The 982,502-nt window shown below is 39.6% G+C and overlaps 11 protein-coding genes, 1 non-coding gene and 1 pseudogene across 49 annotated transcripts in view; 8 read left to right on the top strand and 5 right to left on the bottom strand.

Annotated features, from left to right (window-relative positions):
* The first annotated feature begins 2,822 nt into the window (after window positions 1-2,822).
* SEC24C (SEC24 homolog C, COPII coat complex component) lies at window positions 2,823-27,811 on the top strand. Of its 2 annotated transcripts, XM_030862626.2 has the most exons (24): window positions 2,823-2,903; window positions 4,658-4,857; window positions 7,544-7,679; window positions 16,142-16,317; window positions 16,527-16,901; window positions 17,215-17,351; window positions 18,612-18,680; window positions 19,987-20,098; window positions 20,328-20,455; window positions 21,636-21,774; window positions 21,980-22,095; window positions 22,274-22,398; window positions 22,560-22,751; window positions 22,957-23,050; window positions 23,266-23,382; window positions 23,738-23,908; window positions 24,412-24,508; window positions 24,598-24,743; window positions 24,967-25,105; window positions 25,258-25,376; window positions 25,474-25,653; window positions 25,915-26,106; window positions 26,342-26,431; window positions 26,576-27,811. In XM_030862626.2, the coding sequence occupies exons 2-24, from the start codon at window positions 4,686-4,688 to the stop codon at window positions 26,714-26,716; spliced, it is 3,363 nt and encodes a 1,120-aa protein (XP_030718486.1). In that variant the 5' UTR covers window positions 2,823-2,903; window positions 4,658-4,685; the 3' UTR covers window positions 26,717-27,811. The 2 variants fall into 2 exon arrangements, with proteins under 2 accessions (XP_030718486.1, XP_069899988.1); XM_070043887.1 differs by lacking the exon at window positions 18,612-18,680.
* Window positions 27,812-27,930: 119 nt separating this feature from the next.
* On the top strand, window positions 27,931-35,671 carry FUT11 (fucosyltransferase 11). Its single transcript, XM_030862662.3, has 3 exons — window positions 27,931-28,727; window positions 29,109-29,734; window positions 31,145-35,671. The coding sequence occupies exons 1-3, from the start codon at window positions 28,020-28,022 to the stop codon at window positions 31,290-31,292; spliced, it is 1,482 nt and encodes a 493-aa protein (XP_030718522.1). The 5' UTR covers window positions 27,931-28,019; the 3' UTR covers window positions 31,293-35,671.
* A 1,272-nt stretch (window positions 35,672-36,943) lies between these two features.
* Window positions 36,944-38,238, top strand: CHCHD1 (coiled-coil-helix-coiled-coil-helix domain containing 1). Its single transcript, XM_030862665.2, has 3 exons — window positions 36,944-37,100; window positions 37,226-37,344; window positions 37,940-38,238. Exons 1-3 carry the CDS (start codon window positions 36,977-36,979, stop codon window positions 38,051-38,053), a joined length of 357 nt encoding a protein of 118 aa, XP_030718525.1. The 5' UTR covers window positions 36,944-36,976; the 3' UTR covers window positions 38,054-38,238.
* Window positions 38,239-40,088: 1,850 nt separating this feature from the next.
* Window positions 40,089-54,223, top strand: ZSWIM8 (zinc finger SWIM-type containing 8). 7 transcript variants are annotated; one of them, XM_030862620.2, is made up of 26 exons: window positions 40,089-40,580; window positions 42,714-42,867; window positions 43,112-43,206; window positions 43,381-43,553; window positions 43,729-43,836; window positions 43,949-44,030; window positions 44,151-44,271; window positions 44,670-44,871; window positions 45,020-45,195; window positions 45,570-46,563; window positions 47,324-47,455; window positions 47,588-47,767; window positions 47,870-48,053; window positions 48,266-48,364; window positions 48,959-49,083; window positions 49,532-49,772; window positions 49,871-50,029; window positions 50,134-50,362; window positions 50,540-50,829; window positions 50,984-51,207; window positions 51,714-52,205; window positions 52,449-52,632; window positions 52,736-52,912; window positions 53,073-53,192; window positions 53,516-53,626; window positions 53,755-54,223. In XM_030862620.2, exons 1-26 carry the CDS (start codon window positions 40,373-40,375, stop codon window positions 54,201-54,203), a joined length of 5,709 nt encoding a protein of 1,902 aa, XP_030718480.1. In that variant the 5' UTR covers window positions 40,089-40,372; the 3' UTR covers window positions 54,204-54,223. The 7 variants fall into 7 exon arrangements, with proteins under 7 accessions (XP_030718480.1, XP_060142820.1, XP_030718483.1 ...); XM_060286837.1 differs by having other exon boundaries at window positions 43,381-43,628; XM_030862623.2 differs by having other exon boundaries at window positions 52,449-52,608; window positions 53,448-53,626; window positions 53,755-54,093.
* Window positions 54,224-54,338: 115 nt separating this feature from the next.
* NDST2 (N-deacetylase and N-sulfotransferase 2) lies at window positions 54,339-62,646 on the bottom strand. 3 transcript variants are annotated; one of them, XM_070043946.1, is made up of 16 exons: window positions 62,326-62,646; window positions 61,597-61,694; window positions 60,165-60,208; window positions 58,735-60,081; window positions 58,455-58,542; window positions 57,991-58,145; window positions 57,620-57,805; window positions 57,233-57,361; window positions 56,919-57,101; window positions 56,736-56,832; window positions 56,246-56,369; window positions 55,944-56,118; window positions 55,575-55,745; window positions 55,360-55,469; window positions 55,060-55,162; window positions 54,339-54,965 (listed from the first exon to the last, which is right to left on the bottom strand). In XM_070043946.1, exons 4-16 carry the CDS (start codon window positions 59,737-59,739, stop codon window positions 54,840-54,842), a joined length of 2,652 nt encoding a protein of 883 aa, XP_069900047.1. In that variant the 5' UTR covers window positions 59,740-60,081; window positions 60,165-60,208; window positions 61,597-61,694; window positions 62,326-62,646; the 3' UTR covers window positions 54,339-54,839. The 3 variants fall into 3 exon arrangements, with proteins under 3 accessions (XP_069900047.1, XP_069900048.1, XP_060142822.1); XM_060286839.1 differs by having other exon boundaries at window positions 54,827-54,965; window positions 55,397-55,469; window positions 60,165-61,694; XM_070043947.1 differs by lacking the exon at window positions 57,620-57,805 and having other exon boundaries at window positions 60,165-61,694.
* A 404-nt stretch (window positions 62,647-63,050) lies between these two features.
* CAMK2G (calcium/calmodulin dependent protein kinase II gamma) lies at window positions 63,051-117,427 on the bottom strand. 18 transcript variants are annotated; one of them, XM_030862661.3, is made up of 23 exons: window positions 117,205-117,426; window positions 115,756-115,850; window positions 104,632-104,691; window positions 97,289-97,343; window positions 96,352-96,417; window positions 94,053-94,125; window positions 93,806-93,908; window positions 93,294-93,377; window positions 92,764-92,858; window positions 92,064-92,186; window positions 88,372-88,455; window positions 88,107-88,149; window positions 85,544-85,606; window positions 83,498-83,541; window positions 76,221-76,253; window positions 74,022-74,090; window positions 72,812-72,856; window positions 71,290-71,338; window positions 69,948-70,061; window positions 67,854-67,929; window positions 67,392-67,486; window positions 65,673-65,917; window positions 63,051-65,057 (listed from the first exon to the last, which is right to left on the bottom strand). In XM_030862661.3, exons 1-22 carry the CDS (start codon window positions 117,267-117,269, stop codon window positions 65,685-65,687), a joined length of 1,767 nt encoding a protein of 588 aa, XP_030718521.1. In that variant the 5' UTR covers window positions 117,270-117,426; the 3' UTR covers window positions 63,051-65,057; window positions 65,673-65,684. The 18 variants fall into 18 exon arrangements, with proteins under 18 accessions (XP_030718521.1, XP_060142610.1, XP_030718496.1 ...); XM_060286627.1 differs by lacking the exon at window positions 85,544-85,606 and having other exon boundaries at window positions 117,205-117,427; XM_030862636.2 differs by lacking the exon at window positions 76,221-76,253.
* Window positions 117,428-145,000: 27,573 nt separating this feature from the next.
* PLAU (plasminogen activator, urokinase) lies at window positions 145,001-156,636 on the top strand. Of its 5 annotated transcripts, none has more exons than XM_060286582.1 (11): window positions 145,001-145,092; window positions 147,366-147,453; window positions 147,926-147,959; window positions 148,103-148,210; window positions 148,530-148,704; window positions 148,893-148,984; window positions 149,187-149,400; window positions 149,618-149,766; window positions 150,390-150,530; window positions 150,865-151,013; window positions 151,701-156,636. In XM_060286582.1, exons 2-11 carry the CDS (start codon window positions 147,397-147,399, stop codon window positions 151,875-151,877), a joined length of 1,296 nt encoding a protein of 431 aa, XP_060142565.1. In that variant the 5' UTR covers window positions 145,001-145,092; window positions 147,366-147,396; the 3' UTR covers window positions 151,878-156,636. The 5 variants fall into 5 exon arrangements, with proteins under 5 accessions (XP_060142565.1, XP_030718526.1, XP_060142566.1 ...); XM_030862666.2 differs by lacking the exon at window positions 145,001-145,092 and adding an exon at window positions 146,942-147,033; XM_030862668.2 differs by lacking the exon at window positions 145,001-145,092 and adding an exon at window positions 146,946-147,027.
* Window positions 156,637-224,166: 67,530 nt separating this feature from the next.
* VCL (vinculin) lies at window positions 224,167-323,766 on the top strand. 2 transcript variants are annotated; one of them, XM_030862675.2, is made up of 22 exons: window positions 224,167-224,440; window positions 257,523-257,593; window positions 279,777-279,927; window positions 280,108-280,216; window positions 283,075-283,197; window positions 284,606-284,766; window positions 292,455-292,545; window positions 293,525-293,672; window positions 296,917-297,070; window positions 298,139-298,314; window positions 300,436-300,626; window positions 301,850-302,049; window positions 303,923-304,051; window positions 307,725-307,874; window positions 310,045-310,153; window positions 311,275-311,577; window positions 313,177-313,301; window positions 314,645-314,830; window positions 318,261-318,464; window positions 320,463-320,666; window positions 321,049-321,153; window positions 323,407-323,766. In XM_030862675.2, the coding sequence occupies exons 1-22, from the start codon at window positions 224,273-224,275 to the stop codon at window positions 323,551-323,553; spliced, it is 3,405 nt and encodes a 1,134-aa protein (XP_030718535.2). In that variant the 5' UTR covers window positions 224,167-224,272; the 3' UTR covers window positions 323,554-323,766. The 2 variants fall into 2 exon arrangements, with proteins under 2 accessions (XP_030718535.2, XP_030718533.2); XM_030862673.2 differs by lacking the exon at window positions 318,261-318,464.
* Window positions 316,515-350,128, bottom strand: AP3M1 (adaptor related protein complex 3 subunit mu 1). 4 transcript variants are annotated; one of them, XM_060286690.2, is made up of 9 exons: window positions 349,427-349,809; window positions 339,769-340,044; window positions 338,904-339,075; window positions 334,984-335,121; window positions 332,849-332,934; window positions 332,041-332,174; window positions 330,965-331,172; window positions 329,350-329,494; window positions 316,516-328,878 (listed from the first exon to the last, which is right to left on the bottom strand). In XM_060286690.2, exons 2-9 carry the CDS (start codon window positions 340,039-340,041, stop codon window positions 328,778-328,780), a joined length of 1,257 nt encoding a protein of 418 aa, XP_060142673.1. In that variant the 5' UTR covers window positions 340,042-340,044; window positions 349,427-349,809; the 3' UTR covers window positions 316,516-328,777. The 4 variants fall into 4 exon arrangements, with proteins under 4 accessions (XP_060142674.1, XP_060142673.1, XP_030718537.1 ...); XM_030862677.3 differs by lacking the exon at window positions 349,427-349,809 and adding an exon at window positions 349,364-349,402; XM_030862676.3 differs by lacking the exon at window positions 349,427-349,809 and adding an exon at window positions 349,839-350,128 and having other exon boundaries at window positions 316,517-328,878.
* A 187-nt stretch (window positions 350,129-350,315) lies between these two features.
* Window positions 350,316-836,477, top strand: ADK (adenosine kinase). 4 transcript variants are annotated; one of them, XM_030862682.3, is made up of 12 exons: window positions 350,340-350,425; window positions 354,902-354,982; window positions 391,845-391,919; window positions 419,255-419,308; window positions 528,591-528,669; window positions 603,573-603,745; window positions 606,839-606,947; window positions 689,679-689,849; window positions 748,119-748,154; window positions 757,675-757,789; window positions 804,807-804,893; window positions 835,098-836,477. In XM_030862682.3, the coding sequence occupies exons 2-12, from the start codon at window positions 354,972-354,974 to the stop codon at window positions 835,220-835,222; spliced, it is 1,035 nt and encodes a 344-aa protein (XP_030718542.1). In that variant the 5' UTR covers window positions 350,340-350,425; window positions 354,902-354,971; the 3' UTR covers window positions 835,223-836,477. The 4 variants fall into 4 exon arrangements, with proteins under 4 accessions (XP_030718538.1, XP_030718542.1, XP_060142421.1 ...); XM_030862678.2 differs by lacking the exon at window positions 354,902-354,982 and having other exon boundaries at window positions 350,316-350,425; XM_060286438.2 differs by lacking the exons at window positions 350,340-350,425; window positions 354,902-354,982 and adding an exon at window positions 350,489-351,011.
* Window positions 542,764-543,218, bottom strand: LOC115856400 (proteolipid protein 2 pseudogene; annotated as a pseudogene).
* Window positions 836,478-848,379: 11,902 nt separating the features above from the next.
* On the bottom strand, window positions 848,380-848,452 carry TRNAG-ACC (transfer RNA glycine (anticodon ACC)). The gene has a single exon. It is a non-coding gene; the product is annotated as a tRNA-Gly (tRNA).
* A 44,469-nt stretch (window positions 848,453-892,921) lies between these two features.
* Window positions 892,922-982,502, top strand: part of KAT6B (lysine acetyltransferase 6B) — a 178,444-nt gene continuing 88,863 nt past the window's right edge. Inside the window, 3 exon segments of the mRNA XM_030862684.3 lie at window positions 892,922-893,179; window positions 903,728-903,797; window positions 907,450-908,328. Coding sequence (XP_030718544.1) covers window positions 907,708-908,328 — 621 coding nt within the window. The 5' untranslated portion in view covers window positions 892,922-893,179; window positions 903,728-903,797; window positions 907,450-907,707.

Below are 982,502 nucleotides of genomic sequence, written 5' to 3'. Positions count from 1 at the left end.
GGTGCTGTAATTATTGAAGGCTACAGAGGTCCCTGGAATAGCTGCTCTGATAGCATGCTAAATGCTGTTTGCCTTGGTGTTTGATGTAGTCATAAAAAGCACTTGGAATTTAGAGTCAAAACTGGGCTTGGATTCTTGTTCTATCATTTATTAGCTGTATGACCTTGGGCAGTTACTTGACCTCATCAGTGAAAAGAGTATCTAAATATCCATTCATTCACTATTCAAACATTTATTGAGTGCTAGCTACATGTAAGCCATTGTGCTATACCAGTGGCTTTCAATTAACCCTGCATATTGGAATCAATTAAGTGCATGTTGGAATCACCTGGAAAACTTTTAAAGCTACTGGCTCCCTAAAATAGGACTGTGTATATGATTAGATGATGGGTAATGACATTTTACATATTACATGAATTTATATATTATACAAATATTATACATTATACAAATACTTTATACACACACACACACACTCTCTCTCTCTCTCTCTCTCTCTCTCTCTCTCTCAGGCCCCTCAGCCTTAGGGATTCTAATTTTATTGGCCTAATAGCTGGTATGGCCATTTTATTTTTATTTATTTATTTATTTTGCTATGGCCAGTTTAAAAAGCACTGCAGGTGATTCTAATGCGCAGCCAAGATTGAGAACCAGAGTGGGGATACAGAAACCAATAAAATGCAACGTATCAGCCTCTATTCTCAAGAAACTATGAATTTAAACTCTACTACTTACTAGGAGTGCAACATTAAGCAAAACAGAGGATACCTACTTTCCTATGCTGACGTGTTAAATGGGATAAATTATGCGAAAATACTTAACAGAGACCCCAGTTTATGGCAATTGCTCAACAAATGTTAGCTGAATTTCGCAAATTACTAATCTAGACTAGTGGGTCTCAATCTTCAGCATGCAATGGAATTGTCTAGAGGGCCATAGCTTGCTGGGCCCCACCTGCAGAATTTCTGATTCAATATGCCTAGGGTGGGTCTGCAATTTGTAACAGGTTTCGCAGGTGAAACTGATACTGTTGCTCCCAGGATCACAGTTTGAGAAACACTGACCTCCACTATAAACTCCTGAGGACAGGAAAAATCTGCCTGTTCACTAAAACGTGCTCAATGCCTAATAACAGATTCCAGCAACGACTAGAAGTGCAAGTTTCTCAATGAATGAACCACTTTGTGCCTCAGAATAACTAAAATTTACTGTGCACAATATGAGAGCAAGAACTTTTCCCCACATTGGTCATAAAATTCTTCATTTAATGTTTTTTTCCCTTTAAATGCTTCCTTTACACCAGTGCTCTTTTTCCCCATTTCTTTTCTTCCTTATTAAAAAAAAACTTTTATTTTGAAATGAATTGTACATAATACATATGAACTATTTGAAAATAACAATAATGTAAATATCCATGTGAATATTAAGAAATAGAACACTATTAATATTATTGATGCTCCATTATGTTCCTCCCAATTATACTTTTCTCTTTCCCTCCCCAGAGGTAACCAACAGCCTGAATTTTGTTACTTTGGGGCTTTTTTGTTTGTTTCTTGTTTTTTTGGCCCCAGGCCAGGCTGCTTGCAGGATCTTAGTTGCCAGACAGGGATAGAAACCAAGCCCTCCAGCAGTGAAAGCGTGGAGTCCTAACCGCTAGACTGCCTGGGACTTCCCACTTTGTTTTTCTTTATAGCTTTATCATACGTGTATGTAATTACAAAACCTTATTTAAATTGATGAAGAACTTTTGTTTGTTCACTACTGTATTCCTGGACCCAAGAACATGGCTTGGAACACGACAATGCTTAAAAAATAATTATTAAATGAAAGGATTATTGAAAGGATTAAATGAGGTTATGTATATTTTAAAAACTCCTACAAATATTAGCTACAATATTGTTATTATTAAATGGCGTAATAATAATTACTCCAGGAACTGTAGCTCTTCCAAAAGGCTGGGGGCATTCTAAGAGTAGAGATTATCAGGCTGTGGCAGTGCTCTGCATCTAAACCAAGGCGCTCTATAAAAACGGTTAACTAATAACGAGTGACCTTTACTGAGCACTTACTACGGTGCCAGGCAATCTTTGTGGCCTAATCCCATACTCTCAACAAGTTTTTAGAAGGGCATTCATATTCTTTTCATTTTACAAATGAAAGAAACTGAGGCCGAGATTAAGTTGCCCTAGCTAGGGAACTGTAGAGCCAGAACTTGAACACATGACCCCAGAAAGCAGAATTAGTGCCCTTTAACGTTACAGGGTTCTAAGGGAATTCCCTGGTGGTCCAATGGTTAGGGCTCTGCACTTTCACTGCCCGGTGCATGGGTTGGATCCCTGGTCAGGGAACTAAGATCCTTCAAGCCCCATGGGTCAGCCAAAATAAATAAATTTTAAAAAGATATATTACATCAGAATAATTATATTTAAAAAAAATTGTACGCCCCGCTCCGCAAATCTCAAGACCGGCAAAGGTCATGGGTGAGAACCTCCAAGACGGAAATCAATGGGGCCAGGGGTCAGCAGGAAATCGCTACAGGACTCTAAATCAGAGGTTTCTAAGATGTCATAGGAAGGAGAGTTACTAAACATAGTTCAATCACATCTCAGCTGGTGGGACCATAAGGTTACCAGGCCATCTGGGCAAAACAAAAACAAAAACAAAAACGGAAATGCATAAAAAACTCCGGAGCCCCTAGGGGTCGGCCATGACGAGAGGGGAAAGTAGCGCATGTGCGGCATCCGGGTTCCTCGGCGCGTACTTACTGCCGACGTGGCAGAAGGAGTGGCCTTGGAGCGTGGGGGTGGAACTTCCGGGGGCGACGCGCCGGCCCCCTCGGAACCGGAAGTGGAGCCTGGGAGCCTTGACGTTAGGAACGAAGTCGAACCTGGATCTGGAGCCGGGTGAGGAGTGGCTTCGGGAGGTTGGTGGGTAGGAAAGCAGAGGAGAGGCCGGGGTATCACTGGCCAGATCGGGGTCCTGTCTGAGAAGGAAGGGAGGGGCCCGGGGGCGGGGCCCGGGGAGAGACCCTCACCTCATGCATCCACAATCCAGAATCAGTCCTAGACCCTCCCTTCTCTTCTCCCGGCCCAGATTCCGGCTCCCGCTTCCTGCCCTGAGCCTGTTGAAGGGCGCAAGACGCTCGATCTCCTACTTAGTGGAAGTCTCTCTCATCGCGGCCCGAGAAGCTGGCTTGGCTTCTCGGTCTTGATCCCCAGCGCTCCCAGCCTCCACAGCTCGACTACTTTCAGAGTTCTAGGAAGCTTGCCCCGCCTCCTGGGTTGTCACCCTCGACTGTCCACCCAGAGTGGAGTTGAAACTTGAGCCTGACTCCAAACTCTTGGGTGTGTTTGAGGGGATTATTTCCTCGAGAAGAAGCTCCTTTCCTACCATCCCCACCCCCACACTGACTTTAGGAAAATAAGAGGAGGAGGACATCCGTCAAGCTTAATGTAGTGACCTGTGTGAGGTTTAGGATTTGGAAGAACAGCTCCTGAGATGGCTTTGAATTTAAAGAGTTCTAGTCCAAGAGCAGCTCAGCTTTTCTGTAGTCAAGATGGCCCTACCTAGCAAAGGGGAGAGGCCCATTGTTCCCTTGCAGTAGCTGTGAGCTCTTATGCTTCCTGGGTCCCTTCTGTCTATAGGAGAGTTGGAATGATCAGGCTATGAAGAGTAGATGTGATCAGATAGTCCTGTTCTTGGAAGGACCTTGGAAAGGCTCTCCAATTTATTCCTTTGTTGCTGGGCAAGATTGTAATAATTTTGGTGGTGGCCTAGATTCATTACAAGCATACAAGAGCAGAAAAAGGAGAGTTGGAGAAGTGCATTGGGATTTGGAATACTTATAGTCCCCTCTGCTAGAAGGATAAGGTGAATGATCTTTTTCCATGAAATCTAACTTTGCCACTGATCTTTGAACTGTTTCCCTAGGTTATTGTGAGAAGTTTTTGTGCCAGGCCTGCACTCAGTTCTAATCTGATACCTTGCTAGAGTTTTGAGCTGTTCTTTACATTTAGTGATTTTAATACTTCAGTTCTAAGGTCCATACACGTTTTTGGTGGGAAGACTGGGGATGGTGTAGCACTTGATTTACTGCAGTTTAGCCAAAGAATGTCATTTTTCTAACCGGTTACTCTAAAATTTGTCTTTTGAGGGGGAGGGAATTTAGCCAATCTGTTTTAGACATGTAGTCTGGGTGATTAAAAATGACTAGCACACTAGAGGGTATTCAATTTTGTGGAATGAATGGATGCTAGAGTGAATGAATGGAAAGTGAGAGCATTGTTTCATTTACCTGTAATATCACAATAGTTTATCAGTGGCAGGACTTCTTGTATGACTAGACACTAGAAATCATACCACTGGGGAATGGAGGCTGCTGCTCCATTCCAATGGGCCTATCTGAGGTTGAAATTTATACCCTCTTGGCAGTGACAAAGCATAGGGTTCAGAGTAACAAAATCCTTACTTTGAGGAGGCAGTCTGTCTGCTGTCTGGGGAAGAAAATTACAAAGATCCTGTAGTAGTGTGAGAATGATTAGGCTGATCATTGCCTGATAAGGTCAGTCCTTTTCTATTTCTGCTTCCTACTGTGAATAGTGCTCTCTCTTTAGAAAACTGATTTTGACTAATTTCTCTCTTCTCTCTCATCTAATAGGTGAGACCAAGTCGGGGATGCTCTCATAATGAACGTTAACCAGTCAGCTCCACCTGTGCCGCCGTTTGGGCAGCCCCAGCCTGTCTACCTAGGGCATCATCAATCCAGCTATGGTGGGCAACCAGGGCCCACAACCGCCCCCACTTCCTATGGAGCCTACAATGGCCCAGTACCAGGCTATCAGCAAACCCCTCCCCCAGGTATGTTTCCAAGCTTCCTTTGAGCTGAGGAGGGGAATTAGTAGTCTTCAGGTTGGGTTGTATTGCCCTACCTAAGCTGCCTAAAAGGTTGTGGTGACTGGGATTGAGGAACATGAATCTGGCTCTTGGTCACTGAGAGTCCTGTGGGCAGTCTGCCCTTCCCTGTTTTTTTTTCCCTTTTGGCCGCATCTCGCAGCTTGTAGGATCTTAACACCCTGACCAGGGATCGAAACCAGGCCCACAGCAGTGAAAGTGCCGAGTCCTAACCACTGGACTGCCAGGGAATTCCCACCTTTCCCTGTTTTTTTATAAGGCGACTGTGTCTCTGCCTTAAGACATCTAGTGGGAGCACATCTTCCAGGTTCAATGGCAGTTCACTTCCTGTGGGTGTCACCCTGTGCAGCCTCACCTGGCTGCATTGTTCACAGCTGGATGGAAGGGTTGTGGTCGCAGCTCGTCCAGAGCCTGTGACTAGGATTAATTATTTCTGTTGACCTAAAGTCTCTCTGAAATCACTTGTTTCTCATCTATATTGATAATGCCTCTCATCGGACTCATAGTTCTATCTATAAATGACTCTGGGACTTGGGGAACTAGTTCATGGATGAAAAGTGTGATGTTTGTGTGCCTGATTTTTGGTGCCTCTCATATCTTTCTGCTGATATCATTCCTTTTCCTTTGTTTGAGTTTCTTTGGCTTCTTAGATATTGTCTAATATCAGGGAAATAAGAGGAAACCAATCTGGTGCTGCCTTAGGATCAGTGTTTGGCTTTTACGTTACTTTTTCATGAAGAGCAGCTGGTAATCTACAGATTATATTATTCATAGGGGTTTTTTAGAAAATGGTTGACATTTGATCTTTGGTTAGGCTAGCTAAGGACTTAGGTATACCAAATGCTTTATGCTTTTTAAAACAGTAAATTCCATAAAGGGATATGGGAAAAAGAAGGCACCAAGGAGGCATAGGTAAGATTTGGGAAATGATTGAAGTTATGACCATTTTAATTATGACTTTGGAAAAAAAAATTGCGAAGTGGTGAGATTAGGTCTCAGGGCTTTGGAGAGCCTTACTCTGGGTTGGGACTTTGGCTGGACAGAGTCCACCTCTGATCTATCAAGTCCTGGCTTATCAAGATGGAGTTTGGCATTGCCCCAAGAGGAAGCTCTGTTATTGAGAGGAAAACGTATCTGGTTCTTTGATGGCTAGTGAGCAGGTTCAGATTAATCATATTCCTGTAGGCAGGTTCTATAGTGTCTAATCTCTACTGTGAGCAGAGCAAAAGAAAAACAAAAAAACAATAGTTTGAACAGGGGTCAGCAATATTTCCAAAGTGATATGCCAAGTAACTAATTGCTTTCTTCCTGCATCTCATGTGGGAAGGATGCTTGGGGGGAGTAGAAGTAGCTTTGATGGCAGCTCTGATGAGCAGAAAGGATGGAGTACAGCTTTTGTGATGACATAGTGACAGCAGTAATTGGAGGGCAGGTGACCTGTCCTGACTGAACAGTTGGGCAGGAACAAATTCTCCAACCTGTGGGAATACTTTCCTGAGCCATGTGCTATTGGGAGTGCCAACACTTAGAAATGGCTGAAAAGAAGATGCGTAGGATGAGTAGAATATAGGAAGAAGAGGTTGGCAGAATAGTCTTCCTAATGTTTATTTATTTATTTTGGCTGCGCCGTGTCTTAGTTGCGGCATGCAGGATCTTCATTGTGGCATGTTTAGTTGTGGCATGCGGACTCTTAGTTGCGGCATGCATGTGGGATCTAGTTCCCCGAACAGGGATTAAACCCAGGCCCCCTGCACTGGGAGCACAGAGTCTTACCCACTGGACCACCAGGGATGTCCTGAATAGTCTTTCTAAGAGGTGCCTTTCTTTACAACCTAGTTTAGAATGTTACTTGGTCACCTTCTGTGCCACCTTTCTCAAGTATGCTCTAAGTTTCTGAGTTCTGGAGTGGGATCCTTTCCTTTTTTAAAAAAAAATTATTTATTTATTTATTTATTTTTGGCTGTGTTGGGTCTTTGTTGCTGCACTCAGGCTTTCTCTAGTTGCGGTGAGCAGGGGCTACTCTTCATTGCAGTGCGCGGTCTTCTCATTGCGGTGGCTTCTTTTGTTGCAGAGCACGGGCTCTAGGCGCACGGGCTTCAGTAGTTGTGGCTTGACGGCTCTAGAGCACAGGCTCAGTAGTTGTGGCTCACGGGCTTAGTTGCTCCACAGCATGTGGGATCATCCTGGATCAGGGCTCGAACCTGTGTCCCCTGCATTGGCAGGCGGATTCTTAACCACTGTGCCACCAGGGAAGCCCCAGATCTTTTCCTTAAAAGAGTTGACGTTTTGTCTAGGGTAAGAACGTTAGACTGTCCTGGATTGAGTGAGAGTGTATGGTGATCATAGGAAGGCCCTACATTTTTGTGGCTCTGGCTACAGCTTCACCTGTAGTATACCTGTCTAGGAGAGTAGAGGCTCTCTGGCTGGGCATCCATGTTCAGAATCTCCTGTAGCTGGAGTTGCATGTTGATGGTGTCCTTTTCATTACCAAGCTATGGTATTATGCTTGTGATATTGCAGTAAAGGTCTGAGCTTATTGGTCTGAGCTTATTGATTCTTGCTTTGCATTCCTTGCTCAGGGTGGAGGAGAAAGTTATTTCCCAATTGCTTAGTTTCTCTTCTTTACCCTCAGGTGTTTCAAGAGCCCCACCTTCTTCAGGGGCACCTCCAGCCTCGACAGCACAGGGCCCTTGTGGCCAGACTGCATATGGCCAGTTTGGACAAGGAGATGTACAGAATGGGCCAAGCTCCACTGTTCAGATGCAGAGGTACGTATTTGTTTTTTTTTTTAACATCTTTATTGGAGTATAATTGCTTTACAGTGGTGTGTTAGTTTCTGCTGTACAACAAAGTGAATCAGCTATACATATACATATATCCCCATTATCTCCTCCCTCTTGCCTCTCCCTCCCACCTTCCCTATCCCATCCCTCTAGGTGGTCACAAAGCACCGAGCTGATCTCCCTGTGCTATGCGGCTGCTTCCCACTAGCTATCTATTTTACATTTGGTAGTGTATATATGTCCATGCCACTCTCTCACTTCGTCCCAGCTTACCCTTCCTCCTCGCCGTGTCCTCAAGTCCATTCAGAGGTACGTATTTGGCTCAACCTAAAATTGGTCTGATGAGACTGGAAGAATTAGGAATGTGTGAGGGCCTGTTTACTTTTCTTTTCTTTTTTTTTTCTTTGCTTTTCTCTTACATCCCTTTTCCTCTTCCCTTCATCTTTTTGTATTTTGTTCTCATTTTTGCAGGTTACAGGTGCTGCTGATGTCCACCCTATGGATTATTGACCCATCTAAGTACCTGGGTTTTTTTCATATTCTTTCTATTTTTGTGAACTTGGGTTTTTTCCTTGACTAGACATATCTATAATCATTGTTATGGTCCTTCTGAGCTTACCCTACGGGAAAAACAGGAGAAAAGAACCTCAGGATTATTTATATCTCTTCTGACTTCCCCTTTTCCTTTAGATCAGGCACTTAGTAGGACTTATTGGTTAAGTTTGGGTGTGACCAGTTATGAAAGGAAAGATACTCAAAGGAAAACTACGTAAATGATGAAAACTTTGGTGGTGCATGACTCAGTAAACCCTTGTCTTTGCATGGAAGTCCATTAAAGGAGGGCAGTCATCTCTGTTGGAATGCTGTTTGTTTTTTGGTAAACAAAGAATAAAGTATAACTACGAATAGGTAGTGGTAGTGGAAGAGTCACTTAGTGACATTTTTATTAGGTGTCCAGAATACACATTTTTAACATTGAATGTAAGCCCAGAGAAAGAGGCTAGGAAACTCTCCCTAACCCTCTGTGTTGGAAAACTCTGAGAAGCAGTATAGGGAATTCATTAGTTCATTCATCCACTTAAAAATATTTATTTTGTACTACTATGTGTCAGATGTTGTTCTAGAGGTTGGAGATAAAGCATTATCAAACAGATCAAGTCTCTGCCCTCGTGAGCTTATAGTCTCATGGAGTACACAGAAGATAACAAGTAGTCAAATGTAAATAAGAAATTAAACAGGGCTTCCCTGGTGGCGCAGTGGTTGAGAGTCCGCCTGCCGATGCAGGGGACACGGGTTCGTGCCCTGATCCGGGAAGATCCCACATGCCGCAGAGCGGCTGGGCTCGTGAGCCATGGCCGCTGAGCCTGCATGTCCGGAGCCTGTGTTCCGCAACAGGAGAGGCTACAACAGTGAGAGGCCCGCGTACCGCAAAAAAAAAAAAAAAAAAGAAAACAGAATAAGGATATTGAGAATGAGTAGTGAGGAGGTAGGAAGCTGTTTTAAATACATTGGTCAAGGAAAGCCTCTCTGAAGTGATGTTTGAAACCACAGTGAAATGATGAAGGGAGGTACCCAGAGATCTGGGGGATGAGTGTCTTAGATAGACGGAACAATGGTGCAAAGGCCCTGGTAGAGAAATTAATTTGGTTGATGTGAAGAAGAGCAAGAATGCCAGTGTGTCTAGAGCAGAGTGGAGAGTGGAGGAGATAAAGTAGGTACATAGGCAGGAACCATATCATGTAATGCTTTCTAAGCCATAGTTAAAAGTTTAAACTTGATTTTAGTTGCAGTGGGAAGCCGTTGGAGAGTTTTAAGCTGGAGAGTAACATGTTCCCCATTTATTTGTTTGTTCGCTTATGTGATGGATCTTTTCATTGTAATGTAAAACACATATACAAAAACCATACAAAACAAAGGTATGGCTTGGTAAATTTTCATAAAGTGATTACAACCCAGATCAAGAAATAGAACTCTGCCACGCACCCCTAAAACCCCTTCCATGTGTTCCAGTTCAATCATCGCTCTCTCCCTCCCCCCATAGGTAACCATTATCCTAACTTTTTTGTTTTTGGCCATGCGGGATCCTGGTTCCCCAGCCAGGATTCGAACGCATGCCCCCTGCAGTGGAAGTGCGGAGCCCTAACTACTGGACCACCAGGGAATTCCCTTCCCTATCCTAACTTTTTTTTCTTTTTTTTTTTTTGCGGTATGCAGGCCTCTCACTGTTGTGGCCTCTCCCATTGCGGAGCACAGGCTCCGGACACGCAGGCTCAGCAGCCATAGCTCACGGGCTTAGCTGCTCCGCGGCATGTGGGATCTTCCCGGACTGGGGCACGAACCCGTGTCCCCTGCGTTGGCAGGCGGACTCTCAACCATTGCGCCACCAAGGAAGCCCTATCCTAACTTTTATAGTAGCCACTTCCTTGTGTTTTTTTAAAATAGTTTACATCCAAAGGTACATCCCTAGACACCACAGTTTAGTTTTACCTATTAAGAAAAAACAACTTGATGTGTCTTTTAAGTCCATAGGTTCCCTTTTTATCTCTTTCTTTTTCTTACTGTTTATCTGTTGAGGACTCCAAGCTAATTGACCTGAAGAGTTTCCCACAGCCTGGATTATCTGGGTTGTATATTCATGTTGCAGTTCAGTATTTTCCTTTTTCCTTTGTATTTCCTGCAAATTGGCAGCTGAATCCAAAGACTGGATCCAGATTTGATCCCTGTGGATAGGATGGAGCAAGATTTTGAAGGCACATAATATCTTTTTTTATATATAAATTTATTTATTTATTTTATTTATTTATTTTTAGCTGCATTGGGTCTTCATTGCTGTGCACGGGCCTTCTCTAGTTGCGGCGAGAGGGGGCTGCTCTTTGTTGCAGTGCGCGGGCTTCTCACTGCGGTGGCTTCTCTTGTTGTGGAGCACGGGCTCAAGGTGCGCGGGCTTCAGTAGTTGTAGCTCACGGGCTCTAGAGCGCAAGCTCAGTAGTTTTGGCGCACAGGCTTAGTTGCTCCGCGGCATGTGGGATCTTCCCGGACCAGGGCTCGAACCCATGTCCCCTGCATTGGCAGGCAGATTCTTAACCACTGTGCCACCAAGGAAGCCTGGCACGTAGTATCTTTTTTTTTTTTTTTTTTTTTTTTTTTTGCGGTACGTGGGCCTCTCACTGTTGTGGCCTCTCCCGTTGCGGAGCACAGGCTCCGGATGCACAGGCTCAGCGGCCATGGCTCACAGGCCCAGCCGCTCCGCAGCATGTGGGATCTTCCTGGACCGGGGCACGAACCCGTGTCCCCTGCATTGGCAGGCGGACTCACAACCACTGCGCCACCAGGGAAGCCCCACACATAGTATCTTGATGTCTCTCTTTTTATGATGTTACTAGTTGTTGATTCATATGTATGTTAATTCACTGGGTTTACAAAATGGTGATACTCTAATTCTTTTGTTTTCCTCATTTATTTGTTTGAATACCATTTTAGACAGTTCTTGTCATCTGTTATTTGGTTACAGGTTGTGCAATTCATGTAGAATAAATGCTTGACTCTTTACCTTTATTTCCTAGTTTATAGGGAAATGAGTTGGTTCTCAGTTATGTACAAGGTGACCAACTCTTATTTTTAATATCATTATGAATTTATAGTTTTAAACATATTTGATGGGTTTCAAATTACTGCAACTATCATCATTATTGGAGTATAAAGTGTCCTGTCTTTGACCAATGTGAGCCTCTTCAAGTTGATTCCTGAGTCCTTTTGACATGACCCTAGTAATCTTTAGGTCTAATGAGATGTTTCAGGCTTATCTTGTACATTTATATTCTAGACCAGGAATTACCCATTTTTCCAAGAAATCCTTTATTTTTTTGGTGAGAAATGTTATTTTGTGACTATAACCTGGGCACTAGGAATGTTCATTGCTGCCTGATTGGTCACTTCCTAGGCCTCTTCAGTGGACGTAGCTAAGAAATACATACCTACATATATTAAAGTTACAATACCTCACTAGTTTAAATACGTACTTTCAGTTCAAATTCAAGACTACAGAACCTTTACTTAACCTCTTCATTATATCTGTATCTCTTTTCTTCCATACCAGGAGTCTTGATTCTCAAGACTGTGGGGATGATGGAATTTGAATATTGGAATATCCCACAATTTCTCATTTATTTTATCCCTTATTATACACAACAATCTCAGTATAACAATACTAATACTATCACAAATGTGATTAGTAAAAACATTACTTTTTAAAAATTTTGCTTGTGCTCTCCTCATTCTCTAATAATTAAAACAAATATATTTATTTTAAAAAAGAGGTCACTTTGCTGAATTCAAGAGTAGAAGTAGGGAATCCTATGAGGAGGTTATTGCCGGTAGTTCAGGTAAGGGATGATCTTGGCTTGGTTTAGGATGGTAGTGGTAGAGGTGGTAAGAAGCAGTCAGATTTGGGATATATTTTGAAGGTAGAGTCGGTAGGATTAGATGTGAGTTAAGAGAGAAAGAGAAATTCTGGATGTCTTTTAACCTGTTGACTTAAGCAATTTGGTAAATAGTGCTATTTACTGGGATGAAGAATATTTGAGAAGGAGCAGATTTGGGGAGTGAAATGAAGGGTTTTATTTTGTACATTATAGGTTTAAGAAAGCTACCAGCTACCAAGTAGAGATGCTGAATAGGCAGTTGTATATGGATCTGCAGCTAAGGAATAATGTCAGGACTGGAGATACAAATTTGGGAGTCTTCAGTATAGAGACATTATTTAAAGCCATGGGACTAAATGAAATCACTTAGAAAGTGAGCATTGTGAGTAAATAGTAGAGATGAGGACTGAACCTTGGAGCTTACTGACATGTAAAAGGCAGTCAGAGGGACTTCCCTGGTGGTGCAGTGGTTAAGAATCTGCCTGCCAATGCAGGGGACACAGGTTCGAGCCCTGGTCCCGGAAGATCCCACATGTCGCAGAGCATCTAAGCCCGTGTGCCACAACTACTGAGCCTGCGCTCTAGAACCTCCAAGCCACAACTACTGAGCCCAGGTGCCGCAACTACTGAAGCACGTGCTCCTAGAGTCCGTGCTCCGCAACAAAGAGAAGCCACTACAATGAGAAGCCTGCCATGAAGAGTAGCCCCTGCTCGCCCACGTACAGCAACGAAGACCCAACGCAGCCAAAAAGAAATAAATGAATAAATAAATTTATTTTTAAAAAAAAAAGGCAGTCAGAGGAGGAGCTATCAAAACACAATGAAGGGGCTTCCCTGGTGGCGCAGTGGTTGAGAGTCCGCCTGCCGATGCAGGGGACGTGGGTTCGTGCCCCGGTCTGGGAGGATCCCACATGCCATGGAGCAGCTGGGCCTGTGAGCCATGGCTGCTGAGCCTGTGCGTCCGGAGCCTGTGCTCCGCGGCGGGAGAGGCCACAACAGTGAGAGACCCACGTACCGCAAAACAAACAAGCAAACAAAAACACAATGAGGGGCTTCCCTGGTGGTCCAGCGGTTAAGACTCCATGCTCCCAATGCAGGAGCCTGGGTTCGATCCCTGGTCAGGGAACTAAGAGCCCTCATGCTGCAACTAAAGATCCCATATGCCACAACTGAAGACCTGGCACAGCCAAATAAAACAAACAAACAAACAAACACACTGAGAAAGAGCAGTAGTGAGGTAGGAGATTAGCCATGACAGAGTAGCATCCTGAAACTAGGTGAAGAGAGTATTTTAGGAAGTCAAGAGAATAATCAGCTGTGTCATTTGCTGCTGAAGGGTGAGATGTAGACGAAGAATTGACTGTTGGGTTTGGCAAGGTTCGACATCATTGACAGTTGTAGTTTCAGTGGAGATATGAAGGCAGGTGAAAGAATTTCAGCTGGTAAGTAGATTAATATAACCTAAAACCCTTCTGCCACAAACATCTAGAAAGGGGAGAGGAAATAGAAACAATTCTTTTTTTTCAAATACATAATCAAGCTTAAAAGAAAGAAAGTGAAATCCTCAAGTGCCAGAGACAAAGTGGGAACTGAAAATCAGAGTGGTTTTCAGTGGTTTTCAGAGTGGCTGCCTGTGGAGAGGGTAGAAATTATTATCTTGAGAACCTGCAGGCTTAAGTTTAAGGGCAGAGCAACTAAGCCTGTGCGCCACAACTACTGAGCCTGCGCTCTAGAGCCCACGAGCCACAACTACTGAAGCCTGTGCCTAGAACCCGTGCTCTGCAACAAGAGAAGCCACCGCAATGGGATGCCCGGGCACCGCAACGAAGCGTAGTCCCCGCTTGCTGCAACTAGAGAAAGCCCACACGCAGCAACGAAGACCCAACACAGCCAAAAATGAATAAATAAATTAATTAATCAATTTATTTAAAAAAAACACACAACAAGATACTCCTGTGTATCCATCAGATTGGCAAAATTAAAAAGTCTGACAGTACTAATTATTGCTGAGCATGTGGAGTATCAGGAACTCTCATCCACTGGTGGTCAGATGCAAATTAGTACAACTACTATGGGAAAATAACTTGGAATTATCTGTTAAAATTAAAGATATGCATATCATATAAACCAGTAATTTCACTCATAGCTATATGCCTTAGAAAAAACTCATGTGTATATAAACAAGTTGAATATATGATTGAATATAGCAACATTATTGATAATATCCAAAAATTGGAAAACCCCCAATATCCATCTGTAGTAAAATGCTTAAGTAAATCATGGCATATTTATTTAGTGGAATAATATTTAGTGATGAAAGAGAATGCTAAATGCAACAGCATAGATGAATTCATAAACATCGTTGAACAAAAGAAGCAAACTCAGAGTATGTACGATGTGATTCTGTTTACAAAAGTTTAAAAACCTGACATAGCTGAATTATATTGTTTTAAAGATACGGGAACAATTATCAAGAAGTTGGGAAAGTAGTTATCTTTGGGAGAAAGGAGAGGGCTGTGATGGAGGAGAGGCACACTGGGCCTTTGGTGTATTCTATTTCTTGAATTGCTTTTCGGTTACATGGGTTTTTGTATTATTCAGCAGTACGTATATGTTTTATGTATTTTTTTCTATTTATGTTATATTTCACAATTAAAAAGTAAAGTATTGATACATTGGACTAAGAATTGGGTCTGGGTTCTAGTTCTAGAATAGTCTGCTACTTATACCCTTAGTGTCTTAGTTTTCTATCTGCTCTGTTTCCCTCATTAATTTGCTGTGAGAATTAAATAAAGCACTTAGAGATGCTTTGTAAATTATAAAGCCATGTACAGATAAGGTGTTGGTTTATTGTTACTATGGTATGTGATAGAATACCACTGGGTAGTGGAGAGTATTATCCATGTTAATAGAGTAGTACCATGGAATATAATTATTTTGACAAGGATTTATGAGCATCTGCCATGGGGCTAACAGTATGTTTGTTGCTATGGAAGACAAAAAATGCAAAGCCCAACAAAGAGCTTAGGGAGGTAAGTTTCACTAGCATATTGCCCAGAAAATACTAGTTAAATGAACAAATGAAAAGTGTGAAACTGCAGAACTATTAGAAGCTGACCAAACATAATAAAGTTCTAGTTATTTAGTAGAGACAAAATAAGCAGGAAGGATAAATCAGAATTTCAGTTTAACAGGCTATCGTTGTGAAGAATTTGATTCATTCTTGAAATCCCAGAAAGAGCTTGTTATGTATAATAATCTATGTTATAGATTTCTGCAGTAACATTACTGTAAAACACTGTTGCAACTGCTAGTTGGTATACAATGATATTGGAATGATTTTGAATTTATATTTTAATATGCCATCTGATACCATGGGAGTATTCAAGACAGTTATCCAAGTAACGAGGCTTTGCTAGATAGACCCAGCTAGAAGGCTACCTGGTTTATGTCCTGTTTGTCTAGTCCTTAACTCTGGTAGAGTTAGCATCATCTTTCTGCTTAGCATAGAATGCCAGACTTAGCTGACCTGCTCTTCTAATCTTAAGGATATTTCTAACATCTTTCCCAGGATTAAGTGATACTTTGGTTTAAAAGTTAAACAATCAAACTGCATTTGTTTGAGCCCACATTATTAAGCTCCTGTTGTGTTAATGCTTCTGTGCACCTTCCCTTCGACTCCTTCAGTGCTTCAGATTACAGAACTGAGGTGGTTTGTCAACAAAGGATTAAGGCAGAGGAGGTGATAATCTAACTAGCAGAGTAAATAATACTCTGATCTGAGGGTGTTCAACCATGTTTTTGGAGTGAACCTAATGGAAAACAAGGTTTGCCATGAATAATCACAGTGTAGATCATGAGGAATGTAATTTATTCACAAATATATAAAAATGTGAAGCCATATAAGAGCCCAGATGAGAATAAGATGCTGTAAAACAATATAGTTTCCTATATGATGTGGAGCTCCTGCCAACTTTGAAGGGTATCTCAGCCCACTAGAAACCTCTGCCTTCCTTTTCTTCGCAGGCTCCCTGGGTATCAGCCATTTGGGTCAGCCATATTGGCCCCTGTGGTCAGCCAGCCAGCTGTGCTTCAGCCCTATGGCCCTCCCCCAACAAGTGCACAGGTGACGGCTCAGCTGGCCGGAATGCAGATCAGTGGTACTGTGGCCCCAGCCTCTCCACCTTCAGGGCTAGGCTATGGTGAGTAGCTGTGACCACAGGAATACTGTCCCCTTCTTTTTAGAAGCATCAGACTCTGGGGCTATACCTGAATCCCTTTTATTTCTTGTGCTTCTGAGCCCCAGCAGATGGGAGAAGTCATTCCTGCCCCTCATGTGGAAAGGAAAGTGATTTACTGAACAAGGAGGCAGAATGACTGGGGTTCTGACTCTACTTCTTCTACTTCTCAGGCCCACCAACATCGCTGGCCTCAGCCTCAGGAAGTTTCCCTAACTCTGGTCTGTATGGCTCCTATCCTCAGGGCCAAGCTCCTCCCCTTGGCCAGGCCCAGGGTCATCCTGGGACCCAGCCTCCCCAGCGATCTGTCCCACTACAGGCCTCCAGCTTCACACCCCCAGCTTCAGGGGGTCCTCGGATGCCTTCGATGACTGGTCCTCCCTTGCCTGGACAGAGTTTTGGGGGGCCCCCAGTGAGCCAGCCCAACCACGTGTCCTCACCTGCTCCTCAAGCTCTGCCCCCTGGCACCCAAATGACTGGGCCCCCAGGACCACCACTACCACCTATGCACTCCTCCCAGCAGCCAGGCTATCAGCTGCAACAAAATGGTGAGTTTTTCCCAAGGTCTACCTAGGAGCCAAAGGCTTTAGCAGTTCACGTGTTTTTGTTGTTGTTTTTATTTGCTTTTAGTATTGTTTGCTAAGTGGTGAACTAGATAGACAGCTTCAGGGTATTATTACTAGGATCTGGGGTTTATAAGATTTTTTTTTCTCTTAGTTCAGGTAGTGTGGGCTTTCTCTGAATGGTCACTACTGTACCTCTCAATTCTACATTTATAGGAGTCTAGTAATTTCCGTGAGGCCTTAAGAAGAGATAGAGAAGGAATAATTTGTTCATCAACCTTGTGTCCTTGTCACTTAGGTTCCTTTGGACCAACCCGGGGCCCTCAGTCCAATTATGGAAGTCCCTACCCAGGAGCAGCCACTTTTGGAAGTCAGCCTGGGCCTCCTCAACCATTGCCTCCTAAGCGCCTGGACCCTGATGCCATCCCGAGCCCTGTAAGTAGATACTTATGTGGTCCTGGGGAAGGTGCTTGTGGCTGCCAGATAAGTGAGTCAACCTAGAAGAGATGTTTGCCTAGGCTTTTCTGATTTTCCTTTTCGTTCATCATCTTGTAGGTGTAGAACCTAGATGTAATTTTTGACTCTTTAACTAGAACTTGAAGTCCCAGAAATCTTCTGGGGGCACTTTTACTTCATAGCTGGGCAGGAAAGGAAGGGAAACCAGGAGTGATCAGCAGTATCAGTAGAGCTCTGGGTTGAGTGCTGCATTCTGCCACTGCTGGACAGAGCATGGTAACCTCTGCTCTTCTGTGGAGTAGTGGGTGGGTCCAGGTCTTGTCCTCTTAGATCTAGTAGGATAGCAGTCTTCTTAACGGGTAGAGCTGGTGGAAATTCTCTGGTGTTAGGTGGTAAGAAAAGGAAAGCCTCTCTGGATTCTCTCTGCCCTTATTTGGACAGTGTTTTAGGAGGAAGCCTCCAATACTTTTGTTTGTTAGCCTGCTGCTGTGTGGATGGGGAATAGTGATCTACAATTTCAAGGGCGATGTGGGGAAGTTGCTTCTCCCAGGAAGAGGGTGAATCTCACCCTTAGAGCCATCAGAATACTCAGGCCTTCCTCATCATACACAGAATAGAGGCTGGTACTGTATTCCCAAGTGGAGGCCACTTTATAGTTCTGTCTGCAACATTTGCTATGTCAGTTACCTCACCATGCTTAGCCATTGTCATATTCCATTCTGTTCTCTTCCCTCTTCCTTTGGGGAACTATCATGGTGAGGGACCCAGTTGGCAAAGGGGGACTCTAGAGGATTAAGCAGTCCCTCTTTCCTTCTCCCTCCTTTAGTAAGAAGGAGAGTCTGGTTGGATGTGAGGCTTCTTTCAGCATAAGAATAGTTCTTACATGGGAGGCTTGGCCTTTTGGAGGGAACATCCCTCTTCTTCCTTCTTAAAATTTCTCCCATTCAGCCCCTCTGTATAACCCCTCTTGCCTCCTATTTGCCCCCTTCCTTATCTTTCTACATCATAGCCTGAGCCATTAAAGGCTCTTTTTTGGCCCAGAAACATTTGGAATTTCTGATCTGGGGGGGCCTGATTTCAGCAGTATGAGCTGGGCTCCATGGAGTTAGTATGAGCTAACTCCATGAGTTAGCTGTTCATGTCTAACTCATCAGGGCTGAGAGAAGTAACATCTGCTTCTTGTTCTTTTGTCTCCCTCCCTGTATTCCCCTGCTGCCTTTATTATTAAAACACTAAAAGCAACTCAATGAGCTGCCTCCTCAGCAGAAAACCAGACACAGAATAGACCCTGATGCCATTCCTAGTCCAGTAAGTGCAGGGGGTGGGTGTGTGTGTGTCATCCCTGTGTTAATGTCACCCATGCATGCCTGTGACCTCATCTTCACCTCATCCACCATGTCCATCCCTCCGCATCCTCTTCCCTTAGTCCTTCTAGACCCTTGCTTTTACAAGCTAGAAGGATGTGCATGCCTCGAGTCACCATATAATGAAGAAGTAGCAAGCTGTTAGCAGTGCCTTTAAGTATGGGATGGTAGAAGGTCAGGATCGAAGGGTGGGGTCAGATGGCATATTAAGCTTTGGTTTTAGTCCTGCTGGCTCCTCCAGGAGCCTGCATGTGACATAGGATGGAACAGGACAAAACTGAACAGTAGATCTTTCCCTTTTGGGTTTGATTTGTCTACTGCTTATTGTAGAGAAACATGTGGGTAGGTGGCTACTAATGTACAAATTTGGGAAGCTCATTTCTTACGGGGAGGGGTCAGCTGGTTTGGGAAAGTGTGGGCCACTTTCTCATCTGGAGAGTCTGTTTGACTCTGATATATTTCTAAGCTTCAACTTTTTCTGCTATGGGATACAGAGTCTTATTCTCCCTTTACTTTTTCTGGTTTTACCAAACCCATCTTGAAGTAACTGACCAAAGGTTATCAGCCTGCATGAAGGTCTGATCACCAGCTTTGCAAAATCTTTTTTTTTCCTTTGCTGGGTCTGTCAAAATGTGGGGGACTGAGGATTGGGCTATAATATCCTCTTCTTCCATATTTACACACTGATGCTTACCTGAAAATAAGGCAGCATCTGCTTCCTCACCTTACCTGATCATTTCCTGCTGTGTAATCCTCTCCTCACCCTGTCCCTTCTACTTTCATTGAGTGTAGAGTCATTCCAGGTAGATTTCATTTTTACATGTTTACCGTTGTCTGTTCCCCTGCTCTGATTCAGAATGTGTCTTGGGAAGAGAAGGGGAGGCAGAGGCTTGATGGGGGAGGGAAGTGGAATCTGATCACGTTTGAAGGCTTGTGATAAGAGCTGGAGCTTTCCTGGAGTAGGTATTATAACAGGGTGATCACCATTTATTGGGATCAGGGCGATTCATAAAGAAGCCCTTTCTCAATGTTGCCTGTCCAGCATGTTGCTGCTGACTGTGGAGTGGAAGATTGGTATTACAGCATTTTATATGATCTCCTAAAGGAGAGCAGGCCTGGTGCATGAGGCGTGTTCCTTGGCAAATTATTAGTTTCTGTGCTGCAGCTCCAGTGTTTCTTTCTCCTGGCTCTCTGCGACCTGCTACTCCCTTTTCATCTGTCACTTCATTCATTTCACCTCTTCCCTACAGATTCAGGTTATTGAGGATGACAGGAACAACCGGGGTTCAGAGCCATTTGTTACTGGAGTGCGGGGCCAGGTGCCACCCTTAGTCACCACCAACTTCCTCGTGAAAGACCAAGGTGAGAAGGGCATTAATTACTCCCTGCGGGGACTTTTTCTCCAGCATTATCAGCTTATGGATGGGGCTTTGTCAGTCTTTAATCAGAGACCAGTCCCTCATTGGTCTCTAGGGGGAAAAAGCCACCATCAGCTCTAGCATTTGTTGGGATGATGGGGTGGATTGGCAATGGAGAGCCAGTGTCTGGAGTGATTCTGTGATCTGACTCAGCTTTTCTACCTCCGCTTCAGGGAATGCAAGTCCCCGATACATCCGATGCACATCCTATAATATCCCTTGCACATCTGACATGGCTAAGCAGGCTCAGGTGCCCCTAGCAGCTGTCATCAAGCCGCTGGCAAGGCTGCCCCCAGAAGAGGTGAGTCAGGGAAGGGACTAGAGTATAATGAAAGGGAGGAAGGGAGGGGGATTGGGGAGTGAGACTTCTTCCTAGATGTGATTCTGGCAGTCACAATGGAAGAAGTCTTGGTTGGGTGGGAGGGGTGAATATCTTCAATAGCTTTCTATCACAGGGCCCATGCCTGAAGGGGTGGTAGGGATGAGAGTAAAAGCCCAAGAAATTGCTGGATGGGAGCAGAGTCCACAGGGGAAACACATTATGGAAAGAGTCAAGGCCAACTTGTAGGGGAGAAGACAGCTGGTTGCAGGAACGTCTCATAGCATGGTCATCTCCAGATGATTAGAAGCACATCATTCTGTTTTTTCTTGTATGCTGTCCTGTCATCCCAGGTAAGTCGAGATGTTAGGACAGCATATTAAGAAAAAAGGTAGATTAAGATCCAGTAGTCCTTCTTACCTGGTTTGGGCCATGATCTGTCACCCCAATCCCTGGAATCAGCATTGAAAGAGAGAGAGCTTGGCAGCTGCTCTGCCAGGCCTTGGTAGGATACCCTCATATTCATGCCTAGCTTAATGAACTTGGGGTGGATTTCTCTGTAACTGGATACTCACGGCTCACTTTACATCCTGTTTCTCTGTCTTGTTCTGTGTTTTTCTCTTTCTTTTTTCCTGGGTCTCAGTGGGGATGGTTGGACACTTGGCTGCTGGTCTCTTATCTGTAGGGTGACATCTGCCTGGGCGTCAGTAGGCTCACAGAAATCCAGGGATTGGAGAGGACAAATGTCATAGATACTTTGTTGGGAAAGGAGGTAGGAGTCAAGATCCTAGAGCAGGAGTGAAGGGGATTGAAGATTGGGCCAGAAATGAGAATCCTGGGTAATCTCTGGTTTTCTCCTCATACATCCATGTCAGCCCCTGGCTTGTTTGGGCCAGTTCCACAGTTGCTCTTCTCTTTCCAGAAGAAGTGAAATTCTAGAGATGAGGAGTAAGGAGAGGGGACTATAGAATTTAGACTCTTAGGGACATTCCTTAGAGACATTTGACATTTGTCCTCGTTCCCCTTCTCTCTGCTCCCTCCCCAGGCAGACTATCTGAGCCATGCCCTTCTCCCTCCAGGTTGTTCCTCCTCATCTGTTGCCACATATAGCTCCCTGCTGTAGCTTCCCTCTATGTCTGAGCCCCTCCCCTTTGCTCTTTAGGCTTCACCGTATGTTGTCGACCACGGGGAATCTGGCCCTTTGCGCTGCAATCGCTGCAAAGCATACATGTGCCCTTTCATGCAGTTCGTTGAGGGAGGGAGGCGCTTCCAGTGCTGCTTTTGCAGCTGTATCAACGATGGTATGTTCACAGAGGCTGGGGTTGGGGGGGATCTGGATTGCATCTTCATTGTTCTCTTTCTAGTTAGATAGATGAGGGTCCGTTGGTTCAGGAGTTGGGGAAATAAGGCGCCTGTGGGGATGTGGGGCAATAGAGTGAGCTCAGCCAGGACCCAACTAAGATTGAGCGTGGACCTTTGAGTAACACTCTGCCCTACTCCCCACAGTTCCCCCCCAGTATTTTCAACATCTGGATCATACCGGCAAACGTGTGGATGCTTATGACCGTCCTGAGCTGTCCCTGGGTTCTTATGAATTCTTGGCCACTGTAGATTACTGCAAGGTGAGGGAAGGTAGCGTGGGGAGCAGCAGTGGGTGGACAATGAGACAGCTAAGACTTGCTGTGGTCATTTCCCTCACCCCGTCATTGTCCCCTTTGGTGTTGACTTCTCTCTAGTCAACTGACCTGCTTACTAATACCCCTCTCCCACCCCCGCCACCAACATTTCCTTCCTTTGCAGAACAATAAGTTCCCCAGCCCTCCTGCCTTCATCTTCATGATTGACGTCTCCTACAATGCCATCAGGAGTGGTCTTGTTAGGCTCCTCTGTGAGGAGCTCAAGTCATTGTTAGACTTCCTGCCTAGGTGAGAGTTAGGAGCCGAGGTGCTTCCTTTGGATAATGATGCCTGGGGAGGGGGCTTAGGGGTGGGTGGCTGGGTTAACTCAGCACATCGTGGATCCTGATGTCATGAAGTTGGGTGGTGGAGAAGTTGGCAACCGTGGGTAACAATGTCACCTTCTACAGGGAGGGCGGGGCAGAAGAGTCAGCAATCCGCGTTGGCTTTGTCACCTATAATAAGGTGCTCCACTTCTACAATGTGAAGAGCTCATTGGCCCAGCCACAAATGATGGTTGTATCTGATGTGGGTGACATGTTTGTGCCACTGCTGGATGGCTTCCTGGTCAATGTCAATGAGTCTCAAGCAGTCATCACCAGGTAGGAGTTAGACTGTGGGGGTAAAGCAGGGGTGGGGTGGATACAACCACAGAAGGCCAGAGAGTTGAGCAGAGCGTTCAGCAGATGTACAGAGGCTGTGCCTCAGGAGTTCTCAGAGTCTGGGGGCCAGATGACTCTTCAGGGAATTGAGGGATTTGAAATTTGGATAGCAATTTTGATTGCCTCCTATCACCTATCTCTTCAGCTTATTGGATCAGATTCCAGAAATGTTTGCAGACACAAGGGAGACAGAGACAGTATTTGCCCCAGTTATCCAGGCTGGGATGGAGGCTCTGAAGGTAAGGCTCGAGTCCCTGGCAGCCACCTCTGCAACACTGTCTTCTGACCATCTTACCCCCTAGGATACAACCCCTGTATCTTCAGTGATTGATGGCTGTGCAGTGAGTCAGCTTGTCTGACATAGTTGGCACTGAGTAAATGACGAGGGAAGGGATGAATGAATAATGGATGAATAAAGGAAAGAATGGACAAGTAGATCTCTCTTCTTTTCTAGGCTGCTGAGTGTGCAGGGAAGCTCTTTCTGTTCCACACCTCCCTGCCCATTGCAGAGGCCCCAGGGAAACTGAAGAACAGAGACGACAGGAAGTTGATCAACACAGACAAGGAGAAGGTGTGGGATTGGGAGCTGCGGGGAGGACTTTCTATTACAGAGGAACATGCTGTCTATTCACAATGCAGTACTCTTAACTTTCTTGAGGGAGACTGGGACTGGATCCTCTGCCCTTTCACATGTCACATCCGTGACTGCCAACCTTCTCCACTGCTCCCACACCTCTACCCCATCCCAAAGCCCTTGGTAGACTTTTTTTTTTTTTTAAGAGACTGTTCTGTTACTATTGCAAACTGAGAGGTACATCTGAAGTCTTATATGTCCTTGAATATCCCATATTACATATACAGCATATACAGTTCTCAGGCAGGGTGGAACTGGGATCTTTGAACATTTTTTTCCTGTTCTTCCCCAGACTCTGTTCCAGCCTCAGACAGGTGCCTATCAGACCCTGGCCAAAGAGTGTGTGGCCCAAGGCTGCTGCGTAGACCTCTTCCTCTTCCCTAACCAGTATGTGGATGTGGCCACGCTCTCTGTTGTACCCCAGCTCACTGGTGGCTCTGTCTATAAATACGCTTGCTTTCAGGTACGGCATGGGACTCTGGGTGGCAGGTGGAAGCAGGACTGGGAATGCCTGCCTGCATGTGGAGTGGCCCCTTAGCTGCTGACTCATTAATAGGAATAGCGTTGGAGGAGAAGACTGCACAGTGTACAGAAGAGAGTGTGGCAGTCAGGAGCACGGGGCTTGGAATCAGTCCCGGGTTGATATTCTGGCCCTACTATTTACCAGCTGTGTGACCTAGGATAAATTACTTAATTATTCTCTCCTTTGTTTCTTCATCTACAAAATGGGATTTTTATAGTTATTAATTAGGATTTATCATCAGGATTAAGTAATTATATGTAAGGCACTTAATGGGATACCTGGCATGTAATATGTAATAAGTGCTTAAAAGCTATCATTATCATCAACATCATTATCTTCACTGTTACTGTCATTATGATTCTGCAGGCTTGTAGAGTGGAGGGGGTGCAGGGAGATTGTTTATATGTAGTCAGTGATGTGACTCTGAGCCTGGGGGGATGCAGGTGGAAAATGACCAGGAACGGTTCCTGAGTGACCTGCGTCGGGATGTACAGAAGGTCGTTGGCTTTGATGCTGTGATGCGGGTCCGGACAAGCACTGGTCAGTCCTAGTTGGAGAAGAGCAGGTGGGGGGGCTCAGTCTGGAGGGAGGCACCTGTCATACCTTTAGCCCTGTCCATGTGGCCTCAGGTATCCGTGCTGTAGATTTCTTTGGGGCTTTCTACATGAACAACACAACAGATGTGGAGCTGGCTGGGCTGGATGGGGACAAGACGGTGACTGTGGAGTTCAAGCATGACGATCGGCTCAATGAAGAGAATGGAGCCCTCCTGCAGGTAGGGGACAGGAGGCAGGGGTTGGGGAAGAAGTGTCCGCGGTCATATCACTGGATATAAACAGGCTGTAGGGAAGGGGGTGAGGGATGGGTAGAGAAGACTAGAAGAGGCTGGAGAAGGGATGGCTCATGTCTGTCTTCTAGTTTAAGAATATAGCAGAGGCAGTTTTCCAAGGGCTATGCTGAGGGAGGGGTGTGAATTCCCCCTTTCTCCCTTCCCCTAGTGTGCCCTGCTCTACACCAGCTGTGCAGGGCAGCGACGGCTCCGCATCCACAACCTGGCCCTCAACTGCTGCACTCAGCTGGCTGATCTGTATCGAAACTGTGAGACTGACACGCTCATCAACTACATGGCCAAGTTTGGTGAGGGCAGAGGCAGGGCAGGGTGGGATTGGGGCTAAGAGAAAGGTCCAGGATGGTCAACAATTCAGCATTCCTGAGTGGGTGTGATGGTGGGAAGGCGCATGTGATGGAGTGGCTGACCATTGACTGTGCTGTCTCCCTTTCCCATCCAGCATACCGGGGGGTCCTGAGCAGCCCTGTGAAGACTGTTCGTGACACTCTTATCACTCAGTGTGCCCAAATCTTGGCCTGTTACAGAAAGAACTGTGCCAGCCCTTCCTCTGCAGGACAGGTAGGGCAAGCATATTGGTGGAGGAGTTGTTGGGATACATTTTTGCATTGGGAGGGATTTCTCATGATTATTGACTTTGTTTTGATAACCCCCTTAGTTGATCCTTCCTGAGTGCATGAAGCTACTCCCAGTTTACCTGAACTGTGTATTGAAGAGTGATGTCCTGCAGCCTGGAGCTGAAGTCACTACTGATGACCGGGCCTACGTCCGACAGCTGGTTACCTCCATGGATGTGGCTGAGACCAATGTCTTCTTCTATCCTCGGCTCCTACCGTTGGTGCGACTGAGTGCTGGAGTGTGAGACATTGTAGTGAGAAAGGGACATCATAGGAGGACGAAGGGAAGGATTAATATCATCTGTGTCTGACACTCATGAATTTTTTACCTATCTTATCTGATGTAATATTTTCATACTGAGAGTTACTCAGGTGCTTAGCTTTCTGAAATTTCGTGTGTATGGGGGTGGAGGATGGGGGTGTGGGTGGGCAAACGAGTCTTATGGTCCTTGGTAACCGTTTGCCCCCTTCCTTTTGTCTAGACAAAGTCTCCCATTGAGAATACCACTGAACCACCAGCAGTTCGAGCATCTGAAGAGCGTCTAAGCAACGGGGATATATATTTGCTGGAGAATGGGCTCAACCTCTTCCTCTGGGTGGGAGCAAGTGTCCAACAGGGTGTTGTCCAGAGCCTCTTCGGTGTCTCCTCCTTCAGTCAGATCACCAGTGGCTTGGTGAGGGCAGGGAGTCAAGGAGAATGTGGGTGTGGAAGTAGACTCTGTGATATGAGTTAGGAGCCAAGAAAAGTGTGTTCATTCCCTTAAATAGCAGGGTACACTTAGAGAGGGAGGGTGCTGTCATTCTTCACAGGCTTCCATATTTCAGATAATGCATAAATCTGTGCTGTCCCATCTTCACTTCTGGATTCAGCATACCTTACCATAAGGATAAATGAATTTTGTGTTCCAGAGTGTTCTGCCAGTTCTGGATAATCTACTGTCCAAGAAGGTGCAAGGCCTCATTGACAGTTTGAGGGCACAGAGATCACGGTACATGAAGGTAACACTGATCCGGACCTGGATTTCTTACCTTGTCAAGTCCTCACTGGGAAGGGGGATGGGGAGTAAGTGACTAGATAATGGGATTTTAGGGCATGTTTAATTCCCTTTAGCCCTGCCTCATGACCCTGTGTTCTGGCCATAGCTTATTGTGGTGAAACAAGAGGACAAGCTGGAGACACTGTTCAAACACTTCCTGGTGGAAGACAAGAGCCTGAGCGGCGGAGCATCCTATGTGGACTTTCTCTGTCATATGCACAAGGAGATTCGGCAGCTACTGAGCTAGAGCATGTGGTAAACAGCATAGGGTCCAGGCCAGCTTCCAGAAAGTACCCCAGGACAGCAGAGAAATTGGGACAGTTCCATATATTATAAGTCATATAAGCTGACCTCAGTCTCTTTGGGGGGAGGGGGAGGTATAAGGAGACACCTTCTTTCTGGGCTCAAGTATCCTACCACTCTGTCATGTCCTGCTGTTGGAAGGTGCCCCTGTCCCCTCACTTTACCATTTTCCTGCTAATCCTGTCGTAATGAATGTAGTTTCTCAGTTCACTGTATATGATTTGGTGTTGGGGGATTTGGAGCCACCCAGACCCTGATAATATTATGTGTCCCTTTGGACCAGCCTCCAAGAAGAGAAGGGCAGACAGGAAGGAGTGAGGATCCCAGGGTATTACAGGGGGAGGGGCTGCGAAGTCAGCTCATTGTCATCAACAACTTCCTATATTAGGGATAAACATACTTACAGGTGCACAAGAGCTGGGGTATAGACCATAGATGGTAGAGAGAAAAGTGGTCAGTCTTCTTGGGCCTGGAAGTCAACAGCCAACTCAGAGTGACTGAGGGTGGTTGATTAGCTTTCTTGCTCTGCTTCCACTGATCTTTCTCTCTCCTGAAATGATTGGTGATCACGTGGTGAATAGAGGCACGTAATCAGAAATGAATGAGCCTGGGAACAGAGTTGCAAAGTATATTAAGACCTGGTAGCGGTATCAGCCTCCTTTCCAGCTGGAGAGGCCCCAACACTGGATGGTTCTGTAGGGAGCCTGGCCATCGACTTGCAATACCTCACAGAGCCAGCCCGCATCCCACTCTGAGCTCCCGCTGGAAGCACTGCTCTCCAAGCTGGAGGTTGTTGGGGAGAGAGGCAGAGGTGTCTAGTCTCTCCTGCTAGGACACCACTCAGGCTTTCGTACTGACAGAGTGGCTGACAGTTATCTTCCAACCCCACCTAGCTGGGGCAGGACAAGGGCTAGGCTTGATGGTGGCCAGGCTTGCCTGCTCCCAGCCCGGGACGCCCCTGCTCTGGACCTCTCATTTCTCTTCGTTGGTTTATTTTTCAATGCATCTTTAATTTGTAAAGAAATAAAATAAATTAAGATGTAACCAGCAGCCTCCGTTTTATCTGTGACGTATCACTTTCCTTGCAGTACTTCCTGCCAGGATTAGCGGCTCCCGCGAAGTGGCCGGCTGAGGTGGCCACTGAGCTGCGCATGCGCCATGTGCCCCTGTGGCGTAGGACCTCGTCCCGTCGCGACTCACCGCGAGGTGGGGCCTGTTGCTGAGGGGCTTCGGCTGTCAGAGTAGACATGGGGGCCGGCCGCACGGGGGCTGTGCTTGCCGCCCTGGGAGTGCTTAGTGTCTGTGCGGCCAGCGGCTCAAGGCCCGTGGCGGAGGGGGAGACCGGGGGGGAGGGGGAGTGGGCGGAGCCGTGGGACGGCGCAGTTTTCCGGCCTCCCTCCGCGCTGGGCGCAGTGGGGGTGGCGCGCGGTCCAGGGACCCCGCGGCCGGGGAGGGGGGAGGCGGTGGACCTGCCGGTGCTGCTATGGTGGAGCCCAGGGCTGTTCCCTCACTTCCCGGGCGACTCGGAGCGCATCGAGTGCGCGCGCGGCGCGTGCGTGGCCTCCCGGGACCGACGGGTGCGGGGAGACTCGCGGACGCGCGCACTGCTCTTCTACGGCACCGACTTCCGCGCGTCCGAAGCGCCGCTGCCGCGCTTGGCGCACCAGAGCTGGGCGCTCCTGCACGAGGAGTCGCCCCTCAACAACTTCTTGCTGAGCCACAGTCCGGGCATCCGCCTCTTCAATCTTACCGCCACCTTCAGCCGTCACTCGGACTACCCGCTGCCGCTGCAGTGGCTGCCCGGGACCGCCTATCTGCGCCGCGCAGCGCCTCCGCTCCCGGAACGCGCGGACTGGCGCCGCCGGGGCTACGCGCCGCTGCTCTATCTGCAGTCCCACTGCGACGTGCCTGCGGACCGGGACCGCTACGTGCGCGAGCTCATGCGCTACATCCCGGTGGGTGAGGGGGGGCGGGAAGGGGAGGGTGGCGCGCCGGGCTGAGGCCGCGACCCCTGGTGTCCAGGCCGACGTGCCATATCTTTTTTTTTTTTTTTAACATTTTTATTGGAGTATAGTTGCTTTACAATGGTGTGTTAGTTTCTGCTTTATAACAAAGTGAATCAGTTATACATATACGTATATCCCCGTATATCTCTTAAGTCTCCCTCCCTCCCACCCTCCCTATCCCACCCCTCTAGCTGGTCACAAATCACCAAGCTGATCTCCCTGTGCTATGCGACTGCTTCCCACTAGCTATCTATTTTACATTTGGTAGTGTATATATGTCCATATATACGCTACCCATACCCTCTTGATGGCGTGCTGTACCCCACTCAGGTGGACTCATATGGGAAATGCCTGAAGAATCGGGAGCTGCCCACGCCGCGGCTACAGGACACAGCCACAGCCACCACTGAGGATCCAGAACTCTTGGCCTTCTTGTCCCGCTATAAGTTTCATTTGGCCCTCGAAAATGCCATCTGTGACGACTACATGACGGAAAAACTGTGGCGCCCCATGCACCTCGGTGCTGTGCCTGTGTACCGCGGCTCTCCCTCTGTGAGGGACTGGGTGCCCAACAATCACTCCATCATCCTCATTGACGACTTTGAGTCGCCGCAGAAGCTGGCAGAGTTTATTGACTTTCTGGACAAAAATGATGAGGAATATATGAAATACCTGGCATACAAGCAACCTGGGGGCATCACCAACCAGTTCCTTCTGGATAGTCTGAAGCAGCGGGAGTGGGGAGTGAATGATCCTTTACTGCCTAACTACCTTAACGGCTTCGAGTGTTTCGTCTGTGACCACGAACTGGCTCGGCTGGATGCCGAGAAGGCCCATGCAGCCTCTCCTGGGGACATCCCTGTCCCTGAGCCTCATATTGCCCAGCCCTCACACATGGACTGCCCAGTGCCCACACCTGGCTTTGGCAGTGTGGAAGAGATTCCTGAGAATGACAGGTAAGGGTAGCTGGGGTCCCCTGTGGCTGTCAAATCAAATGATTTACTGACTTGCTTCCTGCAGGCAATAAATTAGCACTAGGTGCTGAGGGGATGTTGTATAAGGAAATTATGACATGGGATCACTCTGCCTTTAAGGTATCAAGAGTCTAGTTGTGGGGATAAGACAAACTGTGAAAGCTCAGTAAAAGGTGAGATATCATTCAGGGCAACAACATACAAAAATCAGCTTTTGTAAACAATGTTTGCAGTAGTTCAAAAAAAGCTTCAACTAGAGCAGAGGGCCCGTTCAGGGAAGCAATGGGGGAGAGACAAAGCTGGGCCAGGTTGTACATATTCTGAATACTAGGCTCTGGAGCTGGACTGTCCTGAAAATCAACTCAGCTATTTATGGAGCACCTGCAGCATGGTGGGGCTGGGGATGAGAGATACAGAAGAGAGTATTCTGAGGGAGGTTTGTCTGCAACAATCAGGGTTTATACCTGTTAACCTGGTGTAACTATTAACAGCACCTCCTTTCATTCTTAAAATTACCCTGATTTGGATGATAAATTATGTTTGTCCTAGACAGAGTAGAAGGGATGCTTTCAAAGGATGATTAACAATGGTAGGCAGTGTGGATTGGAAGGGAAGTGAGGGGGCTACTGCAGTAGGTGGCAGAAGGTGGTGACATTGGGAAACAAGGTCAGCATGGGAGGTGGGGTGGGAAAATGTTGAAGCCACTTGCAGCAAACCACACCTGTTGGGGGAGGGGTGATAAAAGATTATTAGCCGTGAGAAAGAGAGGCTGCTAGAATGTCCTGCAGAGATCACCTTGGACAGTGGATGGCAGCAGAGGGCTGGCACAGTTTGTTCCTGGGAGTGGAGGTAATTTGTATCCAGTAATTTACATCAAGTAATTTGTATCTAGTTTGTGCTGAACATAATATTATGATTTATCAGAGGAAAAGTGTAACACATTAAAAAAAGAGAAACATTCAGGTTCTGTCTCATCAAGACACTGGATACTATTGCACTTTCATTTTGATTATTGAAATAGGTGTAACATAAAAGGTAACCATCTAAATATGCCCCCTTGCTTTTCTTAGGGAGATTACTGTGTCCATAGTTTGGCCCCTGTCCTGCCTGCCTCTTAATTCCCTCCACATTTAGGGACCAAGAGCAGGCAAGTCAGGAAATTTAACTCATTGGGGGAGGGGGGGTGTTGTGTGATAAATTTGTGTTTGTGGCTTACTGCCTGTCACTTGGACTAGTACTGGGTTTACTTCACATTTCCTTCCCTCAAAGCGGATCCCTCGTCCTAGCCATAAACCACTGTATCTGCTTAAGATTTCTTTGGCCATTCAGAGAAAGGTAGGACTCACAGCTGTGCTGAGGTTCCGTAATCCAACTCCCATTTTGATGTTTCAGCTGGAAGGAGATGTGGCTGCAAGATTACTGGCAAGGCCTGGACCAGGGGGAAGCTCTCACTGCCATGATCCACAACAATGAGACACTGCAGAGGAAATTTTGGGATTACCTAACCGAGATCTTCATGAAAAGGAACCAAAATCTCTAATTACTCTTGCAAGAGTCCTTAACTTGATAGAGCTAAGGAGATGGAAGTCCTTATTCTACCGTGGGACATGAAGGGTATCTGCTACGCAAGTTCTTAATGAGCACTGTCTTACCATGAGTTCAAAGAATAAGTTATATCTACTGATATTTTATTCTAAAGATGTGTAGCCAGGGTCTCAGCCTATGGTAATAGGGCCTCTCCTCAAGGAGAGAAGGGGGCATCCAGTTCTTGGTTTAGTGGGAACCAGAAGCCTGAAACACCCATTTGATTAAAGGTGCTGATCAACAAAAATTTTAAAGAACTGCTTATTTCTCTAGCCATATCATCCTCTCAGTCATGATTGGGACAACACGTTAGTACTTGGCTGTGAATGAGGTAAGATGGGCCAGGTTTAGCATCTTTAGAAAACTACTGTGCTATTCCTCAAACCATTCATTATTCGGTACCTTTCCCAGTCTCCTTTCCTCATCTCTTGCTTTATAAACTGTTATGTTGGTGGTGAAGCAAAACTCCTGGTGGGTTGTATTCTGGCTCTCTGGAGTTGTATTTTTTATATCATTTACTTTGCTTTTCATGTCAACCTTTTCATTTTGAATGGCTTTTTCTTTTCTGGTTTTCCACAATTTCTGATGGAGACGGAGTAGCCTTGCCACCATTCCCACATTCATTTTCCCCAGCATTAAACTGCCTGTAGATTTGACAGCTTTTCTTACTGCTGGTTTGCTTCTTATCTAGGGCATATCTGAAATTCCTTCTCCACTCATGAGTAGAAAGATTCAGTGGCTAATAAATGTCATGCCAATTTAATGAATTGTCCTGCTCTATTTTAGATTAGAGATGGAGACTCAGGCTGGAAATGACAGCAGAAAAAGCTATGATTTTGAAATGTTGAAATAGGCCAATGTGAATCTAAGTGCAGATTTTTATAAGTCCTTGATCTCTTCTGTCTGCCTAATGAACTCTTCTGTTATTTTTATATGCTACAAAAGTCCATTTCCCCCCAAAACTCATGAAAATTATGGCAGAAAAAAACAGCCCAGCAATATAGCTCTAGTAATTCTTTCATATTCTGTGGCACTTTTCACTTTAAGTGGGATAAATATTCCAACTTCATTCGCTCTATTACTGTTACAACGCACAACTTTATAGTACTTACTGAGACTACATTTTGATGGAGCCCACCCACCTAAGCTCAAGGGCATGAGAAGCGAAGCAAGACATTTAAGCCATCACAAGTGGCTGGCTAAATAAAAAGTTGTTAGTCAGATTTAGGGAGGTAGCCAGACCCTTCTATTGCTGTGGTTTAAACATACAGCTTAATGGACAGGGAGACCATTTGCTTTTTCTGGGGCAGTGGAACAAGAAAGAATACCTTGGATCTTAGAACTACCCTGGTTGTAATATTGTATTAATGAGTTATCACTAGAGAAGTTCCATAGCTTATCAATATGTCTGGTTTAATTAGTGTGTGTGTATGTATGTATATATGCACACATTAATTTACAAACATATATATATATATAGTTGTAAAGACTGAAGAGGAAGATGATGCTTATGACTTCAGTACAGACTATGTATAATAGAATCTTGTCCTTCTATAAGGTTTTGTTGGGTTTTAATTTTTTTTTTACATCTTTATTGGAGTATAATTGTTTTACAATGGTGTGTTAGTTTCTGCTCCATAACAAAGTGAATCAGCCATACATATACACGTTCCCATATCTCTTCCCTCTTGTGTCTCCCTCCCTCCCACCCTCCCTATCCCACCCCTCCAGGCGGTCACACACCACCGAGCTGATCTCCCTGTGCGATGTGGCTGCTTCCCACTAGCTAGCTAGCTACCTACCTTTGGTAGTGTATATATGTCCATGCCTCTCTCTCCCTTTGTCACAGCTTACCCTTCCCCCTCCCCATATCCTCAAGTCCATTCTCTAGTAGGTCTGTGTCTTTATTCCTGTCTTATCCCTAGGTTCTTCATGACATTTTTTTCTTAAATTCCATATATATGTGTTCGCATACGGTATTTGTCTTTCTCTTTCTGACTTACTTCACTCTGTATGACAGACTCTAGGTCTATCCACCTCATAACAAATAGCTCAATTTCGTTTCTTTTTATGGCCGAGTAATATTCCATTGTATATATGTGCCACATCTTCTTTATCCATCCATCCGACGATGATGGACACTTAGGTTGTTTCCATCTCCGGGCTATTGTAAATAGAGCTGCAATGAACATTTTGGTACATGACTCTTTTTGAATTATGGTTTTCTCAGGGTATGTGCCCAGTAGTGAGATTGCTGGGTCATATGGTAGTTCTATTTGTAGTTTTTTAAGGAACCTCCATACTGTTCTCCATAGTGGCTGTACCAATTCACATTCCCACCAGCAGTGCAAGAGTGTTCCCTTTTCTCCACACCCTCTCCAGCATTTATTGTTTCTAGATTTTTTGATGATGGCCATCCTGACTGGTGCGAGATGATATCTCATTGTAGTTTTGATTTGCATTTCTCTAATGATTAATGATGTTGAGCATTTTTAATATTTTGAGCAGACTGCTAAACTGTTCTGTGTGATATACCAGCTTTTTAAATAATTAATTAATTTATTTGTTTTTATTTTTTTTGCGGTATGCGGGCCTCTCACTGTTGTGGCCTCTCCCTTTGCGGAGCACAGGCTCCAGACGCGCAGGCTCAGCGGCCATGGCTCACAGGCCCAGCTGCTCCGCGGCACGTGGGATCTTCCCGGACCGGGGCACGAACCCGTGTCGCCTGCATTGGCAGGCGGACTCTCAACCACTGCGCCACCAGGGAAGCCCATATTTGTTTTTATTTTTGGCTGTGTTGTTTCTTCGTTGCTGTGCGCAGGCTTTCTCCAGTTGCAGCGAGCGGGGGCTACTCTTTGTTGTGACAAGCGGGCTTCTCATTGTGGTGGCTTCTTATTGGGGTGGCTTCTCTTGTTGCAGAGCATGGGCTCGGCTTCAGTAGTTGTAGTTGTGGCACGGGGGCTCTAGAGCGCAGGCTCAGTAGTTGTGGCGCACGGGCTTAGCTGCTCCGCGGCATGTGGGATCTTCCCAGGGCCAGGGATCGAACCTGTGTGCCCTGCATTGGCAGGCAGATTCTTAACCACTGTGCCACCAGAGAAGCCCACCAGCTTGTTTTTAAATTTAGGAAATCTAGCTCTTTAGAGCTAGATCAAAGCTAATATCAAGTGTTTATTTAAAAAAATAATGGCACCTGCTTGGAATGGGGTGAAGATTTACAGAGAATTTACCATTTTTGGCTGACGTGAAACTATATAATATACTGCAAAATGGAAATTCTGCAACAGACCTCGCAATAAACATTTATATATATGGGGTGCTCATATATTGTTTATATATGAGATGCTTCAACAACTAGGGTCCTAAAGATGTGGCCAGGCAAAGCTATAATTTAGGCTGGGTTTCACTGCCAGGGTGGTTCTTTTTTCTTTTCCTTTTTTTTTTTGGCTGTGCTGCATGGCTTGTGGGACCTCAGTTCCCGGACCGGGGACTGAACCCGGGCCCTTGGCAGTGAAAGCACAGAGTCCCAACCACTGGGGAACTCCCCTTTTTTCATTTTATTTAATAAAAAATGCCCTTTATAACAGCATGGAAAGTTTTCTGTTTGGACTTTTGCAGAAAAGAATAAGAGAGAAAGACAGACCTTCGAAAATAATTATGTTAAAATTTGATATAGTAAGGACTCTTACAAAAGAAGCCAAATTCAGGACTCTGATTTCTAAGCTTGCAATCTATTTAAATGCAGATGCTAGTTTATATAGTGCAAAATACATTATTACCCAAGTGCAAAATAAGGTTAGGACTCAAATTTCATTATGTGCAATGAAAAGGGTAGGTGATGGTTATGCAAGGTGTAGAATCATCCCTACCTCTCCTGTCTAATTACAACAGTTCACACTGGCATTACCTTAGCACTTTTATGTACAAAGTAGGCCAGTTTTTTATGAATGATTGTGGCTGGAGACTCATGCCTGCTTTGTGGTCAGTGCTTCCCAGACTTTCTCCTTTATTCCTCTTACCATAAAAGTATTCAAAACCAGGTGCTACATTTCTACAAGGGAAAGCAGAACCAGGAATAGCCACATGGCTATCTAACTAAAGGCTTCACTTTCTCTGTGGAGAAAGCAAGCAATGTGAATTTTCTCTGGTTTGGGGCCCAGCCTGCTCTGTATACAGTAGCAGACTTGGGGTTATTGGTGGTAGAAGTTCTGATAGGAATTAGCTTTATTTGTGTTGCTGCAGTGGGGGTGGAGCATGGGGCTGATGCCTTTATTATTCCCGAGTTGCTTCTTCGATTATCACACGTTTAATTTTGTATAATAAATGGCTTCTTTTTAAACATTGTCTTCTGCTTGGTTTTATTTCTGGGGTGAAGATGGTAAAGCTGGAGACTTGCAAAAATATTTCAAACATTTGTTCATTTAACAAGTATTTATTGGCACTACTCTAGGCCTTGGGGATACACCACTGAACAAGATAGACAAGGTCCCTTCTCTCATGATGCTTACATTTTAAATGGGTGTTGGAGGGTAAGGCTGTAAACAAACAATAAATGAACAAGATAATCCAGACTATGATAGGTACTCTGAAGAAAATAAAACAGGTTGATGGTGGTTTGGATGGAAGTCAGGGAAGTCCTCTCTGACATGAACTGGGACTCAACAGAAGAAAAAGAACCAGTCATGCAGAGATAAATGGGAAGATTCCAAACATCTGTGATAAGTGATTAGCACACACTAAATATTGCTTCTCCATAGTAGTCACCTTATGAACTACAAGCTTGTCCAAGTTATGCTTCCATTACCAGAGACACTTCTTGGAGCTCATGTGTAAATGCCTTGAGAATGAGTGGTTCATCTTTGGATTGAGTTTTGTAAACAGCTAAAAGTCACTTGGTGGGGAGGAGGGGGCGGGGGGAAAAAAGTAACTTAGAACCAAGTCTGATTAAAGCTAGGCATCATAATTGAAGGGCCAAGTGTATAAATAGGAATGGTACTGCTAAGTACCTTCAGAGGATTGGCGAGAGGATTAACTAAAACGATGAATGCGAGAAAGTGCTTAAACCTCACCCAATCCAGTGAGATCACTACAAATGAACAAACGATATCTAAGCAGCAGCAGCTGTTAAGAGTAAATGAGCCTATTTTTCTTCGCGGCTTCGGAGTGGCTCTAAAGGTAATCAAAACCAACAGTTCTTAAAGGTTTATTAAAATAAAATCATTCCCAACGTAGCATCTTAAACTTATATTTTGATTCGCTCCCATCCTCTCTGCCCTTGCCTGTGTCAATCACCCTCTAATCCAGACTTTACCACCAGAAACTAGAGTCCATTTATCAGGCCTCTTTCCTGAGTGTTCTCGGCCCAGTACTGCCCCAAGACTTCAGAGCCCGGAGCCTACAAGAGTCAGCGTAGATTCACAAAAGAGTCCCAAAGACTCTCCTCCTAACCTGCACACGGGTCTGCACCAGCCGTGATCCGACCCCGGCATCAAGGCGACCCCGCCAAGAAAAGAAAAAGGTGAATGCTGGGGCGGGAGCGGGGGGTGGGGGGTGGGAGAGGTTGTCGCCGAGTCTCGTCGAGCTCGTAGGGGTCACGCAGGGTCACGCACGGCGCCGCAGAGCCTGCCGGGAGCTCGGTGAGCAATGGCGACGCCCAGCCTCCGGGGTCGGTTAGCAAGGTTTGGAAACCCGCGGAAGCCCATACTGAAGCCTAACAAGCCCCTCATCCTAGCTAACCGTGTCGGGGAACGGCGCCGGGAGAAGGGCGGTGAGCAGTCGGAGCCGTGGAGGCCCCAGAGCGGAAGTCGGAAGAGTGCAGAGGGCTGCTGGGTGGGAGGGCCGGAAGGTAAGGGTCTCCTTGTGACTGAGGGTCCCCGCGTTCTGCTTCTCCAGAGGCGACTTGTATCACGGAGATGTCAGTAATGATGGCTTGCTGGAAGCAGAATGAATTCCGCGACGAAGCGTGCAAAAAAGAGATCCAGGACTTCTTCGATTGTGCTTCGAGGGCTGAGGTGACAGGAGACTCCTGGGGTGCCCTTTTGGGAGGAAAATGGGGGGCATACAGTAATGATTCTTACTGTCTCTTGCTAGGAGATAAGAAAGTCCCTCTCATTCTAAAAGGGCGAGGAAGTTTTTGGAAGCTACCTGAGTCACGCCAAAGTGGGGAAGGTTACCGTTTTGAAGGCATTGTGATCTTGAGCGATTTGTTTCACTGGTTTTAGCTTTACTTGGTGCAAAATGAGGTTAATATTAGTATCCACCTTACAGAATTTTGTGAGTGTCAAGTGAAGAGATGAATGGGAAAACCACTTTGTAAAGTTTAAATTGCTGTTCAAATAGACATTATTGTCTGAAGTAGAACTAAAGATAGTAAAGGACAGGTTGTTTGGTTTCCAGCCTAGACTTAATTGCCAGCTGGCATGGTAGCTTCAGACCATACAGTCATTCTTGGGTCCCAAGTTCTTTTGATGAAAGGGGACTGGGAAGATGACACCGATCTCCAGGCTGGTTAATACCTTAGTGTGATTTGGGGTGTTGTGAGAACTATTAGCTTAGGTCAGGGCCAACTTTGGAGCTATCATTTTAATTTTTGTTCTGTGTTTTCAGGCAGCCCGAAAAGTGAGATCAATCCAGGAGGACCTGGGAGAGTTGGGGAGTTTACCCCCCAAGAAATTGAATAAGTTGTTAAATAGGTTTCCTAACAAACCTCATGTCAGCTGAAAATGGAGAAGCATTTTCAATGACTGGACTATAGCTTCTGAGAACTATGCAGAGGCATTTTAGAGATGTTTGCACTGCCATGATGTCTTTGAAGAGTAGGAGGCAAAACACTTTCTTTTACCCTTTGGAATCATTATGTGGGTGGAAATTATGCTTTATGTTGAAATAAAATCCTCTGAAGAGAACTTGGCCTTTTGTTGTGGATTAGGTACTCCCACCATAGTTGAACCTTGTGTCCTCCCCTACACTCTGGAAGGTCTTTGCTCTCTAATTTGCACCAGGTGCAGGACAAAAACCTTTGTCTTGTCCTGCATTTGAAGTCCTGTATACCATTTAATGCCCTTGCCTTTGGATGCATTAAGGATGTTGGAGTCTGTCTATATGCAGAGTTTTTTGCCATCATCTGTAAGTATTTAGCGACTACCTATTTTGTGCATAACCCCTGCAGGGTGCTGCGGGAATAATCAGAAGTTCACAAACTGATGACCCAAAGGTACTGCAGATGAATTTTATTTGGCCCACACAGTTAAAATTTTGTTTTTAAATTAGCTGGCCACATTCAAAAATAGGAAAAATGTCATAAAAAGCCCACTTTTTAGCTTTTCTTAAAAAAATCAAAAGATCTGGCAACCGTAGTTTCTTATTCCCACATGGAAATAAAGATTAATCAAGTAGAGCTGATTATCGTTTGTCTCCATTCTCCAGGGATCTGGCCACAGGACTCTCCCAAATGATGAGACTGAGACTTAATTGGCAATTATCTTCTTTGTGTATCACCTGTTCACTTCTCTCATTAAGTTATCCGCCTAGCTGCTGAAAGCATTTACTTTTGTGACCTCCTGATATTAGAACAGTTGTATAGCATTTTATGTATACTCTGCCCTTCCAGGCATAACTGAGTTAACCTTTTCTATGTACTTTACAGCACATACATCCCTTTAAATGTACAAAGGGATCATTGGGGGTTTTAAAGCTCCAGTGGGATAATTATTAAGATAAAGAAGGGGCCGTGCCTCCTTGACCCCCCCCACAGTTACCTCTTTCTATAGTCCACATACCCCATTGGTGGAGCACTGGGCAGTTGCCTGGTTCTGCAAGCTGTTAGGAAGAAGCTCAGTGCTTAGGCATTTTGTACTAGCCTTGGAAGTTCTTAACCTACAGTCAATAGACTCCCAGTAAGAGGTCTGTGAATATGGATGAGAAAAAAATTTTATCTTTAACCACAACTTAAATTGAGCATTTCAATTAGGGCGGTGGGAAACAAACCACAGTATTACTAGCAATACCTATGTGAAATCACAGTATCTCAATATTTAAATTCATCACTTCAATATTATGGTAGTTATTACACTTGATGCTGGATCTTATTTAAAGTATAAATAAAGAAGTACTATGTTACAAATTTGTTTTATTAATATTTTGATAATTGTATTTCAACATAAAAGGTTTCCTTTGTAATTCTTTTGTTTACTTATAAACAATCTGAGAAGGGGGTCTAGGGGCTTCACCAGGCTGTTAAACGGCCCATGGCACAGAAAAAGGCTAGGAACCCCTGGACTCAAAGGCCCCACTGACAAACAGTGCAACTATCTCCTGAAATCAAACGCCTTCTTTTCCTGTTGCTTTGCCAATTAAACCCCATTAAAAAGTCTTCTGGAATGCAGGCTTCTGAACTACAATTCCCAGAAGGTGATGCGGCCCCGGGGCCTATCCGGAGTTAGGACAATAACTCCACCCAATGGTTCCTGTGTTTGTCTCTTGACAGCCTACAACTCCCGACATGCGTGGCGGCTGCTTATTTCTTCGGGACATTATGGACGCCGGGTTATTGCTGGGATCTGTAGTCGTTTCGTATACTTTTGGGGGTTGGCTTCCTCTTACGGTATCTGGGGGTGGGCTCGAGAAAAAAAAGCAGGAAATGTAGCAATTAAACAGGTTCCTTATATCCGCGCGTACCGGCTCGGGTTCCTGGGCGCGCGAGGGCGGAAGTGGTGGTGGCCGGCGCGGCCGGAAGTTCAGATCAGCTGATGGGGGAGGCGGCGCCGCAGCCGCCAAGAGGCCCCGGCTTCCGAGCGCTTCGTCCGGGCCTTGAATCTCGGAGACTGGCCACGATCCCCGTTCACACCTCGCAGTTGGGCAAGGCCCCGTCCCGTGTCTCTCCCAGGCCTGAGATCCTCGCCCGGCACGGCCGCCCTGAGCGCCCCGGCCACCCCCAGCCCCGGCTCGCCCCTCAGGCCCCGGGCCTCCCCACAGCCCCCGGCCGGCGGCCCAGGCCCCGGATCCGCGGGGGGGGACCCGGCCCCGGGGGGTGCGGGCCCCATGGAGCTGATGTTCGCGGAGTGGGAGGACGGAGAGCGCTTCTCTTTCGAGGATTCGGACCGCTTTGAGGAGGATTCGCTCTGTTCTTTCATCTCCGAGGCCGAGAGCCTCTGCCAGAACTGGCGGGGATGGCGCAAACAGTCAGCGGGGCCCAATTCCCCCACTGGCGGCGGTGGCGGAGGTGGCAGTGGCGGTACCAGAATGCGAGGTGAGGGTGAGCTGGAAGGAGGGGAGCGGGCAGGCCCTGCTCCGGCCTTGCTCGAGAGCTGTCCCTGCTCGGGAGCTGTCCCAAGCTGTCCCTGCTCGGGAGCTGTTCAGGACTCGCTTTTCCGGTCTTCCTGGGGCTGCCTTCTCCACACCTGCCTGCCTGCCTGCCTGCCTGCCTGCCTGCGTGTGTGTGTGTGTGTGTGTGTGTGTGTGTGTGTGTGTGTGTTGGAGTGATGGCTGGGAAATTCTGGGTTGGATAGGATTAAAGACAGAAAGTAGATCTTCTGTGGTTCATTTGCCGTAAGAGATGGGGTAAAGGAGAGGAATTCCCTCTTTGACTTGGGAGTACTTACCGAGTTCAGCCTGAGGCAGGCCAGAAAATAGAAAAGAATGTGGGTAGGGGGTGGATTGTGAAGAAGTGACCACTTGAGGTGTGTCACCCCATTGCAAAGTGTATTGGGAGCTTCTTGATTCAAGGTGATGATCTCTGATCCCCGTTGCACCAAGAAGGGATTCCACCCAGAGCAAAGTGGAGGTGAACTGGCCTACGAGAGGGGTGTCACATAGGTTTAGATCAGAGACTTGGTTCCTGGCCATATTGAACATCTGTCAGAAGCCAAGCCTGGGACCACTGTACTAAAGCCTTAGATTTCCTTCATCTGGGGCCTGGGGAAGAGTGTGCGTACTTGACTCTCGAGTCTCGTGAAACACTCTTCTTGCTTTTCACTTGAGTTTCTTTCATCCTTGGGTCTTTCTGATGAGTGCTGTGAAGAATTTTGCTTTTGTTAAAGAGGATGGAGAAGAGAGTGATAACAGAAGCCCCGCAGACTCAGGACTCACCACATTCTTGCCTTCTTCAAGGCACAGTTTGAGCTTCATTGGAAGTGGACTTTTTTCACCAGTTGAGGGGTTTAATTTGTGATTCTACTCTGGACATTCTAAGGTCCTGTTTTCAAAAGGCCCCGGAGAGATTTCCAGCACCCCTTAGGGACAGAGGGAAATTTACATGTGTCACTGTTTAGGAGTGGTAATATTTACCTTCATTTGGAGAGATAGCATATGCCCTGTACACACACACATCATAGGTAGTTTCGCTATGGGTCTTCTATGGGCTCTTTGCTTCTTTCATATTTGCATGTGTGGGTAGGCTTAGAGCTCCCTCACTTTGAGGGAAGTAACTGAAGATGGTGGTGAAGATTTTCAACATATTGGTATCTTTATGAACAGGTTAAAATCTAGGAAAGCATGGCATTCCCCCCCTCCCCCGCCAACCCTACCCCTTTTCAGTTGCTCATTTATAAAATAAGAAGACTGACTTTTTATTTAGAAAGGTTCCTTTCAGCACCATTATTTTCTATGTGTCTTTTAATCTGACTAGCAATTTGGTGAGATATGCAGTCTGTTGCGTTTCACTGCTTTTTGATTAAAACAGTGTGGGAAACTTTGAATGGTAGCTCCATCTTACTCCAGGTGAGTCCAGGAGTGGCAGCCAGGTTCCCTTGGGGTAACCTCTCCACCCCCAACCCACACCCCAGGGCATCCACTGTGGGAAGCCAGGGCTCAGGTGTGCCAAAGAAAGTGCAGACTCTCTCTTGCTTCTGGAGGTCCCTCTCAACTCTTCTGGGCTCTGGCCTATCTTCCCTCCTTAGATGGAAGCATGGAGTCATTTAGAGGGATAGTAAAAAAAAAAAAAGGGGGATAGTAAAAAAGAAAGGGACAGTAAAAAAAAGCACTTAGAGAAGCGAATGCCAGGGGAGATATATACACAATGTAATGTGAATCTCAAGTGCTAGGTATATGGGAAATTAGATGCCAAGCCAGGTGAGACTCATTACTTGCTAGGATCCTGGGACACACCTGTTTGGCTAGGAGTTTCTGGGATATCCCTGGTACCTTCTAGCAGGCTGTAGGCTGGGGATTGCTTAGCTCCCCTTCCCCAGATGGAGTCTTAAGGGTTAGTGTATCCTCACAGGAGGGTCCCTTGGTTTTTCATCCAGATGTCCTCTTTCCTTCATAGTGAAGGCGGGGAGGGGGGAGGGCGCATCAAGATGTGGCATTGGCATCGGTGCCAAGTAATCATGGCCCTTTTTGTTTCCCCTCCTCTTTCCCTTTACCTCAACCTTTGTTTCCAAAGATGGACTGGTGATCCCACTGGTGGAGCTGTCAGCAAAACAGGTGGCGTTTCATATCCCATTTGAAGTGGTGGAGAAAGTTTACCCCCCGGTGCCTGAGCAGCTCCAACTCCGAATTGCTTTTTGGAGCTTCCCTGAGAATGAAGAGGATATTCGGTGAGGCTAAAGGACTGACGGTGGGGAGTGGGGTCCTGATGTTCCACACCGTGCGCTGGGCTTCCTACGGAACAAAGGGCACCGTACTTGGGGCTGCGGTAAGGAGGCAGCCGGGGCAGGGAGTACCTGGGATTTTCCCCAGCACGATATGACACTGGGGAGTGCCCGGGGCATGGTGGTCTCTGACAGGGTCTGTGGAAGGGTATTTGCTGCATTGTGGCTATGTCTTCTTCTTCACTCCCAGACTGTATTCCTGCCTGGCCAACGGCAGTGCAGATGAGTTCCAGCGAGGGGATCAGCTATTCCGCATGAGGGCTGTGAAGGACCCCCTGCAGATTGGTAAGGGCCCCCTCACCAATTGGTACTTCCTGCTCCTCCCACCCCCTGTGTTAAGAATTAAGGAACTACTGCAAGAAGCTGGAGCAGGTTGTCTGAAGAACTGCAGGGCCAGGGTCAAGGGCAGAGACCTGTGTCTTGGTGGCTCTCCCTGACCATACCTGTGTTTCTCCCCAGGGTTCCACCTGAGTGCTACAGTGGTGCCACCTCAGATGGTCCCCCCCAAAGGGGCCTACAACGTGGCTGTGATGTTTGACCGCTGCCGGGTCACTTCCTGCAGCTGCACCTGTGGGGCTGGGGCCAAATGGTGCACCCACGTCGTGGCACTCTGTCTCTTCCGCATCCACAACGTGAGGCCCTCCCAATTTATCCTGGCCCTATTCTCCGCTCCACCCCCCCTTCTCTGCTGCATGCCTGGCCACAATGTGAGCCCCCTCTCCTCTCCTACTCTGCCTCTCTGTCCCCAGCTCCGATGTCAGCAAGCCTTTTCCCAGATTGTTTCATTTCTCTCGGTGTTCCCTTCAGGCTTCTGCAGTCTGCCTGCGGGCCCCAGTGTCAGAGTCCCTGTCTCGACTGCAGAGGGACCAGCTGCAGAAGTTTGCTCAGTACCTCATCAGTGAGCTCCCTCAGCAGGTGAGGGAGGTTGACACACCCTCTCTGACTAGTCCAGGGCTGCATATCAGCCTTCCTGTTAGGCCCAGGCCTCCTTGGGTCACTTCTGCCTTTGTGTCCCTTTCCCCCTCAGATCCTGCCCACAGCCCAGCGTCTCCTGGATGAACTCCTCTCCTCCCAGTCAACAGCCATCAATACAGTATGTGGAGCCCCGGGTGAGTGTGGTGAGAAAGAAGGGCAGCAGGAAGAAAGCAAGCTTGGGGGTGCAGCGCGCCACTTACTAAAGGCGAATCCAGGCTCCTACCTCTAGGTGACTGACTGCCTGTCACCCTCAGACCCCACAGCAGGGCCGTCTGCCTCCGATCAGAGTACTTGGTATTTGGATGAATCAACACTCACTGACAACATCAAGAAGACACTGCACAAGTTCTGTGGCCCCTCCCCTGTGGTGTTCAGGTAAACAGGATCTCTTCATGCCTGTGTCTGTGGTGGGAGGGGCGCATCCCTCGGGCCATGGCCAGTTTCTTTGTTTTAGTAATGCATACCTCTCCCACTCCCCCCCTCACTCGTACACTGCCTGGCGCACACGACATGTTACTAGTGAAATCAGTGGGTGATGATAATTTTATGTAGTCACAGAGTGGTCTGTCCTTAGGTAGAGCAGGAGTTATTTTGCTTCCTTTCAGCGATTGGGAAACTGAGGCAGAGGGCGATTAAGAATTTTTGTCTGGGTCATACTTTTTCCCCTGTACTCTGTATTTTGACCCCTTTTGTGTCAAAGTCCTGTTGCTCTTTCACCTGCTTTATTCAGCCCCATCTTAGGGTCATCATTTTCCACTCTGCGACTTTCACAGTGATGTGAACTCCATGTATCTGTCTTCCACGGAGCCTCCGGCTGCTGCTGAATGGGCATGTCTGCTGCGCCCACTGAGGGGCCGCGAGCCAGAGGGAGTCTGGAACTTGCTTAGCATCGTGCGGGAGATGTTCAAGCGGAGGGACAGCAATGCTGCCCCCTTGTTGGAAATCCTCACCGACCAGTGCCTCACCTACGAACAGGTAATCCCGCAGAGCTGGGGAGGCCTGTGCTGGCTCATCCTCTCCCTCCCTTAACCGCACTCCCCTCTTGCTGACAGGGACACTGCGTGGGGCTCCTCTGTCTTCCTCTAAGTTGTTAGGTTCATCTCAGAGTCCTCTTTGTTTCCAGATAACAGGCTGGTGGTACAGCGTGCGCACCTCAGCCTCACACAGCAGCGCCAGTGGGCACACAGGCCGCAGCAACGGGCAGTCAGAGGTGGCGGCCCACGCATGCGCCAGCATGTGTGACGAGATGGTCACACTGTGGAGGCTGGCTGTGCTGGACCCTGCGCTCAGCCCCCAGCGGTGAGTCTCCCCCGAGGCTCACCACCGCCGGGAGATGGGGCCAGCCCTGGACAGACCGAGCCCTCATCTCCTGTACATAGACACACGTACCATTTTTCTAGTCCTAGGGAAATGGGAGGTGCTGAGCATTAGGGTTTCCAGTGATTTATGAGTTCTTTTCCTGAGAGGCTTTCTTCCATCCCTCCTCTAAATAACCCACTTTCCCAAATCCCTGAGTATTCGAGTGATGTCTATGGGGCTGGCTCAAGAAGCACTTCCTGGGGTCCTTCCCTGTGCCCCGCTTCTGGGGAATACCATCTCCCCGTTTCCTCCTGTCCCTGCTCGGCGCAGTGTAGGCCCCACAAGCCCTCCTGGCCCCCACTTTGTTCCCACAGGCGCCGGGAGCTGTGTGTGCAGCTGCGCCAGTGGCAGCTGAAGGTGATTGAGAACGTGAAGCGGGGACAGCACAAGAAGACCCTGGAGCGGCTCTTCCCTGGCTTCCGGCCGGCAGTGGAGGCCTGCTACTTCAACTGGGAAGAGGCCTACCCCCTTCCCGGTGTCACCTACAGTGCCACTGACAGGAAGCTGGCCCTGTGCTGGGCCCGAGCCCTGCCCCCTCGGCCAGGTGCCTCCCGATCTGGGGGCCTGGAAGAATCCCGGGAGCGGCCCCGCCCTCTTCCTGCCGAGCCAGCTGTGCGGCCCAAGGAGCCTGGGGCCAAGCGCAAGGGATTGGGTGAGGGGGTCCTCTCATCGCAGCGGGGTCCCCGCCGCCTCTCGGCTGAGGGGGGAGATAAGGCTCTGCATAAGATGGGTCCAGGTGGGGGCAAAGCCAAAGCATTGGGGGGGGCTGGCAGTGGGGGCAAGGGCTCAGCAGGCAGCGGGAGCAAGCGACGGCTGAGCAGTGAAGACAGCTCCCTGGAGCCGGATCTGGCTGAGATGAGCCTGGATGATAGCAGCCTGGCCCTGGGTGCAGAGGCCAGCACCTTTGGTGGATTCCCGGAGAGCCCACCACCCTGCCCTCACCCTGGTGGCTCCCGAGGCCCTTCTACCTTCCTTCCTGAACCTCCAGATACTTATGAAGAAGATGGTGGCGTGTACTTCTCAGAAGGGCCTGAGCCTTCCACAGCTTCTGCTGGCCCCCCTGGCCTACTGCCCAGGGAGCTTTGTACCCGGGACGACCTCGCTTCCACAGATGAGAGTGGCAATGGGCTCCCTAAAACCAAAGAGGCAGCCCCTGCGGTTGGAGAGGAGGAGGATGACTACCAGGCGTATTATCTGAATGCCCAGGATGGCGCTGGGGGCGAGGAAGAGAAGGCTGAGGGCGGGGCTGGGGAGGAACACGACCTGTTTGCAGGACTGAAGCCACTGGAACAGGAGAGCCGCATGGAGGTGAGGGGGCTTGTAGGAGACTCTGAGGGTGCCTCTTAGCCATAGCTGGGAGAGGGACCGCCTGCCTCTGGTTGCGAGTGACAGGACTGTTGTGTGACTGTTAGAATCCTGCAGCAGGCTCCTAACTGGACTCGCTGCCTGCAGTCCATTCTCTTCTCTCCATGTTGATCTTCCTGGAATGTATAATTTTGTCACTCTGCTGCTTAAAACTCTTCAGTGGTTTCCCATTACCCTTAGGGTGAAGATGAAGGTCCTTGGCATGACCTATGAGGCTTCACTTGTTCTGAACTTTGTCTGCTTCTCCAGCCTCATCTAGCTACTATGTCAGTTATACTACACTCAGTTGAGCCGTTCCTGTAGCTTGCCATGCTCTCTCTTACATACATAGTTTTGTACGGATTGGCCTTTCTGTCTGGAATATTCTTCCCTCATCTTACCTGGTTAGCCCCTGTTTCTTCTTCAGGCCTCAGAGATCTTAGAGATCATGTCCTCTAGGAGGTCTTCCCTGAGACTGCCCCTCTGCCCCAAGTCCCATTGAGGTATCCTGCTCATCCGGCTCCCCTCTGGACCTTTCCCAGTAGTAGCCAGCTTCACACCTGTTTGTGTGTTTATGTGTCTGTTTCTCTAATGGGCTGTGAGTCTCTGTGGTATACCCAGGACTAGCATAGGGCCCAGTGTATAGCAAGTGCTCATGGGATATTTGCTGCATGAGTGAGTATGGTGTCCTGCAACATGTTTGGTGCCCATGTCCTCTTTCCAGATATTATTTGCCTGTGCTGAGGCCTTGCATGCGCACGGCTATAGCAGTGAGGCCTCCCGCCTCACCGTGGAGCTTGCCCAGGACTTGCTAGCCAACCCACCTGACCTCAAGGTAGAGCCGCCCCCTGCCAAGGTGAGAGAGAACCCCCCCTCCCTCTCCAGTTACCCATAACCCTCTCCCACGCCCCACCCCAGGCTAGAGTCTCCTCCCTCCACCAAGGCGAGTCAGACTCATCTGCCTGCCTCCTTGTGCTTCCCTCTTTAGGGCAAGAAGAACAAGGTTTCTACAAGCCGTCAGACCTGGGTGGCTACCAACACCCTGACCAAGGCGGCCTTCCTGTTAACAGTGCTAAGTGAGCGCCCAGAGCACCACAACCTGGCCTTCCGAGTGGGCATGTTTGCCTTGGAGCTACAGCGGCCCCCAGCTTCCACCAAGGCCTTGGAGGTCAGAAGTTCTATCTGAATCTTGCACTGCCATCTCCTCAGAGACTCACACCGTGATCTCCATTGGGGTGATTGAGGTCTTAGTTCCTCCCTATCCCCTCAGGTGAAGCTGGCATATCAGGAGTCTGAGGTGGCCACCCTGCTCAAGAAGATTCCTCTGGGTCCGAGTGAGATGAGTACTGTGCGCTGCCGGGCAGAGGAGCTTCGGGAGGGGACACTCTGTGATTATCGGCCTGTTTTGCCTCTCATGTTGGCCAGTTTCATCTTTGATGTTCTCTGTACTCCAGGTATGATGCCTGACACTACAGAAAGTGGGGAACTGGGGCAGGGGTAGCTTTCTCTAAAGAGAAACCAAGAGCCCCAAGGCTCTGAATCGCCTGTAAGAAGCATCGGGCAGCTTCATGGAAGGATCTGGAATGATGAGTGTCTTGGGTTTCTTCCCTTTTCATTCTGTCCCATGGTACTTCTGTCTTCTTAACTTACCCCAAATTTTATCCAGTGGTTTCTCCCACGGGTTCCCGGCCCCCAAGTCGCAACTGGAACAACGAGATGCCTGGGGATGAGGAGCTGGGATTTGAAGCAGCAGTTGCTGCCTTGGGTGAGTCTGTCAGTGTCTTGAGCACATCTGTGAGCTAAGCCTGGCCCAGGCCTTGAAGTGCATGAGACATGAGCCCTCTTCTGAAGGGGCTCTATGGTAAGGGGAAAGCCAGCGTGACGTGTATGTGCCATGACACATAGTGCCTACGAGACTGAAGAATTGAGGGCAAAAACGTGGACTATGAATGTTCGGTGTTATAAGGACAGCAAAACAGGACTCTAGGGAAAGGCCTTAGGAAGGGGATAGAGTATGGAATATGGGTTAAAAGATGAGTTAAGTTCTAGGAAGGGGGACAAAACACTGTGAGTAAAGACACAGGGGCAATCAAGTCTTCATGAGTGGGGAGCCCAACTTCCCTGAAGTGATGGATATGTTGGGGTGATAGAGAAGGCCAAATTATGAAGGTCTTAAAAAGCAGACCAGAGCTTAGGCCGGATGTATTAGGCAGTGGGCACCTTCCATAGCGAAGGTGGGTTGGACCAGGAGAACTCCTTACTTCACATGCTAGTGGCTGGGGAGCCCTGGCCTGTTTACCCTTGGCTGTCTTTCAAGTTATGGCCACTCACAAACCCCATGAGCGCCTCTTTCTCACAGGCATGAAGACAACAGTGAGTGAGGCGGAGCATCCCCTGCTATGTGAAGGCACACGTCGGGAGAAGGGTGACCTGGCCCTGGCACTAATGATCACTTACAAAGACGACCAGGCCAAACTCAAAAAGGTAAGGGATTGAGGTACTGGGATTTCGACAGGCAGAGAGAGCAAATTTTATCACCTTTCTCAGGGGTTTCTAGTATAATGGAAGGGCTATTCTACCTACAGGAGATACCGGGGGAATCTTGGGAACACCTCGTAAAGAACGTGAGAGACCAGTGGTTCTTATAGGAATGCTTGGGCTTGGGGTGGAAGAAGAGAAACTGGGGGCATAAAGTCGTTCATTCATTCATTTATTTCAATATATATTGAATATCAATATACTTAGTCCTGTGGTAAATGTTATAGGGGATACCAAGATATGTAAGCCAGCCCCTGTCTTCCAGCAGGTTCTCCTGTGGTTAGAACTGGGAAAGTCTTCCTGAGGAGGAAGTATTAAGCTGTTTCAAGGAGAAAGAAAAGTAATAGAAGTCAGGAGATAAAGGGCATCCAGTCACCGCTTCTCTGTCTTTCAGATCTTAGACAAACTCTTGGACCGAGAGAGCCAGACGCATAAACCACAGACACTGAGTTCGTTCTACTCATCTAGCCGCCCGGCCACAGCCAGCCAGAGGTCTCCTTCAAAGCATGGGGGCCCATCTGCTCCAGGGGCCCTGCAACCTCTGACCTCAGGCTCTGCAGGGCCTGCTCAGCCAGGGAGTGTGGCAGGGGCTGGGCCAGGCCCCACTGAGGGCTTCACAGAGAAGAATGTGCCTGGTGAGGTGGGGGCACTGGGCAGGGGGGATGTATGGTATGGAGCTGTGTTGGGCCCCCCTTTCCCAGGCTCATCCCAATGTCCTGTCTTCCCTACGCAGAGAGTTCCCCACATTCCCCCTGTGAGGGTCTCCCATCTGAGGCAGCTTTGACCCCAAGACCAGAGGGAAAGGTCCCCAGCCGCTTGGCACTTGGCAGCCGTGGAGGCTACAATGGACGGGGCTGGGGCTCACCAGGGCGGCCTAAGAAGAAGCACACAGGTAACAACCCATGGGATGACATGGAGGGAAGGAGATTCCTGAAGGTTGGAGTCTGAATTCTGGAGCTTCTGACTTCTGAGACTGTCTTGTCTTGGGGGGGTTAGGCATGGCCAGCATTGACAGCAGTGCCCCTGAAACAACGTCGGATAGCTCCCCAACCTTAAGCCGGAGGCCACTTCGAGGGGGCTGGGCCCCTACCTCCTGGGGCCGAGGACAGGACAGTGACAGTATTAGCAGCTCTTCCTCAGACTCCCTTGGCTCCTCGTCCTCCAGTGGAAGTCGCCGGGCCAGTGCCAGTGGAGGGGCCCGGGCGAAGACAGTTGAAGTTGGCAGGTCAGTGGGAAAAAACATCCTTGTCTTCTGACCTGGCCCACCCCGAGAGCCACATCCCTAGTGTAATCCAACTGTTGTCTCCGTCAGCATCCTCACTTACCCTGGTCTTTTCCAACCTACCTGGACACCCACCTCAGAGAAACCCCAATCCCTGTCCCTACCCCATTGCCCCTTCAGGTACAAGGGCCGCCGTCCTGAGAGTCATGCCCCCCATGTACCCAATCAGCCGTCAGAGGCAGCTGCACACTTCTACTTCGAGCTGGCGAAGACGGTGCTGATCAAAGCAGGGGGCAACAGCAGCACTTCCATTTTCACACATCCATCTTCCTCAGGGGGCCACCAGGGTCCTCACCGTAACCTGCACCTTTGCGCCTTCGAGATTGGGCTTTATGCCCTTGGCCTGCACAACTTTGTTTCTCCCAACTGGCTCTCACGTACTTACTCTTCCCACGTTTCCTGGATTACAGGTAAATCCAGCATCTTGATTTGGGTATGGGAAGGGGATTAATCGATGATGATAAGTCATATCCTTGTGGAGTTACTGACCTGATAGGAGAGATGCCATTCCCATTCCCATTGCCCGTGCTAACCCCACTCTGCTTTTCTCTCCTTTTCCTGAAGGCCAGGCAATGGAGATTGGCAGCGCAGCCCTGACTATACTGGTAGAATGCTGGGATGGGCACCTGACACCCCCTGAGGTTGCATCCCTGGCTGACAGGGCATCACGGGCACGAGACTCCAATATGGTGAGGGCAGCGGCGGAACTAGCCCTAAGCTGCCTGCCTCATGCCCATGCGTTGAACCCCAATGAGATCCAGCGGGCCCTGGTGCAGTGCAAGGAGCAGGTATTTTTACAGGCAATTGCGGACCTGCTTTGGGGCATCTGGGCAGGGAGGTTGGGTCCAGCTCCTGATTCCCATATCCTGGAGTTCACAAACTATCCAGTTGGTCCTCTCATGGTGACACTTGACATAGTAATGTGCTTTCACATCTATTACATCCTTTACCTTACAACTCTGAGAACAGATTATTCGTATTTCATAGGTAAGGAGATGTGGCCTATAGTCTAGGGACCAAGATGATCACCGGGATGGAGTCCTTAGGGGAAGCCTCAGGGAGATGATGGGACTTGGCTGGGAGTAGCTAAATTAGTTTGGAACTGGGACTGGTCAACAAGTATTTGTTCATTGTGTGAAGCACTCACTGCTCTGACACTGACTCTGGGCACTGGCCCTGACCTTAGATGCCTCCCCAGGAACCAGCCAACTCTGAGGGAGACATTGGAATGTCATCTAGAACTGTCCCTGAGTAAAGCCCTTCCCCCTCAACCCTCTTTGCCCCTCCCTTCCAGGATAACCTGATGTTGGAGAAGGCCTGCATGGCAGTGGAAGAGGCGGCTAAGGGTGGGGGCGTATACCCCGAAGTGTTGTTTGAGGTTGCTCACCAGTGGTTCTGGCTATATGAGCAAACAGCAGGTGGCTCATCCACAGCCCGTGAAGGGGCTACAAGCTGTAGTGCCAGTGGGATCAGGGCAGCTGGGGAGGCTGGGCGGGGGCTGCCTGAGGGCAGGGGGGTCCCAGGGACTGAGCCGGTTACAGTGGCGGCGGCGGCAGCAGCAGTGACAGCAGCCACAGTGGTGCCAGTCATCTCGGTGGGGTCCACTTTATATCCGGGTCCAGGACTGGGGCATGGTCATTCCCCTGGCCTGCACCCCTACACTGCTCTACAGCCCCACCTGCCCTGCAGCCCTCAATACCTCACCCACCCAGCTCACCCCGCCCACCCCATGCCTCATATGCCCCGGCCTGCCGTCTTCCCTGTGCCCAGCTCTGCATACCCACAGGTGAGTATGCAATGTTCTACTGGAGATTGGGCATGTGGGAGCACATTGGGAGTTCACGGGGGGTTGGAGTGGGGTACTCCGGGAGGATAACAGGGCTGTCCAAGAGTCCTGGTGAGGTGGCGGGAGTCGGGGGACCCAGCCCAACTAAGATAAGAAATGCAGGATACCCAGCTGTGGGATGAACGGGGAAGAGCTACATCCTAATATAATTTGGAATCTTCCTTTTTTTCTTCCCGCCTCGAGGGTGTGCATCCTGCATTCCTGGGGGCTCAGTACCCTTACTCGGTGACTCCCCCCTCACTTGCCGCCACTGCTGTGTCTTTCCCCGTCCCTTCCATGGCACCCATCACAGTACATCCCTACCACACAGAGCCAGGGCTCCCACTGCCCACCAGTGTGGCCTGTGAGTTGTGGGGACAGGGAACAGGTGAATGGAGGGGAGGCACACCGGGCAGGGGAGGAGGGGAGGGAATCCTCTCTGTCCCTCTCTGGGCTCTGAGTTCCTCATGTGGCTTTCATCCCACCCTCAGTGAGCAGTGTCCATCCAGCTTCCACGTTTCCGGCCATCCAGGGTGCCTCACTGCCTGCCCTGCCCACACAGCCCAGCCCTCTGGTGAGCGGGGGTTTTCCACCACCTGAGGAGGAGACTCACAGTCAGCCTGTCAACCCGCACAGCCTACACCACCTGCACGCCGCCTACCGTGTCGGTGAGAGGAGGGCCCTTCCTGTGCCCCCACCTGCAGCCAGAGACTCTTCCATGACCCCTCCCCACCATACCTCTTAATTGGTTTACCGTGGGGTCAGGTACGAGGCTGAGGTAGAGGGTGGAGGACACACCCTCACCACGTGCCCACCCTTTTCTCCCAGGGATGCTGGCACTGGAGATGCTGGGTCGGCGGGCACACAATGATCACCCCAACAACTTCTCCCGCTCCCCCCCCTACACTGATGATGTCAAATGGTTGCTGGGGCTGGCAGCAAAGCTGGGTAACACCTCCCCTCCCCAGGACCATTGTCCGCCCTCACCTGCTCCCCCCACCTTCCCATCCCAGACCTCCTTCCTAGCTCTTGCTCAGAGTTGAGGCCTTGGTCGGGTATGTGTGCGTGCGCGAGGGGCGGGGGGCTACCTCAGCTCCTGGGGTGGAGGGAGGCTCTCTGCCAGGCCAGAGCTGAGAGATTAAAGTTGGGTCCCTAGGGCAGAGGTGGCCACCCCCGTCTCATGCCCCTCCCCCTGCCCCCCAGGAGTGAACTACGTGCACCAGTTCTGTGTGGGGGCAGCCAAGGGGGTGCTGAGCCCGTTTGTGCTGCAGGAGATCGTCATGGAGACGCTGCAGCGGCTGAGCCCCGCTCATGCCCACAACCACCTGCGTGCCCCGGCCTTCCACCAACTGGTGCAGCGCTGCCAGCAGGCATACATGCAGGTGATAACCCAGGAAGTATGGAGCAGGGTGGAACACCTCCTGGGCAGGCAGGGAACAGATCACCCAGCATGCCAGGGCGGAGGGGCCTGGTTCTGTGCTTAGTGGCTTATCCTCCCCACGTCTTCCAGTACATCCACCACCGCTTGATTCACCTGACCCCTGCCGACTACGACGACTTTGTGAACGCAATCCGCAGTGCTCGCAGCGCCTTCTGCCTGACACCCATGGGCATGATGCAGTTCAACGACATCCTGCAGAATCTCAAGCGCAGCAAACAGACCAAGGAGCTGTGGCAGCGGGTCTCACTCGAGATGACCACCTTCTCCCCCTGAGTCTGGCCCCCCTAGGGCCCTATACAGGGACACAGGCCTGTGGCTATGGGGACCCCTCACAAAGGGGGAACGAATCTTGGCTGGACAGATCATCCCCACTCAGTTCCCTGGTAGCCCAGACTGGCAGCTGTTCTTGGGGCCAAGATGTCTCAGACCCTAGAAGCCTAGGGTTGGGGGAGACAGCCCTGTCTGGGAGGGGGCGTTGGGTGGCCTCTGGTATTTATTTGGCATTTATAAATATATAAACTTCTTTTTTACTCTCGTCTGCCTGGGCCTTTCCCTTCTTTCCCTCCATGTGTGGATGAACCTTGAACTGGGGCAGAGGAAAATCTTGATACTTGCTTTTATTCTAGGTTTCTCCCACTCCAGTGAGGCAGACAAAGCACAAAAATAAGGATGTTTATTAAACTCATTTCTAGCCCACAGCTAGGGCTCATATTCAGCTCTATGAGCCACCGTCTGACCTCATCCCCATTCAATGTGAATGACATTAGAGAGGCCGGGCCACAGGTTGATCCCACAGTAAGGGGTCCCTCCCACGGCCACTACAGATAAGATACACTGCTGGGGATAAAGAGGGAAAGCACTGGATTAATACGTTCCTCTTCACCCTGCCTGGACCCTCTCATTTCCCCCCCACCATCCAAGACCATGGGCCAAAGGTGCCTAGTACCATCTTGTGGGGTATCAAGGGAAGCCCCTTTATTAGACCCCAGAGCTATGGGAAAGGGATGCCCTTCCCTTCTTAGCCATCCCAGGCCTCGAGGCCACTGAGGTAGAAGGGGGAGGGGCCAGGCCACTCTAATCCCCCTTGTGGGCCCTGCTCTGGGCTTGCCCCTTAGGGAAGAAGGGGGCTTTTGCTGGTACGGGAGGCTGATACATCAGCCCGGACTGGAATGCTGCAGTTCTTCCCGAAGCCACGAGGGCACTGGCTGTCCAAGCCGGCTCAGCAGCTTCGACAGCTCCAAATTATGGTTCCGGAAAAAATCCGTAAGGAAAAGGCGGGACTAACAGGAGAAAAATGAAGTCAGAAATGGTAAGGAGTGGACAAAATCAGATCTTACAGGTGGAAAGGGATACCCTGTCCCTGGCTTTGCTTACCTCAGTGTCCATATCTGGGTACTTCCGGCCTTTGCTCTTGCCTAGACAACGAGTCTTGCCACCTTCAAGTCCCTGGCACCAGAATCCCTTATCTTCATCAAACCTGCTCAACAAGAAGAGGCCATTAGGTGACAGAAAAGAAATCCAAGCCTCATAAATGTACACTACCTCTCCCAGCCCAGAGGGACACATGTCTCTCCTTGCAAGACAGGGTAAATCCATGTCTCTTCCAAACAGACACGGTCAACCTGCTTCCCCATTTCCCCCAGAGTCATCCTCCCCTGGGTCATGCTCTCCCACCTGAGGGTCCGTGTGTAGTTCAGAAAGGGTGTGATACCCAGGAACTTCTGGATGCTCTCCATTGAGGCAGCTGGGTTGGTACGCAGTTCTTGCCCATCCACAATCAGCAACTAAAGGGACAGGGATGTGGTTCCCTCTGTATTCCTTAGAAGCCTCTGGGCTGAAGGGAAAAGGAGGGGAAGGGGACCCCCATGTGGGCTACCGGGGAACTGTACCTGTCCAGAGGGGTAATATGTCAGCCAGCGTTGCAGATGGGTGGAATAGTAGCCAGGGACAAGACAACGGTCCTGTAGGGAGCGAAGTGCCAGAGGGGCATGGGAGGAGGCTGAAATCACCTGGTAGAAGGTATAGTTCAGAGCAACTGGGTCTCCATGTGCTCGCTGATGCTGACGGACAAGGAACAGGAAGGCAAGGAATTGGTGATTTGACAGCATTGTTCTGCCCTTCCTCTTAGTCTAGTGAACAGACAGCACAGGCACCCCTCCCCAAGGCACTAGCTTAGTTTCCCTACCCTCATTCCTTTCTGTCTCTCTAGCAGTCACCACCTCTCTTAAGTTCTGATGTGTGCCTAGCTTCAGGCTCACCTGGTACCAGGAGTAGGCCCTGTCAGCAGGGTTGGTGAGCACAGTGATGATCTTGGCTCGCGGCAGGAGGGCAGCCCCCCGACGTGGTACAACCTCTGAGTCAAAGTAGGTGGCACTTTTTTCAAACAGGAAATCAGTGCTGGCATTAGAAGGGACAGGGAAGAAATCCATGTACCTAGGAAGTAGTAGAGAGGAGAGGCAGAGAATTTGCAGAGTGAAGGGGCCGGACATCTGTGCTGGGAGAAGCTGGAATGGGGTATTTTAGGGGAAGGGAGTGTCCTGAGAAGCATTCCAGGTCTCACCAGTCAATGCCCTTGTGGTAATTAGGGCTGCTGAAGAACTGAATCTCCTCAAAGGTGCTGGGGCTTGGGAAACTGCTAGTCACAGCTGGGTGGAGGCTCAGGAAGAAGTGAATAGCTGTGGTCCCTAAATGAGAGAGAAAGTCCAGGCCATTGTGGGAGAGAATCCACCTCAACAACATCAGCTTGAAAGAGGTGAGAAAATAATCACTCTGGGTGGTAAAATACCGTTTGGCCAAACTAGAGCGAGAAAAGGAATGCCTGAGAGAGGCCCAGGGAAGGGTTAAAATGGTAGTTCTCAGCCTTGATTGTGCATCAGAATCACTTGTGGGTCTTTCAAAAAAAACTCAACAGATGATTCTGATGTATAACCAGGTTAAGAATCACTCAAGGGACTGGATTAATGAGGGGTGGGTATGAGAAGGGAGTTCCTTGGCCAAAGAATTCTTTGGGTTTAAGGCAAGGCAACAGAAGTTGCCTAAGGATGATTCACCTGTCTTCTGGGGTCCCACAATGAGGAACTTGGGGAGCCGATCACAGGTTTTCTCCTTGGACCAGATATCTTTGTGCCTCTTGTCATCACAGGGATTCTGAAGGTGAGGCCAAGAATCAGATAATCTTTTCCTCAACGGCCACCCCCATCACATCTCTAGGTCAGCCTGAGCTCCACCTGTACCTGCCAAAGGGGGCTTCGCTCTTGAGGGAAGAGGTCAAAGTACTTCCGTGCGAGAGGGACAGGAGGAAGGGTCTGTAGGCGCAGCCGTGTCCAGCACTGGAGAAAGCGCACCAGGCTCTCAAAGGTGTACAGGCCCAGCCGATCATTTCCATAATTAGACAGATGAGTCATAAAGATGCTGATCTGAAAGGGGGTGCCTGCATGTCAGATTTGGAGAGCCTACCCCACTTCAGAAGTGGGCTTGGTGAGCAAAAGTCTCAGTATGCAAACACTTTGGCTGTCCAATCTTCTAGCCCTTCCTCTCGGCACCTTACCGGATTAAGCAGCACTGTCAGAAAGAGTTCTCCACCTCGGATGCTCCGGTCTAGTTCACGAGAGCCTCCGGGATACTCATTATAGAAGATCGTGTGAGTGAAGAGGCCACACGTCTGCCGTGGCAGCACCTGAAGGGAAAAGAACAAACAGGGACAGATGAGATTTGAAGGGTAGAATGAGAAGTAGATTAAGGACAAAAGACCTGAGGCATTAGGATTCCCTGGGTTTGTAGAGGACTCAGTCTGAAGTTACAGCAACAAAGCTCTTGCTATGTGCAATATGACTTTTCATCTCTCTACCCCTTATATGGATGAACTTGGACAATGCAGGTTGGAGGCTGTCCAAATGTGGGAGTTTGATTCAAGTCCGTATTGGGAGTCCCTCACCATAATGCCATTGTGAATGAAGCCACGGCGGTAGCGGGCAGGGCGGAGATGGGGATACTCCTCAGTGCTGGTCACCTGGATGCCCCACACGGATTTCCAGGCCTCATAGAGCTGTGTGTGGATGGGATACACGCCGGAGTGGTGGGGGGCCACAGCGTACCCCAGATCCGTGGGAATCCCATGCTCCTGGGAATGGCAGAGACTCTCACCAGGACCTGGTGAGGTTTGGGGAGTAGAGGGTAAAGAGGGTGGGGATGCCTCCACAGAAAGTAAAATGGAAAGGGTGGGGAAAGGGTACCCCATTAGGGTAAGGTGGAGAAGGAAGCATCATCTTTGGGAGAAAGTATGGGAAAGAGATCCAAGGGTCTCACCAGAGCAAACTGTTTGTTGAGCCTCATCTGGTCAGCCAGCACGGAGCGATTGTGGAACAGGTGTGGCTGCATGTGGCTCCACATGTGGGGGAACCACCAGAACTCTTGGCGGTGCTTCAGCAGCATGTCGTCCCCTGCATCCTCCTCCTCTGTCCCTATGACCACACACTGACCACTGACCACAGCCGGTCAGCCCCTGTGCCCTCCTTTGTTCTGTAACAACACTGACCACTTTCCATCCTTGGGACAACATTGCTGACCTCTGCCCACCTAAGACTATTTTCCCGATTGCCAACCTGCCCTCCAGCCGCCCATGCTAACCTAAATTCATACCCACTGCTAGGCCCTCATAGCATTCTGACCCCAAACCTTGCCCCTTTTCTCCAACCTGTCTGCCCAGGAGGATGGACAGTGAAGAGACAAACTAAGACTGATACGCTGAAGGAGCAGGGGAATAAGCTCACCAGTATGATAGAACTTGCCCGAGAAGCCCAAGTTGAAGGTGAAGTTGGGGACTAAGGTCCTGAGTTTGTTCTGGGTGGTCAACAGAGCCTGGGAAGAGTAGCAGGGACATGAGAAATCAGGAGACTAAGAAGGAGAAAAATGAGAAGTAGCATTCTTCTTACCTAGAAAGTGTAGGGAGCGTACCTATGACAAGCTCAGAATCAAGGAAGGGACTCTGATAGGACAGAGCTTGAAACAGCTTCTAAGGAAAGAAATGAGTCAGGAAAAAGAAAGACTGACCTCAACATCAGCCACCTTCATGCGGGTTCCTTCCTTGCCCACAAAGATGTCATCGATGTCTACCAAGATGTAACGGTCAAGGTCCAAGCAGAGGCGCTTGCCAGTGAGGTACGCAACAGCATCAACAAAAACGAGTTTGTGAAGCCAGAAGGAGAGGCCATGGCCAAAGAGCACCCGCTGGATGCCATCGTGAAGCCCCAAGTCCTGTACCACAGTGGGAAGCCGGGCCCGGCGAGGCAAGGGTCCTGGCACCGGGGGCTCAGCTGGTCGAAGGCTGGCAAGAAGCACTGGTTCATATGTGCTATGATTGGATTGGAAGATGGTCCAGTCATCACCGGGCAGTGGACCCGGCTCCAGGCGGCTGGGGCGTGTGAGATGCAGTAGTGGGGCAGAAGGATTCACTTGGTAGTCCTGGAGCCCCAAGTTTGAATGTAGAAAAAGGGGAAAGCCCTTGAGCTGGGCACTCAGTAAGCTATGCTCATGGGCTCGGAAAAAGCCAATGATGCCCACACCATACTCCACACAGTACCGGTCAAGCAGTTCCCGACTCCAGGCATCCAGGTTGACATACTTGAGCAGGTTCTCATAGATGACCAAGACATACCGGCCACGGGTATGATCAGTCAGTGTGGGCATGTCCCCTCGGCCAGGTGCCAGCTCAGTGCTATAACGAAAACGGCTGGACTCCAAGATGGCCACAATCTCCTGCCCCAGCTGTGAGTATGCACTCTCCACAAACACAAGGACCACGGGTTCAGTTCGTGCTGTCTCTGGCGGCCTGGGGGGCCGGGGTGGGACTGGAGGCCGTACAGGGCCAGGACCAGCTGCCCCACCACTACTGCAGTCTCCCAAGGGCAGGGGCAATGGTTCCTTGGCCTTGGGGCTGGTGGATACGTAGTAAGCCAAGAAGCCCATGGAGCCCAGACTGAAAGCGATCAGCAGCAGTATGAGGCGGTGCAGTTCCAGCTGCCGAGCTGGGCGTACCACCTTCCACAGCTTGAGCATGGCGGGGGAGGTGAGGCAGGGATGGGGACTACCTTAGGGGATGGGAGGTAGGAGTTCTATAGGCTGAGGCTCTCTTGGGAGGGTAGAAGGATATGAAAAGAGGGGAAAGGGATTCCTGCAGGGTCAGTTCCCTGAAAAGGTGGAAAACAAGTCCCCTTAGTATAGGATAGGGGAGGTAGAAGGGGCCACAGGGGGCAACTGGACAGAGTCCATTGGTCTCAGGTCACCATGGCCCACTGGCCCATGGCTTCAGGATGCAAATCTAGCCAGGCTCCACCTTTGGTCCTGGCTGAGCTCCTCACATCAGAGGTCAGCAAAGTTCACAATCTCTGCCCTCACTACCTGTAAGACAGAAATCAATGGGTTACTTCTCTCCTTGAAACTGTGTCATTAATCCATTCCCCTCTTCACCCCATTTCTCTTACCTCCTGCTCACAGGATGGTTTGTTCTCCAGAAAAAAAAAAGCTCCTGTAGAAAAACAACATAATCTGAGTCTCATACTTTAGCTTCACAGCCTGTTCCCTTTCTTAGAATACTGTCTAAATTCTCCCCCCTGAGCTAAGCTCAGAATTGAAGCAGTATATCCAAGGTCTGGAAGGGAACAAATTTCCCATCGACAAGAGGCCAAACAGCCCAGGAGGCTGAAAATGAACCTGCTCTGAAAGGAGTTCCCAACCCGTGACAGAGCAGTTGGTCAGCCAGCAGGAGCTCTGTTCGTCCTGTGAAGAAGGGACGGAAAGCCCCAGAAGTCCCGTGCTCCAACAAAATATCAGATAAGAGGAAACTCATGTGTCTGCTAATGTTCCTCATCTATCAAACCCAACACCACAGGCTAACAGCACTAATGAACTTGCAGTGAGGTGGGGAAATTCAAGAGGAAAGAGAAATGGTGTTAGCTAATCATTCTACTACCTTCCAAATCCAGAACCTGGGGATTCTCTTTTCCATTGCTTGTGAAAAATTACCCATCCCTCCCCTTTATTTCACTTGTGCCAGTGTCAAGAGGGGTGATAACAATGTAGCCCCAGAGCAGGCCACATCACTGGCACCTAAGAAAAGCTAGAGAGCTGAGTCCAGAGTTTGTCTCCTTATCCACTCCAGTTCTCTTTCCTAACTTAGCCTAGGTGGTACTACACTCTCACCCCTGAACAGCTCAGAAGGGTCCTGAGCTAGCCTGGAGAGACATGAGGAATTGAGTCCTATTACAAAAACAGAGCGAACTGAATGGGGCTGCATGACAGAGAGCAACAGGAGCTTAAGTAGTACACAATCAATTATAGAGAAGGAGTAAGAACAGTCGGATCAGAAAATAGTTTTAAGGAGACCTAATTCCGGAGACTTTTTTCCTTAAGTAGATAGACTACTTCTAGAAGCTTTACCGTCACTCTCCCCACTTTAGTCACTCGAAGTAAGGCCAGTGGCTGGAGATCTCTCTCTACCACACATCCCACACACACACATACACATCTCCGGGTGATTAAGCAGAGATGGGGTCCTTCAGAACTGAGAGAGACAACTTAAGAACAGTTCTGCTTTGGCCTGGGTAAAACTAATCGGCGTGAAAAGAGAGCTGGGAAAGGATCAAAATGGTGATGGGAAGGGACGAATCCTAAGAATTTGAGGAAACTTTTTGGGGCAAACACAGTAGTGAGAAGAAGTCACTGTGAAGCCGATACTGGGGGTGTATCACCCCCGAGGTTAAGAATAAGAGTTAACATTTACTGAGGGCTTACACTTTGCCAGACATTCTTCTAAGAGCTTTCCATATATCTAATGCTCACACCGGCCCTAAGAGGTAACTAATATTCCCATTTTACATATGACTAATTTGAGGTCCAGAGAACTTAGCAACTTGCCCAGGATCACACAGCTCAGTCAGTGGAGGAAATGGGATTCAACGTCAGGCCTGTCAGGCTCCAGCCCTGGTCTTAACCACTGCATTTTAGCTTCGAACCTAGAAGAAGCAGCAATATTCAGGGAAGGGGTGATGAGGGAGTACTGGGGTGGGAGGATAAATGCTGAAGCGGGACCGCGGCGGGGAGGGGGCTAAAGGTGCGGGCGCAGCAGGAGGAGAGCAACAGAGGGGGGTGCTGGGGAAGGCGGGGGTGTGGGCCCCGCGCTGGGAGACCGGCAGTGCAGATGCCGCGGGAGGAGGGGGACCGAGCAGCGACACGGGCGTGGGGGGCTGGCACACGGGGGTCGCGGATGGAGGGCCCTGCTGGTGGGAACATGGGCTTACAGGTGGGTATGGAGAGAGTCGGGCGTGGAGCATTAAAGGGGATGGGGCAAGGGGCGCGTGGAGGAGTCTGCGGGGACATAGGGGCGGGCGTCGGGCTGGGGGGAGCCCCGAGGGGAGGAGGAGCCCCGTGCGGAGGGGACGAGCCGAGGGGAATGAGGCCACTGCCAGGGCGGCCTGCGGAAGGGACGGGGGAGGGGAGCGCAGGCCGCCCCGAGGGGCGGCCGGGGACGCCCCTGCGGGAGGTTTCGGTGGCCACACTGAGGGAAGTCTGTGAGGGGAGAACTGCGGGGACCGTGGCTGGGGGCCACACTCTGAGCGGGGGGGGGTCTCCTCAAGGGCGGCTCACCCGGCGGACTGGGCGGCGTCCCCTCTGTCCCCGGGCTCCGCCACGTCCCGGGGCTGCCCGGCTTCCCTGCTCTCGGGGCCTCGGGCTGCGTCGCGGCGGCTCCGCCATCTCCGAGCGAACGCTCTGCCGCAGCCGGGCCCAACCACCGCTCCCAGCGGGGGGAGGCGGCGCGCAGCCGCTCGCGGCCCCACTTCGGGTCACCCCCGCCTCCGGGCCGGCCCGCCGCGCTGCCGAGGTGCCGAGCCACCGAACGGTGTTCCGCAGCGCTCGGCCGAGCCGCAGCCTCATAGACGGCGGGCTCCGAGCGCCCCGACAAGAGGCGCCCCCCTCCTTCCCGCGCAGTGGCACGGTCCGGCTAGCGTCGGCGCCGAGGGTCCCGGAGCCGGGGCGGGCCGAGGGTGTGGGCTCTTCCACTCGGCCCGGCGGAGGGGGAGCCGGGCCGGCCCACTGAGGGGCGGGAAGGCTGTCCTGGACGCGGGCGGGGCCCGGGGGCGGGGCGAGACTCAGAGCTCACCCGCTAAGGGCCCGAGTTCTTCCCCCTGCTCCAAACTCGCCTCAGCAGACCGGGCGACTAATTGGAGGCTGATGAGTTTATGAAGAAGTCTTATTCTAAAATGAGCCCAAAAGGGGTGGGAGAAGGTACATCTTCTCCACCTGAAGCCTTGTAACCCAGGCTGTTAAATCTAAGCCTCCGGCCATAAGCCTCCAACAGCAGTAACACAATGGAGTGTTTAAAGGTTATTTTATTAAATATCTTCAAGGTTTCATTGTAACAAAGCTATGAAGGGTCTACCAACATTCAGAACAAACACTATTTTTAAATTATTTCTATGTCATCATGCAAAAATTCTGCATCAAATGCCTTCTCATTTCCTGTTTAAAAGGTGATTTTTTTTTTAAGTCTATTGTCTATAGATGCTGACATTAGCCCCAGAAGAGGATTAAGAATGCTAAGAAGTGGGGCTGGAGCAGCCATATGAAGCTATGGGTCTTAATGAACTCTAAGACCATTTGTCTTCAAGCCAGCAAAACCAAACCCTGTGGTGAAGGTGTCTGCGTGCTGGTACTGCAGGCTGCAGGGCAGAAAAGGGTTAGGGCCCAGGGGCTGGGGCATGCAGGAGGTGCTCAGCGGAGCCTGGCTAAATCCAAGCACCAGCACCTGTGAGTCTGCTCTCTTCTCACCTGGCTCCAAGGTAAACCTGTAGCTTTGCCTCTTCTCCCAGCTCCTGTGACTCCTTAAGGCAGTCCAGGGAGCTGGGGCCCACCCATCTATCCCCCAGTAGTGCAGACATTTGTGCAGACAGGTCTGCACAGTTGTTTTGGGGGAAACCAAGGCCATGACCAATTGCTCCTCCATTATCTTCTCTGCTATCTGCTTAGAGTATAAATTTTTCCCTCCTGGAATGGAACTCCTTGAGCACAGAGAGGGACAATGAATGTAGGAGCCTTGGCTCTGGACATCTCTTTTGGCTACATGCAGGTGAGAGACAGGGTGATGCCCATGCAGATTGTCCAGCAGTTAAGTCTATACTTCAGTTGGTCAGTAAGGAGGTCTCTTTGTAGAGGATACCTCTTCTTGCCCGAGTAGTCAGGTCAATCTCAAAGACAGGAAAAGAGATGGGCGTGCAGCAAGGGAAGAGGAAGAAGGGAGGCAGCCCCGAGGGCAGCCTGAATGCATAGAAACAACCATCACTCAATCCCGCTGCCTCACTCTTCCCATCCCACAGGGGCACTTGGCAGAGGGCCCAGGTCCAGATGAGGGTCAGCACAGGGACCACCAGCATGAAAAGGCAAGACAAAGATGATCCAAATCAGCACGGAAACAGAACTGCCAAAGGCAGCAGGGGGAGCCCAGACCAAGGCCCGGCTCTCTCCTTGCTAAGTTATAAGAAAACAAACACAAAGCAAAGCGGCAACCCCTCCCACTTCCCAGCTGCAAGGATTGGGCCTCAATAGCAGGGCCCACGTGCATTGTGCATCCTATAGAAATGGATGAGTCAGTGAGTGCATGTCAGACTAACACGAGGTTTCTCATCAGCTTTGTAGCGGACACACTTCTGCAGCACCAATTCTCTTCCCGTCTATACTAAATGGTACAGTACAGCAATGTCCGGGCCCTGCTTCTCAGTCCTGAGCCCACTGTTTCTCAGCTGCCTCCACAGCAGGCTGGGAGCTCCGCGTTCTCTCCCAAGTAGGTCTGTTGGCCATGATGTTCTTCATCAGCCTCATTCTAGGCGTGTATACAAATTCTGAAGACGTCCATTCCTAGACCTGGGGCAGGTAGGCCACCTCAGGGGCTGTAATCACATCACAGCCCCCAAAGTTCTGTCAGAGTTCTTGCCTGGTCCCCTGAGTCCATGGAGGCCAGAGGCTAAGCTCACCTCTTCAGGGCTGGTAGGTGAGCCCATTGCTTGTGCCAGGATGGGCATCACACAAACTCCTGCCTTCTTGCTAGCCCAAGGGCTACTGGTGGTTTTAAAACGCATCACGGTATGGATCCCATTTTTTTTTTAAACGATCTTCTTTTCTTAAATGTAAAAAACACCTCGGTACAGCAGAGACAGACACGAAGGGCGGGCGGGAGGGCTGCATGCAGGGGCGTGCATTGGCTGCTGCCGCTTTGTAATTTAATTGTTTTAAACCTCAAACGAACAGGACTGCCGCTGTCACTCAGGCCCTCCAGAGCCACTGGCTGCGAAGGTTTGACCTCCGGCTGGGATCTCCTTATGCCCCTGTCAAACAGAACAGACGTGGTAACAGAACAGAGGACAATACCCACACAGAGGAGTTCCAGAGACTTAAACACACTACATACGTGGTCAAGTCTGCCTGAGAGGGTGGAGGATGGGGGAGAAGCTAGTATTTAAACATAACACTGCCTCACATTTGCTTACTAAGTGCTTTACTTACAAGTATATTATTTAATCCTCACCACAACAAAGGAGGTAGCCACCGCTCCTTTTTTTTTTTTTTTTGGGCTGCACTGCAGCCATGTGGAATCTTAGTTCCCTAACCAGGGATCAAACTCGAGCCCTCTGCAGTGGAAGGGCGGAGTCTTAACCACTGGACCGCCAGGGAAGTCCCTCCTTCTTCCTTATTGACAGCTGAGGAAAATAAGGCTTAGGGAGGGGAAGTAACCTGTCCAAGGTCACCCAATTTGGAGTCAAGGAGCCAGACCCAAGTCTGTCTGACTTCAGAGCATGACTTATTACAACCACCACACTGTCCAGCCTTCACTACTCTTCTGGGATGGCCCGTGTATCCTCCCCCAATGCCACCTCTCAACCTCTTCTTCCTCCTCTGACCCCACTTGTCCCAGCCGCTCCCCAACCCCCCACCAGGTGCACCTGTGGCTGAGCTCACTGCAGCGGTGCGGCAGGGGCCCCTGAACAGTGATAGTGGACATTGAGCCACTTGCCATCCCGGCGGTGCCAGACCCGGGTCTCCTCTGACTGGCTGGTGCGAGGCCGGCCCTGCCCATCGATGTACTGGGTAAGGCGGATGTAGGCGATGCAAGCCGCGTCCTCTCCAATCACGTGGACGTGCGGGTTCAGGATGGTGGTGTGGATGGGCTTGCTGTTCTTGGACAGGACTGTAGGGGGCAGGGAAGGGTGGGGTAGGTAGGAGGGTGTCAGGCCTGGGGACTGGCATTTTCCTCCCAGCCTGCACTTCCCAAGTCTCACCCTCTCTCCAGTAACCATTCTGTGAGTCTCCAAGTCCCCATACACCTTCCAGAGGCTGGGAAACCCCATCAGATTAGTCTTGATTATTCAAAAGGAAGAGAAAGGTGTGGAACAATGATAATAGCAGCTACTGTTTTAATCAGACATTGTGCTGAGGGGTTTTACACGCATGAGCCATACTCCTTGGTCAATATTATTTTCTTCTTTATAAGATAAGGAAATAGGCTCAAGGAGGTTAAGTAATTTGTCCAAATCACACAACATTTGAACTCAGGACTATCTTAACGAAAGCCTATGATGATCTTTCTACCCTAATAGGTGGGTTTAGATTTCATAAGGGTTGGCTTGTCCCTAATTAGGGTTATAGAGCAAAATCAAGAACTTAAAATATTCAAAATTGATTTCTGATTTTAAAAAGATCCAAAGTTAAAAAAAAAAAAAAAAGTCACCAAAGCACCAAGCTCAGGATATTCCCAGGGTTCCCAGGTCCTCTGGGGGAAAACCAAGAGAAGATGGGTTGCCATTATCAGCAAACACTATGGATTGTGTTGCTTTTATTGAGATTCATATTTTACTTCAATTCAAATATTAGGGGCTACATGAGACCTTTTGGAGAGCTTCTATAAATTCTGGAATTGCTTCTGGCTGACAGAATTACCTAGATAACCTAGGGTTTATAACCAGCTAAGACATGGAGAGGATGGCAGTTAGTAGAGAAATAGTGAGAAAATAAAATCCAGGGCAGGATCCTTTCCCAGGATAAAGTGGGAAAGATGAGAAAAAAATAAGAAGGGGGACGGTCTTACTGGAAAGAAAGGTGGGAGGAGGAGATGAATCAGCTTCTTATCCTCTGGGACTTCCAGGAACTGTCCAGGGCATATACCCTGCCCCCCTGGCTCCCAGCCAGGACTCCTATCTCCCTCGTGGCTAGGAGGACCCTAGCCACAACTTCCGATCTCACAATCACCAACAGCGCCCTGTTACTTGCTTGCACATTCTTATCATGGTTTTAACTTCCTCTACTCTGAAACCTGCAGACACAGAGCTGAGATCATTTCAACCTAACCTCGCATGGTTTCCAATCGTCTTGGAACAAGGCGAGGCTTAAAGAAATACAGTGGCCTTGATTATGGCAACTGGCATTGGCACTGCCACGAGGCAGCTGCAGAATGGAGGGGCAGGCGGGGCTGTGGAGGCGGCCCTTTGAAGGTGCCAGTTGAAGACCATCCTCAGGGCCCAAGGGGGCAAGCACATAGACCAGGGTGCGGCAGGCAGGTCCAGTAAGGGAAAAGCGGGCAACTGGGAAGAGGAGAAGGTGAGCGGAGACAGAGGCAAGGGGGTGAGGGGCAGGCAGGAGTATCTCAGCAGCACGAACCCACTCACGATTCTCAAAGTAAAACTTATGGAAATCCATCCCTTCCACGAGGTTACCGAGGGCCTCAGGCTCAAAGGAAGTGAGGCCTGGATCACAAATCTTCCTGCAGGGGGAAAAAAAAAAGCAGCCCATCAGTCTTGTACGAGAATTACTCGTCTCTCTTCCCCATCAGTGGTGTCTGTCCCGCAGCAGGTTATCTGTGGGCTGGGCCTGACAACACGGCTGCGATCTTAGAGCCCTGCCTGCCAAGCCACTTAGCTCTGCCCTTTCAGCCCATGGCCCAGACACCACAGGCGGGCTCAATCACTGATGTCTACCTGGAAGGGCTCCCAGGCTAGGGGCCTGGTGTTTAACTCAGACACTGTGTGCAAGGCCCAGCCTTCTCTTTACCCCTGGTCCCAGCTGCTTTTTGGGAAGAGGGAAGGCCTCGAGAGATGACTTGGGTCTCAAGGAAATAAGTCTCTACTCACGTGTAGGCCTCAAAGTCCCCATTGTTGATGGCCTCAATTAGTTGTTCTGTGATCTTAATGATCTCCTGTTTTCGCACTGTGGGGGGAAAAATATAGCAATTTACCCGTGGGAGACTGGGAATATCCCAAGTGACGGAAAGCCCTCCCCAATCCTTCAGAGAATCCCCTGTGATCTCTCTGACAAAGACATCCCTGTCTTCTCTGTCTTTAAGGCCCTTTGCAGGAAGATGAGCCCACCTTTCTCTCCATTCCCCCTCTGTTGTCCATAGAGCTAACGACACCCCCCCCCGCCCCCGCACAAAGCCCGCCTTATGATCCTCTGGCCTTTGCCTCCCTCTCCATCAACAACCAGGATGCAGAAAACACTCTTGTCTTTAACAGCTGAGGAGCCTGACACATTGTGAATATTCTGCCCTCAGTCTGTGTATCTGATCCCTAGCAGGTTTAGCCTCTCAAAGAACCATCTCCCGATAGGGCTGTTTCCACCACCCACTTGCTTCTCTCACCTGAAGGGGCTCAGTCAGGTCTCAGTTACCACCTCCCCACCCCCAGCCCTCACTTAGTGGTCCAGAACTTAGCCCTGGGCGACAGCCAGCCTGAGAGCAGAATCTAGCCAGGGATGAGGTCTCCAAAGGATGAACAGAGCCCTGGGATGGATGCTTAATTCTCTTCACCCTGCTCATCTCCTCCACAGGGCTTTTCTGGGATAAAGGATCTTGGAACTACAAACACTCTTTTTTAAATGGAGCCTCTCACCAGTGAGACAGTTCCATTTACCCTGGACAAGCCTTGGAAAGGCTCTAAGTCTCATACCAGCTCTCAAGCCAGGACATGTCCCTCAGGAAAACCAAGACAAGCTTCAGACGGACAGGCAGGCAGAGTTGGTGCCCTCAGAGCGCCCCCAACCCCAATCCCAAGCCAAGGGACTGCTGGTAACATCCTGCTCTCCTAGGCAGCTCACTTACAGGGAGCGCCACTATTAGCAGAGGGTACCGCCAGGGTAAGGGAGGCCTCGTACTGAGCTCGGGCTAACCCTGACCGGAGCCCCAGGCTGGCCCAGGCCACAAGCCTTTCCTCACAGGAGCGAGAGGCTGCAAGACAAATGTGAGCATTAGGACAGCACAGCTAAGGGGCACCACTGGGAGAAGGCAGAGCAGCCAATGGTACAGCCAGGAGGGGGGCTCTACAGCCACCAGCACCACCATGGGGGCAGCTCTAGGTGCATAAACAGGAGGTGAGGGGAACCACAGAGCTCTATCCACTTTCTAGAGGCAAGCAGGTAGGCACACGTACACACACACACACACACACACACACCCTCTCCAACCCCACCACACCCATCTGCAGGACCTGACTGGGGCCCTATGGGTGAAGAGGATCGTGTTTAGAAACTCTGAAAGGACAGACGGTAGGAGGGAAAGAAGCAGACAAAGGCATCCTCTACAAAAACACAACTGAAAATATAAATACAAGCTACCATTAACCCAGCAAAGCATCATACCCAGACATTCTACTATCCCATTTATTTTTCGTAATGCTATGAGGTAGGTGCCATTTTATCCCCACTTTACAGATAAGTAAACTGTAGCTCTGGGAGGTTAAGTTACTTTACACATTTTTGAAGGTAGTGTAGCTGGATTTAAACTCAGGCCTGTCTCACCCCAAGCTCTTAATATGATATTACGCTTAGCCTCAAGAAGCACCACATCCCGACATGGTTTCTTGACTATGGCAAATTTCACCCCCCCACCCCATGCCCACTACCCTGGACCTGACTTCTGACTCCACCTTTCTTCCCACTCGGTGCCGAGGCAAGGCCCACTGCACATCCCAGTGGCTTTCTACTCCTTCCCTCCTGCAACGATCTTCCACCCGCTCTTCATGTCTTTGGGCCCCAGTCTCAGGGCCCCTGCCTGGTCTTAACAGCACCTCCAATCAGCTCCCACACCCAGCAGAGGCTGAGCTCCTGAGGCTGACCAAAGGGACAGCTGGGCTGGGCTGACAGCTCTGGGGAGGGGCTGGGGGGGGAATCCCCGAGGGGCTTCAGGACAAGCCAGGGAGACGGAAGCCAGAATGTGCCTCCCTCACACTTACTGGCTGAGGAGCAGAGAGAAGGCTGGGGCTGCATGCCTGCAGAGGGGGCTGTTCTGTCCCGGGAGCTCCGTCCTTCAGGCACCGAGCTGCCATTCCCAGTGCGGAGCGGGGCAGCTAGCCAGCCAGGGCAGGGCAGGGCAGGGCAAGGCAGAGCAGCCAAAACAAACAGAACAAGGCAGGTGAGCGAGCAAGCCGGACAGGACCCGAGCCCGTGGCACTGAGAGCCGGGGCAAGGCGATGCCTCGGGCTGCTGTGGACGCTGGACCACGTCCCACGCCGCCGCCTCTGCCACAGAGGCCTCCCAGCTGAGAGCCCCAGGAAGGGGCACAGACCTGGGTTTGTGGCTTCCAGAGGAGCCTGCGAACAGCCTGTACAAGTCCTGGGGAAGATGTTCTAGGGGGCAAGGCTACAAGATCAAGAGCCCAGCAGTGCAGGAGCCGCTTACCCTGCCAGCATCGCCAGAAGTGAACTGATCTGACCTCAATCCCAGCAGCCCTGGAAGCACTGTTCTTTACTGCCTTATACGTTTATGCTTTCTTTTTTCTTTTCCTTTTCCTTTTTTTTTTTTGGTATTACCAGAGATTTGTTGCTCCCTTATCGCCGCTGGGCATGCTCTCTCAGCTCTGTCCTGTAACGTTCCTCCAACTTTTCTGAGGACCTGGCCTAAGGTCACTTACTGAAGGCATGGGAGCAATTCCAGGAGGCCAAACCAAAGAGCAGGACAGAGATTCCCAGCAGCCTGGCCTGCCATGCCTTCCCACACCCCCTGACACTCTGGCCAGGCCCAAACTTAAGCTGGTGGTCTGCACAGGACCACTGGGACAGGGCCAAATGTGGTTCTGACTCCGTCACTCATACCAAAGCTTTGTGATAAGAGTGACCAACCCACCCCGACGTGTCCAGGACTGTCCTAGTTTTAAAACCAAAAGTTCCACATCCTGGAAATCACTACAGTCCTGGGGAAATTGGGATGACTGGTCACCCTACTAATGGCTCATGACATCTATAGGCTGCTTCTGCAGGGACTAAAGATGTCCCTGTTCTGGGATATCATATCGCAGCAGCAACAGAACAGTTCTCTGAGCCCTGGGCCTCAGGAACAGCCCTCGTTTAGCTATCCTAGACTTGGGGTCAAAGAAGAGAAGCCACTTGCCCAGCCCAGCAACAAGAGACAGGGCCTCATATCTTGGCCCATGGAAAGTAGCTTTTATGCCAAACTTTCTCCTGGCGTATAAGGAGCCACCAATCTCAGTTCTGGGGGCAGACAAGGCAGGTGCCCCACTGGAGCCTAGGTACCTGGGACACTGCCGGGGCCCCTTCCCCACCAAGGGCTAGCACCTACCTTTGAGGTCCTCATCTTCTGTGGTGGTGTTGCAGCTCTCTGTGGAGCCCTGCAGGCCAAAAAGAACAAGTTTCTATAAATGAGGCCCTTGGAAACCAGAGGAGCCAAGCAGAACAAAAGCAAGAGCATGTGCTCCTACGGGAGCTGCAAGGAGGAATCAGAAGGCTCTATTTCCACCCTTGCCATCTGACTCCTATGAAACTCTGGATTCCCAAACACCATCCTGAGTCTTCCCCAAGTCAGTAAATGTACCACTTATCCAGTTGTTCAGGCTAAAACCTAGAGTCATCTTTTAGGTTTGATTTTTATGCTGATTCTTTTCTTTCTCTCTTTCCCTCATATCTTAATTATCTAATCTAAAACCAAATCTGTCAGTTCTACCTGCAAAATAAATTACGTGTCTTACCTCTTCTCCTCAAATGCACAGCTACAACCTCAGCCCAAGATGCCAACATCTGGCACCTGAAATACACAATAGCTGCCTGGTCTCCCTGCTTCCACACTTGCTTCCTCCCTAAAGTTCTTGCCCATAACACAGCCAGAGTGTAAATCAGATGCCATTACTCCCCTGCTAAGAGCCTCCAACAGCTTCTTATTGCTGCTGGAAAAAAAAATGCAAACTCCTATCAAGTCCTACAGAGCAGGTCCTGTCTGCTCCTCCAGCTTCACCACCCTCCTGCTACTCTCCCCCTTGCTCACCACACTCTTAGCTCTGATTTCTTCTGTCCCGTATATGTGCCAAGCCCCTGCCCTTGCATTCCCTCTGTCCAGGGCACTCTGCCTCAGAGTCTGCCTGGTTGTCTCCTTCCAGTCTTTTAGTTTTTAGCTCAAATATCACCTCCTGAGGGAGGCCCTTCCCCGACCACTTAACTAAAGGCCCTGTTCATTATCTATTTACTTTGCATCATTTCTTCATAGCACTTATCACTACTGGATTTTATCTTATTTATTTGGTTTTTGGTTTATTATCTGCCTCCCCTACACCTGTGGAGAGGGATTTAGTCTCGTCACCTCTGTAAACCAGAGCCGTGGATGGTTTTGGGCTCAATAAGTATTTACTAATGGTAGTGAAAATACGGAGACAAGGTTATTGAGGGCATAAAGGAGTGAGGCAATGGGGAATGACTGCTCTAGGGTCTGACTGCCTCTGTTTTTCTAGCTAATGTTTACTCTCATTTAAACTTCACATGGAAGAAGATTCTACTTTTATTATCCCCATTTTACAGATAAGGAAACTGAGGTGCAGCCTGGGAGAGTGACTGGTCCAGGGGTCCAGGGCCAGGATGCAAACTCAGGCCTGTCTGGCTCTAGAGCCTGAGCTCAGCATCACTAAGGTATGATGCCCTCCCTGGCAACAGAGTGATAAACAGGCATGTGCTACCCCCAGCCTAGACTCTGCAAATACCTTGGCCTTGAGGTGCAGCCTGCAGGCTGCCATCTGCAGGACGCTTAAACCCTGTGACCCAGCCCACCTGTTTCCTGCTGACCTGGAAAGCAGGAGACTGGTTCAGGAGCCACTTACCTTGATCCCATCTGTAGCGTTGTGGACCACAGTGGTTTGTGGCTCCTGTGAGGGAAGATGAAAATTACCCTCCTGACCTGGGGACAGACCTACAGCTCTTCCCTAAGGGACGCCACCCCTACCCCAGAACCCTCGTACATTGACCCTATGATGACCACTGAGGTCCGCTCGCCAGCCATGCTCACAAGACAAAATATCCTGGCTCAACTGGGTCCCAGGCAGCTGGAAGCCCCAGATTTAGGGGACAGCACTGGCTGGTAAGGAGGAGAGGCCTGGCACTTAATGGAAGCAGGTACTGGGGAAGCCGAGGACAAGGGCCCCTGTTCCTGAACCCTGCTGAATCTGAGTGTCCTTTCTCCCACGGGACAAGTACACTGGAGGAGCTGTAGGCTTGAGGGAACAGGCTGGGCCCTGACAACAGTGTTCATCAAGGGGAGTGCAGGAGGCAGGGATGCTGGGAGAGTGGACTAAGGTCTCCCAGAAAGACCCAGGATGGCCCTCAGCAAGCTGAGCCCAGAGAGCCGCCTGCTTCACCCACCCTGTGCCTCTCCCAGAGTTCCTGTCCCTACAGCCCCACAGCAGGCAGCTCCAGAGGCCACAGGAAGTAGGAGGGGCAGCACAATTCCCCCTCCCTCTCTCCCAGATACCCCCTGCTAACTCTAGTTAGTCACCAGCAGAGGGAGCTCTGAGAGCACACAGTGCCCCTGGCTGAGCCCCGACAGAACTCGGACAGCATGGGGGCTCTCCAGGAACCCAGACACCTCAGCACCATCCAGAGGTGGGGGACCCCAGCCCCCCTTCCTATTCATTGCTTTGCAAAGGAGAGGCTGAGGCAGATTTTACAAGGAGGCCTCCAAGAACTGATGTACAGATCCCAAGAAAGCTCCTACCCTCTCCTTTTATAAGCAACTCACCTTCCCGGCTCCTGCAGCAGACCCACTGAGGGCCCAGCCTGGGGCTGGGAGGCTTAGCTGAGAGCCCTGATCACTCTCCCCCCGCCAAGAGCAAAGAAGCAGGAGCAGCAGTTCTGCCATGCAGGAAGGAACACGGCCAAGCACGACAGTGAGGGGGAAGGGGCCTATGGGGCAGTGCGCAAAGCAGCCTGCTCTATAGGGATGAGAAAGGAAAAGGGCCAAGGAGGCCTGGGAGGAAGCGGGAAGGAGGGGAGGCAGCCAGGGGCAGGGGCGGAGAAGCGGTAGTCAGGAGGTACCATGGCCGTCTGCAAGGGCGCGGGCTCTTGGGCTGGGCTTACGAGACTGTTTTTGTTGTTGCTCTGTGGCTGAGACAAGAAAACAGATGGTTTAGTTCCTCTAGAGTCACCAAAGCCGCCTGACTCCCAGACCTCCCTTGCACCGCCGGCCTGGCCCGGAGGAGCTAGGCCTGAGGTGGCCTCCATAACACTACGGGATGGGAGCAACGGTTGGAGAGATGATCAGAGGAGATTATTTGGAGGGACCCAGAGACCTAGCCCAGGAGGCATCCTCGAGGTGGGATGAGCCCGAAGACTTGTTTTAAAGCATCTCTCCAGAAATCTCTGCTGATGCCAGGTGCCATGTCACTGAACAATTATACTTCACACCCAAAGAAATTCAGGATCTTCTCACTTTATAGGGGGAAAGGAGTGTGGTTTATAAGAAAGCAGAGCAAAATTCAGAAACTCTGGGTCCCCTAACTGTGGGCAGTCCCCTGCTGCCCTTTCAACCTGCCACCTGCATATCCTTCCCCTTACAACACCAGACTGAAGCCTGATCTGAAAAGAAGAGGAACAAGGAGAGGAAGAAAACCTGGCCTAGGAGATGGTGTCCAGAGAGGAAAGGGGCGGAATTTGGATACAAAATGCATCCACTGACCCTAGGGAGTAGAGACAGGGCTGTGCTGTTGGCCTTTCTGCCTGATCAATCTTCGACCTGGTCAGCTGGGAATGAGGGCAGAGCTCCAAGGAGTAGCAGGTGAATCCAGAACCCAGTCCCCAGGAAAGAGTAGGTTGCCCAGCATGCCAACATTCCCAACAGCAGACCACTGGGATATCTCCTTGCCTTTCAAAATATTACACTGAGTGGCACAGCAAGGGAGGGTGGGGGGAGGATAACGAGGAAGGAAGGAGGCCGATCTCCAGGGCAGGGAGTCCTATTGATGCTCTCTGCCTCTTACAATCCCCTAACCAATACACTCAGTCTCACTGGGAGTGCCTGTGGAGTCGGTGGCCACTGAGGAGCAGCCTGATGCCTGCAAATTCTTCAACAAGCAGAGAGACAAATGTACAGCTACCATCTCTGTGCAGGGCGCAAATGAGGGCACACTGGCAGCTAGGATGTGCTTCTTCTCTCCTAAAACACATACAGAAAGCCATCCAGACTGTCCTACTTCTTCTTGCCTGGAGGCCTCTTTTATGGCCCCTTGGACCAGACCTGAAGCCGTAACTTGCTATCAATGGTTGAGATGTCCCCAAACCCAGGGCTAGGCATGGAACCTCAAGCCAGGCACCTAAGTGCTATCAGACTCCGCTGAATTCTGCAGGCTGGAGAAGGGGGGCCCCAGGAGTAGAAAGGATGTGGATCTAATTTCACATGAACTCTGCTCTCTTCCATATTCCCCCAGAAAAGAGCAGACCCCTCCTAGCTCAGCTGCTGATATGGACCTGTTTGGGGCTGATTGGACAAAGCTATTCTATTTGCAAAGCCCAGCTGAGACAGGGGGCAAGGGGGCAAGGACTGCAGGGTGTCCGTAAAAACTGCCATATCTGCAGAGGGCTGGGATGTCACCCAGGTGGCCCCACTTCTGGCTTTAATAGATGGTTTCATAAGGATTCAGGCTGCTGTGTTCCCCTGGGTGTCCTGTGTCCTATGAGAAAGAATATGCGCTCTCTGCAGCCTTTCAGCTGTTGCTCCTGCGGGCAGGGTGGGAAGGACGAAACACCAGACACAGCGTGCTAATGGGCACTTGCACAGGGGAAAAGGCCAGGAGAGTGAGGCTCAGAGCTGAGAGCCTACAACCGGCTCCTCCGCACACCACACAGAAGTCCGCTGGCTGACAGTCTGTAGGAAACGGCTGCTTGTGCCCGGTGAGCAGGGTCTCTCCTCCTGAGCGACCATGAGTGAGGGTCTCCCCTTGTGCTTGCCACCTGGCCCCGAATCCCTACCAGCTTCACATCCTGCCCTGGGCTGCTGGGGGCAGTCCAAGTGCTGCAGCAGGGAATGCCATACCACACATTCCAGTGCCCGTTTCTTAGGCCGCTGGGCCACCTCGGGCAATGGCTCCCGCCTGGCAGGACAGGCCACACCTGCCCGCACAGCACAGACATGCAGTGAGGATGAGTGAAGCACACGCACATGGCAGAATGGGTTTGCGTGGCTGGCAGGCGGGCGCAGGCAGCATGGAGCGGGCGGATGGGTGGGCAGGCAAGGCTCACCATTAGGTGCACGCTGGAACTCGACTTCCTTTTCTGGACACACCACAGCAAAAGGGAAAGAGAAGGGGAAAGAGGAGGTAAGAAGAGAAGCACAGAGACGCTGCAGGTTAGTGCACCAGCATGGGCTCTGCCTCAGGAGAAAAGAGCAGAAGGAGGAGACCTGGAGTCCAGCACCAGAAGGGTTAAAACAGCATCTAGACAGACAGGCACACACACCCCTCCAGACCCTGGGAGAGGAAGAACTCCTCTGCTGTCAGGTTCATAAACACAGATTGAGGATATTCTGAGGTGTCTCAGATTTGCTCAGAGAAACCTCTTAAAAGGAGATTAAATCACAAGTCTATGAGAGTAAGTAATATTTTGCTGCAAATTTATAGGTTTGGGCTTATCTAGCTCACCTACAGGATTATTTATTTTCTTTCATTACTAGGTCTGCCTGAAATTCGAGTGAGCAGCTATCAGGTAAAGAGCAAAAGCTACTCTAGGTCATCCTGAGCTTTAACAACATTTGACTTCTGAACCTACACTTTTTTTCACTGGACTCCCAAAACTCCTTTTCAGAGAAAGATGTTGAACTTTTGAAAATCATCTGACAAATATTAAATTTTGGCATTCATTTCTTTGTTGGTATGGCCATGCTCATTTATAAGATTTCAATGTTTTATTGCATTTTGTAATTAGGGGGCAATGGAAAAGCAGGCGTGCTGGTGATTAAAAGTGCAGTGATCTTATGGACACAAAGGTGTAAACCACGGGGAATGCTGAAAGCAGGGATGCCTTAGTCTCAATTAGAAGCTCAAACGCTTTATGTTCAGACATGAAACAAGAGCAGAAAAATAAAGACCACACGGAACACTGAAAATATATCTTGGAAGACTGTGTCTAAAAGGTGAAAGGTAATTGAGGATTTTATCATTAGCTCGCTGGGAGATAGAAGTCCCCTAGGAACATGTCTGTGTGTCTTTACTCGCATATTCATCTAACGATAGCCAACAAATGATTACTGAGGGCTATTCTAGGCATACTGAACACAGATAAATGTTCCTGCCCTCAAGAAGCTGACACTCTACTTGAGAAGACATTTTTGAGAATGTATTCTATTCAAAAGAAGGGGACTACAAGTATTTAAAAGAATGGTCCACAATTTAGAAATAGGTCTAAAGAAAAAGAAAGCCTAAATATAATAAGGCCTCTTGCTTTAGCCTTTTTTTTTAAAAAAATAAATTTATTTATTTATTTTTGGCTGTGTTGGGCCTTTGTTGCTATGCGCGGGCTTTCTCTAGGTGCGTCGAGCGGGGGCTGCTTTTTGTTGCGGCGCGGGCTTCTCATTGTGGTGGCTTCTGTTGCTGAGGAGCACAGGCTCTAGGCGTGCGGACTTCAGTAGTTGTGGCACGCGGGCTCAGTAGTTGTTGCTCACGGGCTCTAGAGCGCAGGCTCAGTAGTTGTGGCGCACGGGCTTAGTTGCTCCGCGGCATGTGGGATCTTCCTGGACCAGGGCTCGAACCCGTGTCCCCTGCACTGGCAGGCGGATTCTTAACCACTGTGCCACCAGGGAAGTCCTAGCCTTTCATATATACCCACATATGAGATTTTACTTCCAAATTATCCAAAAAAAGGGAGTTGCTTTACATTCATATATATACTTCTCCCTTTATCCAACCAGAGTGGTAACACTTTGAAGGAAGGTCCTATCTTATTTGTCTTGGTAATCTCCATGGTTCCTAGCAAAATGTCTAAAAGTCAGCATACGATCAACAAATGTTTGCCAAGTTCAACTGGGTTTGTTCACTCTAGTTTTTCCCCAGGCTGAAGCAGAGCACAGGTTTCTAACTTGCCTGGAATTACAGCACTGAAAACTCTGCAGGGGCACAGACCAGGGCCAGTCTTGGAGTCAAAAGGCCATGCAGGTTGCTTTCACCCAGACCTTGCCTTAGGCAGGGTACTTTCTGCCGTCTGCTTCAACTAATGGGGAGTAAGTTCCCAACTTGCTCCCAGCTGCCTCTCTTACTTAAACTGCCCTGCATGAAAACTTGAGATAATCCTTTCTACTCATGGGTTAGTTTCTACCAGGTGAGCAGGCTTCTTTCAATTTCTTTCTCCATCCCTTCAGGGTTTTGCCCTCAGCCATGCATAGCTGGCCTCCTCCTCTGGCAGCCTGCAGCACTGTTTAATTACCAGATCATTTTAAACAACCATACTTCACTTATGTTTAAAAATTAAATATTAAAAATTTTAAACCAGAAAAAGGTTCAAGCCTCCTTTCCACACTTAAACAAATATTCAAACGGTACTTAAGGAAAATAATAGCATCTCTCTCTTCCTTTTGTTTTTCCTCCCTTCCTCCCTCCCTTCCTTCTTTCCTTTCTTCCTTCTTTTCCTTATTTCTCTCTCCTTTTCTTTGCTTCCTCGCTCTTTCTTTTAAGATTGGATGGTCATTCTGGCCTGGGACTAGTGGAATGCACAAGTTGTCCTCAATTAGGGGCCCCTCAAGTCTTGTCCTCTTAAGTGGCTCTCACTCCTCCAGAGACCCTGGGTCACTGGCATCTTCAAAGAAACCTAGCCAGAACCTGAAGTCCCCAAATTCAACTGCACAAGGTAGACTCACTGCTCAAACCAATGCTACTATCCGAGCATCTGTGAAAGCTTCTGAACAGCAAGGAAGAAATCTCCCTATGGACTTTAAGCAGCAGAAACTGGGGAGGGGGTGTGGTGGGCTGGGAAAGGAGGATGGGGTCTAAAAGAAAGATCCAGGATGTGACAGATCAGGATCTTCTGAGAGGCCTCACAGGCCTCCCTCATAACACAGGTTATCACCTTGACTTTCAAGAAGGCCCAGAAAAGCAAAACCCCGCATACCTTGCCTTGTCTTTTCCTTCCTTCCCCTTTTGCAGTACTTTCATCCAACCACGCTGTTCATTATTATATACTTGTTCCTGATTATAAAAGGACTGCAGCCACATTACAAGCAATTTGGAAAAGAGAAAAGAGGGGAAAAAAACACCCATAATCCTATCACTGTTACCAGTCTTTTGTGTATGCAATTTAAACATATCGTTGTAAGCTCTATACAAGTTTATGCCTTACTTTCTTTTAATGTCTTACTTAAAAAATAAATAGTATCTTAATTTTTATTCTGATTATCAAAGTAATACACGGTCTAGGTGAAAAATGTAGAAAATACAGAAAAATGTATGAAATAAAAGTTTCCCAAATTCCCATCACCCAGTGAAGTTACTATTAACACTTCAGTGGGTTTTCTCCCAGTTCTTTTTCTATTCACATATCATACACTGAATATAATCTAGAAGTACTTTTTTTTTTTTTTTTTTGCGGTACGCGGGCCTCTCACTGCTGTGGCCTCTCCCGTTGCGGAGCACAGGCTCTGGACGCGCAGGCTCAGTGGCCATGGCTCACGGGCCCAGCCGCTCCGTGGCATGTGGGATCTTCCCGGACAGCGGCACGAACCCGCGTCCCCTGCATAGGCAGGCGGACTCTCAACCACTGCGCCACCAGGGAAGCCCAGTACTTTTTTTTAAACAAAATTTAGACAGTACTGTATGTACTGCTTTATATCCCACTTTTTCCACTTGAAACATTTCTGTTATTATATAGTCATAAAAATTAATAACTTTGTAATGGTCGATTAGATTTCCCATAATTATTTAGTCATTATCCTTTGGGCTTTTGATGTTTCCCATCTTCTCATGGTTATAAGTAATGTCATGTTGAACATCTTTCTGCTTTCAGTTTTTCCATATTTTGAGGGATTCCTTTAGGACAAATTCCCAGAAGTAGAACTAAAAGGTAAAACAGGAAAATCTTTGTGTATTTTGACACACAGGCTGTTTTAGGAGGGGTCATTCCGACTTCCACCACCATCACAACTTAAGAGTCAAGAGATGGCACCTCGTTTCCACCTGCCTCTCTCTGATACCAGTGAGGCTAAACATCCACATTTGTTAACTCATTCTACTTCCTCTTTTCAGATTGTCAGTTCATCTTCTTTGACCATTTATCTGCTGGATTTTAGGGGGTATTCTTATTTATTAGAGAAAGCTCTTTTGTATAAAAATATTAACTCATCCCATCACATCTGCTATGAATATTTTCTCCAACCTGTCTCTTGTTGGCCTTTGAATTTTGGTTGGTCATGCCCTTCTTAAACTCTTGCATCTTAGCTTCCGTTCCCACCTCTATATTCAGTCTTTTCTCAAGCATAAAACTCATTTACGGAGTACCTAATCAGGGTCAGAACCTGGGCTAGGTTCCCCGCATATGTTCTCATTTAAAGCAATTTAACTACCGATTCTGGTTGCCTAGCCTGTATCCTTCTCAGCATTCCTGTAAGGGCTGGCATTGTTGCACACCTCTGTTCTTCCTCCACCGCTTTCTCCATTTCCTTTGCTAATTCCTCTTCTTCCAGCTCCTTAGTAACAGATAACCCTGAAATTCTGCCTTTCCTGGACTCTTCAACATTTGTGTGCTTTGGATTCATATGGAGGAATGGGAGTGTTATTAAAATTCAGATTCTGCCTCCCGCCCAAGGCTTCCTGAATCTGAATTCCAGGCTGGACCCTGGAATCTGTGTATTTTAACTAGCTCCTTAGGCAAGTCTTACGTGGCTGTGCCTGAGGCCAGTATCTACAAAGTTTTGCCAGAAACCTACTCCTTAATGACACCTTTAACCCGTCCTCTCACCATCTCAGCTGTCACTGCTTCATTTCAGGTCCTGTTTTGTGCAATCACTCTCTGCTTCCGTCATACAAAAGCTAATGGAGTTCCCAGAATCATCGTGCTGTTTCAAACTTGTGTATTCCCTTTGCCTGGAATGTCCTCTCCTCTCTGCTCCCCTCCTTAACTTGGCAAAATCCAACTAGTCCTTCAAACTCAGTTCCTCGGCCATCTCCTTTGGGAAAATTTGCTGTTCTGGCTCAGGAGCTCGTCCCTCTGCTCCTCCAGCGCCTGCCTGGCACGTACCTCCCTCAGTGGACACGAGATTCACTCACGTGAGTGTCCCTCTGCACACCTCCCTGGGCTACACCAGGTATCTCCCAGCACCTTTGAAGACCTCTCTGCCCAGATCTTCACTTGTCTCTCAGTCTCCGTGTGGTCAAAACAAAACTTCTCTTCTCACCAAAACATTCCTTCACGACTACTCACATTTCTAGCAAAGATACCACCATTTCTTTCAATATTCAAGACACTTTGCCATTACCTTTGATGGACCCTTTTTAAATCTCCCATATCTAATGGGAACTTCCTTTGCCATACCTCTCATCAGAGCTAATGTCTAATCAGAGCCCAGCACCCACGGGTAGAGCTGGACCAATGACCTACAGGCAGCACCTATTCCAAGTGGTTGGTCTGTGCTCCTCTGGTGGTCATTTTGAATATTAACCCTTTCTGTTTCTCATCATCTTTTCTTCACCCTACACCCAGACTATAATAAATCCTAGTTGATACCTGGGTGTCCTGTGTCCCATGAGAAAGAATATGCGCTCCCTGCAGCCTTTCAGCTGTTCCTACCCTCTTCTATTCACCCTTACACGCTTAGCCAAGTCTTTCGAAAACATCACTCTTAACCTTCCCTGCTCAGTGGTCTATGGTGTTTTCTGTGGTCTAACACACAAACCTCCAATTCCTCTGCTCAACCAGACCAATCCAGCTGTATTTTTTATATCCCTCTACCAAACACCCCATGTTCCAGTTGGGCAGAGAACATCAATATGTATAATAGAACCCATAAAAATATTTTTTGTTGTTTTTAAGTTACAGAAAATACATTCTCATCTTAAAGAAAACACATGTGTACAAAGTAAAAAAACAAAATGTGTGTCTCCCCACCCTGCCTTCACCTCCAATCCCATTCTCTAGAGGCAATCACTGACTTGGTTCCAATCTTCCTACCTCCTATTAGTTTTCTCCAATAAGTCTCTTCCCCAGAAGCTTCTTGGACTGAACCATCCCATGTAGGGTCCAGTACCATATACTATTCAGGGCTTAGCTGATCCCAGATCTGTTCACTTTCCTTTTTAATTGACCCTGCAATTCTTGAGGCTGGATGAAACCTGCATCTCCTCTTATACCTCTTGTGTGCCTTTAGAACTGAATGTAGCACTGAGCCTCTGACAGGTACTTAATAAATACTTTGTAAAGATTGACTCTAGCTTCTCCTCCAGAAAAATATATGCAAAATCTCTAACTAGCCACCGTTTCCTAACCTGGCTGCACCATCGAGCTCACACCCCTGTAACTGAGGGGCTGCCAGTCAACCCCAGCTCCATGTCAGCAAGTGTGCGTGGAGCCCAAGCTCCCCTCCTTAGGGCAGAAGTACATGGAAGCAGGCATGCAGACAATGAGAGAAAGAGGAAGGGATGGGGGAAGGGAAAGGGGCACACAGGTATATCTCAGCTGGGGACATAAGATCCTGGGGAAAGGTCTAATTTAAACTTTTGTTGGAACTTAAAGGTTTGCTTAATAATGGTTTGAAATTCTCCGTGGTATAAATTGGCAGGCTTCAAGATAGCATGAACTCCTATCCAATGCCCCAGCCCCAGGGCCCTTTCTGCCCCCAAAGCCTCCTAGAACACCTTGGCTGTGTGAGGACCCCTCTACCTTGGCCAAGCAGCACCCCCACTAAGGCTTCTTGTTGGTCCCTATTGGCCCCTGTCTTGCCCTCATCCCCCAGGAAAAGTTCCCTCACCAAATGAAAACGAGCTGTGAGGTACCATGTCCCTGGCCTGTGTCTAAGGCGCCTATGCCTCGAGAAAGTTTGACACTTTCACTCAATGGTATCTGAGCTGGGTTCTGGAAGTGCTTTGGAGATAAGAAAAAAGAACAAAAGGATAGTGGCTTCAGGTGCCAAGTCCTGTACCCTGAGTCAACCAGGCAAACTTTGCTTTCATTTGATTAAATCGGTTTGTGCTTTAAAAAGAAAAAAGATTAACCAGTGACCTAAAAAACCCAGAGAGTCAAGCCCTGGAGATGAAACCTGTGTCTGGAAGTCACGTTCAGGATTCAGCTCTAGTAAACTATAGTTTGGATCACCTCCCCTGAGTCTTTCCAATCAAGCTAGGGTCAGGTGAAGCACGTATCCCTCTGCCCTCTCAGGCCAGTGGAACCTGCTGTTCTGAGCACAGAGGTTTCTGGTTTAAAGCAGAAAAGCAAGGATAGGAAGGTTCTTGGGGAAAGGGGGGACAAAGTGCCAAGGAGTCCCTTGGGAGTGACTGTTGGAAGAGAAAGGCCAGACCTTGGGCTGGAGGAGTGGAGACACCTACCTTGACACCGCCGTCCGACTTCTTGTTCAATAGGCTTTTGGCAGCTGTGAAAACAAAGAGAAAAATCAAGTCTCCTGTATTGTACCCTCTTCCCATCCTGAAGTCTGGCAGCTGGATCCGCAAGAGACTGATGTGTTTGACAAGGGGGCCAGGAGTCTCCTGAACCCCCTAGAAGAGGCCCTTCCTGATGCCCCAAAGCAAGAAGGGCATCTCAAGCAGCGTCAGACCCTCAGGGTGGCACCCCAGGATCTCCTCTGCCATGGAAGAGGGCTCAGCAGAAACAGGGACACTCCGCATTCAGGAGGAGAAACCACATTCAGTACTGGGGCTGCCTGGGCCATTGGGAACTCTGCCTTCAACAGCTTCCACCTAGGCCTGGAAGCAGAGTGCCAGGGTGAAAGGTGAGGGCTCTGTCCCTAGATGCCATGGAGATTCTCAGGACAGCCAAGCTGCAAGGATGCAAGACATCAACTGAGTGTTCTCAAGAAACAAGAGTGTCACAGTTCATGAAGGAGACCAGACGTGAGGACAGACAGACACAGACACAGAGACTAGGACCACCTACAGGAAGGTTTTGCCAGGGGGTTGAAGCCTTGACTGGGCATGTCCTCACTGCCACCCTTTCCTCAGTCTACTCTCTGGACTGGGTAGAATAATGAGGTATTAAGGACTGAGCAGAAAGGACTGGGTAGAATAATGAGGTATTAAACAGATTCTAGCCAGGCACAGGGTGATGCTCAAGGCTGATGAGCTCCACATAGGAAGGCTGGTGATGCCTGTTCGCCACAAAGGTCACAAGAAAGTAGCAGACAGTGGATGGGAGACTCCAGGGAGATTGAATCAGTCCAACTGTCTGATCCACCTAGACTTCGATGGGTTTGCATCTTGGTTCTACTGCTTGCTAGCTGTGTGAGTTACTTAACCTCCCTGAACCTCAGTTTCTTTATCTATAAAATGGGATAATGGCAATGAAAAGCACTAAGCAGAGTGCCTGGCACATAGCAAGAACTCAGCAGGTGTTAACTACTGTCACTATTGCTGCCATTCTTCCCTTCAGGTAGCCTTTCCTACCCAAGCTGGGTCTCCAGTGAGAATAAGGGTCCTTGCATCACAAGAATTCTGACCTCCAAAAATGGCCTTTGGTCCTATCTCCAGTTTACGCTGGGGTGATTTGAAACTTATTTTTAAAATGTGTTTACTACTATGCCTGACCACCGACGGTGTTAAGTGCTTTACATACGTCAAATTTCTCTACTCTGACAGCCCATTAGAATCACTTGGGAGTTAGAGAAAAATGCTTATGCCTATCCCATGCCCTAGAGATTCTGATTTTATTTGTCTGGGGTGGGGTCTCAGCATCAGGATTTCTTTCTTAACAAGTTTTCTCATACAGGCAGGGTTGAGGGCCTTAGACATACATGATCTTAATCGTCACCATGTTATTTCTTAGCCCCATTGGAGAGATGAGGAAACTAAGGTTGGGAGAGCTGATGTGACTTGCTCAGGGTGTGGCAGGGCTAGGATCCAAACTCAGGAGCGGCTACCTGCACAGCTTCTGTACTCTACGGCATTTCAGACCGGCATTTCAGACCCCGAGGCCGGCAAATGCCAGACTTCACAATTGTGAAGGGCGTGGCTTCCCCTTTGGGGCCGCCCACCAGTGCCGCTGAAGCCTAGTCTTCCGCTGTGGGCAGCTCAGCTCTGGGCCACGCCAGGGCTGTCTCGGGCCAACTTGGCCGCAGCCCTCACAGGCAGGCCAGGCTCTCGGGCGGGTGGCGTCAGGAGGAAAGCCTCCTGCTGCCCAGCTCCACGTCCCAGGCTATTGCCTCCTGAGAGTTGGCAAGCGCCCAGCATGCACGGCTGGTTAGGGGGCTCCGTAACACCGATGTGCTCGCAGATGCCAAGTTAGGTGGTCCGTCCGGCATGCCCATCTCAGCCCGCAAGCATGGGACTCGCCTCCCTGGTGAGCGGGCCTGGCATGCTGGCCCTCCTGGTGGGGTGGCAGGGAGCCGAGGCAGGCGGTCGGGGAGGACTCATGCCACGTACCTTGCCCGGCCAGGCCGGCGGCGCTCGCGGCAGGCGAGGCGGGGGCGGAGCTCTGCCTGCCAACTGAGGGGATACAGTCTCTGAGTGCACAGAGCTGCCGCAAAGCCACGGGGGCCAGTCAGCAGCGAGCATGCCCCAGCGCGAGGCACAGGAACCCGCTGCCGCTGTGCACGGCAGGGTCCGGGCGGCGTGGCCAAGCCGGCCGAGCTGGGGGAGCAGAGGTGCCGGGGGCAGGCTGGTGAGCAGGTGCAGCCAGCCCTGCAGCAGTCTGGGAACCTGAGAGAACCGGGCTCGGACAGGGCGTGGGGGATCCCGCGGCTCCACCTGTCCCACGACCACCTCGGGTGAGGGTCTGCAGGTCAAAGCCTGACTTGGCAAGGGGCCGTGTCCCTTCCGAGGCAGCCCAGCCCTAGCTTAAGGCTGTCAGGAAACAGCCTCATCTGCAAACCTTCCTCCCCAGGGGACCTAAAGGAGGACATTTTCAGAGGGCAGCCCTTTCCTCTGGCCGCATTCCAAACAGTAGAGAGACTGGCACTCGGGGCCCAGGGAGGGTCCGTGGCCCTTGTGCAGCCAGTTCACTGATGTTCCACGGCCCCCAACTCCTCAGAGACACCCGTCACTTTCCCTCTTCAAGACAGGTGGCCAGGAGAGGCTGCATTTCAGAGTTCCAAAGGTGTAGGTGCCCCAAAAATGAGCGCCCAGAAAGTAAACAAAGGCCGCTTAAGCAATACATTCTAGAAGCCCCGACTGCACCACAAGCCAACCTGCTAGAATCCAGGGATAAGCTGAACCTTCTATTTGGGATCAACTCAGAAAACAGCCTCACTTGTTCCTAAAGAAGCACACAAGTGCCCTTCCTTCTTGATTATACTTCTAGACACCTCTTCCTACAGAAGCTTCTGGAGACTGGCTCTGTCTTCCACCTGTCCCAGAGTCAGGGCAGACGAGGTCATCCTGGAGTGCTTGCAGCATTCCTTTTTGTTTGTTTGTTTTTTTGCCTCCTGCGCCAGGGCAAAGTGAGTGCCACGGCCAGACAAAGTCTGGGCAGCAAGGACAGGAGGCTCTTTAGGAATCAGTGAAGGTGCTGTGTTGTAACAGAGAGACTGAGTTCCTGAAACCAGGACACCAATTTCATGAAATGGACGGGGAGAGGCTGATGCAGAGGCCGGAGACCACGGGATGGGGCACATGCTATTGATTTCCTAGCAGCCTGTTTCACATCTCTTCCACTCAGAGAGAGAAGAGATCACCTCATTCTAGGGTCGGCACATATCTGCCCTTGAGCGTCCTCTAGAAAGGCTTTCTTAAACCCAGAAAGTAGAAGGTGCAAGTAATTAGAGGACCAGAGGCCTGATGTGGGACAACAGCTCCACCTCTGCAGGAGGTGGCCCACTGTGCCCTCCTGTCCCCATTTGTGAGGTGAATTCAGAACACAAGATCGAGCCCCAACTAGGGTCACAGGGGATGGGCCTGAGGGGGACACTCTCCCAGCTTACTCTCCAGTCCTGACCCTCCAGGGCCCTGTGGCTCTCACTCGGGCTAGAGCTCATGAAGCCCCAGAGCCAGGGCTGGAGGTTACCGGGAACCAGTACAGCCAAGCCCGTGGACTCAAGCTCAAGGGAGCAATCTCTGCCCAGGTAGCTGCCCACCTGAGCCTCCCCCCCACACAACCCCCCCACCCCCATGGCTGTGTAGAAGGAAAGCAAGGGAGGGAGTCTGGTTATGAGAATGAGAAGGGGGTCTTGAACCAAAACAGTGGGGCTGGGGGTTAGGGGGAGGGAAGATCAGGGGAAAAGGCAAACTGGGAAGAAACCTTTCTGTCTTAAGTCCCGTCATTAATCTTTTCCTCACAGAAAAGCCACTGTGCTTCCCAAGTGAGGGCAAACAACGATGAGGGTGGGGGGAGGGGGAAGGTGGAATGTCTTGCATCTTAAAAAGAAATGTCAAGTGTGATTTACAAATTACTGGTCCCAACTCTCCCAATTCCTCACGCAACATTAAGCAAATTCCTTTCCCTCCATCCTGCTGGTCTCTATTTCTTCACTTTTACAGTTGGTACAAAAGAGAATATTTTAAGCACAGTCCCTGTAAAAGGTTTAAACATCTGGAATAATTTCTATCAGTCATCTCCACTTGGACACAACGATGTAGTGATCGTCCCAGTCAGCCAATTAATGGTGGTGTCTGGGAAGATTCACTACATCTCATCTCCTTCTTTTTCCCAGCACATCCTCCAATGCCCTTGAGACTGGCTAAAATCTTAAAGTGCTGAGAGTCTTCAGACAATTAAGTAAGAATACCCAGGGACAAGGTAAATGGAAGACTGGGCAGACTACTCCTTGGGAGGTTCTAGGGAATACAGTTCATAAACCTGAAGTCAAGTAAAGCCCCCCAGAATTTCAGGTTACAAAACTCAGCTGCAGCAGCCCCTCCAAACAGGATCCTCATCATCTTGGTCAAGGTGTTGCCTGAGACACCCAGTGTCAGGATGGCATGATATATGGCAACAGCCCATTCTGACCCACTCACCTCGTAGAGTTAAAGTGCACAGCTGAAAACATACCTGAAAAGTTCCTGGAGACAAGCATGGTCGTGAGGATGGCACCCTGGGGAAAGAAGAGGGTCCTGTGAATTCCATCAGGCTCTAGAAAAGCACAGTCTGTTCTCAGGCAGAGGGCAGCTGCTGGCTAGGGGCTCCCAATGAGTACAACCTTCATAGCTCAGCTCCAGCCAGGAGGGGAGCTTCCTTCTGTGATGGGGCAGGGGGTGCACTGCTGAAAGGTATGATTTCAGGATGCTGGCAGCCCGGCCCGGAAGGCTAGACTCACCTTCAGTTTTCTCCGGGCATTGAACTTGCGTAGGCACTCCACGGTCTCTTGACGATGCATCATAGATGCCACTGTGGACCGTTGCTGGAAGCCAAATAGACAGGCCTGTGAGCCCCCCACCGGATCCTAGGCCCCTCACCATAGTCCCAGCACCAGTGGCCATGTGCTCAGCCGCCCCAGAGTTGCTCTGAAGATAAGATGAGGTCATAGATGTGAAAATGCTTTTACAATAAAAGCACTACCCAAAAATCAAGGTTATGTAAGGACAATAATCTGTTTTCATGAAAACACCACCGGTAATTGATGCTGGATGAAGGTGCCCAAGAGAGCATTCTAATCTTCCTTGGGAGATGGAGGCTATGGAACGGGAGAGTATTTTGTGTGTTGTGATCCTCATGCAGTTATTCCTTCAGCAACTATTTAGTGAGCACCTACTGGGCTCCAGATTCTGGGCAGTGAGAGAACAGAAAGGGTTCCTGCTCTCCAGAGAGAACATTCATTCCTTCTAAGAGTTCCTCTCAACAACCATCCCACTCGCCAACAAGGTCGTAAACGAAGCTGTGATCTGAGAAGCTGAGGATCTTTACCTTGAAGCATTAATTCTTTTCACCGTTTTGGATAGGAATTTTTCTTCAATGTATCACTGCTAACTTCCTCCTTAAACAGAGTCCCCTGAACATGATTTACATTTCCCTGATGACACAGGGTCAGCAATACAAGCATCAATGATTACATATCCTAATACAGAGATGTTCTCAGGGTCTGCTGAGATATATAGGAGGATGGAGGGTGGGGTCCACAAACACGACCCCAGAACATAATGTTTCCGCAGTTCTTGAGTACCCATTTTAAGTGGCTCATCCCCTCACTCTGCTGTTGTTACCTTGGCCAGCCTGCTAAAAAAATAAATCCTACAACATGCAGCCTGGTGCCCACACCCCCACAGGGCCATCCTGCCTTCCTTCCCCTCTGGCCGCTCCCTTTCCTAGTTCCCGAAGCAACTCTCCCAACCTTATCTACCTTCCCCGGATCTCATATTTCACCTCCTCCTCCAAAGTGTAAACTTCTCCACAAAGTGAAATGAGAGATCATCAAGCAAGAACTTCAACTTCAGCCTTCTAACCACAAGCTGATTTTCACACCCCTGCAACCTAATCCCAGGTCTCAGAAGCATCATCCCTCATGTGCTGACCCCTTGACCTGGGCTCAGGAGTCCCTCTCTCATTGTGCTATCCAAACACTGGTTCCTCAGTTAGCCAATATTTTTAACCCCTCATATTCTGGATTATATTCTTCTCTGTAGTCTACACAATACAGTCAAGCGCAAGATTTTAAAAACTCCCGACTCATCCATCTTCTCTAACTAGTACCACGTCTTTCTCTCTTCACCCTCATTCCCTCCTCACCTCACTGTAAACAGGCTTCAGTCTCTCTCCCTCCACTGCCTCTATCAGTGAAATAATGAAACAATGCTTCTAATTGGTCAGAGCCAACAGGCTCTCTTCTGTCTTTATCATGGACTCTCCGAAGCATCTAATTACAGAACCTCCCTTCCTGAGACCTCCTGTTTCTTAGGATCTCCTGATCCTCCTTCTCCCATGGAAATTCTCATTCTCAGTCTCCTTTGCCGGCTCCTCCAACTCTCCCTGGCGCTAAATGCTGGTGGCCATCTCTTCTCTTACAACAGCCCACAGTAAGAATTCAATCAGGGGCTTTCCTGGTGGCGCAGTGGTTAAGAATCCACCTGCCAATGCAGGGGATACTGGTTCAAGCCCTGGTCCGGGAAGATCCCACATGCCGCTGAGCAACTAAGCCCGTGCGCCACAACTACTGAGCCTGCGCTCTAGAGCCCGCGTGCTACAACTACTGAGCCCGCGCGCCTAGAGCCCGTGCTCCACAACAAGAGAGGCCACTGCAATGAGAAGCCCGCGCACTGCAACAAAGAGTAGCCCCCGTTCGCCGCAACTAGAGAAAGCCCGCGCGAAGCAACGAAGACCCAACACAGCCAAAAAATAACCCTCCAAAAAAACAGAAAAAGGAATTCAATCAGCATAGAAACAATCCCATCTATTTCTATAGCCCCAACACCACCAAAATGACTACAACCTATATTTCCAATTTTTAACTTCTTTTCCATATTTCTAACTACCCACTGGATATCTCCAGCCAGAGGTCCTCAAACACCACACTTAACATGTAGGAAACTAAAATCATCATCTTTTCTCACAAACAGGTTCATCCTCTGGGTCAGTGAATGGTACAACCCTCCACTCAGTTACCAATTCAAAACCTGGCAGTCCTCATAGATCCCACTCTCTCCTTCACCTCCCAAATCCAGCTGGTCACTAAATCCTTTTCATTCTATGTCCCAAACATCTCTCAGATGTGTCCACTCCTTGCCATACCGCCCACTCTCCTATTATTACCCTTAGCCGAGACCTCATCTGGACTTGCTTAGACAGTCACGACAGCTTCCTGAGCTCTCTGCCCCTGCCTCTTTCCTCTTCAATTCCATTTTCTACACAGCTTCCAAACTGATCTTTCTTAATTAACTGCATACTTCATTCCCTCTTTAAAACCCTTAAATGGTTCCCTGTGCTTTCAGAGTAAAATCCAAACTCCTTAGGCAGAAACCTGTATGTCCTGGAATCTTTTTGGCTTCAGTCTCTTGTATTCCTGTAGTCCTACGTTCATCTACAACCAAACTACTCAATATTCCTTAAACTCGCCACAATTTCCCCATGGCCTCTCACCTTGGCCCTTGCTAACCTCTGTCTGCAGGTTATCATCCTGGGGAACTCCCAGTCATCTGCCAAGAACCAGGACAGAGCCCACCTCCTCCATGCCTTTAGCAATCCCACTGCCCACCAGAGACGGCAGGAGCTCCTACATACTCATTAGCTTCTTTTACGTACTTGTCACATTGCAGAGTGGTTGCCTGCTTGAGTGCCTGTCTCCCCAGATAATCTTTGAGATGTGTGAGGGAAGGCACCATGCCTTATTCATCTCTGTATCTACAGCACCCACACAGGGACCAGCATCAAAGAGGCATTCAGTAAACACGGGAAAGAACAAATACATAAATGCATCGTAGCTGTCAGGAGGCCTAACAAGAGGCAGACCCTCTTGTTTGAAAAAAGATGTTTCAGCCTGATAGAATTGTACACGAAAACAGAATATGCGGACCCACAATGATAGCCCCGGGGGCTTCTCCTAGGGCGAGATTTATGACTGAACTTCAGGAGGCTCTTTTTCATGGCTCAGAGGCCCCTTCTGTTCATTTGCTGGGTCTTGGTCACATTTCCATTAGAGTCGTCTAAGAGCTGAGAGCTGAGATCCGAATAGGCACTCTAGGCATGGCAATTCACTTTGAGTTCTGCCAGCTGCTTTCTCTCATCAACTAGAGTCTGCAAGGGTCAACCTAAGCCCTCATTCAAGATCAAAGCTAAACCACACCTGACAAGTGAGTGGGGGAGAGACAGAGGCCAGTTAGTCCCAATCGCCTCCCCAACTCCTCCTGATGACATTTGCTGCCCCTGGGCCCCATCCAGTGCCCCCTCCCCTCTGCTGGGTCTTAGCTCAGGGCCCAAAATGATTATTCTCTATTCATAAGAAGGAGGGTAAAGACAGTGCTATGGGCACATTGAAAGCTGACATCCCTGATCTCCTTGATCTCGGTGGAAGACACTTACACAGACCCATGGATGCTTGAGAGCCTGGTCAGCTGTGATACGCTTTGCAGGGTTTATGGTCAGCATCTGGTTGATCAAGTTCTTGGCTTCAGGAGTCACCGTGTCCCACTCTGGTGATGGGAACTAAGGAGCGGGAACAAGAGAAGGAGGGATATGAAATTTGTGAGCCTCATACCCCCTATAATTGGGGTACTCTGTGTTACCTAAAGCTGCCCAGCAGGGTGTGGGAAAGCCCTGGGGTATCCCAGGAGCAGGGTCAACTTAAAGACCGGGAAAGGAAAACAGAACAATCATGGTTAGAATGCCAGAATATCAGACCGGGAGACTTTGACATCTTCTGGTTCAACTCCATCTCTCTACTAGGAGGAATCAGGTGTTCAGCGCTGTGCCGAAGGCCCCACTGCAGTGGGAGAGCCACCAGACTTCTCATCCCTATGTCATGCAGCACACCACACAGCCACACCATTCTTTGCAAATAACAGACCAAAGGGCTTCAGTGGACTCCGTGACTTTACAGCTACCAAAAATGGCTGTGCAAAAAAGCTGCTCCCTGGGACAGGTGGTGTCAAGAACTGAGGCCTATATGCCATGCGCATCCCTGGGTCTTCAAAATCCCTGACACTCCCTGTACCCTGTGACACACTCAACACGCCCCTTCCCCTGGTCAGAGCCTGAGGGGCAGGAACAAACAGGTCCTTACATCATAGGCTCCGGCCTTGATCTGCTGGTACAGCTTGTGCTGATCCTCATCCCAGAAGGGAGGGTAGCCCACCAGGAGGATATACAGGATGACCCCTACGAGACAGGACACAGGTCACTGGGGTCAGTCACCTGCTTTGCTGAGGAACCAAGAAAAGCCACACAGGGCTCAGAGCCACCCAGAAAGTCAAGGCCATACCAGAAGGAGAAGTGAATGGCAGCCAATAATGCTGTGCCACTATGCTTCACTCCCCACGTCACCAAGCCGCGTCCGGGATTTCTTTAGGCACAACCCACCTGCTAAGGCATGGGCAAATCCCTCTTCAAGAAGGATGCAACGTCATCTAGGAAATACTTGGGGAGAAGGGTGTGATGGAAACAGCCATCCCGGGGACACTAGAGCAAACACCGTGAGCTCACATATACCAGACGCCTGTGGGACCCACAAGGAAGAGCAATGCCTCTTTCTTGCCATCGCTGGAAGTCGAGGGCCCTTAACACCAAAAAGCTGAGTGTGTGGAATGGGCTTACCGCAGGCCCAGATATCCACAGGTTTTCCATACGGATCTTTCCTCAAGACCTCAGGGGACAAGTAACCTGGGGTGCCAGCAAAACCTGTAGCGGAAGAGACAGCGGAGGCACACTGAACCCACTTTCTCTTTCATTAAACCCACATTAGCAATTTCCCCCAAGTCCCTTCTTACTCCTGTTGCATTTGCTACATAAGCTCTCAGCACACGGGCAGCAAGAGATGACGGGCTGGGCTTCTTGTAGTGCCCGGAATCTAAATCAGAGGGTAAGTCCATGTGTCTACCAGGAATTCCCATCCTCCCCAGAGGCAGCAAGAACACAGTGCTAACAGCAGCAAGTCTCACTGTACTGAGTCATGGAGGGCCAGGGGGAGTTCTGCACCCTCCCCTCCTCCAGTCCCTGAGGAGCCCAGGGCCATTAAGGGTCTGGCTTCTAGTTATGAAAGAGGAAGGCAGATCAGGAAGAGGAGGAAGGGCGGGGGCTGCATTCCAGGAAGACAGGGTCACTCTTACCAAACCAAGCCTGTTGCTCTCCCTGTACTTCGATGGCTAGGCCAAAATCAGCCAGCTTGACTGCGGCACCCTTGCATTTACTCGCCAGCAGGAGGTTCTCAGGCTGTATAAGGAAGACAGAGAACCTCGTGAGGCACCCACCCGCAGCCCAGACGGAGCCTAGTTTGGGCCTCGCAGTACTACCATCTGGCACCAGGTGGCGCCAATGCTTCACAAGCAAGAGGCAAAGGGGGAACCTGGGTAGTACCTTCAGGTCCCGGTGGACAATGTCATGCTGGTGGATATGGTTAACACTCTCCAGAATCTGATGTATACAGTGGCTGCAAAAGCAGAAGAAAGGTCAGTTCAGGGTTAAACCATCCATGACCACACGCTGTGGACAAAAGCACTTATCTCTGGGTCAGGGATTCACAGAGAATCACTCAACGAGGAGCTAGAACCTTGGACTTCGGACATCATCTGTTCAACCTACTTTATAGAAGAGGAAACTGAGGCCCAAGCAGATTAAGTGGTTTTTCCAGGCTCTCCTGCTAGATAATGGCAGAGGGCAGACTAGAACAGGGTCCACCATGCCTCCTTAGACTGTAAAGGCCCAACATATTCAACTGGTTTCCAAGAAACTGGGGGACATCTCAGACTCCTGAGAAAGAGAGACCATCCAACTCCTTCCTTGTTTCTCTTCCCCGCTATGGTAACCCTGTTCTTGGAGAAGAGGCTTGTGGTAGCAACTCAGGAAGGATAGTCCAACTTATTAGCTTAAGTTGTTTCGGGGGTGGGTACACTCATTCTTTCATTTAAACGTTTATCGAGCACCTACAGGCACTGTGCTTGGTACCACATCAGCTGTAAAGATGACCCAGTGCCTGCCCTGAGGTTTATCATCTAGTAGGGGAGATAAAACAAGTACACAGGCACCATCAAGAAACAAGGTACTAAAGAGGGTTCCAAACAGGCACCTGAGGAGCATTTCTGATCATGATTTTTCATAGGAAAAGACAAACTAACCTAGAGTCACATTCAGCTGCTGATTCGTGAATCCAACTTCCAAACCATCCTGCCACACTTACAGTCAAACTCCTGGTGGGGTGTACTGGCAGTCTAGAGCACTGGTGAAAACTGGGGGATGATTATGGCCCCCAGAGGACATCTGGCAATGCCTGGAGACATTGCTGGTTGTCACAACTGAGAGGGACAGTGCTACTGGCATCTAGCAGGTAGATGGTTCTAAACCTACAATGCACAGGAGGGGCCCTAACGACAAAAAATTATCTGGCCCAAATGTCAGTAGCGCCGAGGCTGAGGAACCCTGGCCTAGAGAATGGAGCAGGTACTACCAAGTGTCTGCTGAGCTGGTGACCTGGACTTATTTTTCCTTCCTTTAAAAGCTGATGCTGGGGCTTCCACAAGAGCCAAAGGGTCTTGCTGGGCTCCTGGAGGCGGAGGCTCAGGCCTCCCTATAGGACACAGCCCAAGAGTAGGCCAAAGAGACTTTAAGACTGAGCTGAAGAGGCGAGTCTCCACAGAAATATATAATTAGAACAGAGCCAAGCTAGCAGGGAGAGCCTTCTGGCCAAAAATGGCAAAAGTGCGAACTGTCCCAGCAGAGCCAGGCCAAGCCCACTGGTACAGTCACCCGCCCCGGCCCCCCCTCCTCCCCGCCAGGCTCCCTGAGCTATCACTGCCTCCTCCCGCCCAGAGCCTGGTCCTCCCCTGCTGGCACTGGAATTCATCTCCCACTTGAGAATTTTTCCTGAGGCTGAAGCATCTGAGGTTGATCAGCAAACAATGGCCTCTCAGGGTTGAGAAATCTGTGAGGAAGCTGTGCTCCCCCACCCTCCAGAGGCAGCCAGAGCTGCCACATATGCCTGAGAAGCTGCAGGCAGGATGACCAAAATCAGGTTGTAAGGACATCACCCGAGAGAAAACTCAGGGCGGGGGAGGAGCCGAGGAAGGAAAGGCAGGCCAAACAAGCGCCCCAGAGCTGCGGTGTGGGAGGAATTCTGCTGTGTCACACGGAGGAGCTGCCAGGGCTTCCTGGAGGGCTGGGGGCTGAAGGGTATGGCCGAGGAATGGTCCTCTAGCCTGCGGAGCCCCAGATGGGGGCTGGTGATGGTGGTCAAGACACAAGGTGATTCAGGCTGAAATCTCCCAGGAAGGTTCCCCGGTTGCATTATTAACCCAGACATTTACACTCCTTTGGGACACAAACCATGTTTTCTCCATCTCTGGATCATCCCCAGGATGCCTCGTTATGCAGCAGGATTTGTCAAAAGAAAGAAGCAGGGATAGGGAGGGTCCTTGGGCCCTTGTGAGTAGGCGGTGGTGCAAAGAAAAGGTATTTCTGGTGTGACGGTGTAAAGGAGATATGTAAGAGCTTTGCAAAAAAACTGATCTGGGAGTGCTGAATTATTAACTCCTAACAATACCCACGGAATGTAGCCTGAGTCCAGCTCTACAGAATCCTTGTCCAGATAAGAGCTCTTCTGATCTCCCCCAAAGACGATTCAAATAGGCAGGACGCCTGGCCCCCAGGGCCCTCATCTCACCTGGCATCAGCTTCACTGTAGTATTCTCTGGCCACAATGTCTTCAAACAGCTCCCCACCGGTAACACTGCAACCAACACAGAGGGTCAGAGGAGGCAGGTCAGGTGTCCAACCCCAGCATCCAACAGGTAACAGGTCACACTGTACAACAGCTTTAGAGAAGTGTCAGCTCTACATGCATTTTGTCTGAGAGCCCAGAGCACGCCAGTCCTTCAATGACATGGAGCTTCTCCTTGGGACAACATGGGCCCTCCCTTCCCCCTGCACATTTCTGTTTCTGTAACCTATAGATTAGCTAATACTCTGGTAAAGATGAATATACAGGCATCTAAGAGAAAATAATCAACCTACTCAAACAGTCATAGCTTTATTTGAGACCAATCTGAATACGAAGATAAAGCTGCCCAAGAATGACAGACCTACCACTGAAGTTGAAGAATAATGAGACCAAGGACACAGAGACCCAACCCGGAAAATACCAAAGAGGCGTTTCTAGGAGGTGAAGAGCCACTTTTAAGAAATTAAACTGTAACCAAAGTGGAGGAGAGACCAATGGGAGCCTAGTTTATGACTAATAAAAGGTACCTTCAATTTCCCAGAATTTTTAAGGTCATGCAAAGACCTATGTTCTATTTCTCCACTAAGGACAACACACCAAGAAACAAGAAAAAAGCATCTGCACAAGGTGTGCTGCTGAACAGAAATGCAAGAGCAATGCCATCCCGGGGTTCAGAGCCCGGGGGAGATATGGAGTGAGCAAGGAGACCCTCGGCAACCTGCCCATTACCAGAGGAAGTTCAAAATCAAACCCCTCTCCATGGGCAAAGGAGAGGGACCCTCGGCAGAGGCTGAAGACCCAGTTTAGGCCTTTTTTCCAAGCCTTCCTCTTGAGCCGGCTGGAGGGAAAGGCCCCCACACCCTCAGAAAGCGGCACTTACAGGTCAAACACGAGGTAGTGAAACCCTTCTTCAGAAATACTGTCATGGAGGCGTACTGCAAGAGAGGAGATGGGGACAGAGATTAACAGAGAGAAAACCTGGAAATCCTACTCCTCTCCTACTTGGCCACCCCAGCCCTGCCCCGTCCTGTCAGCCCCACAGGCTCTCTCCTGAGAATGGGCAGACGCCCAGCAGCCCCGGTCCAAGGCAACATGGCCACAAAGCAGAGACGACCAGACCCCAGGTCCAGCGCTCTGGTCGCCACCTCAGACTGCCTACAGTGTAGGCGAGAGACAGAAGCTTTGTGGCTAAGAAGTAAGATAGGACGGAGAAAAGCAAGAACCTTCTTCCCAGAGGGGGCTGGTCCCAGAGAAGGCAGTCCTGGGATATGACACGTGAGGGTGCAATGCAAAGCGAGCAGCACCGAGAGACACAGACTGCAGGGGGACAGAGAATGACAAGATGGGAGAGCCTGAGAGCCTGGAGTAGATGGGAACAGAAGAATTAGAGGGAGGGGAAGAAGTGGGAAAGGCAGAGCCCAGCAGGGAGGCGCGTGGAGGGAGGATGACGGATGGTGAGCATGGGAGGCAACACACAGATTCAGGCGACGACAACAATAACCATTTATTAAGTGCTCACTACGTGCCAGGCCTTGTATTAGGCTCTTTGCGTACATTACTTATGCTACAAGCATTTACTGAGTGACTGCTGGGTGTCAGACCCTGTGGTAGATGGCGGGATTTAGGAAGGACACAGTACGGGCCTTCAAAGAGTTTATTATTCCTGACGACCACCCCGAGATAAGTATTACTCCCATTCCACAGATGAGGACACTGGACGCTCAGGGACATACAGTATCTTGCCAAAGGCCAAAGATGTAGTGGGTCCAAATGTGAACCCAGCTCTTTCTGACACCAAAGACTGGTCCATATCACTGTTTCCTATAAGAAATGTGGAGTAGCCCATACACCCCGGCAACAAAGCAATGGAGCCCGGAGAGAAACCACTCACGAATGTGCCTACAACAGCATCAAAGACGGCTCCGAGAGGCTACTGCATGGAGCTGCAGTGAAGGCTGCAAGAAGAGGCTGGCGAGCAGAATCCCTTCCCACTCCCCACCTCCAGAGCTCTGGGCAAAAGCTCAACCTAATGTCTTCTGAGGTCTCCTCTTCAAGCCTGTACCCACAAAGCCACCTCCGGGTTAAATGCCAACCCCTGAGCATCATTCTAATGCAAACACAACTTTGTTTTGGCCAACCATCCTAGCTGCTCCTGTCCCTTCCCTCACCTGCACTCTCTTGATGGGGAGCCTATGTTCCAAAGGGCTTCTTCTGTTTGACCTTCACTCCATCCCTCAGCAGTTCCAGGAGCACCTTGCAGAGCACTTCAAGAATGGCCTGACACCAAACCAACCAGTGAAGTTCTTCGATACAAAGAAATCACAGTGTCTCTTCCATGTCCGGCCCCAACCAGCTCAAATGACAACTACCGTTTCCAGTGTGAGAGCGTTTCATCAGGGCTGAGGCACTTTCCTACGTACCCTTCCCACCAAAGCAAGATCAGCCGAATGTAAAATACAGGCACTCAGCCATCACTAGAGCCCTGTGGTTTTCCTCACTTGACAAATGAGGACTCGGGCCTGCCAGGGCTAGAACCAGGGCCTGACAATTGTTTATACTTCATATTGCCAACCTTATTAGATCTGATCTGGTTACTCACCCCAAAATTCCCCCAGAACTCAGTATTTCTGCAATTTACCAATGGGATCAAAGGCAGGTGGTACTTCTAAAACCCTTCCTCCTCAAATGATTCTCTCCTATACTCGGGCACATAAGCTCATACTTCTCTAGGCCTGTGGGGGACATAAGGAAGGAGCCATAGCCAAACCCCTGCCTCCCTTCCACCCTAACTGAGCCAGGCACGCTCAAGCGAGCTCCCCCAAAGCCCTGCCACCCTCCCTCCTCACTTGTGGGTCTCTGGCAGGAGTTGGTGTCTCATGCTGAGTCCTGCTGCAGCTGCTGCTCCCCTGCTTCCAAGAGGACTTTCCATTTAATTAAAAATTTGCTACTAAAAAGCATTAAAGTGTGTAATACAAATAATCCCCTGGAAATCAGCTGTCCCAGAAGCTAAAGACCAGCTTCATTAGGGAGGTGACCAACAGCAGCAGGATGATGCACTGACAGGGCAGCAGGTACGATGCTAACAGCCACTCCCCGGGGAGTCCTGCCGCCTGGCCCTGCCTCCCCAGGATCCCTGCCCCCAGACCCACCGCCCCGAACCCAGCACAGCAGGGCTGAGAACAGGGCAAAAAGGGCAGGCACCCATGCCTCTGCCCAGACAGGGAGTCACTGGAACTCGCCCTTCTCCAGAAAGGCCACACACTGAGCCCAGGTGGGAGGAAGCTGGGAGGGGAATCAGAAGAGCAGAGCAGCAAAGGAAGACTAATCCTCCCAGGCCACCCAACCCAGAGAATGGCTTTGATGTGTGTCTCAGAGCATGGCAACCACCAAGACGAGGAGGGACAGGTGTGGAAGGCTCCATCGCTGAGCAAGACTGATATCTTTTTGTTTCCATTTGTAAAGAAAATTAACACAGGACTGAGAACAAGACAAGAAACTTGAACGCAGCACTCTAACTGCCAACCTAGCAGATTCTTGATATTAATGATCCAAATTACAATACCTAACTCGTAGCTGAGCTGTTTCAATGTGCTCGGCATTGTGCCAAGTGCTTTTACACATGTTATTTGACTGAACCCTTGCGTTAGCTCTGTCGGGTAGGTACTTCTATCACCTCCATCTAACAGGACAGGAAACGGTGGCTCCAAAAGAAACTCACCCAAAGTTATACTGAGCGGCAGAGCTGAGACTTGAGGACAAGGCAAACTGACAGCAAGATCCCTGATTTTGTGGAACTGCCTGCCAGGGAGTCACTTTCGCCATCCTCTTAGGCAAAGGAGCTCCAACCTGTCCCCACTAGCCCTGGCCATTCTGATTCACTCAGCAGTGTCCATTCAGCACCTCCCTGAAGCAGGCGTGACTGTACATGCCACGGACACAGCTGTGAACAAGGGAAACCCAGCTCTGCCACCGCGCAGCCTCTGGGGGATTGGGGAAGACGGGCTTTAAAGAAGCACTTACACAAATGCATAACCAAGCGGTACTGTACTGAGGGCTGTCAGGGAGAAGTAAAGGATGCTATGGATGCATGGGGAAAAAAACAATCCAACACCCAGGCCATTCCACAGTCATGAGAGGGTACGAAGGCCAAGGAGGACCAGACCAACTCTAGACAGGAAGATCTGGAAAAGGAGTATGAAGCAGTTACTGCATTACAGTGATAAACCTAATTATTGTTCTTTACAAACTGTGGAAGGAAGAACAGGCCAAAAAAACCCCTCGATGTCTCATACCTTCAAGTACTGACAAAGCCACAACCCAAATTTTGTGGCTGTTTCCAATTCTTTAAAAGCCACCAACAGTATGCCACATTTTAACTACCAAACTTTGGTCAAAAAAGCACTGACAAAGTATCACTGTTCATGTCCATGGAAATAACACAGTGGGAAGGAGGTCCTGTCATCCCATGGGCTGGTGAGGGATGAACGCTGTCCTCCAGAAGCGGGTGGGCAGGGATTTGGGAGCTGCTCAGTTATGATCCAATGTTTCCTTCTCTTTCTTTACAACCGCTTTTGCTACACTTACTATTAGCTGTATGGACCCTGGGCCCAAGGTAAAACGCAGCCAGGCTTGAATAACTTGCGAACTGATTTGGGTCTGGGAGTCTAGGAGGGGTCACTTCTGGGAGCTGGAATCTCCATTTTCATCATTTCCACTTATTTCCTAGGCCTCCTTTGCTTGCTGAACCTTTTCAAAACAACTCCACGTAGAGGCACAGGTGACAAAACGGAGGCACAGGGGGGTGAAACCATGTGCCGAGGTCACAGCTAACCAGCAAATCTCAGATTCAAACCTAGAGGACTTGACTCTAAAGCCACAGACCTTTGCTTCTCCACGTGCAGTCCATGGATCAGCAGCGTGAGCATCAGCAGGAGATGTAAGGAAGCTCAGGTCCACCCCAGACCTACTGAATCAGAATCTGAATTTTAACACAATCCCTAAGTGATTCACGAGCACATGAAAGTTTGAGAAGTGCTGCTCTAAACCACAATGCTAGACTGTGATGAAACTGCTGGGGCAGCTCAGCACGAAGGAAGACAGAGTCTATTCATTAGAGGAATTTAGAGCAGAGAGCAAGCAGAGCACAGGTAGAAGACACTTCACTCAGACTTTAGATGATTAGCACTACTGCCGTTTCCTCCTCTCAACTCCATGCCTCTGGCCACTCTCCCAGGGCTGTTTCAGGTCCTGCAGGATGCCTCAGAACCAACAGGCTTCAAAAAAAAAAACAGACTTTACCTTTTAGAGCGATTTTGGGTTCATAGCAAAACCGAGAGTAAAGTACAGAGAGCTCCCACCTACCCCCTGTCCCCACACACGCACAGTGTCCCCCAACATCAACATCCCCACCGGAGCAGTGCATTTGCTACAGCTGATGAGCCTACACTGACATATCATTATCGCCCAGAGTCCATGGTTTACGTTAGGGTTCACTCTTCCAACAGGCTTTCAACTCCTGGGGCAGAATACCTATCAGGGAAAAAAACTAGGGGTGCCTGGCTCCTTGTACCAAATACCCTTCTGAATTCAAGTGCCTAAGGGTCTGACAATAATCAGAGGTGGACCATATGCTCTCTGCTCTCAGCTTCCTCACTCTTCCTCACTCTTGGGCTGGTCCACTTGTATCCCTGAGGAACGGAGTTAGAGGCTAGAGCCAAAAGGGCCACAGCTCTGAAGGATGGAGCAGCGGAGAGAGGAGATGAATACTGAATTAAGGGGACCAAACTGCCTCCTCTTCTGCCACAAGCCAGGTCAGGCTCCATGGCAACCCCGCCTCCTGGACCTGCAGCTCCCCCACATCTCCAGGAGTCCTGGTTCCCACTGGACGCCAGATAGCCTGGCTAGCCCGCTCTGCCAGGACACGGTCCTGACTCACCCTTCCCTCCCCCTGCTCTTGACCCCAAAATAGGGCCTCAGACCAACACGCCCAGGATCTGGGAGCAGTCGTGAAACGGAAGCACAGTTCTAGGAGATCAGACGCTGACAAAGGGAGTGTGCCTTGCCTGGCCTTCCCTGGGTCCTGCTCCCTCCCGAACAGAGCAGATGGCTGGGGTACATGGTCACTCCATCTGCCTTAATTCTGAGCTGGAGGCAGGTGGTTAAAAAGAACAAAAAGCCGGCGGGGGGGGGTGGGCTACCAAACCAAGTAAAGTCTAAAAGGTCAAAAAGTATATATCTAATTTAAAAGAAAACATAAAAAGAAGGCTCGGGCATTATTCAGCTAGAATCCCAGTTTTGTACTTGCCGGTTGATTTCTCGACTGTCTTCATCCTACCCTAACCCTGCTGTGGTCAACCATGCCCATGTCGCAGGTAACGCAGACATGGTTCTGCCTCCTGCATCATCTACCCCACCCCTCGTTCTCCTCCCTCCAGGAGGACAATTCATCATTGCTCTACGAGTTGGTCACCTGGGACATAAGGAAAGGAAGTTGCCGTCCGCAGACCCTGAGACCCGGGATTGGAACACCAAAATGCTTCTGTGCTCATGGATGGCTTTAGTTACCCACGTTCTTTTTTCCTCCTGCTCTGGAACTGCTAGGACAGAGGTCACAAGCTCACAAAGCCTACAGGGACCAGGTAGGCAGTACAAATGTGAGATAACAGCAAAAACAGTGGCCAGCGGGCTGAAGGGGCAGCCACTGCCCAGCCCCAGCTGATTCCGGCCACATACTGGATGTGGGCTCAGCAGAGCCAAACCTTCTGATTTGAAAGATTGGGAAACAGAATTTTTTTCAAAGTGTGAAATCTCGTTTTAAAATACTGGCAAACAATAAAAATATTTTTAAACCACTGAGCCGGCCAAACAAAACACGCCTGAGTTTGTGCCTGCTGTTTTAGCTGCTCCTCTCATCATTTCTCTTCTACCTAAGGCAACACTTTGGTCCCCACCGTTCTGTTTGCAGGTGAGGGTCTAACTTCAGAGAGCTCCGGTAGTTCCAAACCCAGGACTTGTGGGCTGAGAAGTGCTGGCTCCGTGGAAGACTGCACCAGGCAGAGCTGAGCACCAGCTATGCCAATCTGCTTCGGGTGTAATCCAAGCTGCTGATTGCCATCTATAAAGCCCTGCATGGTTGCAGTTCTGGTTACCTCACAGCTCCTCTCCCCTTGGGCTGGAGTACGACCTCACTCTCCTATGTTAAGAGCTCCCGGTGAGCATTCCAGCCCGAGATCTGGGAAGCCGGAGGCTGAGGAGCTCTGGAGGAAGCACCGAGCTTCGGCAAGTCGCCTTACAGCCCCAGCTGCCAACCCAGCGGAGTGGGAGGCCTCCAGGGCACTGTGGGAGCCCCGATATTGAGGCCGTGCCTGAGGAGCGCGGAAAACGTGTTGTCCTTTGTGATGATCACAGCTTTCAGGGAAAACCTAGGAGATGCTCCCTGCTCTGCCTCAAGTCAAGCCCGGGGCTTCTGCTCAGACACTGCAGCCAGCCCAGTTTCTGCTCCCTCTGCAAGAAGCACCGAATTGGGGCCAGCGTTTTTGGCAAAGACGACTTCAGCTGAACAATGTAAAACGGAGCCGGAGTGGGTTGTGGCAGGCAAACCTCCTCGGCTTTACAACAACCAACAATGTGCTCCTGTCCCCCATGTCAGGGTGGGAGCAGGGAGAAATCCTCTTATTTTTCTCCTTCACCATCCAAGTGGCTCCTGCCATCCCATCTCCAGAGAAGCCAGGCGGGTGGGCAGCTTGCTTTCCCGGCTCCGGGGAATACAAACGGGAGCACCATGGAAACCCCCAGAGTGTGCACGACACCGCAACAGGAACAAAACTTTTTCAAGTCCAGAAACAAAATCCGGACCCTTTTATGACGGCCATGGAAGGCCCCTGGTGAGGGATGCTGGCAGGCTACTAGCCCAGAGCCTCAAACGCTGAGGACCTGGACCTCAGCCCAAAGACGGAAGGAGAGGGGAAGAAAGCGAGTCTGAAACATATTCTGATACCTCACTCCCAGCCCTGAGATGGCACCACAGGGATGGAGACACTCAGGTCTCTGAACTAGAACACCCCAGAATTCTGAGCAATACATGGCTGCTATCCTGCTTGGGCAAAAAAAGACACCAGGCAAAGGCCCAGGGACAGAAGTGGTTCCCTACACAGAAACAGTGGATTTCTGTTCTCTCCAACTTCCACAAAATGCCCAAGAAACGCCCTATGTAAGGGCACTTACCAATGTTTGGATGCTTCAAAAGTCGGCATATCCGGGCCTCACGTTCTAGTTTCTGGTGATCTAAGAGCAGAAGAGAGAAAACAAAAGCCATCAAACACCCACTCTATTTGTGGCCGCCTGGCTATTCATATGCTTTCAATTCTTAGGCACCAACTATGCCCTTTTTACAATTTGCTGAATTAATACATCACGTCACGGCAATTCTGGAGACAGGTATTAATGACAACCTTTTCCTGATGAAGTGTCTTAGGAAAGCTTCCCAAGTTAGTGAGTGGCAGATCCAGGATATGAAGCCAGGTCTTTAACGAAAACTGTAGTGCTCTTTCCACCACAGCAGGGATTTCACTGGGCCAGTGTGTCCAGAATCTCTTCCTTGTTGGAAATACTAATAATAATGGCTAAGTTTTATTGAACACCTACTACAAGACCAGATATTGTGCTAGGAGTGCTGCATACATTCTCTAATACAGTCTTCATGGCAACCCTGCAACATAACGATGCTGACAATGAAGATGGCGATGATTTGAAAATAATAATAATACTAGCTAACATTTATTGAGAGCTTACTTCTACACCAGGCAGATACATATTTTAATTTAGTCTCATAACAATGCTATGAGGTTGGTAGTATTATGATGCCTGTTTTGCAGAAATCCTGCTTCTCCCCAGGATCCTCTTGGCTGTCCACTGCTGGGAGCTCTGACCTCTTGGCACTCAGGCTCTGGGGTTACTCTGCTTTGGTGAAATGACCAGAATCCAAGAGCCCACCAATCTAAGCAAGCTGTGTTTGGTCAGTTCCTTCCCCGGGAAGGCAGAGCTCCAGGAAGTAGAAAGAGAGGCTGCTACTACTCAAAGCAAGGTGGCCTAGAAGCCCTGCCCACCCTACCCCCCAGCTCTACTTGCTGAAATCCTGCCAAAGTCACCTGCTTCACAGAGTCTTCCCTGTTCCTCACGGTAGTCTGTGACTTCTCTCCCCATGACCCACCCCCATCTCCCACAGCACATCTTATAATTCTCACATCACACATTAAATCACACATTAAATCTTTCGGTCACAAGCTTTTCAAAGGGTGGGACCTCTCTGCGTGATGCTTCCTAGAGTTCCTTCCATATCAGAGGCTTAATAACGGTTTGTCAATAACATTGACAGTAGTAGTAAAAACTATTATTTACGAAGCATTTACTATAGGCCAGGCAGAGGCACGGATTCTCTTATTTCATCCTCACAGAAACCCCGTGAAGTGGAGGATCTGATTAGTTCCACTACATTGTAAAGGAGGAAACTGAGGCTTAAAAGGTTCAAGTAACCTGGCCAAGGTCCCACAGACAGGCAGTGGATACAGGTGGTCCGAGTCTAGAGCCCTCTTTCTCATTGCTATGATGTGATGACAAGATAAAGAAAAGTGAGAGTATTAAGTAAAGACTCCAGGCTTTGGGGGGCATAGTCCAGTTCACCTCAACTTCCCCAGGTCCAGGCAGGTACCTTCCCATCCATTGCTGCCAAGCAATTCCCACCTCCCTTGGTAGGGGCTTCTGCCCATCCACCTCTACCTAAATAGCAAAGAGCCTCTGTAAAGCCTCCCATGACCCTCACAACCATCTTACCAGGCAGGTGCATTGATTATCCCATTTCACAGATGATAAAACAGGCCCAGAGAAGTTAAGTAACTTGCCTGAGATCCTACAGCAGGAAAGGGATAGAACTGTGATTTCAAGCCCAGGCCTGCCTGAGATAATGTACGGATTATAGATGAGAAGGAATTCACATTTACTGTTTCACCAACCACCCTCAGCTTTGTCCTAAACTTTCCCTCTAGGGACAGCTCTGCTTTGTGGAAGAAGGACATGGGGACAGGCAGAGATTAGTTCCTGCCGCCCAGCTAATCCATCCCAGCTGTCCAAAGATCTGGGTCAGGCCTTCCTTCCCATCCTCGAGTTCAGTATGACCACTGACCAGGATGCAGCCAGGAGAACTCCAGGTAACCCCACATTGCCTGGGATCCCTCAGGGCCAGGGACCTTCAGAAGGTAGGCAGTTGAGGAAGCAACACTAGCCCTGCCTAGTCCCCCTTCCCCCCCTGCAGGGGGCCTTGCTTCTTCCAGATCTTCCAGATCTGGCCAGAGGATGTCAGGGCAACCCCACCTTCCTTCCATCCCTGGACGTGGGATGGCAGTACCAAGCTAGTCACCCTAAAGCTGAAGACCTACCAGCCCTCTCTCTGACCACTCACCTCACACCCTCCAACCCACAACTCTCGGGCTTGGCTGCCCGGGCAAGTGCGGGAGAACAGTATCTTGCGATGCGGAGGTGGCAGCTGAGGAGAAGGCCCAGAAGATTAATGTTTATCTCCTCCCTTAAGACTCTTACTGGCTAATAGTTACAGTTCCACAACAGCAACAGCACTAAAAATACGGGTGCTCTGGCACCCGTATTATCAGTGACTCAGAGTAAGAAGGGAAGAGACACAGAGTCACACTTCCAGCTCCTTGAAGGAGCTGCCCAGGGTCCAGAGGGTCCTAGATAGTCACTTAGTTCAACCCTAACTCCAAGGAGCTGAGCCCCATGTTCTGCCCAAGGCCTGTGTCTCCTCTGAACCTCGGGTCCTTGCTCTGATCCTTAGTCATGGAGTCTGGCCATTAACACATCAGCTTTGGAGTCAGAGAGCCCCAGACTGAGTCTCAGGGCCGCCATGTTGGGTGAGTTATTAAACCCATCTGAGCCTCATTCATTCACTCAGAAAATATTTACTGAGGCCTACTATGTGACAGGCACTGCTCCAGAGGCTGGGGATATGGCAGTGAACAAAAGAGATAACAATCCCCACCCTCATCAAGCTGATATCCTGGAGGAGCTGAGGGGAAGGGACAGACAGGAACAACTGGATGGTATGTTACATGTCGTGGTAAGTGCGATGGAGAAAAATAAAGCAGGGAAGTGGGAGAGTGGACACTTAAAATAGGTGGTCAGGGAACACCTCAGCAAGGAGGTGATGTTTGATTAGAACCCGAAGGAGGTGAGGTGAGAGAGTGAGCCAGGCACACAGCTTGGGAAAAAGTTTCCTCACTTCTAAAATGGAGGCAGCGATATTCATGGATTAAATGATGTATTTGGGTAAACGCTCAGCACAGTGCCTGGCACACAGGGAGAGCCTCCTTTCCAAAGGCCCAGTGATAAGACAGACGAGACCTCCCAGGCTGGGCTTGTGCCCATGGCCATCACCAGAGACACGAGAGTCAGGCCCACTCTCCCTCAGCCTGGGCAGTCATGGGGTCCACAGCACAGCAACTGAGCCCTCCGACCTGGCTCCATCACAGCCTCCTGTTTGGGGGTGGCCCACCTGTGTCTAGAGCCGACAGGGGAAGGTTAACAACAGGGGCTCATCAGACAGAGGACAGCCCAGGAAATGCTGCTGCCCGTGGGATCCCTGGTCTTCCTCGGCCTCAGCCTTGCTGGCTGTGGCGCCCTGCCATCCCGAAGCTCTGCTCAATGAGCCGTATGGTTTCTGCTTACCACGCTCTCCCTGACTCCTTACTCCTCGCACAGCCAGCCAGCACCCCACCTCTCCAGCTGTCGTCTCTTGTCCCTTTCCCCCCTCACTTCCGGTCCTGTTGTCCCCTCCAGGGCTGCTCCATGTCTGGGAAAAAGCAAAGGGCTCCACCCCAGCAGCAGTGGTGTTTGAGGAACAAGTAAGGTTTGCAGAGCATCTTTTCCAGATGCAAGGTCTGTCCTGTAAACTCGCATCCCCAGCCCCAAAAGGGGTAAGGCCGCTGAACTGGCCTGGTCCACAGTGGTAGGTCCAGTCCTGGCTTGGCATCCCAAGGTGATTAAACATCAGCCAGTGCTCTTGTCACAAAGGCAGCCTTCTCCCTTGAGACGCCCCCTCCTTCCAGTGACCACTGAGTTTGCCGTTCCTAGGGAACAGCCCAGACCTTCCAAGGCTGACCCTCTTCCCACCCACCTTTCAACTGGGCTCATCCCCACCCCCTCACACGGCCCAGCCCCCCCTTCCTGTTTGACAACGGCCACTTCCCGCTTTTGCACAGGGCCACTTCCTGCCTGCCTGTGAGCTACTGCCATGGAGAGACCCACCCCTGCCGGCCTTCAGCCCAGCTCCAACCATAGCCCTCTGCAAGGATTTCCCCTCAAGAGCAGAGGTGGCAACAGGCGCAGAAAGCAGAAGCGGCCGTTATCAAGATCCCGCTTCAGGCTTTCCTAATAGCCCACCCAGGGCAGAGCCAGGCCCTGGGACACAAGGATCCCTGGAGGCCTCACGTCTCCCGCTTTCTGCCCAAGCGCTTCAAGACTTGGTTCAGGGCACCACAAAGGCCGAATACCCTTGACAAGAAGGGCAGCAAGGAGTGACCAGATGCAGAAAAGAGGAAGCAGACAGTGAGGAGACGGTGCGTGGCAAAGGTGGGGCAGAGCCCTAGAAACACCTCTCCCTTAGGACCCCAGGGGAGATGCCCACTCCAAATTCACTTTCCTTCCCCAACAGGATCGGGGCCCAGGGAGGGTCGTCCAGATTCTCCACAGCCCTGCAGAGACACGCTGGCTGATTTAGTGACATTTCTCTAAAACCATGAATGCCAGCACCAGCTTCAACTAAGATCCTACTGCCACCTAAACATACAACCCACTGTAAGTGGGAAAGGACACAGAGCCCTGCTCTGGCTATGGGGACTCTCCCCAGGTTCCAACCTCAATGACACCCTTGACTTTTCAAAGGGTATTTCAAAGTTCTGTGCCTGTGGCCCCAACATGGGTTAGGAAAAGCTTCCCAGAGCCTATCGAGTTCAGATGCTCAATGTGGGTCTCTCCTCTTGTTGCTCTTCCAAGTGCCCCCCTCCAGGCCCCCCGTAGATATCGCTCCGAGGAGTATAAACAAGGGCAGCATAGGGATTTGGTGTCATAATCCACATTCCGCAGCTGCTTATAAACAGTCCCTGGCCTTGGGCACTGACTAGTGGGCATCCCAAGCCACAGTCTCACTGACCTTACCCTGACATTGTGATGCCACATCCATTCCTCTGTGAATCTCACTCTAAAGGTGCAAAGTCCCCAGTTAACAGCAAAGTCCGTGTATCATGTAAGAGCAGGGGCCACAGCTTCTAATTCCTTCACACCCATACACCCGGGAACTAGCTGAGGGCTGTGAATACAGTGAGACGGAGCCTGAAATGTGCCCACGTGAACCCCCGGGGCTCTGTCCTTTAACCTGGTGTCCCCCCTTCTCTTCAGTCCTAACTTGAGCAGTTTTAACTGGGTGACACAAAGACCTGAGCCCTACTTTGGTCTCTGAATCTTAAGACAAGAGAAGCTTTAACTGAGGAGGAAAAGGAGGGAGGCACCGAGAAGTGCCCCATAGTGAAAGTCTCCCAAGCCAGCTTGGACAGGGAAAATCCCCATGGGGTCACTAGCAAGCCCCAAGAAGGCAAAGCTCTGCCTCTGGACACTCTCAAGGGCCAGAACAGGGTCAGCTGCCGAGTTCTCCATGCCCCTGGCAGGGCTCTGGGTGCCTGCAGCCTTTGCCCACTGTTTTGGTGACATTTCCTTCATGGTAACCAGCCCCAAGTAAAACATCCCAGGAAGCAGCCCCTAAAAATAGCTCCTCCCAGGGCAGCAGCAAGCAGGGGGAGGGGAAAGAGAGGGAGGAGAAAAGAGGGGAGCAGATGGGAAGCTGCTGCTGCTGATAGAGCCCAGGAAGTATAGGTGGTGTTGGGGGGAAGTGGCTGGAAATATCCCCATCATAGAGCGGTCTCTACCCACAGAGGTGGTTACAGATGACAGCAAGACCTAGCCAGCCGAAAGGAGGGATTTGCTCCACTGGGCTTAGAGCTCTGGGCCTAGATGGAGAGGTACGGGGGTGATATATCAGGATTTATCACAGGAACTAAATATCCAGAATATGTGTTTTAAAGGGAAGAGTCAAAGGGTAAGTGAAGTCCATACTGCTTAAGGATGCTGGGATCTGAGCACTGGCAAAATCACTGGCATGCCTACATCTCAAAACAAACCAATCTTTTGTGTCTTGGTTTCCCCACTGGCTGTGGGACAGATCTGGCTGGCCAGGGGCAGAAGACAAAGGGCCTCTGCCGAGAGGCACTCAGAAGGTGCAAAGTGCCCATTTCTTCCTGTCACCACGCTTTTGGCACCCATGGGATCAGGCCCATGTCAGCCCGCCAAGGCTGTCCAGAGAGCAGCGAGCACAGAGATGGGGCAGAAGCCTGTCACACCCACTCCTCCCCTTCCCTGCTGCTCCCCAGCCTCAGCAGAGAATGGGGTCAGCCACTCACCTCTAGGGTTTCAGCACAGCCTCAAAGCTTGGAGCACAGCTCCTAACAAGGGACCAGAGCAAGCAGCAGGAAGAAGCAAGCAGCAGGGCTTCCCCTACTGCCACCTTGGATGGGGCCACCTTCCAACCTCCATCTCCACCCTATGATGCCAGCACCCCAAGTCACTCTGGGAAGGGGCGGGAGGGCAGGGAGGCAGGCCAGTGTTGTGCGAGCTAAGTCACACAGCTCAAAGCATGACTGTGTGATGAAACTGGCCCTTAGCACACAGAAGGGGCCTCCAGGCTGCTTCCTCATCTACCCAGGGAGAAGGGTCAGAGGAGCTCCTTCACTTATAAACAAGTTGCCCATTTCTCTGTCAACAGAAATTGGTCTGTTTTATCCTCAGGAGGAAAGCACGGTTTTGGATCTAATATCTAATCTTCTTAAATGCTTCCTAAAGTCCCAGAGTCCCAGCATTCCCGTGCTGCATAGATTTCTCTTTCTTCTGCCCCTCCCTCATTGCTGTATCACCCTCCTCTCTCTTCATCCTTAACAGGAAAGTCTCACTTGGAGATACCACAGGGGACACAAATGTCATGGGGGCTACTCAGGCCAACACTAAGGGGGTGGAGACTTTTAGCTGGCACCACCGAGGGGGATCCTATTTCACTCCTCAGGGCCAGCTGGACCCAGAAAGGGACAGTCTTTGCCCTTCTGGTGGCCAACATGCGACAACTCCAGCCACTCAGCTTGCCACAGTCTTGGACACGAACTGACACCCCAATCTGGGGGCTCAGAAGCAGGCCTCTAATCACAGAACAGCCCATGTACACAGATGGCCACATACCGGCCAAGACACCACCTGGAGAAGGCTGGGCTAAGGTGTGTCTGGGAAATCTCAGAGATCATGGCAACAGCAACTGTCACAGCTGTCGCTGATTTTAGACAGCATTTCTTAAAAGTGTGGCTCAGGGTCTACCTGCATGAAATTCACTAAGGCACTTGTTAAAAATGCAGATTCTGAGGCTACACCCTAGACCTCCTGAAGCAGAATCTCTGTGGATAGAGCCCAGGAATGTGCATTTTTAACCAGTCTTCAAGGTGATCCTCTTGAACACTAAAATTGAAAATTGCTGCTTAGAGGAAGTCCCAACATTGCCCTATAAGGCTGTTTATGACACGGAAGGAAGATGATAAGCTGCACTGTCTTCCTATATCTCCCACCTGCTTTATTCTCCAAGCACAGGTCTTTAACCTCATCTGTCCTCCCCTACAGCTGTGTCAGGCCTACAGCCTGGCTCCATGGATGAGAAAGGGGGAACCCAAGCCAGCACCAGGGTACAAGGGATCCAGCAACTTGGCTATGAGTTTCCTGAGCGCCAAAGCCAAAAGGCAACCAGGCTGGTTACACAGTCCATTCACTCAACAAGTACAGGAGGCTCAATATGTATCAGGCACTTTGCTGTATCAATATGTATCCGGCCCCGCCCACACCAAAGTGAAAGAAACAGATATGGTTCCTTACCGTTACCCTCCCAGGTCCTGGGGAAGGGGAAAGCTTTTGCTTGCATTTAGCTTCAACAGAAATTTCTTCACATGGGGTATACCGATTAAATAAATAAATAAGCAAAGCAAGTGCTGTAACAGATTTCATAATATTGTTACCAACAGCACCTCTTAGTAAGGCTAAGTATCCCATCATAGTGAAAGCAATTGGAATTCAGATAAATGGTCCAAATAGAGAAGTTTCTTATGACGTGAACTGCTCCAAAGATAAATCCTGAACTATGTAGAGAAAAGAAAGGACCATTTGCCCTTCAACTGTAGCAATATGGGAAATGCTTTGGATATAAGCAAGAGAGTGGGATATAAAATGTTATGCTCCATGAGGTGAAAATCTATATGCATATGAATAAAGATAAGAAGAGAATATGAAGATTTAAAAATAAAAAAAGACATAAGGGCTCAGGCTTCTGGGGGAGGGGGTGCTCTTAAATCTTAAAATAACGACTTATCATTGCCATCACCTGGCCCACTAGCTCTGCATCCAAGCCTATTTTAAATGCCTCCTGCAGCCTAGCTGAGAGCTAAGCTTGGAACCACCGGCTCCCTTAAGAGCCCCAACTCTACACCTACTGCTGTTCCAAAGCAAATGGAGTGACGTTATGTGACTTCAAGTGACTCTACGTAGACAGGCCCGCAGACAACAACAGCGCTCAAGGCTCAGCCACGTGAACTCATGCCCATGGGATCCCTGGTCTTGTCGCACAGCCACCACCATGGGCCCCCAAGGCCACCATGACAAGAAACAACAGAGCAAAAGAAGGATTCCCATCCAGAGCTGACCCCCCAGAAGACCAGGTGATCTCTCCCCATGCCTCCTGGGCCACCTTACCATGGATGCCAAGGAGAACCAGCCTGATACGCTCTTTTTCACTCGGCAGCACAGAGGATCACAAACAAGAAAGATAACAGGCAGAGAGACTCAGCAAACACAGCAAGCTCCTTCAGACCCTCATGGATGACCCTGGTGGGCCCACCACATTCCCAGACACAGAAATCCAACACCTGTGGAGCCCCAGACAGACAGACAGCGACGAGTGAAACCCAGCCCCAGCCGCTGCACCTTTATAAAATATACAGCGTAAACTGAGAGGCTTCAGGGAAGCCACGGCCTTCACTCCCTAACCCCATGGGCACCAGCCTAGTGGGCACTGGCCCAACCCTCCCCAGGAGCTCACACCCCCCACGTCCACACCTACAGCACAGCCCCTGGCTGGCTCCCTCCATCTCCAAGACAACACCCTCCCACTCTCAACCTCCAAACAGTACGGGCACTTACATATTCCTGAACTCTCTTGTTGGCATCTGTGCCTATCAACCAGGACCAGACCTCTGTCCCAGAGTTAACCTGGCACACAGGCCACGCAGCAGAGCCCCAGTTTTGGCATAACCATCTCGAGAGAGGGGGAGCTGCTGCCTAACGCATATGATCTTACACAAGAATCTTCTTGGGGAGAAAAAAAAATCAAAGAGAAATGAAACCTCATCCCACTTGGGCAGGGAAAGAAAGATATCAGCTGGGAAAGATGGGACACGGTTGAAAAAAGGTGAGGACTGGAAAGGGACATGATCACATCGGTTAGGGAAGTTCAGATGGGTAGGGAAGGAGTAGAAAATGATGGCCCAAGGCAGGCAGCTCCACAAAGTCACCACACCAGCTATCCTCATCCCAGAGTTCAGCTCCCAGCTGTCTCTCTCTCTCCCTCCCTCCCTCATCCCTGGGTCAGAGGACAGTGGTGCGATGAGGAAAGCAAAGCACTGCATCATTAACTGGAGACACCAGACACCAGCCCCATTTCTGATGCACCAGGGCTATGCTGTGTGGGCACGGGGAGGTATCCATTCTCAAACCGTCATCCCTGCCTGCGCCCTGCATCCTTGGCCAGAGGATGTCTGCCAAAGAGTCCAGCCCACCACACTGTCCCGCCTCCCCATGGAAGGAGGGCATCTGACTGCCCACATATCTCTATGGCAACCATCGCCTCCAACTCAAGGTACCCAGAGAGAAAGAAAACAAACAAATAAGTCAACTTAATAGCCAATGTAGAGGAACAGCAAGAGACAGGGGCTGGGAGGGAGACAGCAAGACAATCCCTGCTTGTGAGGATGGAGAGAGGCCCTCCCAGCCAGGAGGCAGACACAGCCCTGCTAAACAGGTCCCAGAATAACTGACATGATAGAAGCCCACTGTCATTTTATAGCTTCTCCAATGCTTAGGGACATCTACTACATCTCTTACCCCAGAGACGCCCAGGTCATTACTGGCCATGGCCCACATCTTCTCCAGGGCATCTGTCCTGGCTCCTAATATATTTATCGCATCCTATTGCCTAGTCTTAATTCCTTTCTGTAAGTCTCATAACCTTTGTCTTGGTGCTACACCCTGCAGCTCTCGATGACCTGACCCATCTACATACCTCCACAGTCACCACACCTGTTCACAGAGCACTTCACACATTGTTGGGTCTATACCTATCAGATGAGGTGAGTTTGGCAAGCACCCAATACAAGGTGCAGGGAGTGTAGGTTCAGGTGTGAGAGACAGGGCCTGACCCTCCTGGCCTCAGGTACTTGGAAGGATCTCACAAGTTAGGCCCTCAGGCCTGGGCCTTCACAGTTCTCAGATCCCGAGGCCAAGCTGCTTCCACTCCAACCAGGCCATTGAGATTTCCAGACCATGAGGCATCAGCCTCCACCCAGGACAGACTGCATCTGCTGTTGCTGCACCACCAACTTTGTAATTTGATCAAAAAAGCAATCAAGTTCATCTGGCAGGATTTGTTCCTGAGAAGCCCTCGACAGTAGCAGCCTCCCCTGATGTTTACAGATTTCCTTCCCTTGGGAGTCTGTTCTGCCGCCTGCTGGGCAGGGGGAGGCTGGATTTGTCAGAGCTGTTCACTTACTGCATTTTCATCTTAAGTCCCCACTGGGGTACAGGGATTCGGACAGCCCTGGAGTGGTTACCACTGCCCCAAACACAGACTCCAAATGACCCAAATGAAGAGCTAGCCACCCACCACTCCCCATATCCTCCACCTCCATAAAAACCAAACTCCTTTGAGCCTTCACAGACTACTCCTCCCAGCAGCAACCTACAACGCTTACATCTTCATTCTTTTCTACCTGTTCCCCATACAATTCCTTGCCTGGTTTCAAAGTCCACCCACCCTGAAATTCCAACGCTTCTCCAAGTGCTAAAACGAACAATCCCCAACTCCTGGAGCATCTTCAGAAGAATCCATAGCCCTTGGAGGCACCCTTGGGAGAGACCAAGATGGGGAATACTCACCCCGGGCAGATAATTTCTTGGTATTGATGATTTTTGCTGCATACTCCTGCGTGGAGGTTTTCTTCACACACCTGCGGACCACAGAGAAAGCACCCCTGGAGGGAGAAGGGGGAAAGAACTGGGAAACGGAGCAAACACACTTCAGGTCTGAGGACAGTGATGCTCCCAGCACTAGATCTTTAGTCAAAATCACACACACACACCAGCGTAGTACCCATCACCATCCAACATGGGGCAGAAGGATGTGGCCTCTGCAGGACACTCAACAGATGTGGGTGGAGGACCACCCTACTCCCACACCCACATCTAGTTCTGGGCGAAGCAACAGCCCTAACCTCAGGCTGTGCATCAAGCTGGTGGCAGATGCTTAAAACACACACCTGCTGCATCTCACAGACAGCCCTGCAGTCCCGGCCTAGAGGACCCGGAGAAGGCAAGAGACCCTGCCCTCTTCTCAGCAGGAATAGTTGTGGGTAGGAGGAGAGATTAGAAAGAGGGTATAATCCTCTGAGAGAGAAATCTCCCTCAACCATGGGGGAAGGTGGGGAAAGTGAGGCTCAAATCCCCCTCACCCGGCTTCATCCCACTGCATCCTGGCTCAACTGACAGCAGGGAAAGAGAGGATCCAGTTGTGGGTCTCAGACATCAACAGCTCCCCTTCCCCATGATATTTCCCTCTACGTCTGCGCCCCCCCCCCGCCCAGTCCCCCACGGGAGCTTCTACACTCCAGCTCTGGAAACATCTAGTGGGGCGGGCAGGGCGGGGGCTGCAGTGGCCGGGCTCGCCGCCGCGGGTGGGGGTGGGGGGGCTGGGGCTGCTGCAGCGGCCTGCTCAGTGCAGAGGGGAAGGGGATGCTGCGGCTGCGGCGCGCGACTCTCGGGACCGCTGCAGGGATGGGGGGAGGGGACGGGGGTGCTGCAGCACTGCCCAGCAGTGGGGCTGGGTTCCTGGAAGCTGCACTAGCCGGGGGCGGGGCCGGGTACCAAACATCCCCCCACACCCGGGCACCGCAGCGGGGTTGGAGCTGCAGGGCCGGGGAGGGTCCTGAGTGCCAGGCGCGTGGGACATAGGACGGGATGCTGAATGAGCTCCTGAACTGAGTGGGAAGGGGGCAGCGAGCAGGTGGGGTCGGGATGGGGGGCGCCTTAAGGCTGCAGGAGGGGCGGGGCTGGGGGCGCCCAGGAGCGCTCCAAGGGCTGCAGTCCCGGCGGCAGCGCGGGGTGCAGCAGCCCGGGCAGCTGCTGCAGGGCTCGGAGGGCGCTGCGGGGCAGGGAGCTGGGGGCGACGGGGCCCCCGGAGGCGGCTGGCGGGAAAGGCTGGGGGTGGGGCGGGCCGAGGGGGCGCTGCAGCGGCTGGTGCAGGGCCGGGGGGCGGGGCGAGGAGCCGCATAGCGCCCGGGCGGCTGGGGCAGGGTGGGGGGGCCCCGGCGGGCGGCGGGCGAGCCGTACTTGCCGAGCTCCTCGAAGAGCTGGTAGTCGTCGGTGAAGCGGGTGCAGGTGGCGGTGGTGGCCATGCTGGCGGGCGGGCGGACGCGGCGGTGCAGCCCGCGCCGACGTCGGTGCACAGTCACCGCCGACCGGCCGAGGGAGCAAGAGGAGGAGACGGGGCTGAGCCCGGCAGCACCGCGAGACTTTACCGGGGAGAGCGAGGGAGGGAGGGACACCCCCGCGCCGCCCGCCCGCCCCGCCCCGCCCCGCCCCCAGCCCCGCCAGCACCACCCCCCCGCCCGGCCCCCGGCCCGCCCCCGGGGAGGTGCCTCCCGCCGCCGGCCCCGCCCCGCCCAAGGGAGCCGCCTGGGCTGGGTCGAGCGCGCGGGAGAGCGAAGGGGAGGTGGGGGGTGGTCTCAGCCCTGGGCCGCCCGGAGGGAGCTGAAAGGTTCGCGACCTGTGGGCTTGTCTCAGGGCGGACCCTACAAGTGCTCAGAACGTGCGTGCGAGTGTGTGTGTGTGTGTGTTGGGAGTGTGTAGGGGTCTGGACCACCGAGTTTTCTGGTGAAGCTCCACACTCGAGTCCGGCGCACACGATGTGGAGAGAGGGCCAAGATCAAAAAGCCCGTGTCACACTGCACACTCGGGAGACGCCCCCAGTCTGCAGAGCCAGCTCTCAGCAGCCTTCCCTCGGGAAGCTGACAGTCTAGACTGTGTAAGCATCAGGGCCATTATTAGATAAAACCCTTCAGGCACGGTTTGTTCAGGGAGACCAGGCCAGGGCGAAGGATGCAGGTGGAACTCTGCCTTCCTGCACTCCAACCTTAGAGATGAGAGAATGTTCTCTCTCCGGCCAGCTAAGAAAGGGATGAAATGGGAACCATTTAGAAAAGGCTTTGTGCGGTGTGGGCTAGAAGAGCAAGTGGAAGGAAGAAAAAAATAGCCCCATTTTCTTGCAGGCAGCCTTTATTTTATTTTATGGCACTCATCACATTGTGTAATGATATGTTTACTGGTATGAGAGGAAGTAGAGCAAGAGCATGGCTGTCTTAAGAGTGAGTTCGGGGTCAGACTGCCTGACTTGGATTTCTGGGCAACTCACTGACCAGCTGTGTGGCATCCGGCAAGTCACTTAGTTTGTGCTTCAGTTACCTTATCTGAAAACTGGGAAGAGTAATAGTAACTAACTACCTCACAGAGTTTTGAGTATTAAATGGACTAAATCACGTAAAGTACTTAGAACAGTACCTGGTACCTAAGTAGAAGAGTGTTAGCTATCTGTTTAATATTTGCCTTCCCACTAAATTGTAACAGGGCAGGGCTTCTGCCTGTTTTGTTCACCACTCTTTACTCAGCCCCAGACACTTAGTAAATATTTGTGGAATGAAGGGACTCCTTGGGGCCCTGGCTCCTGTCGCCAATGTCAGAGGATGGTAGGACGGAGGCTCACAACTGTCTCGGCAGAGGAGAAACAGGCCGGGCAGGTTCCTGACCTGCCCGGGCAGCTGTACCCCAAGTCAGAGGCCAGCCCCTACTGGGCAGGGCGGAGCTCAGCCAACTGCTGCAGCTCAGTCTTGATTACAGCAGGACGCCCACTGGGAGTTGGGCCTCCATTGTCAGCAGGCTGGCTCGCCTGGAGAAGGCAGCTGAGAGGCTGAGAGGCGTCCCAGCCTCCCAGACCACCTCCCTGAGGGGGTGGGTGGAGCAAAGCTCCCAGGGAGGGCTCCTCTCCTTCCCTTAACCAACAGCCCTTGGAGCTGGTTTGAGAACCAGACTGCCCAGTGGGGGTGATTAAGGGAATAGGAGAGGAAAAGCATTAATAGATTGCCTGGAAGGAGGGCAGAGGGCAGAAGGGAAGGGTTGAGGTGACAGAATATCATGCCCCACCCCTCCTCAGGGCAACAGGAAGTAAGGCGCTGGGGAGTAAGGCCACTTCCTATCTCGAAGCACCGGGGTAAGAGCCTGGTTCCAAGTCCCAGGGTGGGGCAGGGCAATGAGATTGTATACACGTGGATGACAGTAAATCATTCACCTTAAAAACAGAAGTGATGGCTAGCCTGCACTCTAGTAACAAGGCTTGCATATTAATCATCAGTGTGCCATTCCTGAGCCCTCAAGGCAACTTGGTTCCCGACCTCCAGATGCTGAAACTTTATATTCATTAATGTAAGGTGGAGTGAGAAGATGGAGAGACGTCAGAACAAGCACAGGCCAGGGCTGCCACGGAGACCCCTAGGGTATCCCAAGGGAAAACAGAAAAACAAGACGACAAACCTGACCTGTTCCCGGCAGAGGGTGAGGGTTCTACTACCTCATTTCTCCCTCCCTCCCTCACTACCCTCAACAGCCTCTCTGACGTGGCCGCAGTGGTATGGCAACCTCATGGGGTCCAAGAGTGGCTATGTTCCATTGCAGCCGGTCCCCTGGTAAGCACCAGTACTCAGGCCATGCCCACAGAGCGGGGAACAGGGATTTACACAGGAAATGGATTTCCTGATAATCACCATCGGAGCCCCACTAGGCGGACCCTCTGTCATTCTGCTGATCTTTCTCTTTGGAGTCTCTGAAAATTACACCATGGGACTTCTCCTTGAACGAGAGAAGCTTCCCTCCCTAATTTTGGAATGCAATTTTAGAGTATAAAGTTACTTACTCTTCAGAGTTGAGGAAAATGGGGCAGTTGAAAGTGAGGCTTTCTTTTTATTGAAGTATAGTTGACACAATATTATGTTAGTTTCAGGTGTACAGCAAAGTGATTCAGTTATATATTTGTATATATTTTCAGATTATTTTCCATTATAGGTTATTACAAGATATTGAATATAGTTCCCTGTGCTATGCAGTAAATCCTTGTTGCTTATCTATTTTATGTATCATAGTTTGTATCTGTTAAGCCCATACTCCTAATTTACCCCTTCCCCCCTCCTTTTCCCCTTTGGTAACCATAAGTTTGTTTTCTATGTCTGTGAGTCTGTTTCTGTTTTGTCAATAAATTCATTTGTATTATTTTTTAGATTCCCCATATAAGTGATATCGTATGATATTTGTCTTTGTCTGACTTGCTTCACTTAGTATGATAATCTCTAGGTCCATCCATGTTTCTGCAAATGGCAATATTTCATTCTTTTTTAAGACTGAATAATATTGCATTATATATATATATACCACATGTTCTTAAACCAATCCTTTGTTGATGGGCATAAAAGTGAGGTATTTAAATGCAAGAGGGATGACACTCTTGGAAACAAAGAATAAGTACCTGCTTGTTATGGGATGTTGTAAAATAAATTTGAAAAGAATTCAGTCTTGTACTGCAAGGGGTTTTTAAATCCATACTTTAAATCCACAGAACCCTATGGGTTACATGGTCAAGCCCCAGCAACTGCTTAATATACTGGGGTTCCACATAAGATTTTGTTGAAAAAAAAGAGTCCCTGGCTAAAAAAATTCCCTGAAAGAAGTTTGAAACCCACTGGATAAGTGGCTTCTGAGGTCCCCTACAACTCTAGGATTCTATGACTAGTTTTGGAGAATTAGGGGTGATGAGGTCAATGGCCTTTCTCCAAGGACTCTGAGAAAAGTTTTTGTTGTGAGGCATTTGAAACTAGTGAGAAGATACGATAATGGGGAAAAGAAACAATGAGAAAGACAAATGAAAACATTTACATAAGCAATCCCCAAACTAGGAGGGGTTAAGGGATGCCCCTCTCTCCCCTGGATGACGCTTCAAATCACAACCACGCACAGAAAAGCTGATATGCCCCATCGCCAAAGAGAACTACTCCCAACCAAGCCATTGTCTTTGGTAGGAGTGTTTTCCCATGCCTCCTGTGTCTAAGAGCTTGAAAAAAGGGTTAAGAACCACGAATTAAATCAATGACTGCGGTATTTCTTAAAAGAGAAGCTGAGGTATTTTAAGTGAGGGGCTCAACTCCTACTGGGCATAGGGGATGAGATTTTGGGGTGACAGACTGAGAATATTTGGAGTGAGAACTAAAGCATTTGGTGTGAGGAAACGAGGTGTTTGTAATAGGGTCTGAGATGCAGGGAATGAGCTGAGCTCAGAATTTCAGGTGTGTTGTAGGAATGAGTTTCAGGTGAGTTGTGAGAAGCCAAAATGATTGGAGTGAGGGGCTGAGGGGCTGGCAGGGAGGAACTCCCTTCCATTTTGCAGCTAGAGGGCTGGTTCTGAAGGGCAGACTGATTCCTGCCTTCTGACCCTGAAAATCCAGGTCAGGGCTCCCTTGGCCTCTCGACCCCTCCACCATTCCCCTATAGACTGTGTGCCCCTTGAAGACAGAGGGTACCAGATCTTTCTTTCTTGTATCCTCAACACCTAACACAAAGCCTGGCATATAGTAGGTGCTCAGTAGGTATTTGTGGAATGCATGAAGTATTGGGGCAAGGGGTTGAGTTATTTGGGATGAAGAGGGAGCACTGGTGGAGAGGTGACAGAGCTGTCATCAGAGGTAAAAGGGAGGAGCTGAGGTGAGGTGCATGTCCTGCACCAGTGGGTATGGCCTGGGCATGAACAGCAGCATGTGGGGCCCCCTGGTGGGCAGACCTGAGGTGCACAGGGTGCTTAGAGGGAGAGACAGGAAAGGCAGAGAAGATAATAAAAATCACAATTGTAGTTAACATTTAGGGAGAGCTTGCTACACGCAGGCTGCAGGCACTAAGCACTCAACATAAGCAATTTCATTTAACTCTCATCACCACCCTGTGTGTGTAGGAGCCATCAGCCCCATCTTCGGAAGAGGAAACTAAGTTTAGAAAGGTAAAGCAGCTTGTCTAAGGGCAAATAGCTACTCTGTGGTAGAGCTGGGATAATGTGATTGAAGGGAAATGAATAGAAAGAGATGTGGGGGAGTAAATGGCATGGGGGTTCAATTCGATTGTGCTCATACCACCAATAGGATCTAGATTGGAATTTTAAACCCAACTCACATTTATCCCAGTGCCCTAGTCCTGAATCCAGGGACTAGCTCAGAGGGGACACTCATCCATTCATTCATTTCTTCATTTTATTAAGCATCTCCTCTGTTTCAGTCACTTGGGAAATAGAAGACAACAATACGACAAAATTCCTGCCCTTGGAGAACTTACATTCTTGTAGGCAGGTGATGAAACTAGAAATAGGTCATTTTAGACTGGAGTAAGTTCTACAGAGAAAATAAAATAAGCAATGAGGCAGAGAGTGAGGAATGGGGAGGGAATAGAGAACCACTTTAGCTGAAGTTCTCAGACCTGGCTGCCCTCACAAAGTGACTTTTAAGGGAGACCTAAATGATGGTAAAGAGGTGGTCATTTGAAGATCTGGGACAAGAGCATTCCTCAGAGAAGGAAGAGCAGCAACGACCTGAGATAAAAATATCTGAGGGGTGGAAAGAATGCTGATGTGGTGGGAGCAGAGTGGGCAAGTGGGGAAGCAGGAGGAGGATAGGACCTAGAGCCCTAATAAACCCCATTGTCCTGGTATAACCACAAGGGCAGGCTGCCTCTGTCCTCACAGAGGCACAAGACTGGAAACCCCAGCTCAATGTGAGAAGATACCTTGATCAAGGGCGGACATAAATCTGGGCCTGAAGCCAGAAATGATGCTGTTCCTTGGATACCATAAAGAAGGGTGGTGGAGATGGGCACAGGATGAACTCTCAGCACTCTAGGGGCTCTGAGGGTGGTGTGCAGAGGGATTCTTGCAGAAATAGCCAAAGTTGTTTGTTGCTCTGCTTGTTACAAAGCCAATTTACTGACACTGAGTTGTGGTGAAGGATAGTACAGCATTTATTTCAGGGTGCCAAGCAAGGAGATCAGACAACGTGTGCTCAAAAGACCTGAACTCCTCTATGGCTTTCAGGGAAGGGTTTTTAAATGCAACATTAGGGGTGAGGGTTGCAGGGTGCATGATCAGCTCAAGGACTTTCTTCTAATTGGTAGGTGATGATGTTTTGGGAATCTCAATCATCAACCTCCTGGTTCCAACCAGTCTGGGTTCTAGTGCTTGTGGTCAGAATATAGTCACCATCCTCTACCTGGGTCGGGGTGGGGGCATCTTAGTTTCTACAGAACAACTCAGAGATATGCATCAGATTGTTATCTATATCCCTTTAGAAGGAACCAGGAGTCCTGTGATTATTCTAATCATTAACTACTTGAATCTGCTTTTTGGAACTTGGGGAAGGCCTAGGAGACTAAAAGGTTTTCTGTAACAAGAAACGGGGGGTGGAGGGAGCTTCCCTGGTGGCACAGTGGTTAAGAATCTGCCTGTCAATGCAGGGGACACAGGTTCGAGCCCTGGTCCGGGAAGATCCCGCATGCTGCAGAGCAACTAAGCGTATGTGCCACAACTACTGAGCCTGTACTCTAGAGCCTGCGAGCCACAACTACTGAGCCCGCGAGTCACAACTACTGAAGTCCGCATGCCTAGAGCCCATGCTCCAAAACAAAGAGAAGCCTTCACAATGTGAAGCCCGTGCACCACAACAAAGAGTAGCCCCCACTCATCGCAACTAGAGAAAGCCCAAACGAACTTTTTGGCCAACCCGATATTAATGATAATAATTATTCCATTGCTACCCTTGACCAGGTTTCTTCAGTTTTTTTCAGCTCTACAGTGATTTGACTATCTTGCTAATGACCTACGTTCAGAATCTTGGAGTCAACTTTGACTCATCCCTCACCTGGCTTAGGGGGCAGAGCTGAGTTTGAATTCTGCCACTTACTAGTTACGTGACATTGGGCAAGTTACTCAAACTCTCTGAGCTCTGTGTTCCTCATCGGGAAAATAAAGATGTCATAACTTTGCTGTGGGGTTGTTATAATAATTTAATAAGAATACGTGTTGGTGAATGGCTCAATGTCTGATGCTATATAAATGGTAGTTTTTATTATTATCATCCTGTGTATCATCAGGAACTGACACCAGTAAATTTTTCCCTTTAAATTTCTTTGTATCCATTTCTTCTTTTCCATTTCCCTCCCACCATCCTAAACTAGGTCTACCTCACCCTCCAGAGTTACTGCAGTAGCCGACCTAACTTTACCAACTAATTTACCAAATTTTATATTTCTCTTCCTTTCTTTCTTCTTTCTTTTTTTCTTTCTTTCCCCTTTCCTCCCTCCCTCCCTCTCTCCCTTCCTTCCTTCCTTTCATGAAATATTAAACACCTACTCTTTTTAGGGCACTGTCTCAGTGCTGGGGGTGGAGCAGTAGATGAAATACATGCTGTCCCTGCCCTCAGGAAGCCTACTTCTAGTGAAAGGGACACACTATAAACAAACAAATATTTAATACATCAGTGAGTGCTAAGTGCTATGAGGAAAGTTAAAGCAGGGAAAGGGGTTGGAGGTGCTATTTAATGCAGGGTGGTCGGGGAAGGTCCCTCTGCTAAGCCCAACATATATGCAGAGATCTGCAGGAAATAATATCATTTTAAGTAGGTCACATCTTTGCTGAAATGTTCTTGTTTCCTTCAGAATTAAGTATGGGACTTCCCTGGTGGTGCAGTGGTTAAGAATCTGTCTGCCAATGCAGGGGACACGGGTTTGATCTCTGGTCTGGGAAGATCCTACATGTCGCAGAGCAACTAAGCCCGTGTGCCACAACTACTGAGCCTGTGCTCTAGAGCCTGCGAGCCACAACTACTGAGCCTGTGAGCTGCAACTACTGAAGCCCATGTGCTCTAGGGCCCGCATGCCGCAACTACTGAGCCTGCGTGCTGCAAGTACTGAAGCCTGGGCGCCTAGAGCCCGTGCTCCGCAACAAGAGAAGCTGCCACAATGAGAAGCCCGCGCTCTGCAATGAAGAGTAGCCCCTGCTCGCCGCTACTAGAGAAAGCCCGTGCACAGAAACGAAGACCTAAGGCAGCCAAAAAAAAAAAAAAGAAGCCACAAATATTAAAAAAAAAAGAATTAAGTATGAATGCTCATGTATAACTTTCTAGACCCTCTGTAATTCTATGTTATCTTGTGATTTCGTACCGCTCCCAGAATGCCCCTGCTTCTGCAGACATGCTCAACGTGCTTAAGAATGCACATCATTAGATTAATAGTACTTATCTCTGATAGTGGTATTACTGTGAACATTTTTCTTTAAATGTGCTTTCTAAATGTTTTATGATGAATTTACTTGAATAACAACGACAATAGTGTCATATTTTCTCTTCCCCATCACCTTATTTTAATCTTCATATAACCCTGCAAGGTGAATTTTATTATCCCCATTTTACAGATGAGAAAAGTTAGGCAAGAGAGTTTGCACTGATCCTCCGCACTCAGCTCTTGAAATGTTTGGCACCTGATGACAGGCTCTATGTTTGCTTTTAAAAAACTTTAGTTTTGCCTTCGTAGTTAGATCATAGGTTTCTTAAGGGCAGAACCCTTGTCTTTTTCTTTTATCTCCCTCTCCTCTCTCCTCATGCTTTTATCAGGGTGCTCTGTACTGTACATAATGGGTGTTTTTTAATGAATTGGTCTGTTGCATGGCTGGTCTATGGTTCTGATATGGTCCATTAATTTGCTAGTGGTGCCATCTTGTATGCTCTTGACCCTGGGTCCAAGGATGGAGAACCTGGAGATTCTGGGGACAAAGAGGTGGGGAAGCTGGACCTCCACCCAGAAAGGGCAGTGATTTTGCTTGTCCACTAGAGGCCGCAGTAGGCCCAGTTTTAGAGAGCCAACAAGGCTGTGGATTACTCAGCCGACCCCACCCCAGGAGTCATTTCCAACACCAAGTCTGTCCTAAAACCCAAGCCTCTAGAGATGGCCTATCAGTGACCCTGGCTTCACTTTCTTCCAATAGATCATCAGATTCCCACACTTGGAATGAGTTAGCTCCAGAACAGATGTTGCTGATGGCAGCTAGATAGAAGAAGAGTACCAGTAATTTCCAGATGCCCCTGAATTAGGCAAATCAAGGACTGTGTATGGAGCACCCTATTGATTACCATGGAGCCTGCTGTGTACCATGTAGTGTGCCAGACTCTGGGACTAGATCGGTGAACAAGATGGACTCTGTTCCTGCCCTCCCAGCTCTTATGATCTAAGGAGATATGCAGACAATTAAACCTAAAACCTAAAATAAGCTGCTGACATGATTTCTGTTCCAGGATTAGTTTTCTTTGGGTCTCATTTCATCCCATGTGGTATCTCTTGCTCTAAAGAAATTAAATAAAGGCAAGAAGCAGAGAAAGAACCTTTGCCCACATTTGGAGAATCACTGCAGGGCCCCCTCCTCTCTCAAGGTGGAAGGATTCCCAGTGGCTCCTGGCAGATCTGAGGGTGTCTGGGGGCAAGGAAGTGCCAGGCCACCTCACTACAGCTTTTCTGCTTTCCTTTCTCCAAGGAGAGCTTTGCTTGGGAAGGGAAGTAGATTCCCCATATTTTGGGATACGACCCAGACTGCTGGCTTTCTCACTGCTTTCTCTTTACTTCTTTCTTTTCTTTCTTCCTTGTCCTCAGGTTATCAGTCAATCAGTATATTTATCAGATGAGTAGTATATTCAGGGCACATTATTTTACCCAGAAGCATGAGTTTAAGGAAGTTACAACAGAGCTGAGGAGATAACTAGAGAGAGGGGTAGAGGTAGACACCCACGCAATGCAGCATTTTGATAAATGCAAATTGGTAGCTGCAGACAGTCATTGGTCGATCCCTGGGGGCTGAGCTGGTCGGGGGAGGTTTCCTTCCTGGACGAAGTGACCAGGGCCTTCCAGGCTGAGCCCTCTGGCCCATGGGAGGTTTCTCTGGACAAGGCATCCTCAGAGAAGAGGGAGAAGGGTGAAACACCCCCCCACGCCCCAGCTGTTCATTCCACTGTGCCTGAACAAGGGCTCAGAGGCCCATGTGCTCAACATTCCTGAGAAGCAGCTTCTGAGTCAGAGCCCCAGAAACAGCTGAGGCAGCTTCAGGCTGGAGTCTTGGCTCTCTTTTCCCCTTTTCTGTCCAAAAGCAACACCCTCCCTAGCTATTTGGATGTGACCAGAAACCCAAGCAGGGATCTGGTTAGGAGCCTGGCGCAGCCAGTCTATAAAATGTATTTGGTCCCTGCATCCCATCCTGGGCTGCAGCCCACAGCTAAAGGCATGTTCCCAATGCCACCTGTGCCAGGAAGTCCAAGGGGTGAGGGAGACTCACCCTATGACTACAAGTTGCAGCTCCCTATGTGGCCATTATTGGGCTGTCGTCTGGAAAGGGGGTCTTAACTGGGAATCGGCTTGAGTTAAGACAGCAGCCTTCCCCGAGCAATCTGCCAGTGCCTCCTCACTGCCTGGGCGTGGGGCCCAAGACATGCCAGGGCGATGCCAGACAGCTGATTCAGGGGGCGGCATAAGGGGAAGAGAAAAACCCTTTACACCCACCAGCTAAGAGAAAAGACAAAGCTGCCCTGATGCCTGTTGTGACCACCCTGTAGTGCCAGACCATCCACAGAGTCTGGGGTGGGTCTATTCCTCAGCCACTGGTCCACTAAGGCCCACATTTCCTGGGGCCACCAACAGAAGGCCAAGGCTCCCCTTCTCTCTCTGAACTCCCCTCTTCCTACGAAGACCTCTAGATGTGCCGGTCTAGGTTCCCAAACCCCCTTCTGCAACTGATTCAGGCCCTGCCATTGTCACTTTCCTGAGACTATGACCTTGGGCAAGTCACTTGCTTTGGTAAATCTTAGATTCCTTATATTTAAGGTGGGACAAATCATACCTGCCTGCCTCATAGGACTGCAGTAAGGGTCAAATGAGATCATGTCTATGAAGGTAACATATACTATGAAGCACTTATATAATAAGGTATTTTTATTGTCATGTTTATTCCTATGATGGGAATTATAGACACTGACCCCTGAACCTCAGAGTCTTCCTCTTTGCCTCTTTTGTCAGACAAGTTACTCTGAGGCCAGTGCTGAATCCTAACCCAGTCCTGGGCCTCAGAAGCATGGAGCTCTTATGCCTGGGGCTGTGATGCCAACTCAGGGAAGCAGCCCCCGCACCCCCAGCTCTGTTAAACCGGTTCTTTCCCTTCTAATCAGACTCCCTCTGTCCAGTTTGCTTGCTGTGATGACAAAGGAACTTAAAATAGTACAGGCTCTGCAAACACTGCTGAAGATGGCTTGGGCATAATATGCTGCCTGTCACCCATGGGCCTGTCTGGGCATCTCAGCCAGGTGCAGCGCTCTACCCTCCAGGGTCTGGCTTGTCTTCCTTTATGCAGCACAAGGATGACAGTGCCTCCAGTCAGCACTTTGGGTGCCTGAATTGGATGACTACCCAGAAAGCTGGCTTGCCTAGAGGTGCCAAGGGAGGGGGCTCTCGGCTTCCCCCACCAGCTCCTCACACCCACACTCTTGGGACCTCTCCTTGCACCAAGAGGCCAGGTTAGCTGGGCTAAGATCATACAGAACAGCAGCTGTCTCATGGCTCTGGGGAGGGCTGCTTACTGGGAACGAGGAGAGTCTGATTCTGAGGACCCTGCAGCTAGCAGGTTCTGGCTTGTCACTCTTGCTGCAGAACCAGTTTGGTGTAGGCGACTGCTGGGTCTGCCTCAGCTCTGAAACTTCCCATGGGGCCTCCCTGTGATTTACCCTGGTGGGAGTGGTGGCTGCCACGGCTCATTCAAATAAGGAAGCATGCAGCAGGGAGCCGTGGGTAGGAGCTGCCATTCCAGCAACCGCAGCATTGCTGAGCCCTTCTCTAATTCCCTGTATTTTAAGCAGTCACTGCCACCCGGCATGGGTTTCCACCCTTGGAACTTTCTCATCCAATTCTTTCTTTCTTTTTTTTTCTTTGGCTGCGTTGGGTCTTCGTTGCTGCGCACGGGCTTTCTCTAGCTGTGGGGAGTGGGGGCCACTCTACGTTGGGGTGAGAGGGCTTCTCATTGCGGTGGCTTCTCTTGTTGCAGAGCACGGGCTCTAGGTGCATGGGCTTCAGTAGTTGTGGCACACGGGCTTAGTTGCTCCTTGGCATGTGGGACCTTCCCGAACCAGGGCTCAAACCTGTGTCCCCTGCATTGGCAGGTGGATTCTTATCCACTGTGCCAACAGGGAAGTACCCCAACTCTTTCTTAAAAACCTCTTGGGCTTCCCTGATGGATGGATGATGGATGATGGGTGATAGGTGGATGGATGATGGAGGAGAGATGATCAGAACTGTGAGGACCAGTGCTGTGCAAGATGCACCTGGAGATAGGCTGATACTTAATGTGATGTAGCTACCTGCCAGCTTGGGAGGAGAATGACGAAGGTAATGAGGTGCCTGAACTACTGCAATTGAACTGTCTCCCTAAAGACCTACACTTCTACAGTAAATCTCACATTCTATTTTCCCCCAAACCAAGATCTCTGGATTAGAGCCTTATCCCCAGACAGTGCAGCCACCTCTGAGTCACTGCACAGCACTGCTATAGCCCTTAGGGCTCAGACTATGCAAACCATCCGACATGGATTCCTAACCCAAATCAAAAATTCCACCTAACCCCCTACTGTGACCCTGCTCATGACTCCTTCCCTACCCTAGCCCAAAACTTTGCTTTGACCCAGTTCCAACCGTGATCTTGATCACAGTTGTTTTTACATCCCTGGTGCCAGTCTTGACCTTGGTTCCCATCTTCACCCTAACCTTGGCCCAGACACATCCTTGCTTCTGATCCTGAGTTTATTATAATATTATACATCTGTGCTCTTTTGGTTTTTACCTAGAGTTTTTACACATATTATTTAATTTCATATTTACAACTCTATGTAATCATCCCTATTTTACAAATGAGAAAACTGAGACTCTGAAAAATGCCCAAGGTCACACAGCTAGTAAATCAGGGAACCCAGATGAAATTCAGGTCTTCCTGTTCTAAATCTAGGGCTGCAGGTGTCTGGGTTACTGAAGCTCCACATACAGGTCTCCATTGCCTTTGTGGCAAATTGATCCTAGATAATCAAAGACCTCAGGGTTTTAATAGTAGTGCTGATAATTATAATTACATTAACTTACTGGACAATTTCTCTGTGATAAGCAAAGTGCTAAAAAGCTCTTCATATATTATCTTACTCAGTACCCACCACAAGGCTATGGAGCTCTGTGGCCCCATTTTACAAGTGAGGAAACCATGGCTTCTGGAGGTTAAGTAACTTGCTCAAGGCCACACAGCTGGTAAGAGGCAAGACAGAATTTGAACCCAAGTCTTTGTGACCTTAAATGCAGTTCAGGGGCTTCCCTGGTGGTCCAGTGGGTAAGACTCTATGCTCCCTTTGCAGGGGACCCAGGTTCAATCCCTGGTCAGAGAACTAGATCCCACATGCCGCAACTAAGAGCCCACATGCTGCAACTAAAAAGAGCCCTCATGCTGCAAGGAATATCCCTTACTCGGCAGTGAAGATCCCGTGTGCGACAACTAACATCCGGCACAGCCAAATAAATAAATAAACAAATATATTTTTTTAAATGCAGTTCACTTCAACCTTTACCAAGAAATGGGATGGCAGCAGGGAGCAGCTAGGAGCCTGGGTCCTGCAACCATGTTCCCACCATACCTTTTGAGCTGTAGTGCCAAATTCCAGAGTATTGTGTTTGATCACCAAAACTGGGTCAAAAATGAGTCAGGCCTTGGTAGGAATGACTCACTGTGGTGTCTGTCAGCTCTATAAGGAGACAGGAAGCCTCAGAGGGCAACTGCCAGCTGACCCCTGCAGAGTGGATGAAGGTCCCAGAAGCAACCACCGCAAGCTCTGTGGGGGTTAAATGTGGAAACCCACATGCCTGCCAAAGAAAGATCCAGACTTAAGACTCATTTTAAAAATCAGATTCACTTTGTTATACAGCAGAAACTAACACACCGTTGTAAAGCAATTATACTTCAATAAAGATGCTAAAATAAATTAAAAAATGAAAATTGAAAAAAAAAGGAAAAAAAAATCAGACCTACCAATCCCCATTTCTTTCTCCATACTCAGCTCTACCCCCTAACAGGGCTCCATTTTGGTCAACTTCTCTGTCTTTCATCTCGGACTCCCACACTTAACCCATTTTCTTCATGGACAGGTTTTCTTGTCTCTGTCCCAGTCCCTATCCCCATCTCAGCTCAAGACTCTGAATATCTGTGCTGCCACCTTTTCATGTCCTGTTTCTCTGAGTCTTATTCTCAGTGCCTTGTCAATCCCTATGTCACGGGGCTCCCCTTTTTTGCAATTATATTTTTGTAAAATACACATATTATAATATAAAATTTACCATTTTAACCATTTTTTAAATTGAAGTATAACTGCTTTACAATGTTGTGTTAGTTTCTGTTGTACAATGAAGTGAATCAGCTATATAGAGACACACGTAAAGAACGGACGTGTTAACCGTTTTTAAGTGTACAGTTCAGTGGCATTAAGTACATTCACTTTGTCGTGCAACCATCACCACTGTTCATTTCCAGAACTTTTTCATCATTCCGAACAGAAACTCTGTATACATTAAACAATAATTCCCCATAACCCCTGGTAACCTCTACTCTACTTTCTATCTGTATGAATTTGCCTATTCTAGGTACCTCATATAAGTAGAGTCATACAATATGTAGCCTTTTGTGTCTGGCTTATTTCACTAAACAGTGTTGTCAAGGTTCATCCATACTGTAGCATGTGCCAGAATTTCATTCATTATTAAGGTTGAAAAATATTCCATTTTATGCCTATGCTACATTTGGTTCATTCCTTCATCTGTCAATGGACAGCTGTGTTGCTTCACCTTTTGGCTACAGTGAATAATGCCACTACGAACACGGATGTACAAGTATTTGTTTCAGTCCCTGCTTTCAATTTTTTTGGGTAATATAACTAGGAGTAGAATTGCTCGATCATATGGTAGTTCTATGTTTAACTTTTTGAGGACCTGCCAAACGGTTTTCCACAGTGGCTGCACCATTTTACATTCCTACCAGCAATGCGCAAGGGTTCTAATTTCTCTTCATCCTCACCAACACGTGTCGTTTTCCACTTTTTTGATAAAAGCCATCCTAATGGATGTGAAGTGGTATGTGAGATCCCTTTTGAACATAGCACTCCACAGGTCCAAGTGTTCCAGATTCCCAAGGTCTGTTCTGCTCCCTGGGGACCCCATGAGCCTGCCTGGCTCTCAGAATTGGTATTTCCAGCCAACACACTTCTTTGTCCCTGTGCCCTTTGACCTCTCTTCCAGGCTCTGACAAGCTGCTGCCCATCTCTCTGCCTTTTGCTCATGGAGAGTTGGACTGAGAAGTAACACAGACTTCAGGAAGAATACAACTTCAATTTCTTTAGGTCCCACAATCATCTGAGCTCTTTTTTCCATGTGGTCTTCCAGACGAGAGACAACTGTGCCGGCTCCGTGGGACCGACTTTATGACTTTGACCTGCCACTGACCTCAAGAACTACAAAAACATCCAGCGCCTTGAGCAAAACTATTTCTTGGTCTTACCAGGACCTAAGGGAACAGCTTATATCTCCCCTGCCCCCAAGCTATCTGAATCAAGACTTCCCTGAGCCCCTTCCTTTGCTGAGGCTCATATTTGGTGGTTTAGGTCTTCAAGACAAATTCTGGGTGTGGTGATTCACCTCCTCATGAGCCTCATGACTCCTTGAGGGGAACTTGGAGACCTGGAATTTTGGTCATGATTCCCTGTTCATATTCCCAGAACCCAGACTCTCTGGGGCAACATTTGTTTATATTGTTTAATACTAACGTCCTCTCCATAGACTTCTGATGTCAAGGACATGGTGTGTCAAACCTGGCCCCCGTGTCCTCATACATCCTGGGCTTTGCGTCAGCCCAGGCCTCACCCCTTTGCTTAAAGCTGCCTGATATAAATTCTTTTTCTTTCAGCCGCTTCTTTCTTCCATAAAAGCAGGTGGAAAGAACATCCTTCTGCATTCCACAAAAGAGAAAACATAGGCCTACAGAGGGTGCAAAGGTGGAGTCAGCGACTAAGCTGGGAATGGAGCTCCATTCTCCGACTCTGAAACCACAGCCCTCCATGGGCAGTCACCCCCTTCCTCAGGAGGAAGCTCTCAGCTCATGCTTGGGGATATGGCCTTTGTACTTGACAGGTGCCTCTGGGATTGGAAAGTGGGACTCTCTGCCTTCAGTCTTCTCACTCCAATCCATGAAACTATTGTTTTGGACTTCAAATATGGATTTCGTGGTACAGCCCTTTAAAGGAACTTTCTAAAGCTCTTTCTAAAGCAAGACATATGACTCTCCAAGTTTGGAAAAACAGAAGCTCCTAACCAATAGGAACAAAGACAGCTGTACGAGTCCAAGTCCAAGTTTCTTACTTGTAGTCTCACTTCCCCTCTGGTATCCTCTTATTTCAGTTCTCACTCCCACTCTTCACCCAACCCTGCAGGTTTATCATTTCCCCATTCCTTCCAGCCCAAGCCCTGACAAAATCCAAGTTAATCTCTTTGTTTCATTTATCTTGATTGAGACTGGTGGGAATTTTCAGCTTTACTAAAAATCTTATATACATCCTTGTTCAAGAACTTACAGTGCCTTTCTAGAGTCTGTGGTATCAAGTACAGACTTCTATCTGGCTTTTAAGACCTTTTATAATCTGACTTTACCCTGCCTATCTGTACTTGGTTCTCACTACTCTTCAATGTAAGCGCTCCTCAATTGGGCAAGATTTCTCACAGCTTATGTACACATGCGTATACACACACACACAGTTAAACACATACAGTTTACTCTCCACAATATGTACCATGTGTATTCAAGCTCCTGTCTTTTTCCATGACTCTTGCTTAGAACTTCTTTTTTCCTGCTCTCTACCAATCCTAATATGACCCATCTTTTTTTTTTTTAAATTTAATTTTATTTATTTTTTTGGTTGCATTGGGTCTTCGTTGCTGCGTGTGGGCTTTCCTCTAGTTGCAGTGAGTGGGGGCTACTCTTCCTTGAGGTGCGCGGGCTTCTCATTGCGGTGGCTTCTCTTGTTGCGGAGCACGGACTCTAGGCACGTGGGCTCAGTAGTTGTGGCACGTGGGCTCAGTAGTTGTGGCACACGGGCTTAGTTGCTCCGCGGCATGTGGGATCCTCCCAGACCAGGGCTTGAACCCGTGCCCCCTGCATTGGCAGGTGGATCCCCAACCACTGCACCTCCAGGGAAGCCCTGACCCATCTTTTAAGATTTGTTCAGGTCCAGGAAATCTCTAATTTCAGTGCCTTTGTTCTCTAAGTTTTTACTGCATTTATGGTCAGTGTTCAGAATGTTTAATGTTAACAGGTTTTTTTTTTTTTTAATTGTGGTAAAAAAACCACATAACCTAGAGTTTACCGTCTTAATTCTTTTTAAGTGTACAGTTCAGTAGTGTTAAGTATATTCACTTTGTTGTGCAACAGATCTCCAGAACCTCTTCATCTTGCAAAACTAAAGCTCTAAGACAGAGAGGGCCCAAATAAATAAAATCAGAAATGAAAGAGGAGAAGTTACAATTGACATCCAGAAATACAAAGGATCATAAGAGATTACTATGAACAATTATATGCCAAAAAATTGGACAACCTAGAAGAAATGGATAAATTCCTAGAAACATACAATCTCCCAAGACTGAATCAGGAAGAAATAGAAAATATGAGCAGACTGATTACCAGTAATAATATTGAATCAGTAATCAAAAAACTCCTAACAAATAAAAGTCCAGGACCAGAGAGCTTCTCAGGTGAATTCTACCAAACATTTACAGAACAGTTAACACCCATCTTTCTCAAACTATTCTAAAAAATTGGAAGGAAAAGCATGGTTCTAAACTCATTCTATGAGACCAGCATCATCCTGATACCGAAACCAGGCAAAGACACCACACAAAAAAGAAAATTGCAGGTCAATATCACTAACTAACACATATGCAAAAATTCTTAACAAAATATTAACAAACTGAATTCAACAATACATTAAAAGGATCATACCCCATGATCGTTTGGGATTTATGCCAGGTGTGCAAGTATGGTTCAATATCCATAAATCAAACAATGTGATACACCATATTAACAAAATGAAGAATCAAAATCATATAAACATCTCAGTATATACAGAAAAAGCTTTTGACAAAATTCAACATCCATTCATGATAAAAACTCTCGAAAAAGTTAGTATAGAGGGAATATACCTCAACATAATAAAGGCCATATATGACAGAACCACAGCCAACATTCACACTCAATGGTAAAATGCTGAAAGCATTTCCTCTAAGATAAGGAATAAGACAAGAATGCTTATTCTCATCACTTTTAGTCAACATAGTATTGTAAGTCGTAGCCACAGCAGTCAGACAAGAAAAAGAAATAAGAGGCATCCAAATTGGAAATGAAGAAGTAAAACTGTCACTATTTGCAGATGACATGATGCGATTTATAGAAAACCCTAAAGACTCCACCAAAAAGCTATTAGAACTAAGAAATGAATTTAGTAAAGTTGCAGGATACAAAATTAATATACAGAAATCTGTTGCACTTCTAGACACTAATAACAAACTATTAGAAAGATAAATTAAGAAAACAATGCCATTTGCAATTGCATCAAAAAGAATAAAATACGTAGAAACAAATCTAACCAAGAGGTGAAAGACCTGTACTCTGAAAACCATGAGACATGGATGAAAGAAATTGAAGATGACACAAACAAATGGAATGATATACCATGCTCACTGACTGGAAGAATTAATACTGTTAAAATGTCCATACTACCCAAGGCAATCAACAGATTCAATGCAATCCTTACCAAAATACCCAAAACATTTTTCACCAAACTAGAACAATCAATCCTAAAATTTGTATGGAAACACCAAAGACCCCAATTGGCCAAGGCAATCTTAAGAAAGAAGAACAAAGCTGGTGATATCACAGTCCCTGATTTCAAACTACACTACAAAGCTACAGTAATCAAAACAGTATAGGGCTTCCCTGGTGGCACAGTGGTTGAGAGTCCGCTTGCTGATGCAGGGAACACAGGTTCGTGCCCCAGTCCGGGAAGATCCCACATGCTGCGGAGTGGCTAGGCCCGTGAGCCATGGCCACTGAGCCTGCGCGTCTGGAGCCTGTGCTCCACAATGGGAGAGGCCACAACAGTGAGAGGCCCACGTACCACAAAACAAACAAACAAACAAACAAACAAATAGTATGACACTGGCACAAAAACAGACACATAGATCAATGGAATAGACAGCCCAGAAATAAACTTATTCTTATATGGCCAATTAATCTACAACAAAGGGGGCAAGAATATACAGCCACTTCAATAAATGGTGCTGGGAAAATTGGACAGCTACGTGCAAAAGAATGAAACTGGACCATTTTCTAAAACCATATACAAAAATATTCTCAAAATGGATTAAAGATTTAAATGCAAGACTTGAAACTATAAAACTTCTAGAGGAAAATATAGGCAGCACACTTTTTTAAAAAATAAATTTATTTATTTATGTTTGTCTGCATTGGGTCTTCATTGCTGCGTGGGGGCTTTCTCTAGTTGCGGCGACTGGGGGCTACTTTTCGTTATGGTGCGTGGGTTTCTCATTGCAGTGGCTTCTCTTGTTGTGGAGCACGGGCTCTAGGCACGTGGGCTTCAATAGTTGTGGGGTGTGGCCTCAGTAGTTGTGGCTCGCAGGCTCTAGAGCTCAGGCTCAGTCATTGTGGTGCACAGGCTTAGTTGCTCTGCGGCATGTGGGATCTTCCCGGACTAGGGCTCGAACCCGTGTCCCCTGAATTGGCAGGCAGATTCTTAACCACTCTGCCACCAGGGAAGTCCTAGGCAGTACACTCTTCAACATCCGTCTTAACAATAGTTTTTTGGATCTGTCTCCTCAGACAAGAAAGACAAAAGCAAAAATAACAAATGGGAGTACGTCAAACTAAAAAGTTTTGTACAGTGAAGGAAACCATCCAAAAAAATGAAAAATCAGCCTACTGAATGGGAGGAGATATTTTCAAATGATATATTTGATAAAGAGTTAATATCCAAGATATATAAAGAACTCATACAACTCAGTATTAAAAAAAAAAGTTTGATTAAAAAATGGGCAAAGGACCTAAATAGACATTTTTTCAAAGACGACAGGCAGGTGGTCAACAGACACATGAAAAGATGCACATCACTAATCATCAAGTGATGCTTAGTGATCATCAATCATCACTAAAAATCAAAACCACAATGAGATGCCATCTGATACCCATCAGAATGACTATTAACAAGAAGACAACAAATAACAGGTGTTGGCGAGGATGTGGAAAAAAGGGAACCCTCATGCATTGTTTGTAGGACTGTAAACTGGTTAGCCATTATGGAAAAGAGTATGATGTTCCTCAAAAAAATAAAAATTGGGCTTTCCTGGTGGTGCAGTGGTTAAGAATCCTCCTGCCAGTGCCGGGGACACGGGTTCGAGCCCTGGTCCGGGAAGATCCCACATGCCGCGGAGCAACTAAGCCCATGCACCACAACTACTGAGTGTGTACTATACAGCCCATGCTCCACAGCAGGAGAAGCCACTGCAATGAGAAGCCCACGCACCAGAAAGAAGAGTAGCCCCCACTCGCCGCAACTAGAGAAAGCCCGCACGCAGCAATGAAGACCCAATGCAGACAAACATAAATAAATTAAATAAATTTTAAAAATAAATAAATAAAAATTGGAACTACTATATAATCCAGGAATTTTACTTCTGGATATTTACCTGAAGAAAACAAAAACACTAATTCAAAAAAATATTTGCACCCTTATGTTCATTGCAGCATTATTTGCAATAGCCAAGATATGGAAGCAACCTAATTGTCCATCAATAGATGAATGGATAAAGAAGACGTGGTGTACTTATACAATGAAATATTACTCAGTCAAAAAATCTTGCCATTTGCAATAACATGGATGGATCTAGAGGGTATCATGCTAAGTGAAATAAGTCAGAGAAAGAGAAACACCAAATTATTTAACTTATATGTGGAATCTAAAAAACAAAACAAACAAATAAGTAAAACAAAATGAAAGCAGACTCACAGATACAGAGAACAAATGGGTGGCTGCCAGAGGGGAAAAGGGTGTGGGGGGGTTGAGCGAAATAGGTGAAGAGAATTAAGGTGTTCGAATTTCCTGTTATAAAATAAATAAGTCACAGAATTGAAATATACAGAATAAGGAGTATGGTCAATAATATTGTAATAACTTTGTATGTGGACAGATGGTTACTAGATTATTATGGTGATCATTTCATAGGATATTTAAATGTTAGATCACTATGTGGTATACCTGAAACTAACATAACATTGTACATCACTATATTTCAATTAAAAACAAACAGAACTTCCCTGGTGGTGCAGTGGATAAGAATCTACTTGCCAATGCAGGGGACACGGGTTCGATCCCTGGTCTGGGAGGGCCCCACATGCTGAGAAGCAACTAAGCCTGTGCACCACAACTACTGAGCCTGAGCTCTAGAGCCTGCGTGCCACAATTACTGAAGCCCGCGCCCCTAGAGCCCATGCTCTGCAACAAGCGAAGCCACTGCAATTAGAAGCCCGTGCATTGCAACGAAGAGTAGCCCCTGCTCGCCACAACTAGAGAAAGCCCACACGCAGCAATGAAGAACCAACACAGCCAAACATAAATAAAATTAAATCTAAAAAAAACCAAACCAAAACAAACAAAATACTGAAGCTTTATAGCTATTAAACAACAGCTCCCCAATTCTCCCTCTCACCAGCCCCTGGTAACCACCATTCTTTATCTCTTCAAATTTGACTACCTTGGATACCTCTGTATCTATAGATATGTGTGGAATCATATATATCCATATATGATTTTTGTGACTGGCTTATTTCAATTAGCATAATGTCCTCAAGGTTCATTGATGTTATACAACAAGTGACAAGATTTCCTTCCTTTTAAAGACTGAATAGGGCTTCCCTGGTGGCGCAGTGGTTAAGAATCCGCCTGCTGGTCTGGGAAGATCCCACATGCTGTGGAGCAACCAAACCTGTGCGCCACAACTACTGAAGCCTGCGCGCCTAGAGCCTGTGCTCCGCGATAAGAGAAGCCACTGCAATGAGAAGCCCGCGCACTGAAATGAAGAGTAGCCCCCGCTTGCTGCAATTAGAAAAAGCCTGCACGCAGCAACCAAGACCCAACGCAGCCAAAAATAAATAAATTTATTTAAAAAAAAAGAAATAAGGAGATGCTTTAAAAAAATAAAAAATGAAGACTGAATAATACTCCATTGAATGTATACACCACCTTTGCTTATCTCTTCATCTGTCAGTGGACACTTGGGCTGCTTCCACTTCTTGGCTATTGTGAGTAGTGCTGCTATGACATGAGTGTACAAATATTTCTTCGAGACTCTGGTTAAGTTCTTTTCAATATATACCCAGAAGGGATCCTCAAGGGATTGAGGGGCTATTTGATAGTCCTAGATTTGATTTTTTGAGGAACTGCCACACCATTTTTCATTGTGGTTTGCAACATCTTACAATCCCACCAGCAGTGCACAAGAGTTTTAATTTCTCTATATCCTTTGCCAACACTTGTTATTTTCTGGCTTTTTTTTTATAGTAGCCATCTTACCTAGTGGCTTTTTAATCATTTCATGTGTATTCATTTTTTCTTCTTTACAAGATTTTAAACTTCTTCAGGGTGGGGATCATGTCTGTTCTGTGTGCCCTCAGAGACTAGCATAGTCCTTGGCACACCTTAGGTATTTGAAAGTAATTTTTAGTTCATTTAATGAAATGAACAGTCTGAGTTGAGCTCAGTTCTTTTATTTTTAGAACTTGGGGTCGAATTTTCTTTACGAATAGAATAGGCTGACTGCCACGATACAGACTGAATAAGTCTTTAGGACACTATGCAATGGAGCAGAGGGTCTGCATAGGGAGAATGACACTGTTACTTCCTTCCTGACTACAAATGCAAACGCTGTGGTCATCCCACAGCTGCTGGGTCCACTGGTGATGGGCATAGTTCCCATACTCCTGCAAAGGGACAATGCTCTGGAATCCCAGTTCTATTCAGGTGGAATCAGAAGAGCCTAGGGGAAAACAAACAAACTGACCCTGAGAGCTCAGAAGTTGGGCCAGCACAGGAAATGTGAGGAAATATCACAGATAGAAAAGTACCAGTAAGTACAAGTATTCTCAGTTCTGCTTTGTACTCATTTTTACTCAGGTTCTCCCAATTTTCCTAAAGTCTTGGGGAGTCAATTTCTTATCCACTGCCATGACTTTGAGGGTTACTCTAATTCCCCACGTTCTTTTAGCTTCTACATGGAAAAGTCCCTCCATTAGCCATCCATTTGGCATCTTTTAAATGAAACTATCATTAGTATCTGAAAAAAGAACAAGTACAGAGGTGCTGAAGAAATTAACTTTCTGAGAACAGATTCTTTAGAAAAATCACCTCAGGGTGGCTGGGTTGGCACAAGGCTCTCAGGTGTACATCCCCTCCTTGATTCATCTCTGCGAAACTCTACCCAAAAGTCAGCCTTCCTGCCATGAACCATTCCCACCTCTGCGTTCTCCTCTGGCCCCCACCTCAAAGGATGGGGTTAAAGTGGAAACCCTAGTCAATAGAAAATTCGTGATTTAGTTGGGCATTCCTAGGTGAAAAAATAAACTAATGCTCCCTAGGTATGCATTGGCTGACATTTTCTCCAAACTTGTTTGGTGGTAAGAATCCTACGGGACGTATATTAAGAATCAGATTCCTGGGCCCCCTCCCAGACTTAATGAATCAGAGAAGGAAGTAACCTGAGATTCTGTATTCTTTAAACCTTTAAGACAGGTGATTCTTATCATCAGACAAGGTTGGAAAACATAATATTAGTGAATATTATTACAGATTCCCGGGCACCTACATAACAGGGTAACTTTTTTTTTTCCTCAGGAAAGGGTAAAGGGACAACACCATTGATATTGGCTTGGCTGTGTATCCTTAACCTCTGAGGGCTTCAGTTCCTTATCCATTAAGTGGGGTTGATATTACATCTCCCTCACTGAGGATTAAATGAGAGAATGCACACAGAATGGTTACCAAATGCCTGCTAAATAAAATGCATGTTCAATATAGAGATGCTATTGTTATTTCCCCACAGAAAACCCCTAGGTATCCCCGTCATACAAATATGGCTGAATAACGGCTTTGAAAAAGGGAAAACTGACAATTGATGTTTCCAGAGATCTACACAGACATATAAGCACAGGCAGAAAACCCAGTGATCACTTCTCTGACAAGACCCCGCAGATACAACTGTGGCTGGCTTTACTAAGCAAAAGGAGGAACATTTTAATCAAAGTCTGGCTTGAGCTGCGAATAGACAGGAATCAACCCAGACATGACTTGGACAGCTGGGGACACTCTGGGATAGCACCATGGGTTAGAATAGGGAGATTCCCTATTAGGTATAAGGACCAGCACCCCTACCTTCCTGACTGAATGTGATATTGCCTCAGAGGTAGTTCTGCAACCCCTGGAATCAACCAACTCTACGTGTGAGTCCCAACCCTACCATATACCTACAGCATGACCTTGGATAAACTGCTTAAATTCTGGGAGCCTCAGTTTTCTCATCCATAAAATGGTGATATTAATAGTACCTTCCTTAAATGTTGTTGTTAAGATTGAAAAATAAAATGAATGTAGGCAAATAAAAGTTGGCCATTATAATCTATCTTCAACAAGGGATAGATTATAATATTCCCTTAGAGAGAAGAGACTTCTTCTTTAGTTTCTGTCATATTCCCCCCCATCTCTGCTCTCAGAGTAAACAGGAGCCTCCTGGTTAGATTATCCACATACTATTCCCTCTCTTCACTCTGCATACACACCTATATAAGGGGCTCCCTGCCATGCCCCTGCTCCCTCTTCTCATAGACTTCCATACATTTCATCCTCTAGTACCTTCTAAAAGGAGACTGACCTCTCCCCAGGACTTGGCTGCCTCATCACACTGTTATCAATCACTGCTTGGAGAAAAGAAGCACCTTCTGCAGGTGGGTAGGAAGACAAAGAGACTGAGGCTGGGAATTGAGGGTGGTCAGGATGGGAGGAGAGAGGATTCAGAATAGGAGGGGGAGGGGGGAAATGTGTCACCAGGTTCCTTAAAATCAGTGAATTCTCAATCTCATCATTTTCAGTGAATGAACGCAGATGATTCACTTCCCTTCATCAGCCCTCTGTTTTCCTCTCTGTGTAATGGAAAGGGAAGTGCTTGCACTTGTGTTAAAGGCAGAGAAGCATATAGAATCCAGCTTGGGAGAGTCATGAGCCCATGAAATTATACATCATGCAGGCTGTGGATGTTATGTTGGTTTTCTTCTGAACAATATTTTTGAGTATACGAGCTCCTGGCTGAACATATTTCCTTTAATATCATTGACTTTTTGGCAGTTTTTAGCAAAACCACCAGTTTCTGGTTTCCCATTCCAGCCCTTTTTTCCTGGGTATCCCCTTTGGCTTCTGGTTAAGCAGCCATTGCCATCCAGCATGGTAGCCTGGGCTCTAAGCAGAAGTTCTAGGACCAGGGCCTAGCTTTGGTTCTGGTGGGGGCCTCAGAATCCAGAAGGTCTGGAAAGCCACGACCAACATTCTTTGAGGTAGTAAGTTCCTGATTTAGGGAGTAACCAGGTTTAGATTAGGGACAAAGGAAAATCTGGCCAAGGCTCTACTCATGCAGAGGTCTGAGCTCACTGGCTTGGGTGGGGCTAGAAACTGGGCCAGAGATGATGAGGCAGAAACGATGAGAAAGGGTAGGGGTCATAGGCTGAAGCTGGAGGGTCCAACTTGGCCCCTCTGTTCACTGACGAAAGAGTATAACCTCAGGGTGCAGCCCCTGTACTCTTTGCTTTCCATGAGTAAGGAAGCAATTATGTGGCTTCCCCCGCCCTACTCTTGCCAAAGGCCGCTGGGGGCCTAGCAGCTCCAACACCACCCCTATCATGTTACAGGCCCCAAATGTGGCTTGCAGTGCCTGCTGTGAGACAGTATCCTTTCCCTCAGCATTAAACATGCAGAGAGAAGGAGTCCTCAGACCCAAGGAAACTACATGACCTGCATTCACCGCCTCCTTCCCAGGACTGCAGAGAAGTCTGTGGCCCCCATGAGTAGGTGAGAAAGAAGAGCTTCAGGCCACGAACAACTGGAGAGGAGGAGAGAGTGGGAGTCAGGGATGTGGGGGTGAGCAGTGCACACAGCTGGTCAGTTGCTGGGAACTGTTGGTTAAGGACACAGCATCCCCACTTGACTGGAATCCTGGGATGGACTCCCAGGAATGGCCTGGACTTCTGGGCCAGGACAGTCATAGACAGGAAGGCAAGGCAGGCACTCAAGGTAGGAATTACAGTTTACAAAGTTCATCCGTGTGTCTCTAGCATCTAGAACTGTGCCTGACACATGTTAGGCCCATGATAAATCCTTGGTGAGTGAATAAAGGGATGAATGAATGATTTCACACACAAATATGATCTCATTCAATCTGCAAAGTGAGGCAGGGGCAGGGCAGGCGTTGCCTCTTTTTGTAGATGGGGAACCAAGACCAAGAGAATTAAGCATCTTGCCTGAGGTCATTAGACTTGGATGTGGCTGACCTGTGGCTAGACACTGCACTCTCTACACAGTACCAAACTGAACATTCTTGGTATAGCAACCCAGGAAAACATCTTGTGACTCGACATGAACTTCCCTTTGGGTCCTGCTAGTCAGAAAATAGTCCTTCAGTGGTCCTGTTTCCTGGACACAGTCTCAGGGCCAAGTTTGACATCCTGGTCCTCCTGGCACACCTGGCATCTGCCTGCTTTTTTATGAGCCGCTCCAGGAAATGGGGCCTCTGCATTAGTCTCTGTTGCCACGTCTAACATGGGAGATCTGGACCACTGAGATGTGGAGGCAGGAGGCTGGTGGTTTTACTGTGAGACTCAGGAACAGAATGAAACCACATGTATTCAGTTCCTTATTCTCTCACACTTGACAGAAACTTCAGATAGACTAGACCACCAAGTTAGTTTCTGGAACTTAGGCAAGCAACTAACTCATATTATAGCCAGGGTCTCCCAGGAGCTCAGAGCCCATAGTCCTAGGCATGTTTCTGGAAGGAGGTCTCCAAAGCCAGCAAGAAGGCTCCCCTGAGCTGGAACATCTTACAGCATCTGGCCCTTCTCTTCACAGCCTTCTGTTCTGAATCCCTCTCTTTGGAAGCAGTGAGGTATGGAGCACAGGAACAAGGATCAGAAAACCAGGGTTCTAGCGCTGGCTTTGCCACTTATCAACTATGTATCTTCTCTCCACCTCATTTTCCTCATCTGTGAAATGGAAATAACTATTCCCAGCTACGTAAGGCGGTTGTGAGTTTAAAGAGGAATGGTTTGTATCAAGGTGCTTTTTAGCAAAAGACAGAAATGATGTCAGTACTATTTTTTTATGGCAAGGAAAAAAAAAAAGACAAGGAGAAGGGAAACTTCCAGGGAGCCCCAAAGCGCTCTCTTCTCACTTGTTCACAGATTCATTCATAATAAAGCACCTAGGTGAACATGGCATGCACCAGGTGCTGAGGGGGAGAAAGATATTTAAGATGTAGTCTCTGCCCTAAAAGAATGGAAAGATAGCACAGACTGTGCACCAAAAGACGGACACAGATTTCAGAGAGCGCCAAAGATCACAGAGTGGAAAGGATATTCTCTCTTCACAGAGGCTCTAGGATTGTTCAACCAGGTGAAGAACCCACAAGAGGAAGGAGGGGGAAGAGGGGTGTCATGCTGCATAACGGTCTCCAAGTCTCTTTGTCCGGGAGGAAATGAGGTCATCCTGCTCTCAGAATCAGCATGACAGCCTCCAGCCAAGTAATATGGAGTCATGAGAGCTGCCGGGGAAGCTCAGTGAATCACAAGTCAGCGGGGAATTTCCTGATAACTAACCTAAGAGTTTCCGGGTAAGTCCTCAGGTTGTAACTCTGTTTACATTTTGATCATGTTTATTTACAATTAATGTGTTCTATAATGTGTTCTAACTCCAAACAAAACATATCACAGTCTTCTACAGGAAGTAGCCTGGCTGGTTCCAAAGCCTCTAGCACCTCTAACTCAGTCCATCCCCTGGGAGGCTTGGCAGCTCAGAGCTGGGCACAGAAAAACTCTCTCCCCGGAGGATGATGGGTCACCTGCCTCCTAAGCTGGATGGTTAACTTGTACTTTCCCCAGGCAGAGGCTGGCATCCTGAGATCTCTGGTTGGGGCAGAGCAAAGAGGCTTTCCTTCTTCCTGCCCTCCTGGCACTTTCTCTGCTCTCTTCCTGCCCCTCTCAAGTGGACCCAGACCCAAGGTCCAGGTTTGCCAGGCAGCAAAACACTGTAGGCCTAGGCAGGGAGAGGGACAAGCCTTGGGCCCCTTAGTGGGTTACAGGGATTCAACCTCCTCTCCTTCCATTGAGGGAGACAGTCCTGCAGGGTGGATTCAAGTGACCCCAAGCCCTGGCTCCCAACACTAGGGGAAACGGATGGGGGTGACTGAACTTCAGAGTCCCTGCTGTAGTTCTTCAGCTCTGCCTGAGAGATATGTGTGTGTGCATGGACTTGTGCGTGTGTACACAACTGTGTGTGCTCACCCTCAAGCAGGAAGCATAGGTGGAGTCCTTTACACATGGTTTGTCTTTCTGGAAGCCAATCTATTTGATGAGCAAATATTTTATCTTATTAGAAACAAGGCTCTATGATGAAGTAGAATACTAAATACACGTGCATTTAAAAATCTGTAATTATCCTTTTGGAACGGGTGATACAAGGATGTGTTTTCAAAAATTTAAACAGTGTAAAAGGCTATACAGTGAAAACTAAGTCTCATTCTTGTCCTCCAGTTCCCAAATTTCTCTCTTCAGAGATGAAAATAGAACTTTCTACATTAATAAGGCTTTACTATTCCATTGTCTTTATTAAGTGACAATACTATGGCCCAGGCAAATAAATGAATAGTTCATTTTAGGAACTTCCTGAAAAACCTATGAACACTTCAATAGAAAGCATCAACAGTTTGTGCCCTAAGACTTTGTTCTCACAATCCTACAATATCATATCACGACTCTTATCCAATCCTTATCAGGCCCTCACTTTCAAAGACCTGCCTTATACCAAACTGCAAATTCTCAATAAAATCGAACCCCCTCCCCTGCCACTACCAAACTACCTTACCGCAGTAAGCAATAAACTAAGCTTTGTCTTATCCACTGGTTGTGTTGATTTTCAGGGAGCTGGCATACTACTTGGAGGCAGTCCCTGTGAACACGTTTTTTTGTGTGTTTCAGCGACGTGTATTTTCACATTGAGAAAGAGACTTCACAGCTGTACAACCTGCAGACTATGCCTCTAAGCCCAAGGGTCCGAATCAGTGTCCTAGGCAGCTGGGGGCCGAGGGTGGAGAAGAGCTTTAGGGGATCTGGGAAGAGGCATCAGAGCTGGAGGAGAGTGTCTCCCTAGCGCCTTTCCTTTTGGCAAATCGGGGGGATGGGGGGGGTGCTGCACGGGGGCGGGGCCCAGGCCAGGTGAATGGGAGGAGGGGGCGGAGAATTTAGATGTCTCTCCATACCTCAGTTCAGACCTGGTTCGTCCCCTCCAGTGGGGACAGCGCTGCCTCTCACAGTTTAGGTTGTGGAAGCCTGCGGGGTCCAAGTCGCGGCGGGTCCTCAGGGAAGGGGAGGGAAGGGAGTGGACGGGGCGATACCGGGCTGGGGCGGGGCCAGGGCTAGGGCGAGTCGTAATATAGAGCCAGCACTGCCCGCTAGCAGCACAGTGCGGAGACTGGAGCCCTAGAGCCCGCCCGAGCATCAGAGTGTCCACTAGTCCCCGCTATTACGGCCCTGCGCCCCTCCGGCCATAGGTGCGGGTGAGTGTGGACCTCCCTAAGAGCGCAGGGTGGATGCGGGCGACCCAGCTCTTGCCGGCTTTACTTCTCCTTACTCGCTGCCCCGGCTCGGCTGCGGCTGCACGCTGAGTCACCGCGCTCCGTGCCCATGTGTTCCCCTGCGGGGACCAGTGCAGGCTGCGCCACGACCTCTGAGCCTCCAGAGAGGATAGACGGCCGGGCCTGGGGAGCCTGGTCACCGCGGGCTCTTCCCGCAGGGGACTTAGGGGCTCCAGCCCTGAACTGCAGTAACCCACCCGGTCCGCCTTCGCGCGCTCCTCCGCTTCTTCCCCTGACTTCTCCTTCCCTTGTAGAGCCGCTGTCTAGAGCCCCAGCCTCGCCACCATGAGACTCCTGCTGGCATGCCTGCTCCTCTGCGCCCTGGTCGTGAGAGACTCCGAGGTGAGTTGGCTTCCCTGCTTTTGACTCTTGGCGGCGGGAGGAGGGGGCTTGCAAGACCCCTGAAAAGCTCTGGGGAAGGAAGGGGCTGCATAGGAAGCTGGAGTCCTCCGAATTCCATCAACAGCAGGGCCAAACCCTCCCCGGGAAATAGGACAGGTGTGGCATTGGGGCCTTGAGAACCAAGGGAGCTTGCACTTTCCGGCAAGGGAGGAAGACGCCACAGGGACTGCCCCAACCTGCTGGTATCTGATTTGTGAAGCTTGCTTGAGTCAATTCATTTCTCCCTGCTAGAAGCTGATGATCTTCCATTTGAGGGATAGTTAGACATGAACAGGGTAAGGAGAGAGGGAGCTGGAGGGAAGGCTGAGTTTGGGGATTGGGGCCAGTTTATCCTCACCCTGGGGTCCCAGGAACATGGGTCCTTTGGTGAACTTTTCCTTTCAATCTCTCCCCCCGCCTGCATCTCTTCCAGGGCAGCCATGAACTTCATCAAGTGTCTGGTGCCTGTGAGTATCCACCCCTTGCACAATATCTGGTTGCACAGATATCTTGGAAAAGCCTCAGGAGGCAGCCCCTCCCTGTCCCTGCTGGCTCCCCCTTTGCCTCCACCTATGCTCCTTGCTTACCCCCCAATCTTTGTGCTCTCCAGCGAAGTGTGGCTGTCTGAATGGAGGAAAATGTGTGTCCTACAAGTACTTCTCCAACATTCAACGATGCGACTGCCCAAAGAAATTCCAAGGGGAACACTGTGAGATAGGTATGGGGATCCTGACTCCAACTGGGGAGGAGGGGGCACCAGAGACTTGGGGGCAGGGAGACATGGGTGGGATGCAAGAGCAGGCAGGAATTAGGAGGTAGAGTGGGGGGCATCTTTATCCTCATGTGATTCACAGTCAAACATGAACACACACTATGTCATGAAGCTGAGGCTGCACAAATGTGAGGTGGGGATGGAAGGAGACCCTTTCTAGTATCTTCTGCCTCACTGAAATCATGTGAGGCCTGACAGGATCTCTAAAATGCCTGTCTGAACTTCCTTCTCTTTCTAATATTCTCATCCTCACATCCTCCCATAGATACATCGAAAACCTGCTATCAGGGGAATGGTCACTCTTACCGAGGGAAGGCCAACACTGACACCAGCGGCCGGCCCTGCCTGGCCTGGAACTCTCCCACCATCCTTCGGAAAACGTACCATGCCCACAGACCTGATGCCCTTCAGCTGGGACTGGGGAAACACAATTACTGCAGGTGAGGTGGGGGCAGCAAGGACCCTCCTTATGGCCTCACAGAAACCCTCGTTACCATCTTTTCTGCTTGCCAAATGCTGGCCATAGCATGAGAAAATCAAGGCCTCTGGTTGAGTCTTCCCTGGAGGGGAGGACACAGAAAAGGCATTCTGGGTTGGAATGGCACCCTTCTCCCCTCTGTGTTGCCAGGAACCCAGACAATCAGAGGAGACCCTGGTGCTATGTGCATGTTGGCCTAATGCAGGTTGTCCAGGAGTGCATGGTGCACAGCTGCTCTTCTGGTGAGTGTCACTGGCCTGTTTATGATGGTGGGTGGAAGGGGACAAACTCATTTCTTCCCTTATTCCATCATAGGAGGGATGAGGAGGGAGGCCTGCAGGAGAGAGGCCTGCCTGGCCCTGAAAAACTGGGAGGTCAGAGGACCAGGAGAAGGACACTTTATCCTTCCTCCCTCCCCAAGATATCACTTTCTTTCTCCTCCAGAAAGAAATGCCCTATCTCCTCCAGAAAAGTTACAGTGTGGCCAGAAGGCTCTGAGGCCCCGCTTTAAGATTGTTGGGGGAGAATTCACCACCATCGAGAACCAGCCTTGGTTTGCAGCCATCTATAGGAGGCACCGTGCAGGCTCTGTTACCTACGTGTGCGGTGGCAGCCTCATCAATCCCTGCTGGGTGGTCAGCGCCACACACTGCTTCATGTATGTCCCTCTGTCTCTTCTCCCTGACCCTCCTGCCCTACCCCAAACAAATCCCTTCCTCCTTCCCAGCAAAAGATTCCCCTTATTTCTACCCCCTTGGCTTCTCTCTATATGGCCCATGACCTTGGGGACAAGTGATGCTCTGAGGTCGCTGTGGTGGGGAGGGGGAAGTGACAGGATCTCACAAGATCAGACTGACTGATCTCCCCTCCCACAGTGAATACCAAAGGAAGGAGGACTACATTGTCTACCTGGGTCGGTCAAAGCTTAACTCCATCACGCCTGGCGAGATGCAGTTTGATGTGCAAAAGCTCATCTTACATAAGGACTACAGTGCTGACACCCTTGCTCACCACAATGATATTGGTGAGTGGAAAACCCTCATCTGCCGTGATGATGATAGCTGTGGGAATGGGGGTCTGAGAAGAGACCCACGTGTGAAGTTGGGGTTGTAGGGGAACTTGAAGACCCTGCTTTACACAACAAAGGAGTGGTGGGGAAGGGTTCAGAGTGGAAAACGTGAGGGGCCTGGTGCTCCTCTGTAGAGTCCCTGAATTTCCAAACAGGTATCCTCTTCTGGGTGGCAATGGCCCTGATGGCATATAGCTTGGGCTGGGATGCCCCTTCCATTGTTGGATGGAGCCTCTGTCTGTCCCAGGATATAGAACTTGGAGAGATTATTGGGAGGGATTTCAGCCCAGCTACCTCAGCCAGGGCTTTATGAGCTGTTTTTTGCAGGAAAAAAACTCATACAGCTGTATGCAGTTGCCCTGGCTGTCCAAGGCTTTGTCAGCAGCTGGAACAAAGCCCTTGAAGCATGGGACAGGGGAGACTTGTTTCAGGTGACAAGCTACCAGCAGACCTCCCAGGATGACCTCTGACTCTGACATAGGGATAGACAGCCATTCCCTCAGGGTTTGGAGGGGAGAGATAGTGACCACCTGACTAGGTGGTGATCTTTCCCCTCTGACCGCTTCATGCTCCCCCAGCCTTGCTGAAGATCCGTTCCAGCACAGGCCAGTGTGCACAGCCATCCCGGTCCATACAGGTCATCTGCCTGCCCCCAGCGAATGGGGATGCACGTTTTGGCACAAGCTGTGAGGTTACTGGCTTTGGAAAAGAGAATCCCTGTAAGTGACATTTGGGTCTGGCTGAGAGGGTCCTGAGGGAGTGTTGTAACCTGGAAGTGAGCTCAGCTTGATCAAGAGAGGACTGTGGATGTAGAGATGGGAGCACTGTGGAGGCAGCAGATGGGTCCAGGGATGGAGTGGGGAGCATTGTTTAGGGAATGATGAGCCATAAAGTTAAATGGGTGAGGGATGAGGGACTATAGGTGGGGTAAAGACTTAGATGTGGGTGGAAAAAAATAAGGGCTTTCCCTGGTAGGGACACTTTTTGGACCTCCCTGGCAGAGAGTCCCAACAGACACATTTTAATGTACATTCCCCCGTTTCCTCCATCTAGCTGACTATATCTATCCAGAGCAGCTGAAAATGACTACTGTGAAGCTGGTTTCCCACGAGGAGTGTCAGCAGCCCCACTACTATGGCACTGAAGTCACCAGCAAAATGCTGTGTGCGGCTGACCCACAGTGGGAAACAGATTCCTGCCAGGTGAGAGTTCCAAGCATCTTTCTCCATCACCCCTAGATCTCCCTGGGCTCCTGGGCCTGTCCCTACCAGCTTTGGGGAGCCTCTCTCCAGTCAAAATCCCAAGAAGCCAGGACCGGGGGTTCAGGTCTTAGAAGGTTTAAACCAGTCCTTATGTATTTACCAAACATTTGTCAAGAGCCTGGCTCTATGGTAGGCACTTCAGACTCAGGGAGGGAGGGGGACTAAGACCCTAAGAAAGAGAAAACAACAGAAAATAACACAATTCAGTGCTCAGAGTGTGGTGTGAATTATAAATGATCAGCTGTTTAGGAGAGGGAGGTGAGAACCAACTAGATGGTCACTGAGGGGGGCACTTCAGAGAGAATGTGACTCAATAGGAATTTGAGGAGGCAGAGGAAATAAAAGAGAGCATTTCAGTTGCAAGATACAAAAATGAGAATGAGCACGGCATATTTTGGGATGGGAAGGAGAAGTAGGGTCTGAAAATGTAGGTAAAACTGTAGATAACAGGACTTCGAAAGCCAAGCAGGGGATTTTTAAACTTGGTGTGGTAGGAAATGGGGAGTCACCAAGGACTTTGACTCTAGGAAACTCTCCCTTTTCTCTCGGGCATGATTGGGTCGTAGGATCAGATGGCCCCCTTCTCACTTCTCCCAGGGCTCACCTTTTGTGTCCTTGGCTTAACAGGGAGACTCAGGGGGGCCGCTGGTCTGCTTCACCCAAGGCCGCATGACTCTGACTGGGATTGTGAGCTGGGGCCGCGAATGTGCCATGAAGGAAAAGCCAGGCGTCTACACAAGGGTCTCAAGCTTCCTGCCCTGGATCCACACTCACATTGGGGGAGAGAATGGCCTAGCCCTCTGAGGGCCCCCAGAGAACCAAGGGAAGAGGCGGGTACCACCCACTCCCACAGTGACCGTCATTTTTGCAGTAGGGCCATCTGCACAGCTATATGTAACGAAGAGACTGAGGAAGATGAGCTCTGCAGAGGTGGTTTTGCTTGTGCTGCCCATCAGGGTGAGTGACAGTAGCTTCACCCTCAGATACACGTCTGGGTGCTGGACGCCCAGATCTCCCCTGGCCAGGATGGAAGGGTGGTCCTGAGCCAGAATGGTATTGTCGTTTTCTGGACTAAAGCTTCCTGGAGTTAAAAATGGTATCTCCTGTGCATAGGTGGAAGGAGAGCCAGCTCCCTGGCAGTGGGCCATTCATGAGGCCCACTGTTGGGAAATGAGTAATTTCCCAATTAGGAAGTGTAACAGAACTGAGGTCTCTTGAGAGAGTTTGGCCAATGCAGGAACAGTGGTTTGGAGAGTAGGGACACTAAATGACTTGAGGGAAGGGCTCTGACATTCCATGAATGTATCAGGAAATGTTATATACGTGTGTGTATGTTGGCACACTTGTGCACAGGCTGTGTCAGTGTAAGAGCTGGTGTTCTGTGTCTGACTGCAAGTCTAGATACTTCCCCAAATTGTATGGACTGTGACATCACACAGAATGGCCTGTTTGGAGAGGTTGTGGGGCCTCTTGGGTCTCCCAGGTGATGATATGTATAAATGTACCATTCTGGGGCACACACTGTGACCAGCACTAAATTTCCAGTCTCACTTTCACATAGATGTCCATTCTTGGCCAGTTATCCCTTCTGACCTTCCCGCCGAGTTCATCCAATCCTCACTGAGTGAGGTGAGGACCATTCCTGTACACTGAATATTTAATAATTATATTCTGGTATTTTTATTTATATCTATTTTTGTAATTTTGAATAAGTATGGTTGATCAAATGTGATTTTTCTGAAAATTTTGGCTCTTCCCTCATGCTTGTATGGGAGGGAGTTGGGATGATAAAAAGTAGAAAATGACAATGGTGGAATGCACCCCAGAGTTTCCTGTGGGGCGATATCTGGACTTAATGGGGCTTTGGGAGGAGAAGCTAGGAGACTTGTGGAACAGACCCTCCATAGCACATAAGGTACAAAAATGTGCCCCAAGCCAGAAGTCCACAGCTTGGTAAATGGTGTGCAGGCTTTGTCAACTCCTAGTTCCCTCCCCAGCCTCATGCCTCTGTGCAGTGCACATCTTGTACAACTTTACACGGTGATCCTACCATATACTCTTCACTCTGACCCCAACAATCCTTGGGCTGACTTCAACCAAGGGGGACATGTGCATGAGTGAAAATTGCTGATCCCAAACCCAGCCCAGCTTGAGTCTGTGGCATTCAGGAAACAGAAGACATAATTTCCCATCATCTGTGCATGGGGCTGGTGCTGAGTTTCCTCAGTGTGTGTTAATGAAGCTCATGACCAGCCTTTGCTATCCCTCATATCAGGGAGCTCAGAATCTAAAGCTGGGTGATATCCTAATGGGCATGTACATATATTTTGAACCAAACATCAGCTTCTTAAGAACTGGATGTAGAAGGCAGTTCAGGAGTTACAGTTGGATGCCAAAATTTTGGAATTTCCAAGCTATGCTAGTGAGTTCTGGCCATGTTTCTTAACCAAGTCACCTGTGAACTTAAAAAAAATATATATATATATATGTTTATGTTCTACCCACAGAGATTGTGATTCAGGTCAGGGCTGGTGCCAGGGCTCGTGATTTTAGAAAAATTCCCTAGGTGTTTCTGATATGCAGCCCTGATTGAGATACATTGGTGACAATTGGCCAGATTATGTGAAGGGCCCAAAAATTCAAGACGTGGTCAGCGTATGTTCTCTGCATGAACAGTTAGATTTCTGAGTGGGGTTTGGGGGCACAAGGTCTCCTGGGCTTCCTGTTCAGAGGATCCCTAGACAATGGACCCCTGGAGGGCAAGGACCCAGAGTATTCAGCTTTTAATCCCCATAATCTAGCATGTTTCATTCAGTATGATGTTCAGAGCATGGATTTTGGAGTCAGGTGGCCTGGACTAGATTCCTGACTCTAAAATACTAGCTGTATGACTTGGGAAAAACTCTTAACCTTTTGTGTCTCAGTTTCCTCATCTGTATAAAAGAGATATCTACCTCCCAGGATTGTTATAAGGATTCATGCGTTCATAAATCTCTTAGCCATAATCCTGGCACCTAGTAAAGGCACAAAAACAGTGGCTACTATTACAAAACTCTGTAAATTCTCGTAGAATTGAATGGGAACCCCTTCCCCTCTTTACCCCAGGATTGCATAGGTGTATTTTGTGGAAGATGAAACCTGCTAGGAGAGAAAAGGCAAAGATGTGAAGCTAAGGAGGCCAGCCCAGGCTGAGTTGCTGCTCAGCCTCTGCATACCCCGCAGGGGCCAAAAAAGATCTTGTTCCAACATGAACAGCGCCAGCATCAGGGCTCACAGACACTGAAAACAGGAAGTATGAGCCCTACTGGTGGGTTGAGCAATGCACTGCTAACAATCTTCAGACCATTTCCCAGCCACCTGACCGACCCCCAGCCAGCTGCTACCTCTTCCCAGTCACAGACCTCACTCCGGGGTAGCAGGAATCAGCCACTTCTCCAGCAACCAGTTTCAAGGCTCCAGATACAACCCTGTCACTCACTTTAGGGACTGCCTTTTTCTAGTGCTCCCTAAGTGCTGGACATTGTACTAAGTTCTTCACCTATTATCTGGTTTAATCCTTATAACAATCCTATGGGGAAGGTGCCATCCTTAGCCCCATTTAACAGAAGAGAAAATGGAGATACAGAGAGATTAGGTGACTTGCCCAAGGCAATGTGGCTGGTAAGTAGCAGAGTGCTGGCTCCAGAGTGCACAGGCCCGGCACTCTCAGCAGGGCCCAACCTGAGCGAAGGTTAGCAGCCCTCTTTTCAAGCTCCCTACTTCAGGGATGCTGGGTGCAGGGAGGCTAAGTGTATCCGAATTTCAACCCTGGCCTAGATTATAATTCTTTCCTCTTAAAAGATTCCCAGGCCAAGTGAGCAAATCACACTCAGCCACCAGTTTCAAAGTAAAACTTTACCCTTCTCAAGCAAACCTCAGCCTTTTTGGTTGAAACCTGATTTCATTGAAGTGGTTTTTGTTTTCACCAGAACCCCTCCTTCTGAAATAGTCTGTGGCTCATGCTATTATCAGGACTCAACTTGATTTCCACTCATGCTCTGCCTTTCCCAAGCCAACCCTGCACAACAACACCACCCCTGAATACACCCCTCCACCCTCATCCCTGTTTGTCCACCTTCCTCCCCAGCTGCTGACATTTGAGCCCGCCCTTTGAATCACAGTGAGAGGAGTTTGCTGAGGTGTTCTTTAAATAACAGTACTACTGAGGTATACTAAATCACATACCATACAATTCACCCATTTAAAGTGTGCAACTCAATGATTTTTTAGTATATTCACAGAGTTGTGCAACTATCACCACAATCAATTCTAGAACATTTTCACCAACTAAAAAATAAACCCCATACCGTGTAAGAGGGATAAATCAGGAGCTTGGGATTGACATACACACACTACTATATATAAAAAAGATAACCAACAAGGACCTACTGTATAGCACAGGGAACTCTACACAATATTCTGTGATAACCTATATGAGAAAAGAATTGGAAAAAGAATGAATATATGTATATGTATAATTGAATCACTTTGCTGTACACCTGAAACTAACACAACATTGTAAATCAACTATAATCCAATAAAATTTTAAAAAAAGAAACCCCATACCTATTAGTAATCACTCCGATTTTCTCCCCAACCCCCTCAGCCCCTAATCTACTTTCTGTCTCTATGAGTTTGCCTATTCTGGACATTTCATATAAATAGAATCATATAGCACCTAGTCTTTTGTGACTGACTTCTCTCCCTACCATGTTTTCCAGTTTCATCCATGTTGCAGCATGTATTAGTACTAATGCTGAGTTTTAAGTAGCAAATTGGGAGAAAAGATAGTCTAGGCCCCATTCCGACCTTGCAGTCCCATTGGGAGTCATTCAACAACCTTAAAAGAAAAATTTTTTTAAGGACCTTGACACCAGGCACTGTTTTAGATGCTGGGGATACAGGAATGAATAGGACATAGTGCTAGTCCTCAAGGAGCTCACAACTTTGCAAAGGAGACAGAACGATGACCACAATTTAATGTGATAAAAATTGTAATATTTTTGCTATAATAAAAGTATGTATAAATGTGTGGAACAATGATGAGGAAGTAAGTAATTCTGCCTTGGCAAATAAAGGGAGACTTCCCAGAGGAGGTGATATTTTACCTGGGCCTGCAAAGATGCAAAGAAATTTGCCAAACAAGGAGGAGAAAGGCATTCCAGGGATAGGGAAGATAATGAAGGCATGAAAAGAAAACCAAGGTGTTCTCAAGAAGTGATGAATAAACTGCTGTGGTAGAGAAAAGAGTTGGGAGGGGCAGTGAGCAAGCATGGAGTAGGGGTGGGAGTAAGGAGCTGCTGGGATCCAGCAGGTGAGGACCCTTAGGCAGGGCTGATACTTAGTAGCAGGTGCCAGTACTTCTCAATCTCTAAAACACTGATGTCCCAAGATCCACACACACCCCACCCCTGACATGGTCCCCTGCCACCCAGCCTCTTTCCAGTTCTTCATAATCCAGCAACCACAGGGTTAATGCCTGGCAGAGGGCCCCTAGCAGGGGCCTCTGAGATTCCTTCCCTCCTCCAGCTGCCTTCCACGTGTTGGTACTCGGAAGTCCTGCTAGTTAAATATTTTGAATATCACTTCTTGCCCTCAGGCAGTAAATCTAGAAGGTTAATTAAGGTCACGGAGGCATAAAAAGGTTTTTTTCTCTGAACTAAAAATTTCCACCCAATTGTAAAAGTAACTATAAAAGTAAAATGCTTCCATAGCATTCTACTGCCATTTTTAAAAATTAATTTTTATTGGAGTATAGTTACTTTACAAGGTTGTGTTAGTTTCTGCTGTGCAGCAAAGTGAATCAGTTATATGTATACATATATCCACTCTTTTTTTAGATGTCCTTCCCATTTAGTTCACCACACAGTACTGAGTAGAGTTCCCTGTACTATACAGTAGGCTCTCATTTGTTACCTATTTTATATGTAGTAGTGTATATATGTCAAGCCCAATCTCCCAATTCATCCTCCCTCCACCCACCCAGCCATTGCTAACATCTCTAGCTTCTTGGGTCTCCTTTGCCATCTCAACCTCCTCTACTTGGCCCTGAATATTGGGTTCCCCAAGACCAGACCCTAGACCAGCTCCTCTTCCCACCCTAAACTCTCTCCCACACAGTCTTATTCACACCCAGGTTTAAATGACCATCAATCAACAGTTGATTTACAATGATTATCTCCAGCCAGACCTCTCCTCTGAGATCCAAACCCTTACTTTCCATTGTCTACTTGACGTCCTCTTTTGGTTTTCACATATAGGGCACTTCAAACTCAACCTGCCCCAAACCAGCCCTGTCTTCAGGTCCCAACCCGATGGGCTTCATCCATTACACTCTGTCTTGGGTGACGGCACCACTTCCATTCACATCCAGAAACCTAAAAGTCATCCAGATGCTTCTCTCCTTTCACCACGCACCCCCTACCAACCCATCCATCTCCAAATCCTGGCAATTTGCCTAAGAGTTCTTTAAATTTATTTTATTTATTTATTTATTTTTGGCCCCGTTGGGTCTTCGTTGCTGCGCATGGGCTTTTCTCTAGTTGCGGCAAGCGGGGGTCATTCCTCGCAGCGGTGTGCAGCCTCTCATCGTGGTGGCCTTTTCTGTTGTGGAGCATGGGCTCCAGGTGCATGGGCTTCAGCAGTTGTGGCTCACGGGCCTAGTTGCTCCGCGGCAGGTGGGACTTTCCCGGATTAGGGCTCGAACCCGTGTCCCCTGCATTGGCAGGAGGATTCTTAACCACTGCGCCACCAGGGAAGCCCTGCTTAAGAGTTCTTGAGGTCATCCATGTCTCTCCATTTTCACCACCACCATTAGCTGAGCCCATCCCACCATCAACTCTTGCCTAGACCACCACAATAGCTTCCCAACTGGCCTCCCCCATTGACTATCTCTCTTAATAACTCCCACTGCTCCTGGCTGGCTAGCTTGGGCAGGGTCCAGCTCCTACCTCCTCTTTAGCTCCATCTGGCACCAGCCTCTCCCAGGCTTGCCCTATTCAGCCATTCTCTTACTCATCAGTTCCTCTCTCACCACAGGGCCCTTGTTAGTCATGTTCCTTCTGCGTGGGACTTTCTTTGACTGTTTAAGTTCTTCCTCATGCTTCAGAGATCTCTTTGCCAAGAAAGTCTTTCCTGGGTTGCCTCTATCTGTAGAAGGTCTCACTATTTTGCCTACAGTCTCATTACACTATGTATCACCTCTCTGATGCACTTGTCACTATTGCAATTTTACTTCTGCTGCATCACTATTTGATTAACGTTTGCTTTTCCCCACCAAAATGTAACTTCCATGAGGGACAGTGTGTGGGGTTTTTTGGTTTTTTAAATTAGTTATTTATTTTAGGCTGCATTGGGTCTTTGTTGCTGCGCTCCAGCTTTCTCTAGCTGTGGCGAGTGGGGGCTACTCTTCATTGTGGTGCACAGGCTTGCGGTGGCTTCTCTTTGGCTTCTCTTGCTGCAGAGCATGGGCTCTAGGCGCGCTGGCTTCAGTAGTTGTGGCTCGCAGGCCCTAGAGCGCAGGCTCAGTAGTTTGTGGTGCACGGGCTTAGTTGCTCTGCAGCATGTGGGATCTTCCTGGACCAGGGATCGAACCTGTGTCCCATGCAGTGGCAGGGAGATTCTTAACCACTGCGCCACCAGGGAAGTCCTGACTGTGTTTTGATCATCACTAAATCCCCAGCATCAAGCATGATGTCTAGAATATGGCAGATATTTAATAAATGTTTACTGAATGAATGTATTCTGATGTTTCCATTTTTCTCTGCTTCTTTTTTACATAGCTGTGTTCACACTCTATACATAATTTTGTATCTTGTCCTTTGCTTTTGTCATATTTTGTCATAGCCATTTCCTGTGGTATTGCAAATCTCTCCAAGAGAGAGATTATTTACAATGTAGTTAATAACACCCATCCAACCTACCTTTCTGGATTGAGGCATCATAAAGTATGTGAAAGTTACTTGTAATCTATATGTACATATGAGACAGTATTATTTGCATTTAAAAGGAAATGGGGGTGAAATTTCTCTCTGGTGCCCTCCCTACCATTGCCCTTATACCTCTTTTCCTCAGGCATTTTTTTTTTTTTTTTTTTGGTGCCCTTGTTCTGCCTGACCACCTAGTTAAGGTCTAAAATAACTCATTAACTTTAATATGCTACCAGCCCAAAGAGTTTACATTTTTTAAAAGGACTTCTAAAAGAAGGGCGTTACAGCCAGTTTGGTGAGGTTTGGGGGCTGAGAGAGGACTCAAGATATTCACTGATTCATTGGTTTATTCTTCACTCATTTCACTCATTCATTTAACAAACATTTATCGAGAGTTGGTCATGGGCCTGGCACTGTGCTGTGTACTGGGTGTAGAGATGATGATGTGTACTGGGTGTAGAGTCTCAGCTTCAATGGGCTAAAGGTAAAGTGAGGGACAGACAAACAAGTGAACGGACTACAGTGAGAGCATAGCTATGAGGAAGATGTGTGAGATGGGCATGGAGGGCTAACAGTGGAGTCTCAAAGGGCAAATATGGAAGGGACAAATGACAATCTGAGTACAGGAAACAGTATGTGCAAAGGTAAAGAGGAAGGAGAATGCATGGAGCCCTCAAGGAACTGCATGTAGTTCAAGGGGATGGGCTATACAGGGCCAATGTTAGAGAGGCAATTTAGCTGGAGGAATTGCCGAGAGCTGAAACCTGAGGGCCTAGAGGACCCTGCCTGCCACATGAAGGACTTTGGATTTTATTGTTATGGGGAGTCATTAGAAAGTTTGGAGCATGTGACAGCAGTGTGAAAGATTTGAGTAAAAGAAGATCCTTTGGCCTAGATGAGACTATGGGCAGGGAAAACCAGCTCAGAGACTAGTACAATTAGCCAGGTAGGAGCTGAAGAGTGTCTGAACCAGGGCAGTGGCAGGGATGTGGGAGGGGAGGGTACAGATATGGGAGATTTGGGGGGGATAGGATAGACTTGGAGCCTGGATGGGGTGAAAGGAGGAGAAGGACGTATCATTTGGTTTAGCCTCCTGTCTTTGGATAAGTAAGATACTGCATAATTTTACAGGTGAGAAACTGAGGTTTCACTGTAAGTGATTTCCCTAAAGCCATATCTAGTAGGTAGTTGACCGAACTAGAGTTACTACTGGTGCAATTTTTTTTTTAAATTCGTTATTCTTATTTATTTATTTATTTTTGGCTCAGTAGTTGTGGCATGTGGGCTCAGTCGCTCCACAGCATGTGGGATCTTCCCGGACCAGGGCTCAAACCCATGTCCCCTGCGTTGGCAGGCGGAGTCTCAACCACTGCGCCATCAGGGAAGTCCCTACTGGTGCAATTTTGAGGATCAGTATCTACAGGGCAAGCTAGACCTGCTGATGGCCTATGTGACTCTGTCCACTCAACTGGAAAAATCCTCATCACCATAGTCACCAAGTGGTGATGTCATCCAAACCTGTGGGGGTTGACGCTTGTTTCCTAAACATCCCAGGTCTGTTCAGCCCTGTGACTGGGGTTCTGACTTAAGGAATTTCTCCAAGACCTCCCAGTGCACTGTCAGCGCACTGATGCACTGTCAGTGAACTGGTGGATGGGTCTGTGGTATGTATAAGGGGATTAGCAGACGCTGTATCTAGCTGTTTGCCTTATGGCTTCCTAGAACTGAGACATGACTTCTGGTGTTTGGGAAGATCATACACACTTGGCACATAACCAAGTTCTGCATGCAGGGTGTGAAGGTGAAGTCGATTTTGTAAGAACTCTGGCTGATAGTGTTTTCAACCCAATCCCTCCATCCCCCTTTTCTGTGGTCTGCCAATTGCCTTTACTTTCTCACTCCCTCTGAATATAAAGGAAACGGAATGACTTTCCTTTCTCCCCTGGCTCTTCTCATCCTCGCTCTGCAGTCTCTTTAGCTCTCTCTTTCCAGAGCTGGTGTCAGTGCCATGGGTGAACAGGACTCTAGCTCCAGTTGGGATTTCCCTCTGATTAGCCTGGTGACATGGGTCAGCCCCTGCCTCAGATTTTCTCTTACTGCTCACTACACCTGTATACCTCTTTCCATCACAGGCTGAGAGGCTCTGCCTGGGGAACTCTAAGCTTTTGAGCCCCAGGGGAGCTGGATATATATATATATATATATATATATATATATATATATATATATATATATATATATATATGGAGTTAACAGCTATCGATCAGATCACTTTTATTCTCCACTGGAATTTGGCCACCATCCCTGGCTATTAGAATTCTGCCAGATGCCCCAATGGTGAGCTTACCAGAAGTCCTGCTCTGACAGCCCCTTCTTGTAGCCCCATCACATCAAGACTCCCTCAGGCACTTACCTCGGCCCTTTCTCTGTCCTTAGCTGGACTACTTCATGGCTGAGAGAATGAGGAGGAAGGATGGACAGAGGCACGGGGTGGGATAAACATTTTGCTTAGAACATCCATCTAAAGCAGTGGCTCTCCAGGTATGGTCCTTAAATCAGCAACTTCAGATCACCTAGCACATGTTAGAAGTGCAAAATTATCAGGTCCCACTTAAACCTACTGAATCAGCAACTCTAGAGGTGGGGCCCAGCAATCTGTGTTTTAACAAGACCTCCAGGTGATTCTTTTACATACTCAAGTTTGAGAACCACCCATCTAATGCATTGATTCTCAGACTTCAGTATGCACACGAACCACCTGGGGAGCTTGTTAACCATAACGTGGTTAAACAAAACTGGATTGGTATCTGGGCAACTGTATTTTTAGCAAACTCCCTAGGTGATTCTGGTATTCATCAAAGATTGAGAATCACTGATCTAAGGAATTCATTTTATCAGTTAGCTGAGTCTCCTGGGGAGGGAGCAGACAGAAGGCTGTGGAAATGTCTCTCAAAGTTACAAATGCCACCTGCATCTGCACTTCTGGGGAGCTTGTTAGAAAAGCAGGATCTGAGTATCAGATGTATTGACCCCAAATCTCTGGACCTGAGGACCTGGCAGCCACATTCAGAGTTCTCCAGGTGATTCTTATGCATGTGAAAGTTTGATAACCCCGGAGCAACAGGTCAGCAGGCATTCTCAATGATGGATGCATGTTAGAATCACCTGGGGAGCTTTAACAGTGACCTGATATCTGAACCCCATCTCCAGAGAGTCTGATTTAATTAGTCTGGGATGGGGCTTCAATATTTTATACAAGTCGTCCCTCCCACCCCCACCCAAGTGATTTTAATGTATCGTTAGGGTTAAGAACCATCAGGTTAAAGGATGATGCAGATCTGGGAAGAATCAGGAAATAAGAGAAAGCGAAGGAGTGCCAAAGAAACAATTGGTGGAATCCTGTGGGGGAGGTTAGAAATGTCAAGTTGGAAATATGGAGGAGATAGAAAGGTGGGAAGGGCCTCAGGTGGGAGGGGGAGTAGGTTGGCTTGAGTGGTGTGGAGCTTGGTGTAGGAAAAGGGTTAGTGTATTAGTTTTCTACTGCTGCTGTAACACATTACCACAAATTTAGTGACTTAAAATAACATAAAGGCATTATTTTACAATTCTGGAGGTCAGAAATCCAAAATGGGTCAGCAGGGCTGAATTCCTTCTGGAGATTCTAGGGGAGCAGAATCTATTTCCTTGCCTTTTCTAGCTTCTAGAGGCTACCCACATTCCTTAGCTCATGACTCCACATCACTCTGACCTTTGCTTCTGGCATCACATCTCCCTCTCTCACCCTGACTCTCCTGTTTCCCTCTTATAAAGATCCCCTTATAGATTGTGATTATGTCGGTCCTACCCAGATAATCTAGAATAATCTCCCCATCTCAAGATCATAACTTAATCACATCTGCAAAGTCCCTTTTTTCATGTAAGCTAACATAGTCATAGATTCCAGGGATTAGGATGTGGATATTCTTGAGGGTCATTATTTGGCCCACAACAGTCCGCTCTCTGGCCCCCAAAGATTCACAATCATCACATATACAAAATACACTCACCCCCATTCCAACATCCTCCCAAATCTCGACCCATTAGAGCATGAACTCAAAGCCTAAAATCTCATCACCTCAAAAGCCCCAACTTTCATCATCTAAATATTCTTAAATAAGGTATGAGTGAGGCACTGGATATAATCCATCCTAAGACCCATGTTCTCTCCATCTGTGAACCTGTGAAACTCAAGAAACAAGTTATCTGCTTCTAGGAATAGGCATAGGATAATAGTTATAGACATTCTCATTCAAAAAGGGAGAAAATGGAAGAAAAAAAGAAGTCACTGGTCCCAAGAAATGTCAAAATACTGCTGGGCAAACTCCTTTAGGTTTCAAGGACTGAGAATAATCCTCTGTGGCTCAAGGCTCTGTCCTCTGGGGTTGCCCCTCCTCTCTCAGAGTCATTTTTCCTTTTACTTGAAGGGTAACTTATGTTTGCAGCAAGAACTTTTATCACCCTGTTTCCTGCCTGTGGAATGTTGAGAGTCTGATAATCTTCTTTCATTTTGTTTTCTCTGTCACTTTCAGTCCAAAGTGTTTCTACTGATATAAAATTCTTACGAACCTTGTGGGTCTCTCACATATGTCATAGGCATTCACTCCATTAGATAAAAGTCTTCTCCACAGATTTTTCTTGGATGATCCCATCTCTATCTCTGGATTCTGCTGAGATGGTTGTGGGGATCCATGAGTAACATGCCCAATCCATTGTAAGAGCATTTTGTAGTAATAAATGCTCTGACTTTTTGTATTAGCAGAAGGTCGTCCAGTCACAACTTTGACTTTCTCTCTAGAGTATTGTTTCCTGAGAGTGAATCTGCTAATTATAACGTCTTTTCCAATCTGGATAGGGTGAGAATCTCCCAGACCACTAAGTCCTGGTTCCTTTTTATTCAGAGTTCTTCCCTCAGTTTACTTCTTTCCTCTCACATTTTACTATAAAGATCAAACATAAATCAGATTTCACCTTCAACACTTTGCTTGGAAATCTCCTAAGCTAAATACCCAAGTTCATTCCTCACAAGTTCTGCTTTCCATAAAACTATAGGATACAATTCAGCTAAGTTTCTGCCACTATATAACAAAGACATCCCCCTCTTCAGTTTCCAATAAAATATTCCTCACTTCCAGGCCTTCACCAGCTGTACCTTCAATGTCCATATTTTTACTAATATTCTGTTTATGATTTAGATATTATCTAAAACAATATGTTTTCTCTACTGTGCTCTTCACTTTCTTCTTATCCCTCACCAGTAGAGTTTTTAACATCCATAGTTCTACTAACAGGCTGTTCAAGACAACCTAGGCTTTTTCTATCATGCTTCTAAAAATTCTTCCATTCACTGCCTACTGCCCAATTCCAAAGCCACTTAGTTTTTAGGGTATTTGTTACATCAGTGCCCTACTCTTGGTACCAAAATCTACATTAGTTTCCAATTTCTGCTATAACAAAGGACCACAAATATAGTAGCTTAGAATAATACAAATGTATTATCTTACAGTTCTAGAGGTCAAAAGTCCAAAATGAATCAGCAGGACTGGAGGGTCTAGGTGGAATCTCTTTCCTTGCCTTTTCCAGCTTGTAAAGGCTGCCCACATTCCTTGGCTCATGGTCCCATAGCACTCTGACCTCTGCTTCCTTCATTACCTCCCTTCCTCTCACTCTGGTCCTCCTGTTTCCGTCTAAAGGACCCTTGTGATTATATTGGGTCCACCTGGATAATTCAGGACAATCTCCCCATCTCAAGATCCTTAACTTAATCATATCTGCAAAGTCTCCTTTGCCATATAAGGTAACATATTCATAAGTCCCAGGGATTAGGATGTTGACATCTTTGGGAGGCCACTATTTGCCTACTATAGTTAGCACAGCTTAATGGGAGTGGAAACAGTTGCTTCAGGAACAGTGAAAGTCAAGCAGAGGTGAAGGTCCCCAGTCTGCAGTCCAGCTACTCCCAGGGTTGGGTTGGTCATGTCTGGCTGGCTCCAGGAAGCCCCTGGTGTGGCTGAAATGTTTGGTCAGTCACATGTTTATTGGTGTTCCTCAAGCCCTGGACTCTCTCCTCTACTCAGAGAGAGGAGGAGGGAAATAACATTTACTGAGGGCCCACCAAGTGCCTGGAACACAGACAGGCAAAGAAGCCACAGATTCTTGATTCTCTATCCTAAGGCCTTGCCCCTGGCCTGGGACTCCAAAGTCCCTCAAAGAGCAGGGGTTCTTAGCATCCACAATCAGACTTGTAGTGGTCCCTGCAACCCCCAACGGCTAATCTCCTTCCTGCGCAGGCAGTTGTGTCATGTTGGGCAGCACCTTTCCCTCCCTGGCACCTGTGTGTGACTCAGACCCCCAGGTAAAGCCCAACCCAATGGGAAGTGACTAAGCATTGAACTTTGCTTCCTCTTATTGGGGAGAGAGGAGGAAGCCTGAAGCTGGGCCTGGCCCTCCCTCTCACTCAGATTTCTCAAGATAGTAAGGGAGAGGGTGGGGCTTTGCAGGTGACTGTACCAGGGAAGGTCCCCTAGAGCATCCCCACACTTCTGCTTTTACTGTGTGTATGTGTGTGTGTGTGTGTGTGTGTGTGTGTGTGTGTTTGTACAGTTTAGGAGATTTGAGGGTGGTGGGCATGCTGGGATCTACCAGATTTTCCCAACTTCTACCTTGCTGCCTTTGAGGAGAGTCTAAAGTTTGTTTCCTGCACCCAATGAGACAATTTTCTTGAGTATGGAAAGTGGGATTTGGGGAATCAGGAGGACTCTTGCCTATTGCCCAGGCTGGAGTCCTGACAGTGCTAAATTACAAAGACTCTGTTTAAAATGCATAGTTGGACATCTCTGGAAGGTTGCATGGTACTGTAGTTGTCTCTAGGAAGGGAAAGTGGGTGGTTGGAGGACAGGAAAGGGAGCCTTACTTTTCTCTCTTACCCTTCTTTGATAACTTTTTTTTTTTTTTTTTTTTTCGGTACACGGGCCTCTCATTGTTGTGGCCTCTCCTGTTGTGGAGCACAGGCTCCGGACATGCAGGCCCAGCGGCCGTGGCTCATGGGCCCAGCCGCTCCGCGGTATGTGGGATCTTCCCGGACCGGGGCACGAACCCGTGTCCCCTGCATCGGCAGGCGGACTCTCAACCACTGCGCCACCAGGGAAGCCCCCTGATAACTTTTAAATTTTGTTCCATTTGCAAGTACTCCCTATTCAAACAGAAAGAATAATACATCGTTACCCAAGAAAGAAGAGAAAAAGAGAAACCTTTTCCATATTAGTGCTAAAGTAATTCACAGTGTTAGTCATTGACTGGACAAGCACTATGGCATCCTGTTGGACATCAGGCACTGTACTAGGTACTGGAGACTCTGCAGAGAGCAATGCAGTATCCCTTGCTTCACAGAGATCCTCGTCGGGAGGGTGACTGAGACAGAGAACCAGGACCACGCAATGTCAGAAGCGTGATGATGGGGAAGGTGCAAAGAAGGCTCCTCTGGCCAGACTCGGGGAGAGGAAGCCTTCCTGGACCTGGTGCTGTCCATGCTGAGACTCAAAGGGTACATAGGAGAAGAGAGAACCAGGCATATGGAACATCACAACAAGTACAAAGAGTGCAAGGGCCATAAAAAAATCTTGGTTGCTTCCCTGGAATTGCAAGCACTCGATAGCTCTGGAGTGTTGAGTTTGGAGGAAGTGTTGGAGAAATGAAGTTAAAGAGGTAAGGTCAGATTATGAAGTGTTTTATAAACAAGTTTAAGATAAGTTAGTGGTCACTTTGAAGGCAGGTGTGGAGCACCTAGGGACAGGGGTTAATAATAACCCACAGGTATTGGAATGCTCTTTTATGCCAAGCACTATAATCTTTTTACGTAAGTTTCTTCATTTAATCCTCCCAGAAAGCCTGAGATATTTACTATTATTTTTTTTCTATTTTATGAGTGAGGAAACTGAGGCTTAGAGAGGTTAAATTCAGTGGGAAATATTACAGGGTCACACAGGAAATACTATAGATGTCTTAGCACACAGCTAGCCCAGGGCAAAGCTGGGGTCTCTCCGAGGCACTCACTCATTCTGCAGTGCTACTTCCTCATTCAGATAGAGCAGTGGTTCTCAACAGGGAGTGATTTTGCCCCTCAGGAGACATCTGGCAGTGTCTGGAAACATTTTTGGCTGTTACAGCTAGGGGGATGCTACTGGCATCTAGTGGGTAACTAACATCCTACAAAAGACAGTCACACACAGCAAAGAATTATCTGGTCCCAAATGTCAATAGTGCCAAGGTTGAGAAATCCTGAGACAGAGAATGAATTGTAAGGGGCAGACATAAGGAGGTAGCCAGAGGGTGAGCGTGAGAGTTTTAGAAAAAACTATTTTTTTAAGGACTTGTGTATACTGTATTTACAGCAGCAAGAGACAGGGGTCAGTGGCAACAAAGTCCTGGATGGACCGGACACATCCTTTTCCCAGTATGCTCCTGCCGCTCCCAAGCACCAGTTTTAAGAGTTCAGAGAGAGGCTTCCCTGGTGGCGCAGTGGTTGAGAATCTGCCTGCCAATGCAGGGGACACCGGTTCAAGCCCTGGTCTGGGAAGATCCCACTTGCTGAGGAGCAACTGGGCCCGTGAGCCACAATTACTGAGCCTGAGAGTCTGGAGCCTGTGCTCCGCAACGAGAGAGGCCGCGATAGTGAGAGGCCCCATGTACCGCGATGAAGAGTGGCCCCCACTTGCCACAACTGGTGAAGGCCCTCGCACAGAAACGAAGACCCAACACAGCCATAAATAAATAAATAAATAAATTTAAATCATTTGGGCTTCTAATAAGACCTCTGCTTAAAAGACAACAACAACAAAAAAAGAGTTTAGAGAAAACCAATGATGAGTTACCCAGAGCTAACTCTGAAGAGTTTCCTGCCACCTGATAGACCCAGGACTGTTAAGGGATACTAGCCAAGATGACCGCCTCCTCACCTATTCTGAATAGATCAGAATAGAACCCTATTCTGATAGGCCAGGGCTCCCAGCTCTGATGCTGCTGACACATGGTATTGGAGCCCAACGTTTTTGGTCAATGCATAATTTCAACAAATGATAACAAGCAGCAGCCAAGAGACCAGAGACACAAGAAGAATATTGCAAACCTTATTGCCTGAATATGCTATTCTCACAAGTATCCCTTCCACCTGGGTCAAGAGAGGATATTAGGTGGGTTACCTGCCTATTCACTGATTTAACACAGAGCCCTCCCTTGTCTTTCTACCTGTAAACTCCGGACTCCTATAAAGTGGGTCTTTATAGGAAGCATGTAAAAACTCAGAGGATGAGGCAAAACACTGCTTTAGTTTCGAGGATGTTTCATGTTGGGTACTTGTACTCCTGAGTGCTTTAGATCAGCGGTCCCCAGCCTTTTTGGCACCAGGGGCCTGTTTCATGGAAGAAAATTTTTCCACGGACCAGGGGTAGGGGTATGGTTCTGGCAGTAATGCAAGCGATGGTTCAGGCGGTAATGCTAGCGATGGAGAGTGATGGGGAGCGGCAGATGAACTTCGCTGGCTCGCTCTCCCTCCCCTCACCTCCTGCTGTGCGGCCCGGTTTGGTTCTTAACAGGCCAAGGACAGGTGGTTGGGGACCCCTGCCTTAGATCCTGCTTATCTCTCGGTTTCCAATCTTTACCTGAACTCTTAACTGTTTCCCTCCTGGTTCTTGTCTGGCTCTGCAGTTTGACTCTCAACAGATGTGTCTGTCCTAATTGGGCTTTCCAGCAGACCTTGTCCCTGTTCCAGGCCTACATGAGTCATCAAAGTCTTGCCTCTGTCTTCCCTATTATAGCTTTTCATCTTGCCCACTGTCTTAGCCCTGAGAGTGAGGAAAAGTTGTCCCTAGGGCCTAGGATCTAAGAGTGCTCAGGAAGATCCACCTTTTCCTACATCTGAGAGTCCATTCTTAGACAGTTAAATTCTTCTAAACATCCTGTGTTTCCCAAAGTGTCCACGTGGAAATTCCAGGAGGTAGATACTAAGTGGAACAAAGATTTTTGTAGCCAAATAAGTTTGGGGAATGCTCTGTGGACTTAGTTTCTTGTCTACAACAAGGCTTCTCAGAGCCCTTGAAATATTATGTTCAGAATAAAGGTCCAATAAGGGCATTTATACGGTTCACAATCCATTACCCCAAACCCTTGGGATGAGATGTATTTGGAATTCAGAATTTTTCAGATTTCAATAAGGTAATGTGATGAATATGCTATTTATCCCATAGCATCCCCAGCAGAGTGGGACAGGCCCTGTAATCACATATTTCTGCAGAAAAACTTCTGGATAGTCACACTAAGTAAGTTAAATAAAGAATCTGAAAACTTACAGATCAATTTAGGTCAGGTTCTGTCCCTGAGTTATGAAAAAACTTTTGGTTCTCAGGACTTTTTGGACTTCAACATTGTGGATAAAGGATTGTGAACCTGTGTATGAAGCCCCACCAAATATATTTTGGCCACAGAACCCCCCTTTTCCAGGAGCATCCAGTAGGAATAGCATCCCCAGACTCTTGACACCTGAGCTATTGGTCTGCAAAACAACTTTCCCATGGGAGGGAACACACTGTGGCCTCGCCAGGCACTCACATTAGCCTCATCATCTCTGGTGACAACTAGATGAGATGTGGATTCTGATAGCTGAACAAGGAGGTGGAGGTTGAAAGACTGAGCACCCACCAGACACAGCAGATCTGGTTGGGTAGTCATGGTGCTCAGCCTTCAGGTCCTAGGTGGAGATTGAAAGACTGAGCACCCACCAGACACAGCAGATCTGGTTGGGTAGTCATGGTGCTCAGCCTTCAGGTCCTGGGTGGAAAAAAGGGGCATGAGGAAGAGCAGCACTGTGGAAACATGGGCTAGTGTTTTCCTCCTAGCACTCTTCCACATTTTTCAAATTGTTTTAAAAAACTTCACATTTTTCCCTCCCTGATTATTGTTTTCTACTGCAAGGAGTTGCTCTCAGTGTTGCTGAGGGAGAGAGGCAGGCCCAGTGCTGATGTTCACCCTGAGGGCAAGATGCTGGGTCCCTGGGAAGATGGCTTCCTGTTGTTCTGGCATCATTGTTCTAGCCCAGAGTTGAGGTGTGGTTGTGGGGCGCACATGAAGCCAGTGTCCCCTGGGTTAGGAGGAGGATGCTGGATTTCTGGAATATTTCCAGGAAGACTTCCTGCTTTGACAAAAACAACACAAACACAGGAAAAGGGTCTGGGGCCTAAGGGGAGGGAATAATGAACCAGAGTGGAAACTCTGGAATGGAGGCTTGTACAGAGAACAGCCAGGTACAGAGAAGCTTTCCCCTCGCCATCCAGCTATGTTCCTCCGGCCAGCGGAGAGCATTTCTCCACTGAGGTGACAGGTTGGGAGCTGGAAGAGGGGGACCAGTAACTCTTGAACCTTCTCCACCTTCCTCTTATCCACTCTGCACTTAGTGTCATATTTCACTGTAGCCTGGTCCATGGATGGTGAGGGTGGAGAGGGGACAGTGGACCAGTGGCCGTTTAGCTAGGGCCTCACGTTTATGAAGGGCCTCAAATACAGACCTTAAATGTGTAGGGTTTTATATCCATCAAAGAGCTACACTCAGCCTCACTCACTGGGATTAGCAGAAAACATGCATCCCAAACTTGTCCCATTACCAGATCACCAGCTGTAGTGTGCTGTAAACTATTATTATTTTCATATGGCTTGTGAATTGCACCATTATGCCGCATTACATGTGTGTATGTATGTGTGTATGGGGGGGGTCACAAGCTTTAATTTTCTAAGTATAAATATTTGAAATAGACCACAATTTAGTAACTATTTTTTGGCAATTAAAAAACATCAGGAGCCAAAAAATATGGTAGTAAACATATTTTAAAAAATAATAAAATGGAAATAGTCTGGCCCTATCTTCACATCTGAGAAGGATAAAGGGAACTCCAAGCAGGAGGCTCAGAGTGCTTGTCCCAGCTGGGTGGTTGGACTCAGAGCTTGTAGAGGACAGGGTATTCTGCCAGCCTCTGGGACCTCCTTTCACTGCTCTGGCCAACTCTGGCTTCATCTGCATCACTCTAGCGGCCTCTGCTGGGTTAGGGGTGAAAGGCGACCAAGGATCAGGTGGCGTTCAGAACTCTGGCTGGGAAGCTGGGTGGAATTGCCTAATGGGCAGTGTGAGGGCCTTGGTATCAGAAGGGACTCAAAGAAGATAAGATCTGACAACCTCAAGGCTGTTTATGCCATGCTCCGGTTTAACAAACTTCTGATAGTGGTGCTGAGGATGGGAGGCCAGTCCAGATCCGAAGGCAAGATGGCTGCACCCAGGAAGAGAAATATTCTATTGCTGGGTGGGGATTCATGACTCAATTTCTTCTCTTCTGACTTATTTCTCCATATAGTGACCACCAAAGGGCCTGGCCTCTCTGAGAAGGGCAGCCATCCTCCTCCATACAGCTGGTCATGACCGCTCCGATTTAGAGAGAGAGACCAGGAAGACTTGCTGAGGCCTCCTGGCCACAGCTGAGTTCTGTGACCCAGCTTTTACTAAGGGACCTTGTTCTGAGGACAAGTGGGAGCCTTACCCAGCCAGTTAATGAAAATCCTTCTTCTTGTGCATGTGACATTTATCCCTGTGAGGTAGATGGTAGCGTTCAGGCCCCCAAACCCTTCTTTGAACATAATGGTGACCAAGTGGGTCCCAGTGAGTATTGGGGATAAAAATAACACACGGGAGCTCACAGCTTAGTGCAGCTGCCGTGGCTAGTGACAGAAGCTGGTATCAGGTTATTGAGAAAATAGAGCCTTTTAGGTCTGGCAAAGGCTCACTTCAAACACACAGAGGTTGTCGTCATCATGAGTAAAGCCGTTTATACCCCAACAGCTTGCTTTCCCCCTTCACTCTGTTTCTCATTCAACATTGCAGATGGAAACTTTAAACTGTAGAAAAAGCAGCTGAGTTTCATATGGACTAAGAACACTTATGTGTGAACTTTGGGTCTTAAGTCACTAGTGGTAGCAGCCTCTCCCAGTTCTGCCTGTTTCTCTTGCTTTGTATATTACCCAGGGTTTCTGAAATCATGCCGTTCCTCTACTCATATGCCCGGGTCAGCCCGGGCTGCTTGATGGTACAGGGCCTTGTCACAGTTGTGGATTTCACAGAACGGAGATGGTGGCTCAACCACAAAACGGTGGTTGGCTTTATCAATGGATAGTAAAGAGGAAAACCATATTTATAGTAATTGAAAAAACCTATTTCTGGAGCAGTCTGTATCTAGGAATCAGATTTGCTCAGACTCAGGATTACTACCTTCAATGTACAGGAAACTCCCAAAGATCAACAAGAAAAAAGACCAGAAATCCAATGGAAAAGTGAGCAATGGATAAATTAGGAAATCATAGAAGAGAAATCAGAAGAGCTGGCAAGTTTGTAAAGATATGCTTAACCTTAGAAGCATTCTGAGCGATGCAAATTAAAACATGATATCACTTTGCATCATTAGACTGGCAAAAGTTAGACAAGTCATATATCACTTACCAAGTGTTGGCAAGGATGTGGAGAAAACGGAACCATTGCTGGTGGGAGTATAAACTTGTAGAACAATTCTAGAAGCCATCTGACTCTATTTCATGAATTAAATATGTTATACCCAAAGAGCCAATGATCCCACTCTTGGGTATATTGCTCGCCCAAAACTCTCAAACAGGCCTATAATGGAACATAAACAAGTATATTTGTCAGCAGATTGTGTGTGGAGGCAAACCTGGGTGTCATCCCTGGAGAAATGGAGCAGTGAAATGTGTGGCTGCATGCTTGGAAGTACTGTGTAGCCACCAGACACAATGAACCAGAGGTACTTAAAGCCACACATCAATCTTAAAAACATGTGTCATGTAAAGAAGAAATACAATAAGATCTATGGTACAATAACATTTACGTAGACTGAAGTCACATCTATCCATAAAAGAGCACTATGTATCTTTTAGGAATACCAATATACCTGTGGACATACATTACACATATTATAGTGAGTGCCCTTTATAGGGTGGGGAGAAAAATAGATGGTTAGGGGAATGAATGGGAAAAAAATAGGAGAGGGCACCTATCTACTAATGACAAAATGATGTACCATCAACTGAAGAGATTTGTCCAACTCTCTGTGCCAGAGACATAAAATAAATTGCTGTCAAAAATCTTCATACAGGGATTTCCCTGGTGGGGCACTGGTTAAGAATCCGCCTGCCAATGCAGGGGACACAGGTTCGATCGCTGGTCTGGGAAGATCCCACATGCTGCAGAGCAACTAAGCCTGTGCACCACAACTACTGAGTCCGCATGCCACAACTACTGAAACCCACGTGCCTAGAGCTGGTGCTCCACAACAAGAGAAGCCACTGCAATGAGAAGCCCGTGCACCACAGTGAAGAGTAGTCCCCGCTCGCTACAACTAGAGAAAGCCCATGCACAGCAACGAAGACCCAACGTAGCCAAAAAAAAAAAAAATTATTAAAAAAATTTTTTTTCATACAGATGGTCAAAAATAAGGGCATCTTGGGCTTCCCTGGTGGTGCAGTGGTCGAGAGTCCGCCTGCCGATGCAGGGGACACGGGTTCGTGCCCCGGTCCGGGAAGATCCCACATGCCGTGGAGCGGCTGGGCCTGTGAGCCATGGCCGCTGAGCCTGCGCATCTGGAGCCTGTGCTCCGCAACGGGAGAGGCCACAACAGTGAGAGGCCCGCGTACCGCAAAAAATAAAAATAAAAAATAAGGGCATCTGGAGCTTCCCCTAATGATTTGAAGAGTTGGTGGCTATATAAAGTTTGGATAGACATTTCAAAGGAAGGACCACAAAGATCATCACAAAATGCTTCAGGCATCTTGGAGGCATTTTAAGGTGACGCAGGGATTGTATGAATGAGAAAGCAGGTAAAGTGTTAGGCCCGCAGGTGACATGCCCAGGGAAGTCATGGAGTGAAATTACAGTGGAAAGTATAGGGAAGATGCACACTGAGGGAAGCCAGAACACAGTGGATCCAGTCCTGTCCTGGGTGAGATGTCTCCTGATGGGCAAACCTCTGGCTCCTGGAATCAGTCTATGCAGAGACGGGGCAGTGAGCAGGATTTGTTTGACTAAAGGAATCTTCATGGAGACCTCATATCTATGGGGTCCTTAAAGGCAGTCTTTGGAGAAGCACATAAGGAAAGCAAATGATTGGCCTGAAAGCAAGGTGATAGAAAAATGAAGGAAGGCACTCTGACCCCAGGTTAGTGCTACATGTGGGGAAAGAAAGGGAGCAATTTAAGAAGCAGGTGAAATTTGTAAAAACTTATTTGTCTCAATGCAATGTGGTAACCTGGACCAGAAAAAGGACATAAGTACACAAAAATCTGAACAATGTCTGAATTTACGTTTATAGTACAGTACTAATGTTAATTTCTTAGTTTTGTTTTAGATTTTTTTTTTTTGGTGGTATGCGGGCCTCTCACTGTTGTGGCCTCTCCCGTTGCGGAGCACAGGCTCCAGACACGCAGGCTCACCGGCCACGGCTCATGGGCCCAGCCGCTCCGCAGCATGTGGGATCTTCCCGGACCGGGGCACGAACCCGTGTCTCCTGCATCGGCAGACAGACTCTCAACCACTGCGCCACCAGGGAAGCCCAATTTCTTAGTTTTGACAAGTGGATCATTCTTAGGTGTATGTAAGGTGTTAATATTAGGGCAAGGTGAGTGAAGTTCAGACAGGAACTCTCTCTTTGCAAATTTTCTGTAAATCTAAAATTATTTCAAAATAAAATTTTTTAAAAGGTAAAAGCTCCAGTCCAAAGGCATTTAAAATGAAATGGAAATAAGTAAATATATCAATCAGGTATATATTATATCTAAGATGTATGCATACATATGTGTTTATATGCACATATATATGTGCATATATATGTGTTTATAAAGGTGTGAATTTTAAAGTTCGGGAGAATTTACACCAATATGTTATTAACTCTAGGTCATATTATAACTAGGATGTGGATGCTATAGGTTATTGATTCTTTTCTTTATAGTTTTTTGTATTGTCTGAATATTTTAAAATAAAAATGTGTAAATGTTATAATTATGAGAAAAATACCTCATCTGGGTCTGCCTGAAAGAACAGGGTGCCAGGCACAGAAACTTCCCTGGATGTCTTGCACAGATTCCAACCCCCACTGGGTCCCAGGCTCCATTTCTCCCAGGGCCAGGTTTGAGCAAATCTGCAGATGAGCAGCCTTCCTCTCCCTCTGCGAGGTCATCGGTGAAAATGCGTGGTCCTGTGGGTGTTCAGGGAGAAGCACTGATACTCTTATTGGTGGTCAGAGAGCTATGAGCATGTTCACATTCTGCCTGTTACTGGGCATGTGTGGGATGCAGAGTGTGGACTGTATGTATAGACTGATAGTGTTTATTCCTCCTTTCTCTCTCTTTTTTTTTAACATCTTTATTGGAGTATAATTGCTTTGCAATGGTGTGTTAGTTTCTGCTGTATAACAAAGTTAATCAGCTATACATATACATACATCCCCATATCTCCTCCCTCTTGCGTCTTCCTCCCACCCTCCCTATCCCACCCCTCCAGGTGGACACAAAGCACAGAGCTGATCTCCTTGTGCTATGTGGCTGCTTCCCACTAGCTATCTATTTTACATTTGGTAGTGTATATATATATATATATATATATATATATATATATATATATGTATATATCCATGCCACTCTCTTACTTCGTCCCAGCTTACCCTTCCCCCTCCCCATGCCCTCAAGTCCATTTTCTATGTCTGCGTCTTTATTCCTGTCCTGCCCCTACATTATTCAGAACCTTTCTTTTTTTTTTTTTATGATTCCATATATATGTGTTAGCATATGGTATTTGTTTTTCTCTTTCTGACTTACTTCACTCTGTTTGACAGTCTCTAGGTCCATCCACCTTGCTACAAATAACTCAATTTTGTTTCTTTTTATGGCTGAGTAATATTCCATTGTATATATGTGCCACATCTTCTTTATCCATTCATCTGTCGATGGACACTTAGGTTACTTCCATGTCCTGGCTCTTGTAAATAGAGCTGCAATGAACATTGTGGTAATGACTCCTTTTTTTTTTTTTTTTTGTGGTATGTGGGCCTCTCACTGTTGTGGCTTCTCCCGTTGTGGAGCACAGGCTCCGGACGCGCAGACTCAGCGGCCATGGCTCACAGACCCAGCCACTCCGCGGCATGTGGGATCTTCCTGGACCGGGGCACGAACCCGTGTCCCCTGCATCAGCAGGTGGACTCTCAACCACTGTGCCACCAGGGAAGCCCCATGACTCTTTTTGAATTATGGTTTTCTCAGGGTATATGCCCAGTAGCGGGATTGCTGGGTCATATGGTAGTTCTATTTTTAGTTTTTTGAGGAACCTCCATACTGTTCTCCATAGTGGCTGTATCAATTTACATTCCCACCAACAGTGCAAAAGCGTTCCCTTTTCTCCACACCCTCTCCAGAATTTATTGTTTCTAGATTTTTTGATGATGGCCATTGTGACCAGTGTGAGGTGATACCTCATTGTAGTTTTGATTTGCATTTCTCTAATGATTAGTGGTGTTGAGCATCCTTTCATGTGTTTGTTGGCAATCTGTATATCTTATTTGGAGAAATGTCTATTTAGGTCTTCTGCCCATTTTTGGAGTGGGTTGTTTGTTTTTTTGATATTGAGCTGCATGAGCTGCGTGTATATTTTGGAGATTAATCCTTTGTCCACTGATTCGTTTGCAAATATTTCCTGCCATTCTGAGGGTCGTCTTTTCATCTTGTTTATGGTTTCCTTTGCTGTGCAAAAGTTTTTAAGTTACATTAGGTCCCATTTGTTTATTTTCGGTTTTATTTCCATTTCTCTAGGAGGTGGGTCAAAAAGGACATAGAGTGTTCTGCCTATGTTTTTCTCTAAGAGTTTTATAATGTCTGGCCTTACATTTAGGTCTTTAATCCATTTTGAGTTTATTTTTGTGTATGGTGTTAGGAAGTGTTCTAATTTCATTCTTTTACATGTAGCTGTCCAGTTTTCCCAGCACCACTTATTGAAGAAGCTGTCTTTTCTCCATTGTATATTCTTGCCTCCTTTGTCAAAGATAAGTTGACCATATGTGTATGGGTTTACCTCTGGGCTTTGTATCCTGTTCCATTGATCTATATTTCTCTTTTTGTGCCAGTACCATACTGTCTTGATTACTGTATCTTTATAGTATAGTCTGAAGTCATGTAGCCTGATTCCTCCAGCTCTGTTTTTCTTTCTCAGGATTGCTTTGGCTATTCGGGGTCTTCTGTATTTCCATACAAATTGTGAAATTTTTTGTTTTAGTTCTGTGAAAAATGCCATTGGTAATTTGATAGGGATTGCATTGAATCTGTAGATTGCTTTGGGTAGTATAGTCATTTTCACAGCGTTGATTCTTCCAATCCAAAAACATGGTATATCTCTCCATCTGTTTGTATCATCTTTATTTTCTTTCCTCAGTGTCTTATAGTTTTCTGCATACAGGTCTTTTGTGTCCTTATGTAGGTTTATTCCTAGGTATTTTATTCTTTTAGTTGCAGTGGTAAATGGGATTGTTTCCTTAATTTCTCTTTCAGATGTTTCGTCGTTAGTGTATAGGAATGTAAGAGATTTCTGTGCATTAATTTTGTATCCTGCTACTTTACCAAATTCATTGATTAGCTCAAGTAGTTTTCTGGTACCATCTTTAGGATTCTCTATGTATAGTATCATGTCATCTGCAAACAGTGACAGTTTTACTTCATCTTTTCTGATTGGATTCCTTTTATTTTTTTTTCTTCTCTGATTGCTGTGGCTAAAACTTCCAAAACTGTGTTGAATAATAGTGGTAATAGTGGGCAACCTTGTCTTCTTCCTGATCTTAGTGGAAATGCTTTCAGTTTTTCACCGTTGAGAACGATGTTGGCTGTGGGTTTGTCATATATGGCCTTTATTATGTTGAGGTAAGTTCCCTCTATGCCTACTTTGTGGAAGGTTTTTATCTTCCTTTCTCTTTTGATCTTTAGTATTTCTTAATTACAAAAGTAATTAATAGATGTGCCCTCTAACAAATTTAGAAAATATGAATGTGTAAGTAAAAAAGTAGAAATCCCCCATATATGGCTCAAGCATGTTTTCAAAAATAGACTTTTTTAAAGAAAAGTTTTAAATTTACAACAAAATTGAGTGGAAGGTACAGAGATTTCCCATATACTCCCTACTCCAGTATCAACATCCCCCACCAGAGCGGTATATTTGTTACAATTGATGAACCTGTGCTGACACATCGCAATCACCCAAAGTCCATAGTTGACATTAGGGTTCACTCTTGGTGTTGTACATTCTATGGGTTTTGACAAATGTATAGTGACATATATTCACCATTTTCATATCATACAGCGTAATTTCACTGCCCTAAATATCCTCTGTGCTCCACCGATTCATTTCTCCCTTGAAATTTTTCATATCAGTAAATGTATATATTTGTCATTCCTTTGAATGGTTACATAGTATTCCATTGAATGATGTACCATAATGTAGGCATTTTCTAAGCCTCTGCTAATACAAATGCATCTATGCACATACTTGCACCTGTATCTTGGGCAGTCATGCTATTTCTGTGGGAGAGATTCTTTCCGTGGGACTATTGAGTCACACATTTACAATTTTGAAAGAAATCGCCCTGTAAAGGCATTCGTTCATTCAACAAATATTTATTGGGTACTATTTTGCATCAGAAATTTATGAGACCCTAGGAATTCAGCTATGAATAAAACAGACAGAGTTCCTAGTAGAGGACGTTATCACTAAACAAATAATCACACAAACCAATATTATTGCAATTGTAACTTCTCTGAAAGAAAAGAAAAGTTTGTTGGAGAATGTAGACAGAGGAACCTAATTTATACTGGGGGTTCAGAGACAGCCTCCATCAGGCTGAGAATTCAAGGATGAATAAGAATAGGAAGAGTGGGGGTCCGGGAGATAAATGGGAGATAAGGGGCCTTCCAGACAAAGGGAAGGCCTGTTTGGAGGCCCTGAGGTGGACAGTGTGCTGAGTTGGAGGAACATGAGGGCCAGTGTCAGGGAAATAATCCAGAAGCGAGGCTAAGGAGGAAGGCTGGGCCAGGCCGTGCTTGGTCCTCTAGGCTGCCTGATTTACAGTCTCTCTAACAGAGCAGGAAGGGTTCCATTTCCTGTACCTTTGAGACCAGCAATGCTTAGAGGTGTTTTCTTCCCTCCACTCTATTACTGTGTGAACATTCCTTGATTGTGGCCATGCCTTGATTTTCAATACGAGTCTTTTTGAGAAGTGTGTAACAGCTCACGTTGAGATTGCCAGATTCAAAATACACTTCAAAAATGTACTTCATAAAGTTAACCAAATTCCCCAAATCCCTGTGCATCCCAGCATATTTATTCTATTTTAGGACTTAAAGTATGAGAGAAATTTCCTGTCTCTGTAAAACCAATCTGTTCATCTAAAGCAAATCATACTTGTTCCATTCAGCTCACGTTCCAGAAGCTCTCTCTGGGGGTCCTGGATCCTGCCTTGTTCCAGCCAATGAAATGCAAGACCTGTGTGGGAGGAAGAGTGCTGGGCAGCTGGCCTTTCCGAGTCACGCTTTCAAGTTCCACTCTTGTTACTGCAGGTGCTGCTGTCAAATACAGGCGTCCCAGTCTGTGTGTCCCCTCTGGGCTCCCACAGCATCCTGGGATAAACCTGTCATTGCAAGGTCCACACTGTTATTTAATCTTTCCTATTGGTGCTCAGTAAGTGTTTATGGAACAGATATATTGCATTAGCCGAAGGTAGAAAACATCTAAATCATGGTGTATCATTTAATGGAATACTATGCAAGCATCAAAAAGGACGGGGTAGATATATATTTACTGTTGTAGAAAGATGTCCATGAGCTACTAGGTGAAAAAAGCAAGTTACAGAACACAAATAGTACAGCCTTCTTTTTCTTTTTTAAAATTGTACACACACATATATACTTACATATATGGAAGACGTTTATGTTTTTATTTATACATTTCTGTATTGTCTGAATTTATTACAGTGCACAGATGTGAGTTTTGTAATTAAAATGAATAAAGGAATGGATGAACAAGGGACTTTTTAGGATTTTCAGAGGGGTGAACGGAAAAGAAAACTCACTCTTTAGGTTCCTCTCCCTGACCTATTTACCAAGTCTGAGACTTGTTCTTTCAACTTCTGTTTGAATAGTATTTTTTTAAAAAATTACTAAAAGGGACTTCTCTGGTGGCACAGTAGTTAAGAATCTGCCTGCCAATGCAGGGGACATGGGTTCAAGCCCTGGTCTGGGAAGATCCCACATGCCGCGGAGCAACTAAGCCTGTGTGCCACAACTACGGAGCCTGTGTTCTAGAGCCCGAGTCACAACTATTGAGCCCGCGTGCTACAACTACTGAAGCTCGCATGCCTAGAGCCCATGCTCTGCAACAAGAGAAGCTACTGCAATGAGAAGCCCACGCACAGCCAAAAAGAGTAGCCGCCGCTCGCCACAACTAGAGAAAGTCCACGCGAAGCAATGAAGACCCAACACAGGCAAAAATAAATAAATAAAATAAAATAAAATTTTTTTAAATTACTAACGGGTGTTTATAATATAATAAGTAAAAAACAGGCTCAGAAAATCTGAGAAAAAATTTGTATATGTATAGAAAAAGGTCTCAGAGCAAACTGCTTATAGAGCTATCCCTGAGTATGGGGTGGATTAAGGGAAACATTTATTTCTATTGCTTGAATATTTTGCAATATGTATATATTTCTTTTATATATATAATAATAAAGGGTTAATTTCCTTTTTTTTTTTTTTTACTATTTCCGTACTTCCTTTTCATTCAAGATTTATTCATTCATCCAGTAAATATTTACTGAGCAACCGCTATCAGCCTGACACAGTGCTAGAAGTTTTTCTTCACTTTTTAAAGTAAAAAAGAATTTTTTTTAATTTAGCCATTCTAGTAAGTGGCACCTAACTTTTTTAGTTTTGATTTGCACTTCCCTAATAACTAATGAGGCTGACCATCTTTTCATGTGCTTATTGACCATTTGTATGACTCCTTTAGAGAAATGTCTATTCAAATCCTTTGCCTTATTTTTTTGGCCACACTGCATGATTTGTGGGATTTTAGTTCCCTGACCAGGGATCAAACCTGGGCCCTCCACAGTGAGCGTGCCAAGTCCCAACCCACTGGACCTCCTGGGAATTCCCCAGAGGATTTTCTTCTTAAGTAGCTCATGGTCTAGTGGAGAAGACTCACAAGAAAACCGTGCGATGTGAGAAGATGTATAACACTAAGTGTTATGGGGGTCTCCATCTGCCAGGAGAGTCAAAGAATGACCAGGGAGCGTTTTGCAGAGGAAATGGTGCTTATGCTCAGTCTTAAAGAATGAGGAGGTGGTTGCCATTTGGACAAGATGAGGAAGGGTATTCCACAGGAAGAGAATACCTTGTATGAAAACACCTTTTATAAAAATCTAGAGGAGTGGGCTTCCCTGGTGGCGCAGTGGTTGAGAATCTGCCTGCTAATGCAGGGGACACGGGTTCGAGCCCTGGTCTGGGAAGATCCCACATGCCGCGGAGCAACTGGGCCCATGAGCCACAACTGAGTCTGCGCATCTGGAGCCTGTGCTCCACAACAGGAGAGGCCACGGTAGTGAGAGGCCCGCACACCGCGATGAAGAGTGGCCCCTGCTTGCCACAACTAGAGAAAGCCCTTGCACAGAAACGAAGACCCAACACAACCAAAAATAAATAAATTAATTAATTTAAAAAAAAATCTAGAGGAGTGAAAGAGGCTATCCTGCTCATGAACATTAAATTGGTCAGTGTGGTGGAGACACAGGGGACATGGGAAGAAGATGGGCTGGAGAAAGACACCCTAGGAAGAGTAAGAAGCCTCTGAAGAACCTTGTGTGAGCTATAGAGCAGCTATATAGCTGCCCATTTAATAATTGAATAAACTGAGTCACAGAAAGGCTAAATGACTTGCCCAAGTCCACATTACAAGAGGAGGCCAAGCTGCAACATAGTTCTAGGGTTTTTATGCTTCAGGCTACAGTGCTTCCTGGGCCAGGCCCTATCCTTGAGAGCGTTCTGATGTTCTGGCTTGAACCACTCCAAGTTGTTAGCAAAGAAGAACAGGCCAACATCACAGTAGGCTCTGACCACACTGGCCACACACTTGGCACACCCTTGTACCAGAAGCCACAGGAGAGCTTTCTCTGAGAGAGCTTTTCCTAGAAAATGACATATGCACACTCAATCTTGAAGTTGGTGGATACCCCTCAGAAATGATGGAGGAGGCAGCTTCCTGGAAACCAGCTGTCCTGGGGAGCCACGTTCCATTCTTGCTGCCAGCATGTAAGTGGTACTTAGGCCACTTGTTCCCACCCAAGCCAGAGACCCATGGATGTAGCAGTTGCTCAGATCCAGAGCTTGATGATGCTGCACAGGCTCTGAAATCAGAAAGAGGTATTTCTCACACTCACTCTAATGGTTAAAATGAAAAGACTGACAATTCCATGTGTTGACAAGGACATGGAGAAACTAAATGATTTGGCAGTATTTAATAATGTTAAATATATTCCTACCTAAGAAAAATGTTCATGATAGTATTATTCAAAATGTCCTAAAACTGGAAACAACCTAAATATTTATCAACAGGAGAATGGATAAATAAATTAGGTGGTATATTCATAAAATCATATACTATTCAGCAATAAAAAGGAACAAACTCCTGATACATACAACAATGTGGATAGATCTTAGACGTACTGTATTGAGCAAAAGAAGCCAGAAACAAGAGTATGATTCCATTCATATGAAGTTCAAGAATAGGAATCAAGAATTTGATTTTGAAGTTCTAATCAAATCTATGAGGATAGAAGTCAGAATATTGGTTACCTTGGAAGTTAGAGGGAGTGGGTATTTGCTGGAAAGGGGCATAAAGGAATGGAAGTGCTCTGATTTTGATCTGGGTGGTGGCCACATGGGTATATGTATATTAAGTATATGTAAGGGACAGTGCAATACAGTACTGTGAGAGACAGAGGAAGAGGGAGAGGCAGAGAAGTCAGTCTTTTTTTTTTTTAATAAAGAATGGAGACTTTTTAAAAATTAATTAATTAATTAATTAATTTTTGCTGTTTTGGGTCTTCATTTCTGTGGGAGGGCTTTCTCTAATTGTGGCAAGCGTGGGCCACTCTTCATTGCAATGCACAGGCCTCTCACTATCGCGGCCTCTCTTTTTGTGGAGCACAGGCTCCAGACGCGCAGGCTCAGTAGTTGTGGTTCACGGGCTCAGTTGCTCCGCGGCAGGTGGGATCTTCCCAGACCAGGGCTCGAACCCGTGTCCCCTGCATTAGCAGGAAGATTCTCAACCACTGCACCACCAGGGAAGCCCCGAGAAGTAAGTCTTGATTCTAGTTCCTAGTTCTACTACTGTGGCTTCTGGGCAAGTTACTTAACATTTATGATTCCCTTGTCTCATCCATAAAATGGGGATAACAGTATCCCTCTCACAGGGTAGTTCTTAAATTAAATTTTTATTTTTATTTTATTTTGGTAAGAACACTTAACATGAGATCTACTCTCTTCAGAGATTTTTAAGTGTGTAGTACAATATTGTTAATTATAGTCATGATGCCATACAGCAGATCTAGAACTTATTCATTTTGCATTACTGAAGCCTTAAACCTATTGATTAGCAGCTCTTCATTTTCCCCTACAGCCTGCCTCTGGCAAGCACTGTTCTGCTTTCTGCTTCTATGAGTTTCACTATTTAAATTCCTTATATAAGTAGAATCATAGAGTATTTGTCCTTCTGTAACTGACTTATTTCACTTAGTATAATGTCCTCAAGACTCCACCATGTTGTCAAATGTTTTTAGGATTTCCTTCTTTTTTTTTTTTTCCCTTTTTTTTTTTTTTTTGCAGTATGCGGGCCTCTCACTGTGTGGCCTCTCCCGTTGCGGAGCACAGGCTCCAGACACGCAGGCTCAGAGGCCATGGCTCACAGGCCTAGCCGCTCTGCGGCATGTGGGATCTTCCTGGACCGGGGCACGAACCCGTGTCCCCTGCATTGGCAGGCGGACTCTCAACCACTGCGCCACCAGGGAAACCCAGGATTTCCTTCTTTTTTAAGGCTGAATAATATTCCATTGTATATATGTACCACATATTCTTTATCCATTCATCCTTTAACGGACATTTAGATTGTTTCCACATCTTGACTATTGTGAACAGTGCTGCAGTGAACATGGCAGTGCTAATATCTCTTTGAGATTCTGATTTCAATTCTTTTGGATAGATACCCAGGAGTGGGATTGCTAGATCATGTGGCAGTTCTATTTTTAATTTTTGAGGAACCTCCACACTGCTTTCCATAGTGGCTGCACCATTTTGCATTCCCACGAACAATGTACAAGGGGTCTAATTTTACATCCTTGCCAACACTTTTTTGCCTCAGGTAATTTTAAGAGTCGAATGAGATAATGCACAAAACTCTTAGTCCAAGAGCCTGAAAAAAAAAAAAAACTGAGTTTGGCAAAAGTTATTCTCACTGTTGCTTCTCATCCACCACTTACCCCACCAGGAACAGGTCCCTGAAGCCTCACCCCCACCAAAAATAATTCATCACTGGGTTGTGTCAGATCCCCAGGCAGTGCTCCCAAGCCGCACAGCACTAAATGTTGTCACGCTTGCATTATCCATGAAGCTCCAGTGACTAGAAAGAAGTTTCATTGAGTTCTGAACAGGAAGCAGCAGTGGCAGCTGATAATCTGTGACCTGAATATAGCTATCCATTATCTCACTGTGGTTTCTTGTTTCCCTGACAGAGGAAACGCCTACGACTTTCTTGAAGTTATTCTAAACACTTGGTTCCTTGTTTAGCTCTGGCAGGATAATGTTACCCCTGGGCACTCCTATGCTTTGGGCTGTGGCCTCCCTGGCAGCCTGGAGGTCCCAGCTCAGTAGCCAACCTGTGGGGTAACTGTCCCCTTTGCTTGGGAGGGTGCTGACAGGAGCAAAAGGGGAAAGAGGCCAACAGTATCTCTAGCTGTTGGAACAGAAAAATAAAACAAAACAAGAAAGATTTACCACAATATCCCCTTTTTGTTCCTCTTTAAGAAACCAGCCAGGCAGAACTGGCTGGGAGGGAGGGTGTCACCAGTTTCTTCTCATCACCACTAGTTTCTGAAATGCTCTCCATCTCCAGTTGCTTCTCTCTGGTTCTGTTCTTCTCAGGGAAGTAAATCTGTCCTCCTGGTGAGTCCGCCCTCCAGTAAGGAGCAGAGCCGATGCCAAGCTTCAGACTTGAGCAGGAAAGCCCTGTTGAATCTTGTCCTTGTAAAACTCAGAGCCCAGGAGGCTCTGGGACAAATTGCAAATGAGGCAAAGTTTGCCTTTGGCTTCTCATCCCCCTGGCTGCCCCCTGACCAGCCTGTTCTCAACCAAAGCTTTTATGATACCGACTCACTTATCACTGCATCTGAGGGATCATTCATTCTGAAGAGTTAAGGATTTCAGGTGTTACCTCTCTCAGGAGTGCTTATATTTTAAAAGAGACCTTGAGATAGTAATGCTTAAATCAAAGGACTACATCTCTGACAACTGGGGAGCTGTGTTTGGTGGGGAGGGGAAGGCCTTTAGGCTTTTTGCACCATTCGTAGTAGTTCTGCTTCTCTGATTAAACACTGACTGATACAGGCATTAAGAAGAAAACCAGAGACTCCCCCGGCGGTGCAGTTGTTAAGAATCCATCTGTCAATGCATGGGACATGGGTTCGAGCCCTGGTCTGGGAAGATCTCACATGTCGTGGAGCAACTAAGCCCGTGCGCCACAACTACTGAGCCTGCACTCTAGAGTCCGTGAGCCACAACTACTGAGCCCATGTGCCACATCTACTGAAGCCTGCACGCCTAGAGCCCGTGCTCCGCAACAAGAGAAGCCACCGCAATGAGGAGCCCGTGCACCGCAACGAAGAGTAGCCCCCACTCACTGCAACTAGAGAAAGCCTGCATGCGGCAACAAAGACCCAACACAGCCAAAAAAAAATAAATCAATCAATAAATAAAATAAATTTATAAAAAAAAAGAAGTTTATTATAAAGATTTGACATTTTGCAATTGTGGGAGCTGGTTAAACAGCTTGTATGTGACTGTTGTGTATGCTTCTGGTGCTGGGCCTGAAGTCAGGGGGGCAGGTGGTCAGGAAGAGTAGCTAGACATGAAGTATGGGAGAACAAAGTCAAACTGGAACTTGCAAAAAAAAATGTGGTGCCCACAGGGTGAATTGGAAGCTGTGTTAGTCTCTTACTGGGTCCTTTGTCATGGAGCTAAACATACATTTGGCCCAGGAGTTGAAAAGTCTGAAGGATGAGATTTGGTGGGAACCAAAGGAGTTGTGGGCCTAACTGCTAATCCCGGGGCCAACAAGGTGAGCCAGCAGAACTGAGACAATGTGTGTGAGTTACAACAGTGCCTGATTCTACACCTGAGCATAAACATGGGTGTTTTGCTTCTTCTCTCCAGACATTGTGCAAATGTTATTGTGGGCAACCCTAGCCCAGAACCAGACAAGGAAAGCAATTCTGAAAAACATAGTTCGAACATTTAGCTAAGTTGACATAGTACAAATCTACCATGATTCCTTTCTATATTTGCCAAACCTTCTTCAATTAGCTGTATTACTTTAATAACCAAGAAATAAAACTTTAAAGAGTCCCTAAAATATTCAAATGTCTAATAAATATATGAAAAGGTACTCAATTCACTAACAAGCAGGAAAATGCAAATGAAAAGCACGATAGGATATCCCTACACACCCACCAAAATGGCCAAAATGAAAATGACAGACAACACTAAGTGTTAGTGAGAATATGAGCAACTGGAACTCTCATTCATTGCTCATGGGAGTGTAAATTGGTACAACTACTTTGGAAAACTGCTTGGCAATATCTGCCGTAGTTGAACATATGTGTACCCTATGGTTAGCAATCACATTTCTAGAAATACATATGTTCAACAAAAGACACGTATAAGAATATTCACAGCGGCACTATTTGTAATAGCTAAAAATGAGGAGCAATTCAAATGTCCACCAACAATAGAATAGATAAATAATCCACGGTGAATTCACATAATCCACTATCCAACAATGAGATAACTACATACAACAATAAGGGTGAATATCACAAATATAACATTAGGTGGAAGAAATCAAACACAAAAGAATACATAGTTATAATTCCATTTATGTCAAGTTCAAAAGCAGGAAAAATTAATCTATGCCTTTAATCTATGAATAGGGATTTCCTTTCAGTGATTAGTAGCTACAATGGGGTCAAAAGAGGGCTTCTGAGGTGCTAGTGATGTTCTGTTTCTTCATTTAGGTTTTGGATACATAGCAATGTTTGCCTTTTGAAAATTTATAGAGCTGTATATTTATGATGTGTGCACATTTCCGTATATATGTTATACTTCCACAAAAAGTTTAAAAAATTAGTAATCCCTGGTTTAGGGAACTAAGGATAACTACTCTTATTATATCACAAGTTGAGAGGATAAAATTCCACAATGTATGTTACACTGCTTGGGGAAAAAAAGAACCTGACGAATATGCAGACACAGGAATAAGGAGAGAAAATAGAATATTTAATTTGGGTTGGTACCTTTAAAAAAATTGTGGTAAAATTTCTGCAACATAAAATTCACCACTTTATAATTTTTTAAAGGGAATGTGTGTGGTTGTGTGTGTAGCAGGGGAGGTACTGGTTAGCGGGAGGTGGGAAGGAAAGATAGGTTTCCTGAGTTCTTATTGTGACAAGCATTTGCTCTGCTTGCTAAGCTAAGGTCTTGTGACCAAACAGGGAAATGTCACTGCCCCCTGAAGTCAGTCCCTTTGTTGGCTACGGGTGACTCTCCAACCCCCTGAAGCCAGGCTGGACCAGATGACAGGAGTGACTGTAAGTTCTAGAAATGCTACTGAATCCAGGTCCCACTCTGTTCCCTCTAGTCCCACAACACACATTCAGCCTCAGCTGTGACTGCCTCTGTCCCGAAAGCTTCCTTCTTCATTAAGCAGTCATGAGAAAGATTGGGATTACAAGTTCAGCAAGGGCTTTAAGTGGCAGTCCCAGGACAGCAGTGGTAGCATTCATTTTGCTGTCCACAGTGATGACATGTCTGCACTTCTAGGCTCACTGGGGCAGCTGGTTTTTTATTTGGCTCCAACACTGGCACCAGCACCATTTGGAGAGGAAAGGCACTCACAGCTCCTAAATACCTACACTGGAGCAGAGGCCAAGGATCCCAGAAAAATCTGTCCCTTACAGTACCACTGGAGAGAATTAATTGAGTGCTTACTGTGTGCTTGGCATGACACTCCCAGGAAGACATCTGAGCCTCTCGGACACCAGCAGAGGGCCTGGGACTCAGCCAACGTTCCCTGACCTAGAGCTTTTTAAGGGGAAGAGAAATCTGGATCAATTACTGTGGGTCACTCATTATCCCTCTTCCTAGAAGCCTAACCAACCCCAGACTTTATTCTACTAAAATCAGGTTAAAATGAACACCACACACATGTATGTAAAGAGAAGTCTGGAAGGACAATAGCAGAGGTTACCTTTGAGTCCTGGTGTGGAGTTGATACCTCTCTCTTCTTTGTACTTTTTAAGGTAGCGTATGTAATACTTAAGCACACGGCCTTCAGAGAGCAAACACTTGTGTTCAAATCTCAGCCTTGCTGTGTACTAGCTGCGTGACTTTGGGCAATTTACTTCACCTGTATGAACTTTAATCTTCTTATCTGTAAAAGGGAATGAAAATAAACCTGCTTCATAGGGATATTATGAAGTGTGAATGAAATGATGCACATTAAGTGCTTTAATACTGTGTCTTATGCAGAGAAAACACTCCATAAATGGGAACTGTTATTGTTATATTTCTATACTGTTCGATTTTTTTCAACAAACACATATTTTTAAAATAAAAACAGTAAAGTTTTTTTTTTGTTTTTTGTTTTTGTTTTTAAAGAAAAGAAGAATAAGGATAGCTGTTAGGGGAAGAGAGTTTGTAAGATTGTAAGAGGGCACGTGGAGACTTAGTGGTGTCTGGGCAGATTCAGTGGTGTCTGGGCAGACGGAGGGCAGGCTCAGACATGGAGATGGGGGCGTGGTTGAAGGGGACTGTGAGCCTCTTTTTTCTGGCTTCCAGCTGAGGAGCCATCTCTTCCTGCTCTGGGATACTGCCCCCTGCACTCTCAGTTCAGACATAAGAGCAATTGCCCCAATTAGTTCTACCCTGGCAACATCTCTGATTCTCAGAGAATCCTGGGGCACACCGGCCACCAGAGGGTTTCTTTTCATGATCTGGGTCCAGGGTGACCTGGCCAGCTCAGCACAAGGCTGGTATGATTTCATCTCCTGTTCCGACAGGCTGTGTCTGTAAGCACTGCCCTAAAAGGTTAGCCTCTTGAAGATGCTCCTCGTTTGTTCCTGAAGCTCAGGATTCATTTTAATTTTAATAAGAAATTCACTGCCATGACATCATCAAGATAACTCTATACAAGGGACATTCCTTAGGGGTGGCAGCCTCTCTCCCCTTTCCTAAGGTTTTCTGTTTCTGTTAAGTGGATGCTGGCTCTGGCCTTCCACGTCTGGTCTGGAGCTCAGCACACACCGTGGGTTTGCCTTTTGTCACACTGAGCATGCCTCTTGCAACTGTGGCTGGGGCACACATTCTCCCATATTTGGGAGTAAGCCGGAGACTTGGCGGCATGTGGGTTTCTGTTTAAAATTCCAAAGCCAGCGGGGCGTATATTATCCATTTCCTCAAATCCAACATGCTGTAAAGCATGAGTCAGAGTTGGATAAGCTTCTTCCCAGGGGAAGTTGTGTCAGTTGGTTATTGAATGTAATTAAACAAGGATAATGTTCACTGGCATTAGTTGCAGATTAATGCACAGAAAAACAAAATCTCCAACTTGAGTTTACAATATTCCTGCCAAGATAAGACAACTTCCCCAAGTGTCACTGATCAGAGAAAGCAATCCAACCTTCATGTAATTTGAGGGGCACAGGATGACCCCACATCAACACTCTCCTTCCACATAAATAAATAATGCAGATAATAGGACCTCTGAGGTGTATATTCTGATTATTTTAAAGGTATTTTTGTGAGTGGGGCTACCTGTCAGTAAATATCAAGGGAGGTTATTTTATCTGATTTGATCCATCATCACCAAGGGCCAGGTGGTTGAAAGCAGACTCTGGGGGAATGGAACATGGGACAGATAAGACTTGATAAGCACTGGGGATAATATCCAGTTTATTATACTTTGCTTACCAATGGGCCCTTTAGGAGGTTCCTCCAGGAAGCCAGAAAGCAGCACTAAGGCCCTGAACTCCAGAAGGGCTGAGAGAGTAGGGGTACCAAGAGGGAAGTTAGGAAACGAGGGGTGGGTCTAGAGAACATCAGAAACCCATGGTTTTTATAGCATATTTTAGCCTAGACAAGCCCTCTCCTCAATCATGGAAACCATAAATAGAAAGTCAATTCTGGAAAGGCTGTTGGAAGTCATTTAGTCCAACCCCTCTTCAGAAAAAAGCAAACTGAGGTATACTCAGAGAAGTTAATTAAGCTGCCCAAGTTCACCCAGCAAGTTAGTGGCAGAGTTGAGACTTAAGTCTCCTCTTTTCATTTTTCTACCAAACTGCTCCCGGGCAGTTTCTTGGGATGACAGGAGCCAACACTCAGGCTGACCTCACTGGCCCATATCTGCATATATCTACCCTGCCTTTTCAAATATAACCTCTATTCAGGGTGTGAGAAGCAATGCTAAACCATATCCGAAAAGGTATAGTCTTCTGCCGGCATAAATCAACAATTTCAAAAGGTATTTTTTCTTAACTCCAGTAAAAAGTGTGCTCAATTTCATATAACTGAGATTTAAAGCTTATTGCTAACTAGAAAAGCATCTGGAGTTAAAGAAAAAGGGATGTGTGACTGTTCTTTTACTCTCTGATGAAGCAATCTCATTCCCTGCCCCCCACCTTCCACCTGAGAAAGCATTCAGAAATATACTTGATCTTTTTGGCATATCTCTGTGTTTTAGTGTTTTGAGTGCCCCTTCTGATTCAGGTCAAAGCATTTTGTTTTTCTTAAATGTGAGATTGTATTCTTTCTGCCCAAAGAGGATGGAAAAGACTTTTCCAAATAAGGAAGTTTTGCTGGAGTGTGTGTGGCCCAAGCAGCAGTAGTTGCTGGAGTCTTAACTTAGTCATATACGGTAGCTCCACTAAGCGGGAAGCATTTAGGGACTCATTAGCACTACTGCACAGCAGAACCATTGGGGGTCGGGGGTGCTGCCAGCAAGTGGTTGTGGTAACCAGGGGCACGAGAAAAGTTTGTAGAGAAGGCAAAGTTTGGTTTTGCACAGCACAGCCCTGCTCTCCCCACTCCCTCCTTCCCAGCCCCAGAGTCCCACTAGTGTCTGCTCTCTACTCAGAACAGAAAGAGGATGCTCCGATTCTTTGGAATCAAATAGATTCGAATTAAAATCCTACCTCCTTACATAGAACCTTTGTGACCTTCAGTAAATTACTTAACTTTTTGAAACTTTTTCCTTTCTTTTAAACTAAAAATAATAGTGCTTATCTTATGGAGTTGTTATGAGGAGTAATCTAATAAATGTAATGTGTATAGCACGTTCTAAATTCCCCTTTTTAGGTTCTAAAATTACAGTTGACCCTTCAACAACTCAGAGGTTAGGGGCATTGACCCTCAGCACAGTAAAAAATCTGGGTATAGGGACTTCCCTGGTGGCGCAGTGGTTGAGACTCCGCCTGCTGATGCAGGGGACATGGGTTCGTGCCCCGGTCCAGGAAGATCCCACATGCCGCAGAGCGGCTGGGCCCGTGAGCCATGGCCGCTGAGTCTGCACATCCGGAGCCTGTGCTCTGCAACGAGAGAGGCCACAACAGTGAGAGGCCCACGTACCGCAAAAAAAAAAAAAAAAAAAAATCTTGGTATAGTCAGCCCTCTGTATATGTAGTTCGTATCCACACTTTCCCATCCATGTATTCAACAAATCACGGATGTTATAGTACTGCAGTTTTTACCACTGAAAAAATATTTGTGGATAAGTGCACCCGTGAAGTTCAAACCTTGTTGTTCAAGAATCAACTGTCCTTTTCCTTCCTTTCTTTAGTACCTCCTCTACTATCAGAACACCTTAGTTTGAGTCAGCTGTATTTAACCAGGGGTTAGGAGGAAAATGTGATTATTAAAGTAATTTGTGCTAAGGTGTGAGTGACTACAATAAAAATTTATTAGCCCATGGGACTTCCCTGGCAGTCCAGTGGTCAGGGCTCTGTGCTTCCACTGCAAGGGGCACGGGTTTGATCCCTGGTCAGGGAACCAAGATCCCACTTGTCACGCAAGCGGCCAAAAAAAAAGAATGTATGTAAATACTGAATTTCACTAAAACCATATATTAAAAAAAATAAATGAAAAAAATTTATTAGCCCATATGAACGTCTGACTTCCGTAACCAGGAATGTTGTTATATTGTAAATGAGACAAAGAATTTCCTTGCGATACTGGGGACATTTTATTTTGTAATGCCCCTTAATTTATACCATGATGCCTTGTCCACCTGCCCTTAAAGCCTACTCAGCTTCTTAGGGTGAGAAGAAGCAAGTGCTCCATAAGAGTCTATAGTATTCTGGAAACTTGATAAATAGGTTCATTCTTTTTCTTTCTAAACAGAGGAATGCTAATCATTTTATTTTTTTAACTTTAAAAAAGGTGAAAATCTTTGACAGAAGTTTCTTACCTGAACAGCAAAGGCCTGTTTCCAAGTCCATACCCAAATGGAACAATTAACCCCAGACCAAGTAGACCTTAAGATAGCCTTGATGTAAAATTGTACAGCCACTTTGGAAAACAGTTTGGCAGTTTCTCAAAAGGTTAAACACAGAGTTACCATATGACCCAGTAATTCCACTACTAGGTATATACCCAAGAGAAATGAAAACATATGTTTGGGACTTCCCTGGCGGTCCAGTGGTTAAGACTTTGCATTCCAATGCAGGGGGTGCGGGTTCGATCCCTGGTCAGGGAGCTGAGATCCCACATGCCTCAGGGCCACAAAAACACAAAACATAAAACAGAAACACTATTGTAATGAGTTCAATAAAAAGACTTTAAAAAATGGCCCACATCATTTGTATGGAAACACAAAAGACCTCGAATAGTCAAAGCAATCTTGAGAAAGAAAACAGAGCTGGAGGAATCAGGCCCCCAGACTTCAGACTATACTACAAAGCTACAGTAACCAAGACAGTATGGTACTGGCACAAACACAGAAATATAGATCAGTGGTTCAGGATAGAAAGCCCAGAGATAATCCCATGCACATATGGTCACCTAATTTATGACAAAGGAGGCAAAAACATTCAATGGAGAAAAGACAGCCTCTTCAATAAGTGGTGCTGGGAAAACTGGACAGCTACATGTAAAAGAATGAAATTAGAACACTTCCTAACACCATACACAAAAATAAACTCAAAATGGATTAAAGACCTAAGTGTAAGGGCAGACACTATAAAACTCTTACAGGAAAACATAGGCAGAAAACTCTATGACATAAATCACAGCAAGATCCTTTTTGACCCACCTCCTAGAGAAATATTAAAGAAATGGAGAAATGAAAACAAAAATAAACAAATGGGACCTAATGAAACTTAAAACCTTTTGCACAGCAAAGAAAACCATAAAAGAGATGAAAAGACAACACTCAGAATGGGAGAAAATATTTGTAAATGAAGCAACAGACAAAGGATTAATCTCCAAAATTTACAAGCAGCTCATGCAGCTCAATATCAAAAAAACAAACCACCCAATCCATAAATGGGCAGAAGACCTAAATAGACATTTCTCCAAAGAAGATATACAGATTGCCAACAAACACATGAAAGGATGCTCAACATCACTAATCATTAGAGAAATGCAAATCCAAACTACAGTGAGATATCACCTCACACCGGTCACAATGGCCATCATCAAAAAATCTACAAACAATAAATGCTGGAGAGGGTGTGGAGAAATGTTGGTGGGAATGTAAATTGATACAGCCACTATGGAAAACAGTATGGAGGGTCCTTAAAAAACTACAAATAGAACTACCATATGACACAGCAATCCCACTACTGGGCATATACCCTGAGAAAACCATAATTCAAAAAGAGTCATGTACCACAATGTTCATTGCAGCTCTATTTACAAGAGCCAGGACATGGAAGCAACCTAAGTGTCCATTGAACGATGAATGGATAAAGAAGATATGGCACATATATACAATGGAATATTACTCAGCCATAAAAAGAAACAAAATTGAGTTATTTGTAGTGAGGTGGATGGACCAAGAGTCTGTCATACAGAGCGAAGTAAGTCAGAAAGAGAAAAACAAATACCGTATGCTAACACATATATACGGAACCTAAAAAAAAAAAAAGATTATGAAGAACTTAGGGGCAGGACAGGAATAAAGACGCAGACGTAGAGAATGGACTTGAGGACATGGGGAGGGGGAAGGATAAGCTGGGACGAAGTAAGAGAGTGGCATGGACTTATATATACTACCAAGTGTAAAATAGATAGCTAGTGGGAAGCCGTTGCATAGCACAGGGAGATCAACTCAGTGCTTTGTGACCCCCTAGAGGGGTGGGATAGGGAGGGTGGGAGGAAGACGCAAGAGGGAGGAGATATGGGGATATATGTAAATGTATAGCTGATTCACTATGTTATAAAGCAGAAACTAACACACCATTGTAAAGCAATTATACTCCAATAAAGATGTTAAGAAAAAAATGGTCCACATCAAAAAAAAATCTTAGAAATAAAAAAAGAAAACATGTTCACACAAAAACTTTCACATGAATGTTCACAGCAGCATTATTCACAGTAGCTAAGTAGAAAAAACCCAAATGTCCATCAACTGATGAATGGATAAACAAAATGTGGTATACCTATACAATGGAATATTATTCAGCCTTAAAAGGAAATGAAGTACTGATATATGGTACAACATAATGGATGGGCCTCTAAAGCATTATGCTAAGTGGAAGAAGTCTGACGCAAAAGGCCACATATTATATGATGCCATTTATATGAAATTTACAGAATAGGTAAGTTCATAGAGACAGAAAATAGATTAGCAGTTGCCTAGAGCTGGGACGAAAAGGGGAGTATTGTTAATTGGTATGGGGTTTCTACTTGGGGTGATGAAAATGTTCTAAAATTGATTGTGGTGATGGCTGTACAACTCTGTGAATATAGTAAAAACCACTGACTTGTACACTTTAAGTGGGTGAATTGCATAGTATATAAACTATATCTCAGTAAAGCTGTAATACACACACGCATAAAGATAGCCTTGAGAACAGTACTTGTTACCTTGTAGGTACTTACAGGTTGGTTGGTTAAAAGGCTACAGGTCTCCTAAGGTCTTGAAAATGGTCCTGGTGTCTTGTTTGGAGATCCTAGTGAGTGGTAACTTATGAGTCCAAGCATGAGTGGTGGGAGGAACCAGGGTGTGGACCTCATAAGCTCTTCATTCTGTACTCCTGTTCTTCTGACCAGAAACATGAATAAAACAGTAGAAAATAGGCCAGAAAATGGCTTCTAGAATACATTTTAATAGTTATTTCTAGTATTGCTGCTGTTTTTTCTTAAAAATCTAATTTCTCTTTAAGCCCTATAAATGGAACAAGCCTTATTAGATGGATATTATTATTTAAGATTGGAGTCACTAGAGAAATCATATGATTACTAGCTCCACAGGCAATGAATTGAAATGGGATGCTCAAATCAGCTATAGGGAGTTGAGACAGGATCTTTGGCAAGATGCTAGATTATTAAAAGAGTTCTTTTGCACTAAAACGAAAAAGCCTTAGGGGTCAGAAAAAGTAGTTAGAACTGCTTTGCTTCAAAGATCCAAGTGATTGATGGAATAATAAAGGCAATTCTTTGCAGACTAGGAAATTTAATATTATTAGTATTTGTTTCAGGATCAGTTTTGGTAAAAATGGCACCACAGCTTCATGAATTTTTATTATTTTGCCCAGGAAATTCTCCCTCTTTGATTTGTAAAATGGAAAAGAATAACTAAAGCACAGTTCAGACCTTAAGCCATTAGTCTCCATATCCTTAGTGAATCTAAAATGCAGACACAAAGGAAGCTGGATCAAATCTCTATTTTCCAGCTTGAAACATGATTTGGTAATATGAGTGTATTTAAATTAGTAAACAAGCAATATTAAGGTTGACTTCACACATTTTAAAATTGCTTTTAAATTTTCAAATGCAATGCATGGTCATAATAAAAATGTAAAACTGCGGCAGTATATAAGTAATTAATAAAAATTACTAACAATGAATATATATTTACATTGTGCCCAGCACTAGGTTTAGAGGTACCTACTTTAATCCTCACAGTGCTCTTATGAGGTAATTATTATTATTATATTTTCCTCCATTTTGCGACAAAGAAACTGAAGCTCAGAGAGGTTAAGTAACTTGCCTAAGGTCACACATCTTGCAAGTGGTAGAATCAGGATCTTAAACCAGGCAATTATACTTCAATAGCTAAGCTAAGTTCCTTTATACTTTGAGTGAAGTTCTTATCAACTTCTCCAATCCTCTTCCTCCAAATTATTATTTGCAGTTCACTGTATATTAGAAAGATGAAGTTTAATAACTGGAAAATAACCATTAGCTTTCTCATAAAAAAAATCAATGGATCCAGGCATATTATACAATATATAAAACGAATTAAACATATAAATGTAATTAAATACAATTAATTATATATAATTAATCGTATAAAATTAATTAAATATATAAAAATAATGTATTATAAAATACATCAAAATATTCACAGGCCCAGGACTTCCCTGGTGCCGCAGTGGTTAAGAATCCACCTGCCAATGCAGGGGACACGGGTTCGAGCCCTGGTCCGGGAAGATCCCACATGCCGTGGAGCAACTAAGCCCGTGTGCCACAACTACTGAAGCCCACGCACCTAGAGCCCATGCTCTGCAACAAGAGTAGCCACAGCAATGAGAAGCCCACTCACTACAATGAAGAGTAGCTGCTGCTTGTGGCAACTAGAGAAAGCCGGCGCCCAGCAACGAAGACCCAATGCAGCCAAAAATAAATAAATAAATTTATTTAAAAAAAATTCATAGGCCCAGATACCAACACCCCAAAATGAAAACCCACATTCACACAAAAATGTGTACATAAATGTTCATAGTGGCATTATTCATAATAGCCCCAAAGGGGAAACAATTCAAATGCCCATGAACTGCTGATTGATATACAAAATGTGGTGTACCCACATAGTGGAATATTATTCATCAATAAAAAGAATGAAGTACTGATACATGCTACAACAGGGATAAAACTTGAAAACATTATGCTAATTGAAAGAAACGAGTCATAAAGGACCACATATTGTATGATTCCATTTATATAAATTGTCCAGAACGGGTAAATCAATAGAGACAGAAAGTAGATTAGTGGTACCTACTAACCTGGGAGTGGGTAAATGGGGAGTTACTAAAAACAGGTAGCAGGTTTCTTTTGGGGGCGATGAAAATATTCTAAAACTGCTTGTGGTGATGGTTACATAACTCTGTAAACATAATAAAAACCACTGAACTGTATATTTTAAATGTATGAATTTTATAGTATTTAAATTATATTTCGATAAAGCTGCTAAAACTTCATTCATGATAGTGAATGTAATAATCAAAATCCATTTGGTTATTTCAACCTGTCCTTGAAACCTAAAGAATAAATAAAAATATAATCAAGAATACCTTCATTGGGGCTTCCCTGGTGGTGCAGTGTTTGAGAGTCCGCCTGCCGATGCAGGGGATGTGGGTTCGTGCCCCGGTCTGGGAAGATCCCACATGCCGCGGAGCGGCTGGGCCCGTGAGCCATGGCCGCTAAGCCTGCGCGTCCGGAGCCTGTGCTCCACAGCGGGAGAGGCCACAACGGTGAGAGGCCCGCGTACCGCAAAAAAAAAAAAAAAAGAATACCTTCATAAGGACTTCCCTGGTGGTCCAGTGGTTAAGACGTCACCTTCCAATGTGGGTGGTGCGGGTTTGATCCCCGGTCAGGGCATTAAGATCCCACATGACTTGGGGCCAAAAAACCAAAACATAAAACAGAAGCAGTACTGTAACAAATTCAATAAAGACTTTAAAAATGGTCCACATCAAAAAAAATCTTAAAAAAAAAATAGAATACCGTCATAAATCAAGGTAGCTTGCTGTTCAGATATGACAAGGTTATAATGAGAAGACAAAGCAAAATTTTAAAAACCACAAGAAACAACCACAACTTACATACTAGTCACATAGAAGGAAGAAGAGGTAGCTTGTACAAAAATCTAGAGCATGTCTCAGCTTTATATTGCTTTAGTTCACATTTGGCTTTTAAAAGACTACATACTTATTTAACATGATTTTGAAATATAACACATTTTTGGCAAGGAGACTGGTAAATTAGCTGTGATGCTGTGGCAGCTAAGCCCCAAAGATGGCCCCTGATACACCTCCTGCTATTCATGCTTTTGTGTAGTCCCCTCCCACATAGAATCTGGATTGACCCTGTAACTCATTTTTTTTAAACTACTAATAATTTAAATTTGATTTAAAATGTCATACAAAAATTTAAAGCTAGGTGATGGGTACATGAAAGCACATGTACTTTTAATATGTTTGACTATTTCCCCAATTTTTTTGTTTTGTTTTAACCAATAGAGCACAGTTAAAGTGATGACTAGTTCTAGACCTAAGCCTTAAGAATACGTGGCAATTTCTGCTTTTGCACTTTTGAAAAGAGTCTTGAAATGCCATGTAAAGTCTGGCTACCCTCTGGAGAGATCACGTGGAGAAGTGACTTAGAAAAGCCATGTATAAAGGGAGAGACCCTGAGACTGAACGGAGAAAGAGGCCCAACCATCCCAGCAGCCCATCTGAGTCCAGCCTTCCAACCGTCCTCACCAAGGCTCCAGACATGTGAATGTGCTGTCTTGGATGTTCCAGCCTCATGCATCCCCCAAATAACTGCAGCCCCATCTGACATCTCATGGAGCAGAACTGCCCAGCTGAGGCCAATCAATCCACAGAATCATGACAGGTTAATATACTGAAGCCACTGAATTTTGGAGTGGTTTATTATGCAGCCATAAATAACTGAAGTGAAAATTTTTGTTTTGCTTTCCCTAAACCTCCACAGGTGTTTGTGGGCTTTGCTGTTGTTAGAGCTATTTGGGGAATAAGCTGCCATAGTTTTTCATTTTAAAAACTTTTTATTTGGAAATAATTTCAAATTTACCAAAACAACAAAAAAAGTTCCACAATAGTACACAGATCTTCCAAATATTCACCCTGGTTCCCTACTTATTATTTCTGAATAATTTGGGAATAAGTTGTAGACACGATGTGCCATTACCCTTTAACATCTCAATTTGTGTACCTTGAGTGTAAGGATACAGTACAACAATCAAAATCAGGAAATTAACATCAATCCAATAATATCATCTAATCTACAGACCCAATTTAAATATCACCTAATGTCTCAACAGTGTCCCTTACAGGTCCAGGATCCAATCTAGGGTCTCATGTTGCCTTTAGTTGTCATGTTTCTTTAGTCTTCTTCAATCTGGAATAGCTTCTCAGTTATCTTTCATGATCTTAATAGCTTTGAAGAACCCAAGCTAATTGTTTTGAGAATGTTCCTCAATTATGGGGGTTTGCCTGATGTTTATAATTTATTTTTTTTGGCAGGAATGTCACAAAAGTGAGGCTGTGCTAGTCTCTGGGCATCGTATGAGGAGGCACATGATGTCATTGTTCCATTATTGGGCATGTTAACTGTCATCACTTAGTTAAGATAGTATCTGCCAGGTTTTCCACTATAAAGTAATGAATAATTATTTTGTGGCAAAAATCTTTGAGATCATGTGACTATCTTGTTTCTCATCAAAATTTCCCCAGTTTTAGCATCCATTAATGATTCTAACCTGAATAAATTATTACTCAGATGATCACCAAATGGGGATTTTCTAATCCTATCATTCCTTCTAGATTTATTAGATAGGATAGGGTTTTCCTTTCTCCCTAATTAAGTAATTAATTAATATCATGATTAATTACTTAATTACATAGGAACTCATGATTTCTCTTTTACTCACAGGGCTACAATCTGTTATCTTTTTTTTTTTTTTTTGATACTTAAATTGTCCCAGACTTGGCCAGTGAGAGCCCCTTCAAGCTGGTTACTTATAAACATGTCCCCATCATTCTTCAAGCACTTCTTTACTTTCCGGTGTCATAAAATGTTACTAACACACCTTGTGCTTTCCCTGCTCCAGTCCTGGAGTCAGCCATTTAATTAAGAGTCCTGGTTCTTTTTAGTGGATAATGGTACTTAGAAACCAAGATCTAAATATGCTCATTGTTATTGGAATGCCATTGCTTCTAGACGCTCTCAGTAAACAAACAAAACACACACACACACACACACACACACACACAAAACTATATTTGTCTGCCTATCTGTCTAATCAGACCACGATACTGGCATCTCCAATTCCTATGCAACACTCCAAGGTATATTCTACACTTCTCAGTTTCCATAGTTGTAATTCTTTTCACAGTGAGATATCTGTATTCATTTATTTGCTTAACCCCAGACATGCCAACCTCCTTACTGGGTACCAGTGGAAAGGTTGGCCCCAATGAAGGGGAAGAGGAAGAAAAAAGGCTTTTTTTCCTCAATGTGTCAGAAACTTAAGCAATATATAGCAAACATTTATATATATTCAACTATTTTGACCATGCAGTTCAGAGACCATTCATTTTCTTAAATAACAAAAAGGACAATTAAGTTTGCTTAAATTTCCATATATTATCATTAAGAAAGATTTTAGCAAATAAGATTTTGTTTTCTTTGTTTCTGTTTTCTTCTTTTTTTGGCTGCACCGCACGGCTTGTGGGATTTAGTTCCCCGACCAGGGATGGAACCCCGGCCCTCGGCAGTGAGAGGGTGGAGTCCTAACCACTGGACTGACACGGAATTCCCCAAACAAGATTTTTTTCCTTTTTAAAAAAATTTTATTTATTTATTATTTTTGGCTGTGTTGGGTCTTCGTTGCTGCATGCAGGCTTTCTCTAGTTGCAGTGAGTGGGGCTACTCTTCATTGTGGTGCGCAGGCTTCTCTTGCTGCGGAGCACAGGCTCTAGAGTGCTCGGACTTCAGTAGATGTGGCGAGTGGGCTCAGTAGTTGTGGCTCGTGGGCTCTAGAGCGCAGGCTCAGTAGTTGTGGCGCATGGGCTTAGTTGCTCTGCGGCATGGGGGATCTTCCCTGAGCAGGGCTTGAACCCGTGTCCCCTGCATTGGCAGGCAGATTCTTAACCACTGCGCCACCAGGAAAGCCCATGCCTTTCTTTTTTTTTTTATACAGCAGGTTCTTATTAGTCATCCATTTTATACACATCAGTATATACATGTCAATCCCAATAGCCCAATTCATCACACACATCCCACGCCCCCTGCTGCTTTCCCCCCTTGGTGTCCATACATTTGTTTTCTATATCTGTGTCTCAATTTCTGCCCTGCAAACCAGTTCATCTGTACCATTTTTCTAGGTTCCATGTATGTGTGTTAATATACGATATTTGTTCTTCTCTTTCTGACTTACTTCACTCTGTATGACAGTCTCTAGATCCATCCACGTCTCTACAAATGACCCAATTTCATTCCTTTTTATGGCTAAGTAATATTCCATTGTATATATGTACCAAATCTTCTTTATCCATTCATCTGTCGATGGGCATTTAGGTTGCTTCCATGACCTGGCTATTGTAAATAGTGATGCAATGAACATTGGGGTGCATGTGTCTTTTTGAATTATGCTTTTCTCTGGGTATATGCCCAGTAGTGGGATTGCTGGATCATATGGTAATTCTATTTTTAGTTTTTTAAGGAACCTCCATACTGTTCTCCATAGTGGCTGTATCAATTTACATTCCCACCAACAGTGCAGGATGGTTGCCTTTTCTCCACACCCTCTCCAGCATTTGTTGTTTGTAGATTTTCTGATGATGCCCATTCTAACTGGTGTGAGGTGATACCTCACTGTAGTTTTGATTTGCATTTCTCTAATAATTAGTGATGTTGAGCAGCTTTTCATGTGCTTCTTGGCCATCTGTATGTCTTCTTTGGAGAAATGTCTATTTAGGTCTTCTGCCCATTTTTGGACTGGGTTGTCTGTTTTTTTAATATTGAGCTGCATGAGCTGTTTATATATTTTGGAGATTAATCCTTTGTTGGTTGATGCATTTGTAAATATTTTCTCCCATTTTGAGGGTTGTCTTTTTGTCTTGTTATGGTTTCCTTTGCGGTGCAAAAGCTTTGAAGTTTCATTAGGTCCCATCTGTTTATTTTTGTTTTTATTTCCATTACTCTAGGAGGTAGATCAAAAAAGATCTTGCCGTGATTTATGTCGAAGAGTGTTCTTCCTATGTTTTCCTCTAAGAGTTTTATAGTGTCCAGTCTTACATTTAGGTCTCTAATCCATTTTGAGTTTATTTTTATGTATGGTGTTAGGGAATGTTCTAATTTCATTCTTTCATTCTTTCATTCTCTTTCCAGTTTTCCCAGCACCACTTATTGAAGAGACTGTCTTTTCTCCATTGTATACCCTTGCCTCCTTTGTCATAGATTAGTTGACCATAGGTGCGTGGATTTATCTCTGGGCTTTCTGTCTTGTTCCATTGATCTATGTTTCTGTTTTTGTGCCAGTACCATATTGTCTTGATTACTGTAGCTTTATAGTATAGTCTGAAGTCAGGGAGTCTGATTCCTTCAGCTCCGTTTTTTTCTCTCAAGACTGCTTTGGCTATTCAGGGTCTTTTGTGTCTCCATACAAATTTTAAGATTTTTTGTTCTAGTTCTGTAAAAAAGCCATTGGTAATTTGATAGGGATTGCACTGAATCTGTAGATTGCTTTGGGTAGTATAGTCATTTTCACAATGTTGATTCTTCCAATCCAAGAACATGGTATATCTCTCCATCTGTTTGTATCACCTTTAATTTCTTTCATCAGTGTCTCATAGTTTTCTGCATACAGGTCTTTTGTCTCGCTAGGTGGGTTTATTCCTAGGTATTTTATTCTTTTTGTTGCAGTGGTAAATGGGAGTGTTTCCTTAATTTCTCTTTCAGATTTTTCATCATTAGTGTATAGGAATGCATGAGATTTCTGTGCATTAATTTTGTATCCTGCTACTTTACCAAATTCATTGATTAGCTCTAGTAGTTTTCTAGTGGAATCTTTAGGATTCTCTATGTATATTGTCATGTCATCTGCAAACAGTGACAGTTTTACTTCTTCTTTTCCAATTTGTATTTTTTTATTTCTTTTTCTTCTATGATTGCTGTGGCTAGGACTTCCGAAACTATGTTGAATAATAGTGGCAAGAGTGGACATCCTTGTCTCGTTCCTGATCTTAACTGAACAGTGGCAAGAGTGGACATCCTTGTCTTGTTCCTGATCTTAACTGAAACTGAAATGCTTTCAGTTTTTCACCATTGAGAATGATGTTTGCTGTGGGTTTGTCATATATGGCCTTTATTATGTTGAGGTAGGTTCCCTCAATGCCTACTTTCTGGAGAGTTTTTATCATAAATGGGTGTTGAATTTTGTCAAAAGTTTTTCTGCATCTATTGAGATGATCATATGGGTTTTATTCTTCAATTTGTTAATATGGTGTATCACATTGATTGATTTGCGTATATTGAAGAATACTTGCATCTCTGGGATAAATCCCACTTGGTCATGGTGTATGATCCTTTTAATGTGTTGTTGGATTCTGTTTGCTAGTATTTTGTTGAGGATTTTTGCATCTATATTCATCAGTGATATTGGTCTGTAATTTTCTTTTTTTGTAGTATCTTTGGTTTTAGTATCAGGGTGATGATGGCCTCATAGAATGAGTTTGGGAGTGTTCCTTCCTCTGCAATTTCTTGGAAGAGTTTGAGAAGGATGGGTGTTAGCTCTTCTCTAAATGTATGATAGAATTCACCTGTGAAGCCATCGGGTCCTGGACTTTTGTTTGTTGGAAGATTTTTAATCACAGTTTCAATTTCGTTGCTTGTGATTCGTCTGCTCATATTTTCTATTTCTTCCTGGTTCAGTCTTGGAAGGTTACACCTTTGTAAGAATTTGTCCATTTCTTCCAGGTTGTCCATTTTATTGGCATACAGTTGCTTGTAGTAGTCTCTTAGGATGCTTTGTATTTCTGAGGTGTCTGTTGTAACTTCTCCTTTTTCATTCCTAACTTTATTGACTTGAGTCCTCTCCCTCTTTTTTTTTTTTTTTTTTTCTTTGTGGTACGCGGGCCTCTCACTGTTGTGGCCTCTCCTGTTGCGGAGCACAGGCTCCGGGCGCGCAAGCTCAGCGGCCATGGCTCACGGGCCCAGCTGCTCCGCGGCATGTGGGATCTTCCCAGACCAGGGCACGAACCCGTGTCCCCTGCATCGGCAGGCAGACTCTCAACCACTGCGCCACCAGGGAAGCCCTCTCCCTCTTTTTTTGATGAATCTGGCTAATGGTTTATCAATTTTGTTTACCTTCTCAAAGAACCAGCTTTTAGTTTTATTGATCTTTGCTATTGTTCTCTTAGTTTCTATTTCATTTATTTCTGCTCTGATCTTTATGATTTCTTTCCTTCTGCTAACTTTGGGCTTTGTTTGTTCTTCTTTCTCTAGTTTCTTTAGGTGTAAGGCTAAATTGTTTATTTGAGATTTTTCTTGTTTCTTGAGGTAGGCTTGTACAGCTATAAACTTCCCTCTTAGAACTGCTTTTGCTGCATCCCATAGGTTTTGGATTGTCGTGTTTTCATTGTCATTTGTCTCTAGGTATTTTTTTATTTCCTCTTTGATTTCTTGAGTGATCTCTTGGTTATTTAGTAACGTACTGTTTAGCCTCCATGTGGTTGTGTTTTTTACGTTTTTTTCCCTGTAATTGATTTCTAATCTCATAGTGTTGTGGTCAGAAAAGATGCTTGATATGATTTCAATTTTCTTAAATTTACTGAGGCTTGAATTTGTGACCCAAGATGTGATCTATCCTGGAGAATGTTCCGTGTGCACTTGAGAAGAAAGTGTAATCTGCTGTTTTTGGATGGAATGTCCTATAAATATCAATTAAATCTATCTGGACTATTGTGTCATTTAAAGCTTGTGTTTCCTTATTTATTTTCATTTTGGATGATCTGTCCATTGGTGTAAGTGAGGTGTTAAAGTCCCCCACTCTTACTGTGTTACTGTCGATTTCCTCTTTTATAGCTGTTAGCAGTTGCCTTATGTATTGAGGTGCTCTTATGTTGGGTGCATATATATTTATAATTGTTATGTCTTCTTCTTGTCTCTTGTAACATTCTTTATTTTAAAGTCTATTTTTTTTTTTTTTTTTTTTTGTGGTACGCGGGCCTCTCACTGTTGTGGCCTCTCCCGTTGCGGAGCACAGGCTCCGGATGCACGCGCAGGCTCAACGGCCATGGCTTACGGGCCCAGCCGCTCCGCGACATGTGGGATCTTCCTGGACCGGGGCACAAACCTGTGTCCCCTGCATCGACAGGTGGACTCTCAACCACTGTGCCACCAGGGAAGCCCTTAAAGTCTATTTTATCTGATATGAGTATTGCTGCTCCAGCTTTCTTTTGATTTCCATTTGCATGGAATATCTTTTTCCATCCCCTCACTTTCAGTTTTTATGTGTCCCTAGGTCTGAAGTGGGTCTCTTGTAGACAGCATATATATGGGTCTTGTTTTTGTATCCGTTCAGCAAGCCTGTGTCTTTTGGTTGGAGCATTTAATCCATTCACATTTAGGGTAATTATCAATATATATGTCCCTATTACTATTTTCTTAATTGTTTTGGGTTTGTTTTTGTAGGTCCTTTTCTTCTCTTGTGTTTCCCACTTAGAGAAGTTCCTTTAGCATTTGTTGTAGAGCTGTTTTGTTGGTGCTGAATTCTCTTAGCTTTTGCTTGTCTGTAAAATTTTTGATTTCTCCATTGAATCTGAATGAGATCCTTACCGGGTAGAGTAATCTTGGTTGTAGGTTCTTCCCTTTCATCACTTTACGTATATCACATCACTCCCTTCTGGTTTGTAGAGTTTCTGCTGAGAGATGACCTGTTAACCTTATGGGAGTTCCCTTGTATGTTGTCGTTTTTCCCTTGCTGCTATTAATAATTTTTCTTTGTCTTTAATTTTTGCCAATTTGTTTACTGTGTGTCTCGGTGTGTTTCTCCTTGGGTTTATCCTGTATGGGACTCTCTGCGCTTCTTGGACTTGGGTGGCCATTTCCTTTCCCATGTTAGGGAAGTTTTCGACTATAATCTCTTGAAATATTTTCTCTGGTCCTTTCTCTCTCTCTTCTCCTTCTGGGACCCCTATAATGTGAATGCTGTTGCATTTAATGTTGTCCCAGATGTCTCTTAGGTTGTCTTCATTTCTTTTCATTCTTTTTTCTTTATTGTGTTCTGCAGCAGTGAATTACACCATTCTGTCTTCCAGGTCACTTATCTGTTCTTCTGCCTCAGTTATTCTGCTATTGATTCCTTCTAGTGTAGTTTTCATTTCAGTTATTGTATTTTTCATCTTTGTTTGTTTGTTCTTTAATTCTTGTAGGTCTTTGTTAAACATTTCTTGCATCTTCTCAATCTTTGCCTCCGTTCTTTTCCCAAGGTCCTGGATCATCTTCACTATCATTATTCTGAATACTTTTTCTGGAAGGTTGCCTACCTCCACTTCATTTAGTTGTTTTTCTGGGGTTTTATCTTGTTCCTTCATCTGGTACATAGCCCTCTGCCTTTTCATCTTGTCTATCTTTCTGTGAATCCAAATAAGATTTTTAATAGCAACTCTGAAAATAGTGGAAAGACATGAGATTGTGAGCTAGACGGAGCTGGGTTTAATTTCTTTCTCTAAGACTTAGTGGAGCAATCTTAGGTAAATTTCCTAATTTCTCTGAAATGTAGTTTCCTCTTCTCTAAAATGGAGATGAATGAAAGACATAATTATTTTTAGGATTAAATGAGACCATATATGTGCAGTGATTATCTTGATAGAGACTGGATTTTGAAATTTGTAAAGTAGAATAAAAACAGTAACTTAAGATTTACAAGCAGTTCCTTCCTGATAAGAAGTGAAGATTTGGATACACATTGAGAATCCACTGCCCTCTTCTCTGGAAGAGTAGCCACTTTGTTTTTAAATTATGCAAATGTACACAAAATATCCACCAATTGTTCTTTGGAGAAAGACTGAATACAGTGACAGAACTCAAATATAGCGGTTTTCCATAAAGAAATTATGTGTTTGATAATGTAAATTGAGTGTATCTTTTAGTTACCTTGAAGGGGAACCTCTCTTTTCCTCCATGAATTTAGGCTGCCCTTTGCCTATAAATTATTGCTCACTCTTGGAGAATAGTGTAATTTTTTCCAGTTGTTTTTTATGAGGGAACCCTGAGAACTGTAGGAGGGACTGCAGGCATGAATTTCATCTCATGTCGGAGGAGAAACTGTACACAGTGACAGCTGTTGGCAATTGCTGACCTTCACACAGTAGTTTTTTTGTTTTTTGGGTTTTTTTGAGTGGCTCAAACAACAGAAATTTATTTTCTCCTGGTTCTGGAGGCCATGAGTCCAAGATCAAGTTGTTGGCAGGCTTGCTTTCTCCCGAGGCTTGTCCTTGGCTTGAGATGGCTGTCTTCTCTATGTCACACAGTAGTTTTTAAGACACAATAATCCAGAATGTACTGATGCTGGATGTGTTAGTCCAGGTCCTCTGAGAAGCAGAATCAAGATGGTATTAAATGTGTAAGAAATGCACTAATGAAGATGTCTGTGAGAGAAAATGGGGAGGGAACCAAGAGAGCTGAGGCAGTCATTTTCATACTGTGGATGAAAAAGGAAAGAGAGTACAGAGGGAGGAGAATGAAGCAGGAGCCCTGAGAAGATACAGATATAGATAGATATCTGCCATTGTACTCGACCACTCCATAATCCCTTTTGTTCTGTCACTGATGAGGCTAGGCTGCACCTCCTAACTTTGATTCTGTGAGATGTTCTTCTATCTATGCAACACATGTCTTTTTTGGGTTTGTTTGTTTAAGTGCATTTGACTCCTAAGAACTGCCATGTGTGGGAGAGGTAGCTAAGAGCAGAGCAACACCCCTTTCCTGATGCCAGACCATGGATACCCGTGGGGAGAACTGGGGCAGAGGTGTCCCCTGCCTTGATGGTCTCATCAGGGTCCCTGAGAGAGACCACAAGGTGAGGAGACCAAAGCAGCAGAATCCTACAGATCTATTCCTGACCCCCAAGAGCTAGCCCTTCTCACCAGGTCATATTGAAAAGGTGACTTTTTGGTATTCGGAGGAATGAGTATTAAGTATTTGTTTTAGTATTAATGGACACATGGCTGAAATTTGTAACCTTAGGCTGATGAAACCCAAGCATTTGGACTACCTAGGTAAAACAAGCGCTTCACAACAGGCCTATAATTAATGCTAGTTATCTTCCACCTCCTTTCCAAGATTCTGTCATTCTATAAAATGCCATGCTCCAGGGTCAATTATCTACGAATCCACTCTGATTTCTGGAGAAATCACTTCTGAGTACATAAAGAGTAATGCAAGTCTCCCTTGCTTAGGAGAATGAATTGCATTTTAGGAATTTTGCTAAGTGGCTTACATTCTCACATTGACTTCCATTAAAAAATTACCAAATCAGGGCTTCTCTGGTGGCGCAGTGGTTGAGAGTCCGCCTGCCAATGCAGGGGACACGGGTTTGTGCCCTGGTCTGGGAAGATCCCACATGCCACGGAGCAGCTGGGCCTGTGAGCCATGGCCGCTGAGCCTGCGCGTCTGGAGCCTGTGCTCCGTAACGGGAGGGGCCACAACAGTGAGAGGCCCGCGTACCCAAAAAAAAAAAAAAAAATTACCAAATCAGGGGGCTCTAAAACATGCTGATTATAAGTATTCTTAGAAAACGTTTCAAAATAAAAATAAAACCTCTTTATAAAAAGCAAGGCTTGTATAGGTCACATATTGGAAAGAAAACAAGAGTTCTCTTAGAAAAGATAGTAATTATTCACAATACTCCAAAGTATAATCCTGTGCCGTTCTCAAAATGAGTCCTCAAATAAAAATATTAAATGTGTGCCTGATGCTGTAGGGTGTGTATTGGGGATGGTAGGAAAAGGGAAGAAATACCTCTCCTGTTTGGGTGATCTGAATACCTTTACCTTCTCAAGCTGGTGCAAACCATTTAGTATATAGTTTCTTCCCTTTTCTCAGGCTAGGGACACAGACAAGACTGCGGAATAGCAATGTGTGTTAACCAGGGCTCTTCTGACTGCTGATGAGATAATCCTAACTTAACTTAGCTAAAGCCAAAGGACATTTATTGGTTCTTACATTTGAGTGGTTCAGGGCAGGCTCTGGCTTTAAGCATAACTGGATTCAGGGGCTCAAACAATGGGACAAGGTTTTCTTCTTTCCCTGTCTTTGTGCCTTGCTTCTCTCTGTGGTTTGGCCTCATTTTTTTCTACTCTAGATAGGACTCTGGGGAAATTGTCTTCAACAACTCGAGTTTCACATCTTTCAAGTTTAGTATGTCCAATAGAGAATTTCTCTCTGTCTCTCACAATATCCATAAGTCAATTTCAGGGAAGGGTTTAGATTGGCTCTGCTAGGGTTGTGTGTCCTTTCTTGAATGGTTGACTATTACCAAAGAGGTGGGATATTATGATTGGCCAGTCTTGGGTATAGTCACTCTACTTTGGTAATCGTGAGGGGAAAAGGTTAGAGAAAAGGGAAAACTGTAATTAAGAGCCCCACCAGGTCATATGAAGTAGGAGAGGAATTCTCCAAAGCAAAAGGGTATGTACATTAGGAGGAGGATAGAAGAAACATACTGAGTGTTAAATGTTATAGCTCCCAGAGGGTAAGAGGTGGAATCCAATCTAGATTTTTCTACCTTTGGTCTCTCTATGTCTCAGTTTCTTGGGCTAATAACTATAATTTGCTTAAGCTGATGAGATTCTTTTCTTTAGTTCCAAACCACATGATAAAATACTTTTTTGTTTTTTCTTCCTATAGCTTTTGAACTTACTGCTCTTTCCAGACTCCTCTGCTCAGCAATATCCATACAAATTGTTAAGTTACCTTTGGACTTGAAGAGACAGACAGGCATCTAAAGTTAAGATGCAAAGTCTGTGAGAAATGAATTGGGTTTTAATTTTATTTTTTGTATTTATTTATTTATATTTATTTTTGGCTGCATTGGGTCTTTGTTGCTGCACGTGGACTTTCTCTAGTTGTGGAGAGCGGGGCTACCTTCATTGCGGTGTGCAGGCTTCTCCTTATTTGGGCTTCTCTTGTTGTGCAGCGTGGGCTTTAGGCATGAGGGCTTCAGTAGTTGTAGCACATGGGCTCAGCAGTTGTGGTGCATGGGCTTAGTTGCTCCATGGCATGTGGGATCTTCCCGGACCAGGGCTCAAACCCATGTCCCCTGCATTGGCAGGCAGATTCTTAAACACTGCGCCACCAGGAAAGTCCCTGGTTTTAAATTTTAAAGCCCTAATCAAGTTTCTTCAACTTTCCTTCTGCTTTGACCAAAGGCTACTTAGAAAAGATGCAAGAACAAAGGCAATGACAGGAAGTACGTGGAAGCAATGACAGGAAGTACGTAAAATGTGTGAACATTTTACCAAATTTATAGATTTCAGGCTTTCTCTTAAGTGAGTTTCTGAAGATCATAGCATTCCTATACCAGCCAAGAAAGGTTTCTTTATAGACACATAGAAATCCACACTGTAGCAAGTACTGTTCTTACAGATGGAGCGGGTAGCTTCCTAGGTTAGTGTTTACCAAATGCCAGAGCTGGGACTGATTGTGTCGGGATCACCAAGGGATCTTATTAACAATACAGATACTTTGGCCCCATTACAGACCTACTGAGCTTCTGGACTTCCCTGGTGGTGCAGTGGTTAAGAATCCACCTGCCAATGCAGGGGAGACGGGTTCGAGCCATGGTCTGGGAAGATCCCGCATGCCACGGAGCAACTAAGCCCATGTGCTACGACTACTGAGCCTGCGCTCTAGAGCCCAAAAGCCATAACTACTGAGCCCGTGTGCTACAACTACTGAAGCCTGTGTGCCTAAAGCCCGTGCTCTGTAACAAGAGAAGCCACCAAAGTGAGAAGCCCGCACACCGCAATGAAGAGTAGTCCCTGTTGGCTGCAACTAGAGGAAGCCCGGGTGCAGCAATGAAGACCCAATGCAGCCAAAAAATAAAATAAAATGAATAAAATTTATTTAAAAAATAATAAGGGAGTTTACCTTTAAAAAAAAATGCCTTCTAAGAAAAATGAGTGTATCTCTCCAACCAAAAGACATATATGGGGCTTCCCTGGTGGCGCAGTGGTTGAGAGTCCGCCTGCCAATGCAGGGGACACGGGTTTGTACCCCAGTCTGGGAAGATCCTACATGCCGCGGAGCGGCTGGGCCCGTGAGCCATGGCCGCTGAACCTGCGCGTCCGGAGTGTGTGCTCCGGAATGGGAGAGGCCACAACAGTGAGAGGCCTGCATACAGCAAAAAAAAAAAAAAAAAAAAAAAAGACATATATGAGTGTTCATAGAAGTTTTATTCATATATAGCCAAAATTTGGGAGAAAAATCAAATGTCCACCAATAGCAGAAAGGCTAAATTTTGGTATATTCATGAAACGAAATACCATACAACAACAAAGAACAGAATACTGCAGGATGTAAGCATCTGGATGAACCTCACAGCTATAATAATGAGTGGAAGAAGCCAGGCACAAAAGAGTACATACTGTGTGATTCCATTTGTATAAATATCAAGAACAGGCAACACTAATCTACGATGACGAAAGAAATCAGATTAGTGAATACTTCTGGGGGAAGGGTGTATTAGATATCTATTCCTGTGTATCAAATTACCCAAAATCTTAATGGCATAAAACAAAAAAAAACATTTATTATCTCACATAAATTTCTCTGGGTCAGGGATTTGGGAACAGCTTATCTGGGTGGTTCTGATTCGGGGTCTCTCATGAGATTGTAGTCAAGATGTCAACCAGGCTGCAGTTACCTGAATGTATTATGCTTTAATAACATTTTTTTTTTTAAAGCAATGACCTTCCTACACACGCTGCTAGACTGTAAGCTCTGTCTTCGTCACCACTTTTGTGCACCTGGCACAGTCTAGCACACAATAGGTGCCCTGTATCAAGTTAGCCTCTTTTGGTTGCAAGTGAAAGAAAATCAAATCAGGAAGTTCCCTGGTGGTCCAGTGGTTAAGACTCTGAGCTTCCACTGCAAGGTGTGCAGGTTTGATCCCTGGTGGGGGAACTAAGATCCTGCATTTCATGTGGTGTGGCCAAAAAAAAAAAAACCCAAATCAAACTGACTTAAACCACAGGATTAATTTGCTCAGTGTGCTGGTTAATTTTGTGCCATCTAGACTGGGCCATGAGGTGCCCAGATATTTGGTCATTTTCCTGGGTGTTTCTGTGAGGGTGTTTTTGGATGAGATTAACATTTAAATTGGTAGACTGAGTCAAGCAGATTGCCTTCCCTAATGTGAGTGGGTCTCATCCAATCAATTGAAGGCCTGGATAGAACAAAAAGGGTGAACACCGCCCAGGGAACAGAGAATTCTTTCCTGCCTGCCTTCCAACTGGGGCAAGGCCTTTTTCCCTGCCTTTGGACTAGAACTGTAACATGAGCTTTTCCTGGGTCTTGAGCCAGCCAGCCCTCGACAGGAATTATACCACTGGCTCTCCTGGTTCTCAGGCCTTCAGACTTGGACTAGAACTAAATCACTCTCCTGGGTCTCCAGATTGCCAATTCACCCTGCAGATCATGGGACTTGTCCTCCTCCATAATGAGCCAATTCCTTACAATAAATCTCTTTGGTTCCTATTGGTTCTGTTTCTCGGGAGAACCTTGATCAATATACTCAGTAACTGAAAAATCCTCAGGTTAGACTGGCATCAGGTGAGAATTGAGTCCAAAATAAAAATTTCACTGAGGACATATTTCTCTCTTTCTTTCTCCACAGTGTTGCCTTCATATTCAAGCTCTTTATGGTGTTCCTCAGAGCTCCAGACTCTCCCATCATGGAAGTGAAATGGCTGCATATGCTTCCATTTTTACACCATACCTTGAGGGAAAAGAAAGCATGTCTCTGGTAGCTCCTATACCTGGGAGTCACTCTTTCTCATATTGGAACAAATTGGATTAATTGCTTACTTTTTTTTTTTTTAACGTCTTTATTGGAGTATAATTGCTTTAAAATGGTGTGTTAGTTTCTGCTATATAACAAAGTGAATTAGCTATAAGTATATATATATCCCCATATCCCCTCCCTCTTGAGCCTCCCTCCAACCCTCCCTATCCCACCCCTCTAGGTCGTCACAAAGCATCAAGTTGATCTCCCTGTGCTATGCATCAGCTTCCCACTAGCCATCCATTTTACACTTGGTAATATATATATGTCCATGCCACTCTCTCACTTCGTCCCAGCTTACCCTTCCCCCACTGTGTCCTCAAGTCTGTTCTCTACATCTGCGTTTTTATTCCTGCCTTGACACTAGGTTCATCAGTACCGTTTTTTTGGATTCTATACATATGCGTTAGCATATAGTATTTGTTTTTCTCTTTCTGACTGACTTCACTCCGTATGACAGACTCTAGGTCCATCCACCTCACTACAAATAACTCAATTTTGTCCCTTTTAATGAATGAGTAATATTCCATTACATATATGTGCCACATCTTCTTTATCCATTCATCAGTCATGGGCATTTAGGTTGCTTCCATGTCCTGGCTACTGTAAATAGTGCTGCAATGAACATTGTGGTACATGTATCTCTTTGAATTATGGTTTTCTCAGGGTATATGCCCAGTAGTGGGATTGCTGGGTCATATGGTAGTTCTATTTTTAGTTTTTTAAGGAACCTCCATACTGTTCTCCGTAGTGGCTGTATCAATTTACATTCCCACCAACAGTGCAGGATGGTTCCCTTTTCTCCACACCCTCTCCAGAATTTATTGTTTCTAGAATTTTTGATGATGGCCATTCTGACCAGTGAAGTGATACCTCATTGTGGTTTTGATTTGCATTTCTCTAATGATTAGTGATGTTGAGCATCGGTTCATGCGTTTGTTGGCAATCTATGTCTTCTTTGGAGAAACGTCTGTTTAGGTTTTGGGCCCATTTTTGGATTGGGTTGTTTGATTTTTTGATATTGAGCTGCATGGGCTGCGTGTATATTTTGGAGATTAATCCTTTGTCTGTTGCTTCATTTGCAAATATTTTCTCCCATTCTGAGGGTTGTCTTTTCATCTCATTTATGGTTTCCTTTGCTGTGCAAAAGCTTTTAAGTTACATTAGGTCCCATTTGTTTATTTTTGTTTTCATTTCCATTTCTCTAGGAGGTGAGTCAAAAAGGATCTTGCTGTGCCTTATGTCATAGAGTGTTCTGCCTATGTTTTCCTCTAAGAATTTTATAGTGTCTGGCCTTACATTTAGGTCTTTAATCCATTTTGAGTTTATTTTTGTGTATGGTGTTAGGAAGTGTTCTAATTTCATTCTTTTATATGTAGCTGTTCAGTTTTCCCAGCACCACTTATTGAAGAAGCTGTCTTTTCTCCATTGTATATTCTTGCCTCCTTTGTCAAAGATAAGTTGACCATATGTGCGTGGGTTTACCTCTGGGCTTTGTATCCTGTTCCATTGATCTATATTTCTTTTTGTGCCAGTACCATACTGTCTTGATTACTGTATCTTTATAGTATAGTTTGAAGTCATGTAGCCTGATTCCTCCAGCTCTGTTTTTCTTTCTCAGTATTGCTTTGGCTATTCGGGGTCTTTTGTGTTTCCATACAAACTGTAAAATTTCTTGTTCTAGTTCTGTGAAAAATGCCAGTGGCATTTTGATAGGGATTGCATTGAATCTGTAGATTGCTTTGGGTAGTACAGTCATTTTCACAATGTTGATTCTTCCAATCCAAGAATATGGTATACCTTTCCATCTGTTTGTATTGTCTTTGATTTCTTTCCTCAGTGTCTTATAGTTTTCTGCATACAGGTCTTTTGTCTCCTTAGGTAGGTTTATTCCTAGGTATTTTATTCTTTTTGTCAACTGCTTACTTTTGAACCAATCACTATGAGCAAGTGGAGAGACTGTATTGATTGACTCATGTCCAACAAGGACTACCCCCTGGAGCTGTGTTCTTGTGCATCAGAAAGGGGCGAGTATCTATCTCAGAAAAGCCAAAGGTTTTTTAGATCTCTGAGTTTGGTTTCATTGGGAAGAATTGATCCCTTGGCTATTCTAGCTGCAAGAAAGCCTGGGTAATTTAGTATAGTTAGCTGAGTTCTGATAGGAGGAAGGGGAAATACATTTTGGGTGGACAACTAGTGGTATCTTTTATACCAACAACAAAGAGTGGGATTATCATACTTGGTTCAGAGAAAGTATCGTTCATCCCTTAGGTTTGGGGAGGGGCCCACCTTCTCTCAGCATATTTGCCTCCTTTGACAGATAACACTTTTCAAATGTTCTCCTTAAATGTGAATTGATAATTCTCCACCAAGAAGTGGGTCTATGTTCCCTTCCTGGAATCTGGGAGGACTCATGTATGATTCAGGTGAGAAGTGATATTTGTGACTTTCAAGGCTAGGTTAGAAAAGGCAATACAGCTTCTGCACAGCTCTTGATCTCTTGGGAGATGTGCCTTTGAAATTCTGAGTCCTGTAAAGAAGTCTGGCTACCCTGAAGTCATCATGCTTGAGAGCCCATGGGAGGGACCACATAGAAATAGAAAGAGATGCTTGAAGGGCTCCATCACTTAAGCCCCCATGATCTTTGAGTCTTCCTAGCCCAGGTATCAGACATATGATTGAAGAAGCTTTTCAGATGACCCCAGCTGTAGCTACTATCTGACTGCAGCCTCATAAGAGACTCTGAGCTAGAACTTCCCAGCCAAGTTACTTCCAAATTCCTGAACCACAGAAAACATGAGAGAATAAAAGATTATTGTTTTGGAGTAATTTACATGCAGCAATAGATAACTACTATACTTCTCCAAAGTATTAGATTCTACAAGCTAAGGATGAAGGAGAGAATGCCTACTGAGTAGGTAACCAATGGTGTTTGTTCGACTCATAAGTAGTAAAGGTGTTAAAGCAACAATTCAATGCATATAAAAATAAAAACTCAAGACTATTTTTCAAAGCACTATTTACAATAATAAAAAGTTGGAGACAACCTAAATGTCCAAAACTAGAAAGTTGTTTAAATAAATTATGGTTCTTGCACACTTTAAATGTAATATGTCTATAAACCGACTATAAAAATCAAGGTTTGAAGAATATTCAATGTCATGGGCATATGTTCTTGATATAATAATGTTAAGGTGAAAATAGTAGGAATAAAAATTGAACCCTATATTTTAAAAGGGTGAATTTTATAGTATGTAAATTATCTCAGAAAAAAATTGTATGAGAAAAAATTGAACATACACATAAAAATATATATGAACAGAAAAAAAGGCTAAAAGGGAATATATTAAAATGTTATTAGTAGTTATCTTTGGAAGATGAAATTTTCCATAATATTTAATACCATTATTTGTAGCTTTGTCACACAATGAATAAGGTTGAAGTGCAATAAAAAAGTGAGAAAACTGGAAAAAGGTGTAAAGTTGAAAATGATTTAAATTCACATTGCATTTTTAAAAGCTTGGTCAAGAAAGAGCAGGATCATATGGTAGTTCTATTTTTAATTTTTGAGGATGCTCTATACTGATTTCCATAATGGCTGTACCAATTTACATTCCCCAAAGTGTATAAGGATTCACTTTTCTCCACATCCTCACCAACACTTGTTATTTTCTGACTTTTTGATAGGAGCCATTCTAACAGATATGAGGTGATATCTGTGTGGTTTTGATTTGCAGTTCCCTGTTGATTATTGATACTGAGCACCTTTTTGGATGTCTTCTTTAGAAAATGCAATTCTACTTCTGGGTATATACCCAAAGGAAACAAAACCGAACTCTTGAAAAGATATCTGCACTCCCACGTTCACTGCAGCATTATTCACAATAGCCAAGACATGGAAAGAACCTATGTGTCCATGCAATGATAAAGAAAATGTGGTATATATATACAGTGGAACATTATTCAGCATTAAAAAAGAAGGAAATTCTGCCATTTGCAACAACATGGATGAAACTGGAAGACAGTATGCTAAGTGAAATAAGCCAGACACAGAAAGATAAATACTGCATGCTCTCACTTACATGTAATATCTAAAAAAGTCAAACTCGTAGAAACAAAGAGTAGAAGGGTGGTTACTATGGGATGGGGTGGACGGAGTGGGAGAAATGGGGAGATGTTGATCAAAGTGTACAAACTTTCAGTTATAAGATGAGTAAGTTTTGGAGACCTAATATACAGCCTGGTGACTATAGTTAATAATACTGTATACTGTTAATGTATTGTTAATGTATTGTATACTTGAAATTTTCTGAGTAGATCTTAAGTATTTTCAACATACATGAAAAATGGTAGCTATACGCGATGATGGATGTGTTAATTAGCTTGATTGTAGTGATCATTTCACAATGTGTCTGTATATCAAAACACCACATTGTACACTATAAATGTATATATACATATATGATACCATATATTTTATATAAATAAATAAATAGTCTTTATTTGCGAATTATACCTTATTAAAGCTAGGGGTAAAAAAAAGAAAAAGAACCACATTGTTTTCAAAATGATGGCGGAAGTGGTTGTGGTTTTGGGTGGGGGTGGAGGGTGGGGTGGGGTGTGCATGCAGCATTTGGGGAAGGAAAGGAAGAACTACTGATTGAGCCACTGTGTGGTTCTTATGTGGGGACAGCGTGGGGAAAGGGCTGGTGACGTGTTCTAGAGAGAGAAGGTACATCTGTGGTGAGATGGGGGGATGCAGTGTGTATAAGTTGTAGATTGACCCACGTGGGCGTAAAGTGCACTGGAGTGTACTGAGTAGGTGTAAGTAAATCCTTAGACACATGACCGACATACAGCAGTCCAAAACCTCACCAGGAGGAGAACACAAACACAGAGCGAAACTGAGCGTCCCAACTAAATATAGAAGAATCTCTATCCTTGACTAAAATTTCCACAAATTGTACTCACACTGACAGTTGCTACTATGTCTCAATTTCCCAGGCTGTGTAATAAAAGAGAACTGTACTTCTTGTTTTCTACCTACCTCAGAGAATTGCTACGGACTTAAAAGAATCTAAAGTTTCCCATGTCATTGGCACTGTGTAAAATAACTGCCAGCATAGAAAACTCTTCCCCAGTTTCCTCTAACTGGAAAATGCTAAATTTTTACATGTCTTACAATGTTCCCTATCATTAGTGGCCTTCAGACTAATTAACACGGCAAAAAGTAATGTTGAGTTAGCCACGACCATGAGCAAATGTCACATAGTCCTTAACCTCTGTAGGTTATAATCTTGTGGAAATTTACCTTTTCATCTTTTTTTTTTTTTTTTGCGGTACGCGGGCCTCTCACCGCTGTGGCCTCTCCCGTTGCGGAGCACAGGCTCCGGACATGCAGGTTCAGCGGCCGTGGCTCACGGGCCCAGCCGCTCCGCGGCATGTGGGATCTTCCCAGACCGGGGCACGAACCCGTGTCCCCTGTATCTGCAGGCGGACTCTCAACCACTGCGCCACCAGGGAAGCCCTCATCTTCATCTTTGAGTTGTATGAACATTCACTTCCGTCTGACTAATTTAATCACTCTCCCGAACATGCTTCCCTCCAGGTCTTGCTCATTCTGGAATGTCGGCCAGCTGTCTTGCCTGCCTAACCAAACATTATTCTTCCTTTGAGGCCAGATTTAATTCCACCATCCCATAAACTCTTTCTTACCCTCAGGCCCATGGTGAGCTCCTCTTGCTTGGAACTTGATCACATGATCTTCACCACATTATTTTTGACTTACTTTCGTGATGGTTCTTAGTCTAGTGCAGGTTATGAACTGACCTCTCTCTCTCTGGTAACATTTTTTGGGTGCTTATTATGTGCTAATCCTTTGTATTCAATAAGATTGAAAACATTATTATCCCCATTTTAGAGATGAGAAAACCGAAGCTTTGTAACTTGCCAAGTGTCAATTTGAAACCGTGTGGCTAAGTGCCCAGCTATAAATCTGGGGTTCTGTTATTATAGAGGAAAAGCAGAACAGGTATTGGGGACATCTATCAGTCTCTGTCATAGAGAGATGTGAGAGAAATATAAAATGGTCATCTAATAAACGGAAAACTGTGATAAGTACTACAAAGCAGAAAGGATTGTATAAAGAGCTCATGCCAGGGCTTTGCAGTGGGAAGTCATAGAGAAAGAACTAGAAGTGGGCTTTGAAGATAGGTGCATTAGTTATTCTATTGCTATGTAACAAATTACCTCACAACGTCCATTTATGTTTTTATTTTTTATATCAATTTATTTATTTATTTTTGGCTGCGTTGGGTCTTCGTTGCTGCGCGTGGGCTTTCTCTAGCTGTGGTGAGTGGGGGCTACTCTTTGTTGTGGTGCTCAGGCTTCTCATTGCGGTGGTTTCTCTTCTTGCAGAGCACGGGCTCTAGTCGCGCAGGCTTCAGTAGTTGTGGCTTGTGGGCTCTAGAGCGCAGACTCAGTAGTTGTGGCACACGGGCTTAGTTGCTCCGTGGCATGTGGGATCTTCCCAGACCAGGGCTCGAACCCATGTCCCCTGAATTGGCAGGCGGATTCTTAACCACTGTGCCACCAGGGAAGCCCACAACGCCCATTTATTATCTCAAAATTGTATATGTCCAAAGTCTTGTGTGGTGTGGCTGGATTCTCTGCTCAGTATCACAAGGCTGTAATCAAGGTGCCAACTGGACTGAACTCTCATCTGGAAGCTTTGGGGCAAATCTGTTACCAAGATCATTCTTCTTGTTGGCAGAATTCAGTTCCTTGCGGCTGTGGGAATGAGGTCCATGTTTTCCTGCTGTCTGTCAGCCAGGGCTAGGCTTAGCTCCTAGAAGCTGCCTGCATTCCTTGATATGTGGCCTCTTGCATCTTTAATCCAGCAATAGCTTGTCAAATCCTTCTTGTGCTTCTAATTTTTAATTTCCTCTTCTGTGACCAGCTGGAGAAAATTCTCTGCTTTAAGGGGGCTAATGCGATTAGGCGAGGTCTGCCTCAATAACCTCCCTATCTTAAATTCAATTGTACTATATAACGTCATCTAATCATGGGAGTAAAATCTATTATAGTCGTAGTCCTGGGGATTATACCAGGGGCCGTAAATCTAGGGGGACATCTTAGAATTTTACCTACCAGAGTAGATAAGACATAGACAAACAGAGAGAACTTTCTAGGTGGGAAAGAAATGCAGGCAAAACTCAAAAGTGAAACTCCATCACAGATTTTTGGATATTAGAATATGTCTGTTTGTGACTGCTCCAATAATAATAATAGCTTCCTTTTACTGAGGTCTTCTTGGTGTTTACACAAATTCATTCACCAATCCATATATCAGCTCTATGAGGGTGGTATCATTTCACTTTTACAAAGAAAGAAATTCAGGCAGAGAGAAGAAAAGCCACTCACCAGAGTTCTATCCCAATCAAGTGAAGCTGGGATTACGGCTTGAGCTCTGGATGACTTCCCAGTTTGTGCTCTTTGCATTGTGTAACCCACCTGACTGTGGGTCTGGATGGGAAAGCAGAAGGCAGTAATGTTGGTCTGAGCCCAGTCTGTGGAGGTATTGATGTTAAAATGCATTAAAATGTGTTAACAGGTGCCGTGGAAGATTTTAGAGGGTGCATATGAATTGTGGGGGAGGAAGGGGACAGAAGTGGATATGGATGTGGATGGAGGGGAACACATGGACTGGATATGCAATATGGTATTTTAGGGAGGTTAACATGGCCAGTCAGGAGGAGCCTGGATTACAAGATTGTAGGCAGGGATGATATGTTACAGTTGACAACTACATGATCCAGCCTCTGAATCTCGCTGCCAACTTGCAGGAAATTCAACAGGACAGAACAACGTGTTAAATTGCACATAAGTATACAATCAGCAAAGTGGAGGCAGCGTGAGGATTATAGAAAACAAATCGTATACAGTTCCATCACCCCAATATTATTATTACTAATGTGAAATAGTGAACAGAGAAAAAAGCTTTGGTAGCTATGGTAGGACTAGAGAAAAATTTTAATAGATTTGATAAGAAACTCCATAAGGAATGGAAGTTCCTAGGGAGTTGTTTAGTAATTAAGGCAGTCATGGTCAGACCTGTGTTACCAGCTATGTAACTAGGGTCAGGTTCATGGGTGTACAATCAATGTAGTTACACAGGGCCCTGCACTCAGAACTTCACATTTGGGGTCAAATGCTCTGCAATCATTGTCTGTATTCTTAATAATTTTATCTTTGAATTTGTATTTTAGAAGAGAAGTCCAATGGGACAATTGGAACAGGCACTGGGGGCTTGGAACCTCAGCTTCTACATGGTCCTCCCTTCTACCACCTCTGTTGGATGGGTTTTCAGCTTGCTTGCTCTCCCAAGCTCTGGCCCCCTGACCTCACCCAGCCTCCCCTGCCCTTGTCCAGTGACCACTTTTACCCTCTACTCTACCTTGGGCAGGGCTCTGTGTGTGCCACCGATAGTATCTAGGGGTTAGGCAAGGAGGTGGTCATTCTCAACCCAAGGTATCAATGCCACTGCATTTTTTTGCGCTTGACTTGGTGGAGGTGAGTCTCTTGCCTTCCTTTGTCCAGTTATTGAGAGAATCTCAGTGTGGAGGTTGTAATACCTTTGGAGGCCACCCATTTGCTGTGGGTTGGGGAGGCAGGCCTGTGGTAAGGAGAGATGCCTGGTTTGGCCTCCTGTCCCTTGCTGGGAATAGTATGCCAGTCCAGCGGCTAGCAGGAGGGGGCTTCAGGCAGCCAGTGGGTTGCATGGGCCCCCAATTTCCTATGGGGGGATCTGTATTTATCCCAAAGGTATCTCCCTACCCAGGAGTGTGACATTAGATAGCAAATAAAAAATACTCTGACAGGTTGAGAGGGAGAACCCAAAAAAGGAGTAAGCTTTACATTTTAGTATCTTTAACAGCACTTTTTTTCTGCTTTTTGAGCCACATTTTTATTTTGCACTGGGTCCCACAAATTGAGTAGCTCGTTCTATGTGTGATCTTAGAAATTACAAAGTACCAAATTTAAAGTTTCTTAGAATTTAGAAAGTACCAAATAAACGTTAGCTTAAAACAGAGGAAGAAATCCATTGCCTCTAAGGACATGAAAGCAGTAACAAAAAAGTGGAGGTATTTATGAGAAGGAAAAGTACAGGACTTGGTAACACACGCAGTAGAAACAGGGGATATATACCACTAGGCAAAAATAATTTCAAGAATTGCACAGGGCAACCGACACTAGTTTAGTCTCTTGCAAAACATGGGTGCTTGAGAAATATTTGCATTTGACTTGAGCATCTTCAGCTTGGAGGTATCAGCGAAACTGTTTCCTCTTGGAATGGGGAAGCTTAGGCAAAAGAGATTTTGAGGTGAGGAAGACATTTAGAAGATGTCATCTACAAAGCATGCTGTGAGAGGAATAGGCAATTTGGTCTAATCTATCAAAATGTAAAATGTACATAGTTTTGCATTTTCACTTCATTTCTAGGTCCTCGATAAATACACATGTGTACAATACAGAAGCAAGTACAATGATGTTCATGCAGAATTGTTGAATAGGGGCTTCCCTGGTGGCACAGTGGTTGAGAGCCCGCCTGCCGATGCAGGGGACACGGGTTCGTGCCCTGGCCCGGGAAGATCCCACATGCCGCGGAGCGGCTAGGCCCGTGAGCCATGGCCACTGGGCCTGCGCGTCTGGAGCCTCTGCTCCGCAACGGGAGAGGCCACAACGGTGAGAGGCCCGCGTACCGCAAAAAAAAAAAAAAAAAAGCAAAAATCAGAAACCAACCTAAATGTCCATAACTAGGAAACTTCGATTTCAGGCAATGGCGTACCATGCAGCCATTAAAAAGAATGAGGTAGACCTGGACCTATATTTACCAGGAGTGAGACAACCAGGGGATTTTAATTAAGGGGAAAAAATATCAAGTTCCAGGAAAATGCTTAATCCCATTTACTTAGAAAATATATATGTACAAGATAATGAGTAGATAAAGGTCTAGAAGCCTGAACACCAAACTTTAAACTGTGAGTATTTCTGAGCTCGGGAGTGGGTGGAGCGTGTGTGTGAATGAATGGGACGCTTATGCTTTCTCTGTGCACTTCTGTGTTTGAATGTATTACTGAGAGGAAATGGAAAGTGTATTTTGAGGGCGTCGTGTGAAGGGAAAAGTTGGGGAGCAGGGTGAAGACTTACAGCTCCCTGGTCTCTTCAGACTCCAGCGCCGTCTGAGGTAAGGAGACCCCACCCCGCTGAGGTGATTCTGCAGAGGGGCGGAGCTCTGCAGAGCCAACACTGGAGGCGGCCCCGGGGGGCGGGGCCCCGACTCCAGCCGCACGCTCCGCTCCCACCATGCCCTTATAAGGAGCGCCCGGCGTTAGGGCTCGGGAATCCGGTCGCAAACCCCGCGGCTCAGCCCAATCCCAGGCCCCTCCCTTGGGAATGGGGGCGGGGCGGGGCCTTGGCGGCGCGGTTGCGTGGGCGGAGCATCTCATAGAGGGACCAATAGGAGTGGAGGTCCGGGTCTGAGCGGCGTTGCCATTGGGCGCGGCGACGAGAGGGGGCGGGGCGCTCGCGAGACTGGTTACGCCGAGGGAAGCCCGGACTCCGTAGTCGCCGCTCAGAGTCCGTCTCTCTGCGGATTCCCGGCCCCGCCGTTCTCAGATCTCTGTAGCCCGCGGTTCGCCGCCCCGCTCGCCGCCGCGATGCCGGTGTTTCATACGCGCACGATTGAGAGCATTCTGGAGCCGGTCGCGCAGCAGATCTCGCACCTGGTGATCATGCACGAGGAAGGCGAGGTGGACGGCAAAGCCATCCCTGACCTCACCGCGCCTGTGGCCGCCGTGCAGGCGGCCGTCAGTAACCTCGTTCGGGTGAGCGCGCTGGGCCTGGGATGGGGAACGGGGGCGGGAGACGTCCCTGGGGTTCCGGCTTGCCTTGCGGCTCCCCTGCGCTGCCTGTGGCTTTGCCGGTGGGCTCGGGAGCCAGACCGCCTCGGGTTTGAATCCTGACGCCCCCGCGTTGTGACCTTGAGCAAGCCCCCGAGCCTCTCTGGGTTTCAGTTTCCTCACCTATAAAATGGGGGCAATCATAATAATGCCTGCCTTGCGGGTTTGTTGTGAAGATTCAGCGAGGTGGTATTTATAAAGTGGCTAGCGCAGCTTATGACCCATAGTAAGCGCTCAATAAATGACAGGCGTTAGGATGTCTGATAGCCCCTTTCCCTCAGCAGGCTGTCGCCCCTCCCGTTGACAGCCTTGCTTTCAGCTCCTTTTTAGGCCTCCTCAGTCTGGCCTCTGGGCTGGCGGGCTCCTCTGATGATTTCCTGACTTGCCTTCCAGGGATTCTTATTTGAGCCACGTTCTCCTTTCTAATACTTCTGCCCCTTACCTTGAAACCCGCCTCACCCACCTCTGAGCCCTCCTCAGAGCTCCCCGCGTCCGGCCCTTCTGTCCACTTGTTTTAGTGGCCACTCGTCCCTGTCTCCTCCTTTCCCGGGCATTCTACCTCTGCTCACACCTCTGGCACTCACAAACACCGGGTGATATCTTTATGCAGTAATTTATGACTACGAATCCCTTTTCCCCTTTCGCTTAACCCTGTTGCCTTTCATCCCCCCCTCCCCCTCCAACTCCCGTGGAGATTTCCACCTGGCTTTACCTGCTGTCAAACGGCTTCCTCCCACTGGGGCCTTTCCAGACTCGGGGGCCCTCTTCATCGGCCCCTCCTCCTGGCAGGAAGCAAGATGGAGAGGCCTGTGGAATCTGGGATCTGCGGCCCCTGCCGGAGAAAAGAGCGGGGCGTCTCCTCCCCGAGCCACAACTTTCCTAGATGGCGAAGTGGCTCTGCAGACCCCTGTAGCCCACAGCTGTGACTAATAACTGAGGTGATTCCTGGAGGAGGCGGAGTCCACTTCTGAAAGGGGAAAAGAGGTGCTGTGACCAGTCTCCTAACACTCTGCTGGCTAATATCACACTTTTCTTTCCCACCCTGGGTGGGTGACTCAGACTGCTGCTGCCTGTGGGGAACAAATTTGGAAAAATTTTATACGGCTTCCCCACTGAGCTGTGTAACTAGTGTGTGCCAGGGTAGTTAGGAGGCTGGTAGGCAACTGTGGGTCTGGGTGGGGCTTGGGTTCCGTATCTGTTTAGAGCACTTTAGCACACTTTAGCTGCTCAAAGTCTTCCTCAGTCTTCAGGGGACCAGTTCAGGAGACTGGTACTAGGAGAATGCTACTGACCAAATTCCCCATCTGCCTTCTGTGTACATTTAGTTAGACTGTATTCAGGAAGAATACTGAATTCATTCAAAATGTCTACTTCTACACTGTTCTTGTTCTTTTTATAACTAATTTTAATCTAAGACTCCGGAGTACATTCTTATGTAGTGTTGTCTAACATGGCTGCATTCCAGGCCTCCATTACTCAACAAATAGGAAACAATGTAAAGAGACAAGGTAATAGTGTCCCTCCAAGGAGTACTTCAGGAAATGAAATCTTAAAACCACATGTTGCACTTGGAGCAGAGCTAGTGTATAGTCTAGGGGCTGATATCTGGTTAGGCTATTTAGAAAAAAGTTATTTATGAGCTTCAATGCATGAATTAATAAGAACTGAATGTCTGCTATATAGGGAGCATTTTAATAAATCAGTGGTTCTTAGGTTGAGATGTGTATCAGAATCACCAGTGGGGCTTTTTAGAAATAAAGATGTCCAGCTCCCACCCCAGACTTACTGAGGAGCTCTTTAGGGGGTCAGGTCAAGGCCTTTGTGTTTTTGAGAAGCTCCATAGGTGACTTTCATATAGTCCCTTAGTTTGGAAACACTAATAGATACTGTGAGACAAATACCAAAAAAATGAGGCCATTGATAAACTGAAAACAAAATTACATATAATTGCAAACTTCCCAATACATTACAAAAGAAGGGACTTGAGATTGGTGGTACATAGGAGTTAGCAGAGAGAAAATGGGGAGGGTTGTGTTGATAAGTAGTTAATCATGAACAAAGGTACTTGTGAATAAGTGACTTCCAGATTACAGCAAGTAGATTGTCTTGCTTAGCTCAGGAGGCAAGTTGGAGAGAAACTGGAGATGAAATTGGTGCATGCCATATGGGCACTTTAACAGAAGGCCAATAAGACGAACAAAGAGAATGGAAGGGATAGGATGAGGACAGTGTGTGAGGGAGACTGTATAGATTGTGTTCTGGGGAGGCCCGAGGACCTACCCATTGCTTGGAATCCTGGGTGTCAGTTGTGGCCCTGTGTATATGCTGCTGAATATTGTAATGAATCGTGTACATGTATCAAGTTCCCAACTAGATTGTGTCTGAAGAACAGGCCTCGTATGTGCTTCTCAGTTCCTACCCTCAACAGTGGCCCATGGGATGGCTTGATATTGTTGAAGGAAAGAAGGAATTATGGGAAGGAAGATAAATTAGGAGACTTTTAAAATTGGTTGGTCATGAGGAAAATGAGGGCCTGGACTTTGGGTGTGGCAGGGAAAATGGAGCAGGAATTAGAACCATATTACAAATACAGTAGAAGAAGAATTAGTAGAGCTTGATAATAGAACTCTCAGGAAAAAAACACACGGTGCTATTATAAGTTAACGAATCTGATTTTTGAACAAATATTCTGGAATTTATACAATTCAGGTTTCTTTCAGTTACCTTGGGAGGCTATATCCTTATTCCAGTGCTTCTCTTTGGGAATTTCTTACAGATTATTTACATATATATGTCAAATTAATTTGTTTTATTTTGGTCAAGAAAATTTTGTCTGAAGTCGGCATTTTTTAACCCTACTACTTTATATACCATTCTTGAGTCTAAAGTGACTTTTGGATATTTCCAAAATTAAAATTTACCAGGTGATGATGAAATTCTGAATTGTTAAGCTGTAGTCATCCACTTATGAGGTAGGTATTTATTGGGACACATTCCTTCTAACATCAAAGCAATAAGTATGATATTGGGCAGAATACGTGTAATACTGGATTGAAGGTCCTAAGTGGCCCGGAGGAAGTGAAGTATCATGGAAGTTCAGAGGAAGGTAAGGTTGCTCTTCTTGAGAGCATGGGGAAGGCTTCATGGAGGAGATAACCTCTGAGTTGGCCTTAAAGAAGGTGGGATTGGAACTTTTTTTTTTTTTTTTTTTTGGGTACGCGGGCCTCTCACTGTTCTGGCCTCTCCCGTTGCGGAGCACAGGCTCCGGACGCGCAGGCTCAGCGGCCATGGCTCACGGGCCCAGCTGCTCCGCGGCATGTGGGATCCTCCCGGACCGGGGCACGAACCCGTGTCCCCTGCATCGGCAGGCGGACTCTCAACCACTGCGCCACCAGGGAAGCCCGGGATTGGAACTTTTAAAGACATGGTAATAAAGGCATTACAAGTGGAAAGAATACCTAAACAAAGGCATCGAATTATTGAGAATCTGAGGACCAAGTTTTGACTTAGGAAATCATTAAGCAAGACTCATTTAGATTTGTAATTTTTCATGTGTATTTGTTAAACAAAAGTAGCCTGGTCACTTTATATATATATATCATCACAATTGAGTCATCACTTTTACTCCACCCTTAGGGAGAGGGTAGGATGGGATTATTTACATGTCCTTTTTTCAACTGACTAAGACCATTTTTAAATTTTTATTATTTTTATTTTTTTGCGGTATGTGGGCCTCTCACTGCTGTGGCCTCTCCTGTTGCGGAGCACAGGCTCTGGACGCGCAGGCTCAGCGGCCATGGCTCACGGGCCCAGCCGCTCCGCGGCATGTGGGATCTTCCCGGACCAGGGCACGAACCCGTGTCCCCTGCATCTGCAGGCGGACTCTCAACCACTGCGCCACCAGGGAAGCCCAAGGCCATTTTTTTAAAAACAGCTTTGTTGATATATAATTCACATACCATACAATTCACTCATTTAAACACTCAATTCAGTGTGTGTTTTTTTTTTTAGTATATTTACAGAATTGCACAACATCACTACAGTCTAATTTTAGGACAGTTTTGTTCCCTCAAAAAGAAACTTCATACCCATTACAGTCACTGATTCTCTCCCATCCCCCAGCACCCCAGCCCTAGGCAACCACCATTCTGCTTTCTGTCTTTGTGGATTTGCCCTTTCTGGACATTTCATATAAAAATGGAATCAGAAAATAATGTGGCCTTTTGTGTAGGACTTTTCACTTAGCATAATGTTTTCAAGGTTCATCTGTGGTGTAGTATGTGTCAGAAATTCATTCCTTTTTGTTGCTGAATAATATTCCATTGTATAAAATAAGGCCATTTTAAACACAGAGAATGATTCTAATGCAGTAACAAAACAAGGAGGGGGCCTAGGAGAAAGATGGATGGGAAGGGAAAAATAGAGGAGAGGTACAGGTTCCAAGGATGGGATTCAGTCAGCAGTGTGAAAAATTCAGAAGTCTTAGACTGTCTTGTAGCATGGTATATAAATTTTTCTTTTTTCCCATTGAAGTGGCCCATAGAAATCTGACAGTCTTTGTGACCATATAGTCGTGCCAGTTTTATTAATGGGGGTTCATACACTTTACTTTCTCCATTGCAGCATCTGAGGGCATGTGTTGTAACTACTCCTGGGACTCATGAAATATTTATTTCGGACGTTTTTCTGGCCTTTACTTTTATGAGCCTCACCCATATATCATACCCTGTTGGGACCAGCTCTGGGACAAATAGCAGCATTGTCTTTAAACTGATAGTTGGGAAAGACTGTTCTGCTCTTAAAAAGAAATCAATTTTGTCTTTTATAAATTATCTATATTAACATCTGAAATTATTCCTACTTTAATTTCTTTTGGTTGATGTTGGATTTATTTCAGTTAAAATAAATAACAGTGTTTGGGTGACAGGCCTGTGGGTGATTTTCTTCTTCTTCATATTCTGTATTTTCCAATTTTTAAAATGAACATATAAATTCCTATATTAAGGAAAAAATTAATACGGTAAATAATAAGAATGTATAATTCTTTATCGTTTATAAAATGCTTTCATATGTATAATCTCATAGCTGTCCTTTAAGGTAGGTATTGCTATGGTCTGAATTTTACAGATGAAGATACTGTAGATCAGGGAAGTTAAGTAACCTGCCCACAGTGGCACAGCTAATTAGTGGGGGAGCTTGGACTTGAGCTCTGTTTCACTTACTCTGGACACTCTGCTCTTTTCACTCCACCATTCTGTGTCCACTTAGAACAAAGTTGTTAAATATCACTGGAAGTTTTCTAGCTTGAATCAGAAGCAATGAGAATGTTGTTAGTCAAAGAGTTTCCATTTGTCCTGGCCTTGGCAAGATTACCTGTTTAAAGGTTGGTTTTGGCATGGCCTGTGTGAAGGGCCTATATTAAAAAAATGATGTGAAGGTAGTGTTCTGTTTCACAGTGACATTCAATTTTGCAGCGTTAAAAAAAAAAGACTAGATACAGGTAACACAAAAGTATGTCTGCCAAACACGTAAAGGCTTTTCTAGTATTTATGGCTGCTTAGCTTGAAGTCTATGAGAACTAAATAGTATATAAAGTAGGTTTCTAGGATTTCTGTATTTAAATAGTATTTATAGTAGGTTTGTGGATTCTTTGGGGAATCGTGAAGTTTCATTTGAAACACTTTGTCTCTAGATCAAAAGAGATATACAAATAGGACTTAGCATTTACTCATGATCGAGAGAATGGAAGAGTTTTGGAGATTGTATGTTTCTACAACTATGTTTATAATTTTAATGGAGCCCCAATTTAAATATTTGTTTATATATATTGACACAGTGGAAAGTTGGGCTTTTCTAAAGCTGTTTTGTAAATAGCACTGGTATAACAATGGACAAAATAAAAGTTATTTTATATTTTATGGACAAAATAAAAGATAGAGTAAAAGTTTTGTGGTATCAACCACAGTATCATAAGTTGACTCCTTCTGCTATAGTCCAGAGTAAGGGTAGCATTAAGACAACTGTTTTTATGGAGATGGGACTTATTTGGATTTTAATATTTCTGGTATATTCGTTAAAAAAGGAGTCTGGTTATTTTATATACTTAATTACCGGTCACATATATATGTGTGTGTATGTGTATATGTATATATAAAATACTTATGTTTTGTATGTATCACAGCTGAGAGGGTCGTTATTTTAAAAGCTTTCTGACAACTTCCTGGTCTTTTACTGGCACACCTAGAAAGAGGGTAGGATGGGAATATCTTAATTATCCACAGTCTAAAGTCCATCATAGCATGTATTTTTTTCTCTTGTGACAGTCATCATACTTGGTGAGTGTTTGTCTTCATTGGGTTGTACGTTTCTCAGTGGCAGAGGCCATGTCTGTTGTGTTTGCTCCTTTCAATGTCAGGCTGGTCATAGGTGTGCAATATAACTTTTTTTTTTTAATGAACTAACTATATATATATGTGTGTGTGTGTATATATATATATGGCATTCATTTAAAAAAATAAATTTATTTATTTTTATTTATTTTTGGCTGCATCGGGTCTTCGTTGCTGCGGGTGGGCTTTCTCTAGTTGCGTGAGCAGGGGCTACTCTTCGTTGAGGTGCGCAGGCTTCTCATTGCGGTGGCTTCTGTTGTTGCAGAGCACGGGCTCTAGGTGCACGGGCTTCAGTAGTTGTGGCATGTGGGCTCAGTAGCTGTGGCTCACAGGCTCAGTAGTTGTGGCGCACGGGCTTAGTTGCTCTACAGTATTTGGGATCTTCCCAGACCCCAGGGCTCAAACCCGTGTCCCCTGCATTGGCAGGTGGATTCTTAACCACTGCGCCACCAGGGAAGCCCATCATTCATTTTTTTGTGCACAAAATATTGTAATAGGAATTTTTGTGCAGTGACAATTTTCCATCCCCAGCTTTCAGACATCCGGTATAGCTGAATTTGAATAGTCTCTTTGAATTTATAATGGGCCTTGTCTGAAACAAGTAGAATATATACTAGGAGGGAGGAATGAATGGCTAACTGCCCATTGTTTGAGATAACGAAAGTGTTCAGGCTATTTTGAGTTGTGGTTCTCTGTTTCAGAATCATTTCAACTATGCAGGCCACTTACTAAATTCATAATGTGAGAATATGTTGCCTCCTATCTGAAAGTAGCATTGGGATTTTGCATTCTTTTTGTCTTTTTAAAACATAACAATTTAGACCAGGTGTTGATATATTATTTGGAACTCTGCTGGTTACAGTGTAGTATCATACTGAGTCATGAATTCCTCATTAAGAGATCTTTATTTCCTTGAACCATATGGCAGGAGACAAAAGATATCAGAAAGTTGATCTGCTGCTTTTTTGTTTTTTGGCTGATCCAGGCCCAAACTTTTCATTGAACCTTATGTCATGGTCATGACACTGGGGTATACTTTTTACATAATAAACCAGCTTTAGAGCAGTATCAAAAGAAGTAGCAGTCCTTAAAGGGCGAACATCAGAGATTAGCTGGTATCCCAGCAAGGTTTCTCTCTAGCATAATGCTCTGTGCTCTGGACTGTTGCTGAAAAAGGGCCATTCTATTAGTTTATGTTGCTTTCAGGCCAGTCTGCTCTTAAATCTTCCCATATAGACAGGACTAAAAGAAGAAAACAAATTTCAGCCTTGGCTTTTTTAAGCTCCAACAGCCTTCAGTGCTATGTAGTATAAATACTTCAGAGTGAAATTTAAGGAGTAAAGTTCAAATCTGTAATAAGACTCTGAAACACCCAGAGACAAAAGTTGGTGTATGGGAGGAAGGACCTCCCATTGCAGGCTTTCATCGGTCGTTCTGTTCCTCGTACATTGGACCTGTAGAATTCTTAACAGTATGCATTTGGGTATATTGGGCCACATAGACAGTTTAGTTTGGATAACGTAAGTTTTGAGTTATCTAGGCTCCTGCTTCTCTGTTTTTTTCTGTCATTTTCGTATTTGTTCAGTTTCCATTTGGAATGATTATGAGAGGAACGCTATCTTACCTGTTTCTTCTTAACAATCTGCAAAAAGGTTTGTTAGGGAAGGAAGCTGAAATAAATCTATAAGTAGGGGATTTTTGTTCATTTGTATTTTTATCATCGTTAATGTTTTATCTTTAACACTAAAAATATGTATACTATTAATAATCATTTTTGTCATGCTGAGCTTTGTATAGTCTTTCAGAAAGAACAGAATTTCTCTTGTTACAAAAGTATTACATTTTTATCGTTGAAATTTTAAAAAATCTATCTTTAGTCACAGTCGTCTCCAGTGTTTCTCAGCCTTTTACAGTCTGTTTGAACTTGATTTGTCTTTTTGTCTTTTCTCTCTACTCCAAACCAATTTGTTTCCCTAGATATAAATACAAACTTAACTATATATAGATGCACCAGCTCTTATCCCTTTTCACCATTAACACCCTTCCCCCTGCAAACCATTTAATTCACTTTCCTGCTCAAGAATTTGCAAAGAAAAGTGAGGAAACCCAGTCAGTTACAACAACCCATGACTTTCTCTGTCATGTGCTGTTTAGGGAGCCATGCTGTACTTAGCTAACTGCTCTTTCAGTAAGTGTGGAATGAAATAAGTTCAAAATAATGGGCTAGATCTTGAAAGAACTTCTAATCTCAACATCCTTATTAAAGATATGGGGTCTTTACATTGATTAAATCTATTTAAGTATGTGTATTATGTGCAGACAAAGGGATAGAGTATGATAGAGTAATGGATAAAAGGGGACTTGTATAATTAGACATAGGCAGTTGGGGATTCCTCGCCTTCCTTCCAGTCCCTTGGTAAGGCTTTGTAGGTCTTGTGTCCTTGTATGCTGGGTCATCAGTCTTTGGATGATTGAGTTGATTGTGGGTTTGTTTTTTTTCTCCCCTCCTTCCTTACTCCCCTAGGGTGTCTCCCTTTAAGACTGTTTGTTTCTGGAGGACAAGGACTGGGTTATATTCTTCTTGATATTCCTGGTGCCGTGCTTATCCCAGTCTCTTGCTCATGGTATTCCTTTGATAAGTGTGTTGTGCCTTGATACTCTCTATACCTGCTGGTCATTCTAGGCTCATTCATGATGAAGATAGCTCACTATCTCTTGCCTCCATTGGATGGCTTGGTGACTCTTCTTCTGCGCTCAAATGTTGCTATATGCAGATGCCTGCATAATCACAAAAAGAAACAAAGGTTCATAAATATTATATTGTGTTGGTTACATATTGGAACTTTAGATTCCAAAAAATTCCGTCACTTCTATGAGAAGGCAGCTCATTGGATGGGTATGAGTGTGCAATGTGTGTATGTATAGAGGATGAGAGGTAGTGAACCTTAGAACTAAAAATGTTTTACAAATATCGTTAAGTTGCAGAAAATAGAGTCTTTGGCCCTTAGAGAATTTCCCACTGATAAGATTTCCAGTTGGATGACTTTTAAGGGGAAAGTGGCTGAATTTCATTGCAGTTGGCCACAATCCAAGCCAAAGTCATTCCTTCTTTTTGAAATAAGCTTAACTTATTCCCACAAGTAGGCTTTCTGTGAAGAAAGAAAAATGGTATATTTGTTCTTAGAGTTGAAAGTTGAGGGGCCAGCTTTCAACTTATCTAGCTTCTCTATATTTCCAGCCTTCTTTCTGTCCCCACCCCATCCCTGGAGAACTGGCTCATCTTTTATCTGTAAGGTGGACAACATGTTTTTATTCATTTAATTAAAGTAGATAAGGATATATAAATGTGCTAGTAAATCTCTAGTAACACTTAAATTTCTTATTCTGTGGCTTTTCCCCCCAAACCACCAAAATTAGTTATGACTCTAGCTGTGCACATTGCCTGGTGTTCTGAATAATAGTAGGGTATATAAGACATGGTCTGTGGCCTCAGGTTGTTAAAATACAGATGAAATTTATGATCTTATAAAAGATTTAGCTTATCTACATCTTCTCCATCCATGAAATTGTTGCAGAATTTAAATTATTTACTTTAAAGGGTTGTACGCTAGTACTGTAACTACAGTTTTGATTCCTTGGAGCCATGGAGAAAATGTGAGTGGGCCAGCAGCAGAATAAGCAGGTGGTGGGCCCCCTAGTTAGGAAAAGACCGCTGAGCATCAGCTTCAGCTGCCCTCTTCTTGATTATTTTTTTCCTTACTGTGCTTTTCACAGTTGTAAGTAATTATTTGTGTGATTATCACTTCTTGAACATCTTTCCCCCACTAGAGCCCCCGGGGCAAATATTGGCTCTGCCGTGTTTGCCCCTGATTTTCAGCACCCATCAAAGTGCTTGGCACATAGTAGAGTCTTGAGGAATAATTGTTGAACAAACAAGTGGGAAGACCGTTTGCTGCTTCCGTACCCCAAAATGTTTTATGCTTCTTTGGAAAAATGTATATCATGCTGTGGGTGAATCTTGATGAAATTTAACTGCGATTAGGAAAGCAGCAGTAAATCATTGCTTAGCACAGGGTATTGCATGCAGTAGGATCATCCAATTCATGTTTCCTGAATGAATAAATTCCAGGGATAGAGTCCTGGAGTGCAGATGGGGATAATCCTGCCCAACATAGGATTATGCAGGATATTTAAGTTTAAAGAAATACAGAACATGGGTTTGGGATTCTCTATTAGTTTTGATGCTTTGCAAATGAACAGAATAGCCAACTTTGGCAAAGTGCATCTGGTATGAGTCAGCAAATACCAAAGTCAGACTTTAGATATAGATATAAGATAAATTACCTATAGTGTAATGGTTAAGTGTAAAGGCTCTAGAGCTGAACTGCTGAGGTTTAAATCCTACCACTGACTGACACCTGCAAAGTATGTAACATTGGAGAAAGTATTTAATTTCTGGTTCTCATAGTCCTCATCTGTAAAACAAAGCTAATCATAGTATCTGACTTGGAGTGTATTATTGTGAAGATTAATGAGTTTGTAAAAATGTTTAGAACTATGCCTGACACACAGTTAAAGATTTCAGTGAGTGTTAGATATATTAATATATTTTTCCATGATTTTTAAGTCATATTTTAAATGTTAGTCTAATGAAAAAGCAGTGTTGATTTTTTTTTTTAATGTCTAAGTATAACTTCTAACTTTTACTCAACAAGGCAAAATGCCAGTGAAAGCTTTCAGTAGAATTCCATATGTTGTGAATATACAGTTTTATCAACTGTGGGGAAAATATTCACAGTTTAGGTGCCTAAGCCTTTGATTGCCAGTTTCCCATGAAAAATTCAGACATCTGAGTTTATGATTGATATCTCCTTTGTTTGGAGCAATAGTGAGAGTAAAATTGTATCTCTCCCCTCTTCCACCCCAGTTTAGAAGCAAAAATTGGGACTTAGGATTTGGGATTTATCCCAAACATTCATTGTCCTATTTTCTAAAAAAGAAAAAACTGAAGGGGTAGTCACTAAAGTAAATGGAATTGGCCCTTCCAGGTAGAGTTAAAAAGTACAATGCATTTGTGAAATAGAATTCATCTTGTTCTGGAACAGCCAAATTAATTTAACAAATATTTAATGACTACATAATATGCTGGATACTGGAAGAGGTTAGTATCTCTAGCCTGAAAGGAAGGATAGAATCTCTTTCAGATGTCCTATTGATATAGGAGTAATAGAGTTGAATGTAAAGGTCAGGGGACCTTAACGACTAATTTGGAAGGTATACCTGTTATTTCTAGTCTTTCAGTGGTTTTCTGGAAAATTTTTAACATGCATATTTAACTTCAAAGTCTTAAATTAATTGGCATCTTTACTTTCTACTTGAATAAAATGGTAAAATACTTGTAATTCCACTGTCCCCTTATATATGGTTGTCTGAGATTTTGTTTCTCTCTTGATTTTTTTTTGCCCCACAAATTAGACACTATTGTATTATACAGTTGCTTTTTTCCCCATTTACCTATATGTTTACCACTTTTTTTGAGATATAAGAGAAACGATGAACAGACCTCCCTTCTTCCTGAAGTCTGTCCTACACTAATATCTTTAGGTGGATCTTTGGGCAGTACACACTCTAAGTTTCATTTGTCTGAAAATATCTTTTATTTTGCCATCTTTTCTGAAAGATAATTTCATTGGATATACAAAATTGGGCTAATAGTAATTTTTTCCCAGCATTTTGAAAATATTACTCCAGTGTTTTCTGCATTCAAATCTGCCATCAGTCTAATTGTTATTTTCCTCTAAATAATGATTTTTTTCTCACTGGGGCTTTTAAGATATTATTTATCTTTCTTGGGATTTTTTGGGCTCCCTGATTTTGAGGGCTGATTTCTTTTATCAGTCGTAGAAAATTCTTAGCCATTATCTCTTGGAATTTTCGCCTCTTCCTTCATTTTATTCTTACCCTTTGGAAGTGTAATTAGAAAAATATTGGACTTTCTCTATTCTCTGTATCTGAACAGTTTATATTTTCCATATGGTTATTTTTTCAGGTCTTCCAATTTGCTAATTCTCATACACCTGGGTCTAATATGCCATTTAATTCAGACACTGAGTTTTTAATTTAAATGGCAGTATTTTTTACTTCTAGAATCGTATCTTTTTCAAAATCTTGTCAGTATTGTAGTCTCTTGCTCTTTTATCATTCTTTTAAAAAAAAGATTGCTTTTATTCTCTTTTTTTTTCTTATTTAATGAAAAACATCTTGGAGTGTAAGGAACTACAAGAGCTTAATACTAGGATGAAAGTAGAAAGGCACTTTTTTTTTTTAGTAAACTTATTTATTTATTTTTGGCTGCATTGGGTCTTCATTGCCGCGCGTGGGCTTTCTCTAGTTGTGGCAAGTGGGGGCTACTCTTCGTTGCGGTGTGTGGGCTTCTCATTCGGTGGCTTCTCTTGTTGCAGAGCACAGGCTCTAGGCGCACAGGCTTCAGTAGTTGTGGCACATGGGCTCAATAGTTGTGGCTCGCAGGCTCTAGAGCGCAGGCTCAGTAGTTGTGGCGCACAGGCTTAGCTGCTCTGCGGCATGTGGGATCTTCCTGGACCAGGGCTCGAACCCGTGTTCCCTGCATTGGTAGGCGGATTCTTAACCACTGCACCACCAGGGAAGTCCCTAGAAAGGCACTTTTAAAATCTGATGAAATGCCAGGATAACATTACTGTCTTGAGATTGTAGAAGTTGCTGATTCTTTCATTTTTTAAAGTTTTTTATTGCAGTAAAATATATGTAACATAAAATTTACTGTATTAACTTTTTTTAAGTATACGGTTCTGTGGCATTAAGTATATTCACATTTTTGTATAGCCATCACCACCATCTCAAGAACCTTGTATTTTCTCCATTTGAAACTCTGTACGCATTAAACCCTAACTCCCTATTTCTCCCTCGTTTGGGTCCTTGGCAACTGCTATTCCATTGTCCATCCCTATTAATTTGACTTCTCTAGGTACCTTATATAAGTAGAATCATACAGTATTGTTCTTTTGTGAGTGGCGTGTTTCACTTAGCATAATGTCTTCAGATTTCATCCATGTTGTAGCATGTGTCAGAATTTCCTTCCTTTTTAAGGCTGAATAATATTCCGTTGTATGTGTATATCACATTTTGCTTATCCATTCATCTGTTGATAGACACTTGGGTTGCTCCCAGCTTTTGGCTAAGGTGAGTAATGCTGCCATTTCATCATACTTTTAATGCCTGCTGAGGTCTGGACTCTGTCCCTGAAGGGATATAAGCTTCTGATGGACTCATGGAGGACTGTGAACCCAGCTTCTAATGCCAGGGAGCAAATGTGTAATCAAAGTCCAAAGGCCCTTTTGAAGAATAAGTTGGGAAGATAGGAGGGGGAGTTCATTCTGTCTTAGAGAGGCAGTGTTTGAAGCATGAGGGAGTTTGCCAGCCGGAGAAAAACTGGAAAGCCTTCTGAGCAGAGAGAATGAAATGATTGAAGGGTGTGAATGTACAGTAGGGAGTGGGGAAGCTTTAGTGATGACACTATTAAGGTAGATTGTGCTAGTTTGTAAAGGGACTTACATGCCATATTAATCACTAAACAAACAAACAAAACCTTCAGTTCTTGAATAGTGAAAAATTTATCTGGTTCAAAATTTAAAAGGTACAGCAAGGTATATATATAGTGAATAGTCTCCCTCTCACCCTTGAACTCCAGCCACCTGGTTTCCCTCCTCATAGGAAACTAATGGACAAAGGAAACCAAATGTCTTGGGTGTGTTTCTAGAGATAGTTATGCATATTTAGGCAATATGTATTCTTTTTTTTTTTTTTTTTTGCGGTACGCAGGCCTCTCACTGTTGTGGCTTCTCCCGTTGCGGAGCACAGGCTCCGGATGTACAGGCTCAGTGGCCATGGCTCACGGGCCCAGCCACTCCGCGGCATGTGGGATCCTCCCGGACCGGGGCACGAACCCGCGTCCCCTGCATCAGCAGACGGACTGTCAACCACTGCGCCACCAGGAAAGCCCTATTCCTCTTTTATACAAAAGATGACCTGTTATACTGTCGTGTTCCTTGATTTTTTTTCCCTTAACATATTTGGGAGAACATTTCTTATCAGTTTGTATAGAGCTTTCTCTTCTTTTTTATTTTATTTTTATTTATTTTTAATTCACTGCAGGGGACGCAGGTTTGATCCCTGGTCAGGGAACTAAGATCCCACATGCCATGCAGCACAGCCAAAAATTAAAAATAAATAAAAATAAAATAAAAAAGAAGAGAAAGCTCTATACAAACTGATAAGAAATGTTCTCCCAAATATGTTAAGGGAAAAAAAATCAAGGAACACGACAGTATAACAGGTCATCTTTTGTATAAAAGAGGAATAGGGCTTTCCTGGTGGCGCAGTGGTTGACAGTCCGTCTGCTGATGCAGGGGACGCGGGTTCGTGCCCCGGTCCGGGAGGATCCCACATGCCGCGGAGTGGCTGGGCCCGTGAGTGAGCCATGGCCGCTGAGCCTGTACATCCGGAGCCTGTGCTCCGCAACGGGAGAAGCCACAACAGTGAGAGGCCTGTGTACCGCAAAAAAAATTTTTGGCTGTGCTGCATGGCATGTGGGATCTTAGTTCCCTGACCAGGGATCAAACCTGCGTCCCCTGCAGTGGAAGTGCAGAGTTCTAACCACTGGACCACCAGGGAAGTCCCATCTTCTTTTTTTAAAAATTGAAGTATAGTTGACGTACAATATTATGTTATAGGTGTACAATAGAGTGATTCACAATTTTTAAAGGTTAGAGTCCATTTATAGTTATTATAAAATATTGGCTATATTTCCTGTGCTGTATTACAATATATCCATGTAGCTTATTATATACAAGCTTTCTCTTCTTTTGATAGTTACATAATATAATCCATTGGTGGTTGTAACAATTTATTTAACTAGACCCTTGTGGAAGGACCTTACGTTACTTATGATCTTTTATTAATTCAGACAGTGTGGCAATGAATGACATAGATATGTCATTTTATGCATGTGCAAATACATTTATAAGATAATTTCTAGAAGGGGAACATTCTAAGCACTGGATGCCAGGCAATGGAGGGATTTTAAGCTGAGGTATAACGTGGATAGCTTTGGGTTTTGGTAAGATATCCCTGGTAGTGGCGAGGAGATAGATTGGCAAGTGAGACACAGGAGCTGGAGAACCATCCATCTAAGATGGTAAAGGTTGCCTCAAGCAGTGGGAAGAAGGCAGATAAAGAGGGGCCAAATTCTAGAGACAGCCTCTTTATTACTTAATTTACATTTGGATTCATAGTATTCTCAATGTCAAAAATACATCAGTAAAACAAATTATTTTATTTATCCTCAATTATTTTATTTATACTATGTGGTTATTACTCCCATTTTACAGGTGGGGTAACTAAGGCTCATAGAGCCTTGAGCTGGTAAGTGGCAGGACCAGAGCTTAAGTATTTTAATTATACAAATGAGATCACTTTGAAATGCAGGACAGAAAACCTAGAGTCCTTATCAAATTTAAAAGAAGTCAACAACGATTTTATTGACACAAGTTATACCCCATACCTTTTTGTTCTCATGTGGATGCAAGAAAAATCTTGGAAAAAGACAAAGAAAAGATCAAATTGAAATTGGGAGCTCAAAGGAAGGTCTGTAAGGGAAGGGCTATACTTACCCTTGAACTCAGGTATGCCAGTGGTTTTTAATCGTTCCAATGTATATTCTGAGCTGGCATGGAAAGATATCCATGCTGATGTTATGCAAAAAACAGGAGGCGGATATGTTTAGAATGATCCCATTTTGTATTATTTTATATGTGAAAGAGCATATACTAAAATGTGGTGGGATTGAGTGGTGGGGTTTCAGGTTAAAATTTTTTGTTTTTCTTACCATAATTCATGTTTGTCTCCTAACAATAAACATGTACCACTTTTGAGGTAAAAAAATAAGTCCAGTGTTTTCCCACGTCTTTTTATTGTTATTATTTGCACTATTCTCACTGCCTGGAATTATTCTTCCTCTCATGTTAAAATGGGCCTAGTGTTGATGTCACTTTCTCTATGAAGCTCTGTCCAGGCTGCTTAGTTGAAATTAATGTCTTCTTTTGCTGTGTTTCCATGAGGCTTGACTATGTTTCCTATCAAACTCTACCATGAGTTAGAGCTACTATGTGCATGTCTGTTTGCACCCCTTCTTCCTCCAGCCCCACTCAGCTTCCAAATTTGAGTTCTAGAAAGCATGTAGTGCTTCCATCGAGTTGGATTACTCACACTTGATAGATACGTGAATGTTGAATTGGTTGTATTTGCAGCAGTGCAATTTTTTCCTCTGTCAGAACAAGGAAAGATAGATATAAATTCTGAGTCACAGTCAGCAGGGTGATTTTAAAATTCTCAAAGCAATGATATATCTAGGTACACTGGATGAATACTCTTTCCTAATTTGTGAAGGCTGCTGAAAATTCTCTGGAGTAAAAGGAGCCATAAATAAATAAACACCATCTCTAAAACTGCCATCTCTGTTGCATCTCTAAAACCAAAACATGAAGGCTACATTTTACCTGATATATACTCAAGAACTCTTATCTTGGAATTGGAAATTCCAACGTAGGCTGTTTGTTTGAAAGCTTCCACAAAAAGGCAAATTCCTCAGTCTGCTGCAGTCATATACTCTACTGAAGGCTGAGGAATGGCAATGCAAAAATCATCTTTTCGGGCTTCCCTGGTGGCGCAGTGGTTGAGAGTCCGCCTGCAGATGCAGGGTACACGGGTTCGTGCCTCGGTCCGGTCCCACATGCCGCGGAGCGGCTGGGCCCGTGGGCCATGGCCGCTGAGCCTGCGTGTCCGGAGACTGTGCTCGCAACGGGAGAGGCCACAACAGTGAAAGGCCCGCGTACTGCAAAAAAAAAAAAAAATCGTATTTTCCCCCCTTCTTGTCTGGAAATTGACCTCTTTTATTACGTTCGTGAAATAAACTTTTTCCTCATTTTTTTTCAAGTAGTATTTTGTTGATTCTTCCATATCTTTTTTTTTTTCTCCTTTCTCAAAGCTACCAGCCTAGATTAGGCTTTAATATTTTCATTTCTTGATAGTTATCTACTAATCTCTCATTCCCATCCATTATTGCCACGTAAAGCTTCTAATACAACTCTGATCTCAACATTTTCTTCCCAGAAATTGGCACCTCCTCCCATTGTTTTCTAAATTAAATTCCTTTTTCTAGCTCTTTTTAAAAATTGAATCTTGCTATAATATTGTTAAAATTCAAGGTATACAATATTTCTTTGATACATTTATGTATTGCAATATGATTGCTGTTGTGATATTTATCACATTGTATAATTATAGTACAATATCGTCGATCTTATTCTAGCTCTTGAGGGCTATCACACGCTAGCCCTTTCTGTTCTTATTTCTCTGTGGAGTGGAGAAACCAGCCTATAGCCTGTGGGCCAAATTTTGTACTGCCCAGGAGCTAAGAATAGTGTTTACATTTTCAAGTATTTGAAAAAAGTCAAGAGAAGAATAATGTTTTGCTGCACATGAAATTATATAAAATTAAATTTTTAATATCCATAAATAAAGCTGTATTGGAACACAGCCATGCCCATTCATTTACATATTTTCTGTGACTTTCACACTACAGTAGTGTTGAGAAGTTGTGGCAGAGACCATATGACCCACAAAGCCTAAAATATTTACTCTCTGGCCCTTTATGGAAAAAATTGCCAACCCTCAACCTAGAGTCATAGAGTTATAAAGTTGGAAATAAGATCTCAGAGATCTTCTGATCCAACTCTCTCGTTTTAAAAATGAGAAAATGTATTCTCAGATGTAATCAACAGTATGTCTAAGGCAGGTACCTTCGGCAGTGGAAAAGCCAAAATCAGAATTCATTGCTGGTCCTACTCCACCATATTGCCCTTCCCATGAAGCCTGTACTAGCCCAGTAGGACTGCTGGCTCTTTCACGAACAAACTCCAGGTTGTCTCATCTCTGCCTCTATGTACATGCTGCATTTCCTTCCATCTAAGATGCCTTCTTCCCTCCAGAAATTTTATCTATGCCTTAAGGCTCAGCTCAAATACTGAAAACTGCCCTTATCTCAGCAACTGTTTGAGCTCTCTGTCCACATGCCCCCCGTAGTGCTAAGTTGTATCTCCCCATTAGCACTCACCAGAGTCATTTATGTAGTTCTGATGCTATTCCAGGCTATAAACTTCCCAACTGTGCATCTTTATGTCACCTGAGGAAGTATCACCTGCACATTGCCTTACACACAGAATTCTTAGGACATAATTTAAAGAATGAACCAATCTAAAAATGTAAGGATACCAGAGATACCTTCAAGATCTCTGGTTTACTTCTCTTCTATTAAAAAAGAAAGAGAAAGACTATAACACCACTGAGTAATATTTTTTGATGGGATCAGCTATATAGAAGAATTCGTAGGGAGTTTACTTACACCATGTCCACCTAGCAATTGATGAAGTATATACACCCTGGAGAGAGAACTTGGATTTGTCCTAAGGAGGATTACCTAATTTTGTGATGATTATTTAAGCCTTTAGTATATTTGTTGATTGCTAGGCTTATAGAAACTACCTGCTAAGGTAGGAATTCACACAAATTCAACAATGAAATCCTTCCACATTCTCTGTCAATCTCCAGGGATTCTCTGCTGTTATACCTTCCATATAAACTCTCAGTTTGGGATGGTTTCCATCTATGAACTAAATATAGACTTGTATTGTTCTGTGATGAACCATTAGGAGTGAACTTGATATTTAGTAAGAACTGAAGATAAAAGGAATGTAATTTAGTGTTTAGGTGCATTGCCACCATTGTCTTTACTTTCCTTAAAACAATAACAACAACAAAACAAAGCCACCCCCCCAAATAAAAAAATGATGAATGGACTCTTATTATGCTGTAATTCTCTCAGTTCTAATTCTATTTCTTCCTTTTGCCCAACTGGGAATAAGTTATCTAAGATGGTAGAGCCAAAACTTACTAAAGGTTTAGTTGTCTGTGGCAACTGTTGAACATCTAGGCTGCATCATTGATAGTTTGTATTAGGAAGCCAGTGAAACAAAAGGAAATCAACTTTAATATTCCTGTAAAAGTCTTTCTGTTGGTTAGACAGAGGGTATGTCTAATTTGTTAATGTTATAGAAGAATGGTGATGAAATGCAATCTGCAAAAGGCACAAACATGACTAGTATTGCTGGGGATGGTTGATAGCTTTTTTCTGTCTGTACATCTTAGCCGGTTTGGTCTGGATGTGCTGTAGCTGTTCTCTTATTTCACTTTTCAGCATGTTTAGAATTAAGTCTGTGTTCAGCGCATATGTAGTCACACTAAATTATATTTGTAGTTGTTGAGAAGAAAAAGTAAAAACATTAAGAAGAAAAGCCTAAAGGTAAAACTTTGGGGATTTTCTAGGTACCGTAAAACAGGAGTTTTTCCTATGAGCATTATAATTGGCAGCCTTAACCATTTGACACATTGATATTACAAAATATTGAATTTCCAGTTCTGGCTGCTTGTAAGAAGTGTGTTTGTAGCTTGGGCTAAGAAATGGAGTAATTTTACTTATGGCCCTAATTTAATGGGTCAGAGTGTCTCTTATAGCCTAGAGCCAAATTCAATTACTATACTGCAAAAGTGACTCTGAATAATCTCCAATTAACAAGCAGGATGGTTCCCAACAGTAGTAACAATACTTACTTTTGCCATTGGGTCACTATTTCAAGTTTTGACCACACCTATTAAAAAAAAAAAGGTTGCATTGTTAGTCCTGGTTTAATTTTGAAAGCTAATTGCAGCCAGGTTGACTCAGTTGATCATCTCTAAGCAAATAACAGTTAAGGAGCTTAAGCAGCTGAACCCCTAGTGAGCCTGACCCATGTTGTTGTGGAAACCTTCCAGCTTCTGGGAAGGAAAATCAAACAATTGGACATCAGTAGTTTAAACTGCATCTTGATGGTTTATATTTGCCCATTGTGAGCTTGAGGTTTTTATATTTGCCTGGTTGTGAGCTTGAAGTTTTCTTATCCTTCTTGCCATCTGAAAGTTCCAAAGAATTGTAAAATCATGCAGTCTTACAGCAGAAAGCTTTAGCCATCATTAAATTTGTTTTCCTCATTTTTGAAAAACAGTATAATGGCTTAGGATTAGAGCATGGATATGCTGAAGTCAACACCACTATCTGAGTGATTTTAGGCAAATCAATTAACCTCTCTGTGCCTCTGTTCTTCATCTGTAAAATGAGATAGTAGTGGTACCTCCCTCATAGAGTTGTTAAAAGGATTTAATGAGGTAATAAGGGGGCTCCTGACTTATAGCATGTGCCCAATTAAAAAAATTTTTTTTTTCTTTTAAAGGATAAAATGGAAGTCACAAATGAGTACCGCAATGGCAGAGGGAAAGAAAACACGACTAATGTTTATTTAGCACTGTTAACTTTCAGGCTGTGGAAGATGCGTAGGTATTAGGTGATTTACATGTGTATTACTATATCCCTTAGCCATGAGAGACATTTTACTTTTTCCATTTTACTGATAAGGAGACTGAGGCTTAAAGAGATTGTTGCTTGCCCCAGGACACAGAACTAGTAATAACAGAGCAAGGTAAGATTCATTCCAAAGCCCCAGTTCTTTTCCCACCACTCTATGTTACCTTCCAGGATGGGCCCTCCGTCTCAGTTTTCCAAACATAAAAATGGGTGATGTTTCAAAATTCATTGACAAATTAGTTTGGAGTTATTTTTCCATAGGGACAGTGTTACAAACGATATGTTATATACCCAGGCTTATCTGCAAAAGCTGCAATGTAATTGAAATCCTTCACATTTGTGAACTAAATCTGTTAAGAAAAAAATGCATTTGCTAAAAGAAAGTGCATCTAGCTATTAAAGTAGAAAAACAAGAAAAATAAGAGTGTATTTTAAGTTCTGTGGAATGTTTGAGAAAAGCAGATTTGGTTAGAGGGCAGTGAGGAAGATAACAGACTCTTTTGATGCTGATGGGGCCTCTGGGATACTTAAGGGACTAAACATTTATATAGCACAGAGACATCCTGCATTTGATAACACCTTAATAGTGTACAAACACATTCATATGCATTGTTTCCTTATAATCATGTATGAGACAGGACAGATGGTAGAGTTGATCTAATTTCTCTTAGCAATATTTAGCTTTCTTTTTTTTTTTTAAGTTTTTAATCCATGATTTTTGTTTAATGGCCTTTGGGAGCCCAGCTAGTCACCTTAATAGAGCCATAGAGGATTAGTTTATAGGTATGTTGAAGAAATAATGAAAATAAGAATGGAAGATCTTTCTGAGTTGATTGTGGGAGAAAGTGGGTGATAGGGAGAAGTTTCCTGTGCTGATGATTTGCTTGCTTGTTAAATTGGTGGCCACCCAGAGCACAGGTGTTTGTGGTTGTGTCTACAGAAGAATCCTGAGTTGAGAGAGAGAATAAAGTATTTGCAAATTGGAAGCCTGCCCACAGTATCTTCATAAATAGGGATCTGGTGAGCAGGGCTTCTCTGCTAACATTAATCTAGCCTTCATTGATACACTCAATCTCCTGTTGTGTTAGAATAAGCAGCTGCTGCCAAGGCAGCTTAACACTAGTTGTAAGGAAAGTATGTTGCATCAAATGAGCTTGCTTGACATTAGAACTTGCCACCCATGTAGTTCACCTGCTCTTTAACCCATTTGATTGTGTTCTTATTGATGCACATTTAAGTTTTTGGCAGTTGGTCAAAATTTGAAGCTTTTAGGCACTGGTGGTGTCTCACTTTACAGATTGTTGTGTACCAAGAATATTGTTAGTACATTTTAGAAATTTAGCATATATTTTTCTGATTATGAAGGCATTGCATACTCAGTTTTTAAAAAATCTGGAAAGTTGGAGAAGGATTAAGAAGAAAATAAAAATCATCTGAAGGTCTAGTCTCCATGTTGTAATTCCTTCCAGTCTTTTTTTTTTTTGATGTGGCTATATATTGGGGAGAGAGTGGGATGTTTCATTATTAGTGAAATAGCTGAGGCATAAGTAAAATTTTACATGACACTCATGATATTGCAGAGCTTGCCTCCTGTACTGTGCTAATTAAGAACGGAATCTTTTTGCTAAATCAGGTGGCACAAACTCAAATACCTGCAGGGTCAAATAGGTAATGAGTGACTCAGGTGGGTTATAGGGCACCAGGGAGTGGTAGGGACTGTGGTAAATTGAAAAATGCAGGCCCTGATTGAAGAAAACTGCCATCTTCATCTTATTGTTGCCATATGGAAACAGGGCCTAGTGTTACCAAATCTTCCTGATAGTCAATAAAATCTGGAAATCTCTATTTCTTTCAATGTGAAATTTCCCATTTAAAAAGAACGCTGAGCAGGTCAAACAGAATAGGTCTGTGGGTTGCACTTGACCCATACACTCCCATTTTGTCATTCCTGACATAAATACTTCTCAGTCTTTCTCATAGTTCTCACAAGAGGAGTACTTTTAGAAAATATTTAGAGAGGAGCTGGATAAGGATTTTCTAAGAGTGGCTTTCCTGGCCTAGATCACCATTTCCCTAAGTATATCCTACAAATTCTAATTCCGCCATAGGTTAGTAGGTGTTAGAAAAGAAACAATTCTTGGTCAAATGAATTTGGAAAATAATGGATTAAACAAAATTAAACTGATTTCTTGTCTGAAGGTTATCTTAGATCCTTAAATATACTAATATGCCTTGTAAATTCCTAAGAAGAGCATATAGCCCATAGACTCTACAGTTACAGTTATCTCCGTATCTCCACTTATTTCTCCCACTACCCCCTTTGTCTCTTGAGGAAGAGGTGGCTTTCTTTCTGGTAAAGGCTGATCTCTACCTACTCTTCACATTCTATCCCTGCCTCTTCAGAGACCTTGCTTCATAATCAGGGTCTTGTTTCCTGCCTCTCTTCTTTCACCCTATCAACATGCTTAATTTTCTCCTATTTAAACAAAATAATAGCCCTTTCCTTACACCATACACAAAAATTAACACCAAATAGATCATGGACCTAAATGTAAGAGCTAAAATTATAAAATTTTTAAAAAACAAAGGAATAAATCTTCGTGACCTTGGTTAGGCAAAACCTAAGATACTGTATCAAAAGCACAAGCAACAAAAGAAAAAAATAGATAAATTGAACTTCATCAAAATTAAAAACTTTTGTGTTGCAAAAGGCACTATCAAGAAAACAAAAAGACAACTCACAGACTTGGAGAAAGTATTTGCAAAAGACACATCACTTAATTAAAATATGAGTAAATGGTTTATTTATTTATTGGCTGCACCGCTTGGCTTGTGGGATCTTAGTTCCCCTCCCTTGGCAGTGAAAGCGCAGAGTCCTAACCACTGGACCGCCAGGGAATTCCCCTGAGTTAAGGGTTTAAATAGACATTTTTCCAAAGAAGATATACATATAGTCAATAAGCGCATATAAAGATATTCAACATGATTAGCCATTAGGAACATGCAAATCAAAACCACAGTGAGACACCACTGCACTAGAATCGTTATAGTAATAAGAAAGGCAGATAAAAACAAGTATTGCCAAGGATGTGGAGAAATTTGAACCCTCGTACATTGCCTGTGGGAATGTTAAATGGTACAGCCTCTTTGGAAAACAGTCTAGCTATTTGTCAAGTGGTTAAACATAGAGTTACCATATGATCTAGCAATTCTACATCTAGGTATATGCTCAAGAGAAATGAAAACATATGTCTACACAACAACATTTACACTAATGTTCATAGTAGCATTATTCAAAATAGCTAAAAAGTGGAAATAATCCAGATGTCCATCAGCTGATGAATGATAAACAAAATGTGGCATAACCATACAATGGCATATTATTTGGCAATAAAAGGCAATGAAGTACTGATGCATGCTACAACATGAAAGAAACCATTCATTAAAGACCACATATTGTATGATTTCATTTACATCAAATATCTAGAATAGACAAATCTATAGAGACAAAGTAGATTAGTGGTTGCCTAAGGCTGGATGGAGGTGGGGAAAGGCTGGGGATAAATGAAGGGGGTGGCTGCTAATGAGTTTCTTTTTGGGGTGATGAAAGAGTTCAAAAATTGATTGTGGTGATGGTTGTATAACTCTGTGAATATACTAGAAACCATTAACCTCTCTCTAGCAGTTGACACTGTTTTTCACTTTCTTGAAACTGTATGCCTTTGGCTTTCATGACACACAGTTCTACCATTCCCCCTACCCCGCTCTCAGACATTCCCTTCTCGGCTCTTTTCATCCGCTGGTTCTTCCACCAGCCGCAATCTATTCTTCAGCCCAGGCAAGTAAACGGAGGAACCGTCTCTATGATTCCTCCTCTAACATTTCCTTATCTCCATCTGAACATCCCATACCTTCTGATTAGTTTCTTTCTCAGAGCTGGCTTTCTTCCTCCATTGCATGTATTACCAAGTCACTTGCATCAGGAGTCTGGGTGTCTCCATTACCCTCTATGTGGACTGAGTGTCATGTAGATGGATTTCTTACATCTACCCTCATATCCATCCATACTGCTGCTGCTTTAGTTCATCTTTCACTAAGACTCTAAGCTCCACGAAGTCAGGGGCCATGTGTATTTTTTTCATCACTGTCTTAATACTTAGCACTGGTGTGTTATATAAATATTTGATTGAATAAATGAACTAACAAGTGAACTTGTATTCCTAGTTTTCTTCCCTCTGTTCCATTCTTGCTGCTGAGTTTATCTTGTTGAAATGTAAACCTAAGAATGTCTTTTGCTTAGAACCATGAAATAATTTCCCACTGCTTAGAGAGTAAAGTCTAAGCACGCTGCACACAGGGCCCTCCCTGATGTGGCATCTTTCTGCTTCTTCAACTTCCTATTCTCTATACCTCTTCTCCACCCAATACCCTGTGTTCCAGCCAGATGGGTCTGTGTTCCCTGAACTGGCCATACTTTCACATATGCTTCTCCACTATTGGAAACCTCTCGTTTTTTCCCCAAGTCCCATTATTCCTGGAGAACTCTTATCAGCCTTCCTAGAGTTTCTTTTCCTCTGTGAAACTTGGATATAACTCTTGTTAGAGCATTACCCTGTGTTACAATGATTTGTTTAAACATTTGTCCTGTCTGTGAAGGGCGAGGCCTGAGTCTCACTTATTTTTTGTATTCCCATCACACACAGTGTTGTACATAGTGCCTACCACATGGGAAGTTCTCAATAAGTGCTTGATTAAATGAATGAGTGAGTTGGAAATCAGAGTAGCTTAGAGAGTCCTGGTTTTTCTGGTATATATGGCTTTTTTAAACACTTGGCTCTGGTGTGCCCTCTGTGAATGATACAAAAGGTACCAGTGAGGGGGTGGATAGATCACAAGTCCATCACCAAGCACTGCAGGAAAACAACCAAAAGTGTTGCTGATGTTGGGTCACATACATTATTATTTTCCTTGTATGACCCACATGTGGTACTGGACACAGCTGCCTATCAGAATGGCTGTTCAGTATAATAGATTGATACTTATGCCGTAAGAAACACTGATTTGAGCCAAACTAATAGACAGATGGATGCACACTCCCTTGTCTGGTCATAATCAGTTGGTCAGTCAGTTGATCTCATAGCTTGGCTTGGCCTACTGTAATTTTAAGTTAGGCTTACATTTTCATCATTTGTATCTTCTTGTCTAAATACATTAGCAACTTCTGTTGATTACCATCTCCCTGCCACCTTTTTAACATAATGCTCTATAGTTACCACTTATACTGTACAAATCGCTAACACAAGTCCTCCCTACTGTGTTTTGTCTTCTTGTTTTCTTATACCTAGTCTAGCTAAGGGAGACACCTACATTAACATATTTTTTAGTCTGGGTAGTGACTTGAACCAGCCAAGCTTTTTTTTTTTTGCTGGAAAGAAACCAAGTCTCTCTACTGAATTACTGAACCAAATCGAGTAGATTGTGATAAAAGGAGTAATAACAACAGCAGAAGACAAAAGGCCTCTCACATAGAATTTTGAACTAAAGTCATGTAGTGAACAAAAGATATTTAAATTAACTACGGAACAAAGTAAGAGCTCTTCAAAAGAAACATCTTCCTGCAAAGCCCCCTAAAAATGCCCCCAGGCCTTTTACTCATTCACTACCATTATTTCAGTTGTATGTCTAAGGATGCTTTATTTCTTCTCTCATTCTCTTCCCACCACCTAGCGGACACATAGTTGGCACTTACTGCCTGTTTATTGAATTGAATGGAATTGGGCCTCAGGAGTTAGAAGCAATTCTCTGAAGAAGAAAATAAAAGATATAATTTTAGCAGTGAATAGAACCAACAAATCTGAGTTTCAGCAATGGAATAAAGTTTGGAAGCAATAAAATGTATTTACTGTAAAGTTAGATTACTTTGAAAGGGTTGTTGTTAAATGCTGACCTGGAAAAGCTGCTGAGAACTTAAGACTACAACTAAGACCTATTTGTCATTCTTTTCTCTGCGTTTTTTTTTTTTTTTAAGCCCTTTAACATATAGGTCTTTTTTTTCAGAGGGAATAAGACTTATTTTAAGGTTAAAAAAATCAGGCATCAACTTTAGTTTAATCTCATACTCATAAAACATACAGATAAAATGTGTAGGAAGTGAGAGCTTTTAAATTTTGTATTTATTAATCGTTTTATACCTTGTTCTGCAAAAGAATTTGAGGTAGAAAATGAGGACTTAAGGTAGAAAATATAAATTTAAAAGTAAGTTTTCTTCATCAGAGAGCTAAAAGGGAGTTTGGCCAACACACAGTAGACGAGTAAGAAGACCCCCAATGAGATCATGTAGTATAGAAGAAATAATTGAGTAATCAAATGATTTATTTGAGGTTACATAGCCGTTTATTAGCTAAGCTGGAACTAGAAATCAAGTCACCAAATTCCCATACACGTGCTCTTAACATGTATGTAGCAAAAACATTTGGCTTAACTAGCCAGGAATTTTGATGACCTGGTGATGTACAGGTTCGAGAAGCATTTGTCAAGTTGATCACTTCCCACTTGTTTGCAAAGTTGTGGCCTGTACTAGGAAATCATATGCTTCCCCATACTAAGGTTGACCTCCAGGAATAATGTTTTTCCACAAGCCGTGAAGATTCCTGCTAGATAACAAAGAGCATTTTGTGAATCCCTTTCTGAATTGCTCTACTCTTTTTATTTGGAAAAGATGGCTGCTGTAGAAACTTTTTGTTTTGATAGTGTGGGGAGAGCAAAGGAAAGCGCATTTCCTGTCATCTCCTGGTCCAGCTCTCCTCAATAGGTTTTGCCAGCTGTTTACACATAGAAGATGCCTTTCTGGTCCTGCATATCCTTAGAAACTGGCTTCTTTGGAAGTTCTTGACTTGATACTTGATACAGCGATAGAACTGAATTGAAAAGATCTAGATCTAGAACAAAGGATGACAGCCTTTGAATAAATGGGCAGGTTAAGTTACATAATCCTCTCTGCCTTCCCTTGGCACACAAAGCCCTTCCCAGGCTGACTCCAGCTTTCCTTTCTAGCCTCATTTCCTTTGCTGAAGGCACACCAGCCTGTTTTTTTTGTCTAGTCAACCGTGTGCTCAAACACATTTGAGGCTTGGTCTGTGCTCTTCTTTGTGCTTGGGCTGTCTGATCCCTCTCTCCTCCATGTGGCAACTGCTGTCTCTCTAGGCCCAGCTCCCTTCTTCTCTGAAGACACCACGTAGCAAAGGTAAAAATCAAGGTTAATCTAGCAGCCATGTGAAGAGTGAATTAGAAGAAGGAGTTTGGAGGCAGGAAGACCAGTTTTAGGAGACAGTGCAAGTCCCATAGACCTCAGCTGTCCAGTATTGTAGCACGTGTGGAATTTAAATTCAAATTAAATGAAAGAAGACAACCTGAAAAGGCTATATACTGTATGATTCTAACTATATGACGTTCAGGAAAAGGCAAAACTATGGAGACAGTAAAAAGATCAGTGGTTTTCAGAGGTTTGGGATGGAGGGATGAATAGGCACAGCACAGGATTTTTAGGGCAAAACCCTGTGTCATACCATGATCATGGATACCTGTCATACATGTGTCCAAACCCATAGAATGTGCAACACCAAGAGTGGAATGTAATGTAAACTATGAATTTGGGGGTGATTATGATGTGTCAATGGTAGGTTCATCAGTTGTAACAAATGTACCACTCTGGTGGGGGGCATTGATAATGGGGGAGGCTATTGGTATGGGGGCAGGGAGTATATGGGGAAATCTCTGTATCGTCTCAATTTTGCTGTAAACCTAAAATGGCTGTTTAAAAAATAGTGTTAATAAAAAAGATTAAAATTAAATAAAAGTAATAATTCAGTTCTTCAGTTGCACGAGCCATATTTCAAGTGCTTAGTAGCCACAAGTGGCTAATGGCTACTGTACTGGATAGCACAAATTAAATAGAACATTTCCATCATAACAGAAAGTTCTGTTGGACAGCATTGCCCAAAATCAATTCTCCGAGTAAAAATGGCATTCATTCTACATAGTCACGTTTTATGTGTTATGCCTTAAAAACAGGACCATTCATTGTGTGTAACCTAATTATAGGCTGAGTGTATTGAAGATCAAAGTGACTGTGGATACTATCACTGCAGTTATGAATGCAGCTTAGAATAATAAATCAGATTTAGTTCACATCACTTAAATACTTAAAAATAGTTTTAAAATAAGTAGCCCTTGGGCTTCCCTGGTGGCGCAGTGGTTGAGAGTCCGCCTGCCGATGCAGGGGACACGGGTTCGTGCCCCGGTCCGGGAAGATCCCACATGCCGCGGAGCAGCTGGGCCCATGAGCCATGGCCGCTGAGCCTGCGCATCTGGAGGCTGTGCTCTGCAACGGGAGAGGCCACAACAGTGAGAGGCCCGCGTACCGAAAAAAAAAAAAAAAAAAAGTAGCCCTTGAGTATGTTTTTATTGTCTATTTCTGTTTCCTCACCAACCCCCTACCTTTACCAAAGAGACCTAAAATAGTTAAATAGAATTCATTCTTTAGTAATTACCTCCACTGGGGTCAGAATAGTTGCTATTGAAAAACTGTTTCAGTGGTTTTGCCTGGTTTACTCATGATTGTTTTATCCTTTCATGTTAAATCTTTGCTATACATCAGCCTTTTAGCATTGCTGCTTTTGAAGACATTTTACTTAATTGACCTACGTGTTATTTTAAATTTTTCCTTCTGTCAGTCCACTCCCCAACCCCTACTTCACCCATTTCAAGAGCAAGTCCCATTAGCTCTTCCTCCAAAAGAACTAATTCTCCATGTCCACTTTTGTGTCTTAGTTTAAGTCACTACCATCATTGCCCTGGACAACTACAGTAGCTTCCTAACTGGTCACTCTGCTTCTCCTTGCTTGCTAAGATCACTTCTCCTTTTAACAGGCAAAATGTCCTTTAAAAAAAAAAACATCATGTCAATCTCTTGTTTAGCACTCCTGCTTCCTGTTGTACTTAGGAAAGATTCCAAACACCTTAACTTGGCCTAAAAGGCTCTTTTGTGATATGACCATTGCCTTCTTACCCAACCTCATCACCACACCTACCCCCCTCACTGAGCTTCAGCCACTCTGGCCTCCTTAAGGCTCTTTTAGTACACCCAAACTTTCCTGCCTTTGGGCCTTTTTCTTGCTTCTCCCTCTTGATTGTTCTTTCCAGCTCTTGCATGAGTAGTTCCTTTTCAGCTTCAGAATCTCAGCTCCAATGTTACTTCTTTGTCCACTGTTTTTTTTTTTTTTTTAATTGGATTGTTTGTTTTATCACTATTGAGTTTTTTAAAAATTATTTAATTTATTTTTATCTTTGGCTACATTGCGTCTTCGTTGCTGTGCAACAGGCTTTTTCTAGTTGTGGCGAGCGGGGGCTACTCTTTGTTGCAGTGGGTGGGCTTCTCATTGTGGTGGCTTCTCTTGTTGCGGAGCATGGGCTCTAGGCGTACGGGCTTCAGTAGTTGTGGCACATGGGCTCAGTAGTTGTGGCTCATGGGCTCTAGAGTGCAGGCTCAGTAGTTGTGGCGCACGGGCTTAGTTGCTCCACGGCATGTGGGATCTTCCCGGACCAGGGCTGAAACCCGTGTCCCCTGCACTGACAAGTGGATTCTTAACCATTGCGCCACCAGGGAAGAAGCCCTGTCCACACTTTTTAAAGTAGGCCCCCTCTACTCCTACCCCATACTCTTTATAGCATCATCTTTACTATTACCTGGAATGATTTTGTTTATTTATTTATTTATTTACTTGTGTGCTCTCTCTCTGTCTACTCGCACTGGAATATAACTTCCATGAGGGAAGGAAACTTATTTTTACTCCCGTTCTGTCTAAAGTACCTGGAACAGTGACTGGCACATGTACTTGCATTCAGTAAATGTTTAATAACACTGAATAACTGAATACTTTCTAAAGGAGATATAAGGGGAACTCTTCCGCACTCGCCTGGCTTGCACACTCTCTCTCTCTTTCTCTCTACCCCTGTCTCTCTTTGGCTCTCTCTATATATGTACACGTGGTGTGTAAAATAAAAGGAATTGCCGTTGCTCTAAGTGTGAATATCCTTGTAGACCCTTTATGCTTAGTATGAACGAGTGACTGTTGCTGCACTTCATCTTTTCCTTCATGAAGTCATGGCCCACAGCTTTTTGAATGGCTGATTTTTGTTAGAAACTATGGTGAACAATACATCTGGAAATATTCTGTCATGTTTTGATCTGAGAAACTCTAGAGAACCAGCTGCTGATTTGAAAGGGTTTTATTATGATACAGACAGTCCATTGTCTACAAAAGCACTGGCTATTACACAGTGGTATATGTGTCTTGCTTTTTTCTGAGCTATTAACTTGAGAGAAAAAACTTGTATTTATTAACTCATGCCTGACTGGTATTCCCTGAGAATAGTTTATTGTGTTATTTGCTTAAGCTGCTTTACTGTGCATTTAGGAATTTTTTAAACTCGTTTTTCTTCTTTAAACTCAATAAAAGTTAAACGGTTAAATAATAGGATTGCGATACTTTCCATTCTGGGTTTTAAAAATTTCACAGATTTCTGCATTAAAATGTGGTTTATATTTATGATTTAATATTCCTAAATAGCTTTATATTGATAAAAGGGTGAATTTCACTATTCCTTATATTAAGGTTTGCTTCTTTTAGAGTGCTTTGTAATATATGATATAGTTAAAGAAAAATTGACATCCAAGCCCTACATAGGAATGATTTTAAAGAAAGTGAGTATGTATACCATTTGTGGTATAATAAATACATGTGCACATGCACACAATCCGGTTAGTGTGGCAGTATTTTGATATGTTTTTAAAATTTTTTGCCATTACTTTTGGGGAAGATTTATATAAAATGATAGATAATTAATAAAATTTTTAGGTAGGAAATAATTACACTTAAGTAACCAAGAGTAACATTTTAATGTTACATTTTAAATTACAAAAATTATATATACACATTTCAGAAAATTAGAAAACAGGAAATACAGATACAAATTCACTCAATTTTGCAAGCATTAATAAACACATTTTGTTTTATATTCTTTCAGTATTTTGCCTTGTACATAATGAGTTTTGGGTTTGTTGTAATCATAGTGTATTTATTATTTTTTATTTCTCCTTTTAAACGAAGTATAATGTCATAAACATTTTCCCATAGTGCTGAGTCTTTATAACCATTGTTTTAATGGCCCTGTAGTACTAAGTCTAAAGATATATCTTAATTTACTTAACTGTTCCTCATTGTTGGTAAGTTATTTTGAAAATGTTTTTGCTTTTTTAACTAACATGATAGTGAATATTTTTGTAAATATTGTGATTACCACACTTGGTATTATTGCTTATAGGGTGTATTCTCATAAGTGGAATTCCTAGATAGGACGTTTTTGTCTGTTAACACATACTAGCAAATGATTTTCCAAAGAGAATATACCAGTTTACATTGCTACCAGCAGGGTGTAAAACTATTCCATTGCAACATTTAGCATTATATATTATTTCTTTTTAAGATGCTCTATGATTAGGGAAAACATCATGTTGATTACTAGTTAAGTTGTGTACTTTCATATGTTTGGTTTCTAGTTTCAGAGTTATTGTTTCACATATTTTTCCAGTTCCAGTAATGTTAGTTTTTTTCTGAATAGACATTTTTAGCTTACCTAACTGGATTCATGTACTTAATGTACTCCATGTACTCTTTCAGAGATGTAGCAGTTTGTCATTAAACATAAATACACACAAACATATATATTCTCAATGATGAATTTTTTTTTTCTCACTGTGCTCAATGATGCCTTCAAATTAATTACTCTGGAACAGGGTTAATACATTATGTTTGCACTCTATATTGTTATCCAAGTGTATTATGGAAACATATGTGGGAGCAATCTTGATAATTTCAAAAAATCCAGAAATTTTCTTCAAATCTATCATTTTCAATGATAATGTGTAATGTATGTGTTTCAAATATGTTTAAATAATAGTTTTAAAAGTCTGAGAATTTAAATTTGAATTGTGAATCGTTTTTCCCTGTAGGTTGGAAAAGAGACTGTTCAAACCACTGAGGATCAGATTTTGAAGAGAGATATGCCACCAGCATTTATTAAGTAAGTAATTAAAGCATTCTTCTATTGCTAAGCAGAATAATCCTCTTGTTAGGAAAGGAAAAATACTGTAGGAGCAATTTTTTTTTTTTAAATATAAAGCTCTGTTTACAGTTGAAATTTTAATTTTTCATTTTTCAGCAGTCAAATTTCCTACTGTTGATTTTATTCATTGGTGTTAGGCATTTTTGACATAATTTTTAATCAAACTGTGACTTCTGAATTTTGTTTTTCAGAATGGAAAGGATTCAGAAACATTCTGACCTTAGCATGCATGAGTCTGGATTGTGTACTAAATACGTTTGCTTGGAGATAACAGTGGATACAAACTTAAAAAAAAAAAGTGTTTTGTCACATATTTCAGTAGCGTTTTAAATTTAAGTTATATTTACATATCACTTAATACTCCTACAAATAATTGCTGGACATTTTGGCCTATCCTATGTAAAGTAAGCAGAGATACTAACTTTTGATTAGTTAAAGCTTCTCAGGTTCTTGATTATGTTGTCTTTGATTAATGACTTTGTTTTTTATGGCAGTCACGTCCTAAGTAAAAGTAAAGCCTGATGCATAAGACAAAAAAAAAAAAAAAAGTAGAACCTCTACAAATCAATAAGAAAGAGATAAGTCTATTCAGTTTTAAAAAACAAGGGCAAAGAATTTGAATAGGCACTTCAAAAAAGGAAATCCAAATGGCCAGCAAACCTGTGAGAAGGTGCTCTATCTCAGTAGTCATCAGAGAACTGCAAATTGTTCTATTATAAGCTCCTAAATTAAGAAGTCTGATAATATCAGTTGTTGGTGTGGATGTGGAGCAATTGGGACACTGCTGCTGGGAATGTAAATTGGTGCAGCCACGTTGGGAAAGAGTTGGGCATTAGTAAAGTGGAAAATAGGCAATTTCTCTGCCTCCCGGTATGTTCCCTAAAGAAACTTATGCCCATGTACACTAGGATCCATATACAAAAATACTGATATCAACATTGTTCATGATGATACCACTGGTCTATCTACAGTAGAATGGATAAAAATGATCATGGTATAGTCATCAATTGGAATATTAATCAGTAATAAAAAGGAATGAGAATATTTCATTTTAAAATGGTTAATTTTATGAATTAAAAAAGAATGAATGAATCTGAAAAATAATTAAGGGAAGTGAATGATAGAGATATAGATATGTAGGTAGGTTCCATTTATTTAAAGTTCAAAAACAAATAAACTGTTGTTTAGGGATGCCTATTTATAAGGTAAAAAGATAAAGACGAATAAGGAAATAATGAACACAGAAGTCTGCATAGTGGTACTCCGGGAGGAAGGAAGAGGGCTCTACTCAGGGAGAGGCATGCAGGGGCTTCTAAAGTGGTAATAATGTTCTATTTCTTGATTTAACTGTTCAGTTACATGAGTGGTTGTTTTATAATCACTCATTATATTATATATATGTTTTGTGCAATTTTCTGTATGTATGTTATATATCACAATTTAAAATAAAGCAAAAAGTGTTCCTTTATTTTTATCCTCCTTATGGTCTATTATTTTCATTGAACAGATGAGAATTTCACCCATATTGGTATCTTCTTATTTCTAACTTACTTTAGTGGGTGCTTCTACAGAACTGTTTCTGTTAATTCTGCAAAATGTTCATCTGTCAGGAAGTAAGGTACCAGAAGCATCTGTTTTTTGCAGAGTCTGTTTTGTGGGAGTCTCTTTTTAAACTTGCCCTCTTTGGACTTGGTGGCATCCTGGGTTTCTTCCAGCTCTAACCAGTATGAGCCTACTTTATTTATGTGCCATTTCATCAGCATGGTAATATTAAGAGTCCTATGCTGTCAGTTAAACATAGTGTAATTAAACTTGCATTTACTGTACATTAAAAACACAGCTCTAGCTTGTACCCATTTGCCCCTCAACCCCTGGAAGGTACAGAGCATGGGGAGATAGTGTATAGGGAGATTCAATATCAGGGAAGTATGTATATGTATAGCTGATTCATTTTGGTATAAAGCAGAAACTAACACACCATTGTAAAGCAATTATACTCCAATAAAGATGTTAAAAAAAAAATATCGGGGAAGTTGGACTTGATGACCCTATAAAAAGTTCCTTTTAACCCTTCACATTCAAGCCTATGAATATCAGTTGACTGGTAAATGAATTTCTTCAGGAAACTCATTTCTGCTTATTCCCAGAAATATACCTTTGAAATATGCTATATGCTCTCTCACAGGCTTCCTTGGGGACTTAGAAAAATTAAGGAGTACCCTAGTTGTGATGATATTTTCAGAAAAGTGGGTAACTTTAAAACAAAACAAAACCTCATTGATCACCCTTGGTGGTAACTAGGACACCAGCCCCTTACTCTGGTAATGGGAAATTTAAAGAAAAGAGGCATTTGTCCTATCTTTCCAGAGGTTCCTCAAAAAATTAAAAATAGATATATCACATGATCCAGCAATTCCACTTCTGGGTATTTATTTATTTTAATTTTTAAATTTTATTTATTTATTTTTATTTTTGGCTGTGTTGGGTCTTTGTTGCTGTGCGTGGGTTTTCTCTAGGTGCAGCAAGCGGGGGCTACTCTTTGTTGCGGTGCGTGGGCTTATTGCAGTGGCTTCTCTTGTTGCGGAGCATGGGCTCTAGGTGCGGGGGCTTCAGTATTTGTGGCCCTTGGGCTCCATAGTTGTGGCTTGCGGGCTCTAGAGTGCAGGCTCAGTGGTTGTGGTGCACAGGCTTAGTTGCTCTGTGGCGTGTGGGATCCTCCTGAACCAGGGCTAAAACCTGTGTCCCCTGCATTGGCAGGTGGATTCTTAACCACTGCACCATGAGGGAAATCCCTGGGTATTTATCTTAAGGAAATAAAATCACTTATCTTGAAAAAAATATCTGCACCCCATGTTGATTGCAGCATTATTTACAATAGTCAAGATATGGAAACAACCTAAGTGTCCATCAATGGGTGAATTGATAAAGGTGTGATATATATATAATATATTATTCAGCCATAGAAAAGAAGGAAATCCTGCTGTTTGTAACAACATGGATGGACCCTGAGGGCATCATGCTAAGTGAAATAAGTCAGAGAAAGACAAATACTATATGATTTATATGTAGAATATTTAAAAAAATGAATTCATAAGTACAGAGAACAGGTGGGTGGTTGCCAGAGGTGGGGAGGTGGGGGGGTGTGCAAGATGGGGAAGGGAGTCAAAAAGTATAAATTTGCAGTTATAAATAAGTCATGAAGATATAATGTACAGCATGGTGAATATAGTTAATAATACTGTATTATATATTTGAAAGTTGCTGAGAGTGGATCTTTTTTGCAGTACGCGGGCCTCTCACTGCTGTGGCCTCTCCCGTTGCGGAGCATAGGCTCCGGACGCGCAGGGTCGGTGGCCATGGCTCACAGGCCTAGCCGCTCCGAGGCATGTGGGATCTTCCCGGACCGGGGCACGAACCTGCGTCCCCTGCATCGGCAGGCGGACTCTCAACCACTGTGCCACCAGGGAAGCCCTGCTGAGAGTAGATCTTAAAAGTTCTCATCATAAGAAAAAAAAAATTGTAACTATCCTTTCTCTCTTGGGCATACTTTATTTCACAGTAACCTAATAGCTCTAGTTGATGGGGGAAATTCTAACCAATAAAAGTGGAATAAATGACAGAATTAGAAAGTCATGATTATGCAATGTTTAATGAAACCACTGATTTAGGTAAGGATCATTAATGGATATGAAACCATTCAGAGGTTTTAACCTTTATCATGCCATTCAGGGAGAACCCTGGTCGCCTTGAGGAGTCAGGGAAAAACATTGTGTTATGACCAACTGAAATATTTACTGAGCAGTGTTTAAAAAGTACACGACTTAATATGCCACACTCTGAAATGTTACCTGAAAATAGCCTGGAGTACAAAAACAATATGGCTGATATTATCAAACAAATTTGGGGGACGAATAAGTATTCCGCAGTTTAAAACATGAGGGCTCTTTATGCTTTTCTTTAGAATGCAAAATGAAGCAAAAAATAACTTTACTAGGTTGGGGAAGGGACAGAGAGGGAAACAGATGGAAGCAATTAATGACATCCTTGGAACTGTTGAGTAGTACATTCTTTTGGGCTGTTTGGTTGATGTTTGGAAGTTTCCAGGGCATGACAGACTGATGCTTCTGCTGTCTCTACTTTGACAAGGACTTCTAAATAGTGTCTGCTTTGACAACGCTAGAAAATAAGTTTAAAAATTTATTCTTGGATCAATCTCTACTCCTAGAATGTTAGAATGTCAGGGCTAGAGAAAACAGAAGACTGTTGATCTCTAGATGGATTTATACATAAGCAATCTGATGTAGATTTAGAGATTTTTCAGGGAAGGATATGTCATTTTCAGAATTTTTGACATTTTCAGGATTTGGGGGGGCTCTCAAAATCAAATCATAGTCTATTTGTGTGACTGGCAATTAAGGGCATGTTGGAATGTTGGAGAATGGTTTAATATCAGTTAAAGATCATACATTTGGGTTGTAACTGTTGATGAGGGACTCCAATGCTTGGGCAATTCCTTACTGTAAAAGTGAGGGCCATTTTAATATAGAACAAGATTTGCATTGTCACAGGAAGGCTTTCTCTTGGGTGGAGCAAAAGTTATCTGATTCCTGACTTTACTGGCAAATAGAGTTTACAATTTACTAATTTTACCAGATTGCATTAATAGCCACAGTGTTGCACAAGAGGTGTAGGGTTGCGTGATGATTGCCACAGAAACTGCTGTGATCTTTGTAGACTTCAGGAGTGCCACGGTCATGCTGTACTGTTAAAATAGTGGTTAGACTCACCCTATAAGAAGTCATTTGGTCCTTTAGAGACTGTCAGCAGGAGATTCAGCTACTGTTCTTTGTGTTTGTACTTTGCATCATTGTCATCAATCATTATCATCAGGCAGCTGCAGCAGCTGTAATAGTTATGTGCGATTTATTAATGGGCTAGACACACTAATTGGTTAATAGAATATTTATTGATTGCTTTCTATGTGTCTAGCATGCTAAGTGCTACATAGAATAGCAGTTTTTAATTGTCCTTATTATGAATGATCACTTGTAAGATGTATTACAAGTTATTTATTAATAGTAATAAAATGCCAAAGTTTGCAAATGCTTTATTTAAAAAAAGTAAATTGAGCATATTCAAGATCACATATATAATAACATTCCTCTCATTCCCACTCACTAGGTTTTGTTTTTTTCCTTTTAACTTTTATTGAAATATAATATATTCACTAGCTTTTTATTATGCTTTCTTTAGTGCAGGAGAAATTAGTGGAAATATCGCTGTTGCGGCTGGAAATTGTGCATAATTGCAGGTACACCCAAAGGGATAGGTCATATATTGAGAGTTTTATTCTTCTGTGTATCATGGAGGCACTAAGGTGAACTGCTGCTACAGAGAGATTTTTAAGAAAGTGCTTTAAGAAATTTCAAATTGAAGAGCTGTAAAACAGACTGACTTTATAATAGGAGAGAAGGAGTGCTACCATTGTAGGTAGGAATAGTAGAAAGAGGCTCATTTAGGAAGTTGGACTTGGGAGGACAGATGTAGGGAAAAAGGAAAGTACTGGAAGTGGGGGCAGGTGTGGGAAGAAAGGAAAATACTCCAGGTGGAATGAGCAGCATGAGTCAGTCATGGGGGCTTTGAGGAGAGAAACAGTCATGGTGGGGGTGGTAGGAACTAAGCTTAGGTAGTTGGGTCAGATGATGAAGCCCTTGAAAGCCAGGCAGAGGAATTTGGAATTGGGTGGTAGGGAAGCTTTGCGCTTCTTGAGCAGTAACTCAAATGACAAGATGAAGGTGGTTTTTCAGGAAGAGTCATAGCCAATACAGGATGAATAATAGGTGCTAGTGAAGGAGAGTAAGCTGTGTGTCAAACTGACCAGATTCATTTCCTGTCAGCAGGGATTTGCTTCAAGCTGATTTCTTAATAGGTAAAAAATGTTTGTGGCAAACTATTTTCTTAGCCTCGGAAAAACTGCTATTGCAGTATACGGTGGAATTTCATTCTTATTTCTGCAATGGAGCAGAAATGGATAAGGAAGGCAGTGCTTGGCCCGTATCCAGGGGTGTTTAGTATCTGAATATATCAAAAGGTGTCACTTGTGAGGTGGTCTCCGTGGTATGAACTCCTTAAAAAGGGCATAAAGCGCTTTGTCTGTTGGCAGGCAAATAGTTTCATTTTAGAACTGTGAAGTGTCGCCACTCTGTCTCAGTGCTGCTCTGAACAGTCTGCTTGAAATCATCAAAACTTGGATTGATTCACCAGTTTGGACTATTTTTGAAACATATTGTAATGTCTAAGCCTATCAAATAAAAGAATGTTCCTAAAATACTTTGTGAAAGGGTGTATGTAGTGGCAATCTACATAATTGCCATTAATCATATTTCCTAGGAAATTGCCATGTTTTAACCCTTAAACTTTATTAGTTAAGCACAATTATGGTCTGTATTTGTACAATTTTACCTTGACTGATACTCATGTACAAAGAAGAAATTTGAAAAGGATTTAAACATGCTTACACTTAATTTAGATTTCTTTTGACTTAAAGTAGTAGTGTCATGTTTTTAGATCATAAGCCCTCATATTTAGCTTTTTTCTTTGCTTTTGATCTTGAACAATCAGAATAATTTGTGAGGAAATTTGAATTTTCAAACACTCTTTTTGGTGAAAGTGGCCAGAATATCTTTTTTTTTTTTTTTTTTTTTTTTTGCGGTACACAGGTCTTTCACTGTTGTGGCCTCTCCCGTTGCGGAGCACAGGCTCCGGACGCGCAGGCTCAGCGGCCATGGCTCACGGGCCCAGCCGCTCCGCGGCATGTGGACTCTTCCCAGACCGGGGCACGAACCTGTGTCCCCTGCATCGGCAGGCGGACTCTCAACCACTACGCCACCAGGGAAGCCCCAGAATATCTTTTTAAAGTATTAATTTTTGGGCTTCCCTGGTGGCGCACTGGTTGAGAATCTGCCTGCTAATGCAGGGAACATGGGTTCGAGCCCTGGTCTGGGAAGATCCCACATGCCGCGGAGCAACTAGACCCATGAGCCACAACTACTGAGCCTGCGTGTCTGGAGCCTGTGCTCCGCAACAAGAGAGGCCGCGATAGTGAGAGGCCCGCGCACCACGATGAAGAGTGGCCCCCGCTTGCCACAACTAGAGAAAGCCCTCGCACAGAAACGAAGACCCAGCACAGCCAAAAATAAATAAATAAATAAATAAAATATTAATTCTTTGAGCATACCACTCAATGCACTGTGCTTCTCTGGGGCTAATGTGTGATTCTAATTTTTGTTTTTTAGTTTTTTATTTTTATTTATTTATTTATTTATTTTTGCGGTACACGGGCCTCTCACTGTTGTGGCCTCTCCCGTTGCGGAGCACAGGCTCCGGACGCGTAGGCTCAGCGGCCATGGCTCACGGGCCCAGCTGCTCTGCGGCATGTGGGATCTTCCCGGACCAGGGCACGAACCCGTGTCCCCTGCATCGGCAGGCGGACTCTCAACCACTGCGCCACCAGGGAAGCCCTATTTTTTGTTTTTTAAACTTTGAGTTTTTAGTGATCCTTCCATTGCTACTTTAAGAGAAGATTTTTGTTACTTAACATAGATGACCAAGTAACTATGAGATAATCATTCACATCTGTCAGCTGACTTGTTGCATTTTTGACCTAGAGCAAGCACTCAAACTTTAAATAGTTCACCTTTGAACTTGCCACATTAAACATAGTTGAGTACTACTATTTTTCACAGACTTTCTCAAGCAAAAGTGATTTAAGTTTTGAGTCTTTTCAATAATGAACTCTGGGTATTTTATTAACTTGTGGAAGAGTTCTAAACAACTTGGCAGGGATTTAACCCTTATTTTAATTTGTATACACTTCATGATTAAGAAGTAAGCAAATAATACTTTAAACATGTAATACTTTGGTTTCCATTGTCAACAGAGTGATCAGTCACATGATTGAAGGGAACTCAAGGGGCCGAGGGAACTCACATTTATTGAGTATGTATTATTGGGAGAGGTACTTACATATTTTTATTTTCTCATGTAATTCTGAGAACATCAACTTCAAGGTATTAATACATTCATCTTACGGATAAGAAAACTGAGGTTTGACAAACTTTAACTCACCCAAGTTTGCTCAGCATGTAAGTGGCAGAACATGTTTCCTGTTGGTGGTCTCGTGGCTTCCAAGTCCATGTTCTTTCCATAATCTGACTTCCAAGAAGTCAGGTGGTCCACCACTCTCTTTCCAGGCACTACTAACTTTATACTACTCGTAGAGGATAACGATTTACAGTTTTCCTGAGTATTTCCAAAGAAGGAATTTTATGTATGTAATTTGTGATGTACTGCAGTGTCTTACACCTCCTTAAGCTATAAAGAAGTTAAAGTCATAATATTTTAAAGTTAAAAAGAATCATAGAGATTATTTAATCCAACTGCTTTATTTTATAGATGAATTGAGGCCGTTGGCTGCCCCAACCCTACCCTGCAAATACAAACAGAAACACTCAAAGTAATTAGACACTAGTATTCCCTTAATGATTACCTTGACTATATAGGTCCAATCTCAAATTAAGAAGTTCTCAAGGTTTAAGTTTTTTTTTCTTACCTCTATTTAAAATCTTTCTTGTTCTTTCCTTAATAGAAGCAAAAGAGCCTTGTAAAAATAGCTCTATTTCTTGAGTACCTTTTATGAGCTGGGTACTTTATACTGTGGTTTTTGTGTGTGTGTGTGTGTGTGTGTGTGTGTGTGTGTGGTACTAGGGCCTCTCACTGTTGTGGCCTCTCCCGTTGCGGAGCACAGGCTCCGGACACGCAGGCTCAGCGGCCATGGCTCACAGGCCCAGCCGCTCCGCGGCATGTGGGATCTTCCCGGGGCACGAACCTGTGTCCCCTGCATCGGCAGGCGGACTCTCAACCACTGCGCCACCAGGGAAGCCCTATACTGTGTTTTTTAATGCACCTCGTCTTGCAGTTGAGGAAGCTGAGAGTCAGAGAAGCTCACAGTAACTTGTTGAAAGTTACCTAGTACATAAACGGCAGAGGTAAGAGTCAAACCCTAAACTATCTGACACCAGGCTTGTACTCAATCCAGTATGCTAAGACTCTTTCTCACCCTTCCTTGTAAGAATCTCTTCTCATAATGTAATAGTTATTGTGAGGCTTAAATGAGTGAGATAATGTATGTGAAAGTACCTGAAAAAAAAAGATATTTGGTGAAAATTAGCTTTCTTCTTGAGCTTCTCAATCTTTTTTTCTCAGTCATTTTCTCAAAATAAACTCAGTTACTTTTTAAGCTTTTTCATAGAAAAATTTCCTCTCATTTATTGTCTCCTGTAGTAAGACCTTGTTAAAAAAAATCTGATTGCTTGTTTTCATTTAATACTTTTTCTGTATCTGTTGAGATAATCATGCAGTTTTTATCCTTTCCTCTATAAGATGGTCTCTGGTCTACTCCATAAGTATCAACTGTTCTGATGGTGAACCGTCTATGCATTTCTTTCTTTCTTTTTTTTTTTCAGCCACATTACACAGCTTGCAGGATCTTAGTTCCCCTACCAGGGATCGAACCCCGGGCCCCAGCAGTCAAAGCGTCGAGTTCCCCCATCTATGCATTTCTAAGATAAACCCTATGTAGTAGTGATTTAGAAAAGAATATACAGTGCTAAATTCTACTTTAATATTTTAAAAAGATTTTGCTTCTTTGTTCATGAGGGGTCTTGATCTATAATTTTCTTATTTTGTTTCTTATTCTGTTATCAAGGTTATTTTAGTTTCATAAAATAAGATTTCTAGTCTTTGAAACATTTTATATAAGAAAAGGATTGTCTGTCCTTGAAAGTTGGGCAAAACTTGTATCTAAAACTTTCTTGGGTCTGGTGTCCTTTAGAGGAAGAAATTTGATTACTCTTTCAGATTCCTTTTATTATCTAATTCAGGTTTTAAATTCATTTTGAGTCAACTCTGATAATCTGATACTTTTCTAAGAAATTATGCATTTCCTCTAACCTTTTTTGTTCAGTATTATCTATTTCTACCTTTTTTTTTTCTTATCACTCTTATGGGAGATTTATGTTTTATTAGTTTTTTCCCCAAAGATCTATTTCATTAAATTCTGTTCTTAGGTTCATTATTTATTTTGTTAGGTTCATTATTTGAATATCTTATTTTCAATATTTCTATCTTTTAGTATTTCTTGTTTTTAAATAAATATAATATTTTGGGCTCTCAATTTTGCTCTGATTACAAGTTTAGAAACAGCTGTGTAGGTACTTTAATAGTTGTTCAGCCCTAAATATTTTGTAATTTTGTTGTGAATTCCTCTTACCCATGTACATTATTTAGTAGTACATTTAAAGATTCTTTCTACTACAGGCATATTTCAGAGATGTTGTGTGTTCAGTTCCAGATTACCATAATATTCGCAATAAAACAAGTCACATGAATTTTTTGGTTTCCCAGTGCATATAAAAGTTTTTTATACTACACTGTAGTCTGTTAAGTGTGCAATAGCATGTGTCTAAAAAAACAATGTACATACCTTAATTTAAAAATATTTTATTGCTAAAAAATGCCAAAACAATCACAGTAATAACATCACAGATCACCATGACAAATATCATAACAATGAAATATTTTGAAATATTGTGAGAATTACCAAAATGTGACACAGAGACATGAAGTGAGCAAATGATGTTGGGAAAACGATGCCTGTAGTCTTGCTCAACACAGGGGCCACAAACCTTCTCATTTGTAAAAAACACAGTATCTGCTAAGTGCAGTGAAGTGAAGTGCAATAAAATGCGGTATGCTTATATCTTTTAATTGTTATATTTCTAATTTAATTGCTTTGTGCCCAGAAGTCTTGGTTGGTATGTGATCAATTCTTCGAAATTATTCTGTGACATAATAAGTGGTCAGTGTTGGTAAGTGTACTACTGTGTGTGCTTAAAAAGAAAGTGTATTCTCTTCTGCTTGGGTATAGGGTTCTCTTTTTATCAATTAGGTCAACATATAAGTATTATTGATCAGACTTCTATAGTCTTGCTATAAATCATAAACTGTTTATGATTGAGGTCTGTTGAAATCTATAATAATTGTAGATTTGTCAGTTTTCCTCATAATTGTCAGTTTTAACTTTATATATTTCAAAGCAATATTATAAGTGGTTACAAGCTTATGATTCTCTTGGATCCTAAATTCTGTTAATTATTTTTTTATTATCTTTTTTTAGGATGATTGTTGACTGCTGTTTAGCCTACTGTTGACTTTTATCTCCAGATTTTGTTCTTTTTTTTTTTTAAACCACATCCTAGTTTTTGTCAGTTTTCCTCATAAGTAAAAATATTCTCTCATTGTGTGTCTATTCCACTTCACTTTGTGTTTAGGTATTTACACCTCTAGCTCATTCATTACATTCCGCTGTAGAACAGTGATTATCAACTTTTTTCAGCATAAGGAACTTCAAATAATAATGGTGAGACTCTTTATTATTAGTTGATTAAGAATGTATAAGAATAAAAGTCACAATGAATTTGTAATGTTTTAAAATAGATTTTTATTTTATTCATCACGACAGCATCAACATACATTTGAAAACTACTAGTATCTGCAAGACGCACTTGCTTATATGTTTATCTGTTTCTGCTGTAACCACAGCATGAGTTGGAGGAAGGACCAGAGGAGCTGATAGACCTGTAGGTAGCAGAGTTCTTGATTGAACCTTGCAGGATCAGAATCTCTTCTCCCTTCACAGATGCTAGATTTGAACAAGGGGTGAAAGAAGGTGGGGAGAAAGACTAGGACTAGTCATTCAGGCTTTATAGGATTCAAAGGTTGTGACTCATAAGCTGCCAGCAAGACTTGAGGAGGATGTAGCTTGGGCAGCAGTGACACTTCGAACCTTCCCATCCCCGACATGCTGCTTCCCTTTCAGTTATATCTGGGCTCTGGCAGAATCCTGTTTTGTTTGAAGGGAAGTTGAAACTGGCTACATACCCTCCTAATCTCATCTGAAATAAAAGAATTTAGTGAGCCTTTGATGTTTATGTGTGTTTTAGCTTTGTTATCTCAATGTACATGTTCTAGCAAAAAGAGTGTGGTGTTGCTGTTAAAGGGTTTTGAATGTTTTCAGTATGACTCATTGTGGTTTTTAAGTTTAGTTTTGGGTGTACACATGCAGTGTCTGGTACTGTCACTGAGTTAGGTCAGGGAAAGGAATAATTTGTGGATGAGGCCTGTAGGATCTTTAAATCTAGGAGCACAGGGTTGGAACAGGATGTTATAGTGTTACCACACAGTATACACAGGGGTGAGTTGGTGCTGGGCACTTGCTACTTGAACTAGATTAAAGTTTGTCATTGTACTCAGTGTTCCTAACTTCCTCCTAAAAACTAACTGCTTGTAGCCTTCACTCAGGTTTCTGAATGACTAATGGCCAAGACTCCTTGACCTTTCTCAAAATGGCAGTGCCAGGAGCAAAGCGTATTGGCTGGTACTGGGAAGCCACGGAATGACTCTGCTTTTTGCTATTTTAAAGTAAGATTAGTGCCAAATGGCTAGTATATAAAAGAATACTTTATTTTCACACATCTCCCTGAGTCTTTTGAAATCTTTACATATATTATTATCAGTTTTAAAATCATATGTATATGCACTAAAATATACGGGGATGGAATGAGTTGTATAGAGGTATACAACTAGAGGCCATACGTCCTATTTGAGGGATACTAGAAAGACTGCATTATCACTTGCTAATACCTGGAATTTCATTAGAGCTCATTCTTCAGGTTAACAGTTTAAATGCTTGAATACATAGCGAAGGGAGAATCTTTGAGTCATCAGCAGTTATTTTTACTGATCTGCAGTTAGGTTCTAAATGTGGGAAAGCAGAGTGTTTGAGGGCCTGCCCCTTACCCCCAACCCCTGGCCTCTCACCCAGGCCTTATATTTATGAAGGGCCTGGACTTCAGTATTTTCTTCAAATGGTATACGTGTAGTCATAGAGGAAGAGAGGGATTCTTAAAAGAAGATGTTTATCGTGCAATTAAAATTATTCAATGTAACGACTTAAATATACCACCATGTTTATGACCTTGTTTTGGCATTTCTTCATTTTTAAATATGATGGGCTTCTCAAACTTGGAAGTAATATGGGCCTTTCTTGATCTCTCAGAGACCCTGCCCAGTTGGGAAGGGAAGGAGAGTCTCAACATGGGTTAAGAAGACAGCAGGAATAGCCCGGCCAGTCGATTTTGCCTGCCAGATAATTATGCCAGGGCCAGCCTGGTTGGAAATGGACATGCTGGGTGCCATGGCCACAGTGGCGGAAAGCCTCACCCACCAGCTGACTGTGTTCTTTCTTCCTCCCACCTGTTTCCTTCCTATCTACCAAGTGTTGTCTGTGCTTTTTGTGATTGGATATGCTTATGGTCTGACCAGCTCTCTCTCTTGAAAGGACAGGTCCCAAGCGGTAAACACCTGCTTCCTTGGATGTGCTCCAGGGTAATCTGACTTCCATGATGTCAGATTTTCAGGTGTTCTGCTCCATAGCACTGCAGTCTTTAGTAAGCAGAATGCATTTTTTGTGATAGTGTTTATAATCTAAATGGCTATACTGTCTAAGGTCAGGTTTTATTAAAACAGTGAATTTGGTATGGGGTAGTTTCCACCCCACCCCCCAACATGTTTTTTGGGGGTGGGGTGAAAGTTTAACTTGTTGAATGTTTTAGAGAGCTTTTTGATTTAAAGTTATACAGCAGTATATGTCTAAATAGGCCCATCAGACTCTCTCCTTTAAGGAGGCATACCTTGTTTCATTGCACTTAACTTTATTGTGCTTTGCAGATACTGCATTTTTCACAAATTGAAGGTTTGTAGGAACCCTACACTGTCAGATGATGGTTAGCATTTTTTAGCAATAAAGTATTTTAAAATTAAGATATATACATTGTTTTCCTTAGGCATAATGCTATTGCATTCTTAATAGACTACAGTGGAGTGTAAAAATAACTTTTATATATTTACAGTAGAGTGTAAACATAACTTTTATATGCATAACATTTATAGACTACAGTGGAGTGTAGACATAACTTTTATATGTGTTTATATGCACACAAAACATTTGTGTGTCTCACTTTATTGTGATATTTGCTTTATTTCTGTGGGCTGGAACCAAACCCTCAGTATCTCCAAGGTCTGCCTGTATTATTTTGTCCAAAGCTGTCTCTCTCCCTTCCTCATCTAAATCAGTGAGCTGGGATATGATAACTGATTTTTTTTTTTTTTGCGGTATGCGGGCCTCTCACTGTTGTGGCCTCTCCCGTTGCGGAGCACAGGCTCCGGACGTGCAGGCCCAGCGGCCATGGCTCACGGGCCCAGCTGCTCCATGGCATGTGGGATCCTCCCGGACCAGGGCACGAACCCGCGTCCCCTGTATCGGCAGGCGGACTCTCAACCACTGCGCCACTAGGGAAGCCCATGATAACTGATTTTGACAGAAGCCGATTGAGATTGTTTGGCTTCAGGGTGAGGAAGTTACCTGTCCTTTGTGATAGTGAACTGCCCTCCCTAGTCAAACCAGGTCTATTGCAAATACATGTTATTGTTCACAGAAAGGACTCTTGACTGTGTGTGTGCATGCATGTGTTCGTGTGTGTGTGTGTGTGTGTGTGTGTGTGTGTGTGTGTGTGAGAGAGAGAGAGAGAGAGAGAGAGAGAGAGAGAGAGAGGGAGGAGAGAGGTGGGGGGAGCGGAGAGAATGTTATTCCATTGGAAAAACAACTCAGAGATGCTGTGAGGAGAATCATCATTATAAGTAGTACTGAACTTCTGAGGGCAGAAGCAGTGTTGTCTTCACCTTCTCTATCACAACTGTCCTAATCTCTTAGGTAAAAATGACTACTTCCACTTTTGTGTCCCCTCAGCATGTGCTGGGCATACTTTTAAATACTAATTTGTATTTGTTTATATGTATGTCTTGTCCTACCAAGGTGGTAACCCCTTAAAAGTAGGGACTTAAAAAAAGTCTAGGGAGTTCCCTGGTGGTCCAGTGGTTAGGACTCGGCACTTTCACTGCTGTGGGCCTGGGTTCAATCCCTGGTTGGGGAACTAAGAGTCCCGCAAGCCGCACAGTGTGCCCACCCCCACCCCCTGCAAATCTAGTTCTAGGACTTGTGTAGCAAGTAGTAGGTCTTCAGTATGTTAAATGAACAAATTTATGAAAAAATTAAACTAAAGGAATTTAAGATTCTCACTTCTGGATGCAGTCTAGAAGAACCTTTAAAAATGTCTTGTGGCAATGAATCTTTATAATCTCTAGATCTGTTATCCTTTTATTTTTCTTAAATAAAAAATTCAGCATAAGTTAAAGCGTCTTGATTAGTGATAATTGAAATCACATGGAACTGAGTAGTTTGGAACCTTTCCATCTCTTAAATTGTGTGGGTTTATATCATGTAGTAATTCTGTGAAGAATGGATTAGAGGGTTATGAGTGGGTCCTGTGAGGCTGTCATTGGTCCATTGATCTAAAGCATAAGAGCTTCCTATTAATTTAGGTTGAAGACTCAGAGGCAGAGAGAAGCCTTAAAATGTGCTAGTTGATTGATTTAAAGTAGCTAAATCAATATTATTAGTATATAGTCAAGATCTATAATTATTTAGGAAATGGACCTTATCCCTACTGTCATCCTCTAAAATGCTTTTTAAAAATTCAGATTTGTATTAAAAAGTAGAAGATCTCTTTAAGAAGTCAGGCAGCTTGAATGTTTAAATAAAATCTCATTTTCCACAGACAAGACAGACTCTTTCCTGTTTCTGCCTACTGGTTAGTCATGGTGGGATTTGTTTGGCTTTATGAATGCCATTAAATTTTAATGTACAGATCAGATGTCTCATTGTAGGTAAAAGGAAAGGGTGTAGTGTCTGTTTTGGCCCTATCATTTTACCACACAAGGGAACCATTAGTGGAGAATCAAATTGATTCCTGTAAAGCTTTTCCATTTCATCTTTTTTTTTTCTTCTTTCCTTTCTCCATGATGGTTATTCCTTTCATTTATTTTTTGCTTTTTCCAAATTTGAAACACTTGTGCAGTAACTGTATCCTTTCAAATAGGTGTAGTTGCATTCTGTGGTGCTTATGTTTGTTTGCTATAATTTCATCAAGGTTCATGTTACCTGGAAATAAAATTAAGTTTGTGACCTTTTAAAGTTAATGATTTCTATGGCCAGATGGTTTCATGATCTCCTGTACTTGGTGAAAATCCATTCATTCATTCAATAAATGTTTATTGAGCATTTATTATGTGTCAGGGATTCTACTCTGTGAATATAGGATATATAGGGTCCTTGACCTTGCTGAACTTACATTCTTGTGGGAGATAGCAAAAACAAAACTGGGAGGGTTTATGTCTCATGGGAGCACATAAGAAAGGTACTTATAGACTTATAGGATGGTTTCATGAAGGAACAGTCATTTAAAAATGGTACCTAAAAGAATGAGTAGGGGTTAGTCAAGCAAAAGAGGAGAGAGAGAGAGAGAGAGGTTTCAGCTAGAGGGAATGGCTGTAAAAAAATATCTTGAAGCATGAGGCCAGTGCTCTTTAATAAGTGGCTGACATCCCTAAAAGACTTTCGAAACACTTGAATATTTTTGAATACCTTGGATATTTTAAAGTTTTCATTTAAATATTTTTAAATCATAAGTTTAGTTGCAAAGCATGTGTTTTCTGCCCTGTTGTGTGTTATATACACATCTTAAATATGTTTCTCTGTAAATTTAGCTCATTTAATTTGTGGAAAACATCTGCCACAGTCCTTCGCAAAACCAGTTCTCATTGTCTAACTAGTCAGCAGAATCAGATTTACTTTTTATTAACTTTGTGTTTTAAAAAAGTTCTTGCTTTTAGTCAGTCAGTTATCTTTTAAAGATTTAAACAATAAGAAAAAATGTGTTTATATATTGATGCACATATTTACCATTTTGTGCTCTTCATTTGTTTCTGTAAATCCAAACTTCTATCTGGTATAATTTTCTTTCTTCCTGAAGGACTTCCTTTAAACTTTCTTATAGCTCAGATCTGCTGGGTGATGAATTCTTTTAACCCTTACATACTGAAAAAGTCTTTATTTTGCCCTAATTTTTGAAATATTTTCTTTGGGTCTACTCAAAGTTCTTCAGTACTTTGCTCTACTGTTCTCTGGGTTGCATTGTTTCCAGTGAGAAGTCTGTTGTTACTCTTATCTTTGTTCCTCTGTAATATAAAGTGTCTCATTTTTCTCTGGCTGCTTTTAATATTTTCTCTTCATTATTGGTTTTAAGTACCTTCATTATGATGTACCTTGTTGTAATTCCCTTGGTATTTTTTGTGCTTGGGTTTTATTGAGCTTTTTGGACTTGGGGCTTTAATTAAGTTTAATTAAGTTTTAATTAAGTTTATAAAAATTGTGGCCATTATTTCTTCAAATATTATTTTCTGTCCCCTTTTCTGTCCTTTGGGGACTTCAATTGCACACATATTAGGCTGCTTGGAGCTGTGCCACAGCTCACTGATGCTCTGTTCATTTTCTTTTAAGTTTTGTTTTCTCCCATTTTAGGTAATTTTCATTGCTGGCACTTCAGTTTCAATAATCTTCTTCATGCAATATCTTATCTGTTAGTAATCTATCCAGTGTATTTTTGTATCTCTAGTTGTTCTATTTCCATATTTTTTATATCTTTCATTTATCTACTCAGTCTTTCCTTTAGCTTTTGAACACATAGAATACAGTTATAGGAACTATTTTAATGTTCTTGTCTACTAATTCTGTCCTCTGTGTCATTTCTGGGTTGGTTTTGAATGATTGTTTTTTCCTCTTTGTTATGGGTGGTATTTTCATGCCTTTTTGTATGCCTGGTAAATTTCAGTTGGATGCCAGTGTCATATTACTCTTGTAACAAACACAATATAAATGTTTTATCTTACAATTCTGGAGGTCTGAAGCCCAGAATGAGTTAGCAGAGTTGTGTTCCTTCTGGAGATTCTAGGAATGGATCCATTTCTTTGCCTTTTCCAGCCACTAGAAGCTGTCTGAATTCCTTGGCTTATAGCCCACATCACTCCAACCTCTGCTTCTGTTACATGTCTTTCTGGTTCTGTTGTCAAATTATAGTGAGGTAATACCTTCAATGTGCTGATAAAATAATTGTCAACCAGAATTCTGTACTACTGAAGTAATCTTTGAAGGATGAGGACAAAGTAGGCATTTTCAAACAAACCAAAATGGATACATTTTGTCACCAGCAGACTTACTAGAGGAAGTGCTAAAGAATGTCCTTCAGACAATAGTCAGATGATTCCAGGTATAATGCCTGAGATACAAGAGGGAATGATTAGCCAACATATTGGACAGTTTGTTGGTAAATATAAACAAACTTTGACTTATACAATAATGTAATGCCTAACAAGATTTAAAAGTTGAAAGTAAAAGATACAGGGCTTCCCTGGTGGCGCAGTGGTTGGGAGTCCGCCTGCCGATGCAGGGGACGTGGGTTTGTGCCCCGGTCCGGGAAGATCCCACATGCTACGGAGCGGCTGGGCCCGTGAGCCATGGCCACTGAGCCTGCGCGTCTGGAGCCTGTGCTCCGCAACGGGAGAGGCCACAACAGTGAGAGGCCCGCGTACCGCAAAAAAAAAAAAAAAAAGATACAGCATTTTGTACCTGAAAACAATAACATAAACATGAAACAAAACTTGAAAACAATAGCATAAAGGTCAGGAAAGGGGTGATTGGGAATTAAGTATGTTAAGATCATTCTGTTGTTTGGGGAGGAAGTACAATTATTGACTCATTTTATTTATTTATTTTTAAAGTTAATTTATTTTTGGCTACGTTGGGTCTTTGTTGCTGTGCATGGGCTTTCTCTAGTTGCGGCGTGTGGGCTTCTCATTGTGGTGGCTTCTCTTGTTGTGGAGCACAGGCTCTAGGTGTGTGGGATTCAGTAGTTGTGGCACGCAAATTCTAGAGCGTAGGCTCAGTAGTCATGGTGCATGGGCTTAGTTGCTCCACGGCATGTGGGATCTTCCCAGACCAGGGCTCAAACCCGTGTCCCCTGCATTGGCAGGCAGGGTCTTAACCACTGTGCCACCAACGAAGTCTTTATTGACTCATTTTAGATTGTTACCATGCCAAGTATGCATGCTAAACTATTTAATGAACCACAAAAGTAATAAAACATAAAGTATATGACCTATAAAATAGTAAAGGGAATAGAAAAATATAGAAAAAGACTCTCAATCCGCCCCCCCAATATATCAATAATAATAAATTTAAATGAGCTAAGTTATTAAGTTAAAAGTTGCTAACCTGGATTAAAACTGTGTACTTATATGTATATATGTAGTTATAAAGACACATCTAAAATATAAGGATACTGAGAGTTAGAAAGTTATATACCAGTCAAATAAAATAGTCAAAGAAAGCTGGTTTACAATATTAATATCAGCAACAAACATTATTGGAGATATAAAGAGGTATCACATAATGATAAATAGGTTCAGATTACAAGAAGGATATAATAATTGTAAATTTATATGTACCTAATAAGTTAGCCTCAATATATAAAAAACAAAAACAGCTGCAAGGGGATATGGACAAATCTGTTGTTATGGTGCAAGATTTTATCACTCAGTAATTGATAGATAAAACAGACCAAAAGAATCAGCAAGGATATAGAAGATTTGAACAGCACAATTAACAAGCTTGAGCTGATGGAATATGTGAAATATTTCACCTAAAAATTAGAGCAAACTCATTCTTTTCAAGCACACAGAAAATTATACCCTTTAAAATTACTAATTGTATATTATATAACTTTCACCTCAAACTATATCGAAATCAATTTTGGTCTATCATATTGGTAAAGATACATAAGTCTGATTATACATTGAGTTGTTGAATCTGTGAGGAAACAGATCCACTGTGTCATCCACTGTGGTGGGAGTGTAAATTGATAACTTCTGTGGATGGCAATATGGCAACGTTTGTCAAAATTATTAATGTCCATACCTATGACTCAGCAGTTCCATTTCTAGATAGTATCCTACAGATATACACATTTAAAAATGATATTTATTGGGCTTCCCTGGTGGCTCTGTGGTTGGGAGTCTGCCTGCTGATGCAGGGGACATGGGTTCGTGCCCCGGTCCGGGAGGATCCCACATGCCGCGGAGCGGCTGGGCCCGTGAGCCATGGCCGCTGAGCCTGCGCGTCCGGAGCCTGTGCTCCGCAACGGGAGAGGCCACAACAGTGAGAGACCCGCGTACCAAAAAAAAAAAAAAAAAAAAAAGATATTTATTGGGAATTCCCTGGTGGTCCAGTGGTTAGGACTTGGGGGCTTTCACTGCCGGGGCCCGGGTTCAATCCCTGGTCGGGAAACTAAGATCCCACAAACTATGCAGCACGGCCAAAAAAAAAAAAATGTTTATTCAAGGTGATTCATTGCAGCATGCTAATAAATTAGGGACTAGTTATGTAGCTGTATAAAACAATGAGGAGGCTCTTTGGGTACTTCTACTAGAACATCACCAAGTTAAATTAAGTGAAAAAATCAGAATGCAGAGAGTATGCATAGTATGATCCTATTCGTGTAAAAATGGTGGAAGCCTATGTTTTTGTTTCTTTGTGCATAAAGTGTCTTTATTTTGAAGAATACAGAGGAAACACATAACATTGGCTGCAAGTAGATGGAATTTGAATGCCTAGGAGATAGTGGAGGGAAGAAAAATTTTCACTGTATGCCTCAGGGTTTTATATATGTGTATATGATTTTGTCATATGTATGGGTATATATATATATATATATATATGTTATGTAATTTCAAATTAAATTTTAATTTTAATTTAAAAATTTAAAAGGAACAGAAAATAACCAGTCATCTAAGACTGATCAAAAGCCACGCCAGTGAGCTCTTGCTCTTTGCTGATATTTATTATGTGCTGCCTTATGGCTCTGAAGTTTGTGAATTACCAAAGTATGCTTCTTGAGAGTTAGAATAGTGTTTTTTGCATCTTTATATACATACCTATAGTGTCCATAGCCCAATGCTTTTTATGTAGTTGAAATTAGTATGTTGGTTTAATTCTATTTTTTAACAAGACTGTGTTATACTTGTTGAGTTTTTATATTATTTCATTTGATATAACTTGCTGTGAAGTGGGCTTTTATTTGCATGGGACATTTTCTGTGTTTCCAAATAAGAATGTGTAATTTTGGCTAAATATTTTAACTTAAAGTAATTTGTTGCATGTAAGTTACTCAGTGATAACATAATGGATTTACTGAATGTGAGGAAATGATCTGTTAGGTCCTTTTCAGCTCTGTACAGAAGAATAATTGAATGAATGAATACATTTTAGTAGTACAAGAGGGTCAAGGAGAATACTTGCTTTATGCATTTCGGGTTCCTTTTTTAAATGACCCCCCCCCCCCCGAAAAAAAGACACCTTTGGCTGATCGGGTCATCTGTGTTATTAAACTATATTATATTAAACTATTACTAACTGATTCAGTTATTAATGCCAGTGACATTTTAATTAACAGCATAGTTTTATAGGGTTGTTTTCAAACTGTCCAGTTTGTCAAACAAATCCATTTGGCTAGATGAAAGAAAAATTTATGCATTACCTCATACTTTTGCTTTGTGTTTCCTCCTATTCCTTTGGTTTGTCTGATTATTAAATTTCGCTTAACACAGTGCTTTGGTATTTTATTTCCGATGTTGAATCTGAAACTGTTGTCAGGGATATCAGTTCTTTGTGTAAGTGTCTTTTAATGGCAGTGTATGTAGGGTGAATAGGAAGGAAACAAAGGAGTTACAGAGATACAGCAACCTAAAGTAAAAGGTCCAAAACTTTTTCTCATTATTTTTTGTTGCCAGGAAATAATGAAGAACAAGGGCTTAGTGCAGTGAATGAAAGAATGTGCTGCCCTTAATGTAAATTTTAAAAGCTGGAAACTTAGGTTCTATTATAAATTGGTCTTGGCTATTTTCCATATAGGAAAAAAATGTGAATTTATGTCCATTTACATTCTTTGCATTTGCATGTGATATTCTTCTGCTTGGTTCTGCCAGTGAGTTAACTCCATGTTCCTCCCCACAGGGTGGAGAATGCTTGCACCAAGCTTGTCCAGGCAGCCCAGATGCTTCAGTCAGACCCTTACTCAGTGCCTGCTCGAGATTATCTAATTGATGGATCAAGGGGCATCCTCTCCGGCACATCAGACCTGCTCCTCACCTTCGACGAGGCTGAGGTAGACAACCTGAGGCCCATGCAGACCTCTTCCAGACAAAAAGCCCAGCCTTAAAAGATAATAATGGAGGATTGAGGATTGTTTAGGATGACAAAATGTTGACTAGCTACACATCTGAATGACTGTGTTTTTTACTTATCGTTTACTCAATTGACTGAATACTATGAAATATATTTTCAGGTTCGTAAAATTATTAGAGTTTGCAAAGGAATTTTGGAATATCTTACAGTGGCAGAGGTGGTGGAAACTATGGAAGATTTGGTCACTTACACAAAGAATCTTGGACCAGGTTAGTCATATCCTACTTTTATAGCAGAATTTTTTATGGATTGTCCATGTTTGATCAAGAGGAAAGGGGTACTCCTCCCTACTTTTTTTGTGGAAGATAGGTAATGATGCATTGAACTTTTAGTTGTCTTTACTCTGTTGATGGAGCTGACTCTGTGCTTCTACTGAAGAGATATCATTGTCTCTGAAAGCTGAATCTGCTTTCTACAGATCCTGGCCCTGTCTAATGAACTAAACTAGACATTGCAAATGTTGCTGGAGAATGTAGGAAATAATTGCCTATTACTGCAGTGCTTAAGGCCACCCTGAATCCTGACCTCTTCATTCCACATTATACAGCATTCCTTCACTGTCTGCCAGCTGGCCTGTAGCTCTGTGTGACCTCTTAGCTTGCTAATTAGCCTGCCTACTATTATGGATTCATGCCGTTGCCCAAGCCTGCATAATATAATCAGACCTAGAAGGAGAGAAGAACTTCTGTGGCTAAATCTCTGATTGTGTAGTCATCTGAGAATTCAGTATTCAAAATACATGAACAGATACCAGCTTTTGGTGTTATAGACATATAACATGAACTTGAGGCTCCTTAAAGTATGAATTAGACCAATGACAAGACATATCAGATGTTTAATTTGTTAGTATTAAGAATCACATATTATCTTATAAAATTCTTTTGTCTTACATAAAATGTATTTCCTTGAGGTTTCAGTGCAGTCATCCTGTAAACTTAAGGCAGTTTAGAATTTCTCTGAGCTGTCATTGAAAATCGCTGGGAAATGGCTTTAGAGCAGTATCCTTTAAACTTTCTCCTAGCACTGTGAAGAAATTTTATTTCTTCAAATGAAATCTTATGCAGATGAATTGGGAGATTGGGATTGACATATATATACTACTATGTATAAAGTAGATAACTAGTGAGAACCTACTGTATGGCACAGGGAACTCGGTGCTCTCTGGTGACCTAAATGGGAAGAAAATCCAAAAAAGAGGGGATATATGCAGAAACTGACACAGCAGTGTAAAGCAACTATACTCAAATTAAAAAATAAAATAGACAAGCAACAAGGATATATTGTATAGCAGGGAATTACAGCCATTACCTTGTAATAACTTTTAATGGAGTATAATCTGTAAAATACTGAATCACTATGCTGTATACCTGAAACTAATATTGTAAATGAGCTATACTTCAATAAAAAAATCTAATGAAATAATGAAAAAATAAATCTTTGCAGAATCCCAACATATAAAAGACAGAAATGGAGCTACTCTGGATGAAGCAGAGGCAGCCCCACCCTTTCCATCTCCCTCTGGGTGCCCCTTGACGATCTGTGAACCTGCTTAAGAAGTTCTAAGAGCAGTTGGAAAACCAAAGTGTTAGAGAATCACATAGTACCCTTGAATAATAACCAAAGTAGCAAAAAGTGCTAGCATGCTAACTCCAAAACACCAGATGCTTTCAAATGCTGTCATCACCATAATTATTATTATTATTTTTAAAATTTATTGTATTTATTTATTTTTGGCTGCATTCCTGTGCGTGAGCTCTTAGTTGCGGCGAGCGGGGCTACTCTTTGTTGTGGTGGGCAGGCTTCTCACTGCAGTGGTTTCTCTTGTTGCGGAGCTCGGGCTCTAGGGGCGCGGGCTTCAGTAGTTGTGGCACACGAGCTCCAGAGCGCAGTCTCAGTAGTTGTGACACATGGACTTTGTTGATCGTGACATGTGGGATCTTCCCAGACCAGGGATCGAGCCCATGTCCTCTGCATTGGCAGGCAGATTCTTAACCACTGTGCCACCAGGGAAGCTCCCATAATTATTTTTATTTGTTTCTAATTATAAAAGTGATACATCCTTATTTTGGATAAGTTGGAAAGTACAGAAAAATTTAAAGATGAAAACAAAACACATTATTGTAATTCTTAAGATTTTTTTCAGCCGCTAGTTTCTTAGCCCAGGCACACCTTGCTTCACTTTCTTGTGCTTCACACATAACTGCGTTCTTACAAATTGAAGGTTTGTGGCAACCCTGTCTCAAGCAAGTCTATTGGTGCCATTTTTCCAATAGCATTTGTTCACTTCATGTCTCTGTGCCCCATTTTGGTAATTCTCACAATATTTCAAATTTTTTTCATTATTATATTGTTATGGTGATCTGTGATCACTGATCTTTGATGTTACCACTGAAAAGATTATGATTCATTGAAGGCTTAGATGATAGTTGGCATTTTTTAGCATAAAGTATTTTTAAATAAAGGTATGTACATTGTTTTTTTAGACATAGTGCTCTTTCACACTTAATAGACTACAGTATAGTGTAGACATAACTTTTATATGCACTGGGAAACCAGAACATGCCTGTGACTCGTTTTATTATGATATTCACTTTATTGCAGTGGTCTGGAACTGAATCCGCAGTATCTTTGAGGTGTGCCTGTACTAGGCTCACATGAGATTCTTATACACATAGGTTCAGTGGCCAGGTACATGGCATGAAAGCTGGTATGGTAGCCAGGCAAAGTATTTTTCCCCCCACTTGTGAATTTTTTTTCAAAGGTATATTTACTAATTGCAACATTTAAAAAATATTTGTGAATGTATTTATGTCAAATGTGTGAAAATTATGTCACATTTAGGATTTAATAAATTGCTTTTAATGAGAAGAATAAAGTTGCATTAATTTAGAACTGTCCTGAAAAATTCTATATCATAAATGCTAGAGTTCAGTGATAGTATCTGTTGTTTAAATAAGTGGACAGTCAGTTTGGACTTTCACAGTAATTCATAATGGATTTAGGCTCAGAAAGCCAGACTCTGGATTGTTTCACGGCTCACTCTGCACAATTTATTCCCTGTGCCCAGGAATGACTAAGATGGCCAAGATGATTGATGAGAGGCAGCAGGAACTGACTCACCAGGAGCACCGAGTGATGTTGGTGAACTCAATGAACACTGTGAAAGAGTTGCTGCCAGTTCTCATTTCAGGTATTTTCTGTCTGTACTTTATCTTACAGAAAAAAAACATGTTAACATGTTCTAAACTCTGGTGTTTATTTTCTTTTGCTGTTTAGTTGCATGTCTTTCAGCCTGAGTAAAAATGCAGCTGATTAGCTAAGAACCAGTATTTATCTTCTCTCATGCTCTCCTTCTCTTGCTCTTTGTTTGAAATTGCTCTCCTGTTGCCTCATACTGTTCTCTTGAAGTTCTAACAGGCCCTTTTCTCCTCTAGAAACTCTAGTTTTGGATGTATGGATTTTGACACCTTTATTTGTACTCAGAAAAAACAATTAGGAGCTGGAATGGATATTATAGAGCACTGTATAGTAAGGAAGTGAACCCACAGCCCTTTCCTAGAAGATATTTAACTCTTCTCTACGTTGAAGAGCAGGTGGTGTACACCAACTAGGACCACGTTCCCATTGGGCAGAGCCCAGAAATGCAAACATGGTGGCTGCTCTCTCAACTAGCAAAAGGGAGTTGCACTTATTGAGTGTCTAGTATGTACCAGACATCTCATGGTTTATGTAAGTTATCTTTGTCAAGTTGTGGGTTAGTTGGTTTAAGTCTCAGAGGGCAGCTTTATTTTCAGAATTTTATAAGGCATGTCACTGTAATCGCCAGCTACTGCCTTCCTGCTTTGTAATTTCAAGTAGTAGCTAAAATAGGAGATGTGAGTGTAAGAGTTCAGAAAGCCCTTACATGAACTAGAAAACAAAAATTTGTAAATAGCGCCTTATAATCTTCTCAAAAATATGTTTTTGAGACCAACTGTTCCATATGGCAGAAAGGTTGTTGGGAAGAATCTTTCTTTCTAATCTGGGTCAATAAAGCATTGATTAATCTTTGTTTTTATAATTTTAGTTAGTTTATAAGAAGATATTCTCTTCTCTAGTGTTTCGTTATTATTTTCTTCTTTACTTTTAGGGGTTAGATAGTTCCTGCTATATGTTAAGATAAATCATGGAAGATAAACTCAACACTTTTGGATCTTCCACTAGGATTGGGTCAAGCGGCATTCTTTGGTTACAGTTTTACTGACTGTTTTTATCTCGTCACATTAGGTTTGTGTTTGATGGGGCCAGTGTTAGGGCTGGGATGATAATTGATTTAGAAGGATAGTGGATATTTTGTGACTGTGGATCTTCAGTATATGCATGTTAAATTAGTTTTCTGATCATGATGTGGTGAAGTTTTGTACCTTGAGCTTTCTTAACAGTGAAGGTTGCTGATACTGGAACTTCAATGGCAGACTTGCAGTGTTTGTTTTCATATTCTTTTTTAAGACCTTAGAAGCCCAAAACATGTTCACAGTGTGGAACATCTTGTGTGAATATTGTAATACAGCAAGATTAAATTCCAGGCTTAGTTTCTGATCTTTTGTTTATTTTTACAGCTATGAAGATTTTTGTAACAACTAAAAACTCAAAAAACCAAGGAATTGAAGAAGCTTTGAAAAATCGTAATTTTACTGTAGAAAAGATGAGTGCTGAAATTAATGAGATCATTCGTGTATTACAACTCACTTCTTGGGACGAAGATGCCTGGGCCAGCAAGGTAAGTGTTATTGGGGGAGAAATAAGCAAAATCCCCAATTTTCCCTTCCTGGGGATGTGATTGTCTCATATTTTTTCTTGTAATTGTGTGTAGCATAAGACTACTTAGATATTATGACAGTATTTTCTTCTTTACTTTTGTAAAATAAAGGGTTATGGGTTACTTCCTGCTTTTGCACTTTTCCTTTGCTCTGAGGTAGAACAAACAAATAGGTATGCAGGGTGAATGTTGGTTGAAAGCTAGGATGTAGCTTTTCCTTCAAGCTGGAGTCTCATGGATTGGGCTGGTGGAGGAATTCTGGTGTTGTGTATACTCCCCTGGGTGGGAGCCCTGCCTTTCATGTGGGTGGTTGTTGCTAGGTGACTAAGTAAGATACAGAATATGCCTATGACTGAATTTTATGGAAAACTTTTCTTAACCAATTTTTGACCCAGAGAAATCTACAAAGGAAACTCTTGACATTTCTAGGTGTGTCCCTTCATCATTCTGTTTTCCCTAAAGAGAGCTTAACTGAAATATTAGTTTTCACGTTTGTCCGTTAGTTTGAGGGGTCCCTTTACCCTTGGTCTAGAATTTCCTCTTGAATTCCAGAAGGGTTGGTGGATTCCGCCTAGAGCCCAGCAGCGGTGGTTTGAGGTGCTGCTGCTCTGGTCTGCTTCTTGTCTAGTGATTGGGAACAGAGACACTTGGGTTTACACTTCCCTTGTAGGAGCCTAAGATGCAGGCAGTGGGGGGAACACATTGTCTCCAGGATCCAGCTTCCCCCACCATGTGGACCCAAATGCTATCTCCAGGGCCACCCAGCAGGCTGGTGGCAGACTACAGAGGGGATATTGTAGTATGATTTCCACTGGGTGCCCAGTAGGGCTCTGTTTGTCCTCCAGGACACCTATAAGGTAAGGTCGAAGCTGGGGCTAAAATCAACAGTCTCTCTTTGTTGACCAGAAAGTTAAATTAAGAGTGGAGGAGAAATTAGTCAGATTATCTTAACTATGGATTTGTTTTCAGAGGCATGAAGTTCTTGAACAAGTTCTAAGACTGTATTTTAAATCCATATTGTAAAATCATGTAACGTCTTTGATATTTTACTTAATTTTGCTTTTGCATATTTGATAACTTTCACTTCCCTGTTATGACTTCTTTATGCATCTTTTTTTTTGTTCTCTTGTTTGTTTTATTCTTTTTCTCACGTTTAGAAGGTAAGCTTTCTCTTGCCCTCTAGTTTCTTTTTTGCTTAAAAAGAGAAAAAGCATGTCTGTGAGGTTTTCTTGTGCTGTGTGCCGTGCCTCATTCCGTGTGCCGGTGTGTAACACTGTGCTTGAATATGCGTCAGAATTTGACTTAATACGGGACTCTGGGGCTGTGCTGGGCAGACTGTTTGGCTCATGTGGAGCTGTTTCTTTGGGGAAAGCAAAAGGAAAGACATTACTATGGGATGTCAGGCTTTCTATATTTGGTGGGTGCTTTCCTCTCTTTGAGCAGTCTCCTGGGAACTGTTTTGGTCTGGTCGTTCCCACTGACTTCACTTGAGGGGCAGATTTCCCCAGGTAGCTGGGTGACCCCTAAGTTACCAGTGGACCTTGCTCTTAGGAAAGGAAACTTCCAGCTGTTGCTATCTCGTATTTGCCTCTCCTACCAGTTTCCTTTGCAGGCTCTGGAATTTGACTTTTGGAGATGCATCATTGAGGTTTTAAGCCATAATGAAAATGGGTAGGCTAGAGAGTCTAGATGGGGCACCTGTCCTTCACAATAATCCTAGCATTAAAAATCAAAAGGAAAAAAGTCAGGTGTACCTAAAGTTTTTCCTAACTTCAGTACCTGGCTCACTGCATGTTCTGCTATCTAAGCTGTGAATCAGCTGTTGTTCTCCATGATCTCATGTTCCTCTAATCTAATCTCTTTCCTTATTCTCTTCTCTTTGCTTCTAGCAGATGAGAAATAGTAAAAAAGAGAAGCGGGCCTTGCAACCTTATTGTTTCTCTATTTTTGGAAGGGAAAAGTCATCCATCAATTAGTAACTAAGTGTGACTGAGCTTTATTTTGTGCAAGTGCCGAGAGCTGCTTCTTTAAAAACCAAAACCAAAACCAAAACCGTGGTCAGTTGAGTTTTTCAGGAGGAAGATTAGGCATTTGGGGGCATATACAAGGGAAATATAAACCTGGTCTCCACTGTGTACAGTCTAATAGCTCTCTCAGTTTTATGCTGATCTGGAAGGAACCAGACTGTTAGGATGCTGTAAAACTATCAGAATGAAAGGAAATAAATAAAATTAGTTCAGCTAAAAGAAGCTTAAGTACATAATGACATCAGAATGAGCAAGAAATGTTTATTTTTTAACTTCATTTTGCTTTTGTTTTACATTTACCTGATTCAAATATCAAAATGCTATAAAGGGACTTCCCTGGTGGCGCAGTGGTTAAGACTCTGTGCTCCCAATGCAGGAGGCCCTGGTTCAATCCCTGGTCAGGGAACTAGATCTCATATGCATGCTGCAACTAAGAGTTCACATGCCACAACTAAGGAGCCGGCGAGCCACAACTAAGACCTGGCACAACCAAATAAATAAACAAATAAATAAATAAATATTGAAAAAATGCTATAAAAGGATATGTGTGACACAGCTCACTCTCATCCCCATCCCTATCCACTCTACCTCCCTTACCCCCTAAGAGTAATTGTTTTTATTAGTTGCAAGAATATTTAGAAAAAATTTTACCCTGAAAATGGAAATTGGTAACTAGGGTTTGGTTATTTTTCAGTTTAGTAGCATTATGCATCTTTCATTGCTCAACTGTAAGCAGTGAATTAATCAGACCTTGTGTCTGTCTGTGACCCCTGGGTTCCCATTCTGTTTAATACATACGATATCTTTTACCTCCTCTCACCCCTACCAATAAAGAATTAACTTTGTCTTACCATACTTGTTTCATGCTTCCCCACTGGTGCAGTTTTCTCCTGGAAAGTGATGGTTCCTCTAGAAAAGTGGGGGAAGAAAGTAAGTGGAAAAAATTCTTGGTAAAAGTACATCTTGCCGAATAAGTTAAGATTTTAAAGAGGCAATGCAATAGCTGATTATTTTACGTTTTATACCTACATTCAAATGGCAGATTTACAAATTTATAAGTACTTTGACTTTAAACACTTCACTTTATTTTGAAAATAAAAAATTTCCCCTCCTAAATCAACAATCATAATGATTATTAAAAACTATTTTAGCATTTTTCCTGGGAATACATTATGAGACAAAAGAATTTGGGGTTTAAACACAGTTCTAATTTTACCCTTTGTAAATTTAGCAATCTATATTTAATCCCTTTTTTTTGGTATTTATATTACTTGTATCTTGACGCATGCTGAGAATAAAGAGGAAGTGAAAAAAATTTAAAAAGCATTTCATTGCTAAGAATTTTTGAACCCTATGTAGGTGTTCCTGTAACTGCAACTTGAGTCATTAGATACTATTATTCAGAATTCGTCCCTGTGGTGTGTCTCCTCCCACGGTGGGCCTAGGTTGGTGGTGGGTAAATGTAGTGAGTGACTCAGATGTCTTGCACAGATTACTCTAGTCTACCAAAGAAGGAAATACTGGTTAGAACATGCAATCCTATAATAACTTGCCCTTACTGCAGACCATTGAGGATTTAAGGGTTGATTTTTATTTCAGTTTTGAAAAAATAAGGTTATATATGAGCTTTTTATGAGTCTTTTAGTATTCTATTATGCAGTATTAGTTTTAGTATTCTAGTATGCAGCTAATACAACAAAGGATTTATCTTTTGGAGTTTGAGATAAATAGTTAATTTAGGTATATATAATATTTCATCCTCCCCCCCAGCCAAAGGAGAAAAGCCCAACATGGTACAGGAATTGACATTTCCCTTCTGATCCAAGTGATCTTTTAGTTGGTATAACTGATTGTGTGTGCATAGGTGGCACGGAAGCACTGAGAAGGTATTCTTGGAGATGAGGAACTGATGCCTGGGAGGGTAGCTTGCCTGAAGGCTCAGGGCTAGATGACTTTCTCTCCAAGGTTAAATGTAGTTTATAAGATTTTGTTCTACGGCCCAATTTATCTTTCCAAAAACATCTTTGTTTAAAACACGGACTTGAGGGTAGAAATGTGGTCAGGAATGGGCTGGAGTGAGAAGGGTGGGGTTGGGAGGTGTTAGTGGAAAAGGGAGAGTAGCTTGGGCAGTGAATGAGAGGGGGTCCTTAGTCCCAAATTAAAAATTTTCAAGAGCCTGGGAACGGAGAAGCTCGCTTTCCCTACCACAGTTCCTCTTGATCGTCTGTGGGAGGAACTCAGTGGTTCTCGGTATTATTCAGTGTTCTTTAGGTCTAACTTTATATTAAATTTCAGAAGTGTTTCAGGTCCTGGAAAAGCATGTAAAAAGGAGTCTTTTAGGTTGTCCTTCTGACTTCTGGTATATGTGGCAGAGTGCCAAGGCACTATGGTTTTTCTCATTTAAAACCTGAACTCATCAGAGTTTTACAGTAAAACGGACCAGAGCAGGAGGGTATCAGATCCCTGACAGCTGTCCCCAAAGCTACATGACTAGATCTGGTCTTTTTTATATTCACTCTTTAAAAAAAAGAACAACAACAACAACCAAAACAGAGAAGAGATTGGTGGAGACTTTTCTTGTTCCCAAATTTGAGATTTTACAGAGAACAGTACTTATTGAGGGTACAGTTTTTTCCTCTTCTATTTCATACCCAGAGTGTATTCTGAGTACTTAGACCTACATGACAAGGTTTAACAAAAAGCTTTATGGTACATAGTGTAGTTGACCCCAGAGTTATGACTATTTTTACCCTTTATAAATATATCTCAAAATTGCTTCTTAGTCCTAGTTGTTCATTGAATTTGTTTATATTATAGCCGGTGTTAGTATACTTCTTTTGTTGCTTATGTCAGAATTCTGTCAATTCCATAACAAACGCTGCCCTTCAAAAGAAATTCTTAAGAGACCAAAATATTTGTTCCCACAGACATTTTTGCTTTTAATAGATATGACATTAAAATGTATTGTGTTTAAATGATTCTTTACAATTTGCTCTATTCCAGAAAGAATTTAAGGTGGCCCTCTCAGTGACTGTTTTAAATCTCCAAAATTGTCTAAAATTCATGCTCTTAAAAACTTTGGTAACTAATTGAAATTCCCAGTGTAAAAATGCAGCTTCATTGCAAATTTGCCATTGATTATTTTTAGGAGAAAATGAGCATCTCTTAATGTTAAATTCTTGATATTCTCACATCTCATACTCAGGACTAAATTAGTCACATCCTGAGAATCAGATTCTTTCCTTGAAGCATGGTGACCACGCTTTATTAGGGAGAAAAAAGCAGTGACTTTTGAATATACTGAATAGAGCAAAACTAGTTTTTCTATTGTGTTTCAAATCATTTTGGGGCAGTGGAGAATAAAAGCAGTTATTTAGGTTAGTGAGGATTATGAATTTGATTTATAGAGCTAATTTTCTGGGCAGTATTAACCAAGCCAGAATTGGCAAGGCAAAAGATTTGCTGACTACTGTAAAAGGTTAGTGGAATCTTTGGCAACTCTCTTTGGTAAAAGAAAAAAATTCTTGAATTTCATCTAATAGAAAATAATGAGGTTTGAGATCAAACTGTGTTTCTATGACTGAGCCCCTTAATTTATAAAATTAAATTACATTAAAAATTGAAGTTCAATGAAGCAATGAGGGAAAAAATGCCTAAAATAGAACCTAACATGTAGGAAGTGCTCAATTAAGATTAGTTTCCTAACTGGTAGCCTTTAATGCTAGAATAGACACTGAAAAATTTCTGATCTTTGTTTCCCCTTGAATTGAGATTTTTGAAATGTTATAAGTATCTATTTTTTTTTCACTGAAAATATAAGTGTATTAGAGAAATGGTTATTAATAGATTTTAAATTAAGTATTTTTCCATGGCTATAATTCCTCTTCTTCAGAATGTGCACAATACTTCCTAGGTGAGAGATCATGAATTTTTTTTTAAATCTGTATCTAGACAAAGTCCTATAACTGGTATTAGACCTTAAAGGCTATCCGACTTTCTGAGGTTGGGTGTTGCCTGCGACTCTCTTTAAAAAGATATTGATTTGGGCCTTGCTAATTTGGAATTAAGCTAAAGTTGACTTTTGAAGACAAGGTTTGCTGTACAGATTAATTTGAACTAGATGAAGGAAGAGCAAATATTTAAACCATTTGAGAATCAAAGCACTTAAAAAATGCCACTTGTCTACTTACAGTACTAATGACAGATGGATTTTGAAATAGATCCTCTTATGACTGCCTTTTATTGATAGATGGCTATCATAATTTCATATAACTTGATAATAAAAATATTTTATTTCCATTTTTTCAGTAATTTAGTTCACTTCTTTTCAGTTGCCATGGCTGAGAATTTGTTATTTAGAGCCTTAGATAGCCAAATCTGTATCTGTTTAGATGGGGAAAGAGGGAGTCCAAAGCTGAGAGTCCTGTAATTTGAATAGGTACTTTGGAAAAGCTGGTGTCAGGCTGCTGACCTTAAGCCTAATTATGAGTGCTCCCAACGCTTATTGGTGCTGCTGCTGGGTTTTGTTTGAATTGGACGTGGGGATGCTCCTAGTGCCCCCATGTGGAAAACTGGTGGCACCACACCTTGAAGAACCCCGGTTTGCAGGACTGGAAATTGAAAAAAGGTAGGGATTTAAGGCGTTGCCTAGAGTTTCAGAGGTTAACTCTGTGCTTTGATGGATGGGCTCTGTAAGATCCAGTTCCCTAAGCAAAAGGGAGAGAGGCTGTCTTTTAAGGTGTTAAATAGACTTAAGAGATGGCCAGTCTGTCAGTTGTGAGGATGGGTATGTGCATATTTGTTATATTGTTTTCTGTATATCTATTTACTTAAAAAACTTTATTAAAACATATGTATATTTTAAAAGTGATTAGTCTGTTGTTTGGACTTCTCATGCTATATCCTGGGAGATTTTATGCTAGTTTTATGCAAGTCATTATGAATCCTGATTTTAAACAATAAATTGAGACCCACTTATTTTATCCTGCCTCTTCTTCCAGATTAGGGACGGTAAGGGAACTAAGGATGAGGAGTGGCAGGGAAGGCCCGAAAGACACTTCTTTCTTGTATTACATTTGGTGGTTTACTTGTGGAATTAAAACTGAATTGCTACATTAAAATTTTCAGCTTTCTTCCAGCCAGTAATTCCAGGTTTTTCAGATTAAACATAGTGAAACATCAAGCAGTGTGTGTATATTTCAAAACAAGATGTAGAAGAACTGTGGTTTGTGGTGCCACATGCTAATGAGGCTTCCCTGAAGCAGGGAGAGCTTTGGCAGGGCTGCAGTAGATGATTGTTGACTAGTGGAAAGGCTGATAATGAGGCATGTGACAAGAGGACTTTTTCCAGCTGAAGACATTGAACATCTTTTGGCTTGAGCAGTTTTACCAGTTTTCACAGTTTAGCATAGGGAGACTAGGAAACAGAATTAACTGAAGATTTGCATGCAAGATGCTGCATTTTGACAGAAATAAGCGTTATGGTGTGATGAGAATATTTTTAAGGCTGTTGTAGGACTACCGTAGCTATTGTATGTTAATGGTGTAACTTCTCTGTCTTACTTTGTATCATGGTATCTTAGTTTTTGCAAAGAAAATACTTGTGGTATTTTTCTTCAAAAGGACACTGAAGCCATGAAGAGAGCGTTGGCCTCCATAGACTCCAAACTGAACCAGGCTAAAGGTTGGCTCCGTGACCCCAGTGCCTCCCCAGGTAACCCTCTGGTTCTACTTTTCTGATAGATAACAGCAAAAAGCTAAAAACCAGGCAAACAAAAGAAAAAGAAGAAAAATCATTTCGTAATCTCATAATCCTGAGATAACTACTGCAACATTTAGGGGCATACTCCATTCTCTGATAGTTTTGACTAATTGAAGTATTACTGGTCCTTAAAAGGATGAAGGGCATAGACTACCTCTCATCACAGAGGAATAAAGCAAAGTGAACTGGGCATTCTTTGCCAAATTATTGGTTCACCCCTTCCCTGAATCAGAAAGGTAATTATTTTGAATGAAAGCTCTTCTTTTCTAGTTTCCGTTGGGCAGATTTCCATTTACGTCAACAGAGTACTTAATTAAGCAGATGAAATGATGATGCTAACAAGAATTGGGAAGCAAAGTTGACTTGTATAAAGATAAGACCCAAAAAGGTTATTGAGCTAGGCATTATGGATTTTCTAATCTAATATTTATTCAGTTTTAGATTAATATTTGAATGAATGTGAAAAGCCTAATGGAGTTTAGAGGCGTTGAGTACTATTGAATTGTTAGAGCCTACTTTCATCATTCACATGCTTACCACAAACTGCTTGTTATCTCCAGATGGGTATGGTTCCAAGGATCTTTTTGAGCAGTCTCTGTGGTTAAAACCTCACCCTATGGTTGTAAGGGCAGTGCTTGGCTGTTAGCTATCAGATGTATTGCCTTCTATTCACTTGTCATTTAAAATCATCCATTCCTTCATGAATGAAATGACTTGTAAAGCAACCTTTCTAAATAATTAATGGATCAACAATGTAGATATTGAACAGCTCTCTCTCTCTCTCTCTCTCTTTTTTTTTTTTGGCTGCGCCACCTGGCTTGAGGAATCTCAGGTCCCCGACCAGGGATCAAACCCAGGCCATGGAAGTAAAAGCCTGGAATCCTAACCACTAGGCCACCAGGGAACTCCCTTGAAAATCTCTTTGTTTTAGGTGATGCTGGTGAACAGGCCATCAGGCAGATCTTAGATGAAGCTGGAAAAGTTGGTGAACTCTGTGCGGGCAAAGAACGCAGGGAGATCCTGGGAACCTGCAAAATGCTAGGGCAGATGACTGATCAAGTGGCTGACCTCCGAGCCAGGTAAAGTTCCTCTGCTCTCACCAGAGCAGTAGTGGTAACAGTTGGGATCTCGCTCCTGATGGAGTGATTCAGAAAGCAAGTTTCTGTGAATTTTACTGAATTCTCTTTGGCTAATAGATAATGTAGATATTATATTCTACTAATTCTTTTGAGATTGGAGTGAATTTTCCTTTTGTTGAACTTTTAAAATATGTAGATGCCTTATCGTAAAGTTGAAATCTGTTTTTTTAGTTTCTAGCCATAGGCTTATGAAAAATAAGGTGCATAGATATCTTTTATGAAGGCTGGATAGAAAAAAAACATAAAGAGTGAAAACGTTGGAATTATTTCACATGTCATTTTAAAAATCAGTTAAATAGATTATCCTCTACGTTGGTCATTTCTAGGCTCTTTTGAGTTTCTATTTCATCATTATTCATTTGGTTTTATAATTCTTTTACCTCTCTCTTACCCACCTCAAGTCTTGGCTTTTAGGATCCACCCCCATTCCCCCAAATTAAATATGTATAGTTTGCTATTAAGAAAACTCAGTATAATATAGGTTTGTTTGGAACTCATACATATAGTTAATGAAGTTCTAAAAGATTCTCATCTTTATGGAATTTTATAGTACGGACATTGTGAAAAATTGAGGTATGATGACACACTAGTATAAATGAAATTTAATTTTGCTTCAAGATTGTCATGAAACGTCTTGAGATAATTGGAATACAGTATAAGGTCTCCCTACAAACTAAGGCTTCAGGAACACGCCTTGACGTGTTGCACACCATTACACCTAGCCTCAAATGTATTAACATAATGGACTTAAGAATATAGTTTTTTTTTTTTTGCAGTACGCGGGCCTCTCACTGTTGTGGCCTCTCCCGCTGCGGAGCACAGGCTCCCGACACGCAGGCCCAGCGGCCATGGCTCATGGGCACAGCCGCTCCGCAGCATGTGGGATCCTCCCAGACCGGGGCACGAACCCATGTCCCCTGCATCAGCAGGTGGACTCCCAACCACTGCGCCACCAGGGAAGCCCAAGAATATAGTTCTTAAAGGAGTGGTTCCTGACCTTTCTTGGACCAAGGTCATTTTTATAATTTGATGAAAGCCATTAATCTCTACCTAAAAAGTTACATATAAACATGCCCATACAATACTATATGTAATTTCCAGAGGTTCATGGATTCACTGTAGCCCTGGAAGCTCCACGGGCTTCAGGTTAAGAGCCTTTACCTTAAAGGGAAGAAGGAACAGCATAAATAAATGTGATCTCATTGAGTGCAGTGGGCCTTTTCTCTTGCTGTGAAGCAGTCTCCTCTGCCATGAGCATGCCAAGAACTTTACAGAAAGGACAAAAAAGAAGTTCTGTTCCCATTTGGAGAAATGCCAATGCAGTTTGACAAGATTCTTGGCTCTTCTAATTTCTCACTGCTGGCTCTTTTGTCTGCAGCCTTTTCACAGTGTGGTAGACAGTTTTCAGTTGGAATTCTCAAATACACAGTTGTATGTATTTAGAGAAAGATGAATCTGAGCAAGAGAACGAGGTAGTTGCTGTACAGGACCGACCATAAATCTGTAAAGAGAAAAGGTTGGAACAGTGAGGAGCCTCAGTGGGCCTGCTTCACACTGGAGTCTGCGATAGCCTTTCACAATGAAAGATTACAAAGCTGTCTCCTTGTTATCCTTTCTTAAATATGCCTAGCTTTCTAACAGCTTAGTGGCTGAAACTCAGTAACAATTTCCTCTTTGGTATTCTTCTATTCAGTCACCTAGAGTTTCTAGGGTTGTAAGTATATATTTTCCCCTCCATGGTACTCAAACTTTTTATTTTGAATGAAAAATTATGCAACCCATAAATATTTTTACTTTTTCACAGTTGGACTCTTACACAAACAACGTTCCTCATAATGAATTAGTAGATTTGAAGGAAAAAAGCAAATTAAAACATAAAAAGTATATTTCCAAAAGTCTTAGACTCCTCTGCCATGTAAAAGGGAGGTGTCAAGTACAAGTAAAAGGTATATATATATACCTGGTAGTAAATATTATTGAGTTCACTACCTCAAATATTGGTATACATGAAGAACATATAAATTTAAAAAGAGGATAGGTAGATGAATGACACATCCATACTATTATTAAGGGAAGCAAAGATGTTTTGTAGTCTATCCTAAAATCAGAAACTCAGGTTATGATGATCAGCCATTCCATTCAACCAAATGATAAAGTTGCCACCCCTATCATTGAGTTTACCGGGCTGGGTGGATTCAAAAATATGAGTATAAAAAGATGGCAAATCTTACTTTGCTATGACCTGGGAAGTCTCTAACAAAGGGAAAACAAATTTCTACTAACTCACATCATTTTTTTGTAGTAGCAGCATACCACTTCTGAGAGAGGAAAATAGTGAAATTAGTTCTTTAGGAACATGATGAGAAATAATGGTTTCTTGTCCTTGTGTGCCCTTTTCCCTCAGTACTATCTGGTTTTGATACTTGTAGGTTGCATAGGAGTGGAAGGTAGATATTTAAGATTACCATTAGGTTATGATAATGACAACTCTGTAATAACAATAGTCACATGTGTATTGCTTTATTGCCAAAGTATTTTCAAGTATTTCTTTTTGCTTGATGCCACTCTGTTTGATAAGCAGGGCCAGTATTATTACCTACCTACCCCTCATTTTCTAAGTTAGAAAACTGAAGCCCAAGGAAGTTAAACATTGTACCCAAGGTTCCTCAGGTAGCAGAAGCCAGGATTTGAACAGACATCTACTTGGTCCCAGTGTGGTGTGCTTTCAGTAGCACTATGTGTGCTGCCTCCTGAAACATTTTCAATGTATACTTGCCCATAAATAAGATAATCTAATGGGCTGTTTATTTCTAAAGCATACGTACTATGGTAACAAAACCTTCCATAGCAATAAGATCACAAGCACGTTTCCCTCCTGAAGATTAGGTTTGATTATGTAATCACCACCAAGAGGAAAATCAATATCAAAATGTGCAAGTCTGGTCTTTAAAGTGGTTATGCAGTTCCTTGAAGCTACTGTGTATTATTTTTCAGAGCAAAGGAGAAATTAGATGGTTTGGGTGTTTTGCTTTGTCTCTCTCTGTGTTTCCTTGTGTTATCGCAGATTTAGTAGAAAAGGAAAAGGACAAACATGTTAGTAAAAGAACATATGCTGTGCTTTTAGTAATATTTTGCCATTAAGAATTTGAGAGAGTACAACAGCAGCATCTATCTGTTTGAGCAGAGGACAAGGAGCCTCACCGGTGGCCATGCAGAAAGCCCAGCAGGTGTCTCAGGGTCTGGATGTGCTCACGGCAAAAGTGGAAAATGCAGCCCGCAAGCTGGAAGCCATGACCAACTCAAAGCAGAGCATTGCGAAGAAGATTGATGCTGCTCAGGTAGCGATGATGATTTTTAGCAAGGGTGGGAAATAAAGGAGAAAGAGAAGTGTTCCATAAATATCCTGTATCCCTCTCCCCCTAACTTTCTATGGGTGGATAATGGGTGTTTCTAAGTGATGACTGATACACACTAGTTGCCAATGTTAACACGTCCCCTATCACCACAGGCTTAAGGCTAATGTTTATCCATATTTTGAAATAACGATCTTAATTTTGAATTCTTCAGATAGTTAAAAGTAAGCATTCTGAGTACCATTCCCCTAGCTCCTGATGGAGATTACAGTATGTTAAACCTGTTATTCATCTCAGAATTCACAACTGTGTTTGGTCATAGCAATGTAAAAGGGTTAAAGCTTTCTGATATTACTCTACTATAAAATGATTTTCAAGCATTTCATGAAGAAACAAATGTTTAAGAAACTGAAGAATTAATAAGGTGTGATTAATTCAAAGCTAAAGCTCATGAAGATATTTTATCCTAATGAGAAAGAAAAAAATCATTTTTAAAAAGATGAAGGGGGACTTCCCTGGAGGTCCAGTGGTTAAGACTCCGAGCTTCCACTGCAGGGGGCATGGATTCGATCCCTGGTCTGGGAACTAGGATCCTGCATGCCGCACATGCAAATATTAATATCTCTATAAATAAATAGCTGAAGGATTGATTTGGTTTTGCCTGAGTAAGAACTGATGTAAAATAATAAGGATCAGCATTATAAAAACAATTGCTGGTATGCCTTATGGTTACTTTTTTTTTTTTTTTTTTTTTTTTTTGTGGTACGCGGGCCTCTCACTGTTGTGGCCTCTCCCGTTGCGGAGCACAGGCTCCGGATGTGCAGGCTCAGCGGCCATGGCTTACGGGCCTAGCCGTTCCGTGGCATGTAGGATCCTCCCGGACCAGGGCACGAACCCGTGTCCCCTGCATTGGCAGGCAGACTCTCAACCACTGCCCCACCAGGGAAGCCCTTATGATTACTTTGGAAATATTTCTGATGGCCTTGTTAAGTTTAGTAAAATTGGTTCATGAGTAGATCACAGTGTGCTTCTTTTCTATTTCTGTGTGTGTAGAATTGGCTTGCAGATCCAAATGGTGGACCAGAAGGAGAAGAACAGATTCGAGGGGCTTTGGCTGAAGCTCGGAAAATAGCAGAATTGTGTGATGATCCTAAAGAGAGAGATGACATTCTACGTTCTCTTGGAGAAATATCTGCTCTGACTTCTAAACTAGCAGATCTACGAAGACAGTATGTATTTAATCAATTAAATTGTCCTTTAATCTCTCTCTTTTTCTCCCTAAGCACATATATAGTTGAAATTTATAGGTTAAATGCACATATGATACTCTTCCATTGTCTTCTTATTGATTCTTTGTGACGTGGTGAGGGCAGATATTTTTAAATTAATAATTTTAGGATACTAAGAACTATTTTTTAAAAAAATATTTTTAAGAGATCTATTTTTAAAATTAATTAATTAATTAATTAATTTGGCTGTGCCGGGTCTTCGTTGCGGCATGCGGGATCTTTAGCTGCAGCATGTGAACTCTTAGTTGTGGCATGAAGGATCTAGTTCCTTGACCAGGGATTGAACCCAGACCCCCTGCATTGGGAGCACAGAGTCTTAGCCACTGGACCACCAGGGAAATCCCTGAGATCCATTTTTTAAAATTTCTAAGCTAGGACATACTACTACACCATGTTTGTGACTTGTCTGTTTCCCAGGCATATGAGGAAAATAACTTTTGTGGCTAGCTATGAAAAGCTTTGTGTGTGTGTGTGTGTGTGTGTGTGTGTGTGTGTGTGTTGGGGTGGGATGGGGAGGCATAAGAAGATAGTTTCTTCCTTGACCAGCAGTGTTACTTCTTATGTAGCAATTATAAAAGATCCTTAAATATAACATCCTCACTGCAGGTTCTTCTCTTAAGGGGATTTTTTTTTTTTTAAATCGGTGAGACAGATAAGGCTTTCATAGCATCTACTTTGATTGTATAGAAAAGAAGTGTCACTTTCTCCTTTTGAAAGATATTTTTATGTCTTAAAAAAAACACAACTGCATCATATGCTAAAAAGAACATTAAAAAAGTGTACAATGGCAAAAGTAAGAGTTGCTTCTCTCCCACCTCAGTCCTCCAGTCACTTCTCCAGGAATAACCATAGTCAAGTATCTTGTGAGATTCGACTTTTCATTTAACTTGTGTATTTCACTCCCTATTCTTCCACAGGAGAGTGCCTAACCTTTTTCCACAGAGGTACTTTAGAGTCCTTTCAAATCTTATATTGGGTAAGAGACCAACGTTAGCTAAGAAAGCAGACTTCTGCCTCAGACCTTGAAATAGGAATGAGTGGGAGCAGGGTGGGTATACTTTAGGCAGGAGGTTGTGGTGATAGAGAGCAGCTTAAGTAATAGCTCAAGTTTGATTCTATATCAAGCTCAATCATTTGGGGGGTCACTATTTTATACCCCAAATATAAAATTATGTAGGTGGGAAAATGTATAATTGGACAATTGTAAAGTAATATATGTCTACAAATTTTGGTCTCTGTTCATTAATATTGGCTAATTAATATAGTCTTTACATTTTTACTAGATTTAAAAATACTCAGAGGAGGAAACTATATTCTCAGGATCCTAACACAGGTCCATATACATAGCAGGCACTCATTAATGTTTCTTAATGATGAAGAGAGAATTAATGATAATAGTGATAACAGCAGACCAAGTTTGGTCACATGCCATCATTACATATTCCTATTATCTATCAATCAATCAATCTATCTATCTATCCATTTATCTATCTATCTAAAACTTCCTGGCAGCAGGAGTAGCTATGATCAGAACCATAGGAATTATCTTCTTTGTCCAGCTTTATAATGGAGAAAGTATGAAAGTTTAGAATCATAAAGGAACTTTTAAGATAGTATCTAAATTAGTCATTCTGTCAGGTAGACTAATATTTGCATTTTTATCGGTGAGCCAGATGTGATTATCCTGAAGTTTACTTTTCTATGACCTAGTGGACTTGAGATGTAAAATGAGTCAGATTTGAGATGGCAGGCTCAGGGGCCACCTAACCTAGTGATGACTGATCGAGCTCAGCTTACCAAATGGTTGAGCTTGGTTGAGCCAGACTGACCAAACTCATATTTAACTACAACATATTTAACTGTCTTAACGAGGCAAAACAACCAGAATTTATATTATTAATTTCTTATTTAAGGGTCAAATAGATAAATCCCTCTCCTTTCAAACCAAGTTAATAATAATCATTAGCAGTTTGTCATCTCATTAGCATTTGTATTAGCAATTAAGTCATCTCAATGTAAAGAGTGTCTTTGTGTGACAGGATGGCTATTTTTTTTCTGCAGGGGAAAAGGAGATTGCCCAGAGGCCCGAGCATTGGCCAAACAGGTGGCCACGGCCCTACAGAACTTGCAGACCAAAACCAACAAGGCAGTGGCCAACAGCAGACCTGCCAAAGCAGCTGTCCACCTTGAGGGCAAGATTGAGCAGGCACAGCGGTGGATTGATAATCCCACAGTGGATGACCGGGGAGTTGGTAAGATCATCACTGCACTTATTAATCCTCATTAAACTTATTACAGTGAAGATAAGCAAGTTGTTGATAGAGATCCTGTATCATCTGTAATTAGGTACAGAAGGGGTTCTTTAGCCACTGGTGAGTAAGTCATTCCACAGTGTGACTCCATCTCCAAATGTAGCCAATAAATTTCCTGTGATTTAATCAAGAAGTATTAATAAATAAATGATTTTGCTGCAGGCAAATAGAAAATTCCTCAGGTTGCAGCTGAAACTTTGAGCTAATTATTTCCAGTCTATGTATACTTTCATTCTGTTGTATTTCTGTTATTACAGTCCTTAGTTAAGTTCACAGTTAAATATAATTTTTGAAAATAAGTAAAAGACACTTAACTACCAAGGTTGTTTTCAGTTTTGAGGGCTCCTGTATCACACAATCACCTGTAGAATTGCTAACCTAATATTTTGATTTTTGAGAGATTTTAGGAATGGATCTATAAGAATTTAGGTCGTATTATGATAGCAAGCCTGTTGAAGCTGAAAGATCTATTTATTTCATTTGCTATATTCATTGGAAAAAGATAAAATTTTTAATTGGTGATTCCCAGTGTGGGGGAATCAGGCAGACATATAATTTACTGGTGGAGGAATAAATTGGTACAAATTTTCTGAGTGGCAATTTGGAATTATATGTCAAGAGCTTTAAAAAAGTTCATACTCATTGACTCAGCAATTTGACTTACAGGAATTTATTCTAAAAATAATTAGAGATGTTTCTAAGGAGTTACATATGAGAATATGTAAATAGTGTAAATATTTAATAATATTAACAATTATGGTTCATATGATAAAATGTTGCAGAGTTTAGATCATGATTTTTGAATAATATTTAATGATGTAGAAAAATGCTCACGTTAAATAAAAAGAAGCAAGGAGTAAAAGTTAATGTATAGTATGATCCCGGTTTTGTAAAAGAGAAATGTATGTATGTATAGGAGCATGCAATGCATTCAAAAAGACTGGAAGGAAATGGTCAAATATATCAGTCTCCAAGTGATGGGATTATGGGTAATTTATATTTTTTTACGTTTTTTATATTTCCCCAGTTTTTTGTCTTGTTAGGGGAAAACCCCCCACTAACCCCATTAAATGTATTATTAAGAAAAGAAATCTTTACCAGAATGGCACAGTGGTTGGCTTCTCCTGGTCTATGTGAGTTTCAGTGTTTTCCTCTTGGTGCAGGTCAAGCTGCCATCCGAGGGCTTGTGGCCGAAGGTCATCGTCTGGCAAATGTCATGATGGGGCCTTATCGCCAAGATCTTCTTGCAAAGTGTGACCGAGTGGACCAGCTGACGGCCCAGCTGGCTGACCTGGCTGCCAGAGGGGAAGGGGAGAGTCCTCAGGCGAGAGCCCTTGCATCTCAGCTCCAAGACTCTTTAAAGGTAGAACTTGGGAGCACATATCATTACATTTCTTTCTTTCTTTTTTTTAGAAATAAATTTATTTATTTAATTTTTGGCTGCGTTGGGTCTTTATTGTTGTGCACGGGCTTTCTCGAGTTGTGGCGAGCGGGGGCTGCTCTTCATTGCAGTGTGCGGGCTTCTCATTGCGGTAGCTTCTCTTGTTGCGGAGCTTGGGCTCTAGGTGCACGGGCTTCAGTAGTTGTGGTGCACAGGCTTCAGTAGTTGTGGCACGCGAGCTCAGTAGTTGTGGCTCGCGGGCTCTAGAGCTCAGGCTCAGTAGTTGTGGCGCATGGGCTTAGTTGCTCCACAGCATGTGGGTTCTTCCTGGACCAGGGCTCAAACCCATGTCCGCTGCATTGACAGGTGGATTCTTAACCACTGCGCCACCAGGGAAGTCCCTCATTACATTTCCTATGCTTACTATTATTCAAAAATTAAGAGGGAGAGTTTTTAAAAAATATAATTTCTTGAGTCTAGGGAAAGTGAAAAAGGTGTGATCAAGAATATAAGGAGGGGCTTCCCTGGTGGCGCAGTGGTTAAGAATCCGCCTGCCAATGCAGGGGACACGGGTTTGAGCCCTGGTCCAGGAAGATCCCACATGCTGCAGAGCAACTAAGCCCGTGCTCCACAACTACTGAGGCTGTGCTCTAGAGCCTGTGAGCCGCAACTACTGAGCCCGTGTGCCACTACTGAAGCCCATATGCCTAGAGCCCAAGCTCCGCAAGAAAAGAAGCCACTGCAACAAGAAGCCTGCACACCGCAATGAAGAGTAGCCCCTGCTCGCCACGACTAGAGAAAGCCTGTGCACAGCAATGAAGACCCAATGCAGCCAAAAATTAAATAAATAAATAAAATTTTTAGAAAAAGAATATAAGGAAATCCAGAGCTTATTAAGGAAAAGCTTACTAGTGTGTGATAGCAATTAAAATTGTGTTTCTCAAGCTTCACTCAATCAAGGGCTCTTTCATATTTGCTCTACCATGTATCACCTATACTTTTTTATTTAGTCAGTATTTTTCTTAAAATGGACTCCTTTTTTAAACTTTATTTAAAAGAAAAGTTTATAAAAATCCTGAAATCAGGAGTTTGAGTTAGTTATATTTTTTCTAATATTCTATAAAAGAAGCACACAATTATTAAAATAAAAACATTTGTCTGTGTAACACCTATATTCATTTCAGATACCACCAGCCAGTGCATGCTACCCACCTTGAAAAACAGTGGGGGTGATTGATCCTTCTTCGAGTATTCATCTAGAATAAAACTTAGATTGGACAAAGTGTGATAATTATGAAAAGGAGTTTTTTCATGACTTCTGAGAATCTTCTGCTTTTGACCCATGTTAAAATAAAAAATGGATTCATATATTGGTTATCAAGTTTTTCTAGAAACTTATTTGAAATATCCAGAAAAATTCCATTATTGATTTCTTTCATCTAAATATAAGAAGTTGCTTAGAAATTTGGCACTGTATCCACCAAACAGTCCTTACAGTTACTGTAATTATGTCAGGCCCCTCCAGCACTGGGATTGTTGAGGAACTCTGTCTCATCTCATGGTCTTCTTTGGGCTCAACCCCATGATTCTTAGTATTATTCTTAGGGGCCATCAAGAAAGGAAGTAAGATTTCTTGTTTGGGTGGAACAGTCTAGGGAAATGTGGGTCATGTGGGCAGGATTCACTTCTTACACCTGTTTCATGCTAGCTCAGTGCTTTGTACACAGTTGATACTCATAGCTGATAAAGTTGAATGAAACACTGAATGAATGAATGTGTCAGTGAAGGAAGGACAATGGCAGATGTGCTTTTTGGATATTTCTGGAAATTTTCATTTTTAAACAATGTTTTTAAGGATCTGAAAGCCCGGATGCAGGAGGCCATGACTCAGGAGGTGTCAGATGTTTTCAGTGATACTACAACTCCCATCAAGCTGTTGGCAGTGGCAGCCACTGCCCCTCCTGATGCACCCAATAGGGAAGAGGTGGGTATCTGAGGTCTTCCATTTCTTCTGTTGGCCAGCCATATGTATATGTATATGTATGTGTATGTGTGTGTGTAAAGGTAAAATGTGACTGCAGTGTATGTCAGGAGTGGTTGGGAAATTGTGGATGAAGGGTGGAAAGGTAGAAGAGGGAAGAAAGGCCTTGCCACTTCTTCTTTCAGTCACCAAGTATGTCGCTTAGGAATGTCTTTAGGACGTGTCTTCACTTGCAAGCAGTAGAAGACCTGACTGTCAGAGATGAAAACAAGTGGGTTTTATTTTCATCACATAACAAGAAACATGGAGCTAGGTAGCCTTGGCATTGGTTCAGCAGCTTGATGCCATGAAAGCTGGCATCTCTCTGATTTTCTTGATCTTTTCCTCATGATGTGAGATGCTGATGCAGCCCTAGGCATTATGTTCAAGGCAGTAAGAAATGAGCAGTGGGGGCATTCCAGTCACAACTAGAATAACTGTCCCTCTAGTTATAACCTTCCCTTTAGTGTCCCCTTAGGACACTTTATTCTCCAGACAGAAGTCAGGGCAATTCTTTTAAATCATTTGATGTCATTCTTTTACTCAAACCCTTCAGATTACTCCTCCCTGTCCCAGAGTGAAGCCAGAGTCCTTACAATGAACAGTAAGGCCAGTGATGTGCTGGTAGACACAGGAAAAAACAAAACAAAACAAAAACAAGAAGGCCCTGATTTGTAATGTTTGTTAATTTCCATGATGTAAATATTCCCATGATGGCTGTTTCAATGTGAAGTCACTGTAAGCAGAGTCGGGAAGAGATGGGCACATTTGGCTCTTATGAGCTTGCGTGAGTTGGTACCAGCAGCTTCGTCACACCACTGCATCTGGTCCGCCATCTACTTGTCTGACCTTGTGTGGTGCCTCTCTTCCCCCTCATGCTCCTGTCTCTGCATTGATCTTCTTGCGTTGTATTCCCAGTATTCCTTGTTTATGTTTGTATGTTCTAACCTTGGGGCCCTTGCTGTTGTTCTCTCTGGTCCTCCCACAGATAACTGCATAATTGTTCGCTCACTTTCCTCAGCTCTCTACTGAAATGTCACTTTGGGGTCACCACCTAAGATCGCAACCCCACCCCAAGCCCATCCCAAGAAATTCCCTAATCTCCACATCCTACATTTCTCCTTCGTGTTTATCAACACTTACATATTTACCTCGTTTTCCTCACGTTAGCATGAAAGCTCCATGTGGGCAGGGATTTTGTTCTGTCATTACTTTATTCCCATTTCTTAGAACAATGTCTGACACATCCTTGGTGCTGAATAAATGAAAGTAAACGCTCACCCAGAAATCCTCCAGGAGACTTTTGTGTATGTCTCATTGGCTAGAATGCTGTCACATGGCTACCTCACTGCAAAGGAATCTAGGAAAGCAAGTATTTGGTTTTCCATCTTCTATAGTATTGGTAGTGAAGGAGAAAGGATTGGGTCAGGCACCCAAGACAATGTAGAACTGGTGAGCAGACGTTTATGTTATTCTTATTTGCTAATGACCCCCATTTTCTTTCTCTAGGCTAGGTTACTGGGCAGTTCAGCTCATGGTCCCCTTAGGCTGGGGTGATGTGCTGTGTTTTCATTCCAGACATCTGAGTGTCTGATGAGCAGACAAAACTGTCTGCTGGTAATCTCTACCTAGATGCTGCATGGGTACCTCAGCATGTGTTGTCCTCCTGTTTTCTTCCAGCTGGAAATTTGTGAGTCGCCACTGACTCTTCCCTTCATCTTCCCACATCTATAAAGCAAGACAAGCTAATTTGATCTCACAAATACGTCTTGAATTCTCTCTAATTTCTATTCATGTTGCCACGGCTCTAGTTCTGATCCTTGTTCCCTGCTGCCTTTATAACTACACAGCTGAGACTGGTCTTTGAATCCATCACTAGGGCATGAATAAAATAAAAATACAGATCTGACCCTGATATTTTCCTGCTTAAGCCTTTCAGTGGCCCTTCCTTTTCACAGAGGAGAAAGCCAGAGCTCTGTGATCTGGCTTCTAATACTCCCTCTACCCCTGTTTCCCCCAAACCCCACCTCTCAGTTCATGCCCCAGCAATACCTCATTGCTTATAGTTTCCTGCGTACTCTGTCCTTTCTTTTCTCCATGTCTTTGTTCTTTCTGTCTCTCTACCTAATTATTGTCCCCTTATCTCTTTTGGCTAATTTCTGTTTATCCTTTATTCTAGTATCCTTTACTTCCTGGATAGTCTAAGTGCCTTACTTTTTCCTCCCAAGTATCAATGCTTAGTTTTACTATTGCACATAGCACACAACTATTGTAGGTATCTGTTTATGGGCCTTTTTAACCCTGCTAGGATGTGAGATCCTTGAGATGCAGAAATTATGTCTTATTCATCTTTGTATCTTCAGCACCTGTTCCAGGGCCTGGCACATAGTAGGTGCTCAGTACAGTTTGGTTGAGTGACAAGAAAAGCAAGCTAAGCAGTTGGGTAAATCAGAGGGAGCAGCTGACATAGACTGGGGTTGAAATGGTGAACCAAAGTTGGCAAAGCCTTATAGATTCAGAGTGGGAGACCAGCCAAGGAGAGAAACAAGGACTGAGGCCAGGAGAAGAGGACCAGGGGGCTAGAGATTTAGGAAGAGATCCTGAGCATTAAATGGCAAGAACCCAGCTGGCTGAATCCAAACAAGAGGTCAGAATGGGGAAGAGACTTGCGTGCATAAACATAGAACCCTGGCAATGAGACTGGAGCCTGTTGTTGGACCAGGAGACCTTCAGAGATTGTCTGCTGGGAGCCAGAACTTGTCTCCAAGTAGGGGCAGGTAGACCTCCAGGAGGAGGCAAAGAAGAGGGTAGATTCTGCCAGGCAGTTCCTAATGTGCTCTGTGTATAATATAAAGCTCACCCAGGGCTGTTGGATATACCTTGCCTCAAGCATCAATTCTAATAATGTGATCCAAACAAATGACAGAAGAACTTTCATGTCTAAGTTAAATTGTCCCCTTCGTGGTATGTGACCTTGCATAATATCCATGTCGAAGAAGAAGTTAACTTTTTAACAATATGTGAACTGAATGAACAATTCAGTAGATGGTTTTGCATTTGGGGTGATGGAAGTCAGCCATCCTTACCCTTGTGTCAGGCGTGGGTGTGAGCACCAGCTATCATTTTTCCCATGGAGGTCAGGGGCAGAGCTTTTACAACATTAATGGTAATGGGATATGTGAGGGAAGCTGCCCTGAGGAGGCTGGAGCTCTGGTTAGGACTCTGGATATTCTTGGCCTTTAATGCATCCAGCCACCTGCACTGGAACCTGGAGTAGGTTTTTCTATACTCTTCAAACTAGGGGATAAGCCTTTTGTGAACAGGGATTATTTAAGTCTTTGGATTCTGTGAACTCCTTATTGCAGACTGCACAGCACTGTACGTCCTGTTTGCACCTGGTAAGCATTGACTGCGCTGAAATTCAACGGTGTGTGTGCACTTGCCTGGATGCATGTGATGCTTATGGCCAAACCTCTGAGGAGATACGGCAAGGCCAAGACTCGATGTGACTGTTGTCTTATTAACTTGTAAAGTCTTTGCTGAAGCAGTTGCTGCCTCTGCTTAAAGAGAGACTTTTTCTTAGGCTGCCTGACCCATTTTATTGCAATAAATTTTCTTAATGTCTTTGTTCCTCAAGGTATTTGATGAGAGGGCAGCTAACTTTGAAAACCATTCAGGAAGGCTTGGGGCCACGGCAGAGAAGGCGGCTGCTGTTGGAACTGCTAATAAATCAACGGTGGAAGGCATTCAGGCCTCAGTGAAGACAGCCCGAGAACTCACACCCCAGGTGGGTTTCACTCCCCCTTCATCATGTCAGTACACACCATATTGAGTAAAGAAGGTTAGTTACAGAACAGTTTCTATACATTTTTGAACACTTACTATAAAATATCATGAAAGAATCCACACATACCCTTAATGTCTAAATCATTTTTATATTGTTCGAATTTTTTTACAGTGATCATGATTAGTTTTGAAAGTAGAAAAAACTAGTAAAGCACCCCCCTCCCATGCATAATTAGGGAAAAATTCAATAATCTTGGGAGGTTAGTTTATTTTGATTTTAGAGCTTATGCCTTTCCCCACATCTCTTTGATGGTATTTTAAAAATTTTAGATGTGGCCATAATTTTTCTTTTTTATTTAATTATATAACCAAGATGTAGCTAATGTACTGTAAACAGAATATTGGAAGAGTGGGAACAAAAGAAAACAACTTGGACAGGAATTAAAGTTCTAGTACATGATAGATGTTCTTAAAAGATCTCTTCAACATCGTTTAGTGTGATGTTTGTGCATTTTTTTCTTCCAATAAAATTACAGAAAATTCATTATCTTTTCATTCATTTATTCAGCAGATATTTCTTGAGTGCCTGTGGTACATTAGGAACTGTCTGGGCTTTAGAAATCTATGATACTAGATTTGGTGGGGAGCTTGTAGGCAGAGACAGGGGAAATAAGCTTGTCTCTTAATTGTTCAACTTTTGCCAATGTGGCATGTTAACAAGTTAGATTCTCTTGAAAAATCATACTTGTCTAGCTTTTTAAAAAGAAGTCCATAAAATATGAACATGTCTAACTTTCCTTAAAAATTTCCATAAAACATAGAACATAAAACGTAGGATTTCTCTATAAAACTGAGATTTCTGAAAAAACAGAAACAGCACTAGGCTTAAGACACTAACTATGGAAAGAGCAAGGACTTTGGAGACAGATCTGGATTCGAATCCTCTGTCACTTTGAGTTTCCTTGTGTAAAATGGAGATAATTCCTTCCTAGTGGATTGTTCTGAGGATTAAGAAGATGCTTGTGCAGCCTATAACTTATCAAATACTCAGTAAATGTTAGTTCCTTTCCCAAGTGCTGCAACTGACTAGCTGGGAGCTCTTGAGCAAGTCACTTAAATTTTCTGCGTCTTGGTTTTTGCAGCTGTGAAGTGGAGAAATTACTGTCCTTTCTCTCTCACAGGCTTGTTGTGAGGATTTAGTAAGACAGTGGATGTGAAAGCACTTTGTTAACTGTAGACAGTTGTTATTATTTAAAGGAACATTCATTTATTTATTTATTTATTGGCTGCATTGGGTCTTCGTTGCTGCACGCTGGCTTTCTCTAGTTGTGGTGAGTGGGGGCTACTCTTCGTTGCGGTGCGTGGGCTTCTCGTTGCGGTGGCTTCTCTTGTTGCGGAGCACGGGCTCTAGGCGTGCGGGTTTCAGTAGTTGTGGCACGTGGGCTCAGTAGTTGTGGCTCGCGGGCTCTAGAGTGCAGGCTCTGTAGTTGTGGCACATGGGCTTAGTTGCCCTGCGGCATGTGGGATCTTCCCAGACCTGAGATCAAACCCGTGTCCCCTGCATTGGCAGGTGGATTCTTAACCACTGCGCCACCAGGAAAGTCCGACAGTTATTTTTAATAAATATTTATAAATCTGTTTTAAGTAATCTTTAGTATCATTCTTAATGGTGCTTTTTTTTTTTTTTAAGAGATAGAACTTTTACTTAAGAGCTGCTATCATAAAAAGAGGATAAGTAGATATTAAGATGTTGAAAATTTCACAGGATGGCATGCCCTTTCTGTTTAACAGTGTGGTAGAATTTAATGAATTTTTATATACATATATATATTTTTTAATATGCACTATATATAAAGTTGAATCATATGAACTTAATGGTGCTTTTTAAGATGAGGCTTAAGTATCTGTCCGTTTTGTGTATGTTCAGAAGTATCAAGCAAACACCCGTTTACTTTGTCACTTTATTACCTTCTTAAAATCAGGCTGTAACTGTAAAATCTTTTGTGAGGGCCCATTCTGGGGAGCTGTTTATGAGACCAAACTAAAGTGCTTGGTCTGAAAAGAGACTCACCGATTTTTGGCCTTATAGTGCCACCTGTAGGTAAAGAGGGGGAAGCTTTGCTGAAGGTTTATATTTGAGTGGTGTTTAAAGGTTGTTTTGTCATTGCCAGGTCGTCTCAGCGGCTCGCATCTTACTTAGGAATCCCGGAAATCAAGCTGCTTATGAACATTTTGAGACCATGAAGAACCAGTGGATCGATAATGTTGAAAAAATGACAGGTAGAGTTGTGTGCAAAATTCTTCCTGTCTGATCCATGAGACTGAGAAACTCAAACAGGACCAGTTATGTTACTCAGCTGTAATTGGATAAAGGGACCGTCATGTGCTCGACAGTGTACTTGGCCCTGATTAAGGCCGCTGAGCAGCAGCGGCTTCTCATTCAAGCCTTGCAACTTTGTCCGAAGAGAGACTCTTTGAGTCTCTTTGATTTTAATGTGGCCCTCCCGGTGTGATGTTTATTGTTACAGCTCCTATCTTCTCTGAATAGTGTCTTTTCTCTGTCTGAGCCAGAGTTTGGTTTCAGAGGCTGAGAGGCGGTGTTTGTGGATACAGTAAGTGTCCCTGTCATTTTCAGCAGGTTCACATTTCAAGGAACCACAATAGCTACCATTTAATACAACTTGTCTCAGAGTTTCCTCCAACTTATCAACTACGTAGTTTTTTTTTTAAAAAAAGGAGAAACCAACAACTGACAAACCTGTGTCTGTGCGATAGAGGTGGCACCTCTGAATCTTCTTCATTCTCTTTGGAGGGAGGGATGGGAGAGGAAGAGATGAGGAATGTAGGCTCTTCGGCTTCCCTGCAGAACCTGCTGGGACAGGGGTCCATAGCAGCCAGAGATGAAAGTGGAGCTCCTGAGGTGTCTGAAGAGAGGTAACAGAAACAAGAAACAGGCTTAGGGTTATTGGAATCCTCTGCGTGGCTCATCTTGGGCACTGCAAGCTGCCAATAAGCAACAGATGGCTGGGGAGTGAGACGGGAAGGGAGAAAACACTGTTAACAGATAATGTGGTGCTGATGCGGTGAAGGTTTCAGACGCAATCCTTGTTTCCTCCTGATGTCAAAGCGTTTCTGGTTGTCTGTGGTAGATACAAGAAGGCTGGTGACCACGGTTGGTATAAATGCTGTGAGTCTGTATGGCCTCCTGGGCTACATTCTCACTTTTTTTTTTTACAATGGTGATCACCTGGAAGCTTTTGATTGTGTAAGAAGGGTTTTGAGCTGAAGGTGAGAATTATGGGTGTTGTACTTTCACGTGAGAAATTTGAGTGGACAACAGGGTTTTGGAGTCTCTCTTCTTCTAAAATAGAAACTAAATTCCATTTCTGTTCTCCGGACAGGGCTGGTGGACGAAGCCATTGACACCAAATCTCTGTTGGATGCTTCCGAAGAAGCAATTAAAAAAGACCTGGACAAGTGTAAAGTCGCCATGGCCAATATTCAGCCTCAGATGCTGGTCGCTGGGGCAACCAGCATTGCTCGTCGGGCCAACCGGATCCTGCTGGTTGCTAAGAGGGAGGTGGAGAACTCTGAGGATCCCAAGTTCCGAGAGGCCGTGAAAGCCGCCTCTGACGAATTGAGCAAAACCATCTCCCCAATGGTGGTGGATGCAAAGGCTGTGGCAGGAAACATTTCTGACCCTGGTAAGCAATGCATGGTGTGGTTCACCTGAGCTGAGAGGTTAATTCAGGAAGCTGACAGGGTGGGGAGAGAAGATGCACCCCACAACCATGACACAACCTGGGAGCAAAAACTACAGATACTTAGTTTGAGGATAGTATATTAAGCTTTCTCTGTTCAAAATATGTTGGACAGAATATTTTCTGCAATATTGGCAGGGTTATTGTAAGTTAGTTTCTCTGGACCAACTTCCCTGTGCTTTTTTTTTTTAATTTTATTTTTTATTTGTTTCTGGCTGCGTTGGGTCTTCCTTGCTGTGTGTGGGCTTTCTCTAGTTGCGGCGACCGGGGGCTACTCTTCATCGCGGTATGTGGGCTTCACATTGCTGTGGCTTCTGTTGTTGTGGAGTATGGGCTCTAGGCACGCGGGCTTCACTAGTTGTGGCTCGCGGGCTCAGTAGTTGTGGCTTGTGGGCTCTAGAGCGCAGGCTCAGTAGTTGTGGCGCACGGGCTTAGTTGCTCCGTGACATGTGGGATCTTCCCGGACCAGGGATTGAACCTGTGTCCGCAGGCGGATTCTTAACCACTGCACCACCAGGGAAGTCTCTCTGTGCTTTCTTAATGTCTGATTAAATAACTCCTGGTCCTGTTTAGTCATTATTTTGGAAATTTCTCAAAAGATGCATAATAACCAATTTATCAACCATTTAGCTTATGTAACTGGCATACCTTCTGCTTTTCTTAAAATGCTTTTTCTCTGGACAACATTCATTATTTCTGTCAAATCTGGAAAGCCTAAGTTAACCTGTGGGTCTCCTAGGTCTTGATCTTGATCCTACACCAAAGAGTTTGTGTTTTCTTTAGCTGAATTTTGGTCATATTTTCATTACTGCTAAAGATGTAACCACTCCTTTTTGGTTGGAAACATCTGAATTCCTTCCTCCTGTGAGCCTCTAGTGTTTCTAGCCTCTTCTATGAGTAGAATCCACTCAGTGTGAGAGAATGGGAAGGAGGGGCTGCCCTGTTCGTCCCTAGCCCAGGTAAAATCTTTCTGGTTTTCTCAACCCACCATCACTGAAGATGTGCTCAGTTTCCTAATTGGAGTTTCTAATAGTTTGAGTAGATTCCTTTAATTCTGGGTGACTGGACACAGTAGCAGCAGCTCAATGTAGGGGTTAATATGCTGAATGCCAAGTGGAGCAAAGGAGTAGGGAGAAAGGTGAGAAGTACTCCAGGGAATGTGTGCCCCATCTGAAACTTGACATCTCCCCTGTTCTGAGTGGGGCAGGCTTATCTCTCGACTGCTTTATCATGAGAGGTGATGAGCACCACCTGAGCCCAAAGTGTTCCTGGCCCGGCAATGTGCTGAGTACTTGTTAGCTGTACAGGCAAGAAGGCGCCCTGAGCACTACAGGGATCAGCTGGTTTGTGCCACTTTTGACTCTTTGCAGGCCTCAGGGCATCTGCCTGGCTCTTACCTCCCTTCCCCTTCAGTCACTGCCTGTGCTGCTTACTGGCAGCTTCATATCCAGCTTTTGTTACTGGAAACCAGTTCTTCTGCTGGACAGACAGTGCTCCAGGGCACTGACCTACCCAACTGAAAGTGAGGGTGTCTGTGTTTAGGCCTGCAAAAGAGCTTCCTGGACTCGGGATACCGGATCCTGGGAGCAGTGGCCAAGGTCAGAGAAGCCTTCCAACCTCAGGAGCCTGACTTCCCGCCTCCTCCGCCAGACCTTGAACAGCTCCGAGTAAGTAGATTCAGAGAGTTTGGGAGAATTGAGCAGCAGGGTGTCGGGACTGTAGCAAGAGAGAGGTAGGCTGTTCTGGAGCCTCGGTCACTAGGTAGCTTTGTTTAACTTTTACTTGAAGCTCAGTCAGAGGCACAACTCGACTTTCATTCTTGAATCTGGCGGGGTATTAACCGAGTGCTTATGCATGGCGTGTGCTGGGTAAGTGGGGGTCTTTGGTGTTGGCCTGCTCTAATGGGAAGTGACTGGAGCAGAGGAGCTGGCTGTGGTAAGTGTGGATGTGATGAGTGATGAGTTAGTTAGTGGGGCAAGTTAGTGAGGAGTGGGAAAATAATCTGCACAGTTTGTGGTGAGAATTTATGTGTTCCCAGTTGATGATGACAAACCTGAGGTGGTTAGACTCTTGTGTACATTCTTCTTTCCTTCATTTGACTTTTTTTAGTAGCAAAAGTAATAAAATCCTTTTTTTTAAAAAAAAGTTAATTTTTCCCTAACTATAATTTTAAATCTTTTGATGCCCCAGAAAGTACCATGAATTTTTTCTTCCATAGGTAAATGGTTTAGGGGGAGGAAAGCTGAGCAATAGCTTGCAGATACAAATCCTAGAATCAGAAATAGTCATTATTTTTAGACATTTTCTCTGACAGTATTGGAAATAGCTTGTCCTTGGGAATAGCTTATCAAGGCAATAATTTGATTTACTGTCCCTGATATACTTTCCCATATTTAATATCCCAAATTTACTTTTCCATATTTAAGTTTCTAAGTTTGTTGAGGACAAAATTGGGTCACTGTGCCCATAGCTAATGAACAGTGCTTCCCTAGCCTTCAACGCTTCTTTTTTGATTTGACTTGATTCTTTTCAGCTGGGCTGTTGGTGGGTGGCTAGGGAGGGCTATTCTGGGGCATGGATTCTTATGTGATCAATAGAGTCCTGACATTTGGAATCAAGAACTTAGAGGTCATTTGGTCTAGATATTCCTCACTGATAAACCCTTTGAGAAACCCAAGGCCCAGGGGAGAAGTTGTTGCTTATGCAGCTGCCCGTCAACAGAGTCAGGACCAGAACTTAGATCTCGTTTGAGGATCCTTGGCCCAGTAGGGCTGTGCGTGCCTCTCTGGGATATGTCCAAAACAGTAGGTGCTAACTTTTTGTGGAGAAAAAAGGAAGAAAATATGCTTCTGTTGAGATTGAAACAGGTGGTCCTTATGATCAGTGTGGATGGTCTTAAATGGAGTGAATGTGGGTGGCTTTTTTGGGGATGCTTTTTAAAGGAAAGGAAAAAATTCTGGTGGGGAGTAGTTCCTAGAGCTTTACTTACAACCTGGTAATTCTTTCTTAGCTGACAGATGAGCTTGCTCCTCCCAAACCACCTCTGCCTGAGGGTGAGGTCCCTCCTCCCAGGCCCCCACCACCAGAGGAGAAGGATGAAGAGTTCCCTGAGCAGAAAGCTGGGGAGGTGATTAACCAGCCAATGATGATGGCTGCCAGGCAGCTCCATGATGAAGCTCGCAAATGGTCCAGTAAGGTAAGTAATGAAGCTCTTCTTGCTGAGAAAGGATGAAGAGCCATGTACACAGCCCAGGAAGTCTATTTGGAAAATCACCCTCTCTCTGCTTTGGTTCCTGTTATTGCCAATAGCACAATCCTCTTCTTTCTTGTGGTTTAGTGAGATATTTCTGGTACTTGATGGTTTCTCCTTCTAGCAGCTAAAGTGAGAGCTAGGATACCTTAGTTAGAGATGAAAGTTCTTTTCCTTCTGTCCTCTAGAGTGTCAGCTGCCCTGATGCTGGACATTTGGTCTCTTAGAAATTGCTCTTCTTTCTTGGGGTCACTGAATGTTTTTAGATGCTCTCGTGCTAATTATCCACACTGCAAACATGGCACAGTCTTCTGTAGGCTCTGCTATAGCTACATGAAATATTTGCATTTTCCTTCTCTTTTCTCATAGAAGCAGGTAGATTGGTGTCTTAGAAGCCATGTGCTTTTTCCCTTTCTCAGAATCATCTTACCCCTCAACTCAAGACAGCTCCAGGCTAACTCCTACTAAACAATCTGGAAGTGTAAATATTAACATGGTTGGTGAAAATTTGGATGCTGCAGCAGTCATGCCTCATGAATGATGAAAAGTGAGTGGTAGCTTTTCTAGACAAGAGCTAAATATTATTGTTAACCCTGCAGTGGAAGGTGGTTCGAAGTCAGTTCTAAACTGTTTCTACCATGAACCTACATCTTTATTCCCAACATCTATTGGACTTTGTTCATTTCACACCTTCAGCCACCTCAAGCTCTTGTATTGAATGTAGTTCCCCAGGGACCTCCTGCACATGCAGCTGATCTTGGGTTTTTTCAGGCTGGGAATTTGACCTTGGTTTGTTTGGTTGGTTGTTTTTTTCCGGTACGCAGGCCTCTCACTGCTGTGGCCTCTCCCATTGCGGAGCACAGGCTCCGGACGCGCAGGCTCAGCGGCCATGGCTCACGGGCCCAGCCGCTCCGCGGCATGTGGGATCTTCCCAGACCAGGGCACGAACCCGTGTCCCCTGCATCGGCAGGCAGACGCTCAACCATTGCGCCACCAGGGAAGCCCTACGTTGGTTTTTTAACTCTGTATTTTTCTGCACTGTTAGCTGTGAGCCCAGGTTCCAAGAAGGAATGGTGACCTTGCTGGTGTTGGACCTGACCCGTGGAATCACTTATAATCATCTCTCTCTAGCTGGGGCATGCACACCCCTGGGACCATTAGCAGAGTCCCAGTGCACATGGGGAGTGGGGTGGGGGTGATAGTGAAGGTTGGTTTTACTCAAAGATTTTTTTTTTTTTTTTTTTTTGCGGTACGCGGGCCTCTCACTGCTGTGGCCTCTCCCGCTGCGGAGCACAGGCTCCAGACGCGCAGGCTCAGTGGCCATGGCTCACGGGCCTAGCCGCTCCGCGGCATGCGGGACCCTCCCGGACCGGGGCACGAGCCCGCGTCCCCCGCATCGGCAGGCAGACTCTCAACCACTGCACCACCAGGGAAGCCCTACTCAAAGATTTTAAAGAACATATTTATTTGTTTGTTTGGCCGTGCCACGCAGCTTGCGGGATTTTAGTTCCCTGACCAGGGATTGCACCTGGGCACCCGGCATTGAAAGTGCCGAGTCCTAACCACTGGACCGCCAGGGAATTCCCTAAGGAAAATTTAAATTTCTTTATAAACCCAGATACACTCTAAGTTATGGATGTTAAAAATAAAAGTACAAAACATTTCAAATCTTTATTTCTTACACTCTTTTCTTTTATATTGATATCTTGCCCACATTTTAAATAAATGTACTTTTGAACTTAAAAAAAATAACAGATACATTGTGCAGTGGAACACAAAATATACATGAATTTAAAGACAAACATAAAACTTAAGGGGCAGACAGCATTTGCCTACATGTTTATCCCACTCTGCCATTTGTTGCCAAAAATCCGTAGGTCTGACTGTCTCTGGAGGTTTGGAGCATCTGGGGATTGCTGACTTTGAGCTGTGTGAAGTCAGGAGCTATTTGAACCATGTGTTTAGGGAGGACGGATGGTGGTATGTGTTTGTATATCTGTCGGTCTGCTTTGTACTTTGGGACTCTGAACCCCAGCAGAAGTGGGCTGGCCTCTCCTCTAAGGAATGGGGGTGAGTTGAGTCCTGGTTGAGACAGTTTAGGTGAAAGGATTTAGAAGGTACCCAAACCCCTTGTTGGCCCTGAATCCTCCAACTTAATAGTCAGTGTTTGGAGGCAGGCTTCCTGTGCCGATTAAGACTTTCAGGAGTTGTAGCAACCTCAAATAAAATGCCACACAAACTCTTACTTCCTCTTGGTTAGAGATGTTTGATATAAAGAACCTGTGTTTGCCATTCTTTATATAAGTGGTTCGGCTTCATTGGGGCAATTCCTTTCATTCTCTTTCCCCCTTAGCCTATTTTCAGCATCAGATCTCTCTTGCTTCCTTCCTGGCCTTTCAGAATGCCCATCCCTGGTATTAAATTAATTCTCTCCCCCATCACGGGTCCTGTTTTCTCATGGGCACCAGTTTTGAGCTCCTCTGAACTCTGCTTTGGTCAGTTGACAAGTCCATGTGTTATCTTATCTGTGAAATATCAATAAATTGAGTTTGGGGTAAGTGCAACTGGAGAGATTCAGGGTGTACCCGAAGAACAGCTTTCTTAGTCGGCTAGTTATGGATGCAATGTGAAATTGTGAAGTGTTGTCTCTGTAGACTTTAGGGAGAGCTGCTCTGAAGTGTGGGTTTTCCCTAAGGTGGTTGCTGGATGAGATGTCTTCTTGAGGCTCCTTCTAGCTGGGTGATTGTGGGGTATTTGATAAGTCCTCTTCACTCACCATTGTGTTTTTCTTGCCTCTTTCCTGGTTTGATATCTGTTGCCTCAAATTTATCATTTTCAATTCTGGAAGTTTTAACCCCTGAAGGAAATAATCTGTGTCTGGCAGCTGCAGAGCTGACCCAAGACACTTTCTGTTTCCTGGAAGCTGTAGAACAGCGTTCATATGAGCCAGCAGTTGTTCACATTGTTCTGTTCAAAGCAACTTGTGTGGTTCCACTTACATTTTCCCTCTGGATTCCTTTTAAAGTTAATAAGTTACTATTGTTTGGCTTCTCAAAAATGTTCTGACCTGAGAATTACTCTTTGGTAGTAAGTGTATACAAAAGGAATGCCACTTTCTTTCTTTGTATAAATAGTTCTCTGGAAACCGTTTGCTACTGGCGTAAGCGTCTTTCCTTTACTGTGAACAAGGCCGGTGCCGGAGGCTGAGAATTCCCCCTTCTGTGGAGCTTGGTTCATCTGACTCCTGGAGAGTATCCATTTTCTTTCCCATCCTAGGCAAACTTTGGTTACTAAACCGGCTGAAGCTCAGTTGCCCAAGCCCTACTGCTCTTACTAACACTGTCCCTGTTTCTCACCCTTCCTGCCATCGACAAAGCCGGGTAACCCAGCCGCTAAGGTGGGTATAAGTGCTGTAGCTGAGGCAGATGCGGCTGACGCTGTTGGGTCCCCTGTCCCCCCTGACATGGAAGACGATTACGAACCTGAGCTGCTGTTAATGCCATCCAGTCAGCCGGTCAACCAGCCCATTCTGGCAGCGGCTCAGTCATTGCATCGGGAAGCTACCAAGTGGTCTAGTAAGGTACTGATTAGCGCCCCCAGCTGGGGCTGCTCCATATGCATCTGGCCATGTGCAGCCTTGACACATTGCATCACTCATGATCTGTGCGGGTCCTGTGAGTCTGAGCCGGGCGGGCATCTGTTTGTCTGCACCTTGTTGTTAGGACTGGCTTCACAAGTTTGATAGGTCTGCTAATGCCAGATTAACTGGATTGCATTTATGTTTGGGAGTTAGAGATGGGGTCACTTTTTGAAAGGATTCCTTTTCTTACTGACCTTGTGGCCCATATTGGAACCTTAAACCCCTTGGGAAGCCGTGGATGCCTCTCAGTGACTTTCAGGTCAGGAATCATTGTAGACCATTAAGAGGTCATCTGGCCTGATCACTGGACTTTGCCTGTCCCCCACCTATGCCCCCTCCCCGCTGACCTCTCACTGTTGGCTCAGGCAGAGTTGATCAGCGTGAGGAGTGTTTCTGGGGAGGGCTGCTTGCTGTCCTGCACTTGGGTGTGGGGCAGATGCTCCCTTCATGGGAGCCCATGGGGAAGGGGGCTTCACTGACTGGCTTGTTCAGGGGTTTCAGTGGGAGAGGGGGTGTGAGTTGGGATCAGATAGCGCTCAAGTCTGCAGGACAGGAACCAACGGAGCTTTGGCCTTAGGGAGTGGGGGATGGAGGCAATCACTTTTTTCCCTTTGAAGGTGGCATGTTGCAAGAAGAAAGGGTTTGAAGAGCGATGGGTAATAAATAACTAACCCTGGCACTACACTGTCCTCTAACCAAGGTCATGAAATCCTGGAATGATCCCAGGTCTGCACTGGAAGAGGTGGGCCCAGCCAGCCTTGTCTAACATACCCCTATTCTCATGAGTTCTTCCCATGCCTGTGTTCTCTCTGGCCTCAACTGCTGCCCAAGATGTTATACACCCTCCACCGTAAAAGATCAGCCACGTCATGGTGCCTGTGGAGGTTTCTCACAGAGCACCCTGCAGTGGCATGGTTTGTGTATGTCTCACTGCATTGTCTAGAAATTGTAAAGCATGAGGGGAAAAATGTGTAGAGCCTGGCCTTTTAGGTAGTTTTGAACATTGCATTTGTTATTTTTGGTTGTTATCAGCCTTTTGAAGGCATAAAGTAAATTACTTGTATATTTCCTTATTATGACCCATGAGGGTTTTAATGAACCAAAATGCCCAGTGTAAGATAAACTGCTGTTAGTTGGAGTGAGGGTTACATTTACGGCTTGACTCACGATTTTTATTTTCCCAACGCCTCCCCCGGCATCCTCTTAACTGTGAAGGTTTCTTTAATTGAAGCCACTTAGCTGAGAGGACTGAAGAATTGATTCTTGGCCTTTTTAAATGTGAAAAATTAAAATAATATGTTCCTTTAGGCTGAGAGTACAAACAAGAGGCAGTAGAGGGAGGGCAGGAGCAGACTTAGGTCAGAAAAAATTTTTTTTCACCAAGGCTGATAGTTACTTGGTTTAAATTCTAGTTCAGCAGCGACAATCATTGGCTGCTGTTTGTAACAAGGGTAAGGATAAAGAGGATGATTTCAGCATCTGGAAAGGCTCATCTGTATTTTTCCCTTCAGGCCAGCTGTACTGCTTTCCCCCCACAGAAAGGAAAATGCCTGTTTAACCAACTTCTTGGGCCCATCCCCAATTTATTGACATGATTAACCTGGAAATGCTGAAATGCTTGTTTAGTGCTATGCCTGGGGCTCACATGTTGCCCTTTCAGATTAATATCCAAGTCTTCCTTTTTTGGTCCGGTGATCTCTCTCTCTCTCTCTCTCTGTCTCTCACTGAGTACTGGGGTGAGTACCCTGGCCCACTCTTCTGTTTATTTCTCCTGTGCTGTATCTATATCACTCAAGAATAGTCTGTATACCTTCTTCTCACCCCTCCAGAGGGCTGCTAGAGCAGCAGGCTCCCTCCTCTCTTCTCTGTGCTTCTACTTCCTTCCCTAACTTGGCCAGAGTATGGGCTGAGCTCACACTGTATCTTGCTTCTCTCTAGGGCAATGACATCATTGCAGCAGCCAAGCGCATGGCTCTGCTGATGGCTGAGATGTCTCGGCTGGTCAGAGGGGGCAGCGGTACCAAGCGGGCACTGATTCAGTGTGCCAAGGACATAGCCAAGGCCTCAGATGAGGTGACTCGGTTGGCCAAGGAGGTTGCCAAGCAGTGCACAGATAAGCGGATTAGAACCAACCTCTTACAGGTACTCAGGAAAAGTGTGTGTGTGGCGGGGGTGGGGGGGCAGGGGGTAGGGTGAAAAGCAGAAGAGAGAAAACTGGGTGAGCAAGGAGGAGGTACTTTAGAATGGGAAGAAATAGCAGAAAGGGGAAATACACGTGTATTTGGGAAAGACAGATACAGGCAAGTTTATTTCTGAATCAAATGAAAGAATTTTAATGCTTCCATGTCTGGACAGAAGGACTATACTGATCCTAGGGGTAAAACAATTGGAATCCTGCTGCTGATTTACTGAATGCTTTCTGCATGCCAGCCACTGAGAATACAGAGGTGAATTAAGTCTCATCCTCAGGGAGCTTGTGGATAAGAAAAATAAAGAAACATACTAAATTAAATTTTCTTTTTAGGTATGTGAGCGAATCCCAACCATAAGCACCCAGCTCAAAATCCTGTCCACGGTGAAGGCCACCATGCTGGGCCGGACCAACATAAGCGACGAGGAGTCTGAGCAGGTATGTGCTTCTGATTTCTCGCCAGCAGCTTCTATTCCACTTGATAGCAATTCAGTTCAGCCTTGAGGAAATTTTAACTGTGAAATGGGTATTCAGTATGTAGGATGGAGTCTTCAGTTCTCTCAGAAGAGCATCTATGTTGGAGAGATCATCAGAAATTTGGAAAGGGAAGTAAAAAGCTCTTGTGCAACTCTTGTCATTTTACAGCTGAGAAATTGAGGCCTTGGGAGGTTAAGTGAATCAGCAGCAGTTAGGACTCTCTACTTGGTTCTTTTCCTCCCTGGAATAGGTTTGGCTCTCTCGAGGCCTCCAATGCCTGTTCAGTCCTGCTCACTCTATCCTTCTGGCTGGAGAATTTCTGTTTCCTTGTTCTCTGGGTGATAAGTACCTCAGGGAGGATGAATAGTGTAGGCTTTTCAGGGGCATGAGGTGGTTAGGCCTGTGCTGAGGCTGAAGTGACATCTCAAACGAGGTGCTTCTCTTTTGGTTTCTTTGACAGAGAATGAAATAAAGATGGTGGGAGTGTTTGCTTAAGTGTTTCTTGTATGTATCTCGGCAGTCACAGTTTTTTCTCTCCCTGCCTGCCGGGAACGTGGCTCAGGTCTTCTCAGAAAGCCCTCATTTGAGCACCTCTTCCTCTCATTTCTTCTCTAGTAGTCTCTGCTATGAGCCAGACTTAACAATTTCTTCTTATGGAAGGTAGCACATCTTTTGTTGAACTGCTCAGACAAGGCTCATCATGCAATGGGATATGTATGTGGCACTGTATTACATACTATGTAGGGGAGTTAACAAAATACACACAATCCCTCTCCTTGTCCGGGCCAGGAGATAGAGGTTAGGAGCACTTTAGAGGAACAGGGAGGCTACTTCTCTTGGTGTCAGTAGTGCTACCTTAACTACCATGGTTTAATTCAACAGCTCTCACCATAACCCTCTCTTCTCCCAAACCATGGGAACTGGATTTTAACCTTTAACTTCCATGTGTTCTAGGCAGGGTTTGGGCGCTAGGCTATTTCCTGTCATGTGATCTCTCCTGCCCCAAGAAAAGGAAATAGAAAAAACAGGGAAGAAAGGGTAAGACTCAGAGTTTCCGACCTTATCATTTAATCAATTAGCCAACAAAAATGTATCTTGGGAGTATCTACTATGTTCCATTAAATATTCCAGTTAAAAAAAAAGAAAGAAACAGTGTGGTAGAATGGAAGAAACACAGGATTGCAAGTCAGAAGTTTTGAGGCTCATCCTGACTGTTGTGTGAGTTGGGCTGGCAAGTCTCCGAATCACGCTGGGCCTCAGCCTCTTTGTTGACCAAGCGAAAAGATTAACTGATTGGGAATTCTAGTCCATAGTTATGCCTCTCAGAGCCCATGAACCCTCTGAAATTGCATGTACAAATTTTGTGCACGTGAGCAATTTTTTCTGGGGAGAATCCACAGCCTTCATTAAACCCTCAAAGGGTCTACAGCTCAAAAATATTTAAGAATTAAAAAAAAAATTACTGAGTTAATGGATTGATAAGTTAGTTACTAGTGTGATCTCAGTCCTGTATTTTGTATGTTTACAAGATTTACTTATTTAGATTTTCATGGATTTATAAGGTGGTTGGTTTACTTGGTTAGTTTTTCATGTGTTAATTAAATGTTTATGAAATGCCTCGTGACAGGCACTGACGTAACACTAGGGTACAGCAGAGAACAAAATTGACCAAAATTGCTGCCCTCATGGAACTTAAATTTTAGATAAAACATCAGATAAACAACCTAGGTAAAACATACAGTACATCAATTAGTGATGGTAAGTTCTGTAGAGAAAAGTGAAGAAAGAATTGGAGGATGAGGCATGCTGGGAGTTGGGAAGGTGGTTTGTGATTTAAAATAAGGTGAGCAGGAAAAGCCTCAGCAAGGTGACAAATGGGCAAGGATCTGAAGGAGGTGAGAGGTGAGCCATGGGATACCTGGGGGAAGAGCATTCTAGGTAGAGGGGACTGCAGAAGCCCGAGGTAGGGGCTTGTTTGAACACCAGGAAAGGAGTATACACTAGAAGCCACCTAAGGGTACAGTATAAAATCAGTGATGGTCCAGTTTTGGGTTCTTTTTGGTGATCCAGCTATAAACCACCAGTGATGTGACAAATACAAGGGATGCCAGGTACAGGTAGGGTAAACTGCATTGCATTCCTGGCTTAAGCCTGTTTCAGAGGCAGGGCTCCATCAGCGACTGTGAGTAATGGAGAGCTCCTCTTTCCTTACAGGCCACAGAGATGCTGGTTCACAATGCCCAGAACCTCATGCAGTCTGTGAAGGAGACTGTTCGAGAAGCAGAAGCAGCTTCAATCAAAATTCGAACAGATGCTGGATTTACACTGCGCTGGGTTAGAAAGACTCCCTGGTACCAGTAGACACCTGGTTGAACCTGGCTAACACAGAAGCCCCTGCTGAACAGAATGAAAATGATCGGAGTCCCAGGAGCCACCCAAGATTACTGGGGGGTTGAAAGCCACATCTTGGCCTGACATAACAGAAAGGAATGGGGCCTCTTCACATTAGAAAACATTTATACTCTTGTCATGGACACTTTGAAATGTGTCTCCTTATAAAGCCTGTATTCTCGACCACGGCTTTACTTGTGCACACTCTGTCCCAATAGGCAGACGGGGTTTCTAGCCCATGGACTTCACATAAACTCAGAATCCAAGAGTGAACACTAGCCAGACATCCTGTTCTGCGCTTGTTCCCTAAAGGACAGTTCCCTTTCTGCCCCCGTCTCCCCATTCTTTCCGCCAGGCTCCCAAGACCCAGGGCCCAGGCAAATCAGTTAAGGAAATCACTGTGCCTCCAAAATTTTTTGGGCTTTCCATGTTGCTGCTGACCCTGCCTGCCTTCCCTGGCTGTGCTACCTTGGTCCTTTTCAGGAGTGACCTTCACTGTTGCAGGGGAAGGTGGCCTCTGGGGAGCCCCAGCATGTGGGGCCTGGATTCACTTTCTGCCCTTCCCCAATTTAATCCTTCTAGTTTCCCACAGTACAAAACCAAATTTCACTTTGTCAGGAGGAAATCACCAAATCATGTGATTCTGTCTTTACCTCTTTCCAGAGCAATGTCTGTGCTAGGGAAACCTTCCGTCCCATATCCTGCCTCGGCCTGCCAAGGTAGCCATCCCAAGAACACACTGTGTGTCCTGGTGCTCTCTGCCACTGGAGAGGCAGAGTGGCCGGGGCGTGGCCCTGCCCATCCTCCCAGCAGGGCCACTCCCAGGCACTCCACGCTTTGTCACTGCCTGCAGAGATCTATGCTGAGGCCTTATCATTCATTCTTAGCTCTTATTGTTCTTTCTGAGCTGAAATGCTGCATTTAATTTTTAACCAAATGATGTCTCCTGTCCTGGCTTTTGTATTCTTCCCACACCCTTCCTAAACAAGGTTTTAAAGATATATGTTTGTTCTATAATTTTGAAAGATCGTTTTTATCCTTTTGAAATTCAGTCCTAAGAATTGGTGCTTGTCCCCAGGAGTGTCTAATGGAAAGGCAGTCCTGTCTGAAGGACACTGCCTACCTAAGGGAGGTGGTACTTGCAGACTGGAATTCTGGCACTGCTGGGGATGAATCGATGGGAAACAGTCCTCAGTGATTCCTACCTCCCTCAGCCAACAACAGCCAAGCCCCTTGCATCCTACCCTCCCTCCTTAAGTACAGTTGTTCAAAAGAGTAATGGGTATAATATTTAATTATCACCATAGTAAGTTTCCTATTAGCAAAGTGAGAGAAGGCAATTTTTCCTTTCTTGTACTTACCACTGCTGTCTAAGCATTCCCCAGCACATGAAACTATACTTCTTCCCAAAGCCAGAACTGGATGAGTAAAGGAGTAAGAACCCTTGCCTGAATGTCCTCCCCACCTCCAGTGTGTGTTAGACCCTAACATCGAATGTGTAAAACTTGTCTTAAGTTGGTACTGTACACTCAGGCTTCCTCTGTTTTCTTTTAACTGAAGATTATTTTCAAGGCCCTCAGCATCCTTGTATAGTTGCTTACCTGATATAAATGCAATATTAATGCCTTTAAAGCATGAATCTATGCCAAAGATCACCTTTTGTTTTACTAAAGACTACTTAGAGGAAGTAAGAAAAATCATGTTTGCTCTCCAAGTTCTTCCAGTGTTTTGAGACACTGGTTTACACTTTATGCCAATGTGCTTTTCTCTAATATCAGTGCTCAAGACACAGTGAAGCAAATTAAAAAAAAAAAAAAAATCCCTGAATGCTGATTAGACATCACTAAAAAATTACATTTATAAGCTAGGATTTGTTATATGCAAATATTTTCTGCCTCTTCTGTTTAAAACAATAAAGTACATTTATATAAATAATGCTTTAAATGATGGGTAAGTTATTTCAGCAAGAGCTTTTAGATCAGGTTTCTCCTTTGTTTTGAAGAATAGCCAGTGAAGCTAATCCTCAAAATGTGGAAACTAAAGGTTTTTATTTAATCCAAATATTGTACTGGAAGAAGAAGAAACCAGTGGTAATATATTTACTTAACAAGACCTTTGTAATAAAGGACAACATTGGGGATTATAAACTAGAAGGAGCAGAAGTGACAAAAGGTTAACAGAGGAAAGCAGCCAGATGATACAGATCATCCCCTGGTTGAAGCAGTCCACCTTAGAAGATTCTGGCTGTATGTGGAAGCCATCACTATCCCCTAAGCTAAAGCTATTACATGTGCAGGAATATTGCAGGTTGATATTTAATATTCTAAAGCCCAATACAGAACAACAGGGTTGTCAGGGATCCACCAGAGTTATGAGGCAGAGCTAGCTTTCGGGCACATATTCCTCTTCTTGCTTGAGGAAGCTCTAAGAGGAGGAACAGGTTCTTGAAGTAGAGCTGGGACATCAGTATTTTTGCCTTATTTTCTATATATGAAAGTGGTAAATATCACTAAAGGGGGATAGTACCGCTGACTACATTTATCACTGCTTTAACATAGAAAAGTTGCTGACTAGGGAGGCAGATTCCAGCTGTCTGAGTTAAAGGGAACTGTCCAGAGGTACTGAATTAGCTCAGTAATATCTGAAAACAGTATTCACGGTCTCATTTTTTCTATTTACCATATGCTCACTGGTGCTGCCTTCCTGCTGCATTATAGTTTTTCTCAAGTCAGATGACTCTAAGGACACCAGGACCAGTATTTTCCAAGGTTCTTCTATAGCAGCACTTAAGGAATGAACCCATCACATGAACTCCCTTTGAATAAAATGATGGTGACTCCTTTATGCAGAAAATGAGCTTTTGGGTTATACTCCTTTAAGAATTTAGAAAATGAGGCTATCCTGGAATTATCTGGAATTCTATGCTTGAAAATATTTCACTACTACTAAGAATTCATGGATCTTTGTTATTAGTACGTGGTGGTACGGAGAGTAGCTTTGATCACTTATTATTCAGTCTGTGGCTAAAAGGGTGATGGTTAGAGAAAATATATAAGGCTGAGGTCAAGAGAGGAGCACTTGGAAGTGCTCTGCAACAACCCTCACACCTTGTGTGATGAGGCAGAGTAAAATGTGACCGTGTTCAGCCTGCCCTAACACTGTGGCATGCCCAGCTGAGAATGCTGAATTAACAGTCAAGCTAAAAAATCAACTTGTTGCTTTCATCTTTTTATTGACAGTGTAGCCAGAGCTAGAGAAAGGACTTACTGGATTCAATCAAATTAATAAATACAATAATTTAATTGTAAAAGGAAACAGTCTACTTGGAAGTTTTAGCAGAAATTGCTAGAAGAAGGGACTCTTGGAATACAATCTGCTTGTATATGAGAAGATAGCACAGAAAGAAAATTAGTCCATATATGGATGATTGAGATTAGGGATTCTGCAGAAAGAAAAGCAAATGTATTGATTGCTCTTTTGAGGTATGAACTTTGAAGAGGAAGACATTAAAATGAAAAGCATTTGAACTGGGTAACCAATCTTAGGCAAAGGGAATAAATATTTGGCAACATCTTAATTTTAGCTGCCAAGCTGATATTGGTTACCCTAGAAATTACTAAGTTGCAAAAAGTAACCTCTCCTATTAGATGAAAGGCAGGCTGGGTGCCCTAGGCAGGCAAAGGTAAGAATGCTGCTGTACAGTGGGCTCCCTGTACCAGCACCAACCACTAGCCCTGACAGCAGAATGGGATGAGTGTAAGGGCTACGATTAGCATGATAAGGGTAAGGGATAAGTTGACAATGAAAAGAATGGAGTCACAAAGAAAACTAATAGCAAGAGCAAGAACTTACACCTTAACTTTCTCCATTCTTCATGTCTAATGAAGCAAAATAACTGGGCAAGGACTTCTAAGTCAATCAAGTTAAATGATAACAACTGTGGACTGACTTGCCAACCATGAAGATCAATACAGGTTTATCAATGTTACTGAGGATTTTGTTTCTGCCTCATTATAATGTACTTTGTCAGTACAGTAGAGACATTTAAGTACTCCAGTGACAGTTACAACAATAGTTTCAGGAAGGAATCTATTGACTATAGCCTTGGGAAGCACACAATATGAAAAGGGAGTTCCCCTGAAGACAAGGAGTGTAGACAAGTTGAAACTCTTAAGAACAACAACAGAGATAAAAGATTTAAGAAAAAAAAAAAAAAAAGATTGACAACAGTGAGGCAGGCACATTTTCTTCCTTTAGCTGAACTAGGGCATGAGGCCTTTAGGCTGACTGGTTTTAAGTGGTGTTGGATAAGCTTTATAAAACATGAAGATGGCAAAGGTTCACTTAAGTTTCTCTTTTACTACATTAATTTGCTTAAAATCTCAAATGCTTGTGCTTGCAATAACTTCCTAAAAGCAGAAGTAGTGTTCCTTTTATTACCTTAAAGCATTCACCCCTTTGATACAAATCATTTTTACTGTGCTAACAGCTGAACCAAGTGGCACAAAACTGAAATGGTACTTACTGCAGCAAGCAATCCCTATAAATCAAAATCTGAGCTTTACATAAAAATCTTATTTATAAAAAATACAATACCAAGTACAGTGAGAATGGAGCATGGAGCAGCAGTGCTCCCTGCCAGGGCCATGTGGAGTGGCTTTTGCTACAGTGCTTGCTTAATGGCATAAGTGAAAAGCTGAATAAGGCAAACACTTGAAGAGGCAGTTTTCTGTAAACTTCTTGGGGTGGGAGGAATTTTTCCTCTGTTGGGACAGAAGATTTGGGATGGCTAAGATCAAGTGTGACATTTGGCTGCACTTGATACATGACATTACAGACTAAGATAGCTCCTGCTGAGACCAGCTCACTTGTTTTAGGAGAGAGGTTATCACTGTAGACTTTTGCCTTGACTGTTAAAATATGCAGCCTCCAGCTGGTGTCTCCCTATGGAGGAAATCACCTCTAAAATCATCCTAGGTGACAAGATACAAATAAGCTAAGTCATTCAGAAGTTTCCTTAGCTTAAAGCTACTTAAGAACCCTACATTGATTACTAAGCAACTCTGTTAGCGGTGTGTGGCTTGACACAAATGCTTTAACTAGAATATGTATTCCCATCCAATTGGTACCTAATGGTAATAAACTGTAATGACACTTGGAAAACAAACATATCTTGAGGAATTCTGGCCTCTTCTCATGTCCTCACTTGGAACTTTCCAGCTTTCGTGACATATTTGACTCCTTTAAATGGCTTATATTTCTCCCCATACATGTCCAAGCGGTTTACTTTTAAGCCTGTGTCAAAAAGAATAGGTAAGGAAAGGAATAAATTACTATCCTGGTCACACCAACCAATACAATATTTGCTTAGCAAATAGAGTTTACTACACAGTAAATGTGACATTAACCAGTGTGCTTGTCACCATTTGGAAGCAATGTGTCTTCTACCATTCACAGATTATAGCACTATGGAAATATGGTTTTAGTTCAGATTCCCATGTGGACAAGCAGTGTCTTTTAAGGATAATTCTACTTTCTGTGAGAATGAATGACTCCTTTCTTTGTGCTTGAATGAGGGTAGGGGTGAAGGGAAGCTGTGTGAAATAAGGTGCTCTCCAAAATCACTGTACCCATAGCACAAAGTGAAAGGCATACTGGAGCTGTTGCTCTTTGTAGAGACGGAATGTCAGTAACCCTTCTAAGATCCTAGTAGCTGACCTCAGCAAAACTCAATTACCCTTAAACACAAGTCAAATTTCTCCTTACCTGAAATGGCAAGCTGCTGGATCTTGAACTGTATGTTGAGGCTTGGATTCTCTTCTGGCTTGGGTGCTCCAGATTGTAAATTTACCAGTCCTTTAAGACTAGGGAGCTTTTGTGGAGTGATTTTTCCCACATCCCACGTTAGTACCTTAAAAAGACATAAAAAACAAAAACATTCTGAACTATTTATTAAAGACATATGTTCAAAGACAAGGTGCAAAGACACCATAAACTTCTGTACAAAATAAAGCACAGTGTCTTGGAAACAGACCTGGGATTTCCACTGAGTTTTATCACTAATTAGTTCTGTGACTCTGAATGGAGAGTGAGGGTAGAGAATCAATGTTTGTTAAGCATCTACTTTTGGATTTAGCACTGTGCTTAGCACTATTCATATGCTGTCTCATAGACACCTGTAATGTAAATTTTGTCTTAACAAATGAGGAAACTAAAGCTCTGAGGTCAAATGACTTGCTCAAGGTCACATGGCTAGTTAGAGGCAAGGCTGGGATTTGAACCTACAGCTCTCTGGTATCAAATGTTCTTTCCACTATACCACCTTTACTGTTTATCTCTGGGCCTAAGTTTATTTCTCCATAAAATAAGAAGATGGGCCTAAATTGGTGTTTTTAAACTTTTAGTGATGGAACCCTTTGTTCAAATGAAATCTTTAGTGAGGAAGCTCAGTAACAGATGAGAAAGAAGCTATTATGTTTGAAGCTGGGGTGAAGGGCCAGGGATCTGGAGCTCCCCCTTCACTTCTCATCCCTGTGTGGTCTCTGGGGAGATTCTTCAAATCCTCAGTATTGGATTAGATGATCTTTAACATTCAATGATTTTACTAAAAAAAAAAAAAAGAAAAAAAAGAAAACCCTTTGCATTTACCAGGTAGCTCAATGACTCTACTGAAGAAAAGAATCATTTTTTACCCAAGCAGGAAGCAGAGAGAAAAATCATCTTTTACAATTTCTCTGAAATCCTTCTGCTAGAGGCAAATATATGTAGGGTGAGAAGGCAGCTTTCCTAGCCAACATCCTCTGTGGAAGAGTATGAAACAATGCTTTTAAATTAGAAAGGAAGAGAAAGGTCTTAATCTCTACAGAAAATTTAGCAATTAATAGATTATAATATCTATTAACAATTAATAGATCATTATATCCACATAATGCTTTTCTCTTTTTAAAAAGTTTACCAGATAGCCTTAGGTTCGAATCCCAACCTTGCCTCTAACTAGCTGTGTGACCTTGAGCAAGTCACTTGACCTCAGAGCTTTAGTTTCCTTGTTTGTTAAAGGAAGACAAAATTTATATCACAGGCTTCTATGAGACATCTTCCTCACTGAAGAGTGAGTGAATCTCTGGATTATCAATGGATAGGTAAAGGCAGACTCTGAAGGAAGAAAGAATGAGTCTCACTTCTGTTTGTCGACTCAGCAGCAGATGCAGGATTCCCTCTTCAGGCAGTGGCAGAAGCACAGCACAATATGCATTCCAGGTTTTGTTAGGAACTTCAATTTTAACCAAGACATTAGACCCTTTCCTCTGTCCCCCCACATCCCCAAAGCACAAAATAAAGATTGCAGAAACACTTGCTCACTCTTGATTTTAGGTGGCTGTACCTTGGTAACTGGATCAAAAGTATAGCTGCCTTGTGTTGGTGTCAGGTTCATATTCAACACAACCTTTGGCATGTGAACTGTCACTGTGATTCCTTCAATAGTTTTCCCCATATTTTGCTTTGGTCCAATTGTAATATCAAATCTACCACAAGAACTGTTCTCCTTAAAACTGATGCTATGTTTCACATACACTGGTATTGCCACTAGACTAAAAAGAGAAAGAAAGACACAACCACAAAAACATACAATTAATAGTGTGAGTTCCAGAGGTGGCCTGAAAACCTCAGTCCAGAGTATCCTATACCCCCAGAACTGCAGACTGAGTATGTGTACCAGAGCAGGTTGAGTATAGCACAGTGTTCTGGAAACACTCCGCTAGGAATTATACAATTTCTGAGCAGTAAGTATACAAATCAAGATAGAAATCTGAAGCTTAATTATAGTATAAGCAATTGGGGCAAACAGCCCTAGTTTAAAGAAATGAAATAAGATCCCATAGAAAGATAATTTAAAATTATACAAACTAAATAAATCAGTTTTTATGTGGTAAGGGCCAAGAAACAATTCCTCTGCTTTTAAGTCCTGTTCTGATGTTACCCAAAATACTTTCTGATATTTTCAAGGGACAAACCAGCTACAACTCACGATGCTAAATCATTCATTTAAACTTCACTGCAGAGAAGAGTAACTTCAAGCCAGTTAGTTGAAGAATGTCCTGGAGAGCTACAGGTAAGTCTGTCTCCTTCTATCAGCCATGACGTCCACAGACCACAGTAAAATTATGGTATGGGTTTACGGTTTTGCCCAGGTTATGCATGGTCCAAAATGCTTGCTCTCAGATATATATTTTTACTACAGTCTAATTTACTACTACTCTGTACTCTTAAGATTCAAAGTATACTGATTATGTTAGACACACATTTTCACCAGTTCTTCCTGGGTCTCCTGGTGAGCAGTGGCTAAAGGGAGCAATGATGAATTCAAGTACCCAACTTGTCAGAATGAAACAGGGAAAAGTGAGTTCTATGCAGTACACTGATATTTGACAGGAGATTCTGATTGATGCATCAACATACTTTTGTGAGCTGACACGATATGATATGAGTCGGAAGTTTCCATCTGGAGGAATAAATGACAAAACCCTTTCAGATTCCCAACGCTTGAACCGGATGCAGGGGTGGAAGCTGACATCATCTAGAAGCCTCGGGTTCTGCCAGGGAAACAGAAGACAACCATATTTATAAAGTATAATGAATATTGTAACTCTAATTCAGATACTATGAGAAATTATATGCTTCATCAAGATATAGCAGTCATGTAAGAGTTTGTTATGATCACATCAACACAACTTTAGTTTCACAATGCTTTAAAGTCTGCAAGTATTTTATATACATTATTTTATTTGAATTTCAATAACCATGAGGTAGAAAATGTGAGTGGTATCATTTCCATTTCATAGATGAAAAAACTGAGGTTCAAAGAGCTCAGGGTCAGGACAAGTTAGAGGCAGAGATAGCATCAGAGCTCAGTTCTCTTTATGGTTCTTAGTAGTGTATCATGCTGTATCTAAAATGATGCAAAAGATCAATGCCCTTTCATATCAACAAAGCATGTAATAATTCAGGAAAAGTAGCACCGCACATTTGCAGATGCCAGCCAGCCATTTAAGCTACTTCTAGCATACTCAGAGGCAAAGACCCCTCCTCAGCCTTTCCATAAAGGCAATGCTCATCATGTAAGCTACTGTCTTTGGAAGCTGTGTTAGGAATATTTCTTAGATAATCCTTTGCAATCTAAAACAAACATGTCTCAGTATTTATCATTTCATTTAGTACTTCACATGTATTAGGCTTGCAAGGAGCTACAAAACAGGAGAAAACTTACCATGAAAGAAAGGGAAAGGTCAGGCATTCCAGATAGCTTAATGCAAGCATCAATTACCCCCTGAATTTCTGCAAAGACTGTAGATCCTAAAGAAAGAAATAAAGGTGATAACATCACTGGAATCTGCATCTTTACTAGAGCTATCACTGTATCTGAAGTAATGGACATATCTCCTGGGTGTCAGACATACTGAAGCTTTGCACATCTATTAAAAGGTTAGTGGACAGAGGACCCATTACACTAGTTCAGATAGCTTCTTTACTGAGTGCCATGGCCTATACCTATCTCTGGTTAGAATATGATAATTCTAAGGAAAATCAAACCTGTCCCTATCTTTATAGCGTCTACTTTGTAAGACTGCTGGATATGAAGTTAAAATATTTTTTTCCAGTGATTTTTAAAATTAAAAAAAATTTATTCAATTTTTAAAGGTTACTTTTCATTTACAGTTATTATAAAACATTAGCTATATTCCCTGCATTGTACAATACATTCTTGAGCTTCTCTTACATCCAACAGTTTGTATCTCCCATTCTCCCACCCCACCCCACAATGGTAACCACTAATTTGTTCTCTATATCTGTGAGTCTTCTTTTCTGTTAAATTCAATAGTTCGTTGTATTTTTTTAGATTCCATACATAAGTGATATCGTACAGTATTTTTCTTTATCTGGCTTATTTCACTTAGCATAATGACCTCCAAGTCCATCCGTATTGCTGCAAATAGCAAAATTTCTTTCTTTTTTATGGCTGAGTAGTATTCCACTGTGTATACATCTTCTTTATCCATTCATCTGTTGATAAACACTTAGGTTGATTCCATATCTTGGCAATTGTAAATAATGCTATGAACACTGGGGTGCATGTATCTTTTCAAATTAGTGTTTTTGTTTTCAAAATTAAAATATTTTAATGACCATTTTTTTTTTTTTTAGATTCCATATATGTGTTAGCATATGGTATTTGTTTTTCTCTTTCTGACTTACTTCACTCTGTATGACAGACTCTAGATCCATCCACCTCACTACAAATAGTTCAATTTCATTCATTTTTATGGCCGAGTAATATTCCATTGTATATATGTACCACACATCTTCTTTATCCATTCATCTGTCGATGGACACTTAGGTTGCTTCCATGTCCTGGCTATTGTAAATAGTGCTGCAATGAACATTGTGGTACATGACTCTTTTTGAATTATGGTTTTCTCAGGGTATATGCCCAGTAGTGGGATTGCTGGGTCGTATGGTAGTTCTAGTTTTAGTATTTTAAGGAACCTCCATACTGTTTTCCATAGTGGCTGTATCAATTTACATTCCCACCAACAGTGTAAGAGGGTTCCCTTTTCTCCACACCCTCTCCAGCATTTATTGTTTGTAATGGCTCCTATTTCTTAAAAGTTAACAGCTAGCTTAGTCCATTTCATTAGAAACTTGGCTAATTTTATTTAAAATACTTTAACAATAAATCAAAGTTAAAATATTTAAAATAAAATTAGCCAAGCTTCTAATGAAATGGACTAAGCTAGCTGTTAACTTTTAAGAAATAAGAGCCATTATTCTTTAATAGTACAGCTATTATTCCATAAAATGGAATTTTATAATAAAAAGGGCACTCACTGTAGAGACAGTGTCTATAATTCACAGTAACTCATATTCACACACCAACTAGCTGTGTGACCTTGAACAGATTACTTAACTCTTCTAAGCCTCAGTTTCGCCTTGTATAAAATGTGAGGGTTGGACTAGATGTTTTTAATAAAACGTTATGGTTCTAATACAGTACTGCTCTTTAGTCTGGGGTCTTTACTAGAAGGACTGCAGATAAACTGGTAGCAAAAAGTATGGTGCATAGTAGATATACAACAAATATTAAACTGAATAAATGGCAAGATGGAAATGAATATAGGGTAATAACTGGCTTAAAGTAAGGTGGCATTAGATCTGATTTACAAAGGTTTGGCATTTCTCAACTAGAGGTTATGAAAATAATATGTAACCTCTGGACAAAATAAACAGATTTGAAAATGAATGCTTTTCCACTGAAATGCATACTGCCAAGGGATTTCGGTTTTCTATTCAGCTTATGTCAGCTGAACTGTTTTTTCCCTGATAAGATAATATGCACACAATTACCTGATTTATCTATAATTGCATCTATTTCTTCAACGACATCAAAATAGGCTTCATTGTTTGTGTACTTTACCCCTGCTCGGCGCCATGGGATGTTGGACAGCTGCCCAGTGGGGAGTGTGTCCCCAACATTACTACTGCCTAGAAACCGGAAAAACAGAAAGCAAAGCTAACACATAAGATGCTCATCAGAAAAGCTCTTAACAGAAAAAAAAACTCAAGTACTTTAGCTGCTTCTTTAGTGTTTGGGTATTTCTCCACTGAAGTTGTGGATGGTTTACAGAACTGTCAGAGACATATCCATACCAATGTGATCAAATTTCTAGAAGACAGAAATAGGCCATGTGGTCCTGTGTCTATCTGCCAAACCAGGTTAAATTCATTTACTTATCTTTTGCTTCCTGTGTGTTAACAGTAACCTAACCTAATTCCAGTGGCTCAACAACAGAATCTCATCCTGCTACCACTGAGGAAAAAAGAGGCTGGTTGTTTCAAAACCCTCTGCTGATAAAATGTCTGCACCGAGAATACAGAGTGATAAGTAGGCCATTTGGTATTCAGCTTAAATTATACATGAGATGCCGCCAAGCAGAGTTAACTGGCTGAAGAACATACTCTGGCTGTTTCCCATTTTAAGGTCAGCACACCCATATGGCACACCCACATGCAATATGGCTAATGTTCAAAATCTGGCTAATTTCCTGGTAAACTGACATATGTCTGAAAATAAGTCTGGTTGTCCAAAACATATACCCTTGAGCTGTGACATATTTAACATTCTGGTTAATTTACTTTTCCAACTCAAAAGTAGTACATGCTTAACAATAACAACAACATGTGAAAAGTTCAGAAAAGTAGCTAAAAAAAATCTATCTTCCTATCACCAAAATACACCTACCATTAACATTTTGGTACATTTCTTTAAACATTTCCTTCAAAACAGGTTGCATTTATTATTTTTTTCTATTTTGATAATTTTGCTTTTTTCAGATTTCACTTTAAAATATACAATTGGCCCTTGGGACTTCCCTGGTGGCGCAGTAGTTAAGAATCTGCCTGCCAATGCAGCGGACACGGGTTCGATCCCTGGTCTGGGAAGATCCCACATGCCTAGGAGCAACTAAGCCCGTGCACCACAACTACTGAAGCCCTCATGCCACCGCATGCCTGCGTGCCTAGAGCCCGTGCTCCGCAACAAGAGAAGCCACCGTTAATGAGAGCCTGCTCGTCGCAACTACAGAAAGCCCACGCACAACGAAGACCCAACGCAGCCTAAATAAATAAATAAAATAAATAAATAAAAATTTATTAAAAATAATAAATACACACTTGACCCTTGAACAACACAGGGTTTAGGGGTGCTGATCCCTGTGCAGTTGAAAATCCATGTATAATTTTACAGTTGGTGTTCTGTACACATGGTTCTGCATCAACAGATTCAACCAACTGCGGCTTGTGTAGTACTATAATATGTATTTACTGAAAAATATCTGACTTTAAGTGGACTCGGGCAGTTCAAACCCGTGTTCGATTGTAGTTGCAGTCAAAGTACACATACAACTTTGTAGTGTAATTATGGTTGGTGTTCCTGTCTCCAATCCTGTTGCCTTCCAGAATTTTCTAAAAACACTACTTTAATCTTTCTGTTCAAACACTTTAAATGTTTCCCCACTGGCTTTATGATTAAAGCTAAATATTTAGACTACCATTCCAGGACTTCCTCAACTTAACTTTTTAATTTTATCTCACTACTCAACTGAAAAACAGCTCTACTTCTGTTAAACAGGTTAATACAATTCAAGATTTTTCACTGTGTGTTTTTTCTCATACAGTTCCATCTATGAAGAATGTTCTTATTCCTCCCTCTCTTCCTAAATTCTATTGATTCTCCAGGACCCTGTCCTAGGGCCACCCACTACAGTTCAGGAGAGATTACTTTATCCACTGAACCACTCTCTTGATCTTTATAATGTATTGCCTTAACAATCCATGTTATGGGACTTCCCTGGTGGTCCAGTGGTTAAGACTCAGCGCTCCCAGTTCAGGGGGCCCGAGCTTGATCCCTGGTCAGGGAACTAGATCCTGCACGCATGCTGCAACTAAGAGTCCACATGCCGCAACTAAAGATCCCGTGTGCTGCAACTAAGATCCGGAGCAGCTAAATAAATAAAAATAAAATAAATAAATATTTTAAAAAATATCAAATTTAAAAAATTTTATATTTCACTAATTTTTTTCTGACTATAAAATACATGTTCATTTTGGAAATCAGAAAGTATAATGCAAAAATAAAGATAATATGTAGTTCCTTAGCTGGAGATGGTATTATAAACTTTAGAACATTTTTTGTGGGACTATTTATGTATAATTAAGAGTAACTTTTTATGGTTGTGTGCTTTTTTTTTCTTTTTTGGCCACGCTGCACAGCTTGTGCAATCTTAGTTCCCTGACCAGGGACTGAACCTGGGCTCCAGCAGTGAAAGCAAGAAGTCCTAACCACTGGACTGCCAGGGAACTCCCTGTTTTGTTTTTTTTTTCCCATTTAATATTACACCATGTGTACCCTCCAGTGTCACTACACCATCTATAAAGTATGGAATTGCTTTTCAAAATCTTATATTGTTATTTATGTGTTTTAATTTTTTTTTTTTCAGTTTCTCATCCAGAGTTTACGTTTTAGGAGCAAAGACACCCCATCTTTTTTTTTTTTTTGGCGGTTAGTTGATGTCTTTTATTTATTTATTATTATTTTTTAACATCTTTATTGGAGTATAATTGCTTTACAATGGTGTGTTAGTTTCTGCTTTATAACAAAGTGAATCAGTTATACATATACGTATGTTCCCATATCTCTTCCCTCTTGCGTCTCCCTCCCTCCCCCTCCCTATCCCACCCCTCCAGGTGCTCATAAAGCACCGAGCTGATCTCCCTGTGCTATGCAGCTGCTTTCCACTAGCTATCTACCTTACATTTGGTAGTGTATATATGTCCATGCCTCTCTCTCGCTTTGTCACAGCTTACCCTTCCCTATCTTTCCTTAAATTTCTCCTGACACTCAGTCTTGCCCAGAGGATGAATAAAGGAATGATCACTTTCTTATAGGCCTCTCTTACCCCATTTTTTAGGTCAGTGCACTTGGAAAGGGGTTTGCAATGGTGGACAGTATAGCTGAAGTGGCATATAACATTTCACAGAAATCTTTCTCTAGAAGACTTTGATACTTTCAAAAGTATATCGTCCTCTGGATGTACCTAATTTCTAGCTATACTCAAGAATTAAACCAAAATTAGAAGTTTGTAACACAAATACAAGGCCCACAATGCACGAAATCTCACAAATAGACTAATTTTCTCTTTTTAATATATCTTCTATATGTACAAAATGAAGACTTGGAGGAGATGGCATGTACTCTGTGGTGCAGTCTTAAATTTTCTATACTCTAGTAATTGTGGGGTATGCAGCATAATGCCAGATTTATAATGCTATATTTTAATTTTATTTTTTTTCCAGCTTTACTGAGATATAATTGACATATAACATTGTATTAGTTTAAGGTACACAACATCATGATTTATGTATATATTACAAAATGATTACCACAATAGTTAACAGCTGTCACTACATTGGCTTCTTTATGATTAACTGGGATAATTTATTCAGTCTTACTAGTTCCTGTTAAACAATAGTAATAATATTTTTGTAGTCTTGTAGCAAAATAACAGAAGAGTAATAACCAAAAGTTCTGTATCATTTAAGATATAGTCTCTTTTCATGAAAAGAAATATATATCCATTTTAACATTATCACTAACTATAATTCTGGCCAAAATGGACTACCTTAATAATCTGCCAGATCATAAGCAAAAATGAATTGTTTATGAAGTTTTAATGGCTCAGTTCCTAACAGAGTGTGTTTCATCTTACCTGTAATAGAGTTGACGACAGAACGCAGAATTGTTGGTGGTTTAATCAATTCTTTCAAAATGTTAGATTCAGTAGCCAGTGGAAATCCATTGTCTAACATTTCTTCCAAGAGCTCATATACTATGACCACATTATCCTTAATTGCAGCCTCCGAACACTCACCAAAGTAGTCCTAACAAAATGTACATAACATTACACAATGGAAGACATGAAGACAGGCTTGCTAAATACTTTTTGTTCTAAAGGGTAAGCTTACAGTAGCATAATTCATTGTTTAAGATGTTGAAAATATGTAAAACAGAGGGAAAAAACCCTCCATAGTTCTATATACTATTTCTCAATATTTCCTTAATATTTTTAAATTGAATTGAATTCCTATTACATATTATGCCAGAAAGTACACTGAAATGTTAAAACAGAATGTGAACTATAAAATTCATTTGCCTTGATTAGGTACTCCAAAAAACAAAGATCAGTTTAAAATTATTGGTATATTCAGCAAGACAAGAAAAAAATAAAGTGTAAGTATTGGAAGATTTCATAACCAGTCAAAATCGTGGTACTATTCGGAGAACTGTATGTGGAGGGCACTATTATTTCCTGATGACATAATTTATAATACATAAAAAAAAATACAGCTTCCATTACCATGAGATTGTTTTGTTCTTCTAAAACAGTAACTGGAACACCATGTGTACTACTGTATGCCCTACTAAAAAGGTTTATGTTTATGAACTTATGCTTAGTTGAAAAGAAGAGGGAGAGACAGAGAGACAGACTACACATCAAAAACTGGGTATTTAAAGAATATAATCATAATATAACTTGGATAATTCAAATTCAAAGTATCTGATGAATAACCAACCTGAAAAGTATCAGCAACTCGATGTAGGAACTCAATTACAAAGAGAGGTGGCACTTCAGTCTGTATGACAGAGACAAAGAAGAGCTTATCCCGATAGATACTGATGAGGTAGTGGTGAGGTGTTGAAATAACAGGTGGTACATTTTCAACATCAGCTGCTTTCTCTTGAGCTTCAAAGAAATAATCACAGACAGACTGGCTCACAACACTCTTCCAGTGCTTCTCTAGAAATATGTCACCGGAACAGTTTATGAGAAATAGACTGTGGATCATTTTCTGGGGGAGGAAAAACGTTTAAATTTAGTATATATCAAAAAAGCATCCTTGTATTAGCTGGACACCAAAACCAGACAAAGGCAATACAAGAAACTACAGACCAATATCAGTTAAGACTATAGGTATAAAAATCCTCAACAAAATACTAGCAAACTGAATCCAGCAACATATAAAAAAGATTATAACCCTGACCAAGTGGGATTTATTCAAGAATGCAAGGTTGGTTCAACATATGAAAATCAATCAACACAATATACAATATTCATAAAATAAAAGACAAAAAATATAATCATTTCAAAAGGCGCAGAAAAATAATTTGACAAAATCCAACAACCTTTTGTAATTAAAAATATTTAAACTAGGAATTGAAAGAAACTTCCTCAACCTGATAAAGAGCATCTATGAAAATCCCATAGCTAGGGACTTCCCTGGTGGCGCAGTGGTTAAGAATCCTCCTGCTAATGCAGGGGACATGTGTTCGAGCCATGGTCCGGGAAGATCCCACATGCTGCGGAGCAACTAAGCCTTGCGCCACAACTACTGAGCCTGCGCTCTAGAGCCCATGTGCCAAAACTACTGAGCCCGTGCGCCACAACTACTGAGCCTGCGCTCTAGAACCTACGCTCCATAACAAGAGAAGTCACCACAATGAGAAGCCCGTGCTCCGCAACGAAGAATAGCCCATGCTCTCCGCAACTAGAGAAAGCCTGTGCACAGCAATGAAGACCCAACGCAGCCAAAAATAAATAAATAAGTAAATAAATTAATTAAAAAAAAAGAAAATCCCATAGTTAACATTTAATACTTAAAGACCAAAAGCTTTCCACTTAACAAAACGAACAAACAATGATGTCCATTTTCACCACTTCTATTCAACATGGTACTGGAGGTTCCAGCCAGGGCAATTAAGCAAGAAAATGAAACAGAAGTCTTCCACATTGGAAAGAAAGAAGCAAAACGATCTCAATTTCCAGATGATATTATCTTGTATGTAGAAAATTCTAAAGATTACACATACACACGCACACACTAATTACTAGAGTAATAAATGAGTTAAGCAAGGTTGCAGAATATAAAATTAATATAAAATATCAACTGTATTTCTATATATTAGCAATGAATAATCTGAAAATGAAATTGAGAAAGCAATTCAAAAGCATCAAACAGATCAAAACATTTAGGATTAAATTTAACAAAAGAAGTGTAAGACCTGTACATTGAATATTATAGAACATCACTGAAAGAAATTTAAAAGACCTAAAAAAATGGGAAGACCTTTCATGCTTACGGATTGGAAAACTTAATACTGTTAAGATGACATGACTCCCCAAATTGATCTACAGATTCAATGCAATCCCTATTACACCAGCTGCCTTTTTTTTAATGGAAACTGAGAGGCTGATCCTGAAATTCATATGGAAATGAAAGAGACCAAGAATAGCCAAAACAATCTTGAAAAAGAAGAACAAATTTGGAGGACTCACACTTCCTGATTTCAGAACTCGATGTAAGGTACAGTGAGGTGCTGGCACAAAGAGAATCATAGAGATCAATGGAATAGAATTGAAGGTTCTTAAGTTAACCCTTACGTATACGGTCAACTGATTTTTGACAAGAGTGCTAAGACCATTCAGTAGGGGAGAGGATAGTCTTTTCAACAAATGGTGCTGGGACAACTGGATTTCCACATGCATAATAAAGAAGTTGGACTGCTATCTCACACCATATACAAAAATTAATACAAAATGTATCAAAGACCTAAATATAAGAGCTAAAACAATAAAACTCTTCGAAAAAATATATGCATAAATCTTCATGACCCTGGATTAGAAAACATTTTTAAGATATGACATCAAAAGCACAAGGAACAAAGGAAAAAAACAGATAACCCAGACTTACATCAGCATTAAAACTTCTGTGCTTCAAAAGGCATTATCAAGAAAGTAAAAAGACAACCTTCAGAATGAGAAAATAACTGCAAACCATACATCTTACAAGGGACTAATATCCAGAATATATAAAGAACTCTTACAACTCAATAATAAAAGACAAATAACCCAATAAAAAATGTGCAAAGCATTTTAAAAGACATTTCTCCAAAGAAGATATACATACAAATGGCTGATAAGCACTAGAGCTCACTATCTTTTCAAAATATGAACTAAAATCACAATGAGATAACATTTCATATTCTCTAGGCTAGATATAATCAAATCAAAAGGCAGACAATAACAAGGGTAGACAAGTTTGTGGAGAAACTGGAACCCTCATACATTGCTGGTAGGAATGTAAAACAGTGCAGCTGTGCGGAAAACAGTTTTGAGTTCTTCAAAAAGTTAAAGACTGAGTTACCAAATGACCCAACAATTCTACTCCTAGGTATACACCCAAGAGAACTGGAAACCTATGTCCATACAAAAACTTGTACACGAATGTTCTTAGCAACATTATTTATAATAGTCAAAAAGTGAAAACAATCCAAATGTCTATCAGCTGATGAATGGATTCATCAACCAATGAATGGATAAATAACAGATATCCAAAATGAAATGTTATTCAGCCATAAAAAGAAATGAAGTACCAGCACATGCTACAACAGGATGAACCTTTAAAACATTATGCTAAGTGAAAGAAACCAGATACAAAAGATCACATATTGTATGATTCCATTTGTATGAAATGTCTAGAATTCAGGCCAATGCACAGAGACAGAAAGTAGATTAGTGGTTGCCAGGGGCTGGGTAGAGGGGCAAGAATGGGGAGTTACTGGTTTTTGTATTTCTTTTTGAGGTGATAAAAATCTTCTGGAATTAGAGGGACTTACCTGGTGGTGCAGTGGTTAAGAATCTGCCTGCCAATGCAGGGGACATGGGTTCGAGCCCTGTTCTGGGAGGATCCCACATGCTGTGGTGCAGCTAAGCCCGTGAGCCACAACTCCTGAGCCTGTGATCTAGGGCCCACGAGCCACAACTACTGAAGCCCACGTGCCTAGAGCCCGTGTTCTGCAACGAGAAGCCACTGCAATGAGAAGCCCGTGCACTGCAACGAAAAGTAGCCCCCGCTTGCTGCAACTAGAGGAAGCCCACGTGCAGCAACAAAGACCCAACGCAGCCAAAAATAAATAAATAAAATAAATAAATTTATAAAAAAATAAAAATAATCTTCTGGAATTAGAGATTTGTGAATATACTGAAAACTACTAAACTTCACATTTTTAGAAAACTGCAGTTTAGTAGTTTTCAGTCTAAAAAATGCTTAGTTTTAATATAATTATTTTTTCAATTAATAAAAAGTATTCTTTAATACTTTGTAACACACAAATCCACTCCCAGGTGGATTAACAGAAATGCGTACAAATATGCACAAAAAACATGTATAAAAATATACTGTAATAGTGAAAACTATTATTATTTATTAATAGTACAATGGGAAAATAAACTAGTGTATTATTAAAGGGAAATACACAGCAATGAAAATGAATAAACTATTGCTACATGAAACAAATACGGACGAATCTTACAAACACAATATTGAACAAACAAAGCCAGACACAAAAGGATACATACAGTATGATTCTATTTATATGAAGTTCTAGAACAGACAAAGCTAATCTATAGTTTGAGAAATCAAATGGTTTCTTTTGGGAAGGAGAGTGTGGGTGATGACTGAGACAGGAACAGGGTTGGTCTCCTAAGGTGCCGGTAATGTTTTATTTCTTGATCTAGATGATGGTTACAAGTTGTGTTCATTTTGTGATAATTCATTGGGCTTTATGTTATGGCTTGTATACTTTTCTGAGTGTTAGTTATGCTTCAAATAAAAAGTTTATTGTCCTTGTAATATGGGAGACAGTGGACAAATATCTACCTTAACTTGCTCCTTTCTTTTATATAGATAACATCAGTATCAGGTGTTTAGTGGTCCATTCATTCAAAATTACAGTAGTGAATGATAAATGTAGCCTAAGGAGAAAGAATATAAAATCTATGAATATAATAATTTCTATGCATGAAGATAAATTCCAAATAGGAAAGGAAGAGTTTCCAGAATGAATTCATTCAATTCTATTGACACAGAAAACAATGACATCAACCTGACCAGTTTTTTATAGGAAGTCATTTACTTAATGAAAGCAGTTGACATTTAAAGACTATTTGGTGATGATTTCCTCTTCCCATTTGGTGAATGTTCAATAGTTATTAAGTAAATACTACTAAGATGTGCTTTAGCAATTATTGTATTAATAAAGTATGGATGCTGTTAATATTGATAGTTTAGGGTTCCAGTTTAGTAGAAAAAGAAAATGTTTCTTTGTTCAAAGGCATCTCTATTTAGCCAAGTTATCAACCTGAGTTGGCAGCAATAAACGCTGATACCTCAGGCTTTGGACCTATTAAATTTTTCCGGATTAATATCTGGAACCTCCAAAATCTTTCCACTTTATCTAGTCAGATGCTTTGTTTAATAGGTTTGCTTTGTGTCAGTTTCTATTTGAGTGTTAAAATAGTGCCACTGGAATATAGAGAACCTACTGACTTTTAACCTCTGTTCTCTGATACACTTTAAAAAAATAGAACAGGAGTACCCAGCAATAAGATCTGCAACTAAATTTGCATTGTGATGCCTTTTGTGGAATGAAATTTTCATCTGAAATATAAAGTACGATTTAAAGTGGAACATTGGAATCAACTCAATGAGACCCAGATTTGAGCACTTCAGGTGAGCCCCCTAAGGAATATGGCATCCTTCACAATAATTAATTTTCAGCTTCATTCAAAGTATTTTATTCATTAAAGATAAATGAATTAATAGTATCTAAAATTGAGTACTTACTGTGGGCCAGACACTATGCTAGGCACTTTTCTTATATTATCTTTTTTTTTTATATTATCTTATTTAATCCTCACAACTCAATGCTATAAATACTGTTTTTATCCCCATTTTACAGATAAGACAATAAAGTCTTGGAAATGATAAGTCAATTATCTAAGATGATACAATAAGTATCAGAGCTAGGATTCAAACCCAGATCCAGTTGAATCTTGAGCTCCTGTTCTTACCTGCCTCTTAGAAACTAATTATCAGGAACACACTCTATTGCATCAGTGTCAGTACAATTTACTGCAATAATGGACATGTCCTCTATCTGTGCTGTCCGATACAGCAGCCACCAGTCACATGTGAGCACCTGAAATATGGATAATGCAACTGAGGTACTGAAGTTTTAATTTTAATTAATTTAAATTTAAATAACTACATGGAGCTAGCTGTTATCATATTGGACTGGGCAGCAAATGTGCTGTTTGAGCTTATAATTTAAGAGGAAGAGTTGAAGGATATGCCTCTTGTTTAGTTAGAAGCCAAAATGTATTCTAATAAATTATTTAGACCAGAAATTATATTTAAGAGAGCTGACATAGGTTATCTTCTTAAACTATTCATCCTAAAGAAAATGTAGTTCACATGGATCTGTGGTACTCCATTGCCACAATATACCCTAAAAAAGCTGCTTATTCTTGAAGCAAGTGACTTTGTGGTTTCTTTACTTGAGCGGCCAGATTCCTACACATCCTCTTAAGCTGGTGAAAAATTCTTTCCAGGAAAAGTTTCCACCAAAGTTGTTTTCATTGGCAGTAGTTCAGGTCTCAGAAGAATAGAGTAAGTTAAACCTCCATCTGGATTTATTGCTGTTGTCCTCAGTGCTGAGAGGAAAGCACAGCACTTGTAGCTTTCAACAGTGCTTAGCTTCAAAACCCATCTTAACCTTCTTTTATAGGGAAAAAAAGCTTATTTCTTCTATCCATATTAAGACCAAGGACTTAATGCAAAAAACAAATACCACATGCAGCAGTGTAAATTTGCTTGTTTCTTTAGCTACTTATCCTTTGAGTAGCTGCAGTTATTTATTTCATTATTTTAATAAACTTTCTGGGAAAGCTACCACCACAACTATCTTTTTGTTCCTAGTGACTTCTGAGTCAGAAAACAGAATTCTCCAAGCTTATTTTAAAGCCACTTAAGAAACTGTGTTCAGAGGCAGTTCCATCAGAGCTTTGACTGCAGCTTAAATACTTCGTAAACCCTCTTTACTGAATGTTGAACACACTCACCCTGATGATTCACAAGCAGTGCAATTACAATAGTCAAAATATCCTTGGAAGAGTGTCTAAAAAAGAAAATGTATTCCTTCTATATATAACAGAATGGAGGTATAGAAGGGCCTGTATCTAAGGTGAGAGAATGAAACCAGAAAATAATCTAGCTATTCTGATTTTTAACCAATATCTTGATCCTGTTCATTCAACAGTTTTGAATGTTTTATATATTAAGCAATGGGGATACAAGGAGAACAAAATAAGAGTCCCTGAACTCACAGCATTTAGAGTTCAGCAAAGAAGGCAAACAATTTAATACAGTAAGATGATAGGGGAAATACAGTACGCTATAAAAATCCACAAGGCTTCAAGGTGAGAAAGAACATAAGACAAAGAAATGCAGTACAAATTTAGCAACTTCAGAAGGAGGATGGAAGTGATGAGATGAGAATGGAGAAGATAAGCAGAGATTGGTTCACTTTATTCTCAGTGCAATGTAAAATCATTTTTTATGGTTTTATGCAGGGGATTCATGCAACCCAATTTACAGTTTTAAGATCGCACTGTGGAAACTGGATAATTGGGCAACTGAATATTGTGACACTAGTTGAGAGATGAGTTATGTGTGGTCTAGACTAGAGTGTTGATAATAGGGATGGAGTAAAATGAAAAGAGAAACATTTAGGGTTGAGAAAAGTTTGGGGGGTGGGGAACAGGCAGTGGAGACGAGAGGGAAAACAAGGGATTCAGCCCTGGTCCTATACAATCTGACCCAATTCTGGATATATCTGACCCCAATGGATATATTCAGAAGACCATTGTATATATAGGTCTGGTGCTTCAGAGAGAAGCCAAACTGGAGATAGATTTGTGAGTAATGTAATCATGATTTTTTTTGCGGTACGCGGGCCTCTCACTGTTGTGGCCGCTCCCGTTGCGGAGCACAGGCTCCGGACGCGCAGGCTCAGCGGCCATGGCTCACGGGCCCAGTTGCTCCGCGGTATGTGGGATCTTCCCGGACCGGGTCACGAACCCGTGTCCCCTGCATCGGCAGGCGGACTCTCAACCACTGTGCTACCAGGGAAGCTCCATGATTTTTTATTAATGCAAAATATAACTATAAGGAGACTAAAACTACAAAGAGAGAATGTGTATAGTAGAAAAGAACCTATGGAAGTAACTTCATAATCTGAGTAGCATGTGGGTCAAGAAAGTGGACCTGGAAAAAGACTGAGAAGATGTGGCCGAAGAGGGATAAGAAAAAAAAGCGGGGGCGGGGGGGAGTCTAGTAACCAGAGTATATTAGTGTGTTTCCAGAAAAAAGGAGTGGTAAACATTTTAAATGGCACAAAGAGGTCAAGCTACAAGGAAAACTGAAAATATCTGTTATTTTACAGTGTTTCTCAACTTTCATTATTGTATCCTAAGGTGCCTTTTCATATTCCCGTTCACTCACACCCCTCTTCTATAAAATTTTAATACCATGGAATATTTCTGTACACCTCTTTATGTACCATAAATACCCGTGCTTTATACATAAAAGTATGATTTTTTTTTTTTTGCCTCAAAGGAAGCAAATTTTCAGCCTGATGAGAACGTACAGTTTAACACATAGAGGCCATTTGGTGATCTTTTCAGGCCTGTCATTGTTGTGGCCTCTCCTGTTGCAGAGCAGAGGCTCCAGACGCGCAGGCCCAGCGGCCATGGCTCACAGGCCCAGCCGCTCCGCGGCATGTGGGATCTTCCCAGACCGGGGCATGAACCCGTGTCCCCTGCATCGGCAGGCGGGCTCTCAACCACTGCGCCACCAGGGAAGCCCCATTTGGTGATCTTAGTAAGGGCAGTTTCAGTGGTAGCTCAGTGGAATGATGGAAACAAAATATACTGCAGTGTGCTGAGAAATAAATAGCAAGAAGTTGGAAAAACAGAGATGAGAGTAAATGATACATTCAAGAACTATAGCTATGAAGGAGAGGAAAAGACAAGAAAATAAATGGGATTAGTTCATAAAGTTAAGGAAGAATATTTTTAAATGCTGAAGGAAAAATGTGAGTAGAAGGGGAAAGGCTGATGAATTGGAGAGAAGAAGTAACTTAACCAAAAAAAAAAAGACCCTGAGAAGTCAGGAGAGGATGGCACTGGGAAACTAGGTGAAAGGATTTGCCTTCCCAAGGAGAAGGGACACTTTTTCCTCTTTAAACAGAAGGGAAGCAGATTTGTACATTTGGTTGCAAGAAGATGATGGCTTCTATTTTCTCTGCGTAATAGGAGAGAAGGTCATTTGTTGAGAGAGAGTGAATTCCTCTTCTCTACAAATGTCACTTATTATGTATGAACTGAAATATTATTGAGCTACTTAAAAATATCTAGTCTGCAGGGAACTCCAATAGTCTATTATGTTGACTGTTTAAAAACATTGTAAAATCCTAAGATTCAGTAAGAAAAGCTAATCTTATTGCCAAGAGAGCATTCCTACTAAAGGTATGTTAAGATTCAGGTAATTTTTCATTCATTTCAATCCTCCACTTTTCCTATGATCTCAAATGAAAGTGTCCTCCGTTCTTTCTAACACTAATTTTTCCACTTGTAATTTTGATCCCATCCCCTTTCCTCTCTTCCCAGGTCTTATCTCCTGTTTCTTGAATGTTTAATCTTATACATTAGTTACTTGCTTTCTGCTCCCACACAAAACAAACAAACCCCAAACCTTTTATGGACCTTGCCAACCATCTTTCACTTCATGCTCCAAACGAAGAAGCATTAGTCTACACTTGCAGTTTCTCCTCTCAATAACGGACTCTATTAGAGCAGTTCTCTCAAATGATCCAATGACTTCCTAATCATCAAATCCAACAACCTATTCTCAGACTTCAACTTCCTCCTTTGATCCCTGCAGCATTTCATGTCACTGATAAGTTTCCCCAAAACAAAACAAATACTTCTTACCAAATTATACGAACTTAACCTGTCTTGGTTCTCCCCTGGAAAGTTTCTTTCTGGCTTACTTATCAGGCTTTTTTTTTTCAAATAAACTTTTCTTTCATCTCCACCTAAACTACTGTTTCAAACTCGATATATTCCAAGCTCCACAAAATTCCTCCTTCTCATGTGAGGACTCCTAGTTTTATAGAGGTATCAAGTTCTTAATCAAGCTTCAGCTTCGGGTTCAATCCAAATCCACCAAATCCAACCAAGCACATCGTTTATCACTTTTCCATACTCACTGTCACCTCTTCAGTTTACAGTCCTATCAACTCGTTTCTGAAGAACTGCAACACTGTCCTCACCGCATTACCCCAGGCTCATCCAGGCGCCACCCTCTAACAGGACGTCCGCTCAGGACACTTAAGGATTTTGTCCTCCACAGCAGAAGCCTGGGGCTGAGGTCCAAGTCGTCGGTACTTTAGCTCTCCGTGGGTGACAAGATCTTTTTCCCGCGTCAGAGCACGGTGAGGGACCCCAATGAGCCTGAACCTCTTGAGCCTGAGGGCCTGAGAACACTGGGCTGCAGGTGCACCTTTCCCTTCCGGCCCAGCTGGCAAGAAAGACCGGAAGGCCGGGAGGGAGGCGCGGCCCCGGTCCACAGCACCAGAGACGCTCCCGCACCCCAGACTGAAGTCGGGAGCCCGAGCTATTCAGCCTACGTCCCACTTTTCGTGATGCCACCCTGTCCGCAGACCCCCAGCCCCTCACACTCACCCCGACTCCTGGGCCAGTCAGTGATTCGACGCGGGGTCCTCTCCTGACGGAGGCCGAGGCAGCTGAGAAGATCGTGAGGACCCCGGAGTTGGGATGCCGGATAGATTGCCTGACTAACAGCTTCAAAGTAACCAACAGTACTGGAAAGAGTAAATGAGTGAGAAGACGTTGAATGAGGAGAAAGACGTCTTTTGAATTTTAGGATATAATCTACTAGATCATCCAGAGTCTAGAGAAACGGGCGCTTTCACATCTTCTGGACTTAGGCGCTCATCCACAGCCTAAACCAGTCAGGGTGTCCCTACAATCGGGAGGGCGGGGTTAGGAGGAGCTGTGAACTAGCCAATGGGTGAGGCCGAGAGGTAGAGCCAAATAGCTGTGCCTGGGAGAGGCACGAACTGAGAGGAGCCGAGAGGGGCGGGGTTTCGAGATTAGGAGGAGGTGATGGGAGAGGGGGCGGGGCCTTCGAGAGCCGAAGGGGTGGGGCGAGCTCTGGAGCTTAAGTGAGGTGGGAGCGCGAAAATGGCAGCGGCTGAGGAGGAACCGAAGCCCAAAAAGCTGAAGGTGGAGGCGCCTCGAGCGTTGAGGTGAGCGCTACCTGACACAGGGTAGAGGGTGACTGTGCCTGCTGCTAACCCGGGACCACATGGGGTTGCGCGACCGAGGCGCCGGGTGGTATCCGCACCGCCGGCATGGGGCCAACACACGGGACCGGTTGCTCGGGTAGCTGCCCTCCTGGCTGCGACCCTTTGCCCGGCGCCCGCCCAGTTTGGCCGAGTCACCGCCGGCTCCGGAGACGCTCGGCCGCCCTTGGCCAATCAGAACGCCGGCCGGGGGTGCAGCGCCGTCTTTGGGCAGGCTGCGGGCGCCACGTGGGAGCCCGCTCGAGCTGAGCTGGTGCGACCAGTGAGCTGGTGCGACCGGACCCGACCTGATCCGAGTCACTTGCGGCGACCTCCTCTTCCCGGCGGGATGTCGAGGAGAATGCCCAGCGACAGCTCTACCCTGGGGCAAAGACAGAATTCTTGGGAGTTTTCGTAAAGGTCGCGGAAGGGCGCCTTGACCTTCCTTTTCGTACGTACATCGAACCGAATGGTGTTATCTTTGGAGATCCTCTACCGGGGACCAAGACTCCCCCTCCGAGGCTTTGCGGAGGTGGCATTTGCCTGAACGGTTAGGAAAGCTTGATTTTTCTTTTTTTCTTTGCACTTTTGGCAGCAGTGGAGATAGTTCTGCACCTAACTTTTGTTTCACATATGATTTGATGTTGCAACTTTTACTTACAAAAAGTTATTGGTTAAAATATTACTTCCTAATAAGTATAAGGTGCAGTATGCGTATTCCTTGATGATTTTGAAATGTTCCTTGGAAGGCAAAGATTTTTGTATCTAAAAATAGACATCAAACTGATTTAAAACTGTTGGGACACTCCTGATCATACAAGGCAAATCTCATTTTTTCTAGCATTACCCTTCCTTACCTCTGAAAGAACGAATCTTTCATAATTGAAAAGAAAAGATCACTTAGCGGTTTGGTGGTGTGTTAACGCTGTTTTGAATGGATGGTGACCAAATCCCTGCCAGTGCCTTTAATGTATTCCTATTACTTTCAAAGGGTTAGTGTGCCTACCTTATATGAAGAAAATAAACTTTTTTTTTAAACGACTCAGGATGTTCCTTTTTCGTTTTAAGCTTTCAAACTGTAGACTAAAGCAAAGGCTTTTGAATCAGACCTACCTGGGTTCAAGGCATGTGCTTTCCCTGGTTGGCCCATTATTAGAGTATTTCCTTAAAAAGTACCTTCTTCACAAAGTTTCCTCTACCAAATTGGAAGACAGCTGCAACTTTCCCCTGCTATCCTACTAAACATACAACCCTTAGATTTTGTCATATGGTAATCTGTTTTCAAAGTGCTTTCCTATTTTACAGATGAGAAAATGGAAGCCCAAATGAAACAATTAGTTAAGGAACTGAAGTTTGAACATAGAGCATCTGGGTGCATGTTCATTGTTGTTTGACTTTACTGTGCCTACTTGTATACAACCACCCAAGATACGCTTCTCTTCGCCTATGCAGCCTTAAAAATAACGATAAATAATAATGTTTAATGTGTATTGTTTCAGCATTTTACCTTTTTTAACTCATTCAATCCCACAACACTACAAGGTAGACACTATAATTATATACATTTTAGCAAGGAGGAAACAGGTATAGAGAGGTTAAGTAACTTGATCAAGGTCAACTTTATTAACCTCACACAGGTTGTCCAAAAGCCCTAGTGAACTGTTCACTCAGCTTTTGTTTCTCTACTTTCCTGTCTGTTTTTTGTTTTGTTCTGTGGTTAGTGTACATAGCTTTTTACGTTGTTGCAATATATGGGTATATGATACATAATAATTCTTAAACAGGTGTAATGTTATTTTACATGTTATTAGTGTCTACGTAAAACTTGTAAAAGTCCTTAGGCAACTAAAACTCATTTTATAAAATATGTAGTTAGTACCACCTGTAGACATGAAGTCAGGATTAGACACCTGAGTACTGGGATAAATCTCTTCATTTTGTGTGAAGACCTTTTGGGATTGGCTATTCCTACTTTCATTATATTAGTTTGGCTTTAAGGGTCTCAGTGTGGTAATACACTGAGTGGTTAGACTTCATGCATTATCTGTGATGACTTGCTTAACAGTTAAGGGGCTAGCTAACAGTTTTGGTTAACTTTTAAGAGAACGGCTTATAAAGTCTAAGCATGATTTAATGTGTAGAATCAGTTCCTAGGGAACAAATAAATTTATGATATAAATTTGTAGATGTCAAGAAAAGGATTTAGGGCTTTGTGAGAATTTCAGTTAGTTTTAGGGTAGTAGTTCTCAAGCAGGGGAAGTATTGCCCCCCCCAAGGGACATTTGGCAATGTCTGGAGACATATTTGGCGGGGAGGGCTAATGGCACCAAGTGGGTGGAATTCAAGGATGCTGCTAAACATCCTACAATGCACAGGAATCCCCCTAAACCAAAGAATTATCCACACAAAAGTGACAATAGTGTGAGGCTGGAAAAAACGGCTTCATGGAGAGCATCTGACAAGTCTAGCTTCCCTTTCTCAAATATCCATTATTTTTCTAGGCTTTTTAGGGTATAGCAGTTACTGAAGTTGCAAAGAAATAAGCTAGCTCTGTCATATTTTCACATTGGGTTGAGGAACATTAATTGAGTGCCATACGTTATACTAGGTGCTTTATTTATGCTATCTCATTTAATCTTCCCATCAACATGTGAAGTAGGAATAATGATCCTTGTGTTACAGATGATGTATTTAGGCCTGAAAGAAGTCAAGAAGCATTTTTGGGAACTGCTCCCTAGATAAAAATGTTCCATGATGATTACGTGTATTTGGGACCACTTAACTTTCTTTTCTCTCCTTTGGAAATATCATCCAAGTTAATTTCTTCAGCGGTCACCTCTAAAGAGGATAGAGTTCCTTCCAAGGCTTGTTGAGCACATGCCAAGCCTATTCTTTTAGTCAGTCTTTCAAATGCCTGCTATTTTAGGCATGGTGCTAAAAATTAGGTACATGGAGTGAGAGAGCTAAGACCCAGGTACCATCCTCTTGGTGGAAAATGAGTAGGGTTTGGGAAAATGATAACTGAGCATACCGAAAGATGACATACTGAAAGACGATGCTAACCAGATGTGAAGTAGGGTGTCTGGCTTATAGAAAAGTTTGTTTGGAGGTAGAAATGGCAGAGAGCTGCCTCTGTTGGGGTACTGAACACTTTCACTTGTGTGATCTTTCTACCTCTTGTCTGATCTTTCTACCTCTACATTTGTTTGGTCTGACTGAAGCAGAAGGTGTAGGAGGGTCCAGGCTTTGTACTGAACACTTTCACTTGTGTGATCTTTCTACCTCTACCTTCAGCTCTCAGACCCTAATTTTAACTGTCTGCTGAATATCTCCTTCTGAGTGTCTTGCTGACACTTCAAAGTCATATATATCGAACTAAATCCATCTGCTGTCCTAAATCTGCACCTTCTTCCATGGTCCCTACATCTGTTAACGGCACCACTAACTTCTCTTACTCCAAAGTTTGGAACCTTGATACTTGATTCATTTTCCCTCTGCGTATGGTTATCAAAGTTGGTCTTTTCTTCTTCAGTTATGTCTGATAAATTCCTTTTGTTTTCCATCCCTGCTGCCACAACTCAAGTTGAAACTTTATTTTGCTTAGACTTGGTGTTGGATTCTTAACCAGTCTCTCCACCTACAGGTTCAAGTTCTGCCTAATCTTCTTCAGGAGTAGCTCTACTTATTCATCATAGCAAATATTCATAAGCTCTGAAGTCGATGTTAGGAAGGGTTGAATCTGAAGAGCCCACATTGTAACTCTCTCTAATGTTTTAGCAATTACACATTGTTCTGGATCATGACTTCTAATTTTATATAATTTATATATATATAAATTATATATAATTTTAATCTCTATTAAAAAGAAAACAAACTGCACTTCTCCAATCAGCAAATGTTGAGCTTTTCTCAAATTATTGCTTCTTAACCATTTCACTTCCATGGACTCCTTTTAGTCTTTCCTTCTGTCTTTTACCTCTCACTAGGACCCTGTGTTTTAAAATTGTGTATTAAACCTAGGAATAAAAGTCTGTAAGTATTTTAGATGACCAAGCAACAGTTTTAGTAACCTCTTCATTTTTTTTTTTTTGGTCTTTATTTATTTTTTTAAAAAATACGTATTTATTGGAGTAAAATTGTTGTGTTAGTTTCTGCCATACAACAAAGTGAACCAGCTATATGTACACACATATCCCCATATCCCCTCTCTCTTGAGCCTCCCTCCCACCCTCCCTATCCCACCCCTCTAGGTGGTCACAGAGCACCTAGCTGATCTCCCTGTGCTATGCAGCAGCTTCCCACCAGCCATCCATTTTACATTTGGTAGTGTATATATGTCAGTGCTACTCTGTACATCCCAGCCTCCCCTTTCCCTGTGTCCTCAAGTCTGTTCTCAACGTCCAATCGCTTTAAAACACCTTTTTTTTTTTTCTGTTTCAGGAAATTCTCCAGAAGATGATTTTTATAAACTGAGCGTACTGTTCCTGGAGTGGCCTGTTGTGAGGATTAAATGAGAAAAATGTATGCATACTAGAAAAGAGAAAGGATGATCAATTGTGCGTCCATAGTGTATTGCTCAGTGCCTGGTCCTTAGGAACTATTCAGTTAATGTTTGTTGGATAAATTATCAGCGCAGCATAGAGTGGGACTGATAATCTTTACTTTTCTAGACCTTATGTTTTTAACAATGAAGCCTAAAATTGAGTTTGGCTCTTTTCGGGTGATATTGCATGTTGTTCACTTATATTTATAAATTTAATCCTTTAAGATTAAAACTTTGGTTTTGAAGGAAAATGAAAAACAGAAGTCTCCTGAGGTACTTTGTATGAATCCCTTAATAAGGTCCTTTCCCAGACATTATATACTAGGGCAGAGAGAGGGTGGTGAAAAGGCAGAGTCAGAGGAAAGCCTGCATGGATTGTCCTGGGTATCTAGAGGTAAACATGAAATGCCTGGAGCCCAGGGAAAGTGAGAAGGGTTTTTGGTAAAAAGACAGGCATTGAAACTATGTTTCTGGTTTTAGGTATAGGCCTAGACTGAATAAGACTAAATAAACATTAAGCCAATATGCTACTTTCTACCAGGAATATGGCTCTACTTCCCTTCCATCGATTAAAATCCTGCCTGTATGCAAAATGATCAGAGTTAAGTGGGGAAAAAAATAAGAGAATTAAAATTCTGAAGAGTGTTCTGGTCAGGATGGAAGCCAGTAGAGCAGTGGTTAAGACCTTTGGTTGACTCTTGGTCCTTATTAGCTGGTAATCTTGGAAAGATTGTTTACTGGCCCCATCCCTCTGTTTTCTCATCTTTGAAATGGGTATAATAAAAATACCTACCTCAAAAGATTGTTGAGAGGATTTCATGAAAAAGTAAATATAAAATTGGCATATAGTATGTCTTCAGTAAAAGTTAGCTGTTGTTATTGCGGTGCTCTTTATCCTGCTTTTAGCTCCCTACCCTGCTCCAAACACTGCAATTACAAATTTAAAAAGAAAAAGAGAAGATATAGGTGTACTCAAGAACAAGATAACCATCTCCAGGGACTGAAATGGAAAGCAAACATGCATTTAGATCCTGGGTTCAGGAGCAAGTGGAAATAACTTTGTGCAGGGGAACTGGAGTCAGATACCCTGGATGAAACTTGGAGCTGGGCTGGGGCTGGATGAAAAGAAGGCTGAAAGCCTCTACTCCTGGCTGTTGCTTTAAAAAGCTGTGGCTCTGAAGTGGTGACACAGAAGTGGCTGAGCTGCCACATGGCTCAGAGTTGGGAACTGTAATTTCTCCACTATTACCTGGTACAAGAACACCGAACTTGTAGGTCATGGGCTCTGGAAGAGGGGTGGCTTACCTCAGAACCATTCGAAAAAGGAAGGGAAAGTCTGAGCCTGCACACAGATGAGGAAGACTATTACTTAGAAAATAACAAAACCACTAGGAGATAAACTCACTTAAAATCTAATAGAGCAATTTCAAAATGACTTTTAAGTATTTTAAATATGTTTAAAAAGATAAAAGAAGTAATAGTTATAAAAAAAGCATGTTATAAATACACAGTAGGTAAATGTGAAGTAAATGGCTATATAAAAGAAAAAATGGTGAAAAATTAAATTTTTAAAAGTTGGTTAAACTCTGGTCCAAACGTATTTAAAGCAAAAATTAGTGAGTTGGAAGATAGTACTGAGTAATTCACCCAGATGTAGCACAGAGAAATCAAGAAAACTCAAGAGAATATTTTATATATATATATATATATAAACACATACATATATTGAGAGGCACCAACTAACATCTAACTGGGAGTTCCAAAAAGAGGAAAGAGTGTGAATGGTGGAGAGGCCTTGTTAGAAGAGATGATGGCTGAGAATTTTCCAGAATTTAAGAAAGATCAAAGTCCTCAGGTTGAGAGGATATTCCAGGTGCATATAAGTGATATCACACAGTATTTGTCTTTCTCTTTCTGACTTACTTCACTTAGTATGATAATCTCTGGGTCCATCCATGTACCTGAAAATGGCATTATTTCATTCTTTTTTTTATGGCTGAGTAATATTCCATTGTGTGTGTGTGTGTGTGTGTATGTGTGTGTATATCTATCTCACATCTTTATCTGTTCATCTCTCAATGAACATTTAGGTTGTTTCCATGGCTTGGCTGTTGTAAATGGTGCTGCTATGATCATGGGTGTGCATGTATCTTTTCAAATTATAGTTTTCTCTGGGTATATGCCCAGGAGTGGAATTGCTGGATCATATGGTAACTCTATTTTTAGTTTTTGGAGGAACCTCCATACTGTTCTCCATAGTGGCTGCACCAATTTACATTCGGATTGTGGGTTATTTTCTTTTCTTTCTTTCTTTCTTTTTTTTTGTATTTTCCAACTTTTCTACACTGAACATATATATTAGGACTCTTGATTTGAAGCTGGAGGAACTTGATGTGCATTAAATACATACTTTGGCCAAGTGTCTAAATATCATCATTACAGAATGGACCTCTGGGATACTAAGTAAATCTGAAACTTTGTAAAACAAGTATTATGATTTTATTATAGGTTGTAATCTTTTCATCTGCATTTCTGAAATCCTAAAAGCTCTGAAAACTGGAAATTAAAAAAAAAGTTTGAGATGAATTAATTTGGCAGCAGAACTTGAACAGGTTTGAGGCCCCCTGTAGTATTTATTTGTCTGACACAAATGTGTATGTTTTGCTGTAGAAATATGTGTTTGTTAATGGCATGCTGAGTGAAACCTTCCTGGGCAGTTTATAAAACATATAGCACATACAGTGCATTACCTTCCTAAAATTGACAAATTTCTAAATCCCATAAAATTCTGGCCTCAGAACATATCTTGCCCCAAGGATTCAATAATAGGATTGAGAGCCTTTCTAAAAATTTAAATATTCAGTTTTTAAAAGCTTGCTATTGTGCAGGAACAACAATTTCTCATCAGAATCACTTGCTAAAATTTTCCTGCAGTCCCCATTCTACATGTTGATGATACTAAATAGATGCTTATTTCAAAGGTCTTGTTTGGCTAGTTCTACCATAATACTGGTGCTGGTTATGTAACTGAGTTATTAGGCTTTTCTTTCTTTCAAATAGTAACTGACTAAGGTAATTAATACTAATTACTAAAAATACTAAAAATACTAAGGTATTAGTCAGTTACTCTTCAATTTTTGGGCTTCAAGATTTGGAAGGCTCATTTCACTGAAGTGGTCTCATGAACTGAAATTTCACATACTGCTTGAAGACGATACTTTTTGAATATTTTCCAAAGCAGATTTAAAGTTGTTGCCCTCACTTACATGTTTTATTTCTTACGTTTTTGTTTGTACTTGTTTGTACTTGTGCCCTCATATGATTTCTTTAAAAATGTATTCATCTAGGAAACAATAATTCGCTTTCAACGTAAGAACATCTGAGTTTCCATTTGCATTTTGGCTTTCATTGCATACATGCTGATTTCAGCATCTTCTGTAGAATAGAATAAGAAAATATGTACAGCAATTATATAAGAAACTCCTACCTTCTCAAGACACAGTTTGGTTACTGTATTAACAGGATCTCACAATTTTGTCAGCAAACCACATTTAGTTACTAATAAGCCCCGCTATTTTGCTATGTTAGCTGCAAATACAGGATTATAGGTATGAAGGTAGCTTATGTGATTACTGATCACTCACAAAATTAGAGGTTATCAGAAATGATATTGAAGTGGTTACTTGGCTTTTTGCCTTCTAGAGGCTGAGGCTGGACTTTGGTGTATCCCTAGTAGAACCATTAAGTTTCTAAGAGACTCAGTTGACTAAAAGAGCAGGAAGTCTAGCCAGATATGACTCATTCTAGGAGTGCATCTCTTGCCTCTATTGTCGTCTGGTATTGAATTCATTTCTCACACAGCCCATCTTAATGTAACAAGAAAGATGGCATTTTTCATCCCTAAGCCCAAAATCTCATGAGCCCAAAGGCAGAGACTTTCCACATCTATGTGTCAATTTTGAGAATACTCTGATTAGTCCTGCCTGGGTTACATACCCACCATTGAATCAATTAGTGTATCAGAGGTGGGGATTTTGGCCAGCCTTGGATATACTCTCAGCCATTTTCCTGTGTGCAAGTGTGCGTGCTTGCATGCACACCAATGGTGTTTATATATGTGGGGGAGTGCATGGATGTTGAGGAGGATGCTCTAATCAACAGCTCCACCAGCACTTTGTAGGGTGTAGGAGGTGAGGTGGTATCATTCTCTTAGCAAGAGAAAAGTTCATTATAGCATATATAGAATATATTTATGAAAACCTCATTCCTCAAGGTCCAGCCAAAGTTTATCTTCCCTATAAAACTTTCCTAATCACCAAGCCTGGAAACAGCTCCTTCACTGGTTGGTTGTACTTTATACTTTGCATTATTGCAGTGCACAGTGTATGCATGTTTTATCTCGTCTAGTGCTACTTGAAGTAGGGAAACTTGTTGAATCACTCTTAATGCCTTATAACTAATTACTTCATTGCAACATAGGCTCTAAATTTTTATTCAGTGAATTAATTCTTAAACTCTAAAGATGTTTTAAGGTTATGTTTGTAGTACTCAGTGGCACAAAATGGATTCATGTTTTGGCTGTAAATTCTTATCTATTCATAAGAGTTGATAGATCTCTTACCTGAAAACATTTCATGGTTCTTGGACCTTTCTTTTTTATTGTTACATGGAGTGAGCTTGTGTGTGAAATAAATCCAATACTAGAGGACAGAGGCCAAGAGATGCACTCCTAGATTACATTTCTGTTCTTTCTGGTGACTATAGTGAGCCTTGACTATAATAATCATTTCGTGCATTTGTCCATGGGGAAAATTCCCTCAGAATAGATATATTACTCCTATATAAATAGTAACATTTTATTAAGGCCGTGTGGTCAGTGTTTTCTTTCTTAAAAAAAATGTAGTAGAATTGCTTATTTGGTGGAGAAATAAATTTTCTGAAAATGAATTTGCAAAGAAGAACGCAGTGACTTATCAGAATGATCAGTCTTTTCCCTATGGGTTAGCAGGTCCTTAATTAGTGAGCTTATTTGCATTTTAATTAGAACTCCAAAAGCACTGAAGGTTAGCAACATTGTTCTTAATTTCATAGCGTACTGTGTAACAGTGTACTATGTAACCAACAGGTAATACCGCAAAATGGTCTTTTTAAGAAATTTGTCTGTTGACTCATCCAAGAGGGGTCACTGGAAAACAAAATATAGCAAAAGAATCAAATTCAGATGTCTTAGGGTTCTCAAATTCCTTTAAGCTTGATGTAGCAAAATAGTTTTACTCTTTGAGCCCTTGAGCTGAAGACTGGAAAGCCATGTTAAGTTTTTGAGTAAACAAATTGAAAAACAAGAAAATTATCTTAAAAAAACCAAACAGTTCAAATGTGTTGCCTTTGAAGTTAACCACATTAGAGATTTGAACATTTTCTTGTTTTATAGGCATGACTGAGGAAGTCTTGGGTTCCTCCTAAAATAGAGTTTTTTAGAAATTGTTTTTCCTATGCAGAGCTGAGACCGTAGCTGTCATTTTTAGTTCTTAGTTTTGGTGAAGATTAGAGCTGTTAAGCTGTAGAAGTGATGCAGATTTACACCCTTGGTTATGTCTCTGTTGTCACATACTCAAGATGAACTGATTATATTACATTTTAGCATGGGATAGCATGGTGATCCCATTCAAGTATACTGACAATTCTACTGTATCTTGTTTGTTTTACATAGCACTTGCTTATCCAAATGTACAGAGCTGGATTGTTTAGATTTGAAATATTATAATAAAACATAGTTATATTATTAAATTAAGTAGTACTAAATGTTTAGTATTAAAAAGTAGTATTTTAGTAAAAAATAGCTTGAAAAGTTTTTTTTTTTTTTTTTTGAAGGTGTGGGGGTTAGCTTCCTCTCTACATGGTAGGTTTGACTTCTTTGGGTATATTCATCCCTCAGTTTGAATATTGTAAAGATGCTCTGTAGAGAAATATATAAATTTCTAGACTTACACTCACAAATCCTTAGAAATGGGAGCAATGTTAAGTTATCTTTGCCCAGCCTTCTGCATTAGACAGGAATCCCTTCGTTAGTACCCCTCTTCCCCTATTTGTGTAGCATTCCTCCCCTAGATTCAGCACAAATAAGGGAAAGGAGTACATTTTTTCACTAATGGAAAACACACACACACACACACACACGCACACACGAGACCTTCGATCTCACTTCTATGTGAAGCTTGAATAAACTACATTCCCTAGAAAACTTGTTAGTATCCTGTAGCTATCAAGTCAGATTCAGAGCTCTTTAAATGTAAATGATTTCTTGTTGGTCAAGATATTTCTTCTTTATACCCATAAAACAGGTTAAAGCAGGCTTTCCTAGCCTTTCCCTTTTAGAAGCTACTTTGGTATTTCCAAAGACTGCTTGGGAATGCTGGTGGGAGCAGGAATGGGAGGAGATGGCTAGGTGTGCAAATCCTGAGGTAGGATCTTCTGTAGCTGAAGTTTCCAACAAATGGTGCTGAAGTGTGAAAACAACAGCAAATCTCAGTATTAGCCAGATGTGGCTTTGAAATGGTAATTTACAATTTCATGTGATTTTTGAAAACTCTGAACATGTTTTAGACTCTTGAGATTGTTGGTGCCTGAGGAGGTGCTTAAAATCAAAGTCTGATATTTACATGGTTGTGTTGAGAGAATTGAAGCCCAGTGAAGTTAAATGTCAGTCAGGTAACAGCTAGTAAGTATCTGAGGTGAAATTTGATCCGAAGTCATAACTTGTCATTGTCTTACTTTCTAGAACAAGAAATGAAGTTTAATTTTTTTTTTAAAGATAAAAATAACATATTTAGGACTTCCCTGGTGGTCCAGTGGTTAGGACTCCATGCTCCGAATGCAGGGGGCCTGGGTTCGATCCTTGGTCAGGGAACTATATCCCACATGCTACAACTAAGACCTGGCACAGCCAAATAAATAAATAAATGTTAAAAACAAACAAACAACATATTAAAGAATATGTCAAGCACTTTTACCTTTTCTTACAGGTCCTCACAAGGCCACCAGGTAACTGCCTTCATCTGAGGAAATAGACCCAGAGAAGTTAAGCATCCCTAAGTACTAAGCTCTCACTCTACACTCAGGACATCTGATTCACGTTTCTTGCTGTTTGTATTACACTATGAAGACACAAATTGAGAACGTGTCAAAGTGAATTCTGTATGTGCCAGATAAGCACACTATTTAAAGAAATTCTGTGGTGATGTGTTTAGTGTTTAGTAACCTTGTTTAGATTTTTGTCTTTCAAGTTCTCTTATTCACACATGTAGGTACCCCCTCCCCCACCACCACCAAGAATAAATATCCCCTCGTGGGATATACTTAATTGTATGCTTTGTAATGGATTAACTCATTGAGCTTCAGTTTTGAGCAGGTTGTGTTTTCCGTTAAAAGCCTTGGGCAAACCAATTTTGCTTATGTTTAAGAGTTAAAATGTTCCAGTTAAAAGAACAATTTGTGGTAAGTTTTTATTTACTTTAGAGATTTTGCAATTTTCCCTGATATTGATAATTTGAATCTTATGACTTAGCATTATTAATTATTATAATTATATGGAATAACCATTACTGTTCACAGAGTTTAATATGCTCAAGATTATACAATAAGTGGCAGAGATAGGATTCAAACCTGAATCTGATTTATTTTTAGTGATTAGCTCAAATATTCAGGTATTGTATAAACAATAGAACAGGAATCAACAGTGATTTGTGTGATCAAAAAAAAAAAGCAAGCCCTTTCTTTGCTTCAAAAAATACTCCTGTGTTATATACGAAACAATTACTAGTAATCTGCTAAAAAGCTGTTAATCTTTTAATATTATTAATTCAAATGTTATGAAAATGTTCTACCAGATCTGAGATGGCAGTGATGAGAATTCTGTTTCATTAAAAATGACCTACAGCTACAATTAGTCTTGGACCTCATACCAAAAAAAAAAAGCAACAGTTTTAAAGAAATGATAAAATGTTCAGTTAGCCTACTTTTAAGAATATGACTATAACATTTCATTAAGTTCAACTAATATTTAAAAACCTCAGTTTTATAATGCTTGATAACCAGAGGAAAAAGGAAGTAGGGATAGGAAAATACAGACCTGTGAAAAGAAGGGGGGAAGTAAAGGGAAGTGATAAAAAAGGAAAAGGCTCATTCCTCTTAGCTATTTCTGATTTCTACATAACTTCCAACATCAGACATCTCTGCTTTTCAACTTTTCACTCAGCTCTGAGGTGTGTATGTGAGTTTGTGAGAAGCTTCTTATTATGAACCTGTGGGCTGTTAGTGTGGGGCAAGGAAAAAGAGCTTTGTATTAGGAATCAGAACACCTGGGTCCTATTAAGGTTTCTGTCTAGATTTGTGTGAAATGAGTCGTACAGATTAAAATGCTTTTCAAACTAGATCATGAATCAATTTGGGTATAGAAAAAGTGGTATTTTATAAAAGGAAAATAGGAAAGGTCAATGCATTGAATATGGTAAGGGTAAGTATTGCTTTGTGAAACGTTTCCATTATGTATATTTATGGAGTATTAGTTGCAATGCAAAATATATTTTTCACAATGAGTTTGGTTTTCTGTCCTAAAATTTAGTGGCTTAAAAGAACAGCCATTTTACTAGAGTTCATGGTTTTGTGGGTCAGGAGTAGCTGGTTGATTCTTCTGCTCCATGTGCTATTGACTAGGATCACTTGGAGGTATTTAGCTGATAACAGGTCTGGTGTGGAGGGTACAAGTTGTCTTTACTCATTTGCCTGGTGTTTTGGTAGTGGTGGCTGGCAATCTTGGCTTAGCTGGGTTCCTCTCTTTCTCTGTGTGGCTTGAGGGCCTCTCCATGTGGTTTCCTCAACCTGGTAGTTGGACCTCTTAGATGGCAGCTCAGAGACCAAGGCAGGAGCTGGCAGTCCTTTAAGGCTAGCCTGGAATCTGGTCAAAGGAGTCATAGTTTAGCCCAGATTTAAGGGGAGGGGACATAGACTCTTGTCTCCAAGAAACTGTGGCCATTTTTAATCTGCCACAATTATTGTAAAATAATTTTGAAAACCGTGACTGAATTTATCCAACCTTTTAATTCTGTTATTGCCCTTTGAAAGATGATTAATTTCAATAGTCTACTCCCCTGCACCCCGCCACAGGTACCCCTAACATTGGAAAATGTGTCAATTTTTGATTTCAAAGTGCAGAGTTTAATTTAAATATGTGTAGTATTTTTCCATGGAACTGTGAGTTTTAGGTTTTGTAGAAATAATTTAAGGTCTAAAAATTTCTGTGGAGTCTTAAGATAAGTTTGCTACCTAACACTACCTAAAAACTCTATTTGACATTGAGTAAGAATTGCCTTCTTACAATGCCTGAAGATTACATTTGGATTTAATTACTTCTTTCCTTCACATTACAGGCAGTCTGAAGCTGTTATGTTTTTTTTGGCTGCGTTGGGCCCTCGTTGCGGTGCGCGGGCTTCTCATTGCAGTGGCTTCTCTTATTGTGGAGCATGGCGCGTGGGCTTCAGTAGTTGTGGCGCACGGGCTTAGTTGCTCCGCAGCATGTGGAATCTTCCCAGACCAGGGCTCGAACCCGTGTCCCCTGCATTGGCAGGCGGATTCTTAACCACTGCGCCACCAGGGAAGCCTGAAGCTGTTATGTTTTTGTTGAAATCTGAAAAAGTGAGAAATCTGCTCCCACCAACCCCCATTCTACCCCTCAGTAAAGAAAACAAAACTATTAAACGTTTTTGTTAAAAACCTACAAGTTGTTATCACAAGGAAAAATCTTTGTAACTATTTATGGTTATGGATGTTAACTAGACTTACTGTGATGATCATTTTGCAATATATACAAATACTGAATCATTACGTCTTACATCTGAAGCTAATATAATGTTACATGTCAATCATACCTCAAAAGAAAGCATTAATTCTTGTAAAATGCAGGTTTTGTGGTGTACTGTATCTTTAGGTGACAGAGTGGTTTCCAGAAGAGGACTGTTCCCTGTGACAGAGCTGTAGGGATTTGTGGAAATGTCCATGTCAGAATATCTGCCCATATTTGGAATATTAATAGCACTTTCTTAAGATATAAGCAAAAGGATTTATCTTCTCATACCCTTGGCTATTTAGAATCCCAGATGTTGAAGCAGTGTTTGGGTGTAACCCCTGGCTTTTGGGGAATGGGTTGGGCTGGTTGTTTGACCAGTTATGCTGCAGAGTCATTCTTCTTTGCCTCTGTCTGCAGAAAAATGTCCTGTTTTTCAGATAAACCACATTCATCTTAAATGCTCCTCCACCCCAGGCTCTTTTTTTCCCACCGAGGAAGACATGATGGTGGTCAAGATTTCCTTCAAAGTAATTAAGGAGGAGAATGTGAAAAATGGTAAGAGCTTTAGAATGAAATTCTGTGGGTTTAGATGCCAGTATTTAAAAATAACTATTTAAACCCACCCCCAAATGAAATGGGAGAACTTATGTGTATTTTAAACTTATAAACAGGCATATGAGGATAAATGGTTTATAAGTTATAGATGCTTAGTTACACCAAAATATCAATTTTTGGAATAATATTATATATACATACATACCTATGTACATACTTTGTGTATGTGAACATATATCAAACCCTGATATTGGTAGTCCCATCACATTGCATTTCTTTTTTTTTTTTTTTTTTTTGCGGTACGCGGCCTCTCACTGTTGTGGCCTCTCCCCGTTGCGGAGCACAGGCTCCGGACGCGCAGGCTCAGCGGCCATGGCTCACGGGCTTAGCCGCTCTGCGGCATGTGGGATCTTCCCGGACCGGGGCACGAACCCGTGTCCCCTGCATCGGCAGGCGGACTCTCAACCACTGCGCCACCAGGGAAGCCCCACACTGCATTTCTTGATGAACTTATATAACTATTGAGGCAATAAAAAAAATTTGTTCTTAACGTTTCCCGTACCTGATTCTCTCATATATGTAATGAATCATTAGAAAATCTGCACGATGACCCACCCCAAAAGCTAATGATCCTTCCCCTTTAACTTGAGATTACATGATCACATTAAGTAACCACTGGGTCAAGTGATCTCCATTGAAAGCACTCCAAGGAATGCTATGGTATATATACTATATTTATGTATATAATTTTAATTCTACTTGACTGTTGTGCTGCATAAGGAAAGACACTTCAAAGATTACATTTTTCCCAATACAACAGTTTTGGTGGGCTCTTTGCACTTCTCTCCATCCCAGGTTTCCCAGTAACACTGAGACTACTATCACTACCACCTCCACCACCATCACCACTGTATAAACTTCCAAGTCTTTCAATTTTAAATATCTAGTTATTGCAGAAAAGCAGTCTACCCTATTTCCACAAGGAGGGGTTTCACTCTAAATATTTCACTATTTTTCTCTGCACCCTGAAATCCAATTTCAGGTCAGTCTTTAGGCAGATGAGAGCCAGTGCCAGTCTGTGTCCTGTCCCACAGACTGTGAGAGAAGGTGGCCCTCTGCCCATGTAGTAGGGTGGAAGATAGGACCTTCAAATCTAGGTCAGTCCTCATCAGTGGAGACTATGAAATTGCTGGTTCCTATTATTAGGATACTCTGTTAGAGAGAAAAAAAAACATTGAATAAAAGAAAACTTTATAAACCAGTTCCATCATTTCTAAAGCAACCCATTAGAAATTTCTATTTCTTAGGACTCTTTTTGGATAAAACTGCATGTTTAATTTGAGACTACATTTATTTTTACTCTTATATAGTAGAACATGATAGGCACTAGGGGTTAGAGGATATACCCAAGGACTAATATAAGTTAAAAAAAATTATTTTTTTTTTACAGTGGAACCTTTTGTGGACATTTGTGGTTTCAATTTATGAGTCTTGAAAGATCTTGATAAGAAATAATTTGTAATTTTACTAAAGCCTAAATTTGATTTGCACAAAGTGAATGGCTGGGGTGGGAGATTTACTTAGTTTTATAGTAAATTTAACCACTTGCTGTTAATTGTGTGCCCCTAAATTCTTGCAGAGTAAAAAAGATGTTTTTCTTTGTCAACAATCAGTCTTGTGATTTTGACAGAAATGAAATTGTGGTTGAAATTTTTAAAAATGAAGAGGTCTAAGAAATGATTCTTGGTGGCAATTAGGAGTCTTGGCTAAATTAAAGACAAAAACGGCAGATTCATTGGCTGCTCAGATTTAATCTATGAATAAGCACATATGGAAATAAAGGAAGCAATTTCTGAAAGTATTTCATATGATGCTCCGGCTAGTAAGAAAGCTGTTACCGGACTACTACATCTTACGGGTGGAAGTCATAGTGTGGTGTTCTGAAATTTGGGTGTTTATAAAAGTCTCAGACTTATGTCAGTCTGTCTTGGGTTTACTTTGGTAACACTGTACAGTGTTAATTAGCCCCAGTTCTGGAGTCAGGCTACCAGAGTTTGGATTTCTGTTCTGTAATGTGTGACTTTCAGCAAATTATTTAACCTCTTTGAGCTTCAATTTCTTCAAATGTAAAATGGTGATAATAAAAAATCTTCTGATAAGGTTTTTGTAAATTCAAATAAGGTAGTACTTGAAACATATATAGCATGGTGTCTGGCACATATTAAACACTCATTAAGTTTTACATTTTATTTTAATTATATACATATTTAGTGGCTGCTGGCAGGTGACTGCTAAGGTAGAATGGTTGCCCTCTTAGGGTGTTGTTCAAATGAAACTGCATATACAATTCTGGACAACTATTTTTAGTCTATTAATAGAAAACAGTAGGCACTACAGAGTAAGGAAGACTAGAAAGAAAAATCTGTTTCCCAAGTCTTTATCTCTATCCCCGACCTCCCCTGGAACTTGTCCTTTGAAATTCTTTCTTGTCTTTCCCTTTTATCTCAGTAACAGCAGTGCCATTTACTCAATTTAGTCCAAAGTTACCCAATTTAGTCTAAAATCTAGGAGTTACTCTTGACTCCTTTATTTTCCTTAGTCCCCCATATTCCTGTCATTCTATTGGATTGGCCAAAAAGTTCCTTCGGTTTTTAAGTAAAAAAAGACACACTTTCCATTTTCACCAAGAACGTTATTGAACAATGTATTCCCCATTTTGTTCCACTACCTTCTGCCATATTTCATGCAACTTCATAATGCCATCTTCCCAAAACTTTTTATCTTTTTGAGCAAAAAACCGTTCCAGGTACCTTTTACAGTCTTCCAGGGAATTGAAATTTTTTCCATTAAGAATTTTGTAAAGACCGAAATAGATGGAAATCTGAAGGTGCAATGTCTCGTGAATACGGCAGATGAATCAGAACTTCCCAGCCAAGCTGTTACGGTTTTTGCCTGGTCATCAAAGAAACATGTGGTCTTGTGTTATCCTGATGGAAGATTATGTGTTTTCTGTTGACTAATTCCAGACCATTTTCGTTGAGTGCTGCTTTCAGTTGGTCTAATTGTGGGTGGTACTTGTTGAAATTAATCGCTTGGTTTTCCAGAAGGAGCATATAATAGAGGACTCCCTTCCAATCCCACCATATACACATCGCCTTCTTTTGATGAAGACCGGCCTTTGGTGTGGTTGGTGGTGCTTCATTTCGCTTGCCCCGTGATCGCTTCCATTCCACATTATTGTACAGTATCCACTTTTCATCACCTGTCCGAATTTGTTTTAAAAACGGAATGTTTCTGTTATGTTTAGGTAGAGAATCGCATGTGGAAATACGGTCAAGAAGGTTTTTTTTGCTTAACTTATGTAGAACCCAAACATCAAAGCGATTAACATAACCAAGCTGGTGCAAATGATTTTCAACACTTGATTTGGATATTTTGAGTATGTCAGCTATCTCCTGTGTGGTATAATGTCGATGGTTCTCAATTAACGTCTTGATTTGATCGCTATCAACTTCAGCTGTTCTACCCAACCGTGGAGCATCGTCCACGAGAAATCTCCAGCACGAAACTTCGCAAACCACTTTTGACACATTCGATCAGTCACAGTACCTTCTCCATACACTGCACAAATCTTTCAGTTGCGTTTTTACCTTTCTTGAAATAATAAAGCATAATATGCTGAAAATGTTGCTTTCTTTCTTCCAACTTCAATATTAAAATGGCTACACAAAAATTCACCAATTTTGATACTTTTTTTTTTAATGCACTCTGATATGACAGCTGTCACAATACAATCTAACAAAATTGTTTCGAATGAAGTTAAAGACAACTAAGGGCTACTAGAGCCATCTTATGGAAAAAACCGAAAGAACCTTTTGGCCAACCCAATACCTCCAAAATGTCCATTTACTTCTTTCTATGTCCACCACTATCTTCATTGTTCAAACCACAATTATTTGTCATCTTTATTACTGTAATAGGCTTTTAATTTAGTCTTTCTGCTTTCATGCTCCTTTGATCCATTCTCTACACTATAACCAGGTTGATCTTTTAAGACAAAATCAGATCACGTCATTCCTCTGTTTAAAACTTAATTACAGTGGCTTCCTGTCTTGCTTATAACAAAGTCTAAACTTCTTAGGCTCATCAAAACTAAGACGTTCTGCTTCTTTCTCTAACCACAACCTTTTGTCCCTCCCCTTTTTTTCACACTGGGCTTCCAGTTATTTTAGTGCTGTCTGTCTGTCTGGAAACCCTTCCCCCACCTTGCTCTTCCTTGTCATTCAGTTTTTTACTGGAGATCTTCCCTGACTACCCACTCTAAAGGAGCCTTTCTCTGTGTTATCCGCTGGGCTTAATTCTCTGCATAGCACTTAATGATCATTTAATGTTCTTGTTTATTTGATTATTTATCTATATCTCCTCACTAGAATATCAGTTCTATAAGGGCAGTACATGTTCTTGGTCATTGCTGAATCTCCAGTGTATTGAGTAGGAGAGAAGATCTCAATAAATATTTGTTGAGTTAATGAGTGATTGATTCCTTTTTTTTTTTTTTTCTTTTGGCTGCACGGCAGCTTGTGGAATCTTAGTTCCCCGACCAGGGACTGAATCCGTGCCCTCAGCAGTCAAAGCGTGGAGTCCTAACCACTGGACTGCTAGGGAATTCCCAAGTGATTGATTCCTAAAAGCTTTTTTGTGAAGTACCGGATTTATGGTAAAATAAAAACAAGAAAAATCTTTTATATAGAAAATATATTTCATAAGGTTACCAGCAATACTTCGGGTAGCGCTGTTTATTCTGTGATGTCCTTTTTACATTTTTATGTTAAAATGCCCTTTTGTGAAATGATAGTGATATATTCAATTATATAGTTTCAAAATATATTCTTGGCAGCATAAATAATTGGGAAGCACTGTTGTCCCATACTTCTATTTTTTTATTTTATTTTTTAAAGAATCAATTATTTATTTATTTATTTTTTTGGTTGCATTGGGTCTTCGTTGCTGCATGCCAGCTTCCTCTAGTTGCCGCGAGTGGGGGCTATTCTTCGTTGCAGTGCATGGGCTTCTCACTGCAGTGGCTTCTCTTGTTGCGGAACACGGGCTCTAGGCACGCGGGCTTCAGTAGTTGTGGCACGCGGGCTCAGTTGTGGCTCGCGGGCTCTAGAGCACAGGCTCAGTAGTTGTGGCACATAGGCTTAGTTGCTCCGCAGCATGTGGGATCTTCCCCGACCAGGGCTCGAACCCATTTCCCCTGCATTGGCAGGTGGATTCTTAACCACTGCACCACCAGGGAAGTCCCTGTCCTATACTTTTAGATTGGAAATTTTCTTTGACTTTTAAAGATTTGTGGTTCACTGAAAATATAGAAGCACTGTGTAGGTGTTCTTGGGAGGGAGTTTTGCTAAGAATTCTTAGTAAGTAAAGTTCAGTCAATCAAATGTTATTATATTCTTCAAATTCTCCTGGGAAATAAATTGTCAGGTTCCATTTAAAGATTATATTGTTTGAATATGTCACGTTAAAGTGAAATGTGACATGAGAATCTATCGATAATAATTAAAAGGAAATAAAAATAGTGAACCTCTTTTAATATTTTTTTGGGTAATACATTTAGCAATGTTTCTTTGAATAACTTTGTCCATAATGAAAACTAAGTAAAATTGCGAGTGTTTTATTTTCATTAAAACTGATCAACTCTTAAAAAAGCAACCCAATTTGTATTGTCACAAGCGGACAGTTTTTTTCTTCCACTGTCCATTAAGAACTGAAACGGACCTGAGATATCACCTGTAACAAACTACCTGGTGTTTCAGATAAGGAAACTGACGGTCAAAGGACATACATTTTTTTGGTAGGCCTAGGATTAGAATTCCCATCTCTTTATTCTCCGGCTCCTGAACTTTACTCTGTGGCACTAATTATTTTAGGGAGACAAGTCTTAAGAAATTTCTCTTTTTGGAATATGGTATAGATTGCTTTAAAATCTTATTTTATCAGTATTTTCTTTTCTTTTTTTAAATATTTATTTTGTTGCACCGGATCTTAGTTGTGGCAGTGGACTCCCCAGTTGCAGCATGTGAACTCTTAGCTGTGGCATGCATGTGACATCTAATTCCCCGACCAGGGCTTGAACCCTGGCCCCCTGCATTGGGAGTCTTAACCACTGTGCCACCAGGAAAGTCCCAGTATTTTCATTCATATGAAATGAGGAGATGTATTTTTAAGTAACATGCAGGGAAGATATTCCACATTCAATCTTGTGACAGCTGGCTTCTTAAAGGCTGTGCAAAGCTCTAAAAGTGGTACTTATGCTTTTAATTTTTGTCAAGTTAAGATTTAAAATTAAACAAGAAAATCATAGACATTTTATTTTTGTTATTCCTGTATTAAAGAATCTTTACACATGAAAAGATGAGACATTTGTAAAGTAAGCCTAATTCCTCTAAAAATAAGGGTAGTTTTGATGGTTGTGATCTAAAAAGACACAGGTTTTAAAAAAGCAGGAATAAGTTTTGTATTTTTAAATCATTTCAGAAAGACCATTAAAATTTAATAATACAAAAATTTTATGCTAATAAAACCAACATGTAGTAGAAAATTTATAAAGCAGATCAATATAAAGTCAAAACGACACATAATTCTACTTTCCAGAGAATCCAGTAATAACATTTTGGTATGTTTCTTTCCAGTTTTTTTCTGTGTATATACGGCATATATATATTTTTTAAAATAGTCAAGATTATACTCTACATTCTTTTTGTTGGATTGTTTTGCTTTTTTCACTTAAGATTATATCATGAGCATTTTCCTCTGTCCTTAAAAAGTCTATGAAAACATTTTATAGTAGCTTCATAACATTCTTCTATAATTTATTTAACCATTATTGTATTTTTCCTTATTTAGGGATATAATACATTTTTGCTATTAATGTGAAAGGAATAACTAGGTATACACATCTTTGTTCATGTTCTATTTTATCTATTATAGTTGCCTATAAAGTGGAATTGGTGACACGTTGCCACAAAGCTTTCTAGAAATGTACTAATATATGAAAATACTTGTTTTATTGCACGCTTAACAAACTGGTTGTGTTTGAAGAGAACTTTGCTATTATTTTGGGTTTGGAAGCATTTGTTGAAAAGGTTAGTCTACATATTTGTTGTGCTATCCGTAAACATATTTATTTAACTATTTGGCGTTAGCTATCTAGGTGCTTTTAGTGGCAGACTAACCACATGATTAGATAAAGTAGATAGAATATTTACTTATCTATCTTTCCAAGAGCAAACTGTTCTGACCCACTGATCTTGATTCAACTATTTGAATTAGAAGAAAGTTAATGAAGGTTAATAATTCAAATTGACTGCTTTTCCCTAAAGTGAAGAATAGGGTTGAAATAAATTGCTTAAAAAATTGATTGAAAGAGTCTTTTAGTGGTTACTCGGTAGCTAACTTTGTGTGTGTGTGTGTGTGTGTGTGTGTGTGTGTGTGTTTGAGAAAAATTGGGTGGAGGAGAAAAAAAGCATGAAAGGCTGAGGAAAGGAACGTGCTGTGAATTAAAAAAGCTGCTGCCTTTATTTGGAAAAACATGTCTTTTATCTCTACCTGATTGACTCTGAAAGAACAATCACACATGAGCCCTGTTTACTGAAATAGCATTTCTGTATCTGTACCTGCTGAAATGAACTGTTACCTAAGTACATTTTAAGTAATACACTTTTTGAAAGTTGTGTTGACTGATTATGAGTAAAAAAACCAAAGTTTTGATTGTTAGATGCAAAGTGTCACTACTCATTTTAAGTAGCTTTTAAAAAATCTTTGAATGTGATATGGCTTTAATTTGATTGAATATTTGAGTATTGCAGGCTTTTATCGTCCCTTAATGACATAGAATATACTGTATTTGTTAAAAAGCAAAGTTTCAAATCTAGCTGTTTTGGTACCACAATTAGTTTTTTGTTAAAAATCAAAAATAGGAGTCAACAAAGTTATGTTAGGCATGTGTGAAAGTTCATTTATTTTTCACAAGGCCGAGTGCATGTTAGCTTTCATATCATGCTTCCCAGAGATGTAATTTTAAGAAATGTGGTAACAACGAAGTAATAATCATGTCATGTGCTGAGGACTCTATTAGACTTTACTAGAATTAAGTTTTAATCTTCCCATTGCCCTGAAAAGCATGTAATGTGTAAACCGAGGGACACATAGGTTAAGAACCAGCCCAAGGTCATGTAGGAAGTCAAGCAGGGGTTCCAAGTCACTTCTGTCTTGCTACCTTTACAATCTTGCTACTTGCCTTTACAACCTTGCTACTTAGCATGGCCCACGGACCAGAAGCAATTGGCAAAATCTGGGAACATAAAGGAATGCAAAATCTTGACCATAGAGACTTGCTGAATCAAACCTTTATTTTAACAAGATCACTCAAGTGATGTGTATGTATATTAAAGTTTGAAAAGCACCATACTCCATCCCATATTAAAAGTTACATGGAGGTTTTGAAATTTGTTCTAAGGATTATTCCTGGTGTTACTTTAGTTCATGTGGGTTATCTATTAACATTTTCCATGAGAGGAGGAGGCAAACTGTTGAATTAGTCAGTGTCTCCCCTGCTTCAAATTGCTATTCTGCGGCTGCTTTGATTCAGATCTTGTTTAATCCAGAGGAACAAATGACTACTTCTGCTTGTGGACATTTGGTCAAAGTCCCAATCAGCCAAGTATAGCTCTGTTTTTAATAGCCTTTACTCATGGACTGAACACATCAAATTTATAGTACATGGCTTCATTCTAGATAGGATTTTCCAAACTAAAGAGAAAAATGCTAAAAAAAAAGCGCATTTTCAAAGGAAACTTGAAATCCTTTGGAATACTTGATGTTTCAGATGGTTAGTAAGGAATGAGGGATTTGTATAAATTGGTCTTTACTAATTTCATTTAGTGAGCATAATTATTCTGTCATGGGGCAATGATAGGTAAGAAAAAAGCAAGGCTAACTTAGTAGAACAGCACTGTCAGGTAGAAATATAATGCAAGACATAAAATTAAAAAATTTCTAGTAGCCACATTAAAAAAGTAAAAAGAAACAGTTTAAATTAATCTTAATATATTTTATTTAACCCAGCATAGCTAAGTATTATTTCAACATGTAATCAGTACAAAATTTATTACTGAGATATTCTGTATTTTTTTTGTACTAAGTCTTGAAAAATTCAGTATGCATTTTATATTTACAGTGTCTCAGTTTGGATGCTAAATTTTTCGCAGTTAAAAGGTGAAATGTAGTGCAATGAAAACAAAATTGTGTTTAATGGAAAAATATTTTACCTTTTGGTTTTAAAATTTAAGCTAATTAAAATTAAATAAAAATTCAGTTCCTTCAGTCACAGTATGCAGAATTCAGTATCACATGTTGGATCGTGTTTTTTTTTTTAAATTTATTTACTTTATTATTTATTTATTTTTGGCTCGTTGGGTCTTCGTTGGTGTGCGGGCTTTCTCTAGTTGCCGCGAGCGGGGCTACTCTTTGTTGTGGTGCACGGGGCTTCCCATTGTGGTAGCTTCTTTTGTTGCAGAGCGTGGCTCTAGGTGCGCGGGCTTCAGTAGTTGTGGCACGCTGGCCCAGTAGTTGCGGCTCGCGGGCTCTAGAACACAGGCCCAGTAGTTGTGGCTCACGGGTTTAGCTGCTCTGCAGCATGTTAGATCTTCCCCCATGGGGGCTTGAACCCATGTGTCCTGCAGTGGCAGGTGAATTCTTAACCACTGGGCCACCAGGGAAGCCTTGGATTGTGTTTCTAACGTAAGTGATTTCACACTTATGGACTTGATCACCATCCAGATGGTTAGTAAATGAATGCCACTGGAGGTTGTGGTCTGTTTATATAAATATTTGCACAGAGCATAAAGAGGGAATAAAAAAAAGCTATTTAGGTCATAAAGCGTTTACTGATTATCCTCCATTCTACCCTTCCTGCAGTTGGAATTGATTTACCTGTCTTTTTATTTATTTATATATGTTTGGCTGTGTTGGGTCTTGACACATCGAACCGTGTCCCCTGCATTGGCAGGCGGATTCTTAACCGCTGCACAAGGAAAGCCTTTTACCTTTTATTAGTGGTTCAGAATCAGTTTCTTAAATCCTTTAACCCCCACTAAATTGTAAGGCTAGCTCCAAGAGTTAGGGTTCTTCCAATTTTTTCCCTATGGCATTAGATGCTTACTTCAGAGCGCTTCGTACTTTTCAGAAAAGTGAGGAAGTCTGACAATTAGTATGTCAAGTAGGATAGTCTGAGTGGGCTAGTTTGGCCCAGAGGTTTTAAAACTTTACACGTGTACCTGGATCACCCGGGAACTTGCTAAAAATACCAATGTATGGGCCTCCCCTTTCTAGGTTCTGATTCACAGGTTTATAGTGAGACCATGGACACTTCTGTATTAAATAACTTGTTTTAAGTGTTTCTGAAGTTCAAAAACGTTTGGGGACCACAAGACTCAGCATTTGACTCTTAAAGGCTGCGAGTTCGAATTACGACATGTGCTGCTGTTGCCACGCGATCGATTCTACCCGGACTGAGGTTTCCCAGGCGGCTGCTGCTTTTCTGCAGATGGTTTTTCAGGCTGTTAAACCCCATCCCCAAAGACTGCCCTGACTCCGTCCCTGTCCCAAGTCCTGTTAAGGCGACCTGGGCTGGCCGAGGTAGACAGGGCCATGTGACTGATAAGCCGGTTGCCTTTCGGAGCGGCCATTTTTGAGGCGGGCACCCATCCTCGTGCCCCGTAAGCCAGGAGTGTGTGGGGGGGAACTCTGTTACCAGGACTCAAGATGGCCACCGCGCCCGCTAGCCAGCCCGCTAGCCCGCGCGCCGGCACGAGACGCGCGGGCGGCTTGCAGTTGCCCGAGGCGGCCTGGGCTAGTCTCGGGCCGCGGGCCCGGGGCGGAGCGCCCGCCCCTTCCGGGCTCGGCCAATCAGCGCGTGCGGCCGGCTCAGCGGGGGCCGCCCGCGCGCCGGGTATGTGAGGACGCGCTCCCCGTCGCTGAGTGCCTGAGCCCAGGAGCAGTGGCTGTGGTACCTGCTGCTGCCGCCCGTGCGGACGCAGAGCATCGGACGCGAACGCTGTTGCGTGGGGCAAGAAGGTGAAGCCATGACGGCCATCAGGTAATGAGACAGAGCGGCAGCTTAAACTGCGCGCTTGCTGGGCATTAGCCTCCTGGCTGCCGGAGAACTGTCGCCCCTTGTCTTGGGTGTTGTGGAGCCTCCCAATGCCACCGGTCCCCCTCATGTTGGAGGCTCTCTCTGCACTTTTCATTTGGTCATTTCTGCCTTCCTCAGAAGTTTTGGGGGCTGAGGCACATGGCGGAGCCCTGCGAGCAGCCGCACCGCTGAGGTGACCCTTACCCAGATTACAGGGTTTGAAGCTTGCAGGTGAGCGTAGTGGGTTTCTCGTGAAAATGTAGCTATTTTCCCTCCCCCGGGATAGCCCGAGGCCTGGGGAAGTGTGACGTGCACAGGGCGTGTCCATGCCCGCGTGTCATGCCCTCTGACAACTTCGTTGGTGGCCCAGTGCAGACCTGCAAAGTTGGCCGTTTGATGCAGGTAGATTGCCCCCAAGTTGTGAAATTGTGTGTCCCAAAAATGTTTGCTTATGACTGGAATTAGTACTCTGGTTCCCCAGGTACCATCTGTTTACCTACTTTTATCTGAGAGTCACACGCAATGTGGGTTTCATGAGGTGGTAGGTATACAATGAGAGCAATAAAAGAGAGGCTTCCTTCAATTGCTCTTCCAGAGTTTGGAAGGTTCTTTTTTGGTAATGGCGACAGGATAATGGCCCTGTCCAATGTCTGCGGGTAGCACTGACTGAATGTTTACCTTATGCTGATGAAACTATTTATAAAAAGAGGTAAATTGCCTTATTTACTCAGTGTTCTGAACTGCCTCTTTTAAAGTAGACCTTGGCCTTCATTGTTCCAGAGAAAGGGAGGCCCCAGCACAAATGTGAAGAGAATAAAATTAGTTAAATTTTGGTTTATGAGCTTCCAGCAGCCTAAATCGTGGTGATTTAATGGTTTCTCAGTGGTGAATTTGACTACACAGTGTTTAAGAAATGACTCGAGAACCTGACCCTCAGGGAAGTTAAAGTAAGACGTAACTGTGCTGAACTGGGATGCAGTTTCTGTTAAATTGCGTAATTCTATATTAACACAAAGAGTATTTACCTCATTATGCAGAAGGAGGAATTGGGGTACTGAAATGTGGAGATCAACATGGAAAGATTTCACAATAAATTGTATTGGGACATATAAGTCTATATTTTAATGCTAACAGTATTTTACGATGAATTAGGATTATGCTGTTAAACCTAGTCACTGCTCCCTCTCCCCACTCCCAACTCCCATCATTGTAGCCGGCTACTAATTAGGAGTGTGGGTCAAATACTGTCTATGTTAAGGGACACTTCTTATGTGGACTGGATATTAATCCATCATCATATTCCTGGCTACTCTTCAGTGGAGAAAAACCCAAATATAAAGCTTCTGCCGCTCGGCCAGTGACAGTAGGATGTATTTTTTAAGGTAGGGGTAGAATGGTGGTTGTATTAAAATTTAAAGGTTAATACCAGCCTTATTTGACTTGTGGAAGGATAGATAACTACTAATAGTTACATTTATCCTTGTTTCTTCAGATGTTAGTCTACATTTTACATAGACTTCAACTATGGTGACATGACTCAAAAAAAGATTTTTAGATATTATCTAAACCCAGCTACCACATTTATACCTGAGGAAACTGAGACCAAGAAGACTTGAGTGCCTTGTGCAAAATCAGTTAGTGGCAGAGTTAGGAACTGAATCCAGATATCCATTATACAGTGCTCTGCATGATACCTTTATAAAAACAACATACTACTTAAATTTCCTGAAAAAGCTGCTTCTGTGAACAAAAATTTTAGAGTATTCTGAGAGACAGCTATAGTAACTCTCTTGCTTTCCTGTAGTCCTCCAAGGAACTTAATAACTTAGGTTTAGGAGTAGGCAGGGAGACTACTGAAGTTGAAGCAACTCTATATATGTGGTGACAGTTTTAAAATGGTTTGGTAATCCTACAGATACGAGCTGGTTCCCAGTGAGGACTGCATTTAATGCAGTTTTGTCATACCTTTAGTTTTCACGTTTATGATGTTAGGCATATACCCATTTTGTACCCAGTTTAACGGTAGCCGAAAGGATGGGTACTGCTTACTTGCTTTTAATACTGGTGAGGAGAATGATCAAGGTCACCAAGCTATCAAAATCTGACTTCGTGTCCATTGTTGTTTTTTATACCACACTTAAAATAATTGCTGCTAAACATAGTAATATGTGACTCCTCGCAATGACTACCACAGAATACATCAATAGGATTGGAAACCAGTGAGGGCCAGTGGTCAACACACCTAGGTTCTAATTGAGGGTATTTTTCTGAGTTACTGATCTGCTTTTTCTCTTTTTTCCTTCTCTGGACATTTGTTTAATGAAATACTCAGTGATGGTGATACAAATATGTATTCCACAGCGTTGCTGGTTAGATATGAAAGTGTTCTTATATTTTAAGATGTTTTATAAATGTAGTATTCTCTTCTTGTTGAAAGCAATTTGGTCCCCTTAGAGAATGGTGTCGTCTGAAAATAAATGTTTAAATCTTAGATTTTTTAAACAGGAAGTGAACTGACCTAATTCCCTCATTTTACAGTTGAAGAAACTGAAGCCAAGAGATACTATGATTTGTTAAGGTTCACACAAGTAGTTGCATATCTTGAAGTAGAACCCAGCTCTCTAGATACCTAGTTCAGTGCCCTTTCCGGTGTAGCATTCAGCTATTAGGAATTCCTAAATATGATTTAAATCAAAAGAATTAAAAAAAAATTTTTAATCTTTGAATAAGTTTGGCTGGAGAATTCGACTGTCTCTTTGACTTTTACTATTATTTGTATTCTACTCTACTACACCATTACTAATGAAGAGTTTACAGCCTGTAAAACCGATTATCAGATTACGTATATCAGATTCCAGCTTGTCTTCATGTGAGAAATGATAAAACATTTTTAATTGCCCCAACAGGAAAGTTGACCCTTGAGTTAAAATTCAGGAGACATAGGAAAATGTAGAATGTCAGGACTAGAAGAGAATCTTAGAGAGCATTTTACTCTTTTTTTTTCCTCTTAATTTTTTTTTTAAATTTTATTTATTTTTGGCTGCGTTGGCTCTTAGTTGCTGTGCGTGGGCTTTTCTCTAGTTGTGGCGAGCGGGGACTATTCATTGTTGTGGTGCAGTAGCTTCTCTTGTTGCAGAACACGGGCTCTATGTACGTGGGCTTCAGTAGTTGGGGCACGCGGGCTCAGTAGTTGTGGCTCGCGGGCTCTAGAGCACAGGCTCAGTAGTTGTGGCGCACGGGCTTAGTTGCTCGGCGGCGTGTGGGATCTTCCCCGACCAGGGATCGAACCCTTGTCCCTTGCATTAGCAGGTGGATTCTTAACCGCTGCACCACCAGGGAAGTCACCATTTTACTCCTTTTCTTTCTCTATACTGGACCTTGAGGCCCAAAGTGAAGTGATATATCCTAGTTTGGCAATGATAGAGCTTAAGAGAGAATTTAGGTCTCCTAACTCCTACATTATGCACTTTTCACTGAGCCAACAGTATTTCAAAATACTCCTATGAATATTGCCTTCCTGACATGAATGTCTCATCTGGTTTTGGGCATTGCTTACAGCTTGAGTTTGTGCCAGGGAAGACTGGGAAAATGAGGTAGGGAGACAGGGAGAGTGTTCGCTGTAGAGCTGAGGAACCCAATTCTTTGGCTTTCCCAGACAGGTCAGGTTTGGTTTAAGACTATTCTGGGACTTGACATGACTGCCCTACATGATAATTCTGTAACCACTTCTGTGGGTTAAGCCTACATTGGGAAATTTATGTGGGCTGTGGGTGGGGTCCTAGGGTATTTTTCTCCTAACACTCAAGACTTTGAGGTACATCCAGTAGGATCTGCCAAGCCACTCAGATGGAGAACATTCATATCGAGACTAAATTCTGGCTAAGACTGAAACTGCCTTGTTTTGTTGATTTGGTTTCTTTAGAGCCTTTAAACAGAATTTTCAAACTCATTTTCAGGACTTGTGTCTTAAGAATTATAAATTTCATATTACTGTACAAACTTTTTTATGCCATGAGACTTCTTAGTGAGGCTAATGAATTTTTAAAATAAAATGAAAAATGAAATTGTTTCATTTATGAAATATTTTGAAGAACTAAAGCAGGAATCCTTCCTTTGGAGAACTGCAATGTCAGCTGTTAATACTTATTTATAAATAGGTCATCTTTGTTTGAAAAAACATACAAGGTTTTCTAATTCCAAATCTTTCCAGCCACAGTATTGCTATATTAAGCAGAACTGTCAAAGATGAAATGGAACCAAAATGTCTAGACTGTTTAAATGTTAACCCTGTCCTGTAACATTGGTTAACAATCACGCCTATTTACCTCTTCGTACCTACTCGGTTTTAAAACGTTATTTAAAAAAATACTGTAGGGCTTCCCTGGTGGCGCAGTGGTTGAGAGTCCGCCTGCCGATGCAGGGGACGCGGGTTCGTGCCCCGGTCTGGGAGGATCCCACATGCCGCGGAGCGGCTGGGCCCGTGAGCCATGGCCGCTGAGCCTGTGCTCCGCAACGGGAGAGGCCACAACAGTGAGAGGCCCGCGTACCACAAAAAAAAAAAAAAAAAAAAAAAAAAATACTGTAATAAAACGTAAGTCTGAATTCTTATTTTCACATAGCATAGCTGGCTTATAAATAGGATGACCATATGTCCCAGTTTGTCCAAGACAGTCCTGGATCATGCCTTTTATCCTGGCATAATTATTAATAGCTCTTCCTTTATTCTCAAAAGTATCCCATTTGGATAATAAATTATCTAGTCACCTACTTACACACTATAATAATTTTGTTGTAGTAGATTTTGGTTGTTGAAATGTTACTTGAAATACGACCATAAGATGATGGAATATTAGCTTATTTTGGCTAGATTTGGATATTTTTCATTGGTCGGACATTTTTATTGTGTTTAGAGTTCTTACTGTCTCAGAGTAGTATATTGAACAAGAAAGCACATGATTTGAAGTTAGGTATCATTTATTTGTTGTCTGACCTTTGGCAGGTTATAGAACTTTGCTGAACCTTTTGTTTCTCTTAAACAGATAATAGCAATACCTATACTACAGAGTTATTGTGAGGATTTAAAGGCAATAACATACATAAAAATGCTTTATAAGCTGCAAATTGCTATGTGTTAGTCATTAGTATGTCTCACATGTGCTCCTGAAAGTTGAATTTTAAATTAATGATTTTATCTTGTTTAGGGAACCTTGCTATTTAATAGCACAATCTTTTAGAAGTGTTCTTACTGTAATGGGGAGCAGGGAAATAATAGTTGGACATATATGTGTCTTTGAGGTTTTCTGGGAGGGAGGGGCAGGAGTTTCAGCATATTTGTATGCTGAAAAGAATGATCCAGTAGAAAGTGAAAAAACAGATGATGCTGGACAGAGGGAAGAGATTATTTCCTTGAGTTTGCAAGAAGGCATGCCAGTATGCACAGGCTTAAATGGAAGGACTGGCCTTACATAGCCTAAGGGACACAAATATTTTCCTAGTTTGTTTACTTAAAAAAAAAAATACCAACAGTATAATTCATATATAGTAAAATCACAGATCCTAAGTTCACTGTATTTTGGGGAAAAAAAAAGTATTTGTGTAAAACACCACCCAGACCAACTTACAAGACATGTTCATCTCCTAGAAAGTTCTTTCCTGTCTCTTCTTTTTTTAAAAGTATGTATTTATTTATTTTGGCTGCACCCGGTCTTAGTTGCTGCATGTGGGCTTCTTAGTTGGAGCATGCCGACTTCTTAGTTGCTACATGCGAACTCTTAGTTGCCAGCATGCATGTGGGATCTAGTTCCCTGACCAGGGATTGAACCCGGGCCCCCTGCATTGGGAACCCGGAGTCTTACCCACTGGACCACCAGGGAAGTCCCTTCTGCCTCTTTTCAGTCAGTCTCATTCCCTGCACCATCCAGGCAACCATTTTCTGGCTTCTATTAGTAGAGATTAGTTTTGTATATTCTATAACTTCATATAAATGGAATCATACGGTAAGTACTATTTGTGTCTGATTATTTTATCTGATTACTGTTGTTCAGTAACAATGTTGATATTCATCCATTTTGATGTGTGTGTTAATAGTTTGTTCCTTTTCACTGCTGAGTAAGATTCCATTATATGGATATAGCAACAATTCTGTTGATGGACTTTGGCTTGTTTTCAGGGTTTGATTATTGTAAATGAAGCTGCCATGAACATTCGTGTGGACGTGGGTAAATGCCCAGGTGTGGAATTGCTGTGTTCTAGGGTAGATGTATGTTTAACTTCAGAAACCACCAAACTGTTTTCTAAAATAGAAAACAAAATACTTTAAACATTCAGTGTTATAAGAGTTCCAGTTAATCCACTTTCTTGACAGTGTTTGGCATTTTTGATTTTAGCCATTCTGATGGATGTGTAGTTACATTTCATTGTAGTTTTAGTTCATTGATTGCTAATAATGTGATTATAGACCATTTGCTTATCTTTTCTTTAGAACTGCCAGTTCAGGTCTTACCCATATTTGTAAATATAAGTTGTCTTTTTGTTGCTGATTTGTAATTCTTTCGATACTTCAGATATAAGTTATTTGTTAGATATTACAAACAAACATACGTACCTTCCTATGTAGCAAATAAGCAAAAAAGACATGTCTTTTCATTTTCGTAACAGTGTCTTTTGGGAGCAGAAGTTTTAAAATTTGAAATTGAATTCATTGATTTATTTTGTTTATTACCTTTTGGGTTCTTAGAAATCTTTCCTTCTTCTTATGTTTTCTTCTGGAAGCCTTGTAGTTTCAACCTTCACATTTAGGTCTAAGATCCATCTTAAGCTGATTTTTTGCTATGGTGTAAGGGTTTCCTCAAAAGGATTTTCAGTCAATAGATTAGATAGATGTAGGACTTTTCCTGGACTCACTGTTCTCATCTGTTGACCTATTTGTATATTGTTACACCAATACCGCACTTTCTTAATTATTGTAGCTTTGTAAGCTTGGTGCTGTTTCTTTAAATTTTTGATAGAATTTAGCAGTGAAGCCAACTGGGCCTGGAATATTTTTTGGATGAAGGGGTGAAAGGTTTTAAATTACAAATTTTGATTTCTTATTAAAGAAATGATAAATGAGTATTCAGATTTAACATTTTTTCCTGTGTCAGTTTTGGTAAGCTGCATTTTTAAAGAAATTTATTCAGAATTGTTGGATTGTTAAAAAAGATGTTCATAGTATACTATTACTGCCTGTAGGAACTGTTTTATGTTCCCTTTTTCATTCCTGGTATTAGTACTCCTCCCATGCCTTTTTTTTTTTTTTTTAACTTTTTGGGATCAGTCTTGTTAGGGGTTTATCAAATGTATTAATCTTTTCAAAAGCCCAGATTTGGGTTTTGTTGAACTTCTATTTTGGTAATAGTTTTCTATTTCATTCATTCATTCATTTATTTAATCTATTTGGTTTATTTTTGCTGTCATATTTTTATTTTCTTCTGCTCTTTGGGATTTAATTTACTCTTTTTCCATTTTGTTTTGAGTTAGAAGTTTAGACCATTGATTTTAAACCTTTCTTGTTTTCTAACATGTGCATTTCATATATAAAATGTTCCCCTCTCAGTACTTTTTTAACTAAGTAGTTGTGGTGCACGGGCTTAGCTGCTTTGTGGCATGTGGGATCTTCCTGGACCAGGGCTTGAACCTGTGCTCCCTGTGTTGGCAGGTGGATTCTTAACCATTGCGCCACCAGGGAAGCCCTACATGTGTTTTTAAAGTCTTTAATTTCACTCAGCAATATTTTGAGGCTTTCAGTGTAGTTGTTTTACACATCGTTTATTCAGTAAATGAATATTGCAGTTGTTGGGTGTATTGTTCTATAAATACCAATTAGTTTCATTGTTTTATTTACTTAATTATTAACTAATTATTATTAATTATTAAATTGTGATATAATTCACATGCCATAAAATGTACCATTTAAAACTGTACAGCTCAGTGGTTTTTAGGATATTCACAGGGTTTTACCTCCATCACTACTATCTAATTTCAGAACTTTTCCATCATCCCCAAATGAAGCCTCATACCTGTTAGTAGTTACTCTCCATTTCCCCTGCCCATCCCCTGGTAACCACTAATCTACATTGTCTCTTTGAATTTGCCATATTCTGGACATTTCATAAGTGGAATCATATATTTGGGCTTTTGTGCCTGGCTTCCTTCACTGAGTACAATGTTTTCAAAGTTCATCTATGTTGTTACATGTATCAGTATTTCATTCCTTGTTATGGCTGAATAATATTCCATTGTATGTATAGACCACATTCTGTTTATCCATCAGTTGATGGATATTTTTATTTCCACTTTTTGGCTGTTATGAATAATGCTGCTATAAACATTCATGTCCAAGTTTTTGTGATGTCACATGTTTTTTTTTTTTTTGCGGTACGCGGGCCTCTCACTGTTGTGGCCTCTCCCGTTGCGGAGCACAGGCTCTGGATGCGCAGGCTCAGCGGCCATGGCTCACGGGCCCAGCCGCTCCGCGGCATCTTCCCGGACCGGGGCACGAATCCGTGTACTCTGCATTGGCAGGCGGACTCTCAACCACTGTGCCACCAGGGAAGCCCTGTCACATGTTTTAATTTCTCCTGAGTATATACTTAGGAGTGGAATTGCTGGGTCATATGGTAACTTTATGTTTATTTTTTTGAAGAATTGCCAAACTTTTTTGTCAAGCTGGCAGCATCATTTTATGTCTCCACCAGCAATGTGGATTCCAATTTTTCTGCGTTCTTGCCAATACTTGTTTTTGTCTAGCAGTATCTGCCGAGAGGCTGTATGTGCTTGATGAGGCATACCTTCAGTGCCCAGCCAGGCTTACAATGCTGCCATAGCCTCTATTTCCTGCTTGTGCAGAGCCTCATGCTCAGAGATGATTGCTTAGTACCTTTTCAGGTCTTTCTTGAGCATGCCCACAGGCCAGGGCACATGTATAATACATGGTCTCCTAGATTCTCAGGAATATTCAGAACTTTTCAAAACCCCTTATGGATATCTTTTCCTTTTTACTTTTCCTTTTAAGTTTTTTTGGTTAGCTGCTTGTTTGTCCCAACTGCTTCAGATGGCTGGGGTGTTAAACAATTGCAGCCAATTGTTTTTGACAAATGCCCCGGGGGAAAAGGCTGTTAGTACTGGGGAAACTCTGAGTCAGGTCAAATAATGAGAAATCTTGGAGTAGGAGTTTTTCGGGTAACTGCCAGTAAGCTCAAATAATAGCACTTTTCTGAAAATGGGGCTTTGAAAGAGCTCCAGTTCTGTTCCAGCTCATCCAGTGGCTGGTAGGCCCCTGGTTTCCACTGTGTTTGGGGGCTGTTGCTTTTAAGGCTGCCTTGGAGCTGGTTAGGGGGGATGGGAATAGGGCAAGTTAAAATGCCACAAAGCTTGCTGTTTTTACTGAGATTCAGCCTTTTTTTTCCCCTTGAATAAATGCTCCTCAGGTGTTGCAAGCCTTTGGTTAATACGTGGAGTTCTGAAAGTGTTGATTTTGACTTTTTTTGCTAGTGTTCTTGTTGCTTTTACGGAAGAGAGGATTTTTGGAGGCCTTTATTCTGCCATTCCTGATGTTATCACCCTAATTGTTTCTTAAACATTTAAAAATATTCTTACTTTTTCTTTCTTTTAAAATACTTTACAAGGTTTTTTTTTTTTTTTTTTGATTTTGAAAGACTCGCAAGAAGTTGCAAAAAGAGTACAGAGAGTTCCTATGCACTCTTCACCCAACTTCCCCCAATGATAAAACTTATAAAACCACAGTATCTTAGCAAAACCAGGAAATTGATGTTGGTATAGTACTATTAAGTTGACTATAGATGTTATTAGAATGTCACCAGTCTTTGCATACACTGCCTTTTATTGACATGGTGGTGGTGTGTAGTTCCTCGAAATTTTATCATGTCCAGATTCCAGATTAACACAATTAGGGTATTAAACTATTCTGTCACCACAAAGAAACTCCTTTGTGTTATCCCTATATGGTCACACGCTCCCCCCCAGCCTTAACAGTTGGCAACTCTTGATCCGTTCTCAGTCAATGTAATTTTGTCATTTTGAGAGTGGTATATAAATAGAATTTTACAGTACGTAACACATAGATAAGGCTTTTATTTTCACTCACTATAGTGCCTTTGAGATCCATCCAAGTTGTATCATAGTTCATTCCTTTTTAATGCTGAATATTAGTCCATTGTATGGGTGTACCACAGTTTCTTTACCTAGTTACCTATTGAAGGACATTTGGGTTGTTTCCAATTGTTTACTATTACCAGTAAAGCTGTTATGAACATTTGTGTACACATTTCTGTGTAAACTTAAGTTTTCATTTCTCTAGGATAAATATCCAGTAGTGTGATTCCCTAACTTATTTTTGTGTTGTCTGTTTTACTAACTACTAAAAGAGGGGTGTTACAATTAACTAAGACTGTGAATTTGTCTATTTCTTGTGTTTCTCTCAGGTTTTTTTTTTTAAGTATTTTGAAGGCATTTATTTTGTTTCTTGGTGAATTGACCTGCTTTTTTTTTTTTTTTTTTTTTTTTTTTTTGCCTCTCACTGTTGTGGCCTCTCCCGCTGTGGAGCACAGGCTCTGGACGCGCAGGCTCAGCGGCCATGGTTCACGGGCCCAGCCACTCCGTGGCATGTGGGATCTTCCCAGACCGGGGCAAGAACCCGTGTCCCCAGCATCGGCAGGCCGACTCTCAACCACTGCGCTACCAGGGAAGCCCTGACCTGCTTATTTTTATGAAATCATTTTATATCTGGTGATGTCTGCCTTGTTTGATATTAATATAGCCACTGTAGGTTTTTTATGATTAGTATTTGCATGGTATGTCTTTTTATCCAAGCTTTTTGTTTTTAAATTCTCTCTGTCTTTATATTTAAAGTGTATCTATAGTAAATGGCGTTTTTTTTTAATCCAGTGTGACAGTCTTTATTTTTCAATTGCAGTGTTTATCCATTTACATTTAGTGTGACTACTAATATGGTTGGGTTTAAGTATACCATCTTTTGTTTTCCATTTATCCTATGTGTTATTATGTCTTTCCTGCTTTTTTTTCCTAAATTGACTATATTTTAATTTTTCATTTTATGTTGTCTATTGGGTTTTTTAGCTATACCTTGTTGTGTTGCCATTTGGTGATTGCATTAGGAAGTGCAATATTCATTTTTAACTTACCACAACCTATTTTGTTGTTGTTGTTGTTGTTGCTTTCTTTTTGGCCATGCTGTGCAGCTTGTGGGATCTCAGTTCCCTGACCAGGGATTGAACCCGGGCCACGGCAGTGAAGGCCTGGAATCCTCGCCACTAGGCCATCAGGGAACTCTATTACAACCTATTTTGAATTAGTGTTCTATTATTTGACCTTTGACGTAATAAGTACCTTTAAAATTTAACCTTACTCTAGACCCAGTCCTGATCTATGGGAGCCTGAGATAAGCAGCAGTCTGTTGATAGAAGTTAGAACCTGGAATCGAAAAATCCCTCAAGGCCCTTGTGATTATCATATGCCAGCTATTGAGAATACAAATGTAATTAAGGTTAAAAAAAAAAAAAAACTTTACCTTTTATGTTGAGATAAATTGATTGAGATAAAGTACAGAGCAACCCTTAAAATTGATTAAAAGTTCATCAAGGAACTTAACAGAATCTAGGGAGGAGGAATGAGTAAAACTAGGAGGTGGGCAGCAGTGCCTTAGTTTATAGGAGCTATCATTCACATTGTGAACTGCACCCTTTGGAGTTGTCCAGGGGACAGCCTGTACACTTTTACATGGGAATCCTTAGGTACGAGTTGGGCAGAAAAGATTTTCTAAGAGAGCTGGCATACGAGAAATTTTAAAAAGGTGAATGGGCGTTTGCTAGGCACAGAAGTATAGGGGAAGGACCTTACAGTCAGTCTTTTTCAGGGCACAGTGAGGTATTATGATTGGAAAATGGATTGTATGTGTTAGAATGGTGAGAGATAAAGTTAGAGAGGCACTGTATTTCAGTGATTGTAATAATGCACATTTCTTCACATTTTAACATCTCTCAGATGCATTTATGCCTTGCAATCTCCATGGGAAGTTGGAATCTTATGATTCATGGCATCTCAGATTTGATGAAATATTGTAGGTTCCAGCTAGACTCAATGTCCTTTATGTTTTGTATTTTATCCTCTACATAGTTGTAAGGGGAATAACTTTTAAGTGGAAAAATATCATTATTTGTTTAAATAATATAATTCGGTGATATTGTACAGGATTTATTGTGGCTAAAAAAATAGCAGCAGTGTAGGAATTTAGGCAAGGTCTGTAGAGGACCTAGTTAAAGGCAGCGCCAGTCGGGTGTTGTGGGGTTCCTGGTAGATGAACTGTTGGAACAAACCAGGAAGATGCAGTTACTACTAAGAATGGTGCTTATTGATGGAGAGAGAGGAATCACATATAAAGTTGAGTTTTCTGAATTTAAAAAGGGGATGATTGCTGTAACAGTTAAGGACACTCATCAATAGTGTTTATTCTGGCACCAGATGTAAGTAAATATTTTTGATGACCAGAGGGCTAATCAATATCAATATATCAATAAACAAGACAAAGTTTTCTCAGGATCTTTTACGTAATATCTACGTCAGTGTGTAGTATTTGTAGGTTGTCTAACAAAATAATAATTATAGTATAGGTTTATGTTGGATGGAGCCTGAATTATGAGACACTTCAAAATTACTGACCAAAAAAAAAAAAAGAAAGAAAGAAAAAGTCATTCAGAATCTTTCATCCTAGCATCCATTCCAGGAAAAAGACATTGCTAACATTTGGAACAAAACAATAATCCTAGTATGGGTTAGTCATAGTTTTTGGCCATAGACCAGCCCCCATCTTGTTCACATCTAATAGGACAAGTTCAAAGTAAATGCTTACTTAAATAGTATCTTCATTGTTTAAGAAGGGTGATACAGTATTTACTGGCGTGGACACTAGTTTGTATTTAGGAAACTAGCCATTTTGAAGAATTAGTGTTTTTAACAAAGTTAATTTGTCATACTAGAATGAAATCATATAATAGTTTCTCATTTACGTACACTGATGGAGAGGAAAACGACGTGAGTAGTTTAAACTTATTTGCTTTTGGAAATAATTGTATAGTTTTTACTTAACTTACTGTTTGAAGACACCTTTTATCTGCTGTTTTAAATTTTATTGTCCCCACCTCTTACCTTAGCCACTGTTGCTGCAACAGGTTCCACACAGGCTCCGGACAATTCCAACTTGACAGCATCTCTCATCAAGTACACATGCTCTGTACTTCTTGCAGTGAGGAACAGTAGTCAGTGTATAAGTTCTTCCTCTTTTGTCCTTTACACGCGGAGCTCTGAATCACATTTTACATATTCTTCTCCATAAGCAAAGGTTTTGTTGGACAAATAAGTTTAGGAATGAGTTTAAACATGGTTATTGTGATTCAGTGTGCTCATTTTCCCCCATAATTCTTTGTAGAAACCATAGGCCCAGAGAGGTTGAATTAATTTGGTAATATTATTTTTAATAAATTTTCAAATAGAGTGTTATGAACTATTTTGAGAATGCAGGAGATGTGCAAAGGACTGACTTCTTAAAAAGAAGTATCACAGTTACATTCCTTAAAACCAAGAGGGGGGCTTCCCTGGTGGCGCAGTCGTTGAGAGTCCGCCTGCCGATGCAGGGTACACGGGTTCGTGCCCTGGTCTGGAGGATCCTACGTGCCGCGGAGCGGCTAGGCCCGTGAACCATGGCTGCTGGGCCTGCACATCTGGAGCCTGTGCTCCGCAACGGGAGAGGCTACAACAGTGAGAGGCCCACGTACCGCAAAAAAAAAAAAAAAACCAAAAAAACAAAAAAACCTAGAGGGGACCAGTTGGGGGTGGAGAGACTGACATGGGGACAGGAGGATATTTTTTTGTGATGATGGAAATGTTTCATATTTTGATTTTGGTGGTGGTTACATTACTGTATATATTGAACTGAACACTTAAAAAGCGTGAATAAAAAGAAACAACCAAGCAGCTCCCCTGTGCTTTTTTAAAGAAAAATAAACAAGTTCTAAGAGTTTTTATTGTTTGACTAATAATACAGAAATCAGGCAGAGAAGTCCCTAATGAGATGATGGTCACGTTTTACTGTATCTGCCTGTTGATACTTCATTTTCTAAGCACTTATTTTCTTTTTATATTAGACTTTTATTTTGATTACAGATGTCCGTGTGAATAAATAAATGCCTTGTCTTTTATGCCTCCCCCATCATTTTTCTTTAAATAGAAAAAGGGACAAATTTCTCCTAATTGCATATTCAGCCATAGTTGCCCAATCTGTGATTTTAATAAGAGACTGTAATTCAGTCTTCTAAATCATTTTACACTATAATTGTAGGCTATACCTCGTTCTCCTAAAGAAACTTTTGGGTATCAGTCCTATTGATATTACTGATAACCTCCAAATGGTGAGGAGGGTAACTGGTATGGAGGCAACTGGAAGAGAGCTTGAGCAAACTAGATACCAATGGGAAATTGCACAGAGGCAAATTTTATTGCATAAACTAGAAGAATGGCTCTCATTGAGGCTGACCCAGCTATGGCCTCTGGTCCATTTCTTGCTGTCAGTTGGTATCAGTTGTGGTGGAATTCTATCTTTCCCTCAGTTTTGAGCCGTATTGTAATCAGTTATGGAAAACAGACTCCCTCAAAGTCTGTTAAATGTAATTGAAAATTACACTATGATACCCATTGTGAAGGTCCCACCCCAGTCATTCAGTTTTTGAAGGGTAAGGCTGTTGCCTGGATTCCTCCAGGACTTGCTGTATGCTCCCTAATAAACTTTGATTAGATCAGTATTTTACTATCTAGAGAGTTAAATATCTATCATGTTTGTTGAGTATAAAACTTTATTGTGATAGACCTTAAAAAAATTGAATTTAATTAGCTTTAGTCATTAGCTGTTAAATATTGTGGAAAAAAATCACATGATCTGGTTTCTTCTTTTGTTATGTTTTATTTCATCCAATTTAAAAGTCATTCTCTTTTCTAAATGGCTTTGTGCTTCCTCTAAAATGTCGTCCTACATGTAATAGGCAAATCAGAGGTTTAATAAACTAGTATGTTAAGTTTATTTCCAAGGTAAAGTGAAGATATTTATTTTTATATTTGTGCATTTTACACATCACCTTACTTTCAGAAGTATTTCTAACTTGTATTTTGTGTTTTTTTTTAGTGAAAATATTCTCTTTGGAATGGGAAATCCTCTTCTTGACATCACTGCTGTGGTGGATAAGGATTTCCTTGATAAGTAAGTATTAAGCTCTTCATATGTACTATGTGAAACTTACATCTAAAGAAAAACTGAAAATTTTAGAATTGAATTTACTGTTTAACATCTTCAATTGGAGGAAAATTCAGGAAATTTAAATCTGATAATAGCAAGTGCACCATTATTATTTATTGAGTAATTGACTGCAGTTTTCCCTGGGAAAACTTAGGTACATTTGTTCATTCCTGTTGCTACTTTCACTTGAAATTTATTTTTTTATTCTTTGCAAGGAAGAAGTATGTGAATAACCTAATGATTTAATTTCCACATTTTAAAATTACTGTCAGTGAACTAAATCTATAGTGGTACCATAACATATGGGAGAAGGAATAGGATTAGAGAGGGCAAGAAGAATATGTAGGACTTAATTCAGACACCGTGAATCTCCACTGTTTCCCCCTAATAATAACTTTTGATGTTAATTTAGCTGAGAAATCATTTTGTTTATTTATCTGTCTGTGATGATTTGGTGCAAGGAAAAAAAAGTACTAAAAAAAAAAAAAAGTACTAAAAAATATTTAATAATGAGAAATTAAGATCCCCTTCCCCTTGAACACCCCAAGTTCTATGCCCAGGGACAACCACTTTTAAAAAAATATTATTGAGGTAAAATTTACTTAAAATTAAATCATAATTTTAACTATTTTAGAGTGTATGATTCAATGACTGCTAGGACATTTGCAGTGTTGTACAACCGTCACCACTATCTAACTCCAGGACATTTCATCACCCCCAAAAGAAACACATAGCCATTTAAGTGGTCATTTCAGTATTCCCACCTGCCCTCCCCACCTCTCCCCAATCTCCTGGGAGCTACCAGTGTGTTTTCTGTCTCCATGGATTTGCCTGTTCTGGATATTTTATTTCATATAAGTGGAGACATACAATATGTGGCCTTTTGTGTCTGGCTTATTTTACTTAACATGATGTTTTTCAGTGCTCTTCCATGTGTCATCAAAACTTATTATTAGGGGGCAGTAGTGGAGATACATGGTGTTTGAATGGTGGATGGATGTTTGAATGGATACATGGTGTCCTACATATTCTTCCTGCCCTCTCTAATCCATGTTGTAGCATGTATCAGTACTTCATTCCTTTTAAGGCAGAATAATATTCCATTGTTTGTATATACCACAGTTCGTTTATGCATTCATCAGTTGGTGGAGCCATCGGTTGATGGGCACTTGGATTGTTTCGGTTTTTAGCTATTATGAAGAAGGATGCTGTGAACGTTCATGTACAAGTTTTTGCATGGGTATATATTTTCATTTCTTTTGGGTATATGTATTGGAGTGGAATTGCTAAGTCAGATGGTAATTCTGTGTTTAGCTTTTTAAAGAAGCATATCCTTACCAAAACGTGGTCTTTTTTCCCTTTTTAAAATTATAGCCATCCTGGGACTTCCCTGGTGGTCCAGTGGTTAAGACTCTGTGCTTTCATTGCAGGGGTCATGGGTTCGATCCCTGGTTGGGGAACTAAGATCCCACATGCTGCGTGGCATGGCCAGAAAAAAAAAAAGGAGAAAAAATAAAATTATAGCCATCCTAGTGGGTGTAAAGTAATATTGTGGTTTTGATTTACATTTTTCTAATTATTAATGATGCTGAGCATCTTTTCATGTGCTTATTGGCCATTTGTATATCTTTGGAAAAATGTGTATTGAAGTTCTTCACCCATTTTTTAATTTGTTTTTTGTTGTGGTTGTAAGAATTCTTTATATATTCTTTTTTTTTTTTTTTTTTTTTGCGGTACGCAGGCCTCTCACTGTTGTGGCCTCTCCTGCTGCGGAGCACAGGCTCCGGATGCGCAGGCTTAGCGGCCATGGCTCACGGGCCCAGCCGCTCCGTAGCATGTGGGATCTTCCCGGACCGGGGCATGAACCCATGTCCCCTGCATTGGCAGGCAGATTCTCAACCACTGCGCCACCAGGGAAACCCTATATATTCTTAATACTAGACCCTTAATAGGTTTATGATTTGCAAACACTTTCTCCTATTCTGTGGGTTATTTTGACTTTCTTGAGAGTATCCTTTAATGTGTAAGTTTTAAATTTTGATGAAGTCCAGTTTATTTTTTCTTTTGTTGCTGTGCTTTTGCTGTCATATCTGAAAATCTGTTGCTAAATCTAAGGTCACAATGATTTATGCCTATGTTTTCTTCTAGGAGTTTTAGTTTTAGGTCTTAAATTTAGAGCTTTGATCCATTTTGAGTTAATTTTTGTATCAGTTGTGTGTTAAGGGTTCACTTCATTTTTTTTGCATGTGGAAATCTAGTTGTCCCTGCACCATTTGTTGAAGAGAGTTTTCTTTTCCCCATTGAGTGGTCTTGGCCCTCTTAAAAATCCGTTGACCATAGGTGTTTGGGTTAATTTCTGGCTTCTCGGTTCTATTCCATAAGTCTGTATGCTTGTCCTTATTCCAGTACCACACTGATTTGATTACTGTAGGTTTGTAGTAAGTTTTGAAGTCAGGAAGTGTGAGCCCTCCAACTTTGTTGTTGTCTTTCAAGGTTGTTTTGGCTATTCAGTGTCCCTTGCAATTCCTTATTACTTTTAGGATCAACTTGTCCATTACTGTAAAAAAGGCAGTTGGAATTTGGAATGGGATTGCACTGAATCTGTAGATCAGTTTTAGAAGCATTGCCATTTTAACAATATTAAGTCTTCCGATTCATGAACAGGAGATGTCTTTCTTTAAGTTGTTTCAACAGTGTTTAGTAGTTTTAAGTTTAGAAGTCTCGCATTTCCTTGGTTAAATTTAATCCTAAGTATTTCATTATTTTTGATGCTACTGTAAATGGAATTGTTTTCTTAATTTCATTTTCGGATTGTTCATTGCTAATACATAGAAATACAGCTGATTTTGGGGGATAACCATTTTTAACAAATTCTGTTTTTTAATGTCTTGGAGATTATCTTTATAACTCTTCATCTGTATAAATTCGAGTGTCAAAGGATCAGGCAAGAATTTATAAATGTGTAAATTTGCCCTATTGTAATATAATAGGAAATAGGTTGAGGCGCCAAGGACAAACTGGAGAATGTGTCTTATCCTAAGAAATTCAGATACAAATTTTTAAAATATACTTTGCTAATCAGAAACACTCCTGCATACAATTATGTTAATGGTTTTACTTCTGATTGCCTTGTACTTTTAAATGATATAATATACACACATTAAAATATTTTCTTGTATCAACTTTCAATAGAATCCTTAGACTTCTCATTATATAGAATTAGAAGTGCCTCTATTCTTCCGTCTGCTACTTCGCTCCTTTTAAGTTCTGTTAACCTTCTACTTTAACTCCTGACTCTAACTTCTAGTCTAACTTTTAACTTTCTACTTTCTAACTTCTGTTTAACTATATTTTTTATTTTAATAAAGATTGATATGTTTTCATTCTGTTAGCTATCTATAATTGTCTTACCAACTTTGAATACAAAGTGGTAGTGAAGATTGAAACTCACTTAAACATACTTAATACTAGTATCACTGTATTTATCCCTTTTTTCAGAATTAAATAGTATACTAAGAATGTAGAGTAGGTGTAACGTTTGGAATGTAATTAGAGCACTTAACTCTATTAACAAACTAAAGAAAGAAAAATCACATTGTCATCTCAATAGATAGAAAAACCATTTGCCAAAACTACTATCTATTCCTGATAAAGTTTCTTATAGCGTTCTTAGAATAGAAGGGAACTCCTTTAACCTCATAAAATTTGGGTTAGGGAAAAGCCTACTAATAACATAATTCCTAATGGTGAAAGTCTGCATGCTTTCCCCTCAGATCAGAAACAATTCAAGGATGTCCACTCTCACCACTTCAAAATGTATACAGTGGTCCTGAAGATTCTGTTCAGGACAATCAGGCAGGAAGAAGTAAAAGACATCCAGGTTGCAAAGGAAGGAATAAACTGTTTTTATTTCCAAAAGGCATGATCATTTATGTAGAATAACTGATGGAATCTACAAAAACTACTACCTGATTTCTAGAATTATTATAAAGCTACAGTAATCAAAACAGTGATATCAGTGTAAAGTTTGATGGCATAGAATAGAAAGTCCAGAAATAGACCCACGCAGAAATGGACGACTGATTTTTTTGTAATTAATTAATTTTTGGCTAGGTTGTGTCTTCGTTGCTGCACACGGGCTTTCTCTAGTCACAGCGAACGGGGGCTACTCTTCGTTGCGGTGCATGGGCTTCTTATTGCCGTGGCTTCTTGTTGCGGAGCACGGGCTTCAGTAGTTGTGGCTTGCAGGCTCTAGAGCGCAGGCTCATTAGTTGTGGCGCAAGGACTTAGTTGCTCAGTGGCATGTGGGATCTTCCTGGACCAGGGCTCGAACCCGTGTCCCGCTTTGGCAGGCGGATTCTTAACCACTGTGCCACTAGGCAAGTCCCTGGACGACTGATTTTTGACAAAGGTGCAAGGCAGTTCAGTGGAGAAAGGATTGTCTTTTCAACAAATAGTGCTTGAACAATTGGTTATCAACATGCATAAAAATGAATTTAGATCTGTATTTTGTACCATATACAAAATTAACTGATAGAACTAAACGTCAAGCCTAAAAGTATAACACTTCTAGATGATAATATGGGAGAAAATCTTTGTGACTGTGGTTTAAACCAGAATTTCTTAAATGTAGAACACCAGAAGTATGTTCTATAAAAGAAAAATTGATAAGCTGGACCTTTTCAAAATGAAAATTTTTACTATTGGAAAGACACTGTTATAAGAATTAAAGGACAAACCACAGGTTTGGAGAAAATCTTTGCAAAGCGTATGTCTGATAAAGGACTACCAGTCAGAATACATAATGAACTCTCAAAACTCAATCAGAAAAGAAACAACCCAATAAAAAAATGGGCAAGGCATTTGAACATTCACCAAAGATATATGGATGGCAAATAACCACATGGAAAGGTACTCAGTCTCTTTCATTATTAGGGAAATGTAAATTAAAGATACGGTGAAGTACTACCACACATTTGTTAGAATGGCTAAAATTTTAAAACAAAGCATACCAAATGTTGGCTAGATAATGGAGGAACTACAGCTTTCTTCTCATGGGGAGTTAAAGTGCTGCACTGAATTTCAGTTTAAAAAGTTAAACACACGTCTATTTGATCCAACCATTTCATTCTTAGATATTTACCCAAGAGAAGTGAAAACATGTGTCCGTACAAAGATGTGTTCACTAATGTTATGGTGATTTTTGTTTTTAATAGCTAGAACCTGAAAGTTATCTAAATGTCTATCAACAGGTGAATCATTAAACAGATTGTTTACCCATACATTAGAATTCTAGTCAGAAATAAAAAAGGAATAGAGTATTGTTTGGATGAAACTCAGAATAATTGTGTTCATTGAAAGAAGCCTGACAAAAAAGAATACATACTGTATCATTCCATTTATATTGAGATTATAGGGAATTCAATTTATAGTGACAGAAAGCAGATCATTGGTTTCCTGTGCATATGCCAGGGTGTGGCGGAGGGCAGGAAGGAGAGATTACAAGGCAGGAAGGAGAGATTACAGAGAGACAGGACCGAGCTTTTAGGAGTGTGTTCATTACCTTGATTGTATAATGATTTCATGAGCATATACATGTATCAAAACTTACCAAATTGTATACTTTAAATATTTAAGATGTATGTCAGTTACATGTCAGGAAAACTTTATAAATAGAACAAAATAGAATCAATTGACATGAATTTATGCGTTTAAAGTTAGAACTCCTTTGTTTGCTTAGTGTGAGATGTTTTGCCCAGGAAATCAACTAATTGATTGTCACTGTTTTAAAAAAATTCTAATAGCATATAAAAGTACAAAGAGGAAGTAAAAAATCTTGAAATTTTATGACGTGTAACCAGTGTTAAACTGTTTTGATGAACGTGCCCCGGACATCTATGTATAACCCAGAGAGATATTGTATATGTTTGTGTTTATGGGATAATACTCTGTGTAGTCTTAGGAAATTAGCTTTTTTTTCACTGTACACTATGTTTTTAAAGGTTCATGCAAATATGATCAGAGTGATTATGATGTGGCAGCTGTGTGCTGACACTATTGGGAACTCAAATAGCTTCTTTGTTTCACTAGCAGCTGATCCCAAATGGCCAGCTGAAGTCTTATTTTTTTTATTTTAGGAGGGTTTTAATCAGTAAAACTGACTTTTGAAATCAGTACTTGGAGATAAAAGGCACATTTTTGAACTCTAATCATAAAAAGTAGAGCATTCTCTTTCTTATATTCCTGACCATTTCTTCCAAAATACACTTGAAAGTGTTCCTCATCATTTCAACAGACTGTGTTTAACTTATGTTTTAGACCATGTTTAGATGAGTGTTTTATATTTGCATGGTGTAAAAATAAATTATCCAGGAATAATTTGCTAGGTACTGTAACAAATGAATTAAATATATACTTATTAGTATCTTACACTATAAAAATGAATTAACTGTTAAAATTCTTATAAAGTATCTGTTTTTGTGATTCTGATTTTTTTTTAAAAAGTACTTGGCCTTTTCAGTTAAAAAAATAATTATTGTAAAACTAGTACTAGTTAAAAAGTAAGCTAGTACTGAAGGTTTTTAAGGAAAAAATCAGTTCTTTGCAGCATCTTCCATCTTTCCCCTTGCTTTTACCCCATTCTGCATAAGTGCTGTTTTTCCAGAAGATTTTAAATTCTATTAGCTGTTTTTTCCTGGTATCTGCCTATTTCTAAATAATATGCTAGTATTTGTGTGATTTTTCATAAGGGTGATTGATTGGAGAGGCAAAGGACAAAAGTTCCTTTAATGTTAGGAAAGGATACAAGAACATGATTCCATTAGGAAGGATTCCAGAATAGAGGATACAATAGCACTGTGTGGAGGGGCACACTTGGTCTTCAAGTCACTGGGAGAATAGATGACCAAATCTTGTTACTGGGTGATGGTGGAGAGGATTCCCTCTGACCTTCTGAGAACTTTGCTTTTGCAATTCTCTCAGCATTTATACACTCTCTTGATTTTTTTTTTTTAATTGTTGGAGGGTCTCTGATTACTCTTGTCCTTGTTAACCAGGTTCTAGTTACTTGTCAGAAAGCCTCTGCATTCCTGAATGCTTACTGGGAGAATAGGTGAATTGGCGGTTAATGTCTCATAAATACCCATCCACCTAGCCGTCCTAAGCTTAGGGCTTTCTGAGGTCTATCTCTCTAGCTATTTCGATATTATATATAGTCTCTGTTATGATACCTAAGGATTTAGCTCTCTTTCACTCACACCATTTCCTCTTCTTCATCTTCCCCATTTTGTTATATTACATTAAAACAAATATAAAAAATGGTACAAATGAACCTATTTACAAAACAGAAATTGAGTCACAGATGTAGAAAGCAAACTACGGTTACCAAGGGGGAAAGGGATGGGGGGAGGGATAAATTGGGAGATTGGGATTGACATATATACACTACTATATATAAAATAGATAACTAGTAAGAACCTACTGTATAGCACAGGGAACTCTACTCAGTACTCTGTAATGACCTATATTGTAATAGAATCTGAAAAAGAGTGGAGATATATATATATATATATATATATATATATATGTATAACTGACTCACTTTGCTGTACAGCGGAAAATGACACAACATTGTAAATCAACTCTACGCCAATAAAAAAATAATTAATAAAATAAATAAAAATTTAAAAACCAGATCAGTAATCATTGTGAACAGAATTGTAGTCTTTGATTACTTATAAAACTTTTTTTCTTTCAGTGTATCTTGTGTTCATTTGCACTATTTTCTATACACTTATTCAAATTTTCAATAGCCACTCTATTAAGTCTGTAATGTGCCTAATAAGCACTCTCTCCGCTACCCGTTCTCCTCAAAATCAGTAAGTCTATCAACCTCTTTTCCTCTGGTGACCTCCCTTCTTCAGTTCTCCATCTTTGTGCTCCAAACTGAACTGGTTGTGTTGCTAGACTTGTCTTTTCTTTTCTTTTCTTTTCCTTTTAAACAGCAGTCTTCCTTTATCTCATGTCTTCTTTATTGGTTTTCTGTGTGTGTGTGTGTATAGCATATCCATCAGAGAAAGAGTGCATAAGCATATGGTAATTTTTTGAATCTTTGTATATGTCTGATGATCTTTAAAATTTTTTTCCCCTCACGTCTTATTGATTGGTTAGTATAGAGTTTTCTTTGAGAATTTTGAAGGCATGTGCCATTGTCTTCCAGCATCTAATAGAACTCTTTATATTACCAGTTTTTTCTCTATGCAAGCTTTTAGAACTTTTTTTTTTACCTTGGTATTAGTAAATTATCATTATGTAACATTTTGTTCTTGTGTTATGGATGCATTTTTCCCCCTTGTCTGTCTAAGTGTATTAGAGTTGGTTCTGTTTGGTTTTTGAATGTCTTTTCTTTCCTGCTTTATCTTTGTTCCCTGTGGATTGTTCTTTTCTGGTTGTTTATTGTGGCCTTTCTCCTTCATGGTGGAGCCTTTCCTCCAATATTAGGTGATCTTTGGCTGTCTGTTCTTATTTAAGGGTAAGACATTAAAACTTATTCTGTTTATTTGCAAAGGAATAAGAAAAAGTCTGGAAGGATATGTTCTAAACTCCAGCAGTCATGGGAGGGTGGGTTGGCTAAGGTGGGTACTTTTATTTCAAAATTCTATACAATTTAATATTTTTGTAACAATCCTTAATTGCTTTTATGAGTTTTTTTTTTCTTAAAGCTTTAATGAAGTTATCTGTTGCTATGTAATAATAGTTATCTATTGCTATGTAATATATAACCACAAAACTTGGCTGCTTAAAGTAACAAACATTTAGTCTTTCACATGGTTTCTGAGGGTCAAGAATTTGAGAGTGTGGCATCGCTGGGTGGTTCTGGCTTAGGATCTCTGATGAAGTTGTAGTCAGTCTGTTGGCCAGGGTGGCAATCATTTCAAGGCTCAACTGTGGCTTCCAAGCTCATTGATCTGTTGGCTGGCCTCAGTTTCTGAAGTGCTGTTGGAGTGAGGGCCTCAGTCCCTCACTTCATAAATCTCAGAGTGTCCTAAAAACATGGCAGCTGTTTGCCCTATTGCGAGTGACTTGAGAGAGAGTAATAGTGTAATTTTCCCTAGATGGAAGCTGCAGTCTTTTTTTTTTTTTTGCGGTACGCGGGCCTCTCACTGTTGTGGCCTCTCCCGTTGTGGAGCACAGGCTCCGGACGCGCAGGCTCAGTGGCCGTGGCTCACGGGCCCAGCCGCTCCGCGGCATTTGGGATCCTCCCGGACTGGGGCACGAACCCGTGTCCCCTGCATCGGCAGGCGGACTCTCAACCACTGCGCCACCAGGGAAGCCCTGCAGTCTTTTTTATAACCTATTCTTGGAAATAACATGTCATCATTTTTGCCATATGCTTGTTATTGGTCATACAAACCAAACCTGGTATAATGTGGGAAGGCACTACACATGGATTTGAAAAACAGGAGGCAGGGATCCTTGGGGGCCAGAAGGCAGGCTGTGATCGTCAGCCTCCAAGATGGCTCCTGATGATCCCCTCTTCCTGGCATTCTCGTGAGTAGTTCCCTCCCACATTGCACCATGGCTGATCTGTGTAATAGGGCAGAAGTGATGGTATCCTACTTCGGAGATTATGTTGTAAAAGACAGTGTCTTCCATTGTGGCTGCTCTCTTCTTTCTCTCTCTCGGACATTCAGACACCTTGTGAGAGGCTCACATGACTGGAGGTAGAGGCCTCAGGCCTATAGCTATTGAGGAACTGAGACTTGCCAACAACCATGTAAGTGAGCTGAGAAGTGGCTTCTCCATTCTCTGTTGAGCCCTGAGATGATTGCAGCTCTGGCTGACAGCTTGACTACAACCACGTGAGAGACCTTGAGCCAGAAAAACTCAGCTAAGCTACTCCTGGATTCCTGACCCTCAGAAACTGTATGGGATAAAGACTGTTGTTTTAACCTTCTAAGTTTTGGGTGAATTTGTTACATAGCCAAAGAACACTAATAAATAAAGCCAAAAAATTTTTTTTCAGACACACACACACACACACACACACACGCATACCCCACATTCAAAACCTCATTGGCAGGTTGGTATATGTGGGTTTGAAACCACTAGGTGGCGTTTCAGGGGGCTCTGAGGAGCTCCGGTTCCTTATGTCTCAGCGCAGAAAGAATTCAGTGAGAGGCAAAGTGATAGATAAGAAGTGAGTTATTAGAGTAGGCCGCTTGTGAGGCTTACAAGTGGGCAGATGAGAAGGTGCTGCGCCCCAAGAACTTAGTGGGCTACAGTTTTATAATCAAAGGAAAAGTGGGAGGGGGAGAAGACCACCTTCTTCCTCATTCTTGAGTAGACATCACACTTCCATCATCAGTTCCTCCTCTGTGTCGGGCAGGGGAGTTTTCTTGTCCCTACGTGGTCAAACCGGGACTGTCATGGCACTATGGAAAAATTATTCCATGTCTCAGTACAATGAGGGTCTTTCACTTTGAAGTGTCACGTTTTTATAAATTATTGTTTTTTATGTGTACAGAGAGCATGTCCAAGGGGTCATTAACTTACTGAGCTCACTGGGCAGGATGTGGGTCTCATGCCACCATTGTTTTATTGTTTGGGGGCATGTCTCATACTTCTGTTGCATGGTTTTGTTGCTAAGCAAGCCAGCTTGGTTTTGTGGTTAAGCAAACCTGCTTTCTTGAGTGATCAATAACTTATAGGGGTGTCCCATACTTTTTTTTTTTAACTTACAATCCTCTGGTAGGATTAACTTATTTAATTACCTACTTCGTCCCTTTACTCTGTGCCTATCAGGTTGGGCTTGTTTACTGATGGGACTTTATTGTGGCTTGGTTATGCTAAAAACCTATTTTGGGCTTGTTGACTGATGGGACTTTATTGTGGCTTGGTTATGCTAAAAACCTATTCTGAAAGTCTAAAGAGTCTGTTCAGTTTCTTTACAGAAAAGTCTTCCATTTTCCTTTCTGAAGGTTTAAGCTTGGCTGCTTTATTCTGAGTTGTCCAGGGAAAGGGGGCTAGAGATACCATAATTAAGTAGGCAGTTTCACCTGTCTCTCCCTATTCCCCCTGGTTTGCCTGTTGTTCCTTAGTTCTGAGATACTTCTCTTTGGTTTCTTGAGGGAATAAACCTCTAATTTATCTCTAATTTATTTTAGGAATTGTAAGTTGTGATGGTGAGATGGTAGTCCATTCCCTTACTTGTAGCTCCAGGCCTTATCTGTAACCTCTGAGATTTAGGGTTTCTGCAGGTGGACTAAGCTTGCTTATCATAAGTAGTCTCTTTCAATTGCAAATGAGATTTTAGTTTCTTTAGTGCTGCTGAGTTCCTCATCTGCTTTCCTTTTTCTGAAAATTTGTGGAAACCTTTTGACCATTAATGCTTAATTACATTAGTATTCTTTTTTTTTTTAACATTAGTATTCTTTTTGCTCCTGTAGGTGTTTGCCTTTTTTTGTGCCTTTATTATCATTTTAACAGTCTTGGAAGGAAGAGTAGATAATCTTTCTGCCATACATAAGTGGAAGTCCAAGGGCTGTGAGTGTGTGTATTTCACTATTATTATATGTACTATAGCAGGAAATGTATAACCATGGACTCATAGGATTTTTGAGACAAATTGGAATTTGGAGATAATTTAGTCTTCTTTATTCATTTTACAACAGCGGAACAGGCTCAGCAAAGTTAGATGTTTTGCCCTTGATTACAGTTAGCATTGCAAGCCTGAGATGGAATCTGTATCTCCTGACCCTATTTGTTTCTTTTTCTACCATGCTACACTAATTACCTTTATTTTTTAAACAGATGATTAAATTATTAACAGTTTGAACCTATTGTACAAACTAAGAATTAATAACTACATGCCAGATTTTGGGGATTCAAAATGGGTAAGCCTGGTTTCTATGTCAGAGCAGTCTCTGGATAAATAAAAATGATTTTCTTACTTTCCTTTAGTTCATATCTTTTGTTGATTACTGGCTTCATCTTTTGTTTTAACTGTTTAACAATTTGTATATTTATGTGATGATCTTAACTTATGATTTGCCAAACAAGCAGTGTTTTGAATAAAAGAGAGGGTTTTTTCCCTTTAATTTACAATTTCCTTTGACTTTCTTGACTCACGTTACTCTCTTCTGCTTTCTAATTTCTTACTTGAGAGGAAGCTCAATATATATATTTTTTTGTACTAGGTTTACAATTTAGTATAAGCGTTGCATGCAGTGTTTATAAACATTGCTGGGGAGAGAGGCAATTAAGGAAAGTATCTTACTAAATCTTTTCTATATACAGTAAGCTCTTGGTGCAAAGGAACTGCACTATGCTTTTTTCTTACATGACCCTTGGCATGGTGCTGGATACATGTTAGGCACTTGGTGAATAGCGTTTGGCTGAAAAACATTTTTTTATGAAAGGCTTTTTTTGAAGTGGAGTTTTAAGTGTTCAATGTTAAAAGTTAATGAGAGGGCTTCCCTGGTGGCGCAGTGGTTGAGAGTCCGCCTGCCGATGCAGGGGACACGGACGGGTTCGTGCCCCGGTCTGGGAAGTCAGCCATGGCCGCTGAGCCTGCGCGTCCGGAGCCTGTGCTCCGCAACGGGAGAGGCCACAACAGTGAGAGGCCCGTGTACCGCCAAAAAAAAAAAAAAAAAAAAAAAAAAAAGTTAATGAGAGAATTGATATTTTCTTCACATACATTTTTGTGAAGATATATTTTTCACATGCTATGTTTGTCAAGCTTTTCAGAGCAGTTTTTTAAAGAACAAGAACCATCATATTCTAATGGTCTTTGCACACTGGACTGGTATACAACAAAGGGTTGAATCTAAAGAAGGGCCATGGAGAATCCATCTGAAAAACTTTCAAGAGTAAGGAGAAAAAACAAGAGTATAATAATTTTTAACAATTATTATCTGACAATAAAACATTATTCAACATGTATTAGGTACGTTTTTATATGGTATTAGTTTAGTCCTCATGACAACTTTATAAGGTAGTTATCCTCGTAAAGAATAACAGAGCTTAAGTCATTTGTTCATGACCAAAAAGTGTATCAGTCATTGTGCAGTAATTTGAAATACATGCTTGTTTTAATTGTAAAACCTGTATTCTTTATTTTCTACTATCTTACTATGGAAGTATTAATTTGAAAGTGAAAAACTCAATTATATATCCAGATTTTTTGAGTGTAAATTAAGTAGATACATAAAGGCTCATAAACTTAATGAAATTCTATTTTCCTTTTAGTATAGATATAGTGTAGATGAGAAAAATGTGTGTAGTTTGCTCCAAAAATTGTTAACATTTAGTTTTAATTAGTGCATCAGAGTAGATTAATAATTTCTTTGTGAGAGATTGAAAGACTCAACAATTCTCTTTTTGACTGAACTTTCAAAACAGTGCACTTCTTATGTTGGGAGGATGGTATGTTGTCTACAATTGACCTGTTTCCAGAATAGAGCAAGCATTGCCATGATTCAGAAATATCAACTAGATAATTATTTGATATTCAAAAATTAAATTTCTTCTAGAGTATCCTAGTCTTTATTTGAAGATTGTAAAGCTGGTTTTTCCCTTGAATAAGAAAAAATTAGGATCTGAGAAAAGCAGAATTAAGTTAGTTTGGATGTATCCAATTTGCCAAAATATTACAACTGAAAATAAGTAGGACACGTGTGGTAGGAAGTAGGCTATTGAGAATAATCTTTTCCAGCATATTGAAGAGACACAGTGGGTGTGAGGGGAGGAGGAAATATGGAACATATAAATACTTCCAGATGAGTATTGGTGTAATTATGGGGAATAAAGGAAAGGAATGTATTAATAGGGATGGAAAACAAATATGTAAGACAGATTTGCCTTAATTTTTCCTGACACCATATAAATACCACAGAAGTAAGAGGAATGAGAGAATTAATGAAATGGTAATCGGGAAATAAAAGTCATCATTAGAAATAAAAATACTCAGTTTTAAGAAGGGAAGCTAGAGTAGTTCAGGAAATGTGTTTCTCTCACAGACATAAATCCTTAATAATATAATGATATGAACCTTAGGTAAATGTTGATTAATGTAAGCATACATGAAAGATACTACTTAATGTTTACTCCAAAAATACTCAAAGTAAAGTTGATCATAAATTTCAATGCTGATTATTCAATGCCAAAAATTTACAGATGAATTATTTGTATAAGTTAAGATGAATTACTTTGATAAATGATGTATATTAGGTGTGAAGGTGAAACAATATTTGGAGTGTCAAGTGAGACTCCTTATATACAGTTAAAAGCTATCATTGTTTTGTTTAAAACTAATTGTGAGATGCTCTGACACTTTTGTAGTTGTCTCTGTATAGCTATTCTGCAGTATTTTCTTCTACAAGTTATAACATTATGCTTTGTGTATTTAGGTCCTTAATTGATCCTGAATTGATTTTTGTATATGACGTGAGGTAGGGATCCAGTTTTTTTTGTTTTTTGCACCAAAATATTTTATTATTTTACAGATGTAAAGAGGAGAACTCTTTGATTCTATTTTTAAAATAAAGCAAATAATTGCTGGTCACAATAATCCTGAATACTCCTCAACTTACAACACCTTTTTGTTTGGGACTGAATAATAATGTTTCAAGATTCAGTAAAATTATTTGTCTTCATATAAACTAAACTTCTAATGTTGGTCATAACAGGAGTTTGCTACACTCAGAACATGTAGAAAAAAGAAGAGAGAATGAAAAACATGTTACAAAATTTGTCTCTGTTAACATTTGCAGAGAAAAACGAGAACAGACAGAGATTTAGAGAGAGAGAGAGAGAGAGAGAGAGAGAGAAGGAGAGAGGAACCATAATATGAATTACCATCCTCCCACCATCAAAATCTTCAAGGTGATAGGCAAATAAAGACAAACTTAGGACCAGAACTCGCAACAGGATAGACATGTATGTGTATTGGGATCCAGTTTTTAAAAGGTTTTCCTTTTAGGGAATCAGCTATTATATTACTATATTGTGAATAGGCCAACTTCTACCCACTGATCTGCAATGACAATTTTTATTTATCTATAGTTTGGTCTCTGGCTTCTTAACTTTTTTTTTTTTTTCCCTTCTAGTCTGTCTGTCCTTGAACTAATATAGCCCTATTTTTATTTTGTTACTAAAGCTTTACACTAAGTCTTGATGTCTGATGGGCAAGTCCCTACACTTCGTTTTTATTCAGGAATTTTCTTAGCTGTTCTTGGCTCTTTTCTTTTGTCCACAGATTTTAGAATAGCTTGTCAGGTTCTACAAAAATTGTTTCTGGGATTTTGTTTGGAATTACATTACCTTTATAGATGAATTTGGGAAAAATGAGATCTTTAACATATGAGTTTTTCTATCTATACATGTATTTCTCCATTTAGTTTATGTATTCTTTTATATATTTCAATAACACATAGGCTCTAAGTACATTAGATACAGGGTTGCAAAATGAATAGTTTTGATTTTTTTAGACTTACATATCTTATGGAGTGGTCATTGCTAAATTTGTTAGCTTCAAAAATTATAAAAATAAATGATTCTTGGAAAAAATTCAAACCATGTAGAAGAGATTAAAAGTAAAAATGAAATCTGGGGTAACTTACTGTCTCTGCAGCAGCAGTCCACTAGTACTTTCTGCAATGCTGGAAATGTTGTATATCTGTGTTTTCCAATATGGTAACCAGTAGTCACGTTTAGCTTTGAATGTTTGAAGTGTGGTTAGTGCAACTGATGTGTTTTTTTTTTTGGGCTGTGCCGCAAGGCCTGTGGGATCTTAGTTCCCCGACCAGGTATCAAACCCGTGCCCCCTGCAGTGGAAGCACAGAGTCATAACCACTGGACCGCCAGGGAAGTCTGACCACTGATGTATTGAATTTTAAAATTTTATTTTATTTTAATTAATTTAAATTCAAATAGTAATGTGATTAGTGGTTATAGTATTAGACACTGTAGCTTAGGTCTTATTGCAAAATTTAGTTTTCTTCATAAGTGTACATTTTTGTTAGGTTTATTCTAGGTATTTTTAAAATATAGTTGTTGCTATTGTGAGTAGAATTTTTTTTCAACAACTTTTTAAGATTGTTCGTGGTATTTGGAAAGGCTACTGAATTTTGAATATTTCCTTTAGCTTAGTTACCTTTGCCCTTCTTTAAAAGAAAGGTGATCTTCGGCTATTTTGATTTTTGTTTAATGAATTCCAGATTCTTAGAATTTGAAATAAACTGGTATTGAAATTTGAATTTGAAATAAACTCTGAATCTTTATATTATTTCATATTAAGTAATTGGTTTTGAGTTGTTCTGGAGCTTCTTCAAATAAGACCTAAATTATGGATGCTAAATGAACATAGACTCATTTATAAAGATTTCATTTTGCCCCAGATATTGTAAGACGGTATTCCTCGTGGCTTCTCTGATTTTCAGACCTGATTTTTTTTTAAAACAACCTTGGTCTGTCTGTCTTTTTTCTTTTTTAATATTTATTTATTTATTTGGCTGCACTGGGTCATTATTTGCGGCATATGGGATCTTTAGTGGAGACATGTGGGATCTATTTCCCAAACCAGGGATCGAACGCAGGCCCTCTGCATTGGGAGCACAGAGTCTTAGCCACTGGACCACCAGGGAAGTACCTCCAGACCTGACTTTTGAGGAAATATTGAGGAAAATGGTATTCTTAAGGCTTACCTAAGCATGGATTCATTTTTAAGAGTTCATTTGAGCTCAGTATACATTTTTTGGAGCACCTGCTTTGTGTTCAGCATTTTGCCAAATACTGGGACTACAGTGTTAAATAAGTTTCTTGCCTTTAAGCAGCTAGTAGTGTAATTGAGGAGACAAATGTAGAAAGAAATTGATTCATATACTGTGGCATTATAGAATACAGGTTAAGATTGTGCTCTGGAGTGACTTGTAGTTGTGTGACTTTGGTTATATTTCTTAATCTGTGGAAGCTCAGTTTCCTTGTGAATAAAATAGGAATATTATAGTAGGAATATTAAAATAGGAGTATTATAATGTGAGGATTGAATGAGATAATTTATGTATTTGCCATGTGCTAGCTAATATTATTGGCTACTAGACAGCTTGGAATGTCTCACATCTCTGTTACAGACAGTGGAGACAACTTGAGGGGGGTTAATAAGCAGGCGGATGACATGGTCAGATTCACGTTTAGAATGCTGTAAATCACTGTGTCTGCAGTAGGTCAGAGAATTTGAGGAGATAAATTAGAGGAGGCTGTAGTGATAGACGTGTTGAGAGATGGTGACCTAATCATTACAGTTAGGAGAGAATGGTCGGGAGAAAGTTCAATAATACTTCAGTGTTATAAAGGTAAGACTTGATGATTGATTTAATGAAAAGGGCAAAGGAGTCAGGGATGACATTCCAATGTTTAGTTTTGGTAAATGACTAGATGTTGTTATTTATAACTGAGTTAGGGAGTATGGGAGGGGGAGGACATGTTAGAGGGGATGGAGAGATTGAGTTGTTTTGTTCATGCATGAGATGAATGTGTGATATCTAGGTGGGCATATTTAGGAGAGAGTTTGATTTATGTTTCTGGTGGGTAGAGGATTCATGGTGGGAGAGACATGTAATAAACATTATATTTAATTGTAATTTGACATAATGCCATTCAATAAATGTTAGCTATTTTTACCATTATCATCATCATCATTATCACCACCACTGCTGCCACCATTATTAAATAGGTAGTGTTTAAGGCAACCAATAGATAAGCCTTTCTAGAGGAAGGGCATAAAGTAAAAGGAGAAGTGGGATGGAAGATAGAACATGTAATGGATGGGTAGATGAAGAAGTATGGTAGGAGATGGAGAAGAAATGGTGAGCTTGTAGCAGGAGAACTAAGATAAGGTCTCACAAAGAATAGTGACTTTGTATGACAGAGTGGTTAATAATATCAGATGTAACAGATTGGTAACATAAAGCCTACAGGAGTCCACTGGACTTGACAATAGGATGTCAGTGGTGACCTCAGCTAAGTAAATCACAGTGGAGTGACATGTAGGGACAGAATCCAGACTAAAATATACTTAGAAATATATAGGAAGTGTGATACAACGTGGGCTAGTTTTGTTCATGTGGCCCAAGAGCCAAGTGGTGACATCTTACAAGTACCAAATTTAAAAAATTTCCTTTAATGAAAATATGTGGCTGGTTGTTATGAATAATTATCAATGATTTTTTTAAAATACAAAGAGTATAGTTCTATGTGTTTAGGTTTAAATCTAGCTTAATTATTATTTCCTCCAGCTTTCTCTAATTGAGTTTTAATCCTCATCTAGTTGTTTTTTTTTTTTTTTTGCGGTACGCGGTCCTCTCACTGTTGTGATCTCTCCCGTTGCGGAGCACAGGCTCCAGACGCGCAGGCTCAGCGGCCATGGCTCACGGGCCTAGCCACTCCGCGGCAAGTGGGATCTTCCCGGACTGGGGCACGAACCCACGTCCCCCGCATCGGCAGGCGGACTCTCAACCACTGCGCCACCAGGGAAGCCCCCTCATCTAGTTTTTTAATGAGAATTTAAAATATTATTTTCATAAACCTTGTAACTTATTGCTGTTATTTGCATTCAAACCCCATGGTTTACTCTCTTAAAAAATTAATTAATTAGTTAATTAATTTTTGGCTGCCTTGGGTCTTTGTTGCTGCCCGAGGGCGTTCTTTAGTTGCGGTGAGCGGGGTTTACTCTTCATTGCGCGGGCTTCTCATTGCGGTGGCGTCTCTTGTCGCGGAGCATGGGCTCTAGGTGCACAGGCTTCAGTAATTGTGGCTCGCAGGCTCTAGAGCACAGGCTCAGTAGTTGTGGCACACTGGCCTAGTTGCTCCGCGGCATGTGGCATCTTCCCAGACCAGGGCTTGAACCCACGTCCCCTGCATTGGCAAGCAGATTCTTAACCAGTGTGCCATGAGGGAAGCCCACCATGGTTTACTCTTAATCTGTTTCTTTATAAGCCTCTTAAATTTCAGCTTTAGTGAAAGCTGAAAGATTAGTGGATAAACACTTTTGATCTCCTTTTTCTTCCTTTCTGTTTTTTTTGTATTTTTTTAAATTGAAGTATAGTTGATTTATAATGTTGTGTTAATTACTGTTGTACAGTAAAGTGATTCATTTATACATATATATACCTTCCTTTTTTAATATTCTTTTCCATTACGGTTTATCGCAGGATATTGAATATAGTTCTCTGTGCTTTCTAATATATATATATATTTTTTTTAATTTGCTTTTTTTTTGGCTGCATCGCGCATCTTGCAGGATCTTAGTTCCCTGACCACGGATTGAACCTGGCCCCCGGGCAGTGAAAGCACAGAGTCCTAACCACTGGACTGCCAGGGAATTCCCTCTAATATGTTTTTATAAAAAAATATTTATTTATTTTGGCTGCACTGGGTCTTAGTTGCACCATGCGGGATCTTCGTTGCGGCATGTGGGATCTTTAGTTGTGGCATGTGAACTTCTTAGTTGTACCATGCAACCTCTTAGTTGTAGCATGCATGCAGGATCTAGTTCAGGAATCAGACCAGGGCCCCTGCATTGGGAGTGTGGAGTCTTACCCACTGGATCACCAGAGAAGTCCCTCTAATATGTTTGAATCAACTTTTATTTTACAATTGCAAGAGCCATTTAAACATGTTACGTTGTTTAAAATCTCACTATATCCACACTATCTGTATGATTGATTCTGTCAACTTTATAAAACTTAACAGGAACCATTAGGGTTCTTTGGTTTATATGGTAATATTTGTAGATTTCTAGAATTTTACTCATTTAATTCTCACAGGGCAATCTTAGTTGCAAGTATTTATGGAATATTTTATTATCATCCTGCTATATAGCAAGTCTTAGCTTGACATTACTATCTGTGACATTGGTAGGGCATTTCGTTTATGACTGGGCTGTTCTGGACTTCACAGTCTCTTCAAGGACCTTTCTGAGCCTGAAATTCTAAGTTATGCTAATCTTCAGGGAAAGAACACATCTGAATAAATAGTGTCTGTTTCAGTTTCTTACAAAAGGTCCAAACTTTGTTTTATTACTGTTAGTTGTACACTACTGTTGTTCTGGCGTATCTCAATAGTTATCTATAATGTATTAATACATTTTATTTATGTGTTCTGATACTTAATTATAAACCTAAATAATAATACCATTTTCCCATTGCCCATGGTAGGAATGCCATTATTGGATTTTATTCTTTCTTTGCTTTAAGAGTGTCTTCCTTAAATAGCTCAGACAGGATTGAGGGAAGTATTTCTCCTCCTTCTCCTCTCCCCTCCTCCTGTGTCCCTTCTACCCCTCCTTCTCCCTCCCTTCCCACTTCCCTTCTTCCTACTTACTTGTCACCTGTTGCTGTCAATATTTATATAATAAAGTATTTAAATTAAATTTATTTAAATTTTTTTGTACAAGAAAAGTTTTCATGTAATCTTTGGAGGCTTACAAGTTCATTGGTTGAAAAGTTTAAGTGGAAACTGTATCCGGATGAGTATCATAACCACATTCTAAAGTGTTGTATGTAATTGTTTTTAATATAGTTTTTCTAATTTCAAAATAATATCCTTATTATGTACATTTTAAAAACACAAAGAAAAAAATAAAAATCATATGCAATGATATATAATATTTTGATATATATGTTTCCAATTCTTTTTGGGAGTATATTGCAAGCTTTTTCTTTTTTTTTAAAAAAAAGTATTCATTCATTCATTTATTCATTCATTCTGGCCGCGCTGGGTCTTAGTTGTGGCATGCGGGATTTTTTTTTTTATAAATTTGTTTATTTTATTTACTTATTTTTGGCTGCGTTGGGTCTTCGTTGCTGCTCATGGGCTTTCTCTAGTTTCAGTGAGTGGAGGCTACTCTTCATCGGTGCACGGGCTTCTCATTGCAGTGGCTTCTCTTGCTGCGGAGCACGGGCTCTAGGCTGCGGGCTTCAGTAGCTGTGGCACGCAGGCTCAGTAGTTGTGACGCACAGGCTTAGTTGCTCTGTGGCATGTGGGATCTTCCTGGACCAGGAATTGAGCCCGTGTCCCCTGCATTGGCAGGTGGATTCTTAACCACTGTGCCACCAGGGAAGTTCCAGGATTTTTTTTTTTTTCATTTGTGGCATGCGGACTTCTTACTTGCGGCATGCAAACTCTTAGTTGCAGCATGTGTGCAGGATCTAGTTTCCCGACCAGGGATCAAACCTGGGCCCCCTGCCCTGGGAGCACGGAGACTTACCCACTGGACCACTAGGGAAATCCCTCTCCTTTTTTTAAAAAAAAACAATATTGAACCATTTCCCCATGGTTGAACTGTAATTTACTGATGCAGTTGGGTACGTTTTGGATGGTGTAATAGTTTACAGTTTTACTTTTCCATAAATTATGCTCTAGTTGACATCCTTGTATACAACTGTCTGATGTTCCCTTAATGGAAATTTGTAGTTGTGCAGTTGTTTCAAAACAAGTGAAATACTTTAACAACTCCCCTCCCCACCAATCTACTTTTGAGCTAATTTAATTATTCATTTGGTAGAGGTGGAGGCATTCCAAGAAAGGGGGGAGGGGTGAGCCTTTATATCTGTTAAATAATGTGCTGGGCCCTTTTCAAGTATTATCTTTTTTTTTGTTTTTTAAAAATTTGTTTATTTTATTTATCTTTGGCTGTGTTGGGTCTTTTTGCCCGGGGACTTTCTCTAGTTGTGGCGAGTGGGGGCTACTCTTCCTTGCGGTGCGTGGGCTTCTCATTGGAGTGGCTTCTCTTGTTGCGGAGCACAGGCTCTAGGGGTGCAGGCTTCAGTAGTTGTGGCACACGGGCTCATTAGTTGTGGCACATGGGCTTAGTTGCTCCACGGCATGTGGGATCTTCCCAGACCAGGGATCGAACCCGTGTCCCCTGCATTGGCAGGCAGATTCTTAACCACTGCACCACCACCAGGGAAGCCCCCTGAAGTATTATCTTTTTTGATCCACATAGCAACCCTGTCACATAAGTAGTTTTATCCTCTTTAGAGAAATTAAATGGCTTGTCTACTTAATGGCAGAATCAGGACAATGACACAGGTCTTTGACTTTCAATCTAATGTAGTTTCATTGACTCAGAGGCTCTCTTTGTGGAGACTAGAGGCAGGGTAAAGAGGGCCCTTCCCTGTGCTCTCTCCTGCTTCCTCATTTTCTGCTGATTGGTGTGTATTTCTTTTCCTTCTGGTAAATTCAGGTAGAAAAAAGGTTGAGAACTACCACTATACCATTTTGCTGTCTCTGGCTTTTTTAGGGACTATGTTCATGTTTGAATCAAGAAATGGATATAAAAGCAGAACATCTGTTTAATCATGTTTTTAGGAAACAAAACCCAACTAAAAAATAGTCTGTGCTTTGTATTATTCTGGAAAAGACGTAGTAGATAGTTGAAGTATAGCGCTCTACTTTCTACTTCCTACTAAGTTGAATTTTCCTTTTGACGTTTATTAATTTAAAACTGAATACTCAGAGAATAAGTTAATTGTAATAGATTCAAAAGGCTGTGTATCTTTTTTTTCTGCCAACAGCAGTTAGGTTGACAGAACAGCATACATTAAATGAAAATAAGAACTACATATAATTATAGCCCCACATTTAAACAGACATTTAACAAACAAACATTAACATTAAATGTTTCAGTGAGAAATAGCTCCATTTCATTAGTAAGAATTATGGACCTGATGGTGTATTTACTTTTACATTTATAATTCTAATTTATATCTTGCCTACTTCCAAAATAAATTTGAGGCAGTCCTTTTAGTATATAACTGTGTCCTCAAACCTAGCAGTCTGGCTGATTCTGGGTAGTATATGTATAGGTCAGGTTCTTAAGAAGAAGGGTGCAAGAGTCAAGGAAGAGATAAGCAAGATAAAATTGATAAAAAGCAGCAAAGATGAAGAAATGTAAAGGTTATTGAGATCTGATGGAAAATTCCCTGGTTTGGGGCAGGGGAAAATCAGATCAGAGACAGAAATACTATGGGAAGACTGAACATTTTTTTTTTTTTTTTTTTTTGCGGTACACGGGCCTCTCACTGTTGTGACCTCTCCCGTTGCGGAGCACAGGCTCTGGACGCGCAGGCTCAGCGGCCATGGCTCACAGGCCCAGCCGCTCCGCGGCATGTGGGATCTTCCCGGACCGGGGCACGAACCCGTGTCCCCTGCATCGGCAGGCGGACTCTCAACCACTGCGCCACCAGGGAAGCCCAAGACTGAACATTTTGAAGTTTGGGGTTAGACAACTAATTTGCCTGGAGGATAGTGCAAAATGGATCTTGCAAATTTATTGTTGAGGACCTGAAGATGTACTCTGTGAATCTGGCGAGTAGAATTTCCCTTTGGGTGATTTGATCACAATTAGGCTATCCTAGTCTGGTTCTTGCCTATACTATGGATCTTTTTTACGGGCCACCTTCACTATTCCCTTCAAATTCTTGTCCTCAGACTTTAAAAGGGAAGGTTGTTCATGGGGAAGGAGCAAAGAAGAGATGAAATAGGAGAGGAAGAGAAAGTTGGGCAACAGATAAAAGCTGTCCGTTTTTTGACTCTCTTATGAAGGAGACTTATTACTTCCTCTTTTCTTTATTATAATAAGCATTATACATTATACTTAACTTTATTGTAATATTTATCACACTATGAGCAGTTACTTTTATTCTGATTTGTCTACTGAATTGTGAGGTCCTTAAGGGCAAGAAATGTTTGTTCTTTCTCTTTTACTAACCAACTAGAGAAAGAAGGAAGGTAACATTGAGTTCCTATTTTATATGTACCAAGCACTTTGCTAAGACATAGATATCATCAAATCCACTGGTTGAAACTTTTTAGCTTCCATAAAATTTTTTTTTTTTTTTTTTTTTGGCGGTACACGGGCCTCTCACTGTTGTGGCCTCTCCCGTTGCGGAGCACAGGCTCCAGACGCGCAGGCTCAGCGGCCATGGCTCACAGGCCCAGCCGCTCCGCAGCATGTGGGATCTTCCCAGACCGGGGCACGAACCCGTGTCGCCTGCATCGACAGGCGGACTCTCAACCACTGCGCCACCAGGGAAGCCCCATAAAAATGTTTTGATGAACAAGTACTTCCTCACTCATTAAGTTAATATTTATGATTTTTATATTGTAATGTTAAATAAAACTGATAAATCACTCTTAGTGCATGCTAAATACCATTGTGGTTTGATATCCACCATGATTCATTTATAAAAAGACACAAACAGGCTCTTTTTAAACATTTAAAAAATTTATATTCCTTTCTCTGTTTAAATTCGTATCTCTATCACACTTTTCCCCACCAGATTTTATCCTTATGTGGTGTATTTTTATGCATGGATTATGTTTTGCATGTACTGTACTATGCATACATTATGAAGGCAATATATTTTTATGCATGAAAGCCTTTCATGCATATTGATCACCCTATTGTATGTCTCTGCAACATATATATATGTGAAGTCAAGTTTAAAAGAAATTTCCTAGATTTTAAATTGTAATTAGCATATAGTTAGTAAAACAACATAAATGTATTAAAATGTTAAATCATTATTAAACAAGAAAATAAGTTATTGGAAATGCATGTTTGAATGAGATGGATGAAGCTGATCTTCAATGTTTTTCAACTAATTCAACCTTTTGTAGATAAATAATACTCAATGCTGCAATAAGACAATGGTCAGCATCAATTTTATTTCCTCCTTTTTTCTTCAAGAGGTGTAAATCCTGAGCAATTTGTTTACATAATTAATTGAATGGTAATGCACAGTTTTGTTTCAGTAGTTGTCACCCAGTTATTTGAACTCTTCTGTCATCAAATGATTTATCATCAAAATTATTTTTGTTTATCTGTCAGCTGGTAATTTGATTAAGTCCTTCTTCAGTTTCGTTGAAAGCAAAGACTAGAAACCACCTGACTTGCCAGGATCATTAGAGTCATTAGAGACATGCAGTTCTGGGATGTATACCAAAAAAGGCTTTATTAAGTCTTCTTAATATAATTATATTAGGTAGTAATTATATCTATTAGCGTTTTACTTATAGGCATTGTTCAGGAGCTATTGAGAAAAGCTAAATATTGTTAACTTCAGTATACCTATGTCAAAAGGATATGTTTTTGATAAGATGTTTTTATCAGATGACTTAAAGATGTTTTTTTTTTTTTGCCTTAAACATGTTTTAACCAAAGCCATTTATTCAGTTTAAAGCCATTGTCTGCCTTGGAACCTTGCTGGCAAAACTGTTCTTTCATTGTCAAAACAATCAGATTGACTTTCATGATCTAAGAAGTCTGACTTTATTTTTCAGTTCAAATAAATGATTTGATTTGTGTTCCTGTGACAGCCATGTTTGATATTTAATCCTTGGTAGATAAATGGAAGGCAAGGAGACTTGTTTTAAAAGTGTGTTGCTTGGGACTTCCCTGGTGGCACAGTGGTTGAGAGTCCCCCTGCCGATGCAGGGGACGCGGGTTCGTGCCCCGGTCCGGGAAGATCCCGCATGCTTCAGAGCAGCTGGGCCCGTGAGCCATGGCCACTGAGCCTGTGCGTCCGGAGCCTGTGCTCCGCAACGGGAGAGGCCACAACAGTGAGAGGCCCAAGTACCGCAAAAAAAAAAAAAAGTGTGTTGCTTGGAAGAACTGTCTTTCTTGTTCTTTTTAGAAACTCTGAGCTTTGCTTCACAGAACTCTCCCTGAAAGGTAATGTAATCTTTGATGATGAACATAGGCTAGAAATGATGAACTTTTAAAATGAAAATTGTAACCAACTTCTGCCCCATTCTATAATATATCTGAAAATAGAACATCCTATCACAATTACTCATTTTTAATTTCTATCTTCATTCTTTACAGTAATTATAGAACAGGAAGCCCTGTAGTCAGTTTGTAGTAATTTAAGTTAAAGAAGGCTTTGCAGACAAAATATTATGAATCATTCCTTGTTTAATACTTCAGAGATTTTTATATCTAGGCAATGCAGTTTGGTTTCATTCAGGATGGACAAGAGGTATGCCATTCTTTTTATAAAGTGAGTAAAGACTTGTGGAAGGGGAGTCAAGTGAGGAGAATTTGGATGACCTCTCCGTTTAGACCTCTGATCCATTGTCAGGCAGATTAGTTTTAGGAAAGGAATGAATACAAGTGGAAATTGAAGACCTGTCCATTGTTGTTTATCTATTTCAGTGTACTCCTCAGAGAGTCTGTTTACCTTCAGTAGTATAAATATATGATATTGGAAGATCCCTGTTCTAATATTTATGGTAGCCTCTATTTTATAGCCAGGGAAACTTAGACTTAAAGAGGTGAAAGCATTGGCTGTGGTCATTAAGCTAGTAAATGGTTCAGTCAAGAACTCCAAAACTTACTTTTCCTCATATGTCTCACTACCTAGTACATAGTTTGGTACACATAGATGTATGCTATGTATTTAATAAAAGAATAACTTCATATTGTTTTGTGAACTATTAAATACTTAACATTTTAGTAGTCTCTTGAATTTTGAACTGCTGCGTGAAAGTAACAGATGATTCACTGCAGAAGAATATTGAAGATAACTCACTTTTTTTTTTTTTTTTTTTTTTTTTGCATTACGCGGGCCTCTCACTGTTGTGGCCTCTCCCGTTGCGGAGCACAGGCTCCGGACACGCAGGCCCAGCAGCCATGGCTCACGGGCCCAGCCGCTCCGCGGCATGCAGGACCCTCCCAGACCGGGGCACGAACTCGTGTCCCCTGCATCGACAGGCAGACTCTCAACCACTGTGCCACCAGGGAAGCCCGATAACTCATATTTTTAAAGCATGATCAAGTTCATCTCCCTTTAGTTCTTGAGGTGGTGTCTGTGGAAATGACTAATAGACCATCAAAGAACTTAGGCACTTTGGGGGACTTCCCTGGTGGTGCAGTGGGTATCCGTGTTCCCAATGCAGGGGGCCTGGGTTTGATCCTTAGTCAGGGAACTAGATCCCACATGCATGCCTCAACTAAGAAGTCTGCATGCTGCGACTAAAAGATACTGCATGCTGCAATGAAGGTCCCACGCGCCTCAACTAAGACCCGGTGCATCCTAAATAAATAAATAAATACTAAAAAAAAAAAGAACTTAGGCAGTTTTAAATGTTTTATCAATTAAGATAGAGACCTGTTAACAGTGTAGTAGTGTTTATTTGATAGGGGTCAACTGGCTGTATGTTGATATCACAGTCAGATATCCATGAGGCAAACGTATGTTTATATGACCAGTATATTTTTGTTTCTGTGTTAACAGGTATTCTCTTAAACTGAATGACCAAATCTTGGCTGAAGAGAAACACAAGGAACTGTAAGTGCATTAAACCCTAGGTTGTACATAATTTACTCTGTCTATGGAGTAGATACATGTAAACAATCTGATTTTTAAAACTCTGTGTGGTATAAAATATAAAGATGTAATCAATATTATGACCTTAATCCTAGTAGGATTAGGATAATTTATACTACATAAGGTTAACACAGGAAATAATTGTTCCTATGCACACATTAGAATATGGAGTATTGTATCCCATCCTCTAGACTAAGGGCATATTCGGAAATCGGTCGTTTCATCTTCTTTCCCCAGATAAAATGTTAAATTGTCATTGTTAATTTTGGCTCTTGCTCAGTTGACTTCCACCCTTTGCTTAAGGTGGAGAAATATGATTTTGTTCGTTGTCTTATGAAAAAGTAAATGCCTAACTCTGTTTAGCACAAGGTAAAACACTTTAAATATAAATAAAATTTTGTTCCTTTAAAAAATTTTAATGTTTGTAGGATCCTATCTTTCGGGTAGGTTAGCTGTATACATGATTCTGGGATATCTCTGTTGCTATTTTTCTGCCCTGTGGTAGTATCTAAAAAGATTACTACCTCACAGGAACTGTGAGGTTTTTAGTTAAAAATTACAGACTTGGGAGTTTTAAAAATTCATCTCAGGGACTTCCCTGGCGGTCCATTGGTTAAGACTTCGCCTTCCAACGCAGGGGGTGTGGGTTCGATCCTTGGTCAGGGAGCTAAGATCCCACATGCCTCAGGGCTAAAAAACGAAAACATAAAAAACAAAAGCAGTATTGTAACAAATTCATTAAGGACTTAAAAAAAATGGTCCACGTCAAAAAAAAAAGTCTTAAAAAAATTTAATCTCTTTTCAATATCATAGGTTTGTCCAAAGAGGGAAGCTAAAATAAAGTATATGCTTCTGTTTTCTAGTAGGCTACTTTTTTCCTCCATTGTGCAGTAAGAAAGTTCTGATAATTGTAATTATTATTGAAACACCTAATGTCAAATAATAATGTAGAATTAAGTTTGAGGAATTTGAGGCTAACTATGTCACAGGTTGGACCTCACTTATTATTATTATTATTTTTTAATTGAAGTATAGTTGATTTACAGTGTTGTACGGACTGCGCTAATTATTGATGATAGTCAACGTTCTATCTATCCTTTTTATAAATATATGGGTGAATTTTACAAACTTCCTTGGGAGTTTCCTTAATGTTTGACACTCTCTTATGTTAAAGATATTTTAATATCTAACTCAAGTCCCTCATGGTTTAGTTTAAATGTAATCTTCATTTGTACTCAAGTTATGGAGAATAACTTTTTCTGTAGATTGAGTGCTCCAAGACTATTATTTTCTTCTCAAGGTTAAGTAATGATTTTTCTGAGTACTTTTTAAGGTTCTATTTACAAACACTGTCCTGAATGTTTTCCAAATTATTTTCTTTCTTCTGTCTTATAGAAGAGATTATAGTAAGTGTTAATCGTAAAATGGTAGGCTCAATGTGTAAGAAAAGGATTTAAGAGTTCCTAGAGTTGATATATCCCATTGTTACATGCTAGCCTTTCATCAGTATTTTTATATTTATTATGTCTTCATTTGATTATAATCTCCATCGTGGGTTCTCAAATTTATTGTTAAGGAATTTTATATAATTTCTTTCTTTACTGCCTAGTCAGTGAGGGTAGGTGATTGTAACTGTACCATTGGTTGGTTGCTTACTTATAGATTTGGTAACAGAACTTTTTTGTTTTGGAAATTAGGTAGTCAACCTAGAGGTTCCTTTGGCCCTCGGAGACTATGACCAATATTAAAAATACCAGAAAACTGCAATAGTGTGAATATTTTCATATTATTTAATATGTAACACATATGAATGTGTTAATTCATTTATAGTTTCTTTAGCTGTCTGTGATATAGTTCACTCTCATGGATAGACTGATTTTTTTTCTTAGATTTTATTATGGAAAATTTTAAATGTATAGTATATAATTACCCATATATTCGCCACCTAGATTTTATCATTAACATTTTACTCTCTTTTTCACCTTATCCATTCTTTTGTCTATCCATTACTTCATCTGCTTTTTGAGTGCATTTCAAAAGTAAATTGCAGACATCAGTATGTTTCCCCATAAATATTTCAACATGCATACCGTCACCTAGAATTCAATAGTTTAGAATTTTTTGCCTTTACCTGTAAATATTTTCATACAGTGAAATGCACAAATCTTAAGTGTACGTTTGCTGAGTTTTGAAAAGTGCATAAATGTTCGTAACCCAGTTCTCTATCAAGAAATTCCCTTATGCCTCTTTGTAGTCACTCTCTGCTCCTACCCTCCAAGAGGTAAACCTTATTATGATTTTTTTTCTACTATAGATTAAGTTTTTCCTGTTCTGGAATTTCTTATTAATGGAATCATATGTATGTTATGTTTTATATAATACTTCTTTCACTCAGTATAATATTTTTTAGATTCTTTCATGTATTAGTTAATTTTTTTTATTGCTGATTAACATTCCATGATTTATCTGTTTTCTTATTGGTGGACGTCTAGTCTGTTTCCTTTCATTTGGATACTATGAATAAAGTTGCTGTTAATATTTTTGTATAAGTCTTTGTGAACATGTTTTTATTTCTCATGGATAATTACTCAGGAATAGATTTGCTGCTAAGTCACTAGGGTAATAGTATATTTGGTTCTATGAGGAACTACTAGATTTTCTTTTAAAGTGGTACCGTTTTACATTCCTACCAGCAATATATGAGAGTTCTAGTTGCTCTACATCCTCATCAACATTTGGTATTTGTTGGTCTTGCTAATTTTAGCTATTCTGGTGGATATGTAGTGGTATCTCAGACTGGTTTAATTTGCATTTCCATGATGACTAATGATATTGAGTACTTTTTCATTAGCTTATTGGCCATGTATATTTTCTTTGGTGAAGAGTCTGTTCACATCTTTTGCTGATGAAAAAAATTAGATTGTTTTCTCCTTTTATTGATGACTTGTTGGAATTCTTTATATATTCTGGATACCAGTCAATGTCAGATGTATGTTTTACAATTCTTTTCCTCCAATCCCAGGCTTACCATTTTTTCTTAATAGTGCCTTTTGATAAGCAAGTTTTAAATTTTTAGTCTAATTTATCACTTTTTACCTTTATGATTATTACTTTGTTCATCTAAAAAACCTTTGCCCTCAATTTATGAAGATACTCTTATTTATATTTTTCTTTAAAAACTGTATGATTTGAGCTGTTTTGTTTAGGTCTATGATCTATTATGCATTAATATTTGTATATGATGTGAGGTAGATTCCAATGTTCATTCTCCTTTATCTATATGGATATCTAGTTATTTCAGCATTATTTGCTGAATAGACTTTATTTGTCCACTGAATTGTTTTGTTGCCTTTGTTGAAAATAAAATAACTGTCGAAATATGGGTTTATCCTGTTCCCTTGATTTACTTGTCACTCTTTATGCTAGTCACACAGTATAGTAAGTATTGAAGTCAGGTGCTGTAAGTCCTCGCACTTTGTTCTTCATTTACAAGATTGCTTTGGATGTACTAGATCCTTTACATTGCCATATATTTTAGAATCAGTGTATCAGTTTCCTCAGAAAAACCTTTTGGGATTATCATGGGGATGTTGAATCTATTTGAGAGAGAATTGACATCTTAACAGTATTTAGTCTGTCTTTTAATTTCTCTCAGCAGTGCTTTGTAGTTCTCAGTGAAGAAGTTTTGCTTGTCTTTAGGCCACATGAATTTTAATACCAGCCTTGCTTTATGACTATGAATTTCGAAACAAAAGATTGAGGGTTTCAAATTATATTTTCACCTAGAATGTGTTAAATTTGGATAGATGTTTTTTTTTCTCACAGTGCCTGATATGTCTTCTGGATATTCCGTAGCAGACCTTTGGTAGGGCAGTCCTGTCTCGTTAACAGTATTGGTATAAAACATACTAGCTGAGTGTAAATAATAAGTACTTTACCAGAATTTTCTTTCTTTTATGTTAAGCCACTTGGAATATCTTCTGGATTTGATTGTTGTATACTTTTTCTTGTCATTGTCCTTGCAGATTTTATTCCTCTTTGAATATATTACATAGTAATTATTTTATAAGTTAGCATTTATCACTAAAAGTATATTGGAGTTATTATTTTTCTACCATAACTACATATTTAGCTGTGTAGGAAAATTAGTGATGTCCCTAATCTTTGCCAGCTATGGTTAAAATGAATATCATTAGGCCATACCACAGACTGGAAAAGAGAGATAGGTATTTAGCTCAAATCTGTCATAATTCTTAGAGAAACTCTTCAAGGCGTGTAGTGTGATGATAGATTAATAGCTCAAATTTTTAATCTAATGGAAGTGCTCTGGAAAAAAGATTGTATGGCGTTATGACAGGAAAAATACATTTTATTGATTGAAGCAGATTTTCAGGTTAGACCTTTTCTTTTGTCACTATTTAGCACTAAAAAATCACATCTTTTCTAGGTTACTCTTCGCTTTACTTACTTTATTTCAATTAAAAAAAGATGTTGGAAAGGAGTCTAAATCTTATTAGGAGCCAAATGACCTGTGTGCATACTTAATATATACACATTTTATAGAAAATACAAAATTTTCAATTCTCTTAAAAAGCAAGTGCCACACTATTGGATTAATCTTAAATGAGCTATTCTCTTTTTCTAGTGCAATTAACTAAATTAACTCTGTGGAATATTATGCAGTTATTTATTTTATTTTATTTTATTTTATTTAACATCTTTATTGGAGTATATTTGCTTTACAATGGTGTGTTAGTTTCTGCTTTATAACAAAGTGAAACAGCTATACATATACCTATATCCCCATATCTCTTCCCTCTTGCATCTCCCTCCCTCCCACCTTCCCTATCCCACCTTTCTAGGTGGTCACAAAGCACCGAGCTGATCTCCCTGTGCTATGCAGCTGCTTCCCACTAGCTATCGATTTTACATTTGGTAATGTATATATGTCCATGCCACTCTCTCACTGTGTCCCAGCTTACCCTTCCCCCTCCCCATGTCCTCAAGTCCATTCTCTAGTAGGTCTGTGTCTTTATTCCCGTAGTGCCCCTAGATTCTTCATAACCTTTTTTTTTTTAGATTCTATATATGTGTTAGCATACAGTATTTGTTTTTCTCTTTCTATGCAGTTATTAAAATGTTTTTAGGAAAATATTTAATATCGTGATGATTTAAGTAGGTGAAAAAGATTGCTTGTAGATATCATAAAAGAGAATTGTAGTAGAATAGTAGATCTGTGGGTGATTGATAATGGGTGAATTTTAATTTTTTTCTTTGTACTTTTATGTGTGTTTTATTTATTTATTTATTTATTTATGGCTGTGTTGGGTCTTCATTACTGCACACGGGCTTTTTTCTAGTTGTGGCAAGTGGGGGCTACTCTTCGTTGTGGTGTGTGGGCTTCTCACTGCAGTGGCTTCTGTTGTTGTGGAGCATGGGCTCTAGGTGCACGGGCTTCAGTAGTTGTGGCATGCGGGCTCAGTAGTTGTGGCACATGGGTTTAGTTGCTCGGCGGCATGTGGGGTCTTCCCCGACCAGGGCTCAAACCTGTGTCCCCTGCCTTGGCAGGCGGATTCTTAACTACTGTGCCACCAGGGAAGCCCTATGCTGTTCTAGATATGAAGTATATTTTCCCTTTTGTTACTGAATGAATTCTCCTTATTGACTATTTTTTTATGTCAAAATTGAATTATTTTGTTAGAATTCCCCCTTGAATTTAAAAGTTTTATCTTGGAATAAGTATATATAAGTTTTTATTGGTTTAGGATTATGATGAAATGGAAGAAAATAAATGAATTATGTAAGAGGTATGAAGCAGGAGTATTGGAAAGGACACTCTTAGACCTTAATCTTTGGTTCAGTGTAAAAATATTATAATTTCTTAGAGAACAATGCCAATTTCTAAACCAGCAGGGGAGATTTTTAAGTATTTAAGTGGCATGTTTCAGAACATGTTCAGAGCCCTTAGAGAGAATCAGTAACATCTGATATGCTCTTAAATTCATTATTATTGATGGTGTGGCTTAGTAATTCTTTGAAAATATCAAGATTGTCTTGTAAGAGTAGTGTTAGAACTGATTGCCTATAAAGCTGATAGATTTTGTTCATGGCAAATGCCAAAGAGAAAAAAAACGCCTGGGAAGTGAAAAGTCAAAATTGAAATAAAGAACATCTAGGACCAGCAACAAGGTTAAGTGGTTAATATGATTTCAATATTCATAAAAGCTGCAGTATTTTAAATACCATGAACATTTTTATGATCCCTTTCTCAGGGCCCACTTTCTTTTACATATTTTAAATTATAGAATTTAAGATTCTAGAAATGAACCCTAGAACTAATTATTCATATTTTATGATGAATGGGTGAGATCCACATGATAAAGTGACTTGCTATAGGTTACACTGCTCTTTAATGACAGCGCTGGACCAGACTTCAAGTCTTGTGATGCCCATTTAAATGCTTTTGTATCACACCAAGCAGCTCCCTAAAAATACAATAATTTTTTTAAATAAAAAGGATCGATATTCAGTGCAAGTCCCAGTACTAACTGATTATAATGAACCCTATGGCTATATCAAGGCTCTCAATGGCTGATTAATTTTACAGTATTATATTATGCTTTAGAAACCACCTCAGACTCATTCAGTGAGTTGAGGAGAGTCAGGTATACTATGTATACCTGAATTCCAAATGCAAGGCACTTCTCATTCTTCCAAGGAGATGGTATAATACAAAGCTTTTTGGCCAAGTTGACTCTAAAAGCTTTTAGAGAAGTTTCACAACCACATATTATGTGAAATAATTTTAAAATTCTTTTTTCTTTTTTACTTCTCATTTGTTTGAACATTCAGAATTTTCATAATCTTTGTTACCAGTAGAAGAATCTTTTTCTCTAGAACACAGCAATCTTCTTTGATCGAAGTTGTTTGATTCCACGTATGATCCTTTCACTGGACATTTTATCCTAAGCTACAGATGCCTCTTACATGGGAAACATTTTCGTTCTTGTTGTTGTTTGTGAAATATTTTTGTAATTGAGTTTTTAATATATAGTCATGATCTTTGTACGGTAGCTGTTTACTATATTGTTTTTTAAATTGATCTTTAAAAAGCTCTACAATAACATTCACCATTTGTGCTTATGAAGCTGTGCCTCCAGGAATAAGTACTAAATGTGTGTTCAAATTCTTTGCTCTTTGTTTTTTTATACTAATATCATCAGGTGACTTCTGTAAGAATCCCAAACTAGCATTGATTGAATTCATTCCAGGCAACTATTAATGGTTCTAAACTAATCTGTGAGCAGAGGTCACCCCTTTGGTGAACTTTTGACTGTGCTCTCACTTTAGAATTCTAGGATTTCATAGTTTCTTGTTATCTGTTGTTATAACTGGATTATGAAACTTTCGAAAGGTTTGCTTAAATATTGTTTAAAAGAAAATTATTAACTCTGACATAAAGAAGTACTCATTACAAGAAATAATTTTAGTATTAAACTTTGTCATATATTCATGCATATATGATAGATGAATGAAAAATGTATGTTATTAGTGGTAAGACCTTAAAAGCCTCAAAGGATTAATCCTAAATTGCCACCTTCTGTTTTTGAAGAACTGTATGGTGCTCTGGATTCAGCACTAGAAGAAACTGAGTTTATGTATGTTTTGCCACAGATTGTATCCTTGGTATATCAGGTAAGATTCAATTCTGCTATGAGTAATGAGAAATAAGAAACCTATTATAGGGATTAAACCTTACTTACTGCAAGAAAAACTAGGGAAGTAGAGGTCCAGAAAGGATTAGAGAAAAGTCACTAACCAGTCCTGGTGTGTGGATTAATGAATTGGAGCTTTCAAGAAGCAGCTAGGAATGTATAGCTGCTGGAGTAAACTGTGAGGAGAGTTGGTGGATTGTTGGCTCTTTGAAGCTACCACTTCTGTGAGTTTTCAGTGGAGCATTTGGTGATGGGCTTAGGCCTGGTTGGAAAGGTGAGCTGGAGGTGGAGTGGGGATACATAAGGATAAATTGGAATTCCTCCCATACCTTTCTGTCTTCACTACCTCTAGCCAGTAACTACCCTTGGTGTGAAAGGGCCGCTGCTTCACTTGTACCTCCCAAATTGTACACAGCTTTCTCTTGTGGCTAATCCCAACCTAAAACCACATAGGGAAGGAAATTCTGGTGATTGTAGTTTTTAGTTGACACAGTATAAAACTACCATACTTGGGTTAATCACTTAATCTCTTGAATACAACATCGTCATTTGTAAAACAGTGATAATTTCATTTTATCTTGTTAGGTTTAATGAGGATTAGATGAAATTATATATGTGAGAAAGTTTTGATCTACAAGGAATCATAAAGGTTAGTTGTGATGTAGGTTGTTTTGAGTATGATGATGCTTATAAAAACACTGTTTAACTGGCTTCGGCTCTTAGAGAAGCTTAGCTGTCTGTCGCATATCACTGTGGGTTTAGATTAGTGCTTTGCTCTTTCATTATTATCCATTAAGCAAATAGTTTCTTTAATTAGCTACTTCTCTTTTAGTCTATTCCGTAATCCCTCTGAATATAGTTTTTGAGTTTCAGGCATAAAATTGTTCAGAAAAAAATGGTGGTGGTCTTTTTTGCTTTCTACCTCTTTGATTTTTTTAGTGGGGAAGGGTAAGGTGGTTCCTGAAACTTCATCCAGACCTTTTCAGTCCAAGTGTAGTTCATTGATCTTTTGCTGCAAATAATTTACTTGACAGTATTTTACTATGTGGTATCAATAGGGTGAATTTATTCAGGTCAACATGGGTTGAATAGAGTAGAAATTGCTGTGTTGAATTCTTTTTTCTTCTTGGTCTACAACAGACAAGAATATTTTGAGAGTGCAGCTATGACAGATATCTACCTGAAAAACAATGTAAGGGTTATGCCAACATGGTCTATATTCCCTTAAGGATTGAGTCAGACTATTTGGGAATGATATGAATTTAGGAGTTTTGGGGAACTTTAGTATCTGTTAGCAGCTAATCTAGTTCTTGAAAACTACTAACTGTATATAATTAGTATTTTCTCTACTAACTATAATTAATGTTTTCTTTTTGGAAAGTATTGAAAAATTGAATAACACTTAAGAGCAAGGAAAGAGGGCATTACTTTAAGTACTTTTATGCTCTAATTTAATCCTCACAGCAACCCTATGAGGTAGGTATTATAATCATTCCCATTTTACAGGAAACTAAGGCTTGGAGAGACTCTATTACTTTTCTTATAGTAGGAAAGGTAGGTTCCAATTTGATTTCAGATCTTTTTTATTGCTTTTTACTTTGCTTAAGTTCAGTGACTTAGGAAAAAGAATATTCTAAAAAATTCTTTAGAAGAATGATATTATTTAAAACACATTTACTTCACAAACTATTTATGGTGGATGTTATATTTCATTAGTTTAAAATACCATAGTTTGTAGGTAATACTGTGGTTTTTTGGGGTTGGCTGATGGCTAAGGTGTAAAACCTTAGAGGATAATCTGAGCTTATGTTGATGACTAGAAATCCAATATTTCCAACCAAATAGGTCTTCTTCTTGAAGTTCTGTGTATTATAAATTTATTCCTTGTGATGCTAGCTCCCTCTGTAGAACTTCATTAAGATTGCAACTTGGCTTTTTCAATCATTTTGCAAAGTGATTGAAGCATTATCTAGAATAGATTTAAAATTTTTCTTATAAAATTTTACTTTATATTCTAATCACTTCCAAGTGTTTTTTCTTGTGAAGATGTTACCTTTATAAAAATGTCTTACTTTATATATACTAAATTTTAATAGCATATACAAAGGGAAACCATCTTCCCCAAATATTCCTACTACTTTAATGTCTTTTTGTTTGTGAAGGCCAGAGACACTTGTGATTTCTACATCTGTAGGGTCTGTGTTGGGTAAGACCAGAGGAGGTAGAAAAAATCCAATGGAAGATTTGAAAAAAAACTTTTTTGGAAGTGTAACTGGTTGCCATATATCATATTTGAAATGATCTTTTTTAAAGAGTTTTTTCATTGTTAAATTGGATGAGAAAATGGTCATTAAGGGAATTTTTTGGGGGGAGAGGGTCTTGCAGAAAGGAGACAAAATTTCTGCGTGCTAGAAAGATTCATTTATTTTCAAATTGAATTCAACAAAGAAAATCAAAGAAATGCTGGATTTCAATCCTCAGCATTTCTTTTTTTTTTTTGGCCTTAGGTTGTTATGGTTCTAAGATTCTCTGCTTATGGCCATTTTACATGCAGAATTTTTGGTGGTAAAAATTGTGTTTTATCAGCTTAAAGTGAATCCATTTCCCATATACAAAGTATTCATAGGGTATTACTTAATGCTTAATTTATGCCTGAATATTTTTGTTACTGAACTCAGGTTCAGCTACTTGCCACTCAAAAGCCAGTAATTCGAGAGGCAGGTGTCAGTAGAAAGGGAAATTGCTTTAATCAGAGGAGAAGGTGGACTCGTGTCCTGAGACCAACTCCAAAGATTCTGCTCAGCCATGACAGTTTTTAAGGGGAAAAGTGGGGGAAGAATCTCTGAATCATCAAGGCAGGAGGTTGGGTTCTGCATCATTCTCCATTGTGGGCAGGCTGGCTGACTCTTCAGATGTTATCTTACCCGAGTGATCTGCCTGCAGGATTGCTAATGGGGTCTGTTGGAGGTAGAGAGCTAGTCATTCTTTAACTACTAAATACTTCATTCTTACTTCTTTTAATCTTGGAAAAGAATCAACAGGTTAGGCAAGGCATGGTGTGCATTCAGGAGAGCATAAGTCAGGAGTTAGTTTAAATTGCCTAGTGATCTCATTCTTTTTTTTTTTTTTTTTGGCGGTACGCAGGCCTCTCACTGTTGTGGACTTTGTCGTTGCAGAGCACAGGCTCCGGACGCACAGGCTCAGGGGCCATGGCTCACGGGCCCAGCCGCTCCGCAACATGTGGGATCCTCCCAGACCGGGGCATGAACCCGTGTCCCCTGCATCGGCAGGCGGACTCTCAACCACTGCGCCACCAGGGAAGCCCTATTTATTTATTTTTAATTTATTTTTGGCTGTGTTGGGTCTTTGTTGCTGTGTTCAGGCTTTCTCTAGTTGTGGCGAGCTGGGGCTACTCTTCCTTGTGGCGCGTGGGCTTCTCACTGTGGTGGCTTCTCTTGTTGCAGAGCATGGACTCTAGGCACGTGGGTTTCAGTAGTTGCAGTACATGGGCTCAGTAGTTGCGGTGCGTGGGCCCTAGGGCACGCGGGCTTCAGTAGTTGTGGCGCGTGGACTCAGTAGTTGTGGCGCATGGGCTTAGTTGCTCCATGGCATGTGGGATCTTCCTGGACCAGGGATCAAACCTGTGTTCCCTTCATTGGCAGACGGATTCTTAACCACTGCGCCACCAGGGAATTCCCCCGTCCCTCAATACATTTTTAATGAATAAATAACATGCTTTAAATGTCTCCAACTCGGACTTCCCTGGTGGTTCAGTGGTGAAGGGTCTGCCTTGCAGTGTGGGGGACACGGGTTTGATCCCTGGTCAGGGAGCTAGGATCCCACATGCCGCGGGGCAACTCAGCCTGCGCACCACAACGATGGAGCTCCTGCACCTCAGCTAGAGAGCCCACGTGCTGCAAACTGCAGAGCCCATGCGCTCTGGAACCCACACATTACAACTACAGAGCCCACGCGCCCTGGAGCCTGCCCGCCACAACTAGAGAAGAGAAAACCCACAAGCTACAACTAGAGAGAAGTCCACGTGCTGCAATGAAAGATCCCGCGTGCGTCAACAAAGATCCCGCATGCTGCAACTAAGACCTGACACAGCCAAAAATAAATAAAATAAACAAATAAATCTTAAAAAAAAGTCTCCAACTCTATGTATTCTTCTTTTCATAATTCTTGCCCAGAATGTTACAGTAGCACCTTATATAACCACCCTGCCTCTATTCTCACCTATTCTCTTTACTTCACATTCACATTCTTTACTTCACATGGTTGCACTTTTGTTTCTGTCCTATTGATTGTCCACCTTTCTAAGACACTAGTTTGTCCCATCACTTGACCATGTTGTTAAAACACATTAATAGTTCTCCATTGCCTACTGGATGAATTTCAAGTTATTATGCATGACTTGGAAGCAGTTGATGATCTGAAACTGGCTTTCCCCCATTATCGCTATCCCTAGCCAACAGCTTTCTTCCTTAAGCTCCCTTAAGATCTGATTGCTTGTTTTTGTATCTGGGTCTTTGAATGTACAGTTCTACCCTTTCCCAATCTTATCTGCCTGATAACTTCAAAATTCAACTGCTTCTGCCAAAAAGCTCCCTCTTCACCCCTAATAAATTCGCTTTTGTTATTGTACTAAAACTTGTCTGTTGTCCATATTAGACTGAATTTGAGACCTGTGACTATTTCATATCCAGTTCTACTTGTGTGTCATACAGAGGTCTGCTTATTAAATGCTGTAGAATCAAATTAAATGCCTGTGGGTTAAGGAATAAGTATTAGTTGAATTGGAAGTTAATTTTTTTTTTTTTTGGCTGCATGGTGTACAGCCTGTGAGATCTGAGTTCCCTGACTAAGGATGGAACCCATGCCCCCTGCAGTGGGAGCTCAGAGTCTTAACCCCTGGACCGCCAAGGAAGTCCCGGAAGTTAAAGTTTAAGAAAATGATGCTTTAGGAATTTTAGGAAAATGGTATTAGTTTTTAAAGCATAATGTCCAAAATGATGGTACTTTTAATTTTTATTTATAGAAGGATTTTTAGACAACATAAAATGATTCTGATTTCTTTGTATTGAATGTTCTAGGAAAATATAAAAAAAAAAATTGGTCCATAATTTAATCCTTTTAAAAATAGAGTTAATTATCAGAACATTTCTAGAGCATAATTTTATTCCCATGCTGACTTCATCGTTCCACCTTATTTGTTGTCAAATAAGGATGAGAAAGAAAGTGGGGAAGGGGGAAGGTGGAAAGGAAGAGATAGGGAAATGGAAAGGAAGAGAGGAGGAGGGATGGGTGTGTGGAGGTGTGTGTGTGTGTGTGAGAGAGAGAGAGAGAGAGAGAAGTTCATTTTGCCATTCATTGTGCAGACTTTTATTTAATCTGTTTCCTTTTTAATATGAATGCATATCCCTTTCTCCAGAAATTGAGTCATTTGGTGATTCTGCAAATAAATTGACTTGCTTCTTATTTCTTCTTTCCCTTCTTCCTCCTCAGTCTTTGGTTTTAGCTTTTGTCTGGTGTGCTGGTTCAGCCATCAATATTTGTTACTCTAAAGACTTCATCATCTTATGGACATTTTTCACCAAAAATGTTGTTTTTGTAGGCTTCTTGTCATTTTAGTGCAAGGAGCAGAGATGAGCTTTGCTTTAAGTCTTTTGTGTTGAAGTAAAATAATGGTCAGTGTATTTTTAATATGAAAGCTGTATAAATTGAAATGTTCAATTCCTTTACATTAGGAAACAGCAGCATAATTAAAAGGGAGATGAATTGCTCCATCTGCAAGGTGCTCAGGAAGTGGAGAGAAAGATAGCTACATTGTAAGCTCCAGGAGAGAATGGGTTTACCTCTTTGTGTATTTGTCTTTCCTTTCCATTGTATACATAGTGCCTAACTTTGTGTAATGTAGTGTGTGGTTCACCAATAGTTATTGAAAAAATATAATATGTAATTAAAAAAATCATTTTAGATAGAAAGTACATCAAGAAATATGCTACCCTCTTTTGGGCTTTTTAGTATTTTGATCATGCTCTCATTCTCCATTTCACCTTTAAAAGCCTGTAATTAGTGTCCTGATTTTTGCCTTTAGTTTGTTTATATTCCTTTTCATAGTTGTTACTGTTAGCTCATAAAATTATGACCTAATTTATGTTTTCACCATTATGCAGCACAGTTAGTATTCAGAAAGATTTTATTGTTAATCAACCTTGAGATCAGCCTTAACTAATTTCAGTTGATTTGGACACACCTATTTTTTTAAAAAATCAGCCCTGATATAAACACAAACAACAGAGAACACTGTCTTTCCTGAAGATTATGTTCACATTTCATCCTCTTCATTGAGTAGTGTAGATGTATTATTTCAAAAATAAAAATTATTTTTTGTATTAAAAATTGACATTTCTTTTCTTTTTTTTAAACTAAGACCACAAGGTTCTGAGGAGATTTTATCCCGAATGACCTTAGAATAATGGTTAACTTCTTAGTAATTAAAAAACAAAATAATGCTGCAACCTTGATTCAGTTTTCAAGTATACTTTTGCTTGCTAGTCAAGCCATTTTTTATTATTCATTTGTAGTACTTTAAATGAGTCCCTATTGTTGTGCAGGTTTTCCAAAATAGTGTTAATAATGTAAATGCAGAAATTTATTTTAAAACTAAGGTGATACCCACCAGATGGTGCTATTTCGCCTGTTTTGTCTGTGAAAAAAAAAAAGATGAATATAGAACTTTTTAAAAGTGTATGGAATATCTCCTAATATTTTTGGGGACATAGTATTTTGGGGATAGAGGAGTTCAATGGAGAGAAGTATTCAAGTATTATAAACTTACAGAATATAGAATAAATTTACATATATGTTATACTAATATGTTTATCTTAATAAAGGTAGAGACCATTGCTAGAATTAACATGGCTGAGAACTTTTTATTTAGTGTAAAAATATTAAGTAGATACTCTTCTTAAGGTTTACATAATGCAAATGCTATCAACTGTCATAATTCCATAATCATAAAAAATGTAATTATTTCTAAAAGGAGGTATTACCAAAATTTATATTTCAGTTTTCTTTTTATTTTGAAGTAAACAGTATTACTGTCCAGCGGAGTTACATAGTTATTTACAAATAAGAAAACATTTTGATTATTTTTTATGTTCTTGAATATATCCCAGATCAAGGAGAGAAGATTAGGCTTGAATTCATTATTTTTACAAAGGAAAAATAGCTCTTCTAAATTAATTTGTATATTAGGAAGAAGGCAACCACGCGGCACACTAGTCATTTAGATGCTGCAATTGAATGATTGACTATCCATTATAGTTTAATTGGCTAGCTAATATACTTTCCAGTGATGTATGAAAGATTCAGCCAGTGTTTCTAGGATTTTAATATACTTAACTTTTTCTGGTCTTATTATCCCTCTGTATTTGCATCTGGCCATGAGACTGAAGCATAAAGGTGTGTAGGTGCTGTTATAAGTATTTGCCAAAGTCATTGCTGATAATAGCAACAATGATTTTATTTGCATGTGTGAAATTAGAGATTAAACTTGCTTTTATATCTTACATTTGAATTTTTCCCCTGGAAAGGTATGTGTGTTACTTTGTAGGGGAGGAAGATTTTTTTCCTCTACTCTTCTTGGTTATTTTGGCTGGTCTGCTAATTCAGTTGACGAAAGACAGATTAACAGGAGAAAAACAAATTTAATTACGTAGGTATGGGAGCCCCATAAAAATATGAAACCCAAGGGCAAGCGTGGCAGTTGAGGCCTTCCTGAGCTAAGGAATGGGATAGGGGACTGGGGCTTCAAAGGGGAGGAGGGTAATTCACAGAACAATAAGAAGAGCAGATGTTTGGTAATTAGCTGCCGTAGGGATAGGTCTTTCAGATAAACTGTTAATCTCTGGTAGCGCTCTCTCTGAGCCAGGCCCCTTATGCAAAATTTTTTAGGTACTTAAGGGAGAGGTAAAAAGGTCTTCCTGAGTCTTTTGGGCCTTGGTTGTCTTCAGTTCAAAGTAATCCAAATGCCAAAGTGTCACATTTTGGGCAGACTTGTTCTGAACCCCTTCAACTTTGGATTCAGTGAATGGAACTTAACTCTATAGGCTAGGAAATACAGATAGTAGATTTTCTTGTATTTCTAGATTTTGTGAATGAATACTTTAATCATAACTACATTAACATTGTTGACATTCTCATAACAACCTGAAGATTGTGAACCACCATATTGCTTTATCTTAACTTGTTTTATAGCATTTTAAAAAAACTTTGGGTTATAGTTTTTGAGTATACCTCAGATCTCTCTTGCAAGAGTATAAAGTTCTTCCTGCTTTATTTCCCTTACTCCGCTTAGCACAGTGCTTTATATATAGTAGATGATCTGTGTATATTTATTACAAAAAAGAGTTAATTTTTTCATGCCTACTATTAGTAGTAGTATTATAACACAAAGGAAGTTATTTAGATAGCTTTTCCTCCTTGTACTAATTTCCATAGTAACAGAGTATACTATGTTCTATTATTTTTAATCTTAAACATCTTTTCTTATATGACTTTTTATAGTTGGTTTAAAAGGACCATCTCACTGAAATCTCATAAAATCGTACTAGTGATGCGTTCTATCCTGGTGAAGATAAGTGTATTTTCAGTTTTCTTAAAAATAAAAAATCTTGTCATCAGTCTAGTTTCATGTGGATCTTGAGAATTGGAGATGGTCTTGTCCAGTAGTTGGTTCAGGGCCTCTTGCGGGGGTTCCTAAGACCTTTTCAAGGGGGTCCACGAAGGCAGAGCTATTTTCAAAATGATAGTAAGACATTGTTTGCTTTTTCATACTCACTCTATCATGAATGTAAGTAGTTTTCCAGAGGTTACATGACATGCGATATTGATTGAATGCGTAAGCATATGAGAATGTAGCTGTCTTCTATTAAGCCAGACATTAAAGAGAGTTGCAAAAATTATAAAACAATGTAACCCTTGGCACTAAATTTTTTAGTTTGGAAATTTTTTTTTTCTTTTTCCATAAAATGTTACTTGTTTGACATTTAATGCTTCTATTATTAAAAATAATAAATTAGTAAATATTTTAAAATATGTTTTAATTTCTAATATGGTAACCAGGGATAGATAAAAAAGCTCTTTGAAGTATTCAATACTTTTTTTTAAAGTATAAAGAGGTCCTGAGATCAAAGCATATAAGAACTTCTGATCCTAATTCTTTATCTTCATTTCACAGATGAGGGTCCTCAGTGGCCCAGAGAGGTGAAGTGGTTTAATCAAGTATACTCAGCCAGTTTTTGGCTTAGCTGATACTTGTATCACTGACTTCTGACTGCTTTGATTTATGTTATTAGCTGTTTTGATATTTAGGTATTTTCCAACCTAATACCAATTCTGAGTTCCTTAAACTGTTTTTTAGTTTGATATTTTAATTGACTTTATTAAGTGTATGAATAAATTGGGAATATTGACCTGATTTTTCAGCTACAATAAAAAAGTTTTTTAACACATAAAATTTCTAGTATAACCTTGCTATAAAGTATGAACTTCCTAGCAAGGAAAGTGAATTGATAGATGAAAAAGTGTAGCCTTAGTGTCAAAAAAAAAATAAAGTTGAGGGCAAAGAGGTAGCCTCTTGTGTTTTAGAGACTCTTTTACTACTCTTTACTTGTTTTCTTCCCATTCATCCACAATAAAACATTGGTTACAGGCTTCCCTTGACATTTATGGCAGTCCACTCATAGAAGAATGAAGTGTCCTATTCTTAGGTTTCAAAAATTAATAGTATAATAATTCTACATTGCTATTCTGGTGGATATGCATTATTTCTCATGTTGAATTTCATGCTTGGAGGATTGAATTCTAAAACATTCTCCATTTTTTGAAATTGATGAAGGAATTTAAAACCACATCATGAAGATAGATTGAAAACCTGGATAGTTTGAGCTTGAAGAGAGAGAATCAGGAGATCCATATATTAGCCATCTTCATTTGAAGGAATTTCTTTATGCGGAAATAAGATTAGATTTATTGATTTATATGTGAAACCTCAAGGATAGAAGAACCAATGGGTGGGTGACACAGACTGAATCATTTTAGCTCGATAAAGGGAAAGTCTCTAGAAGTAAAGAAATACAAAAATAGAATCAACTTGTATTGGTAATAATTTCGCTGTGTCAGGAGGGGTTAAATTGCAGACCAGATTCCCTGGTAGGAATGTTGGCAAATGAATAAAGGAGTTCTGGTTAATTGGGTTAGATGACCTTTCATAAGATTCTTTCTATTATCTGTTTTGGTATACTTGTTGAAAATAACTTGTTTTAATGATAAGAGTTTCTTTTAAAAAGGTAATTGGTTTAGCAGATATATTCTACTTTTATATTAACTAGTCAATAAACTTTATGGATCTGTGGTCTTGGCATGAGCAGTATAATCGATTCTCCTAGAAGGAGTGTGTGTTTTCTTTGTTCCTTTTATTGCAAGCCATTTGAAGAGATGATGGATTGGTAGCAGAAATTTAGAAGTGAAAGGAATGATAAACATTAGAAAGGAAGATGAAAGCCATTTTGAACATGTACATTGAATTGATGATATTTTGAGATTTATTTTAGTATTTGCTCATTGATCACAAATATTTTCTGCCTTTTGTTACTACTCTTTTCCTGTCTGGTTCTTTTCCAAGTATTCCAACAAAGTAAACTATTCTGTAACTAATATTTTTGTGAAATTCTTTCAGTTGTTGCTGTTTTTACGAGTTGTAGCCTCCTTTATAATATAATCAAATGATGACTGCATTAAAACATTCTTAATTTAACAGAGTATGGGTCAGGGGAGGATCTAGACTAATATTTTTAACTGTTTTTTTCTTGGCATACTAGATGAAAAGACATGTTCATACTATTCCTAGAAGTAAATGGATTATAGCAAAATATTTGGCTTTATTTTCATTTGTGAGTGGGTGTCTGTGTTTTTGTGTCTATGCATGTATCTTTCTCTGTATATCATGTATATTCTTAATACTTCCAAAAATAATTTGAGATCTTATAATGTCTTATTGTACACGTAAACACACACACACACACACACACACAGCGTGATTCATTTTTCATCAGACTTTTATTGAAGGCCTGGCATAGGAGTTAAATTAAATTATTATAGGGTTCAGGTAGGAAATGAATGGGGGAAATGAGCCAAGTTGGAGCAATAGATTTTGATTGATAGGTAGATTACAGCCTCTTCAAAATAAGATTTGTCGCACTGTGGAATCTTGCCCTCTGTTATACAATGTAAATAACATTGTTGTATGTGATATTTAAATAGTTAAGAAATTCTACCAGAACTTAATGAAAGGACTTCTTGGTCAACTTGTCATTAGACAAATTAAGTAATATACCCATTCTTCAAGTATGTTGAGGTTTTAAAAAATTTATTAATTCATGTATTTATTCATTTCATTAACATTTATTAATCTCCTACAATGTGTGAAGCCTACTTTAGACATTGGATACAGTATCAGACAGTAATTTTCCTTCACTCATAGTGTTTATAGTCTAATGGGGAAGACATATTTGAGCATTAAATTTCTTATTCAATAAATATTTCTAGTAAAACATAAAGTACAAAAGCAGAGAACTTGGAGTCTAATGATTTGAGTTCTTTTTTCTTTTTTATGATTTTATTTATTTATTTTTGGCTGCGTTAGGTCTTCATTGCTGCGTGCAAGCTTTCTCTAGTTGTGGCACGCGGGCTTCTCATTGTGGTGGCTTCTACAGGCTCTAGGCGCGCTGGCTTCAGTAGTTGTGGCTCGTGGGCTCTAGAGTGCAGGCTCAGTAGTTGTGGCACACAGGCTTAGTTGCTCCACGGAATGTGGGATCTTCCCGGACCAGGGCTCAAATCTGTGTCCCCTGCATTGGCAGGCGGATTCTTAACCACTGTGCCACCGGGGAAGTCCCTGATTTGAGTTCTTATTCAGCTACTATTTACCTCTTCATCCAGTTAATGCTTTTTATTAAGTGTTTATTATATATACCCAAAATGTGAAAATTAGTAAGATATAATTCTGCCCTGAACAAGTTCGGTGTCTCCAAGATTATAGACAGGTAATAGCTAGTGATAACTTCTGCGATTGAATTATGTATAAAATCCTACAAGAGTAGTACATTCCTCTAGCTATGAGGGACACAAGAACCTATCTCAAAAAGCTGATATTTGAGCTAGGCCTTGAAGGATGAGTAGAAATTATTTGGGAACAGAGGAATCTGTGTGAACAAAGGAGGAGTTACCCTTGTCGACTGAACAACAATAACAAAAAACATCCCACAGTGTGAGGGCAATGAGTTCAGTTTTATTTGGGACTTACTGAGGAGTATAGCACGGGAGACAGCCTCTCAGCTCTGAGGAGCTGCTTCGAAGAGGTAGTGGGGGAGGTCATTACATATGTGATTTGGTCAAGGGGGTATGTGCAACCAAGCACACATCTAAGCAGAAGGTTGCTGCTGGTCACAAGAAGGTTGCTTCTAGTCACAAGGAGCAGATGTCTTCATTAATGATTTAAGTGCTTTTCTAGGTATGAGAATATGCAAGAAATTGGATTCATAAAATTTTCTACTGAAAATATCTAACCAGCTGAAGGTCTGTTCTGCCAGTTTTTCTCAGCACACAGAGTACCTCATTCCTGATCTCCACCATGAAATCCTTTCATGGTGTGTTAAAGTTCTGGGACTACAGTGGCTAGTGACTTTATTCTCTCTCTCCTTTTTTTTAAAATTATATTTTATTTTTGGCTGCGTTGGGTCTTTGTTGCTATGTGCAGGCTTTCTCTAGTTGCGGCGAGTGGGGGCTACCCTTCGTTGTAGTGCGTGGGCTTCTCATTGTGGTGGCTTCTCTTTGCGGAGCACGGGCTCTAGGCACGTGGGCTTCAGTAGTTGCAGCACACATGCTCAGTAGTTGCGGCATGTGGGCCCTAGAGCGTGCGGGCTTCAGTAGTTGTGGCGCGTGGGCTCAGTAGTTGTGGTGCACAGGCTCTAGGGCACACGGGATTCAGTAGTTGTGGCACGCGGGCTCTAGAGGCTACAGGCTCAGTAGTTGGCACACAGGCTTAGTTGCTTCGTGGCATGTGGGGTCTTCCCAGACCAGGGATTGAACCCATGTCCCCTGCACTGGCAGGCGTATTCTTTTTATTTTTTTCTTTTAATTGGAGTAAAATTGCTTTACAATGTTGTGTTAGTTTCTGCTGTACAATGAAGTGAATCAGCTATATGTATACCTATATCCTCTCCCTTTTGGACCTCTCTCCCACCCATCTAGGTCATCACAGAGCACTGAGCTGAGCTCCCTGTGCTATACAGCAGGTACCCACTAGCTGTGTATTTTACACATGGTAGTGTATTTATGTCAAACCTAATCTCCCAATTCGTCCCACCCTCTCCTTCCCCTGTGTCCACATGTCTGTTCTCTACGTCTGCGTCTCTATTCCTACCCTATTTAGGTTCATCTGTACCATTTTTCTAGATTCCACGTATATGTGTTAATATATGATAATTTGTTTTTCTCTTTCTGGCTTACTTCACTCTGTATGAGAGACTGACTCTAGGTCCCTCCACATCTCTGCAAATGACCCAATTTCGTTCCTTTTCATGGATGAGTAATATTCCATTGTATATATGTATCACATCTTCTTTATCCATTCATCTGTTGTTGGACATTTAGCTTGTTTCCATGTCCTGGCTATTGTAAATAGTGGTGCAATGAACATTGAGGTACACATGTCCTTTTGAATTATGGTTTTCTCAGGGTATATGCCTAGTAGTGGGATTGCTGGATCATATGGTAGTTCTATTTTTAGTTTTTTAAGGAGCCTCCGTACTGTTCTCCATAGTAGCTGTATCAATTTACATTCCCACCAGCAGTGCAGAAGCAAGGTTCCCTTTTCTCCATGCCCTCTCCAGCATGTTTTTCTTTTTTTTTTTTTTTTTTTGCGGTATGCGGGCCTCTCACTGTTGTGGCCTCTCCCGTCTTGGAGCACAGGCTCCGGATGCACAGGCTCAGCGGCCATGGCTCACGGGCCTAGCCACTTCGCGGCATGTGGGATCTTCCCGGACCGGGGCATGAACCCGTATCCCCTGTGTCGGCAGGTGGACTCTCAACAGCTGCACCACCAGGGAAGTCCTGTAGATTTTTTGATGATGACCATTCTGACCGATATGAGGTGATACCATGTTGTAGTTTTTTTTTTTTTTTTGCGATACACGGGCCTCTCACTGTTGTGGCCTCTCCCGTTGTGGAGCACAGGCTCCGGATGCGCAGGCTCAGCAGCCATGGCTCACGGGCCCAGCCGCTCCGTGGCATGTGGGATCTTCCCGGACCGGGGCACGAACCCGTGTCCCCTGCATCAGCAGGCGGACTCTCAACCCCTGCACCACCAGGGAAACCCCATGTTGTAGTTTTGATTTGCATTTCTCTAATAGTTAGTGATGTTGAGCATCTTTTCATGTGCCTCTTGGCCATCTGTAGATCTTCTTCAGTGAAATATGTATTTAGGTCTTCTGCCCACTTTTTATTTGGTGTTTTTTTTTTTTTTTGATATTGAGCTCCATGAGCTGTTTGTATATTTTGGAGATTAATCCTTTGTCTGTTGCTTCATTTGAAAATATTTTCTCCCATTCTGAGGGTTGTCTTTTCATCTTGTTTATGGTTTCCTTTGCTGTGCAAAAGCTTTTAAGTTTAATTAGGTCCCATTTGTTTATTTTTGTTTTTATTTTCATTACTCTAGGAGGTGGATCAGAAAAGATCTTGCTGTGGTTTATGTCAAAGCGTGTTTTTCCTATGTTTTTCTCTAAGAGTTTTGTAGTGTCCGGTCTTATATTTAGGTCTTTAATCCATTTGGAGTTAATTTTTGTGTATTGTGTTAGGTTGTGTTCTAATTTCTTTTACATGTAGCTGTCCAGTTTTCCCAGTACCACTTATTGAAGAGGCTGTCTTTTCTCCATTGTATGTTCTTGCCTCCTTTGTCATAAATTAGGTGACAGTATGGGCATGGGTTTATCTCTGGGCTTTCTATCCTGTACCATTGATCTATATTTCTGGTTTTGTGCCAGTACCATACTGTCTTGATTACTGTAGCTTTGTAGTATAGTGTGAAGTCAGGGAGCCTAATTCCTCCAGCTCCATTTTTCTTTCTCAAGATTGCTTTGGCTATTCAGGGTCTTTTGTGTTGCCATACATATTTATTTTATTTATTTATTTTTGGCTGTGTTGAGTCTTCATTGCTGCACATGGGCTTTCTGTACTTGCAGCTAACAGGGGCTACTCTTCATTGCGGTGTGTGGACTTCTCATTGCAGTGGCTTCTCTTGTTGCGGATCACGGGCTCTAGGTGTGCAGGCTTCAGTAGTTGTGGCATGCAGGCTCAGTAGTTGTGGCGCATGGGCTTAGTTGTTCCCCGGCATGTGGGATGTTCCTGGACCAGGGATTCAGCCTGTGTCCTCTGCATTGGCAGGCGGATTCTTAACCACTATGCCACCAAATAAGTCTCTTGTGTTTCCATACAAATTGTAAAATTTTTTGTTCTAATTCTGTGAAGAATGCCATTGGTAGTTTGATAGGGATTGCATTGAATCCGTAGATTGCTTTGGGTAGTATAGTCATTTTCACAATATTGATTCTTCTAATCCAAGAGCATGGTGTATTTCTTCATCTGTTTATGTCATCTTTGATTTATTTCATCAGTGTTTTATAGTTTTCTGAGTATAAGTCTTTTGCCTCCTTAGGTAGGTTTATTCCTAGGTATTTTATTCTTTTCGTTGATATGGTAAATGGGATTGTTTCCTTAATTTCTCTTTCTGGTCTTCCGTTGTTAGTGTATAGGAATACCAGAGATTTCTGTGCATTAATTTTGTTTCCTGCAACCTTAACAAATAAATTGGTTAGTTCTAGTAGTTTTCTGGTGGCATCTTTAGGATTTTCTACATATAGTATCATGTGTCTGCAAACAGTGACAGTTTTACTACTTCTTTTCCAATTTGTATTCCTTTTCCTTTTTTTCTCTGATTGCCGTGGCTAGGACTTCCAAAGATATGTTGGATTGATAGTGGCTGGAATGGACATCTTGTCTTGTTCTTGCTCTTAGAGGAAATGCTTTCACTTTTTCACCATTGAGAATGATGTTTGCTGTGGGTTTGTCATATATGGCCTTTATTATGTTGAGGTAGTTTCCCTCTATGCCCACTTTCTAGAGAGTTTTTATTATAAACGGGTGTTGAATTTTGTCAGAAGCTTTTTCTGCATCTATTGAGATGATCATATGGTTTTTATTCCTTAATTTGTTAATTTGGTGTATCAAATTGATTGTGTATATTGAGGAATCCTTGCATTCCTGGGATAAATCCCACTTGATCATAGTGTATGATCCTTTTAATGTGTTGTTGGATTCTGTTTGCTAGTATTTTGTTGAGGATTTTTGCATCTATATTCATAAGTGATAGTGGTCTGTAATTTTCTTTTTTTGTGATATCTTTGGTTTTGGTATCAAAGTGATGGTGGCTTTGTAGAACGAATTTGGGAGTGTTCCTCCCTCTGCAATTTTTTGGAAGAGTTTGAGAAGGATCCGTGTTAGCTCTTCTCTAAATGTTTGATAGAATTCGCCTGTGAAGCCATCTGGTCCTGGACTTTTGTTTGTTGGAAGATTTTTAATTACGGTTTCAATTTCATTACTTGTGATAGTTCTGTTTATATTTTCTAATTCTTCCTGGTTCAATCTTGGAAAGTTGTACCTTTCCAAGAATTTGTCCATTTCTTCGTGGTTGTCCATTTTATTGGCATATAGTTGGTTGTAGTAGTCTCTTATAATCTTTTGTATTTCTGTGGTGTCTGTTGTGATTTCTCCTTTTTCATTTCTAATTTTATTGATTTGTGTCCTCTCCCTTTTTTTCTTGATGAGTCTGGCTAAAGGTTTATCAATTTTGTTTGTCATTTCAACGAACCAACTTTTAGTTTTATTGATCTTTTCTGTTTTCTTCGTTTCTATTTCATTTATTTCTGCTCTGATCTTTATGATTTCTTTCCTTCTACTGACTTTGTGTTTTCTTTGTTCTTCTTTCTCTCGTTGCTTTAGGTGTAAGGTTAGCTTGTTTGAGATTTTTCTTGTTTCTCGAGGTGAGATTGAATTGCTATAAACTTCCCTCTTAGAACTGCTTTTGCTGCGTCCCATAGGTTTTGGGTTGTTGTGTTTTCGTTGTCATTTGTTTCTATGTATTTTTTTTATTTCTCTGATTTCTTCAGTGATCTCTTGTTTATTTAGTAGTGCTCTGTTTAGCCTCTATGGATTTGTGTTGTTTACAGTTTTTTTCCTGTAATTGATTTCCAGTCTCATTTTGTTGTGGTCCGAAAAGATGCTTGATATGATCTTAGTTTTATTAAATTTTTCAAGGCTTGATTTGTGACCCAAGATGTGATCTATCCTGGAGAATGTTCCCTGCGCACTTCAGAAGAAAGTGTGTTCTGCCACTTTAGGGTGGAATGTCCTATAAATGTTTCTCCTGTTAAATCTGTCCGGTCTGTTGTGTCATTTAAAGCTTGTGTTACCTTATTTATTTTCTTTTTGGATGATCTCTCCATTGGTGTAAGTGTGGTGTTAAAGTTCCCTACTGTTATTGTGTTAATGTCAGTTTCCCCTTTTATGGTTTTTAGCATTTGCCTTTCGTATTCGGGTGCTCGTATGTTGGGTGCATAAATATTTATAATTGTTGTGTCTTCTTCTTGGATTGATCCCTTGATCATTATGTAGTGTCCTTCCTTATCTCTTTTAAGAGGTTTTATTTTAAAGTCTGTTTTATCTGATACGAGTATTGCTACTCCAGCTTTCTTTTGATTTCCATTTGCATGGAATATCTTTTTCCATCCCTTCACTTTCAGTCTGTATGTGTCCCTAGGTCTGAAGTGGGTCTCTTTTAGACAGCATATATATGGGTCTTGTTTTTATATCCATTCAGCCAGTCTATGTCTTTTGGTTGGAGCATTTAGTCCATTTACATTGAAGGTTATTATTGATATGTATGTTCCTTTTACCATTTTCTTAATTGTTTTGGGTTTGTTCTTGTGGGTCTTTTTCTTGTCTTGTTTTCTGCCTAGAGATGTTCCCTTAGCATTTGTTTTAAAGCTGGTTTGGTGGTGCTGAATTCTCTTAGCTTTTGCTTGTCTGTAAAGCTTTTGATTTCTTTGTAGAATCTGAATGAGATCCTTGCTGGGTAGAGTAATCTTGTTTGTAGGTTTTTCTCTTTCATCACTTTAAGTATATCTTGCCACTCCCTTCTGGCCTGCAGAGTTTCTGATGAAAAGTCAGCTGATAACCTTATGGGGATCCCTTTGTATGTTATGTTTTGCTTTTCCCCTTCTGCTTTTAATATTTTTTCTTTGAATTTAATTTTTGTTAGTTTGATTAATATGTGTCTTGGTGTGTTTCTCCTAGGGTTTATCCTGTATGGGACTCTGCGCTTCCTGGACTTGGGTGACTATTTCATTTCCTGTGTTAGGGAAGTTTTCCACTATAATCTCTTCAGATATTTTCTCAGACCTTTCTTTTTCTCTTCTTCTCTGTAACCCCTGTAATTCGAATGTTGGTGCCTTTAGTGTTGTCCCAGAGGTCTCTGAGATTGTCTTCAATTCCTTTCACTCTTTTGATGTTTATTTTCCTCCTTGGCAGTTATTTCCATCATTCTGTCTTGCAGCTCACTTATTCGTTCTTCTGCCTCAGTTATTCTGTTATTGGTTCCTTCTAGTGTATTTTTCATTTCAATATTGTGGTGTTCATCTCTCTTCTTTAGTTCTTCTAGATCTTTGTTAAACATTTCTTGTATTTTCTCAATCCGTTCCTCTATTCTGAGATTCTGGATCATCTTTACTGTCGTTACTCTGAATTCTTTTTCAGGTGAGTTGCCTATTTCCTCTTCGTTTATGTGGTCTTGTAGCTTTTTACCTTGCTCCTTTGTCTGTGACATATTTTTTTGTCATCTCATTTTTTGTTTTTTGATGGGTGGGATTGTGTTGCTGTGTTACTGGTTGTTTGGCCTGAGACTTCCAGCACTGGAGTTTGTAGGTTGTTGGGTAGAGCTGGGTCTTGGTGCTGAGATGAGGACCTCCAGGAGACCTCACTCCGGTGAATATTCCCTGGTTTCTGAGGTTCTCTGTTAGTCTGGTGGTTCAGACTCTGAGCTCTCACTGCAGGAGCTCTGGCCTGACCCCCCGGCTGGTGAAGCAAGATCCCACAAGCCACGTGGGGCAGCAAAAAAAGAAAAAAGAAAAAACAGAGCAGAACAACAACATAGAGTAAAAAATAAAATAAGATTAGAAAACTGATATCTTAAAAAGAATAAAAAATTAAAATATAGATGAAACAACAACTAGAAGGTAAAACAACCACAATAGTAAAAAAAGAGGAGGGGGGAAAAATAGAAGCCAGAAAAGGCCTTGTCTGTAGGGGGCGGGGTGTAGGTAGGGGTGGGATTTAGGTGTTGGGTGGGGCCTATGCTTGGGACCCACAGGGCTGGAAAAGGCCCTGGGGGTGGGGGTGGGAGGTGGGAGGTAGGGCCTAGGAAGCCATAGGGGCCCAGGAGTGCCTGTGGCCTGGAGGGCTGGGGACCAGGTCCAGGACCCCAGCAGGCTCAATGGGCCCAAGTGGGTGGGGTAAACACTAGGTGCGTTCTCACATTCTCCAATCTCATAGGGCCCCTCCCCCAACCCATGCCCCTAGGACCCATGTGGCCGGAGGGGGCCCCCAGAAGGCAGGGCACCAGTCCTGGAAGCCCAGTAGGCTTCCTGGGGCCCGAGTGGGCGGGGGAAACACCCGCAGCATCTCCCCTGATCCTCCGGTCCTGGAGGGTCCACCCCCCACCATCCGCCTCTCCTCTTCTTCCCCCTCCTCCCTCCCTCCCATGCCCCTAGGACCCACGAGTCCGGAGGCGGCCCCGGAGAACAGAGGACTAGGCCCGGGAGCCCAGGAGGTTTCCCAGACACCCTCTGTGCCTCCCCTGATCCTCCGATCCTGGAGCGCCCCCCTCCGTCCGCCTCTCCTCTTTTCCCCCCACTACCCTCTGCCTCCCTCCTGTGCCCCTACAACCAACATGGCCCAGAGGGGGCCTCGGAGGACAGAGCTGGGAGTCCCACAGGCTTCCCGGGCCCGACTGGGCAGGGGAAGTGCTAGGCATGCTCCCCCCTATCCTCTGAGCCCTCAGGGTTCCTCCAGGTGTAGGAACCCCTCCCCCTTCTCAGCCACCCCTCAGTGGTGCCAGTCCTGTCTGTCCTCCACCACTTCTCCCCCCTCACTCCCCCCACATCCTCCCCGGTCGCTTGGGCGTTCCTCTTGTCTCCTTGGGTGTCGAGGTCCCCCACCAGCGTCTGGCAGGTGCCCTAGTTGTGGGGAGACACGCCTGGCAGGCTGATTCTTAGCCACTGTGCCACCAGGGAACTCCTGTGGCTTCGTTCTTTAGAACCAGATGGCAAGTGACATTCTTTAGTTTGCACCCCTATGCCCCAGATAGAGGGATCTACATGAATACACAGAAGCATGAATGAGTGAGGTGTATGTAGCGAATGATGAGGTATTGTTTAGTTTGGTTTTAACACTAGGTATGCTATGGAAGGAGAGGTAAGAGAAGAAGCTAGCTACACATGTAGGTTGGAGCCAAATTATGAGAGAGGTCTTATATACTAGGCTAAGTTTTTGGGTAAAGTTTAGAGGTATGTGGGACCTGTGAAGGCTTTAAAGCAGGCAAACCTGCTTAGTCTGCATTTTACAAAGATAATTGATAGAATACAGGATGAAGTGGAGAGAAGCTGAGGCTGGAGGCGGGTGTACTAGTTTAAAAACTCTTCGTAATAGATATGAATGAGATACTGAGGATCTCTTGCAGGGTAGTAGTAATGACTTCAGAACATAGGGAATGAATTTGAAATACAATTCAGAGGTTGAATTGACAGGATTTAGTGACTGATGAGGAGGAAGAACATCCAGGAAGGTTTTGAATTTTTGTCTTTGGCATCTGTATAGATAAATGATGATCCTATTAAATTTGAGCGTAAAAGCAACTTGATTTGGGGGAAGTAATAAATTGGGTTTTGTAATGTTGAGTTTGGAGGAGTGAACCTAAAAGGAATGCTGTAAGGTATTTAAGTTGTTAAGTGGATGAAATGCCTATTATAGAGAAAGGAGAAGAATTAGGAGAGAGATAGCTAGCTGTTAGGTATGTCATTGAATCTCTTAAATTCTCAGTTGAGCAATTCTCGGTTGTTATTTATAAACTATGGGAAGTGGGATCAGTAATCTTTATGGTTTGGAAATAAGCAATGTTTTACTTATCACAAGTTCTAAATTAGTGGTGCAGAAATCACAATAATTATGTATGTTATAGACTAATAATATTAGTTAAAATTTATGGAGTGAGTTAAAATTGAGTGCTTCCTATGAAGCTTAGCTGAAATGCTAAGTATTTTATGTTCATAATCCTGTTTAATTAAATATTACTACTCTCTGAATTTTCAGAAGAGAGAACAGGAAATAAGTGGCAGGATGGGTATTCAAACCCAGGTTAGTCTAACTTTAAAATCCAGGCTCTTAACCAGTATGCTAATTGCCTGTCTTTTAGAACATGAGAGCTGTAATAGATCTAAAGACATTATCTAGCCATGCCCTATAATCCAGTATATGCCATAGCTAAAATCTGTGACTAATGTCAAGATTAGCTCTCCAATTTACTTAATAAAAAGCTTACCCAGCAGTCACTCATTACTGCTGTTGTGCTTGAGGCAGATCTTTCTTGTGTGTGTGCGTGTGCATGTGTGTGTGTGTGTGTGTTTACCCCTCTACTGTGTGACTTGAGTAAAATCCTTATCAGTCTAGGCCAGTCATGGTTGTCCCATTTTTTTGCGCTAGTAATTAGTTAAGATGTGGGCATGTGACTCATATCTGGCCAGTGAGAAATGAGGGAGGGGAGGTTTGATGAGGGGCTTCTGGGAAAGTTTTTTCCCCCACATATTTCTGGATGTTATCCATCTCTGTGGGTACTTGGAATTGTGGGGGTTATTTTGTAACCATTTGAGGGCTAGTTGAGCGCAGTGGTTGAGAGTTCGCCTGCCAATGCAGGGGACATGGGTTCGTGCCCTGGTCTGGGAAGGTCACACATGCCGCGGAGCAGCTGGGCCCGTGAGCCATGGCCGCTGAGCCTGCGCGTCCGGAGCCTGTGCTCCTAAGCGGGAGAGGCCACAACAGTGAGAGGCCTGCGTACCGCAAAACAAAAACAAAAACAAAAAAACTCCACTGTATGGCAGAGTGAAAAGTTGTAGAGAACCTGGATCCTTAATGATTTTGTTGAGCTGCTAGATTACCCAACCTTAAAGCTACTCTGCGTCAGGACTACTAAGTCTTACATGAAATTCGAGGAAATTTCTTATGCTATGTGAAATAAATAAGGAAATTTACTAGGCCATTTTGAATTGGATTTTTCTTTTTTTTTTTCGTAAGTACCACTGAAGGAAACCCAATTGGAGTCTAAACTATTTACCCTTGATGTGAAGTACAATAGAAAACATTATAAGGCTTGTATTACTATTAAGGTATAATTAAAACAGGAATAATAGTTTTTAGTGTCAGTGTGCCTAATTTAAATGGGGTAGAACCTGGAGATGATTATGTTCTAGAAAATAGGTATTATAGGTTAAAGTAGGAAAGTGTCATTGAGGAAATAAGGTTGCTTTTCTTGACAGTTTCTGTAGTTAAAAGGAATAGAAAATAGGTCTTCAAATTAGCGTAGGGAATAGAGTCGGATTTACTTTGTAGTCAGTTAGCTTAAGTTTCAGGGTTTCTCACTTACACAGGCCTTTCCAAGGCCCTGAGAGGATCCCAAGCAATGTGTTTGCATAGTTTTTTTTGTTTGTTTGGTTTTTGTTCTTTTTTTGGTAAAATTTACAAGTGTTAGATATTTTAACCAGTTAAAACTGTTGTCTCTTTTCACTTTGACTTTCCCTCTATCTAGTACCCTCATTGGAATGGCATTAGAGTGGCCAGAGGCACTTTTGGGATCCAGTTAAGGGGAAGTTTAGTAGCGGACATATTTATATGGAGTATGTGGTTTGCAGTTTTTTCTGTGTATAGTTATTACTAGCCATTCTGGCATAGGTATGACTTATAGGAATATTCTTATTTTCCACTGATACATAGATGCAGGGCCAAGGGTCTTAGAGCAATGAGTACGTTCTTTGTGTCTGGTACCAGAAGTATCTAGGCTAAGGAAAGGAAACATGATTTAAGTAAATGGAGTCAGAAGCTAGTCTGGAAAAAATTTCCAAATCTTAGAAAGATTGAAATATATGAAAGAAACTTTGATAGGGGTTTTCCTAAATCCAACAACATTTCTAAGAATGCACATGACCTTATCTGTAGTAAGTTGTAAAACTGATATAAGCTTTCCTAAATTATTAATTGTAATCATTGATCAAATACGCTAGCAGAAAGAATTCTCTTTCTATTCTCTTGATATTACAAAATTGTTTTATGAAGAGGCAATAGATGTTATATGAAGAGGCAATAGAATATGCAACCAGAAATGTAGGAAATATGATCATTAGAGAGGTTGGTCAGGTAGTTGATAAGAATATGCCATTCTTTCTGAAATTTATGATGTTTGTGGCCTCTGCCGGCTTTTTAAAGTTTGTAATTTGTTGTAATTTATTTTCACATTCTAATTAAATGTTTACTTCATACCAAATTTTGTATTCTTTTCCTTAAAGAGAATTCCCCAAGTTGTAAAAGATTCTGGCCCACAAAACCTGGATCTATTCCTCATAGGAAACAAAAACTAAGATTTCTTTCGTAGAAGTGTTGAAATAGCCAAGTCAAATGACAGTTAAGCGAGTCCCATGTTTCATTATTACGGCAGAATAAGATAGAGGTAAAAAGTTTGAAATGAACACAGAGAATTGGGGGGTTTTAATAGCTGTGGTGGGTTTGAATGATAATAGTTTCCCTTAACATTTTGTCAGATTATTTCCGGTACATGGCTGTGGCAGCCTTGATGATATTTTCTTTTTTTTTTTTTTGATCTTATGAGGTAATTATCTTATTTTGATCATGTCTTATGTTTTTAAGTATAAAGCTAGAGTCTGATTCTTTATTGTTATCCCAAAATACACAGCACATTATCTTGTTCATGGTAAAAATATAATAAATATTTGCTAAATGAATGAGTCTCCATTGTTTTGCTTTCTTAAAAAAAAAAGCAGTCATTTGTAGCTGCTTTAAAGTGACAGATTGTTTTAGCCATCTTAGACTTTATCTCAACCACTAAACTATGCCCTTGACTAAGATGTAAAAAGGAATAGTTTAAGGAGATACTTTCTTCACTAATATTCTTCAGGAATTGGAATGGGAGAGATTTGATGAGCAGAAAGAAGGCCTCTACTTTGTGCCAGCTGTTGAAGACCAGACAGAATCACTCTTTCTTGTATAATAAAGAATTTGTTTGGTTTTTAGTTGCTGGGTCCTGGGTTCCTGGTACTGAGCAACTAAAACCCTTGGAATTTCCCAAGTGATGGAAGTGTCTTTGTTATTCATGAGCTGCTTGGATCACTGTACTATCACTGTCATGCTAATGAGGTGATGCAGGGTGGGCCCCTAGATAGCTTCAGGTGGGGGTACGCTGGTCCCCCAGGAAGACCAGGCCATGTGATTCCAGGGTTGGGACTTTGAACCACCCCACCTCTGGGAAGGGGGCTTGTAGATTGTGTTCAGTCATGTGGCCAGTGATTTAATCATTCACTGTACATGAAATCCCAACTCTGGGCATTGAAGCTCAGTGGGATTTCCTTGTTAGTAAACAAAGTAGGTGCCAGGAATGTGTCCAGCCCTGATTCCACTGGGGGAGAGGGCATGGAAGCTCCCTGTTTGGGATCCTTCCAGACCTTATCTTATATGTCTCTTCATTTAGGAAAACTGTAAGTATGGTGCTTTCCTGAGTTGTGTGAGTCTTTTTGTGAATTATTCAACCTGAGAGGGTAACGGAAACCCCTAAATTTGTAGGCTGTCAGTCAGGAGTGTGCATGGCATCTTATGAGAGGAAATCCTGCTGTGAACAGTGTCCTTTAACTTGTGGGGTCTGCACTAACTCTGGGTGGTTGGTGTCAGAATTGAATTGCAGTACCTAGTTGAAATTGGAGGAGAATACCTCCAGAAAGACAGATTCTAAAATTATGTGCCAAAATACTGAACACAATTTAGGACTTGGTGGTTTGCAGCACCAAAACAAAAAACCTGAACGGACAACTCACATATGAGAAGATGTTCAACCTCATTCATAAGAGATGGAACTTGTTATTTTTTGTTCTATTATGTGTTTCATTTTCAGGAGAATGTTAATCACCAGTTCATACTGTAACAGAGCAGGACACTATGGGGCCTTCCCAGGACAGGCCTTCCCCCAAATCCTCTGCTTTAGCTCCTCTCTAACGTACCTAGATAATAATATTTGAGGCAAATTTCCTGAGCTGTTTTGCAGATGTGAACTGATACCACCACCCCCCCCCCCAAAAAAAAATGGAAGAACTACTTGATGATCATGAGCACATAGCCTCAGGCCTCCTGGAGCCTAAGGATTGATAATGTTAACCCCTGCGACACCACCCTGCTGCCTCACCATCAGCCAATCAGAGAATTGTGCACAACTGATCACATACCCTGCGACACTCCCTCTCCTGGCCTTTAAAAATGCTTTGCCGAAACCCTTTGGGGAGCTCGAGGCTTTTCAGGGCATGAGCCACCTCGTCTCCTTGCATGACCTTGCAATAAACCTTTGTCTGCCCCAAACTCTGACGTTTCAGTCTTTTTGGCCTCACTGTGCGTCAGGCACACGAAATTGTGTTAACAACGTGTTACGTCAGTTAGGGTTGAGTTTGCATATACTCGGAATTCCAAAATCACAGTGACATAAACAAGATAGAACTTCATTTTTCTTTCATGTAAAAGATATCTAGAGGTTAGCTAGTCCAGGTTGGTGTAATAGCTGTACAGTTATCAGGAGCCCAAGCTCCATTTTCTCTGTGCTGGCTTCCATTTTCAGGTTCACTTCATGGTGACTGTTACTTCAAGAGATGTTAAGTCTTGTGCCTGGTCCTGTTGTTAGAGTAGTCTGTAAAAAGACCCAGTCCCTGACCTCCTGGAGTTTATAATGAGTGAAGAAGCAGCTTGTAAAATTGAAGATGTAGTAGTAGTAGGCATCAAATAGTGGCTTCTCTTGGGGAAGGCAGCTAAGGAGAAGGTGATTTCTGAATAGGGTAGATTAGGAGCAAAAGTAGCAATAATTATGATAATATAATCAGAGAACTGTGAGTGAATTTAATTTAAACAAACAACAGTAAGATAATCATATAGTATGCTAAAGGAAATAATAAAGGAGTTTGTATATGATACCAAGCCAGCTTTGAGGAAGGAATGATTATCTTTGTTGGGGTAGGATCAATGATTCAAGATGAACAGGACAGTCTTTCAAATGACTTGAAAACCTCTATCTAGTTTCTTCCTTAGCCTCTTATTTATTCAGGCTTTCATTTTCTGGTTAGCCTCAGGTACACTATTTGCAGTTTCTTTTTTAATACTTTTTTAATAGATTTATTTATTTTTATTTGTTTATGTTTTTGGCTGCGTGGGGTCTTTGTTGCTGCGAGCGGGCTTCCTCTAGTTGCGGCGAGGGGGGGGCTACTCTTCGTTGCGGTGTGCAGGCTTCTCATTGAGGTGGCTTCTCTTGTTGTGGAGCACAGGCTCTAGGCACGCGGGCTTCAGTAGTTGTGACATGCGGGCTCAGTAGTTGTGGCTCGCGCGCTGTAGAGCACAGGCTCAGTAATTGTAGTGCATGGGCTTAGTTGCTCCGCGGCATGTGGGATCTTCCCGGACCAGGGCTCAAACCTGTGTCCCCTGCATTGGCAGGTGGATTCTTAACCTCTGCCCCACCAGGGAAGTCCCTATTTGCAGTTTCTTGATTGTGCCCTGACTTCACTGCTTATATATAATTCTCTGCCTGGAAGTTCTCCCCACAAGGCTAATTTCTGTTTATTCTTGAAAATTCAGAATTCCTTAAAAGGTTACCTGAAAGCCTTTCCCCTGTCTTCCTCCCTCCATCGTGCTAACCTCTCCTGCATTCCCATAGCATGTTATTGCTTTTTTGCATTATATTTAAGCTGTTTTCAGTTTGTTGCTTCCTAAAAATTGTTTATTATTTGAACATAGAAACTATGTTTGAATTATTTCATCTCTACTGGAAATAGTAAAACATTTACATGAAAAAAATTTTTTTAATGTGGTGTACTCACCTGTACATGCTTTCTCACTGTCTCTGTATGTCTAAATATATAAAGAACTACTATAATTTTAAATACCTTAAAGTATAATTTTCTTAAAATATATGGGCCTTTTGGTCACTTTTTTACCACGTAAGTTATATAATTTTATAAAATCTATTTAAATGCATTTGTACTGAACATGTACATAAAAGTTTTGTTGTACATTTGAAAAATACTAGTATAACCAAACTATTAACAGCTTTCTCTGGAGAGTGTGAATACAGTAAACTCTTATTCTATTTCTTATTTTTTAATTATTTTAAATTACAGTTGAAAAATTAGAAAAATTCATTTTTCTTTGGTTACAGATACAAGCATATTGCATGTTCATTGTGAAGGATCAAGATGATTCATAAATATATAGAAAGAAGAAGTTCCCCATAATTCCTTATCCATGAGACAACCAATGCCAATAACTTGGTATATATTTTTCGAACATCTTCCTTAAAGGTATTTGATATAAACAAAATAATAGGTGTAAGTCAGGCAGAGAAAGACAAATACTATGTGCTTTCACTTATATGTGGGATCTAAAACACAAAACAAATGAATAAATATAACAAAACAGAAACAGGCTCACAGATACAGAGAATAAACTGGTGGTTGCCAAAAGTGGAGGGGGGTGAGGGGTTGAGTGAAATAGCTGAAGAGGATCAAGAGGTACATACTACCAGTTATAAAGTAAGTGAGTCACAGGGATGTAATGTACAGCAGAGGGAATATAGTCAATAATATTGTAATAACATTGTATGGTGCATAACTATAAAAATAACAAAGCACTCACACAAAAAGAATATGTATAATGTTGTGAAGCATACTAATGAAACTGTCATGGACCCATCATCCAGTTTAAGAAGTAAAATGTTTTTAATAGCTTTGAGACTGCCTGTGTGCTCCCTGTGGGTCATACTCTCTCAAATCCCCCACAGAGGTAAGCATTCTCCAGAATATAGGGTTTTTTTTGAGGGCGGGGTTTGTTTTTACAGTTCCCTTTCTGTGTAGTTTTATTATCAATGTATATTCCTTAGCAATATGTTCTTTAGTTTTGCTTGTTTTGAAACTGTAAAATTAATACATTTTTGTGTTTCTCTTATTTATCGTTGTTAGTACATATAGCTGAAGTTCATTGATTTTCATTGTTGAGTAACTCGTATTCCATTGCATGAACATATATCACTTTATTTTTCTATTCACTGGTTGATGGACATTTATGTCATTTCCAGTTGTGTGATTATGAACAGTAATTCTGTGAACATTCTTATATGTAACTCCTGTTGTACATATGCAAGAGTTTTATTTAGGGCAGTGCTTATCAAAATACTGTGAACTGCAACTTGGAGCAAGAAACACATTTTACATTTCAGTGCATGCATGCACACACACACCCCTACAATTGGAACTAACTTAACTGCTTACTGTTACTAAATATAATAAAATATAAAAAGTTAATTACAGGGGCTTCCCTGGTGGCGCAGTGGTTGAGAGTCCACCTGCCGATGCAGGGGACACGGGTTCGTGCCCCGGTCCGGGAAGATCCCACATGCTGCGGAGCGGCTGGGCCCGTGAGCCATGGCCGCTGAGCCTGCGCGTCTGGAGCCTGTGCTCCGCAACGGGAGAGGCCACAGCAGTGAGAGGCCTGCGTACCACCAAAAAAAAAAAAAAAAAAAAAAAGAATGACAAATACGATTTAAAAATCTCCAGAACGAGCAATAAAGAAATGAATGTTTAGAAATATTTTGTTTTGGAAATATTTATACAATTTTGGAAGTTTTTATTATTGATATTCTTGCCTATTCATAAATTCATTTCAATTCACTGCATAGAAAAACAGTGTAGTATGTTTAGTTGGTACACTACTAGTTTGAAATCCTTATTCATTCTAGTAGGTTGTTGTCAGTGGTAATATGCTCTTTCTACTTAGAAATTTCTTTTGGGTCCTAATCTAAAATAATTCATTCTGTTCGGGTATCAAATTTAATGAGTGATTCAAGGTTTATTATCCAAATGTTTTTAATAGATCCAAATAGATCCATTTGGATCCATTATCCAAACGTTTTTCTTTAAAGTTTCAAATTTCTCATTCAGAAATTAATCATGAAATGTTTTACACAGAGAAGTAAGAGTTTACAATACAACTATTTAGTTCAAACCTGTCTTCATTAATGTTCTCTTCAGTAAGCTAGGGAACACTGTCTTTTGGTGTCTTTGGCTATGTCTGTTTTATTAAAATATATCATTACTTGTTCCCTACAGTTTGACATTTATTTCTTTAAGAGTGTTGAAAATAATCAAATATGCCTATTTTGTCCCCCAGGTTTTCAGTAATATTTCCCAGAAAAGATTTTTTTTCACTTGAATTAAAAAAAAAAAAGGTATCTTATTCCTGCATTTCATACCATCCCCTCTGCTTAGTATTTTCTTTCTCAACAACCAATAAATGCACTTCAAATGTAATTCTAAGTGGGTATGGTTAGTTCCAATCTCTGAACAAAATATTTTAGAAAGTTAGCTATTCAATTTGCCTCCTTTCATTACATTAACAGCTTTTATTACATTTTACCCATGAGATTTGGTGGAATTTCTGTGCTAAAGCTTTACTACTACATAAAACTGTGATTCCAACCAATTCTTTGTTTTAGTAGCCTCATAATTTTTAAGAATAACTCTGCTCTTTTCCAGACAGATTTGCTGCTCCATCACTTATAATTCCTGTAAATTATTTTTAGTTTAATTGATCAGCAGTGCACTTTATTTAAAAATTTTTTTTTACATTTTCCGTAAAGTTTTATTGGAAATTATTCTAGTAATTGGTCCTAAATATATTGTCTAGTATATCTGTAGTAGACCTTTGATATTCATGAGGGTTATACCCGTTATCTTTATGAAACCCCAGACTACCAAATGTTTCTCTAGCGTATATTATCACCCATAAAATGAAACCAAGTACAACTGAAAAACGTATACGTGACTCTTTTAGGTTCCATTCTATAAATAAGGAACTAACCGTTAATAAAGCTGGTAAGTGTTGCCAAAGCAATTGGATGAATTGTTCTCTTGTTTGCTTTGGACTTTATCACATCAGAGGGCTGAGCCACCTCTGAATGCTACCTTTTTAATAAACCCAGTCATCTGAAAGTTAACATGTCCAAACCTGTTCCTCCCACCGTCTGCCTCACTTTAATAGATAATTCCACAGCAGAAAACTGGAAGCTATCCATGGCACCACCCTCTCTCTCATTCCCCACCTGCAGTCCAACAGCATGTTTTGTATATTTGTTCTTCTTTCAAAACACCCAAGTTCACATACCTCTTTGTATCTCCACCTGCACCACTCCAGCCTCTTCTCTTTCAAGAGCCTCCTGTCTCTTGCTAACACTGCACTTTATAATTCAATAAATATATTTAAGCCAGTTGTATGAGAGGTTAAAATTGCTACAGTACAAAAATCTTACATTAAATGATCTTCCCACATGTATCTGAGATATATTGAACGAATTCTTATCAAGTTGGGTCATGAAATTTATGCCAGACTAAAACTGAGAAGTAAACACTGTTTCTTGATATTTTGCAGTAGTACAGATTTTATGTAGTTTAGTGGTATATCATCACGAAAAGATATAGCTGTTAATTTATCAGCTCTTTCAAAAAAATACATTTTTTGCCTGTACAATGCTAAAAGTAAAAAAATGTTCAGCGGCTGTATGAGTCATTTTCTTTTGCCGTAAGTTAGGCAACTAAATGATGATAATGAGAATGACTAAGAATTGGTCTTAACTGTCTTTTTTCTTTCTCTGAAACTATTTCAGGAATGTAGAGCATGCTATTTTTCCAAGTATCTTTACTTTTAAAGAGTTTAATCTTTTGTTTATAAAATATCATTATACTCTTGGGTTTACCATTTTTATTAATTTATTGATTTTTTTGTACAGTACTTTCAGTATTTACCCTTCTGGGTCCAGCAACTGAATTTGAATATGCCTCTTTATTTTTTACTTCATTTTTTCTTCTAAAAATAAAACAGTCTATTTTAATGTCAGTGTACTTTTTTATTAATTAATTGTTTTGGCTGCGTTGGGTCTTTGTTGCTGAGTGCGGACTTTCTCTAGTTGCGGCAAGCGTGAGCTACTCTTCGTTGCAGTGCATTGCGGTGGCTTCTCTTACTGCGGAGCATGAGCTCTAGGTGCACGGGCTGCAGTAGTTGTGGCGCGCGGGCTCAGTAGTTGTGGCTCACGGGCTTAGTTACACCGCGGCATGTGGGATCTTCCTGGACCTGGTCTCAAACCCGTGTCCCCTGCATTGGCAGGTGGTTTCTTAACCACTGAGCCACCAGGGAAGTCCCAGGGTCAGTGTATTTTTGTTTAAGATGTTTAATGTTAAAATTGTTGTGAACTTGAAAAAAGTTATTATAGAATATACTTCAAAAAAGATTTTTAAGCAAAACATGGTTGATACTTTTGTGGCTGATGGATAATAATTGTTCCCAACTTTTTCATAGCTATAGTGAATTTTGTTAATATTAAATTACACTGTACGATATTAACCCTCATTATAGTGATGATAAAAATGAACTATCAAAAAATTAGATGAGGCATCAGTGAGCAAAATATTGAACAACCTATTTTCGTCTGGTATGTATATTGATTACAACATTTTCACTATATTAATGCCATCCCTAGATCCTCTCACAGCTCTCTCTTGGCATTTAATAGACCTTAGTTGAACAAATAAAAGTGGGGAATAAATGAAGGAAAATGAACTGAATGTCACATAACTTTAAGTTAATTTTTATCAGAATTGCCACTAACAAACTGACTAGCATTTGGTACTAAAAGGAACTAATTGAGCAAACTTAACTTTTGCAGTTATATTTCCATGAACTGTCAGGACAGTTATTCTTCATTTATCAAAACAAAACATCTTTAAGACCATTCATTTGGCACTATAGAATGTTAGTTATTTTTCTAGACATTTATTTGTTTTATTAGTCACCTAATACCAAGTGCAAGGGATTCAGAGGTAAACAAGGCAGTGTCTCCTTTTTGAGGAGCTCCTAGTCTAGTGGGTAGCCAATGAACAGTCACAGTGCAGATGTGGAATTAGTGTTTAAGGGAGTACAAAACTCTGTGGGTGTTGTTATCAGACAGGCAAAGCTTCACAGTGGAGAAGGACTTAGGCTTAGTTGAAAGAAGAGTAAGATTTTTCATCAAGTGGAGGTGGAAGAGATAGCCTTCTGACATAGACAGCATGTGAAAAGGTAGGGAAGCCTGAATGCAACATTTTTATTAGTTGTGTCTCCCTGGAGCATTTTGTAACTTGTATTGAATATTCTGAGATGACAGAAAAGTGGGCAGGGTTCAGTTCATAGAGGGTGATGCTAAGAAAATTAGAGTATTGTAAGCAGGTGATGTGTTCAAATTTTTTTAAAAATAATTAATTTATTTATTTTTGGCTGTGTTGGGTCTTCGTTCCTGCGCGTGGGCTTTCTTTAGTTGCAGTGAGCGGGCTTCTTATTGCGGTGGCTTCTCTTTTTGTGGAGCACGGGCTCTAGGTGTGTGGGCTTCAGTAGTTGTGGCACATGGGCTCAGTAGTTGTGGCTTGTGGGCTCTAGAGCACAGGCTCAGTAGTTGTGGCACATGGGCTTAGTTGCTCCACAGCATGTGGGATCTTCCCTGACCAGGGCTCAAACCCGTGTCCCCTGCATTGGCAGGCAGGGTCTTAATCACTGCGCCACCAGGGAAGCCTGATGTATTCAAATTTGCAGCTTTGAAAGGGTGCTTGATATTATCCTGGTTATACTTTTGACAGTTTGGGCAGGAACTGATTTTTACGATTTGATAGTAAATTAATGCAAAAAGGAATTTGGAATTCTCTTTGTCTTCAGACACCATGAACATTATCTAACCTAACTTTACAAACTACTTAGTGAGTTAGATGTCTTTAAGAAAAAAAAATTTTTTTCTGAAATTTTAAAGATTTAAACCTTTTCAAGATTTATCTTTCTCAGATAATTGGACTAATGAGTTACGAGCAGAAATGCGTTTTTCTGGGCTGGAGCATTTAATTACCAGTGCAGTTCTGTCCAGAGCTCTCTTTCCATCTATCCTGATGACTGGCAGAGTTTGAGATGGTGATTGCTGCATCATCTTGGGTAGTGAGATGAAAAGACATGGAGTGGAGCCTTTAGGAAGACCCATGACCATCTAGTGTAAGTGAGAAAAGGACCTTATCATCTTAAGCCACTGAGATTTTGCAGTTTTTACCTGATAAATGTTACCTGAACCTAGCCTGACCTTTCTCCATTGATGCAACCTGTATATTAAAAATCTTAGCTTATAAATAAAAATATCTTAGAAGGAATCATTGTAATATAAAAATATGTAGAGAAAATTTTCCGATCTGATTTAGAGATATTTAAACCACAATAATTCATGTATGTTGTAATGTAAAAGTTTTCATAATATATGTAGACTATGAGTTATTGCAAGTATCTATAAGAAAAGTCATTTTGAAAGAGATTAAAATGACCTTATCTCTAATTTTTAAGATAAATACAGTAAATGTGATATAAATCCATTACAAAACTGGGTAAAAATTGGAGACAACTGCAGTTTTATAAGTCACTGCATTAATTTTTACACTCGATAATTATTTTCCAGTAAGTATTTACGTAATCAGGAACTTAAGGGGTTCGTATGTACTTTGATATTCAGAGTTCCAAAGTAATCTATAGGTACATTTTAAAATAAGGAGTGTGGTGGTATTAATATTTATTTGAAAACAGGAGTTACTAAAGCAGTTTACACTTCATTGACATCATGTAATCATTTTGGATAATCATCATTATCCAGTATCATTAGTTTAATCATCTATATAGATATAGGTAACTTAATCTTTATATAAGATACTTTTGTGATATTTTGGTTATTATCCTAATAATAAATAATGAGTAACAATTTTACTACAAAATGTACAAACCAATATATGCTTAGGATTGTTACCATTTACTGATAGTAAATTAGATTTCCACACTAAATGATTTCTGCTTATCTAGGCAATACATTTAAACTATAGAAAAAAAATGCAGTGTAACTTGTACTGTAAATAAAATACTAGTAATGAGCATCACAGTGAGAGCTGGTAGTGTATGAATTATTCACTGCAAACTTATTATCTCTATGTCATTAGCATGTAAGATAATGAATCTAATTACCATGGCTTTAAACTCAGAGGAGTTAGCAGTTTATGTGTGGAACTTTCTGGGCTGTAGTCACCCACAAGGGTATTGAGAGAACTACTACTTTTGTGTTTTGTTGCTGAGATACTCTTTCTCCTTACTTGCTTCTTTGTTGGTAAATTAGTTTTCGTTTATTTTTAGGTAAAGATGAGATTTTTCTGTTTGAATACATTTTAAAGGAGTTACGAGAAATACTTAAATAGTTTAATATGGGGTTTTTTTAGTGTAATTTAAGGTAGTAGGTAGACAAAATATTATTGGTTTGCTTTCATTAACCCACATAGGTTACCATCACCTATTATAGTAGATTACCATAAATAGTGTAATTACTTGAAAAATCTAGGCTAAAAGGTTAATAATCAATTTTTTCCTTTTATAGAACTTGGGGTAAAATGCTTTACTTTCAAAGTACTTGGTATTAGCATATACCCCTTTCAAATCTATGATATTGTATCTCCGATCTTAATTTAAGGTTTTGATGAACTTCTTGATTTTATTTTCTTATATTATAGTGTAAATTATCTGTAATAAGACATTTTAATTAAAGTTGGTAAATCTACAACTGCTTCAATTATACAGTAATCAATTATACACTAATTTAATTCTACTTAGCAGGGTACGGCACATCATTAATCGGTTTCAGACTTAATACAACAGATTTAGAAGTAAAAAAAATTTTTTTTTTAATTTATTTATTGGCTGTTTTGGGTCTTCGTTGCTGCGCGCGGGGGCTACTCTTCGTTGCGGTGCGTGGGCTTCTCATTGCAGTGGCTTATCTTTTTGCGGAGCATGGGCTCTAGGCACATGGGCTTCGGTAGTTGTGGCACACGGGCTCAGTAGTTGTGGCTCGCGGGTTTAGTTGCTCCGCAGCATGTGGGATCTTCCTGGACCAGGGCTGGAACCTGTGTCCCCTGCATTGGCAGGCAGATTCATAACCACTGCACCACCAGGGAAGCCCGAAGTAATCAAAATTTGTGAAGTATTTTATTTAGCTGGGAGAAAGTGAAGGATCATAATGTCAAGTAATTCACATATCGATTCTGCTAAACTAAGAGGTTCATCAGTTTAAAAATGAAAGCATGCAGCTGCGATTTATGTTCATTGTTGAGTGCTGTGGGCTGCGAGAGCGATTATATAATATCTTTAGATATTAATAATATAGTAGTTTTGTATTCTACCCTTAAAATTTTTGTTACCAACTTAATTTCTATAGCATGGTTTTATCTCTGTATCTTATATGTATATTATATATATAAATAATATATGAGTATACCTTAATTCATTGCTTTTCAACCTTCTCCTTGTCATGGCCCACACAGAATATTTATTAGTAGTTGGTTTTGAACATGTAAGCATGTGCTAAAGTGTATTTTTTCCAGAATTATGTTAAAGAAATAAGGTGATTAAATATAACTAACTTAAGTCTTTAGCAACGTGATCTTTTGTTATGGTTTTATTCTTATTGAGGTGGTGACTTAAGTGTGCCTCCGAAGTCTTAGGAATGAGTTATGAACTCAGTGTAATAACTTTTCTCAATTAACTGCTCATTGAATTGAATGATTAAGATTAAATTTCATTACTCATTTATTCTCTGCATGTTCATATTATTAGGAATACTCCTTGCCCTGCCCAGCTTTCTTCCCAATAAATTCTTTGTAAGAATATTATAGATGGGGGTTTTCTAGTTTGTGAAGACTGTGTTAAATGCATTCCACTCTTTTGAAAAAGTTATTTTTGGTAACAAGTTTAAGGGAACCCCATGGGCCTTTGATCTATTATATCTCAGGGCCACTTTAAAAAAAACTCCAAGTTAATATATGCACATGGTTAGAACTCAGATAGAACAGATGGTCTTATAATGAAAAACAAGAGAAATCCTACCCCACATTTCCTCTTCTCACTCCCCCAAAGGCAGCTACTTTTAACTCAGTCTGTTTTGAGTGTTTGTTGTGGTTATCTCTACCTATAGTAGAGACTGTATATTATTTCTTGATATTTCTGCTCTTCTATGTTCTTCTGTGATTAGATGAATCTTTGTCTCATACAATCTCTGCCTTTCCTAGTTTTGATCAGTTTCAGTTCTTAAATTGTTTACTTTGTATTTGAAATAATAATAGGAATGTTACATTTCATGTTTTATTAGCTGTTCCCTGCTTTCTTTCTCTCAGCTTCTTTTAATTTTAACATTATCAAAGTTGATAAATCAATATTAAGAATGTTTTTGTATTAAAATAATTCTTGGCCTTCCCTGGTGGCACAGTGGTTAAGAATCCGCCTGCCAATGCAGGGAACACGGGTTCGAACCCTGGTCTGGGAAGATCCCACATGCCACGGAGCAACTAAGTCTGTGCGCCACAACTACTGAGCCTGAACTCTAGAGCCCGTTGAGCCACAACTACTGAGCCCGTGTGCCACAACTACTGAAGCCCGCGTGCCTAGACCCCGTGCTCCGTAACAAGAGAAGCCACTGCAGTGAGAAGCCTGGGCACAGCAACAAAGAGTAGCCCCCGCTCGCCACAACTAGAGAAAGCCTGCTCACAGCAACGAAGACCCAATGCAGCCAAAAAATAAATAAATAAAATTAATTAATTTTTTTTAAAAAAGAAAACTGGATACCCTTAAAAAAAAATAATTCTTGCGTATAGGTAAAAAACTGATTAGTGCCAAAAGGTTTACAATGAAATATAGCAGTTTCCTACCTTCCCCTCAGTTTTCTACAAGCGACTGCTTTTAATGCTATTAATTTCTTCCTTATTATACCACTTTATTTCTAGATAATATGGTTATTCTGCTTTTCTTGATTAACCAATTTTAGATGTAATCTATTGAACTTTTAATGGCAGTTTGTGATTTGGATCATATTATGCACCTACTCCTCCAGTTTAAAAAATATATATAGGGCTTCCCTGGTGGCGCAGTGGATGAGAGTCCGCCTGCTGATGCAGGGGACACGGGTTCGTGCCCTGGTCCAGGAAGATCCCACATGCCACGGAGTGGCTGGACCTGTGAGGCATGGCCGCTGAGCCTGTGCATCCGGAGCCTGTGCTCCACGACGGGAGAGGCCACAGCAATGAGAGGCCTGCATACCGCAAAAAAAAGAAAAAAAGAAAAAAGAAAAAAAAATAATTTTGGTTAAATCTGTGAATAATCTGTAGTTAATATTTACATTATTATGACCTTGTAAGCATTGAATAACTAATGCACTATATTACATCCATTAACTTAAGCAAATGTTTGTGTCCTTTCCACCTCCTGTATGGTTTATTGCCTTGCTTATTCATTTGCTTAGTTTCCTATGGACTTATTTGCTAGTTTTTCCCTCTGTTTCAACAGATCTCTTAGGCACTGCTCAATTTTTTGTGTTTAAGTGTAGTTCTAAAAGCTCAGTTTTTTTTTTCCTCTAGAGCTTTCTCTCCCTCAACCTGATGTTTTGCTTCAATCTTTTTTTCCCAGTTTCCACAGCCCTGATCCTGATCCTCTGACTTTCTTTTGTTGGATAATTTGCTTTTTTGGTTGTTTTCTCTCTTATTAGTTTATTCCCTCATTTTACTGAAGCATATCTTTTGAAGATTCCTAAAGAAAGAATGTGTGGGAAAAATTTTTTTTGACGACTTGGAAGTCTTAAATGTCTTCATTCTTTCTCTACATTAGATTGGTATTTCAACTAGGTATGGAATTGTAGGTTGAAAGCAATTTTTCCTCAGAAATTTGAAGGCCTTGCTTCATTAGTAGCTAGTGTTGCCTGTGAGCTTCTATACATGACCTGCTTTTTCTCTTAGGAAACATTTTGATAGAATCTTTTCTTTCCCTCTGGTATTCTGAAATATCTTTATGTGATTTTTCTTAGGAGCATTTGATGGGCCCTTACTATCCAAAAACTTTAATGTCCTTCCTGCCTTTTTTTTTTTTTTTGGCTGTGCTGCACAGCATGTGGGATTTTAGTTACCCACCCAGGGATTGAACCCACACCCCCTGTATTGAAAGGCAGATTGTCAACCACTGGACCACCAGGGAGGTCTCCTTCCTGCCATTTTTGTTAAACATTTTTGGTAATTTCCTCTCTACCATTTTCTCTGTTTTTTCTCTGTAGAACTGTAAATTATCTTTATTAACCAGTTTTCTATTAATGAACGCTGGGTTTTTTTAGTTTTTCATCACCAAAAGTACATTTATTATCTTCTTGCATGTATTTTTACACAATTGTGTCAGTTTTTAAATAAGATATAACTTAAAAGGATACACGTTCTAACTCTTGAGAGATGCCAAATTGTCTTTCGTAAAAGTTGTATCACTTATGATAGAGTATAATGGTGTTTATTTACACATGCTGCCAATGTGACAGGTGAAAATATGACATTTATCAGTTCTAATAAGCTTTCTTTCCCCTGATTGTTGCTGAGGTTGAGAACATTTTTGTTTTATTGGCCATTTATAATTATATATTTTGCCAATTGTACTCAGTCTGCAGGCAGACCTTTTGGGCCATTTTCTTCTATATTTATAACCTGTTATTGGTATTAGCATTCTAATAGGGGGAAACATCATGAGAGAATCTATTTAAGTGTTAATGGGGCAAGGAAAAGATCTCTTTTCCTTTAGGGTGAGAGTTGCTGGCCTAAACCATCCATTCCAAGCCTTTCTCCTGGCTTTGTCATTTTTCAGACAGAGGGATTGTTCCCAAGTTTAAATGTACCAGCAAAACGGAGCACTGACAGAAGACCTGGCTGTAAAACACGAGATTTTAACCTTAAAATCGGGATTGGGCTTTCACCCTGTTTATCAGTGCTTCCTCTGAGAGGTGGAGGGGTGGGGGGCAGAAGGCAGTGAGAAGGAGAAGTTTTGAGATTCTCCTACTCATATTCTGGTGTGAAGCTCCAACACGTAGAATTACTTTTTCAAACATGTTTATTTTCAGTTTTTCGTATTATTTTGTCCTACCAAGTCATGAAGCATAACAAACCAACATGGAACACATTTGATACTGATCATAGATAGTTTCATTCATTGATTATTCATTTATTCATTCAGTCACTTACAGTAACACTATACTTGATCTCATGGAACATACAGTCCTAGGGATTGGTAGGAGTCTAATTGATAAAACATGTAGTTTGTGCTTCTTGACAATAGAAGGATTGAATAATTCAGGAAAACTTGAATCGGACACAGACTTGCTTTAAAGTGGAATGCCATATTTGCTTGTTTGTATTTTCATAAATACATTTCTTAGGTTTTGATTTTTAAAGCTAGGAGAGAGCAGAGTGTCTTGGTAGAAAGACCTAATATGTGATCCTTATGAGTTTCTCTGTTGTTGCCAAACATAAAACATTTAATAAGGCATTCAACAAAGTAGATTAAGTGTTATTCAAAACATAGCTTATAGTTGACCTAATGGCTAAATGGCCTGGTTTATGAATCTATGAATTATTCCAAGGGTAATTCTTATGTAACAAAGTTTTTTGTTTTGTTTTGTTTTCATGCTGAAATACTTGATTTCTGCAAATACTACACAGGGAATTGAATAAGAAGTCAAAAAGTCATAAGAAAAAGAGAAACCTTGCCTTTTTAGTGCTTTAGCTAGGACATAGAGAACATTTTTAGTAACAGGCTACGCTTCATCGTGAAAATACAGTTGGGTGTTTTAGGCCTTCACAAATTTGATTTCATTGTGTTTAGTGATGAATGTTAGTAAGCTGAATGAGATGGGAAGAAATTAAACAGGAACTCTCAGACTGTCATGTGGTTGTGTTCTACAGTTGGTAGCATGGATTTTCTTGCTTTTAGATTTTCCTTATGAAATATTTTTAGTGTATAGAAGAATTTAACAATACTGAAACATGCACCCATGTACCCAATATCATAACACTGTGCTATTTTTGTTGACGGTTTGAGTGTGGCAGCGAGGGGGAACAAAACAGATACAGATACAGTTAGGACTTTGTATATACCAGTCTGCAATCCCTTTCTCCTTCTTATCCCAGGTCACTGGTATTTTTAGCTGTTTTACATGTTTTTTGTTGTAATACATTTCTTAATGCTTAAAGTGAATATATATGTATTCATAAACAATATCAGGGGTTGATTTGAAGGTTCTAAAACATTATGTAAATACTATTTTACTGTGTCTGTCCTTCATGGGTTTTTTTTGTGCAGTATTATATTTTGAGATTTATATATGTTAAAATATTATTTGTATGTTGTATAGTATATTTTATGAATATATATGTTATAAAATATTTATTTTCTATATAGTACTGTATGAATGTGTCACAATTTATACTCTGGTTGAGGACTTTAAAAGTTTTTCAGTTTTAGAAACTTCACTGCATTTAAGGTTCTTATATTTACTTATGTATGCGTATGTGAATGATTCTCTAGGACTGTACTGTCCACAACAGTAGCTACTAGTCACATGTGGATATTTAAATTTAAATTAATTAAAATTTAATAAAATTAAGTTCCTCAGTTGCACTAGACACATTTCAAAGTGCTCAGAAGCCATATGTAGCTAGCAGCTAATGTACTGGGTATTGTAGATAACAGAATATTTCCATTTTTCCAGAAAGCTCTGTAGGACAGTGCTGCCACAGATTTATACCTGTGTGTAAAATTGTTGGTTGTGCACATCTTGCACTTTACTACATAATGCTGAATTGTTCTTGCCAACAGCCTCTGAGCATTCCCTTTCTGAACTGTCATGCGAAGAATTGCTCTCAATAGAAATTTTAATTTATTTTTATTTCGATAGGTGTGAAATGTGTCTCATTGTGGTTTTCACATGCACTTTAAAAATGTCTGGTGAGGTTGAGCATATTTTCCTACATGTATATTTGCCTAAAGATTCCTGTTTTGTGATTGCCTCTTAGTGTCCTTTGCTCACTTTCTTTTTTCTGCTGTAATATTTAAAATTACTAATTTTTATATTTTTGTATTTTATGGATGCTCATTCTTTGATTGTATTTGTTACATATATCTATCTGTGCCCTGTGTGTGACTTGTCTTTGTGATATCTTTTGTTTCATGTAAGTTTTATAATTTGATGTAACTAAATTTACCAGTCTTTTTCTTTTATGCTTTACGTTCTTATGCTTTGTTTAAGAAATTCCTTCCTACTTCCAGGTCAAAGAATTTCCGATATATGCTCTACAGAGTTTGATCTTTCATCCATCTGAATATAATTTTCGTGTATGGTGTAAGGTAGAGTTTGAGACTGAATTTCTTTGTATATGTATAACCATTTATTCTGGCATAATTTTTTGAACAGTCCACTGTCATATACTGAGTTTATAAATATGTGTGAGTCTGTTTCTGGGTTTTAATCTGTTTCATTTGTCCACTTATCCCTATACCAATATTTCATTTTAATTTTCTTAAAAGAACAATAGTGGTTAAGTCTAACTCCTCCAGATCCCAGAGTTGATTTAACTGATGTTAAGATGGAGGATTATAATTCATAATACAAAATATTAGAAAATGATATTAGTATAACCAACAGAAGTGAACAAAAACTTGTGATGGTATTTGAGGAAAGCTTTGGCTTAATTTTTGAGGATTGGGAAAATAAAGGATAACATTTTGAAAGTCAGAACTTCTAGACTTTAAAGCGGTAGATTAAATTTTTTAAAATCTAATTTTCACTTTTAGTGCCTTTTGTTTTCTTCTGATACACAGATGAATCACTTGTTACCAGTTTTATAAATGGAGTTTGTGGTTTGGTCATAGTATGAAAAGGAGAATTAACAAAAAGCAACATGGGTCTTAGGAGTAGTAATTAAGCAAATGGGTTTTGGAGTCTTACTGTCTGTCCAGTGATTTGTGATCTTGGGCATGTGAATGGGATACTCAGAGTAGTGACTTTACAGAGTACTTGTGATGATGACCTACATTAAACACCAAGTGCCTGGCAAAGGTAATGGGCATTCTAAACAGTTGTTCCTAAAGTAACTGGACCATTATTGAGAGAAGGATGAGGGGAGGCTTAGGATAACATGTATGTACATATGAATAATAAAGCAATGGACTTTGGAATAGTTATTAAATACAGAACAACAATAGGAGACTAGCCTTTGCTTTAGCTGCAAAGGGAAGTAGAAGACAGTGAGTCTCAGATGGTGACCAGTGCAGGACACTAGGTGGTGCCATTAGTCTAGACTGCTTATTTGATCTCTCTGGAGGCTGAATAGCCTCAGAGTAGAAAGATAGAAAGGCAGTCACAAATTAGTCAGGAATTGCTTGTATATTAAAGTGTGAATTGTTTTATTGAGTATATTTCAAAGTAATATGATAGTTCTTGATATTTTCTCCTCCAGTGATCATATTGAAAAAGTTTGTTTTAAAGCAGTTTGTTACTTTTTAAATAGTTTATTTGGTGGACAATCATTTGTTTCTAATTTTAAATTAAAGATTATATATAAAAATGTACTTCTATTTAGAATTCATGGTAAAACAACAGGTTTTCATATTGAGATGAGTCAGAAGGAATGCGGTGTTTTAATAAGGTTTAGTGACCTTATCTCGGATTGGTGTACAACTGCATTAAACTTTCTGAAATACTGAAAATAGTTTGTTGATTCCTGTTAATTTCTTTTAAGATTCCAGATTGAGAATAATTAAATGCATTACTTGATTTCTGTTGGTGATTTACACCACTAAGTTTTTATTGAAACATGCATTGAACAAGTGACAGAAACCCCCAATTCAGACTGGCTTAAGCAAATGGAAATTTATTGGGTCATGTAATTTAAAAGATCATATGGCTTTGCTGATTTCAGGTGAAGCTTGACCCAGTGGTTTAAATAACATTTTTGGACCCTCTTCAACTGTTAGCTGTGTTTCTCTTGGTATTGGCTCCTTTTGCGAATAGGCTCTCATCTCCTGGAGGTAGGGTAGCTTTCAGCAGCTATAGGTTTATATCCTTCTCATGTTTTTGCATCTAATGGCTCCAAGAAAAGTTGTAGCTTTAGATCATGTTAAGTCTGTTTGGCTTGGCTTGGGCTACATATCTGCTCCTGTGATTGGAGATAGAATTAGCACTCTTGGAAATTTAGGAATTAAGAGTGTTGGAGGGATGCTTTCTCAAAAGCAAATTTGAACCTTGTTATGGGAATAAAGAATGGTTGTAAAATGACAGTCATTTCATTAAGAAGGTTGTCTTTAAAACGGTTTTCATTCCTTTGATTTTATTTTGCTGGAGTTTGTTTTTACTTTAATCCCATTTCTGCTATTTATTAGTTGTGCAACTTCTCAGAATCCATTTCCTCATTTCCTCATACCTAGCCGAGTGCCTGGAATATATTAGATATTCCAGAAATGTTTGTTTACCTCTAAGCATGGCTATTAGCCAGACACTTTTGGGTTTAATCAACACTTAATGTGTGTCTCATATTAGTCTATAATCAGTAAATATTATAAGTGTAGTAACTTGTAATGATAAATTTGTGAATTCTTAATGTAATTTATTGATTACCACTTTCAGTGATTAAAATGATAGTTGATAGATGCCATCCTATTCATGACTTACCTGTATTTTTTTTATATATATAAATTTATTTATTTATTTTTAGCTGCTTTGGGTCTTTGTTGCTGCGTGCAGGCTTTCTCTAGTGAGCGGGGGCTACTCTTTGTGGCGGTGTGCAGGCTTCTCGTTGTGATGGCTTCTTTCGTTGCAGAGATGGGGTCTAGGCCTGCAGGCTTCAGTAGTTGTCGCACGTGGGCTCAGTAGTTGTGGCTCACGGGCTCTAGAGTGCAGGCTCAGTAGTTGTGGCGTGTGTGGCACACGGGCTTAGTTGCTCTGCGGCATGTGGGATCTTCCTGGACCGGGTCTCGAACCCATGTCCCCTGCGTTGGCAGGCGGATTCTTAACCACTGCGCCACCAGGGAAGCCCCTACTTACCTGTATTTTTATATTTGTATTGAATGTGCAGATTTAGCTCATGAAGATTTTTGTGATTAATCTATGTTGGGAAATATTAATTATCTTTAAAGACAGCAATAAATATAGTGAAATTATGATAAATGTTTTCATTGTTTGGGGAAATAACATACTCTGTTTCATGTGTTTGAAGAATAGAAGGAAGTTGGCAGCGAGAGAGAAAGATGAATGATTATGGTTTAAACTTGTCTTTTTAATTAAGGTGCCTCATTGCTGTGTGCAGTATTCAGAAATGTATTTTAAACGTAACACTAATTTTCAACTACCATTAATCTTTATTAGAAAATATTGCTTATATTTATCATAATATTTTTTCACCAACTGTATGGCTTTTATAATCCATTTAGGTTAACTGGTGTGTAGTCTCAAGAAAAGAACCTCTAATGGTTTTTGAAGTATTTGAACATTAGATATTTGGTAACCTACATTTCTAATAACTAGCCATACACATAAAACTCTTGATAGTGATGGCATAGAACTAATTATTTTCTTTATAGTATAACATAGTGGTAAATGTGGTTAGCAATAAACTGTTATACCGAAATCTTTTATTCAGAAGTGACAAATATCAATGTCAAATATATAAATATTTCAGTATATAAAATTTTGTAACGAAAAATAAAGCCACATCACATCAAAGGATGTTGTAAACTGATGTGGCCCATCATTTTATTGTTGGTTATTGTGTTTATTATTTGTGTCTTAATTGCAGTTTATTTTTTAAAACACTGTACTAAGTATATATAAAAGCAGTAAAAATATGAAGTGCTAATAAGGAGAGAGGTATCAATCTGATGGTAATTATAAGTAGAGAAAATTTTTTTAATTGAAAATGGTGAGGGCTTCCTTGGTGGCGCAGGGGTTAAGAATCCGCCTGCCAATGCAGGGGACATGGGTTTGAGCCCTGGTCTGGGAAGATCCCACATGCTGCAGAGCAACTAAGCCTGTGCACCACAACTACTGAGCCCGTGTGCCACAACCACTGAGCCTGCGCTCTAGAGTCCGTGAGCTACAACTACTGAGCCCACATGCCACAACTACTGAATCGTGCGTGCTTAGAGCCCATGCTCTGCAACAAGAGAAGCCACCACAATGAGAAGCCCCGCACTCTGCAACGAAGAGTAGCCCCCGCTGTCCACAACAAGAGAAAGCCCGCGCACAGCAACGAAGACCCAATGCAGGCAAAAATAAATAAATAAAATAAATAAATTTTAAAAAAAAGGAAGGTGAAAAATTAGTTTGTGCAACAACAGGAATTATTTTGAAGACAAAGCCAGTGATTAAATATGTGAAAAGTAGTGTGCCTGTGCCCCAGAGAGCTCTTGCTTCTTGGTTATATCTCTTGATATTTACCATATCAGAAACTAACATGAAGACATTTAAATTACTTATTAATACATTTAAAGATAGCTGTAATAAGCCCATTATACGTTAACATAAGTGACATATTTTTGTGAAAAATGATTATATTTTCCAAACAGAAAATAGTATAAAAAGATTGCTATTGTTTTACTCTTTTTTGTTTTACAGTTTTGCTAATCTTTTTAATGTCTGACATAATAATATGTCATAATAGAAGCAGGTGGATTTTCATCTTCTACATTCAGTCTCTTTCAATATATTGTTTTGATTGAAGTATACGGATGAAATAATGGCCTCACACCGAGATTATAGCAGGTATAGCTAGTAAGAGCACCTTATAGAAGTAGCAAGAACAAATTTATTAGTTAATCTTTGAAAATGCACGTATTAACATCCTAGCTGTATTACCTTAAAATCTTCTCAAAACAAAATGGAACACAAATACATAATCATTCATTCCATTAGCCACCCGTGTGATGTCATCACTTACGTAGCCTCTGCAAAACTTTGCTATATAATCATGCAAGAATAAGTTATAAAAGGAAAATAATCTTAACCTGTGGATTCTCTGAAAGAATTGTAGGGACTCCTGTGGTCCATGGACCACACTTGTGAGATCTGCTAGCCTATACAATTTAAAATAATCACTATGAGGCATTGGTAGAAATTCTTTTTAGTTTACAGTAAAGTTTGGGAGTTAATATTAGATGTCTATTGATTTTATGTTAAAAGACTAAGAGTTAGAGAATTTGAAGTCCAACAGAGTTTGTGAGTGCTGCTAATCAGATTTGTCACAGCCAGGGATAGTCCTTTAGGGTTAAGGTCCTTTAAATTTATGTGATACCCAAGTAAGTGGCGAGGCAGTAATTGTGGATACCATAGCTGCTAAAAAGTTTCGTATGACACTTGTTCAGAAATCATCAAGAAGAGAGAAATTATGTCATGACCAATTTTTACTGTGAAGAAAACTGGAATATTTTGGAGAAAGAGGCCAAATTAGAGTACATGTACCAGCAAGTTAGGAATAGAGGATAACAATGTATTCTTCTGTTTGACAGGGCTCTATATAGGAGCTGGACATGTTTGATTAACAAACAAATGGGATTTAACCTACTTAACATATACGGGCTTCTGTATTGAGATCTTTTCTTAGTATAACATAGATTCACCCCAATATCAAGTTGTGGGGGATTTTAATACCTCCAAACTGGCAGTTGTTCAGCTGAGACATGGAGACAAAACAGACCTTGGTTAATATCTTGCAGTAATTGTCATTTCTAATGTTGGAAATTTTAGCTCTTAACACTACTGGTTAAACAATTTAACATTTTATGTTTTCATGCTTAGAGATTAAAAGTATTTCTGTTTTACACTTTTATCAGGTATGTTTTAAGGCAATTTTCTTTTAAGTATATCGTTTTTTTCTTTATTAATAGTGTTTATCAAAACTAATTATTTGGTATGACAAAGCTACTTGGCACTGTCATATTAGCTTAAACTTCCCTTTGTTATGTCCAGCAAATAAATACTTGCTTTTCCTGAGTAGAACTCAACTATACTGTAAATCCATTGATACTAAATTATTTGTGGAGATTTAACATGTAGGGAAACCTTAATTATGCAGAATATACTTATGAAGAGTAGGTGATTTGTTTACTGTCTTTAACTCAGTCAAAATACATGTAGATATTTGCATAAAAGGGAAGTGTCACTAATATAGTTTGCATTACTTAATGTTACATGTAAAATTAATTTTTCTTGCAAGTGATGTGAGATCTGGCAAGATCTGAAAGTGCTGGCTTATCAGCTTTCAGTCTCAAGTATTTACATAATTGTTTAACAATAAACAGCAGATTAAGTAGGAGGAAGAATGGTTGATCCTGACAGAGACACTTTGAGTATAACTCTTAACTCACTTAAGAGCACTCTTGCTCACAATGCTTCAATGATGCTGATCTTTGTTTTGTTTCTTGAACAGCTGCTGATTCCTACATTGGGACCTTTGCATGTTTCCTTTTTCTGGAATACTCTTCCTTTTGGTTTTTTTGGGCTTCCTTCAGTTCTCAGTTTAAATGACACTTCTCATAGCACTTACGGATATCTGAAGTGACTTTGTTTCCTTGTTTATTATGTGTCTCGAGTATAAGCTCCTTGAAGGTAGGAGCTCTGCCAATTGACTTCTATATATATTCTGCTTCTAGGAGTGGCTGGCACACAGTAGGACCTAAAATATTGTTGTAAGAAAGGTTATATTTAAGTGTTATAAGATGAAATCATTTAAAAATGCCTTATTTTCTAATTCTCATTATAATTAAAAGATAGTTTTATAAATGCTTAATTTTATAGCCTCCAAATAGTGATATTTTATTGTTCCTTGTTGTGATGGATAAATTATAAGCCATCCTGTGTTTAATTCTAGTTGGGTTTAGTGGAAAAGTTTTCTACTTTCAGAAGTTTGCTGTTAGATCATTTTGTCAACTATTCTTATGTAATTACTTATTTCATTTACAGGCTTAGCTAACAATTTACAAATAAACTTAGATCAGTAGGGCCTCCTGTTGCTCCTTCTACCCATATGCAACTTCAGTTTGCCCACAGTCTGTGGTGTACCTCTTGTGAGGTCTTTACAGTTCAGAGCTTCTCTGCTTGGGCTTTTGCCTTAAGCAAGCACAGGAGTATAATTAGAAGTAGAAAAGAGGAGAAGGGAGTAAAGTGGAAGAAGGAGAGGATTTTCAGAATGGATGAAATGGGTTCCTAAGTGGAAGCATGGTAGACATGGAGCTATGCAGCCCAGATCCTTCTTCAAGGAAGAATTACAGCCCAGATGTTTAGAAGAAGGTAATCAGAAAGGCTTCAGCTGTCAGCTCCTTCAAGGTTAGCTTCTGGTAGAGACAGCCTCCTTGCCTAAGGTCCTGCCTTTCCCAGGGCACCTCTCATCATGCAACTGAGCAAGGCAGAGGTATAAAGGCCCAGCCCTTTTGTTCATACCTGAGACAACTCTGACAAATAATTACCTCCAGAGATCCCTGTCAGGTTTCCTGAGGCTTTGTGAGGTCTGTATTGTAATTTGACTTCTCTATCTCTCTGCAATCCTGCTTCTCCCCCTCCCCCCATCCCCTTCCTTTCACAGGAGTGATCCCTAGTAAACATCTTTTACCCCAAACTATTTTCAGTGTCTGATTTTAGAGAATCTTGGTTGCAACAGGGAGATGTATGGGCATCATTGTTGTCCTTGAATCTTTAATAAAATTTATGCAAATTTGTGTGTGTGTGTATCATTCTGAGAGGGTCTACAGCTTTCATGCTATTCTTAAAGCTAGATTGAAAACTACAGGTCTTTTTTATCAAGGAATTAAGGAGGAAAGGCTTTTGATTTTTTTGAATTCAGTGTCAAACTAAATATTGTGAACCTCTGATTTTGGTTAACATGTAAGCCAGAGCTCTGTTAAGAGGGGAGCATTCTCCAGTGACGTAGCAATATAAGCACCCTGGCAAAAGCCATTTTAGCTGGTTCTAATATGCTGCTGTAGTGGCTCTTGGAAGCTTGGGAAAAGTGATGTCCCATGTTAATTGAAGTAGATGTGTGAGAGCTGCATGGCAGACAGTGGGGCAAGGGATCAACAGGCTCAGAGAAGTGAGCATGCTAGACCTACTTTATGAGACTGGAAAAACACTCTGTTTATCAATAATGCACAAGGAAATGCAATAATGAGGGGGCACCAGCATCATTGAGAAGCCTCAAGTGGCTGTTTACTGTAGATGGAGGCTGATGGTAGAAGATGCCTTTACAAAACTGGACTCTTTAGTAGCAAGGGAGAAGATGGGATCCCGGAATAGTAAACCCTAGGGAGCAGCAATTAACTGTCAAGCAAGGATGGTATATTAGTTTTCCGTTGCTGCTATACAAATTGCCACTAATTTAGCAGCTTAAAACAACACCCATTTATTATTTCATAGCTCTATAAGTCAGAAGTAGGTGCAGTGTATCTCACTGAACTGGTTCTCTGCTTCAGGTTTCATCAGACTGAAATCAAAATGTTGGCAGGACAACATTCCTTTCTGGGGTCTCTAGGGGTGAATGCTTCCACGCTCATTCAAGTTGTTTGCTGAGTTCAGTTACTTGGAGTTGTAGGACTGAGGTCCCATTTGCTTGCTTGCTGTTGACCACAGACTTGTATCTGTTGAGTCTCTGTTGTTTCTGTAGTTATACATGTGTGTGTTTTCTAAGTTGATCTCTGTTGTACCTTTGCTTTCTGTTTCCTTGATTTGTGCTCTTATTTCCTTCTTTTTACTTTCTTTGGCTTATCTGTTGTTCCTTTTCTAATATCAGTGAACACTTGGCTTACACATTTACGGATTTATTTTTTTTTCCTTTTCTAAGATTTGCAATTCAGGCTATACATTTTTCTCAGTACACCTTTAGTGTGGTATCATCTACATTTTGAGAGACAGTGTTGTAATTATCATTCATTTCTAAGTATTTTAAATTTCCCTTAACAATTTCTTTTTGACTCTTTAATTGGGAATCTTTTAAATTTTGAAAAATGGGCTTTAAAGAAGTTATCTATTTGTTTTTTAATTTAATTCCAAATTGTAGTTACAGAACAAGTTACATGGGATATTTGATCTTAGAAATTTTTGTAATTTGTCTTATGTCCCAGTATACAATTACTTTTGTAATGTTTTATGTATACTTGATAAGGATATACATTCTCTAATTGTTGGATGAAAAATTCCATATATCATTATATGATCCACTCATGGTCTTATTATTTCTTTTCTTTTTTTTTTTTTTTGGTGATACGCGGGCCTCTCACTGTTGTGGCCTCTCCCGTTGTGGAGCACAGGCTCCGGACGCACAGGCTCAGCGGCCATGGCTCACGGGCCCAGCCGCTCTGCGGCATGTGGGATCCTCCCAGACCGGGGCATGAACCCGTGTCCCCTGCATCGGCAGGCGGAATCTCAACCACTGCGCCACCAGGGAAGCCCGTGGTCTTATTATTTCTCGCATATGTGTGTGTGTGTTTGTGTATTTGTTTATATGCTTGACTGATCAATAATGGAAAGAGGTATATAGAAATCTGTGATGCTAGATTTGCAGATTTCTTTTTCAGATTCTTCTATTTTTGTTTAATATAGTTGACCATTTTATTAGGTGCCATATACTTTAGAATTACTATTCTTCCTTGTAAACTGAGCTTTTAAAAAATCATTATGTAGTGACCCTTTCTATCCTAATTGATATCTTTATTGTAAAGTTTATCTGATAATAGTTACAGTTAAACTTATTTCTTTTCATTAACATTTGACCAGTATATCCTTTTCCTCTTTTTACATTAGAAAGTTAGATGTCCTTATGCTTTTTTTAAATAAATTTATTTCTTTATTTTTGGCTGCATTGGGTCTTCGTGGCCTTTCTTTTTAGTTGGTGGCAAGGGGGGCTACTCTTCGTTGCGGTGTGCTGGCTTCTCATTGCGGTGGCTTCTGTTGTTGCAGAGCATGGGCTGTAGGCGCACGGGCTTCAGTAGTTGTGGTGCGAGGCCTTCAATAGTTGTGGCTCGTGGGCTGTAGAGCACAGGCTCAGTAGCTGTGGTGTGTGGGCTTAGTTGCCCTGCGGAATGTGGGATCCTAGCTCCCCGACCAGGGATCAAACCCGTGTCCCCTGCACTGGAAGGTGGATTCTTTACCACTGGACCACCAGGGAAGTCCCACCACATTCTCTTATTGTTTGTAAGTTTTCTGTTAATTCTTTCTGAATTTTTTTAAGCTATGCAATTATTTTAAACTATGCAACAACATATTCCAACATATCCCAATACTTATACCTCCAATTTCCTTCATTTTGTTTAATGGTGTTGGCTAGTATTCTAGTATGATGGTAAATGGTGATAATAGACTTTCTTGTTTTATTTCTAACTTAGTAAATTAGTGGTATGTTATGCATTTCATGGTACCCCTCCCACCTTCAAAAAGTATATTTTCACAAACTCATTTAAGGGAATTTCCACCAGTGAACTGCCTTGCCACACTTTGTGCTTTCCTTCCTACTGCATGGCAGTTGCTTTTGACAGCTTACAGTGTGTACTTTTAGTTGTTCCATACCATCATTGATTACTCCATCTTTTTCTTATTAATTTGCAGTAGTATTTGTCTCCTACTTTTACTGAAAATAAGGTGCTGTTTTCATTATCCTTAATGTTGCATGATTTCCAGTAGGAGGAACAGAGTGTTCCATGAACATTAGAAGTTCTAGTCAGAAGTTTCTAATAGACTTGGGAGCATCCTACATTAAACCACAGCTCCACTTTTCTTGTTCTCTGCATGGAATTGAAATATTTAGAGTTGCCGAGATTTGAGTGCTCTTACTGCTTTCTTGGAGTACTGGCTATTGTAAAACCAGCTTACTCGAAGCGAGCATTTTTGGTGCAAAGCTATTCTACATCTCAGTAAGTGTATATTTTGCCAAAATTGCCTTTGTGTTTTCAAGGCAATGCTCCATTATCTTCTAGTTTTCAGTGGTGCTGTGATGAAATCCGATGCCATTCCGATTCTTTATCCTTTGTTCAAAACTTGTTTTTTTTTTTCTGCAGAAAGCCTTTAGACTCTTTGTCCTGATAATGTCTTTGTATGAGTCTCTTTTCATCCATTTTGCTGGACACATTGGTGGTGGATTCTTTTGATGTGGATCATGTCCTGGAGTTCCGAGAAATGTTCTTGAATCATTTATATGATTTATTCCTATTTTCTCTATTCTCTTTTTGGTTGGGGACTCCAGTTATTTGGATATTGGACATCTTGGATTGGTCCTCTAAATTTTCTCTTCTAATTTTGTTTACTTTTTGAGAAATTTTGATTTTTACTGTCATATGTTTGATTTCAAAGTGTTCTTATTTATTCTGATACTTTTCTTTTAGTAGCATCTGTTCTTGTCTCATAGATGCAATATCTTATCTCTGAGGATTTTAATAAGATAGGTTACTTATCAAGGTTTTTTTCTAATATAGGTCTCCCTTTCCTCCAAGTTGTTATTTAAATTTTTTGTTTGTTTTGGCTTTTGTCTTTCACAGTGGAGAGTTTCAGATGTCTCGAAATATTCACCTCTTTATTTTTAAGAGTGGGAAATTGAAAGACAATAACTGTGCATGGGTCGGAGTTGGTCACTGTTAAATGACCTGCTGTGCTGTTTTGTAGCAGAATTCCATGTTGATGTCATTAGATCATTTCTTAGACTAGGTTGATTATAGGAAGGTTCCTTTTCCAACTTCCTGCCTTCTGGAGCCAAGAAGAAGAAAATTGGAGGTCTAAAAGTTTAGTATATCAACTTTTGGTTAATCCTTGTGTTTTCAGTATGTTTCCAGCACCCTCCTGTCTGTTTTAGAAAATGGGCCTCTAGTCTTCTGCATGGCTGAGAAAGAGGGCATGTTCCCTGATGTGCAGAGTGCAGTGAGGGATCTTAAGCAAACCTTTATGCCCTACCTTCACTCCCATTCCTAGAAATTCCCAGTGCTACCTAGTGTGGTGCCTTTGGGAGTATGACAGTGTAAATTTGATTACTCCCAGTTTCCTTCTGCCTTTTTCCTCTGTTGTTTGATTTAACTTCCTTGGGTCTGTTAAGTGAATCACTACCCCCCCCACTCTGTTTTCTAGTGTCCAAATTTTTGTCACCATTGTTTCCTTTTCTGTAATTTTTGTCTTTGGGAATAGTTTTAGTGGGGTTCAGGAGGAATCAGAAGTTTATGCAAGTATTCAATTCCTTTTTTATTTCCTGAAAGTATGACACATTATTGCTTTTATCTTATTTTGTCTCTTTTAATTTAGATGGAAAATTATTGTATTATAGTTTGTTTTTTTAACATCTTTATTGGAGTATAATTGCTTTACAATGGTGTGTTACTTTCTGCTTTATAACAAAGTGAATCAGCTATATATAGACAGATATCCTCATATCTCCTCCCTCTTGCATCTCCCTCCCATCCTCCCTATCCAACCCCTCTAGGTGGTCACAAAGCACCGAGCTGATCTCCCTGTACTATGCAGCTGCTTCCCACTAGCTATCTGTTTTACATTTGGTAGTGTATATGTATCCATGCCACTCTCTCACTGTGTCCCAGCTTACCCTTCCCCCTCCTGGTGTCCTCAAGTCCATTCTCTACATCTGCATCTTTATACCTGTTCTGCCCCTGGGTGCTTCAGAACCTTTTTTTTTTTTTCCATTATAGTTTTCTAGTGAGATATTCAATTAATCAGAATTGAGATTTTAAGAGTTACAAGAGGGTTTTCCATATTGTTATATATAATGTTCATTTGAAGTATGTAAAGGAAATAATGAAGGAAATAATATTATATGCAGTGTATGAAAATAGTGTTAATTTGATGCTTTACTTTTTATACAGTTGCTTTGATACTTAGTTTTTATCACTTATCAGATGCCCATGTGCTTTATGGGAAGCTAGGTTTTTCTTTACCTTCAGGGGCTGAATCTGAATATAGTCTAAGCCAATCATTGTTTTTATTTTTTTAATTTTTAAAATTTTATTATTTATTTTGGTTGTGCGGTTGTTAGTTGCAGCAGGAGTGCCCCTTAGTTGTGGCATGCAAACTCTTAGTTGCAGAATGCATATGGGATCTGTTCCCTGACCAGGGATCAACCCGTGTTCCCTGCATTGGAATGCGGATTCTTAAACTTATTTATTTTATTTTATTTTTTGGCTGTGTTGGCTCTTCGTTGTTGTGTGTGGGCTTTCTCTAGTTGCGGTGAGCGGGAGCCACTCCCCGTTGCGGTGCGTGGGCCTCTCATTGCGGTGGCCTCTCCCGCTGTGGAGCACAGGCTCTAGGTGTATGAGCTCAGTAGTTGTGGCTCACGGACTCTAGAGCGGAGGCTCAGCAATTGTGGCACACGGGCTTAGTTGCTCCGCGGCATATGGGATCTTCCCGGACCAGGGCTCGAACCCATGTCTCCTGCATTGGCAGGCGGACTCTCCACCACTGCGCCACCAGGGAAGCCCGCGGAAGGCGGATTCTTAACCACTGCCCTCCAGGGAAGTCCCATAAGCTAATCATTGTTATTTCATTCCTTTTGATTGACTTAGTAACAAGTGGCCAATGACACTTGAAGAAATTTATTGGGAAAGTTTTTCTTCACTTTTTTTTTTCTTTTTTTTAATGTAATGCATAAGGAAGGGACCGTCTCTCTCCTGATCTTTGGACATTAGGTAAATTGATAACTGTAACTATTGCCGCTATCTTGGGCCATTAAAGGACAAAAGTCATCACACTAAGGATGGCACAGAGAACACATAGAAACAACCTAGGTCAATGATGATGATGCTGAGTCATAAACTAACTAATCCTGGAGCTGCTCTAGTTCTGGTGCTTTTTATGTGAGATGATAACTCCTCTAATTGTCTTAAAAAAGTAATCAGAATAACCATTACTTGTAGCTAGTTAAAAAAAAGAATCCTTAGTAAATAAACATTCTAAAGTTCAAATTACATAAATGTTAAAGCTTAAAACTGCAGGCTGGGCTTCCCTGGTGGCGCAGTGGTTGAGAATCCGCCTGCCGATGCATGGGATGCGGGTTCGTGCCCCGGTCCGGGAGGATCCCACATGCCGCGGAGCGGCTGGGCCCGTGAGCCATGGCCCCTGAGCCTGTGCGTCCGGAGCCTGTGCTCCACAAGGGAGAGGCCACAACAGTGAGAGGCCCGCGAACTGCAAAACAAAACAAAACAAAACCCTGCAGGTTTCTGAGAGGTTCGTGGCGCACCACACCCCCCCCCACCCCCCGCAGCCAAATAAGCTGAATTGGGAATTGGGAATTTATATTGTATTCTTTCATTCGTATTGTCTTTGCCCATAACTTGTGTGGCTTTGACATTTTAGTTGTTTGGTAAAACTGGTAATTTTATTCTTTTGTTGTGGTGTGACTCAGGTTGACCTGACGTTTTAATAAATCTGACTCCTAGGACTGATTAAAGAAACATCTTATTTCTTGAAATATGTACATTTTCTACATGAAATTGGTTGCTTTTTTTTTTGTTTTTTTTTGGTGACTTGCCTTGCCAAAGCTTTGGGATCATATGTTTTTCATACTGATGTTACATTTTTTCTTAAAAAAAAAATTTAATTAATTAATTTTGGCTACATTGGGTCTTCATTGCTGCACACAGGCTTTCTCTAGTTGTGGTGAGTGGGGGCTACTCTTCATTGCAGTGCGTGGGCTTCTCATTGCAGTAGGCTTCTCTTGTTGCGGAGCACAGGCTCTAAGCGTGCGGACTTCAGTAGTTGTGGCACATGGGCTCTAGAGCGCAGGCTCAGTAGTTGTGGTGCACGGGCTTAGTTGCTCCGCGACATGTGGGACCTTCCCGGACCACGGATCGAACCCGTGTCCCCTGCATTGGCAGGCGGATTCTTAACCACTGCGCCACCAGGGAAGTCCCTGATGTTACATTTTTAATTAATATTTAAATGCAAAAGGTGACGGTTTAAAAGATTGTCTTGTTAGTGACTTATCCTTAAAAGCAAGTGTCATTTGGTTTTATTTTACAATAGAATTTAATCTTACATGTTTTTTGTTATAGTAATGTTACCAAAAAATCTCTTATTGAACTATTTGTGGTGAGCTTTTTAAGGATGTTTAAGATTTCACATGCAGTTTAACTGATCACAGATGAAGTTGTAAATTAATACCTCATGAGTGTATTTGACTACAGGGCATTGTTTGTGAATCAAAACTCCTTTCTTCCTGTAAACTGTGAAAGAGGTTTAAGCATATGGATTAGAATTGCATGGTGATACCAGTGTACTTATGAAAAGACACTGTAGTTGGATCATTTAAAATGTACTAAAATATTATGAACAGCCATAAATCTTAATAATTCCCTTAAGCTTTTAAGGGTTGTAAGGTTTAGTTCTATTCCTTTGTTGGATTTAACCACCTTAATAAGAAATTGTTTTGTTGCTTTTAAAGCTGTACATAGTAGTAAGAATAACCATTGATATAGTATGGTGGTAATAAGAATAGCTGAAGTTTCTTAGAGAACACTTAGAGAACATGTATTTTTACAGAAGTGTTCACAGTTGTATCAAATACACACGTGAAGTTTTTTCTTGTTTTCATTTAAGTCATTCTGTTAATAAAACCTGTAGAATGAATAATTGTTCATTGATACCTTCTAGTATAAGATTATTAAATGAGCATTGTTCAGTGTAAAATCAGAATTTTTTTTTTTTTTTTGCTGTAATTTTTGTTTTACAATATGTGAAAGTCACCCGATGTGGAATGTGCTCTTCTGGTTATGACAGACTGTCACGTATTTATTGAAAAAAATATCAAAAAACAGGGACTTCTGGAAGGCAGTGATAGGTTAGAGGAAGCAGAAAGAAGCTTTAGTTAACTTCTTTGAGCGAATAAGGCAAACACTAGATCTTACTAGGAAAGGTGGTTGGGAAGCTTTTGGGGTTCTGATATGTGTCACCCCTTTAGGCTCCTTCATTCTTTGAAAACTTTGGTACCTGTTTTATTCTCTTTTCTGCTGTCTTCTTAGTTCCCATGTGGATGACATTTCCAGTCCCAGTCATCACACTTCCTTGAACTCCTCTATTATAATTACCATTTTGTTCATTCCACTTGAGCAACCCTCTTTTCACATTCTGAACTTACTCCCTGCCCAGAACTGCTTTAACGAAAAAGATTCTGTATTTTCCTTATTAGTTCCTGACTATTTTCACCTTATTCTTTTTATCTAGCCTGAGTGGCATGGTTAGTTATTTCAACTACATCTTACCATTATCTTCAATTCTCTCTCCCCTTTGACCAAGCCAATTTCTAAACCTGGGTCAGTTTGTGTGCCTTACTTTTTGACTTCTTATCACAATTAACTTATTTTGTCATAGTAGACATTTTCAGCCATCTTTGATCCTTCTCCGTAAGCCTTCATAAGTAGGTTATTCACCATGTGTTATTACCATCTGAAATGGATCTCAAATCTCACCTCTGTTTGCAACTTTCATGTTTACTGCCCATATTATCTCTTGGATTAAGTACTGTAGCCCTCTCCTCTCTGGTTTTATTTCTCCAGTGGTTCTCTCTTTCCACTTTTTCTCTCCCAACAATACATAAGGGATTAGATCTCTATCTAACCCTTTCCCCCCTAAATTAAAAGAGTCTCCCTTCAGTAGTAATTCTCAATTGAGGTGCCAAATCCTCTAGGTCTCTGTGGGGTATGTATTTGGTTTTGAAAACATCGTAAGAGTGATTCTCTTCTTTCTGAAATGTCTGTTGCAGGACTTCCTTAATTGCATCATCTGTAGTGCTACAGAAGTTGTCTTTCTGAAACATGGATTTTTTTTGGGGGGTGGGGGGGACCAGGGATTGACCCCAGGCTCTGGAAGTGAAAGTGACAAGTCCTAACCATTGGACTGTCAGGGAATTCACCGAAACATGGATTTAATTCATTTTACAAATGTACAGCCACTTATTTTTTGCCACGTACTGGATTAGCTGCTGGAGTAAGGAAGATGAATGCTAAGGCATTTGTCTTTAAAAAAAATATTAATGTCACAGTACATCTGTCATTTAGTGGAACTTTAACAGGTACTTCCTGAACTTGCCTTTGTAATAGTCCTTCAGTGTAGATACTGTTAGTTGCTCTACAGATGAGCAAACTGAGTCTCAGTGAATTCTAAGTAATAAACAAGTGATTAATGTTATGATAAATACTTGAAAAGGTACCTATGAGAGCATCAAGGAGGGATATCTAGTCTAGGATTAGAAGATTAACAGTTAAGGTTGGCTTCACAGAGAAGATGGTGTCTTAAGCTGAGTCTTCAAAGACAAGTATGAAGTTAGACAAAGAAAGTGATAGGTAAGAAGGTATGTGTGTAGCATGGTTATACTGTGAACAGCCTTTGCAAAAGACATGCAGAGACTTGAGAAAGCATTTTATGGGAACACCTCAGTATGACTGAAGCATAGTGCATGAGTTGGGGAACCAAGAATGACTTCAGGAGATAAAAGATGTTAAACCAGGCTGCATTTTATATATATATATAAAATGCAGCCTGTTGTGTGTGTGTGTGTGTATCCTGCTAAAACGTTTAGATTTGTTTTTAGTAAGTGATGGGAATGATTTTAAATAGGAGAGTTAATTGATTAAACAGTGTGGAGAATGGATTAGACGAAGGCCTTTCTGCAATCATGAAGACATCTTAGACTGTTGGAATACCCCAAATAAGAAATATGGAGGCCCTGAAATGTGGCAGTGAGGTTGAAGTGGAAAGAGGTGGAATTTAAAGGCCATTTGGGAGCTGAAATCAAAAGACTTGGTATAAAAAGTGAGTGAGGGCTTCCTTGGTGGCGCAGTGGTTGAGAGTCTGCCTGCCGATGCAGGGGACACGGGTTCGTGCCCCAGTCCGGGAAGATCCCACATGCCGCGGAGCGGCTGGGCCCATGAGCCATGGCCGCTGAGCCTGCGCGTCCAGAGCCTGTGCTCCGCAACGGGAGAGGCCACAACAGTGAGAGGCCTGCGTACTGCAAAAAAAAAAAAAAAAAAGTGAGTGAGAGGAATGATTTCTCAGGTTATATTCAGTGTGGGAGAGTGGTTGTGGCAATCTGAGATAAAGCATATTAATATTATATAGTACATAATGTAGATGACATTAATAGGTTCTGAATAAATATTTGTGGAAGCTGCTTCCTAAATTCTCTCTCAGTTTTTATTGGAGTGTGTTCTTAAACATCTGGACAGCTGTGGCCATTAAGACTTTTTCATTTATCAAGCCTTAACTAAATAAAATACCTAGGGCCCAGTTATACTGAGGTTCCTGGGTGGGGTAGGGGTGTGTGTGGGGCACAATAGAAGTTCTAGGACTTGCCCATCTAATTGAAATTCTTGAGTTTAAGCAGCTTAGGAACTTCCAGTTTTCATTTTCTCCAGTACTGAAAACTAACTTACTGGAGGTCATGTAAGTCACTATTGTGGTTTAAAAAAGAAAAAGAAAAAAGTGACCATAATATGTAGAAGGAAACTTTTAAAACTTCACTATAAAGGGATTTACCTGAAAGTCTCATTGTTTTTTGCCAGAATTTATATACTATTAAAATATTGCAGTGAAGATGAGCTGCATTAAAGTTATCTCTTTAGATACCTCTGGAGTGGAACTTTTGTAACTAATACAGTAGAAAATATGATCTAAAATGGGTAACAGGGTTACTTCACTTTTCTTTTAATATCCATGGAAATTAGTTGGCCTTAAATTATTTGAGAGATTATTTATACGAAAAACAAGTAATGTTTTATAAGCCTCTGTTGCAACTGACTAAGGCAGGAAAAGAGGAGAAAATTTTCTCCTCTCTTTTTTACCTTAGTGCAGAGACTAGGATCTCCAAGCATAACATTCAAACTGGGGGACGGTGAGTACTTTGAAAATTATGTCAATAGGTAGGAAATGAAAATATCAGAATGAAGCAGTTTACACGTCATTGTTGAATTGAGCCATAAGGTTGTGGCATAATGCCTGGATTAAACTTTTTTTTTTGCGGTACACGGGCCTCTCACTGTTGTGGCCTCTCCCGTTGCGGAGCACAGGCTCCGGACGCGCAGGCTCAGCGGCCATGGCTCACGGGCCTAGCTGCTCCACGGCATGTGGGATCTTCCCGGACCGGGGCACGAACCCGTGTCCCCTGCATCGGCAGGCAGACTCTCAACCACTGCGCCACCAGGGAAGCCCTGGATTAAACTTTATTGCAACTCAAACATGCCTCACACATACACACATACACACACACACACGCACACACACTCTAAATACATATATATTCACTGAGGTCTATGGCTTCTTCCATGAACTATCACTGCAAGAGACAACTTCAGAGCCAAGTTTTTTGAAAAGCGCCAATGTAAGAAAGTAAATTGATAGCATATCACTTTTTTTTATGACACTCTGCTTTACACATAGTCGGTGTTTGATAAACATTTGTTGAATTGAACTAAATAAACACTTCTCAAAGTTATGTGAAGATTAAGCCTAAGTAAGGATGTTTGTTGAACCACGATGAAGGTTAAAATTACGTAAAATATACTCTTAATTAAAAAGTAACGTTTCTTTCTGATTGTTGAGAATTTGGAAAATACATAAAAATACAACAAAAAATATAAAGATCATCAGTAATTCCACCATGAATAAAGTACTTCTGTTACCATTTTGTATTCTCTTCCAACTGTTTCTTTTAAAAATGGTACTACAAACTTGCAGTTACCAAATAAATGAGTCATGGGGATGAAATGTAGAGTGTGGGGAATGTAGCCAATAATAATATAATATCTTTGTATTGTGTAAGATGGTAACTAGACTGTGATGATTATTTTGTAGTGTATAGAACTGTTGAATCACTATGTTGTGTATCAGGAACTAACATAGTGTTGTAGGTCAATTGTACTGTAAAAAACAAATGAACGAAGTTATAGAAAAAGAGATCAGATTTGTTATTACTGGAGGTGGAGGTGGGAGGAGGGTGTTAGGGAGGGGAAATTGGATGAAGGTAGTCAAAAAGTATAAACTTCCAGTTATAAGATAAGTAAGTACTGGGGCTTCCCTGGTTGCGCAGTGGTTGGGGGTCCACCTGCCGATGCAGGGGACATGGGTTCGTGCCCCGGTCCGGGAAGATCCCACATGCCGTGGAGCGGCTGGGCCCGTGAGCCATGGCCACTGAGCCTGCGCGTCCGGAGCCTGTGCTCCGCAACGGGAGAGGCCACAACAGTGAGAGGCCCGCATACCGCAAAAAAAAAAAAAAAAAAAAAGTAAGTACTAGGGATGTAATGTATAACATGATTAATATAATTAATACATTAATTTCGCATATGTTAATACCCAAAAGTTGTTAAGAGAGTAAATCCTAAGAGTTTTCATCACATGGAAAAATATATTTTTTCTTTTTATTTGGTATCTATATGAGATGATGGATAGTCACTAACTTACTGTGATAATCATTTCATGACGTATGTAAGTCAAATTGTTACTCTGTACACCTTAAATTTATACAGTGCTGTTTGTCAATTATATCTCAGTAAAACTGGAAGAAAAAAAGTGGGACTACAGTTTTGAAAGATGAGTACTTCAGGAAAGTTAATGTCAATTTACTTTCTTACATTGGCGCTTTTCAAAATTTGGCTCTGAAGTTGTATCCTGTAGTGAATCTTATTTTGATGCTTAAAAAAAAAAAAACTGTCCCCTTCCCCTAAAATAAAGGAAATAAAGTTCTCCTTTGTGGAAAAAAGAGAGAAGATGGAAAGTATGTATATCATCATATACCTGAAAATTGATGCATTTCTATAAATATATGGACAATTGGTAGTTTACTCTTTCTTAAAATAGTATTTTTACATTCTATTAAGATTTTTGGGTACATGTGACAGTAAACTTAACTAGCACTAGCTTAGTCTAAAAAAGGAACTTAGCAACTAGTCACTAAAACTGCATACAGACAAAAAGTATGTGTACAGGTTGGGCCTTAGTTCTTTCCTTTGTCTCTGAGAGTTATGTTCAGTTTGTCAGACTTCTGTGTTTTTACTTTGACTTATTGTGTGTGTGTGTTATGGTCTTCTGTTGGCTTTCCTTCTTGCTTATTTGAAAAGCTGTCAGTACTGTTGATTAGTAATTTCAGATACTATTTTTTACATTTTTATTTTATTTTACTTTTTTAAAATTAAAAAATTTATATTTACTTATCATTTAGTTAGGTGTTTTGGCTGCACCGGGTCTTAGTTGCGGCACGTGGGATCTACATTGCGGCATGCGGGATCTTTATTTGCGACATGCGGGATATTTTAGTTGTGGCATTTAGACTTCTTGGTTGCGGCATGCAGAGTCTTAGTTGTGGCATGCATGTGGAATCTAGTTCCCCGACCAGGGATCGAACCCGGGCCCCCTGCATTGGGAGCGCGGAGTCTTACCCACTGGACCACCAGGAAAGTCCCTACATTTTTATTTTATTTTATTTTTAAAATTTATGTATGTATGTATGTGTGGCTGCGTTGGGTCTTCATTGCTACGTGCGGGCTTTCTTTAGCTGTGGTGAGTGGGGGCTACTCTTCATTGCAGTGTACGGACTTCTCACTGTGGTAGCTTCTCCTGTTGTGGAGCACAGGCTTTAGGCGCCTGGGCTTCAGTAGGTGTGGCTCGCGGGCTCTAGAGTGCAGGCTCAGTAGTTGTGGTGCACGGGCTTTGTTGCTCCTCCGCATGTGGGATCTTCCCAGACCAGGGCTTGAACCCGTGTCCCCTGCACTGTCAAGCCGATTCTTAACCACTGCACCACCAGGGAAGTCCTTACATTTTTATTTTATATGCAAGGTAAATACCCAGAAAAAATAATTTGGTTTAATACTTTCATAAGATTTATGGTGTATTTCATTGTTCTTCTTCAGAAGAGTAATTTCAAGTGAAATAACCATGACTGGAGTCTCATTTGTTTAATGGCTGAAAAAGCCTTTCAATTTACACTAGGGACCAGCTGATAAATTTTAGTATTTGTGACACCAGTATTCATATTCTGAGGTGTTAAAATGCTTTTATGAAAGAGGTAAGTGTTTTACTTAAAGAATGAGGAAAAAGATTCATTTTTTTTTTGTAATTTGCAGTGTTTTTCCATTTTTTGCTGAATGCTTTAAAAAAAAAAGCTTTGCATTGTTCCAGGTTTTTCTTCTTGCTGATCAACTAATGTGCTAAATGTGTTTTGTTAAGGTGACCCTTTAAGATTGCTCTTATAGACTAAGGAGAGGTGCTGAATTTTCTAATGTTGTAGAAGAGATTATATTTAGTTGTTGGTATTTCAAGTTGGAACACTTCATTCTACTTTGCCTTTAGTTAATGAGTCATCTGGAGAAAATGGGTGACCTCTTGCTTTTAGGAAGAATCTGTAGCAAATAATAATAAGTTAAACGCTGTGGGAGATATTCTACCAAATAACAAACTTAAAATGGAAACTTCTGTAATACATTTTAATGCCCATATGTAAGATATAAGCTAAAGGATATAGAAGCATTTTGCTCATTATTTTCTTCAGCTGATAAAAACAAACAAAACATAATCCCGATATAATCCTTTTTGTCACATATAACAAAAAGGAAGCTTTTTTTTTTTTTTTTTTTTTTTTTAACCAAAGCACCTTCTGGATTGTTATCAGTTACAGACAAGTGGGAAGCCAGCTTAGGTCTATGAAATTCTTTGATATACAGGATATACTGCAGTGGTCAAATCTGAATAATTTTCAGTAATTGGGGAAAGTATTGTGATGATAGAAGTACTGAATGTTTAAAAAATATTTTTATATTATATCTGCCAAATTTTTCCCCAATTAAAAAAATTGTGGTAAAATACATATAAAATTTGCCATCTTAACCATTTTTAAGTGTACAGTGGTATTGAATACAGTCATAATGTTGTGCAGTCATCACCACCATCCATCTCATAATAACTCTTTTCATGTTGTAAAACTGAATCTCTATGCCCATTAAATAACTCCTCTTTTTCCCTTTCCCCAGGCCCTGGCAACCACCATTCTGCTTTCTCTGTCTATGGTTTTGATTACTCTAAGTACCTCATAGAAATGGAATTATACAGTGTATGTCTTTTTCTGACTGTCTTATTTCACTCAGCATAATGTTCTTGAAATTCATCCATGCTGTAGTATGTGTCAGAATTTCCTTCCTTTTTAAGCCTGAATAATATTCCATCGTCTTTATATACCACATTCTGCTTATCCATTCATCTTTTGATGGACATTTAAGTTGTTTCCATGTTTTAGCTATTCACTAAATAATGCTGCTATGAATATGGATGTCCAAGTATCTCTTTGATATCAGTTGTTTTGGGTATATACCCAGAAGTGAAGTTGCTGAATCATATTGTAATTGTACTTTGAATTTTTTGTGGAATCATTATACTGTTTTCCACAGTGGCTATACCATTTTACATTCCCACCAACAGTGTACAAGTGCTCCAAATTCTCCCTGTTCTTGTGGAACACTTACTGTTTTCTGATTTTTTGATAGTAGCCATCCTAATAGGTGTGAGGTAGTATCATTATAATTTCGATTTGCACTTATCTAATGATTAGTGATGTTGAACATCTTTTCCTGTGCTTATTGGCCATTTTTGTAATATGTTTTTTGAAAAATGTTTTATTCAGGTCCTTTGCCTGTTTTGAATCAGGCTGTTTGGTTGTTTCTTGTTGCATTTTAGGAGTTCTCCATAAATTCTGAATCAAAATCCTTTATCAAATATATGACTTATAAATATTTTCTCCCATTCTGTGGGTTTTCTTTTTTACTCTGTGGATATTATCTTTTTTTGTTTTTTGATTTAATTTAACTTTTGGCTGTGTTGGGTCTTTGTTGCTACACGTGAGCTTTCTCTAGTTGTGGGGAGCGGGAGCTACTCTCCGTTGCAGTGTGCGGGCTTCCTCATTGCGGTGGCTTCTCTTGTTGTGGAGCACAGGCGCTAGGCGCGCGGGCTTCAGTATTTGTGGCACGTGGGCTCAGTAGTTGTGGTTTGTGAGCTCTAGGACGTGTGGGCTTCAGTAGTTGTGGCACGTGGGCTCTAGAGCAAAGGCTCAGTAGTTGTGTCGCATGGGCTTAGTTGCTCCCCAGCATGTGGAATCTTCCCTGACCAGGGATTGAACCTGTGTCCCCTGCATTGGCAGGTGGCTTCTCAACCACTGTGCCACCAGGGAAGTCCCACTCCGTTGGTATTATTTTTTGATGTACAAAAGGTTTTACTTTTCATGAAGTCTAATTTGTCTATTTTTTGTTGTTGTTGCCTATTCTTTTGGTGTCATACCCAAGAAATCATTGCCAAATCCAAAGTCATGAATCCTTTGCTTGTGTTTTCTTCTAAGAGTTCATAGTTTTAGATCTTAAACTTAGGTCTTTGATCCATTATGAGTTAATTTTATATGTAGTGTTAGGTAGTCCAACTGCATTCTGTTGCATGTAGATATCCAGTTTCCCTAGTACAATTTGTTGAAAAGACTGTTCTTTCATTAAATGCTCTTGGCACCCTTGTCAAAAATCATTTGACCATATATGCAAGAGTTTATTTCTGGATTCTTTATTGTATTCCATTGGTCTATGTCTCTGTCTTTATGCCAGTTCACACTATTTGATTATTGTATCTTTGTAGGAAGTTTTGAAATCAGGAAATGAGTCCTCCATCTTTGTTCTTTTCAAGATTTTTTTGGCTATTTGGGGTCCCTTGAGATCTCATATGGATTTTAAGGTGTGTCTTTTATTTCTGAAAAAAAGGTCATTGGAATTTTGAAAATGTGCTAAATTTTTATAGTTTTCTTCGTTTCTTCATATTTGGTTTAGTATGACAGCTTTGCAATATTAGCAGTTCTTTGAGAGAGTAGCAAAGGATGTGGGAGATACTGATTCTAATTTTGGTTACCTTTATGTTATATATGTCACAATATTTGCATACTTTAGTTTTCTCATCTGTGCAATGGGATAAAGAAAATATATCATATTGAAAAACAGGAAGTTTTAAGATCTTAGAGTTCAAAATTTTTTTTTTTTTTTTTTTGCGGTACATGGGCCTCTCACTGTTGTGGCCTCTCCCGTTGCGGAGCACAGGCTCTGGACACGCAGTCTCAGCGGCCATGGCTCACGGGCCCAGCCTCTCCGCGGCATGTGGGATCTTCCCGGACCGGGGCACGAACCCGTGTCCCCTGCATCGGCAGGTGGACTATCAACCACTGCGCCACCACGGAAGCCCAGAGTTCAAATTTTTAATACAAGATGTCTTTTTGAAGTAAACTTTCCAGGTCTTCCCTTGGGCACAGAATGACTACATCGGTAGCACCATGAACTGTGAGGTTTTTTCCCCGTTTCTCAAATGTATTTATTTACCACGCATCTATCTATCTATCTATCTATCTATGACTATTTTGAGCCTAGTGTTGTCTGCTATACCAAGGATACCGGTCCTTTACTCATTCTTTTCATTTACAAAGATCATATGTAATATACTGGAGGGGAATTTGGGTCTTTTGGTTCTGCCGTAGTAAAGCCTGCATTTTGGTTCACCCTGCACATGGCAGTCCAGATATAGGACGGTTTCTGCCATAGAAGGATGGCACCTGCTGTGACAACTCTATCCTTTTTGGTGGATCTCATGGATCATTTCTTTGCAGTGAAGTAGAGTGTCCTATGACATAATTCTGTCCTTAATCATAGCAGTTTTGGAATATTGGAGAATCAGTCATGTTTGAGAGATTTTCTAATTGGTTTGTTCTTTCAGCATTTATTTAATGAACGTGCTTGTATTTTTGATATCCTAAACTCAACATATCCCAAACTGAACTCCTAATCTTTCACCCAAATCTGTTCCACCTGCAGCCTTCTTTTTTTCACTTCATGACAACTTTATCCTTCAAGTTGTTCAGGCTAAAAAACCTTAGCGTTATTCTCGATTCTTCTCTTTCTCTGATAGTGCATATACAATCCTTCACAAATCCTACTGGACGACTTTAAAATATATCCTGAGTCTAGTCAGTTGTTTTTTTATTTAAATTTAATTTTATTTATTTTTTTTATACAGCAGGTTCTTATTAGTTATCTGTTTTATACATATTAGTGTATATATGTCATTCCCAATCTCCCAATTCATCCCACCACCACCACCATCCCCCTGCCACTTTCCCCCGTTGGTGTCCATATGTTTGTTCTCTATATCTGTTTCTCTATTTCTGCCCTGCAAACTGGTTCATCTGTACCATTTTTCCAGGTTCCACATACGTGCGTTCTGTATGACAGTCTCTACATCCATCCATGTCTCTACAAATGACCCAATTTCATTCCTTTTTATGGCTGAGTAATAATGCGTTGTACATATGTACCACATCTTCTTTATCCATTTGTCTGTCGATGGGCATTTAGGTTGCTTCCATAGCCTGGCTATTGTAAATAGTGCTGCAGTGAACATTGGGGTGTTTGTGTCTTTCTGAATTATGGTTTTCTCTGGGTATATGCCCAGTAGTGGGATTGCTGGGTCATACGGTAATTCTATTTTTAGTTTTTTAAGGAACCTCCACACTGTTCTCCATAATGGCTGTATCAATTTACATTCCCACCAACAGTGCATTAGGGTTCCCTTTTGGCCACACCCTCTCCAGCATTTGTTGTTTGTAGATTGTCTTATGATGCCCATTCTAACTGGCGTGAGGTGATACTTCATTGTAGTTTTGATTCCCATTTCTCTAATAATTAGTGATGTTCACCAGCTTTTCATGTGCTTCTTGACTATCTGTATGTCTTCTTTGGAGAAATGTCTATTTAGGTCTTCTGCCCATTTTTTGATTGGGTTGTTTGTTTTTTTTAATATTGAGCTGCATGAGCTGTTTATATATTTTGGAGATTAATCCTCTGTCGATTTGTTTGCAAATATTTTCTCCCATTCTGAAGGTTGTCTTTTCATCTTGTTTGTAGTTTGCTTTGCTTTGCAAAAGGTTTTAAGTTTCATTAGGTCCCATTTGTTTATGTTTGTTTTTATTTCTATTACTCTAGGAGGTGGATCAAAAAAGATCTTGCTGTGATTTAGGTCAAAGAGTGTTCTTCCTGTGTTTTCCTCTAGGAGTTTTATGGTGTCCGGTCTTACATTTACATCTCTAATCCATTTTGAGTTTATTTTTGTGTATGGTGTTAGGGAGTGTTCTAATTTCATTCTTTTACATGTAGCTGTCCAATTTTCCCAGCACCACTTACTAAAGAGACTGGCTTTTCTCCTTTGTATATCCTTGTCTCCTTTGTCATAGATTAGTTGACCACAGGTGTGTGGGTTTATCTCTGCACTTTCTATCCTGTTCCACTGATGTATATTTCTGTTTTTGTGCCAGTACCATATTGCCTTGATTACTGTAGCTTTGTAGTATAGTCTGAAGTCAGCGAGTCTGATTCCTCCAGCTCCGTTTGTTTCCCTCAAGACTGCTTTGGCTATTTGGGGTCTTTTGTGTCTCCTTACAAATTTTAAGATTTTTCTGTTCCAGTTCTGTAAAAAATGCCACTGGTAATTGGTTAAGGATTGCATTGGATCTGTAGACTGCTTTGGGTAGTATAGTCATTTTCACAATATTGATTCTTCCAATCCAAGAATGTGGTATATCTCTCCATCTGTTGGTGTCATCCTTGTTTTCTTTCTTCAGCGTCTTATACTTTTCTGTGTTCAGTTCTTTTACCTCCTTAGGTAGGTTTATTCCTAGGTATTTTATTCTTTTTGTTGCATTGGTGAATGGGATTGTTGCCTTGATTTCTCTTTCTGTTCTTCCTTGTTAGTGTATAGGAATGCAAGAGATTTCTGTGCATTAATTTTGTATCCTGCAACTTTACCAAATTCATTGATTAGCTCTAGTAGTTTTCTGTTGGCATCTTTAGGATTCTCTATGTATAGTGTCATGTCATCTGCAAACAGTGACAGTTTTACTTCTTCTTTTCCAAATTGTATTCCTTTTATTTCTTTTTCTTCTCTGATTGCCATGGCTAGGACTTCCAAAGCTATGTTGAATTGATAGTGGCTAGACTGGACATTCTTGTCTTGTTCCTGCCCTTAGATAAAATCCTTTCAGTTTTTCACCATTGAGAATGATGTTTGTTGTGGGTTTCTCATATATGGCCTTTATTATGTTGAGGTAGGTTCCCTCTATGCCCATTTTCTGGAGAGTTTTTATCATAAATGGCTGTTGAATTTTGTCAGAAGCTTTTTCTGCATCCAGTGAGATGATCATATGGTTTTTCTTCTTCAGTCTATTAATATGGTGTATCACATTGATTGATTTGCATATATTGAAGAATTCTTGCATCCCTGGGATAAATCCCACTTGATCATGGTGTATGATATTTTTAATGTGTTGTTGGATTCTGTTTGCTAGTATTTTGTTGAGGATTTTTGCATCTATATTCATCAGTGATATTGGTCTGTAATTTCCTTTTTTTTGTAGTATCTTTGTCTGGTTTTGGTATCAGGGTGATGGTGGCCTCATAGAATGAGTTTGGGAGTGTTCCTTCCTCTGCAATTTCTTGGAAGAGTTTGAGAAGGATGGGTGTTAGCTCTTCTCTAGATGTTTGATAGAATTCACCTGTGAAGCCATCTGGTCCAGGACTTTTGTTTGCTGGAAGATTTTTAATCACAGTTTCAATTTTATTACTTGTGATTGGTCTGTTCATATTTTCTATTTCTTCCTGGTTCAGTCTTGGAAGGTTATATCTAAGAGTTTGTCCATTTCTTCGTGGTTGTCCATTTTATTGGCATAGAGTTGCTTGTAGTAGTCTCGTAGGATGCTTTGTGTTTCTGTAGTGTCCTCGGTAACTTCTCCTTTTTCATTTCTAATTTTATTGATACGAGTTCTCTCCCTCTTTTTCTTGATGAGTGTGCCTGAAGGTTTATCAATTTTGTCTTCTCAAAGAACGAGCTTTTAGTTTTCTTGATATTTGCTGTTATTTTCTTTGTTTCTATTTCATTTATTTCTGCTCTGATCTTTATGATTTCTTTTCTTCTACTGACTTTGAGTTTTGTTTGTACTTCTGTCTCTAGTTCCTTTAGGTGTAAGTTTAGATTGTTTATTTGATATGTTTGTTGTCTCCTGAGATAGGATTGTATTGCTATGAACTTTCCTCTTAGAACTGCTTTTGCTGCATCCCATAGGTTTTGGATCATCGTGTTTTTGTTGTAATTTGTCTCTAGGTATTTTCTGATTTCCTCTTTGATTTCTTCAGCGATGTCTTGGTTATTTTGTAACATATTGTTTAACCTCCATGTGGTTGTGTTTTTTCTCCTGTTATTGATTTCTAATCTTATAGCATTGTTATCAGAAAAGATGCTTGATATGATTTCAGTTTTCTTAAATTTAGCAAGGCTTGGTTTGTGACTCAAGATGTGATCTATCTTGGAGACTGTTCCATGTGCACTTGAGAAGAAAGTGTGATCTGTTTTTGCATGGAATGTCCTATAAATATCAATTAAATCTATCTGGTCTATTGTGTCATTTAAAGCTTGTGTTTCCTTATTAATTTTCTGTCTGGATGATCTGTCCATTGGTGTAAGTGAGGTGTTAAATTCCCCCACTCTTATTGTGTTACTGTTGATTTCCTCTTTTATAGCTGTTAGCAGTTTCCTTATGTATTGATGTGCTCCTATGTTGGGAGCATATATATTTATAATTGTTATATCTTCTTGAAGACATAACTATTATGTCTTCTTGATCATTATGTAGTGTTGTTCCTTGCGTTTTGTAACATTTTTTATTTTAAAGTCTATTTTATCTGATATGAGTATTGCTAGTCCAGCTTTCTTTTGATTTCCATTTGCATGGAATATCTTTTTCCATCTTCTGACTTTCAGTCTTTATGTGTCCCTAGGTCTGAAGTGGGTCTCTTGTAGACAGAATATATATGGGTCTTGTTTCTGTATCCATTCAGTGAGCCTGTGTCTTTTGGTTGGAGGATTTATTCCGTTCACCTTTAAGGTAATTATGGATATGTATGTTCCTTTTACTGTTTTCTTAATTGTTATGGGTTGTTTTTGGAGGTCCTTTTCTTCTCTTGTGTTTCCCACTTAGAGAAGTTCCTTTAGCATTTGTGTTAGCGCTGATTTGGTGGTGCTGAGTTCTCTTAGCTTTTGCTTGTCTGTAAAGCTTTTGAGTTCTCTGTCAAATCTGAATGAGATTCTTGCTGGGTAGAGTAATCTTCGTTGTAGGTTCTTCCCTTTCATCACTTTAAATGTATCATGCCACTCCTTTCTGGCTTGTAGAGTTTCTGCTGAGAAATCAGCTATTAACCTTATGGGAGTTCCTTTGTATGTTATTTGTCTTTTTTCACTTGTTGCTTTCAGTAATTTCTCTTTGTCTTTACTTTTTGTCAGTTTGATTACTGTGTGTCTTGGCGTGTTTCTTTTTGGATTTATCCTGCCTGGAACTCTCTGTGCTTCCTGGCCTTGGGTGGCTATTTCCTTTCCCATGTTAGGGAAGTTTTCGACTACAATCTCTTCAGATATTTTCTCCGGTCCTTTCTGTCTCTCTTCTCCTTTTGGGACCCCTATAATGCGAATGTTGTTGCGTTTAATGTTGTTCCAGAGGTCTCTTAGGCTGTCTTCATTTCTTTTCATTCTTTTTTCTGTATTCTGTTGCATGGCAGTGAATTCCACCATTCTGTCTTCCAGGTCACTCATCCGTTTTTCTGCCTCAGTTATTCTGTTATTAATTCCTTCTAGTGTATTTTTCATTTCAGTTATTGTATTGGTCATCTGTTTGTTCTTTAATTCTTCTAGGTGTGTGTTCTTTCTTTCTTCTACGTCTTTGTTAAACATGTCTTGCATCTTCTCGATCTTTGGCTCCATTGTTTTTCCGAGGTCTTAATTCATCTTCACTATCGGTATTCTCAATTCTTTTTCTGGAAGATTGCCTATCTCCACTCCATTTAGTTGTTTTTCTGCCTTTTCACTTTTTCTACCTTTATGTGAATGTGGTTTTCCTTCCACAGGCTGCAGAATTGTAGTTCTTCTTGTTTCTGCTGTCTGCCCTCTGGTCTGTAGTCACTTCTTAACCATCAACACCACTACAGGCATCTGTCCCTTGCTTTGTGCCACCATCATTCTTTGCTTAGGTTGTTATAGTAGTTTCTGTTAGTCTCTCTTTTTCCATCCTTCCCACCTTCATTATGTTCTTGGCACAGCAGATGTGTTGTTTTTAAAAACAAAAGTTAGATCATGATGGTCTGATAAAAATAAGGTATAGAAATGGTAAAGAAGGGAAATATTATTTGCAGGTGAAATGACTGTGTTTTTGTAAAACTCAAAAAAAGTGAACTGACAAATAATTAGAAACAACATTTACTTGGTGGAGGATTATAGAATTGATACATAAAAAGTATTTTTTATACTTTTCTATATACAAAGAACCATAAATGATAAATTAACAGCAACATAAACAGAGTACAACTAAATATCAAGAGAGTAGTACCAGTGGGGTTTATTCTAAAATGAAATGATCATTCAGAATTAGTGAATCTATGAATATCATTTACCATGCTGTCCCCAGCTGCTTCCCAGAGGTTACTATTGTTCACTCATCAACTCCAGACCAGCTAAACCAATGATCCCTGCTATCTGGTGGCTGAACTACACCTTCTGAAGTGAAGTGTGATCCTTTACACGTTTTTCCTTCCTTAGGCATTTTTCAGTCAGCCCTACAGTACCATATGGAGCTTTCTTGTATCTTATAGTTACTCTTTTATCATAGTTAATCCTTTGTGTTAAAATTCCCCCATTTAATTTACTGTGGTTGTAATCTTTTTATTGAATCAAACTAATGCACTATATTAGTATGTTTTTGGAGACATTTTATATGATTATTTTCATAGATGCTAAAAGTACATTTTCAAAACTCAAGATTCATTCTTTTATTAACTTTTTATGAATTGAAGTATAACACACATAGAAAAGGGTACAAATCATAAGTGTACACCTGAAAGAATTACCGCAGAGTAAACATACTGTTTAACTGCCATCCAGTTCTAGAGATAGAACTTGGCCAGCAGCCCAGAAGCACCCCTGGTCCCCCTCTTTCTTCCCCAAAGGTATCCACTATCCTGACTTAAACACCAGAGAGTAGTTTTGCTGTTTTTGAATTTTAAATAAATGGAATCATATAGTATGTATTTTTTGTCTCTTGCTTCTCTGGCTCATCTTTGTGTGATTTATCCACATCATTTTTGGTAGTAGTGCTTTATTCATTGTCTTTTCTATGTCCTATTCCACTGTAAAAATCCATCTTAGTTTACTTTTGTATTCTACTGTTGATGGATGTTTGGGTTGTTTCTAGTATGGCTCTATTTGAAATAATGCTAGTGATGAACATTATTGTATGTATCTTTTGGTGTTCATGTGCAGACATTTCTATTGGAATTATATGTAGCATTGGAAATACTGGGTCACTGAGTATGCTTGTCTTGAATTTTACTAGATATCATCAGAAAGATTTCCAGAGTTTTGTATTCCCATCATCAGGACTGAGAATTCTAGTTTTCCCACTGGTGTTTTCAGTCTTTAAACTTTTGTTTTAGCCATACTGTTGGGTGGGTTGTGATGTCTCATTACTGTTTAATTGTATTTCCTTGACCATGATCACTGTTGAAGTTAAGCATTTTCTTTTTTGTTTATTTACTGTTTGTATATACTTTTCTGTGCATTGCATGTTTAAGTTCTTTCCTCCAGTTTTCCCTTGGGTGTTTAATAATTGATTGATTCATAGGAAATTTCTATATATTCAGGTTATGGCCCCTTTTGGTTGGCACATGCCTTCTGTGACTTTGAGACTTGCCTTTTCACTCTTTTAAAGGTATATTTTTGTAAATAAATATTCTTCATTTTAATCTGTATACTCCTTTTGGTGTTCTTCTCTGTTTTTACTCTATGATTTTGACTATCGTTGGTGTTACTTCACTCTAAAATGTTGTGTAGAATTTAGTGATAATGCTATCTCGACCTGGAGTTTTCTTTGTGGGAATATTCCATTAAAAATAGGTAAAGGGGGCTTTCCTGGTAGTGCAGTGGTTGAGAATCTGCCTGCTAATGCAGGGGACATGGGTTCGAGCCCTGGTCTGGGAGGATCCCACATGCCGCAGAGCAACTAGGCCCGTGAGCCACAACTACTGAGCCTGCGCGTCTGGAGCCTGTGCTCCGCAACAAGAGAGGCCGCGATAGTGAGAGGCCCGCACCGCAATGAAGAGTGGCCCCCGCTTGCCACAACTAGAGAAAGCCCTCGCACAGAAACGAAGACCCAACACAGCAAAAAAATAAGTTAAATAATAAACTCCTACCCCCAACATCTTCTTTAAAACAAAAAATAATAATAATAGGTAAAGGACTTTTTATATTTTTCTATTTATTCTTATACCACTTTTGGTAAGATTTGTATTTATAAGTATTAGTACATTTTGTCTAAATATTAAAATGTGTTGGCATACCCTTGTTCATCATATCTTCCTGTGATTCTCTTAATTTGTATATAATCTATGAAGATGTACCCTTTTGCATTTCTGCTACTGGTTATTTGTTACTCCTAAGGGTTTATCAATTTTATAAACCTTTTCAAAAACCAACTTTGGCTTTGTTGTTCCCCTACAGAGCATGCTTGTTTTCTGTTTCTACTTATTCAGATCTTTGTTATTTTCTTTTTCTACTTCCTTTAGGTTTAGTTTGCAGTTCTTTTTTTTTACCTTCTGGAATAGACACTTGACCATAAAAAAATACATTTTTTTTATACATGGCAAAAAGTTTGCATGAAGTCAGAAGACAATTTACAAACTGATTAAAATAGTTGTCAATTAAATCAGAGTCCAGGTCCTACTTCTTTAATATGTAAAGAGCTTCTAGAAGTCAATATGAAAAGAGCAACAGTTACATATTAAAAATGAGCAATGTCTATGAACAGATAGATGATGGATACAAAAGTTAATATTAATGGCACTTAAGCATATGAAAGGATGTTCATCCTCTCTCATAAGAGGAATTCAAAATAAACATATTCTGATAATTCTTATATAATATATTGGCAAGGATATAGAGAATAGGCACTTGCATAATATGGTGGGGATATAAACTGCCACAACCTCTTTGAAGGCACAATTTATATTATTTATCAAAATTTTAAAAGCCCTTTGATCTGTGAATTTTATGTATGCATAAGGATGTTGGTTCCCTTATTAACTGTAAAAGCAAAAAAAAAAAAAAAAAGCTTAGAAAACACCTATATGTTTATGTAGCTATGCAGTGGAAAGCTATGAAGCCACTGAAAAGAGGTAGACTGTAGGTGCTGGTTGTTATGGAACAAGCTCTAGGAAAGATTGGTTGCTGAAAAATGTATCTTGTTCAAAGAGTTTATGGGTGAAATGTCTGTGTTTCATGTGTGCATAGTGAATTTCTGAAGTGCCAGTTAGTGTCAGTGCAAGGTAAAGGCTAAGTGTTTGTTTTATGTTTATGGAATTGAATTGACTTCATCTTGTATTTCATACAGGCTATTCAGCATTTCTTTTAGTTATGTTGTATTTTCTCACTTATATTATAAACTCAATGAAAATAGAAGATATGGACCATGTTATATGCTCATTATGTGCTCTGCACTGCCTGACATAATACATTGAATGCTGTACAGCCAATATTTTGTGAATGCAAAATAGAATTAGTTGACACTCAGACACTCATTTATTTTATAGTTTCAGAACCTGGTCACATATTTAGCCCCCTGTGGTAGATAGATACAACAGTCATTATTTTATTTTCATGTTTCAGAAGAGTGAACTGAGCCCAAGTGATTAAGTGATTTCTATAAAGCAGGGATTGGTAAAGCCTGTGGGACAAATCTGTGCCATCACCTGTTTTTGTATGGTCTATAAGCTAAGAATGGTTTTTATATTTTTTAATGACTGGGGGGGAAAAGAATAATATTTTATGACATGAAAGCTATATGAAGTACAAATTTCAGTGTCCATAATTAAAGTTTATTAAAAGATATCATAAACATTCATTTATGTATTGTCTGTGGCTGCTTTCCCACCACTGTGGCTGAGTTGAGTAGTTGCAGTAGAGATTTGACGTGGTATTCTCATTGATTGCTTCATTCACACTGCTGCCTGACACACTGCACATCTCAGTGATGCAGTTGTGATTCAGTAGTGTTTCAGGTGTCACGCATATTGCTGTGCCATACACTTTATTTTTCATTACTGTTGCATATCCCATTACGTCAAAACAAGAAAAGGAGAGAAAAGGGGGCTTTGAATCTTATGGCTTTAAGGGAGCATGGACTGTGGATTATTTTATTAAACTAGGTGGTAAAACATTGTGTTTATTATGCTCTATTAAAAGAATATAATATACATTGCCATTACCAGGCTAAGTACTTACATTCCAAACACAGGAAAGCAACTCTCATAAAAGTTAGAAAATTTAAAATATTTCATCATAGCAGATTTTTCCACAAGTACAAAAATGGTGAAAATGAGTTGGCAGTCAAAGTAAGGTGAGGAATGGCTCATTTGTTAGCCAAGCAAAGAGAGCCACTTACCAATGGTGAGCTAATTAAACTGTGTTTTTTTGTAGTAGCCAAAGAAATGTGTTCAGAAAAAATAAATTTGTTGAAGACTATTAGCCTTTTGGCGACAATAATTGCTTTAAGGATCTAGGACATTGGTAGCAACATCAGTAGTCAATTAAAGAAGAGGATAATGATTTTGACTGGTTTTCCTGACTCTTGATGAGTCAATAGATGTTTACTGAGAGTGTTCAGTTGTGTATTCAAAGAGGTAATGCTAAGTTTCAAATGACTGAAGAATTAATTAGCCTCCATGATAAGTGTTTGTAGAACAACTGCAGGCAAGATTATTTTCAAAGAAGTTGACAACATTATTTCAGTATAGTCTGAAGTAGAATATTAAGATGTGTTACAAGTGATGGCGGTAAAAATAATTGTGGAACAGAAAAAAAGTTATTTGGACAAATTTACAAAGTTTGTGAAAATGTAAAGTTTTTAAAGCCTATGCTTATTCATTGTATTATTATGATTACAAAATTGTGGAAAACATTTGTGTCTGTCATTTATTATTGAACCAGTAATATAAATAGTGAACTTCATTTGATTTCATGAAGAGAGAGTTCCAGTTTTTGTCAGAAATTTGAGCTATTTCACATGGCCTACCCCCATAAGTTTGATAATTACAATTTTTTGACCTCACGGTCAAGATTCAAATTTTTCTAGACATGAACACGCTCGTTTTACTACTCTTACGGAACACTGAATGGCTTGAACATTACCTTTTGCTTCAGTCTTTATATTGTTTCTTACCGATATAATTGATAGTGTTTCTTAATTATGAGGCAAACCAGCTCTTATATGTGAAACTTATACCATGGTAGTCATTTGACAGCGACTGAGGTAGTTTGAATTACAAGTAGTATCAATCTGTATACGTCACATTCTGTCAGAAGCCAAAGCAAAGAGTGATATCTCCATTCACACACACATTTGTAGCAGATATATTTTCCAGGCTGAAACTACAATTCCAACAGTATTTGTCAGACCTTGATGGAAGTGCAAAGAAACTTCCTTATTTCGGAATCTTCCAACCATGCAGTTGAGGAGCCTCTACCTAACCTTGAGTTAGAAGTGATTGATCTAAAATGTAGTGACATGCTAAAAGGCAAATATCAAGAGACCTCTGTAATAGAATTCTGTAAATGCCTTCTAAGTGATGAATATACTCAATTAAAATCATGTGCTTGTGGATTGATATCAGTATTTGGCAGTATATCTGTGTGAAAAGACGTTCAAAGTTGAAATATGTAAAATCTCATTATAGATCAGTGTTAGTAGGTGAACATTTGCAGTCATTTTTGAGGATAGCGAGCAGTAACTTTGAACGCTCATTAAATGAAATGTTATTCCCCACAAAAGAATTAGTTCTACTACTAATAGTAGACCTGAATTACCAAAAATTTTTTGGAAATTCTTTTCTCTTATTTTATAACTACCTAAATAATACTGTTATCATTTGTTTTTCTCTTTATCCACAAAGCCCAAAATATTTATTACCTGACTTTTTACAGAGAAACTTTTCTGAACCCACTCTCCCCCTGAAGGAATAATAGTATGTCTAATTAGAAACCAGTTATGCATTGAATTGATTGTCTTTTATTCTCATTTTAGAGTTCTTGCATTTAGAAAATACTAAAAATGTTCAAATTTGGAAAAGTTTGTTGTCTGTGTAATGTAATTTAAATCTCTGAAGTGTTGGAAACAAGATTCACTCGTTAATTATGTCAGTAGAGTATATCCTATAGGGTTTCTTGCAACACTCTTCTGTAGTAGCTGTCTAACTTTGGAATTCACGGCTTTGCCTTCTTTACCTTTTTTTGTTTGCTTTTGCTTCCAAATTGACTGATAACCATTCTTCAAAGTTTTTTACTTCTGAAATCCAGTATATACTGAAAAGGATTTTTATTCCACATTATGCTGAGTCTAATGCTGGCGGTTGTTTTAAAAAACAGTATGGGGACTTCCCTGGTGGTGCAGTGGTTAAGAATCTGTCTGCCAATGCAGGGGGCATGGGTTTGAGCCCTGGTCCGGGAAGATCCCACATGCCACGGAGCAACCAAGCCCGTGTGCCACAACTACTGAGCCTGTGCTCTAGAGCCCGTGAACCGCAACTGCTGAAGCCCACATGCCTAGAGCCCATGCTCTGCAACAAGAGAAGCCACCGCAGTTAGAAGCCTGCGCACTGCAATGAAGAGTAGCCCCCACTCGCCACAATTAGAGAAAGCCCGCACGCAGCAACGAAGACCCAGACGCAGCCAAAAATAGATTAATTAAGTAAAAAAAAAAAGAGTATGAATACCTCCTGCAAATTACTAAGCTTCATGGGCAGTTTTATTTTAAATTCTGTGAGAAATAAGAGTTTTAGGATCTCATATAACATGCCTTGATACATCCTATAATATATATATTGGTAAATAATCTTTTATGAAACAAACCTTTACATTCATATCTTGATTCAAAAGAACAATACATCTTCAGATTTTTAATATAAATTAATCCATTTTTCCCTTACAGTAGCTTTCTGAGAGCTTATTGCTATCTCTTGAGAGTTTACATCTTTGACAAGAATATTTGTAATTTGAAGTCATCACCCAATATTGTTCAGTTAGCAATTACAAAGGATTATTGACGGTTACCTTCTGGTTGCTGATCCTTTTAAAATCATTATATTCTCATGATTATTTTGTAATTAAGTCCTATATATTGAGCCCTAGTGTTTGTTTTTCAAGTTTTCTTTTATGGAGCATTTTTGTCTTTTGGTACTTTACTTCTGAATTATAGTTCCTTTTTTCTTTTTTTAAGTCTGTTTATATTCAATGGGATTAAAAACACACTTCCACTTTTAGAGCAGATTTATCATCTACCCTTCAGGCTGTTCTTTAACATGGAACTCTTAAGAATGAATATCTTAAGCTATTCCCCAGATGTTTTAAACTCCAGCAAACTTGTGGTTTTCTTTATTGGGATCTCTGTTGGTAGTATTCAGAAGATGAAAGAAAACATCTCCTCAGTCTCTAAACACTTTTCATACTGATTTTAGTGTCTTTTGCTGCAAAGACATGCATAAAATAAAACTTCTATACTGATAAATTTTCAGAATCCTTCTTTTAAAATGTAATATCAAAATGAGAATTGCATTAACAATAATGTAAAAAATAATATTGTGTGTTGCATGTGCTTTTGAATCAACTTTGTTATGTGATTCGTTTTTGGTTTTTTATAGCTGTGACATTTGGTCAGTTGTTTAACGGGTCATGCAATAGATTTTATTCTTCATTACTTAGTAGAGATTGAGGATGTTTTGCTTCAAGTGTTTTTCCGAAATGTTGGGAGGTTTAAATTTAAACTTTTAAAGATGTCAGTCATTTAGTTCTTTTTTTAGAGGGCAGCCAAATTGCAAATTCTTTGAAAAATCAGCAACTAAATTATTCCTCCATAGTTATAAAAATAGTTGGTAACATTTATTGAGTGCTTATTATGTTCAAGGCACTGGCATAATACAACAGAGTGGTAATGATTCATACTAATTGAAAGAAAGATAATAAAGAGTTAATAAATGAAAGAGTGAAATATTGCACTACAAACACAGGGGCTTTTCTCTTCTTGAGCCTGTTGTAAAGGAAGCAAGTAGGAGCATCTTATCTGATTTCAGTTGTTTAGAAATAATCTGATTTTTTTCTCACCAGGTAACATCATATCTAAGTGTTAACCTAAGGTTTATGTCTTATAGTTAAATTTCTCTCTAATAACAATGTTCTACATTCTTTTTTTTTTTTTTTTTTTTTTGAGTTCTTTTGCCTTCATAGCCCACCTCGTGTCTAGTAGGTATCTGGGACATAGGCAAAATCACAATCAATGTCAATATTGGGTTCTTTTAAAAAATATTCAAGAAAAACTTAATTTCCTTAAAATGTGTACAGGTTGGTAATCTGTACCTTAAAAATCCAACACCACCAGCAGCAGTAGCAAGAAGACTCTCATTTAATCCTTCCAGAGTTCATCCATCCATTTATTTATCAAACTTTTTTTTTGGTGTGTATGTGGCATGTCAGGCACTATGCTTAAATATTGTGGAATGCAAAAACAGATAGGGTCTTTAATACCATGTTTTATGAATGAGGAAAACATTAAAAATAAATTAAAAATAAATTACTTGCCCCGTGTCAGACTACTAGATGAACATGAAGTTAAAGCAAGGTCTGTCTATACCAGAGCCTTTGTTTGAGGAACACTGCCTGTCCTGATGCCTTGCAGTGTAAAATCATATTTTGACCATATCGGTATCAAATTTGTCTTATATGTCCTTAGTAAGGAATTTGACTATGCTGGATGGACCTTCCTTCGTCCCTCCCCTCCCCTCCCCTCCCCTCCCCCCTACCTCCCTCCCTCCTTTCCTTCCTTCCTTCCTTCCTCCTTTTCCTCTTAAATACTGATATTCCACCTAGTTCCACCCTCTGGGTTCTTCTCATTTGTCTGGGCATGGATTTCTTTGGCTTTATAATATTTGGGTTTTTTGAGCTTCTTAAGCCTGTAAGAGTGTGTCTTTAATCAAATTTGGGAAGTTTTAATAATAAGATGTTATTTCTTCAAAACTTTTTTCTGTGCTGCATTTTTTCTCTTCTCCTGACACTGTCTGGTAACATAAATGTTAGATCTTTTAGTATTATTTCATAGGTATCTGAGTATTTGTTCATGTTAAAAAAATCATTTTTCTCTCTGTTGTTCAGACTGTAACATTTTTATTGATCTGTCTTCAAGTATACTGAGTTTTAATTCTGTCTTCTCCATTTTGCTTTTCAGTCCATCTAGTGAGTTTTAAATTTTCACTTATTTAATTTTTATTTGGTCTTCTTTACATCTTGTATTTCTTTGCTGAGTCTTTCTTTTTTTCCAGATATTTCAAGAGTTTTAGTAGTTTTGGTTCCCTGGAGTTCTCCTCTTTGGTCCTCTAGCCAGAGAGCCGGGGCTTTATTTTCCCAGTTCTGCCACAAACTTCCATGACTGAGACTTGTCTGGGGCTAAGTAATAGGAAGATTTAGAGAGAATATTCTAGGTTTAAACTTACTCAATAAATTCTTAAACTCATATATCAAATTATTCAGTTCTAGATGTTTACTCTTTTTTATAATTTTAATCCTCTGTTGAAATTCTCCATTTTTTCATCTAGTTTATGCATTCTTTTCTTTACTTCCAGTATCTAAATCATTTTGAAAATGTTTTCTAGTTTTGTTTTATTTTTAGTTTTTAATCAAATTATTTTGCCTCTTTCCATAACTATCAGTTGTTATTGTTTGCCAGACACTTTATATAAGAACTGTTGATCCTTCAGATTGTATATTCTACCAGCGTGTTCACCCTTTTGTATACAAGGCTGATGTGGAGTGACAGGAGAGCTGATCACCTTAATAAAGTTAAGGATTAAAGCTAGGTCAAAGTTGATTTTTGGTTTTGATAGATTCAGTCTACACTGTTTGCCTCTGTTTCTAGAGCTTGACTCTCTAGGACTCTTAGTTTAGACCACTGGGTTCTTTGTCGCATCAGCTGTGTGAAACAGTCCACCAGAGCTGCCTTCAGAGGTTTCTAGCTTAATTCTTCATCCTTCTGTCCAGCACACCTTCAAAATTTGGCAAATAGCTCAAGTGGGAGACTGACATTATAAAATTTGTTTTTTAAAAACTGAAGTGTAGTTGATTTACAATGTCGGGTTAGTTTCACCAGTACAGGACAGTGATTCACTAATACATATATTCTTTTACAGCTTCTTTTCCCTCATAGGTTATTAAAAAATATTGAGTATAGTTCCCTGTGCTATACAGTATATCTTTGTTAGTTATCTATTTTATTAATAATAGTGTGTATATAATAATCCCAACCTCCTAATTTATCCCTCCACCCCCTTTCCCCTTTGGTAACCATATGACATTTTGTTTTAGACACTCAGTTTCCAATTTTATCACTTTAGTACTATGTAATAACTAAAATTCCAACTTTTTTTTTAACCCGCTGGCCCTCCACCTCCATACCATTGTTCTGCTAAACCCAAAGTCTGAATTTTAAGCTTCTAGATACAACCAGGATAGATACATGTCCTCTCCCAGTCCCCAGCAGAAGAGTGTCTTAGTTTTTATTCTCCACTCTTCCTAGGGATTTCATTTCTTGCCTATCATGTTTTTAGTTCCTTTGCTCTTGGCCTTTGTTTTATAAGCACTGCCAAACTGGGCAAACTTTCTGGTTTTTAGGTGATTTGGGTTTACCCTCTTAGCTTACATTTGATTTTCAGAATTCAGCAGATGTGTTATGGGACAAACCAGCTGTGTGTTTGAGGTCCCTGAAATGTCAAATTTAGTCTTTCTAGCCTCATGCTGCTGAGTACAAATTTGGACAGGTCAGGCAGACAGCTACCAGGGCTGGCCTACCCTTTGAACAGTTCTGACCTCCCTGGAAATTTATTCATTTGGTGCTCATTGCTTCCATAGATCTTTTCTACCTTTAATGATTTATAATTTGCATGACTTTTCTAGTTGTTGTCAGTAGGAGTGCTGCTTATGACCCACTATATGGTACTCAGAATCAAAAGTTCTATATATTATGTTTGGATAAAAGATTTAAATGTTTGAGTGTTTCTGATGAGTGATATATTTTCTTTTTTTTTTGCGGTACGCGGGCCTCTCACTGTTGTGGCCTCTCCTGTTACAGGGCACAGGCTCTGGACGTGCAGGCCCAGCAGCCATGGCTCATGGGCCCAGCCTCTCCACGGCATGTGGGATCTTCCCGGACCGGGGCACGAACCCGCGTCCCTTGCATTGGCAGGCGGACAGGACTCTCAACCACTGCGCCACCAGGGAAGACCATGAGTGATATTTTTTATAGTTGTGTAGAGAAAAATGATTAATTATTGCTTGAATACTATCCATATCTGTTACATATGTTTATAGAATTTTTCAATCAGAGTAACTAAGGCCCATTACAAACCATGTATTCTGTGATAGAAATAACAGCCAAAACCAAAGCAGTAAAGGAGGGAAAAAGTATAATTTGTGTTTTGGAACTTCCTGTGGACATATGGATGACATTCTAGGTTTATCAAGAGACTATTCATCTCATTTTGAGAAACACTGTCTTACAGTATTTCTCTTTTCCTTATATGTGGCTGTTTCTTGTATAGTTTAATAGTAAGTATCAAACAGTTTTACTGTTTAATGAAAATTATACTTTGGTTTAGTGAAATTTTGTTGTGTGTTTTTATAATGAGTAGAAACTTAATACATATGCTGTACATCTGAATTTAGGAATAATTCATTTTATCTTAATCATCTATACTTATGTACAAAGTACTTTTCAACAGTATATTTGATTATTTCATGTGCAAAAACTTCATCTTCAGAGTTATAAATGGGAATAATTAAAAACTAAAACATTTTAGAATTGAATAAGGACTTATCTAAGCAACACATGCTTAAAACTGCTTTCTTATCAAAGAAAATAAAATTAGAGGTTGGAGAAATACCTTTAAATTACAATCCTTATGAACTAATAGCTTAACCCTGGTTTTGAATGACTGTTACTTTTTCCATCTTTTAAAAATATGCTTAAATATAAACACATGTGGGAAATGTTCTTTTGGCTTTTATCAAACTGACATTTAAGTGAATTTTTTTGAACCTCACTAAACATTTGTGGTAAAAGATTTCAAAGCTTTGAATCTTTCTATTTGCCTATGGATTTTTTCCCCCTGTGTTATTCTATTAACATTTGGTCTTAATAAGTATAACCTGTTTAGAATTACTGATGTTTTTTCATTTATTATTTGTTTAGATGAGAAGTTTAGGAAAGAGCTTCATCAAAAACCCTACTTGGCAGTTATGAATGCTTTCTTAAGGAAGTTAAATTTTTTGAGTTTTACTCTAAAGATTTTACTTGTGTCTTATCCCTAATATGTCTTCTTTATGAAGTTTTCAAAATCGTTGATGTTTGGTTTCTGTGCCATGATGTTAGCACAATGTGAGATCTCCTTTATCTTATGATGTACGATGAGCTCTCTCTCTCTTTTTTCCCTCCAAGACTGGGGTAAAAGAGGCTGTAGTTACTGTGAAAGTGGGAAGCAATTGCCCTAAGATAGAACTAGAAGCTATAAATGATGGTTTTATGGACACTTTCCTATTGATATTCTTTCTTATATTTTACTTATAAGAACTTTTATTTTTCTTTTGCTTAAGGATGATTGGTCCTACATTAGGGTAGAATCATGAAATCTTTCTCATTTGTTTAATATCAGTTAACTAGAAAAATTACACATTAAAATTTAAGGAGCTATTTCTTTTCTTTAATTTCTTCTCTCCCATTATTTTTTTTTCCTTATCATTCTTCCTTTTATTTTTCGGGCTTTTTAGAATGATTTTCTGGATGCATCTTAAAAACAAGCCCCCAGCTGCCTTTTTATTAAAAAGTAATTCATTTAGTTTTGGGCCACAAGGTGTTTTATTCTAAATACTCTTATTTTTATTTTACATGATTTTAATTTTTTCTTAATTTTTGGATGGATCTCCTAGTCCTGAGTCTACCACTTACTAATTGTGAGAAATTCATCAAAAATGATTTAACTGGGCTTAGAGGATAAGGAAGGTGAATTTACTCATTCTTCTTAAAACAAGGTACACAAATAGAATCACACGTAACCTGCACTTCAGAATTGCTAGGAGACAGATCATACTAAGAACTCAGATTTCTTGTAAGTATTGGAAGAAACATCATGTTGCAATAGAGCAAGCTCTTACTTACTCCTGTACATCTTTACCTCTGGAGAGCAGGGGTGGAGGGGGTGGAGGGCCTTAAGAGCCTATGAAAGAGAAGGGAGAGATGTGGAGAATGTAGTTCAAGAACAGACCCAATCATTCCTGAAAAGAAAAAGTCCAACGTTCCAGACCTGTGTTTTAAACATGGAGTAGGATCAGACAGGCCCTCTCACCAGTCAGTGCGCCATCCCCAATCCATTCCAGTTAGATTTCTCTTTTTGCCCTTTAAGTGGCTTGCCTGGGAAAGCCACTGAACCCTGTCCTGATCCTTAGAGCAAGGGATCTCATTGTTGAAGAGAGAGAGTTTTGGGCAATTTCCTTTGGTGCCCCCCTAGATAGTATGTTCTTTTTTTAATTATTATTTAGTTTTAAAATTTATTTATTTATTTGTTTGTTTATTTATGGCTGCGTTGGGTCTTTGTTGCTGTGAGTGGGCTTTCTCTAGTTGTGGCGAGCGGGGGCTACTTTTTGTTGCGGTGCGTGGGCTTCTCATTGCAGTGGCTTCTCTTGTTGCGGAGCACTTGCTCTAGGCATGCAGGTTTCAGTAGTTGCAGCACGTGGGCTCAGTAGTTGTAGCTTGTGGGCTCTAGAGCGCAGGCTCAGTCGTTGTGGTGCACAGGCTTAGTTGCTCCATGGCATGTGGGATCTTCCTGGAGCAGGGCTTGAACCTGTGTTCCCTGCATTGGCAGGCGGATTCTTTTTTTTTTTTTTTTTTTTTGCGGTACGCGGACCTCTCCCGTTGCGGAGCACAGGCTCTGGACGCGCAGGCTCAGTGTCCATGGCTCACGGGCCTAGCCACTCCGTGGCATGTGGGATCTTCCCGGACCGGGGCACGAACCTGTGTCCCCTGCATCGGCAGGCGGACTCTCAACCACTGCGCCACCAGGCAGATTCTTAACCAGTGCGCCACCAGGGAAATACTTTTTTTTTTTTTTTTAAAATAAGTCAGGTTTATTGAGGTATATTGAGATATACTTGACATAGAGTAAAACTCACTGTTTTTATATGTAATATTCTATGAGTTTTAACAAATGTATACCGTTGTGTAACTATCACCAAATTAGGACATTTCTGTTGTCCTCCAAACTCATACTTCTTTGTAGTCAATTTCTCCTCTCTGATTTCAGTTCCTGACAATCACTACTCTGATTTCTGTCCCTATAGCCTTGCCTTATCCAGAATGTCAAATAGATGGGATCATATTGTTTGTAGCCCTCTTATGTCTGGCTTCTTTCACATGGCATGATACTTTTGAGATCCACCCATGTTCTTGAATGTGTGGATGTACCACAATTAGTTTATCCATTCACTAACTGATGGACGTTTGGGTTATTTCAAGAGTTTGATGATTATAAATAGGACTGTTATAAACAGTCACGTACCTGAGTCAGCTGGTAAGTATATGTTTAACTTTTTTTAGAAATTGCCGAATTGTTTTCTGAAGAGACTGTAGCCATTTTTCATTTCTGTCAGCAATGTGTGAGTTTCAGTTGTGCTGCACCCTTGTCAGCACTTAGTATTGTTATTTCTTTAAAAGCCATTCTAATAGCTGTATCTCCTTATGGTTTTAATTTGGATTCCCCTAATGATTGTGATGTTAGAATCTATGCTTATTTGCTGTCTGTGTCCTTTCTTTGGAAATGTTTCTATTAATCTTTTGCCCAATTTTTTATTGGATTGTTTTCTCATTATTGAATTTTGAGAGTTCTTTATGTATTCTGGATAGTATATACTTCTCAAAGTTAATATTTATACTAAATGTTGCAAAGTATTTTTATAACAGGAAGTATATTTTTGAAATGGTAGGTCAGTACTGTTTAAGTCATTATGAATTATGAATGCTGCTTTAGCACCCTTAGTTGCTAGGTTCACTATGACATATTCAGACTGAGCATAGGTTGTCAGACTTGTCAGGAATTAATATTATATAATATGAAAAATATCATTGCTTGGTAAGTCACTTTTTTTAGGAATGTTAGAGAATAAAAAGTTTATATTTCTAAAGTTTTCTTTTAAAATTCTCACATTTATATCTTTGCCATTTGTCATACCAGTTTACATCATTGATTGGGTAATTTATTTAGAGTTAAAAAAGAGGTATATTTGGAAGAAATTTCTTAACCTAAAAACCGAGCGATGATACGAATTAAAAATGCCCTACATTCTAAAACTTTCTTTAGATCTTACAAATTGAACTAGATGATGTTTGATCCTCAGATTACAGGAATAAGACTTAGTTTTTCATTCATATCCTTATGTGTGGGTCACAGTCAATGGAATTAAGAGTACTGTGATTGTTTTTCTAAGGTATAGTGAATATGCATTGTTATAGTATCATCTTCCAATAAGTACTGTTCTCCTTACTCTGCACACTCCTGATTTTCTTTACTTGTGTGTGGCGGGTATTCTTTATTCTTGAGTGCTAAATTTTCTGAGCAGAACATAATATATCCCATTGGATATATTATGTTAGACTCTGCTTGTGTTTACTTCTTACAACTCATTGAAAAATCTTTCACTATTTGTTCCTCACTCTAACTTTGTAAAGTAGAAACTAGTTGGAAATTTTATGAAACAAACAGTACACTATGTTAACAAGCAGCAAAATGTAGATGCTGTCTTCAGTATAGCATCATAATTGTCTTCCATTAAATTTTTCAGTTATTGACTTTCCCATAACCTATCTGACCATGTTGTAGTTAGTATAATAATTACTGTTTTTGAAAAGGTGAATCTCTTTGTAGTATATACTATCCTGCATTTATTTCCATTAATACTTGTGGCTTGACTTAAATGCCAAAATGGCTTTTATGCTAAAGGATGGATTATGTTAGCTAAGGATGGATTATATTAGCTTGCCTATGTTTACTTTGGTCATTTAGTCACTGCCCAGCTGTTCCACAATTAGAAACTCTTGCTGCTGTGAGTAGCATGCTTATGATCATCAGTATTATTATTATTTTTATCAGAAGTCTGTGCTATCTTTTTTTTCAGTTTATTTTATTGAAGTATAGTTGATTTACAATGTTGTGTTAATTTCTACTGTATAGCAAAGTGACTCAGTTATACATATATATATACACACACACACACACACACATTCTTTTAAAAAATTTTGTTTTGGAGCTTAGCTGCTTAACAATGTCCTATTAGTTTCTTCTGCACAGCAACTTGAATCAGCTATACATATACATACATACCCTCTTTTTCTGGTTTTCCTTCGCGTTTAGGTCACTACAGAGCATTGAGTAGAGTTCCCTGTGCTATACAGTTATGTTCTCATTAGTTATCTCTTTATTATACATAGTATCAATACTGTATATATGTCAATCCTAATATCCCATTTCATCTCACCCCATCCCCCCTTGGTATCCATACGTTTGTTTTCTACGTCTGTCTTTATTTCTGCTTTGCAAATAAGATCATCTATACCGTTTTTCTAGATTCCACATATATGCGTTAACATATGATATTTATTTTTGTCTTTCTGACTTATTTTACTCTGTATGACAGTCTCTAGGTCCATCCACATCTCTGCAAATGACCCAATTTCATTCCTTTTAATGGCTGAGTAATATTCTATTTTGTATATGTACCACATCTTCTTTATCCATTCCTCTGTTGATGGACATTTAGGTTGTTTCCATGTCCTGGCTATTGTAAATAGTGCTGCAATGAATATTGGGGTGCATGTGTCTTTTTGAATTGTGGTTTTCTCGAGTATATGCCTGGGAGTGGGATTGTTGGGTCATATGGTAGTTCTATTTTTAGTTTTTTAAGGACCCTCCATACTGTTCTCCATAGTGGCTGTATCAATTTACATTTCCACCAACAGTGCAAAAGGGTTCCCTTTTCTCCACCCTCTCCAGCATTTATTGTTGTAGATTTTTTGATGTTGGCCATGCTGACTTGTGTGAGGTGATACCTCACTGTTTTGATTTGCATTTCTCTAATATGATGAGCATCTTTTCATGTGTTTGTTGGCCATCTGTATGTCTTCTTTGGAGAAATGTCTATTTAGGTCTTCCACCCATTTTTTGATTGGGTTGTATTTTTGATATTGTGTGCTATCTTTTAATAGACTTTAAATTTTCATGTTCGATCATTTTCATATGATACCTTTTCTGTGCATACTACCATTCTGAGGTATGGTCTAATACTAAACTAGGATTAAAAGACTAGTATTTAGTCATTGCTTTCCCTACCACATTAGTATTTGAAATCTTCTCCACTCTCTTGTATTTTACTTTTCTTCTCAGAAACAAAACAGATATATAGATAGCTTTCATATTATTGTCAAGAATTATCAATTGTTTATAAAGTATTTAATAATATGTGATATGAGAGTGGAAAGCATTACTTAGAATTTAAATTCTCCTATATACTATCAGCACAAGTATTAAAAATTCTTTATAAGTATATGGTATATTGCTTTCTGCTTTTTCCATAAGGTTAGTCTTCCAAGAAATTCTGAACTACATTCCAGTGACATTCATTTTTATTTAAAAGTTTTCTTTAATAAAAATACTTCCATTTTAAAATGAATATAAATACATGATCAGATTGTAGAAAATATCGAAAAGGAAAAGGCTTATGTCTAAAATGCTGATGGGCTGTTAATGCGGTTCTTCTGTTCATTTTTGTTAAATTCTAACGAAAAATACTGAACATGTTGAATACCTTTTTATATTCTGATAATCTCTTTGAACAGTAAATATAAGAACATCCCTTATTATATTTTGATTTTCATAAACTACAAATGTTCATTTCTTACATTTTGTGTTCTTTCGACTTTATCTTAATTTGCTACCTATAGTTTCAATGTCATTTTCATACATTTGTTTATTCATTCACTCTATTTTAATTGTATCATCATAAGCTGCCAGAATTCCTTCCTAGAATAGTACAGCATATAAACAATTATAATATGAACTATATTATATTCTGTCCAATGATAATCATTATAATTTAATCATTCCACTATTTTTGAATATTTTGTTTTAAACTTTATTATATCTTATGGTAATATGTTCAGCTTTTGCATATAGCATTATTTATGATTTGGATTACTTCCTTAGGGTAGAGTCCTAGAAATGGATTTTTATGATAATAGTATATAAAAATTTTTGTGATTCTTGATATGTATTGCTAAATTACCTTCCAAAAGAGTTCTGTCACTAACACTGTATGGTTATATCAGCTTTTTCACATCTCTAGTAATGCTGAGTATTAATAGTTTATACTCAACCAATTTAATGTGCAGAAATCTGTTTACATGTTTTTGATTACTAGTGAACGAAGCTGATTCTTTTTCAACATTTATCATTTTTCTTTTGTTTACTGTTCATTTTTCCATTTATATGAGCCATAATAGTTTCTTTTTCTCATATGAGAATATTAAAATAGTATTTTTAAAATATTGAATCAATAAATTCATTAAAAGTAAATGTTAAAATATATAAAATGATAATTAAAATATTTTAAAAATCTTTTGGGTAAAGATAACCATTTTTCATATTTGTTAAACAGGTTTTATCCTTTATATTTCTAGTTTTTAATTTGTTTGATTTTGCTTTTATTTAGAAATGCTTTAAATATTTTTGTTATCAGATTTGTTGTTCTTATTCTTTGTTTGCTTCTGTCAACTGCAAACTCTCATGCAGAAGTTTGATAAGCACTGAATCCAGTTTTCTCTGGCATTTGATTTAAGTAACGTTGCTCTGGAATTTTTTAGCATCATAAAAACTGCATACTTTATTAATTTGAGCTTCATAAATCCTGCCAGATTGCTGGTAGGAAAATGTATCAGCTACTGCTCTTTCAATTGTGTTTTTGTTTGTTTGTTTTTGGCTGCATTGGGTCTTAATTTCTGAACACGGGTTTTCTCTAGTTGCGGCGAGCGGGGGCTCTTCTTCGTTGCGGTGCATGGGCTTCTCCTTGTGATGGCTTCTCTTGTTGCAGAGCACAGGCTCTAGGCACACGGGCTTAAGTAGTTGCAGCACGTGGGCTCTAGAGTGCAGGCTCATTAGTTGTGGCGCATGGGCTTAGTTGCTCCACGGCATGTGGGATTTTCCCGGACCAGGGAACGAACCTGTGTCCCGTGCATTGGCAGGTGGATTCTTAACCACTGTGCCAACAAGGAAGTCCCAGTTGTGTTTTTTGATTGAGGTATTTGATATGCCAACTCCATTCCGACAGAGAAGCTCAACCAAATGGAGAAAGTAAGAATGTATCTATAAAGTACTAAAATTGCCACGCATCTCTCCCTATAGAAAAAATCACGTACTGGAAATATATAGAAGTTCCCTGCAAATTATAAAGATATCATAAACTCTGTCATCACTAAACAACTTAGAAAATAAGGTTTTTATATAATTGATTATATCCCTGCAAAGCTGTAATCATGGTTTTGAGACTTATTAATGTTTTAGCCTGAACTTTTTTGTTCTTTCATTAAATATACACAGTCTTTCATCTTTTCCTAGCATTTTCCACTGTGTACACTGATGGTTTTGACACAGATAATGTGGACCATTCATACACAAACCAGAGATTTTGTATCAACTAGAAAAGTGTGTAGAGAAAATGTGCCGAATCCATGCAAGAGATTAAAGAAAATAAATTTTTCCTCAATGCAGTTAGTTCTGTGAACAGAAAATTTTCTGGGTTTGATAATCAACTACTTAGGAGTTCCCTTTTTTTTATATGATTTTTCTTCTCTCCTGTATTTCCTAACACCATCCAACTGATAATCCGAAGTAGAAGTCTCAGAATTGTTTTCCCTCTGCCACATCTTTCACCTAGTTATTTATCACATCTTATGTCTTAAACTTCAGAAATGATTCCTTAGCTTGATCACTTCCTGGTAGCCCCTTAACTCAGCATCTGATCTTAGGTATGAACTTTTCCAAAGGTTGGCGATCTGCCTCTTTTTATTCTACCCTGTCCTCAGAAGAGTGCTATCATCATTAAAAAAAAAAAAAAAAAATCTGCCTTTCACACTATTAGTAAACAGATGTTAAAAATTCCTAGTTGCCTACTGAAGAATGTCTAAATTGATTAGCCTAGCACAGGGAGTTTTGTTTGTTTTTACTATTTTACCTACATTACCTGTAACTTATTTTCTGAATATGTGTTCGTTTTACCCCTACCGTTGAATATTTTTTCTCCCTTATTTGTCAAATTATTGTTCAAAAGTTAAACTTTCCCGGCCTCTTTCATTCAGAAACACTTACTTCTCTGCTCTGTGTTTTGTTCTGTATGTAGTTCTATTTATATAACTGTATGGAAAGTTGCTCTTTTCTTCCATTATAAGATGAAGTAGATTTTAAAATGTTTTTATTAGAAAACAATTTATATGCTTATTACACAATCAAAACAAATGTATATAAGATCCATAATTGCTTGTACTTTGGAGTGAACCACTGTTAACACCTTGGTTGTAGTCTTCCAGGTCCTTTTTACTACACATGTATATTGGATAATTTTGTTTGCAGTATACATATATATATATTGCACTTTTCTTGGATTATATTGTGCATATGTTTTGGTTACTTAATATTTCTAAATTGAAATATATGAATATCTATCAGTAGTATAAGTCTACAACATTTAAAAATATTTAACTCTTTAGTAGAAGCAATGCATACACACAGTAAAAATAAATCAAAGTGAAAAATTAAGCATTCCAGTTTTCTGAAATGGACTTACCCTATCATTCATCAGAATTCATCAGGATTTATTAGGCCAAAATTTGGAATAAGACTAATTTGCCTATTGATTCTCACTGCTATTTATTCTCTGTGCATATTATGCTGGAGGTTCTAGTGTGTGCACTAAGGCAGGAAAAGAGGAGAAAACATTTTTTTCCTTATTCACAAATTATGACTATATATGTGTGGCAAAAACAGAAGAATCATTGCTATTAATTAGAGATGTTGGCAACTTGATTGGATAAAAAAATTGATGTAAAGACTATATTTCTAAATACCAGAAACAAATAAAAATTAGGTTTAAACAAATATCATTTACAGTACTGTTAAAACATAGGAAGTATGAAGTCGTGACTATAAGAGATGAGCAGGATTTATGGCACAAATTATGAAACTAATAGATGTTAAAGACCTAAATAACTATACTGTGGTATATACCGTAATCATGGATTGGATAGTTGTTGGGGGCGGGGGCTTGCTTCATGGATCTTAGTTGTGCACCATGTCGGCTACAAGTGGACAATTTAATATTGGAAAGATATCACTTTTCCGTGTGTGTGTGTGTGTGTTGTGTGTGTGTGTGTGTGTGTGTGTGTGTGTATATATATATATATATATATATAATTGCAATCCTAGTCAAAATTCTGACAAGTTATTTTTTGGAAATGGACATCTAGTTGTGCATTTATGTGGAGGTCCAAGAGGGCCAAGAATAGTCAAAGCACTCATGAAGAACATGAAGAGAGCACTTGTCCTTCCATTAAGACTGATAAAACAATAATATCTAAACAGAAATGGAATTTTTGCAGGGGTAGGCATATAGATCAATGAGTCAGAATAAAGAGCCCCCCCCTCCTTCTCTCTCTCTCTCTCTCTACACACACACACACGCACACACACACACACATATAGTTGTCTGTCTATTTGTCTGTCAGTCTTTGGTAGTGGTGATGGTCATGGTAGTTACACAAGCGCTGAATTTCAAAATACTGTTTTAAAATTGTATGTTTATTTCAGGTACCTTTAAGAAATTTATAAAAAATAAAACAGAACTAAAAATGAAGAAACAATTAAAAAAAACCTTCCCTTCTTCTCCACTCCATACAGGGGCAAACACTAACAGGTTTTTTTTTTTTAATTAAAAAAAATCAATTAATTTATTTTTGGCTGCGTTTGGGTCTTCGTTGCTGCGTGTGGGCTTTCTCTAGTTGCAGCGAGCAGGGGCTACTCTTCATTGGGGTGTGCAGGCTTCTCATTGCAGTGGCTTCTCTTGTTGCGGAACACGGGCTCTAGGCGTGGGGGCTCAGTAGTTGTGGCTCGCGGGCTTAGTTGCTTCGCGGCATGTGGGATCTTCCCGGAGCAGGGCTCAAACCAGTGTCCCCTGAATTGGCAGGCGGATTCTTAACCACTGTGCCACCAGGGAAGTCCAACAGTTTGTTTTTAATAGTTTACTGTTATAAATATAAATAATGTAGTTATGCCCCATTTTTTGAATTAACAGTTACTTATCTATTGACTCATCTGAAAGCTGAAGAATATAGTGCACATACACTGTTTTTTCTCCTTTTTCCTGCCTCATTGTCTTACTTATGTTATTTTAGATATTTTAATTTTTCTACTGACTTATTTATTTGTTTATTTATTTATTTATTTTAAAGCTTAGGGAAAGTCAAGAGACTTCTTTGCAACAGGATGGAAATTTTATTTTATTTATTTATTTAAAATAAATAAATTATTTTTGGTTCCGTTGGGTCTTCATTGCACACGGGCTTTCTCTAGTTGTGTCAAGTGGGGGCTACTTTTCCTTGTGGTGTGCAGGCTTCTCATTGCGCTGGTTTCTCTTGTTGCAGAGCACAGGCTCTATGTGCACGAGCTTCAGTAGTTGTGGCACACGGGCTCAGTAGTTGTGGCGCATGGGCTTACTTGCTCTGCGGCATGTGGGCTCTTCCCAGACCAGGGATCGAACCCGTGTCCCCTGCATTGGCAGGCGGATTCTTAACCACTGCGCCACCAGAGGAGTCCCGTGACTTTATGACTTTAAACAGTTTACTTAAAGCCTCTTTTTAAAAAGTTGGTCATTAACACGAGATACTTGTGGACTCTTTTCAAATGAAGGAATGAGAATAAGAAAACTTTTCATCTCTCCATTCTTCCATCTTCAAAATGTCAGTGTTATAGATGATGTTTTTACAATCTGTTTTATAAGTATAATTAAATGTTACATATTTTATCTCTGCATAGATTCAAAAGTTGAAAACCAAACAAAACATCATTACTGAATAACTAGGTAGATATTTTTCTCTGTAGAACAAAGTAGTGTGATTGAATCAACTCTTAGAAGAGAAAATACAATCCTTTGTTATTAAAATTTGGACTATGTAAGGGAGAATTTTACATGAAAAAAATATAATAGACCTTCATTTAAATTTCTTTCAAAATACTTACACTTTTCCAAAGTCATACACAGTTGTCACTTTTTCCTTTTTTTTTTAAACCCCATGCAATTTTTTTTCTTCCTCCCTTTCTCCTTTCCTTTCTTTCTCTTTCCTGGCCGTGCTGCAGGGCTTGTGGGATCTTAGTTTCTTAGTTCCCCGACCAGAGATTGAACCCGGGCCCTCAGCAGTGAAAGCACCAAGTCATAACCCTTGGACCATCAGGGAATTCCCCCTTATGTTTCTTTCTGATTTATACACCAGCATAGAATATAGTAGTTCTTTGTCTTTTAGCTTCCTGTATTAAGTCTGATGTTATTCTGATTCTTATTCCTTTTTATGTAGTGTGTTATTTTTCACCCCAGAAGCTTTTAAGGGTTTCTCTTAATATGAGAGTTCTGAAATTTAACAAGGTATGTCCAAGTGTGGATTCCAGTCCCTACTTCCAAGTATAATTGCTTGGTGTTTAGAGATATCTGAATATTATATATATATATATATTTTTTTTCTCTTTTGACGACTTCTTTTTTTCCTAGTGTTTCTTTCTTACCCTTTATTATCTCTGTTCTCCTTTTCTGTCATTCATGTTAAACGGATCTTGGACCATCTAATTCATTCTCTGTTCCTTTTAAGTTTTCTTTCATACTTTTCATCTCTTACATTTTTGATACAATTTCTGGGTATTTTTCTTAATTTGAGTTTCGTTCTCTTCATCTTTTTAAAATCTGTGTCCATTTTAATTGCTTAGGTCATTGATTCAACTATTAATTTAAAAAATTCAATGGTGGTAAAGTTAATTTATAGCAACTCTGTTATTCTGTAATTGTTCTTTTGTCATATAACTAGACAGGTAGGTTTCCCCGAATTGTCTCTGAGAAAAAACTAGGCAGAAAGTGAAAAACAGTGTGAGAGTTCCTCAAAAAGTTAGACTTAGGGTTACCATTTGACCCAGTAGTTCTACTCCTACGTATATACCCAACAGAAATGAAAATGTTATATCTACACAAAACCTTGTACATGAATGTTCATAGCAGCATTATTCCCAATAGCCAAAAGATGAAAGCAACCCAAGTGTCCATTGTTGGATGAAGGGATAAACAAAATATGGTATATCTATAATGGAGTGTTATTCAGCAATAAAGAGGAATAAAGTATTTATATATGCTGTAGCATATATGAATCATGATAACATTATGCTAAGTGAAAGAATCCAGTCAACAATGCCATACACATATATATTATTCCATTTATGTAAAATGTCCAGAATAAGTAGAAATACAGAATATAGAAAGTAAATTAGTGTTTGTTTAGGTTGGGGGAAGATGATATAAGATTGGGTTTTGATAGCTAAAGGGTATGGAATTTCTTTTTGAGTTAACGAAAATATTCTAAAATTGATAGTGATGATGGTTACAGAAGTATAAGTATATGTTAAATGATCAGATTGTAGGCTTCATATGGTTGAATTGTATGATATGTGAATTATATCTCAATAAAGCTGTTATCAAAAAAAAAAGAAAAAGGCAGGCGAGGAATCTACACAGTTGTTAGATAAAAGAGGACTTTTTCATGACAGATTAGAGCATTTAAACAGATCTGACTCTTGTGGGTAAGGTAGGAGTGGTTGGGCAGCTACCCTCGTGTACCAAATATAGTATATAAAGAAATTGCTCTTGCTGTTATGTCTCCTGTCACTGCTTTGTCAATTCTGTTACATTAGCTTTCTGTTAAATTAGAATTTGTTATTTCTCAAATTCGTTGTCTGTGCGTGGCATCTTTCCTTGATTTGTGGTGCTGTTATACTTTTGTTCATTTTCATATATAAAAAACATACTTTTTGACATTCAGTCAGATTTGGAAGGGGAAACAAGCATATGCTTCCTCTTCCATCTTGAAATGTGAGGTTCTATAATTTTTATACCCCTTGAACTAATTTTAGATATAATATTAATAAGCAAAATTTTGGTTTCTGTAGAAAACTCTTAGTTGACTGGAATGAGGAGAAATACACTGATTTCTATGTGTTTGTAATTAACAAGTAATTCTGAGACTGCAGTTCTGAATTTGACTAACCAGTGAGTTGTATGTGACCTTTGTTGGACAGTCTGCTCAAATACTTTATGCCTCACTTTCCTTGTTTGTTAAATAAAGGCATTCTGTTTATCCCTTTTAGTTTTAAAATTGATCATGTTTACAGTTGACCCTTGAACAACATAGGTTGAACTGTGTTGGATCCACTTAATAAGTGGATTTTTTTTTCAATAAATATAGTTTACAGGTCTTTAAGTGTGGGGAAAAGTTTGTGTTTGGTTAGAGATCACAGTATGTGGAATCAAAAGAACTAGGGTTTGAGTCCTGACTTTATCTAAACTGCTTTAGCATCCTGCCCTTGGGTGAGTCATTTATCAATTGCTTTATTTTTGAGGCAGAGATAACTGTTCCCGAGTTTTTCCACAGAGGGATGGGGGATTGGTGTGTTGACACCCTTCTTCCCCTTCTATCCTGCCTGAACAACTCGCAGTGGAAGACCTTCACATAACTTTTACAGTCTGCCTTCAGTGTCCATGGTTTTACATCCATGGATTCAACTAACTGTGGATTGTGTTGTACTGAAGTATGCAGGTATTTATTGAAAAAAAAATTGAAAAATATAGGAGCTAATAGTACCCACCTCATAAAGTTGTGAGCATTTTAAAAAATGATGATTTGGATAAAATGTTTAAAACAATAACTTTTGGCACACATAATAAATATTATGTAAATGTTAGCTGTGGAACCTCACCCTAAAACGTCAGAGGGTTCTGAAATCCTGTAAGTTTTAGAAAAACTGAATAATAGTCAAACAGATTTCTTTGTTTCAGATATCTCAATGCCTTTAATATGCTGATATGCACTATGAAAATTCAAGATGGAAATAGAGTACACACATTTCCTACGCTTATTTGGTCACATAATCCTTTTTCTCTAGACCGTCTTGCAAAGCTAGTGTTCTTTTTATTTATTTTTTATTTTTTGTGGTACGCGGGCCTCTCACTGTTGTGGCCTCTCCCGCTGCGGAGCACAGGCTCCGGATGCGCAGGCTCAGCGGCCATGGCTCACGGGCCCAGCCGCTTCGCGGCATGTGGGATCTTCCCGGACCTGGGCACGAACCTGCGTCCCCTGCATCGGCAGGAGGACTCTCAGCCACTGCGCCGCCAGGGAAGCCCGCTAGTGTTCTTTTTAAACCGTAATAGTCTAGAACTATATTGGTCCAGTAAGGTAGTGGCTAGCCTTGAGGTTATAGATACTCAAATTTAAGTTAATAAAGTTAAATAAAATATAAAATTTTATTTAAAATAAAACTCATCAGTCACACTAGCCACCTTTCAAGCGTTCAATGGCCACGTGTGGCTAGTGGCTGTCAAACTGGACGCACAGATACAGAACATTCCCACTGGAGTCAGAAAGTTCTGTTGGATGGTGCTGGTAGAATTTGATAACAAAAACTAAGTAAACAATAGAGTATATAGTTGGTTTACTGTAATTTTAGTAGCTATAATAAATTTAGGCCCATCTAGTTCTTCCCGAAATATTATAGTTATTTGATTCTTAGTCATTGGAAGAAATTAATGATGATGGAATGCAGAAGACTATAACTTAAGGAAAGTTCTTGAGAAAGTGAGAAAGGATGGTGTTGCTGTAGCAACAACAAACTGGGTGGCCTACATCAGAAATTTATTCTCTCAGTATTCTTGGGAGGCAGAAGTCTGAAATCAAGGTGATAGCATGGTTGCACTCCTTGTGACCAGCCTAGGGGAGAATCCTTCCTTGCCTCTTCCAGCTTTTGGTGGGTGTTGGCATTCCTTGGCTTCCTTGGCATATGGCCATATCACTCCAATCTCTGTCTCCATCTTCACCTGGTCTTCTCCTCTCTGTCTTCTCTTTTGTCCGTTGTAAGAAGACCTGGCATTGGATTTAGGGTTCACCTGGGTAATTCAGGAGGGAGGATCTACCTGAAGATCCTGAACTTAATTATGTCTGCAAAGACCCTTTTTTCAAATAAGATTACATTCACAGGTTCTGGGGGGACATATCTTTTTGGAGAAATTGGCTTTTGAAAGTGGAATGGCCTCAAACGAACATGGCAGTTGATCACTGTATGTTTACTTTGTCTATTCATTCTTCCTCTCTCCTCCAATCTCTCATATCACTCTTAGTTGTTACATAGTTCAGAAAGTAATTAGAAGAGAACATTTCCTAAACTACCGCAACTAGCCACCTATCTGCATCTGGGACTGTGTACTTTGTTTTCTCTCCTGTTAGTATTAGGTGAATATTGTTAGTGGTATACAAATACTGCTGTTAACATTTTGGCAGGTTTGCTAATTGTGTTTATTGGCATCTCAGGGTTTTATAGATGGGATCTGAAGGCAATTGGAAGTACGGAAGTGCGTATAATAACTGTGTTTTTCCTACTCCTGATGTAACCATTTCTGTATTTATCTCTTTTTATATTTTGAAGTTCTGTGAAATGTTTAATTTGAGTAAAAAGATCTACTTCCATACTTAAAAATTTAAAGTTTTGAAAATACTTTCCAAGACTGGCATCTTTTTTGAATACTCTATTCACATCCCAATCTCTCTCTTCTTTGACTGATCTTCTGTAGCACTTGCTGTCTACGTTGCATACATTTTGTTGGTTGATAACTTGGTATTTAAAATTTTTCTTTTTCATGTGTATTCATCCTTTTGTTCCCTCCAAGGTCGTAAATCCTTTGAAATTAAAGTCTATACATATGCCCTTTGGTTATCTCCGACAGCATCTAACATGTTAGAGACATGTAGTAGGGAATATTGACTTATGATCTGGATTATTAAAATGCTGTGTAGTTTGAGACTTATTAGAATCAGTATCCATAGCCCGTTGTCTGGGTACGTGTAATTTAGGGGTTTATATGGATCATCTTGTATGAAAAGTTTTATGTATAGTTAGTATATGTATTTTCCTGAAGAGAAGTTCTCTAGCTTTTATCAGATGCCAAAGTAATGAAGTATCAAAGGTTCAGTTCATCTCTCTCTGTTCCTATATTTGGCAGATACAGAAATTGTGTCACTAAGCAACTTTCCTAGAATCATACAACCCAATGTAATTTCCCAATTCTTTAAGTTATAAAGTAATAGCCTTTATGATATCTAAAACTTTTAGAACTTATTAGAATATACATTTGTAAGGATTTTAGAGTTCAGTACTTAATATAGGAAGATATGCATTGCTTATAAATAATAATTTATAAAGTTATTTTTATCTTCTGTTTAGTTTAATGGCTAATTATGGTCAGCCTATATATTTTAAATTCTTATAGTTGTACACTTGTGGAAAAAATTTCTTAAGTATGGAAATTTAGCAAAGTTGTTTTTTATACAACATTTTAATTCATTTATTCAACATAATTATGTAGTTCAAAAAGTTTCACTAAATGTGATTTAACGAACTTCTAATCAGAAAAACTTGCATTGTGACAACTGACAAATGCTAACTTACTTTTTTCTACTGTGATTTCCTTTTAGGTTTGATGAACTTGTAAAAAAATTCAAAGTTGAATATCATGCTGGTGGCTCTACCCAGAATTCAATTAAAGTGGCCCAGGTTGGTTAATTATTTTAAAGATGATAAAGAAATGGATTCAGAATGATTCTAGACTTTTGGTCATTGTGCATAATAATTCCAATCTATATTTGTTGCTATAGAATATTTCTGTTGGTTTTGAATGTTTATTATTCATTTCTTCTTAATTTCCTGTGGAATCCTTTGATTATTATTTTATATTTCATGTTATTGATTTGTAGAAATTCTGCATATTTTATAGATAGTATTCTTTTTTATTCTATAAATTCGAAATATTCCTTATTTGTCATTTGTACTTTAACTCTGCTTATCATGTCTTTTACTTTTCCAAAGTTCTTAGTTTTTTTAAATATAGTTAAACTTTATGGCTTCTGCATTTCATATAATACTTAGAATGGAATTCTTACAACAAGATACTATAAGTTTTCTTGTTGTATATATAAATACATATATACCTATATATCTACATAGTTGTATGTATGTATGTATAAATTTATGTATCTGTGTCTATATCTATATACGTCTTCCAGAGGGTAATTGGATAAACTCATTTTGACGTATACTCTACAAGTTACCAGCGTGACCTAATTTTAAGTGGGAGCGTTAGTGTTCTATTTAAAGTTCCAATTATGAAGGACATGAAAAAGCTTTACAAACTTCTGGTTCTTGCCTCTACGATTTGTAAACTAGCTCAAAATCCCACTAACTGCAGTCAAAGGTCAACTCTGATGGACTCAGGTCATTTTGATTTTTTTATTGATTAATGCTTTCCCTTTGAATTGTAATTATGGGCCAGAGAAGTGGAAAATTGACAAACAAAGGTTGAACAATTTCTGGTTTTTTAAACTAACTTTTATTAGATTTAGACTTACACTGTATAATTATCCTGCATACTTCCAAAGCTCAAATTTAATCATAGTATTAAAATATTGTAGGTTGTAAAATATTGTGTGTAGTGGCCTGAGGAGATGAGGTCTTTGTATTTGTCAGCTGATTTTGTTTGTTTGTTTGTTTAACATTCCGGTGGTCACTTTGTGAGCTCAGGTTAATGGAAAGAAGACAGTTTACTTCTGTATTAGTTTTCTCAGGCTGCCGTAACAAAATACCACTGACTGGTTAGCTTCAACAACAGAAATTTATTTTATTACAGTTTTGGAGGCTGATGCCATCTAAGAAGAAGGTGCTGTCAGGTTTGGTTTCTCGCGAGGCCTCCTTCCTGGCTTGTAGATGGCTGCCTTCTCACTATGTCTTCATGTGGAGGTGGGGTAGTAGGGGGAGCGTTCGGTTCTCCAGGAACCAAATCAACTGTATCTTAGTCTTGGATTTTCCAGCCTCCAAAAAAATTTTTTTTGTTGTTCAAGCCATGCAGTCTATAATATTTTGTTATGGCAGCCTGGGCGGACTAAGACAAGTTATATACCCAAAAGAATTGAAAGCAGGGTGTGGAAGACATACATGTAAACCCATGTTCATAGCAGCATTATATTCACAATAGCTAAAATGTGGAAGCAACCCAAATGTCCTTCAGTGAATGAATGGATAAACAAAATGTGATATATGCACACAATGGTATATTTTTCAACCTTAAAAAATAAGGAAATTCTACCACATACTACAATATGGGTGAATCTTGAGCATATATACTAAGTGAAATAACCCAGTCACAGAAGGACTAATGATGATGATTCCAGTTATATGAGGTACCTAGGTTAGTCAAATTCATAGAGATGGGAAGTAGAATGGTGGTTGCCAGGAGTTGTGGGAGGGGGAAATGAAGAGTTACTGCTTAATGGGAATAGCGTTTCAGTTTTACAAGATGAAAAGAGTTGTAGAGATAAATAGTGGTGATCGTTGTACAACAATGCAAATGTACTGTATGCTTTAAAATGATTAAAAAGGTAAATTTTGTATATACCTGTTTTACTACATTTAAAAAATAAATCGAAAATAGATTCTAGGAATGCTTCAAAGGGGAGTGATATCAACTTGATTCAAGTTACAAATTTCATTTGTTTATTCAATAATCAGTGAGGCGACATAACAAGTCAAAAGCATGGGCTTGCTCTTGGGGCCATGGGAGTCCATTAGAACTGGGTTTGAGTTCAAGCTTTGTCACTTTATTGGCTACGAAAGCATGAGCAACTTTTATGGGCCTTTCACCTGTAAATGGAGGTTAATGCTTATTGCAGGTGGAAGTTGTAAGGATTTATGAGATAATGAATGTTTTAAAAAATTATGCTTCTTTTTGTTTTAATTAATTAATTTATTTATTAATTTTTTTTGACGGTGTTGGTCTTTGTTGCTGCGCACAGGCTTTCTCCAGTGGCAGTGCACGGGCTTTCTCTAGTTGCGGTGAGCGGGGGCTACTCTTCATTGCAGTGTGCAGGCTTCTCATTGCAGTGGCTTCTCTTGTTGCAGAGCACGGGGTCTAGGCATACGGGCTTCAGTAGTTGTGGCATGTGGGCTCAGCAATTGTGGCTTGCGGGCTCTAGAGTGCCGGCTCAGCAGTTGTGGCGCACGGGCTTAGTTGCTCCTTGGCATGTGGGATCTTCCCCGACCAGGGCTCGAACTCGTGTCCCCTGCATTGGCAGGCAAACTCTTAACCACTGCACCACCAGGGAAGTCCCTATCCTACTTTTCAAAAGAAAGTTTGGAAAGTTTGGAAAGGGCTATTTTCCCCCCCATTTTTCTGAATTTTCTTCATCTTAACAGAATGTAAATTTACCCATTCATGGACAGAACAACCAGTTTTTTGGCTCTTATTCACATAAAAATACTTATTTCAATCTAGTCTTCAGTTGAACATCTTGTTTGGGTTTTTAGTTCCCCTACTATTTTGAGAGGGCTTTTCTTTTACATCTGATTGATGATTCAACTACATAATTGCCCAGTTATAATTTATGACTCGGGTAACCACAGAGTTTTGAAAAACATTCCTTTAGAAGTACTTTTCTTTAGAAGGAGAATTCTTCAGATTTTCCTTGGCAGTCATTAATAGGAAGAACTGATTCCTTTGTACATAAAGCAGATATTTGTTGGGCATCTGCTATGTGCTAGTCATTGTGCTAGGTAGTAGCTGGTAACATAAGCTATGTCATCTAAATTTTAAGTAAAATGTGATAAAATATTTAGAGCCTTAAGTGAACAATCTTGATATAATCTTGCTTGAATCTATTGTGGTGAATGAACGAGGTTGAGCTTTACGCTGTTTAAGAAGTCTATCCAGGGACAGCCCATCCGGGAAGGTTCTGGTTTTTGTTTTCTGTTAATGCACTTGATTGGTTGATTTTGGGGTTTTGTCTTCTTTTCTTATTCATTTATGTTCTCCTTCACCTCTGAGAACAACTGGATTACAGTCTTCCATTTTCTCTATCACTCTAGGTTACTGAAAAAGCAAATACTGCACAACAAATACCAGTTCAGTGTGGCTACACTAACTGAATGCTAGGTGCTGTGAACTGTAGATCTAAAATTAGGGCCAAGAATAAGAGTAAGAATTCAGTCATCATCAAAGTATTCATAAACCATTTTTTTTACGATTTTTAAAATTTTTTGATGTGGACCATTTTTAAAGTTGTTACTGAATTTGTTACAATATTGCTTCTGTTTTATGTTTTGGTTTATTGGGTGCAAGGCATGTGGGATCCTAGCTCCCAGACCATGGATTGAACCTGCACCCCCTGCATTGGAAGGCAAACTCTTAACTGTTGGACCGCCAGGGAAGTCCCCATAAACCATTTAATTCTATATGTTTTTCGTTAGCATATGCCACCTGTAATACGTGTTTTTTGTTACAGGTATTTTGAAAATAGTTCAGTTCTTCTGTAAAGACAAGAATAATAACAAGGTAGATGAAATTCATAGATAGTAACCTGGTAGGTTTTAAGACTGAGGCAAAACTCATAGGATATTTTAAGTATAGATAGTAAATAAACAAGTAGCTTGGGAAACAGGCAAAGTTGATACAATTTGTTAAATATAAATAGCAAGTAAGTTTGTTACCTGTAAGACTGCTAAAGACAGAATAAAGAAAACCTGTGTTGTAACAAACAAGAGTATTACTGATACACAGAAAGAGATGGAAAGACCATATTATGATCATATACCACTAGGCTCACTTCTCCAAAGATCACTCATTAGTGAAACTTACTATGTTATCATTCTAACCCCCACATTCATATAACCCAGGAAAAGCAAATAAAGCCATGACTGTTCAGGCTCTTTTCCAAAGTGTTCCTGATTTTTAGTATCTCCCAGGGACTCCTGTCTGTAGGCCCCCTTGCTCAAACTGTGGCCCTGTTCTCATAATGATACCATCATCATCAGGGAAGGCAGATGAGGTGAAAAGCAGATGATGCTTGAACATTCAGGCAGTGTGGTCCTTATACTTGTTTGCACCCTGTGTGTTAACTTACTCCAACTCTCTCCCTTGCTTCTTGTGTGTTTTAAATGGATACATCTGTGTTAAGCATCTTAATTTGGTTGGTAGGCCCTTTCCGTTCTGTGTCCTCTGGGATAGTTTGCTTACTTGGAGTCTACCAGGGCTTTAAGATAATTTCCCCATATCACACCAGGTTTAGATCGATTTTTCCTTGTTCGGTAGTTTAACAACAATAACTCTTATGGTAGCTATGGAAAAATATGCTGAAACATTGAAAGAGAATGTTACTTGGCAAAAATCATCACCTCTATAAAAGAAGAACTGGAAGTCATATGAAGAGTAAAGGTTAACATTGACAATGTAGAGCTCATTCTGTCAGATCTTACCAATAATCATACTTTGATATATCAAGTGATGTGACAAATCATGTCAACAAGAAAATGTTCCCATTAGCTCTTAGATAATTTAATTTGTTAAAACATGTTTTTGAAGATTTTAATGAAACCACAAGCAACATAAAGCAGTATTGTTGATATCATGTCCAAATATAATTTCTAGACTTTTCTCATCTACATATTTGACAGACAGTGCAAATTTAAATTTTGACAAATTCTATTCAGTATAAACTTATTAATGAAAATATTTTATCTTCTAAATATCCTGTACACCTTGTATACAACACTGCTAAAAAAAAGGGATGTGATATGCTTACCTATGATATTGATGCTTTCATAGTGAACATTTTTGGTCACTTTTCAGTTTTTTAAAAAAGTACAGATGCACTTAATGTGATTTTTGACTTAAAAAAAATGGAAGGAGATAGCCTCCTTGGACATGTGCCTAAAAGATGGCTATAATTGTTGCTGGACCTAGAAAATATGTCCTGCAGTATAATATTTTTAGAATGTGAGACAAGAAGAATGTCGTTATCTAATGTGGCAATACATTGAAGATGAGAATGCAGAGAAAGATTACAGTAAAACAAAAATTTATATGCCATTTCTCCAAAAGTGTTTGATGATATTTGAAGAGGCCATAAGGAGGCTAGGAAAAACTCATACAACAAACAAATGATTCATTTTTGTGTAATATGACTGCTTTATATCTCAAGAGGGGGGAAAGTTTACTATAGAAGGGCAGCCAACTTAAATAGGGCTTTCTCAATGTCTTTACTAAAACTGTAAGTTACTTGGACTCCAACTTTGATAACAGAAATTGCAATCACCATTGTGGTTTGGAGTATTTTGAAATAATGTTCATTTTAGGCATGGATAGTATATGTAATGAATCTGTAAATGCAAAGGACATGATTGAATAAGCAGTTGGAATACCAGAACAAGAATTTAGATAGATTCAAGGTAGATGAATATTTTGTAGAGCTAGAAACTAATTCTTGTATATCTAAATGGCTGCTATTGCTAGTAAATAAAATCCTAAGTATTCCATGCTCAAATGCTTTTGTTGAAAGAATGTTTAGCTTGATGTCATCATGTTGGACTGACACCAAGAATGTGGAGATAACAGCAGAACCATAAGTCAAAGTGAAATTTACTTTTAACTATATTCAGTTTTACCACACATTAAAGAAGGTATCCTATGGTTTTAATCAGTTCAAAGAAGTATTATTGGAAAGGAAACACACAGAGTTAAAATATTCTTTTATTTCATGGGACAAAAAGGAACACGTCATTGTTATTTTTTTCTAAATTTTGGTAACATCTGTTTAATCCAACTGTACTTACTCTTCTTTTTAAAAATCTTATATTTATGTACGTTAAGAACATACAATATGGCCTGTAGAAATTTAAATACGTAAAAAGAGTTTTAAAAAGTTAAAATAAGTTGCTATATTTATTTAAACAAAAGAAATGATTGTTATGTTTTCCCATACATACACTGTTTAGTTAGTCCTTCTTTTAATTATTACTAATTGCCACTTGTTAATTATTCATATTGTTTCATTTAAATAATAGCACTTATGTAACAGAAAAGGAAATAATACAGAATAGTATATAATTTCAGTTAAGTACTGAAATAATAACCATGGACTGGGTGGCTTAAACAAGAGAAACTAATTTTCTCACAGATCAAGGAAGCTTAGAAGTCTAAGATCAAGGTGTTGGCTACTATGGTTTCTTCAAGGTCCCTTCTTCTCTTGCTGCTTCTTCAAATATTTGTTCTTCTGTGCATACACTTCGTGTCTCTGTGTATATTCCTATTAATTCTTATAAAGACACCAGTTAGATTGGATTAGGGCCTAACATAAATGCCTCATTTTAACTTAATGACTCCTTTAAAGCCCCAATCTCCAAATATAGTTGCATTCTGAAATCTTGGAGGTTAGGGCTTCAACATATGAGTTTTGGGAGGACACAGTTAGTCCATGACAAGTACTCATTTGTTTATATTTTTAAATTTTTGGTAGTATACCATTTTGATTCCCATCTTATTTACTTTTTTGTATGTGTTTTAGTTATTTTCTTGGTTAATTTGGGGATTACAATTAACATTCTAAATTTATAACAACCTAGTTTGAATAGTACCAACTGAGTTTCAGTGGCATAAACACTGTGCCCCTTTATATCTCCATCCTCCACCTTTATATTGTTGTTGTTCCTGATTACATCTTTATACATTGTGTGCTCGTTAACACAGATTTATAATTATTGTATAATTCATTTTACCTTTTAAATCCTCTAGGAATAAAAGAGGAGTTGCAGACCAAAAGTGTGGTAATACTGGCTTTTTTTTTTTTTGCCTTAGAATTCTTCATTAATTTTCTTCTTCAGGCACTACTTGGCCATTTTAAAGGCACATCAAGTTTCTTTTTAATGTCTTTATTGGAGTATAATTGCTTTACAATGGTGTGTTAGTTTCTGCTTTATAACAAAGTGAATCAGCTATACATACACATATGTCCCCATATCTCTTCCCTCTTGTGTCTCCCTCCCTCCCACCCTCCCTATCCCACCCCTCTAAGTGGTCACAAAGCACCGAGCTGATCTCCCTGTGCTATGCAGCTGCTTCCCACTAGCTAGCTATTTTACGTTTGGTAGTGTATATATGTCCATGCCACTCTCTCACTTTGTCACAGCCTACCCTTCCCCCTCCCCATATCCTCAAGTCCATTCTCCAGTAGGTCTGTGTCTTTATTCCCATTTTGCCCCTAGGTTCTTCATGACCTTTTTTATTTTTAGATTCCATATATATGTGTTAGCATACAGTATTTGTTTTTCTCTTTCTGACTTACTTCACTCTGTTCAGCCACTATGGAGAACAGTGTGAAGGTTCCTTAAAAAACTAAAAATAGAACTACCATACAACCCAGCAATCCCACTACTGGGCGTATACCCTGAGAAAACCATAATTCGTAAAGAGTCATGTACCAAAATGTTCATTGCAGCTCTGTTTACAATAGCCAGGACATGGAAGCAACCTAAGTGTCCATCAACAGATGAATGGGTAAAGAAGATGTGGCACATATATACAATACTGCTTTCTTCTGACTCGTATTTTTCAGAAGCCTCATGACCAGCTACCTGTGGTATTCCTATATTGTTTTAAGTTATATAAGTTCACTATTAAGTTTCCTTCAAATTGATTTACTGATCTTTCTAATGTTCTCTACCTGTTAAAAATTAGTCATTTTTGCATATGTTCTGGGCAGCTAATCAAATATTTTAAGTGCCTTCTCAGTCTTTGTTACCTGAAGTATAAGTAGATCATCGTTGGAATCAATTATTTCTTCTTCCTCTCCTCCCCCAAAGTGTTGAGGCTATATGGATTTTTATGATTTGCTATTCAATAATAAAAAGTAAACATTTTCTTATTACTTTAGTAACTGCCATTTTTTTCTAAATAAAGTATATTTTTCTCATTTAAAGCAAAGATCTTAGGGATAAAATAGTATTCATTCTTTGCTGTAATTGAAATCATTTATTAAAAACTACTAAATGTGTATATGTTCCTTGCCAAATAGCCCTCTCTCCTCCATTTTTCTTCAGGAAGTAAAATATGTTCCTAATTACAAATTTTCTTCCTTAATCATTTATATAAATCCATCAGTAATAGATTTGATTCTTTTCTTCACATAAGTATTAAACGTTTCTCTTGGTCACTTGAATTCTTATATCCTTACTTCTAATTCCTCACTGGTTCTCTCATTATTGACTTTTCAATCTTTCTTTTTGTCACCCTTCTCACAGTTAGATAAGCCTCTATGTTTAACTTCTAGTGAAATTTTAAGCAAGCTTTTGTTTTGTTTTTAATGGAATTTTGAGAAAACTGTCTTGTGCCAGTATTTTTATGTTTTATACAGGATAGCTGCTGGGGTGTATGGAGGGGGGAGAGGTGCTTTAATTGTTTTTTTCCTACAAACATCAAGTAATGAATCAGTTTTCAGAATTGTGTTTTAAAGTTTTCCCAAACTCTTTGTATATTGAATACCTAAAAACATTTTTTATAAAGTTTATACAATTATGTTTGAATGAATAGAAACATGTTCAACGCAGAATTGTAAAGTTGATATTTTAAGAACCATGTAGCATTTCCAATTAAGTCATAGTATTTAGAAATTAAAATTGAGAGCCTCATATTTTCTTTTGTAGACCTTTTTTTTAAAAAAAAATAGTTAATCTATGTGGCTTTCCTGTATGAATAAATATTATTCTGATTATCTCTTTTTATGACCTGTTTCACCTGAAAAAACTATATAGAGATTAAAAGGCATTTTAGTAGATATATCTCGGAATCTGGGAACAGTGCAGACTGCTTAGATCTAAAGAGAAGAAACGACATTGGAGTGATCAAAGAGAATTCTCCCTTCTAATGCCTTACACCTGGAGCAGTTGCAGAACTGTCAATAGCACAACTACATTTATAAATATCAGAGCAGGATGTGGCAGACGGTGGGTGATACAACACAGAGTCTTGTCAAACCTTTATGTCACTAAAAAGGAGGTTCCTTTTAGTGCCAATTTTAAGATTAATGAATAATTTTAAATAACTTAGGTCTTACAAAGTAAAATTGACTATTAAAATTGTGAATTTCTCCTTGCAATTGAAAAATTTAAGTATGAATTAACACCTCCCTTCTTTGGTAATCTTTTTCTTTGTTGAATAAGACTGTGAGAGATTTTAGTAGCTAAACTAAGGTGAAGAAAGTAGTGTTTTGTTTTCCTGAAGGATATTTTTAATGTGTTTGTGACATCCTTCTATGTTAAATCAGATTCAATGTAAAGCAAAACCTATATTTTCTCTCTTCCTTTCTATCTCCCCCTCCTCTTTTCTCTTTCCGTCATCTTTTCTTTCTGCTTTCTGTCCTTTAAGCCTTATTTTATGTCTTGTGTTAAGGGATTCTTTTGCCACTGTTAGTAAAACATGCTTTTAGTTTTGTCTCAGTAGTTAAGGTGTGCTCTGAGGTTGTTTAGTATAAATCTACACCTACACATCATAAACTATCCACTTTATGAAAGAAAGCATACCTTTTACACTTATGAACCTTAATGTGGTACATTGTCTTGCAGTATGACATTAAACATGGGTACAGTTTGAGATTGTATCTCTCCTGCCTAAGAGCAAAGCAACAAGTGCTTCAGTAAGGAAAACCACAAGTTGCAGGATCTCCTTTCATTCAGGGGATAAAATTCTTGCCTTGATTCCATTCCTTTTCATTCTATTTTGTAATTAGGTTTCAGGAACTTTTAAAAATAAATGTCTTGTTAATTAATATATTTATTTGAACTGAAAAATAAAGTCACATCTTTTCTGGGAGAGAAAAATGTCTCATTTGTTTGGTTGGTTGGGCAATGAATATGGTGTTTGCCATTTAAATTAAATAGTGGTACTGTCAACTGCCATGTTTTTAAAGACAAGCTTTTCTAGAGTATTTCTGTTTTCTTTGGTACTTTTGGCAACAAGATACTTGAGAAAGTAAAAAACAAAATAGTATAAATTTTAGCTTAGCACAGCGTAGTGGCTTAGGGAATGTGCTGTGCAATAAGCAAAGCTGGGCAAGTACAAACTTGGGCAAGTCACCTAACCTTTTTTTTTAATATAATATGTTTTATTTATTTATTATTTATATTTTATTTGTTTTATTTATTTGTTTTTTAAAATTTATTTTTGGCTACGTTGGGTCTACGTTGCTAAGCTCAGGCTTTCTCTAGTTGCGACGAGCCAGGGCTACTCTTCGTTGTGGTGTGCTTCTCATTGCAGTGGCTTCTCCTGTTGCAGAGCACAGGCTCTAGGCACGTGGGCTTCAGTAGTTGCAGCATGCGGGCTCAGTAGTTGCGGCACGTGGGCCCTAGAGCGTGCGGGCTTCGGTAGTTGTGGTGCATGTGCTCAGTAGTTGCGGCACACAGCCTCAGCAGTTGTGGCGCACAGGTTAGTTGCTCTGCGACATGTGGGATCTTCCCGGACCAGGGGTCAAACCCCTGTCCCCTGAATTGGCAGACGGATTCTTAACCACTGCACTACCAGGGCAGTCCCAAATCACCTAACCTTTTCACGTTTCAGTTTCCTCTTCTGTAAAATGGGAATAATGATAGTACTTTTATAGGCTAATATTCTTAAAAGGGAAAATGGGACTCTCAAATATGCAATGAACACGTCAACAATTTTATTTAACTCTAATTAGTGTACAGGTAAGATATTGCAATTTATTTAAAGGGGAATTCAAAGACTGGAGGTATGTGTGGTCCATGAAATCAATTTACAAATATTACAAAACTGACTTTGGTGGGGTGGTGGATTTCATTTGTGTCTCTACAGGGCAGATTTTATTTTCTGATTTTTTTTTATAGGCAGTAATTATTGCTATAAGTAATATACAATTTACAAACTCATGAAATAGCTCAAAGGTATATGCTTCATGATAGGGAAGAATAATTCTAATCCTTGTATATTCACAGATTTTATTAAGAATAGTTGTTGAGTTGGTAACATAATTGTTTTCCCTTTTTAGCCTATTGCTATAATTTATTATTTTAATATTTTTCCTTTTATTAGTTTTGTATTCATTAAAATATAAGCATCATGAGGGCAGGCACTTTGTTTTGTTCCCTGCTGTGTGTCCTCAACATCTCCAATAATCTCTGTGACTTGGAAGACTTTCAGTGAACATATTTTGAGTGATTGAAGTGATTAATAGATACAACCCTATATGAGAAAGTTGTATTTTTCTTTACTGCTCGATTCTCTGGTTTGTATTAATTTTATTTAGTTTTTTGACAGGGCAAAAGCATAATTTCTGTACAAGCATAGGTATTTATTTTAATCTAATTATTGAATTTTTTCTTTTAATGTCATGCGTTGGTATATTTTGACAGCGATATAAACAAAGTTTATAATGAAGAGTATTACCATTGGAGGCAAAGATCTGGATTCTAGACCTGGTTCTTCTCTGAGTGGCCGTCAACTCTTTGAGCAGTAGTTTCTTCACAAGTAAAAAGATGATAAAACACTATAACCTTGTAGTTTATTAAGAGAATTAAATGTGATAATACACATAAATTACCTAGGAAGGTTCATGGCACATAGTTAATGATCAAAAAAGCTTAGCTGTGCTGTTAAACTATTATTTTAGTTGGGTTTGATTTTTGGTGTGTTATTTCATGGAGTTGTAAAAGTTTATATTTATTCTGTAAAAGCAGTCATTTCAATAGTGTCCTAAAAATCTGTGCTTACATATACAGTTAGTTATATAACTGTCTCTGATTTGAAGGACTCACACGTGTAATGTAATACAGTGGTGATTTGTCACATAAATAATAGATATGATAAAGTAAAATGTGGGACCCTAATGAATACCCTTTTATAAGTTGGTATTCAAGATGTTTACATTCTTTTCAATACATGCTCTCATAAGATATTCACCATACTGAATAAAATAACATTGTGATTGTTACTTGGAACAATGAACAATTTAGCTAACTTCTGAAGCTTAAATCAAAGGTTTGAATTTTGCTTAACAATACATTTTGAGCTATATAAATAAGGAATTTTAAAGCATTTGATAATCATTTAAGGTTCCCCATTAAGCCCTGAATTTAGTTGATAATATCCAAGACAAAGCATATAGGAAAATAATGTTTTTTTTAAAAAATTTTAAGTTGAGTATTATTGCAAAATGTTCTTGATTCCACTGGAAGAAATTCAAATTATGTAAAAGAAAATGTTTCAGACAGTTTTTATTGTAGCAGGACTTTATGAATAGGCTCTTGAATATAGCAGCTTATTGATAAAAATTTTGAATTTGTAAATGAATCAGGCATCTGTCTTAAATCTTATGAAATTGCTCTTCATTCTTCATAGATATAGTCTGCATATTGTAGTTCACTATCAACTTCTGGAATCTATAATAATGAATTGTCAAGTTGAGAATCTGTGATATTACTTTCCAGGTTCTACTAATTTGCCTGCTAGTCATCTTTAACTGTAAGAAAGTGAGCCAAAAGCTGGCTTCCTAGGTACTATCCTGTTACTCTATCCTGTACATTGCTGCTTATAGGTGACCAAATACTGAGAACCCCCATTCCCCACTTCTTGTCTTTTGTTTTCCCCCTCAGAGGCATTGTTGCCATCCATTAAGAGCCAGTAACTTCCTATTTTCTAAGTTTATTTCTGCACCAGTCAATATTCTTATTCCATCTTTGGCATTTTCAGGAGCATGTATTCACATTGATTTATAAAGTTATTTAAGTATATACCTGTTTAATATTTGTATTATTAGGAAATGAAAGGCCTGATCTTCTGTTAATGAAATTTGAAATAAGTGCAAGGTAAATAGGATGAGGTATATTTTCTCTTTTTGAAATTAAACTATGTGTATGTTTGGCCCTAAAGATAGATATGTATGCATGTATACACAGAGTTTGTGAGGTAAAATGAAGAATTGACCTAAGGAACCTTATCTCATTCTACTGTCCTACCTGGATCCCTCCCATGTAAAGCGTTTAGAATCCAGTATGCAGTGATACAATGCTTGGCCTCATTTTCATAGACCTTACTTGGTAGTAATTGTGGTCCATCCCATCATGACAGCTATAATTTCCTTCTTTCACAAAGTCTCTACATGAAAATTAACGGCTATGCAGTGAGCTTTTCAAATAAGGGAGAAGAAGATTGGATGGATGGGTGGAAGTTAGCTGACCATTGAGAAGCTCTGTTCTTGGTAGGCGTAGCAGGTTGATTGCATGTGGTTGTCTAGTTAAATTGAAGAACTTTGCCGTTTACTGTTTGTGTATTTAGAAGTGATTTAACAACATGTAACAGAAAACTGAAAATTTTGAGGATTTAAAAATTTGAGATCTGGCAGAATAAGAAACTTAGAGAGGTTTGATTTTTTTCCCCCTAATAATCTGGTTATTATTTATTTATTCCTCCACAGAGCCCCCTTCCCCCCTCCCCCCCCCACACATGGACACTGAGGAGGTTGTTTGGAATGGGTTACAACCTGGGGCCTGGAGTCTTGAAATCTGAGGCACCCTCTTCCGTCATTTTGTCGCTTAGGTGTGGGTATTGTCCAGGCAGAACTGGTGTCTCCGTTTGGATGCTGCAGAAGGAAGGGGAACCTAGGCACACCCATAAAGGTGGCCATACCCAGAGGAGTTGATTGGCAGGCTGGAAGACAAATTTTCTCGATAAAGGCACTTTTACCTCAGTTGTGGGCTGGGAGGAATTATTTCGATGGCGGTGTTATTTGCAGGTTGCTGAGAGAAATGAAGGGAGTTCACCTACATTGGGCCATCTGCAGGGTCAGTAGGGGCTGCTGTATGTCTTTGCTGCCGCAAGGGGAAGGTAATGTAGGCATCATAGCCAAAGAGTAATGTAGGAATTAGGCCCAGTACCCCTGCAACGATTTTGGAGTGGTTTCCTCTCTCACCAAGCACAACAATGGAGGTGATCAGATAGAGGATGACCGCTACGAGGGTTCAGAAGAAATCACTCCAAGGCCAGTTGATGATCTGTATCTTGGTGTGCAGGTCACACATGTAGATGACAAGGAGAGCAGCAAAGACCATCTCTGTCACCGACAAGGAGGAGTATCCTGATGTCGAGGCACCGAAGCAGATCAGAATCACCAGGCACAATATAATATCAGCAAACAGGAGAATTCCCTGTCGGGGGCGTGAGAAGTTGGAGCAGGCGGCCCAGCAGCCGGGGCCGAGAGGCGCTCGGAATCCACCATGGCGTGGACCGGAGTCCTGAGAGGCGCAGAGGATCTGCTTGCTTGTGGGTTTGAGGACGGTGCACACCCAGACATCTTGCCCGCTGTCTGATCGGGAAGGGGGCCCTTGGGCGAAGGGAGAGGTTTGATTTTATGAAAGCAATACCAGTTATAGTCCTTTATGAAGATAGCATACAATTTATGCAAATATAATAATTAAATAATATGTTTCATTAGATAGATCAGATTACTTTCAGTTATGTTCAGAATAGTAATTATTCATATTTATGGACCACTAGGGATTTGTGCTTTATGTAACAGTTGTCACCTTCTCTCTCTTTTTTTTAAAATAAATTTATTTTTGGCTGCGTTGGGTCTTTGTTGCTTTGCACAGGCTTTCTCTAGTTGTGGCGCGCAGGTTTCTCATTGCAGTGGCTTTTCGTTTTGGAGCATGGGCTCTAGGCGCACGGGCTTCAGTAGTTGTGGCACACGGGCTGAGTACTTGTGGCTTGGGGGTTCTAGAGCGCAGCCTCAGTAGTTGTGGCACACGGGCTTAGTTGCTCCACAGCATGTGGGATCTTCCCTGATCAGGGCTCGAACCTGTGTCCTCTGCATTAGCAGGCGGATGCTTAACCACTGCGCCACCAGGGAATTCCCGTCACCTTCTCTTGTATTAAAAATTGAATGAAATGTTCATCAGGTAGACTAATACAACTCACATAGGAAAGTAATATTTGAACCATGTGATTTATCTAAAAATACTGGAGAACTAAAAAGTAATATCTCTGTGAAGCATTCATATAAATGTGTCATTTGTCTGAAATAGTGAAAGTCTAAGTATATAGAGCAGTACTTTAAATTATTTAGAGTAGGTCATTTTCCCTTCCCCAAACTTATAGATTTAATCCTACCCTGAGGAAAATTATACTAAATGTGAAAGATTGTAGTCAGTAATAACGTAGTCAGTGTTGCATTTTTTTTAAAGCAGGGACTATCAATTCTTAATCATCTCCTTTAGGCCCCTGTGGGATGAAGGTTAATTTTATAGCATCAGAGACTACAAGTAATGTACATTGCTGGGGACATGTACAAAGCTGACTTGATAGGGCTTGTACTTTTGGAGTGACTGTATAGTAGGTGGAAGTAGCAAGCTCAGCCTTTGGGCTCTTCTATGTGTAATCAAACCTTTCATGTAGGAAGTTGTGGCAGGTTGATACTTCCCCCTTATACCCCCTTATTTGTAGGGTTTCTTAACATTTTTTAAATCGTTTTAATTGTTAAACTTAGAACACATTTTAGAAAATTGAAATGTAAAGAAAGAAAAAATGACAGTAACCTCTTTTTTATTTTCCAGTTGTATGTGAGTCAGTGTGTGTTTACATAGTTCTACAATTAGAGAACTTGGGGAGAAAACAGTTTCCTTTGTTTTTTTTAAGTAAATTCAGTTTGTGTCATGTAGTTTTACAGAGCCACCAAACCACAGTCTTAGGGAAAATAATGTAAAAAGATTATTCCAAATGAAGGAAAATGGGCAAAGAACAGTATATTTCTTGAATGTGGTGCTTAGTTCTGGGAACCATATATTTAGAATACATGACAAACTTCTCGTTGTAGATGACGTTGGGCAGTTTTCCTATAGCTTCCTGTGCCTCCGTTTGCTCATTTGTACACTGTAAAATGCACACTGTACACTTGGGGTTGTGAGGGTGAAATGTAAAATAAAAAATGGAAGAGTATGTACTACTAGGTAAGGTGCTGGCACATGAAATCGTTATCATGGATGTTATTAAACTTCAGTATCATCATCATCATTAAAGATTATGTGATTTAATTTCTCAGTGTTTTCACAACATATTTATATGAATAGGTGGTACTCATTGATATATTGCACTGTTGAGAGCCATTTTCAAAATAGTCCTTTAGTTATACATTTATCAAATTGCTGCTCTGCTTACTGTGACTTCTCAGAAGTATAGTGTTACGGGTGGGATGTTACATAGAAATGTAGGGATTGAAGTAAGTGTTGTCATTTCATAAAAGTTAAATCTCCCAGTACTCTCTCTCATCCTTTTGGTTAATGATAAAAGTTTGTTGGGAATTCCCTGGTGGTCCAGTTGTTAGGACTCGGTGCTTTCACTGCTGAGGTCCTGGGTTCAATGCCTGGTTGCGGAACTAAGATCCCACAAAGCCGTGTGATGCAGCCAAAAAAAAAAAGTTTGTCTTCCACAGAACTAAATGCATCTTTTAATTTAATTTTCTAATGTTACTCTATTTGTATTTACCAAAATGCAATATGCATGTTTTGGTTTTTAAAGTATCTCTCTCAAGTTCTTTGACATTCTTTCATTTAAAAGGTAGAGCCTAATTTCCCTGTTGTTGAATATGCCCAGACTTAGTAACTTGCTTCTAACAAATAGAATGTGTTAGAGTTGTGTGTGGCATTGATGATGTGCATTGATGTGTGGCATTGATGATGGGCTGTTTCTGAGGCTAGGTATTGTTGCTTCCACATTGTTTTCTTTTGGATGCCCATAATAAGAAAGTCAACTGCTGTGTCATGAGGATGCTCAGTCATCCTACGGAGAGGCCCTCATGACAACGAACTAAAGTTTTTTACCACCAATGAGCACCAACATGCTAGCCATGTGCAGGAGCCAGCCCCAATCACCATAACCTAATGAGATACCCTGAGACACAACTCCTTTGCTAAAACACTCCCAAATTCCTGACCCATAAAAAAAGCTATATAAAGTTATGTTTCTTATTTTAACTCACTGTGTTTGGCAGCAACAAATAACTAAGAGGCACAAAGTCCAAAATTTTAAAAGGTCAAGAGTATGTAGGGAAAAGTAGATTTTCCTCCTGTGCCCATATTCTGCTCACCCAGTTTACATAGTTAGATGTGATTCCTGTAACAAGTTTCTTGTGTTCTTCAAGAAATATTTTATTTCTTTACAGCTATGTGCGTATCTATTAATGTGTATTTTCTGCATATGTTATACTGTATACACAGTTTTGTATTTTCATTTTTTTTCTTAATAGTATATCTTGGAGATTGTTCCATACCAGTATGAAATAGATATGGCTGATTCTTTTTAATGGCTATAATGGTCCATTCTATGATAGTATTATAATTTTTTTTAATAAATAAATTTATTTATTTATTTTTGGCTGCATTGGGTCTTCGTTGCTGTGTGTGGGTTTTCTCTAGTTGTGGTGAGCAAGGGCTACCCTTTGTTGCGGTGCGCAGGCTTCACATTGTGGTGGCTTCTCTTGTTGTGGAGCATGGGCTCTAGGTGCGTGGGCTTCAGTAGTTGTGGCATGCGGGCTCAGTAGTTGTGGCTCATAGGCTGTAGAGCGCAGGCTCAGTAGTTATGGCACACGGGCTTAGTTGCTCCACGGCATGTGGGATTTTCCTGGACCAGAGCTTGAATCCATGCCGCCTGCATTGGCAGGCGGATTCTTAACCACTGCACCACCAGGGAAGTCCCAGTATTATAATTCGTTTAATGAATCTCTTACTGTTTAACATTTAGATGGTTTACAAAGATACTTTACCTTAATATGCATGTTATTTTCCATCTGTATATCTTTTTTTTTCCTATGTGGGAGTCACATAGAAGGTTACATCTGAATAGGTTTTTTTGTTTTTGTTTTTTAATATTTATTTATTTGGCTGCTCCAGGTCTTAGTTGTGGCATGCAGGATCTTTAGTTGCAGCATGCAAACTCTTAGTTGCAGCATGTGGGATCTAGTTCCCTGACCAGGGATTGAACCTGGGCCCCCTGCATTAGGAGCATGGAGTCTTAGCCACTGGACCACCAGGGAAGTCCCTTCTATCTGTGTATGCTTATAATTTAGTCCTAGAAATAAGAATTGCTGGCTGAAAGAGCATAAGCATGGTAAATTTTTATACAAATTGTCAAATTTGTCCACATAAACATTTTACCAATTTTTATTTCTATCAGAACTGAATGCATATATTTATTTTAATACATCCTTACCAATTCAGAATATAATCAGGTCTTCTTTATCAATATGCTGTGTAAAAAGTAAGATCTCATTGAAAGTTTACATTTACATTTCTCTGGATGACGTGAATTACTTGGATGGAGTGAACTATTTTCTGAGAGAAATAAATTACCAAAATTCATTCTAAAAAGAGAAAAATCTGTGTGGTGTAATGCTCATATAAGAAATAGAGCAGATTATCAAAGAACCTCCTCTCCACAAGAGTAAAAATCCTAGGTGACTTCACTTGGCAAATACACCAGACTTGTGAACATCAGATTATTCTAAGATAATTAAACCATTGAGCAGCATAGGAGGAAAAAAACCCTTCTAGATTCTTTTCTTTCAAGCTGGTCTCCCATTGATACTATAACCCAACAAGGATAGCAGAAAGAAAAATAAGCAAGCATAAAACTAAAAGTATAGATTAATACTATTTTTGACTGTTGTGAAAAAAAGCCCAAATACAATATTTGGAAATAAATTTAGTACCACATTAATAATTGTCAGTGACCAAGATGAAAAGTTAATTCTGGGAATGCAAGGATGGTTCAGTGTTACAAAATCTGTAATTTGTTCTCATAGCAATAAAACAAAAGAGAAATAGGATCTTCTATGGAGATGCTAAAACAACTTCCATTACAGAAAATAGATATATGTTTTCTTAATAGAATCTGTCTCTCTCAACTCCAATGCCAGTATCATATTTTATAGATAAAATAGGGAAATAAAATTAACACTACCTTTGTTGAGTCTGTTGTGGAAAACCCCAATAGAATGAAGTGAATACTGTTGTAAACAAAGAATTAATAAATTAGGTGGATTTAAAATTTAGGTGCTTAAATTAATAGATGGGATAAACAAACTATAAACCTCATTTACAGTAGCAAACAAAAAGATAAATACCTTTTGGACAGACATTGTTTTTATTCTGGTTTTCTGCAATCTCTCCCCCACCACCCGCCTTTCATATTTCCTGTTTTTATTTAAGCATACTTTTTCTTTTCTCTTATTTTTATTTCTATTTGTTTTCTGTCTCTATCCTTCCATTGCCATGTGACTTTATATATTCATTGCTTTGAGCTGTAAGAATAATTTAATACCAGAAACATTACAGATAGCTATATTACAATGCATACAGAAAATATAGTTAATATAATTTACTATTGTAGCTTACATCAAAAAGTACAAAAATAAGCTAATTCTTGGGCTAACTTTTGTTTTTTACAGATGCAGGGAAATGCCTGAATTTCAATCTTATACACCACAATGTGTTTTTAAAGTTTCGTATCATGCTTCTAGTTTTGAAAACCATTCTTTATTTTTATTTCTCAGAAATATGATACTCTAAAATAAATATATTGATAAATGATTATTTAAGTCATTCTACTTCAATTGAAGTAGGAAAGCGAGAATAATTTAATATCCCAGAAGAATAACAAAATAAAAATCAGTGGTAATTCTGTGTAACATTAGCCTATATTTCTATTTCTTTAACTTTGAAATCGTTTGTTGCCTTTAGCTGGATCATATTTCTTGAGTTTTACTTTAATAGTAATTTTGCTAATGTAAAAAGTTACTATATAATGTCATTAGTAATGTCATGCTCTATCAAGCTGATGCTCTCTTAAAAATTGTTGATCATAACAATATGAAATGAGGGAGGTATATGTAGTTATGAAAGACCTTAACATTACTGTGTATCTTTTTATTTAAGTGCAAAGTATACTCATATTGTTTCTATCACCAGTATTTTTTTTTTAATGGTATAAGCACAAAGAGCTATATTATGATGGTGAGACTATGAAAAGGTAAATTTATGGTTAGCTTCCAAATCTGCTCTAGTGTTTATTACCATCTGGTCTCTTTGGAGACTATTATAACTATTCATGGGAATGTTTTCAACACAAAAAAAGGATGGTTTGTGTATTGGCAGAAAGCAAAAAATACCAGTGGTTTAAACCATATGTAGTTTTCTTAGAATTAGGCAAGGGAAATCAACTGAAGAACTAATTGAGAATCATTAGTAGTTATGTGGTTTATCTCAATTTTGTCAGAATTCATTCATAAAGGACAAAATATTGTACAAGAAAAACTGAAGGTAGTGGAAATACAACAATAACTCCATTTGGCATATTATTTTATTTTCGTTTTAATCAGTGAAATGTTAAGATGGTCTCAAATCTTGATGTAAACCTCAGAAATAAAATGAGGAATATATGTCAAATTTGAGGACTTTTTAAAAATAAAAGCAGAAAGATATTCATGTTAAAATAATTATAGAGATGAACACTTGAAGAATGCCTTTATTAAAGGTATTTGTCTTGAATTTAATGCAAACATATTATTTTAAATAATTTTATGTGTGTCCTAGACATATCACTCTTAAGGAGTAGAAGTAGTTTGCAGTGTTTTAAGCTTAAGTTAAGTTGATTTAATAGTAAAAGGATAAAAAGAAATATCTTTTCACTTTTCCATTCTAAGAGTTGGAGAGAAGTCTATAAAAAATGAGATGACAAGTCAAAAAATTGAATTCATCTATTTTTATTCAGCAGTTTTAAACAAAAAATGCCTGGTGGGATGGGAATATACAGGAAATTTAAATTTGTGATCAAGAATAAGAAATGCATTTGTGGTTTAAAAAAGAAATACCAGCATGTCACATTAAAGTTATGGTGTCTACAGTATTGTACAGTTAGCAGGAAAATGTATTACATCAGGGGCTATGTTGCACTTTAGAGAGCTAGTATGGGGATGCGGATGAAGAGAATAACTCCGTAGAAGGCACGACCATTAATAATCCAGTCAGAGAGGAAGAATTTTGCTGTCTCCCATGTAACATAAAACAGATGTTACATTCTATTAAAAACCTTCTTAACTAGAATGAATGTTTAGATCACTGGTCAATAGGAGAAACATGAACAATGGTAATTTAATGATTTTGAAAATTTATTGTTTGTCAGTTAATATTGGTGGTAGGGAGGGTGAAGGGAAGCTTGCTAAATGTTATTGTATTTTGGATATCTTAATTTAGAAAGCTGAAAGGCAACAGTGAACTATATTTTGAATTTATTTTACAAATTTTAGCTATTTTCTTTCTCAGAAATTGTTGTAAAAACCAAGAAATTTAGAAACTGTGAGTTCTGATTTAATAAATCTGAATAGGTGATTTAAATATATCTAAAAGTGTTTAATTTATTAACTTTAAATGAAAGCTGGAAACATTGTTAAGTAGTTGGCAGTCGAAAGAAGACATATGGAGAAAAGGCCACTGGGGATGTTTCCACAAAGTCCTAGGTATCGTTTCCTTTTCTTTTTTAAAAGATTTACGTTTTTTCCCCCAGTATTGTTTTGCATAAAAAATTTTTAGGTGTAATGTACATAATAAAATTGACCTTTTTAATGTACAGTTGTATAAGTTCTGACGTAAGCACACAGTCATGTAGCCACTACCAGGAGCAAGATATGTTTTAGTTCCAGCACCCTAAAACTTCCCCTGTGCTCTTTTGTAGTCAGCCTTTCCCCCACCGCAGCTCCTAGCGATCACTGCTCTGTTTTTGTTGGCAGAGACAGACCTCCTTGCTTGGTGTGCCAAGACTGTAAGGCTCTGACTGCTCTCTTTCCTAGGACATTTCTCAGTATTATTTATATAGCTGGTGGACTTAAAACATGAGGTAACTGTCTCTCCCCAGACAAAGAGCAGACTTAGTTACTGTTTGCTATAAAATTGGTAGATTCCCTAAGCTTTATGTTCCTCACCTGCCAGTGCAAACCCAGTGAGTGCATGCATAGCATCTATCTGAACCATCCTGTTACCTGCATAGGACTTGGGGCAAGGGGAACTGGTGCAAATATGCCCATGTTCATGTGCCTTGACTTGAGTAAAATATAATCTTTTGCCTTTCATCCAGGGGTCTCGTGTCTTCTGCCCTTGTCTGTGAATCAGCATCAGAACTTTTTGTTGTTGTTGTTAGCTTTTAAAACAAGGTAGAATCAAATTCCATATCATAGTTTTCTGTTTCTACAGTTTTGCCTTTTCCAGTGTTTCATATTGATGAATCTAGCTCCTGGCCAAAAACCTGTGTGTGATTTTTCAGGCCAATCGTAGGGATCTACAAAGGTTTTACTTGGTGGGGTTTATGTGGGAAAGCTGCCTTGCCCCCACCAGAGTTGGTGTAAAGCCAATGAATTACTGTCTCTGAAGGGAGTTGCAGTCAAGGACTCATCCCACCTGGCCAGCTATGCTCTTACACATGTCAGTATTCCTAGACCAAGCACCTTAATTTGGAGGCCCCTTTATCTGGGGCTTTTGTTGAGGCCTGGCTTAGATGCTTCTGTCAAGACTTTTTTATTAGGGAAGTGACAAAGAACTTTGGAGACACCTTTCTGTACTGTGACTTAGAACTCAATACTATTCTACACCTAGCTCTCTCCCTTCCATCTTACCCCAGACCCAGGGTCTTAAAACTTCAGAACCCTTTTTTGGGGGCTCCCTTGGCAGTGAAACAGCTCCCGCATCTGTGCAGATTCACCTGATCCTTGACCAGTGTACTGGTCCTTGGGGGAAAGTGGACACTTTCTCCGATGTACCGTCTTTCTTACAGTATCACAGTAAGTGATGAAAGACTTAATTATTACTTTCACTTTGGCTTGTCTTTTTTGTTTGTTTGTTTTGTCATGAGGCTTGTGGGATCTTAGTTCCCCGACCAGGGATTGAACCTCACCCTGAGCAGTGAAAGCACAGAGTGAAAGCACAGTGAAAGCACAACTGGACCACCAGGGAATTCCCTGGCTTATTGTCTTAATCGACTACTCTGAAACCTGGCAGCTCGCCTCTCTCCAACTCACTTGAGTTCCTGACACACATAAATAGAATCATATAGTGCATAGCTTTTGAATCTTGTTTCGTTTAGTTGGCATAAGTGCATCAGAGATTGTCATCCCTTTTGTTGAGTATCCGTAATTTGTTTCTTTTATGGCTGAGTAGTGTTCCGTCATGTTGATGTACTGCAACTTGTATATCCATCCCCAATGGAGGAATATTTAGATTGTTTCCAGTTTTGGTGATTACTAGTAACTCTGCTATAAACATTTCTGTATAAGTTTCTTTATACAGACATACATTTTCATTCCACTAGAAGTAAGATTGCTGGATCACATGCTTCATAAGGAACTGCCTAAGTGGCTGTATCATTTTACATTCCCACCAGCAGTGTATGAACAGTTTTATTGGCTTCACATTTTTGCCAGCACTTGGTATTGTTAGCTTTTGTTATTTATTCGCTGTAACAGAGGTAAAGTAGTATCTCATTGTTTTAATTTACACTTCCTAATGATGTTGAATATATTTTTATGTTTTTTTTACTATCTGTGTATCTTCTTCAGAGCAGCGTTCAGATCTTTTTTAAAAATCGTGTTGTTCATTTTATTATTGAGTTTTGAGATTTGTTTATATTTTCTGAATATGTCTCTTGTCAGATATATGATTTGCAAGTATTTTCTCCCATTATATTCTTGTCTGTTAATTTTCTTAACAGTAACTTTCAATGAGCTGAAGTTTTTACGAATGTATCAGTCTGTTTTTTACAGATAATGCTTTTATGTGATACTCTTTGCCTAATTGAGGGTCAGAAAGATATTCTTCTATATTTTCTTCTAGAAATTTTATAGTTTTAGTTTTTACATTTAGGTCTGTGTTCCATTTTGCGTTAATTTTTGTGTTTGTAGGATGAGATAAGAAGTGTTCTTTTTTTAATCCCCACTTTGGCATATGGGTATCCACTTGTTCCAGCCAATACCCTTTCCTGAAGTCTTTTTAAATCACTTTAATTGCCTTTGTACCTTTTTCAAAAATCAATTATATGGTTGTTTTTCTGTACTGTGTGTTCTGTTCCATTGATCTATATGTCTATCCTGTCTCCAATATGCTGCCCTGATTACTGCAGCTTTCTAATAACCCTTGATATGTTTGTTTTCTGTGGTCTCTATAATCATGTTACATTGAATCTAGAAGTTGAAATTATTACATTTCAGAGGTTGAAAATTTCTTACATTTGTAGTCATAAGCGTCTATAAATTTTCACTATTGAATTTTGATTTAATGTACATATTAGAAATTGTTTCAATATGCAAAGCGCTGTTAACTTACAGTTGAAGAGTTTTGTAATAGTGACTTTATTTAATAGTAATAAGTAGAAAAATTAAATAGATAAAGGAAAATTTATACATCTTATTGTCACTGCTTTTTTGTCACTACTTTTTTTAAATGTTTTTATTTTTAATGAGACTTACTTTGTTTTTTGTGGGTGGTTTAATTTTTATAGGTTTTCCCAGCAGGAGAACCTAGAACAAGGATTTTAAAACAAATAGCCAATTTGGAAGATGTAGGTAACTTTGGCAAGGGTGGCAGGAGGTGATTCAGGGAACACAAAGCAGCTAATAAAAAGTCATTAATCGAACTACCACGATAAGTTACTGGGGCTTTATCCTGTGGGGAAATTTTGAGAAAAATCAGTGTTGAAATCGATTTCAGAATTAACTCACTGGAAATGCAAGTATATTTCCTGTTATTGGCTGTGGAGTGCAATTTGGAAGGCTGTGCACCTGCCTAGTGCCCAGGTGGGCACAGCAGCTTTCACCAGTTCAGGAGAAAATGCCTCTGGCACAGAGAGGAAGCTTCTAGCTTTTGGAAGCCTGGAGCCAGGGGAAATTGTTAGGTCCAAAGGATATGGGAAGGGCACTGACAGCATCTGATGCGTGCCCTATGACTTTTAAGTCCCTTTTCTGGGTTATCATAATAAATAGCTTTAATCAAATGATCCCTATAATGATATTTTCTAAATAAATTAGATTATATTTTCTGTACTTATGTGTCTGTCTCCACTTTTTATTCATAAAGCTTCATTAACTTTTTGTATATTTATCCTTGTCATACTATGTAAAAGAGCGAATTAACTACACACTTGGAAATATTGTATATTCCCTTTTCAGGTAATGTTAAAATGTTAAATGATAAAAGAGGATACATAAGATGGTAAATAAGCATATAAAACGTTTTCAATATCTTTAGCCATCAGAAGAGTGCAAATTTAGAAAATGTGATAATTAGCTAAAATTTTTAAATGATAACAGTAACAAGTGCTGATGAGAATGCAGAATGACTGGATCTCTCATACATTGCTGGTGGGAATGTAAAATGGCACAGCCACTCTGGAAACAGCTTGGCATTTCTTATAAAATTGAACATACATTTTCATGACTCATCAGTCAGATTCCTGACCATTTGTCATAGAGAAATGAAAACTTACGTTCACGCAAAAACTTGCTACACATATAGTCATAGCACTTTATTTGTTATTGCCCGAAGTGGAAACAATACGAATAACCTTCAGCAAGTGAATGGATAAACAAACTGTGATACACCTGTACAGTGGAGTACTACTCAGCTTTAAAAAGGAATAAAATATTGCTACAGACAACTTGCATGGATTTCAAGGGGGTTACACTGAGTGAAAAAAGCCAATCGCACGTATTTACATTTTGTATGATTCCAATTGTATAATGTTCTTGAAATGAAAAAAAATTACAGTCTTAGAAAACATTACAGTGGTTGTCAGAGGTTAAGGATGAAGGTGAAAAGTAGATAGTGTGAATGTAAAGGAGTTGCACAAGGGACTTTCTTGGTGGTGATGGAAGAGTTCTATATCTTAATTGTTGTAGTGGTTGCACAAACGCATACAGCGTATAAGATCTCATAAACTGTACACATACAGAAATGAGAGTGCATGTAAAAACTAGTGAAATCTGAATGGGGTCTTCAGTTTAGTATTGTACCAATGTCAAGTTCTTGGATTTGAAAATGGACTATGGTTATGTAATATGTTATCTTTAGGGGAAGCTGGGAGAAGGTAATGTGGGAGCCTTCTATATTATTTTTGCAACTTCTTGTGAATCTAAAATTAGTATTTGGTCATTCAGTATGTTCTATTTATTGACACTCTTTTCATCTTATATTTAAGCTGATTATTTCTTCATGACAGAATAATCTCATGATATGTACTTAAAATTTGTTTTAAAGTTAGGGATTAAAAGACTATGAACCTAATTGTATGAAAATTAAATTTGTAAACTATTTGTCCCTTGGGTGTTACTTTTTTAACCTTTTCACAGAATTTCAAAATTGCAAATATAATTAGAATAGTTTTATTTTTTAAATGAACTCCTTTATAGACTATATTAGACAACACTCATGATGTCTTCAGAATTCTAGGCTATAAATCGAAACTTTTGGTGGTGACCCATCTCATTGATATAAACATGTAATTTTCTCTTCCTGTAACATTCTTTTCCTTCATTTGACCAGTTTGTGCCCATTTCATATGTCTCAGCTTAAATGTGACTTTCTTGTGGAGGTCTTACTTCTGACACTCCTCTTTCCCCCAAAATCTGTCTTTGGTGCTACTCAGGTATGCTTCTATACCAAGTTGGATTCATTTTACAGATGTACAAAGTGACCAGATAATGGGCAAGTTAATCAGCCTACTGAGACGGTGGCATTTGGCATAAAATATCAGAATACACCCTAAATCTTAAATGTGTGAATCAATTATTTAAAACAGGAGACCAGCCAACCTATTCTAGTGATGCTTAACAGAGATGTATTTGTAACTGGTAGAAGAAGAATCACTCCCTGGGTACAAGATCAATTGCTGTTTGTCTTATTCACCTGAAGATAAATTGCTTTCTCAGATTTTGCAGACTTCCTTTTCCTAAAAAAATGATTTATTAAAGTGAGGTTCCTTTATTATATCACTTACTCTTCACTTTATAATACTTTTATATTGAAGGAAGCCCAGAGGTCAACAGTAAGTAGTCTTGTCTCTTCTGCTTTTTATTTCACTGTTATTTTTAAACCAGTTGGTGAAATTCCCTTCCATTTTGAAGAGCCATTTTTCACCTACATATGAGGAAATTTAAACTATTAGAGCTGATATTAACATTCTATTACTATAAATTGTCTTTGGTTTGTTAAAAATATATATATATAAAAATTTATATTTATTAAGTGTAATTTTAGGATTCAGATCTATTGACCAGAAAAAGTAGGGTTTTTTTTGGTATGAGGGAAAGAAACGGTATAAAATACTGGTTAATAATCTAAGGAAATGTTTTCAATGTTTCATTATGTATCTGAATTTTGCATTGTTTGTATTATATGAGAAAAACTTGGTTGTTTCCCTATATTCCCATATATTTTTTTGACAGTTTGAGAAGTATGACAGTTTTCATTTCTTCACCTAGTAATTTTTCATTCTTAAAATATATTTTTAAAATATTTATTCATTTAAATATTTGTTTATTTAAATATTTAAATAAATATTATATATATATTATATATAGCTAGCTGCACCAGGTCTTAGTTGTGGGACATGGAATCTTCGTTGCGGCATGCGGAATCTTTAGTTGAGTCATGTGGAATATAGTTCCCTGATCAGGGATCTAACACAGGCCCCCTGCATTGGGAGCACACACTCTTAGCCACTGGACCACCAGGGAAGTCCCTTAAAATACTTTTTAAACCAGGTTTCAGAAGATGTATTCTGGTTCCTAGTTTGGGAACTCTGAAAGTTACTATTCAAAACTGTAAGCAAATAGATCTTTTATGAAAATGAGGGCATATGTCCCATTTGCTTTGATAAAGTGAATAGAAATATGGACTGTTCTGGAAAATCTAGGATATATAGTTTCAATGTATATATATAATCTAGGTACATGGATTAACATCGGGGAATCAAAATAGAGTCAAGAAATAAACTCAAATAGAAATGGAAATTCAGGAAGAATATATATATAAAACTGGCAACCAGTGGAGGAAAACTAAGGAATTGCTATTTGTGGGAGAATTTTTTTCCACTCAATGTGCTTTCTTAATGTTTTAATCATTTTTATAACATGCTGTGTATTACCAATTTTAAATAAGTACATAATTTTGAAAAATTAAAATGAGTGGCAAATTTTTATAGGAGCAGTTTATTTAATCAATATTTAATTGTCCATTTGCAAAATATAATTATACCAGGATTAGTATGATCTGTAGAATATTGAACGCTATCTTTCAAATACTTTTTAAAAAAATTGTCAACCTTCTTCCATAAAAAATATCTTAGTAATTAACTCTATTCATTAGACATTTACCATTATCCTTTATGTCAGAAATTTAGAATGAGAGAAATTTTATGATGACCTGGTTGATGAACATTTGTCCTCATTTTCTTGTGCTATAGCCTTTGAGACATCCAAAGTTACAGTTTTCTACTTACAGTTTTTTCCCTTCTCTTTGGTAGTATACTAGCACAAGTATATTCAAAGTAATAATGTCTGTCTTACTTTCTTTTCAAAGTAATGTCAAAAATCATTTTAATTTTTACTATGCTTTTGCCAAAATTTCTTATACTTGCCATAATGTATTTTACACATTGAAATAATTTTTGAAATTATTACTTTTGCTTCTTGCTGTCTCTGGTTTTGTTTGTTTGTTCATTTGTTTTGCTGTCTATTTATGCCCTTTTCAGAGTTTTATATGTGTTTGGACTTACTTATTGCAAAATCCACCATGTGTTAGCTCTCCTAATAGTTCCCCATGTCATGCAGTTGCTTGCATAATACAAGTAACTATTCTTGGAGTTTTGTATATTTATTTATTTGGCTGTCATTTTATTGAAAATTGTTTGACAGTTGTTTATTTATGAACGTCCTTAGTACAGAAATATGCAGTGCAAGACCAGTGTGCTCAGGTTTGTGCTTAATTGTTGCTATATGTGTATTTTCAAATTTTTGAAGACTTAAAGAACAGTAAAACATGTACTTAGCATAAATGTTACTGCTCCTTGGTACCTTTAAACTGTCCTTTAACTTTTTAAACCTTTGTTCTCATTCTACTTTAAAAAATAGTTTTGTTGCAATATAATCCACATACCATACATTTCATCATTTAAAGGGTACAATTCCATTGTTTTTAGTATATTCATATGTATGTGTAGCTACCACCAGTGTCAATTTTAGTACATTTTCATCACCTCAAAAAGAAACCCCATACTCTTTAGTTATCACTCCCTGGTCCTCCCCCATCCCTATTCCACATGAATTTTGGAATCAGCTTGTTCATTTCTACAAAAAATACAGCTTGGACTCTAATTAGGATCAATATAGGTATTAATGACCGTATTAACAGTGTGAAGTCTTCTGATTCATAACATGGGGTGTTTTTCCATTTATTTAGATCTTTAAATTCTTTCAACAGTGTTTTGAATTTTCAGAGTATAAGTTTTGCACGTTAAAGGAAATATTTGGTATTTCCAAATATTTTTTCTTTTTGATGTTATTGTAAGTTGAATTGTTTTCTTAATTTCATTTTTGGACTGTTCATTGCAAGTGTATAGAGACACAATTCATTACTTAAATATTGATCTTGTTTCCTGTACCTTTCTGAACTCATTTATCAGTTCTAATATTTTTCAGTGAATTCTTCAGCGTTTTCTATGTACTAAATATGTCATCTACAAATAGAGTTTTACTTCTTCCTTTCCGATTTGGAAGACATTTATTTATTTATTTACTTATTATTTTGCTTAATTGCTTTGACTAACACCTCTAGGCCTCTAGTATAATGTTGAAGAGAAGTGGTGAGAGTAGACATCCTTGTGTTGTTCCTCGTGTGAGGGCAAAGGTATCCTGTCATTCACTATGTTGTTTACTGTGGGGTTTTCTTTTGTTTTTTTTTTTTTTTTTTTTTTTGGCCGTACGCGGGCTTCTCGCTGTTGCGGCCGGCCCGCTGCGGAGCACAGGCTCCGGACGCGCAGGCTCAGCGGCCATGGTTCATGGGCCCAGCCGCTCCGCTGCATGTGGGATCTTCCCGGACTGAGGCACGAACCCGTGTCCCCTGCATCGGCAGGCGGACTCTCTACCACTGCGCCACCAGGGAAGCCCACTGTGGGTTTTTCTTAAATGCCCTTTATTATATGCAGGAAGTTCCCTTCTATTACTAGTTTGCTGAGTCTGTTTAACTTGAAACAGTGTTCGATTTTGCCAGATGCTTTTTCTGCATCTGTTGTCATAATCATGTGAGTTTTGTTTTCTGTGCTATTGATATGATTATTATATTAATTGATTTTGGGATGTTAAGCCAACCTTGCATTCCTGGGATTAAATCTCACATGATGGTGTTATGTAATTCTTTTCATATGTGCCAGATTCTTTTTTGCTACATAGAATTTTCAGTAGTGGAACAAAAAGGGTATATTGTCCTTAGAAGGATTTTTAGCATTGCCCAACTTTTTCATTAAGATATTTAGCCCTTCTAACTCAGCACTGTCTCATTTTTTTCTTTTATAATTTAGTCAGTTGTTTTTATCTTCAGTTGAAATTTGGACAGTTGATTCATATCTTTTCTAATTTTCATTATATTTAGAATAGATTTCCTCAGTTTTATTTTCTTAAGCATGTATTTGTTGGTAAACATTAGGTACTATTTATAAATTCCCAATTCTTGGGTATAGTGCTACTTATTAATCTTACGATATTACTAAATGCATATGTTTGTCAATCCGCACTAAGAAATGCAGTTTACATTACTTCCAAGGATGCCTATGTGTGTATATATGACTGAATAGTTCTTACCTTTGGTACCTTGCAGTACATTTTGATTTTTATTGTATTCTGTTACATGTAAAAATGATGGTTGTGAAAAATTACAGTTAACATCCTCTAGCACATCACAGACTATAGCTTGAAAGTTACTATAAAAGAGGTTGATTAATATAAATGGAGGAATCTTTCTCATCTTGTTTGTATAGGAGAAGTTCTTAGGTTATTTCATGGGATACTCACTTCATAGGATGGTTTGTATCTTGTTATACATTGTGGGTTTTTTTCCATTTTTTCCTTTTGTACCAAGTGAATCAAGAGCACTCTTGTTCTTTGCATCTCTAGCAAGCCTAGTGCAACTCCTCCTGTCTCAAATAGTTAATTATTCCATATGCTAGACACTATTAGGCACCTTACTTCTAAACCTTTTAATACTTCAGTGTAACTTTACTATATCTATTACCCCCATTTGCAGATGGCTGAATGTTGGGAGATAATTCATGGATTTCTCATATTCCTGCACATTCTGTGTCTTCTAAGCAAAGGCATTTACAGTTCCCATGTTTGTATAAGTATAGATTCCTGGATAGTAAAACTAGTACCATGTCCCTCCTTGGAGACATCCCAAGGAATTAAATATAAAAGACCTCAGCTTTCCATCTCCATAGGAGCTTTGTGTAAACAAATCTTCCTCGATTTACAATGGGGTTACATCCCAGTAAACCCATAGTAAGTTGAAAATACGTTTAATACACCTAACCCACTGAACATTATAGCTTAACCTAGGCTACCTTAAAACATCAGCCTGCAGTTATGCACAATTATGTAACGCAAAGCCTATTTTATAATAAAGTGTTGAATGCCTCATGTAAATTATTGAATACTGTACTAAAAGTGAAAAACAATGTTTGTGTGGGTTCAGAATGGTTGTAAGTGTATCTGTTGTTTACCCTTGTGACTGGGTGCCTGATTGGGAGCTGCAGTTGCCCAGTATCAGGAGAGAGTATCATACACCATATAGCTAGCCTGGGAAAAATCAAATTCAGAATACAAAATACAGTTGCTAATGAATGTGTATAGCTTTCACACCATCATAAAGGCAAAAAATCATAAGTCAAACCATCATAAGTCAGGGACTGTCTAGAGAAATGAATAATCTTTCTTTCTGGAGCAGAAACCCGGTGAAAATCAGTTTCTAAATTTTGGGATTACTCTCCTGAGATGCTCTTTGCTGGCACTAGTAACATCCAGCCCTCACTGCATTGCCCTATGAGGATTGGTGCTCAGGGAAGCAGCACTAAATATTGCTCTTGCTGCTGTTTTTGCCATGAGTAATAAATTGTCTTTGTCTCTGATCCAGAGGTCTCATGTCTTTCTGTTTGTTTGTGTGTGTGTGCATGTTCGTGTGTGTGCGCGCGCGTGCACGCACGCACATGTTCCTGGATATACAAAAGGTGAGAAAGACACAGATAGGCAAACACTGGCTGGCTACTTTGTTAGCATGTAAGTACAGTTAAATAGCAGACCCTTGATGGTTTTTGAATTAACACTTGTTTATAGAAGAAGTGCAGGGCCTCATGCTTAGTAAGTAGCAGAACTGCAATTTGAACCTATACCTTACGTAGGTGGATAATATAACTAGAAAATATGGTGCTAATGACTTGAGTTTGGTGTAAGCAGACAAAATAAATATTTTATATCACATTTGCATATTTTTGATCTATGACTCATGAGCAGTGTGAATGTTTTTCTCCTCATCCCCATATGTTAAACTAAAAAAGTGATAGGCTGAGCCTGTAATATAGGGGTGAAATTATTTTTATAAGAATAAAGTTTCCTATATATGTACATACATTTCAGAACATATTGAAAAATAAAAGTGTAATGACCTTGAATAAAAATAGTTTGTTAAAAGAATCTAATCCCCACAGAATAAAAGTACTTCTAGAATTTTTTAATTTAGTATTTTTTTCAGTAGCTAAGATTGTAATGCAAAGTAAAAAACTGGACTTAATTCACCACTTATTTATGATAAAAGTTTTAAAACTAAAATTTTGTCATGATTGTGACAGATGTAAAATCTTTAAGGAATTCCCTGGAGGTCAGTGGTTAGGATTCTGTGACTCCACTGCATGTGGCACGGATTCAGTCCCTGGTCGGAGACTAAGATCCTGCATGCTGTGAAGCCAAAAAAAAAAAAAATTAAAATATATCTTTATACTTGTTATGGAAGTACCATGAGGTAATATCCACAAATAATTGATTTTAAGTGACCCTCCTATGTGATATTCTAGGTATTAATCCTGTGTTTTGAGGAGTAATTTGTATATGTTATCCTTATAGAATATTTAAGAGAAAGCCTTTAATTTAGCATTAGCATAGGCTTCTCAAATGAAGCGTGATGTGTTAAAATAGTTAATTTAACATTATCTGGGTCTAATACAAACCTATGGGCCATTTATTTCAAATTTCATTGTAGGATATCTATATCTATATCTAGATCTAGATCTAGATCTAGATTAAGTTTGTGGCCAGAAGAATATAGCTCATTCTATTTTGAGAATCTAGAAAATAGTTTACACAAAAGCATACGGATTACTTCTATATGAATATGGTTTTATATTAAAAACCCTTTCACAATGTATTTGTAGAATATAAATTTCACATTATATATAGTTTATAGTAGGAGATAAGAAAGAGACTAATGCTTGCTTCCTCAGAGTGAGGAATTCTTTATCCTATGTTTGGCTGCAGGGGGAGGGCAAAGGTGTTTTTGTTTTAACTAAGCTCTCATCAACAAATACTTTATCTATCTGTACAGATCCATTCAATATAGCCACATTTTCTGAAGTACAGGAGGAACTGTCTAATGTGGTTAATTATGAAAAAAAAATTTAAGCAACAAATGTAATTTGTAAATATTGTCTAATTATTTGTGGTATTCTGAATCATAGTTATTTGAAATTGCATATCTTGCCAGAGAAATCAGGGTGATAGCAGAATAAGTGACGGGTAGAGACTTGCATAAAACCATGCTGTTTGTACATACGCAAAGTAACTCAGTTTTCCAGACTAAGTTGGGCCCTGAACCTTCTTTTCTATTCTCTTTTTTCTTTTCTTTTCTTTTCTTTCTTTCTTTCTTTAATGGCGGTATCATTAATTTACAGTGTTGTGTTAGTTTCAAGCGTACAGCAAAGTGATTCAATTTATGTATATATGTATTATATATATGGATACTCTATATGTTCATTCTTTTTTAGCTTCTTTTCCATTATAGGTTATTACAAGATACTGAGTGTAGTACTCTGTGCTATACAGTAGGTCCTTGTTGTTTACCTGTTTTCTATATAGTAGCGTATATATGTTAATCCCAAGCTCCTAATTTATCCCCTTTGGTAACCATAAGCTTATTTTCTATGTTTGTGAGTCTGTTTCTGTTTTGTAAATAAGTTCATTTTTATCGTTTTTTAAAATTCCACAAATAAATAACACCATATGATATTTGTCTTTATCTGACTTACTTCACTTAATATGATAATCTCTAGGTTCATCCATATTGCTGCAAATGGCATTATTTCATTCTTTTTTATGTCTGAATAATATTCTGTTGTATACATATACCACATCCATTCATCTGTTGATGGACATTTAGGTTGCTTTCATATCTTGGCTATTGTAAATAATGCTGCTATGAACATTGGGATATTCAAATTAGAGTTTTCTGCGGATATATGCCCAGGAGTGGGATTGTATGATCATATGGTAACTCTGTTTTTAGTTTTTTAAGGAAACTCCATAATGTTCTCCATAGTGGCCGCACCAGTTAACATTCCCACAAGCAGTGTAGTACGTGAACCTTCTTTTCAATTCTTTATTTTGCTTTTAGTTAGCTTTCTGTCTTATTTTCTCTAGAATTTATGTTAATAACTATTCCTATCCCCACATCTACCCAGTCTCCTATCCCTCTATCAGGAGACAACTTCCCAACTTCTCAACCAAGCAACCATTTTGGCTTCAAGAAGTGTTTTCAGTGTCTTGTGCAGTCACACTTAATTACATCCATACCTTTACTTTATTGTTTCTACCTAATATGTGAGAATTAGTTATTCCCCTTCTTTCATTTTATTTCTGACATCCCTTATTTGTGCTTTTCTTCTCATTTTTGAGTCTACCTTCTTCAAATCTTATACCCTCCTTGACCTTCACAGCTTTGTTGAAAATGTGCTTTAATTCTCTCCCATCCCAGTATAAAATAAGAAAATCTCTCTCCAACATCTGCCTTATGTGTCCTCTTTCCTTTTCAGTTGCATTTCTTGAAAATGTAGTCTACACTTCTGTATCTCTTAATTGCTCTTACCACTGCTCTGAAATGTAGGTAGTAGGAGCCACGTTGTCAAATCCACTGAACACTATTTAGTTCTCATCTCATGTGACTCATCTATGGCATTTATCACTGTTGACCCTACCACCAGTTTGAAACTTTTTTCCTCTCTGGCTTAGCTTCTGAGATACCTCTTCTTCAGACTTTCTTCCTTTTCTGATTCCTCAATCGTTTCCATAGCTGGATCTTCCTATTGTTTTAGCTCCTACAGTGTTTCTTTCCGTCTCCTTTAAATCTTTACTCCACATTTTCTCTTGGGTTCTCATAGCCTCTCTCTCTTTTTTTTTTTAACATCTTTACTGGAGTATAATTGCTTTACAGTGTTGTGTTAGTTTCTTTGTATAACAAAGTGAATCAGCTGTACATATACATATATACCCATATCCCCTCCCTCTTGTGTCTCCCTTCCCCCTTCCTTTCCCACCCTTCTAGGTGGTCACAAAGCACTGAGCTGATCTCCCTGTGCTATGTGGCTGCTTCCCACTAGCTATCTATTTTACATTTGGTAGTGTATATATGTCCATGCCACTTTCTCACTTCACCCCAGCTTACCCTTCCCACTCCCTGTGTCCTCAAGTCCCTTCTCTACATCTGCGTCTTTATTCCTGTCCTGCCCCTAGCTTCTTCAGAACCTTTTTTTTTTTTTAGATTCCATATATATGTGTTAGCATATGGTATTTGTTTTTCTCTTTATGACTTCACTCTGTATGACAGACTCTAGGTCCATCCACCTCACTACAAATAACTCAATTTCGTTTCTTTCTGTGGCTGAGTAATATTCCATTGTATATATGTGCCACATCTTTATCCATTCATCTGTCGATGGACACTTAGGTTGCTTCCATGTCCTGGCTATTGTAAATAGAGCTGCAGTGAACATTTTGGTACATGACTCTTTTTGAATTATGGTTTTCTCAGGGTATATGCCCAGTAGTGGGATTGCTGGGTCGTATGGTAGTTCTGTTTTTAGTTTTTTAAGGAACCTCCATACTGTTCTCCATAGTGACCGTATCAATTTACATTCCCACCAACAGTGCAGGGGGATTCTCTTTTCTCCACACCCTCTCCAGCATTTATTGTTTGTAGATTTTTTGATGATGGCCATTCTGACTGGTGTGAGGTGATACCTCATTGTAGTTTTGATTTGCATTTCTCTAATGATTAGTGATGTTGAGCATCCTTTCATGTGTTTGTTGGCAATCTGTATATCTTCTTTGGAGAAATGTCTATTTAGGTCTTCTGCCTATTTTTAATTGGGTTGTTTGTTTTTTTGATATTCAGCTGCATGAGCTGCTTGTAAATTTTGGAGATTATTCCTTTGTCAGTTGCTTCATTTGCAAATATTTTCTCCCATTCTGAGGGTTGTCTTTTCATCTTGTTTATGTTTACCTTTGCCGTGCAGAAACTTTTTAAGTTTCATTAGGTCCCATTTGTTTATTTTTGGTTTTATTTCCATTCCTCTAGGAGGTGGGTCAAAAAGGATCTTGATGAGATTTATGTCATAGAGTGTTCTGCCTATGTTTTCCTCTAAGAATTTTATAGTGTCTGGCCTTACATTTAGGTCTTTAATCCATTTTGAGTTTATTTTTGTGTATGGTGTTAGGGAGTGTTCTAATTTCATGCTTTTACCTGTAGCTGTCCAGTTTTCCCAGCACCACTTATTGAAGAGGCTGTCTTTTCTCCATTGTATGTTCTTGCCTCCTTTATCAAAAATAAGGTGACCATATGTGCGTGAGTATATCTCTGGGCTTTCTATCCTGTTCCATTGATCTATATTTCTATTTTTGTGGAGTACTATACTGTCTTGATTACTGTAGCTTTGTAGTATAGTCTGAAGTCCAGAAGCCTGATTCCTCCTGCCCTGTTTTTCTTTCTCAAGATTGCTTTGGCTATTCGGGGTCTTTTGTGTTTCCATACAAATTGTGAAATTTTTTGTTCTAGTTCTATGAAAAATGCCATTGGTAGTTTGATAGGGATTCCATTGAATCTGTAGATTGCTTTGGGTAGTATAGTCATTTTCACAGTGTTTATTCTTCCAGTCCAACAACATGGTATATCTCTCCATCTGTTTGTATCATCTTCCATTTCTTTCTTCAGTGTCTTATACTTTTCTGCATACAGGTCTTTTGTCTCCTTAGGTAGGTTTATTCTAGGTATTCTTTTTGTTGCAGTGGCAAATGGGAGTGTTTCTTTAATTTCTCTTTCAGATTTTTCATCATTAGTGGATAGGAATGCAAGACATTTCTGTACATTAATTTTGTATCCTCCTACTTTACCAAATTCATTGATTAGCTCTAGTAGTTTTCTCGTAGCATCTTTAGTATTCTCTATGTGTAGTATCATGTCATCTGCAAACAGTGACAGCTTTACTTCTTCCTTTCTGATTTGGATTCCTTTTATTTCTTTTTCTTCTCTGATTGCTGTGGCTAAGACTTCCAAAACTATGTTGAATAATAATGGTGAGAGTGGGCAACCTTTTCTTGTTCCTGATCTTAGAGGAAATGGTTTCAGTTTTTCACCACTGAGAACGATCTTGGCTGGGGGTTTATCATATATGGCCTTTATTATGTTGAGGTAAGTTCCCTCTGTGCCTACTTTCTGGAGGGTTTTTATCAAAAATGGGTGTTGAATTTTGTTGAAAGCTTTTTCTGCATCCATTGTGCTAATCATATGATTTTTCTCCTTCAGTTTTTTAATATGGTTTATCACATTGATTTGCATATATTGAAGAATCCTTGCATTCCTGGGATAAACCCCACTTGATCATGGTGTATGATCCATATAATGTTTTGTTGGATTCTGTTTGCTAGTATTTTGTTGAGGATTTTTGCATCTGTGTTCATCAGTGATATTGGCCTGTAGTTTTCTTTCTTTGTGACATGTTTGTCTGGTTTTGGTATCAGGGTGATGGTGGCCTCGTAGAATGAGTTTGGGAGTGTTCTTTCCTCTGCTATATTTTGGAAGAGTTTGAGAAGGATAGGTGTTAGCTCTTCTCTAGATGTTTGATAGAATTCACCTGTGAAGCCATCTGGTCCTGGGCTTTTGTTTGTTGGAAGATTTTTAATCACTGTCTCAATTTCAGTGCTTGTGATTGGTCTGTTTATATTTTCTATTTCTCCCTGGTTCAGTCTCAGAAAGTTGTGCTTTTCTAAGAATTTGTCCATTTCTTCCAGGTTGTCCATTTTATAGGCATATAGTTGCTTGTACTAATCTCTCATGATCCTTTGTATTTCTGCAGTGTCAGTTGTTACTTCCCTCCCCTCATTTTCAGTCTGTATGTGTCCCTAGGCCTGAAGTGGGTCTCTTATTGACAGCATATATACGGGTCTTGTTTTTGTATCCATTCAGCCAGTCTCTGTCTTTTGGTGGGAGCATTTAATCCATTTGCGTTTAAGGTAGTTATCAATATGTATGTTCCTATTACCATTTTCTTAATTGTTTTGGGTTTGTTATTGTAGGTCTTTTCCTTCTCTGTGTTTCCTGCCTAGAGAAGTTCCTTTAGCATTTGTTGTAAAGCTGGTTTGGTGGTGCTGAATTCTCTTAGCTTTTGCTTGTCTGTAAGGGTTTTAATTTCTCTATCTAATCTGAATGAGATCCTTGCTGGGTAGAGTAATCTTGGTTGTAGGTTTTTCCCTTTCATCACTTTAAATATGTCCTGCCACTCCCTTCTGGCTTGCAGAGTTTCTGCTGAAAGATCAGCTCTTCATCTTATGGGGATTCCCTTGTATGTTATTTGTTGTTTTTCCTTGCTGCTTTTAATATTTTTTCTTTGTATTTAATTTTTGATAGTTTGATTAATATGTGTCTTGGTATGTTTCTCCTTGGATTTATCCTGTACGGGACTCTCTGTGCTTCCTGGAGTTGATTGACTATTTCCTTTCCCATATTAGGGAAGTTTTCAACTATAATCTCTTCAAATATTTTCTCAGTCCCTTTCTTTTTCTCTTCTTCTTCTGGGACCCCTATAATTCGAATGTAGGTGCATTTAATGTTATCCCAGAGGTCTCTGTGACTGTCCTCAATTCTTTTCATTCTTTTTTCTTTATTCTGCTCTGCGGTAGTTATTTCCACTATTTTTATCTTCCAGGTCACTTATCCGTTCTTGTGCCTTAGTTATTGTGCTATTGATCCCTTCTAGAGAATTTTTTATTTCATTTATTTTGTTGTTCATCATTGTTTGCTCTTTAGTTCTTCTAGGTCCTTGTTTAAACGTTTCTTGTATTTTCTCCATTCTATTTCCAAGATTTTGGATCATCTTTACTATCATTACTCTGAATTCTTTTTCAGGTAGACTGCCTATTTCCTCTTCATTTGTTTGGTCTGGTGGGTTTTTACTTTGATCCTTCATCTGCTGTGTGTTTCTCTGTCTTCTCATTTTGCTTAACCTACCGTGTTTGGGGTCTCCTTTTCTCCGACTGCAGGTTTGTAGTACCCATTGTTTTTGGTATCTGCCTCCAGTGGCTAAGGTTTGTTCAGTGGGTTGTGTAGGTTTCCATGTGGAGGGGAATGGTGCCTGTGTTCTGGTGGATGAGGCTGGAGCTTGTCTTTCTGGTGGGCAGGACTGCATCCTGTGGTGTGTTTTGATTTTAGGCAGCCTCTCTGCTAATGGGTGGGGTTGTGTTCCAGACCTGCTAGTTGTTTGGCATAGGGTGTCCAGCACTGTAGCTTGCTGGTAATTGAGTGGAGCTGGATCTGAGCATTGAGATGGAGATCTCTGGGAGAGCTTTGGCTGTTTGATATTATATGGAGCCGGGAGGTCTCTGGTGGACCAATGTCCTGAACTTGGCTGTCCCCCCTTTAGAGGCACAGGCCTGACACCTGGCTGGAGCACCAAGAGTCTGTCAGCCACACGGCTCAGAAGAAAAGTGAGAAAAAAGAAAATAAATTTATTAAAATTAAAAATTAAAAAATTATTAAAAATAAAAAAGTTAAAAAGTAATAAAAGAAAAAAAATGGACAGACAGAATCCTGGGACAAATGGTAAAAGCGAAGCTATACAGACAAAATCACACAAAGAAGCGTACACATACACACTCACAAAAAGAGAAAAAGGAAAAAAATATATATGTCTTTTGGGAAGTCTGAGGTCTTCTGCCAGCATTCAGTAGGTGTTCTGTAGGAGCTGTTCCACATGTAGATGTATTTCTGATGTATTTGTGGGGAGGAAGGTGATCTTCATGCCTTACTCCTCCGCCATCTTGAAGGTGTCTCATAGCCTGTTAGCAAATGAATTCCAACTCTTTTTCTGATATATTCTGTCACTAAGCTGGAGTGTCACAGGCCCTCTTTGTGATTTCCTCTCCTTTATCTGCCTGGCAGTCTTAAAAAGTCTCTCCCCAGGTATCACTGTTCCCCACTATCTTTCTCTGACACTCCTTCCTCCCTTACCCTAGTTTGTTCTCTTCTCTTCCAGGTTATAGAATGATTTGCCTCTGTTTTCAGCCAGTGTGGCTCTCCACCAATTTGTTTTCTAATGGAGCTGCTGAAAACCCTACTAAAAGACAAATTTTGTCATGTTACTCCTTCAGAATGCTTCAGTGGGTAACATTAATAGTTAGGATAAAGAGTCTTATCTTTCTTTTTTATGTTCTTTTTTTTACTGAGGTAAAAATTCATATAACGTAAAACAAATCACTTAAAGTGCAATTCAGTAGAATTTACTGCATTCACAGTGTTGTACAGTCATACCCACATCTAGTTCCAAGATGTGTTTTTATCTCTCTAAATGGAAACCCCAGAATGAAAGCAGTCATTCCCCTTTCTCCCCTCCTGCCAGCCCCTGCCAGCCCCTGGTAGGTTATCTTTCACTATGCATTTACCAATTCTGAGTGTTTCACGTAAATGCAATCATTGCTTTATATGACTTTTTCTATTTGGCTTCTTTGACTTATACTATTTTTGAGGTTCATCGAGGTTGTCATATGTATTAGCACTTCATTCCTTTCTGTAGCTGAATAATTCTCCATCGTATGGATATATTCTGTTACCTATTAGTCGATGGACATGTGGGTTGTTTAGATCGTTTAAATGCCTCTTTTTGATTCGTATGATTATATACCTAGGAATGTAAATGCTGGATCATATGGTAAATTTGCATTTAACTTTTCAAGGAACCACCAAACTGTTTCCACAGTGGCAGCCGTAGTATATGTTTTCACCAGCAATGTATGAGCGTTCCAATTTGTACACATTCTTGCCAACACTATCCCCCCCACCATTTCTTTTTTCCTTTTTTTTAAATTATGAACAACCTTATGGTTATGAAGTGGTATTTCATCATCATGTTTTTATTTCCCTTAATGACTAATCATATTGAACATCTTTTTATGCACTCGTTGGCCATTTGTATATTTTCTTTGGGGTAATGTGTATTCAGCTTATTTAACCATTTTTTATTAGATTTGTTTGTGTTTTGTTTTTAACTCAGAAATACCTTTTAAATGATCAGATCCAACATATTTCTAGACTTAATGATTATCAAAGAAGAGTTACATTTTGCTCTTTGACGTTCTTTATTATTACAGTCTCATTTTTAATAACTATTGGAACATTATCAGTGTGTCTGGACTCTCTGTACTTAAAATGCAGCAAATTATTTTTTAATCTTAGTACTAAAATATCCAGTACCTTTCTTTTTTCTTTTTGCGGTACGTGGGCCTCTCACCGTTGTGGCCTCTCCCGTTGCGGAGCGCAGTCTCAGCGGCCATGGCTTACGGACTCAGCCGCTCCGCGGCATGTGGGATCTTCCCAGACCGGGGCACAAACCCATGTCCCCTGCATCGGCAGGCGGACTCTCAACCACTGTGCCACCAGGGAAGCCCTCCAGTACCTTTTGATAGTTTTAATATAGAACATTTCCACTTAGCAGTTCTTCATACCCTAATGAACAGTTATATGAAGGGTGTAATTTCCCTTGTCGATTAACTAGCAGTCATTGGTTAATGCTCAAGTAATTGGTGATATTTCTCTATTGTTCACGTTTTCCTCTTTTTAAAAAAATATTACTTGCTTTCTTGTTAGTACTTCAGAAACGTTTACCAGATTAATGTGTCAATTGTAAATCAGATATAAAGGTGTTTTTGGCAGTCATACTTTTGAGGGGGGGCGCTAAAGGGATAATGGATTACAATCAACAATTTTTAGATATTTCATATGGCAAATAAATTATAAAGCTGATGTTAATATTAATGTGCTGTGAAACCTCATAGTTTATGTGTTCATATTACCAGAATTAGAGCATTTTAAGAGCAAGAAGAGCTCTCTAAATTAATATCTGTACTGTTTTTCTACATATGTTCTGTAGATTTTTTAAAAATAATAATTCTGCAAGAAAAATTTGTTCTGGAAAGCATGAAAGCCAGAAATTTGTTTAAATGTCTATGATACTATGTATTTTATCTAATTGGTAAACCCCACTATTGCACTTTCATTCAGAAAATGTAAGCTGATGGTAGGGACAGCAGTGAGTGTTTTGTGAATATGAAGAGTTAAGTAGTAGTTGTAATCTAAAATGGTTATCAAGGGGTGCTTTAAAAATTCTTTTCCTAGAGCCTCTAAAGCTGGCATTTTAGAAACTGTGGTTTATGGATTGTCAGTTGTAGTGGAGGTGTGTTTATGGACCTATAGGAAGTCCATAAATCCACTGAAATTATAATTTTTAATGTGATTTTTAAAAGGAAAATACAATACTTGTATCATATTCTCAAATGAATCCAAGATTTTATAATTGGTTACAAACCACTGATTTAAAATGTTGGTAAAGGCCCACTATATATACAATTGATCCTCGTTATTTGTAGATTCCGTTTTTGTGGCTTCACCTATGCAGTAAAAATTTATTTGTAGATGCAAAATTAGTACAAGGCGCACATCTGTAGTCACTGATGTGCACAATACTGTGTGAAGTCAAACAAGGTGACACTTTGCCTTTTTGTTTCAGTATCTTCTTCGAGGTGTGTTTAGTGCTTTTTTTTTTTTTTTCCCCGGTACGCGGGCCTCTCACTGTTGTGGCCTTTCCCGTTGCGGAGCACAGGCTCCAGACGCGCAGGCTCAGCGGCCATGGCTCACGGGCCCAGACGCTCCGCGGCATGTGGGACCCTCCCGGACCGGGGCACGAACCCGTGTCCCCTGCATTGGCAGGCGGACTCTCAACCATTGCGCCACCAGGGAAGCCCTGCATTTCTTTTTGTTGATGATTTTGTTGCTTAACATCAGCCCCAGTCATAGTGCTGGAATGCTCTCTATTGTTTCTAGGATCTAGAAGGCTGTGATGTGCCTTATAGAGAAAATACTGTTAGGTACACTTTTTTCAGACATGAGTTATAGTGCTGTTGACCACGAAATCAATGTTAATGAGCCAAATATAAATTTGTGCATATATACAGATAAATATTTTACGTGCAGTTATGATTATATATAGATATATTTATATAAGTATAAATATATGTCTAAACCGAAACACACGTAAAACGAAGTTATGTATTGATATTGATTGGAACAGTGGTTCAGTATTCATGAATCCAGTGTTCATAATAACTTTGTACAACATAAGTACCTTGAATAACAAGAATTAACTGTAATGGGTTAGAGCCAGTGAGGCTTATCTAGTTGACCTTTTGAAGTCTTTTTTTTAACTTAATATTTCTTTATTTTTCTGTGAACATTTATATAAATGAGGCTATACATCATTCATCTCTTAATATCACACATCAAATGCTTCTGACATAATCATGATAAATGCTTTTGACATAAGTGGGCTTCATATTTACACTTTCTACCTCTACCAGAATTCACTGGTCTACTTCAAATTTCTATTTGAAATGTTATTACCTCTCATCATACAGTATGTTGGAATATAATACATGTACCATATTTTGCTATGGGATATTGGTAACTGTTCCTACTGACATTAGCCATTTTATCTAAGGACCTGTTAATTCATTAACAGTTAAAGAGTTATAAGTGGGTCTTTAGCAAATATTAGCTGTATATTTGCATACTTACTTTGATTCAGTGAATGCACTTATCTTTTTCATTATTCACAACTAAAGGAATTTGGGGCTCCCTCTTTCTAACAAGATGGAGTAACAAGTACTGGATTTACCCTCTCACCTGAAATAATGATCATGGGAAAACCATATGATCATGTCTTATAGATGCAGAAAAAATAGTTGACAAAATCCAACATCCATTTCTCTTAAAATCCATGAAGAACCAGTGGTAACACTGTACTTATTGTTGAAAGACTAAATGCTTCCCTGTTAAGATTAGGAAGAAGACTAGGATGTCCACCTTCACCACTTCTGTTCAAAACTGTACTGCAGGTTCTAGCTAGAGCCATTAGTCAATAAAAAGAAAAGCATCTAGATTAGAAAAGCTGAAGTAAATCTTTCATCGTTTGTCAGTGATACGATCATATCTGTTCATATCCTATAGAATCTACAAAAAGATACTAGAACTGATAATTGAGGTTTAGCACGCTTATAGGATTCAAGATCAACATTTTAAAATCAGGTGCATTTTTCTCTATTAGCAACAACAAATTTGAAATTTAGTAAAAGCAATGTTTACCATAATGTCCATAATATAAAATACTTGGGGACAAATCTTTCAAAATATGTACAAGACCTGTATATATACATAGGTCAGAACCTACACAATTTTATACCTAATATTCATATAAATAAATTTGTATCATTTAAACCTCTGTGAAATGACTTAACAAACAATGCAAAAAAGTAAAGGAATTTGTATCAACATAACACTAAGTGAGTTGACTGAAGTCAACTCAATTTTTAATCACAAGATCTCTAAAAAATGACTAAACATCACTGAACAAAAGTTATGAGTGTAGTATAGAGTGTTGGATACCAGTCAACATTATTTCTTTGCAAAGCACAACCAGCTTGAGTATTCGTAGCCTTGACCAATTTGTTTTCTTGTTAACCATAATGTTTTGGGTCAGCATTCCAAAATTTGAGTGAGCAACATCTTTTGAACCTTTTTGACTGTTTTCCAGTTTCTTCTGGTATACAATTGGTTTAACAGATTAGGGTTAGAGGTGAGTTTGAGATATGTGTGTTTAGTGTAGAGGATATTTAAGAATTACTTATTATTAAGAATCTTTGATTAATATTTTTGAAGATTGTATAGAGTAATTTTGAGGTAATTTGAAAATAATAAATTGCAATTTGTTATCATGGAGATGTGTTAAACTGTTGGTTTGGGCGTACCTATACTGATTGTCTAGTATGTTTTTAATCATGGTGTTTCCTTTTCAAACAATAGATTGTGATGAAAAGTAAATTCACAATGAAATATATATATTAGCAATTGTAACTTTTGGATTTGGAAAGGAAAAATTATAATCTGAAGTTTTCTTCACCCCCCACCCCAAAGATAGTCAATTAGCCTCAACTTTCTGAAGTGTTTTAGATTAGATTTCTAACATACAGATTTTGAAAGGTCATATATTTATTTTGACTTATGTTCAGGAAAAACTGAAAGGCTTAGCCAGAATGATAAATGCATGAAAGAGATTAGGTTTTGCAAGAGAGAATTCTTATATCCCTTAATATCTTTTATGTTACCTCCAAATTTTTCAAAGATGTAATAAATCTGACATCTACTACTTTCCAAATGAAAAGTTTGTAAATGTAACATTTTTCTGCTTTATCTAAAGGATTTACTTTACAAACTTAATTTGAATGTCTGTTCTCTGTCATTGCACGTAATTTCTGGAGACTAATTACATCCTTCTTTTTGTTTGTGGCTTTTAAAAATTACATCTTTTAATAAGGTATATGTCTTAGCTATCAGGGAATTTTCACCATGTACCAGTTATTTCTGAGAAATGGGCAATGAATTATTCGGGAACAGAAACATTCTATTTTTTGTCTACTTTTCCAAGTAGCAGTTTCTCTGAATAATAGGCTTTTTGGTGTCTGTTAATTGGTAACTTTTGATATCAGTTGACTCCTGGGAAAGTGTTTGTAGTTGTTAAAAGTTAACTAAATGAAGAGTTATAATCCTTGAAGTAATAGTTGTCTGTTTTATACTCTATTTTTAATTATTGAGTGCCCCTATGATCATTTGTTACTCTTATTTAAATCCTTAACTTATCTAATAAATGGGACATTTATGATAATCAGTATTGTTTATTTTAGTAAAAATTCCATTCATATTTTCACGTCACTTATACTGTCAGTTATTGTTTTTTCTTGCTCTGCTCAGAACAATGACGATATTCAATCCCAGCATTATTTTGTACATATGTTTCAGATCCTTCTATTCTGAGTCAGTATGCATTTATTGAATGCTTAGTATTTCTTTATAGCATTGGTTTAGAATATGTTTCTTGAACTTTCAAATCACTTATCTTACTTTTTTGAAGAAATGAAACTTTTTTATGAATAAATACTTTCAGTTCAAGTTAATAATACTAGACATTATTTGAAAAACAAAGAATATAATGTTGTGAAATGGTGATCTTGATCTAATATCCCTTTTCAAGACAATTTAACATTTCCCTCTTTTGGCAGTCATTTTTTTAAAATTGTATATTATTGGTCCAACAGAAGTAGGGAAAATGCACATTTTAATTATTTCTTTTTATATTTTTGAAGTCTAAAGATCTTTAAGGGAATTTTATTGTGGCTTGTAAAGGTATCTATCTAGAATTTCCCAACAAGTATGTAAGGGATAATTTAACTGTTATGAACCCAGCCATCATCCATTTTCAGAGTTTGTTGAACATGGTTCTTTTTAAATCATTCTCTATCATGTCTACATGCTGTACACTGTCATCCCTTACAGTTCTAAAAATCTGTAAGAAATCTAAAATCTAAAATCTGAAATCTAAAAATCTCATATTCTGTGATGACATAGAATTCTCCTAACCCTTGCACCTCTAAGTGTCACTGCCCCCAAATCTGCCATTTCACTGGACTTAGTGCATTTGAGTGCACTTAATATTCTCTCAAACTTATGTAAACAAATTCTCTCAATTTTTGTGTCCTTTCATTTCACAGTGCCTAGCCAGCAGTTCTAGGTCAGTCTAACTTATCATCTACCACTCTTACTCCTTGGGTATTGAAATTATTAGATGAAAATCATAGTACTATTTTATGGGTGGGTCCTATTTCAAATTCCTGGCCTCCAAACACGCACTTAGTTCTTCCTGTAACATTTTTTGAAATGGTAGCTTTTCTTTCTAAAAATTGTTTTGAAGATTAATATTAAAATCTTATATAATTTAAGTAAATACTTTGTTATCTATCCACTTGGAGGATACTGACTTCCAAAATAGGAATACATTCTAGACAGTTGAAAAATATACAGTTGACCCTTGAACATTGCAGGTGTTAGGGGTGCCGACTCTCCACCTATAACCTTATAGTCTACCCTCCGTATCCCCAATGTGCACCAACCATGGATTATATAGTACCGTAGTATTTATTACGGGAAAAAATCTGTGTATAAGTGGACCTGTGCAGTTCAAACCCGTGTTGTTCAAGGGTCCACTGCAATTGATATGTGCAAACACTACTCTTTTTTTACTCTGCTTGCAAATGGAAATGTATCCTTTTATTTATCACTTGAGTTGAATATCAACAAACCATGTCAAAGAAATTTTGCAAAAAAAATGTTATTTCATGACACAGAGGAGATTTTTATGATATGAAGAGCAAACACTTCAAAACATGAAAGCAATTTCATGATTTTGATAATTTTATTATTGTTATATAATGTGTTAATTTTATTATAAACATGTTAATATAACATGTGAAAGGTATATGAGAATTCTCTGTATTATTTCTGCAACTTTTCTATAAGTATAAAATATTTCAAAGTAAAATGTTAAAAAATAAAAAAACTATTACTTTATTTTTAGTTTTTTAAAATAAACTTACTAAATTTTATTTTATATTGAACTATAGTTGATTTACAGTGTTAGTTTCAGGTATACTGAAAAGTGATTCAGTTATATATATACATATATCTTTTCTTTTTCAAGTTGTTTTCTCATTTAGGTTATTACAGAATATGGAGCAGAGTTCCCTGTGCTATACAGTAGGTCCTTGTTGGTTATCTATTTTAAATATAGACAGTGTGTACATGTCACTCCCAGACTCCCAATCTATTCCTCCCCCTGACTCATTCCCCCGGTAACCATAGTTTGTTCTCTAAGTCTGTGAGTCTGTTTGTTTTGTAAATAAGTTCGTTTATATCATTTTTTTTTTAGATTCCGCATATAAGTGATATCAATGATATCTGTCTTTCTATGTCTGACTTACTTCAATTCGTACGATAATCTCCAGGTCCATCCATGTTGCTGCAGATGGCATTATTTCATTCTTTTTAATGGCTGAGTACTATTCCATTGTATATGTGTACCACATCTTCTTTATCCGTTCATCTGTTGATGGACATTTAGGTTGCTTCCATGTCTTGGCTATTGTGAACAGCACTGCAATGAACATTGGGGTGCATGAATCCTTTTGAACCATGGTTTTCTTCAGATATATGCCCAGGAGTAGGATTGCTGGATCACATGGTAGCTCTGTTTTTAGTTTTTTAAGGAACCTCCATACTATTCTCCATAGTGGCTGTACCAGTTTACATTCCCACCAACAGTGTAGGAGGGTAGACTTCTTATTTGGAATAATTTTAGATTTACAGAAAAATTTTGAAATATGTAATCCTCACCTAATTTCTTCTCAGTGTTAGCTTATTAAATAAAAATATCATTTTCAGTGTACATTTAGTAGCTGAATACATTTAGTAAAGTCTTTATTCTGACTCTATTTAGATATAAGCTTTACCATTAATTAGCAATTTTAATACTTTTTACTTTTGCTTCTATTATGGAAATGATTTAATTTTTTTTAACATCTTTATTGGGGTTGGAAATGATTTATTGACAATTATTCCTGGTAATATAGTTTAGATAGTAACTTGACTAATTTAAACTTTTTTCTTATATTATACAATATAATATTTTAAGTTATTATTTCTAGGGTTATATATGTATTAAAATATTATTAAATGCCTTGAGAAGTTAAAGATTCCATTTTTAATGACATTTACAAATTTTAATAGCTGCTGCTCAGCAACTTGCCAAGCCCTTATCTGAAAGTTTTTATCTGATTCTATAGAAATTAAACAAAGTAGAATTATATGTTCTTCTTGGGAAATCATGTCACCATGTAATCATCATATTAGTATACTGCTTTACATAAAACTTATATATTAAAAACTAATATAAAAACTAAGTTTCCTAAAGCATGTATATTTTTTGGTTATCCAAAATTTGGTCATATTTTATACTCCTTCATTGAGTCTCTCTATATGTAAGCATTTTCTAGGCATTGTAAGGGACTCACACACGTCTGCATCTACAATAATTTCACTTTCTACTCCAACTCTCATTTCCTTTCTGTTTGTTCAATTCTATTCCATTTTCTTTCTCATTCTCTAGAACTGCAAATTGTTATCCTTTCCCCCTTCCCTTCATTGCCAGATGTCTAGACAGAGTAGTTTACATTCATTTTCACTACTGCTTTACTTCCCACTCATTCTTTATTCACTAACTGCAGTGTGGGATCTCAACCTTATCTCTCTTTGGAAACATTTTTTTTTTTTTGGCAAAAGTCACTAATAGTATAATTGCCAAACCCAAAGACCATTTAAAAATCTGAATCCTAATTGACCCACTTGAGGTTATTTCATTTGATGATTACTTCCTCAATTTTAAAACTTTCTTTCTTCCCTTAGCTTTCAGGACAGATAGCAGTCTTTCTTTGTTCTTACTAACTCTTTCAGTTATCCTGTCTCTTTACCTTTACTGGCTTATCTTCCTTTGTCAATTGCTTACTGTTGTTTCTAATCTATAAGTCATAAAGATTGAAGTACATAAAAATACAAAAACAAAAGTAGGTGAAAAAAATCATAAACAAAGATGAAATGAAAGAAAATATTTGTAAGATGTATCAGGTAAAGAGTTAATGTCCCTAACTTGTGAACTGATTCTTGGGATCTTGGTAGCATTAAGAAAAGAAAAACCCAACTGAAAAAGTAAACAGGGGCTTCCCTGGTGATGCAGTGGCTAAGAATCCTCCTGCCAATGCAGGGGACATGCTTTCGAACCCTGGTCCAGGAAGATCCCACATGCTGCGGAGCAACTAAGCCCGCGAGCGACAACTGCTTAGACCACGTGCCACAACCACTGAAGCCCACACGCCTAGAGCCCGTGCTCTGCAGCAAGAGAAGCCACTGCAATGAGAAGGCCACGCACTGCAACGAAGAGTAGCCCCCCCCCCCGCTCACCGCAACTAGAGAAAGCCCGCGTGCAGCAACGAAGACCCTATGCAGCCATAAATAAATAAATAAACTCTATCTTTAAAAAGAAAAAGTAAACAAAGCATATGATGAGTAATTCAGTTCATATAAGAAAAAATATGAATTGCTAGTAAGTAAATGAAAAGCTCCTCAACCTAACTAACAATAAAAAATGCAAGTTAAAAGTCACCATATTTGCATATTACTTTGTTGAGAATAAACTGATTAGAATTCAGTGTAGAGAGATATAAAATCAGAGGACAGGGGACTTCTCTGGCGGCACAGTGGTTAAGAATCTGCCTGCCAATGCAGGGGACACTGGTTTGAGCCCTGGTCCGGGAAGAACCTACATGCCATGGAGCAACAAAGCCCGTGCGCCACAACTACTGAGCCTGCACTCTAGAGCCTGCGAGCCATAGCTGCTGAGCCCAAGTGCCACAACTACTGAAGCCCACATGCCACAACTACTGAAGGCTACAAGCCTAGAGCCGGTGCTCCACAGCAAGAGAAGCCACCGCAATGAGAAGCCCGTGCACCACAATGAAGAGTGCCCCCGCTTTCCACAGCTAGAGAAAGCCCGCACGCAGCAACGAAGACCCAACACAACCAAAAATAATAATCAAAAATAAATAAATAACAGCAAAGGACACTTTTATACCCTTCTGTATGGGCATGAAAACAAGGTACACCTTATTGTAGAGCAGTTTGGCAGTATTATTACAAATTTTATATGTACATAATCTTTGACTCAGTAATTCCTAGTTTAGATATCCTATAGTAATAGATATGTGTATAAGTAATATGTAAATATATTTAGACAGTGTTTATAATAAAGTAAACTGAAGACAGTCTAAACATTTAGCAATAGGAGAAAATTACAGTCATGATATATTTGTATATGGAGTGCTAATTTTCTAATGATAAAAAAATTATAATGCCACTAGCACTTATTGAATGCCAATTTTATATTAAATCTGTATATTTAAAAATCTGTTGGTAAGACAAAAGTTAACTTTAAGCTCACAGAGATTTTCTCCGATTTTCTTCTGGAAGTTTTATAGTTTTAGGTTTTGCATTTGGATCTATGATCCATTCAGAAGTATTTTTGTTTATGGTATGAGGAACGAATGGAAATTTTTGTATATGACTATCCAATAAATCTAGCACCATTTGTTGAAAAAGCTGTTTTTTCTCCAGTGAATTACTTTTGTACCTTTGTCAGATTTAGTTGTCATAGATTTGAGGGTACAGAAATAAATTCATCCATTTATGGTTAATTGATTTCTGACAAGAATATCAAGACAATCCAGTAGAGAAAGAATGGCCTTTTTAACAAATGATGCTGTGAAAACTAGATGTCTACATACAGTAGAATGAAGTTGTACCTGTACCTCACACCATATACAGAAATTTTGGTGAGGATGTTGAGAAACTGAGCTGGTGTGATTATAAAATAGTGCAGCTGCTTTGATATATAGTCTGGCAATTCCTCAAAAGACTAAAGATAGAGTTACCATATGACTCAACAATTCTAGGTATATACCCAAGAGAGATGAAAACATATCTTTACATTAAAAGTTGTACATGAGTATTCATAGCAGTATTATTCATAATAGCAAAGTGGAAAAAAAACAAGTGTCCATCAACTGAGGAATGAATAAACAAGATGTGAAGTATCTATACCACAGAATATTGGCAATAAGTAGGAATGAAATACTGATTCATGCCACAATATGGATGAATCTTGACAACATTGTGGTAAGTGAAAAAAACCACTCACAAAAGTCCACATATTTTATGATTCTATTTCTGTGAAATGTCCTCAGTATGCATATTTATGGTGACAGAAAATACAGTAGTTGTTTCCTGGGGTTTGTGGGAATGGGGGTTTGGGGGTATGATGGCTAAGTGATGAGGGATTCTTTTTGGGGTATTGAAATGTTCTAAAATTGATGTGATCTTTGCACAGCTCTGTGAATATACTAAATGCTATTGAATTGTTCACTTTAAGTATGAATTGTATGTATGTGCACTTTATCTCAACAAAGCTGTCATGTTAAAAAATATATATCCGTCTCTTTAACTCTTTGGATAGAAATTCTGCCCACACATGACTTTTACTATGGTGCATTGGTCGTTTGCAAAGTTTTTGTTCATTAAATTATGCAGATCTTCCAAATGTAAAATGTCTCATTTGTCGATATCACTACCAATTTCAAGAAAAGAGTCTTTTATGTATTGGGAATCTCACAGTGGTGAATATGTGATTTACACAATTATAATTATCAGTTGAAAGCTCAAATTTTATTATTAGCAATAAATCCTGACAGTTATTTTTTAAATGACAGGCTTAACTTTTTTTCATTTTTAAGAAAATATCTGCCAAATACTCAAGTCTGAATAACTATCATTTGTCTGTCAATCATTATTTCAAACAAAAATAGTTTTCCATAAAGAAAGCAGTTGGTTCATGTACAATAGAAACTCAACAGCATAAGTGTTTTTCCTCAGGAAACCATTTTACTTCATTCATACTTTCCAATTTGTTACACAGATTATTAAAAAGATGTGTATTTAAAGCTCACTGTTTAATAAAAATCAATGATTTTTGCTGCTTCAAAAAATTCTTAAATTAGTATCTTTAAAAAAATATTTTTTCCTTACAGTTTTATTGAGATGTAATTGACATACAGCACTGTGCAAGTTTAAGGTGTACAGAATAGTATTTAGACTTACATACATCATGAAATGATTACTACAATATTTTTAGTGAACATCAATCATCTCATACAGATACAAAAAGATTGTTTCCTTGTGATGTGAACTCTTAGGATTTATTTTCTTAACTTTTATACATAACATACAGCAGTGTTAATTATACTAATCATGTTGTACATTACATTCCTAGTACTTATCTTATAACTGCAAGTTTGTACCTTTGACTGCCTTCATCCAATTCCTCCCCCCCCCTTACCTCCTGCCTCTAGTAATCACAATTCTGATATCTTTTTCTGTGAGTTTGAAGTATAATTGACCTGCAATACTATATTAGTTCATGGTGCTCAATATAATGATTCTATACATTACAAAATGATCACCATGATAAGTCTAGTTACCGTCTGTCACCATACAGAGATATTATATCGTTATTGAATATATTCCCCATGCTGTATGTTTCATAAATTGGTATCATTATTTATTTTAATTAATTAATTAATTTTTTTGGCTGTGTTGGGTCTTTGTTGCAGGCTTTCTCTAGTTGTGGCGAGCGGGGGTTACTCTTCATTGCGTTGTGCGGGCTTCTCATTGCGTTGGCTTCTCTTGTTGCGGAGCACGGGCTCTAGGCGTGCGGGCTTCAGTAGTTGTGGCATGTGGGCTCAGTAGTTGTGGCTCGAGAGCTCTAGAACGCAGGCTCAGTATTTGGGGCGCACAGGCTTAGTTGCTCCGCGGTTTCCCGGACCCGGGATCAAACCCATGTCCCCTGCATTGGCAGGCAGGTTCTTAACTGCTGCGCCAACAGGGAAATCCCTTGCTCATTGTATTTTGTTTCCATGCTGCTTCCTCCACTAGAATGTTAACTCTTCAAGGTCTTAATTTGAGATTGAGATTTCTTCACAGAGTACTTTAGATATAATAAGGGCTTGATAGAAGTTTATTGGATTAATAAGTGTATAATTCCATGGTGGGTGCCCAGTAACATTTTTATTTTGTTGATGGTATAACTGAGCTGCTAATAAGATTCTCCTTGCAATCTCTGAATGTAAATCTTTTCCCTAAAAAACACTATACATTTTAATTATTTGATGCTACTGTGTAATTATCTGATGTTACTGTGCAAAAAATACACATATTTATTGTTGATTGCTATGGAATATTTCATTGTAAGGGTAGATACAGGTGGGCTAAAGCGTAGGCTTGTCAGAGATACGGATATGCCTGAGAGATTATCCTTTGATTCACGTGGCCTCACAGATCTGCACTTGGGACTATGATACAGTCGTTACCACTTACTTACACTCGGTGGATAGACAGGCTGAAAGCTAAAATCTCTTATTAGAGTCAATCAGGAGGGGCCAGAATTGCATAAGCACTTCAGCAGTATGACGAGGATGGCAAGGGTAGCTTCTTGAAAGACGTATGGCATCCTCCCTCTGAACAGGAAGTAGCATCAGCAGTGGTGTCCTTAATGCAGATTTGAAAGCCAGTGAAGTTTTCTTGTTTTTACAATGTTGCTGATTCTTACTGTGTACAGCCTCTTGGTATTTAAAATGCTTGTATTCTTTACTTACATTAAAGGAATATATGTATTATTGCCTAGGTATATGGGCATCACTCTGTCAAGGACCACCATCCTTGTGACAGCCTTGCACATTTTTTTCTTACTGATTTTTGAGAGTGCTTTGTACCTTAAGAATACTGACCTCTCCCCACCCCTTACCCTTCTCTTCTCCTGTGTAATGATCTTAAGTTTAAATCTAGTCACAGCTATCAGTATTTTTCTTTATAGTATTTGGCGTTCATGCCATGGTTAAGGAAATCTTTCTTTGTCTAAAGTTATTTTTGAAGTAGCTGAATTTTCTACCTTTCTGGTTTTCTTTTTTACATTTTTTGGTTAAAATATAAGGAGAGGGAATTCCCTGGCGGTCCAGTGGTTAGGACTCCACTCTTCGACTGCTGGGGGCCAGAGTTTACCTAGTCGGGGAACTGAGAATTAGCAAGCTGCGCGGCAGGGCCAAAAAAAAAAAAAGTAAAATAAAATTATTAGCGGAAAGAATCATACCCCTTCCCCCTGCCACACACCAAAGGCTGTGTAGTTAACCTGGCTCACTGTATTGAATAACTCCCTTTTTCCCCAACTTAGCAAAATGTCATCTGTATCCTATACTGTGTTGCCATCAGTACACGAATCTGTGTTTGAACTCTTTTTTTCTTTTTCCATTGATTTCTTTTGATGTCAGTACCAAATAGTTTCAATTACAGTTGCCAAATCATACATTTTAATACCTGGTAGTAAAGCCTCCCCTCCCCCCATCATTATGTACTTTCCTATTATCCGCTCAGGTGAATTTAAGGACCATATTAATATTTTCAGAATATCACATTATTGTTTATAGGGTTCATTGGGGCGAAATAACATTTTTATAATAAATTTTTAAGGGTAAATGTCTTTTTGTCTTACATTAATATTTTCATTTTAATTTCCCATTTTGTATATATATTTATATTTTTAGCATTTTATTATAGGAAATTTCAGACCTACATAGAAGGATAGAGAATAGTATAATGACCTCCATGTACCCATTATCTAGCTTCAATAATTATCAGTATTTTGCCAAACTTGTTTTATATTTCTCCTATGAAGCAAATTCTAGGTATCTTGTCATTTATCTATAAATCCTTCAGTTTGCCTTTCCAAGAATGACACTTTAAAAAACCCAATAACACCATACTATTACCGTAAAATGTTAATTTCTTAATGTTATTTAATACCCAATTCAGAATTCAAATTTTCATAATTGTTAAAAATCCATTTGTGATAGTTTTATTTGAATCAGAATCTAAACAAGAATTTAAACAGTGCGTTTATACCTTATATCTAGTTAGCTGTTATCTTGCTTTCTTCTTGTTAAAGAGTCAGTGACTTTTTTTTTTCTTTAAGAGCAAATGGGTTATTTCTACTGTAGACTGTCTCACTTTCTGGATTTGGTCTATTGCTTCATATTTAATGTTTGCTTGTAGTTAGTGCTAGAGGTTTAGTTAGATACAGATTTGTTTCTTTAGGCAAGAATCTTTTAAAAGTGCTATTCTATCATTTTACTATATCTCCTTTGGAAACCATCATGTCTGGTTTTCCACTTTTAGCAATCTAAGATTAAGCAGTGGGTTCAAGTTTGGTTTCTTCTTGCTGCCATTATATGTAGCATTTGTACCTTTTTTGATTTGTTTGTTTTAACATTTTTTCCAGTTTTATTGGATATAATTGACATACAACACTGTTTGAGTTTCAGGTGTACAGCATAAAAGTTTGACTTACATATTTTGTGAAATGATTACTGCAGTGAGCTTCATTAACATCCACCATGTCAGATAAGTGCAGTAAAAAGAAATGGGAAAAACAAAAAATTCTCCTGTGATAAGAACTCTTAGAATCTACTCTCTTATCAACTATCATGTATATCATATAGCAGTCATAACTACAGTCATCATGTTGTACATTACATCTCTTTATTTTTTTCCTAATAAGTTACTATTAGTATTTGAGGAAGTTTTTAAAGCACATGTTTTAGTAACTGAACATATTACCAAACTTTCTTTACTATTTCTAATAATTTTTTGTGGATCCTCTTCGGTGACCATTACAGAAAAGTGGTTAAGACGTGGGCCTTGTTGGTACAGTGTCTAGATTTAAGTCCTGGGGAGCTTATTTGACTCAGTTTCTTCATCTGTAAAAGGGAGATTAGTGAGTTATTTCCCATAATATGCAGAAAATAAATTGTGTTTGTTTGTTTGTTTATGGGTTTTTTTGTTTTTGTTTTTGACCACACTGTGTGGCTTGCGGGATCTCAGCTCCCCGACCAAGGATTGAACAGCGCCCTCGGCAGTTAAAGTGCAGTCCTAACCACGGGACCACCAGGGAATTCCCTGAGTGCGTGTGTGTGTGTGTGTGTGTGTGTGTTTAATGTCCTTTTCTTTTTCAGATTGTGACATTATATTTTCACCTTTCAACCTTTTTAGTGCTTTACTTAATTTTACGATATAATTATACTGGCTATGACAGTGTTAAATAATAGCAGTGTTAACATGCAACCTCCAATAATATTAATAGCTAGTATTTATTGAAGTATTATCTTATTCTTGTTTACTTTTATTCTTGTTGTATAATAAATAAATGTTATTTTAGGAATATGCAGTGATATCATCAAAATAAAATTTTTGGTATCTACTGATCCGCTAATAAGATACTATTAATCAAATACCTATTGGGTATCTATTGTGTGTCACTTGCTGGGGATACATTGATGAGAAAACAAATAAAAATTCCTACCTTCATGTAGCTCATATTTTAGTGGGAGGGAGAAATACAAATAATGTCATATGTAAGTGTTGACCTAAAAAATATTTCTTTAGCAAAAATGGGTTTATGCAGGATCAACAAAGAATTGCAGTTGGGCATCTGCAACCATGACAAGCCTTGTGCAAGTCTCTGCACATGAAGGAGGGAAGGACTCTTAAAAGAGGTGAAAAAGAAGTTGGGGGGACTATAGTAAAGGAAGAGTCCATTGAAGGAACTGAGAGGTCAAAGTAAAGTAATTGAGGTTTCTGTTTATTAAATTTTACATAAGCAAAATAATAAAAAGTAGAAGAGTACGGTATTGGGAATGTTGGAACAAAAGGAGCATTTTACAATATTAAATAGAGTGCGTGGAACAGTTTTGTTGCGATTTGAGTAAAGACTTTCGAGATGAGGCAATAGCTTTCTGGCTTACTGGGGAAGTCTAGTCTAGTAGAGATGTCAGTAGTTGCTAAGGGAGAACATGCTTGGCATGTTTCAAAATCCTGCATGGAGTTCATTGTGGTTGGAGCAGGATATGAAGAGTAGCAGAAGATGAGGTTAGAGAGGCAGCAGGAAGTAAAGAAGAGTGGCTTGAACCTGTAGGGCCTCACAGACTAATGCAAGGAGTTTTGCTTCTCATTGAGTGATCTGGAGAGCATTGCAGGGTTTTGAGCAAATGAATGACATCTGCTGATTTACGTTTTAAAAGGAAAATGTCAAGAAAGGAGGCAAGGAGATCAGGAAGCTATTGCAATAATCCAGGCAAGAGATTATGGTAACTTGGATGGGTGGTAGCAGTGGAATTAACAAAAAGTGTTTGGGAAAAAAAGTAGTTAAAATCTGGAAATATTATAAGGATAGAGCCAATAAACTTTCCCAAAGGACTGGATGTGGGATGTGAGAAACACCCTCCTAACTGATCTCTTTGTTGCCTCTGTTTATGTACAGTATAAAAATCCTTTTATATACAATAGCAGAATTGATCCTCATTTAAATTTGATAATTTAGCTTTGTTATTTAAAACCCTTCAGTGGCATTCTGTTGCACCCTGTATAAAATTTATTCTCCTGACCATAGTCAGTAAGGTGTACATGATCTGGAACCTATGTATTTGTCAAAACTTAGCTACTATAAAAAAAATTTTTTTCTTCTTCAGTTTTTGAATATATGCCAACCTCTTCCATGCCTTAGAAGTTTTGCACTTGCTTCTCTTTCTGTTTGGAAGAGTCCCCAACCTCCAAGCTTATTTTTTGCCTGTTTAGCTTATTTGCATATTTTATGTCTCAACTTAGTTTCTTAGACCTATTTAAAGTAGATTATTTCCTTGCATCTGTCTTCCACCCCATTGTCCTTTTCAGCCATTTGTTTTTTTTCCTTCATGGCATTTCTTGCAATTATTTTGTTTCTCTGTTTAATGTTTTTGTTGTGTTTGCTTTGCATTTGTTTGTTTGTTTGGGATCTCCATGAAGCAGAGACCATGTCTAACTTGTTCAACTTTGTGTTTCAGTGCTAGCCAGGTGTCTGGCTCATAGACTTATTCAATAAATAGCTTTAGATTGGATTGACTGACTATATTAATGAACAAATGAGCAAACAAAATGTTTACTTTATATGCCAGTGTAGCAGCCCTGGACATTACACCTAACTTAGATTTTAATTCAGTCTTGTTATTTTGATACTCCTTCCTTAATCAGCCATCGCATATTGCTAATTGTAAGATGGTCATACATGATTCTTTATCACCAGAAGAAAATTTCTTCCTTGAATTTCATTTAGTTATTAACATGTAGGCAAATCCTTATATTTCAGAAGGTAACTATAGTCATATAGTTATACTACCTGTCACGGAGATGTGTCAAAGGAAATGTGAAGTAGCAGCTTTAAAGATGTCCCCTACCCCCACCCCTTTTTTCCGTTGAAGCTATTATCCTAAAGGAAGGAAGGGAAAAAAAAGATATCTATGGTGTGAGTTCAGGTTTACTACCGTAAGTGTTTAAGAAAGGCCCCTGTTACCATGACAACAAATGCATGTATTTCAAGTGGAAAATTTTCAGCATAGGGGACTGATAAAATTATAGCATCCCTATTCTCTTAGTATAGAATTGCTCTTTGTCAAGTTAAAAAAAAAATCTGAAATCCCCTATTAAAATTAATTTTTAAATGTTCCTATAATATTGTTTTAAAGTCATTTATTATGACTTAAAATTATACCAAAAGAATATACTTTCATAGATATGTCATGCAGAAAGTTAAGCATTTGATTTGACATTAAAAATTACTTTTCTAATCTGTACTAGATCTTTGCTTAAATGGTAAATAGTTTACTGTATTGGGAGTTTTTGACAATAGAAAATGACCTGCCACTTTATAGATTCCTTTGCCTTAAATGCTATCTAACTCCAGTGGAGGAAAGCTGTTAAGCTTTAAGTGCTCTGTCATATTTGCAGGCTTTTATAGTTGAAGAGAACAGCAGTGAGCAATGATGATGGGAAACGATGGAAGGTAGACTTAAAACACCATAAAACACAGACGATTGTGTGTAATGCCTTGAATTGAATCCTTTTTGAATGAAATGATCAGCCATATGTGCCACCCTTATGGACCCTGTAAGAAGAGGAGAAGAAATGTGCCCTGATGCTAACTGTGCATGAAATTGCAGTGTTAGGAGGTATTGACCAGATGTTTCAATCTCAACAAATAGCTTGTTATGTGACTGAGTGAAAATATCTTTGCTTCTTTGATCACATACACCTTGAAGGAAGAGGTAATTTAATAGAAGCTGTCATAGTTCATCATTGTCAATAAACTTTGACTTGACCTTTGCCTTATGCTTTTGATGTTGCTTCTGATAAGTGTTGATGGGCAGATGTTTACTGCCTTGAGGGATTTTTCTTTTTATAAGGTGTATGCTAGAAATAGTAAAGGAGAAGGATTTTTCTCAATTCTTCTCTTGCTCTTTGGTTATTAGTTGGCATGTTTTTCTCTGGATTTTGTAGAGTTTCTGGGCAAATGCATCTGAGTGACATTTTTACCTCTAAAGACCCACTGTGGGTTTTTCTGTAAAGGTTTCTTACTCTGCTCACCTCTCTGTCCCAGTTTTAATTGGTCCCAGTAAGCTTCTGTGGTGATTTTTTTTTTCTTATTTCATATACCGTACATTCTTCTGTTTTTTCGTAGCTTGAAATGATGGATCTCTTAGAAAATCACCGTAATTTCCTGACTTTCACACTTGAGAACAATGATAGCTAGAGAGATTAAGCTACTTATTCAAGGTCACATGGTTACTCTTTTCGAGGCCAGCTGTATTTCTGAGAACTGATGACACTCTTTCCAGTAAGATTTTCTTTACTTCCCTTTCTTGCCTATATCTAGACTAGTGATTGGGAGTATACCTTCTAAAATCATACAGAGTTGAGCATGCCACTGACATACTTTCCTCATCTGTGAAATTGGAATAGTAAGTATCTGCATTGTGTTTGGTGGTTCAGATTAGCTGAGATAAGGTTGTAGGTAAAGAATTAGCAAATTGAAGTACTCAAAGTAAGTACTCACTAATTTAGCTCTTAATTATGTTTTTGTTTCTAACTCATCTTTGGTTAATTATAGTGTTTTTTAGCTGAACTTTTGGTTTATATTTGGTTTTGTTTTATAACTTTATTTATTTTTGTCTGCATTGGGTCTTCGTTGCTGCGCGCGGGCTTTCTCTAGTTGTGGCTAGCGGGGGCTACTCTTAGTTGTGCGCAGGCTTCTCATTGCGGTGGCTTCTCTAGTTGCGGAGCACGGGCTCTAGGTTCACGGGCTTCAGTAGTTGTGGCTCACGGGCCCTAGAGCGCAGGCTCAGTAGCTGTGGCGCAGGGGCTTAGTTGCTCCGCGGCATGTGGGATCTTCCCGGACCAGGGCTTGAACCCGTGTCCTCTGCATTGGCAGGAGGATTCTTAACCACTGCACCACCAGGGAAGCCCCTTATATTTGGTTTTTAATGCAGTTTTTCTTAAGTTGTCAGGGGGAAGGAAGTATTTAGACTATATGGGGAAAATGAAAATGATTTTAGAAATTATTTTTGAATTATGGTAGTTATACAGGTAAATAAAATGTCCTTTAAACTAGAGCAGCCGTTGCTACCATCTCCTTTACTTTGAAGTTTCTTGAGGATTGTAGGGAAGGAAAAATTTTCCTTGACCCTCTTAGGGTCCTGGCTGGGTCTGAAAATTAAACTGATAAAAAATACAAATTTATTTAGTATAAGTTTTATGTGACATGGGAGCCTTCATAAGGAAATGAAGACCCAAAGAAACAGTTTGACCTGAGTAGCTAGGTTCGATGAGGAAAGGGAAATCTTACAGAAATATGACATAGGTCAGAGAGTATGAAGCAAGTGTTAACTGGGGAAAACTTAGCAAGGTCTTTTTGTTAGGATTCTTCTGTGCATCCCTTTGTCTTTGGAGATAAGTGTGCTCTTTTCCTGCAGATACTGTGAAGGCACCTCTCATGTGAGGGTTTTATGACCTATATCAGGAGAGAAGGAGAGTGATGGTCAGAGGGACCTTTCTACTTATGCCATTTTCTCAGATTCCTTTAGCCAGTATGCCATAATTTGGAGTAGTGTGTCCTACACCCCCTCAGCATTTTGCCATATATATTTACAACATCATTTCACTATGTAAGGGAATTTAACAATTTCAATTAATGTCGTGGAAATGCTATATTAAATTCTGTTTCTACAGACACTTTCTGGCGGGGTTTTTTTTTAAAATTACAGATCTCATTTCTCCTTATGAGATATCTTTATTCCAACCTAAAAGAGAGACTTCATTGTGCATAGCAAGAAACTTAAAGAAAAGATAGGCATGATTTTTAAAATCTTGGGAGAATTAGAAATAGAATATATATTATCCATTGGGTAGAAATCTTGTTGCTTAAAGGCTTCTGTTGAAAGGCAGATTGAATAAAAATCTGAAGCCTGTTGTGGCACCATATTCAGGTGCTGGGTCATTTTTTATCACCTAATTTTGGATACTTTTGGAAATAAATCTAGGCTACTTATTTTTTAGTTTTATTTTTTTATTTTTTTTTGCGGTACGCAGGCCTCTCACTGCTGTGGCCTCTCCCGTTGCGGAGCACAGGCTCCGGACGCGCAGGCTTAGCGGCCGTGGCTCACGGGCCCAGCCGCTCCGCGGCATGTGGGATCCTCCTGTACCGGGGCACGAACCCGTGTCCGCTGCATCGGCAGGCGGAATCTCAACCACTGCGCCACCACGGAAGCCCTAGGCTACTTATTTTTGATAGCCAAAGAAATTGAGTAACAATTTCAGGTAATATAAGTTGTTTAAAAAATATAACATACAGTATTTTCTAATTTAGATAAATAGCTTTGGATCAGTGGTTTTCTTGGTTAATTTGGTACACTCCTATTAGAAAGAAAAAGGTGTCCACCCTAGCTATAGCTGTATTCTCCCTATACCATTCCTCCTCCCCCCTCCTTCTTCTCTCGTGTGAGTGGCCTAATTCCTTTTAGGAATCTGATCAAATTCGTGAATCCTCTTCTCTGAAAAATACATAAAAATTTCCTTACATTTCAGGGGGTTAATGGATTCCCTGCTTCCTCTCACATATACCTTGCCCTGATTGGGGCCCACAGACCTTGTACAGGCTACAAATCTCCTTAGAAAATAAAATTCAAACTCCTTCCTAGTATTCTAAATATTTAACAATTTGTCTTAGAAATAATAGTGTTATTGCTACTCATATAATAATTACAATAGTAGTAATTATAAGAATAGTTAAAATTTATTCTGTGCCAACCTTATGCCAGGTCTTCTGCTGAACCTTTAACCTGGACTAATGGTTATATTATTAATGATATCTCCATGTGGACTGTATCCAGTTTGCATTTATCGTGTGCTTTAGAAAATATCATGTCTTTAGAATACAAATTGAAAGAAGAGATTATAAGCACTTTGATTCTAACACCTTATTTATGTTCACTCATTGCATTCATAAGGTATCAAAATCCTTTTTGAAATACTGAATTTATTTTTAGTTCTTTAATTCCAGTACTCTCTTTTTTGCTTCTGAGCCTCTTTGTCATTCTTCTTCCACGGAAAATTAACTATCCCACCCAACACCCACCATGTCCCTTAAGTCCTACAAATTTCAGTTTGGAGACAGGTTCTCATATTTCCCTTAGGAGATCATCTTTGGTCACTCTCCAAAGTCTAATGTACTTGCTACTCCCATGTGCTGCAATAACATTCTCATTCTCTCTCTCTCTGTCTCTCTCGCTCTTGTTACCTATCTATCTATCTAAATAGATAGGGTGTGAAGAGAATCCAGGCTGGGGAACACTCAAGAATGGGGAGAAGAAAACAAGCCTACAAAAGAGATAGAGAAGTGTTTCTTTATCTGTTATTTACTACAATAATGTCCAACAGATGGTAAGTGATCAAAAAATATTTATGGAATGAGTTAAATAACGTTACACTAAAATTTATTTTTATCATATCTCAGTGCCCTGTTATTATCAGCAGCAGCAGCACTCTTTAATAGGCACTACTTTAGGCACTTTGCTTGCATTATCTTATTCAAGACTCACAATAATTCTGCAAGAAATATAATTTCTCTTAGAGTATATAATTTATCATCCCATGACTAGATGAACTTACATATATCTGAGTCTGAAGTTTTTTTTTTTCTAGTAGGCCAAAGTTTCCCCAAATCTCTTCTGAGCAATAGATGTTAACAGGTATTTAACAACAAAAATAACTAAAAAACTATTGCTGGGCTAATAGTAGAATTGTTGGGAATCAATTTTACTAATAGGATGCATGCCAGCAGGTGAAAGTGGAGCAGTTTTGGCAGGAAAGGAGGCTAACGTTACTAGTTACTGAGGGAGAATGGATTCTTAATAATATTTATGAAAATTTTCTGTTTCACCCTGACTCGCTTGGTACCAAAGCTTAGTCGTCATCTGAGAGAATCAATCCTTTAAGCTTTGTGATATATGCTGTTGTCCTAACCAACTACTTCAGTTTTGATTTCCTCATCACCCTTTGCAGTCTGCTTGTTCCTGTTATTTCCCAGTTTTGACATTTAATTTCTTTTAGTTGTGCTTTACAGTTTTCTTGAAATGCCTCATTGGGTTTTCTTGTATAAAATTTCTTAGGCTTATCTTGCAATTATTTTAGTAACTAGGTGTCATTATTTGTTATTCTGTTATGGATTGAATTAAAGTACATAGCATTATTTTAGAAGTGGCTGGTTCTTGAGCATCATTGTCATTTATATTGTCCTAAATATTGCATTTAGGTGACAAAGTGGAAATTCATCTGGAAGGTGAAGTTAATATTAATAGAAATCTTTCCATATGTTGTTAAAGACTCTTGATGTGAAGCTCAAAATGTGAAGCTCATTTTTTCAGCCCCTGTTTAAATTCAGTTGTAAATTTTCTCCTCCTGGTTTCTTACCTTAATGAGGTATCATCTCTTATCACCTAACTTCTTTGCTCAAAAACCCTCCTGTGCACCCTTCTATCTACAGAATGCCACCTAAACTTCTTTAAATGGCATTTAATGATCTGGCATAGATCTTTTCTCCATTAGTCTCTTCCCTCACACATAGTTCTCTGTCATACTCCTAACTGACAAATATTTATTTTCCTTTATTTCTCTTATTATTTTTGTTAACACTATACTTCTTTTATTTCTCAAACTGTGTGCTAAGGCCTCTTCGCTGCAGACCCACTTCGGTTTCTCAGGATATTTTAAATTTTCTAGGGAAACAGTGACATCTATCAGGTACAGCACAAACCACTAACTTTGGATATTTTCATTTTAAAATTAGGTTGCTACATTCCTTTTGGTGATATCATATACTTTGTAAAACTGGGTTTCTGTGACTAATAAAAATAAGCACTGCTCAGAAATTAATGTGAGACAGGAAATGAGGGTGGTGGTGACCAGCCTGATTCCAAGGTTTGAGAATTTTGCAGTGCTAGACAAGTACTAAATTGTTAGGAAATAAATACTTAAGTTGTTTAGAACTAACTACTTAATAAATAGAATTCCTTTTGCCTTAGAGACACCATGATAAAATTCCTAACACAGTAAAGGAGGCATGTGCTCTATGCTTCTACTTTCTTTCCAGTTCATAGCCATTTTAAAAAATTATACCTATCATTCAAAGACTACTCGATAATGTCACCCATCTCTGGAAGCCTTTTCTGATCCCCCCAGCTGCAATTAATCTCCCTCCTGGGTGTTTTCTGATACCATTGTAGCTTTACTGTTGCTGTTAAAATTGAATTCAACTAATTCATTTATTTATTTAAAGTTAACAGTAATGGCTTTCTGGTTCTCTAGTTAGGTGTAGTTACTTACAGTATAATGAGAGCCCTCTCATCCTCTGTGTAAAAGTGAAACAGCTATATTATTAGGTATCATTTACTGAACTAGAGTGCATGTCTTGATAAGTCTGTTTCTAATTCTTAAGCATCCTTACAAGATCACAGGTTATATTATACACATTTTATATTTGAAGAAATTGGAATTTAGCAATGTTGGTTTCTGTCACACTGACATACCTCCTAACCTTTGGCTATTCTAGTTACTTCTCCTTTTACTGTTGATAGAATCAGCTTTTTGATATCCTCAAAAATCCTATTGAGATTTTGACTGGGGTTTGCAATGACTCTATGAATCTATTAGGGGAGAATTGCTGTTTTAAGAATATTAAAATTTTGGGAATTCCCTGGCAGTCCAGCGGTTAGGACTGTGCGCTTTCACTGCTGAGGGCCCAGGTTCAGTCTCTGGTTGGGGAACTGAGATCTTGCAAACCGCGTAGGACGGCCCCCCAGAAAAAACCAAAAAAAAAGAATGTTGAGTTTTCCAGTTCGTGCACATAGGCTCTCCATTTATATAGGTGGGTTTTCTTTTCCCCCGCAGCAAACGTATATAGTGTTCTGTGCATAGGTCTTGCGCGTGTTTTCTTAAATTTTTCCCAATATGTTTTATTTTTTGATGTTATTGTAGATGACACTGTTTTCTTAATTTTAATTTTCAGCTGTTCCTTGGTAGTATATAAAATCACATTATATTTTTTTCTTGAATCCTGAGACCTTGATAAACTGACTCTTTAATCCTGGAGCATTTATATAAGCTCCTTTGTGATCTCTTATATTCCTTAAGTATGCACAGATCGGTCCCCAGCAAAAGCCTTAAGAGTTACTCTATATGGATTTCAGCTCATTCCTCTCTGAAACTCTTTTTTGCCATTTCAAGTTTCCTGACTCCTTGAACACTTATCTCTCTCTGCTTAATTCAGTGAGAATGCCAGGCTCTGTTTGGCTTCTTCCTCCCTGCACCACAGTCTGGAAATGGCCTCCTGGCAGAGAGTCTGCATGATGTCAGGGCTCACCTTCTGTCTTCTCTATCAGAGATTACAGTCCAGTTCTGCCTGTTGGCCAATGTCTGAAAATTCTTTAGTTGTTCCCTTTTGCTTTTCTTTTTAGTTATTCAGAACACAGGGATAGTTCTGGACCCTGCTACTCCCTCAGGGCTAGACTGGAAGTTAAAGATAGGTGTTTAAGGATGTTCTTCTGTCCTTATATAAACAAAGAAAAGTTGGGCAGTTTGTTTTACCCAAAAAAAGGCAGCATATTCAGGTTATGAACAAAGTTAAATCTCTTTTCTAGAGAATCTGACAATGTAATGATTTTGATTTCATATTAGGGACACGGTCATTTTCATCATTTTATTCTCTAGTATACATGTATTAAATGTTTACTGATTGCATGTCAGAAGGGTAGGAAACAGATTGGTCAAGTGTTGGTCACATTGTGTTTGAGACAAAGTTAGTGGTGTACTAAAGCTTTAACAGAATTTAAATTAGTTATACCTTCTTAGGTAGGTTTATTCCTAGGTATTTTATTCTTTTTGTTGCAGTGGTGAATGGGATTGTTCCCTTAATTTCTCTTTCTGATCTTTCCTTGTTAGTGTACAGGAATGCAAGAGATTTCTGTGCATTAATTTTGTATCCTGTAACTTTACCAAGTTCATTGATTAGCTCTAGTAGTTTTCTGGTGGCATCTTTAGGAATATCTCTGTATAGTATCATGTCATCTGCAAACAGTGACAGTTTTACTTCTTCTTTTCCAATTTGTATTCCTCTATTTCTTTTTCTTCTCTGATTGCGTATACTCAGAAAGCTGTAAGACACTGATGAAAGAAATCAAAGTTAACACAAACAGATGGAGAGATACACTATGTTCTTGGATTGGAAAAATCAATATTGTGACAATGACTATACTACCCAAAGCAATCTACAGATTCAACACAATCCCTATCAAATTAACCAATGACATTTTTTACAGAACTAGAACAATAAACCTTAAAATTTGTATAGAGACACAAAAGACTCCGAGTAGCCAAAGCAATCTTGAGGGAAAAAAATGGAGCTGGAGGAATCAGACTCCCTGACTTCAGACTGTACTACAAAGTTACAGTAAACAAGATAGTATGGTAATGGCACAAAAACAGAAGTATAGTTCACTGGAACAGGATAGAAAGCCCATAGATAAACCCACGCACCTATGATCAACTAATCTATAACAAAGGAGGCAAGGATATACAATGGAGAAAAGCCAGTCTCTTCAATAAGTGGTGCTGGGAAAACTGGACAGCTACATGTAAAAGAATGAAATTAGAACACTCCCTAACACCATACACAAAAATAAACTCAAAATGGATTAAAGACCTAAATGTAAGACCAGACACTATAAAACTCTTCAAGGAAAACATAGGAAGACCACTCTTTGACATAAATCACAGCAAGATCCTTTTTGACCCACCTCCTAGAGAAATGGAAAAAAAAATAAATGGGACCTAATGAAACTTAAAAGCTTTTGCACAGCAAAGGAAACTATAAACAAGACAAGAAGACAACCCTCAGAATAGGAGAAAATATTTGCAAATGAGTCAATGGACAAAGGTTTAATATCCAAAATACATAAACAGCTCATGCAGCTCAGTATTAAAAAAAACAACCCAATCCAAAAATGGGCAAAAGACCTAAATAGACATTTCTCCAAAGAAGACATACAGATGGCCAAGAGGCACATGAAAGCTGCTCAACATTACTTAGAGAAATGCAAATCAAAACTACATGAGGGGGCTTCCCTGGTGGCACACTGCTTGAGAGTCCACCTGCTGATGCAGGGGACACGGATTCGTGCACCGGTCCGGGAAGATCCCACACGCCGCGAAGCAGCTGGGCCTGTGAGCCATGGCCGCTGAGCCTGCGCATCCGGGGCCTGTGCTCCGCAACGGGAGAGACCACAACAGTGAGAGGCCCGCATACCGCAAAACAAACAAACAAAAAAACAACAAAAAAAAACTACATGAGGTATCACCTCACACTGATCAGAATGGGCATCATCAGAAAATCTACAAACAACAAATGCTGGAGAGGGTGTGGAGAAAAGGGAACCCTGTTATGAAGTAAGAGAGTGGCATGGACATATATACACTACCAAATGTAAAATAGCTAGCTAGTGGGAAGCAGCCACATAGCACAGGGAGATCAGCTCGGTGCTTTGTGACCACCTAGAGGGGTGGGATAGGGAGGGTGTGAGGGAGATGCAAGAGGGAGGAGATATGGGGATATATGTATATGTATAGCTGATTCACTTTGTGAAAAAGCAGAAACTAACACAACATTGTAAAGCAATTATACTCCAATAAAGATTTTTTTTAAAAAAAGGGAACCCTCTTGCACTATTGGTGGGAATATGAATTGATACAGCCCCTATGGAGGACAGTATGGAGGTTTCTTAAAAAACTAAAAATAGAATTACCATATGACCCTACTATGGGCATATGGTAATTCACCTGGGCATATACCCAGAGAAAGCCATAATTCAAAAAGACATGCTCCCCAGTGTTCATGGTAGCACTCTTTATAATAGCCAAGTCACAGAAGCAACCTAAATGCCCATCAACAGACAAATGGATAAAGAAGATGTGGTATGTATATGCAATGGCATATTACTCAGCCCTAAAAAAGAATGAAATTGGGTCATTTGTAGAGACGTGGATGGATCTCTAGACTGTAATACAGGGTGAAGTAAGTCAGAAAGAGAAAAACAAATGTTGTATATTAACGCATATATGTGGAACCTAGAAAGATGGTACAGGTGAGCTGGTTTGCAGGGCAGAAGTACTGACACAGATGTAGAGAACAAAGGTATGGACCCCAAGAGGGGAAAGTGGCGGGGGGGGGGGATGAATTGGGCGATTGGATTGATATATATACACTAATATGTATAAAATAGATAACTAATAAGAACCTGTTGTATAAAAAATAATAAAATAAAATTTAAAAAAATTAAAAAACAAATTATTTATAAACTTTTTAAAAATTTGTATTTTTAATCTTTCTCAACTTTCTTGATTATAACATCTTGATTTATTCAGCTAGATTACTGAGTACTTTGAACAGTGAACATTGCTTCTATTTCTTTTGTGTGTCTGCTTTGGCTTACTAAACTTTCATTTTAGATTGACTAACTTTTGAGTGGAAATCACTGATCAAGAGTAAAGGTGTCATTTTGTTAGTATGCTGATAATCAGATATTTCCAGAATGTTAGCCAGTTTCCTGTGATGAAATACTCAATAGTGGAATTATAACAACCTGCTGAATAGTTCTATTATTTGTCCATTTTTTTGTTTTGCAGGTTCAAGTAGTAGCGATTTGTAAAGGAAACATTTCAATTCATTTAAATCCTGCTTATGGAAGGGTTGGAAGTCATATTTAAGCCCGATAGTGAGTTGATATAGCCCTTTTTTTCACACTAGTTTGAATATGTGAACTTTGATTATAGTTAGGCTGAGTTACATTATAATAACTTCACTTTCACTGATGTTTCCTTTTATTTTGATGGCATTTTAAGTTATTTAAAAAATCATAGTAAAATTTGCTGTTGACTTTGCCTTTTTTTATTTTACTACCTAAAACAGACATGGTTCATAATTTAACCATGCTTCTACATGAATAAAAGTAAATTATAGAACAACATACAGGTATTTTCTGCTGTTAAATGTATTATTTACCTAAGCATGGTTTAAAGGATTTAAAATCTATTAGGTATGGATATTGATGCATTTTAAGATATTAACTGCTTCATGTGATGGACTTATTTTAAAAAATTGATTGATAATATTAAAGACTGAATAAGCTAATTTTAAATTATTGTTATTTTTAAATGGAATGTTTGATTTCATTACAATATCTTTAACCCATCTTTTAATTTTGAAAATTTTCTAACTTACTTAGAAGTATAAAAAATAGTTAAAGGAACTTCTGTATACCTGTCATAGATGTACCAATTTTCATTTTATTTTTTTTTTTATTTTTTAACATCTTTATTGTAGTATAATTGCTTTACAATGGTGTGTTAGTTTCTGCTTTATAACAAAGTGAATCAGCTATACATATCATATATCCCCATATATCCTCCCTCTTGCGTCTCCCTCCCATCCTCCCTATCCCACCCCTCTAGGTGGTCACAAAGCACTGAGCTGATCTCCCGGTGCTATGCAGCTGCTTCCCACTAGCTATCTATTTTACATTTGGTAGTATACATATGTCCATGCCACTGTCACTTCATCCCAGCTTACACTTCCCCCTCCCCGTGTCCTCAAGTCCGTTCTCTACGTCTGCGTTTTTATTCCTGTCCTGCCCCTGGGTTCTTCAGAACCTTTTTTTGTTGTTGTTTAAAGATTCCATATATATGTGTTAGCATACGGTATTTGTTTTTCTCTTTCTGACTTACTTCACTCTGTATGACAGACTCTAGGTCCATCCACCTTACTACAAATAACTCAATTTCGTTTCTTTTTATGGTTGAATAATATTCCATTGTATATATGTGCCACATCTTCTTTATCCATTCGTCCGATGATGGACACTTAGGTTGCTTCCATGTCCTGGCTATTGTAAATAGAGCTGCAGTGGACATAGTGGTACATGACTCTTTTTGAATTACGATTTTCTCATGGTATATGCCCAGTAGTGGGATTGCTGGGTCGTATGGTAGTTCTACTTTTAGTTTTTTAAGGAACCTCCATACTGTTCTCCATAGTGGCTGAATCAGTTTACATTCCCACCAACAGTGCAAGAGGGTTCCCTTTTCTCCACACCCTCTCCAGCATTTATTGTTTTTAGATTTTTTGATGATGGCCATTCTGACTGGTGTGAGGTGATACCTCATTGTAGTTTTGATTTGCATTTCTCTGATGGTTAGTGATGTTGAGCATCCTTTCATGTGTTTGTTGGCAATCTGTATATCTTCTTTGGAGAAATGTCTATTTGTGTCTTCTGCCCATTTATGGATTGGGTGGTTTGTTTTTTTGATATTGAGCTGCATGAGCTGCTTGTAAATTTTGGAGATTAATCCTTTGTCAGTTGCTTCATTTGCAAATGTTTTCTCCCATTCCGAGGGTTGTCTTTTCATCTTGTTTATGGTTTCCTTTGCTGTGCAAAAGCTTTTAAGTTTCATTAGGTCCCGTTTGTTTATTTTTGTTTTTATTTCCATTTCTCTAGGAGGTGGGTCAAAAAGGATCTTGCTGTGATTTATGTCATAGAGTGTTCTGCCTATGTTTTCTCTAAGAGTTTTACAGTGTCTGGCCTTACATTCAGGTCTTTAATCCATTTTGAGTTTATTTTTGTGTATGGTGTTAGGGAGTGTTCTAATTTCATTCTTTTACATATAGCTGTCCCGTTTTCCCAGCACCACTTTGAAGAGGCTGTCTTTTCTCCATTTTATACTCTTGCCTCCTTTATCAAAGATAAGGTGACCATATGTGCATGGGTTTATCTCTGGGCCTTCTATCCTGTTCCATTGATCTATATTGCTCTTTTTGTGCCAGTACCATATTGTCTTGATTACTGTATCTTTGTAGTATAGTCTGAAGTCAGGGAGCCTGATTCCTCCAGTTCCGTTTTTCTTTCTCAAGATTGCTTTGGCTGTTCGGGGTCTTTTGTGTTTCTGTACAAATTGTGAAATTTTATGTTCTAGTTCTGTGAAAAATGCCATTGGATCTACCAGTTTTTAGCATTTCAACATTTGCTTTCTCTTTCTTTATGTAAATAAATATGTATATTTTTCCCCTGAACGATTTTGAAGTATTTACCCTCTATTTGAGAAATTTAGAATTTATACAATCCTGTTTACCGATATATTATAGATATTCCAATCTCAGTGATTATTCTAATAGTCTTTTATAGCTGTTTGATTTTATTCTCAGTCCAGCATCTATAATGATTACATGTTGCATTTATTTGTTGTATTTCAAACGGCTTTTCTTGTTCTTTTTTAAATTGTGTTGTATTCCATTGAATGGATTTATCATATTTTATTCAACCAGTCCTCTGTGCATGGACATTTTGTTTCCAACATTTTGCCATTACAAATAATGTCTCAAAGAATACTTCTGTATATGTTGTTTTATATTTGTGGACATGTATCTTCAGAATAAATCCCTAGAAGTAGAATTGGACTACTAGATCATCAGTTACTGTATCTTTATCTTACAGATTTCTCTTTGTTACCTTTTTTTACTTCCTCATCCCTTTAGCACTAAGCATACATGCATTTCTTTTATACTCCAGATATTTGGAAGTAATGTAAGATTTTGATATCTTTTGACTTTGCATATTGAGTATTTTGCTGAAAAGTCTTAGAAAAAAATAGATGCTGTTTACAATAACTAATACAAGTATTAGAAACCTCAGGAATTTGAGCCTAATTATAAAAGATAACATATCAATGAAAAGTATGCATTTTAAAATAAATACAGTGATTAATTTATAGCAAAGAAATTAAAGTTTTATGAGACTAATGAATTAGAATTTTTAATACTGTTTATTTCTGAATAAGTTGTTTGTTTAGTTAGTTGGTTAGTTTTGGCTGCGTTGGGTCTTCATTGCTGTGCAAGGGCTTTCTCTAGTTTCAGCGAGCGAGGGCTACTCTTTGTTGCAGTGCGTGGACTTCTCATTGCGGTGGCTTCTCTTGTTGTGGAGCATGGGCTGTAGGCGCGCGGGCTTCTGTAGTTGTAGAGCACGGGCTCAGTAGTTGTGGCTCGCATCCTGTAGAACACAGGCTTAGTAATGTGGCACTTGGGCTTGGTTGCTCCACAGCATGTGGGATCTTCCCAGACCAGGGCTTGAACCCGTGTACCCTGCATTGGCAGGTGGATTCTTAACCACTGAGCCACTGGAGAAGTCCAATAACTTGTTTTTAAAACAACTTATTAGACGTGAACGTAAGTTTAGCATATATATATGTGTATATATACACACACACATATATATATATGAAGTACAATATTAATGACAGCCACCGCTAATATACATCATCTACTTTGTGCCTGGTACCATAATGCATATACATTAACTTAAATTACCTAATTTAATCCCCAGCAGCTTTATAAGGTGTATTTATAATTTTTTTCCTCATTTACATATGAGGATAATGAGGCCTAGAAATGTTAAGTGACATGGTCTTACTTGCGCAGCTAATTAGTGGCAGAGGCAAGATTTGAACCCACACAGTATTCAATATAGATTCTGGGCTTTTAATGACAATGCTTCACTACTTCTATTGGACTCAGTATTATTTTTCTGTATCAAGCCAGTATTGACCTAAGGTCTGTATGACTTTGAGTTCTTAACCACTGTGTTCTCTTTCTTTCCCTGAAGGAAGTATAATAAGATTTTATGTGGTTGTTATATCAAATTTGTTATCATAAGTGCTGATACAGGATTGAAATTCCATTCCTAACAGCCACAGCTGCTAACAAAGCAACGCTTTTATGCCACCATCCTTGGCAGAATACTGAACTATGTGTACCATTTTTCTGACCCATTAAAATTATTTATGTTTCTCTTTTTCAGTGGATGATTCAGCAGCCACACAAAGCAGCAACATTTTTTGGATGCATCGGGATAGATAAATTTGGGGAGATCCTGAAGAAAAAAGCTGCCGAAGCCCATGTGGATGCTCATTACTATGAACAGAATGAGCAGCCAACAGGAACTTGTGCTGCGTGCATCACTGGTGGCAACAGGTCAGTGTTATTTCAAGGGAAGCACTGTACTAATTGACTGTTTAACCACTGGTAAAATCTGAATTCAAATCTGAGTTTGGAATTTAGACCTCATGTTTGTAATTTATTTTAATGTTTAATAAACTCTTCTTCCTAGTATCATTTTTCCTTAAAAAGTTTTTTTTTACCTTTCTTGAACCTGTTGTTATCTTCATGAAGCGTAATGAAATGAAAATTTTGAGATTATCAAGTCCAGCCTCTACTTTTTATAATTAGGGTCAGAAAAGGAGCGCATTTTATTCAGTGTTTTGTAGCTAGGTTCTTGCCGAACTGAATGTTCTTTTCAACATATCCTGAGATTGGAATATTAAAATACATATATACACATATATATTTTTTAAATATATAAAATATTACATTATATCCAGCCTCATATAAATTAGGTCATCTAAAGCAGTTCTGGCGAACAGTCATCTGCCCATACTAAACAACTTCCGTCATGGGTAATGCACCACTCAAAAAACAATCTTTTACATTTCTATACAACTTCACTTATCAGAAAGTTTTTCTTTGTGTGAACTTGAACTCTGTCTCTCAGAACTTTCCATGCATTGCTTTTTTTGGTGCCTTTTGCAGCTACGTGGAGGTATATCTTCAGTACATTAATGCTTTGCTAACATCATTATTAGCATACTGCTTATCAGCATGGGCTTTTTTCTCCTTTGGCAAGGAAAAAAAATAATTTTCCTAGTTATTATATTGTTAGAATCACCAAAGATGGTCTCTTTTAAAATGGTGACTCACTAGATACTTTACATCCCTTATAGCTAAAAATATTGTCTGTCCTCCACCATTTCCTATCTCCCTTTCTTCCCCTTCTTTCTTATTTGTCTCTTTGTCTTCTTTTCCTTATTTCCTCCCTTATCTCTCCTCCCCTTGCTCCATTCCTCCTTTTTACCTCATATGTTTTTGCTCACTCTTTGACCTCTCAAATGTATGTTAAAGACCTGACACTATTCTGGGCAGTAGTCATTAAATAACTAAAATATAACTTTCAAAAACAATTAGGGTACCAAAGCCATTTTCAAACTTTCCTGTAACTTTATTTTTTGGGTGTAGGAGAAATTTATGATTTTAAGGTTTTAATAAATAAAACCATCAGTTCAAACATTGAGATATACTTATTTAGACCTTTCCCCTTTTCAGTTTTTCTAAAAACCAACTTTAATAGGCAGGTGCAGAGTTTTCCCATTAGTGAGAAATGTGTCAACTTTTGCCTCTGATACCACTCCGGCTACAGTAAAATTGCTAAATTGTTTTTGTATGTTAAGTTGTTATTTTAAAGAACAGGTATGATAATATTAGGTCTTCCATCAACAGCTTAATTTATATACTCATATAATGGTTATGGTGATCAGTATTAATTAGGTGCTATTGGAAGTCAGAAACTGAGGGAAACCCTCGCTGTCTAATTCATTATGCAAATTGTGGAACCTAATAGATTTGGATAGATTGTTTTAAATAGAGCTAGGAACACTAACTTCCAGTGTCCCAAACTCAGGTTAAGGGAATATTCTTCTTAATCCAGGTTCTTATTCTCCACAAACTCTGAACCAGATAGATACACTTGGATAGTAAGAATACCTGTATTTTCTTTTGGAGGAACTATTTAGTTTCCTATCAAGAGTAGTATTTTTTTTTATCAAAATAGAGTTTAGTAGCTCATACCAGAAGTATTTGCTTTTATTTAGTAACCATTTTTTGGTCAACATTTTGCAAGAGTCATGATTACTAAAATATTTTTTATAAATTAATTATCCTTAAATTTGTAATATAGTTATTTTGCATATACATGTATTGATGAATATCACTCTTATTTGCATTAATTTAGTTGAGCATAAACAGAATGTATCCTTCAGCTAGTCTGATGGCATATGAGTGAGTACAAATATGTTTTGGAAGAGAATTGATTTATTTTTTTCAAAAGAGAATCTAACCGTATTACCAAAATCTTAAGTGATGAGATGATGTATTTGTGGGATGTTTTTAACCACAACTGTTAACTAAAAAAAATTTGAAAAATTGGCAAGTTTTTTTTTTTTTTATTTGTGGGTCAGAAGGAGGGGGAAAAATGTTTTTATTTCTTTGTCTGTAACATAAATAATTATTGTATTAAGTTTAATTGTTGGACAATAATAAAAAGCTCTGTGTGGCACTTGGAACAAGATTTTAAATGTAGTATTCTGCTTAGATTTTCAGCTACAAAATGGAACAGTGCAGGGAGTTTTCAACTATGAAAACTAATATTAATTTATTCTAGCCCATAAAATGTAATGGTTTTATGTAATGTAATGTAAAATGTAGTGTATTAATAAAATTAATCCCTCATAGTAAATATGGTCTACATTTATATGTGTGTTTTGTAAAATTAATCCCATACCTCGCTTTTAAAGCATTAGATTAAATATCAGTGGATAATATGTTGATATTTGAAAACTGAAGTTTTTAGTTGCATATATATTTTTTTGTGTGTAACTACATAGTAGCTATTTCTTAACTGCATTTTGAACTATTAAAAATGTAGAAAGTAGATAATTTTATTATTTTAGTATCAAAAGGAAGCTTAAATGCCAGTTTCTCAAAATACCAGATGATATTTAGAGCAAGGATTAATGTCCTTGTTTATCTCAAAGGCAACAGAGAAATCTTGAAAAGTTTTCAGAACAAAAGTAACTTTATGGGCTTCCCTGGTGGCGCAGTGGTTGAGAGTCACCTGCCGAGTCAGGGGACACGGGTTCGTGCCCTGGTCCAGGAGGATCCCACATGCCGCGGAGCGGCTGGGCCCGTGAGCCATGGCTGCTCAGCCTGCGCGTCCGGAGCCTGTGCTCCGCAACAGGAGAGGCCACAACAGTGAGAGGCCCGCGTACCGCAAAAAAAAAAAAAAAAAAAAAAAGTAACTTTATTTACATTTATTAAAATCAGTATACGGCAGTTTGAAGAATTAAGAATAAAATTAAAACAAATTTTACAAAAATGTTTTTAGTTAACTGTATAGTTACATGACAAGTTTGACTATATGTAAAACTTACTTACTTTTTGTTATTGTTGTTTTAGATCCCTTGTAGCTAATCTTGCTGCTGCCAATTGTTATAAAAAGGAAAAACATCTTGATATGGAGAAAAACTGGATATTGGTAGACAAAGCAAGAGTTTATTATATAGCAGTAAGTATTTGCCTAATTCAAATTTCTGGTACATATTTACACTATAAATTATAGTTGTTAGCTGAGGTACATTTAAAAATAATTGTCTCTGATTATCCTGTAAATTCTTTACCCATCTCAAAGCATATGCTAGGTTCACTATTACAAATACAGAACAGAAATATGATCATTCTGTGGTAGCGTGATCTGTATTACTTATCTTCAAATATACCTCTTTTTAGATACATTATACATAGATGTTTTTAAACCAAGTATCAAATTCTGTATTAAATCTTAAGGTCTTTGAAGTAATTCTGGAAATTTGTATTTTTAGGCTACTTGTTGTGAATGATGCCATGCATTGTGTGTGGAAATATTATTAGCAATATAAATATTCACTGCAAACAGTTTGAGCTTATTTGATGAAAAAACTTAATTACTATTTATTCCATAGTAATTATCATGATACCTTTTAAGTTAATATTTTAGAAACATTGATCATGACAAATCTTTTAAATATCAGAATATGGGCAGCATGTAATTTGAATTATTAAGCCTTCTGGCATAAAAAATAATTGGTTAAGAATTCATTTCTAAAATAAGACTGTACTAAAAATTCTCCTGAATTAATCACCCTATGAATACCTTGTTTTTATTTAATATGCGTTAAACGTGGCTCATCACAAATACTAAGTAGATACCTATGAAAAATTAAAAGTACTTCATTTGCATATACGGTTTTGATATAACAGCTGCTGCCATTTACTACCTGAGCTGTGAAACAGCTGGTAAGATGCATAAAAAATTGATTATCCAGTAGGAACATGTTTATTGAAAATATAATTATTTCTTTCAGTCTAGTGTTAATGTCTCCTACAGCATGTTTACGTGCACTGCTGTAGGCTTTACAAGGTTATTGATTCCTCTGTATAGCAAATCCTACCCCTTTATAACTGTCAAGTAAATGCTTACATTGAGAGGATTATATAGAGGAAGGTCATGTTACCAACTATTCAGGTACAGTTTTGTATAAAGTGTAGAGTGATCAGTTTTGTTCAAATTAATAAAATTGAACTACTTCTGAGACTTGTATATTCAGCCAGAAACAAGTATCAAAATGTATTCCAGTTGATATATCTGATTGTAGCTGTTAGCTCTTAGTTTCTGTTTCAGCTGTATCATAAAAGAATGCTCTTTCACATTGACAGGTAAATCTATAGTTTGTTCAGAGTTTGGCTATTTTTAAATAGTTCTGAAAATAGTAGACTCATATTGGATACCTGGGATGCTGTAGATGCTGTATATTGTTGGTGAACATTCAACAAATATTTATTCTGCTAACAACTAAGAACATACTTCTTATTCATCAAAATCTGTGAAATTTCTTCTGAAATGTAAAATTATTTCCACAGACTTTCAGCATTTCTTTTAAATCTTTAATTCCCTTTCAGCTCAGAGCATGCAGTCTAGTCTTAATAAGAAAACTGCAAATTTAGATAGAGTAGATATGTATGTCTTTACTTATTTCAAGAAATCAGGTTGGCTTCTCTACACTTTCAGGTTCTGTAGTGTCAGCACTCATCTTACATCATCATCATAAACTTCAGAGGTTCAACAACTTGAAATTGTGGGAGCTCCTTATACAAAAGGTTCTTGATCTGAAGAAGCAGCTCAATATATCTAACACATTTCCATAAGTAAGATGTCTATCTGCATTACATAAAATAAACTAGATCTACATACTCAACTCTTCTTCTCACTGTTCCATGAATTAATAATGGTCACAAGCGTTAAGAAAATTCAAAACCTTCCTCATTTTCTCTGTCACATAATGCATTGAATCTGCAATTCACAGCAAAAACTTTCCTAATAAAAAGTCGAAATGGAATATGCATATACCAGTATTCTCTTTCGGTTTAAATGAAGTGTTGACATCTTTTTTACCTTCATAGCAGGTGTCCCACTTACAGCATATAAACTCAGTTTTTCCATGTTTAAACTGAATTCTTTGTTAGTAGGTTTTTAGGGATTACTGGTTATGCCAATAGCTAATTACATGTTGAAAACGTAAATCTTAGTTGCTCTTTACCTTTATAATCAGATTGGCATATGTCTGTTTATTCTCTTATATGAAATATTTCTTACACTAGCCCTCTAAGACTATGATATTTAGGAAAGGTTTATGAAAAAGATGAGGAAATTGGAGCCATTAAATTTCTAAACCATATATTTTCTTTTTTAAGCAATATTAATGTGCTGTGAAAAGTGAGAAAATTAGCACTCTAATTTCATCCTGCCTCTTGATATTTGTAGTTATTTTCATTTTATTTTTATATTTTCAGTGTTTAAACATTTGGGCCTTTTTTTTTTACTCCTGCTCTGTCTGCTTTACATACTTGTGTTGCTGTCTGCCATTTCTAAAGTTATGGGATATAGTTGTAACACCTGTTTCAATGCCCTTGTCTGCAAATTCTATCATATGTGTTTTTTTCTGGTTCTTGCCATGGCATTGGGTTGTTTCCTCGTGCACATATGCTAAAGACTTGGGAAAGCCCTGCAGATCCTGAGTTCTCATTTTGTACCTCTTTCTTCAAATGGCTCTCTCCTTTCCAGTATGCTGCCCTTGCACGTGCTAGCTACCTCGGCTTTCCTGAATGGAGACTACTGGACTCTGTTTAGGTTCTCTCTGCCCTGACTGCAATCTGGAAATTCTCTCTAGGAATTAAGTTTGAATAATTGTAGGGATCACCTTATCTTGTCCCTTATTTGATTACTGTCCAATTTCTCAAAATTGATATTTCCTATATTTTGTCCAATTTTATAGTTGTGTAAGTTGTTTAAATCCATTCCTCATTCTTTTCGTCTTGGTTGGAATTAGAAATTTCCTGTTTGGTTTTGTTTTTCCTTTTATTTAGATGACTATTTCTGCCAGATTGCCTGACTTTTTCTTTGAATTTGAACAGTCTTAAGGTTGATTCAACCTAAGAAACTCCCTAAATTACTGTTCTAGATTCTATAAAATTATCTAGCTGTCACTTTATCATTTAAAAATAAATTTAAAAGCTCTTAGCTAGTAGATAACTTTTCATCCATGTATAGTAATTTTTCTAATATTATCAGTCAGTCCTTAATAGTGTTTTGGACTACATTGTGAGTACAGTGGGATTTTGCACAGAAATTTATGCATTATTTCTAAAGAGTTTTTAATGAGAAAAAGGTTCCAAGTTTTAAATACATGGTAAAACACTAATCAGCTTGCAAGTTTGGGCTTACATAGGGAGAAATTTTAACTTTAGAGATCAAACAGATATTTAAGAAATAAGTTAACAAAAGCTTCCAGTGCCATGTGACTTACTTTGCATAAACTGTCACCCAATGTGTGTTCTTTTTTACTAATTCAAAATTAAGCACTATAATGGAAGAATAGTGAATCATAGTTTGTCAATAATTGTTTGAGAATATGGGACCAGTAGTTTGAATTTTCCTTTGACTCCTATGCATATTTCCTTCTTTCTGTGATTTTTCCAGTTCCAGTGGCTTATTACAGATCTTCTTTTACCCTGTCTTTAATTTATAACTCCATCTGACTGCTTTTATCTCTTTTCAGTCTACAATCTTACCATTTTGGTTAATACAGTTTTTGTGAGGGTAAAGTTTTAAATGTTACTAATAGTTGCTTCTGGAATAACGGGAGGTATGATCATGGATAATTGGAGGAAACATGGTTTGGAGAAGTGTACAACCTTGGAGGAAAGGAATAGAGTTCCCATATTTGGTAAGAAATAGGAGTTTTTGCATGTAAAGGACAAGCAGTAATCAATAACAACTATTTAGGTCTTACATCTCTCACTTTGTTTGTCCTGGTTGGGTTTTCTACTAAAATTCTTAATGACTACATGAGTAATAATTTATCTTTGTAGAACTGTTACTTAGACTCACAATTAAATATCTTTGTCAGTAATGTGAAAGCAATAACTAAATTCATTAAAATGAGTTGATAAATTATAAGAAATCTAGTCTATGAGATCATTTGGAATTTTCATATTAGAAGTTTTTCAGTGAACATTGAATAACAAATTAGAATGAATGTATAATGAAATAATATAATTGCTGTTTTTTTAGGATTTGGTTTTCTTTTGATAGCATTTACTAAAAAATATTCTACAGTATAACATGATTAGGAATTTTAAAAGACATTTGATTATGTTCAAAATTGTATCATCTAGTATTCTAACATTGTCATGAAAAAATTTGAGAAAGGTTCTAATGAAAGGGAATGAATTTGTCTTGTAATGGTGACCTAATAGAAATTAGAGTAATGTACAAGGAAATGAAAGATACCTATTAATTTAATATATATGTATGAGATTTGTACTACTCCCCCCCCAAAAAAAAATCTGGATAGGTGAAAATAGAAAAGTTTTGCTCACTTATGGACAGTTACTTAAACTCATTGCCATAAAACCTTATTACACCATAGAAAAAGCCTTTGTAATATCATCTTGTGAACGCTGTACTATTATAATGAATGTACTTTGGCAAAATAAGTAAACAAATGGATTTTTTTTAAGTTTAAGCTATTTAATTGTGAATGATAATGACTTCATAGGTCACAGTTCTTTATAAAGCATTTAGCTATGAATGAATTCAAGGCATTTTTGGAATTTATTAATCTTCATAATAGTCTTCTGAGATTATTAGTTAAGGAGTTGGATGGTTGAAGTACCTCTGACTTTTCATTTTATCAGTGTTCTAAATGCAGTTTTTGAACGCTTATGTATTGGAACTCCCATTGTATTGGTCAAATCAGAGATCATCATTTGGCTTTATTTCTGCATTTTTTTATTTCAGGTTTTTGACTATACTATTCTGGATTGCTTCACTGACTTCATTAGGGAATAATTGTGAATTTTTAAGCCTTTTTAAAAATTTTAAAAAATATCCTTATAGGTGACATTAACTATTACATTTATAAATTCAAAAAATAAAATAAGAAAAATGTGTTTTTTTCCCTTCTATCTGGAGCATTACATGTTTGTATATAATTCCTGACATTTAGTATAGTAGTACACCCAACCCCCGCCCCTCCTTCCAACCCTTATCCGCCGTTCTACTTTTTGTGCTTTCAGTTACCCATGATCAACTTCAACCTGAAAATAGTAAATGGAAAATTCCAGCAATAAACATTTTATAAGTTTAAATTGTGCACCATTCTGAGTAGGCTGATGAAATCTTGTGCCATCCTGCTCTGTCCTTTGTCCAGCGTACCCACACTGTACACTACCTGCCCTTTAGTCACTTAGTAGCTGTCTCAGTTATCAGATCAGTTGTTGCAGTATCACAGTGCTTGTGTTCAAACAACCTTTATCTTACTTCATAATGGCCACAAAGTGCAAGAATAGTGCTGATGAAAAAAAACGTAGTATATAAAGGGTTCAGTACTGTTGGCAGTTGCAGGTATACACTGGCGTTCTTGGAACGTATTCCCCACAGATAAGGGGGTTGTTGTATATATATGAATCTTTGTCTTGCAGGAATTTAGAGTTTTATGTACCAATTTGATACCCCTTCAAGTAAAGCCCAAAACTATGTGGTAAAAATGTCTATCCTTTAGCTTGGATATAATATAGAGACAAAGAAAAAGACTGATAGTTGTATTGCTTCTTAAGCATTAGTATTAGAGTTTAATTTTTAACTTAAAAAAATTTTTCCTTATGTTATTGATGTCCAGTGAGTTACACAAATGGTTACTGTTCTTACTTCTTCCTTATTAGAGACAATCTTTGATTCATACTAGAAAATTTTTCAAACAAGAATGTGATTTTTAGAAATTCTATTTGTACTTATTTTCAGTTTGTCTAGAATTTTTTTCTGGCAAGTTAAACTCTTAACAGTATGATTTTTTAGACTAATACTTTGAATTTTTATAGATAAATATTTTCTCCAAGTAGAGCAGTTTACTCCTATATTCCTATAATTTTTCTTAAGTCTTACTTTTAGCAGTTGTCAAAAATAAAACTCTACTAGGAGGAGGGAATCTATGAAATATTAAAGTAAGGTTATTTTCAGCTAAACAGATAATCTGTTTACTTATAGTAGAAAAGTAAGATAGTGTTGATTAAAGAAGTTTTGGGCTCTAAAGATAAAGATTGGAAGTTTTTGTGTTTTGGATTTGTGACATTATAATGCAGTCTTGGAATTTTATGTGAGGTTGGAAACCACACTACGTGCTAATTGCCTTAGAAGGTAAGAAAATAAACGTATGTATAGCAATTAGTTATTAAGGCAGTAGGTTCTTATATAGAGCCTCAAATGAATTAACAAACCATCTACTGAAATATTTACACTTCAGTTTACTTTATTTATGTATTTCAGACCACTCAGCAATTGCTTGAGAAAATGTTTACTAAATCTCTTTAATAAACATCTTTGAGAGGGAAAATTTATAGACATTGTGATGACAGTATACATTTTTATGTGCTAGTTGTCACATCTTTGAAATTGTATATAAATTGGACATAGTCTAATATCTGTAGAAGTATATCTGTTTTCTGACATATTTTACTGTATACAATCTTTATAGCTTAATATGATTTAACCCATATGTTCTGTTGTCTCTATTCTTCTAGATAAATTAAATTGGATTTAATCTCTTTATAGCAGCTTTATTGAGATATTTATATACTGTAAAGTTCACTGGTTTAAAGCATACAATTCAATGATCGTTAGTATATTCACGGAGTTCTGCAGCCATCACTGTAATATAATTTTAGAACTTTAACATCACCACAAAAAGAAACTTTGTACCAATTAGCAGTTATTCTCCATGGTCCCTGCATTCAATCTTGTATCCACATCTCATAATGGTTTCAGTGATATTCAGGTATTATGGCTATAAATTATATAATTGTTCCTAATTAGACAAATAATGAATTTATATCTTTGTTCTTTGACATATGTAGTGGAAGTCATAATAAGTCTTTTTTGTTTTCTTCCTATTACCTCTTTCTCTTTTGCAGGTACTCTAAAGAGTGTCTTCTGAGCTTTTGTTCTCATTTATTTGTTCTAGATACAATGTTACCATGTTTTGGGGTCAGTTCTTTAAAATGTCACTTAATTTTTTTTTTTCTGATTTGGCTGAATGACATGTTGTAGGTGAAGATTTTAAGATTATATTTGGTAAAGTGGGATGAAAAATGAGAAAACAGTTTTCTTCCTTTCCAGTACTTACTCAGGCATATTAAATCCATATTTGCTGTTATCCAGCTTCAGACCAATACAGGTTTCTCAGCTATATAACAGGGCTCATTTGACTCTAACCTCTTGTGTCTGTCATGTGTTTTCTCTACCACTTGGACATATTCATGTTAACTTTTTCATTGACATTGTCCTGATACAATTAGAAACATTAGCAAATCCTAAATAGTTGAAGATATTCTGAAAGATAGATTGCTGCTTTTCCAAATTGCATTCCTCTTGTACTCTATACAGATTGCTGACACAAGTTTTTCTTTAAATTTTGATAAACGCTTGAACGCTTTTCCCTGTAACTGTCTCCCATCTTTCCCTATAATACCCTTAGCCCAAACATAAATTTTGTGTAACCTCCCACCCCTGTTTAACTCTGCTGTCCTGACTAGTCATTTTGTGTATTCATTTTTCAAAGTATTATTTCTTTCTTCATTCTATAAACAATTTAAGACCAACTTTACTATTGTTGTTAAGTTTAAGGGACATGACATAAACTGTCACAATCAAATAAAATATAAAATGTATAGTAACCCACCAAAAATATTTTGGTTCAATCTTTTCAGAAAGATGCACATATATAAAATAAAAAAGCACCATATATTCTGTACTCATCCTACAAAAATAATTATTTTTACAGATATGTAGCTCCTTTAAGGTTAACATTTGACAGCTATAATAAACTAAATTGAATCTTAAAAATATTATTTTGCTTAAGAATGTTGACTAGCGTTTCTGAGGTAGATTGATGTGCTTAGTGTAGTAGATTTTAATCTTTTCTGAGTTTTGAACCATTCCAGAAAAATTTATTTACTCATAAAATTTTAATATAATTTTTGGTAGTTCATAGATTCAAAAAACCTTTCTGCTAATTAATGGAGCCCAGTTCAAGAACCTCTGTTATAGTAAATAGTGAATTAAATGATACATAATCCAGGTATAGTTCCATATTAGAAAATGTCCATTCTGGATTTCTAAAACTTTTCTAGTTGTGCCTCTATACTTGTTTCCTTATATCACTCAAGAATTGTTTTTTGTAAAAATATGTTAAAGTGGAGAATCAGACTTAGTGGTGAAATGATGTATTTAGTGCCAGTGATAGAAGAGCAGAATTCTATAAAATTATTCAAATATCTTTGAACCATTTGCTCTCTTTTAAAAATATCTGTATGTTTTCATTACCTGAGTATAACCAAAGACCTAATAATGCTAGTGCTTCTTTGTAAATATTCCCTAAAGTCATTTTTATTTCAGTCTGTCAGGGTGGTCATTGTGATGTTTTCTGGTAGACTGTAGCATTTTTACTTCCTCAGATGAGCCAAATTGGGACTATACTTCGTGGAAAGTTTTTTTAATATAGTATGTAGACATTGGTAAGAATCGGAATGTCCACTGACTTATTAGTTTCACAGATGCTTCCATAATACTTAGTGTACTCTTGGGTATGTTAAATTATCATACCCTGACAGCAATCCTGAAACATGCCAATCTTATAAAGCCATATTTCTGAGAACTAAAGCAAGCTTTCAGCGAACCATCTCTGACATGCCATGTTAATTTCCGTAACTATCATTACTGGAAGTGGTAGTATTTCTAAGGAATGGAGAATCTTGATAAATCTATCAAGTAAAAAAATATGACAAAATGTCTACCTTATCACTGGGTTTCCAATTATGAGGTTTGGTTTCTTTCAATCCCAATTGAATCATTTCAAAAATAATGATAAGCATCTTTTTTCTCTTGTCTTGAGTTATAAAATAGTTATTTAGGTGTACAATATATCAAAACAATAACTTGATCTATTTTCATTGTGTCTAGTGTTCATATTGTGAATGAAAACCTCATTCTGTCATCTCATAGTATATTTACATATACACATGATTTTTGCCTTAAGTAGAAAAGAAACAGCTGACAGATACCTAGGTTAATTTCCTTTTTAAAATTGCAGCAAACTGTTCTGTGATTCTTTTGTGTGTTTGGGGTTATTTTGTGGAGAAAGAATTTGTCAAGCAACATTTGAGGGACATTGGCCTTTTGTACCCTTTCCTAAATAAACTTAAACAGAAACCTGTCAACTCAAGAATAAAATATTTCTTTGTAAATTCTCACCTGCAAATTGTTGATAATGGAAGGAGCACCTTTTTAATCCTTATATCCCCCTACTGCTCAACAGCTTTTAGATTGTAGATAAACTTCCCAGCTCAGTAATTAACTGAGCTCAGTCATCGCACCCCATATCATGTGATTTTTTTTTTTCAGTAGAATACATTATTAGAGCACTTACACAGCCAGTCTAGCTGCAGCAGCCCAGGCGGCAACAGCAGTGCCATTTTTCACAAAGGAAATGTTGAACAGGAGCCAAATGTTTGGTGGCAGTCTGTTGCTAGGAAATCAAGGTCCTGAGGCGATTAATGACAAAGCAAGCAATAACAAGAAGGCAGAATTACAGATTTAAAAGAGAAAAAAGTGGTTGGTGTTATAATTACCCAAAGAAATCCGCACTCATTAAATTGGCTGTTTTTATGATTGACTTTAATTGGAGGTTAGCTCAGATATTTAGCTCCTTTCCCACCCCTTTAAACACACACAGGCACATAATCTGTAGAACTGCAGACTTGTTTTTCTAAGCATTGAGAGGAGCTTGCCCTGTAATTTGATCCCCACTGACAGATGCATTTTCTATGCTGCCATTTTGAATTAACCTATTGTAGAACAATTTTCTTCAGCCCTGTTGAATAAAACATCTAGTCTGATTACCTCCGATGGATTTGATAGAGTAAAAGAATGTACTTCTCATTGAAGTAGACTGTTTGCATGGACTCTACTGATTTTGAACTCTGCCAGTAAGCACAATCATTTGTAATTAATTTTCGAAGAAATTTGTGGGGAGGAGGTAATGAGAGTCACCCTTTTATAGTTTAATGTTTGGGCATCTGCATCAAAACAGTATTATTCTTACAAGAAAGTGTTATTTTTCAATAAGATGTTCATATGCATTTGAAAATTTTGTGTGAATCTTCATCTATACTGTTGATAATTTTAGGAATAGAATCTTGTACTTATGTGCTCTAAAATGACCATTCTTCCTCCCCACCAACAGTATTTTAATTATAGGACTCAATATGCTTCAAAGCAACCTATTATGAAACTGTTTTTAATATATAAAATATTTAATTAAAAAGATTTTAAGATCTGCCTGCTTCAATAAATCTTTGGTATATGTATCAAAAAGAAAAGAATTCCTTTATTTAAATTTTCTATGGTTTGATAAAATATATTACCAGAAAATCATTGATCAGTCTTTCATGTACAGTACCGGATGAAGCATCACAGTTTATTTACCTTTCAGAAGCCTTAAGAATAAAGTTACATGATGCCACTGCTCTCCAGATTTTTAATCAAACCCTGGAACAAAAGAACCAAGCACATTCTATCTGACAATACACACAGCGCTAATCAGATGCCAATGCCAAGCTGTCTGCTTTGTTAAATACTTAGCTTCCTAGAGGCAGGAAGACAGCTGCTATAAGTATGATGAAATTTGGTAGTTCAATCTATTTTTACTACCCTTGGGCTGCTAAGATACTGTTAATTTAGACCACCCCAATTGGTACACTTTAGGAAGTTTTTTAAAGAGTTTGTAATTAAAATGATAAAACATCATTATTACATTGAAAACCTTCTGTAAGTTTTACATTTGACAGATACCTACTGAGATAACCCCAGCATGTAATTTACAATGATATAATGGTTGTAATTGCATTTTGGGGGAAAAAAAAAAAAAAAGAGGAACTATAGGAGACAAGTGCTTCCTTTAGAAGAGGCCAAATATTATTTAAAACGTTAACACAGATACTACCACCAGGGGGAGAAAGCTAAACTTAAAGTCTTTAACTGATGATAATACTGCCAGTAAGTGGATTGTGCTGCTTAGACCCATATAGTTAACCATATCTGCAGATGATACTGCCTTTGGGGACATGATTCTCAAATTGTATGTGAAATCTGTACTGATTTAACAGACTACTTAAATGTAAGTAAAATGGAAATTTCCAAACCTCATTTTTTTTTTCTTTTAAGAGAGGGTGCAAATAAGCAAGCTGAAGATTTTTATTATATTTTTTAAACTGTCAATCTACTTGAGCTATCCTTCTGAAATTGAATTCTTCAGATCTATGATATTGGGTAGCTGTCAGTGTATCTACTAAGATTAAATAGTCACATAATTGATATACCAAATTGAGTAGTCTGTAAGATAATTTTCTAGTTTATTGTCCCTACACTGTAGTTGTGGGTTTGTTTTTGTTTTTGTTTTTTAAAATGTTTCTAGTAAACCATTTACAATTCAATCCTAAACATTTGTGTCAGCAAAGCTTCCTTCCTTGGAGAATATTTTCTAAATGTATAAAATAGGTGCTTGGGACTAGAACCCAACTCCCAACCATGAACAATGTAAAGTTGATCTCATACTCTCACATGTCTTTTCTCCAGTCTAGAACTCTGAAGTGATAGATTATAAGCACTCAACCATAACTTTTAAGCATTGACTCTCCTCACAGTTTTAGGTTTTATTTTGTGAAGAATCATGACTTTTAATTTTTATACTCTGATTTTTAATCATTGAGATGTTAAAATGACAAGTGATAGGGAAAGAAAATCATTAACTACAAAGAAGACACAGGTTAATTTTTTGGATGATAGAACTGGTCTTGTGTGGTACTATAGTGGTAGGTACGTGATCCTGCGCATTTGTTAAAGCCCATAGAACTGTACATCACAAGGAGTTAACCTGCAAATGCTTTTAATGTTGGGAATCCTAGGATTAGTGCAGACTTTGACAAATGAATCAACCTGTGTTACAAATATATGGCATCACCTCACTGAAGGGGTGTAGAAAAAAGGAGCTGACCTAAGTAACTTTGGAAAATGGTGTCTTGACTGGAAAATGTTAAGTTAAATACAGAGGAACACTATAGAAACACTGTATTCTCCTGGGCAGATTTGTTTCTTATAGGAGTATGAGTTTTAATAACTCTGAGCCCACTTTGCATATATACTGGAGTTGGATAAATATCTAAATAAATGATGGATGGTGGGATTCAGGTTTCTCACTGTCAGAGAGGGATGTTACAGATAAACAAGATAAGCCAGGGGGGAAGGCTAAAATAAACCTTGTGGTACTCAGTTAGAGTTGGAGATAATAGTATGAATTTATGTTCAGCTTAATATGTATAAATGGGTAGATGGAGAAATAATTACAGGTACATGTGTACACATGGGCTAGTGTACATACATATATTTCCTAGCTCTGTCAACTGAGAAGGCTTAGAAGCAGTGATACCTCAATAGCAACAGACACACTCAGCACCCAGATCTGGGTTTGAAAATACTATTCTCCACTAAAAGGATCCAGGGTTCCTTGGAGAAATGGCTGATCCTAGGACAGGGAAAATGAACTTGTAGTATCTTGTATTATTCCATAAAACCCATAACCCTGATCTAATCATGAGAGCATCAGACAAATCCAAACTGATGGAAATTCTACAAAATACCAAACACTACTCCTCAGAACTCTGAAGGTTATAAAAAATAAGGAAAGACTATGAACTTGTCACTGATAAGAGGAGACTAAAGAGATATGACAACTAAGTACAAAGTGGTTTCCTGGATTGGAACCAGAACAAAAAAGGACATTAGTGTAAAAACTGGTGAAATATGAATTAGGTCTGGACTTTAGTTAATAGTAATACACCAAAGTTGATTACTTAGTTTGGACAAATGTGCCATGGTAATGGAAGATGTTAACATTAGGGGAAACTGAATGAAGGGCATATGCAAACTCTCTTTATTATGTTTGGAGTTTTTCTATAAATATAAAATTATTCCCAAATAAAACTTCATTTAAAAATTTAAAACCTGGGAACTTCCCTGTTGGCACGCTGGTTTAGAATCCACCTGCCAATGCGGGGGACACAGGTTCGAGCCCTGGTCTGGGAAGATCCCACATGCTGCGGAGTAACTAAGGCCATGTGCCACAACTACTGAGCCTGTGCTCTAGAGCCCGTGAGCCACAACTACTGAGCCCATGTGCCACAACTACTAAAGCCTGCGCGCCTAGAGCCTGCGCTCCGCAACAAGAGAGGCCACCACAGTGAGAAGCCCGCACACGGCAACAAAGAGTAGTCCCCGCGCTCCACAGCTAGAGGAAGCCTGTGGGCAGCAACTAAGACCCAATGCAGCCAAAAATAAATAAATAATTTAAAAACCTGTGTACCCACCACCCGTCTTAGGAAACAGAACATTACCAGTATCTTTTTTTTTTTTTTTTTTTTTGTGGTACGCGGGCCTCTCACTGCTGTGGCGTCCCGTTGCGGAGCACAGGCTCAGCGGCCATGGCTTACGGGCCCAGCCGCTCCGCGGCATGTGGGATCCTCCCAGACCGGGGCACGAACCCGTGTCCCCTGCCTTGGCAGGCGGACTCTCAACCACTGCGCCACCAGGGAAGCCCTACCAGTATCTTTGAATCTCTATGTGATCCTTATGATTCCATGTCTCTTTCCACCCTCAATGTAACCATTATCTTGAATTTTATGAATATTATTCCCATGTTTTTCTTTATAGATTAACCACATATGTATCCCTAATCATTCTATCACATCCCTTAACCTTTTAACATAATTTGTCTTCTTTGCTACTTTCTGGATAATTTCTTCAGATTTATATTCTGATGTTTCTAATTGTGTCTTCAGTAGTGTCTAATATTCTCTTATGCCTGTCCATTGAGTTTTAATATCCATTACTTTATTTTTCACTTTCATTTCTTTCAAATGTGCTTCTTGTTTCATCATTTTGATAAACTCTGACTCCTTTCTTCTGTTTCTAATCCTTTCATTTCTTTACATACATTAATCTTATTTTCTATTTTGTGCCTAGCCTAATAGTTAAAACTTTTGCAGTTCTGATTTTGTTGTCTATTGGTTCTGCTGGCTCTTATTCAGGCTCCCTTACGTTTTGTTCGTGAGCTGATATTCATTGTTTGTAGTAATTTTGAGGCTGAGATGAAGATAAGTTTCTTGAGAGAGGATTTGCATGGGAATCTGCCAAAAGCCTGGGGATACTGGTGGCCTGGGAACGCATTCAGATAAATTTTAGGCTTAAAGTTTTGTGGGCTGCATAGGTAACATGAGTTGTAGACCCATAAACTTTCATGAGGGTGGGCTTGTGGTTAAATTTTCAGGGAAGATATTTTTACCTCCACCTAGCATCAAGTTTGAAACAGGGGAATTTCCTTGTGATTCTTTCCTTAGGAAAGGCATACTTCTATTTCACTCTTACACTAAGTGTGCAGCTCTTCAGAGTTCCAGCTTTATGTGGAGATCTCTATAGACTCCCTATCTTTGATATACCTAGGATTTCTCTCCTAAACCTTGGGCCTAGTAGTGTGCTGGTAAATACTTTGAAACTTGCTCTCTAGAGGAAAAAAAAAGTCCTGATATTTAATATTTTCTAATTTTATATTACGGCTGATTTCAAGCTACCAGTGTGAAGTCATTGAACATGAATTTGGAAAAGATATGTATGGTTTGCTTTCACAAGCCGTTTTCAGCACACTACTGGCAGCTCTGTACATGGCTGTGAAACCTAAAGCTCAATTCACGGGATTTGGCATGTCCCCAGAATGAAAGACATTTGAGTATTTGCTTATCTCCCTGCATTTCCATTTTTACTTTGTTTTAGCTTTCTGAGTATTCTGTGTTAACCTAGCAATGCATTTCAAAACAAAAAAAGATTCTTTTTTTTGTTAACTCATCATTTGTTGTTGTTTTCAGCAAAAGGGCTATGTTATGGTAACTGAGTCGGCTTGACTACCAAAAATAGAACTTCTCCTTCTAACAATAAAATTTATTTTTTATTTTGCTATTATAAACATAATACATGATGATTACATTAAACTTGAGACATGTAAAAAGTATAGAGAAGAATATGAAAATCCCCCATAATCCCATCACACATTTATTTTTTGTGCATACATTTGTCCCTTCGAGTTTTTATATAATTTACATCATACTGTATCTACTGTTTCATAATATGATTTTTGTTTCTTAATATTTAATGAATGTTTGCTCGTCATTAGATATTCCTCCACAAGACCCCCACACCCCATTACACATGAGAGTAAAGAAAAACATCTGCACAGATAAGAATTAGTTTAATCCAGGAATCCAATCCTTATGGCCTATTAAAATAATTTGCTAAGGTTATTTATTGCAGCATTTATAATTTAAAAATATTAGAATCTATATAAATGACCAATCATAGGAGATTTGTTGAGTAAACTATGGTACATACACACTATAGAGTACTATGCAGCTTTTTGATAAGCAGATGTGGATTGATTTCCAGGAAATATGACACAAAAAGAAAGCACAAAAGAACATATATAGTGTTACCTTTTGTGTAAGAAAAAGGGAAAATAAAACATGCATATATGCAGGAAGGGTAAAGTAGAAAACAATAAAATCAGTAACCTATATGTGGCAGAAAGAGTGATGGAAGAGATGTGGGTGAGCATGACACTTCCTGGAGTTTATTTTTTTGGTATAGTTTCTAATTTTGATAGCATGTTAATACCCTGCCTATTCAAAGGTTAAAGGAAAATGAATGACATCGGTAGGATAGGGGATGTAAAATTGTAAGCATACTAAAACAGATGAACTTAATTGTTTATCAAAAGTCAAATGAATACTGTATACCAAAGGATAAAGAAGAAAGAAGGGAGGACTCAGCCAAGTAATTTATGAACACAATATTGGATTACATGTCCTCAATTTGGGGCAGAGTGGGAGAGGAGAAGAGTATTGCATACAAATCCTGAACTTTTTGTATTAAGGTTTGTTTATTTTGGTGGTATGGGCAAACTAATGCTGAAACTATTTTGAGCAAATGAGTAATTGACTTAATATTGTTTGGATCCTGCGTTATCACTGTGGAAAAATGGACACACAAATATAGAATGAAAGAAGACAGAAAAGAATGCTGTGAGAATGGATTGGATTAGAGGTATCTGTGTAAATATATACATTCCTGTGTATAAGTGATTTATGTGTGTATGTACTTGTATATGTGTGTGTTTTTATGTGAATATATATGCGTTTATTTCCTAGCTCTCTTGCCAAATGGGCAAAAGAGCAAAGTCGCTCAAGTAGTAATGACACAGCTAGCACTATTTCCTACTCTATTAGTTTCCTAGGGCTGCTGTAACAAATTATCAGAAACTTAAAACAACAGAAATTTATTCTCTCATAGTTCGGGAGTCCAGACATTCGAAATCAAGGTGTTGACAGGGTTGGTTAATTCTTGATCTTGGAGAGACAAAGAGGGAATCTGTCCCATGCCTCTCTCCTAACTTCTAGTGGTTACCTGCAATTCTTGAAGTTCTTGGCCTGTGGCAACATAACTCTAGTCTCTGCCTCCATTGTCTCATGCATTTTCCATGTGTCCATGTCCAGATTTCCCTCTTCTAATAAGGACATCAGTCATTGGATTAGGGCCCACACAGTGTGATCTCATCTTGGTATGTCTGCAAAAACTCTACTTCCAAGTAAGCCTGCAATCACAAGTAATACCAGCAGTTAGGCCTTAAACATATCTTTTTTGTGGGACACAATTCAACCCACAGCACCACTAAAAGGAACCAGGACTCCATGTTGAAATGGCAGGTTCCAGGTCTAGGGCCAAGTACATACAAGGTGAACATCTTGTAATGTCACAAAGGAAGTGCTCAAAACAATGATGGAGGGTTTATCTTAATTATATAGGAAATAGCTTGAAGGTATCCCACTGGCGAAATCTGGGACAGTTTGAGCATCAATATAATTAAATACAGTAATGAATTATAAACCACTGGGAAAAAAAGTTTTATGAGATTATGCCAATCATAGGTGGAATGGAGGAAGAAAAAGGAAGGAAATAAGGAAAAGGAAGGCATCTTGCCAACAGTAGAATGCTGAAAGTTGAATGGCAAATGTGAAAGGTGTGGTGGAGTTGGAGAAAAACAAAAATGAAAACAAACCTGATATTATTTTGGGGTAAAGATTAGATCAGGCAAAAATCATCAGTAGATACAACATCTAAGAGGACGGGTTGATGAGGAGCAGGATGTGTGCATGGTCTTAAAATGGCTCCCCAAAGAATGTTTATTAGTTGTAGGGGCAAAAAGAAATAGCAGTAATGCATTGGATATGTGAAGCCCTAGTGATCAAAATTATGATCACCAGTGAGGGTCGGATGGCCATTGTGTGCCTACAGATGAGGTTCTCTGAGGAGGACACAACATCACCTATGCAGTATTCTGGCTTAGAATGCATAATCTCAATTTAATCACAAGGACATATTAGAAATACACTCAAATCGAGAAGGAATAATAGCAAGTGCAAATAAATAAGGCAAATGAGGTAAAAATGTTAACAGGGGAATCTGGGTAAAAGGCACATGTATATGGGTGTTCCTGTACAATTTTTATTTTTGGAACATTTTTGCATTTGAAATTATTTCCAATCAAAAATTTAGATAAATTATTCTTTAGTAAAAGAGGAGAAATTGAGGAGAAAAACATTTTAAAGTGGACTCAGATAGTGGAGAGTCCCAAATGACACTTAGCCAACCTTCTAAGTGAATATTATTCAAACTATTCAATTAGGAAACTGATTTTGGTGTAATTGTGAAATGTCTTATTACAGTGACTTTATGCTTCTTACAGCATTAAATTATGTTACCTAGAATCACCTTGAGATTTAACATGATAGCAGTTTAATATGTGGTTATATGTATAGTTAATATATATTATATATATAGTTTAGAGTTAATATATAATTACACAGTCGTCTCCCAGTATCTGTGGGGAATCGGTTCAGGAGCCATGTCCCCCCACCAAGGATACCAAAATCCTTGGATGCTAAAATCTCATATAAAATGGTGTGGTACAATCAGCCCTCCATATCAAGGTGTTTCTGCTTCCACAGATACAGAAGCCTGGCTATATAGTTAATATATGCGTGTACTGTAACTTGAAACAAAATAGCTCAATTCTTTCCATTAATTCTGATCAATTTTTATATGCATAAAAGAGATTGTTAGAATTATTTGAAGAAACCTGCAAATTCTTAAGACAAGTGGCCTTATTAACCACAATTCATATCTGTAGTAGATACAGAGAAGAAAGAGATTAAAAATATACCCATCAGCTCTTTCAATCAAGTTGGATATAATATGAATGGATTTTAAGCCAAGAAAGTTTTCATGAGAAGGGAAGAAGGAGAAACTCTCTGATACAGAGGAAAATTTTTGTGGTCATCCATAATCAGTTATACAAATATAAAAACAAAATTTGACAGGTGATATTCTCAAACTTGGAGATTCAGAAGAGTGAATGTATCAGTGCACTAGAAGCAAATACATTTCTCAGGAGCATTCATTAGTTCAAGTGCTTATCATGTGCTAGACAGTGTTTTAGGCATTTAGAACATAGTTGAGAATAAGGATTGTATTTATAATAGACAATATAACAGAAAATATTCTCTGAAGAATTGTTAATAATAGATCATATTTGTGTAGCACTTACTCTGTGCCACATACCGTTCTAAGATCTTTACATATATTAATTTACCTCAGATAACCTTATGAGTATAGATACTGTTATCTCCTCCATTTAATAGTTGAAGAAACAGAAGCATGGAGATGTTAATTAACTTGCTCCAGGTCTCACAGCTAGTAAGTGGCTAACCCAGGATTTGAACACATAGTGTAGGCTCCTGTGTCCAAGCCCTTTTTTTTTTTTTTTTTTTTTTTTTTTGCGGTACACGGGCCTCTCACTGTTGTGGCCTCTCCCGCTGCAGAGCACAGGCTCCGGACGCGCAGGCTCAGCGGCCATGGCTCACGGGCCCAGAGGCTCCGCGGCATGTGGGATCCTCCTGGACCGGGGCACGAACCCGCGTCCCCTGCATCGGCAGGCGGAATGTCAACCACTGCGCCACCAGGGAAGCCCCAAGCCCTTTTTTTAAATAAAACTTTTATTTTGAAATCACTGAAGATTCACGTCATCGTAAGAAGTAATACAGAGAGATCTCATATACCCTTTACACAGTTTCCCAAAGTTAATCTCTTATAAAACTATAATACAATTTCACAACCATCGTAATGACAGTGATATAATTCAGATACTAAACATATCCATCACAAGAATCTCTCATTAAGAATGCTCAACATCATTAATCATTAGAGAAATGCAAATCAAAACTACAATGAGGGGGCTTCCCTGGTGGCGCAGTGGTTGAGAGTCCGCCTGCCGATGCAGGGGACGCGGGTTCGTGCCCCAGTCCGGGAAGATCCCACATACTGCAGAGCAGCTGGGCTCGTGAACCATGGCTGCTGAGCCTGCGCGTCTGTGCTCCGCAACAGGAGAGGCCACAACAATGAGAGGCCCGCGTACCGCAAAAAAAACAAAACAACAACAAAAACAAAAACTACAATGAGATATCATATTACACCGGTCAGAATGGCCATCATCAAAAAATCTACAAACAATAAATGCTGGAGAGGGTGTGGAGAAAAGGGAACCCTCTTGCACTGTTGGTGGGAATGTAAATTGATACAGCCACTATGGAGAACAGTATGGAGGTTCCTTAAAAAACTAAAAGTAGAACTACCATACGACCCAGCAATCCCACTACTGGGCATATACCCTGAGAAAACCATAATTCAAAAAGAGTCATGTACCACAATGTTCATTGCAGCTCTATTTACAATAGCCAGGACATGGAAACAACCTAAGTGTCCATCAACAGATGAATGGATAAAGAAGATGTGGCACATATATACAATGGAATATTACTCAGCCATAAAAAGAAACAAAATTGAGTTATTTGTAGTGAGGTGGATGGACCTAGAGTCTGTTATACAGAGTGAAGTAAGTGAGAAAGAGAAAAACAAATACCATATGCTAACACATATATATAGAATCTTAAAAAAAAAAATGGTCATGAGAACCTAGGGGCAAGATGGGTATAAAGACACAGACCTACTAGAGAATGGACTTGAGGATATGGGGAGGGGGAAAGGTAAGCTGTGACAAAGTGAGAGAGTGGCATGGACATATATTCACTACCAAACGTAAAATAGCTAGCTAGTGGGAAGCAGCTGCATAGCACAGGGAGATCAGCTTGGTGCTTTGTGACCACCTAGAGGGGTGGGATAGGGAGGGTGGGAGGGAGGGAGATGGAAGAGGGAAGAGATACGGGAACATATGTATATGTATAACTGATTCACTTTGTTATAAAGCAGAAACTAACCATTGTAAAGCAATTATACTCCAATAAAGATGTTAAAATAATAATGCAATAAAAAAAAGAATCTCTAATTGTCTTAGTTCAGGCTACTATATTAAAATGCCACAGACTGAGTGGCTTAAACAATAGGAATTTATTTCTCACAATTCTGGAGGCTGGGAAGTCCAAGATCAGGGTGACAGCATAGCATGGTTGAGTTCTGATGAAGACCTTTTTCCTGACTTGCAGATGGCCACCTTCTTGCTGTAGCCTTACATGGTGGAGAGAAAGGACTGTCTCTCTTGTCTGTTCTTATAAAGGCACTAATCCTATTCATGAGGCTTCCACCCTCATGATCTAATAACCTTGAAAGACCTCACCTCAAAAACATCACACTGGGAATTAGGGCTTCAACATACGAATTTGGGGGGGACACAGACATTCAGTACCTAGCACTTACGTTGACCCTTTATAGCTACACCCGCTTACCTTCTGCCCCACCCCTTAACCCTGGCAACCATTAGTCTTTTCTCTATAATTCTGTCATTTCAAGAATGTATAAATGGAATCATACAATATTTCACTTTTGAGATTGGCTTTTTTCACTCAGCATAATCCTGTGGAGAATCATCCAGATTCTTGCATGTATCAGTAGTTCATTCTCTTCTATTAATAAATAGTATTCCATGGTATGGAAGTGCCACAATTTGTTTGTTCACTCATTGAGGGACCTGTAGGTTGTTTCTAGTTTGGGACTATTACAAGCAAGTTGTTATAAACATTAGTTTTTATTTGTTTTTATTTTTCTGAGCTGCTTTTAAGCTATATCCATCCCATTTTACCATCTCTCGATGAATTGAATAGAGAATGACTTGCTGGTAAGGTGACATTGAAAAGAAGCCTGAGGAATTAAGGGAAAATGCCATGTAGCTCTCTGAGGAAAGCACATTTCAAGCAGGCAGAAGCAGTGCAGAGGCCTTGACGTGGGAATATGCCCTTAGTATTTGCAACACAGCAAAGGAGGACAGTGAGACACACTGCAAGGAGAATGGAAGGAGATGAGCTCTGAAAGGCAGCTGTGAGTTAGATCTCTAAGATACATAAGGTTTTAAATTTTTCCAAAGTGAGTCAGGCAACTATTGAAGAGTTTGAGTAAAGGAGTGGCATATTCTGTATTACATTTTTAAATCACGGTAGCTCCTTGAAAGAAAATAGATGGTACTTATGCCAGGGAGAACAATTAGGAGGCTGTTACAATAGTACTTGCAAATACATGATGGTGGCTTACACTAGTGGTGGAGATGTTTAAGATGGGTCAGATTCGGGATATATATATTTTTTTTTATATAAATTTATATGTGTGTATATATATATATTTTTTGGCTGCGTTGGGTCTTCGTTGCTGCGCACGGGCTTTCTCTAGTTGTGGCAAGAGGGGGCTACTCTTCTTTGCGGTGCTCGGGTTTCTCATTGCGGTGGCTTCTCTTGTTGCGGATCACGGGCTCTAGGCACGCAGGCTTCAGTAGTTGTGGCACGTGGACTCAGTAGTTGTGGCTCGCAGGCTCTAGAGCGCAGGCTCAGTAGTTGTGGCACATGGGCTTAATTGCTCCATGGCATGTGGGATCTTCCCAGACCAGGGCTCGAACCTGTGTCCCGTGCATTATTAGCAGGCGGATTCTTAACTGCTGCACCACCAGGGAAGTCCTGGGGGGGGGCGGGGTGTGTGTGTGTGTGTGTGTGTGTGTGTGTGTGTGTGTGTGTGTGTGTGTGTGTGTGTGTGTGTGTGTGTGTGTGTGTGTGTGTGTGTGTGTGATACGCGGGCCTCTCACTGCTGTGGCCTCTCCCGTTGCGGAGCACAGGCTCCAGACACGCAGGCTCAGAGGCCATGGTTCACGGGCCCAGCCGCTCCGCGGCACATTGGACCCTCCCAGACCGGGGCACGAACCCGCGTCCCCTGCATCGGCAGGCGGACTCCCAACCACTGCGCCACCAGGGAAGCCCTGGATATATTTTTGGTAGGCTGATAAGAGAAAGAGAGGTGACGGGGATGATTCAGTTTACCAAGTTCAAAGTGATATGTGAAAACCAATAGATCACCTTATTCGTTTACAATAGGAAATGTAATTATCACATTGCCCAGATATTTGTGTTTGCTTAATCAGCACATTCTCTAACCATGGATAAGTTTGCATTGGAAGTTAATATTTTGTCTCTGATGACGTAGAGTCAGAGGAAGGAGACTTCAATAAATTCATCTTCAGTAGCACATGAATGTGACACATTTATCTCATCAATAGTGACCTAAAAAATTAAAGTTCATTGACCTCAGTTCCTGAGCTCTTAATAGGTAGTATTAACATTTGCCTTTACCTTTCTTTCATAACCTATCAACACTAACATAACTCCTAACTTCAACATAGTCTTTCTCTAGATCTGTTCATATATTTAGATAGGCCATATTGCCTATCTCATCCTACTTTGTTGTTTTATGGTTGACTAAAAGGCAGTATGAATATTTCTTTTTTGCATGTTATTGAGGGATGTCTCACACTGCATCATTGTACTGGCAACAGTGGTAAAATGACTAGACTTTTTTTTCATTTGGATAAATTTAGTATTGCAATTAGTATTATTGAAACTTTGTTTAGTGATATATCATTTATCCAGAATTGTCAAGGACAGCAGTGAATCTTAACAAACAAACGAAATATTGAGTGAGACCTTCTCTAGATTTTTTCTTTCAGATAAAGATATAGCTGTATAAATTCATGGTTTTATTTATCAATTCTATGAATATAATTGTTTTTCTCCATGTCTCAAGATTGTGATATACGATATCTGTTATTATATTGATCTGTTCTATGGTACATTTATTTGCTTTTAAGTGGCTCCAAACTGCTATGTATTTTGAGTATATATAGATACTTTGCAGTAATTCTACCACTTCTGGAGCTGGTAATGTATCATCCTTAACCAAACTCCTTTTAGTATTTATAATTTTTTAGGGTGTGAAAAATCTAATTAGGTAGGTGGCATTTTTAGAGAAGAGTAAATAAATCCAGTACTAAATATTTAAGTATTTAAATACTCTGGGAACTTTTCTGCCCTGATTCTCTTTTGTACTCTGCATTTCTGAGGTTTCCTTTCATTAAGTGTAAGGCTTTACAAGGTAACTCAGCAATAGCTCCATGTATCATTTAGTTGGAAGTCCTTTGGTTCAGTGGAAGCAAATACTGCCCATTATAAGCAACCCGACAAAGAATTATTCTGTTGATGAGAAAATTAGCAAATTGTATCATCCATAACTGTTTATACTGCCAACAGTGTATCGGAAATGTCATCTTATTTCATTAAGAAATTTACATACACACAGATTTTAGAGTACTCATTCATGATGAAAGTCTACTTGCACCCTGTTTGTGTTTGGAAACATTCAATAGCCAGGCTTGAATTTAAAAATTTAATTGAATGCTTAAAGAATTACAAGTGTTCCTTTCCTTAGCTCTAATGCTAACCAGAGTGCTTTTCTAAACTGCTGAGAATGGACTGAAGATTCTGCTGAGGGCTGTAGATACTTATCTGCCTAATTGAGCCATCATTTGTTGACATGAGGAAAAAACCACGTGACCTGCTTTAATGCATCTCTCAGTAACAGCAGGAGGGTAGAATGTGGTTCATCCAAGAGTAAAACCAGCAGCAGTGTTACTAGACATGGGAAAATAGCGTTGGTTATGGAGTGGTTTTAGTAAAAGAAGAATAGTAATATAAAAGCATATAATCATAAACAGTATAGAGAGTGATTTTTTAATTTTCAAAGTTATTTTGAATCCAGATATTTTAATCATTTAAGTTAGTTATTCATTCATTAACTATTTACTGATGTTTACACTTGCTAGGTATGTTAAGGGAATTGTTGACTTGTCAGAATGATTTGTATAAGTTAGTGGTAAAATTTGAAATTGGTGCTATATCACAGTGTGCTAAACCAGTGAAATAGTATTGAAAGTTTTTGAGTAGATAGGGAAGTATTTGGATCAAAACTTTGCTGGCTACATTAACCTGACCTGGAGTGAGAGACATTGGTTACAAGGACGTTAATTAGCAAAGTGTTACTTTAGTGGAGGTCAGGTCAAGAGAGTATAAGAACCTTAAATAAGATACCAGTAAGAAAGCAGGAGATAATATAAAAGCCTTTGGAAAAGAATGTGTGTGGTAGACTAAAACAAGTGAGAGATTACCCTCTTGAATGACTTGAGCGAATCGTGGCTGCATTAGTAAATCCAGAGGGAGAAATGATTTTCTAGATACACAGTAAGTTTGATTTAGGACATGTTGAATTAGAAATACCAATGAGATACCCATAAGTAATCTAGATGCAACTCTAGTTCTTGAGAAGTGAGTTGGAGCTAAAGGTGCAGCTATGGGAGTCAGCCATAATGATGGATTTGGTAAAGCTTCTAGAGTATTGAGATTATCAAGAAAAGGAATATAGAAGAAGAATACCAAAAGCAGTACTTTGAAAAGTGCTTCCTAATTGGTGAATAAAGAAATTAAAACTAAGAAGGCAGAGAAAAATGGTTCTGAAAGATAAGAGTTCATCACTGAGTAAACCAACTTACAGACTTTGATTATACCACTGGTGACAGTTTAAAATAACAAAATCACTAGAGCAGAGTGTAGTTTGGGAAACATTTGATCCCAGTCTGCAGTGAATTAAATACAGAAATCAAGAGTAATTATTTAGAAACTTTTTAGCAAGTTTATGTTGCTCAATGTCAATTCAATTCCTCATTGAATAGGGAATGGACAACTTCAAATGTTGGGAAACATTGTGGTGAGTTTCCTGTAGTACAGTCTCTAAACGAGTCACGTACAGTAGTGCTATATATGGGTTCGTGCTGCAGTGGGTTAAAAAACCCAACTTGTCTTTCACCACAGAGACTTTGAGACGTACTACACCAAAGAGATGGTGATAGTGGACAGATTCCACAGAGTTAAAGGGTGTTGGATGAGAAGAAAGGTTTGTTTAAAGACATAAGAGATCTGAGCTTGTATATTGTCTGAAGAAGATATGATAGAAGTCTGTTGATGCAGTGTGGAAGAGTGATAAGTAATAAATGGAATGAGATGAAAGGCATATAGATGAAGACTTTATTGTTGGGGGAAAAGTTACACTTAATATTTTGTGTGTTGTTTTTATTAGATGTTTATTTTGGTCCTTACAGGAATCCAGTGAGTTAGGTGGAGTATAATTGGTATAATTCATTCCCTTTTTCATGGAAGGAAATTGAGGAAAAAAAAAATTTAAGTGCCTTATCCATGATCACATGGTTAAAGAATGGAAATATTTTGATGCCTAGTTCTATACTAATAACTACTATCATGTCTGTAAGTAAGAACAAAAAAAATATTTGAAGAAATAATGGCTGAAAACTTCTTAAATTTATTGAAAACCATTAATCAACACGTCTTAGAGTCTCACTGAATGCCAAGTAGGATAAATGCAAAGAGTAGATAAATGTAAAGACACACAATAGTCAAAATGTTGAAAAACAATCACAAAAAGGAAATTGTGAAAGCAGCAAGGAAAAAAAAAATCACATAAAAGGGAGCACCAATAAGATTTTAAGCTGGCTGTTCATCAGAGTCAATGGAGACCAGAATGCAGCGAGATGACATATTTAAAGTGCTGAAAGAAAAAAATTATCAACAAATAATCTTCTGTCCAGCAGAAATACCTCAGAAATAAAGGCAAAATAAAAACTTCCCTAGATAAGCAAATCCAAGAGCATTTGTTACTAGCAGCTCTATCTGCCTTACAAGAAATACTAAAGAAAGTTCTTCAAGGTGAAAGTGACAACAGACAGTAATTTAAATTTATACACACTAGAACAAAGAGCACCAATAAAGGTATTATGTAAGTAATTATTATAAAAGACAATGTAATTGCATACTTCTTTTTTTCTCTTAACTCATTTAAAAGTAAATGCATACAATATGTATGTAATGTATTGTTAGCCCTATAACATATCAGAATGTAATATATATGACGATAACAGCACAGAGGGGGTGAATGGCAACAAAGCAGTATTGAAGTAAGAAAATGATACCAGATGTTAACCTAAATCCACAGGAAGAAATGAAGAAAACCAAAATGGTAAATAAGAAGGATAATATAACAAATGCCATAAATACATACTTGCTCTCCTTTCTTCTCTAAGAGACATAAAATTATATAAAGTAATACATATAAAAATGTATTGCTGGGTTTGTCACATACATATAGGCTTAATATGTAATAATAATAACACAAGAGGGGGGAGGGAATAGAGCTATATAGAAATAAAGTTTCTATATCTTACTAGAATTAAGTTAATATGAATCTGATGTAGATGTAGTTAAGATGTATATTGTAAGCCTTGGGACAACCAATGAGAAAATCACAAAAATTATAGTTAAAAATTATTAAAAGACCCATATAAATATGTTCAACTGATTTTTGACAAAAGTACAAAATCAATTCAATGGAGGAAGGAGAGTCTTTTCAAAACATTGCGTAAGGAATAGGACATTCTTAGGCCAAACAATGAACCTTATACAGAAATCCTCATACCTTATACAAAAATCAAATCAAAATGGGTCACAGGGCTTCCCTGGTGGCGCAGTGGTTGAGAGTCCGCCTGCCGATGCAGGGGACACGGGTTCGTGCCCCGTTCCGGGAAGATCCCACATGCTGCGGAGTGGCTGGGCCCGTGAGCCATGGCTGCTGAGCCTGCGCGTCCGGAGCCTGTGCTCCGCAATGGGAGAGGCCACAACAGTGAGAGGCCCGCATACCGCAAAAGAAAAAAAAAAAAAATGGGTCACAGACTTAAATATAAAATGTAAACTGTAAAACTTTTAGAAAACAAGTGGTTGACAATCTTCTTGATCTAGGGCTAAGCAAATTTCTGTTCTACATTGTACTAGCAGTTCTAGTCAAAGCAATTAAGGAGGAAAAATAAAGGACATCTAGAACAGAAAGTAAAGCTATCTGCTATAGGTTATTTGTGTCCCTTCAAAATTCATGTGTTGAATGTTAATAATATAGTCCCCAATGGTATAGTATCTGGAGGTGTGGTTTTTGAGAAGTGATTGGGTCTTGAGGACAGAACCCTCATGAGTGTTACTAGTGCACTTAATAAAGAGGCCCCAGAGGGATCCCTTGCCCCTTCTGCCATGTAAGGATACAACAAAAAGATGGCCATCTATGAAACAGGAAACAGGCCCTCACCAAACACTTGATGTTGGTCTTCCCAGACTCCAGAAATATGAGAAATAAATTTCTGTTTTTTACAAGCCACTCAGTCTATGGTATTTTTGTTATAGCAGTCTGAATGGACTAAGACATTATACTCGCAGATAATATGATTTTGCATATAGACGATCTTAAAACATCCACTAAGGAAAAGAAAAAAATGAAGGAAGGGATGTGATAAACATAAGTACAGAAAGTAATGAAATAGAAAATTAGATAAATCTAAAACCTGGCTTTTATAAAAAGTGTAATCAAAGTAGATAATATTAATTATCTGATAATATTAATCAAGTGAAAAAAAGAAAGCACATTAGCAATGTTAGAAATGAAAGTGATGTTTAATCAGTAAAAAGAAAAAAATTGGGCCAATATATTTAAAAGTTTGACACATTCTGAAATTTTCTCATTTATTCATATATTATCTTCACTTAATCTTAGCCATACTCATGGCTATAAATACCATTCGTAGAGTGATGATTTCCAAATGTATTTTTTAGTGCATATCTCTTTTCTAATCTCCCACTGGTTACTTGATTATATGCAAACAGAAGTCTTGAAGTACACTGTTCTTGTTTCTCCCTCGCATCTATTGATAATACATCTCTGTACATGGTATCACTGTAGGGTTTTGCTCAAGGCTCTCTGGCCAAACCCTAAGAGTCATCCTTGATTATTCCCTTTCCTTCAGGAAGTATCTATCTTTAAAGTTTATCGGGAATCCAGCTATTTTTATTTATTTATTTTGCGATAGTTGGGCCTCTCACTGCTGTGGCCTCTCCCGTTGCGGAGCACAGGCTCCGGACGCCGCACAGGCTCAGCGGCCATGGCTCACGGGCCCAGCCGCTTCGCGGCATGTGGGATCTTCCCAGACCGGGGCACGAATCCGTGTCCCCTGCATCGGCAGGCGGACTCTCAACCACTGCGCCACCAGGGAAGCCCTGGCTTTTTTAATTTTATCTGCAATTACCTTTCTATTATAAGACATCAGTATTTTACTTTAGGCCTACTGCAATAACTGGTCTCCTTACTTTTTCCTGTTAACTCTTTCCAAACCATTCTCCACAGAATAATAGGAATGATCTTTTAAAAATGCAAATCAGCATAAGACACTTTGGTATTTAAATTCCTTACATGGCTGCCAGTTGCTTATAGAATCACGTCCAAACTTCATCCAATGATATATAAGACCCTACATGTCTTATGGCTTTCTCTTACCAGTCATACTGTTTTATTCCATTCCTCCCTCATTGACTGTTTCTTAAACATCTAAGCTCTTTTCCTCTTAAAGTTCTTCACTCTTATTCCTTCTTCCTAGAATTCACCTGTCTAAAATTGCTTCTCCTGCTTTTTCTTGCTCCTGTTAGTATACATCTCCAACATACTCCCCACCTCCCTATAATCATGTTTGTTACCTTTATTGAGTTATCTCAATTGGTAATTATCTTGTCTTGATTCCTCCTAAGATGCTAACTAGATGAGAAGGTAAAGAAAGTCTTGCCTGTCTTAACCACACTACCTCTAGCAACTAGCATAGTGCTTAGTATTTAATGAATGTTCAGTATGCATTTGTAGAATCTTATTTTTCTTTTTATATACTGCACAGTGCTAGCCACATTGTTGGCAGCCAGGTATTGAGAGAAAGAGAGAGAGAGAGAGAGATACTGTATTTCTCTTGATTTTCTTTGTTGTTTTATAGTGGGTCCATTCCCTCCTTTCTCCCTTCTTTTTTAGATCATGTAATCATTTATATTATTGATTTGTCTTCAGTTTCATGTGGGCCTATTCAAATGCATACCTATGACCAGTATTCTTTTCTCCCTAAGTATATGTCTTCTGAATAAAAATTCTTGTCTTTCTATCATGATCACCTTTTAAAGAATTCTTTTATGTGTTCTACAGAATGCCTCCTATTTTTTGTTCTTGTTGTTAGGTTAGACGGCCCAATTCGGTGTCAGATGGATTTGCTGCCTTTGGTACATGTTCTGAACCAAAATTTAATTCTAGAGCTTGGGGTCAGCATGTTTCCAAATGTGTTAAACTGTAATCCTTTATAAAATGTTATATGTAAAGTAGTGAGCAATTTTGAATTTAGTAAAAACTGAGAAAGTTATTACTTTAGCTTTCACCAAGATGACTTAAAGAAAGTTTATCAAAAAGGATTATAGAAAGAACAGATTTATAGCAACTGTCTGATATATGACCAGAATCCCCATGTTCAACTAAAACAGACTTGCCCTAGGCTTTCTAGAGCATAATGCCCTTAGCAAGTAGCTTTCAACAGCTTTTTCAGGAAGCAATATTTTCCTTCAGTAAAAGGGTCACTGTACTGTTTTTCTTTTTCTTTTTCTTTCCCCTGTCTTATCTTTTGAGTTCAGGAAGTACTTTAAATTTACAGGCAGCTTTGAAGGCATGAAGCAAGTTCAGGCCCAGAAGTATTTCCTGTTATGGCATTAATCTAATTCCATGAAAGTAGAGCTGATTTTTCATCTGTAAAGTAGATAAAATGCCTAGAGCAGCTGACCATTATTCTGGGTTATCATGATAAAGGGGCTTAGTTTTGACACGAAAGAGTTTATCAGCCTAAGCAGTGGAAGATTTCATCCTTTTTGTTGAAAGATATATTAATGGATTATAATCTGTCTTGGCTTCCAAAAGAAAGTTCTCCTTCATATTGAAAATGTTTACTTAATTCAGCAAATATGGTTCTCATGTTTATAAAGCATATAATATACAATAAATCAAGCAAATATATTAAGGGCATCACATAAAATTAAATGTTAAACCTGCTAAACCATTTTTTGTTACTTAGTGTTCAAATTAATGTCCCAATTTGAAATATTCACAACTTTTTCTTACAAATCCATATGACTAATTTCAGTATATAGACATGCATAATTTCTTCTAAGCATTTATGTTTGATATTAGTAGCTCATGTTATTAGGTCCTATAAACTCTTCTGTCAACTTATAAGTATTTTTCTCATAACAGTATATCCCATTTAATAGTCAGGTAATTAAAGTTATTTGTTTATGTTTTTATTGACTTACTTTGAGTATATAAAACATGCAAATAGTACGTAATTCAAAAAGTACAAGAGGGCTTCCCTGGTGGCGCAGTGGTTGAGAGTCCGCCTGCCGATGCAGGGGACACGAGTTTGTGCCCTGGTCCAGGAAGATCCCACATGCCGCGGAGCGGCTTGGCCCGTGAGCCATGGCCGCTGAGCCTGCGCGTCCGGAGCCTGTGCTCCGCAACGGGAGAGGCCACAACAGTGAGAGGCCCGCGTACTGCCAAAAAAAAAAAAAAAAGAGTACAAGTTCATCTTTTTCCCATCTCTGTCACCTAGTTCCCCACCAAGCTAAGACGTTTGGATTAATCCTAGTAGCTTGGTATAGGTTAAAGAATTTTTTTGTTTCAAAATTGATTCCATATTGGACATACAATGTTTCCTTGAATGATAATAGCTTACTTCAACATATCCTACTACACCCCAGTGCATTACATACTTATTCCCCTTGATAGCCCTCTGAGTTAACTTCTTTTATCTATTTGAAAAATACAGAAACTGAAGTTATGACAGGTTAAATAGTTTGCCCAAGGTCACCCAACTACTAAGTGGTAGATTTGGGATTGGAACTCAGGCCCTCATTATAGGTTCATGGAAGTAAACAGTCATTCCACAATTCTGCCTCTTATACTTGATAGGAACAAAGATTCTACTCATCACTTATTTCACAGTTAATGAGAAAATTAATTAAGCTTTACCATATCCTAATGAGATGGTACCTAGTTTTATGTTCATTTTGTTTAAAATAAGTGAACTACCTATTCATCTCATAAACCAAAATAAAAACATTGCTTTGTTACTGAAATGAATATTTTAAAACCTAGATCATCTGAACCAGAAAAATCTCTGGCCTAATCAAAGACATACTGAGCAGTAAACTTGGGATTAGGAAATTTGGAGTTTTGTTTTGGTCTCAGTAATTCAAAGCATAATTGTCTGTGATCATCATTTTTCACATGGAATTTGAATACTATCAGTCCATTATATCTTAGAGGTATTTGTGAAGTTAATATGAGAACACATGTTAAATTTGTTAATTTAAACATCATTCGTTGAGTCTGCCTACTGTGTGTATTCTGTTAAGTAATGGGACCAGGTACAAAGGAGTAGAAAACATGGGTGCTGTCTTTATTAAACTACCCATCTTCTAGGAAGGATAAGATCTATTGCAATATAAATTAGAGTGATGAGTGCTTACTTAGCATATGTGAGGGTTTCCTCAGCTAAGCTGTCAAAAGTAACAAGTTAACTGTAATTCTATCACCTTTGTACTAATCTATAGCTCTACAAACTCAAGACCTTACATCCACTTTCTGAAAACACATACATACACATATACCCAAAGTAGAGGTTTTAATAAACACATGAAAAAATGTTCAACATCATTAGGCATCAGAGAAATGTAAACCAAAACCACAATGAGATTCAATTTCACACTCACTAAGATTGCTGTAATCAAAAAGACAGATGGGACTTACCTGGTGGTCCAGTGTTTAAGACTTCGTGCTTCCACTGCAGGGGGTGCGGGTTCGATCCCTGGCGGGGAACTAAGATCTCACATGCAGAACGGTGTGGCCAAAAAAAAAAAAAAGAAGACAAATAGGGGAATTCCCTGGAAGTTCAGTGGTTAGGGCTCCACGCTTTCATTTCCGAGGCCCAGGTTCCCTTGTCAGGGAACTAAGATCCCACAAGCTGCATGGCATGGCCAAAAAAACAAAAACATAAAGACAGATAATAACAAGTGTTGACAAGGATGTGGAGAAAGTGGAACTCATGAACTGCTGGTGGGAATGTGCCAGTTTCTCAAGAGGCTAAACATAGTGTTACCATATGACCCAGCAATTCCACTCCGGCTATATACCCAAAAGAAATGAAAGCTTTTGTCTACATAAAAATTTGTACACAAATGTTCATAATAGCATTATTCATAATAGCCAAAATTAGAAACAACTCAAAGGTCCATCAACTGAAGAATGAATACATAAAATGTATTATAATCTATGGATTTATATACTGGAATATTATTCAGCAATAAAGAGGATCAAGTACTGACACATGCTACAACATGAATAAACTTTGAAAATATTATGTTCAGTGAAAGAAGCCATTTACAAAGTGCCACAAATGCATAATCCCACTTATGTGAAAATTCCAGAATAGTTAATTGGTGGAGACAGAAGTTAGGTTGGAAGTTGCCTGGTGGGGTGTGGGGGATGGGGAGTGACTACTAATGGGTACAGACTTTCTTTTTGGGGTTATGGAAGCATTCTAAAATTGATCATGGTGATGATTGCACATCTCTGTGAATATACTGAAACCACTGAATTGTGTACTTTAAATGTGTGCATTGTATGGTGTGTGAAGTAGAGCTCAATAAAGCTGGGATTAAAAATAATAATAAACATAATGTTGCAGAATGTTTAGACTACTTAGACCACTTGGCACACCTAAGAACAAAGCATCTAAGCGATTAGTACTTAGAAGTATATTTATTTGTAGTATTAAAGGCATAGAGTTAGTGAGGGACACCTTGGAGAAATGTATAATGTAAAAGTATTATTACTGTTGTTTTATTTACTATTTTCATCAAAACCGTGGTGGTGGTAATTTACTCATTCCACTGTAGTCCCTATTGGTTAAATACATGATAGTATTTAGAATGAAACTCAAATGTCGGTGATCCAGTGAGGAAGAATTGATATCAGAATTTTATAGATCATCTGTCACTTGCCTCTCCATCTCAGGTATATTTAGCTGACCTACCTATTAATATGATGATCCCTTTGGCACTTCATCATTCATTTGCCATCCACTGTGAACACATGAGCAACATGCCCAAAGTTTATTTGTGGTTTAGTTGTTTGGAGCTTAAAATGCATTTCCCCACAGAAATTATCCCCCTGTGCAGATGCTGGTTAGTTCCCCACACTATTTCATAAATGCTTAATGCTTAATACAGCTAAATTAAAGCATTAATTAGGTAGGAGGCAGTGAAAGAGGAGGAAGAAAAGTCTCTCCTGAGGATAAATCCTGGCCCCAAGGTTTTGCACTTTTAATGGGAAATATTTGTTTTGTGAGGGACACATATTTTGGAGTTAAATAGACTCACTGGTCTTCTGTTTGATCCCAGTCATATAACTGATATGAACCTCTATAGAGTAAACATCTCTAATTTGTTCTCTAGCCTTGCCTGTTAAAATGAAAGGCTTCTTTCTTTCTGGAGTCTTTTGAAGTGAAATGAGTAGACATGGAAAAGTAGCAAGGGATGGTAGGAATGTACTCTAAGGCAGCTTCTCCCTCTGGCAACATCTCTTCTATGACTATAGTAGTATCAACAATTTATAATGTGGTAAAAAGATGATTTGGTCTTTTAAAGAAGCTATTCCTTTTTAAATTCAGAGTTAAGGGGTTTTGATCCTTTTTCTTCAGCATCCAGCAGTGAGTTCAGGGGTGGTGGTCATTAATATCTTGATCCATTACTTTTCATAAAAAAATACATTTTTTTTCTGGTAATGGTTCATTTCTCTGACTGCTTTATTTCCCACCAGAAATCACAAAATCCATTTCCTATGACAGTATAATAATTTTCATAACATCTGATTATAGTGGCACATACACACAGAAGATTAAAAATATGGGTTAGAAAAGAAGTAATAAGACATTGAGAATAAATATCCTGATAGAACTAATTTTTTTAAAGTCATAATCACTAACTTAGAAAAACAAATGTAAACAGTGGGTGTAAATAGATTGTTCGGTATTTTTCTAAAGAATTAGTTCTTTGCATGCACATTTAGTTTTTACACACTTGCCCAGAAGTTTTTCCAAAAAAGTTTTTTCTCTCCCTATTCTGACATGAAAATTGCAGATGTAATGCACAGCCTCTGTTGAAAAGACCTTCTGTTAAAATCAGCTGCCCCTTGACAAATCTTGAGTACTTAGTGATTAACATGTTAATAACAAGTGTGAATATCATTAATGTATCTACATTTAATTTCAGTACTAACACCTCATGTTTCTTATTCTTCATTCCTCAGAATGAAGAATTTTCCAGTTTGTAACTAAGTGGTAATTATATTTCTTTAATAAAGAATAAAGTGCTGCTGATAGTATTAATAATAATTCCTATATTTGTTTATAACATGCTTTCTGTATTCATTCTTTTATGTATTTCTCCACTATTATGCCGTATTTTTAAGTGCCTTTGAGTGAATGAAAGTGGTTGAAATGTAAAAGAAGCTACTTAGAATGTCTGTAATATCACATGCCCCTCATATGTTTACACCTGCTTGAAGGAAAGAGTAAATTATTTCCTGAGAACCCCACAGTTATATAGCTAGTCTTACCACTGATCTGCTCTGAGGCATTTAACCTCTCTTAACCTTGGTTTCCTTATTTAGAGGAAGTGGCTGTTGAGCTTTGCCTAAATCATAGAGTGAGTGCAAGTAATTGTTTACTGAGAATTCTAAGAAAGGGTAATGGAAAATGTCAAGGATAAATGAAAGAGTTATAACTGCTCTCCTCTCTTGAAGGAAATACAGTTCACTCATTGAACTATCATTTTTAAAACTTCTACCTTTTTAAAAAAAGAGCTGTTTAAATATAAATACATAAATGAATATATATGGTGTTTTGATTTGTTATCTCAATAGTGATTTTGAATTAATTGAAGCATACAGCATAAATATGTTTTTTATTACATGTAAATAGTAGGTTAGCCAAAACCCAGTAATTTTGGAATAGGTTCTGCCAGGTGAACGATAAAATGGATGGTAGGTATTTAAAGGGCTTTAACTTTTCTTTTATACTGATTTAAGACGGATAATTTTTCTCCTTACTCGTTCTAATTACTTGAAATTGGGGTGGGGAGGGTAGCCTGCCACTAATTGTGTGACCATTGTGTAAGTTACTTTCTCAGAAATCCTTCCAACCTTCCCCCTCCCCTTAATATGCTAATGTTCATTTTGAATTTGCAAGAGGGAGCTATGATATGCAGCTCTTAAAATCCATTTGCCACTCAAGCCTTTTTTCAAAGACAGCTTATTAACCTCTTCTGTAGAACAGATTGTGAAATACTAAGATAGGTTGCATGGTGAAGAATGGTAGGAGGTGGTGGTAGAAAAGTAGATGACAGTAGGAAATACAAAAGTTGGGAGGACCTTATATCCCATGGTTGAAAATATAAACTCTATAGTATGAGCATTTGGGAACCATAACATCTTTTGAAGAAGGAATGTGGTATAAGAATGTAATCTGGAAGAGTACTAGTGAGAGGTTAGATAATTGTACACTTGTATTTAACCCTTAATGCTAGTGGTTCCCAAATATGTACAGTGAATGAAATGAAGAAAGGTCTTCAACTATTCCTGTTTCATCAACTATATTTTCTCTATTTTAAAGATTACAATGATTTTAAACAAACTTTTACATTGATTTTATAAGCCAAAAGTATGTATGGTTAGTCTCAAAGCATCTCATGTTCCTCAATTGATTTTCATTGAGGAAGCTTTGGGTTCTTGTTTTTGTCTTTTTTATTGCTTTACTGAAAGCATTTCACATCTTCTACCCTTCCAGTAATAATTTCTATTAAACATCTCTTATTATGTTTGTGATGACTGTTAACTTAGTAGTTATACTATATATTTATTCATTTATTTGGCTGCACTGAGTCTTAGTTGCAGCATGTGGGTTTCTTTAGTAGCCGCATGCGGGCTCTTAGTTGCTGACTTGCTGATCTAATTCCCTGACCAGGGATTTAACACGGGGCCCCTGCTTTGGGAGCGCGGAGTCTTAACCACTGGACCACCAGGGGAGTCCCAAAAGGCGCTGTAGTTTTCTCCTACTGAGTATAAATATTTGTTTGGATTAAAGGTTTATTAGATAAATGGTTTAAAGGGTTTTTTTTGTTTTGTTTTGTTTTTGTTTTTTGGCCACACAGTGTGGCTTGCGGGACCTCAGTTCCCTGACCCAGGCCATGGCAGTGAAAACCCAGAATCCTAACCACTAGGCAACCGGGAAACTCCCCTAAATGGTTTAAAGATTAATTATCTTTTTAATTATCTTTTTACCTTCCTATTTCATTTGTAGGTCAGTCGTCTGTTAATACACAGAAATTGTCTTATTTCCCACTGTGTTCCCACTTCTAAGTGTCAGAAATATCAGAGGAAAAACAACTGGACGTTTTTTTCCCTTTTTTGTGCTTTAAAAATTTTTAAGAATTATGGCTCTACTGCTTATATTTTTGTAGTTAAATTAATTTTTTCCTGGGATCTTGTGAAAAAAGTAAAATATTGTTTCCATTTACTTAATGATTTTTTCAATTTCCTGATTTTATAATATCTAATCAATTGGATATTATAGAGATTTCCTTGTGGGGAGCAGGAGGGAGCAAAGAATATCTTACTCTGATGGCTGTTTAGTGATTTTATTACTAGAAAGAGAGACATTGCTTTATTGTTTATTTTAGCCAGTAAAGTTGTCTGCAAACTAGGTAACAAAATGCAAAGCAGTGTATTTACTTTTCCACCTTTCCCCAGAGAGACAGTAAAAGCAGTGTTCCCGTGGAACAATTTGCTAACTGGGCTTTCTTGGCAAGTACTGGTAGCTTTTATCACATGATTATAGATACAGTGAAAAATGCTAATGATGAAAGATGACTATGATTTCTATTCCTTGAAATATGACTAAAAATTTAGAAATGAAACCTGTTTTTCTGAGGCGACATCTAGATTTGCAGTTCATTTTCAACAGATGACCTGATCCACTTTTTTCAGCAATTCAGAAAAAAAGGTGAGAGTGGGAGGGCTGATATATAGCAAAGCTACTAAAGTGACTGTTTGAGTATTTCATTCCATCTGTCAGAGCTTCACTGGTATCAAGAATTTGACAGAAATGGATGTAATTCATTTGCTTTTTACAAAGAAGTAAATGATGGAACAGAACTACCCTAAAATGAAGGAGTAAAATGCCAGAAAGAGTGAAAGTAAAAAGAAAACTAAACATGGTATTCTTTAAAAGAATAACTCTTAATATAAAAATAATGATTATTTTAGTGATTATTTGCTTTTTTCTGTATTTGGTATTTTGGGGAAAGGAACTTGAAAGTACTTAATCGGAACCATTGATTAAACATCTCATTTGACTGTTTTGCTTGTTAGTGGTGGACCAGCTATAATTAATTATTCAGAGTACAGACATGATGTGTTGCACAAAAATTAAGCTATGTATAATCATACATAATTAAAAGAAAGATACACCTTACCTTGAACAAATAATAGTTATTTTAGTAAATTTGCAACTAAGAAAATAGACTTGGTTGACAAGAAAATATGAAAGATATATTTCAGATAAATGAATTTAAAATTTTCATATTAAGCTATAATTTTATCTGCATTTGGATTATGTCATTAGCTAAAATGTGGAACTAGGCATTCATTCTACTTTTTTCTTAAATTTATTTATTTTATTTATTTATTTTTGGCTGCATTGGGTCTTGGTTGCTCCACGCAGACTTTCTCTAGTTGCAGCGAGCAGGGGCTACTCTTCGTTGCAGTGAGCAGGCTTCTCATTGTGGTGGCTTCTCGTTGCGGAGCACAGGCTCTAGGCGTGTGGGTTTCAGTAGTTGTGGCGCGCGTGGGCTTCACTGGTTGTGGCATGGGGCCTCAGTAGTTGTGGCTCCCGGGCTCGAGAACGCAGGCTCAGTAGTTGTGCTGCACGGGCTTATTTGCTCCGCGGCATGTGGGATCTTCCCAGACCAGGGCTCGAACCTGTGTCCCTTGCATTAAGAGGCGGATTCTTAACCACCGTGCCACCAGGGAAGTCCCGGCATTCATTCTACTTACTGACAGCTTTTAAAGTACTGAATTTATGGTATAAAGCTTTGTGGTGCTGCTTTCTTTTTAGCTGTTAATGATTTGCTGTTACTTAAACAATTTTTAAAGTCAGTCTGTAATTAATTGATCAACACACTTGAATGTGGTAGGAAGAAATGAGGTTAGGCATGTAACCTTTATTTTTATTTCAACGCAATAAAACCATGAATTTATAAATAGTTATAGAAATAAAATCCTTTGGATATATTTCAGGAAATTTATAAATGAGAGCTTCATTTTGCTGTAGAACAGTAATAATAAGAACTGTTTTCAGTTGTTTTCAACAGCACTCTTTCATGGCCAGTTGATTCTGGTTGAACATTTTCATGTTAATTCTAGTTTATCTTATGACTGGCCACAAGTTTTTAATATAGACATTTAATTTTAACTACCACATACACTTAGTGGTTATAATTAGAATAGCTCTTAAATGAAAAAATTCATTTTGAACAAGTAATGGACAAATTTGGTTTGCTTCTTGCTGCAGACTTAAGAATTTTTCCCAATTTTTTTTTAGGTTACTATAACCTCTAAAGTTTACAGCAATGAGAGTGATAAGTATCTAGATTTTACTATAATAAAATTTAGAAAAACTTATATAAGCTTTGTACTTTATAGATGTATTTAAATACTTAATCAGATATACTAACTTTTAAATTGTCTTCATTTTGCAATTATTTTACTTTTGTGCAAACCATGGTTTATCATATGGACAAGTGATTAGTTTTATGGTAACAGAGATATGTTTAACTAAAAATCAAGCAAATTTTATAAATCTTTCTGAAAATCATACAAACGAGATGATTTCTTACAGGTTCAAGAAGTTATTAACTTTTCAAAGCATAAACACCTGGTACCATCCAGATGTTTCATTGAAATTTTTTTTAGCATAAGTCCAACTAGTGAATAGCTTAATTCATTCAACATTTAAGATGCATTTCTGTAGGACTAAGAACCTGCACCCCATCTCCTTGACTATGGTTCTAATTACCTCAGCTTGGACTGATCAATATTTGATCTTTTTCCCACCATGCAAACATGTTACTTTGTCTCTTTCTCTTCCTTTTGGATAATTTGCAGCCATGTGAGAATGGTTCATTTTGTTTGTTCTCTCTGGCTAGAGGCCAGGGGTCTCTTATTAGTATAATGCAGTTCATTGATGTGAATTTGTTGATCTCCTGGGTAGTTTTTCACAAATTTAAGGCAATTAAAAGCTTTTATATGGCATTTCACTTGAAATTATTAGTGGCCTTTCAGTGATTTTGCTTTTAAAAATTACTTCATCATTTTATGATTATTTCCTTTCCTTCTTATTTCTCTCCCTTTTCCAACCTATAAAACTCTAGAAAAAAGGTTTGAAACAACCCTTTCATTGATTGATTTCATAAAAAGTAACAACTTATAAACTTGTAATTCAGTAATTTAATATTTTAATTAACACAGTTTTTAAAGGACTAATGAAATTCTTTGTTTTGTTTTATAAGACTTGTTTATTTTAAGCTTATGGATGTTCATAATAGAAGCCATAATGAATCTGGAGAACAATAACAGGAATTGGATCTAAAAATTATTTAGTAAGTGCTTTTAAAAAAGCACATGTGTATATATATATTTCAAGCTTTTGAGGCAGTATGCTTTCTAAATTAGAGCTATATTAATACCTTAACATTTTCTTATAGCTAGCAGATGTCCATATTTTTGGTTCCTTAACTTTTGCAGTGAATGGACCCTTCTTTACCACATCAGAAGTAAGAAATGTTGAAGACCACCTAAGTCTTTAGGAATGCTATAGCATTGATTAAATTAAAATCTTTTGGCTTCATTTGTACATACTGGGAATCATTGCTACCATTTCTCTATTCTTTTCCCATTAAAAAAATTGTTTATTAAGAGTTGTTTTCTTGGTGTTTGTAAATTTACAGTACTTGACTCAGTTTATTTCATTAGTATACTTCATTATCTTAAAGAAACCAAAACTAGAGTGCGTCTGAGGTAACTTGGAAAAGTTTTAATTTATAGAAATATTCTTGGTGTTTTACACTTTTTATTTGAAAATATGTGTAAAAATAATAGCAAATACTTAATAGGAACTTCCTGCTATATTAAAGCAATAATGCATTGTATTGGTTGAGAAGGTATGCCTTGGAGTTAAACTATCAGGGTATAAATCCAAGTGTCACTACTTAACTAGCTGTGTGAGCTTGGGCAAATTAACTTCTGAACCTCATGTTCTTCATCTCCAAAATAATACGTATCTTATACAGATAAATTGAGATAATATATGTACGTTGTTAAAACATGGTGTGGCCCACAAGAAATACTCAGCAAATGTTTGCTCTGAAGATATTTTTATTATTTGCCAGACTCTATGTTAAATTTTATACAGCTTTAGGGGAATTCCCGGATGGTCCAGTGATAAGGACTCCGAGCTTCCAATGCAGGGGGCACAGGGTTCAGTCCTTGGTCGGGGAACGAAGATCCCTGAATGCCACGCAGCACGGCCAGAATAATTAAATGAATAAATAAAACGTCTTTAAAAAAATTTTTTGCAGGTTTATTCCAAAATTAAGGGTATACCAAAAGAGATAAGTTGAATCCCAATAGAAAGAAAATCTATACATAAAAAAAAAAATAACATTTGACAAGTAGCTTATTTGGTATAATAAAAAGAGTTCATTATACTTCACTGAAGTCAAACTGTGTACAAAGGAAGCCCACAATTTAGAAAATATAGTTAACTCTTGGACTTATGGTTGAGTTATAGTGAGGAAATAGCATCTGTCTATTCCTTGGCTGATCAGGAGCACCTCAGAGAGTTGACATCTTTTTTATACAAAAAGTAAAGTGATTTGTTAATTTGAACAATATGATCAGAAGCTTCAGGTTTGACTGCATGATTCACAAGTGAATTTCATTCATGTAGCATAGGAAATATTTAACTTTCTTTTTCAAAAATATTGCTTCATCTAAATTAAATGAATATTTCTGAAGTGATTGTTATTATCTTGCATTGCAATGGCCTGCCTTTAAGATGCATAAAACTATCATCTGCCTCTTCCTGTAAGCAAATCTTTAAGGGAGAATATAATTTAAAAATCTTTTTGACTTCCAAACAAGGCCTTTCCTTGACTGATTTCTACCTGCCTCTCTTGCCTGTCTTCAGACAGTGTTCTCTGAGCTCCAGCCACACTGGACTTCTTTCAGGTTTTATTCCTCTCTGCTGAAACAACTCTCTCATATTCTCACCTTCCATTACCTAGTTAACTCTACAGTTCTACCAGATTTCGTCTCAGTCATCACTTCCTGACTTGGTCAGTTTCATTTAATATACTCTTGTTATCCTATCAACAACATTCACGCTTTCAACAACAGGTATTAAATGAGTCCATACTGTATGCTAGGTACCATGTATATACTTCAGGAACAGAAATTTTTGCTCCCAGGAATATTTCATTCTAGAGAGGCAGGGGAAGGGGGTAGGGCACAACAATTATATAGTATATATATTCAAGTGGTAGTAGTACTTTATGGAAGTCATGTGGCAATAAGTACTTTATAAAAGAATAAGTCAGGGAAATTGATTAGCATTTGACAGGCAGGATTATGAATGTTCTCTTTTAAACATGGTATTCTTAGAAGATCTCTTTAAGGAAAGGATTTTTGGCAGAGACAGAAATTTTTTGAGGAGAAAATCATGTATGTATCTGAATGTTCCAGGCAGATAGAACAGAGAATACAGCATGCTTGATGTTTTTGAGGAACAAGAAACCTTTGTGATGAGAAGGGTGGCAATATTTTGTGGCCCTTAAAATAGTGGTTAGCACATAATCAGTAAATATTTGTTGAATGATAGACTGATATTTGAAACACTGGCCCAGATCATTATTTTCCTAGCAAAACAAACAGATTGTTTATTTAATAACTATTCTCTTGATCAACTTAAGCCCCTGCCTTTCAAACTGACTTGAAAAATATCAGGATTTTATCACATCTTCTTGGATGTAAAATTGGGAGTAAATGATTTCTTAAATGTTGTATGAAAACATTTTAATGCAGAATTCTCATGATTTTTTAAAATGATGACCAAGAATTTTTAACTTATGATTTATCCCTCAGATTCCTCATGTTCCCACCATATCCCAGTTTGAAGTTTCTACTGTTTTCTGTCATTCAGGAGTGAGTACTCTGAGACCTATTCCAGAGGAAAGCTGTATACCATCATTCAGCTTGGCTTTAGAAATGTTTTTTTTTAGTCTTTTCTCAAAACTTTTTATTTTATTTTATTTTTAGATTACAAAATCCATTTATTTAAGCTTAGTTTTATAACTAGCATCACAAAATCAGACTGATCACAGATATCTCTGATGTATTCTGAAGGTATGACTTTGGAAATTTTTTGTGCCATACTTTCTAGTAAGGTCCTGTAGATCCAGATTGGTGTAGGCTGTTCCATTTACCACACCTGTACTACTAGCTCCCACTTGTCTCAGCTCCCAAAACAAACAACTTCTTTTTCATACTGCTTTCTGAAATACTCATCTACCCTACCTTTGGGACCAGCGCACAGACCACCTGTTGGTTCTTCCCTAACCACAGAATTCTTTAGATTAGTTAATATTTAACATGAGAAGGATCAAGAAATGATAAAGCAAAACTTGATTAAAAGATTTTTTTTAACATACATGTATATACCCTACCTTAACATATGATGAAAAGCAGTTTTTCCTAAATTATATTCCATGAGAAAACAGTTTCATTTCCAAATTGCTGGAAAAATTTAAGGATAGGCAAAAATTGAACAGATTTCTTTACTGTGGAACAAAACCCTTTTTTCACAGAACATCTTTTTACATATCAAGGGACACTAGAGTTCAGCAGGACACTATTTGGAAAATACTAGTACAAAAAAAATAAGCTCTCCATAGTCAAGCTCTCCATAGTCAAGTCAAAACACAAAACGAGTTCAGCAGGACACTATTTGGAAAATACTAGTACAAAAAAAATAAGCTCTCCATAGTCAAGAGTCAAACATTTTCACTGCTAAAATAAGGCAGATTTTTTTTTTCTCCTTGCTTAATTGCCATACCAACCTTTATTGGTTCTTTCTTCTCTTACAATGATTTAATAAAGAAAAAATACCTAAATATGTTCCCACCCCATCCCCAACCTCATGATCACTTCTTGTTTTTAGCTTCCCTCTAAGACTATTTCTCCCGTTAATTGCTCTCACTTTAAGAAATGGAAGATAGCCTGTTTTATTTTGAAATTTTAAATTAGAAAGAGATTTGGATTTGGAAGCTGTTTCTCTGGCTACCTAACTGTTCCTCTACCCCAAGGGGAAAATACTGTGAAAGAACACCTGCTATTGAGTGCTCTTTGAACATTATTCTCCCACGCTTAACAAAGATAAAGCAGGGTTTTTTTTAATGGAAAACAAACAAAAAAAGACTTGTGATACCTGTGTACCAAAAGGCCCTTTTGACATAAGCTGTGTGATACTAACATAACACACACACACACAAACTCATTTTGGTTTTATGGATGGGGAGCTTATTTCATTTGTTGTGCTTATGAGTCTGTTATTCTGCAGTTGTGAAATCTCAGTTATTAGTATATCTAATTTGTTGGTTTGATATTTATTTATTTATGGCTGCATTGAGTCTTCATTGCTGTGCACAGGCTTCTCATTGCGGCAGCTTCTCTTGTTGCAGAGCACAGACTCTAGGCACACGGGCTTCAGTAGTTGTGGCGTGCGGGCTCAGTAGTTGTAGCGCATGGGCTCAGTAGTTGTAGCACATGGGCTCAGTATTTGTGGCTTGCAGGCTCAGTAGTTGTGGTGCATGGGCTCTAGAGTGCAGGCTCAGTAGTTGTGGCACACGGGCTTAGTTGCTCCGCGGCATGTGGGATCTTCCCGGACCAGGGCTCGAACCCATGTTCCCTGCATTGGCAGGCAGATTCTTAACCACTGTGCCACCAAGGAAGTCCTGTTGGTTTGATTTTTATTTCTTACCTCACACACATGTGTAGTATTGTTGCTATTTTTTTACAATAAAGTTGCATGGATGTAAAAAGGTTGTAGTTTTTTAGATGTTCATTAACCCCATTAGTTTTTTTGTATAATTCAAATAATGAAGAGATTTCTATTCAAGGATGCTTAGTTTTTCCTAAAACTTCAGTTCTGATTTTATATTCAGTGTAATTGGTTCCATCTCAGTGCCAGATTATCCTATTTGCCTTATCAAATAGGCATGTACAATTTAGACACTGTGCAAACAACTGTAGTATAAGCAAAATTGTCCCTAGCAAACATGAAATCTGCAAAGTTTTTGTTTGTTCGCATCTTTTCCTCTGTCAAGTTGTCCCTCCAGGGTAACATGATATGATGTGGATGTTCTAGTGAAGTGTTCCTTTTGTTTTGTCTTGTTTTTTTAAATCTTTATTGGAGTATAATTGCTTCACAATACTGTGTTAGTTTCTCCTGCACAACAAAGCGAATCAGCCATATGCATACATATATCCCCATATCCCTTCCCTCTTGAGCCTCCCTCCTATCCTCCCTATCCCACCCCTCTAGGTCATTGCAAAGCACCGAGCTCATCTCCCTGTGCTATGCTGCTGCTTCCCACCAGCCAACTATTTTACATTCGGTAGTGTATGTATGTCGATGCTTGAAATGTTCCTTTTATTCCATGAATTACAAATAGCTTAAGAAAATATTTAAAGTAAAACTGTAATGATTAGTCCTGGTGGTCTTCATTTTATTGAAAATACCTTTGTCAGAAATTATGTCATCACAGTGGACTGTTAGCTGGGAAGTTCTGTCAAGCAGATGAATGAATTAGGAGTACTGAGATTCTAATAAAAGACGCTACTGTAATATTGAAAAACTGCTGATGGGGGTTGCCAGTTTTATGTCTTTAAACTTACAGAACATCTTCTGTGATTAAGGTAAGGAATACTTAGAATAAGTCCTTAGAGTAAACCAACTCTAAACTTGAGAAACCAGAAATAGAAAATGATATTTCCTTTTAATAATGCCATTTAAGTTCCCAACTTCTCTTGGTTCAGCTGCCAGACACTTGTTTCTTTGTCTCAAAAACTGCTAGCAAAAAACAATAAATATACTTATTGTTTTACTCAGCTAACATCTGATTTTATCTGTACATTGATTCCATTTTAAAACTTTTCTCACCTTCCTAGTCTGGATGGCTTATGTAGCCCTCTATTGTTAACGATTGTCAGAACAAAGACTTTCATTCTTTATTTTGGAAAGGAAAAGTATCCTGACAGTACTATTTGCACTTCATTTAATTGTTTCCTTCCAATTTAAAATATGAACAATTTTAGATACATCTCTGATCCGTCCCTATCTGAGTATTAATTCTTTTGGTAATTCCTGTTGCAGTAGCATAACATCTTGCAAATATATATCCCCTTTATGAATGACATAGAGCTTTACATATAGCAGTATTCAACATAATGGAAGGTGATTTGGAACTCATACATTTTCTAGGCTAAATATAACCTGCTGTTTCATCTACTTTCTTAGCTAGATTTATTTTAACAGCTACTAGACTTCATGAGTTTTTACAATTAATGGTAAATTCATTATGCATTATCTTCTGTAGTAAATGTAAAAAATATTTTTGCAATATTGTTCCCCAAATCTTAGCTTCCTGACTAATAGTAAAATATCTTATCTGTACTAGAGTTTTATTATACAATAATTACAGCATTTTCTTGTTCTATATCATAGCCTGTTAACTAAAAATAAATGAGTACTTAAAATGGAAAATGAAATTATCCTGTTGCTTGAAAATATCTTAACTCAGGCTTTACTACAGGTTGCATATGGTATCTGTTAGAACTTTGAACCTATCTTGGTTGTTGAATTATTATGTGGATTAACTGTTGCATTTGAAAATTCTTGACTTTAAGAGTATATATCTGTTTTAAATATTATACAGATGCTTTACAGGGTTTGAGAAGAATCTAATCTCTTTGCTGTATGTCTTTTTTGTTTGTTTGTTTTGTCTTTATACCAGAACTCCAAGTCCTAAGCACCAGCAAATTTAGGACATTGCTTTGTATAATATGGTATTACTAATATATTTTTTAAATTAGATAAAGTCTATCTACATTATTGATGTATTATAGGAAACATGACTAAAATTTTAACAGTTTGGAAAAATGAGAAGTTATACAGCATAGTAAGAAAACAGTCTTATCATGGCACTCCCAGGAGAAATAAAACCTCTTTAAGAGTACATTTGAAGAACTTTTCTAAAATTCTGTAAGTCAATCTACAGAGAAAAAAGTATAGGAAAAAAATTTTTTAAAAATATGGAGAGACTGCATTTTCTCCTAAAATTAACTACTGAAGTTTCAGAAAGTAATTTATTAAATAATGTGTGTTTCATATCTAATTTCAAAAATCCAGGTAATTTTTGTTTTGACTATCAGGTAGAAATCTTACAGTTTAGTCATGGTTGAGTGGGTCATCCACTTCAAAATGAAAGAACAAGATAGTTCTTACCATTCACAAATTTAGCTTTCACAGTTTGGCTCACCTCTGCCATGATTTTAGGTGGTGAATGAGTCTAGTCAACTATCTAGCATCCAGTGTGACATATTTTGTTGTTCCCTACGGCTTATCAAATAGCAGTTGCCCTTCTGAAATGATGAGAATTTGGATTCTTTCTGAAAAATTACCTTTCAATGAGAAGAGTAGATTATGGTAGGGTTAAAAACTGATTAGCTTTAAGTTTAGAGATGCACATTAAAGAAGGATGACTCTCATACAAAATTTAGGATAAAAACAGAATTTTTAGTTAACTTCTGCATAATTCATAGATTTAAGGATTTGTGATGGTTTCAAACTGTCTTCTGGAATTCCAAGAAAGCAATGACTCAGATTTCATCAATAAACATGGAAAACTACATGTTTCTGAGAAATTCTTGAGAAATTTCTACCTAATGTGATTATTTTATCTTCTCAGTTTTAAAACAGAGAACCTCTATATTGTTTACAGTTTGCCGGTCTTTGTACATTTTCAATTGTTTCAATGTATTTTTCCTTTTTCCCATGGTTATTAGAAAACTAAAAGCAAATCTCTCTTGTGCAGCTTATGACATTAAAGGTTTATTCTGTTTTCTTCTTTACCACTAACCCTTAGTCATGATCTTATCTTTGTTTTTTTGCGGTATGCGGGCCTCTCACTGTTGTGGCCTCTCCCGTTGCGGAGCATAGGCTCCGGACGCGCAGGCTCAGCGGCCATGGCTCATGGACCCAGCCACTCCGCGGCATGTGGGATCCTCCCGGACCGGGGCACGAACCCGTGTCCCCTGCATCGGCAGGCGGACTCTCAACCACTGCGCCACCAGGGAAGCCCCGATCTTATCTTTTTTACATTCTTCTCAAACACCTTAATCCCCAAGGAATTAGGCAAAGTGTAAAGAAAATACTTATAAAACTCAAGGAAATGTTTTTAGATTGTTAATTGCCAACATATAAGATCCTAAATATATTATAAGAGAAAAATCATAAGCAAAACTTATTAAAGCGGTGTTTACTGAGTTAGAAAGTGCTATTACTTTTATGATTACTCTGAATCGGTATATTCTTATAGACACCCAAAGATTCCTGTATACGTGTGTTCCTTGTGTGCTTCCAAAGTTATACATATAAGGCATTTGTGCTAACAGTGACCAGTAAGAAAATTTTCAGGAATATACCTAGGATATATTTTATATGTGACACCTTTTCCTGTGTCCTTTGTGTTCTAGTTTCTAGAAATTTTCATCTTTTTAAGAATAGTATTTAAGTGTTTTCTTAACTCTATGTAAATAAGAATCTGTAAACAAACAATTCATGGAATGATATTATTTTAGAGTTTTACTTTATATTTGTTTCCATCATACTTTGAGAGAATATTTCATGAACTTTTAATCATTTTTATTCAGGAGGTACATGAAATAAGTTCAAAAGATACCTTACCTTTAGAAATGTACTTAAATTTAAACATTGTTTTATATGTTTAATTCATTCCTGTTACACGCTTACTATGTACCTGGCATTTTTATAGGTGCTAAAAATATAGTAGTGACCAAAACCAGTAAAAATCGCTGCCCCCAAGGAGCTTATGTTGTAGTGTATAAAGACTTCAACCAAAATATATAATGTATTAGATGATGATAAGAACTATGGAGGAAAATAAAATGGAAAAGGAGTGCAAAGGGGTCCTGGGGTCTGGAGAGAGGGATTGTACTTTCAAATAGCCCCATTAGAGAAAGTCTCATTCAAGAGGGTAACATTTAAATAAAAATTGAATAAGTTAAATGAGCCAGTCATGCACATCTTAGGGAGAAAAACAATCAAGACGCAGGGAATAGATAGCAAGTATAAAGACTCTTTGGGCCTTCCCTGGTGGCACAGTGGTTAAGAATCCACCTGCCAACGCAGGGGACACGGGTTAGAGCCCTGGTCTGGGAAGATCCCACATGCTGCGGAGCAACTAAGCCTATGCGCCACAACTACTGAGCCTGCGCTCTAGAGCTGGTGAGCCACAACTACTGAAGCCCGCGCGCCTAGAGCCGGTGCTCCACAACAACAGAAGCCACCGCAATGAGAAGCCTGCGTACTGCAACGAAGAGTAGCCCCCGCTCACCACAACTGGAGAAAGCCCACGCACAGCAACGAAGACCCAGCGCAGCCAAAAATAAATAAATTAAATAAATAAATTTATTTTTAAAAATAGACTGTGCAGGGGGAGCATAGCATATTTCAGGAACAACAAGGAGGCAAATCTGGCTGGAGTGGAGTAAGAAATGGGCAGAGTAGTAGGAGATATAGTTATAGAGGGAAAGAGTTGAGAGACATATTGAATATGACTTTACACACCATAGTAAAAACTTTATTTTTTTTTTTTACTCTCAATGAAATAAAAAGTCTTTAGAGGGTTTTGTGTGGAGGAACAACATAACCCTACACTAAAATATAAGTCAGGATATTCTGGCTGCTCTATGGACCAGAAACTGAATGGGGCAAAGATGGAAGACAGGAGATAAATTTGAAGGGCATTGCAGTAATGCAGGGAAGAGATATGGTGGCTTGAACTTGGATATTGGCAGTGGAAGTGGTGAGAAGTGACCCGGTTCTGAATATAGTTTGCAGGTAGACGTAATAGAATTTGCTGTTGGATTGGAAGTAAGGTATAAGAGAAAGAAAGAAGTAAAAGTTGGAACATCCATTAACCGAGATGGGGGAAATGGGGAAAATTTGGTCCAGTTTTATATAAACTATGGAAAGTTTTAGTCTCATAGCCCAGTGTCCTATGGCTGATACAGTCCCTTGTCCACAGTGAATGAGTGATAAGTCATTTAATATTTCTTTTTGTCTCAGACTTGGTTTAGACTTAGACTTTGATAAACTTCTGTTTATGATGAGGAAACTGGTCTATTTAAGTTCATTGATTCTATTATTTCTATTTTGTAATGGAATTTGAGGCACATTAGTAGAAACACAGCTTGAAGTTCTTTTCTTTCCTTACTAACATTAAAAAAAAGAACAAGTATATATAATGTCTTTTGTCTTACTAACATATTTGTACACCCTCCCCCTTCTTGGCAAACTTGTTTGAAAGTCTAGTGTTACACATTATGTCATGGGTGTACTGGAGCACATTTGTTCAATACAGTTCATAAATGGAAGCAGCTGGTTTCCTGTGCAGTTAAGAGAAGGCATGCACACAGCTGAGGTCTTCAAACTTCAGAATTCGTTGGATTCATTTTCTATCTTGTGTAATCATGCTGTGATTTCAATTAGTACAAATGTGTAACAAGTTACCTTAATGGCTTAAAAAATTTTGTTTCAATAGTTGAACTGCTAAACCTGGTTAATGTTCTTTCCCCCTGCCCTGTCCTAACTCACCCATCCTACCTCTTAAAAAAGCACATTACACCTATAGTCTTAGTTTTATATTTGATTCTGAAAAGGCCTGGGCAAGGGGAAAAAAAGTTATCATCTCTAAGGGAAAAGCTGAATTCATACACAGGAACTGCAGGATTACTTTGGCGTTTTACTAGTCCCTTGTAACACTAGCAAGTCCCATAAATACCTAATGGAAAAACAGCAGAAAATGAGATCTGCAGCAGCCTTTAGAGATCGAATTTATGTTGCTGAACATTTTTCTGAGGTTGAGTGTAAAGGTCAAAAGAAAGTGGATAGATTAAAGTTGCTGATTTTTGCAAACTTAAGGCCATGTTTAAAGGTTCCTCTTTCTGTAGCAAGAAAATTTCAAGATAAATGGCTTTGCTTCATTAGCTGAAATGTCATGTCTTCATTTAATATCTGTTACATGAGACATTTGGTGATTTAGTAGTATTTACATGCAGTAAATAAAATCCTCTGTCCAATTTAACAAATGTAGATAAAGAAACTAGTTGTTTAAAATCCCAAGAGGAGTAAGACGATAAGTGAATATATATGATTGTGTTAGTGTGTTTGTATATTTTTTAAATGAATGATTTTAGATATTTTTGGTAAATGTAGAAGGAAAAGATAGGAGTGAAGGTTTTCCCTTTTGTTAGTATAGGTTATTGATCCAGCAATAGAATTACCATCCTCCTTTTAAAAGAATTATTTTATCTATTATACTATTTCAGTGAAGGTAAATGACCTCAAAGAAAGGACAGTGGCATCTTTTAGCATTAAAATAAAATTCATAGATGTTTTTACTCGTCCCTTTACCTTTTGAATAACCTTCTATCACTATAACACTGTTGTAAGTCTGTATGAAAGAAAATGTGAGTTACTAGCGTACTTTAGACTTGGTACAGTGAAAAACATTGAACTACCCGTCTGGACGCCTCTATCTTGAGTTGATAGTACACAAAGCCACAACAAATATTAACCTAAAATTATGGATTATTTGTATCTCCAGGGCTTTCCTTGTGTCTTTGATTCCACAGTCCAGATTGCCAGTCATTGATACTTAGACTCCAAAGGAATAAAATAAAATTTTTTGACACATTACATTCAGTGCTGCATTACAGTAAAAAATTATAGAATAATATATTAAATCTTTTTTTTAACAGTAGTTGAGAATTACTAGTAAAACTATTCATTTTTATCTCTAGGAAGTGGGATTATGGACAGCTTTTCACTTCTATTTTATGTTTTTCTCTATTTGCAGTTTTCATGGTAAACACCTTTTTAAGGACAGTATTAATTTTCATTATTCATTTTTTTAAACATCAGCTGATCTTATAGTACCCTGGAATCACAATTTATATAAAAAGTTATTTTTGTGTGATCGTTGAGTTTGCAGTCTCAAATGATTTCTATTAAATAAGGTATCTTCTTTTTGCAGCTAGATAGAGGTCACATCTTATGACACTGACAGCTGGTTCTTAAACCCAGGTACCCTATCTTTTTTCCTTTATACCACATTTCCTCATTAGTTCTCACTGCACTATACAGGCAATTTCCTCCTCTTAACTTTTTGTATTTTATTACGCTGTTAAAGCAGAACTATGCTTCTCTTCTCAAGTTCCCTTTTCCCTTCAGTACTGTTTCTATTCAAGGGTCCCAAGTGGTCAGTGATTCTGACTGGGGAGAGGGAGAAGGGTGGTGTTGTAGCTAGTGGGATTAAAAGGTCCTCAGGAAAGCAGGTATATGTACACTTACGCCTCTTAAAAAGAGCCTCCTCTCACGTTCTGAAGACAAAGGCTGTGCCTTAACTGACTTATTGCCATTCTTATTTATGAAGCCACCCACTAGGGACGTCTTCGGACTGTTATTGAGGTGAGGAACTCAAAGAAAAATGAACCAAAGGTCCTTTACTTTTACAGTTTTAATAAACTTATGTTCTCCAGACTTTCACAAGTCATGTTTAGGGATCCTTTGAAAAAGTATGACATACTGTCATTTCAGTTTCTAGTGCTAATTGTTAATGGAACAATTTTAAGTATTGTAGTATTAAGTAGTATTTAAGTATTAATCATAGTTTTGTCACTATATTATGTGCAAGTTTAATAAACTTTCCAGGCCTACATTTCTCATAAAATTGAAAGGTGAATAAGGTTATCTTTAAAGTTTCTTTCAGCTCTAGAAATCTATAATTATTTGAACATTTTATTATGGAAAAATTGAAATCATACACAAAAATAAAGTAGCATAATGAACTCCTGTATTCCCACTACCCACATTCATATGTTATCAACATGAACAGTAACCCCTAGTGTATTCAAATATCTGGTCCATATTAAAATTTTCATATCATCTCAGTAAAAATAATTTTCATTCTACAATTGTTTTGTTCAAATCATAATCCAAATAAGGTGTGTGTATTTATCTAGTTTTTTGTTTTGTGTGTGTGTGTATTCAAAAACACCTAACATAAAATTTATCTCCTTATCCATTTTTTCATGTACAGTGCTGTAGTGTTAACTATAAGCACATTGCTGTGAAACAGATCTCTAGAACTTTTTCATCTTTCAAGACTAAAACTCTATATCCATTAAACAACAACCTCTGTTCTTCCCCCAGCCCCTGGCAACTACCATTCTACTTTCTGTTTCTAAGAGTTTGACTGTTTCAGATACCTGGTATGAGTGGAATCATCTGTATTTTTTTTTTTTGTCACTGGCTTATTTCACTTAGCATAACGTCCTCAAGGTTTCCCCATGCTGTAGCATATGACAAGACTTCATTCTTTTTTAAGGCTGAATAATATTCCACTGTACATATATATCACATTTTTATACCACATTTTATCCATTTATCTCTTGATGGACATTTAGATTGGTTCCACCTCTTGGCTATTGTGAATAATGCTTCATTGACACTGGTGTGCAAATATATCTTCAAAATCTTGCTTTTAGTTCTTTTGGATTTATAATCCGAAATGGGATTGATGGCTCATTTGGTAATTCTATTTTTATTTCTTTGAGTAGCCTTCATACTGTTTTTTCATAGTGGCTACCATTTCACATTCCCACCAACAGCATACAAGTGTTCCAATTTCTCCAAATCCTCATTGACACTTGTTATTTCTTTTCTTCTTTTTTCATAGTAGTTATTCTAACAGATGTGAGGTGATACTTCATTATGATTTTGACTTGCATTTTCCTGATGATTAGCAATGTTGAACATCTTTTCAGGTGCTTATTGGCCACTTGAATATCTTCTTTGGAGAAATGTCTATTCAAGTCTTTTGCTCATTTTACAATTGGATTGTTTTTTGTTTGTTGAGTTATAGGAGTTCATTATATATTCTGGATAATAATCCCTTATTAGATATAAGATTTGAAGTTTGATGTAGTCCCATTTGTCTATTTTTGCTTTTGTTGTCTGTGCTTTTTGTGTCATGTGCAAGAAATCATTACCAAATTCAATGTCATGAAGCTTTCCCCCATGTTTTCCTATAATAGTTTTGTAGTTTTAGGTCTTATATTTAGGTCTTCAGTCCATTTTGAGTTACTTTATGTACAGTTTAAGGTAAAAGTCCAACTTTGTTCTTTTGCATGTGTCTATCCAGTTTTTCCATTGCCATTTATTGAAGAGACCATCCTTTCCCTGTTGTGTAGACTTGGCACCTTTGTCAAAAATCATTTGACCATATACATGAGTTTGTTTGTGGGTTCTCTATTCTGTTCAGAATAGAGACAGAACAAATCTATCACCCTAAAAATTTAAAAGTATGGCTCCTTTATAAATAATCCCTTCCCCCATTCAACTCCTGGAAAGCATTAATCTGTTTTTCTTTCTCTATAGTTTGGTATTTTCTAGAATGTCACTTAAATGGAATCATAAAATATATAGCGTGTTGGATTTGGCTTCTTCACTTAGCAAAATGCATTTAAGATTCACTCTTGTTGTGTGAATCAGTCATGTTTATTATGTAAAATATATAGCTAAAGCAGCTATATTGGGGATGAGTTCTGTAATTTTATATTATGCTTTCTGTTCATGAGGTTTTTTTTGTTTTTACCTTTCATATGGTCTCTTTTCCTTTTCCCTAACCCCCGTATTTCCACCCTGGTTTGGTTTGTTTGTATGTGTTTTCCATAAATTTTTAAGACTTGTATTTTTATTCTAATGATTCCCTTGTGATCTGTAACTTCATATAAAATAAGCATTTTTTTGGTATGTTAACTGTTGCTTCTTAGAAATTCCACATTCTCTTTTCTTACACAATGTTTTTTTTCTTTCTCCTTTGTATTTTTAAGTATAGTTAGACTACAATTACATGGTTTATCAGCTGTTCCCAATCTCCTTGACCCCTGACTTTGAAAGAAGAGGAAATCTTAGTTAATATCATTGTTTCTCACTGTTCTCTCAATTACTGAGAGGAAGATAGAGCATGCATGCAGCAGGTTTTATAACATTTACATTCTGATCTATAACCATAACCACTCTTCCACCCAAAATTTTTGGTTTTATTCTTAACAGTTAAAAAGAATCAACATTCATTGCCAGGCTTTTCATAATAGTAGTCAGGTCATCTCTAGTTTGCTAAAGTTTATTCTCAGTGATTTCTTCAGAAAGTCACTAGACGCTATATTCCCCTAGTTCTTTTATGTTCAAAAATTTTGTCATTTCATTTATACTTACCTGGTAATTTAATCAGAAATAAAATTCTTTAAGGAGTTTCTTTCCTTGAGGAGGGAATGGTCATTGCTTCATTATCTTGCAGCTTTAGATGATGCTTTGAAGAGTCTGCACACTCACATATATTTCTTCTCTCTTCGTGGATAACTCTTTTCCTTTACCCAGTTTCATTTTTCTACTGTCTGGTGTTATGTATTTCTTGGTTTATTTGTTGTCTGTCTCCATCCAATAGAATGAAAACATCAATAATAAAGGGATTTGGTATGATTCGTTCACTGCTGAATTCCAAGAACCTCTGTTAGTGTTCACTACTTAGTTTCTATCTAATAAAAATTTGTTGAATTAATGAAATCAAACATTCTGTCCCAAATTCCAATTCTCTAGGTAGCTTGATGTTTTTGCTGGTTCACCAAAGGATTTTTTTTTAAGTTACTGTACCTTTACTAGGGAAGAAAGGAGCTAACTTAAATAAGGTGACAAACAGTACTTTTTTTAGATACTATAAGGCTAAAGACATAAAGAACTGTGCATATATACACTGTACTTTCATTGATTAATTTGTTTATCAAAGGTACAGTTTAGCAATTTTTCAACTACTTTACAGGTACACCAGTAAAGTTAAGTTCTATTACTGTTTATTCTGTGTCCTGGTAATACTGAAGACATGGTCATGTATTTTATTTGCATTGCTTGTTGTTACTGTGGCCTATTGAGAGAATATGAATAGAAGTTTAGTGTAAGGGGAATGCTGTTATCTCGAAATACATTTTTTTTTTTTTTTTGCGGTACGTGGACCTCTCACTGCCGTGCCCCCTCCCGCTGCGGAGCACAGGCTCCGGACGCGCAGGCCCAGCGGCCATGGCCCATGGGCCTAGCCGCTCCGCGGCACGTGGGATCCTCCCGGACCGGGGCACGAACCCGCGTCCCCTGCATCGGCAGGCGGACTCCCAACCACTGCGCCACCAGGGAAGCCCTCGAAATACATTTTTAACTATTTTTCTGTTCTACTGTTTTATGTTTCTAACTTGTATTCTTACCACTCTCCTCAAGTACTTTATGTCAGATTTCTTTTCTGTTAAGCCTTGATGATATCTAGGGAAAATTTGCCATAGTTTTTTAATCACTTTCAGCTATTATGGAAGTACTCTTACTTTTGGCCATTAAAATTTTAAGTCTAATATCAAATACCTCAGTCTTATACCATTCATAAACTGAAAATTTTAATGTCATTAAAAAGGTCAGTTCTTCCTACAGTGAGCCATAGAGTCAATGCCATTACCATGAAAATTAAAATGTTTTGGGGAACTTTACCGTAAGTTTTATGGAATAGCAAAAGCCAAAAAAATAAAGATACTCCTGAAGAAAGACAGTGAGGGGAGGTGTGACATAGCCTACCATATACCCAAACTGTTGTGTATTGGCACAGAGGCAGAATATTGGAATAGGATAGAGAGGACAGAGATAGACCCCCTCATACATAGTAACTCGATTTATGATAGAGCTGGCATTGCAGCTTGGTGAGGAAATGGTTGATACTCAATAACTGTTGCTGGGATAATTATTTTTTCATAAAAAATGAAACTGAATTCCTGTTTCTACAACAAACACAGAAAACAACTTCAAGTGGATTGTCGATCTAAATATTTAAGTTAAAACAGCAGAGCTTCTAGAAGGTAACATTGAAGACTATCTTTATGACTTTGTGGATAAAGAATGACTTTTTTTTATTTAACATCTTTATGGAGTATAACTGCTTTACAATGGTGTGTTAGTTTCTGCTTTATAACAAAATGAATCAGCTATACATATACATATATCCCCATATCTCCTCCCTCTTGCATCTCCCTCCCACCCCTCTAGGTGGTCACAAAGCACGGAGCTGATCTCCCTGTGCTATGCTGCTGCTTCCCACTAGCTATATATTTTGCATTTGGTAGTGTATATATGTCCATGCCAGTCTCTCACTTCGTCCCAACTTACACTTCCCCCTCCCTGTGTCCTCAAGCCCCTCTCTACATCTGCGTCTTTATTCCTGTGCTGCCCCCTGGGTTCTTCAGAACCAGTTTTTGTTGTTGTTGTTTTAAAGATTCCATATTTATGTCTTAGCATACGGTATTTGTTTTTCTCTTTCTGACTTACTTCACTCTGTATGACAGACTCTAGGTCCATCCACCTCACTACAAGTAACCCAATTTCGTTTCTTTTTATGACTGAGTAATATTCCATTGTATATATGTGCCACATCTTTATCCATTCATCTGTTGATGGACACTTAGGTTGCTTCCATGTCCTGGCTATTGTAAATAGAGCTGCAGTGAACATTGTGGTACATGACTCTTCTTGAATTATGGTTTTCTCAGGGTATATGCCCAGTAGTGGGATTGCTGGGTCATATGGTAGTTCTATTTTTAATTTTTTAAGGAACCTCCATACTGTTCTCCATAGTGGCTGTATCAGTTTACATTCCCACCAACAGTGCAGGAGGGTTCCCTTTTCTCCACACCCTCTCCAGCATTTATTGTTTGTAGATTTTTTGATGATGGCCATTGTGACCTGTGTGAGGTGACACCTCATTGTAGTTTTGATTTGCAATTCTCTAATGATTAGTGATGTTGAGCATCCTTTCATGTGTTTGTTGGCAATCTGTATATCTTCTTTGGAGAAATGTCTGTTTAGGTCTTCTGCCCATTTTGGGATTGGGTGGTTTGTTTTTTTGATATTGAGCTGCATGAGCTGCTTGTAAATTTTGGAGATTAATCCTTTGTCAGTTGCTTCATTTGCAAATATTTTCTCCCATTCTGAGGGTTGTCTTTTCGTCTTGTTTATGGTTTCCTTTGCTGTGCAAAAGCTTTGAAGTTTCATTAGGTCCCATTTGTTTATTTTTATTTTTATTTCAATTTCTCTAGGAGGTGGGTCAAAAAGGATCCTGCTGTGATTTATGTCATAGAGTGTTCTGCCTATGTTTTCCTCTTAGAGTTTTATAGAGGAATCACTTCTTGAGGAAGATACAAAAAACATAAAGGAAAAGATTTTTAAATTTTTATATTTCTAAATGTCAAAATTAGGGTTAATAACTCTTACATATTTTAGAAATAATGGAAGTAAGGGAAGTTCCAAAGAGAAAATTGCAAGAAATAGTAGAACAGTTGAAAGAGTATATTGAAGCTCTAACAGAAAATTATCTTTCACAGTCAACATATTTTTTGGCTTATCTAAAAATCATATATTTTTAACCAACCAGGAGTTTTAGTCATTAAATATAATCAGTTAGAAAGGGAACCTTATATAAAGATTAGGGAGTTATCCTAACCACGTGATTCATTATAACATCTTTAATAATAACTTAATGTGTTTCCCAAGGCATGCAGTGAGAAGTACAAAACATCACCTTGTACGTCGCCTAAAACACTGAAGTATCAGACTAGTTTTGACTGGAACATTCCATAAGACAATGGCCTAGAATCTCAAACATGCCACTCTCGTGAAAGACACAGGGGAGAGGGTAGAAGGAGTCTTTCAGACTAAGGGACACTGAAGAGTCTTTCAGAATAAGGGACACTGAAGAGACTTGACAAGCAAATGCAATAGTTGATTCTTGATTGAACCTGCATCAAAAATTTTTCAGTGGAAGAAAGGAACTTGCTGCAAAGAACATTTTTGAGATGGTTGAAAAATGTTAGCTATGGACTGCATGTTAGATAATATTATTGTATCACTGTTATATTTTGTGTTTATATAGGAAAATGTCTTTGGTCTTTAAGGAGATAAATACTAAAGGACTTAAGGGTCATGATGTTTGGAACTTATTTGCCAGCAGTTCAGGGATGAAAAAAAAGCCGTGTGTCAAACATGTTGCAGTTGGTAAATACAGATGCTCTAAGAGTGTTCATTGCACTGTTCTCTCAACTTTTTCTGTAAGTTTGTTAATTTTTCCAAACCAAAAGTTGAAGAATAACCTACAAGGTAAAAAATACATTTTCAACTATGGTAGCAATAATAATAATAAATTAATACACTAAATATACTTTTGTAACATTTATGAGTTATAGTTTTAGAAATCATGTTTATGTGGCAAAGATTTTTCCCTCTTGGTAACTTTTTAAAAATAATTTTCCAAATTTCCGATACTGGAAATAGAGGAATCCAAAAAATGTTTTTCATTTCACATCTAAATGCTAATGAAAACTGGCCTTTTAAAACATTAAAGGCATTTAATTTATCTAACTGGGATTCAGTGTTTAGCTTTGTTCAGCAGATACTATTGAACATTTAGGTGCTGTGGTAAAGTGGCTAATCTCTATAACTGTCCAGGTTTATTCCCTGATTCACTGTAGCACAGGGGAGTCTTCTGATGTCAGTGGCATCTGTGCCTTAGTCTCCTCAAATATCAAATAGGGTAAGTATAGTACCTATCTCCTAGAGTTTTAGTAATAATTAAATGAGTTAATATATTTGGAGCACTTATAAGTGTTTTAAAAAGTAGAGTTGCTGCTGCTGCTGCTGTTGTTATAAACCTGGATCTTTGCTAAGAAAGGGTAAGACTATAAGACTGGACTGCCACTGAGGAGTTCACAGTGTAGTAGTTTGACTCAAAAACAAGGTAATCATACGTTTTATATTAGAAGTTCATGTAGAAAGTTCATATAGAACACTGCTCATATGCTTAGTCATGTTTTCAATCAGATACTAAGTTCTACAATATAAAACGTAGCTTTCAGCTGAAGAAATAGGTAAGGATATACTTAGCAGAGAGTTTGTGTCAAAAGAATACTACTCAGAGAAATTCAGTGAATTAGCATCAGTAAAGGAAGTTCATGAATTTTGGATAAAGATTAGAGAAATGCTGAAAGGAGACATTGCCAGCTGGGATAATGAGTTGGGGAAGGGTACAGATACATGTAGTACATCCAGTGGATTAGAGAGTGTGTGTGTGTGTGTGTGTGTGTGTGTGTGTGTGTAAATGTATATGAAAATAATCTTCAGAATGTTTAGATTTGAATTAAATTCTGATTTTAAGACTTCATTTTCTGTAAGCATCCCATTTTTGATAGCATTCTGTTTCCTAAGTCATACTTTGAAACAGGGATACATCTAGTCCTGAAAATGCTGCTATTATTGTGCCAGAATCAGAACAGGATAGGATACTTTTCTGATTATTCTCCAATTGGATCACAGTATGATGGCTCAACCTAAGTTCTGTGCATAACTACTAAATGCTGACTCACAGAATTAAACCTATTTCCATTTTACTCTTGTCAAAATGGAATTCACAGATTCTACTTTTTTAGACCTAATATACACCTTATATATATAACTTACTGAGACCACCAAAGTTCAGGAAGGAAAAAGTCTTGTGTAAATAGGAATAATATACTGGGGTTTGAAATGCTCTTCTAAGAGATTCTTTAAAAATCATATAAAATGATTTGAGTTTTTATAAGTTTCTTGGATCACAAATGGCCCACATTAATGTTATCTTATTATTATAATATTTTAGCCCATATTTTTGAACATGTTAGAGCATTTAACCAATTATTCTGAAAATGAATCATTTTTCCAATCATAATCTCTATACTTAAGAAATCCTTCCCTTTATTCCTTCTTTTCAAATTCATAGCATCTATATTTGGAAAATATTTCAATAAGGAAGAAAATAAGCATTTTTAATATATTAGAAAAGATTTTCCAAATTAGATAAAAATGGTTGACAAAATAAAATCTTTATGCATGCATTGCAATACTGATTTTATCAATGTGTTTCTGAAAAGATACATAGTAACTTTGAATAAGTTCAACATATGGTATATGTTATGTAATTAATGATAGTATAGAACTATGTTAACCCACAAAATATTGTCAGAGATTTACCAAAGCCACAAATTATATAGAAGAAAATTACAGTTGAAAATGCAGTCTTTTTGTCTTTTTACATTCTCTCTTTATATCTAGATGGTACCGGAGATATTATATCCCTATGCAGTATGTGATCTCCAGAATACGTTGCCAAAATTAGAACAAAGCTTCAGAGCCTAATAGTTAAAATTATTTTCATAGTGCCAGTAAATAAGAGGAAAAACATCTTTGATCTAGTGTCTCAGCCTAGATCTCCTAATTGAAATCCAAAAGTCCAAAGATTTCAATACCATTCATCTCTGCCTAATAACAAAGTTTTTTGTTTTTGTTTTATCCTTGAGCATGTCACTCAGTTCATCTCTGTCTTAGTTTTCTGCTGGTAGCGTTGAACAAGATGATCCTCAAAGCTTCCCCTAGCTTGAGAATTCTGTTGATTTTTCTCTGTTAACTCACAGATAGCTTCCTAGGATAGAAGTAGTATTGTACACACTGAGATATCAGATATTCAATCAGATTTGCACCCGTAGATCTGTGGCTATTTTAATTTTTACTTGTTACTTACAGGAATTGTATACTTCTATGGAATGTAATGTCTTCTTTTATTTCAAAAATATGACACATTGAGTCACCAAAATAATGACCCCATAGGATTCTAATAGTAAGCTTTTATCAGTTAAATATTACTGTGTCAGCTTAAAATGAGCATAAGGAAAAAAACATTTCTTTACTACTTAAGCTATTTATAAAAGTCTTGATAGTTCTAATCTGAGATAAAGATCATACAGTGCGTTTTTTCACAGTGCCTGGTAGACAGAAGATACTCGATGAGTGTTTGTTAAGTAAATAAAATGTCATTTCATTTGGTGCATTCCATTTCCTTAAATTTTCATTTTATTACAAAAGTTTTCAAAGATACACACAAAATTGCAAAAGTTCTATAATGAATCCACATCTACCCATTACTAAGGTTCAACAATTACTAAGATTTTGCCATCTTGCCTTTATAAACATTTTTACATTCAAAGATTGGCTTTAAAATACTTGACCTCTTTCCTTTTTACACTATATACTTCATATTTTAAAGACGGTAGTAGTAATTTTTTACTTTCTTTTTTCTTTTTTTCCTGAAGACCTTGCTTCTGAGGCCCTTCATTTCTCTGCTTCAAGCTTTTACTTTTCCTTCACTATCATCCTGAAATTCCTTTCATCTCTGATCTGTGTTGAATCCTTAGTTTCTAGAATCCCGTGAGTTCTTCCCTAGTTAAATTCTTGTTTGAAAGGCACACATTCTCTGTTAACTTTCTGAGAAAAATACAAGGGAGATAAATACTTGGAGACCTAATATTTCAATCTCTACCATTTACTGTCACTCTAGATTAATAGTTTGGCTGCATATGGAATTCTAGAAAGAATATTTCATTTTGAATGTTGAAATAATTGCTCTATTGTATTCTAACCTCAAATGTTGTTTTTGAGAAGTCTCAGTTCATTTGTTTCCTAAGCTATTGTTTGTGATATGATTTTTCTCTAAAAGCATTTATAATCTATCTTTATCTCTGATTTTCTAAAATTTCCTGATAAGTAGTAATGGCATACGTCTCTTTTAATTCATTGTGTTAACTTACTGGTTCCTATAAATCTAGACAATAAGAAAGTTCTGGTGAATTTTTTTTTCTGGTGAATTTTAAAATGTAATTTCTTTTAAAATTTCCTTCCTACAATTTTCCTATTCTTTCTTTTTGCAATTTGTGATAGAAATTTGACTTCCTGGAATGACCCTTTACTATTCTCATTCTTTTTCTCTTGATTTTTTTCCCCCATTTTTTCTGTTCATTGGGATTCCCTTTTTATATCTTCACTTTTTGTTGGAGACTCTTCTCAAGTATCTGATAATCTTGGTTGTCCATTTATATTTAGTAGTGGTGCATTAAATACCTCATTAGACTTTGCACAAGATGGGACGTTTTGACCTTCTTAGAGTATTGGAATAAAAGACAGCTTTTTCATGGGAGAGGTAATTTGTGTCTTTCCAGGGCTATTTAGTTTCTCCAGTGTAGATTGGATCCTCCAGTTTTCTGTTTGGGTGAACTTGAGCCTGAATGCTAGCCAGGAAAAGTGTCTGAAGGGCTGACAATTTAGTATATAGATTTTCACATAACCACCTTCACCTTGGCCTGATTTCAGCATAGCACTTCATCCTGAATCCTATCTTCCTTTATGCTTGGAGTTCCTGAACTTGAAGCCTTTCCAGTTCTTTCCTAGCGTACCTTCTCTCCATTGTCCTTCAGAGATAATGGAGGAAATCAGGAAAGCCCCTTGAGGTAATTTTTGACAAGAGACTGTAGGAAATGTCTATACTCTGGCATCAGAAATGCTGTCTTAAAACCAACTCCATGGGCTTCCCTGGTGGCGCAGTGGTTGAGAGTCCGCCTGCCGATGCAGGGGACACGGGTTCGTGCCCCGGTCTGGGAAGATCCCACATGCCACGGAGCAACTGGGCCCGTGAGCCATAACGACTGAGCATGCGTGTCTGGAGCCTGTGCTCCGCAACAGGAGAGGGCACGACAGTGAGTGGCCCGCGCACCTCAATGAGGAGTGGCCCCTGCTCGCCGCAACTAGAGAAAGCCCTCACGCAGAAACAAAGACCCAACACAGCAAAAAATAAATAAAATAAATAAATTTTAAAAAAAGAACAGTTTAATAAAATAAAATATTAACATACTGTTAACATTTGCCAAAAACAATGATCTATCTCATTTCGATATACATTTATGAATCACCTACTATTTGCCAGAAACAGTGGTGTTTGTTGTTCATTGAGTATGTGTAGTCCTGCCTAGAGAGAAGAAATGACTTTTTTGAATGTTATTACTCAGTTCACTTATTAAGTTTGCCTATGAAAAAAAACAAAACTTTGTTTGTAAATTAAAAATTAAATGTTTTGTGTGTATTTATTGAGTTTATTTATATTTTGGTTTTAGTGGTTACTGTTATACTTACACATTTTCTAATGTTCTTTTCCAAGTCCTCTTATTTAACCTGTTACTGTCTGGTTTATCTGGTTTTATTGGTATCCTGTAACTCTCATCTGTCACCTGTGTTGAGTTTATTCTGTTTCCTTCTCTCTCTTTTCTTCCCTTTGTTAGTTACATTATTTCTACTTTCTCCCAACATATAAAATGTGTACTTTAGTCTTTTATATTTATTCCTGTTTTTGTTTTAGTTATAGATGTACATGTATATATTTTTAATGTTCACCCCCATTTTAAAACTCTTCCTCTAAACAATTTTTCAGAAAGACTCGTGGGTACAGAATTCCCTGAATTCTGTGTGTTGAAAGTTTTTCTGTAGTCTTAATATATTTAAGGGACAGCTTAGCTGGATATAAAAATCCTTGATTGACTCTTTATTTCATTGAGATTTTAAAAATTTGCTGTTTTAGTGTTGCCTTGCTTTACATGTTAGTTTTGAAAAGTCTCATACCACTCTAATTATCTTGCCTTTAAGTTATTTGACTGGATGTTTGGAAAATTTTGTCTTTATTCTTGAAATCTAATGGTTTTACTCTGATCTATCTCTAGGTTGCTCATTGTTGGTTATTAATTTTCCCAGGTATCCAATGGGCTCTTTCAATGTCTAGAATCAGGTCCTTTCTTATTTTTCAAAAGTTTTCTGGGACTATAGTTTAAATATTAATTCTGTCCACTTGTATTATTTTTTTAGGGACTCAAACAATATGAATGTTATTCCTCCTTTTTCTGTCTTCCTTTTCCATTATTTTCCTCTGTCTCTTTTTACTTCCTTATTATTTCATTTTCATTCTCTTTTACTTTCCTGTCTTTTTTTTTTTTTTTTGGTGTCCATTATTACATTTTCATTTGAATTTATTCTTTCTTGAGAAACCTTTGTCTTCCTTTTTCATTCTTGAGTTCAATTCAGTCTTTTTTTGTTTATTTCTGTTCTTAAGTTTTTGAATTTCAGATTTATGGTAAGTTTTCATATCTTCAGATGCTTGCTTGAGTATACTTAATTCCATTTGTGGTACTAAATTGTTATTTTCTTTTGTTTCATGGTTGGTTTTCCTTTGTGGAATTTTCCTTAGTTGAAATGTGTTGATTTTCACTTCTGATGTTTGCTAGCTATCTGTTACTCTGTCTCTTATTCAGAGAGAGAGAGTGTGTGTGTTATTATGGTGCTTTAAATAACTCCTGGTATAATAGTGTCCTCTTCCATCAGTATATCAAAGTGCAGATTTATTAGTGGATTTGTTTGGGGGTTGGGGGGCAGGAGTTGTTTTCAGTGGGTTTGTTTTGTGAAGGGATTAGGGATTGTGAGTTCTCCTGCTTTGTGCTCTCTTTCAAAACCCTAAATTTTGCCCCTTTTGATTCTTATTCTCTTCATGACTCAATTGCCAAAGGGGCTTCTTTTTTGCCTATTTTCTCCCTTAGAAAGTATGCATTTCATAGAGTGCCCCTTCAAATTTTTGTGCTTTTAAATTCCTCTCCTGATCTACCTGGATACCTATTAAATATTTTCATATTTATGGCGGACATCATCTTTCTGACAGTGGTTTTAGATTGACCTGAGGACCAGTTACCAGCTTTCTTCTCCTTACCCAACATTTTCTCTCAAACTAACTTTGCCCTCCACAAGGCCTCATGGTGGAATGGTGGTGGGGCATGAATATAAGAAAATCTTGCAGTGGAATTTGGTGATTTTTCTCCTTTTACTTGTAGTTATTTTATAGTTTAAGCATTCTTTTTAATAGCCACTTTCTAAAATATTCTCATGTGGTGTTTAACATTGAACACGGATTAATACAGGAGACTATGCTGTCCTCAACAACTCCTCAGTAGCAAGTTCAGTCTATTTATCAGTGCATTCTTCAATGAAAGACTAAGCACCAAGCTCTCCCTGTGCTGTGCCGTTGCTTCCCACTAGCTATCGGTTTTACATTTGGTAGTGTATATATATACATGCCACTCTCTCACTTCGTCCCAACTTACCCTTCCCCCTCCCCATGTCTTCAAGTCCGTTCTCTACATCTGCATCTTTATTCCTGTCCTGCCCCTAGGTTCTTCAGAACCGTTTTTTTTTTTTTTTTAGATTCCATATATATGTGTTAGCATATGGTATTTGTTTTTCTCTTTCTGACTTACTTCACTCTGTATGACGGTCTCTAGGTCCATTCCCACCGAGTCTTAACCTGTTCTGAGTTATATTTTCCCTCATCCTTTTTTTTCAAAGTTGCCTCATTAATTGTGGAACATGAATTGTGTAGTGTATAAACAAGTAAGCAGACATACAAGTCAGTAGACTGGAGTGCAACTACCTCCTCACATCATTAGTTGTATGACCTTTGGCAAATAGAGCAACCTCTCTGGGCTCTAATTTCCGTATCTGCAGAATGGGTTTATAGATCAAATATTTTTAACTGCAGAACCCTGTTTTCATACTCAGATGCCCAATATATAAATCAGAATAGCAGGATGTGTTCAGGCCAATGCCATAGCTGTAGGGAAACTAATTCTGATTTTTTTTTAATCTAGATAATATCAGCGCTACCTCTTGGAACAGAGAAACAGAACTCTTTCCTTCACTACAGCCAAGTTTTATATTTTGTGGCGCCCCCCCCCCCTTTTTGCCATTTTCGTAAAGATTTTGAGTAGGCATTTCATTATTCTAAATCAGTGGTTTTCATACTTCAGCATGCATCAAAATCACCTAGAGGGCTTGTGAAAACAGTTTGCTGTGTCCCTCCCACACTTTCTCTTTCAGTAGGTCTGGGGGAGGACCAAGAATTTGCATTTTTAGGAAGTTCCAGGTGATACTGAAGCTGCTGATTTGAGAATTACACTTTGAGAACTGCTGTCCTATATCAGTGTTAAATATGCATTTTAGTCAGTTTTCTTATTTTAAAAATTATATCAAATCATGTAACAATAACAGCCAGAAGACAAGTAATGTATAAGTGATATATGATATCTGTAAAATAAGATAATTAACATCCAAAGCTTCTAATGTCCTGAAGCTTTCGTATCTAGCAGTAAGGGCTATCTATACCTTTTTGACTTCTTGTGCTACTGTTATGAGTGGATAGATACTAATCTGGCAGCAATCAGGGTTGGCTTCAGCAATAAAGAAATTATTCAAGTCTAAAAGCAATCCTCTCCTTTCGACATGCTGGAAGCACCTAAGAAGAAAATGTCAGAGTCAATATAAGTGCATTTACTGACAGTTTAGCTCTTTTCTATGTCACAGAAAATGGTTTGAAATTTGGCTTTTATCAAAAACAGAAACACTGACCACTCAGAATGATAAAGCAATAGCTTTCAGCTTAGTCATTTTCCATTTATAAAGTAATACTTTTATAGAAATAAATAAGCAATTGTTTATTTTTGCATAGTTGCATTTTCTCCATTTTTGAGCTCAGATTTAAAACAACTCTGTCCAGTAGTAAGGGAGAGAAATCACTACTTTGCATTACATTAAGTAACAACTAAAAGATCACTTCAAGATAAAATATGACCCAAAAGAACAACCATCTCACTGTAGTTTCTTACAGATCACTTGTGTTCTCTATTCCTTCTCTTTCAGAGCCTGGTTTATGTATTTCATAAACTTTCCCATCTTAGATAGAATTTTATGTTTTTTAATTTTTCAGTAAATCCTCAGTTAATTAGTTACATGAATCACAAGTTATAAGTTGCATTTGTGGCTCACTAAAAGTTGTCAATTTCTGGATAAAAGGGACACCGTCCCTCAGAATATCCCTTCCGATTTTTTTTTTTTTTTTTTTTTTTTGCGGTATGCGGGCCTTTCACTGTTGTGGCCTCTCCCACTGCAGAGCACAGGCTCCAGACGTGCAGGCTCAGCGGCCATGGCTCACAGGCCCAGCCGCTCCGCGGCATGTGGGATCTTCCCGGACCAGGGCAGGAACCCATGTCCCCTGCATCGGCAGGTGGACTCTCAACCACTGTGCCACCAGGGAAGCCCCCAGATCTTTTTTAAAGTACAACTTCAATATGTACATGTTTTTTATGTTATTTATTGCTTCCAAAATTATTTTAAAAATTATCAAAATGAGACAGTGTTGAAAAGTAGAAATATTTTCTTTAATGAAAATATATTCAAGTTGATCCATATTCAGATATCTTGTTTAATACTTAAAATTTGTTCTTCACATTTGTTTAAAACTATTATAAAGGTAAGTGTTCTTTGGATTGTGCCTTTGTGTTTGTATTATGAAAGAGTCAACTGAGAAAAGCACTCAAACAAATAATGTGGAAGTTGTTACCACTACAGCATGAATGTACAATTGTATTAACTTTAATCCACAGGAAAAAAATCAGATATGGAAACAAAAAAAAATGTCCATAGCCAGATAGATAAACACACTGTGGTATATCCATGCAATGCAATATTATTCGACCATAAAAAGGAATAAATCTACTATGTACTACAATATGAATGAACTTCAGAAATGTTATGCTAAGTGAAAGAAGCCAGTCATAAAAGATCACATAATCTGTGATTCCATTTATTTGAAATATCCAGAATGGGTGAATCCACAGAAACAGAAAACAGATCGGTAGTTGCCAGGAGCTAGGGACAATGTGGAGTAACTTAATAGCTTTGGGGTTTCTTTTTGAGGGTGATGAAAATGCTTTTGAACTAGATAGAGGTGATGGTTGTACAACATTATGAATATGACCACATGAAATTGTTCACCTTAAAATGATTAGTTTTGTTTTATGTAAATTTCACCTCAATTGGGAAAAAAATATCAGTTAACTTAAAACCTAACTGAATTCCAGAATTTTTGAGATGGAGGGGCTTCTCAAGATGATCCACCCATTCTCCTGTCATGAAGAAACTGAAGTTCATCAAGATTAAATATATCACTCAAGTATTTCAAGGTAGCTTGTCCAAAACCTAGACCAGCATTTGAAATCTTGAATTTCTAGTCCAGTCACTTTTTTTTTAAGCTATGACATGCTGCCTTATTATCTGCTACTATTTTAGATATTTTAGGGGAAATACTACTCCAGTTGTCACTTATACATAAAAATAACAACAAAGAAACATAGCTTCATTTGTGCCACTTATTAAAAATGCAGGAACAGCAGGTGTTTGTTTCAATAATTTGCCAAAAAGCAGGCCAGAGCTTGAGTTAAAAGAGGATTCTCTGCAATACATCAAAGAAGGCATATATTTTAATTCTAGTCCACAGTTGTCTGGTTTGTGAACCCTTTGGTTCTACCATGATTATGATTCATTTCTGAAAGTTCAAAAAAGTCTTCAAGGGGACTTCCCTGGTCGTCCAGTAGTTAAGACTCAGTGTTTCCAATGCAGGGGATGTGGGTTCAAGCCCTAGTCAGGGAAGTAAGATGTCACATGCCATGTGGGGTGGCCACAAAAAAAAAAAAAAAAGTCTTCAAACAATTGGTTAGCTTTCTACCACTTGACAATTTTTGTTTCTCCAACAGAGAAGAACGCTCAGGGTATAAAAATTATATAAGTGTTTCTGCCTAGCTTATGGCAGATAGAGGGTCTGTTTTCAACAGTTATCTTCAGAGGCACCTAGGGAGAAGCATTGAGTGGGGTTGAGGGGTGGAGATAGAGAGCAGCAACTACGAAAACAAGATAACTTGTATCCCTTGGAGATTGAGTCTTCTACTCAAGTGTAAGTAACTTGTGTTGATTTAGTGCTAGCCTCAAAATAGTCTGTGTTCTCATTTCAGCGGAGAACATTGGGAAGTATAATTACAGTTTACCCTTGAGCAATGTGGGAGTTTAGTGGTGCCAACCCATGTAGTCAAAAACCTGCATATAATCAACTATACTCCAATAAAAATTAAAAAATATACCCTGCATATCACTTTACGGTCGACCCTCCACATGCATGCATATGTATCCATGGATTCAACCAACTGGGGATCATGCAGTACTTTCACATGTATTTATTGGGAAAGAATCCACGTATAAGTTGATCTGTGCTGTTAAAACTCTTGTTGCTCAAGGATCAACTGTATATTGTTTTCTCCTCTCTAAGCCCACTTTGACATTCAGTTTCTTCGTGCCCTTTATTCTTTTGAGGAAGCTAACTGTCATTATCATACTATATTGGATTTCCTATTAATTTTTCTCTTCAATATTCCTTTTATCTGAGTGGTATTTTTACTTGGTAGTATGTATTTCCTTCTTTTCCTTCAGTTCATGGGTCAGCAGAATATGTCACCTGGGCCAGATTTGGCTCACTGTCTGTTCTTGAATAAAGTTTTATTGGAACACAGTCATGCTTATGCTTATATGTATTGTATATACCCACTTTAGTACTAAAACAGCAGAGTTGGGTGGTTGCAGTAGAGATCATATGACTCACAAATCTAAAATACCTACTATTGGGCCTTTAACAGAAAACATTTGGCAATCTTTGCTTTTGTTGTCCAAGTGGAAGGTGAAGAACAGATTCTACAGAGTGAATAAATATTGCCAGCAAAGCAGAGGATATAGGGAAATATAGAATTTTTGCTTAAGGTAGCTAGAAGCTCTGTGTGGTCAGTGTAAAAGTTTCTTGAAGGTGGATCATCAGAGAAAATGTAGACAAGATAGATTACTGTCATAATTACAGGGTTTTTGATGCCATGTCAGAAATTTGAGATGTATTGTTTAGGAAATGAGCCATTTAAGGTTTTTCAGCAAAGGAACTTTGCCAAAACAGGAAACTCTTGCAGTAATGTTTACAAGGCAAATGAGGGTTGTATTAATGGAAGATTAATACTAATGTTGTATACATATTAATGGGAAAGAGTATAGTTTTAAGAATTTCTAAAGATGTAATTGATAGGACATTTGATTTGGGGACAAAGAGTTAATAATTCTTAGATTCAAACTTCATTGAGCAGAACAGAAAATTGTTTGTACATATTTTGGGAAGTGAAGCACTAATTTTTATGGAAGGTTTAAGTTAATGGAGAAAGATTATAACATTATATAGGATAAGAAACAAATTAAAATTGTTTACTAGGTATCAGCATTACCAAAGTTGTTAGGGCATCCCAGCCAAAGGCAGTTTTTCATTGGCCATATTTTACCTTCAGGGTACCCATTGCTATCATCTAATTGGGGTCCGTATCATCTAATTGGGGTCCATCTCTTCATAAAATCCTCTTACCTCTGCTCTCCAGAGTGCCACCCTTATACTCCGATTTACTTCTGTTGTCTCATGCAGAGTCAATTACTGACATTTTCTAAATACTATGAATCATGCCCAAGAAGGGCTTTAACTCTCTCAAATAAAAATGCTTATCACGGTATTTTCTTCAACTAGAGCCACAGTTCCCAGACTGTACACTGAGACACCCTACGGTCCTGCAACAAACTCACAAGAGTTCCATAGGGTATTTTGTATATCAGGGTAATGCATATCTTCAATATCAGATTGTGATGCATTCCTTTGGGATGATGTCCTATCTTTGGGAATGGTTGCTGTGATTAAAAAAAAAAAAATCCTGAAAATCAGTGCAGAACAGGAAATGAGGGTTGCACTATTCAGTTAGAATCCAAGGCTTGAAGAGTTGTGCAGTGCCCATCATCAGCACCATATCCCATTAGTAAGTGTTGTGGTGGTTTTTGAATGAAGTAAAAAAAAATTCTTTTCAGTTTATGTACATTATTTTTTCAAACCAGGTATTAAGTTGTTAAGATTATCAGTACTTACTAAGTTGCTCAGACCTGACTGTTACAAAAAATAGAACTGTTAGGTATTTCTTAGGGCACCATGTAAAAGTTACTTATTCACTAAGGGTGCTGTGAACTGAGAAAGTTCAGATTCTTTGAGCTAGAGAGTTGTCCAAGTCTAAAATAAATATACTCTTCCTTTAACATGTGAAAATGCAGCAGTCCTTTTTTTTTTCCCCCTCAAAAATAGCATTTCATGGAGTCACAGATGTAGAAAACAAACATGGGGTTACTGGGGGGGAAGGGGGGAGGGATAAATTGAGAGATTGGGATTGACATATACACACTACTATATATAAGATAGATAACTAATAAGGACCTACTGTATAGCACAGGGAACTCTACTCAATACTCTGTAATGACCTATATGGGAAAAGAATCTAAAGTGGATATATATACATGTATAACTGATTCACTTTACCGTGCACCTGAAACTAACAAAACATTGTAAATCAACTATACTCCAATAAAAATTAAAAAAGAAAAGAAAAATAACAAAAAACAAAATAGCATTTCAGTTACATGGGAATTTATGTAGAATCTCAGTAAGAATTTAATCAGATATTTTTAAATTATCTGTACACTGTACACTGTTCTTTGTGCTGTAGCAAACATAAAAATAAAAACTACTCTTGCCCTTAAGGTTACAATGAAGTTTGGGAGGTAAGACAAATGCAAGTTGCTTATATTAATAAAATAAATACCCTTGGTTATTTATTTCATAATACATATTACGGAAGTTCAAAGAAGAACGAATACATGTGTTAGTGGGAATGCAGTAAGACTTTGTGGGATGAAAGTTCGATTTTAAGTGGACCTTGATGGAGGGGTGAAATTCCAACAGGTGGAGGTAGTGGATATTTCAGATAGAAGAAACAACATAAAGACTCAGAAGATTTATTTGGGGGGAAGCAAATCATTCTGTATGACTGAAGCAAGGACATACATTGTAGAGTAATAGAGGTTACAGCTGGTGTGCTCTGTACATTGGAGTACTATTGTGGAGAGCTTTGAATGCTGGGGTGTGAGGCATTTGGATTTAATTTACTAGTAAAATAAGAGTGATTAGGGTGATTAATCTGTCAGCAGGATATAGGATGATTAAATCAAGGAGAGAGAGAAGGCAGGGAGAGCTTTTGGAAAGGGAATGATGGATCTTGTTTTATGTATTTGTATTTCAAAGGAAATACCAAGCTCTATATTCAAGTTAAAAATGATAATTTTGATAAGCATTAGAACTAAGAGCTATAACATAGAACTCAACATTAATGGAAAAACAAAACGTTCTAATGCTCTTGATATTACTACAGAAGTAATGTTAATACAATGTTAATATGTATGGAGTGCATGCTACATACCAGGCATTGTATTAAGCATTCATTTAATTTTCACACCAACCTTAATAGCCATTACTATTCCCATTTTTTAGATGAGAACAATGAGACGTAGGGAAGTTACATAGCACAAGTCATGTATCTAGTAAGTACCAAGACTGGCAAAACTGTTAAAAATAAGTATACTAGTTTGTTTAAACTCTGTGGTGCTGAGAATTGAGTGAATCCATCTCAGATCCTGACGGATTATTATTATATGGCTTAGGTATGGCTCCTCTTATTATTTTAGTTTTTCCTGTCATTCCTGATCCCTAATCCTATTCTCCTCCCCACCATGGGTACTCCAATGTGTTTGATATGTGTCCTGCATCCTTGAAAAGTGTATCATGTTTTAGGTATGCGCACATGTGTGTACATTATACAGAACATATAAAAGGATGAACTATATACAATATGATGTATATGTTTCTAATATATTACTTTAAATCTTTATATAATAGTGTGCATTCCCCACATTTTCTGTATCCTTCCCCTAGAAATAGACTCCCAGAATGCCTCACACTCCCTTTTACTTTCAGCAAAGCTGTGATAAATATCCTCATGTATGTCCCCCTAAAACCCATCTTCTTTCTACTATGTCTTGCTGCCTCCTATTACATGCTTTTTGAGGTGTTTATTTCGGATGGAAGAAAAGCTGACATCTATGTTCATGGTATAGGTAAGATTGCAGGTTTTTTAATCCTGAAAAAGATTAAAATATATGTGGAATAGGTGATTTCATTGATGCTTCCAAAAGGAGCCACACAGGCAGGAAGATCTAGGTGAATTATCCTCTTCCACTGATGCATTATATTCAGTCAGTGGTAACATAAGCATTACAGCATCACTAGTATATTTGTTCTGGCTTTCTTCTTGTAGTGATTCTTTTGCTGTCATTACTATGAAGTAGTGCATATCATAACATTGTAATAGTAAACAATTTATACATTATCTTAATGTTTGTCAAAGTCATTTTCCTTACAAGCAAATAGGAAGTATGTTTTATAATAATTCACATTTGGGGCTTCCCTTGTGGCACAGTGGTTAAAAATCGCCTGCCAGTGCAGGAGACACAGGTTCAAGCCCTGGTCTGGGAAGATCCTGCATGCCACGGAGCAATTAAGCCCATGTGCCACAACTGCTGAGCCTGCGCTCTAGAGCCCGTGAGCCACAACTGCTGAAGCCCGCATGCCTAGAGCCCGTGTCTGCAACAAGAGAAGCCACCACAATGAGAAGCCCACAAACCTCAACAAAGAGTAGCCCATGCTCACCGCAAGTAGAGAAAGCCCACGCACGGCAACAAAGACCCAACGCAGCCAAAAAAAAATAAATAAATCGTATTTGATCCTCACACTCCTACAAGGAAATAGATTTTATACTCTATAAGAGTTTTGCAAAACATGTACGACTCATTAAAGGGAAGAAAACTTGCTATATGGTTTTTGTATTTTTTATTTTTGGCTTCTAATTTATTCTTTATCTCAACCCATTGTCTTGACTAGTATTACTATGGCATGGAAAACATACTAATTATGTTCTTTAGAATAGACAACTGTGGTACATCTTGAGATACACCATCTGGTACTCTCAGCCATCTCTCATCAGTTATAGTCGAGGTTTAGTGGGGTTCTCTAGTTGTCCTAATATTTTTCTGTTACTATACATTCTTATTTATTTTCTCTTTTGCTTCTATGAATAGTGGTTTATATTTACTAAAGTCACTTCATATTTAGTTTGTTCCTTTTTAAGCTGTCTATCTACTTGAAGAAATAATAGACTTACTCCCAGCTCTTGATCTGTTCTTACTCTTGTTTTTTGAACTAAACTTCTCACTATTTATAAACATCTTTTCTTTGAACAAAGATTTAATTCAAGTGAACAAAATATTTTTATCTTTTAAATAATTTTTATCAGAGAGTAATCAAACCACTTCACTGAAATTTGAAAAATAAAAATATTAAAATTATCCATAATTTTTCTACTGAAATTTAACCATTTTTACTTTTGGTATATTCTCTTCCAGTTTTCTTTTCCTATTGATATAATATAGTTTATAACCATATTTTGTACTTACTACTTGTATATCTTACGTTTCATTTAACATTTGTGTATTATAAACATTTTCCACTTTGCCACTTATTTTCATAATCATCACTTTTATTATTTTCAAAGTATTCTCTAGAATAGCACTATCCAATGGAAATATAAAACAAGCCACATAAACAATTTTAAATTTTCTAGTAGCAACATTAAAAAAGTAAAAAGAAACAGCTAAAGTTAATGTTAATATATTTTATTTAACTTCAGATATCTGAAATAATTCTCATTTCAACATGTAATCATATAAAATTAATGATATTTTAACATTCTTTTTTTATACTGTCTTTGAAATTGGTGTCTGTTTTACATTTATAACACAGCTCAGTCACTAAATTGTCAACAGTCAAAATGAAATGTAGCCTACCAAAACAATAAAATTGTGTTTAGCAGAAAAATATTCTACATTCCTTCCATTTTGAATTTTTTTTCAATTAAATTAAATTAAAATTCAGTTCCACAGTCACACTAACCACATTCCATGCGCTCATTGGCTACATGTGGCTTTTTACATTTAAATTACAATTAAATAAAATTTGAAATTCAGGTCTTCAGTTGCACTAGCCACATTTTAAATGATCAATAGCCAGGGACTTCCCTGGCGGTCCAGTGGTGAAGACTCTGCACTTCCATTGTGGGGGGTGTGGGTTTAATCCCTGGTTGGGAAACTAAGATTCCACATGCCACGTGGCACAGACAAAAAAAAAAGAAACAAACAATAGCTCCCACCTCTTAAAGACCATAGATATGTGAAAAGAAAGATAGGCTGTAAAGTGTTTACCACAGTGCCTGGCATAAGGAAACACCCAATAAATGTAGAGCTATAAATAAAGAATTTATAAATAATAAATATTTTTTAAAAAAATAAATGATCAGTAGCCAGATTTAGAACGGGTATATATGCCAGTTCTTACTTGACTATTTATTCCTCTATTATTGAATATATTGTTCCTAGGTTTTCAGTCAGATAAATAGTATACTGATATGTTCCTAAATGAATATTTTCCATATTTTGGATTATTTCCTTAAGGTAGACTCTCAGAAGTAGAATTATTGGGTCAAAGAATATGAATTTGTTTATAGCTCCTCGTGTGTATTTTCAACTTATTTTCTGGAACAAGTGTCAGTTTCACTCCCATCAGTGGTATTAATATATTAATTTCACCAACCTTTCTTCATAATCAAGTTACTACCACGTTTCTTTTTTTTATATTTTATGTATTTTATTTTTTTAATTGAAGTATAGTTGATTTACAATATTACATTAGTTTCAGGTGTATGACATAGTGATTATATATTTTAATAGATTATGCTTCGTTTAAAGTTATTACAAAACAATGGCAGTATTTCCCTGTGATGTACAATATGTACTTGCCTGTATACATCTATATATATATATGTATATATATATATATATATATATATATATTTTTTTTTTTTTTTTAAACGGTAGGCTGACCTCTCACTGCTGTGGCCTTTCCCGTTGCAGAGCACAGGCTCTGGACGCGCAGGCTCAGCGGCCATGGCTCACGGGCCCAGCCACTCCGCGGCATGTGGGATCTTCCCAGACTGCGGCACGAACCCGTGTCCCCTGCATCGGCAGGCAGACTCTCAACCACTGCGCCACCAGGGAAACCCAATAAATTACTTATGTTTGTTTTTTGTTTTTGTATTTGTTTTTTTGGCGGTACGCGGGACTCTCACTGTTGTGGCCTCTTCCGTTGCGGAGCACAGGCTCTGGACGCACAGGCTCAGTGGCCATGGCTCACGGGCCCAGCCGCTCCGCGGCATGTGGGATCTTCCTGGACCGGGGCACGAACCCGCGTCCCATGCATCGGCAGGCGGACTCTCAACCACTGTGCCACCAGGGAAGCCCTCTATATATTTTATACATAGTAGATTGTATCTCTTAATCCCATATCCCTGTCTTGCCCCTCCCCCCTTCCATTTCCCCACCAGTAATCACTGTTGTGTTTTTATATCTGCAAGTCTGTTTCTGTTTTGTTATTACATTCATTTTATTTTTTAGATTCCACATACAAGTGATAACGTAGAATATTTGTCTTTCTTTGTCTGACTTATTTCACTAAGTATAACTCTCACTTGGTCTGTCCACATTGTTGCAAATGGCAGAATTTCATTCCTTTTTATGGCTGAGTAATCTTTATCCATTCATCAGTTGATGGACACTTAGGTTGCTTTCATATCTTAGCTATTGTAAATAATGCTGCTGTGAACATTGGGGTGCATTTATCTTTTCGAATTAGTGTTTTTGTTTTCTTCAGATATATATCCAGCTCTGGAATTGTAGGATCATATGGTAATTGTATTTTTAGATTTTTGAGAAACCTCCGTACTGTTTTCCATAGTGGCTGTACTAATTTACATTTCCACCAACAGTATACAAGTCTTCCTTCCCTCCACATCGTTGCCAATATTTGTTCTTTGTAGACTTTTTGATGATAGCCATATTGACAGATGTGAGGTGATATCTCATTGTGGTTTTGATTTGCATTTCTCTAATAATTTGCAGTATTGAGCATCTTTTCATGTGCCTGTAGATCTGCATATCTTCTTTAGAAAAATGTCTATTCACATCTTCTGCCCATTTTTTAAATCGGATTGCTTATTTTTTTGATATTGAGCTGTATGAGGTCTTTATATAACATTTTGGATATAAACGCCGTATCAGTAATATCATTTGCAAACTTTTTCCATTCAGTAGGTTGTCTTTCCATTTTGTCAGTGGTTTCCTTTGCTGTATTAAAGCTTTTAAGTTTAGTTAATTCCCATTTGTTTACTTCTGCTTTTATTTCCTTTGCTTTAGGAGACAAATCCAAAAAATATTGCAGTGATTTATGGCAAAGAGTATTCTGCCTTTGTTTTTCTCTAGTAGTTTTTTGGTATCCAGTCTTACATTTAGGTTAATCTATTTTGAGTTTATTTTTGTATACAGTGTTAGAGTCTGTTCTAATTTCATTCTTTTACATGTAGCTGTCCAGTTTTCCCAGCACCACTCATTGAAGAGACTGTCTTTTCTCCACTGTATATTCTTGTCTCCTTTGTCATAGGTTAATTAACCATAAGTGCATGGGTTTCTTTCTGGGCCCTGTATTGTGTTCCATTGATCTATGTGTCTGTTTCTGTGCCGGTACCATACTGTTTTGATGACTGTAGCTTTGTAGTATAGTCTGAAGACAGGGCTCATGATTCCTCCTGCTCTCTTCTTCTTTCTCAAGATTGCTTTGGCAATTTGGGGTCTTTTGTAGTTCCATATAAATTTTAGGATTATTTGTTCTAGTTCTGTGGAAAATGCCTTGGGTTGTTTGACAGAGATTGCAATGAATCTGTAGATTGCTTTGGGTAATATGGACATTTTGACGATTTTAATTATTCTAATCCATGAGCACAGACTACCTTTCCATTTTTTTTGTATTATCTTCAGTTTCCTTCATCAGTGTTTTATAGTTTTCAGAGTGTAGGTCTTTTACCTCCTTGGTTAAGTTTATTCCTGGGTATTTTGTTTTTTTGGTTTTTTTGGTTTTTTTGGTATTTTGTTTTTGATGTGATTTGAAATGAACAGTTTCTTGTCTTTTCTTTTAGTATTTTAAATATTTCAATTACTTACATTCCCCCATGTTTAAACTACCCTGAGAAATCCTCAGTGTGGCTGAATGAGAAATCTACATACTTGAGATTTCCAGGCTTTAAGTCTGGCTCTGATAAAAATGGTTCTTTGGCTCTGTCTTGGTCTTTCCCCTTTCCTCCTATTCCTGCCCTTTTTTTCTGTTTCAGTTTCCATTTTAATGGATAAAATTGTCTCACTTCACCCTTAATTCTGATTAATATTATCCAGTCTCTAAGTGTTAGAATCTACTTTGCTTTTCGTTGGTCCTAGGGCCAAAGAGTAGCAGCGCTAACTCTTGTATCTACTGAAATCCCTATTTTGAAAATTACAAGATTTTTGTTGATTATATAGAGTATTTTTCTAAACTACAGCTCTATAAATTATTGGCCTGTTTTTATTACAAACCTGTTACTTGAAAAAAAATTTTTTTATAACAGTTTTGTTTTGGTGATACGATGGTCTGGAACATGTGGCCTAGCAAAGGATATAAATCTAGAAAGAAAAATTATGGTTGGCATCGATTTTAAGTCTGTGCACTCTAAGCACAAATCCTAAATTGTTTAAATACTAAATATTTACTTAAAGAAAAACAAGAAACCATTCAAAAATGGAATTAATTTAAATTGTGAATTTGCCTCAGTTAAAAGCTGATGGTTTTTTGTGTATTCTTTGTAAAATTAAGAAAATGGAAGTTCTACTGTCCACATCACAATTCTCTTGTGTTGCATTTTAAAGTAAAATACACATACAACATACACATTTGGAATGAGGCCAGATTTAGACCCTGGGGCATACTGTTCTGTACCTTAAATTACAATCAGATGTATTTTAGCACAGATCAAATTTTCAGTCTGAAGTTGGTGAGAAGCCTAATTATTTGACCAGGTTACTATTTATGTAAACCATTCTATGGCTGTCTGTGGTTAATCCACAGCTGGCAGAATGCTAGCTCTGGGAGGTTTTTATTTCATGCTGAAACAGTTTGGGGAGAAACAGGGGGAGGGGGGAGCTTTAAACTCTCCTCATTAAATGAAAGACTAAAAAGCAAGTACATACATATTACTATGGAGACAAGATGCTATAGAAACTGTTCATTTTAATTCTCCAAGTGACATAAATAGCAAAGCAGCTTGGATGCTCATAGTTTGCAAGTGACATGGTATTTGGTTTAGAAAGTAAGATGAAAACATTAAATGATGTTACCTAAGACTAAGACATGTTTCCTTTTAGAACAATTGAATATTGGTAAAGAATTAATGGCTTAGAATTTTTAAATGATGAGAAAATTCTATGTTACTGTGATAGGAAAATGTTTTTATTAGAATTTCATTAGCAGTACTTTAGTAAAAGACAATTATAGTATAAAATTCTCTTAATATTTCAGAATTTGTAAGCGCAAGAAACCCTTCAAAGGTGGATCCCAGTACACATGACTCCTGCCAGAAAATTAATTTTTTAGTGTTCTTTTAATATTCATTTTGAAGTTTGAAAATAATAGAAAAATAATCTTGTTTCTCTTTAAACTCTTTGAGTTTGCAAGATAGAAGTGGTTAGTCCCTCAGTTATAAGTGAATATTTCAATAGCTTTTTTGTAACTTTTAAAAGAAGTTTCCTTTACACTTTGATGGTTATTTCTAACATAAGGTAGCTCTTCTCTTCTCGTTCCCATTTCCCTACTTCCTCTGGTTCCTTGCTCTAATTATCCTCCCTCTCTTGCTTCTTCATTCTTCTGTTTCTCCAGTAGATCCTTCATTGAAGAGCAGAAATGCTTAAACTTTCCCTGTTCTTAAAAACAACTCTCCTACTCCCCTTCTGCCACTAAAATTATCTTTTTGCTCTTTTTTTCTCTGTTATCTACTAAAACTAGGGTAATTATCTCTGGAGTCACTTGAATTCAAACTCCATCACATAAGCTCTAGGATCTGGGAAACCTTTCTTAATTTTCCTGTCTTGCCTTCTTTATTCATAAAAAGAGAAGAATAACAGTATCCACCTCATAGGTTTATGTAAGGAAAAAATGATAACCAAGTTGATATACATAGAGCTTTTAGTATAGTGCCTGGATTGTAAGAATGGCTCGGTGAATTTTAGATGATTCTATTATTATTCACTGATAAAACTCCCCAAATAATTTATCTTTACCCTTACTTTCTCACCATTCCTTTTTAAACAACTATCTGTTTTTACCTTCATACCTTAAGTACTTTCTCCTAACCATCAAATCCTGTGACTTTGGCTCAGTCCTTTCCTCTCTACCCATTGATAGCTTCGGTGCCTTTAAGTATCTTCTTAAAGTTTCCCTTGTTGGGTTTCTCTGTCATGGCTTCTGTTCTTCTTGTGTGCCTTCCTCTTGTACTCTACTTTTTTCCTTTCCTCTGTCCCCTGATTTTGGTTCTCCTCTATTCTGTCCTTTGCCCTCTTCTTTTTCTACCTTTCTTCCTTGGTAATTACAACTCCTCTTTTACCATCACCTTCTTCCATGGCCTTTCTCCTGAGTCCAGCTTTCTGATATATTTGGAAGTCCCTTAACACCTCAAATGTAGTATGACCACAACTAAACACTCTCTTTGACGTCTAAGCCAGGTCTTGTTCTGTATTTTTCTATTTTTTTTCTTTGTTTTTTTGTTTTTTGGCCGTGCCACGCAGCATGTGGCATCTTAGTTCCCTGACCAGAGATCAAACCTGTGCCCCCTGCATTGGAAGCGCAGAGTCCTAACCACTGGACCACCAGGGAATTCCTGGATTTTTCTATTAATAGTAGAACCAGATTTAAAATCTTAGTAATCTTTTGACTCTTTTTTCTTTGTCTCCCACATCTTAAACAATTGCTAAGTCCAGTATGTAATACTCCCAGTATGATTTCCTTTTACAAAGCCGAAAGCAGGCTTTTATTGACTGTTGCTGTCCAGAGTAACGTTCCCTTGAATTCTCCTATTAAGCTTGTTACTCCTTTCTTTCAAGGAAAACTTCATTACCCTTCATTCATCCCCACTCCACCTAATAGACTCCTGAACTGCCACTCAAGGCCCTTCGTGTTCTTACCTCAGCTGGGCTTCCAAACTTTTATCTTCTTTTGCCCTTTGTGTACTCCTTCATTTCCTTGCGCATCATCCAAACCAGATTTCCATATAAGCATCCATGTTTTTGCTTATACTTTATTGCATCTAGAAAGCGTAAATATATATTTTAAAAGACTTACTAATGTTTAAGATACAGATAAATAGTATTTTTAAATATAGCTTTCCTGACAATAAGAATCCAAACTGTTTGTAAGAAGCTGTAAGGATCTAATCTGCCTTCATTACTATTTGTCTGATTTAAAAGTAATTATTGTCCTGAATGAGACCTTTCAAATATTTTTTCTTATGTAGATTCCTAGAATTCTTTCAGTATTGAATATACAAATCTAATATGAAGTAAATAATGTCTTATTCTCTAATGTAATGGCATATATCAAGCATATAGTGCTCATGTGATAAACTTTTCTCCTCATCAAATTCTTTTTTCTGCCTTGCATTTTATAATTGTATTTTTAAGGTTTACATTATATAGGCTTTTGTATTTTGTATAGGTTTCTTTTATTCTCACTGAGAGTGACTATGTGGAGATAGCATTTCTAATTTCCCTTCCTTTTTTTCTTTATCCAGGGTTTTTTTCTCACAGTTTCCCCAGAGTCAGTTTTAAAAGTGGCTCACCATGCTTCTGAAAACAACAGAATTTTCACTTTGAATCTGTCTGCACCATTTATTAGTCAGTTCTACAAGGAATCATTGATGAAAGTTATGCCTTATGTTGACATACTCTTTGGAAATGAGACGGTGAGTAATTTTTTTTTTAAAGTACCTGGTTTGTTTGGTTTCTCTTTGTGTATATGTTTAGAAATATATAAATAAAAACTGTGTACTTGAGAATTAAGTAAAACTGCCTCAGTTTGGACCACTCTAACTCAGTATTTTTAGTATTTCCTTCAGAATATACTAATTTCTTACACAGTAAAAAATTAGTCTTTTAAAGGATTAGGTTATTCAGGTTTTTTTTTTTTTTTTTTTTTTTATCTGTTTATTTTTGGCTGCATTGGGCCTTCATTGCTGTGTGTGGGCTTTCTCTAGTCATGGCAAACGGGGGCTACTCTTCCTTGCAGTGCGCGGGCTTCTCACTGCTGTGGCTTCTCTTGTTGCGGAGCACGGGCTCTAGAGCGCAGGCTCAGTAGTTGTGGTACATGGGCTTAGTTGCTCCGTAGCATGTGGGATCTTGCCAGACCAGGGCTTGAACCCATGTCCCCTGCATTGGCAGGCAGATTCTTAACAACTGCACCACCAGGGAAGCCCGGTTATTCAGGTTTATAATTTACATGTAGTAAAATTCACTCTTCTTATACATTTCTGTGAGCTTTTGCAAATGCATACCTGTCATGTGACTGTGACCACAAGCAGGATAAAAAACATTTTCATCACATTTATCAGTCAACCCTTGCCCTCATCCTTAGCCCTTAACATCAACCTCAAATAACCTTAATTAAAAAGAAAATGAGGAGGAGCCTTAACAAAAATAAAAAGCATTGGAGAGCACACAGAAAACTCTTTAATAAGAGCTCACATTTGTAAAACATATGTAAAAAAGATGGAAAGCATTTATAGAACCAGGGAACAATGCTAAAAGTTTGGCAGAGACATTGAAGAATAGAAAAGAATAGAGGCCCAAGAATAATTAGGTTTGCAGAAAATGCTGATGATATCAAAATGGTCTTCATTGTTTAAAAAAACTCCAAAAGTATAGTCAACAGAAAAAGTAATTGGACTTCATCAAAATTAAAAACTTTTGTGCATCAAAGGACACTATCAGGAAAGTGAAAAGACAACCCATGGATGGTAGAAAATATTTGCAAATAATATATCGGTTCAGGGATTAGTATCCAGAATATATATCTTAACAACTCAAATACATCTCAACAAGAAGAAAACAACCTAATCTAAAAATGGTCAAAGGACTTAAATAAATATTTCTTCAAGGAAGATATATCAATACAAAGGGCCAATAAGCATGTGAAAAGATGCTCACCATCAGTAATCATTAGAGAAATGCTTATGAAACCAAAGTAAGATATTACTTGACACCCAGTAGGATGGCTGTTTTCAAAATTAAAAAATGATAAATAACAAGTACTGGAAAGGATGTGGAGAAATGGGAACTCTTGTGCATAGCTGCTGGGAATGTAAAATGGTGCAGCTGCTGTGGAAAACAATTTGGTGGTTGTTCATAAAGTTAAAAAGAGAATTATTACCATATGATCCAGCAATTCCACTTCTAGGTATAACCAAAAAACCTTCAAAGCAGGGATTCAAATGCTTTTACACCAATGTTTAGCAGCATTATTCACAATAGCCACAAGTTGGAAACAAACCAAATGTTCTTCAACAGATGAATAGATAAATAAAATCTGGTATATACATACAATGGAATATTATTCAGCCTTTAAAAGGAATGAATTCTGTTACATGGTACAATATGAATGAATCTTGAAAACATTATGTTAAGTGAAATAAGGCAGATACAAGCAGACACCTATTGGGTTTTCTTATAAGGATTCCTCTGAAATGAAGTATCTGGAATAGAAAAACTCATAAAGAAGGACAGCAGAATAGTGATTACTAGGCACTGGGGGAAAAGGGGAGTTGGGAGTTAGTTAATGAGTACAAAGCTTCTATTTGGGATGAAAAAAAGTTCTGGAAATGGATAGTGGTGATGATTGCACAACATTGTGAATATATTTAACGTCAGTGAATTTAACACTTAAAATTGTTAAAGTGGTAAAATTTTACTTTATGTATATTTTACCACAATTTAAAAAATTGATTCTACAAATTGGTAAAGTTTGACTAGAAGTTAGTACTGTATAGATTATTAAAGAAATTATTTTTCCCTACCTAGAAGAGGAAGTAGTAAAATTACAAGCTACTACCTGGTTACAAGTCATGTCAGGATAACTTTTTACTTTTTTTGTACGATTGCTATTCATATGAATTCAACAGATATGTAGTACTTATTATGGCAGACCAATAAACAGTAGATGTATAGTATATTGGAGATGATTTGTCATAATATGGATTATAGAATAATAAATATTGGATACAGGGCAATTAGATATATTTGATAGTTTACTGAACCAGTCTCAAAAAGTCCTCCGATAAATTAATAGATTTCTAGTGATATGCTTCAGTGTTTGCTCAAGTAAACTATCAGTGATTCAGATAAAGCTGTATTTGTAGATAAGGCAAATGCACAGAATGTAAATAATGCAACACGTTAATAGATACCAAGTAAATTGAATGTCAAAATGAGACTTTAAACAATTTTAATAGTTTGGAAATACCAATTAAGTGATGAAATTTAATGAGGATAAATAAAATGATACCATATTTGATTATAAAACAAATATGTTATTATGAGCTTTATCTCTTTAATCTCATATTTCATTGTTCTCCTTGAATACTCAAGTAATAATAAACTATCTTCGGTTCTCTAGGAAAACAAGGGACATTTCATTTCTAAATTGCAATGAAGTGTGAAATATATTTCTCAGGGAATACATACAGGATTGCTTTGTCCTTCTCCCCCTCTTTCTCCCTCAAAAGAAAAAAAAAAAAGAAAAAAACAAACAAATCTACTGTGCTTAATATAAATTCTCAAAATGTCAGCACTTAGCTAAAACCAAACACACTTGACTCTTATTTTCTACCTAGTGCCACTTTCCTTTTCATAGGATTGTGTACTACTAATGATGTTTTAAAGCTTTTCTGATAACCTCAGAAAGTATATTTTAAAAAAAGAAGAAGAACTTGTCCACCAAGGCTATCTCTTCACAGATAATGAAGGACAGTGATCCTTGTGAGACAAGAAATAAATGAGATGAGCCCTATGATTAACCCAACTTACCACTTGAAGAGAATTTCTAGGCCATTGCACAGAGGAGAACCCACATAGAGCTTGGCAGTCTCTTTGAATTGAAGAGATGGAGCTGGAAGTTCAGGAAATCTAACAGCTAGCCAGCTGGAGTTTGCAATTCATAGTACCCGAAAGGAAAGAGCTGCATAGAGAGAGAACACAGGAGATTTGCAGAGTCCCACCCAAGTCTTTCAGCTGAGTACTTGATCAGCTGTGAGGAAACTAATGAAGGCTGGGCAAAGAACCACCTGAGAAGATACTAGCAAATAATCTTCAGAGTGCACAGAGAGCCTGTAACCATTCTTATTCTACTAGCTAGAGTAGAGAACCTCATAATTCATGAGCTTCAGAGTACTTAGAGCACCACTGGTGCAAAATTAGTCTAGAGTGAGGCTCCTTTTGTCCCTCCTAACAATATTATCCCAATATGCATACAGTGCCTTGTATTGGGTTAAAGAAATTCCCTTCTATTCTTAGTAATCTGAGGGCTTTTTATCTGGAATGGATGTTGGATTTTGACATTTTCCCCCCGTGATTTTAGCAAATTCAATCCAGTAATAGGATAATTCATCATGACCAGGACTGTAGGGTTGGTTTACCAATCAATATAATTCACCTTTGTAAAAATAAAAAACATCACCATCTTAATAGACACAGAAAAGAACCTATGTCAGAATCCAACATCCATTCCTGATAAAAAGCCCTCAGAGTACTAAGAATAGAATGGAACTTCTTCAACCCAATACAGGACATCCACAAAAAATGTACAGCTAATATCATACTTAATGATTAAAAGCTGAATGCTTTCCTCTAAGATCAGGGACAAAGCAAGGATGTTCACTCTTTCCACTTTTATTCAGCATTGTACTGGAGGTTTTAGTCAGTACTAATAAGGTATGAAAATCATCGAGATTAGAAAGGAAGAAGAAAAACTGTCTCTGTTACTAACACCGTGATCATCTTTGTAGAAAAATCTTTTGAAATCTACAAAGAGCTATTACAAATAAAAATGAGTTTAGCAAAGTTGTGGGATACAAGATAAACACACAAAAACCAGTTGCATTTCTATATAGTAGCAGCAAACACGCAGAAATTGACATTTAAAATTACTATTTCCATTACTATGAAAAGATATAACATACTTTGGGATAAATCTAATAAAAGATATACAAAACCTGTATACTGAACACTGTAAAACATTGTTGAGAATAATTAAAGAACTAAGTAGAGAGAGAGGGCATGTGCATGGATTTTAACTCTATTGTGAAGATGTCAGGTCTCACATTGGTCTTTGGATTCAACATAATTTAATTTAAAATTCCAACAGGTTTTTTGTTTGTTCATTTTCTAGAAGTCAACAAGCATATTCTAAAATTAATATGGAAAAACACTGGACTAAAATAGTCAAACCAACTTTGAAAAAAAAATCAGAGGACCTACACTACCTGGTGTCAGGACTTATAAAGCTACAGTAGTCAATACAGTGTGGCAGTGCCCTAAAGATAGGCAAATAGATCCATGGAACAGAGGAGATAGTACAGAAATAGACCAACTGTTGATTCTTTAACAAAATTTCAGTAGCAATTCTGTAAATAATAGTCTTTTTAACAAATTATGCTATAGCAATTGAATATCCATATCCAAAAAAGCAAAACTTCAGCCCATACAACATGCAACAACTATTCAGGTGTCCAACATTAAAAAGTATGACTATAGAAGATATTTGCACAAGCTGATAGAACTGTCATACACTGCTGGTGAGAATGCAAAATGGTACAACTACTTTGAAAAATAGTTTTCCAGTTTCTTACAAAGTTATATATAACCCACCATATGACCTAGTTGTCCCCCCGCAAGAGAAATGAAAGTATATGTACATATAAACACATACACAAATGCTTGTAGGAACTCTTATTTGTAATATCCAAAGTCTAGAAGCAACTCAGTGTCCATCAACTGGTGACGGGATAAGCAAACTGTGGTATATCTATACGCAAGAATACTAGTCCATAAAAGAAATGAAGTATTTATACATGCACCAACATGGATGAATGTCAGAAGATTTATACTGAGTGAAAGATGAGCTGCCAGACAAAAAGTACATTCTGTGTAACTCCATTTAAATTAAATTCTAGAGAATTCAAACTGTAGTGACAGAAAGCAGATTCATGGTTGCCTGGGAAGGAGTTGTGCTGTGAGGCAGTGATCACAAATGGGCATAACAAAACTTTTGGACGTAATGAATGTGTTCCTTATCTTGATTGTGGCTGCAGTTTCAGGACTTTATGCATGTGTCAAAACTTATCTAATTAGATACTTTAATTTGTGCAGATCATTATATGTGAATTATACCATATAAAGCTTTTTTGAAAGAATACATACTGTGTGATTCCATTTACATAAGTTTAAAAATGGGGAAAATTAGAGTTGTTCATATAAAAAGCTCTAAAGAACCAATGTTAAATGAAAACGTGAGGGACTTCCCTGGTGGTCCATAGAAAGTACTGCTGACCTGTGAAAACCACAGGGGGTTGGGTTGCCACCTCTAAAGGCGATAAAAATTCTGCATATAATTTATAGTCGGCTCCCCGTACTCATGGTTCCACTGCACCTGAGGTTCCAACCAACGGCAGATCCTGTAGTTCCGTAGTATTTACTGTTGAAAAAAATCTGCATATAAGTGGACACGTGCAGTTCAAACTGGTGGTGTTCAAAGGTCAGCTGTGCTGAGTTTTTGTTAGGTAGTGTTGAAGGTGTTCTTAGCAGTATTGATATTATTCCTCTCTTAAGTTTCACTTAACTAACTTGCTTGAATAACATGTACTCTCCATTCCCTTGATAAAACATAATAAATAGTTCCAAGTGAATAAGGAAAAACTATTATGCTATTAGGCTGTTCTCTGATAGACCAACTTCTCTTCCTACAAATTTGCTTTTAATGATTATATAATCTGATAAAATAGAATAGAGTGCAAATAGAGTGAGAATTAGTTTAATGAATTAAGTTTGGGTACAAAACTCAGTAAAGACAAATTGCTTTAAAAAGTTGTTCTTGAATTAGGTGTGGGCATGAAAAGTTTTAAAGATTAAAGGAAGAAGAACCTATAAATAGCTGCACTCGGGAGTACTCCATAGAAGTCTTCAAGTTTTGACTCTACTTTAAAGAAACTAAAAGTGAAATTCATAAACCATGAATTATGGATCTGATTCTATAAGAAAGGCTCTAGAATATCAGTCAGCATACACACATTAAAAGTCTTGACCCTACTTTAAATATTAGCAAATGATACATCAATATATATTAATAAAATGTTTATAGAATTTTTAAATTAAATTTTTAAAATTTAATCAATTTGCTGATTTATTAGCTAACTACTGTTCCTTCCATTTCCTTATACGTAAAGTGAAGGATTTGTGTAGAAATACTAGAAGATCTTTTAAATTTTTTGTTAGAGCCTAAAAATGTTTTTTACAAAAACTGTGGATTCATTTTTCTCAGATGTTCTAATAGTCAGTAACACTGACCAATTTTACTATAAATCAGCAAGTCCTTGTTCGGAAATCTAGAATAATATAATCCCAAACATTAATTTTAGATAGTTATTCTTTTTTTTTTTTTTAATATCCAGCTCTTTTTTTTTTTTTTTAGTTGTTGGGGGTAGGAGTTTAGTAATTTATTTATTTATTTTTGCTGTGTTGGGTCTTCATTTCAGTGCGAGGGCTTTCTCTGGTTGTGGCAAGCGGGGGCCACTCTTCATCGTGGCGCGCGGGCCTCTCACTATCGCGGCCTCTCTTGTTGCGGAGCACAAGCTCCAGACGCGCAGGCTCAGTAGTTGTGGCTCACGGGCCTAGTCGCTCCGCGGCATGTGGGATCTTCCCAGACCAGGGCTCGAACCCCTGTCCCCTGCATTAGCAGACAGATTCTTAACCACTGCGCCACCAGGGAAGCCCGATAGTTATTCTTTTCATTGTTAACAGGCTCAACTGTAATGCCTTACAAGCTAGATTTTTTTTTCTCTTCTTTCACCCCTACTGTTTCTTTTCTCTGTTTGATTTGCCCAGGGAAAAGGGTATTCTTCTCTAAGGAATATCTGAAAATATTTGGTTGAGCTCATTCTGAAACAAAATAGAAGTATTCACAGGAATACCGATACTCCATTAATATGATAAAAACAAAGTATAAATTATTAACTGATGTAATTTACTTTTTTTCTTTCTTTTATCACAGTAAAAAATATATAACAAAATTTACTATTTTTGAGTGTATAATTCATCGGCTTTAAGTACACTGACAGTGTTGTGCAACCGTCACCACTGTCTATTCACAGAACTTTTTTATCTTTCCAGAACAGTAGCTTTGTACCCATTCAACAATAACTGCTAATTTCCCTTTCCCCCCAGTGCCTGATAACCACTATTTTACTGGCTTTCTCTATGCATTTGCCTATTCTATGTACCTCAAAAAGTAGCATCACACAATAGTTGTTTGTCTGGCTTATTTCACTGAAGATAATGTTTTCAAGGTTCATCCATGTTGTAGCATGTATTAGAGTTTCCCCTTTGTATATCCATTCATCCATTGATGGATATTCAGTTTGTTTTTACCTTTGACTTTTGTTAATAATGCTGCTGCTGCTGGTATACAAGTATCTGTTCAAGTCCCTGCTTTCAGATTTTTGGGGTATGTAGAAGTGGAATTGCTGGATCATATGGTGATAATCCTCTTTTTAACTTTTTGAGGAACCACCAAATTGTTTTCCACAGCAGCTGCACCATTTTACAATTCCCACCAGCAATGCACAAGGGTTCCTATTTCTCTACATCCTTGCTAACACTTGCTATTTTCCATTTTTTTGGCAATAACCATCCGAAGGGGTATAATATAGCATCTCATTCTGATTTTGATTTGTGTGACTTGCTTTTAACTGAGATTCAGAAACGCATAGTGATAAATTTTCATGTTGGCTCAATTAAAAATTCTTGGTAACCAGTTAAATTGCATTTTATAATTTTAAACTACACATCTGAATTTATTGGTTGTCCTTGTTAAGGTAGTTTTGAAACTACCATAATATATAAATTATTTAAATGTTACATTGTATTTTTAATTTCTTTCTGACATCTTCAAAGTTTAAAGCGTTTCCCTTCTGCGACAACTATTTGTTACCTAGACAACCATTTGTTACCTAGACTCAGCTTAAAAAAGGACATTCTACATGCAGGTAATTATATTCATTGATGCCTGCTAATGCAGTCTGCTTAGTAGTCATAATCTAGCAGTACATGACTAAAGAACTTGATTTTTCTTGTTTTTCGTTTTTATTAAGAACTTTTTTTGAATAGTGTCATCTTGCAGATGGTTCTTAAGAGTAATACTTTTCAAGGCTCCATAACGACTAGATAATTAACCTGCCAGGATTAAGTACACTCAACTTTGCTTCAGGATACTTAACTCTCAAACAAGGTCAATTATCTCATGATAATAACTGCTTTATCAAGAGTTACCACTTAATTCCACAGTGAAACGTCACATTACCGGTACAATGCGCTTTTAAGATTAAATTTAAACAGTAAAATACAGCTTGAAAATTGGGCAGAAGAATTCAGTTTATTTATTTCATACATATTAAGAATGCTACATTTTAGATAAAACTCTCCCACATAGACCTAGTGTTTGAATCTCACAGATGATTTCTGTTTATAAAGATTATGTTTATAATCTGTTTCATCCCTCCTTCTGCTGGCATTATTCCCACATTGTACATTTTCTTGCAGGGAAATCCATTTTAAACCTATTGATCCTACAGAGGATTCAGTATGTTAAAAACCTCTAGTGCAGACTAGGAAAATTGAAATTACTGTCTCTTTACTAAGCGATGATTTAACTTTTTAAAAAAATATCTACCTTATCAATGAATGAATTACAAAGCAATATACAAAATTCTGCAATTTTGTTGTTGTTGTTTCTGTTGTGGCTGAGTAGCTCTTAAATCATATTGGTATAGTGATGTATAGCCAAAAACAGGAAAGCTACATGATGCATCGGGACATTCTGAAAGAAACGTATAATTGGCTTTAATTACTTGAATCCATGTTTTCTAAACCTGAGTAATGGCTGTGTCTCCTTATAAGTAAACTCTGATCATCTTTTTACTAAAGCAGATGGATTAGGTTAACTTTTTCTTCTTTTATATAGTTTGCTGGGAGAGGAGGGGGACATTTATTGATATTTATTGTTTACACTCTTAAATCCTTAATCTTTCTAATAGCCATTGATTCTTTTTAAAATAACAAAAATTAATAATTGGAAAACAGCAATAGTGCTTTAATTGTAAATAACCTTTGGTAAACTCTGTCTTATCTGAAATAGTCTGTCAGTGTCTATACAAAGATGTAATTTGCTGTTTCACTATGAAAATCTGTGTAAATCCTTAAATTATGTGCACCAAATATAATAAGTGCTATGAATGCATACATCTTCATTCAGATAGTCTCTCTTTAATTAGGAGACTTACTGTTCTTTATAAAGGTATTATTTTTAATTATGGGAAAAACTTCCTTTCTCTCTCAAGTCTGTACATTTTATCCTCAGGGAATTCCTTTTTGAATTGTTACATCTTTTTGCTAAATCTAATTCCTTAGGATGCATGATTTCCAAACATTTTCAGAGAGGCAGGCTGTCACCAGATCCATATTCTGACAGTAGAAGAGATGGTCTTTTCTTTCCTCATATCAAGGTGTTTCCAACATGAATGTGGGGAATAGGGCTATCCCTAAAATGGTAATTCTACCCTTGTAATTATACAAAAGTGACTAGTTTCTTCCAAGGATAAGATGGAAGTCACCTTCCTGAGACTCTTCTTATAGATCTTTCCATTCCTCTCTCTTTACTATAAGCAAACAAAGTGAGAGGAGCCTATGATACAGATAAAAATCTAAGGTTGTTATAAGATCAGTCCAGGAAAGTAGGAAATGATGTTTCAGAGAAGATACGTAACCCCTTCAAAAAAATTAAAACTTATGGTGCTCATATAAAATTCTGATGTATTTTCTGCTAAGGATAATGAAATTTCAATTAAGATAGGGCTGTGGCATTGTAAGATTGCTGCTTATCTCCTGGATTCAACTTTCTCCTTTGGGTCTTTCTGATATATTTTACTTACCTGGAAAAAAAAAAAAAATGAGATTCACTGTAGCACAAGGGAGTCTTCTAATGTCAGTGGCATGTTGTAAAGGTGTGCTGTGAGAAGGATTTGGAAAGAGCCAAAGACTATTTAACTATAAGCTTTGTGTGTCTCTTCCTTCCTTTACTTCACTCTCTCCTTTTCTCTTTCCTTTCTTTCAGTCCCCACCAACATACCCTTCTTTTCTTACTCCCTTCATCTCCCTCCCCTTACCAAGCTACATTGCCTCTAAAGATGAAAGGTTTTCAGATCATTCCCAAACTCATCATTGGTTTAAAAAAAAAAAAAACCCTGTAATTTGAAATGGTTTGAATTGCTATGGAGATAATCATATTTTATGCAGATGTCTTTCTGTGTTATTCAGTATTTCAATTACTCTTTTTATTTGAATGTTTTAGATACTGTAGTATAAATTTGTGACTATTTTAGTATTATTTGTCTAGTATGCCATGATATAAAGGTAATGAGTTAATATTTAAACTTCCTATTTAATGAATTTTTAAATTTTCTTATTACTAAAATTATAATGAAATTGACTTATGCTTGTAAATACAAACTAAATTTATATGACAGAAGAAGGATACCAGGACTATATTTAGAAAATCCGTTTTTTGACTCAGCTTGAATTTTTTTGTGCCTTTCTTCTTTGACATTAGGAGGATAATTGGCAAATTTTAAATAGGTTTTATAGATTAGTTAATAGTATTTTATCAACAGTATTCCTAGCTTAGATGATTCTAAAATAGTTATGTAAATGTCCACATTTGGAATGCTCCTAACCTCCTTTTTCTGATCCAGATCCAATCCAGGGTCTCAGTTATCATTTACTTACCATGTTTCCTTAGTTTCTTTAATCTGGAGCAATTTCTTAGTATTTATTTGTCTTTTATGACTATTACACTTTTGAAAAGTACAGGCCAGTTATTTTGTATTGTATGGAAGGTCCTTCGATGTAGGATTAACTGATATGTTTTCATAATTCTTTTTGACAAGAATACCTCAAAATGCTGTTGTCTTTTTTCATACATTATATCAAGATATCAGCTTGTCTCATTACTGATGATATTGACATTGATCACTTGGTTAAGAAGATGTTGATCCAGTGTACGTACTTTAAAGTTACCATTTTTCCCTTTTAATTTAATTAATAATTATCTTGGGAAATATTTACAAGAGATTATGTACATATTTTGTGTTTTCAATGTACTTTCACCCACTACTTTTAGCCTTCATTGATAATTCTTGCCTCCAGCACTTACTGCGTGTTTACCAAATGGTGATTTTTCTATTCCCATCATTTCTTCTACATTTTAAAAAATATTTATTTTTTATTATTATTTTCTTATTTTTTGGCTGCATTGCGTCTTAGTTGTGGCACACGGCCTCTTCGTTGCAGTGCACAGACTTCTCTCTAGTTGTGGTGCTTGGGCTCCAGAGTGTGTGGGCTTTGTAGTTGCAGCACATGGGCTCTCTAGTTGTGGTGCTGGGCTCAGTAGTTGTGGTGTGTGGGCTTAGTTGCCCCACAGCACGTGGGATCTTAGTTCCCCAACCAGGGATCGAACCGGCGTCCCCTGCATTGCAAGATGGATTCTTAACCACCGGACCACCAGGCAAGTCCCTCTTACATTTATTAATTGGAATTCTGTGTAAGGAAGAAATGCTCCCTGTCCACTTATTAATTTATTTGTTTATATCAGTATACTTTATGGATATTTATTCTATGGGCTATAATCCTTTTAAAATCATTACTTGTTTCTCCATTTATCTCAGTTTTGGCCATTAGGAGCTCCCTCATCTTGGCTCCTCTGTTCTTTTGATACGCCCTGATTAATTTTTTAGCACTTCTTTACTTTCTGGCACCACAAGTTGTTCCAAGTTCATATTGTATTTTTGCCTGTCTCAGCCCTGGAATCATCTGTTTCTTCGTAGAGTTCTGGTTCCTTGAAGACTGGTTTATTAGAAATTGTACTTAGAAACCAAGAGCTGGGAACTAGGTGTGCTCAGTGCTACTGGGTATCTTCTGGGCCCTCTCAGCAAACAGACCTAAGAAATATATGTGTGTGTGTGTATATATATATATATATACACACACACACACACATGCACACTTTTTTGTCTGTCTGTCTACCTACCTACCTACCTAACTAGCTATATTTGTATTAAAAATCATGAGGCTGAAAGGAAAACTCAGATTGCAATCCAGCATCACAAGGTTAAATCTAAACTTCCTTCTTTCCTTATTCATATTTCCTTTCCTTGGCAGTAAGACCTGGCTTTCATTATCTGCAATTTAATGACTCATTTGCTCAAATCTAAAGTACCTATAATTTCAGAATTGCAAAACCACCCTTAGGAGAAGGTTGAGTGTATTTTGTATGCGGGAGGGACATGAATTAGGGGCTAGAAGACGGACTATGATAGACATCCTATAAAATATTCCCCTTTGATCCCTTTCTACTGGTATTTATGACCTCATGTAGTGTTCTCTTTTTGACTGTGGGGCTGGAGCTAGTAACTTATAACAAATAGAATATGGCAAAATTGATGACATGTCATTTCCAAAACTAGATTACAAAAGTTCTATGACTTCTGTCTCATTTTCCCCGTCTTGCTCACTTTCTCTTGAAGCCCCCATTCTTTTTTTTTTTTTTTAAGATTTTTTGATTGTGGACCATTTTTAAAGTCTTTATTGAATTTGTTACAGTGTTGCTTCTGTTTTATGTTTTGGTTTTTTGGCCCCGAGGCATGTGGGATCTTAGCTCCCTGACCAGGGATCAAACCCACACCCCTTGCATTGGAAGGTGAAGTCTTAACCACTGGACCACCAGGGAAGTCCCTGGAGCCTTCACTCTTGGGAAAGCAAGCTGCCGTGCTTTGAGTTACCCTAAAGAGAGACTCATATGTCAAGAACTGATGTCCCCAAATCAGTAGCCAATGAGGACCTGAGAATTACATGAATGAGCATAAATGAACTTGGAAGCAAATGTTCCCTTAATCAAACATAAGATGACTGCAGCCCTGGCCTATACTTTGTTAGCAGCCTTGTGAAAGACCTTGATTAAGAGGCACCTAGCAAAACCATGCCTAGATTCCTGATCTGTAGAAACTATGAGATAATAAATGTTTGTTGTTTTAACTCACTAAGTTTTGGAGTAATTTGTCATGCAATAATAGATAGCTAATACTTGCTGAGAAAAACATATTTATGAACTAGAATTCAGTATTTGTGTACAGTTTTTTTTTAAGCATATGACATATTTACATGGTTCTAAACATAAGAACTATACAAAAAAATTTCCTCAAAAGTGTCCCAGGACCTCTTCTCTCTCTGCTTCTTTCTTCCTTTGTTTCTTCCCACCCACCCTGTAGGTATTCTGACTCACATTCCTATATTTCTCTTAGCACAGATTACCAGCAGAATGTATATTTTTTCATATCTCCTTCTTTGTTACATAAAATATAGCACACTGTAGGTTCTCTTTGCACTTACTTTTTGTTTTTTGGGTTTTTTGTTTGTTTTGCTTAAATATATCTTAGAAATGTTTGTTTGTTTGTTTTGCTTAAATATATCTTAGAAGTCATTCCATAAAAGCTCATAGAGATCTTTCTCATCTTTTTCATAGCTGTATTTACCCAACTATGTGAATGTACCATAGTTTATTCAATCACCCTCTGGTTATGGACATGTAGGTTATTTACAGTATTTTGCAGTTAAAAACAATCTTTCAATAAATAACCTTGTGCATGCATGGTTTTATGTTGTTAGAGGTATTTCTTCAGAGTAACTTCCTAGAAGTGGGATTGTTGGGTCACAGAATAAGTGCATGTGTAGTTTTGTTAGATACTGCCAAATTCCTCTCCAAGAAAGGTACAGCAGCAGTATATGTGAATGTTTTCATTCCCAACAGCAGTATATGTGAATTTTTTTCTAATGGGGTTATTTTAATGTTTAGATATTAACTATTCTTAAGGCACTGCCAACAAATAGAATTCATTAGAAGTGTCAAATTCTAGCCTTCTTTCAAAAACTTGATTGCTGCAAGAATTAAACTGAATTAAGACTATAACATGATTCAGCACCTATTAGCCAATTCATTTTAGCACAGGAAAAATAATCTAAAAAATTTAAAAAGTGATCATTTTTTAAGGTATAGACTGTAAAGACTTCCATCTCATTTTTGCTTGTTTGTCTAAAATCATTCAATGAATATGGATGAATCCTCATCATATAGTTTTATTTTCTGATCATATATATATATATATATATTTTTTTTTTTTTTTTTTTTGCGGTACATGGGCCTCTCACTGTTGTGGCCTCTCCCGTTGTGGAGCACCGGCTATGGATGTGCAGGCTCAGCGGCCATGGCTTACGGGCCCAGCCGCTCCGTGGCATGTGGGATCCTCCCAGACCAGGGAACGAACCCGTGTCCCCTGCATCGGCAGGCGGACTCTCAACCACTGCGCCACCAGGGAAGCCCCTGATCCTATATTTTTATCCAGTGTATTTTTATCCTATTATTTCTCCTACAAATCCCTCTTTCTCCTGCACTACCTAACTACTCATGTTTTCCAGAATGCACCATATTTATTTTTGCCTTCATGTCTTTTCATATTCTAATCCTTCTGTCTTTATCCTTAACCCTCTCCAACTCTGTCTGGCTATCTTCTACTTATCCATTATATCTCAGTTCATATATTACTTCCCTCACCTCCTCTCCTTCTCCTCCCCTTCGCCCCCTCATTCACTTAGTCATTTTTTAAATTTGATTTTTTGGTATTTTGTGTGTAATTATAAGACTTTTTTCTTAATACTTACATTGTTTAGTAATTACTTGTTAATGTATTTTCTCTTACACTAATGTGTTCCTTCACAGCAGACTTCCATTCAGTATTATAGTCCTACTGCCTAACAAATAATATGTATTTATTAAACATTCAATAAATGAATGAATGAGTTTTTTCCTTTGCTGGGAGATTGAACCTTTGCAAATTACAGAGAATAGTTGTCTTTTTAAATATGATTGTCCTGCTTAATCACCACTTTTGATCTTAGAAAGATTTAGGATTTAAAATTTGATCTTAAATCTGAATCCACCAAACTAAACTTTGTAACTATTTTAGACTGTATGTAACACATTTAAAATATTTTTAGGTAATATAATATTATCCTTCAGTTTGACCACGATTTATTGAGAGCATATTCTATATCAGGCACTGTGTTCTATATCTGTATTCTAAAATCTTTTTAGAATGTTAACACTGCTGTTACACAGTCACTCACTTATCACCATCTTTTTCCTCTCAACTTTTTTCAAAATAAGAATCTGCAATGTGTTTTCACGTATGGAGTTCAGGTCTGGCTTAGAGGTCCCAGTTCATGTGAATCGTTTTAAGAGCCTCAATTTTGTGGTAACCCTGTACTAATTTCACAAGCCCAGGGGACCCTGGTTTCCACCAAAAGTATTTTGTCAGCCCTCTTACTCTCTGGTCTCAATCCATACTGTAGAGAAGGGAGACTAGGGAACTGAAACTTCAGCTCCCTCTTTTCACATTTTGCTATCTAGAAAACAGAAGATTTAAACCTATCATCTTTTCCTATAGTCAAGAGATGATTGGTTCCTCCTATTGTCAGTTCCTTTTCCGAGGAAGGGTGTGCTAATGTTCTTTCTAAAATATGAATGCTCATAGGATTGATGTTAGATATTTTTAAGCCAAATAGGTATGCTGTCCCCATGACTGTTGTTATAATGTTAAATTACTATTCCTTTTGAACATTATATAATGAATAATACATTTTGAGAGGTGATGTGTGTTTTTAGTAACTGACCTGAATAAAACTAAATATTAAGCACGGAAACATTAGTTAATAGAGTGGATATTAGTACTAATTTATTCACGTTACTACTAATTATTCATATTAAGTTAGAATTCTTTTTTTTTTTTTAAGTTAGAATTCTTAATTTCACAAATAGAGTTCTTTTATTACAGCATCAAGCCAACTAGGGTTCATAGTTTGTACAAAATTAATTTTTTACAACATGGGGAAACACACGTTTTTCTCTCAGCATGGTATTAATTTAAAAATGACCTCTTCAAGCAGAAGCAAGATGAACTACAATCCTGCAGCCTGTGGAACAAAAACCACATTCACAGAGTGATAGACAAGATGAAAAGGCAGAGGGCTATGTACCAGATGAAGGAACAAGATAAAATCTGAGAAAAACAGCTAAATGAAGTGGAGATAGGCAAACTTCCAAAAAAGAATTCAGAATAATGATAGTAAACATGATCCAGGACCTCGGAAAAAGAATAGAAGCAAAGATCGAGAAGATGCAAGAAATGTTTAACAAAGATCTAGAAGAATTAAAGAACAACAAACAGATGAACAATACAATAGCTGAAATGAAAACTACACTAGAGGAAATCAGTAGCAGAATAACTGAGGCAGAAGAACGGATAAGTGACCTGGAAGACAGAATGGTGGAATTCACTGCTGCAGAACAGAATAAAGAAAAAAGAATGAAAAGAAATGAAGACAGCCTAAGAGACCTCTGGGACAACATTAAATGCAACAACATTCACATTATAGTGGTTTGAGAAGAAGAGAGAGAGAAAGGACTGGAGAAAATATTTGAAGAGATTATAGTCGAAAACTTCCCTAACATGGGAAGGGAAATCGCCACCCAACTCCAGGAAGTGCAGAGAGCCCCAGGCAGGATAAACCCAAGGAGAAACATGCTGAGACAGATAATAATCAAATTGACAAAAAGGAAAGACAAAGAAGAATTATTGAAAGCAGCAATGAAAAAAATGGCAAATAACATACAAGGTAACTCCCATAGGTTAACAGCTGATTTCTCAACAGAAACTCTACAAGCCAGAAGGGAGTGGCATGACATATTTAAAGTGATGAAAGGGTGGAACCTAAAACCAAGATTACTCTACCCAGCAAGGATCTCATTCAGATTTGATGGAGAAATCAAAAGCTTTACAGACAAGCAAAAGCTAAGAGAATTCAGCACCACCAAACCAGCTCTACAACAAATGCTAAAGGAACTTCTCTAAGTGGGAAACACAAGAGAAGAAAAGGACCTACAAAACCAAACCCAAAACAATTAAGAAAATGGTCATAGGAACATACATATCAATAATTACCTTAAACGTGAATGGATTAAATGCTCCAGCCAAAAGACACAGGCTCACTGAATGGATACAAAAACAAGACCCATATATATGCTGTCTACAAGAGACCCACTTCAGACCTAGGGACACATACAGACTGAAAGTGAGGGGATAGAAAAAGATATTCCATGCAAACAGAAATCAAAAGAAGCTGGAGTAGCAATACTCAGGTAAAATAGACTTTAAAATAAAGAATGTTACAAGAGACGAAGAAGGACATTACATAATGATCAAGGGATCAATCCAAGAAGAAAATAAAACAATTATAAATATATATGCACCCAACATAGGAGCACCTCAAACATAAGGCAACTGCTAACAGCTATAAAAGAGGAAATCGACAGTAACACGATAGTAGTGGGGGATTTTAACACCCCACTTAAACCAATGGACAGCCATCCAAACAGAAAATTACTAAGGAAACAAAAGCTTTAAATGACACAGTAGACCAGATAGATTTAATTGATATTTATAGGACATTCCATCCAAAAACAACAGATTACACTTTCTTCTCAAGTGCACACGGAACATTCTCCAGGAGCAATCACATCTTGGGTCACAAATCAAGCCTCAGTAAATTTAAGAAAATTGAATCATATCAACCATCTTTTCTGACCACAATGCTATGAGATTAGAAATCAGTTACAGGGGAAAAAAATGTAAAAAGCACAACCACATGGAAGCTAAAAAATACGTTACTAAATAACCAAGAGATCACTGAAGAAATCAAAGAGGAAATCAAAAAATACCTAGAGAAAATGACAATGAAAACATGACAATCCAAAACCTATGGGATGCAGCAAAAGCAGTTCTAAGAGGGAATTTTATAGCTATACAAGCCTACCTCAAGAAACAAGAAAAATCTTAAATAAACAATCTAACCTTACACCTAAAGGAACTGGAGAAAGAAGAACAAACAAAACCCAAAGTTAGCAGAAGGAGAGAAATCATAAAGATTAGAGCAGAAATAAATGAAATAGAAACAAAGAAAACAATAGCAAAGATCAATAAAACTAACAGCTGGTTCTTTGAGAAGTTAAACAAAATTCATAAACCATTAACCAGACTCATCAAGGAAAAAAGGGAGAGGACTCAAATCAATAAAATTAGAAATGAAAAAGAAGTTACAGCTGACACCACAGAGATACAAAGCATCCTAAGAGACTACTACAGGCAACTCTATGCCAATAAAATGGACAAGCTGGAAGAAATGGACAAATTCTTAGAAAGGTATAACCTTCCAAGACTGAACCAGAAAGAAACAGAAAATATGAAGAGACCAATCACAAGTAATGAAATTGAAACTCTGATTAAAAATCTTCCAACAAACAAAAGTCCAGGACCAGACGGCTTCACAGGTGAATTCTATGAAACATTTAGAGAAGAGTTAACCCCCATCCTTCTCAAACTCTTCCAAAAAATTGCAGAGGAAGGAACACTCCCAAACTCATTCTATGAGGCCACCATCACCCTGATACCAAAACCAGACAAAGATACTACAAAAAAAGAAAATTACAGACCAATATGACTGATGAATATAGATGCAAAAATCCTCAACAAAATACTAGCAAACAGAATCCAACAACACACTGAAAGGATCATGCACCATGATCAAACAGGATTTATCCCAGGGATGCAAGGATTCTTCAGTATATGAAAATCAATCAATGTGATACAATATATTAACAAATTAAAGGAGAAAAACAATATGATCATCTCAATAGATGCAGAAAAAGCTTTTGACAAAATTCAACACCCATTTATGATAAAAACTCTCTAGAAAGTGGGCATAGAGGGAACCTACCTCAACATAACAAAGGCCATATACGACAAATCCACAGCAAACATTATTCTCAATGGTGAAAAACTGAAAGCATTTCCTCTAAGGTCAGGAACAACACAAGGATGCCCACTCTCATCACTATTATTCAACATAGCTTTGGAAGTCCTATCCACGTCAATCAGAGAAGAAAAAGAAATAAAAGGAATACAAATTGGAAAAGAAGTAAAACTTTCACTGTTTTCAGATGACATGATACTATACATAGAGAATCCTAAAGATGCCACCAGAAAACTACTAGAGCTAATCAATGAATTTGGTAAAGTTGCAGGATACAAAATTAATGCACAGAAATCTCTTGCATTCCTATACACTAATGATGAAACGTCTGAAAGAGAAATTAAGGAAACACTCCCATTTTCCACTGCAACAAAAAGAATAAAATGCTTAGGAATAAACCTACCTTTTGAGATCAAAGATCTTTATTCAGAAAAGTATAAGACACTGATGAAAGAAGTTAAAGATGATACCAACAGATGGAGAGATATACCATGTTCTTGGATTGGAAGAATCAATATTGTGAAAATGACTATACTACCCAAAGCAATCTACAGATTCAACACAATCCCTATCAAATTTCCAAAGGCATTTTTTACAGAACTAGAACAAAAAATCTTAAAATTTGTATGGAGACACAAAAGACCCTGAATAGCCAAAGTGGTCTTGAGGGAAAAATACAGAGCTGGAGGAATCAGACTCCCTGACTTCAGACTATACCTGATTACTACAGTAATCAAGATAATATGTTACTGGCACAGAAACAGAAATATAGTTCAATGGAACAAGATAGAAAGCCTGGGGATAAACCCACGCCGCTATGGTCAACTAATCTATGACAAATGAGGCAAGGATATACAATGGAGAAAAGACAGTCTCTTCAATAAGTGGTGCTGGGAAAACTGGACAGCTACATATAAAACAATGAAATTAGAACACTCCCTAACACCATACACAAAAATAAACTCAAAATGGATTAGAGACCTAAATGTAAGACTGGACACTATTTAGAGGAAAACATAGGAAGAACACTCTTTGACATAAATCACAGTAAGATCTTTTTTGATCCACCTCCTAGAGTAATGGAAATAAAAACAAAAACAAACAAATGGGACCTAATGAAACTTCAAAGCTTTTGCACAGCAAAGGAAACCATAAACAAGACGAAAAGACAACCTTCAGCATGGGAGAAAATATTTGCAAATGAATCAACGGACAAAGGATTAATCTCCAAAATATATAAACAGCTCATGCAGCTCAATATTAAAAACACAAATAACCCTATCCAAAAATGGGCAGAAGACCTAAATAGACATTTCTCCAAATAAGAGATACACATGGCCAAGAAGCACATGAAAAGCTGCTCAACATCATTAATTATTAGAGAAATGCAAATCAAAACTACAATGAGGTATCACCTGACACCACTTAGAATGGGCATCATCAGAAAATCTGCCAACAACAAATTCTGGAGAGGGTGTTGAAAAGGGAACCCTCTTGCACTGTTGGTGGGAATGTAAATTGATACAGCCACTATGGAGAACAGTGTGGAGGTTCCTTAAAAAACTAAAAATAGGGCTTCCCTCGTGGCACAGTGGTTGACAGTCCGCCTGCCGATGCAGGGGACACAGGTTTCGTGCCCTGGTCTGGGAAGATCCCACATGCTGTGGAGCGGCTAGGCCCATGAGCCATGGCTGCTGAGCCTGCACGTCCGGAGCCTGTGTTCTGCCACGGGAGGGGCCACAACAGTGAGAGGCCCGCATACTGCAAAAAAAAAAAAACTAAAAAAAAACTAAAAATAGAATCACCATATGACCCAGCAATCCCACTACTGGGCATATACCCAGAGAAAACCATAATTCAAAAAGTCACATGCACCCCAATGTTTATGGCAGCACTGTTTACAAAGCCAGGTCATGGAAGCAATCTAAATGCCCATCGACAGACAAATGAATAAAGAAGATGTGGTACATATATACAATGGAATATTACTCAGCCATAAAAAGGAACAAAATTGGGTCATTTTTAGAGACGTGGATGGATCTAGAGACTGTCATACAGAGTGAAGTAAGTCAGAAAGAGAAAAACAAGTATCATATATTAATGCATATATGTGGAACCTAGAAAAATGGTACAGATGAACCAGTTTGCAGGGCAGGAATTGAGACACTGATGTAGAGAACAAACGTATGGACACCAACGGGGCAAAGCAGCAGCAGGTGGGGGTGGGGGTATGAATTGGGAGATTGTGATTGACATGTATATACTGATGTGTATAAAATGGATGACTAATAAGAACCTGCTGTATAAAAAAAAAAAGGAAATAAAAATAAAGCAGCATGACTGCTATAAATAAATAAATAAAATAAAATAAATAAAATAAAATAAATAAAATAAAATAAAAATTACCTCTTCAGTTTTTGCCTCTTCCAGGAGGGAAATTCTGGTTAGGAGGCAAATTCAGTTTACTCTTTCATAATCAAATTTCATATTTGTTATGCTAAACTGAGAGTTTACATTTCTTGATATGCTGAACCCCAAAATGCACCACAAGGAATACCACAAAATGAATTAGTAGAACTTTTGTTTGTTGCTCAGGACGTTTAGATCAGCTACAAAATGGGTGAAAAGATACAAACCTACCAAGCAGTGTTGTCACAACTGAACGGTACTTGGTACTGTGTTTCAAATAACAAATGGAAGAAGTGGAATATTTAGGAAAGGGGAGGATTTAGGAGGGGTCTTTTAAATTGTGATTTTGTTGTTGTTGTTGTTGTTTGCTGTACGCGGGCCTCTCACTGTTGTGGCCTCTCCCGTTGCGGAGCACAGGCTCCGGACGCGCGGGCTCAGCGGCCATGGCTCACGGGCCCAGCCGCTCCGCGGCATGTGGGATCTTCCCGGACTGGGGCACAAACCCGTGTCCCCTGCATGGGCAGGCAGACTCTCAGCCACTGCGCCACCAGGGAAGCCCTTAAATTGTGATTTTAATGCATTAATTACTGTGTGGCAAAAGCATGGGAAAAGTTAGGCTTTTTCTAGAAATACTTTTATCTCTCTTTGTCTAGCTACTCTCAATTAGATTTATACTGAGTTCTGGATTTTGTTTCTTTTTCTTTTATTCTAAGCAATCAGAAAAACACTCCAAGATGTCACTGATTTAGTTATCAGATTCCCTTTATCTCTTTGTATAGTAGGTAACATGAGTACAGGGAATGTTTCTAGAAAGATTGCTCATGCCTAGATCAATTTCAAGGTAGAGCCTTTAAAAATTACCTGTGTTGTGAGAAAAGAGAACATCCTGGATAGTAGAGAGAAGAGTAGAAATAGAAGTGGAAAAGAAGATGGACAAACTTCCAGATGATTTGATACCTTTTGGGACCCCCTCATTCTTAAGACAGTAATTGAGGATGTATTCAGTCTTCTAATTTATTTTATAATCATCTTTAATATAATGTTAATAATAAATTTTTATTCTGGAAATTTATAAATATGACAAATTCACAAGTCAAAATTATATATTTCATCAAAGTACCTTTAAGTGATTTTTAACAATTTTCCAACTATAATAATAATACATGCTCATTTTAGAGAATGAAAAATATAGAAACATGCAAAGAAAAAAATTAAAATCAATACTCATTATATCATCCAGCATTAATTATTCTAAAACATTTTTGTGTTTCCTTCCAGTGTTTTTTTTCCATACATATATTTAAACTTTTTATTTTGAAATGATTTTCAAATTAGAGAAGAGTTGTAAGAAGAGTACAAATTAATTTCTACCATATGCTTTAAGCATTCTCTCTTTCTGCATATGATACACAGTATATATTCAAATTTTTCTTGTCTTCCAGGAATGTCCTTTCTAGTAATTTTGTTTTTCTACTTCAAGATCCAATAAAGGAAACCAAAGAGATATGACCTTTATTTGTCATATCTCTTTGGTTTCCTTTAGCCTGGAACAGTTCCTTGGTCTTTCTCTGTCATGACATTGGCATTTTCAAAGAATATAGCCAACTTTTGATATATGCCAAGTTTTAACAAATTGAAATTATTTCCATTAGTATAATTTTATTTCTCCTTTTCTACTTAGCATTATATTTTTGTCATTTTCCAACGTCATTGTTCCTTCAAGTATCATTTGGAGTTGCTGTATAATATCATTTATTTTTATTAGTCTTGTATTGTTGAACGTTTTTAATGTTTCTGATTTTTTCAGTATTCAAATACAGTTCGGAAGAACGTCTTTGTAAATAAAAATTCAGTGTAATTTTGATTTCTGAATTCATCTATCAAGTATTTGTTAAGTGCTTACAACATGGAGCAACAAAACAAAAATCCTGCAGAAGACAACAATTTAATGTTAATCTCTATGATTCTGAATATAATTAAAATGGAAATTTGGAAAGGGGGAAAAATACCAGATAATGAGGTTGCCAGATTCAGCATAGAGAGATACAGGATTTCCATTTAAATTTGAATTTCAGATGGGATTCACAATATTTGAGGCATAATTACACTAAAACATTATTAATTGCATATATGAAATTCACGTTTAATGGGGCATCTAGTATTTTATCTGGCAACCATACCAGAAGATAGAGTGTTCAGGAAACCTTCATGGTAGAGGTGATGGAAGGAAGTAAAGAAGATGTTTTACACAAAAGGAATGGCTTCAGAAAGCCACTGAATGTAAGAATGGAGTATGCTCCATAAGGATAAAAACTTTGTGTCTCATTCACATTAGGGATACTTAGGTGAATAATAACAAATATGGTCCCTACCCTTATGGATTTTACAGTCAAATGGGAGTGACAGACATTATTTACTTAAGGTACTTCTTAATTTGTAAGTATCAACACAAACAACTATTATGAGGGGAAGGTACTTTGTTCTGAAATTATATAAAATAAGGATGTAGTCTTAAAAACCTGACCAGGTTCAACATGGAGTTATGTTATGTCTTGAGGGATAGATACAATTTCTTCTATGAAGTTTTCCTTCATTCATTAATTTTCCCCCTGAGTTTATAGAATTCTCTTTGGGCTGTCATACTTGTTTTTTTATCTTTTTATGTGGGTGATTTCCTTTACGTAGTAGATTGAATATTCTTTGAGAAAGGAGAGATTAGGATACGCAAAAAAGTATTTAGATTTACTTTTATCCCATATAGTTTCATGTGTATAATATCAATAGGTATAAATTATTTATATGTTGATTCATTGAAGTTATAATGGAGCTTCTGATAGCTGTAGATATGCCGTGTACATTAGGATTTAGACTATTTCTGGATTCTTTGAACGTCTTGAAGAAGGTTATGATGTCTAGTTGTCATTGTTAGTTTGTAGACCTTGAGTGGCAATTTTAGGTCAGAGCATCTATCCAGGGATTTGCAGTCAGAGGAGCTTTGATAACCATTGTCACGTTAATCAAAATAGTTGCTTTTGAATCTACCTTCAATATATATTGAAAATCTGACTACTTCATACCACGTCTACTATCTTCCTCCTAGTTCAAGATGGTATTATCACTTCCTGGATTATTTCAAAAGACTCATAATTGCTCCCTCCCCGGATTTTGTCCCCCTTGCAACAATAGGAAGATATTAGAGGTTTTTAGGCAGTGGTGGTAACATTATTAGATCTGTGCTTTGACATGGCTACATTGTGTTTAATAGATTGGAATAGGAATAGAGTAAATGTGGGTTGATTTGGAAAACACTAATAACAATCTTAGTCTTTTTAATTAATTCGCATCTTTTTATTAATATTCATTTGAACCTTAGTTTATAATGTGCTATATTCAAATATAATTGCATTACTTATTAAGTAAACATTTTTTCTTACAGTTTACTGAGATATAATTGACATACAGCATTATGTAAGTTTAAGGTGTACAGCATGATGATTTGACTTATATATATCATGAAATGATTATCACAGTAAGTTTAGTGAATATGTCACAAACTGGGAGATTAGGATTGTCATATAAACACTACCATGCATAAAATAGATAGCTAGCAGGAACACGGTATAAGAACAGGAAGCTCAGCTCGGTGCTCTGTGACAACCTAGATAGGTGGGTTGGGGGGATTGAGATGGAGGTCCAAGAGGGAAGGGATATAGGTATACATATAGCTGATTCACTTCACTGTACAGCAGAAACTAACACAACATTGTAAAGCATTTATACTCCAATTAAAAAAAAATAGAAAAAAATTTTTACCATGAGAACTCTTAGGAATTACTCTCTTTTTGTTTTTTTGTGGTTTTTTTTTGCCGTACGCGGGCCTCTCACCATTGTGGCCTCTCCCATTGCGGAGCACAGGCTCCGGACGCACAGGCTCAGCGGCCATGGCCCACAGGCCCAGCCGCTCTGCGGCATGTGGGACCCTCCCGGACCGGGGCACAAACCTGCGTCCCCTGCATCGGCAGGTGGACTCTCAACCACTGCGCCACCAGGGAAGCCCAGGAATTACTCTCTTAACAACTTTTGTGTATGACATACAGCAGTATTCATTATATTTATCATGTTGTATTCATATTTATTATTACATCCCTAGTACTTATTTATCCTATAACTGGAAGTTTATAGTACGTTTTGACTTCCTTCATCCAATTTCCCCTCTCTCCCCACCCACCCCACCCCCTGCCTCTGTAAATGTAAATCTGGTCTCTTTTTCTATGAGTTTGTCTGTATGTTTGTTTTTGAAGTATAATAGACCTACAAGACTGTTAGTTCCTGTTACACACGTAGTGATTTTAGGTAAATTTTTTTTATATTAAGACAATCCTATATAACAAGAGTAATTAAGACAGTGTGGCATTGACTTAAGGATAAGCTAATAGATAAAGGATAGAAATAGACCCACACATGTACCGTCACCTAATTTACAACAGAGGTGCCCCTGGGGAATAGAGAGCAAGGGATGGTGCTGGGGGTCACTTGAATGTTCATGTGGAACAAAATTAACTTTGATCCCTACCTTACACCAAAAATTGGTTCTGTATGGATTGTACATAAATATAAAACAATAAAGCTTCCGAAAGAACTCAGGAAAATATCATCATGGTCTTGAGTAGGTAAAAATGTCTTATGAAGGACACAAAATGCTAACAGTAAAGAAAAATAAATTAGAATCATTAAAATTAAGGAATTCTTTTCATCAAAAGACATCATTATGAAAGTGAAAAGGTAAAATACAAAGTGGACTTAAGAATCGTGAGAAGTTCAGCGGGGAAAACTAGTGAAAGGAAATATGGTCATGCATGATTTTTTTCCCGATATAAGAAATATGAAAAGTAGAGAATCCTACATTTAACTAAAGCCAGAAAACATTTTGAATCCTTATTTGTTTTGATTTTATGCCTTTTACTTAGTAAATGTACATACCTTAGGCTTATAAATTCAGGCATATGTTATACACATCTTTTAGGGTCCTTTTCATGGTTAGAAAACTTGGGTTTTCTTTCCCCAACTCTTTTTAATTCCCAGCCAACTATGAAATATGCCACATTTATCCTCATTAAATAGTGAGATAACTTAGCCCTTTCCACTAATTTTTTACATTGATAGAAAGGATTTAGTTAGGTGGTAATGTTAGATAAACCTAATAAAAATTTGTTTTCATAAGCCACTGCTATCAGCTCTTATTTGATATTTTAAAACGTTTTGTAATTCTTATTTTTACTTCACATTATTACCTTACATTTTTTAAATGGCTCGTTAATTCAAAATGTCTTTCATGTCTAAAGCAGTTCAGATAGTAGACTGGGAGTAGAAAGAGATTGACTATTAACGGGCATGGAGATATCTTTTTGGGCTGATGGAAATGTTCTAAAACTGGATTGTGGTGATGTTTGCAAAAATCATTGAATTGAGGGACTTCCCTGGTGGTGCAGTGGTTAAGAATCCACCTTCCAGTCCAGGGGACACGGGTTCAATCCCTGGTCCGGGGAGATCCCGCAAACCGTGGAGCAACTAAGCCTGTGCGCCACAACTACTGAGCCTGTGCTCTAGAGCCCACAAGCCACAGCTACTGAACCTGCGTGCCACAGTTACTGAAGCCCATGTGCCTAGAGCCAGCGCTCTGCAGCAAGAGAAGCCACCGAAATGAGAAGCCTGCGCACTGCAACAGAGTAGCCCTCGCTCTCCACAACTAGAGAAAGCCTGCGCGAAGCAACGAAGACCCAACACAGCCAAAAGTTTAATTGTTTAATTAATTTTTAAAAACAAACAAAAAAAATCATTGAATTGTGCACTGAAAACACGTCTTTTATAGTATGTAAATTTATACCCTAATAAAACTACTTTTTCTTTTTTTAAGGACACCATTAATATAATGAGTGGGCCAACAGCAAGTTAGGTGAAAACATTTACAATTCATGTATCTGACAAAGATTTGTATATAGTATATATAAAGATATATACTACAAATTAAACAAACAGAACAACAACAAAAAGTGGGCAAAAGACTTGGACACGTCACAAAGAGAAATAATATAATGGCCAATAAGCATATGAAAAGGGGCTTAGTGTCATACATCATTAGGGAAATATAAATCAACACAATGAGATAACATTCCCCACCAACTTTAGTGGTTAAAATTAAAAGAACTACCAAGTGTTGGAAAGGATATGGAACAACTGGAGCTCCCATTCTTTGCTGGTAGGACCACAAATTTAGAAAACTATTTGATAAGGTTTTTTAAAAGTATATGTAAGCTCAATCACGCATCTACCCTATTTAAGTAGTTATGTATTCAGTATTTTATTTATTTATTTTTGGCTGTGTTGGGTCTTCGTTTCTGTGCGAGGGCTTTCTCTAGTTGTGGCCGCGGTGCGCAGGCCTCTCAGTATCACGGCCTCTCTTGTTGTGGAGCACAGGCTCCAGACGCGCAGGCTCAGTATTTGTAGCACACGGGCCTAGTTGCTCCGCGGCATGTGGGATCTTCCCAGACCAGGGCTTGAGCCCGTGTCCCCTGCGTTGGCAGGCAGATTCTCAACGACTGCGCCACCAGGGAAGCCCACGCATCTACCCTATTACCCAGAAAGTCATTTATCTAAGAGGAGCAAAAATATATGTCCACAAAAATACTTGTGCACATTCATAGTAGGAAACAGGTGTCTATCAAAAGGATAATTTTTCAAGAAGTTGTGGTATACTCATACAATAATACATTACTAGACAATAAAAAGAAATCAACTACTGTTACTCGCAACCACGGGGATAAATCTCAGAGAAGTCAGACACAAAATAATATTTGTGTTCTGTATTAATCCATTCAAATAGGCAAAAGCTGTCTATGATGAAAATCAGTAAATAAGTTTCCTTTTTGTTAAGCAGGCATAGAAATTGACTGGTTAAAGGGCAATAGAGACCTTTCTGGGATTATGTAAATGTTCTACACCTTGTTTTGAGTGAACGTTTGAGACCTGTGCATGCTGTTGTTTGCAAAGTGTACCTCAATTATAAGAAAATACAAAATGCTATATAAATAGCAGCCAATTGCAAGCCAACCAAGCATCTCTCATAATAAATCTCATCAGTTTTTACAAGAAAAATAAATCCTGTTTCTAAAAAAAGGAAACAGTTTTATTTAATGCTATTTTACATATGCTTATATATGACAGATTATAAAAAGATTATCTAAACAAATGGAATAAAGATCCTCTATGAAGAAGGGTGAGTTTTTTGCCTTATTGTATATGCTCTTATATTTAGTAAAACAAGGTGATTTCCTGTGGTAGCCTCTTGTACTCTGTTCTCTTATGCTTTCTTGTGGTAAATTGTGAACTGTGATGTTCTGCCCAAGAAAGGGTAATTATACATCTGTGTACTCTTTTTCTCTTATCTTGTCCTTTTTCTCTTTTCTCTTATTATGAAATTGTTAATATGTATCAAAGAACGTACAGAACAGATATGTTACAAAGCAGATGCGTCTGCCTCTCTCCTCATTTGATTCATGTAAAACTCTTGCCCATCCCCTGCAAAGCTAATGCCTGTTTTGACTTCTACATTTTTATTTTCTGAAATATATGTGTGTATGTATACATATGTATATATATCTTTATACAGTATATTGTTTTGCTTCTCTTTTAGCTTTATAGAAATGGTATAATATGGAATGTAGTGTCCTGAGTTTTGCTCTTTTCATTCAATAATAGGGTTCTAAGATTCATCCGTGTTGCTCTATGTAGCTGAAGTTTATTAATTTATGTTGCTATATGATATTGTTGAAAAAAATTTTGGTCCTTTTTCCTTTGCCCTCTTTCTCATCGTTTGACTACACCTGTAGCAGTAGTTAAATCAGCAAAATCATGAGTGACTTCACATGTATGGAACACTTCTAACATTATGACTTGGAAATATAGATACCATTAGAAGTCCCTTCTATTTCTACAAGTATTGTAAGCTATATGATTTGCATTTTCATAGTAGGATATGAATTATATAGTTACACTGACAGCTGCAGGGTAGAAAGTTTTAACACACTAGAATGAAGTGTATCTTGGAGACATTTTTTGGTATCTGAAGATCAACATGTTCCATATGGTGCCACTGAACCAATGAGCTTGAAGAAAATATTCCTATTGCTCAAACAGCACAAAGTATGGATTACTCTTTTGTACACAAGTTTTTCTTTCTATATGATAGTTGTATGTATAAAGTATATTGATTATAAATATAACCTGCTTTATTTAACCTGTATGTTTCCTCCGAGTTCTAATAAAATGATACTGTATTTTCTAGGTTAGAAAGTTTATTACAATTTAGAAAAATAACAACCTCCAGGTCAAAGTTAATAGCAGGTTTTTCAATAGAGGATATGGTAAAGCTTATAACATTGTTATTTACTATGAATAATAAACATAATTCTGATGGTTTTTTTCAGTAGTCCATCTTGATATTAGTATTTGTTGTATTTAGTACTGTTTTATTTCCCACAGAATATGGTTCTTTATAAAAGAACCCCAAAATGTTTATTATATAAAAACATAATTTAAGTCATTATGTGAGATCCCTTTAGCTGTCTCATAAGTCAGAATAATGGATTGAAAGAGAGGGAGGGAGGGGTGAGGTGGGAGAGAGAATTGGCAGAGAAACTTGTTAAGATTTATACTCCTAAGCGGTATTATACAGAAAGTTTAAAATTAAATATAGAATATTATAAGCATATTAAAATACAGGACAATCAGAGACTGTTCTAAAAGTAATCAAAGTCTTAGGAGGATCTGTTTCTAGGTTGCTCTGGCAAGAAAGCACTTAGAAGATTGAAATAACACTGGTGCCAAATCAGAGATTTCTCCCGCTATAATCAACTAAAAATCTGACTTAGTTGGTCCTAACAGTAGACTCAGACCCCTAGAGAAGATAAGCAGAGCATTTTTCCTATTGACCAAGCCTGAGACTTCATTCATCCTTAAATCACATGGGACATTGCACATACTTTTTTAGAAGCCTAGATCAATAGTAATAATAATAGTAGCAGTAGTAGTAGTAGTAGTAGTAGTAGCAGTAGTAGCAGTAGTAGCAGTAGTAGTAGTAGTAGTTCTTTAGGAAGCTACTAAAACCCTGTGATGAAAGACACTATTCATTTGTTTTCTTGAATGGAGGAGGCATTATAGGGAGTGAAGGCTTATTAAACCTCATTTTTTGAAAAGAAGATGTAGAATTTTATTCTAATAAGTCATGCAACAAGGAAATTTAAGTTACTGCAGCTCCAGGGCAGCAATTACTTATATATTGACAACTTATACATGTTTTACATGCCCGTTTGCTCTCCTGTTCACTACTGAAATGTAGTTACCATAGCAATGAACACATCACATGGTTCCTGTGCTAGTTCTAAAATAGAGAACAGCAATATGCCATATGAGCCATGCTTATTTTCTACATAAGGACTGCGTATACAACTTGAGGATATTCTATGCCCTTCTCAGTGCAGATAGCTTATCACTGATTTAGAAAGCTTTCAGAGTAAAAAGCAATTGGCAGGAGTATATTTCAAGTCTCCAACCTCTCTTGTATTATATAGTGTGTATTCTTTGCCACTGAGCTAAAAGAGCAGCTTCACTAGCTTTGACCAGCGGGGACTCTGCTATTGTGTATTCAACCAAATATCTTCTGTTGGAATATCCCTACCACTCAGGAGATTTGGCAGGAGGGGCATATGTAGCATTCACGGTAACATTTTCTTAGTCTTATTGACCAGTCCTTATCCAATCTTAGCTTTTCTCCTACTGCCTTCTTTTATGTATCAAGTTAAAAAAAAATATAGGAGTCTGTTTTAGAATTTGAGAAGAAGAGGATGCCAGGCACAGCTGGAGACATGCTGTTAGTTCCCTTTTAGGACCACTATTGCTCTGTAAGATTTAAGCATAGGTTACACAGCAGTGTATCTGTAAAAAAAAAAGGACTTCAGATTTCTGTGATTGGTGCTGTCAGGTCCTCACTTCTGCCTCTTGCATTCTTTAGAGTAGGTAGTAGGGTGTCAGACCTCAGAAATAAAATACAAGCACACCCCTGTTACTGTGGGTCTTATCAGATATCTGTTTGAAACAGTCCAAGAACTGTGACAGATTAGAGAATGGTGCTACTCTGTAACTATTTCTAACGTGTATAAAATAAAAATAAATTTCTACTTGAGCTGCCAGCTACAGTTACACCTATTGTCACTGGAGCTATGAATTAAAATTTTTAAATGTTTTTTTTATTGAAACTACTAGAAACAACTATACCGTAGATAGTAGAGGAATCTGGTGCTTTATTTTCCTCATATTTTACCTTATACTCTGGACTGAAGTTTGTGAGAGGTGAATTGTAGGTCTTCAAACAAATAAGTAAATTTAAGAAGCTAAATAGGCATATATTTGACTGGCTATTACTGATGGGATATATGTTGAGTGTATAATATTTGTGTTTGCCCTTTCATCCCCTTTGTAATTTAAAAACCATGTAACTTAGTATTACATAAATTGTATAGTATCAGATACTTCTGTATCCAAATAGTATAGAACAAATGACTGAAGATGTCATTGTTATATTGTACTTGAACTTTATTTCTTTTTTCGTGGTCATTGTTAAAAATTTGGCCTTCACAAAAGCAGATAAAGGAAACTCTTTCATAATCCTACCACATCTCATAGTAAGATAATCTCTGTTACTAGTTTTGGGTATGCCCTTCCAGATTATTTTTTGTCATAAAAGTATTTAAAATATTCACTTTAATGAGATTGTACTATAATTCTGCTTTGAAGCTTTTTACCTAACAAAATACATAGGCCTCTTTTCTTGTTAGTACGGACTTATCTTCCTTACTTTTTGTAATAGTTATATTATTGTATGAATATACCATAGTTTGTTCTCCTCTTGTAGGCTATTGGGGTGTCTTCTGTTTTTTGTTATTATAAATAGCGCTATAGTGAATATATATGTCTGTGTACTTTAATGTAAATTTTTCTATAGGATAAATCTCTAGAAGTAGAGCTGCCAATTCTGAGGAAATAAATATTTTAAGTTTTGATAAATTTTTCCAGTTGCCCTCCTGAGTGTTTCTACCAATTCGTATTCACAATTTAAGTGTGTTTTTAAAGTTTGCCAAAATGATCAATTTAAAGTGACATCTCATTGTTTTAATTTGCATTTCTGAAGTTCATAAGTTGACAAGCCATTTGTATTTTCATCTGTTATCTCCCAAATTCTTTGCTCATCTTGCTTTTGGATGGTTCATTTTTTTTACTACTAACTTTTTTCTCCCCATTCCCCCCCTTTGTTTATAAGGGAAGTAAATCCCAGGTGACTTGTAAGTATTTCTTGCAGTTTGTCTTTTGACTTTATTTTTGGTGCTTTTTGTATGTGGAAGTTTTTCATTTATTTGTAGTCACATTTGTTAGTGTTGTCCTTTGTAGCTTCTGACCTTTATTAATACCAAATTGTATGTTTCATCTGGGCCTAAGGTACTCATTTCATTCACTTATTTACAGAATCTAATCATTTGAGTCCTATAGTATACCAAGTGTCTGGAGATGATAGGTCAGTACTGCATGTACAGTCTAGGAGTATAATCATATTTGCAACAATGATGTTTTAGCCTAGCAATGGGTCAAATTCTCTAGAATGGCTAGCAGCTGCTTCTGAATATTGCTGTAAAGCAAAGTAACTTGTAACATGACCAAATTCTCTAGAATTATTAACAATTACTTCTGAATATTGTCATAAAGTAAAGGTAACATGTAAAGCCAAAGTAAAAAGCTACATCTAACAAACGGTCTGTCCTTTTCTGAAATTTAGTTAATTTAGTCTCTTCGGTGTCTTTATATTTACTATTAGTTTTGTGGCTAATATATGAACATCTTTCCAAGTTAATGGTGTTATTATGAAAGGCATGACTACTGGCATTTCACACAGAACAGAAAAAAATTCCTTTAGATAAAAGCCATACTGCAGTTATCCTCATTTTACACACTATTCTGCAAATTATCAAATTAATAAACACTTACTGAGTGCCTGTTTTATTGCTAGGTTCTTACAAGAAAAAGCACTGGTGAGTTGTTTTTTTTGTTTTTTAAGGTGTGAGTTGTAAGTCTTCAAAGAGCTCATGATCTAGTTTGGAATACATGACATAAGTACATCAAAAGTTAAATAATAAAATAAATGATAATTGCCCAATAATATACGAAGACTCCCCCCCAAACCAAAATAAAACAGAAAAAAAAAAAGTATCAGTTTCTTCTGTAGCAGTATTACGTGCTAAGGAAATGTTACCGGTGTGGAAGCTTTGGCTGCAATCATTTCTAGAATGTAAAGTGAATAAATCATTTTTAAAAAAACTGAAAGTAGCCAGTTTACAGGTAGGCAGAATAAGTGGTCATTCAAGAGTTTGTGAATTTAAGTATGCCAGAATATACTTATTTTCTTGCTTATTTCACCATTTGCCAGTTACTCCTTTGTGTTCAGGCTTTCACTTTTATTAAAGTACCTTGGGAAATTTTAGCATACTAAGTATAGTCAAATATTAATACTACAGCGTGAATAACTTTAACATCCTTTCCTCATCTCAGTTTTGGATAGGGAAGAAGAGAGACAATGAGAATAGTAGAAATCTGAGGTAAGGGGAGAGGATGAACAGTATGAATCTGGGGAAAGGTAACCTTTACACACCTCAAAGTTTCATCTGAATATACACTTCATCTGCCCAATATACATGTGTCTACTCCTCATATCACACATTTTATTGAAATTGATGGGAACAGTTAAAATATTTTAAGGTGTTCACTGTTTATAGCTTATATAGCATCACTATATGATGTCATTATATGAGTCAGAGTTGAAGCAAAGGAGCAGAAACAGTAGAACCGTACAGACGCAGATATAGGGACTTGTTACAAGGAATTGGCTTATACAGTTCTGGAGGCTGGCTGAGTTCAAAGTCCATTCAGGAAGGGAAGATCAGGAGCAGGTTGAAGCCCTGTGGGTAGGGGCTTCCCTGGTGGTCCAGTGGTAAAGAACCCACCTTCCAATACAGGGGACTCAGGTTCGATCCCGGTCGGGGAACTAAGATCCCACATGCCTCGGGGCAGCTAAGCCTGCATGCCTCAACAAGAGAGCCCATGTGCCACAAACTACAAAGCCCATGCTTCCTGGAGCCTGCGTGCCACAACTAGAGAGAGAAAACACCTGCACGCCACAACTAGAGAGAAGCCCACGTGCTGCAACTAGAGAGAAGCCTGCGTGCCACAGCGAAGACCCAATATAACCAAAAAAGTAAAAAAGAAAAAAAATGGTATATAAGAAAAAGAAAAAACCTATGGGTATAGGTGTGATAGAGTCTCAGCTCAGGGAAGGCCTAGGCTCTCTTTTATAGGGGTCACCTAATTAAGTCAGGCCCACCTGGGATAATCTCCCTTTGATTAACTTAAAGTCAACTGATTAGGGACTCTGATTTCATCTGCAGAATTCCATCCCAGCAGAAGCTAGAATAGGACTTGGTTGAATACCTGAAGAAGATAGCTCAGCCTAACCAAGCTGCTATGTCAAAAAAAAAAAAAAAAGCCATCTTAATCATTTAGACATAATTTAAACAATAATTCTTATCTCAACTGTAATTCACGAAAAATAGTTTCCCTGCAACTGGTAACCCTAATAATCATTTACAGTAGCGCCATTCACACTCAGAAAATAAGCTTTGTTGCTGGTCATAAAATAGAAGGGTCTCCTCAAGAGGCTATCTGAATCTATCCCTTCATTTTGCAGGTGTAAAATCTAAAGCCTAGAAAGGCTGTGAATTTTTTTTTTTAATACTTGAAATATCTCATTTAGGGATATAATATTTTAGTTGAGTCAGTCTTTCACCTAAAGCTCTGCAAGGTTTATCTAAGAATATAGGTAGAACACTGAAAGTACTCCATTTTTAGTTCAATTAAACTAATTGCCACTTTGTAATGTTATTATGTATGAGAGATCCTGGTATGTAGAAATATGCTTCTTAGGGTGCACAACTGAAAATCTGGATATTTAACGAACTTTGTAGAGGTGGCTTTTATGAGAATGAATTTTGTCCTCTTTGGAGGATTAAAAACATGTTCTAAGAGATCTCAAAAGGATTAGTGACACAGTTTTACTGTTTCTCCATTGCCTTGCCTCCTACCTTTACCTTGTAATTTTTTATAAAGGAACCCTAGAATTTACCCTTTGATATTATGGTCTATAGCTTAGTTTAACTGAAATTTGGTTGTGAGTTTTTTTGTGCTTAATTGTTTATATTTGATGTTCTTGAGCATTTCCATAACCTCACCACTAAAGGTCTGTAAAAACCATTTATTAATTCAAAAAAGATTTAAATGTCTGCTGTGTGCCTAACACTTCTCTTGATACAGTGGTGAGCAGGATTGACAGTCTAGTAGGAAAGTGAGACAGGGAAACATCAGCATTAATTATGGAAAGTATCAGTACTGGGGAAATACAAGGACATGGTTCATGGGGGAGTTTTTTTGTTTGTTTGTTTTTAATGGCCCACTGGCTGATGCATAATAGATGCTTAATAAATGCTTTTTGAATAAATAAGTCCAAATGGCATTTTTAAAGGAATATAGACCTATTTTTTTTAAAGTATATGTCTGTAGGGTACTTGACAAAGAACTAGGGTAATTGAAGCAGGTAGAAAAAGAATGAAGGGTTCTGTTTTCGGGATGATTCAAGGACTAGAGTATATTGGAATGCGTATAAATACACTTTCACTGATTAGCAATTTGTTTCGTTTTCATAGTCTTAGTCTCCTTGTTCCTGACCCATAACCTTTGTTTTGAAATCAGTGCATCGGTTTGAACTAGTTGGAATTGCCAATGACCAAGTGCATATAACATAACTATAAAATTGAAGTCCTTGTTATGTTGCTGCATCACTAATCCAGGCTTCTAGCTAAATGCCAGAATATAAATTAGATCTCTTATCAAATGTGGCACATAAAATTTTAGGATCCTTTTTAGTGTGGTACATGTGCTTTCAATAAATGCCTGCTTTGGCAAGAAATTAAATCAGGATTCTTTGTGTCAAGTACACTTGCATTATATTTTATGCTCTATAACTTTAAAACTGTCCTTACAAACCAGGTCAAGGGCAGAATTAAATTTGGTTTCTGGATTTTTTCTTTGTTTGGTTATGTTGTGTCGTGGGCATTGGCTTTATTCTGTTTTTTCACATCGAAGAAAATTCAGAATCCATAATACCATCTCTCCAAAAACTGATCTCCTGCCATGCTGGCCCATTTCCAGTTTAAAAACCATTGAACTCTCTTTCTCCTCACAGTCTCTTTGCACATGCTCTTACCTCTGTCTTGACCTATTTTTACCCCGTTATTTAGTATTATTCACCCAGCTAACTATTATTCATTCTTTAGGTGTCAACTTAAATATCATTCTCTTTAGAGATTCCTTCCTCATCCACACCACCAAATCTCAGTTAGGTCCCCCTTAATAGTCTCTTCTATATTACTAGTTCCTAATAATTCCTGGTACATAGTGAGTGCTTGGTAAGTGAAAGGATGGATTAATATATTGAGCACTTACTATATACTACTCACTGTATAAAATGCCCTCAAAGGGGACTTCCCTGGTGGTCCAGTGGCTAAGACTCCAAGCTCCCAGTGCAGGGGGCCCAGGTTCAATTCCTGGTCAGGAAACTAGATCCCACATGCTGCAACTAAAAGATCCCACACGGGGCAACGAAGATCCCGTGTGCCGCAACTAAGACTCGGAGCAGCCAAATAAATAATTTTTTTTTTTTTAATGCCCTCAAGAAACTTTCTTAAGTCTGAGTTCCAAAGGGCCATGTTACTTTGTAAATGATATTCTTAGTTTCACGTCAGGGGAAAAAATTAGCAAATCTGAATGAAATAAGTATAAAAGATATAAGAATGTACATTTATATAAATGCATGTATACATATGTCTGTGTATGGCATGTTGCAAAGAAATGTCATGAAGAACCTAGGGGTAAGATGGAAATAAAGACGCAGACCTACTTGAGGATATGGGGAGGGGGAAGGGTAAGCTGTGACAAAGTGAGAGAGTGGCATGGACATATATACACTACCGAACGTAAAATAGCTAGCTAGTGGGAAGCAGCCGCATAGCACAGGGAGATCAGCTCGGTACTTTGTGACCACCTAGAGGGGTGGGGTAGGGAGGGTGGGAGGGAGGGAGACTGAAGAGGGAAGAGATATGGGAACATATGTATATGTATAACTGATTCACTTTGTTATAAAGCAGAAACTAACACACCATTGTAAAGAAATTATACTCCAATAAAGATGTAAATAAAAAAAAAAGCAAAGTAAAGTGAGTATTTTACTGTGGTTGCTGTCAAGAAAACTTGAAAGCTACTACTTTAGTGGATACTGTTGTATAATAATTTCCTAACAATTACTTCTAGAAAAACCACCCATTTCACTTATCAACTTCCCCAAGCATCTCTCTGTTTCTACATCTTTGGCTTCTAACAGTTCTTTGCTTAGAGTCAAAAGCCAGAATCTCAGAAATCTCCCAGAAAAAGCTATTTAAATTAAACAAGCCCATCAAGATTTGGAGGAAAGCCACTTGAAAAAAGAAAACACTATATTACATTTTACCTTTAATTTTCAAAACCTGAAAACCTTCTCAAGCCCAGGAAAACTAATGGTGTTTCATCTATTCTCTTTGATGGCCCATGTGCCCCAGTCCTGTGATTCTCTTAGAATTCTGTAATACTTTATACTTTTATGCTTTTGCTTTGTTTTTCTTCTCAGGATGCTCTTTCAAGGTCCAACACAGAAATCCTTTTTCTCTAACAAACCTTTCCTGACGAACCTTATTCCATTTTTTTATAGCTCTTTGAATTTTCTCACCATTTTGGTATATTATTTCTCAACTTTTGTATATTATACTATCATGTACTTGGTTATATGTACATTATTTTGTATTGGAAGTAGGCTTTTGTGTGTGTGTGTGTTTTGTTCTAGATCCCCAACCCTTAGCCCTTAAAGTTCAGTGGCTCTGCTCCTTCCCCGGCGTGAAAGTTTTAGCTAAGGCTGGTGACTTTAGTAGCTTAGATCTAATTTTCTGTGTTGAATATTTTCTGTTTACCCTTCAAGATTGACTTTTTACTCTCTTCCTTCCCTATTTTGTGCCCAAGGGCCCTTAGAAAATTGCTGAGTATGAATAGCATGGACAGAAAAGGTCCTTGTGAGGCCCTTTAAAATTATTTAAAATATGGTTTTAAAAGGTCAGGTGAAAGTAAACAGGTTCAAAAATGGGGAGTTAGAGCCTGGAAGTTCAAATCATGGGTCTTAGAATTCAGCCTAGCTCCAGTACTGTAGTGCTCCAGGAACATTACTGGATCCTTCATATGGGCTTGTTGAGTTATCTCAACTAACTGAATGAGACAGTTAAAGATTTTAACAATTCAAGATTATGATACTGCTTATGATACTGACGATTTTTAAACAAGTGGTCATATCAACAATGAAGCATAACTCTTAGGAAGGGGAACAGTGTAATAAGACGCCACTTGCAATTCTATTTTTCAGATAAATGAATATGATTAAAAATAAGATAGAATAAAAATTTTAGAAAACAGTTAAATAAAATCCAAATTGGATGTGGAATAAAGACCAAATTGTTATTTTTCACTCATGTGGTGCATATTTTCCATATTTCTAAAAATGTGGAAGAAGAACTTGGCATAAAGTTCTGCTGTAATAATTTCTGCTTCTTAAATGACAGGTGCCTCATCTTTTATTGTATTAATTCAGAATCCTATCAAGTATGAAAATGCATAGTACAGAAGATAAATTTGTAAGCATTTGCCTCAGAATCATTACTGTACTGCATTCACTTTCAGCCTATTTCTATATCCTTCCTCTCTTTCACCTTCTGGCCTCCTTATGTCTTTATTTTCTCCTTCTTTTCGTTTTAACCACAATCACTTCTCTGTCAGATGGTTCTTGTTTCTACTTCTGAATACATTTAAATGCCATTTATAAAATCATAAATTCTTATTGAATTTATGTTTAAACCTAATGGGATTCAGCAGTAGTTTGAAATTGCAACATAATTATCAAATGTTGGTTTTAATATCAGTGGTGATTCACATTTTCCAACCTCCATGTTTTGCAGTTTGTTTTTCTTGGCAAGGGTTTGTTTTAAGTATACATGAATAACGCAAAAGGTTTCTTGAATTTTGGCTTTTAGCAAGAAGGAATGAATCTTTTACTGTCTTCTGAAAAGTTACTTTACCTTTTACAAAAAGGTATGAGCAGTAAATGACAGATATTTAAATCTCACTGATTTAGGCCAGTCATTTCTTAATAGAGCCTCTGGACTTCTTGCTTAAGGAACCCTCCTGTGGTTGTTAGAGACCTTCCAAAAACTCATTGTTATGGTCACTGAATTTTAGACTTAGAAGGACTTTAGAAAGTGTTATAAGCTTCTCATTTGCAAGATGAGGAACCTGAGAAAGAGAGTTTATGTCTTGCCCAGAGTCACACTAGAGGTAAAGTAAGAGGCAAAGTAAGAACTAGAATCCAAGTTTCTTCATTTTAAGTGCAGGATTCTTTGATTTTATTTTATGGAGCATGGAAGGAAAGCCTAGAAAAGATTGTTTGCCTAAAATTCATTATTTTGTGTTTATCTTATAACTTGTCATTTCTGTACTTTGCTCTTTGAGTTAAAATATTTTGTATTTATCACCTGTTTTCTGATCTGCCATCTAAAAATCTTCACTTGTCTTCCCTTTTACATGCAGTCTGTATATTGCTGCTAGATAAATTAATCTTTCTGAAATGTAGTCCTAATAAGGGTACCTATCCTCTCAGAAACCTTAATGTCTCTCACCTTCTCCGTCTACCTACCACATAGTTAAATGAATTAAATCCAGTCTCCGAACTCATTACAGAGTAAATCTATCTTTAAAATCTTAGTGTTTTCCTGTCCTCTATTCATCCCTTATTGGGCCGCTCGCTAGTCTCAGGACAGACCTCTCATTTTCCATACCTCCCAGTCCTTCCTTATATACACCTTCACCTAAAATTTTACCTATCCTTTTATTGATAGATTTATATCAAATTCTGCTTCCGCCATAACGCCTTTTCGTTTTCTTTCCTTTTAACTTCCATTACAGCATACTGCACTCTGACTTTTAATTTTTGCTTTCATCTTAATTCTCCTTTCCTTATTTTTGATTAATCAGATGAGTCTAGCACAGTGCCATGTAACTATGGAAATAAATGGTATCTAACATGTTCATTGGTTGCTAAAATTCTTGAAGCAGTTGGACGATGGTTATTGCTACCGCCTCCCTTTATTCCTACAACAGATAATCAAAAATCTATCCAGGTCATTACAACCAAGAGAAGTCCAACTACTCCCATGCCTATCCAGCACTCAATAGTATTTGACTAACATTATCATGGTGGTTACATTGAGGCTGGAGATATTCATCAATTATGAAATGCCTATTCTGAACCTATTACAGTTACCAGATTTCACATTTTAGGCAATATCTATAGAATATCCAATGTATATGTTTTGCTTTGGAGACAAAGCAAAACATATACATTGGATATGTTGAGGGCTTATTTTTCTTACACAATTACACAGAAAATTATTTTATGTTCTGTGGCAACTATGTTCTCAGATGCTGTGTCCGATAATACACTGAGTAATTTAGGATGCTCCTGAAAAACCTTAAATAGAACTTGAGTACGTTAGTATTTTTTCATATGTGCAGTTTATGTAGTTTCTTTCTCAAGAATGTAGTGTTGCTTTTTTGTGACTCTTGACTTCCCTTGCCATCCTTTCAAAAAAAGAGAAATAGATTGCCATCACCTATTAAATAGCAGAGGATAATGTAGAGGTAGCAGAGCAGGAAGAGAAGTTATTGATAACTGAAAATCTCTATAATAACAAAACCATTGTTAAGTGTTGGTTGTCCAGGTGAAGGTTAACCATGGTAGTGATACAGTGAATTATTCTGTTTGAAGTGGAAGTGGGAGATAAAGCAACACACTCCTAAATCCAGGCTCCTTGCCTTCATCCCTGCTACTGCTAATCCAATACTGCCTAATTACCAGACTCTGCTGGGTTGGTGAGCACATCTCAGGCAGGCCCCTGCTGTGTCTAAACCATCTCTAATCTACTCTGGCTAATGAAGAATTGACTTTCCTTGTTTGTGAGGTGTAGTGCATGTTAATTAGAGATGTAACTCAGATCATTCCTTTCACAACAAGGTTTTTAGGATTGTTACCATTGCTCCAGCTTTGTTTCCAAGGGATTTGCTATCTGACTCAGATCTTGTCCTTCAAACACTTAACACATAAGATCAATTTATATAATCTCTTCTTTTGAAACAAGAAAATTTAGCATTGGGTCTTGAGCTACACATGTATGGAGTGGTTTCTATAAGGATATGTGCACTGGCAGTGAAAAAATGACATATATTACAATGGAGGTATTAGCATTTATTTGCTAAAGAAAAAAAAGTGTCATTTTAAAGTTTTGAAATGTACTGTAATGGGTTGTTGCTGTTTATAAGCTAATTTGACCTGTGTTTCTATCCCACCTGCTATAAATTTTCTAATTGCCATGTGTGTCAGCAAAATAAAATAGTAGCTTGTCATAAAATTGCTTAGTTGATAACTTACGAAGTCCTCAAACTGAGTTGAGACTTGCTATTTACCCGTTATTTAATCCGTATGTAGAGGGTTGTTTTGTGGGTTTTGTTTAGTTATTTTTGTTGATTTTTCGCAATTCTTGCTACTTCTATCATAAATATTGGTGCTTATCTTTGTTGAGCTATATTATACCCTGTAATATCCAGTATCTGCCAGTGATGTCTAGAATGTATATATCTTTGAAAATATAGTTTAATATTTCAGAGTCAGTTATTCTTCCAGGAAAAACTATTTCCCTGATTATTTGTGTGATCCTTGGAAAAGAGACAAATGCCAAAATCCTTTATAGTAACTTCCCAAAACCGGAGAACTGCAGAAATGGCACGATATACGTATTGCGTGAATACTCTCACGAAACACATGAGGCTAGCAATTTACTAAGTTTTTAGCCAAATCTTAGATCCTGTTCTAGAAAAGCTCAATACACATGAGTAGAAAAATCTTTTACTTTTTAAATAAGATTCTTTTAAATCAGTATAACTCATTTCAGCGCTCGTGTATTTAATTCATACTGTGTGTCAGGCACAATTCTAAGATATGATATAAAACTTAGTTCTCATGAAACTTATAAGCTAGGGGAGAAAATAGACCACGTAAGTAAATTATAATGCAGTGGAAGAAATAAGGTAATAGAAGAATATACAGAGCACTGAGATCCCTAAAATAAGAGTATGAAGCACAAGAAATCAAGTCATTGCTGATCTAATGCAGAGTTATTTCTTCTTTGCTTAATGTAGGTGAGTGTTTTGTCCTTATCATTTGGTAAATCAACAAGGATTTATTATCTGTTCTGGGCAGAGCAATATGTTAGATGTTTTGAGGATACAAAGTGTAAAAGAGTTTCTTCACTAAGAGTTTATAATCTAGTAGGAGAGATAAGCTGTCTATACAAATAACTATGTTTCCAGTCTGTACCTAACTGCCATAAAAGAAGCCTTTACAGGGCTTCCCTGGTGGCGCAGTGGTTGAGAGTCCGCCTGCCAATGCAGGGGACACGGGTTCGTGCCCCGGTCCGGGAAGATCCCACATGCCGTGGAGCGGCTGGGCCCGTGAGCCATGGCCACTAAGCCTGCGTGTCCGGAGCCTGTGCTCCGCAATGGTAGAGGCCACAACAGTGAGAGGCCCTCGTACCGCAAAAAAAAAAGCCTTTACAAATTGAGCAAAACTCTTCTGCAATGCAGAAAGCCACTTCTGGAGGTGGGAAAGGGGAGACCATGAACAATTTAAGAAGGCTTCCATTAAGCAGAAGATGGCTGAACTAACCCTGGAGAGACTGGTAGTATTTTGACAAGGGTGGTTGAAGGGTATTCTAATTCATTTAGTGCCTACATGTGCAAGGTAGCATGAAGGCAAAAAAGCCTGGGGCATGTTCAGAGAATAGCAGGTATTCTAGTTTGAGTGACATCTGGTACATGTACAAGGGAATAGTAAAAGATCAGGCTAGAAATGAAAAGTAGGGGCACTTTATGGAGGACCTTTGAAAGTCAGGCTATGGAATTGGGACTTTTCTTAGGAAGTAGTAGGTAGCTTTTTGAACAAAGGCTAATCAGAGTTGATATTTAGGAAGGTGGATCTAATGGTCGAAATGTTAGGGTACATTCAAACTGAGTGTGATTGGTACTAGACACTGATTAAAACACTATAGCAATAATCTAGGCAAGAGGTAGTACAGGCCTAACCTAGTATTCTGTCAGTAAGAATGGAAACAAGACTAGATATTATAGGCCTTGTGCTTGTAAAATATACTTGGCAGAATTTGGAAGCTGTCAAGTGCAAAGCGACTCTGGAAGTGAGGCAGGATATCTGAGAATGATACCAAACGAAAGGAATAAAGGAAATTACCCCATAAAACTATAAAGAGAGAAAAGATTGAAAAGTTGATAGCTGAATTTCTAGATAATACTATATAGGGCAGGTAATGAATGAGAAAGAAGGTAAGCAACAGAAAGGTGAGAGAGAAAGGGAAAGATGATATGCAACAGAAAAATACGGAGGAGTGTTTCTAGGAGAGGATGGCAAAATTCAAACCCTAAAGCATCAAAAAAAGTCTCATTTTTTCACCTATTAAATTATCCAGTGGAATTGGAAAAATCCAAACAAAAGGGCTTAAATGTGCAGGAGTAAGTGGGGAAAACTGACCAAAGACCTGAAGGAGGGAAAATATTTACTCAGGAAATGAACAGTAATTTGTGATGCAGAGAAATTTAGAGAGAGATTGAAATTACACCTCTGAAGGGATAGAAGGAAACGAGTACCCGTTTTATTTCTTAAAATAATTATTCCTAAATTTTACACTATGCAGAAACCCTTCATCCCTCTAGAAAAGTCATCAAGTCCTATTTGAAAAAGTCAAAAAGAAAGGCCAAGATTGGTGACCAATGGGAAAAGTTTCTAAAATGGATATTGGTAGAAGCCAGTTTGTAATACTATGTGCAATAAGTCAAAATTGCTTTTAACAAAATCCCATCTGTTAGCCCAATCACTTTATAATGTGCAGTACAATAAAAATGCCGGCACTGACCAGAGAGCAGACAGCAGAAGCAAGAAGAACTACAATCCTGCAGCCTGTGGAACAAAAACCACATTCACAGAAAGACAGACAAGGTGAAAAGGCAGAGGTACATCTATGTACCAGATGAAGGAACAAGATAAAACCCGAGGAAAACAGCTAAATGAAGTGGATATAGGAAACCTTCCAGAAAAAGAATTCAGAATAACGATAGTGAAGATGATCCAGGACCTCAGAAAAAGAATGGAGGCAGAGATTGAGAAGATGCAAGAAATGTTTAACAAAGACCTAGAAGAATTAGAGAACAAACACCTAGAAGAATAAAAGAACTAACAGAGATGAACAATACAATAACTGAAAGGAAAAATACACTAGAAGGAATCAATAGCAGAATAACTGAGGCAGAAGAACGAATAAGTGACCTGCAAGACAGAATGGTGGAATTCACTGCTGCAGAACAAAATAAATAAAAAAGAATAAAAAGAAATGAAGACAACCCAAGAGACCTCTGGGACAACATTAAACGCAACAACATTCGTATGATAGGAGTCCGAGAAGCAGAAGACAGAGAGAAAGGACCCAAGAAAATATTTGAAGAGATTATAGTCAAAAACTTCCCTAACATGGGAAAGGAAATAGCCACCCAAGTCCAGGAAGTGCAGAGAGTCCCAGGCAGGATAAACCCAAGGAGAAACACACCGAGACACATAGTAATCAAATTGACAAAAAGTAAAGACAAAGAAAAATTATTGAAAGCAATAAGGGAAAAACGACAAATAACATACAAGGGAACTCCCATAAGGTTAACAGCTGATTTCTCAACAGAAACTCTACAAGCCAGAAGGGAGTGGCATGATATATTTAAAGTGATGAAAGGGAAGAACATACAACCAAGATTACTCTAAAGAAAGCTGGTGTAGCAATACTCATATCAGATAAAATAGACTTTAAAATAAAGAATGTTACAAGAGACAAGGAAGGACATTACATAATGATCAAGGGATCAATCCAAGAAGAAAATACAACAATTATAAATATATATGCACCCAACATAGGAGTACCTCAAACATAAGGCAACTGCTAACAGCTATAAAAGAGGAAATCGACAGTAACACGATAGTAGTGGGGGATTTTAACACCTCACTTACACAAATGGACAGATCATCCAAACAGAAAATTAATAAGAAAATACAAACTTTACATGGCACAATAGGCCAGATAGATTTAATTGATATTTATAGGACATTCCATCCAAAAACAGCAGAATTACACATTTTTCTCAACTGCACATGGAACATTCTCTAGGATAGATCACATCTTGGGTCACAAATCAAGCCTCAGTAAATTTAAGAATATTGAAATCATATCAAGCATCTTATCTGACCACAATGCTATGAGATTAGAAATCAGTTACAGGGAAAAAAAAATGTAAAAAACACAACCACATGGAGGCTAAACAATATGTTACTAAATAACCAAGAGATCACTGAAGAAATCAAAGAGGAAATCAAAAAATACCTAGAGACAAATGACAACGAAAACACAATCCAAAACCTATGGGATGCAACAAAAGCAGTTCTAAGAGGGAAGTTTATAGCAATACAAGCCTACCTCAAGAAACAAGAAAAATCTCAAATAAATAATCTAAACTTACACCTAAAGGAACTAGAGAAAGAAAAACAAATGAAACCCAAAGTTAGTAGAAGGAAAGAAATCATAAAGATCAGAGCAGAATTAAATGAAATAGAAACAAAGAAAACAATAGCAAAAATCAATAAAACTAAAAGCTTGTTCTTTGAGAAGATAAAAAAAATTGATAAACCATTAGCCAGACTTGTCAAGAAAAAGAGGGAGAGGACTCAAATCAATAAAATTAGAAATGAAAAAGGAGAAGTTACAACAGACACCGCAGAAATACAAAGCATCCTAAGAGACTACTGCCAATGAAATGGACAAGCTGGAAGAAATGGACAAATTCTTAGAAAGGTATAACCTTCCAAGATTGAACCAGAAAGAAATAGAAAATATGAAGAGACCAATCACAAATAATGAAATTGAAACTGTGATTAAAAATCTTCCAACAAGCAAAAGTCCAGGACCAGATGTCTTCACAGGTGAATTCTATCAAACATTTAGAGAAGAGCTAACCCCCATCCTTCTCAAACTCTTCCAAAAAATTGCAGAGGAAGGAACACTCCCAAACTCATTCTGTCAGGCCACCATCACCCTGATACCAAAACCAGACTAAAAAAGATACTACAAAAAAGAAATTACAGACCAATATCACTGATGAATATAGATGCAAAAATCCTCAACAAAATACTAGCAAACAGAATCCAACAGCACATTAAAAGGATCATACACCATGATCAAGTGGAATTCATCCCAGGGATGCAAGGATTCTTCAATATACACAAATCAATCAATGTGATACACCATATTAACAAATTAAAGAAGAAAAACCATATGATCATCTCAATAGATGCAGAAAAAGCGTTTGACAAAATTCAACACGCATTTATGATAAAAACTCTCTAGAAAGTGGGCATAGAGGGAACCTACCTCAACATAATAAAGGCCATATACAACAAACCCACAGTAAACATCATTCTCAATGGTGAAAAACTGAAGGCATTTCCTCTAAGATCAGGAAGAAGACAAGGATGTCCACTCTCGCCACTATTATTCAACATAGTTTTGGAAGTCCTAGCCACGGCAATCAGAGAAGAAAAAGAAATAAAAGGAATACAAGGGCTTCCCTGGTGGCGCAATGGTTGAGAGTCTGCCTGCCGATGCAGGGGACGCGGGTTCGTGCCCCAGTCTGGGAAGATCCCACATGCCGCGGAGCAGCTGGGCCCGTGAGCCATGGCCGCTGAGCCTGCACGTCCGGAGCCTGTGCTCTGCAACAGGAGAGTCCACAACAGTGATAGGCCTGCCTACTGGAAAAAAAAAACAACAACCACCCAATCCAAAAATGGGCAGAAGACCTAAATAGACTTTTCTCCTAGGAAGACATACGGATGGCCAGGAAGCACATGAAAAGCTGCTCAACATCAGTAATTATTAGAGAAATGCAAATCAAAACTACAATGAGGTATCACCTCACACCAGTAAGAATGGGCATCATCAGAAAATCTACACACAACAAATGCTGGAGAGGGTGTGGAGAAAGGAGAACACTCTTGCACTGTTTGGTGGGAATGTAAATTGATGCAGCCACTATGGAAAACAGCATGGCGGTTCCTTAAAAAACTAAAACTAGAATTACCATATGACCCAGCAATCCCCCACTGGGCATATACCCAGAGAAAACCATAATTCAGAAAGACACATGCACCCCAATGTTCATGGCAGGACTATTTACAATAGCCAGGTCATGGAAGCAACCTAAATGCCCATCAACAGACAAATGGATAAAGAAGATGTGGTACATATATACAATGGAATATTACTCAGCCATAAAAAGGAACGAATTTGGATCATTTGTAGAGATGTGGATGGATCTACAGACTGTCATACAGAGTGAAGTAAGTCAGAAAGAGAAAAACAAATATCCTATATTAACGCACATATGTGGAACCCAGAAAAATGGTACAGATGAACCAGTTTGCAGGGCAGAAATAGAGAAACAGATGTAGAAAACAAATGTATGGACGCCAAGGGGGGAAATGATGGCGTGGGAGGCTGATGAATTGGGAGATTGGGATTGATATATATACACTAATATGTATAAAGTGGATAACTAATAACCTGCTGTATAAAAAAGTAAATAAAATTGAATTTAAAAATTTAAAAAAAAATGTCAGCACTTCATTACTACCTCTGTGCTGAATTACCTTCATTTCCCAGCATTTTGTTAATATGTAGTGAAAACTCATGCTTTGTTACAGAGACAGCAAAACACACAGGGAAGCACTAGGATTAGAAAATGTGTTATCTCAGATTCTGACAAAAGGTTTGTGAGGAACAAAGCTGTGGGGGGTGGGGGGGCGGTATTCCCTGGCGGTTCAGTTGTTAGGACTCTGTGCTTCCACTACAGGGGGCCTGGGTTTGATCCCTGGTCAGGGAACTAATCCTGCAAGCTGTGTGATGTGACCAAAAGAAGAAAAAGAAAACAAATGATGTTTGTGAGGTAGAAAGATAGACATTTCTTGAGTCTAGTTTGTAGACTAATGATTGGCTCCCACTTCATAATCAAATGCAGTACTAGCATTTCAAAAGTATCTTTTTAAACCTAATTATCATAGAGGAAGGATTGGTGAATTATGCTTTCAATTAATCCTTTATGGAGGGCCTGCTACATGCTCTGTTGGGTGTTTTCTATCATCTTTTTGTGATTATTTTTTTAGTAGCCTGACATTTGGCTGATTTGTTTTTCATGCACATTAGATTTTTTTTCCTTTGACTTCTTTGTAGTTTCATTTTTGGCGTAGGTTTTGTTTTTTTTCCTTTCCTTGAGAGACCTGTATTCATTGTTACTGCCATGGCCATTTTTGTTACTTCCTACTGACCATTGTGAAAATTCTAAGTTTGTCTGTGTTGGACTTGTTTCTAAGACATAAGTATTACAGTACACTCTGCGCATAATTATTGTGAGTCACCTAGTAAGAAGGAAGAAAATAATACTGGTTATTGGTGATACTTGTATGGAATGTGTTATGTACATATCCATAGGTTAAAAATTCTGACCTGAGGAGGAAGAGGAACTGCCTTTCCTGCCCCCAGCCCCCCTTCCCCACTAGAGGTAGGAAACTAGATGCTTCTCTGTTTTTTACTATATTTTGTTGTGCTAATAAGTCACAGTGTAGTCCTATAAGTTTCTTTCTTAATTTAATTCAGTAATATTTTGGGTTGTGAATGTTACTGTGATTTCCAATTTTATTTCGTCTTCTCCCTCAAAAGACCAAGAGACTCAAAGAGTAGAGGAGCTTTTATGACAGGTTCTGCCGTTAGCGTCATCAGAGTGGCCACAGAAGGTTGGATTGATTTGGCAGTGATTATTACACCTTGACACTTTAGGAAGCTTCGTTCATGGAATATGGAAAATGCAAAAGACACGGGTGCATATTTGAGGGAGAAGAATTATTAAAAAGACACTTAGTAAGAATGCCAGTTTCTCCCCATCATGAGGTCTTCCTTTCCGTTTTTGGTCTAATGTTTAGCACTGATCAGTAATACCTTTCTCATTGCCACATGTAAACATGTGTCTAAACTTGTAAGAATTGGTTATTTATCTTGTCTTTTACTGTCTTTTTATTAATATGAGTGATTTAGGTTTTAGGGGTTTTTTTGGCCAGTGAATGAAGGAAACAAGACCTAAAGATATACATTTTACTTAAGGCTAACAAGCTGTGTAGCCTGCTCTCCATAGGGCCTTCAGTTCCTCACTGGTAATTCAGTAAAGAAGAAAAATGTCTGTTTTAAAATTTATAAATATTCTACTAATAGCATAATACAGGGGTTGGCCAACTTCAAGTGACCTAACATACATACTTGGAGTCCTGGAGAGGAGAAACAGAACAATATTTGAAGTAATAAAGAGTGAAAATGTTCCAAATTTGAAGAAAACTATAAACCCACAAATCCAAGAAACTCAACAAACTGCAAAAGAAACAAGGAAAAAACTACACCAAGGAACATTATAATCAAATTGCATACAATCAGTGATAAAAAAAAATCTTAAAAGCAGACAGGTTGGTTTTTTTTAAAGACATATTCTGTACAGAGAAACAGATAAGAATGCATCTAAAACAAGCTGGACCTTAGAGCACTGAGGCAAAAAAATTGTCAACCTAGAATTCTATACCCAGTAAAAATATCTTTGAAAAATGAAAACGAGATAAAGACTTTTTCAGACATAAAACAGCTAAAAGAGTTCATCAGTAGCAGACCAGCACAAACCATTTGGAAAGCCTCAGATCCAAATGCCAGCTATTACGATTACTTGTTTTTTGGTCTTGGACATATTTTAATGTCTCTGAACCTTCAGATTTTCATCTGTGAAAGGAGAAGAATACCTATTTTACGGGATTTTCATGAGGATCAAATGAAATACGTAAAATAATTGACATTTGTTGAGTGCCTTCATTATGCCAAGCACATGTTATCTCATTAAAAATGGAAATAAAGGGCTTCCCTGGTGGCGCAGTGGTTGAGAGTCCGCCTGCTGATGCAGGGGACGCGGGTTCGTGCCCCGGTCTGGGAGGATCCCGCATGCCGCGGAGCGGCTGGGCCCGTGAGCCATGGCCGCTGAGCCTGCGCGTCCGGAGCCTGTGCTCTGCAACGGGAGAGGCCACAACAGTGAGAGGCCCGCACACCGCAAAAAAAAAAAAAAAAAAAAAAAATGGAAATAAAATACCCAATAAGAGGCCTGCTACCCTGATGATTTTCTTATGCTAGCATCTCTTTTTTCTTTCTTCAGCAACTGAAAAACTTGGATTATTCTATAAGTTAGCCCAAATAGCTAGTCAGTCAAATTTTGATGAAGCACTTTTCCTAAACTTGTTTTCCTTTAGTTACCACCATTAAATATGCTTAACAGTGGGAATTAACAACTTTCCTTAGTAGAATAGACACGTCTATCAAATCATTTTGTGAAAGGGTTAAGTATGTTCTAAACTAAACCTAATTTTTTTTGGCTTGTAATTTGAGTAATTTTTTTTCAGTCATGTTTATGAAAGTATAATTTATATATGTTTATCTGATTTTTATTATAAACCTAATGGATAGGGGCCATGCGTGTCTTTATAGTTTATACATTGCCCCACAGAGATTTTGGCACTCAGTAAATGTTAAATAATATTTCTGTTCAGCATTCTGCAGACAGGAAGCATATGGTAATAAATGTCAGAGTACAGGTTGAAAATCTCCCCAAAGTTGTATGTTATATTGTTTGGAAAAACCAGTGCAGATATTTTCGTAAATGAAACATTTTAAAAGGGGTTTCCCAGATTTATATTTTCTTTAACAATTTTCTCTAGGCTTTGTTTACTTTATTTTCAAATTAAAACTTTTCCTCTTCAGAAATAGTTTAATATTAAAAGTACTATAACATTAATGCAGTTTCATGAGAAAATATATAAATGATTTTGTAGATAGCATAAAGAAAATGTAATTCATAGTCTGAAGGATAGCATGAAGAAATATTTAGAGGCTTAAGCAACATAAGTCTTTATAATATATTGTAGGAAAAAAATAAACAGCAGGTAGTTCTTTATCATTAAATGTCAGCATGAATTAGAGGTATATCACTGCTACAGCTAAGAAATGGTTAATCATAATCAGGTATACAAAACCATTTAGATAGTATGTATCTAAATTATCTTTCCATAATTTGCTCACCTACAATTGATTTGTTAGCCACGCTTGTTTGATTTGATTTTTGTGACCTTTTTTTAAGGATTAGCATAATCTGAATGAGAAAATATCTGAATTGGGCCATGTTAGTTAACCTCTCTAAGGCTTAGGTTCCTCATGTCTTAAAATGTGGATAGGGAGTCCAGGCACAGCTTAGTTTGGTGCCTCTGAATCAGATTCTCTTACAAGGCTGTAATCAGGATGTCAGCCAAGGCTGTAGTCATATCTCTGCTTGGGGAGTATTCACTACCAAGCTCACTCACATGGCTATTAGCAAGCCCTAGATCCTCTCTGGTTGTTAGTCATGGGCCGCTCCATAGGGGTCCTCACAACATGGCAGCTTATTTCCCCTAGAGCAAGAGCTGAGTGAGAGCGTGTGAGCAAGAGGATGGACAAACAAGACATCCCATCACTTTTGTCAGATATTTGTTAGAAGCAAGTCACTAGGTCCAGCCCGCATTCAAAGGGGAGGGAATTTTACAAGAATTTGAACATCACCAGTTAGGGATCAATGTAGTAGGCAACCAATTCAGACGCTTCTCTACTACACATATGATCCACAGATAGGACAAATCATTGAATGTACTCTGGATGCTCTGAAATTCATTTGTTTAAATTATCCTAAGATCTTACCAAGATCTTGAATTCAATAGGCAAAATGATTTTACAGTTCACATTAAATATTTTATTTATTCCTAGCAACAATCCAGTAGGTTTTGTTGCCCTCAGTTGTGTTGATATAAACCGATATACTGAGCGACTTGCTCAAGATTACATATCAAATGAGCTGCTGTAAAACAGCAACCTTAGTGTAGGTCTTCTGATTCTAAGCCCTGTACTCTTTCCATTTGGCTGTAACTGCCTCCTGACCAGTACTATCTTGCATTTAAAGCCCTTCGAAAAAGGCATTATACATCTAAATGTATATACAAATTTAAGAATTTTATTTATAGATAGAGATTTTTATACATAGATTTATACAGAGAAAGGCAGATATAGATAACATTCCGTCTTAGACTCTCATGTACACCACACCATTAGGATTTACAGTATTGTTTCAAATATTATCATGTCAAAGTCTAATACCATTGTAAGGTCTGCAACAGCTGTAGCACTGATATACCTCTAGCATAATAGTATCTGTTAGCCTAAAACTATCCTTGCAGGGTAGATTCTATTTGGATGGAGAGATGAACAAACAAAACAGCAGAACTGTTTTGGTGGCTCGGTTCTCCCTTGGCTTCTCCTAAAGCCCTGGACTCCTGTGACTTGAGTGAAGACCATGGGAACTCCAGTGAACTTTCTGCTTCCTGTTTGCATTGGGGTAACAGAATAGTTTGTTTTGAATGGATGGGCTGCTTTCGGTGGATAGTCACAGGTTACCTTTCTTTGGTCCTAAGTTGGGTCTTCTCCCTTTTTTGCTTCAGTCCATGAAGTTTCAGCCTATACCCAAGACCCCTTATGTCCACTATCAGAAAGTAGAGTGGTAACATAAGCAAGCAGATAATAGCTCTAACTGTGTTCAGTGCCTTGAAGTGTAGAGCAGGAAGTGGGAGAGCAAGGGTTATGAGCTATGGTAGTGGTGGTAGTTAGTATTTATACCCTTCAGATCACCCTGGAGAAAAGAGAGGTAACCTTTTTAAGGCATTTGCTAAATTCTTAAAATAACTTTGTAGTATGGTTAGTAGGAACATCTTTCTTTACAGGAGCAAAAGAATAGTTCCTGCAGCTAATAAGCAAATTTGGCAAAGTGTCAGGATATAAGGCCAATACACAGAAATCATTTGTATTTCTATATAACTAGTAACAAATAATTGGAATTAGAATAACAATATGGACTAGTTATGGTTTTAGTTTGTGATTAGATAATTCTCTATAAAGTCAGGGTATTATCAGACAAAATGCAGAGAAAACAGTTTTCTTCTCAATTGAATGTAAAGGAAATTGTTGTCTTTCATACACACAGACACACACTTGAGTTTTTCCTTCCTTTCCTGTATAATCTGAGGATTGTGCTTTTTGGTAGTGGTTTGCTAATCCCTCTAAATAGCTCGTAATGTAAGTATTCCATAGTTTTCATTAACCGCGAATTTCAGCTTTTTTTAAACCTCTACTCAAAAAACCATACTTGGTTGTTGTTTCATCCTTTTAGCCTGGTTGGTGAAGCAGCAAGCCTAATGCAAATCCTAAACAGTGTGATGTAGATGAGAGTCTAAGACTTTAATTATATGTCATTTTATTCACAACACTCAATTCCAGGAAGGAAAAAATGGCTTTGTTGTTGTAAAAGATATATTATGTGAGTATCATTCATTGTAAACCAAAAATGATACTGTACTATAGCACAGACAACAATGGGAACTGATTTTGAAAATGTGACCTGTATGAGAAACTGAATAATAGTGAAAGTTATCAAAATGGAAAGAAGTGTTAATGTGAAATCCAGCCTTCTCAGAAATACTCTTTCCTGGCCTTTTGCTTTTGTTGCTTGTCATGCATGAATGAAAGTGCTGCACTCTCAGGGGAGCAGGAAAGCCTCTGTGTCGGTTGTTTATTTCCTTAATCCCTCCTCCTTTGTGATTTTTGATGTCAGATCTAAAATAGAAAGCCTGTAAATATAATGATTATCACATGGATAATCACCTGCATTAGGAACCGCTCTGCTTCTCTATTCTAACCCTAGCTGTTCTCCACATGTCACATTCACTCTGTGGTTGGATTTTAACTTGACTGCTTCATTAGATTTGTGAAACTCAGTACGTGGCGCCCTGGGGCAGCACAGATGGAGACTTGCTTGTTTTCTTTTCTCACTTTTACTGCGAAGGCACGCTAAAAAGTCCTTTTCAATTTAGTGTGATCAGTTCACTTGGAATTACCCTTGATATTTGGAACTTGTCTTACTATTCTGCCCACCATTTATGCCCCTTTTTTCTTCCCTGATTTCTGACCTAATGCCTTTTCTTTCTGTTTCTCCATGCAGTGAATCTGAAGACGAAAATTCTGCTTAAAATTCTTACTGGGTCAGACTGTTCCCCTGTGTTGTTTTATTTGTTTTGCTGAGAGGGAAAAATAAATGTTGTTCTATCATTGTATCTACAAACACCTTCAGATCAGAGGTTAGCTGTGGGAAAGTCTGCAGTGATGTGAGCCAGCTGCCTTCTCTAATGGAGTGACTGGGGGCACCAGCCCAAGATCAAAAGAAGGTGGGAGGAAGTCAGGAGATAAGATCTTTTTAAGCCATAGAACAAGTGCTTAGCTTTTCAGTGACAGGGCACAGCTCTGCAAACCTGTGTGAGGGGGCGCTAAGATAGAAAATTGAGTTGACTTTTCTTCAGCATGTCCTTCCTCAGTCAGAAATATGTTGGTGCTTGGAATAGTTTACAGATGTGGAAGTGTCCTAGGGCCCAGTTTCCTTAAAGAATAATGATCTGATATTTATAAATGTGCCTTCTTGCAATTAGTCAGTTCTACTATACCATAACAGATCACAGTCGATAGCTTCTTACATTTGTGGGAACAGAACTGGACATTAAAAAGGCAACTTAACTACTGTATGTGAATTTTAAGTTTTTACGTCTTAGTGCAACTTCAGTCATACAGATTCTTCATATTAACTTTGTCTTATAGTCCTCTAGGTTTCTTTTGTGCCTCTGATAAAGTTCCATGTAAATAAGTAGTTCTTGCAGGGCTTCTTAGTTGTCTTTTCCATATAAGAATTAGCTTGGTTAGTTCTTGAGTTGGACAGCTTGGAAAAGTTCTACGTTGATATCTTTTGAACTTTATCCTTTTCCTTGACATCCAGGCTAGCAAATATTATTGACTGTGTGGTATACAAGATTCTAGTGTAAGTAAATTGTCAGAGAGGCTAACCTTGCTTGCAACAATTGTCAAGATCATAACTCCATTTTTTTAAAATCTATATCAAGTAAGGTTAACTCAATCAGCCTTATGCTTCTGTAGTCAACAGCCTAAGGAGTTGTACTTTCAGCTTATCACTTTCTATTAACTTCAGTGTTCAGCTGTAATCGTCTGTTTCGACCTTTTCAAACCCTCAAAGTGGTTCTTTAAATTTATATGCTATTAGTATATTGGACCATAAGTGCACACATACTTTTCTTCCCTGTGTTTTCCTTAACATGTAGATGGTACCCAGATTTGTGCTGGAGACATTAACTGTAGTTTCTGCCTTACATGGTTTGGTGCAGCAGTCGTTTTAGTTGGATCTGCTCACTACTCAGGCTCACATCCCATCCTTCTATTAATATCTCTTGGCAAAGATAATTTTGGAGGAATGTAAGTTAAGATGTAGAGGCTCTTGACAGTTGTCTGCAGTTTTTTTTTTTTTTCCATTTTCAAGGGGGAAGTGGAATGGAAAAGTAATATTGCCTCCATTTTCTGTATCAGTACTAAATGAAAATATATATGCAAAGCAGAGTGAAGAAAGGGAAAGGATTTGGTTACACAGATGTGTTTTTTGTCATTTGATAACCTATTATAAGGGCATTAGAGTATATAATAAGGTTCATCAGATTGTGCCCTTAAGATATATTTAATATTCAGAAAAATATTGTTTTAAAATTTTTAACTGTATTTTTTAAATGATGTTCAACTTCTGTTACCCTGTCATCTTATATCAAAGAGAAATGGGGGGTGGGGACTTTTTATTACAAAAATTTTCAAACAGGCCAAAAAAATAGTAATACTGAATACATCTAGATTCAGTCATTAACATTTTACCATTTTTGCTTCACTTTATTTTTTTTAAGTTTTCTAAAATAAATTACATATATCATGCCATTTTATCCCAGAATACTTCAGGATGCACCTCTAAAAATCTAGAACATTTTCCTTATGAAATCGATAATTCTTAATATTATCTAATTCCCATTTCATAATCAAATTTCTCCACTCGTCCCAAAATGTATTTTATAGCTGGTTTCTTCAAAACAGTTTCCAATTAAAATCTGTATATTGCTCCTGGTCATTTTTCCCCTGCCCACTTTATCATAACATTGACTTATTGAAGAAACCAAGCTACTTGTCCTGTATAATGTCCTGCATTATGGATTTGTTCATTTGCTTTCTCAGTGTATCATTTAACTTGTTCTCCTATCCTCTATATTTCCTGTAGACTGCAAGTTATTAAATAAAATTTTTATTAATTCATGTTAAAAACTTTATAGCTGATGCTGTGTACCTTATACTGCATCATTACAGAAGACACAGTGTTTTTGGTGATCCCATTATTAATGATAAGTGATAGGATCGATCGCTGGTTAAAGTGATGACAGCTTGATCCTTGTATTATAAAGTTATACTTTGCTCCCCATGACCAGCATGTGATCTTTGATACTTTGATTCCATGAAATACCCAGTTCCCCGTCATCCTTTCACCTAATGAATTTAATATCCATTGATGATCCTTGCCTGAATAAATTTCATCAGGGATTACGAAGTGGTGGGTTTTCTGAATCTGTACATTTTTTAGCAGACGTTTTTCTCTACAGGTATTTTCTCTACGTTTTTCTGTAAGGTATTGTTTTAATTAAAAACATAACCATCAGCATCTTCCTTAGTTTTCAAATGATTTTCTTTGCTGGGGTCAAAACACCTGAACTCACAGTGACAGCTACAGTAAAAACATGTACTATATCTTATTTCAACTTCTGAAGTGTGTTGACATTATGCTGCCTTTTTTTTCATGCCAAGGTAAAAAGAAATCTTTTTTTTTTTTTGGTGTAAGAATAAAAATTGAACTATGTGGATATATTGAGATAATTGTGTAAAAAGAAGACTGAATGAGTTTCAAAATGGATTATTTCTTCATTACCTAGCACTTTATAATTAACTGTTCCTTTTTTTTTATTTCAGGAAGCTGCCACTTTTGCTAGAGAGCAAGGCTTTGAGGTGAGTTAACCCACAATTGTACACTAAACAGATCCTAAAGGTTTCTTCTAGCTGATAATGAAGTTCTTTTGGACAGTGATTGATGTGCTATTATACTCTCAGAGCCTCGCAGCAGTTGCCATGGAAACTTGGCAGTCGTCATGGTTTCTTTGTTCTGCCAGCACAGTGTTATGACGCACTCTGCTAGGTCTGCACCCAACATCGCCTACAGATGTTATTTATTGAATTTTGAAAAGCCTCTTGGGAAGCCAAGAGGTTGGGCACGGTTTCAAGCTGCCTCTGCAGATATGGGGCCTGTCAGTTTGTTCAGTTAAAAAGCTACCTCATTAGCTGCATTACATTTCATAAGGATTCACTGCTAAAGCAGTGGTGGAGCAAGACTAAATAGTGAAATATAATGTCATTTAAATAATTTCAACCCTACCACATGTAGATTATCATTATGTAAATTAATTTCCAAAAGTTGTACTTAACAGTTGTTAGGAACTGATTAATTTAAATACTGTTCATATAAACTTCCTGTTTGAATCTCTTTTTTTTCCTTCTCTCTTCTTTTTTTTTGATAGCATAAAACATATACATTTTCTGAAACAAAATATTGATACTTGCTTTACTTTCCAGATAATTGATTCTGTTTTCCTCATAGAAATAGAAATATTATCTTGTCAAGATTCCAAACTCCATGTGGTTGTTGTTGGCAAAATTAAGCTAATAGACAAGACTATGTTTTTACCTACATAATATCTACCTTCCAGTCCATCATTAGTCCACACTGACTAATCTCAGCGCAGGTTAATTGATAGAGAATTCACTGAGTTGGTGAGTTTTATGACTATCATATTTATTTAGCTAGAATTACATAGAATACTGTGTTCTATACAGCAACTTGGAATGTTTCATGGTAGTAATTTTTTAACATTTAATCTGACTAGAGCTGGAACATACAGAAACTCTCTCCTTATTTGCATACTCAGTATTGTCTACCATCTACAGAAGCTGTGAGCATTGACTGGATATATTAGTAAGCTCACTTTGAACTCTTTAGAGAAAGGTGTTGTATGAAATTGTGATGGAAATGTTATTTAAATGTACAAAAGACAGATTCATTATCAAGCAACAAAGTGATACATGTGTATGTTATCCATGTCATAGGACTTGACAACCAGGCATAGGGCTTCCTTTTCTTGGAGGAAGATAGTGAGCATGTGGTATAAGTATTCTACTCTCAAGATCTTATGAAAAAAACTGTATCAGGGTATGAAACTCTGCCTCATAATGCTCAATTAATGGCAACTTTGATAGTTTCTTGGGAGTTTGCTTTTTTTGTTTTAACATATTCTCATGAATATGGGGTTGAGTCACATGAAGAAGAAGGAATAAAGATTTCCAAGTAATTTTTATCTAATTTAAGTTTCACTTTGTCATTTCCCAAACTGGCAATTGATATACAGGGCTAAGTGTAACGAAGGGAATATTCAATTTAAAAGTCAAATGTTTTGATCATGAAACTATACGTAAATGTTTTCAGCCATGTTTTAAAGTTTCACTGATGTGAAATTTCAGTATTAACAATTAATACTCTCTGTTGTTACATCAAAATTCTCCAAAGATAAAAGGCTGCAGAGTATAAATTTGTGTCCTGTTTTCTGTGCTAACATTTAAAAATGTATTTTGGTTCTAGAAAATAACCAATTTTGTAGATGTTTAGAAATATAACATTATGTATAACAAATGATCATGATTCAGTAGTACCTTAATAATAATTTTTAATAGTTTATTAAACCTTACTAATTCATAGTTTTATTGCCCTCTTGAGCTACATGCTTTGTATATGCCTGGTTTAAATACAGTCTTAGCAACAAACTACTTTTTCTATTTTCTACTAACCAGCACCATATTAACCTTTCCGTTAGTTCTTACTCATTGATTCTAGAGTTGTTTCTTTTTACCATAAATCTGCCATAAATGATTACAGCATATAAACAAAGTGATGATGATTATAGTAGGATACCTTATTACCTCCTGACATAGCAAGATGACTCAGTTGGTGATTTGACAATGATGTGTTAGATTGGTTAAAGCACACAGTGTCTTGACGTGTCCCTTCACGGGTTCCCTAAAATATTATACGCATCACAGAATCTGTAAGAGCCATGAGTAGAATACCCTGAAGTAACAAGTATTGTTAATAAAATATAATCCATGTACGGCATGCTATCTAGAGAAACTGAATGATTTTAAAATGTCATGAAAGTTTCCTAAGTTCATTAGATAGGAATATGAAAGCATAGGTTTGAAATTTGGTATTTTTAAAGACTCAAACAAGAATAAATCACTTAACAGTTTAATGTCTATGGAAATGTGTCAGTGCTCTCAAGTGTAGTGTGACAAACTAGACAAAATCTGTCTTATTCCTCCCAACTTTAATTTTACCTCTTAATTTGGGGCATGAATGAGAGGAGAGAAATGAAAAAATTAAAAAAGAAAGGAAAGGTGGGCATTTTTTTCTTCCCACAAATCCACTGTCCTACCCTCATTTTCTGTTATAAATCCCAATCAGTTCCCAAAGCCACTGAGTGTTGCCACTAGTGATCTGTCTGCTAAGAGACCAATCTAAATGCCTCTAAAAATAACCAGTGTTTATTCATCAGGAAATATCTTCAGCAGCATTGTTTATGATATTCTGGTTAGCTTCTCTGCAAATTTTAGATAATCTTTCTTTAAGAAAAAATCTTGGACTTCCCTGGTGGCACAGTGGTTGAGAGTTCACCTGCCGATTCAGGGGACACGGGTTCGTGCCCCGGTCCGGGAAGATCCCACATGCCGCGGAACGGCTAGGCCCGTGAGCCATGGCCGCTGAGCCTGCGCGTCCGGAGCCTGTGCTCCGCAACGGGAGAGGCCACAACAGTGAGAGGCCCGCGTAACGCAAAAAAAAAAAAAAAAAATCTTTAATCTTTAAAACGAATTGGGCAATTTTCAGTAAGAAGAGGTAGCTTAGGAGGGCACTGGAGAATGAGATAAAAACTGGAGCTGGGCAGAGCACAAAGCAGAAGAGAGAGGATTTTTATATATATATATAGGTTGATGGAAAATTGCATAGTGCCCTGTTTTAAATGACAGACCTGCTAAGAATTTAAAATGACAATTCTTTGGGTAAAAAGTTTCGTGAGGCCTTTTGTTATTTTGGAAAATCGGTTCAGACTGCAGTGTTTTTAAATCAAGCTTATCTTGAACTGATTAAAGGTTTGTATTTTTAGAACCTAAATAAAAATAAGGTACTTAGTAACATGTTTCATTATGAAACCTTTTTAAAGCAGTATTGAAAATTGATTTAAATTAAAGTGAAGGGCATACCTCCAAAACCTAAATAAAAAATATTTTTTATATTTTCATTCTCAGTGAAATAGAGTATATGCCAAATGATGAAGATAACTTATACCTTTTCTATTGGATCAGTTATTCAGTTTTACTCCAGGCAACAAATTTTAATTTTCTTATTTTAGATCTCTAAAATACAATACTTCTAACCATAGAGGAAATAAAGCAATCTTTTAACATTTTCCTACTTTCCCTACAGCCCATGACTACCCAGAGGCTTCCAGGCTTGTAGTCTTTCTCTGAGCAATGACAACTCTATCATCTTATACCACTGAGAGAGGGAAGTATTGAATTGTGCTATCCAATACGCATCTACTAGCCACGTGTGGCTATTTAAATTAAAATTAAATAAAATTTAAAATTCAGTTCCTCAGTCTCTTGGCACATTAGAAGTGCATGCATACGTAGATAGGGACTACCATATTGGACAGAGCAGATATAAACACATACATCATCACAGAAAGTTCCACTGATCAGCACTGGATAGCAAGTCCAGAGAGTTTCAAGAGGTATTGATTCCCAAAGAATTCTCCAAGATTTTTCTAAGGTTCCTGTGTTCCTTACAAATACAAAGAATGCAGTGAATGATCACCAAGAGTTTCTGGAAATAAGACACTAAGTCAGGTCATGCTGGCTAAGAGAGTACAATGCTGCTTCCTTAGGTGACTGAGTCCCAAATGACAACAGTTTTAAAACACTAGATTAACAGAAAGAGATACGATAGTCTTCAAATTCTCTTCATTTAATCACTTACTCATTCAACAAATATTTGCTGAGCACTGACTTTCTGCCTAACACTTTAAAAACTTGAAAAATACAAATATCTAGCTATGACAGAAAAAAGCAAAACAAACAAACAATAGGGAAACAAATTTCAAACAGAGGGAACAAGAGTACATAGGCCCACAGACACGAAAGAGCATAATGTACTGTGTACTCCAGGAACTGACAGGAGGCCAGTGTGACTGGAACGGAGTGAGTGAGGAGGAGGTAGTATGAGACAGGATGGAGGCTGACACATCATATGAACCCCGTAATTATTATAGGAGTTCCTATTTCGGAAACAAAGCAGAATACGCTGTGGTTAAGTGAGGCAATGTATGCAGACACCACAATTGGTATTCTATAAGAGTAGGTAGATTGTGACAGTATTGTTTAATATTTGTATCATCAACTTGTTAAAAATGGAATGAAGAGAATGTATTCTGTTTTGGTTTTTTTTTTTTTTTTTAGTTTTGCTTGTGTTGGGTCTTTGTTGCTGCGCACAGGCTTTGTCTAGTTGCAGCAAGCAGGGGCTACTCTTCGTTGTGGTGTGCGGGCTTCTCATTGCAGTGGCTTCTCGTTGCAGAGCATGGGCTCTAGGCGCGAGGGCTTCAGTAGTTGTGGCTCGTGGGCTCTAGAGCGCAGGCTCAGTAGTTGTGGCGCATGGGCTTAGTAGCTCCGCGACATGTGGGATCTTCCCAGACCAGGGCTCGAACCCGTGTCCCCTGCATTGGCAGGTGGATTCTTAACCAGTGCGCCACCAGGGAAGTCCCGAGAATATATTTTTTAATTTGGAAAACAGTGCTAAATTTAAGATGTGTGATCACCAGTGACAATAAAAGCATAATTGAACATTTATGAAATGATTCACAGTTTATAAAACCTTTTCTAACATATCATCGATATATTTAATATTCATACAAACCTGGTGGCTCGGGTAGGTAGGGCATGTATTGCCATATCAGTTGAACAGAAAAAATAAGCTGCATGACTTGTTCAAGGTCATGTAGCTAACAGACAAAAGAGCCAGAATCAGAGCTCAGCTCTCTGAGTCTGGTACTCTTTACTATATAAACTACACTTCTTTCGTTCTCACATTCTAACGTACTGGAGGAGGAAATCAGATTTCCAGTGACCTTGGAAAATGAGAAATATCTGGAAATTCAGAAGGTGAAATTCACTACAGTAAAATACATGCCAGAATAATTAATAAAAAATATCCAACAGTGAGAGGCCTGCGTACCACAAAAAAAAATTTAAAAAATATATATATATATATAATATTTAAATGCAGGATCAGCAATGACTTATGAATGTGGCATAAAATGATTTAGGATAAACATGCTCTAGTTTTTTGGTTACAACAACAGAAGGCACATTGCCAGAATTCATAGAAGCAGTATAATCTGTGGATAACATGGAAGAGTATAATCCCTGGAGTTAGACTTTGTGGGTGCTAGTCCTGACTCCACCTCTTAGTATGCTTATGACTTTAGGAAGTTACTTAACCTCTCTGTGACTCAGTTTCCTCATCTATAAAATGGGGATATAGTAATAGTGCCTACTGCCTAGAGTGGTTAAGATTTAATGAGTACTTTAGAGCTACATACACGGCTCTTGGTTTCTACATCTATGAAATAGGGATATAGTAATAATACCTACTGCCTAGAGTGGTTAAGATTTAATGAGTACTTCAGAGTGCTCATAGCTATTTATACATGGCTCATAGCTAAATTGTATGAGCTTTCTTCTACTTCTCCTTCCTTTTTTCTCTTTGTCCTCCCTTATTAGATACCATAATTGAATTCTCAATACTCAAAACTCTTGAGGCCCTTTCTAGAGATTTTGAGGCGACTTAGGATTTGACAATTTTGGAAAGTATTAAAATGACGGTAAATAGAGGAAATAAATTAATATTTATGAAGTACTTGGCATATTCTAAGTATTGCATTAAGCTCTTTCACTTACCTTATCTTCTTTCATCCTCACAAAAGAACATTTTTATTTTGAAACAATTTTAGATTTAGAACGTTTGCAAAAATAGTACAGAGAATTTCCAGATACCTTCACTCAGCTTCCCCTAATGTTAACATCTTACATAACCAGAATGTAATAATCAAAGTCAGGAAATTAACATTTGTACAGGGTCAGTAACTGAACTACAGAATTTATTCTGATTTTACCAGTTTTTCCTCTAATTTCCTTTTTCTGTTCCACAATCTAATCCAGGGTTACAGGTTGCATTTATTTGTCATATCGTCTTAGTCTCTTCCTATCAGACAGTTTGTCACTTGTTCCTTGTTCATGAATTTGATACTTTTGAAGAGTACCTGTCAGTCGTTTTGTAGAATGTCCCTCAATTTAGGTTTGTCTGATGTTCTCTCATAATTAAATTGAGGTCATGCATTTTGGGCAGAAATACCACAGAGATCACCCTTCTCAGTGCATCACATCAGGGATGTAAATGATAGCCCAGTGTCTTACTGTTGGCCAAGTTAACTTTGATCACTGGGTTAAGGTGGTACTTAACATCTGTGAAGTTACTATTTTCCCACTGTAGTGAATAAATATCTTGGGGGCAATATTTTGAGACTGTGCAAATATCCTATTTTACCCACTAATTTTAGCATCGCTAAATGTGATCACTGGGGTGAAGGGATGTCTGTCAACTTTCTCCACTGTAACATTTCTGTTTTCCCTTTTATAATGAATAAGTATCTTAGGGGGAGATACTATGAGCCCATGCAAATATCCTGATTCTCTTCAGACTTTTGCCCACTGATTTTAGCATACTTCACTCCCAACATCGTTTAACACAAATATTATTGTCTTAGTTTTGTAGGGAGGTTTATTTACCTGCCTGAGAGGTATATTTACCTCCTTGAGGTCACACAAATAGTAAATCCAGCTGTGTCATACTCCCTTGTAATTTCATCATTCTGTTAGGATATGTTAACCCAGGTATATGGGAGAAGAATCTACCAGGGGATAGGGGAGGAGAGGCTACAGAACTCGAAATATATACATTGTTGGGAAGACAAAATTGAGATTTTAAGAAAAGTTTTTATACGAGATGGGAATCAACTGTTGAGGGCAAAGCAATGACTCCTCAAAGCATAGTGAGAAATTTAGGTTTGGTGCACACTGACAGTGATCCAAGAGAGACAAAGGGGTTTTGTACGAACGGTGGATATTGATGCAAATATCCATAGAAAATATAGCTTAACCTTTCTGTAAAGATTTATCTTTTGTATTTGAAAAGTTTGTTTCCATCTTGAATTGCCATTTTTATAAGATTTAATCTGACATAAAAAAAATTTCTTTGATTAGGATACCAAAACTACCACAAAAAATATATCTTCTCACAGCGTTGGTATAAGACAACCAAATCTCACTCTTAATTTATTCCTTATACCACCTTAAAGAAGGACCTCTACTTAAAAAATATCCAGTACATGCATAAGATTCCGCCCCCAAGATGGTAAAGTGAATCTTTCTGGCGTTTGCTTCTTACCTTTACTCAAGATGAACTGTACCCAATCATAAGCAAAAATCCTACAGCAGTAAAATATGTGTTTGATAAGGAGACTGAGAGAATATATGTAATTTTTTAGAGTATACATTTATTTGAGAGAGTGAAGACATTACTATCATAAGACATTGGCAATAACTAATAATAAGGACCCATTGTATAGCACAGGGAACTCTACTCAATACTCTGTAATGACCTATATGGGAAAAGAATTTTAAAAAGATATATGTATGTATATATAACTGATTGACTTTGCTGTACACCTGAAACTAACACAACATTGTAAATCAACTATACTCCAGTAAAAATTTAAAAAACAAACAAACAAACAGAAAAAAGACATGCATTTTGTGGGGTCCTTTCAACTGTCGTCAGTCATTTCTAATAGTCTTTCCCCTCAAACTGAGGGAATTTCTTCTCATGTTATCAGAGTTCAGGCTTAGTTCTCTTCTAAAATAAGCAACCAGAAGTGGAATAGTCAGCCTGTTTGAAAGGTCAGCAGCATTATCCAATCACAAGTGGCTATTCTTTTCAGAAACAACAGTCCTCTGGAATCATGATGTTAGGTATAGGAGAAGCTTAGGTTCATATATCATCCAGAATTTCTTAAGTATTTTGTGAATAAACAGCATACAAATATTTCACTGATGACCATCATACTTTTAAAAAATCATGGTTTCTGATGTTGTCTGTAACCAGTGTGACTTGTCTGCCTTACTTACCTAAATTCTTCTGTCCTGTATCCTAATTAAATTATTTTCTTAGATATATTTCCCCACTGGTATTTCCCCACTGGTATTTCTCCATAACTGTTTGAAACTTTACACAGTGATAGAGTAAACTACCAACAAACCCCAAACCATGGGCAATTTTACAGGCCCACTAAATTCAGACATGGGTTTTTAAGTTATCTAAAATTGTTGAAAACATGATTCTGAATATCTAACCCATAGCTCAAGAGTTAGATTTCAAGACAGACATTTATGATGTAAAACTTCGCAGCCTATGTGATATGCAAAATAGCATGAAGGTTTCTAGAATTAATTTGTAATTTTTAAAAACTTTATCTTTAAAAAAAGTAGTTCTTGGGCTTCCCTGGTGGCGCAGTGGCTGAGAGTCCGCCTGCCGATGCAGGGGACACGAGTTCGTGACCCGGTCCAGGAAGATCCCACATGCCGCTGAGCAGCTGGGCCCATGAGCCATGGCCGCTGAGCCTGTGCGCCCGGAGCCTGTGCTCCGCAACGGGAGAGGCCACAACAGTGAGAGGCCCGCGTACCGAAAAAAATAAATAAATAAAGTAGTTCTTTCTCTTATTTTAGTTCTTTGAAAAATTTGGCATTATAGTAACCATTATTTCCAGAATCAGCATAATTATGCTCTGTAAACCTCTAAAATAATTTAATATTACTCTTTTTACAATCTTATTAATTGGAAATTTGAAAACTGTGTTTTTGTTGATATCAAAGAAATGTTAATTTTTAAAAATATGATAATAGTTATATGGTTATGTTTGAGTCATTACCTTTCAGAAATACATACTAAAGCATTTATATGTGACACTAGTATCTGAGATTTGCTTCAGAATAATATGAAAGGCAGGTGGATAAAGGTATATAAATGAAATAAGCATCATCATAAATTTAAAACTGTTGCATCTTGATGGTGGGTTCCTTGAAGATTGTTATTCTATTTACTTCTGTATGTGGTTAAAATTTTTAAATAATAACTCTTAATACATTTTCAGGTCTTTCTTACTTTGAACATGAGAAGATAAATCCTTTATCTACTAATAAAATTTTAGTTTATTGTATTGGTTATGAGAATTTTTTTCCTTCTTTCTATTAATAGACTGAAGACATTAAAGAAATAGCCAAAAAGACACAGGCTCTTCCAAAGGTGAACTCAGAGAGGCAGCGAATCGTGATTTTCACTCAAGGGAGAGATGACACCATACTGGCTACAGGTACATGTGGAAACTGTGGGAGAAACCCAGTATTATGGAGATTAATCATTCTAACAAAATTCTATATTTTTTCTATTTTAATTTATTCAAAGCAATGTACTTTTTTTTTTTTTTACCACCTTCATGTCTTTTACCCCATCTCACCTCCACCCCCATTCCCACCTCTGGCATCCACCAATCTGTTCTCTGTATCTATGACTTTGGGTTTTGTTGGGTTTTTTTTAATTCTTCATATAAGAGATATCATACAGTGTTTGTCTTTCCATGTCGGACTTATTTTGCTTAGCATAGTGCCCTGAATGTTCATCCATATTGTTTCAAACGGCAGCATTTCCTTTTTTATGGCTGAATAACATTTCAGCATGTGTGTTTGTGTGTGTGTGTGTGTGTGTGTGTGTGTGTGTGTGTGTACCACATTTTCTTTATCCATTCTGAAGTCTGTCCATCCTGAGTGTCTATCAGTGGACACTTAGTTTGTTTCCATGTCTTGGCTATTGTAAATAATACTGCAACGAACATAGGGGTGCAGATATCTCTTTGGGTTAGTGTTTTTATTTCCTTTGGCTAATTGCTCAGAAGTAGAATTGCTGTATCATATGGTAGTTCTACTTATAATATTTTGAGGAGCCTCCATACTGTTTTTCATAGCAGCTCCATCAATTTACATTCCCACCAACAGTGCACAAGGATACCCTTTTCTCCATGTCCTTGCCAACATTTATTTCCTGTCTTTATGATGACAGCCATTCTAACAGGTATGAGGTGATACCTCAGTGTGGTTTTGATTTGTATTTTCCTGATGATTAGTTATGGTCAACACCTTTTCATGTACCTGTTGGCCATCTGTTGTCCTCTTTTGAAAAAATGTCTATTCAGATCCTCTACCCTTTTTTTTTTTTTTTTTTTTTTTGCTGTACGCAGGCCTCTCACTGTTGTGGCTTCTCCCGATGCGGAGCACAGGCTCCGGATGCGCAGGCTCAGTGGCCATGGCTCACGGGCCCAGCCGCTCCGCGGCATGTGGGATCTTCCCGGACCGGGGCACGAACTCGTGTCCCCTGCATTGGCAGGTGTACTCTCAACCACTGCGCCACCAGGGAAGCCCCTCTACCCATTTTTTAACTGGATTATTTGGTTTTTTGCTATTGAGTTGTATGAGTTCTTTATATATTTTGGATGTTTACCCCTTATCAGGTACATGACTTGGAAATATTTTCTCCCATTCCATAGGTTGCCTTTTCATTTTATTGATGGTTTCCTTTGCTGTACAGAAGTTTTTTAGTTTGAACTCCCACTTGTTTATTATTGCTTTTTTGGCCTTTGCTTTTGGTGTACAATCCAAAAAAATCATTGTTGATCAATGTCAAGGACTTATCCCCTTTGTTTCCTTCTAAGAGTTTTTTGGTTTCAAGTCTTACCTTCAAGTCTTTCATCCATTTTGAGGTGATGCTTATGTATGTTGTAAGATAGTGGTTCAGTTTCATTCTTTTGCATATGGCCATCTGGTTTTTCCAACGCCATTTATTGAAGAGACTATCCTTTCCCCATTGTATACTCCTGGCTCTTTTGTCATAAATTAATTGACCATACGTGTGTGGGTTTATTTCTGGGCTCTCTGTTTTGTTCCATTGATGTATGTGTTTGTTTTTATGCTGCAGTACTATTCTGTTTTGACTACTCTATCTTTGTAATATCGTCTGAAATCAGGAAGTGTGATGCCTCCAGCCTTGTTCTGTTTCTCAAGATTGCTTTGGCTATTCAGGATATTTTGTGGTTCCCTACAAATTTTAGGACTGTTTGTTATATTTCTGTGAAAATATACTTTTTATTGTTTTTGTTTAACAAATACACCTATCTTCTCTCAGTAGAAAAGATTTCATTTTCAAGAACTTAATTTATTAAAATTCAGTTGAGTAAATCCACATTGATTTAGTTTATTTACTTTGATATTTTGGAGATATTGTCAGTCTAAAAATGTCTTTCTTGAAAAAAAAAAGACATTTTACTTACCAAATACCTGTGCTTGAATAAAATAAATTTATCTGATTATGAGCAACAGAATTCAGAAATAAGTTATTTCCTTAGAGCTTCCCTGGTGGCTAAGTGATTGAGAGTCCGCCTGCCAATGCAGGGGACACAGGTTCGTGCCCCGGTCCGGGAAGATCCCACATGCTGCGGAGCGGCTGGGCCCGTGAGCCATGGCTGCTGAGCCTGCGTGTCTGGACCCTGTGCTCCGCAACGGGAGAGGCCACAACTGTGAGAGGCCTGCGTACCGCCAAAAAAAAAAAGTTACTTACTTAGTTTTAAACTTCAAGAACAAAACCTCACTTTTGTTTTTACTCGGCCATCTATTTTATAGCTCTCACATAAATAGAATAGAGGGAACTTCCCTGGTGGTCCAGTGGGTAAGACTCCGTGTTCCCAATGCAGGGGGCCCAGGTTCGATCCCTGTTCGGGGAACTATATCCCGCATGCATGCCGCAACTAAGAGTTCACATGCCGCAACTAAAAGAAAAAAAAAAAAGATGCTGCAGTAAAGATCCCATGTTTCTCAACTAAGACCCAGTGCAGCCAAAATAGGTAAATAAATATATATATATAATTTTAATAATAAATAGAATAGGAATTTCATCTAGTAAACATTTATTGATTAAAATGAGTAATATTGTCAATATGATGCTGCCTACTATTAAAGCCAAAATACAAAACTTTAAATACTCTCTGAACCCTTAGGATTAAAACCAGTTAATTTATAATTATTATAAACAGTAGCAATTATTACCTTTATGTTTGTTCAGTACTCTGCTGAACACTGAAATTTAAGATAGACTTAAATATCTAACTGGAACATAAAATTGGTACACATCGAAGTATGAATACGACAAAGTATAATTATATTTCTTAATTATTGGTACAGAGTATATGGGTTGTATTGACTCAAAGAAGGAGATCAGTAAAGCTTGAAGAAAGAAGTTATAGTGAATATGGAGTAAATTTTTTATTGAATTAAATATATAAGCCTGAAATGGGTGAAAAAAGAAATTATTGTCAAATTGTGGGGAGAAGGAACCCTACAGTTAATTTATTTCAACTTACTTATTTTAGAATTGTCAAAAGCAAGATTGAGAAATTTACTTAAAAAAATATGTTTCAAAATAATTCTGTGAGTGGTAAATAGTGAAGTGGGGTTATAGATGAAGTGAGATTTGTCATGAGTAAATAATTGTGGAAGCCATGTGATGGATATATGGGGGGATGGTCATTATTGCTATTACTTCCACTTCTATATATGTTTAAAATTCTCCAAAATTAAAAGTATATAAAACAGAAAGAAATGTAAAAAGTAATTTTTCAGACAAAATTCAGAGATATTAAGTGGTTTTTCCCAAGACACATTGATATCCTTGCTAAGCCTTGAATTTTAGGAAGGATTTAAAGAAAAGAGGGCAGGGCTTCCCTGGTGGCGCAGTGGTTGGGAGTCTGCCTGCCGATGCGGGGGACGTGGGTTCGTGCCCCGGTCCAGGAAGATCCCACATGCCACGGAGCGGCTGGGCCCGTGAGCCATGGCCGCTGAGCCTGCGCGTCCGGAGCCTGTGCTCCGTATCGGGAGAGGCCACACCAGTGAGAGGCCCGCGTACCGCAAAAAAAAAAAAAAGGAGGGCAGTCCAGTCAAAGAGGATCATGTGAGCAAAGGCACCAGGTAGTATATAATCTTTAATTGTTGTGACAGGAAAAGCCATGTTGTTGTTAATTTGTACAAGAAAGAAAAGAAATAAGTCATGAAAAGATATCCCTTCATTGATAATAACTATCTGGATTGCCGTCTTCCTATAGTATGTGGCCTGTTCCTGTCTTAGCAATAAACACTGTTTGGAAAAGTGAAAAACATGCAGATTTCTTATAGGAACTGTTATACTGCTTTCAGATTCATAAAATGCAATTTGTTGCTCTTTATGGAGACATTTATTTTAAGGCTTTATGTATTCCAGATCTACATATTGTACAAGTGTCTTCCTCATTGTGAATTTGCACAATTTTCTCAAAATTGAAACCTTTAAAATTAGCTTCCCCTTCCTGTGACTGAATTTCCTTGTCAACTCATTTTGTTCTTTATTAAATCTATTAAACCATTCTTAGGGATCCTTACCAGCAGGAATTTATTTGCGGAAAGACGCTGGCTAATCTTTGCTGTTCCTACTATATGAAAATGAACTTAAATTAGAGGATGCACTATATCTGCAATGCATGATAAATACAAGATGGATAGAGAATCTGTTCAGCGGTGTCAGCTACAAAAGCAAACATGATAAATGTTAATGCAATTTTGAGCCCTGGGGTAAGCTATTCAATGCACAAGCATAGCTGAATCTCTTTGCTATGTTGTTATTCATGGCAGCCAAATAAATGTCAATAATAAAAGAGAATTAAAGATTTTCATTTCCCAGAGGCAATCCTCTAATACGGCTTGATCTTTCATTTCATTTGTAATTCGTTCTCATGTCAGGATGCAATCATTCGCCAGGCTCTGGGTGTCATGTTAAGTCATTTAATAATGATTAAGAACATAAAAATGCTTGGCCTGTGGGGCAATTCACAGAAGAGATGCCAATTTGTTATTGTTTTTCCTCCTTTCCTCTTGAATATGGATCAGCTTTTTCCCACCTCCTAGCATAAAATACTAATGGAAGATGGGGAAGGAATGTGTCCCTTAATTTACCATAAGTGACATTCCAGAACGGCACAAGACAGTGCTAGCACACTTATTAAAACACTAATTAGGAATTAGTGTTTTAGTTCCTTAAACCTCACTCTGTAGAGTACTTTTAAATGATCACTGCTAAGTTTGTGACATTTAGCAATAATGTAACAAAATTAGTTTCCTTGGTATTTAATTCTAGAGACCTTTCTCCTTTTGAGATACAGAGTCTGTAAACTACTTTCTCTTATTTTATAAATGTAATTCTTTGAATTTCTCTCCTATGAATTGCTTGTGAATCTAAAGCCTTTTCCACTTACCCTATTTTTTTGGTCACCTCTATTTCATTTGGGTATCCATCCTCTATCCTTGCAGCCCAGAGGTTTTGTCACATACCAGCCCAGAGGTTTTGTCACATCACTGGTTCCTTGCTTACAGGATAATTGAGTTCTGAGCTTTTGGCAGGGTGAGGGGACCTGAGGGGGACTGGAAAGTAATGAGTAAGAGACTAGGGATGAAGGGTAGGAAGGAAAAGATGATTCTATCCATTTTGATCCTTTTAATGTTGACTAACCTGTTAGAGGAATGGGAGTCAGGTTAGGGAAATCATTTCTGTGTCTATAAACTTTAGAAAAACTAATACTACAGATTACCTACTAGAAAGCAGCTGCTAATAAGGTCTTCATATATTCACATCTTACTATGATAAGGACTGTAGTGAAAAAAATACAGATTTTCTACATACACATGTGTAAATATATATACATATATATGTCCTTATAGGAAGTTTAAATTTCTCCAAGTTTCCGTACTAAATTTATCACTAAAAATTGGAGGAAGCAATAGGACTTTTGTTCTAAATTGAAAATAATGCATTTTACACAGTGGCTGTTACGAGACAATAAAATAGGTCCACTGAAGAATAAACTGTAGACTTTTCTGAATAATTTCAGAGTGCTTTCTGGGCTGTTTGAATTGTAATTTTGCTCAGACAGAAAAAACAGACTAGCTCAGAGGTTTTCACCTGGAAGACTGGTGCTGTTATATTAGAATCACCTAATGGGCTTTTGGTAAGTAGAGCCCTTCCTTCATAAAAACACCTTCCCCTCAACCTGATACATCCCTGTGAGGAGTTAGAATATACATCCTCAAGAAGATGTCTAAGAATGGGGGTGATAGAGTCTGAGGGGAGGGGAGTGTAGGATTGTGTATTTGTTGAAAAAGCTCCCTGAGGTGATATAGCAGTGCTGTCTATGCTCCATCTCTCACGTTGAGAACCATTGGATTAGGTGATTTAATAATGTTGCTGCAAGTTCTATGATCCTATGGGATAATGGAAACAAAACCTTTTAGCAGCTAAGCATCTAGTACTTCAATAAGTCAGGCCTTTTTGAATGCTTCTCTTTCTCAATAAATCACAAAGTAACGAGGACCCATCCACAATAACAAGCAATCTACATACTACTTTATTTTTTTTATTTTTTTATTTATTTTATTTATTTATTTTTGACTGCATTGGGTCTTTGTTGCTGCACGCGGGCTTTCTCTAATTGTGGTGAGCGGGGGCTACTCTTCGTTTGCAGTGCAGGGGCTTCTCATTGCAGTGGTTTCTCTTGTTGCAGAGCATGGGCTCTAGGTGCACGGGCTTCAGTAGTTGTGGCATGCAAGCTCAGTAGTTGTGGCTTGGGGGCTCTAGAGCGCAGGCTCAGTAGTTGTGGCACACGGACTTAGATACTCTGCGGCATGTGGGATCTTCCCAGACCAGGGCTTGAACCCATGTCCCCTGCATTGGCAGGGGGATTCTTAACCACTGCGCCACCAGGGAAGCCCTACATACTACTTTAAATTGTCTCCTGCGTCTGGCATGCTTGTAATTTGAGGTAGTCACATTGTAGTGTCCTTTGTCATTTCATTATGGGGTAAATAGGGTTATTGAAGTTTCTTGCCTTCATGTTCTTGAGTCCTTAAACTTGTCACCCCATTTGCTAGTTAAATTGTCATGTTCTTTGAAAACACTCAGTGCTGTCCATTACTCTCTAAGAAAAGATCAGTGTGATTTGCAATTCTGGTAGGCATAAGGCACAGAAGGTGTGCAAAAGAAAATGCAAACTCTGAAGGAAAACAATCTCAGCAGCTGGAAGAATAATGTCAGCACATCATCACAACTCCTACTGCTACAAAATATTATTATAAATCACTTTGAAAATGTTATCTCGACTGCAGCCAAACCAATTTTAAATCATGTTCTTGTTGGCATAGGTTGGTAATGGCGTGGATGGAACAAATTAAGTAGCATTCTTTCAGAGTGTCTATGTATGGCATTCATAGAAAAAAGTTCTTACCAGATGAGGTTTTACAGAATATATATCAATATTTCGTAACTATGAATATAAACAAGTAAGTTATTAACTCATGTTCCATTTTTAGATTTTTGTAACCATAAAAGACAAAGTCCTTTAATTATCCAAGAGGTCGAACATAATTTAGAAGGACATATATGGAACTGTCACATTCCTGACAAAGTAATATCTTTGGGGCATGGTATGTGTGGTTTAGTGATCTCATGCCTGTCAAGAAATGAGACTTCTTTCAACTCCCACCTTTCTATCAAAGCTAGAAAGCAAAATGGGAGACAGCCTACACTAGGCAAATGTTAGCCTTATTATAGCATTTATTTTTGGAAGGACCCTTATTCAGATTTATTGAGGTATAGATTACATATAGTAAAATGCAGATATATTTTACCAAATAACGTGTAACCACCATAATCAAAATATAGAATATTTTGTATGGTTTATTTTGAAATATAGTATGGATACAAAATTGGTACAGATTTTCACTATGTCAACACACCTGTGCCAACTACCACCAGATCAAGTAATAGAACACTTCTAGCACTTTAGAAGCCACCTCTTGTGCTCCCCTCCTAATCATTACCCCCCACCAAATGTACTTATTATTTTGGCTTCTGCTGCTAACAATTCGTTGTGCTTCTTTTTAAAATAGAATCACCCAGTATATAGACTTTTTATCTTGATCTGTCCCCATAATTTTTTAAGCAGTACCTTACTTTTGACAACATAAGATGCTCTAGGCTCTTGTATTTACCTACCTCGGTCCAAGAATCGACTACTTCTTCAAATAACCCCGGTTCCTTTTATTAGCAAATGGTATTTAGAAACCCAGATCTGGGTGCTAGATATGTTCATTGCTACTTGAGAATCATTGCTTCTAGGCCCTCTTACAAATAGATTGGCAATATATGTATGTATAACAACTCATGAATCTATACCTATCTATATTTATTCCTATATCTATCTGTCCATTTATATATTTAAATTCCATGAGTTCAAACTGATACCTTTGATTCCAGTCCAACAGGAGAGTTCATTCTAGCCTTCTCCCTTTCCTTATTTATAACTTCCTCTGACATTGAAGTTCTGGTTTTCATTATGTAAGATACATTTACTATTTGTTCTGTCTTAAAGTAGTTTTGAATTGCTTACCCATACCCTTGTATGAAACATATTTCCTTAATGTACAGTGTTAGATTATAGTCCTTTTTGTCTTTGGCCCTACAGTATCTAGTCAAAATACTGTTATCCAAAAGTAACTTTGTTAGTTCTTTTATTCTATCCACTTCATGTGGTTACATTATTTATTTGTAATGCAGTTATATTCATTTGTTAGAGTTTGTATTCCATTTTGGTTTCCTTTCATATCTGTGTTGGTTTTTTTAATAATTAAAGTTCACTCTTTATGGTGTCAGGTTCTCTGTGTTTTGACAAATGCATACATTTATGTAACCACCACCATAGTTATAATTCAGAAGGGTTCCGTTTTTCAGTTCCAGTTTTCCAAAGTGATGGTACCAGTTTATACTCCCACCAGTAGCATATAGAATGGCTTTTCCCCCCCACAACTTCACCAGCGTTTGCTGCTATCCACCTTTTTAGTTTTGTCATTCTGGTGAGTATGTACTAGTATCTCATTGTGCTTTTAACTGGAATTTTCCTACTGTAATGAGGTGGGACACCTTTTCACCTGCTTCTTAACATTTGTATATCTTCTTTTGTTGAAGTCTTTTTTTTTTTTTTTTGGCTGCGTTGGGTCTTCATTGCTGCATGCCAACTTTCTCTAGTTGCAGTGAGCCAGGGCTACTCTTCGTTGCCGTATGTGGACTTCTCATTGCAATGGCTTCTGTTGTTGCCGAGCACGGTCTCTGGGTGCATAGGCTTCAGTAGTTGTGGCACGCGGTCTCAGTAGTTGTGGCTTGTGGGCTCTAGGGCGCAGGCTTGGTAGTTGTGGTGCAGGGGCTTAGCTGGGCATGTGGGATCTTCCCAGACCAGGGCTCAAACCCGTGTCCCCTGCACTGGCAGGTGGATTCTTAACCACTGCGCCACCAGGGAAGCCCTGAAGTCTTTTGCTCTTATTAGATTGTCTTATTGATTATAATTCTTCGTACAGTCAGCATGCAAGTCTTGTTACAAAAGCCTTTAATTTTAATATAGTCCAATTTATAATGTTTTCTCCTGTGGGTAATAACTTTTCATGTTCTTTGAAGAAAATCTTTGCATATGCCAAGCTTATGAAGATATTTTCCTATTCTCTTTTTCTATAATTTTTATTTATTTATTTTTATATCTAGATCCACAGTCCATCTAGAATTAGAATCAGTTTTTATATACGGTGTGGGCTAGAGGGCATGATTCATTTATTTTGTGCATATGAGTAACCAGTTGACCCATCATCATTTATTAAAAGGAACATCCTTTTCCTAACTGCACTGAATTGGTACCTTTGTCACATTTCAAGTGACCTTATATCTGTGTCCCTTTTTCGAGACTTTATTCCATTGTTCTCTTTATTCTTGTACCAGTTTACACTGTCAGTTTCTGTTTATAATCAGCCTTTTTATCTGGTAATGTGAGCTTTCTAATTTTGTTCTTCAGGATCGTCCTGGTTCTTCTTGGCCCTTTGCATTTCTAGGTAAATTCCAGAATCAACTTGTTGTCACCACCCCCAGAGTTTGTTTTTTTTTTTTCCAAATCCTTAATAGAATTTTTATTGAGATTATATTGAATCTGCATTTCAATTGGAGAAAATTGACATCTTTATAATATTTTAGTCTTATTCTTTGAATAAGAGGTTTATATAATATTTCCATTTTCTCTGACTGCTTTTTGGAATTTCTCTTTGACTTTAACTTTGTATTTGGTTTTGGTGTTCCTTGTATTTATCCTGCTGGGGGTTTTAGTGTTCCTTGAATCTATAGTTGATGACTATTAACAGTTTTGGAAAATTCTCAGTAATTATCTCTTTAGATACTGCATCCCTGATTTTCCAATTGGAGACCAATTACACATATCTTAGGCCTTTTTTATTGTGTCCCATATATCTTTTATGCCTTTTTTGTACTTTTTATTTTTTTTGTATTTTTTGTATTATTTTTTGTATTTTTTTAGCTTCAGCTTGTGTGTTTTGCGGTGACCTAGCATTTAGTTCACTAATCCTCTCTTTTTCACTTTGTCCCATCTGTTGAGTTCCTTATTTCAGTAATCACATTCTTCTTTTTCTAAATTATTTGATTCTTTTTTATTGATCCCAGTTTTATAGTGTAATCCTCTACCTTCTCATTAATTTTTCAAACATATTAATCACTGTAATAGTAAATTGCATGTCCAGAAACTATAATGTCTCAGTCATCTGTTGGTCTGTTTCTTTTGTTCCTAATAAATTATAGCATTTCTGTTGGTGATACTGTTTTCCTGTAGAAGGCAGCTAGAGTAAACCTAGATCAAAAACTGAACTAGCTCAAGGTTTTGTTGCAGGTTTTATAAGATTCAATCTACTTCTGTATTTTTTTTCCCACTCCTGAAATGCTGTCTCTCTCCTGAAATCTCACCTGAAATCCTGGCATATTTACTAGGGTCCCTACTCATTGGTAGGTTCTCTTTGCACCATATAACTGCCAAAAAATTACTCTGCCTTTTAGAGGTCTTCTGCTTAGTATCTTGGCCTTTTGTCCTGCTGCCTTACAAATTTGGCAAACACCTCAAAGGAGAAAACCCCTGAGAATAAGGCTTACTCCACTGTGTTCCCCTTCAGGATCACGCCACTTCAATTCTGATTGCCTTGGCAGCCTGAAACTCCAGTTTTTGTCTCACCAGCCCTGGAGACTGCCAAAAGCTCTGTTGGCTTTGCTACCTCTTAGCAAGAGCCAATTGCCTAGATTCTCAACCTCTCACCCAGCACCAAGAATTTGCAGGTCAACTTTTAGCACATTAGCCTAGGTCTTTAAGGTTCTCTTTTCTCAGAGATCTTGTCCCATCAAGTCTTGGCTTCATTTATTGTTTTAAATTTTTTTTTTTAATTTTTGCAACTTTTCTAGCTGTTTATGGTGTAGGAGTTGGTTTATTACAAGCAGTAGCATTAGAGCCTAAATTAAAGTCCTTAGTCAATATTTTTTATTATAAAATAGAAAAATATATGGTCCTGGAAAGTTAAGTGGGCTTAGCTATTTGTTATATAAGGTTGTTAGCTGATTTAGCAATACTACCCTCCATAATTCACTTTGAGAACTGCCAGATTAGGTAGAGACAAAAACAGCTGGATTAGAACCCAGCCTCTTGAATCTCAGTCTAGTCTAATCTGTTCTATACCATGCTGCCTCATTTGTTTACAGCAGTGGTTCTCAACTAGGAACAGTTTTTCTCCTCACTTTTGGTTGTCACAATGGGATAGGTGGTGGAGGGTGGGGGAATTCCACTAGCATCTAATGGATAGAGGCCAGAGATGACACTACACATCCTATAATGCACAGGACAGTCACTCACAACAAAGAATCATCTGATCCAAAATATAAATAGCATCAAGATTGGAAAACCCCTGGCTTACAGTGTACCTCAGAACGTATATTTAAAGGATCACTGTCTACTTCCCCATTACACATTTAACCATAAGATCAATACCAATAGACTTTAGTAGGATAAATCTTCTTGTAGGAATACATCCAGGGGCCCCTTGATCGAAGAAAGCATCCATGTATGATCTAGTCCATACTTGGTTAACTGTGTTTTTAGAACTTCTTCCAAATAATCTCCAATTCTAAGACTTCTGTTTAAGTAGAATATCATAAGAGCTGGAAAACATTATGATGAAGAGGTGGGTATACATATCATAAATTCATTTTGTATATGTGAATGGGTATCTAGATGATAGCTGTGTTTACCTACACATTTATAGTTAGATAGACAGACAGACATTAGCTTTAATGGTTCTTAGAGAATGTATCCATCATGTTTTAAAACTCCATAGAATCAATTTCTATAATTGAAAGCTCTTAAAAATATACAAATGGATATTTATCTAAGAGGTATATTACCAAATATTTTTCAGAATAATTATTGTTTGTATCCAGTGAGTGATTTTTCTGAAATTCAGTTAGACACCAAAATTCATTTTTCAGAGCATTACAACTTGGTGGCAAAATTTTATTTTGGCTGAATCACTGCATGCAAGTTTTTGGTTCAGATAAAAATCTTCGGAGGTGTAGCAGATAAGTATGATTCAGATAATTGAACAGCTAAAATTTTCCTTAGTTAAAAGGAATAAATTGTTTGCACATTGAATATGAAAAGCTACTTAAATGAAGACTTAAATATTGCCTTATTCCTTTTATTAGGATAAAGACAGTTTATCCCAATTAAACTTCTTTAGAAGCTCACATCATTTTTGATTTATTCATTTTTAAAGTAGCCCTGTAGAAGCCAGCATTCCTGAGGACTTCCCCCTTTGTTTAATCTTGGTCCATAACGTTTATTTAGATTTTCTCTGCTTCTACTAAACTATTTTAAGTTCTTATGTCTAGAGCTTTTCTGGCTCAATAAACAATCAAGTCTCAAGAAAATGGCCTAGTTTTTTTGTCAAATTAATTATTTCACACTTAGCCGTCTATTTAATTTACTCATCGTAATAAATTTAGCCTATACTCTTAATGATTTTCTTTAGTCCTAGAATTCCACCCATACTCACCTATAACAAAGGGGAAATTTTTAAAAATGTTTTTTGAATAAGCAATACATTCACATGGTTCAGAATTCAAAAAGTACAATAATTAGGGCTGTTCAGCTGTCCAGTACTTGTGAGGAAATAGGCAGTTATTCATTATTATGGTAACCATACAACTTGTCATCCAAACGTAGATACTTTTGGAAGTGAAAGAGGGTGCTATTAATTGTAATAGGACTATCCTGGGCAAACCAGTCTGTGTGGTCATGGGAGTCATTATAGATATTTAAACAAAGGTATTTAGTAAAATGAATTATTGCATTGGTTGACATTTTGAACTGTGTTAATTTCTAACATTTCTTCCAACTCACAGATTTTTGATCATGTGCTAAGAATATGCCGGATAATATAGAACTTAAGCCTGCGAATCTATAAGTGCAGGCAGGACAAGTTGGAGAAGCAAGACACCAATAGATAAAACATAAAGTAGGGCTTCCCTGGTGGCGCGGTGGTTGGGAGTCCGCCTGCCGATGCAGGGGACGTGGGTTCGTGCCCCAGTCCGGGAAGATCCCACATGCTGCGGAGCGGCTGGGCCCGTGAGCCATGGCCGCTGAGCCTACGTGTCTGGAGCCTGTGCTCCGCAACGGGAGAGGCCACAACGGTGAGGGGCCTGCGTACCGCAAAAAAAAAAAAAACATAAAGTAACAGTACAAATGAATTCAAGTCAGTGTGGTTTTATTGAGTGCCTTCTATATGTCGAAAATTGTAGTTATGTAAGACAAAAACTCCTTTTCTTAAAATCTAGGAGAGGCATAACCCACTAATACAGTATGAGAAGTGGTATACAATTTTTATGAACTAATTTATATAGGATAACAGAAGGAAGAAGAAGTTGGGGAAAGTTTCACAAAGGAAGTGATGTTTGAATTAGGCTTTGAAGAATACTTACAATTTTGGCAAGTTGAGATTACAAAAGAATGTAAGTTAACGGAATAATAAGATCGAAAGGCAAAGAAGCCTGAAAGGGTATGATGTATCACAAAGAAAGTCACATATAGGGGAGAGGGGTGTGGGTGAGCATGAAATGGTAAGTTGTAATAGGCCTTTGAATGCTGTGCTGCACAGTAAAGTGCTTCAAGTACATACTGAGAAGGAAGAGATCATTTGGGTTGAGAAACATTTTGTGGTCAATAAAAGAAAGGAACTATACTTACACTTGTTTATAAAGCTCTTTTTCAGAGGTATCAACAAATACTAAAGATGAAGTTTTTTTTTTTTTTATTAAATGCCAAAGAATAAAAGCTGCAATAATCCCTCTAAAAAGTATTAGTGATGAACAATCCCATGAGGTTAGAGTGAGACAAATTTGATAGGGTTAGAAAAATTGTAGAGAAAAGGAGCTATGTATAAACTGTGGTGAAAGCACTAGGGAAAACGCCTTAGAAAATTAATGAAGATTGGTTTGGTTTAAAGATGATAAACAGAGACTAATGCAAAAGGCTAATGAATTCAGTCATGGAGAAAGTTTATACTAAAGTGCTTTCAAATAGAATTGCTGCTGGCCTGGTTTTTATTAAGCATTTTTTTCCGTTAAATTAAGGGGAAAATTTAAGTAACCCATTAATAAAATTTGCAGTTGATACTAAATTAGGAGATACTGTAGCTGTTAATAAAATTATGGAAATTCTGATAATAATTATTGGAAGTTGAGTACAGAAGTTCAAAATAGTGTTTAAAATAAGATAAAATATATTCATCCCATTTTTAAACCCACATGGAAGCAGCAGCTAGCATTTGAGAAATGTCTCCATTTCCAGGAGATATTCCTGGTTTAAGGGTTTTAAGAACTGAACTAAAATGTAGAGCTGTAGGACTATGTCATCACTAAAGAGTCTACGTTTATAAGATGTATAATGTGGGCTTCCCTGGTGGCGCAGTGGTTGAGAGTCCACCTGCTGATGCAGGGGACGCGGGTTCGTGTCCTGGTCCAGGAAGATCCCACATGCGGAGCGGCTGGGCCCATGAGCCATGGCCACTGAGCCTGCGCGTCCAGAGCCTGTGCTCCGCAACAGGAGAGGCCACAACAGTGAGAGGCCCGCGTACTGCAAAAAAAAAACTTAACCCAGATGAGGCAGATGTTGAGATAGGATGTCCTGGTTACAGGGGTTGGTAACAAATCTGGTGTCAAGTCAGCTTAAGTACAGTCTCCACAGGAGTACAACAACCTGAGGAATTCTGGTATAAACACACCAAGATATTATGTGAGCTAGCAGTGGTAGTGGGAAAATGGAAAAAGCTCTTTCTCAGGAGGAAATCAGTGTCATTCAGAGAAGTCTATTTTTATATAAAAGGAGCTGTATTGGTCTTATAAAAAGAAAGGTTGCCAGGAGCCGGCAAGCACTAAAATGCCTAGCAAACACCTTGGAGTGAAAGGAGTCTAGTTTTAGAAGATGGAGACTAGACTGTTAGGAAGGATACTACTCAGGGCTAAGGATAGGGAATCTAGACTGAAGCTCAGTCCAGTTCCCAAGATTGACTGGTACAGAAGACAACTTATTAAGGTAGAACAAAGCTTTGTGGTCACAGTTGGGCCACCACAGCTTACATCTGAATGTCTAAAGTTATTCCATGCCCTACTCTTGGTAAGTATCTTGCCCTTATTAGGATTAGCTTAGAGTTGGTGCCCAACTCTGCAAGTGCAGCCTGAACTATAAAGAACTAGGAAGGATATAAGCAGGGCAAAATGAAAAAGGAGCTCATGCAAGTGAAATCAGGACTTAAAATGTCAACAGATAAGGTATCTGAACATGTCATGGCAGAAAGCAAGTTGCAACTTGTTTTAACTACTACAATGCTAAATTGAAGACTGCTATGTGTAACCTACTGTGCTGGGGTAATATTGGAAACAAAGGTGTACGGCCCTCACTTCAGAGCTTGTACTTAAGTAAGGCAGGTGAGATATACACTAGAAAACAGAATAAGAAAAAATTATGTGAATTTTATCCAAAAATGTGCTGTAGAAATAATGCAAGCATGAATTCACTTTACACTAGTGATCAGGGAAATGATATATTCTAAAAGGGACATGTAAACTAGTTTGTGGAATATCAGTAAGATTTTGATGCAAATAAGAACTAGAAACGATCTTAGAGATCATCTGGTACATCTTAGAAATTTGAAAAATAATTGTGACCCACTGCTGGTGGGAGAAATCTTGTACAGCTTTCCTGGAAGACAGCTTGAAAATACATATCACAGACCTTAAAAAAATGCATAACTTTGACTCAGTAACTTTACTTACAGGAATTAATTCTATGGAATAATTTAGCATATACAACAGAGATTTACACACAAGGATGTTTGTAACAGCATTGGTCTTAATTTTTAAATTTTTTTTAACTTCTCATTTTGCAGCAGCAAAGTTGTAAAAATAGTAGAGATTTTCCATATATCCTTCACCCAGCTTTCCTAAACATTAACATTTTATATAATCAAAGTACAATTATCAAAACCAGGATATTAATATACTATTAATAAAGCTACAGGCCTTATTTATATGTTGCCAGTTATTACTGATGTTCTTTTTTCTGGCCTAAGATACAATCCAAGATGCCACATTGCATTAGTCATTAGTCATTTCCTCTTATTCTCTTACAGTTTGGCATAGTTTTTCAGTTTTTTTCTTTGTCTTTCGTAACTTTGAAACTCTTAAAAAAGTACTGCCCAGTTATTTTGTAGAATGTCTCTCAATTTGGGTTTGACTAATGTTTCCTCAAGATAAAATTCAGGTTATGCCTTTTTAGTCAAGAATACCTCACAAATAATATCTTGCTCTTCTCAGTGCATCATATCAGGAGGCATACGATATCAATTTGCCTCTTTGGTGGTGACATTAACTTTGATCACTTGGTTAAGGTGGTACCTCTCATGTTTCTCCATTATAAATTAGTGTTTTTCCCTTCTTAATGAAGAAAATATTTTGTGGGGAGACACTTTGATATTGTGTCTTTCATCTTTTCCCCCCCCAATATACTTTTGCCTTCAAATTTTAACATCCATTGATTGATCAATAATAATTATTACTGTGGTGTCAGCCAGATAGTGATTTTCTGTTTTTATTATTCCTCATGCTTTATTAATTGGAATTCTGTCATCAGAAAGAGCATACTCTTCTTCCCATTTATTTGTTGATTCATTTACTTATTTATATCAGCAGGACTTACAGAGATTTATTTTATTCTATGGATGCACATTCATTACTGTCATTTTTTGTTGCTCGGATAGTCCTAGATTTGGCCATTGGAAGTACCTTCAGGTTGACTCTTGTGCCCTTTTGACATGCTCCTATCGTCTTTATTTCCTTATGTTCTGACACAATATGTTCCAAGATCATCTTGTACTTACCCTGCCCTACCCATGGAATCAGCCATTTCTCTAAAAAGCCTTGGATCCTTTTATTGGCACTGGCCATTCTCATTTCTACTGGATTGTCTTTATTTATAGACTTTTGTGGGTGAGATTAGGAAATATATGAATGTATAAACACATCTATCTATATCTATTTCTATATCTGTGTGTATGGATTTGTAAAATATGAGTTCATACTGATGTTGCCTGCCTACTCCAATCCAACACCACAGAGTTCCCCCCACATCCTGGTTAATGTTAACATTTTTATGGTATATGAAAAGTTACCATGACTACATACATACTCAGTGAAGTGTCACTCTCCACTCATTCCTTCTTCTGCGTTCCCATTTTCCCTCTCTTTCATACTTTTTCCACCCACCTCTTGTAGGCAACCGAACTCACTAGTTTCTGACTTATTCTTCCTGTATTTCATCTTTTTTTTTCTAATAGCTTTATTGAGATAGAATTCATATAACATGCAGTTTACTCATTTAAAATGTGTAATTCAGTTTTGCAAGTATATTTACAGAGTTGTGCAACCATCACTACAATCAATTTTAGAACGTTTTCATCACCTCAAAAGATACCGTTTTACCTCAGTTCCTCCAACCTCTCCCAGCCCTAGGCAACTACTAACCTCTCTATATATGCCTTTTGTTTTTTGAATTTTGAATTTATTAATATATCCATATGGCAGAAATTGACTTAGTCATAAAAGTGTTTTTATTAACATAGAAAGATATACACAATATATTCGTGTATATTTTTCCGTAAATCTTTAAATAAATTTATGTTTTCAATATATAATATTTTCACACAATATGCTCTCTTTTGTATCGGTCCTCTTTCATTTAGTATAATATTTTCAAGGTTCATCCATGTTATAGCATCTGTCAGTACTTCATTCTTTTTTATTGCTATGGCATATTAGTTTCCTAGGGCTGCCATAACAAATTACCACAAACTGGATGACTTAAAACAACAGAAATTTATTTTCTCACAGTTCTGAAGCATAGCAGTCTCCATATATCAGCATATAGAGCAATAAAGATATTAGCGGGACCATGTTCCCACTTAAGACTGTAGGGAAAAATCCTTTCTTGCCTCTTCCTAGCTTCAGGTGGCTCCTGGCAATCAATCCTCGGCATTGCTAACATTTCTTGGCTTGTAGCTGAGTCACTCCAGTCTCTGCCTCTGTCTTCACATGGACTTCTTGTATGTATCTATGTCCTCATCTCTTATTATAAGGACACCAGTTATTGCATTTTGGACCTACTCTAATCTAGTATGACCTCATTTTAATTAATTATATCTGCAATGACCTTATTTCCAGATAAGGTTACAGTCTGAGTTTCCAGGTGAATGTGAATTTTGGGGGGACACTCTTCAACCCACTTGTATATGAATTTACCACATTTTATTTATCCATTCACCAGTTGATGGACATTTCATTCTTATGTTTCTTTATGCCCAAAGGAACAGATACATCAGTGTTTCCTTTTTTCCCCTTCTTTTTATGTGAAAGGTGGCACAATATTAATACTCCTTTGCACTTTGCTTTTTTCACTGAGTAATATAACCTGGAAGTTGCTCCATATTACTTTACAGAGGTCTTACTCATTATAGTCAGACCCAAAACAGTGGATACTGACTTCCATCTTAGACAGAGTAGGAATAGCTCCTATCAAACCAGTCCTTTCTCAGGTAGCAATTATAACTCTGGGCAAAATATTAGAAAAGCAAATACTGGGAGATACTAGAAAACAGTGCAAATCAGGCAGAAACTGAAAGGGAAGACATGTAGTCTTATAGACTTTAAGAGCAGAGAAAGAGTTTGGGGTGACCACATCAGGTAGAAAGTGAGCAAAGAAATTCCTGAAAGGAGAGAACCATAGAAAATGAGCCTGAAACTCTGCATAAAGACCCTGCCCAAATCTCTGTATGATCCCTGAATTACACATATACAAAGTAGTTTTCTAGCAGCCCAGCTAAGGCTAAAAGAACTGAATGACGATTTCTGTTGTTGTCTATTGCTGGGGCCAGGAGTTCAGAATTTGAGTCTAGCCAAGTTTAACTGCCTACTTTTTAAAAAATTAATTCTCTTCACAGGTACACAATTGACTAGTCTCTACAACAGAGGTCAGCCAACTTTTTTCTAAAGGGTGCAAGAGTAAATATTTTAGAATTGCATGCCTTGTGGTCTCAGTTGCAACTACTCACCTATTGCCATTGTAATGCAAAACCATCCATAGGCAATACATAAACAAATGGACATGGGTGCATTCCACTAAAACTTTATTTACAAAAGCAAATGACTGGCCCTCTGGTTTTAGGTTGCCAACCACTGTTCCACAACATCTCGTTCACAATATTCAGGATATAATCTAAAATTACAAGATTTAAAAAGAAACATGCATACTGGGACTTCCCTGGTGGTCCAGTGGTTAAGGCTCTGTGCTTCCATTGTAGGGGACACAGGTTCAATCCCTGGTCGGGGAACTAAGATCCTGCATGCTGCATGGTATGGCCAAAAAAAAAAAAAGAATCATGCATATGAAGAACAAAGCAATCAGTGGAGACCAGCTCTGAAATGACCCTGATATATCAATAGAATTAGCAGACAAGAGTTTTTTTTGCTTTTTCTTTGTTTGTTTTGGCTACGTTGGGTCTTCAATGCTGCGCACGGGCCTTCTCTAGTTTTGGCCAGTGGTGGCTACTCTTTGCTGTGGTGCACTGGCTTCTGTCATTGCAGTGGCTTCTCTTGTTGCGGAGCACGGGCTCTAGACGCGCAGGCTTCAGTAGTTGTGGCGTGTAGGCTCAGTAGTTGTGGCTCACAGGCTCTAGAGTGCAGGCTCAGTAGTTGTGGCGCATGGGCTTAGTTGCTTGGCGGCATGTGGGATCTTCCTGGATCAGGGCTCAAACCCATGTCCCCTGCATTAGCAGGTGGATTCTTAACCACTGTGCCACCAGGGAAGCCCCCAGACAAGAGATTTAAAGGAGATGTTTTAACTGTGTACTCCAAGATGTAAAGTAAAATATGCTTATATGAATGAACAATTCGAAAATCTGCAGAGATATAGAAACTTAAAAAAATAGAAATTCTAGAACTGAAAATACAATTTCTGAAATTAAAAATTCACTAGCTGCTCTTTGAGCAGTTTAGAGATGATAAAAGAGCTAGCAACCTTCAATCTAGATCTATAGAAATTATCAAGTCTGGGGAACAGAGAGAAAAAAGATTGAAACAGAATGAATAGAGCTTCTGTAACCTGTGGGACAATATCAGAGGGCCTAATGTATGTGTAATTGGAGTCCCAGAAGGAAGGGCGAGAGAGAATGGGGCAGGAGAAATATTTGATGAAATAATGGCGGAAAGTTTCCTAATTCTGATCAAAGACATGAAATTATGGATTTGGGAAGCTCAATGTGTACCACGAACAGAATAAATACAAAGAAAACCACAGCTAAACATATTATAATTAAACTACTGAAAACAAAAGGTAAAGAGAAGATATTAAAAGCTGCTAGAGCAAAATAGCACATTACATACAAGGGAGACATTATATGAATAACTGAAGATTTCTCATCAAAAGCACTGAAGGTCAAAAGAGAGTGGAACATTTTTCAAGAGCTCAAAAAAACCTGCCAACCCAGAATTTTTCTTCAAAGATGAAGGTGGAATAAAGTCATTTTTATGTAAACAAAAGACTACATACTATGTGAATCCATATATAGAAGAAGAAGATAGAAGTCAGGTTACCTTAAGAGGGAATTATTAATTGCAGGAAGGGAATGTTTCCACATAACATGCCACCCCACAAATTAGTAGCTTGAAACAAAAGCAGTTTTATTTTCTCATGATTCTGCAATCAAGGTTATGCTCAGGTGGGCAGTTCTTCTACTGGTCGTGACAGTAGTCACTTGAATGACTACATTCAGCTAGTGTGTTGGCTGCAGGCTGGATTCATTAGGGATAACTAGGACCCTGTCTCTCTTTCCATTTAGTCTTAGAATCAGTATGTCCAGGGTCAGGCTTACAGTTCAAACCCTTTTTATGTATGTGTTATACCTCAGTAAAAAGTTTACTTTCAAATGGGGTGCAAACAGTAGAGAAATAATGTTAAAGAATAATATAGCAAAAATAGAGACTACAGAATATTCCAGAGAATACAAGTACTTTTTATCTGACTAGTGTAAAGTTTTTGTAAGGAAAATTAATAGAAGATAAAGAAAAAAACCTTAAGTTTATGTTAGTTAGATTTGAATGGGTCTGATTAGAAAGGATGTGAGAAGCTATTAAAGGGTTTTGAGCAGAGGAATAATGTGATCAGAACAGTAGTTTAGTAGATATAATTTCATGCTAGTGTATAAAATCAACTGGAGAAGGGAGAGGTTATAATCATGCAGACTTATTTGGGAGCAGCAATCAAGAGGTGCACCAGTAAGAATTTGAACTAGAATGATGGAAAGTTAATGGGAAAGAAAGTAATAGAATTTATTTGTTCCATATACAGGGATTGAGAACCTACTGTGTTCCAGGCACTGGATAAGGAACTCACAATATATGAAATACAGGTGTAGAGAACTAATCACAGTTTGTTGTAATAAGAGTTTTAATGGATGAATGTTGGGACTTCTCTGTTGGTCCAGTGGCTACGACTCCATGTTCCCAATGCAGGGGGCCCGGGTTCAATCCCTCGTCAGGGAACTAGACCCCACATGCCGCAACTAAGAGTTTGCACGCGGCAACTAAAGATCCCACATGCCGCAACGAAGATCCTGCACACAGCAACGAAGATCCCGAGTACTGCACCTAAGACCCGGCATAGCCAAATAAATAAATATATTTTTTTTAAGTAGATGAGTGTATAACGTGTTAAGGACCCAAGAAGAGGGAGCAACTAATTGTATGGAAGAGTCTAAGAAGTGCTTTATGTAAGATTAAATGTTAGATGAGTATTTGAAGTTTGCCAGGCAAAGAAGAGTAGAGCATCATGGCATTGAGGACATGGTTCAGTATGTCTGTGTATGGAAGCTAAGCATAGGTACAAGAAGCTAGAAAGATAAAGAAGGATCACATCGCTAAAGGCAAAAGGTGTCATGAAAGAAGGTTTAATAGAAATTAGTGACAACATAAGTAAGCAAAAATTACCCTAAGGTTTTAAATTTAAGTGACTAGAAAAATGGTATCGATAATACAAATAAATGGGAACTCAGTGTTAAGAATTATATAATCTATAGATATTTTTCATCTGAGTGGACCCTGGAATACCCAGAGGGTATTTTTTAATGTATGTTTGAACACTAAATGTGTTTCATCAGTGAAGTTCTTAATATCGTATGCTCATCATAGGTTATTAAAGCCAGTCAACAGCCTAGAATTGATTCTTAACCATTGGCACAGTTTTCTTCAAAATTACAATCTGTAAAATAAAAGAAAATTCACCTGAATTTTTCTTAACTCAGAAGAAAAGAAATAGGTTAACTGAATAAGAAACAGAACTGTTAGGAATGTTCCAAAGGTTTGGTTTTAAATTATCAAATTAATTCCTCTTTCATTTGTTTTAAAATACTGTTGTTTCAAGAACCACCAATTATCAGCTAATGCTAGATGTATAATTATGTGTTAATGTATGACAAGGTTGGCAGTCTCCACAGAAGACTGGCACTTAGCTGATGATTGAAGCTGCTGTTGGTCCAATGAATCTGTAGCTCAGAAATTTTCCTAGAAGTAACCTCTGTTGTTCAAATTACATATCCATTTTTTGAGACACAACCCACTGACTACAGGCATTATTACCTGAATTATTACAAAGTAATTGATTAGAAATCTAAATCAAACTTTGACACTATAGATCCATATGAGTGGTTGTCTGAGAACTAGGGGACAGGAAAAAGGTAGGAGCTTACTAAGAAAAACACAAGGGAATTTTTGGAAGTAATGGATATGTTCATTATCTTGACTGTGGTGATGGCTCCATGGGTGTATACATCCTACAAACTTAAGTTACACACTTTAAGTATGTGCAGTTTGTTGTGTGTCAGTCTGTTACCTACCTAAGTCTTGGACTTTCTAATCAATAGAAATTGATAAGAGGCCAGACGAGAAATTCAGGCAAGGCTTTATTGGTAGTCATACTGCAGCACAAAGGAATGAAAACAAGTTGCCTTGCTCACTCCCCTATGTGGGGGTGAGTTGGTCCCTTAAATGGAGTGAGAGTAGGGGCAGGTTGGTGGGTGGGGCCTGAGGGGTGGCTTAGGTAGTCTGCCCACCCCCTTGGTGATGCTGTGTGCAGGGATCATGTACAGTATGCTGCTTTTTCTCTGGCACCTCAGAAGTAGCAGTTGGGGCTTTGCCTTTTTGTATCTTGTTCATAATTTGCCCCAACTGCACATTTGTGCAGTTATTTTTAGTCCCTTATAGTTTCTTTGTATTCTTTTGCTCTGGGAGACATTTGTCCAGGTACACACACTCCAGTAAAGGGTCCCAGGACTCAAGTCCCAGCCTGTCTCAAATCATGCCTCAGTATAGCTGTTATTAAAAGAAATAAATTTAATCTTAGAATAGTCAGATAAAATATTTTGGGTCCTGCACCATTATTCATATAAAAAAGATCTAGCCATTTTTAAATGTATATACACAATTTGAACAAATCTAGGTTACCTGAGTTATAATGAATTGAGTGTAGTGATTTTTAACCAGAGTCTTAAGAGTAATACACTTATATAGATTTGTGTATGTGTATTTGTGAATCTGTGCTGATTCTGGATGATTTTTTTTTTCTTTGAGAATTGGTGACTGTGGATTGAATGTTAAAGATGTTAAATTGGCTTTTAAGCAGATTTTACAATATATCAGTACCACCTTAGTTTGAGTATTTTTTCCTTGTGAGAGATGCAGAAAGATCAATGTCTCAGGTGCCCCAGATCATAATAAATATTTTTAGTAATACTTTTCTTTACCTTTGTACACTTTTAATAATGAGCTTTAAAAAAAAAATCAGACTATTAATGGCTTTCTGACAGTGTCATCCTGGCTGTGGTTGAGACCAGTGTGAACTCTAATTTTTAAAGGTTAATTCTATAGGTAGAACACAGATTTGCTAGAAGACATAAGGACTTGGATAAAAGATCGAATTAGGATATGTGATATAAGAGGATCTTTTAAAAGAATCGCTATTTGATGCTTGGAATGTGTTCAGTCAGATGCCTGTATAATATTGCTAAAGCATAAACAGGTGAACGTATTCATATCCTTTAATACAGTAATTTCAATTCTTGGAATTTAAATAATCAAAATAGGAGCATCTATATGTGAAGATATTTATGTTGTTTTTATGTATCATAGTAGAAATTAAAAGAAACCTTTATGGGACAGATAAAGTACGTTACTTACTGGATACTACCATTAAAAATAATGCAGCAATTTGAGATTATCCTTATGTATTGTGTTAGATAAAAAATGAACCAATGCAAAGCGTTCGTTCATTTTGTGAAACTTCATTACTTAAAATTTGAGGACTTTCCTATAGTATGCAAAAATCAGAATATAAATTTGCCTGCCTCTACAATCAAAACAGCAAGAGTGATTAGGGTGGGGGGTAAGATGATAAATACTGTGTGTTTTCCATATCTTATTTTATATATTTTTTAAATTATCAGTTGTTTTTAAAAGAACACACGCCTTTTAATTAAGTGTACAAATTTAGCTACACTAAAGTAATATAGACTACTAGTGGCTGAAGCTCTGGGGTTTCATTAGTACAGTAATGACTTAATTAACAAATCCTCTATGAACAAAACCTCTTTCCCCGAGACTGGCCTTGGTGCAGCAGGCATGGGGGAAGGATCAATTTTCTCTGAGTTAGATTGGTGGCAGCAGGGACTAATGAGGCAGGGCCTTGAAAGTGGCTCTCTCTCAGATCTAACTCCTCAGGGGTTGGCTAGAGCTGATGCTAAGGGCACTGCTGTACTCCTGGGACCTACACAGCCTGGTTACCCAGGTGTTAAGAAAACAATTTCTGTGCCAAGACCATATGTGGCTTTTAAGAGACTCGGCAGGACTCTTGATTTAGGCAGAGCATTCCTAGTGTGGAACGAGTAGGCTAGAAAATAGCAAAGAGGGAATCCCATGTACTAGGAAGCTTCCACCTGTCTTCTGTGTGCTCAGTGTACTGCTTTTTTGATACCCTGGGCTTCATTTTATTCAACTATAAAATGAAAGGGCTGACTAGAAAATCTCTACTGTATCTTTCAGTTCTGATGGTCTTTATGTCCAGAGTGTTCTAATGGTCTATGTGTCTAGATCCGGAGTCAGCAATCTTTCTGCAAAGGGCCAAATAGTAAATATTTTCAGCTTTGCAGGACATACGATCTCAGTCGTAGCTGTTCAGCTCTGCCTCTAGTATGAAAGCAGCCATATGTAAGAATACGTAACCAAATAGGTCTGGCTGTGTTCCAGTAAAACTTTATTTACAAAAATAGGCGGCTAGCTAGATTTGGCCCATAAGCCATAGGACAACCTCTGGTCTAGATATTAATGTAATGGAGGTATTAAAAGAATTCTTAGGGGGATATGATATAAATCTTATTTCAGAGGGACCATTCGCTCAGACTTTTTACTTTTAAAGGTTAGTCAAACATAAAATGATATTTCAGGGAATTCCCTGGTGGCCTAGTGGTTAGGATTCCGGGCTTTCACTGTAGTGGCCTGGGTTCAATCCCTGGTTGGGAACTGCGATCCTGTAAGCCTCACAGTGTTGCCAAAAAATACATTAATTAAATAAAATAAACTGATATTTCAAAGTCAGGGTTTAGCAGCATGGAGAGAAGGATAAAAATACCCTGTCACCAAACTATTATAGTAAATTCTCTGCAATAGAGGAATCCTGTCATTCCCAATTAAGGAAGAAATGGTGTCTGCAACACTTGTGACTAGATTCTTTCAAGTCTCCAAAACTGTGAGCCTAGTAGGAGAGAAGTTCAATGGCCTGTTAATTTTGTTTCTTATAAAATAGGCTAAATCATGCCTTTCATGGTAGTGTGGGCTTCAGACCGTGTGTGTGTGTGTGTGTGTGTGTGTGTGTGTGTTTCCAGAAAAGGGCAACTGCCATGCTAGGCAGGCTTCAGGTCTCCATCTGTCTTGGGTTGGGCTTATGTCTTGGTCTTAAGTTACCAGGATTGTAATATGGAGATCAGACTGTCATCACTTTGGAGACCTTTGTTAGTTCTCCCACTTCAGGCCTCATCCAGTGTCCTTTGTCTAGAACATTTATAGCAAACTTTACTTTGTTTGCTATAACAACAAAGCAATCGTAGTTTGGGTTAATTAATTCAGGCCTATTATTACATAAAGGAATCAGCACAGTGATACTTTACCTGCCTAGGGAAGTCTAAAACATTCTTGTTAGCCAGCTTGCTTTCATCTAAGCACTTTTTGGGATCTTTTACTTTCTAAGCTTTAGAGCATTAACTCCTTACTGGCCTATCCCACTAAACAGAGCAGAACTGACATATTCTTTCAGTTACAGCTTGTCCAGAGTGAGCAGTTCTACCATCCCAGCGTGGGGACAACTATAGCCGCTACTTTAATGCAGCAGTTTTCAAAGTGTGGACCAATTGGAGGTCTCCAAGATTCTCCAAAGCGTCTCTTCCATGAAATCAAAACTATTTCACAATAATACTAAGACATTGTTTGCCTTTATGACTCAATTTCAGTGAAGTTTCCCAGAGCATGCATAATATGTAACATAGCAACAGATTGATTACTAAAGCAGATATGAAAATCCTGCTGTCTTTTATTAAACCAGACATTAACGAGATTAGCAAAAATGCAAATGCCACTTTTTTCAATAATATTTTTGTTTTGAATATATTATTATTTTTATAAAAATATGTTAAAATGTAATAGGTCTATTAGTAAATATTTTTCAGTTCTCTTTTTAAATTTCTAATACAGTAAATATAAATATAACTCACATAAAGAAAGGCATTTTGGGGTCCTGAATCTTTAAAAGTATTTCAGGGGGTCTTAGAACCAAAAAGTGTGAGAACTCCTACCCTAATGTAATACCCTTAGTTGCAATGCTCTCATCTCATGGTTACTGATAACACCCTCAACATATTCCCATACGTAAAATATCCACTGAAATTCCCCTATTCAGAGAACAGATGTTAACAATTTAGTGCTTATCCTTCCAGACATCTTTCTACTGAGTGCTTGCATACCCACAGTATATAATTTTACATATATAGGATTATACTATACTTTTCCAGACGTTTTCTCATGAGACAGTTCAGTTTAAATTTTCTCCCTGTTAGCTCTCTGAATTCTTATAAAGTCCTAATGTCTTAAAAAGGGCATAAGGATCATCTTATCTCATTCCCAACTCAATTCAAGAATCCTCTCTAAAACATTCACTGCCTAGCAGATTATTCATTTTGGTTTTATAAACCCTAAATTGTTAGAAAGTTTTTCCTTCTGTTGAACAGATATTTACCTTCTTATAACTTCTCTTCATTGGTCCTAATTTCACTTTCAGAAACTATGTAGAATCCTTCTTATCCATCTTCACCATGTCTCTTTCTGGATGCTTTCTTCTGACCTATCTTCCAGTTCACTAATTCTTTTCTAAGCTGCATCTAATTCTCTATTAAACATATTCATTGAATTCTTATTTTCAGTTTCCATTTAAACTTATCAAATTCTTGATTTCAGTTTCTATTTTTTATAGTTTATAGTCCTCTACTAAAATTCTCAGCTTAGTTTTTAACTCATGATCAGTAAGTATAGTTATTTCAGAGTTGCTGTTTCATAAGTTCAGTATTTGGAACCACTTCGGGGTACTTTCTGTTGTATGATTTCTGCTGGTTTTAATTTCTTGCTTGCCTCCATATATTACTATTTTTTAATCTGTGTGAGACATTGTATTTGGAAAATTCTTTGTAGAAATAATTTGAGGCATAGGATGATTCATGTTTTCTTTTGACAGGCACAGGAACACCAGCATACTAGAATCATCTTGATCTAAGTTCAGGAACTTAGAATGATTGGAAGCCAAGCCACAGTTCATTGCCTAGGCTTATCTACCCCCTATATATCCTTAAGCCTAGCTGCCATCCTTTGGGTTCCAAACTTAAGATGAAGAGGTTTTACCAGAGCCATCTCTCTTGACAGGCTCTAGATTCCAAATTTTGTCCTCCCAGCAATATCAAACATCAGACTCACCTCCCTGGTCTCTCTCATCCCTTATGTCCTACCCTGGTAATTCTTCATTCTTTTGTTAGGCCATCACTACCTTCAAGCACATTTTTTGTTTTGTTTTGTTTTTGGTTTTTTTTGCGGTACGCGGGCCTCTCACTGTTGTGGCCTCTCCCGTTGCGGAGCACAGGCTCCAGATGCGCAGGCTCAGCGGCCATGGCTCACGGGCCCAGCCGCTCCGCGGCATGTGGGATCTTCCCGGACCAGGGCACGAACCCGTGTCCCCCGCATCGGCAGGCGGACTCTCAACCACTGTGCCACCAGGGAAGCCCAAGCACATTTTTTAAAGATACATTTTGTCTAGACGTTCTAATTGTTCTTGATGAGATGGTTGGTACGAATTACTTAGTCTACTGTTATCAGAGCCCCTAGAACCTACTTAAATTCATATTAATATTTCTCTATCTTTCTGGGTTGCTTAGGAAGCTGTTAGGGAGCAGGCATAACCCTGAAAGGGCATCCTCATAGACACATTTTACCATCTGTACCACATTTATCCAGGAGCTGTTTAAGAGCACATATTGAATGTTTGGTCTGATACTGCATTTCGGTTCAGACAAACTGGAGGTATTATCAAATTCAAATAAGCAGTTATTCTATAGCTTTCATCTCATAATTTTGAATTTTGTTAAGATTAATGATTGCAGTGCTACCCTTTTTCTATATTACCTGGGTTTATTACCCAGGTTAGGCTAAGGCAGCAGCCTAACAAATAACCCTCAAAGTCTTAATGACATTCAGTAATAGATATTTTTTTCTCTTGCATTCTTTTTCTTCACTGTACGTGAGGCCCTACTCCATGTTTTCTTCTTTCTAGGACCAACACTGAAGGGCAGCCCTAATCAGGAGCATGCTAGTTGTATTCGAGGGGTAAAGACTTAATGAAAGAACTACACAGTAGTTCTTATATCTCTTGTATCACTTCCTCTCACATATCATTAGCTGAAGCAAGTCATGTGGCCAAACCTGATAATAATCAGGTAGGAAGTACAGTCCTTATTAACGGAATATAGTTCTCCCGAGGGAATGAACCCAGTAAAGAGGAGCAGTGGATACAGTGTACCTGCGTCCCCATTTTACTTCACAGGTTTATATTCTAGTCTTCTTGAAATAAAACTAATGGTCTCGTTATAATTTAGGATTTAAACCACTAAAAACAAAAAAGTCAAAACAAACTATTGCTTAAACCTTGAATTAAGGTAAAGAATTGGGTTTGTTTTAAAAATCACTCAAATTGCCCTTCTTTAAAACATTAATTCCGTGTATGCACAGTTTCTTTCATCTGGTGTTTCTCTAAATTCCTTTATCCCATCTCTTATCCCACTAGTGATAAAGGAATTTGCTCTTTGGGGAGTTAAATCTTTAATATTGACCTCTAGGTATTACTCGCAGCCCAGTTGTTTTCTGTTTTGTATTACACCTTCATTAGCACTAAATTTTTTATACTAGCTTTTCTAAGATTTTTATTTTAACATGTTTTTAAAAACCTTAAATTACATTCTTCTCATTTATTTGCACTTCTTCTCTCTTCTAATTGTTTCATTGTCCACCCACCAAAGATACATTTACTATCTCTTATTTTTTCATTCATCATATATGCTCATAAATTCTAAATTCAGAGATTCTCAGTTCTCCCTTACAGTTATGGTGTTTTTCTAGTTGTTCTCCTATTACTGTTCAAAATGTTTTTGGAATGTATTGGGATTTTCTTCATTGTTTGAGGTTCTTCAGCATGTTCTTTTATTTTCATGCATCAGAGCAATTCCTACTATATTTGTATGGGATCTCATATAATTTTTTTAATGAGCAAAGTACAATATTGAGCAACATTAAAGATTTTATTATTCCTTATTCTAAAATATAATATTTATTTAACAGTGAGATGAAAATACAGGTTTTATGAAATATAATTCCTGTGTCAAAAAGCTGTTAAGTGCTGCCACTGTTTTGTGACCCCCTGAATGATGTCTGCTCTCTTTGTATTAAGTCTAATAGTAATTGATCCCAAATAAAATCATGAAATTCCCTTTTATTAGCTTTAGAAATGCATTGATAAGTACCTTGTTTGATGGGATAAAAGCTTCAATCACTGATGCCCCCACCTGAGTGGTTAATTCCAAAATATTATTTGTCTGACGCATTGTTGTCAGTGACAACTGAACAAGAACTTTTAGGAGCAGTTGGCTGTTCCAATAATCACAAATTTCAAGGTTATGCAAATGGTGCCAGTTCAGCCCAGCTCTTTTCTCTATTATCATATCAATTGAGTCAGTTCATAGTAGACAAAGCAAGGTTATGGGAACCACCTAGAGCATCATGCACCATTTAACATCAATGCAGCATATAAGAACATCTGCAACTTCAATCTTATTAACAGAGGATAGAATGGAAGGCAATAAACAGCTTTCTTCACCATTTAATTGCAAAATAGTATTTCCTAATGTTTGCATTGTTTATCAACAGGAACTTCATCAATAATTGTATAATTATGGTTGCCTAGATTACATAGGCAACCCTCATGCATCTTGTCATTTATTACAGAGAGGTCTGAATTTAATCTGAATTTGAACACACGATTCAAGACTAATAATATAAGTCCTTTGAAATGTGAGTTGCATGATACAGATATTTTGTGCAGTAAGAGAATGGCAGTTTATGATTCCTCAGTCACTTTGGGGATTAAGTTAACACAGAGAAAAGACTGAAAGGCAGTGAAAAATGAGGGGAAGCCACTAGTTAGATTCAAACATAGACCCATTGAACATGAAAGTAGGTTATGTGCTTTAGAATTAATCACGAGTAATTAGATGTTTGCTTTAGGCCAAAATTGGGCTGAATTAAAACAGAATTGTTATGCTGGGGTCTTCCCCTCAGTTTCTATGCTTAAAGGGAGAAAATGGCAGAAAACCACAAGTATACTGAAAAAAAACTATGGTGGCCAAAGTTAGAAATTGTAAATGCAGAGGAAAGGCTTGATGTATCTGTTCAGTCTTTGCCTTTATTGCTCTTTGAAGCCAGATAACATCACTACTCCTAACCAGCAAAATGTTAGTGTTTGCAGCAAGCGGCCAAGTGCGTTCTTCAGGCTCTGTGGAAGCAGAGTTTCTTTTGACACACAGTGCAAAATAGCCAAGAAAAATGAGAGGAAATAATATAAGTTCAGTAACAGTTATTGGTGTGGTCATTGGGAGTTGTCTCATAATAAAACAGGAGTAGGAAAATGTAAAAAATAAGGGATGCATTTAAAGTAGATGAGGCAAGGGGCTGGTCTGAAAAGTTTGTGTCTTTTAAACATGAAAATCTCATATTTTTACTTAAGTTTATTTTGTATTTAAGGAGAACCTGAGGCCTGTTCATGAAATTGTGTTTGAAACATTTCAATATTTAGAATATTTTCTCCCCCTGATTAGTCTGTATTTATACCTTTAATAATTCTCCATTCATTTTCTAGCAGCAAATTTTTCTTCCCTTCTCAGATTTTTTTTTTTAAGATCACATAAGGAAGAAAAAAAATCTACTATAGTAAGGTACCCACAGATTAGAGGAAGATGTAGTGTTTCTGTCCCCTTTTTTGCTGGTTCTGAGTGTAGTGAACATAGCAGAAGCTTTCTTAACGTGATAGTTGATCTATCATTGCCTCCATCTGAGGGATACCAAGAACTGGTTTGTTGGAGGTAATTGTTTGACCTGTAATTACTTAACATTATGCCTAAAGACTTTTTAAAAAGTAATTACAGCCTCTACTGTAAACTTGAAAAAGTTCTAGCTCTGCAGAATAAGAGTGGATATTTTGTATACATACATACATACATGCATATATATATATATATATATATATATATATATGTGCCTCTCACTTAAATACCTCAGGAAAAACATTTTTCTAGGCTGGGGCTTTGCATAAATGGGCAGTACCAATTATGACACATGCACACCTTTCCTTTAAAGAACTTATAGGCAAACATTATTCAGGAGCCTTTTCTAGGAGCTGTTTATCAAAACTGCTATGATAATAACTTTGTCCTAATGAGTCCCAGTCTCTGTTTAGGGAGTAATCGATAAACTGCGAATTAATGTTCCATAATTCACATTACAATGCACATGTAATTATTTGAGATGAGGCAAACCCTATGCATTTAATTTACAACTATAATTAAGTAAACTCATTTGATACTAATTAGGTGAGCCTAAAAGGATCATAGGTTTGTATATTTAATTATCAAAGTACAATCAGCAACCAGTTTCTGAAAAGCTTTCCTAGCTTGAACTCAACATTGATCTTTGCCCACCCACACTACAATTTTATGTTCTTGGACCTTCAGTAAATTAAAATGCATGGTGAATCGTGGAGAATCTACTTGGTGAGTTAGCTTTTTTGGTAATTAGATTTGTAATTCACCATCTGAAAAAACGGCTTGAATATAAAGAAGCTTTATGTCTGATAAATCAGTTCATCAGAAATGAGGGAGAAATTAAGACATTTCCCATTAAACAAAAGCTAAAGGAGTTCATTACTGGTAGACCTGCCCTATAAGAAATCCTTCAGGCTGAAAAGGATGCTGGACAGTAACTCAAAGCCATATAAAGAAATAATGCCAGTAAAGGTAACTACATAGGTAATTGTAATAGCCAGTGTTCTTGTATTTTTTATTTCTAACTCCTCTTTTATTTCATAGATGATTTAAAAGACAAATACATTAAACAATAATTATAAATATATGTTAATGGACATACCTGCATAAAGATATAATTTATAACAACATAAAGGGGGAAAGGAGCAATATAGAAGCAGAGGTTTTGTATGTTGTTGAAGCCAATTTGGTTTCAGTTCAAATTAGATTGTTACATATTGAAAATGTTAATTTTCTTACCCACTGAGAAAATATTTGAGGAATACAGAAGTTTTCTCTGTTTTGTTAAAATAGTATATAAAAATTAGTTTGTCAGAAAATATACCTGTTTGCTAGCTTAGAAGTCTTTTAAATTCTACTGTCAATCACCAAGTATTTACTGCATACCTAATATAATGGGCTTTCTGCTAGGTTTCAATAATTATCTCCATTTCTTCCCACTAAATGTGTAAACATATAATCAAGAAAGAAGCTTTATATGATGTCTCCAGTGACTTCCTAGTCTTGGAATATGCTAGATAAAATGTTATTTCTTAGCTGCATTTATGCTGTGAAGAATGTGAAAGCTTGTGCCCATGACTTTCCCTAAAGGTGTAAAAGACGTTTCTATCTCCAACCTTTAAAACCAAGGTACCTGAATGTAAGGAGTAGAAGGCACCTGTATGATCCAGTATATGTTCCCTTCACTCTTAAAGTATTTAGGGTGTTGCCATTACTATCAGAAATTGTGAACCTTACCCGCAGACACTCAAATTCTAAGCTTTCAGAATGTGCTAACCAGAACGTGAGGGTTTTTCCTTTTCCTTATCAGCAGCCACTATAGTAAAATAGAAGGTAATTGCTGACGCTTATGTTGCTCACATAGAACATTTACTTACATGATCTAAAATAAGATATTAAAATAGATGAGCAAATTGATATCTGGCCTGTGAGGCCGTCGTTGCTTCTTTTATTTCTTTGGGGATACGAGTGCAATTTGTCAGTACATTAAAACAGAGATTTTTTTTTTAATAACAAGGCCCAAGTTTCTTCTGTCCAGATGTAAACAATGTCAGGAGTTCACACGCTATACAATTAATGGCACCAGCCTTGCTGCACTGACATCTATGCCTGACCAGTTTGTATCTTGTCTCTGGGTCATCTGAGGAAGTATAAATAGTATTGCGGACTATGAACAGGCCAAGTCTAGCAGGTACCATTTACATGGACTAGAGTATAAATAGTATCCTCTGAAGCTGTACTTGTGGTGTTCTTTTTTTTTTTTTTTTTTTTTTGCAGTACACGGGCCTCTCACTGTTGTGGCCTCTCCAATTGCTCCGGACACGCAGGGTCAGTGGCCATGGCTCACGGGCCCAGCCGCTCTGCGGCACGTGGGATCCTCCTGGACCGGGGCGCAAACCCGTGTCCCCTGCATCGGCAGGCGGACTCTCAACCACTGTGCCACCCAGGAAGCCCTGTGGTGTTCTTAAATTGAATTATCTCTCATCTTCTTCCAATCTCAGAAACAAAGATACTGATTTTTATATCGTTTGAATAACTATTTGCTAGTTCAACATAACTAGTAAAGTATAAAGATTTGACACCTAATGGCTTCTGTTCTATCCCCTCGTGGTAACAGTAATATGGTGGATTCAGAAGAGTAGTAGACATTTAGAATGATACTTTGGAGAGGGGAATGGAAGCACCAACTAGGGATTATTAGTAGGACCAGTTCTGAGAGGAATTAACAGTAATTGGCACAGTATTGGATGACAAACACCAGCCCATTTGGAAACAGGATCTTCATCATTTTTTAATAGGGTTGTGCCATTCTTCTTAATCTACTGATGGATATGAGTGTGATCCTTAAACTATTCCTGCAACTTTTCAAAAATCTGATGCTGCAAATTCTGTTCATAAAGAACAGTGAGGAGTACAACCAAGCTTTAAAAGCAATGTAAAATATTGTAATTGATGGGGCTTCCCTGGTGGCGCAGTGGTTGAGAGTCCGCCTGCCGATGCAGGGGACACAGGTTCATGCCCCGGTCCGGGAAGATCCCACATGCCGCTGAGCGGCTGGGCCCGGGAGCCATGGCTGCTGAGCCTGTGCGTCCGGAGCATGTGCTCCGCAATGGGAGAGGCCACAACAGTGAGAGGCCCATGTACCACAAAAAAAAAATATATATATATATATATATATATATATAGAGAGAGAGAGAGAGAGGGTAATTGAGAGGTTTTTTTAAACAGGTAATTAACCATACATTTACACCTTTTAATCTACTTTTAAGTGCAAGGGAGATTGGCAAATGACTCAATAAAGAAAAGCGTCCTGTTTAAATTGGATAAAATGGTTGTTTACTAGTGTTTATCACTGTACTCCAAGTAGTCAACTGATCTGTTAATCCAGTTTAGTTTACTAGACAATAAATAGTACTCATAACTTTTATCAGTGTTTGTCAGGGGTCCCTCTGAAATGACTCCATACTTTGGGGAACTTTAATCTTATTGTATAGTATAGACTGTTTAAAATTTTTTTTTCTTTCCTCATATACCTATGACATTACCTTGAGGCATTATCATCCCTGCAAACCAGATTGCACTAAACACCAGTAATATTTCAGCAATGCTTTCTTGCTCTAAGACTTCTAATCCATAATGAGAAAAAAGGAGCCATTGGTCCTCTCATATCTGATGCAATTTTTCATTTGTAAACTAAATAACATTTGCCATTGCCACCATCAACAATTCAAACAGAAATCTTACCAATAGAGAGCCCATGATTAGAAGTAGTGGCATCAATAGCTTAATCTTTAATAATAGAGAACAACTTTGTACATGCATATCCATTTTAAAAATCTTTATTGTTGGGACTTCCCTGGTGGCACAGTGGATAAGAATCTGCCTGCCAGTTCAGGGGACACGGGTTCGAGCCCTGGTCCAGGAAGATCCTGCTTTGCCGCAGAGTAACTAAGCCTGTGTGCCACAACTACTGAGCCTGCGCTCTAGAACCTGCGAGCCACAACTACTGAGCCCGCATGCTGCAACTACTGAAGCTTGCGCACCTAGAGCCCGTGCTCCACAAGAGAAGCCACCTCAATGAGAAGCCCGCGTACCGCAACGAGTAGCTCCCGCTCGCTGCAACTAGAGAAAGCCAGCATGCAACAATGAAGACTCAACGTAGCCAAAAATAAATAAATAAAATTAATTAATTTTTTAAAAAACGGGTTTCCCTGGTGGCATAGTGGTTAAGAATCCGCCAGCCAATGCGGGAGACATGGGTTCGAGCCCTGGTCCAGGAAGATCCCACATGCCGCGGAGCACCTAAGCCCGTGTGCCACAACTACTGAGCCTGTGCTCTAGAGCCTGCGAGCCACAACTACTGAACCTGCATGGCCACAAATACTGAAGCCCGCACACCTAGAGCCTATGCTCCACAACAAGAGAAGCCACCACAATGAGAAACCCACACACTGAAACAAAGAGTAGCCCCCACTCACCGCAACTAGAGAAAGCCCACGCACAGCAACAAAGACCCAACGCAACCAAAAATAAATAAATTAATTAATTTATTAAAAAAAAAAACATGCCTTCAGAAGGAGCAGTTTTAAGTAAGACCTGGTCACCTATACCCAGACGTCTTATTTTAAGATTAATAATATTCTTGTCCATTTATTCATTAAATGCTTACTACGTGCCAACCTTTGTCCTACGTGCTTTACATGTATTAACTGACTTAATGTTTGCAAAAACTCTATGAGATAATTACAATTTTTGCCCCCATCTTACACATGACAAATTGAGGCATAGAGAGTTTAACTTGGTTATGAGCTAGTAAATCGGAATTTACTAGTAATCGGGAATATGAACCCAAGAGTCTTGTTCATATTCTTAATCACAATGTTATACTGCCTCTGTTCTTTATGGAGTATTAATTTACTTAATTTAGTCAAATTTAGTTATCAGTACAGGGCTTAAAAGGGGAATTTAAATGTCAGTAAACTGTTACATACTGTTCAATCAAAATCTGTTTTTTTCCATTATCACCTTTTTTCTGGAAAAAATGGTGGCAACATTGCTCAAATGGCAGCTTTGGAATTATATTTTACTTCTCTCTCATTCTTTTTGTCCCAAAGTCCTACTTTGCTTTGGGACCCTGGGTAGTTGACAGCCTCCGTGAGCTTCAATGTCTTCATTTATATAATCAGGTCAATAACACCTAACTCATGTGATTGCAGTGAGAATACATGAGATAAAGTATATAGAGCACTTGGTGCAGTACCTGGCTCATAGTAAGTATTTGAATATCGCTTTTTGCTCAGAAACTGCAGTTGCATCCCATTTGCCTCATGTATCAAGTCCAAACATTTGTCGGGCTTTCAAGGCCTCCCTAGAGATGGCTGGACCCCACCCATCTTGCGTTATTTCTGGCCTTACCTGACATTTAAACATCCTTCTTTCTCTATGCCTCCTGGGATATATATCTTTCTTTTCCTCTCCTTTTCACTATCCACATCAAAACCCATCTTTAAGTTCAATCTTCTCCATGAAACTATCACCAGTTAATTAAACTCACATTGTTCCTTTCCTCCTTTGAGCTCCTGTTGCAGCTATAAATATTACATTGTTAATATTTCACAAATTCTTCCACATATGCTAGATTTCTCTTTCCAACTAGATTCTTAAGTTCCTTGAGAAGACAGACCATGTCTTAATAATTCTCCTTTATCTGCTTCCAAAGGATCTAGCAGAAAATTAAGAGCTCATAGTGAGTGTTCAACAAGTACTTATTGCCTGGTTGAAGATAATAAGCTCCTGGGCTTCCCTGGTGGAGCAATGGTTAAGAATCCACCTGCCAGTGCAGGGGACACAGGTTTGAGCCCTGGTCCGGGAAGATCCCACACGCCACGGAGCAACTAAGCCTGTGTGCCACAACTACTGAGGCTGCACTCTAGAGCCCGTGAGCCACAACTGCTGAGCCTGTGTGCTGCAACTACTGAAGCCGCACGCATAGGGCCTGTGCTCTGCAACAAGAGAAGCCATCACAATGAGAAGCCCGCACCCGCAACAAAGAGTAGCCCCCGCTCACCGCAACTAGAGAAAGCCTGCATGCAGCAGCAAAGACCCAGTGCAGCCAAAAATAAAATAAATTAAATTAAATTAAATTTTAAAAAAGATAATAAGCTCCTAAAAACACCTTATAGAATTGTATAGGGCTTTATATTTGACAGGGTGCTTTTATTAATATTTATGCTTAATCCATATAATAGTCACTGAAAATAGCTAAAGCAAGAATTATCATCATTTTCTGAGCAGCAAAACAGAGTTTAAGTTACACTGTGACTTGCATAAGGTCTCTTGGTAAGTAGCATCTTAGACTCCGTTCCCAACTCCCACCATTCAGTCCATTCTCTATAAGGCTGCCAGAACAATCTCTTTTGAAAATGGGATCGTGTCACTCCTCTCTTTGAAACCTTCCAGTGGTTTCCCTTTTTATTAAATAGAATGAAATTCTACCAGCTCTTCCCCCCGACACCCCACCCACACACACACACACAAATTTGATCTCCACATACTCACTGTACTCTAGTTACAGTGGCCTTCTTAACCTTGAACAGGCCTAGCTCACAAAGCTTGTTGCTAGCCCAGGTCCTCTGCACTTGAATATTCCACCCCTGGATCTTCACATGGCTGGCTCCTTCTTGCTATTGAAGTCTCAATTCAAACATCACCTCCTCAGTGAGGAAGTAACACCCATCTAAATTAACCCTCCTCCCCAGTCATACTTTATCATCTGTTTTATTTCCTTCATGGCATTTATTGTTATCTCAAATTATCTTCTTCATTTTTGTATTAGTTATATATTATCTATCCTCACTAGAATGTAGATCCTGTGAGAGCAGGGTTTTTGTTTGTCCTATTCACATCTGTATTCTCCTTCCCTGACAGAGGTCCTGACACATGATAAGCTCTTAATAAGTATTTGTTGAATAAAGTAGCTGAACAAAAACCAGACTCAAACTGTGGGTCTTTTGAGTCCTAATCCAGTTTACTTGCCATCATTCCATTTATTCTGCCTTTCATGAAAGCACTTATACTTTTGGAACTACAATAAGAACTGATGTTCAGAATAATGACATTAACATGTGCTGTAGGATTCTCGATTATCAAAGAAAATTTTCATTGAGTTCAATAAACTAATTAAAGCAAGGATGTCATGGTATGTTATTATATTAGTACATTTAGAAAGATTTCCAACTAAAAAGACTTTCTGCTTTTTCTTTAGTTAACCAGAAAATTAAATTAACCCAGAGCTCTTCATTTCCCCCAAAAGTCCTTGTTAATTAGGATTGTTCTATAAATCTCTATTATTAGCAGAATTTGTCATCTGTTTCATTATCCTGTTTATTAGGGCAGTCTGAGCAGGGTGTCTTTGCTCATATCCTGATATGTGTATCCAATGAAAAGAAAAAGCATTTCCTGGATTCTCTTTTTTTTCCCTATTCTGTGACACAGGCATATTTCATGCTGTTTGCATAACAACTTAATTTCCTTGTGTCAGTTCCCAGTATAAAGTAGGAATGATATTCTTAACTTGGCTATTAAGTAAAATAATTAAATTTAGAGTCTACTTAAAATAAAAGCATTAGTGCTTTGAAACATTGTTTGTGATAACAGAAGATTGAAAACAACCTAAAAGTTCATCAATAAAGGACTACTTAAGTAAATTATAGTATATCCATACAGTGGACTATTACACAGTCATGAAAAACAATGACATTCTCTGTTTACCAATATAAAAAGATCTCCAAATGAAAAAACATCGTCCAGAACAGCATGCATATAGTATGATACTTTTTTTGTTGTTTAAAATAAAAAGGAGAAAAGTAAGAATGTTTTGCTTATATGTGCATAGAGAAATTGTGAAAGGATATACAGGAAAGCAATAGCAGTAATAACCAGATTGAAAAATAGTGGGACTAGAAACTGAATGAATGGGAGAGATAAGAGAAGGGTGGTTGTACCATATATTTTCACATATTTATATTTGGGGACTATAGTTATGCATTACCTGTAGTAAAAGTTAAAAGGTTAAATTTTTTTAAAAAACAAGCACAGCTAAAAGCAGTATGTGGTTCTGGACTGCATCCTGTACTGGATGAAAAAAATTGCTATAAAAGACATTAGGACAATTAACAAAATTGGAATATGGAGTATAGATTAGATGAAATAACAATATTAAGTTTTTAAATTTGTCAACTATACGATGGTTACCTAAACGAATATGTTTGTTCTTAGGAAATACACCAAATTAAATAAATTATTAAGGAGTAAAGGACATGATATATGCAACTTAAGCTCAAATGGCTTGAAAGAATAAATATGTATGTATATACAGGAGGACTGATAAATTATGGCAAAATGAAAAACTGGTAAATCTGGATAAACGTTATATGGGAATTCTCTGTATTTTTCTTTAAACTTTTCTGCTTGTTTAAAATTATCCCCCCAAAAAAAGGTTAATAAAAAACAAGCAGGGCTTCCCTGGTAGCTCAGTGGTTAAGAATCCGCCTGCCAATGCGGGGGATATGGGTTCAAGCCCTGTTCCAGGAAGATCCCTCATGCTGCGGAGCAACTAAGCCCGTGCACCACAACGACTGAGCCTGCGCTCTAGAGCCTGCGAGCCACAACTCCTGAGCCCGCGCGCCTGGACCCCGTGCTCTGCAACAAGAGAAGCCACTTCAATGAGAAGCTTGTGCACCGCAATGAAGAGTAGCCCCCGCTCGCCACAACTAGAGAAAGCCCACACACAGCAACAAAGACCCAATGCAGCCAAAAATAAATAAATTAAAAAAAGAAAAAAGAAGCAAACAAAAACATTAATACCCTGGAAATACCTCATTATAAGAAATCAAGGTGCAGGAGCCACTTTTCAGAATCTTAGGAGTTCTGGGGTTTTTTTTTTTTGTGATACACGGACTTCTCACTGTTGTGGCCTCTCCCATTGCGGAGCACAGGCTCTGGACGCGCAGGCTCAGCGGCCATGGCTTACGGGCCCAGCCACTCCGCGGCATGTGGGATCTTCCCGGACCGGGGCACGAACCCGTGTCCCCTGCATTGGCAGGCGGACTCTCAACCACTGCGCCACCAGGGAAGCCCAGGAGTTCTGGCTTTTAAACGGTCCTACTTGTCACTTTCTGGTGAAGTTTTTGCCATCAGTTTTCTGTTTTTTTCCATGGCTGGTAATGCTCATCAGAGGCAGTGGTAGAGGTGGTGACTACAGTCTACCTTGAGGCTGAAAAACACTTGGCTATCTGCTTCTCATCCTGCTTTGTATCTTCTTCAGTTATATCTTCACTACAATTTAGAGGTGACATCAGTAAGACAGTGACAACACATGGCACTTTAATATACCTTGAACAGAATTTCCTAAGGATATTAATTATCTTGACTCTGTGTGTGTGTACAGTACTAAAATATATAGTTAATTTGGTAGCAGTAAAGCTACCGGAACATTTAGTCTAATTGTTTGGCATTGAATGAGTGGATTTTTTATTATTATTTTTCAGTTAGATATTGTGGCATTTGTATGAACTAACCATCTCTACTATAAACGACTTAACATTATAGTTGATTCTAGCCAGACTGGCCTCTTAAGAGACTGGGTAGTAAGGCTTATGTCACAGTAGAGTGAAGAGTGAATTACCTGTTTGTATAAACTGTCCAGAGACTGTTTGATTTTTATTATTTTGTACTTTAAGTACATTAAATTTCATTGTTCTGAGTGAAGATGCCGTGAGGGTCTTATCCAATAAATGACACTAAGCAAATCTGTTATCAGCTGAATTGTTAGTGTTTGTTTCCTGTCTGCTTGGGGAAACTCATGATTTTGTGCTGTTGTAGAAGTCTGGAAAATAGGAATAATAATTATTCCCAATCCTTTTCCTTCTCACTTTATAAAGAATTTGGGAAGAGACAATGGCACTTACTTATCTTAAGCTCTTGAGTAGAAGTACTTGATCAGAACTAAGTGTCATTTTTCTATAACTAAGGCAAAAAGCTATTTTTGCTACTTGTTCCCACAGCTACTCCAGTCCCATTTCACACCCAAGAAAACAAGATCCCAGTAACAGTGATGTGAGTGTCTTGGGCCTCATTGGCTGAATAATGCCCATGCCTATAAGTGTGTCTTAAGATTTAGTTAGGTACTTTGTATGTTCATAACAATAAATTGACTAGAAGGCTATGGAATGGGTCATGCTGGTGAATACCATTTACTTAGTTTGTGGGAGTTTTTTTAATAACTCTGTAAACCAGCTTAGATCATTGTATTTCAAAATAAGAATGTACCAAAAATATAAGTGAACTTGAATATTATTGAACTTTGTTTAATCCCTTTTCAATGATTTGGAACACCATTCAAGATCTTGCAAATTTTCAGCATTATTATTTTGAAAGAAGTTCTCATAATATAGCTCTCTAGATGCAAAAGATAATAGAGCCTGGACTGTGTACCAATTTATGACAGCTCTTTTTACATTCTTAATATTCTTATATACTTATTTGAATTAATAAGTACAAAAAGTGGAAAATATTTCTACTTCATGTTTCAGGAAATTGAACTTCATATGACACCTAAGGGTAAAGGATTTCAAGGATCTACGCATATATCCAGAAAAAAGTGTAGTAAAGCTGCATTCATTTAGAATTTTTGCTAATTTAAACAAAAAGTCATGATTCTTAAGAACAAAATTCAGATAAACTCTTCCATTGTGAATTAGGTTTTATTCATAAATAAAGATTTATCCAATCAAAAGTCAATAACTTTTTTAAACAAAGAACTCAAGGAATTATATCTAATTGCAGCTTACTTATCATTTATATGTGATTATTTTAATCTGTAATCCAGGAATTAATTCTTATATTACCTAAAATGTTTTATAGATGTGTTATATTATTACATAATATAACCTTATTATAAATGGTAATGGTGTCATTAACTTAGCTCATTTTACTTGTTTAATGCCTGTTTGTTCTTAGTTTATAGTTGTTAATTCCCTTTATAGTATGACTTGTACTTGGAAGTAATAAAATCAGATTTCTTTATAAATATTTATGGTACAGACCTTTCCCTAAACCAGACTGTAGCCCTTTCCTTTCCTAATTATTTCTAATAAAGTCTGCTTGTATCTTTTTTTTTTTTTTTTGGCCTGCGTAGCAGTCTGTACTGCATACTCCCTAGAAAATCTAATCCTGGATGTTTATGCCTTAACTTCCAATTAATCAAAATCTTGTCAACTTCATGTAGGTCTGGTGTTACAGAGTGTGGAAAGGTAGTACTTAAAGAGTTTAAACAGGTACTTCTAATATGGAATCTTCTTAGCATCTACAGTCAAAAGACATCACTAAGTGAATGAGTCCTCTTCTTGAATATCAATCTTTCCAGGAGGATCTTTTTTTCATTATCATCACTTTGTTTATCTCTTGTTGAAAGTATCCATTAGTAGCAGGTAGCAAAAGGCAAACAGAACATGCTTTTTGAGAGTCTTAGGTTCTTTATTAAGACCTTAAAATTTCCAAGATTTCCTTTTCTCTCCTTCTTGATCTTAGATGAGATTGAAGTTTATAGCGCTTTGGCCACATTTGTCCCCATAAAGGATGCAAATTTGTAGTTTCAGAAGTTCCAGACACCAATGAAAAGCACTATTCAGTCTTTTACAAACGTCCTCTAGGCCAAATTTCATCACAGATACAGTAGTCTCCCTTACCTGCAGGGGTTCGTTCCAAAACCCCCATTGGGTTCCTGACACTGTGGATAGTACCAGACCCTATATATACTATGTTGTTTTTCTTCTGTACATACATACCTATGATAAAGTTTAATTTATAAATTAGGCATAATAAGAGATTAACAACAATGAATAATAATAAAATATAACAATTACAATAATATACTGTAATAAAAATTATGTGATGGGAATTGCCTGGCGGTCCAGTGGTTAGGACTCCACGCTTCCACCGCAGGGGACCAGGTTTCCATCCCTGGTTGGGGAAATAAGAACCTGCATACCACGCGGCATGGCCAAAAAAAAAAAAAAATTGTGAATGTGGTCTCTGTCTCTCAAATTATCTTATTGTACTGTACTCACCCTTATGATGATGATAGGATATGATACAATGCCTGTGTGATGAAATGAGGTGAGGTGAATGACACAGATATTGTGATGTATCATTAGGCTAACATTGACCTTCTGATGATAACGTCAGAAGGAGAATCATCAAGCCATGATGATGTCGATGGTTGGATATCAGCAGCAGATGATGTCCATGGTTGGGCATCCTCAATAGCTGAAGGGTTTTCGTTTGTGTTTGTTTATTTGTTTCACTGAAACCTTTTGGAAGAACATTGTAATTGGAAGTTGTCTCTTTTTAACTCATCAGTGTTTTGCTACAGAGGTTGAATCCTTCAGTGATTATAAGGGTGACTTTAATGCTGCATTCCATCCAAGGATCTTATTCCCTAATTTTGTCCTTTAAAGTGTGTGCAATTTGAAACACTTCAGCAAATTTTGGTAATGTCCGAGTTGCTGGTTCTACTCCACTTTCTTCTTCATCATCTTTCTCTTCCTCTGTAAATGACTCAACAAGTTCTTCCACTTTCTCATTTGTTAACATTTCTCCATGGTCTTTGATGTGTTCTTCTTCATCAAGCATGTTGGCAAATCCTTCTTACTGTGTGAATGATTTTCCTAACTTCTCCACTGATCCCCAGGAAGCCTTTAAAATCATTCATGACTGCAGGCCTTTACAATTTCTGGTTTTAATTCATCCACTGCAGCTTTGATGAATGTTATTGTGTCAGTAATAATGAATGATTTCTAGCACTGCATTGTGTCCAGATTAGAGTCTGCATCAATTGCTGATCAAATATGATCAAATACAGGGTGGGTGTATGTGACCTGGACAAACTGAATGATGTCCTTGTAAAAGGGGTGAAGCAGTGAAGTTGTATTTGGAGATAAAATTCCAACCTCAACATTTTCACGTTTGTAACAATTCAGGATGACCAGGTACGTTATCTGTTACTAATAGAACTTCAAATTCCACCCTTTCTTCTTCCAAATATTTTTTCACTTCTGGGATGAAGCATTGGTGGAAGCATCCCATAAATGAGATAACTGTCACCCATGCTTTCTGATAATTTTTGGGTTTGTTTTTGAGAGCACATGGGTTCTTCACCCTGAACACTACGCCTGGCTTTATCATATGCCCTGCAGTGTTGCCACATAGTACCAACGTTCATCTGTCCTTCCATGTTTTATGCCCTGGTGCCTCCTTTGCACTTTTATGAATGTAGCTTCTATTGGCCATCTTCTTCCAGAAGAGCCCAGTTTCATCACCACTGAAGACTTGCTTTGGATGGTATGCTATCTCCTTAATCAACTCCTTCAACACTGCCAGAAATGTGGCAGTAGCTTCTTCATCAGCAGACACAGCCTCTCCAATAATTTTTATATTTTTCAGTCCAGATCTTTTACTGAATCTGTAACCATCCTTTACTCACAGTAAATGGCTTGGCTGTCACTTGTTTCAGGGGATCCCTGGCTGAAGTGTTCCTATAGGCTCAGTGTTTTCTGGCGCAGCACGTTGCCGTCAATAGGAATAAATCTTCTGTTCATGTCCTCCACCCCAAAACTTAATGCCTTTTCCATCTTAGTTAAGCACTTGTCACGTACTCTGGCCATAACTTTTGCAGTTTAAGGTGCAACATCAAATCTAACACAAATTTCTTTTTCCTTCTTCACAATTTCACAGATAGAAGCTTCGTTCTTACTGTAGATCTATCTTAGCAACCTCAACATATAATATTTTTTTCTTTCCTCATTAAGTCAGGAACTTGCACCTTTTCACTTAAAGGAAGCACTTTATGGCCTCTCTTTGGCATATCCAAATCTCCAGCATCACTACTCTTGTGCTTTGGGACCATTAGTAAGTAAAATAAAGGTTACTTGAACACAAGCACTGCAGTACAGTGACAGTCAATCTGATAACCAAGGCGGCTACTTGAGTGACTTACAGGCGGCATACGTAGGGATGATTCATATCCAGGGCAGGATGGATTGGGACGGTATTCAGAATGGTGTGGAACTTAAAACTTATGAATTGTTTATTTCTGGAGTTTTCCACATAATATTTTCAGACTTTAGCTGACCGCGGGTAACTGAAACCGCAAAAAGCAAAACTGGATAACGGAGACTACTGTAATGCCATTCCACTGTCATGTGCCAAGTTTAAAGTAGTGTATTAGGTTACTCTGTAGTCAAAAGAACCAAGTCCAGACTGCTGTAAGAGAAGAGCTCATTGCACTGTCCATTTTGTTCTGCCCATGCATTCAGTGGTAGCTTTCCCTTTTGTTATTTGACTGATAGTTTGGAGGAAATAGTGACTCCGTTGTAAAAAGTAACCAGATTAAGTTATCCGTAATAAGCCAACTAATATCAGTAATCCTTGACATTGGCATCAAGTATTATTCAGAATAGTAGTTATATATTTTTTTGTGCCATTGTGATTTTCTATAGAGGAACACTCAAGACTCATTATTTGTAGTTTTTAAATTTACAGCTCTTTAACTATATCCAAGATTTCATTGCCAGGAATGTAGCCAGGCTTGATGCTTTATTAGAGATCCATGATCTAGTACTTAATACTTCCTTTAGCTCATAGTTTCTGTTCAAGTATTTTTACTGTCCAAAAAGGTACTGCTACCATTTACAGTTGTTCCTCAAAAATGTGAACTACCTAAGTATAACTCTTAACAAAACACATACAACATCTGTATGCTGAAAATACCAAAAAGCATTGCTTACAGATGGCTTTTCACCTTGGTTCCCAAGTGCTCTTGTACAGAATATGGGCTTCATGTTCTGTCTCTCTCTTTGGCTGATGTAGGAGCTTCAAGCTTTCCTGGGTGAGTTTGTATATTGAGTGTTTACAAAGAGAAGTCAGTCTGCCTTTCTTTGGCTCTAATTGCAGAAAGTGAAGTCACCGCTTTTGCTGTCTTGGATCAAGACCAGAAGGAAATTGTTGATACCAATGGAGCTGGAGATGCATTTGTTGGAGGTACGGACTCATTTATTTCATACTTACTTACAAGTTAAACATTTCCTTTAACCCTGTCTCTGCCACATAGCCAAGATTTATGAATATAGTAACTTTTAATTTCTGCTTTTAAATAACTAATTCCTGATGTTTTTTCTATATGCTACTATCATTGTGTTATGAGGGTATATTACTACAGGAAAATATGTATTTTGGGCTTAAAGATAATTTACTGTTACGCTATATCCCAGTCATTTTCACAAGATTAATTGTGTCTGTCAGAATATTGCATAAACAAGCTGCATCAAGACAGTACATAGTATATTCATAGCCCTTCAGGCTTAAATGTTAACAAATTGTTGTTCTTTAAAACACATTGTGAATATTAATAGTACGCTAATAGCTAAGGATGATGTCTTTGGATTATATCCTTTAGTTAAAACATCTGTTTCTAACACAATAGTTGGATGTTTATTGTACCAGGAAGGGTTAAATTTTTGTCTCATTAAGGTTCAATAAGAACTGGCACAATTTATAAAAACTAAATCATTTTTGGAGTGAGTAGTCAAAAATAAGATCAAGACAATTGGAAGAGTTTTGGCTTGATAACTTAGATTGATCTAAAATCGGATTCAAAAGTTCTTTTCATATGTCTGAACTCCTTCTAGCCAAGTGTAGTTAAGCTAGGTTAAGATCTCTAGAAAGCTTTAGACTCCTGAGTGATAGCCCAGAAGAGTCCCTCCTGACCTTTATTTCTCATAACATCAAGCGAGACAAGGAAGAAAAGGCGAATGGAGCTGACCCTTGTCTTCCTTTCCTTGGAAGATAAGTTGAATTATGGGAAACTTATTTAAGGTTGTATAATGGTTTGAACTTAATGTTAGTTAAAATATTTATATTCTTTTAATGTTCACTAGCATAAATTTTTCATGTTTCCTTCTTTGAAACTTTTCATGCCTAGTCTTAAATGAGCTGTTTACCATTAGACTGGTAGCATGCCCCATGCCATCTTTTTTTGGAAAGAGTACATACAACAAATAATGTTCTACTTTACTGTCACGCACGTATCTTTTATTCCTTTGCTCTGAAAGGCTTCATCACTGATTATTTTGCAGCTGTTTTTCCTATTCCATACCGCTTCAGAGCTGTAAACCCATGTAGCCTAAAAATACCTTATGCAGAATTGGGCCAAATTCTGTAATACATTAAGGAGACACTATTGATTTCCTGTTTAGAAATTGGTTAAACTAGGAATCTAGTACAGAAACTTTTAAATTTATAACGTGTGTGTGTGTTATTTAAGCACTTTAAAATACTTAAAACAGTAAGTATTCTCTTTCTTTGCTATTTAGTTGGGTACATCCTGAGGCTGTCATAGATACGATGGTGACCTAATTAGGCACTGCTCCTGGGCCTGAGGCCTGGGGCTTCCTGGCCTTGCAACAACAGATTCCTTTATAGACCCCTAACTACCTATAATGCTTCCACTACGAGGTAGGAATATATAGACTTTTTGAGGAAGAGGGAAGTCATTCTTAGGATACTAAAATAGGAACAGCTAGCTAGCCATTTGTATTACAGTTAGAGTGATAAATGAACTATATCATCAAAGCCCTTGGACTCTTTGTTACAGGATTTTCGGCCTCCTTCTTATCTCACTCTGGTTACCCAGACTCATTTATATACTTATTCTTGGGGTACAGTGAGGTAAGTAAAAAGGAAAGAGTGTGGAACAGTGATCTGCGAACCTTTTTTCCTAAAGGGCCAGACAGTGAATACGTTAGGCTTTGCAAGCCGTATACTGCATATTCTTCTTGTTTTCTTGCTTGCTTTTTGTTTTGTCTTTGGTTTTTTGCAGTACTCTAAAAATGTAAAAACCTTTCTTCGCTCTCCAGCTGTACAAAAACAGAGCATGGGCTGGATTTGGCTCTCAGGCTATGGTTTGCCAACCCCTTTTGTAATATGTTGGCAGCCTCCTCACTTTATTCACTTTCATCATACCCTGGATTTCACTACGCACTGTTGAAATCAGTATAGAGAAAGTGGAAGTCAAGCTGAAACTAGGCAGAACTTTACTGGTAAAACCTCAATTAAGTAGCCATTTTTCTCGTTTTAACCCTACTCTCATCGGTTCCCAGGATATTCAGATCCTGAAAGACTGAGTCATGCAGTGAGATGAATACTCTAATGTCATTTTAACAAGGAATACTTATGCTGGCATGTTCAGCACATTCTGTCTATGTACATCAAGCTATATAGTAATAGCATAGATAACATTTACGCAGCACCTACTAGCCAATTGATATCTTAGGCACTTTACATGTATTAACTCGTTTAATGTTCATAAAAGCTCCTTGAAGTAGGTTATTTTTAACCCCATTTTACTGATGAGAAAACTGAGACACAGAGGGGTTAGATAACTTTCCCAAATTCTCGTAGCTAGAAAGTAGCAGAGCCAGGATTCAGACCCAGGCAGTCTGAACTGTACTGCTTCTCTAAACTTTTAGGGAAATCTCATCATTAGGACTCAGAACCACAGACCCGCCTTACTAACAAAAGCTGGTTTTGCCAGAGAGAATGTTCCTATTGACTGAATAGATGACTTCATTTATTGAACAGGAAGTTTTGTTACACAATAGGATTCTTAGGACTCTGGGGTAAGATTGTTGCAGAAAAGAAAGTGAAAGGGAAGAGAATCGAAGGACTTAATCCCAGGTGAGTTTGAACCAGGAGTTTCTGCTAAGCAGTAGAATTGATTGCACTACAGAGATACAGAAAGCCAGATCATAAACTCGCTTGGTCAGCATGGAATCCGAATACAGGGAGTTATATGAATCAACTGTTTAATAGCACCAGGCTGATACATCCATCTTACAATAGAGATGTTCTGGTTAGTTGGAAATACTCAAAAATCCATTGGCTAAAATCCCCTACTCCCATCTCTACACCAGGGGAAGGCTTTCTAGTAGGATTGGAAATACTCTATCTTTTGAAGTATACTCCTCTACCTTGATCATGAATGGAGACGCAATGATGGCAACTTTTGCATTTACTATGTAGTTTCTTTTTCTTTGCTTGATTGCCTGATTAATGTGTCTCCTTTCTGATTGACACATTTTATCTTTAGGTGCTTAATATATTCCTCCTATTACTTTCAAGTTTTGCTGGCTTACAAGCACCTCTTTCTTTTGTGACTTTGCATAACTATATTCCAGTCCCAATTTCAAGTTCTTAGATAAACCATGACTTCACCTACCGTGTGCTGATATTACATATCCCAATACCAGAGTGCCATGCGTTCTCATTAGCCACATAAGAGATACATGACTACATCATAGATTTTCATGTATAATTTTAAAATGAGTACCCCAAAGGAACATAAATTAAATTCATAGTTCCATCTCGAGGGTTTGGTAACAGTGACAAATTCCTCTAGCCTCCACAAGTATACCTCCTTGTTCTATTTGGAGATCTTAAACACTTTCTAATGTCTGCCCTTTACTTGTCACTAGCCAGCCCTGATGGAACTACCCTTTTCACATTCTCCCTCAAAAGCCAAAGCGCCACGATTGTACCCTTGGAAATGGAGACAATTCTATAATCTCTAAGTATGATTTCCTAATTTCCCAGGTCAGTTGAAAATTTCTTCCTGTTGTCCTGCTGTGCTTTGTCACAGCAGGTCTGCCTTTTCATTTGGAACCCTCTTTGTCACTGCCATAGTAACAAATGGAAACATTGAGAACATTTTGTGACAGGCACTGTCATTGTTCCCTGTGAAATCTCTTCCCCTGTGTCTTCCCAGTAAATGAAACTGAGAAGAAAAATCATAACAAATAACATGAAAGGGGACCTAATCAATATGTTCCCAGTGGGCTGTCAATACCAGCCTGTGTTAATCTAACATGATTTAGTTGTATGTTTTATGGTAGCTATAGGAATATGAACTAGACCTACAAATCATCTTTAGACTAAAAGTGAGTACACCTTTGACAGATTATACCCAGGCACGTACATCTAACTCTCAGAAAAAAGACTAGAGACCTTACCCAAGGACCAACATTCTTAGGTTTAAAAAAGCTTCATTAAATGTTAAGAGCCATATATAGCTTAGAATAGTTTATTTGAATGATAGTAAAGTAACTGTGCTGCCTTTAATACTTTTATTTTCAAATTTCTCATGACAGCTTTATCAGGGAAAATGTATTATCCTAAACGATATTACCTACAATATGAAAATAACTTTTAAAGCCACTTAGCAATCACAGTATAAATAATTATCCTATTTCCCATCTAATAAAAAGGAGCATTAATTTCACTTTCTAATTCATGTTCAGAAAAGACTTTTTGTTTTAAAAAAAAGATTTAAGTTACCAGAGCAAGGATATTACTTCCTTTTCAAGTAGCACCTGTCTATACTTCAGAGAACCATAGGGAATCTCTAAGTTATGTTTACATTTTCTATTCTCACCTTGCTTTTTATTCTCAAACATTTGTAACTTACTCTCCCGTTCTTCTTAACTGCTGCTTCATTGTGCTGTACAAAGAAGTGGTGTAGAATTCTTCTGACTTTTTTTTCTGCACCACCTCCTTCCTTTGCTGTCAACTCAGAGGACTAGAAAATAACTTGGTGAGTGTTGAATATATCATTTCTCACACTTCTTCACCCAAAAACGAAACCTTCATATGACCCACTGTATGCAGAAGATTTACTTGTGGATGGTAACCAAGATGATTGCTGCACACTCCTACCCCATCCCACAGCAACAACGATCCCTTTCCCTGTCTTTTACCTCTAGCAGGACATCTTTGGTGTTTGATTTCTTAAGCAGTTTCCCTTAAAACCATCAAATGAGGTATGGGATTGACTTGGTCATTAAGAATTTGAAATACACCAGAGACAGCAGCTCAAGTTCACACAGGGGGAAAGGGAAGAGAGATTCACACCTTGCACAGTCTTAGGATGCTTCATGACATGCTACTCTGATGTTTCACATCCAGAGATTTTGATAAGTTGACGTTGGACCAGGACCAAATTTCAGGAGTCTTGCCTAAGATTATTTAAGCCTTTGTGGGTCTAAAGAGGTAAAGATGATCCTCGAGCCATGACAGAAATGAGAAATAACTTTCATTGACATGGGATACAGGATGATTTTAGGATAAAGTCTGGAATTTTTCACAAATAGTAATGTTCCCTCAAAGATCTTGTATCCTGGATGGCCTCCATCTAGAAGCAATTGTAAATAGATAATGGAATTCAAAGGACTTTGTCTTCTGGAGATTTGGATAATCCAGAGACAGTCTGAGCCATGGAGGCTGTCAGACCCTGAAACTTAAATATGAACCTTACATCTCCTATATTTGATGATTATTAAGAAATGCTTATTCTAAGAAAACAATGTTGGTATTTATAAGATTTCATTTAGTAGCAGAGGGCCAGAAGAAATGTCACAAGCAAAATATCTGAAGTTAATTTTGTTAGAATTGTGATATGACAAATATATGTATATCAGTTTCCTGGCCTATGATATTTGTGAGTCAAATGGAACTCACTTGAATCCAATAGCAGTCCAAGCTGCTCTTACATGGATTTGGTCAATTTTACCTACCTTATCTGTCAGATTCATCCAATCTGTATCAGTTAGGTTTTGCTGCATAACACACCACCCTCAAAACTTAGTGACCTAAAACAACAACCATTTATTTAACTCCACAAATCTGTGAATTGGCAGCTGGGCCTAGGCTCAACTGGACAGTTCCTCTGGTCTCAGAGGTTCAAGAGATTAAGTAATTTGCCCAAGGTCACAGTGAAAACCAGGATTCAAACTCAAAGTTTGACCCCCAAGTTCTTACCTCTGATCATTTTGTTATACTCCATTCCATTAGTATCCTCTTGTCTTCCCCTCCAAGTGAGGAAAAATAGCCTAAGTGCTTTTTCTAAACACTAGTCTGTAGACTGGGGCCAATCTATGACTTAGCAGAGATTTCATCAGTCAGTAGCAAAATGAAAAAAAGGTAGGAGCAATATAGTAAGTTTTCGTAAAGCTGAGTGTATTCAATTTAAAATCTTGTCTCATAGATGTTTGAATTTGTTACAATGTGCCTTTATTGGTTTTGTAATTAATATAATCAAAATAAATGAAATCACATGTCGGTAGTACTGATGCATAGCCTGGCCAACCTTGTGACCTAGCAGAAGTCCTAACCAATGGTGCATAAGTTATTACAAACAACTTCCCAAACTGTATGAAAATTTGTATGAAGTGTAACCTCTGATGTTATATGGCTATTTACTATAAACAGGGGTCTGAATAAAACAAACAAAAATTATCAATGCGATTACTAAATTTACAGCTATTCTCACTTCAGATATGAGTTCCCAAACCTGGGGTATGAACACAAGATCTTAATTTATTTTTCATTTAATTATCCAGTTTACATTGACATTTTATAAAATTAAGATATGTATGTTTTATTTCTATCCCATGAAATAAACGGAAAATTAAAACCAGTTTCTGTCATCAAGTGCTCTTTGAATTTTAGAACCACCCTGCTGTGAGAAATTGTCAGTTGATCAAATACAGGTTTTTGAATTGAGTTAAAATAGTAACAAAATTAGTTATCTTGCTTATGAATTAGGGTATAAATAAGCTTACTGTCATCTCCTTATTCTAACACTCCAGCAGCTATGACTTTGTCCTGGTAAGTCTTTTTGTTTTTAATTATATTGCTTAAAATGTTAATGCTGAAAGGGAGTATTTTTTAAAATCACGTTTCTGGTTTTCAGGTTTTCAAACTTTCAATAGTGAAACTATGTTCAAATGAGGTTTTATCTGAATCAGAATGAAATGAGATTAAACAAATCCCCATTTGACCCTATCCGCATTTTATCTGGTTGCTCATAAAAAGCAGCTCTCTTGAATGAATTGATGTTAGGTATGAAAACCTAAGATGGTCTATTAAAAAGCCCCCATTTGATGGATGAGGAAAGGGAGTTAATTGTAAATATGCAATACTAGAAGCCAGATCTCATGGCTCATTAATTCATGATCCAGTGATTACATGTGTTCATAACCCAAATGAAAATTGTCAGTTAAGTAGTCTGTTATATAGGCCTTTTGGAAATACATAGGTCAAGAGTTGATACCCCAAATGGATAGAAGCCTTTGATATAGTTGTTTTGGTATGTGGGTATCCAAGATGTTTAACTTTAACAATAAACAGAAGCATATGCTAAACTTTTATTTTGGGAACCACATCAAGAGATCACACATTAGGTTTAAAATTCAGATTCTAACATTTTTGTTCCATAAGGAGGAATGATCTTTTTTTTTTTTTCCTGCGGTACACGGGCCTCTCACTGTTGTGGCCTCTCCCGTTGCAGAGCACAGGCTCCGGACGCGCAGGCTCAGCGGCCATGGCTCACGGTCCCAGCCGCTCCGCGGGGGCACGAACCTGTGTCCCCCACATCGGCAGGCGGACTCTCAACCACTGCGCCACCAGGGAAGCCCCTAGGAATGATCTTTAAAGCAGTATTTTGAAAGGGGTTGGGGTGCAAGGGCACCTTATCCATACAAGTAAAACATACTGCTTAGTACTCTTCAGGAGCTTCTTTCCTGAATTAGGGGCACAGAAAGGTTTTTTTGGTTTGGGATTTTTTTTTTTTTTAATTCAAATGCAATATCCCACGCCACGTTAATACAATTTGACAAGTTTCCATTTTCATACACCAGGAAGAGCAGATAAGTTATCCTCACTGTTATAGCACTGACCACTGCCTATATATTATACCCAGTTGCTCACTTTGTGTGGGAGGATGCTCAGTTGCTCACTTTGTGTGGGAGGATGTATTGTGCTTAGCTGTCGTGAAGGAACCTTTGCTCTGAATAGACTTCCTGTGCATGTCAGTCACTACACCATCTGACACCACTTAGGCTTTGGTTTTCATTATGCAAATACCTGCTAGGTCAGACCTTACCCTGATGGGCACAGTAGCTTTTTAAGTTATTTCAAAATTTAATGTTTGTTGATTTCCTTTTTCCAGAAAAATCTGTGTTTTCTAACATATGAGTCACAAGTTGTTACTTAAGTTCATGACTAGTTGGTAGTCAATATGAAGTCAAAACAAAATAAAATTTTACTAACTAAACTACATAAAAAATGAAAGGAAAAAAAGTTTACATCTGAGCCTTTTTCAGCAGGGGGAAACCATTACTTTGTCACATCTGGGTAGTCTAAGCCAGCCAAACTGAAGTGGGAATTTCCTGCCATATGTTAGTTCTTTGAGCAACCTGTAAACATCTAAAAGAGGGTATGTGAGTTCTTGTTTGGTAGAGCTGTAGCCACTGTGGAAGCTTGCTCCTAATAGGTAGCAGACATTTTTATGTACTACCACTCGTCAGGAGGTTAAGTAGCCTGACTATAGCTACTAACACTGTTTGCTCTTGTTAAATGCATTAATTTGGAAGGCCTAATTTGGAAGGTACAACATCAGGTCTCACCAGTATTATAGCAAGAGTGAACACTGTGTTGAAATGACCTCCCAAATGTGGATGACAGAAATTTTGTTTCATTAATAAAAAGAAGGTAAGACTAAGCCACCAAGGTTATTCCAGATAACTTGAATAAGGTCATTTTATAAAGTCAGTGAAGACCAAAATAAGCCTCTTTCTACAAAGGAAAATAAAGAATCTGAAATGGTAGGAGAAATACCAAGTATTTACATCAGCTTCCTGTTCCAGATGCACATGGGCATTAAGAAGCAAAAATTTCATTCAGAAGAGTTGTACACAAAAAGTAGAAATGCTTTATCCAGTTGAAACAAGAGACATTTTTAAGGGGGAAAAAAAGACTTTCCACATAATCTCACTGTTTTTGTCATCCTCTGTAAGGGAAAATATTGACATTTACCAGACTGTTTGCTCCAGCTTTCTGATCTCCTGCAGTTTATTTTTATAACAGCCTTATCGATGGGCCTCTTACCCAGCTCTCTAGGTTTAACTGAGTTGAGTCGATTTGTTACCACAGCTTCAAGTAGCTGTTACAGAACAAGCAAGACATCCTAATAAAGCTGTAAACGTGTTTACTCAAACAGAGTATTGATTTTACTTGGAGAGGGAGAAGCTGGTGCTTAGCACAGTGTCGGGGTGGATGAATTTCACTGCGGTTTTTCATTGTCGTCTGTCATGGTTGTGAAACACTAAGTAAAGCCATCAGAGGATAATTAGAAGTACCAGAAATTTAGCCCCTAAAATCAGTTAACCATTTGGGAGTTTCATAGCTTAATTAGCTTTTATTAAAAATTTTCTCTAGTAATAATAGTCAAGCACTTTTAATGGCACTTTCAGGTAGAGCAAGGTTTCAAGGTTGTAACTTGTTAAATATATGAATTTAATGGCTAAAGGTTTTTCAGACTTTTTCTCATTCTAGTAATTAGGCTAACACTAGAACACAATGTAAAGAGACAGTGATCTATACTCATATCAGCAGAAGTACACGGTTTTTCTGAAAACTCAATTTTAAGGAAGTGATAAAGCAATTATAAAATATTTAAAACACATCTTATAAAGGAAAAAATACCCAGTTAGCATCTTTATTAAACATTTAGGTTTAAATGTTTAACCTAAATGACCTAGACACATAAAACTGTCAATGCCACCCCTGTTTTCTTAATACCTTCCTTCATTAGAGAAGAATCTAAAATATTCTAGCCCGCTGTAAGTTAGTCATCATCTTAAAGGTAAAAGTTGATTGCACAACTGTGGAAATGACACAGGTCAGATTGAGAAGTTGCTTACCTTCTAGAGAAACTGTATTAGGTATTAAATTTGATGAAAGGTATTCATATAAACACTCTACCTGCTGTCTTGCAAATGACTAGAAAAACACCACAGTTGAAATACATCACCTAGGATGATGAACACAAAACTGAAAATTTAATAAAAATAACTTTTACCATTATATTTAAAATTAGTCTTCTTCCCATATCTACAATCATTTATTCAGTGCCTTACAGTAAACTCATGCTTTCTTGCACTACTGCCCCAGCTTGCCTAAATAACTCATAAAAATGATGAGGGATGAACAATTCAAAAGCCTAGGAGTAACAGACTCTATCAGAAAGAACAGTGAAAAGTGATGGGGAGTTTTCTTTACCTTTGAAATGCTACATAGTTATAAGCCAAATTCTACCCTGAGTTAAGCCTTTAAGCCTTGGAGTAGCAGGTTGTAAAATTTTGTTACCTAAGTGGACACAACCAGAGCTCCTTCTTTTAATTTTTCAGAAGGTAGAGGAAGAAATTGGTTTTTCACAGTGTATTTCGATCTCTATTCTACATTGAAGTATTCAAAGACAGAGGAAAAAGAAACAATATAGATTTATGATTATAATGTATCATTCTGTGTTATATATGTGCATTTCAAAATCCCCACAATACAGTACTTTATTTTGTTCTATTCAGTTTTCTTAAGAATGACAACTATGTGAGGGAGCTCATTGTCATGGAAGCAGGGGCAGGGGTGCAGGATCTAGTAGGGCAGCCATACTTTGGCTTTAAGGCACTATTTCATCTGATTCCTTTGGTCAAAGGAACAGAAACCCATTTCATCTGGCTCAGAATAAGGAATTTTTTTTAAGGAAGCACATAAGCATTAAGGGAGACATTATAACACAGTGGTTAAGACAATGGGTCAAAAGACATGGATTTGAGTCCTTGTTCTGGCATTGTGTGACTATGGACAAGTTATTTGACATCTCTGAGCCTCAGTTTTCTCATCTATAAAAATGAGGATAAAATACCTATCTCATTTGGGTTACAGTAAAAGCTGAATGAAATAATGTTTATAAAGGAACAGTACCTGACACATAGTAAGGTTTCATATGTGTTACCTGTCATAAAAAGAATCTCAAGCAAGAACCAAAACTGGACAGGTTTTTACTGAGCGTGGAGCCAGATGATGGTTCTAGATTCCATCAGTTGTAGAGACCTCAACAGCAGATATTCATGGATCTTCACTCCATTGCTTACACATTAATGTCACTCAGCTGCATTGCATGTCTGCTTCTTCCTTCCTGGTCTTTCTGGTCCTTCTTTGCTTTCCATTCTGGCTCCTGAAAGAGAACAGTAGGTTAGCTCAATTCACTTTTTGTGCCATTCATAAATAGGATACTGGAAGAACATCTGGGGTCAGATGCCCTGGCCTTGGTCCAGTTAGCAGTAAGCGTTGATTTACATGCTCCAAATACATCAGCTGACCCCCTCAACAATGCTGGAGGTGAGGCGGTTTTTCTTAAAAGGGTAATGGATGGGTGGGCTCTGTACACATGTATGTTTGCATCCTTTGTCTTTGCCCTTTTTCTCATACTTAGAGTTCTGAAAATGTTCCCTACAGCATGATCCATCTATCACACAATACAGGGAACATCAAACAGCTTATATCTTAAGCTGGAAACCTAGGAATCATTCTTAATACCTTCCTTTCCTTCTGTCCAAACCTTCAGTGAGTTCTTTTGACTCAATTTTAAGGATATATCTCATATCTTATCTCAAATCCATCCATTTTTCTGCTTTTTCTTTTCTGCCACTTTAACTCAGGCCTGTTTTTTACTTACTACAGTAGCTTCCTAACTGAGCTCCATACTTTCAGTCTTTTTTGCATTCTATTCCATTTTCCTACAGAGTAGCCAAAGTACTCACTTGAAGGAGAAATCAAATTATTTCACTCCCCGGCTTACAACCCTTCAGTGGCTTCTAGTTGCACTTAGACTAAAAGTCTAAACTCCTATAGTGGCCTAAAAGAATCTATATGATCTGCTATCTCTGAATCTGTATTTCACGCCACTTTCACCTTTGCTTGCGTGCAGTGGCTATGCTGGTCTTCTTTAAGGCCTTAGACACTTTGCACGTGGAGTTCCCTTTGCCTAATGTGCTCTTCCATACTCTACATGGCTATGTCTTTCCCATCCTCAGTCTCAACTTAGAAGTGTTCTCTAACCATCCTATCTAACATGGGTCCCTTCACTATTCTGTACTGCTACACACAGTCATTTTCCTTAATAGGACGTAACATTCTCTGGAATTATCTTATTTACTTTTTTATTATCTTAATTACTAACTTATTACTTCTTTAAAAATCTCCCCCATTAAAATATAAGCTTCAAGGGAGCAGGGGCACTATGTGTCTTATTCTCCAGTGTATCCTCAGGACCCACCACAGTGCCTGGCATAGAGTAGATAGTAAATTTTCATTGTATGAATGAATAAGTCAATTAATCACATGCATAGGTAGCTACAGACAAACTTACCTCCTACCATCAGATAGAAACCATTCTAGTCAGTATATCTAAGAACTTGGTTATTGAGGGATTTTGTCAGAAAGGGAGTGAGTCAGGAAATAGCAAGTTAGGCCATACTTTCGTATCAGGTCACCTTGACTTAACATTAAACTATGCTAGAATGTATATGTGAATAATCCAGTGACAGACCGATCACAGCTACCTTTTCTTTACCGTTATTTAAAATGGAGGTAGATGTGGAGAGAACACATGTTAGGAAAGGAAGCAAGCAGCATTTAATATCTATTTCCCTTAATACCTGTAGTATGAATATGAAAACTGATTCTCAAGATCATAATCCTGAACATCAGGTCCTGTTGTTAATAGGCAATAGCATACAGGTCAGAGGCTCCTGGCAAGATTTCATAGAACGTGTTGAAGTTATCCACTAGATCTCTAGATTCGATTTGCCCAGTGGAATGTCCAGTGCCTCAAATAACAGCACCCTTGTCATGTCCTACCTAGAATCTTTACTGCTGTTTCTTACTGGGAGTGGGGTAAAATGTAGCCTCCTTCACAGGAAAAGCAGTGAGACTCTGGTGAAGAGCACGTGACATGAACTGAGCCTGGGACATACTCCATGTTTCATTTTCCACATAGTTTCCTAAGCTTTAAGCCACAGAATTGTTCTTAATTTTTTAAATTTCATCAGCACCCACATCAAATCACTATTTATTCCCCATCCTATCCTTATTATCTGTCACTCTAGAACAATGGTTCTCAAACTTGAGCATGCATCAGAATCACCTCAAGGACTAACACTATGTTTTATCCATCTTTGAATCCTTTGGTGTCTAGCACAGTACCTAGTGATGGTAGGCATTCAATAAATGTTGGTTGATTGAATAAATCAAAATACTTTTGATAGCGTTCTAGGTTTTTACTTTATTTTCATTTGCTTCTTATACAAGTTTGTATATGTATACAAGTGTCATAGTGGTAGTGGCATAAGTCTAGTAAATTGAGGATTCAGATTAGTCAACATTTTAGTTTATATCTTATTCTGTCTCTTAAAGTAGGCACAGGTAATAATAATAAAAATACAGGCTTTAAAAAAAACGTACAGGGCTTCCCTGGTGGCGCAGTGGTTGAGAATCTGCCTGCCAATGCAGGGGACACGGGTTCGAGGCCTGGTCTGGGAAGATCCCACATGCCGCGGAGCACCTAAGCCCATGTGCCACAACTACTGAGCCTGCGCTCCAGGACCTTGAGCCACAACTAATGAGCCTGCATGTCACAACTACTGAAGCCCGCGCACCTAGAGCCTGTGCTCCACAACAAGAGAAGTCACCACGATGAGAAGCCCGCGCACCACAACAGCCCCGTGAGCCACAATTACTGAACCTGCACGTCTGGAGCCTGTGCTCCGCAACAAGAGAGGCCGTGATAGTGAGAGGCCCGCGCACCGCGATGAGGAGTGGCCCCTACTTGTAGCAACTAGAGAAAGCCCTCACCAGAAACGAAGAGCCAACACAGCCATAAACAAACAAACAAATAAAGGCAAAATTCCTTTTAAAAAAAAAAAAGTACCGCCTTTAAACTTACTGTCTCATGTGCCGTGTGGCAGCATATATCTGGTAACCATTGGTTTAGAAGGTATAGCAGACCAGTCTAAGAGAGCCCGTAAAATCATCACTAAAGTGTAGATATCTAAGAAAGGTGGAGAATGAACAAAGAACTGAAAAATCAGATTGATCCAGAAATGACAGCAAATTTTTTACAGGGAAAAGGACAGGGAGAATATAGAATTCAACACTCTTAGTTACTGTAAAATATTATATCAGGTTTGCTTTAATTACATGGTAATGCCTCTGAGAACAAAGGTAATTACATGATAACTTATGTTACTACTCCCACATTATCTCTTAATAACTATGTAATTAACTTGTCACTACTGTACAGTGTGTAGTTCGATATTACTCTTGTATAAAGAACATTGATAAATTAAATGAATAAGTTGGGGTGGGATGAGGGATGAAGACAGTAGGGAAAGCATAGTATTATAGCAATCTGGAATGCAAATGGTTCATTAGATCATTGACCCAGTCCTCAAGGATCTGAACCAAAACCGTGAAGATTACCAAAAGTGTCTGAAGTGAATCATGTAGCTTTCTGAAGACAACAAACATAAAATATAGTAGGTTCACCAAGCAATGAAATAGATAAGTGAGTATGGGATATAAGGCGTATACTTTTATGTTTTGAGCGGTTTTTATTTTTAAGTATTAGGAATTTTTTTTAACACAAATATAGATCAATGGAACAGGATAGAAAGCCTAGAGATAAACCCATGCACATATGGTCACCTTATCTTTGATAAAGGAGGCAAGAATATACAGTGGAGAAAAGAAATCCTCTTGAATAAGTGGTGCTGGGAAAACTGCACAGCTACAGGTAAAAGAATGAAATTAGAACACTCCCTAACACTATACACAAAAATAAACTCAAAATGGATTAAAGACCTAAATGTAAGGCCAGACACTATCAAACTCTTAGAGGAAAACATAGGCAGAACACTCTATGACATAAATCACAGCAAGATCCTATTTGACCCACTTCCTAGAGAAATGGAAATGAAAACAAAAATAAACAAATGGGACCTAATGAAACTTAAAAGCTTTTGCACAGCAAAGGAAACCATAAACAAGACGAAAAGACAACTCTCAGAATGGGAGAAAATATTTGCTAACGAAGCAACTGACAAAGAATTAATCTCCAAAATATACAAGCAGCTCATGCAGCTCAGTATCAAAAAAACATACAACCCAATCCGAAAATGTGCAGAAGACCTAAATAGACATTTCTCCAAAGAAGATATACAGATTGCCAACAAACACATGAAAGGATGCTCAACATCACTAATCATTAGAGAAATGCAAATCCAAACTACAGTGAGATATCACCTCACACCGATCACAATGGCCATCATCAAAAAATCTACAAACAATAAATGCTGGAGAGGGTGTGGAGAAAAGGGAACCCTCTTGCACTGTTGGTGGGAATGTAAATTGATACGGCCACTATGGAGAACAGTATGGAGGTTCCTTAAAAAACTAAAAATAGAACTACCATACGACCCAGCAATCCCACTACTGGGCATATACCCTGAGAAAACCATAATTCAAAAAGAGTCATGTACCACAGTGTTCATTGCAGCTCTATTTACAATAGCCAGGACATGGAAGCAACCTAGGTGTCCATCAACAGATGAATGGATAAAGAAGATGTGGCACATATGTACAAGGGAATATTACTCAGCCATAAAAAGAAATGAAATTGAGTCATTTGTAGTGAGGTGGATGGACCTAGAGTCTGTCATACAGAGTGAAGTAAGTCAGAAAGAGAAAAACAAATACCGTATGCTAATACATATATATGGAATCTAAAAATTTTTTAAAATGGTTATGATGAACCTTGGGGCAGGACAGGAATAAAGACGCAGATGTAGAGAATGGACTTTAGGACACAGGGAGGGGGAAGGGTAAGCTGGGACGAAGTGAGAGAGTGGCATGGACATATATACACTACCAAATGTAAACCAGATAGCTAGTGGGAAGCAGCTGTATAGCACAGGGAGATCAGTTGGGTGCTTTGTGACCACCTAAAGGGGTGGGATAGGGAGAGTGGGAGGGAGATGCAAGAGGGAGGAGATATGGGGATATATGTATATGTATAACTGATTCACTTTGTTATAAAGCAGAAACTAACACACCATTGTAAAGCAATTACACTCCAATAAAGATGTTAAAAAATAGAAATTTAAAAATTAAAAAAAAAATTTTACAGAAAGAATTGTTTTTTTAATGGAAAAAACATTCTTTCACCCATATCGTTTAAGCAGCATCTTGAGTTCGTATGTGTGGCCTATAGGGTGAATATGTGCAACTCCAGGAACTCTTCATTCATTGCTGATAGGAATGCAAAGTGGTACAGCCACTTTGGAAAAGAGTTCAGCAGTTTCTTACAAAACACAGTTTTACCATATGATCCAGCAGTCATGCTCCTTGGTTGCCCAAATGAGTTGAAGACTTATGTCCACATAAAAACCTGCACACAAATGTTTATAGCACTCTTTTCTTAATTGACAAAACTTAGAAACAGCCAGGATATCCTTCAATAGATGACTGGATAAACAAACTGTGGTATATCCATACAATATTATTCAGTCATAAAAAGCAACAAGCTATCAAGCCATGAAAAGACACAGAGGAAACTCAAACAGCATGCTAAATGAAAGAATCCAATTTGAAAGGCCTACAAATTGTACAAATCCAACTATATGACATTCTGAAAAGGGAAAACTATGAAGACAGTAAAAATATCAGTGATTGTCAAGGGCTGAGGGGGGGGGTGAGAGGGATGAATAGGTAGAGTACAGGAGTTTTTTGAACAGTAAAGCTATTCTGTGTGGTGTTGTAATGGTGCATAACAAATCATTATACAGTTTCAAATCAAATAGAATGAATGACACCGAGTGAACCCTAACATAAACCATGGACTTTCATGAATCATTATTGGCTCATTAATTGTAGCAAGGTACCAAACAAATGCAAGATGTTGATGATAGGGGAAACTGAGGGATGAGAAGATGAGAGGGTATACAGGAACCCTGTACTTTCTGTTCAATTTTTCTATAAACCTAAAACTTCTCTGAAAAATAGTCTATTAATTTAAAAAACAAAAAAGGCCAAAATGGAAAAACCTTTCTTCCACCCACCTCATTTTACCAATATCTTCAGTTTGTGTGTGCCTTTTGTTTCCCAGCTTCATCAGTTACAGTGTTCTGAGATGCTAAGGCCAGTGTCCTATGGCCAGTGACTTCACCATTTTTACCAAAAAGCTTGTTTTATTGATATCACATAATGACCATGCTGTCCAAGTAGAGTGATCCTTTCTGCTTAATTCTGTGAGGAATTCTCCCAGAATCTCTGCTAAGGAAACATTGGTCCTTGAATTTCCATTTCAAATGATGCAGACTGGTTTATTTGGCATGTGCCTCCTAAAGATAAAGACTTCATGTGGGGAAGAAAGATTGTGCTAAGGTTCCCTCAAAAACTCTCTAAGATGCCTCCTCTAACACTGCCTGTGTTTCCCTAAGCCTAAGAGTACAGAAAGTAGTGAAGATCTTTAGTTTTGAGGAGTCTTTCTAAGAGTGACCAATTTCATTGTACTTAACACTGATGCTTATACTGATTTACTTTGCAGAAAGCTCTGTTCCCAAGTGGCTACAATTATTAATAAACTCTAAAAGCATGAGTGGAAAACTGTCAGAATAAAATATCACTTAGCTGAAATTCTTGAATGCGTTGTTCTTAACCTTTTATCTGAATAGCTAAATGTCTTCATGTTATTCTTTAAAATAATGTTTATTGGCTTTTTTTCTGATTATAAAGTAATATTGCTTATTATAGAATATTTAGGAAATAAACAGAAAATAAAAATCGTCTCTGAAATCTGGAAATGATAATAATTTTTCAGACACATAAGAATTTTGCTTTTTTACTGTTTTTAATAAACATGTTTCTAAAATGCATTGCAACGATTTGACCAAAGAGCAAAAATGGAAGAAAACACATGTAGGAATTTAATAAATTCAGGATGAGTACAGGAGTACTCTGTACTATCTTCGCAACTCTTTTTTAAATCTAAAATTATTTCAAAATAAAATGTTTAAAAATGATAGGAACAGGGAGGATTGCTTAAGATATGGTAGTGGAACAAAAATATAACTCTTTGGGAAAAATGGAGGTTGATCACATCCCAATTATCATACTCAATATCTAGATGGTGTAAAAAAGTTAAATGAGCATAAGTGAACTAAAAGAAAATATAAGGTAATATTTATTTGACCTCATGGTATGGAAGACCTTTCTCAGCCTAAATTCAGTGGAAAAAATATTAAAGAAAAGATAAATATATTGATGTAACAATAGAAATAAAAGGCAAATGACGGGAAGTATTCACAACGTATGTAGTAGACAAACTGGGAGAATATCTCTTACAAATCAGTAAAAGAAGAGAAATACCCCAATAGGAAAATAGGTAAAAGCTGTCATCAGACAGTTCATAAAAACAAGAAATGCAAATGGTCAGTAGGCATACAAACAAAAAAAGTTTTCAACCTCCCTAATATACAAATAACTGTACGTTAAAACAAGATTCTGCCTTTCGCTTTTCAAATTATCAAACAGAATTCTTTTATAGCAAGACTGCTGTTGGGTATATACATTAATAAGATTATTTTGAAAAGGAGTTTGGCAATGTGGATATAAAGCCTTAAAATTAATTACCCTTAAAGAAATTTATCCTAAGGAAATTAAAATTTTTAAATGTGCACAATGATAAATGTTATTAAAATGTTATAAAAATATTCACTACAGTGTTAATTATGGTAGAAAACAAAATTGGAAAAAAACTATCCAAAAATAGGATTAAGTAAATTATGCTACATCCACATTTAAAATGCATGGTCTCTAAGAATATTTAAAGGTATGGGAAAATGTTTCTAATCTACTTTTTATTGCAGAATTAACACCTGTAAGCAGTAGAAGATACAACAGCACAAAAAGTAGATACATATATATATCATAGAAGTAGTGTATTTATATATAATGAAAAGTAAACATTGCTCCTACCCCAGTCCACTAATTTCCCTCCATGAGGTAGCTTTGGTTGCTAGTTTCTGTTGAATCCACCCAGAAATATCCTGTGCTTGTGCAAGTTTGTATATGAATACATATTCCCAGTTTTCATCGAATGAAAGTATACTGGGCTTACTGTTCAATCTCTTGATTTTTCATTTACTCATATCTTGGAGGTTGTTTCTTAGCAGCACATGAAGATCTAACTCATTCTATCTAGTTAACTGCTTTCTGTTATTCCATTGCCTGGATTTAACTAGTCCTCTCTTCAAATTGTTGGAGTTTTTTAAAACATAAACCGTGTAACCATATTTGATGATAATCAGAAAAGCTAACTCATCCTTTTTACTGTGAATGTTGAATGAACAGTAATGGAGTCTACTGGGTTTTTAGTTCCAGCCACCATGAAAACTATTAGTGGAGGAACTATATGGAAAAGAAAAAAATGATCTGAAGACTTTGTTCATTTCCTTTTAAAATATCCCTAGCTCTTAAGTGTCTTCATTAAGGCTTTCATACCTACTGATGATATTTCTCAGTTCTCTGTAAATGACACTAGGAAAATTCTAAATGTTATATCTTTTCTACAGAAGCAACATGGAAGTTAGGAAATCACATTGCCTTTTGCCCGCACCAGCCATCCCACCTCTATGTGCTTTGAGGAAAAAACTAGCTTAGCACCTCAGCACAGTTTAAATTATGTCTCAGACCTCGTCTCCAACACTGGATTCAGTTATACTAAAATTGATCACTCTCTTTATTATTTTTTTAACATCTTTATTGGAGTATAATTGCTTTACAATGTTGTGTTAGTTTCTGCTATATAACAAAGTGAATCAGCTGTATGTACACATATATCCCCATATCCCCTCCCTCCCCCCATCCCTCTCCCACCCCTCTAGGTGGTCACAAAGCACCAAGCTGATCTCCCTGTGGGATGCAGCTGCTTCCCACTAGCTGTCTGTTTTACATTTGGTAGTGTATGTATGTCAGTGCTACTCTCTCATTTCGTCCCAGCTTACCCTTCCCCCTCCCCGTGTCCTCAAGTCCATTCTCTACATCGGCATCTTTATTCCTGTCCTGCCCTTAGGTTCTTCAGAACCAATTTTTTTTTTTTGTAGATTGCATATATATATGTTAGCATACAGTATTCATTTTTCTCTTTCTGACTTACTTCACTCTGTATGACAGACTCTAGGTCCATCCACCTCGCTACAAATAACTCAATTTAATTTCTTTTTCTGGCTGAGTAATATTCCATTGTATATATGTGCCACATCTTCTTTATCCATTCATCTGTCGATGGCCACTTAGATGTCCTGGCTATTGTAAATAGAGCTGCAGTGAACATTGTGGTACATGACTCTTCTTGAATTATGGTTTTCTCAGGGTATATGCCTAGTAGTAGGATTGCTGGGCCATATGGTAGTTCTGTTTTTAATTTTTTAAGGAACCTCCATGCTGTTCTCCATAGTGGCCGTATCAATTTACATTCCCACCAACAGTGCAGGAGGGTTCCCTTTTCTCCACACCCTCTCCAGCATTTATTGTTTGTAGATTTTTTGATGATGGCCATTCTGACTGGTGTGAGGTGATACCTCACTGTAGTTTGGATTTGCATTTCTCTAATGATTAGTGATGTTGAGCATCCTTTCATGTGTTTGTTGGCAACCTGTATATCTTCTTTGGAGAAATGTCTATTTAGGTCTTCTGCCATTTTTGGATTGGGTTGTTTGTTTTTTTGATATTGAGCTGCATGAGCTGCTTGTATATTTTGGAGATTAATTCTTTGTCAGTTGCTTCATTAGCAAATAATTTCTCCCATTCTGAGAGTTGTCTTTTCGTCTTGTTTATGGTTTCCTTTGCTGTGCAAAAGCTTTTAAGTTTCATTAGGTCCCATTTGTTTATTTTTGTTTTTATTTCCATTTCTCTAGGAGGTGGGTCAAATAGGATCTTGCTGTGATTTATGTCATAGAGTGTTCTGCCTATGTTTTCCTCTAAGAGTTTGATAGTGTCTGGCCTTACATTTAGGTCTTTAATCCATTTTGAGTTTATTTTTGTGTGTGGTGTCAGGGAGTGTTCTAATTTCATTCTTTTACATGTAGCTGTCCAGTTTTCCCAGCACCACTTATTGAAGAGGCTGTCTTTTCTCCATTGTATACTCTTGCCTCCTTTATCAAAGATAAGGTGACCATATGTGCGGATCACTCTCTTTAACATCAGTAAAAGAAAATTCCAAATGAAATTTACCAGAAGGTAATAAGCTGTACCAGTTGTTAATGGACAGAGGTTTATTCTGAGAGCTCTGGGTCTGTGATTGTTCTAGGATTCAAAGCCAGCTGATACTAGCCCTAGGAACCAAATTCAATGTCATTGAAGCCTTCACCTACCCTGTGCCTCAACAACTGGAGACCTAAGGTCCGTGACTTGGCCTAAATTTGGGGAAAGTCTGAGAGGCCCTGGGATAAGCCTATCTGTAAAAGGATCAGAGGGGAGTTAGAGGTCACAGAGAGAATGAACCAAAGTAAAAAGGTAACAACAATCGCCTCAGTATATGAGTTCTTGATTTGGAAAACTACTGATATTTCTTGTTCTCCAGTGTTATGCCTCCTGTTCCTCTTCTCATGGCTGTGCTGAAAGGCATATATGCAGAGCCTTACCCTTCATTTTCAACATGATGTACTGACAAGGACCGTAAGCTAATGGCCCCTAACAAGGAGCTTCTAAGGTGCTTTTTCATATTGAGTACACATGCCAAGTCAGTTATTTAAGATTTTACTTCTTGACTTCTTGTTAGGCCCAAAATCTTTAGTAAAAGGGTGCAAAATTCTTTTTTAAATTTATCTGCAAGCCGTATTTATCTGCTATAGTGTCTGCCAACCACACTTTTTATAATTCACCACATTCAGTGAATGAAATATGAATAAGCACTTTGTTTACTTACTGGCACAGAATTTGTATATATTAATAGCATATTGTCATTATTTGTATTTTTCCTACCTAAAAAATACTTTATTGGAATAATATTCTAAAAATGCAGAGAACTTTTAAAAATTGGTGGGGGGGCGGGCAGAGGAGACCAAAAATTCTATAGAAAAATAAGCAAAAGATCAGAATAAACAACTCACAGAAAGAGATTTGTTCTTTACACATATAAAAAGATGTTCAACCTCACCCATAGTAAGAAAAATGCAAATTAAAGTTACATTGAGATATTGTTTCTAACCCATCAGATTGGCAAAAATTCAGAAGCTTGGCAGTATACTCTCTTATTGAGGCTGTGGGGAAGCAGACACCCTCAAACATGACTCGTGGAAATGCAAAACAGTTCAACCCCAAAGAGGGGGAATTTGGAAATATCTAACAAAACTGCTTATATATTTACCCTTCAACCCAGAAAATTCTACTTGTAGAAATTTATCCCAAAGATAACACACACACACCCAACAACACAAAAATATGTATGCAAAATGTTATTCATTACAGAATTATTTATAATTTCAAAGCATTAGAAACTATGTGAACATTCACACATAGGAGATGGAGTGAATAAACTATGGTATATCCATACAATATGGTGCTATGCAGCTGTAAAAAAGAATGAGGAGAATCTCTATGTATAAATATGCAGTGATTTCCAGGTGGTGTTTTAAGTGAAAAAAGCCAAGTGCAAAAGGGCATGTATTCTATGCTACCCTCCTTTTGTGTAAGAAAGAAGAGGAAATAAGAAAATGCACATATATCTGCTTACCTTTACAAAAATAAACACAGGAAGACAAACCAGAAAACAGTGAAATTGGATACATACATTGGGGACGGGCACAGAGGGGCACAGTGTAAAAGGAAGTGACACTTCTCTGAGTATACTTTTTTTAGAGTTTTTACTTGGAAACATGTTAATATTCTACATATTTTTAAAGACACATTAAATTAACAAGGATGAAAGTAGGGAACGGAAACTGAAAGCAAACTGCCCAACATTTTTTTCAGTCTTAAGTAAAGTGAACCATTCTAAAGTAGAGTAAAAAAGAGAACCAATCTAAAGAGCAGACTGAACACAGTATTTGAGTACATTGGAGAACAGCAAACCAATTCCAAACTCTTTTTAGTAAATTTGGGTTTTTGTAGAATAAAGTGGTGAAGCAATTTTGAAGCTGTTTTAAGAGTTATTTCAAAACTGAGCCAATTGTGGATCAACTTATACTCCAATTAAAAAAAAACTAAAAAAAAAAAAAACTGAGCCAATAAATAAATGTGTTGATATTGTTGGGAGCTAGGGTTTTCACTATAGAAGAAAGTACAAAATCATGATAATGGAAGGGGGGAAGGTAAGAAAGAACTCTGTGGGGATGGACTGGAATTGGAAATATTGGTGTCAACTCAATTTCTAAAATAGTTCTGTGTATATATGTATATACATATGTACACATTTATGTGTGTAAGTATGTATATCTGTGCATTGTGTACCTGCATACTTCCTAGCTCAATTCACTGACAGAGTCCAAAAGCAAAGAATGCACTTACCACCCACACTTTGATCTCTAATACTATTCCACCCTGGTAGGAAATAGGTATCCTTGGAAAAATGGCTGATTCCAGGGCTGGGATAGGGTGGGTTTAAGAGCCCAGAACATAATGCCAGAAAGTAAGGAAGTGCTCAAAAATAGTGTGAGGGCAGGTCCAAGGACACCTGAGCCAACTTGAAGGTGCTCCTACTGGCAAAAAGTGGGGCATTTTGAGCACCAAATTAAAGGCTGTCATGAATTATAAACCATTGATTAAAAAACAAAAGTCTGGGCTTCCCTGGTGGCACAGTGGTTGAGACTCTGCCTGCCGATGCGGGGGATGCGGGTTCGTGCCCCGGTCCAGGAGGATCCCACATGCCGCGGAGCGGCTGGGCCCATGAGCTATGGCCGCTGAGCCTGCACGTCCGGAGCCTGTGCTCCGCAACGGGAGAGGCCACAACAGTAAGAGGCCCGCGTACCGCAAAAAAACAAACGAACAAAAACAAACAAACAAAAAAGTCTGTGCTCCTTATTGATAAATAAATAGATTAAAAATAATAAATGGGAGAAAAGGTAAGCTCTTGCGTATAGTAAAATGCCAGAAGCTGACTGGTAAATGTGAAAGGAGTGCTGGAGTTAGAAAATCATCACAGTTTAAGTTGCTTCCGTTAATAATCATGAGTGAATACTAAATCTGGGAGAAGGGATTGGGATTTTTGATGGGGAGTAGCATATTTGCATGGTATTAAACTGTCTACCAACAGGCTCCCTGTTAGATGCAAGGGAAATAGGACAACACCTTGATCAGGTGATCAAAATTGTCACCAATGAACAGCAGCTAGACATAATATGCTCTTAAATGTGTGATACCCTGAGAAGAATAACATAATTTTTCTAGTATTCTGGCCAGGAACGCATAGTCTGAATTAATCATGAGGAAATACCAAACAAACCAAAATGAGAATCACTCTATTAAATACAGAGTAGCGGAAGACTGTATTCTTTGTAAATGTCCTTCTCACAAAAGTCAAAGAAAGACTGAGGAAATGTTCAAGATAAAGGAGACTAAAAATATGACAAATCCTAGACTAAATTCTATCCTAGAAGGAAGAAAAATGCTATAAAGGACATTATTGGGTCATTGACAAAACTGGAATACGGACAGTCGATTAGATAACAGTATTCTAACAGCGTTACTGAAGTTGGTGACTATGGTTATGTAAGAGAATAGCCTTATTCTCAGGGAAGACACATAGATATATTTAAAGGTAAAGGGAGATGACAGATGCAACTTCCTCTCAAATAGTTAGGGGGAAAATTGTACAAAAAGAGAGCATGTGCACAGAAGGAACAAAATGTTGACAATAAGTGCATCCAGGTAAAGGATATGTGGGTACTATTTGCATTGTTTTTATTCCTACAAGTTTTCTCTGAATTTGAAGTTATTTCCAAATACAGTTTTTTAAAAGTACATTTTAGACCAGCTAATAATTAAAATCTAAACTTAAAAAATTATATTGCAAAACATTATGCTAAGTGAAATAAGCCAGACACAAAAGGCCACATATTGCATGATCCTACTCATGTGAAGTACCCAGAGTAGGCAAATTCATAGAAACAGGAAGAATAGCAGTTACCAGAGGCCAGGAGTAGGGGGAATGGAGAGTTTAATGAGTATAGTTTCTGTTGGAGGGATGAAAAAGTTCTGGAAATCGATAGAGGTGATGGTTACACAACATTGCAAAATGTACTTAATGCCATGAATTGTACACTTAAAAATGGTCAAAATGGTAATTTTTAGATTATGTATATTTTACACAATAAAAAATGTATCTTGGGAATGTTTAATTCCTATTATAAAAGGATTTCCTATGATTCTTATATAATATAAGGGAGCTTTAATATAAGCTCTCTTTATTTAAACTATTTTATACAACTTTTGAAGATTCACACCAGCTACTTTATGAAGGTTCCAGTTAAAACTGATTGTATAACTTCTGTAGTTCATCTCAGTTCGTTTTTTAAAATAGATTATTAAAGAACTGATATTCACCTGGGGCAAAGGTCTTAGCTTTTTTCTGCATCCAGGTTTTCCACTTGTCAAAGAAAATGTCTCTTCAGGGGACTTCAATCATCAGCTTGCTCTTCTCTTAGAAAGAGGATGCTGGTATTTAGGCTTCACAAAAATATTTCATAAACATAAGCTTTCTTTTCTCTCAAACATACCAGGAGGAATGAGGAAAACAGATGTTCCTTGTAAGTCTTCTGATAGACGTGTTTCCATTGTAAGCTGATCTGACTAAATTTGGCATCTGTTCCATTCACTGTGTGGGCTGAGCAGTTTAGTCTCACAGTTTGGCTGAAAGTTAATATCGACCTTTGACTGTTACCTGAAAACCCATTGATAAAATACTCTTACTAAACCTCTTGAGAGAGTGATTTCACTTTCTAAGCAAACGTCTTCAAAATACATCACTCCATTAACCAAATTAATTATTCTTTGGTTGGGCGTACTTATTTATTTTATTGGATACAGAGCATTCCCCAAATCTGACAGGGAGAAGCCTGTGTGGTCAGAATGGTAGAAGAGAAAGAACATAAATCTCTTATAATGCTCTCTACAGGTCACTACACCACAGCTTTTAAATTAACCTTCACCCCCCAGCTGCCCAGGGGCTATGGGAGGGCCTAAAAGTCTGGCTACGGAGCAGTTTCTCATTATCATCTGTTCTTCTGAGTATTTGAATACTGCTACAGCAGCTCGGGTTTTCCTAAGAGGGAAGTAGCCCCAGATTCTTCTGTTCTTGACTATCTTATTTATAACTACAACAATTTTTTATATAGTTTTATTGCAGTATAATTGACATACAGTAAACTGCACATGTTTAAAGTATACAGTTTTACAAATGTTGAATGATGTATACACCTATGAAACCATCCCCATGGACATATCTACTGCTTCCATGCTACTTGGATTGTTTTCCAGTTTCGGGCTATTCCAAGTAAAGATGCTCTGAACATTCATTTACAAATCGTGGTATGGAAAAATGCTTTCCTTTACCTTGGGTTAAATACCTAGAAATAGAAAAACTGAGTCATATAGTAGGTGTATGTTTAACTTTTTAAGGTGCAGATAAATGGTTTTCAAAAGGGGGCTTATCATTTTATAGTCTCACAATCAGTATATGAGAGTTTCAGTTGATCTGTACCCTTGTCAACACTTGGTTTGTCAGTCTTTTTAATTTTAGCCATTCTGGCGGGTGGGCAGTTGTATCTAATGGTGGCTTTAATTTGCGTTTCTCTAATGAATAATGATGTTGAACATCTTTTCATGTGCTTATTTGATATCTGTTTATCTTTGCTAAAGTGTTTGTTCAACACCGTTGCCCATTTTTTATTGGGTTGTTTCTTGTTATTGAAGTATAAAAATGTTTAATTTGGCAAAGTCAAAATTATTTTTTCTCTCATAAAAGTTTATACTTTTGGGCTTCCCTGGTGGTGCAGTGGTTGAGAGTCCGCCTACCGGGGCATGGGTTCATGCCCCGGTCGGGGAAGATCCCACATGCCACGGAGCGGCTGGGCCCGGGAGCCATGGCTGCTGAGCCTGCGTGTCTGGAGCCTGTGCTCCGCAACGGGAGAGGCCACAACAGTGAGAGGCCCACGTACCGCAAAAAAAAAAAAGAAAAGTTTATACTTTTTATGTCTTAAGAGATCTTTGGCAAGTCCAAAATCACTAAGATTTCCTCCTAAGTTTTCTTCTCAGAGTTTTATGGTTTTAGCTCTTACATTTAGACCTATGTTTCATTTCAAGTTAATTTTTGTGGTTGATGTGAGGAAGAGTAGAAGTGGGGGCTTTTGTTTTTGTTTTTTTTCCACATATGGCCATCCAGCTCTTCTGAGAACATTTGTTTAAAAGATTACCCTTTCTTCATTGAATTACTTAATACCTTTGTAAAAATCAATCGACCATATAGAAGTAGGTTTATTTCTGGACCGTCTATTCAGTTGCATTGATTTGTCTATCTTTATGCCATAATGTCTCAATTATTGTAGTTCTGTAATAAGTTTTTTAATCAAGTAGTCTTCTTTTCAAAGTTGTGTTTTGATTAGTCTAAGTTCTTTGCATTTCCACATAAATTGTAGAATCAGCTTGTCAGTTTCTGTTAGAAAAGTCTGCTAGAATTTTGGTTGATATTACATTGAATCAGTAGAGCTGATAACAATATTGAATCTTCTGATCTCTGCACACTTTATATCTATTCATTTACTTAGCTTTTTAAAATTTCTCTCAGCATTGTTGTTTTGTTTTCTCAGCACTGTTTTGTCATTTGCAGTGTAAATAAATGTCTTACCTTTTGTCATATTTAGCCCTAGGTATTTCACATATTTGATGGTATGGTGAATAGTATTTTTAATATCAATTTTGCTGGCATATACAATTGCTATATATACACATTACTAGTACAGAAATCCAATTGATTTTTGCATAGTGATTTTGTATCCTGCAGTTTTACTAAACTCACTTAGTAGCTCTAGTAACTTTTTTCTAGATTCCATAGGATTTTCTACATAGACCAGGATTTATCAGTCTCGGCATTATTGACATCATAGGATATTTAACAGCATCCCTGGGCTCTACCCACTAGTTGCCAGTAGCACCCTCTGCTGCAGGTTTGACAACCAAGAACGTCTCCAGACATTGGCAGTTTTGCCCCCCAGAGAACATTTGGCATTGTTGAGAACCGTAGACATAGACAGTCATGCCATCTGCAAATGAAGACAGTTTTACTTCATTTTCAGTCTTGATGCTTTTTCTTCTTTCTTCTGTTTGCCATATTGCACTGACTAGGGTCTCCAGTACAATGTTTAAGAACAAACTTTCTTTCCTTGTTCTCAATTCTAAGGGAAAAACATTCCATCATCCACCATTAAGAATGATATTAAATGCAAGTTTTTCACAAGTGCCCTTTATGAGGTTGAGGAAGTTCCCTTCTATTCCTAGTTTGCTGAAAGTTTTTTTTTAGAAACTGATCTTGGATTTTGTCAGATGCTTTTTCGGCATCTGTGAAGATGATCTTATGGTTTTCTTAGTTAGTGTGGTAGATTACATTGATTGGTTTTTGAATGTTAAATCAACCTTGTATTTCTGGGATAAATGCTGGCTGATTATGATTTATTATCTTTTTAAAAATATACTACTGGATTGGATTTGTAAAATATTTGCATCTTTTCTGATTTTGGTATCAGTAATGCTGGCCTCAAATAATGAGTTGTGAAGTATTCTCTCCTTTTCAGTTTTCTGAATAGTTTGTATAGCATTGACATTGTTTTTCTTCCTTAAATATTTGGTAGAACTCAACCAGTGACACCATCTGAACCTGGAATTTTCTTTATTTTTGTGCTTTTAATGTGCTTTTTAATTATAAAATCAAATATTTAATAGCTAGAAGGCTCTTCAGGTTATCTCTTTCTTCCTGAGTGAGCTTTGATAGTTTGTGTCTCTCTCCAGAAGTTTGTCCAGTTTAACTGGTCAGATCTATTGGCATAAAGTTGTTAATGTTTCCTTATTATCCTTTTAGCGTGTGTAGATGCTATAGTGATGTCATATCTCTTATTACCAATATTGGCAATTTATAGCTCCCCTCTTTTTTTCCTGATCAGTCTGTGTAGATGTTTAATTTTATCCTACTTTGACTCCCAATTCCATCTTCTCAAGTCAGTGAAGCTGTCAGGCTCTGCCTAGGCTGTCCTTCCATGTGTTGTGGCCTGGTAACTTTTGCAGTTTACCTCATTTGTTTCCCTTCTTTCATGGATCTTTTGTGGCTGACGTACAATATTTGAAAAACTTTGTTGCATGTGCTTTGTTTTTATTTTAAAGTTGTTTCTGGGCTTCCCTGGTGGCGCAGTGGTTGAGAGTCTGCCTGCCGATGCAGGGGACACGGGTTCGTGCCCCAGTCTGGGAAGATCCCACATGCCGCGGAGTGGCTGGGTCCGTGAGCCATGGCTGCTGAGCCTGTGCGTCCGGAGCCTGTGCTCCGCAACGGGAGAGGCCACAACAGTGAGAGACCCGGGTACTGCAAAAAAATAAATAAATAAAAAAGTTGTTTCAGGAAAAAGGGTAAATCTGGTTCCTTTTATTTCATGTTGGTCAGAAGCAGAAGGCCTGTTTCCTACCTTACCATATTTATTTTAATGTCAAGCCCGTCCATGGTGCTTGACTATAGAAATTATTTCGCTGTTACTTCTGGGAGTGAAAGAGATATAAGGTCATTCATAACTTTTCAACTCTCAAATTTGTTCTTGGAGAGATATCCAGATATTTTTGCCAAATAGCAATTTTCTAGGAATAACATCAATACAGAAGGAATCCAGAGAGATAGGCAGAGGCATAACTAATAATTTCTCAGCTGTAAAGACCCAATATAATATTATTTGGCCAGTATTTCTTACTTATAACCTTTTAATCTCAGAGTTAAAGTCTCCTTATCAAGGAAAGCATGATAGTTTAGGCTTAGAAAGACTAGGTTGACTTTGTGGTGAGTTGTCACATCCCGACTTGAGCTCTTTAAAAGAGCTCTTTCTTTAAAAGAAATATTAGGAAAGAACTCTCTAACCCTAGAGGTTTGACACTTCACTTTCAAGACTGAAAAAAGGCATAGGTATGTAGACCATTTTTCGTTCTGACCCATATGACATTTCTGATGCTGTTACACAATACTCATGTATTTCCCTTTTGTCTGTGTTCCAGGTTTTCTGTCTCAGCTGGTCTCTGACAAGCCCCTGACTGAATGCATCCGTGCTGGCCACTATGCAGCAAGTGTCATAATTAGGCGGACTGGCTGCACCTTTCCTGAGAAGCCAGACTTCCACTGATGAAAAAGCAGGAAACCGCAGCCCAGGAGTACAGACGCTGCCCTGATGGCTTCCTGAGAATTCCCATATTAATAAAGAAGAAAATTAAATGCTACCTTTCCTACTATAATAATGTTCATCTTAATTTAGAGGGTACAGTAGTACACACTAGAATCTTTATTCTCTCAGCAAGCTAAAATCGGAGGTTTATTTCCATAGTTTGATAGTGCCACTTAAATGTCAATTAAACAGGAATATAACATCTCAATAGAAATTTTGTTTCATTTTTATTACTTTGTAAATTCATGTGTACTTAGTAAAGTGATCATTTTTTTACATTTCTGCTTTGAATGCAGACGCAATTTAATATGATAGATTTTTTAAAGGAATTAAAGATAATATCAGTATATAAATCTTTAGCTTTTATACAAGTATATTGAATTCAGAAGTGTGTGTACACATATATACACACATATGTTCATATATGTACCACATATATACATGATAAATGGTTAAATAAGGTACAGAAATATTTATCTTGCCAAGTTATGCCAAGTAATTTCTTCAGTGTGTACTCAAACATGTAATAAACTTTGGATAATTAAATAATTTGCCAAAGTATAAGCTATATTACAATATTCAAGTCATAATCTTATATTTACTTATGGTACTCTGTAATTTGATACAAATAAAAACTTGTCATATGGGACTTTTTTTCTGTCTTTGCCCTGTGCTCTGCAAACTAAGGAAGAAAGATCATTGTTTAATCCTGGGTCCTGAAATAATGTCTGTTTTGTTGATGGAGACAGAAAGAACAACATAACACATTGAAAAATAACTTAGTATTAGAGACCAGTAAGCCACTGTTGTTTTGTTTTGTTTTGTTTTTGTTTTTGCGGTACTTGGGCCTCTCACTGTTGTGGCCTCTCCCATTGCAGAGCACAGGCTCCGGACGCGCAGGCTCAGCGGCCATGGCTCACGGGCCCAGCCGCTCCACAGCATGTGGGATCTTCCCGGACTGGGGCACGAACCCGTGTCCCCTGCATTGGCAGGCGGACTCTCAACCACTGCGCCACCAGGGAAGTCCCAAGCCACTGTTTTAAGGAAGACAAAATGGTGTAATAGAACCTCCAGGAAATTCCCTGGCAGTCCAGTGGTTAGAACTCCGTGCTTCCACTGCAGGGGGCACGGGTTCAATCCCTGGTCGGGGAACTAAGATCCCACATGCTGTGCAATGCGGCCAAAAAAAAAAAAAATCTCTAAAAAAAAAAAAGAACCTCTGGAGTCAGACCTAATTACCTTGATATGACCTTGGGCAAATTACTCAGCCTCTTTGAACTTCAACTTCCTTTCTATAAAATGGGATCATAACCCCTGTACAAGGTCATTGAGATAATTTGAGAGAGAATACTAAGTATAAACTGCTTGTTACAAGTCTAATAAGTACCTACTGTTGTTATCATTATGATTATTGTTGAAGAAAAAAAAAGATAGTTATAAACTGAATTCAAAGCATTCAGGTTTTTGTTTTGTTTGTGTTTAAGTAAACTTTTAGGTCTCCTATGCTTGTTTTATCTTTATCATTGTTGAGATATAATTCATATACCATAAAATTTTTCATTTTAAAGTATACAATACAGTGGGCTTTAGTATATTCACAAAGCTGTGCAGCTGTCACCAATATCTAAATCAAGAACACTTGCATCACCCCAAAAGGAAACCCAATTCTCCCCATTCTCTGGTAACCGCTAAACTATTTTCTGACTCTATAGATTTGCCTATTCTTGATATTCATAAAAATGGAGTCATGTGTTCTTTTGTGTCTTGCTTCTTTCACTTAGCATGTTTTCAAAGTTTGCCCACCCTAAGACATTTTCAGTACTTCTTTTTATTGTCAAATAATATTTCTTTAGATATACCATATTTTGTTTATCCATTCATGATGTACATTTCAGTTGTTAACACTTTTGGGCTATTATGAGTCATGCTTCTATTAACAATCACATACAGGTTTTTTATGTGGATGTATGTTTTCAGTTCTTTTAGGTATATACATAGGAGTAGAATTGCTGGATCACATGGTAACCGTACGCTTAACTTTTTGAGAAACTGCCAAACTTTTTTCCAAAGGGACTGCATCATCTTGCCTTCTCACTAACATGGTTTGAGGGTTTCAATTTTTTCACACCCTTGCCAACATTTGATACTCTCTGTTTGATTATAGCCATCTTGGAGGGTATGAAGTGCTATCTCATTGTGGTTTTAAATATATTTATTTTATTTATTTATTTTTGGCTGCGTTGGGTCTTCGTTGTTGTGCACAGGCTTTCTCTAGTTGCGGCGAGCGGGGGTCACTCTTCATTGCGGTGCGCAGGCTTCTCATTGCAGTGGCTTCTCCCGTTGCGGAGCACAGGCTCTAGGTGCGCCGGTTTCAGTAGTTGTGGCTCGTAGGCTCTAGAGCGCAGGCTCAGTAGTTGTGGCGCATGGGCTTAGTTGCTCTGCCGCATGTGGGATCTTCCCAGACCAGGGCTCAAACCCGTGTCCCCTGCATTGGCAGGCGGATTCTTAACCATTGCGCCACCAGGGAAGCCCTTCATTGTGGTTTTAATTTGCATTTTCCTGTTTACTAATGATATTATGTTTATTGATTGACCATTTGTATTTTTTTCTTTGGAGACATGTCTATTCAGATTGCTTGCCCATTTTTTAATTGAGTGGTTTGTCCTTTTGTTGTTGAGTTGTAAGCATTCTTTATATATTCTGGGTATAAGTTTTAGGCATATGATTTACAAATATTTTCTTCCATTCTGTGGGTTGTGTTTCCACTTTCTTGCAGGTATCCTTTGAAGCACAGATATTTTTGTTTGTTTTTGTTTTTGTTTTGGCCATGCTGCACAACTTGTGGGATCTTAGTTCCCCAACCAGGAATGGAACCCGCATCCTGGGCAGTGCAAGCTTGGATTCCTAACAACTAGACCTTCAGGGAATTCCCCAGATGTTTTCAATTTGTATGAAATCCAGTTTATCTTTTTTCTTTTCTTTTTTTTCGTTTTGGTCAATTGTACTTTCAGCTTCATATCTAAGAAGCCATTGCCTAATCCAAGGTCATGAAGAATTACATCTATATTCTCTTTTAAGAGTTTTATGGATTTTGCTCCTACATTTAACTCTTTGATCCATTTCAAGTTTATTTTCGTATATATTTGAGTTGGGAGGTCTAAATTATTTTACTTGTGGCTATCCAGTTGTCCCTGTACCTTTTTTTTTTTTCTTTTTTTTAATTTACTTTTTTTGGCCACCCCTTGTGGCATGTGGGATCTTAGTTCCCTGACCAGGGATCGAACCCGTGCCCCCTGCAGTGGAAGCTCAGTCTTAACCACTGGACCACCAGGGAAGTCCTCCCTGTACCTTATTAAAAAGACTTTTATCCACTACTGAATTGTCTTGGTACCCTTGTCAAAAATTAATTGACCATAAATGTAAGGTTTTATTTCTGGACTCTGTTCCATTGGTCTATATGTCTGTATGTTATCCTTATGCCAATCCAGACTGTCTTGATTACTGGAGCTTTGAGTTTTGAAATCAGGAAGTCTGAGTCCTCCAACTTTGACTCTCAAGGACAATTAGTTTTAAGTGCTAGAGTACCATATTAAAACTACTGCAGAATATCTTTCTCTTAGATCAGTAGGTGAGACACTAATAAACCTTTCTTATTCTTTTTTTGATAAGAAAATCCCTTACCCCAAGGCTATTGATCAAGTGCCACTCACCAGCTAAACTTTTATGACAGTCGCTATTTATAGCAGGTTCTAAAGTATGCCTGCTGGTAGTAATTAACATGCACACAGATCATGTAACTTTTTTTTTTTTTTTTTTGACTGTGTTGGGTCTTCATTGCTTTGCGCAGGCTTTCTCTGGTTGCGGCGAGCGGGGGCTACTCTTCTTTGTGGCGCACGGGCTTCTTCATTGCAGTGGCTTTTCTTGTTGCAAAGCACGGGCTCTAGGCGTGCGGGCTTCAGTAGTTGTGGCGCACAGGCTCAGTAGGTGTGGCTCGCAGGCTCTAGAACACAGGCTTAGTAGTTGTGGCGCACGGGCTTAGTTGCTCCGCGGCATGTGGGATCTTCCCAGACCAGGGCTCGAACGCGTGTCCCCTGCATTGGCAGGCGGATTCTTAACCACTGCACCACCAGGGAAGTCCCACATAACTTTTCTTGTGTTAAAAAAAGTCATTAGGTTGTGTATTTTGTTCTTGGGTTTATGGCATACTTTTTTAGTTTTGGTAAAAGACAAAGGGAAAATAATGGCTAGCCTAGCTGACTGGGTCTCAGGAAAACTGCCTTTAATTGGTTGTTAGGCAATCTCCTCTCTGACCTAAGTTTTTCCATTCTTGGAATGAAGAGTAGTTAACCTAGTTCCACTTTATCTCATCCTGGTTTAACAGATAGTTGAGGGAAGACATATAGGATGGGGGAAGAATAATGAAGTTGTCAAGAACACATGGATTCTGGGCTTCCCTGGTGGTGCAATGGTTAAGAATCTGCCTGACAATGCAGGGGACATAGGTTTGAGCCCTGGTCCAGGAAGATCGCACATGCCATGGAGGAACTAAGCCCGTGTGCCACAAGTACTGAGCCTGCACTCTAGATCCCGCAAGCCACAGCTACTGAAGCCTGTGCACCTAGAGCCCGTGTTCCTCAACAAGAGAAGCCACTGCAATGAGGAGCCCGCACACCACAACGAAGAGTAGCCCCCGCTCACCACAGTTAGAGAAAGCCCACGCACAGCAAAGAAGACCCAATGCAATGCAGCAAAAAATAAATAAATAAATTTATATTTTTTAAAAAAAGACATGGATTCTGACCTCAGGTTCCCTTCAAATAGTTGTGTAACCCTCTTATTCTGTGTAATTCACAAAATGTAGATGCTTTGGTTATGACATCCCTAAAACATGTACTAGTGGTTTTAACAAGGTTGCCTCTCTGAATGTGGGAAAAGAGGGTTCTTACCAGAGGAGTGAGCCACAAAGACTGAGGCCATTCATTTGTGTGTTACAGTTGGGTAAATCAGGTGGGCACAGGAGACTGATACTTCAAGGGTGAGCCTAGGTGGTCTGGAGAGTTAGAACATTGAAGTTGGCCTAGTCTCAGCGAGTGATCAATTTTGCTTGAAAACTGCTTCCATGAGGTGGAAAAGAAGGTGGTACCAAACATTTGGAGACAGGCTGGATGCCCAAGTATTAGTATAGCAGAGTAGGAGAGAAAGAAAAAGAGCAAGAGTGGCTATTGAGTTTCTTCCTAGTTTTTATATCTACATGATATGTACCTTTATGTACTGCTTTATTTCCTCGAATCAGAGAAGAGTAACTTTCTTTTTAGATCAGGGTGAGAGAAATACATTCTTTATCTTAAATAAAGTCCAAGCACCCTTGGCTAAAAACTATTATTCTTACTCATTTTGCAAAGCAAGTATTGTAATTCTTTACCCTTTCAGAAAGAGATGCATAATATAGATTGTCTTAGACATACACAAGCCTACAGAGAAAGTATATGTTTGGCTTGCAGTCTGATAATACCACCAGTGCTGAAATATAAAAATATGCACTTATTTCTGTTACTCCATTACCTTCAGAAAAAGTGTCCATTTAATAATATTTCCACTGGATAAAGTAGGTTTAAAATGTAAACAATTTCTTTATGATTCAGTAATAGTTCTATGTGCACGTCCTTCACTTTGTGTCCCCTTGGTCAAGTTCTTGAACTGCCCTGAGCCTTGGTTTTCTCAACTCAAAAGGAGGAAAATATATCCACCCCCAGTGAGACAGTGTTAAGAGAATATGAGAGTAAAAACATTTTCTAAATAGTACAATAAATGTAAATGTGAAGTAGTTTGATATTTTACAAAAACACCAAAGCAACCCAATGGGAAAAGGAAAATCTTTTCAATAGACAATGCTATTACAACTTGATTTTATTTTTACTTTTTATTGGAGTATAGTTGATTTACAATGTTATGTTAGTTTCAGGTGTACAGCAAAGTGAATCAGTTATACACATACATACATCCACACTCTTTTTTAGATTCTTTTCCCATATAGGCCATTATAGAGTATTGAGTAGAGTTCCCTGTGTTATACAATAGGTCCTTATTAGTTATCTATTTTATATATAGTAATGTTTATATGTCAGTCCCAATCTCCCATTTTATCCCTACCCCTTTACCCCCTAGAAACCATAAATTCGTTTTCTACAACTGTAACTCTATTTCTGTTTTGTAGATAAGTTCATTTGTACCCTTTTTCTTAGATTCCACATATACACGATATCATGATATTTGTCTTTCTCTGTTTGACTTCACTCAGTATGACAATCTCTAGGTCCATTCATGTACAACTTGATATCTTTATGGGGAAAAATGAACCTTTGGCCCCTTACCTTATACCATACATAAAAAATAAAGATGGATCACGGCATAACATAAAAGCGAAAATGATTATGCTCCTAGAAGAAAACAGGAGACTATTTTAACATCTTGGGGGTAGGCAGAAGTTTCTTAGAGAGGACTTTGAAAGCGCTAACCACGAAAGAAAAAAATATTGATAAATCGAATTCCAAAAAAAATTTAACTATTTGTTCATGAAGACAGCATTAAGAGGGAGGGTGGGAGGGAGACACAAGAGGGAGGAGATATGGGGATATATGTATACATATAGCTGATTCACTTTGTTATACAGCAGAAACTAACACAACATTGTAAAGCAATTATACTCCAATAAAGATGTTTAAATTAATTGATTAAATTTTTTTTAAAAAAAGACACCATTAAGAATATGAATAAACAAGCCACAGGCCAGGATAAAATAGTTGCAACACATATAATGTCTAAAAAAGAACTTATATCCAGAATATATTAAAAACTCTAATTCAGGGCTTCCCTGGTAGCGCAGTGGTTGAGAGTCCGCCTGCCGATGCAGGGGACACGGGTTCGTGCCCCGGTCCGGGAAGATCCCACATGCCGCGGAGCGGCTGGGCCCGTGAGCCATGGCCGCTGAGCCTGCGCGTCCAGGGCCTGTGCTCCACGACGGGAGAGGCCACAGCAGTGAGAGGCCCGCGTACCGCAAAAAAAACAAAAACAAAAAAAACTCTAATTCAGTAATGAAAAGACAAAATAAAATATATGAATAGCCAATAAGCACATGATAAAGTATTCAACATCATTAGTCATGAGAGAAATGAACATTAAAACCTCAGTGAGATACTGCATTAGAATGACTAAAATTTAAGTGACAACACCAAATGTTGGAGAGGATGTAAAGCAGCATTGCCAGTTGGAGTGTAAAATGGAACAACCACTTTGGGAAAAGGCATGGAAGTTTCTTATAAAGTTAAACACACCTATTCTTTGACTCCAGCCATTCCACTCCTGGTATTTATGCAAGAGAAGTGAAAGCATATGTCCACATAAAGACTTGAATTCGAATATTTATAGTCTTTTTATTCGCTGTTGCCAAAAGCTAGAAACTGGGTAGTTGTCCAACAGCAGGAGAAAAGATAAAGTGTGGTATATTCAAACGATGGAATAATACTCAGCAAGAGAAGGAAATTACTGCTAATACAACATGAATCAATCTCAAAAACACTTTAACTGGGTGAAAGAAGCCAAATACGAAAGAGTGCATACTGTAAGATTCCCAGTATGTGAAGTTCTAGAACAGGTAAAACCAACCTACAGTGAGAAAGACCAGAACAAGTGCTGCTTTGTGGGAGAGGAGGGAAGGGAAACTGACTGCGAAGGGAAATGAGAGGACTTTCTAAGCTAATGGTGATGTCATCATAGGGGTTACACAGGTATATGCATTTGCCAAAACTCAGAGAATGTCCCACTTAAGTTGCATGATTTTTAAATCTCACACACACACAAACTAAGCTAATGTTGAAGTCTAGTTAATGATATGCATATTGATAGATTATGAAGTGTATTGATGTCTTTAACTTGCAGTGAAGTGCATCAAATAATAAGATGAATGGAAAGAGGGATGGTAAGATGGGTAGATAAGTGATAAGGCAAATACAACAAAATGTTAATTGTAGAATCTAGGTAGTAAATATATGTGGTAATATAGGTAGTAAATAGTTGGATGTTTGTTGTATAATTTTCAATATTTCTGTATGGTTGAAATCTGTCCTAATGTTTGAAGAATATAAAGTACTTAAGTAGGAAAACCTAATAAAATTTTTAAATTGAAGTATAGCTGATTTACAATATTATATTAGTTTCAGGTGTACAGCAAAGTGAGTCAGTTTTATTTTTTTAGATTATTTTCCTTTTTAGGTTATTACAAGATATCGAATATAATTCCCAGTGCTATACAGTAAATCTTTGTTGCTTATCTGTTTTACGTAGTTGGTATCTGTTAATCCCATATTCCTAATTTTCCCTCCCCTACATTTCCCCTTAGATAACCATAAATTTGCTTTGTGTCTGTGAGTCTGTTTCTGTTTTGTATATAGATTTCATTTGTATTATTTTTTAGATTCCACATATAAGTGATATCGCATAGTATTCATCTTTCGCTGTCTCATTTATTTCACTAAGTATAATATTCTCTAGGTCCATCCATGTTGCTACAAATGGCAATATTTCATTCTTTTTTATGGCCGAGTAATATTCCATTGTGTATGGAATACACAGATGGGGCACTTGGATTGTTTCCATGTCTTGGCTATTGAAAACCTTTTCAATTTGATTGATGGCAGCATCTCATGAAGAAGATAAAAGACCACATGATACAAAACCACATATAAATTTACTTCAAAGTAATTTTTGCATGAATTCCATGACAAAATTAGCCAGTCCTGGGCTGCTGCAGGGTTTCTTGGGGCTACCACAACCTCCAGTCTCCTCTTCTGAGTATGGAACACCCTCTCCTCATCCCCTAACCCACCTGGCAATTGGAATATTCACCTCTGCAAACACCAACCAGACCTCTTGCCATCCAGACTCCTAAACCCACTGCAAACTGCTTCTGCCTTCTCTGAAGCATCCCTTCTCCTGATCATCAGAAAATTCCTAATTGTCAAATCTAATGGCCAGTTTTCAATCCTTATCCTATCTCATCTTCTCTCAGCATCTGACTTGGAGAACCACACTCTCTTGAGACCTCTTATTCCCTTGACTTTCAGAAAACCACTTTTTCCTCATTATATTGCCTCTTTTACAGCCTCTTTTTAGCCTGCTTTAGGAACACCTCTGTCCTTTTCTTCAGTGTCAAGGAGCCTCCACCCCCACAAGCTTTTTGTCACTCTATCAGCTCCTCCTAGGTGTCCAATTTGACTGCCACAAATTCACCTATCATCTAATTACTCCCAAATCTCTGTTTCTAACCCTGATCTCCTCTCAAGCTTTAGGCTCAAAACCTACGGGTCAACCCCTTGGGATATTCTGCAGACAAGTTGATTATCAAAACAGAACTCAACTTCTCTTGAACTCCCCAGCCCAGTCTATTCTTCCTACTTGTTCTATCTTCATTAATAGAAGTAATTCTTCCCGACTTTTCCCTTCCTCACCCATTTATCTAATTGATCACCAAGTTCTGTCAGTTCTACCTCTCCTAAATCTCTTCCTCACCTCCTCATTCTCTCAGGTGTAATTTAGACCTTTATCATGTCTAACTAATTTGCCCAACTCTAGTTCTTCCCCTTCATTAGTCATCCTCCCTCACCATGGGGCATGCCTTGCTAAAGAAGACACCCAGTCATATTCCCTGGTCTGTTTAAATTCCTTGACCATCCACCCCTTAACCACTGTAACAGCCTTCCTACTGCCATCCCTCTTCATAACCCTTCACTGCAGCCCAAACGTACCTTATAACTACACTCATGCCTCCATCTGGATTCCTCTTTTCATACTGTAACTACTCAAGTTTAAAGATCCAGTTCAAAAGTCAAATCCTTTAAAAAGTTTTCTCTAAACCTCTCAGGCAATTAGTTGCTGCTCCAACCTTTTTTCTCTCAAAGTACATTGCATATTTTTATTGTAGTTTATACAATCATAATGTATCATAATTTTTATTGGTGTCTATGTCTTCTTCTAAAGCAGAACTATCCACTGCCACATAGTGCATGCTCAATAAATGTTTGCTCAGGGAAGGCTTTTCTCACTTCTCCAGATCTCCTCAGTGAGTTACTTAGAGATGGCAGGGTCACCAAGGATTTTAGCTGCTAGAACAACTATAATTGTTACTATGTGGTTATACTTCTGCTCACATTCTCCATACTGGAACTCTTCCTGCCTATCTATGTAGCTCCATTCTGAGAAGTCTGTCCCCTAAGCAAGCAAGAGAAAAGAGTACCCAGGTTGCCACAGTTGGACCATCTTCTCTCCCCCTCCCCGGTCACATTATCTACATGCACATAAATGAAACGTGATCGTGTAATCTGGTGTAAGTTTTTATCCTTTGTAACTTTGATCCTTTTTGAACTCAGAAAAAGCTAAAGTGTAGGAGACCTGGAATTTGAGGACTGAGCTCTAGTCTAATCCCTGCACTGCCTAGCAAGTGAGGGGGAAAATGATTCCACCATTCCGAGCTTCAGTGTCTCTTCTTTAAAATGACTTGGAGTGAGACATTTGTAAAGACCTAGCACAATGTATAAGTATGCAGTAGTTAGTTATTCAACAAATATTCACTGACTGCTTACTAAGTATCAAGTAAAGTGCTAGGTGCAGGTATATAGCCCTCAATAAAAATGTGAGTTTGTTTTCTTGTAAATGTATTTTAGACTTTTTTTTTTTTTAATATTCTGTATAGTACTGTTTCCTCCCCACCCTGTCCTCCCTTGGCCAAAATAATTTTTCTCTGAATTCCTCCTTTAAGGTCCACTAAGTAGCATGGAGCGGTGGTTAACAGCATGAGCTTTAAAACAGACTTTCAAGGTTTGAATCCTGGGTCTACCAGTTTTTAGCTGTGAGACTTTGGGTAAGTTGCTTAACTTCTTGATGTTTTGCTTTCTGTGTTGTTAAAGGACAATAATACCTATTCCATTAGGTTGTTATAAAGAATAAAAGTGTTAATACATGTAAGTCTTTAAATGTTATCTGGCATTAAGTAAAGTGCTTAAGAAGTGGTAGCTATTATTATTTGCAATCTATGGTTCATAGTGTCCTCACCTTGCCACGAAAATCGTTTCATGGCAAGGTATAAGAAAGCAACTAAAGACCTCATTTTTCTTTCTTTAAAAAATATTTTTAAAATTTATTTATTTATTTTGGCTGCACTGGGACTTACTTGCGGCACACGGGATCTTTGTTGTGGCATGTGTGATCTTTTTAGTTGTGGCATGCGGACTTTTAGTTGCTACATGTGAACGCTTTTAGTTGCGGCATGCATGTGGGATCTAGTTCCCTGACCAGGGATCAAACCCGGGCGCCTAATTTGGGAGCATGAAGTCTTACCCACTGGACCACCAGGGAAGTCCCCAAGACCTCATTTTTCATTTATATTCCTTTAAATAACTCTGCTTAGAAATTTTCTTATACACCTGCACTGTCCAACATGGTAGCTACTAGCATTATGTGACTACTGATTGGAAGAGTAGGGTTGCAAGCAAACCAGATTTTAAGAACTTAGATGAGAGACATCAGTGAAAATAACAGAGTAAGGAACACCTAAATTCTTCTGCGCTAAAAGTGCACCTAAAAACTGGCAAAAACTGTCAGAATCAACTTTTTCAGAACTCTGGACAGTAATCAAAAGCTTGAAGCAGCTTGGGGGACTTTCCTGGTGGTACAATGGTTAAGAATCCGCCTGCCAATGCAGGGAACACGGGTTCGTGCCCTGGTCCAGGAAGATCCCACATGCCGTGGAGCAGCGAAGCCCGTGTGCCACAGCTACTGAGCCTGTGCTCTAGAGCCCGTGAGCCACAACTACTGAGCCCGCATGCCACAACTACTGAATCCCACGTGCCTGCAGCCCATACTTCACAACAAGAGAAGCCACCGCAATGAGAAGCCCACGTACCGCAACAAAGAGTAGCCCCCGCTCACTGCAACCAGAGAAAGCCCGCACACAGCAATGAAGACCCAACGCAGCCAAAAATAAATAAATGAAATAAATTTAAAAACAAACAAACAAACAGACTTCTCATTAGACTTGGAATAGAAAGGAACTTCCTCAACATGAAAAAGAGAATCTACAGAAACCCTAAGTTAGCGTCACATTTAATGGTGAAAAACTGAATAGTTTCCCCCTAAGATCAGGAACAAGATAAGGATATATGCTCTCCCCATTTCTGTTCAATATTATATTAGAGGTACTGGCCACTGGTGTCAGGCAAGAAGAAAAGAAAGAAAGCAGCCGGGTTGGAGAAGTAAAACTGTCTATTTGCAGACAATACAATTGCCTATGTAGAAATCCAATGGAATTAGAAAAAAAGCAACTGAAACTAATAAGTGGGTTTAGCGAAGTTGAAGGATACAAGATTAATATATAAAAATTGCATTTCTGTATTCTAACAGTGAAAATGAGAATTTTAAATTAATAAAATGTCACTTACTAAAACATAAAATATGTGAAATACTTGGGGATAAATCTGACAAAATATGTGAAAGTCCTTTACACTGGAAACGAGAAAACACTGCTGAGAGAAATTAAAGAAGACCTAAATAAAAATAAATGATAGACCTTCATGGGTTGAAGAAAACACTGTTAACATATCAGTTGTCCCCAAGTTGATCTATAGAAACTATTCAATCACAATAAAAAATCCAGTACTCTTTTTTATGCAAACTGACAAGCTGATTCTAAAATTTGTATGGAAATACACAGGACTTAGAATAGGCAAAACAACTTTGAAAAAGAAGAGCAAAGTCAAAGGGTTTACTTTACCTGATTCAAGACGTATTCTAAAGCCACAGTAATCAAGACAGGGTGGCATTGGCATAAAGATTGACAGATAAATGGAGCAGAGTCCAGAAATAGAACCATATGGATACGGACCAGTGATTCTTTAACAGCTTTATAAATATAATTTACAAGCCATACTCTTCACCCATTTAAAGTGTACAGTTCATTGTTTTTTAGTAAGTTCACAGGGTTATGCAGTGATCCCCGCTATCTATGGAAATTTTTTTTGTTTTTTGTTTTGTTTTGTTTTGGCCACACAGCACAGCATGCACGATCTTAGTTCCCTGACCAGGGACTGAACCCGTGCCCCCTGCAGTGGTAGTACAGAGTCCTAACCATTGGACCACCAGGGAATTCCCATCTATGGAACATTTTTGTCCACTGAAAAAGAAACCCTCTACTTATTAGCAATCACTCCCCATTTCCCCTGCTACCTTCCCCTTAACCCTAAGCAACCACTAATCTACTTTCGTCTCTCCAGGTTTGCTTATTCTGGACATTTGGCATAAACAGAATCATATAATATTTGATCTTCTGTGGCTGTCTTCTTTCACTTTGCATAATTTTTTCAAGGTCCATCTATATTATACCATGCATCAGTACTCCATTCTTTATGATTGCTGAATAATATTGTATCATGAGGATATATCACATTTTCTTTATTCATTCATCAGTTGATGGACACCGGGTTGTTCCTACTTTTTGGCTACTATGAATAGTGCTGCCATGGACATTTGTGTACAAATTTTTGTGTACATATGTTTTCATTTCTCTTGGATATATATGTAGGGGGTGTAATTATTGAACATATTTCACTTTTTAAAGGACCTGCAAAACTGTTTGCCAAAACAGCCAAAAACTTTTACATTCCCACCAGCGTTATATTAAGGTTCCAGTTTCTCCATATCCTGCCAACACTTGTTATTGCTTGTCTTTATTATATCCATTGTAATAAAAGTGAAGTGGTATATCTTTTTTTTTAATTGTGGTAAAATATATATAACATAAAATATGCCATTTTAAGTATACAATTTAGTGGCATTAATTACATTCACAATGTTTTGCAACCATTCCACTATCTATTTCCAAAACTTTTCCATGACCCCAGTCAGAAACTCTGTACCCATTAGGCAATAAAATCCCATTCCCCTTGCTCCCAGCCCCTGGCAACCTCTAATATACTTTCTCTTGCAATTAATTTGCCCATTTTAGATATTTTATACAAGTGAAATCATACATTTTTTGCCTTTTTATCTCTGGTTTATTTCACTTAGCATAATGTTTTCAAAATTTATCCATGGTATGGCACGTATTAGCTGTCATGCCTTTTTATGGCTAAATACTATTCCACTATATGTCTATACCACCTCTTGTTTACCCATTCACCTCTTGATGAACACTTGAATTCTTTCTACCTTTTGGATATTGTGAATAATGCTACAGTAATTATTATCATATAAGAATGTGTTTGAGTTCCTGTTTTCAATTGCTTTGGATATATACCTAGGAGTAGAATTACAGGATCATCTGGTAATTGTATTTTTAATTTTTTGAGAAACCCCCAAACTGTTTTCCACAGTGGCTTAGCTATTTTACATTCCCAGCAGCAATGTGCAAGATTTCCAATCTCTCCACATTCCCATCAACATTTTTAATTTTCTGGTTATTATTGTTTTTCAGTTTTGTTTTTATTATTATAGCCATCCTAGTAGGTGTGAAGTGGTATCTCATTGTGGTTTTGATTTACATTTCCCTAATGATTAATGATGTTGAGCATCTTTTCATGTGTTATCAACCATTTATAAATCTTCTTTAGATGAATATATTTTCAAATCATTAGCTCATTTTTTTTAATTAATTTATTTATGGCTGCATTGGGTCTTCGTTTCTGAGTAGGGGTTTTCTCTAGTTGGGGCGAGCAGGGGCTATTCGTTGTTGTGGTGCACAGGCTTCTCATTGTGGTGGCTTGTCGTTGCAGAGCACGGGCTCTAGGCTCATGGACTTCAGCAGTTGTGGCATGCGGGCTTCAGTAGTTGTGGCTCGTGGAGTCTAGAGCACAGGCTCAGTAGTTGTGGCCCACAGGCTTAATTGCTCTGCAGCATGTAGGATCTTCCCAGACTAGGCCTTGAACCCGTGTCCCCTGCATTGGCAGGCAGATTCTTAACCACTATGCTACCAGGGAAGCCCTTTAGCCCATTTTTTAATTGGCTTATGTCTTGTTATTAAGTTGTTAATTTTTTTCGTATATTCTGGGTGGAATTCCTTTTCAGAAATATGATCTGCACATTTTTTCTTCCATTCTGTAGGTTGTCTTTTCACTTTCTTGTTGGCATTATTTGTAGCACAGAAGATTCTAATTTTGATTTTTTGGGGGGCCAAGTTGCATGGCTTGCCAGATCTTAGTTCCCCAACCAGGGGTCAAACCCTGTGGCCCCTGCAGTGGAAACTTGGAGTCCTAACCACTGGACTGCCAGGGAATTCCCAGAAGATTCTAATTTTGATGTAGCCCAATTTATCTATTTTTTTCTTTTGTCACTTGTGCTTTTGGTGTCATACCTAAGAAATTATTGCCTAACCCAAGGTCACAAATATTTACTTTTCATTTTATTATAAGCTTTTTTTAGTTTTAGCTCTTACATTTAGGTCTATGAGTTATTTTGAGTTAATTTCTGTGTATGGTGTGAGGTAGGGGCTTCACCTTCATTCTTTATATATGAATATCCAGTTGTTGCAGCACTATTTGTTGAGAAGATTATTCTCTCAACAAATAGTAAATTATCTTGTAACCCTTGTCAAAAAACAAATGATGATAATTGTACATGTTTATTTCTGAAATTTTATTTCTATGGCAACAGACTTTTGTTAAAAGTCCAAAAGCAATTTGGTGGAGAAAGAATAGGTTTTTTCAACAAATGAGGCTGGAATAAGTAACACCATAGATAGTCCTATGCCAAAAAACCAAACAAACAAACCAAAAAAGAAAAATTAAAAAACCTTCAATCCATATCTCACAATCTATATCTTGCATATCTCGTACACAAAAATTATCTCAAAATTTGCCATTTACCTATATATAAAGCCTAAAACTATGAAACTTCTACAAAAGAAACAGGAGAAAATCGTTGTGGTCAATTATACAAAGAAAAAGATTTAGGTATGACACCATAAGCATAATCCCCAAAAGGAAAATCAATAATTTGGACTTTATCAAAATTAAAAGTTCTGGGAGTTCCCTGGTGGCCTAGTGGTTAAGATTTGGTGCTGTCACTGCCATGGCCCATATACGATCCCTGGTTAGAGAACTGAAATCCCACAAGCTGCACAGCCAAAATATTAAAAAAAAAATAAAAAAGCTCTGCTCTTCAAAGGACACTGTTAAGAGAATGAAAAGATAAGCCCCAGAATGGAAAAATATATTTTCAAAACACATATCTGATAAAGGACTTGCATCAAGAATATATAACAAGCTCTTTGTTATGCTCAATAAAAAAGCCATTTTTATAAATAGAGAAATATCTGAACACACACTTCATCAAATAAGCACATGAAAAGATGCTCAGCATCACTGGTAATTAAGAGAATGCAAATTAAAATCAGAAATAGATACCTCTTCACACCTATTAGAATCAATAGAATTTTTTTTTAATTTATTTATTTTTGGCTGTGTTGGGTCTTCGTTGCTGCACGGAGGCTTTCTCTAGTTGCCACAAGCGGGAGCTACTCTTTGTTGCGGTGCACAGGCTTCTCATTGTGGTGCCTTCTCTTGTTGCATACCACAGGCCCTAGACGCACGGACTTCAGTAGTTGTGGCACACAGGCTGAGTAGTTGTGGTTCACGGCCTCTAGAGCACAAGCTCAGTAGTTGTGGCGCACGGGCTTAGTTGCTCTGTGGCATGTGGGATCTTCTCGGACCAGGGCTCGGACCCATGTTCCCTGCATCGGCAGGCGGATTCTTAACCACTGCGCCACCAGGGAAGCCCCTAGAATCAATAGAATTTTTAAAACTGACCGTATCAAGTATACGTGAAGATGTGGAGGAACTGGGACTCTCATACACAGCTGGTTGGAATATAAAATGGTGCAACCAGGGCTTCCCTGGTGGCGCAGTGGTTGAGAGTCCGCCCGCCGATGCGGGGGACACGGGTTCGTGCCCCGGTCCAGGAAGATCCCACATGCCCTGGAGCAGCTCGGCCCGTGAGCCATGGCCGCTGAGCCTGCGCGTCCGGAGCCTGTGCTCTGCAACAGGAGAGGCCGCAGCGGTGAGAGGCCCGCGTACCGCAAAAAAAAAAAAAAAAAAAAAAGCTAAACGTGAAGTTATCGTCTAACCCAGCAATTTCACTTCTACATAACTGTCCAAAAGAAATAAAAACATGTTCCACACAAAGAATGCTCCAGAGCACCATTATTCAAAATAGCCAAAAATCAGAAGCAACTCAGATGTCCATCAACTGATCAATGGATAAACAAATATGCTGTATCCATACAATGGAATATTATTCGGCCATAAAAAGGAATCAAGTACTGATAGATGCTACGACATGAATGAACCTCAAAATATTTATGCTAAGTGAAAGAGCCATCACAGAACACCACATATTATATGACCCCATTGATACAGAAAGTCCAGAATAGGAAATTCTATAGAGATTGAAAGTAGATGAGCAGTGGACTAGGCCTAAGTGTAGGGGAGAATGGGAAGTGACTGCTTATGGGTACAAGTTTTCTGTTGGGGATGATGAAAACTTCTAAAATTAGATTACATGATTGCACAACTCTATAAATATACTAAAAAACATTGAATCATATGCTTTAACATGTGAACTTTATGGTATGTAAATTATATCTCAAAAAAACTGTGAAAAATTACATATATGGCTGGCATTCTATTTCTGTTGGACAGTGCTGTTTCAGAGAAACACAGCTTGGTGCAAAATATGGGCCAAAGGTAAATAGGAGGACATAGTGGTGCTCATTATGCGCCTTCCCTGCATATGTTAAGTGTTCTACAAATATTTGCTCATTGTTAACATAGGACAAATGCTGCAGGCAATAACAATATATTAGAGGTAATTTTTTGACCCCAGGATTTTTTAAAACTATCATGTGTAAAAGATTTTAAATACTCCATTTACATTTGCTAAGCAATAATTAAATTCTCTAAAATCGGCTTGAATATACAAATTACATTCAAGTTTTGGATAGTTTTTAAGGATTTTTCTGTAATCGCTAAGGATGCTTTCCCCAACTCTACCCGCCTCCCCGCCCCCCCCCCCCCACCCCCGCATCTACATCAGAGTTTCCTTTCCATCTTGCAGATTGCTACCTTGGAAAAACTCAGACAGAAGCAAGTTTTCTAATCAAGTGCCACCTAATGGTGTGTCAGTATTCGGCTATATCAAATCCTAAATCCACCAAACGAATTTTACTAAGTTTGATGCCAGAATCAAACAACTTTATAGGTCATAAGCCAAAAGCATGATGTCTGTGTGAGTTTTGGGCATGATGGTGGCTGGTAGTTTATTTTTTCCAAAGGGGTGGAACTGTCTTCCACTTCTTCTTCAAAGGAAATGATGATTCTAAAATATCCCACATAGAAAATAGAGATGAAAGCTTTGATAAACATAATGGTCCCACACACAAAGATGTCTAAGCCCTAATTCCTAAAACCTATGAGCATATTATGTAACATGTCAAAAGGGACATTGCCGATGTAATTAAAGTTGCAAACTTTAAAATAGAGATTATTCTATTTGATCTGGTGAGCCCAGTCTAATCACATGAGCCTTTACAAACAGAGAACTTTCTCCAGTAGGAGGCAGGAGAGCTGAGGCAGAAAGAGAAGTGAGACAGACTCGAAGCATGAGGACTCAGTGCATCATTGCTGGCTTTGAAGATGTAGAAGCAATGTAACAAGGAAAATTTAAGGAGCTGAGAGGGGCTCCAGGCTGACAGCCAGACAGGAAACTAGCCCTCAGCCATACAACCACAAGGAACTGTATTTCACTAATAGCAAAGGTGAACGTATAAGTGGATTCTTTCCCAGAGTCTCCAGAAAGGAATAAAGCCCTGCTCACATCTTGATTTTGACATTTTGAGATCTGAAGGTGAGTACCTTGCCAAGCCCACCAGACATTTTTTTTAAATAAATTTATGTATTTATTTATATTTATTTTAATAAATTTATTTTTATTTTTTTCCGGTACGCGGGCCTCTCACTGTCGTGGCCTCTCCCGTTGCGGAGCACAGGCTCCAGACGCGCAGGCTCAGCGGCCATGGCTCACGGGACCAGCCGCTTCGCGGCATGTGGGATCTTCCCGGACCGGGGCGCGAACCCATGTCCCCTGCATGGGCAGGTGGACTCTCAACCACTGCGCCACCAGGGAAGCCCTATTTATTTATTTATTTATTTATTTATTTATTTATTTATTTATTTATTTATTTTTGGCTGCATTGGGTCTTAGTTGCTGCGCGCGGGCTTTCTCTAGTTGCAGCGAGTGGGGGCTACTCTTCGTTGCAGTGCATGGGCTTCTCATTGCGGTGGCTTCTCTTGTTGCAGAGCACAGGCTCTAGGCGTGCAGGCTTCAGTAGTTGTGGCACACGGGCCCAGTAGTTGTGGCTCACGGGCTCTAGAGCACAGGCTCAGTAGTTGTGGCGCACGGGCTTATTTGCTCCGCGGCATGTGGGATCTTCCCAGACCAGGGCTCGAACCCATGTCCCCTGCATTGGCAGGTGGATTCTTAACCACTGTGCCGCCAGGGAAGTCCCCCCACCAGACTTCTGACTACAAAACAGTGAGATAATAAATGGGTGTTGTTTTATGTTTTGGCAATTTGTTACACAGCAATAGAAAACTAATACAAGAGCTATCGGAAGGGGGTTTAGGAGCCCCATGTGCTTAAAAAGTTCTTAGGGAAGGTAAGGGGGAAGGTGCTTAAATTTAAAAATTGGAAGACACATTCAGAGATATAAATAAAAACATTATGAGAAGGATTATGTTGTATCACAGAACCAGGGTTTGGGGCTCACGGGTTGGCTGTGATATTGAACTCTGCAGCAGGCATGGAACTGGCCTGATAGATTTAGCTACCATTGTACAAATTCAGAAGGACTCATAGAATGAAGACAAGAAGTGGGACCCTTATTTATATCTGATGTCGGGGGATTCTTTGAGAAAGTAACAACAATGGTACCACTGCTTTTTGGCCCCAGCTTGTCATTACTGGAGTTTTCTACTTAACTCATACAAAGCCAGTCGGTCACACCTGCCCCAAAGCATTAGTCCAGTCTTGTACTGGCCGAGAGTATGAACAGCTCTAAGATGAGGGCATACTTGGTGTCCTCCCTGGAAAAAAAGCCAGTCCTTTCAGGAAGTGAACATACAAGGCCACTGTTCTCCCATGAGGGGACAGGACCAAAACAAGAAACACATTTTTTTTCCTATAGTATTTTTCTTATAATGAGTTCTTTTCTTTTCTTTTTTTTTCTTTTTTTTAATTTATTTTATTTATTTATTCTTTTTTGGCTGCGTTGGGTCTTTGTTGCTGCGTGCAGGCTTTCTCTAGTTGCGGCGAGCGGGGGCTACTCTTTGTTGTGGTGCACAGGCTTCTCAGTGCGGTGGCTTCTCTTGTTGTGGAGCACAGGCTCTAGGTGCATGGGCTTCAGTAGTTGTGGCTCGCAGGCTCTAGAGCGCAGGCTCAGTAGCTGTGGCACACGGACTTAGTTGCTCCACTGCATGAAGAGACACATTTCTTGTCATCTGGCTTATTGTTTTCAAATCTCTATTCTGTCCCAATTCCATAAATTCTTTCAAAGCTGTGAGATTCAAGAAACCTAGGGCCTTTTCTCAGTTTTAGTCTTCTAGTTTGAACTTTATGATTTAATGTGATTGTCAAGGAATAAGGATGAAACACTTAATTCCAGTGCTATATAAACTATAGAAATAATGGCAAGGTTTTCAGTTTATTTTGAAGCTAACATACACACATGCACACATACATGCAATCCAAATCAGACTAGTCTCACTTAAGCAACTTATATGGAATTTATAAACATACATCCAAAGTGGAATACTATCAAATCTAATCCATTAGTACAATATATTAAAATAATAGCATTCCATTACCAAGCAGGGCTTGGCCCAGAAATGCAAGGGTAATCAAAACTTTACAATTTATAAATACTATACACAGATGATGTCTATTTTGTACTAGCATAGTCCTGCTGTTTAGCACAGTGCCTGGCACACAGTGGACAATAAGTATTTGCTGAATGACTAAATGAATATTCATTGTCAATAATCCATTGGAAAATAAAGTGAGAAGAAGCTCCCATTAAATTAACAATTACAGCAATTTTGTATAAGTACATAAAAATGTATACAAGTATGCCTTGTTTTATTGCACTTTGATTTATTGTGCTTTGCAGATATGGTATTTTTTTTACAAATTGAAGGTTTATGGCAACCCTGTGTCAAGCAAGTCTGTCAACGCCATTTTTCTAACAGCATTTGCTCACTTTGTGTCTCTGTGCCACGTTTTGGTGATTCTTGCAATATCTCAAAATTTTTCATTATTATTAAGTTTGTTACGGTGATCTGTTATCAGTGATCTTTAATATTATTATTGTAATTGTTTGGGGGTGCTACAAACCACACCCATGTATGATGCTGAACTTCATTAATAAATGTTGCGTGTGTTCTGACTGCTCCACCAATTGGCTGTTCCCCCATCTCTCTCCCTCTCCTTGGGCCTCCCTATTCCCTGAGACACAACAGTATTGAAATTAGGCCAGTACTAACTCTACAATGGCCTCTTAACTGTTCAAGTGAAGGGAAGAGTCATATGTCTCTCACTTTAAATCAAAGGCAGAAATGATTAAGCTTAGCGAGGAAGGCATGTCGAAAGCTGAGACAAGCTGAAAGCTAGGCCTCTTGAGCCAAACAGCCAAGTTGTGAATGCAGAGGAAAAGTTCTTGAAGGAAATTAAAAGTGCTACTCCAGAAAACACAAATGATAAGAAAGAAAAACAGCCTGTTGCTGATATGGAGAACGTTTTAGGGGTCTGCATAGAAGATCAAACCAGCCACAACATTCTCTTAAGCCAAAGCCCAATCCAGAGTGAGACTCTAACTCTCTTCAATTCTCTGGAGGCTGAGAGAGATGAAGAAGCTGCAGAAGAGAAGTTTGAAGTTAGGAGAGGTTGGTTCATGAGGTTTGAGGAAAGAAGCTGTCTCCATCACATAGAAGTGCCAGGTGAAGCAGCAAGTGCTGATGCAGAAGCTGCAGCAAGTTAGCCAGAAGATATAACTAAGACAATTCATGAAGGTGGCTACACCAGATTTTCCATGTAGGTGAAACAGCCTTCTATTGGAAGAAAATGCCATCTAGGACTTTCATAGCTAGAGAGGAGAAGGCAATGCTTGGCTTCAAACTTCAAAGGACAGGCTGACTGTCTTCTTACGAGCTAATGCAGCTGGTGTCTTTAAGTTGAAGCCAATTCTCATTTACCATTCTGAAAATCCTAGGGCCCTTGAGGAATGATGCTAAGTCTACTCTACCTGTGCTCTGTAAGTGGAAAACAAACCCTGGATGACAGCACATCTGTATACAACATGGTTTACTGAATATTTTAAGTCCACTGTTGAGACCTACTTCTCAGAAAAAAAAGATTCCTTTCAAAGTATTGCTGCTCACTGACAATGCACCTGGTCACCCAAGAGCTCTAATGGAGATGTACAAAGAGATTAGTGTTGTTTTCATGACTGCTAACACAACATCCATTTTGCAGTCCTTGGATCACGGGGTAATTTTGACTTTCAAGTCTTATTATTTAAGAAATACATTTTGTAAGGCTATGGGTGCCGTAGATTGTGATTCCTCTGATGGATCTGGGCAAATTCAATTGAAAACCTTCTGAAAAGGATTCACCATTTCAGATGCCATTAAGAACATTCATGGTTCATGCGAAGAGGTCAAAATATTAGCATTAACAGGAGTTTCAAAGAAGTTGGTTCCAACCCTTATGGATGACTTTGAAGGGTTCAAGACTTCAGTAAAGGAAGTAACTGCAGGTGGAAATAGTAAGAGAACTAGAATTAGAAGTAGAGCCTAAAGATGTGACTGAATGGCTGCAACCTCATGATAAAACTTTAATGGATAAAACTTGAAGTGACAATAAAGGATTTAGAATATTACATAAACTTATTTGATAAAGCAGCAGCAGGCTTTGAGAGGATTGACTCCAATTTTGAAAGAAATTCTGCTGTGGGTAAAATGCTATAAAACAGCATCACATGCTATAGAAAAATTATTCATGAAAGGAAGAGTCCATTGATGTGGCAGACTTCATTTCTGTCTTATTTTAAGAAATTGCCACAGTCACCCCAACCTTGAGCAACCACCACCCTCATTAATCAGCAGCCATCAGCATCAAGGCAAGACCCTCCACCAGCCAAAAGGATCAGATGATCAAGGATCAGATGATTTAGCATTTTTTAACAATAAGGTTTTTAATTAAGGTATGTACATTTTTATATATGATGCTATTGTACACTTAATAGACTATAGTATGATGTAAACATAACTTTTATATGCACTGGAAAAAACAAAATAGTTCGTGTGAGTCACTTTATTGTGACTTTATTGCAGTGGTCTGGAACTAAATGCACAGTATCTCCAAGGTATGCCTGTATATACGTGTGTATATATATTTGTGTGTGTATATGTATGTACGTGTATATATATCACCAGAAATGAGTATTTAACGTAAAGTTTAAAAATAAACTTAGAAAAAATAAATAAATAAACTTAGGGCTTCCCTGGTGGCACAGTGGTTAAGAATCCGCCAGCCAATGCAGGGGACACAGGTTTGAGCCCTGGTCTGGGAAGTTCCCACATGCTGTGGAGTAACTTAGCCCGTGCGTCACAACTACTGAGCCTGCGCTCTAGAGCCCGCAAGCTGCAACTACTGAGCCCGCATGCCACAACTACTGAAGCCCGCACGCCTAGAGCCCATGCACCACAGCAAGAGAAGCCACCACAATGAGAAGCCCACATACTGCAATGAAGAGTAGCCCCCGCTCGCTGCAACTAGAGAAAGCCCGCGTGCAGCAACGAAGACCCAATGCAGCCAAAGAAAATTATAACTTAAAAAATAATAATAATAAAATAAATAAATAAACTTAAACTGTGTGAAGATCTACCTGAAAGAAAGAGGTAGATTTTACCAAGGTACATAAAAGAAGATAAATACAGGTAAAACAATGTGACTGTAGTTAACAATACTTTATTTTATACTTGAAATTTCTAAGAGGGTAAATCTTAAATATTCTTACCACAAAAAAGAAAAGAAAAAGGAAACAAGAGAAGAGGGCTTCCCTGGTGGCACAATGGTTAAGAATCTGCCTGCCAATGCAGGGGACCCAGGTTCGATCCCTGGTCTGGGAAGATCCCACATGCCTCGGAGCACCTAAGCCTGTGCACCACAACTACTGAGCGGGCACTCTAGAGCCCATGAGCCACAACTACTGAGCCCACGTGCCAAAACTACTGAAGCCCACACGCCCAGAGCCCATGCTCTGCAACAAGAGAAGCCACCGCAATGAGAAGCCTGTGCACCGCAACGAAGAGTAGCCCCCACTTGCCACAACTAGAGAAAGCCCGCATGCAACAACAAAGACTCAATGCAGCCAAAAATAAATAACTAAATTTGTAATAAATAAATACAAACAAACCATTGGGTTAAAAAAAAATGTTGGCAGTATGACATGTAGACAAATGCTTAATATCCTTAACTTTAAAAACACTCTTGCAAAGCAGAAGGAAAAAGACATATATCCCAGTAGAAAAAAATGAACAAAAGGCAATTCACAGAAGTAGAATACAAATGAAAAAAAGAAAGTTTCCCTCACTAACTAACATGGAAATGCAGATCAACATAAGTTATCTTTCTTTTCATCCCAGATTGGCAATGATTTAAATAATGATAGTATAACTACTGGGAAGCAAGGACTTCATATACCGCAGAGGCAGATAAAAACCTTAAAAACATGACCTGGAAATATGGTATCTAGAATTTTCTTCTGAAGAAAAGATCAAGTGACACATGTAAAGATTTATATCCACAATTAGAGACCTAAATGTAAGACCGGACCCTATAAAACTCTTAGAGGAAAACATAGGAAGAACATTCTTTGACATAAATCACAGCAAGATCTTTTTTGATCCACCTCCTAGAGTAATGGAAATAAAAACAAAAATAAACAAATGGGACGTAATGAAACTCAAAAGCTTTTGCAAAGCAAAGGAAACTACAAACAGGATGAAAAGACAACCCTCAGAATGGGAGAAAATATTTGCAAATGAATCAACAGACAAAGGATTAATCTCCAAAATATATAAACAGCTCATGCAGCTCAATATTAAAAAAGCAACCCAATCCAAAAATGGGCAGAAGACCTCAATAGACATTTCTCCAAAGAAGACCTACAGATGGCTAAGAAGCACATGAAAAGCTGCTCAACATCACTAATTATTAGAGAAATGCAAATCAAAACTACAATGAGGTATTACCTCACACCAGTTAGAATGGGCATCATCAGAAAACCTACAAACAACAAATGCTGGAGAGGGTGTGGAGAAAAGAGGACCCTCTTGCACTGTTGGTGGGAATGTAAATTGATACGGCCACTATGGAGAACAGTATGGAGGTTCCTTAAAAAACTAGAAGTAGAATTACCATGTGACCCAGCAATCCCACTACTGGGCATATACCCAGAGAAAACCATAATTCAAAAAGACGCATGCACCTCAATGTTCATTGCAGCACTATTTACAATAGCCAGGTCATGGAAGCAACCTAAATGCCCATTGACAGACGAATGGATAAAGAAGAAGCGGTACATATATAAAATGGAATATTACTCAGCCATAAAAAGGAATGAAATTGGGTCATTGTAGAGACGTGGATGGACCTAGAGACTGTCACACAGAGTGAAGTAAGTCAAAAAGAGAAAAACAAATGTCGTATATTAATGCATATATGTGGAACCTAGAAAAATGGTACAGATGAACTGGTTTGCAGGGCAGAAATTGAGACACAGATGTAGAGAACAAACCTATGGACACCAAGGGGGGGAAGTGGCAGGGGGGTCGGTGGTGTTTTGAATTGGGAGATTGGGATTGACATATATACACTAATATGTATAAAATGGATAACTAATAAGAACCTGCTGTATAAAAATATAAATAATAAAAATTTTTTAAAAAGTATCATCAAATAGAGAAGATGGCAGAGTAGGACGTGCTCTATCTGCCTCTTGTGAGAGCACTGGAATCACAACTAACTGCTGAACAGTCATTGACAGGAAGACACTGGAATTCACCAGAAAAGATACCCCACATACAAAGACAAAGGAGAAGCCACAATGAGATGGTAGGAGGGGTGCAATCACAATAAAATCGAATCCCATAACTGCTGGGTGGGTGACTCACAAACTGGAGAACACTTATACCACAGAAGGCCACCCTGGAGTGAAGGTTCTGAGCCCCACATCAGGCTTCCCAACCTGGGGGTCTGGCAATGGGAGGAGGAATTCCTAGAGAATCAGACTTTGAAGGCTACTGGGATTTCATTGCAGGACTTTGACAGGACTGGGGAAAACAGAGACTCCACTCTTGGAGGGCACACACAAAGAAGTGTGCGCATCGGGACCCAGGGGAAGGAGCAGTAACCCCATAGGAGACTGAACCAGACCTACTGCTAGTGTTGGAGGGTCTCCTGCAGAGGTGTGGGGTGGCTGTGTCTCACCATGAGGGCAAGGAAACTGGCGGCAGAAATTCTGGGAAGTACTCCTTGGCATGAGCCCTCCCAGAGTCCACCATTAGCTCCACCAAAGAGCCCAGGTAGGCTCCAGTGTTGGATCACCTCAGGCCAAACAACCAACAGGGAGGGGACCCAGCCCCACCCATCAGCAGACAAGTGGATTAAAGTTTTACTGAGCTCTGCCCACCAGAGCAACAGCCAGCTCTACCCACCACCAGTCCCTCCCATCAGTAAACTTGTTCAAGCCTCTTAGATAGCCTCATCCACCAGAGGGCAGACAGCAGAAGCAAGAAGAACTAAAATCCTGCAGCCTGTGGAACAAAAACCACATTCACAGAAAGATAGACAAGATGAAAAGGCAGAGGGCTATGTACCAGATGAAGGAACAAGATAAAACCCCAGAAAAACAACTAAAAGAAGTGGAGATAGGCAACCTTCCAGAAAAAGAATTCAGAATAATGATAGTGAAGATGATCCAGGACCTCGGAAAAAGAATGGAGGCAAAGATCGAGAAGATGCAAGAAATGTTTAACAAAGACCTAGAAGAATTAGAGAACAAACAAACAGAGATGAACAATACAATAACTGAAATGAAAACTACACTAGAAGGAATCAATAGCAGAATAACAGAGGCAGAAGAACAGATAAGTGACCTGGAAGACAGAATGGTGTAATTCACTGCTGCGGAATAGAATAAAGAAAAAAGAATGAAAAGAAATGAAGACAGCCTAAGAGACGTCTGGGACAACATTAAACGTAACAACATTCACATTACAGGCGTCCCAGAAGGAGAAGAGAGAGAGAAAGGACCAGAGAAAATATTTGAAGAGATTATAGTCAAAAACTTCCCTAACATGGGAAGGAAATAGCCACCCAAGTCCAGGAAGTGTAGCGAGTCCCATACAGGATAAACCCAAGGAGAAACACGCCGAGACACATAGTAATCAAATTGGCAAAAATTAAAGACAAAGAAAAATTATTGAAACCAGCAAGGGAAAAACAACAAGTAACATACAAGGGAACTCCCATAAGGTTAACAGCTGATTCCTCAGCAGAAACTCCACAAGCCAGAAGGGAGTGGCATGATATATTTAAAGTGATGAAAAAGAATAACCTACAACCAAGATTACTCTACCCAGCAAGGATCTCATTCAGATTCGATAGAGAAGAAAAGGACCTACAAAAACAAACTGAAAACAATTAAGAAAATGGTCATAGGACCATACATATTGATAATTACCTTAAACGTGAATGGATTAAAAGCTCCAACCAAAAGACACAGGCTTGCTGAATGGATACAAAAATAAGACCCATATATATGCTGTTTACAAGAGACCCACTTCAGACCTAGGGACACATACAGACTGAAAGAGAGGGGATGGAAAAAGATATTCCATGCAAATGGAAATCAAAAGAAAGTTGGAGTAGCAATACTCATATCAGATAAAATAGACTTTAAAATAAAGAATGTTACAAGAGACAAGGAAGGACACTACATAATGATCAAGGGATCAATCCAAGAAGAAGATATAACGATTATAAATATATATGCACCCAACATAGGAGCACCTCAATACATAAGGCAACTGCTAACAGCTATAAAAGAGGAAATCGACAGTAACACAATAAGAGTGGGGGACTTTAACACCTCACTTACACCAATGGACAGATCAACCGACATGAAAATAAATAAGGAAACAGAAGCTTTAAATGACACAATAGACCAGATAGATTTAATTGATATTTATAGGACATTCCATCCAAAAACAGCAGATTACACTTCCTTTTCAAGTGCGTACAGAACATTCTCCAGGAGAGATCACATATTGGGTCACAAATCAAGCCTCAGTAAATTTAAGAATATTAAAATCATACCAAGCATCTTTTCTGACCACAGAGCTATGAGATTAGAAATGAATTACCGGGAGAAAAACGTGAAAAACATAAACACATGGAGGCTAAACAATACGTTACTAAATAACCAAGAGATCACTGAAGAAATCAAAGAGGAAATCAAAAAATACCTAGAGACAAATGACAATGAAAACACGACAATCCAAAACCTATGGGATGCAGCAAAAGCAGTTCTAAGAGGGAAGTTTATAGCTATACAAGCCTACCTCAAGAAACAAGAAAAATCTCAAATAAACAATCTAACCTACACCTAAAGGAACTAGAGAAAGAAGAACAAACAAAACCCAAAGTTAGCAGAAGGAAAGAAATCATAAAGATCAGAGCAGAAATAAATGAAATAGAAACAAAGAAAACAATAGCAAAGATCAATAAAACTAAAAGTTGGTTCTTTGAGAAGATTAAAAAAATTGACAAACCATTAGCCAGACTCATCAAGAAAAAGAGGGAGAGGACTCAAATCAATAAAATTAGAAATGAAAAAGGAAAAGTTACAACAGACACGGCAGAAATGCAAAGCATCCTAAGAGACTACTACAAGCAACTCTATGCCAATAAAATGGACAACCTGGAAGAGATGGACAAATTCTTAGAGAGGTATAACCTTCCAAGACTGAACCAGGAAGAAACAGAAAATATAAACAGACCGATCACAAGTAATGAAATTAAAACTGTGATTAAAAATCTTCCAACAAACAAAAGTCCAGGACCAGATGTCTTCACAGGTGAATTCTATGAAGCATCTAGAGAAGAGCTAACACCCATCCTTCTCAAACTCTTCCAAAATGTTGCAGAGGAAGAAACACTCCCAAACTCATTCTATGAGGCCACCATCACCCTGATACCAAAACCAGACAAAGATACTACAAAAAATGAAAATTACAGACCAATATCACTGATGAATATAGATGCAAAAATCCTCAACAAAATACTAGCAAACAGAATCCAACAGTACACTGAAAGGATCATACACCATGATTAAGTGGGATTTATCCCAGGGATGCAAGGATTCTTTAATATATGCAAATCAATAGATGTGATACACCGTATTAACAAATTGAAGAATAAAACCCATATGATCATTTCAATAGATGCAGAAAAACCTTTTGACAAAATTCAACACCCATTTATGATAAAGACTCTCCAGAAAATGGGGATAGAGGGAACCTACCTCAACATAATAAAGGCCATATACGAGAAACCCACAGCAAACATCATTCTCAATGGTGAAAAACTGAAAACATTTCCTCTAGGATCAGGAATAAGACAAGGATGTCCACTCTCACCACTGTTATTCAACATAGTTTTGGATGTTTTAGCTGCAGCAGTCAGAGAAGAAAAAGAAATAAATGGAATACAAATTGGAAAAGAAGAAGTAAAACTGTCACTGTTTTCAGATGACATGATACTATACATAGAGAATCCTAAAGATGCCCCCAGAAAACTACTAGAGCTAATCAATGAATTTGGTAAAGTTGCAGGATACAAAATTTATGCACAGAAATCTCTTTTTTTTTTTTGCACAGAAATCTCTTGCATTCCTATACACTAATGATGAAAAATCTGAAGGAAAAATTAAGTAAACATCCCCATTTACCATTGCAACAAAAATAATAAAATACCTAGGAATAAACTTACCTAGGGAGACAAAAGACCTGTATGCAGAAAACTATAAGACACTGATGAAAGAAATTAAAGATGATACCAACAGATGGAGAGATATACGATGTTCTTGGATTGGAAGAATCAATATTGTGAAAATGACTACACTACCCAAAGCAATCTACAGATTCAATGCAATCACTTTCAAATTACCAAAGGCATTTTTTACAGAACTAGAACAAAAAGTCTTAAAATTTGTATGGAGACACAAAAGACCCCAAATAGCCAAAGCAGTCTTGCGGGAAAGAAAAGGATCTGGAGGAATCAGAGTCCCTGACATCAGACTATATTGCAAAGCTACAGTAATCAAAACAATATGGTACTGGCACAAACACAGAAATAGATCAATGGAACAAGATAGAAAGCCCAAAGATAAACCCACGCACCTATGGTCAACTAATCTGTGGCAAAGGAGGCAAGGACATACAATGGAGAAAAGAGAGTCTCTTCAATAAGTGGTGCTGGGAAATCTGGACAGGTACATATAAAAGAATGAAATTAGAACACTCCCTAACACCATACACAAAAATAAACTCAAAATGGATTAGAGACCTAAATGTAAGACCAGACACTATAAAACTCTTAGAGAAAAACATAGGAAGAACATTCTTTGACATAAATCACAGAAAGATCTTTTTTGACCCACCTCCTAGATTGATGGAAATAAAAACAAAAATAAACAAACGGGACCTAATGAAACTTCAAAGCTTTTGCATAGCAAAGGAAACCATAAACAAGACGAAAAGACAACTCTCAGAATGGGAGAAAATATTTGCAAACAAATCAATGGACAAAGGATTAATCTCCAAAATATATAAACAGCTCATGCAGCTCAATATTAAAAAAACAAACAACCCAATCCAAAAATGGGCCAAAGACCTAAATAGACATTTCTCCAAAGAAGACATACAGATAGCCAAGAAGCACATGAAAAGCTGCTCAACATCACTAATTATTAGAGAAATGCAAATCAAAACTACAATGAGGTACCACCTCACACCAGTTAGAATGGGCGTCATCAGAAAATCTACAAACAACAAATGCTGGAGAGGGTGTGGAGAAAAGGGAACCCTCTTGCACTGTTGGTGGGAATGTAAATTGATACAGCTGCTCTGGAGAACAGTGTGGAGGTTCCTTAAAAAACTAAAAATAGGGCTTCCCTGGTGGCGCAGTGGTTGGGAGTCCACCTGCTGATGCAGGGGACACAGGTTCATGCCCCGGTCTGGGAAGATCCCACATGCCGCGGAGCAGCTGGGCCCATGATCCATGGCCACTGAGCCTGCACATCCGGAGCCTGTGCTCCGCAATGGGAGAGGCCACAACAGTGAGAGGCCTGCGTACCGCAAAAAAAAAAAAAAAAACACTAAAATTAAATTACCATATGATCCAGCAATCACACTACCAGACATATACCCAGACAAAACCATATTTCAAAAAGACACATGCACCCCAATGTTCATTGCAGCACTATTTACAATAGCCAGGTCATGGAAGCAACCTAAATGCCCATTGACAGATGAATGGATAAAGAGGATGTGGTACATATATACAATGGAATATTACTCAATCATAAAAAGGAACGAAATTGGGTCATTTGTAGAGACGTGGATGGATCTAGAGACTGTCACACAGAATGAAGTAAGTCAGAAAGAGAAAAACAAATATATATTAACGCATATATGTGAAACCTAGAAAAATGGTACAGATGAACTTGTTTGCAGGGCAGAAACTGAGACACAGATGTAGAGAACAAATGTATGGACACCAAGGGAGAAAAGTGGTGGTGGGGTGGGGGTGGGGTGTTATGAATTGGGCAATTGGGATTGACGTGTATACACTGATGTGTATAAAATTGATGACTAATAAGAACCTGTTGTATAAAAATATAAATAAAATAAAATACAAAAATTAAAAATAATATTATAATGTACCCGTAGGCACAAGGCAAAAGAAAAAAAAGACATATAGCCAACAAATAGCAAAATGACAGGTATAAATCTTACCTTATCAGTAATTCAATGTAGATGGACTAGACATTCCAATTAATAGGCCAAGATTTTCAGAAAGGATAAAACAACAACTATATACTGTCTACAACAGGTACATTTTAGATTCAAAGACACAGATAGTTTGAAAGAAAGAGATGGAAAAAGACATACCATGAAAACAGTAAGCAAAAGAGAGCTGAAATGTCCATATAAATGTAAGACAAAGTGGACTTTATACTAAAAATTGTTACTAAAGACAAAGAAGGAGATGATATAAGTATAACATGACCAATATATAAAGAAGACATAATAATTATAAACATAGGTTTATTTTATATATGTGTATATATATATATATATATAAAATCAGAGCCCCAAAATTCATGGAGCAAAAATAGTCATAACTGAAAGGAGAAATAGACAACTCAATCATAATACTTGAAGGCTTTAATATCCTATTTTCAATAATGGAAAGAATAACTAGGTAGAAAATCAACAAGGAAAAAGAAGAATTGAACAACACTATAAATCAACTTACAGATATCTATAAAATACGCTAACAATAGCAGAATACACTTTCTTCTCAAGTGCACATGGAATATTTTCCAGTATTAGATCATACGTTAGGCCATAAAATTTTTTTTCAATAAATTTAAAAGGATTGAAATCATACAAATATGCCTCTGATCACAATGAAATGTAAGTACAAATCTATAACAGAAGGAAATTTAGGAAATTCACAAATGTGTGGAAAACATACAATACACTCTTAAACAACCAGTGGGTCAAAAAAGTCACAGGGGAAATTACAAAGTACTTTGAGATGAATAAAATGAAAACCCAGGATACCAAAACTTATGGAATGCAACTAAAACAGTGCTTAGGAGGAAGTGTATGGCCTTAAGTACTATATTAAAAAGAAGAAAGATCTCAAATTAATAGCCTAACCTTTTACCTTAAGAAATGAGAAAAATACCAAAACCAAAGTTACAAGAAAGGAAGATTACAGGCCAACATCTCTGATGAATATAAATGGAAAAATTCTCAGCAAAGTACCAGCAAGCCAAATTCAACAATAATTAAGAGGATCAAAATCTATATATTTATTTATTTAAATTTAAAGGGGTTCCCTAGTGGTCCAGTGATTAAGACTCTGTGCTTCCATTGCAGGGGGCACAGGTTCAATCCTTGGTCGGGGAACTAAGATCCCATCCCACATGGCGCAAGGTGTGGCAAAAAAAAAAAAAAGGGAATTCCCTGGCAGTCCAGTGGTTAGGACTATACACTTCCACTGCTGGGGTGCCGGGTTCGATGCCTGGTCAGGGAACTAAGATCCTGCAAGCCACATGGTAAGACCAAAAATTACAAAATAAAAACTACAGAAATCTGTTGTGTTTCTGTTCACTAATAATGAGCAATCAGAAAGAGAAATTAAGAAAACAATCCCATTTACAATTGCATCAAAAAGAATAAAATACCTAGGAAAAAATATAAGGAGATGAAAGACCTGTAAGCTATAAACTATAAGACATTGATGAAAGGAATTGAAGAAGACACAAATAAATGGAAACGACATTCCATAGTCATGGGCTGAAACAATTAGTTTATTTATTTATTTATTTTATTTTACTTATTTTTGACTATGTTGGGTCTTCGTTGCTGTGTGCGAGCTTTCTCTAGTTTCGGTGAGCAGGGGCTATTCTTTGTTGCCGTGCACAGGCTTCTCATTGCGGTGGCTTCTCTTGTTGCAGAGCATGGGCTCTAGGTGCATGGGCTTCAGTAGTTGTGACACACAGGCTTAGTTGTTCCGCAGCATGTGGGATCTTCCTGGACCAGGGCTTGAACCCATGTCCCCTGCATTGGCAGGCAGATTCTTAACCTCTGCACCACCAGGGAAGCCCAATTAGTATTGTTAAATTATCTGTACTACCAAAGCAATCTACAGATTCAATACAATCCGTATCAAAATTCCAATGGCATTTTTCACAGAGCCAGCACAAACAATTCTAAAATTTGTATGGAGCCACATAAGACCCCAAAAAGCCAGAACAACCTTGAGAAAGAAGAACAAAGCTGGAGGTATCACACTCCCTGATTTCAAACCATGTTCAAAGCTATAGCAAACAAAACAGTATGGTATTGGCGTTTTAAAAAAAACCCACATAGATCAATGTAACATAATAGCCCAGAAATAAACACATACATATTATGGTCAATTAATTTACAAGAAAGGAGCCAAGAATATACAATGGGGAAAGGACAGTCTCTTTCAAGAAATGAAAACCAGACAGCCACGTGAAAAGAATGAAACCAGACCACTGTCTTATTACACCATGCACAAAAATTATCTCAAAATGTATTAAAGGCTTGAATATAAGACCAGAAACCATAAAACTACTAGAGGAAAACAGGCAATAAGCTCCTTGACATTGTCTTGGTGCTGATTTTTTTTTTGGACTTGACACTAAAAGCAAAAGCAACAAAAGCAAAAATCAACAAGTGAGACCACATCAAAATAAAAAGCTTCTGAACAGCAAAGGAAACCACCAGTGAAATGAAAAGGCAACCTACTAAATGGAGGAAAATATTTGCAAATCATATATCTGATAAGGGGTTAATATCCAAAATATATGAAGAACTCATACAACTCAATAGCAAAAAAACAAACAATCTAATGTTTTAAATGGGAAGAGGATCTGAAGAGACATTTTTCCAAAGAAGACATAGAGATGGCCAATAGGAAAATATGTTCAACATCCCTAATCATCAGGAAAATGCAAATCAAAACCCAATGAGATATCATCTCATACCTGTTAGAATGGCTATTGCCAAAAAGACAAGAAAAAAAGATGGGTTGGCAAGGATGTGGAGAAAAGGGAACTCTTGTGCACTATTGGTGGGAATGTAAATTGGTGCAGCCACTATAGAAAACAGTATGGAGTTTCCTCAAAAAGTAAAAAAATAGGCTTACTATATTAACCACCTGGGTACTTATCCAGTTGGGAGGTCAGGAAGGGGAGCTCTCACACATGTACCACTCAAGTCAACACACATCCCAACAGGAAGAGATGGACCTTTCATCTCCAGGAGGAAGTGACACTACTCTACTACTGCTGGCATGATGAAGAAAGATTTTCTTCTTGCCTGGCAACAACTCAGCCAATGAGAGACTGTCACAACTCAGCCAATGAAAAGCCACTCTACCTCAAACTTCTTGTTTCCTCCAGTAAACGTTTTGTTTTTAACAGCCCCTCCCAACTTCTCTTTCTCCTCTATAAAAGAGCTTCCTTTCCTTTGCTTTATTGGACTTGCATGTGGTTCCCCATAGTTGCAGGTTCTGAATTGCAATTCTTTGCTGCTCCTGAATAAACCCATTTTGCTGGTAAAAAAAAATAACTGGCTATTTTCTTGTTTTAGGTTAACATTGAACATTTAAATTGCCTCCTTTTTTATTATACAAAATGTCACAGTAGACATTTTAAAATTTGTACCTTAGAGCACATGTGGGAGAATTTTTCTAGGAGGGAAATTACTAGATTGTGGGGTATTTGCTTCTTAAATATTATGAGCTATTGCCAGATTGCTCTGAAAAGAGCATGTCCCATTTTACACTGGCACCAGTGTATATAGAGGTTTCAGTTGCTGCACAGCCTAGCCAGCTCTTGAAATATCTCTTTGTGGTTTTAATTTGCATTTCCCCATCCCTGATAGTTGAACACCTTTTCACATGTTTATTTGTGGTTTAGGCTTTTCTTCTAATTGCCTGTTCATGTCCTTTGATCACTATTCTACAGAAGTATTTCTCCCTCTTTTTAAATTGATTTTTTAAAGTTTTTTAATATATTCTAGATACTAATCTTTTGTTGATTATACACAATCTGTTGTTGATTATATGTAATGCAAATATATTCTCCCCTTCTCTGGTTTGTCTTTACTTTTTTTTTTATGACATCTTTTGTTGTACAGAAGTTTTTAATTTTTATACGGTTGAATATTTGAATCCTTTTCTTTTAAGGCTTGAGATTTTTGTGTCTTGTATAAGAAGTGTTTCTCTATGCCAAGGTCATAACATTTTCTCCTATTCATTATTCCTTTATATTTGTTAATACAATCAATCTGGTTAGTGTTAAGAGGGAAGGGGAAGACTGATCTGTCCATTTAGAGGTGACTTTGCAAATCTTGCCTGGATTCTTTAATGCTGATTTCATGGTTTAACTCTCTGTGGGCAGTTGTATTCTCCTTATTTCCAGGCTGCAGGGAAAGCTTTACTGAAACTTCCAAATCCTAGCCAGATTTTTATTTAATAAGCCTGGGATGGGGCCCAGGAATCTGAATTTTTGATATGCAATTCAGGTGATTTTGATGCAGAATCCTTTTAAACTCCTCGGTAGTGCTTAGCCACCCTTCCAGGTGTCTGGAGACTTTGAAATGAACCCACTTTTTGCTAGCTCACGACTTAGCCTCACTCTGCCTCCGGTTCCTCTTTGCAAAAGTCCCTTCCTGGAAGAATTCTTCCGTGAATGGTGAGTCCAATGTATGAAGACTTGGCCCGGGCCTGGCATGTGGCAGGGCTCAGTAAATGATGGATGTTCATTAACCCTGAAGGTCTCAAGTTCTGGGGTGAAGGAGAACTTCACCCTCCTAGACCCCTGGAGGGCTCTGCCTCCCTCCTAGACTCATCTCTGCCCATGCTCCCCATCTTGGGCAAGTCACTTAACCCCTCAGAGCCTTAATTTCATCATCTGTAAACTGGTATTAATAATCCCTACTTTACAGGGCTGTTGGAAAAATTAAAAATGGCATATAAAATGCCCAGGACAGTGCCCAGAATGTGGTAGGCAAACTGAGCAGTTGTGTTTTTAATTCTGGAGAAGCTGAAACTTGAAGTTCAGAAGCTCTTCTCACTAGGCAGCCACAGATCCTGGGCAGTCCTGGGGCATCTCCTATTTCCCCTCCCAGTGCCTAGAACAATCCTGGACATACAGGCCTTCAGTAAAGTTTGATCAGTTCATGTTTCTTTCCAGTGTAATAGACAATTCTTACATTTTGTCAGCACCTCCAAAGAAGCCACAAAACTGGACAACTATTTTTATTATTTTATTTAATAGGTGTTTGTACAGAGCTTACAATATGTAAGGCCCTGTTCTAAGTGCTTTATGTTAATTAACTCATTGCATCTTCATAATAACCCCATGAGGTAGATACTATTATTATTCCCATTGTCTAAATGGGGAAACTAAGCTAAAGGACAGCCCTATACGGAGTGAATTAAACCCTCCACGTGTGTTGCTTTCAGAATAGTGGAATGAGACACCTGGAAAGAAGGTGCTACAGCCTTCTCAAAGCTTTCTGTCTCTGATTGAGTGGCTTAATACGAGAGGAAAATAACCTTTTGAATTGAAAATCATATTCTTCAACAATATTAGTTGTAAAAATTTTTTATATTTTATTTATTTTTGGCTGCATTGAGTCTTTGTTGCTGTGCACAGGTTTTCTCTAGTTGTGTCAAGTGGGGGCTGTTCTTTGTTGTGGTGCATGGGCTTCTCATTGAGGTGGCTTCTCTTGTTGTGGAGCATGGGCTCTAGGCATGCAGGCTTCAGAAGTTGCGGTGTATGGGCTCAGTAGTTGTGGCTTGCGAGCTCTAGAGCACAGGCTCGGTAGTTGTGGCCCACGGGCTTAGTTGCTCCACAGCATGTGGGATCTTCCTGGACCAGGGCTCAAACCTGTGTCCCCCGCATTGGCAGGTGGATTCTTAACCACTGCACCACCAGGGAAGTCCCAAAAATTCTTATATTTTAAAACCCATCCTACCACATCATAACAATTGAGGTGGCTACTGTAAAAACTAACAAATAAATTGCAAACAACATGAGAAGCATTGGTGAGAATGTGGAGAAATTGGAACCCTTGTGGTGCACTGTTGGTGAGAATGGTGTAGTCGCTATGGAAAACAGTATGGCAGTTCCTCAAAAAATTAAAAAATAGAATTACCATTTGATCCAGCAATTCCACTTCTGGGGACTTAAAGAAATAGTTGTATATCCATATTCATAGCAGCATTATCACTATAGCCAAAAAATAGAAGCAACTCAAGAAAATATAATATATCCCTACAATGGAATGTTAATTCATCCTTTAAAAGGAGGGAAGTTCTGACACAGGCTACAAGTTGGATGAACCTTGAGGACAGTATGCTAAGTGAAGTAAACCAGACACAAAAAGACAAATACAACATTGTAAATCAGCTATACTTCAATAAAAAATTAAATTAAAAAAATTTAAAAAGACAAATACTGTATAATTCCACTTATATGAGGTAACTTCATAATCAAATTTATCAAGATGGAAAATAGAATGGTGGTTGCCGGGACCTGGGGGGCAGGGTGAAATAGGAAGGTATTATTTAATAGGTATAGAGTTCAATCTTGCAAGATATGAATGTAATTAATGCCACAGAACAGTACACTCAAAAGTGGTTAGGATGGTAAATTTTGTTATATGTATTTTACCACAATAATAATAATAATAAATTTTTAAAAGAGAAAATAAGCTACTTATGTGATGGTAGAAGAATGGACCGTAGGCGCCAGGAGACAATGCCTTGTCCATTCTATTCATTATCGTGTGTACTCAAACAGCGCCTGGGCTTGTTGTAACTACTTAGATAGTGGATGAATAAACGAACATTAGAAAACAAATCCTCCTGCTAACTCCTGTAGCCCATTAGGGAACCCTACAAGATATGGAAAGTAGTGTTGGGAGGAATGGAGAGGAAAAAGTGGAGTCAAGTTCAAGGCCAGTTATTCCAGCCACACTTGAGCCAGGGAAGAGCCGGCTAAAAGGCCCTTGCTGAGGTTGGGAGGTTTCCCTGACTGGGAAGCAGATAGAAGCTGGCGCTCAAGAAACTGATCTCTGTCTGCGTCTGTTGGCCCCACCAGCCTCCCAGGGGCTCTCAAGAGGGACTGAGATGTTACCCAGGACTCCTCTCTCACTTCCCCACTCCTCAACAGTCACCATGACTTTTCCGTGAGGCCTCCATCGCACCTCTAACTGATCCTTCCTTTCTACCTTACTGCTACTGGCCTGTAGCAAAGTGGTTTCTAGTCTGTCTCCTCACCTCTAATCCTTCTCTGCTCCAACCCAAATTATACAAAGTAATCTTTCTAAAATCAGTTTTCATACTTTAACAAAATCAATAATGAGCCTCATTCTCTACCTACTAAAATCTAACTTTAGATATTTAGAGGACTCCATGGAACTCCATCCTTTCCCAACTGACAAGCAGGTGGTGCTTCCTCTTACCCTACCTATCCTAGGATTTGGGGTGTTTTTTTTTCTTTTACTTTTTATTATGGAATATTCTAACATATGCAAAAGTAGAGAGTACAAAGGATCCCCTGTAGACCCATCCCGTAGCTTCAGCGTTTGTCAACATATGGTCAGTCTTGCTGCATCTGTACCCCAACGACTCCCTGACCCCAGACACTACCATTTTTTTGATTCATGGGCTTTTTAATTCTTTGTTTTCTTCCCTGATTTTCAAATAATATTTCTTATAAAAATGTCAAACATCACAAATGTACAGAACAAAGAATGTGAAAGCCTCCCATAATCCCACATTCCTCAGATAATAATCATTGTTCATAGTTTAGTGTAGGTGTTTTTCAGATTTTTTTTTGCTGTAAATATATTAACATATAAACTAGTTAATATTTTTCACAATATTAATAACCATATTTAATCTGGTTTGCAGATTGTTTTTCCATTTTAATAATATATCTTGGACAGGTTCCATATTAGATCATGTAGATCTGAGGCAGGAGACAGATGGGCCCCCAGGACAAATGGTTTGAGTTCGTTCCTTGTGGACAGATACTCCAAGACTGGAATAACAGGACAATTAAGAGAGGCGGCTGGGCCCTGCCCAGATAGAAGATAAGAGACCACATATTCCTCATTCTCAAAGTCAGAAGACCTCTCCGACTACACATGTGCAGAAAGGCTCCTTGGAGGTCAAAAGGGAAGTGATTCCAGCTAATGCTCACTTACCCATAGGCCTCTTTCGTAGAATCCATCTTGCCTAAGAGATGCACGCGCACACATGGGAAAATCCTGAGCTGTACCAAATACCGACTTTGAACCAGGCAAATCAAAATGACTGACCAAAGGAAACCCAGAAGAAATGCCCCATAAAAGTGATTCAGACTGCCACTAGGGGGCGACACTGTCTCTCTGAGCCCATCCGTGTGTCTATCCACACGTATTGTACCCTTTTTTCTCTTAATAAATACTTTACTTGTTTCACTACTGTGGGAATTCTTTTTCAGCAAAGCCATAGGGCCAGGGCCTTGTCACTGACCACTGGTCTAGTGGCTAGGATTTGGTGCTCTCACCACTGCGACCCGACCTCTATCACTGGCCGGGAACTGAAACCCTGCTTCAAGCTGCTGCAGGCTGAGGCCACCCGAGATCAGATCCACCTTGTTCTTTTTAACAGCCAGATTGTATTATACTATATGCTGTGCCATATTCTATCAGGTTGGCCAAAAAAGTTTGTTTCTGTAACATCTTAGGGAAAAACCCAAATGAAATTTTTGGCCAACCCAATATTTAACCAGCCCCTATAGATGGACAGTTGAGAGAGCAGTTTCCATCTTTTCATCGTTACAAAAAGGTTACAGTGAACATGCTTTTACATGTTTCTGCACTTGTGTAAGTATTTCTATAGGAAAGAGTCCCAGAAGTGGAATTGCTTGGTCCTCAGATGAAGGCATCTTAAGTTTAAACAGATGCTGTAAAATGTATGAAAAGTGTATAACAGTACTTATTTTGCCATATTCTTGCATATAATTAATCTTTCTCATCTTTGCCAAGCTAATAAATTTAAACAATTTCATTTTGATTTAAATTTTTAAAATTCTGAGTTTAAGCCTCTTTCCTTCTATTAATCAAGTATCAAAATTCCTGGGAGGGGGGGCTTCCCTGGTGGCACAGTGGTTGAGAGTCCACCTGCCGATGTGGGGGACGTGGGTTCGTGCCCCGGTCCAGGAGGATCCCACATGCCGTGGAGCGGCTGGGCCCGTGAGCTGTGGCCGCTGGGCCTGCACATCCGGAGCCTGTGCTCCTCAGTGGGAGAGGCCACAACAGTGAGAGGCCCGCGTACCGCAAAAAAAAAAAAGTCCTGGGAGGGGGTGGATGGAGAAGGCGCGTTACTGGCAGAGGAAAAAGGGGGAGAGAGAGCCTGAGCCTGGAGAGGTGGGCAGGTTCTAGATGGCAGGTGTGTTGAGCTTCAGGTTGATATAGCTAGACTATACTACAAGTTAGAAGGTTCGAACCAAAGAGTGACGAGGTCCAGTTCTCTGCATTCAGACTTGGTGTCCTTGAGTAGAGCCTGAAAGCCCACAGCCTGCCTCTGCCTTTATTTCTGGGAGGAGACTTTCTCCAGAAAAGCCTGACTTCAGACCACCAACTCCTTCCCCTCAGCCTTCCCCCTTCAAATGCACCAGGGCTCAAGCAGGGTTTCAGCCAGAGATGGACTTTGGGCTCATCTTAAGATTGAGACACTTAAATCATTAGTAGAAGACACTTTTGTAAAACTGTAATACCTGAATTTCTATATTTCTCAATGTGTAAAATAATTAATAGCAACCAAAACTATTTTTTGCATAGGACCTGAATTCAGAAAATTCAGTGTGTAGCCACTAAATTCATCCACTTTGTCAACCAACATTTCCCAGACGTTTCCTGAGTGGTACCAGGTATTGTTGCTAGATCCAGAGATACAAAGGAGAATAAGAGAGATTTGGAACAACTTCTATTTCAAAATAAACTGTCAATATCCAATATTATAAACAGATACAAAAAATAGAACTGACAAAAAGAGAATGAGTCAGCAAGAGAGACTCCCTGATCTGTGTTCAAAGGGATAAACACTAAATGCAAAAAGAAAAAAAATTTTTACCATGTTTAAAGATTACCAAAAGGAGATAGTGCAAGAATACAGAAAATAATGTTTTAGACAGTCAACTGCAAGTGAATATGAACTATAATGAAAAAAAACTTGTTTCAAAATGCAACTCATCTGATAACTTGGTTGTAATATACAAGAATCATGAGCAATTAAAAATATTTTTATCAAAAATGTATAACCTGAATCTAATCTTAGAGAAACATCAGACAAACCCAAACTGAAGGAAATTCTACAAAACAACTGGCCGGTAATCTTTGAAAACATCAAGATCATAAAGACTAGGTTGATTAAAGATGTTAAAAATAAATAAATAAAAAGAAAAATAAAAATAGTTTACAGTAAAAAAAAAAAGACTAGGTTGAGGAACTCTTCCAGATTAAAAGAAATTAAGAAGACAAAACAACTAAATGCAACCAAGAATGGATCCTTGTCTGGGAAAGAAAGAGCTATTGAGGGCTTTATTGGGGCAATTAGTAAAATTTGAATATGAACTCCAGATTAGATAACAGTAATTTAACAATGTTAAATTTTCTGAATTTTGTGATTATTTAAAAGGATGTCTTTACTGTTAGCAGCAAAGATGAAAATATTTAGGGGTAAAAGTCTACTATTTGCTCTCAAATAGTTCATTAAAGAGATAATAATAGTATATATTGTATAGATAGTGATAAAGCAAATGTAGCAATAATAAGAACAACTGGTGAAAATAGATGAGGAGCGTTGGGAGTTCACGGAATTGTTTTTGCAACTTTTCTGTAAATTTGACTTTTTTTCAAAATAAGAAGTGAAAAATAAAAAAGCCTTGGGAATTGCCTGGCCGTCCAGTGGTTAGGGCTCCGGGGATTAAGATTCTGCAAGCCACGCAGAGTGGCCAAAACAATAAATAAAAATTAAAAAGGCTTTAAGATATGTAAAGATATAAAGAAATTTCTCTGTCTTTAGAGAGACATCTCTGAAGATGTCTCTGGTATGGGAGGGTTATTGTTTAGACTGGGTCCATCATGCTTTCTGGGAAGAAGGGGCTAACCATTCGAGTAAAGCAGAATTGGATGCCCTAACACAGCCCTCTGATGTCCCTTGTTCATGGAGTGCAGCTGTTAGAAAAGAAACGATACCAATGGCTGAGCTCCAAAATGAAATCAGCTTTGGGGACAAGGTTTATCTTTGTACCTCTGCCCAATTTTGCCCCTGAACAGCAAGCAGTATGTGAGACCCTGGCAGCAATTCCTAACCTGGCCCACCTCTGCCAAAGGCTGAAAGTTGTCTGTACTCTCTTCCTTTTCCTTTTTTTTAAACTTGAATTTTCTTGTTCCTTCCCCGTGAGGCCAGGAATGCTCTGAAGTTTCCACAGATTGGAGTTAATCATTTGCATAACACAATCTGGGCCACCCTGTTCTTTTCTGGTGGAAAGGAACTTTGCTTTTCCTTGTAGGTCCCTGAGAAGATAAGTTGTGGGTCTTCTGAAGCTGCCCCAGGCCCTGCGGATGGAGATTTGCCCACCAGCTCGCTCAGCAGGGAGCCAGAGCACAGTGAGTCCCCCGCGGGCTGGGAGAGTCTGTCCTGCTTGGGGCTAGACTGGGTGGGACTGGGCCAGGTGGGAGGCTGTGGGTGGACTTGTCAACTCTCAGTGTGACCTTGAACGTTGAGGCTACTCCTCTGAGGCTGGGATAATATTTTGAAAATGCACTACATTTTCATTACAAGTTGACCATGACTGTTTCATGGAAGAAGCTGATAGGTCAGGAGAATATTTTTCCCTTGTGTACTATGCAGATTTACCTAGGAGGCATGGGTTCTTGGCACTCACTCACTAAGTGGAACTACAGTCACTAACCAGGTATCTTTTGGGTGCCTGCCAGAGGTTCAAGTGGTCAGGGTCCCTGCCCTTAAGGAGCTCAGAAAGAGGGAGAAGCGTCAATGTGTTAGGACAATACACTGTGTCATAGCAGAGAAAGAGCAATTACCTAGAACCTTGACAATATGTTTTTTTATTTTAAAGCTGAATGGCAAAAGCCACAAAAAAATTAAAAGATAAGTGATAAACTAAAGGAAAAGGATTTGCATATGTGTCAACTGAAGAGCTAAATGAATGCAAAAAAAAAAAAAAGGCCTATTACTCAATAGAAACTGAGGCCAAAGCAGACAATTCAATGAAAAGGAAACACAAATGGCTGTTAAACATATGAAAAGGTGTTCAACCTCACTCATAATAAGAGAAATGCAAATTGAAATTTCTACAGGATACCACTTTCACCTTGGCCAAAAACGAAGGTTGATAATGTTGTTGTGGAGAGCTGCAGAAACAGGCCCTCTGATATTTCTGTCAGAGTGTGCACTGGAACAACCTCTGTGGGGCAAGTTGGCCATAGCTGCAAATTTTTAAATGCACATCTTTGACCCAACAATTCCAATGTTAGGCACTTACCTTGCAGACGCGTGTATCTTGCGAAATGTTACACTGTTAAGTGAAAAAAGCAAGGTACAGAACCGTGCATTATCATATGCTATTGTTACCAAGTCCAAGCTCACTCTGCTCCCCTCACGACAGGCCAATAAATTGGAGACGAGGTGTGGAGGCAAGGAATACGACTTTATTTGGAAAGCCAGCAGACCGAGAAGATGGCAGACTAGTGTCTCTGAAAAACCATCTTATTGGGGTTTGGATGCCAGTTTCTTTCATAGCACAGAGAAGGGGAGGAGATGAGGAAGTAAAGTAAAAAGGTCATAAGTTTTGCAAATATCACCTGGAATGGGCAGCCTTGGGGAGGGGATGTGTTAATTTCTTCTTTCTGTAGCCATCCACAGGTGGAACAGGGTCCGGATATTTCCCTGAACAAAGGCACTTTGGTTTAACATTCAGGCAGAGGGGCAGGGTTCCCCAAGGCAGGCCATTATGTATAGACAGTATCCTTTTAGTGAACAAAAGAAGCTGAAAGCAAAGGTTAAAGTAAAAGAAACAGGTCCAACATGTAATCGGATTTGGCTCTTCCCTGTTATACTATCAATCGAGTTTATATCTAAAACCACGTGGCTGTACCATAACTTTCTTAACTTTTCCCCTAATGCTGGGTGCGGTGTTTCCATGTTTTTATGATTATAGGTAATGCTGGATAGACATCTTTTGTGCATGAATCTTTGCCTACATTTCAGATTATTTCTTTAGGACAGTCCAGATTACTGCCTCAAAGAGAATTTATGATAACAACCACTACAGCTACCATCCCTGTTTGTTAAGCAGCCTGTATTTTTTCCTTTCATCCTCACAACAGCCCTGTGAGGTAGGGAGAAGCATCCCATTTTTCTCATCCTTGAGGAAAGGGGCTTAAAGGAGGCCAAGTGACTTGTCTTGGGGTACACAACTGGAATGGTGAGGATCAGGACTCACATCTGCTTGACTCCCACGCCCCAGCTTTAGAGTCCGCTCAACTGCGTGGGGCATTTTTAAGGCTCTTGATAAACGTTGTCAAATTACTTTCCAGAAACTTCGCATCAGTTTACGGTCCCAGAGAGAGTGCTAAGCTTGCCACACCCAGGCCAATGTGGGGGGATTCCATATTTTCATTTTGCTAATTCAGACGGGAAGAAAAATAGGGTCTCACATGTCTTTTTTTTAAATATAAATTTATTTATTTATTTATTTGTTTATTTTTGGCTGCATTGGGTCTTTGTTGCTGTGCGCGGGCTTTCTCTAGTTGTGGCGAGCGGGGGCTACTCTTCATTGCAGTGCGCGGGGCTTCTCACTGCGGTGGCTTCTCTTGTTGCGGAGCACAGGCTCTAGGCGCACGGGCTTCAGTAGTTGTGGTGCACGGGCTCAGCTGCTCCGCGGCATGTGGGATCTTCCCGGACCAGGGATCAAACCCGTGTCCCCTGCATTGGCAGGCGGATTCTTAACCACTGAGCCACTCAGGGAAGCCCCTCACATGTCTTCAATAACTAGTAGATCTGAACATTTTTCATAGGTTTATTAGCTATTTGTACTTTTCCTCTTTTTTTAACTGTTCATGTTGGACTATGTATTATTTAAAATATATCAAACTTTCTTTAAAATGTATCATGTCAATTCTTATCTAGTCTCAGTCAAAACACTGGCTCATGTGGGCAAAAGTGGCAGCCGAGGCAAGGTGGTGGGTTGTTCCAGCTCCTGTGTCCTTGGCTTTACACGGGAGGTCCAAATCCAGGAGGTTTACGGGACCTCCGTGGGAGAAATCGGGCACATTCAGATTGAGAAAGGTGGCAGCAAGGAGTTGGATGTGATGCTTAAAAAAACCCACACTACAATGTCCCAGCTACGTATTTATTGCTTTCTGCTAGAGCAATAAATGTCTGGGGTCATCCTCACTGAAATGGATCTTTCCTTCTGCATGATGGCTGATGTCAGGCTGGTGATGACGCTCTGGCTGGCACCCCCCAGAGGCAGGCACATTTTCAGCACAGACAGAGCTCCTCCAGGTGGGAACCTGCCAGTTTCCAGAACCTTCTGCCTGATTTCCTTTCTTCCTTCTGTGCAGGCCACTGGGGTCATGTCCAGCCGGAGGAAAAATGCTGGGCGCGGGCTCCCCGATGGCGGAGGCACAGAGGCCACGCCAGGCCCAGGTCCTGCCGGGCTGGCCCTTCCCGGGGAGGTGGTGGCGCAGGGCGTGGGGCTCCCCGAGGCAGCCCGGCGGGGAAGGGAGGCCGAGGCACCGGGCACAGGGAGGGCTCCTATCAGCGCCTGCTGCTCGCTCCAAGTTTGGTGCGCCTGACAGCGGCCCTTCAGCAGGGTGAATTCTTTCAGAAAGGGACTCATTCACACGCTGCCAAGACATCCGCGGCCTAGTCTTGAATTCACACAAAAAATTAAAAACGGAACAGCAGCCGGGCTAATTTAGCAACTTGCAGAGATGCCCCTGATGCTCCTTCGCGCCGAGAAGGGGCCTTCCGCCTCCGGGAGGTCTCACCGGAGTTATTTTGAGTCCTGCGACTCTGGGCCTGCCGGTGACAGCTGAGTGACTTAGCTGGCACCGTGGGACGCTGAATGACAAAGGCACAGAACATCGCCCGGTGGCTGGCAGGTGAGGCCGCGGCGGGCGCTACTGCGCCCAGGAGCCTCCGCCCCAGCACCCGTCTGCGGAAGCTTCGTGTCCTCGCTCGCGGCGTCGCTCCTTCCTCCTCTCTCTAAAAAAACTCTTGTCGGACTTAAATGAGAGGCTTTGGCAGGCCGAAAAGTGGTTGTTCCGGAGTCCTCACGGCCTGGAAGTGGTCGGGCCTCTGGCCTCCCTGAGGCCTGGCCTGGGCGGTTCTTCTTTGTCACTGCCAGCAGCACCTTCTCTTTCTCCGTTCCATCGAGTGCCAGGACTCTTTGCTTCTGCCTCAGAGGCCGCTTTGCCTTCCGAGCCTCCTGCCTTCGCGCCTTCCCTTCCTTGGTGGAGCCAGCCTCCTCTCTGGCCAAGAGCCTCCGGCGTCGGTGCCTGGGTGAGGTCATGGGTGCCGCAGTGTAGCTTCTGGTTTGCGGGAGGGCGCCATGTGGGCAGTGTGAGGAGGGCAGGTTGCTCAGTACCTGCCTGGACTCCTGAACAGCCCCGCGGGACCACCCTCATGGGGCAGTGGCTGTAGCCCTGGGCTTTGAGTTCAGACCTCACTGACAGGCACGGAAAGGGAATTCTGACCTCCTGCCAACCACTCAATACCTCAGGGCCACAGTTTCCTTGTCTGTAAAATGGGGGATAATAGCAGTATTTAAAAAGGATTTTTGTGAGGGTCAAATGAGCCAATTCAGGGAAATCACTTAGCCCTGTAAGTATACCATAAGTGGTAGCTATTATTAATAATATTGTTAGGCCAAGCACACAAAAGCCATGCTCAGCCAACATGCTCCCGCAGTCCACTTCAACATCCCTTATTCCCCCACTGTTTATCCTAAGAGGTTTTGAGTAGAGCCACAGAATTACACAACACCATGCCCAACGATTGAGTCCTCTACTCCTTTAATTGACAGGAACAAAATGCACTTCTCCTAGCCACCTTGCAAATCAGCTCCTAGGTCGTTTGTCATTTCTTAGAGCTCCAAGAGTAGGCCGAGAAGCTGCAAAAAGGGCACTGAATGGACTGGGGCAGAATTTCTTTCCCTTAAGAAGCAGACATTTTTCCATTTTTGAGTTTCAACAAACTCAACTTACAGTGGTGACAAAGTTAATTATTTGGAAACCAAAAAAGCTAATCACTAAGGTGATTCCAACTTAACTTCTACTGTGTTCAGAAACACAGTAGATTCTAGCCTGAGAATGACACTACCGCCCCAGGCTTTCACAGCTTTTTTGGTTTGTTTTTTTTTTTTTTGCAGTACGCGGGCCTCTCACTGTTGTGGCCTCTCGTGTTGCGGAGCACAGGTTCCGGACGCGCAGGCTCAGCGGCCATGGCTCACAGGCCCAGCCGTTCTGCGGCATGTGGGATCTTCCCGGACCAGGGCACGAACCTGTGTCCCCTGCATCGGCAGGCGGACTCTCAACCACTGCGCCACCAGGGAAGCCCCACAGCTTTTATTTAATGAAGAAACTGATCCACTTTTTAATTCTCTTCATCTCACCAACAGTTTTACTAAAGCATTCTGGGGGAAGTCCAACATAATGTGATATATCTGATATACCACGGCCAATGGGCAGTCAGCTGGGGTGCTTGGAGAAAAGGATAATTAGGAGGGAAGTGCTTTTACCTCAAGGACACAGTTACTGAGATTTTAAAAAGGTATTTGTAAAGTACTGCATTTAGGGAATATATTAATTTAGGTTCTCCAACTCTACTACCTGCTGTAGTAGACAAACTTCAACACACATCTCTTTGGCTTAACACAACAAAATTTATTTCTCCTGTTACACATTCAAACCAATTGTGGGATTGGGGGAATCTGCTCCATTCATTCACTCAGGGGTCCAGGCTGATAATGGCTCTGCCGAATTGTACAATGGCTTCTCATCTGTAAACGCATGGCTTCTGAGATGCTTCTGCAGAGAAAGAGAGAATGGAGAACAACCACCCTGGTTCTTAACTTCCTTGACCCAGAAGTAGTACATACCACTTCTGCTAATAGTCCATTGGCTGAAACTAGCCACATGATCTAACCTAACTGAAAAGAAGGCTATGAAAATAGGGGAGGATAGGTAATACTTGGTGAACACTAATCTCTCTGCCATAGGTTGAGATACTACAAACTACAAATAAATTGAACTTGGAGTTGTTATTTTAGGTCATCAGTTGTGATTCAGGAAACAAAACAGGAGCCATTATAGACTATTTACTAAAGGTTATCATTCGATATGTGGCATTGCAATGGAAAGAAAATGGAAGATATCAGTCCCAACCAGTAGATATGCCAAGTCACATCAGCCGCTGAAGTGAGCCACATGGAGCAGAATAATAGGTCACAAACTCCAGAAGTGGGTAGCTAAAACAGTTGTGGGAGTAGAGAGAGTGGTTTCAAGTATCTCTCTCTCTCTCTCTCTCTATATATATATATATGTGTGTGTGTGTGTGTATATATATATACACACACACACACACATAGCAGAGAAAAACCAAATGTAAAATATAATAAATGTAGTATATAATAAATAAAACACACCCACTGATCAAATGCTGAAACGTTAAATGTTTAAAGACACTCCCCAACAAATACATAGCTTAGAAAAAGTGGTTTTAGATTAGGTGACAGGAAGTACAATTTTACAGTGGTTAGGGAATGTATTCATCCAACCATCATATATTTAATGAATGCCTATGATGTATATCACACTATACAAGAAATATTTAAACTTATGAGGTTTACAGTCTAATTTATGAATTTTATAAGAGGTTTTAGATAAGCAGATAACAGATCCTTAACCTTTTTACTCAACATAATTTTTTTTTTTTAGTTGCGGCATGTGGGCTTCTTAGTTGTGGCATGCAAACTCTTAGTTGCGGCATGCATGTGGGATCTAGTTTCCCGACCAGGGATCAAACCCGGGCTGCCTGCATTGGGAGCGCAGAGTCTTACCCACTGGACCACCAGGGAAGTTCCATCAACATCATTTATTAATACCATGTGCAACGCAATTTGGGGAATATAAAGATAAACCCAATCCCAACTCTGAAGGAGTTTCTGGCCAAGGTTGTTATGATCAAGCTCAACCATGGTCTCCCACAAGCAGTCTTGTTACTAATACCGGGAAAGATATGGAGCTGGTTAAATGTCTCACCAGGCTGATCCTCTTGGCCGTCTTTGGGATGTTTTTAACTTGCTAACTTGAATGATTGGATGTGGACTGAATTGAGGACCTTATAGATGAAAAGGCTAATTCAGGCCCTCTGTCTGCAGTTCTGTTAAAAAATTGGAGTATTTCCAGAGATGGAATGATTATCATACATGCAACCTGTCTGAGAAGTCTCAATATCCTAGTAAGTCCTAGTAAGTTGCTTTTTACTACTTCAGTTTCCCTAGCTGAAAATTTTACTGCAAACTTCAGTCACAACAGAAATATTGACTGAGGTAAAAAATTAGAATACACACCAACAGATTATATTTCAGTGTAAGGACCTACAACTAATTCTCCCCCTTTCCCCTCCTCTTTTTCTTTTTTTATTTTAAAGATTTATTTATTATTTATTTTATTTATTTTTGGCTGTGTCGGGTCTTAGTTGCAGCATGCGGGCTCTTCCTTGTGGTGCGTGGGTTTCTCTCTAGTTGTAGAGTGCAAGCTCCAGGATGCATGGGCTTTGTAGTTTGCGGCACGCGAGCTCTAGCTGAGGTGTGCTAGTTGCGGCCCACGGGCTTAGTTGCCCTGCGGCGTAGTGGGATCTTAGTTCCTTGACCAGGGATCGAACCCTCCTCGCCTGCATTGTAAGGCAGATTTTTTGCCACTGGACCACCAGGGAAGTCCCCCTCTTTTTCTTTATTATCCACACTTTCTATGACAGATATGTATAAAAATGTTATAATTTTAAAATGCGGTAGGAAATAAAGAAAGGTATTCAGCAGTTTCACTCTTTCATCAATTGTTTTAGACACTTTACATACAAGAATGATGACCTTTTGGGAATCACAGGGTAAGCCAATAATAAATTACAGAGAGCAGAGATTTGTAATTTACTGTTTAAATATGTTGTAGGATTTGGGGCCTGGCCAAGACTTTAGAGATGATGTAAAATAACTCTCTTGATTTAATCTATTCATTAACAAATATTTATTAAGCATCTGCTATGTACCAGGCATTGTACTAGGCTCTGAGGACAAAACTGTCCATACGGGGCTTACTGTCTCATTGAAAACCTGACTTTTAAGACATTGCCACTCTGTGATTTGTCCAAGGAAACATATTAGTTGGTGGCAGAGATGGATAAAAATCTGGTACCTACTTTTATTTTGGTGCTCTCTTCCATATTCCTTTGCCACTGCCCTTTTGAGCTATATATTTTCTTTCTGTATTAAAGATAGAATAAGAGAAAACCATCTTCAATTAATTGAGCACACTGAGTTGGGCATATTGGAGAAAATTGTTAATGATTAGATTGAACATGATCTATATACTTCTTACCCCTGGAAAAGTGTAAAATAGTCCAGTGATTCCTAAATGCATTCTGGTCGGGTAGCCAGACTCAGAGGTAAAGTTTCACTCTCTGCCTTGAAATGGAAAAAAAAAAAAAGAGGAAGAGAGAAAATGTACATGTTGATGTAGAGTTATTCACTTTCATTTCATGGGCAGGACTATCCCTTATTCAGAGAGTTCTTTCTTTTATGGAATGATGCAGATAGTGGATGGCAATTAGTTCTTTTAAAAGATGTCCTTAAAAATAAAAAAATAAAATAAAAGATGTCCTTATTATCAAAATTAAAAGTTGGCAACTTTGTCATTTTCCCCAATTTCAAAATCCAAAGGACTGGGAATCATTAAATTAAATATTGGGGTAGTTCAGTTTTTCTTTGGTATAGCCTAGTGCTAAAAACCGCGTCTTTATTAAGACTCCCTTAAGTCTCAAAACAATATCAAAAACATCCCTGAGAACTCTGTCCTCTCAGCAACATTTAGCTAATTTTATGATCTTTTACCACCCTCCTGTCTTCTTCAGGATTTCTCACTTGATGCTGAGGCATCCTCCTGGTAAATATAAACCAGTGGTTCTGTACTGTGATTGCACAAAGTGCTTAAAAAAGAATACTGATAATCACGCCCCACCCCCAAATATTCTTAAGTGCCCTGAGGTGGGACTTGGTGCTAGGCAGATTCAAAAGTTCCTCAGGGCTGCCCTGGTGGCGCAGTGGTTGAGAGTCCGCCTGCCGATGCAGGGGACACGGGTTCGTGCCCCGGTCCGGGAAGATCCCACATGCCGCAGAGCGGCTGGGCCCGTGAGCCATGGCCGCTGAGCTTGCGCATCCGGAGCCTGTGCTCCACAACGGGAGAGGCCACAACAGTGAGAGGCCCACGTACAGCCAAAAACAAACAAAAGTTCCTCAGGTGATTCTAATGTGCAGCCAGGGATGGGGAACCACAGGTGTGGATGGTGTTTATTAAGTAGCTTCTATGTGTCAGGCTCTAGGGCAGTTGTACAGATGAACAAACCGGGCTAAGCAGTAGAAAAAAGCTCATTAGGAAAACAGACTGGCAAAATGTGACAACAGAGTGTAATAAGTGCTTTCTTTTATTCCGTAATTCAACAAATAATAACAGAGCACTTAACAAGTGCCAGAGCTGGAGTAAAGTTTTGCTTCAAGTCCTGTGGGCTACCTGCAGAGACCAGGGAAACTTAACAAAGAGCCTGCAGCCAAGCAGGGATTTGGAGGAATCTTTTTCCAAGGTCTTCGTCAGATAAGCTAAAGAGGGCGAGCAGGGCTGCAGAGGGAACAGCGTGTGCTGGGCCTGGAGGAGTGTGTGGGGCTGGGAGAAGCCGGAGATGAGATAATGGTTGGGTGCAGATGTGCATAGCCTTAGAGGTAGACTGAGGAGTGTAGACTTGGTCCAGAATGCATATAAAAGACACTAAAGGTTTTTTTAGCTGGAACAAATGGGGTAAGAGTGCAAAATACTGCTATTTAAAACAATGCATGCTTCTCATACACATTTATAGCTTGGATTTGCTAGCTTACTTAAACGAATGGTTTGACTGATCATCCCCCACCCCCTTTGCCCTTGACTGACAAAACCGCACTGTGACCTTGTTAGGATACAGTTTCCAGTCGTGTGGCAGGTGGAAGGACAGTATAGACCAATGGTTTTTAAGTGACTAATTGAATGTGAATAGAATTCATCATGGGCTGTGGCCTGGACAAATCAGTTCAGGGTCCCTGCTTGCTGCCTCCCTTACCCAATTCCTTTCAGAAGGACTTGTTAGTGAGTCTATGGATGTGATCCCTCTTACCAGAGTATTTGTCTGACTTGCTTCAGAGCAGGTAAGCAAACCCAAAAGATCAAACCCTCCAGGTTCCCTTCAGCTCCTGAAGCTACTCTGCATTCTTTTTTATCCTTCCTCAGGACTCAGGGACAAATAGGTCAGACCATGGAATCATCTCAGTACTAGGGACTATAACCTTCTGGCTAAGAAGCTCACAAAAGAAACATTCCTTTGCAGTTGGGAAAGAAGGGGATTCAGCCTAAGCCAGTGGTTATGGTCATAAGCTTCAAGCCAAGTCATGGGCTAAAAATGTAGATTTGGGAGCCTCACTATAGACCTACTGAATCAGAATCTGGGGTTAGGCCAAGGAACCTGTGTTTTAAGCACTCATTCCCAGATTATTTTGATGCCACTGATCTGTGGACCACACTGAGCAGTTCTGGTTGGTGCCCATTGGCAACTATTTTGGGGGAGGGAGGAGGACTGGTCAGATGGGCCCCTGGATTCGCAATCCTTCAGTACAGTCAGCTTTTAAATTTTGCACTATGCTTGGTTTTCAATTCAAGTTATTTCTAGGTTAACTTCTTAATTGAGCTGTTTAGCTCAGCCAAGGATTTGAGATACCACAGATAAAGAGAGAGGTTTAGGAGGAAGCATTAAGTATCTCCAGCTGTGTCTCTGTTATCCTTTCCAGCCCCACTTATCTGAAGAGCCAGGATTTCTCAAAGGACAAGTAACCTTGGAGGGAAGTATCATTGGGAAAGCAACACAGTACCTTTCCTTGCCATGCCCATTAGAGAACTATGTTTGTTAAGAAAAGAACCTCAAAAGACACATCAAGATGTTGTATAAAGATACTTCCCTCTTCTGTGTTTGCCAGCTCCTGGGATTACAGGAGCACAAGTTTAGACAAATAAGACCCATTTCTATCTAAGGTATCTGTTCAGGTCTTGATGCACTGGAAATCCATGTGGCTAACTCATTAGTGATAACAAGTGTTAGATGCTCATAAATCTTCCACAATTCATTGGCTGAAGACATCTTAAATGTGGACTTATGGGTTTTATTGTCTTTGGTTGCTTCTTTAGCATACTCTGAGTGTACAGATTTGGGGTTTTGAAACTTGTTTTTAATTAAGACATGGTTTATTTTTATTGCTTGAGATAAAATGCAGGCTGGGAGACTCAAATCTAAGTTACAAAATAAAGTGCATCTGGGCAGACCATAGGAAAAAAGATAGAACATAAAGGCTGAAGTGTGTGCCAGGATTCTCAAGTTTACTTAGTAATTTCTTGGGGAATAAAAATCCCAGCACCTGCATTATTAAAAAAAAGCACACTTTATAAATGTCCTTCTATTTGAAATACCTAAATGAACTAGACTGAATTATAAACTAATGGCTTGTAAAAATTCACCTTGAGTCAGCTACTGAAGATACTAAATAAAAGAGGTAGAGACTCTGAGGAAACCCAACCTGCTGCTTGTTTGTTTTATCAGTAATGTAACTCAAAAGTAGCCAAGCCAATGGCGGATGGTGGAGCTTTCCCTGTGTTTTGTTTCCCTGAGCTGAGCCCGTGAATGCCAAGATTTAATCTAAAGAGGTTTGTGTTTTAAAAACTAACAACCAAGTAATAAAACACCTATAAAAGGGATTTATAATGGAACCAGTGACAGTTTTGAGTGTAGTATTACAACTCTTCTGCTCCCCCTCTCCCTTTTTCTATCCTTTCATGCAACTCTGTGCCCTTTGTCTTAGCTCCTTTCTCACCTTGCTGCCAGGAAGCATATCAGTAGGGGCAGCTCACACTCCAGAGAAGCAGACCATCTTTAAAAAGTGAAGTGTGTGCTGAGCTCTGCATTTGATGACTGCGCTGTGCTGCTTGTTTTGTTTGAGATAAGTTGCTCTAACAAAGTACCTACCTAGTGTGTACAGTGGTTTCTAATGGGAAGTTGAAGATGCTGCTGTTGCAGTGTCAGTGCCATGAGGATGCTAGAGTCAACCAGGGGACTCCTCTCCCTGGGACCATGTGTCACCCTGCCAGGGCCCAAGATAGCCCTGGGACAGACTTCAGTCAACAGGTGGCTTTCCACCTAGGCCACCATGCCTGAAACTTGGTTCTTTTACAAAGCCATAGTTCTCCTCCCCCTCACCAAGAAATGGCGCCTCGGAAGGGAAACTTCGTACTCAAACTCTGTAGGAGCCATTTCTCGAGCCTACTTTTTCTATTTTCAGAGGTTTCCCCTGCCAGCATCCCACCCATCTCCGGGAAGAACGAGGGACTCTCTCTTCACAGTCTGGAGGGCGATGGGAGGCATGTGGGCAGCGTAAGAGTGGCCTCGCCTGGGCGGCCAGAGGAGTCCCCAGCCTCCCTCTTGTGGGCCTCAGGAACTCGGGGGGCCCAGGGGAAGCCTGGAAAACCGAACTTCGCCATCAGCCTTCCTTCGAGCGCTGGCTAGAGGAGAGGGGGAAGGGCCCCCCAGCCGTCTCCCCCCGCCCCCCAGCCCCTCTGCCATCCGGCTACACCGCCCAAGAAAGCACTGAGAACGCAGCTTAGAGCTCTCCAGCTCCTCGCAGGCCGGGAGAGGGCATCTTGAGGGGCAGCTTCCCCCTCTAGCCCGCGTGTGACATCCCCATTCCCACCCAAGGATGCCGCCGCCGTGCCCTGTCCGCAGTCGCTGAATGTCACTGCTCCCTCTTCCTCCTGATCAGGGTAGACACAGCTCCTGAGGCATCCCCCCACCCCAAAACTGCCGCGATTGCCCGAGGGTACAAGGCCCGGGCGGAGGACGAAGTTTGGGGCCCACAGCGGCGGGAGGGGGGGCGCGTTGGCGAGGACCGCACCTCTTAGTCCCAGCCCTGGCGGGCACACTCCCCGCCCAAAACGGCCCAGGCGTCCCCATCCTCCCGCGGACACCGGCATCCCCGCCCTCCCCCGAGGGCGGCAAGCGGAGCCCCCCAGGGCGGAGGCAGGTACCCCCGGGGCGGGGACTGGGGCGGGCGGGGTCCAGGCTGCGCCCCCGACCGGGCCGGGCGGGCTAGCTGGCGGCGCGGGGGGAGCGGGGCTGGGCGGCGCTGCCTCGGGCTCTGTGCGCTGCAGCCCGGAGCCGAGGAGGAGGAGGCGGAGGAGGAGAAGGAGGCGGCGGCGGTGGGTCCCGGGCGGGGGGAGCGCGGCGCTGCGGACCCGGGCGGCTGGCAAAGGACGAGGCGGAGGCTGAGGAAGGCAGCGGGGAGACCCGGGCTGCAGCAACAAAGGGCAGCAAGCGATTGGCCGGGCTGCAGGCGAGGTTAGCCGGGGACCGGGGTGGCTGGAGGCAGCGGCGAACGGTGCACGTGCTTGCAGACACTGGCGAGTGTGCAGCCGGGGGGGGTGCACGCCCGGCGGGTAAAGGCTTGCTCCCCCTCGGCATGGGATGGCGAGGAGGGTGCAGCTACATCGTACTGCCCGCACCCGGCCTGAGGCTTGCAGGATAGGGGTGCGTGGGGGGTAAGGATGCGAGCCAGGGGGCGGGCGAGTAGTCGCCCGGGACGGGACGGGAGAGGGTGGAGGAGGGGGCGGGATGGAACGCTCCAGGAGGCGCGCCCGTCCGCGCGCTCCACCGCAGGAGCTGGCGACTGAGAACCTCGAATTTTAACTTCGCGTGCCCGCCCGCGCGCGCCCGCCCGCGCCCACCCCTAAATCCTGCGGCCGCCGCCAGCGATCAGCTCTCACACAAACTTTAGCTGCGGGCTAGGGGCTTTGGGGTTGTGGGGGAGGGGAGAGGGACTAGGCCCTCTGATTGGCGTTGTCTGCAGCCAATAAGGCCAAGCGCCTCTCCTGCGAGTAGACCCAATCCATTTCTAGAGGTAGAAGGGGCGGGTAGGTGGAAGTAGAGGTGGCGCGGTGTCTGGGAGAGAGAAAAAGGGCTGGACCAATAGGTGCCCAGAAGAGGCGGGCCCAGAGGTCTGTTGATTGGTACTAGCAGTGGACCCTCCCCCGGGGTGGTACCGGAGGGGGGGTATGATGGGTCGAGGGGTGTGGCTATGCGGAGGCGAGATGACCGGCAGGATCCTACCCCAATGGGCTGCAGAGTGGTTACTGTGTGGGTGACGGACAGACCCTTAGGCCAACGGGTGGCCCTAAGTGTCTGCGGTCTAGCCCAATGGGGCAGCGCCGGGGCGGGGCCGCAGCTCGGGTTTAATGAGACTCCATTGGGCTGTAATCAGTGTCATGTCGGATTCATGTCAACGACAACAACAGGGGGACACAAAATGGCGGCGGCTTAGCTCCTACCCCTGGCGGCGGCGGCAGCGGTGGCGGAGGCGACGGCACCTCCTCCAGGCGGCAGCCGCGGCTTCTTTCTCAGGCAGCGGCAGCGCCCCCAGCAGGTGCGGTGACGGTGGCGCGCGGCCAGGTCTGTCACCCACCCCGCGCGTTCCCAGGGGGAGGAGACTGGGCGGGAGGGGAGCGGGCGGGGGGGATATCGGGGGCTTGTGACGCCCCTCCCACAGGCCTCTGCGCGAGGGTCACCGCGGGGCCTTTCGGGGTCAGGCTGCCCCTGAGCGTGACGGTAGGGGGCGGGGGAAAGGGGAGGAGGGACAGGCCCCGCCCCTCATCGAGGCCTCCAGGGCAAGGGGCGGGGCTCGAGGATGGAGGAGGCGGGGCGATATGGGGTGGGGGCGGGGCTCGGGTGGTCGGAAGGCGGGGGTTTGGAGGGGTTTTCTGAGTGGGAGAGACCCAGTAGGAACGGTGGGGGGCCAGTGAGTGTCTGGGAAGTACACGCCCAGTGAGGGGGTGGGTGGGAGGGGAAAGTGAAGGTGTGCAGGCAGGTGCAGAGGGGAGAGAGGGGAGAGTGGGAAGAGTGCAAAATTGGAGATGTGGAAGGGGAACCGAGGGGCAGGTGAAATGGTGCAGAAGGGTGAGATTACAGTTATCTGGGGGCAGAGTAAGAATGGATTTGGGTGTGGTAGATGTGGAGTAGTGTTGAGAAAGCGATGCAAAGTAGATATTGGATTGGAGAAAGTATTGGGGAAACTGAGAAACATGTACAGTTACTGTGCTGGGAAGGAGGTATGTGGGTGAATTGGCATGTTGGAATAGGAAGGTTTGCTAGCTTTGGGGAATAGGAAGCATTAAAAAAAAACATGGAGGGATGGGACGGATATTCTTGGGAGTCTCTGAAAGGTAAGACAGCACAGCAGACTTAAATGTGAAGTGAGGCTACTTAGAACTTAGATATACGCAAAATATATCTAGCAGAAAATCTCATGGGGTCAGGGGATTGGAAAGGGTGACAGGTGTGAAGAAAGATGGGTGGGGCTGGGTGAATGTGATTTAGACTGCACCCACAGTGAGGATGGGGCAGCAGAGAAAGGTGTTAGTTTGGGATATAGGGTTGTTTGATAGGCTGGATTTCTTGAGTGTAACTTGAGCTGGGGTCAGGAAAGGGGGAACAGGGTGTCTGTCTCAGAAGGAGGCTCCCTGTGTACTACCTCGGGAAAGGGCATTGTGTAGTTTTGAATTTGTAAGTACTTTGGTCTGAGGTGAGTGCAGGGAGTGGTGTGAGACAAGGGGCAAAGGCAGAGGAGGGGTTAGATTACAAACGTGGAAAATAGGAAAAGAGAACCAATGAAACAAGTTGGGGGTGGAGGTGCCCAGAAATTCAAGGTAAAGAGAAAGAGTATATGAAGACTCTTCCATGTAGGAACAGGAGGTGGGAGTAGATAATGGGAATGTTGGGATAGTTATGTGGTACTCCAAAAAAGGTATGTGTTTGTTGGCTTGTTTGTTTTGTATGACTATGAGTAAAGTACATTCTTCCTGTCTGTGTACCCTAGATTTTCTGGGATAGACCTGAAGTAAAACACTCCATTCTTTTTTTTTTTAAATCAATTTATTTATGTATGTATTTATCTTTGACTGCATCGGGTATTCCTTGCTGCACGCCGTCTTTTGTTAGTTGCTTGGAGCGGGGGCTGCTCTTTGTTGTGGTGCGCGGGCTTCTCATCATGGTGACTTCTCTTGTTGTGGAGCACGGGCTCTAGGCGCGCGGGCTTCAGTAATTGTGGCACGCAGGCCCATTAGTTGTGGCTCAAAGTCCTGGAGCGCAGGCTCAGTAGTTGTGGCGCACGGGCTTAGGTGCTCCGCGGCATGTGGGATCTTCCTGGACCAGGGCTTGAACCCGTGTCCCCTGCATTGGCAGGCGGATTCTTAACCACTGTGCCACCAGGGAAGCCCTCCATTATTTATTTATTTTTTTGTGGTATGCGGGCCTCTCACTGTTGTGGCCTCTCCCGTTGCAGAGCACAGGCTCCGGACGCACAGGCTCAGCGGCCATGGCTCACGGGCCTAGCCGCTCCGCGGCAGGTGGGATCTTCCCAGACCGGGGCACGAACCTGTGTCCCCTGCATTGGCAGGCGGGCTCTCAACCACTGCGCCACCAGGGAAGCCCCATTTTTTTTTTATTCATAAATTCTTCACACATTTATCAAAATGAATGGGGGCAGGTTTTTTTTTTCATGTTTTTAAGAAGGAAAGCATAATGCATGTTTCAGTAAAGGTTAAGATTCTTACCTGAGAACTTATACTTAGGGTTGAAGGTTGAGAAGGTGAAGCGATGATTAAAGAAAAAAAGCAGAAGAAAAGATAGAGGCAGAGGAAGGTTTTAACATTAAAGGAGGAACTTAGGGGAATGACTGGCTGGTGGTAATGACACGGTCCGTTGAAATTTTGCCTACCAGCCAAACCCAGGCCTCTGAGTAGAGTGGATGTTATGTCATTGCCGTTACACCAAATGTTTGTCTCTGCACTGCTTGTCAGATGTAAGGCATAACAGGAATGAAAGGTAAAATAGGGTGAGTATTGGAAGGTAGTTGAGAAAGTTCCATAAATAATGTTAATGTACTTCTGAAACTTTTATGGACTTTCGAATACCAGTTAAAAGACTTAGCCAACCGATATGGCTTTACTAAATGCCAGGGTTCCTCACAGGTGACTTTTCAGTCTCTTAGATAGTTCTCGACACAATAGTTTCAGTTTTCGTGCATACCGTGTATACGGATGCCTGTAGTTTTATCAAGCGAGAGAAAAGGAATTGTTTTATGAAAGCAGAGATGTGTGAGCTGTAGTGATCCATCTTTGCTTATAGAACAGTAAATGACTAGTGGATGGGAGAAGTGTGAGGAAGGGATATTTCTTCCCTGTAATGCTTTAATTTGCATTTACAAAGCACCTTTAAGCACCTTTTTTTAGGACTCCCACAATCTTCCACAATTTTTGTATCATCCATTCCACTCTTGCTGGATATTTGTGAACTAAGCTGCTGTGAGTGTTCCCGTATCCGTCATCTGGTGTGCACGTGCACAGTGTCTCTGAGGTGTACACCTAGGAATGGAACTGCTGGTTCACAGGCAGCGTGACTGTTTATGCTGGTTTATGCCCATTGTCCCGGTGTAATTAGTAGTATAGCACCTTTAATTCTCAGCAGTGTCTGGATTTGGATGATGAGCTGTATGGTTGCCCTAGTCACGGGCTATGCTTGTCTTCAACTTTACTAGGTACCAGTCAGACTGTTTTCCAAAGTGTCGTACCACGTTATACTCCCTCCAGTATATTATCTCATATATATATATATATATATATATATATATATATATATATATATATATATATACGATCCCTGGCTTCTCGTCCTCCTCAACTTAGTTTTTTCAATTTAGGCAATCTGGTAAACTTTGCATTTACTTGATTAGTAAGGAGGTTGAATAGCTTTTCATATATTTATCAGCTACCTGGATTTCCTCCTTTGTAAAGTTCCTGTTTAAGTCGGCCCTCACCCCCACCCGCCTTTTTGTAAATTGGTCCTTGTGTCTTTCATTGCTAGAAGTTCTTTATTTACTCTGGATACAAATTCTTTGTCCTGTGTGTGTGTTGCAAATGCCTTCCATTCTCTGGCTTGCCTTTTCACTCTCTTTTTTTTTTTTTTTTTTTTGCGGTACGCGGGCCTCTCACTGTTGTGGCCTCTCCCTGTTGTGGAGCACAGGCTGCGGACACACAGGCTCAGCGGCCATGGCTCACGGGCCCAGCCGCTCCGTGGCATGTGGGATCCTCCCGGACCGGGGCGCGAACCCGTGTCCCCTGCATCGGCAGGCGGACTCTCAACCACTGCGCCACCAGGGAAGCCCTGGTGTCTTTTAATGAACAGAACTTATTAATTTTAATGGAGTCAAATTTACTGGTCTTTTTTTTATGGTTAGTGTTTTTTTTTTTTTTCTCGTTACGCCGGCCTCTCACTGTTGTGGCCTCTCCCGTTGCGGAGCACAGGCTCCGGACGCGCAGGGTCAGCGGCCATGGCTCACGGGCCCAGCCGCTCCGCGGCATGTGGGATCTTCCCGTACCGTGGCACGAACCCGTGTCCCCTGTATCGGGAGGCGGACTCTCAACCACTGCGCCCACCCAGGGAAGCCCTGGTTAGTGTTTTTTGTGTCTTGTTTTAAGACTCTTTTCCTACCCTCAGGTTAAGTAGATATTCTATCAGTATTCTAAAAGCTTTACTGACCTTAAAAGATGTATGATTATGAGTCAAATACACTCTTTTGACCCCATCCTCGCCATTACAAATCTGTTTTTGCTTTTCTTCACTTTCTTCTGTTCTGTCTTGAATTTTTACTTGTCTGCAACTATAACTAAGAGCCAGGTGCTGACTTTCCCTGTCTCATAGGAGAAAATGGTCATATAGACGGAAGTTCAGCCGGGTTAGATTTTACAGGTCTCCAGCTGACTGTATTGCCCTTTTTCCTTTTATGAGCTAGCATTTTATTGTGTTCCTGCTATGTGTCTGCCACCATCCTTGGTTCTTTCATATTTGTTATCTCAATTATTCCTCTTTACAGTTCTGCAAAACTGTACATTTTTCTCATTTTTACAAGCGGGAAGACAGACTTAGATTGATTCAGTAACATGTCCAATATCCCGCAGTTTAGGTAGCTGACAAGGTGGGGACTTGATTCCTGAACTCTCTAGATCCATCCCATCATAGCACATCACCTTGTTAACACAAGCCTGTTTGATAAGATCCAAAACCGATGAGAATAACTTTCTTTTAATGTAATATGTGCTACTTTAAGCACTCATAGAGATAATTATTGTGAAACCGGATAAAACTGTTGACCTCTCTGTGTATGTTAAAATAGGTAGAGTAGTGCGTGGACCTTAAGAGGTCCTTGGATGGGCAGTAGAGGTTCTGTAAGCCCTTGAAATTGTATGCAAATGTCTGTATGTACATGTGTTCCTTTTAAAAAATAGATCTGTAATTTTCTTGAGATTCTCAGAGGGCAACCCTAATGTGTTTTAAGGCTTCACTGGATATCCTGTTTGAAGACATCTGTGATAAAGTTAATGCAGAATTCTGAAATGATGTGTATTTTCAAAATAATCTTTAAAAAATTCAGATGTCAGATTTTTTTCTTAATATGTCATTCTCAGTCTTTGTCATTAAAACCCAGCTAAAGCTCATCTGAGAGTTGGAAGAAAACTAGGATTGAATAGCAATTTTTAAATGCCAAAAAAGATATTCTAAATTTAGTTGATTATTTCTTAAGTGAAAGTGCTTAGTTATAATATCATCATTACTAATCAGTGTACCCTGGCTCCAAAGGCCTGATGACTTCACATGACTTTTCATCTTGTCTCTAAAATCCTCTGTTTTACAAGGGATCAAATTTCCTGTGAGGTTCCTAACAGTGTGATTAAAGTTTAGAGACTGAAACTGTTGAGCACTTAAATGCAGGGATGACTATGCAAACGTAATTCATGGGCTTCACCAGGAGATTTGGGACATGTCTCTACTAATTTATGATGATGATATTGAAATTAATCTTTGCTAGGGATTATGGAAGCCATAATAGTTTATTGATGGTTCAGTTATTGTTTGTTGAAGCAGATTTACACAATTATAGTTTAATGACATAACAAGGATATTGTCAACTAGGAGCGCATGACATGAAAAATTAAACTTCCAATTAATCTAATATGTATTAGTTGAAATGATAATTTTCATGGTGATTTGGCCTCTTAGAAATCCTTGGAAAACATTATTAGCTTATGAATTGAAAACTCTCTATGTTAATGAGTAGTGAGAAAGAACTTAGTATTATTATCAAAAGATGGGGAATTAAATATTCAATTCAGCTAACATTTATGGAGTGCCTACTCTGGGCTTGCTGCTGAGTTAGGCTCATAAATATAAGTTGAACACGATTGATATGTGGAGAGAGGAAATACTGGTTGCTTTTGTTTGTTCCTTCAGTCATACTTCCCTCCAGCCTATACTGGATGGATACCATTGCCAGAATTATTCAAACGTTCAACAGATTTGTGTGTGCGTGCATGTGTGTGTGTGCTTGCACTCCACTATACCTTATTGTGTCACTACTCCTGCAGTGGCTTTCTGTTACTTCATCTGTCATGTTCACACGCCTCAGCCTGGCTTTTGTCACAGCCAGCTTTATTTCTTATTCCTCTTCAACACATCCCCACTCCAGGCATGCACATGGATTAGGTATCCCTTTAGTCTGACAGCTCATTCTTAGCTCTGTGCCTTCTCCTAGATTCCCTTCATTCATTTACTGATGCATTCATTTAACAAATAGGCATTGAGCCCCTCTTATGTTAAGTTGTGGTCCTGGGAAGTCTTGGGGCACGCCAAGATGAATCAAACATGAGTCCTGTTCTTAAGAATTGTACAGTCTAGGGCTTCCCTGGTGGCGCAGTGTTTGAGAGTCTGCCTGCCAGTGCAGGGGACATGGGTTCGAGCTCTGGTCTGGGAGGATCCCACATGCCGTGGAGCAGCTGAGCCTGTGAGCCACAACTACTGAGCCGGCACGTCTGGAGCCTGTGCTCCGCAACAAGAGAGGACGTGATAGTGAGAGGCCCGTGCACCGCGATGAAGGGTGGCCCCCGCTCGCCGCAGCTAGAGAAAGCCCTGGCGCGGAAACGGGGACCCAACACAGCCAAAAATAAATAAATAAATAAAAGCCATTTCTAAAAAAAAAAAAAAACACTACTCAAAAAAAAAAAAAGAATTGTACAGTCTAGTAGGGGAGATGAGGTCCGTGTATGAGTAAGCAAAATACAAAGTGGAAAATGAATGCCAAATAATAAGAAAGCTAAAAGCTTCCTGTTAGACAAAGTGATGTAGGGCTTCTGAGAAGGTATCTGTTTGCACTGGGCCACAAAGGATTTGAATTGGGGTGGAGAGGCCAGGCAATTGTCCAAGTTCTGCCTTGTCTTTCAAGGTCCAGTTTAAGTCCTCTCCGTCCAAGGGATGTTCTACCCCTCCACACTCAACAAGGAATAGTCACGGTTGTTTTCAGACATTTTTCCTTCTGTATTCAGCGGAACCCTTTCTTTGAAGTGAATCTTATGGAGAAGCCCATTATACATAGAATAGTTAAGGTAGAGATCTTTGCTTGGTGCAAAGGATTATGGTGGCCCTAGTGTTTAACCCACAAGGGCACCTTCAGGTGGTGCCCATACCCAAGGCACTTTCTTACAAGAGATCCAAGGAGCCTAGTTTGAAAACCAATGGAGAGACAGGAAAGTGTTTAGGTTTTAGCATCTGAATTAAAATCTTTCATGACTTAGTGGTCTGAGGTCTTGACCTTCAGGAATCAGTTTTTCTTTTGCAAAATGCGGGCAACAATGCTACCTTACAGGGTTATTTTAAGGTTTACTGATAATCTATGTAAAGTGCCTGGTCTACAGTAGGTGTTGGACAATGGTTGCTATTATTATAGTTTAGTGCTTTATTTCTTTTTTAAAAAAATAATTTGGGGTGAAATTCACATAACATAAAACTAACCATTTTATTTTATTTATTACTTATTTTTATAAAATTTATTTATTTTTGGCTGCATTGTGTCTTTGTTGCTGCACGTAGGCTTTCTCTACTTGCAGCAAGAGGGGGCTACTCTTCGCTACTCTGCGCGGGCTTCTCATTATGGTGGCTTCTCTTGTTGCGGAGCTCGGGCTCTAGGTGTGCAGGCTTCAGTAGTTGTGGTGCATGGGCTCAGTAGTTGTGGCTTGCAGGCTCAGTAGTTGTGGCGCACAGGCTTAGTTGCTCCGTGGCATGTGGGATCTTCCCGGACCAGGGCTTGAACCTGTGTCCCCTGCATTGGCAGGCAGATTCTTAACCACTGCGCCACCAGGGAAGCCCAAAACTAACCATTTTAAAGTGAACAATTCAGTGACATTTAGTATATTCACAGTGTTGTGTGACCACCACCTCTATGTAGTTTCCAAACATGGTCATCATTCCAAAATAAAATCCTTTACCCATTAAGCAATTTTTTCCTAACCACTTCCCCCATCCCTGCCTAGGCCCCACCAATCTATCTTCTGTTTATAGCTTTATCTGTTCTGGATGTTTCCTATAAATGGGATTATTATGATACGTAACCTTTTGTGTCTGGCTTCTTTCACAACGTATTTTTGAGGTTCATCCATGTTGTAGCATGTATCACTGCTTCATTTCTTATTATCACTGAATAATATTCCAATGTATGGATATATCACATTTTCTTCATCCATTCATCTGTTTATGGATATTGACCTTTTTCCACTTTTTGGCTATCGTGAATAGTGCTGTCATGAACATGAGTGTATGTGTACTTATTTGAGTACCTGTTTTCAGTTCTTTGGGGGTGTATACCTAGAAGTGGAATTGTGGGGTCATACGGTAGTTTTATGTTTAACTTTTTGAGGAGCTACCAAATGGTGCTTAATCGCTTCTTATACCCACAGCATCTACCATAGGGCTGTACTCACAGAACAACATCTCACTAAATATTTGTTGGTTGTTCTTTGATTAGTATTTATAACCTCACCTCCCAATTCACGTTTTGGGCCTTGAGCATTAATTTTAAGGGAAATAGATGCATCCAGGACTTGAAAGTTAGCCAGTATCACCGTATGGATGTATCTGATTGTTGTCAGACAGCAGATATTTGTTCACCGAGGATGCTGTTTGGAGCAGCTGTGCTAATGCTCTGTGGTGGGTGGTTACAGAAGCAAAGTTAAGGTCCCTTCCCTTCAGCAGCGTATGTTCTGTTTCAGAAGATATTGTTAAGATTTGTGGATCCTCACTCAATTACATAGCAGGCTATGAAAAAATCCAGGAGCCTATGAAAGTGAGAGAGCTAAAAATAACTGTTAGCAAGCGAAACTCAGGATGACAAAAGAGTAAACTCTACTATTAATCTTTATTTTTTTCTACCACTGTTTTTGGCTCATCCACAATCTCATGACACGAGTGTTATGACATTGATTTTGAAACAACACACATTAGCAAAAGCTTAGAGGAGGCTTCACATATTATTTATGATCCAGGGTATTTTGACTCTTCTTGTTGCTGACATGTGTATTTATGAATAGTGTTGATATTTATATAATACTAATGAAGCCAAAAGCTCAGTGTTGGACTAAGCATTTCTCTAGATCTGTTTAGAATAGTGTGTAATGAGTGATGTAAATAGTGTTTTACTATAAGACTGTATGATACAACCATATAATTTACTGATGTTATTTTGTAGTTAAAAATAAAATGATTCAAAACCTTAGAAAATAGAATAATTTAATTTTGATGTAACATGAGTCCCCAGAATTAATTTGGAATGACTTATTCTCATTTTGATAGGCTTTTAGTCCAACTTTCAAGTTTTTATAGAAAAAAATGAAAAGAGAATAATGGTTTTTAGGGTTGTACTTGTAATAGAATATGCTGTCTACGTATGAAACAAATCCTAGGGCTCTGGAAAAGAGAAGTGGTATGGATAATTCTGAATCAGGGGAAGAAACATTTCTATTTGCCTTTTGAATGAATTATGCATATTTTTCCTTAGATTTGTCTTTCTAGTTAGATACTGCTTAGACTAAAATTAAATTGGTTTTCAATCTATTCTGTTAGCATATACCAATTTACAGTGGGGCCAGTGGGATGTCAGAAACAAACCAGCCTAAGATTAAAAAATTTGCAGTGGATAATATACAAAGTGGATAATATACATGTGTTTAGTTGAGAATTGGCTGCAGATAAGAGACTTCTGATTTTGTTCCACTCCTAGCTCTGTGTGTGTGTATGTTTTTAACACTGATTCGGCTTGTAGCGAAGAGCTGCTGTGTTACATCTGTTTCTGCCTAGTTAACTCTGTTGGTTGGTGTCAGATGAGAGCTAATTTTGATATTAAATTGAGGAGTGGGGTGTGTGTCTGTGACCGCGGGAAGGGAGAAAGGGGATCCAAGGTTGCTTGGTTGTTTTGTATACTATCAAAGTGCAGCTATTCACAGTGTTGTTTTACATTTATTTTTTGCCTTTGAAGTAAAAATGATCATTACTGCCCTGAAATGTGACCTGTACAAGCATGTACTTACTATTGTGGAAAATGGTGCATCCTTCTCTTAGGTGCAGTTATTGGCCATATCTTGATAGTTCAATCAGTACCTAGATGCCAGGTGACCTTTGGGACAAATAGTGAATGTTGCCTGGGAAAGTTAATATTGATCTTTAAACAATGTTCGACTTTTTTTTTTCCTCCAGACAAAATGTTATACCTGCCTGGCTATTTGAGTAATAGTGGGATTTTTTATTTTTTAAATGATGGAATTCTTTTTTAGACTCCATCACAAACCTGATTTTTTAAAATGCGGAGAACAGGTCTGGCCTCAAAGAAGAGTGAAAGTTTACTTCTTTAGGCACTCGCTGTGGGGCTTCATGTCCTGTCCTGAATTCCATGTTCTTAAATACCCTTTAGTGGTATGAAAGAGCTAACATACCACCAAACATAGTATACCAGTAAATTCACTGCAGCTGTTTGGATTGAATAGTTGTGGAGATCCATAGATGGTTGCTGAATTTTAGGGATGTCCTTATGCCCAAATTAACATTTACATTTTTTTCTTTTGGCAGATTTGCCTGAAGATCTGGACAATCTTCTTTTTTGTCATGGACTGTTAAAACACTTGGAGTTCCAATTCTGGTATTTTCCCTTGTTTTATTATATTTTTAAGATATAAAATGTCAGTCTTGTTGAAATGTGTTGGTAATGGAGATGAACAATTCTTTTGATTGTGGTTAAGATTGTGGTAATAGCTTGTCATGAAGGTATATTTTAAGTGTTTATTAGTTATGAAATGTGTTTTGTTTTAATGTATGTTCATTTGCTTGTGTAACCAAAATGCCTGAAAGCAACTTTGCAATATTGGATACTTTTCTGTGACCTCTTTTCCTGCTTCCTGCAGTTGTATTTTGTGCAATCAAATTAAATTAGTTGATTCATCCTGAATAAATAATGAAAGATGAAATAATTATTTGGACATGGTGAAATGTCTTCTAATGAAATTTTGCCCCAAACCATTTTACCTTGGAAAGATCAGCTTCCTGTTTTAAACTTACTAAAGCAGAGTGATTCCTGTGTTCTATCGTGAAAGTGGTTGCACTGTGAAAGCCAATGATTTCATTCCTAAATACACCTTGTTCCAAGTCTAACAGTCAGTAATTTATATAATGACACAAAGGGGAGTGCTTATTAGATTTGCAGATGACAGAGATGACAGAATCAAGATTCAAAACAATTTTTAACAAGTTGGAAGACAGACTCAAACCAACAAGATGTACTTGAACTGTGATAAAATTTTAAAATCCCAGCATTTAAATTTGCATAAGGAAGAGAATGAAAAGACTCGGCTTGACAGAATTTTTGAAAGACTATCTGGGATTTTCAGTTGGACTGCCTGCTTGGCATGAGCCAGTTGTATGGCAGGTCTGGTAAGGAAGTTCATGTTACCTTGGGTTGCATTTATAATTGGATAATGCCTGGAATGCCAGATTTTAAGATGGGCATTAGCCAAACTAATGAGTGACCAAGAGGAGGAGGTGCTTGGAAACCTGTGATAATGTAGGCATGTTAAGGAACTGGGATATGAGTGGTCCAAGGTGGGGCTGGAGGTAGAATGGGATTTGATTGTAGCAGTTTTCAAAAGATACTTGTTTTCAAGTATATGAAGGCTCCTCATAATTAAAGAATTTCTTGAGATTGTTCCAGGGGAACTAGGACTAGTGGGTAGAAGTTATGGGAAGGCAGATTTTGGCTCCTGTGAGCAAGAAATATATTACAGTTAGAGCTGTCCAACAGTGGCATGAGCTGTCTTAAGAAGTGACAAATTCCTAATCACTGGAAGTATTTTGAGACTTTATGGCCTATCTGTTGGGGATATTGAAAAAGGGATCTTTTACTGTTTAACTAGAGGTTGGACTGGATAACCTCAAAGGTCCCTTTAGCCCCAAGTTTCTAAATCTGAGGGGAGAAAAATGGAGTGAACCTACAGCTTACTGATTGCAAAAAGGACAATCCTTTTTAAATTGCCTCTTTCAAGCTGACTGAACTAGTATAGTTCAATGGCCTAATTGTTTTCAGCAACAGAATCTTTGAGAGCAAATGTTAAACTCTTCAGTGTATCTGGCTAAAGTTTTGAGGAAAGACATTATTTTCCCCTTTGAGGTACATTAAATGTAAGTAAACAACCAGAGATAACTTTAATTTTATATTTTATGAGACATTTTTCAGAGTGTGTAGACATTGTATTGGATGGAAGTGATGATAGCTACTATATACTGAATATTAGATACTGTGTTCACTTAATTCTCTCAACAATCCTGGGAGAGATATACTGTTATTTCCCTACAGGTAAAGTGATGGAAATGTTAAGTCATTTTCCCAGGGTTTCTCTGCTAGACATTGGTAGGACTGGCATGCATACTATTAGTCTAATTGCAGAGGCGGAACTAGCTAGAGCAGGCAGTCATGGCTCAGGTGAAGATAGCGCTGACTTAGACTTTAGAATAATGGCATTTGAGCCTTGAGTCTACTACTGACTGTTATCCTGAGTGAGTTCCACCTTCCCCTGAGCCTCAGTTTACCCATTGAGTCATCCTGCAGATTACATGACAAGTTATACGCAAGCACACCCTGTAAACTTTAAACTATAAGAGTTAAGATGTGGATATTATCTGTGAAGAGCAAGGTTAGAGCCCAGATATGACCCAACTCCCAGGCCAGGATGCTTTGGCCTGGTGCTCTTGGCAGGTGTACTCAATACCAGATTGGAGACCTAGGGGATTTTTGTGTACACCAGGAGGTTCTCAGAGAGCAGTATCACTCCCTACCTGGTATCAGATTTGTACAAACCTTGCTCGAATTGAGCAGTTTCATGAGCTAACTGGGTAGTAAGACACCTAGAGTTTTCCATTGTTCGAAAGGTGACCGGTTATGTTACTACATTAGTTTCAGTTTTCCAACCTGTGGGTTAGAGAATGTCACCAACCCTCTTCAAAGGGATGGGAAAACATGATTCTGTAGAAATGGCTCAATGGGAAATTTTCTTACTTGTGAGACTTGGGAAATAGAATGTTTAGCTGAAATAGAAGAATCAGGATCATTGCTTTTTTTTTTTTTTTTTTTGGCTGCACCGCACATCTTGCAGCATCTTAGTTCCCCAACCAGGGTTAGGGATCAAACCCAACCCTGCCCCATGCAGTGGAAGTGCGGAGTTCTAACCACTGGACTGCCAGGGAATTCCCTCTTTTTTTTTTAAAATGATTAAATGAATTTATTAATTTCTTTAATTTGGTCAAAAGTATCCATCAAAAATTTTCAGCAAGCATCATTTTAAATGGTGAAATGTTAGCACTATTTCCTTTATAATCAGTAAAGGATGAAAATAATCATGATCACTACTGCACTTCAACAGTGTGCTGAATGTACTGATTAGTAAGACAAGAAAAAACATCATTCTAAATGGTGACTCTACATTTTTTACATTAAGTTTAGGAACAAGACAGAAATGCCTACAATTACTATTATAGTTGACATTTTTTTGAGGTTTAGCAAGGGGAGGAAGACAACAACATAAAGCAATCAATATAATTATTGGAAGAGAAGTAACAATATAATTGTATACTTAGAAAAACCAAGAAAGTATAGAAAAACAATACTAGAATTAATGAGCTATTTTGGTAAGATGGCTAAATACAAATCAAACATTAAAGAAATAGCTTTTCTATGTTAACAATAACCAGAACGAAATGGATATTAGTAGCATATTCCACTTACAATAGTGACAGAAGTCTAAAATATTTAGAAATAATTTAATACAAAAGGCATAGAATCAATATAAAAACAAAACACTACAAAATCTCTCCGTCTTTTTTTTTTAAGTTTCAGATTTTTTGCAGTAAGTTTAACATACTTCCATCAAATTTTTTGCATCATAGACTTATTCTTTGATGTTGATTTTATGTTTATAGTAGACATATATCTTGAACCACTGTCATGTAATTTTATTAATTTCAATAAAGGTTATCCATTAAATATATAGCTTAGATGTGGTCTCTTAAATGCCCCATGAATAACTCATATAAATAACGTGTAAAATCCTAAAAGAAATTCCTTCTCAGGCTGTGACCCAGTTTTTGGTTGGCAAATATAGTCGCTCTGGCTTTGTTACATAATACCTGCCTGTCATTACTTCTGTGGTCATTTTGCATCTGAAAAGGTAATACTAAAGAGTCTTTTAATTTATTTTTAGAAGTTTCATTATTAAGAGCCTTTCCCCCCTTTTTAATCCTTTAAGGTCTTGATTTCCTGTTTAAAGATGTTCTTCACCCGAATGCAGTTTTTCCTGTTGGTCAAATAAGACAACTATCAACATTGCCTGTTTGTCCTCTTTTTAATCTCTAAAGGATGGATGTTTGTAAGATGTTGCTTAATATGGTCTGGAATACTCTGGCCGTTTGTTGAATTGTAAATGACTTTCAAATGTGCAAGTTCTGTTAAATACAAGGAGAACCTCTATGGGTAACTTTTGTACTGAAGAAGTCATTTGTCAACCATGGTAAAACTTGCAAACCCACTTTATACAGAGTGGATTCTTGAAGCTATACAGAAAATAAAAAAGCAAAAGCAAAGGCCCTCTGAAGAGAGAATCTGCCATGCAGTCAGCACTTCCCATGGGTTGGATAAGAAGACAGTCTCTGAACAGCTGGAACTCAGTGTTCAGGATGGCTCAGTTCTCAAAGTCACCAACAAAGGCCTTGCCTCCTATAAGGACCCAGACAACCCTGGGCGCTTTTCATCAGTTAAACCAGGCACTTTTCCTAAGTCAGCCAAGGGGTCTAGAGGATCATGTAATGATCTCCGCAATGTGGATTGGAATAAACTTCTGAGGAGAGCAATTGAAGGACTTGAGGAGCCCAATGGCTCCTCCCTGAAGAACATAGAGAAGTATCTCAGAAGTCAAAGTGATCTCACAAGCACCACCACCAACCCAGCCTTTCAGCAGCGGCTGCGACTGGGGGCCAAACGTGCAGTGAACAATGGGAGGCTACTGAAAGACGGACCGCAATACAGGGTCAACTATGGAGGCTTAGATGGCAAAGGGGCTCCAAAATACCCCAGTGCTTTCCCATCGTCGCTCCCACCTGTCAGCCTTCTACCCCATGAGAAAGACCAGGTAAGTGCAGAGAGAATGTCAATACACTGTAAATATTGCCCATTTGACTTGTAGAGTTTCAGTTAAGTTTTATACAGACATAAGTTCTGAGTTAAGTGTGATAAAATAAAATGTTTTGCCTCAGAGCAGGCTTATATATTTTAAGAGGTATATATTGTTTTACAGTATAAATTGTTCTCTATTGTTTTACAACGTATTAAGGGCTTCCTCGCTGGTTGACTAAGAATTTAATGTGATGATTATGTGGTTTGTTTTTTAAACTATGATTGCTAATCCGTGGGTGCTTGAAGGGACCAGGATAGATAACTTTAATCTTCCTTCCTCAAGGCAGGATCATATATATTTCAAAAATCCAAGAAAGGCCATTATATGTTTTTCTCTTTTAAAATTATTATTTATTTTTTTAGCTTTGTGAGGTATAATTGATATATTTTTCCCTTTATTGTTATTTCAGAGAAGAAGAATCTATAGACTAATTATTTTAATACTGATAGTCTGTGCATTACTGGAACTGTTTTAATATGTGACCTAAATCCTGCCTGTTTCAATTTAAAGTCATTTGTTATTGTTCACTTCTCAGCAGGTGAAAGTAAATGTTTATTTTGTCTCATACTGTATCTTATAATCTTTGGTTTCTCTGGGCCTTCTGTCATTTCCATAATAGTTATACGTATATGGCAGATTTCTCCTTAAGTTACTGCTACAATTTAAAGTCTTTGGTTAAGTAGGATTTTCCTTTGTTTTATTTCAAAGCTATTGAAATTACTGCCCAAACTAAAACCAAAACAGAGCAGTAGCAAATTGTTTATAAAGGTTTCGGCCCTCCAGTTTGGGGGCTTGTTGTCTGTCCTTTGGGTGAGTGGATGCATTGATAGCAGTTAACTTTACACCTTGTAAGCCATTAGCCATTGTTGATAGAAAGGGTGATGGTTGTATGTGCTAACTGCATTTTCAGAAGTGATGGAAACAGTGTTAGGAAAAGCTGTGCTCCTGATGACTTGTTTTTCCTCTTTGGATACTGTTGCGCATAAGATAGACCCTGCTTCCCTTCTTGCCTTAAGCTGATAGAGGCCCAGTTCTACAAACTGGGTGGGACCAGGTGATTTGCCTTTCCACAGACCAATCGAAACCCTAGAATTTCTTTCTTTTTCTTTTTTTTTAAAATGTATTTTTTTAACATCTTTATTGGAGTATAATTGCTTTACAATGGTGTGTTAGTTTCTGCTTTATAACAAGGTGAATCAGCTATACATATACGTATATCCCCATATCTCCTCCCTCTTGCATCTCCCTCCCACCCTCCCTATCCTACCCCTCTAGGTGGTCACAAAGCATCAAGCTGATCTCCCTGTGCTATGTGGCTGCTTCCCACTAGCTGTGGATTTTACATTTGGTAGTGTATATATGTCCATGCCACTCTCACTTCATCCCAGCTTACCCTTCCCCTTCCCCATGTCCTCAAGTCCATTCTCTACGTCTACGTCTTTATTCTTGTCCCGCCCCTAGGTTCTTCAGAACCTTTTTTTTTTTTTACATTCCATATATATGTGTTAGCATACAGTATTTGTTTTTCTCTTTCTGACTTACTTCACTCTGTATGACAGACTCTAGGTCCATCCACCTCACTACAAATAATTCAATTTCGTTTCTCTTTATGGCTGAGTAATATTCCATTATATGTGCCACATCTTCTTTATCCATTCACCTGTCAGTGAACACTTAGGTTGCTTCCATGTCCTGGCTATTGTAAATAGAACTGTAATGAACATTGTGGTCCATGGCTCTTTTTGAATTATGGTTTTCTCAGGGTATATACCCAGTAGTGGGATTACTGGGTCATATGGTAGTTCTATTTTTAGTTTTTTAAGGAACCTCCATACTGTTATCCATAGTGGCCGTATCAATTTACATTCCCACCAACAGTGCAAGAGGGTTCCCTTTTCTCCACACCCTCTCCAGCATTTATTGTTTGTAGATTTTTTGATGATGGCCATTGTGACCGGTGTGAGGTGATACCTTATTGTAGTTTTGATTTGCATTTCTCTAATGATTAGTGATGTTGAGCATACTTTTGTGTGTTTGTTGGCAATCTGTATATCTTCTTTGGAGTAATGTCTGTTTAGGTCTTCTGCACATTTTTGGATTGGGTTGTTTGTTTTTTGATATTGAGCTGCATAAGCTGCTTGTATATTTTGGAGATTAATCCTTTGTCAGTTGCTTCGTTAGCAAATATTTTCTCCCATTCTGAGGGTTGTCTTTTCGTCTTGTTTATGGTTTCCTTTGCTGTGCAAAAGCTTTTAAGTTTCATTAGGTCCCATTTGTTTATTTTTGTTTTATATGTATGTTTTGTTTATTTATTTACTTTTGGCTGCATTGGATCTTTCTGCACGTGGGCTTTCTCTAGTTGCAGCAAGCAGGGGCTGCTCTTCTTTGCTGTGCGCAGGCTTCTCATTGCAGTGGCTTCTCTTGTTGCAGAGCATGGGCTCTAGGCACGTGGGCTTCAGTAGTTGTGGCTCGTGGGCTCAGTAGCTGTGGCTCGCAGGCTCTAGTGCACAGACTCAGTAGTTGTGGTGCACGGGCTTAGTTGCTCCACGGCATGTGAGATCTTCCCGGACTAGGGCTCGAACCCGTGTCCCCTGCATTGGCACGTGGATCCTTAACCACTGTGCCACCAAGGAAGTCCCTCATTATATATTTTTAAATTTATTTGTTTGTTTTTGGCTGTGTTAGGTCTTTGTTGCTGCGCACGGGCTTTCTCTAGTTGCAGCGAGTGGGGGCTACCTTTCGTTGCGGTGCGCAGGCTTCTCCTTGCGGTGGCTTCTCTTGTGTTGGAGCATGGGCTCCAGGCACGTGGGCTTCAGTAGTTGTGGCGCACGGGCTTAGTTGCTTCGCGGCATGTGGGATCTTCCCGGACCAGGGCTTGAACCCGTGTCCCCTGCATTGGCAGGTGGATTCTTAACCACTGCGCCACCAGGGAAGCCCTAAATATTTTTATAAAAGCTTATGCCATCAGGAAATTCCTTAAGGGAATATAGAGCCATTTCTTGATGGCTTTGGATATCTGTTTTAAATATATATAAATTACTCTAAGGTATATTAAGCTTTTATAATTATCAGGTGCATGGACTAATTCAGGCAGCTTTAGGCAATTTAATAGCATGTTTTAATAATTTTGTGGTCCAGGGGAGTATCAACTTGTGATAGAGGAAATAGTACAGATTTTCCACAGTCCCTTTCTTATCCTTCTCTTTAACCTTGCCCGTCATTTCTTGACATCCTTATATTTTTTTCATACAGCATCTATACAGAAGTATTTTTAGTCTGAAGGAAGACTCATGTCTGAAAGTGTCTAGAATTGAGAACAGAGTGATTTATTGCTTATCATGCAGTTGTTCCTGCTCTTTTTATGGTGCTGATCTTTACATTGTCCAGTTAGCATCATCATATAACAAGGAAAGCTGAGAAAATATGTCCTAGAATTTTTATTTGATGAAATTTGGGGATTAGTTGTGTTCAGTAATCATAATCTAATTTTTAAAAAAGGACAAATAAACATAAATGAAAATCAGATTGCCGATTTGGCCAGAATGTATTGTACTGTTTCTATTGTATATTACAATAGCCTTTTCCCTTGAAAAATGTAATAAAAAGTACATCAGAATATATTGCCCTTTGAGATTACAAGGGATAAATAGTTTAATACCCTGTAAACTTTCTAGGTCAATGTAATAGAAATTCTTAACCTGGGTCCATGAATGAGTTTGGGGTAGGTGGGCTAACAAATCCCCTGAAATAGAACAGTCGTTTGTATCCACACGTTTTCCTAGGTTCAGGGTCTGTAGTTTTTATCAGATTTTCAAAGGAATCTAAAGTGTCAAAGACCAATGTGAACATTTTTGTACTGTAGAAAATATTTTGAGTTTCTTATACTAAAACCATATATGTATGCTGGTTGCTGGCTTTTGATTATTATTGCTTCAGCTGTTGAACTTGGATCTATATGTCAATTAGTTGTACTATAGCTTCATGTATATAGGACTTGTTCTCGTATCTTTGAAAGGCAGATTATCATTGTTCTTGATGTGCTAGAGGTCTGTAAAATTCACATTGTGGGAGGACATTTATGGTATAAATGGCCACTGTACAGAGATGAAGTCATTCAATCACAATTAGCCAACTAATGGCTTTCAAGAAGCTGTTATTCTGGTTACCTTTGTTGAATAGTTTAATTGTAAAAAAGAAAATAAAAATGGTAAAAATAATAACATTTCTTAAGTGTTAAAATGCTGGCACTATTCCGGGTGCCTTACATTTACTGTCTCCTTATCACAATAACTGTGAGGGCCATAGATTATTATCCTTATTTTACAGATGAAAAACTGAGGCTCAAAGCCTAAGCAGTTTGTCCAAGGTCACTTTCAGAGCTGGTGCGTGGTGAAGCCAAGATTCTAATGAAACAGTCTGACTCCAGACCTCTTTACCAGTGGGCTGTATACTTGGTCACCAGGGGTGGCTTTTCATTAACAGTGAAAGTATCTCTTCCATTTCCTCAAATGCTTAGAAGCAGTTGTCCCCCAACAAATAGATTTCTGGCATTTTAAATTTGGTAGTTGCAATGAACTTAGTACAGTTTTTAAAGCAGGCACTATTTATAATATTAGCAGTATGGGAAAGCAGTAGGGAAAGTAGTAAATCTGTGTCTAATTAAATGTAACATCATCATCATTCCTATGCATGACTGCTAGGAGGAATACAATGCAAGTTAAAATAGAAGAGCTCCTTCCTTTCTGAAATGTAATTACACATCTTCTGATAGTCTAGAATTCAAACTGGATATTACCATACTGGCTCCTTAGCGTAACTTCTTTGTATTTATTTAAGAAAGCTCTCTTTGGTGAGGTGATATGGAAATGAATTAAACCACTGAAGATAAAACTTTATCTTTGACTTGGTGAGGGAACTCCTAAAGGATAGTATTAGTGTTTCTCATTAAAAATGGTAAAGCTCAATTAGGTCAGATTATGAGGACTTTGGAAAGTCAGATATTCTAAGACAGACTTCAGTTATTACTATACATTTTGTAGCATTAAGATTCCATTTGAACATTTGGGCTTTAGCATTTTTATAAAATCAGTTTGGTTCAATTTTAAACATTCCTTGGTATTTCACTTTATTGGGAATATCTTCCTAAAATTTATTAAGTGTCAAATCTTGGTATGTTTCTAGTGCCGTGCATAGTATGGGAACTCTCATTCTAGGCAGCTATAGTTGCAAAGAGAGACACTTCTAATACCAGGTAGGGCTTTTGATGTTTTTTTCTTGAAGAAATGAAATAATTGTATTACAATCTTATGAAAAACCTTCTAACGTAATTACCACAATGATACTGTCAATAAGAAAAAAATAAAAATGAGTTTCAGAAGGAGCACAGATGATCAGAAATGGGGCTGAGAGACAGAACTATATTAAAAATCACTTTTCATGGTCTTGGCTTGTTCAGTTGTTTATTCTATTTGTCCCCCACTTCCTTTTAGGGAGATATTTTATTAGGGTTTTTGGTGGGGTAATTAGTATGAAATATTTCCATAAATAGAAGATTAATGTACATCCTACATCAGTTTCTCGTGTTGTGTAAATGGTGTAATTTAAAGAACTTTATTTTTACGGACTTCCCTGGTGGCGCAGTGGTTAAGAATCCACCTGCCAATGCAGGGGACATGGGTTCAAGACCTGGTCCGGGAAATCCCACATGCCGCGGAGCAACCAAGCCCCTGCGCCACAACTACTGAGCCTGTGCTCTAGAGCCCACGAGCCACAACTACCGAAGGCCGCGCACCTAGAGCCCATGCTCCACAATAAGAGAAGCCACCGCAATGAGAAGCCTGCGTACCTCAAGGAAGAGTAGCCCCTGCTCACCACAACTAGAAAAGCCCACATGCAGCAACAAAGACCCAACACAGCCAAAAATAAATAAAATAAAAAGTAGATAAATTTTTTAAAAAAAGAACTTTATTTTTAGATTTTCTTTTCTTCAGTTTTCTCCCTACCCTAGAGAGACCCTCCTCATCCCCCCCTGGAACTTTTCCAATATCCCGTACTTTGTGAAGGACCATTCCCTAGTCCATATTGTTCTATGATGTGGCAGGCTTCCAGAAGTTTCTCAGCCCTAGGAGAACTGTTCATGGTCTCAGACAACTCTGGATCTTTTTGACAGAAATGTGTGTATTTTTTATCTGCTAATTATAGAGTCCAAATGACCTCCTCTCTGTTGTCCTTCTCAGTTCTCCTTTGAATTGGTGTCCTTTGTATTGCAGATGTCGCATTTCTCAAAGAGTGCTTAGTTGTGTGCATTCAACTGAAAGTTGGATAAAGGCCTAAATAAGGCAGAATACACTCTTCCATATTCTGTAACCTGAATTTTGGGATCAGTATGAATGAAAGTAGGTTTTAGAATGACTGAAGTCAGACAGAAACCTATTATATAATGTGAATGGCTAGGTGAATCCATAGTGCTGTTCCAGGGTCAGGGAAGGAAAAGGATTGTGTTATGTTGTTCCTATGGGTAAGCTTCAGAAGTTCTTCAAAATAGCACTAGGACTGCTTTTGTGAGCAGATAGTACCAGTTGCTGGGGTGTTGTTGAGAGAGCCCTCAGATTGTCTAAGACTAGTTAGTCGGGTCAAGGGAAGGATGCGTCTTTCTCTCGCACTCAGGAGTGACAGCATGTTCCACTTTTGAGCTTTTATCGAGATGGGACTTGTCTAGACTTCTAATGAAATAGGTTTCAGGAAAAATAGAAACATTATGTCAGAGGATTTTGGACTCTTAAAATGAGTGTTAAGTATTCTTTTTAACTCTTTGGATCTTAGATATGTTTGACATTATAGCTGCCTTTTCCTGACCTTGACGTGAATGATATATAGAGCAGTCTATTTTTTGATTTCCTAATGGTATTTTCTTCCAAGCATTAAGGATGCTAAGGGTGTAATTTCTTGACTAATTTTGGATATTTTCAGCAGCTTTCAGGAATTTACTGTTGTGTTCCCTATACCTGTTTGGATTATAACAGCTGTATTTGTTATACTTTGAGTGCTAAGAAAAATCTATATTTTGTAGCTTTGAAGTTATTTAACAGTTAAGTGTTGTTTGCTGATTTATTCTGACCATATCTTGGATGGCGAAGATTTTTATAATGTTTCTCAGAACGAAGGTCTATATTCTTTTTATATATTTTATCTTTGTAATGTAAAAAGAATACACGAGAAAATGTGATTGTTTTATCACTGCAATAGCAAATTTTGATTGGAAAATTCATGACTTTTTGTTTTGTTTATAAACTTAGTTTTCTTGGCCTATACATTAAACTACAGTAGATTTGATTGAACTGTTCTTCTCCAGTTAAACCAGCATTTCGCATGTGAATCTGCATCTTCTCAGGTACTTTGATCTCTCCAGTCTATTAATGTTTCTGAGTACATAAACATCAATTAGCTCACTAAATTAAAGTTTGCAAATGAGTCAGCCATGTAATTTTTGACATTTTCATTTAGCAGCGCCATGAGGAAAGTGTGTTTTGTTTGTGTGTGGGTGCTCTTATCTCACTGTCTTCAGGTGGTGATGGGGAGTTTATAGAAGTAAGAGAAGGAGGCCTGGCAGGGCTCATTGTGAAATGCCAATCACTGTTATCATGCTTATGCTTAGGACTGGACTGCTTTCCCAGAGAAGTTTCTAGGAGTTGCAAACTGTATACTGTTGTTCTTCCTTTTATAAGCGAACCTTTTAATTAGCAGAATATTAATGGTAGAGTGTAACTTTTTTTTTTTTGCTTTGTTTTGTGAAATGTAATACATTGAAAGCGCTGCGAAGTGAACTATATAGGCAGAGTTCTAGAGTAAATGATATTAGATTTAAACTGTGAGGCTGGTTTCTTCAAAGATACAAAATAAATACTAATCAGTGGTCTAAGCAAAATCCAGGAAGGATTTGTGTTAATTTGACAAGTGGGTTTAGAATTCTTTAGCCATTATTTTTTAGAAACCAGCTTTGTTCATACATCCTTTCTCTAATTTGCTTCACTTTTGATCTTTGATAAAACCAGCTGCAATTTTGTTTCATTAACAAACTTAACTGGTTAACAGATGTTTGTTTTGGCTTGATTGTATCCTTTCTATTAGAAACAGCATAAGCATACATAGAAACCATGCTGGGCCTTTTCCTGTCTGTAGCTAGACAGGCATTTCAGAAGAGCAACTTAATTTTATTTACAAGTTCAAATTTTTGTTCCTCTGTGCTATTATAGTAGGTATACAAACGTTTTAGCTCTTGTTTCTCCTGTCAGGGAGGTCTTTTGTTCCTAATCCTCCATCTGTTAGTCCAGTACCACCCCACCCCACCCCCTTTTTTTTTAGCATTCCAAAATCTCAGCATGCAGAAAAAGGTATTGCAGAATAGGTAATTGAGATATCAGTGACTCTTCCACAGTTCAAGGGAGGGAATGGGACTAGCCTGGTAAATTTAGATAATTTCTTCCATCTTCTTTGATGTTGGGAAGCTGCCATATGGAGAGCAATGAGGCCTACAGGAAGGAGGTGAGCCTTGGTCTGGGCTGCCTGTGATACTCACAGTGGTGTGGGCTGGGAGCCAGAGGCCGCGCTTGAATGTGTCTGTAGTAGTTTCTGATGCCACGAGTTTTGATTTTTGTCCATGGTTGACTGCCATGCTTGTGACCGTCTCAGATCATAAATGCGATGATGAAGTTCAAGAAAACAGAGAGTAAAGATTATATGGCGTAAGAGAAACAATAATGAGAGCAGCAAAGAGTGCTCAAACTAAAATCTAGTATTAAGGACATGAAATGATGATTCTTGTTTGATATTTGATCAACTAGTTTCCCAAACCGGTATTTTAATATCATGTACAAGCTTCTACCTTATATCGAAACCCAACTGCAGCTATTGAGCCTTGAGATGTGAGTGAAGCAGCAGAACACAGAATCTGCTAGTGGAAGAGTGTGGGCAGTTTGAAGAATATAAGCTGTTCCAGCTACAGTACTGGCAGGATGTGAGGAGACTGGGAAAAGCAGGCAGTGGTGGGAGCCAGGAAGACGATTCCCCCTTAACTTTGTATTTACGAAATTGCAATACTGCAGAAAAGTTGAAAGAATAGTGCAATAAGTGCTATATTTCTTTCACTAGATTCACTGATTTTTAACATTTTTCCACATTTGTTCTTTCTCTCCCGTGTGTGTGTTTGTGTATACACACATACATACACATATTCACACTTTTTGGCTGAACTGTTTGAAAATGATAGCAAACATTATGATATTAAATTATAGTAATTATATGTCAAGGAACATTCTCCTGTATAACCACAATACTTTTATCTCATGTAAGAAATTCAACAGTGAAACAAGAGTGTTATATCTAATAGATAGTCCGTATTTCTTCAGATGGACCCAAAATGTCGTTTATAACTTTTGTTTTTCAGCTAGGATCCAGTTAAGAATCTTGCATCACATTTAGTTGTCATGTCTCCTTTAATAGGGAACCGTTTTTCCTCTTCTTTTACTTCTTCTGTCAGTGGCAGTTTTGAAGAGTCTAAGCCAGTTGTTTTGTAGGATGTCCCACAATTAGTGTTTGTCTGATTAGGTCCTCACGATTAGGTTCAGAGGAGATATTTTCGGCGAGAATACTGCATGGGTCATGTTGTGTATTTCCTTTTTTGTCACATCCTTTCAGATTGTCTTGTTACTGGCAGTGCTTATTTGATTAGTTGGTTAAGGTGGTGTCTGCCAGATCTCTCTTTATAAAGGCACCTTTTTCGTTTTGCAGTGAATAAGTAATTTGTACAGTGATACTCTGAGACCGTGTGAATAACCTTTCACCCTTTGTATATTAGTTTTCTATTACTTGCTGTGAGAAATTACCACAAACTTAGTGGCTTAAAACACCGCAGATTTATTGTCTTCCAGTTCTGTAGGTTGGAAGCCCAACATGGGTCTCGTAGGGTTGAGATCAAGGTGTCAGTAGGACTGTGCTCCTTTCTGGAGGCTCTAGGGGAGAATCTGTTTCTTCACCTTTTCCAGCTTCTACAGCCTGTCTGCATTTCTTGGCTCATGGCCCCCTCCCTCTGCCTTCAAAGCCAGCACATTCCATCTCTGACCATTTTATCATAGTTACTTCTTTCTGTGACCAACCACCTGGGCAGCTTTTCAAGGATTCGTATGGTTAGATTGGGGCCACTTACATAATCCAGGATAATCTCCCCATCTCTAAGTCTTTAACTTAATCACAGCTATAAAGGTCATTTTGCCATGTAAGGTGACAGGTGGACAGGTTCTTGGCATTAGGGAGTGGATATTTGGGTGTGGGGGGTGGCATTATTCTGCTTGCCACACAGTGGTTTCAGTGTCCTCACCTAAATCAGTTTTTGCACTAGAGGTTGCAAATCTTTGAAGGTTTTGGAGCTATAGTGTAATCACATGGTCTAAGTCTGCTTGGAAAGGAATGAATCACAATTTATGGGAATAATGCTAGCTGAAGGCTGGAAGTCAGGCAGCCTGAGTTCTAGGTCTGGTGGTACATCCTGAATCATTTCCACGAGGGCAGAAACAGGGGCTGCCTCCCATTTCCACTTAGTGTTTCTTTACTCTGGAGTCAAAGAACTGAAGAATGGATTTGGCAGTAATAGCTTGAGAGTTTTTAACAATAGGAGTTTGGATATCCAAAACGTTTTCTAACAAGTACATTTAAAGTTGTAGACAAGGATCTCTCATTTAAATGCCCACAGAGTGCATGAAGATATGTAAAACAACTTAATAAGAGAGGCTCTTTGGTGATGTTTTGAAGACTAAGTAACATCTGAAGAATTTTGTGTGTTATTTAAATTTGAATCCTCAGAGAACTCTGAACAGGCCGAAAAAGAAAGTGACTTATTTAAAAAAGAATAATATCATTGTCACAATGTTATATGTCAGTTATACTTCAATAAAGTTGGGAAAAAAAGAAAAATATCATTCAGTTGGATGTATATTATATTCTTTTAGTTCTTGGTAAAAACTTAGAAAGAAAAATCACATCAAAATTCACAAAGGCAGTTAACCTTAACAATTCTTCATTTCCTTTCATTCCACAGTGTTTTAGTAGAATTTTCTGCAGTAGCTGCAGTTAGTTGGAATACCTTGGTAATACTGACTGTTCCAGTTGGTAAAGGATAACTGTTTAGTTATCAGCCTGTAAATGTGCTTTCTAGAGCTGATAAAAAAAGATGATCTTCTCATCTGATGAGCTCTGACACTATAAACCTCCCTTCCAACTTATCTCATTTTTCCACCAGCTACTGAAATATAATAAGATGCCAACAATTACATCCTCACAAAGCATTTATACCAACTTATATAAAATCATCTCTGCATTGGAAAATTGTGTAATATCTTGATTTCAATTTAACATAGTATATTGGTTAGCAATAAGTCTTGCTAGGGTAGGAACAAAAGCCTACAGGCAGTTTTGATCAGGGGCAAATTATATGTATTTTTCCAGTTTCTAAAAATTTCAGAGCAAAATGAAATAAACATCACCATGTATCTTGCAGTAAGTGCCTTGACTTTCCTGAAATGTGCGATTTGTGTCTGTGACTATTTCAGTTCTCAATTCTGTCTGTGAGACACAAGAGCAAAAGAACATGGTTAAAAACTTATACCTTGTAAAGTATGCATAATAAACAGTTCATATTAGATTTGAAGGCTATACAGAAAATATGCAAGAAGATATTAGTATTAAATACTTAGTGCTTACCAGGTAAAGTTCTAAGTATTTAACATATACAAAATAATTTTACATGAACCCTGAGAGATAAGTACTGTTACTGATGGAATTTTACAGATGAAGAGACAGGCCAGAGATGGTGCCTTGCCCAAGAGTACACAGGAAGTGTCAGAGCTGGTGTTTCAGCCTGGTGCACAGTCCGCTGCATCGGCAGGCGGACTCTCAATCACTGCGCCACCAGGGAAGCCCAAGCCATATTTAAATTGTACTTAGAATTACCAGTTGAAACATGCCAAGACATTCATTTTCACAGTGACTGAAAATTTATTTCCTTTAGGAATGAGTAACAACAGCCAACATTTTATATATTGCCTACTGTGAGTTAGACACTACTTAAAGTGCTTTAAGCATAGCAACTTGCCTGTGAGGTAGTACTTCTTTTCGTTCTTACACGGGAGGGGACTGAGGTACATGAGGTTGAAGGACTTGCCCAAAGTCACATGGCTGTTGTATGGGGAGTGGAGCCAGGATTCAGGCCCAGGCGTCTTGGCTCCATAGTCTGTATGCTTAACCATTATGCTACACTACCTCTTATTTTCCATCATGAAGAAAAACTTCTTTTAAAGAAAAGGTATTGAAAATAGTTACACATTAGGTTCTTATAATGCTGGACCTCTAAGTGCCTTTTTAGTGTTTGTAATAGGAGTCGCTGAAAAGACTTAAAATTTATGGTGTGACCTTATTTAAGGTGGCTTTTCCCAAACAACCTCTGAGGTAGAAGGAAATGGTACTCTTCAAGATGTTAAGGATGCTAATAACGTTCTGAGTTCTAATGTCCCTGAGAAGTTCTGGAATTTAGCTTGCTTAGCCCACAGTTTCCCAAGATGATTTGATAATGGACCCTCTCCTCTCCCTTTCTCCTCACTCCTCACAGTAGCCATCCACTTATCTAGAAATCTTTACATTTGGTTAAACACAGTGCTGATGTGATAGTGCTGATGTCAGCTTATACTGCTAATTCCTTTCCTCTTTTCTCCCAAATACTCATCCCAAAGGAAACCATTGACTAAAATTGACTTAGGATTTGTGCTTCAGAACAGAAAACCAAAAATCATCACATTCATTTCTTGTCTCTATTATGAATTAATGTAGTAAAACTGTTGTATCATAATTCTTCAACTGTAGGATAACATTTTAGAGGGGCAGGTGATCTTCAGGGTCACCAAGTTCAAGGGTTTTAAGCTGACATCCAAGGACTCCTTTCAGTGGTTGTAAACCCTGAAATTGTATACAGAATGTTGGGCTTATATATTTATGAGTATTTTTCTGGAGGCTCTCCCCTCTCCCCTCCTTCAGCAGGTCATTTGACTTAGGCCAGTGGTTCCCAGACTTTGCTGCACATTTGAATCATCTGAAGAGCTTTTAAAAATTCTGATGCCCAGACCATACGACGCCTGTTAATACAGAATGTCGGGGTGGGAGGCAGGCATTAGAACTTTTTCATATCTCTGGGAGATGCCAGTGTGCAGTAAACAGGGACTTTTGTGGTTGAGGAAACAGTCTAGATACGTTAACTGGACAGGGCCCTTGTTGTTGCTAAAAGAGACCTTAGAGGTCATTTGAAAGGAGTCTTAGGAAGAATAGGCGCTGGGGGGCAGAATGCTTAGGTTCAAATCCTGACTTTTCCGCTGGGCAAGTAAGGTCTTTGTCTTGGTTTCCTCAGCTGACAAATGGAGATAATAAAAGCACAGACTGCATAGGGGTAGTTGGCTACAGCCATGGGGCCTTGAGATAGCGAGGCAGCAAGCCTTTCCTGGGCCGGGCTAGAAAGGACAGCTGAGCAGAGTACAGCGCTGTGGGAGGGGTAGTTGCCCCGGCACTTCCTCCCTGGCCTTCCTGCACTTGAAGGAGAAGTGCAAATGGATACCCTTGTCCCCTTCTGCTGAAGGCTGCGTCTCCTATTGGAGACTGGCTCTAGTCACATAGGCCACTAATGGCTAAAACTAATGTTCCTTTGTTGTTTTCCCCCACTTCTTGTTATTTAAATAATGAGGAAAAGAGTATGTTTTCAGAGTAACACCTGCTTATTGTACAGACTTCGAAGGATACAGAAAAGTTCAGAGGTGATATACTATGACTGCAGATTTCACTCTAAAGATAACTACTGTTAAAAGTTTGTATTTTCTTCCAGTCTTTTTTTCTCCTACATGTACATTTGTTCTATTTAAATAAAAAGATGTTAGCTATATAATTTTGTATCTTGCTTTCTACATTTAAAACATGTTGTAGGGCTTCCCTGGTGGCGCAGTGGTTGAGAGTCAGCCTGCCGGTGCAGGGGACACGGGTTCGTGCCCCGGTCCGGGAAATTCCCACGTGTTGCGGAGTGGCTGGGCCCGTGAGCCATGGCTGCTGAGCCTGCGCGTCCGGAGCCTGTGCTCCGCAACGGGAGAGGCCACAACAGTGAGAGGCCTGCGTACCGCAAAAAACAACAACAACAGCAACAGCAACAAAAAAAAAACCATGTTGTAAACCTTTTCCCGTTTTCTTATTGATTCTTTGACGTGTGCTTTTATTTTACTTTATTTTTTATTTTTGGCTGCATTGGGTCTTCATTGCTGTGTGCGGGCTTTCTCTAGTTGCGGCGAGCAGGGGCTACTCTTCGTTGCGGTACGCGGGCTTCTCATTGAGGTGGCTTCTCTTGTTGCGGAGCACGGGCTCTAGGTGTGCGAGCTTCAGTAGTTTTGGCATGCGGGCTCAGTGGTTGTGGCTCACAGGCTCTAGAGTGCAGGCTCAGTAGTTGTGGCTCATGGGCTCTAGAGCACAGGCTCAGTAGTTGTGGGGCACAGGCTTAGTTGCTCCGTGGCATGTGGGATCTTCCCAGACCAGGGCTTGAACCCGTGTCCCCTGCATTGGCAGGTGGATTCTTAACCACTGCGCCACCAGGGAAGTCCCTTGAAGTATGATTTTAAATGGCTGGTAGTATTTCTCATGTCTTTGTTACTCAACATTTAGGGTGTTCCTGACTTTTTTGTTATTACGGATAATGCTGCTACTAAAAATTTTTGTGTATAAGTGGGTAATTGTTTCTTATAGGATAGATTATTAGAGGAGGTACACTGGGACATAAACATGAATTCTTTTTCTAAGACTTTCGGAATGTATTGTAAAAAGTGTTCCAAAAGGTAGTACCAGTTTATACTCTTGGGCAGAGTATGAGAGGCCTTGGGCATCTACTTGCTTCCTCACCTGTACTTTTTATCTTGGTAATGTGGTAGAGGGAAGAGTGGCTCCCTTTTACTTTGCTTTGTATTTCTTTGATTACAAATGACTTGTTTTTTGTTTAATGGTCATTGCTCAATAGCTGTAGTGTTGCAGTTAGTTCCCCATCCTTCATTCCTATGCCCCGGAGGCAACCATCTTCAACCCTTCAACCATATTTAGTCATTTCTTCTGGAAGTTAGAGTTCTGTGTTTTTAAACAGCATTCTTATAATGCTATTTCTTGAATTTCAATTTTAGACATTTTTCTATTGACTTCTTGCCAGGGAAAATAAGGATAAAGGTCTCTTATACACATATACCCTTCCCTTTCCCATTGCCCTTCTCATCTCAATGTAATTAAGTCTTCATTTTTGTTTAAGTATTTGTATTCAGTGTTTATATTTTTACCAGTATACAAATATTACTTAGTTGTGCCATGAAGTATACTGTTATCAATTTTTGTGATTTTTTTTCTTGTTTTTTTTTTTTTTTAAGAAAATTCTTCTCCATCCTACCATCCTGAGCTCAGAGAAGCATTACTGATATTTCCTTCTAATTTTTTGTTTGTCTTTAGTGGTGTGATACTTAGATCCTTAAAGTCATCTGCAGTTTTAATTTTGGTTAATGGTGTAAGAACCTCTTGTGTTTTTAATAGCTGCCTGATTGTTCCAGGATCATATAATAAAATTCTTACTTTCCCCACTAATTTATGATGCCTTAAAAAAAATCACATAACTTTATCAGAAAGCTAGATCTCTCTTAATGCTCAGCTTCGCTTTTACCTTTGAAAATTTTAATTAAATTAACTTTGCAACTTTTATTTCACTTAACCTCATTTAGCCTGTGGAGCTGTCTCCAGTTTTGCTTTGGAATGTAGGGGAGGAGGGAGGAGGCAAAAGGCAGTGGCCTCATGGTACAGTATTCCCATTTTCAAAGATTTCTGGAATACATGTCACTTGAAATCATTTGCTCCCTAAATTCTGTGGATCTCTAGAGAGTCTTAGCTAGCCCTAATTATGTCAGCCTGTGTTTCACTAATTCCTTATGACCATTTTGTGAAACTGAGGGTTCAGGGAAGGGTTTATTTTAGCTGATTAGCTGTTGGTGTTTTTTTTTCTTTTTTGGCCGTGTTGGGTGTTCATTGTTGCACACGGGTTTTCTCTAGTTGCAGCAAGCAGGGGCTACTCTTCATTGTGGTGCACGGGCTTCTCATGGCGGTGGCTTCTTTTTGTTGCAGAGCACGGGCTCTAGGTGTGCCGGCTTCAGTATTTGCTGCACGCGGGCTCAGAAGTTGCTGCACGCGGGCTCAGAAGTTGCGGCACGCGGGCCCTAGAGCATGTGGGCTTCAGTAGTTGTGACGCGCAGGCTGTAGGGTGCGGGGGCTTCAGTAGTTGTGGCTCGTGGGCTCTAGAACATAGGCTCAGCAGTTGCAGCCCACGGGCTTAGTTGCTCTGTGGCATGTGGGATCTTCCCGGACCAGGGATCGAACCTGTGTCCCCTGAATTGGCAGGCAGATTCTTAACCACTGTGGCTTCAGGGAGGTCCAGCTATTGGTTTTAATGACCTAAAAGTGCATTTGTCAGAGATCCTTGCTGTATTAAACCTGACACAGTTGGAAGTGAGTGGGTTTCCTGTTGGACATGCCTTGAGCTGTTGCCCACAGACTCTGTTCCCTACCCTAAGATCTGATCTTTCCAGCTATCTCACTGTCATTCAGTATTGCCCAAAGGTTTATACTGGGCTGTGAATTTCCTAAATCTACCTCTGTTATTGATTTCTAACTTCATTCCATTGTGGTCAGATAATGCAGTTTATATGATTTCAGTCCTTTTATATTTATTGAGGCTTGCTTTATGCCTAATATATGGTCTGTCCTGAAAAATGTTCTGAGTGCAATTCAGAAGAATGTGTATTCTGCTACTGTTGGATGAAGACATCTGTAGATGTCTGTTAGGTCTAGTTGGGTTTGTAGTGCTGTTCAATACTTCTATTTCCTTGCTCATCTTCTGCTTGGTTATTCTATTATTAAAAGTATAATATTGAGGACTTCAACTGTTATTGTTGAATTGTCTGCTTCTTTCATTATTGTCACTTTTTCTTAATGTCTTTTGAGGCTCTGTTGTTCGGTGTATATGTATTTATAATTGCTATGTTTTCTTGATACATTGACCTTTTCGTCATTATACAATGTCCTTTTTTTCTTTCAGTAACAATTTTTATGTTAAAATCTTTTTTCTGATAGTAATATAGCCACTTCACCCTTCTTTGGTTATTATTTGCACGGTGTATCTTTTCCATTCTTTTATTTTCAACTAATTTATGTCTTTGAATCTGAAGTATATCTCTTGTATACAGCATAAACAATGCTGCCATGAACAGTTGTGTAAAAGTATTTGTTTGTATCTGTGTTTTCAGTTCTTTTGGGTATATACCTAGGAGTGGAATTTTTGGGTCACAGAAAATTCTATGTTTAATTTTTTGAGGAACTCCCTAGTTGCTTTCAACAGTGGCTGCACCATTTTACATTCCTACCAGCAGTGTATGAGGGTTCCAGTTTCTCCACATTCTCATCATCACTTGTTATTCTCCCTTTCTTTCTCCTTTTTTCTTTCTTTCTCTCTTTTTCTTGGTAGGCTAATGCTCCATTATATTCCTTTTCAGACTCTTCATGGCTAATTGTGCTTGCTTGTTTTCCCATACAGACTTTAGAATCAGCTGTTTATTCAAAAGATCTTGTTGTAATTTTATTAGAGTTTTTAGGGCCTTCTAATTTTGAGTCATACCAAAGAACAGGTGTATCTTTCCATTTTTTTAATCCTTCCATTTTCTATTACTCTATCACTTAAAATTTTTTATTGTATAAAATTTTAAGCATATGAAAAATCAAGAACCATGCTCACTCATTACCAGCTATGACAATAATTGCCTCATGACCACTCCTGTTTATTTATATCCCTACACATTGTCCCACCCCCTGCCACTACTGAATTATTTTGAAGCAAATCCCAGACATACATCATTTTGTTTATAAATATTTTTGTAATATGACCATTATCATCCATTTAAAGTCTTTTGTATGTGAATGTAAGTGTGTAGAATATAGAGTATGAGTATAGAGTAGCATATACTGAAGGATTTTAACTTTCTGTTAAATTAATTCCTCAATATGATCTTTTTGGGCTGCTTTGTAAATGGAATCTTCTGTTACACTTTCTAATTGGTTCTTTTCAAAATACAGGATAGTTATTGATTTTTATATATTAGTTTTGTACCTAGCCACCTTACTGAGTTCTTTCTTATTTATAATAATTTTTAGCTTATTATCTTGGGTTCTTCAGGCAAGCAATGCTGTGCTGGCAAATAATAATTTTAATTGTATTTCCTCCTTTCTAATTTACATATCTTAAATTTTTCTATTGTCTCTTTTTATTGACATATCTTATTACATATCTTAAATTTTTCTGTTGTCTCTTTTTATTGGCTCTAGTACTTCCTTAATGACGTTAAACAGTACTGGTGATAGTGGATATGTTTTTGGGGAATACTTCAGTATCTCCCAATTAAACATGTTGCTGGCTTATGAATTTGTCATGTTGTTAAAGAAATTTCATCAGGTATAGATTTTTAATTTTATTAAATGTTTTTTCAGCATTTATGGAGATAATGATCTTTTTCCTTTGATCTTTAATATGATTAATTATAATAACTGATTTCCTAATATTTAACCATCCTTGCTTTCTGAGTATGAATCCCAGGTGTTCATGGTGTATTATTTGTTTAATAAGTGACATTCCTTTGAATAGTAAATTTTCCTGGCATATTTAAAAATTTCAGTCTTAATAAATTCACCCACAACATTTTAGAAATAATGTCTATCCAGTAAAGAATTGTTCTTATTAGTAAGCTTATTTTCTGTTGCCCATCCTTTTGTTATGCTCATATTAGGGGGCTAGATTGTGTGTGTGTGTGTGTGTTTGCGTGTGTAGGTGAGAGAGAGAGCAGGAGAAAGAGAGAGAGTGTGCACGAGTGCCCTTGAGGGAGAGGGGAAGGAGGAAGAGAGATACAACACAATGTTGGTTTTAAAAGCTACGGTATGATAAACTGTAATGCATGATATATCCAAATCTTTGTTGTAGCAAACCATAATATAATAATTTTTTTTTTTTTTGCGGTACGTGAGCCTCTCCCTGTTGTGGCCTCTCCCGTTGCGGAGCACAGGCTCTGGACGCGCAGGCTCAGCGGCCATGGCTCACGGGCCTAGCCTCTCCGCGACATGTGGGATCTTCCCGGACCAGGGCACGAACCCGTGTCCCCTGCATTGGCAGGCGGACTCTCAACCACTGCGCCACCGGGGAAGCCCCTAGCTTTGGAATTTTTAATGAAGCACGTTTTGGCATATACCTCTATGTTCTGACAGTGATCTTTTGACTTACTGTGTCCTCTTTCAAGGCCTAATCAAAAAAGAGAAGGTCTTAAATATTTTCCTTATAGCTTTGTGTGCTATAAATGTAAGTTTAGTTTAATAGCAGAGGTTAACTTTTTCTTTATTAATTATTTAGATTACTTCTCCCGTACTTCTCTCAAGTTTTTGGTTAGTTCAGTGTTTTTTGGATCCACGTGTGCCTTCATCACAGTTTTTGCCACTTTCATATACTGTTTATTAGTTATGTTCTTAATATTTTCTTTCATATTGCTCCACTAAAGAGGCATAACAACCAAGTGCCATGCATAAATTCTGTACTAGAACTGGGTGATAATTAGGTACATTTGAATTTGGAGCAGATCTTAGGGCAAATTAAGCCATTAATGTTAATGTTCTTTATGTGATAATGGCATTTTGGTCATCTAAGATTATCTCCTTATGAGTTAGGAAATGCCTTCTGAACTATTTTGTGGTGAAGTGTCATGCTGGTGCAGCTTACTTTCAAGTGGTTCATCAACAACCATAACAAAAGTATGTGTGTATAAATATATATGTGTGAGTTCAGATAGATACAGGTGTAGATAAAGCTGTGAGGCAAAAATCTTAACAACTGGTGAGTCTAGGTGAAGGGTATACAAACATTCATCATACCTCTTAAACTTTTCTGTAGGCTTGAAATTTTTAAAAAATGTAAATTTGGAAAAATAAATATAATCAGAATGCTCATTAAAAATTAAATTGCTGGTGGCGCAGTGGTTAAGAATCCGCCTGCCAGTCCAGGGGACACGGGTTCGAGCCCTGGTTCAGGAAGATCCCACATGCCATGGAGCAACTAAGCCCATGCACCACAACTACTGAGCCTGTGCACTAGAGCCCGCACACCGCACCTACTGAGCCTGCGTGCCGCAACTACTGAAGCCCACGCACCTAGAGCCTGTGCTCCACAACAAGAGAAGCCACCGCAATGAGAAGCCTGCTCACTGCAACTAGAGAGAGCCCACATGTGGCAATGAAGACCCAACACAGCCATAAATAAATAAATAAATAAATGAAAATTTTAAAAAAATTAAATTGCCTCACTTTCTTTAATTTGATAAATCTACTGGAAAAGGAAACTTTATCATTACCATAAGTGGAAAATATGTATTCCTCTTCATAAACAGAAGGTATATAGTTGTAAAATTATTATTAAAATTTTTAAAATTAAAATATGGGGCTTCCCTGGTGGCGCAGTGGTTGAGAGTCCACCTGCCGACACAGGGGACACGGGTTCATGCCCTGGTCCGGGAAGATCCCACATGCCGCAGAGCGGCCCGTGAGCCATGGCCGCTGAGCCTGCGCGTCCAGAGCCTGTGCTCCGCAACGGGAGAGGCCACAACAGTGAGAGGCCTGCGTACCGCAAAAAAAAAAATTAAAAAAAAAATTAAAATGTGTTTGGATACTGTTATGTGCCGAGGCTCTCAGCTCAGGCCTTGGTCTCTGAAAGGAAGATTAGCAAACATTAGAGAGGCGTTAAAGGCATATTAGCACCAACTGAGACTTTCTCCTTAATGAGGAGGTATGAGAGAAAATTGAAAAGGGAACAACAGCTTCCTCACTCTGTGTGATTTAGATCACTTCAAATTATGTTGCATCTCACCTGAAAGCATCTTGAATCCCACACTTTGGGAAATACTACATCCGTTGATTTTAGTTGGTGTGTCAGAAAGAAAATAAACTTGTATACCGAATTGTTTATAGTGCCCATTATATCTTTGTCTTTAAACCTTCTGTGTTGAATTATCATCATCATCATTATTTGGTAGTTTTGATTGCTACAGATGCTTGTTTAGCTGAATGACATCCTGGCCTAAGGCAGATGTCAAATTTTGCAGTCTAAGTCATTACTAGTCTCTTGCTCTGAAGTTGCTCTTGTAGTTGGGGTTTCGCTGGTTTTTTGTTTTGTTTTGTTTTTCTTTCTCTCTTTCTTTTCTTCCATGCTACATTGTTCCTGCTGTTATTTGGAAGCCAGTAGGTCGCTTTGCGTCTTGAACAATGAAAGGATCCAGATCGTGTCTGTCTCACATTATGTTATCCCAGTACAAGACTCAGTTGAATAAAACATATTACCCATCTGGCCTGGAAATCTCAGTGGCACTCAAAATAACTTACCAACAAGTTGTTGGATCATGGTATCTTGAAATTTTTCTGAAAGTTCAGCTTCTTTGTAGCTGTTGCTATGAGAGAAACGTCATAGACGTGAGGGACACGAGAAAGTGTCTGCACACTGCCAGTTGTTTTACAGGCATTTGGCTCTGCCGCTTTGCAGATGGTTAGGCTCTGGGTGGTGGGTAAATGTGTGCCGATTATCTTATTGAATTAAGGTAACCTTTTGTCATTCATTGAATTCTGCAGACCAGTTGGTCAATGAGCAGCTGCTCTGTGTGGCTTGGTTTGGGTTTGGAAGCACACAAAGACTATCTTAAAGGGTGGTCAGTCTAATCCAGGTATTCAACAAAGCAAGAGTGAAAGCCTTCTTCCTCCTTTGATACTGGTTTCTGTTCTGTCAGAAGCAAATGAACAAGAACATTTTTACTTCTTCCTCAATTAACTAAATGATTTAAAGCAGTGGTTTATTGAGTGTTTGGATGAATGCATTTTTTAACCTAATGTTCTAAGTTGAAGAAAATATACTATCATAATATTTGATGTTAGAAGCATACTAGTTTTATGGCAGAGTCTGTGTTTGAAGAGGCATGATAGACTAATGGAGTTGTTGTCTTTTTAGTTTATTTTCACAGATATCCTGGAAACTAAAAGCATGCCTTAGCGATATCATCTCTTAGCAAATTCCAGCTGTATAATTTTTGTAGGGCTATTTTGTTTTGAATCTGCCGTGTTTTTATATGGATTCTATCTCAGTTTCTGGAAACCGTTTCAGGAGGCTTCATTTTTAATAAAGGGGTTCTAAATTGTTTTTAGTAAATTGCCAAAATTGTGTGGCTCATTTCTCCTTTAGGAAAACTTTCCTTGGACTCATCTTTTTGGCTTCACTCAGAGTACAGTGTAGGGGGTCTCAGAGAAAATGACTGTGGCCACTGGTTGATTTCCTTATTATCAAAGAGAAGTCATTTAACAGTGATTGATGAAGAGCCATCTGATTTCTCTAGTTTGGTCATCTGTTGGGCCTGGGAGACTTTTGATTCAAAGCCCACTTTTTCATTTGGATTTATATGCTAGTAATGATCATAATGTCTATCAACATTTATTAAGCACATATTCTGTGCTGGGCTTTGGGCTTGGTTCTTTACATATGCTCTTTCATTTTATCCTGTCAACAGCTTTATGAGGTGGATCTCATTAGCTCCCTCTCAAAGATGACAGTCTCCCAGGGAGGGTAAGTAACTCGTCCAGTGCCACACAGCTCATTAGTGTGTGGGCCATACTGCAGTACAGAGCTCTCAGCCTCCAAGGCTCCTGCTCTGTTCTTCCGTGCTGCTATTTTAATGAAGATCTAAGCCACAGATTTTCCATCAAGCTTAAGAGTAAACGAAAAGTTCTCCTTTAAGCCTTCAGATTCTATGTCTATGCTTGTCTTAATTATTGTAAAAATAATATAACAACATTAAAGAAAAATTTTGAAGTGTGAACCTTGTCCATAACCTTGCCACCCTAACACAACCATTTTGTTTTGTATTTTCTCTTCCAGATTAGTCTCTGTGCATGTCCTTTTATATAACTATAATCAAAGCATATCCACAGCTATATATTCTGCTTTTTAAAAAACATACTATTAATTCATAAATATTTTTGATTGTAAATGTCATTCTTTAAAGTCTTTTCCTAATCTCTTTGAACCTCCCAGTCCAAATGAAGTCCCTTTAGTAATTCCAACAAAGTACCCTATGCTTTCTCTTATTAGCACTTATTACAGTTTATAATTTATTTGTCAGGTTATTATTTAACTTCATTTGTCCCCTCTAGATTGAAGAGCTCCATAAAGATGAGGCCTGGTCTCTTTGATCACCTCTGTTGAGTGAGTGCAAGGAATTATGTTATTTTTTAGCTAAAGTTAAGTTTCCATTTGTCTGTTACTCTATTGCAGAAACATACAATCTGTCCAGAAACAGCTAGACAGATTTTGACCAAACTTGGAGGGTTTTGGGAGAGTGTGTTTAGGATGATCAGGAGACATGTGTCATATGTTTTCTGATCCTGTGTCTGAGGTAATATACAGAGACTTAAGAAATGAGAACTAAATTGAAAGTCCTAAGGACAGATTATTGGAATTGCAGCCTGTGGTTTGCATTTTAGAGTTGAGTAGCTTCTCACTTGGGCTACTCCATATCTTGATCTAGGATGAGAGGCAACAAGAATCTCTTTATTTATTGATGACCAGTGTGAATCTCACAATCACATATCGGCTAATTTCAAATAGATCCATTTGATCTTTTCATTTTCACTTTCCTTCTTTAAACATACATTGTCTATTGAAAGAGATGATTTTTAATTGCCATTTCTCTTCTGTGAAACACTTTTGTGAGCTAATGAAACAAATTAAACAGTACAGGTGTTTATAGTACAAAAGACATGATCTATCAATGTCTGAGGCTAGAATTTGGTTAAAAGAAGAGACTTTGATACTGTACAGCACAGGGGACTATATTCAATATCCCGTGATAAACCATAATGGAAAAGAATATGTATAACTAAATCACTTTGCTATACAGTAGAAATTAACACATCATAAATCAACTATACTTCAATAAAATAAATAAGAGATTCTGTGTGTTATACACAACGCTGTGAGATCTATAGTGATTATTAGGAAGGTCAAAAATAAATTAGGTACTTCAGATCTGTAAGCAAGCCAACAGCCCGGTGATATAAAAATCTTGACAAGGTCATCTGTAGACATCTGCACCTGGAAAAAAGTCAAAAGAGTCAAATAAAAACAGAGTTCGTTTTCAATCTCTGACATTTTAAAAACCAGTTTTGAATTTAGGGTAGAAGATTGCCCTTGGAGTCTTCGGAGAACAAGTGGAAACTGGAGTCCGTGTCCCAGCCACCGCCCTCTTTGGTTCTGCGGGCTGTGTTCTGGGCACGCTCTGCTGCCGGAGCCCTGTTCCTTCTCCTGCAGGCTCGCCCCGCTCCTCCAGCTCCCATAGAGGATTCTTCATTCCTTCCTCTCTCCTTCCCACCATCCCATGCCATCTCACTCCACGTAGCAGACTGTTTGCCAAATAACCACATGCTCTGGAACCTGTGCTGGATGTTAAACCAACAATTAGACATGCCTCCTGTCCTGGACATGTCAATACACGGCCACGTGTGTCAAGCCGAGGCCAGAGCCAGCAGCACAAGAAGAAAACTACCACTAATGTTCATTAGCAGAGAATACACTCCTAAATAGCCTTATGTTACATACAGGCCTTCGCATCGTAGCAGGCCTTTCACCTCTTCTTGGACAGTCTCCTGGCCTCCTCTGAGCCGCTGTAGCACCGTGATCTTTATTGTCCATCTTGCTTCTTGGCACTATCTGTAACTCTTCAGTTCTGTGGGCCCTGACATTCTAGGCTGGCTGTCAGTTCCTTGGAGATTGAGACTAGAGCTTAAATTGATATCCTCCATGCTGCCTACCACAGGGACATACTTAATTCAATTAAGAAATCATAGAGTCTCAAGGTTGAAAGAGACCTTGTGAGTTGTGGAGCTGAGCCTGTGCTTGAATCGCTTCCGCAGAATCCTCCCAAGTGGTCGTGCAGCCTCTGCTCCCACGGCTTCTAGGATGGGAGCCCCTGTGCCCAGAGGCAGCTTTTGTCTCTGCTTTCTGTTGGCATCTACTCGCATATTTTGAGCTGCTCTCTGCTCTGGGTCCAAATAGGGCTGAACAAGAGTGAGACAGGAACTGTTGAGAGCCTGGTCTGTGCCAGACATGAAGCCGGGCATCTCACTTAGGCTGTTGTTAGGAAGTGATCATTTACTGTTGCTCAGCTGTGTGCCGTAATTCACTGCCTCCTCACCTCTATTCAGGAGGCTGTTTTCTTTGTAGTTTTAAAGGACCTGCCACCCAGTATCTTTCTTGCGGCATCCACTCCTCTCAGATGGACTAAGTTAAGCGTTATTCTTAACTTTAGTAACTATCCATTACTAGACGTATGAGGAAATTGAGGCCCAGAGAGAGTTAGGGCCACACAGATGGGCGGCCAACCCTGTCTTCTGACTTCAGAGCCAGTCCTTTCTCTAGAATGCTGTGGGCTTCCTCTTTCAAGCTGAGGACGTGAGTCTTTCTAGCACTTGAAACTACCTCGTTCTGGCCTGCTAAACCCTCTTGTCGTCTTTGGTCTTGGTAACCTTTACAGTGCTTACCTGAGGATGAGCGTTCACGTTGACAGCACCCTGGCTGTGCCCACATGCTGTGTTGTCCCTTGGAAGAGAAGGGGTCTCACTGATGTGTCCCTTTCAGTGTGCAGCCTTACACAGCAAAGTCTTGACAAGGCCACTTAAAAAAAATTTTATTATTATGTTAAAAAAAATTTTTTTTAATGTTTCATTTTTTGGCTGCACTGCACTGCACGTGGGATCCTTGTTCCCCGACCAGGGGTTGAACCCACGGCCCCTGCATTGGAAGCGCGGAGCCCTAACCACTGGACTGCCAGGGAAACCCCCCACTTTTTTTTTTAAAGCAGTTTACTTATTCTTTCCTTTATTCACTCAAAAAATTTATTGTCTACTCCAAGCCAACCACTGTTCTCAGAGACACCCCTCCTTTCATGGAATTTATATTCTAGTGGGAGAAGTAAGGATAAGCAAATAAACCAACAAGGTAGGGACTTCCCTGGTGGTGCAATGGTTAAGAATCTGCCTGCCAAAGCTGGGGACACAGGTTCGAGCCCTAGTCCGGGAAGATCCCACATGCCACGGAGCAACTAAGCCTGTGCACCAAACCTACTGAGCCTGCACTCTAGAGCCCGTGAGCCACAACTACTGAGTCCACACGCCACAGCTACTGAAGCCCGCGCGCCTAGAGCCCGTGTTCCACAACAAGAGAAGCCAATGCAATGAGAAACCCGCGCACCACAACGAAGAGTAGCCCACGCTCACTGCAACTAGAGAAAGCCTGCATGCAGCAACCAAGACCCAACACAGCCCCCCCCAAAAAACAGCAAGGTAATTACAGGCTGTGTTAAGTGACAGGAAAGAAATCAAGAGTGAAGTGAGAGAGAGAAAAGCCAAGGATGTGCCTGTAGAAATTGTGCTCTGGAAAGTCCCTGAGGAGGGATGAAAAGATGAGGAAGGGTCAGCTGTGGAAAGAGCTGAAGGGCTCAGGGAGGGAAGGGTCCTCCCTTGTGTTTGAGGAAGAAAAAGGCAGCTCCTGTAGCTGCAGCAGAGAGAACCAGAGCAGCAGAGAGTTTAAAGTTGGGGAACAAGAGGATCTGGTTTGTGTTTTTAAAATCACCAAGAGACAGGACAACTAAATGAGATGTGTGACCCTGGATGTTACTCTAAAGGACAGTATTGGGATAAATGGCAGAATTTGAATATGGCCTGCCTATTAGATAATAGTATTGTATCAATGTTAAATTTCCTGAATTTGATAACGCCTTGTGGTGATGAAAAGAATGTCCTTTTTCTTAAGAGGGGGGAAGAGTTGTGATCTTTGCAGCTTATTCTCAAATGGTTCAGAAAAAAAATATTAGACGGCAAATTGTCTGAGGGCGTATGGGTGTTTATTGTAATATTCTTGCTACTTTTCTGTAGGTTTGAGTTTTTTTTCCAAAAATAAAACGTTAAAGGTCTCTGAGGCTGCTGTGTGTGGGAGGAATTACAGGAGGCCAGAGGAGGGGTAGGCAGGCCTGGGAGGAGGCTGTTGGGGTGATGGAGGCATGGTCTGGGGTGTGACAGTGGGAATGGAGAGAAGAGGACAGATCTGAAATGTGTTTTGGAGGTAGAACTAATGGAACTGGCTGATGGAGTGGATGTGGTGGCCGGGGGGAAGAGCAGGAGGTAGAAATTGCCCCCTTATGGTTACAGACTGAATTCCAAAAGAATCTTCTCCTTCCCAAGGTGCTCTCACCCCCAGTCCGTTCTACTCAAGGCAGCCACTCTATGAATAGTTAACACAGCGATTTAACACACCCCACGGGTGAGGTGAGGCTCAGGGATGTGAAGTGACTCATTTGAAGTTGTCAGGTATAGGCAGAGATCTTACTCTCTTTACCCAGAAGACCAAAATAATAGGCATGAGTTTAGTGTTCTTCAAACTGAATTCTGCCCCATTAGTTGGTTGGGAAATCAATGTAGTAGTTGATACCGAATTCTGTTCCATTAGTTGGTTGGGAAATTAATGTAGTAGCTGCTAGCAGCATTAAAAAAGAAGAGAAAAGAAACATTACAGCATGTCCCACTTGGAAAGGATAAGTAATGTTTCATGAAGCTTCTGTCTTAGTTAAATATGCACATAGGTATATTCTAGGTCATGAGATAAAATGTGTTATTTACTTTGAATTACCATTGAAAGTTGGAAAGCCATGCACAGGATTATTGTAAACAGGTCTTGCAATCCCCATGAGAATAAGAGAGCAAAAGATAAACTCACTTGGGTGGCTACTGTTGGCTGTCCTGTGTTGTTTATTTCCTTAATGATCAATGGGTTGTAAGTCAGTGTTTTCTCAGTTGACTTCATAGTCATCCTCTCCTTCCAGTCTTGCAGTCAATAAATATTGAGTGCCTGCTGTGTGCCAGGCACTGTTTTAGGCAAGAGCAGTGAGCAGAATAGACCTGACCCTCAAGGAACTTACCTTTCATCATGTTACCAAGTGAAACCTTAAGATTCCTTCAGGTTTTGGAGTGATAGGTGCTCTAAAGATTTAGGAGGACTGATCTGGGAAGGCCTCTCTGAGAAGGTGACATTTGAGTTCAGACCCGAGTGAAACTGAAGGTGCAGCTCTGCTTCAGGGAAGAGTGTCCCAAGCAGAAGCAGCAGCCCAGGCAAAAGCCCTGAGTTGGATGGACAGAACTGTGGTGAGGGCATCCAGGGAGAGTGGAAGGAGAGGAGGTGAGATTTAGGACATTTTTTTGGAGATGAAGCTAACAAGACCTACCCACTATATAGCACAGGGAACTACATGCAATATCATGTGATAAACCATAATGGAAAAGAATATGAAAAAGTATATATATATGTATAACTGAATCACTTTGTGTACAGCAAAAATTAACACAACATTGTAAATCAACTATACTTCAATAAAATTAAAAAACAAAAAAAACTAACAGGACCAAATAATGGATTGGATGTAGAATGTAGAGGGAAGGGATGCAGGGATGAATCTAGGTGGATGATGGAGCCATTTACTGGTAGGGAAGGCTGGAGGCTGATGTAGAAATATGATTGTAGAGAAAAAGAAATCAGTAGTTTTGGGCATGAGTTTCAGAGGCCTATTGGACATACAAGTGGAGACCCAGGGTGGTCAGTTGGATGATCAAAGTCTTAGGTAAGAGTCTAAACTGGAGAATTTGAGAGCCATCAGTATATAGCTGGTATTTAAAGGACTGAGACTGGATGAGCTTCCTGGGGTGGAGGGTTGAATGGGGGGGGGGGTTGGGGGAGAGTGGGCTGGGAGTGTGGATCAGAAGAGCAGAGGCCCTGGGGCCAGAGCCTCGGCGCCATTAAGGGAAAGAAGGAGGAAAGTTAGGTGGGTGCCTAGAGAAGTTTTGTGGAGAGGGAAGGGAGGGCCCAATATCAATTTATGTAGTGTTGATTCCCCATTTTTGAGCTCTGGACCTATTAGCAGTAAGTGAATTTCCTTCTCTGTGTGAGATATATGTGCTTTTAAATTTTTTATTTGATAGATTGGGGAGAATAGTACTCATTTCACAGAGCTATTCGGTAAATTAAATTAGTTAATACAGAGTGCTTCAAACAATCCCTGGAACATAAGAACTCAGTAACTCTTAGGTGCTTGTTGCAGTGGTGCTTATTATAAGAAATCAATTCAGGCTTAAGGTCTATATTCCAGATTAGCATAGAGGTAAATAGTAGCAATAGTGGCTGTTCATCTGTGTATGCTGTGTGATAATCAATTTTGTTTAGCTGGTTCTCTGAGTAGCATATTAAAGTAGTCTTGAACAATGAGGGGACCCTGTTAGTGGATTACCAGTAAATGGTGATATCAAGTGACTCTAAAATCAAAGTAATGGAAAATTGTCTTCCTTTTTCTCAGAAATTCAATTTGTTGTTTGTTCATCACACATCATCTTTCCATACTTTCAAGGTCAAGGGGAGATATTAATTTTTACTGTACTGCTACATTGTCACACAAATTATCATCTGAAGGACTTTCTTAGATCTGACAAATGAAATCTCAGGAGGAACTTGTTAAACCAATAAAATTCAAAATTCTACTTCCTGCCGCTTTCTAGTATGCACCATTTTATTCACCTCAAAGGTACAAATTCAAGCATCCTATAAGGCAAATCGATTCCTTTTTAATTAGGGGTTCTATATACAGGATTTTATGATCATGAAAATTTTAAACCAAGAAGGGAACAAATATTTACAGTTGCAACTTCACGTCAGCTTTGCCCACCATTTGAAGAGCTCTGAAAATGGAAGTGTATCTCCTGTTTTTTCACTATGGCAGTAGAAAATTAGGCTTCAACTTCTCAGGAGCATGTCTGCTCTGTTATGTATGGAATGTGGAAGGTACATAGAAGTGTTCTTTCTTTGTGACTGGCATTACTTTTTTTCATGCAAAGATTTGTTTTATTAAAAGCTAATCTTTGCTTTTATGTGTGTGTGTGCTTTTCGTGGTACTATTTCTTAGGCATCTCCAAGTACTAAGGCAAAATTTTATTTTGAGGAGTTATTTCTTTGGTTATTTTTGTACAGAATTATTTCTCAATTTAAGTAGGCCTTTTATTCCAAGGCAAAATTAAGCCAACCACAAGGGTTTCTGGGAGCAGAATAATGTAGTGTTAAGGTGTTGTGTCAGTGTGGGCAGTCTAATGCTTTACAGAAGAAGATTTTTTGTTTTTTCTTTTGTGGTACACGGCCTCTCACTGTTGTGGCCTCTCCTGTTGCGGAGCGCAGGCTCCGGACGCACAGGCTCAGCGGCCATGGCTCACAGGCCTAGCCTCTCCGCGGCATGTGGGATCTTACCAGACCGGGGCACGAACCCGTGTCCCCCGCATCGGCAGGTGGACTCTCAACCACTGCGCCACCAGGGAAGCCCCCAGAAGAAGATTTTTAATGATGCTTAAATATGTGGTGGTTTAAAGATCCCAGCTGAAATGAAGAAGCTCATTAAAATGCATTGAAATAATTTAGAAAAGGGGGGGGTGCTTTTGCCAAGATTTGAGACATATATACTTTTTTCCAAGGTTTTACTACGGTTTTGATGAGGCAGAAAGTGAGTTTGCCTAATTTCACCTTTATACATGGTGGTTATACCATGCTTGGATCCAAGAATGATTTTAGGTGACTTAGGTGATTAAAATATATTTAATATACTAATCTTTTTTCCAAAGCATCAAAAATAATTAAGATGAAAGACTAGATAAACGCTATGTCTAGAATGAATAATTTAGTTCTAAACATCCCAAAAACTAAGGGGAAAGAGAAATGTGGTTTATAACATTCTCATTGTCTGATATGGAAGCATAGAAGTTTGAGGAGAGAGAATGTTTTTCCAGCTCTTTCTGAATTTAAGGGTAATTTGTTTTGGATTCTAATCCTTTATAATCAACAATGAGTAATAACATTGACAGTCTTTCTTTCCACTCTTTTCTCTCCTCTCCCCACAAAGGGAAATACCTGATGGTAAAACTAATGCATGTTGGTTGTACAAAAAGAAAGAGTTAAAACAAATCAAAAATACATGTACTGAAATGAAGCTTCCCTGAATGACACCAGACCTCTGTCCGAGTAGACATTTCTCAGTTCACAGAAAGGGATGGCATTAAATCACAACTCAATGGAGATATTTTTGTAAGGAGCTGTGATGATGTTGAGTTTAGCAAACATTTATTGGGCATCTGAGATTTGCCAGTGTTAGGGATACGGAAATGATTAAGACAGCACTCTTTCCCTTAAGAAGCTCAAGGTTAAATGAGGTTCACTCTTTCAGTCAATGACCCATCAAATATGTTATATCCATTCATTTGCTGAGTACCTATTATGGGTATAGTATGTAGTGGTCAACCAAGGAGAGTCTAGTGAGGTGCATCAGTAACTAACCATACAACTAATGCTAATGCTGTGTGCTAAGTAACTGGGCTTGGCATGAATAAGTTACCCTGAGAGCACAAAGAAGGAGAAATTTGTTTTGCTGGGGAAGGCTTTGCAGAGGGAGGAACTTTTAGGTTGAGATTTAGTGTCAGAGTGCACCCGACAGCCCAAAAGTGGGGATGGCATTCTAGGCAGAGGGAATAGCGAGCCCAGAGTGTGATCCCGGAGGTGTGATCCAGAATGCATGTTTGGGCAACGGATAAGAAGCAGATGGCCGAACAGAGTGTATGGCTCAGAGTAGGGGAAGTGTGAGGGAAGATGAGGCCGCGAAGATGGTAGAGCTGTGTCCAGTGAAGAAATTTGGGCTTTATTCTGTCAGTAGGCTTTTAAGCAGAGGAGGAGAGATTTATATTTTAGATACATGACAGGTGGAAGCGTGAGACGCGACTGTGGAGCAGAGAGATTGGAGGCAGGGAGTGATGTGTAATTGAGGTAAAGGAGAAGCGAGGTCTTTGGTGTGGAGCGGTATCCGTGGGTGGAGAGGACACACCAAAGTGTCGGGACATTTCTAGTCTGTTGTGTGGGATGAGGGAGAGGAGTCTGGGGGATGATGGTTGCTGAGGAGAGGACAGGCTTCTGGGAATACCAACATTCAAGGATTAGCCCAGGAAGGGGACCTGGTCTTCATTTTATTGAATATTTTGAGCAATTTTACTTTTCGTTTTCTTCTTGGTAAGTAATAATTGTATTAGTAAATATCTCAACAGACTATTTTATCCACAAGATAACTTATTATCTAATATATACATACATATATATATATAAATCTTTAAGGGTAAAGCCTCTTTATAATGAAATCAAACTTGTTTAAACCTTTTTTTTTTAAAAAAAAAAGAAATTGTGATGAAGTTATATGTGCCACTGTGTAGAGCCTCTTGTCCTCTCCTTCATTTCAACAGACTGGTGCATTTTTCAAAGCACCCAGTCAGTCCATCCCTTACATCCCTGGGGCAGAGGCAGAGAGTCTTTGGGCTGGTGCTAGGTCTCAATCCTGGCTCCTCTGCCTTCTAACTGAGTGACTTCGGGCCTTTCACTTAATCTCTGAGCCTTAGTCTTCTCATCCGTGAAGTGGAAAGATTAGTATCTGTTGAAGCTTTAAAAGAAAAAGCATTTATTGATTCAAAATGGAATATTTCCTAGACAGCTACATGACACTTTGAAGAGGCCATTTTGATGTTGTAGACTTGACATTCACACCTATTTCCTGACCACAAAACAAACTATTAACCTTTCAGCTTTAAAACATTTACCTAGTTGTATACCCAGCAAACACACCCATCCCAGGTCTGATCCAAGCCTAACTCAGTCCCTGAGCTTTTTTTTAAAAATAAAATATACATATGTGGTATAAAAAATGAGAACAATTCACTTTTTAAAGTTGTTTCTAATGACTTACTTTAAGCCTGGAGTGGCTTGCTGGCTCTTTCTTAAGAAGTTTCACAAATAGTTCAAGTGAGGGGTAGTAGGTAATGGATAGTAGAGACCTTCAGTGGAGGTTGAACAGGCAGGGGTTCTTTGTCTCTTGAAGCAGCTAGGGGTGGGCGCTCCAAGGCTGCCATGGTGCTATGATGCCTCCAGGACTCAGGGTCTTTGCATCTTTCTGCTTCACCATCCTTAGTGTTGAGGCCTTCCTGACGCTCTTCTCATTCTCACAACACAGCTTCTTCATGTCTAGACATCACTGCTTTGTTCCAGCCAGGAAAATAGGGAAAGGGCCAGAGGTAGCAGCAAAAGCTTTCTCCTGGTGAGGCTTTTCCTTTCTGTTCAGGAAATGAGGCACCCTGTCCTCCACCAGGGGCCTCTGCTTATATTTCATTGCCTTGAGCTGAGTCACATGGCTGTCACTAGCTGCAGGTACTCTGGGAGATCAAGAACTTAGCTTTCTAGCCTCTTTGGTTAGAAGGCAAAGGAAAAGATGGTGAGAATGAGTTTGCATCAGTCAATCTACACAGTATCTGCCCTCATTAGGGCAACATTATTTTGGTGTAGATACAAACTTCAGGCTCTTATGTAGGGTGATCAACTGTCCTTTTTTGCCTGGGACTCAGAAATTTGGAATGCAGGGCTTTCAGGACTATAGCCTGGACAGTCCTAGGAAAGCCAGGGTGGTTGTCACCCTAGTCTTACCATATTCTTTGGTCTAAAAATGTGGAAGTAAGTTATCTCTTGAGGATGAAACCGCCTTGCCTGGGCTTACAAAGATTGAAAGGCAGCTTAATAATTTAATTTTAATAATAATTTTAAAATATCAAATGGTTAATTATAAATTATATAAAATAATTATTAAACTATTAAATAATAATTTACTAATTTACAATGAGAAATAAGTGATATTGGATCCGTGGAGTATACTGGAAGCAGAAGCTGTTTAGTGCATGTGAGGTTTGGACAAAGGGTCTTAGGGCTGCAATGTTACTCAACCCTAGGGGACTCTGCTCATCCTGGGGAGAATTCTGTAGCACCAATGCTGCTCAGAAAAGCCTTTCCAACGGGACCAAGCTCAGGGTTCCTTGTCTCTCTGCTGGTGAAGCTTCTCTGGACACTGCCATTTTTGTTTCTTCCCCCTTTCCGAGCTTCTGTTGCTGACAAGTCTCCCCTTCTGATGGACAGTCTTTGGATATGTTATTGTCTTCAGGCAAATCTTTTTTCAAAAGTTGAGGTATAATTCATATATCCTAAAATTCACCCTAAAGTATACAAGTTCATTGGTTTTATTAGTATATTCACAAAGTCATGCAACCTTCACCACTACCTAATTCCAGAACATTTTCATTCCCCCAAAATGAAACTCTGTACTCACTCACAGTCACTGTCCATTCCCTGCTTCCCTCAGCCTCTGGCAACCACTGGTCTATGTTCTGGCGCTATGGGATTTGCCTCTTCTGGACATTGCATTTAAATGCAGTCATACAGTATGTGGCCTCTTTTGTGTCTGGCTTCTTTCACGTAGCATAATGTTTTCAAGTTCATTCAAGTTAGCATGTAGCAGTAATTCATTCCTTTTAAATGCTGAATAACATTCCATTGTATGGATATACCATATTTTGTTTATCCATTTATAAGTTGGTATCATTTAGGTTGTTTCTACTTTGTGGCTATTTTGAATAATAATGCTTTAAACATTTGTGTACAAGTTTTTGGGTGGACACACATTTTCAAATCTCTTGAAATATACCTACATTCTCCCAGAATATACCTAGAAGTAGAATTGCTGGGTCTTCAGGCAGCTCTTTTCTGATTCTTTAAGGATACTCTTGTATAGCTTATAGTTTGATTCTCACTGGACAGCATTAGTTTTCCAAGATTTGGGGGTAGATTTACATCAGAATTACCCTCATTGATTCACTCCACTTCAGCCATAGGGTTATTGTGAGGCTTTTCTGAGATAAACCTGTATAAAGTGAGGTGCTGGCCCATAGCTGCACATCACTCAGTTCTGGCATTTCCATTGCCCTATGCTTCCCACCTTTGCCTTCTGGCCACCTTCAGACACCCCAGATCTGTTCTCTGTCTTCTTTCCTTCTGTCAAAACACCGGAATCTGATATCATTTATTGATACCTTTGCTTGATTGACTGATGATACTGAAAACAATTGTATGTTATCTCAGGCATAATTTACATGTTAAACCCTATGTTGCAGGCATGTGCCAGCTATAGCTAGCACATGGGTGGGGGTGGAGTTTTAGACACCAGAGGTCCTCCTGTCACCCAGGCTTCCTGCTGAGGTTGACCTTGAAAGTAGTCTTAATGTAGATAGACCCTTGGTGGGTGACCTGGGGTGAGAGAGTAGGATTGGAAAGACCTTCTCTTCCTTCCCTACTCCTTTATTTGTGCTGAGACCCGGATTGGATATGTCTGCTGGGGCTGCTGGAATCCTCCTCTTCACCTCACTTAGAGCCTGGAGCTCTGCCCCATCTTCAAGATTTCCTCTACCGTCCTCCCTTCCCTGTTCAAACATAGATTCCTCTTATTTCTCCTCTTGCTGGTTAAAGTAATCTGGCTGACCGCCTCGTTTACTTAACCTCATCCTCAAACTGTCTGATTCATATTTTATATTTTCTTACATGTTTAACTTTTAGTTAATATTTAATGATAATTTCATTCTGCAGCCATCCTCTTATCTGATAGCCTGGAACTCATCCCTGGGCCTCTCAATTCTAGCCTCTGATAATTAAGTTTTTAAAAAAAGAAGTGTGATATTCAGACATATTCTCTTATTAGTAAAGGTATTACTGAACGTGAGGCTAATGCCGTGCATCTATAGCAAGCTGTTCCGCTCTGTGAATACTAATGTAATTTAGAGAGAAACCTTTCTTTGTTAAAGACTTTTTCTCCATGGGCCACATGTTTCCAGACTGATTTCATAGTAATTTGTGGTTTTTTAGGTATGTCAATAAAGATGCAATAGCCAGCATGCCGGGATTCTGTTAGATAAACATTTTGTAAGATTGCTTAGTTTTAAAAATTGTTTAAAAAGTTAATTTCTTCCCTAATGTGCCAGTAAAGAAATTTTTTAGTAAATCTGATAAATCGAGGTTAAAACATTTTGTTTTTTAATGTTTTAAACCTTTTAAACCTCTTTTCTGAAGGTTGATATGTTAATGCTTTTTTTGGTCCACCTACTTTTTTCTAAATTTTAAGAAATCTGTACCAGAATCTGTAACATGCTTATAATGTACTTTTGATATCATATGTATTTTCTTTATTAAAAACAGCTACTAAAAAATTCAGTGAATGATAGTGTGCATATGGTAACGTATTCCTCATTTATACACTTTTGAGAGAGTGACTCATGCAGTGTTTTTGCTTGAGTTTCTGAGAGTTTATAAAAAGGTTCCAAACATTTGGCAATGGAATTGAAATAATGGGTGTGTAAAATGGGAGAGAACATTGTTTCTCATCTGTTTCTCTCTTACCTGGATGAAATTTTAACCTCTTAAAATTTTCCAGTGAAGTCAGGGTCAGTATTGTGAGCCCAGTATGGTTCTACCCATCATGGTCTAAGGATTTCCTGTCTTGTCGAAAAACATGTATATTCCCAAAGGAGAAAATACAGTTTTATTTCATGATGATAAATAGCTCTTTAAGGACAAAGGAGTCAGGTATAAAAGGATGATCACTGTTTTAGGACTATGACATGCTGTGACAGGAAAAGGGAGATGAAAGTTAAAGCTCCCAATTGTTGGCTGCCTGTGAGTTCTCCAGCTGCCCTTCTGGCAGTATTTTAGGGATATATTTCCTTTGACCTTCTGTTCGTAGGAAATCACTGGCCTTAGAATCCAGCAGAAAACTGACCTGAAAAGAGTCGAGTTGTTTGAGTGGTCCTTAAGGTAGAGTACATCTTAGTAAGAAGTGGTAAATGACCTTGGGTGGTAAGTAAAGCTCAATTTCTTAGACAGGGTGGTGGACAGCCCAGTGAGAGTGTCACAAATACATACTGAAAATGTGTAAAATTCAGACTCTAACATACTGTTTTATACCTTGACTCTTCTGGATAAGTTGTTATCTTGTCTTTTACCTTCAGGCCTCCTGTTTTGTCCATCATTATCCACCTTGGCTTTGATTTTTTTTTTTTTTTTCCATTGTGCACTTATTATCCCTCTTATTGATTCACTGTGGGGGAAAACTTTTCTGTCAAAGTGATGTAACTTTGATGCCTGGGCCTTTTACCTTGAAGTCTTAATGTTCCTAGAAGTCTACAGAAGACACAGAAGATCACTTTTCTCTAACTCCCTATGTGGGTATTTTATTTGTTAAGGAACGTTGGCATTTAGTGGGGAGGTGGTGGGGGGATGACCCATGTAGTAGAGGCTTTCTTTGTTCTAATTTACGTACTTAACATATTCCTGGCAACCTTTCTTCTAGCTTCAAATTCTGAGCTCTTAGAGGACTTTGATATTTTGGTTTTGTATGCATACGTGTTGGAATCTCTGGGTTGAAAAAATTTCTAGATGTTTGCACACTCTACTCAGCCTAGGATATTAAGGGTTATGTAAAAATTAGTTCCCTAAATGACCATTAACTAGAAATTTTATCTGTCCAGAGAGAGGATTCCTGTAACTTCAAGTATGCATTGCCCTCTGCCTAGCATATTAACTTTGGCAACCAGAGAAAGATGAGAATTATGCTGTGTTTAAATTATTCATTGTGATGAGACAAATCTATTATTATAAAAGCTCTACTCATCAGTGAGAGTGTTTCCTTCTGTTGCTTTAATTAAAGGAGTGGTGGTATTTTTTAATTTAATTATGGCACTTTGATGATCTGATACTTAATGGCTGCAAGCTAAGAATTCTTCAGATTTTCAAGATTTATATTGCATCTAGTGTGGTGCTGAGTAAAAGAATGATGGAAATGTTCTATATCTACACTGTCCAATGTGGTAACCACATGTGGCTGTTGGGTACTTAAATGTGGCTAGCAAGACCAAAGAGTTAAATTTTAAGTTTTCTTTAAAATTAAATAGTCACATGTGGTTAGTGGTTACCATATTAGACAACAGAGATTTAGATCATGTAGAAAATCACCATTTAGTGTAATGACATCCTGAGCTGTCAAGGTTTCTTGTTTTGGGTTGAGAAGTTGAAGCTGGTTATATTTGAGGCTAGTTAAATTTGAAGTTGATGATGAATAGTGTTGCTGTTAGCCATAGGGAAAGACTTCTTCAACAAAGATGTAAGTTTATCAGACTTAAAGGTATTAGAAATGAACTTCTCTGAGAAAGCAAATCATTCCAAAAAAAATTCCAATATAATTAATTGAACAAATATTTAGAAAATACTTCCTGTGTGTAAAGAACTGCTCTAAATGTGGAGCCCTGAGTGAGTGGAACTTAAGTGGTCCCCTCACGGAGCTTTCTATTTGAGTCTTACTTGGGAGGCTTTGATAGGCCAAAGGGTCAGCCCTGTCCAAGGGGGTCTCTTCTAGAGCACAGAATGCCAAGTAGGGTATCATCATCAGGCTGTTAAAGTCAGGATTTGGCTTTAGTTCTTTGCAGCATGGCTGAGGCTATAACAGCACAAGGAGGAACCGTTTACATCTGGGAACATTAGGATCCCGACATGGAAGATTAATTTGGGATGAGAGAGGGTTGAGGTGGGATTGGGATTTCTCCAGGTGTATACTGTGAGAAGCTCTGATGAGTTCCAGATGTGTCTGTGCAGGCCCCTTAGGTCTTCACCACTTCTGGGAGATGGACCTTCCCAAGACTCTGGAAAGCTGGAGGCAGAGATATCGGACAGGAACCCCCCCACCCACACCTAAGTGAGGAGGAATTCTCGATAATGCTGAGTTTGGCTCAACGACCAGGATTATCTAATATATATAAATGTTCCCTTAAACAAAAGTATAGCGAGTGTTAGGTAAGCCAGATTTTTTAAAAGCTGCAGCAAGAATTCAGCTTTTATTTTTCTCCAAACTGGCAAGATCCCACCTGAGTTCAGTTGGCTGTGCTGTTAGTTGGAAACCTAGGGGCAAAGAAAAAGCCACAGGAAAACAGGCTGCATCTGCTCCTATTCTGTGCAGCCATCTCACTTGCCCGTTAAGTTCTGTGATTTTAGCTGAATAAATCATGAATTTAGAGCAGAGGGGGGTGTGTCCCCACGAATCTGTGACCCATCTACAGCCCCACATCTTGCCACCAAGCCACTAACCAGAACTCACTAGGCACTGCTTGGAAGCAGGGAACTCGGAACATAACTGTCCTGGGCCCTCTTTGTGGCAGTTGGGTGGGTCATGAGGGCCTGAAGGGTGAAGCTCAGGCAGGCGGGAAGCAGTAGGTTAAAGACGGAGAGAGGGAGGCCGCATAAACAGTGGGGAGCTAGAGTTAATGATCTGATCTCATGGTGCAGATGTGGAGGGAGAAGAGCCAGCCGTTTCCCCTGGGGAAGGAGACCGTGTCACATGGGCTGTGTCTTGGCAGCTGGGCCTGTCAGGATCCAGCCACCAGAGTTACCCACTGTGGGTACACACTGTCACTGTGGGTTTGTTTTTGCCAGGTCAGGGATGTAGTGCCACATCCCTGTTACGGTCTGTTACATCTGAGGCTGAGGTGGTGGTGGTAGTGTGTGGGGAGGTGGGTTGGCAACCTTCACACAAGGTGTCCAGACACTCGTGGTTTGGGAACTCAGCCATGGAGAGTGGGATGCTCGCCTCTCTTGTGTGTCTGGTCCTTGGTCTCTGGCCTCGGGCCATAATGTCAGGCTGACCAGGCTGGCACACATAGCCTGGAATGGGTTAGGCTTCTGCCTCAGACATTAAGGAAGGGAACTGGTTAGTCCTTCCTGTGCCCACAGACTGGCAGAGCACTGACTGGCACCTGCCCCTTTCAGAGGTGGGCTTAGGATAGCTGTGGAAATTTTCTAGCGTTTGTGTTGTGGCAGTGTATCCCATCTCCCTCTAAGCACTGCCAGGCCAGAACCCAGTGGAATTGCAAAGAATGAGTTTCCTCTTAGAAGAAAATATTACCTACATGTAAGTAATCTCAGGTACAGATGGGAAATTATGAGCAAATTTGACTTTCCAAAGAGTTGAAATCTCTGTATCACCAAAGACAAAATCACAAGTATAATTAAAAGACAAATAGGAGACTAGGAGAAAATAGACCATGTGTAATAGACAAAGGATAAATATAGAGAATATATTTATATTTATTTATTTTATAAATTCTGTGAAACAATCAGATATGATTTTTTTCCTGTTAGATTAACAGAAGTTAAAAAGATTAATAATATTCTCTTTTGGCAACAGTGAGATAAAAATGGGTATACTTTATATATAGTGAGTATATAAAATGTTCAGACCTTTTTGGAAAGCAGTTTGACAGTATCCATGAAAATAAAGTTACATACCTTTGGTTCGGTAATTTTGTGTCTAGCACAATATACATGGGCACACCCTTATTCTATCATGGTTAGCACTGGTGAAATATTGGAATAGCTAAATGCACAGTGGTACAGCCAGCATGTAGAATATTATGCCACACCTAAAAAGAGTGTGGTAGATTTATATGCAACTGGTATGGGAAACTCTCCCAGATACATTCTTAGTGAGAAAAATAAATTACAAAATTATCACATTTATGTAAAAAAACCCCTCGGAACTAGATATATTTCTATATGTATTGCATTTCATGCATTCTTTATGTATTATGCATATGAAATCTATATATAAAATAAATTCATTTTGGTTCTAAGTGTATTTTGTGGATTTTGAAATGTGTTTTTCACATTTTAACATTTCTGAAATCAGTGTATCTAACAATTGGTGGCATAGTTTAATAGTTAAGCTTTTTTTTTTTTGGTGAAGCATAATGTAAATCCTATGTGATAAGATCTTAGACTTAAGGGAAGATGGTAGGTAAATGCATTGATCAGCGACTGTAAGGAAGCAATGGGATGGGATTGAGGTGGTGTCAGTAGAGACTTCATCTGTATCATTTGAATTTTTTTCACAGTGAAAAAATTACACTTACTGTGTAATGAAAAATTTTATATATATATATATATATATATATATCAGAGGAGATAGATAGAGCTGACTGGTTATCTGTGTCATTTGAGTCACTTTTCTGTCTCTACGTTTTGCTTGATACTCAGCTTCATCTGAGACTTTAAGGCTTGCATGGCTGAGAGATTGTTCAGCTCCATTAAGAAGTTAAGTAGTTGTGAAGGTTCAGTGGGAGAGAATTGAGTATGAGGTCCAAGAAAAGCAGGGAGCAGGATTCTTGAGCCCAGGGCCAGTTGGTCCATCATAACCTTCACTGTCAGTGTGAAAAGGCTGAAGGTGTCAGTCTGCAAGGTGGTGCCAGGTTAGCTAGGGGTAATTACTGTAGAGTTACTCATCTACCAACTGGGGGTTCCCTGGGACAAGCCTGGTCGGTGATGTCCCATCCACTGTTTGGATAAGGTAATTGTATGGTGAGGCAGAAAATAGGTCAGACCACAGAGTGTTACTCAATGCTGTTGAAAGGAAAGTGCATTGTCTGGGTGGAGAACTAAGCCCTAGTGGTGAAGAGCCAAAGGAGTTAAGTGGACTTTTAAATCTGAGGGGCGTAAAAAGACAGGCAGGAGCCATAGGTTGGAGGTAGGGTCTGCTCTGTTCTGGAGGCCTGAGCAAGGAACCTTTGTACACAGAGCAGAGTGTGGGTGCCTCTCCGTAAAGCAAGAGCTGCGTTTTGAAGATAAACACAAAGAGTTTAGTACAAACACTATAAAGAGATGACTACTAAAAAAGTACAGAGTGTAGCTTATTGTAAGAGGTCAGCCAGGGCTTTGGGAGCCAGAGGAAGAACAGAGCACTCTCTGGGAAACCCAGGAAGACTTCTTGGCCAAGATGTCATTTGAGGTAGTCATTGGAGGAAGGGTAGAATTTGAACCTGTTGCTCTTTAAGGAAGGATGTGGGAGGAAGGGAAGGAGGGCTCATCACTGTGAACAGGGGCACAAAGGAGAATGTGAGGAAGTGTGAGCAGTACAGTTTCTTGGTACAGGCATATAAACAGGTAGATGGAAAAGGTCTATAAAAGGGAAGCAGTAGGAAGTAAGATTTTATTTTATTTTATTTTAAATTTATTTTTGGCTGCGTTGGGTCTTCGTTGCTGAGCGCAGGCTTTCTCTAATTGCGTCGAGCAGGGGCTGCTCTTCGTTGCGATGTGCAGGCTTCTCATTGCAGCGGCTTCTCTTGTTGTAGAGCACGGGCTGTAGGCGCACGGGCTTCAGTAGTTGTGGCACACAGGCTCAGTAGTTGTGGCGCACGGGCTTAGTTGCTCCGCGGCATGTGGGATCTTCCCGGACGAGGACTCGAACCCGTGTCTCCTGATTTGTTTGGCAGGCAGATTCTTAACCACTGTACCACCAGGAAAGTCCAAGATTTTAAAACGTAGCTTACAGCCAGGCCATGAAGAGCTGAGGGTGCCGGTTTAGGAGTTTGACCTTGATTCAGTAGGCACACATTTTATATTGAATCTTTTGGTTATCAAGTATTTTTGTACCATCATTGGTTTGATTTTTTAAAAATGTGGTCACTTTAGATTTTTCTGAGAGTTTTTCGATATATGTTCAAATCTTGTGTTAAAAGTATATAGAGCACAGGGTTGTTTTTGTTTTCAATCAAATGATGGAATTTCAAAATTACATTTGTTCTACAAACTTTGTTTTTACTCTCTGCCAGCCAGCATTTGCAAATAACCACTTTCCTTTCACAGGAGATCATAGGAGACCCTAGTTTTTATCTCCATTCAATGAAAGTGAGGAACTGAGCCCTGTATGAAGAGGTGAAATTGAACATGAAAGATTTACTGAGTAAGATTAGTGGCAGATGAAAATGGGCGAGCATTGTTTAGAGAAAGCTGTGATCCTTGTTACCTTTGCTGTGGTATGATTTGGAACAGCTTCTCTGGTCCTGGCAGTTCCTTACAGGCTTTCTTTTAAACCTGACCACCCTTCTGTTGCCAGCTCACCCTCGATGTTAGCTGGAGCTGCTGCTTCGATGGCTGTCTTTGGCAGGAAGCCTCCAGTCAACTTTCTGGATTCTGGTTTTGGCTCCCCAGGTGCCTTGCTGAGCTGAACTGACCTTAGGAATCTGAAATGTGGAGGGTTAGTTTGGGGTAGGGAAATGTGATAGCAATTCTTGCTTTTTCTGCCACAGTATAACTTAACAGGTCTTCTTTTCCCCTAAATGGTACAAGGGGTTGCACTGAAATGGTTATTAATCTGTGTCTGTGATGCTTTTAAAAATAATAATTTCACTAATATGTCACAACATGGATTGTTTATTATTTTAGTAAATGGATAGTTTAACAAGCAGCAATTTACAAATTTAAACATGACAATTAACATGATCTGACATAAAAAATTAAATAATCTCCTGGCATCTTTGTCATCAGCGTTGCATTAATGATTTTATTTTAGCCTTCCTGGGAGCTTTCATTTTTTGTTGACTCTGACTGATGATGGCAGACTGTGGTAGTGATACGCTTTTATAAATTATTTTTTTAGTCAGAATGCTATTAGCATGTAATGTAGACTGGCAGAAATAACATTGTTTATCATTGCCAGGGTTGTTTTGAGTTATGAGTTCTTTAAGGAAGAAGATAGGAGCATCTATAACAGACATTTGGCATCCACTATGGGTTGCCCTCTGGTGGTCCATGGTAGAGTGGACCTTCTGCTACGGAAGTTGGCGCAGGTCAAATTTCCTGGCCTTGCTTCCTGGGAGTTACAGGGGTGGGCTCACTACTTAGGCTCAGCCTGCTGACTGCTTTCACCCTGGAGTTTGAATCTGGAGAGAATGGTATAAAATGCAGGGACAGTTAGTAGTGGCAGTAGAGTTACTAAAATTGCCAGGATTCTTCTTCCCTGGATAGTCCTTGTCACACACATGAGTGTTAATACAGGTGGGCTTAGCCTTTACTTTTGTACATTTCGCACTGATACCTCTAACCAGCTTTTGTGCACATAATCAGAACCCTGAGCATTGGTGACAGACAGTTCAAGCTATTGCGTGGTGACACTGTCTGCCAGCTAGCAGCTTGGGTTCATCAGGGTTGACTGCTTTTTCTGTGCAACAGTGCTTATTTGTGCAGTTATTTGAATACTTAATAGAGTTGAATTTCACAGTCCTTAGAGGGATTGTCCACTTCATGGAGGTACCTTAGACACCTGATAACAGGGTACCTCAATTTGATATAGTCCGTCTCATTTTTCTGTCCTATTACTATACAAATATATATGATAGCATGTTAAATGTGAGTTTTCCATTGCCTAAAATTCTGGCCAAGGTCCCAAAGCTGTAACCAGTAGGCAGTACGTACCCACATAGTCTCAAGGGATTCTAGAAGTATCCATTGTGGGGCTTGTCAGGAGGTGGCTAAATGGGTCTAGCGACTATTATACCCTCCACCCTATAACCCAGCCTGTGTCAGGAAGACTAGAAATGGATTTCATGCAAGGAACTCCTAGTAGGAGGGACTGCTCTTCCCAAGGGAAGTGAAGGTTTCTTCCTCTCTGTCCTTCTCCCACTCATTTGAGAGAGGCCCCAAGAGAAAAAGGAAAGGTCGGGGTTGATTGCAAAAGGAGATGGACATTTTATTGAACTGCAGTCACCAGCCAGGTGCTGCTATGGGATTAGGATGGAATCCTGAGGAACAGTTACTGAGGGAGTGTGGCATGTCTCTCCTGAAGTTTGGAGGTGTCTGTGAACAGAGCCTGGTGTCTTCCTCTCACCTGGAAGCAGCTGTGTGGCTGGGGCTACCCGGGGTGGGGAGTGGGGGGAGCAGTGTGTAGAGAGGGAGCAGCAAACGCCTGACACTTCCTGCTGGCCAGGAGGTCTGCCTGGAGGCAGCCACTGAGTCACCTTGAAAGACCTTACCTGCAGGTGCAGCCTGTCCGCTGGGTGTGAGACCCCAGGGGAAAGAGGCTGTGGGTGAACCACAGGAGAAGGGGCTGAGAGGAGGCTGTGAGAGACAAGCCAAAGGCCCCCCTTGCCTGCATCAGGCAGCATGGAGGTTCCAGAGACGGGGTCTCACCAGAGAGATCTGGCATTTGGACTCTTGGAATTGGCAGATGTTTTACAGGCCGGAGGACCACAGGCAAATGGGTGGACATTTCCGTTTCCTTTTTCTGACATTTGCCTCTTTTCACTCTCTGGCACCCCACACTTTCCTCACTGTTGGTCTTAGGGGAAAAGCTTCACATTGGATGAAATTAGTTTTGATTTAGATTAGATTGGACTTTTTAATACCTGAAAGTTTGGCTTTATTTATTTAAGATAATTTCTTTTTTAAACTCTAACTACAAATCAGTAGTTCTGTTACTGAACTTGGAAAAAGCCTTCCATGATGGCACAGTCAACGTTCTCAGCACCAGCAGATTAGAGCTGGGTTTTACAATTAAGTGCAGTTTCACTTATTTTGTACCCTGAAGATTTCAGGTGTACAACTTGCCAGCAATTACTTTGTCATCTGAGAAAGCTGAAATTTACTATAAGCTGAACATTGTAAACTTGCTAACTAATTTTATAGCTAGTACAAGTCATGTCCCTATATTGGCATTTGGAACCCCTTATTTAAAGTGTGGTGAAAAACATAATAAAATTTACCATCTCAACCATTTTTAAAGTGTAAAGTACATAGTACAGTATATTTTTAAAGTGCGTAGTTCAGTAGTGTTAACTATGTGCATTGTCATGTAACAGATCTCTAGAACTTCATCTTGTAAAACTGCAGATCTGTACCCATTAAACACTATTCCTCTGCCCGTACCCCCCTCCCCCAAACCAATGGCAACCACCGTTGTGCTTTCTACTTCTAAGAGTCTGCTTATTTTAGATACCTCATATAAGTGGTATCATGCAATATTTGTCTTTTTGTGACTGGCTTTTTTCACTTAGCATAATATCCTCAAGGTTCATCTGTATTGTAGCATATGACAAGATCTCCTTCCTTTTTTTAAGGCAATAATATTCCATTTTATGTATATACCACCTTTTGTTGACTCATTCATCCATTGATGGTCACTTGCTTCCACCTCTTACCTATTGTGAATAATGCTGCAATGAACATGGATGTACAAGTATCTCTTTGAGATCCTGTTTTCAATTCTTTTGAATATGTTCCCAGAAGTGAGATTGCTAGATCATATGGTAGTTCTATTTTCAATTTTTTGAGGAACCTTTATACTATTTTCCATAGTGGCCGCGTTATATTCCTACCAACAGTGCACTAGGGTTCCAATTTATCCACATCTTCACCAACACTTGTTATTTTCTGTTGTTTTGATAGTGGCCATCTTGATGGATATGAGGTGATTCCCCATTGTGGTTTTTTTTTTTTTAAGATGTTGGGGGTAGGAGTTTATTAATTAATTTATTTATTTTTGCTGTGTTGGGTCTTCGTTTCTGTGCGAGGGCTTTCTCACTCTTCATCTCAGTGTGCAGGCCTCTCACTATCGCTCCCTCTCTTGTTGCGGAGCACAGGCTCCAGATGCGCAGGCTCAGTAGTTATGGCTCACGGGCCTAGTTGTTCCGGGGCATGTGGGATCCTCCCAGACCAGGGCTCGAACCCGTGTCCCTTGCGTTAGCAGGCAGATTCTCAACCACTGCGCCATCAGGGAAACCCCCCATTGTGGTTTTGATTTGGATTTCTCTTATGATTAGTGATGTTGATTATCTTTTTTTTTAAATTTTTTTATTTTATTTATTCATTTTTGGCTACATTGGGTCTTGGTTGCTGTGCATGGGCTTTCTTCTAGTTGCAGCGAGCAGGGGCTTCTCCTGTTGCAGAGCACGAGCTCTAGGTGCTAGGGCTTCAGTAGCTGTGGCACGTGGGCTCGGTAGTTGTGGCTCACGGGCTTAGTTGCTCCATGGCATGTGGGATCTTCCCAAACCAGGGCTCGAACCCGTGTCCCCTGCATTGGCAGGAGGATTCTTAACCACTGGCCCACCAGGGAAGCCCAAGTATCTTTTCATATGCTTGTTGGCCATTTGTATATCTTATTTGAAGAAATGTCTGTTCAAGTCTTTTGCCCATTTTTTAATCAGATTATTCATTTTTGGTGGTTGAGTGTAGCAGTTCTTTATATATTCTGGATGTTAACCTCTTATCAGATATATGATTTGAAAATATTTTCTCCCATTCCATAGGTTGCCTTTTCACTTTGTCCTTTAATCATATATTTTTTTGCAGTTAAAACACTAATTATAATGATTTAAGTATTTTGAAATACTGAAAAGTTTAGGAAATAATATGACATTTTGATCAGATCTTCAACATTTTCCCAGTAGGCCCTATTGAATTAGGGCATGAAGCTTGAATTAATTCCATCATTTGACTAAAATGCTCTTGCATAATCTGGTTCCCATCAACCATTCCAGCTTTGTGCACTCCATCATCATTCCTCCTTATTCTTTCCCGCTCCTCCTCTGTCCAAAGATTCCCTAAAAATATTCGGTTTCATCCTTCTGTCTGTACCCTTTCACACACTGTAGTTTCTTGTCTATGGAATATGGAGAGCCTTACTTTCCTTCTTGTTTTACCTTTGCAGGCTCATGCTCCTTTAAGACTCAACCAGTCAATCAGCAGCCTCCTTCTTCCATAGCTTCTTACATACAGCCCAGGTTCGAACATTTGTCTGGAGATATTGTGAGGATTTTTATTACCCGCCCCCCCCCCCCCAACCCAGCACTGTAAACTTTTAGCGCACCCAGCTTTGTCTTGTCTTTTTAGTCCTTCATTCCTGTGGACCTGCCACAATATCTGGCCCAAAGTATTTGTCTTTTTTAAATGGTTATGGATAGAAAGAAAAGAAAATGCCTTTCTAGAAGTAACAGAACTTTTTGCCAGTTATATGTCTGAAGTATCTTTTCTCTTCTAATTTTATCTGGTAAGAGTTTGGCAGCTAATTGTGGATTTTATGAACTTACATTGGGTTGCTTTTGTCTTCTGTTGTAAAAGCAATAATTAGAGGAAATGATTCTTTTGAGAGGTTGCTTAATGAATTCTGTTTCTTTTAAATGTGCTGCTTTAAATCTTATTTCAAATAAACTGAACTAATGCCCAAATTATTGCACTGTAGATCAGTATTGAACCCAAAGTATTATGATGATTAATTTCCTTCTGTTAAGTTCCTTATAGTCTTTTCTTTGGTGGTGGCGATGACTGGGGGGAGGGTTCAACAATCAAAAAAGAATTTATTGATTTTACATTTAGTGTGGTTTACTCTGCTCGATTTTATTGTTCCAGTGTGAGTTTGATGTAAGATTGTGCCATATTAAAATTCTATTTTCTCTTAAACAAATTACTTTATGGTTTATTAACGACTGGTGTTTAAATTTAATGGTTTAGGATTTCAAAAAGCCTTGTTTCGTAAGTCTTCAAGTGTTTTTATTATAATCCTGCAGCCTAACCTTCTGGTTTCACTGCATCCTTCCCCACCCTTGAAACAAGCGCAGGCACAGGCACTCGCTCCAGCGCTCACCCGGTGAGCCCATCCGCCCCCCACTGCTCCTCACCCCCACCTGACAGCACTGAGAGCAGTGCGCCTAGAGTGGTGGCCCAAGTCCCGTGGCCGTGGTACTGCAGCTCCCCTCCCCACTGTGGTATCCCACAGGCAGACCTCTTATCTTCTGTCCCAATAGGCTGGTCAGTTCCTTTGACTTCCATTAAGCCTGTGGGCAGTGAAAATCCAGTAAGTCACCACTAGCTGGAGACTTTCTTTTTTCTGTTACCTTCTCACAAGGCGTGCTGCTTGCATCCTACAGAATATAAGAGATGAGACCAGCATCTGTTTTGTGTCTTAGCAGTGAACTTCATCCAAATGGTCTTGATTTTTAAATGATTTTAGCTTTCATCATGATTTAAATTACTAGTCAAGAAATTTCAGCTTTTCTATAAAAAATACATTCTATTAAAAATTGAAATGTATTCTTCATGGTTTACATTCGGTAAATGAACACTGTGAACCTATAAGCAAGGATCTATGTTGCTTTTTAGACTTTGCAAATTGAAAATTTGGGAGTTATTATGTTTCTTAGAACTTGAAAACTCCATAGGAAATTAACTGTAATTCAGTTGCAGATATTTTTGCCATATTAAATTAGAATTTTAACCATACCAAGCACAGAAGACAAACAGACACTTTTAAATTAGTTTGTTCAACTAAACACAGTAGGTCCTTATGTGTATTTGCCGGTCCTTTTCTTTGTTAATAATAAACTGTATGTTTGTTTAGTAAAAAAGAACAACAGCAAAGTGCTTCTTATAGAACGTTCATCCTCTCAACACACATGAAATGCATTTGTAAACTAGGTGAAGCCACCTAGAATTTGGATCCTCTCGAGTCAAGGTATGTAGCCTCCTTGTTCTGAAGTCACTGGAGGCAGGGTTGTGACGGGAAGAATGGGGGCTGTTGTCTGACCTGCTTCTTGTACCTGCTGTGTGACTTTGCACAAGTTAGGTTTAACCTCTGACAAAGCTTTATTTTCTCATTTATAAATTGGAAGAGGATTAAGATCATGTTTGCACATAGCACATGATATGAACTAATTTATTTTCTCTAGACAGCAACTTATATTTGTGAATTGCTTTCAGGTGATGCTATTTTATTTATTTTTTAAACTTCATCTCTTTGGGTCTTTACTGCCCACTTAGACGGTGGGTAAGGCAGGCATTACTGTCCTTGAACAACTAAGAAAACAGGTTCAAGAGAAGTTTTGTGCTTTGTATGTCCTATCTTTTTCATGGCCAGTCGGTGACAGAGCAAGAACTCCAGCTTGGGTCTCCTGGTCCACGTCCCATGGTTTCCCCATTTTCCCCACTGACGTGCTATTTAATACTGTGCAGTGGCAGAAGAAAGAAGCATAAAGCAGTTCTCTGCTGATAGTCACTTTCATTTTCCAGTGTGATTATATCTTTGGGGGAAAAAATGAATCTTTGATTTTTCATCTCCCAAATCATTCTTTTATTTATAGTCAATTAGTCCAAAGAAAGGAAATGTTTTTCATATATTTATGGAAGCAACCACTGTTTCTATGAAAGGTTAGATAATATATCACCATTCTAAATGGATTTTTAAAAACTCCATAATCCAACGAATAGTTCTTGAATAAATCTTCACCTGAAGCGTGTAAGTTGGATTGAAAACGTTTTATCGCTTGGGGTCTCTGCACTGTCACCACTGTTCTTTGGGTGTGAAGTTGACCTCCACTCTTGAGAAAATGAGTGATCATCTCTTTTGTTGAAAACAAACCTGAATATATGAGGTATGGCAGTGTTGTAACGAAACAGACTCCACAAGTCACACATCAATACCAGCGTCGTTATTTTTGGCCAGATGTGTATTACATAGCTAGAATTTATCATCCTTATCCTAGTCAAATTTAAAATATCTTAGATTTAAGCAGCCTTTATATTCTTTTTAATATATAGCAACGAGATTTAAAACTTTAAATTAATTACACAGATGAAACAGTAAGAAAACAGTGGAAGATAAACATCTGTAGGTAATGTTGTAGAAGGTGAAGTTCTGTAGAACTTCAGAAAAGAAAAAGATCAGTAGGATTTCCTAGAGGAAGTGTGAGTTTAGCTGCGTCTTGGTCAGAAAAAATAGCTTTTTTCTATTATCTTACTGCTAATATCTAAACACAGATAAATCTGGCATTAACTAACGTTAATATTGTCTGGAGACATCTAATGTTCAAAACAGAAAATGGAGATGGATTAGGCTCAATTGGCTTCTGTTGCTCAGAGGATGTGTTCAGGGCTGTTTCTCTGCATCTCGAGCTCTGCTCCCTCTGTATATGGGCTTGCTGTGCCTATAGGCTGTCTCCTTGGAGTTGGGAAAATGGCCACTCATACATCTTGCCAGGTGAGCAGTTCCAGCCCCCAAAGACTTTTCTCTCCCAGCACATATATAGAAACAGCCTTCCTGAAGCATGTGCCCGCCCCTTAGACTAGCTACTGTCACTGGAGGCCGGGGGACCGTGGTTTGGAGGATGTCCCCATCCATGTGAGTAGGGGTGAGGACACTATGACTGACAGTTCTCCAGGACCAGAAGTGGAAATGGGTTCCTCAGGAGAAAGAGTGATGTACCAGAGGAAGAGGAGAGAGTGGGAAATGTGCACAGCAGCACAAATAACAGCTCTCATAGTCTGCGACATAGGACTGCAAAACAGTTTTCAAAGTGTTCAGTGGGTTCAGGTATGGGGTTGTTAAACGCAGGGGAATACTCTGAGTAATTCTAGACAGTTGGTCCAGGTGTCATGCCCTGTTATCAGTTTTTTTTGTTTTTTTTGTGGAACGCGGGCCTCTCACTGTTGTTGCCTCTCCCATTGCGGAGCACCCGGAATCGCAGGCTCAGCAGCCATCGCTCACGGGCCCAGCCGCTCCGCGGCATTTGGGATCTTCCCGGACCAGGGCACGAACCCGTGTCCCCTGCATCGGCAGGCGGACTCTGAACCACTGCGCCACCAGGGAAGCCCTATTATAGTTTTTAAAGTAGCCGATCTTCAACTACTCTTCTACTTAATACACCATGAAAGTATATATTCTTAGTGTCCCAAGTGTTTGTGCTTTGAAATATTTATATGTATCTTTTATATTTGTGCTTTTGTAAGTTAAAAAATGTAATCACCGTGGCCATCTATTTGGATGTGACAGCCCTCCATTTTATAAAATAATTACTGTTGAATCAAAATTTTTGCTCAACGTGTGCCGTCAAGTTACCTATCAAAGCCAACTGAATGAATGATTAAAAGGTTCAGATCAAAAGCAACTGGCTTAACTTCATGGAGATTTTCATCCTTTAATTTAAAATGTGTCTATGTCTAACTGATTATCTCTCACATTTTATAAAGAAATATTGACGTCCTGTGAAGTATGCAGTGACCTCACTTCTGGCTGTGTGGGCAGGTTTCACTGCAGGCCTGTGAAGCATTGATATTCCTGTAACCTTTGAGGCAAGATGTGTGTGTAGTGTATTAATGAGCTGGTGGAAGTGATGTACAGTAATTTCATCCTTGGGTAAAAACAGATGTGAAAGATTCTGTTTTAATATTTAATCAGGCTCCAAGCCTCTGTTGGCTTGTTTAAGTTGACCTGACAGCATTATACCTGGAAGCACTTTGAATTAAACTCTGAGTGCTTGACCTTGTTCAAACGGTTGTAATTTAATAAGGCTGATGTCTTGGTGGAGATAGCGTGGCTAATAGGCAAATCCTTTTCTGGCTGGGATTATTGTGTTTGTGAGTGCTGTGGATGAGGAGGGCCAGAGATTCCCACGTTCTCACCAGCTTTGGGGAGGAGCTAGATTTGAAGAAGCGAAAAGTCTAAATTAAGAAATTGTCTTTTAAAAGACCTTTAAGAGGGCTTCCCTGGTGGCGCAGTGGTTAAGAGTCCACCTGCCGATGCAGGGGACACGGGTTCGTGCCCCGGTCCGGGAAGATCCCACATGCCGCGGAGTGGCTGGGCCCGTGAGCCATGGCCGCTGAGCCTGCTGGTCGGGAGCCTGTGCTCCGCAATGGGAGAGGCCACAACAGTGAGAGGCCTGCGTACCAAAAAAAAAAAAAAAAAAATAGCTGTGCAGTTTGGTGTGAATGATGGTGGCTGGGGCTGTGATCTTTTCCAAAAGTTGGGTTCCTCATCCAAGCTCAGTGGCTGTGGGCAGAGTTCAGGTCCTTGTGGTTGTAGGACTGAAGCCCTTTGCTCCTAGAGGCTGCCCTGCCACATGTCCTTCTCCACAACATAGTTTTTTGCTTCTTCAAGGTGACTTTGAGAATCTTTTACAGACTTACAATCTCTGATCCTTTGAAAAGCCTGCATCTGATTATTAGTTTCACCCTAGATGGTCTCCGTCTTGATGGACTTGAGAACCAATGGATTTGGGGCCTTAATTACATCTGCAAAATTTCCTTACCTTGGTCATATAACTTAACCTAATTATAGAGGGTGAAACCCGTAATATTCCTGGTCCTGCCCACACTCAAGGGAAGGGAATTATAGAGGATGTATACACTAGGAGGCCATCCTAGAATTCTGCCTACCACTGCCTTAGTCTCTCTGCATACATTGCTGACTACCTGCTGTCTGTCACTTTCTTCTTTAGTTGTGTTAATACATCCAGTGTTTGGAAGTCTGGGCTTGGAAGCTGTTTTTGCATCTCTAAAGCTACTACATGGTTCTATTCATATTCAGTATGTATTGATTTTTAAGTTTAAATTTGTGAAGGCAAGTTTATTTCTCTTATCTTTTCCCTTTCAGTATTTGGGGGATGGCATGAGGGAAGATGTCTTCACTGTAATTTCCAAGGTCCTGACAACAGTGACCTCTCTTGGTAGTTTTTGTTTGTTTGTTTTGTTTTGTTTTGGGGCTGTGTTGGGTCTTCGTTGCTGCGCGTGGGGTTTTCTCTAGTTGCAGTGAGCAGGGACCACTCTTTGCGGTGTGCAGGCTTCTCATTGCGGTGGCTTCTCTTGTTGCAGAGTACAGTCTCTAGGCACATGGGCTTCAGTAGTTGCAGCACATGGGCTCAGTAGTTGTGGCACGCGGGCTCTAGGGTGTGCAGGCTTCAGTAGTTGTGTCTCACAGGCTCAGTAGTTGTGGCGCACGGACTTAGTTGCTCTGCGGCATGTGGGGTCTTCCTGGACCAGGGCTCAAACCCGTGTCCCCTGCCTGCATTAGCAGGCGGATTCTTAACCACTGCGCCACCAGGGAAGTCCCTCTTTGTAGTTTTATGGTCTAAAGATTTTATATTATTAGAGAATTCTGCCCTCATTGAACTTTTGAAGACTGTAACTTAACATTCTACTTAATAGATGGAGAAACTTAGGAGAGGAAATGAGTTGTTTACATAGTTAAATTATTAACCATTGAAGAAATGCAAGTACATTGTTTCTTGCTTATTTGCGTTCTACATTCTCTCAATGTGATGACTTCCAGTAAAAGTCTAAAATTAAAGCAATTAAGAAAAAAAATTCTATTATGGCAGTTTTGACAGTACCTAAACATAGATGTCATTGTTCATTAAAATGAATGCTGGACTTCATTAAAATGAATGCTGGAGAAACTGGGGGTTTCTCCTGTCTTTTGCTCATTTTCCCTGAGTGGTAGTAGCTTGTAGGTTAAACATGCAGCCCTGGTAATCAGGCTGCCTGGGGTAAATCCTCATTCTCCCATTTACCTCAGTCTCCCGAGCCTCTTTTCCCATCTGTAAAATGAGGGTTAAAGAAGAGTTCGTGTAAAACACTTCGTATGATGCCGAGCACTAGTACTGATGGTAGACCAAGGAGAGATGGCTGAGATGGGAGGCATCAGCCCCAGCAGGGAAGAGTCAGAATTGTTTAGAATTGCCTATGCAAAGTGATAATAAGCAGCAGACTGACTGTAGTCAGTTTATTACTGATTTTAAATTCTCTACAGACAAGGTGTACCCCCTGTTGCCTGTACCCCACGTGGACCACTCCTTCCATTCAGCCCCTTGTTTTGTTTTTTTGTATTTTTTGCGGTACGCAGGCCTCTCACTGTTGTGGCCTCTCCCGCTGCGGAGCCTGTGCTCCGGATGTGCAGGCTCAGCGGCCATGGCTCACGGGCCCAGCCGCTCCGCGGCATGTGGGATCTTCCCGGACCGGGGCACAAACCCATGTCCCTTGCATCGGCAGGCGGACTCTCAACCACTGCGCCACCAGGGAAGCCCCATTCAGCCCCTTGAAATGCCACTGCCTTGACGGTAAACGCCCCAAAAATGTTTGCTGTTACTGCTTTTCTCACATTTGAGCTGAGGTGGGTGTTTTCATTAGCGAGGAAATGCAAGGTAAACATGGGCTAATAACATTTGTGGTAGAAGTGTGTAGAAAAATTGGTGTAATAAAAACAACAAGACATTTTTAATATGGCTTGTAAACCATTAAGAGTAAAATGTAGCAAAATCTGACCTGAAAGAAAAATGAAGCAGCAACTGATTAATCAAAACATGTTTTTGCTTTTTTTCTTTGTCTGGGTCCTAAACATGGTGATACTTCAAACATGTGCATGAAGACATGAACTATCCCTTCACTTATTATTTCAGTCTTCCATTTTGTCTATAAACTATACTTAAAAGACCATAGTGAACAAACTTACAGTGTCAACCTGAGCTTGGCAATCAAGATGGTCCTTGTCCCTAGTCTTGGCCTCAACCCACTTGTTCTGACTCATCACCCCAGACTGTTCAAATTCATTGTCTCTGTCTCTGCTGGGCTGCTTCTTGGGCTTCAGCCCCTGGAATGCTCTCCATTTTGTGTCCCTAACTACTACCTAAGGCACAGTTCTGCAGTTTAAGTCCCTTTAGCTCAGTGAAGCCTTACCTTCCAGACCCTGTTCTGCATTTTACTGGTGCTAAATCCTTCCTTTAAATTTATAGCAAGCACCTGTTTATAGGGCTCATTTCTTCCCCCTGCCTGCAAGATGTTGGTTGAGATTTCACTGTGGTCAAGGCAGAATGATCACTCGGTTCTGCAGAGAGTGGGCTGAACGTGGTGGAAGTGGTCATTTTCTTGCCTTCCTGAATTTCTCTCGTCCCATTCTCTTTTCAGGGTACATTCCTTTCAAATCCACCTGTCTTAAACCCACCAGAAATTGCTTAGACTAAGTGGGCAAGAACTTTCAGAATATTCAGAAGGGACTTTAGAGACCACCCAATACAGAAATCTCTTGAGAGAGGGTTACCCTTTTCTGTTTGTTTGCATACTCCATTTGCTCTGTTTGTCAGAGGTGCATCCTTCACACTGAGTCTGAAACTTCTCTTCATTCTGGTGCTCTCCAGTGTAGTTACACTGAATTTTTAAGTGCAAAGCACTGTGTAGTTATTCATTTGAACTTTATAAAATTGCTGATACTGGACTTTTTTGGATCTATGAAAATGGCAATTTTACGTGGGTCAATCCAATATTTTCCTCCTGATTCTCTGGGGTTTTTTTCAGTTTATATATTCTTCTAGTTTAAATAACCTCCTGTCACTTAACTTATAAGTTCATAGTTCTTTTTTTCCTTTTATATATTTTTATTATTTATGTTTATCCTTACTCTGGGAGACCACAGACTCTTGACCCATGGCAGCTCAGATTCTGCCTGGGCTCCTCTTCCCCAGATCAACTGCGAATTCTTCCCCAACTTCTCTCCTTCTTGCACTTTGAACCAAGGTTTCTTAGTCACAATATCCACAATATATATATGAAGAGGTTGGCGGGGGGAGTCAGTAGTGGGGACATGAGACATCTGAAAAGTAATAGTAAAGGTCGTCATCTTGGCCTTATTAATATGTAAACGAGGCCAGGCCTGTTCCCTAAAATCAGTTTTAGAGTTTATCCTCTTGATTGCGCAGGAGAATTGTTCCTTGTCTAGCTCTTTATTGGCTGGATACCAGGTGGAACTGCTCAGATTTGGGTTAGTATTACGCCAAAACTGGACTCCCACATCCTTCTGGGTAATCCCACCCGCTTTGTGCAAAAGCTCCCGGCTCCGGGCTTCCCTGGTGGCGCAGTGGTTGAGAGTCCGCCTGCCGATGCAGGGGACGCGGGTTCGTGCCCCGGTCCGGGAGGATCCCACATGCCGCAGAGCGGCTGGGCCCGTGAGCCATGGCCGCTGGGCCTGCGCGTCCGGAGCCTGTGCTCCGCAGTGGGAGAGGCCACAACAGTGAGAGGCCCGTGTACAGCAAAAAAAAAAAAAAAAAAGCTCCTGCTCATGTCCTCCTCCTCATGGCTGTGCGCACCTTCCCCTTAGCTCTCTTGGGTTCTGCATGGATACTGGCCTTCTGATGAGGAGGGGGTTCTATGGCCAAAGGTACTTTCTGACTTAAGTTTGGACCAGCTTGAGTTCTACAGCAGGCTTAAATTTCTTAAGTTTTTTGTTCATATTTCATGTGTGCTTAGTGTCCTTTACCTGTTCTTATTTCAAAGGAAATTTCGTGGAGCAGTTGTAGTCCTTACAGGATGAGCAGAGGGCCCAGCATCCAAGCCCCACCCCAAAGCACTTACATCCCAAACTACTTTGAGGGAGGAGGTTATTATGCTTTTGCATTCAGCTATCTCATCTTTCTTAACATTCTCACTGTTTTACTCCTGCTTTATTGAGGTTATGTATGTATTGAGTAGGATAGGGCAAAGGGAGACCTCCCTCCCATTGTCGTTGCTTTACTAATCAGTCTACTTTGGTTATTCATATTTTAGTCTTTAAGTCAATTAGTGAATTCACCTAACTGCCTTACACTTATTTTTCTCTCTTCTCCATAATTATAGCATGAAAATAATTTGTCACCTGCCTTATTAAGAGGAGAAATGAGCTTAGTTTTTGAGGTTTAGTGCCTAAGTAACTCCATCCTGGCATCTAAAGATATTGATACTTTACTTCTGGGTACTCAGAAATAATCTGTTTAATTTTTTCTAAAGTTTTTTGCTGAGGGTGAGTGCATTATTTTCTTGCCTGTTATTTTCTGAATTTTCGTCCTTAACTTTGTTGTTGTTGGCATTTGCTCATATTCAGACTTCTGGCATCTCAGCCACTCTCCCTGACTTTAAAAACTTAATTGACTGCAGGTCTGCTACCTCTCTGGTAAGTCCTCTTGGGTTTAAGAGGAAGTTTGCTGAGACCTGGAAACTTGAACTTGTATAAAACAGGTATCAACACTCATCTTTTATGGATGGATGCAGGGAGTAAATACACATACATACAGAAGCTAGGTCCTCTGTTACCATTTCTTCCCTGATCCTGGGCTTGAGCTGTTTGTCTTGTCTAGCCTACCCTCTGCCATTTTCAAGATCTTTTCCTTTGATTCTTGTTAGAGGATCTTGGGTATTTTTCTTCATTCCTGAAAGAATATGTTTTTAAAATATATTTTGAGATTGGTACTTTATTATGTAAAGCATCTTTCCTCTAAAATCTTCAAAACAACTTTTATTTTTCTTTACTGTGGGTAGCCTAGCGGAGTATGATATGTGTGAAGATATTTGATAAACAATGTTTGCATTCCTCTGGGATTCATGCTATTAAATGACAGCATATATGTGTGTGAGACTTGTGTGCATGTGTGAACATATTTTTTTAAGTTGATTGAGCATAAATTTTAACTGTCTTCACTTACTTTAGAACTTAGTCCACCTGCTGTTCCATGCCAGTTGTATAGAGCCATGTCATTTTCTCTTGATGAATTCCCTGTCTTTCTTCTCATCATGATTTTTAAATTATTATTTTGTAGTATTTGAGATTCTTACATCCATTTCAAATTATCTTTCCTTTAAAAATATTTGATACATTTTCTAGAATGTGTATGTCCATAATCTGGGGAAAAAACAGTAAGTTGTGATTACTTTTTAAAATTTTTAATAAAATTTATTTATTTATTTATTTTGGCTGCATTGGTCTTCGTTGCTGCACGCGGGCTTTCTCTGGTTGTGGCAAGCGGGGACTACTCTTCGTTGCAGTGCGTGGGCTTTTCATTGCAGTGGCTTCTCTAATTGCGGAGCACGGGATCTAGGCGCGCGGGTTTCAGTAGTTGTGGCATGTGGGCTCAGTAGTTGTGGCTCATGGGCTCTAGAACACAGGCTCAGTAGTTGTGGCTCACGGGCTTAGTTGCTCCGCGACATGTGGGATCTTCCCGGACCAGGGCTTGAAGCTATGTCCCCTGCATTGGCAGGCGGATTCTTAACCACTGCGCCACCAGGAAAGTCCCATGATTACTGTTTTAAAAGCAGATTCTATTTTGTAAAATTATATTCCCTTTTATATTACAAAGGATTTCTAAACTGGTTTCCTTCTAATCGTGTCTTCAGTAGCTATTGATTTCAGCATTCAAATATCCTAATTTCTAGGTTGTTTGGGCATGTTACTCAACTGTTTCGCATATATATGTGTGATAGATAAAGGTTGAAGAGGATAGGGTTGGAGGAGGAATCCTAACTTTCAGTAGGTTTTCTATTAAATAGTCATTCAGGTATTTCATTTCCTATATTGTGAGTATGTTAATGCAGCTCAGCCATGTATCTTGTATTTAGCTCTCTGCCTGTATTGTAGAAAGGTTATTTATTATATGAGCATTTGCTTTCTCTTATTTCTCCCTCTTTTTGTCCGTTATAACAGATATGAATGCAGTTTATAGTATGGGCAGCCATGTCTAATTTTTAGGCTTTTGGAATTACAAAGGAGGCTATCATATATTGGCCTGTAGCGTTGCCTAATTACAGTCAAGTTCATTAATGACCCATGTGAGTTAGTGCTCTACTTGATGTCTATGTCTGTGTGTGTGTGATGGAGCAGAGTGATCATGGCACATGGGGCCGGCCAGGCAGGACTCTCTGACATGGTGCCCCAGCATCGGCCCCAGGGGAGCCAGCAGGTGGAGCAGCATCTGTTTTTGACAGCAGAGTGTCCTTGTTGCTATTGATTGGGTTGTTCAGTCAAGTGCCAAAAAAATGGATCTAACCATAAATGGTAGTTATATGATAATCCCAGAGATAAGTGTCATGTGAAGTGTTACTTGCATTTGAAGGTGTAAAGAGAGGGAAGGGGGTAGGCAGGTGGTTGGAAGGAGAAGTTTGGTGTCACAAGCTATTCATTGGGAACTCTGCAGATAACTTTTGTTAGGGAAATCTGAAGTCAAGCACCCCCCACATAAACTTCGAAATAGATTTCAAAATATTCACATAATGTTAATTGCTTCTAGAATTCACAAGGATTGAAATAGACTTTGGTCTTGCTACAGAAGCACATTACCTGATGTTAGTCAAGCAACAACTTGTATTTTAGAAATTTGCCCCTTTCAGAGAGTGCACAAAGGTGGAAGAAAACCTGTATGCCCGAGTCCCGCTAACAGATCTATCAATACATTCAGAGACAGGAAGCAAGCTGACCTGCGGAGATCGGACCCAGGCCTTTCCTGCCAGAGAGCTGCGCCCAGTGCCTGAGTCTCCTGCTACCCAGTTCTCTTAGGCCAGTACAGTAGACCTGTCCTCAAGACCAGCATGCACTTTACGTGTTATTTATTTAGCAAGTCTGTAGCATTTTCTTCATACAGTGTATCACTGTGCTTTCTCAACATATAATTAGTTAACTCAGAAATTAAAATACCTGTGACAGAAAGCAGATGCTGAACTCACAAAAAATGAGAAATAAAATTCAATCAGGTTTATTATTTAAATGAATTCCTTTTAAATAGAAGAATTGTTATGTGGGTAGCTTTCAACATAATTTTCTTGATATTAGATGAGTAGAATTAATTTGGATTTGGTTAATTCAGTATTTATCACATTTAATTATTATTTACTGCCAAGGTTAAAGCAATTTATTTCTTCTGGAAAATTTTAGGATCTTATGAGTAAGGGACTTCAGCCAGACTTGGTAACTTTTTCAAAGTAGCTGGCTGAAGAAATTAGGAATTTCTTTAATAATGAGCCATCTTTTTTTGAATTCAACAATTTAAAAGGCCTGGATAGTTAGGTTATGATTCCAGTGTACCCTTAGTGCAAATTGATCTTTTTCCCCCGTTGACATATTCTACTTTGTTTTCAAAGTCTAGTTTATGCAGTTTCCTTAAAAGCAAAGAAAACATCTTTGAAATACAGCTTTTCATTAAAACCTGTTCTTACTTTGGCAAAAGTAGTGATAATCATAATGATAAACCATTACTATATGTAGCTTAAGAAAAACATCCTTATAAGTCTCTCTGTGTTTTTGAAAATCATGCTATGGGCTGATAAATGCATATACTACCGCATCCCACTGTACATTCTGGCATTCTGAATTCTCCTCACTTCCTTGATCTGCCATGCTCCATGTGCTTCCAGATCTTCCTTCATGTAAGGTGCCTCACCTGCCAAGAACCCTACTTCCCGCCTTCACTCCCTTTGTCTAGCCAACTCTCACTCATCCTTTAGACCTCAGGGTCAATGTAACTGGAATCTGGGAGGCGCCTTCCCTGACCAGGCTCTGAGCTTCCATTGCCTCCTGTTTCTCTCTCATGTAACATCATCACATTTATTAGTGCTGTCTCATTATAAACCCCAATAAGGCAGGAACTGTATCTTTCTGTGTCCCCAATACTACCACAGTGCGTGGCACATACTAAATTGCAGTGAATATCTGTAGAATGAAAGACTGTTTCCTTTCTTGTCACCAGTCTTTCAGATAAAGAATTATCTAGTTACCTTTGTCTTAAATTGAAATAATTTAAAGGTTACATGTGCTGGCAGATCAATTCAAATAACACCGCACTCCAATATTGCTGCCCATTGCCACTGTTATCGGTATTCCAAAGGTGATTTAAAATTCACTTACATTGCTTGATGATATGTAAAATGTATACTTTTTTTATACTGGTGTTGCCATTGTAGTGGCCCTGCGAGATATCATAATGCCTTAATGGTAATGTGTCTTGTAGATCCGTTTGCATTTTCCCTTATATCTATAGTTCTAAATGTTTTGTTGATTTGGTGCTTTCTTTGATAATTCTCACTTTTCTCTAAGTTAAACTGACCTTCTCACATTTGTATTTTTACAATCTCAACAGTTTTATCAGGGACATAGTTTTCTATTGTATTCTGTAGCATGGCACAGTGCTATTATATAGAGCTTGGTTTCATGTGCAGTGATGAGTCAGAATGAAATATCTGCACAGTAGTACTGGATTTCATGTATTTTGATTTCCATATTCTTCTGTATATCACCAAGTTCCCCGTTATCCAGGGAATGCTTATAGAAGTGGCTCAGAGTCCTGTATCTTTATTGACTGTGCTGGCCGTAGACATATTTGCAGTTATATTAAATTTGCTTTGTAGTTTTCATATACTTTATTTGCTTGGCTTTGTTTTTTAATTATACTTGATACATGTGTATATGAATTCATTCTTGGTAAAAATTCAGATAGTGTAGATCTGGTAATGGTTCCTTTGACCTATCCCATTATTTATTTACTTTGTATATCTGAACACTTTGTATAAAACTGAACATTTCTTTGTGATGTTTCTACAATTTGATAAAATAACTCAATCCAGCAAGCACTTTAAAGAAATTATTTTGAAAATAATACAGAAAAGTTACAAAAATAGTAGAGTTTGTATATACCCTTTACCCAGCATCCCCTAATGTTAACCACTTACATAGCTGTAGTATGATTATCAAAACCAGAAATTTATTGGTACAGTACTATTAAACTAAACTACAGTCCTTATTTGAGTTTCACCAGTTTTTCACCTACTGTATTTTTTTGTCTCAGGATCCAATCTGGGATCCCACATTGCCTTTAGTTGTTGTTTCTTCTTTGTCTCCTCCAGGTTGTTACACTTCCTCATTCTTTCTTTCATCACCTTAGCAAACAGTTTTGGATACTCACTATGTCTTAAACACTAAGATTGGTGCTTGGCAGTAGGGAGATAAAAGAATGGAAGAGACATGGCCCTTACCTTCTAGGTCTCATGAGGTAGACACCATATACAAATGATGAACACAATGTAGTACCTTCTATAAAAGGCCTTTGTACTATCTGAATAAGAGGAGAGAGTTAATACTAACTCATGGGGTGATAGTGTTGAGGTGGTCTTTTCAGAAGAAAGGACATTTGATCTAGGTCTTAAAAAATGAGAGAACTTTTCTTCTTGGAGAACTGGCATGGAAGAAGACATTGTGAACAGAGACAACAGTATTTGGCATGAATGCATGACAGACAGACTGGTGACTGTGTAGACTGGCACATCACTTAATAGAAATGGAGCATAGGGTATGTGGAGACCATAGTGAAAGATGAAACTAGTAACACAGTTAGGAATCACCTTTTTTCACTGCTTTTTAATAATGTAGATGTATTCTCATACTTATGAGGTAAGTTTTGACTTTTTAAATAAATTTCAAGTTAACCATACTTATGGGTATTTAATTTGTAATTAGTGTTTCTAATTTTAGAATGTATAACATAGAGATTTTATTGTCTGGACAAACAAAGGGAACAAATAATTATGTTCAGCTCTTGTAGTAGAACCTAAAATCTTTTAAAAATTCTGTTAATAATATGAATTTATTTTATAATATCTTTGAGCACCTATTATATGACATACACTTTTTTAAGTGAGGGATATAGCAGCAAAGAAAACAGAGAAAAATTCCTATTCTTGTTCCAGTACATTCTAGTGGTTCTTGTTGTAATATATTTGAGTTAACATGGCAGGGCAGTTTGTCAAGCATTTGTTTCCTGCCTACCTTATGTAATACACGGGATAAAAAAAAATGAATAAATATATGACTGGGTCTTAAAGAAGAAAAAGAGTTTTATTGAGTATAAGTTTGATGGTACAGATAATTTTATCTTTATCTTACATTCATTCTTGAAGATTATTTTTGCTAGGTATGGAATTCTGGATGGTTATTTTCTTTGAACACATTGAAGATATTCCATTCTCTTTTATGACTTCATTTGTCAAACTAAGGCAAATGCCTTTTCTCTTGTTGATTTTTAAACTCTTTTCTTTGGTTTTTATCTTTGAAGTTTTGCTATGATGTGTCTAGATATGAATATCTTTTTATGTATTCTGCTAGGGATCTGAAGATTGGTATCTTTCATTAGTTTAGAAAAATCCTAAGCCATTATTTCTTTATATACTGTTCCTGCTTCATCCTCTTTCTTTTCTCTTTTTGGGTTTCTATTAAAAGATATGTTACAATTTCTCACTGTATACCCTGTGCCTCTTACCTCTCTCTTCTGTAGTTTTCAACTTTTTCTCTGAGCCATACTCAGGATTTCTTCTCAATTGCAGTTTACTAGGTCATTCTTCAACCGTATCTAATAAGCTATTAAATTCATTTATTGAATTCCTAATTTCAATTATTGTCTATTTCAGTTATAGAATTTTTATTTAGTTATTTTTCAAGTTTGTCGCATTTTAATAGTTGACAGTTCCCTGCCAAATCTTTAAACTTGGTTTTTATCTCTTTGAATATAGTAAATGTAATTGTTTTTTAATGTTTGCCTGTATTTTCAATACAGGCACACCTCAGAGATATTGTGGATTTAGTTCCATAACACCGCAATAAAGTGAATATTGAAATAAAACGAGTCACAAATTTTTTGGTTTCCTAGTGCATATAAAAGTTAGGTTTAGGGCTTCCCTGGTGGCACAGCGGTTGAGAGTCCACCTGCCGATGCAGGGGACACGAGTTCGTGCCCCGGTCCGGGAAGATCCCACATGCTGCGGAGCGGCTGGGCCCGTGGGCCATGGCTGCTGAGCCTGCGCGTCTGGAGCCTGTGCTCCGCAACGGGAGAGGCCACAACAGTGAGAGGCCCGCATACTGTTAAAAAAAAAAAATTTTTTTTATGTAATGATTTCTCTTGAACTTGATTTGCTGTGGATTTATTTTTGTTTCTTTCATTTTGCCTTAAGATCAAATGGTTTCCTAATGTAAATGGATTACTGTAATCCAAGTATTTTTTGACTGTAGATTTTTTTAAGCTTGCAGTTCTCAAGTACAACTGTCTCTTGCTCTTTTTTGTGCATGTTTCAAGTATATTCTAACCACTGAGTAAGAAGGGTGTCACCTAGGAAGTTGTAGATATGCTTTTCTTCTTTTATTATCTTCTGTTAACATGCACTGAATACCTGGTATATTACAAATGGACTTGCCTATTATATTCTCACTTCCCTTCCAAATTCGTCCTTACTTTGGTGGGTGGAGGGCAAAAGCAAGACAGCAAGACCCTTATAATTCCCCCTCACCCCTGGTTCTTCTGTATTTTTGGCAGTTCTCTAGTGGCTGCTTGAACTATTGGTTGTCAGACTGACCTGATTTGTTTCACTTGTAAACAAAATGGCTTAAGCCACTGTTGATTTTTGTGGCAGCTCAGTTGCTTGGAGCAAGGTGCTAATGAGACATGGGTCATAGGTCCGGGCTCTGAGTGGGTTGGTAATCTTTGCTCTGGCCCATGGCCACAGACTCTGACTCCCCCTTTGCCAGCTGTCTTGCACATGTATGCCATGGCTCATTATGGGGACAGAGCAGGGGGTGTAGATAAGACAAGGCAAATCTATCATCTCTGCCAGAAAAGACAACTCCTACTGATAGGTCAGTAACCTTTTCGTTGGAAGAACAGCACATTAGTATTAGCTTCCGTGGATGTGTCCATCTGAGTCTTTTTCTTAAAATAACTCTTGCGATTGTATGGGCTGTCTGAAGCAAGTTTAGAATACTGCTCACATTTTAAAACATGTTTGAATATAAGAATGGCCTTTTAGTTTGTAAAAGATCATTATTCTCAAGAGATTTCTTACTATCAATCTCTAAAATAGAAAAGTAATCTTTAGAAGTCAAATTTGATAAAGCACTAGAAATAAACTGTAAAATTGCTATTAGGAAGAAATCATCAAGTTTAGGAAATGTCTCCCAGGTCTTTTTACCCCAACTGACCCCCTTCTAGAAGAAACCAAGGAAGGAAGGAAGGAAGAGAAGGGAGGGAAGAAGGAAAGAAGATAGACAGACAGATAGATAGGTAGATGCTCAAAAAAAGAACTTATCTAGAAAAGCATACAAGTTTACTCTTTACTAGAGCATTTTAGCAGATAATATCTTGCAAAAGGACCCAGTGAGTAATTGAACAGATATTCCCTGTAGGAGCTTAGCTTTGATGGTCTGAATTAATCTGACTAGGAATTTAGACATTTCTTCATGGTATGTTTGGCGTATATAGATGATCTGATTCTTTTGGGACTTGAATTCTTAACTTACATGGTATAAAGCAAAGGGGAGAGTGTGTGTGTGTGTGTGTGTGTGTGTATATGTTACTTCCTAAAGGTATTGCAGGCCTCAAGATAAACTTTTTGGCTTATATCAGTGAATGCTGGAGTATGGTATTGTACACTGGTGGTGGACCATAGACAAACACTTCATTCATGTGGTCATACTTTTATTTTTATGTTTAAGGGGGGCAAAACCTGCTTCAGACCTATCACTTCATAGATATTACTGCTTAAGATGAGTTTCTTCTTACATACATTTTTTTAAATGTATTTATTTTTATTTATTTATTTTTGGCTGAGTTGGGTCTTCGTTGCAGCACCCGCGCATTCTCTAGTTGCGGCGAGCGGGGGCTACTCTTCGTTGCAGTGTGCGGGCTTCTCATTGTGGTGGCTTCTCTTGTTGTGGATCACGGGCTCTAGAGCGCAGGCTCAGTAGTTGTGGCACACGGGCTTAGTTGCTCCGTGGCATGTGGGATCTTCCTGGACCAGGGCTTGAACTCGTGTCCCCTGCATTGACAGGCAGATTCTTAACCACTGCGCCACCAGAGAAGCCCTACGTACGTTTTTTTAAAAAGAGCAAAAGTGAGCCAAGTTTAAAACATTGTTAAGAAGATAATAGCACTGGTGATGTGTAGATGAAGCAAAATTGCTGAGGATGGTCTGGGAGTGACTGAGGATTGGAAAACACTGTCTGGATTGTACACTGCCACAGAAGAAACTGCAGGCCCTCAGAATCAGGCAGAGGTTATTGGAAAGATTCAAGTCCCTAATGTTTAGCTAGAAGGTGAATAAGTTGGTTTCTTAATTTCCTGGTTATTTATTAGGTGTACCCTCAGGTAGGATAATGAGAGTTATATTTAAAACAGATCTTTGAGAAATGAACTCAAGGCAATTTTATTGACAAATCATGGGCAAATAATTCTGTTACTGGAAGTAGTATGGAGAAGGAGTGGAAGGAGAAGGAAAAGTCTGGCATTTACTCATTTATTTATTCATTAAATCAACCGGTATTTCCTGAGCACCTGCTGTATGTCAGGCTCTGTTGTAGTCATTGGGGATACAGAAGGAACAAAACAGGCATTTCTCTGCCCTCATGAAATTCATTTACATTCTAATGGGAAGAGACAGATAATAAACAAGTAGATATATAGCATGTCACCTGGTGATGAGTACTATGGAGATAAATAAAGCAGAGTTAGTGACAGATTGGGGAGGCAGGATTGCTATTTTAATTAGTTTGATTAGGGAAAGGCCTCCCTGAGAAAGTGATATTTGATTCTGAAGGAAGTGCAGGAGGGAGCATGCCGTGCATGGGAAGGAGTGTTCTAGACAAGGGAATAGCAGGTGCAAAGACTCCGATGATGAGAGTGTGTTGTGAACTGTCTGAGAAACAGAAGGGAGGCCAGTGTGGCTGGAATGGAGGAGGAGAGTAGTAAGAGATGAGCACAGAGGGGAAGAAAGGTCCCAGCTTATGCCAGGCTTTGGGAACCAGTGTAAGGCCTCTGGCTTTTCTGGGACTAAGATGGGGAGGCTTTGCAAGGTTTTGAGCCATGAGGGTCATGATCTGACTGACTTAGTTTTAACCAGATGTTCTGGCTGCTGTGTTGACAAGAAACTGTAGGGTGGCACCAAGGAGGCCAGCTAGGAGGGTAGGGCTGTAAATCAAGCAGGAGGTAATGGCTTAGGCTAGAGTGATGGTGGAGAGTGGTGATACGTGAACAGATTCTGGATATATTTTGAAGTAGAGCCAACAGAATGTGTAGGTAGGCTTCGACGTACAGTGTTAGAAAAAGAGGAGGCTTCAAGGTTATTGGCCTGAGTAACTAGAAGGATGAAGTTTTCCTTTACTGAGATGAACAGAGGAGAGGAAAGGGGGGAAATGGCAAAAGGAGAAGGTGGACTGTACATTTAAGTTTTTAACTTATTTTTGTTTACAATAGCCACACCTCCCTACCCCGTTGCACACAAAGGACCTGTACTTGCCTTTATTCCGAATTTGTTACTGTAGATTTCCTGGAATGCTTTTTAAAAACTATAAATAAAGTAGTCATAATATAGCTCATTTTGCAGATTTTTAAAAACGTCCTTCATAAGCTGTTGGCTTCCAAATAGCAATGTATTCTGCCAATTTGGTGACTAATTGGGTTAGAGGCTAATAGCAAGACATTCTTAGAAACATCAAAGGGAGTGGTGTATCCAAATGAAAGCTTGTATTAGGCAAAGATTCAAAGAATGGGAATGACTAAAAAACATGGTCCAAGCCAAGTAAATATGAAGAGTTTTAACTTTGAAAGGAAGAGACATCCTTGGAAATAACTATCTTAGTTGGATGTTCTCATGGTCAGGTTTTTAAAATGAAAAGGTATTGATTACCATCAAAACATCCTTCTTACCATGAAATTGCCTTTTTAAAATTAGAAAGTCTATGACATGCTCTCTACTATGATGTTTGGACATGTCTCCTTTCGCCAAAAAACAGCATTGGATGTAGTGCCTTCCAGCCAAGAGAACCACTCTTCGATCTCTCCATAGGCCAGTTAAACACTTCTCGCTGCTCTGTGATGAAATCTGTCAGTTTGCTCTATTGAATTTTTTTCCAACTTTGTTTTAATTGAGCCTTTGGGGCATAAAGTGTGTTTTAACATCTGAAAGCTAAAGTTCTAATATGGTGGGATAATCATTCTATACTTCCTCTCCCCCTAAGCCACCCCCTTTCCCCCACTGAAAATTTTCAATGAAGAGGATTTCCTGAGTAGGTCTAGAGGTTAGTCTTGTTCCAGTGTTTCTATATAGTAACATTTCTTTTTCATAATCCTCACAAAGGCACTGATAATCACAGTGGTTGGCAGAGAATAAAGCATTCTGTGAAACTTATACCTGGAAGTTGAGTCACTTTTACTGCTTAAATTTCCTTCACAGAATAACGTAGTTTCTGTTGGACGAGTATTTGTTATAAAAGCAAATTATTAAGGGTGGAAACTGTCTATACAGGGTGATGGTGTAGGAGGATATCTGAACTAGTTTATTTGCTCCTTTGTGTTTTCAAAGCTCTTTAACAATAACTTTTATAACACTCATTACCTAGTATTATTAATTTTTAGGTGTCACTCTATTCTGTGGGAATTCTTTTATAACATAGTGCCCGCTATACATTCATTCATTCATTCATTGGAAGAGTGTACTGAGTGCTCCTCATGTGCCGGACATGGACATGGCGTGTGTGCTGGAGGCACAGTAGTAAGCAAAACAGACACAGTCTGTGCCGCGTGGAGGTCACAGCCCATGGTGGGGTGGAGGGCAGGGAGGGCGGTAAACCTGGGCAGTTACAGTGGTGATAGGTGCGGGGCACAGTGAATGTGTAACTCGGTACCTAATATGTATATTAATATGTATGCTGTGTATACATACTAATATACACCATTGTGGGGGGGAACACCATTGTATGTATACTGCCTATAAGAGAAAATGTAAACTACTTATTTATTTTATTCTATTTATTTATTTTTTAAGATAACCTGACCCAAGTTCTTTCTTGGGTCCACGCCTCTGAACATGTTCACATACATATTCTAGTCTTCTTCACTAGCAACACCCACTCACCCTTCCAGACCCAGCCTAAATGCCACCTTGTTCCTTCCGTGTCATCTCACAACTCCCTTAGAACAAGGACTATGTTATATTGTATCTGAAATTCTAGAGTTTGGTCCATCATTTCCCATGGAGGCGTCAGACAGAGGTTTGTTTAAAGAATGACTGTTTCCATACTTTCCTCAGTGTACACCGGAGACCTCTTGTTTTGGCTCTCAGGAAGGAGTGACCTCTAGTCTGGTCAGCTGTGTGTCCTACTCCTTCATTTTGGGGTATTTATTCTTGCTCTTCTCACACAGGGCTGTGAGGATTAAATGTAGTAATGAAGTAAGAGTTAAGCATGTTCAATAAATGTAAGGCGGTGGAATCATCATAATCAACATTAATTATTACTACACTGCTGTTGTTCCTTACAATACACATTCCAGAAGTGTAATTACAAAATCTTTCTGAAGACGCCAGCGTTCTAGGTTTGACCTAGATGTTAATATAATAAACTATTCTCTACCAATTAGTGTGTTGGCCCAGTAGAGGTGCTTGACAAGGCCCCTTTCAAGCTTCTGTAATATCACTTCAACCCCTCGCTCCAATAGTACAGGCTGCTAATGAATTAGGAGTCATATTTGTCGACTGGCAAGGGGCTGCCTAGAGCAGTTCCCCGTGGAGTGAGCCTCGCTGTTTCTGTGGGTATAAAGAAACCTCCAGGAGAGCCTGAATGATTCAGAAAATCTGAAGTGGGGAGCCAGTGGCTCAGCAGGAGGCACCCCTCCTTGGCTGACTAGAACCTGCTATAAGAAACCTTTTTGGGGGGATGGGGGCTCTGACAGACTTGTTGGGGAAATTGAAAATCTCCTTTTTAAGAAACAGATAATTTAAGATCCTTTCTGATTTAGAATGTCAGCAAGTAGTGATAGGCTGGATTATTCACTGATGGGGTTGGGAGGAGGGGGAAGCCTCAGGGAGCTCTGGGTTCTCTCAGTAGCCCATCTCCCCAGCTCCTTGTCCTTCCTCACGTGTCTTTCTCATGCTTGCTTGGAGTGGATGTTGTTTTTCCCACACAGCCGCCTTTGTTAGTGTCCTCTGCTGTTTATAGGCATCCAGCACTGCTGCAGTGCTGCTGGGGGGCTATTGGGTGGCTTCCACAGTGATCTTTGCCCTTGGACCGTGTGCTCTCCAGCCTGGGAAGTATGCAGACCAGTGGTCACGTACTGCTTTCCAATGCTGGGAGGTAGAGAGACCCTCTGAGCCACCCTTAACTCAGAGGACTCCACAGGCTTACGTAAGCTAACCCGCGTCATGAGTCAGGCATCTGAACTCAACAAAGAATGCTCTTAGGAGAAACAAATGGTCTACCTGGCATTTATTATTTGTACATTTCTTTTAGCTGGCAGTCCTCTTATTTCGTCAAGGGTAATAATGCAAGAGTGTACAATGCAAAACTCAAGGAAAAGTAATTGTATTTTGTTTGACTGTAATACCAGATTTTTTACTCTGCTCAAAATTTATGAAATTGTTAATCCCACTTTATGAACCAGGATACTTGAATAAATCAAGTATCCATTGTTTATGCCAGATGCAAGAGTTTGCTTCTCTTGCCATGGTTAGATTATCACTTGCTTGATAGATAAGTAATTTTTAAAAACTCTTATATCCTAATGGGGCATTAGGCCCCGAAAAGGGTATAGAAAGTATAAGACCCTCTCTCAAGAAACTAGTGGTATGATTAAATGGATAAGATTATGCATGTGAAACAGAATACTTGATATTTTGAGTAGTAATCAAGTGTAATAGTGTATGATTGATTTCAGCTTTAAGTGCCATGTATGCAGAAAGAGAGATAAAAAATAGATATTATTTAGTAAAATCCACTACTACAGAAGAAATAAATATTAGTAATATTTTCTATTCTCCTGTCAAGAAGAACATCTTGAATCACTGATTTAATCACTGACAGAGAGCCTGGGTTTTATTTGGTACCTTACAGTTTTTAGGTCATTTGACATATGAACTTACCTTTTTGAAGAAAAAAATCTTTAGTTTTTATACATAGTTGTTGAAATTTTCAGAGTCCTTTTCTTGAAAAATTAAGACATCAAGTCAACAAGTATTTTTTGAGCACCGACCTTGGACCAGTGCATGTACATTTTTTCATTTTTAAACAACAGCAGAGTATAACCCTAGAATAATGCCTCTTAAGATGACTTTGATAAGTACAAGATGGTGAGTTGAGCTTTTAGCCAAGAACCTTTGTTTTCCCTTGCTGAATATATTTCTCTTTTCTTGTGTGGTAGAACTTGAGTTAGAAATGTTCAGACTGTTTCTGTCCAAGCTGCATTCTCACTATTGTCAGGATTTGTTTAGTGATTTATAATTAATTAAAAAAAATTCGCAAATCTTGTGAGGCTCTGTAATGGGAAACACTACATAGTACGAGGTGCTGGTGGTGGTTTGGGCCTCATCTCGTATATCTGGATACATCTTTCACAATTTTATGCCTATCTCTGCAAAACAGAGATTCTTTCCTCTTAATGGAATTTGAAAAAAAGTCATTTATCTTGAATGAAATTGGTTTCTTCTGTTTACTGTTGGGAGATTTAGTTTTCAACCAGGATGTCTGATCTATTTTATGTGCCTGCCAAAAAATCCCAAAATACTGGCCGCCTGAGTTCTGGCTAATGTTTCCAGGCTCTCTGTTTTGAAAACATTCCGTTTCTACCCTGTGTTACAGATGCTCTTGCATACAGTGAAATCCTGTGATAAATATTTTTCAGTGAACATAAAGTATTTGAAAAATAAACGAATGACAGTGTTATCATTAGTCATACATTGACTGAGCGCCACCAGTGTATTCATCATGTACAGAACATAGTCCAAGACACAATCCCTATTTAGTGGTTTTATAGTCTAATCTGTGAAATGGTGATGTCAAAAAAAAAAAAAACAAACTAAAAACAAGGAGCCATCAGTTGGGCAAATTGTTTGCAATTAATTTCTTGATGAATAACCTGCTCTGGGTAAATAATAGGAAAATATACGTGGTTCATACTGGGCTGCTCGTTTCAGATATATAAGCAGTAAGTGTGTATTCAAAATAATTCACAGTAAATAAAATAATTCTTTTGAATAATCCTAGGTTGGTTCTTACCTGTATTTTAACCCACTCAAGAAAAAAGTGAGCACAGGTAGGAGGTATCTACCATTCTTTATAGTAATATTATTTAGGTCTTAAAATCAGTCAAGAGCAAATTATATTGTTTGAAAAATGATTGCTTTTCAGAGACTGATTATCCTTGCTTTTATTTATCGTTGCTTGATCATTTTAAGGTACTTCGAAATACTTAATATCCATTTTGACTTCTTTTGTATTAGAAATAAAGTATTTATTGTGCATTAGATAAAATGACAATGTATTAAGTTTGGGTCTACAAATGCAAATATCTATTTAAATTCAGTATTCAGATTGGAGTTTTGTGGGCAAAATATTTAACAAAGTTTGTATTTCATTTACCTGTTCTTTTGACTCACATAGCTGAAACGAGATATAGTGAGTATAGATATAAAAATTTATGTATTTGAATAGCACTTCTCCCACCTATTTGCAGGTGCAGTTTTTTGATAGTTTTCTTTCAAGTTTGACTGTGCAGTCCACTTGATTTCATTATAGTAGAAGCTTTTGTATTTGATGTGATTAAGAATTGGTTGGTTAACCCAAAAAGCTGGTTAAAAGTAGGGAATAAAAAATTATATCTGTATATATATATGGCAACATTTTATTAATATTTTACTTATAAAATTTGTATCATGTGTATATATTTGCCAGTTGTTTGGTGGAGGCTCCAGCCTTTTCTTTGAGCATAGGTTGGAGTTTCCCATCTTTTTCCTCTACAACTTTCAATCTGTTTCCTTAGATGCACTGTGAAGCAATTCTTCTAGTTGTAATTTCCTCCAAGTCTTGTAATAATTTTTTTCACTGTTAGTCAGATCTGTCGGAAAACATTCAACAAAGTGTCCATAGAGACTACAACTCTCTTTGTACACATAGTTTATTGGGTGTTGGATAACAGTGTTTAATTAAGGTACTTAATTATAGTAACAGGCATAAGTGACATAAACAGATTTGAAAACAAACACAATTAAGCATAGAACTCAACAGGTGGAAGCAGAAGTGCACGGGTGTCCTAGACAATAGCTTATTAGCCACCAGTGTTGAGCATTTTGTGGGGAAATCAAGAGCTCTGGGCTGGTGAAGCTGTGACATGGTGGTCAGTGAGGAGAGCTTTCTTTCTTTCTTTTTTTTTTTTTTTTTTTTAAATTTAAGGCTCTTGCTAACTTGGCTCTCCATCTAAAGGACCTCCTTTTTATCCTGTCCCCACATGAATCCTTGCTCAAGTCTATGTATTTTCATCATTATAGCTGCCACCTCTCCCCTTTCCACCCAAGTCTGCTGCCCTTAGCCCCTGCTGTTTGTTTCTACCTGAAATCCCTCCCATCCTCCATTTGAAATTTTGCATCAAAATTCACCCCCTTTTAGAAGCCCTATGGATTGACTCTACCCAACTTTTATACTTCTGTTGATAATTTATATACTATCTGTATAGCTTTAATGAAATAAAACTTCAAACAGTTGAATTTTAGT

Source organism: Globicephala melas, chromosome 16 (genome assembly GCF_963455315.2).
Source record: "Globicephala melas chromosome 16, mGloMel1.2, whole genome shotgun sequence".
Taxonomy (NCBI): Eukaryota; Metazoa; Chordata; class Mammalia; order Artiodactyla; family Delphinidae; genus Globicephala; species Globicephala melas.
Note: the sequence above shows the minus strand (reverse complement) of the source record. Positions and strands in the feature narration are given on the sequence as shown.

Bases quoted from the DNA above. Each gene is read 5' to 3' on its own strand.
- SEC24C (XM_030862626.2), top strand. From the start codon at position 4,686: ATGAACGTTAACCAGTCAGCTCCACCTGTGCCGCCGTTTGGGCAGCCC. The intron at 22,096-22,273 runs GTGAGGGAAGGT...CTTCCTTTGCAG, and splicing joins CCACTGTAGATTACTGCAAG to AACAATAAGTTCCCCAGCCC. The intron at 23,383-23,737 runs GTGTGGGATTGG...GTTCTTCCCCAG, and splicing joins TCAACACAGACAAGGAGAAG to ACTCTGTTCCAGCCTCAGAC.
- FUT11 (XM_030862662.3), top strand. From the start codon at position 28,020: ATGGGGGCCGGCCGCACGGGGGCTGTGCTTGCCGCCCTGGGAGTGCTT. The intron at 28,728-29,108 runs GTGGGTGAGGGG...TACCCCACTCAG, and splicing joins AGCTCATGCGCTACATCCCG to GTGGACTCATATGGGAAATG. The intron at 29,735-31,144 runs GTAAGGGTAGCT...TTGATGTTTCAG, and splicing joins GAGATTCCTGAGAATGACAG to CTGGAAGGAGATGTGGCTGC.
- CHCHD1 (XM_030862665.2), top strand. From the start codon at position 36,977: ATGGCGACGCCCAGCCTCCGGGGTCGGTTAGCAAGGTTTGGAAACCCG. The intron at 37,101-37,225 runs GTGAGCAGTCGG...CTGCTTCTCCAG, and splicing joins ACGGCGCCGGGAGAAGGGCG to AGGCGACTTGTATCACGGAG. The intron at 37,345-37,939 runs GTGACAGGAGAC...CTGTGTTTTCAG, and splicing joins ATTGTGCTTCGAGGGCTGAG to GCAGCCCGAAAAGTGAGATC.
- ZSWIM8 (XM_060286837.1), top strand. From the start codon at position 40,373: ATGGAGCTGATGTTCGCGGAGTGGGAGGACGGAGAGCGCTTCTCTTTC. The intron at 47,456-47,587 runs GTGAGAGAGAAC...TTCCCTCTTTAG, and splicing joins TAGAGCCGCCCCCTGCCAAG to GGCAAGAAGAACAAGGTTTC. The intron at 49,084-49,531 runs GTAAGGGATTGA...TCTGTCTTTCAG, and splicing joins ACCAGGCCAAACTCAAAAAG to ATCTTAGACAAACTCTTGGA.
- NDST2 (XM_070043946.1), bottom strand. From the start codon at position 59,739: ATGCTCAAGCTGTGGAAGGTGGTACGCCCAGCTCGGCAGCTGGAACTG. The intron at 57,806-57,990 runs GTGAGACCCTTG...TGCCATTCCCAG, and splicing joins TCAACAAACAGTTTGCTCTG to GAGCATGGGATTCCCACGGA. The intron at 57,362-57,619 runs GTGAGGGACTCC...TTTTCCCTTCAG, and splicing joins TCATTCACAATGGCATTATG to GTGCTGCCACGGCAGACGTG.
- CAMK2G (XM_030862661.3), bottom strand. From the start codon at position 117,269: ATGGCCACCACCGCCACCTGCACCCGCTTCACCGACGACTACCAGCTC. The intron at 93,909-94,052 runs GTACTACCCAGG...TTCCTTATACAG, and splicing joins TTGTCCACCGGGACCTGAAG to CCTGAGAACCTCCTGCTGGC. The intron at 88,456-92,063 runs GTAAGTGTCTTC...TTTGGCTTCCAG, and splicing joins TCAAGCATCCATGGGTCTGT to CAACGGTCCACAGTGGCATC.
- PLAU (XM_060286582.1), top strand. From the start codon at position 147,397: ATGAGACTCCTGCTGGCATGCCTGCTCCTCTGCGCCCTGGTCGTGAGA. The intron at 147,454-147,925 runs GTGAGTTGGCTT...CATCTCTTCCAG, and splicing joins TGGTCGTGAGAGACTCCGAG to GGCAGCCATGAACTTCATCA. The intron at 149,401-149,617 runs GTATGTCCCTCT...CCCCTCCCACAG, and splicing joins AGCGCCACACACTGCTTCAT to TGAATACCAAAGGAAGGAGG.
- VCL (XM_030862675.2), top strand. From the start codon at position 224,273: ATGCCGGTGTTTCATACGCGCACGATTGAGAGCATTCTGGAGCCGGTC. The intron at 304,052-307,724 runs GTGGGTATCTGA...TTGTTCCTCAAG, and splicing joins ATGCACCCAATAGGGAAGAG to GTATTTGATGAGAGGGCAGC. The intron at 320,667-321,048 runs GTACTCAGGAAA...TTTTCTTTTTAG, and splicing joins TTAGAACCAACCTCTTACAG to GTATGTGAGCGAATCCCAAC.
- AP3M1 (XM_030862676.3), bottom strand. From the start codon at position 340,041: ATGATCCACAGTCTATTTCTCATAAACTGTTCCGGTGACATATTTCTA. The intron at 331,173-332,040 runs GTATGTTGATGC...TTCTCTTTTTAG, and splicing joins TATCGTGTCAGCTCACAAAA to TCTAGTGGCAATACCAGTGT. The intron at 328,879-329,349 runs GTAAGGAGAAAT...TTTTTGACACAG, and splicing joins CCAGCAGCTTGCCATTTCAG to GCTTAAAAGTAAACCGCTTG.
- ADK (XM_030862678.2), top strand. From the start codon at position 350,361: ATGGCAGCGGCTGAGGAGGAACCGAAGCCCAAAAAGCTGAAGGTGGAG. The intron at 748,155-757,674 runs GTGAGTTAACCC...TTCTATTAATAG, and splicing joins CTAGAGAGCAAGGCTTTGAG to ACTGAAGACATTAAAGAAAT. The intron at 757,790-804,806 runs GTACATGTGGAA...CTCTAATTGCAG, and splicing joins TGACACCATACTGGCTACAG to AAAGTGAAGTCACCGCTTTT.